This window comes from Phyllobates terribilis, unplaced genomic scaffold, assembly GCF_046119375.1.
Source record: "Phyllobates terribilis strain yellow unplaced genomic scaffold, ASM4611937v1 Scaffold_3__8_contigs__length_932513732, whole genome shotgun sequence".
Taxonomy (NCBI): Eukaryota; Metazoa; Chordata; class Amphibia; order Anura; family Dendrobatidae; genus Phyllobates; species Phyllobates terribilis.
This window is the reverse complement of record NW_027362763.1, coordinates 62,453,229-63,606,661: the sequence shown is the minus strand read 5'-3', so window position 1 is coordinate 63,606,661 and position 1,153,433 is coordinate 62,453,229. Positions and strand designations below refer to the sequence as shown.

Below are 1,153,433 nucleotides of genomic sequence, written 5' to 3'. Positions count from 1 at the left end.
GGAAAGCATTTGCATCGATGCCCAAAATTTTTTTCTGTTGGATTCGGGTTAGGACGAAGTAGGGTCCGAGCAGAATCCTGATCCTCATCACCAGATCTTAACCCCCATTGGGAGAGTTGATCCTGATGAGACTCAGATACCTGAGGCGCACATGGACTGTACTGTGCTGCCAGGGCAGAAAGAGGAGGAGTGTGACTTTCAGGGCGAGGAATGGGAGAACAGAGAGGATGATGATGAGGTTGTAGATTCCACTTGGTGTGAACCCAGAGGCACGCAGCTGAGTAGCTCATCTGAGAATGTAGAGGAGGACGAAGACAAGGAAGTTACATTTTGGCCTACCGCACAGACACGGAGTGATGCAGCCATGCCGAGCACTGCATCCTCACCCACAACTGTGACTGTGGTCAGCAGCGATTGCGGTTCTGCCGCTCACAGGGGCGGTAAGGGTTGCCTAGCTTGGGCCTTTTTTGAGACCTCAAAGGATGAACCAACTGATGTTATCTGCCAACTTTGCAAAAAAAGACAGTACAGGGAAAAATTGCAATAATTTGACGACTACATGCATGATCCGTCACATGCGATATCCACAATGCGTTAGTCTGTCAATCTCACTGCAATAAAATGCGGACCAGCGGGCCTCACCAACCATCGGCCTTCGCATCAACCGCATCTGCTGCTTCTTCCTCCTCCATCACCGTGCCAAGTGTTGTCACACAGGTCCCCATCCACAGAACCTCCACTTTTTTACCCGCTCCAGACAGGATGAGTGAGAGCCCATCAGCTTTAACGGAAGTGGACATGCCTAATGTTTTTGCTTCACCGAGCACACCACATCTTTCTCAATCCACTATTACATCTCTACCTGCACCTCACTCATCGTCCACCAGTTTGTCGTGTTCACCCTATTCCACCCTCTCTCAGTACACCAGCCAGCCCGTGGTCCTGCAGTTGTGGTCACGTAAAAGATTGTTTCATCCTACACATGCCAAAGCTAAGATTGAACTCCACCATCTCCAATCTGTTGGCCACGGAAATGCTGCCTTTCCGCCTGATGGATACAGATGTTTTCTGAGAGCTGATGGCCGTCGCAGTCATCCAGTACAAGTTGCCCAGCCGCTATTACTTCTTTAAGAAAGCTGTGCCCGCACTACACCGCATGTCGCAACATCACCTGTTCCTTGACTAAATCTATGTCTGCCAGGGTGCATTTCACCACAGAAACCTGGACGAGAAAGCATGGCCAGGGGAGTTACATTTTGCTGACTGGGCACTGGGTGACTCTGGTGACTGTGGGGGCAGGCGAGTAAGGGGCAGCTCCATCAGTCTTGGAATCCCCAAACCTCTGTATCTAACACTTACTCCACTGCTTCTGCCTCCTCCACCTCCTTTAGGGCCTCCATCTGCACCCTCAACCTCTGCCTTAATGAGACACATGTTCCAACAGTGCAGAGGGAATCCCCACCACTTCCGTACTGCACAGCCAAGGCTCACCGAAATCAGGCAGTATTAAAATTAATATGCCTTGAAGATCACAGTCACACAGCTCAAGAGTTGTGGACAGCTATCCAGGCTAAGTTTGAGCAATGGCTGTCTGCACTGAACCTGGAGACAGGGAAGGCCGTGTGCAATAACGGTGCAAACCTGGTGGCGGCCCTATGCCGGGGCAACCTTACACGTGCCTTGCATGGCTCATATTCTCACCCTGGTGGTACAGCAATTTCTCTACCACTATCATGGCCTGGATGTGCTGCTGCAAAAAGCACGGTCGCTGTGTGCTCAGTACCGCCGTTCACACCCCAACTGTGGCAGCAGCAAAGAGCCCTGATGTAGCATCTCATGTCATATAGCCTGGGCCAACGCAGTACGAATGTGGTCCAAATCACATTTGCTGAGTTGGTACAGATTAAGGACCTCTGCACCCTTCTGCACAGTTTTGAAATGGCATCACTAGCATCACTATTCCGGTCATCTATATACTGGAGCATACTTTGAATAGTCTGCAGGAAGAGGTGGTGGTCCCAAAGGAAGAGGAGGAAGCAGAGGAGGATGCGGAAGGGATAACAATGTCTCTAGATTCCACACTGTCGTCACACAGGCAGGTGCTGAGGCAGGGTGTAGTACAGCGATTGAGGGGCGCTCGTATTTCCAGACAAGCTTTCTGTGAAGGTGCAGGAGCCAAGGAACAAATGGAGGAGGATGAGGAGGAAGAGGTGATGGGAGAGCAACAGTCAGCAGATGAAAAGGATAGTGATCCCCTCTCTGTTGTCCGAGGTTGGCAGGAGGGGACGGAGGACACAAGTGACGCGCCCCTTGGGGCCGTGGGGTACTCGGTAGCTGGGCCGGTCGGTTCTATTTGGGGATAGTCACGGTGGCAGTGACCCGGTCCGTGGCCCAGGGCGGGCAATAAGGAAAGTCAATTGGGGAGGGGAATAAAGTTTTGGGGATAATGTTTCGTGACGCCACTCGGTGTATGCAGCTACAGGTGGCTGCTGCTGCTGTTCAGATCCACTGAGGCAGTTGGTGACGCAGCAGAGATGGTTCAGCTATCCACGGATAGAGCTAGGCCCCAGGGCATTTAAATAGGAGATTTTTGATGTTGGTGTTGTGCAAGGCAGGTGATTCAGCAATTAAGTCAAGGACACAGTGGGATGCAGTCTTCAAGTGTTTACTCACAGTTCTTGTGATGTTCCACGTTACAACTGCCAGCAGGTTATAACAGCCCACTGAGTCCTGTGTCCTCCGGGGAAGTGATCCAGCCAACTCTCAGATAACTTGGGTGCACTTGAGCGGGACACCCTTCTTGTGTACCTTCCCGGGTCATCTCTCTGCGCTGGCTCTAGCCCTCCTGCCCTGCGCCTCACACACAGTGTCCCGAGCCAGTGGCCGCGGGCCTTGTCTGGCGACGTCCTCTCTGTCCCCTTGGTCCTATATAGCCACCTTTTCAGTGAATATGTGTGTTTTTTGGCTACGGCACTTAGAGATACCGCAACCTCCGGTTTGCTAGCTGAGTCTTGTAGTCCTCCACTAGTCTGGGGCCGGTCCCCTACTGCGACCTGATCTCTTCACGGTCGGCGTGAACTCGGGCGCACGGGTGGACTCCGCACTTCCAGTGCCCCTAAGATCTTTTCTCTTTCTGGAGCCCTTCTCACTGCTCCGGTCCTCTCTCACTGGGTCCTGGACCCAGGACTGGAACTGAACGCTTCTAGATCTTTCTACCCTTCCTTTTATACTCTCTGTCATGTGACCCACGTCACCAACTGTCACTCTATGTGGTCCCCTCTACCTTCTGTCCTTCCTTCAGTGCTCCCCTAAACTACTTCCTCCACCCACCTCCTCTACTTAGTTCCATCCTCAAGACAGGTACCGGGTCTGTGCTCTCCCTCAGGAGCAATCTTGCCCTTCCCTAATGGAGTGGTGTAGTGTTGGATGTGAGTGTGTGGGTCCCGGGTAGTGCTCCCTCCTTACCTGAGAGTGGGGTACTACACCTCTGGCTGAAATGTGTGGCACCCCTGAGGGTTCAGTCGCCACAGAGGTACTGCACCTCACCCAGAGGTGTGGTGTCTCCTTCTCTCAGGTAAGGAGGGTGTGCTGCCCGGAACCCCAACACCCGCATTCAACACTACACTACTCCAGGCCGGCTGGAAGGGCAAGATGCACTGTGTTTCTGCTGAGCCCTGTCCCTGGCTGGAGTGGGGGGAACCAAAGAGAGGGGGAACCAGTAGTGGGTGAGGGTGGAAGATGTAGAGTAGGGGAGCACCATAATAGGAGGTATATAAAAGGAAGCCATCTTAGAGTGGCAGTGCAGTACAGGACAGAGAGTGAGAGTGATTCAGTGAAAGGAGAGGAGGGGAGCAGAGTCTCTTCAGGAGCTCTGGTCCAGAAAGGGGCCTAGTAATAGAGGCCCAGAAGGGGAGCAGAGGAGAAAGGCTCCGTTAACAGAGGGGATCCCAGGGGGTACGGTGAGTGCAGGACGGCACCCGTACGCCCGAGTCTGCCAAGTGTCAGAGGGATCAGGCTGCAAGAAGGGAACCGGTCCCTGGACCAGCCTTGTTACTCCAGGTCTCGGCTGGAAAAACCGGAGGCTTCTGCACTTCCATGGTGCAGTTGCCACAGTCTCACCCTAATCACCGTGAAGGGCATCAAGTAGGTCCGGGAACTCCAGGTTGCCCAGAGAGACTTCAGAGCACCCGATCGGGACTGTGTGTGGGGAAGCGCAGGGCAGGAGGGAGAAGACCCGGCGCGAGAAGTCGGTCTAGTAAGGAACATAAAGAAAGCGGGGTTCCGTCAAGCACTCCTGATATACTTGAGAAAGTGCTGGACCCCTTATCTGGTAGACGCAGTGCGACGCGGGAGGCTGACACCCGTACAGTGTACCTGTAAAACTTGAACAGAACTGTGAGTAAACTCGGATGACTGCACTTCACTGCCTCCGTCAGTTATTTCCGCTGCGCCATCTCTCCTGCACCACAAGCCCCAGCATCACCATCATCTATACTATACTGCCCTGGGGCCCGCTCCACCTGTGGGGAACCGTTCCAACCCAGCTGCCCTATCAACCGCCCCAGAGGTCTGAAGCAGCGCTGGTACCCATTACCAGAATCCACAGGTGGCGTCACGAACACTTCCTAAGAACTAAAAATCCCATATAAATATTTTCCTTCCCCTTTTTGTTGACCGCCCTGGGCCACGGACCGGGCCGCCGCCACTGTGACAGATCCCATCCCCAGCACCTATAGGCCCGGCACTGAGTACCCCACTGCCCTGGGGGCGCGTCAGATGCAGTACCTCTGTGGCAACTGGACCCGCAAGGGTGCCACACAAGCATCAGTGTTACCCTGCCACCAACAAACCATGGGCTTGGACCTCATGGAAGAGCCCATCACATGAGCGCCTTCTTGCTGCACTATCTGCAACATTATCCCTGTATAGTTAGGATTCAAAATAGTGCTGACTACTTGGTTGCCACTCTGTTAGATCCACATTACAAGAGCAAATTTTGCCAGATGCTTCCTGCCATGGAAAGGGACCCGCGCATGCTGGAGTATCAAAACACGCTTTTAGACAACCTTAAGAGAGGTTTTCCCCAAGACAGCAGTGAGGTATATAGTGTGCATCGCAGCTCTAGACTTCCAACCCCAGGAACATCAATTTGTCAATGCAAAAACATTAGCAGCAGCAGTGTAAGTATCAGAAGCAATTTCTGTCAGTCCTTTCACACAATTTTTAGACCAGCTCGTGCACCAGCAAAACAGAGTACAAGTCTGACACATGGTGAACGACTGGAGAGGATGGGGGAGGAGTATCTCGAGCCCAAATGCAATACTGTCTGGGAGGGTTTGGACCTTTTTACATTTTGATCTTCGAAAATGGAAGAGTGGCCTGAGTTCGCCTGTCACGCCTTGGAGGTTTTATCATACCCGGCAGACAGTGCTCTCTCAGAACGTGTCTTCAGCGCTGCTTCTGGTTTCCTGACAGATAATCGCATCCAGCTGTCCCCTGAAAGTGTAGTGTTAATCAAGATATAACAGAGCTCGGTATGCATATTGAAGGGGTGTAATGGTACATTGAACCCTTCTGTCCTACTAAGATGAACCGAAGCCCCCCCATTTGCATACAAAATATGGTTTTCATGCCAACTAAACCACTGAAAGTTATACTACATGTATGAATTATATAGTGGCACAAAACTGCATAAGTTTTTACTTAGCGTTTTAGGGGTGACCTTTAAAGACCAAAGTAAAAAAAAGCCTTATCTTGCCTTCACCAACGGTTTTCTTAGACTGAAAACTAGCCATCGTGGCAACAATTCACTCCATTTATTTTCATTTTTTGGAGTGCCAATCAGCAAAAAATGTGACACATGCCACCAATACCACCGATAACACAGCAAAATTAAAATTCTAAATATTTATCCATTTGTCGCAGCGAACAAAATGTATCACAGTGGAACACATAAAGATGTGTTACATCTTGTTCTCTACAGGGCAGGGAGAATTGGCAGTGCCCTCCTCTGCCTCTGTACTACAGATATGCATGGCTTGTGCTCTGACTAAACAGGAAAGACTGAAGGAAAACTGCACATACAGCTTTTTATTTCTAAGGAAATATTTCCATTATCTTGTGCTCTTGGCCATAATAAGACTAAAAAGCCATCGTCTACAAAATCATTAATTATAGTTTTCAAATTTCTCCTGTTTGATGATTCTCGGTAAGTTAGATTTGATGAATGAGCTTGGCGACCTCAAGTCCAAAACTCCCAAACATCAGTCATCACATCCAAGGCAAACAGAAACTGAGACACCAAATGTAGGAAAAATAAGTCATTCTGGAGAAATTTTTATCTTTAAAGAGCTATTCCACTTAAAATAAAAAAGTGAGAACATCTTAAAGTATCTTCTTAAATTTTCAATGTTTGTAGCTTAAACACTGGATATGCAATAAAAGTATAGAAAATGTGTATCCCACCAATGGGAATGAATAAGTGCTTGCTGTCGTGAAGTAAAGGGGTCACAGCCTTAGCACAAAGCTGACTCCCATGATCATTGCATATCCTTGCAACGGTGGGAATGATACTTTGAAGGGTCTATTATATGGATAATCTCTATCTATATGCCCTGATGTCATGAAGATGGAACAATTTTTATCAGTTAATTACTGAAAGGATTGGGTGCTGAGAAAGTAACATCTAATAATCGGGACCTTGACTGGAGTAAACAGGTCTTCAAGACTTAGAGGAAGAACCATAAAGTTTAGAAAAAGTTTGGTTGTGTACCAATGCAAAGGAATATTGATTCCAAGTCTCAAAATATGTCATGTTTTTCTTCTAGTTGACAGACAGACTTTTCATTATGTTCTAGGAGATGGTAGGTAAAACTTCTTAATCCTACATGGACCATAATGGCAAATATAAGGAGATGGAGCTGAGATCCACAAAGTCACATACCAAGACCTTTTACAGCCCAAACTCAGTGGGTATCAATGTTAGCACATTGAACAATGAGAAACCAAGAATTGGGAAAATTAATGACCAGATATTATGGCTTTCATCTACTGGACTCCTGAAACTGTCTCTCTAAATCAAAAGGCAACAGTTACTAAACTACCAAAACATAGGACAACCAGGACTGTTGCATTGAATCACTTCATACCAGGGATTGGGACACATCTGGGCTCAAGTTTTGAGTTTGGGTTAAAAATCAATGAAAATCTGGAACTGCGGCTTAAAGGGAAGCTATAATCAGAAAATGTCCTATTATTTAAATTACGTTAGATGTTTGTGCTATATACCGTAAATGTTTTTTTTTTCATATCACGATGTCACGGGTGTGTCAGAGGTGACAGACAGTCGCCCTGCAGTGGGTTGCAGGAGATCTCCACGTTTGGCATTGCAGACAGCTGCTTATATAGGAGGCTGTCTTAAGAACCGAGCGACTACCTCTCTCTTGCTAATTTGCTCTCTGGCCTGGGTGTATTTATACCTGGTGTGTCTGAGAGAGTGTTGCCAGTTATATTCATTTCTACTTGTGAAGCTTAGCAGGAGCTGTACCTCGTCCTCTCTGGATCTTGAGGCCGTGTGCATATTTGGAGTTCATCTAAAGCTAATCTATATTCCCGTTTTGTCTACCCTTGTTGTCTTTAGAGTTTTAGTGGAGGTTGACTAGTGCTCATCTCCTTCCATCTCTAGCCGTAGCCTTACCCCAGGGAAAGTAGGGCGAGGCATGCGATCAGCGGTAGCTGAGGAAGTTATATAGGGACATTAGTTGAGACAGGGTGACACTAGACCAGACTAGGAGGTCTTCACTTCCCCCTTTCCCTAGTGTCTGGGCTCCCTCTCCCTTTTCTCTCTGTGTTGCACTTACACCTGGCGTGACACACGATCTTTAATAAAAAAAATATATATATTAATCTTGCAAATTTCACAATAGCTACTGGGGCTTATTTAGACTTCTACTTCCTGTCCTTTCAGAAACAGTTAGCAGCAGTCTCCTTAACATAAGAGACAGGATTACACAGGATTCACTAATCTCAATAGGCGATGTCACAGCTGATCATTGGCGTACTTCAAACGGGCCTGAACATATGCTGGCGTGAGCAGGGAGACCTTGTGTTCCCTGCAGGATTTTAATTCATAACTGTGTAGTGCATTACTGTTGCGTCAACTTACACATCCCCTCCTTCTCCTTCCTCGTCGGCTGCATGCCGGGGTACATGCATGGAGCGCAGATCCCTGAGTACAGTGCTTAAGGCTCGCGTGCTCTCCTTCTTTCTTAAAGGGGCCGCTCGCGCCTCATCCTAAAGAGTCTTCAGCCAATGGATGGAAGACACTGTTACGGATCCGGGTGGTGGAACCTCTGTGCTGCGGTGCAAGGAGGGACCAGAGGGGCGTGACTAGGTATCAACTCGACTGACCAAGGTCGCACGGCGGCTCAATCAACTCCGTGAACCAGGGAAGGACCGAGTAGAGGGACCAGGTGCTACTCTGGGCCTGTCCTTGTATGAGAGTAGGTGACTCCCACAGGTAACTGGCAGGAGCCTCCGGGTAGACACGGCAGGTAACTGACAGGAGCCTCCAGGTAGGCTGGCTGATAGGTACGGCAGGTAACTGGTACATTCTCCGGGTAGGCTGGCGAGCCAGGCCCATAGACAGACTGGCGGGTTTGGATCGTAGGCAGACCGTCGGGCTGGAGAGTACACTTGGCTGGCAGAGACAGGTAGTCAGGCAGGCGGACTGGACTGGTAGTCAGGCTGGCGGACTGGACTGGTAGTCAAGCTGGCGGACTGGACTGGTAGTCAAGCTGGCGGGCTGGACTGGTAGTCAGGCTGGCGGACTGGACTGATAGTCAGGCTGGCGGACTGGACTGGTAGTCAAGCTGGCGGGCAGGACTGGTAGTCAGGCTGGTGGGCTGGACTGGTAGTCAGGCTGGCGGACTGGACTGGTAGTCAGGCTGGCGGACTGGACTGGTAGTCAGACTAGCAGCGGGACCTGAGGGCTGAAGCAGAGTTAAGGATACAAAGCTCAACCTTGCACGGGCACCTCCATTTTGGAGGAGGTGCCTTTTATATGAGATGTCCTCCGGCCATTGGCCGGGGACTCCTTAGGACGGCATGTGCAGCCCCTTTAAGAGGGAGGAAGTGCGTGTGCGCGTGCCCTAAGCACAGTCAGGATGGTTTCCTGTTGAGATCTCTGACGAGAAACCTCCTGGTACAGGTCAGCAAGTGAAGGAGCCTGGGGGCCACCGGGTTCCATGGCCCGTGCAAACTGTTACGGATCCGGGTGGTGGAACCTCTGTGCTGCTGTGAATGGAGGGACCAGAGGGGCGTGACTAGCTATCAATTCGGACTGACCAAGGTCACACAGCTGCTCAATCGACTCCGTGAACCAGGGAAGGACCGAGCAGAGGGACCAGATGCTACTCTGGGCCTGTCCTTGTATGAGAGCTGGTGACTCCCACGGGTAACTCGCAGGAGCCTCCGGGTAGACACAGCAGGTAACTGACAGGAGCCTCCAGGTAGGCTGACAGATAGGCACGGCAGGTAACTGGCAGGAGCCTCCAGGTAGGCTGGCTAATAGGCACGGCAGGTAACTGGTACGTTCTCCGGGTAGGCAGGCAAGCCAGGCCCATAGACAGACTGGCGGGTTTAGATCGTAGGCAGACCGTCGGGCTGGAGAGTACACTTGGCTGGCAGAGACAGGTAGTCAGACAGGCGGACTGGACTGGTAGACAGGCTGGCGGACAGGACCGGTAGTCAGGCTGGCGGACTGGACCAGTAGTCAGGCTGGCGGACTGGACTGGTAGTCAGGCTGGCGGACTGGACTGGTAGTCAGGCTGGCGGACTGGACTGGTAGTCAAGCTGGCAGGCTGGACTGGTAGTCAGGCTGGCGGACTGGACTGGTAGTCAGGCTGGCGGACTGGACTGGTAGTCAAGCTGGCGGGCTGGACTGGTAGTCAAGCTGGCGGGCTGGACTGGTAGTCAGGTTGGCGGACTGGACTGGTAGTCAGGCTGGCGGACTGGACTGGTAGTCAGACTAGCAGCGGGACCTGAGGGCTGAAGCAGAGTTAAGGATACAAAGCTACAACCTTGCACGGGCACCTCCATTTTGGAGGAGGTGCCTTTTATATGAGAGGTCCTCCGGCCATTGGCCGGGGACTCCTTAGGATGGCAGCAGCAGCAGCAGGAGAGCCGGAAGACGCCGGGCCGGGAGCGCGGCGGTAAGAGGGACAGTGTCTCTGCCTGTCAGGGGGCAGAGACGCCGATACTACAGACACTATTTAAGAGACCTTCACCTGCATAGAGGTGCCTGTGCAACGTCGTTAGTCTGTTTCCCAACCACACTAACTAGTTCTCAGGTCCCTGTTCATTTGTTACTGCTACTTTTGCTAAGTTTGTCTGTCCTTAGTCTCTTTGCTAGTATCTGCCTTGTCAAACTGTATTTCAGCCTGAACCAGTCTGCATCTACCGTGCCAGTTAGTACATCTTCTGGACCCGCGCCTGCACCTGCTGTGCCAATGTGCATATCAGCTAGACCTGTCGGTACTTGACGTGCTGTCTGCACAACAGTCGTATCCGCCTGCACCAGCCTTGCCAATCTGTATATCAGCCGGACCCATCTGCACCTGTGGCTCCTGCTGTGCCTGCCTGTATCACCTGTACTCTCTTACCGGGCCGTTCCAGCTACCTGTCCCTTGGGGGTCAGTGGCATTTGAGGTCAGTCCTGGTGTATCACCTAGTCTCGCCTCCTCCGGCTCTCCTCAGACTGCGGCACTGTCAGTCACCATACATCCGGGGTCAGTCTTTCAGTCTTTGTGTCGCGCTTAGTCACGGCCCTCCAGACTCTCCTTGGGTCTTGGCACAGTGGTTCCACCACCCAGTCCGTTAGAGTTGCTAATGATAATGTTGAGACTGTGGTCCCAGCTCTCTTCAGGTCATTGACCAGGTCCTCCCGTGTAGCTCTCTGACCTTTCTGAGAATCATCCTCACCCCACAAGGCCAGATCTTGCATGGAGCCACAGACCGAGGAAGACTGACAGTCACTTTGTGTTTCTTCCATTTTCTAATAATTGTGCCAGCATTGTGTAAGGGTGTGACAGGGGCTATTATATGCCTCTCCCTCTCTAAACAGTGTTTTTACCAAGTGTATTGCTTTTATTGTATTTTTGTGACTGTATTAATATGTGAATCTGCATATAGTTTCATAGACACTGATGTATGTGGATAATGTAATGTATTGTGATTAATGTATAATGTTATTCATGTATAGTGAATACAGAAAGCATATAATATAGTTTAGTGTTTAGTTAGTGATAGATAGGGACATTAGGGCAGCTAGGCAGTGGTGGGCCTATTAGTGTATAAGGCTGTGTGCCCACGATGCGTTTTTTAAGCGTTTCCACAGGGGCAAAAACGCTGCAGAAACACTTAAAAAACGCATGATAGAAGGCCTGCCATGTCCCCCAATGCTGTGCACATGCTGCGGACATTTCCGCTGCGGATTATCATTGCGGAAAAAAACGCAGCACTACCAATTGTTTTGCGGAATGAAGGACCTGCGCTGACGTCAGAGTCATGTGACGGGTCACGCGACGCTGACGTCGGCAGGTCCTTCAGTGTACCGCTGCCGGCAGCCGGGACGGTGAAGCAAGCCAGTGCGGGCCATCGGAGGGTAAGCACACATTTTTATTTTTTTATTTTTTGACATTCTCTCGGTCACACTATATAAATCCATGCTGTTTACAACTGTGTAACTATTAGTAATTCTCAAAAAGATTCAGATTGTAGATTGTGAGCCCCAATGGGGACAGTGCAGATTAATGTCTGTAAATTACCTAAATTGTAAAGTGCTGCGGAGTATGTTGGCGCTATATCAAAAAATAAAAATAAAAAAGAGACAGGACACCGATCCAGTGGGGACAATGGTAGTCCATGGCCATCAGACCAGAGCACTGTGAGCTTCCTCCTATCTGTGGCATCACCGTCTCTTCTTCTAATTTGTAAGGCCAAAATGGCATCGTTGTTATGTTGTGACACACACATTACGTCACACTAATCATATGAATTAGAAGAAGTGTCGGGGATGCCGGTGTGGCACCCTGCTGTTCACAGGTACCACAGGACCCAAAAGGGTGCATGGATGGACTTCTCCACAAGAGGCCCTCGTTACAAACAAACACCTCCACCCTTCCACCTCATACCACCAGAGGGAGCCCTGTTAGGGATATATATATATGGAGGGTGGAGTTAGGCAGTCAGTCTGAGTGAGTTTAGTCAGACAGTGTGCTGGCACTTAGACCAGTGAAGAAGCAGAACGTGAGCTGCTGCAGTATTGAGGGCCCCGAGTGTGGCTGGAGGCAAGGAGGAGAGGAGAGAGGAGTTGAGGAGGCAGAGGAGCATCATAGGCTCACCCCCGAGTATACAAACCGTACACCGGGTCCGCGCCTACAGGGTCCCTTTATACCCAGTAGGGATCACCGGCATACCAGGAGGACTACAAGTCCCTGGCCGACCTGAAGCTAAACCCATTACAGGACCAGGAACCACGAAGGCCCCGGCGCCCAGGGATAGTGGTTGCCAGTGCAAGGTCCTACTACCAAGCGACAGGTGAAGGAACAGCACGACACAGAAGCTAGGCCCAGTTTCAGGCTGGCCAGGAGCTTAGAGAGAGGGAGACACGGACAAGGAGGCCCTATACCCACTCACTGGGAAGAAGTCCTGAAGTGCACCCTTCCTACCGAGTACCCTGGACCGTACCAGACCTTCCCACCAGTAAAGGTATTGAAGCGAATCCCCTGTCTCTGTCAGTTACTCCTGCTGCGCAATCCCGACTGCACTACAAGCCCCAGCATCACCACCCACCGTCGAACTCTACACTGCCCTGAGGCCCGCTCCACCTGTGGGGAGCTGTTCCATCCTAGCTGCCTATCAACTGCCTCAGAGGTCTTCAGCAGTGCAGGTACAAATTACCAGAAACCACAGGTGGCGTCTCGATCAAACTACAAATCCCATATAAACTATCCCCTTTTTGTTGACCGCCCTGGGCCACGGACCGGGTCAGCCACTGTGACATATTCCCCCCCAGCATCCATAGGCCCGGACACCGAGTACCCCACTGCCCTGGGGGCGCATCACCGGCAGGGTTCTGGTCGGGTGGCTATGAACTGCCGATGTGCCTACTGTACCAAGGTCGTGCAAATCTACTTGATCATCTCTAGTGGCTATGTAAAAGCTACTAACTGGAAAGTCCAGTATCAGCACCTGGTAGAACCTTTTATGCAAGCAGATAAAATGTAACAAGGCAAGACACCAAAAGTGATAGGACATCATGGCAACAAACAGGTATATGTCCATTATTATCTTTTTGCACTTTTGCTTGAAGGTAACCTTCTATCTGATTCTTGCCGAAAACCACGGGCAGCATGAATCAGAATCTGACTGTGTTATTGCCGCTGCCACGTTTCAGAAAAAACTTGATCGGAGACAATGCAACTCTGATGACCGGTGTAAGACGCCAATCCCCGTAGACTTCTCCAGACTTCCCTTACCTAGACATTCAGGTCTATCCCTTTACACACACATAGGGAAGGGATTGACCTATCAGTTCAGGGGAGTGGGATCTGGAGAAGATTTTCAAAGTATGTTGTCTCTAAAACCCCACAGAGTTCCAGCAATAATGCAACCAGTCTCTGATTCATGCTGCCTGGGGTTCGGGAAGCTTTTATCTAGTGTCAGTTTCCCTTTAAGGACCCCAATTTCTCACAATACAAGTTCAAAATATTATTCTGACATGCCAGCAAAGCCCTCTAAATGTTGCAATTCACATGATAACCACTTGGTGGACATATACCGTACATAGACCCACATAGCATAAACATTTCCCAACAGAATATCGCAAAATCGTGTTTTGAGGGGTTTTTTTACATCTGCATATCCCAGGATTTTTTGTGCCAATAGGAAAGGTAAGAAATGACACATCTGTGAGAGAAAATTAGATACTGTATGTCAATCAGGAGTCTTTTAGTTTGCACTGACATGGAGCAACAACTTGGAACGTTTACTGTCTACTGGTACAGGGTTGCCACCTTAAAGGAGCAGGAAGCATTGCCCTTTTATCATCATGTTGTTTTTGTTCAGATTTATATCTTACTTACTAACCCCTTGGCGTATATGTATATCACTGTCAGGGTGCACATTAATGGAGCAGGCTCAGGAGCTGTGCCTGGTCCTAACAGGGCAGATGCCTGCGGAAATACATAGCGACATTTAAATAGCACGATAACCAGTGAGTGCACTGACCAGCGCCTACCACCTCCTCGCAACCGATGGGTTATCATGGGAGCTCAGGGCATTTGAAGGCCACAGTCACTGCTATATTGGTGGTTCTCTGAAGCTCAGCATAAGTTGACCTCCATAGGAGACCATGATATGTATTATATTCTGCAATGCTATAGTATTGCAGTTCCCTCCCAAAAAATGCAAATAAAAAGTTATCAATATGTGAAAAATATCAGAATACTATCACTGAAAATAACAGCTCTGTACGAGAAAGAAAAAAACAAAAACAAGCACCTAGAGAGCTCTGTGCACAGAAAATTAAAAAGTTTACGTGACACAAACAAAAATATTTTTTTACAGTATTTTTTTCACTAATAAAATATATTAACAAAATGATACAAGTTTGATATGGCTGTAATCGTGCTGACCTGGATAGTCATGTTATCCGGTCATTGTTACTGTACAATTAACTTAGTAAAAAATAAACCCAAAAAAACAAAGGCAAAATAGCTATTTTTCTTCCATAATCTCACCCCACTTATATTTTTTTCCCCTTTTTCAGTGCATTATACAGTAAAATGAATGGTGTTATTCAAATCTACAAATTACCCCACAAAAAGCAAGCCCTCATATGGATTTATTGATGGAAAAGTAAAAAAAGTTATGGCTTTCAGAAAAAGGAAAAGAAAAAAGGAAAGCATAAAAACAAAAAATCGCATCATCCCAAAGGGATTAAGGCAGTGTTTTTGTATAATACTGTTACGAGAAGCTCACTGAGTGAACTGGACCCTCTAAGCCCAAGGTCCAGGTTGGCACTTGGGCTATGAGCATCGGTGCAGAAAGTTGGTGGGTAGAGGGACTGGAAACCGTAGGTAGACAGGTAGAATGCTGGAAACTGCAGGCAGGACATCTGGAAATCGCAGGCAAGTATGTGGAGTGCAGTAAACCAAAGGCAGACAGATGACATCAGAATACCACAGGCAAGCAGAGGATGTTATGAAACCGCAGGCAAGCAGAGGATGTCAGGAAACCGCAGGCAAGCAGAGGATGTCAGGGAACCACAGGCAAGCAGGTGGTGTGCAGGAAACTGCAGGCAGGTAGTAGTTAACACTCTGCAGTAACAGGAAAGTCAGCAACCAAGGAAGACGCACACAGTCAGGAAGAAAACTGCAGGCGGTCACAGAGAAAAGGTCCAGGCGACCCCGAGGCAGCTAGCCGACAGAACTCTGTAGTTGCTAGAAGCCGCAGACAAGAAGGAAGAAGCACAAGAAGCTGCTGGTCTACGAGAGATGACCTGCAGCACAAAACCAGGTTGCTGTGCACATACAAACTGCAAGTCAGTCACAGATTCAATACCAAGGCCTGGGTGTGTGTTTTGGAAGCCCTTAAATATCCCCAGGCAGTTCATCACATGGATGCCAGCCAAGCCACCTGCAAAGCCTGATGTGAAGCACAGGAAAGTTCAATGGATCGGGGCAGATGGGGCAGAGCCGAGACCAGGGACAGGTGTGTAACAGATAAACAGTAGTGTTGAGCGAACATGCTCGACACTGCTCAGTACTCGCCCGAGCATTTCCGGGTTACTCGGGCGGGAACTCGGGTCTCCGCCCTGCATGTTTGGCGCTCTTTACAGAGCCAATGAACATGCAGGGATTGCCAGCCAGTCACTGTAATGCCGCAGCCACGTTGTTTGTGGGCATTACAGTGATTGGCTGGCCGCACAGCGTCACCTCGAGTATTTAAAACCGGGCGCCGCCATCTTGGACACAGTCGCTCCGGATCAGACAGTGTAGGGACAGCGCTGCTGATTTAGGGAGAGATATATCCTGCAAAATAGTTAGTGTAGGGTCTGTAAAGGCTGCCAGATCAAACAAACAGTCCTTCTCAGGACTAATATCCATCCCAGGTATATCAGGCAGGCAGGCAGGCAGGCAGGCTGTATAGGAGACGCAGTGGTTATACCAGCAAACGCTGCATTACAGTCCTGTGTGCTGCTCCTGTTGCTGAAATTGCTGGACTTAGCTCCAGGTCCCGGGGGCCAGGAAAAATCCTTTTTTTTTATCTAAATCCTCTTTTTTTTTTCCTCCTTCACAATGTACAAATACCCATCTTATTAACCTTTTGGTGCCCCTCCCCCCCCCCCAAAAAAAAGTGTGCCTCTGATTTTTCAGACACAAATATATCTGTTGAAAATAGTCTGGTGTAGGCCAGAGAAATAGAAGTGTGGTTTTGCAGTTCTATGGGCCATTTGTATCTAAAAAAAAACAGTTTGAGTGTGTCGCTCACTGTTCAGCCGCAAATATATATATATTTTAAAAAGCCTGGTATACACCAGTAAATTATTACTGTGGTTTTGATGTTCCACGGTAAAACATCTCTATTATCCTGTTTTTGGCATTTTTTGCAGTAAAAAAAAAAATAAATAGTGTCTCCCTGATTTTTCAGACACAAATATATGTGTTGAAAATAGTCTGGTGTAGGCCAAAGAGACAGAAGTGTGCTTTTGCTGTTCCACGGTAAAAAATCTCTATTATCCTGCTTTTTGCATTTTTTGCTGTAAAAAAAAAAAAAATAGTGTCTCCCTGATTTTTCAGACACAAATATATCTGTTGAAAATAGTCTGGTGTAGGCCCAAGAAATACAAGTGTGGTTTTGCAGTTCCACGGTACAAACCTCTGTAGTATCCACTTTTGGGCCATTTGTATCTAAAAAAAACAGTTTGAGTGTGTCGCTCACTGTTCAGCCGCAAATATATATATATTTTAAAAAGCCTGGTATACACCAGTAAATTATTACTGTGGTTTTGATGTTCCACGGTAAAACATCTCTATTATCCTGTTTTTGGCATTTTTTCCTGTATAAAAATAATAATAGTGTCTCCCTGATTTTTCAGACACAAATATATCTGTTGAAAATAGTCTGGTGTAGGCCAGAGAGACAGAAGTGTGCTTTTGCTGTTCCACGGTAAAAAATCTCTATTATCCTGCTTTTTGCATTTTTTGCTGTAAAAAAAAAAAATAGTGTCTCCCTGATTTTTCAGACACAAATATATCTGTTGAAAATAGTCTGGTGTAGGCCAGAGAAATAGAAGTGTGGTTTTGCAGTTCTATGGGCCATTTGTATCTAAAAAAAACAGTTTGAGTGTGTCGTTCACTGTTCAGCCGTAAATATATATATATTTTCAAAAGCCTGGTATACACCAGTAAATTATTACTGTGGTTTTGATGTTCCACGGTAAAACATCTCTATTATCCTGTTTTTGGCATTTTTTGCTGTATAAAAATAATAATAGTGTCTCCCTGATTTTTCAGACACAAATATATCTGTTGAAAATAGTCTGGTGTAGGCCAGAGAGACAGAAGTGTGCTTTTGCTGTTCCACGGTAAAAAATCTCTATTATCCTGCTTTTTGCATTTTTTGCTGTAAAAAAAAAAAAAAAAAAAATAGTGTCTCCCTGATTTTTCAGACACAAATATATCTGTTGAAAATAGTCTGGTGTAGGCCCGAGAAATACAAGTGTGGTTTTGCAGTTCCACGGTACAAACCTCTGTATTATCCACTTTTGGGCCATTTGTATCTAAAAAAAACAGTTTGAGTGTGTCGCTCACTGTTCAGCCGCAAATATATATATGTAGCACCCTGAGGACTCGGCTGCTACAGGGGTATTACACCTCAAGCCAGAGGTGTGGTATTCCACTTCCGGGTAAGGATGGAGTGTGGAACTGAGCTCAGTAGGCTGCATGCACTACATACATCCCATTTCCGGGGGACAGATCAATGGTACTCCCACTAGGTATATGTGCAGGTACGACAGTGTCTGTCCCTGGCTGGAGTGGGAGGGGGGTGGAACATCCCAGTAGTGTAGGGGCAGATAGGGGGAGCAGTCTGGGTAAGGCTAGGAGCTCATTGGGTGCTGGTCACCTGAGCTCACACATAGAGGGAGTATATAAGGTGGGCACCATCTTAGGACAGGGTCTTTTGTAGAGTGAGTCAGTCTGTCAGAGTTGAGTCAGAGGAGCAGAGCAGAGAAGCTCAGAAGGGCTGACAGGGAGTTGTGGTTCCGGCTGGGCCCAGCTCCAAGGCCAAGAGAGAGAGAGGAGTCAGAAGGACCCAGAGAGAAGGAGAAGGAACCCCAAGACCCCAGAATACAAGCAACAGGGTGAAGGGTTGGCACCTAGGGTACCGGATCCCAAGCTGGCAGAGAGAAAAGCACACCTTAGCCAGAGACCGGAGGTCGTGGGCAGGATCTGCCACGACCCTCACCAAATCCACCAGGAAGGCAGACCAAGTATAGGGTCAGGGAACCCAGAAGAGGTGTACCCACCAAGAGACCCGAGGGAGCCGGACATAGGTGGATCCCTGGTGAGAACGGCCAGAAGAGAGGGAAAGTCAGACAGGAGCTCAGGACCACGCTCCAGAATTACTTGGGGGTTGGCCGAGTCCAGGACCTGGTGGACGCAGCACGGCTCGGGTGGTCGCTTCAGGCCAGAGTGACCATAAGAACACCCGTAAGTAAAAACCCCTGAACTGCACAGCCCGACTCTGAGTCTTCTTGCTGATTCATCCTGCACCTGCACAACCACCATCCTCTACATCTGACCCCCTGAGGCTATACCCCTCCCGTTGGGGGTTATACTACCAGAGCTGCACACACACCACCAGCCTCAGCGGACCCTTCTGCAGCGGCGGCCTTGTGACCGCAAATCAACGGGTGGCGTAGTCGACATTAAGGACCTTTAACAACATCTGTAAAGACTGCCACACACTGAGTTTGACACCCTGGGCACGGACCGGGTCACCACCACTCGGAGACTACAACCCCCATCTGATCCGGCTCCGGGTAATCCCCAAACAGCACTGGCCCAGGGGGTGCGTCAACTTTGGCGTAGTCGGCAGGATAACGTGCCCGCAACAACCGGGTACTGCGTGCCTGAAGAGAAGTTCAAGTTTACCTTAAGAAGAAGTCTCCCGCCGGTTCCAGAGGGTCCCCGCCATGGGACGCCATCACGGATCGTTTCCCGCCGGTTGCCCGCCATCTGCAGCTTTTTCCCGCCATCCACGGAATTTCCCGCCACTGGGAGACGATTCCCGCCATTTCCAGAAGATTTCCCGCCTTGGAAGAGCGGACGCCATTATGGGCGTGCCAGAGGGTGGCAAGAGGTCACCTCCCATCGTGGGCCAGGTCAAGGAATGGCGCCAAAAGTGGATACCGCCCCCACCAGCAGAGACTGTGATGATTGATATGTCCATCAGCGTGAGAGAACTGCCCCTGGAACTGACAATCACAAAGTTGCCCCGGGACCACCTTCAATGTGGGCGGAGACAGAACAAAAGAACGAAGATGGGTGCAGCCTGGAGGAGTCTGGAGAGAGCGCACCCGGGGACAAGAAGTCTGGAGAGGAGTCCAGAGAAAGCGTACCCGGAGATGGAGGGAGAGACAGGCAGCACCGACCCAGTGGTCAGGAGCCTGCTGCAAGCAACAACCCCACTAGGCTTAGTGGAGATCCTAGCACAGCTCCCCCGAGACCGGGAGTGTGCACAGACCGCGCTGGAGGGCCTCGCACGGAGGATGGCCCAGGTGCAGCAAGACACGCTGACGGAGTGGAGCCGTGAGATGGCCCAGCAGACCGGAACCCGTCAGCGGAGCACGCCACCCGAGACGAGGAGACAGACCGCCTCTGAGGATGGTGCAGGAGGAGTGAAGGCCGGAGACGGCGCCGAGAAGGGAGCTGAACGGACGGAGGCAGGTAAAGGGAACGTCACTGCCCCGAGCCGAGAAACCGCGTACCTGCCCCGGCTCCCCGTCGCAGAGCCCGAAATTCCCCCTGCCGTGCCCGTCGCTGCATCGTCACCGCTCCAGACAAGGCCTCAAGCAGAAGCCGCGGCCGCGACCCCTGTGACGTCACACGCCTCGACCCTGAGCGCGACCAAACAGGAAATACCATCGGCCTGGTCGCAAGGTCTAGTACCTCTGGGCGCCGCAATTCCAACAGCGCCCCCTACTTCCGCGGAGCCACCAGCCTGGTCGCAGGGCCGAGTAACCCCGGGCGCCGCCGTCCTTACGGTGCCCTTTACCTTTAGGGTGCCCCAAGCCTGGTCGCAAGGCCTGGTCAACCCGGGCGCCGCTACCATCAACGCGCCCTCAACATCTCGAGTGCCGCACCTGGGCGAAGATCTATTTGCCCAGCACATGTGCCCGGATGGGCAGCCCTTTGTATGGCCCCAGGAGTACTACCAACTGGAACTCCAAAGAGCAAGGCCCCTGTGCGAGCCCCTGATTCCGGCTCCGAAGCCCGTCAGGAGAACCCCGCTCCCGCTAGAAGAAGCACAATTCGAGTGGGACCCCACCGGAGGAGACCTCATGGGGTTCACTCAAGAAACGCGGGCAGCTGCAGCAGAGCGAGTGGAGTGCTGCCGCCAGCAGTTGGCAGCCTTTGAGCAAGAGCGGAAAGAGAGGCGGATCCGTGAGCAGCGGCTGCAGGAACAGAGCGCAGGGCAGAAGAGCCGGACCAGGAGGAACCCCCGTGCAGCTCATGGTCCCCGTACCACCGGGACTGTGATTAAATTCAACCTGCAGCATGGGTGGGGCTTCATAAGAGACCATCATACCCCCGGCGACGTCTTTGTAACCCGCAGAGACGTAGAAAGCCATCTGCCGGAGGGACACAGAGGTCGTGACCTGTACGTAGGGGACGAGGTCACGTTCACCCGGCACAAGTGTGCCAAAGGACCCTACGCCCTCCATGTGCATCGCCTAACGGAGGAGGAGCTGCGGTGTGAGGAGGAGCAAGAGGACCCGGACGGGTCTGAAGACAAAGAAGGAGCAGGAGGACGCCGTCGTTAAAGTACGGTAAAGAGACTGTAAATAGTTACCCGTCGGGGTACAGTGAACTGTTGCTGCTTTAAATATGTCCCCGTTGGGACAAGTGTGAACTGTTAACCCGTGTGTCCCTTAATCCCACTGACCGAGGACTGAGAGCGGCCATATCCCCTTGTATATAGTTGCGCTTTCTAAGGCGCCCCCTACCGGTTTTATAGGAAAGCTGTGTTTTTCTTTCCAGAAGAGACTGTCGCACTTTACCCGGTCACAAGTTGCACCGTGGCCGGAAGAACAAAAATATTTATGTGAAAAGTTTACTGATGATATATATATGATGTTTTATATGTTTATGTTTTATGAAAAAAAAAATTGTATGTTTGTGGATGTTTTTTGTTCTTTTACAGCCCGAGGACGTGCTGTGATTTACCAGGGGGGAATGTAGCACCCTGAGGACTCGGCTGCTACAGGGGTATTACACCTCAAGCCAGAGGTGTGGTATTCCACTTCCGGGTAAGGATGGAGTGTGGAACTGAGCTCAGTAGGCTGCATGCACTACATACATCCCATTTCCGGGGGACAGATCAATGGTACTCCCACTAGGTATATGTGCAGGTACGACAGTGTCTGTCCCTGGCTGGAGTGGGAGGGGGGTGGAACATCCCAGTAGTGTAGGGGCAGATAGGGGGAGCAGTCTGGGTAAGGCTAGGAGCTCATTGGGTGCTGGTCACCTGAGCTCACACATAGAGGGAGTATATAAGGTGGGCACCATCTTAGGACAGGGTCTTTTGTAGAGTGAGTCAGTCTGTCAGAGTTGAGTCAGAGGAGCAGAGCAGAGAAGCTCAGAAGGGCTGACAGGGAGTTGTGGTTCCGGCTGGGCCCAGCTCCAAGGCCAAGAGACAGAGAGGAGTCAGAAGGACCCAGAGAGAAGGAGAAGGAACCCCAAGACCCCAGAATACAAGCAACAGGGTGAAGGGTTGGCACCTAGGGTACCGGATCCCAAGCTGGCAGAGAGAAAAGCACACCTTAGCCAGAGACCGGAGGTCGTGGGCAGGATCTGCCACGACCCTCACCAAATCCACCAGGAAGGCAGACCAAGTATAGGGTCAGGGAACCCAGAAGAGGTGTACCCACCAAGAGACCCGAGGGAGCCGGACATAGGTGGATCCCTGGTGAGAACGGCCAGAAGAGAGGGAAAGTCAGACAGGAGCTCAGGACCACGCTCCAGAATTACTTGGGGGTTGGCCGAGTCCAGGACCTGGTGGACGCAGCACGGCTCGGGTGGTCGCTTCAGGCCAGAGTGACCATAAGAACACCCGTAAGTAAAAACCCCTGAACTGCACAGCCCGACTCTGAGTCTTCTTGCTGATTCATCCTGCACCTGCACAACCACCATCCTCTACATCTGACCCCCTGAGGCTATACCCCTCCCGTTGGGGGTTATACTACCAGAGCTGCACACACACCACCAGCCTCAGCGGACCCTTCTGCAGCGGCGGCCTTGTGACCGCAAATCAACGGGTGGCGTAGTCGACATTAAGGACCTTTAACAACATCTGTAAAGACTGCCACACACTGAGTTTGACACCCTGGGCACGGACCGGGTCACCGCCACTCGGAGACTACAACCCCCATCTGATCCGGCTCCGGGTAATCCCCAAACAGCACTGGCCCAGGGGGTGCGTCATATATATTTTAAAAAGCCTGGTATACACCCGTAAATTATAACTGTGGTTTTGCTGTTCCACGGTAAAAAATCTCTATTATTCAGGTTTTGGTAGTTTTTTCCGTAAAGAAAAACAGTAGTGTCTCCTGACTGTTGTGACACTAAAATATATCTGTTGAAAATAGTCTTGTGTAGGCCCGACATCCCAGTGTGGTTTCGCAGTTCCACGGGTCAAATCGCTGTACTATCCAGTTTTGGGCCTTTGGTATCTAAAAAAAAAGCAGTTTGAGTGTGTCGCTCACTGTTCAGCCGCAAATATCTCTATTTAAAAAAGTGTGGTATACCCCAGTAAACAATAACTGTGGTTTTCCTCTTCCACGGTTCTAATCTACTCTTTATTACCCTTTTGCCATTGATAGTGCAAGTGTAAGCTATTTTACTTCATTTACAATGGGCAAGGCGCGTGGCAAGGGACGTGGAAGTGGACGTTCTGGTGATAGTTCGTGCAGAGGACGGGGCTGTGGCCAAGGTGAAAATGTGCCACAACCAACAGCCACATCTTCTCGCTCCCACTTCTTGACCGAATTACTAGGGAAGCACAGAACAACACCAGTATTGAGAACTGATCAGTGTGAACAGGTTATTAATTGGATAGCAGACAATACTTCCAGTTACCTGGGCACCACCACCTCCGGTCTGTCTTCCACACGGTCAACTCTTAGTAGCCGTGAGTCTCGACCGCATACTCCTCCTCACCCTGATGCTCCTTCCTCCCACTATGCCGAGTGTCGTCAGACAGCAAGTGATCCCACACTTGGACACTCTGAAGAGCTGTTCACTGGTCCATTTCCATATTTGGGCCCCTCGCCTGATACGCTTGAAGTGGTGGAAGAGGAGATCCCATGTTGCGATGCCCAAATATTTGAACAGCCATGGCCACAGGAAGTCGACGTTGGCAATCTGTCACAAGAGGTGGACGATGACGAGACACAATTGCCAGGTTGTGAGGAGGAGGATCGTGGTGCGCAAGTGGGGAGGGAGGCAGAGTACCCCAACAGGCAGGAAGAAGCAGTGTGGTGGCCGCAGACAGAAGGCAGGTAACCGTTCCCCGTAACACCAACACGAGGGACGTTGCCAGTACAAGCGGTAGGTCTTCCAGAGTCTGGAATTTTTTTAAAGACTCTGCTGATAACCCCAAAAAGGCCATATGTTCCACCTGCCATGCCAGCATCAGCAGGGGTGACAAAACTACCAGCCTGACCACCACCAGCATGATCAGGCACATGGCAGCAAAGCACCCGACTTTGTGGGGCGAAACCCAGGGTCCACGACCAGTGTCAGCGGGTGTCACCACTGCTTCTTCCACTGTTGTGCATGCAATAGAACCCCCTGTTGTGTGTGCAAGGCAATCCCCTGTCCATACTGCATGTAAAGATGCCCCCTCCTCTCAGTCTTCACTTGTTATGGCAGTTTCTCAAGAAACAGCATCAACGTCCACGTCCCACCGTTCAATTGTCCATATCCCAGACCTTTGAACGAAAGCGGAAATTCGCAGCTAACGCCCCACAGGCCACAGTCCTAAATTCGCACATTTCACGACTGCTTGCATTGGAAATGCTGCCTTTTAGGCTGGTGGAGACGGAATCCTTCCGCAATCTTATGGCGGTGGCCGTCCCTCGGTACTCGGTCCCCAGCCGACACTATTTTGCCCGGTGTGCCATCCCCGCACTACACAAGCACGTGTCCCAAAGCATCTGCCGTGCCCTCAACAACGCAGTTACTGGGAGAGTCCACCTGACAACGGACACGTGGACAAGTGCTTGTGGCCAGGGACGGTACATCTCTCTGACGGCACACTGGGTAAACATAGTGGAAGCCGGGACCCAGTCGGACCTTGGGACGGAACACATCCTCCCCACACCGAGGATTGCGGGCCCTATGTCAGTCAGAGTTGCCCCCACAGTGTACAACTCCTGCGCATCCTACTCCTCCTCCTCATGTTCAGCCTCCATCTCAGATATCACCACATCAGTTACAAGCTGGAAGCATTGCAGTACTGCCTCCGCCAAGCGGCAACAGGCTGTGCTGAAACTCATAAGCTTAGGTGATAAACCTCACACTGCTTGTGAGTTGTGGACAGCTGTGAAAGAGCAGGCAGATCTGTGGCTGAGACCGCTGAACCTACATCCCGGCATGGTCGTGTGTGACAATGGCCGTAACCTGGTGGCGGCTCTGAGGCGAGGTGAGATCACACACGTACCATGCCTGGCTCATGTGCTTAACCTCGTGGTTCAGCGGTTTCTTAAATCATACCCCGAGTTGCCAGATCTGCTTGTGAAAGTACGCCGCCGGTCAGCTCATTTTCGCAAGTCGACTACAGCTTCCGCCGCCCATGCTGTGTTGCAGCAGCGTTTGCAGCTTCCGGCACACCGACTGGTGTGTGATGTCCCCACACGTTGGAACTCTACCCTCCACATGTTGCAAAGGATTTGTGAGCAGAAGAGAGCAGTTGTGGAGTACCAGCTGCAACAAGGCCGTCGATATTCAGGTCAGACTCCACACATAAGACCTCAGGAGTGGACCTGGATGTCTGACATATGTACCATCCTGACAAACTTTGAGGAGGCCACCAAGATGGTGAGTGGCGATGACGCAATCATTAGTGTCAGCATCCCACTTGTCTGTCTTTTGCAACGCTCTCTGCAGAGAATTAAAGAGGACGCATTGCAGCCAGAGTATGATGAGATGGATCAAGAAGCCGTAGCGGGCGATTACACACAGCCCAGCCTCATCTCATCCCAACATGCATTGGGGGACAATGAGGGAGAGGAGGAGGAGGAGGAGGAGGAAGAACAGGAGCTGCTATCATGCGTTGTAGACGGTAGTACCTGTACAAGTGTCATACCGTCGGTTCAGCGTGGGTGGCCTGAGGACAGGGGGGAGGAGGAGGAGGAGGAGGAGAGAATGGTCAGTCGTCATCTTGGTGAGGACACGGAAATCTTGCCCGTTACCAGTCTGGCACGCATGGCTGACTTTATGTTACGCTGCCTTAACCGTGACCCTCGCGTTGTCAAAATGTTGGGTGACAGTCATTACTGGTTGGTGACACTTGTAGACCCCCGCTACAAGGAGAACTTTCACTCTCTTATTCCTGAGGTGGAGAGGTCTACAAAAATGGGGCAATACCAGAAGGCCCTTGCTGCAGAACTCTTAAAAAAATTCCCATCTGAACACGCTAGCGGCAGAGGTCACTGTTCATTGCCCAACCAAGGTGTACAGGCGAGAGAGATGCAACTCCAATCCAGCAGAGGCAGGGGAACACTGTCAACGTTCTGGGACAGTTTTCTGACACCCGCCCAGCTTACAGGCCCTGAGGCGCGGGGTACTCTCACAAGGAGTGGAAAGTTTCAAAAGATGGTGAGGGAGTACCTTGCCGATCGTACCAGCGTCCTCCGTGATTCCTCTGTGCCTTTTAATTATTGGGTATCCAAGCTGGACACTTGGAATGAACTCGCTCTGTACGCCTTGGAGGTCCTGGCCTGCCCTGCCGCTAGCGTGCTATCGGAGCGTGTTTTTAGTGCCGCTGGGGGAATTATAACTGATAAGCGCACTCGCCTGTCAACTGACAATGCTGACAAGCTGACCCTTATCAAAATGAACAAGGGCTGGATTGGGCCAGACTTCTCATCACCACCAAATGACAGCAGAGTAACATAAAGTCAAATCCACTGTGTTATTTCGGGAGGTGTATTCACATGCACCGCTTCACACCCACACATGGGTATATGTAGCACCCTGAGGATTCGGCTGCTACAGGGGTATTGCACCTCAACCCAGAGGTGTGATATTCCACTCCCGGGTAAGGATGGAGTGTGGAACTGAGCTCAGTTAGCTGCATGCACTACACACATCCCATTTCCGGGGAACAGACCGACGGTACTCCCACCAGAAATGTGCAGGTACGACAGTGTCTGTTCCTGGCTGGAGTGGGAGGGGGGTGGAACATCCCAGTAGTGTAGGGGCAGATAGGGGGAGCAGCCTGGGTAAAGCTAGGAGCTCATTGGGTGCTGGTCACCTGAGCTCACACATAGAGGGAGTATATAAGGTGGGAACCATCTTAGATCAGGGTCAGTCAGCCACAGTCAGTCAGTCTGTGAGACGTCAGTCGGTTGTCAGTCAGCCAGTCAGACAGTCTGTCTGAGAACCTGAGAAGCAGAGCAGAGGAGAAGAGAGAGAGACCCAGAGGCGCAGAGGGGACCCCAAGAGCCCATAAGAGAGCTAATAGGGTGAAGGGTCGGCAACAGGGTACCGGATCCCAAGCTGGCAGAGGCTACAGCACACCTTAGCCAGGAACCGGAGGTCGTGGGCAGGATCTGCCACGATCACCCACTAAATCCACCCGGAAGGCAGACCAAGAATAGGGTCAGGGAGCCCAGAGGAGGCTTGACCAACAAGAGGCCCGAGGGAGCCGGACTTAGGTGGATCCCTGGTGGGAACGGCCAGAAGAAGGGAGAGACAGAAAGGAGCTCAGGACCACACTCCGGAGTTGCCTGGGAGTTGACCGAGTCCAGGACCTGGTGGACGCAGCACGGCTTGGGTGGTCACTGCTGTACACAGTGACCCGAGCAACACCAGTAAGTAAAACCCTGGAACTGCATTTTATGCCTCTGAGTCTCCTTGCTGCACCTTCACAACCACCATCCTCCACGGCTGACCCCCTGAGGCTATACCCCTCCCGTTGGGGGTTATACTACCTAAGCTGCACACACATCACCAGCCTCAGTGGACCCTGCTGCAGCGGCGGCCGTATTGACCGCAATTCAACGGGTGGCGTAGTCGACACAAAGAACTAATAACATCTGTAGGACTGCCACACACTGAGCTTGACACCCTGGGCACGGACCGGGTCACAGCCACTCGGAGACTACAACCCCCATCTGATCCGGCTCCGGGTATCCCCAACAACACTGGCCCAGGGGGCGCGTCAACTTTGGCGTAGTCGGCAGGATAACGTGCCCGCAACAACCGGGTACTGCATGCCTGAAGAAAAGTTCACCGTTACCTCAAAAAGAAGTCTCCCGCCGGTTCCGGAGGGTCCCCGCCAACGGACCCCATCACAGGTCGTTTCCCGCCGGTTGTCCGCCATTTGCAGCTTTTTCCCGCCATCCATGGAGTTTCCCGCCACTGGGAGACGATTCCCGCCATTTCCAAAGATTTTCCGCCTTGGAAGAGCGGACGCCATTATGGGCGTGCCAGAGGGTGGCAAGAGGCCACCTCCCATCGTGGGCCAGGTCGAAGAATGGCGCCAAAAGCGGAAACCGCGCCCACCAACAGAGACTGTGATGCTGGAAGTGTCCATCAGCGTAAGAGAACTGCCCCTGGAACTGACAATCACAAAGTTGCCCCGGGACCACCCTCGATGTGGGCGGAGACAGAACAAGAGAGCAAAGATGGGTGTCGCCTGGAGCAGTCTGGAGAGAGCGCACCCGGAGACAAGACGTCTGGAAGAGAGTCCAGAGAGAGCCTACCCGGAGATGGAGGGAGAGTCAGGCAGCACCGACCCAGTGGTCAGGAGCCTGTTGCAGGTCGCCACTCCAGAAGGCCTGCTGGAGATCCTAGCACAGCTCCCCCGAGACCGGGAGTGTGCAAGGACCGCGTTGGAGGGCCTCGCACGGAGGATGGCCCGGGTGCAGCGAGAGACGTTGGCGGAGTGGAGCCGAGAGATGGCCCAGCAGACCGGCACCCGTCAGCGGAGCACGCCACCCGAGACGAGGAGACAGACCGCCTCTGAGGATGGCGCAGGAGGAATGAAGGCAGGAGACGGCGCCGAGAAGGGAGCTGAACGGACGGAGGCAGGTAAAGGGGACGTCTCTACCCCGAGCCGGGAAACCGCGTGCCTGCCCCAGCTCCCCGTCGCAGAGCCCGAAATTCCCCCTGCCGTGCCCGTCGCTGCATCGTCACCGCCGCCGACTAGGTCTCAACCGGAAACCGCGGCCGCGACCCCTGTGACGTCACACGCCTCGACCTCGAGCGTGGCCAAGCAGGAAATACCACCGGCCTGGTCGCAAGGCCTAGTACCTCCGGGCGCCGCAATACCAACAGCGCCCCCTACCTCCGCGGAGCCACCGGCCTGGCCGCAGGGCCGAGTAACCACGGGCGCCGCCGTTCTTACGGTGCCCTTTGCCTTTAGGGTGCCCCAAGCCTGGTCGCAAGGCCTGGTCGACCCGGGCGCCACTACCATCAATGCGCCCTCAACATCTAGAGTGCCGCACCTGGGTGAAAATCTATTTGCCCAGCATACGTGCCCGGATGGGCAGCCCTTTATATGGCCACCGGAGTTTCACCATCCCCGACTCCGGAAAGAGAGACCCCTAGACGAGCCCCTGATTCCGGCTCCGAAGCCTGTAAAGAGGACCTCGCCCCCGCTGGAGGAGGCACAGTTCGAGTGGGACCCCACCGGAGAAGACCTCATGGGGTTCACTCAGGAGACTCGGGCGGCCGCAGCAGAGCGTGCAGAGTGCTGCCGGCAGCAGCTCGAGGTCTTCGAGAGGGAGCGGAGAGAGAGGCGGGTCCGGGAACAGCAAGCGCAGATAAGGAGCGCGGAGCAGAAGAGCCGGACCAGGAGGAATCCCCGTGCAGCACATGGTCCCCCTTCCACCGGGACTGTGATAAAATTCAACATGCAGCACGGATGGGGCTTTATTAGAGACCATCAGACCCCCGGCGACGTCTTTGTAACCCGCAGAGACGTAGAAAGCCATCTGCCGGAGGGACACAGAGGTCGTGACCTGTATGTAGGGGACGAGGTCACCTTCACCCGGCACGAGTGTGCCAAAGGACCCTACGCCCTCCATGTGCATCGCCTGACGGAGGAGGAGCTGCGGTGTGAGGAGGAGCAAGAGGACCCGGACGGGTCTGAAGAATCTAAAGAAGGAGCAGGAGGACGCCGTCGTTGAAGTACGGTAGAGAGAGACTGTACATAGTTACCCGTCAGGGTATAAGAACTGTTCTAGTTAAAATATAGTCCCCGTTGGGACCAGTAAACTGTTACCCGTATTTCCCTTCCTAATACCTGGCCGAGGACTGAGAGCGGCCATATCCCCTTTGTATATAGTTGCGCTTCCTAAAGCGCCCCCTACTGGTTTTATGGGAAAACCATTTTTCTTCAAGAGACTGTCGCACTTTACCCGGTCACAAGTTGCACCGTGACCGGAGGAACCAGAGACAGGAATGTTTACAAGAATGTTATTTATGAAAGTTTATTGCTGATGATATCTATATGATGTTTTCTATGTTTATGTTTATGAAAAAAAAAAAAATGTATGTTTTGGATGTTTTTATATCTTACAGCCCGAGGACGTGCTGTGATTTACCAGGGGGGAATGTAGCACCCTGAGGATTCGGCTGCTACAGGGGTATTGCACATCAACCCAGAGGTGTGATATTCCACTCCCGGGTAAGGATGGAGTGTGGAACTGAGCTCAGTTAGCTGCATGCACTACACACATCCCATTTCCGGGGAACAGACCGACGGTACTCCCACCAGAAATGTGCAGGTACGACAGTGTCTGTTCCTGGCTGGAGTGGGAGGGGGGTGGAACATCCCAGTAGTGTAGGGGCAGATAGGGGGAGCAGCCTGGGTAAAGCTAGGAGCTCATTGGGTGCTGGTCACCTGAGCTCACACATAGAGGGAGTATATAAGGTGGGAACCATCTTAGATCAGGGTCAGTCAGCCACAGTCAGTCAGTCTGTGAGACGTCAGTCGGTTGTCAGTCAGCCAGTCAGACAGTCTGTCTGAGAACCTGAGAAGCAGAGCAGAGGAGAAGAGAGAGAGACCCAGAGGCGCAGAGGGGACCCCAAGAGCCCATAAGAGAGCTAATAGGGTGAAGGGTCGGCAACAGGGTACCGGATCCCAAGCTGGCAGAGGCTACAGCACACCTTAGCCAGGAACTGGAGGTCGTGGGCAGGATCTGCCACGATCACCCACTAAATCCACCCGGAAGGCAGACCAAGAATAGGGTCAGGGAGCCCAGAGGAGGCTTGACCAACAAGAGGCCCGAGGGAGCCGGACTTAGGTGGATCCCTGGTGGGAACGGCCAGAAGAAGGGAGAGACAGAAAGGAGCTCAGGACCACACTCCGGAGTTGCCTGGGAGTTGACCGAGTCCAGGACCTGGTGGACGCAGCACGGCTTGGGTGGTCACTGCTGTACACAGTGACCCGAGCAACACCAGTAAGTAAAACCCTGGAACTGCATTTTATGCCTCTGAGTCTCCTTGCTGCACCTTCACAACCACCATCCTCCACGGCTGACCCCCTGAGGCTATACCCCTCCCGTTGGGGGTTATACTACCTAAGCTGCACACACATCACCAGCCTCAGTGGACCCTGCTGCAGCGGCGGCCGTATTGACCGCAATTCAACGGGTGGCGTAGTCGACACAAAGAACTAATAACATCTGTAGGACTGCCACACACTGAGCTTGACACCCTGGGCACGGACCGGGTCACAGCCACTCGGAGACTACAACCCCCATCTGATCCGGCTCCGGGTATCCCCAACAACACTGGCCCAGGGGGCGCGTCATATACGCTTCCTCGTTTCGGCTGTTTAATCTTCTTCTCCTTATCCTCAGCCTCCACCACCACTATACAACCAGGGTGCCAGCATTGCAAGTTCCTCCGTCCTAATTTTTGGCAGCTTTTGGTAAGAAAGCATAAGCAAATACCATGGGACACCCACTCCCCAATAATGGGACTTATGTTTGTAACATGCTGTACTGCATGGCTCTTGTAAGGGGCATTGCAAGTTGCTCCGTCCTAATTTTTGGCAGCTTTTGCTGGGAAAGCATAAGCAAATACTATGGGAGACCCACTCCCCAATAATGGGACTTATGTTTGTAATATGCTGTACTGCATGGCTCTTGTAAGGGGCATTGCAAGTTACTCCGTCCTAATTTTTGGCAGCTTTTGCTGGGAAAGCATAAGCAAATACCATGGGACACCCACTCCCCAATAATGGGACTTATGTTTGTAATATGCTGTACTGCATGGCTCTTGTAAGGGGCATTGCAAGTTGCTCTGTCCTAATTTTTGGCAGCTTTTGCTGGGAAAGCATAAGCAAATACTATGGGAGACCCACTCCCCAATAATGGGACTTATGTTTGTAATATGCTGTACTGCATGGCTCTTGTAAGGGGCATAGCAAGTTGCTCCGTCCTAATTTTTGGCAGCTTTTGCTTGCAAGGCATAAGCAAATACTATGGGACACCCACTCCCCAATAATGGGACTTATGTTTGTAATATGCTGTACTGCATGGCTCTTGTAAGGGGCATTGCAAGTTGCTCCGTCCTAATTTTTGGCAGCTTTTGCTTGCAAGGCATAAGCAAATACTATGGGACACCCACTCCCCAATAATGGGACTTATGTTTGTAATATGCTGTACTGCATGGCTCTTGTAAGGGGCATTGCAAGTTGCTCCGTCCTAATTTTTGGCAGCTTTTGCTGGGAAAGCATAAGCAAATACTATGGGAGACCCACTCCCCAATAATGGGACTTATGTTTGTAATATGCTGTACTGCATGGCTCTTGTAAGGGGCATTGCAAGTGGCTCCGTCCTAATTTTTGGCAGCTTTTGCTGGGAAAGCATAAGCAAATACTATGGGAGACCCACTCCCCAATAATGGGACTTATGTTTGTAATATGCTGTACTGCATGGCTCTTGTAAGGGGCATTGCAAGTTGCTCCGTCCTAATTTTTGGCAGCTTTTGCTTGCAAGGCATAAGCAAATACTATGAGACACCCACTCCCCAATTATGGGACTTATGTTTGTAATATGCTGTACTGCATGGCTCTTGTAAGGGGCATTGCAAGTTGCTCCGTCCTAATTTTTGGCAGCTTTTGATGGCAAGGCATAAGCAAATACTATGGGACACCCACTCCCCAATAATGGGACTTATGTTTGTAATATGCTGTACTGCATGGCTCTTGTAAGGGGAATTGCAAGTTGCTCCGTCCTAATTTTTGGCAGCTTTTGCTGGGAAAGCATAAGCAAATACTATGGGAGACTCACTCCCCAATAATGGGACTTATGTTTGTAATATGCTGTACTGCATGGCTCTTGTAAGGGGCATTGCAAGTTGCTCTGTCCTAATTTTTGGCAGCTTTTGCTTGCAAGGCATAAGCAAATACTATGGGACACCCACTCCCCAATAATGGGACTTATGTTTGTAATATGCTGTACTGCATGTGACGCGCCCCCTGGGCCGTGTGTACACGTGTGTGGGATACCCGGTGCCGGGTCTCTGGGGTCTGTAGTCTCCGTGGCGGTGACCCGGTCCCGTGGCTCAGGCTGGTCAAACCAGTGGCAGTCTTTCTTAGGTTTTGAGGTTAATTGTCCGACTGCGCCACCCGTGGATTGCGGTCAGGGAGTACCACCGCTGCGAGGCAGACCGCTGAGGCTGGTGTTGTGTGCGCAGCATAGAATGGGATAACTCCCCTCGGGAGGAGTATAGCCTCAGGGCAGTGAGTGTGGATGATGGGGGTGATGGTGCACGAGCGCAGCAGGAACGACTCAGAGTCTTTGCAGTGCAGTTCAGGGTCTTTACTGATGATTATAAGGTAGACCCTCCCGGGAGTACTGGCTAGCATAAGAGGCCTGGTCAGTCTGTGAGCAAGCAGGAGTTCCCCTGGCCAGGTGGAGTTGTAGGCCTCCCCGTCTGTCTGCACTCTTCCTGGCTACCTTGCTGTAAGCGGGTAGAAGTAGCCCACGTTCCTGAGTGTACCGTGTAGTGCTCACCCGTATGGCTGGTGACTTGGGGCCTTCTGTTAGCCTCCGCTCCATGACGGCGGTGCTGGTCCCTTGCTTGTGACTGAGCCTCCGGGCTTCTATGGCCAGAGGACCTGAAATCCCCTGCCGGCTGGTTTCTGCTGCTGGATATATAAGTCCTCACAGCTTCGGACTCCTGTGTCCGGTTCCTATTGTCTTCTGCCAGGGCGAGCTCTGCTCAGCTTCCAGCCCCTGGTCTTTAGCTCCTAGCTCCTACAGAGCTCCTTGCTGTTACTTTCCCTTGCTCTCACTCTGACTCTGACTGTTCTCTGACTCACTCAACCCCGCCCCAGATCCAGTTTATAAGGACAGAATTCTCCCCTCCCAGGACGGGGGCAGGAGGATGTTGCATGCTTAAGGGATCCTGACCAGGAAACCTCCCACTTGCTCTTCGACGTAATATCTCTATTACTGTGGTGACCAGACCCCTGGGGTGCCACACATGGCTCTTGTAAGGGGCATTGCAGTTCCTCATAATTTTTGGAAAGCCTTCCATTCACTGCTTAGGCCAACAGTGCACGGGAGACCCAGTTGCTATAAATCGAAAAAAAGGTTTAGTTAACGCCCTCTGACCTCCATGTCATTTCCAAGGGGCATTGGAGTGGCTCGAAATTTTTGGTAGGCATTGCACTCACTGTATGCCCTATAACTGTGTAGCCGAACCGCTCCTTTTGTTACAGAAACATATCCTACAAAACATATCTGGTTGACTGGCCTGATATTGATGTGAATGGTCCCTGTTCCTCCTGCTCTTTCTCCTTTGCCACCACCTCATCCATCATTTATCACCTGAAGCTTTGTTTTAACGGGAGTCATAGAACTGGGATAGTAGCAGGAAAACATCCAGCAATCCTCGGAGGAGGTAGGATATGCGCCAAAACGCGGACCACCTCAGGCCTAGCCGCTACTACATACATGCGCTTGCATTCCAAGAAAACAAAGCAGATGCTAACTTCTATCATCATCATCATGCTCCTCACCTAGGCACTCTCAACTCCCCTGATGGAGAAGCCAGGGCCCACCAGAGGAGTCTGGTTCTCTGGTGGGCTCCTCCAATGCTGCCCTAAAGCAGGCCAGGCTAAGAAAAGTGTGGGGGAAGGTGACAGGAGAAATCAGGGTGGCTGGGGACCGTGTATGGACACCTGGCCGCCACCTGGCAGGTGGGGACCGAGCGTGGACACCCGGCCGCCGGGCGGCTGGGGACAGAGTATGGATACCTCGCTGCCGAAGCGGCCATGAGGTAGTGGCCAGCTTCGGCCTCCTCCAAACTAAAAGGCCCCATTTCAAGTGAAAGCTAGCAGTATGGTATTGCAGCCTGCGGGTGGGTGGTTGGCTGCATATTTTCGCTTGCATTGCAAGGAATGGGGGAGGTACAATTGAACACTGCCCTGGGACAAGGACTTGCACGGGGATAGTTGCAAGTCTGCATCTTCTGATGCGGCAAGGATCACTTCTGATGGGCACACTTTTAGACAGTGACCTGGGTGTCAGAGATGCTTCCAGGGGTCTTCCCCATGCTGATCCCTTGTCTTTTCAGCACTGTATGCATGTGTCACACAGCATATGACCAGATAAGGTTGTAAAATGTTAAAATGACATTTCCCGGTGAACGCATTTGTCACGGTTGAAAGCAATACAAAAGTGCAAAAACGCATGAAAAATGCTACTTGTGAACATAGCCCAAGGTGTGGAGGAGTATTTTTGTTTTTGGTTATTTATTTTACCTTATACACAAGTTTTTACCCTGGAAAGGAAATTCCTTAACATATTTCACAGGAAAACCGTTTCAGTTTCGTTTTTGAACGTTTTATTGTGAGCCCGCAAAAGTGGCTTAATACCTCTGACCACGTTGTTGACAGCAGTGACCTAGGGGTCAGAAATGCTTTCAGGGGCGATCCCCATGCTGCCCCCATGTCTTTTGAGCACTGTCACTATCGTTTTGGGCACTTTTTAGGCTTTCTACAGACTGCCGGGGGTGCTGCCGCAAAAATGCTCGGGTCTCTCATAGACTAACATTGGGCTCGTTGCTCGGGTCGAGCACCCGAGTATCACGGTAAGCTCGGCCCGAGCTTCGAGCACCCGAGCATTTTAGTGATCGCTCAACACTATCAGTCGTCATCTTGGTGAGGACACGGAAGTCTTGCCCTTTACCAGTCTGGCACCCATGGCTGACTTTATGTTACGCTGCCTTAACCGTGACCCTCGCATTGTCAAAATGTTGGGTGACAGTCATTACTGGTTGATGACACTTTTAGACCCCCTCTACAAGGAGAACTTTCACTCTCTTATTCCTGAGTTGGAGAGGTCTACAAAAATGGGGCAGTACCAGAAGGCCCTTGCTGCAGAACTATTAAAAAAATTCCCATCTGAACACGGTAGCGGCAGAGGTCACAGTTCGCTGCCCAACTAAGGCATACAGGCGAGAGAGACGCAACTCCAATCCAGCAGAGGCAGGGGAACACTGTCAATGTTCTAGGACAGTTTTCTGAGACCTGCCCAGCTTACAGGCCCTGAGGCGCAGGGTACTCTCACAAGGAGTGGAAAGTTTCAAAAGATGGTGAGGGAGTACCAGCCTCCTCCATGATTCCTCTGTGCCTTTTAATTATTGGGTATCCAAGCTGGACACTTGGAATGAACTCACTCTGTATGCCTTGGAGGTCCTGGCCTGCCCTGCCGCTAGCGTGTTATCGGAGCGTGTTTTTAGTGCCGCTGGGGGAATTATAACTGATAAGCGCACTCGCCTGTCAACTGACAATGCTGACAAGCTGACCCTTATCAAAATGAACAAGGGCTGGATTGGGCCAGACTTCTCATCACCACCAAATGACAGCAGAGTAACATAAAGTCAAATCCACTGTGTTATTTCGGGAGGTGTATTCCCATGCATCGCTTCACACCCACACATGGGTATACGCTTCCTCATTTCGGCTGTTTTTTGCTCTTCTCCTTATCCTCAGCCTCCACGACCACTATACCACCAGGGTGACCATGGTCCATGTTGCCAGCATTGCAAGTTCCTCTGTCCTAATTTTTGGCAGCTTTTGCTTGGAAGGCATAGGCAAAGACTATGGGAGACCCACTCCCCAATAATGGGAATAATGTTTTTAATATGCTGTACTGCATGGCTCTTGTAAGGGACATTGCAAGTTCCCCCTTCCTAATTTTTGGCAGCTTGTGCTTGGAAGGCATAGGCAAAGACTATGGGAGACCCACTCTCCAATAATGGGAATAATGTTTTTAATATGCTGTACTGCATGGCTCTTGTAAGGGGCATTAAAATCGTCTTGTTAAGCTACTGTGACCTCCACGTCTCTTCAAAGGGTCGTTAATATTGTCTTTTTATTCCACTGCGACCTCCACCACTCTTCCAAGGGGCATTAAAAGCGTCTTGTTAAGCTACTGTGACCTCCACGTCTCTTCCACAGGGCGTTGATATTGTCTTTTTATTCCACTGTAACCTCCACCACTCTTCCAAGGGGCATTGATATTGTCTTTTTATTCCACTGCGACCTCCACCATTCTTCCAAGGGGCATTAAAACCATCTTGTTAAGCTACTGTGACCTCCACGTCTCTTCCACGGGGCATTGATATTGTCTTTTTATTCCACTGTAACCTCCACCACTCTTCCAAGGGGCATTAAAACTGTCTTGTTAAACCACTCTGAACTCCAAGTCTCTTCCAAGGGGCATTAAAACCATCTTGTTAAACCACTCTGAACTCCACAGCTCTTCCAAGGGGCATTGACATGTTGTTTTTAATTACCTCTAACCTCCACGACTCTTGCAACGGGCATTGCATTTCCTCCTAATTTTTGTCAGCTTTTGCTTTTCAATGCATAGGCGAACACTAAGGGAGACCCACTCCCCAATAATGGGTAGAAGGTTTTTAATACGCTGTAATCCACGTCTGTTTCAAGGGGCATTGCAGTGCCTAATAATTTTTGGAAAGCCTTCCATTCCCTGCTTAGGCCAACAGTGTACAGGAGACCCAGTTGCTATAAATGGAAAAAACGGTTTAGTTAAGGCCCTCTGACCTCCATGTCACTTCCAAGGGGCATTGGAGTGCCTCGAAATTTTTGGTAGGCATTGCATTTAATGTATGCCTTATAACTGTGTAGCTGAACCGCTCCTTTTGGTACGGAAACATATCCTACAAGACATGTGTGGTTGGCTGGCCTGATATTGATGTGAATGGTCCCTGTTCCTCCTGCTCTTTCTCCTTTGCCACCACCTCATCCATCATTCATCACCTGAAGCTTTGTTTTAACGGGAGTCATAGAACTGGGATAGTAGCAGGAAAACATCCAGCAATCCTCGAAGGAGGTAGAATATGCGCCAAAACGCTGACCACCTCAGGCCTAGCTGCTACTACATACATGCGCTTGCATTCCAAGGAACAGAAAGCTAAGGAGGTGGATGGCCTCATGATCAAGAATAATTTACTCGTTGTGTAGGAGGCCGACCACTGCTGCTGTCTACCTTCTGAACTTTGTGTTGAAGCCTGATTGACCCATGACCCGCAATCCTCTATGTCTGGAGGACGTGTTGCATCCCAGTGTCCAACTGTGTCCCGGCTTCCACAATATTAACCCAGTGTGAAGGCGTCAGTGAGATGGACCATTTCTGGCCACATTCACTTGTCCACGTGTTTGTGGTTAGGCTGTCCTTCCCACTAAATGCACTGGGGAGGGCACAGGTAATGTTTTGGTATGCGCGCTTGTGTATAAGGCGCATCGGGACAAATAGGGGCGGCTGGGTACCGTTTATGGACACCCGGCCACCCCCACGCGGCTGGGGACTGTGTGTGGGCACTCGGCCGCGGGGCGGCTGGGGACTGAGTATGGACACCCGGCCGCCCCCTGGCGGCTGGGGACCAAGCGTGGACACCCGGCCGCCGGGCGGCTGGGGACTGAGTATGAATACCAGGGTACCGACGCAGCCATGACGTGGTGGCCAGATTCCACCTCCACATGCCTAAAAGGCCCAATTTCAAGTGCAAGCAAGCTAGCAGTATGGTATTGCAGCCTGGGGGGTGGGTGGGTGGCAGGCTGCATACATGCGCTTGTATTGCAAGTTATGGGGGAGGTACAATTGAACACTGCCCTGGGACAAGGACTTGCACGGGGATAGTTGCAAGTCTGCATCTTCTGATGCGGCAAGGATCACTTCTGATGGGCACACTTTTAGGCAGTGACCTGGGTGTCAGAGATGCTTCCAGGGGTCTTCCCCATGCTGTTCCCATGTCTTTTTAGCACTGTATGCATGTGTCACACAGCACATGGCCAGATAAGGTTGTAAAATGTTAAAATGACATTTCCCGGTGAATGCATTTGTCACGGTTGAAAGCAATACAAACATGCAAAAACGCATAAAAAATGCTACTTGTGAACATAGCCCAAGGTGTGGAGGAGTATTTTTGTTTTTGGTTATTTATTTTACCTTATACACAAGTCTTTACCCTGGAAAGGATGTTCCTTAACCCCTTTCCGACCTGGTCAGTAATAGTACGCACCAGGTCGGGAAGGCCGGTTCAGCGGGGGCTCCGGCGGTGAGCCCGCACTGAAGCGAGCACATGTCAGCTGATTATTGGAATCGCAATCCACCCGCGGCTGTTAATATGTTAAATCTCTGACAGTGACATTTAACTCGCGCTTCCGGGAGTCCTAAGCCCCGCCCATCAGTGACCCCGTCACGTGATCGCGGGTCACCAATGGGTGGGCATGACAACTCAGGGTCTGCAGCAGACGCCTGTGGTTGTCATGTCTCAATTGCTATGAGCGCCACCTAGTGGTCAGCGCTCATAGCAAGTGAGCATTTCTCCTGCATACAAGCGATCTGCTCATCGCTTGTATGCAGTAGAAGCAATCAGACAACTGCTGCTTCTAGTCTCCTCTGGAGACTATAGAAGCAAGCAGAAAGTGTAAAAAAAAGTTTTTAAAAAAATAAAAAAAATAAAAAATATATAAAAGTTTAAGTCACCCCCCTTTCGCCCCATTCAAAATAAAATATATATATAGAAAAAAAAAACACATACACATATTTGGTATCGCCGCATTCAGAATCGCCCGATCTATCAATATAAAAGAAGAATTAATACAATCAGTAAACGGCGTAACGAGAAAAAAATTTTAAACACCAGAATTAAGTTTTTTTGGTCGCTACAACTTTGCAATAAAATGCAATAACGGGCGATCAAAACATCGGATCTACCCCAAAATGGTATCAATAAAAACGTCAGCCTGGCACGCAAAAAATAAGCCCTCACCTGGCCCCAGATCCCGAAAAATGGAGAAGCTAAGGGTCTCGGAAATGGCGTCATTTTTTTTTGTTTTTTTAGCAAGCTTTGGATTTTTTTTTCACCACTTAAATAAAAAAGAACCTATACATGTTTGGTGTCTATGAACTCGTAACGACCTGGAAAATAATGATGGCAGGTCAGTTTTAGCAATCTGTGAACGTGGTAAAAAAAGGACACAAAAAACAACTGTGGAATTGCATTTTTTTTGCAGTTTCACTGCACTTGGAATTTTTTTCCCATTTTCCAGCACATGATATGGTAAAACCAGTGATGGTGTTTAAAAGTACAACTCGTCCCGCAAAAAATAAGCCCTCACATGGCCATATTGAACGAAAATTAAAAAAGTTCTGGCTCTGGGAAGAAGGGGAGCAAAAAAGGAAAACACAAAAACAGAAAGACCCATGGTCGTTAAGGGGTTAACATATTTCACAGGAAAGCACTTTCACTTTCGTTTTTGAACGTTTTATTGTGAGCCTGTAAAAGTGGCTTAATACCTCTGACCACGTTGTTGACAGCAGTGACCTGGGGGTCAGAAATGCTTCCAGGGGCGATCCCCATGCTGTCCCCATGTCATTTGAGCACTGTCACTATCGTTTTGGGCACTTTTTAGGCTGTCTACAGACTGCCGGGGGAGCCGCCGCAAAAATGTTCGGGTCTCCCATAGACTAACATTGGGCTCGTTGCTCGGGTCGAGCACCCGAGTATCACAGTGAGCTCGGCCCGAGCTTCGAGCACCCGAGCATTTTAGTGCTCGCTCAACACTAATAAACAGCTGTCAATCCTTTGTAAAGTGTTGCTAAATTTTTATCTACCTGCTGCCATCATTAGGGGGAGCTTAGAGGATTGCTGCATACAAAAGGTATAATTGTACGCAGTAAGCTATAAAGCTCCCTCTAGTGGCAGCTGCAGGCAGACATAATTCCAACTAGAGTACATTTATAATTTACCGTTCTCAAAATGACGTGTGCTGGAGTAGAAAGCATCAAATTTATTAAGAGGGTAAAGCCTTTTAATAATTTTTTCATATATTTTGGCCATAAATTAAAAGAAGACAGAGAAAGGATTCAGAAGGATCTAGATAAGTTTGAACAATGGGCAGCGACTAATAGAATGGTATTTAACAGGGAGAAATGCAGGATTCTACATCTGGGCAAGAAAAACAAAATTACTTCTACAGAAAGGGAGGAATAGAACTAAGCAACAGCACATGTGAAAAAGACTTAGGTATACTAATAGATCACAGACTGCAAAGGAGTCAACAGTGTGATGAAGCAGCAAAAAAAGAGAACACAGTTCTGGGATGTATTAAGAGAAGCAAAGAGTCTAGATCACATGAAGTAATTATCCCCCTCTACTCCTCCTTGGTCAGAGCTCATCTGGAATACTGTGTCCAGTTCTCGGCACCACATTTTAAAAAATACATAAAAAAACTGGAGGAAGTTCAGAGAAGAGCTACCAGGATGGTGAGCGGACTGCAAACTATGTCCTACAAGGAACGCTTAAAGGATCTGGGAATGTTTAGCTTGCAAAAAAGAAGGCTAAGAGGAGACTTAATCGCTGTCTACAAATATCTGATGGACTGTCACAGTGTAGAGGTATCATCTTTATTCTCATTTGCACATGGAAATATGAGAAGCAATGGGATGAAACTGAAAGGGAGAAGATTCAGACTAGATATTAGAGAAAACTTTTTGACAGTGAGGGTGATCAATGAGTGGAACAGGCTGCCACAAGAGGTGGTGAGTTCTCCTTCAATGGAAGTCTTCAGAGGCTGGACAGACATCTGTCTGAGGTGATTTATAGAATCTTGCTTTGAGCAGGGGTTGGACACGATGACCCCGGAGGTCCCCTCCAACGATAGCATTCTATGATTCTATGATATGCCTTCTATTAGATGACATTAGATTTCTGCTACAATTTGTGTCAATTCCAAGGCAATTTAAACAATAAATTGGTTTGGTCGTTAAAATCATAAATGGCTTGGTCCTTAAGGGAATGTCCACATCTGGGGACTTTTTTTTACTTAAATGTTTGCATTTGGGTCTAACAATCACTTTTAGAAATTGTGTTTTATTAAAAATATTGCAGCGTTTGGCTTTTACAGGATATTTGATTCGCTGCACATTTAACTTTGATGCGGTCTGATAAGAGCTGAGAAAAAGACAGATAAAAGAGTTATAAACTCTTTCATCAGAATGAGCTCACTGACTGATTCTCAGTTAACCTATTCTGCAGCCAGCAAAAAACAGAGCTACACAGAGGCTATAGAAGGCAAATAGTCCAAAATTTTTAATGAAAACCAATCACAAAAAAATGCCAACAATACACGCATCTAAGTAAGAAATATAATTCTCTCCAAAACTGACAACCCCTTTAATGTGAATTAAGAATTACACAATTACCTAAAGGAAAGGAAAGCCTAGCAATAGATTATTGTTTCACGGTAATTACTGGCTCTACCTGCGGACCCTACTAGAAAGATAAATAGTCTTTCATATTAATCAAATTAGTCAGTCCTCGGGATATGGTACTTTCTTAAACCTTGCAAAACATAGGGAAAAATAGAATTGAACTTTCTGAGACATAACACGGTGGAAATTACATGAGATCATTACGGGGAGCTGGCAGAATAGATTACCATGAGTTATTAGCTTATTCATCTGGGACAATTAAGAAATCCTCAAATGATTGCGGAGAGCTTAAGAAAATGGATGTCTTGTGGAGGCTCATCCGGGATGGGGATACTTTAAGGATAAATTCTGAAGACTTTACCTGAAGCCAAAAATTTTACTCTACCTCGGATTCGCTAAAATCCCCTCTAACGAAAGTGGTATCCACTTTTCTGTGGTGAAATAAAAGAGAACTTCTGTTGAAATAGGTCCTCTGGGGGAACCTGTATTTTTAGCTTTCTCCTGGAGTGAACGGGTTTGATATAATTACTTCTTCCTTTTCTTGCCTATGGATGGTTAGGAGGAAAAAAGAAAAATTCTTTTTGGAATGACAAAATGGCTTTTGTGGTGTTTGGAATGACTGGAGTAGGGTTAGATTATTTTAGGAGCCAAGTATTTACAAAGTGTATTTGGTTTACCCTGGCAATTACCTGGCTACCTTCCTGGCCTTAGATTTCAGTGACCGCACATAATTAAGTTATCAATCAATACAATCACTGGCTCTGTCCAGGTGCTGGAAAACCTCAAAGTAATAAAACGAATGCAGAAAGGAGCACGGAACCATCGGTGGTCTTACTGAGAGAGACATAAAATATAATGTAACACAGAAAATACATACTGCTATTTCCTCCAAAGCCACAATTAAAATATTGCCCGAATGTAAAGCCGCTGAGATTTTACCAACCATGTCGGACAACCATTTTCGTTAGGTCAACCCACACGGAAAGCGGATCATGGGATTTCCTGCTGCTCAGACTTCATGTGATCATGTGCAACACAAAAAGAAAAAACTGGGCCCGCACACCTTAGTATTGAATTATTGTACAGGTGTACAAACATGCGGCCAATACACGGTGTTCCTAAATATGGATGGTCCCTAACACTAATGTCCTACCTCCCCATGTGCCAAAACAGCATCATCTGAATGGTGAAGGACTCAGCACCCTTACCCACCCATCTTTCCTCCACAAGGTTTTACATACGAGCTATGCCCCTGATATTCCGATCACTTCCACAGTTCAGATGAGACCTGGTTTCGCACATGGAAAGGTAGGACATTAGCGATGGGAACCATCCATATTATATTTAGGTACACCGAGACGTGGTTGGATAGCTTTTCCTCTCTTTGATCAAAAAATGAAAGGCTATGTGAACAGAGAGTTGTTTGAGAATTTTGTTTTTCGTTGCAAAAAAATGCCTGAAAAAGTCACTTCCTGTTCATTTCATTGTAAAACCACTTTGCCGGTCATAGGTTCAGTCTTTAAAGCTTATTAAACGTATTTAGGTTTTGAAAAAAAGAAAGGGCATGTCACTTTCTTGAAGGAGCTCCTGATGGAATCAACTATAAACAAACAAACCTGATCACCTTCTACGAGGAGGTGAGCTCACAGCTGGACCGGGGGGAGTCAGTGGATGTTGTATACCTTGACTTCTCCAAAGCGTTTGATACCGTGCCACACAAAAGGTTGGTATATAAAATGAGAATGCGGGGATAATGTGTGCAAGTGGGTAAATAGCTGGCTGAGTGATAGAAAGCAGAGGGTGGTTATCAATGGAGTAAGCTCAGGGGGTGTCAGGGTTACTAGCGGGGTGCCTCAAGTGTCTGTCTTGGGCCCTATATTATTTAATATATTTATTAATGATCTAGTGGAAGGGTTGCATAGTAAAATAGCAATATTTGCAGATGATACTAAACTTTGTAAAGTAGTTAATACAGATGAGGATAGGGCACAGCTACAGGAGGATTTAGATAAATTGGGGAGTTGGGCCAAAAAATGGCAAATGGGGTTCAACGCCGATAAATGTAAGGTCATGCACATGGGAAAGAAAAACAGCAGTCACCCATACATATTAAATCGGAAACCGTTGGGGAAATCTGACATGGAGAAGGACCTGGGCGTCTTGGTTAACAGCAAATTAAATTGGAGTGCCCAGTGTCAGGCAGCAGCTGCGAAGGCAAATAGAGTCATGGCATGCATCAGAAAAGGAATAGGGGCATATGATGAGAACATTGTTCTTCCTCTGTATAAAGCGCTGGTAATGCCGCACTTAGAATATTGTGCACAGTTCTGGGCTCCGGGGCTCAGGAAAGACATATTGGAGCTAGAGAGGGTACAAAGGAGGGCGACTAAGGTAATAAAGGGAATGGAGGGACTAGAATACCCAGAGAGGTTGTCAAAATTAGGCCTATTTACATTGGAAAAGAGAAGGCTTAGGGGAGACCTCATAAACAGGTATAAATACATCAGGGGGCAGTACAGAGATCTCTCCCATGACCAGTTTATACCAAGGATGGTGACAAAGACGAGGGGGCACACTATGCGTCTGGAGGAAAGGAGGTTCCTGCACCAGCATAGAAGGGGATTCTTTACGGTCAGAGCCGTGAGACTCTGGAACTCTCTGGGAGAGGAAGTGGTGATGTCCTACTCACTTAATGAGTTCAAGAGAGGCCTGGACGCCTTTCTTGAGAACAATAAAATTACATCTTATGCTTAGTGATAGTTAATTAATCCAGGGATTTAATCTGACTGCCAGATTGGAGTCGGGAAGTGAATTTTTCCTCAGTGATGTAAATTGGCCTATACCGCATGGTTTTTTTTTGCCTTCCCCTGGATCAACGCTGCGGAATAGCTGCAGTGCACAAGAAATAGGCTGAACTGGATGGACGCTTGTCTTTTTTCGGCCTTATAAACTATGTAACTATGTAACTATGTAATACTGTCCAATAAGAAGACTGGAAAACAATAACAACACTTCTGGGGAAAAAACTCTCCCAAAAAAATTCAACAACACTTTAGGAAATGAAAAACTTCTGTAAAAATTCCTCCTTTCAAACCCCCCCAAAAAAAAAATCGAGGTTTCGCTGAACGGTTTCCACTAGAAAATGTTTTGTCTGTTTTTGTTCTGTTTTTGCTAGATTTCTACTTTAAAACACCTTGAAGTGTCCCAAAATTTTTGCGCCACTCGAACTTAATTAAAAATCTTGAGTGGTGTTGTAGTGGTACAGGGCGTGACCAAGTCTTGATGATTTGGGCCCTATGTGTACATGTGGCACCCCAGGGGTCTGGTTTCCACAGTAACGGCAATGTTATGTCTGAGAGCAGGTGGGAGGTCTCTTGGTCAGGGATCCTGTGCATGCCACACCTCCTGCCCAGTCCTGGGAGGGGAAGAACTTCCCCTATATAAACCTGGGGCTGAGGCAGGGTTAGAGAGTTCAGAGGGAGAGTTCAGCCAGGAGGGCTGACAGGGAGCTGTGGCTCCGGCTGGGCCCAGCTCCTGGGCCATGCCAGAAGTAGAGACAGAGAAGAGAAGCAGCTATGGGAAGAAACAACAGGAGCTCTGTGGGAGCAGTGTTACAAGGAGTCAGGGGCTGGCAGCTGCAGAGCTCGCCCTGACTGAGAAGATTTCTTACCGGACCCGGAGTCCGAGGCTGTGGGGACTAACTCCTACCCAGCAGCAGAATCCGTCAGGCAGGGGATTTCAGGTCCTCTGGCCAAGAAACCCGAAGGCACGGTCACACGCGTGGGACCAGCACCGCCATCGTGGAGCGGAAGCCATTAGAAGGCCCCGAGTCACCGGCCATACGGGTGAGCACCACACGGTACACTCAGGGACGTGGGCTACTTATACCCGCCTCTAGCAAGGTAGCCAGAAGAGTATCGTTAGATTGGGAGGCCTACAACTCCGCCTGGCCAGGGGAGATCCCATCTGCTCAAGGACTGACCAGGCCCCAATCGCTAGCCAGTACTCCGGGAGGGTCTATCGTTGTCACCAGTAAAGACCCTGAACTACACCGTACCGTCTCCGAGTGGTTCCTGCTACCCCCATCATCCACATCTGCTGCCCTGAGGCCATACCCCTCCCGTTGGGGGTTATACCATCTACGCTGCACCATCCATCCACCGGCCTCAGCGGACTGTCCTGCAGCGGCAGCTCCATAGCTGCATTCAACGGGTGGCGTAGTCGTACAACATCTACTATTAAGAACACTGCCATCCAGTTTGACTCCCTGGGCACGGACCGGGTCACCGCCACGAGACTACTACCCCCATCTGATCCGGCTCCGGGTAAGCCCCCGTGCGCGCGATGCCGCACGACACAGCAGGCCCAGGGGCGCGTCAACTTTTGGCGTAGTCGGCAGGATTTCGTGCCCGCAACCACCGGGTACTGCGTGCCTGAAAAAGACTGTTCAAACTTACCAGTGGTGAAGATTCCCGCCATCCGGCGCCATCTTCTGCCTTCTTCCCGCCATCCGTGGAGTTTTCCCGCCATTGGACGCCATCTTGAGGACGCCGCGCGGGAAGAAGAGGGGCGTGGACTCCGAAAGCGCGCGAGAACTGAAGCCCCGCCTCACGTCCGGACGTTGCGTAAGGTCCTGGAAGGAGCCCAGCAGACGCCGACGTCACAGGAGCGCGACGGAAGGTCCTCAACCCTGACGATCCACTGCGGAGCCGCGGCCTACGGAAGAGGATCATCGCAAGGTAGGCCACGGTCCACTAGGGGGGAGAAGGATGTCGGATACGGAGGAGAGCTTCACCGCTTCAACCCCCGCCAGCGCCACCGCCGTTGCGGTCATGCCTTTCACCATGCCCTATATCCCGGGGGCAGCCTGGCTACCCCAGTACTCAGGGGAGTCACATACCCTGCATGACTTTAGAGAAAAGCTGGATAGCCTCTTCCAGGTGTACCCCCTCACAGAGGAGCAAAAAGTGAGCATCCTGGTGGCCCAATTAACCGGGGCAGCCCAAAGGGAGGTAAAGTCCTGGCCACCTGGGAGGAGGACTGTCGCAGAGATACTAACCCAGCTAACCGAGGAGGAGCTGCAGTACTACCAATACGAGGAAAGCCAAGAGGACCCGGACGGGTCTGAGGACTACCCTCAGGAGGGAGCACAAAGAGGACATAGCTACTGAAGGGAAGTAGCGTGAATAAAGAGCTGTAAATAGTTACCCGTAAGGGTACAAGGACTGCTGCTAATTAAAATATGGTCCCCGTTGGGATTAGTGAATTGTTCCCCGTGTGTCCCTATCCCTTACCAGGCTGAGGACTGTGAGCAGCCATCCCCTATCCCTTACCAGGCTGAGGACTGTGAGCAGCCAATCCTTATCCCCACTGGCCGAGGACTGAGAGCGGCCATATCCTGTAAATAATTATGTGTTTCTAGTAATTTATAGGAGTCCTTGGTGGATTTACCGGGAATCCTTGTACAATTGGTTGGAGCGTAACCTAGGAATGGACTAAAGACTGTTAAGGACTCGGGGCAGGACAGACCCCTACCTGGTTACGTCTCCCTGTTTTGGTGAAATGGACACCTTGCTTTTCTTCAAAAACTGCACCCGGTTGCGGACACGCCGTGACCATCTTTATGTGTTTCCTTATTGTATTTTATTGTTGTTGTTATACCCTGTTATGTCTTTCTAAAAAAATATGTTTAGTCCCGGAGTACTAAATTTCACTAGGGGGGAATGTGGCACCCCAGGGGTCTGGTTTCCACAGTAACGGCAATGTTATGTCTGAGAGCAGGTGGGAGGTCTCTTGGTCAGGGATCCTGTGCATGCCACACCTCCTGCCCAGTCCTGGGAGGGGAAGAACTTCCCCTATATAAACCTGGGGCTGAGGCAGGGTTAGAGAGTTCAGAGGGAGAGTTCAGCCAGGAGGGCTGACAGGGAGCTGTGGCTCCGGCTGGGCCCAGCTCCTGGGCCATGCCAGAAGTAGAGACAGAGAAGAGAAGCAGCTATGGGAAGAAACAACAGGAGCTCTGTGGGAGCAGTGTTACAAGGAGTCAGGGGCTGGCAGCTGCAGAGCTCGCCCTGACTGAGAAGATTTCTTACCGGACCCGGAGTCCGAGGCTGTGGGGACTAACTCCTACCCAGCAGCAGAATCCGTCAGGCAGGGGATTTCAGGTCCTCTGGCCAAGAAACCCGAAGGCACGGTCACACGCGTGGGACCAGCACCGCCATCGTGGAGCGGAAGCCATTAGAAGGCCCCGAGTCACCGGCCATACGGGTGAGCACCACACGGTACACTCAGGGACGTGTGCTACTTATACCCGCCTCTAGCAAGGTAGCCAGAAGAGTATCGTTAGTTTGGGAGGCCTACAACTCCGCCTGGCCAGGGGAGATCCCATCTGCTCAAGGACTGACCAGGCCCCAATCGCTAGCCAGTACTCTGGGAGGGTCTATCGTTGTCACCAGTAAAGACCCTGAACTACACCGTACCGTCTCCGAGTGGTTCCTGCTACCCCCATCATCCACATCTGCTGCCCTGAGGCCATACCCCTCCCGTTGGGGGTTATACCATCTACGCTGCACCATCCATCCACCGGCCTCAGCGGACTGTCCTGCAGCGGCAGCTCCATAGCTGCATTCAACGGGTGGCGTAGTCGTACAACATCTACTATTAAGAACACTGCCGTCCAGTTTGACTCCCTGGGCACGGACCGGGTCACCGCCACGAGACTACTACCCCCATCTGATCCGGCTCCGGGTAAGCCCCCGTGCGCGCGATGCCGCACGACACAGCAGGCCCAGGGGCGCGTCATACACATACTCCAAGTTTGCAATTTTCTAGCCGCACTCTCACAGGGTTTTTGCTCACCACACTGCTTTAGGAAAAAGCCAGAATCTTTTTCCTAAAGGAGATCCTCCAACGGTTTAGCCTTCATTTTCGTGGTGGATCTACTACCGGTGTCTTATTAATTATATCTCTATTAAGAGAGTGGGCGGCTTTTTTGCGAAAGCCTCCCGAAGAATGAACATGATACTTCTTTTAACCAATCCAGGATTTTTGTACCCTGAAGTCATTAAAAGAAGTAACAAAAGACTGATCATATGCACAACAATTTCATTTTTTCATAGACATGCATATGTTCATTCTTCTGAGGGTTTTTTTTATGTTTCAGGTGGTTTTCCCAGGAGAAATCGTCTGAAAAAGACACCATATGCACATACCCTTCCTGAGAAGTCTAGGTGATCAGAATTTTTTTTTTTACAAAAACTCAATCTGTCATTGTCCTCCAGATCTTCTCTTCTCCTGAGATACGGGACATTATTGGCATTCTATAAGTGTGTCCATGATACAACTCCTGACGTGATCGTTGGTTTTGTAAAACAGGGGTCTTAGTACAAAGCTTACATATTACAGACACAATACAGCTGAGAACACTTTGACAGAAACCTTTGCACATTGATTTTAGCCTTAAAAGCATTTTAGGCAGAGATCCCAGAAATAATTGGACGTTTCAGTGTGTATTTTTCTTATAATCATTTAGATCAATCTGAATTTTGAAGCATTCAGTTATTTGTGCTTTTGCCGCCTTTGCCATTGAAACACGCTTTGATTCCACAGATCGTACATGTTTCCTCAATTATTAGGATTATAGGTGGTTTTGGAGAATTCTTTATCTCACTGCATTCTTGACATACTGTAAATACTTGATGAAGCTAATTCTGTTTCTGTTTCTAATCAAAAACACAAGAAAATTAAGTTGTTTTTTTTAGAAGGCCATGAAGTCTAAGGATAGCCTGTGTCCTTCAGTGATGTAGAGTGAAGAGCTTCCACCATCTTAACAACAGCTTTGAAGATCGTTGACTGACTTTTACTCCACAAATTATACCCAACAAGCCCATTTGGAGCTGTTAATTATTTCAGAAGCTGACACAATCTCTCGGAAAGCAACGCTTCAGAAAATTTTCTAGTGATGCTGGTACGTTCTATCATTACACAAATCCTCGGCATCTAATCACACATACAAGGAATGGGAAACCAGTGTTGAAGGGGTTTAAAGAGGACATTTGTAGCTCTAGGGGGTGGATGGCTAGTTTATGTCTCACTAATTCTATATTAACACATAGGGTAAGAATATAAGGTATCTAATATGGGCTCACCTAGTGGATTATCTAAGATGTATGTCAGGTTGAACAACACAAACCAAAAGCAATAGAACAGTAAATAGGACTTGGTGGATGGCACGTGCACCTTCAAGGACCAGGACTGTCATGTGTGCAGAAAGCAGAAAAGTGGAGCAGGACTAGAAAACACAGAGCCCGGAGTGTAGACGTATAGTAAATCCAGGACTTGCAGCAAATAAATGGTTAAAGTCAGTGTTATATGCTATTAGCAAAAAGATGGTCTTTGGCAGGAGGATGTAGACAGCAGTGATGAATAGGCAAACTGAATGCTTGCTTGTAGAAAAAATACACACTGTTGCAGTAGCATTGTAGAGTGAACAGCAACAGAAAAGTTTTTCATGCTAACAGCAGACAAAGGGCTAATCAGCAAACAAATAGTTAGCCACAGGCAGATGTGATGAACAGGCAAACTGAACACTTGCTTGTAGAGAAGATACACATTGTTGCAGCAGTGTTGCAGGGTGAACAGCACTAGAGAAGAGTTTTTTATGCTTACAGCAGAGGAAGGGTTAACTGCAAATCTGAGCCAGAAAGTTAACCCCTTAGTGACCACCTGACGTCTTTCTACTGACCTGTGATATAAGAGACTAGCATTCCCCGACAGGTGACAATCCTGTAACTGTCACCTGTACATTATAGCTGACAACTTGCTGCATCAGCCACGATCAGTGTTGGCACCGACCATGGACGTTTAACCCCTTAGATTCTGCTGTCAATAGTAACTACATAATCTAAATAGTTAAAGTGTGGGGGCTCCCTATTTAACCCCACTGGCACCCTGAGATCTTGATCGTGTGGTCCTGATGATTGCCTTGGCAGTTCATGGCCAAATAACGGCCTTAGAGTCTTCCGGCTGTAGCGGCCTGTACAGAAGTTATCAAAATTTAGGAGGTAAAAATAAACTTTTTCATTCTTGTCATGCCACTTTCCATTACTTCCTGAAAAGAACCAGAAGGGTTAATGAACTACCTGATAGCAATTTTAAATACGTTGAGGGGTGCGGTTTTTAAAATGAGGTTTCCAATATATAAGACCCCCAAAGTCACTTCAAAACTGAACAGGTCCCTATAAAAATAAGTTTTGTAAATTTCCTTGCAAAAAATGAAAAATTACTGTTACATTTTTAAACCTTCTAAAATGCTAAGAAAATAAAACAACACTTTACAAATGGTGCTGATGTACAGCAGACATGAGGGAAATGTTATTTAGTAATGTTTTTGCGTAGTATGACTATCTGGATTAAAGGGATAATCATTCAAAGTTTAAAAATTGCAATTTTTAAAGCATTTTTGTCAGATTTCTGATATTTTTATAAATAAACACAAAACATATCAACCTAAATGTGCCATTATTATAAAGCATCATGTGTCACAAAAAAACAATATCAAAATCAATGGGATATGTTGAAGCATTCCAGAGTTATTACTACATAAAATGACACTGGTTAGATTTTTTTAAAAAAAAAAAAAAAGGTCCAGTCACTAAGGGGTTAATGCAGAGAGCTGATTGTGCTGGACTTTGCTAAAGAATTGATTGCCAGCAGAGAGAAATGGATGATGAGGCAAACTCCAGAACACGAAAACTGAATACAAGGCTCATACAATACTCAGACAGCACATAGCTATCTGAGTCAGCCCTAGAAGGCCGTAGGTGATGATTTTACAAGAGTTTGCCAGGCTACGTAAGAAAGCTGGCATGAACCACAGCTAATGGTGGCAGCCATAGGTGAATGTAGGAGGGCCTAGCCCTGAAGCTCAGACAGGTGAGTACTGGACACAGAGATACAAGTGCTTCTCACTAAATTAGAATATCATCAAAAAGTTAATTTATTTCAGTTCTTCAATACAAAAAGTGAAACTCATATATTATATAGAGTCATTACAAACAGAGTGATCTATATCAAGTGTTTATTTCTGTTAATGTTGATGATTATGGCTTGCGGCCAATGAAAACACAAAAGTCATTATCTCAGTAAATTAAAATAATTAACAAAAAACAACTGCAAAGGTTTCCAAAGCATTTAAAAAGGTCTCTTAATCTGTTTCAGTAGGCTCCACAATCATGGGGAAGACTGCTGACTTGACAGATGTCCAGAAGGCAGTCATTGACACACTCTACATGGTCCCAGAGTTCCAATTTTCACTTGGAAATCAAGGTCCCAGAGTCTGGAGGAAGAGTGGAGAGGCCACAATCCAAGCTGCTTGAGGTCTAGTGTGAAGTCTCCACAATCAATGATGGTTTGGGGAGCCATGTCATCTGCTGGTGTAGATCCACTGTGTTTCATCGAGACCAAAGTCAGCGCAGCCGTCTACCAGGACATTTTAGAGCACTTCATGCTTCCCTCTGCCGACAAGCTTTTTGGAGATGGAAATGTCATTCTCCAGCAGGACTTGGCCCCTGTCCACACGGCCAAAAGTACCAATACCTGGTGTACAAACAACAGTACCACTGTGCTTGATTGTCAGCAAACTCGCCTGACCTTAACCCCATAGAGAATCTATTATAGAGAATCTATGGGGTATTGTCAAGAGGAAGATGAGAGACACCAGACCCTACAATGCAGACAAGCTGAAGGCTGCTATCAAAGCAACCTGGGCTTCCATAACCCCTCAGCAGTGCCACAGGCTGATCGCCTCCATGCCACGCCGCATTGATGCAGTAATTGATGCAAAAGGAGCCCCGACCAAGTATTGAGGGCATTTACTGAACATACATTTCAGTAGGCCAACATTTAAGATTTTAAAACCATTTTTCAAGCTGTTGTTATAAAGTATTCTAATTTACTGAGATAATGACTTTTGTGTTTTCATTGGCTGTAAGCCAGAATCATCAACATTAACAGAAATAAACACTTGAAATAGATCACTCTGTTTGTAATGACTCTATATAATATATCAGTTTCACTTTTTATATTGCAGAACTGAAATAAATTAACTTTTTGATGATATTCTAGTTTAGTGAGCTGCACCTGAATATAATGTACACAGTATCACAATGTAGCACACTCAATTTCACCTAAAGGGTGCATAAGTGAATAGGTGGGTCCACCAAATATGGGTTGCCTCTACAGTATATAGTATACTCAATATATTCACAAAGATTTGTTCATATATAACATGTAAAATATCACAAATTCCATTATTTACCCAAGTGGTGTCCAAAAGTGCTGTCACATAATGTTATTAGCCCAAACATAACTTAAATTGTAATACCTGTGCAGAAACCTGATAATATATATATATATACAATATTCAATCTTAAATTCATATTTACCCGAGGTCAAGGCCAAAGATCCAGAGAGTGCCCCTAATGCGCGTTTCGCATTTCTAGCTTCCTCAGAGGGGTGGCACTAAGGTTGCAGCCGTGGTTATTTATACCTCTGGTCTTAAACAGCGTGGAGCGGTGCTCGTGTCACTTCTCCCCGCCTACCAGAAGTCCATGACGTAACTTCCGCCTGCCCACCTCCACGAGATGAATGAAATGAAATAATCAGTTTTGCTCCTTTCCTATAAGATTTTAATGTTGTTTGGGTTTTAGTGTGGTGTTATTCTTTGTTTTTAAACCTCTCTTCTCTTATTCTTGTTATCTAGGCATCGCATGGTTTTGTGTCGCCATGGACAACATGGATGAAAACTTAGGCTATCTTCTATAAAGAAAGGATTTGCAATAATGGGTTATGTTTATCGAAATAGCTCTATGACTAAATAATATATACCATGCATCTAACTATATTATACGTCTTTTGTCTCTGCTATGTATTTGATTAACTTGATTACTTCTATTTTTGCACCTGGCATATTCGTTTATATGGTATATTCATTATTATGGTTATCTATATTAGTATATACACATATTTATTTTTGTACTGGTAAATTAATTATTGTTACATTATATTTTTTATTTTTCCTGCTTGGATTTATATACCCCAATATTTTGTTATTTGGTACACTGTATTTTATTCACTTGTTTCATTATAAGGAGGCATGCATGTGTGCATGTTTGAATGGCAAGAATATTGTATATATTGTAATGCAGCGCCTTGCTGCATTGCTAAAATATCCAGGGGGTGTGTTCTGGCTGACCATGTACCTCCCCTCAGGTGACTGATCACATGACTGTGATATCATCACAGGTCCTGTGTGCACAGAAAGATATATAAATCCGGGTGGTTTGGAAACAGTTAGAGAGAGGCCTAGTGAGGCAAGAGGCCAGATCCCTGTGTTTGGGACGCCAGTAGTCCTGGAAGGCACGTGGCTTGGAGACCACGGTTGGGGAGCCTTAAAGCCACAGCTGTGGCAGAACAGAGCTGAGAGAAGCAGCTAAGACCCGGCAAAGGTAAAAATGGTTCTTTATATGGACATTGGTGCTGTACCTTGCTGAAGTATGTATCTGAAGCCAAGCGGGCATAGCTGCCACTGAAAGGCTCTAGGACATTATGTGTCACCCTGGCCTGGATGCCACAAATATAATAAAGCTTTGTCTGAGAGCAAGGGGGAGGTCCTCTAGTCAAGGACGATTAGCATACAGCACCTCCTGTCCCAGACCAGTAGGGAGAGCAGGCTGCCCCTATAAAAGCTGGAGCTGGGGGCAGGGTTAGGGAGAACTGGACAACCTGTCTCTGGATTGAGAGGTGTCCCAGAGCAGGGACAGACAGTTGTGTTGCAGCCTAAGAGGCCGTGTGGCAGTAGGAGAGCCACGAGCCAGGGGCAAGAGGCGAAGCGAGCTTGTCCTGGCAGATAAAGAAACTAATCTACCAGACTTTGGTGTCTGAGGCTGGGAGGATTCCAGGTCCTACAGCAGATAACCAGTCTGCAGGGGACTGTATGTTCCTTGGCCTAAGAAGCCCGGAGGCTCCGCCACAGCAGAAGGGACCAGCAAAGCCGTACCAGGCCGGGAGTAGAAAGGGACCCAAGTTGCAAGCCATACGGGCGAGAGGACACGGTGAGCTTGGGAACATGGGCTGTTACACTACAAGGAGGGAACTAGCCAGAAGGAGCACAGAGGGCATGGTAGGCCTACACCCTCACCCTGACCAGGGCCAGCTTCCCACTTGTTCTCAGACATCCAGGCCCCCTCCTAGCCGGGCCTGTTTCCGGGTCATATTACCTGTTCTAATAAAGACCCTGAACTGTTTAAGAGGCCTCCGTTTCCTGGCTATCACGGTCGGAATCGTCCCCTCCATCATCCATTATATATACTGCCCTGGGGCCATACTCCTCCCGTGGGGAGTTGAACTATTCAGTGCTGCACATTTATATCAGCCCCAGCGGTCTGCACTGCAGCGGCGGTTAGCCCTGACCACAATCCACGGGTGGCGTAGTCGGACATTACCTACAGCACATAGCAGACTACCACTGGTCTGACCACCCTGAGCCACGGAACCGGGTCACCACTACTACTACCAGCATTGCCCTGAAGCCCGGTTCCGAGTGCCCCACGGCCCAGGGGGCGAGTCAATTACATGTGTAACATTCCTGCGAGCCACTGAGATGGACTATGTTATAAGCAGTTTATGACGTGTAATAAACTGCTGGACTTTAGTTTACTTGAAAACGTGGCTTGTGTGCTTTAATTGACCCGGTGAAGTGAGTGCCCCCAAAACATGATCTATACCGCTACCTTACAATTGGTTAGAGAATGCGGGCAACTGCAGCCTGGTTCCTAGGGGTAACGGAACAGGACGACGAACGTGGATCCAAGCATCTTGCTGTGGCTCGGTGGGGTCACGAAGATTAAAGCATCTGGCTGTAACTCGGCGGGGTTACGAAAATTGTCGTCGCACTCAAACCTGGTTTGCTGTGGCTTGGTGGGGCCATGAAAATTTTTCCGGGGAGAGCGGTGTGAGCAGTATCCCCAGACGGAATGGAGAAGGGGTTAGATGACCGGCTGCAAATGCTCTTCAACAAAATTGAGTATCCTGAAGAAATGCAGGAGATGATAAAGATGGCTGTGAAGGGAGCAGCAAATGAGACTGAAGCTGTTGAGCGATTAAAGTGCCTGCAGCAGGTATTTGAAAAACGACAACAGGACTTGCAGCAGGTATTTGAGAAACAACAGCAGGTATTTGAGAAACGACAACAGGACTTGGTGCAGGAACGGCAGGAGCTGTTGGCACCTTACAGAATGGTGGCAGCGGACCATTCCTTGAGTTCTCCTGTGGCGCCGGTATTATCCCAGAGTGCCCAGGGAGGTAGTAAGAGATGTTGTGAACTGGGTCCTAAGACTATTGCGGGTTTTTATGTTAAAGTACCCCCTACAGGAGTGGTTGTCCAAAAGGGGGTGGAATCTCAAAAGGGGGTGGAGCATAGAATACCAAAGTTGGTTACTGGTCGTGTGTTGGTACCGCCTAAAAATGACAATTCGACCGTTGATAACTGGGTAGCTCCAGTAGAAGGGGTTGACGTCAAAGTGGGAGGTGACTTGTTAGTCCACAACACCAGGGGGAGTGACACAGACCCCACAGCTGACGGTGACACTACGAAAGTAGAAAGAGAGTTCAGTCAGGAGGAGTTAAACGAGGTGAGAAAGTCCCCCTCTTGTCGTCGAAGGCGCAAGGGCCACAAATAAGTTGCTCCTGTAGCCTTTGCTGAAAGGGCAGATAAAGAAAATGCAATGCTGTGTGCCTTTATTCCAAGTGTGGATCCTCCTTTAGAAGCAGAGGAGATCAGGAGGGAAGAGGAGGTGACGTTGCCAGTAGCAACCTCCGGTACAGTATCAGACAACAATGAAGATCAGGTGGAAGAGTTGGATGCAGTTTTGCAGATTCGTTACAAGAAGGATAATCTACTGAGACAAAAGGATCAGGATCCGACAGCCCTGAAAGAGGAAGTGGCCAATCATGACCAAGAACTGGAGGAAAGCAGCGAGGAAATCAACCAATGGAAGGAAATGTTCCAGGAAAATAAGGAGGACCTCCGCAAAACCAAGGAGGAGGTTTTGCAGTTGAAGCTTGAGAAGGAGACGCTGAAGGATGAAGTTTCTGGACGTGATTAAGACCTAGAACAACTGCGGAAAAAATTCAATAGGGAACTGCAACAAAGTAATAGAGACTATGAGGATCTCCTCAAGGTTAAGGAAAAACTAGAGGATGATAAGGCGGATGCAGAGCACAAGCGCCAAGTGATTGAGACTACTCTACAGGACACCCGTGATGAGAATGATGATCTCCGTAGAAAGATCTCGGGACTGGAAGCTCAGGTGAAGATGCTGCAGACGTTCTGTGATGATCTCCAGGGGGCAGAGATGTGCCTTAAGGATAGAATCGTCAGGATGGAAGCTGAGCGGGAAAAGATGGAGGAGTCTATCGAAGAAGGGAGGTATGAAGCAAATGCCTCCTCGAATAATGCGAGCTTGGATGATTCGGTGGATGTAAGAGCCGAGATCAAGGAGCTCAAGGAGGCATTACAAGCCCATTAGAAACAAGAGAAGCTTAAGAGACTGGCTGTCGAGAGCCGAGTGGGCGCATTGGAGACAGAGGGGTCTGAGAGATTTCTGCTGATAAAAGAGCAGTTGAAGCAGGAAGAGCTTCAGAGATGGGTTGCTGAGAGGCAAGTAGCTGAGCTAGAGGAAGAAGTTGTCGAGCTCAAAGGTTTCCTGGCAAAGTACCAATCAGTGAACGAGGCCCCCTTGGAGAAGGAGAAGGGCAAACAAATTACGCTTAATCCTTTAAACCATGAGAAGGTGGACCTGAGAAGGGCTGAGAGAGTGTTAAAAGAAGATAAGTATGGAATGGAAGTTCTCAAGATGAGAATTTTTGAGTTCATAGCTGTGAGGTTGCTCAGGGGAAGCATACAGGGTGAAGAAGATGAAAGTCAGTTGTCCCTGAAACCTGAGCCGGATAATCGTCTGGAAACCACTGGTGAGACAGAAACGTCTCGGTACAAGTGCCTCATAGATGTACCCGAAGATTTGAGAGAAGACTGCACCAGAGAGTCAGTGCATGAAGAGTTTAAGAAGGCCGTGGGAGCCTATAAGTTGTACTCGACCTCAGAAGCTAAACAGCTGGTGGTCCTGTCCACAAACGAAGTCACAGTGAAGAGGGTGGCTATCCTAAGTGACATGCACTGGCGATGTGTTCGCACGAAGCGGTTTGTCCGGTTGAAGACGGAACAAGCCGTTAGACAACTGGAACTCATGAGAAAAGCTCAAGACTGCGGGAAGAAATTATCCGGGTGCCCCCATGCTCTGGTAAGAAAGCTCATTGGGAGAAATGGCCAAACCATGCAAATGATGGTAAAGAAGTCTGGTGTGATGAAAGTAAGCAGTCCACGTGATCGTCAGGACTGGATACCAGATGAAGACGGCAAGGTGTCATTCTCAGCTGTAGGAACGGAAGAAAATCTTGCATATATACGCATGCTGATGGAGTACCGAGAGACCTACCTGTGGGAGTTAGAACAGTTGAATCTCGCCAGACTGCGAGTGGAAAGACAGCATTGCCTGAGCAGCAGAAGATGGCAGCCGTCTAGAAATTGTGAGACCAGACAGAGAAAGGGCCCTTCAAATAATAGAACGGCTACAGTAGAAGTTAGAGACCTTTTAAGATGTCCTTAGGATAGTGGGCGTAGGTTTAGAGATAGTGAGACCCCAGTAACTCAGGTCTGAGAGGCCCATACAGACGACCCAATAGAGTACGGGACAGTACGGAGTCGGACTGGACCTTAGATACAAAGGCATGTGAGTCACACTGCTGTATTGACCGCTGGGAGCGGAGGAGGTCTGACAAGGTTACGACTGACCGCTGGGAGCGGGGGAGGTCTGACAAGGTTACGACTCGGAAATGTGACTTGACGAAGTTGTGACAATGACAGATGGTAGGTCCCTAAGGAATGGGCTAATGTTGATGACTAATGTTCCAGGGGCTGAGCAGCGCAATTGTCAAGTACATGGTCTCTGTGTGAACCGTGGGTTATAATGTGATTGTGTATATTATGTGTTCAACCCCACAAGTTTGAACAGAGGGGGGGATATGTAATGCAGCGCCTTGCTGCATTGCTAAAATGTCCAGGGGGTGTGTTCTGGCTGACCATGTACCTCAGGTGACTGATCACATGACTGTGACATCATCACAGGTCCTGTGTGCACAGAAAGATATATAAATCCGGGTGGTTTGGAAACAGAGAGAGGCCTGGTGAGGCAAGAGGCCTGATCCCTGTGTTTGGGATGCCAGTAGTCCTGGAAGGCACGTGGCTTGGAGACCACGGTTGGGGAGCCTTAAAGCCACAGCTGTGGCAGAACAGAGCTGAGAGAAGCAGCTAAGACCCGGCAAAGGTAAAAATGGTTCTTTATATGGACATTGATGCTGTACCTTGCTGAAGTATGTATCTGAAGCCAAGCGGGCATAGCTGCCAGTGAAAGGCTCTAGGACATTACATGTGTAACATTCCTGCGAGCCACTGATATGGACTATGTTATAAGCAGTTTATGAGGTGTAATAAACTGCTGGACTTTAGTTTACTTGAAAACGTGGCTTGTGTGCTTTAATTGACCAGGTGAAGTGAGTGCCCCCCCAACATGATCAATACCGCTACCTTACAATATATATATATATATTATTATTTATTTTTTTATTTATTTTTTATTGGTTTCCATATTCATGCTTCTATTCACTATGTATTTTTTGTGTGTCTTGTGTTTTTGCTGGGATTTTATTAAATCTCATATTATATATTATATTTATTTTGCACCCTGGAACTTTAGTGTACATTCATCTATGTAAATGCCTTATTATTGCATTTGTGCAAGTTATTTGTGTACCCACCTAGCACTTTTTTGCGTATTTGTACATTTATTTATTCATCTTAATAATAATAATAAAAATGTATTATATACAGTATATTTGCGCTTATATTTCTATTGCACTGTATTCACTTCACACTTTTTTGCACATATTTATTTTGGTCTTATTTATAAAAACTCATTTTGATATATGTTAGTTTTCACTTTTCTTTTCACTGCACTGTATTCACCTTAACACTGTTTATAATAAAAAAAGATAATATAAAAAAGATTTTCACTTCTTCTTCAGCTGATGTGATTGCTCTACACAACAGCCGGCTACACACTGACACAGGCAATGTCTAGCGCTGAGCTGCCGTGAGATAGTTCTCACGCAGCAGTGGTGCCATAAGTGAGTTCACCAGGGTTCATCAGCTGATAAACTCCTATGAACTTTCTCATGGCAGCTCACCGCTACACACTGCCTGTGTCAGTGTGTAGCCAGCTGTCGTGTAGAGCAGTCACATCAGTGATTGCGGATGTAACTGCTCTACAAGTCATCCGGATCGTCGTGGGACAGTATGAATTATCATCAAGGCGGACAGGTGAGTATTATGGTGGTTTATTATATTATTATTATAGACGCGTCTCCATTACTAACCCCTGGGCTTCATGTCAGCTACCAATACAAGGCTAGCATGAACCCCAACCCTATTATCCCACTTGCCACCGCACCAGGGCAAGTGGGAAGAGCCAAGGCTATGCACTAGATTTGGCGCATCTTATAGATGCGCCATTTCTGGGACTACTGAGGGCTGATCTTATTAGCCTCAGAGGGAGCCAATATCCATGGCCCCTTCCTAGGCTATTAATATCATCCCACATCTGTCTGTTTAACCTTAGCTGGTTAGCATTTATAGGGGGACCCTACTTCAATCTTTTTATGGGGTCCCCCTGTAAGCTAGCCGGTAAAAGTTAATCAAACAGCTGTTATTAATAGCCAGGGAACATTTGGGTCTGATGGCCCCTTCCTAGCCTATTAGTATCAGCCCGCAGCTGTCTGTTTAGCCTTTGCTGGTTTATAGGGGGACCCCACGTCAATTTTTTTCTGGTGTCCCCCGGTAAGCTAGTCAGTAGGCGCTAATCAAACAGCTGTGAGCTGTTATTAATAGCCAGGGAACATTTTGAGCTAATAGCCCCTTTCCCTTGCTAGTAATATCAGCCCAAAGCGGGCGGCTTTCCTTCTGTTGATTTTGAAAATTCGGAAGTAGCCCACGCTGTTTTCTTTTAACATGCAGATGACATGTTCGGGACCCCATTCATCTGAATGGGGTCCTGGTTTGGGTACCCGAACCAAACTTTTAATATATGTATGACCAAACCTGCCGGACCCGAACATCCACGGGTCTGCCCATCACTAGCTATGAGGTGCTAAGATGAAACTAAATGTATTTAGTAGAGAATAGGTCTGACAATGGAAACTGAGCTGAATATGCTGTACAACAGGAAGTAATTTAGGAGAGAAGTCAGACAATTAACACAGAAAAAAAGAGCAACAGTATTTACCTGCCCAGTTCTCAGAACTAATGCAGCAAACCGATATATTAAAGATGGCAGTAACACAGGTTTAAAATACTGATGAGACCACTACTAACAACCTAACAAATCATATAGGGACTAGGGAGTGATTGCTTAGTATTAAAATTGCACACAAAAAAGTGCATAGTGTCTGGCTTACAGCTATTAGTGACGCCCATACTGTTAGATTAGGCGTCCTGCCCAGCACTATCTAAGTGCACCCCATGAGGACAGACCGCCATCTTTATTATATGAGTTTGCTGCATCCTGATAGTGCATAAGTTCTGAGACATGGGCAGGGAAATACTGTTGCCCTTTTTTGATGTTTTAATTATTGCATATCTGTAGGAATTTTAATTCCTCTTTTTGTGGCTTTGCTTTTAATTTTAGAGAAGTCAGACAAGCCAAGGATTCTGCAATGGTGGGCTGGGAGAGGTGGTTATGCGATACTGAAGAGAGTTGTTCTAAACAAGCATATTGTCATGGGTTTACTGCAACAGAGAAGAGCCAGAAGACTGCCCTGTCTGATTTCTCCTACTCCTGCACTGATTAGAAGCACTTCACCTTCATGTTAAACAGTGCAGGCTTCTTCTAGGAGTGCAGGGGTTAATCTGTTCATTTGAGAGCTCCTGGAAGCTTTCCTGGCTAATGCTCTCAGTTGTTTAGTGTTGGCCACTCCCCTCTTCTATATAGTCTCTGGCAAGCAGGCATTGCCAGAGTTAGCTTCATGCTGCATGGGTTAAGGAGTTTGTGATGTTTTGTTATTTGAGGAAGCATTTGGTGGATTTATCTAAAGGCTGTTGCTTTGTTTTGTTTGTGTGCAAATCCTTTCCTTCTCCTACTTTGTTTTTTTCCCCTTCCTTCACTCCCTGGTGTTCCCCTCTGTTGTTTGTGAAAGCATATTTATATGATTGGTATTTTCCTTTATCCCTGTATGTATTACCTTGTTAGTCTTGTGGGTGTATTGCCATACACTGCTACCCCCCTCTTCCCTGGGTGGGGGGAGGGAACATACTGAGGGCAGATTCAAATGCTCAGCAAGGTACATGGCCCCGGAGTCTTCTCCATTAGAAGTAATCCAGGGAACAGGGATAGCTAGGGAGCCCATAGCGTTAGGGACAGGAAAGGAGCCCCTGGCCCCGGGATACCCGACAACAGAGTCGTGACACACAAAATATAAAATTAACAAGCTGGTAAGACAAACCCTATAACAGGCATTAAGATTAATGTGTTGCCATTTTGACTATAGTGCTTTGTATGGCTGCCCACCATCCCTGACAGTCCCACCACAAGCACAGGAGCACATAATGGAGAATACATAATAATTGTCATCCGTGAAGATGAACTGCATCTATAACCTCAAAATATTATGTTGTCCTTTGAACATAATATATAAAAAGTATAAAAACAAGAAAAGTATGTGGACACAGGCAAAAAAAAATACAAAAATACCGAGCTGCTTTGGTTGGATTTGAACCCACAGCCCCAGTGCTGCAAGGCAATGGTGCTAATCTCTGAACCAACATCCCTCCCATACTTATTATAGCTCCAGACATTACTTGCCCTTCCTTGGCAAGTCCTTCACCCTACAGCAATTACATACTTGCAAAATTGATCCAATTAGTAAGTAACCACGATGAGGAGGTTAACCACAGGATCCAAGAAGGTGAAAATTCCCCTCATCGCATAGACATGAGACTACAAGGTGGAATCAGGTGAAGAACACGGCTCATGGTGACTAATTCCACATGTCTTATTTAACGTCTACAGAAGCCTTCCAATGATACATTCCTTTTTGCACGGCTCAATACTCCGGCTGTTTCTTTTTATAGCCCTTGTTACTTTACCCTAAAAAACATCCCTTAGAAAAAAATTCCAAAGTTGTCTGTCTAGCACCTCTCATGATCACTAAATTATTTTGTAAAGTTATGGCTTATGTCTGTATCCGATTTCCCACTGATGAGACCACCATCCTTTCCAGCACTGGCCGTGAGAAGCCTCGTTTCATCATCAGGCTTGGTCTTGTCTTCTTTACGAAACTCTTCCTTACTTCAAACATTTTCTTGGCCGGCACGAAGCTCTGAGGTTCGATCTAAGCCATAAGTCTTGACCAGAAACCTTGACTTGAAAACAATTTCATTGTTACATCACCTCGGCTCTTGAAATTACTTCATATTTTTGTGTCGTCTCTTTTTTTAGTTTCAAGCTTTAAGGTTTGGCTCCAAAACTACTTGACTTACTCATTCGCTCCATCCAAAAGCTCCTTGTACCTCACTAACATCCTCAGACTCTGATGTCAGCCAATTCCGATATTATGATTATTGTAAAAAAAAAAAGTCAGACTCCACACCGTGGGCATTAGTACTGCCGGCCGCTCACAGGAAATTACATGATTCTGGCACCTAAATTCTATATTTGCACTTTTAAAAATAGATCTCCCCCCACCTCCAAAGTTCAACAGATGCCATCTGAGTCTACTGCTTCTCTTAATGAAGAGTACAGATGTCCACCGCTGATGTCTCACCCGTGTATCAAGAAAAACATAACTTTTTAGTATGTAATGCAATATGTTTGTTCGCAGGGCCACAAAAGTCATATTTTATATTTGCTTTTATAAAGTCTGTTGTTTTTCCATTACCGAAGCCACAGTGAACTTGAGAACTTTGGATTACACGTACCTTAGCGGAGGAATGAGAGTGTTGAGTTTCTCCGATCTTTTTTTGCTTTAGATAGATATTTTAAACAGTTTAATATTTGGAAAAGGAGAAGATCCGCTCTGGGTGACTGGATCGCACTTCTGCACTTTAGAGGAATTAGTATTTTTGAAGAGTCAACTCAATTTGACGTAAATGGAACACTGACCTAAAATCTAGGGAGTTTCAAGATTAAAACCACATGGGGGCATTCATCTAAAAAAAGCAACGCACCTGGCCACAGGATGGGTGCGGTGTCAAAGCTCAGCCCCATGTACATCAATGGAGCTGGAGACACAACCCATAGACAAGTGTGGTGCAGCCATGTTTTTCTAATGCCTTTAAAGGGAACCTGCCATATTAAAAAATACTATTAACCTGTAGATATGGGGTTAATCTGCTGGTCAATAACGTTCTAAAGCCGTGCGACTGTAGCACTGAAGTCCCGGCTACCGGGAGAAAATGAAATTTATTCCTCCCGGAAGTCTCAACTTTCAATCAAAAAGGCAAGGCAATAATCACTCCCCGGCACTGACTGACTGCCACCTCAGCAGTGCATCAGTACAATGCAATGCATCAGTACAGTGCCGGCACAGTCAGTTCAGGGTGCACATTTGCAGCCTCGCTGCTCACTATGTACTGGTGCGGTGACTGAAACAGTGTCGGCCGCATCTCTTTGACTGAAAGCTGGACACTGACAGGAGGAATAAAGTTCATTTCTTCCCAGCATTCGGACTTTCAGTACAGTGGCCGCATGGCTTTAGAACATTATTGCCTGGAGACTACTAACTCCATATGTGCAGGTTAATAGATTCTACCATTATATGTACTGTAAAATGGAAAAAAAAATCCATGTGCAGTGAAATTGCACAAAAAAAAATAAAATTTGGCAAAATCAAAGCCTCCAATGAACACTAGCCACAGGCTGGTCTTCGTAAAAGTACTGTCATAACAGAAGTGGCGATCTTTAGCAGACTCCCAACTCCCAGACTCTCAACATAGCAACCCATTGGCACCCTGCGATCGTGTCACAGGGGGGTTGATAGGTGAGTGGAACGCCCCCGCATTACATGCCACACAGAGATTGACAGAAATCTGTTGTAAAACACTTTGAAAAAAAGTCAAAACATTTTTAATCAAAGTGAGGTTGCATAAAAATGTTGCAACTTTTGACACTTTCATGCCAATTTCGGGCAGTTGCACCAAAATGGGCAGAGCTGGGTCAGGATGGGGCATGTTATCTAATTCTTTACGAGATGTAGCTTACATTACACCACATATCTTTTGCCAGTCCCTGAGTGTAGCAAGATTTAAGCTTCCTAAGGAATCAGGCGCCTTTGACTCCACATCAAGACCGATGAGAACAACGCCTGACTTGATGAATTGGGACCAAAGTCTAAAACATAGTTCCAATGATATTATAGCATTTTTCCAATAGAATGATAATAAATATCTACCTTCAAAAAATTTAAAAAAAAAGGACCAAGGACAAGTCAGTGACAATTAAACACCAGGGATATGTTTTAATAAACCGCTAGACAGCAGGGATATCCTTCTTTGCTTATGAGAATACAAAGGTGTTAGAAATGCACGAGAGGTCAAAAGTGTCAAAGAAAATTATCAGACACCAAATAAGATATTTCTCAACCTACTGTGACAAGGTCACTGACAAAGTACTGGAGAGAAGATGTGTAACACTAAGATTGTTAGCTCCAGTAATATAGACATAGAAAAAGAGTTCCAGCACATGAAGTATACAAAGGGGTTTATCAGCCATCTTAGTCCTAGGGTGATTAAACACCTGTAGAAAGGGAGGAACTCAGATAATATAAAATCACTGCCTTACTGAGCATTTGGTGTGGGGTGGGCCTGGATGTGAAAACTTTGAGCTGTTTGTTTCACATATGCTGGATGTATGGAGATTGCAGGTCTCCTGGTGTGAATCCCTTTGTTAAAGGACATGGAAGATGGACTCTAAGCCAGGTGGGTTAACAAGCACCTGGTCCAAAGACAGCACCAGCAGCACCTGCAGCAGCATTGGGAGCAGCAGCAGCTCCAACAGCAACAGCTGCAGCGGCACCAGGAGCTGCAGCAGCTGCAGTAGCAACACCTGGCACAACAGGAGACAAGTAAGCTGCCTATGCAACAGCTGCAGCAGCACCAGCTCCAACAGTACCAGCAACAGAGTGCACAACAGCAGCAGCAGATTGATTTACTCACAGAGGCGGTTCGTGGCACGGCAGCGGCTCCAGCTCCAATGCCAGCTGATGATTTCTCTGTCCAGAAGGCGATGAGGAGAGCCTTGCAGAGGATGATGCCTGGTGATGACATAGAGGCCTTTTTAACCATTTTTGAAAGCGTCGCCGATAGAGACAAACTCCCGCCAGAGAAGTGAATGGCAAAGAATATGAAAAACTGAAAACAGAAATTTTGGCGCACTTGGGGGTGACAATGTCTGTCAGGGCACAACGGGTACACCGCTGGGCAGATCACCGTGACAAACCCCCTTGCTCCCAAATGTTTGATCTGCTGCACCTCATCCAAAAATGGTTACAGCTGGAGTCCTCTATCCCAGCGCAGATGGTGGAGCGAGTTGTAATGGACCGGTTTGTGCACTCCCTTACGAGCCTGATGCAGACTTGGGTTACCCAGGGAGATCCCCGGAACGCTGATGACTTGGTCAGATTGGTCGAAAAGGTATCAGGGGGTCGACAGGTCTGTGGGGAGGCAAAGTCCAAGGGGGCGGCAGAGGTCATCCCAAGGCCTTCATAGAGGGATGTAATTTGTTGGAGATGTCACGGTCATATAGCAGCCAATTGTCCCCTGACCACGGAGCAAATGGACTGTAGCATAAGACACCGGTGTTCCTTCTACGCATATCCAGCTTGCTGTGTGGACTGTCCATCTGGCAAGGGGCCCTAAACTTGTCCTGTAACTGTGAATGGCCTGCAAATGACTGGACTACTAGACTCATGGAGTTTGGTGACCCTCATGAGAGCCACACTCCCTCTCCAATTGATCCCTGGGGAGAAGATTGGCGTCCGCTTCATTCACGGGGATGCTAAAGTCTATTTGGTGGCCAGAGTGGTCATTGAAACGGCCGGAGGTACTGAGTCCTATGAGGTCGGCGTGGTCCCGGATTTGTTGCACCCAATCATAAACTGGGACTTTGTGTTGTTTTGGGACTTGTGGGGGAGGGGTGGAGACCTGGATTACTTGGATACGAAACGGGTTGGCCCTAAAAATGTTTCACCAACCCCAGAGTCTGATGGGTTTCCCTTCTGTGTAATGGGAAAAGAGGAGAAAGTAGTATTCCCTGAGGCAGACATTCTTGAGATAGGAATGACCAGAGAAAATATTGCTAAAAGAAGCGTTCAATAAGGTAACCGTCATAAACGGCATAGCACCGGAGTCGGGGGCTGACACCAAGTTTCTCTATTTTATGTTGAGTGGGGACTTATTGTACCGAGTTAATAAAGTGAGGGAGGAGATAGTGGAGCAGTTGTTGGTATCAGCACCCTACATACTTATATACAAAGTGTGTTGGATAGAGCCCATTCACATGTCTTAGGTGACCATCTGGGCGGTGGACAAAACTCAAGAACGAGTCATACAGAGGTTCACGAGTCATTCCAGATGTCACAGAGAAATCCTAAGATATTGCAAGTCCTGTCCGACCTGCCAGTTAACTGCTACCACCTCTCTCTTCCAAAATCCTCTCATGCCAATAACCATCAAGGCAGGGCAACAGAGGGATCCTGTTAAACCTCCATTTGTGCTGGATAAACCAGAAGGGGACACTGAAGATGTCACAGTGGCAGAGACACTGTCACCGGCCCAGAAACAACAGTGTCGAGAACTACTTCAGCGGAACCTGTTCTCGGAGTTGCCAGGATGTACGCAGGTGGTTGAACATGAAATCCTGACGGAAACACATGTGCGGATGCCTGCGAGAGAGTCGCATTTCTACAACAACCACAGGAAACTAAATGTGATGTCGAAATGTGATGCGTATCCAATGCTCTGCATGATCACCCATCTTAGTTATAGGGTGATTGAACACCTGTAGTAAGGGAGGAACTCAGAGGATAAAATCACTGCCTTTCTGAGCATTTGGTGTGGGGTGGGCCTGGAGGTGAAAGCTTTGAGCTGTTTGTTTCACACATACTGGATGTATGGAGATTGCAGGTCTCCTGGTTCGAATCCCTTTGTTAAAGAACATGGAAGCTGGACTCTAAGCCAGGTGGGTTAACTAGCACTATTGTTTGGACTTGTTATTTTATGTTTTACCTTCTGCCGGAAAAAGGCTGCATTTTCTGGCGATGTGGTTTATGAGGATTGCAATAAACCAGCCGCATTTTAAATAGAAACGGTTCCTGTGTCTGCCTCTTTAAGAAGCCGAGTGAGTCGATCTACCACACTACATAATAGTACAGTGCGGGCCATTTATATGGATACACCTAAATTAAATGGGAATGGTTGGTGATATCAACTTCCTGTTTGTGGCACATTAGTATATGGGAGGGGGGAAACTTTTCTAGATGTGTGGTGACCATGGCGGTCATTTTGAAGTCAGCCATTTTGGATCCAACTTTATCTTTTTCAATGGGAAGAGGGTCATGTGACACATCAAACTTATTGAAAATTTCATAAGAAAAACAATGGTGTGCTTGGTTTTAACGTAACTTTATTCTTTCATGAGTTTTTTTACAAGTTTATGACCACTTATAAAATGTGTTCAAAGTGCTGCCCATTGTGTTGGATTTTCAATGCAACCCTCTTCTCCCACTCTTGACACACTGATAGCAACACCACAGAAGAAATGATAGCACAGGCTTCCAGTATCCGTTGTTTCAGATGCTGCACATCTCGTATCTTCACAGCATAGACAATTGCCTTCAGATGACCCCCAAAGATAAAAGTCTAAGAGGGTCAGATCAGGAGACCTTGGTGGCCATTCAACTGGCCCACGACGACCATTCCACTTTCCAGGAAACTGTTCATGTAGGAATGGTCGGACCTGACACCCATAATGTGGTGGTGCACCATCTTGTTGGAAAAACTCAGGGAACATGCCATCTTCAGAGCATAAAGAGGGCAGCACATCAACATGTAGCAATTTCAGATGTCCAATGGCATTGAGGTTTCCATTGATGAAGAATGGCCCCACTATCTCTGTACCCCATATACAACACCATACCATCAAGATACGAGATGGGCGGCATCTGAAACAACCGATGCTGGAAGCCTGTGCTAGCTTCTCTTCTGCGGTGTTGCTATCAGTGTGTCAAGAGTGGGAGAAGAGGGTTGCATTGACAATCCAACACAATGGGCAGCACTTTGAGCACATTTTATAAGTGGTCATAAACTTGTAAATAACTCATGAAAGAATAAAGTTATGTTAAAACCAAGCACACAATTGTTTTTCTTATGAAATTCTCAATAAGTTTGATGTGTCACATGACCCTCTTCCCATTGAAAATAATAAAGTTGGATCCAAAATAGCCAACTTCTAAATGCCCTTGGTCACCACCCATCTGGAAAAGTTTTCCCCCTCCCATATACTAATGTGCCACAAACAGGAAGTTGATATCACCAACCATTCCCATTTAATTTAGGTGTATCTATATAAATGGCCCACCCTGTAGTACTAATATCCGCTATCCCACTGTTCACCAGGTATAATATTAAGACACTCCAGAATAAGGATTTTATCCATCCATAGGGCATCAACAACAGCTAGATCATTATAATGATGATATATGATAGATGTTATTTAGAAATTAAATTCTGGAAACCATTGAGAACCTCACTAAACAGTGCAGTTTATAAATCTGTTATACCTTTTTTCAATAATTTTTGTGACCATGCACAAAAACTAACGCCAGTTTCACACATCCTAACATTCATGGTCCGGGCATGAACCGCAATGTCCAGACTATCCGGGGTCTCCTGGCCTAATCTCAACAGCTTCATAGACAATAGAGACAATAGACAATAGAGATGAGCAAAAACTAAATAACCTCTTATATGTCTATTAGAATTGAGCAAAAAGAATCGCAGGACCCTGATCCAGTGGCCACGTTGGCAGTCCGGTCCTTCTGCATCAATACTGGTTATTGTTGCAATGAGATTTCTAATCAGTATCATAAAGTTACGTGGAACTTCCTGGATGAAATTCGGACATTAACATTTTTCCTGTGACCGCTCTCATTGGTTTCCCATGCTTTTGCTTTTAGTGTCTCGGCCTCTATAGTCACTTAATATCGCATCACTCCACAATCTAATGGCTGCCGCATGACCCTACTTTGCCCGGGATGGACTGCCATAACACTACAACCAACTTACAGTGGGTACAGAAAGTATTCAGACCCCTTTAAATTTTTTACTCTTTGTTTCATTGCAGCCATTTGGTAAATTCTAAAAAGTTATTTTTTTTCCTCATTAAAGTACACTCTGCACTAGTGTTGAGCCACCCCCGTAGTGTTCGGGTTCGGTTCGGTTCGTCGAACACCGGGATGTTCGAGGAACTGTTCGTCGAACTGTTCGTCGAACACCTTAGAACACCGTCGAACACCGTTAAAACCAATGGCAGGTAAACAAAAACACATAGGAACACATAGAAAACACCTTCAAAGGTGTCCAAAAGCTGACAAACTGCTCAGAAGACGCTCTCTTTAAAAAAGCCGGCCGGCAATTCAGCAGCGGCATACACCGGTACCCGACAATTTAGACATGAAGGAATAGAGCATCACACATAGATTAGATAGATAGAAACATGTCAGTCACATATATATGAAGTACAGTGACAGTGTTGCTTACTGTACTTGTCATTTAGTGTAAAGGATTTATTAAAAAATATAATAGTGTTTTCGTGCACCGTCTCTTTAAAAAAGCCGGCCGGCAATTCAGCAGCGGTACCCGACAATTTATAACAGACAGAATAGAGCTTCACACATAGATTAGATAGATAGAAACATGTCAGTCACATATATATGAAGTACTGTGACAGTGTTGCTTACTGTACTTGTTATTTACTGCAAAGAATTTATTTAAAAAAATAATAGTGTTTTCATGCACCGTCTCTTTAAAAAAGCCGGCTGGCAATTCAGCATCTGTACCCGACAATTTAGAATAGAAGGAATAGAGAATCACACATAGATTAGATAGATAGAAACATGTCAGCCACATATATACGAAGTACAGTGACAGTGTTGCTTACTGTACTTGTCATTTAGTGTAAAGGATTTATTAAAAAATATAATAGTGTTTTCGTGCACCGTCTCTTTAAAAAAGCCGGCCGGCAATTCAGCAGCGGTACCCGACAATTTATAACAGACAGAATAGAGCTTCACACATAGATTAGATAGATAGAAATATGTCAGTCACATATATATGAAGTACAGTGACAGTGTTGCTTACTGTACTTGTCATTTACTGCAAAGGATTTATTAAAAAAAATAATAGTGTTTTCATGCACCGTCTCTTTAAAAAAGCCGGCCGGCAATTCAGCATCTGTACCCGACAATTTATAACAGACAGAATAGAGCTTCACACATAGATTAGATAGATAGAAACATGTCAGTCACATATATAATAAGTACAGTGACAGTGTTGGTTACTGTACTTGTCATTTAGTATTAAAATAAAGGATTTATTATTAAAAAAAATTGGCGTGGGGTTCCCCGTAATTTTAGTCTCTAGCGGAGGTTAAGCAGACAGCTGGGGCAGATGTTTGAAGCCTGGGAAGGGGATAATACCCACGGAGCTTCCCAGGCTACTAATATCAGCCCCCAGCTGAATACCTAGCCTTTACTAGCTATTAAAATGGAGGACCCCCCCAAAAAAATGACGTGGGGTCCCCCCTAATTTAATAGCTAGCAAAGGCTAGGCAGACAGCTGGGGGCTGATATTAATAGCCCAGGAAGGGAGCCATGAATATTGGCCCCCTCCCAGGCTAGAAACACCAGCCCTCAGCCGCCCCAGAAATGGCGCATCCATAGGATGCGCCAATTCTGGCACTTAGCCTCGCTCTTCCACGCTGCCCTGGTGCGGTGGCAGGGGGTAATAGGGTTGGGGTTGATGTCAGCTTATAATGCCAGCTGACATCAAGCCCAGGTTAGTAATGGAGAGGCGTCTATAAGACACCCCCATTACTAACCCCATAGTCAAAGTTAAAAAAAAAACACAAACACCCAGAATAAAGTCCTTTAATTGAAATAAAGACACAATTCTTTATTGTTCTAAATTAAACCATACTTACCATCACGCCCATTCCAGCTGAAGCCAACGATCTCCTGCAATAAAAGAAAAATAATAAAGCAACCTCATCCTTACCTTTCCATGGTTCCCAGGACAGCTCCAGCTCTGCTACATCGAGATGACAGGCTGGACCGCAGCAGAACGCTGCCATCCAGCTTGCCATGCCGCACACACTGAGAAGCGCAGGCATGCTTGCGCTCCTCAGTGTCTGACTGTGACGGCATCCAGATGAGCCGACAATGAACTCGGCTCACCTCATGTACGTCACTGACAGCGTGGGAAAATTCTCCTGCACTCAGCGCTTCAGCGTGAGAATTTTCCCACGCTGTCAGTGACGTGCATGAGGTGAGCCGAGTTCATTGGACATGACCTCGGCTCATCTGGATGCCGTCACAGCCAGACACTGAGTAGCGCAAGCATGCCTGCGCTTCTCAGTGTCTGCGGGATGACAGGCTGGATGGCAGCGTTCTGCTGCGGTCCAGCCTGTCATCTCGATGTAGCAGAGCTGAAGCTGTCGTGGGAGCCATGGAAAGGTAAGGATGATGTTGCTTTATTATTTTACTTTTATTGCAGGAGATCATTGGCTTCAGCTGGAATGGGCGTGGCAGTAAGTATGGTTTAATTTAGAACAATAAAGAATTGTGTGTTTATTTCAATTAAAGGACTTTTTTCTGGGTGTTTGTGTTTTTTTTAAATACTTTACTAGAAATTCATGGTGGTCATGTCTAATATTGGCGTGACCCCATGAATTTCGGGCTTAGGGCCAGCTGATAATGCCAAGCTGGCCTTAACCCCTTTATTACCCAGTGAGCCACCGCACCAGGGCCCTGGATGAGTTGGGTACAGCGCCAGAAGATGGCGCTTCTATGAACGCGCCATTTTCCGGGGCGGCTGCGGACTGCAATTTGCAGCGAGTGGGGCCCAGAAAGCTTGGGCCTCCCTGCGCTGCAGATTCCAGCCCCCAGCTGCCTAGTTGTACCTGGCTGGACACAAAAATAGGGCGAAGCTCCACGTATTTTTTTTTTAAATTCATGAAATTCATGGAATAATTAAGAAAAAAAGGGCTTCCCTATATTGTTGTGTCCGGCTAGGTACAAATAGGCAGCTGGTGGTTGGGAGCAGCCCGTTCCTGCCTGCTGTACCTGACTGGACACAAATATAGGGCGAAGCCCCACATCAATTTTTTTCTCATTATTTCATGAATTTCCTGAAATAATTTAAAAAAAATTGACGTGGGGCTTCGCCCTATATTTGTGTCCAGTCAGGTACAGCAGGCAGGAACGGGCTGCCCCCAACCACCAGCTGCCTATTTGTACCTGGCCAGACACAACAATATAGGGAAGCCCTTTTTTAAAAAAATTATTTCATGAAATAATTAAAAAAAAATTGACGTGGGGCTTCGCACTATATTTGTGTCCAGCCAGGTACAGCAGGCAGGGACGGGCTGCCCCCAACCACCAGCTGCCTATTTGTACCTGGTTGGACACAACAATATAGGGAAGCCCTTTTTTTCTTAATTATTCCATGAATTTCATGAAATAATTTTAAAAAAAAATGCGTGGGGCTTCGCCTTATTTTTGTGCCCAGCCAGGTACAACTAGGCAGCTGGGGGCTGGAATCTGCAGCGCAGGGAGGCCCAAGCTTTCTGGACCCCACCCGCTGCATATTGCAGTCTGCAGCCGCCCCGGAAAATGGCGCGTTCATAGAAGCGCCATCTTCTGGCGCTGTACCCAACTCATCCAGGGCCCTGGTGCGGTGGCTCACTGGGTAATAAAGGGGTTAAGGCCAGCTTGGCATTATCAGCTGGCCCTAAGCCCGAAATTCATGGGGTCACGCCAGTATTAGACATGACCACCATGAATTTCTAGTAAAGTATTTAAAAAAACACAACACCCAGAATAAAGTCCTTTAATTGAAATAAACACACAATTCTTTATTGTTCTAAATTAAACCATACTTACCGTCACGCCCATTCCAGCTGAAGCCAATGTCTTCTGCAATAAAAGTAAAATAATAAAGCAACCTCATCCTTACCTTTCCATGGTTCCCACGACAGCTTCAGCTCTGCTACATCGAGATGACAGGCTGGACCGCAGCAGAACGCTGCCATCCAGCCTGTCATCCCACGGACACTCAGAAGCGCAGGCATGCTTGCACTCCTCAGTGTCTCGCTGTGACGGCATAAAGATGAGACAAGCTCATGTCCAATGAACTCGGCGCACCTCATGCACGTCACTGACAGCGTGGGAGAATTCTCCTGCACTCAGCACTTCAGCGTGAAAATTCTCCCACACTGTCAGTGACGTACATGAGGTCAGCTGAGTTCATTGGACATGAATGAGCTCACCTCATGCACGTCACTGACAGCGTGGGAAAATTCTAACGCTGAAGCGCTGAGTGCAGGAGAATTTTCCCACGCTGTCAGTGACGTGCATGAGGTGAGCTCATTCATGTCCAATGATCTCAGCTCACCTCATGCACGTCACTGACAGCGTGGGAAAATTCTCCTGCACTCAGCGCTACAGCGTGAGAATTCTCCCACGCTGTCAGTGACGTGCATGAGGTGAGCTCATTCATGTCCAATGAACTCAGCTGACCTCATGCACGTCACTGACAGCGTGGGAGAATTCTCACGCTGAAGTGCTGAGTGCAGGAGAATTCTCCCACGCTGTCAGTGACGTGCATGAGGTGAGCTGAGTTCATTGGACATGAACTCGTCTCATCTTTATGCCGTCACAGCCAGACACTGCAGAGCGCAAGCATGCCTGCGCTTCTCAGTGTCTGCGGGATGACAGGCTGGATGGCAGCGTTCTGCTGCGGTCCAGCCTGTTATCTCGATGTAGCAGAGCTGAAGCTGTCCTGGGAACCATGGAAAGGTAAGGATGAGGTTGCTTTATTATTTTTCTTTTATTGCAGGAGATCGTTGGCTTCAGCTGGAATGGGCGTGACGGTAAGTATGGTTTAATTTAGAACAATAAAGGAATGTGTCTTTATTTCAATTAAAGGACTTTATTCTGGGTGTTTGTGTTTTCTTTTAACTTTGACTATGGGGTTAGTAATGGGGGTGTCTTATAGACGCCTCTCCATTACTAACCTGGGCTTGATGTCAGCTGGCATTATAAGCTGACATCAACCCCAACCCTATTACCCCCTGCCACCGCACCAGGGCAGCGTGGAAGAGCGAGGCTAAGTGCCAGAATTGGCGCATCCTATGGATGCCCCATTCTGGGGTGGCTGACGGCTGGTGTTTCTAGCCTGGGAGGGGGCCAATATTCATGGTTCCCTTCCTGGGCTATTAATATCAGCCCCCAGCTGTCTGCCTAGCCTTTGCTAGCTATTAAATTAAGGGGGACCCCACGTCATTTTTTGGGGGGGTCCCCCATTTTAATAGCTAGTAAAGGCTAAGTATTCAGCTGGGGGCTGATATTAGTAGTCTGGGAAGCTACGTGGGTATTACCCCCTTCCCAGGCTTCAAACATCTGCCCCAGCTGTCTGCTTAACCTCCGCTAGAGACTAAAATTACGGGGAACCCCACGCCAATTTTTTTTAATAATAAATCCTTTATTTTAATACTAAATGACAAGTACAGTAACCAACACTGTCACTGTACTTATTATATATGTGACTGACATGTTTCTATCTATCTAATCTATGTGTGAAGCTCTATTCTGTCTGTTATAAATTGTCGGGTACAGATGCTGAATTGCCGGCCGGCTTTTTTAAAGAGACAGTGCACGAAAACACTATTATTTTTTTTAATAAATCCTTTGCAGTAAATGACAAGTACAGTAAGCAACACTGTCACAGTACTTCATATATATGTGACTGACATGTTTCTATCTATCTAATCTATGTGTGAAGCTCTATTCTGTCTGTTATAAATTGTCGGGTACAGATGCTGAATTGCCGGCCGGCTTTTTTAAAGAGACGGTGCATGAAAACACTATTATTTTTTTTAATAAATCCTTTGCAGTAAATGACAAGTACAGTAAGCAACACTGTCACAGTACTTCATATATATGTGACTGACATGTTTCTATCTATCTAATCTATGTGTGAAGCTCTATTCTGTCTGTTATAAATTGTCGGGTACCGCTGCTGAATTGCCGGCCGGCTTTTTTAAAGAGACGGTGCACGAAAACACTATTATATTTTTTAATAAATCCTTTACGCTAAATGACAAGTACAGTAAGCAGCACTTTCACTGTGCTTCTTATATGTGTGACTGACATGTTTCTATCTATCTAATCTATGTGTGAAGCTCTATTCTGTCTGTTATAAATTGTCGGGTACAGATGCTGAATTGCCGGCCGGCTTTTTTAAAGAGACGGTGCATGAAAACACTATTATTTTTTTTAATAAATCCTTTGCAGTAAATGACAAGTACAGTAAGCAACACTGTCACAGTACTTCATATATATGTGGCTGACATGTTTCTATCTATCTAATCTATGTGTGATTCTCTATTCCTTCTATTCTAAATTGTCGGGTACAGATACTGAATTGCCGGCCGGCTTTTTTAAAGAGACGGTGCATGAAAACACTATTATTTTTTTTGATAAATCCTTTACACTAAATGACAAGTACAGTAAGCAACACTGTCACTGTGCTTCTTATATGTGTGACTGACATGTTTCTATCTATCTAATCTATGTGTGATTCTCTATTCCTTCTATTCTAAATTGTCGGGTACAGATGCTGAATTGCCGGCCGGCTTTTTTAAAGAGACGGTGCATGAAAACACTATTATATTTTTGGATAAATCCTTTACACTAAATGACAAGTACAGTAAGCAGCACTTTCACTGTACTTCGTATATATGTGGCTGACATGTTTATATCTATCTAATCTATGTGTGAAGCTCTATTCTTTCGGTTCTAAATTGTCGGGTACCGGTGTATGCCGCTGCTGAATTGCCGGCTTTTCATGTTTCACTGTGAGCACTGTTCCCATCGATTTGGGCAATCACTGTAATGCCACAACCACCATGGCTGTGGCATTACAGTGAGTGGCAGACAATCCCTGCATGATTGGTGCTCTAAATAGCACCAGACATGCAGGACACGCTTTTGGTGCACGAACAGTTATCGAACATAACCTCGAACAGCCGAATTTTTTGCAAATCGTTCGGGTTCGTCGAACAACTCGAACACCGCCCAAAACAGCTCGAATTTGAGATTGGCGAACAGTTCTAGTCGAACACCGCTCATCTCTACTCTGCACCCCATCTTGACTGAAAAAAAAAACAGAAATGTAGAAATTTTTGCAAATTTATTAAAAAAGAAAAACTGAAATATCACATGGTCATAAGTATTCAGACCCTTCACTCAGACACTTATATTTAATACACATGCTGTCCATTTCCTTGTGATCCTCCTTGAGATGGTTCTACTCCTTCATTGGAGTCCAGCTGTGTTTAATTAAACTGATAGGACTTGATTTGGAAAGGCACACACCTGTCTATATAAGACCTTACAGCTCACAGTGCATGTCAGACCAAATGAGAATCATGAGCTCAAAGGAACTGCCCAAGGAGCTCAGAGACAGAGTTGTGGCAAGGCACAGATCTGGCCAAGGTTACAAAAGAATGTCTGCATTACTCAAGGTTCCTAAGAGCACAGTGGCCTCCATAATCCTTAAATGGAAGAAGTTTGGCACCACCAGAAGTCTTCATAGACCTGGCCATCCAGCCAAACTGAGCAATCGTGGGAGAAGAGCCTTGGTGAGAGAGGTAAAGAAGAACCCCAAGATCACTGTGGCTGAGCTCCAGAGATGCAGTAGGTTGATGGGAGAAAGTTCCACAAAGTCAACTATCACTGCAGCCCTCCACCAGTCGGGCCTATATGGCAGAGTGGCCTAACGGAAGCCTCTCCTCAGTGCAAGACATATGAAAGCCCACATAGAGTTTGCTCAAAAACACATGAAGGACTACCAGACTATGACAAATAAGATTCTCTGGTCTGATGAGACGAAGATAGAACTTTTTGGTGATAATTCTAAGCGGTATGTGTGGAGAAAACCAGGCACTGCTCATCACCTGCCCAATACAATCCCAACAGTGAAACATGGTGGTGGCAGCATCATGCTATGGGGGTGTTTTCAGCTGCAGGGACAGGACGACTGGTTGCAATTGAAGGAAACATGAATGCGGCCAAGTACAGAGATATCCTGGATGAAAACCTCTTCCAGAGTGCTCTGGACCTCAGACTTGGCCGAAGGTTCACCTTCCAACAAGACAATGACCCTAAGCACACAGCTGAAATAACAAAGGAGTGGCTTCAGAATAACTCTGTGACCATTCTTGACTGGCCCAGCCAGCGCCCTGACCTAAACCCAATTGAGCATCTCTGGAGAGACCTGAAAATGGCTGTCCATCAACGTTCACCATCCAACCTGACGGAACTGGAGAGGATCTGCGAGGAAGAATGGCAGAGGATCCCCAAAATCCAGGTGTGAAAAACTTGTAGCATCATTCCCAAGATGACTCATGGCTGTACTAGATCAAAAGGGTGCATCTACTCAATACCGAGCAAAGGGTCTGAATACTTATGACCATGTGATATTTCACTTTTTCTTTTTTAATAAATTTGCAAAAATTTCTACATTTCTGTTTTTTTTTTCAGTCAAGATGGGGTGCAGAGTGCACTTTAATGAGAAAAAATGAACTTTTTAGAATTTACCAAATGGCTGCAGTGAATCAAAGAGTGAAAATTTAAAGGGGTCTAAAAACTTTCCGTACCCACTGTATATTGAGACAGGGGACAAATGAAGAATTTGAATTGCAGAGAAATAATCAGAGAAGCCCACATATGGCAGGCTACAAACTTCTCTGATACTTTTGTAAATAGGTTAATGGATTTCAATGTATATTTTGAATTTTTTTTTCAACTTTTAGAACAAAAATGCAAAAACATTTTTTTTTGTTTTCGAGTTTCCACTTATACTTAGAATGCTAGAGAACATTTCTATGCTCTGGAATATATTAATAATGGAGGTCTCTAAAAATGCATGAGACCCCATATCATATGTGCAACATGTGCAGCTACACTGGAGCCCACCTGGCAAAAGGGGTCCTGAAAAGAATGATATTACTGTCCAGAAGATAGTATGGGAAGGTCTATAGTAATAATATCTACCCATGGCTCACAAAAAATAGAGTAAGTTTGAAAAAATGGGGCCCATTTGCTGTTGTGTACAGGGGCCCCACTTTATGTCCTGCACTGTGAGACAGATAGGCCCCGAATTCATCATTTAAGGGGTTTATTTAAGATTTATTTTTATGTTTATTTTTGCCCAGGCAGCTTCTACACCAAATTCATCAAAATAGCGTAAAACATCTGACGCATTTGGTGCAAATTCAAAGATGCTTTTTTTTTATTTTATTTTTTTTACATGTGTTGCTCCATTTTAAAATTAAAAGGTGAACGGAATGACCCTTTAAAAAATATGGCAGGAAAAAAATCTAACTAGAAAAAAAAACTTCAGAAGGCAAGTGACATCTATTTATGGCAAAAAAAAAAGTTGCAGCGTTTTAAAAAGTCGCAAATTACATGACAACATCTGGGTTTAAAGGGAATCTGTCAGCAGGGTTTTGCAATGTAATCTGTGACCAGCAAAATGTAGGGGCAGGGATCCTGATTCCAGGGATGTGTCACTTGCTCTGCAGCTTGCTGTAGTTTCAATGCAATCAGTGTTTTATCAGCAGGAGATTATCACTGCGGAACTAGGTGTCACATGCAAGACAGTCCAGCTAATTTGTGTAACCCCGCCCTCACCACTGATTGGCAGCTTGCTGACAATAGACAGTGTATTTGCCAATCAGATGTGTGGGCGGGGTTGTACACAGCTCAGATTTCAGACATCTGCAGCAGAGAAAACAGGGATTTTGTTAAAACTGAACCAGGCAACCCAGTAAGTGACCCATCACTGGAATCAGGCTCTTTGCCCCCTACATAATGCAAAAACCATAGCAAAGACCTGCTGATAGATTCCCTTTAAAAAAGGCACAAACAATGTTCAAAACAGATAATGAATTAGGCGTAAAAAACAGCAAAAAAAGAAGAAAATCACTCCAAAAGAACAGACACAAATTCAATAATGATATGGCTCCATGGAGTTTTGTTAGACGCTGCATGAATCCAAAAGAAAAAAAATGTTGGCATGTTACATTGGATGCTGTATATTAAAGAGAAACTATATGGCAGCTTATGGGACTTTACAACTTCCATGTTTGCTGCTGCGCCGTAAAGATTAATTCTGATGCTTATGTAAGTAGCATAGGTGGAATTAATAATTAAAATGTGTGAAAATATAATGATCCCCGGTTTAATAAAACATTATACAAAGCCATGAGGGTTTATGTATAATTATGTAAAAAAAAAAAAAAAAATTACTCAAAGAAAAAAAAATTGGATTCTAGAAAGCTGAAAAAGAATCTTAGCAGACAGAAAAATAAAATAGTGAAAGATATAAATAGAGGGATTAAAGTTGATTTGTGTAACGATTTCATAAACCTCTCTCAATGAAAACAATGAATCATAACTTAATTTCCTTCCAAAGGATCACAATTAAATCTAGTGAGCCAAGGGGTGGTTTCCAGCATGTAGAAAATGAACGCTTACGTTCCAGCGCATTCACTTCACACTAAATTTGTCTTGTTCCTCGCTCCCTAGTAAACAGTAGTCAGGAAGCAGGATATATAAAAAATAGTTTCACCGGGAGATGTAGGTGTTAGAGTACGGAAGTTACATAATGCAAGCTTGAATATCCCTCGAATAAATCTCTGCTGTGGACTCCATTAAAATATACCAATTAATCCATAATTTTTTTGTAGAGTCGACCTCCGTAAATGTTATTCTTATATTGAATAATGCCATGATTTATGAAAACGGGGCTTCTTAAGACACATTCATCTTGAAGGAACTTACTCTGAGGAGGGTGGGAGAACTTTCATGTAGAATTTAATATGATGTGTAGAAAACACCAAGAAAGTAAGAAAATGTGTTATGTTGAAAATGACCTTGAGTTGATGAGGATTTCTCAATAGAAAGTCTAGCACCATCCTTAAAAGATTTACACTTGGACTCCTTTAGGGCTCTTCTAGTTTAGCGTGAAGAAGTTTGGAAAATCCAGCATTAGGGGAACTGGAAGTGCTAAGACTTGAGATCAAGTGGTAAGAGGTTGTGGCCCAATGAGGTGACACACCCTATTTGTTAAGATTCTCGTGGGTTTTTAACCCATGGTCTGAAGTTCCTAGTTTCTGAGTTTGGTTATGTTGTAGTTGATGGGCAAAGTCAGCATTTGTGATGTTCTTTGATTGGTATGACCCATCCTTTACCCCAGTTGCCTCCATGTCTACGTCCATCTACTTTGTGTACAGGGGTGCAGTCCTACATGATCCTCTCTTGTGCTTCCGTTTGGATTTTTTCCCCTTGATTATAGGTCTCTGATTCCTCCTCTGGATGGCCTCCTTGCTTGTCTGACTACATTTGCACCATCAAACTCATTTTTGACATTGCCTTGTTCAACCACGTCTGCTCTGCTTCTCTGGTTCCAACCCTTAGTCTGTCCTCCTGACTACGCCATGTTGCTTTAGTTAGGTTATATGAAGATGGAGTTTTGTGAGTCATTCAAAAAACTTTACCTTTGCAAGCAGAAACTGATTCAGAAAACTCTTCCTTATTGGGAGTTTTTGTAGAAATGTTTATTTTTTTTTTAAGGGGTTGGCTGAAACCTAACTGAATTTAGTAAGGTTCATAACCTATTTACTGTAAAAAATTAAGCACTCTTTTAGCATACTTCAATTACAAAATCTCTACCCTTCCCACTCTACTCCAAGTTCCTGTGTTTTCTTTTTTAGATCCGATGACATTTCATTTGAAATCCCAGAATGCACTAGGGAATCTCAAATGGGACGTCATCAGGGGGCTGGGGCTGCGGTCACTGCCTCAACTGCTGTCCCCACCCTGAAATGGATCATTCTCAGAGACTACCTTTTCAGAGATTGGGCTATTCTCTGCTATATTGAGCATGCACTGATTGCCAATACTAATGCATGCTCACTGTGCTGTCCCTGCTCACGGCTGTGTTACTCTCATTGTGTATTGACAGTGCGCTCCCTCGCCAGCTGTAAAGGGAAGTGAGGCACTGGCAAGAGAGTGTGCTCATTATTTTTTTGTGCCGTATTCTGAGACGCATAGTTTTTTAATTGTTTGTCAATGGAACTTTGTCAAGGGCTCATTTTTGTTTTTTCCTGGATGAGGTTGTGCTTTCATGGTTACCATTTTAGTGCACTTACCACCTTATGATGACTTTTATTACATTTGTTGGCTGGAGGCGTGAAAAAAAAAATAGAAATGCAAGAAATCACTAAAAATTGTTTGTAAATTTATATTTTTTGAGGTGAAAAGGTTAAATTAAAGAAAAAAAACTTTGGTAATCTTCATACCCTGCTCTGTATCTAGAAACTGTATCGGAATTATTACCTTGTGATGTGTAAGGCTCAAAGTGCCATCAGAGCCACAATTCTATAGCAGCAGACTGTAACAATAGCACAATTCTTCCTAGTAAAAAAAAAATTGATCCCCCAAATAACGCCTGGGTTAGTCAGTGGGATCCCTTTGGTGCCCTGGGTATCCATTGTACAACAATTCCAACATTGCATCACTGCTTTCCTTATGAACAGAGAATGTGATATTATTGTGAACATAGTCTTAAAGAGATCATTCAGGACTTAGATATTGATGGTCATTCCTTAAAACGGGTCATCAATATCAGATCAGTAGAGGACCACTATCCAACAACTAATATTATTACTATTATTTATTATTATAGCGCCATTAATTGCATGGCGCGTTACATGTAAAAGGGGTATATATAGGACAAACAATTACAATAATTTGAGCAATACAAGTCGCTGACTGGTACAAGAGGGGAGAGGACCCTGCCCGCGAGAGCTCACAATCTACAAGGGATGGGTGAGGATACAGTAGGTGAAGGCAGAGCTGGCCATGCAGCGGTATGGTGGAGCGGTGGTTACTGCAGGTTGTAGGCTTGTCGGAAGAGGTGGGTCTTCAGGTTCCTTTTGAAGGTTTCCACGGTAGGCCAGAGTCTGATATGTTGGGGTAGAGAGTTCCAGAGAAGGGGGGATTCACGGGAGAAATCTTGTATACGATTGTGGGAGGAGGAGATAAGAGGGGAGTAGAGAAGGAGATCTTGTGAGGATCGGAGGTTGCGTGCAGGTGAGTACCGGGAGACTAGGTCACAGATGTATGGAGGAGACCGATTGTGGAGGCTTCATATGCCATGGTTAAGGTTTTGAACTGGAGTCTCTGAGTAATGGGGAACCAGTGAAGGGATTGACAGAGAGGAGAGGCCGGAGAATAGTGAAGGGACAGGTGGATTAGTTGGGCAGCAGAGTTTAGGATAGATTGGAGGGGTGCAAGAGTGTTGGAAGGGAGGCCACAGAGCAGGAGGTTGCAGTAGTTGAGGCGGGAGATGATGAGGGCATGCACTAGTGTTTTTATAGATTTGTGGTTGAGGAATGTGCGGATCCGGGAGATATTTTTGAGCTGGAGTCAGCAGGAAATGGAAAGGGCTTGGATATGTGGTTTGAAGGAGAGATCAGAGTCCAGGGTTACCCCGAGCTTGTGGGACTGGGGAGAGTGGGCAGCTATTGACTATGATGGATAGGTCAAGTGCGGGGGTTGAGTGAGATGGGGGAAACATGATGAATTCAGTTTTATCCATGTTAAGTGATGTTGTAGGGTCCTGCAACAGATGGATGTACACAGTGTACAGAACAAAAACATCACAGCTCTGTAGACTTGCTAGTGGCTGTTCTCAAGTACTGCAGCTCAGCTCCCATTCAGTTGACCTGCAGTACCCAGGAATGACCACTACACTGTGTATAGTCCTGTAGCATTTCTGTTCCATACAATGTGAACTTCTTAAGCATGCAGTAAGTCATCAATATCTTAGTCCTGGACAACTGTGAACTTTGGGTGGCAGTGAGACGTGGTAAAAATGAATCCTGAGTGTGCTGGGTGTCGAATACCCATTCCTCTGAGACTGATGACCAATCCTAAGGGAAGAGTCATATGGCTGCATAACTTGGATGGGTATCACAATGCAATGCTTAGACTGGCCTGCAGCTCTCCCGACAGGAGTGTGACAGCATGTATTGCTATGCAGCTGTTACGCTTGGGTCAGGAGAGTCGCCGGCTAATCCAAGCATTACGTTGCGATCCCCATACAAGTTATGCAGCTGTATGACTCTTCCCTTAGGATTGGTCATCAATATCTTTGATCTGGACCACCCCCTTAATAAAATTACCCCTTATAGTAAAAGCCATAGATTTGCCTTGAAAAAGATGAACAAATCCACAAATAATTTTATGATAACATGATGTAAATATGTATCATATGCGAAGTGAAAGCGCTCATGTAATGTCACGCCAGGTGTGAGTGCAACACAGAGAGTCACACCAGGCGTGAGTGCAACACAGAGGGGAAAGGGAGCCCAGACACTAGGGAAAGGGGGAAGAGGTGACCTCCTAATCTTGACTAGCGTCACCCTGTCTCCCCCTAACATCCCTATACAGCCTCCGTAGCTGTCGCCGATCACGTGCCTCGCCCTACTATCACTGGCGTAAGGCTATAGCTGGGGGTGGAAGGAGATGAGCACTAGTCAACCTCCGCTAGCACTTTAAAGACAAAAGGGTAAGACAACACAGGGGAACAACAACTCAGCTTTAGAAGAATTCCAACAGGGCACACGGCCGCAAGACTCCAGAGAGGACGTGATGCTGCTTCAGCCAAGTTCCAAGTAGAAATGAGTATAACCGGCGATGCCCACCTAGACACACCAGGTATATATACACCCAGACTAAAGGGAGGTAGTCACTGGGTCCTAAACACAGCCTCCTATCTAGGCAGCTGTCTGCATTGCCAAACGTGGAGATCTCTTGCAAACCACTACAGGGTGACTGTCTGTCACCTCTGACACACCCGTGCCATGTATGTACTTGGAGTGATGAGTAGGTTGGTAGATGGCCCAAGATAAAATGGGAATTTATGAGACTCAAGGTCAAGAAAAAGTCTCTAAATAAGATAAAATTGCAAACTTCAATATTAAAAAAATAAATAACTGAAATACATTTTTCTGAACATTGGATGAACGCTCGTAAAACCAAGAAGACTTCTGATATTCCACTGTTTGTGATTACAAAACCAACAGTTATCATTTGATTTGACATCTGTCCTCTCTCTAATCTCCGACACGTGATTTATGCCAGAACTGAACTACTTAAGTTTTATATGGAAAACATGATTTATGTCAGAGCGTATAAATCATCACATTCCCGGGTCACTCTAAACCACTTACATCAGCCAATGTTGCAATACAGAGTCTGCACGACTGGCCGGCCAACACAAGAATACTTTGACTCAGCAAGGGGCCTCAAACTGGCTTTAAAATGAAATATCAGTCTGCAGTGTTTATTTGATGAAATGATGATATTTTATTACATTTTTATTAAAAGGGTTGTACATTATTGGAAAAATATGCCTTCTTCCCAAAATAGCGCCACTTCTGTCAACAGGTTGTGTGTGGTACTGCAGCTCAGTTCAGTGTCTATTTTCTCTAGTCTTGCTCGATAAAGGTCAAATAGGTGGAACTTTGCTGCACTGTTTTGCTACTATTTTTGTCTTTTAATCTGATTGAATCAATAAAAGATGAAGTTTTAACCTTTCTCTAGTGTCTTGAATCCTTGAACAGCACTTAGCTACAACCCATGAACAGGTGGCACTATTTGTGGAAAAAAGCACATAAGCTTTCCTAACCCTGGACAATCCATTTAAAAAGGACCTCTCACCGGATATTTTAATTTAAACTGAGTACTTCCTGCATTTTTTGCTGCTGCTCCAATAATTCTTAAACAGTTTTTCTTTTTCTTCTGTGCCCCTTCGTTTCAAAATTATGCTCACTCTTAATAAAGGTGCAAATTTTCTCTTCCACAAACTAGACGTGTACCAAAGAACTTCTCTGTGGGCACAGCTGTATTTTGATTGTTCAGTGTCAGAGGAGAAGAAGCAAACTCCCCAGAGAAGTTTTGTGGTATACAGTCATGGCCGAAAGTGTTGGCGCCCTTGAAATTGTTCCAGAAAATGAAATATTTCTCCCAGAAAATTATTGCAATTACACATGTTTTGTTATACACATGTTTATTTCCTTTGTATTGGAACAACACAAAAAAAACTGAGAAAAAAAGGCAAATTGGACACAATTTCACACAAAACCCTAAGAATGTGCCTGACAAAAATTGTTGTCACCATTCCAAAATTGTGTTTACAACCCATGGCACTGTACCTAATCTCCCTGGACGTGGACAGCAGAGGAAAATTGATGAAAGGTTGCAACGCAGAATAGTCTGGATGGTAGATAAGCAGCCCCAATCAAGTTCCAAAGAAATTCAAACTGTCCTGCAGGCTCAGGGTGCATCCGTGTCAGTATGAACTATCCATCGACATTTCAATGAAATGAAACGCCATGGCAGAAGACCCAGGAGGACCCCACTGCTGACATAGAGACATAAAAAAGCTAGACTGCAGTTTGCCAAAATGTACATGAGTAAGCCAAAATTCTTCTGGGAAAGTGTCTTGTGGATGGAGGAGACCAAGATAGAGCTTTTTGGTAAAGCACATCATTCTACTGTTTACTGGAAACAGAATGAGTCCAACAAAGTGTAAAGCAGGTGCCGGAATGCAACGCACAGAGACACAAGGCGAGAACAGTCAGAAATGTTTGTAAACAGTTTTATACAACAGGTATACTGAAACAAGGGATTAGCAACAAGGGTAATGAACAGTGGTTTGAAATATCAGAAAAATACGAAATTTCTCAAAATAAGGCGCAGTCTCTTAAAATAAGGCGCAGTCTCTTAAAGTAAGGCGCAGTCTCTTAAAATAAGGCGCAGTCTCTTAAAGCATCTTCTCAAGCATGAGAAGCACCACACAAGTTCTTTAACCGTGAATTTGGCCCTAGCGGGGGTCACCGGTTATTCCCGCTAGGCCGTGAGTCTCTTTCCGGATGAATTCAATTAAATCACGTTGTGCTACTTTAGCCCCAACCGTCCCCCTCCCAACCTGAGTACTTAAACCCAATTGTCCCCGGTACCGTGGGTGAGCAGTGGAAGTGACGGCCCTGCTCACGTATGCAGCTCCTCTCTGCTTGGCTGTTGGGGGCAGTCTCTCGAGCCTTGGATAGGGGGGTCCAGGCCTCGTCTGTCGGCGGCCGACGTCGGGTTCCGCGAACTCACTCAGCACAGCGATCAGGTTCCTAGTATCCTCAGCAGGCACAGCACTCGAGTCACAACTGTGAGGGATCCGGAGCTCTTTTACCGGTGCCCGGCTGGAGCACCTCTCAGGCCTCTGGATTTGGCCTGTCACACGGGGTTTCTCAGGACGCAGGGAGCACGTCTGCTCCTCTCTGCTGCTTGGCGCCAAAGACCCCTCAGGTTTGGCACGCTGGCCTCTTATCTCTCTGAACTCCTTCCTGGAAGTCACCTGATCGGGTCCAGCCTCTGAATCTCCCCTGCCTGCAACTTCCTTTGTGTATTTTGGTTCCGCTTGACTGTCTCTGGCCAGTAGATGGCAGTCTCGCTCCATCCTTGAAACGTCATGTTGAAGTTCTGTTACAAGCTTTTTAGCTCGTTCTACATTCCTGCCTCCTTTTTGTTCGCCAGTCCTCGGGCGAGTGGACTCCTCGCAGAATTGATGTCTCCTTCCAGGCAGTGCAAGCTCAGACAGGAGTTGGGCACACTCCTGCGTTTTCTGTTGGATTCGAGACCAGATAAACTCTTCCTGAGCATACCGGTTAGGAGGAATTCCGGCATTAGCCCGCTCAGTTCTGCGGGGCTCTTCTTGCGGAGGAGACTCCGGGAGATCCGAGGAATCAACTACTGGGGATTGCAAATCATTTCCTGACTCATTCTGACTTCCACTCGGGAGTGGCACCAACGGTTCTGACGGGCCCAACTGCATTGTGGCCCACCCTTCTTCATCCCCCAAGGTTCCTGTATGTGGCACTTCAGCCAACACGTCTGAGGGCCCAGCCCTGTTACAGACTTCTGCTTCAGAGGAGCAAGGTCGCAACATATTACGGTGCAACACCCTGGATGTCGCGGTGTCATCCCCTTCGGGCCTAACCTCGTAGACGGGGTTGTCTGGGTGAACCTTCTTCACCACCCGATATGGTATTGCCTCCCAACGATGGTCCAGCTTACTCCCAAATCGTTTAGCCCTCACCAGCACTCGGTCTCCTGGCTGAAGCGATCCACCTGTGGTCGGGGGCCGAACTGCATGCTCTACTTCCTGAAACTTCTGAGCAACCAGTCTTCTCACGGTATGGAGTCGACGCTGGTGTTCTCGAATCCAGGTACTTGGGCTACTGCCCGGACCGGGGTCTTCTGAGTCTAGCTCCAGTTCGGTGATTTCTCGGCCACTTCTTCCAAACAGCAACATGTAGGGGGTGTAGCCGGTGGTTGCATGAACTCGATTATTATACACCCACACCAGCTCGGACACGAATTCGGGCCACTTCATCTTTTTGTCCGCTTCCAGTGTTCGCAACATTTGCAACAGGGTTCGGTTAAAGCGCTCGCAAGCCCCGTTCCCTTGCGGGTGGTAGGGCGTTGTCCGGGAACGGTCGATCCCATAGATGCGGTATAGCTCATCCATCACTCGTCCTTGGAAGCAGGCCCCCTGGTCAGAATGTATTCGCTTCGGGCACCCATAAATCCGGATGAAATCTTGACAGATGGCCTTGGCTGCGGCTTCTGCCGTCTGATCTTTAGTGGGCGTCACTACTGCAAACTTGGTGAAGTGATCAGTCATGACTAAACAGTGTCCATAACCGTTGTATGAAGTTCCTACCATCAAGTAGTCAATCATCAAGACTTCCAAGGGGGCAGAAGTTCGGATGGTCTTAATGGGAGCTCTTTGCTCCGGGGGCTTGTTCAACTCACACTGGCGACATGTTCGGCAGACCCCCTTGACTTCTTGTCGCAGTTGAGGCCAATACACCAGCCGTTGCAACCACCGGAAGGTCTTTTCTACTCCGAAGTGAGCACCTCTTCTATGAGCTTCTTGGGCTAGCTGTGTTACTAGTGCTCCTGGAACTACCACTTGCCAGGTAACATCAAACTCTCGAGGCAGCTGGATTCTTCGGCATAGCAAGCCATCCTTCAGGAGGAGCCTCTCCCACTGGCCTAGGATTTGTAGGGTAGTTGGAAGTGAAGCGGCTCTGGTTTCCTGGTCGGGTCTCTGATTAAGGGCGACCCATTCTCTCAACTTTGCTAGCTCCGGGTCGGATTGCTGCAGATGTATCCATTCGTCTCTTGAACGTCCCAGAATCTGAGTGGGCCTCGGCTCCCCTCTGGTCTCTTGGGCGTCGACCACAGCAGCGGCGAACTGGCTGAAATCCGGGATCTCGTCGCCTTCGAGCTCCTCATCTCTGTCCTTCTTTGGCCCCGCCTGAGTGACCCGGGACAGGGCATCTGCATGTGTGTTCAGGGCCTTGGACCGATAGGTGATTTTATACTGGAATTTGGACATCCTTGCAACCCACCGCTGTTCTAACGCGCCCAGTTTGGCGTTCTCCAAGTGGGCCAAAGGGTTGTTATCTGTCCGCACTTGCACTTCTGACCCTGACAGGTACTCAGCAAACTTCTCGGTCATGGCCCACACCAGTGCTAGTAGCTCCAGCTTAAACGAACTGTAGTTGTCCGGATTCTTCTCCGTATCTCGGAGTGACCTGCTGGCATACGCGATCACTCGCTCTTTCCCTCCTTGTACTTGAGCCAGCACTGCTCCCAGCCCATGCAAGCTTCCATCAGTGTACAACATGAACGGCTGCGAAAAGTCAGCGTAGGCCAGAATCGGGGCATCTGTTAGCGCCATTTTCAATGCTCGGAATGCCTCTTCTTGTCGTGGGCCCCACTGAATGGGCTGCCGCTTGGCTCCCCCGGCTGTTCCTCTCAGCAATTCATTGAGCGGGTTCGCAATCTTAGCGAAGTCTTTAATGAATCTGCGGTAGTATCCAGCGAGCCCCAGGAATGCCCTTAGTTCCCTTAGATTGGCGGGCGTGGGCCACTTCTGCACGGCAGCTACTTTCTCCGCAGTGGGGTGCACCCCTGCACTGGACACAGTGTGCCCCAGATATTCAATTTCTCATTTGAAGAGACGACACTTACGAGGCTTAATTTTCAGGCCGTGCCTTTGTAGCCGTTCTAACACTTGTTCCAATCGGCGGAGATGATCCTCACACGTTGCGGAATAGATAATTATATCGTCCAGATATATTAAAGTGGCTTCAAAGTTGAGGTCCCCCAAGCATCTCTCCATCAGCCGTTGGAAGGTTCCTGGCGCATTTGTTAGTCCGAACGGCATTCGATTGAACTCAAACAGGCCCATAGGGAGAACAAAAGCTGTCTTCGGACGATCCTTCTCAGCTACTGGGACCTACCAATAGCCACTGGCCAGGTCGAGGGAGGAGAAGAATTTGGCGCTCCCTAGTGCAGATAGAGACTAGTGTTGAGCCACCCCCGTAGTGTTCGAGTTCGGTTCGGTTCGTCGAACACCCGTGTGTTCGCCGAACTGTTCGTCGAACTGTTCGTCGAACACCTTCGAACACCGTTAAAACCAATGGCAGGCAAACAAAAACACATAGAAACACATAGAAAACACCTTCAAAGGTGTCCAAAAGCTGACAAACTGCTCAGAAGACACAACTAACACATGGAAAAGTGACAAGTACATATAGTCATGCGAAAAGAAAAGAGGTGGAGGAGTAAAAGGAGGGGGAGACACAGATATAGGCATGTCATGCCCTTCTAAAATCCAAAAAGTGAGAAGCCGAGACGGCCAGTCCGCTCCTGCCCGTGCCACCTCCGTGTCGCCGGGTTTGTGCCAGAGCCGCGGTGAACCCTGACGGCCAGCCCCCCTCTCCCAATACTGGTGCCTGTCCGCTGGTGGGTCGAGAGAGCCCCCCTGTGGTGGAGGCAGCTCTAAGCTTTTTAACTTAAATTGTCCCTCTAATTTGAATGAATAGACTTTAAATCCATTTACAAGGATCTATTGGAGGGCAAGTCTCATGCCAGCAGCCGCGTAATTCCAGCTCCAGTAGCGTCCACTAAAGCTGCTGCAGTTAAAAAGCTTTTATAAGGATCGAGCTCGGCTGTCCACCGCAAGGCATCCTAGTGCCAGTCCCAGCCCCTATGCCTTGGGGTGCCTCCTGATGCTCTTCACTAAGTATCCCGTGGTCCCGAAGCATTTCCTTTGAAAAAATTAAGTGTCCAAACTACAGGTGGTGTAGCTTGCTTAACAGCCGGGATAATCCGCTGACTAGCAGACACTGCTACTAGGCACAAAGTATTTCCTGGGCTAGATGCAGTTAAAAATTTGTAAGTAGATACTCTCGTTGGATGCTGAGAAAGCATTCCATAGAGTCTCCTGGCACGCCATATATGATTCTCTTAAAAAGCTTGGGGTAGGGGTCTAGGGGACCCTTTTATAGCCAAAATCACGGCCCTGTATCACAATACGTCACCTAGGCTGAAGATAAATGGAACTGTAGCACCGAGGGCTCGGTTGCTTCAGACGTATTGCACCTCACCCAGAGGTGTGATATCTCACTCTCAGATAAGGATGGAGTGTGGATCAGGACCCGACACCTGCATGCATTACACCACATTGCCGTGGGGCAGGGCGACCAATATGCCCCTGAGATGGGCACGACAGTCCCTGTCCCTGGCTGGAGTGGGGGGAGGGAACACTGAGGAAGGGGAACCCTGCAGTGCAGGAGCAGGGAGGAAGCAGTTCCTGGGTGCATTGAGAAGGGAGTATAAAAGGTGGGCACCATCTTAGTTCAGTGCAGAGAAGTCTGAGCAGAAGTGGCAGGGAGCAGGGGCTCTGCATGAGCTCTGCTCCGGAGGCGGGCCTAGTAACAGAGGCCCAGGCCTGCAAGAGGGAGAAGGAAGGAAGAGGAGCGGAGAAGGCTCCAGGAACGAGGAATGAAGGGATCCCAGGGGTGCGGACGGGCGAGTCGCCACCGCACGCCCGAATCCACCTGCGTGGAGGGGTCAGGCCAAAGGGGGAGACCGGTCCCCGAACTAGTGGAGGCAGGAAACGACCCTCAGCTAGAAACCGGAGGCTCTGACATTTTATGTGGCGCAGCCCCTTGCTCCACCCGCTAGGAAGGCACCACATAGGGTCAGGGAAACTGGCGCCAAGTTTACCAAGAGGAGGCCCGAGGCAGCCGGACAGAAGTGTTGGTAAGAAAGGCCAGACAAAGGACACACAAAGGGGGTCCTGTGAAGCGCTCCAAAGTTATCTGGGAGTTGTCTGAGCCCCTCACCTGGTGAGCACAGTACGACGTGGGCAGCCGTTACCTGCAGACGTGGTCTGGATAATAAGAACTGTGAGTAAAGGCCCTGAACTGCATCACTGACTCCGTGTCGTTACTGCTGCTGCCCTGCACCATCACCCCCATCCTCCGCATACACTGCCTTGAGGCTATACTCCTCCCGTGGGGAGTTATGCTACGCTCTGCTGCACCCACAACACCAGCCTTAGCGGTCTGCCCTGTAGCGGCGGTTCACTCTGACCGCAATCCACGGGTGGCGTAGTCGGACATTTAAACATCAAAACCACATAAATAGTTCCGCCACTGGTTTGACCGCCCTGAGCCACGGAACCGGATCGCCGCCACGAAGACTACAACCACCAGCATCCACCAAAAAGGGTCCGGCTCCGGGTGTCCCAAGGCCCAGGGGGTGCGTCAGAACATTTTCATCACCTTTCACAATCACCAATGGGACAAGGCAGGGATGTCCTCTGTCCCCTCTCTTATACATCCTAGTGACGGAGCACCTGCTCTCATCAATTCGCCATAACCCCAATATTAGGTGGATTGAGGTGGGAGGCACCGAGTACAAGTGCTCTCTATTTGCTGATGATGTCCTAGTATATATCACTCAATCACATATATCCATCCATGCTGTTATGGCTGAAATAGATCACTTTGTTACATGGTAAAATTTTAAAATCAATGCAGCGAAGTCTGAGGCCCTCGATGTCTCCCTCCCCAAATCCATATAGGATTCCATCCAGTCCAACTTTCCCTTTGCCTGGCCCTCACAGGGTATCAAATACTTAGGAATTCCTATTCATAGAGACCTCTCCCATCTATGTTATCTTAATTTTGGGCCCTTTATTGAACAATTCCATACAGACCACGGTTGGCAAGTTAGAACTGTAAGATTCACTACGTGAACCACTGGTGTTTTGTGGAAAAGCACATGTACACCGCGTTCCAAATTATTATGCAAAAAGTGTTTAGGAGTGATAAGGGAAGAATTTGTTTGTTTGTCAGTTAAACTCATTGATGGTGATGTGTGTCAGGGCTCTTTATATCACTGTAAGCAATTGCAGACACCTGTGCTAATTAGTTTGGCAGGTGTGTCCAATGAAAGGCAAGACTACTTAAGAAGGCTCTCTCACATTATTAAGCAGCCTACATTTTCTGCCAAAATGGGAAAGAAAAAGGATGTGTCGGCTGCTGAGAAGCAACAAATTGTGGAGTGTTTAGGTCAAGGCATGACTACAATCAACATTGTGCGATGATCAGGATGAAGTGTCTTGGCAATCAAGAAGTATGTAGCTGATTCACAGTACACACGTGTGCGTGCTGATAAGGGCAAATTGAGGACTCTTTCCTACAGGCAATTACGTCAGGTTGAAACAGCAGCGGCAAAAAAGCCTTGTCATAGCAGCAGACAAGTTTTTGAAGCTGCTTGTGCCTCCAACGTCCCCCGAACAACAAGATGCAGGGTCCTTCAGAGGTTTGCAGCTGTGCATATGCCATCCTGTCGACCTCCTCTATCCACTTCACACAAGCAGAAACGGCTCCAGTGGGCCAAACATTACATGAAGACTGATTTCAAAACTGTTTTGTTCACGGATGAGTGCCGTGCAGCGCTCGATGGTCCAGATGAATGGAGTGGAGGATGGCTGGTTGATGGACACCCCACGCAAACACGGCTACAGCGCCAACAAGGAGGAGGTGGAGTAATGTTTTGGGCTGGAATCATGGGGAGAGAGATTGTCGGCCCCTTTAGGATCCCTGAAGGCGCTAAAGATGAACTCCATAATGTATGTGGATTTTCTCAAACAGCACTTCCTGCCATGGTTCAAGAAGAAGAACCGTGTATTTCACAGCAAGATCATTTTTCTGCATGATAATGCACCATCTCATGCTGCACATAAAACATCTGCATCTCTGGCTGATATGGGCATAAAAGGGGACAAACTTATGGTGTGACCCCCATGCTCCCCTGACCTCTACCCCATTCAGAACCTTTGGAGCATCATTAAAAGGAGTGTCTATGAGGGCGGGAGGCAGTTCACATCTAAGCAACAGCTCTGGGAGGGTATTCTGTCCTCATGCAAAACAATTGAAGCAGAAACCATCCAAAACCTGACAAATTCAATGGACGAGAGAGTTCAGAAGCTCCTTTCGAACAAGGGGTCCTATGTGAAAATGTAACATCACCTAGAATAAAGTTTTGAGTTGAAAACTGTTTGATTTCAGTTTCTAACAACCTGCTAATGCTTATAATTTCAAAAATGACCATTTTTTTGGTCTTTATTAAAATGAAAAGGTTGATCGAAAAGTTTGGGGGATCTAAGAGTGTGGCAACCCAGTAGTCATGATTACTTCGAATTCTGACAATATGAGGGTCATGCTGCAGGTAGTGCAGCAAGAAGGCACTTATGTGTCTTGCGCATCTCGGAGCCCCAAAATTATTTTCCGGGCTAGATGCAGCTAAAAATTATTTTTAATTTTAAATCTGGTGAAGCTTATTATAGATGGGCTAATAGGATCAGTGCTGCACACTGCTACAAAGCCCAAATTATTTTCCAGTCAAGATACAGATAAACATGATTAGTAATTTGAAAGCTTAAAACGGTTGGTAGGGTGATTTTAACCAATCATCAAGCTTTTACTCTCCCCAGGATGACACAGGGGTAGAAAAGTCGTTTCGGATCCATGATTTGTTCATCTTTATGAACGTGAGTCTGTCTACATTATCAGTGGAGAGCCGCGTGCGCTTATCTGTCAGCACACCACCAGCAGCGCTGAACACACGTTCAGACAGAACGCTGGCTGCGGGGCATGACAAGATCTCCAAGGCGTAAGTGGCTAGCTCCGGCCATTTATCCAGATTGGAAGCCCAAAAAGAGCAAGGGTCCAGTGACACAGTCGTGGCTTCAATGTTTACTTGGAGATACTCCTGTACCATCGTCTCTAGGCGTTGACTATGTGTCAGACTTCTTGTCTCCTGTGGCCTTGCAAAGGATGGGCTAAAAAAGTGGTGAAATGATTCCGCAAAATTGATGTTACCAGCAGATACTGTGGTTCTGTTACGGTTTGAGTGCTGAACACTTGACGGTCCCACGGTTGGCAAGTTGGAACTGTGAGATTCACTACGTGCACCACTGGTATTTTGTGGAAAAGCACATGTAAGATTCTGCAACAGTCTCTGCTGATACTCCTGCATGCGTGCATCCCTTTCTATGGCAGGAATAATTTCTGCAAATTTACTTTTGTACCGGGGATCTAACAGTGTGGCAACCCAGTAGTCAGGATTATTTCTAATTCTCACAATTCGAGGGTCATGTTGCAGGTAGTGCAGCAAGAAGGCACTCATGTGTGTTGCGCATCCAGGAGCACCAAGTCCCTGTTGTGTTGGTGGCGAGGTAGCAATCATGCTTCCTTCCTCTGTCCTCTCCCCCCAACCTCGCACAACAGAAATGTGATCAAGGTCTCCCTCATCTGATGAGTCTTCCATCAGTTCGTCCTCCACTTCTTCCTGGGCTCCTGCACCTTCCTCACTAGTTTGGCTGCTACCATGCGCCCTGGTAAAATCATCTCCCACACCCTCACATGCCTGCCGCCTTGGTGCTGCCGACCGTCTGGACCTTGCAGATGTTAGCCCTTCCGCATACAACTCCTCCTCCTCTACTTCCTCCACCTCCTCTTGTGCCACCACCTGACTCCGAATTCTGTTTAACATGTGCTCCAGCATGTAAATCACCGGAATAGTCATGCTGATAATGGCATCGTCAGCACTAAACATCTTCGTCGCCATTTCAAAACTGTGCAGAAGGGTGCATAGGTCCCTGATCTGAGACCACTCCTCCAGCGTGATTTGCCCCACCTCTGAATCTCGTTGGCCCAGGCTATACGTCAGAACGTATTGCACCAGGGCTTGTCGGTGCTGCCACAGTCGCTGCAACATGTGCAGAGTTGAATTCCACCGGGTAGGCACATCGCATTTTAGCCGGTGAAGTGGCAGGCCCAACGACTTCTGTAGAGATGTAAGTCGCTGAGCTGCGGGATGCGAACGGCGGAAGTGAGCACACAGCGACCGTGCCCTCTGCAGAAGGCCATCTAGTCTGGGATAGTGGGCTAAAAATTGCTGGACAACCAGGTTCAACACGTGAGCCATACAAGGCACGTGTGTGACATTGCCCCGGCGAAGGGCCGCACCCAGGTTTGCAGCATTGTCGCACACGGCCTTCCCTGGTTTCAGGTCCAGTGGAGACAACCATTCATGAAATTGGTTCTCCAGAGCTGACCACAACTCCTCAGCTGTGTGACTCACATTTCCCAGACATTTCAATGTAAAAACCGCCTGATGACGTTGAGCCCTACTGCCAGCATAGTAAGGAGGTGTGCAGGATCCCTTCTGCGCAGTTAGAAAGCTTGTGGCATGACCAGACAGGCTTTGGGTGCAGGTGGAAGACCGAGAGGAGGTTGAGGAGGCAGAAGCAGTGGAGGAAAAATGACATAAAGAGGATTGACGCACAACTCGTGGGGACGGCAAGACTTGGACAGCAGCCCCTTGTCCTGCTGTCACCATAGTTACCCAGTGCCCAGTCAGCGACATGTAACGCCCCTGTCCATGCCTACTCGTCCAAGTGTCTGTGGTGAAATGCACCCTGTCACACACAGAGTTTCTCAAAGAAGCGGTGATGTTGTGTGCGACATGCTGGTGGAGCGCAGGCACACCTTTCTTTGAGAAGTAGTGCCGACTGGGCATCTGGTACTGGGGCACTGCGACGGACATAAGGTCTCGAAAATCCTCTGTGTCCACCAGGCGGAAAGGCAGCATTTCTGTAGCCAAGAGCTTGCAGATGGTGAAATTCAACCTCTTAGCTTTCTCATGGCTAGGAGGAAATGGTCTTTTACTTGTCCACATCTGAGGGACCGAGGGCTGGCTATTGTGCTTAGACGGGGTTGATAAGGGTGTCCCCGGCAAACTGCCGGTCTGTGAGGAAGATGCAGGCGGACATGTTAGGTTGCCTTGATCCAAAGGTGGTGCTATCGATGTCGGACAGCGCTCAAGACCAGCTGGTGTTACCACCTCCAAAGAAAATGATGACCTGCCAATCACGCTGGCTGTTGCGGGTAAAGAGGTGGCAGGTCTGCGCCCCAAAACAGGTGTGACTGCTGTCCCCCCAGTCACAGAGGATGAAGAGGCCGCGGATGCACAAGATATGGCAGACGGTGGTTGGCCCGGCCGGCTAGACCGCATTGTAGCACACTGAGCTTCCCACTGCAACTTATGCTTCATGTCCATGTGCCGGTTCATGCATGAAGTACTCAAACTATGTATTTTTTGGCCTCTACTTAGCTTTTGCTGACAAATGTTACAGATAACACGAGTTGGGTCATCTTTATCGATCTGAAAAAATGCCCAGGCTATGCAAGGCTTAGCACCCATGCGACCTGAAGAGCCACCACGACTTGTGGTGAGAGGCAGAGTTGTGTTTGAGGATGCAGTTGTTGACGTGCTTCCAGTACTACGTCTCTGTCCAGGAAGGCGCAACCTGACCTCGTCGTCACTAGCATCTTCCTCCACCTCCTCTGCTGACCTCATCTCTTGGCTGACTGTGGGTTGACAGTAAGTGGGATCTCCGACCTCATCATCATCACCCTGTGCGTTATCACACCAGTCGTCCTCAGAGCCAACCTGTTCCTGCCCTGACAAAAAACTAAAGTTGTCGCTACAATCAGGTATTTGAGTCTTATCATCGTCTTCCTCATTGTCTCCACCAACAGGAGTTACAGTTTGGGAATGAGGGTCTACATTATGGTCAGAACCTTCTGCGTCTGGTCCTGGATCCGACTCATAAAGATTCTGGGCATCAGTGCAGATCATTTCCTCGTCTGGATTCACAGAAGCGCTGGAGTCGACCTCTGATTCCCAGGCTATAGTATGAGTAAACAGCTCTGCAGACTCAACCATCTGTTCTACCTCATACTCAGACGGGCAGCTGGAGATTTGGGAGCTGTGAGGAAGCAAGTGCGATTTGGGTGACACCTTTGAGGACTGGAGTATTTGTGATGTTGAAGTTGATGTGGAGGAGAGCCCACTTAAAGGAGCACTTGATATCCGTTGAAGCACCTGCTGTTTTTGTGCCTCATCTGGAATTTGTAGCGATTGGCGTGGCCGTAAGAAAGGGATCTTATCACATTGTCCGCTAAAAGAAGTAGACATTTTAGTTTGGCTGGAAGATGGTCTTTCTTCTGCAGATGTTACTGTTGCTTTAACACCTACCCCACGGACACAACCTTTTTTCCCCTTCCCAACACGCCTATTCCCCTTTCCACCAGCAGCAGGCCTTTTTCCACTCATTTTGGTGGTTAACTAATTCACAACTCTGGAGTTGTTTGCACAAAAAAACAATGGATGGTAACCGAGCAGAGCTGAGTGGCCAAACTGTGGTATTAGGCCAAAACTATTGGCTGGGTTAGATGCAGAAAAAAATTATTTTGAATTTGCAACCTGATGGAGGTCAGTATAGATGGACTAATACAAATAGTCCCACACACAGCTAGAAGCCCAAATATTTTTTCAGAGGTACTGTAGATGCAGATAAAAATTAGTTTTAATTTGCAACCTGATGGAGGTCAGTATAGATGGACTAATAGAGAAAGTCCGACACACTACTAGAAGGCCAAATATTTTTTCAGAGGTAGATGCAGAAAAAAATATATTCAGTTTGCAACCTGATGGAGGTCAGTATAGATGGACTAATACAAATAGTCCCACACACAGCTAGAAGCCCAAATATTTTTTCAGAGGTACTGTAGATGCAGATAAAAATTATTTTTAATTTGCAACCTGATGGAGGTCAGTATAGATGGACTAATAGACCAAGTCCCACACACTGCTAGAAGCCCAAATATTTTTTCAGAGCTAGATGCAGAAAAAAATTATTTTTAATTTGCAACCTGATGGAGGTCAGTATAGATGGACTAATAGACCAAGTCCCACACACTGCTAGAAGCCCAAATATTTTTTCAGAGCTAGATGCAGAAAAAAATTATTTTTAATTTGCAACCTGATGGAGGTCAGTATAGATGGACTAATAGACCAAGTCCCACACACTGCTAGAAGCCCAAATATTTTTTCAGAGCTAGATGCAGAAAAAAAATATTTTTAATTTGCAACCTGATGGAGGTCAGTATAGATGGACTAATAGACCAAGTCCCACACACTGCTAGAAGCCCAAATATTTTTTCAGAGCTAGATGCAGAAAAAAAATATTTTTAATTTGCAACCTGATGGAGGTCAGTATAGATGGACTAATAGACCAAGTCCCACACACCGCTAGAAGCCCAAATATTTTTTCAGAGCTAGATGCAGAAAAAAATTATTTTTAATTTGCAACCTGATGGAGGTCAGTATAGATGGACTAATAGACCAAGTCCCACACACTGCTAGAAGCCCAAATATTTTTTCAGAGCTAGATGCAGAAAAAAATTATTTTTAATTTGCAACCTGATGGAGGTCAGTATAGATGGACTAATAGACCAAGTCCCACACACTGCTAGAAGCCCAAATATTTTTTCAGAGCTAGATGCAGAAAAAAATTATTTTTAATTTGCAACCTGATGGAGGTCAGTATAGATGGACTAATAGACCAAGTCCCACACACTGCTAGAAGCCCAAATATTTTTTCAGAGCTAGATGCAGAAAAAAAATATTTTTAATTTGCAACCTGATGGAGGTCAGTATAGATGGACTAATAGACCAAGTCCCACACACTGCTAGAAGCCCAAATATTTTTTCAGAGCTAGATGCAGAAAAAAAATATTTTTAATTTGCAACCTGATGGAGGTCAGTATAGATGGACTAATAGACCAAGTCCCACACACCGCTAGAAGCCCAAATATTTTTTCAGAGCTAGATGCAGAAAAAAATATTTTTAATTTGCAACCTGATGGAGGTCAGTATAGATGGACTAATAGACCAAGTCCCACACACCGCTAGAAGCCCAAATATTTTTTCAGAGCTAGATGCAGAAAAAAATTATTTTTAATTTGCAACCTGATGGAGGTCAGTATAGATGGACTAATAGACCAAGTCCCACACACCGCTAGAAGCCCAACTATTTTTTCAGAGCTAGATGCAGAAAAAAATTATATTCAATTTGCAACCTGCTGGAGGTCAGTATAGAAGGACTAATAGAACAAGTCCCACACACTGCTAGAAGCCCAAATATTTTTTCAGAGCTAAATGAAGAAAAAAATTATTTTTAATTTGCAACCTGATGGAGGTCAGTATAGATGGACTAATAGACCAAGTCCCACACACTGCTAGAAGCCCAAATATTTTTTCAGAGCTAGATGCAGAAAAAAATTATATTCAGTTTGCAACCTGATGGAGGTCAGTATAGATGGACTAATAGAACAAGTCCCACACACTGCTAGAAGCCCAAATATTTTTTCAGATCTAGATGCAGAAAAAAATTATATTCAATTTGCAACCTGATGGAGGTCAGTATAGATCGACTAATAGAATGATGCTATGCCCAAAAGATTTTACTTCCCTAGGTGCAGTAAAAAAATTGGTATTCTATACACAGGTGTTATATCTTGCAACACAGATAGGCTACTCCACTGACTAACACACTCTGCAATAGGCCAAAAAGGATTAGCTTTGCTAGATTCAGCCAAATGCTGTGAAAAAAACTTGCACAGCACTGGCACAGACCTGCCTGGCAAAAACTGATAGGGACTCATGTAACCTAGTCCTGAAAAGGACTCCAATTACAATTAGTCTTTACTCCCACAACCTATCTATTTAAGAGCACAGACCTCCCTGATAAAAGTCGTAGGAAATGCTGTAACCTAGTCCTTAAAAGGACTGCAATCACAACTATTCCCTACTCCCAAGCTATCTGTATATTTGTGCGAAAATTGGCTTGAAATTAACAAGGTATAGCGCACACAGCAACAGCGGTGCCGTCTAACACGCAGCTGCAGCAGTGAGAAAATGGTGGCGACGGGGAAAATGGCTTGGTCTTATAGGGCAAGGACATGTGACATACACTGCCAATGACACATGCCCTTGTTTGTGTGAAAAAAAGCACTTCGCTCCGTGTGTGCGCTGCTGATAGGCTGACAGATTGCACCTCCCCACTGCAAATGCGGGAAAGAGAAAAAAAAATGGAGATCTTCATTGTTCCTGCAGAGATCCATCCCCTGCCCCTCCCCCCACCCCGCTGTACACTCAAACTGCGTATTAACATTAATTTTCATCATTACTGAGAAAAAATCCAGTTATGATTTTGGTGCACGAACAGTTATCGAACATAACCTCGAACAGCCGAATTTTTCTCAAATTGTTCGTGTTCGCCGTCCGGCTCGAACACCGCCCAAAACAGCTCGAATTTGAGATTGGCGAACAGTTCGAGTAGAACAACGCTCATCTCTAATAGAGACTCTTCGATTCGGGGGAGTGGATAGGAGTCCCGTACTGTACAGGCATTCAGCTTCCGATAGTCTACGCAGAATCTCAGGGTACCGTCCTTCTTTCGGACCAGCACGATCGGAGCCGCCCAGGGGCTCTGGCTTTCACGGATCACACCGTTCCGCAACATGTGGGCCAATAGCTCTTTCACCTCCTGGTACATTTGAGGCGGGATCTGCCGATATCTCTCTCGGATGGGAGCAGTATTTCCGGTGGGTATTTCGTGCTGAATGTCCCGAGTGCACCCGAAATCATCTTCATGCTGTGCAAACACTCCCTGATATCGCTGTAGAAGTTGTTCGATCTGCCTCACTTGTCCAGCAGAAAACTCAGTCAGGTTAGCTTCCATTTCTTCCAGGAGGTGGCGTCCAGCCAACGGTTCTCTTCCATGTTCCTGGCTATTGAGGGACACCTCTAGGGTCCATGGTTTTCCTTCCACAGGTGCCAGCCCTATAGCGTCAGCTCTAGTAAGGGCCTCCGGCATTACGCACACTCGCGCCACCTCTTGTCGGGGCAACAACTGTAAACTGGTGCCACTTAAATTGATGCAGCGCACGGGTACTCGACCGTGCCGCACGGTGGCCAGAGTTCGAGCAATCAGGAGTCCAGAGGGCGCTTCTTCTCCCTCCATTGGTTCAACTTGAATGTCCACGCCCTCTAAGGACACATGTGCCAGCACCGGCAAAGTGAGTACAGTCTGTCCCACCGGCAGTGTTATTGTGGCTTCGGGCGGTATCGATACCTTACCAAGGTACTGGGAGGTAGTGGGCAACTTTTGAATCTGACTGACCCGCACGAGGTGCTGGAACACTCTCTTGTTAGCTGGGTCTCGAGTGGCGCGGGTCCAGTTGTTTTTGCTACAGCCCTCAGCCAGGAACTGTCCGACTTCTTTCAGCACATTCATGCCCAGGGTTACAATGGGCCCATCGCCTCCGGGCCTGGTGGTCAGTACAATCCCTTTTCGACCGAGGTCCTTTCCACATGCCCGCACAGACATCCATACTACTCCCGCTACTGGGATAGGTAGTTGATTAGCCGCCACCAGTTTGACAGTGGGTTCCCGGCAGGAACGAGCGACTTCAGGAAAGTGACTTTGGAAGTACGTCTCAGGCATAGTGGTCACTTGAGACCCGGTGTCCATCAAACAACGGATCCGCTGCCCATTGAATTCAGCCCAGATAATGGGCCTCTCGGAGACAATGTCTTCAGAGCTCCCTCTTCTACTCTCTGAAGCTCGAGACCCCACGGTATGCTCCACAACCGTGGGGCATTTTAGTTTAACGGCTGTCCCCTCCTCCTCCTTTCTCGGTTGGGACAGTCTTTGGAGATATGCCCCCTACCTCCGCAGGTCCAGCACTCCGGTCCTCGTTCTGCCGATAGGTCGGGTACATGTCGTGCTGGGGCCGGATAGGAACGTCTTTCTCGTTCTGGTCTCCGTCCGCGTTGAGCAGTACGGTCCGTCGGCAAGGGGGCAGTAGGATTCTTCCTAATAGAATTCAGCTCACCCCGAATGTCTCGAATTTCCTGACGTATTTCCCGTACCCAATCAGGCTCTTGGTTGGTGAATCCAGGAGCAATTGCCTCATGACTTCTAACTGTGGCTTTGAGAACAGGAACTTCTCTCTCCAGGACTCTAGCTTCAGCCCCTACCTCCAGGAAGCCCATATCAGGGCTCAGTCGCAGCCGCTCCTTCAGGATCTGCCTCAGGGAAGGGTCTTTCAAGCCAGCAATCAGTTGGTCACGCAACACCTCATCCAATGGTCCCAGTCCTCGGTTCCCATCTCGAGTTTTCTTAGTGATATGGGCCGTCACTTCCTGTAATGCATTAACATACTGATTTACTGTCTCATTTTCCCCTTGGACCCGCTGAAACAACCGTAAGCGCAAGTGTCCCAAATCTGTAGTGTCACCGTGCATGTCCTCTAGAATTTTTATCACTTTATCCACGGTGTCACGGTCCCCAGGTGGGCGGTACATCACAGTCTGTCGGGCCTCTCCATCAAGGGTTAGGAGGGCCAACTCCGCCTGGGCTAGAGGGTCAAGGGGATACATACGTAGCATACTTCTCAGTCTTTCTGCCCAGTCCCAAAGTGACATGCCATCCCCTGTAAACTTGGGAAGATGGCTGAGCATAGCCCCCAGGGGTATATGGCTCCGGCCGGACCCAGCCATAGACTGATCCGCCATCTCTGCGTCTGAATGTTGCATCCTGCCGACTACGCCAAATGTAATGCAGGTGCCGGAATGCAACGCACAGAGACACAAGGCGAGAACAGTCAGAAATGTTTGTAAACAGTTTTATACAACAGGTATACTGAAACAAGGGATTAGCAACAAGGGTAATGAACAGTGGTTTGAAATATCAGAAAAATACGAAATTTCTCAAAATAAGGCACAGTCTCTTAAAATAAGGCGCAGTCTCTTAAAGTAAGGCGCAGTCTCTTAAAGTAAGGCGCAGTCTCTTAAAATAAGGCGCAGTCTCTTAAAGTAAGGTGATGCCCTCAAGCATGAGAAGCACCACACAAGTTCTTTAACCGTGAATTTGGCCCTAGCGGGGGTCACCGGTTATTCCCGCTAGGCCGTGAGTCTCTTTCCGGATGAATTCAATTAAATCACGTTGTGCTACTTTAGCCCCAACCGTCCCCCTCCCAACCTGAGTACTTAAACCCAATTGTCCCCGGTACCGTGGGTGAGCAGTGGAAGTGACGGCCCTGTTCACGTATGCAGCTCCTCTCTGCTTGGCTGTTGGGGGCAGTCTCTCGAGCCTTGGATAGGGGGGTCCAGGCCTCGTCTGTCGGCGGCCAACGTCGGGTTCCGCGAACTCACTCAGCACAGCGATCAGGTTCCTAGTATCCTCAGCAGGCACAGCACTCGAGTCACAACTGTGAGGGATCCGGAGCTCTTTTACCGGTGCCCGGCTGGAGCACCTCTCAGGCCTCTGGATTTGGCCTGTCACATGGGGTTTCTCAGGACGCAGGGAGCACGTCTGCTCCTCTCTGCTGCTTGGCGCCAAAGACCCCTCAGGTTTGGCGCGCTGGCCTCTTATCTCTCTGAACTCCTTCCTGGAAGTCACCTGATCGGGTCCAGCCTCTGAATCTCCCCTGCCTGCAACTTCCTTTGTGTATTTTGGTTCCGCTTGACTGTCTCTGGCCAGTAGATGGCAGTCTCGCTCCATCCTTGAAACGTCATGTTGAAGTTCTGTTACAAGCTTTTTAGCTCGTTCTACAAAAGCACAGTACCTACAGTCAAATATTGTGGGGGTTCAAAGATGTTTCAGGATCGTTTTGCTGCCTGTGGCACTGTGTGTCTTGACTGTGTACAAGGCATAATGAAATCCGAAGATTACCAACGGATTTTGGGTCGCAATGTAGTGTGCAGTGTCAGAAAGCTGGGTTTGCATCCTTACGTCATAAGTCTTCCAGTAGCATAATGACCCCAAACATACTTCAAGAAGCACTCAGAAAGGGATTGAAACAAAGCACTGGAGAGTTCTGAAGTGGTCAGCAATGAGTCCGGATCTAAATCCCATTGAACACCTGTGGAGAGATCTTAAAATTGCTGTTGGGAGAAGGCGCCCTGAAAAAGAGACCTGGAGCAGTTTGCAGAAGAAGAGTTGTCCAAAATTCCAGTTGAGGGGTGCAAGGATCTTGATGGTTCTAGGAAGCGATTGATTGCAGTTATTAGTTCCAAAGGATGTGCAACCAGATATTGAGTTGAGTGTGGCAACAATTTTGTCTGGCCCATTTTTGGAGTTTATGTGAAATTATGTCCAATTTGCCTTTTTTTCTCTGTTTTTTGTTATTTTCCAATACACACAAAGGAAATAAACATGTGTATAACAGAGCATGTGTAAATGCAACATTTTATGGGAGAAATACATAATTTTCTTGAATAATTTCAAGGGTGCCAACACTTTTAGCCTGACTATGCACCCAGTTGGTTAAAGAGAAAATTTGCACCATTATTAGTTGGTTGCATAACTTTGAAACAAGAAGCAAATAATAAAAAAGAAAACTAGTCCAGAATCAGTGACACAGCAACAATTAAAGGAGGTACTTAGTTTAAATTTAAAAACAATCGGGTGAAAGGTCCTCTTTAATTTGTAGATATTTTTCTACCCAAGATAAAAATGATATAATACAGAGCGATTGGTGTGATATTTGTGTAACTGTGTGCCCCAGCAATGCAATGTAAAGTACTGATATATTATATGTTTATTGTGTTTTATGCTAATCAAGGTGCTATTGTATACATTCATACTGGTAATCATAACTTGCTATTACTGGATGTGATAAATTGTAGTATTCATTGCAGACATGCAACCATAGAGGCAAAGTGTGGTTTAGCCCCATGGCAGGCAGGAGTCTCTTGTACAGTGTCCATTTTAGGACATGATCAGATATCAAAATCAAACATCAGAATGATGTCAGTTTGAGGCTTAATACCCTGTCTGAAAAGTGATTCTGACGAGTGATTCGTTAGAATCACTCGTCAGAATCACTCGTCAAAATCACTCGTCAAAATCACTTGTCAGAATCATTTGTCAAAATCACTTGTCAGAATCACTCATCAAAATCAGTTCTCAGACAGGGTATTTAGCCTCAGACTGACATCATTCTGATGTTTGATTTTGATATCTGATCATGTCCTAAAATGGACACTGTACTCTTGCACACAGTGTGGCTCAGAAGTGGGAAGGTTGCAGCAAGAGCTGCTGGACAAGGGGCATTCTGCTGAGAGTTGGGCAGGGAGAAATCTGCTGAGAGTTGAGCAGAGAGCAATCTGTGAGAGCTGACCAGAGAGCAATCTGCTGAGAGCTGACCAGAGAGAAATCTGCTGAGAGCTGAGCAGGGAGCAATCTGCTGAGAGCTGACCAGAGAGCAATCTGCTGAGAGCTGACCAGAGAGCAATCTGCTGAGAGCTGAGCAGAGAGCAATCTGCTGAGAGCTGACCAGAGAGCAATCTGCTGAGAGCTGACCAGAGAGAAATCTGCTGAGAGCTGAGCAGGGAGCAATCTGCTGAGAGCTGACCAGAGAGCAATCTGCTGAGAGCTGACCAGAGAGCAATCTGCTGAGAGCTGAGCAGAGAGCAATCTGCTGAGAGCTGACCAGAGAGCAATCTGCTGAGAGCTGACCAGAGAGAAATCTGCTGAGAGCTGAGCAGGGAGCAATCTGCTGAGAACTGACCAGAGAGCAATCTGCTGAGAGCTGAGCAGAGAGCAATCTGCTGAGAGCTGAGCAGGGAGCAATCTGCTGAGAGCTGAGCAGGGAGCAATCTGCTGAGAGCTGAGCAGGGAGCAATCTGCTGAGAGCTGAGCAGGGAGCAATCTGCTGAGAGCTGAGCAGGGAGCAATCTGCTGAGAGCTGAGCAGGGAGCAATCTGCTGAGAGATGAGCAGGGAGCAATCCGCTGATAGCTGAGCAGGGAGGAATCTGCTGAGAGCTGAGCAGAGAGCAATCTGCCGAGTCCTGAGCACTGAACAATCCGCTGAGTCCTGAGCAGTGAGCAATCTGTTGAGAGCTGACCTGAGAGCAATCTGCTGAGAGCTGAGCAGGGAGCAATCTGCTGAGAGCTGAGCAGGGAGCAATCTGCTGAGAGCTGAGCAGGGAGCAATCTGCTGAGAGCTGAGCAGGGAGCAATCTGCTGAGAGCTGAGCAGGGAGCAATCCGCTGAGCATTGGGCAGGGAGCAATCAGCTGAGCGTTGGGCAGGGAGCAATCTGCTAAACTGGAAAGGGAGCAATCTGCTAAACTGGAAAGGGAGAAATCTGCTGAGAGCTGGGCAGAAAACAATATGCTGAGAGCGGAGCAGGAAGCAATCTTCTGAGAGTTGAGCAGAGAACAGTTTACCGAGAGCTGGGCAGGGAGCATCTAATGAGAGATGAGCTGAGAGAAATCTGGTGAGAGCAGAGCAGGAAGCAATCTACTGACAGCTGGGCAGGGAGCAATCTGCTGAGAGCTGACCAGAGAGCAATCTACTGACAGCTTGGCAGGGAGCAATCTGCTGAGAGCTGGGCAGGGAGCAATCTGCTGAGAGCTGGGCAGGAAGCAATCTGCTGAGAGCTGGGCAGGAAGCAATCTGCTGAGAGCTGAGCAGGGAGCAATCTGCTGAGAGCTGGGCAGGGAGCAATCTGCTGAGAGCTGGGCAGGAAGCAATCTGCTGAGAGCTGGGCAGGGAGCAATCTGCTGAGAGCTGGGCAGGGAGCAATCTGCTGAGAGCTGACCAGAGAGCAATCTGCTGAGAGCTGACCAGAGAGCAATCTGCTGAGAGCTGAGCAGAGAGAAATCTGCTGAGAGCTGAGCAGGGAGCAATCTGCTGAGAGCAATTGACTCGCCCCCTGGGCCGTGGGGCACCCGGGACCGGGCTTCAATGCAATGTTGGGGTTAGTAGTGGCAACCCGATCCCGTGGCTCAGGGGGGTCAGGCCAAATGCTGTGGCAGTCTATTTGTAGGGTTATGAATGTCCGACTATGCCACTCGTGGATTGCGGTCAGGGATGACCGCCGCTGCAAGGCAGACCGCTGAGGCTGATGTTGGGATGCAGCACAGGGATAGGATAACTCCCCACGGGAAGAGTGTAGCCTCAGGGCAGTGTAATAGGATGCTGGGGGTGATGGTGCAGGCTGCAATAATAAAGGTTCAGGGTCTGCTTCAAACAGTCCAGGGTCTTTATTGTAGTTAGTACTAATGACCCAACAGGAGTACAGGGTAGGAATGGGCCTGGGTGTCTGAGAGCATTCGGGCGAGCCCCACTGGTCAGGGTGAGTGGGTAGGCCTACCGTTCTCTCTCTGCCCTTGCTGACTATCCCCCTTTTCGTGGTGTGATAGCCCATGTCCCTGAGCTGGCCGTGTACTACGCCTGTATGACTTGCGACTCGGGCCTTAGGTACCTGTTGCCTCTCCGTGCTGTACCGGTCCCTCTGTGTGGCGGAGCCTCCAGGCTTTTCAGGCCAAGGGACCTGAAATCCCTTGTGGGTTGGTTATCTGCTGCAGGGATTGTAACCCTGACAGCCTCGGACCCCAGTGTCCAGTTGTGTCGTTCTCTCTCAGCCAGGACCGCCTCTCGTCGCCTCTGTCCCTGGCTTGCTGTTCCTCCTCTGCCTCCCGGACTCCTCAGCTGCTGCTGACCTGTCCCTTTCCTCTGGGAACCCTTCTGGATGCTTCAGAAGTGGGTCCTGGTCTCTCTAACCCTGCTCTCAGTTCCAGCTTTTATAGGGGCAGCCTGCCCCCCCTACTGGCCTGGGACAGGAGGTGCTGCATGCTAATGGTCCCTGACCAGGGAACCTCCCTCCTGCTCTCAGACACAGCCTTTGATATTTGTGGCATCCAGGCCTGGGGTGACACATTCCCCCCTAGTAAATTTTAGTACTCCGGGACTAAACAGGAATCACAAATACAGGGTATAAATGCATGACCAAAACACAACAGGGAAAGAAATAACAAACAACACCTCATATTGAGTTCTTTAGGTCACAGTGTGGTCTGTGAACGGGTGTCCATATCACCAACAAAAGAAGAGGGTCACAGTATGATCCGTGACCGGGTGTCCATTTCACCCAATAAGGCGAAGTTTTTGAGCGATGTGGGGACCTGTCCCTATAAACCCCAAGTTCCTGGCCTTGCGCGTGGCGGCAAGGCTGAGCTACCTACTTTGGACCACAAGGAGGCCACGCCGGACAGGTTTTTCTTTTGTGGCCAACTTCGAAAGAGGGCACCAGGTGCAACTATCTACATGGTAGTTCCGGTTATTCACTGTCCATAACCTGTCAGTCCATTGCATCTAGGAAAACTAGAGAAACATTATTAATAACCAAGGTACAAACATATCACATTAAATATATACATTATACATTTAGATCTTCCAGCGAGCTGGTATTTGACCCCTAGTGCTCTGGGTTGACCTCCATAACCCACTGTCTGGTGGTGGTCTACCCTGGCTTTCCCCACTAGTATTAAGGGTACAGCTACTAGCTGGGTTTACAGGCAGGGCAGGCAGCTGTCTGCGGGTCCTTTGGCTTACCGCAGGCATGGCAGGCTCACTGTCAGCAGAGGGTTGACTCTCCTGGGCTGCTGGCGTGGGTTCGTCTGCCTCTGGGGCTGCTTGTTCTTCTTGTTCTTCCTGCTCTCCTGTAGGCTCTTGCTGGGTAGGCTGAAGGAAGTGTAGGACGGGTACCACTATGGCATCGTTTATTCGAGTCCAGGTGCGGGGGAACTCTCCGAGAACTGTGCTAATCATTTCTTCCTTGTCCTCTGCGGGTTCTAGGTCATCTTGATCTTCATTTGGACTCTGTAGCTGCTCGGGGCACCGTTTTAGGTGGTCTCTGGAGACGGTACTAGTGGTTTCTCCTCCATCCTTGGTAATCACACATACCTTCGGGTTGTTGTGGTCGGACTGCAGTACTGTGTACGGGTCTCTCTCCCACTGGTCGTCCAGCTTGTGAAGCCTTCTCTTCTGCTTCAGGACCTGCTCACCAGGTTCCAGGGGACCAGCAGGGGCGTGTTGGTTGAAGAACCTCTCTTGCTTTTCTCTCGCTTGAGCCAGACTCCTCTCCACAATCTCCTGTACCTTCTTGTACTGTAGCCACCGTTCCGTATCCCAGTCCGCATCTGGGGAAGTGTCCTCGGGTGTCAGGACTCCCATCTCCAGGTCTATCGGCAGCTTACCTGGTCTTGCGCGCATCAGGTAAGCCGGGGTGCAATTTGTAGCATTCACCGGGATATGGTTGTACAAGTCAATCAGGTCTGGCAGCTTCTCTGGCCACAGGCTGCGTTCTTCCAGGAGATCAATGACGATATTGTTCATTTTCTCACACAGCCCGTTGGTTTGTGGGTGGTAAGGCGTTGTCCGAATCTTCCTACAGCCGTAGAGGTTGCAGAACTCCTGGAATACTTCAGCCTCAAACGCTGGACCTTGATCTGTCAAGACCTGTTCCGGATACCCGTGTGGACGGCAGAAGTGTTGCCGGAAGGCTCTGGCCGCTGTTTGGGCTGTCAGGTCTTTAACCGGGACCACCACCAAGAACCGGGAGTAATGGTCCACTATCGTGAAGGCATAGACGTAGCCGGACCAGCTTGGAGACAACTTCACATGGTCCAGAGCTACTAGCTCAAGAGGCTGCCTGGTGACGATGGGCCTCAAGGGTGTCTTCTGGCTGGTACGGTCCTTCTTTCTGAGGTGGCATGGGCCGCAGTCCCTGCTCCACTTCTCTATGGCCCCTCTCATACCAATCCAGTTGAACCGCTCTCTCAGTAGGAACTCCAGTTTCTTCCACCCGAAGTGTCCCACTCTGTCATGGTAGGCCTCCAGGACCATCGCTGCATCTCGCCTTGGGACCACTATCTGCCAGGTCAGCTCGTGCGTCCGGTGGTTGACAAGCCTTCTGCACAGCTTACCCTCGTAGAGGAATAGCCTGCTTTTCTCCTTCCATATCTGCTTGGCTTCCACTGGAGCGTCCGGGCCAGGGCTAGCGTCTGCCTGGGTTAACAGGTCTTTCACCAGGCGTATTGCAGGGTCACTATCTTGCGTTTCAGCCCAGCCGTGGTGGGGTAAGGGGTTGAACATGACGGTGGTTAGGTCTTTGTCTCTTACCCGGTGAGAATACTGAGTGGCCACATACCGGTGGAACGCTGGAAGCTCTACTTCCTCTAGCTCTTCCGAGTCTTCTTCTCCTTCAGGTAGGTGGGGCATTCTTGATAGGGCGTCTGCATTGGCGTTGGTTCTGCCTGCCCGGTATTTGATTGTGAAGTCATAATTGGATAGCTGGGCCATCCACCGCTGTTCTAGGGCACCTAGTCTTGCATTGTCCAGCTGTGTCAGCGGGTTGTTGTCCGTGTACATGTAGCACCCCGAGGGTTCGGTTGCTACAGGGGTATTGCACCTCGGCCAGAGGTGTGATATTCCACTCCCAGGTAAGGATGGAGTATGGACCAGGGCTCAGTTAGCTGCATACACCACACACATCCCATTTCCAGGGGACAGCTCAACGGTGCTCCCATTTATATATATGCAGGCACAACTGACCATGTTCCTGGCTGGAGTGGGGAGGGGGGAGAGAACCCTGTGATGTAGGAGCAGAAGGGGACGGTTTCTGGAGCATAGGAAGGAGCTCATTGGTTGCAGGTCACCTGAGCTCAGACACAGTGAAGCAGATAAAAGGTGGGGGCCATCTTAGGAGAGGAGTGAGTTGAGAGAGAGAAGGAGTTCAGCCAGAGAGGGCTGACAGGGAGCTGTGGCTCAGTCTGAGCTCAGCTCCATGAGGCAGGCCTAGGGTGAAGGCCGGAGCCTGAAGGGAGAAGAGGAGAAGGAGAAGGAAGGAAGAAAGGTGGAGAGAAAGAGGAGTAGAAAGGCTCCAGAAACAAGAAGGCAGAAGGGACCCTAAGAACCCACGAGATATCGGGTGAAGGGTCAGGCTGCAGAAGGGTACCGGATTCCCAAGTTGGTGGCGGTAAATCATCCCTCAGCCAAAGACCGGAGGTCGTGATCATCTATTGGTGCGACCCCCCGCCAAACCTGCTAGGAAGGCACCATATAGGATAGCGGGAAACGGGGCCCACGTTTGCCCGCATAGATCCACGGCAGCTGAACAGAAGTTTGGTCACTGGTGGGGCACGAGAGGCCGAAGAAAGGATAGAAGGGGGTCCTTTGCCATACTCCTGAACTGCCTGGGGGTTGACCGAACCCCTCACCTGGTGGACGCAGCACGGCTTGGGCAGTCATTGCTGACAGAAGTGACTTGGAAACCAACTGTGAGTAAAAGGCCTGAACTGCACCATTGGACTCTGTGTTATTTATGCTGCGCTTGCACCACCACCCCCAGCATCCTCTTACACTGCCCTGAGGCTATACTCTTCCCATGGGGAGTTATCCTATCCCTGTGCTGCACACTAACATCAGCCTCAGCGGTCTGCCTAGCAGCGGTGGTTATCCCTGACCGCAATCCACGGGTGGCGTAGTCGGACATTCATAGCTCTACAAATAGACTGCCTCAGCATTTGGTCTGACCACCCTGAGCCACGGGATCGGGTTGCCACTACTACCCCCAACATCGCACTGAAGCCCGGTTCTGATCCCCACGGTCCAGGGGGTCGAGTCAGCTTTGGCGTAGTCGGCAGGATCGTGACTAACCCGCCACAAACGGGTATTGAGTGCCTGAAAAGAGACTGATTCACTGTATAAAAATGGCGCCGGCCCCAGAAGAACGGACGCCATAATGTGCGCGCCAAAAGACAACAGGAAGCCACCTCCCATCGTGGGCCAGGTCCCAGAATGGCGCCAAAGAAGGAGCCCACCCCCAACAGCCATGAGTGCGGCTGTAGAGATGTCCATCAAGGTGGGGGGCTGCCCCTGAGAGTGATTGTCAGCAGATTGCCCCAGGACCACCCCCAATAGGGGCGGAAAGAGAAGAAAATCGTGGGGCAGGGAGTGGTTTGGATCAGTTTCGCCAGACCACTCCCGGAGATGGAGAGGAGCGTCAACTCCAGCACCCTGGCAAGCGGCCTGCTGCAGGCCGAGGCGGCCCCGTTCAGCCTCACGGAGCTGATGGCTCAGCTCCCCGCAGAAGACCCTGAGTTCCTGCGGTCTGCGCTGGAGGAGCTGGACCGGAGAATGGTCCGAGCACAGAGGGACGTCGTCGCCGGGTGGAAAGAGGAGATGGCCCGGAGGGTCGCGGCCCGGCAGCAAGAGACACTGCCAGCACCCGACAGCGCGCCTGCCCCCGAGGATGGAGAGAGGAGACCGGAGGCCGAGGATGACACTGCAGAAGAGGCAAGTAAGGCGGACGCCCCTGCCCCGGGTCCTGACACCACCGTAGCCTTACCGCTGGATCCCGTCGCGGAGCCAGAAGTCCAGGGAGCCGCTGCAGCTTCCACGCTCCCGCCGCAAACACCTAGGCCGCAAGCCACGAGCACCGTCGCTGAACCACGCCCCCGTTGTGCCCTCTGACCCCGAGCGCAGGAGGAAGCGGCCCGCTCCAGGCTCGGTCGCAAGGCCTGACCACTCCAGGCGCCTCCCGACCGCATGCGACCCCGGTCCCAAAACCACCACCTCTGGGCGCGGACCTGTACGCCCAACATACGGGTCCGGATGGACAACCCTTTACCTGGCCGCCCGGGTGGATTAATCCTCGGCAAAGGGGAGACCCGTCCGCGGAGACCGGAGCTCCTCTGCTTCCACCCCCGCCTGACCCACAGCCTGTTGAAGGCCCCCAGCTCCCGGTCGAGGAGGCCCAGTATGAGTGGGACCCGACAGGAGAAGACCTCATGGGGTTCTCACAGGAGACGCGGGCGGCCGCAGCCCGCAGACGAGAGTTCTGTGACCGACAGGTGGGGCAGTTTGAACGGGAGAGGCGGGCGTGACGACAGAGGCAGGAGCGGCTACACGCCCGGAGCGCGGAGCAGAAGATGCGCGTCCGGCGAGACCCCCAGGCGGCGCGAGGTCCCAGAATCATCGGGACCGTCGTCAAATTCCAACAGGTGCAAGGATGGGGTTTCATCCGGGACCCGACCACGGACACGGATGTGTTCGTTACCCGGAGAGATGTGGAGAGGCACCTGCCAGAAGGCCACCCAGAACAAGATCTGTTCCCGGGAGACTTGGTGTCCTACACCCGACACCGAGGCCTAAAGGGATGGTATGCCCTTCATGTCCAGTGGATAAAAGAGGAGCAGCACCCTGAATCAGAACCCGAGTATCAAGAGGACCCGGACGTGTCTGAAGATCAATATGAGGAGGAAGAAGGAGCGTCAGGAGGATACCGTTACTAATGAGCAAGTGTGTACAAGGAACTGTTTTTGTTGCCCGCGTTGGGACTGTTGCCCGTTCAAAATTAACCCCCAGGTTACCTGGCTGAGGACTGAGAGCAGCCATCCCTCTTCCCTACCTGGCTGAGGACTGAGAGCAGCCATTCCCCCTTTCAAACCGGCCGAGGACTGGGAGCGGCCAATTCCCTGTAAATAGTTGCACTTCCTAAAGCGCCCCCTATTGGTTTTATAAAAGGACTACAACGTTTATCTTAGCTAGACTTTTGCACCTTTAAGAAGAGTGAACACCTGGTCGCAAGTTGCACCGCGGCCAGTGCACAAGAAAATGTTTTACTTGAAAATGTTTATATGAAAAGTTTTATATGCTGCTACATGATAATGAGAATGTTTTATATGACAAAAGAGTTCCGGTAGTATTAACAATGACTTATAAAGAAAAGGGTTTTCCCATAAAGGGAATTGAGTAGTGTCGGTCGTTTTCTAAATGTAAAAAGTTATTGAAAAAGTATTGCATGTTCTTGAATTGTCTTTTGCTTTGTTCCAGCCTGAGGACATGCTGTGGTTTACCGGGGGGGAATGTAGCGCCCCGAGGGTTCGGTTGCTACAGTGGTATTGCACCTCGGCCAGAGGTGTGATATTCCACTCCCAGGTAAGGATGGAGTATGGACCAGGGCTCAGTTAGCTGCATACACCACACACACCCCATTTCCGGGGAACAGCTCGACGGTGCTCCCATTTATATATATGCAGGGACAACTGACCATGTCCCTGGCTGGAGTGGGGAGGGGGGAGAGAACCCTGTGATGTAGGAGCAGAAGGGGAAGGTTTCTGGAGCATAGGAAGGAGCTCATCGGTTGCAGGTCATCTGAGCTCAGACACAGTGACGCAGATAAAAGGTGGGGGCCATCTTAGGAGAGGAGTGAGTTGAGAGAGAGAAGGAGTTCAGCCAGAGAGGGCTGACAGGGAGCTGTGGCTCAGTCTGAGCTCAGCTCCACGAGGCAGGCCTAGGGTGAAAGCCGGAGCCTGAAGGGAGAAGAGGAGAAGGAGAAGGAAGGAAGAAAGGTGGAGAGAAAGAGGAGTAGAAAGGCTCCAGAAACAAGAAGGCAGAAGGGACCCTAAGAACCCACGAGATATCGGGTGAAGGGTCAGGCCGCAGAAGGGTACCGGATTCCCAAGTTGGTGGAGGTAAATCATCCCTCAGCCAAAGACCGGAGGTCGTGATCATGTATTTGTGTGACCCCCCCCCGCCAAACCTGATAGGAAGGCACCATATAGGATAGCGGGAAACGGGGCCCACATTTAGGTACCTGTTGCTTCTCCGTACTGTACCGGTCCCTCTGTGTGGCGGAGCCTCCAGGCTTCTTAGGCCAAGGAACCTGAAATCCCTTGCGGGTTGGTTATCTGCGGCAGGGCTTGCAACCCTGACAGCCTCGGACCCCAGTGTCCGGTTGTGTAGTTCTCTCTCAGCCAGGACCGGCTCTCGTCGCCTCTGTCCCTGGCTTGCTGTTCCTCCTCTGCCTCCCGGACTCCTCAGCTGCTGCTGACCTGTCCCTTTCCTCTGGGAACCCTTCTGGATGCTTCAGAAGTGGATCCTGGTCTCTCTAACCCTGCCCTCAGTTCCAGCTTTTATAGGTGCAGCCTGCTCCCCCTACTGGCCTGGGACAGGAGGTGCTGCATGCTAATGGTCCCTGATGAGCAGGGAGCAATCCACTGATAGCTGAGCAGGGAGGAATCTGCTGAGAGCTGAGCAGAGAGCAATCTGCTGAGTCCTGAGCACTGAACAATCCGCTGAGTCCTGAGCAGTGAGCAATCTGCTGAGAGCTGACCTGAGAGCAATCTGCTGAGAGCTGAGCAGGGAGCAATCTGCTGAGAGCTGAACAGGGAGCAATCTGCTGAGAGCTGGGCAGGGAGCAATGTGCTGACAGCTGGGCAGGGAGCAATCTGCTGAGAGCTGGGCAGGAAGCAATCTGCTGAGAGCTGGGCAGGGAGCAATCTGCTGAGAGCTGGGCAGGAAGCAATCTGCTGAGAGCTGGGCAGGAAGCAATCTGCTGAGAGCTGGGCAGGAAGCAATCTGCTGAGAGCTGAGCAGGGAGCAATCTGCTGAGAGCTGTGCAGGGAGCAATCTGCTGAGAGCTGGGCAGGAAGCAATCTGCTGAGAGCTGAGCAGGGAGCAATCTGCTGAGAGCTGTGCAGGGAGCAATCTGCTGAGAGCTGGGCAGGGAGCAATCTGCTGAGAGCTGAGCAGGGAGCAATCTGCTGAGAGCTGAGCAGAGAGCAATCTGCTGAGAGCTGAGCAGGGAGCCATCTGCTGAGAGCTGAGCAGGGAGCCATCTGCTGAGAGCTGAGCAGAGTGCAATCTGTTGAGAGCTGAGCAGAGTGCAATCTGTTGAGAGCTGAGCAGGGAGCAATCTGCTGAGAGCTGAGCAGAGTGCCATCTGCTGAGAGCTGAGCAGGGAGCCATCTGCTGAGAGCTGAGCAGGGAGCAATCTGCTGAGAGCTGGGCAGGGAGCAATCTGCTGAGAGCTGAGCAGAGTGCAATCTGTTGAGAGCTGAGCAGGAAGCAATCTGCTGAGAGCTGAGCAGAGTGCCATCTGCTGAGAGCTGAGCAGGGAGCCATCTGCTGAGAGCTGAGCAGGGAGCAATCTGCTGAGAGCTGGGCAGGGAGCAATCTGCTGAGAGCTGAGCAGAGGGAGGAGTCCTGAGGAGATAATTTGCATATTCCCACTGCATTTTGGGGTAAGTGAAGAGTCTCCGCGAGCTCAAAGAACACTGGATTTTGGCTGTTGGAGCTGAAAAGAGGACATCGGTAAACCAGGGGAGGAGTCCTGAGGAGATAATTTGCATATTCCCACTGCATTTTGGGGTAAGTGAAGAGTCTCCGCGAGCTCAAAGAACACTGGATTTTGGCTGTTGGAGCTGAAAAGAGGACATCGGTAAACCAGGGGAGGAGTCCTGAGGAGATAATTTGCATATTCCCACTGCATTTTGGGGTAAGTGAAGAGTCTCCGCGAGCTCAAAGAACACTGGATTTTGGCTGTTGGAGCTGAAAAGAGGACATCGGTAAACCAGGGGAGGAGTCCTGAGGAGATAATTTGCATATTCCCACTGCATTTTGGGGTAAGTGAAGAGTCTCCGCGAGCTCAAAGAACACTGGATTTTGGCTGTTGGAGCTGAAAAGAGGACATCGGTAAACCGCGCGCCGGCATTTTGAAGCTTTTTTTTTAAGCTTTTTTCACTGTTTTCAGAACATTAACAGTAAGAACATGGAAGAGTCCAGGAGCCATTTGGTGAGCTGCATATCCTGCTACATGTTCACAGACTTGCCAGTGGAAAAGCCAAACTTCACATGCCAGAAATGCAAGCTTGTGTCCCTGTTGGAGGAAAAGTTGAGAAATCTAGAAGAGAGGTTAACTACCTTGAAAATCATTAAGGAAGGTGAAGAGTTCTTAGACAGAGCAGAATTATCTCTTCATGATTCAGAAAGAGAAGAAATTCGAACTGCACCTGATGAAACAGAGGAATGGAAGCATGTGACCCACAGAAGCAGGAGGATCGAGAGGCAGTCAGCACCCATACTGCTCAGGAACCAGTACCAGGCTCTCACGCAGGAGAACCATGAAGAAATACAGCAAAATAAGACTTTGCCAGCAATGAATAACCTTGTAAGCCCTCAGAATCCTCCTGGATGGAAAAAGAAGAGTGTTGTGAAGAAAAAACGGAGAGTGGTGGTCATGGGGGATTCCCTGTTAAGAGGAACAGAGGCCGCTATCTGCAGACCAGACATAACCTCAAGAGAAATGTGCTGTCTTCCAGGAGCAAAAATTAAAGATGTGTCTGACAGGATATCAAGACTCTTCAGACCTACAGATCACTACCCATTCCTGCTAATACATGTGGGGACAAATGACACCGCAAGAAAAGACCTGGAAACCATCAGCAATGACTTTGAAGACTTAGGCAAGAAAGTGAAAGAATTGGGAGCGCAGGTGGTCTTCTCATCCATCCTCCCAGTGGATGGCCATGGAACAATGAGGTGGAATAAGATTCTACAGGTGAACAACTGGCTACGTCGATGGTGCCGTCAACAAGGATTTGGATTTCTGGATCACGGAATGAATTACCTATACGATGGACTACTTGCTAGAGATGGGGTGCACCTTACGAAGACTGGAAAACATGTATTTGGAAGTCGCCTTGCTACACTCATCAGGAGAGCTTTAAACTAGAACAATGTGGGAAGGGAAGCAAAAGGCCAGAAAAAGCCATACAGCTGACAAATACTATTGAGATCTCTGCTACTGGAAGTGGAAAGGAAGAACAAAGACAAAACAATTTAACTAATAAAAATATGGGAGGAAGAGAAACCAATCACAAACTAAAATGTTTTTATACAAATGCACAAAGCATGGGCAACAAACAAGGAGAATTGGAACTACTAATGCAGGAAAAGGAATATGATGTCATTGGAATCACTGAAACTTGGTGGGACGATACACATGATTGGAATAAAAGGCTAAAAGGATACAACTTATTTGCAAGAAACAGACTTGATAAACGAGGAGGAGGTGTCGCATTGTATGTTAGAAAAGCGTATATCTGCACAGAGATTGAAGCTTCAGAGACTGGAGGTTCTGTGGAAACTCTTTGGGTAAGAATACAAGGAGAGAACAACGGAAAGGACACCATTGTAGGCATTTACTACAGGCCACCTGGGCAAGCTGAAGATATGGATGAACTCTTTATGTATCAAATGACCAAGTTCTCCAAAAAATATGACGTAGTGGTCATGGGAGATTTCAACTATCCAGACATTTGTTGGGAATCTCTCTCAAGTAAAACTAACAGGTCAAGCAAATTCTTATCCTCTCTTGCTGACAACTTTATCTACCAAAAGGTAGGGGAGAAAACAAGGGGATCTGCTACTTTGGATCTAATCCTTATAAACAGGGAGGAAATGGTTGAGGAGGTAAAGGTGGCTGGGACCCTAGGAGGCAGCGATCATGCTATTATAGAATTTTGGATAACTAGAGGAGGAAGACATGTGAAGACTCAAACTTCAAGGTTAGATTTTAGAAAGGCAGATTTTAAGAGACTCAGAAAGAGAATAGGAGGGATCCAATGGCTGGATGTCCTTAAGGACAAAAATGTCCAGGAAGGATGGGAAATTTTTAAAAATGAGATTCTCAAAGCACAATCGTTAACAATCCCGAAAAGTAGGAAGAATGGGAAGCATTTAAGGAAACCAGGATGGATGAACACAGAACTTAAACACATGCTAAAAAGAAAGAAAGAAATGTTTATTAAATGGAAAGAGGGAGGCATATCTAAAGAAGATTATAATGCAGTCTGCAGATCCTGCAGGGCACGTATCAGGTTAGCTAAAGCTGACAATGAATTAAGGCTTGCAAGAGATGTCAAAAGCAATAAAAAAGGATTTTGGGGGTATGTCAAAAGTAAAAGAAAAGTCAAAGATGCTATAGGATTTTTACAGGATGAAAATGGAGAAATGGTAAGAGATGATGTTGAGAAGGCCGAACTTTTTAGCTCCTATTTTGCATCTGTTTTCTCTCAGAAAGAAAATGTAACATCAACTGATCTTCACTGTCCTTTTAAAGGAATAGAGGAATCCAAGTTATCTGTAAACAGAAAGATTGTGAGGGAATATTTAGCTAACATAAATGAGTTCAAGTCTCCAGGTCCAGATGAATTACACCCCAGAGTACTGAAGGAGATCGTAGAAGAAATTTTAGAACCACTCTCCATAATCTTTGAAAATTCTTGGAGAACAGGAGAAGTCCCAGAAGACTGGAGAAGAGCAAATGTTGTTCCTATCTTCAAAAAGGGGAAGAAGGTGGACCCAGGGAACTATAGGCCGGTGAGTCTGACTTCTATACCAGGAAAGATCTTTGAGCAAATTATTAAACAACATGTATGTAAGTACATGGATAAGAATGAAGTGATTAACCAGAGTCAACATGGGTTTGTAACTAACAAGTCATGTCAGACTAACTTAATTTCCTTCTATGACAGAATCACTGACTGGGTGGATCAGGGAAATGCTGTAGATATAGTATATCTTGACTTCAGCAAAGCATTTGACAAAGTATCTCACACCATCCTTATTGAAAAAATGACCAAGTATGCAATGGACCAGGCAACTGTTAGGTGGATTCATAACTGGCTTAGTGATCGGACTCAAAGGGTGTTTGTAAATGGCTTCACATCCAGCTGGATGAATGTCTCAAGTGGGGTACCACAGGGCTCTGTCCTGGGACCTGTATTGTTCAACATCTTTATCAATGATTTAGATGAAGGAATTGAGGGTAAACTGATTAAATTTGCTGATGACACAAAGCTAGGAGGGATAGCTAATACTAGAGAAGAGAGAGAGAGGATTCAAAAAGACCTAAATAAACTGGAGCAGTGGGCAGCAACCAACAGAATGGTTTTTAACAGGGAAAAATGCAAAGTACTACATCTGGGCAATAAAAATGAAAAAAGCATATACAGAATGGGAGGAATAGAGCTAAGCAACAGTACATGTGAAAAAGACTTAGGTATACTAATAGATCATAGACTGAACATGAGTCAACAGTGTGATGCAGCAGCAAAAAAGGCAAATACAATTCTGGGATGTATTAACAGAAGCATACAGTCTAGATCACGTGAAGTAATTATCGGTCTTTACTCCTCTTTGGTCAGACCTCATCTGGAATACTGTGTACAGTTTTGGGCACCACATTTTAAAAAAGACATAGACAAACTGGAGCAAGTTCAGAGAAGAGCGACCAGAATGGTGACTGGTCTGCAAACCATGTCCTATGAGGAACGGTTGCAGGATTTGGGAATGTTTAGCTTGCAAAAAAGAAGACTGAGAGGAGACTTAATAGCTGTCTACAAATATGTCAAGGGCTGTCACATTGTAGAAGGATCATCTTTATTCTCATTTGCACAAGGAAAGACTAGAAGCAATGGGATGAAACTAAATGGGAGGAGACACAGATTAGATATTAGAAAAAACTTTTTGACAGTTAGGGTGATTAATGAGTGGAACAGGCTGCCACGAGAGGTGGTGAGTTCCCCTTCAATGGACGTCTTCAAACAGAGGCTGGACAGACATCTGTCTGAGATGATTTAGTGAATCCTGCTTTGAGCAGGGGGTTGGACCAGATGACCCAGGAGGTCCCTTCCAACTCTACCATTCTATGATTCTATGATTCTATGAGTGCAATCTGCTGAGAGCTGAGCAGGGAGCCATCTGCTGAGAGCTGAGCAGGGAGCAATCTGCTGAGAGCTGAGCAGGGAGCCATCTGCTGAGAGCTGGGCAGGGAGCAATCTGCTGAGAGCTGGGCAGGGAGCAATCTGCTGAGAGCTGAGCAGGGAGCAATCTGCTGAGAGCTGAGCAGGGAGCCATCTGCTGAGAGCTGGGCAGGGAGCAATCTGCTGAGAGCTGGGCAGGGAGCAATCTGCTGAGAGCTGGGCAGGGAGCCATCTGCTGAGAGCTGGGCAGGGAGCAATCTGCTGAGAGCTGGGCAGGGAGCAATCTGCAGCTGCTGATGAGGAACAGTGACCTGAGAAGTGACAGTTATATTCCTGCAGGGGCAATGTAAAATTGTCCATCTAAGTAAATGCTGTTGGGTGTACACCATGGGTAATTTAACAATTGTGGCTGAGTGACAGAGAGGCCTGTGAGGAGACAGGTTAATGGTTGGAGCAGATGCGCTGTCCACACCACACAGTCCAAATAACATTTTGGTAGTAAATGTTAGTAAGCATAGGAAGGTAAATATTCATAGCTAGAAGAAAATGCTTTTTTATCGAGCATGCCCCCATAATACTAGAGGAAGAAATTATATGAATGAAGTATAATATCAGAAGAACTAATTTATTACTAAAGATGAGCAGATTGATCTACGCAGCATCGAGTTCAAGTCGAATTTCCTGAAATCTCGGTTCAACGCAATTTCAAATGTTTTGAAATTCAATTTGCAGTTTGCAAAAAAAAACTTGCCCGGCACCATTTTCCATACTGCTGAAGCATCAGAGAATGGGCTAACACCATTTTACATTGCAGCGTGGGCTTCCTCACAATGCCATGCAGCTATAACATCTAGCGGATTATCAAACCTTGTACAGTGGTGGTCAGTACCTGGGACATCATAGATTAGCGGTTCCCATTGGAACACAGTTTGTACGGCAGAGTCTCTCCTGTAGAATGTAAGCTCTTATGGTCAGTGTTGTCCTATCTTTTTTTCTTATACACTGTAAACTCTTATAGTCAGCGAGATCATCTCTCTCTGTTGTAGCGTGTAAGCTCTTATGGTCAGTGGGGTCCTCTCACTCTCTTATAGAGTGTAAGCTCTTATGGTCAGTGAGGTCCTCTTTCTTCTATAGAATGTAAACTCTTATGGTCAGTGAGGTCATCTCTCTCTGTTGTAGCGTGTAAGCTCTTATGGTCAGTGGGGTCCTCTCACTCTCTTATAGAGTGTAAGCTCTTATGGTCAGTGAGGTCATCTCTCTTCTATAGAATGTAAACTTCTATGGTCAGTGAGGTCCTCTCTCTCTCCTGTAGAGTGTAAGCTGTTATGGTCAGCGAGGTTCTTTCTGTCCTGCAGAGTGTAAGCTCTTATGGTCAGTGGGGTCCTCTCTCTTCTGTAGAGTGTAACCTCTTATGGTCAGCGGAGTCTTCTCTTGCTCTCCTCCCGACATGTCTGTGAATTTTGTGGATATCCCACTGATTTAAAAGGACTTAATGTAATACTTAATTTCACCTGTAATGGGGATGTAGGTAAATTAAACACTTGCAGCTTGATGACCCTACTGTTAATCTCTGATTGTGGCAGCAGACCACCCTGTGATCATTTTATCACTGGAGAACTGTCTGATGTTCACTCCCCTTTAAAGCAAAGGTCCCCAAGGTATCAAATAACTACAGTGCCATGTGGTATATCGCTGTATGTTCTGCGTCTCCAATTTTTTTTGCATTAATTTTTGTAAGTCTCTTTTTTGTATTACTCATTGGATCTTTATAAGAAAACAAATACATGCAAGATAGTGTAAGATGTCTCGACTGGATGTCTTCCAAGATGAGAAAGAACTAAGGACAGAATAGAAACAATCTGAGAAGTTAAGGAGCAAAGAAGGTAGAAGCTTCATCCACAGTATGTACTGGGACATGTCTATGAAGCATTGTATATCTGATAGTTAGCCCCATGACTGCCGTCCATAAAGCTGTCATGTCATCTGTTCCTGGAGTGAGAGCATCGGACATGGTCTATTAAACGTGATCCTGCAGCAGCCGAATGTACAGCCAAATGGAAAATTACATTAAAATAGATGATTAATAGCGGAAATGTGCAGCGTCGAACTAAAAATATTCATCATGTTTCCCCCTATATCCCCTGCTAAAATAATCCTGACATAGAGGCTTACAATGTGATGAGACTATGGCTGACTATAGAGGAACGGTATGAAATGTATGAAAATGATATGGCTGACCATAGATAAAAACCGACAAAGACCAACAAAAGTTGGAAAACCAGGGTACAGAACTTGAACAACACAGACCAAAAAAGACCCTTAAAAAAATACCTTTAATAATTTCTTTTAAAAGAAAGATACTCAATAGTACCTATACTATTGTACTATTGAGTATCTTTCTTATAAAAGAAATTATTAAAGGTATTTTTTTAAGGGTCTTTTTTGGTCTGTGCTGACCATAGATAGTCAGATGATTGGATCATGACATCATCGGATGGACCTCTGCTGATGCACCATTCCAGTCACTTGTCCACTGGAACCAATCATGGGTCTCAGTGGTCAGGAGACCAAAAATAAGATGTCATTGCTTCATGGAGACCACCGGATCAACCTGTGTTTGTTGGAGCTTTAGGAGTTAGAGCAAGTGAGTATCAAGTACTGGTCAAAAGTTTGGACACACCAGTTCAAGCAATCGTTTTCCTTGTTCTCCTTGGAATGTGCACATTGTAGATTCAGACTGAAGGCAACAAAAGCTCAAAGGAACACATATGGAAACAAGAAGTATGGGTGAAGCAAACTAAAATATGTGTTACACCGTGTACTATGATGCCAGCTTTTTCACCCCCTTGACATTATATAAAGCTGCTTTAGCAGGTCATCACCTGGAATGGATTTCCAGCAGCCTTGAAGGAGTTACAATGCTGGGCAACATGGTGGGAAAATCTGTTATACTACTGGCCAATTCTGCCTTGGACCTTGTGACAAACTAAAGTTTGCTAAATTTCTGAGTCAACTTAGGTCTGCTCCACCAGATCATTATCACTGCGTCTCCTCTGCTTCCTTAGGAATTAAAATTATTTTATGGCAATCGCTCTACTTCATCTGATGCTGTGATTCCAGTTTCTTTCTCCTGTTGCTGCTCCGCCACAACAGCTCCTAAGGTTCCACACGGATTTCCCTGCTGCATCAACGTGATGTGTTCATAATAACTACTCGATCAGACCAAATGGCATCAAGAAGTTTCCAGACTGGGTGTGACATACTATTAATCATCCTATAAATGTTCATACCTAATTCTATGTAACAATCAGCGGATCTGTACAAGGTCCTTTGCTTCTAGTATTTTTTTTTTTTAAGTCAAAGAACCCCCTTAATGATTATTTGCCTCCATATGGTTTTCACCGGCCTGCATAAAAGCCCTTTAGAACAGTGTTAAGTGAAATCTGCCCAAATACAGTAGCTTCCAAAAATATTCACACAACCTGGAATTTCACAGATTTTTTTGAGTGTTTGTATCAGTTCATGTAAAGAACATGCCTACAACTGTGAACATTTTGTTTTCTTTTTATTGTTAAGCAAACAAAAAATAGGACAAAATAACTGAAAACTTCAATGTGCATAACTAGTTACCCCTTGTGAAGAATATTCAAGATAATCCCCTGTCAATCATTGTGCACTGTTTGGCGAGTTTTACAGAGCTCTTCTATGCCCAGTGTAATTCGACACTTTTTGCAGCAAGCAGAAGGGAGGGGGCTGAGGGACAGTGAGTGACATCCCTCACAGCAACTGCAAACTGCACAGGAAGGCCCTTCCCCCAGGCCATGTGCTCTTTTGTGTAAGATACTATAATTCACCATGAGTTATGGGAATACGATACATCCCAGTGACAAACCAACTAGATTTTTGGAAACCTAACATAGTTACATAGTTACATAGTTTATAAGGCCGAAAAAAGACAAGCGTCCATCCAGTTCAGCCTATTTCTTGTGCACTGCAGCTATTCCGCAGCGTTGATCCAGGGGAAGGCACAAAAAAACATGCGGTATAGGCCAATTTACATCATTGAGGAAAAATTCACTTCCCGACACCAATCTGGCAGTCAGATTAAATCCCTGGATTAATTAACTAAGCATAAGATGTAATTTTATTGTTCTCAAGAAAGGCGTCCAGGCCTCTCTTGAACTCATTAAGTGAGTTGGACATCACCACTTCCTCTCCCAGAGAGTTCCAGAGTCTCACGGCTCTGACCGTAAAGAATCCCCTTCTATGCTGGTGCAGGAACCTCCTTTCCTCCAGACGCATAGTGTGCCCCTCGTCTTTGTCACCATCCTTGGTATAAACAGGTCATGGGAGAGATCTCTGTACTGCCCCCTGATGTATTTATACATGTTTATGAGGTCTCCCCTAAGCCTTCTCTTTTCCAACGTAAATAGGCCTAATTTTGACAACCTCTCTGGGTATTCTAGTCCCTCCATTCCCTTTATTACCTTAGTCGCCCTCCTTTGTACCATCTCTAGCTCCAATATGTCTTTCCTGAGCACCGGAGGCCAGAACTGTGCACAATATTCTAAGTGCGGCCTTACCAGCGCTTTATACAGAGGAAGAACAATGTTCTCATCATATGCCCCTATTCCTCTTCTGATGCATGCCATGACTCTATTTGCCTTCGCAGCTGCTGCCTGACACTGGGCACTCCAATTTAATTTGCTATTAACCAAGACGCCCAGGTCCTTCTCCATGTCAGATTTCCCCAACGGTTTCCCATTTAATATGTATGGGTGACTGCTGTTTTTCTTTCCCATGTGCATGACCTTACATTTATTGGCATTGAACCCCATTTGCCATTTTTTGGCCCAACTCCCCAATTTATCTAAATCCTCCTGTAGCTGTGCCCTATCCTCATCTGTATTAACTACTTAACAGAATGGGGAATGTCACCCTAGCTTTCTGCACAGTCCAGTGCATACGGAAAGGGAGATACCCGGCACAGCCTTGCGGGGGCCCATAGGAACCCAGTGCTTGGTATCCACACGAAGACACCAGATTCAGTTCCCTAGGACTGTCCAGTAAGGAGGTATAGCCCATTTTAGTTTTTGGGAGTTTTAGCTGAGAGAGACCAGGGGAGGAGATTTGGGCGCAGCCAGGAGGCAGGAGTGGGAGTGATCCTGAGGGGTTAAGAACCACAGCAGCCCTGACTCCATTGTCTTTCTCCCTTGGGAGGTCGTGACGTCACGTCATGGGGGAAAAGTCTGGCAACCACAAAGAGAGGGCCCGCAAGCCTCCCATGTGACAGCCCTTCCCACGAAAGCCAGGTTGTCTATCTGATCGGTAACTAACTCGTAATAACTGCTTTATATCTTTGGTACCCCTACCATTGTGCTTGCAACTCTGACCATTGTGTATGTATAACCCTTATGTATATAGTGTTGGTCTAGTGTGCCCTTACAGCGATTAAATATATAATTTAACCCTGGGCTATTCTTTAATCTCGATCCATGAACTCTCACGTCCGTTGTTCGGTCCAATGAACACACTACCGGGCTGGTTTCTAGCCCGATATAAGTCCGTTATATTTAATAGAAACTGGTGGCAGCTCTCCCAGGCCGACCAGGCTCTGCTTCACTGGAGCTAGTGAAGGAGCCTCTCAGCCTGTCATAGGTGTGAGCAAGTGTGGTGCCAAGTCAGTGATTGAGTGGGCCACCTCCTTTCACTCCCTGGTGCCTTCCTGTACCAGTGTGGACAGGGGGTGTCTGTGCAGAACTGTACCAATCTGACCTTGCACATCCTCGAGGGGGTGCATAACGTCACATTGATGCAAAGGGCAGATCTGTACCACGTGCTTCACCTGATGTAATTGTGACGTCGGGCGGGTGGTGTGTACGGATCCATCACAAGTGGTGGCAACAGTGGGATTCTGCGGAGTCCCTCTGGTGCCATTTCATCACATTGGTGGCAGCGGTGGGATTCTGCGGGGTCCATCTGGTGCCATTTCTTCACATTGGTGGCAGCGGTGGGATCGAGATAATAGTGTGTGTGAATATGCATTCTATACTCACACACTTCCCTTAATTCTGCCCACTCTTCCATAAAGGCCACCTCTATGGATTGTTGTGATTATTGTGGTCATATGGACAGATACTCCAGTTTCTCCTTGGGAACTGTGCAGCTCCTTTAGTGTTACCTTTGGTCTCTGTGCTGCCTCTCTGATTAATGCCCTCCATGCACGGGCTGAGAGTTTTGGTGGGCGGCCCTCTCTTTGCAGGTTTGTTGTGGTACCATGTTCTTTCCATTTGATGATAATGGATTTGATAGTGCTCTGGGGGATCATCAGAGAATGGAATATTTTTTTTATAAACCAACCCTGACTTGTACTGCTCAACAAATTTGTCCCTGACTAGTTTGGAGATCTCCTTGGTCTTCATGGTGTTGGTTGGTTAGTGGTGCATTTTGCTTAATGGTTTTGCAGCCTCTGTGGCCTTTCAGAAAAGGTGTGTATATACCGACAGACCATGTGACACTTAGATTGCACACAGGTGGACTTCCTGTCATTAACATGTGACTTATGAAGGTATTTGCCTGTACCAGAAATTTTTAAGGGCTTCATAGCAGAAGGGGTGAATACATATGCACATGTCATTTTTAGTTATTTGATCCCAAAAATTTAATTTATTCCTTAATTTTTCTCACTTCACTTCAACAACTTAGACTATTTATTGCCGATACATCACACACAATTAGATTACAAAAATATTTAAACACAGGTTGTAATGTAACCAAATAGTTAAAAAGCCAAGGGGGGTGAATACTTTCGCAAGCCACTGTAAAAGGATCTTAATACTTATTATTGACTTGATAAGTTAGTTAAACTCTGTTTACATTAGGATAGATCCATTTATCCAATTCTGTTGGATTAATATTATGTCCAGGGTGGTGTAAAAAGAAAATAAAAAGATACTTACCTACGGCATTGCGGCCCCTGCCCACCACTGGTTTCCTCACTTTTTCTTCCAACGAGGGACATCAATTGAACTCAGCCGCTTGAAGAAGCTTCCAAGTTGGAAGAAACAGTTATCATATATACATATATACAACCCCTGGCAAAATTATGGAATCACCGAGCTCAAAGAATGTTCATTCAGTTGTTTAATGTTGTTGGAAAAAAGCAGATCACAGACATGGCACAAAACTAAAGTCATTTCAAATGGCAACTTTAGGGTTTTGAGAAACACTAAAAGAAATCAAGATGAAAAAAGTGGTACTCAGTAAGGGTAATTTTTTTCAGACCAAGCAGAGGGAAAAAAAAATATGGAATCACTCAATTCTGAGGAAAAAATTATGGAATCATGAAAAACAAACACACAAAAGAACACTCCAATACATCACTAGTATTTTGTTCCACCACCTCTGGCTTTAATAACAGCTTGCAGTCTCTGAGGCATGGACTTAATGAGTGACAAACAGTACTCTTCATCAATCTGGCTCCAACTTTCTCTGATTGCTGTTGCCAGATCAGCTTTGCAGGTTGGAGCCTTGTCATGGACCATTTTCTTCAACTTCAACCAAAGATTTTTAATTGGATTGAGATGCGGACTATTTGCAGGCCATGACATTGACTTTGTGCGTCTTCTTTCAAGGAATGTTTTCACGGTTTTTGCTCTATGGCAGGATGCATTATCATCTTGAAAAATGATGTCATCATCCCCAAACATCCTTTCAATTGATGTCATAAGAAAACTGTCCAAAATATCAATGTAAACTTTGGCATTTATTGAAGATGTAATGACAGCCATCTCCCCAGTGCCTTTACCTGACATGCAGCTCGATATCATCAATGACTATGGAAATTTGCATGTTCTCTTCATGTAGTCATCTTTATAAATCTCATTGGAACGGCACCAAACAAAAGTTCCAGCATCATCACCTTGTCCAATGCAGATTCACGATTCATCACTGTATATGACTTTCATCCAGTCATCCACAGTCCACGATTGCTTTTCCTTAGCCCATTGTAACCTTGTTTTTTTCTGTTTAGGTGTTAATGATGGCTTATGTTTAGCTTTTCTGTATGTAAATCCCATTTCCTTTAGACGGTTTCTTACAGTTTGGTCACAGACATTAACTCCAGTTTCCTCCCATTCGTTCCTCATTTGTTTTGTTGTGCATTTCCTCTTTTGGAAACATATTGCTTTAAGTTTCCGGTCTTGACGCTTTGATGTCTTCCTTGGTCTACCAGTATGTTTGCTTTTAACAACCTTCCCATGTTGTTTGTATTTGGTCCAGATTTTAGATACAGCTGACTGTGAACAACCAACATCTTTTGCAACTTTGCGTGATGATTTACCTTCTTTTAAGAGTTTGATAATCCTCTCCTTTGTTTCAATTGACATCTCTCGTGTTGGAGCCATGATTCATGTCAGTCCACTTGGTGCAACAGCACTCCAAGGTGTGATCACTCCTTTTTAGATGCAGGCTAACGAGCAGATCTAATTTGATGCAGGTGTTAGTTTTGGAAATGAAAATTTACAGGGTGATTCCATAATTTTTTCCCTCTGCTTGGTCTGAAAAAATTACCCTTACTGAGTACCACATTTTTCATCTTGATTTCATTTAGTGTTTCTTAAAGCCCTAAAGTTGCCATTTGAAATGACTTTAGTTTTGTGCCATGTCTGTGATCTGCTTTTTTTCAACAACATTAAACAAGTGAATGAACATCCTCCGAGCCCGGTGATTCCATAATTTTTGCCAGGGGTTGTGTGTGTATATATATATATATATATATATATATATATATATATATATATATATATATATATATATATACATACATATATGTATATATATATATATACTGTGCATATATATACATACACATATATATATACAGTTATATGAAAAAGTTTGGGCACCAATATTAATCTTAAGCTTAATGTTTTATAAAAATTAGTGTTTTTGCAACAGCTATTTCAGTTTGATATATGTAATAACTGTTGGACACAGTAATGTTTCTGCCTTGAAATGAGGTTTATTGTACTAACAGAAAGTGTGCAATCTGCATTCAAACAAAATTTTACAGGTGCATACGTATGGGCACCCTTATCATTTTCTTGTTTTAAATAATCCTACCTACTTTTTACTGACGTACTAAAGCACTTTTTTTGGTTTTGTAACCTCATTAAGCTTTGAACTTCATAGCCAGGTGTATGCAATCATGAGAAAAGCTACTTAAAGTGGCCACTTGCAAGTTGTTCTCCTGTTTGAATCTCCTCTGAAGAGTGGCATCATGGGCTCCTCAAAACAACTGTCAAATGATCTGAAAACAAAGATTATTCAACATAGTTGTTCAGGGGAAGGATACAAAAAGCTGTCTCAGAGATTTAACCTGTCAGGTTCCACTGTGAGGAACATAGTAAGGAAATGGAAGAACACAGGGACAGTTCTTGTTAAGGCCAGAAGTGGCAGGCCAAGAAAAACATCAGAAAGGCAGAGAAGAAGAATGGTGAGATCAGTCAAGGATAATCCTCAGACCACCTCCAGAGAGCTGCAGCATCAACTTGCTGCAGATGGTGTCACTGTGCATCGGTCAACTATACAACGCACTTTGCACAAGGAGAAGCTGTATGGGAGAGTGATGCGAAAGAAGCCGTTTCTGCAAGCACGCCACAAACAGAGTCGGCTGAGGTATGCAAAAGCACATTTGGAGAAGCCAATTTCTTTTTGGAAGAAGGTCCTGTGGACTGATGAAACCAAGATTGAGTTGTTTGGTCATGCAAAAAGGCGTTATGCATGGCGGCAAAAAAACACAGCATTCCAAGAAAAACACTTGCTACCCACAGTAAAATTTGGTGGAGGTTCCATCATGCTTTGGGGCTGTGTGGCCAATGCCGGCACCGGGAATCTTGTTAAAGTTGAGGGACGCATGGATTCCACTCAGTATCAGCAGATTCTTGACAATAATGTTCAAGAATCAGTGATAAAGTTGAAGTTACGCAGGGGATGGATCTTTCAGCAAGACAATGATCCAAAACACTGCTCCAAATCTACTCAGGCATTCATGCAGAGGAACAATTACAATGTTCTGGAATGGCCATCCCAGTCCCCAGACCTGAATATCATTGAACATCTGTGGGATCATTTGAAGAGGGCTGTCCATGCTCGGCGACCATCAAACTTAACTGAACTGGAATTGTTTTGTAAAGAGGAATGGTCAAAAATACCTTCATCCAGGATCCAGGAACTCATTAAAAGCTACAGGAAGCGACTAGAGGCTGTTATTTTTGCAAAAGGAGGATCTACTAAATATTAATGTCATTTTTCTGGTGAGGTGCCCATACTTATGCACCTGTCAAATTTTGTTTGAATGCAGATTGCACATTTTCTGTTAGTACAATAAACCTCATTTCAAGGCAGAAACATTACTGTGTCCAACAGTTATTACATATATCAAACTGAAATAGCTGTCGCAAAAACACCAATTTTTAAAAAACATTAAGCTTAAGATTAATAGGGGTGCCCAAACTTTTTCATATAACTGTATATATATACAGTACAGACCAAAAGTTTGGACACACCTTCTCATTTAAAGATTTTTCTGTATTTTCTTGACTATGGAAATTGTACATTCACACTGAAGGCATCAAAACTATGAATTAACACATGTGGAATTATATACTTAACAAAAAAGTGTGAAACAACTGAAAATATGTCTTATATTCTAGGTTCTTCAAAGTAGCCACCTTTTGCTTTGATGACTGCTTTGCACACTCTTGGCATTCTCTTGATGAGCTTCAAGAGGTAATCACTAGTGTTGAGCCACCCCCGTAGTGTTCGAGTTCGGTTCGGTTCGTCGAACACCCGTGTGTTCGCCGAACTGTTCGTCGAACACCTTCGAACACCGTTAAAACCAATGGCAGGCAAACAAAAACACATAGAAACACATAGAAAACACCTTCAAAGGTGTCCAAAAGCTGACAAACTGCTCAGAAGACACAACTAACACATGGAAAAGTGACAAGTACATATAGTCATGCGAAAAGAAAAGAGGTGGAGGAGTAAAAGGAGGGTGAGACACAGATATAGGCATGTCATGCCCTTCTAAAATCCAAAAAGTGAGAAGCCAAGACGGCCAGTCCGCTCCTGCCCGTGCCACCTCCGTGTCGCCGGGTTTGTGCCAGAGCCGCGGTGAACCCTGACGGCCAGCCCCCCTCTCCCAATACTGGTGCCTGTCCGCTGGTGGGTCCAGAGAGCCCCCCTGTGGTGGAGGCAGCTCTAAGCTTTTTAATTTAAATTGTCCCTCTAATTTGAATGAATACACTTTAAATCCATTTACAAGGATCTATTGGAGGGCAAGTCTCATGCCAGCAGCCGCGTAATTCCAGCTCCAGTAGCGTCCACTAAAGCTGCTGCAGTTAAAAAGCTTTTATAAGGATCGAGCTCGGCTGTCCACCGCAAGGCATCCTAGTGCCAGTCCCAGCCCCTATGCCTTGGGGTGCCTCCTGATGCTCTTCACTGAGTATCCCGTGGTCCCGAAGCATTTCCTTTGAAAAAATTAAGTGTCCAAACTACAGGTGGTGTAGCTTGCTTAACAGCCGGGATAATCCGCTGACTAGCAGACACTGCTACTAGGCACAAAGTATTTCCTGGGCTAGATGCAGTTAAAAATTTGTAAGTAGATACTCTCGTTGGATGCTGAGAAAGCATTCCATAGAGTCTCCTGGCACGCCATATATGATTCTCTTAAAAAGCTTGGGGTAGGGGTCTAGGGGACCCTTTTATAGCCAAAATCACGGCCCTGTATCACAATACGTCACCTAGGCTGAAGATAAATTGCCGTGGGGCAGGGCGACCAATATGCCCCTGAGATGGGCACGACAGTCCCTGTCCCTGGCTGGAGTGGGGGGAGGGAACACTGAGGAAGGGGAACCCTGCAGTGCAGGAGCAGGGAGGAAGCAGTTCCTGGGTGCATTGAGAAGGGAGTATAAAAGGTGGGCACCATCTTAGTTCAGTGCAGAGAAGTCTGAGCAGAAGTGGCAGGGAGCAGGGGCTCTGCATGAGCTCTGCTCCGGAGGCGGGCCTAGTAACAGAGGCCCAGGCCTGCAAGAGGGAGAAGGAAGGAAGAGGAGCGGAGAAGGCTCCAGGAACGAGGAATGAAGGGATCCCAGGGGTGCGGACGGGCGAGTCGCCACCGCACGCCCGAATCCACCTGCGTGGAGGGGTCAGGCCAAAGGGGGAGACCGGTCCCCGAACTAGTGGAGGCAGGAAACGACCCTCAGCTAGAAACCGGAGGCTCTGACATTTTATGTGGCGCAGCCCCTTGCTCCACCCGCTAGGAAGGCACCACATAGGGTCAGGGAAACTGGCGCCAAGTTTACCAAGAGGAGGCCCGAGGCAGCCGGACAGAAGTGTTGGTAAGAAAGGCCAGACAAAGGACACACAAAGGGGGTCCTGTGAAGCGCTCCAAAGTTATCTGGGAGTTGTCTGAGCCCCTCACCTGGTGAGCACAGTACAACGTGGGCAGCCGTTACCTGCAGACATGGTCTGGATAATAAGAACTGTGAGTAAAGGCCCTGAACTGCATCACTGACTCCGTGTCGTTACTGCTGCTGCCCTGCACCATCACCCCCATCCTCCGCATACACTGCCCTGAGGCTATACTCCTCCCGTGGGGAGTTATGCTACGCTCTGCTGCACCCACAACACCAGCCTTAGCGGTCTGCCCTGTAGCGGCGGTTCACTCTGACCGCAATCCACGGGTGGCGTAGTCGGACATTTAAACATCAAAACCACATAAATAGTTCCGCCACTGGTTTGACCGCCCTGAGCCACGGAACCGGATCGCCGCCACGAAGACTACAACCACCAGCATCCACCAAAAAGGGTCCGGCTCCGGGTGTCCCAAGGCCCAGGGGGTGCGTCAGAACATTTTCATCACCTTTCACAATCACCAATGGGACAAGGCAGGGATGTCCTCTGTCCCCTCTCTTATACATCCTAGTGACGGAGCACCTGCTCTCATCAATTCGCCATAACCCCAATATTAGGTGGATTGAGGTGGGAGGCACCGAGTACAAGTGCTCTCTATTTGCTGATGATGTCCTAGTATATATCACTCAATCACATATATCCATCCCTGCTGTTATGGCTGAAATAGATCACTTTGTTACATGGTAAAATTTTAAAATCAATGCAGCGAAGTCTGAGGCCCTCGATGTCTCCCTCCCTAAATCCATATAGGATTTATAGGACCAGATGACCCAGGAGGTCCCTTCCAACTCTACCATTCTATGATTCTATGATTCCATGATTCCATCCAGTCCAACTTTCCCTTTGCCTGGCCCTCACAGGGTATCAAATACTTAGGAATTCCTATTCATAGAGACCTCTCCCATCTATGTTATCTTAATTTTGGGCCCTTTATTGAACAATTCCATACAGACCACGGTTGGCAAGTTAGAACTGTAAGATTCACTACGTGAACCACTGGTGTTTTGTGGAAAAGCACATGTACATGTACAAGCACATGTACACCGCGTTCCAAATTATTATGCAAAAAGTGTTTAGGAGTGATAAGGGAAGAATTTGTTTGTTTGTCAGTTAAACTCATTGATGGTGATGTGTGTCAGGGCTCTTTATATCACTGTAAGCAATTGCAGACACCTGTGCTAATTAGTTTGGCAGGTGTGTCCAATGAAAGGCAAGACTACTTAAGAAGGCTCTCTCACATTATTAAGCAGCCTACATTTTCTGCCAAAATGGGATGTGTCGGCTGCTGAGAAGCAACAAATTGTGGAGTGTTTAGGTCAAGGCATGACTACAATCAACATTGTGCGATGATCAGGATGAAGTGTCTTGGCAATCAAGAAGTATGTAGCTGATTCACAGTACACACGTGTGCGTGCTGATAAGGGCAAATTGAGGACTCTTTCCTACAGGCAATTACGTCAGGTTGAAAGAGCAGCGGCAAAAAAGCCTTGTCATAGCAGCAGACAAGTTTTTGAAGCTGCTTGTGCCTCCAACGTCCCCCGAACAACAAGATGCAGGGTCCTTCAGAGGTTTGCAGCTGTGCATACGCCATCCTGTCGACCTCCTCTATCCACTTCACACAAGCAGAAACGGCTCCAGTGGGCCAAACATTACATGAAGACTGATTTCAAAACTGTTTTGTTCACGGATGAGTGCCGTGCAGCGCTCGATGGTCCAGATGAATGGAGTGGAGGATGGCTGGTTGATGGACACCCCACGCAAACACAGCTACAGCGCCAACAAGGAGGAGGTGGAGTAATGTTTTGGGCTGGAATCATGGGGAGAGAGATTGTCGGCCCCTTTAGGATCCCTGAAGGCGCTAAAGATGAACTCCATAATGTATGTGGATTTTCTCAAACAGCACTTCCTGCCATGGTTCAAGAAGAAGAACCGTGTATTTCACAGCAAGATCATTTTTCTGCATGATAATGCACCATCTCATGCTGCACATAAAACATCTGCATCTCTGGCTGATATGGGCATAAAAGGGGACAAACTTATGGTGTGACCCCCATGCTCCCCTGACCTCTACCCCATTCAGAACCTTTGAAGCATCATTAAAAGGAGTGTCTATGATGGCGGGAGGCAGTTCACATCTAAGCAACAGCTCTGGGAGGGTATTCTGTCCTCATGCAAAACAATTGAAGCAGAAACCATCCAAAACCTGACAAATTCAATGGACGAGAGAGTTCAGAAGCTCCTTTCGAACAAGGGGTCCTATGTGAAAATGTAACATCACCTAGAATAAAGTTTTGAGTTGAAAACTGTTTGATTTCAGTTTCTAACAACCTGCTAATGCTTATAATTTCAAAAATGACCATTTTTTTGGTCTTTATTAAAATGAAAAGGTTGATCGAAAAGTTTGGGGGATCTAAGAGTGTGGCAACCCAGTAGTCATGATTACTTCGAATTCTGACAATATGAGGGTCATGCTGCAGGTAGTGCAGCAAGAAGGCACTTATGTGTCTTGCGCATCTCGGAGCCCCAAAATTATTTTCCGGGCTAGATGCAGCTAAAAATTATTTTTAATTTTAAATCTGGTGAAGCTTATTATAGATGGCCTAATAGGATCAGTGCTGCACACTGCTACAAAGCCCAAATTATTTTCCAGTCAAGATACAGATAAACATGATTAGTAATTTGAAAGCTTAAAACGGTTGGTAGGGTGATTTTAACCAATCATCAAGCTTTTACTCTCCCCAGGATGACACAGGGGTAGAAAAGTCGTTTCGGATCCATGATTTGTTCATCTTTATGAATGTGAGTCTGTCTACATTATCAGTGGAGAGCCGCGTGCGCTTATCTGTCAGCACACCACCAGCAGCGCTGAACACACATTCAGACAGAACGCTGGCTGCGGGGCATGACAAGATCTCCAAGGCGTAAGTGGCTAGCTCCGGCCATTTATCCAGATTGGAAGCCCAAAAAGAGCAAGGGTCCAGTGACACAGTCGTGGCTTCAATGTTTACTTGGAGATACTCCTGTACCATCGTCTCTAGGCGTTGACTATGTGTCAGACTTCTTGTCTCCTGTGGCCTTGCAAAGGATGGGCTAAAAAAGTGGTGAAATGATTCCGCAAAATTGATGTTACCAGCAGATACTGTGGTTCTGTTACGGTTTGAGTGCTGAACACTTGACGGTCCCACGGTTGGCAAGTTGGAACTGTGAGATTCACTACGTGCACCACTGGTATTTTGTGGAAAAGCACATGTAAGATTCTGCAACAGTCTCTGCTGATACTCCTGCATGCGTGCATCCCTTTCTATGGCAGGAATAATTTCTGCAAATTTACTTTTGTACCGGGGATCTAACAGTGTGGCAACCCAGTAGTCAGGATTATTTCTAATTCTCACAATTCGAGGGTCATGTTGCAGGTAGTGCAGCAAGAAGGCACTCATGTGTGTTGCGCGCACCAAGTCCCTGTTGTGTTGGTGGCGAGGTAACAATCATGCTTCCTTCCTCTGTCCTCTCCCCCCAACCTCGCACAACAGAAATGTGATCAAGGTCTCCCTCATCTGATGAGTCTTCCATCAGTTCGTCCTCCACTTCTTCCTGGGCTCCTGCACCTTCCTCACTAGTTTGGCTGCTACCATGCGCCCTGGTAAAACTATCTCCCCCACCCTCACATGCCTGCCGCCTTGGTGCTGCCGACCGTCTGGACCTTGCAGATGTTAGCCCTTCCGCATACAACTCCTCCTCCTCTACTTCCTCCACCTCCTCTTGTGCCACCACCTGACTCCGAATTCTGTTTAACATGTGCTCCAGCATGTAAATCACCGGAATAGTCATGCTGATAATGGCATCGTCAGCACTAAACATCTTCGTCGCCATTTCAAAACTGTGCAGAAGGGTGCATAGGTCCCTGATCTGAGACCACTCCTCCAGCGTGATTTGCCCCACCTCTGAATCTCGTTGGCCCAGGCTATACGTCAGAACGTATTGCACCAGGGCTTGTCGGTGCTGCCACAGTCGCTGCAACATGTGCAGAGTTGAATTCCACCGGGTAGGCACATCGCATTTTAGCCGGTGAAGTGGCAGGCCCAACGACTTCTGTAGAGATGTAAGTCGCTGAGCTGCGGGATGCGAACGGCGGAAGTGAGCACACAGCGACCGTGCCCTCTGCAGAAGGCCATCTAGTCTGGGATAGTGGGCTAAAAATTGCTGGACAACCAGGTTCAACACGTGAGCCATACAAGGCACGTATGTGACATTGCCCCGGCGAAGGGCCGCACCCAGGTTTGCAGCATTGTCGCACTGCCTTCCCTGGTTTCAGGTCCAGTGGAGACAACCATTCATGAAATTGGTTCTCCAGAGCTGACCACAACTCCTCAGCTGTGTGACTCACATTTCCCAGACATTTCAATGTAAAAACCGCCTGATGACGTTGAGCCCTACTGCCAGCATAGTAAGGAGGTGTGCAGGATCCCTTCTGCGCAGTTAGAAAGCTTGTGGCATGACCAGACAGGCTTTGGGTGCAGGTGGAAGACCGAGAGGAGGTTGAGGAGGCAGAAGCAGTGGAGGAACTTTGACATAAAGAGGATTGACGCACAACTCGTGGGGACGGCAAGACTTGGACAGCAGCCCCTTGTCCTGCTGTCACCATAGTTACCCAGTGCCCAGTCAGCGACATGTAACGCCCCTGTCCATGCCTACTCGTCCAAGTGTCTGTGGTGAAATGCACCCTGTCACACACAGAGTTTCTCAAAGAAGAGGTGATGTTGTGTGCGACATGCTGGTGGAGCGCAGGCACACCTTTCTTTGAGAAGTAGTGCCGACTGGGCATCTGGTACTGGGGCACTGCGACGGACATAAGGTCTCGAAAATCCTCTGTGTCCACCAGGCGGAAAGGCAGCATTTCTGTAGCCAAGAGCTTGCAGATGGTGAAATTCAACCTCTTAGCTTTCTCATGGCTAGGAGGAAATGGTCTTTTACTTGTCCACATCTGAGGGACCGAGGGCTGGCTATTGTGCTTAGACGGGGTTGATAAGGGTGTCCCCGGCAAACTGCCGGTCTGTGAGGAAGATGCAGGCGGACATGTTAGGTTGCCTTGATCCAAAGGTGGTGCTATCGATGTCGGACAGCGCTCAAGACCAGCTGGTGTTACCACCTCCAAAGAAAATGATGACCTGCCAATCACGCTGGCTGTTGCGGGTAAAGAGGTGGCAGGTCTGCGCCCCAAAACAGGTGTGACTGCTGTCCCCCCAGTCACAGAGGATGAAGAGGCCGCGGATGCACAAGATATGGCAGACGGTGGTTGGCCCGGCCGGCTAGGCCGCATTGTAGCACACTGAGCTTCCCACTGCAACTTATGCTTCATGTCCATGTGCCGGTTCATGCATGAAGTACTCAAACTATGTATTTTTTGGCCTCTACTTAGCTTTTGCTGACAAATGTTACAGATAACACGAGTTGGGTCATCTTTATCGATCTGAAAAAATGCCCAGGCTATGCAAGGCTTAGCACCCATGCGACCTGAAGAGCCACCACGACTTGTGGTGAGAGGCAGAGTTGTGTTTGAGGATGCAGTTGTTGACGTGCTTCCAGTACTACGTCTCTGTCCAGGAAGGCGCAACCTGACCTCGTCGTCACTAGCATCTTCCTCCACCTCCTCTGCTGACCTCATCTCTTGGCTGACTGTGGGTTGACAGTAAGTGGGATCTCCGACCTCATCATCATCACCCTGTGCGTTATCACACCCGTCGTCCTCAGAGCCAACCTGTTCCTGCCCTGACAAAAAACTAAAGTTGTCGCTCCAATCAGGTATTTGAGTCTTATCATCGTCTTCCTCATTGTCTCCACCAACAGGAGTTACAGTTTGGGAATGAGGGTCTACATTATGGTCAGAACCTTCTGCGTCTGGTCCTGGATCCGACTCATAAAGATTCTGGGCATCAGTGCAGATCATTTCCTCGTCTGGATTCACAGAAGCGCTGGAGTCGACCTCTGATTCCCAGGCTATAGTATGAGTAAACAGCTCTGCAGACTCAACCATCTGTTCTACCTCATACTCAGACGGGCAGCTGGAGATTTGGGAGCTGTGAGGAAGCAAGTGCGATTTGGGTGACACCTTTGAGGACTGGAGTATTTGTGATGTTGAAGTTGATGTGGAGGAGAGCCCACTTAAAGGAGCACTTGATATCCGTTGAAGCACCTGCTGTTTTTGTGCCTCATCTGGAATTTGTAGCGATTGGCGTGGCCGTAAGAAAGGGATCTTATCACATTGTCCGCTAAAAGAAGTAGACATTTTAGTTTGGCTGGAAGATGGTCTTTCTTCTGCACCTACCCCACGGACACAACCTTTTTTCCCCTTCCCAACACGCCTATTCCCCTTTCCACCAGCAGCAGGCCTTTTTCCACTCATTTTGGTGGTTAACTAATTCACAACTCTGGAGTTGTTTGCACAAAAAAACAATGGATGGTAACCGAGCAGAGCTGAGTGGCCAAACTGTGGTATTAGGCCAAAACTATTGGCTGGGTTAGATGCAGAAAAAAATTATTTTTAATTTGCAACCTGATGGAGGTCAGTATAGATGGACTAATAGACCAAGTCCCACACACCGCTAGAAGCCCAAATATTTTTTCAGAGCTAGATGCAGAAAATTTTTTTATTCAATTTGCAACCTGATGGAGGTCAGTATAGATGGACTAATAGACCAAGTCCCACACACTGCTAGAAGCCCAAATATTTTTTCAGAGCTAGATGCAGAAAAAAATTATTTTTAATTTGCAACCTGATGGAGGTCAGTATAGATGGACTAATAGACCAAGTCCCACACACCGCTAGAAGCCCAAATATTTTTTCAGAGCTAGATGCAGAAAAAAATTATATTCAATTTGCAACCTGCTGGAGGTCAGTATAGAAGGACTAATAGAACAAGTCCCACACACTGCTAGAAGCCCAAATATTTTTTCAGAGCTAAATGAAGAAAAAAATTATTTTTAATTTGCAACCTGATGGAGGTCAGTATAGATGGACTAATAGACCAAGTCCCACACACTGCTAGAAGCCCAAATATTTTTTCAGAGCTAGATGCAGAAAAAAATTATTTTTAATTTGCAACCTGATGGAGGTCAGTATAGATGGACTAATAGACCAAGTCCCACACACCGCTAGAAGCCCAAATATTTTTTCAGAGCTAGATGCAGAAAATTTTTTTATTCAATTTGCAACCTGATGGAGGTCAGTATAGATGGACTAATAGACCAAGTCCCACACACTGCTAGAAGCCCAAATATTTTTTCAGAGCTAGATGCAGAAAAAAATTATTTTTAATTTGCAACCTGATGGAGGTCAGTATAGATGGACTAATAGACCAAGTCCCACACACTGCTAGAAGCCCAAATATTTTTTCAGAGCTAGATGCAGAAAAAAATTATTTTTAATTTGCAACCTGATGGAGGTCAGTATAGATGGACTAATAGACCAAGTCCCACACACCGCTAGAAGCCCAAATATTTTTTCAGAGCTAGATGCAGAAAAAAATTATATTCAATTTGCAACCTGCTGGAGGTCAGTATAGAAGGACTAATAGAACAAGTCCCACACACTGCTAGAAGCCCAAATATTTTTTCAGAGCTAAATGAAGAAAAAAATTATTTTTAATTTGCAACCTGATGGAGGTCAGTATAGATGGACTAATAGACCAAGTCCCACACACTGCTAGAAGCCCAAATATTTTTTCAGAGCTAGATGCAGAAAAAAATTATTTTTAATTTGCAACCTGATGGAGGTCAGTATAGATGGACTAATAGACCAAGTCTCACACACCGCTAGAAGCCCAAATATTTTTTCAGAGCTAGATGCAGAAAATTTTTTTATTCAATTTGCAACCTGATGGAGGTCAGTATAGATGGACTAATAGACCAAGTCCCACACACTGCTAGAAGCCCAAATATTTTTTCAGAGCTAGATGCAGAAAAAAATTATTTTTAATTTGCAACCTGATGGAGGTTAGTATAGATGGACTAATAGACCAAGTCCCACACACCGCTAGAAGCCCAAATATTTTTTCAGAGCTAGATGCAGAAAATTTTTTTAGTCAATTTGCAACCTGATGGAGGTCAGTATAGATGGACTAATAGACCAAGTCCCACACACTGCTAGAAGCCCAAATATTTTTTCAGAGCTAGATGCAGAAAAAAAATATTTTTAATTTGCAACCTGATGGAGGTCAGTATAGATGGACTAATAGACCAAGTCCCACACACTGCTAGAAGCCCAAATATTTTTTCAGAGCTAGATGCAGAAAAAAATTATTTTTAATTTGCAACCTGATGGAGGTCAGTATAGATGGACTAATAGAACAAGTCCCACACGCTGCTAGAAGCCCAAATATTTTTTCAGAGATAAATGAAGAAAAAAATTATTTTTAATTTGCAACCTGATGGAGGTCAGTATAGAAGGACTAATAGAACAAGTCCCACACACTGCTAGAAGCCCAAATATTTTTTCAGAGCTAAATGAAGAAAAAAATTATTTTTAATTTGCAACCTGATGGAGGTCAGTATAGATGGACTAATAGACCAAGTCCCACACACTGCTAGAAGCCCAAATATTTTTTCAGAGCTAGATGCAGAAAAAAATTATATTCAGTTTGCAACCTGATGGAGGTCAGTATAGATGGACTAATAGAATGATGCTATGCCCAAAAGATTTTACTTCACTAGGTGCAGTAAAAAAATTGGTATTCTATACACAGGTGGTATATCTTGCAACACAGATAGGCTACTCCACTGACTAACACACTCTGCAATAGGCCAAAAAGGATTAGCTTTGCTAGATTCAGCCAAATGCTGTGAAAAAAACTTGCACAGCACTGGCACAGACCTGCCTGGCAAAAACTGATAGGAACTGATGTAACCTAGTCCTGAAAAGGACTCCAATTACAATTAGTCTTTACTCCCACAATCTATCTATTTAAGAGCACAGACCTGCTTGATAAAAGTCGTAGGAAATGCTGTAACCTAGTCCTTAAAAGGACTGCAATCACAACTATTCCCTACTCCCAAGCTATCTGTATATTTGTGCGAAAATTGGCTTGAAATTAACAAGGTATAGCGCACACAGCAACAGCGGTGCCGTCTAACACGCAGCTGCAGCAGTGAGAAAATGGTGGCGACGGGGAAAATGGCTTGGCCTTATAGGGCAAGGACATGTGACATACACTGCCAATCACACATGCCCTTGCTTGTGTGAAAAAAAGCACTTCGCTCCGTGTGTGCGCTGCTGATAGGCTGACAGATTGCACCTCCCCACTGCAAATGCGGGAAAGAGAAAAAAAAATGGAGATCTTCATTGTTCCTGCAGAGATCCATCCCCTGCCCCTCCCCCCGCCCCGCTGTACACTCAAACTGCGTATTAACATTAATTTTCATCATTACTGAGAAAAAATCCAGTTATGATTTTGGTGCACGAACAGTTATCGAACATAACCTCGAACAGCCGAATTTTTCTCAAATTGTTCGTGTTCGCCGACCGGCTCGAACACCGCCCAAAACAGCTCGAATTTGAGATTGGCGAACAGTTCGAGTGGAACAACGCTCATCTCTAGTAATCACTGGAAATGGTCTTCCAACAATCTTGAAGGAGTTCCCAGAGATGCTTAGCACTTGTTGGCCCTTTTGTCTTCACTCTGCGGTCCAGCTCATCCCAAACCATCTCGATTGGGTTCAGGTCTGGTGACTGGAGGCTAGGTCATCTGGCGTAGCACCCCATCACTCTCCCTCTTGGTCAAATAGCCCTTACACAGCCTGGAGGTATGTTTGGGGTCATTGTCCTGTTGAAATATAAATGATGGTCCAACTAAACGCAAACCGGATGGAATAGCATGCCGCTGCAAGATGCTGTGGTAGCCATGCTGGTTCAGTATGCCTTCAATTTTGAATAAATCCCCAACAGTGTCACCAGCAAAGCACCTCCACACCATCACACCTTCTCCTCCATGCTTCACAGTGGGAACCAGGCATGTAGAGTCCATCCGTTCACCTTTTCTGCGTCGCACAAAGACACGGTGGTTGGAACCAAAGATCTCAAATTTGGACTCATCAGACCAAAGCACAGATTTCCACTGGTCTAATGTCCATTTCTTGTGTTCTTTAGCCCAAACAAGTCTCTTCTGCTTGTTGCCTGTCCTTAGCAGTGGTTTCCTAGCAGCTATTTTACCATGAAGGCCTGCTGCACAAAGTCTCCTCTTAACAGTTGTTGAAGAGATATGTCTGCTGCTAGAACTCTGTGTGGCATTGACCTGGTCTCTAATCTGAGCTGCTGTCTACCTGCGATTTCTGAGGCTGGTGACTCGGATAATCTTATCCTCAGAAGCAAAGGTGACTCTTGGTCTTCCTTTCCTGGGGCGGTCCTCATGTGAGCCAGTTTCTTTGTAGCGCTTGATGGTTTTTGCAACTGCACTTGGGGACACTTTCAAAGTTTGCCCAATTTTTCGGACTGACTGACCTTCATTTCTTAAAGTAATGATGGCCACTCGTTTTTCTTTACTTAGCTGCTTTTTTTTGCCCTAATACAAATTCTAACAGTCTATTCAGTAGCACTATCAGCTGTGTATCCATCCGACTTCTGCACAACACAACTGATGGTCCCAACCCCATTTATAAGGCAAGAAATCCCACTTATTAAACCTGACAGGGCACACCTGTGAAGTGAAAACCATTTCCGGTGACTACCCCTTGAAGCTCATCAAGAGAATGCCAAGAGTGTGCAAAGCAGTCATCAAAGCAAAAGGTGGCTACTTTGAAGATCCTAGAATATAAGACATATTTTCAGTTGTTTCACACTTTTTTGTTAAGTATATAATTCCACATGTGTTAATTCATAGTTTTGATGCCTTCAGTGTGAATGTACAATTTTCATAGTCATGAAAATACAGGAAAATCTTTAAATGAGAAGGTGAGTCCAAACTTTTGGTCCGTACTGTATATAGAACTGGTTTTTTTTCGAGGAGAAGAAGGGGGAGTCTTAACATTTTTGAAAATTAGATGCATTTCACAAACATGTAGAAAAAGTCTTTGAGATGTCTTCTATCATTCTAGGGTTAAATTCTCATCTTTGCATAATTTCACACAACATTTAACTAGTTCCTACTGATGAGCCTGGAGGTTTATAATAAAAGCTAATTAGAGTCAGATAATATGAACGGCCCGATGTGCTCACATACGTAATTAGTCAAAATCCTGAAATCACAATCCACTTATCGTAATTTATGTGGTTGGAAAAATAATTATCTCATTTACAGCATAAAGTAAACATGGCCCGAAAAAAAAAAAAGAGAGAAAAGTGAAAAGTCCCTATTAGTAGCGGCAGAGGAAAGAAGCGGAAAATGTGAGTAAAGCCCTTGTGGGATTTTATTTTTGTCATCAGTTTGGAAGCGGCTAAGGGGAAAGTTCTGACATCCTCTTATATCCGCTACTGATTCCATCCAAGCAAAACACAAAGCAACCAGTGTATGTGACAATGTGAGGACTTACCACCAAAGGAGAATAAGTGAACATTTCCAAAGTCCACCCAGTAGGGTTAAAAGATTTTTCCAACCAAAAATCAAAACTTCACTAAACCCTTAGTCATCATTTTACTGATGTATATTGTAGGAAGTGCCCACTTCTACAAGCCACCCTATTTCAAGAAATGAGTCCCATATTGTACAACCAAGAAAGGAGAGGTGGGTGCGCATGCGCAGTTCCAAAAATGGTCGAGCATCATTGCTTGGCTATTTTAGCAACTCATAAAAGTGAATAGACACAACAGAATACAACCAACTCACCATTCTCTTCGATAAAAGTTCTGAAATTAGCTGAGCAAGATCATTCTCATAGAAGTGTATAGTGAGCCTCACATGCGCAGCCTCATCTACATTCTCAGTGACTGAGTTGGAGTGACAGGAAAAGAATCTATTAAACTATATGGTTGTGTGAAATAAAATATATCATTACCTTTTGGTAAGCTTTTTTTTTTTTTTTTGACAGCCCAATTTTACGACGCTCACCACTTGTTTTTGTTGGGAGCTTCCTGATTTGGTGAACTCCAGACTTCAGCGCTAAACTTCAGTTCCAGAATGCAATTCTTTTGCTGTCCTGTTCATCCCAATATACCCATCTTAACTGTCGCTGTGGACATTATCAGACATAAGCTCTATGTCTCACTGCGCATGCGTAGGACATAGACTGTGCACATGCGCTATAAGAAACAACTCTCCAGACTGCCTACGCATGTGATGTCACTCTTGATGACACATACATTTAGGGAAGAAACCAGCAAGCTAAGATCGTGTGCTGGGTGTACAGCCCAAAATCACACACATCAGCGTCAAAGGGTAGGGAGCGTCACCTGACCACTATTGTGATCAATGGATCCATAAAAAATTGTGAACAAAGTAAAATTGTTAAGATGTTCTAAACTACTGTTTACATTGATTACTTAAAAAAGTAGCTCCAAGGAACCCATCTGTGGTCCATTTTTGCGCTTTTGCTTTTCCTTCTAATCTTCTGACAGCCGTAACTTTTTAGAATTGTCAATGGAATATCTGGTATGGGAGCCTGTTTTTTTTTGAGGAACAAGTTAAAGTTTTGAAGGACACCATTTACTTGACTATATATTACACTAAAAATAGGAAAAAAATTCTAAGTGGGAGGAAATATTGAACCAAAAAAAATCATTGTTCTCTAGTAGTGAAGAGCGAGCATTAAAATGCTCGGGTACTTTTTACCCGGCTCGAGCAAATCTTAACACTCGGGTGCTCGACCCGAGTAACGAGTATAATGGAAGTCAATAGGAAACTCTAGCAATTTTCCGGCGGTCCCCTTCCCTCGGACATCTGGAGGGGTCTAAAAATTGCTAAAATCGATGGAAACATCACAGAAATGGCATGGGAACAGCATGGGGAAGACCCCTGGAAGCATCTCTGAATGCCAGGTCACTGCTATGAACTATTGTCAGACTATTACGCCACTTTTACCGACTGACATTAAAATATACAAAAACAAAGCTAAAAATGAATTTTCCTGGAAAAAAATGTTAAGAAACATTCTTTCCAGAATAATGACTTGTATATAAGGCAAAATAAATAAGAGAAAAAAAATGCTCCTCCACACCTTGGGCTATGTTCACACGTAGTGTTTTTGCTGCGTTTTTGCACGTTAGCATTGCTTTCAACAGTAAAAAAACACTCACCAGTAAATATAATTTTAACATTTTACTATTTTATCTGGCCATGTGGTGTGTGAGGTGAGACATGATCAGACACATCCTGTTTCATTTATGAAGGAAGGACTCTGAAAGTCCCATTTTTTTTTTCAGGGCCAACAGTCGACCCTCACTATTTGTAGAGAGCCATCGGGTGGCCCTTACTATTGTTAGAGGGCCAGCAGGTGGCCCGCACTATTGTCAGAGGGCCATTCGGTGGCCCTCACTCAAATTTCAGAGGGCCAGCTATCATTCAATATTTTTAGAGGGCCAGCATCCAGCCCTCACTAAGCATTTTTAGAGGGCCAGCATCCGGAAATACTTTGCATAGCTGTATGCTGCTACTGCAATATAATGTATCCATCTTAGGTGGTCAGTTTTTCTTTTTTGGATATATTCTGTAAAGTTTGAAACTTGGAGTGCCAGCAGGCGGCCTTCACTATTTTTCGACAGCCAGCAGGCGTATGGTGGACTGATGAGCCCAAGATAGAGATTTTTGTTAAAGCGCATCACTCAACTGTTTACTGTAAATGGAATGAGGCCTACAAATAAAGGCACTGGGTGCCTTGACTGTGTGCAAGGCATAATGAAATGTGAAGCTTCCCAAAGGATTTTGGGTCATAATGTAATGTCTAGTGTTAGAAAGTTGCGTTTGCATCCTAGGTCATGGGTCTTCCAGCAGGACAATGACCCCAAACATACTTCAAGAAGCATACAAAATGGATAGAAACAAAGCACTGCAGAGTTATGAAGTGGTAATTCCAGCTCCAGTAGCTTAAAGTCTCCCACCACTACCTCTTACATATATAAGATACAGAGAAACTGAGAATGACACATTAGATCATTACATTTTGTTAACTTTGAATAGTTTCTGTCAAATTTGAAAAATTTCTGCCAACTTCGATGAATTTCTGTCAACTATGATACATTTCTGTCAAGTTTGATTAATTTCTGAGTACAGATCACCGTAAAAATTATGAATCGGTCAATGAGTGTATGGAAAAAAATCAATCTAGTGGAAAATCAGTGGAAAATCTAGGAAAAAAATCAATCTTTGGAAGAGATACATGTGACCAGAATGAACACTCATTTCCAGCAGATGTTGCCACATAGCACCTGTCGCTATTGTAAATGCAGCTAACAGCGGTATTAACAGGGAATAGAATAGTTTTTTTTGCAGCAGCATGGAGTATAAGGCAATAATCCCTGGCTGGATGCGTGTAATACACTATCCACAGTGCGATAGCTCACCCACAACATGAATTTCAGATAAGAGAGGTAATATTTTAGAATAAGAAATAGATTTTAATTGGCCCCGAAGGGTTCTTTTTGGTACGTGGCAGCACCAAACTGTGAACGAACACAAACAACCCTGCCTGCTTTGATGAATTTCTGAGAGCACATTGTATTAAAAAACATGAATCTGTCAATGATTTTTTGAAAAAAGCAATTCCATCTCTGTGGAAGAGATGTATGTGACCAGAATGAACACTAATTTCCAGCTGGTGATACCTAGCACCTGTCCCTATTGTAAATGCAGCTAACAGATGTATCAATAAGGAATAGAATAGATTGTTTTGCAGCAGCACGGAGTATAAGGCAATAATCCCTGGCTGGATCCATGTAATACGCTATCCATAGTGCGATAGCTCACCCGTACATGAATTGCAGATAAGAGAGGTAATATTGTAGAATATAAAATAGATTTTAAATGGCTCCGAATGGTTTTTTTTTTGGTACGTGGCAGCACCGAACTGTAAACGAATGCAAGCAACTCTTCCTGCTTTGACGAATTTCTAAGTGCCGACTAAATTAAAAAACATGAATCTGTCAATGATTTTTTTGAAAAAAAGCAATGCAGTTATGGATTGTAAAGAGATGTACAGATCACGGTTAAAAATTATGAATTGGTCAATGAGTGGATGGAAAAAATAAATCAAGTTATGCACCGTGGAAGATATGTATGTGTCCAGAATGAACACTCATTTCCAGCTGACGATACCTAGCACATGTCCCTATTGTAAAAGCAGCTAACAGCTGTATCAATAGGGAATATAATAGATTTTTTGCAGCAGCAGCATGCAGTATAAGGCAATAATCCCTGTCTGGATCCGTGTAATACGCTATAGCTGCGATAGCTCACCCGTACATGAATTTCAAATAAGAGAGGTAATATATTGTAGAATGAAAAATTGATTTTAACCTGCCCGAAGGGTTTTTTTGGTATGTGGCAGCACCAAGTGCAGCATGAGTGCAGACTATATTAAAAAATATTATGAATCTGTCAATGATTTTTTTAAAAAAAGCAATCCAGTTATGGACTGTGGAAGAGATGTATGCGACCAGAATGAACACTCATTTCCAGCTAATGATACCTAGCACCTGTCCCTATTCTAAATGCAGCTAACAGCGGTATTAATAGGGAATAGAATAGACTTTTTTCTTGTTTTTTTTTAGGTTGCAGCAGCATGGACTGTAAGGCAATAATCCCTAAGCATAGTGTGATAACTCACCCGTACACGAATTGCAGATAAGAGAGGTAACATTGTAGAATATATAATCGATTTGAATTGGCCTTCCCATTATTAAGGAGTACTGCCAAAAATTATGACACACTCAAATACCACTTTGTAGAGACATAGTGAAGGGCCTCAGAAAAATTCTATTAAAAATTATTAAGGAGTGGGTCTCCTTTGACTGTTATTGTGTATGCAGTAATTGCAAGGGCTGCCAAAAATTTGTATGCACACCCATACCACTTTGAAGAGACGTAGTGGAGGACCTCAGTCAAATTTTTTTCCGATTATTAAGGAGTGAGTTACTAAGTGCATGGGCTGAAAAACATTTACCCATGGGGGGTATACATTAGAGATGAGCGAATATGGTCGGCGAATGATTGCAAGTTTCAAATTCGGCACGAATATGGCACTTTTGGATCCGCGTTTTGTTTAACGAGCTTCTGAGCAAAAATTGGCAAAATTCGGCCCCAAACATGAACATGGCCCCGGAATTTTCCCAAGCAGCACTAATGCCATAAGTGAGATCACTGGAGCTCTCAGCTGATCATCAGTTGTTTGAAATCAAGTGACCTCAACCCCAGCAGCGCAGCAATGTACACTGACAGGAGTGATTACACTCCTGTCAGTGTATACAGTGCTGACTTCTAAAGCAGTGACATCAGTGATTGCTGGTGTGACTGCTGTAGAAGTGACCCGGATAGCCGTGGGATACTCTGATTACGTCATGATGGCGGACAGTTGAGGGATATGGTTGTTTTTTATTTTGTTTTTTTCTTACTGGAGACGAGGGATTCGGGGACTGGGTGAGTAATAAATATATTATTAAAACCGTGTGGAATTTTATTTAAATAAAACACTTTATTCTGGCTGTGTCTTTATTGAAAAAGCGTCGTAGACCTTTACTACGAGGTTATGGGGGCTTCATGTCAGCCGCCAATACAAGGCTGACATGAACCCCAACCGTATTACCCCACTCGCCACTACTACACGGCAGTGGGAAGAGTGAGGCTAAGCACCAGAATTGGCACATCTTAAGGATGTGCCATTTCTGGGGCGGCTGAGGGCTGATATTATTAGCCTCGGAGGGGGCCAGGATCCATGGCCCCTTACCTGGCTATTAATGTCAGCTCACAGCTATCTGTTTAGCCTTTGCTGGTTAGATTTTATAGGAGGATCCTACGTAAAAAAAATTCTGGGGTCCTCCTGCAATGTAGTCAGTAAAGTCTAAGCATACAGCTGTGAGCTGTTATTAATAGCCAGAGAACATTTTTGGCTAATGACCCCGGCTACTAATATCAGCCCCCAGCGGTTGGCTTTCCCTCTGCTGGTTACGAAAATGAAGCGGGAGCCCACGCCATTTTTTTTATTTAATTCTTCATTTTATTTAATTTATAATAAATCCCATGCCCACTGTGCTTGTTTTTAACACTGCGTAAACGTACCCGTAGCATGTCAATTTCTGTAGCGGAGACGCAAGTCTCTGCTGCAGATTTTGACCGATTGAAATGTCATTACATGCAGTGGATCCGCATGTACTGGTAAAACAAATGCGGCATTAGAATGCAGAATTTTGGATGCAGCAAAAAATATTCACCCCTAGTCCAACGGTAATCCAAGGGTTAGGGCATGTGCACACGATCCGGACAAGCAGCGCTTTGGATGCAGTATACTTTATGCTGCATCCAAAGGGCTGCATTCTATTGAACGCAGGTGAATCCACATGTGTTCATTGAACCATTCACCGCATTCAATACATTGTACTGATCAGATTTCTCTTGCGGAAACTGGCGACTCTGAAAGAGAAATTGACATGGTGTGGTCTTGAAAGACGCACCGCATGTCCGTGTTCGCAGGCACAGATGATTTCCACAAATCCCATCCACTATGCTGTAACGTCTGGCGCTGCGGGTTTGACATTGCATAAGCACGCACACAATATCAAACTCGCAGCGGCTTCTCATCGTGTGCACATACCCTTAAAGCGATGTCCCTCGTTTCTTTTTTCAAATATCTTTATTTAGCGCCAAAAAACATTCCTTGACAATTTTTTGACTTGCAGATTTGGTACAGAAAATAATCTTCAGCATTTCAATTCTCTGTGCATTGAATGCACTGAAAAAAAACGCATCAAAAATTAAGACAAAAACGCAGCTAAAACGTACGCAATAAAATGCATCAATATCACGGTAAAATCGCGGCAAAAACGCAATGTGTGAACATAGCCCTATTTTGCAAAAAAGCATGCAAAGTACAAAATCCTGATAAAAAAAAACAAGATGTGTGCTTGAGATTTCTGGAATCTCATAGACTTTGCTGGTACTGTTAAACGCAGCAGAAATTTAGCATAAAAAAATGCTGAAAAAATGCAATGTGGGAACATGTCACTTCTTCCACCGTTTTTCACCCATTGGAAATAATGGGTGGTGAAAAAAGGCTGGAAAAAAGCACCAAAAACGCAGGTGTCAGTTTTTCCAGCGTTTTTTGTGCCAAAACCTGATAAGATCAGTGAAAAAAACGCACTAAAAACGCAGCAAGAAAGCAAGAAAAATCTTGAACAAACCTTCCTGGCAAGACATTAAGATTTGCTTCAGAAAAAAAAGCAGCAAAAATGCATTGCTTTTGTTCTGCGTTTTTTTTTGTGCACATTTGCTGCTGCGTTTAAGGCTATGTTCACACACGTGTTTTTTTCTGCTGCAAATCTGCTGCAAATCTGCTGCTAACTTTTCTCTGGCAGGAAAACAGCTACGTTAAAAATGCAGGTTTTTGTTGCTGCAAAAACGCAGCAAAAAACTCACCAAAACCTGCGTTTTTAACGAAGCTGTTTTAGTACCAGAGAAAGTTAGCAGCAGATTTGCAGCAGAAAAAAACACGTGTGTGAACATAGCCAAAGAAGTGACATGCTCTATTTTCCAAAAACACAACCAAGTCACAAAATATGCAGCAAAAAAAAACCATGATGTGTGAACAGAGAATTCTGGTTTCTCATAAACCTTGCTGGTACTGCAAAACGCAGCTGAAAATTTGTATAAAATATTCTGCAAAACCCAACGTGTGTGAACATAGCCTTAGGGCTCCACTTAACAATTTCCTTCTGACACAAATCAATTACAGGATTGTGAATAAGCAGCCATGGAAGTACCACCCTAGCAGCTAAATTATCCAAAACGGGAGATGGATTCAGAGTGAAGTTCTCCCACTTAGAGAGTGAATTCCACCATTACCCGTTTGACCCAATTCTGAAGTAACGGTGTCTTGCCAATAGCAAAAAATTTAATGGGTCTTTCCAAGCTGTCTCTGAACCTAATAGCTCAAAAACAATAATGTTACCTGCAGACCCTCAATCAATGAAAGCCAATGCTGATAACACCTGATTCTTGAAGGATAGCAACGTATTAGGCACTACTTTATCAAAGGAGAAAAAAAGGTACTTGGAAGTCTGGGTGACCTCCTCAACAATCACCCAGACCTAGGCATTTCCCAAAGAGTTGCTTGCTTGATGATTAGTTTGACAGTTCTTTAGAAAATGTCCAGTGAGACCACAGTACAGACAGAGTCCTAGATGGTTCCGATGTTTCCTTTCCACAGCACGAGAACTGGCAACTCCAACCTCCATCGGCTCCACCTCAGGTAAATGAACATGCTCCGGGGGAGAACAAAAGGCACCCTACTGCTTACCACATCTCTTGTGAATTCTGCAGTCCATCTGTATGGCCTGGGTCATGCTCTCCCCAAAAGAACAATGGGGAGCAGCATCCTTAAGATCTTCGAAACGGCCCCTATAGAATTGGCACCTGAGGACTGCATCGTTCCACTGAAACTCAGTTGACCATTGATGGAATTCGGTACTGTGCTGCTCCCCTGTGTCAAATTCATGATCTTAGCCTCCGTGACCTAGATTCTGTCAGGTTCGTCATAAATTACACCTAAGGTGTCAAAGAAAGTATCGACAGAAACCCATCTGAGAGCCCCCTCCTAAAAGGGACTAAAATTATTCCTACCTGCTGGGACTCAACTGGTTTTTTTCTCTCCTGAAAATTATTCAGGAAGGGCCAATACAGGTTCTGGAGAGACCAACTGTACGTCTGAGGGTACAGACATTGCAGCCATATCCGGCTGCGAAGAGCTATAAGGAGCTTTTATCAAACTAGATACCTGACCCTGTAACTGCAATTGCAGCAATTCAAGATTACAGTATTCTTTAGCTAGATCCTGAATCATTTGTGTCATATTCGCCACCTGATCACAAAACATGTGAACTACTTCCATACTGGAAAAAAGAAAAAATGTAATGGCCACTCATAATGTGAGTCACTTCTCATGGACAAGCCTTAAGGCGGGGAAGTCAAGGAGTCCAAGGTCAAATGCCAGGAAAGTACGTCAAAGACAAAAGGGATAAGACAAAGGAATAGTCAAAGGCAAAGTCCCGGGTCAGGCAATAAAAGTCAGAGTACGTCAAAGGCAAAAAGAATAATACAAGCGAGTACTCAGAAAGGTAAATCTAAGGTCTGACAACAAAGATCATTATATAAGAACACAGAGCAACACACCACCGAATAAGGTCACGACTGGTAATGGTCTGACCATTGCCAACCAGCTAAATAGCCAGGTAATCACCCTGAACGGACACCTGAAGGAAACCCTGCAGGCCCCGCCAGATTGGGCAGCTGAGCTGTCACTCACAATACTGACAGCCCAGCACACCTCTGATCCTATAGGCCAGCTGAGCTGTCACTCACAGCGTCCTTAGGACACCGTAAGTTGTGTAATCGTGACAGGCAGGCAATTTTGGACTCTCGCAAATCAAATTGTAGAATTCAATTTTGCTGGGTCCAGTCAATGTCCTAAAGCTGGACATGAATTCTATTTGCAGAATATCAAGTTGCTCATCTCTAAAACTTGCCTGTTGTGTCATCTGTGGAACAAGAGAAGGGATTTCTACATATTCCCCAGTTATAAATCAAAAACAATCGGCAGAGTGCGCGGCATCTTAGAGGAAATAGGTGGCATGTAGTGCCATCTGCCGGCAACTCCTGACAATGTTAGGACATAACCTCGTCCTTATTAGGCTTCTTGAGTCAAACGAGCACAAATTCTTCTCCATTCATTTATCCATCAGCCGCAGTTACAAATAATCACAACAGGCTCTGGCTGTAGAAAGCGAGCGCTGTCTAACCGGACATGACAGAGCAACAAAGGATAAACAACAAACAGATGGAAAATGCCGGCCTCAGATTACAACAACACGATACGGAAAATGCATTGGATACAGATTCATGTAATTGAATAAACAGATTGTATCAAGGAGAACCCTGGAATGTGCATGTCATGTCCTGGCAGCAGCAAACGTGCGGGAACACAACCTCACCGCCATGTAAGGTTCAGGTAAGCCGAGCCTCCACGACAAGCTTAAAATGGTACATTGTCATGGTATATGATCAATACTCATCGGTGAGACACTGGCCATTCTGATCTTTGCTCAACCTTCACTACAAAGGTTTTCCTTTATTTTAAAAGTTATTGTCAATGGTTCCAGTGTGGGGTAAGAATAAAAATCCTATTCTCACCTTCCGAACCGGCGCCTCACTATTCTGTCCTCTGATTGTCTTGGCTATCAAGTCAGACTTCAGCAACCTATGTCCATTTGGAAGCTGTACAGAACAGTAAGTATAAGTCTTAGTATTAGGGTTAGTGGCCAGTGAGAAATTTGCTATATATATATATATATATATATATATATATATATATATATATATATATGTATTTATAATTATTTTTTTAATTTTTTGAAGATATAGTGATGTTCCACATTGAAAAATGAAAAACAACTTGATTTAAACAATAGGTTATTTTCTAATGACGGATTTCCTTTAAATCAGAATTTCCTAACTGTAAATCATATTTTTCTTCCCAGACAAGCCCCTGGTGGAGTGAGTAAGCACCTGTCTGTCCATTTGTATTCTGGCTGAAATAAATCTTCATTTTATATTAGACGGTTTCCTTTAATATAGTCTCGGACACTGGTGATAGAGAGATGTGTACGCTGCACGACGCCGCTCCGAATGAGTCCAGGAAAAATACTGGCAAGAGACAAAGTAATTAATGGACAATTCATCTTCAGGCCTTGTGTCCTCTCTTACATGGACTCTGGACTCAGATTACTGGAGAATTTAATGAGGATGAAACTCGATCGCTGGATATAGAGAGAACATTCATTCTCATGTTCGAGGATATAGTCAGGAACACTAGAAAGATGGACTTGAAAAAACAAAGCTGTTTTCTTCATAAGAGTTTTCCCCCCGAGACCGGCCTGCCTTGTTTCTATTACAGTATGTAGTTACAAAAGCTATTTTGGCCATTTGCATTTATCCAAAATCAGCTCCACATTTGTCCCAAGATATTATCCCTCAATAGAAGTGATCTACAATAGCAGATGTCAAGAGGTCCATCTGGAGGAAGTGGACCTTTTGGGTTGCAACATTTTGTGATCAGCCCATTGCAAAAAAAAACAACTTTGGTCAATGTAGGGATTGTCCGGGCTCTTTATCCTGAAAGAAGAGAAGCTTTTGTCACAGAAACCTTTTGAGATGAATGATCTACCCTTATCCAATTCCTTATTATCCTACCTAATCCCTTATCCAATCCCTAAATACCACACCTAATACCATATCCAATCTGTTATTATCCCACCTAATCCCATATCCAATTCCTTATTATCCCATCGAATCCCTTATTCAATCCCTAAATACCCCACCTAATCCCATATCCAATTCCTTATTATCCCATCTAATCCCTTATCCAATTCCTAAATACCCCACCTAATCCCTTATCCAATTCCTTATTATCCCATCGAATCCCTTATTCAATCCCTAAATACCCCACCTAATCCCATATCCAATTCCTTATTATCCCATCGAATCCCTTATCCAATCCCCAAATACCCCACCTAATCCCTTATCCAATTCCTTATTATCCCACCTAATCCCTTATCCAATCCCTAAATACCACACCTAATACCATATCCAATCTGTTATTATCCCACCTAATCCCATATCCAATTCCTTATTATCCCATCTAATCCCTTATTCCATCCCTAAATACCCCACCTAATCCCTTATCCAATCCTTATTATCCCATCGAATCCCTTATTCAATCCCTAAATACCCCACCTAATCCCATATCCAATTCCTTATTATCCCATCTAATCCCTTATCCAATTCCTAAATACCCCACCTAATCCCTTATCCAATTCCTTATTATCCCATCGAATCCCTTATTCAATCCCTAAATACCCCACCTAATCCCATATCCAATTCCTTATTATCCCATCGAATCCCTTATCCAATTCCCAAATACCCCACCTAATCCCATATCCAATTCCTTATTATCCCATTGAATCTCTTATTAAATCCCTAAATACCCCACCTAATCCCTTATCCAATTCCTTATTATCCCATCGAATCTCTTATTAAATCCCTAAATACCCCACCTAATCCCTTATCCAATTCCTTATTATCCAATCTAATCCCTTATCCAATCCCTAAATACCCCACCTAATCCCATATCCAATCCCTTATTATCCCATATAATCCGTTATCCAATCCCTAAATAACCCACCTAATCCTTTATCCAATTCCTAATTATTCCATCTAATCCCTTACCCAATCCCTTAATATCCCATCTAATATTCTGAAACTAGCCCTAGATATTAATTTTGGTAAAAGGCGAATCGCCTCTTACCTGATGGCATCTCTGGCTCTTGTTTTGAATAATTGACCTGATGTGACTTCTTGGTTGCGGTGTGATTCACACATGACGTAAAGACAGGCCGGCTAATGAGAAGAAGAGTCATTGATGCCATCAAATAATATGCAGTGTTCAGCACACCCATCTGGCGGCAGCAGATTCCCGACTCTGGACCAGGCCCTACAAATTGATACGCCCACCTGTAGTATTGAGTCTTGTCTCCAGAGACCTCTTTGTGGTATCTTGTTGCTATCCTGTCTTATTTAGGCAACCAGCAGAACAATATAACTGTCTTCTGCCGTTTAAAGATAATAAAATGACTCTGAAGACACTGTCTCACTCTATACAGCAAAGCAGAAAGCATGCAACTACAGGATATTGTACATTCTCCAGTGGAATATTTCTGGATTTTTTTTTAATATGGATAGTCACATAGCATAAAATCTTATACTGACACATTATCTTTAAGACAAAAATTTAAGAGGTTTCCAGGGATCCTATCCTTAGCCAAATCCATGAATACCAGATCAGTGGGGATGAAATGATAAATGCATTGTGTGAAGGTGTACTGACCAAATGAAATAAACAAGTGAAGAGGCCACAATTCAGTTCAGAATTCAAACAGCTGGTACAACATCAAACCCTCACCCATCTGATATCGTAAACCCATATAATCCCATTAGGTTAATCATAATGATTCAATTCTAAACATAATTGAAAACAATTACATTTCTCAACACTGAAATTTAAACACCAGGAAGGAAAAGTTATGGAGTTGATGGAAATCTCAGGATGGATAGAGGTTATTACTGAGGAAGGTTCTGCAGCTGAATTTACTTGGGCAAATCATCAAGATCCGCTGCTGGCAGCTCCTTTTGTAATCACCGACCAATGATGTCCCAGATGTGCTCGATGGGAGACAAGTCAGGAGACAAGTCAGGAGACACTTCAGCAATGGAAGCCCATTTAGACAACACAGGCTGCTCATAGTAGGACAGGCAACATGTGGCCTTGCTTTGTTGTATTGCAAAGTGGTTCCTGGGACGCTTTGGAGAAACAGCTTCACCACTGGTTTGATAATTTGCCCAAGTGCATTCAGCATGGCAGAACCTTCCTCAACTCTTCTTCAGGTGAGAATCTTCGTCCTCGTAGGGCTGGTTTTAGGGGGCCAAACAGATGATAATCCGATGGGGCAAGATCAGGATTATAAGGAGGACGATGTAGCACAATGTTGTCATCAGTCGTAGATGTAGATGGGCGACCAGCTCCTTCTTCATGGCTAACACTTGTGCGACCTTCCTTGAACATCCCCATACATTCATACAAACGTGTTCCCGACAAAACACTTTCCCCATTCTGTGCACAAAGTCCTCATTAAGTATGGGTACCAGACATCCTCAAACCACAAACATGAAATCACTGCACATTGCTCGTCTTTCATGCAAATCATCAGTGGGGTAGCCATTGTTTCTTCCACCGCAATCACAAATAAACTGACGCAACACGTTCCAGCCTGCGCAGCAGTGACCGGAGAGACAGCGACCTCGTACGGTAAGAGCTGATAGCACGGTGCGACCAACAGAACTTTTACTATGACCGAAGTGAGGGAAAAAATTTTGGACACACCTTAGTATAAAATAAACCTATTCTACATAAAAAAAATATATATATAAAAAAAATCACATTATTTTTTTTTTATTTAACAGTATTGGTAGGATGTAAAAGTCAAATCCATTTTCTCACAGAGCCTGAGAATAATGTTGCTGTTTAATGGAATTTTTTTTTATGGTTTCCTTTTAACTATCAGCAAGGAAAAAAAAACAAGAAATGGCGACAGGGGAAATACTGGCTTTATATAGCGCTGTACCTCACCTTTCCCCCAGTTCACATGGTAACTGGTTATAGTCTATTCCCCTGCAGTAACATAAGGGTGACTTTCCCTACAATGCAAAGTTTTTTGCAGTCGCCGTTTTCAGGCGTAGTCCTCGTAGCCACCGTGTCTGACAGGTTGTAAGATTTTAAGAGTTGCTAATGCTACTGTTGTGTAGGCTCCTTGTATTAGCACGCTGCCTCCGAATGTCTGCACATCCTGTGTGACCATGAATGCTCCGGTTGTGCTGAGGAACGAAAGTCTATCCAATTAAATGTAAGGCACTGCCAATTAGGCTCTGGAGCCATCATCCACACCAGATTAATTATGGGTAAAATATTTATCGACTTCAACGACGCGAGACGGCCAGGTTTATCCTGAGCGGAGAAATTGTACTATAAAAAAAAGAAAAAAAGAAAAAATTAATGAGTTGGAACAACTTAAGCCAAAAAACAATTAAAAAGTCACCGAGGAGCAGACTTCAGTGCCGCGATATGACTGCTCCTCCATTTAGTCTTTCTTGTCTCAGGTGATAAACTAAAATATACCGAATGTTTCTCTAGGGGCCATTGGCAGAACTCGATCGTTTAACCACAGAGCAATGAAATCCACAAGTTTGCAGTTTTATTTTCCACTTGCTCATACTGTTGGTGACCCCATGAACCTATGTTTTCTTCTTCCTCCTGGATATGCAGGTTTGGGAACTTGCTTGTCTTAAACTTTTTGCCTTTTCTTGCGTTGAAACTCCAAAGCATGAAGCAATTTCAATCAATCGTTTTGAGTTTGCACCTCCTGTATAGAGAAATGTGTCTCCAAAGTTTCAGAAAACCATCCATATTATTTTGAAAACACAATGCATTGATGGGGTTACCCAGACTTTAATAATCCTTAGGGTATGTACACATGCTGAGTATTTGCAACAGTTTTCTGCTCCAAAAACCACATTGTTGGAAGCAAAAATGCTTTGTAAATACATGCATTTTTCATGCGCTTTTTTCCCATTCATTTGAATGGGTGAAAAATGCTGAAAAAAAAACCTTGAAAAAATTGACATGCTGCAAATATTAATAATAAATGAAGGTCTCACAGTTCACCCTTACATACTATCCTCAAAATACACTGTGTTCCAAATTATTATGCAAATAATATTTTCTCAGATTTTCCCAAATTACCTATATGAATTGCAGTCATTGTAATTTTCCAGTCAAATAACTATTAGAGTACAATTGAAAGGTTTTTGTACAAACCGCCTATGATAACAGTATATTTTTAAAAAAATAAAAAACTCAAACTGCACTCAAAATGCATGTTCCAAATTATTATGCACAGCAGAGTTTTCAACCTTTTCATTTTAATAAAGAACAAAAAAATGGTCATTTTTGAAATTACAAGCATTAGCAGGTTATTACAAACTGAAATCAAACAGTTTTCAACTCAAAACTTTATTCTAGGTGATGTTACATTTGCACATAGGACCCCTTGTTCGAAAGGAGCTTCTGAACTCTCTCGTCCATTGAATTTGTCAGGTTTTGGATGGTTTCTGCTTTAATTGTTTTGCACCAAGACAGAATACCCTCCCAGAGCTGTTGCTTAGATGTGAACTGCCTCCCGCCATCATAGACACTCCTTTTGATGATGCTCCAGAAGTTCTCAATGGGGTTGAGGTCAGGGGAGCATGGGTGCCACACCATAAGTTTGTCCCCTTTTATGCCCATAGCAGCCAGAGATGCAGATGTGTTATGTGCAGCATGAGACGGGGCATTATCATGCATGAAATGATCTTGATGGTCCAGATGGATGGAGTGGAGGATGGCTGATTGATGGACACCCCATGCAAACACGGCTACGGCGCTAACAAGGAGGAGGTGGAGTAATGTTTTGGGCTGGAATCATGGGGAGAGAGATTGTCGGCCCTTTTAGGATCCCTGAAGGGGTAAAGATGAACTCCATAATGTATGTTGAGTTTCTCAAACAGCACTTCCTTCCATGGTTCAAGAAGAAGAACCGTGTATTCCGCAGCAAGATAATTTTCATGCATGATAATGCCCCGTCTCATGCTGCACATAACACATCTGCATCTCTGGCTGTTATGGACATAAAAGGGGACAAACTTATGGTGTGGCACCCATGCTCCCCTGACCTCAACCCCATTGAGAACCTCTGGAGCATCATCAAAAGGAGTGTCTATGATGGCGGGAGGCAGTTCACATCTAAGCAACAGCTCTGGGAGGGTATTCTGTCCTCATGCAAAACAATTGAAGCAGAAACCATCCAAAACCTGACAATTTCAATGGACGAGAGAGTTCAGAAGCTCCTTTCGAACAAGGGGTCCTATGTGCAAATGTAACATCACCTAGAATAAAGTTTTGAGTTGAAAACTGATTGATTTCAGTTTGTAATAACCTGCTAATGCTTAGAATTTCAAAAGTGACAATTTTTTTGTTCTTTATTAAAATGAAAAGGTTGAAAACTCTGCTTTTTTAAAAATATACTGTTATCATAGGCAGTTTGTACAAAAACCTTTCAATTGTACTCTAATAGTTATTTGACTGGAAAATTACAATGACTGCAATTCATATAGGTAATTTGGGAAAATCTGAGAAAATATTATTTGCATAATAATTTGGAACACAGTGTAGGTCTGCCTTTTAATTCTATCGATTACAATTGGTTCAAATCAATTTTCAAGACTGTGTCCATCGACCATGTCAGTAATCTTTGACCACTAGACATGAGCCCTGTGAACCAATTCCTCAGACAGCTGACCTGGTGGTTCGCACCAACTCCACTACTAGTATGAAGAGATGTCCGCCCTCTCCAGAGAATCTAGTGAGATGTGAGTGACGCGCCCCCTGGGCCATATTCTTTAGGGGAATACCCGGAGCCGGATCAGATGGGGGTTGTAGTCTCCGAGTGGCTGTGACCCGGTCCGTGCCCAGGGTGTCAAGCTCAGAGTATGTGGCAGTCCTACAGATGTTACAAAGTTCATTATGTCGACTATGCCACCCGTTGGATTGCGGTCACTACGGCCGCCGCTGCAGCAGGGTCCGCTGAGGCTGATGGTGTTGGTGCAGCTTTAGATAGTATAACCCCCAACGGGAGGGGTATGGCCTCAGGGGGTCAGGTGCAGAGGATGGGGGTTGTGGTGGTGCAGCGTAGATGACAATTAAAGACAGAGTCGGGTTGTGCAGTTCAGGGTGTTTACTTACTGCAGATATTCCGGTCACTCCGGCCTTAAGTGACCACCCGAGCCGTGCTGCGTCCACCAGGTTCTGGATTCAGCCAACCCCCAAGCAAGTCCGGAGCGTGTCCCTGAGCCCTCCTTCTTGTCCTTTCTTCTGGCCGTCCCCACCAGGGATCCACCTAGGTCCAGCTCCCTCGGGCCTTCTGTTGGGAGACCCTTGGCCTTGGGTTCCCTGACCCTACACGTGGTTTGCCTTCAGGGTAGATGTGGTGGGTGGCCGTGGCAGATCCTGCCCACGGCCTCCGGTTCCTGGCTAAGGTGTGCTGTAGCCTCTGCCAGCTTGGGATCCGGTACCCTGTTGCCGACCCTTCACCCTATTAGCTCTCTTATGGGCTCTTGGGGTCCCCTCTGCGCCTCTGGGTCTCTCTCTCTTCTCCTCTCTCACTCTGGCTGACTGGCTGACTCCTCTCTGCAAAAGACTGACAGACTGACCAGCCTTCTACAAAAGACTCCTCTGCAAAGACCCTGTCCTAAGATGGTGCCCACCTTATATACTCCCTCTATGTGTGAGCTCAGGTGACCAGCACCCAATGAGCTCCTAACTTTACCCAGGCTGCTCCCCCTATCTGCCCCTACACTACTGGGATGTACCACCCCCCTCCCACTCCAGCCAGGAACAGACTCGGTCGTACCTGCACATTTCTAAGTGGGAGTACCGTTGGTCTGCTCCTCGGAAATGGGATGTGTGTAGTGCATGCAGCTTTCTGAGCTCAGTTCCACACTCCATCCTTACCCGGGAGTGGAATATCACACCTCTGGGTTGAGGTGCAATACCCCTGTAGCAGCCGAATCCTCAGGGTGCTACATTCCCCCCTGGTAAATCACAGCACGTCCTCGGGCTGTAAGACAAAAACATCCACAAACATACATTTTTTTTTTTTTCATAAAACATAAACATATAAAACATATAAAACATCATCAGCAGCATAATACTCTTCATATAAAACTTTTCATTATAAACATTCTTGTTTCTGGTTCCTCCGGTCACGGTGCAACTTGTGACCGGGTAAAGTGCAACAGTTTCTCTAGAAAAATGGTTTTCCTATAAAACCGGTAGGGGGCGCTTTAGGAAGCGCAACTATTTACAAGGGAATATGGCCGCTCTCAGTCCTCGGCCAGGTAATGGGAATAGGGATGACCGTTCTCAGTCCTCGGTCAGAGGGATTAGGGGAACTACGGGTAACAGTTCAATTCTCTGGTCCCAACGGGGACTATATTAGCAGCAACGGTTCACTGTGCCCCGACGGGCAACTATATACAGCTTCTACTCCGCTGTACTCAACGACGACGTCCTCCTGCTCTTTCTTTGTGATTAACTTTAGCTTCAGACCCGTCCGGGTCCTCTTGCTCCTCCTCACACCGCAGCTCCTCCTCCGTCAGGCGATGCACATGGAGGGCGTAGGGTCCTTTGGCACACTTGTGCCGGGTGAAGGTGACCTCGTCCCCTATATACAGGTCACGACCTCTGTGTCCCTCCGGTAGGTGGGACTCAACGTCTCTCCTGGTCACGAAGACGTCGCCTGGGGTGCGGTGATCTCGGATGAAGCCCCACCCGTGCTGCATATTGAACTTGATCACAGTCCCGGTGGAAGGGGGACCATGAGCTGCACGGGGACTCCTCCTGGCCCGGCTCTTCTGCTCCGCGCTCTTTATTTGGGCTTGTTGTTCCCGGACCCGCCTCTCTCTCCGCTCCCTCTCAAAGACCTCGAGCTGCTGCCGGCAGCACTCTGCACGCTCCGCTGCAGCCGCCCGGGTCTCCTGAGTGAACCCCATGAGGTCTTCTCCGGTGGGGTCCCACTCAAACTGTGCCTCCTCTAGCGGGGGCGAGATCCTCTTTACGGGCTTTGGAACCGGAATCAGGGGCTCGTCTAGGGGTCTCTCTTTCCGGAGTCGGGGATGGTGAAACTCCGGTGGCCATATAAAGGGCTGCCCATCCGGGCACGTATGCTGGGCGAACAGATCTTCTCCCAGATGCGGCACTCTTGGTTTTATGGGCGCGGTGGTGGTGGCGCCCGGGTTACCCAGGCCTTGCGGCCAGGCCTGGGGCACCTGGAAAGTGAAGGGCACCGTAAGGACGGCGGCGCCCTGGGCTACTTGGCCCTGCGACCAGGCCGGTGGCTCCGCGGAGGTAGGGGGCGCTGTTGGTATTGCGGCGCCCGGGGGTACTAGGCCTTGCGACCAGGCCGATGGTACTTCCTGCTTGGTCACGCTCGGGGTCGAGGCGTATGACGTCACAGGGGTCGCGGCCGCGGCTTCCGGTTGAGGCCTAGTCTGTGGCGGTGACGTTGCGGTTACGGGCACGGCAGGGGGTACTTCGGGCTCTGCGACGGGGAGCTGGGGCAGGTACGCGGTTTCCCGGTTTGGGGTAGAAACGTCCCCTTTACCTGCCTCCTTTCGTTCGGCTCCCTTCTCGGCGCCGTCTCCGGCCTTCAGTCCTCCTGCGCCATCCTCAGAGGCGGTCTGTCTCCTCGTCTCGGGTGGCGTGCTCCGCTGACGAGTCTCGGTCCACTGGGCCATCTCTCGGCTCCACTCCGCCAACGTCTCTCGTTGCACCCGGGCCATCCTCCGTGCGAGGCCCTCCAGCGCAGTCTGTGCACACTCCCGATCTCGGGGGAGCTGTGCCAAGACCTCCACTAAGCCTAGTGGGGTCGTTGCTTCTAGCAGGCTCCTGACCAACGGGTCGGTGCTGCTCTGCTCTCCTTCCGTTGTCTCCAGCAGGCTCCTGGCCAGCGGGCCGGTGCTGCTCTGCTCTTCTCCCATCTCCGGGTAAGCTTCTTCTGGACTCTCCTCCAGACGTCTTGTCTCCGGGTGCGCTCTCTCCAGACTGCTCCAGGCGACACCCATCTTTGCTCTCTCCTTCTCAGTCCTCCCACTTCGAGGGCGGTCCCGGGGCCACTTGGTGATTGTCAGCTCCAGGGGCAGTTCTTTCACGCTGACAGACACCTCTAGCATCACAGTCTCTGTTGGTGGGGGCGGTTTCCACTTTTGGCGCCATTTTCGGTCCTGGCCCACGATGGGAGGTGGCCTCTTGCCACCCTCTGGCACGCCCATAATGGCGTCCGCTCTTCCAAGGCGGGAAACCTTTGGAAATGGCGGGAATCGTCTCCCAGTGGCGGGAAACTCTGCAGATGGCGGGAAAAAGCTGTTAATGGCGGACAACCGGCGGGAATCGATCTGTGACGGAGTCCGATGGCGGGGACCCTCCGGAACCGGCAGGAGACTTCTTTTTGAGGTAAACTTGTTCTTTTCTTCAGGCACGCAGTACCCGGGTGTTGCGGGCACGTGATCCTGCCGACTACGCCAAAGTTGACGCGCCCCCTGGGCCATATTCTTTAGGGGAATACCCGGAGCCGGATCAGATGGGGGTTGTAGTCTCCGAGTGGCTGTGACCCGGTCCGTGCCCAGGGTGTCAAGCTCAGAGTATGTGGCAGTCCTACAGATGTTACAAAGTTCGTTATGTCGACTACGCCACCCGTTGGATTGCGGTCACTACGGCCGCCGCTGCAGCAGGGTCCGCTGAGGCTGATGGTGTTGGTGCAGCTTTAGATAGTATAACCCCCAACGGGAGGGGTATGGCCTCAGGGGGTCAGGTGCAGAGGATGGGGGTTGTGGTGGTGCAGCGTAGATGACAATTAAAGACAGAGTCGGGTTGTGCAGTTCAGGGTGTTTACTTACTGCAGATATTCCGGTCACTCCGGCCTTAAGTGACCACCCGAGCCGTGCTGCGTCCACCAGGTTCTGGATTCAGCCAACCCCCAAGCAAGTCCGGAGCGTGTCCCTGAGCCCTCCTTCTTGTCCTTTCTTCTGGCCGTCCCCACCAGGGATCCACCTAGGTCCAGCTCCCTCGGGCCTTCTGTTGGGAGACCCTTGGCCTTGGGTTCCCTGACCCTACACGTGGTTTGCCTTCAGGGTAGATGTGGTGGGTGGCCGTGGCAGATCCTGCCCACGGCCTCCGGTTCCTGGCTAAGGTGTGCTGTAGCCTCTGCCAGCTTGGGATCCGGTACCCTGTTGCCGACCCTTCACCCTATTAGCTCTCTTATGGGCTCTTGGGGTCCCCTCTGCGCCTCTGGGTCTCTCTCTCTTCTCCTCTCTCACTCTGGCTGACTGGCTGACTCCTCTCTGCAAAAGACTGACAGACTGACCAGCCTTCTACAAAAGACTCCTCTGCAAAGACCCTGTCCTAAGATGGTGCCCACCTTATATACTCCCTCTATGTGTGAGCTCAGGTGACCAGCACCCAATGAGCTCCTAACTTTACCCAGGCTGCTCCCCCTATCTGCCCCTACACTACTGGGATGTACCACCCCCCTCCCACTCCAGCCAGGAACAGACTCGGTCGTACCTGCACATTTCTAAGTGGGAGTACCGTTGGTCTGCTCCTCGGAAATGGGATGTGTGTAGTGCATGCAGCTTTCTGAGCTCAGTTCCACACTCCATCCTTACCCGGGAGTGGAATATCACACCTCTGGGTTGAGGTGCAATACCCCTGTAGCAGCCGAATCCTCAGGGTGCTACATGAGCTGTTTGAATGCAGACTATATTCAACAGATTCTACTTGTTGGAACCGATTGGCAGGGTTTCGATGGATAAGAACAACCAAGCATTCCAGATTTTCTTCTAAACATCTCCAGGTCTTCAATCAAGGAGCAACCAAATGTATGACTCCCAATATTCTGGTACTAGAAGTCAGGGTGGGCTGTTTTTTGCTTCTGTAATCATAATGGCATATTTTTGTTCCATTTGCCTCTTTGTAAGTCCACATTCTGAAAAGTAAAGTCCTATTTATTCAGTATTTTTCCCCTGTGCTATCATATTTTTGTGGGTTGACTCAGTCTATAGTCCACCTTTTCAAAGTATACAAAAATCAAGACTTTCTTTGGCACCTAACTCCAGGACTAACCCTCCAACGCACACCCAATATTGTGCCAACACAGTGTGCAAAAGTCTAATTCCACCAAATGTGTTTATTTTCTTTCATTTTAGTATTATCCTTTATTACCGTCGAGAGTCACTTCACTGGAATTAAAGGATGTGTGAGCAATCCACAGGAAAGACAGCAATTCTAATATTTCTTGAGGGTCTGCCTCAGTGATGACATTGGCCAGGATGTAGCCATAGAAATTATATTAATTGGTCTCGTTCTAAAAGTCGGCCAAATGAAACAGACGATGGAGCCGTTAAGTAGAGCCATGGCCATGTATCTTGGTGAGCAGGTACAGAATACTTGCCGTTCCCGACCAGGGGATCTCGATTAAGTTAACATTTCCTGATGAGATCTCAAATTGTTAAAACATATGTTGGCTTAATGCTCCGCAGAATGAATTATTAGCCAGGAAACTGTAAACTGATATCCACTGGCCTATCGGAACAGTGGCATGAAGCATTTTTGAAGAAATTTCCCAGATAAATCTGTTTTAATATTACAACTTGGTGATGTACAACATGCTGGATCAAGTTACACTTAAACATTGTCAAGATCATTCATGTGAAACAGTAAGGATGTAGGTAAATCTATCTTTTTTTTTATATTTGGACATATAAAAACGTGATATTCAAAAAAAAGCAAAGAAAGAGGAGCAAAAATGAGAAGCATGTGAACTTTGCAACCCTTGGGATTGGCCATCAAAGCTTGGCCGATCAGCATAATCATCGAGATCTAGCAAGGGTTGTAATCTCATTGTTGTTGGGTAGTGCAGTTCTGTCCTATAGACCTATGGACAGGCTCAGGCGGCCTTACGGAGAATATGCTGAACAAATATGGATCACAAGATATTCACAATTAATTATAGTAGTTTTTTTAAAGGGGTTTTACAACCAATTGTTTTTATTACTCCCGGGTATCTCAAACATGAAAACAAAGAAGCAACATTTTAAATGGTCTCGATGAAAAATGTTCCTACAATTTTGGGTCTACAAATAGTTTGCACTAGTGTTGAGCCACCCCCGTAGTGTTCGAGTTCGGTTCGGTTCGTCGAACACCCGTGTGTTCGCCGAACTGTTCGTCGAACACCTTCGAACACCGTTAAAACCAATGGCAGGCAAACAAAAACACATAGAAACACATAGAAAACACCTTCAAAGGTGTCCAAAAGCTGACAAACTGCTCAGAAGACACAACTAACACATGGAAAAGTGACAAGTACATATAGTCATGCGAAAAGAAAAGAGGTGGAGGAGTAAAAGGAGGGGGAGACACAGATATAGGCATGTCATGCCCTTCTAAAATCCAAAAAGTGAGAAGCCGAGACGGCCAGTCCGCTCCTGCCCGTGCCACCTCCGTGTCGCCGGGTTTGTGCCAGAGCCGCGGTGAACCCTGACGGCCAGCCCCCCTCTCCCAATACTGGTGCCTGTCCGCTGGTGGGTCGAGAGAGCCCCCCTGTGGTGGAGGCAGCTCTAAGCTTTTTAATTTAAATTGTCCCTCTAATTTGAATGAATACACTTTAAATCCATTTACAAGGATCTATTGGAGGGCAAGTCTCATGCCAGCAGCCGCGTAATTCCAGCTCCAGTAGCGTCCACTAAAGCTGCTGCAGTTAAAAAGCTTTTATAAGGATCGAGCTCGGCTGTCCACCGCAAGGCATCCTAGTGCCAGTCCCAGCCCCTATGCCTTGGGGTGCCTCCTGATGCTCTTCACTAAGTATCCCGTGGTCCCGAAGCATTTCCTTTGAAAAAATTAAGTGTCCAAACTACAGGTGGTGTAGCTTGCTTAACAGCCGGGATAATCCGCTGACTAGCAGACACTGCTACTAGGCACAAAGTATTTCCTGGGCTAGATGCAGTTAAAAATTTGTAAGTAGATACTCTCGTTGGATGCTGAGAAAGCATTCCATAGAGTCTCCTGGCACGCCATATATGATTCTCTTAAAAAGCTTGGGGTAGGGGTCTAGGGGACCCTTTTATAGCCAAAATCACGGCCCTGTATCACAATACGTCACCTAGGCTGAAGATAAATGGAACTGTAGCACCGAGGGCTCGGTTGCTACAGACGTATTGCACCTCACCCAGAGGTGTGATATCTCACTCTCAGATAAGGATGGAGTGTGGATCAGGACCCGACACCTGCATGCATTACACCACATTGCCGTGGGGCAGGGCGACCAATATGCCCCTGAGATGGGCACGACAGTCCCTGTCCCTGGCTGGAGTGGGGGGAGGGAACACTGAGGAAGGGGAACCCTGCAGTGCAGGAGCAGGGAGGAAGCAGTTCCTGGGTGCATTGAGAAGGGAGTATAAAAGGTGGGCACCATCTTAGTTCAGTGCAGAGAAGTCTGAGCAGAAGTGGCAGGGAGCAGGGGCTCTGCATGAGCTCTGCTCCGGAGGCGGGCCTAGTAACAGAGGCCCAGGCCTGCAAGAGGGAGAAGGAAGGAAGAGGAGCGGAGAAGGCTCCAGGAACGAGGAATGAAGGGATCCCAGGGGTGCGGACGGGCGAGTCGCCACCGCACGCCCGAATCCACCTGCGTGGAGGGGTCAGGCCAAAGGGGGAGACCGGTCCCCGAACTAGTGGAGGCAGGAAACGACCCTCAGCTAGAAACCGGAGGCTCTGACATTTTATGTGGCGCAGCCCCTTGCTCCACCCGCTAGGAAGGCACCACATAGGGTCAGGGAAACTGGCGCCAAGTTTACCAAGAGGAGGCCCGAGGCAGCCGGACAGAAGTGTTGGTAAGAAAGGCCAGACAAAGGACACACAAAGGGGGTCCTGTGAAGCGCTCCAAAGTTATCTGGGAGTTGTCTGAGCCCCTCACCTGGTGAGCACAGTACGACGTGGGCAGCCGTTACCTGCAGACGTGGTATGGATAATAAGAACTGTGAGTAAAGGCCCTGAACTGCATCACTGACTCCGTGTCGTTACTGCTGCTGCCCTGCACCATCACCCCCATCCTCCGCATACACTGCCCTGAGGCTATACTCCTCCCGTGGGGAGTTATGCTACGCTCTGCTGCACCCACAACACCAGCCTTAGCGGTCTGCCCTGTAGCGGCGGTTCACTCTGACTGCAATCCACGGGTGGCGTAGTCGGACATTTAAACATCAAAACCACATAAATAGTTCCGCCACTGGTTTGACCGCCCTGAGCCACGGAACCGGATCGCCGCCACGAAGACTACAACCACCAGCATCCACCAAAAAGGGTCCGGCTCCGGGTGTCCCAAGGCCCAGGGGGTGCGTCAGAACATTTTCATCACCTTTCACAATCACCAATGGGACAAGGCAGGGATGTCCTCTGTCCCCTCTCTTATACATCCTAGTGACGGAGCACCTGCTCTCATCAATTCGCCATAACCCCAATATTAGGTGGATTGAGGTGGGAGGCACCGAGTACAAGTGCTCTCTATTTGCTGATGATGTCCTAGTATATATCACTCAATCACATATATCCATCCCTGCTGTTATGGCTGAAATAGATCACTTTGTTACATGGTAAAATTTTAAAATCAATGCAGCGAAGTCTGAGGCCCTCGATGTCTCCCTCCCTAAATCCATATAGGATTCCATCCAGTCCAACTTTCCCTTTGCCTGGCCCTCACAGGGTATCAAATACTTAGGAATTCCTATTCATAGAGACCTCTCCCATCTATGTTATCTTAATTTTGGGCCCTTTATTGAACAATTCCATACAGACCACGGTTGGCAAGTTGGAACTGTGAGATTCACTACGTGCACCACTGGTATTTTGTGGAAAAGCACATGTAAGATTCTGCAACAGTCTCTGCTGATACTCCTGCATGCGTGCATCCCTTTCTATGGCAGGAATAATTTCTGCAAATTTACTTTTGTACCGGGGATCTAACAGTGTGGCAACCCAGTAGTCAGGATTATTTCTAATTCTCACAATTCGAGGGTCATGTTGCAGGTAGTGCAGCAAGAAGGCACTCATGTGTGTTGCGCATCCAGGAGCACCAAGTCACTGTTGTGTTGGTGGCGAGGTAACAATCATGCTTCCTTCCTCTGTCCTCTCCCCCCAACCTCGCACAACAGAAATGTGATCAAGGTCTCCCTCATCTGATGAGTCTTCCATCAGTTCGTCCTCCACTTCTTCCTGGGCTCCTGCACCTTCCTCACTAGTTTGGCTGCTACCATGCGCCCTGGTAAAATCATCTCCCCCACCCTCACATGCCTGCCGCCCTGGTGCTGCCGACCGTCTGGACCTTGCAGATGTTAGCCCTTCCGCATACAACTCCTCCTCCTCTACTTCCTCCACCTCCTCTTGTGCCACCACCTGACTCCGAATTCTGTTTAACATGTGCTCCAGCATGTAAATCACCGGAATAGTCATGCTGATAATGGCATCGTCAGCACTAAACATCTTCGTCGCCATTTCAAAACTGTGCAGAAGGGTGCATAGGTCCCTGATCTGAGACCACTCCTCCAGCGTGATTTGCCCCACCTCTGAATCTCGTTGGCCCAGGCTATACGTCAGAACGTATTGCACCAGGGCTTGTCGGTGCTGCCACAGTCGCTGCAACATGTGCAGAGTTGAATTCCACCGGGTAGGCACATCGCATTTTAGCCGGTGAAGTGGCAGGCCCAACGACTTCTGTAGAGATGTAAGTCGCTGAGCTGCGGGATGCGAACGGCGGAAGTGAGCACACAGCGACCGTGCCCTCTGCAGAAGGCCATCTAGTCTGGGATAGTGGGCTAAAAATTGCTGGACAACCAGGTTCAACACGTGAGCCATACAAGGCACGTGTGTGACATTGCCCCGGCGAAGGGCCGCACCCAGGTTTGCAGCATTGTCGCACACGGCCTTCCCTGGTTTCAGGTCCAGTGGAGACAACCATTCATGAAATTGGTTCTCCAGAGCTGACCACAACTCCTCAGCTGTGTGACTCACATTTCCCAGACATTTCAATGTAAAAACCGCCTGATGACGTTGAGCCCTACTGCCAGCATAGTAAGGAGGTGTGCAGGATCCCTTCTGCGCAGTTAGAAAGCTTGTGGCATGACCAGACAGGCTTTGGGTGCAGGTGGAAGACCGAGAGGAGGTTGAGGAGGCAGAAGCAGTGGAGGAAAAATGACATAAAGAGGATTGACGCACAACTCGTGGGGACGGCAAGACTTGGACAGCAGCCCCTTGTCCTGCTGTCACCATAGTTACCCAGTGCCCAGTCAGCGACATGTAACGCCCCTGTCCATGCCTACTCGTCCAAGTGTCTGTGGTGAAATGCACCCTGTCACACACAGAGTTTCTCAAAGAAGCGGTGATGTTGTGTGCGACATGCTGGTGGAGCGCAGGCACACCTTTCTTTGAGAAGTAGTGCCGACTGGGCATCTGGTACTGGGGCACTGCGACGGACATAAGGTCTCGAAAATCCTCTGTGTCCACCAGGCGGAAAGGCAGCATTTCTGTAGCCAAGAGCTTGCAGATGGTGAAATTCAACCTCTTAGCTTTCTCATGGCTAGGAGGAAATGGTCTTTTACTTGTCCACATCTGAGGGACCGAGGGCTGGCTATTGTGCTTAGACGGGGTTGATAAGGGTGTCCCCGGCAAACTGCCGGTCTGTGAGGAAGATGCAGGCGGACATGTTAGGTTGCCTTGATCCAAAGGTGGTGCTATCGATGTCGGACAGCGCTCAAGACCAGCTGGTGTTACCACCTCCAAAGAAAATGATGACCTGCCAATCACGCTGGCTGTTGCGGGTAAAGAGGTGGCAGGTCTGCGCCCCAAAACAGGTGTGACTGCTGTCCCCCCAGTCACAGAGGATGAAGAGGCCGCGGATGCACAAGATATGGCAGACGGTGGTTGGCCCGGCCGGCTAGACCGCATTGTAGCACACTGAGCTTCCCACTGCAACTTATGCTTCATGTCCATGTGCCGGTTCATGCATGAAGTACTCAAACTATGTATTTTTTGGCCTCTACTTAGCTTTTGCTGACAAATGTTACAGATAACACGAGTTGGGTCATCTTTATCGATCTGAAAAAATGCCCAGGCTAAGCAAGGCTTAGCACCCATGCGACCTGAAGAGCCACCACGACTTGTGGTGAGAGGCAGAGTTGTGTTTGAGGATGCAGTTGTTGACGTGCTTCCAGTACTACGTCTCTGTCCGGGAAGGCGCAACCTGACCTCGTCGTCACTAGCATCTTCCTCCACCTCCTCTGCTGACCTCATCTCTTGGCTGACTGTGGGTTGACAGTAACTGGGATCTCCGACCTCATCATCATCACCCTGTGCGTTATCACACCCGTCGTCCTCAGAGCCAACCTGTTCCTGCCCTGACAAAAAACTAAAGTTGTCGCTCCAATCAGGTATTTGAGTCTTATCATCGTCTTCCTCATTGTCTCCACCAACAGGAGTTACAGTTTGGGAATGAGGGTCTACATTATGGTCAGAACCTTCTGCGTCTGGTCCTGGATCCGACTCATAAAGATTCTGGGCATCAGTGCAGATCATTTCCTCGTCTGGATTCACAGAAGCGCTGGAGTCGACCTCTGATTCCCAGGCTATAGTATGAGTAAACAGCTCTGCAGACTCAACCATCTGTTCTACCTCATACTCAGACGGGCAGCTGGAGATTTGGGAGCTGTGAGGAAGCAAGTGCGATTTGGGTGACACCTTTGAGGACTGGAGTATTTGTGATGTTGAAGTTGATGTGGAGGAGAGCCCACTTAAAGGAGCACTTGATATCCGTTGAAGCACCTGCTGTTTTTGTGCCTCATCTGGAATTTGTAGCGATTGGCGTGGCCGTAAGAAAGGGATCTTATCAGATTGTCCGCTAAAAGAAGTAGACATTTTAGTTTGGCTGGAAGATGGTCTTTCTTCTGCACCTACCCCACGGACACAACCTTTTTTCCCCTTCCCAACACGCCTATTCCCCTTTCCACCAGCAGCAGGCCTTTTTCCACTCATTTTGGTGGTTAACTAATTCACAACTCTGGAGTTGTTTGCACAAAAAAACAATGGATGGTAACCGAGCAGAGCTGAGTGGCCAAACTGTGGTATTAGGCCAAAACTATTGGCTGGGTTAGATGCAGAAAAAAATTATTTTTAATTTGCAACCTGATGGAGGTCAGTATAGATGGACTAATAGACCAAGTCCCACACACCGCTAGAAGCCCAAATATTTTTTCAGAGCTAGATGCAGAAAATTTTTTTATTCAATTTGCAACCTGATGGAGGTCAGTATAGATGGACTAATAGACCAAGTCCCACACACTGCTAGAAGCCCAAATATTTTTTCAGAGCTAGATGCAGAAAAAAATTATTTTTAATTTGCAACCTGATGGAGGTCAGTATAGATGGACTAATAGACCAAGTCCCACACACTGCTAGAAGCCCAAATATTTTTTCAGAGCTAGATGCAGAAAAAAATTATTTTTAATTTGCAACCTGATGGAGGTCAGTATAGATGGACTAATAGAACAAGTCCCACACGCTGCTAGAAGCCCAAATATTTTTTCAGAGATAAATGAAGAAAAAAATTATTTTTAATTTGCAACCTGATGGAGGTCAGTATAGATGGACTAATAGACCAAGTCCCACACACTGCTAGAAGCCCAAATATTTTTTCAGAGCTAGATGCAGAAAAAAATTATTTTTAATTTGCAACCTGATGGAGGTCAGTATAGATGGACTAATAGACCAAGTCCCACACACCGCTAGAAGCCCAAATATTTTTTCAGAGCTAGATGCAGAAAAAAATTATATTCAATTTGCAACCTGCTGGAGGTCAGTATAGAAGGACTAATAGAACAAGTCCCACACACTGCTAGAAGCCCAAATATTTTTTCAGAGCTAAATGAAGAAAAAAATTATTTTTAATTTGCAACCTGATGGAGGTCAGTATAGATGGACTAATAGACCAAGTCCCACACACCGCTAGAAGCCCAAATATTTTTTCAGAGCTAGATGCAGAAAAAAATTATATTCAGTTTGCAACCTGATGGAGGTCAGTATAGATCGACTAATAGAATGATGCTATGCCCAAAAGATTTTACTTCACTAGGTGCAGTAAAAAAATTGGTATTCTATACACAGGTGGTATATCTTGCAACACAGATAGGCTACTCCACTGACTAACACACTCTGCAATAGGCCAAAAAGGATTAGCTTTGCTAGATTCAGCCAAATGCTGTGAAAAAAACTTGCACAGCACTGGCACAGACCTGTCTGGCAAAAACTGATAGGAACTCATGTAACCTAGTCCTGAAAAGGACTCCAATTACAATTAGTCTTTACTCCCACAATCTATCTATTTAAGAGCACAGACCTGCCTGATAAAAGTCATAGGAAATGCTGTAACCTAGTCCTTAAAAGGACTGCAATCACAACTATTCCCTACTCCCAAGCTATCTGTATATTTGTGCGAAAATTGGCTTGAAATTAACAAGGTATAGCGCACACAGCAACAGCGGTGCCGTCTAACACGCAGCTGCAGCAGTGAGAAAATGGTGGCGACGGGGAAAATGGCTTGGTCTTATAGGGCAAGGACATGTGACATACACTGCCAATCACACATGCCCTTTCTTGTGTGAAAAAAAGCACTTTGCTCCGTGTGTGCGCTGCTGATAGGCTGACAGATTGCACCTCCCCACTGTAAATGGGGGAAAGAGAAAAAAAAATGGAGATCTTCATTATTTCTGCAGAGATCCATCCCCTGCCTCTCCCCCCGCCCCGCTGTACACTCAAACTGTGTATTAACATTAATTTTCATCATTACTGAGAAAAAATCCAGTTATGATTTTGGTGCACGAACAGTTATCGAACATAACCTCGAACAGCCGAATTTTTCTCAAATTGTTCGTGTTCGCCGACCGGCTCGAACACCGCCCAAAACAGCTCGAATTTGAGATTGGCGAACAGTTCGAGTAGAACAACGCTCATCTCTAATCTTCAGCACTCCCATTAGAAAGAAGGTGCACATATTCGATCATCACTCCATTCACACAGAGTTCTTCAGATTTGTGGGGGACTGAGCAGTCAGACTCCCAGCATTCAGGAAGTTATCCCTTATTCCATGTATAAAGGATAACTTTCAAACTTGAGAATATTCTAATCTTCTCCACTTGTAGGGGATCTTCTGGACAGTTGAACAATTGAGGTCCAATTCTTAGACCTTTTTTTTCCCAGTCTCATAGGTATCAATAACCTTTTATTTCTGGAGGCTAAATGACATGATACTATGCGTGTGCCGAAGAAATCCATACCTCTAAAAAATAATATACCAAACTAATTTTGGCAGTGGGGTTATTTTTCACTTTACACTAAAACTGTCAAACGAAAGTGAAAAGTTTTGTAACATGCCTCATTTACACAAAATTAACTTTTGGCTATTTTGCGCTTTTGGAAAGTGATGAGAAATTTGGGCAGGCTTTTTGGGAATGAAACGTGCCTTCTGTCATTTGACTGATTTAATTATTTTAGATGTAAATAAGACCATTTCTCCAAGATGACTAATATTGTGCTAATTACCGTATTTGTATCTGATCTAGAAATTTGAAATAGTGAATTACAAATGTGCAAACTTTGTCTCAAATTCGAGCTGTTTTGGGCGGTGTTCGAGCCGGTCGGCGAACACGAACAATTTGAGAAAAATTCGGCTGTTCGAGGTTATGTTCGATAACTGTTCGTGCACCAAAATCATAACTGGATTTTTTCTCAGTAATGATGAAAATTAATGTTAATACGCAGTTTCAGTGTACAGCGGGGCGGGGGGAGGGGCAGGGGATGGATCTCTGCAGGAACAATGAAGATCTCCATTTTTTTTTCTCTTTCCCGCATTTGCAGTGGGGAGGTGCAATCTGTCAGCCTATCAGCAGCGCACACACGGAGCGAAGTGCTTTTTTTCACACAAGCAAGGGCATGTGTGATTGGCAGTGTATGTCACATGTCCTTGCCCTATAAGACCAAGCCATTTTCCCCGTCGCCACCATTTTCTCACTGCTGAAGCTGCGTGTTAGACGGCACCGCTGTTGCTGTGTGCGCTATACCTTGTTAATTTCAAGCCAATTTTCGCACAAATATACAGATAGCTTGGGAGTAGGGAATAGTTGTGATTGCAGTCCTTTTAAGGACTAGGTTACAGCATTTCCTACGACTTTTATCAGGCAGGTCTGTGCTCTTAAATAGGTAGATTGTGGGAGTAAAGACTAATTGTAATTGGAGTCCTTTTCAGGACTAGGTTACATGAGTTCCTATCAGTTTTTGCCAGGCAGGTCTGTGCCAGTGCTGTGCAAGTTTTTTTCACAGCATTTGGCTGAATCTAGCAAAGCTAATCCTTTTTGGCCTATTGCAGAGTGTGTTAGTCAGTGGAGTAGCCTATCTGTGTTGCAAGATATACCACCTGTGTATAGAATACCAATTTTTTTACTGCACCTAGTGAAGTAAAATCTTTTGGGCATAGCATCATTCTATTAGTCCATCTATACTGACCTCCATCAGGTTGCAAACTGAATATAATTTTTTTCTGCATCTAGCTCTGAAAAAATATTTGGGCTTCTAGCAGTGTGTGGGACTTGGTCTATTAGTCCATCTATACTGACCTCCATCAGGTTGCAAATTAAAAATAATTTTTTTCTTCATTTAGCTCTGAAAAAATATTTGGGCTTCTAGCAGTGTGTGGGACTTGTTCTATTAGTCCTTCTATACTGACCTCCAGCAGGTTGCAAATTGAATATAATTTTTTTCTGCATCTAGCTCTGAAAAAATATTTGGGCTTCTAGCGGTGTGTGGGACTTGGTCTATTAGTCCATCTATACTGACCTCCATCAGGTTGCAAATTAAAAATAATTTTTTTCTGCATCTAGCTCTGAAAAAATATTTGGGCTTCTAGCAGTGTGTGGGACTTGGTCTATTAGTCCATCTATACTGACCTCCATCAGGTTGCAAATTAAAAATAATTTTTTTCTTCATTTAGCTCTGAAAAAATATTTGGGCTTCTAGCAGTGTGTGGGACTTGTTCTATTAGTCCTTCTATACTGACCTCCAGCAGGTTGCAAATTGAATATAATTTTTTTCTGCATCTAGCTCTGAAAAAATATTTGGGCTTCTAGCGGTGTGTGGGACTTGGTCTATTAGTCCATCTATACTGACCTCCATCAGGTTGCAAATTAAAAATAATTTTTTTCTGCATCTAGCTCTGAAAAAATATTTGGGCTTCTAGCGGTGTGTGGGACTTGGTCTATTAGTCCATCTATACTGACCTCCATCAGGTTGCAAATTAAAAATAATTTTTTTCTGCATCTAGCTCTGAAAAAATATTTGGGCTTCTAGCAGTGTGTGGGACTTGGTCTATTAGTCCATCTATACTGACCTCCATCAGGTTGCAAATTGAATAAAAAAATTTTCTGCATCTAGCTCTGAAAAAATATTTGGGCTTCTAGCGGTGTGTGGGACTTGGTCTATTAGTCCATCTATACTGACCTCCATCAGGTTGCAAATTAAAAATAATTTTTTTCTGCATCTAACCCAGCCAATAGTTTTGGCCTAATACCACAGTTTGGCCACTCAGCTCTGCTCGGTTACCATCCATTGTTTTTTTGTGCAAACAACTCCAGAGTTGTGAATTAGTTAACCACCAAAATGAGTGGAAAAAGGCCTGCTGCTGGTGGAAAGGGGAATAGGCGTGTTGGGAAGGGGAAAAAAGGTTGTGTCCGTGGGGTAGGTGCAGAAGAAAGACCATCTTCCAGCCAAACTAAAATGTCTACTTCTTTTAGCGGACAATCTGATAAGATCCCTTTCTTACGGCCACGCCAATCGCTACAAATTCCAGATGAGGCACAAAAACAGCAGGTGCTTCAACGGATATCAAGTGCTCCTTTAAGTGGGCTCTCCTCCACATCAACTTCAACATCACAAATACTCCAGTCCTCAAAGGTGTCACCCAAATCGCACTTGCTTCCTCACAGCTCCCAAATCTCCAGCTGCCCGTCTGAGTATGAGGTAGAACAGATGGTTGAGTCTGCAGAGCTGTTTACTCATACTATAGCCTGGGAATCAGAGGTCGACTCCAGCGCTTCTGTGAATCCAGACGAGGAAATGATCTGCACTGATGCCCAGAATCTTTATGAGTCGGATCCAGGACCAGACGCAGAAGGTTCTGACCATAATGTAGACCCTCATTCCCAAACTGTAACTCCTGTTGGTGGAGACAATGAGGAAGACGATGATAAGACTCAAATACCTGATTGGAGCGACAACTTTAGTTTTTTGTCAGGGCAGGAACAGGTTGGCTCTGAGGACGACGGGTGTGATAACGCACAGGGTGATGATGATGAGGTCGGAGATCCCACTTACTGTCAACCCACAGTCAGCCAAGAGATGAGGTCAGCAGAGGAGGTGGAGGAAGATGCTAGTGACGACGAGGTCAGGTTGCGCCTTCCTGGACAGAGACGTAGTACTGGAAGCACGTCAACAACTGCATCCTCAAACACAACTCTGCCTCTCACCACAAGTCGTGGTGGCTCGTCAGGTCGCATGGGTGCTAAGCCTTGCATAGCCTGGGCATTTTTTCAGATCGATAAAGATGACCCAACTCGTGTTATCTGTAACATTTGTCAGCAAAAGCTAAGTAGAGGCCAAAAAATACATAGTTTGAGTACTTCATGCATGAACCGGCACATGGACATGAAGCATAAGTTGCAGTGGGAAGCTCAGTGTGCTACAATGCGGTCTAGCCGGCCGGGCCAACCACCGTCTGCCATATCTTGTGCATCCGCGGCCTCTTCATCCTCTGTGACTGGGGGGACAGCAGTCACACCTGTTTTGGGGCGCAGACCTGCCACCTCTTTACCCGCAACAGCCAGCGTGATTGGCAGGTCATCATTTTCTTTGGAGGTGGTAACACCAGCTGGTCTTGAGCGCTGTCCGACATCGATAGCACCACCTTTGGATCAAGGCAACCTAACATGTCCGCCTGCATCTTCCTCACAGACCGGCAGTTTGCCGGGGACACCCTTATCAACCCCGTCTAAGCACAATAGCCAGCCCTCGGTCCCTCAGATGTGGACAAGTAAAAGACCATTTCCTCCTAGCCATGAGAAAGCTAAGAGGTTGAATTTCACCATCTGCAAGCTCTTGGCTACAGAAATGCTGCCTTTCCGCCTGGTGGACACAGAGGATTTTCGAGACCTTATGTCCGTCGCAGTGCCCCAGTACCAGATGCCCAGTCGGCACTACTTCTCAAAGAAAGGTGTGCCTGCGCTCCACCAGCATGTCGCACACAACATCACCGCTTCTTTGAGAAACTCTGTGTGTGACAGGGTGCATTTCACCACAGACACTTGGACGAGTAGGCATGGACAGGGGCGTTACATGTCGCTGACTGGGCACTGGGTAACTATGGTGACAGCAGGACAAGGGGCTGCTGTCCAAGTCTTGCCGTCCCCACGAGTTGTGCGTCAATCCTCTTTATGTCATTTTTCCTCCACTGCTTCTGCCTCCTCAACCTCCTCTCGGTCTTCCACCTGCACCCAAAGCCTGTCTGGTCATGCCACAAGCTTTCTAACTGTGCAGAAGGGATCCTGCACACCTCCTTACTATGCTGGCAGTAGGGCTCAACGTCATCAGGCGGTTTTTACATTGAAATGTCTGGGAAATGTGAGTCACACAGCTGAGGAGTTGTGGTCAGCTCTGGAGAACCAATTTCATGAATGGTTGTCTCCACTGGACCTGAAACCAGGGAAGGCCGTGTGCGACAATGCTGCAAACCTGGGTGCGGCCCTTCGCCGGGGCAATGTCACACACGTGCCTTGTATGGCTCACGTGTTGAACCTGGTTGTCCAGCAATTTTTAGCCCACTATCCCAGACTAGATGGCCTTCTGCAGAGGGCACGGTCGCTGTGTGCTCACTTCCGCCGTTCGCATCCCGCAGCTCAGCGACTTACATCTCTACAGAAGTCGTTGGGCCTGCCACTTCACCGGCTAAAATGCGATGTGCCTACCCGGTGGAATTCAACTCTGCACATGTTGCAGCGACTGTGGCAGCACCGACAAGCCCTGGTGCAATACGTTCTGACGTATAGCCTGGGCCAACGAGATTCAGAGGTGGGGCAAATCACGCTGGAGGAGTGGTCTCAGATCAGGGACCTATGCACCCTTCTGCACAGTTTTGAAATGGCGACGAAGATGTTTAGTGCTGACGATGCCATTATCAGCATGACTATTCCGGTGATTTACATGCTGGAGCACATGTTAAACAGAATTCGGAGTCAGGTGGTGGCACAAGAGGAGGTGGAGGAAGTAGAGGAGGAGGAGTTGTATGCGGAAGGGCTAACATCTGCAAGGTCCAGACGGTCGGCAGCACCAGGGCGGCAGGCATGTGAGGGTGGGGGAGATGATTTTACCAGGGCGCATGGTAGCAGCCAAACTAGTGAGGAAGGTGCAGGAGCCCAGGAAGAAGTGGAGGACGAACTGATGGAAGACTCATCAGATGAGGGAGACCTTGATCACATTTCTGTTGTGCGAGGTTGGGGGGAGAGGACAGAGGAAGGAAGCATGATTGTTACCTCGCCACCAACACAACAGGGACTTGGTGCTCCTGGATGCGCAACACACATGAGTGCCTTCTTGCTGCACTACCTGCAACATGACCCTCGAATTGTGAGAATTAGAAATAATCCTGACTACTGGGTTGCCACACTGTTAGATCCCCGGTACAAAAGTAAATTTGCAGAAATTATTCCTGCCATAGAAAGGGATGCACGCATGCAGGAGTATCAGCAGAGACTGTTGCAGAATCTTACATGTGCTTTTCCACAAAATACCAGTGGTGCACGTAGTGAATCTCACAGTTCCAACTTGCCAACCGTGGTCTGTATGGAATTGTTCAATAAAGGGCCCAAAATTAAGATAACATAGATGGGAGAGGTCTCTATGAATAGGAATTCCTAACTATTTGATACCCTGTGAGGGCCAGGCAAAGGGAAAGTTGGACTGGATGGAATCCTATATGGATTTAGGGAGGGAGACATCGAGGGCCTCAGACTTCGCTGCATTGATTTTAAAATTTTACCATGTAACAAAGTGATCTATTTCAGCCATAACAGCAGGGATGGATATATGTGATTGAGTGATATATACTAGGACATCATCAGCAAATAGAGAGCACTTGTACTCGGTGCCTCCCACCTCAATCCACCTAATATTGGGGTTATGGCGAATTGATGAGAGCAGGTGCTCCGTCACTAGGATGTATAAGAGAGGGGACAGAGGACATCCCTGCCTTGTCCCATTGGTGATTGTGAAAGGTGATGAAAATGTTCTGACGCACCCCCTGGGCCTTGGGACACCCGGAGCCAGACCCTTTTTGGTGGATGCTGGTGGTTGTAGTCTTCGTGGCGGCGATCCGGTTCCGTGGCTCAGGGCGGTCAAACCAGTGGCGGAACTATTTATGTGGTTTTGATGTTTAAATGTCCGACTACGCCACCCGTGGATTGCGGTCAGAGTGAACCGCCGCTACAGGGCAGACCGCTAAGGCTGGTGTTGTGGGTGCAGCAGAGCGTAGCATAACTCCCCACGGGAGGAGTATAGCCTCAGGGCAGTGTATGCGGAGGATGGGGGTGATGGTGCAGGGCAGCAGCAGTAACGACACGGAGTCAGTGATGCAGTTCAGGGCCTTTACTCACAGTTCTTATTATCCAGACCACGTCTGCAGGTAACGGCTGCCCACGTCGTACTGTGCTCACCAGGTGAGGGGCTCAGACAACTCCCAGATAACTTTGGAGCGCTTCACAGGACCCCCTTTGTGTGTCCTTTGTCTGGCCTTTCTTACCAACACTTCTGTCCGGCTGCCTCGGGCCTCCTCTTGGTAAACTTGGCGCCAGTTTCCCTGACCCTATGTGGTGCCTTCCTAGCGGGTGGAGCAAGGGGCTGCGCCACATAAAATGTCAGAGCCTCCGGTTTCTAGCTGAGGGTCGTTTCCTGCCTCCACTAGTTCGGGGACCGGTCTCCCCCTTTGGCCTGACCCCTCCACGCAGGTGGATTCGGGCGTGCGGTGGCGACTCGCCCGTCCGCACCCCTGGGATCCCTTCATTCCTCGTTCCTGGAGCCTTCTCCGCTCCTCTTCCTTCCTTCTCCCTCTTGCAGGCCTGGGCCTCTGTTACTAGGCCCGCCTCCGGAGCAGAGCTCATGCAGAGCCCCTGCTCCCTGCCACTTCTGCTCAGACTTCTCTGCACTGAACTAAGATGGTGCCCACCTTTTATACTCCCTTCTCAATGCACCCAGGAACTGCTTCCTCCCTGCTCCTGCACTGCAGGGTTCCCCTTCCTCAGTGTTCCCTCCCCCCACTCCAGCCAGGGACAGGGACTGTCGTGCCCATCTCAGGGGCATATTGGTCGCCCTGCCCCACGGCAATGTGGTGTAATGCATGCAGGTCTCGGGTCCTGATCCACACTCCATCCTTATCTGAGAGTGAGATATCACACCTCTGGGTGAGGTGCAATACGTCTGTAGCAACCGAGCCCTCGGTGCTACAGTTCCATTTATCTTCAGCCTAGGTGACGTATTGTGATACAGGGCCGTGATTTTGGCTATAAAAGGGTCCCCTAGACCCCTACCCCAAGCTTTTTAAGAGAATCATATATGGCGTGCCAGGAGACTCTATGGAATGCTTTCTCAGCATCCAACGAGAGTATCTACTTACAAATTTTTAACTGCATCTAGCCCAGGAAATACTTTGTGCCTAGTAGCAGTGTCTGCTAGTCAGCGGATTATCCCGGCTGTTAAGCAAGCTACACCACCTGTAGTTTGGACACTTAATTTTTTCAAAGGAAATGCTTCGGGACCACGGGATACTTAGTGAAGAGCATCAGGAGGCACCCCAAGGCATAGGGGCTGGGACTGGCACTAGGATGCCTTGCGGTGGACAGCCGAGCTCGATCCTTATAAAAGCTTTTTAACTGCAGCAGCTTTAGTGGACGCTACTGGAGCTGGAATTACGCGGCTGCTGGCATGAGACTTGCCCTCCAATAGATCCTTGTAAATGGATTTAAAGTGTATTCATTCAAATTAGAGGGACAATTTAAATTAAAAAGCTTAGAGCTGCCTCCACCACAGGGGGGCTCTCTCGACCCACCAGCGGACAGGCACCAGTATTGGGAGAGGGGGGCTGGCCATCAGGGTTCACCGCGGCTCTGGCACAAACCCGGCGACACGGAGGTGGCACGGGCAGGAGCGGACTGGCCGTCTCGGCTTCTCACTTTTTGGATTTTAGAAGGGCATGACATGCCTATATCTGTGTCTCCCCCTCCTTTTACTCCTCCACCTCTTTTCTTTTCGCATGACTATATGTACTTGTCACTTTTCCATGTGTTAGTTGTGTCTTCTGAGCAGTTTGTCAGCTTTTGGACACCTTTGAAGGTGTTTTCTATGTGTTTCTATGTGTTTTTGTTTGCCTGCCATTGGTTTTAACGGTGTTCGAAGGTGTTCGACGAACAGTTCGACGAACAGTTCGGCGAACACACGGGTGTTCGACGAACCGAACCGAACTCGAACACTACGGGGGTGGCTCAACACTACTGAAGATCAGCCAAGAGCAGCATTCGGCAATCTCTGGTGGTCCCATTAAGAGTGAATGGAGCGGGAGTGAGCATAATTGATCACCGTTCCATTCAGCTAGGAAACTTCAGAGTTATGGTTATCAAGATCAATGGGGGCCCTAGCAGTTGGGCCCCCAGCAATTGAGAAGTTATTCTCTATCCAAAGGATAGGGGATAGCTTTCAAATTTGAGAATACCCTTTTAACCCTCCTATCAACATTTTTAGGCTTGGTCAAGAGAAGAACCTAAAATGGCTCTAGGAACCCTCTGAATTTGATCACAGTACTTATAGTAAGCTCTCACCACTTTTGATGTCAATGAATAGAATGAGACTGTACACGTGATATCTACATCAGTGGTGCCAGGAGGAAGCAATAACTGCTCAGAAAAAATATTGAGCGAGACTAAAGTTACCCATGAACACCTTGGCAATAACCCAGATTTCTTGAACTATGTTCTCTGGGCAGATGAGGCAAAGAATTATTTGACCACAAAATCAGAAGATATATTTCTCAAAAACTAACAATTTTAGCGCTGGAGGTCCAACAGCTGGGACAATCATTGATCTTGAGAACAGGGCCCTGAAATGTTCCAAAGATCCTGTGGATATGTGATTATGTGGCGAGTTAAAATAACTCCTTTTAATATTAAAAATTCAGCCATCAATGGGGAGGGGTGTTAGTGTGAATTGATTTGCAGGATTGGGTCCATCGGTGTCATCAGTAACCTGTGGCTACTGGATGGGTTCCCTGAGAACCACCTCATTCTTCCCGGCATCTGCTGACTTAGCAGGACATCACATGTGCGGTACATCGCAAATATGGCGTTGTGCCAGGCCAGCTAATCAAAAGAGGAGCCAGGGATGCCGTAAGGTAAGAGACGGTTCTCATGGCTACCATCGAGCGGTCCCCAATTACTGATGTGGCCAATGGACCGGCTCCTGTGAAATCAATTCATACCAACTCTACTGGGGAGAACTAAAAAGTAAACCTTGCATTTGCACTGCTAAAAAAAAATATTTATAGTATACTTACCATCCAAAGTGCTTCCAACCTATTCCTCAGTTTCCGAGCTGGTCTTAGAGGCGGCTGGTCTTCAAGTTTCTTATTTGCTGTATTATCCCTCATATTATTCTTGGCCTTTTCATCTGGACTATACAACATAAGAAAAAGTCATATGCTAAATGACGTCAAGGACATAGGAGGCCAGATGAACCTGAAGATAAGTTGGGTTATTTTGGTACCTGCTCATTGGCATCTTTCAGCCTTTAAGAATGACTCAATGGAAGTCATAAGGGAAGATGGAGTGGGTGGTCAAAGAGAGGAGGAAGGAAGTCTGCCGGGTGGAGCTAACACTGACTTCCTATGCACACAGCGATTTGTAGGCAAGGACTGGCAGAGACCACCGTCACGGGATGTGCACCATGTAAACAAACTTTCATGTCGCAGTAGATTTAGGATTTCTTGGAAGAAACTTCAATACCGGAAATGTGAGGGTGATTGTAGAAAAGTTCTACAGAGGACACACCTTTAAAAAAAAAACCTTTCAATAATAAGGTGATGTAAGGAGAAGAATCACTATAAGATATGTACTGTACAATATGTATCAACTGCACAATTCACAAATGCTAAAATAGCAAAGGTAAATGATTATTTCAATGTGAACAGGGCTTTACCTAAAACACAGCATCTACCCAAGTCATTGTAGCCACAAGACCCCTGAATGAAGCCCACGTGTTACAGTATAACACGTAGTTCGGTACGTGCACCAGCATCTTGTTTTTCTGGATTTCACATTACCAGGTATTACATTGCACCATATAATTACCCGAATGTAAAGTCCTGGAAGCATCTGCTGTAAATCAATTTTTTTAATTCATCTTTACTTTTACAAGGCGAGGTTGGATAAGTTCAAGTGACTTGGAACTGTCTAAATAAAATATGTAGGAAAACCCTGTATATAGTTTCTGCTGGCGATGGGGCAGGAAAAAAGTTTTATAAATTATAAGTGTAACAAAACTTTAGCTGGACGTGTTCTATAACAGGTTCACAGCTCCAAAAAGTAGAAAAATGAGAGCAACATGGCAGTTCTAAGGTTTTATCTTCACTAGTGGCCTACTTTACGTCCCAGCACCTAGCATAAGGATATCCATCATAACCAGTGTCCAACAGTGTAATTCTGAGCAATCCATTATCCTTGTCTGTCTAACAGATTATCAGAAAAAAAACTCAAAAATTTGGTTTCGCCCAGCAGTAGTGACAGATTTTTTAAAGCATGGACATACCCCTATTGGCAGCCATTGCTCCTTTTTCACACCCAGTTGTCAAACCTTAGATGTATTTTTTGCAGGATAGGTCCCTTACTATACCTAATACCTACCCCTGAATGTGATTTTTGCAAGTGATGACCCTTTTTAAACCTTGTTCCCGCTCCCCAACCCCCTGAATGTAAGTTGTGATGCCGAGGCTGAGTCTGCTGATGCGGCTTCCTGGTGCCTTGCACGGAAAATATTACATTAGATCTAATTTTCAGGAGCCTTCTGCAATGTCCAAATGATGTGGAAACATTTCCAGGAACCTATATCTTGGAGCCTCCTATATGTTTTAGGAGTTTTGGAAGGTATTCTCCAGGATCATAGCTATTGAGGGTGATAAGGTAAGTGAGAAGTGACATTCAGGCTTGAAGATATGATCTAGATACACACCAGAAGAGAGATATTCATTTTGCTATGGTTCAAGCAAAAGTCAGCTAAGTTATGCCATGAGTAAGAATGGTCCATATATATCGGTTCGAAACACGTAGGGTGGTGCCATATTTTTTTTTCCAGGAGGTCCTGCTTTTAGTTGCATGGAACTATTTTCTTATCATGGTTTAAAAAAGAACTAGTTCAAGGATGGGCGCTGGATTGCCCTTCTTAGCAAGCAAAATAGTCTGGCTGGTTAGCTTCTATTCCAACCAGAGTCCAAACTTAATTTTTAGGTTCATTAATCCAAGCGACGAAACATTTGGTTGGCTGCTTCAGTGTTTGTTTGCAATACTTTTTATACAAAGCAGTGGAAAAGTATTTGCCCTCTGCCATATGGTTATTGCATATTTATGGCACTTGTATCTAATAAAATATGTAATACTGACAGCGATCTTTTATTATTTCTGCATTGACTTACAGGAATTATCTAAAGGATAGATGATAAATACATGATCGCTCGTTGAACGGATTTTTTGAAGAGTTTTTTAACCTGCAGTCTTTTTCAGCCACTTGATTGGACAGAGCCTAGTTTGGAGCAGGTTCCATCAGGATCTGCTTCACTGAAGTGACTTGCTCTTTCTTTTTTCCCACTGGGCATTTTTCAAAGCCTGAAGTGAAAAATAAAACTCTCAAAAACCTCCTCATGTGAACAGCAAAAACCATTAAAGGGGTTGTCCACTACTAGAACAATTCCTTCTTGATATAAATGTTTGGCCCCGATAAAATGAAAAAGCTTATACTCACCTCTGGTGCTGGCGCCATTCCAGCAGTATCGGCACTCGCAGTACCGGGGCTCCCGTGCGGTTGTTGTGACACATAAACCCGGCATCCAATCAACGCTGGCGTCACTTTCTCTACCTTCGGACGAATTGAACATGAAGAGGAAGCCAGGGCTGCAGCTGATCTCTGACTTCCTCTTCATTTTCAATTCGTACAAAGGCGGGGACAGTGACACCAGCAGTGATTGGGTGCAGGACTCGCATGTCGCAACAGTGAGTGCTGACACCACTGGAGCCGCGCCAACACGGGAGGGGAGTATAAGCTTTTTCATTTTATCAGACCAAACATTTAGATCAAGAAGGGGTTGTCCTAGTAGTGGACAACCTTTTTAACATTGAAATGAATAGTGTGATGAAACAGCTTTTCACCTTAATTATGCCAGACAAATTCAGTAAGCCAGGAGCTATATGCTTTTATCTTCATGTTGACTTTTGCATTAGTGTTCTACTTTGGTTGATTAACACAGACTATTGTTTGAATAATCCTGAATGTTGACACTTGAGTTGAGATGTACCATAACATATTGTCTGCAAATCTTGCAAGATGGAGACATGGAGCAATACAGTGATAATATGCTGATTACGTATTATACCAAACCATGCAAGTTGATTAAATGCTCAAACAATGAGTCATGAGCCCCTTTCACCTTGATCCCTGACTCTTGACCTGTGAATGATGGCTGTAAGGACAACTGTGATCTATAAAAAAGGGGTCTCTGCCTCTATTCTGGGTCATTCTACAGCTTGTCAGCTTAGGGGACTTCAGCCCCAGCTGAGGAAGACAGATCGGCACCATTGACCATTGCTGAACCCTCAGAGACGTCTTGAAGAATCCAGATTGGGACAATCAGGTCACCTAGCCCCAGACTTCACTGCTCTTGGCTAGTTTCCTAAGCTTGTTGTTACCTTCTCTCTTTGGGGGCCCGCCAAAAGCAGGTGCCACTGGTGGGGATAGTCGGCCCTGGAAGCCCCCATAATACAAATTCTAACAGTCTATTCACTAGGACTATCAGCTGTGTATTCACCTGACTTCTGTACAACTGATGGTCCCAACCCCATTTATAAGGCAAGAAATCCCACTTATTAAACCTGACACTGCAGAATGCAGGCATGCTTGCGCTCTGCAGTGTCTCTGAAGAATGACAAGCTGGATGGTAGCGCTCTGCTGCGATCCAGCCTGTCATCTCAATGCCATCCTGGCGTGGGAGAATTCTACTGCTCAAGAGGTGAGCTCATGAGAATTCTCCCACGCTGTCAGTGACGTGCATGAGGTGAGCTGAGTTCATTGGACATGAACTCGGCTCATCTGGATGCCATCACAGCCAGACACTGAGGAGCTTCACTGAGGATCTTCTTAGTGTCTGCGGCATGGCAAGCTGGATGGCAGCGTTCTGCTGTGCTCCAGCCTGTCATGTGAATGTAGCAGAGCTGAAGCCGTCCTGGGAACCATGGAAAGGTAAGGATGAGGTTGGTTTATTATTTTATTTTTATTGCAGGAGATCGTTGGCTTCAGTTGGAATGGGCGATACGGTAAGTAGAGTTTAATTTAGAACATTAAAGGAATGTGTGTTTATTTCAATTAAAGGACTTTATTCTGGGTGTTTGTGTTTTTTTTAACTTTGACTATGGGGTTAGTAATGGGGGTGTCTTATAGATGCCTCTCTATTACTAACCTGGGCTTGATGTCAGCTGGCATTATAAGCTGACATCAACCCCAACCCTATAACCCCACTGCCACTGCTACAGGGCAGTGGGAAGAGCGAGGCTAAGTGCCAGAATTGGCACATCCTATGGATGCGCCATTTCTGGGGCGGCTGACGGCTGGTGTTTCTAGCCTGGGAGGGGGCCAATATACATGGCACCCTTCATGGGCTATTAATATCAGCCCCCAGCAGTCTGCCTAGCCTTTGCTAGCTATTAAAATAGGGGGGACCCCACATTATTTTTTTGGCGGGTCCCGCATTTTAATAGCTAGTAAAGGCTAGGTATTCAGCTGGGGGCTGATATTAGCAGCCTGGGAAGCTCTGTGGGTATTACCCCCTTCCAAGGCTTCAAACATCTGCCCCAGCCGTCTGCTTAACCTCCGCTAGAGACTAAAATTACGGGGAACCCCACGCCAATTTTTTTTTAATAAATCCTTTATTTTAACACTAAATGACAAGTACAGTAACCAACACTGTCACTGTACTTCTTATATATGTGACTGACATGTTTTTATCTATCTAATCTATGTGTGATGCTCTATTCTTTCTGTTCTAAATTGTCGGGTACCGGTGTATGCCGCTGCTGAATTGCCGGCCAGCTTTTTTAAAGAGAAGGGTGCATGAAAATCGGAGGGCAGTAGTGTGTTCCAAGTGCCCTGCTATGTTTTTCATGCACCCTCCTATATACCCTGCCTGCCTATCTGCCCATATATTCTGCCTGCCTGACGTTTAATTGAGCACTGTTCCCATCGATTTGGGCAATTTTTGACCTTCTGCAGACCGCCGGGGGGGACTGCCAGAAAAATGCTCGAGTTTCTCATAGACTTACAGTACAGACCAAAAGTTTGGACACACTTCTCATTTAAAGATTTTTCTGTATTTTCATGACTATGAAAATTGTACATTCACACTGAAGGCATCAAAACTATGAATTAACACATGTGGAATTATATACTTAACAAAAAAGTGTGAAACAACTGAAAATATGTGTAGTGCCGGCGTCCCTGCCCTCTGCTAGGCAGGGTCGCTGTTCCCCTCACCGCTCTGCTCCGTGCCCGGCGTCCCTCTCCCACTCTGCTGGCAGCGCGCGCTCCTTCCCGGCCACTGTGCTTAGGGCGCGCGCGCGCGCCCTCCCTCCCTCTTAAAGGGGCCGCGCGCGCCGTCCTAAGGAGTCCCCGGCCAATGGCCGGAGGACTTTACCATATATAAGGCACCTCCTCCAAAATGGAGGTGCCCGAGCAATGTTGTTGCACTGTTCACTACTCTGCTTCAGCCCTCAGGTCCCGTTGCCAGTTACCTGCCAGTTACCTGCCAGATTCCTGCCTGATTATCTGCTACCTGCCTGCTAGTCTGAGGTCCGACGGTCTGCCTTACTACTCCTGTCAGTCTGTCTAAGGACCAGCCTGCCCGCTCACCTGGGAGCGCACATCAGCCACCTGCCTGCTTGCCTGAGGTCCGACGGTCTGCCTTCCAACTTCTGTCAGTCTGTCTATGGACCAGCTTGCCCGCTCACCTGGGAGCACACACCTGCTACCTGCCTGCTAGTCTACCTGGAGGCTCCGCCGTCACGTGCTGTGACCACCTGCCTGTCCAGTGACTCCTGCTCGCTCACCTGGGAGCGCTCATCTGCTGCCTGTCTGCTAGCCTACCTGGAGGCTCTGCCGTCACGTGCTGTGACCACCCGCCTGTCCAGAGACTTCTGCCCGCTCACCTGGGAGCGCTCATCTGCCGCCTGTCTGTTGGTCTTCCTGGAGGCTCCGCCGTCACATGCTGTGACCACCCGTTTATCCAGAGACTCTCGCCCGCTCACCTGGGAGCGCTCATCTGCCGCCTGTCTGTTGGTCTTCTTGAAGGCTCCGCCGTCACATGCTGTGACCACCCGTTTATCCAGAGACTCTCGCCTGCTCACCTGGGAGCTCACGTCTATCATCAGCCGCCACAGGTCGTACCAACCCTTTACCTAGAGACTGCCCCGGTCACTTGCCGTGACCATCTGCCCGTTCATTCAGAGACTGCCCCGGTCACTTGCCGTGACCATCAGCCCGTTCATCTAGAGACTGCCCCGGTCACTTGCCGTGACCTCCAGCCCGTTCACTCAGAGACTGTCCCGGTCACCTGCTGTGACCTCCTGCCCGTCTTCCCTGGTCGCCACCCGCTCCCTTACAAGGACTGCCCCCTTGTATAGTAGCTCAGAGGTTCCGCCTCCCAGACCCGTTACAATATGTTTTATATTCTAGGTTCTTTAAAGTAGCCACCTTTTGCTTTGATGACTGCTTTGCACACTCTAGACATTCTCTTGATGAGCTTCAAGAGGTAGTCACCGGAAATGGTTTTCACTTCACAGGTGTGCCCTGTCAGGTTTAATAAGTGGGATTTCTTGCCTTATAAATAGGGTTGGGACCATCAGTTTTGTTGTGCAGAAGTCAGGTGGATACTGTTAGAACTCTCCTGTTAGGTTTTTTTCTATTTTGCTGGTCACATGACCTTTTTGCCTATTTAATCCTGCTCCGCCCTTCTGGCCATGCTGGACTTCATTGTAATTTCTACTCTTAAGCTAGCCAGGTGCTTTGTTACCTTTCTCAGTCAGTTTAGCTAGGTCTTTTGACCTTTATGTTCTATGTTGTGTGTTTGTCTTTTTACTGCTACAATTTCTGCTAGGAGGTGTCCATCTTTCTCCCAGTCCCTAGTTCTTGTAGGAATCCCTTCCTCGCATCTATAGGTCTTCGTTCAGACTAGCTGAGGACTTTAGCGGGTCTGATCGCAGGATCAGGTTCCCTGTTACATCGTAGGGATCTAGCTTAGTTCTATTGTAGGGACAGATCTCCTGTCTTTCCTTAATGCTTGTAGCCTATCATAACAGATACACAGCCGATAGTCCTACTGAATAGACTTTTAGAATTTGTATTATGGCAAGAAAAAATCAGCTAAGTAAAGAAAAACGAGTGGTCATCATTACTTTAAGAAATGAAGGTCAGTCAGTCCGAAAAATTGGGCAAACTTTGAAAGTGTCCCCAAGTGCAGTTGCAGAAACCATCAAGCTATACAAAGAAACTGTCTCACATGAGGACCGCCCCAGGAAAGACCAAGAGTCACCTCTGCTTCTGAGGATAAGTTTATCTGAGTCACCAGCCTCAGAAATCGCAGGTTAACAGCAGCTCAGATTAGAGACCAGGTCAATGCCACACAGAGTTCTAGCAGCAGACACATCTCTACAACAACTGTTAAGAGGAGACTTTGTGCAGCAGGCGTTCATGGTAAAATAGCTGCTAGGAAACCACTGCTAAGGACAGGCAACAAGCAGAAGAGACTTGTTTGGGCTAAAGAACACAAGGAATGGACATTAGACCAGTGGAAATCTGTGCTTTGGTCTGATGAGTCCAAATTTGAGATCTTTGGTTCCAACCACCATGTCTTTGTGCGACGCAGAAAAGGTGAACGGATGGACTCTACATGCCTGGTTCCCACCGTGAAGCATGGAGGAGGAGGTGTGATGGTGTGGGGGGGCTTTGCTGGTGACACTGTTGGGGATTTATTCAAAATTGAAGGTATACTGAACCAGCATGGCTACCACAGCATCTTGCAGCGGCATGCTATTCCATCCGGTTTGCGTTTAGTTGGACCATCATTTATTTTTCAACAGGACAATGACCCCAAACACACCTCCAGGCTGTGTAAGCGCTACTTGACCAAGAAGGAGAGAGATGGGGTGCTAAGCCAGATGACCTGACCTCCAAAGTCACCAGACCTGAACTCAATCGAGATGGTTTGGGGTGAGCTGGACGGCAGAGTGAAGGCAAAAGGGCCAACAAGTGCTAAGTATCTCTGGGAACTCCTTCAAGATTGTTGGAAGACCATTTCGGGTGACTACCTCTTGAAGCTCATCAAGAGAATGCCAAGAGTGTGCAAAGCAGTCATCAAAGCAAAAGGTGGCTACTTTGAAGAACCTAGAATATAAGACATATTTTCAGTTGTTTCACACATTTTTGTTAAGTATATAATTCCACATGTGTTAATTCATAGTTTTTATGCCTTCAGTGTGAATGTACAGTTTTCATAGTCATGAAAATACAGAAAAATCTTTAAATCAGAAGGTGTGTCCAAACTTTTGGTCTGTACTGTACATTGGGCTCATTGCTCGGGTCGAGCACCCGAGTATTCCAATGTGCTCGACCCGAGCTTCGAGCACCCGAGCATTTTAGTGCTCACTCATCACTAGTATGGATCAATAAAGAATAAAGAAATAAGCATTACTCACTACTCCAGTGGTTGTCCCAATTACTGCACATGGGACAAAACACACACTGAGTATGGCAACAACTGATTGTAAACAGACCCAATAGTCGATAAGAACCCATGGAGTACTATATGTTTGCTATATGGACAAATAAATGGCAGACCATTCGGATGAGAACACAACTGCCAAAGAGAACCACTGAATGATGGGTCTGTGTCACCCTGGCCTGGATGCCACAAATGTTTAATAAAGCTGTGTCTGAGAGCAAGGGGGAGGTTCCCTGGTTAGGGACCATTAGCATGCAGCACCTCCTGTCCCAGGCCAGTAGGGGGAGCACGCTGCCCCTATAAAAGCTGGAACTGGGGGCAGGGTTAGAGAGAACTGGACGACCTGTCTCTGAAGTGAGAGGCGTCTCAGAGAAGGGAGAGTCAGTTCAGCTGCAGCTGAGGAGGTCATGTGGCAGTAGAGGAGCCACGAGCCAGGGACGGAAGGCGAGGTGAGCCTGTCCTGGCTGAGAGAGAAACTGATCTACCGGACTTTGGTGTCCGAGGCTGTTAGGATTCCAAGTCCTACAGCAAATAACCAGCCCGCAGGGGATTGTATATCCCTTGGCCTAAGAAGCCTGGAGGTTCCGCCACAGCAGAAGGGACCAGCAAAGCTGCACCAGGCCAAGAGTAGAAAGGGACCCAAGTTGCAAGCCATAAGGGCGAGAAGACACAGCGAGCTCAGGAACGTGGGCTGTTACACCACGAGGAGGGAAATAGCCAGAAAGAGCGCAGAGAGCAAGGTAGGCCTTCACCCTCACCCTGACCAGGAGGGCTTCCCACTTGTTCTCAGACATCCAGGCCCCCTCCTAGCCGGGACTGTTTTTGGGTCATCTCACCTGTTCCAATAAAGACCCTGAACTGTTCAAGAGGCCCCCACTTCCTGGCTATTACGATCGGAATCATCCCCTCCATCATCCACTTACACTGCCCTGGGGCTACACTCCTCCCGTGGGGAGTTATACTACTCAGTGCTGCACATTTACATCTGCCCCAGTGGTCTGCACTGCAGCGGCGGTTATCCCTGACCGCAATCCACGGGAACTTACCATACATATATCAAAAGACGGTTCCCCTTTCAGCCTGACACCCTGAGCACGGGACTGGGTCGCCACTACTACTCCCCATCCGCATCCAGAGGCCCGGCCCTGAGTACCCCACGGCCCAGGGGGCGAGTCAGGTCCATTTATAAATAAGACAATAAATGGGAAAGATAAAAAAACTTCATTGAAAAAATTGGTTAAAGTGCAACTACATGCACAAGAGTGCCCACACTAAAATATTGTAAACAAATGTACAAAATACACTGTGTGCAGAATTATTAAGCAAATGAGTATTTTGATCACATGATACTTTTTATACATGTTGTCCTACTCCAAGCTGCATAGGCTTGAGTGCCAAATACAAATTAAGTAAATCTGGTGATGTGCATCTCTGTAATGAGGAGGGGTGTTGACTAAGGACATCAACACTAGAGATGAGCGTTGTTCTACTCGAACTGTTCGCCAATCTCAAATTCGAGCTGTTTTGGGCGGTGTTCGAGCCGTTCGGCGAACACGAACAATTTGAGAAAAATTCGGCTGTTCGAGGTTATGTTCGATAACTGTTCGTGCACCAAAATCATAACTGGATTTTTTCTCAGTAATGATGAAAATTAATGTTAATATGCAGTTTGAGTGTACAGCGGGGTGGGGGGAGGGGCAGGGGATGGATCTCTGCAGGAACAATGAAGATCTCCATTTTTTTTTCTCTTTCCCGCATTTACAGTGGGGAGGTGCAATCTGTCAGCCTATCAGCAGCGCACACACGGAGCGAAGTGTTTTTTTTCACACAAGCAAGGGCATGTGTCATTGGCAGTGTATGTCACATGTCCTTGCCCTATAAGACCAAGCCATTTTCCCCGTCGCCACCATTTTCTCACTGCTGCAGCTGCGTGTTAGACGGCACCGCTGTTGCTGTGTGCGCTATACCTTGTTAATTTCAAGCCAATTTTCGCACAAATCTACAGATAGCTTGGGAGTAGGGAATAGTTGTGATTGCAGTCCTTTTAAGGACTAGGTTACAGCATTTCCTACGACTTTTATCAGGCAGGTCTGTGCTCTTAAATAGATAGGTTGTGGGAGTAAAGACTAATTGTAATTGGAGTCCTTTTCAGGACTAGGTTACATCAGTTCCTATCAGTTTTTGCCAGGCAGGTCTGTGCCAGTGCTGTGCAAGTTTTTTTTCACAGCATTTGGCTGAATCTAGCAAAGCTAATCCTTTTTGGCCTATTGCAGAGTGTGTTAGTCAGTGGAGTAGCCTATCTGTGTTGCAAGATATACCACCTGTGTATAGAATACCAATTTTTTTACTGCACCTAGTGAAGTGAAATCTTTTGGGCATAGCATCATTCTATTAGTCCATCTATACTGACCTCCATCAGGTTGCAAACTGAATCTAATTTTTTTCTGCATCTAGCTCTGAAAAAATATTGGGCTTCTAGCTGTGTGTGGGTCTTGTTCTATTAATCCATCTATACTGACCTCCATCAGGTTGCAAACTGAATATAATTTTTTTCTGCATCTAGCTCTGAAAAAATATTGGGCTTCTAGCTGTGTGTGGGTCTTGTTCTATTAATCCATCTATACTGACCTCCATCAGGTTGCAAACTGAATATAATTTTTTTCTGCATCTAGCTCTGAAAAAATATTGGGCTTCTAGCTGTGTGTGGGTCTTGTTCTATTAATCCATCTATACTGACCTCCATCAGGTTGCAAACTGAATATAATTTTTTTCTGCATCTAGCTCTGAAAAAATATTTGGCCTTCTAGCAGTGTGTGGGACTTGTTCTATTAGTCCACCTATACTGACCTCCATCTGGTTGCAAACTGAATATATTTTTTTCTGCATCTACCTCTGAAAAAATATTGGGCTTCTAGCTGTGTGTGGGACTTGTTGTATTAGTCCATCTATACTGACCTCCATCAGGTTGCAAACTGAATATATTTTTTTCTGCATCTAGCTCTGAAAAAATATTGGGCTTCTAGCTGTGTGTGGGACTTGTTCTATTAATCCATCTATACTGACCTCCATCAGGTTGCAAACTGAATATATTTTTTTTCTGCATCTAGCTCTGAAAAAATATTGGGCTTCTAGCTGTGTGTGGGTCTTGTTCTATTAATCCATCTATACTGACCTCCATCAGGTTGCAAACTGAATATAATTTTTTTCTGCATCTAGCTCTGAAAAAATATTGGGCTTCTAGCTGTGTGTGGGTCTTGTTCTATTAATCCATCTATACTGACCTCCATCAGGTTGCAAACTGAATATATTTTTTTTCTGCATCTAGCTCTGAAAAAATATTGGGCTTCTAGCTGTGTGTGGGTCTTGTTCTATTAATCCATCTATACTGACCTCCATCAGGTTGCAAACTGAATATAATTTTTTTCTGCATCTAGCTCTGAAAAAATATTGGGCTTCTAGCTGTGTGTGGGTCTTGTTCTATTAATCCATCTATACTGACCTCCATCAGGTTGCAAACTGAATATAATTTTTTTCTGCATCTAGCTCTGAAAAAATATTGGGCTTCTAGCTGTGTGTGGGTCTTGTTCTATTAATCCATCTATACTGACCTCCATCAGGTTGCAAACTGAATATATTTTTTTTCTGCATCTAGCTCTGAAAAAATATTGGGCTTCTAGCTGTGTGTGGGTCTTGTTCTATTAATCCATCTATACTGACCTCCATCAGGTTGCAAACTGAATATAATTTTTTTCTGCATCTAGCTCTGAAAAAATATTGGGCTTCTAGCTGTGTGTGGGTCTTGTTCTATTAATCCATCTATACTGACCTCCATCAGGTTGCAAACTGAATATAATTTTTTTCTGCATCTAGCTCTGAAAAAATATTTGGCCTTCTAGCAGTGTGTGGGACTTGTTCTATTAGTCCACCTATACTGACCTCCATCAGGTTGCAAACTGAATATAATTTTTTTCTGCATCTAGCTCTGAAAAAATATTGGGCTTCTAGCTGTGTGTGGGTCTTGTTCTATTAATCCATCTATACTGACCTCCATCAGGTTGCAAACTGAATATAATTTTTTCTGCATCTACCTCTGAAAAAATATTGGGCTTCTAGCTGTGTGTGGGACTTGTTGTATTAGTCCATCTATACTGACCTCCATCAGGTTGCAAATTGAATATAATTTTTTTCTGCATCTAACCCAGCCAATAGTTTTGGCCTAATACCACAGTTTGGCCACTCAGCTCTGCTCGGTTACCATCCATTGTTTTTTTGTGCAAACAACTCCAGAGTTGTGAATTAGTTAACCACCAAAATGAGTGGAAAAAGGCCTGCTGCTGGTGGAAAGGGGAATAGGCGTGTTGGGAAGGGGAAAAAAGGTTGTGTCCGTGGGGTAGGTGTTAAAGCAACAGTAACATCTGCAGAAGAAAGACCATCTTCCAGCCAAACTAAAATGTCTACTTCTTTTAGCGGACAATGTGATAAGATCCCTTTCTTACGGCCACGCCAATCGCTACAAATTCCAGATGAGGCACAAAAACAGCAGGTGCTTCAACGGATATCAAGTGCTCCTTTAAGTGGGCTCTCCTCCACATCAACTTCAACATCACAAATACTCCAGTCCTCAAAGGTGTCACCCAAATCGCACTTGCTTCCTCACAGCTCCCAAATCTCCAGCTGCCCGTCTGAGTATGAGGTAGAACAGATGGTTGAGTCTGCAGAGCTGTTTACTCATACTATAGCCTGGGAATCAGAGGTCGACTCCAGCGCTTCTGTGAATCCAGACGAGGAAATGATCTGCACTGATGCCCAGAATCTTTATGAGTCGGATCCAGGACCAGACGCAGAAGGTTCTGACCATAATGTAGACCCTCATTCCCAAACTGTAACTCCTGTTGGTGGAGACAATGAGGAAGACGATGATAAGACTCAAATACCTGATTGGAGCGACAACTTTAGTTTTTTGTCAGGGCAGGAACAGGTTGGCTCTGAGGACGACAGGTGTGATAACACACAGGGTGATGATGATGAGGTTGGAGATCCCACTTACTGTCAACCCACAGTCAGCCAAGAGATGAGGTCAGCAGAGGAGGTGGAGGAAGATGCTAGTGACGACGAGGTCAGGTTGCGCCTTCCTGGACAGAGACGTAGTACTGGAAGCACGTCAACAACTGCATCCTCAAACACAACTCTGCCTCTCACCACAAGTCGTGGTGGCTCTTCAGGTCGCATGGGTGCTAAGCCTTGCATAGCCTGGGCATTTTTTCAGATCGATAAAGATGACCCAACTCGTGTTATCTGTAACATTTGTCAGCAAAAGCTAAGTAGAGGCCAAAAAATACTTAGTTTGAGTACTTCATGCATGAACCGGCTCATGGACATGAAGCATAAGTTGCAGTGGGAAGCTCAGTGTGCTACAATGCGGCCTAGCTGGCCGGGCCAACCACCGTCTGCCATATCTTGTGCATCCGCGGCCTCTTCATCCTCTGTGACTGGGGGGACAGCAGTCACACCTGTTTTGGGGCGCAGACCTGCCACCTCTTTACCCGCAACAGCCAGCGTGATTGGCAGGTCATCATTTTCTTTGGAGGTGGGAACACCAGCTGGTGTTGAGCGCTGTCCGACATCGATAGCACCACCTTTGGATCAAGGCAACCTAACATGTCCGCCTGCATCCTCCTCACAGACCGGCAGTTTGCCGGGGACACCCTTATCAACCCCGTCTAAGCACAATAGCCAGCCCTCGGTCCCTCAGATGTGGACAAGTAAAAGACCATTTCCTCCTAGCCATGAGAAAACTAAGAGGTTGAATTTCACCATCTGCAAGCTCTTGGCTACAGAAATGCTGCCTTTCCGCCTAGTGGACACAGAGGATTTTCGAGACCTTATGTCCGTCGCAGTGCCCCAGTACCAGATGCCCAGTCGGCACTACTTCTCAAAGAAAGGTGTGCCTGCGCTCCACCAGCATGTCGCACACAACATCACCGCTTCTTTGAGAAACTCTGTGTGTGACAGGGTGCATTTCACCACAGACACTTGGACGAGTAGGCATGGACAGGGGCGTTACATGTCGCTGACTGGGCACTGGGTAACTATGGTGACAGCAGGACAAGGGGCTGCTGTCCAAGTCTTGCCGTCCCCATGAGTTGTGCGTCAATCCTCTTTATGTCAAAGTTCCTCCACTGCTTCTGCCTCCTCAACCTCCTCTCGGTCTTCCACCTGCACCCAAAGCCTGTCTGGTCATGCCACAAGCTTTCTAACTGCGCAGAAGGGATCCTGCACACCTCCTTACTATGCTGGCAGTAGGGCTCAACGTCATCAGGCGGTTTTTACATTGAAATGTCTGGGAAATGTGAGTCACACAGCTGAGGAGTTGTGGTCAGCTCTGGAGAACCAATTTCATGAATGGTTGTCTCCACTGGACCTGAAACCAGGGAAGGCCGTGTGCGACAATGCTGCAAACCTGGGTGCGGCCCTTCGCCGGGGCAATGTCACACACGTGCCTTGTATGGCTCACGTGTTGAACCTGGTTGTCCAGCAATTTTTAGCCCACTATCCCAGACTAGATGGCCTTCTGCAGAGGGCACGGTCGCTGTGTGCTCACTTCCGCCGTTCGCATCCCGCAGCTCAGCGACTTACATCTCTACAGAAGTCGTTGGGCCTGCCACTTCACCGGCTAAAATGCGATGTGCCTACCCGGTGGAATTCAACTCTGCACATGTTGCAGCGACTGTGGCAGCACCGACAAGCCCTGGTGCAATACGTTCTGATGTATAGCCTGGGCCAACGAGATTCAGAGGTGGGGCAAATCACGCTGGAGGAGTGGTCTCAGATCAGGGACCTATGCACTCTTCTGCACAGTTTTGAAATGGCGACGAAGATGTTTAGTGCTGACGATGCCATTATCAGCATGACTATTCCGGTGATATACATGCTGGAGCACATGTTAAACAGAATTCGGAGTCAGGTGGTGGCACAAGAGGAGGTGGAGGAAGTAGAGGAGGAGGAGTTGTATGCGGAAGGGCTAACATCTGCAAGGTCCAGACGGTCGGCAGCACCAAGGCGGCAGGCATGTGAGGGTGGGGGAGATGGTTTTACCAGGGCGCATGGTAGCAGCCAAACTAGTGAGGAAGGTGCAGGAGCCCAGGAAGAAGTGGAGGACGAACTGATGGAAGGCTCATCAGATGAGGGAGACCTTGATCACATTTCTGTTGTGCGAGGTTGGGGGGAGAGGACAGAGGAAGGAAGCATGATTGTTACCTCGCCACCAACACAACAGGGACTTGGTGCTCCTGGATGCGCAACACACATGAGTGCCTTCTTGCTGCACTACCTGCAACATGACCCTCGAATTGTGAGAATTAGAAATAATCCTGACTACTGGGTTGCCACACTGTTAGATCCCCGGTACAAAAGTAAATTTGCAGAAATTATTCCTGCCATAGAAAGGGATGCACGCATGCAGGAGTATCAGCAGAGACTGTTGCAGAATCTTACATGTGCTTTTCCACAAAATACCAGTGGTGCACGTAGTGAATCTCACAGTTCCAACTTGCCAACCGTGGGACCGTCAAGTGTTCAGCACTCAAACCGTAACAGAACCACAGTATCTGCTGGTAACATCAATTTTGCGGAATCATTTCACCACTTTTTTAGCCCATCCTTTGCAAGGCCACAGGAGACAAGAAGTCTGACACATAGTCAACGCCTAGAGACGATGGTACAGGAGTATCTCCAAGTAAACATTGAAGCCACGACTGTGTCACTGGACCCTTGCTCTTTTTGGGCTTCCAATCTGGATAAATGGCCGGAGCTAGCCACTTACGCCTTGGAGATCTTGTCATGCCCCGCAGCCAGCGTTCTGTCTGAACGTGTGTTCAGCGCTGCTGGTGGTGTGCTGACAGATAAGCGCACGCGGCTCTCCACTGATAATGTAGACAGACTCACGTTCATAAAGATGAACAAATCATGGATCCGAAACGACTTTTCTACCCCTGTGTCATCCTGGGGAGAGTAAAAGCTTGATGATTGGTTAAAATCACCCTACCAACCGTTTTAAGCTTTCAAATTACTAATCATGTTTATCTGTATCTTGACTGGAAAATAATTTGGGCTTTGTAGCAGTGTGCAGCACTGATCCTATTAGGCCATCTATACTAAAGCTTCACCAGATTTAAAATTAAAAATAATTTTTAGCTGCATCTAGCCCGGAAAATAATTTTGGGGCTCCGAGATGCGCAAGACACATAAGTGCCTTCTTGCTGCACTACCTGCAGCATGACACTCATATTGTCAGAATTCGAAGTAATAATGACTACTGGGTTGCCACACTCTTAGATCCCCCAAACTTTTCGATCAACCTTTTCATTTTAATAAAGACCAAAAAAATGGTCAATTTTGAAATTATAAGCATTAGCAGGTTGTTAGAAACTGAAATCAAACAGTTTTCAACTCAAAACTTTATTCTAGGTGATGTTACATTTTCACATAGGACCCCTTGTTCGAAAGGAGCTTCTGAACTCTCTCGTCCATTGAATTTGTCAGGTTTTGGATGGTTTCTGCTTCAATTGTTTTGCATGAGGACAGAATACCCTCCCAGAGCTGTTGCTTAGATGTGAACTGCCTCCCGCCATCATAGACACTCCTTTTAATGATGCTCCAAAGGTTCTGAATGGGGTACAGGTCAGGGGAGCATGGGGGTCACACCATAAGTTTGTCCCCTTTTATGCCCATATCAGCCAGAGATGCAGATGTTTTATGTGCAGCATGAGATGGTGCATTATCATGCAGAAAAATGATCTTGCTGTGAAATACACGGTTCTTCTTCTTGAACCATGGCAGGAAGTGCTGTTTGAGAAAATCCACATACATTATGGAGTTCATCTTTAGCGCCTTCAGGGATCCTAAAGGGGCCGACAATCTCTCTCCCCATGATTCCAGCCCAAAACATTACTCCACCTCCTCCTTGTTGGCGCTGTAGCCGTGTTTGCGTGGGGTGTCCATCAACCAGCCATCCTCTACTCCATCCATCTGGACCATCGAGCGGTGCACGGCACTCATCCGTGAACAAAACTGTTTTGAAATCAGTCTTCATGTAATGTTTGGCCCACTGGAGCCGTTTCTGCTTGTGTGAAGTGGATAGAGGAGGTCGACAGGATGGCGTATACACAGCTGCAAACCTCTGAAGGACCCTGCATCTTGTTGTTCGGGGGACGTTGGAGGCACAAGCAGCTTCAAAAACTTGTCTGCTGCTATGACAAGGCTTTTTGGCCGCTGCTCTTTCAACCTGACGTAATTGCCTGTAGGAAAGAGTCCTCAATTTGCCCTTATCAGCACGCACACGTGTGTACTGTGAATCAGCTACATACTTCTTGATTGCCAAGACACTTCATCCTGATCATCGCACAATGTTGATTGTAGTCATGCCTTGACCTAAACACTCCACAATTTGTTGCTTCTCAGCAGCCGACACATCCTTTTTCTTTCCCATTTTGGCAGAAAATGTAGGTTGCTTAATAATGTGAGACAGCCTTCTTAAGTAGTCTTGCCTTTCATTGGACACACCTGCCAAACTAATTAGCACAGGTGTCTGCAATTGCTTACAGTGATATAAAGAGCCCTGACACACATCACCATCAATGAGTTTAACTGACAAACAAACAAATTCTTCCCTTATCACTCCTAAACACTTTTTGCATAATAATTTGGAATGCAGTGTACATGTGCTTTTCCACAAAACACCAGCGGTTCACGTAGTGAATCTTACAGTTCTAACTTGCCAACCGTGGTCTGTATGGAGTTGTTCAATAAAGGGCCCAAAATTAAGATAACATAGATGGGAGAGGTCTCTATGAATAGGAATTCCTAAGTATTTGATACCCTGTGAGGGCCAGGCAAAGGGAAAGTTGGACTGGATGGAATCCTATATGGATTTGGGGAGGGAGACATCGAGGGCCTCAGACTTCGCTGCATTGATTTTAAAATTTGACCATGTAACAAAGTGATCTATTTCAGCCATAACAGCAGGGATGGATATATGTGATTGAGTGATATATACTAGGACATCATCAGCAAATAGAGAGCACTTGTACTCGGTGCCTCCCACCTCAATCCACCTAATATTGGGGTTATGGCGAATTGATGAGAGCAGGTGCTCCGTCACTAGGATGTATAAGAGAGGGGACAGAGGACATCCCTGCCTTGTCCCATTGGTGATTGTGAAAGGTGATGAAAATGTTCTGACGCACCCCCTGGGCCTTGGGACACCCGGAGCCGGACCCTTTTTGGTGGATGCTGGTGGTTGTAGTCTTCGTGGCGGCGACCCGGTTCCGTGGCTCAGGGCGGTCAAACCAGTGGCGGAACTATTTATGTGGTTTTGATGTTTAAATGTCCGACTACGCCACCCGTGGATTGCGGTCAGAGTGAACCGCAGCTACAGGGCAGACCGCTGAGGCTGGTGTTGTGGGTGCAGCAGAGCGTAGCATAACTCCCCACGGGAGGAGTATAGCCTCAGGGCAGTGTATGCGGAGGATGGGGGTGATGGTGCAGGGCAGCAGCAGTAACGACACGGAGTCAGTGATGCAGTCCAGGGCCTTTACTCACAGTTCTTATTATCCAGACCACGTCTGCAGGTAACGGCTGCCCACGTCGTACTGTGCTCACCAGGTGAGGGGCTCAGACAACTCCCAGATAACTTTGGAGCACTTCACAGGACCCCCTTTGTGTGTCCTTTGTCTGGCCTTTCTTACCAACACTTCTGTCCGGCTGCCTCGGGCCTCCTCTTGGTAAACTTGGCGCCAGTTTCCCTGACCCTATGTGGTGCCTTCCTAGCGGGTGTAGCGAGGGGCTGCGCCACATAAAATGTCAGAGCCTCCGGTTTCTAGCTGAGGGTCGTTTCCTGCCTCCACTAGTTCGGGGACCGGTCTCCCCCTTTGGCCTGACCCCTCCACGCAGGTGGATTCGGGCGTGCGGTGGCGACTCGCCCGTCCGCACCCCTGGGATCCCTTCATTCCTCGTTCCTGGAGCCTTCTCCGCTCCTCTTCCTTCCTTCTCCCTCTTCCAGGCCTGGGCCTCTGTTACTAGGCCCGCCTCCGGAGCAGAGCTCATGCAGAGCCCCTGCTCCCTGCCACTTCTGCTCAGACTTCTCTGCACTGAACTAAGATGGTGCCCACCTTTTATACTCCCTTCTCAATGCACCCAGGAACTGCTTCCTCCCTGCTCCTGCACTACAGGGTTCCCCTTCCTCAGTGTTCCCTCCCCCCACTCCAGCCAGGGACAGGGACTGTCGTGCCCATCTCAGGGGCATATTGGTCGCCCTGCCCCACGGCAATGTGGTGTAATGCATGCACGTGTCGGGTCCTGATCCACACTCCATCCTTACCTGAGAGTGAGATATCACACCTCTGGGTGAGGTGCAATACGTCTGTAGCAACCGAGCCCTCAGGGTGCTACAGTTCCATTTATCTTCAGCCTAGGTGACGTATTGCGATACAGGGCCGTGATTTTGGCTATAAAAGGGTCCCCTAGACCCCTACCCCAAGCTTTTTAAGAGAATCATATATGGCGTGCCAGGAGACTCTATGGAATGCTTTCTCAGCATCCAACGAGAGTATCTAATTACAAATTTTTAACTGCATCTAGCCCAGGAAATACTTTGTGCCTAGTAGCAGTGTCTGCTAGTCAGCGGATTATCCCGGCTGTTAAGCAAGCTACACCACCTGTAGTTTAGACACTTAATTTTTTCAAAGGAAATGATTCGGGACCATGGGATACTTAGTGAAGAGCATCAGGAGGCACCCCAAGGCATAGGGGCTGGGACTGGCATTAGGATGCCTTGCGGTGGACAGCCGAGCTCGATCCTTATAAAAGCTTTTTAACTGCAGCAGCTTTAGTGGACGCTACTGGAGCTGGAATTACGCGGCTGCTGGCATGAGACTTGCCCTCCAATAGATCCTTGTAAATGGATTTAAAGTGTATTCATTCAAATTAGAGAGACAATTTAAATTAAAAAGCTTAGAGCTGCCTCCACCACAGGGGGGCTCGCTCGACCCACCAGCGGACAGGCACCAGTATTGGGAGAGGGGGGCTGGCCGTCAGGGTTCACCGCGGCTCTGGCACAAACCCGGCGACACGGAGGTGGCACGGGCAGGAGCGGACTGGCCGTGTCGGCTTCTCACTTTTTGGATTTTAGAAGAGCATGACATGCCTATATCTGTGTCTCCCCCTCCTTTTACTCCTCCACCTCTTTTATTTTCGCATGACTATATGTACTTGTCACTTTTCCATGTGTTAGTTATGTCTTCTGAGCAGTTTGTCAGCTTTTGGACACCTTTGAAGGTGTTTTCTATGTGTTTCTATGTGTTTTTGTTTGCCTGCCATTGTTTTTAACGGTGTTCGAAGGTGTTCGACGAACAGTTCGACGAACAGTTCGGCGAACACACGGGTGTTCGACGAACCGAACCGAACTCGTACACTACGGGGGTGGCTCAACACTAATCAACACCCTATATAAGGTGTGCTTAATTATATGGCAACTTCCTTTCCTTTGGCAAAATGGGTCAGAAGAGAGATTTGACAGGCTCTGAAAAGTCCAAAATTGTGAGATGTCTTGCAGAGGGATGCAGCAGTCTTGAAATTTCCAAACTTTTGAAGCATGATCACCGAACAATCAAGCGTTTCATGGCAAATAGCTAACAGGGTCGCAAGAAGCGTGTTGGCCAAAAAAGGCGCAAAATAACCACCCATGAATTGAGGAAAATCAAGCGTGAAGCTGCCAAGATGCCATTCGCCACCAGTTTTGCCATATTTCAGAGCTGCAACGTTACTGGAGTATCAAAAAGCACAAGGTGTGCGATACTCAGGGACATGGCCAAGGTAAGGAAGGCTGAAAAACGACCACCTTTGAACAAGAAACTTAAGATAAAATGTCAAAAATGGGCCAAGAAATATCTTAAGACTGATTTTTCAAAGGTTTTATGGACTGATGAAATGAGAGTGACTCTTGATTGGGCCAGATGGATGGGCCAGAGGCTGGATCAGTAAAGGGCAGAGAGCTCCACTCCGACTCAGAAGCCAGCAAGATGGAGGTGGGGTACTGGTATGGACTGGTATCATCAAAGATGACCTTGTGGGACCATTTTGGGTTGAGGATGGAGTGAAGCTCAACTCCCAGACCTACTTCCAGTTTCTGGAAGACAACTTCTTCAAGCAGTGGTACAGAAAGAAGTCAGTATTGTTCAAGAAAAACATGATTTTCATGCAGGACAATGCTCCATCACATGCATCCAACTACTCCACAGCGTGGCTGGCCAGTAAAGGTCTAAAAGAAGAAAAAATAATGACATGGCCCCCTTGTTCACCTGATCTGAACCCCATAGAGAACCTGTGGTTCATCATAAAATGTGAGATCTACAGGGAGGGAAAACAGTACACCTCTCGGAACAGTGTCTGGGAGGCTGTGGTGGCTGCTGCACGCAATGTTGATCGAAAACAGATCAAGCAACTGACAGAATCTATGGATGGAAGGCTGTTGAGTGTCATCATAAAGAAAGGTGGCTATATTGATCACTAATTTTTTTTGTTTTTGTTTTTGCATGTCAGAAATGTTTATTTCTAAATTTTGGGCACTGACATTGGTTTACCTGGTGAAAATAAACAAGTGAGATGGGATTATATTTGTTTTTTATTAAGTTGCCTAATAATTCTGCACAGTAATAGTTACCTGCACAAACAGATATCCTCCTAAGATAGCCAAATCTAAAAAAAAAAACACTCCAACTTCCAAAAATATTAAGCTTGGATATTTATGAGTGTTTTGGGTTGATTGAGAACATAGTTGTTGATCAATAATAAAAATAATCCTCTAAAATACAACTTGCCTAATAATTCTGCACATGGTGTATTGGAAAAACAATAAAGAGAACCGTAATGATAGAAAAGGATATAAATGGTACTTGGAATACCTCATACTGTGTCAAATGCACATTAGTTAGTGCACCACCACGTACAGACAGTGTATCTCAAGGTAAAAAATACATGTAATAAATATTAATTATAAATCAAAGTCTTTTACTGTACTGTATATACTGTACAGTAAGAGTAGAAGGCCTGGAGTATACTGTTACTAGATAAAGTTCTGAGTGTATTGACACTGGTGATGAGCAAATGACACCCCTTTTGGATAGATGAAAATATGAGATGCCCTCACAGGGAAAATGAAAGGGAGGGAAGGGGGAAAAGGGAAAGAGAGGAAAAGGAAGAATGTGTTGAACCATATTGAGACCAAGTAGTTACATAGTAATGTGAAAGGGGGCAACTAAGCACAGGGAAGGCACAAGATATAGACAAGTTAGCTGGATAGAGCTGTCCTACTAAGCAGATAGTGTGGTGCAGCCCCGACGCACGTTTCAGACAAAAATTCCTTTGTCAGTGGGTAGCGTACAGAGAGAACTAGGGAGTTTAAAAAGAGTGGTGTGGCCAATCCAAAGTGACCTCAGTGGTAGGGTGACTTTTCGATGCATTAACTGGTGGCGTTAGATCAGTGGGGGATTCAAGTTGTTAGTAACACTAAGACTTTATTTTAGAGAAAATCCCTACTATCCGCATTTTTGAAAAGTTACAGAAAAGCTCTTCAAAGAAGGAACCAGAAATTCTGCTCAATAGTAGTACATTCTTCAATAATGAGGTCTTCATTGGATGACAACATATCAATAGATGATCTCCTAACAATAGGAGGATCACCAGATGTCTGACTGCTGTGGACCTCACTGATCAGCTGTAACTTGTAGGGAAATAATTTAGCAATTTTGTTATAGCGCCACCGTAGGAGAAATTGAGCATCACAAGATCCCATTCAATGCCTTTTTCAGAAACTTCTCTTAGCTCTGGCTAATACAGTAGAGGAGGCTTTTTATCTACCGTATATGTGGATTATGATTGTGATTAACTAAAAAAGTCACCTCCCAGTAGGTTGTCTTCTGCTGGACACTTAGGTTCCATGATTGTGTCAAAGTCTGGGCTTGCCTGAGGAACCTGAGGAACTGTGATGTGCCACTACAATCCTGTAGTCGCTCCACATTATAACCGTGCCCCCTGCTAACCAACAAGTTTTACGTTTCCTTGGTTCAATACCTGGTGATATATGTTCCACAATATACAGCTTAGGTAGGTCCATACTTAGAGTTCATGCTCTCCTTGACACTTTTAGGTCTCACGCAGTAGCAGAAGAAGCTAAGCACAGACACTGAACCAGCAGGCGTGTCATCATGCTAGAGTAAAAGAGTTCCTGACCCCGATATTATATATCCGACTAGTGTATAATGCAATCTCTCATCTGTGCCATGGCTATTATCTCCATGTGCTCATCAATGCAAGACTTCTTCCCTTCTACGATGTGCTAAGACCAAGCAACGTTCTTGTAGTCCTGCCACCCACTGCGAGGAGCGGAGAATGAAGTTTGTTAGTCTTGCTTTCCTCTAACAGATCTGTCTGTGCTTTATTTCAGCCACATGAAATGAATAATATCATTGGGAACCCACGAAAAATGCAGCGTGTGTGCACTTCAGCCACATATTGGAAGAGAGAGGGGAAAAAACAAACCACAGGACAACTTCTCGGTAATAAAATTGCCTGCATATAAAATTTATCTCCATTTCAGTGATATAACCCCATTCACAAGTCAAAGGTCTGAAAATCATTAAGGGAGAAGGAGTCATTGAGATTTCCATTTCCGTTAGGAAAGGGCAGCTCCTGGGTCCAGATTGCAGCTCGGTACCGATTGACTACATAACTGTCAGAATCTTGTCTCCTTCCAATTTCCAGATTTTCTCTTTCCTTGTTTGGAAATTTTTTATATTGGAGTCAACTCTGAAAATAAATCCCCTGGATCATAATCAAAAGTGACATTTCACTGGAAACTTCTCCTTTTTTCTCCTTGGAAATATTTTTCAAGGTCAAATGATGGTTACATTATATTACTTTTTGTGCTATTTCTTTTATTTTTATCTTCCTTTTATTCACAGTGATTCAATATCCTTTTATGAGTGATTCAATAAGCCATATACTGTATATACAGTTATATGAAAAAGTTTGGGCACCCCTATTAATCTTAAGTTTAATGTTTTATAAAAATTGGTGTTTTTGCATCAGCTATTTCAGTTTGCTATATGTAATAACTGTTGGACACAGTAATGTTTCTGCCTTGAAATGAGGTTTATTGTACTAACAGAAAATATGCAATCTGCATTCAAACAAAATTTGACAGGTGCATAAGTATGGGCACCCTTATCATTTTCTTGTTTTAAATACTCCTACCTACTTTTTGCTGACTTACTAAAGCACTTTTTTTGGTTTTGTAACCTCATTGAGCTTTGAACTTCATAGCCAGGTGTATGCAATCAGAAGAAAAGCTACTTAAAATGGCCACTTGCAAGTTGTTCTCCTGTTTGAATCTCCACTGAAGAGTGGCATCATGGGCTCCTCAAAACAACTGTCAACTGATCTGAAAACAAAGATTATTCAACATAGTTGTTCAGGGGAAGAATACAAAAAGCTGTCTCAGAGATTTAACCTGTCAGTTTCCACTGTGAGGAACATAGTAAGGAAATGGAAGAACACAGGGACAGTTCTTGTTAAGGCCAGAAGTGGCAGGCCAAGAAAAACATCAGAAAGGCAGAGAAGAAGAATGATGAGATCAGTCAAGGACAATCCTCCGACCACCTCCAGAGAGCTGCAGCATCAACTTGCTGCAGATGGTGTCACTGTGCATTGGTCAACTATACAACGCACTTTGCACAAGGAGAAGCTGTATGGGAGAGTGATGCAAAAGAAGCCGTTTCTGCAAGCACGCCACAAACAGAGTCGGCTGAGGTATGCAAAAGCACATTTGGAGAAGCCAATTTCTTTTTGGAAGAAGGTCCTGTGGACTGATGAAACCAAGATTGAGTTGTTTGGTCATACAAAAAGGCGTTATGCATGGTGGCAAAAAAACACAGCATTCCAAGAAAAACACTTGCTTTCCACAGTAAAATTTGGTGGAGGTTCCATCATGCTTTGGGGCTGTGTGGCCAATGCCGGCACCGGGAATCTTGTTAAAGTTAAGGGACGCATGGATTCTACTCAGTATCAGCAGATTCTTGACAATAATGTTCAAGAATCAGTGACAAAGTTGAAGTTATGCAGGGGATGGATCTGTCAGCAAGACAATGATCCAAAACACCGCTCCAAATCAGGCATTCATGCAGAGGAACAATTACAATGTTCTGGAATGGCCATCCCAGTCCCCAGACCTGAATATCATTGAACATCTGTGGGATCATTTGAAGAGGGCTGCCCATGCTCGGCGACCATCAAGCTTAACTGAACTGGAATTGTTTTGTAAAGAGGAATGGTCAAAAATACCTTCATCCAGGATCCAGGAAATCTTTAAAAGCTACAGGAAGCGACTAGAGGCTGTTATTTTTGCAAAAGGAGGATCTACTAAATATTAATGTCACTTTTCTGGTGAGGTGCCCATACTTATGCACCTGTCAAATTTTGTTTGAATGCAGATTGCACATTTTCTGTTAGTACAATAAACCTCATTTCATGGCAGAAACATTACTGTGTCTAACAGTTATTACATATATCAAACTGAAATAGCTGTTGCAAAAACACCAATTTTTATAAAACATTAAGCTTAAGATTAATAGGGGTGCCCAAACTTTTTCATATAACTGTATTTCTCATTGTGGAGTCCTGCCTGCTGGGACTCGGATCAGTCCTGAAAATGGGGTATCTAACCATATGTTCAAGGTATAGACGTAGCTAGGAGTTCAGCTCAGGAAGGGGTGAAACTTCTGAGTGGGCCCCAAACCAGGTAACCCTGAATTCAACTGCGGTGGTGCACCGTAAATGTGGGTAGACGAGAACCTCAGCAGATGATAATGCTGTTACTAAAAATAAATCACTATACAAAGACCAACACTGATATTACGACCAAATGGTAATCATATAGTGGTAGATATCAGTGCTGTAGAACACATAAGAGATTACAGTACAGTTATAGTTGGTGACTTACAGATGACGTTCTTTCTGATGGAGTCGTTCACTTTTCCCGTCTTTTCCATTTTGATTCTTAGTGATATATATAAGAATCAAACATAAGGATATATGACCCACAGAGAAATGAAATTACAGGAGCAGGGCAGGTACTAAAATTGTACTATAAAAGCATTAGTTAGGTAGAGTTCTAACTAATGAAAGGGTGTGAAATTAGTAGTGGTAAATCTCTTTAATAATGTCCCCTGAGTCCCCCATACACACTATGATGGGTCTACTGCTCCTCTATACACAGTACAATGCCCCACAGCTCCCCTATATATAGTTTGATGAGCCCACAGCTTCCCTATACATAGCATAACGGGCCCACAGTATCTCTATACATATTATGATGTCCTCACTGCTCCCCCAAAACAAAGTATAATGCTCCTCACAGTAGTCCTCACACTGTATGATGGCCCCAAACTGTATAATGACCCCACACTGTAATATGACCCCTGAGTATTCCCTACACTTTATGATGATCCTCATAGTAGTCCCCACACTTTATTACGGACCCCACATTAGTCCCCAATTTAAGGGCCCACACATTAGTTCCCATATTGTATGAGGGCCGCTCACAATAATACCTACGCTATATGATGGCCCCCAAATAAGCCTCCATACTATATGAGAGCCTCCCACATTAGCTCCCACACTGTATAATGGCCTCCATACTTTGAGGGCCGATACTAAGCACCTTGCTTTCCAAGTGTGATACCTAACTACTATGTTAACTAGAAATAAGGTGCTGCAGTCCCGACCACCCATGTCTATGAATGTTCCATAGGCCCATTCCGCATAAGAGAGACCGGCCAGCCGGGACCAGCCAATGGAGGCGCCCATCCTGTTGTACACTTCTGTGTTAAAGGAACAATAAAGCAGGAAGTGGTCCATGCTTTTCAGCATGGTACCACAATGCTCCCTAGGACAGTTCCTGTCCTCAGAGCTCTTACACTTCAGATTGTCCCTCACACAGTTTCTCAAGGAAGTAGCACCAAGCCAAGTCCCAAAACTTTGAGAGGATCCTGATAGAATTCAAAAGATGCAGACCCACCCCAAGAACCCGACTTGGACAATCCCTGAGCACCAGAGACTTCTGAAAATGGGTCAACAGAACCCTTTTGTCAATGAGCTTTTTTAGCGTCCTGATCTCCTAAATTCCCAGACCCCACTGGCAAATTACCTTCAGAACCAGGGTAGCGTAAGCCGGAATATGTTCATGCTGTGTGCGAATGTAGGTGGTCAGACCCTGTCACCCTAACAACTGAATTACATTGTGACTTTAAGAGACAATGCTCCCCTCTGATTTGTGTGCACTTTGACTAGTTCTTTCCCCCCTGCAGCCTGCTGTGTGTTGGCTGGGATGAGGAGCACGAAGTGTCGGTTGTGCAACTGAAGAGGGGGATTCGTGGTTACTGTGAGAGACTTGTGCCTGAGAGAGACTTGTGCTATCCTGAGAGAGACAGGCAAGACAATAAGTCTGTCCTAACAAGAGAGAAGATAGTTTCCATTTACCACAGGATTGATCTCCAGTACCCTGTCAGGAGGAAAGAGCACATCCAGGGTAATCTTCCCCGAGCACCTGTAACCAGAGGAAGGAAAACAACTCTGTGGTACCAGTACCTCAACATTGAAAATGGGAACGAGAAATTCCCAGATCCGGAAGAGGACGGATCCATTAACCTGAAGGAAGGCTCAACACAACATACTCGGCTCTAGTACATCAGGACCAAGCAGTAGCTGCAAGACCTTCTTCTAAGGCTACAAAATTGTGAGTGTGACATCGGTGTCCAACTGTGGAAGAGTTTAAACAGGTTTCTCTAGTTAGGGTGCTGTAGCAGCATGGCCGGAAGCCAGGTAGGAATTTAGCAGAGAGTAGTTGGTAGAAATTGTTTATTCTGTTTGTATTGTACTTTGCATTGCCATAGCTGGAGCACTGCTTGTGTGACACGCTCCAGCTATCTCTTCTTGTATCTAATATTGTTATTATTATTACAATAACTTTTAATATTATCTTCCGGCATATAATGCTCTGTCTCTTATTAAAGATTGTGTTTTGTTTCTGCCTCCTTGTCTACTGTGCAATATTTGAGTCCTGCCCGGCAGTGTCATTCAGGCACTGCTACAAGAAGATCCTTCACTTGCCCTCCTGTCTCCCATTCCTAGAAGAAAGATTGAAACCATCCCCTACAGGAGAATACCCACGGAGGAGCCCTCTCTTCCCAGAGGTTTGCAATATTGATCTTAATGAAGGTATTCAAAAAGAATACCACAGGGTTGACCACACCCAACCCTCCTAGTCTCCTCGTACGGTAAGTAACCTCCCTCTTGACCAGTTTCAGTCTATTCCCCCATAAGTTGGAAGAAGAAACTGTAGACCCGGGTCCAGAGAGGCTCTGTCAAGATGCACATACTGCCCAGATAGATCGGTAAAGGGAGCAGGTAAGTTTTGATCAGGTTTACCCTTTCCCTTAGAGTCATAGACCAACCCTTCCATTGGTTCACCTTCTGAGTGGCGATCTCTAGCCAGCAGTCCCATTTTTGTTTGGGGTAATCCCCATGGCCAAATTTGATGCCGAGGACGTTTGCAGAGACTTTGGGTCCTGGAAGGGTGTCTGAGAGATGAAAACCAGGATCTCCTCCCAGCCAGAGACTCTCACACTTTTCCCAGTTGATGTTCGACCTGGATGCCTATGAGAAGCGATCTACCTCTGACATCAGCTACTTTGCCTCACTATCAGAGGAAACAAAAATAGTGATGTCATCGGCATATGCCACCACCCTCAGAGTGGTTTCCTGTGCTGCCCGGTCCATCCCGACCTCGGACAATGGTCCATACTTCACCCTCCTAAGGAATGGGTCAATCACAAACATATACAGCAGTGGGCCCGAGAGACAAACCTGGAGAACACCAGATCCAACCTCAAAAGAGCTGCCAATCCAACCATTCACAAGTGGAAAACTCTCCATTCCAGCGTACAAGGTTTTAAGCCAATCAACAAACCCCCCCCCCCCCGTTAGACCATACCTCAGAAGGACACGCCAGAGGTACTCATGATTAACCTGATCAAATGGTTTTGCCTGGTCCAATGACAGCATTTACCCCTTCCAGTGGCCAGCTCTACTCTGCTCCACTGACTCAGACACAGAGCATAGCATTAAATGTACTGTGGCCTGGAACAGAGCAATGATGGGCCCCAAAAAGGAGTCGGGGTGCAAATTTGACCAGCCAATTAAACAGCACCTTTGCCAAAACCTTCCTGTCTGCATTGAGAAGCGCTATGGGACGCCAATTCTCAAGGCAAGATGGGTCCTTACCCTTTGACAAGATGATCAGGGCAGACCTCCTCATTGACAGCAGAGTGCCCGAGGAAAGACACTCATTGAATACTTCGGTCAATAGGGGAACCAAAGCGTCCTTAAAGATCTTATACAATTCAGATGTTAAGCCATCTGGACCGGGCAATTTCTTTAGGGAAAGCCCTTCAATTGCCAACTTGGCTTCCTCTTCCCTGATCATCTCTGTCAAAATGTCAAAAGAGGGGTCTGCCCATGGTTCAGGGAAGGCTTCAGCCAGGAAAGCAGACAACTCGTCTCAATCCAGATCTCTCTTCCCCAAGAAGTGCTAGTAGAAGGATGTGATGACCTCCAGGATCCCTCATTTGTATCTTTTCAGAGACTTTGCAGTGTCAACCAGTCCTGTAACAACTTTACTATTCACTCACATCTTGTAGTTTCTGTAAGGGCCGGATGAGCGGTACTTCCAATAATCCTTCTCAAAAACAAAAGATGCATGTCTATCATACTGACACCTCAAAAGCAAAGATTTCACTCTTGAGATCTCCTTGCAGCTACCTCCAGTTGAAACAAGATGCTCGAGTTTCCCCCTCAGGCCCTGATACAGGCGGTACCTGTTCAGAATCCTGAGGCTCGAGAGCTGGCGGAAGAATTTTGCCACCCTTTTTTTGAACATCTCCCACCACTCTGACTTACTACTACAAAGATGCAGTAAGGGTACCTGGCTCTGAAGAGAATCCTTTAAGGACTGTCTTATCTCCGCTTCTTCCAAGGGAGACGAATTGAGCCTCCAAAAGCCTCTTCTCATCCAGAGGGTTCTCTGCAACATTCAGAGAAAAAAAAACAAAATTAAACAGTGGTCAGAGAACTACACCTCGACAACAGACACTGCTGAAGAGACGGCTTCCTCCTTTAAATAAATTCTGTCTATTCTGGACCTACAGTTACCTCTATAATAGGTGAACACCTTGTGGCCTGGGGTGTGCCAGATGTGGACATCCACTAGGCGAGCCTCACTAGCTATACTAATAAGGGAAACGCTATCATAAGTCAGCTTATCTCTGGAACCTCCTCTATCTCGGGGCCTTGTGACAGTGTTGAAGTCCCCTCCAAAAATGTTCTGCTGACTCTTAAAAAGGTAGGGCTCGATACTCATAAAGAGACACTTCTGATCCCACTTAGATTGGGAACTATAGATGTTAATGAGCTGGAGGTCTTGTCTCTTCATGAGGACATCTAAGATCATGCAACCTTCCCATTTCTAACTCTATAATCCATCAGCATTCTACCGGTGCAGCAAAAGGACAGCCAAACCTATATATGGCTCGTCTGCAAGAGACCAATAGGAGGGCCCAAGCCTCCACTTCCTCTTAGCTTTAAGCACGTCTGCCATGTTTGGAAGCCTGGTCTCTTGCAAAAAAAAAAAGTCAGCTTCAACCCAGCTGAAAAAATCAAAGGCGACAAGTCTAGCTATAACTGACTTAATGCTGGCGACATCAATGGACACTAGTGTCAACAGAGTGGGTACTACCATCATTGGTGATTGAGTGAGATGACTTTCTTCTTCCCACTCTCCTTCTTTTCTTCCCCCTCTTTAACGACACAGAGGTGTCCATTCCCACATGTTTTTTTCCTGTTCATCTCTGGCCAGTCCCCCCCCCCCCCCCCCGAGGACCTTGCATTCCCACATGAAGGAAACTCAGCAACCCCTGTAAGCCCTACTGAAGCCAGAACCTCACCCTCGGCTTCCTCCTCAGAGGGTTTGGAACCGGTTAGAAAGACCATCCAGAAGGGAGTCAATTTTATTTTTCTTAAGTACTTTGGTCAAAGTGGAAGAAGATGTTTTATCTCCCTGCTTTCTCTTCTTTTTGATTTTTTGATGCCAAGCTTACACGGTGTCCTCTAGCCACTGCTTACTATCCTCATCCATACTTTCATAATGGGAGGATTCTGAGGAAGTGGCACTTTCCTCCCTGTGGATCCTCCTGGGATCCTCCATGCCTAAGGGCCTCAGCAGCAAGACTGCCATCCAGGACAGGGGCCGCCCCAGTAACCCAGGGCTTGCCCAGCTTCTTCTCCTGTCTGCGCTTGTCTAGATGCCACAGCTGGACAGGCATCTTTTTCTGGCTTTTCCTCCCTGGCCCCTCAGCTCCTTCACCTCTGCTAGTCTCTTCCCCAGCAGAATCGGCCTAATGGCTTTCTCCCACCAGGGTCATGATTGCATTAGCGAAGGAGTGAGGAAAAGGGCTTAATGGGTGACCTAACTCACCACACACGTGACACCTATTCTCCACACAAGATGCTGCAAGAAGGTCGACATCACCACACAATGCATATTTCTGCACAGTGAAGTGTGCACTGAAGTGTATAGAGTCGCTGCACTTGTGATGTAGCTTTGGTTGCCCCGGTCGAAGACCAGGATACGATACCTACCCAGGAAAGCAGATGATGAAATGTGGGCAACAGTACTACCTAAACATACCTTAAGTTTTACCATAAACATTCAGGCCCCTTTGGCATATGTCCAGATTCTTTGGCATATCTACCACTTCTCCATACTGACCAAACCACGTCATGATGTCATAACAAGAAAGTGACTCATTACAAGTCATTATGGTCACTTTCTTGACTTGGTTTTGGCGAGTCACCGATTGAACGGCAAAGTCTCGCCAGCCAGGCTCATTTTTTGCCAACTCATAATTTGACAAGAAGAGCTCAAGCCCCTCTGGCCGAACAAAGCTAACATCAAACTCAGGTGTGAAATAGTGATGTATCAAGGCGTAGATGTCAATCGCCTCAAAGCCTCTCCTCAGCAGGAGTTTCACGACCTTAGACCTTGGAGGACATGTGTGACATGCAGAAGTAGTGCTGTTGCTTCAAAAGCATCCAGCAACTGTTAGAAATAACACAAGCACAGGAGACAGTAAGTGTTGTGCTTCAGAAGCATCCAGCAACTAGAGGGGTTAATACAGTCACAGGAGACATGGAGTGTTTTAGCAGAGCCCCAGGGGGATTATGGGGAACTTGTTATTGTAGTCTGACTGAAGCCGAAGAGAAAAGTGGTGTGTGATCTGTATCTCACAGAAGGCAACTGAACAGGACTCAGATCAGGAGAGAAACTATACACAGGTCAGATAAACTCCCTGAACTAACAGTGCAGAGTATTATCAGGCAGGAAGATAAGGACTAGAATGAATTGTGTCACAGGGATCATCTCCCTCATCAAACCCTCCCCCCTCCATCTCCATGCAGGATAAAGAATTCTGTGTACTATTGTGTCCTTATGAAGGAAAAGCCTGTGGTTGTGCATGCATAGAAGTGTGCTGCTAAGAGATCTAATCTAAACTGTTGAAAAAGACTCTTGTCAGATGTGTCTGGTCAGCAATTGAATCTATCGTGTGCCTGAGAGAAGCTGCAGCCTATGGTCCGTCCCGGCCTCTGCTATCGTGAGAGGGGCAGGGCTTCCGGCCACGACCAGCGAGCACCGCGGGGCCAAGATGGTGGCGCCCAGTCGGGACCGGAAGTCACTGGTAATGGCGCCTATACAACTGACCACCACTACCGCCTGGCCAGGAAGAGAGCAGGGGCCACAGCAAGAGCCATGGGCCAGGTAAGGGGGCTCTTCCCCACCCCCACCGAGCACCGGTTCAGGACCCGGCCTACCCGGGAGAATGAGTCGGGCCCACAGACAACACCCCAGGGGGCGGCTGCCTCTGCCGGGACAGGAGAAGAGGAGTCTCCTTCAGGCTCAGTGCAGCTCCCCACTATTCATGCCACTTGCAGCGCTGTGTCCATCTACTATGGGGTGGCACCAACTCCAGAAAAAAAGGAGACTGTGGGACTTCAACCTGAGACTGTTGAGCCCTTCCTGTAGGTCACCAAGTTGTGGTGGGTGCACACCGTGTTTAGGGGATAGTTCCCCATCCCGGATAGTGACCAGGTCCCAGACTATGTGTGTGATTTTTTTTCAAAGGCTGGAAAGCCGTCAACCACTGTTACAGTAACAGGACTGTGTTGCTGTTCTTTTCCCTGTTAAGGCCGGACAGGCCTCTAGTTGAAAAGTACTATTTAAATAGTTGGACAAGCTACAATTTATTTCTGTTTGCCTTATTTTTTTATTTGCACCTGTTGTGCCCTTTTCTGCTGGATATGCAGGCACCTCAAGCGAGTTGGGGAGCCCTCACCCTCAACTTATGGACTGTGCCGTACCCTGTCCAGGTACTGTTACTTGAATTTGCACTTTATAGACTGTGCCTTAATAGTTTGCAAGAAACGGACATTGTTTCTGCCCCTATTTTAAAGGACTGTCCCCTTTTCCTGTTCCAGGGTCCTTACTCAGAAGGATCGAGGACCCCGTGCCTTAAGAGAAAAAGGACTGTGTTCTTAAATGGCACAAACGTTCTCAGGAACATTGAATGTATTGAATATGTGTTTTAGTGGCTGTCAAGTATTTTACCAAAGACTGTTGTAGTATTTGAATATGTTTGCACTTGAATTTGATAAAATAGTTTAGCGGTAGTTAGGGAAAGCCGGTTGAAGAGGCGTGAAAAGCTCTGGCTGAAGAAGGGACTGTTGGTTTAAAATGTGGTTATAAATGCTTTTTCCTTGCAGGAGGAAGACCAAAAAACGAGTCAGATACGGAAAATGTGTTGTTTATGTAAATTGCTAAAAGGGGTCCACAGTGTCCAACCACCACATCACCTTTAAGTAAAGGGGCAGTATTGGGGGAACACTATCCTCGGAAAGTTAGGGGAGAACTACCACAACTCCAAGGGACTGGTTAAGGTAACCAGCTAGAAGGCAAATGTCGAGGACGACATTCAAAAAAGAGGGAAGAGTGTGACGTGTAGATACCACACATGGTGTTGTTAAGCATCCAGCAACTAGAGGGGTTAACAGGATGCAGCTAGGGGGGAGTGGCCAGGCCTTCCTCAGAAAGACTGATTAGTGTCAGTTCTGAGCTGGAGAGCAAGCTTAAAGGATGCAGACCTCTTCACCAGGCTGATGAGGGTTCTGGGACTCTCTCACTGCAACTGCTTGGTAGCTAGTGGTATCTACAAGAGAAAGTAGTGGAGAAAGGAGTTAACTGTTGTTTAGCAGAAGCAAGGATTGAACACCGTGTCTGAGGACTGGACTCATCTAACCCCCCCTAGTACCTCACTGCACTAGAAGGTAAAGCCTGTGACACTGTGGACTGGGGACTGCTGGTGGGGGCTCTGCTGTTGTGTATGAATAGAAGTGTGCTGCTAAGAGATTTGATCTGTGCAGAATAGTGATGGGCAAGTACTAAAATGCTTGGGTGCTCGATGCTCTGGTCAAGCAAATTGGAATGATCGGGTGCTCAACCCAAGCAACGAGTTCAATGTAAGTCTATGGGTAATTCATGCATTTTTCAGGCGGCTCGCCCCCGGCGGTCTGCAGAGGGCCTAAAAATTGGCCAAATCGATGGGAACAGTGCTCGAATAACATGGGAACAGCATGGGGAAGACCTCTGGAAGCATTTCTGACTCCCAGGTCACTGCTGTCAACAACATTGTCAGAGGTATTACGCCACTTTTACGGACTCACAATAAAACATACAAAAACGAAAACAAAATGGATTTTCCTGGGAAATATGTCAAGAAACATCCTTTCCAGGGTAATGACTTGTATATAAGTCAAAATAAATATACAAAAACAAAAATGCTCCTCCACACCTTGGGCTATGTTCACACGTAGCGTTTTTGATGCGTTTTTGCACTTTTGCATTGCTTTCAACCAAGACAAATGCATTCACTGGGAAATGTCATTTTAACATTTCACAACCTTGTCTGGCTATGTGGTGTGTGACACATCATCAGACACATCCTGTTCCATTTATGATGGAGGGACTCTGAAAGTCACAAAGCCTATTTTTATAGGGCCATCAGGCGGCCCTTACTATTCTTAGAGTGCCAGCAGTCGCCCCTCACTATTGTTAGAGAGCCATCAGCCGGCTATGCTTTGTTGTTCCCATTATTAACGAGTGGGTCTCCTATACTGTTATTGCATATGCAGTGACTGCAAGGGCTGCCAAAAATTTGGAGGCACTCCAATGCCCCTTGCAAGCGACGTAGAGGTCAGAGAGCCTCCTAAAAACAATATTCCCATTTTTAGGAAGTGGGTCTCCCATAGTGTTTGCCTGTGCAGTGAAGAAACGGCTGCCAAAAATTTGGAGGAACTCCAATGCCCCTTGGAAGAGACGTAGAGGGCCTCATGAAAAAATGTTCCCACTATTAGGAAGTGGGTCTCCCATAGTGTTTGCCTATGCAGTGAATGCAAAAGCTGTCAAAAATTTGGAGGAACTCCAATGCCCCTAGCAAGACACGTAGAGGAGGTGATATGGTAGATATGGTGGTGAATGATATGGTGATGGAGGATGAGGAGAAGGAGGAGAACAAGAGCAAATAGACAAAATCAGGAAGCGTATACCCATGTGTAGGTGTGAAGAGGTGCATGGGAATAGACTTCCCAAAAAAAAACACTGGATTTGAGTTTAGGTTACTCTGCTATCATTCGGTGGTGTTGAGAAGTCTGGCCCAATCCAACCCTTGTTCATTTTTATAAGAGTCAGCCTGTCAACCTTTTCAGTTGACAGTCGGATGCGCTTATCAGTTATAATTCCACCAACTGCACTAAAAACCCGCTCTGACAAAACGCTAGCGGCAGGGCAGGCCAGGACCTCCAAGGCGTAGAGAGCCAGTTCATGCCACGTGTCCAGCTTGGATACCCAATAATTATAAAGCACAGAGGAATCACGGAGCACGTTGGTACGGTTGGCAAGGTACTCGCTCAGCATCTTCCCAAACTTTGCACTCTTTGTGAGAGTACCCCGCACCTCTGGGTCTGTAAGATGGGAGGGTCTGAGAAAACTCTCCCAGAACTTTGACAGTGTTCACCTGCCTCTGCTGGATTGGAGTTGTGTCTCTCTCGCCTGTACTCCTTGGTTGTCCAACGAACTGTGACCTCTGCCGCCAGCGTTTTCAGATGGGAATTTTTTTAAATAATTCTGCAACAAGGGCCTTCTGGTACTGCCCCATTTTAGTAGACCTGTCCGCCTTGGGAATAAGAGATAGAAAGTTGTCCTTGTAGCATGGGTCTAGAAGTGTCACCAACCAGTAATGACTGTCACCCAAAATTTGGAGAATGCGAGGGTTATGGGAAAGGCAGCGTAACATAAACTCAGCCATGCATGCCAGACTGCTAACAGGCAAGACTTCCGTGTCCTCACCAAGAGGACAATTGACCATGCTCTCCTCCTCCTCCCTGTCCTCAGGCCATCCACGCTGAACAGACAGTATGACATTTGTGCAGGTAGTACCATCTATAGCGCATGAAACTAGCTCTTCCTCCTCCTCTTCCTCATCGTCACCCAATCCACGTTGGGATGAGATGAGGCTGGGCTGTGTTTAATCACCCTGTATGGTTCCTTGCTCCATCTCATCATGCTCCGCCTGCAATGCATCCTCTTTGATTGTGAGCAGAGAGCGTTTCAGAAGACAGAGAAGTGGGATGGTGACGCTAATTATGGTGTCATCGCCGCTCACCATCTTGGTGGAGTCATCAATGTTTTGGAGGATGGTACATATGTCTGACATGCATGTCCACTCCTGAGGTCTTATGTGTAGAGTTTGAACTGAATACCGACGGCCTTGTTGATGCTGGTAGTCAACAACTGCGCTCTTCTGCTCACAAATCCTTCCCAACATCTGCAGTGTAGAGTTCCAATGTGTGGGGACATCACACACCAGTAGGTGATCCGGAAGCTGCAAACGCTGCTGAAACACGGTAAGGGCGGTGGAAGCTGTAGGTGACTTTTTAAAATGAGCATACAGGCAGCGTACTTTGACAAGCAGATCCGGCAGCTCTGGGTAGGTTTTGAGAAACTGCTGAACCACGAGGTTAAGCACATGGGCCAGGCATGGTACGTGTGTGAGCTCGCCTTGCCTCAGAGTCGCCACCAGGTTCCGGCCATTGTCACACACGACCATGCCTGGCTGTAGGTTTAGCGGTGTCAGACACAGATCTGTCTGCTCTTTCAGAGCTGTCCACAACTCTTCAGTGTTGTGTGGTTTGTCACCTAAGCACATTAGCTTCAGAACAGCCTGTTGCCGCTTGGCCGAGGCAGTGCTCAGTGCTTCCAGCTTGCGACTGATGTGGTCATTTCAGAGATGGATGCTGAAGAGGAGGAGGTGTAGAATGTTGGGGTGTTGCACCCTGCTGTTCACAGGTACCACAGGACCCAAAAGGGTGCATGGACGGACTTCTCCACAAGAGGCCCTCATTACATACAAACACCTCCACCCTTCCACCTCATACCACCAGAGGGAGCCCGTTAGGGATATATATATGGAGGGTGGAGCCAGGCAGTCAGGAGTTTAGAGTGTGCTGCCACTGAGAGCAGTGAAGACGCAGCACGTCTGCTGCTCTATTGAGGGCCCCGAGTGTGGCCAAAGGTAAAAAGGAGAGGAGAGAGGAGTTGAGGGGGCAGAGGAGCATCATAGGCTCACCCCGAGATACACACCGGACACCGGGTCTGCGCCTACAGGGTCCTTTATACCCAGTAGGGATCACCGGCATACCAGGAGGACTACAAGTCCCTGGCAGACCTGAAGCTAAACCCATTACAGGACCAGGAACCACGAAGGCCCCGGCGCCCAGGGATAGTGGTTGCCAGCAGAAGGTCCTACCAAGCGACAGGTGAATGAACAGCACGACACATAAGCTAGGCCCAGTTGCAGGCTGACCAGGAGCTTAGAGAGAGGGAGACACGGACCAGGAGGCCTTATACCAGCTCACTGGGGAGAAGTCCTGAAGCGCACCCTTCCTACCGAGTACCCTGGACCGTACCTGACATCCGCACCAGTAAAGGTATTGAAGCGAATCCCCTGTCTCTGTCAGTTACTCCTGCTGCGCCATCCCGACTGCACTTCAAGTCCCAGCACCAACCACCATCTGCACCTACACTGCCCTGGGGGCCCGCTCTGCCTGTGGGGAGCAGAAACATCCCAGCTGCCATCCCATCACCCCCAGAGGTTTGCAGCAGCGCCGGTAACCATTACCGGAAACCACAGGTGGCGTCACGATCAAACTACAAATCCCATATAAACTTTCCCCTTTTTGTTGACCGCCCTGGGCCACGGACCGGGCCAGCCGTTGTGACATATTCCCCCCCAGCATCCATAGGCTCGGACACCGAGTACCCCATTGCCCTGGGGGCGCGTCAGGGGCAACCCTGATTGACCCGGGGCCCGCAATCCTCGGCGTTGGGAAGATGTGTTCTGTCCCAAAGTCCGACTGAGTCCCAGCTTCCACTATGTTAACCCAGTGTGCCGTCAGCGAGATTAACCGTCCCTGTCTACAAGCACTTGTCCATGTGTCCGTGGTTAGGTGGACTTTCCCAGTAACTGCATTGTTGAGGGCACGGCTAATGTTGTCCGAGACGTGCTCGTGTAATGCGGGGATGACACACCGGGAGACATAGTGGCGGCTGGGGAACGAGAACTGAGGGATAGCCACCGCCATCAGGTTGCGGAAAGCTTCCATCTCCACGAGCCTAAAAGGCAACATTTTGAGCGCAAGCAGTCGCAAACTGTGTGAATTTTTTAGTAGTGTGGCTTTTGGGGCATTGGCTGCGTATTTGCGCTTGCGTTCCAAGGACTGGGGTAGGGACAACTGAATTCTGCGCTGGGACAAGGACGTGGATGTGCTTGCTGATGGTGCTACTTGAGAGTGTGCAACGACAGGTGCAGGGCAGGAGGCATCTTCCCATGCGCCATGGACAGAGGATTGGCTTGCACGCACAACAGCGGAAGAAGCAGTGGTGCCACCCGCAGACACTGTTCCTGGACCCTGGGGTTCGGCCTACTTAGTCGGGTGCTTTGCTGCCATGTGCCTGATCATGCTGGTGGTGGTCAGGCTGGTAGTTTTGCTACCCCTGCTCATGCTGGCCTGGCAGGTGGTGCAAATGGCCTTTTTTGGGGTTATCGGCAGAGTCTTTAAAAAACAACCAGACTCGGGAAGACCTAACAGTTGTACTGGCAACTTCCGTCATGTTGATGTTACGGGGAACGATTGCCCGCTTTCTGTCTGCGGCCACCACACAGCTTCTTCTTGCCTGTTGTGGTGCTACGTCTCCCTCCCCCTGTGTGCTGCTGTCCTCGCTCTGTATGTCCCCCTGCCAGGTTGGGTCAGTTACTATATCATCCACCACCTCGACTTCCACTTCCGCACCCTGGTCCTCTTCCTGACTTTCTGGAAATTGTGTCTCATCATCGTCCATCTCTTGTGACAGTTTCCCACCGTCGCCTTCGTGTGACAGTGGCTGCTCAAATATTTGGGCATCGCTACATGCGATCTCCTCTTGCCCCGCTTCAAGTGGACCAGGCGAGAGGCCCAAATCTATAAATGGAATAGTGAACAGGTTTTTGGAGTGTCCAAGTGTGGGATCAGTTGTCTCTGGGCACTCGGCATGGTGGGAGGAAGGAAGATCAGGGTCAAGAATATGCGTTCTAGACCCACGGCTGCTGAGACTTGACCTTGTGGAAGACAGGGTGGTGGTGGTGGTGGCTAAGTGACTGGAAGCATTATCTGCTATCCAACCAATAACCTTTTCACACTGCTCTGTGTTCAATAGTGGTGTTCTGCGGTCCCCTATTAATTGGGACAGGAAGGTAGAGCGAGAAGATGTGGGTGTTTGTTGTGGCACAATTTCAGCTAGCCCATGGCCGTGGCCTCATCATCTGAATGCACCATTATCACCATCACATCCACTTCCCCGTACCTTGTCACGCGCCTTGTCCATTTTAAAAGAAGGACAATATTTTCCACGTTCACTATAAATGGCTGGATTTGAAACGCAGTGATATGTGATACGTGTGATGGAAAACCACAGTTTTAAATAGCTGGCCTGTAGGTTACTATTTTTAACAGTGACCTTGTGTTAATAACTTCACTAAACCACTGCAACAAAATTTCAATGGAGGCCAGAAATGGCAGAATTTTCAGCGCACTTATATGTGATCCGTGTGACGGACAAACCACAGTTTTAAATAGCTGGCCTGCAGGTAACTATTTTTAAAAGCGAACTTGTGTCAATAACTTTGCTAACACACTGCAACAAAATTTCAATGGAGGCCAGAAATGGCAGAATTTTCAGCGCACTTACAGTACAGACCAAAGGTTTGGACACACCTTCTCAATTAAAGATTTTTCTGTATTTTCATGACTATGAAAATTATACATTCACACTGAAGGCATCAAAACTATGAATTAACACATGTGGAATTATATACTTAACAAAAAACTGTGAAACTGAAACTATGTCTTTTATTCTAGATTCTTAAAAGTAGCCACCTTTTGCTTTGATGACTGCTTTGCACAATCTTGGCATTCTCTTGATGAGCTTCAAGAAATAGTCACCAGAAATGGTTTTCACTACACAGGTGTGCCCTGTCAGGTTTAATAAGTGGGATTTCTTGCCATATAAATGGGGTTGGGACCATCAGTTGTGTTGTGCAGAAGTCTGGTGGATACACAGCTGATAGTCCTACTGAATAGACTGTTAGAATTTGCATTATGGCAAGAAACAAGCAGCTAAGTAAAGAAAAATGAGTGGCCATCATTACTTTAAGAAATAAAGGTTAGTCAGTGCGAAAAATTGGGAAAACTTTGAAAGTGTCCCCAAGTGCAAAAACCATCAAGCGTTACAAAGAAACTGGCTCACATGAGGAAGACCAAGAGTCACCTCTGCTTCTGAGGATAAGTTTATCCGAGTCACCAGCCTCAGAAATCGCAGGTTAACAGCAGCTCAGATTAGAGACCAGGTCAATGCCACACAGAGTTCTAGCAGCAGACACATCTCTTCAACAACTGTTAAGAGGAGACTTTGTGCAGCAGGCGGTCATGGTAAAATAGCTGCTAGGAAACCACTGCTAAGGACAGGCAACAAGCAGAAGAGACTTGTTTGGGCTCAAGAACACAAGGAATCGACATTAGACCAGTGGAAATCTGTGCTTTGGTCTGATGAGACTAAATTTAAGATCTTTGGTTCCAAACACCGTGTCTTTGTGCGACGCAGAAAAGGTGAACGGAAGGACTCTACATGCCTGGTTCCCACCGTGAAGCATGGAGGAGGAGGTGTGATTGTGTGGGGGTGCTTTGCTGGTGACACTGTTAGGGATTTATTCAAAATTGAAGGCATACTGAACCAGCATAGCTACCACAGTATCTTGCAGCGGTATGCTATTCCATCTGGTTTGCGTTTAGTTGGACCATCATTTATTTTTCAACAGGACAAAAATCCCAAACACACCTCCAGGCTGTGTAAGGGCTATTTGACTAAGAAGGAGAGTGATGGGGTGCTACACCAGATGACCTGGCCTCCACAGTCACCAGACCTGAACCTAATCGAGATGGTTTGGGGTGAGCTGGACTGCAGAGTGAAGGCAAAAGGACCAACAAGTGCTAAGCATCTCTGGGAACTCCTTCAAGATTGTTGGAAGACCATTTCCGGTGACTACCTCTTGAAGCTCATCAAGAGAATGCCAAGAGTGTGCAAAGCAGCCATCAAAGCAAAAGGTGGCTACTTTGAAGAAGCTAGAATATAAGACATATTTTCAGTTGTTTCACACTTTTTTGTTAAGTATATAATTCCACATGTGTTAATTCATAGTTTTGATGCCTTCAGAGTGAATGTACAATTTTAATACTCATGAAAATACAGAAAAATCTTTAAATGAGAAGGTGTGTCCAAACTTTTGGTCTGTACTGTATATGTGATCCGTGTGACGGACAAACCACAGTTTTGCATAGATGTATTTTTAGCGCTGTAATATGGGAAGGATCTGGCTGTATTCTGCAGTGCCAACAAGCAAATGGAGCAGAAAAACGGTGTTCTCTGGATTGCTTTTTAAGCAAATAATCAGTGTTAAGATCAAAAAAAAAATATTCCTGGCCCCTGATACCTGGGCTATTTCTAGAAATATCTGTAAAAGCACCAGCAGACAGAACTGGAATGGACCCTCTTGCTATATGCACTGCCGTCTGCCACATACACTGCCTGCCTGCCTAGCACTGATATCTATGCAGCTGGATTAGTCCTCAGAAGGACTGTTAGTTGAGATGGATATGTGAATAATATATGGTCGTATACCTACACTAACTAAGAAACAAGCAAATCTCTCCCTAGCTCAGCAGCAGCTCTCTCTACACTGCCTGATTCCGGAGTAGACAGTGACGAGCATAGCGGCGCCAGGTCTGATATAGACCTGAGGACGCTGTGCGGCCAGCCAATCACTGTGGTGTCACAACCAACATGACTGCGGCATTACAGTGTGTGGCAGACAATCCCTGCATGTTCACTGGTGATCTAAAGAGCACCAAACATGCAGGGAGGGGACCCGAGCTCCCACCGAGCATCCCCGGAAATACTTGGCAAGCGCCGAGTATCTCGAGCAGTGAAATGCTCGGGCGAGCACCAAGCAGTAGCGAGCATGCTCGCTCATCACTAGTGCTGAACTGTGCTACTGAAGAGACTGTCATTACTGTGCCTGCTTTAAGAGACTGTAATGTTGGGAAGACTGTTGCTTCAAAAGAGTTAAATTGTACTGGTCGTGCTAGATTAAACTCTACTGTTCAACTCTTCATGTCAGATGTGTTTGGTCAGCAAGTAAATTCACCTCCATGTTTGTGCCTGAGAGAAGCTGCAGCATATGGTCGGTCGCCCTGAGTAACGGTTCCCCTAGGATTCCAAAGAATTCATGAAACCCGTCTCGCCCTATCTGAACCTAGCGGCATGCGTGTAACACATGCATCACTGCCCCTCCACCAAAGACGGGCCACATTCCTTGCATGGCTGTTGGGAGGGACCACACTGTATCCCCCACTTTTTGCTCCCAGAAGGCCCCAAGACCATGCCTCTATATCCAGAAAGATAGGTCAACCACTCGACTCTCTACCATTAGTAATCCCTCCCCCTTCTTTAGAGCCCCAAGGAGATGCTGCTGCAACATTCTGTCCCTAGGGCCCAGAGACGACTAGGACACCCTATTTCCCCCAGAGGTGACATCGGCATAACTCCTGACAGGCGCTGCTGACGTGCCCCCTCGGCCGTGGGGTACCCGGAGCCGGGCCGGTAGACGCTGGGGGTAGTAGTCACAGTGGCAGTGACCCGGTCCATGACCCAGGCGGTCAATCCAAGGGTAGTATAGGTGTGTAGGTTATATATAATGTCCGACTACGCCACCTTTGGAGTGCGGCTATTGAGGCCGCCGCTGTGCAAAAGTCCTCTGAAGCTGGTGGTTTGGCAGCAAGGGTGGTATAACTCCCCACAGGAAGAGTCTAGCTTCAGGGCAGTGTGTGTGGATGATGGTGGTTGTGCAGGGTGTCGCGGTGCAGAAATAACCACAGAGTCCGTGCAGTGCAGTCCCAGGGTCTTTACTGATGACACTTTAAACAGGCCTGGACTGGAGTACTGGCTAGTGATAAGAGCCCGGTCAGTCTGGGAGCAAGCAAAGAGTCCTCCTGGACAGGTGGAGTTGTAGGCCTGCCGTTCTTACTATACTTTTTGGCTATTCTGCTTGTAGCTGTGTTGTAGCCCACGTCCCTGAGTGTAATGTGCTGTGCTCACCCGTATTGCTGGAAGCTCGGGCCTTGTGGATGCCTCGCTCCTCCTTGGCGGTACTGGTCCCTCGGTGCTGCTGAGCCTACGGGCGTCTGATGGGGGCCAGGAGACCTGCAATCTCCTGCCCTACGGTATCTGCTGCTGGGTCTGGAATCCCCCACAGCCTCGGACTCCGGTGTCTGGTTCTCTGTGTATTCTGGCTAGGACGAGCTATCTCCAGCTCCAGTCCCTAGCTCCTCACTCCTTGATGTCCTCAACTCGACTCCTCACACTAGACTAAGCTAACCCCGCCTCCAGATCCAGTTGTCAAGGGCAGGATGCTCCCCTTGCTGATCTGGAGCCAGGATGTGTTGCATGTGTTATGTTCCAGACCAGGAAACCCCTGCTTGCCTCCAGACATGGCATTACCCCTTTTGAGGGAAGCAATACCACTGTGGCAACCAGACCCTCTGGGGTGCCACATTCCCCCCTAGTTAATTTCAGTACTCCGGGACTGAGAATATTTTGCAAAATAACAGTTAACAAATAACAATAGCAATAACAAGGTACATTAGAATATTTACAAGCATTATAGTCTTTTACAGGTTACAGTCTGATCTGCAACCAGGTGTCCATTCCACTGAAACAAGGTGCAAATTTGAGGGACCCGTCTAAAACCCTCCACGGAGGCCCTGGGGTGGCTGCAGGGCATTGATGATCCGGATGTTGGACCACGTCTTCAGCCACCTCCACGAGTTTTTGTTCAGTGGTCTGTCACAAAGGGGGGCACTTTTACAAGTGCAACTATTTACAAGTGAAAGTTCTTGGTTATTCACTGTCCATAACCTAAAAGTCTTTGGATCCCTTTCGGGTCACTGGAAAAACACACATATATCAAACTTTTCAAATTTTTAAGTCTCTTGTATACCTTTACGAGTAACTATATACAGTATCCATTTAAATACGTTTATACTTTAAATTTCTGCATTTCTAGATCCTCCAATGGGCAGGGGGCTGACCTTTTGTAGCTCTGATAGATCTACGTAATACACTATCTGTCAGTGCTCTACCCTGGTCCCTTGTGTCTACCCCTGGTGTGGTGGGTTCAGTGTGAACTGCATTACTAGTATTTTGAGGTGACACTGGTAGGTTGGGCAACTTCCTACGGATTCTTTGGCTTACCGTGGGTACGACAGGTTCGCTACTAGCAGTGGGTAGATTCTCCTGGTCTGCTGATATGGAAACTTCTGCCTCCGGGGCCAACTGTTCTTCCAACTCTTCTGGGACTTCTGCAGCTTCCTGAGGGGCTGGTTGGAGAAAGGTAAGGACTGGCACAACAATTGCATTGTTCACTTGTGTCCATGACCGGGGAAATTCTCCGAGTACCGTTTTGACCATTTCTTCCACTTCCTCCGTGGGTTGAGGGCTATCTTGGTCTTCCTTAGGGTGTTGCAGTTGCTCGGGACATTTCTTCAAGTGGTCTCTTGAAACTGTTGCTGATGTTTCTCCTCCTTCCTTACTAATGAGGCACACCTTGGTGTTATCATGACTCGAGGGTAGGATGGTGTACGGCTCTACCTCCCACTGGTCATCCAATTTGTGGAGTTGCCTCTTTCTCTTAAGGACTTGCTCTCCAGGTGACAGGGGAACAGCAGGTGCGTGTTGATTGTAAGTCTTCTCTTGTCTTTGTCTTGCTTGGGACAGACTCCTTTCAACACTCTCTTGCACTTTACGGTATTGTAGTTGCCGCTCAGTATCCCAATCTGCATCCGGTGAGGTGGTCTCTGGTGTTAGGACTCCCATGTCCAGGTCGATGGGTAGCTTACCAGGCCTTGCTCTCATCAGGTAAGCAGGTGTGCAGTTGGTGGAATTCACTGGGATATGGTTACAGAGGTCCACCAGATCTGGCAACTTTTCTGGCCACAGACTGCGTTCTTCCAGGGGCAACGTCTTCAACAGGTCTATCACCACCTGGTTCATCTTCTCACTCAACCCGTTGGTCTGGGGGTGATAAGGCGTTGTCCTGATTTTCTTGCAGCCGTACAGGTTGCAGAACTCCTGGAACACCTCTGCCTCAAAGGCTGGACCTTGGTCAGTAAGCACGCGTTCAGGGTAACCGTGCGGGCGGCAGAAGTGCTGCTGGAAGGCTTTGGCTGCTGTCTGAGCCGTTTGGTCCTTTACTGGCACTACTACCAGGAACCGGGAGTAGTGGTGAGAGCGTAGACATAGCCTGACCTGCTTGGGGCTAGCTTCACGTGGTCCAGGGCTACCAGTTCAAGTGGCTGTTTGGTGATGATGGGCTGCAGGGGGGCTCTCTGGCTGTCACGGTCTTTTCGCCTCAGGTTGCATGGTCCGCATTCTCGACACCACCTCTCAATTGTTTTCCTCATGCCAGCCCAGTAGAACCGTTCACGTAGCAGGACTTCCAACTTTTTCCAGCCAAAGTGTCCTGCTCCATCGTGTTACGCTTCCAAGACCATCGACGCATCCCGCCTCAGGACTACCACCTGCCAGACCAGTTCATGTGTCCGGGAGTTGATGGCTCTTCGACACAGCTTCCCTTCATAGATGAATAGTTTGCCCTTCTCCTTCCACAACTGTTTGGTCTCCTCTGGAGCATCTGGATCAGGGTACGAGTCAGCTCGTGTCAGCAACTCCTTGACTAGGCAGACAGCCGAGTCACTATCTTGTGTTTCTACCCATCCATGGTGGGGCAATGGATTGAACGTGGCCTCTCTGTTGGCAGAGCACCTGTTCTTCACACAATGGGAGCACTGAGTTACCCCATGACGGTGGAAAGCGGGGATCTCTATCTCCTCCAGTTTCTCCGGGTCTTCTCCCCCTTCTGGCAAGTTAGGTATCCTGGACAGCGCATCAGCATTTGCATTCTTGCGCCCAGCCCGGTACTTGATGGTGAACTGATAATTAGACAGTCGGGCCATCCATCTTTGTTCCAGGGCACCAAGTTTCGCAGTGTCCAGGTGCGTCAGCGGGTTATTATCCGTGAAGACTGTAAACTTGGAGGAGGTGAGATAGTGCTTGAAACGTTCTGTCACAGCCCAGACTACGGCGAGGAACTCCAACTTGAAAGAACTGTAGTTTTCGGGGTTCCTTTCTGTGGGCCAGAGCTTCCTGCTGGCATAGGCAATCACTCTTTCTCTGCCTTGCTGTATCTGGGACAGCACCGCTCCTAGCCCCACGTTGCTTGCGTCTGTATGGAGTATGAAGGGTTGGCCATAGTCAGGGTAGGCCAGGATCTCGTCTCCTGTGAGAGCCATCTTCAACCTACTGAAGGATTCGTCTTCCGGCTTATCCCATTTGAACGGAGGCTTCGGGTTTTTGGCCTTCCTGGACTGGCCTACTAGGAGGTCCTGCATGGGTGCCGCCATCTTGGTGAAGCCTTGGATAAATCTTCGGTAGTAGCCCACCAACCCGAGGAACTGCCGCACTTCCTTAATAGTGGAGGGTCTTGGCCAGTCCTTGATTACTGTGACCTTGTAAGGGTCCGGTGCTACACCTTCAGCGCTTACCACATGACCTAGGTACTGTACCTTGGGCTTCAACAGGTCGCATTTTGATGGCTTCACCTTCAGGCCAAAACCAGCTAGGGCTTCAAACACCTCCGCCAGGTGCTTTAGGTGATCTTCATAGGACTTGGAGTATACTATGATGTCATCCAGGTACAGCAGGACTGTCTCAAAGTTGAGGTCAGGGGAGCATGGGTGCCACACCATAAGTTTGTCCCCTTTTATGCCCATAGCAGCCAGAGATGCAGATGTGTTATGTGCAGCATGAGATGGGGCATTATCATGCATGAAATGATCTCGATGGTCCAGATGGATGGAGTGGAGGATGGCTGGTTGATGGACACCCCATGCAAACACGGCTACGGCGCTAACAAGGAGGAGGTAGAGTAATGTTTTGGGCTGGAATCATGGGGAGAGAGATTGTCGGCCCTTTTAGGATCCCTGAAGGGGTAAAGATGAACTCCATAATGTATGTTGAGTTTCTCAAACAGCACTTCCTTCCATGGTTCAAGAAGAAGAACCGTGCATTCCGCAGCAAGATAATTTTCATGCATGATAATGCCCCGTCTCATGCTGCACATAACACATCTGCATCTCTGGCTGCTATGGGCATAAAAGGGGACAAACTTATGGTGTGGCACCCATGCTCCCCTGACCTCAACCCCATTGAGAACCTCTGGAGCATCATCAAAAGGAGTGTCTATGATGGCGGGAGGCAGTTCCCATCTAAGCAACAGCTCTGGGAGGGTATTCTGTCCTCATGCAAAACAATTGGAAGCAGAAACCATCCAAAACCTGACAAATTCAATGGACGAGAGAGTTCAGAAGCTCCTTTCGAACAAGGGGTCCTATGTGCAAATGTAACATCACCTAGAATAAAGTTTTGAGTTGAAAACTGTTTGATTTCAGTTTGTAATAACCTGCTAATGCTTATAATTTCAAAAAGACCATTTTTTTTGTTCTTTATTAAAATGAAAAGGTTGAAAACTCTGCTGTGCATAATAATTTGGAACATGCATTTTGAGTGCAGTTTGAGTTTTTTATTTTTTTAAAAATATACTGTTATCATAGGCAGTTTGTACAAAAAACTTTCAATTGTACTCTAATAGTTATTTGACTGGAAAATTACAATGACTGCAATTCATAAAGGTAATTTGGGAAAATCTGAGAAAATATTATTTGCATAATAATTTGGAACACAGTGTATTACCCACCTCTATCACCATCTCACCCTCCACCAAACCAGCAACCTCACCACTAGACAATGAATTTGCCTCATTCACAGCCACCACCACAGTCACACCTGCTGTACCAGAAATGACTGTAGATGACATTTTGACCTCAGCATCATCAGGCACAAGGGGCTTAGCTACTTTCATAGAACTGGAGGCCCTGGTTTGGACCTGGCACCGAGGCTACTGGAGCTGCCGCCGACACTGGGTTGCTCCTACCCCTAACTGAGGAGTGCACACCGGTATCGTGGCCCAATCGAATACCCGCCACCAGGCCACTCTTACTATCCAGCCTGTCAGCTGATACAGCCACTGCTACGTCCCCATTATTACAAGCAGAGATGGAGCTCTGCGCCTTACTACCTTGCTTTGTCATCTTCCTGTGCCTTTCTGCACTGAATCAACAGCAGAACCCAGGCTGGGCTGGGCAACGGCGCTTATACACCGAGCTGACCCTGCGGCCGATTCAGGGGGCACAGTGAGGGGGGCATATACATAGCTTACCACTTCCTGCAGTTTCGGCCTGGTCTTCTTAGCCTGTTTCTTCTTGTCCCCAGTTGCCAGCTCTGGTAGTTCATCAATAAGAGGGAAGTTCTGAAGACACACAGGGGGCTGGGGAGGAACTTTATCAGCGCCATTAGCGCCCCTCCCTGGCCACTGTTGTCACGCTCCTCCCCAGAGCCTGCAGAACTGCGACCGGATGTCACTGTGTACATACATTATATTGCCTATCCTGTACTGAATTACATCCTGTATTATACTCCAGAGCTGCACTCACTATTCTGCTGGTGCAGTCACTGTGTACATACATTACATTACTGATCCTGAGTTACATCCTGTATTATACCCCAGAGCTGCACTCACTATTCTGCTGGTGCAGTCACTGTGTACATACATTACATTACTGATCCTGAGTTACATCCTGTATTATACTCCAGAGCTGCACTCACTATTCTGCTGGTTCAGTCACTGTGTACATACATTACATTACTTATCCTGTACTGATCCTTAGTTACATACTGTACTTTACTCCAGAGCTGCACTCACTATTCTGCTGGTGGAGTCAATGTGTGCATACATTACATTACTGATCCTGAGTTACATCCTGTATTATACTCCAGAGCTGCACTCACTATTCTGCTGGTTCAGTCAATGTGTGCATACATTACATTACTCATCCTGTACTGATCCTGAGTTACATCCTGTATTATACTCCAGAGCTGCACTCACTATTCTGCTAGTGCAGTCACTGTGTACATACATTACATTACTTATCCTGTACTGATCCTGAGCTACATCCTGTATTATACTCCAGAGCTGCACTCACTATTCTGCTGGTGCAATCACTGTGTACATACATTACATTACTGATCCCGAGTTACATCCTGTATTATACTCCAGAGCTGCACTCACTATTCTGCTGGTGCAGTCACTGTGTACATACATTACATTACTTATCCTGTACTGATCCTGAGTTACATCCAGTATTATACTCCAGAGCTGCACTCACTATTCTGCTGGTGGAGTCACTGTGTACATACATTATATTACTCATCCTGTACTGATCCTGAGTTACATCCTGTATTATACTCCAGAGCTGCACTCACTATTCTGCTGGTGCAGTCACTGTGTACATACATACATTACTTATCCTGTACTGATCCTGAGTTACATCCTGTATTATACTCCAGAGCTGCACTCGCTATTCTGCTGGTGCAGTCACTGTGTACATACATTACATTACTGATCCTGCACTGATCCTGAGTTACATCCTGTATTATACTCCAGAGCTGCACTCACTATTCTGCTGGTGCAGTCACTGTGTACATACATTACATTACTGATCCTGTACTGATCCTGAGTTACATCCTGTATTATACTCCAGAGCTGCACTCACTATTCTGCTGGTGCAGTCACTGTGTACATACATTACATTACTGATCCTGAGTTCCGTCCTGTATTATACTCCAGAGCTGCACTCACTATTCGGCTGGTGCAGTCACTGTGTACATACATTACATTACTTATCCTGTACTGATCCTGAGTTACATCCTGTATTATACTCCAGAGCTGCACTCACTATTCTGCTTGTGCAGTCACTGTGTACATACATTACATGACTGATCCTGAGTTACATCCTGTATTATACTCCAGAGCTGCACTCACTATTCTGCTTGTGCAGTCACTGTGTACATACATTACATTACTGATCCTGTACTGATTCTGAGTTACATCCTGTATTATACTCCAGAGCTGCACTCACTATTCTGCTAGTGCAGTCACTGTGTACATACATTACATTACTGATCCTGAGTTACATCCTGTGTTATACTCCAGAGCTGCAGTCACTATTCTGCTGGTGCAGTCACTGTGTACATACATTACATTACTTATCCTGTACTGATATTGAGTTCTGTCCTGTATTATACTCCAGAGCTGCACTCACTATTCTGCTGGTGCAGTCACTGTGTACATACATTACATTACTTATCCTGTACTGATCCTGAGTTACATCCTGTATTATACTCCAGAGCTGCACTCACTATTCTGCTTGTGCAGTCACTGTGTACATACATTACATGACTGATCCTGAGTTACATCCTGTATTATACTCCAGAGCTGCACTCACTATTCTGCTGGTGCAGTCACTGTGTACATACATTACATTACTGATCCTGAGTTCCGTCCTGTATTATACTCCAGAGCTGCACTCACTATTCGGCTGGTGCAGTCACTGTGTACATACATTACATTACTTATCCTGTACTGATCCTGAGTTACATCCTGTATTATACTCCAGAGCTGCACTCACTATTCTGCTTGTGCAGTCACTGTGTACATACATTACATGACTGATCCTGAGTTACATCCTGTATTATACTCCAGAGCTGCACTCACTATTCTGCTAGTGCAGTCACTGTGTACATACATTACATTACTGATCCTGAGTTACATCCTGTATTATACTCCAGAGCTGCACTCACTATTCTGCTGGTGCAGTCACTGTGTACATACATTACATTACTTATCCTGTACTGATCCCGAATTACATCCTGTATTATACTCCAGAGCTGCACTCACTATTCTGCTTGTGCAGTCACTGTGTACATACATTACATGACTGATCCTGAGTTACATCCTGTATTATACTCCAGAGCTGCACTCACTATTCTGCTTGTGCAGTCACTGTGTACATACATTACATTACTGATCCTGTACTGATTCTGAGTTACATCCTGTATTATACTCCAGAGCTGCACTCACTATTCTGCTGGTGCAGTCACTGTGTACATACATTACATTACTGATCCTGCACTGATCCTGAGTTACATCCTGTATTATACTCCAGAGCTGCACTCACTATTCTGCTGGTGCAGTCACTGTGTACATACATTACATTACTGATCCTGTACTGATCCTGAGTTACATCCTGTATTATACTCCAGAGCTGCACTCACTATTCTGCTTGTGCAGTCACTGTGTACATACATTACATGACTGATCCTGAGTTCCGTCCTGTATTATACTCCAGAGCTGCACTCACTATTCTGCTTGTGCAGGCACTGTGTACATACATTACATTACTGATCCTGTACTGATTCTGAGTTACATCCTGTATTATACTCCAGAGCTGCACTCACTATTCTGCTGGTGCAGTCACTGTGTACATACATTACATTACTGATCCTGTACTGATCCTGAGTTACGTCCTGTATTATACTCCAGAGCTGCACTCACTATTCTGCTGGTGCAGTCACTGTGTACATACATTACATTACTGATCCTGTACTGATCCTGAATTGCATCCTGTATTTTACTCCAGAGCTGCACTCACTATTCTGCTGGTGCAGTCACTGTGTACATACATTACTGATCCTGAGTTACATCCTGTATTATACTCCAGAGCTGCACTCACTATTCTGCTTGTGCAGTCACTGTGTACATACATTACATTACTGATCCTGTACTGATCCTGAGTTACATCCTGTATTATACCCCAGAGCTGCACTCACTATTCTGCTGGTGCAGTCACTGTGTACATACATTACATTACTGATCCTGTACTGATCCTGAGTTACATCCTGTATTATACTCCAGAGCTGCACTCACTATTCTGCTGGTGTAGTCACTGTGTACATACATTACATTACTGATCCTGCACTGATCCTGAGTTACATCCTGTATTAAACTAAAAAGAAAAGAGATGCGCTGCAAACCACTCATAAAATACCAAGAGAGTGATTCCTACCTGTCTTAGAGAAAATAGTAGTCCTACTGAAGATATACGCGTGCAGCTTCCAGGGGTCCTTTGAAGAAGTCTCAACTGCAACTAGAGGTGATGGACAAGTGCCGAAGTCTGTAGAACAAGCCGTGAGTGTTGCAGAAAATGGGTTCAGACAGTGTATTAACGCCGGAGATAGAGGGCTGCAGAGACTCTCAGAGACTCGGGCTTTCAGGTACATGCAGCCGTTGCACTAGGTGGATACAGGGATGAAGATCATGGGTGAGAAGAACAGCAGACAGCCTGATAGGTGTGCCGGCCGGTCACACCTGCAGGACAGCTGATAATCAAGGATGTGAGCGCTACTCCTGTATTATACTCCAGAGCTGCACTCACTATTCTGCTTGTGCAGTCACTGTGTACATACATTACATTACTTATCCTGTACTGATCTTGAGTTAAATACTGTAGATCTTATACTATAAAAATGAAAAACATAACAATAACAACAGAAACATAACAAAATATTACTCAGAAAAATAATAATCAATATAATGAAAACTGCATTGGTACAACACAAAAAATAAGAGGAATAAAAGGCAAATTGGACCTAATTTCACACAAAACCCCAAAAATGGGTCAGATAAAACTGTTGCCACCATTCCTAAATTGTGGATAAACAACTTTGTTTCAAGCATGTGATGCTCGTTCACACTCACCTGCGGCAAGTAACAGGTGTGGGCAATATGAAAATCACACCTGACATCAGATAAAAAGGGGAGAAGTAGACTCAGTCTTTGCCATTGTGTCTCTGTGTGTGCTACACTAAGCATGGAGAACAGAAAGGGAAGAGAACTGTCTGAGGACTTGAGAACCAAAATTGTTGAATAATACCAACAATCTCAAGGTTACAAGTCCATCTCCAGAGATCTTTATAATCCTTTGTCCAGGATGTGTAACATAATCAAGAATTTTCCAACCGTGGCACTGTAGCTAATCTCCCTGGCCAGCAGAGAAAAATTGATGAAAGGTTGCAATGCAGGATAGTCCGGATGGTGGATAAGCAGCCCCACTCAAGGTCCATAGAAATTGAAGCTGTCCTGCAGGCTCAAGGTGCATCAGTGTCACCGCAAACTATCCATCAACATTTAAATGAAATGAAACGCTATGGCAGGAGACCCAGGAGGACTTCACTGCTGACACAGAGACATGAAAAAGCTAGATTATACTTTGCCAAAATGTACATGAGTAAGCCAAAATCCTTCTGGGAAAGCATCATATGGACCGATGAGACCAAGATAAAGCTTTTCAGTAAAGCACATCATTCTACTTGATACGGAATGAGGCCTACAAAGAATGGAACACAGTACCTACAGTCAAATATGATGGAGGTTCAAAGATATTTTGCTGCCTCTGGCACTGGGTGTCTTGACTGTGTGCAAGGCATCATGAAATCTGAAGATTACCAAAGGATTTTGGGTCGCAATGTAGTGTCAAGTGTCAGAAAGCTGGATTTGCGTCCTAGGTCATGGGTCTTCCAGCAGCACAATGACCCCATTCTTCTAGAAGCACTCAGAAATGGATGGAAATAAAGCGCTGGAGAGTTCTGAAGTGGCCAGCAATGAGTCCGGATCTAAATCCCATTGAACCCATGTGGAGAGATCTTAAAATTGCTGTTGGGAGAAGACGCTTTCAAGTATGAGAGACCTGGAACAGTTTGCAAAAGAAGAGTGGTCCATAATACCAGTTGAGAGGTATCTGAAGTTTGTTAATGGTTATTGGAAGAGATCGATTGCATTTATTTATTCCAAAGGGTGTACAACCAAATATCAAGTTGAGGGTGCCAACAATTTCGTCCGGCCTATTTTTGAGGTTTTGTGTGAAATGATATCCAATTTGCCTATTTTCTCTGTTATTTTGGTTTGTTCCCATACACACAAAAGAAATAAACGTGTATTTTCTGGAACAATTTCAATGGTGCCAACACTTTTGGTCTTGACTGTATATATATATATATATATACATAAAATAAATACTAACAATATACATATATATAAGACTAAAACAAAACTATAAACTGACCACTATCCACTCCACTGACATCTGAGAGCGGGTCCAGCATTTCTTGTCTCAGTCCATGTCCAATGTCCATAGGCCAGGTCAGGTCAGCGCCAGTTTTTTCACCCAAACACCCCATTGTCCCAAAGTCCCACAAGATGAACAGAATTTCCCCCTTTTCCCTCCACCCAGCCTTACACCTACACCCATATCTATATCCCCATTTACAAGTTATATACAATTTATACTGTAAGGTAACTATAGGACGCATAGTTGATGGGAGGTATGTATCACAGAGATGGAAAATAGAAGGAATGATCCAGCGTATCACGCTATAAACTTGAATAAAACATAGCTTTTATTGAGCCATTAAAAACTGCTGCTACCACAATAATAAGTCTTAGTGCACACAAGGATCACAGCTGTCTCGACCTATGTGTTTCGACGTGCAGTCTTAATCATGAGACCATGATTTTTGAAGAGATTTTGTGTCCACGAATGGTTTCTGGGATATCCAAACCAGGATTCTCCTCAACAGTCAGAGACTCTCACACCTATCTCACATCGGTTGACCTTGTACCTGGATGCCTCAGAGTAGCGATCTTTCTCTAACATCAGCCACTCGGCTTCCCCATCAGAGGGAACAAAAACTGTGATGTCATCAGCATATGTAGCACCCTGAGGATTCGGCTGCTACAGGGGTATTGCACCTCAAGCCAGAGGTGTGATATTCCACTCCCGGGTAAGGATGGAGTGTGGAACTGAGCTCAGTTAGCTGCATACACTACATACATCCCATTTCCGAGGGACAGACCGATGGTACTCCCACTAGGTATATGTGCAGGTACGACAGTATCTGTCCCTGGCTGGAGTGGGAGGGGGGTGGAACATCCCAGTAGTGTAGGGGCAGATAGGGGGAGCAGTCTAGGTAAAGCTAGGAGCTCATTGGGTGCTGGTCACCTGAGCTCACACATAAAGGGAGTATATAAGGTGGGAACCATCTTAGATCAAGGTCAGTCTTCTGTAGAGAGTGAGTTAGTCCTGAGAGAGGTCCAGGAGCGCCTGCAGAGAGAGGAGAAGAGAAGAACCCAGAGGGGGAGAAGAAGGAACCCCAAGAACCCAGAATTAGACCAGAAGGGTGAAGGGTTGGCACGCAAGGGAACCGGATCCCAAATTAGTGGAGGAGAGAAACAACCCTCAGCTAAGAACCGGAGACTGCGACATTGCACGTGGAGCAGCCCCTCACCAAGTCCACTAAGAAGGCACACCAGGTATAGAGTCAGGGAACCCCGAAGAGGTGCACCCACCAAGAGGCCCGAGGGAGCCGGACACAAGTGGACCCCTGGTGAGAAAGGCCAGTAGAGAGGACAGTCAGAAAGGGAGCTCAGGACCACGCTCCAGAATTGCTTGGGGGTTGGCCGAGTCCAGGACCTGGTGGACGCAGCACGGCTCGGGTGGTCACTCAAGGCCAGAGTGACCAACAGAACAGCAGTAAGTAAAAACCCTGAACTGCACAGCCCGACTCTGAGTCTTCTTACCATCCACACTGCACCACCACTACCACCATCCTCTACACCTGACCCCCTGAGGCTATACCCCTCCCGTTGGGGGTTATACTATCACAGAAGCTGCGCACACACCACCAGTCTCAGCGGACCCTGCTGCAGCGGCGGCCATATTGACCGCAAATCAACGGGTGGCGTAGTCGACACTAAGAACACTAACAACATCTGTAAAGACTGCCACACACGGAGTTTGACACCCTGGGCACGGACCGGGTCACCGCCACTCGGAGACTACAACCCCCATCTGATCCGGCTCCGGGTATCCCCCAAACAACACTGGCCCAGGGGGCGCGTCAACTTTGGCGTAGTCGGCAGGATCTCGTGCCCGTAACCACCGAGTACTGCGTGCCTGAAAAAGAGACTTTTTACTTACCTGTGGTGAAGTTTCCCGCCGTCCGGAGCCGATTCCCGCCATCCGACGCCATCTTCTGCCTTCTTCCCGCCATCCGTGGAGTTTTCCCGCCATTGGGCGCCATCTTGAGGACGCCGCGCGGGAAGAAGAGGGGTGTGGACTCCGAAAGCCCGCGAGAACTGAAGCCCCGCCTCACGTCCGGACGTTGCGTAAGGTCCTGGAAGGAGCCCAGTGACGCCGACGTCACAGGGGCGCGACGGAAGGTCCTCAACCCTGACGATCCACTGCGGAGCCGCGGCCTACGAAAGAGGATCATCGCAAGGTAGGCCACGGTCCACTAGGGGGGAGGAGGATGTCGGATACGGAGGAGAGCTTCACCGCCACAGCCGCCATACCAGATTGCAGAGCTGCTAGCGGTGCTCCAGAAGGAAGAACCGGAGTACGCGCAGGCCGCGCTGGAAGAGCTGAACAGGAGGATGATCTGGGCGCAACGAGACGTGCTCGCCGGGTGGAAGGAGGAGTTGACCCGGCGCACGCTGACCTGCCAACCGGAGGTGCAGCCACCATCCAGCACCGCGTCGATCCCGAGAGGCAGCAGAAGCGGACCGGAGGCCAGGGACGACGCCGCGGGGGAAGCCGCAACGACAAGTAAGGGGAACGCCGTTACTCCGGGCCCTGAGGCCGCGGACCTGCCCCTACCTCCCGCCGCGGGACCCGAAGCTCTGGGTGCCGCACCGCCCACCGTACCTCCACCACCAGTAGTCAGCGCTCCAGCAGCAAGCTCTGCAGCGGAGCCTCGCCCTGAACCGTGCTCCCCAACACCGGGCACGATCAGAAAGTCACCGGCCTGGTTAAAAGGCCGAGTGCCCGCGGGCGCTGCACCCCAGCCGGGGCCCCCAGTCGTGCCATCATTGGGGAAAGACATGTATGAGCAGCACACCTGCCCGGATGGGACACCATTCGTCTGGCCGCCTGAGTACACCAACCCCCGCTCCAGGAAGAGTCATCCCGTAGGAGCAAGGGCCCCAGATGAACCGCTAATCCCAGCTCCGGAGCCCGTGGACCTCTCTTCACCCCGCTGGAGGACGCCCAATTCGAGGGGGACCCCACTGGAGAAGACCTGATGGGGTTCACTCAGGAGACCCGGGCGGACGCCGCCCGGCGCTATGAGACCTGCCGCCAACAACTGGCAACATTTGAACGAAAGCGGAGAGAGAGGAAAGTGAAGGAGGAGTGACTCCACATTAAAATCGTGGAGCAGAAGACAAGGACCCGCCAGGACCCCCCCCGTACAGCTCACGGTCCCCGAGTCACCGGGACTATTGTTAAGTTTCACATAGCATGTGGCTGAGGCATCATCCAAGACCCGAAGACCATAAGCCAGGTGTTTGTAAACAGGAGCGACGTAGAGTCCCACCTACCGGAGGGGCACAGTGGACGGGACCTAGTGCCTGGAGATACCGTCACCTATACCAGGCATAAGGGAGTGAAGGGGTGGTACGCCCTTCATGTCCACCGAGTCAAGGAAAAAGAGGAGCAATCGTACCAAGAGAAGGAGGAGCAAAAGAACCCGGACGAGTCTAAAGATGAAGAAAAAGCAAGAGTACGCCGTCATTAAAGTACGGTAAAGAGACTGTACATAATTACCCGTCAGAGTATAAGAACTATTCTAGTTAAAATATAGTCCCCGTTGGGACCAGCAAATTAAACTGAAACCCGTGTATCCCTATTCCCACTGACTGAGGACTGAGAGCGGTCATCCCTTTCCTAATACCTGGCCGAGGACTGAGAGCGGCCATATTCCCCTTGTATATAGTTGCGCTTTTTAAAGCGCCCCCTACCGGTTTTATAAGAAACTGTTGTTTTTCTACCAAAGACTGTGACACTTTACCCAGTCACAAGTCGCACCATAACCAAAAAAACAAGAAAATTTTTATATGAAAAGTTTATTATTGCTGATGATATATATATAATGTTTTATATGTTTATGTTGTTATGAAAATTTGTATGTTTGTGGATGTTTTGTTTTCTTACAGCCCGAGAACGTGCTGTGATTTACCAAGGGGGAATGTAGCACCCTGAGGATTCGGCTGCTACAGGGGTATTGCACCTCAAGCCAGAGGTGTGATATTCCACTCCCGGGTAAGGATGGAGTGTGGAACTGAGCTCAGTTAGCTGCATACACTACATACATCCCATTTCCGAGGGACAGACCGATGGTACTCCCACTAGGTATATGTGCAGGTACGACAGTGTCTGTCCCTGGCTGGAGTGGGAGGGGGGTGGAACATCCCAGTAGTGTAGGGGCAGATAGGGGGAGCAGTCTAGGTAAAGCTAGGAGCTCATTGGGTGCTGGTCACCTGAGCTCACACATAAAGGGAGTATATAAGGTGGGAACCATCTTAGATCAAGGTCAGTCTTCTGTAGAGAGTGAGTTAGTCCTGAGAGAGGTCCAGGAGCGCCTGCAGAGAGAGGAGAAGAGAAGAACGCAGAGGGGGAGAAGAAGGAACCCCAAGAACCCAGAATTAGACCAGAAGGGTGAAGGGTTGGCACGCAAGGGAACCGGATCCCAAATTAGTGGAGGAGAGAAACAACCCTCAGCTAAGAACCGGAGACTGCGACATTGCACGTGGAGCAGCCCCTCACCAAGTCCACTAAGAAGGCACACCAGGTATAGAGTCAGGGAACCCCGAAGAGGTGCACCCACCAAGAGGCCCGAGGGAGCCGGACACAAGTAGACCCCTAGTGAGAAAGGCCAGTAGAGAGGACAGTCAGAAAGGGAGCTCAGGACCACGCTCCAGAATTGCTTGGGGGTTGGCCGAGTCCAGGACCTGGTGGACGCAGCACGGCTCGGGTGGTCACTCAAGGCCAGAGTGACCAACAGAACAGCAGTAAGTAAAAACCCTGAACTGCACAGCCCGACTCTGAGTCTTCTTACCATCCACACTGCACCACCACTACCACCATCCTCTACACCTGACCCCCTGAGGCTATACCCCTCCCGTTGGGGGTTATACTATCACAGAAGCTGCGCACACACCACCAGTCTCAGCGGACCCTGCTGCAGCGGCGGCCGTATTGACCGCAAATCAACGGGTGGCGTAGTCGACACTAAGAACACTAACAACATCTGTAAAGACTGCCACACATGGAGTTTGACACCCTGGGCACGGACCGGGTCACCGCCACTCGGAGACTACAACCCCCATCTGATCCGGCTCCGGGTATCCCCCAAACAACACTGGCCCAGGGGGCGCGTCACATACACCACCACCCTCAGAGTGGTTTTTGGTGTCACCCGATCCATGCCGACCGCAGCCAATGGTCCACGCTCTACTCTCCTAAGAAATAGCTCAATCGCAAACATCTACAGCAGCAAGCTCAAGGGACAACCCTGGTGAACACCAGACCCAACCAAAAAGATCTGTCAATCCAGCTGTTCACTGATCACAAGTGGGGAACTCTTTGCCCCAGCATACAAGGTCTTAAGACAGTCAACAACCCCCGCCCCCCCAAAACGGGCCATAAGGCAGAAGGACAGACCAGATATACTCGTAATTAACCTGTTCAAACGCTTTGGCTTGGTTTAATGATAGTATGTACCCTTCCAGCCCTACCCTGCTCCACTAACTGTCAGGCATAGAGCACAGCACTAAATGTACTGTGGCCTGGAACAGAGCAATGCTGGGCCCCTGAAATGAGCCAGGGTGCAAACTTCACCAGTCAATTAAACAGCACATTTGCCAAAACCTTCCTGTCTGCATTGAGAAGCTCAATTGGATTCCAATTCTCAATGCAAGAATGCATTATAGCTTCTCAACCAAGGAATCAGCGGGATCAGCACTCAGAGGTGCCAAGACTACTGCAGCTGCCCCAGACACAGGATTGTTCCCCCCTGTCACTAAGGAACACACCACAGTATCAAGGCCTGATTACACTATCCTCTGGGCTGCCCTGCGTCCAGCCATTCAGCTGATACATTCACTGCAAAGTCTTTGCTACTACAGCAGATAGGGAGCTCAGCACCTTGCTACCTTGCTTTGTGATCTTCCCGCACCTTTGCACTGAATCTAAAGCTCAACCTGGGCTGACCCTGCGGCTGTCTTGGGGGTTTTAGGGTGGGGGGAACATAGTTTACAGCTTCTTGCAGCTTTGGTTTGGTCATCTTTGCCTTTGTCTTCTTTCCCTCTTATCGTAGATGGTGACTTCAGCACAATCCGCCTTTATTCTCTGATATCAGCCATCTGTTTGAATCTATTTTCATTAAGGAGTTTTTATTTAAAATATCCACTTTTCTCATGGATTTATTAATTCTTGGCCTTCAGTTCTCAAATCTCATTTTTAACCCTATTTACCTTAGTATCAATACGTGAGTCCCTCAGGTTGGGCTTCATCAGCCTTGGAGATTGCACATTGAAGCTCCTCCCAGACTCTCCTGATGGACTTCCTTGCTTCTTCATACTCATGGAGGTGGCTCATTATTGGGGAGCCATAGTTGTAAATAAACTCCCGGGCCTCTGCAGTCTCTAATGTTCCTTGGAGAGGTCAGCCTCATGTCCATGAGCAGTCAGATTTCCTGTGGAAGGATCATTATGATGTGAACTTGCTGAATTCTCCTCCATGTTGGAAGTCTTCTGGCCTCTCTGGGACTTTACAGCCCCCGGGGAAAGTAAAAGACAAATTACTGCGACTCTTGGTGGAATGTCTCACCTCCAAGCTTTTCAATTTACAAGCTGGTTGCTGGTTTTTCCTGACCCCCAATAATTTGGTTCAGGGAGCAGGAGCCTGGGTCTTGGCTCCGTCACTCATGCCAAGAGACCCACTCCCTTCCTGAGCAGACACCCAGATGGGGAAATCTTCCTTCCCTCAGCTTAGGAGCTGTAAGGCAGTGCTAGTCATCATGCTGGGGGACACTCTCTTCACCGGGTCAATTAATGCACACATGCGACGACTTTCCGGTATTTCACAATCCAGCAGTTTATTACACTTCATAACTGCTTATAACCGAGTCCATCTCAGTGGCTCGCCAACATATTACACATATAATGTCCAAGAGCCTTTCCAGTGACAGATATGTCCACTTGGCTCCAGATACAGCCTTCAGCAAGGTAACAATATAAATGTCCACATCAAGCAGTGTTTTTACCTTTGCCGGGTTTTACTGTAGCTGCTTCAGTCAGTTCGGTTCTGCCACTGCTGTGGCTCCACGGCTTCCCAGATGGGGCCTCTGGGCCTCGTACCTTCAAAGGCTACTGGTATGTTTTCACACATAACATTCAGCCTCTGCCTTCAAGGACTCTTGCCTTCCAAGCCTCTTGCCCTCCAAGGCTACTGGCATCTCTTACTTACAAGGATCCAGCCTCTGCCTTTCAGGCTTCACCAGGCCTCTCTAGTTCTCAATAAGCCTCTCCAAGCTAATGGTGTCCCACACAGGGAACAGGCCTCACACCTTTCACACCTGTTTCCAAAGTACCAGGGTTTATATATCTTCCAGTGCACACAGGACCTATGCTGATGTCACAGTCATGTGATCAGACCATCTGTGTGCACAGGACCTTTGCTGATATCACAGTCATGTGATCAGTCACCTGAGGGGGAGGTACATGGTAAGCCAAAACACACCCTGGACCATTAAAGTAATGCTGCAAGCCGCTGCATTACAGAGCACAGAAGAGACCACATTGACAATCACCAACAATGAGTCACAGCTGAACAGAGCTACACTCGCTATATTGTTAGTAGAGCCACTGCATATTAGAAGATGAATGGAAATTACACATCATGGTAAATAACTAAAATACAGAATAATATGTTATTTGTATATTTCCACTCTACAGTCTTCAGGCCTGATCACCATTTATGTCTTATGGGTGGGGGATCATCCATTTAAGATCACATGACAACTGAAGTTCACCTTGAAGATAACATCACTAACACATTGCCTACATTTATACAATGGGCTTACAGAAAGTTCTCTGATTTTAACTTTATGCATCTGCTTTATGTATGTCTATTTAGGTCACTGAGTGTTCTGGTAAGAGAGTCCAACCTTGTGATATATCACGGAAAGCCAATCCATATATAGTCTTACATAATCTCAACTGATTATGATTTCCTCGAAATGAGGAGGGGGAATAGAGTGTTCTACTTATGGCTTCGAAATAGAATCTTGTGGTTTGGCAGAAGGAAATGAAAGTCGTTGTATCTTCAGGTCACCACTAAAACCCTGGTAAGGTTGGTAGTAACTGATATTCATTACTGTACAGCAGCTGTTGGGGTGCTTATGTAGAAATAGTTTGTGGTCTTGTACTCCATGCACATTAGATTATCCATATCAATGGAACCTCTGTCACAAATGGATTCACAGTTCTCGATTCGAAAAACCTGTGTGGTTTACAAGAAGATAACTGTCTTTTAGGGTTATGGAATAAGAAGATTTGGTCTTTGATTAACTTCTGTTTTTTTTTTTTCCTTTTTTAACCACTAGTGTATTTTTGGGATACTTTCATCAATGTATTTTGACTTTACCTGTATTATTTGTCTTACTATGGGGATTATATATTTTAGTAACAAGAGTGATTGAATGTCAGAATTTCAAATTCTTGCCATCCACAAGACCCTTCCAAAGCTCTAACAGTATTACACCAACGTGTTTGACAGAAAATTCCCAACCGAAATCTCATATTGTTCTAAACCACATTGCCCAAGTCCAGTGACATTCTCAGCAAACATATATGACCAGTCCTAGTACCAAAGCTGGTTGTCAATGGAGAAAATGCTCTCATACCTTGCCTTTGTAGAGTTTATGGACGGTAATGCTACTGTTTCTCTAGCTGTTGTGTCATTGAGCCTGTTTATAGACTTTTTCTTCTGGTTCTCACCTTGGTTCTTGAGCCTTTTAACTGTCATGCTTGAGTAGTATTAACTTTGTCTCTGGTTGCTCTCAGTTCTCCTCAGACTACACACTTGAAGCTCATCAAGAGAATGCCAAGAGTGTGCAAAGCAGTCATCAAAGCAAAAGGTGGCTACTTTGAAGAACCTAGAATATAAGACATATTTTCAGTTGTTTCACACTTTTTTGTTAAGTATATAATTCCACATGTGTTAATTCATAGTTTTGATGCCTTCAGTGTGAATGTACAATTTTCATAGACATGAAAATACAGAAAAATCTTTAAATGAGAAGGTGTGTCCAAACTTTTCATCTGTACTGTACATGTTTGGTATCCCAGTTTATACCCCACTTAGGCGCCTGATGAAACTTGGGGCAAAACACACATTGAAGCACAGCGGAATATATAACTCCACACCCCTACCTGGTTTTAGTATTTTACACTATTACAATTGTATGATTTTAGCTTCTTTTTTGATAAGTTCAGACGCCATTCAATACAGTGAACGTGTTCTTTATGAGAATCAGTAAATGGTACAAATATAGGAGTAGAATTAGTTCTTTTCTGCATTTTACCTATAACAAAAGTAATATAACTTATACTTTTAGTTAGGTGTACAGCAATCGGCGCCTAAAAACCAGCAAAGCCTCATATAATGATGTTAACATAAAAATAAAAAGGTTATGGCTGTTACGGCTATGAATATGGAAAGGAAATAACTAAAGAATTCTCCCCAGTTCTTAACAAGTACAGCATTCCAAAAGTTAAATCGCAAATTTGCGGCATACAAAAAGTCTCTTTTTCAAGGTATACACATTTGGTGGGATTCTTTGGTGTCATTATTGGTGTGTAGATGAAAGAAATTGAAGCAGCAGGGGGCGCTATGTTTCTCGTCTAAGGGGTTGTACAATTTTGAAAACCCATTTCGCTATTAGGGAACTGTTGAGGATTCTCATCTCTCAGCCAGAGTGAAGAATTGCCCTTGTTCTTGGGGACTGGCCCAGTCATTTGTTACACAGACAGTCCATTGGTTTGAATGAGTACTGTGTAATGCTTCATTACCCCTCTTGGGGCACTGCGGGAAAACTGAACACTCCCTACCAGATTTCTTAAAAAATGAAAACTAATTGCTCAGCAAGGGTAATCTATATGATCTTCTTATTGCCAAACTAATTGCTGTATTACATAGGCAGAGTGTGTCTCTAACAGCAGTGAACAGAGCTAACTCCAGTGTTGTAGATCTGCTGTTTAATCAGTTAAATGTCACTATCAATGAATGATAGCGGCATTTAAAGGGAATCTGTTAGCAGGTTTTTGCTATATAATCTGAGAGCAGCATAACGTAGGGCAAGTAAACCTGATTACAGGGATGTGTCACTTACTAGGATGCATGGTGTAGTTTTCGTAGGATACCTGTTTTGTCTCATGTAGATGTAGCAGACCTAAGTCTTCTGATCTCTGTATAACCCCGCCCACACCCCTGATTGGCAGCTTCCTGTGTACACTGTGCATTGTACCAACCAGTGGTGGGGGCGGGGTTACACAGATTAGATGGACTAGTCTGCATGTAAAATGTAGTTCGGGCAGTGTTAATCTCCTGCTGATAAAACAGTGCTTGTATTGAAACCACAATACACAACCTAATAAGTGACACGTCGCGGGAATCAGGGTCTTGTGTTCTATATTATGCTACTCTCAGATTAAATAGCAAAAACCTGCTAACAGATTCCCTTTAAATCACTTTCTTTCCAGTTTACACACAGCCCTATAGCCCCCCATCCCAAGGGGCCTGTCCCATAGCTCCCATCGTAACCCTCCTGTGAAGCACTCTAGTAGAAACAATGTTCATAAGAGAACATTATTTTTCAACTACAGTTATATGAAAAAGTTTGGGCACCCCTATTAATCTTAAGCTTAATGTTTTATAAAAATTGGTGTTTTTGCAACAGCTATTTCAGTTTGATCTATGTAATAACTGTTGGACACAGTAATGTTTCTGCCTTGAAATGAGGTTTATTGTACTAACAGAAAATGTGCAATCTGCATTCAAACAAAATTTGACAGGTGCATAAGTATGGGCACCTCACCAGAAAAGTAACATTAATATTTAGTAGATCCTCCTTTTGCAGAAATAACAGCCTCTAGTCGCTTCCTGTAGCTTTTAATGAGTTCCTGGATCCTGGATGAAGGTATTTTTGACCATTCCTCTTTACAAAACAATTCCAGTTCAGTTAAGTTTGATGGTCGCCGAGCATGGACAGCCCTCTTCAAATGATCCCACAGATGTTCAATGATATTCAGGTCTGGGGACTGGGATGGCCATTCCAGAACATTGTAATTGTTCCTCTGCATGAATGCCTGAGTAGATTTGGAGCGGTGTTTTGGATCATTGTCTTGCTGAAAGATCCATCCCCTGCGTAACTTCAACTTTGTCACTGATTCTTGAACATTATTCTCAAGAATCTGCTGATACTGAGTGGAATCCATGCGTCCCTCAACTTTAACAAGATTCCCGGTGCTGGCATTGGCCACACAGCCCCAAAGCAAATTTTATTGTGGGTAGCAAGTGTTTTTCTTGGAATGCTGTGTTTTTTTGCTGCCATGCATAACGCCTTTTTGTATGACCAAACAACTCAATATTGGTTTCATCAGTCCACAGGACCTTCTTCCAAAAAGAAATTGGCTTCTCCAAATGTGCTTTTGCATACCTCAGCCGACTCTGTTTGTGGCGTGTTTGCAGAAACGGCTTCTTTCGCATCACTCTCCCATACAGCTTCTCCTTGTGCAAAGTGCGTTGTATAGTTGACCGATGCACAGTGACACCATCTGCAGCAAGTTGATGCTGCAGCTCTCTGGAGGTGGTCTGAGGATTGTCCTTGACTGATCTCACCATTCTTCTTCTCTGCCTTTCTGATGTTTTTCTTGGCCTGCCACTTCTGGCCTTAACAAGAACTGTCCCTGTGTTCTTACATTTCCTTACTATGTTCCTCACAGTGGAAACTGACAGGTTAAATCTCTGAGACAGCTTTTTGTATCCTTCCCCTGAACAACTATGTTGAATAACCTTTGTTTTCAGATCATTTGACAGTTGTTTTGAGGAGCCCATGATGCCACTCTTCAGAGGAGATTCAAACAGGAGAACAACTTGCAAGTGGCCACTTTAAGTAGCTTTTCTCATGATTTGCATACACCTGGCTATGAAGTTCAAAGCTCAATGAGGTTACAAAACCAAAAAAAGTGCTTTAGTAAGTCAGTAAAAAGTAGGTAGGAGTATTTAAAACAAGAAAATGATAAGGGTGCCCATACTTATGCACCTGTCAAATTTTGTTTGAATGCAGATTGCACATTTTCTGTTAGTACAATAAACCTCATTTCAAGGCAGAAACATTACTGTGTCCAACAGTTATTACATATATCAAACTGAAATAGCTGTTGCAAAAACACCAATTTTTATAAAACATTAAGCTTAAGATTAATAGGGGTGCCCAAACTTTTTCATATAACTGTATGTTAGTATTGCAGTACATATTATGGGACTAAAATTTAATGTAAAAATTAAAAAAATATATTGTAAAAAATATAAAAAAATAAAATAAAAAAAATAAAGTTTTAAATCGCCTTCTCTTCCCCCTTGAAAAATACATCTAAAATAAAAAATACAAAATAATTCAAATTAGAATAAATAAAATTGTTTTAAACTTAAATGGAATAAAGAAAAAAATTGAAATGCGAGAATGGTCGTTTTTCAGTTGCTTTTTCTCAAAAAAAGTAAAAAAAAAAAAAAATGTCTTATGTACCTCAAAATGGTGTTAATAAAAATGTCAACTCAGCATGTAAAAAACAAATGCTCACATCAATGGAAAAATTATAAAGTTATGTGTCAGAAAATGGTAACACAGAATTTTTTTTTTTACAAAGTTAAAATCAAATTTAACCACTAAAAAATAAAAAAAAATTAAAAAGTTTGCTAATCATATTGAGCTGGAGAATCATGTTGCCAGGTATTTTTTTCAGCCCAATGAATGCTCTAAAAACATAACCCAAAAAAATAATAGCGTACGGTCTATGGTAAAATTTCCAAATCTTTAATTTGTCCTGCAAAAATCAAGCTCTTGTACGGCTTTGTCGACAGAAAAAAACAGTGATGGCTCTTAAAGGAACAGGAGTATAAAACGAAAGCGCAAAAATTTTAAATTTAAAAGTGTTAAAAATTACATGAGACCTAGCAGGTTGGTCCACTCAAAAACAGGGCTCTTCTGTTTCCCTCATGCAGCTTTTAGCTTAACTTTTATAAGAAAATAATCCTTATCTGGTATCACATATGAAGCTTTGGTCAGATCTAGTGATGAGCAAGCATGCTGGCTACTGCTGGGTGCTCGCCCGAGCATCTCACTTCTCGAGACGCTCGGCGCTCGCCGAGTATTTCCGGGTTGCTCGGGCAGGAACTCGGGTCCCCTCGTTGCATGTTTGGCGCTCTTTAGAGAGCCAATGAACATGTGACTCGCCAAGGGGGATATGGGGGAAACTCGGTACCCGGGCCTTGACCTTCTGTGGAATGTCACGGCAGTCGGCTCCCGGGCCCGTACTCTGGGGTCACTCTTTAAAAGGGGGTTTGTTAACAGTTTGTCTCGTAACGCCACCTGTGGTTCCCGGTAATGAATATCGGTGCTGCTGCAGACCTTCGGGGGTGATGGGATGGCAGCTGGGATGTTTCTGCTCCCCACAGGCGGAGTGAGCCCCCGGGGCAGGGTTGATCGAAGGGATGCAGGTGAGAGGTGACCCAGCCGGGCCAGGGGAGAGTAACAGACATGCACACAAGGGGTTCGCTTCAGTACCTTTACTGGTGTAGACGGTAGGCACGGTCCAGGGTACTTGATAGATAGGGTGCACTTCTGGACTCTCCCCAGTGAGCGGGTATAAGGCCTCCTGATCCGTTTCTTCCTGTCTCTCTGAAGCTTCTGACCAGCCTGAAACTAGGCCTAGCTTCAGGTTGACCAGGGGTTTAGAATCCTCCTGGTATACCGGTTATTCCTACTGGGCATAGAGGACCCCGTAGGCGCGGACCCAGTGTCCTGCTTGTGTTCTGGGGTGAGCCTAAGATGCTCCTCTGCCCCCATAACTCCTCTCACTCTTCTCCTTGCCTCCGGCCACGCTCTAGGCCCTGAGGCTTCAGCACGTGCTTTAAGCCCTGGCTGGTCCTCAGCACAGCAGCTCACATGCTGCTTCTTCACTGATCTCAGTGCCTGCACACACTGGCTACCTAACTCCGCCCTCCTGTATATATATCCCTAACAGGCTCCCTCTAGTGGTATGAGGTGGAAGTGTGGAGGTGTCTGTTATGTAAAGAGGGCCTCTTGTGGAGAAGTCCATCCATGCACCCTTTTGGGTACTGTGGTACCTGTGGTAGCAGGGTGCCACACATGCAGGGATTGCCTGCCACTCACTGTAATGCCATACCCATGTTGGTTTTCGGCATTACAGTGATTGGTTGGCCGCACAGCGTCATCAGGTCTATATCAGAACTGGCGCCGCTGTGCTCGTCACAGTCACTCCGGATCAGACAGTGTAGGGAGAGCTGCTGCTGCGTCAGAGAGAGATTTGCTTGTGTATTAGGTAGTGTAGGGAGAAAAACCGTACATTACACATATTCATCTTAACAAACAGTCTTTCTGAGGACTAATCCATCTGCAGAGATATCAGGCAGGCAGGGCATATATGCAGGCAGTGTATATAGCAGACTGCAGTGCACATAGGACAAGAGGCTCCATTCCAATTCTGCCTTCTGCTGCTGTTAGATATTTCTATACAAAGGTCCAGGTCTCAGGGGCCAGGAATACTTTTCTTTGGATCTTAATCCTCATTATTTGCTTAAAAAGCAATCCAGAGAACACCGTTTTTTCTGCGCCTTTTTCTTGTTGGCACTGCATAATACAGCCAGGTCCTTTCCATATTAGAGCGCTAGAAATCCAGCTATTTAAAACCTTTTTTCTCCGTCAAACGGATCACATATACGTTGTCAGAAAATACTGCCATTTCTGGCTTCCATTAAAAATTTCCTTTAGTGTGTCATTGAAGCAATTCACCACAGTTTGCTGTTCAAACTACTTACCTACAGGCCAGGTATTTAAAACTCTGTTTTCTCTATCATACGGATCACATATACAGTACAGACCAAAAGTTTGGACACACCTTCTCATTTAAAGATTTTTTTGTATTTTCTTGACTATGAAAATTGTACATTCACACTGAAGGCATCAAAACTATGAATTAACACATGTGGAATTATATACTTAACAAAAAATTGTGAAACAAATGAAAATATGTCTTATATTCTAGGTTCTTCAAAGTAGCCACCTTATGCTTTGATATGTAAAGAGAGGAGAGAACAAGGCGCAATGGGTGACTCAGTATTGCAATTGTTAGAGGAGTGTGGGGATGGCTACTAACCTTATGAAGTTGTGCACCTCTGCACAACCTCAGTGTAAAGCTCCACAAGCTCCGCTCTGTTGGTGGCTGTCATCTATTTCCAGCGGCGTTCACAGATCCTGATCTCTCGGTGGTTGATCACGTGGTCAGGTTAGTAGCATGTAACGCCGAGCTGGACGCCCAGCTTCACCAACACCCCTGGCAGCGTTCCGGAGGGGTTAGGGCAAAGCAGCTTGGAAAACCTAGGTAGTAATTCTAATTAAATTCCTCCTACAGGTGAAAGAACAATAAATTAAAGGCAGCTCTACCGCACCCCAACAGGGGGAAAGGTACAATCAGTGAATATGAATAGCGGTACCAAAGCGCCAATAACAGGGCAAAAATATTAAAAGGACTGATTTATTAATACACACAACGCATTTCGGTGGACACAGCCACCTTCATCAGGTGATTGTACCTTTTGCTTTGATGACTGCTTTGCACACTCTTGGCATTCTCTTGATGAGCATCAAGAGGTAGTCACCAGAAATGGTTTTCACTTCACAGGTTTAATAAGTGGGATTTCTAGCCTTATAAATGGGGTTGGGACCATCAGTTGTGTTGTGCAGAAGTCAGGTGGATACACAGCTGATAGTCCTACTGAATAGACTGTTAGAATTTGTATTATGGCAAGAAAAAAGCAGCTAAGTAAAGAAAAACGAATGGCCATCATTACTTTAAGAAATGAAGGTCAGTCAGTCCGAAAAATTGGGCAAACTTTGAAAGTGTCCCCAAATGCAGTTGCAAAAACCATCAAGCACTACAAAGAAACTGGCTCACATGAGGACCACCCCAGGAAAGGAAGACCAAGAGTCACCTCTGCTTCTGAGGATAAGTTTATCCGAGTCACCAGCCTCAGAAATCGCTGGTTAACAGCAGCTCAGATTAGAGACCAGGTCAATGCCACACAGAGTTCTAGCAGCAGACACATATCTACAACAACTGTTAAGAGGAGACTTTGTGCAGTAGGCCTTCATGGTAAAATAGCTGCTAGGAAACCACTGCTAAGGACAGGCAACAAGCAGAAGAGACTTGTTTGGGCTAAAGAACACAAGGAATGGACATTAGACCAGTGGAAATCTGTACTTTGGTCTGATGAGTCCAAATTTGAGATCTTTGGTTCCAACCACCATGTCTTTGTGTGATGCAGAAAAGGTGAACGGATGGACTCTACATGCCTGTTTCCCACCGTGAAGCATGGAGAAGGAGGTGTGATGGTGTGGGAGTGCTTTGTTGGTGAAACTGTTGGGGATTTATTCAAAATTGAAGGCATACTGAACCAGCATGGCTACCACAGCATCTTGCAGCGGCATGCTATTCCATCCGGTTTGCAATTAGTTGGACCATCATTTATTTTTCAACAGGACAAGGACCCCAAACACACCTCCAGGCTGTGTAAGGGCTATTTGACCAAGAGGGAGAGTGATGGGGTGCTACGCCAGATGACCTGGTCTCCACAGTCACCAGATCTGAACCCAGTCGAGATGGTTTGGGGTGAGCTGGACCGCAGAGAGAAGGCAAAGGGGCCAACAAATGCTAAGCATCACTGGGAACTCCTTCAAGATTGTTGGAAGACCATTTCTGGTGGCTACCTCTTGAAGCTCATCAAGAGAATGCCAAGAGTGTGCAAAGCAGTCATCAAAGCAAAAGGTGGCTACTTTGAAGAACCTAGAATATAAGACATATTTTAAGTTGTTTCACACTTTTTTGTTAAGTATATAATTCCACATGTGTTAATTCATAGTTTTGATGCCTTCAGTGTGAATGTACAATTTTCATAGTCATGAAAATACAGAAAAATCTTTAAATAAGAAGGTGTGTCCAAACTTTTGGTTTGTACTGTAAGTTCGCTTCAAACTCAGTCATTTGTAGTAAGCGTGGAAGATACTGTCCTCCATTTAAAATCGGCAAGGCACGTGGCAAGGGACTGGGAGCTGGACGTGATGGTAATGGTGCATGCAGAGGCCGAGGACAAGGCCGTGGGCAAGCCGAAATTGTGCCACAACAAACACCCACATCTTCTCGTCTGACCTTCCTGTCCCAATTTCTAGGGGACCGCAGCACACCACTATTGAACCCAGAGCAGTGTCAAAAGGTTGTTGGTTGGATAGCGGATAATGCTTCCAGTCACTTAGCCACCACCACCACCCTGTCTTCCACAAGGTCAAGTCTGAGTAGCCGTGACTCTGGACCGCATATTCCTCACCCTGATCCACCTTCCTCCCACCATGCCGAGTACCCAGAGACAACTGATCTCACACCTGGACACTCAGAAGAGCTGTTCACTTTTCCATTTATAGATTCGGGCCTCTAGCCTGGTCCACTTGAAGCGGGGCAAGAGGAGATCGCGTGTAGCGATGCCCAAATATTTGAGCAGCCACGGTCACATGAAGGCGACGGTGGGAAAGTGTCTCAAGAGGTGGACGATGATGAGACACAATTGCCAAAAAGTCAGGAGGAGGACCAGGGTGCGGAAGTGGAAGACGAGGTGGTGGATGATATAGTAACTGACCCAACCTGGCAAGAGGACATGCAGAGCGAGGACAGCAGCACACAGGGGGAGGGAGGCAGAGCACCCCAACAGGCAGGAAGAAGCAGTGTGGTGGCCGCAGACAGAAGACAGGCAACCATTCCCCGTAACACCAACACGAAGGAAGTTGCCAGTACAACTGTTAGGTCTTCCCGAGTCTGGTTGTTTTTTTAAAGACTCTACCGATAACCACAAAAAGGCCATTTGCACCACCTGCCAGGCCAGCATGAGCAGGGGTGGCAAAACGACCAGCCTGACCACCACCAGCATGATCAGGCACATGGCAGCAAAGCACCCGACTTTATGGGCCGAACCCAGTGTCCAGATACAGTGTCTGCGGGTGGCACCATTGCTTCTTCCGCTGTTGTGCATGCAATCCAATCCTGTCCATGGTGCATGCGAAGACGCCTCCTGCCCTGCACCTGTCGTTGCACACTCTCAAGTAGCAGCATCAGGAAGCACGTCCATGTCCTTGTCCCAGCGTAGCGTTCAGTTGTCCATACCCCAGTCCTTGGAACGCAAGAGCAAATATGCAGCCAACGCCCCACAGGCCACACTACTAAATTCTCACATTTCACGACTGCTTGCACTCGAAATGTTGCCTTTTAGGCTCGTGGAGACGGAAGCATTCCACACCCTGATGGCGACGGCCGTCCCTCGGTACTCGGTCCCCAGCCGCCACTATTTCTCCCGGTGTGCCATCCCCGCATCACACAAGCAGGTGTCCCAAAACATTAGCCGTGCTCTCAACAATGCAGTTACCGGTAAAGTCCACCTAACCACGGACACATGGACAAGTGCTTGTGGGCATGGACTGTGCATCTCGCTGATGGCTCACTGGGTTAACATAGTGGAAGCCGGGACCCAGTCGGACCTTGGGACGGAACACGTCCTCCTGACTCCAAGGATTGCGGGCCCTAGGTCAATCAGGGTTGCCCCCATGGTCTACAGCTCCTGCACCTCATCCTCCTCAGCCCCCTCCTCCTCTTCAGCCTCCATCTCCGAAATGACCACATCAGTCACAAGCTGGAAGCACTGCAGCACAGCCTCGGCCAAGCGGCAACAGGCTGTGCTGAAGCTAATATGGTTAGCTGAAAAACCGCACTATGCTGAAGAGTTGTGGACAGCTCTGAAAGAGCAGGCAGATCTGTGGCTCACACCACTGAACTTACAGCCAAACATGGTCGTGTGTGACAATGGCCGGAACCTGGTGGCGGCTCTGAGGCGAGGCGAGCTCACACACGTACCATGCCTGGCCCATGTGCTTACCCTCGTGGTTCAGCGGTTTCTCAAATCCTACCCAGAGTTGCCGGATCTGCTTGTTAAAGTGCGCCGCCTTTGTGCCCATTTTAGAAAGTCAGCTACTGCTTCCGCCGCCCTTGCAGTGTTTCAGCAGCGCTTGCAGCTTCCGGCTCACAGACCGGTGTGTGATTTCCCCACCCATTGGAACTCTACACTGCAGATGTTGGGATGGATTTGTGAGCAGAAGAGGGCAGTTGTTGAGTACCAGCATCAACAAGGCCGTCGGTATTCAGTTCAGACACCACACATAAGACCTCAGGAGTGGACATGGATGTCAGACATATGTACCATCCTCCAAAACTTTGAGGATTCCACCAAGATGGTGAGCGACGATGACGCCATAATTAGCATCACCATCCCGCTTCTCTGTTTTCTGAAACGCTCTCTGCTCACAATCAAAGAGGATGCATTGCAGGCGGAGCACAATGAGATGGAGCAAGCAACCATACAAGGTGATTACACACAGCCCAGCCTCATCTCATCCCAACGTGGATTGGGTGACAATGAGGAAGAGGAGGAGGAAGGACAGGAGCTAGTTTCATGCACTATAGACGGTACTACCTGCACAGCTGTCATACCGTCTGTTCAGCGTGGATGGCCAGAGGACTGAGAGGAGGAGGAGGAGAGCATGGTCAGTCATCCTCTTGGTGAGGACACGGAAGTTTTGCCTGTTAGTAGTCAGGCACGCATGGCTGAGTTTATGTTACGCTGCCTTTCCCATGACCCTCGCGTTCTCAAAATTTTGGGTGACAGTCATTACTGGTCGGTGACACTTCTAGACCCACGCTACAAGAAGAACTTTATATCTCTTATTCCTGAAGCGGACAGGTCTACAAAAATGGGGCAGTACCAGAAGGCCCTTGTTGTGGAACTATTAAATTAATTCCCATCTGAAAACGCTGGCGGCAGAGGGCACACTTCGTTGGTCAACCAAGGAGTACAGGCGAGAGAGACACAACTTCAATCCAGCAGAGGCAGGGGAACACTGTCAAAGTTCTGGGAGAGTTTTCTCAGACCGTCCCATCGCACAGGCCCTGAGGCGCGGGGTACTCTCGCAAGGAGTGGAAAGTTTGGGAAGATGCTGAGGGAGTACCTTGCCGACCGTACCAATGTCCTCCGTGATTCCTATGTGCCTTATAATTATTGGGTATCCAAGCTGGATAAGTGGAATGAACTGGCTCTCTATGCCTTGGAGGTCCAGGCCTTCCCTGCCGCCAGCGTTTTATCAGAGCGGGTTTTTAGTGCAGTTGGTGGAATTATAACTGATAAGCGCATCCGCCTGTCAACTGAAAATCATGACAGGCTGACTCTTATAAAAATGAACAAGGGCTGGATTGGGCCAGACTTAACACCACCGAATGATAGCAACGTAACAAACTCCAATCCAGTGTCTTTTCTTTGGAGGTGTATTCCCATGCACCTTTTCACACCCACATATGGGTATACGCTTCCTGATTTTGTCTATTTGCTCTTTTCCTCCTCCTTCTCCTCATCCTCCACCACAATATCACCAGGGTGACCGTGGTCCGAGATGCAACACCCACATAATTAATTTTAAAGGGTGTTTATGATGCCCGTGAACATTTTTTTTATACAGTATGTTCATGTATATCCCCGAGGGGTAAATGTTTGTCAGCCCATACACTTAGTGCATGGGCATTACAAGTATAGGAGGTCCGCTCCTTTCTAATGGGAACATTTTTTTATGAGGCCCTCCTCCACGTCTCTTCCAAGGGGCATTGAAGTGCCTCCAAAATTTGGCAGCCCTTGCATTCACTGCATAGGCCAACACTATGGGAGACTCTCTCCTTTTTAATGGGAATTTGTCGTTACTGTGGCCCTGCTCTGTGTGTCTTTAAATTCTTAGTGGGTTTTTCCTAAAATTGGTCAGCCGTTGGACTTACTGCATACCCTATAACTGTATAGCAGACCCTCTCCTTTCTAATGGGAATATGTCGTACCTTGTCACTGTGGTCCTGCTCCGTGTGTCTTTAAATTCTTAGTGGGGTTTTTCCTAAAATTGGTCAGCCGTTGGACTCACTGCATACCCTATAACTGTATAGCAGACCCTCTCCTTTCTAATGGGAACATGTCGTACCTTGTTACTGTGGCCCTGCTCTATGTGTCTTTAAATTCTTAGTGGGGTTTTTCCCAAATATTGGCAGCCCTTGCAGTCACAGCATGAGCATTACCACTATAGGAGAACATTTTTTTACTGAGACCCTCCTCTATGTCTCTTCAAAGGGGTATTGGGTTGCGTCCAAATTTTTGGCAGCCCTTGCAGTCACTGGATATGCAATAACAGTATAGGAGACCCACTTGTTAATAATGGGAACAACAAAGCATAGCCGGCTGATGGCTCTCTAACAATAGCGAGGGCTGACTGCTGGCCTTTTAAGAACAGTAAGGGCCGTCTGATATCCCTGTAAAAATAGGCTTTATGACTTTCAGAGTCCCTCCATCATAAATAAAAAAGGATGTGTCTGATTATGTGTCACACACCACATTGACAGATAAGGTTGTAAAATGTTAAAATCACATTTCCCGATGAATGTGATGCGCCCCCTGGGCCGTGGGGTACTCGGTGCCAGGCCGGTCATTGCTAGGGGAGATGTCACAGTGGCGGTGACCCAGTCCGTGACCCAGGGCGGTCAAACAAAGGGGAATATTTAGAGGTGATTTATAGTTATTATATACAGTTCGTGACGCCACCTGTGGTATGCGGCTAAAGGGAGCCGCCGCTGCGGAGCAGGTCCTCTGGAGCTGTTGTTAATGCAGCAGAGTTGGTTTAGCTCTCCACAGGTAGAGCTTAGCTCCAGGGCTGTGCTGATGTATTATAGATGTTGCTGTTACAGTTGTGGTGCAGTGTAGTGCAGGGGCTGATGGCGCAGCAATAATTTCACAGAGACAGTGGGGTGCAGTCCTCAGGGTTTACTCACCCCAGTTTTCCTCAGGTTGCACTTTCTGGATTACGACCTCCCACGTCGCGCTGCGTTCACCAGGCAGGGGTTCAGCAAACTCCCAGGTGTTTCAAGAGTGCCTGACAGGACCCCGTTCTATATGCCCTTCTCAGCCGTCTTCCTGCACAGGCTCTCACCCTTCTTGCCCTGCGCCTCGCCAAACAATGTCCCAAGCCGGTATCCTCGGATCTTTCTGGGCAGCCTGCAGTTCCCTGGATCCTATGTGGTTACCTTTTTGGCGACTTGAGTGCAGATGTGGCAACTACTCCCTGAAAGTACAGAAGCCTCCGGTTTCCAGTTGAACTTTGTAATTCTCACTAGTTAGGTGCCGGTCCCCTCTGCGGCTTGATCCCTCCACCGCCTGGCAGATTCGGGCGTACGGCTGGCCTCCAGCACTGCCCATAACCCTGGGATCCCTTCTTCATTCCTGGAGCCTTTCTCCTGCTCCTCTCTCTCTTCAGTATTGGGCCTCTCTGGCTAGGCCCTCCTCCAGAGCAGAGCTCCTGCAGAGCTCCTGCTCATCTCACTGTCCTCCTCTGACTGACTGATCTCTCCTTTCAAGATGGTTCCCACTTTTTATATCCTCCTTCTCACGTGCTCCCCTGATCTGCTTCCTCCACCCACACCCACTACATGGTTCCCCCTACTTTGGTTCCCCCCACTCCAGCCAGGGACAGGGCTCAGCAGGGAAGCGACGCATCTTGCCCCGCCTGCTGGTCTCGAGTAGTGTAGTGTTGGATGCCGGTGTTAGGGTCCCGGGCAGCACTCTATCCTTACCTGAGGGTGAGATACCACACCTCTGGGTGAGATGCAGTACCTCTGTGGTGACTGAACCCACAGGGGCGCCACAAATGCATTTGTCTTAAAAAATAACGTAAAAAAAGCAAAACAATAGGATCTTTCTTTAGTATAAAAAAACAGCGTCACCAATTTAACCTCAATGTAATCACATTGTTCAGCTCATGCACCTCCTCCTCCATCTCCGAAATGATCACATCAGTCACAAGCTGACAGCACTGCAGCACTGCCTTGGCCAAGCGGCATCAGGCTGTGCTGAAGATAACATGTTTAATGCTTAATTGACATGCCGCCAAGCGCTGCAGAGTTGATGAAAGCTGTAACACAGCAGCCTGATCTGTGTCTCTCACCGCTGAACATACAGCCAGGCATGGTCATGTGTGACAATGGGCGGAACCTGGTGACGGAGAAATGACAGCGGGGGTAGATACGGTTTTCCTCTATGCCAGCCCTTTCACCGAGCTAAAGAATATGGCTGTGGTGAAATACAACTCCCACTGAGAAGCTGTTTCAGATTGAAAAACATTGTGCCCACCAGAGGATTTGATTCTGAGGGCTAACCTTTCTCACCCGCTGAAGAGCCCCATAGCAGCTGCAAAGTTAGTGCTATCATGAACTCTCCTGAGGTAGAAGCCAAGGCACACCAGAGGATTCTCTGGTGGGACCGTCCAACCCTGCCGAGAAGCAGTCCTGGCTAAGAAAACTGTGTGGAAAGGTTCCCGGACGCTCTATGGCTGCTTTTTTACTGAGGAGGAAACACACGCAAACATGGGGAGAACATACAAAGTCCTTGCAGATGTTGTCCTTGCTGGGATTTCAACCCAGGATCCCAGCGCTGCAAGGCTTCAGTGCTAACCACTGATCCAAGGTGCTGCCGTTCACCCTCTAATATCTAACAGGCTGGAGAAACTTGCACCTACTGCTACTCTATCTTCAGCTCCTTTGTGAGAAAATGTATTTGGGCAGCCACTCAGTCTACCAAATAAAATTCCTGAGAAGGAAATTGGGGATGGCTTCGCTACTGGTACTGGGGGCAATGCTAACACCATGGCGTCGTACCATAGTTTGCTCGAAATATTCCAGGCTGGTAGGAGGCAAGTAAATTCCCACAGAAAAGTACCAGCAGTAATGTTCAGGCCACATTTCAAGTACAAGCAGCTTTAGAGGACTTCCTGGGAGAAATGACATGCAGGGTAGATACGGTTTCCCTCTATGCCAGTCCTTTCACCGAGCTAAATACAACTCTCAGCCAAAAAAGTTGTGGACTGGCTCCGTACCGTCCCTGGCCACATTCACCTGTCCACGTGTTTGTGGTTAGGCGGTCCTTCCCAGTAAGTGCACTGGGGAGGGCACGGGTAATGTTGTGGGACCCATGCTTGTGGAAGGCGGAGGCGATACCGGGAAATATAGTGGCGGCTGGGGACCGAGTATGGACACCCGGCCGCCGCCGGCATGAGGTTGTGAAAAGCTTCCGCCTTCACGAGCTTAAAAGGCCATATTTCAAGTGCAAAGAGCTGCCCAGAAATCTGGCAGTTTAGTGTTGCGGCCTGTGGGTGGGTGGGTGGCTGGCAGCATACTTGCACTTGCATTTCAAGTAACAGAAAACTAAGCAGATGTTGGCCTTTATCATCATCATGGCCTCACCTCGGCACTATGAACTCTCCTGAAGGAGAAGCCAGGGCCCGCCGGAGGAGTATCCGGTTCTCTGGTGGGCCCGTCCAACCCTGCCAAAAAGCAGCCCTGGCTAAGAAAAGTGTGGGGGAAGGTTCTCGGACACTCTATGGCTGCTTTTTTAATGTGGATCGGCCATGCTTATGCATGTTATTTCTCAAAATGCATTACAGATCAGGCCATTGTCCAACTCTGTATTCAAGAAATTAAATGCGCAAAGAAAGATGTGTGTGTGTCAAAGCACCACCGACAAAGGCGAGTTGATGTTGGACGGGCTGCCATTGCTTCTGCAACAAGCTCAATTACAGGACTTCCTGGGAGAAATGACACGCAGGGTACATAGTAACATACATAGTTTGTAAAGCCGAATAAAGACTTGCGTCCATCAAGTTCGACCTGTTAGTTTTGTAATTGCTAAAGTTGATTCAGAGGAGGGCAAAAACCCCAAATGATTTAGCCAATCTTCACCTGAGGAAAAATTCCCTCCCGACTCTGAAACCAGCAGTCAGAATAAATCCCTGTATCAACCTACTATTTTATTTTATTTTTAAGTATATGCTGAAATCTGCCTGGTATCTAGAAATGCATCCAGTCCCCGCTTGAACTGGTTTAGTGAATCTGACATTACTGTCTCCTCACTCAGTGAATTCCATATTCTCACTGCTCTTACCGTAAAGAACCCCTTCCTATGCTGGTGCTGAAACCTTTTCTCTTCCAGTCTTAGTGAATGCCCTCTTGTTACCGTAATATCCCTCCTTTTGAACAAATCCCAGGCAAGATCTCTATACTGTCCCCTAACATATTTGTACACATTTATTATGTCCCCCTCAACCTTCTCTTTTCCAGGCTGAATAGTCCTAGTTTTGCCAGCCTCTCTGGGTATTGCAGTCCCTCCATTCCCTTTATTAATTTTGTTGCCCTCCTTTGTACCTTTTCAAGCTCATTTATATCCTTTCTATATATTGGGGCCCATAACTGAGCACAGTATTCCAAGTGTGGTCTGACCAGTGCTTTGTACAGTGGAAGAACAATGTTCTCCTCCTTTGCAGCTATACCTCTTCTGATACATCCCATTACCCTGTTTGCCCTTACAGCAGCCGCCTGACTTTGGGCACTCCAATTTAGTTTGCTATCAATCAAGATGCCCAAGTCCTTCTCCATCTCTGAATTCCCCAATGATTTCCCATTCAGTGAGTACTGGTGACTTCCATTTTTCCTTCCCATATGTATGACCTTACATTTCTCCTCGTTAAACCTCATTTGCCATTTAATGCTCCACCTACCCAGCTTATCCAAATCCCTCTGTAGGTCTGCACTGTCCTCTTTTGTATTAATTGTTTTACATAACTTTGTGTCATCTGCAAATATTGATATTTTACTATTTATCCTGTTGACTATGTCGTTAATAAAGATATTAAATAACATTGGGCCTAGTACAGACCCCTGTGGTACCCCACTAGTGACGCTTACCCAATCTGAGTATATTCCATTTATAACCACCCTCTGCCTTCTATCCTTTAGCCAGTTTGCTACCCACTTGCAAACATTTTCCCCCAGCCCCATCATTCTCATTTTGTATACCAACCTATTATGTGGCACGCTATCGAACGCTTTTGAGAAGTCGAGATACACGACTAGATAGGGTTTCCCTCTATGCCAGTCCTTTCACCAAGCGAAATACAACTCTTAGCAAAAAAAGTTGTGGACTTGCTCCGTACCATCCCTAGCCACATTCCCCTGTCCACGTGTGTGTGGTTAGGCGGTCCTTCCCAGTAAGTGCACTGGGGAGGGCACAGGTAATGTTGTGGGACCTGTGCTTGTGGAAGGCAGAGGCGATACTGGGAAATATAGTGGCGGCTGGGGACCGAGTATGGACACTCGGCCGCCGCTGGCATGATGTTGTGAAAAGCTTCCACCTCCACGAGCCTAAAAGGCCACATTTCAAGTGCAAGCAGCTGTCAACAATTTGGCAGTATAGTATTGCAGCCTGTGGGTGGGTGGCTGCCTGCATACTTGCGCTTGCATTCCAAGGAATGGGGTAGGGACAACTGAACGCTGCAGTGGGACAAGGACGTGGACGGTGATTGTTGCAAGTCTGCAACGACAGATGCATGGCGGGAGGCATTTTCGCATGCGCCAAGGATCACTTATGATGGGCACACTTTTAGGCAGTGACCAGGGAGTCAGAGATGCTTCCAGAGGTCTTCCCCATGCTGTTCCCATGTCTTTTCAGCTCTGTATGCATGTGTCTGATGATGTGTCACACACCACATGGCCAGATAAGATTGTAAAATGTTAAAATTACATTTCCTGGTGAATGCATTTGTCTTGGTTGAAAGCAATGCAAAAGTGCAAAAACGCATCAAAAACGCTACGTGTGAACATAGCCCAAGGTGTGGAGGAGTATTTTTGGTTTTGGTTATTTATTTTGCCTTATATACAAGTCATTACCCTGGAAAGGATGTACCTTAACATATTTTCCAGGAAAATCCATTTTGGTTTCGTTTTTGTATGTTTTATTGTGAGTCCGTAAAAGTGGCGTAATACTCTGACTATGTTGCTGACAGCAGTGATCTGGGAGTCAGAGATGCTTCCAGGGGTCTTCCCCATGCTGTTCCCATGTCATTTGAGCACTGTACCCATCGATTTGGGCAATTTTTAGGCCCTCTGCAGACCACCGGGGGGAGCCGCCTGAAAAATGCTCGAGTTTCCCATAGACTTACATTGGGCTCGTTGCTCAGGTCGAGCACCCGAGTATTCCAATTTGCTCGACCCGAGCAACGAGCACCCGAGCATTTTAGTGCTCGCTCATCACTAGTCAGATCTCATAGATCAGAAGCTCAAGTACTGGAAAAGGCACAAGAAAGGCCGCAGTCTGCACACTGTGCAGCAGCATACATCTCACAGGTGTAGGGATATGGACTGTCTTACTCTGTTCCTGCCCCTGAAGACAACAATCGCGCTTTGTGTATGGTGTAATGTGGTTTTACATGTAATAGTGATGTGTATCTTATGTAATGTACTATGGTAATGTACAGCATATGAGTCATGTAAAGTGTTAATGTATAATGTGAGAAGTGTATAGTGCAGGATAAGCATAGGATTAGCTTAGGAGAGCATAAGTACGGTTTATGAAGTAAGGGGTTTAGCAGCAGTATAGGACATAGGATAAGAACAATAGGTTTAGTCTATAGGATAAGAAATAATTAATGATACTAGCTCACTGTGTGGGAACTAGTGTTGATAAAAAAGTGAGGCACTTCCTGACAGGGTGTGGTTAGAGAAGAGCAGTGCCAAGGCCAAGTTCAGGTGCAGGGGGCTGCTAGGGGCAGCATGGGCCAATCGTTCGAGGCAGTGGGAGTTCCCTGATGGAAATTCCAGTAACGTCCGGAGCCTAGGGCTCTGGCCAGGCATAGAGGAGCGGGCCTGGTCTTCTGACATCTCGAGGTTGGTGGACATGGAATTACATGAGAATCAGGTGGCCAGTTCCGGATGCACTGCTGAAGTGGATAAGAAATCCTTGAGGCTGATGGAGTCAGCAGGCTTGGGGTTAGTCCAGGACAAGCAGGGCTGAAGAGGTACTGTACTGAGGAAGGAAGAAACTTAAAATGCTGTGCCCTATCCACATGTCACCACCTGATGACCTTGAACTGACCAGTAAATGTTTGCTTGCTGCAATGTACTTAGTATCTCCTGTGGCCTACAAGTGAGTGAGATGCACCCCACACCCTACAGCATACTGGGACTGGGACACCGTTTGTCTGTAAAGTGCCAGAGCGAAACCGGACAGCAGCTTGGTCATGACTACCGATTTGCAGCACTTTACACAGGCAGTGTATAAACTACAGCTTACTGCATGGAGAGACATAGAAGATTAGAAACACCCCCAAGATCATTTACAAGAAATATCCTTTCTACAGGAAAAAAATTATGTTTTTATACAGCTGATGGATCAATCTACTATGTATTATCGAGGCAGAAAACTTGAAAAACAAGCACACAAATGTTTGCTGTCCAGTAGAGATGAGTGAATCGATTCAATGCAAATAAAGTTCATGTTGAATTTTAGGATATTCACCAAACCTGGCGAATTACAACAAATTATGATTCGATTTGCATAAATCCCCCAAAAAATGCCCACCGCTATTTTTCACAAAACAAAAAACTATGCACGAGCCAGAGAAGACACTCATAACCTCAGATATGACTGCATGAAATGTTCCATAATGACTCGCAGGTATCACATTACATGGTATAGCACAGCCAATCAGGAGTGACTATTATAGGCTGTATAAAAGCCAAGGCAGGGAATGCAGCAGATATTTTATAGTAAACCTGGATAGTGAGAGGATGTTACAGCTATAGATATAAGGAAAGACATAAAACACTGAATAAACATTGCAGATAAGTAGTGAAGAAAAACTACCAACCGTTTACCCATAGCAATATATAGTGAGGGCACGTGGGCAATACTAAGGCTGTGTTTGCATAAAAGAGCTTGAAAAATATTAAATACAGTTCTAGGAGACCTCCAAGTGCTACATATTTGTTTTCAAGGCCATTGGAGGCTTTTGCTGTACGTGAAATTTACGTCAAATCGATTCACTGCTAATCAAATTTTGAGGAAGAATTGGACGAAGCTGGCAAATTGTAATTTAGAAAGACTCGTCCATCACTAGAGCCTTGAGCAACAGTTCGTCCAGGGTAGCACCATGTCTGTATACTCTCCAACATGTAATTTTTTAGGTTATTAGTAAGGTATTGGCAATCACTGACCATAGAGGATTCTCAGTGGTTTGTGTCCTAGACAAGCGACACTAAAGGTATCTAGTGGTCACGTAACTTGGCTGAAGGTGCATGTCAAATGGAGGAATCAAAGATGATGGCTGACTACTCCCTTATTTTTATGGCCATCGTTACTGTGTATGGCCGTGGTTGGGAAATTAGACTGTGAGCTCTGCGGGTGCAGAGACCATTGTGAATTCATACATCCAACAGTTTATAGAAAAATTATCCTTATCATCTGAACTCTGTATTTAGCACATACGTTACGAGTCCCATCTCCCCACTTCCTGCCTTGTTTCTTCTCGCCCCCCTTTTCTTTGAGCTGGCTTAGAAATTTATTAGCTTTACTAATATTTTCTTTCTTAGTTCTCTAAAGCAAGCTCAAACTTTGCTAGCAGCGGCTATGTGAAGGCCTCAAACCACATGTTTATTTTCCTAAGCTATAAAAAGTTTATGGGAGCTGCTGGGATTCTTATAGGCCACTGAGCAGTCATTTAGCCCGGCATTCCACGTAGATACAGAAGAGCACTGTCCTATACCAGAGGGAAATCCTTGTGACATAGACGATGAGAAGCCAACGAGAACACAAACGCCTCCAAAAATATATCACACGATAAAATATATGACCTAGCCTTCCATCGGAGGAAAAAAAAAAAAAAGTTCCACGTTTTAACCCTTCCAGTTTTTTTCTTATTTTCTGCCACGACTGGGAGCAATGTTCAGATGAGGATAATTTCCGCAGTTGTAGCTTACTGAATAGGGTCCCCAGAGAGACCTGTGGTGTTAACATATAGTAGCCAAAGAAGTTCCTCTTAAATATCGACTTGAAAGCCAAGAAAGCAAGCTCCCTGAGATCTATGTTCTGTATCAACCACATACTTCGCAGAACTTCGGACATTTCCTTATGGCTTCTCTGTGGAAATGTAAAGGTTCTTTGAGATATTTATTTTTGGAAAATAAAGTGGGGTTCAGGCATAACAAGTCTGAAAATGAGGATAAGCAGACACCTGGCAGAGCTATAACTGCTACCCAGTTCTTTACAAGGGCGCCTTCTTGCAACTTTGTCATCAAATGGTAACATTTTTCGAAAAGTGCATACAAATTTAAGTCTGCGGCTAAAAGTCTAACCCAAGAAGAGTCGGAGATACACCACATCTCCTAAAAATAAAAGTTCAAAATGTGCAAAGTTCATGCATGACGCTTAAAGGGGTTTTCCCACAAAGTACATTCTATTTAATAGATCTAGGAATAAAAATAAATTCCACAATTTGATGTATTTTAAAAAAGTGTTCCTGTGCTGAGATAATCTTATAAATGTGCCCCTGCTATGTACTGTGTAATGACTGTGTCTGACCGTGCAGGAACATGGTCTGATCATACCACAGCTCCTGGGCAGGGGAGGAAGCAAGAAGCAAAATAGTATACAGATAGGTCAGCAGGGGATCACAGCTGATTCTTTTTGTGAGGCAAAACATTTCACTGCCTGACTTTAAGCAATGTTTTACCTAACAGAAAGAATCAGCTGTGATCCCCTGCTGTAATGTCTGTATACTCTTTTGCTTCCTCCCGTGCCCAGGAGCTGTGGTATGATCAGACCGTGTTCCTGTATGGTCAGACACAGCCATTACACAGTACACAGCAGGGGCACATTTATAAGATTATCTCAGCACAGGAACATTTTTTTTAAATACATCAAATTGTGGAATTTATTATTATTCAAAGATTTATTGATTAAAATATTGATTAAAATTAACTTTTTTCATGGCAAAACACCTTTAAGCTTATACACAAAAAAAAATCACTAAACCTGAACAGATTAAAATATCAATCATCCTGATGCTAGTAGACATTGTTGTCACAAATGTTCGATATATTTTCAGGGGGTAACTAAATGAATAACTACTAATCCTCTCTCCATTTTTTGCAGCAAAAAAACAAACGCTCAAGTTCATTTCCTTTGTAATTGGTAGTGGGAAAGGAAGGGGAGAGTGATAACATAAGGAAAAGCTCCTGTATCCTCCCCTTGTAAGACAGTCCAGCATACATATTGTAATAATTTCAGCTGAACTCCTGATTTCAGAGGAATTAAGTGAACAGGAGTGTTTTGACTCTTGCACAAAAAAAAGAAATTCATTTATTTTTCTCAGCTCACTAGAGCTCAGCAGCGCTTTTGAAATTCGAATTCGCCAGCTTCACCAAATTTTCCCTAAAAATTCGATTTACGGCGAACATGAACACATATTTAAGATAAAATCACTGCAGCCAGGTTTTGGCACTGTGTGGTTTCATCTACTGAACATTATCATTTTACCCCAGTGAGGTCCATTCAGTGCGGCTCTCATTTAGGTGTCACCTTCCATCGTTCTGAATTTCTGTCCTAGATTTTTTCACCCATCACTATTCAGATGAATCTGGATAGTGAGAGGACGTCACAGCGCACAGTTTAACCATATAGCTAGGGAGAAAGCCATAAAACACTGAATAAACTATACAGATAGTGTTAAAAAAGCACAGCAGTGAAGAAGATTAGTGGTGAGGAAAAGAGAATGGTTTCATACATGTTTTTCAGGATAATTGGAGGCTTTAGATGCTTTCGATTTGCAAGGACTTTCCTGGCAAAATTCAGTGAAGCTGGCAAATTCAAATTTTAAAAGATTTTCTCATCTTCCCAGGTAAGGAGATAAATGTCTGATTGTGAAGTCTTCCATTATCAATAGAAGAGGGGCTACAAGCCCCCCAATTCCGCTCATTGCTTGACATGAATGGAGAGGTGCACATACAGGCACTCTGCTGCTGCATTCATGGTCAATAGGGCCCATGGAAAAAGCTGCGTTTTTGGGGTCCCCAGCAATTATGTATCACCTACCCTATGTATGGATGATAAATGTTCTTTAAAGTCATTATTGGTCATTTCGGGTGATTTAAATATGGGCGCTATAATCCCATATGGGTCCAATACATTTTATTCTTCTGGACTCAACATCCGACAATTCGGAAAAGTCCACGTCTTTTGAGTGATTCATAAAACCGTGCCCTTACTGGGGTAATGGTATATACATCAAGTTTCTTCTGTTATTTCTTATGTCAGTCACAGGAACCTTGCTGACATCTCCAGATTTCACAGCATTGTGTTGTATGGAGCGACAATGGCTTCAGGCTGTACTCACATTAAACCATTGTGACAAGCTGCAAATGTGAAAATCATTAACAGACCCCGGCGAGCAGAGAACAGTCCGACGCTTGTGACCAGTGGAAAGAGGAAAGTTATTGTAAAAAAAAAAATAAAAGTTTAATACGGGAATGATGTCAAGACTGAAGCCTTGGACTGAAAAACCTTCCGACTTCATATTTTTAGTTCACAAGGTGATATATGGTGAATGCATGACAGCTGAACAAACAAGAACATATATCGGGCCAACATCCGGTAAGATTCAACTGATTTCTGTGTGCAAATATTCTCCAATTTTAATTTTTCAAAAAGTAACGATAATTTGGAGATTACAATATGCTGAATGTAGATTTATTTTGTATTATACTTCAGAGCTGTGCTCACTATTCTGCTGGTTGTCTTTGGGTAGAGCCAACAATATTCTTGACAAACACTCCTCTTAAAGGGAACCTGTCATGTAAAATAATGCTATTAACCTGCAGATATGGGATTACTCTGCAGCTTAATAGTGTTCTGACACTGTGCTACGGCACCCACACTGAAAGCCTCGCTGCCGAGAGGAAAAGAGCTTTATTTCCCCCTGCAGTGTTCGGCTTCCAGTCATAGGGGTGGCGTCAGCATGGTTTCAGTCAATGCTCAGTGTATAGACAGCATTGGCTGTAGCCGCGCCCCAAGTGCTGACTGATAGTCGGCCCCAATGCTGAGCTCTAATGTTGAGCTGGCTGTCAGTCAGGCCAGAAGGCTGGAGGGCACAAAAAGTACAGATTGCTCGGGTAGCATGAGGACGTCAGCAACTGCAAAGTTCAGGGCCTATGGTCAGAACTAGACACTGGGAAGTGTGTCTTATTCCCTTTCCACAAGGGGAAGCTGGACAGGGAGATGTGTGAAGGTAACAGGATGGTACTCATGAGAGCTGCAGAGAGAGGTGGAGTATCCCAGGGGCTACGTGAGCCATTAACCGAAGGGATAGCTCAGGCTGAACCTGTGAAGACCATGGAATCGTACTGTGCTGTAACATCAATTGAACATGGACTGCTAAGTAAAGTTGAACTGTTGGTTATGAAGCAAGTTTCCCCTGATTTATGTGCAGCTGTTCCTGGATCTGGGTTCGTGGAGCAAGCGGAGGCCTCTGGCCGAAACGTGAGTGTTATGCACTACACCCATAACATGGAAACTGAGACACAGTTTCCTATGACTACCACCCTGTGCACCTTACACCGGCACCACCCCTATGACTGGAAGGTGAACTCTGCCAGGGGGAATAAAGTTCATTTTCTCCCGGCAGCGGGGCTCTCAGTGCTGGCACCACATGGTGTCAGAACGTTATTAACCTCATATCTGCAGGTTAATAGCATTATTTTACATGAACGGTTCCCTTTAATCTCTCACGTTTGTTTTTTAGATTGCTAGTACATAGACTATCAAGAGTGTAATGCATTTTTATTAGCAAAAATATAGTTTGAGTCAAAAATTGCCCTAAAATTATGGTCTAGGTGTCTCCTGTCTGAGCAATTTCTTTCTCATTGCCTGTTGTCAAGTCTGATCCGTCTAAAGTTACAGACAAACAGGACTGATTACAGGAAGCGAGGATGTGTCTTTACAAGCCTGATGTGGCTCCTGCTACTTACTCAGACACATGCACGGCCAATCTTAGCTTTCTTGCTGCCTGAGGCAAAAGTTTAAGTGGTCCTTTTCCCCCATCCAAAAAAAATTACTATTAAAATATTAACCCAAAAAAGACCAATACAGTCCTCCCATGGGCTGTATGGTCTCATGATGAATGATACTTCAACCAATTATGTAGTAAATCAGTAGTGGATGGGCACCGGAGCTGACAGAATCCAGGAACCCGGCCAGATTCGACACTTGCATGCTCTATTGCAAACAGCCTGTAAGCGCTAGGAACCTGGTCACCTCTGATAGACTGCAGCGGTGTCTGGAAATCTAGGCAAAAAGTAAACTATGAAATTAAAAATACCTCCATTCTTAAGAATAGGGAACATTTTTAATAAGAGATAAATTGCAAAGTTGCTTGTTCTTACCCTTTTAAGAAGATGACAAAGACCCTTTGTACTTTTGTTTTTTCCTTGCCTTTTTTATGAGCCATCATATTATTTATTTTCTCCTCAACATAGCCACACAAGGGCTTGTCTTTTCCAGGAGAAGCTGTATTATTGAATTGCACCCTTCATTTTGTCACGCACGTGGATCGTGGACCCACTGCGCCATGGACCAGGCTTACCCTTGGAGGGGCATGGCTACGCGGCCACCTGGTTTTCGCTAGCACTCCTGAGGCTGGAGTTAGACTTAAGCTGGAGGTGGCCTCCAGGTACCACTCCAAGGGCAGTTCACGGGACAGCAGCAGCTTACCCCAAGGGTCAGGCTCGCAGACATAGATTCAGAGTCCAAGGCTGGACTGGATACTGATGTAAGTTAAGACAGTGCGGATCCTGGAACACTTAATAGGACAGACACTGGTAATGATTCAGGTACCGCCGAAATGGCTGAAGACCCAGGCACCACCGGCTCGATTTAAGGTTCAGGTACCACGGGAGTGGTTCAGACTCAGGTAACACGGATAACAGGAACAGGTTCGGGTCCAGACTAGGCAGGTTCAGCAACATGTTCGTTCAGGTTCTAACAGGATAAGTTCAGGAATAGGTTCGGGTGCTAACAGAATGGGTTCAGGAACAGGTTCAGGAATAAGTTCAGGAATACTGTAGGTTCAGGGACCTGACAACAAACTAGCAGGGACAAACTCAAACTAACACTAAAGAGGGCGTTGTACAGGCACTTCCCTACAGTGGAGCGTGCCTTAAATACTAGATGCCTCCCAGCTATTGGCTGGGGGTAGATTAGGAGTGCGCGCGCTGCACTTTAAGAATCAGGAAGCATGTGTGCGCACTAGGCGCGCCACGGAGGAACCTGCCCCACGTGTGCAGGCCCAGGGGACCAGGAAGCTGTGCAGGCAACAAAGACACTGCTGAATGGCCTGGGCAGTGAGTATGTCAGCATCCCTGCTGGGAGGAGTGATAGGCAACATGCAGGGATGCCGGCAATAGCGTTACACATTTTACTATACAATGTACTGAAAAATTGCATTTATTGCGGGTTTATTCGATGGCATTTATTGTGTGGTATTAATGATCTGGAAACATTATTGTCCAGGTAAGTCCCATTAAAAAAAAATTCAGAATATTGTAAAAAATATTTTTTTGGCTTTTTGCCACAAGTTTCTGAGACCCCCTAACATTTTTATTTGTCTATTGATAGGATTGAGTGAGGGCTATTTTGAGCGTCGAGCTGATGTTTTTATTGATAATAATTTTGAGCACATAAGATAATGCAATTCTGGAGTTCTGTTTTATTTTATCTTCATAGCATTTACCAATCAGGTTAAGAAATTCCTTATTTTAGTAGATCAGACGTTTATGATTGTGATGTTTTAGCGCGGCGCAGTAACCACCGGCGAGGCACTCGTCTCCTTATATGACCCGGCGCACTACATGAAAGCGTGGGACCTGGCTGGGTGTGTGGACTTGTGCTGTGAGGACCTTACACCCGTGCAGGCTGCATGTAGTCGGTGGTGTGGACTGGCCAGGACCATAGGTTCCGCAGTTCATTAAAGGAGACCATCGTTCAAACACAGAGGCTTTACTGAACGATAACTTTGTAAGGGTTATGCAGAAGGTATGGCAGGTACAAAGTCTTATGGTGGTTTCCTCTTCCTCTATAAAGCTTTTTCCCCTCACATCGTATCCTTCCAATCTAGTTCTATTCCAGGGACCTTCAGACTCACTGTTTCGTCCTACGTCGCCACAACTCAGCCTGAATGCCACAGTCTTGTTCAGCAAGTCTCTCTATTTGCTCAGCGGTTCTGCGTCCTATTTCTTCCACTACCGGAGTCCTGGATCTACTGCTCGGAACCCCCAACAGTCCAACGAACTCTTCTCCTCCCAGCATGGGCTAGTTCCAAGCATTAACCCTATCTTACCCTAATGTCATTACCTATGATACAGTCTACTATCTATCCCTATACTTCCTATCTTATACTATAGATTATGCCTTACACTATACACTCTATATCACAATACATTGCAATTCACATGACACATATATATATATATATATATATATATATATATATATATATATATATATATATATATACACAAAGACGCAGGACGTAATACACATCACTCGATTGGTGTCTTCAGGGGTAGGAACGTAACAGCACAGTCCACCACACTAACTGTGTTACCAAATTAGTTTTTTTTCTTCTTTCCTTCCTTTTTACAGGGGAAAGGATTGTGATTTGAACTTTGATATACTTTTAATTTTTTTTTTTCCCTTTATTTTTTACATTATTTTTTTTTAGTCCCCTTGGGGGACTTTAACCTGCGATCATTTGATCACTTTTACTGTAGTGTTGTAGTATGCAGTAAGAATATCGGACTTCTATGAAGCTCAGTCCACAGCGGAGCTTCAATGGAGGATTTCAATGACACCAAGGAGGGGTCTTCAGCAGACTTTCAGCTGCCAGAGTAAGTCATTGGTCCCCTGTGATCGAGACACAAGCAACGGCGCACATTTCATTTAAATGCTGCTGTCAGAGATTAACAGCTACATTTAAATGGTTAAGAGCTGCTGCCAGAACTCAGCGCCGGCCATGGCTGTTAGAGACGGAGGCTGGCTGTATAACATAGCTGGTATCTGCCATTTGTGGAGGGAGCTCAGCTCTTGAGCCCCCTCCACACCTGAGGACTCCTTTCCAGGACGTAACACATCCATTTGCAGGTGGAAGTTAAATATATACCAGTAGTGAGTAAATGATATGTAGTACATAAGTATTTACCAGCACTGCATAAACCATACACATAAATATATACCAAGGTACCATACATAGAAATAAAAAAAAATGCATGTAAGTATAGATCAGCAATAAACCATATATAAACATATATACATTAGTATATACCAGCATTCAGCAATGAATAAACCGTACACATAAATCCAGCAGAATCCTTCACGGCAATCATTGCAGTAATGATGTGGGATGAGAGGGGACCCTAAGTCAGTTATGGATTTATGCTAGGAATTGAAAGATGGCTTTGCTGAATCCTTGCTCTAATAAAGGTTTTAGGAATTTTTTTTTCCTATCAGTCACCCATTAGATGGGTATAGAAATGAGCGAACCTGGACGGTAAAGTTTGAGGTTCGTACCGTACACCTAATGTCTGGTGCTGAACTCTGAACATGGACTTCTCCTGGAAGCCTTTTTTACAGTTCGGAAAGGAAAGAGAGAGAGAAATCAATGGGGACACCAACTCTTTTCTCTCTCTCTCCCGCACATCCTTAGCCGCGTACTTATGAGTGTTTGAAAAATTGTCCAAAAAAAATGGATGAATTTTTCATCCGTATGTCCACTTTTCACGTCAACAATTTAAATCTCACAATAAGACAATGTTTTCTGACCACAGTTATCCATGGAAATAATTGCATTGGATCCCTAAAAACTGGATGACATATGCACGGCATCTCTTTATTTTTCTTTAACAAACCAACTTAGTTTAATGGGCGAATCTGATCAGAAAATGGATCCAACCAGTGCATGCTGAGATTTTTTACAAGCGGACCCTTGGTCCATTTGTAAAAATGCTCCCCCATTAACCTGCATTGGTCCGTATACTGTCTGCGTGCTATTTGTTTTCAATACGTACAGCACATGGCTGTATAATATGCTAGTCTGAATTAGCCCATAAGGCTATAATATTTTATCCGGGTGATATGGGTTGCTGGGGGGTGGGCCATTAAGTACCCCTTAGTGACTGAGATTGGTTTGGGGGTTGCTCATTTAGGGCAATGACAGTGCACAGGGTCAGATATGTGACTTACTTTTGGCCCTGTAAAGCAGCCATCTGCTGCTCCTCACAGTGTGCCCTTCACAGTGCCTGGGAGACGGGGCACTTTAACACCACTCTCACAGGTTGTCCCAACCCAGGAGGAGCATTGAGCATTAGCATAGTAGCCAACCAGAGCTGCAGGTTGCGTTGTGGGAGTAGCAGCATTATTTTGCTGCCCCCTAAGACACATCAGCCCATCTTAAAAAGGATCGGGTTATGTGATCCTTTTTAAGACTCCCTACTCTTACTCTGCAGAATTTTATACTATTGCATAGTAATGTACGTACTCAGTGACACTACCAGAAGATTAGTGATTGTAGCTCTGGAGAAAATATGGGATGTAACTCAGGATCAGTACAGGATCAGTAATGTAAAGTATGTACACAGTGACTGCACCAGCAGAATAGTGAGTGCAGCTCTGGAGTATAATACAGGATGTAACTCAGGATCAGTACAGGATCAGTAATGTAATGTATGTACACAGTGACTGCACCAGCAGAATAGTGAGTGCAGCTCTGGGGTATAATACAGGATGTAACTCAGGATCAGTAATGTAATGTATGTACACAGTGACTGCACCAGCAGATTAGTGATTGCAGCTCTGGAAAAAATATGGGATGTAACTCAGGATCAGTACAGTATCAGTAATGTAAAGTATGTACACAGTGACTGCACCAGCAGAATAGTGAGTGCAGCTCTGGAGTATAATACAAGATGTAACTCAGGATCAGTGCAGGATCAGTACTGTAATGTATGTACACAGTGACTGCTCCAGCAGAATAGTGAGTGCAGCTCTGGAGTATAAGACAGGATGTAACTCAGGATCAGTAATGTAATGTATGTACACAGTGACTGCACAAGCAGAATAGTGAGTACAGCTCTGGAGTATAATAAGGATGTAACTCAGGATCAGTACAGGATCAGTAATGTAATGTATGTACACAGTGACTGCACCAGCAGAATAGTGGGTGCAGCTCTGGAGTATAATACAAGATGTAACTCAGGATCAGTACAGGATCAGTAATGTAATGTATGTACACAGTGACTGCACCAGCAGAATAGTGGGTGCAGCTCTGGAGTATAATACAAGATGTAACTCAGGATCAGTGCAGGATCAGTAATGTAATGTATGTACACAGTGACTGCACCAGCAGAATAGTGAGTGCAGCTCTGGAGTATAATACAGGATGTAACTCAGGATCAGTACAGGATCAGTAATGTAAAGTATGTACACAGTGACTGCACCAGCAGAATAGTGAGTGCAGCTCTAGGGTATAATACTGGATGTAACTCAGGATCAGTGCAGGATCAGTAATGTAATGTATGTACACAGTGACTGCACCAGCAGAATAGTGAGTGCAGCTCTGGGGTATAATACTGGATGTAACTCAGGATCAGTGCAAGATCAGTAATGTAATGTATGTACACAGGGACAGCACCAGCAGAATAATGAGTGCAGCTCTGGAGTATTATACAGGATGTAACTCAGGATCAGTACAGGATCAGTAACGTAATGTATGTACACTGACTGCACCAGCAGAATAGTGAGTGCAGCTCTGGAGTATAATACAGCATGTAACTCAGGATCAGTACAGGATCAGTAACGTAATGTATGTACACAGTGACTGCACCAGCAGAATAGTGAGTGCAGCTCTGGAGTATAATACAGGATATAACTCAGGATCAGTAATGTAATGTATGTACACAGTGACTGCACCAGCAGAATAGTGAGTGCAGCTCTGGAGTATAATACAGGATGTAACTCAGGATCAGTACAGGATCAGTAATGTAATGTATGTACACAGTGACTGCACCAGCAGAATAGTGGGTGCAGCTCTGGAGTATAATACAAGATGTAACTCAGGATCAGTGCAGGATCAGTAATGTAATGTATGTACACAGTGACTGCACCAGCAGAATAGTGAGTGCAGCTCTGGAGTATAATACAGGATGTAACTCAGGATCAGTACAGGATCAGTAATGTAATGTATGTACACAGGGACTGCACCAGCAGAATAATGAGTGCAGCTCTGGAGTATTATACAGGATGTAACTCAGGATCAGTACAGGATCAGTTCTGTAATGTATGTACACAGTGACTGCACCAGCAGAATATTGAGTGCAGTGACAAGCCCAGGGGATGGGGACGACTCGGTACCCGGGCCTTTGCCTGGCCTTCGGGATGTCGCGATGGTCGGCTCCCGGGTCCATACTCTGGGGTCAGCTTTTAAAAGGGGATTGTTTGTTAATTTTATGAAAGTTCGTGATGCCACCTGTGGTGTCTGGTGAAAATCACCAGCGCTGCGGCAGTCCACTGAGGCCGGTAATAAGGCAGCTCGATGGTATAGCTCCCTACAGGTGGAGCTGGGCCTCAGGGCAGCGTATGGAGAGGGGGATGCAAGACAGGCGAGACTCAGCCGGGTCAGAGCAAGAACAGGGATGGACACGGTAGTCACTTCAGTACCTTTTACTGATGGAAATTCAGGCACATCCCGGAGCACTGTAGGGTGAAGGGTGCATATCAGGATCCTCCCCAATGAGAGGGTGTAGGGCCTCCTGTTTCTTGCCTCTGCGTAGTAAGTTTCTGACCTGACTGAAGCTAGGCCTAACTTTATCTCTGTCCTGCACCGGCTGACGTTGTGGTAGGGCCTTCTCTAGGAGTGCACGCTCCCAGTTTACGGGGCCTATGTGTCTCCTGGCTCTGTTACGTATCAGCTTTTGGTGATCCTGGGACATGTAGTTCGCCAGGGGTTCCGGTTGTTTTCTACTGGTCATGAAGATCCACGTAGACTCGCGGACCCAGTGTCCGGTATATATTTCGGGGTGAGCTGGTTAAGCTCCTCTGCCCCCTATGTTACTCTCTTTCCACTCGCCTTCGGCCTCGCTCGGGCCCTCACTAGGTTACACACACTGCAGCCGGGACGCTGCTCTTCTTCGCCACTCTCAGAGTGTCGGCTCCCTCCTAGCTCTCTATCCTGAGCTCTGTGAGTTCTAGTCTGAACTCACTCTACAGACTGTACTGAACTCTTTCTGCAGGAATTGCTAGGCTCTGGCTCGACTGCACTGACTCCTTCGGTGTCTGAGCAGGAACTCCCTAGCTGCTCTGTACTCTAGCAGGCTAGGAACTGAACTGCCTAGCTCCACCTTCCCTATTTATATCCCTATCGGTTCCCTCTGGTGGTCTGAGGTGGAAGGTGGAGGTGTGTGTATGCTGTGGGGGCCTCTTGTGGAGAAATCCGGTAATACACCCCTCTAGGATCTGTGGTACCAAGCGCAGCTGGGCGCCACAGCAGCTCTGGAGTATAATACAGGATGTAACTCAGGACCAGTAATGTAATGTATGTACACAGTGACTGCACCAGCAGAATAGTGTGTGCAGCTCTGGGGTATAATACAGGATGTAACTCAGGATCAGTACAGGATCAGTAATGTAATGTATGTACACAGTGGCTGCACCAGCAGAATAGTGAGTGCAGCTCTGGAGTATAATACAGGATGTAACTCAGGATCACTAATGTAATGTATGTACACAGTGACTGCACCAGCAGAATAGTGAGTGCAGCTCTGGAATATAATACAGGATGTAACTCAGGATCAGTACAGGATAAGTAATGTAATGTATGTACAGAGTGACTGCACCAGCAGAATAGTGAGTGCAGCTCTGGAGTATAATACAGGATGTAATTTTGGATCAGTGCAGGATAAGTAATTTAATGTATGTACACAGTGACTGCACCAGCAGAATAGTGAGTGCAGCTCTGGATCAGTACAGGATCAGTAATGTAATGTATGTACACAGTGACTGCACCAGCAGAATAGTGAGTGCAGCTCTGGAGTATAATACAGGATGTAACTCAGGATCAGTAATGTAATGTATGTACACAGTGACTGCACCACACAGTTTGGACACACCTTCTCATTTAAAGATTTTTCTGTATTTTCATGACTATGAAAATTGTACATTCACACTGAAGGCATCAAAACTATGAATTACCACATGTGGAATTATATACTTAACAAAAAATTGTGAAACAACTGAATATATGTCTTATATTCTAGGTTCTTCAAAGTAGCCACCTTTTGCTTTGATGACTGCTTTGCACACTCTTGGCATTCTCTTGATGAGCTTCAAGAGGTAGTCACCGGAAATGGTTTTCACTTCACAGGTGTGCCCTGTCAGGTTTAATAAATGGGATTTCTTGCCTTATAAATGGGGTTGGGACCATCAGTTGTGTTGTGCAGAAGTCAGGTGGATACACAGCTGATAGTCCTACTGAATAGACTGTTAGAATTTGTATTATGGCAAGAAAAAAGCAGCTAAGTAAAGAAAAACGAGTGGCCATCATTACTTTAAGAAATGAAGGTCAGTCAGTGCGAAAAATTGGGAAAACTTTGAAAGTGTCCCCAAGTGCAGTTGCAAAAACCATCAAGCACTACAAAGAAACTGGCTCACATGAGGACCGCCCCAGGAAAGGAAGACCAAGAGTCACCTCTGCTTCTGAGGATAAGTTTATCCGAGTCACCAGCCTCAGAAATCGCAGGTTAACAGCAGCTCAGATTAGAGACCAGGTCAATGCCACACAGAGTTCTAGCAGCAGACACATCTCTTCAACAACTGTTAAGAGGAGACTTTGTGCAGCAGGCCTTCATGGTAAAATAGCTGCTAGGAAACCACTGCTAAGGACAGGCAACAAGCAGAAGAGACTTGTTTTGGCTAAAGAACACAAGGAATGGACATTAGACCAGTGGAAATCTGTGCTTTGGTCTGATGAGTCCAAATTTGACATCTTTGGTTCCAACCACCGTGTCTTTGTGTGACGCAGAAAAGGTGAACGGATGGACTCTACATGCCTGGTTCCCACCGTGAAGCATGGAGGAGGAGGTGTGATGGTGTGGGGGTGCTTTGCTGGTGACACTGTTGGGGATTTATTCAAAATTGAAGGCATACTGAACCAGCATGGCTACCACAGCATCTTGCAGCGGCATGCTATTCCATCCGGTTTGCGTTTAGTTGGACCATCATTTATTTTTCAACAGGACAATGACCTCAAACACACCGCCAGGCTGTGTAAGGGCTATTTGACCAAGAGGGAGAGTGATGGGGTGCTACGTCAGATGACCTGGCCTCCACAGTCATCAGACCTGAACCCAATCGAGATGGTTTGGGGTGAGCTGGACCGCAGAGTGAAGGCAAAAGGGCCAACAAGTGCTAAGCATCTCTGGGAACTCCTTCAAGATTGTTGGAAGACCATTTCCGGTGACTACCTCTTGAAGCTCATCAAGAGAATGCCAAGAGTGTGCAAAGCAGTCATCAAAGCAAAAGGTGGCTACTTTGAAGAACCTAGAATATAAGACATATTTTCAGTTGTTTCACACTTTTTTGTTAAGTATATAATTCCACATGTGTTAATTCATAGTTTTGATGCCTTCAGTGTGAATGCACAATTTTCATAGTCATGAAAATACAGAAAAATCTTTAAATGAGAAGGTGTGTCCAAACTTTTGGTCTGTACTGTATGTACACAGTGACTGCACCAGCAGAATAGTGAGTGCAGCTCTGGAGTATAATACAGGATGTAACTCAGGATCAGTACAGGATCAATAATGTAATGTACACAGCGACTGCACCAGCAGAATAGTGAGTGCAGCTCTGGAGTATAATACAGGATGTAACTCAGGATCAGTAATGTAATGTATGTACACAGTGACTGCACCAGCAGAATAGTGAGTGCAGCTCTGGAGTATAATACAGGATGTAACTCAGGATCAGTACAGGATCAGTAATGTAATGTATATACACAGTGACTGCACCAGCAGAATAGTGAGTGCAGCTCTGGAGTATAATGCAGGATGTAACTCATGATCAGTCCAGGATCAGTAATGTAATGTATATACACAGTGACTGCACCAGCAGAATAGTGAGTGCAGCTCTGGAGTATAATACAGGATGTAACTCAGGATAAGTAATGTAATGTATGTATACAGTGACTGCACCAGCAGAATATTGAGTGCAGCTCTGGAGTATAATACAGCATGTAACTCAGGATCAGTAATGTAATGTATGTACACATTGACTCAATGTCTTATGTAAAATGGCATGTTATAGTGCACATACTCTGTATACTGCAATGTGTTAATCCTTGGCTTGCATGAATTATATATTTACTGTTAATTCATCATATATAGTAATATAGGTAAAGGGATGTATATAAGTAATGCAGATCCTGGAAGATAAAGTTCCTGGATGAGTTGGTGGCGATAGCCCATGCAGAAGGTCCAGCTATGGATTGAGAACCAGTGACAGGCTGATTTAGTCTTTGCTATGGATTCCTCAATGCCAAATCTGTAGTAGGCGACTGACACCATACTGTACGAGTTACCGGGAACTGTGAGCCTTCTTCAGGCCAGGGTGGTCAGGTGCTATCGTTACTTCTGTGCCCCTGCCCTACATTAAATATTGAGATGAATAGACCTTAGTAAGGCCATGAACCAATTTACATTTTTATCCACCTAATAGTAATATAATTTTTTTTTCCCAGTAGCTATAATTAAATGTTATAACCGCTGCACAATACGACCCCTTTTCCCCAATCGAACCGGTCAAGGTGAACATGAACTGTGTACGAAAGGGCAAACTTAGAAAAAACCTAATCCGGCCATATAAGAAGAATAATCAGGAGATATTTATTGTCTGGTTTTGAAATGTTTCAAATATTCAAAGCTATAAAACGTCAGGGGAAAGTCGACTTCCTGATGTAAAAGACACCATAAATTTCCCTTTCTTTAGACAGAAGATGAAAAAAAAAATGGATCAATGTGATATTTTGTTTGAGAGGGCGAAAAAATGCAGAAAATAACAGAGCCGAGCTTGCCGAAAAACCCCAGAGGGCATCCTCGTCCTGCCTTGGGGAGTCTGAAGGAAATCAACAGCAGCCAAGTGAACAATTCCTGCAGAATAAATTGGAATATATTTCCAGGGCACATTTGCCGAGCAATGAAGCAATAGACGTCTGCTTCCCACTACCCGCTATCACCCCTCGTACACCGGCCTCTAATTCACTCCACATCAAGTTAGTTACTAACAGTCACATGTTAACAGGGGAAAAGAATTGAGGAAGGTTTTTATGGATGCATAGATGAAAAAAAATATTACAAAAACTGAGATTATTCAACTTGGAAAACAGTGATTTTCTCTTGCGCTGCACCCATTCTGCAGAACTCACTGTCCCAGATAATAAGACTTAATCCTAATATTTCATGCCATGAAAATGTATTTTTCAAAGTAGACCTCTGTCACATAAGAGTCATTACAAACAGAGTGATCTATTTCAAGTGTTTATTTCTGTTAATGTTGATGATTATGGCTTACAGCCAATGAAAACACAAAAGTCGTTATCTCAGTAGATTAAAATAATTATCAAAAAACACTTGCAAAGGCTTCCTATTTATTTAAAAAGGTCCCTTAGTCTGTTTCAGTAGGCTCCACAATCAAGGGGAAGACTGCTGACTTGACAGATGTCCAGAAGGCAGTCATTGACACACTCCACAAGGAGGGTAAACCACAAAAGGTCATTGTTAAAGAAGCTGGCTGTTCACAGAGTGCTGTATCCAAGCATATTAATGGAAAGTGAAGTGGAAGGAAAAAGTGTGGTAAAAAAAGGTGCACAAGCAACCGGATAACCACAACCTTGAAAGGATTGTTAAGAAAAAGACATTAAAAAATTTGGGGGAGATTCACATGAAGTGGTCTGCTGCTGGAGTCATTGCTTCAAGAACCACCACACACAGACGTATCCAGGACATGGGCTACAAGTGTCTCATTCCTTGTGTCAAGCCACTCATGACCAATAGACAACGCCAGAAGCATCTTACCTGGGCCAAGGAGAAAAACACCTGGACTGTTGCTCAGTGGTCCAAGGTGTACATTTTGCATTTCATTTGGAAATCAAGGTCCCAGAGTCTGGAGGAAGAGTGGAGAGTCCACAATCCAAGCTGCTTGAGGTCTAGTGTGAAGGCTCCACAATCAGTGATGGTTTGGGGAGCCATGTCATCTGCTGGTGTAGGTCCACTGTGTTTTATCAAGACCAAAGTCAGCGCAGCCGTCTACCAGGACATTTTAGAGCACTTCATGCTTCCCTCTGCCGACAAGCTTTTTGGAGATGGAAATGTCATTCTCCAGCAGGACTTGGCCCCTGTCCACACGGCCAAAAGTACCAATACCTGGCTTAAAAACAACAGTATCACTGTGCTTGATTGATCAGCAAACTCGCCAGACCTTAATAGAGAATCTATGTGGTATTGTCAAGAGGAAGATGAGAGACCCCAGACCCAACAATGCAGATGAGCTGAAGGTTGCTATCAAAGCCACCTGGGCTTCCATAACACCTCAGCAGTGCCACAGGCTGATCGCCTCCATGCCACGCCGCATTGATGCAGTAATTGATGCAAAAGGAGCCCAACCAAGTATTGAGGGCATTTACTGAACATACATTTCAGTAGGACAACATTTTGGATTTTAAAATAAGCTGGTGTTATAAAGTATTCTAATTTACTGAGATAATGACTTTTGTGTTTCCATTGGCTGTAAGCCATAATCATCAACATTAACAGAAATAAACACTTGAAATAGATCACTCTGTGCGTAATGACTCTATATAATCAGGTGCGTACATAGGAATCATGGGGCCCCATAGCAGAAGTTGCAATTGGGCCCCCCCCCCCACCAAAAAAAATGTAAATAATTGTCGGGGTCACAGAAGAGCAGATCTCACAACTTTCCATCCTTTACATAGTAATTTTCCTCCTGCTGTAGTCCTAGATTCCTCTTTCACTGCCCAAAAAGTATGATGCCAACAAAGTGTCCCTCAAACACAGTATGATACCCCTATGGTGAATTCCTTCACATACGTAGTATAATGACCCTACTATACCCCACCTCAACTCCCAGGGCAAAGTATGCTGACTCCAACACAGTTTGATCCCCCAACTGTGAGACCTAGAGCTAGAGAGGATGATAGGTAATAAGCGAGGGTGTTATACATAATAAAAGATAAAACGATATAACTAAGAATGGCGCTATACATAATAAGTGACTACACTATATACTAAGGGACTGTGCTATCCATAATAAGGCTACATTCCTGCATCTGTGTGCAGTGTCGGTGTGCTGCCCTGTTTTACTGACGCATTGAGCATGTCCTATTCTAATGCTCAAAATCAGATCAGAACAGGACATTCTCTGACGCTCACAGATCTCATTCTCAGATCCGTGATTTTCATGGATGTGTGAATGGATCTATAAAACTCTACGAGTCCGTGGACCATACGATAAAAAAAATCTGGCAGCACACGGACATTTCACACAAATTTGAGAATGTGGCCTAAGGGATTTTACAGATAACATCATCACTCCAAGTCACACAATGCAGATATAGAATAATATTTACATCCAGGCACTTACCGCTGACGTCTCATCTGATCAGAGCCGGTTTGTGCTGCTTCTTCTCCATCTGGTCAGACCTTCATGTCGACATCTCCCAGCCACGACTCGTCTTGTCACGATGATCTCCAGCCTAGAAAATAACAAGGTCACATATATGGTATATATACATGTCTCCCCCAAACTGCGGCCCTGAATACAGATACAGTTAGGTCCATATATATTTGGACAGAGACAACATTTTTCTAATTTTGGTTCTAGACATTACCACAATGAATTTTAAACAAAACAATTCAGATGCAGTTGAAGTTCAGACTTTCAGCTTTCATTTGAGGGTATCCACATTAAAATTGGATGAAGGGTTTAGGAGTTTCAGCTCCTTAACATGTGCCACCCTGTTTTTAAAGGGACCAAAATAAATTGGACAGATTAAATAATTGTAAATAAAATGTTCATTTCTAGTAGTTGGTTGAAAACCCTTTGTTGGCAATGACTGCCTGAAGTCTTGAACTCATGGACATCACGAGACGCTGTGTTTCCTCCTTTTTGATGCTCTACCAGGCCTTCACTGCGGTGGTTTTCAGTTGCTGTTTGTTTGTGGGCCTTTCTGTCTGAAGTTTAGTCTTTAACAAGTGAAATGCATGCTCAATTGGGTTGAGATCAGAATATTCCACTTCTTTGCTTTAATAAACTCCTGGGTTGCTTTGGCTTTATGTTTTGGGTCATTGTCCTTCTGTAGTATGACACGACGACCAATCAGTTTGGCTGCATTTGGCTGGATCTGAGCACACAGTATGGCTCTGAATACATCAGAATTCATTCGGCTGCTTCTGTCCTGTGTCACATCATCAATAAACACTAGTGACCCAGTGCCACTGGCAGCCATGCATGCCCAAGCCATCACACTGCCTCCACCGTGTTTTACAGATGATGTGGTATGCTTTGGATCATGAGCTGTACCACGCCTTCGCCATACTTTTCTCTTTCCATCATTCTGGTAGAGGTTGATCTTGGTTTCATCTGTCCAAAGAATGTTCTTCCAGAACTGTGCTGGCTTTTTTAGATGTTTTTTAGCAAAGTCCAGTCTAGCCTTTTTCTTCTTGATGCTTATGAGTGGCTTGCACCGTGCAGTGAACCCTCTGTATTTACTTTCATGCAGTCTTCTCTTTATGGTAGATTTGGATATTGATACGCCTACCTCCTGGAGAGTGTTGTTCACTTGGTTGGCTGTTGTGAAGGGGTTTCTCTTCACCATGGAGATTATTCTGCGATCATCCACCACTGTTGTCTTCCATGGGTGCCCAGGTCTTTTTGCATTGATGAGTTCACCAGTGCTTTCTTTCTCAGGATGTACCAAACTGCAGATTTTGCCACTCCTAATTTTGTAGCAATTTCTCAGATGGGTTTTTTCTGTTTTTGCAGCTTAAGGATGGCTTGTTTCACCCGCATGGAGAGCTCCTTTGACCGCATGTTTACTTCACAGCAAAACCTTCCAAATGCAAGCACCACACCTCAAATCAACCCCAGGCCTTTTATCTGCTTAATTGAGAATGACATAACGAAGGGATTGCCCACACCTGTCCATGAAATAGCCTTGGAGTCAATTGTCCAATTACTTTTGGTCCCTTTAAAAACAGGGTGGCACATGTTAAGGAGCTGAAACTCCTAAACCCTTCATCCAATTTTAATGTGGATACCCTCAAATGAAAGCTGAAAGTCTGAACTTCAACTGCATCTGAATTGTTTTGTTTAAAATTCATTGTGGTAATGTCTAGAACCAAAATTAGAAAAATGTTGTCTCTGTCCAAATATATATGGACCTAACTGTATGTACCCCCCCTTCATTAATATACTATTAGCCACTTAGTAATCAAAATATAAAGTGATAAGCAGCACTGTGCCGCCCATTAACTATAATCTCCACCAGCCAATAATATAAATTATTCAGTCTCTGTGACTCTCCCCAATTAACTGTAAGGCTATGTGCACATGGAAAATATACAAGCACCCCTATCATTGCTCTGTCCCAGCACCCCCATCATTGCTCTGTCCCAGGACCTCCATCATTGCTCTCTCCCTGCACCCCCATCATTGCTCTCTCCCAGCACCCCATCATTGATCTCTCCCACCACCCCCATCATTGATCTCTCCCAGCACCCCCATTCTTGTGCTCTCCCAGCACCTCCATCATTGATCTCTCCCAGTACCCCCATCTTTGCTCTGTCCCAGCACCTCACGTCATTGCTCTCTCCCAGCACCCCCATCATTGCTCTCTCCCAGCACCTCCCATCATTGCTCTCTCCCAGCACCCCCATCATTGCTCTCTCCCAGCACCCCCATCATTGCTCTGTCCCAGCACCCGTCATTGTTCTCTCCCAGCACCCCCATCATTTCTCTCTCCCAGCACCCCTGTCATTACTCTCTCCCAGTATCCCCATCATTTCTCTCTCCCTGCAACCCCGTCATTGCTCTCTCCCTGCACCCCCGTCATTGCTCTCTCCGAGCACCCCCAACATTGCTCTCTCCCATCAACCCCCGTCATTGCTCTCCCAGCACCCCCATCATTTCTCTCTCCTAGCACCTCCATCATTGCTCTCTCCCAGCACCCCCATTCTTGCTCTCTCCCAGCACCCCCATCATTGCTCTCTCCCAGCACCCCCATCATTGCTCTCTCCCAGCTCCCCCATTCTTGTGCTCTCCCAGCACCTCCATCATTGATCTCTCCCAGTACCCCCATCTATGCTCTGTCCCAGCACCTCCCGTCATTGCTCTCTCCCAGCACCCCCATCATTGCTCTCTCCCAGCACCCCCATCATTGCTCTCTCCCAGCACCTCCATCATTGCTCTCTCCCAGCACCCCTGTCATTGCTCTCTCCCAGCACCCCCATCATTGCTCTGTCCCAGCACCCCTGTCATTGCTCTCTCCCAGCACCCCCATGATTGCTCTGTCCCTGAACCCCTGTCATTGCTCTCTCCCAGCACCCCCATCATTGCTCTCTCCCTGCAACCCCGTCATTGCTCTCTCCCTGCAACCCCGTCATTGCTCTCTCCCTGCACCCCCGTCATTGCTCTCTCCGAGCACCCCCAACATTGCTCTCTCCCATCAACCCCCGTCATTGCTCTCCCAGCACCCCCATCATTTCTCTCTCCCAGCACCTCCATCATTGCTCTCTCCCAGCACCCCCATCATTGCTCTCTCCCAGCACCCCCATCATTGCTCTCTCCCAGCACCCCATCATTGATCTCTCCCAGCACTCCCATCATTCATCTCTCCCAGCACCCCCATCATTGCTCTCTCGCAGCTCCCCCATTCTTGTGCTCTCCCAGCACCTCCATCATTGATCTCTCCCAGTACCCCCATCTATGCTCTGTCCCAGCACCTCCCGTCATTGCTCTCTCCCAGCACCCCCATCATTGCTCTCTCCCAGCACCCCCATCATTGCTCTCTCCCAGCACCCCCATCATTGCTCTCTCCCAGCACCTCCATCATTGCTCTGTCCCAGCACCCCTGTCATTGCTCTCTCCCAGCACCCCCTTCATTGCTCTGTCCCAGCACCCCTGTCATTGCTCTCTCCCAGCACCCCCATCATTGCTCTGTCCCTGCACCCCTGTCATTGCTCTCTCCCAGCACCCCCATCATTGCTCTGTCCCAGCACCCCTGTCATTGCTCTCTCCCAGCACCCCCATCATTGTTCTCTCCCTGCAACCCCATCATTGCTCTCTCCCTGCACCATCATCATTGCTCTCTCCGAGCACCCCCAACATTGCTCTCTCCCAGCAACCCCCATCATTGCTTTCCCAGCACCCCCGTCATTGCTCTCCCAGCACCCCCATCATTTCTCTCTCCCAGCACCTCCATCATTGCTCTCTCCCAGCACCCACATTCTTGTGCTCTCCCAGCACCTCCATCATTGATCTCTCCCATTACCCCCATCTTTGCTCTGTCCCAGCACCTCCCATCATTGCTCTCTCCCAGCACCCCCATCATTGCTCTCTCCCAGCACCTCCCGTCATTGCTCTCTCCCAGCACCCCCATCATTGCTCTCTCCCAGCACCTCCATCATTGCTCTGTCCTAGCACCCCTGTCATTGCTCTCTCCCAGCATCCCCATCATTTCTCTCTCCCTGCAACCCCGTCATTGCTCTCTCCCTGCACCCCCGTCATTGCTCTGTCCCAGCACCCGTCGTTGCTCTCTCCCAGCATCCCCATCATTGCTCTCTCCCTGCAATCCCGTCATTGCTCTCTCCCTGCACCCCTGTTATTGCTCTCTCCGAGCATCCCCAACATTGCTCTCTCCCAGCAACCCCCGTCATTGCTCTCCCAGCACCCCCATCATTTCTCTCTCCCAGCAACCCGTCTTTGCTCTCCTCATCCCCACCATCCCTATCATTGTTCTCCCCATCCTCACCATCCCCATCATTGCTTTTCCCAGCCCCATCACTGCTCTCCCCAGCCCCATCATTGCTCTCCCCAGCCCCATCATTGTTCTCCCCAGCCCCATCAGTCCCATTATTGCTTTCCCCAGCCCCATCACTGCTCTCCCCAGCCCTATTATTGCTCTCCCCAGCCCCATCATTGCTCTCTTCAGCCCCATCACTCCCATTATTGCTTTCCCCAGCCCCACCATTGCTCTCCCCAGCCCCAGCATTGCTCTCCCTAGCCCCATTATTGCTCTCATTGCTCTCCCTAGTCCCATTATTGCTCTCTCCAGCCCCATCAGTCCCATTATTGCTCTCCCCAGCCCCATTATTGCTCTCCCCAACCCAAATATTGCTCTCCCCAGCCCCATCAGCCCCTTCATTGCTCTCCCCAGCCCCATTATTGCTTTCCCCAGCCCCATCATTGCTCTCCCCAGCCCCATCATTGCTCTCCCCAGCCCCATCATTGCTCTCCCCAGCCCTATTATTGCTCTCCCCATTCCTATCTGTTACGCTCGCGCCTGGACTGACTGGCGTGAGCGTGATTAGTGATCCCACTGTATCATGAACCAAGGAGTGCCTGGAGTGGCGTAACTAAGTACCAACCCGATCCGACCAAGGTCGCACGGTGGCTTAGTCGACTCCGTGGACCAAGGAGGAACCGAGCAGAGGGACCAGGTGCGACTCCAGGTCAGACCCCGGTCACAGTTGTTGACCCACACCGTGGAATGCAGGAACAGGCAGGTTAGACTGGCATACAGGCAGGTGGGTATTGGCAAGTACGGCTGGTATGTAGACAGGTGGGCACTGGCAAGCACGGCTGGTATGCAGACAGGTGGGCACTGGCAAGCACGGCTGGTATGCAGACAGGGAGGTATTAGCAGGTTGGAGCGCAGGCTGGATAGGGTCCAGTACAGACTGGGAGACAGGTACAAAGCCGCAGATGCGGTAGACAAGCAGAGTAAAGGGAAACCGCTGGAGCGGAGGACAAGGCAGAGCAGAGAGGAACTGCTGCTGCGGTGAGCAAGCAGAGCGGAGCGAAAACCGCCGGAGCGGTGGGCAAGGCAGAGCAGAGAGAAGCCGCCGGAGCGGTGGGCAAGGCAAAGCAGAGAGAAGCCGCCGGAGTGGTGGGCAAGTCAGAGCAGAGGGAAAACGCCGGAGCGGTGGGCAAGTCAGAGCAGAGAGAAAACGCCGGAGCGGTGGGCAAGTCAGAGCAGAGAGAAACCGCCGGAGCGGTGGGCAAGACAGAGAGGAGCGAAACCGCAGGTGCGGTGGACAAGGCAGAGAGGACAGGGCTCTGTTCACATGGAACAGACTGGAAAATACAGGAAGATAAGGAGGAAGGGAAAAGGGACAAGCAGAACCAGATACACACAAGGTACTTCCTATGGAGTAGCGAGTGGACACAAAACTCACAAACAGAAGTACAGAGACAACAGGTTGGAGTTAGGTGCAGGTTCAGATACTGCAGGAAAAGGGAAGGTACGGACATAGAGACAAACAGGTAATAGGCTAGGATACAGTTCAGACAGGAACTGCTACTGCAAGAGATACAAGAACGAGCCTGGGAATACAGCCCCCAGAGTGGCGGAAACAGACTAGAAGTCACAGGTAACAGGCCTGGGAATACAGTCCCCGGAGTAGCGGAAACAGACTAGAAGTCAGAGATAACAGGTCTGGGAATGCAGCCCCCAGAATGGCGGAAACAGACAAGAAGTCACAGATAACAGGACAGGACCTGGCAATACAGTTGCAAAGACAAACTGAGTGAAAGTGTTGCTCAGGCACCTCCTACTGGGTGGAGGGGGTTTAAGTATTCAGTGACTCACAGCAATAGGCTGGAGACTCATTAGGGGTGCGCCCACAGCAGCTATAAGAATCAGGAAGTAACCAGGCCGCCGCCCTAAGCAGTCAGTCAAGGGACATGCACACAGCATGAACTGGAGCAAGGTTTGTAGGCTGGACTGACAGGTAAGATTGCGGTCTTGCATAGTGGGAGGTGGTGCACTATGCAAGCACGCCGCCAGGAATGTTACACCATCATTGCTCTCCCTAACCCCATCAGCCCCATTATTGCTCTCCCCAGCCCCATCATTGCTCTCCCCAGCCCCATTATTGCTCTCCCCAGCCCCACCATCCCCAACATTGCTCTCCCCCACCTCCCCTCCCCAGCATTTCAGTAGAAAAAAAAAAAAACACTTACCTCTCTGCCCAGGCCGCAGCATCCTTGTTGTCAGCAACCTCCTCCCTCACACATCATCAAGCAGCGCGTGCCTGTGTGAGGGAGGAGGCGGCGGGCAGGAAGCAGAGGACGGATCTCTGCAGCTTCACTACCATCCTCTCCTGCCAGCAGCGGAGCTGCAGGGATTGCTCCCTGCCCTCCGCGAGCAGGAAGAAGCTGCACCAGCGGGCCCCCCGGGGCAGCTGCACCAGCGGCGGTATGTCCGCCCCTGGATTGCTATGGGCCCCCCCCCCAACTCACGGGCCCCATAGCAGTCACGTGACCTGCCGCCATTGGCAGTACACCACTGTATATAATATATGAGTTTAACTTTTTGCATTGAAGAACTGAAATAAATTAACTTTTTGATGATATTCTAATTTTGTGAGAAGCACCTGTATGTTATATGTATGGGTATCTCCTCTACACTACTCATCCACCATGCACCACTCTGGACTTTTATTCCTGTTTGATACTGGATTTTGCTCACTTTTTTCAACAATGTCTATAATCCCTTATGCCAACAAAAGGTACTTGACCCCTGGGCAATTAGGATAATTGACCTATCATGGCACTCATTCCATTTCCTCGTAGAGAGTAAGCACTTATGTGCAGGGACCTCTCTCCTGTAGAGTCTCAGCTGTTATTTGTAGGGTCCCCTCTTCTGTAGAGTATTAGCTTTTATGTGCAGGGACCTCTCTTCTGTAGAGTGTCAGCTCTTATGTGCAGGATCCTCTCTTCTGTAGAGTGTCAGTTCTTATATGCAGGGTCCTCGTTCTGTAGACTGTCGGCTCTTATGGTCAGGATCCTCTCTCCTGTAGAGTGTCAGCTCTTTTGGGCAGGGACCTCTTTCCTGTAGAGTGTCAGCTCTTATGAGCAGGTTTCTCATCCTGTAGAGTGTCGGCTCTTATGAGAAGAGTCCTTTCTCCCGTAGAGTGTCAGCTCTTATGAGCAGGGTTCTCGTTCTGTAGGATGTCGGTGTAAGGTGTGCAGGGTAGTAGTCATGGGCGAGAGTCTGCTGTATTCCCACACCCTGACACCCCACAATTAAACAGTGTCCCGATTCACATGTGATGTTCTCATACTGCCGAACAGTCCGTACCTCTCGTGCCCTCCAGCCCTCCGGCCTTGAACTCCTGCTAACACTTTATCTATCTCAGATCTAATCTCCAACTCTGTCTAACCAGGAAGTGCTCCCCTTTTTATGTAACTTTCCCCTCCCAAACATTTTTACTATGTATTAACCTGTAAACCCACTTCCTGTATCAAATGTGCCCACATCTGAACCTTTCCATTTCTACTTTAATCCCTATATCCTATACCTATTTACTTTCCCTATGCATTATCCATTTATTGTATAATAAATTAATCAAGCACCTTAGTGCCCATAGAACTTTATGCAGTTCTACATATTAATACAGTCACAAAATGCAATAAAATCACATATCAGAACACATTTTGCACAAACACTGTTTATAGTAAGAGAGGCATATGACAGCATCTGTCACACCCTTACAGTCCTCCCTCCTAAATATGGTCCTCCCCGACCATAACAATACCTGTATGACACCAAGCATAACACCACATTTTAAACAACAGTTACTTTTATTAAACTAGCCCTTTGGCCCACACAAGTAGTTGCCCAAATGCACATGGGCACAGTCATTATGCTCATCAACCCAGCAAATCAGGTCATCCATTTTTCACACAGGTCCACATAATCCTGGTCCAACCAGACAGGGGACCCAGACACAGCGAGTCCACTTTTTAGTACACAATGGCTTGTTGGCCAACATAACAACAGCTCCAGCAATCCAGGAGCACAGTCCATCCAGCCCTGACTCGGCTGGAATCTTGAGTCATCCGTTCCGTTTTCCTCCTCCCTCCTTTTTGTGAGCCACGACCCCTTTAAGTAGTTTGGTGTGCCACCCATCAGTCCTTGAGGGAAAGTTCATGAAAGATAGGGGCAGAGTCAATGGTGCAATGGTGGCAGTGAGACAGAGTCCATGGGGGCAGTGCATACAGTTCATAGGGCCAGAAGGGTATCAGACCCTTCAAGAGTCGTAGTCCCGCAATCCTGTAGGGGGGTTGTGCAAATGTGAGCAAAATAACTTGGATAAGGGGTAAAACAACGTGGTGCAACGAGCACAAAGGAAAACAGACACCATTTTTTCATCATGTGGCCATATACAAACTCAGGGTTCTTTTGTTTTACTTCGGCCAACGTAACTGGCCGCTCAAGGACCCTGTACATAGATTACTGTAGTACAGGTGGATGACACACTAGACGAGGATTCCCCACTCCCCCTCCGAACTCTCTCCTCCGGGAGTACTGGGCTCTGCTGTTTAAGGATGGTACCTGCTTGGAACCCTGACACTGTTTCTGGATATTCAGGGTTCGGGGTTGCATAGGCCTCCAGTGTAGTGTCCCTTGGCTGGGCTACAGCAGCCACCTGTGGCTGTCTGCTCTCAAAGTGCTCTACCACCACTGGGTCCTCTCCCGGGAGGATCAGGGTAACCGCCACTGCATAGTACCCTCTAGGCACAGCCTCTTTGACAAAGGCCATGTGATCCCACTCCCGTAGTGCCCGCTGGAACCGTACTGACCCGGCATTGACATAAACCCATATCCCCGGGCCAAATTAAAATGGTGGATTAAGCCATGTGTCATCTGGCCAGCCATGACTCCTCCCCCTGGGCGCTGAAATTCCGCCTGAATTTTTATTATCCCGCCGCTTCTTTTCCTCCACTACCCCTGTGATCCACTCAGCTTGATCAGGGGTAAAGAACGAGACCTCCTCCTTGTACATAGCGGCAGGAAGCTGAAAGAGGCTGTACAGGACTCGGGCTTCATCCACTTGGCTTAGGCACCAAGGTCTCGACTGTCCCTCTGCCGCTTCCGTTCCCCACATTCAGCTGTTTCTGAGGAGCTTTTCCCTCTGGTATGGGGAGGTAGTGTTCCGGGAGGTCCTGGTCAGTGGCATCCGCTTCTTGGAGGCCTCCAGTCTGCTCCTGCAGCTCTGCTACACACCGCTTCCATTCTATGCAGCTAATGCCGCTGAGAGGGACATACTGCTTAGCTACATGCTGGCTGCCACTCTGTCTGGTAATGGTGCCGAGCTGCTCAACATGAGGGGTTTTTCTTCTGGACACCGCCCATCCCTGGATGGGGTCACTTCCGGCAGCTTCGTCCTTTCAGTCTGAGTCCCCGGCCATTCTTCAGGGATTTACAGCAACAGGCGGGTTCTTCTTTCTTCGCCGTTCCCAATGCAGGCGGGCAATGCTCTCAAGGGGCTGACTTCTGGGCTCAGATCACCGACGGATTTTAGCGCTGTTTTACTGTCAGGATACCCACAATCGCCGGAGCTTTCGCCAGCCTCCACGCCACCTTGGGACTTCTAATAGCTGCCATCTTGGCTATTTCATGGGATCCTCTGCTTTCTTTACAAGAGGACTCTAAATCCTGACTACTGTGCCAAGTTGTAAGGTGTGCAGGGTGGTATTCATGGGTGAAGTACTGCCATATTCCCACACCCTGACACCCTACAATTAAACAGTGTCCTGATTCCCATGTGCTGTGCTTGTGGTGCAGAACACTCGCGTTTCAGCTGCAGGCCTCTTCTGTATTCATGATTCCAGATCTGTACACAAATCAGGGGATGCTCGATTCTTAACAAACAGTTCAACTTTACTTAGCATTTGAGTTCAATTGATGTTACAGCACAGTACGCTTCCACGTTCTCTGTTTAGCCTGAGCTATATCTCCGCTTAATGGCTTCTGCAGCCCCAAGTGTTAGAACCCTCCTGTTAGTTTTTTCTATCTTGTGTTTTGCGGTCACGTGACCATCTGCCTATATATTCCAGCTCCGCCCTTCTGGCTTTGCTGAACTTCAGTGTTGTTTGACTGTTTAGCTAGCCTGGTGCTTCCGTGCCTTTCTCTGTCAGTTTACTTGGTCCTCTGGACCTCTAGTACTTTTTATCAGTTTGTCTTTTGTGTTCTACAACAATTTCTGTTTAAGAGGTGTCCCATTTTTGTCCTAGTCCTTAGTTCTTTTAGGGATCCCTCCCTTAATTCTTTAGGTCTTCGTTCAGACTAGCCGAGGATGAAGGCGGGTCTGTTCACTAGGAACAGGCAGCCCGCTACATTGTAGGGATTCAGCTTAGTCTTACTGTAGGGACAGCTTTCCCCTATCTTTCCTTAGTTCTTGTTGCAGATCATAACACCAAGGATATTCCGTCCGACTTCACAGTTTCCAAAAGACCCGTCACATCTCCCTCACGCGTTTCCCAGTCCGCTTTCCCTTGTGAAAATAGATTAAGGCACGCTTTTCAGTCTCTAGTACGGCTGTAGGCCCCGGTTGTTATAGGAATGTCCACTGAAGACAGTTGCTGATGTTCTCATGCTGCCAAACAGTCTGTACCCCTTGTGCCCTCCAGCCATCTGGCCTTGAACCCCTGCTAACACTTTATCTATCTCTGATCTAATCTCCACCTCTATCTAACCAGGAAGTGCTCCCCTTTTTATGTGACCTTGCCCCTCCCTTACTGGGACGGTCATGACCATTTTAAATGTGTATTAACCTGTACACCCACTTCCTGTATCTAATGTGCCCTCAACTGAACCTTTCCATTCATACCTTAATCCTTATATCCTATACCTATGTCCTATACTTATCCCTGTACTATCCCTATACACTTTCCCTATACAGTATTCATTTATTGCATTATAAATTAAGTATCTTAGTGCCCATAGAACTTTATGCAGTTCCAAATATTTATACCGTCACAAAAATGCAATAAAATCACATATCAGAACACACTTTGCACAAGGGAGAGACATATGACAGCCCCTGTCAAACCCTTACATCAGCTCTTATGGGCAGGGACCTATCTTCTGTGGAGTTTCAGCTGTTATGGGCAAGGACCTTTCTCCTATAGAGTGTGAGCTCTTTTGAGCAGGGACCTCTCTCCTGTAGAGTGTCAGCTCTTATGTGCAGGATCCTCTCTCCTGTAGAGTGTCTGCTCTTTTGTACAGGGTCCTCTCTCCTGTAGAGTGTCAGCTCTTATGAGCAGGGTCCTCTCTCCTGTAGAGTGTCAGCTCTTATGAGCAGGGTCTTCTCTCCTGTAGAGTGTCAGCTCTTTTGTGCAGGGTCCTCTCTCCTGTAGAGTGTCCGCTCTTATGAGTAGGGTATTCCCTCCTGTAGAGTGTCAGCTCTTATGAGCAGGTTCTAGTCATGTAGAGTGTCAGCTGTTATGGGCAGAGTCCTCTTTCCAGTAGAGCGTCAGCTCTTATGGGCAGGATCCTTTCTCCTGTGTCCCCAGTCACCTCAGCACTTAGTATAATAAATGTTGTATAGGTATTTATCCATATTAGGCCCATGTGTGCCCACCATCCATTAGCATGTACACTAGAGGTCAATAAAGTTGTGCCCTAAGCCTCTCGTAACCTTAGTAAGTTATGAACCAGCGAGACGAGCAGGAAAGACAAGCACCGAGCGCTCCTTACACTCCATCAATCCTCGGTTACGCTAGCTGCATATCCAAAAAGACTCAAAAAGCTATTTTGTAGGGCAGTGCCAAGAGCTGGTAATTAGGGGTTTGTTTCCAGGATCACACTGAGAAGGGCACACTATATAGGGATTCATGGCTCCCTGCGTGCAGTTACCTGGCGCATTGTACGCTCTTCATTACCTGAAGATTTATTGCGCTGTAGTGTTGTGCAAACTTGAATAGACAAGTAAAGACGTTTATACCATGTTGTGGCTTTTCTGGTCAGAAACAGATTTGTAAATAAGCGTCTGTCAGACCGTTCAAGATAGACAAACATAGCGCGGACCAAGGAAAATAAAATCAAGCTTTTTTTTGGAGGAATGCTTGTTAGGTCTTTATATTCTTGGGCTGCGCTTGCCTAAGACATCTGCTCCTCTGGAGTAGATATTTTAGGCGAGGGGCTGAGATAAAGTTGGGGGCAGAAAACAGCCAGTGGCTGTTGCAATATTTTGTGACTAGAGAGGAACAAATTGATTCGTAATGAATGGAATCAGTTACAAATTTCCCCAAAAATTCAGGTTCGTCAATTCTATTTGCACCATTTTTATGAATTCTGACAGTCAGGCTCTTCTTGTCTCGCTCCATACTTCTCCCAACAATGCCAGTCCTCTGATCAGCTTCTCTATCTGGGTCTCTGTAGGCATCAGATTGTCACGTAGAACAAGACGCACATTAATAACCAACATGACACTGCAGTCTGTCGCCATGCACGCCATTAACGTCAATGATTTGATAGCGTGGAGCCTAGTGAAGGACCCCAAAAGGGTAGACGTTAGAAGACAGAAGAGCCACAAATTTATTCTGTGTGAATAAAATTTCTTGGATATATTTGCGTGAACTTGCTGAATTTCAATTTCAGCAGATCCGCTGATTTTTATTATCCTCATTATACTATAAATTATATATATATATATATAGATATATATATATATCTATATATATAATCGTCTTATCCAGTCTGTCTGTCTGTCTGTGTGTCTGTCTGTCAAGGAAATCCCGCGTCGCTCATTGGTCCGCCAGCGGCCAATCAGCGCCGGGGGATTTCTAAAAAAAGATGGCGGCCGTTAGCGGCTCATCTGCGGGACGGAGCTGAGCGGCGATGCAGCCAGGAGATGACCAGCGCGAGGCGCTCATCTCCCGGCCGGCAACAGCAGAAGGAACCCGACCGCCGGACCCATCTGCGGGACGGAGATGCAGCCGGGAGATGAGCGGCGCGAGGGGAGGACCTGGGAGCGGCGCTGCGGGTCGGGATACTTCTGCTGCGAGCGCCCGCTATGTCCCGGGTTCTCGCAGCGGAAGTATCCGCACAGGCAGCGGCGCTCCCCGGTCCTCACCAAGACGATTCGATGATTGGTCGCGGTCTTCGGACCCGACCAATCACCTATTTGGGCACCAAATTTAAATATCGGCTGCGACCAATCAGCACAGCGGTGTTTAAATGTGGAGCCAAGATCGGTGATTGGTCGCGGCCGATATTTAAATTTTGCGCCCAAATCGGTGATTGGTCGCGGGCGGCGTCCGCGACCAATCAGCACAGTAGTGTTTAACTTTGGCCGTAAGATCAGTGATTGGTCGCGGGCCAAGTCCGCGACCAATCAACGATTTGTGCGGCACATTTAAATAGCGGCCGCGACCAATTGGACCCGCAGCGCCACTCCCCGGTCCTCCCTTCACGCCCTAGCCGCATGGATGTCAGCGGCGCTGCCTGTGCGGATACTTCCGCTCTGAGAACCCGGGACATGAGCGGGCGCTCGCAGCAGAAGTATCCCAACCCGCAGTGCCGCTCCCCGGTCCTCCCTTCACACCCTAGCCGCTGATGTCCCCACAGTATCCGCATGGTGTTACAAAGGTCCGGACATTTGTGTTAAGAAACGCTGATTGGTCGCTGGCGCTGCCCGCGACCAATCACCGATTTCGGCGCCAAATTTAAATATCGGCCGCGACCAATCACCGATCTTGGCTCCACATTTAAACACCGCTGTACTGATTGGTCGCGGACGCTATTTAAATGTGCCGCCCAAATCGGTGATTGGTCGCGCACAGCGTCGGCGACCAATCAGCACAGCCGTGTTTAACTTTAGCGCCAAGATCACTGATTGGTCGCGTGCGGAGAGCGCGACCAATCAGCGAATCGTATTGGTGAGCGGGGAGCGGAATCGTATTAGTGAGGACCGGGGAGCGCCGCTGCCTGTGCGGCTACTTCCACTCCGAGAAGCCGGGAGATGAGCGACTGCTCGCAGCAGAAGTATCCGGACTCGCAGCGCCGCTCCCCGGTCCTCCCTTCACACCCTAGCCGCTGATGTCCCCACACTATCCGCATGGTGTTACAAAGGTCCGAACATTTGGTTAAAAATCGCTGATTGGTCGCGGGCGCTGCCCGCGACCAATCACCGATTTGGGCGCCAAATTCAAATATCGGCCGCGACCAATCAGTACAGCGGTGTTTAAATGTGGAGCCAAGATCGGTGATTGGTCGCGGCCGATATTTAAATTTGGTGCCCAAATCGGTGATTGGTCGCGGGCAGCGCCAGCGACCAATCAGCGATTTTTCACACAAATGTTCGGACCTTTGTAACTCTATGCGGATACTGTGGGGACATCAGCGGCTAGGGTGTGAAGGGAGGACCGGGGAGCGGCGCTGCGAGTCCGGATACTTCTGCTGCGAGCAGTCGCTCATCTCCCGGCTTCTCGGAGTGGAAGTATCCGCACAGGCAGCGGCGCTCCCCGTTCCTCACTAATACGATTCAGCTCCCCGCTCCTCACCAATACGATTCGCTGATTGGTCGCGCTCTCCGCACGAGACCAATCAGTGATCTTGGCGCTAAAGTTAAACACCGCTCTGCTGATTGGTCGTGGCCGCTGCCCGCGACCAATCACCGATTTGGGCGCCACATTTAAATAGCGGCTGCGACCAATCACAGATCTTAGCGCCACATTTAAACACTGCTGTGCTGATTGGTCACGGACGCTGACCGTGACTAATCACCGATTTGGGCGCCACATTTAAATAGCGGCCGCGACCAATCACCGATCTTGCAGCGACATTTAAACACTGCTGTGCTAATTGGTCGCGGACGCCAGCCGCGACCAATCAGCGAGCTTGGCGCCAAATTTAAACAACGCTCTGCTCATTGGTCGCGGACGCCAGACGCGTCCAATCAGCGAGATTGGCGCCAAATTTAAACCCCACTCTGCTGATTGGTCGCGGTCGCCGGCCGCGACCAATCAGCAGTATTGGCGCCAAATTTAAACCTCACTCTGCTGATTGGTCGCGGCCGTCAGCCGCGAACAATCAGCGAGATTGGCGCCAAATTTAAACAACGCTCTGCTGATTGGTCGCCGGCCGCGAGTAATCAACGATTTTGGTGCCAAATTTAAACACGCTCTCCATTCCTCACTAACACGGTCCGCTGATTGGCCGCGGCCGCCGCCCGTGACCAATCAGCGATTTTGGCGCCAAATTTAAACACCGCTCTGCTGATTGGTCGGGGCCGCCATCCGCGACCAATCACCCAGATTGGCGCCAAATTTAAACAACGCTTTGCTGATTGGTCAAGGCCGGCGACCGCGATTAATCAGCAGAGCGGGGTTTAAATTTGGACCCAAAGTCGCTGATTAGTCGCGGCTGACGGCCGCGACCAATCAGCAGAGCGTTGTTTAAATTTTGCGCCAAAATCGCTGATTGGTCGCGGCCGGCGGCGTCGACCAATCAGCAGTATTGGCGCCAAATTTAAACACCGCTCTGCTGATTGGTCGTGACTAATCAGCGATTTTGGTGCCAAATTTAAACACGCTCTCCAGTTCTCACTAACACGGTTCGCTGATTGGTCGCGGCCGCCGCCCGCGACTAATCACCAATATTGCCGCCAAATTTAAACACCGCTTTGCTGATTGGTCACGGTTGCCGAACGCGACCAATCAGCGATTTTGGCGCAAAATTTAAACACCGCTCTGCTAATTGCGCCCCGTCGGCGGCATACCTATTCTAGAATACCCGATGCATTAGAATCGGGCCACCATCTAGTATATATATATATATATATATATATATATATATATATATATATATATATATATATATACAGTACAGACCAAAAGTTTGGACACACCTTCTCATTTAAAGATTTTTCTGTATTTTCATGACTATGAAAATTGTACATTCACACTGAAGGCATCAAAACTATGAATTAACACATGTGGAATTATATACTTAACAAAAAAGTGTGAAACAACTGAAAATATGTCTTATATTCTAGGTTCTTCAAAGTAGCCACCTTTTGCTTTGATGACTGCTTTGCACACTCTTGGCATTCTCTTGATGAGCTTCAAGTGGTAGTCACCGGAAATGGTTTTCACTTCACAGATGTGCCCTGTCAGGTTTAATAAGTGGGATTTCTTGCCTTATAAATGGGGTTGGGACCATCAGTTGTGTTGTGAAGAAGTCTGGTGGATACACAGCTGATAGTCCTACTGAATAGACTGTTAGAATTTGTATTATGGCAAGAAAAAAGCAGCTAAATAAAGAAAAACGAGTGGCCATCATTACTTTAAGAAATGAAGGTCAGTCAGTCCGAAAAATTGGGAAAACTTTGAAAGTGTCCCCAAGTGCAGTTGCAAAAACCATCAAGCGCTACAAAGAAACTGGCTCACATGAGGGCCGCCCCAGGAAAGGAAGACCAAGAGTCACCTCTGCTTCTGAGGATAAGTTTATCCGAGCCACCAGCCTCAGAAATTGCAGGTTAACAGCAGCTCAGATTAGAGACCAGGTCAATACCACACAGAGTTCTAGAAGCAAACACATCTCTTCAACAACTGTTAAGAGGAGACTTTGTGCAGCAGGCCTTCATGGTAAAATAGCTGCTAGGAAACCACTGCTAAGGACAGGCAACAAGCAGAAGAGACTTGTTTGGGCTAAAGAACACAAGGAATGGACATTAGACCAGTGGAAATCTGTGCTTTGGTTTGATGAGTCCAAATTTGAGATCTTTGGTTCCAACCACCATGTCTTTGTGCGACGCAGAAAAGGTGAACGGATGGACTCTACATGCCTGGTTCTCACCGTGAAGCATGCAGGAGGAGGTGTGCTGGTGTGGTGGTGCTTTGCTGGTGACACTGTTGGGGATTTATTCAAAATTGAAGGCATACTGAACGAGCATGGCTACCACAGCATCTTGCAGCAGCATGCTATTCCATCCGGTTTGCATTTAGTTGGACAATCATTTATTTTTCAACAGGACAATGACCCCAAACACACCTCCAGGCTGTGTAATGGCTATTTGACTAAGAAAGAGAGTGATGGAGTGCTATGCCAGATGACCTGGCCTCCACAGTCACCAGACCTGAACCCAATCGAGATGGTTTGGGGTGAGCTGGACAGCAGAGTGAAGGCAAAAGGGCCAACAAGTGCTAAGCATCTCTGGGAACTCCTTCAAGATTGTTGGAAGACCATTTCCGGTGACTACCTCTTGAAGCTCATCAAGAGAATGCCAAGAGTGTGCACAGCAGTCATCAAAGCAAAAGGTGGCTACTTTGAAGAACCTAGAATATAAGACATATTTTCAGTTGTTTCACACTTTTTTGCTAAGTATATAATTCCACATGTGTTAATTCATAGTTTTGATGCCTTCAGTGTGAATGTACAATTTTCATAGTCATGAAAATACAGAAAAATCTTTAAATGAGAAGGTGTGTCCAAACTTTTGGTCTGTACCGTATATATATATATTCCCCGCTGTGAAGTGCTTGCGGACACCTAGCTGAGCAGGAAACTGTGGCACAATCTTCATTCACTGTGCAGGAAACTGTGGCACAATCTCCATTCACTGTGCAGGAAACTGTGGCACAATCTCCATTCACTGTGCAGGAAACTGTGACACAATCTCCATTCACTGTGCAGGAAACTGTGGCACAATCTCTATTCACTGTTCAGGCAACTGTGGCACAATCTCCATTCACTGTGCAGGAAACTGTGTCACAATCTCCATTCACTGTGCAGGAAACTGTGTCACAATCTCCATTCACTGTGCAGGAAACTGTGGCACACTCTCCATTCACTGTGCAGGAAACTGAGGCACACTCTCCATCCACTGTGCAAGAAACTGTGGCACTCTCTCCATTCACTGTGCAAGAAACTGTGGCACAATCTCCATTCACTGTGCAAGAAACTGTGGCACAATCTCCTTTCACTGTGCAGGAAACTGTGGCACAATCTCCATTCACTGTGCAGGAAACTGTGGCACAATCTCCTTTCACTTTTCAGGAAACTGTGGCAAAATCTTCATTCACTGTGCAGGAAACTGTGGCACAATCTGTATTCACTGTGCAGGAAACTGTGGCACACTCTCCATTCACTGTGCAGGAAACTGTGGCACAGTCACCATTTCCTGTGCTGAAAACTGTGGCATAATCTCCATTCATTGTGCAGGAAACTGTGGCACAATCTCCATTCACTGTGCAGGAAACTGTGGCACAATCTCCATTCACTGTGCAGGAAACTGTGGCACAATCTCCATTCACTCTGCAGGAAACTGTGGCACAATCTCCACTCACTGTGCAGAAAACTGTGGCACAATCTCCATTCACTGTGCAGGAAACTGTGGCACAATCTCCATTCACTGTGCAGGAAACTCTGGCACAATCTCCATTACTGTGCAAGAAACTGAGGCACAATCTCTGTTCACTTTGCAGGAAACTGAGGCACAATCTCTGTTCACTTTGCAGGAAACTGTGGCACAATCTCTATTCACTGTTCATGCAACTGTGGCACAATCTCCATTCACTGTGCAGGAAACTGTGTCACAATCTCCATTCATTGTGCGGGAAACTGTGGCACACTCTCCATTTACTGTGCAAGAAACTGTGGCACAATCTGTATTCACTGTGCAGGAAACTGTGGAACACTCTCCATTCACTGTGCAGGAAACTGTGGCACAGTCACCATTTCCTGAGCTGGAAACTGTGGCATAATCTCCATTCATTGTGCAGGAAACTGTGGCACAATCTCCATTCACTGTGCAGGAAACGGTGGCACAATCTCCATTCACTGTGCAGGAAACTGGGTCACAATCTCCACTCACTGTGCAGGAAACTGTGGCACAATATCCATTCACTGTGCAGGAAACTGTGGCACAATCTCCATTACTGTGCAGGAAACTGAGGCACAATCTCTGTTCACTTTGCAGGAAACTGTGGCACAATCTCTATTCACTGTTCAGGCAACTGTGGCACAATCTCCATTCACTGTGCAGGAAACTGTGTCACAATCTCCATTCACTGCGCAGGAAACTGTGGCACAATCTCTATTCACTGCGCAGGAAACTGTGGCACAATCTCCATTCACTGCGCAGGAAACTGTGGCACAATCTCCTTTCACTGTACAAGAAACTGTGGCACAATCTCCATTCACTGTGCAGGAAACTGTGGGACAATCTTCATTCACTGTGCATGAAACTGTGGCACAATCTCCATTCACTGTGCAAGAAACTGTGGCACAATCTCCATTCACTGTGCAAGAAACTGTGGCACAATCTCCATTCACTGTGCAAGAAACGGTGGCACAATCTCCTTTCACTGTGCAAGCAACTGTGGCACAATCTCCTTTCACTGTGCAGGAAACTGTGGCACAATCTCCATTCACTGTGCAAGAAACTGTGGCACAATCTCCATTCACTGTGCAAGAAACTCTGGCACAATCTCCTTTTACTGTGCAAGAAACTGTGGCACAATCTTCATTCACTGTGCAGGAAACGGTGGCACAATCTCAATTTACTGTGCAGGAAACTGTGGCACAATCTCCACTCACTGTGCAGGAAACTGAGGCACACTCTCCATCCACTGTGCAAGAAACTGTGGCACTCTCTCCTTTCACTGTGCAAGCAACTGTGGCACAATCTCCTTTCACTGTGCAGGAAACTGTGGCACAATCTCCATTCACTGTGCAAGAAACTGTGGCACAATCTCCATTCACTGTGCAAGAAACTCTGGCACAATCTCCTTTTACTGTGCAAGAAACTGTGGCACAATCTTCATTCACTGTGCAGGAAACGGTGGCACAATCTCAATTTACTGTGCAGGAAACTGTGGCACAATCTCCATTTACTGTGCAGGAAACTGTGGCACAATCTCCATTCACTGTGCAGGAAACTGTGGCACAATCTGTATTCACTGTGCAGGAAACTGGCATAATCTCCATTCATTGTGCAGGAAACTGTGGCACAATCTGTATTCACTGTGCAGTAAACTGTGGCACAATCTCCATTCACTATGCAGGAAACTGTGGCACAATCTCTATTCACTGTGCAGGAAACTGTGGCACAATCTCCATTACTGTGCAGGAAACTGAGGCACAATCTCTGTTCACTTTGCAGGAAACTGTGGCACAATCTCTATTCACTGTTCAGGCAACTGTGGCACAATCTCCATTCACTGTGCAGGAAACTGTGTCACAATCTCCATTCACTGTGCAGGAAACTGTGGCACACTCTCCATTCACTGTGCAAGAAACTGTGGCACACTCTCCATTCACTGTGCAAGAAACTGTGGCAAAATCTCCATTCACTGTGCAAGAAACTGTGGCACAATCTCCTTTCACTTTTCAGGAAACTGTGGCACAATCTACATTCACTGTGCAGGAAACTGTGGCACAATCTGTATTCACTGTGCAGGAAACTGTGGCACACTCTCCATTCACTGTGCAGGAAACTGTGGCACAGTCACCATTTCCTGTGCTGGAAACTGTGGCACAATCTCCATTCACTGTGCAGGAAACTGTGGCACAATCTCCATTCACTGTGCAGGAAACTGTGGCACAATCTCCACTCACTGTGCAGGAAACTGTGGCACAATCTCCATTCACTGTGCAGGAAACTGTGGCACAATCTCCATTCACTGTGCAGGAAACTGTGTCACAATCTCCATTCACTGTGCAGGAAACTGTGGCACACTCTCCATTCACTGTGCAAGAAACTGTGGCACACTCTCCATTCACTGTGCAAGAAACTGTGGCAAAATCTCCATTCACTGTGCAAGAAACTGTGGCACAATCTCCTTTCACTTTTCAGGAAACTGTGGCACAATCTACATTCACTGTGCAGGAAACTGTGGCACAATCTGTATTCACTGTGCAGGAAACTGTGGCACACTCTCCATTCACTGTGCAGGAAACTGTGGCACAGTCACCATTTCCTGTGCTGGAAACTGTGGCACAATCTCCATTCACTGTGCAGGAAACTGTGGCACAATCTCCATTCACTGTGCAGGAAACTGTGGCACAATCTCCACTCACTGTGCAGGAAACTGAGGCACACTCTCCATCCACTGTGCAAGAAACTGTGGCACTCTCTCCTTTCACTGTGCAAGCAACTGTGGCACAATCTCCTTTCACTGTGCAGGAAAGTGTGGCACAATCTCCATTCACTGTGCAAGAAACTGTGGCACAATCTCTATTCACTGTGCAAGAAACTCTGGCACAATCTCCTTTTACTGTGCAAGAAACTGTGGCACAATCTTCATTCACTGTGCAGGAAACGGTGGCACAATCTCAATTTACTGTGCAGGAAACTGTGGCACAATCTCCATTTACTGTGCAGGAAACTGTGGCACAATCTCCATTCACTGTGCAGGAAACTGTGGCACAATCTGTATTCACTGTGCAGGAAACTGGCATAATCTCCATTCATTGTGCAGGAAACTGTGGCACAATCTGTATTCACTGTGCAGGAAACTGTGGCACAATCTCCATTCACTATGCAGGAAACTGTGGCACAATCTCTATTCACTGTGCAGGAAACTGTGGCACAATCTCCATTACTGTGCAGGAAACTGAGGCACAATCTCTGTTCACTTTGCAGGAAACTGTGGCACAATCTCTATTCACTGTTCAGGCAACTGTGGCACAATCTCCATTCACTGTGCAGGAAACTGTGTCACAATCTCCATTCACTGTGCAGGAAACTGTGGCACACTCTCCATTCACTGTGCAAGAAACTGTGGCACACTCTCCATTCACTGTGCAAGAAACTGTGGCAAAATCTCCATTCACTGTGCAAGAAACTGTGGCACAATCTCCTTTCACTTTTCAGGAAACTGTGGCACAATCTACATTCACTGTGCAGGAAACTGTGGCACAATCTGTATTCACTGTGCAGGAAACTGTGGCACACTCTCCATTCACTGTGCAGGAAACTGTGGCACAGTCACCATTTCCTGTGCTGGAAACTGTGGCACAATCTCCATTCACTGTGCAGGAAACTGTGGCACAATCTCCATTCACTGTGCAGGAAACTGTGGCACAATCTCCACTCACTGTGCAGGAAACTGTGGCACAATCTCCATTCACTGTGCAGGAAACTGTGGCACAATCTCCATTCACTGTGCAGGAAACTGTGTCACAATCTCCATTACTGTGCAGGAAACTGAGGCACAATCTCTGTTCACTTTGCAGGAAACTGAGGCACAATCTCTGTTCACTTTGCAGGAAACTGTGGCACAATCTCCATTCACTGTGCAGGAAACTGAGGCACAATCTCTGTTCACTTTGCAGGAAACTGTGGCACAATCTGTATTCACTGTGCAGGAAACTGTGGCATAATCTCCATTCATTGTGCAGGAAACTGTGGCACAATCTCCATTCACTGTGCAGGAAGCTTGGCACAATCTCCATTCACTGTGCAGGAAACTGTGGTACAGCCTCCATTACTGTGCAGGAACCTGCAGTAATGAATCCATTCATTATGTAAGGAACAGCAGCACAGCCTCCATTCGCCATGCAGGGGACTTGCAGCAGTCTCCATTCACTTTGCATAGCCTGCATTCACTGTGTCAATGTTTTTTCATCTGTGTGATGATCTGTTTTTCATCTCTTTGTGGTTCAATTGTACCATCCTTGTGTCATCCTTTATAATGCACGGAGAAAATTCAGTGTATTGATAATATGGAGATATTATACTAGCCGAGGGGCAGAGCTCATTGACATTGTGATATCTGATGTGTTACATCTGTGTGACTAATCATTGACATTTTGCTGAGTACACAGAGAGTCGTTCTCCAGGAATGCAGCTGCAGGTTATAAGGATCATAATGCATAAATTATACCAAGAGCAGCCATATATACAGTACAGACCAAAAGTTTGGACACACCTTCTCATTTAAAGATTTTTCTGTATTTTCATGACTATGAAAATTGTACATTCACACTGAAGGCATCAAAACTATGAATTAACACATGTGGAATTATATACTTAACAAAAAAGTGTGAAACAACTGAAAATATGTCTTATATTCTAGGTTCTTCAAAGTAGCCACCTTTTGCTTTGATGACTGCTGTGCACACTCTTGGCATTCTCTTGATGAGCTTCAAGAGGTAGTCACCGGAAATGGTTTTCACTTCACAGGTGTGCCCTGTCAGGTTTAATAAGTGGGATTTCTTGCCTTATAAATGGGGTTGGGACCATCAGTTGTGTTGTGCAGAAGTTAGGTGGATACACAGCTGATAGTCCTACTGAATAGACTGTTAGAATTTGTATTATGGCAAGAAAAAAGCAGCTAAGTAAAGAAAAACGAGTGGCCATCATTACTTTAAGAAATGAAGGTCAGTCAGTCTGAAAAATTGGGCAAACTTTGAAAGTGTCCCCAAGTGAAGATGCAAAAACCATCAAGCGCTACAAAGAAACTGGCTCACATGAGGACCTCCCCAGGAAAGGAAGACCAAGAGTCACCTCTGCTTCTGAGGATAAGTTTATCCGAGTCACCAGCCTCAGAAATCGCAGGTTAACAGCAGCTCAGATTAGAGACCAGGTCAATGCCACACAGAGTTCTAGAAGCAAACACATCTCTACAACAACTGTTAAGAGGAGACTTTGTGCAGCAGGCCTTTATGGTAAAATAGCTGCTAGGAAACCACTGCTAAGGACAGGCAACAAGCAGAAGAGACTTGTTTGGGCTAAAGAACACAAGGAATGGACATTAGACCAGGGGAAATCTGTGCTTTGGTCTGATGAGTCCAAATTTGAGATCTTTGGTTCCAACCACCGTGTCTTTGTGCGGCGCAGAAAAGGTGAACGGATGGACTCTACATGCCTGGTTCCCACCGTGAAGCATGGAGGAGGAGGTGTGATGGTGTGGGGGTGCTTTGCTGGTGACACTGTTGGGGATTTATTCAAAATTGAAGGCATACTGAACCAGCATGGCTACCACAGCATCTTGCAGCGGCATGCTATTCCATCCGGCTTGCGTTTAGTTGGACCATCATTTATTTTTCAACAGGACAATGACCCCAAACACACCTCCAGGCTGTGTAAGGGCTATTTGACCAAGAAGGAGAGTGATGGGGTGCTACACCAGATGACCTGGCCTCCACAGTTACCGGACCTGAACCCAATCGAGATGGTTTGGAGTGAGTGAAGGCAAAAGGGCCAACAAGTGCTAAGCATCTCTGGGAACTCCTTCAAGATTGTTGGAAGACCATTTCCAGTGACTACCTCTTGAAGCTCATCAAGAGAATGCCAAGAGTGTGCAAAGCAGTCATCAAAGCAAAAGGTGGCTACTTTGAAGAACCTAGAATATAAGACATATTTTCAGTTGTTTCACACTTTTTTGTTAAGTATATAATTCCACATGTGTTAATTCATAGTTTTGATGCCTTCAGTGTGAATGTACAATTTTCATAGTCATGAAATTACAGAAAAATCTTTAAATGAGGTGTGTCCAAACTTTTGGTCTGTACTGTATATATATATATATATATATACACACACAGATATATACACAGTCAGAGCGTGAGAGTACTAAATCACAAGAGCTCCTGGGGAAGCCAGATAATGATCAGTGCCTTCAGGTGATCATTGCCGAGAAATAGAGCCACTTTCTGGCTGCTCCTGCTCTCATTTCCCGAATATTAGATTCAGACGAGGCAGCCTCAGGGCGATAGTAAAAGTCAGCTGTACTTTATGTCAGGAAGGCCACGTCGGGCCCAGCTCAAGGAGTGGTGCGATGTCTACACAAGTCAAAGCCTGGAGGACAGGAGAATGCTTTCCAATTCATGGATCCTATGCTGTTGAAACACCAAGAAGGAAAAGTCATCTAATTATGAAAATCATGTGATTGGTATGCAAATGATGAAAAAATGGAACAAAATTTTCAAAACATCTCGATTTATTCAGTATGAAGTATTCCCGCACTTACAGCCTCGGCTGCTATCAATCAGATTATTAATGGTCGTCTGAGGAATGTTCTGCCGCTGAATGCACTTGGCCAAATCATCAAGAAGTGCTGCTGGCAGCTCCCTGTGTAATCACCGACCAATGTGCTTGATGGGAGACAAGTCCGAAGATGCTGCAGCCATGGTATTTACTCCATGCAGGCTGCTCACAGTAGCACAAGCAAATAGTGGCCAGGCGAAAAATGTCTTGGGAACAATTTGGAGAAATGGCCATACCACTGGTTCAATGATCAAATCAATGTAACACCAAACTTTTAGTGTACCTGGAATGAAGGTTAGAGGGGTCCAGCTACTGTACATTATACCACCCCACACCATAATATAGGGAGTAGGACAGGTGTGACAGTCCCTTGTGAAGGCCTCGTCCACGTGCTCTCCAAACCAATGTTCAACTATCATTTCATCCAAGACAAAACGACACTCATCATTAGAAAGGACAGACCTCCACTTCAGTCTCCACTGCCATCTTGCTCTGCACCATGATAGCCTTTGAGAGCGGTGGCGAGAGACCAATTGAACACCTGTAGCTGGACATCTGGCTCGTAGCAAAATGTTGATCAAACGCCTTCAGATGGTTTGTGTTGTGTAGATGTTGCTTGATGCCTGTTTGGTATGTGACATCCAATTTCACTTGCAGTACAGAACGGATCACTACGCGCCATTTTTTGAATCTGATGATCTGTGTTGAGGTTCACTTTTGTGCTCCTCTTGTTGTCATTCAGGTTCATTGTTCTTCTCCCAAACACTGGGACACGGAACGTTGAACACTGCTGACATCTCAGGCTATGGGCATTGGTGATCTGCCTGAGTGATAATTAAGATATCTCGGTTCAAGGATTCCGTCTGTATCAATTTGTGACAAGTGGTGATAACTGGTACACTAAATAGGATGAGGTCCACAGTAATCCCACAAGACTGGATACCATTTTTGAGGTTTAATTTGGCAAAAAAATTGCCTTCAGTCTGGCTTTTGAGCCCGTCTCACATGACACAGATTGGTGGGAGGTGCTTGAAAATTAGATCATGGGTAGATCTTAGCGACAACTGCCACTTCATCGATTTGCACAACCTCAAGGCTTGTCCTTCTTGCCACTGCAATTTCAATGCTAAGGAGTGTAGCATGCTGGGAGTTGTAGATCTAGAACAGCTGAAGATCCACAGGTTGGAGACATGAATGTACAGTATTGGTATGATACAAGACACACAACTATGGCCAGCTTCACTACTGCCCCCCCCCCTAGTACTCAAATCTTGATCCACTGTGTTTTCTAAGAATTTCATAGGGCAACCAGTCTGAGTACACCATGGCAGGTTGTTCCTGCTCTGTTATTTTCAGAATATACTGCCATAAGATCCTTAGCTCCTTAAAGGGATCTTTCCCATCTTATTCAGGAGCACAGGGTTCCTCTGCCTTGGATAGCTCTGGTCGCTGCATTTAGAGGCAAGTGCTGGCTGTATAACAATAAATGGGGCATGATCTATATCACGCTGGTGGGTGTGGACCCACTGTGCCACAGGCTTACCTTGGAGGGGTGTAACTAAACAGCTACCTGGTCTTCACTAGAGCTTCTGATGGCGAGGTTAGGCTTGAGCTGCAGGTAGCCACCAGGTACCACTACCGGGCAGTCCTCGGTACTGCAGCAGCTGACCCCAAGGGTCAGGAATGCAGGTGTGGAGTTGGAGTGTGTGGCGGGACAGGAACAGGAACACTAACAGAAAGGATATTGGTGCTGGTTCAGACTGGATGGCTGATTTAGACAGGATGGATTCAGGATCACAGGTACAGACAGGACAGATTCAGAAACAGGGACCTAAAAACTGAGTAGCAAGTGCAAGACTAACTAGACACTAAAGTTGCTCAAGTACCTCCCTACAGGGGAGGGTGCCTTAAAAACATGCTGCCTCCCAGCTATAGGCTGGGGACTCTTTAAGGAGTACGCGTGCTGCCCCAAGTGCGTTGTTGGGAGACCTGCATGGCATGCGCCAGATCTGGGAGCTGCGGCAGGAGCCGGGGGAAGAACATAGCAGCCGTGGCGGTGAGCATGTCGGTGTCCCTGCAGGGGGAAGAACCATGCAGGGAAGCGTTTCAATCTTCTTCTGAAACAGTTCCACACACCTACACCGTACCTAGGACATACTATTACATAGTATGGGAAGCAAGGGTTAAAGAGGTTTGTTCAGTTTAGAAAATCCTTTTTCATATGTCCCATTAGTAAATTTGTAGTTTATAGATGGGTGTATTCTGTCCATTATCTTTACCTATCGGCTAAAGAAGAGAGCACATACCGGCAGAGTCTCTCTCTGAGGAGGACCTGCCTAGCCTGTATTATAAACACTGTGCAATGCCTCATTTCTCCTTTGATGGCGCTGTAGAGAAATTAAACACTTACTGTCGGGTCTCCCCACGAATTACAGCCGGTCACTGAGGGTCCCAGTGGTGGGGGACATTATTCCACTTACCATCAAGAGACTTTTCAAAGAAGTATGACTTAACCAAGGTGGAAATGTCTTTAATAGCCTTCAATAAAAAGGATCCAAAAATTGTATGCACCCCAAAGAGGGCCTCTGTGCAAGAACAATATATGGACCCTTTGCAGTCCAATAACTCATCATAATGCACAATAACACCTTCTTTGGAGATGGAAATGGGCCCCCTTACATCTTGGGCCCCAGTGCGACTGCACAGGTTGTTCCAGTGGTATGTCCGCCACTGGGCATACGTCAGAGCTTTTCAACAGGGTGTGATGTGAGCAGAACTTAACCTAACACCTGTCTATAGGATCTGTGTATCATCTGTAACCATGAAGATACATGGGCCTGCATTGGAGCTGTAAACACAAAACAGGAGAATTTTAAATAAGACCATTGTCAAAGTTGCTTTATTTCTCATTGTGGATGCAGTAGAGCGGTAAATACCAGGCTGCATAAGATCACATACGCTTTATATTTAGTTCTTTATGCCCACACAGAAATATTGCTCCCAGCGAAGCCCATGAGTGTTCTCACACATTATGGTAACACTTTCATGGACCCCACAATGCCCACCACATGAAGTATGATGCCTCCAAAATATTGCCCACACACAGTATGATGGTCTAGAGCCACCACTTACACACAGTATGATGCTCCCATAGTATCTATCACACAGTATATTGCTCCTGTTTGTCCACAACACATTATAATACCCCTACTGTTCCCCACACAGTATGATGCCTCCACAGAACCTATCACACAGTATTATGCCCCTATAACCTCCCACACACACTGTTTGATTTCCCCATACAAGCAATCCACTTGCATGTGTGTCCTGCTTCTCTGCTGAGCTGGTCTATGCTGCCAGTCTTATGACCTGAAGGTACTTGTAGATCCTTAACTCTACCTAGACTTATAAGTGGAGTGGGGATCTTATAGTTACCTGCTCCACAATTGTATTCAACTGTATGTGTGATCAGAAGATATACTTCCAACCTCCCAGGATAGTGGGACAGCACCCTAATTCAGGATTGTCCCACACGATTTGGAATGGTTCAGATGTAAACCTTTATTATCCAGGAACCGTCCAGCCACGCAGACCACATGAGGCAGGGCATTATCCTGGGCTGGGATAAACCCAGGGCCCATTACCCCAGCAAATGGTCTGACTGTGGTTCTGAGGATTTCATTCTGGCACCCAACAGCAATTAGGATACAATTCTCTATCAAGTGGAGGTTTGGTTTGTGTGACCGTCCAAGGCTAAGCCTCCCCAGTACATCACTGATAGACCACCAAATCAGTCATTTTAGATGATGTTGCAGGCAATATAGTGCTCATCATAGCACCTCCAGACTCTGTTCCCACTACAAGACGTAATCCCTAATGGCCCTCTGGAGTCTGTTTAGGACAACTTGGCCAGAGGCAGGCACTCTAGAAGTCATTGCAGAACATTCTGTAGGACTCTAGCAGTCCTTATCCTGTCCCTCCTCGAACAAAGGAGCAGATACTGGTCCTGCGTTTATACCCTTCTACGGCCCTGTCCGATTTACCTCCTGTAATAGCTTGTGTCTCGGTATCTGCTCCATGCTCTTGAGACTGTGCTGGGATACACAGAAAGCCTTCTTGTTATGGAACATATGGATGTGCCGTCCTAGAGGATGTGGACCACCTGTGCAACCTGAAGGGGCTGCAGGTATCTTCTCATGCTCAGTAGTGACAAGGCTATGATCAAAATGCAAAACTACAGAAGAATTAATCATAAAGGATCAGGAGAGAGGAATTGTCTGTGGTTACCACCTGCACCATTTCCCTCATTGGGGGGTCTCTTGCTGTTCTTCTCTAGTGTTATCATTCTCTTTGGCGCCAAAGCTGGTGATTGATTCACAATCGCTTCTGCTTCATAAAGGGACACATTGATACCCTTGGATGGATGTGGGAAAGTTGAAGAGAAAGAGCTAGCATCTCCAAGAAGAACTGAAATTCAGTTTTGCGATGGACGTGCAAGTGTTCCCAAAAAAGTTTGAGCAGTGTATATTGACCCACCAGCTGCCTCTATGTATATATATTCTTGATGAGTTACAAGCCATAGAACAGTTCAGTTGTATTATTAAAGGATCCAGGATTCATCTATTTTTTGGTATACAGTATATTTACAATGTCACATTTCCAAAATGTGAAATAAAAGGAAGCTTCTCCCAGAGAGAAAACAGACATTATGGACTATATACAACAGAACGAAAATACATTGGTCTAAAATCTTAAATAAATAATCCCACACAGAAAATTATATACACATTGAGGGAAAATTGTAGGCCGGGTTACACAAACAGTGAACGGGATCATTTTATTCTCCATTCTGTTTGGAAGTGAAGCAGAACGTGTATAATTTTGCCATACACTGGGCTTCTCAGTGCTAAAATGGTATAGAACAACTTATCCATCGTGCAGAGCAAAATGACTATCCATGTGTATGATACACACCCAATAATTAAAGAGCACTATACCCCCAAAAAAGTCACCAGTCCCATATAGTGGTCATCCCAACGGGGACATTAATGGGATATCCAAACAATGTATGATTCTGGTCCCAGTTGTAGGATCTGCATCTTTCTCTAGAACAGTGGTGGGAAACCTCCGGCCCATGGGTTGTTTATGGCCTGTGATGTCCCTCTCTTGCCGGTACTTTAATTCCCCCTTACACTGTGAATGCACACACTACTGAAAGCTGCATCGCATGCAATGTAGGATTAGGTCCTGACGTTGGCCAGAATTCTGGTGTAAATTGATTTGAAGAGTCTCAAATTTTTTTCATAATTGAAATTGATCAATACTGTTGCTACTTTTTGCTTTTTCACTCGAGCTTCGTCAAAATGGGTGTAGCTGGAGTGGAGGTGTGACACTGGGTGGAGCTGGAGTGGAGGTGTGACGCTGGGTGGAGCTGGAGTGGAGGTGTGACACTGGGTGGAGCTGGAGTGGAGGTGTGACACTGGGTGGAGCTGGAGTGGAGGTGTGACACTGGGTGGAGCTGGAGTAGAGGTGTGACACCACAACTCATCTAATTCATGACGAGTTGCAGCGTTCCTTACACTAGAAATCTTAGTTCAGTCCCGGTGGTGAAACATATGGAGGTGCTCACCACTTATCAGACATTACTGATTCATTAAGAGGCATGCCCCACTCAATAAATCAGGAGCGTCTGACTTCAACATTCCTCCTCCTCAAGACTGGTGTGAACATCACCAGTTTTGATGAATCGGGGCCCTAATCTTTTACATGGTGGATTTTCAATTTTGTCAATGACACCTCCCTCCGTTCAGCCCCCTAGTAATCTAACCAACAGCACATCGGGGGCTATGGAAGATTTTTCACAAAAACAACTACTTCCAGACGATTTATTAAAGGAGATGCTCAGGAGCAGGTGATGTCCTGACTGACGTTAGTGTAAGAGGCTTAACAGTACCCGAAAGCTCTGGTGGTGGTGATTCCTATGTACGTGTATCTCCGGTGTGGGAATTATTTTCCACGTTGACAGAGGACTAATCTATTGCAGTGTGCAGGCTGAGGTTTTGGAAAATAAGTTGATGACATCCTGTCACACTCATGGACTAGTAACTACAACTCTCTGTCAGCACATTAAAAGGCATCATCTGCTCTAGAAGGAATAGCAAGAGACCAGCAAGATGACCAAGGCTCAAGCTGTTCTTCTTGTCGTGATCATCTTTCTAGTAGCCAGGCAGCATCCACAAGTACCTGCTCATTGTCATCATCCCCATTTTTATAGTCATCTACTGCTTTCTATAACCTTCCTTTTCGCCTTTTAAATGCCCAAGCAATATGTATAAAAGGGGTTGTCCCTAGTGATGAGTGAGCACTAAAATGCTCGGGTACTCGTTGCTCGGGTCGAGCAAATTGGAATACTTGGGTGCTCGACCCGAGAAACGAGCCCAATGTAAGTCTATGGGAAACACAAGCATTTTTCTGTCCCCCCCCTCCCCACCGGATGTCTGCAGAGGGCCTAAAAATTGCCCAAATCGATGGGAACAGTGTTCAAATGACATGGAGACAGCATGGGGAAGACCCCTGGAAGCATTTCTGACTCCCAGGTCACTGCTGTCAACAATGTTGTCAGAGTATTAAGCCACTTTTACTGACTCGCAATAAAACATACAAAAACAAAACCAAAATGTATTTTCCTGGGGAAAATGTCAAGGAACATCCTTTCCAAGGTAATGACTTGTATATAAGGCAAAATAAATAACCAAAAACAAAATTGCTCCTCCACAGCTTGGGCTATGTTCACACGTAGCGTTTTTGATGCGTTTTTGCACTTTTGCATTGCTTTCAATGATGAAAAATACATTCACCAGTAAATGTAATTTTAACATTTTACAACCTTATCTGGCCATGTTGTGTGTGAGACATGATCAGACACATCCTGTTTCATTTATGATGGAGGGACTCTGAAAGTCAAAAAGCCTATTTTTATAGGGCCATCAGGCGGCTCTTACTATTCTTACTGTTCTTGCGTATGCAGTGACTGCAAAGGCTTCCAAAAATTTGGACGCACTACAATGCTCCTTGGAAGAGAAGTAGAAGAAGGCCTTATGATTTTTTTTTTCTCATTATTAGGAAGTGGGTCTCCCATACTGTTATTGCTTATGTAGTGAATGCAACGGCTGCCAAAAATTTGGAGGCACTTCAATGCCCCTTGCAAGAATTTTAGAGGAGGGCCTAATGAAAAAAATGTTTCCATTATTAGGAAGTGGGTCTCCCATACTGTTATTGCCTATACATTGAATGCAAGGACTGCCAAAAATTTGGAGGCACTCCAATGCCCCTTGCAAGAGAAGTAGATATGGTGATATGGTAGATATGGTGGTGATATGGTGGTGGAGGATGAGGATGCGGAGAAGGAGGAGGACAAGAGCAAATAGACAAAATCAGGAAGCGTATACCCGTGTCTGGGTGTGAAGAGGTGCATGGGAATACACCTCCCAAGAAAAGACACTGTATTTGAGTTGATGATACGCTGCTATCATTCGGTGGTATTGAGAAGTCTGGCTCAATCCAACCCTTGTTCATTTTTATAATAGTCAGCCTGCCAGCACTTTCAGTTGACAGGCGGATGTGCCTATCAGTTATAATTCCCCCAGAGACACTAAAAACCCTCTCTGACAAAACGCTAGCGGCAGGGCAGGCCAGGACCTCCAAGGCGTAGAGAGCCAGTTCATGCCATGTGTCCAGCTTGGATACCCAATAATTATAAGGCAGAGATAAGGCAGAGAGGAATCACAGAGGACGTTGGTACGGTCAGCAAGGTACTCCCTCAGCATCTTCCCAAACTTTTCCCTCCTTGTGCGATTACCCCGCTCATCAGGGCTTGTGCGATGGTAGGGTCTGAGAAAACTGTCCCAGAACTTTGACTGTGTTCCCCTGCCTCTGCTGCATTGGATTTCTGTCTCTCTTGCCTGTACTCCTTGGTTGTCCAACAAACTGTGACCTCTGCCGTCAGCGTTTTCAGATGGGAATTTTTTTAATAATTCCGCAACAAGGCCCTTCTGGTACTGCCACATTTTAGTAGACCTCTCCACTGTGGGAATAAGAGATAGAAAGTTCTCTTTATGGCGTGGGTCTAGAAGTGTCACCAACCAGTAATGACTGTCACCTAAAATTTGGAGAACGCGAGGGTCACGGGAAGGGCAGCATAACAAACACAGCCATGTGTGCCAGACTGCTAACAGGCAAGACTTCCGTGTCCTCACCAAGAGGACGACTGACCATGCTGACCTCCTCATCCCTCTCCTCAGGCCATCCACGCTTAACAGACGGTATGACAGTTGTGCAGGTAGTACCGTCTACAGCGCATGAAACTAGCTCCTGTTCTTCCTCCTCCTCTTCCTCATTGTCACCCAATCCACGTTGGGATGAGAGGAGGCTGGGCTGTATGGAATCATCCTGTATGGTTCCTTGCTCCATCTCATCGTGCTCTGCCTGCAATGCATCCTCTTTAATTGTGAGCAGCAAGCATTTCAGAAGACAGAGAAGCGGGATGGTAACGCTAATTATGGCGTCATCGCCGCTCACAATCTTGGTGGAGTCCTCAAAGTTTTGGAGGATGGCACAGATGTCTGACATCAATGCCCACTCCTGAGGTCTTATGTGGGGAGGCTGACCTGAATACCATTGGCCATGTTGATGCTGGTAGTCAATAACTGCCCTCTGCTGCTCACAAATCCTTCCCAACATCTGCAACGTTGAGTTCCAACGCGTGGGGACATCACACACCAGTCGGTGAGCTAGAAGCTGCAAACGCTGCTGAAGCACAGCAAGGGTGGCGGAAGCTGTAGCTGAATTTCTAAATTGGGCACACACGCGGTGTACTTTGACAAGCAGATCCGGGTAGGTTTTGAGAAACCGCTGAACCACGAGGTTAAACACATGGGCCAGGCATTGTACGCGTGTGAGCTTGCTACAGTGCCGCCACCAGGTTTTGTCCATTATCACACATGACCATGCCTGGCTGTAGGTTCAGCGGTGTCAGCCACAGATCTGCCTGCTCTTTCAGAGCTGTCCACAAGTCTTCAGTGGTGTGCGATTTGTTATCTAAGCATATTAGCTTCAGCACAGCCTGCTGCCGCTTGCTGATGTGGTCATTTCGGAGATGGAGGCTGTAGAGAAGGAGGAGGTGCAGGAGCTGTAGAATGTGGGGGCAACCCTGATTGACCCAGGGCCCGCAATCCCCGGCATCGGGAGGACGTGTTCCATCCCAAGGTCCAACTGGGTTCCAGCTTCCACTATATTAACCCAGTGTGCCGTCAGCGAGATGTACCTTCCCTGCCCACAAGCACTTGTCCACGTGTCTGTGGTTAGGTGGACCTTCCCAGTAACTGCGTTGTTCAGGGCACGGCTAATGTTCCGGGACACGAGCTTGTGTAATACGAAGACGGCAAACGGGGAGAAATAGTGGCGGCTCGGGACAGAGTCCCGAGAGATGGCCGCCACCATTAGGTTGCGGAAAGCTTCTGTCTCCACAAGCCTAAAAGGCAACATTTTGAGCGCAAACATTTGCAGAGAGTTTAGTAGCGTGGCCTGTGGGGCGTTAGCTGCGTATTTGCGCTTGCGTTCCAAGGACCGGGGTAGGGATAACTGAACGCTGGGACAAGGACGTGGTTGCTGATGGTGCTAGTTGAGAGTGTGCAACGAGAGGTGCAAGGCGGGAGACATCTTTGCATGATCCATTGGCGTGCACGCACAACAGCGGAACAAGCAGTGGTGTCACCCGCAGACCATGTTTCTGGACCCTAGTGTTCGGCCCACTAAGTCAGGTGCTATGCTGTCATGTGCCTGATCATGCTGGTGGTGTTCAGGCTGCTAGTTTTGCTACCCCTGCTGATGCTGGCCTGGCAGATGGTTCAAATGGCCTTTTTGGGGTTATCTGCAGTCTTTAAAAAAAAAAACAGACTCGGGAAGACCTTAGTTATACTGGCAACTTTTGTCGTGTTGGTGTTCCGGGGAATGGTTGCCGCCTTGTGTCTGTGGCCACCACACTGTTTGTTCCTGCCTGTTGTGGTGCTACGCCTCCCTCCCCCTGTGTGCTTCCTTCCCTTGCTCTGTATGTCCCCCTGCCGGGTTGGGGCAGTTATTATATCATCCACAACCTCATCTTCCACTTCCGCACCCTGGTCTTCCTCCTGACTTTCTGGCAATTGTGTCTCATCATCATCCACCTCTTGGGACAGTAATTGCACTTTCCCACTGTTGACTTTCCTGTGACCATCGCTGCTCCTCTTGCCCCGCTAGGTCCGAATCTATAAATGGAAAAGAACAGATCTTCGGCGTGTCCAAGCGTGGGATCAGTTGTCTCCAGGCACTCGGCATGGTGGGAGGAAGGAGGATCAGGGTGAGGAATATGCGGTCCAGACTCACGGCTACTGAGACTTGACAGTGTGGAAGACAAGATGGTGGTGGCAAAGTGACTGGAAGAATTATCTGCTATCTAGCCAACAACATTTTGACACTGCTCTGCGTTCAATAGTGGTGTGCTGCTGTCCCCTAGCAATTAGAACAGGAAGGTCAAGCGACAAGATGTTGGTGTTTGTTGTGGCACAATTTCAGCTTCACACGGCCTCGGCATACACCATCACCATCACGTCCACTTACCTGTCCCTTGCCCATTTTAAGTGGAGGATAATATTTTCCACATTCACTACAAATGGCTGGATTTGTACCGCAGGTATATGTGATACGTCTGACGGACACCCACGGTTTTAATAGCGGCCCTATAGTTTACTATTCTTGGAGACCACATGTGAATGGCTTCACTGACACACTGCTACAAACTTTAAATGGAGGATAATATTTTCCGCGTTCACTACAAATGGCTGGATTTGTACCGCAGTTATATGTGATACGTCTGATGGTGGAAAAGATCTGGCTGTATTCTGCAGTGCTAACAAGCAAATGGAACACTAAAATGATGTACTCTGTGTTGCTTTTTAAGCAAATAATCAGGATTAAGATAAAAAAAAAATTAGCCCTGGCCCCTGATATCTGGGGCTAGGTCTACGGATATCAGTAACAGCAGGAGCAGACAGAACGTGCAATGGACCCTCTTGTGCTGTATACACTGCCACAAACTCTGCCTGCCTAACTCCTGCTATCACCTTCACCATTGAATATATGCAGGTGGATTAGTCCTCAGAAGGACTGTTAGATCAGATGGATATATTGATATGTTGTGGAATACCTATACTAACTAATAAACAAGCAAATCTCTCCCTCACTCAGCAGCAGCTCCCCCTACACTGCCTGATTCCGGGATAAACTGTGATGAGCATGGGGTCAACAGGTCTTATATAGACTCCATGACACTATGCGCCAACCAATCACTGTAATGCAACAACCAACACGGCTACGGTATTACAGTGTGTGGCAGACAATCCCTGCATGTTCATTGGCTCTCTAAAGAGCACCAAACATGCAGGGCGGGGACCCGACCATGGTCCTGTACGGTCAGACACGGCCATTACACAGTACACAGCAGGGGCACATATCTAAGATTATTTCAGCACAGGAACATTTTATTTAATCACATCCAATTGTGGAAATTATTATTATTCCAAGATCTATTGATGGAAATCAACTTTGTTCATGGGAAAACCCCTTTAACTAGTCTATATGGAAACTGAACTCCCACATGTCCAAGTTCTCCATAATCGATTCCGATCCACTTGGATTGTACTGCCTCTTGTTAAAGAATAGCGCTCAGCCTCAATGGAAGATACCTAGCTGCCATTATTTTTTTATCCCCAGGCAGGATCTGCTCAGGATTGAGTTTCTAAATGTTTGGATACAAAATGCAAATATTTTCTTAAAAAAAAATTATTTAGTCTTCAGATTTTTAATACGTCTTAGTGTCCTTCCTAACGGTAGTGAAATTAATTTTTTGGATTTTTTGGGGGGCAGCATCTGGGGTAGATTTCCCTGGTAGGACCCTGTGCAGGGTAACACAGAAAAAGAAAAAATGTTGTAACTTATGAAAAAAAATTTTGGTATTCTGTTAACGCAATATTCTTTAACAAAATATAAAATTTTTGGATAAATAATGAATATTCTTTTAAGTTGGATGAAGTTCCCCAGTAGAAACCTGCATAGGATTGGGCCTCTGCCCAGGACTGGGAACACAAAAAGCTCTTTACTTCTACTCTCTGTATTCACGATGAAATGAATATCAGGAAGCTCGGGAGCCATATTAACAAACATATTGTGCTCCCTCCACATTACACCTACAGAAACTTCTCTGACCTCCCGTTCTACATCCACAGATATAACGGCTCCCGTTCTTCTGGGGAGGATTTCTACAATATTTTGGAGGAGTCTGTGGGATTTTTGCCCCTTCATCCAGAAGAGCATTTGTGAGGTCAGACCCTGATGTTGGGGAGAAGCCGGGCTCACAATTTCCGTGGCGTTGGATGGGGCTGAGGTCCAGGCTCTGTGCAGCCGCTCAGGTTCTTCCCCCCTTGTCTGTATGGAGCTTGTGCACTGGGCACAGTCATGGGGAGCAGTAAAGGGTCTTCCCCAAACTGTTCCCACAAAGCTGGAAACTGCAATTATCAACAACATCTTGTGCTAAAGTATTAAGATTTCCCTTCATTGGAACTAAGGGGCCGAGGCCGATAACAAGCCCACAGCATCAGCTTCCTCCACCGTCTGTACAGTGGGCACAATGCAGTCACGGGGTAACGTCCTCCTGGAATCAGCAAACCCAGACTCCTCCATCAGATGTAGATAGAGAAGTGCGATCCGTCACTGCACAGGACACGTCTCCTCCAGAGCCCAGTGGTGGCGGCTTTACACCGCTCCATCCGACGCTCGGCATTGTGCTTGGTGATGTACGGCTGCATGCAGCTGCTCGGCCATGAAGCTCCCTGCGGGGGCGCAGTGTTTGTGTTGATGTTATACCAGAGGATTCTGTAGTTATGGAGTCAGCAGGGCGGTTGTGACTTTTCTGCCCTCTGCTCCTCAGCACTCGGCCCCCCGCTCTGTAACGTTATAGGGTCTCCACTTCATGGCTGAGTTGCTGCGGTTCCTTCCACTTATTAATGATATCACTCACAGGCGATGGGTGAAGATTTAGGAGGAAGAAATGTAATGAATGGACTTGTTACCCCGGTGGCTCCTATTAAAGGACCGTGCTGGTGTCAATGAGCTCTGCACCACCGGCCGGTCTGTCACATGTTACTACAGGCAGAAGGCATGGCGGGGGGCCGGAGGTTATACACCAGGGGGAGGGGCGAAGGTTATACATCCAGGGCAAGGTGCCAGATGTTATGCAAAAAGGGCCGAATCGTATACACCGGAAACAGTGGGGCTGGATGTTATATACTTGGGTGTAAAGAGGCTGGATGTTATATACCGGGGGCAATGTGGCCGGATAATATACACCAGGGGACAGATGTTATACACTTATACACTAGGGGGCGAGGGGCCAGATGTTATACATGTGGGCGAGGGGCTGGATGTTATACACTTATACACCGGGGGGGGGGGGGAAGGAGCCGGATGTTATACACCTGGGGGGTGAAGGGCCGGAAGTTATACACAGGGGCGGGGGGGCTGGATGTTATACACCGGGGGTGAAGGGCCGAATGTTATACACGGGGGGGACGAGGGGCTGGATGTTATAGACAGGGAGTGCGTGGGGCCAGATTTTATACGTGGGGGGGGCAAGAGATCAGATGTTATACACCGGGGGCAGAGGGGCCGGATGTTATACACCGGGGGCAGAGGGGCCGGATGTTATACACCGGGGGCAGAGGGGCCGGATGTTATACACCGGGGGCAGAGGGGCCGGATGTTATACACCGGGGGCAGAGGGGCCGGATGTTATACAAGGGGGTGAGGGGCTGGATGTTATACACTTATACACCGGGGGGGACGAGGGGCCGGATGTTATACACAGGGGGAGGTGAGGTGAGGGGCCGGATGTTATACATGGGGGGGGCGAGGGGCCGGATGCTATACACCTGAGGGGTGAAGGGCTGGATGTTATACACAGGGGTGCTGGATGTTATACACTGGGGGGTGAAGGGCCGAATGTTATACACAGGGGGGACGAACGGCTGGATGTTATACACAGGGAGTGCGAGGGGCCGGATTTTATACATGGGGGGGCGAGAGACCAGATGTTATACACCGGGGGCAGAGGGGCCGGATGTTATACATGGGGCGAGGGGCTGGATGTTATACACTTATACACCGGGGAGGGCGAGGGGCCGGATGTTATACACCAGGGGGTGAAGGGCGAATGTTATACACGGGGGGGACGAGGGGCCGGATCTTATACACAGGGGGGAGCGAGGGGCCGGATGTTATGCACAGTGGGGAGCGAGGGGCCGGATGTTATGCACGGGGGGGGCGAGGGGCCAGATGTTATACACGGGGGGGCGAGGGGCCGGATGCTATACACTGGGTGGTGAGGGGCGCATGGTATACACCGGAGTTTATGGGGCCAGATGTTATGTTAGGTACACTATGCATTTGTATATTTATCGGTAATAAATGGTTACACTCACTGATCTAACACAAATTTAATAAAAAGAACACAGAAAATACACAAAACTTTGTGCGATAACTCAAAGATACAAAAACCAAATCTGACACTTTTACTAGTTTTAAATCTAAAAAAAACAAGAAAACATTTGGTTCCGCAGCTCCACAGAGGGGATCGGTCGTCTTCCGGTATGTTAACACTGGTGGAAGTAAAAGCGTGTAAGCAGAATACAAGCCGTGTGAACTGTGCATTGTGGACATGATATTAATGCATGTAGCTCCCACCTATGTATGTGAACCTAGGGATTGTTCTGGACATCTCATCAGTAACTGCTGACAACAGAGAACAATAGCTGATATTCTACTACACAGCCTGAGGATATAAGAACCGTAAGGGTCCCCTTTAAATGTGCTGGAAAAATAAGAATTAAAAATGAATCTTTTGGTCCAGCAGTTTTTGGCCGCTCTGAAGTGACACATGACACCTGAAAGTACTCAATCTATTTCCTGCACACAATGGAATCCAGAGCGTTCCCTTCTCCGGCCCGACCCGGCAGAAAGGATGACAGCGCGTTTCGCATCCGTGGGCAGATGATGGCAGTGTGCTTGTGATGTGCATTCTCCTCCACCTACACACGAAGCCCCCAAACATCCTGCCGGTAATGAGCTCAATGCTCCGACTAGTAAACAAGCGTGAAGATTGAGGGGGCTGAAAATGAGACATCCAGCCAGTGCACAGTCACAACAAGCGGCCCACTCACTCCGGGGATCAGGCTCTTCCTTCTTCCATGGAGGCATCACCTTAATGTAACCTTCTTGTTTTCCTTTTTCCTTTCCGGATTTATTAACAGGCTAAAAATGGCATCCCAGTCCTGCGGTAGGCGCTCTGCAAAGGGAGGGGGCAAAAAAGAGACAATGTGAAAGAGATGATCACATGGACTGAGTGGGCCCGTCTATTAATAACATGATGTCTGTATTAGGAGGGAGGCCTCCTTATGAGGCCACGTCACTTATTAGCTGATGGTGTAGGTGTCATTGGCACAGAGTGAGCGCCACCGCAGCTACACACATCCGATTAGGAACTTTAGCCCCTAAAAGGGGACCCATCACTGTTCCTAAGACATCTATTTTAGAAAATACTTGTATTCCCCAGGAAATACCAATTCTGGAACATCTTTTATTATATCTCTGTATTGTGCCGTTTCTCTGTTATTCCTCCTGGAAATGTTCAAAAAAATTAGGAACTTTAGCCCCTAAAAGGGGACCCATCACTGTTCCTAAGAAATCTATTTTAGAATATACTTGTATTCCCCAGGAAATACAAATTCTGGAACATCTTTTATTATATCTCTGCATTGTGCCGTTTCTCTGTTATTCCTAATGGAAATGTGCAAATAAATAGACAACTAGGTGTTACTAGCTGGAGGTGGTATCTCCACACAGTATGACACTGTCCAATCAGTGATGACAATGTCACTCTGTAGGGACATGCCCCATTGACAAAGCGGTACATTAATTTATGCAGGCTCAAGAGGAATAACAGAAGAATGGTAAAATACAGTCATAGGAAAAAATGCTCCTGAATCTTTATTTCTTGGAGAATACAATTATTTAATACATTTGACTTGAGAAAGTCAAGAAATAAATTATAGCTCCACTTTAACCCCTTCCTATTAACTCATCTTTTCATGATCCATCCATTTTTTATTTTTCAGTCAACATAAACGTGCTGGTTTTTTTTTTTGCAAGAAGAGTTGTAGTTTTGTCATCAATCATGTTACAGAGGAATGTAATGAAAATGGAAAAAAAATCTTTGTGGAGTGAAACTGAAAACAAAACATGAGAAAAAACACGTGGGCATGCTCTGTGATTTGTACAGGTAAAGGGTGAGGAGGTGAGCTGTGACATCACCTATTATGAATGACGGATCCTGTGTTATCCACTGTATATAGAGGTGTTATCAGTCATTTTACAGGAGGAGGAGGAGGTGAGCTGTGACATCACCTATTATGAATGATGGATCCCGTGTTATCTACTGTATATAGAGGTATTATCAGTCATTGTACAGGAGGAGGTGAGCTGTGACATCACCTATTGTGAATGACGGATCCTGTGTTATCTACTGTATATAGAGGTGTTATCAGTCATTGTACAGGAGGAGGAGGAGGAGAGCTGTGACATCACCTATTATGAATGACGGATCCTGTGTTATCTACTGTATATAGAGGTGTTATCAGTCATTGTACAGGAGGAGGAGGTGAGCTGTGACATCACCTATTATGAATGGTGGATCCTGTATTATCTACTGTATATAGAGGTGTTATCAGTCATTGTACAGGAGGAGGAGGAGAAGAGTTGTGACAGCACCTATTGTGAATGACGGATCCTGTGTTATCTACTGTATATAGAGGTGTTATCAGTCATTGTACAGGAGGAGGAGGAGGTGAGCTGTGACATCATCTATTGTGAATGACGAATCCTGTGTTATCTACTGTATATAGAGGTGTTATCAGTCATTTTACAGGAGGAGGAGGAGGTGAGCTGTGACATCACCTATTATGAATGATGGATCCTGTGTTATCTACTGTATATAGAGGTTTTATCAGTCATTGCACAGGAGGAGGAGGTGAGTTGTGATATCTAATCTGACTGGCGGATCCTGTGTTATCTACTGTATATAGAGGTGTTATCAGTCATTGTACAGGAAGAGGAGGTGAGCTGTGACATCACCTATTGTGAATGGTGGATCCTGTGTTATCTACTGTATATAGAGGTGTTATCAGTCATCGTACAGAAGGAGGAGGTGAGCTGTGACATCACCTATTATGAATGGTGGATCCTGTGTTATCTACTGTATATAGAGGTGTTATCAGTCATTGTACAGGAGGAGGAGGAGGTGAGTTGTGATATCTAATCTGACTGGCGGATCCTGTGTTATCTACTGTATATAGAGGTGTTATCAGTCATTGTACAGGAGGAGGAGGAGGTGAGCTGTGACATCACCTATTGTGAATGGTGGATCCTGTGTTATCTAATGTATATAGAGGTGCTATCAGTCATTGTACAGGAGGAGGAGGTGAGCTGTGACATCAGCTATTGTGAATGGTGGATCCTGTGTTATCTACTGTATATAGAGGTGTTATCAGTCATTGTACAGGAGAAGGAGGTGAGCTGTGACATCACCTATTGTGAATGGTGGATCCTGTGTTATCTACTGTATATAGAGGTGTTATCAGTCATTGTACAGGAGGAGGAGGAGGTGAGCTGTGACATCACCTATTGTAAATGGTGGATCCTGTGTTATCTACTGTATATAGAGGTGTTATTAGTCACTGTACAGGAGGAGGTGAGCTGTGACATCATATATTGTGAATGGTTGATCCTGTGTTATCTAATGTATATAGAGGTGTTATCAGTCATTGTACAGTAGGACGAGGTGAGGGGCACTCTGTCTGCTTGGAGAAAGTCAGGTTCAATCCTCAGAGGAGATCATACTTCTTTACCATGAGAACTATTAATCTGTGAAATAGCCGACCCTCAGGAGCTGGTCACAGCGGAAACATTCGATGGTTTCATAAAATGGCTTAGATGCTTTTTAACAAGAAAATAACATAAATAATGATGAAAATGTGTAAAGTTCTTCACTGAATTTTAGGTCCAGTGGATCGACACATTGGAATAGGAGGGAAAGATTAGCTCTTTTGGGGCGGACTGGATCATGCATTGTGGTTATGCACATCCACATTCCCTTTATCATTTCCCATCACTAAGTTGAACTTGATGGACATGTATGTGTCTTTTTTTCCACCATATTAACTATGTAACGATATAAAAGAAATATGCACTGATGCCTCAGCAAAAGCTAGGAGGAATAGAAGTAGACTTGAAAACAATAAGGTATTTGTATATTTTCATAACTGTGGGACAATATATACAGTATAATCGTCGAGCTCTTTAATTACAAAATATTGAATATTGTCGTAGACCATACTAGGAGTTAAGTATTGGCATTTAAATAACATGGTGCTACATAACCGGCGATGGCTCCTGCTGTTTCGGGTTTATATAAATAATATAACGCAGCATCTCGTGGCTCTTCCTCCAACCACACAATTCCGATTCCATGTCTTCTATTCCAAGGAGGGAAAACAAGATTTCTCTCCAAGACAAAAAGTGATTTCCTCTCTATTTTTTTTTGTTCCTTCCTATGCAAATGAAAACAAATGTCTACAAACTAAGGTTAAATACTTTATGCTTTATTATATTATTTAGATGCTTTGAATTCGTATTTATGGCACTTTACAACTTTATTAGGCAGTGGAAATCCAATACCTGTTTTAGCACATGGACAAACACTGATCATTATCAAACCTCCATTATCATTGGGCGAACCAGGTGATATGAAGCATTACACAATTCCACTGAAGTCAATGAGTGTTGTCACCCAAAAAAGAAGGCTCCAGTGTTTGTTACGTCTCCACATACTTGAGCCAACTAACCATCCCTTCATTGCTAATAAGGCAGTTCCTCTGGGGCGGGCAGTTCTGCTCAGGTTCTCACCCCCCATAAGTAAATGTAGATCCCCAAAATCTGCTTCTCTAGTATGCACACCCTTTCTCTAAGCTGACCCTATTCACAGCAGGGGGTTGTCTACTTTCTGAGAGAAGTCCTAAACTCCTTGTCCAGAGGCCATACTCTCAGTTTCATGAGCTCAATCTCAAAGTCCTACAATTCTAGTGAATGCCTCTTCTTTGGGAATTAAAATATTGCAGAAACAGACTCAAATCCTGGATTGTCATGGGCTTTACTGTTTGAGATCTCAAATGCTGTATAATCCATTGATTCAACCCCAATTCTATCAAATTGTATCTTATATATGTTACCAACTTCATCACTCTCATACACCCCAAGTTTTAGATCTCTGGAGCCCAAGTGTTGTGTCTCACTTGTTGAGGTGGATTCTCTAAGCTATAGGTCTGGACAGCCTAGGACCAGAAGTGTTGGTGCAGGTTGGAAGAGAAGAGCTAGATACGCTGGATGGCAATTGAAGCAACATAGAACGGTAGGGTTGGATATGCTGGATGGCACCTTGAACAGCATGGAATAGCAGAGAAGATCTGCTAGTCAGTACCTGAAGCAGAATGGAACAGCGGAATTGGATGTCCTTGATGGCACCTAGAGCAGTATAAAACAGCAGAGCTGGATATGTCAGAAAACTGACGTGAAGCCTATGAAGCAGAGTGCAGTGGGATGAAAAGAGCTTAGTATATCAGGAGATATGGGGAAGAGTTCAGTGGTACAGCAGAGCTGGATATGTCAGAAAATTGACTTGAAGCTAATGAAGCAGAGGACAGTGGTACAGCAGAGTTTAGTATGTCAAGAGATTTACTCAAAGGTTATGGGGATGAGTTCAGTGGTACAGCAGAGCTGGTTATGTTAGAAAATTGACTTGAAGCTAATGAAGCAGAGCACAGTGGTACAGCAGAGTTTAGTATGTCAAGAGATTTACTCAAAGGTTATGGGGATGAGTTCAGTGGTACAGCCGAGCTGGATATGTCAGAAAATTGACTTGAAGCTAACGAAGCAGAGTACAGTGGCATGGCAGAGCTTGGTATGTCAGGAGCTTTACTCAATGCATACTTCGCACAGTCCAGTGGTACAGCAGAGCTGGAGATGTCGGGAGGCAAACTTGAAAAAAAAAAAAACCCAGCGGTGTTGTAGCAGTGAGGATATCAAAGTAACTGAACAAGTGGTATGCTACCACCTGAGCCAGCTTAAAAACCAAAAGACTGTGATATGAGAGGTGCGCCATGGGTTACACCATTGTAACCTGACATGTACATGAGCAGATAGAGCCCTTTGCCAGAGAAAGAGGATGGAGAACCCGGCGCTGGAGCTGGAACAGGTGAATAACACTAAGAATGAGTGCACTGTTTTTCTGGAAGACCAAAACAAAGGGGAACATGAAGTACTAGATACTAAGAGTCCCAAATATTTTCTAATTGTAAGATTACCGAGGTTTTGTAAAGCATTAATAAAAAAAAGACGTTAGTTTCGGCAGGAATCTGCCCTGGGAAAATTATGATATTGTATTATTTTCATACACATACATCTTGGGCCCATCACAGAAGATGATTCGGAGGACCACCTTCCATCTATAAGCAATCTTAAATCTTTGTTTTAATCACTGTATACATAGGACATATCATCAATAAGTCCTAAAAACTTACTTATGAATCAACGCAAAATAAATTGACCCCTGTGACAAACTATTGGCTCCAAAGAGGAGACACAAATCCATAATAACTGCTGTCCCGTGGAGTCTGCAGACACTACAGAAGACGAGCACTCTAAGAATAATACATGAATATTCAATGTTTACATAAGGATTTTCTATGGTTTCGCCTCAATATTATAAAGGAAAACATATGTCTGTTGGGTTTACGTGAGGTCTCCGCATTGGACACTATTGAGTTACTTGGTATCACCTGCGCTATGGTTTCTGCCAGGCAGCCCACATAGAAGCCCGTCCTGTAGGAACTTATATTATAATACACAAGATTTATGTCTCAATTTATTTTAACACCTTTTCTTAATCTGGAAATCAGTTGCTCCCAATGGCAACATTCGAGCCTGATATTCAGCAGTCTTCTCCAGTTTATACATGGTCGAGTAACCAGAGAAAGTTTGGATTCCGGATGGGTGGTCCTCCTGCCTTTGTTTTGGAAAGTTTTTTTGGCAAACAGATGAAAATAAAATGGCGGAGTGGGCTTGTGGGATATCAAATAAAACAGGCTTCCAACAGGAGCTGTAAATTGTACAATTACCGGGAGGCGGTAGGTGCACATGTGCAAAGCTCTCTGCTTCTAATGTGATTTATACTTTTACTGCTCATGAGATTTGGAACACCTACTTCTGCCAGGAAATTTTCCTCTAAAATTATCACATTAAAAAAAGCTTAAATATCCAAAGCATCTATATACAGTAACACAGGGACTACCTGTTATAAACCTTTAAGACTTGATTCACGGTTGGCAAAAGGATTCAACTATCGGCTGTCCTCCATGACTGAGAGGAACAGTTGCCATGATTTTTAGGATCTACATTCCGATATTCTAGCAATCATGAAACTAGTGTGATACCAGAATTTTGATCATTATTATTTTTTTTTTTTAGGAATTTAGAGATCTGAATTTCCACAGTTCAGTCCAATTAAAGGTGTTGCTCAATGTTTTTCTAGTAACTATGCCATCCTTTTCCATAGGCTATGTAGGGTGTTGCAGCTTACCCCCATTATAACCAAATCACATACAGCCTAAAGACTCCATACTCTTATGCAACCTCTTCAAAAGGGAGTCTGTCGGCACAGAATGACTGTTTAAACCAAGCATTGATTCACACTTGCCATGACCAAACACCTTCCAATCTCCTTGTTTTCCATTTATCTCCATCCTCCTCTTCCTTGATTGACAGCTCTGGCTTTACAGGAGCTACAGAATGGTGAATATTGATGGAAAACAAGTAGATGAGGAGCACTGAGATGCTCAGCATCTCAAGGGTTTACTGGGCACCTGAGACTGGCGTGACCAGCCATTTTGTGTCGACTGTCTTCCTTTAACACCAAAGGCCAAACTAAGGCCCTACCCGAGTCTTGTTTAGAAAGTGACAATTATAAAAGTAAACAAGAATAATAAGTATTTGTGGGGAGAAATTTTGGGGGATGTCATACCATGATGGCTTGTGAGGATTCATACTCTGTGTGGGCAACTATTAGGGCCATCATACTGTGTTGGGGGCTCTTATACTTTGTATTGGAAGCTGTAGGGACATAATACTGGGTGGGGGGGCTTTAGCCATCATCATACTGTGAGCAGGGTGGTGTGGTGTCATCGAAATGTGTGGGATGCTCTATTGGACATCATATTACGTATGAAGAGCTGTTGGGGCATCATACTGTATGAAGACCACCATACTGTGTGGGAGCCGTCACACTGTGCGAGAGGGCTTCGGGGTCCATCATACTGTGTTGGGGGCTGTGAGGACTAAAAAAAACTATGTGTGGGCCACTATTAGGGCCATCATACTGTGTTGGGGGGGCTATTATACTTTGTATTAGGAGCAGTGGGGACATCATAATGTTGCAGGGTGGTGTGGAGCCATCAAAGTGTGTGGGAGTTCTGTGTTTGGGTAGATGTGTGGTCATAATATTGTGTGAGGACCATCATACTGTATGGGGGCCCTTATACTGTTGTGGGGGTCTGAGCGGTCCATAATACTGTGTGTGAAGCTGTGGGGTCAATCATACTGAGTGGGGAGATATGTGGTCCATCATATTGAGCGTGTGTGGAAGGGTTGTGGGGACATCATACTGCTTGAGGAGCACTACAGGCAGTATAATGTGTGGGGTGACTGGTGGTATCATACTGTGAGGGGGGCTGTAGGGGCATCATAATATGCGAGGAGGGTTGTGAAGGCAGCATACTGTGTGGGAGGGTTGTGGGCACATGATACTGTGTACAGCAACTGTGGGGACATCAAACGGTTTAGGGCCGACTAACAGGAGAATCTAATTTTAAACATTATAAAAAGCGGTAAATTATATGGTGTAAGAACATGTAAGAATATAGGTTACAATAAGTCCGACTGACATATTTTAGCAAAAGCAGCGAGTCAAGAGACTTAGTTCTGCTCAATGTTAGGCGATAAAATAATTATATAAAACAATAATATGTTTATATTAATATTGAGTCAAATTAATTTCAGCCCATTGATTCGGCCCTCCACAACAGTCATGATCATGGAAATGAATTGCCCATCACTGCTATAGACAACCCTTTTAAGTAGGAAAAACCATCTAAAGGACGTTTCAAGATGTCTTCTCTTTGTTTTTCCTTGCTCTTACAGTATACTTTTTGTAATTTCCTTTTGCATGAATAGCAATAAAGATTTTTTTTTTCACTCCTTTTCTGAATTTGGGGACCCATTTATTCGTGGATTTAAAATTAGATTTTTTTTTCTTTGTACATCGGCTTTCCAATTTTTACATCTGACTTGTAACAAAAGCCAAAGATATTCTCCCAAAAAAGAGAGCCTTTCTGGGTTTTTGGCTGGTTTCCCACTGCATTCTATCCAAGTTTACTATAATTTACCTTCCATTCATTGTGTTCATTGAAGTTCAAGGTTCGTTCTCATTCTTCTGTTTTTCTTTCCGTTCTTCACCTGACCCATCGTGGCTGACATTTATCACAACGCTATACACGTAATTAATACAATAACGATCTTCATCTTGTGACATCTCAACCATGTGATAATGAGTCACTCTGTCTTATAAAACACATGGTGATAATGCGTCAACTTCAGTAATATCGAAATTCAGAATAAAGACTTGTAGCATGAAAGCTTCTTCTTCCGAAGATGAAAAGGCCGCTTCAATGTGTGTGGGCTACTGATCTAATTAGGGAAAATGAGGACAAATGTCATTCATTGAAATCAAAGAACGATGATGGCTGGTCCTGATTAGCCCACCCCAAGTACAAACGGGTTACTGTGTGTCTGCGACGCACAACACTTCTCTCATCTTCATTCCAGATTCCATTGGATGGAACTTATCTGAGAAGATCGATAAAATCTGCGGCACACACTGGTAAACATTACGGGACGTTATGAGAGGACCAGCTGATCTACAGAACACTAGGTATAACATGCTGGAGGTTAGACAATCCCATAAAATAAACGTCTGGTAGGAAATAAAAATAACTTTTACAACATTATTAACTTCTTCCTCTTTGGGAGCCAAACTCCAGCATTCTTCTCCGTTTTAAACAGAGCCTTTAGAAGTCGTGTGGATTTGTTTGCCTGAATTAACCACAACGGCTTCTATTTCCAAAGTGATTTTTTTTTTTTGTTATAGGGGTTCTATAATTTGGCATATTGGATATAGCTGAACACCAAACATGCAAAAGTGTCTATGAATTTAACCCTGGGTCAACCATCTTCGTTACAGAGACTCAGGATTTTTTTATGATCACGTAATGGTTGTAGAAGCTATGTTTGGTAGTGGTAGAACCAGGACAAAAACACATGTGGTCTTTTTTTTACCTTTCCCTCTTGGCTCAAAAGATCCCAAGATGCTTGGCATGAGATGACCAGCTTTGAAAGACAAGATAATTTTGTGATACTCTGTTGGGAGATGTTTATGGTATAAAAGTTTCTCTATGTGGCCACTCAGTAGTTCTGATGTGTCTGGTAGCTGGTCGATGGTTTTGAATTTATATTGCAAGACATTGGAGTCCTCAAAAAAAAAAACCTGTCTCCATGAAAATGAAGACCAAACTGCAGCCAGAGTGTTATAGAGCCACCAGCATAAGAAATAAAGCATAACAGCTTTTTTTCAGCCCAAAACTTCTAAACATATAATAAACCAAAGAGTCCTTTTTGTCAGAGTAGGCACAGTACATTAACACGGTTGTACTCACATCACAGCACGGGCATTAGTTATCGCACGCACAGTCTGGAAATCAACACTGGCTTCTCTTCAGCTCCACTATCACAGCTAAGTGTTCACCTCACATATACACACATATCACTCTGTCTGTAATGACTCTATATAATAGATCCCTCTGTGTGTAATGACTCTATATAATAGATCCCTCTGTCTGTAATGACTCTATATAATATATGAGTTTCACTTTTTGTATTGAAGAACTGAAATAAATTAACTTTTTGATGATATTCTAATTTAGTGAGATGCACCTGTATATATAAACTTTTATATACACTGTGTTCTGAATTATTAGGCAAATGAGTATTTTGATCACATGATACTTTTTATTCATGTTGTCCTACTCCAAGCTGCATAGGCTTGAGAGCCAACTACCAATTAAGTAAATCTGGTGATTGCATCTCTGTAATGAGGAGGGGTGTTGACTAAGGACATCAACACCCTATATAAGGTGCGCTTAATTATTAGGCAACTTCCTTTCCTCTGGCAAAATGGGTCAGAAGAGAGATTTGACAGGCTCCGAAAAGTCCAAAATTGTGAGATGTCTTGCAGAGGGATGCAACAGTCTTCAAATTTCCAAACTTTTGACGCGTGATCACCGAACAATCAAGTGTTTCATGGCAAATAGCCAACAGGGTCGCAAGAAGCGTGTTGGCCAAAAAAGATGCAAAATAACTGTCCATGAATTGAGGAAAATCAAGCGTGAAGCTGCCAAGATGCCATTCACCACCAGTTTTGCCATATTTCAGAGCTGCAACGTTACTGGAGTATCAAAAAGCACACGGTGTGCGATACTCAGGGACATGGCCAAGGTAAGGAAGGCTGAAAAACGACCACATATGAACAAGAAACATAAGATAAAACTTCAAGAATGGTTCAAGAAATATCTTAAGACAGATTTTTCAAAGGTTTTATGGACTGATGAAATGAGATTGACTCGTGATGGGCCAGATGGATGGGCCAGAGGCTGGATCAGTAAAGGGCAGAGAGCTCCACTCCGACTCAGACGCCAGCAAGGTGGAGGTGGGGTACTGGTATGGGCTGGTATCATCAAAGATGAACTTGTGGGACCTTTTCGGGTTGAGGATGGAGTGAAGCTCAACTCCCAGACCTACTGCCAGTTTCTGGAAGACAACTTCTTCAAGCAGTGGTACAGGAAGAAGTCAGTATCGTTCAAGAAAAACATGATTTTCATGCAGGACAATGCTCCATCACATGCATCCAACTACTCCACAGCGTGGCTGGCCAGTAAAGGTCTAAAAGAAGAAAAAATAATGACATGGGCCCCTTGTTCACCTGATCTGAACCCCATAGAGAACCTATGGTCCATCATAAAATGTGAGATCTACAGGGAGGGAAAACATACACCTCTCGGAGCAGTGTCTGGGAGGCTGTGGTGGCTGCTGCACGCAATGTTGATCGAAAACAGATCAAGCAACTGACAGAATCTATGGATGGAAGGCTGTTGAGTGTCATCATAAAGAAAGGTGGCTATATTGATCACTAATTATTTGGGTTTTTGTTTTTGCATGTCAGAAATGTTTATTTCTAAATTTTGTGCACTGATATTGGTTTAGCTGCTGAAAATAAACAAGTGAGATGGGATTATATTTGTTTTTTATTAAGTTGCCTAATAATTCGGCACAGTAATAGTTACCCGCACAAACAGATATTCTCCTAAGATAGCCAAATCTAAAAAAAAAAACACTCCAACTTCCAAAAATATTAAGCTTGGATATTTATGAGTATTTTGGGTTGATTGAGAACATAGTTGTTGATCAATAATAAAAATAATCCTCTAAAATACAACTTCCTAATAATTCAGCACACAGTGTATATATAACTTTTACAGGCCACTATATACAGTTGTGCTCAAAAGTTTACATACCCTGGCAGAATTTTTGCTTTCTTGGACTTGTTTCAGAGAAGAGAATATGAATGATAACAAAAAAACAGCTTGAAGTCTTTTATGGTAGTTGTGGATGAGGTTCTTTATTTCCTCAGATGGTAAAACTGCCCATTCTTCTTGTCAAAAAGCCTCCAGTTCCTGTAAATTCCTGGGCTGCCTAGCATGAACTGCACTCTTGAGATCTCCCCAGAGTGGCTCAATGATATTGAGGTCAGGAGACTGAGATGGCCATTCCAGAACCTTCACTTTGTTCTGCTGTAGCCAATGTCGGGTCGACTTGGCCATGTGTTTTGGATCGTTGTCATGTTAGAAAGTCCAAGTATGTCCCATACGCAGCTTCTGGGCTGATGAGTGCAAATTTACCTCCAGTATTTGCTGATAACGTGCTGCATTCATCTTTCCTTCAACTTTTACCAAGTTTCCTGTGCCTTTGTAGCTCACACATCCTCAAAACATCAGCGATCCACCTCAGTGCTTTACATTAGGAATGGTGTTGCTTTCATCATAGGCCTGGTTGACCTCTCTCCAAATGTAACGTTTATAGTTGTGGCCAAAAGTTAAATTTTAGTTTCATCACTCCAAATTACCTTGTTCCAAAAGTTTTGAGGCTTGTCTCTGTGCTGTTTGGTGTATTGATACTTTGTGGCATTTGCGCAGTAATGGCTTTCTTCTGGCGACTTGACCATGCAGCCCATTTTTCTTCAAGTGACTCCTTATTGTGCATCTTGAAACAGCCACACAGCTAGTTTTTATAGAGTCCTCAATTTCAGCTGATGTTATTTGTGGGTTTTTCTTTGCATCCCAAACAATTTTCCTGGCAGTTGTGGGCGAAATTTTTGTTGGTCTACCTGACCGTGGTTTGGTTGGGGACGTACTTGGACGTTCCAACGTGACAACGTTCCAAAACATAAGGCCAAGTCGACCTGTCATTGGCTACAGCAGAACAAAGTGAAGGTTCGAGAGTGGCCATCTCAGTCTCCTGACCTCAATATCATTGAGCCACTCTGGGGAGATCTCAAGCGCGCAGTTCATGCTAGACAGCCCAGGAATTTACAGGAACTGGAGGCTTTTTGCCAAGAAGAATGGGCAGCTTTACCATCTGTGGAAATAAAGAACCTCATCCACAACTACCACAAAAGACTTCAAGCTGTCATTGATGTTAGAGGGGGCAATACACAGTATTAAGAACAGGGGTACGTAAATTTTTGATCAGGGTCATATGGATGTTTTTGGTTTTTATTAAGATTTAAAAAGAGAAAACACAGTACTTTGACAATAAATGGCTTCACCCAACCAGTAACCATGAGTGGAGAAAAAGTTTTTTTGTTATCATTCATATTCTCCGAAACAAGGCCAAGAAAGCAAAAATTCTGCCGAGGTATGTAAACTTTTGAGCACAACAGTATATATGTGTGCATATATATATATATATATATATATATATATATATATATATACACAGTACAGACCAAAAGTTTGGACACACCTTCTCATTTAAAGTTTTTTCTGTATTTTCATGACTATGAAAATTGTACATTCACACTGAAGGCATCAAAACTATGAATTAACACATGTGGAATTATATACTTAACAAAAAAGTGTGAAACAACTGAAAATATGTCTTATATTCTAAGTTCTTCAAAGTAGCCACCTTTTGCTTTGATGACTGCTTTGCACACTCTTGGCATTCTCTTGATGAGCTTCAAGAGGTAGTCACCGGAAATGGTTTTCACTTCACAGGTGTGCCCTGTCAGGTTTAATAAGTGGGATTTCTTGCCTTATAAATGGGGTTGGGACCATCAGTTGTGTTGTGCAGAAGTTTGGTGGATACACAGCTGATAGTCCTACTGAATAGACTGTTCGAATTTGTATTATGGCAAGAAAAAAGCAGCTAAGTAAAGAAAAACGAGTGGCCATCATTACTTTAAGAAATAAAGGTCAGTCAGTCTGAAAAATTGGGAAAACTTTGAAAGTGTCCCCAAGTGCAGTTGCAAAAACCATCAAGCGCTACAAAGAAACTGGCTCACATGAGGACCGCCCCAGGAAAGGAAGACCAAGAGTCACCTCTGCTTCTGAGGATAAGTTTATCCGAGTCACCAGCCTCAGAAATCGCAGGTTAACAGCAGCTCAGATTAGAGACCAGGTCAATGCCACACAGAGTTCTAGAAGCAGACACATCTCTTCAACAACTGTTAAGAGGAGATTTTGTGCAGCAGGCCTTCATGGTAAAATAGCTGCTAGGAAACCACTGCTAAGGACAGGCAACAAGCAGAAGAGACTTGTTTGGGCTAAAGAACACAAGAAATGGACATTAGACCAGTGGAAATCTGTGCTTTGGTCTGATGAGTCCAAATTTGAGATCCAACCACCATGTCTTGGTGCGACGCAGAAAAGGTGAACGGATGGACTCTACATGCCTGGTTCCCACCGTGAAGCAAGGAGGAGGAGGTGTGATGGTGTGGGGGTGCTTTGCTGGTGACACTGTTGAGGATTTATTCAAAATTGAAGGCATACTGAACCAGCATGGCTACCACAGCATCTTGCAGCGGCATGCTATTCCAACCGGTTTGCGTTTAGTTGGACCATCATTTATTTTTCAATAGGACAATGACCCCAAACACACCTCCAGGCTGTGTAAGGGCTATTTGACCAAGAAGGAGAGTGATGGGGTGCTACGCCAAATGACCTGGCCTCCACAGTCACCAGATCTGAACCCAATCGAGATGGTTTGGGGTGAGCTGAACCGCAGAGTAAAGGCAAAAGGGCCAACAAGTGCTAAGCATCTCTGGGAACTCCTTCAAGATTGTTGGAAGACCATTTCCGGTGACTACCTCTTGAAGCTCATCAAGAGAATGCCAAGAGTGTGCAGTCATCAAAGCAAAAGGTGGCTACTTTGAAGAACCTAGAATATAAGGCTATGTGCCCACGTTGCGGAAATGAAGCAGAAAATTTCTGCTTCATTTCTGCATGTCCTCTCCCGGAAAAACGCATGCGGAATTCCGCACGCGTTTATCGCGCGTTTTTCACGCGTTTTCGACATGCGGAATTGCCTTGCGTTTTTTCATGCATTGAATAACGCAATTCCGCATGTGGAAACGCAAAATTAATGAACATGCTGCGGATTTTTGAACGCAGCGTAAACGCTGCGGAAAAATCCGCAGCATGGGCATAGAACTTGCGGATTCTCATTGAGGACCATGGGGTGCGGATTAACAAGCGTTTTCGCTGCGGAAAATCCGCATCGAAAACGCTTGTAATCCGCAACGTGGGCATGCAGCCTAAGGTCTAAGGCTACGCCTAAGGCTGCGTGCCCACGTTGCGGATTACAAGCGTTTTTGATGCGGATTTTCCACAGCGTAAACGCTTGTAAAATGCTTGTTAATCCGCACCCCATGGTCCCCAATGAGAATCCGCAAGTTCTATGCCCATGCTGCGGATTTTTCCACAGCGTTTATGCTGCGTTCAAAAATCCGCAGCATGTTCATTAATTTTGCGTTTCCGCATGCGGAATTGCCTTATTCAATGCATGAAAAAACGCATGGCAATTCCGCACGTCGAAAACACGTGAAAAACGCGCGATAAATGCGTGCGGAATTCCGCATGCGTTTTTCCGGGAGAGGACATGCGGAAATGAAGCAGAAATTTTCTGCTTCATTTCCGCAACGTGGGCACATAGCCTAAGACATATTTTCAGTTGTTTCACACTTTTTTGTTAAGTATATAATTCCACATGTGTTAATTCATAGTTGTGATGCCTTCAGTGTGAATGTACAATTTTCATAGTCATGAAAATACAGAAAAACCTTTAAGTGAGAAGGTGTGTCCAAACTTTTGGTCTGTACTGTATATATATATATACATACATATATCTATATCTATCTATATATCTATCTATATATATATATATATAGATAGATAGATAGATAGATAGATAGATAGATAGATAGATAGATAGATAGACACACACTACCGTTCAAAAGTTTGGGGTCACCCAGACACTTTTGTGTTTTCCATGAAAGCTCATACTTTTATTTATCAAATGAGTTTCAAAATGAATAGAAAATATAGTCCAGACATTGACAAGGTTAGAAATAATGATTTTTATTAGAAGGAGTAATTTTCTCCTTCAAACTTTGCTTTCGTCAAAGAATGCTCCGTTTGCAGCAATTTCCAGCATTGCAGACCTTTGGCATTCTAGCTGTTAATTTGCTGAGGTAATCTTGAGAAGTTTCCCCCCATGCTTCCTGAAGCCCCTCCCACAAGTTGAATTGGCTTGATGGGCACTTTTTGCGCACCATACGGTCAAGCTGCTCCCACAACAGCTCCATGGGGTTGAGCTCTGGTGACTGCGCTGGCCACTCCATTACAGATCGAATACCAGCTGCCTGCTTCTTCCCTAAATAGTTCATGCATAATTTGGAGGTGTGCTTTGGGTCATTGTCCTGTTGTAGGATGAAATTGTCTCCAATCAAGCGCTGTCCTCAGGGTATGGCATGGCGTTGCAAAATGGAGTGATAGCCTTCCTTATTCAAAATCCCTTTTACCTTGTAGAAATCTCCCACTTTACCAGCACCAAAGCAACCCCAGACCATCACATTACCTCCACCATGCTTGACAGATGGCGTCAGGAACTCTTCCAGCATCTTTTAAGTTCTGCGTCTCACAAATGTTCTTCTGTTTGATCCAAACACCTCAAACTTTGATTCGTCTGTCCATAAAACTTTTTTCCAATCTTCCTCTGTCCAATGTCTGTGTTCTTTTGCCCATATTAATCTTTTCCTTTTATTAGCCAGTCTCAGATATGGCTTTTTCTTGGCCACTTTGCCCTGAAGGCCAGCATCCCGGAGTCGCCTCTTCACTGTAGACGCTGACACTGGCGTTTTGCGTGTACTATTTAATGAAGCTGCCAGTTGAGGAGCTGTGAGGCGTCGATTTCTCAAACTAGAGACTCTAATGTACTTGTCTTGTTGCTCAGTTGTGCAGCGGGGCTCCCACTTCTCTTTCTACTCTGGTTAGAGCCTGTTTGTGCTCTCCTCTGAAGGGAGTAGTACACACCATTGTAGGAAATCTTCAGTTTCTTGCCAATTTCTCGCATGCATTTCTAAGAACAAGAATAGACTGTCGAGTTTCACATGAAAGTTCTCTTTTTCTGGCCATTTTGAGAGTTTCATAGAACAAACAAATGTAATGCTCCAGACTCTCAACTCGCTCAAAGGAAGGTCAATTTTATAGCTTCTCAAATCAGCCAAACCGTTTTCAGATGGGCTAACATACTTGTGCAAGGGTTTTCTAGGGTTTTCCAAACATCCATTATCCCTCTTACACAGTTAGCAAACACAATGTACCATTAAAACACTGGAGTGGTGGTTGTTGGAAATGGGCCTCTATACACTATAATGAAATTTCTAAATGACCCCAAACCTTTGAATGGTAGTGTATATATATATATATATATATATAGATACATATAGATATATATATATATATATATATATATAGATACATATAGATATATAGATATATATATATATATATATATATATATATATATATATATATACACACTGCTCAAAAAAATAAAGGGAACAAAGTTGAATGTGCTAACAAAATCACACAAAAATCATCAATGGAAATCAAATGTATTAACCAATGGAGGCCTGGATTTGGAGTCACCCCCAAAATTAAAGTGGAAAAACACACTATAGGCTGATCCAACTTTGATGTAATGTCTTTAAAACAAGTCAAAATGAGGCTCAGTATTGTGTGTGGCCTCCACGTGCCTGTATGACCTCCCTACAATGCCTGGGCATGCTCCTGATGAGGGTGCGGATGGTCTCCTGTGGGATCTCCTCCCAGACCTGGACTAAAGCATCCGCCAACTCCTGGACAGTCTGTGGTGCAACGTGACGTTGGTGGATGGAGCGAGAAATGATGTCCCAGATGTGCTCAATCGGATTCATGTCTGGGGAACGGGCGGGCCGTTCCATAGCTTCAATGCCTTCATCTTGCAGGAACTGCTGACACACTCCAGCCACATGAGGTCTGGCATTGTCCTGCATTAGGAGGAACCCAGGGCCAACGGCACCAGCATATGGTCTCACAAGGGGTCTGAGGATCTCATCTCGGTACCTAATTGCAGTCAGGCTACCTCTGGCGAGCACATGGAGGGCTGTGCGGCCCTCCAAAGAAATGCCACCCCACACCATTACTGACCCAATGCCAAACTGGTCATGCTGAAGGATGTTGCAGGCAGCAGGTCGCTCTCCACGGCGTCTCCAGACTCTGTCACGTCTGTCATATGTGCTCAGTGTGAACCTGCTTTCATCTGTGAAGAGCACAGGGCGCCAGTGGCGACTTTGCCAATCCTGGTGTTCTGTGGCAAATGCCAAGAGTCCTGCACAGTGTTGGGTTGTGAACACAACCCTCATCTGTGGACGTCGGGCCCTCATACCACCCTCATGGAGTCAGTTTCTAACCGTTTGTGCAGACACATGCACATTTGTGGCCTGCTGGAGGTCATTTTACAGGGCTCTGGCAGTGCTCCTCCTGTTCCTCCTTGCACAAAGGTGGAGGTAGCGGTCCTGCTGCTGGGTTGTTGCCCTCCTACGGCCTCCTCCACGTCTCCTGGTAGCGCCTCCAGCCTCTGGACACTACGCTGACAGACACAGCAAACCTTCTGTGCCATCCTGGATGAGCTGCACTGCACTACCTGAGCAACTTCTGTGGGTTGTAGAGTCCGTCTCATGCTACCACGAGTGTGAAAGCACAACCAACATTCAAAAGTGACCAAAACATCAGCCAGAAAGCATTGGTACTGAAATGTGGTCTGTGGTCCCCACCGGCAGAACCACTCCTTTATTGAGTGCGTCTTGATAATTGCCAATAATTTCCATCTATTGTCTATTCCATTTGCACAACAGCATGTGAAATTGATTGTCAATCAGTGTTGCTTCCTAAGTGGACAGTTTGATTTCACAGAAGTTTGATTTACTTGGAGTTATATTCTGTTGTTTCAGTGTTCCCTTTATTTTTTTGAGCAGTGTATATATACAGTACAGACCAAAAGTTTGGACACACCTTCTCATTTAAAGATTTTTCTGGATTTTCATGACTATGAAAATTGTACATTCACACTGAAGGCATCAAAACTATGAATTAACACATGTGGAATTATATACTTAACAAAAAAGTGTGAAACAACTGAAAATATGTCTTATATTCTAGGTTCTTCAAAGTAGCCACCTTTTGCTTTGATGACTGCTTTGCACTCTTGGCATTCTCTTGATGAGCTTCAAGAGGTAGTCACCGGAAATGGTTTTCACTTCACAGGTGTGCCCTGTCAGGTTTAATAAGTGGGATTTCTTGCCTTATAAAGGAATGGACATTAGACCAGTAGAAATCTGTGCTTTGGTCTGATGAGTCCAAATTTGAGATCTTTGGTTCCAACCACCGTGTCTTTGTGCGACGCAGAAAAGGTGAACGGATGGACGCTACATGCCTGGTTCCCACCGTGAAGCATGGAGGAGGAGGTGTGATGGTGTGGGGGGGGCTTTGCTGGTGACACTGTTGGGGATTTATTCAAAATTGAAGGCATACTGAACCAGCATGGCTACCACAGCATCTTGCAGCGGGATGCTATTCCATCCGGTTTGCGTTTAGTTGGACCATCATTTATTTTTCAACAGGACAATGACCCCAAACACACCTCCAGGCTGTGTAAGGGCTATTTGATCAAGAAGGAGAGTGATGGGGTGCTACGCCAGATGACCTGGCCTCCACAGTCACCAGACCTGAGCCCAATCGAGATGGTTTGGGGTGAGCTGGACCGCAGAGTGAAGGCAAAAGGGCCAACAAGTGCTAAGCATCTCTGGGAACTCCTTCAAGATTGTTGGAAGACCATTTCCGGTGACTACCTCTTGAAGCTCATCAAGAGAATGGCAAGAGTGTGCAAAACAGTCATCAAAGCAAAAGGTGGCTACTTTGAAGAACCTAGAATATAAGACATATTTTCAGTTGTTTCACACTTTTTTGTTAAGTATATAATTCCACATGTGTTAATTCATAGTTTTGATGCCTTCAGTGTGAATGTACAATTTTCATAGTCATGAAAATACAGAAAAATCTTTAAATGAGGTGTGTCCAAACTTTTGGTCTGTACTGTATATGTATATATATATATATATATATATATATATATATATATATATGCACATATACATACACACACACATACAGTGGGGAAAATAGGTATTTGATACACTGCCAATTTTTACAGTTTTCCCACCTACAAAGAAAGGAGAGGTCTGTAATTTTTATCTTCGGTACACTTCAACTGTGAGATACAGAATCTAAAAATACAAACCAGAAAATCACATTGTATGATTTTTACATAATTAAATTGCATTTTATTGCATGAAATAAGTATTTGATCACCTATTAACCCACAAGAATTCTGGTTCTCACAGACCTGTTAGTTTTTCTTTAAGAAGCCCTCCTACTCTGCACTCATTACCTGTATTAATTGCACCTGTTTGAACTCGTTACCTGTATAAAAGACACCTGTCCACACACTCAAGCACAATCCAACCTCTCCACCATGGCCAAGACCAAAGTCCTGTATAAGGACGTCAGGGACAAAATTGTAGACCTGCACAACGCTGGGATGGGCTACAGGACAAGAGGCAAGCAGTTTGGTGAGAAGGCAACAACTGCTGGCACCATTTTTAGAAAATGGAAGAAACACAAGATGACTCTCAATCTTCCTCGGTCTGGGGCCGCATGCAAGATCTTGCCTCTTGGGGTAAGGATGATTCTGAGAAAGGTCAGGAATCAGCCCAGAACTACACGGGAGGACCTGGTCAATGACCTGAAGAGAGCTGGCACCACAGTCTCAAACATTACCGTTAGTAACACACTACACCATTATGGATTAAAATCCTGCAGGCTCATGCCAGCACATGTCCAGGCCCATTTGAAGTTCGCCAATGACCATCTGGATGATTCAGAGGAAGCATGAGAGAAGGTCATGTGGTCAGATGAGACCAAAATAGAACTGTTTGGTATTGTCAACTCCACTAGCTGTGTTTGGAGGAAGAAGAAGTATGAGTACAACCCCAAGAACACCATCCCAACCGTGAAGAATGGTGAGGGAAACATCATACTTTGCGGGTGCTTTTCTGCAAAGGGGACAGGATGACTGCACCATATTGAAGGGAGGATGGATGGGGTCATGTATCGCGAGATTTTGGCCAACAACCTCCTTCCCTCAGTAAGAGCATTGAAGATGAATCGTGGCTGGGTCTTCCAGAATGACAATGATCCGAAACACACAGCCAGGGCACTAAGGAGTGGCTCCGTAAGAAGCATTTCAAGGTCCTGGAGAGGCTAGCCAGTCTCCAGACCTGAACCCAATAGAAAATCTTTGGAGGGAGCTGAAACTCAATGTTGCCCAGCGACAGCTCCGAAACCTGAAAGATCAGGAGAAGATCTATATCGAGGAGTGGGCCAAAATCCCTGCTGCAAACTTGGTCAAGAACTACAGGAAACGTCTGACCTCTGTAATTGCAAACAAAAGTTTCTGTACGAAAAACTTCAGTTTTTCTATTGTATCAAATACTTATTTCATGCAATAAAATGCAAATTACTTATGTAAAAATCATACAATGTGATTTTCTGTTTTTTTTTTTTTTTAGATTCTGCCTCTCACAGGTGAAGTGTACCTACAATAAAAATTACAGATCTCTTCATTCTTTGTAGGTGGGAAAACTTGCAAAATAGGCAGTGTATGGCAAAAACGCACCAAAAACGCACGGAATTTCCGCAGAGCTTTTGCTGCCAAGAGGTGCAGAAACGCTGCATACATTTCTGCACAAAATATTCATTGTGCGCACATACACTTATTGTGAACAGTTAAGCAAGTTGGAGATGAAATGATCTATAAAAGGCCTAAAGTTAAAGATGACACATTTCCTTTGCATTTTGGACAAAATAGAATATATATATTTTCATCTTTTACATTTTAAAAATTACAAAAAGGAAAATGGGCCAATACTAAAGTTTGGGCCCCCAGCATGGTTGGTACCTATAACACTCTTCCTTGGAAAAATCTTCCAGTTCTGTGAGATTCCTGGGTTGTCTTGCATGCACTGCTATTTCAAGGTCTAGCCACAGATTTTCAATGATGTTCAGATCAGGGGACTGTGAGGGCCATTGTAAATACTTCAGATTTTGCCTTTTGAGGTTATCTATTGTGGATTTTGACGTGTGTTTAGGACCATTATCCATTTGTAGAAGCCATCCACTTTTCAACTTCAGATTTTTTACAAATGCTGTTATATTGGCATCAAGAATTTATAGAAATTTCATTGAATCAATTCTTTCCTCTATCCATGAAATGATCTCCATGCCATTGGCTGCAACACAACCAATGGTTGGCCAGATGTTCTTTTCCTGAAATTCTGTGCCCTTTTTATCTCCACACATACCTTTGATAATTGTGGCAAAATAGTTCTATTTTAACCTCATAGATCCACAAGACTTGTTTCCAAAATGCATCAGGCTTGTTTAGATGTTCTTTTGCATACTTCTGATGCTGATTTTATCGTGAGGATGCAGGAGAGATTTTCATCTGATGACTCTTTCATGAAGGCCATATTTGTGCAGGTGTCTCTGAACAGTAGAACAATGTACTACAACTTCAGAGTCTGCTTAATCTTTCTGAAGGTCTTCTGCAGTCAAGAGGGGATTTCGATTTGCCTTTATAGCAATCCTATGAGCAGCTCTCACTGAAATTTTGCTTGGTCTTGCAGACCTTCTCTTGACCTCCACTGTTCCTGATCACTACCATTTCTTAATTACATGTCGAACTGAGGAAAGGGCAACTTGAAAACGCTTTGCTATCTTCTTATAGCCTTCTCCTGCTTTGTGGGCCTCCACCATTTTCATCTTCAGAGTGCTAGGCAGCTGCTTTGAAGAACCAATGGCTGCTGTTTTTGGCATAAAAGGAGGCGGAGTTTTTATAAAGCGGGGAAATTTGCATCACCTGGCCTTTCCTAACAATGTTCGTGAACAAGCCATAACCCTAATAGGCTAATTAAGGTCTGAAACCTTGGTCAAAGTTATCTGAGCACACAAACCTCCAAGGGTGCCAAAACTTTTGTATAAGCCTTTTTTCATTTTTGTAATTTTTAAAATGTAAAAATGACAATTTTTTTTTTGCCTAAAATACAAAGGAAATGTGTCATCAGTAACTTTAGGCCTTTTAGAGATCATTTCATCTTCAATTTCCTTAATAGGGATGAGCGAACATGGTCAGATAAGGAGTTATCCCAACATGCTCGGGTTAGGATAGAGGAGCCGGCATGCTTGAGTCAAATGCTCGGGTACCCGCAGCCGCATGTATCGTGGCTGATACACTGCCGCTAAACATGCGGAGAAGAAGATATCTAAATAATATTTCAATACAAATATGTAGTGTCATTTTGATAGTTCATACTGTGGTGCCCCTGAGGGTTCAGTCGCCACAGGGGTACTGCACCTCAGACTGAGGAGTGGTGTCTCCTCTCCCAGGTAAGGATGGAGTGCTACACAGAACCCCAACCACACACTCAACACTACACCACTCCAGTTCTGAAGGGGGCCTAAAGCACTATAGTGCTGCCCCGGGCCTGAATGGAGGAGTTGGGGGGAACCAAAGTTAGGGGGAACCATGTAGTGAGTGAGGGTGGAGGAAGCATTTACTTAAGCACTTAATTAGAATTCTATATAACTAGAGGCCATTTTAATAACCGGGTCTTTGGTCGTGGGTCTTTGGGACGGCAAGTCAGCACAAGGCTGCAGCCGGCTGAGGGTCCATGGTTCCCTCGTCTCAGGCCTCGAGACGGGGGATCGGGGCAGAGTTATAACCGACTCTGTCCCCGGTCAGGGTCCAAGCAAGAAGGCCCCGAAGGGGAGCAGAGGAGATAGGCTCCACAGGCGAAAGGATCTCAGGGGGTGCGGACGGAGCGGAGTCACCATATGCATACCTTATTCTGGCCCAGCCAGAGAGACCCTGACGCAAGAGGGGGTACCGGTCCCCCGATTATCTGACTTTGCACTTCACATCTCTGTCGAAAAAGTCCGGAGGCTTATGTGGATCCCAGGGGGATACGGACGGAGCGGAGTCGCCACCTGTATGCCCTAATCTGAGTTTATCCAGAGGGACCTGGCCTTACGCCACGCTCTCACCACAAGTCACCAAAAAGGGCACCCAGTCGGTCCGGGAACTACACGTTACCCACAAGGGACATCGCAGTACCCGTATGGGACTCAGTGGGGGACACAAGGCGGGAGAAGTTGATCAAGAGAGGAACACACGATAGCGGGGGTCTGTCTTGTCCACTGAGTGGTCCTTTTGCTGCATGTAGTGGGTTCACAGCAACAGCTTTTAAATACAAATGCCACACCTGTAATCAGCTCCAGACCTTTTACCGGCTTAATTGATGATGGATTAACAAGGGAAAAGCTCATGCAGCTCATGAAGGAGCTTCAGAGATACCTGTCTAATTACTTTTTGTCCATTTAAAAAGTGGCAACTACATATTAAAGAGCTATAATTCCTAAACCCTTACTTCAATTAGGATGTGAATACCCTCAAATTAAAGCTGAGAATCTTCCTTTTAAGCCCATATTGATTATATAGGTACATCTGTTTAAGTAAACAGCTAAAATTTCAAAACTTGTGTCACTGTTCATATATTTCTGGACCTAACTGTATATAAAGTGACAGCTTTACTTTTAAGTCTTCTCCAAATAAAATTCAGTTCCTCAAATTTTGCTCGAGGAATTCACATTTCAGTTTATTTAGCACCTACCAAGTAATTTTGGACAGTCTTATAGCTTGGAAGACTTTAAAACCACTCTACCCATGCCAGGTTACTAACATTAAAGAGCTAACTTATTACTACACCGTATGAAATATGTTCAGCCGAAGTGAAGACACAAGAAGACACCAGTGCATGGAGATCTTGGGAAGATGTGTGGTTCCAAATTATAATTTGTAATTTTCGTAAAGACAACATTTTCTTTAGCTGACAAATTTTGTTTAAGCTGCAACAGTAATCCTTTTTATCAATGAAAGTTTTTTTTTTTGGCAAATCACAGATGGCCCAGCAGTTGAATTGGGGAGAGGAATCATGGATGTCAGCCCAGTAGTTGATTTGTACTAGGAGATAGATGCCAACAGACAATGGCCAGTATATTCGCTCCCTGGTCTTCTTCCGATCCAGGCACTGTGGCTCTGGGTCTTGTCAGAGCAGTAGTGCCAAGGAGATGAAAAGAACCTGACATGATGAAGCATAAGTATGCAAAGGTGAGCAGTCTTGGGGTCTATATTCTTTTATATTTTGCTCTGGTCTGGATTTATTTAGAGGTCTGGTCTGAGGGCAAAAGTGGCCTAACTAAACGGCTGACAATGTGGTGAGCCAGGTTGATGCTGCTGATTGCCGAGCATTACTGGTGCTGACCATTTGGACAATGGCAAAGTGGACCTTCTATAGGCACAAACGCAAAGCAAATAGGAAAGAGCGCCAAATATACAGTACAGACCAAAAGTTAGACACACCTTCTTATTTAAAGATTTTTCTGTATTTTCAGGACTATGAAAATTGTACATTCACACTGAAGGCATCAAAACTATGAATTAACACATGTGGAATTATATACTTAACAAAAAAGTGTGAAACAACTGAAAATATGTCTTATATTCTAGATTCTTCAAAGTAGCCACCTTTTGCTTTGTCACCGGAAATGGTCTTCCAACAATCTTGAAGGAGTTCCCAGAGATGCTTAGCACTTGTTGGCCCTTTTGCCTTCACTCTGCGGTCCAGCTCACCCCAAACCATCTTGATTGGGTTCAGGTCTGGTGACTGTGGAGGCCAGGTTATCTGGCGTAGCACCCCATCATTCTCCTTCTTTGTCAAATAGCCCTTACATAGCCTGGACGTGTGTTTGGGGTCATTGTCCTGTTGAAAAATAAATGATGGTCCAACTAAACGCAAACCGGATGGAATAGCATGCCGCTGCAAGATGCTGTGGTAGTCATGCTGGTTCAGTATGCCTTCAATTTTGAATAAATCCCCAACAGTTTCACCAGCAAAGCACCCCCACACCATCACACCTCCTCCTCCATGCTTCACGGTGGGAACCAGGCATGTAGAGTCCATCCGTTCACCTTTTCTGCGTCGCACAAAGACACGGTGGTTGGAACCAAAGATCTCAAATTTGGACTCATCAGACCAAAGCACAGATTTCCACTGGTCTAATGTCCATTCCTTGTGTTCTTTAGCCCAAACAAGTCTCTTCTGCTTGTTGCCTGTCCTTAGCAGTGGTTTCCTAGCAGCTATTTTACCATGAAGGCTTGCTGCACAAAGTCTCCTCTTAACAGTTGTTGTAGAGATGTGTCTGCTGCTAGAACTCTGTGTGGCATTGACCTGGTCTCTAATCTGAGCTGCTGTTAACCTGAGATTTCTGAGGCTGGTGACTCGGATAAACTTATCCTCAGAAGCAGAGGTGACTCTTGGTCTTCCTTTCGCGGGGCGGTCCTCATGTGAGCCAGTTTCTTTGTAGCGCTTGATGGTTTTTGCAACTGCACTTGGGGACACATTCAAAGTTTGCCCAATTTTTCGGACTGACTGACCTTCATTTCTTAAATTAATGATGGCCACTCGTATTTCTTTACGTAGCTGCTTTTTTCTTGACATAATACAAATTCTAACAGTCTATTCAGTAGGACTATCAGCTGTGTATCCACCTGACTTCTGCACAACACAACTGATGGTCCCAATCCCATTTATAAGTCAAGAAATCCCACTTGTTAAACCTGACAGGGCACACCTGTGAAGTGAAAACCATTTCCGGTGACTACCTCTTGAAGCTCATCAAAAGAATGCCAAGAGTGTGTAAAGCAGTCATCAAAGCAAAAGGTGGCTACTTTGAAGAACCTAGAATATAAAACATATTTTCAGTTGTTTCACACTTTTTTGTTAAGTATATAATTCCACATGTGTTAATTCATAGTTTTGATGCCTTCAGTGTGAATGTACAATTTTCATAGTCATGAAAATACAGAAAAATCTTTAAATAAGAAGGTGTGTCCAAACTTTTGGTCTGTACTGTACATTTAGTCTAAAAAAGTCAAATGTTTGTTTGGTGCTTGCTACATCTGTACATGGCACAATTTTACATGGGTGTAATCTCATTGTGCAATTTTATAATGGGTACTTGCTATATTTACCATGGGGCACTAACTGGTGCTATTAAAATATAGCACTTTGGCGGCCACTCCCATCTTCGATCACTGTTTCCACCATCAGCTGCAAGAATCATTGACCTTCCACTTCACTCAGTTACACACGTGGTCAAAATTGTTGGCACCCCTTGTTTAATGAAAGAAAAACCCACAAATGTCACAGAAATAACATGAATCTGACAAAAGTAATAATAAATTAAAAATCTATGAAAATGAAAGTCAGACATTGCTTTTCTGCTTCCACAGAATTTAAAAAAAAATTAAACTCATGAAATAGGCCTGGACAGAAATGATGGTACCCCTGAAAATAATGTGACAAAAGGGACATGTTTAATCAAGTTGTGTCCACTAATTAGCATCACAGGTGTCTACAATCTTGTAATCAGTCAGTGGGCCTGTATATAGCGCTACAGATACTCACTGTGCTGTTTGGTGACATGGTGTGTACCACACTCAACATGGCCCAGAGGAAGCAAAAGAAAGAGTTGTCTCAGGAGATTAGAAAGAAAATTATAGACAAGCATGTTAAAGGTAAAGGTTATAAGACCATCTCAAAGCAGCTTGATGTTCCTGTGACTACAGTTGCACATATTATTCAGAAATTTAAGATTCATGGGACTGTAGCCAACCTCCCTGGATGTGGCTGCAGGAGGAAAATTGATGACAAATCAAAGAGATGGATAATACGAATGGCAACAAAAGAGCCCAGCATAACTTCTAAAGAGATTAAAGGTGAACTTAAAGCCCAAGAAACATCAGTGTCAGATCGCACCATCCGTCGTTGTTTGATCCAAAGTGGACTTCATGGGAGATGAACAAGGAGAACACCATTGTTGAAAAAAAATCATAAAAAAGCCAGACTGGAATTTGCCAAACTACATGTTGACAAGCCACAAAGCTTCTGGGAGAATGTTCTATGGACAGATGAGACAAAAATGGAAGTTTTTGGCAAAGCACATCAGCTATATGTTCACAGACGGAAAAATTAAGCATATCAAGAAAAGAACACTGTCCCTACTGTGAAACATGGAGAAGGCTCTGTTATGTTCTGGGGCTGCTTTGCTGCATCTGGCACAGGGTGTCTTGAATCTGTGCAGGGTACAATGAAATCTCAAGACTATCAAGGGATTCTAGAGAGAAATGTGCTGCCCAGTGTCAGAAAGCTTGATCTCAGTCGCAGGTCATGGGTCTTGCAACAGGATAATGACCCAAAACACACAGCTAAAAACACCCAAGAATGGCTAAGAGGAAAACATTAGACTATTCTGAAGTGGCCTTCTATGAGCCCTGACCTAAATCCTATTGCGCATCTTTGGAAAGAGCTGGAACATGCCGTCTGGAAAAGGCAACCTTCAAACACGAGACAACTGGAGCAGTTTGCTCATGACAAGTGGGCCAAAATACCTGTCGAGAGGTGCAGAAGTCTCATTGACATTTACTGGAATCGTTTGATTGCAGTGATCGCCTAAAAAGGTTGTTCAACATAATATTAAGTTAAGAGTATCATAATTTCTGTCCAGGCCTATTTCATGAGTTTCATTTTTTTTTAAATTCTGTGGAAGCAGAAAAGCAATGTCTGACTTTCATTTGTTCATTTTCATAGATTTTTAATTTATTATTACTTTTATCAGATTCAAGTTATTTCTGTGACCATTGTGGGTTTTTCTTTTATTAAACGAGGGGTACCAACAATTTTGACCACGTGTGTATATCTTGAGACTTCTGTCTCCGTTCCAGTTTGCCCTCGTGGATTGTTGCTAGATTGTTCTCCCCTGTCTCAAAGCAACTGTCCAGCCACAATCTCTGTAAGGATTGACATCAACACCGTCCATGAAGATATTCCCTGATCATACTGAGAACACAAACCAGCATAGAGCTGTCCACACATCACTCTTCAAAGAAGATCATGCCCATCACCTCTGATGTACCAATTCCAGCATTGGCCGGAAACAATCAGCACGGTGTGGGAATCGGAACATCAAAGCTAGAGCTTTAGGCCAGGGGTGGACATAACATTGGTGCAATCTGAACAGGGACCCAAGAGGTAAGGGGGCCCATTTCCACTGCAAAGCAGGTGGAATTGTACATTATGATGAGCTATTGGATTGCAATGGCCCATACATTGTTCTTGCAAAGGGGCCTCTTCTATCTGTGTCCACCAGTGCATGAGGCTGTGCTCCTGCAGACACAGAAAGCTGCAGATTGCCTATAGTAAGTACATGTGAAATATGCTGAGAATTTACCATTGGATGGGTTTAAGAAAGGTAATTTAAACTTTTTTTTTTTTTTTGATATTGAAAGAATATTTCTTTTTACCTATTTTTAGTCCCTTTCTGGGACAACAATCTGTGTTTGTTCGATCAATATTCTGCAATATTGCAGAATATAGTGAGAATAATTTCCTACGATGTCCAGCCCAGTCATGTCAATCCTTCGCACCATGTGATCGCAAAGGGAGGACTGGAGTCAATGGGTAACAAAACGCTGCCCTCTCTGAATCACAACGCTTACAATTGCAGAACTGAACAGACCAAAAATATCTGTCTGGATAATGGCAAACATCGGAGTCATAGAGTCAAAAACAATGTTCTGATTAGGTGCTGGGGTGATTACATGTGAATGGCTTTACTGCAATTAAAAAGACCCCTTAAAGGGAATCTGTCAGGAGGTTTTTGCTATTTAATCTGAGAGCAGCATAATATAAGGATAGAGAGAGTGATTCCAGGGATGTGTCACTTATTAGGCTGTGTGTTGTAGTTTCAATACAATCAGTGTTTCATCAGCAGGAGATTATCACTGCAGGACTAGGTGTCATGTGCACAGCAGTCATGCTAATCTGTGTAACCCAGCCCCCACCAGTGATTGGTAGCTTGTTGAAGCTGCCAGTAAGGGGCATGGGCGGAGGTATACACAGCTCATAAGTATCTACTACATCTACAGACAAAACAAGAATTCTATCAACACTGCACCAAGCAGTCCAGTAAGTGACACATCGCCAGAATGAGGCTCTCTGCCTCTACAACATGTCACTATTAGATTTCATAACAAAAACCAGCTTCCAAATTCACTTTAAATGTACATGTGGGCAAGGAGGGTCACTCGAAGGTTGCAAAGAGGAAGAAATCATTGATGAACTCCAATACGCTAGGCTCCTGCGTGAGAAATACATGATCAGGAATGTTTTTTTTCTAGATATCTCCATGAATTGAAAAAAAATACTACATCTATGTGAAGAAATTAAACAAAAACCCCAAATTTTAGAGAGGCTTACTCACCATAGACAGTAATGGCATATCTACAGGATATTGTCACGCTAGGTAAGGGGAGGACCAAGTGTACAACGAAGGAAAAAAGGGGGAAGCCCAACTACTAGTGAACGGGAGAATGAAGACCCCTAGGCAGATCTTACTACACTCAGACTCCCCTACCGTCCCTAAAAGGTTCTGCACCTATCGCTGAGAAGGATACCTAATTCTAACTGACCCTAGAGCTAAGTCCTAGGTAGGGAGGGGAAGGGGTGAGCACTAGTCAGCTCCCACTGAAACTAAAGACAAACAAGGTAAACAGACAAGAGGATACACTTAGCTTTGAGAAGACACTAGAGAGAAGACGAAAACAATACACCAAGAAACTCCAAGAAGAAACTAGCCGACTGCTAGAGCTCCAGTTTTGAGCATAGGAAAATAATTCTATCACCGGAGACTCTCTGGAGAAACTGAGGGTTTTTAAATATCAACCAAGAGTGTGTCAATTAGCAGCAGAAGGTGGAGATCACTGCAGGGTCCGAGCAAGAGAAGGATACCACTACACTACAGCAGTACAGAGATGAAAGGATCAAGAAGGTGTCTGCAAAGTCAAGCGCAGTGATCTTCTACAGCCGGATCCAGAACGACTGTCTGTCAAACCTGATACACCCGTGACAGATATGCACAACACATCAAAGAGGTAAGGATGCTACCTTTAAGGCTCTCATCTAACGGAAGACCATCTAACTTAACAGAAAAGGATCAGGGAAATAAAACGTTAATATATACAGGCATTACTGATCAGATGTGAGCGAATGACCTGGAAGGAAATACAAGCTGGCTGTGTTGCTGTAACCTTGGGGTAAAAAAGCCATCAGCTATCGGACTGTATTCTTCTTCTTGTCAGAAAGCAGGCAGACATTGTGTTAAGTCTTACTCTGCTTAAACTCTTTGCTAAGAAAACAAAAAAAAAAATCACAGTACCCAAAATGTCAAACTCCATTTACAGTTCAAAGACATAACCTCTCGGAGAGCGGCAGGTTCTGCCCGCGACTGTATTGTTTAGGCGAGCTCGCTGCACAGTCTGTGTTTGATCAGTTTAGGAGTATTGGAAAGGCTCGTACATTCTGAAGTGCCTCAATAGTTTCTTCATTCCTCAAACAGGAGTGTTATAGACGCGGTGGAATACGTTTCCCATTAGCCTGACATTTTTCTAACGTCGATGATTACAAACATATGGCTGACTACCTACAGTAGCTTCGTGCGTAAACAGAGGAGATGGACAGTCATAACAGACAAACCGAAAATGTACAACACCAAGTGAGAAGTAACAGTATCTCAACAAATCCCGAGAACCAAGACAAAAAAATATATAGTAAGAATATCTACAAAGACATTTTTGATCCTGAAGATGTTCCAAGAATGGGAGACAATAAGACCAGCAATTCTTCACTATGTTCTGGCTTCTGTTGAGTCTTCAAGCCCAATCTCAATGTCTTATTCATCAATCTTGTTGATGGTCTTTTTCTTTACATTTTTTGTCAACTCTTCCAAGCAAAGTATTTCTTTTTGAAGAGTTGAGAGTTTCATCTTCTCGTGATCTGTTCACGATGAAACTACAGTGGTCATCTCATTTTGTGAAAGATTTGTCTTGACTTGGTCAATGAACCACCTGAAATGGGCTAAGTCTTCTTGTGATATGTACAAATTGATAAAACTTTTGGCTAGTTATTAGTTTTTCAATACTTGGCTTGAATGAACATGTTAAGGGTCTACTCCAGTTTTCATTGCTCTTCTTTATGAAAAGTCTTTGCCTCCAAAAATGTTTTCAGGTCTTGAGTCATCATTGGATGTATCCACTACAGTGGTACAGTTCTGTGTTTGCTGTATAGATATGATAGAAATATGACCTTTACTCCATCTATGGAGCTGCTTCCGACTAGTGGAGCAAGTTGACAGATGGATTGTTGTTTGATGGGTCAAAGCTGAAGGAATAAATCCAGAAAAAAATCTGAAGGCAAGATTATGATTGAGTGAATACCCAAGGTCAATTCAAGAGGTCAGGATCAAAAACATAATCAGCAGGCATTAAAAGAGTTAAACAGCCCAAAACTCAATCCAAGTGTCAGGCAAAAGATTAACAAGCCAGGCTGAAAATAAGAATAAGCAAAAAAAAATAAAAGGCACCAGGAGCCGTAATAAAGTTTATAATGGGATTTAAATAGGGTGTCAAGCACACTCCTTGGAATTTGGCCTGATTGGTTGTAGACTGCCCCTGTTACTGGTTGGTCAATAAAATCTAATTTCCATTTTACAAAATGTTATCTTGACAGCTAGACAGTCACCAGATGGTCCATCAAAAGGAGACACTAAGGCTTGGCTGGGTGGCGAATGCACTGCCTAGCCACATATAGTCTAAGGAGACAACTGACTGAGTGGGTAAAGCGTGCGTCACCCTGCTATTATCTCTTTGTCGCTCGCAGAGCGGTGTTGCCCGACAGTGGAGTCATACAGCGCAGGAATTGGACACGTCAGTATGTAACATATAGTGTAGTGTTCACATTGAAAAGTTGGGTCATGTTTGGTGTTGTAGTAATCCGCCCCTGTGTATAGAGTATAATATACCTTTATTTTGCGCCTTAGCAGCCCTACTAGAGGTTTTTTCTCTTCTATTTGTATACAGCTGCACAATTGCACTATGGTAATGCTTGTACTGTCCTATATAACTGGATCAAGTTCAGAGAAGAGCTACCAGGATGGTGAGCAGACTGCAAACTATGTCCTACGAGAAATGGTTAACGGATCTGGGGATGTTTACCTTGCAAAAAAGAAGGAGACTTAATAGCTGTCTACAAATATCTGAAGGGCTGTCACAGTGTAGAGGGATCATCCTTATTCTCATTTGCACATCGAAACACGAGAAGCAATGGAATGAAACTGAGAGGGAGAAGATGCAGATTAGATATTAGAAGAAACTTTTTGACAGTGAGGGTGATAAATGAGTGGAACAGGCGGCCACGAGAGGTGGTGAGTTCCCCTTCAATGGACGTCTTCAAACAGAGGCTGGACAGACATCTGTCTGAGATGGTTTAGTGAATCCTGAATTGAGCAGGGGTTGGACACGATGACCCTGGAGGTCCCCTCCCACTCTAACATTCTATGATATTAGTATTTATTGTGCTACCTTAAAGACTGATGGTATCTCGTAGGACGTCTGCAGCATTCTCAGTTGGCAGAAAAGAAAATCAAACAGAGGCGGGCCGCTGGCCGGGTTTGGAGCAGGACAGGGAAGTTTGCGGATGCTCTGTGCCACTGCACATGATTAAACACCCTGACAGCTTCCTTGCAAATTAATAAAACGCTCTAACAGTTTCTTTGCAGATTAACAGTCTTTCCTTTCTCGCTGTAAATGAAGGCTCAGTTTTCCTGTAAACTAACAGAACATACTAACAAATCAGCTGGACAGTGAATTAACAGCCTTGCACCTATAAATCAGCAAAACTGTTCCAGAAAACAGTCCTTGCATGCACCTTAAAGGCCGAGAGCGGCTGATTTACTGAAAAAAAGTGACACCAGGAAAAGCAGCTCTGGAGTAGGATACACCAACATCGAGGGTACAAGAAAATAAGCTCTAGATACCGGAGATTCAGAAGGTACCAATTTATTTAGATAGAATATGATTTGTATGCTTTGTAGATTGCAGTGTAGAAAAGTAGTTTTGATTCTGTCTTGGTGAACCATGAGCCAGTAGGAAAAGCTTTCAGCCATGAGGTGACAACCATCAGCAAGTAAATTATTGCTGTCAGCAAAAACTACAGATTTCGTTTTGAAAAAAGTGGTTGGCCAGAACTATATTAGTCCAAAAGCTGTGAACGGGATTGGAGTCACTGTTTCTACAAACTCTTTTCTTCTATTCTTGAAAGAATCCTTTAAAAGACAAAAAATAAATAAAAGTTGTGGAGCATTGTATTTAATGAAAACTCTCTCAACCTTTTAAGTTTGGCTCACAACTTTACATGGGTAAAGTAAAGCATCAATTCCAAAAAGAATACGGGGAGAAAAAAAGCAGGAGAATATGCAGAATCAAGGGATGAAGTTATGAAAAACATGATAGTTAGGTTTGCTGTAAGACTAAGTTTTAAAAGATGAAACCCAGGCAAAAGGGTAAAATGAGACAATGCTCATGTCGGCTGCATCTCAAAAACATCCAGAATCCGACCTTTTGTTGTAGTAGTATTAGCTAAAACTTGTACAGTCACTGATTCATAGTTCTTTTTATTACTGTAACACACTACAAATCAGTCTTAACAAATCAAGTCTGTATTGAATACAGTATCCAGACTCTAATCTCTGCCCAGCTGCTTCACCGATGCCTCCATCCTGTGCCAGTCACTACACTGGTTCTCCAACTGCTATAGAATAAAAAATAAACGTACACTCAAAAAGTTCTCCTCAGTGCTGCATGGCGCTACATCTCCTTCTTCATCTTTCTCTACTACCCTACTTATGCTTACCATTCTGCTAATGCTCTAGGTCTAATATCTTCCATAATCCAAACCTCCCACTCCCATTTCATGCTGTACCAGTTCTCTAGAATGCATTACTCTGGGCAATCAAATTTCCTGCGTCCTAAATTGTTACATAATGAGCAAGCAGTTGTTTTTTCATGTTTTCATCATTATTTTTATTTTTCAGTCACAATCATGGGTGCTCGCTTTTTGAGGGATGAGTTGTATTTTTTTTCTACCTATATAATTTAAGTACAATATTGTTTAACTATTTATTTTTACTATTATTATTTTTGAAGACAAAACCTAAGATAGAAACAAAATGAGCATAGACCCTGCTGTAAGTAAAAAGCAATAGTACATACAAATAAACTACTGTATTTATATTTACTAAGGACCCTATGTTATTTATATGCACTATTGCTTTTTACTTGCTTTCAGTAGGGTATATGTTCATTTTGTTTCTATCTCAGGTTTTGTCTGTTTAATGGCCAGTGTGAACATGCTCCTACACATTGCATGTACACCAACTTATACTCCAGTTCATTTCTTTCGGTTTTATTATTATTTTTGACAGGTTGAAAGTGCAAAGCAAGAGCAATTCTGTCATTGATATTTGAGTGTTACTTTCACGGTGTAAATAACTTGATAGCTGTGGGTTGCTAAGATTTACAGAGAGTTTTTCATGTTTCTACACTATTGCACAATAATAATTATTTTGTTGTTTTTTGTGTTTTTTCTCCATTTTTTGCGGTGATGAAACACCTTAATTCTGCCATTTCTTGATTTGTTTTACTCTTTGGTTAATTGCCATAATCAGTTAATTAATTTTAGAGTTTAATAGATCAAACTTTTACAGACACAATGATGCCAAGTTGTCTCCTGAGTAGCTCATAACTCTGCAGTCTCCTTATAGTCTCCTTACAAACTGGTTTCAAGGGGGTGAGTGCTTCTCCTTGAGTGACAGTTCTGGTGAACAGCATTATTCTACTACTACACATTAATGGTGTGTCACTGTTTGTTCTGAGTGTACATTTTTATCACTATATTTACTTATAGTGCAGTTGAGCAAGTACACGGCTAAGGAAAGTGAGAGCCATGATTAGGAGAACTGCTGTGGAGACTGCGGATGCTGGGAAATTGTGATTTTAAAAGACTGTTAAGAGATTTTCCAGAAGCTGAGAGGGATCAGGAGGGGGTGAGAAGCTAACTGCTGCATATAAAACAATGGGCTGGAGAGAGGTGACTGGAATGTTAGGAGTTAACTTTTCTCCTGGAATGTAGCTACTGAACACACTTCGCCAGGGCCTTGGCAGGCACTAATGGTCAAGCTCCATGTAAATCAGCTGTACACTATGAAAGATAAAAGCTCTCCCTGCAGGAGAATGACAGCTGATACAGAAAGCAAGTTGAATGCAAACTTATTTTCATGCTGCCTAGTGAACTAAAGCAATTTTATAACATGAAAATACCCCTTTAATTGAGAAGAAGGGCGTTCATTTGAACTTTGATATTTTTTTTTATATATATATATATATATATATATATATACACATACATACACACACACACACACACACACACACACAGTACAGACCAAAAGTTTGGACACACCTTCTCATTTAAAGATTTTTCTGTATTTTCATGACTATGAAAATTGTACATTCACACTGAAGACATCAAAACTATGAATTAACACATGTGGAATTATATACTGAACAAAAAAGTGTGAAACAACTGAAAATATGTCTTATATTCTAGGTTCTTCAAAGTAGCCACCTTTTGCTTTGATGACTGCTTTGCACACTCTTGGCATTCTCTTGATGAGCTTCAAGAGGTAGTCACCGGAAATGGTTTTCACTTCACAGGTGTGCCCTGTCAGGTTTAATAAGTGGGATTTCTTGACTTATAAATGGGGTTGGGACCATCAGTTGTGTTGTGCAGAAGTCTGGTGGATACACAGCTGATAGTCCTACTGAATAGACTGTTAGAATTTGTATTATGGCAAGAAAAAAGCAGCTAAGTAAAGAAAAACGAGTGGCTATCATTACTTTAAGAAATGAAGGTCAGTCAGTCCGAAAAATTCTCAGGTTAACAGCAGCTCAGATTAGAGACAAGGTCAATGCCACACAGAGTTCTAGCAGCAGACACATCTCTACAACAACTGTTAAGAGGAGACTTTGTGCAGCAAGCCTTCATGGTAAAATAGCTGCTAGGAAACCACTGCTAAGGACAGGCAACAAGCAGAAGAGACTTGTTTGGGCTAAAGAACACAAGTAATGGACATTAGACCAGTGGAAATCTGTGCTTTGGTCTGATGAGTCCAAATTTGAGATCTTTGGCTCCAACCACCGTGTCTTTGTGCGACGCAGAAAAAGTGAACGGATGGACTCTACATGCCTGGTTCCCACCGTGAAGCATGGAGGAGGAGGTGTGATGGTGTGGGGGTGCTTTGCTGGTGACACTGTTGGGGATTTAGTCAAAATTTAAGGCATACTGAACCAGCATGGCTACCACAGCATCTTGCAGCGGCATGCTATTCCATCCGGTTAGCGTTTAGTTGGACCATCATTTATTTTTCAACAGGACAATGACCCCAAACACACCTCCAGGCTGTGTAAGGGCTATTTGACCAAGAAGGAGAGTGATGGGGTGCTACGCCAGATGACCTGGCCTCCACAGTCACCAGACCTGAACCCAATCGAGATGGTTTGGGGTGAGCTGGACCGCAGAGTGAAGGCAAAAGGGCCAACAAGTGCTGAGCATCTCTGGGAACTCCGTCAAGATTGTTGGAAGACCATTTCCGGTGACTACCTCTTCAAGCTCATCAAGAGAATGCCAAGAGTGTGCAAAGCAGTCATCAAAGCAAAAGGTGGCTACTTTGAAGAACCTAGAATATAAGACATATTTTCAGTTGTTTCACACTTTTTTGTTATGTATATAATTCCACATGTGTTAATTCATAGTTTTGATGTCTTCAGTGTGAATGTACAATTTTCATAGTCATGAAAAACTTTAAATGAGAAGGTGTGTCCAAACTTTTGGTCTGTACTGTATATATTTTTAATATAGAATTTTTATTGATATTTTCGTAAAACATAAAAACCAGATTAAAATGATAATCAGATACCCATACGCAGATAAGGTATATAATGACATTGCTCATAGGATTGACTGTCTATATTTTTTAAAACTTTTTTTTATTCTTTATCTTAGGAGACATCAACTTATGATTGTCTAATTGTTTATACAATGTACTATGGTATTGCATTATATAGTAAAATCACAGTCTCTTATGATTGTGAGGGTGAGATAGGTCAGACCTCCACAATCCCCACGATAATATATTGACATATCCTAGCGATATGCCATTATCTAATGAGCCGTGATCTAGTATTTAAGTTTAGATCATAATTGCAAATTGTCCAGTTTAAAAAAAAAATGATGTCATATCTTGAGATCATTGAACATTTTTGAAATTCAAATTCTAAATTGAATGGGTCAACAAATTCCTCCCCCATAATTTGGTTTGCATCAAATTGATTTGACGCAAACTGCAAAACCTCCAATCACTCTGACAAGATGTGTGCAACAATCTGAGGTCTCCTAGGACTGTATCCAACCCCTTTAAAGCTATTTAACACAAACACAGCACCTTAGTAATGTCAATGTGGCCTCACCACAGAATTAGATAGTAACCTGGTAGTAACTAATAGTCCATTTAATAACACAGAGCACTGACAGACTTTTCATGTTTTAAAATAAAAAAAAAAAAACGGTCCAAAAATTATCCCTCTTAGTCATTTTTGACAAGACCGACTGTTCTGTACAGAACACTGACTCAAACTGACGATGTTGCTGTCAGAAGTAACCTGATCCTGTTGTGACTGAGACAAGTGTGCCATATATTCCATAACTCACTCTGCTTCTTCTCATTAATACACTTACCAGAGGCAAAGGAGGACAATTGTGACCTGAGATTGGTGGTACCAATACTGTACTGCACTGGTAATACCAGCCCAGATGGCTGGTGCCATTCATAGTGGTAGTGCTTTTGCAAACGGCTCTCACATTCTTAGCTGTAGAATATATATTTTTTTCCTTTTACACTACCCTGCCCATTGCCATTGACACTTTTCTTTCACCATACATTTTCTACATCACTACAGATAAGTTTTGGTAATATTTGAAACCCCTATTATTCAATTCATACTAAATAAGGCATAAGAAATTCTAGGTAGGTACACAACACAGAAAAGAAAATGTGACCGCAAACCACAGTGTAGGTGTGGAGTGTATGATTGTCGAATTGGACTAGAAAACAGGTGCAAAACAAATCTGTGCAATTAAATGGCTAAAATTTCAGTTTTCCAAATGTGTTGTGATAAGAAATGTTAGGTAGACACAGGTCCAAAAATCCGGGACCTGATATAGGGCACATTATTGGCACAGCGTGTATTGATGAAAAATCTGATTAAGAAATCATGTGCAAAAAAAAATTGTTTGCAAGATGCATAATTTTTGAGGTAGACAATTGCAGACTACTGCACTCATCATCTTCAGTGTTTCAGTTTATTTATTTTACTCACTTATAAAGTGCCATTAATTCCACAGCGCTTTACAGATATTGTTGTAGAACTCATTACTGTCTGGAGGATTTGTCCAATGTCATAGAGCTTTCTCTTCCTATCTCTATTGCAGAGCTGTGAGATCGGAAATCCTCTCACTAAATCTAAAACGACTGCTGCTTTCCCTTCCTCGGCTTTTATATAGGCTAGGATAGACCCTCCTTATTTTCAGGTGATGTGATAGTTGTTATTATTTATTATTATAGCGCCATTAATTCCATGGCGCTTTACATGTGAAAAAGAGATATACGTAGCAAACCACAAAGTACAATAGTTTGAACAAAAACAAGTCAGCGACTGGTATAGAAGGAGAGAGGACCCTGCCCGGGAGGGCTCACAGTGTAGTTGCAAGGTATTTTAGGGAAACCCAAGTAGTTGTGCCATTCAAGTCAGTCCAATGTCCTGCAATGTGCAAATTGGTGGAGGGCATTTTTTGGGCAATTCGCTCAAATCTAATTGGAAATTTTTCAAGTTTGCTAGCACCTACAGATTTATTAAAATCCAACTAAAATTAGATTTGCATTGAATCAATTCACTAATCTCTAGTAATACCCATACTCCTCTCTAGTCAAGTCATATAATGACATACCAAGTTGACTCAAAACACAAACATCTCATTCGTGGGAGTGAAAAGAAAGACCAGTCTGGACAGAATGACACTAAGTCTAGCATATGGGATTTTCTTCCAGACACACTGCTACCCTTGTATATTCATCTGTCCATACTATAATAAAAAACACAGCCGGGCACTACAGGTTGCTTAGATTTCAATTTGGCTTTCAGTTTAAAGATAAGAAGAAGCCTTGAAAAACAAACACAACGTGATATCCCAGTGCTTGTTGTGGCTCTCAGAGCCTTTGAACTGCTGGGAAAGCAGCACTTCCTCTTCCCAACTTTCGGACCCAAATACAGCTTGTCCTAATCAGATCATTGACGTCCAGCTCCTTTCGCCCCGCATTGTGGACGTTCCTGTAAGAAGAAGTATACACAAGGCCTAATGTTCCAGACAGATGCAGCTTGTGTTCCCACACATTAGACAGGAACACGAAGATCTAGAATATTTTAAGTAGACTTCCAGACCGGAGGTCCAGTATGGATGACCAAGAAAACAAACCCAACAGATTACAACTAGTGTTACGGGCGCGTTGAATGAATACAATCCAACCAGCACTCTGCTACTCATGGTGCTTGCATCTCAGGTGGCAACCTCACCAAACACGCAATACAAAGGACCAACACTCAAGCTGTAAAGTTTCGTCTTCTGTATTTTGTTAACATCTAAAAGATATACAACTCAAATTAATGTGCTTCGACTCCTACAATGTGGATCCATGCCTGATTTATAAGATGGTAGTGTGCCCTGTAACAGAAACAGGGGAACATTTTTGATTGTGAGTTCATGTCCGCTAGGTTCTAGTCTTATATTCTGTATATGAAACAGTTAGCCAGTTTTAAGGCAAGGAACCATGTATTTCCCTTGCTCTATTGAGCCACTCCAGGGATTTGGGATGATTGAGGTTAATCAGCTGCAATAGACAGGTCTGTTATAAAAGAGCTGATGGCTCTCTGTGCTCCCAGGAAACTGCCCTAACTAAGCAATTGTTTGGTTGCGATGCTGACACGCAAGGTGTGGGAAAGACTTGGTGCAACTCAGAGGGAAGAGGGAAAGGGAGCCCAGACACTAGGGAAAGGGGACACCTCCTAGTCTGGTCTAGTGTCACCCTGTCTCAACTACCATCCCAATATTGGCTCTTCACCAATCGCCGCATGCGTGCCTCGCGCAGTCTTTCCCTGGCGTATGGCTAAGACTAGGGAAGGGAGGAGATGAGCACTAGTCCATCTCCACTAAACACTATAGACAACAAGGGTAGACAAACAGGGGGGGGATTGCTTAGCTTTAGACGACTCCAGACAAATGTGAACACAGTCTCAAGCTCCAGAGAGGATGAAGTACTGCTCTTGCTAAAGCCTCACAAGTAGTAATGAATATCGCCGGCACCTCCCTCTCAGATACACCAGGTATTTATACATCCAGGCCAGGGATTTAATTAGCCAGAGGGAGGTAGCCTCTGGGTCCTAGAGACAGCCAGCCTCTAAGATGATGTCTGTAATGCCAAACGTAGAGATCTCCTGCAAACAACTGCAGGGCGACTGTCTGTCACCTCTGATACAGCCGTGACAGATGCTGTGCATTGGGTGCAGCTCTTTGTAAGTCAAGATTTATGTGTACTGTTAGCGGCCAGTCAGACGAGGATTTTATTTTATATCATGTGTTTTTTTTCTTTTGCTGGTGTATATGCAGAGCCAATATAACTGGTTATGGCTAGTTGCTTAAAACTTGCATGGTGTGAACTGTGTCTTGAAGTACCTGAAAGTGCCCATCTGACCCAAGGTCATAGCCCATACAGAGTGATTGGACCAAATAATACTTTTATGACAATGCCTTTATTTTTTGAATATACGTTTACACCCCACATCATTGCCACTAACCCTTAACTTATTCAATCTGAAATATATTCCTATGATCCATAATCCTCCATATTCCAGCATTGGCGAGCCAACTTTCATCTGATTTCTGGTGCCACAAATGAGGCTGAATGTCTGCTGGATTTTGATGGCTCTCCACTTGCTAATTCCTTCTTCATGCCAGATTGCAAGCTGCTTGTTTATTAAGGGCTCATTTTTGGCACTAACCGATGAAAGCAGAGAAATGTGATACGTATGATTAAAATAAAAAAAAAAAAGAAATAAAAAAAAAAAGAAAGTTCAGTAGCTGATCCAATGACTGAGACTCGCTGCAGCAGAATGCCAAATCGAACATTAAGAATGGAGACAGGCTTAACCTTCTAGGCCCCGTGCCAACAGAATCAAGAGTCTGAAATACTGATATACAATCTAGCAGTAATTATATTTGCAAACATAAGATGGTAACAATGTATCCTCTCCGAAGAATGTCAGCGCGACATGCTCTAATCACACGTCCCACACCGGCCAGCGATCGGAGCGTAATCAACGTTGCTAGAAAAGTACATGTTTACCAAACACAAAGCATAGCTTTCTATATGGAAAACCACCGTACTGCTGAAATAAAAAAATGATACGACATCTAAGGAAATGTTTCGCATCCATGAGTGCATGCTGTATGACAAATAAAAAAAAAATACATAAAAGATAAATGTATTCCCAAAATTCACACTGGAGACCTACAGTCCTGCTCATCGTTATAGGCACCCATGAAGTTTAGGTACATAATATGGAATATCTCCTGAAAAAAAATGAATCAAGTGAGTTTTTTTGATTGGTGACTTCAGAGTTTTAAAAAGTCATATGGCAGGCCCTGATCCTTTGTCACAATGGTGAAGACAAAGGAACTGTCTGAGGACATCAGAACTGCTATTATTAGCAAACACAAGACTTACAAAGGGTATCAGGCAATCTCCAAAGACCTTGGTATCCTAGTTTCAACAGTGTGCAATGTTATTAAGAAGTTTGCCAAGCATGGAACTGTCAAGAACCTCCCTGGACGTGGGGGGAAAGAGGAACATTGTCAAGAGATGTTTCCAAATGTTGGTGTGAATGGTGGAAAAAAAACCACGTCAAACATCCAAAGACCTGAAGGCCAACCTGGAACAGTCTGGGGTCATGGTTTCAACAAGTAAAAGGGCAAAGGCCAAAGAAGAAACCATTGCTGAAGAAAAGACATAAAAGGAACAACTGATCTTTGCCAAAGAGTACCTTGACAATCCACAATCCTTCTGGGAAAATGTTCTGTGGGCAGATGAAACAAAAAGAGAGCTTTTTGGCAATGCAAAGCAACAGTTTGTTTTCATATGGCGCAATGAAGCTTATAAGGAAAAGAACACCTTACCAACAGTTAAGCATGTTGGAGGATTCATAATGCTCTGGGGTTGCTTTGCGGCATCTGGCACTGGAGGTCTTGACCATATCACAGGAATCATGAAATCAGAGAATTATCAAGAGATTTTAGAGCGAAATATTCTACCCAGTGTAAAAAAATTTGGTTTGAGTGGAAGATCATGGGTTCTCGAGCAAGATAATGACCCAAAACACACATCCTTAAGTACACAGGAATAGTTGAAAAGGAAAAATGGACTGTTTTAAAATGGCCAGCAAGGAGTCTTGACCTCATTCCCATTGAAAATCTTTGGGGTGAGCTGAAATCTGCCATTGGGAAAAAGAACCCTGCAAACATTCAAGCGCTTCCCAACCGCCCACTGTACATAAACGTCGGCGCTGCCTGGGCTCTGTGCAGCGCCGACGTTTATCAACGGTCGGTGGTCCCGCAGCCCCAAAGGGTTAACATCATTGGGATCAGGTCCCAATGATGTTAGCCCTTTGCTATCTTCTATATGCCGAGATCTATAGTGATCGCGGCATTTAGAAGATAGTGAGAGGAGAGGGGGTCGTCCACTTACCTCTCCGACGGCCCCCTGATGTCTTACAGGACCTGCCATTGTCATGGCAGCCGGAGGTCACATGACCGCTTCCGGATCTGCCATGTATGGTGTCCTGCTAGACTCAGCCTGCAGCTGAAGTCTAGCAGGAGACAAACAGTGTGAAACTGTCATCAAAGCTCTCATGCAATGCAATACATGTCTATTGCATTGCATGAGAACAGTGATTAGAAAAATAAAAATTAATGTCCCATACAGGACTAAGTAAAAATGTAAAAAAAAAGTCAAAAAAATGTTTTCAAACTGTTAAAAAAATCACAAAATAAATAAATAAAATATTAAACCAATAAATCCGTATATATTTATGCAAAACCAAAAAAAGTACACATATTTGGTATCGCCGCGTCCGAAACAACCCGATCTATAAAACTGTCACACTAATTAACTCCTTCTGTGCACATCGTAATAAAAATAAATAAAAAACGGAGCAAAAAACTATGCTTTTGCATCATATCGCCAAACAAAAAGTGGAAAAAAATGCGATCAAAAAGCAAAATGGAAATAAAAATAGTACCGCTGAAAACATCATCTTGTTCCGCAAAAAAAAAGCCGCCATACAGTTCCATCAGCCGAAAAATAAAAAAAAGTTATAGCTCTCAGAATAAAGCGATGCAAAAAACATATTTTTTCTATATTTTATTGTGTAAAAGCGCCAAAACATAAAAAAATATACAGTAAGTGTAGTATCGCTGTAAACGTACTGACCCGAATATTAACTCTGCCTTATCACTTTTACCACACGCAGAACGGCATAAAAAAAAACCTCAAAAAACAATTCCTGAATTGTTGTTTTTGTTAATTTTACCTCCCAAAAAACGGAATAGAAAGCGATCAAATAATGTCACGTACCCAAAAATGGTACCAATAAAAACGTCAACTCGTCCCGCAAAAAACAAGCCGTCACATGACTCTGTCGGCCGAAATATGGAAAAATTATAGTTCTCAAAATATGGCGATGCAAAAACTAGATTTTGCAAAAAAAGCGTCTCTTAGTATGTGACAGCTGTCAGTCATAAAAACCCGATATAAATCTGGTATCTCTGTAATCACACCGACCCGAAGAATAAAGTAATCTAATCAGTTATATCACACTAGGAACGGGGTAAAAAATAAATAAAACCAATTCTTCACCTGCTACTGATTTGTTTATTATGTCTCCCAAAGACCGCAGTAAGGCTCTGCTCACATTTATCCTGCGCTCTGCGCTGAGCACTTACACCAGAGTTTCGGTGTAAATCTCTGAAATACGTGATTCAGACGGAACCCATGACGGAAGATTCCCTGTAATGAGGCAGATATAGACCACTGTGGACGCCGTCTAGCCTGGGATCCCACGGTGTCATTTGTTTTAGGCGTGCATAAAAGTGCGGTTAGCCACAGTTTTGTGCACTTCTGAAAAAAAGGACACCGCTAAACAGAGTCCAGACGGAGTCCAGAGTAACTCTGCTGCCTCATTACAGTGAATGGATCTGACGCGCCCCCTGGGCCAGTGCTGTTAGGGATACCCGGAGCCGGATCAGATGGGGGTTGTAGTCTCCGAGTGGCTGTGACCCGGTCCGTGCCCAGGGTGTCAAACTCAGTGTGTGGCAGTCCTACAGATGTTATTAGAGTTCTTTGTGTCGACTACGCCACCCGTTGATTTGCGGTCAAAAGGCCGCCGCTGCAGCAGGGTCCGCTGAGGCTGTTGGTATGTGTGCAGCTTTGGTAGTATAACCCCCAACGGGAGGGGTATAGCCTCAGGGGGTCAGCCGTGGAGGATGGTGGTTGTGAAGGTGCAGCAAAGAGACTCAGAGGCATAAAATGCAGTTCCAGGGTTTTACTTACTGGTGTTGCTCGGGTCACTGTGTACAGCAGTGACCACCCGAGCCGTGCTGCGTCCACCAGGTCCTGGACTCGGTCAACTCCCAGGCAACTCCGGAGTGTGGTCCTGAGCTCCTTTCTGACTCGTCCTCCTCTCCGGCCTTCCCCACCAGGGATCCACCTAAGTCCGGCTCCCTCGGGCCTCCTGTTGGTAAACCCTTGTCTCTGGGTTCCCTGACCCTATTCTTGGTTTGCCTTCCGGGTGGATTTAGTGGGTGGTCGTGGCAGATCCTGCCCACGACCTCCGGTTCCTGGCTAAGGTGTGCTGTAGCCTCTGCCAGCTTGGGATCCGGTACCCTTTTGCCGACCCTTCACCCTTTTGTCCTTATTTTGGGATCTTGGGGTCCCCTCTGCGCCTCTGGGTCTCTCTTCCTTCTCCTCTGCTCTGCTTCTCAGGCTCTCAGACAGACTGTCTGACTGGCTGACTGACAACCGACTGACGTCTCACAGACTGACGTCTCACAGACTGACCCTGATCTAAGATGGTGCCCACCTTATATACTCCCTCTATGTGTGAGCTCAGGTGACCAGCACCCAATGAGCTCCTAGCTTTACCCAGGCTGCTCCCCCTATCTGCCCCTACACTACTGGGATGTTCCACCCCCCTCCCACTCCAGCCAGGAACAGACACTGTTGTACCTGCACATTTCTCTAGTGGGAGTACCATCGGTCTATTCCCCGGAAATGGGATGTGTGTAGTGCATGCAGCTAACTGAGCTCAGTTCCACACTCCATCCTTACCCGGGAGTGGAATACCACACCTCTGGCTTGAGGCGTAATACCCCTGTAGCAGCCGAGTCCTCAGGGTGCTACAGATCCCTCAGGGGTTTCATCTGAATTACATCACTTGGAAATTTAGATGGAAACCCCGATGTAAGTGCTCAGCCTAGAGCGCCGGATAAATGTTACATTAAATGTTCCCAAAAAAAGCTTCAACTCCGTCCTCAAAAAAAGCTAGTCCCCACTCAGGTCCGTCATCTGTTAAAAATATTCCAAGTTACTGGTAGCAGAAAGGCTCTGGAAAAGCGAAATGGCCCTTGCCCCCCAAAAGAAATTCAGAAAATGTTGTGCTCCCAAATCCAAATGCCTATTCTACAATAATTTGTTCTCCAATTGTCAAATAGCGCTCCGTCCCCCCCAGATCTCGCCGTATGGCTGAGCAGTACGATACAGCCACATATGGGGTATTGCCACTTTTAGAAGAAATTGTGTGACACATTTCGGCACCAATTTTACCCATTGCCCTGTGTGAAAATGTAAAATCTGAGGGTAAAACATTTTTTTGTGGTAAAAATATAATTATATTTTCTTCACTGCCCAATGATATAAATTTAAAAATTAAAAAATACTCACTACTTCCCTAGATGAATTCCTTGAGAGGTGTAGTTTACAAAATGGGGTCACTTGTGGGGGTTTCTGCTGTTTCGGCATGTCAGCGACTCTTCAAATGTGACATGGTGTCTGCCACCTATCCCAGCCAACATAGCGCTCCTTTCTCTTCCGAACCCTGCCGTACACCAAAGCAGTGGTTTTCCCCCACATATGGGGTATCGGTGTACTCAGGAGAAATTGCACAACAAATTTCATGGTGCAATTTATCCTGTTACCCTTATGATAATGCAAAATTAGGGGATGAAAAACATTTTTTGTGGGAAAAATGTGAAAATTTAATTTTTACGGCTCAATATTATAAAATTCTGTGAAGCACCTGGGGGTGCAAGGTGCTCACCACACATCTAGATAAGTTCCCTAAGGGGTCTAGTTTCCAAAATGGTGTCACTTGTGGGGGGTTTCCACTGTTTAGGCACATTAGCGGCTCCCCAAATGCGACATGGCGTCTGCTAATTATTCAAACAAATTTTACATTCAAAAAGTCAAATGGCGCTCCTTCCCTTCCGCACCCTGCAGTGTACCCAAATAGTGGTTTTCCCCCACATATGGGGTATCAGCCTGTTCAGGAGAAATTGCACAACACATTTCATGTGCAATTTCTCCTATTACCCTTATGATAATGCAAAATTAAGGGATGAAAATAAAAAAATTGGGTCTAAAGTAACATTTTTGTGAAAAAAAGTTAAATGTTCATTGTTTTCTTCCACATTCCAAAAATTCCTGTGAAGCACCTGAAGGGTTAATAAACTTCTTGAATGTGGTTTTGAGCACCTTGAGGGGTGCAGTTTTTAGAATGGTGTCACTTTTGGGTATTTTCTGTCTTAAAGGCCCCTCAAAGTCACTTCAAATAAGATGTGGTCCCTAAAAAAATGTTTTTGTAAATTTTGTTGGAAAAATGAGAAATCGCTGGTCAACTTTTAACCCTTATAGCTTCCTAACAAAAAAAATTTTGGTTCCAAAATTGTGCTGATGTAAAGTAGACATGTGGGAAATGTTATTTATTAACTATTTTGTGTGACACATCTCTCTGATTTAAAAGGGCATGAAAATTCAAAGTTTGAAAATTGTGAAATTTTCAACATTTTTGCCAAATTTCCGATTTTTTCACAAATAAAAGCAAGTGATATCGAAGAAATTTTACCACTATCATGAAGTACAATATGTCACGAAAAAACAATCTCAGAATCAGGGGGATCCGTTGAAGCGTTCCAGAGTAATTGCTTCATAAAGTGACAGTGGTCAGAATTGAAAAAATTGGCCCGGTCATGAAGACGAAAACAGGCTCTGGTGCGAAGTGGTTAAACAAACTACAAAGGAAGAGTGGGAGAAAATTCCAGTTGAGAAGTGCAAGAAGCTTATAGATGGCTATAAGAAACGTTTGGACGCTGTCAGCAATGCCAAAGGGTGTGCAACCAAGTATTAATTAGGGGAGCCTTTATTGCTGCACATTCTGTTTATTCTGTTAATTCTTTGAAATTGCAACATGGAAGTTTAAAAACAATGTTTTATTGTTGTATTACTTTGGACCGCTAACTGAAAAAAAATCCTGAGGATATAACTTTGGTACATTTCCATTTATTTATGAAGATATTGTACAGTCTGTGAAAAAAATGAAAGGGTGCCAATAATGGTGACCAGCAGTGTACAAAAATCATAAAATTGATTACAAACTAACTCTTATAGGATCAGCCTATTTATGGCTTATCACATTCCAAGACCCACACCTTCTTTATTCCACGGGTTGTTACATATTAATTAATACACAGTGTCACCAAAAGGAATAGCCTCTATAGCAGTAATCAATCAACAAAATAATAGAGCTCCAAATAGTGTCTCCATTAAAATGAGGCATAAATAAATAGTTAAAAATATGATTTTATTAGGAATAAATAGCAAATTTGTCAAAAGTTAAGCATAATGCCACTTACATATTGTAGTTTAGGAGCCAGGGCGAAACGGCGTCGTCGGGGTGGTGTCCGGATAGCAAGGCTCCTAAACTACAATATGTAAGTGGCATTATGCTTGACTTTTGTATGTCCTGTATGAAAACAACGACAGTGTTCCAGCAGGACAACCACCCGAAGCATATGTCGAGATTGGCGAAGAAATGATTCAACGACAATGAAGTAGAGGTGCTGGATTGGCCCCCACAATCCCCAGACTTCAATCCAATCAAACACTTGTGGGTAGAGTTGAAGAAAAAACTGTATACATACCCAAGTGAGTCGACCAGTATGCACCAACTTTAGGAACATGTAGAAGAGATTTGGGATCAGATTTCAGTCGAGACATGTTTGAGTCTGATTGAGATCGTGCCCAGAAGATTCAGGCAATGTTGAAAGCCAAAGGTGAATTTACAAAAAACTAACAAAATAATAAAAATTTCAATTTAGATTTTTAGGAGCACAACAGTAACAGTGCAGTGACATAACAAGAATCTGCATAACTAATCATATGTAAAATAGTTACAAGTCAAATTTATGTATGAGATAGACAAGAGGATTGTCTACAAAATTATGGTAGCCTCATGTCCGAAGCAGTAGTGGATGGTGAGCTATGGAGTCTGAAAGTCAAACGTTCAAAACATTGTTACCCTTTTCCTCGTCAGTGTATGTATGCATAGAGCACATACTGTTGTGCCGTGGTGTTCACACTGTGCGGTAATGAGGCAGTGACCTAGGAAAATTTAAAATCAAATGTCTTTATTCTCCAGAAACCCACAAAGTAACGGTAATTGGAATCCTACGGATCACAGCCGGGCCATCAAAGTATAGTCTGTTTCCAGACCCGTTGCCGTGGGCGACGGCACCGCCGTAACATTCTGAGGTGTGTCAGAGTTTTGCCTTCTTGGGTTCTGTGTTCCTGTCACACAGGCCAGTATTGCAGAGCCTCCTGCTCTGCTGCTAGCAAACACCAAACTGACACACCCAAACCTTTGCTGCAGGTTTTTAAATGAAAACGGTGGACATGAGCCACTCGTAAGACCTGGCTGGAGGGAGTGGACCACGCCCGCTGCCATCCTGTAGTCCACTCCAAGAATAAAAGCCCATGCCAGGTTTTACTAAATCTGCCTTGGTCAAATAGCTTGAACAAGTCCAAACTTACTTTTATTCTCCACTGCAACCACAGTTATGTCTGTGATTGTAATGCACTCCAGCGGGTTCAATATGCTTCTATGCGCATCCTGGTGGATACATACAGTACAGACCAAAAGTTTGGACACACGTTCTCATTTAAAGTTTTTTCATGACTATGAAAATTGTACATTCACACTGAACGCATCAAAACTATGAATTAACACATGTGGAATTATATACTTAACAAAAAAAGTGTGAAACAACTGAAAATATGTCTTATATTCTAGGTTCTTCAAAGTAGCCACCTTTTGCTTTGATGACTGCTTTGCACACTCTTGGTATTCTCTTGATGAGCTTCAAGAGGTAGTCACCGGAAATGGTTTTCACTTCACAGGTGTGCCCTGTTAGGTTTAATAAGTGGGATTTCTTGCCTTATACATGGAGTTGGGACCATCAGTTGTGTTGTGCAGAAGTCTGGTGGATACACAGCTGACAGTCCTACTGAATAGACTGTTAGAATTTGTATTATGGCAAGAAAAAAGCAGCTAAGTAAAGAAAAACGAGTGGCCATCATTACTTTAAGAAATGAAGGTCAGTCAGTCCGAAAAATTGGGCAAACTTTGAAAGTGTCCCCAAGTTCAGTTGCAAAAACCATCAAGCGCTACAAAGAAACTGGCTCACATGAGGACCGCCCCAGGAAAGGAAGACCAAGAGTCACCTCTGCTTCTGAGGATAAGTTTATCCGAGTCACCAGCCTCAGAAATCGCAGGTTAACAGCAGCTCAGATTAGAGACCAGGTCAATGCCACACAGAGTTCTAGCAGCAGACACATGTCACGGGTGTGTCGCCACGAAGATCGTCACGATTACACAGCCTGACTTCTCGCAGCTGACTTTTTGGTGCTTTGTGTTTTTCGGCAGTGAGGGAGTTAATTCTCTCTCTCTCTGTGCTAGATGAGGTCCAGCCTCGCCCAGCTGCAATCAATGCTGCTGTAGTGAGACTCCTTCAAATGCCTGCTGGTCTGTTAGGGAAGTGTCGGTGAAAGCATTTCATGCAGACTAACAGAGCGGATCGTGGTATTTGGAGTTTCAGAGATAAGTGTATTCGGAGAGTTTTTTCCCTTCCTCGCTTTATCATTTATCTCCTTTCCCGTTGGTGTTCCCTCTGTTGTAGTTGTGTCGTTTTTGTATGCAAGGTGGTTTTGGTTTTTCCCTTGTACTGTCTCATTCGTCTAAGTACTGTGTGTGGGCATATTATTACTTGTCCCCTTTTGTTGTGATCGGGGTCCTTCTCAGGACTAGATTACTTAGGTGCAGGGATCCTCAGGAGGTAGGGGTTACGCTGGCGGCCTGGACCTCTGTACCTTTAACAGTACCTCCAGGTTGAGGGATTAGTCAGGGCCCCAGCTTAGGGTCAGCTTAGGCCCCCTACCTCCAGTATACAGAGACAGCGTGACAACACATCTCTTAAACAACTGTTAAGAAGAGACTTTGTGCAGCAGGTCTTCATGGTAAAATAGCTGCTAGGAAACCACTGCTAAGGACAGGCAACAAGCAGAAGAGACTTGTTTGGGCTACAGAACACAAAGAATGGACATAAGACCAGTGGAAATCTGTGCTTTGGTCTGATGAGTCCACATTTGAGATCTTTGGTTCCAACCACCGTGTCTTTGTGCGACGCAGAAAAGGTGAACGGATGGACTCTACATGCCTGGTTCCCACCGTGTAGCATGGAGGAGGAGGTGTGATGGTGTGGGGGTGCTCTGCAGGTGACACTGTTGGGGATTTATTCAAAATTGAAGGCATACTGAACCAGCATGGCTACCACAGCATCTTGCAGTGGCATGCTATTCCATCCGGTTTGCGTTTAGTTGGACCATCATTTATTTTTCAACAGGACAATGACCCCAAACACACCTCCAGGCTGTGTAAGGGCTATTTGACCAAGAGGGAGAGTGATGGGGTGCTACGCCAGATGACCTGGTCTCCACAGTCATCAGACCTGAACCCAATCGAGATGGTTTGGGGTGAGCTGGACCGCAGCGTGAAGGGAAAAGGGCCAACAAGTGCTAAGCATCTCTGGGAACTCCTTCAAGATAGTTGGAAGACCATTTCCGGTGACTACCTCTTGAAGCTCATCAAGAGAATGCCAAGAGTGTGCAAAGCAGTCATCAAAGCAAAAGGTGGCTACTTTGAAGAACCTAGCATATAAGACTTATTTTCAGTTGTTTCACACTTTTTTGTTAAGTATATAATTCCACATGTGTTAATTCATAGTTTTGATGCCTTCAGTGTGAATGTACAATTTTCATAGTCATGAAAATACAGAAAAATCTTTAAATGAGAAGGTGTGTCCAAACTTTTGGTCTGTACTGTACCTTCCCCCAATACATAAACATGTATACAGAGCACATACATAGACATAGGTATATACAGAGCAATTACATACAGACACGTGCATGCACAGAGCATATACATACAGACACATACTGGATATACCTACCAGGGAGCTCGTACATTCTGATGTCTTCACTAATATATACCACCAGGGGCCCATACATTCTAATGTCTTCACTAATATATACCACCAGGAGCCAATAAATTCTAGACTCAACACAACGCACAAACACACATAGATACAAAGACACGCAGACACAGACAGACATTAGAGGACTTATCACCAGTTCATCTCCTTTTCAGTTCTTCTGACTCCTACAGAGTACAGGACGTGTGGTGACTAGTAATGGGAGAACGTGCTAGCTACTGCTCGGTACTCAACTGAGCATTTCACTGTTCGAGATGCTCGGTGAGATTTTTCGGGATGCTCGGGCGGGAGCTCGAGTCCCCGCCCAGCAGGTTTGGCGCTGTTTAGACAGCGAATTAACATGCGGGGATTGCCTGCCACTCACTGTAATGCCACAGTCATGTTCGCTAATACTCAGTCCCCAGCCGCCACTATTTCTCCCAGTGTGCCATCCTTGCCTTACACAAGCACGTGTCCCAGAACATTACCAGTGCCCACAACAACGCAGTTACTGGAAAGGTCCACTTAACCACGGACACGTGGACAAGTGTTTGTGGCCAGAGACGGCACATCTCACTAACGGCACACTGGGTTAATATAGTGGAAGCCAGGACACAGTTGAACCCTGGGACAGAACATGTCCTCCCGACACTGAGAATTGTGGGACCTGTGTAAATCAGGGTTGCCCCCACATTCTACAGCTCCTGCACCTCCTCCTCCTCTTCAGCCTCCATCTCCAAAATGACCACATCAGTCGGAAGCTGGAAGCACTGTAGCACTGCCTCGGCCAAGTGGCAACAGGCTGTGCTGAGGCTAATATGCTTAGGCACACATGTCTGACTTTATATTCTGCTGCCTTTCCCATGACCCTCGCGTTGTACGCATTTTGGCAACAGTAATTACTGGTTGGTCACACTTCTAGACCTACGCTACAAGGAGAACTTGCTATCTCTCCTTAATGTGGCAGAGAAGTCTAATATAATATTGCAGTACCAGAAGGCCCTTGTTGAAGAATTATTAAAAAAAATTCCCATGTGAAAACGCTGGCAGCAGAGGTCACAGTTCGTTGGAGAACCAAAGAGTACAGGCGAAGGAGACACCAATAAGGTGCAGCAGAGGCAGGGGAACACACTCAAAGGTCTGGGACAGTTTACTCTGACAAGGAGGGAAAAGTTTGGAAGATATTGAAAGAGTACATTGCTGACAGTACCAACGTCCTCCGTGATTCCTATGTGCCTTATAACTATTGGGTATCCAAGCTGGTACGTGGCATGAACTGGCTCTCTACGCCTTGGAGGTCCTGACCTGCCCTACTGCTAGCAGTTTGTGAGAGTGGGTTTTTAGTGCCGCCGGGGGCATTATAACTGATAGCTGCATCTGCCTGTCAACTGAACATGCTGACAGGCTGACTCTTATTAAAATGAACAAGGGTTGGATTGGGCCAGACTTCTCAACACCACCAGATGATAGCAGCGGAACAAAGTCAAATCCAGTGTTTTTTTTGGGGGTTCTATTCTCATGCATCTCTTCACACCCAGACACGGGTATACGAATCTTGATTTTGTCTATTTTCTGTTGTCCTGCTCCTTCTCCTCATCCTCCACCACCATATCACCAGGGTGACTGTGATGCAACACCCACAAAATTTTTTTAAGGGTGTTTATGATGCCCGTAGGAATTTTTTTTTAGAGGCCTACCTCTAACATTCTGTATGTTATACAGTATGTTCATGTATACCCCCCAGGGATAATTGTTTTTCAGCCCATGAATTTAGTGCATGGGAATTACCAGTATAGGAGACCCACTCCTTAACAATGGTAACAATTTTTTTTAATGAGGACCTCCTCTACATCTCTTCAAAGGGGCATTGGAATGCGTCCTAATTTTTGGAAGACCTTGCTGTCACTGCATACGCAATAACAGTATAGGAGACCCGCTCCTTAATAATGGGAACAACAAAGCATAGCCTGCTGATGGCCCTCTAACCATAGTGAGGGACGACTGCTGACCCTCTAACAATAGTAAGGGCCACCTGTTGGCCTTGTAAAAGTAGGCTCTGTGACTTTCAGAGTCCCTCCTTCATAAATGAAACAGGATGTGTCTGATCATGTCTCACACACCACATGGCCAGATAAGGTAGTAAATTCTTAAAATTACATTTACTGGTGAACGTATTTTTCACTGTTGAAAGCAATGCAAAAGTGCAAAACCGCATCAAAAATGCTATGTGTGAACATAGCCCAAGGTGTGAAGGAGCATCTTTGTTTTTGATTATTTATTTTGCCTTATATACAAGTCATTACCCGGGAAAGAATGTTCCTTAACATTTTTTTCCAGGAAATCCATATCATTTGAGCACTGTTCCCATCGATTTGGCCAATTTTTAGGCCACCTCCAGACCTCCGGGGGCGGGTCCGCCAGAAAAATGCTCAAGTTTCTCATAGACCCGAGCATTACGATTAACGTTACCCGAGCATTTTAGTACTCGCTCATCACTAGTGGTGACATAAAAGTCACATGACTGGTCACATGATAGTGATGTCACCAAAGTCCTGACACAGTCTCGATATCGGTAGCTACACTGATAATGCTATTATCAGTGTAGCTACTGCTTTAGGCACTGGTGCAATTGCCAAGTTACCCACTGCCTTTGCCAGGCTGATCTGTGTTTTGGGTAAAAGCATTATAGGAGGACTCAGTAGCTCAGATATGGTAAGTATAAACTTTTTTTTGCAGCGGAATGTCTCAAAGGTGGCATCATTCCTCTTACTAAATGATTAAAGGGGAATTATTACAAGGTTAAGGAGTACAATACTTGCCTTTCCCCAGGCACTGAGAATCCACCCAATGAAATTACTGTGACACTGTGCTGTGAGGGTGAGGAGTGAGAGGTGCTGTCTCCATTACCTATAATCAATGGCAGATCCGACATCATCTACCTCCAGGTATATAACAAAGGTATTACATTTCATTTGAACCTGTCTGTGATGATGAGGAGATGATTGCTTCCCCTGTCCCCATTGTACACAAAGCAGTGGTGTCGAAAATTTTGAAACATTTTTTTGAAAAATTATTTAAAGGAAATCTGACAGCAGCATGATGTGGGGACAGATATCTTTATTCCAGTGATATATCAATGCTGAGCTGTCAATAACCCCCACCCACACCACTGATTGGCAGCTTTGTGTGTACACTGTATATTGACAGAAAGCTGTTAATCAGTGGTGGGGCATGTGTTGGACTAGGAGGCACGAGACACCTAGTCCTGTAGTGATGTCAGGCTCGCGGGTGGCACATGTAGACTGTGGACCCACTGTGCCATGGGGCTGGGCTTATCTAGCTAAGTGGCTACCTGGTGTTCACTGGGGCTCCTGACGGTGGAGTCAGGCTTAAGCTGCAGGTAGCAGTCAGGCATCACAGCTGCCGACCCCAATGATCGGGTTCCCTGACACAGCCTGGACTTGGAGTCACAGACAAGGCTGGATTCGGAACATGTTAATGACGCGCCCCTGGGCCTGTGTCGCGCTGCGTTGCGCACGCGAGAGCTTACCCGGAGCCGGATCTCTTGAGGGTTGTAGTCTCGTGGCGGTGACCCGGTCCGTGCCCAGGGAGTCAAACTGAGCGGCGATGTAACAGCGGTAGATGTAGGACGACTACGCCACCCGTTGAATGCAGCTATGGAGCTGCCGCTGCAGGACAGTCCGCTGAGGCCGGTGGATGGATGGTGCAGCGTAGATGGTATAACCCCCAAGGGGAGGGGTATGGCCTCAGGGCAGCAGATGTGGATGATGGGGGTAGCAGGAACCACTCAGAGACGGTGCGGTGTAATTCAGGGTCTTTACTGGTAACAACGATAGACCCTCCCGGAGTACTTGCTAGTGAACGGGGCCTGGTCAGTCCTTGAGCAGATGGGATCTCCCCTGGCCAGGCGGAGTTGTAGGCCTCCCAAACTGACTGTACTCTTCTGGCTACCTTGCTAGAAGCGGATATAAGTAGCCCACGTCCCTGAGTGTACCGTGTGGTGCTCACCCGTATGGCCGGTGACTCGGGGCCTTCTAATGGCTTCCGCTCCACGATGGCGGTGCTGGTCCCACGCGTGTGACCGTGCCTTCGGGTTTCTGGGCCTGAGGACCTGAAATCCCCTGCCGGTCGGCTTCTGCTGCTGGGTAAGAGTTAGTCCCCACAGCCTCGGACGCCGGGTCCGGTAAGAAAGCTTCTCATTCAGGGCGAGCTCTGCAGCTGCCAGCCCCTGACTCGTAGTAGTATTGCTTCTGCTGTTTCTTGTCTCTACTCTTCTTGACTACTAACCCTGCTTCAGCCCCAGGTTTATATAGGGGAAGTTCTTCCCCTCCCAAGACTGGGCAGGAGGTGTGGCATGCACAGGATCCCTGACCAAAGGACCTCCCACCTGCTCTCAGACATAACATTACATTACTGTGGAAACCAGACCCCTGGGGTGCCACATTCCCCCCTAGTAAATTTTAGTACTCCGGGACTAAACACATTTTAGAAAAACATAACAAGATATAACAATAACAATACAATAAGAAACACATAAAGGTGGTCACGGCATGTCCGTAACCGGGTGCAGTCTTTGAAGAAAGCAAGGTGTCCATTTCACCAAAACAGGGAGACGTAACCAGGTAGGGGTCTGTCCTACCCCGAGTCCTTAACAGTCTCTAGTCCATCCTGGGTTACGCTCCAACTATGTACAAGGATTCCCGGTAAATCCACCAAGGATTCCTAAAAATAACTGGAAACACAAAATTATACACAAGCAACAATACACAGATAAACATAAATAAAACAATTTATACACTTCAAATCCTCCAGCATGCGGGTAACTGGCCTCTAGTGGCCCTAGTGGACCTACGGAGCTGACTGTCTGGCCCTGAACTACAGGGTGTAGGAGCTGTCAAGGGTAAACTGGGCAGCTGTCTACCGGCTCTTTGTCTCACTAGGGGTACGGCAGGCTCACTATAAGCAGAGGGTTGATCCTCCTGTTCTGCTTGTGTGGAGTCTTCTGCCTCCTGGACCGGCTGTTCTTCCAGCTCTACCTGTTGCTCCGTAGGTGCTTGGGATGCTGGTTGGAGGAAGGTGAGTACGGGTACCACAACTGCACCATTGACTTGAGTCCAAGACCGAGGGAAGTCCCCGAGCACAGTACTAACCATATCTTCCCTTTCCTCTACGGGTCGATGGTCTTCTTGTTCCTCTTCAGGGTTCCTCAGTTGTTCGGGACACTTCTTCAGGTGGTCCCGGGATACAATGGCTGTGGTTTCCCCTCCGTCTTTACTGATGGTACAAACCTTCGGGTTCTCGTGGCTTCAGGGCAGTACGGTGTACGGGTCCTTCTCCCACTGGTCGTCCAACTTGTGGAGCCGTCTCTTCCTCTTCAAGACCTGCTCTCCGGGTACCAGGGGAACAGCGGGAGCATACTGGTTGTAAGTTTTCTCTTGTCTTTCCCTAGCCTGACAGAGACTTCGCTCCACGCTCTCCTGTACTCTCCGGTACTGCTGCTGCCTCTCTGTGTCCCAGTCTGTTTCTGGTGAAGTGTCCTCGGGTGTCAGGACTCCCATTTCCAGGTCAACAGGTAACTTACCAGGTCTTGCCTCATTAGGTAAGCCGGGGTACAGTTGGTGGAACCTACCGGGATGTGGTTGTATAGGTCCACCAGATCGGGCAACTTCTCAGGCCACAGACTGCGTTCTTCCAGGGGCAACGTTTTTAGAAGATCCATTACCACCTGGTTCTTTTCTCACAAAGTCCATTAGTTTGCGGATGGTAGGGTGTCGTCCTTATCTTCCGGCAGCCATACAGATTGCAGAATTCCTGGAAGACCTCCGCTTCAAAGGCAGGTCCCTGGTCCGTCAGCACTTGGTCCGGGTACCCGTGTGGACGGCAAAAGTGCTGCTGGAAGGCTCTAGCTGCTGTTTGAGCCGTTAAGTCCTTGACGGGGACGACAACCAGAAACCGGGAGTAATGATCCACGATGGTTAACGCGTAGACGTAGCCACTTCTGCTTGGGGTCAGTTTTACATGATCCAAGGCTACCAGTTCCAACGGTTGCCGGGTGACGATGGACTGCAGGGGAGTCTTCTGGCTGGCACGGTCCTTCCTTCTCAGGTTGCACGGGCCACAGTCTCTGCACCACTTCTCGATGGTTCCCCTCATGCCTACCCAGTGGAACCGCTCGCGCAGCAGGAACTCCAGCTTCTTCCACCCGAAGTGTCCAGCTCCGTCGTGGTATGCCTCCATCACCATGGCTGTGTCTCTTCGTGGCACCACTACTTGCCAGAGTAATTCATGCGTCCGGGAGTTAACCATTCTGCGGCACAACTTCCCTTTGTAAAGGAACAGTCGACTCTTCTCTGCCCATAGTTGTTTGGCTTCCTCCGGAGCGTCTGGTTCAAGGCGAGCCTCCGGCCGAGTCAGCATCTCCTTCACCAGTCGGACGGCAGGGTCGCTGTCTTGCGTTTCCGCCCAGTTGTAGTGGGGTAAGGGGTCAACGTAGCAGCCTGCTTACTCCTTACCCGGTGGGAATACTGGATAGTCCCATGACGGTGGAACGCAGGGAGTTCAACTTCTTCCAGTCCCTCCGGATCTTCTCCTCCGTCCGGCAGGTTGGGCATCCTGGACAGGGCGTCCGCGTTGGTATTGGAGCGTCCTGCCCGGTATTTGATTGTGAACTCGTAGTTGGACAGACAGGCCATCCACCTCTGCTCCAGGGCACCGAGTCTTGCCGTGTCCAGGTGTGTCAACGGGTTGTTATCCGTGTACACGGTGAACCGGGAAGAAGCGAGGTAATGCTTAAAGCGCTCGGTGACTGCCCATACTACGGCCAGGAACTCTAGCTTAAATGAGCTGTAATTCTCGGGGTTCCTTTCGGTGGGTCGCAGTTTTCGGCTGGCGTAGGCGATTACTCGTTCCTTCCCCTGCTGGATCTGGGACAGTACGGCTCCCAGCCCGATGTTACTGGCGTCGGTGTAGAGGATAAAGGGCTGGCTATAATCCGGGTACGCCAGGATTTCGTCCCCCGTGAGGGCCATCTTCAGCTGGCGGAAGGACTCTTCTTCCAGCTCCTCCCATTTGAAGGGCGGCTTCTGGTTCTTGGCCTTCCGGGACTGGCCTATCAGGAGGTCCTGCATAGGTGCTGCCTTTTTGGTGAAACCGGGAATAAACCTTCGGTAGTAGCCTACCAACCCGAGGAACTGCCGCACTTCTTTTACGCTGGAGGGGCTTGGCCATTCCTTAATTGCGGTGATCTTATCAGGGTCGGGAGCCACTCCGTCAGCGCTCACCACGTGTCCCAGGTACTGCACCTTTGGTTTCAGGAGGTGACACTTGGAGGGTTTCACCTATAGGCCGTAACTTGCCAGAGCTTCGAACACTTCCGCCAGGTGTTTCAGGTGGTCCTCATACGTCTTGGAATATACGATGACATCGTCCAGGTACAACAGGACCGTCTCGAAGTTTCTGTGGCCCAGACAACACTCCATTAGTCGTTGGAAGGTTCCCGGTGCATTGCAGAGTCCGAACGGCATGCAGGTGAACTCGCTAAGTCCCATCGGGGTGGTGAATGCGGTCTTCTCCCGGTCCGCCTCTGCTACAGGAACCTGCCAGTACCCGCTAGTGAGATCCAAGGTAGAGAAGAAGTTAGCAGATCTTAAAGCAGCCAATGACTCCTCTATCCTTGGTAAGGGGTACGCATCCTTGTGTGTGATACGATTGATTTTCCGGTAATCTACACACATCCTCATGGTGTTGTCTTTCTTTCGGACTAAGACTAGTGGAGCTACCCAGGGGCTACAGCTATCCCTGATCACCCAAGCCTCCTTCATGTCTCTAAGCATCCCCTTGGCGTGTTGGTAGTGGGCAGGGGGTACGGGTCGATACCTCTCTTTTATAGGAGGATGGTCTCCCGTGGGGATGTGGTGTTCTACCCCCTTGACTCGCCCGAAGTCTAACGGGTGTTTACTGAACACTCTCTCGTACTCCTGAACCACCCGATAGACTCCTTGTTTCTGGTGTGCGGGAGTGGAGTCAGTACCCAGATGTAGTTGCTGACACCAGTCCTCCATGTTTTTCTTAGAGCAGTTACCTTCCTCCGGGTGAGATGGAGGCAAGGGTTCCACAGACTGTATAGAATTTTGGTTAATGGTATATAATTTGGCTAGCGTGGCATACCGGGGCAGGTACACTTCCCTCTCCCCGATATTTATTATGCGAACGGGCACCCTCCCATGGCGTACATCAACCACCCCCCGTGCTGTCAAAATGGTGGGCCTACTGTCCGAGTAAACTGGTTCTACCATTGCCTGGTAATCTCTACCTCTCAGACCAATAGCTGCCCGGCACCAAATCATCATTTCACTTTTTGGGGGCATGGCAATAGGAAAAGGGTCACACATTCTTACGCTACCAATCTCACCGCCGGAGAGTTCCACCTGTTGCCGTCACATCAGTGCCCGGATCTCTTTCTGGAGCACCCGCTGCTCGCCGGAGCTGGCGTTCTTGGCAACCTGCTGTAAAAGGAAAATCACCTCTGCAAGACAATTTTCAATTACATTAGTTCCTAGAGTTATTTTTGGGTGACTCTCATGTTTGTCAATATCTACAATGATCAGTCCCTGTGCTGCCAGTTCGACTCTACCGATTTTGATGGTCACCTCTTTAAATCCGATCTGTGGCACGGGCTGGCCATTGCTGGCGATGATACTCAAGTCGTCGTCAGGGTAGCGGGTAATATCCGAGTCATTCCAGTACTGCTTAAAGAGCACGTACGGGATGGTGGTGACCTGTGACCCGGTGTCCAGTAGGGCACTCATGGGAATGCCATCCAGTACCACAGGCAAGACTGGACGTCCTCCCACATATCTGTCGCGCCAGTTCGATGGGCCTGGTGATCTTTTTCCTGGGGGTTGGCCCTCTACCCCAGGTTGTGCCCGTTTAAAGAACAGTACCTTGCCATATGTCCAGGTTGATTGCAGCGGCGGCAGATGGGTCGTCCGTCCTCGCTGTATCGGTCACTGGGTCTTCCTCTGGCCGGTGGGGTCCTCCTTGGTCGACGCCACGGGATGTCCTCCGGTCCGGATGCCAGCTGGATCTTCCCTGGGGTGGAAGCCTGTAAAGACTGCACAGTTCGGGTTAGCGCAGCAACGCTCTTAGCTAGCTCTTGGACCTGATGGTGTAGGTCTGGAGCCGGGTCATTGTCCAAAGCCTGCGCATCAGCTCCCACAGGCCCTGCCGACAAGGGCGCCGCCTCCTGGTGGTAAGTGATAGCAGGGCGCTTGTGGGTCACCACGCCACCCGGTGCCGGTTCTCGGAGCAGCCGGATGGCTCTGTCCTTGAACTGTGCAAAGCCCAGATGGGGATCCTGTAAGGCCATTGCCCGCAACTGGGTTCGGTGGGTATTACAATACAGTCCCTCTATAAACTGTTCGGTCAACAGCCTGTCCTCGTTTCCCACTCCATCAGGGTCGGTCTGCTTAATGGCCCTCAGGGCCTCTTGTAGGTTTAGTGCATAGTCCCTTATACTCTCATGCGCTCGCTGCTTGCACCCGTAGAATCTAAGCTTAATCTCGGCTGAGGTGCGGGTATCAAAGGTGTCCTACAGCCGGGTTAGTATCCCTGCGACAGTCTTCCTCCCATGTGGCCAGGATTTTACTTCCCTTTTGGCTGCCCCGGTTAGTTGGGCCACCAGGATGCTCACTTTTTGCTCTTCTGTGAGGGGGTACACCTGGAAGAGGCTATCCAGCTTTTTTCTAAAGTCATGCAGGGTATGTGACTCCCCTGAGTACTGGGGTAGCCAAGCTGCTCCCGGGATATAGGGCATGGTGAAGGGCATAACTGCAGCAGCGGTAGCGCTGGCGGGGGTTGAGGCAGTGAAGCTCTCCTCCGTATCCGACATCTTCCTCCCCCCTAGTGGACCGTGGCCTACCTTGCGATGATCTTCTTCCGTAGGCCGCGGCTCCGCAGTGGATCGTCAGGGTTGAGGACCTTCCATCGCGCTCCTGTGACGTCGGCGTCTGCTGGGCTCCTTCCAGGACCTTACGCAACGTCCGGACGTGAGGCGGGGCTTCAGTTCTCGCGCGCTTTCGGAGTCCACGCCCCTCTTCTTCCCGCGCGGCGTCCTCAAGATGGCGTCCAATGGCGGGAAAACTCCACGGATGGCGGGAAGAAGGCACAAGATGGCGCCGGATGGCGGGAAACTTCACCGATGGCGGGAAGAAGGCTGAAGATGGCGGGAATCTTCACCACAGGTAAGTTTGAAAAGTCTCTTTTTCAGGCACGCAGTACCCGGTGGTTGCGGGCACGAAATCCTGCCGACTACGCCAAAGTTGACGCGCCCCTGGGCCTGTGTCGCGCTGCGTTGCGCACGCGGGAGCTTACCCGGAGCCGGATCTCTTGAGGGTTGCAGTCTCGTGGCGGTGACCCGGTCCGTGCCCAGGGAGTCAAACTGAGCGGCGATGTAACAGCGGTAGATGTAGGACGACTAAGCCACCCGTTGAATGCAGCTATGGAGCTGCCGCTGCAGGACAGTCCGCTGAGGCCGGTGGATGGATGGTGCAGCGTAGATGGTATAACCCCCGACGGGAGGGGTATGGCCTCAGGGCAGCAGATGTGGATGATGGGGGTAGCAGGAACCACCCAGAGACGGTGCGGTGTAATTCAGGGTCTTTACTGGTAACAACGATAGACCCTCCCGGAGTACTTGCTAGTGAACGGGGCCTGGTCAGTCCTTGAGCAGATGGGATCTCCCCTGGCCAGGCGGAGTTGTAGGCCTCCCAAACTGACTGTACTCTTCTGGCTACCTTGCTAGAAGCGGATATAAGTAGCCCACGTCCCTGAGTGTACCGTGTGGTGCTCACCCGTATGGCCGGTGACTCGGGGCCTTCTAATGGCTTCCGCTCCATGATGGCGGTGCTGGTCCCACGCGTGTGACCATGCCTTCGGGTTTCTGGGCCTGAGGACCTGAAATCCCCTGCCGGTCGGCTTCTGCTGCTGGGTAAGAGTTAGTCCCCACAGCCTCGGACGCCGGGTCCGGTAAGAAAGCTTCTCAGTCAGGGCGAGCTCTGCAGCTGCCAGCCCCTGACTCGTAGTAGTATTGCTTCTGCTGTTTCTTGTCTCTACTCTTCTTGACTACTAACCCTGCTTCAGCCCCGGGTTTATATAGGGGAAGTTCTTCCCCTCCCAAGACTGGGCAGGAGGTGTGGCATGCACAGGATCCCTGACCAAAGGACCTCCCACCTGCTCTCAGACATAACATTACATTACTGTGGAAACCAGACCCCTGGGGTGCCACATTAAGACATGTGCTAAGTCAGAGTTCAGATACCACCAGAGTGACTGCAGGTTCAGGGACTGCAATGCGGCAATAGAGTTCAGGTACTGCTGGAGCTATTGGATGGAGGCATATTCAAAGTGCACGCGCTGGCGCTTTAAGAACAGAGGAGAGCATGTCCACTAGGCGCACCACTGGAAAACCTGTGTGGCGTACACAGGAAGCAGGAGAAGGAGAGGTCACCTTGTGGTCGAGGCAGTGAGCATGTCGGCGTCCCTGCATGAAGGAAGAAGGGGAACCATGCAAGGGCACCAGCATTGGTGTTACTGATAATCTCCTGCTGATAAATAAACGATTGTATTGAAACAGCAAACACACTCCAGTAAGTGACACATCACTGGAATCATGGTTTTTGCCCCTACATCATTATGCTGCTCTGAGATTACTGAGCAAACACCTGCTGAGAGATCCCTTCATTCGAAAAACTTTATGCAAATAATTTGCTAACAGCCCTTCCTTCGAAAACCAAGTAAACCAGTAGAATTCAAGGAAATTTATTTTTTTTTGATTCCCAACAAATCAGTAATGAAGCTACTGGTGAACTGAGAATCCCAGAAACTTTGTGTGACCTGTTCTTTGCCTCCCGTCTCAGACAAGGCTGCACTGAGTTGTAGTTTTGATTTTTTGACTCAGAGAATATTTGAATTGGGATGGAGAGAGAAATGAGATATTACAGTCCCTGTGTCATGCGTGGACCCAGCACAGATGTGCTGCCAATCTGCCAGGTTAAAGCAACACTGAACGGCAATAATAGGTGCACCGGTCCCAGAGAAACAACAGGGTATGTTCTCTTCAGACAGCAGGAACATTTTCTTCCCCTCCCTGTATGGAAACTCGGAGCTCTCCTGAGCTTTCTCTGCTCTATGTGTACTGTATGCCGAGGACTGAACCTCTTTGTAGATTATTACGCATTCAGAACTGATGCCACCCCGGGCAGTGTTCACGAACGCAATCACTTTACAAGTGAACACTGAAAGGATTTATATACAAATTCATAGACAAACACCCTCCTGCAAACCTTCTAACATGTGTGTAGCATTAGTTTAAAGGCATGGTCCAGGATTAGGAGAAAGGGTATGTTTTTGTTCTGAGAACAGCACCACAGGTATACATAGGTCATGTCTGGTACTGCAGCTGAGCACCTTTCACACCATGAGCAATGTCTGTGAGAACACTTTGCAAGGCTTCTTTCTTTTCTAAGCTGATGTATGGACCCTTGAAAGTCGAGTTGACTTGATGTGACCATAAATCAGCTAAGAAGAGAAATAAAGATTAAAGTCACTACTTATTACTGTTGACTCACTCGAGGCTGTAAAAGCCAAATGGTTCAGATTGTTTCATGAAACCCAACTGCAAAAATTATTTTAACCACACGTCCCGAACGTCTTCAAATTCTATGCAGTGCTGTATGACCATACATCACCTCTATCTTCTCTGGGTCTACAAACCCAACCAGATTCTACAGTCTGTCAATAATCAAAGGCAAACATTCTCCATAATCCAAACCTCTCACTCCTTTCTTGAAAACTTTTCTCATGCTGCACCAGTTCTCTGGAATGCACAACCCCAGACAGTGAGATTTAAGGGGAGTCAGTCAGCACAGAATGACTGGTCTGAGTCAAGGATCACAGGTATCCAACTCAAAAATCAATGTGGCGCTTCCCAAGAAAATCTTTCACATGTTCTCATCATATATATATATATGAAAAGAATTTTTTATTCTAGTCAATCAAAGCACAACACGTTTCGGCTAATTTTTCACAACAGCCTTCTTCAGGTGATAAAAAATAAAATCAAAAGCAAAAAAAACATAGTCAACACACAACAACAGTTCTTCCATTATAAAAAAGGCAACGAAGTTTAGTAGGAGTGGTTGTTCACAGGAAGAGAATTGCTACTGTGAGGCCCTCCCTGAGAAATGGGGTTACTTGGAGCCGGGTCAGTGTAGGTGTTTCGGGGTTGCAGTTGTGGCCCGGACCCGGTCCGTGCCCAGGGCGGTCACATAAAAGATTTAATGGGCTTTCAGGGTTGAGTGGTATTTTCCAACTACGCCACCTACGGTTTCCGGTGATGGGCAACGGCGCTGCTTCAGTCCACTGAGGCCGGTGTTTAAAGGCAGCTTAGATGGGACGGCTCCCCACAGGCGGAGCAGGCCTCAGGGCAGTGTGATGAGGAATGGTGGGTGCAGTGCCACGCAGGAAATAACAGGCTGAAGCGGGGTGTGAAGTCATCCAGGGTTTATACTCACATTCAGGTGAACTTTAGCCGCAAAGCTTCCCTCTGCTCCTCGCGGCGTACTGTGGCCACCGGGAAGGGGGTCCAGCACTTTCCAGGTAGATCAGGAGCACCTGTCGAGACCCCTCTGGTGTGTGTTCCTCTCCTTGGTGAGTTCTCCCACTAAGTCTCCTCCTGACTGTTTGTGTGGTTAGAACTAGGTGTAAGGCCGGGTCCCACTGGATGAACGCAGGTAGAGAGGTACAGGTGGCATACGCCGCTCCGTCCGTATCCCTCCTGGGATCCACTAAGACTCCGGGCTTTTCCGACTGAGACGTGAAGTAACAGAGTCAGATATCAGGGGCCGGTCACCCCTCTTGCAGCAGGAGTCCCTCTGACTTGGCCAGAGTAAGAAATACAGGTGGCGTAGGCCGCTCCGTCCGTATCCCCCTGGGATCCTTTTGCCTGTGGAGCTTGTCTCCTCTGCTCCCCTCCAGGCCTTCTTAGGTCAGGACCTTGACCGGGTAGAGACAGTGGTTAACTCTGACCCGCTCCTCGCCTCAAGGCCAGAGACCGAGGATCGTGTATCTTCAGTCGGATAAGGCCTACTACTGAACTCTGGTGGGTGATCACAATCAGAGACGGAGACCGCAATCACTGATGAAGATCACAATCAAAGACCCTTGTTCCTAAGATGGCCGTAGATTAAATATCAATGAGTAAGTGTACCCTAAAAGTGTGTCCTCCACCCTCATCCACTACATGATTCCCCCTATCTTTGGTTCCCCCCATCTCCTATATCCAGGCCCGGGGCAGCACCCTGGTGCATTTAGGCCCCCTACAGGACAGGAGTGGTGTAGTGTTGAATGGTGAAGTAGGGTCCCGAGAAGTGCTCCATCCTTACCTGGAAGAGGAGATACCACACCTCAAGCTGAGGTGCAGTACCCCTGTGGCGACTGAACCCTCAGGGGAGCCACACTACAACCACACCCATCCAGAAGTTTTTTTTTTTTTACATATATATATATATACAGTACAGACCAAAAGTTTGGACTGCTTTTTTCTTGCCATAATACAAATTCTAACAGTCTATTCAGTAGGACTATCAGCTGTGTTTCCACCAGACTTCTGCACAACACAACTGGTGGTCCCAACCCCATTTATAAGGCAAGCAATCCCACTTATTAAACCTGACAGGGCACACCTGTGAAATCAAAACCATTTCCGGCGACTACCTCTTAAAGCTCATCAAGAGAATGCCAAGAGTGTGCAAAGCAGTCATCTAAGCAAAAGGTGGCTACTTTGAAGAACCTAGAATATAAGACATATTTTCAGTTGTTTTACAATTTTTTTGTTAAGTATATAATTCCACATGTGTTAATTCATAGTTTTGATGCCTTCAGTGTGAATGTACAATTTTCATAGTCATGAAAATACAGAAAAATCTTTAAATGAGAAGGTGTGTCCAAACTTTTGGTCTGTACTGTATATTTTTTAAAAAACTTGCATATAAATAAGATAAACATATCTAAAATGTTCAAAAGGGGGCAAACAAAGAATTTACTAGCACCAAGAATGATTAAAGTGATTAAAAATAAAGAAAAAATCACTACCTTTAAAACAAGAGATGCAGGCGGATATAAATGCAATTAGAAAAAATGTAGCAGTTGCAATATATTTGATCATGGAGCAAAAAGTATCAGATCCAATCTACTGGTGAAACATTCCAAATTAAACAATGAATGTCCAGCAACAGCAATTACATCATATACGTTATCAGCTGTACCTGGGGTCTTCAATATGTGGGCCGCACTGTTCAGACTGTACGGTCCCGCATGAATGGCCACAGGCATAATCCTAAAAATGAGTATGTGAAACAGCCTATCAAGACATCTGATGCTAAAACATAAGAAATGCTTTGATGTGAAAGTGACCCCTATAGAGCAGATTCCCGAAAATGCGAAAAATCGCAATGTACTATTAAACATTAAAGAATCCTATTGGATTTACCGCTTGCAATGCCTTTACCCAGATGGGTTGAATGATGTGGTGGAGAAAATATAGGTTTTTAGTACTCATGATTTTATTTGATATCAATATAGTGAAACAACACAGTGAATTTTAATTATGTTTATCTTCTTTATATGCAAGTTTTTAAAAAAAAAAAAAAAAAAAAGAAAGAACTTTTGGATGGGTGTGGTTGTAGCAATTCTCTTCCTGTGAACAACCACTCCTACTAAACTTGATTGCCTTTATAATGGAAGAACTGTTGTTGCGTGTTGACCATGGTTAATTGTGCTTTTGATTTTATTTTTTCACCTGAAGAAGGCTATTGTGAAAAATTAGCCGAAACGCGTTGTGCTTTATTGACTGCCTAGAATAAAAAATTATTTTCATATATATGATGAGAACATGTGAAAGATTTTCTTGGGAAGCGTCACATTGATTATTGAGTTGGATACCTGTGATCCTTGATGTTGCCTTAGGAGAGCCGTTCAAATCTCTCCTAATTATCCACCGTGTGCGTGCTGCATACCCGTGAAATATAAAAATATATTACTGGATCCCCAAAATTTTCCTATGACATAAGATTTCAATTGAAACCTCAATTATACTGGATACCAGGTGAGCAAAACACTTGGTAAATTGATTCTGTAATCTTTAACAGCTGCTCTTAGATTGGCGCCGCTGGTCTCCTTTTTCTACTTACAGAGAAACCCTTCCTGGTCTAACTAAGTGCATGCGCTCAGAGCACCCTTGGTGTGGCCAAACAATTCAGTGCACCTTTCCACCTACTTGTTTTCTATCTCCACCCTACTCTAGCTCTTTAAAGTCAGAGCTATCAATCAAAATAGAGGTGGGCGGGGTGGATATAAAGGATAAACAAGTAGGTGGGAAGGTGCAATTAAATGTTTGGCCACACCAAGGGTGCACTTAGCGCTTGTACTTGATTTCAACAGTCATTTTGTGTTGTTAGACTCCTTTTAATTCTCCACAGTTTTAAGAGTTAAAAATAATTCTACATAAGCAGGCCTTGCATATATTATAAATTTATTTTTGTCCTTCACCGTTATTTTCTCATAGATTGTAACCTCTTTGTTGAATTAGTTTGTTACTTTTCAAGGGGCTTCTGCCAAGATTGTAATTAATCCTCCATCCATAAGATAGACCACTGGGACCCCCACCTATCCTGAGAATGGAGTGAAGATCGAGTATGCGCATTGTTCATGGAAGTGTGGGGGAGTCCCAGTCCGGAAGTTCCATAAACAATGAATACAATGGAGGTGTCCATGCTTGACCACCACTCTAGTCGACAAGGCTCCGCAGAGCCTCAGGGTCAGTGGGAGTCACAGTGTTCGGATATCAGTTTTTCTACGGAGAGGAGGTAACTTATTCTTTAGAGCTCCCCCTCCGAAATGTAAAGATTTGTGTATTACTTTGGAATTACCGGTATGTAAAAATTATTATTATTAATGGTGGAGTTAATCAAGCAACTGTCCCTTTTATAAAAAATTGAAAAAGTGTAAAATCAGCTCACGACTCCTGTGTTAGAGATAAGTATCCCAGGAAACTTTCAGGGTAGACAGTTTATGGTCTGGTGCATGGAGTATGGGCTGGTCTGGCTTCCAGGTCAAATAGCTCTCAATGGTCCAAAAGATGATGTTCTCCAGCACAAAAGGAGAGTAGTTAAAAACTTAGCCTTTAATGATATAGGATAAAAAAGGGTTTAGGGGTTTTTCTACTAAGTTTTTTTTTTGCTTTGTGCACATTCTGCCAATTTTTTTTACCTTATATTATGAAAGGCAAAGTTGAAAACTACTTTTTTTTGGCGCTGGAGAACATCCCCATTTTGATCATTGAGAATTATCCCTGTTGCCCTTCCTACAGCTCTGACAAGTCCATCTAAGCTTAGTCATTTGGGACTAAATATAAACATATCCAGTACAGACCAAAAGTTTGGACACACCTTCTCATTTAAAGATTTTTCTGTATTTTCATGACTATGAAAATTGTACATTCACACTGAAGGCATCAAAACTATGCATTAACACATGTGGAATTATATACTTAACAAAAAAGTGTGAAACAACTGAAAATATGTCTTATATTCTAGGTTCTTCAAAGTAGCCACCTTTTGCTTTGATGACTGCTTTGCACACTCTTAGCATTCTCTTGATGAGCTTCAAGAGGTAGTCACCGGAAATGGTTTTCACTTCACAGGTGTGCCCTGTCAGGTTTAATAAGTGAGATTTCTTGTCTTATAAATGGGGTTGGGACCATCAGTTGTGTTGTGCAGAAGTCAGGTGGATACACAGCTGATAGTCCTACTGAATAGACTGTTAGAATTTGTATTATGGCAAGAAAAAAGCAGCTAAGTAAAGAAAAACGAGTGGCCATCATTACTTTAAGAAATGAAGGTCAGTCAGTCGGAAAAACTGGCTCACTTGAGGACCGCCCTATGAAAGGAAGACCAAGAGTCACCTCTGCTTCTGAGGATAAGTTTATCCGAGTCACCAGCCTCAGAAATCGCAGGTTAACAGCAGCTCAGATTAGAGACCAGGTCAATGCCACACAGAGTTCTAGCAGCAGACACATCTCTTCAACAACTGTTAAGAGGAGACTTTGTGCAGCAGGCCTTCATGGTAAAATAGCTGCTAGGAAACCACTGCTAAGGACAGGCAACAAGCAGAAGAGACTTGTTTGGGTTAAAGAACACAAGGAATTGACATTAGACCAGTGGAAATCTGTGCTTTGGTCTGATGAGTCTAAATTTGAGATCTTTGGTTCCAACCACCATGTCTTTGTGCAACGCAGAAAAGGTGAACGGATGGACTCTACATGCCTGGTTCCCACCGTGAAGCATGGAGGAGGAGGTGTGATGGTGTGGGGGTGCTTTGCTGGTGACACTGTTGGGGATTTATTCAAAATTGAAGGCATACTGAACCAGCATGGCTACCACAGCATCTTGCAGCGGCATGCTATTCCATCCGGTTTGCGTTTAGTTGGACCATCATTTATTTTTCAACAGGACAATGACCCCAAACACACCTCCAGGCTGTGTAAGGGCTATTTAACCAAGAAGGAGAGTGATGGGGTGCTACGCCAGATGACCTGGCCTCCACAGTCACCAGACCTGAACCCAATCGAGATGGTTTGGGGTGAGCTGGACCGCAGAGTGAAGGCAAAAGGGCCAACAAGTGCTAAGCATCTCTGGGAACTCCTTCAAGATTGTTGAAAGACCATTTCCGGTGACTACCTCTTGAAACTCATCAAAAGAATGCCAAGATTGTGCAAAGCAGTCATCAAAGCAAAAGGTGGCTACTTTGAAGAACCTAGAATATAAGACATATTTTCAGAAAAATCTTTAAATGAGAAGGTGTGTCCAAACTTTTGGTCTGTGCTGTGTATATTTATATATATATATATATATATATATATATATATACATGCTGCAAATATATAGAAGCTATTGACTTGTGCACCACAGTTTACTTTGTCCGCCTTCTAACCTTCGATGTGTTAATGTGTTTTCTCGCCTTCCCGTATGACTAAACGTTTTGTAACCTTTGATCTTCTAAGACGGTCCATGTCCATTTCCCACAAATAAATAATATTCTGGGGATCAGATTTAGGTGTCGGGAACAGAACAATGTTAGCCTGAGCCGAGCGGTATTATTTCTGGCTCTAGCCTTCTCCTGTGACGGTATTCTTCTGATAAAGTAAACACAATGCTGCTCGAAGGCACGAAGCATCCAACACAACCTCTACTTCGCTCGCAAGTCTCGAGACCACAAACTCTTAAACACATAACGCTGTCTGCCGCGGCCACACCATGTGATTGTCTTTTAATAGCTCCAATAAAATTTGTGAAGGGAAATAATATTCTACGTCCTTGGCTTTCCAACTGTGCAATGTGGTCCGTCCCGAAGGAGATCATGTCCGGGGCCATATATGTAGCGTATGTGAGCTTCTTAAGGAGTAAAACAGGAAGTTCTTGTACTCATTTTGTCTTTTTATACACAATGTTCCAAGCTGAAGTCAAAGCAGAAGTTATTGATGTCAACAAGCCAAGTCCTTTCTTCTTGTTTTGCTGAACAAGGGCGGAAGAAAATAGTTTGTTCTCCTCTCTGTCTTCTTAGGTTTCGAAAAGCCAGAGCTGAGCCAATAAGTCAAAAGAGAAGATGATGAAGAAGTGAAAAGAGAAGATGTTTATCTAGGATGAATATCGAAGCCGGGACGTGGATGATAGCAGCCAAGACTTTCTCATGCATCCTTAAGACAGATCGACTCTTCTCCGGGAGACGACAGACTAATTACAGTGCTGCTGCCAGGAGGGACTCACACATGTAAACCATTACGCGCAATATAGATGTTCCCTCTTAGGATACTTAGTCTCATTAGACATGGTTTTTATGAATGTTATAAAATCGGGACCGAATAGAAAAGTAAAAGGTTTTAAATAGACGCAGCGTAATTCCCTTGTGTATTTATGGAACCGGAGAAACTGTGGTTTGACATTTCATTATTCATATTTTCTTTTTCTTTTCCTGCTATTTTTCCATCAGTTCCCATCTCTCCTTTTATCTGATTATATCAGGATATTTGATTTTTGGTATGGGGCACACATCCAGTGAAATAGTTTAGGGGTAGCTGCGGGACAAGAAAGTCTGGTAAATGGCAGTCTGGTAAATGAAGCTTTTAAGACAAATCGGCTACTGTTTTGCGGAAGATCGTTCTGAACGAAGCGGTGTTTATTATAAATGCGCTTTTATATAATCCGATGTAAAGGTTTTGTGTCTGCCGTAAAATAAATTCAGCTGTCCTTAAAGCGCACTTTCTGTTGTCCCATTATTTCTGTTTGCGAAAGATGTGAAACCACACAATGAAAAAGATGACAGCAGCAGGAGAAGAGTGTGCTGACCTTGTTGGGAGGCAGTGACCTGTCCACTCTTATGATTGATGTCATTGAGGATCGGAAAAAAGTCATAATGTATCAATGGTTTAATTCACAGATGAAGGTTTGAAAGGGGCAGGATCCTCAGCAGTAGGAGACAAGTGTGTCAATTTCGTGGGAGGCAGTGACCTGTCAACTTCTGTGGAAGATTGGGGGGCATTTGGCAGGGACAGGGTTATAAAGTGGGTAGGGATAGAACGATTTACTAAAAAGGGCATATGTGACGCTGGTCAGTACTCACGAATAAGCTGTGAGGCTGGGTAGTCAAGAGGTTGGTAGTCAAAAGGCAAGAGAGTACATCATAGACAGAGGGGTGAGGCAAAGGCGCAGTCTGGAAACAGTCCGGGGTTAGAATTGCAGGAAGGTAGGGGATCACGACAAAAGGCCTAGGCAAACGAATGGTCAAGACAAATCCAAGGTCGAGCAGAAAAGATCAAAATACAAGACTAGAAGCATAGAGCAAACGCACACCTCTTGAGCAAAGCTACAATTGACAGCAATCTAAGGCAGAGAGCTGGCTAAATAGCCAGGTAATTACTCTGAACATGAGATACATGGATGAAGCCCCGGCACACCCTGGTCCTCATTGGATGGCTAAACTGTCACTCAAAACACTGACAGCTCAGCACGCTCCAGTATCCAACTGGATGGCTGATGTGTCCATCACCATAATGACAGCTCAGAACGCCCCATTCCTAGATTGGACGGCAGAACTGGCTTGTATAAGGTGCCAGTCACACAGATATACTGTATGTAGTGCACCATACTGCTTACAGCCTACTGCTCAATCCCATACTATTAGATCATCAGGCTGCCAGAATTATTTAAGTGCACCCCACAAAGTGATTCACCTTAAGGATCTAAGTGAAGGAAACACGTTTGGAGGCACGTAAGGAAGAGTATAGGGTCATGTACTTGTAGGGATAGCTGTGGACTGGCTCTTAAGAGGGAAGCTATTGGAAACCTCAGGACCATATTAGTCCTTACGGGTAATTATAGGACACATATCTGGATGCTATATATTAACAGGGAGGACTGGAGTACCACTGGGAACCCGGGACATCCCAGAAGCCAGAGGCATCAGTTGGGTGGCACAGTTCTTTTTTCCCGACATACTGTTGTGGTGTTTCACTGTTATTAATGGATGTGGTCAAGTATGTCATTGAAAATTGTTGAAATCTAACCATTGTTAATATTGAGAGTCGCATTTCTCTTGTTTTCTGCTTGTATACACCCACCCTACAAAGTACCAACATCCTATTTTTCCCCCCACTAATACTACAGGTCATGGCTTCATCCTGCAAAGATGAGAAGTATTTGAGATATTTTGTCCAAAATTTGCACATTTGCAATTCTCGTCAAAGGTCCTCATTGTCTTGTGAGTCTCTACTACATTAAAATTAAAAATACAGTGGGGTAAATAAGTATTTGATCCCTTGCTGATTTTGTAAGTTTACCCACTGACAAAGACATGAATAGTCTATAATTTTAAGAGTAGGTTAATTTTAACATTGAGAGATAGAATATTAAAAAAAAATCAAGAAAATCACATTGTACAAATTAGATACATTTATTAGCATTTTGCAGTGAGAAATAAGTATTTGATTCCTCTGGCAAACAACACTTAATACTTGGTGGCAAAACCTTTGTTGGCAAGCACAGTAGTCAGACATTTTTTGTAGTTGATGATGAGGGTTGTGCACATGTCAGGAGGAATTTTGGTCCACTCCTCTTTGCAGATCATCGCTAAATCATTAAAATTTTGAGGCTGTCATTTGGCAACTCGGAGCTTCAACTCCCTCCATAAGTTTTCTATGGGATTAAGGTCTGGAGACTGGCTAGGCCACTCCATGACCTTACTGTGCTTCTTTTTGAGCCACTCCTTTGTTGCCTTGGCTGTATGTTTTGGGTCATTGTCTCGCTGGAAGACCCAGCCAAGACCCATCGTCCGTGCTCTTACTGAGGGAAGGAGGTTGTTGGCCAAAATCTCGCGATACATGACCCCATCCATCTTCCCTTCAGTAAGGTACAGTCGTCATGTCCCCTTTGCAGAAAAGCACCCCTAAAGTATAATGTTTCCCCCACCATGCTTCACGGTTGGGACGATGTTCTTAGGGTTATACTCATCCTTCTTCTTTCTCCAAATATGGCGAGTTGAGTTAATGCCAAAGAGCTCAATTTTTGTCTCATCTGACCACAGCAACTTCTCCCAATAACTCACAGAATCATCCAGGTGTTCATTGGCAAACTTCAGACGGGCCTGCACATGTGTCTTCTTGAGCAGGGGGACCTTGCGGGCACTGCAGGATTTTAAACCTTTAAGGCGTAATGTGTTACCAATGGTTTTCTCGGTGACTGTGGTCCCAGCTGCCTTGAGATCGTTAACAAGTTCCTCCCGTGGAGTTTTAGGCTGATCTCTCAGCTTCCTCATGATCAAGGATACCACACGAGGTGAGATTTTGCATGGTGCCCCATATCGATGTCAATTGACAGTCATTTTGTATTTCTTCCATTTTTTTACTATTGTACCAACAGTTGGCTCCTTCTCACCCAGCGTCTTACTTATGGCTTTGTAGCCCATTCCAGCTTTGTGCAGGTCTATGATCTTGTTCCTGACATCCTTAGAAAGCTCTTTGGTCTTGCCCATGTTGTAAAGGTTAGAGTCTGACTGATTAATTGAGTCTGCGGACAGGAGTCTTTTATACAGATGACTATGTAAGACAGATGTCTTTAATGCAGGTAACGAGTTGATTAGGAGTGTCTAACTGGTCTGTAGGAGCCAGAACTCCTAATGGTTTGTAGGGGATCAAATACTTATTTCTCACTGCAAAATGCAAATAAATTTATCTAATTTATACAATGTGATTTTCTTGATTTTTTTTTTTGATATTCTATCTCTCAATGTTAAAATTAACCTACCCTTAAAATTATAGACTGTTCATGTCTTTGTCAGTGGGCAAACTTACAAAAACATCAAAGGATCAAATACTTATTTCCCCCACTGTAAATCACTGAAAATCCAAACACTTCTCCGTTCTGAAGTATATTGGTATATTACCCAGGTATTGGTAAGTATGGTATCTTTATTCTGTCTATGGAGAGGACAGCAACTAGTTAATAAATTCATAGAAACTATAACAGCAGCAGAAGTGTGCGCTGATCTTGTGGCAGACAGTGACCTCTGAATATATAGGTTAAGAATGGCCTGCATATGTCAAGGAATGGTGGAGAAAATGTAGAGAATGGAGACAAAATAACCACACAAAATTATTATTTTAGTAGAGAATCTTTCAAGTAATACGTATGCTGATCCTGTGGGTGGCAGTGCCCCTGCCACTCATGAAATTATATTAAACTAAACTGGACTGCATTTGGCACGATAAAATACCCAATAGTGAATCAGATCATGATAGAAGCAGGGAAGAAATGAGCTGATCTTGTTTGAGGCAGTGAAATGCCAGTCTGTTTGTGATTAAATTAATCAGTAATCTGTGTGACAAGGCAGTAAAATGGATCAACAGAAGGATAAGAAGGTGACGCTACCAAGCAATGCAAGCAAAATCAAATTATTGACTTTAAAGGATACTCCACAAAAACTGTTTAATTTTGAAATACAATGTATCAGTCTGTCACCTTTTCTTTTCTCTTTTTTTTGCTGCTTTGATCACTAAACATCATACTAAAGCCTATACAGAGCAATCAGCATAATCAAGTTTCAGAGGTTTTTCTTTATTATTAGCGCAAGCCTAAGAGGATCTAATTATCATTAGAACATCCTCTGTATGATAAAAAAACTGCATGGACCTCTGCACAAATGCTCACTGCAGGGAAACAAACTCCTATCACAGTTACTGATGATGATTAGACAGCTCTAGCTCACACTTGCCACTGTTTATAAATTCCTTTCTGTGAATTTGGAAATGGCAGTATACTTAAAGGAGTTGTCCACTACTTTCACACTGATGCCCTATCTGTAGGATAGGGCATCAATGTATGATTGGCTGGGGTTCCGCACGCGGCACCCGCACCAATCGGCTGTTATCAGTGCCGGCGGTGGGCAGCCGGAAGTGCTTACCTGCGGTGCTTGGCTGTCAAGTTGTAGTGGCCGGCGCTTGTTACCGCACATCCGCCTCCTATTCAATTGAATGGGAGGCGGATGTGCAGTACCCCATACCGGCCTCTACAACTTGACGGCCAAGCATCGCAGGTAAGGACTTCCTGCTGGTGGCCACCGCCGGCACCGATAACAGCTGATCGGCGGGGTGGCGCCTGCAGGACCCCGGCCAATCATACATTGATGCCCTATTCAACGGATAGTTCATCAATGTGAAAGTAGTGGACAACCCCTTTAAATTAGAAATTCAAAAATGCATTAAACACATGCTACACAATAAGTCAGTTTCCAAATATAATACCCCCAAAGCTAGCGAAAGACAGAGAAAGAGTCAAGACGTCTAGTCTTAAATTATGTTGATCAAGTGCTTCACAATTGAAACCTTTTCCAACTGTCCATACTAGTGACCCCTGCCCCAAACTAACCTTACGCTACTCCATCAATGCATTCTGCTCAACGTGGTCTGTCTCTTCCGACTGCCAAGTGACCATTGCTATCAATGTTCCTCAAGACTTCAATCTTGGAGGCCTATTTAAAAGTGACTCATGCTTCACCAAATTGCCTTGATATGAGGTCACATTCTTTCTTTGGCTCTTGCTTCTGAGTGCCTTGGTTTCATTGTAGGATTTGGTTTGTGTCTCAGTTTTTGGATTTTACCAGGCCTTCCCATAATGTTGTGAATCTCTAGAATTCAACTCCTACAAATGACTAAAAGTTACAAATTCTGCAACCGATGAAACAAAGGACTGATCGATTCTGAAATTGTAGAAGTGGAGGAAGTACCTTATGGACAGAATCATTCACGTCTCACCTATGAACTTAAATTCCTAATACACGTGGGCAAGTTGCCCCTAATTACAGTAATTGTTCATTGTATAGGTTTTACTGCAACCATGGAAAGAAAAGTTCTGAATCCATCAGGTAAAAAGAGGTTAAAAAGTCAACTTCGAGACCTTCGCCCAAGTTTTAACTCACACGTGATGACATAAAACCGAGAAAAAAAAATAGTTAGGAGTTGAAAATGATTTAAATTTGCCAGCTCCCAGCTTTTCTGGCCATTGGCCAAGACTAATTTGGATCGGGGCATTTCAAAGCTGTTTGTACAGCCTTACATTTGCCAGAAAAAAAGTAGTCTTACTGGAGAGGTTAGAAAAAGTGCAATACAAGAAGAGGTCTGTTCTCCGGTATGTAGGTTTACCGAGGTGTCCAGAATTGGTACAGAAGAAAGACTATGGAAAAAAGTAGAACATGCTGTGGAGAATATGGCACCACCATTAGTGTACGCATTGAAATGTATGCCACTATATGATATAATACAAAACAGCATGAAGAGGATCTGCAGATTGGCCCCATTTAAGAGGATATTGGTATGAAGATCTGCAGTATTGGGCACGGACGCACGTTCTGGAGCACTAATGCCTCTGGTGTAATGCAACAGACAATCCCAAACTCCAGAGCAAGTTGGAATATACAGTAAGTCAATGATGCAGATAGGGACCATAATCAATATGACAGCATTTGAATCATTTTTTAATTGGCTATCAAGACTCAGCCTTCTCTTTCCTCGCTGGGAAATTCTATATTCTATAAAAAAGAAAAGGAAAAAAAAATCAGTCCCAGATTATTGAAGTCTGAGAACTTTTAAGAAACAGAATAAATAATGTTTACCATTAAAATGGTTTATGAACTTTCATACAACTTGAATTAATTTGATAGATAATGTTATAGACAAATAATCTACAAACCACTTTATTTATAAATTAAAGTCTTACCCCAGAGAAATCACTCCAAAGTGTCAGAGATGATGTTTCCCTTTTATCTAACATCATTGCCACTGCCTGTAATAACGTGCAATTCCACTCTAACAGTAGAGATACCGAGGAGGACTATAGGAAGTGTGTGTAAGGGGGTAAGGTTTTTGATCTTCCACAGTGAGTGTGGGCGTGTCTTTATCCTTCTATGGGAAGTGCGGGCGTGTCTTTGTCCTTCAATGGGAAGTGCGGGCGTGTCTTTTTCCTTTTAGGAGAACTGCAGGTGTGTCTTTATCCTTCTACGGGAAGTTCGTGCATGTCTTTATCCTTATATGGGAAGTTCAGGAGTGTCTTTGTCCTTTTACGGGAAGTGCGGACATGTATTTGTCCTTCTTCGGGAAGTGCGGGCGTGTCATAATCCTTCTATGGGAAGTGTGGGAGTGTCTTTATCCTTCTACGGGAAGTGCCTGCATGTCTATCCTTTTACGGGAAGTTCAGGCGTGTCTTTGTCCTTTTACTGGAAGTGCGGGCATGTCTTTGTCCTTCTACGGGAAGTGCGGGCATGTCTTTGTCCTTCTATGGAAAGTGCGGGCGTGTCTTTGTCCTTCTAGGAGAACTGCAGGTGTGTATTTATCTTTCTACGGGAAGTGTGGGTGTGTCTTTGTCCTTCTATGGGAAATTCAGGCGTGTGTTTATCCTTCTACTGGAAGTGCGCACGTGTCTTTATTCTTCTAGGAAAACTGCAAGTGTGTCTTCATGCTTCTACGGGAAGTGCGGGCGTGCCTTTATCTTTCTAGGAGAACCTCAGGTGTGTCTTTATCCTTCTACGGGAAGTGCAGGCATGCCTTTATCCTTTTAGGAGAACTGCAGGTGTGTCTTTATCCTTCTATGAGAAGTGCGGGCATGTCTTTATACTTCTTAGGGAAGTGCAGGCATGTCTTTACCGTTCTATGTGAAGTGCAGGTGTCTCTTTGTCCTTCTATTGGAAGTGCTTGTCTTTATCCTTCTACGGGAAGTGCAGGCGTGTCTTTGTACTTCTACGGGAAGCGTAGGCGTGTCTTTGTCCTTCTAAGGGAAGTGAGGTTGGGCTTTGTTCGTCTACAGGTAGTGGAGTCAGGTCTTTGTCTCTCTATGGGAAGTGGGTTCAGGTCTTTGTCCCTATGCAGGAAGTGGGGTCAGTTCTTTGTCCTGCTATAGGAAGTGGGGGTCTGGTCTTTGTCTTTTTAAACATATTGGAGTCGGGTCTTTGCCCCTCTATGGAAAGTGGGATCGGGTCTTTGTCCCTCTGTGGTAAATAGATGTGGGTCTTTTTCTCTCTACAGGAAGTAGGGGTAGGTCTTTGCTTCTGCTCTTGCTCTCCTGTCTGTCACATTGTATACAAGCATAACAAATAGGCAGAATGTAAGGGATGACGGCAGCAGGACATGACTTTTCTGTTTTTTTTGTTTGCTTTTTTAAAGTTTTATTCCCATCAAGTAAAGATATGTTCTCATTTTATAACTTTTAGGGGACTTTCTTCCAATGCCCACACCAATCCTGCGAATGAAGGGGTTGCATCACTGGTATAGTGATATAATGTATCTTCTTCACGCTGTGCAGGAAACTGCAGCATGACTCTGTTCAAGTGAATGGGTCCAGCTGCAGTTCCCTGAATATTGAGTGGCTGGGAGCGCCCTTGTGCATGTACAGGGGTGCAGGCACCAAAAATGATGTAGCACCTCTGTTTAGAGTACCAGTAGGTGTCCTAAAAATTAGCAATGGTCTCATAAGAAAACCCAAACAAGTAACTCTCTAAACCCTGACACAGGTTACTGACAAGAGAAAAGAGAATAGTTGTGCTCTGTTTAAAGTACAGCAACTGTAGGCTGAGCTACAAGACAGCAGTCAGTCATTAAAACATCATTTGACGTGGTTTCAATGCGGTTTATTTTGCAGAAGTAATTATCCTGAACGGTCCCATGTGATGCCGTCTATCCTGGACAAAGTTTAATCGCCAAATTTCGATATTTGCTTCCAACTTATGTAGCATTTGGCTTTTTGTTTCGTAGAGTTCATAAACCTGGTATTGCCATAGGAAACATTCATCACTTCTATAACTTTATTATTATTACTAAGTGTGTAGGACGTTACTCCACAGCAAATGTGGAGGTAGTTGGGTGGTAGCTCCTAATCACTGCAGTGAAACAGACATGTCAACTGGTAAAAAGTAATACAAGAAGAACGCATTACTTTATCCAAAAAGGTTCAAATTCTGTTAAGATTAACCCTATATATTTATATATTCAGAACATTCTGTCTACAGTTGCCACTATGGGACATAGAAATCAACAGCACTCAGTTATCTACATCACCGCTGTCTCCGGGAAAAGCTGATAGGCGGGGGTGTCGGACCCCGACCGATCAGACATTGATGACCTATCCTAAGCAGAGGTCATCGATGAAAATGTAGTGGAGAACCCCTTTAAACTTCTTCATAGGTGTTTAAGTGGTGGGATCACCCGCGGTACTGATTGCTTTTGTGAGACTATCTCTTTGACATTATACAAATCAGTCTTCAGAGAGCTCCTGCTAGTGTCAGCTACAGACAGACAAAAATTTGGCATTTAACTCAAGGGGATTTGAAAGTCCATGTCCAGCTATCTAAAATGGTCATAAGATATGCAAAACTATTGTCTGAAAGCTCCTTTGGCCAATAATTACGGTGTCATATTCTATAATTACTTATGTAGCAATATTCTAGGTATGGAAGATTCTAGAATGGCTTTCAACATGAGCCGTTGCTCCCTACTGTCCATCTCTATGGAATTGCATATGATTGCATGCCTATGTGTTGTAGCTCCATGCCTTCCAAATCTATGGACGTTTGTACATGTGCAGAAGTTCCCTACTGTCCACCTCTATGGAAGTAAAAAGGGTGGTTTGCACAATAGCCCCCTATTATCCATCTCTATGGAACTTTATAGGAAGGCGTGTCCATGCACTGTAGCTCCCTAAAGTCCAAATTTATGAAAGTTTATAGGATGGCTATCACAAGTGCAGTGGATAGTAGCAGCTCTCTACCGTTCATGTTATGATCTGCAACAAGTACTAAGGAAAGATAGGGGAAAGCTGTCCCTACAGTAAGACTAAGTTGAATCCCTACGATGTAGCGGGCTGCCTGTTCCTAGCGAACAGACCCGCCTTAGTCCTCGGCTAGTCTGAACGAAGACCTATAGCATAAGGCGAGGGGTCCCTAAAAGAACTAAGGACTGGGACAAAAATTGGACACCTCCTAAACAGAGAAGTTGTTGCAGAACAAAAAAAAACAAACTGACAAAAAGGTACTAGAGGTCCCAGAAGGACCAAGCGAACTGACAGAGAAAGGTACCGAAGCACCTGGCTAGAGAAACAGTCAAACACTGAAGTTCAGCACAGCCAAAAGGGCGAAGCTGGAATATAAAAGCAGATGGTCACGTGACCGCAAAACACAAGATGGAAAAAACAAACAGGAGGGTTCTAACAGTTCACGTCTATGGAAGTTTATAGGATAGCTTTCATATCCACATTAGCTCCCTGTGGTCCACCTTTATAGCAGTTCCTGCTCTTATTCATTCTCATCCAGACTATTGCAACTCTACTAATCGGTCTCCCTCTTACCAAACTCTGTCCTCTCCAATCCATCCTTAATGCAGCAATCAGGATCATATTCCTTTCCAACTGCTACACCGATGCCTCTACCATGTGCCAGTCCAGTCATTGCACTAGCTGCCCATAAGCTACAGAGTCCAATAAAAACGTATCACTCTCACCCACAAAGCTCTCCACGGTTCTGCACCACCCTACATCTCCTCCCTCGTGTCAGTATACCACCCTACCGTTGCCCTCCGTTCTGCTAAGTACTTAAAGCGAACCTGTCAGCAGGATTTTGCTAAGTAAACTACAGGCAGTGTCATGTTGAGGCTGCAGCACTGATTAATATGATACCTGAGGTGAAGAAATCAGTCTTGTGGTAATTAGTGTTTGCAGTTTTGAGTTAATGATATGCCCGTGCTCCGGAGCGGGACTGTAGGCAGGGTCTTATCCGGGTGATCTAGGCCAGATCAGAAAGAACAGACCTGCCCACAAGCCCGCCCTGTCTCTCTGTCTGGCTGTGTCTATGATGAGGAACATACTTGTGCTTTGGGGTGGCCTGTGGGCAGGTCTTATCTTGCTGATCTGGCCTAGGGCACTGAGATAAGACCCTGCCTACAGTCCCGCCCCGGAGCAAGGGCATATCATTAACTCAAAACTGCAAACACTGATTACACAAGAACCACAAGATGGATTTCTTCACCTCAGGTATCATATTAATCAGTGCAGCAGCCTAAACATGACAATGCCTGTAGTTTACTTAGCAAAAACCTACTAACAGGTTTGCTTTAAGACTAACATCCTCAATAATCAAAACATCACACTCCCATCTCCAAGACTTCTAGCGAGCTGCGCCAATTCTCTGGAATGCACTAACCAGGACAATTCTATTAATTCCCAATACCCACAGTTTTAAGAGTGCCCTAAAAAAAGCATTTCTTTAGACTGGCCCATCGCCTCACTTAATTTATGTAACTATGAGCGTTTTGACCTTCCAAAATAGTCTTACAAATCTGGTCCCTCGTAGCCCCTTTTCACACACCCTCCATGCACTTAATAGCACCCTATATCTGTACGGGCAGAAAGATTTATAGAGAGCCTTAAAGGTGATGTTTCATCTGAAACCACCATTGATCAGCCGATATTGCTGGGGTGTGTTACGTTCAGCCATATATTTTTCCTACAATGGTCATTACTGTTACGAAACAGCAACTCCACACTAGGGCAGAAGAGGGAATAGCTGTCCCTGCACTAGGTCTAGACTGAAGCCCTACGGTGGAGTGGGCAACCTATTCCTAGCGAATAGACCCACCGACGTTTCCTAAACTAAACTCAAAAGAAGACCTAAAGGAAGAGGGGAAGGAGATCCTGAAAGAACTAAGGACTGGGAAAAACAAACAGGTGACCTCCTAGCAAGAAACTAGAGGAAGCTGCAGAAATGAAAAAGGGAATAAAGGAATCTCAGCAGGCAGAACTAGAGGATCCAAGAACTGCACAAAACTAAACACAGAAAGGACTACTATCAAACCTCCTAGCCAGAACTCTCGCAGATTAACATTGTTGTCCGGCAAGGACTAGGAGGCAGGTGCTGGGTAATAAAGGGTGATACAATCACCTGACCTTAGTCAAAACCAACACCAGGGGAAAAAGACCAACAGCCAGAAAACCACAAAAAATGGCGGATGGTCCCAAAGAAACAGATTCTAACAATTACTGGGGAAACATAGTATTACATGGATGCCAATACTCTTTCATGCTCATAATACATTGATGGGTGGAGTATTAGTGGGTGGCATGATTTTTCGTGCCTTAGAGACCCCACCTAAATCACAGTTACGTGATAAGTGGTTGTCGCAGTGCGGAAAACCCTTCAAAGTCTTAAAATATGCCCTTCTCTAGTCTCCAAAGTAGACAAGGTCTATAGGGATCAATATAGATGGGCAACGTAAATGAGATGGACAAAGGGTTAACAAGTTAATTATGGTATACCGTTTATGCAAGCCAGATCATTGCTAATCATTGTTGCACATGGTTGATGACTCCCATGAATAGTCATTACACATGAAGACACAGGATACACATATCATATGTAGGTGACAAATTGACAACGGGAACAAAATTGTGCTTTAGATCAGTCGCTCCATTAACAGAAATATGTTTAAAGCGATGGCCAGTTACCATGCATATCATTTCCTGCCTGAAAATTGAGTTTTTGTACCTTCCTGAAATGAATAACCATAAAATGTAAGGCTATTTATCATATAACCTTTTCCCTTGGCTGCTCTCTATTTTCGCAACGCTTAAACTATTGCTGTGTCAACAGAAACTTTCCTCTTCAAGCTCAACCCACTTTTACATACAGCAAAGTCAATGTTTTCTCTCGCAGGGCGAAGGAAATGGGGTCTGATGTCACACTAGGGTTAGAAAACCCCGAATCAGCAAAAATGACAAGTGACCAGAAGTAATGCTAGAGGGTTATTTGTCAAAATCTGCAAAAAAAAACCCTTAATCACTCCAGCATATCCCACCAAATGCAATGAACATCTATTCGACAAACAGAGGGGTCTGCCCTTACTTTTTCTTGAATTTGGCTCGGGGCTTTGATATCTTAAGGAAAAGGTCTCAAACATCACGACATGCTAGCAAAACCCTCAAAAGGCTGCGACTCATATCACAACCACTGAGTGCCCTCATAAAGATATATATATATACCATAAACATCTCCCGACAAAGTATCGCAACATCTTTTGTTTTCAGAAGGTCATCTATAAGTGTTAAATCAACAGCAAAGGTAGGAAAGGACACATCTACATTGATAAACCCAATGGATGTTAGGTCTTCTTTCCCGTAGTAAGAAAGAAAATTCATAAACGGGGTTGTTCCACCTTGTCAATGCAATTCGTAACAGATGATATGCTCATCACTAAGGGTCTTGCAATTGATACACCTTGTGGTTATCTGTTATAACTTGGAGAAGCTGAAGAAATTACTACATTATTACATGATGTCCATTCAAATGAAAGGGCGGCAATGTGAGTTCTCCACAGAGTAGGAGATGCTGTACTCAACAGCTCTCCAATCAAAGAGACAGGGATCTGAAGATCTTAATAGTTCATAAGGACAGGGACCATTATTAATTAAGCATACAAGTGTCCACCCTCAGCTAGTCACAAATTTCTTAATGGACTTCAATTTCTTACATCACAAAGCCAATACATTTTTAAGACGCTCTGCCCTCAGGTCATCTCCCTGATGCTCCTCTCCGCCTTCAGAATGTCTTCTCGGCATACTCCTCTGCTCTTGCACAATCTCCTTGACGCTCCTTTCTGCCTTCAGAAGGAGATGTTATAGAGGGCATGGTGGCATTGAGGGACATTCAGCAGAACACCCAGGACTGCGAAACAGAGACCCATATTTGACTCTATCCCGCTGTATCCGGGACAATGGAGACCCTTTTTATTTTGTTCAAGCATTCAAACTTGTAACAGCCATAACTTTTTCATTTGTAGGTAAGCTTCACTATGTAAGGTCCTTCTTTCTATTTTTGCTATATTAGCTATAGCATTTTTTTTTAAGTGTCATTCTGCCATGTATGTAAGCATGACATTTTTATTAAATTTTTTATAGGCTTAGTGGAGAAAAAAAAAAATCAAGCCATTTTTTTATGCTATTTGCCAATCTTCTTATATAAATTGTTCACTGTATTGTACCGGTTGTTAGAATTACAGGGATGCCAAATTAGTCCATGTTATTTGCTGATTTGTGATGTTTATTTTATTTTATTTTTTTAAAAAGAGTATTAAGAAATTTGATAATTGTGAATAATTTTCTTTACTTATTAGTATGGTTATCAGAAAAAAAAACTATTTTTAACTTTTATACACAGGTGTAAAGAGGTATATAGAGGTGTTTCTCTGTATAACAGTACAATGTACCTGTAAAGAAGAAAAACATTCACATATTCAAGTAGATAAAATTCTCCTATCCTTGGCAGTGCAGCCTAAAGCTGCTGCCTGCCCCACTAGAGGTTGTGAGCTTGAATCCCAGTAAAGACCACTTCAATAAAAGTGAAGACTTCTTTAGCTGAATAAATCTATGTATGTACAGGACAAAGTAAACGTCAAAGGAGGAGGAGGGGATGAGCAAGCACACACATGCAGTGAAGCTTCCACAGCCAGGAGACAGTCTCCACTCAGGCGACTGGCATTCTTGCCCTGACATCCTTGTTTTTTTTCTAGGGCTCGCATGTCAATTCTACTCAGAAATCTTTAATCAAAGCATTTCAGCTTTTTTTTCCTTTCCAAACCAAACATCCCCTTTAATACACTTACATATATGATACATAATGGTGCACAAGCCTAGAACTGAAAACAGACGTCTCCCCAATCTTAATTTCCTGAAAGATCATGATTAATTATTTGCTGATGACGGAATGGTTTTCACCTTTCCTGTTTTTCCATTTTTCACTTCTTCAATTATTATTTCTCCATTAGCCGGCGATTACAAGTATCATCTTTAACCTACAGAGTATGGACTCGCGAGCCAATGTTCATAGGATGCCAAAATGCCTCGTATGACCTTCCGTCTAGAGATAAAAACGTGAACGTAAAGACGGAAGCCTCGCGAAACCTGGAGGAGCCAACGCACTCGTTTGGAATATATAAAATGTACAATTTTTATGATTCTTCTAATATTCATTTCTTCTTGGCTACCGAGTCAGACCTGAGAGTTGATTTCATGTAAATCTGGTTTATAGCAATGTCCTGTCAATCAGGCTACAGGATATAATGTACCCAGAACACCAAATGTTCTCCCTTCCACTGGGGCTGGTGGAACTCCCAAAGCTGGTGAACATATTTCCTGTTACCATAAAATCTGACTGTAGCTGGCCAAGTGTATGTCAGAAGTGACTTCCAATGACCACATGTTCTGTAGTGTTTGCTCAGAGTAATTTTATATGTTTTTCTTCTTGGGTCCTTTTTTTTTTAATATGCTGCTAAGTTTTGCAAAGTGGCAGTCTTCCCTTCCCTTTTCACTCACTATATAAATTGCAGGAGGTGAAGGAAAAGGTTCTCACTAACATTTCGCAAGGCTGATGGTGTAACCTCGGGTTTTGGATGGGTCATTTTATGGAGGCACTGGAGTGTGGTGGACCAACCTGACCACTTCATGGAGATAATTCCATGACATGAAAATGTAATAAAGTGGAAAATTCTTTCAAAACAGGGGAAAACTCCGTAACAAAGGGCCCTTTCACGGGTTAGTTCAGTTGCTTGTCCATAAAGAAGGCAAAAAATAGCATAAAAAACGGCTCTTTGGTATAAAAATATATAATAATATATTAGAGATAGCAGGAGCTGAGATGCCTCCTTCCTGTCTGTTAGACACTGATCTAATGCTTCATATCATCATACCGCCGAACAAAAAGTGCAAAAAGGAAAAAGTAAATAAAAATGGAGTCGCTAAAAACGTCATCTTGTCCCGCAAAAAACAAGCTGCCATACAGCAACATCAGCGGAAAAATAAAAAAGTTATAGCTCTCAGAATAAAGTGATGCAAAAATAATTATTTTTTCTATAAAACAGTTTTTATTGTGTAAAAGCACCAAAACATAAAAAAAAAATAGAAATGTAGTATTGCTGTAAACGTACTGTCCGGAAGAATAAATCTGCCTTATTAATTTTATCACAAGCAGAATGGCATAAAAAAATCCCCAAAAAACAATTCCTGATTTGCTGTTTTTTGTTCATTCGGCCTCCCAAAAATTTAATTCTGCCTGAAAATGTTACAAATACAAACGTCAACTCGTCCCCGCAAAAAAACAAACCGTCACATGACTCTGTGGGCCGAAATATGGAAAAATTATAGCTCTCAAAATATGGTGATGAAAAAACTAGTTTTTACAATAAAAAGCGTCTGTTAGTGTGTGACAGCAGCCAATCATAAAAACCTGATAAAATTCTGGTATCGCTGTAATCTCACCGACCCGAAGAATAAAGTCGTCACATCACCGCACGAGGAAAGGCGTAAAAAATAAATAAGACCAATTCTTCACCTGCTGATGATTTATTCATTCTGCCTCCCAAACATTGCAGTATGGCTCGTCTCACATTTATCCTGCACTCTGCGCTGAGCGCTTACACCGGGATTTCCACGTAAATCTGTGAAATACGTGATTCAGACGGAACCCCCAGCGGAAGATTCCCTAATGGGGAAATGGACTTTTCAAAAGCTTTTGATACGGTTCCACACAAAAGGTTGATACATAAAATGAGAACAATGGGGATAGGGGAAAATATATGTAAGTGGGTTAAGAATTGGCTCAGTGATAGGAAACAAAGGGTGGTTATTAATGGAAAACACTCAGACTGGGTCTCAGTTAACAGTGGGGTACCACAGGGGTCAGTAATGGGCCCCCTTCTTTTTAACATATTTATTAATGACCTTGTAGGGGGCATACAGAGTAATATTTCAATATTTGCAGATGACACTAAGCTCTGCAGGGTAATCAATACAGAGGAGGACAATTTTATATTACAGGAGGATCTATGTAAACTAGAAGCTTGGGCTGATAAATGGCAAATGAGTTTTAATGGGGATAAATGTAAGGTAATGCACTTGGGCAGAGGAAATAAAATGTATAACTATATGCTTAATTGTAAAACACTGGGCAAAACTGTAACTGAAAAAGACCTGGGTGTATTGGTGGACGACAAGCTCACGTTTGGTGGCCAGTGTCAGGCAGCTGCTGCAAAGGCAAATAAAATAATGGGATGCATTAAAAGAGGCATAGATGCTCACGAAGAGAACACAATTTTACCTCTATACAAGTCATTACTGCGACCACACTTAGAATACTGTGTACAGTTCTGGTCTCCGGTGTATAAGAAAGACTTAGCTGAACTAGAGAGGGTGCAGAGAAGAACGACAAAGGTTATTAGAGGACTGGGGGGTCTGCAATACCAAGACAGGTTATTACACTTGGGGTTATTTACTGTGGAAAACAAAGGCTTAGGGGTGATCTTATTACTATGTACAAGTATATGAGGGGACAGTACAAAGACCTTTCTACTGATCTTATTACTCTGAGGCCTGAGATGGGGACAAGGGGGCATCTTCTACGTCTGGAGGAAAGAAAGTTTAATCATAATCACAGACGGGGATTCTTTACTGTAAGAGCAGTGAAACTATGGAACTCTCTGCCGCATGATGTAGTAATGAGTGATTCACTATTAAAATTTAAGAAGGGCCTGGATGTTTTTCTTGAAAAGTATAATATTACAGGTTATATATACTAGATTCCTTGATACGGCGTTGATCCAGGGAACTAGTCTGATTATCGTATAAAGTCGGGAAGGAATTTTTTCCCCAATGTGGAGCTTAGTGTTTGCCACATGGGGTTTTTTGCCTTCCTCTGGATCAACATGTTAGGCTATGGGTTGAACTAGATGGACTTAGTCTTCCTTCAACCTTAAAAACTAAAAACTATGTTACTATAATGAGGCAGATGGAGGCACTGTGGATGCCGTCTGGCTTTTGATCCGGCGGTGTCCGTCTTTTTATTAGTCATGCATAAAAGTGCCGTTGGCCAGAGCTTTGTGCACTTCTGAAAAGAAGGGCAAGGCTGAACAAAGGCCAAACGGAGTCCAGAGTAACTTTGTTGCCTCATTATAGATAATGGATCCCTCAGGGGTTTCATCTGAATCTCGTCACTCGGAGATTTAGATGGAAACCCTGATTTAAGTGCTCAGCATAGAGCACAGGATAAATGTGATCCCAAATGTTATGTAAAATGTTCCCATTAAAAGCTTCAACTCCATTCACAAAAAAAGCAAGTCACCACTCAGGTCCGTCATCTGTTAAAGGAAATATAAGGGGTTTCCATGTTACTGGTAGCACAAAGGCTCTGGAAAAACTAAATGGCTCCTCGTCCTTAATGTGACGATACAGCTTATCTTAATCAGCCAGACAATTAGATTTGTTAAGCCAAGAGAAATACACTATTATCTTTATGTTGACTTGTAAATGTATGTGTTTCTGTAACTGGTCAAGAAGGTCATACTATTTGCATAACCCTGAATGTTGACTTCTCTTTGATTATGAAACAATTATGTTTATTTACAAGAGCCCCCTCCTATACCAACTATGTAAATAGATTAGCTCAAACAATGAGACCTGAGCCATGTGAGTAATGCCCTCTCTAACCCCTTACCTGTGGATATGTACTTAAAAGGACATGTTCTTCTGTAGCAGAGAGACTTGAAACAGAAATTGGAAAGAGACTTTACAAGGAGAAGCAAAAGACACACAGACTCTCTCAGAACACCAGCTTAGAAGCATGGCTTTAACCAAAGAGACACAGATTTGAATTCTACATGATTCCGGTTTAAGGTTATATGGCCCTAACTGGAAAGATACGGATCTGCTCCATTGACCATCAGAGAGCCCATGGATATATTTTGGGGAGACCAGGTTGGGACGATGAAGTCACCTGGCCCCATGGATATGTTGTTTGGGGTTGCCAGGTGGGACCCTCCAGTCGCCTGGAACCCATGGAGACATTCGGAGAAGCCAGATTGGGACCAGCCGGTCATCTGGCCCCATGGAAACTCTCGTTGAGGCCAGGGTGGGACCCTCGGGTGTCCTGGCATTGTACCTCAATGAACTGCTAGCTTTCTAAGCTTGCCGCTACCTTCTCTGTAGGGGCCTGCCAGAAGCGGGAGTGGTTGAGACAGTGGGCCCTGGAAGTCCCAAAGTCACAACAGCTGTTTTATCCCAGGTGGGCCAGCGGAAGGATGAGGACTGTGTAATGTTGTACTATCTTGGGTGCTTGCTGGGACTGTTCTATGTGTTTATTGTCCATTTGGTGGTTCAATAAAGTATTGCCACGCTGTTTTACCCTCATCCTGTGTTAATGGTATAAAATGCTGTGACACACCTGTCAATATGATCCCCTAGAAGTAGCTTTCGACAACATATGAGGTATCTGCGTACTCAGGAGAAATTGGACAAAATATTTGGGGGTCCATTTTCTCCAGTTAACCTTGTGAAAATGCAAAATTTTGGGCTAATAAATATTCTTGTGAGAAAAAGTGATTTTTTTATCTTCATGGCTCAACGTTATAAACTTCTGTGAAGCACCTGGGGTTTCAAGGTGCTCAACACACATCTAGATAAGTTCCCTGAGGGGTCTAGTTTACAAAACGGTGTCACTTGTGGGGGGTTTCCACAGTATAGGCATATCAGGAGCTCTCCAAACGCGACATGGCGTCCGCTAATTATGCCAGCAAATTTTACATTCAAAATGTCAAATGGCGCTCCTTCCCTTCCGAGCCCTGCTGTGCGCCCAAATAGTAGTTTTTCTCCACATATTAGGTATCTGCATACTCAGGAGAAATTGTACAACAAATTCTATGGTGCAAGTTTTCCTATTACCCTAGTAAAAAAAATGCAAAATATGGGGCTAAAAACACATTTTTGTGGAAAATGTGATTTATTTTCAAGGCTGAACGTTATAAACTTCTGTGAAGCACCTTGGGGTTCAAGAAAACCTGTGGGTTCATGGATCACCACACATCTAGATAAGTTCTCTGAAGGGTCTAGTTTCCAGAGTGGTGTCACTTGTGGGGGGTTTCCACTGTTTAGGCACATCAGCGGCTCTCCAAGTGCGACATGGCGTTCTCTAATGGCGCTCGTTCCCTTCCGAGCCCTGCCATGCACCCAAACAGTGGTTTTCCCCCACATATTGGTATCGGTGTGCTCAGGAGAAATTGCACAACAAATTTTGGGTTCCATTTTTTTCCTGTTACTGTTGTGAAAGTAAAAAAAATGGGTCTAAAATAAAATGTTTGTGAAAAAAGTTAAATGTTAATTTTTTCCTTCCACATTCCATTAATTCCTGTGAAGCACCTGAAGGGTTAATAAACTTCTTGAATGTGGTTTTGAGCACTTTGAGGGGTGCAGTTTTTAGAATGGTGTCACTTTTGGGTATTTTATGTCATATAGACCCTTCAAAGTCACTTCAAATGTGATGTGGTCTCTAAAAAAAAATAGTTTTGTAAATTTTGTTGTAAAAATGAGAAATCGCTTGTCAACTTTTAACCTTTATAACTTCCTAACAAAAACAGATTATGTTTCCAAAATTGTGCTGATGTAAAGTAGACATGTGGGAAATGTTATTTATTACTAGAGATGAGCGTTGTTCTACTCGAACTGTTCGCCAATCTCAAATTCGAGCTGTTTTGGGCGGTGTTCGAGCCGTTCGGCGAACACGAACAATTTGATAAAAATTCGGCTGTTCGAGGTTATGTTCGATAACTGTTCGTGCACCAAAATCATAACTGGATTTTTTCTCAGTAATGCTGAAAATTAATGTTAATACGCAGTTTCAGTGTACAGCGGGGTGGGGGGAGGGGCAGGGGATGGATCTCTGCAGGAACAATGAAGATCTCCATTTTTTTTTCTCTTTCCCGCATTTACAGTGGGGAGGTGCAATCTGTCAGCCTATCAGCAGCGCACACACGGAGCGAAGTGCTTTTTTTCACACAAGCAAGGGCATGTGTGATTGGCAGTGTATGTCACATGTCCTTGCCCTATAAGACCAAGCCATTTTCCCCGTCGCCACCATTTTCTCACTGCTGCAGCTGCGTGTTAGACGGCACCGCTGTTGCTGTGTGCGCTATACCTTGTTAATTTCAAGCCAATTTTCGCACAAATCTACAGATAGCTTGGGAGTAGGGAATAGTTGTGATTGCAGTCCTTTTAAGGACTAGGTTACAGCATTTCCTACGACTTTTATCAGGGAGGTCTGTGCTCTTAAATAGATAGGTTGTGGGAGTAAAGACTAATTGTAATTGGAGTCCTTTTCAGGACTAGGTTACATCAGTTCCTATCAGTTTTTGCCAGGCAGGTCTGTGCCAGTGCTGTGCAAGTTTTTTTCACAGCATTTGGCTGAATCTAGCAAAGCTAATCCTTTTTGGCCTATTGCAGAGTGTGTTAGTCAGTGGAGTAGCCTATCTGTGCTGCAAGATATACCACCTGTGTATAGAATACCAATTTTTTTACTGCACCTAGTGAAGTAAAATCTTTTGGGCATAGCATCATTCTATTAGTCGATCTATACTGACCTCCATCAGGTTGCAAATTAAAACTAATTTTTATCTGCATCTACAGTACCTCTGAAAAAATATTTGGGCTTCTAGCTGTGTGTGGGACTTGTTGTATTAGTCCATCTATACTGACCTCCATCAGGTTGCAAACTGAATATATTTTTTTCTGCATCTACCTCTGAAAAAATATTTGGGCTTCTAGCAGTGTGTGGGACTTGTTCTATTAATCCATCTATACTGACCTCCATCAGGTTGCAAACTGAATATAATTTTTTTCTGCATCTAGCTCTGAAAAAATATTTGGCCTTCTAGCGGTGTGTGGGACTTTCTCTATTAGTCCATCTATACTGACCTCCATCAGGTTGCAAATTAAAAATAATTTGTATCTGCATCTACAGTACCTCTGAAAAAATATTTGGGCTTCTAGCTGTGTGTGGGACTTGTTGTATTAGTCCATCTATACTGACCTCCATCAGGTTGCAAACTGAATATATTTTTTTCTGCATCTACCTCTGAAAAAATAATGGGCTTCTAGCTGTGTGTGGGTCTTGTTCTATTAATCCATCTATACTGACCTCCATCAGGTTGCAAACTGAATATAATTTTTTTCTGCATCTAGCTCTGAAAAAATATTTGGCCTTCTAGCTGTGTGTGGGACTTTCTCTATTAGTCCATCTATACTGACCTCCATCAGGTTGCAAATTAAAAATAATTTTTATCTGCATCTACAGTACCTCTGAAAAAATATTTGGGCTTCTAGCTGTGTGTGGGACTTGTTGTATTAGTCCATCTATACTGACCTTCATCAGGTTGCAAATTAAAAATAATTTGTATCTGCATCTATAGTACCTCTGAAAAAATATTTGGGCTTCTAGCTGTGTGTGGGACTTGTTGTATTAGTCCATCTATACTGACCTCCATCAGGTTGCAAATTAAAAATAATTTGTATCTGCATCTACAGTACCTCTGAAAAAATATTTGGGCTTCTAGCTGTGTGTGGCACTTGTTGTATTAGTCCATCTATACTGACCTCCATCAGGTTGCAAATTAAAAATAATTTGTATCTGCATCTACAGTACCTCTGAAAAAATATTTGGGCTTCTAGCTGTGTGTGGGACTTGTTGTATTAGTCCATCTATACTGACCTCCATCAGGTTGCAAATTAAAAATAATTTTTATCTGCATCTACAGTACCTCTGAAAAAATATTTGGGCTTCTAGCTGTGTGTGGGACTTGTTGTATTAGTCCATCTATACTGACCTCCATCAGGTTGCAAATTAAAAATAATTTGTATCTGCATCTACAGTACCTCTGAAAAAATATTTGGGCTTCTAGCTGTGTGTGGGACTTGTTGTATTAGTCCATCTATACTGACCTCCATCAGGTTGCAAACTGAATATAATTTTTTTCTGCATCTACCTCTGAAAAAATATTTGGCCTTGTAGCAGTGTGTCGGACTTTCTCTATTAGTCCATCTATACTGACCTCCATCAGGTTGCAAATTAAAAATAATTTGTATCTGCATCTACAGTACCTCTGAAAAAATATTTGGGCTTCTAGCTGTGTGTGGGACTTGTTGTATTAGTCCATCTATACTGACCTCCATCAGGTTGCAAACTGAATATATTTTTTTCTGCATCTAACCCAGCCAATAGTTTTGGCCTAATACCACAGTTTGGCCACTCAGCTCTGCTCGGTTACCATCCATTGTTTTTTTGTGCAAACAACTCCAGAGTTGTGAATTAGTTAACCACCAAAATGAGTGGAAAAAGGCCTGCTGCTGGTGGAAAGGGGAATAGGCGTGTTGGGAAGGGGAAAAAAGGTTGTGTCCGTGGGGTAGGTGTTAAAGCAACAGTAACATCTGCAGAAGAAAGACCATCTTCCAGCCAAACTAAAATGTCTACTTCTTTTAGCGGACAATGTGATAAGATCCCTTTCTTACGGCCACGCCAATCACTACAAATTCCAGATGAGGCACAAAAACAGCAGGTGCTTCAACGGATATCAAGTGCTCCTTTAAGTGGGCTCTCCTCCACATCAACTTCAACATCACAAATACTCCAGTCCTCAAAGGTGTCACCCAAATCGCACTTGCTTCCTCACAGCTCCCAAATCTCCAGCTGCCCGTCTGAGTATGAGGTAGAACAGATGGTTGAGTCTGCAGAGCTGTTTACTCATACTATAGCCTGGGAATCAGAGGTCGACTCCAGCGCTTCTGTGAATCCAGACGAGGAAATGATCTGCACTGATGCCCAGAATCTTTATGAGTCGGATCCAGGACCAGACGCAGAAGGTTCTGACCATAATGTAGACCCTCATTCCCAAACTGTAACTCCTGTTGGTGGAGACAATGAGGAAGACGATGATAAGACTCAAATACCTGATTGGAGCGACAACTTTAGTTTTTTGTCAGGGCAGGAACAGGTTGGCTCTGAGGACGACGGGTGTGATAACACACAGGGTGATGATGATGAGGTTGGAGATCCCACTTACTGTCAACCCACAGTCAGCCAAGAGATGAGGTCAGCAGAGGAGGTGGAGGAAGATGCTAGTGACGACGAGGTCAGGTTGCGCCTTCCTGGACAGAGACGTAGTACTGGAAGCACGTCAACAACTGCATCCTCAAACACAACTCTGCCTCTCACCACAAGTCGTGGTGGCTCTTCAGGTCGCATGGGTGCTAAGCCTTGCATAGCCTGGGCATTTTTTCAGATCGATAAAGATGACCCAACTCGTGTTATCTGTAACATTTGTCAGCAAAAGCTAAGTAGAGGCCAAAAAATACATAGTTTGAGTACTTCATGCATGAACCGGCACATGGACATGAAGCATAAGTTGCAGTGGGAAGCTCAGTGTGCTACAATGCGGCCTAGCCGGCCGGGCCAACCACCGTCTGCCATATCTTGTGCATCCGCGGCCTCTTCATCCTCTGTGACTGGGGGGACAGCAGTCACACCTGTTTTGGGGCGCAGACCTGCCACCTCTTTACCCGCAACAGCCAGCGTGATTGGCAGGTCATCATTTTCTTTGGAGGTGGTAACACCAGCTGGTGTTGAGCGTTGTCCGACATCGATAGCACCACCTTTGGATCAAGGCAACCTAACATGTCCGCCTGCATCTTCCTCACAGACCGGCAGTTTGCCGGGGACACCCTTATCAACCCCGTCTAAGCACAATAGCCAGCCCTCGGTCCCTCAGATGTGGACAAGTAAAAGACCATTTCCTCCTAGCCATGAGAAAGCTAAGAGGTTGAATTTCACCATCTGCAAGCTCTTGGCTACAGAAATGCTGCCTTTCCGCCTGGTGGACACAGAGGATTTTCGAGACCTTATGTCCGTCGCAGTGCCCCAGTACCAGATGCCCAGTCGGCACTACTTCTCAAAGAAAGGTGTGCCTGCGCTCCACCAGCATGTCGCACATAACATCACCGCTTCTTTGAGAAACTCTGTGTGTGACAGGGTGCATTTCACCACAGACACTTGGACGAGTAGGCATGGACAGGGGCGTTACATGTCGCTGACTGGGCACTGGGTAACTATGGTGACAGCAGGACAAGGGGCTGCTGTCCAAGTCTTGCCGTCCCCACGAGTTGTGCGTCAATCCTCTTTATGTCAAAGTTCCTCCACTGCTTCTGCCTCCTCAACCTCCTCTCGGTCTTCCACCTGCACCCAAAGCCTGTCTGGTCATGCCACAAGCTTTCTAACTGCGCAGAAGGGATCCTGCACACCTCCTTACTATGCTGGCAGTAGGGCTCAACGTCATCAGGCGGTTTTTACATTGAAATGTCTGGGAAATGTGAGTCACACAGCTGAGGAGTTGTGGTCAGCTCTGGAGAACCAATTTCATGAATGGTTGTCTCCACTGGACCTGAAACCAGGGAAGGCCGTGTGCGACAATGCTGCAAACCTGGGTGCGGCCCTTCGCCGGGGCAATGTCACACACGTGCCTTGTATGGCTCACGTGTTGAACCTGGTTGTCCAGCAATTTTTAGCCCACTATCCCAGACTAGATGGCCTTCTGCAGAGGGCACGGTCGCTGTGTGCTCACTTCCGCCGTTCGCATCCCGCAGCTCAGCGACTTACATCTCTACAGAAGTCGTTGGGCCTGCCACTTCACCGGCTAAAATGCGATGTGCCTACCCGGTGGAATTCAACTCTGCACATGTTGCAGCGACTGTGGCAGCACCGACAAGCCCTGGTGCAATACGTTCTGACGTATAGCCTGGGCCAACGAGATTCAGAGGTGGGGCAAATCACGCTGGAGGAGTGGTCTCAGATCAGGGACCTATGCACCCTTCTGCACAGTTTTGAAATGGCGACGAAGATGTTTAGTGCTGACGATGCCATTATCAGCATGACTATTCCGGTGATTTACATGCTGGAGCACATGTTAAACAGAATTCGGAGTCAGGTGGTGGCACAAGAGGAGGTGGAGGAAGTAGAGGAGGAGGAGTTGTATGCGGAAGGGCTAACATCTGCAAGGTCCAGACGGTCGGCAGCACCAAGGCGGCAGGCATGTGAGGGTGGGGGAGATGGTTTTACCAGGGCGCATGGTAGCAGCCAAACTAGTGAGGAAGGTGCAGGAGCCCAGGAAGAAGTGGAGGACGAACTGATGGAAGACTCATCAGATGAGGGAGACCTTGATCACATTTCTGTTGTGCGAGGTTGGGGGGAGAGGACAGAGGAAGGAAGCATGATTGTTACCTCGCCACCAACACAACAGGGACTTGGTGCTCCTGGATGCGCAACACACATGAGTGCCTTCTTGCTGCACTACCTGCAACATGACCCTCGAATTGTGAGAATTAGAAATAATCCTGACTACTGGGTTGCCACACTGTTAGATCCCCGGTACAAAAGTAAATTTGCAGAAATTATTCCTGCCATAGAAAGGGATGCACGCATGCAGGAGTATCAGCAGAGACTGTTGCAGAATCTTACATGTGCTTTTCCACAAAATACCAGTGGTGCACGTAGTGAATCTCACAGTTCCAACTTGCCAACCGTGGGACCGTCAAGTGTTCAGCACTCAAACCGTAACAGAACCACAGTATCTGCTGGTAACATCAATTTTGCGGAATCATTTCACCACTTTTTTAGCCCATCCTTTGCAAGGCCACAGGAGACAAGAAGTCTGACACATAGTCAACGCCTAGAGACGATGGTACAGGAGTATCTCCAAGTAAACATTGAAGCCCTGACTGTGTCACTGGACCCTTGCTCTTTTTGGGCTTCCAATCTGGATAAATGGCCGGAGCTAGCCACTTACGCCTTGGAGATCTTGTCATGCCCCGCAGCCAGCGTTCTGTCTGAACGTGTGTTCAGCGCTGCTGGTGGTGTGCTGACAGATAAGCGCACGCGGCTCTCCACTGATAATGTAGACAGACTCACGTTCATAAAGATGAACAAATCATGGATCCGAAACGACTTTTCTACCCCTGTGTCATCCTGGGGAGAGTAAAAGCTTGATGATTGGTTAAAATCACCCTACCAACCGTTTTAAGCTTTCAAATTACTAATCATGTTTATCTGTATCTTGACTGGAAAATAATTTGGGCTTTGTAGCAGTGTGCAGCACTGATCCTATTAGGCCATCTATAATAAGCTCCACCAGATTTAAAATTAAAAATAATTTTTAGCTGCATCTAGCCCGGAAAATAATTTTGGGGCTCCGAGATGCGCAAGACACATAAGTGCCTTCTTGCTGCACTACCTGTAGCATGACCCTCATATTGTCAGAATTCGAAGTAATCATGACTACTGGGTTGCCACACTCTTAGATCCCCCAAACTTTTCGATCAACCTTTTCATTTTAATAAAGACCAAAAAAATGGTCATTTTTGAAATTATAAGCATTAGCAGGTTATTAGAAACTGAAATCAAACAGTTTTCAACTCAAAACTTTATTGTAGGTGATGTTACATTTTCACATAGGACCCCTTGTTCGAAAGGAGCTTCTGAACTCTCTCGTCCATTGAATTTGTCAGGTTTTGGATGATTTCTGCTTCAATTGTTTTGCATGAGGACAGAATACCCTCCCAGAGCTGTTGCTTAGATGTGAACTGCCTCCCGCCATCATAGACACTCCTTTTAATGATGCTCCAAAGGTTCTGAATGGGGTAGAGGTCAGGGGAGCATGGGGGTCACACCATAAGTTTGTCCCCTTTTATGCCCATATCAGCCAGAGATGCAGATGTTTTATGTGCAGCATGAGATGGTGCATTATCATGCAGAAAAATGATCTTGCTGTGAAATACACGGTTCTTCTTCTTGAACCATGGCAGGAAGTGCTGTTTGAGAAAATCCACATACATTATGGAGTTCATCTTTAGCGCCTTCAGGGATCCTAAAGGGGCCGACAATCTCTCTCCCCATGATTCCAGCCCAAAACATTACTCCACCTCCTCCTTGTTGGCGCTGTAGCCGTGTTTGCGTGGGGTGTCCATCAACCAGCCATCCTCCACTCCATCCATCTGGACCATCGAGCGCTGCACGGCACTCATCCGTGAACAAAACAGTTTTGAAATCAGTCTTCATGTAATGTTTGGCCCACTGGAGCCGTTTCTGCTTGTGTGAAGTGGATAGAGGAGGTCGACAGGATGGCGTATGCACAGCTGCAAACCTCTGAAGGACCCTGCATCTTGTTGTTCGGGGGACGTTGGAGGCACCAGCAGCTTCAAAAACTTGTCTGCTGCTATGACAAGGCTTTCTTGCCGCTGCTCTTTTAACCTGACGTAATTGCCTGTAGGAAAGAGTCCTCAATTTGCCCTTATCAGCACGCACACGTGTGTACTGTGAATCAGCTACATACTTCTTGATTGCCAAGACACTTCATCCTGATCATCGCACAATGTTGATTGTAGTCATGCCTTGACCTAAACACTCCACAATTTGTTGCTTCTCAGCAGCCGACACATCCTTTTTCTTTCCCATTTTGGCAGAAAATGTAGGCTGCTTAATAATGTGAGACAACCTTCTTAAGTAGTCTTGCCTTTCATTGGACACACCTGCCAAACTAATTAGCACAGGTGTCTGCAATTGCTTAGTGATATAAAGAGCCCTGACACACATCACCATCAATGAGTTTAACTGACAAACAAACAAATTCTTCCCTTATCACTCCTAAACACTTTTTGCATAATAATTTGGAACGCAGTGTACATGTGCTTTTCCACAAAACACCAGTGGTTCACGTAGTGAATCTTACAGTTCTAACTTGCCAACCGTGGTCTGTATGGAATTGTTCAATAAAGGGCCCAAAATTAAGATAACATAGATGGGAGAGGTCTCTATGAATAGGAATTCCTAAGTATTTGATACCCTGTGAGGGCCAGGCAAAGGGAAAGTTGGACTGGATGGAATCCTATATGGATTTGGGGAGGGAGACATCGAGGGCCTCAGACTTCGCTGCATTGATTTTAAAATTTTACCATGTAACAAAGTGATCTATTTCAGCCATAACAGCATGGATGGATATATGTGATTGAGTGATATATACTAGGACATCATCAGCAAATAGAGAGCACTTGTACTCGGTGCCTCCCACCTCAATCCACCTAATATTGGGGTTATGGCGAATTGATGAGAGCAGGTGCTCCGTCACTAGGATGTATAAGAGAGGGGACAGAGGACATCCCTGCCTTGTCCCATTGGTGATTGTGAAAGGTGATGAAAATGTTCTGACGCACCCCCTGGGCCTTGGGACACCCGGAGCCGGACCCTTTTTGGTGGATGCTGGTGGTTGTAGTCTTCGTGGCGGCGACCCGGTTCCGTGGCTCAGGGCGGTCAAACCAGTGGCGGAACTATTTATGTGGTTTTGATGTTTAAATGTCCGACTACGCCACCCGTGGATTGCGGTCAGAGTGAACCGCCGCTACAGGGCAGACCGCTGAGGCTGGTGTTGTGGGTGCAGCAGAGCGTAGCATAACTCCCCACGGGAGGAGTATAGCCTCAGGGCAGTGTATGCGGAGGATGGGGGTGATGGTGCAGGGCAGCAGCAGTAACGACACGGAGTCAGTGATGCAGTCCAGGGCCTTTACTCACAGTTCTTATTATCCAGACCACGTCTGCAGGTAACGGCTGCCCACGTCGTACTGTGCTCACCAGGTGAGGGGCTCAGACAACTCCCAGATAACTTTGGAGCACTTCACAGGACCCCCTTTGTGTGTCCTTTGTCTGGCCTTTCTTACCAACACTTCTGTCCGGCTGCCTCGGGCCTCCTCTTGGTAAACTTGGCGCCAGTTTCCCTGACCCTATGTGGCGCCTTCCTAGCGGGTGTAGCGAGGGGCTGTGCCACATAAAATGTCAGAGCCTCCGGTTTCTAGCTGATGGTCGTTTCCTGCCTCCACTAGTTCGGGGACCGGTCTCCCCCTTTGGCCTGACCCCTCCACGCAGGTGGATTTGGGCGTGCGGTGGCGACTCGCCCGTCCGCACCCCTGGGATCCCTTCATTCCTCGTTCCTGGAGCCTTCTCCGCTCCTCTTCCTTCCTTCTCCCTCTTCCAGGCCTGGGCCTCTGTTACTAGGCCCGCCTCCGGAGCAGAGCTCATGCAGAGCCCCTGCTCCCTGCCACTTCTGCTCAGACTTCTCTGCACTGAACTAAGATGGTGCCCACCTTTTATACTCCCTTCTCAATGCACCCAGGAACTGCTTCCTCCCTGCTCCTGCACTACAGGGTTCCCCTTCCTCAGTGTTCCCTCCCCCCACTCCAGCCAGGGACAGGGACTGTCGTGCCCATCTCAGGGGCATATTGGTCTCCCTGCCCCACGGCAATGTGGTGTAATGCATGCAGGTGTCGGGTCCTGATCCACACTCCATCCTTACCTGAGAGTGAGATATCACACCTCTGGGTGAGGTGCAATACGTCTGTAGCAACCGAGCCCTCAGGGTGCTACAGTTCCATTTATCTTCAGCCTAGGTGACGTATTGCGATACAGGGCCGTGATTTTGGCTATAAAAGGGTCCCCTAGACCCCTACCCCAAGCTTTTTAAGAGAATCATATATGGCGTGCCAGGAGACTCTATGGAATGCTTTCTCAGCATCCAACGAGAGTATCTAATTACAAATTTTTAACTGCATCTAGCCCAGGAAATACTTTGTGCCTAGTAGCAGTGTCTGCTAGTCAGCGGATTATCCCGGCTGTTAAGCAAGCTACACCACCTGTAGTTTAGACACTTAATTTTTTCAAAGGAAATGCTTCGGGACCATGGGATACTTAGTGAAGAGCATCAGGAGGCACCCCAAGGCATAGGGGCTGGGACTGGCAGTAGGATGCCTTGCGGTGGACAGCCGAGCTCGATCCTTATAAAAGCTTTTTAACTGCAGCAGCTTTAGTGGACGCTACTGGAGCTGGAATTACCGCGGCTGCTGGCATGAGACTTGCCCTCCAATAGATCCTTGTAAATGGATTTAAAGTGTATTCATTCAAATTAGAGAGACAATTTAAATTAAAAAGCTTAGAGCTGCCTCCACCACAGGGGGGCTCGCTCGACCCACCAGCGGACAGGCACCAGTATTGGGAGAGGGGGGCTGGCCGTCAGGGTTCACCGCGGCTCTGGCACAAACCCGGCGACACGGAGGTGGCACGGGCAGGAGCGGACTGGCCGTGTCGGCTTCTCACTTTTTGGATTTTAGAAGGGCATGACATGCCTATATCTGTGTCTCCCCCTCCTTTTACTCCTCCACCTCTTTTATTTTCGCATGACTATATGTACTTGTCACTTTTCCATGTGTTAGTTATGTCTTCTGAGCAGTTTGTCAGCTTTTGGACACCTTTGAAGGTGTTTTCTATGTGTTTTTGTTTGCCTGCCATTGGTTTTAACGGTGTTCGAAGGTGTTCGACGAACAGTTCGACGAACCGAACCGAACTCGAACACTACGGGGGTGGCTCAACACTATTTATTACCTATTTTGTTTTACGTGATTCTCTGATTTAAGGGCATAAAAATTGAAAGTTTGAAAATTGCAAAATTTTCAAAATTTTTGCCAAATTTCCGATTTTTTCACAAATAAAGGTAAGTGATATCAAACAAATTTTACCACCATCATGAAGTACAATATGTCATGATAAAACAATCTCAGAATCAGGGGGATCCGTTGAAGTGTTCCAGAGTAATTACCCCATAAAGTGACACTGGCCAGAATTAAAAAAAATTGGCCTGGGCAGGAAGGTGAAAACAGGCTTTGGGGGTGAAAGGGTTAAAGCTTTGACCATTTGACTATATAGGGCACACACATTACAAATGTCTGTCTAGGGCACGGCTTTATGAAGCATTTCTCATACATTTGAAGGTTACCTTGTACTTAATAGTAAAAGTAAAATAAAAGACTCCAAAGAATTTTAAACCATAAAGAACAACACTTTTCACACAATCTCCACGTGCTACCGGCTCTATATACACATCTCCCAAAAACAACTGTAATTAGCCGACTCCTATCGGCAACTCGACCTTGAAGATAAAGTTATGTTTATGAGCGTGATCCTTTTGAGTATCATCTTGTAATTTAGAAGTAAACTTCAGACTAAATTAAGAAATAAGTTAAAATAAGTAGAAATGAGATACAGTATCGGAGTGTTCTTTCAACAAAAACATTCTGCTGCTAAAAACAAGATTATTCTGAGAATCTGTTCCAAATAAATAGTCTGTATCTGTCTCTTCACATAAACAGCAGACAAAAAAAAGTCTAACAGCGTGTCTCACTCCCTGCAAAAACAGCAAAAAAAACTGAATTTTGACCATAAAATCAAAAATAAAAAAAAACATTTCCAGTAAGTGAAGACCTGGCCGAGAACTGGTTGTTTTTTGCCAAACATGCGTGTGTTCAGAACGGGAAGGGGGGAATAAGCCTCTTCCAGACATTTCTAGCAGCGGCGTATCTTCGGAGGATTCAAAAGGATTGGGCATTGGAATTTAATATGCCCGATCCTTCTCTCACTTCAACATGATCTGCTGAAGGAGGCCTTCATACACAGTAGATGGTTGGCCGGTTACGTAAAAAAATGGGTTCAGAAAATATTACTATCCAATAAAATTGCCATGCAGACTCTCAAGGAGCCTTAAAAATATATATTTGGCCCCATCTGGAATCCTCAATTTTTGCATATTCGTCCTAATGGGCCATTTCAACATTGTAACTACTACAGTCACATATGTGCAAAAATAACCAAAGTTTACAGTCAGCCCTCCCCAAAATAAAGTTATGTACGCACAGGGTAGATATACTACAGATTTTTCAGATAGAATGACAACAGCAGCAAAGTGGGCAAAATTTTACCAAATTTCATCAACATGTTGCAAATTTTGCCACAGATTTCATTCTTTGCAATACTGTAAAATCCACAGCAAAACGTGTAACATTTCTGCATTGGGAATTTACACCCCTTTCATAGAGGCAGTTTTTTTCAATCAAGCATGGTTATCAGGTGAAAAGAAGTCAGATGTGTCTAAAGATTTCATCTGATAGTAGCTGACTGTATGACACATGGTAGAAATGTGGGACCATGCTGGCCGTAGGGTTGTTTTCCAGTTCAACCACAATCAAAGCTTTTTATCCAATGTTCGAAGACTACTACACTATCTCCATGTGGAAAGATTTGGAATCTTCCCAAGAGCAACTAGTCTTCCATAAATACTCATAAAATGTAGAGAAAGCCAACCACCATTGGCAGCTTATATAATGTGGTCATCAGGTTCAGCTATTGAAATTCAGGCAGGCCTCTCACTCGTTGCTTTAGTGTCAGTGCAAGTACTTCTAGCTCTGTTACATGTTCTTTCTTATTGCCTTATAATGTGTAGCATCTTCAAAACAATTACCAGGACCAGTGTCGAACTGGGGTGCCAAAGGTTTACCAGTAACCAACTCCAGGGCCCCATTTTTTAGCTACATGCAAATATGATATTATCCTCAATCATAAATTTATATAACAATGAATTGGGTAGATTGTTACATGAATAAGATGCTGCCTTTGTCTGTACATAGTGATTCAAGTATATTGTGCCAAGTACTGCTCATATAAGAGGGTGGAGGCCCACCGGAGAATTCTCCTGTTCTCCAGTGGACCTGACCAGGACCTAGTTCCTTTTCCCTGGCTCCAAAGCTTATCTTGTTTTTTTCATTGCTGCTATGCCTGGTAACTATTCTGGGGGCCTTGACCTGGGCATTTTCCTGACTTCCAGTCCAATCGTAGTCATACAAATTCACTATCCAAGTCACAAGTTACGTAATTGAAACAAGCCCTCACGAGTGAATGAATGGACAGCATGTAGTTCCCAATATAGTCCAAGAGCCACTATAAAAAAAAAAATTGCAGCTGACTACCTTAAATCCTCAAAGGGTCTATCGTCCATTGCTGGCAAAGGGTTTCAATCAGCTTTATCATCAACTACTGCAGGGAAAATATAGTTGAAGAGCAGATGTCCCTTGCTCTTCGATGAGGCTTTGAGAAGCAGTTCCTAAGTGGAGGATGCTCTTTTTTATATGTAAAGGGAATGTCTTTTTAGTTCTACCGCTTTAAAATGTAAAAATACTGAGGTATCCATGAGAAGTCAAGCACAGATATACTATTTGGACATATTAGGAACAGTGGACATAGCGTTCTGACTAAGACATTATTCAGATGTCGGTGATTTTTCTCGTTTGCAGAAAACGTACAGATTTTCATCAGTTTTTTGGATCAGATTTTTCATCAGCGTTTTGTCAGGGAGCCAGTTTTTGCAAAAAAAAAATTGCCAAGTTTTACAATATTAAAACAGATGGTATCCGTGCACGGTGTGTGGTTTTCATGCACCAATGGACTTACATTGGCGAGTGTGATCCTTGAATAAGATCAAAAATGGACATCTCAGTTTTTGATTTGAGGACCACGCGGTCCCCCAAAAAACACTAATATGAGAACAGCCACAAAGACAAAAATGGGAACGTGTTCTATCTGTAAAAAACACAGATACAACACCTCCATGAAAAACTGACTTGTCACCCGTTCCTAATGTAACTTAATTATTTCTTCCTTTTATGAACGGTTTAATAAAAACAATTGTAAAACTAATTGAATTTACATTTTGGTTCTAGAAATTTGTTGAATGAAAAACTTTCCGAAAACACTTCTTAAAATTATATGCCACTGCCACCAACATCTTTGTCTTAATTTTTAAACATATCCTATTAATATATTCGCCGAGAAAAACTTTTCAGTAATGTATGCACTTAAACAAGTATCAAAACAAGAAGAAACCATTAATGCTTTTCGTAAAAATAATTCCATGAATGAACTTTCCCTTCAAATCCTATAAATGTTTTATAGAAAAATAGCAGGGTGTAGGAGTTAATGAATGAATACCAATGTGAACATCATCATCATAATTCTTGTTTAAGAAACTTGCAAAAGCAAATAATTGATGTGGTTATAGGTTTCACGATAGGTGGTCTAGTAGGAATAGCTCCAAGTTACAAATATCTTGCATAAAAAGCAGGAAAAAGGGGATTTGATTGCAGGCCCCCGCTCATGCGGAAAAAAAAAAAAAACTCTGCAATTCGGCTGGCATAAATCTGGTTAAGCATGCCTACATAAAAACAGACGCTGAGGAATTACTCCAACATATTTATTGTCAAGGTAGGAACATTAATGAGGTGCTTGTTTTTACACTCTATCGGCCTCGTGAGAGCTGTGACCTACTGTATCCTGTACGGCTATGGAATTAAAAGGTACGATCCCATGAGATTATCAACTCAAAGCTGAAAACCGATCGGATAAGTAGGATTGTGTCAAGCTGGCCAGATCAAACTTCGGCCAACCACCTCAGCCCTAAGTCAACACAATCATTGATAAAAAGACTCAATATCAAGATCACCCCTATCAAACATGACATAAGATGTGAAGGTGGCCACCATCTATTGACCATAATATAACTAAAATTGGCATGTTCATATGTACTCACCCATTTTGCAATGAAGCCACTAAAAATTTCTGGTGCAAGCAATTACCTTCATAAGTCACATGCTTAATGACACATGTAGGGATGAGCAAACCCGAACTGTAAAGTTCGCCAGTAGAAATGTCGGATCACTTGTCCCGCTGCCATTCTGCTCTGCTTCGCGTAGGGACAGGACACAGCTGGAGTGAGGGACTCCTGCTGCAAAAGGAGGTTCCACAAAGTACTGACTTTAGGGGGGGTGAATAGTTACACACACTAACGTTTTCAGTTATTCTGTCCTATGTTTTTTGCTTTACAACAAAAAGAAAACCAAATGTTCATAATTGTGGGCATGTTCTTTACATGAACTGATGGAAACCCTCAAAAAAACACAATGAAATTCCAGGTTGGGAGGTAGCAAAACACGAAAAACGCCAAGGGGGGTGAATACTTTTGCAAGCCACTGTATGAAAGGAAAGTTAAAACCTAACTTGTCCCTAATTTCCCTCCTGATGCATTTCATTCACCAGGACTCATCAGGGGAGCAAAGATATATGAAGGGAACTAAATAAGGGTTAAACTAACTGTTAAAGCCCTAGACTAAATCATGGGGACAAAATGAACGGGTGCCTGAGGTGGCAGGGACCCTATAGGTCGGCAGAGTGCTGCGCGGCTGCAGAGATAAACGATTGGCCCTTCATATATCCTTGCTCCCCTGATGAGTCCTCTGCTATTGGTGGATGAAACGCGTCGGAGGGCAATTAGCAACACTTTAGTGGGACAGCACCACAATTGGGCACTGTCCTTGTCAGGATGGGAGACCTCACACGTGGCACGACAGAAAGATGACTAGTGCCTCATGAGTCACTGTTCTCCCTGGCCTCTGGATTATTATTATTTATTATTATAGCGCCATTTATTCCATGGCGCTTTACATGTGAAAAAGGGGTATACATACATGAACTATTACAAAGTTCTCTTCAACAAAACGTGACGACGACTGGTACAGGAGGAGCGAGGACCCTGCCCGCGAGGGCTCACAACCTACAAGGGATAGGCGTGGATACAGTAGGTGAGGGTAGAGCTGGACGTGCAGCGGTATGGTGGAGCAATGGTTACTGCAGGTTGTAGGCTTGTCGGAAGAGGTGAGTCTTCAGGTTCCTTTTGAAGGTTTCCATGGTAGGCGAGAGTCTGATATGTTGGGATAGAGAATTCCAGAGTAGGGGGGAAGCACGGGAGAAATCTTGTATGCGATTGTGGGAAGAGGAGATAAGAGGGGAGTAGAGAAGGAGATCTTGTGAGGATCGGAGGTTGCGTGCAGGTATGTACCAGGAGACTAGGTCAGAGATATCAGGAGGAGACAGGTTGTGGATGGCTTTGTATGCCAGGGTTAGGGTTTGAACTGGATTCTCTGGGCAATAGGGAGCCAGTGAACGGATTGACAGAGGGGAGAGGCCAGGGAATAGCGTGGGGACAGGTGGATTAGTCGGGCAGCAGAGTTTAGGATAGATTGGGGAGGTGCGAGAGTGGTAGAAGGGAGACCACAGAGCAGGAGGTTGCAATATTCGAGGCGGGAGATGATGAGGGCGTGCACTATTGTTTTTGCAGATTCGTGGTAGAGGAATGTGCGGATCCGGGAGATATTTTTGAATTGGAGTCGGCAGGAAGTAGAAAGGGCTTGGATATGTGGTTTGAAGGAGAGATCAGAGTCCAGGGTTACTCCAAGGCAGCGAGCTTGAGGGACTGGGGAGAGTGGATAGCCATTGACGTTGATAGATAGGTCAGGTGGGGAGAATGAATTAGATGGTGGAAAGACAATGAATTCTATTTTATCCATGTTAAGTTTTAGAAATCTGTCAGAGAAGAAGGATGAGATAGCGGACAGACATTGTGGGATTTTGGTTAGTAGGGAGGAGATATCGGGTCCAGAGAGGTAGATCTGTGTGTCGTCAGCATAGAGGTGGTACTGAAAGCCATGAGACTATGAGTTGTCCCGGGCCAAAGGTGTAGATGGAGAAGAGCAGGGGTCCTAAGACAGAAACTTGGGGGACACCGACAGATAGGGGGTGAGATGAGTAGGTGATGTGTGAGTGGGAGACACTGAATGTCCTGTCTGTTAAGTATGAGGAGATCCAAGATAGGGCCAAGTCTGTGATGCCAAGAGATGAGAGAATCTGTAGTAAGAGGGAATGGTCCACTGTGTCGAAGACAGGTGACAGGTCTAAGAGGAGGAGGACAGAGTAGTGTCGCTTGGATTTGGCGGTTAGTAGGTCGTTGGTGACTTTAGTCAGGGCAGTCTCAGTAGAATGGTGTGGTCGGAAGCCAGATTGGAGGCGGTCAAAGAGAGAGCAGGAGGAGAGGTGGGAAGACAGTTCAGAATGGATGTGTTGTTCCAGTAGTTTTGAGGCGTAAGGGAGAAGTGATATGGGGCGATAACTAGTCAGAGAGGATGGGTCAAGGGAGAGCTTTTTGAGGTTGGGTGTGATCGAGGTATATTTGAAGCATGAGGGGAAGACACCCTTTGGATGACTTACTCTGGTCATCAAAAAGGTGAGGTTGAACAATTTTTTACCTTGCCCTGGTGGTATTGTGCAATTTATTATTGTATTATCTGTGTGTGTGTTTCTTTTGCATTTGTACAATCCCTGCCCCAGGTTTTATTTGTTAACCATGAAAAGTTAGGTTTTAACTCTCTCTATATACATTTATCCTTGCTGACTACATCATTTATTTTTGGATTCCCTTTTGGGAAATTTTTATTTTGGCTGGCAGACCTTAAACATCAATGCATTTTTTCACATCTGCAGCAAATGAATTCTTTCAGTGTTTTTGCAGTGTTTGAAATGAATGGGGAAAAAATGCAGCAAAAACGCATGAAGAAAAAATATCAAAAGCTCTTCAAAAAAGCAGGAGTTGTTTCCTGTGAACACCCTGGATTTTGGTGCAGAAAAATCCACTGCAAATACTCAAATTGTGCACATACCTTGAGAGACGAATGAGAAGTCAAATCTCAAAGTCTAACATAATCGTATAGTTCTGGTGCTTTTTTACACTTTTGTTTTTTACTTTAATTTACTGATTTGCGTGTTCTCACACATATGACGAGATCAGGAAAAAAAACAAAACAAAAACACCTGCCTAGTCTCTGTCTGTTAATGTGAAATGTGTTTTCAGCTTCTGCTTTTAAGTCGCAGTTTACATTGATGTTAGGAGTCTCCTTCACTTTTGACGGTAAGAACAGACCAACAACAGAAATATTGATGTAGGTCAATGAAGTCTATCTGTCACTGCCTGCATGTACTGTATAAAACCTTATAAGTTTTCTCATAAATTAAAGAAGAGTTGGGAGCCTAGAGAAAAAATATAAATATACATTCATTTTGTAAACTTTTGCAGATGAAATCATCAGAGTGTCTATCTGCCATATCTTCCTTCTCCTGTCGCTTACTGAAACTCAATGTGGACAAAACTGAAATAATCATCTTTCCTGCATCTCCCCTACCTGATCTATCACAATAAATTACATCACTCTTTCCCCTGTACCAGAAATCCGCTGCCTCGGAGTAACCCCAGACTCTGCCCTGTCCTTCAAATCGCACATCCAAGCTCTTGCCACCTCCTGCCGCCTCCAATTCAAAAATATTTCCAGAATCCGTCCTCTCCTCAACCCTCAATCTACTAAAATGTTAATCCATGCCCCCATTTCCCGCATCGACTACTGCAATATCCTCCTCTGTGGCCTTCTTGCTAACACTCTCACACCTTTCAAGTCTGTCCTTAACTCCACTACCCAACTAATCCACCTCACTACTCCTCCGCTTCTCCATTTTCTAGATCCCTTCATTGGCTCCTAGTTCCCCAACGTATCCAGTTCAAACTACTAAAATTGACCTAAAAAGCCATCAATAATCTGTCTCCTTCATATATCTCCGAACTTATCTCCCAATATCTTCCAAGACGTAATCTTCGGTCCTCACCAGACCTCCTTCTCTCCTCCACACCTATACATTCCTCACCCAATCGCCTCCAAAACTTCTCCCGAGCATCCTCCATCCTCTTGAATTCTGTGCCCCAACACGTCCGATCCACCACACTCGGAACTTTCAGATGGAACTTGAAAACCCATCTCTTCAGAAAAGCTTAGAGCCTGCAATAACCCACCTCACCACGAACCGAGCTGCCGCAACCCCTCAACTTATAGTCTCCTTCCCCATTACTCTGTAGACTGTAAGCCCACAAGGGCAGAGCTTTCTCCTTTCTGTGCCAGTCTGTCATCATTAGTTTCTTGGCTATAATTAATATTTGTATTTTGTATGAAACCCCTTCTCATGTACAGCACCATGGAATCAATGGTGCTCTAAAAATAAATAAAAATAATCTTTTTTTTTTTCTTCATCCCAGATATTTTGAAACTCAATGTAGCCTCAACTGAATTTTACAGTTTGGTGGGATTTCAAAAACTAACTGAAACTTTTGAGAAATCTCATAAGAAGGGGTTGTAATTGACAATTTGCTTCCTTGATTTAAAGGAATTTCTACACAGAATTTAGATTGTCACAAATTACAATGAAATGTGAGCATTGGGAGAAGTTTTTACGAGCAAATTATTTTAACCAGAACAGTAATTTTAATTAGGTCACATTAACTCTTGAATTCAGTCACTCGGTAACACCAGTTTTAATTACTACACTCCTAGGCTAGCCACATACACGTACATGTGGTCAACCAATTTACATGTTTTTGACCACAGTGGCTGACCAGAAGAACAAATTGTCTCAAACTGGTCGTTAAGGCTTGTCTCAAATCACCGGTCCATTTATGAGCCTACATAACACGAGGGTTTCGTCAAAAGTCAATCTCTGTGATGGTCACATGGTGGAGCCGTTGTGGCTGTTTTTCAGGTCGAGGAGAATTTTTTTTTTCAAAAGCCAAAAACAAATCCAGTGGTAACGAGCATAGGACAACATGGTGGTTTCCGTGTGTTTATAGTGGACTGTTAAACCCGGAGTTCTCACAAGCTGGTAAGTCAGTCTTTTTTTTTTTCTCGAAAAACAAGAATATTTCACCAACTCTTTACTTTTTGCCTAGAATGTGTAAAACGCGAAGACTGTTTATTTTGTATAATAAAGGGTTTTGGCAAGGAAGGAAGCAGTTTGTGTGGTTATTTAGGCGTCTGTCACCAGCTTCAAAAGTCTGGCTATGCGCACGTATTATTTAACAGCTGGGGTCATGTACAGATCACAGCACAGTTTAGCAGGAGCCGGTTAGCACAATTACCGTGCAGCACGGCTGATGAGTCCTGTAACGTGCTGAAATATACAGGAAGTTACATAGTCTCTGCCGATACTTATTAGCCATGATGATTATTCATGAATGACGCCCCCCCACCTCCCACCGCTGGTCACAAATTAGTCTCCATGTCAGATTAAGAACATTTTGAGCAGAATTATATTTGTTGGAGAGCCGGCTACATAGATTGTGAAAAGCAAGATTAATTCCATCTGGCATCAATAGGACCTGGCAAGTGAACGATTATCAGTTTTGGAATATTGTATTGAAGACTTTCATCCCGATAAAATTAAAGGCGTTTTCCGAAAGTAAATTTGGATTTACAAAAATGTTCTTTCTACTAGTAAAAGCCTTCTGAAATGTCTCCAAAATACCTTTTCTTTTACACTTTTGCTCAAGGTGAAAGCCAATTGTCATGGGCACACCTTTCTTCTCCACAATATTCATTATGCCTAGTGCTTGGTTCTCAGTTGGCACGGTCTCTGTATGGCCAAACGATTTTGTTGGCCGCCCACTGATCCTCCCTCTTCTCCTTGGCGCTTACTGCTTTCGACGTTAAGAGCAGTCACTTTTGACTGCACAACTGGAACGGGAAGGCCGAAAAGAGTGTATGGGACGTCACAGAAAGTGGATACCAACGGACTCGCATGACTGATGCAGGTACCTTACACATTTGACTATAAATGGCGAGTATATTACAGGAGTACTTTTTTATCTGCAGGGTAATGCTAAGACTGAAATTTATCAATGTCCTGTAAAACCTCTTTAAGGACAGAATACTATTTCAATAAATTAGTGTGATGGACACTAACCGCATCACAAAGCTGTAGAATTTGCAATAAAACAAGTATGGTTTTACCAAGCAGAAAATAAATGATCACAAACCGGACTGCAACAATTAGAACAGCCAATATCTTACTAAAAGGACCCTCTACTTCCTATACAGGCACAAAGATCCTCCCTTACTTCTGTAGCAAAGCAGACTCTTCCCCACTTCCTGTATAGAAACAAAGACCCTTTTCCACTTCCTGGCAAGAGACAAAGAGCCTCCTTCACTCCATTTAGAAAGAAGAAGACCCTCTTCCATTCTCTGTAGAGAGACAAAGACCCTACTTAACTTTCCCTATAGAGACAAATATCTTTTTCCACTCACTTTAGAGACAAAGACCCCCCCCCCACTTACTGCAAAGCGACAAGGACTCTTTCCTACTACCTGGATACAGACAAAGACCCTCCCAAAATTTCTGCAGAGCAACAAAGACTCTTACCTACTACCTGGACAGAGATAAATACCCTCCCCCACTTCCTGCAGAGAGACAAAGACTCTTACCTACTACCTGGATGGAGACAAAGACCCTCCCCCATTTATTTTACAGAGACAAAGACCCTTCTCCACTCACTTTAGACAAAGACCCTCCCCCACTTCCTGTAAAGAGACAGACTCCTTCGTACTACCTGGACAGAGACCAAGACCCTCCCCAAATTCATGTAGAGAGACAAAGACTCCTTCCTACTACCTGGACAGAGACAAAGACACCCCCCCCCACTTCCTGTAGAGGGACAAAGACTCTTCACTATTCTCCACTCACTTTAGAGAGACAAAGATCCTCCCCCACTTCCTGTAAAGAGACAAAGACTCTTTCCTAAGTCCTGGACAGAGAAAAAGACCCTCCCCAAATTCCTGTAGAGATACAAAGACCCTCCCCAAATTCCTGTAGAGATACAAGGACCCTTACCTACTACCTGGACAGAGACAAAAACCCTTCCACGTTTCCTGTAAAACAAAAAAAGACCTTTCTCCGCTCTTTATAGAGCGAAAATGACCCTCCCCCACTTCCTGTACAGAGACAAAGACCTTCCCACTCTTCCTGGAGAGACAAAGACCCTCCCCAACTTCCTTAAATCCATCTCTGCTGCTAGTGAAAGATTACACTTAAGAGTAGGTAGTGACACTGAAAAGAAGATGCTAGTGATCAGCAAATGGAGGGATTTTTTGGGGGGGATAAATGTGCATGAACCATTTACAGGTCACCACTAGCAACAAAATGATCAGAACTCATGCACATGGATCTGTTTATAGGGAGTCATAACTGGACAGTCATAGGGATCCATGAGTCCTCTACCATTACTCCGCAGGACTCTTATTGAAGGAGTAAAGATTTTTTTTTTTTTGTTTGCAATACCCACAAATCCTTAAAAGGGTATTCCCATGTCCAAGATCCTATCCCAATATGTACTAGGGGTAATAATAATAACATTAGCAAATACCACCAATTACAAATGTAGTATAGTTTTTCTGATTTGCTATATCTCTTTCCTTATTTGAAGATATTGCAGGACCTTAGGTATTCATGGTTATGACCACTGATATAGTGTCAGTTAGTTAGCTAATTGCTAGTGGTTGTAACTATGGACACCTAAGGTCCTGCAATGCCTGCACATGAGGAAAGAGACATAGCAAATGAGAAGAACTATACTACATTTGAAATTGGTGGTATTTGCTAATATTATTATTATTACCCTTACTACATATTGGGAAAGGATCTTGGAGATGGGAGTACCCCTTTAAAGGAAAGCATTGCTTCAAGGGGAGCTCATCACCAATTTCAAGGTATAGTGCTCCAGACTATGGGACCCATACAAGGTAAAAAATATTTAAAAAAAAAATCTACAAAAGCCAAGATTTTTTTTTGTGTGAATATTTAGCCGGCCGTTCTCATTCCACTATATATTTACTATAATGAGAATTAATTAGTCACCTGAGCTCCAAGTCATTCCCATTAGAAACAAACTTTCCATTGTACAGACACCGAACGCCTGTGTTTTACAGCAAAACATTTTACAACTCAAAAGTGGAAAATGAAATTATAAAAATCCGGAGTCATTTTTTTTTTTTATTATTATTATTTCTACTATTGTCAGACTGCAAAATAATATTACTGATTTAACAGTCACTTAAATTGTAGAAAGGGGCCTTGTTGTCCTATTTGCTTCCCATCCCCCTCGCTCCTATATATTTCAGGCCATTTAATAACAAAGTTTTTTGGTTGTTTTTTTTTGCTTTTAGACTCGGGGTGGGATGATATTTTGGCCAATGAAGTCATTAGGGACTAATTGTGAAATGACTTCACTTTATGAGTTTTAAAAAATATGGGTTTATGCCTATTCAGTCATTAAACGATAATTATATATGTCTGGATAGGCTCTAACTGGAAGCACATTGCACAGAAATGTTTCAGATTGCATGTGCAGGCAGCATGTTTGGCGAAATATTCGGAAAATTAAGACATGACAGATTGAAAGGAAACAAAAAAATAAAGAGACATATCAACTTCACAACACCAGGAAGTTCCCTAATTATTTTACAAGTTATTCTCATCATGTAAGAAACGGAAATCCCGCAACTGGAGACGATCAATTATTATACGTATATATTAGACGGTGGCAGCGATACAGCGTATATGGGATGTTAAATTATTTTTTTTATATATATATTTTTTCCCCCTTTAATTTCCATATCACTGTCTATAAAAAAAAAAGAATACCCTGCCCTACACTTGTTATTTTAGAAGAAAAATGAATCGGAAATCTTGCAATTTTCCCCACTCGTTACTGTACAGATGACTTTTCAGCAGTTTCATTATCATCACAGACAGGATTTAATATTTAAATCAAGTTTTTATGTTAAATTTACATTTTTTTAATTTTTTTCCCGCTTAAGTTTCCATATCACTGTCTGTCTATAATAACAAAAAAAAATGTGCTGCCCTACACTTTGTTATTTTACAATAAAAATAAATCTGAAATCTTGCCGTTTTTCCCACTGGCTACTAGGCCTTATATTAGACTAACACTTCCTGTTCTGTACAGATGACTTTTCAGCAGTTTCTTTATCATCACAGACATGGTTTCATCAAGTTTTTATATTACATTTTTTTTTTTATATCCCCCCCCCCTAAGTTTCCATATCACTGTCTATAATGAAAAATAATACGCTGCCCTACACTATGAGGTGGTAAAAAAGGACTGTTTTTTTAAGTGGAAACTGGTTCAGGAAACACTTTTTCGTTTCCCGAATTGTTTTCTAAAGAGTTTTTAAAAAATTTTAGGAGCATTGTTCATGCTGCCTTCTGATTGGACAGTGCTTATTTTGGAGCGGATTTCACCATGAGTCGCTTCAAATAAGTGACATGCACTTACCACCAGTTTTTCAAAACCTGAAGCGGAAAAAAAAAAAAAGCTCAATAAAACTAAAATATATGAGCAGCAAAAAAGTTCTATAATAGAAATAAATAAGAAGAGACTTTTAAGACCCGCTTCAAAAATTTCTGTGTGCACATACACGCTGCAGAACTGGCTGTCAATCAAAGTGCAGGGGCGTGGTTACAGCCTTACAGCTCCCAGGAGGAAAAAAATGTAGTTTTCTTCCAGTAGCCGCACTTTTAGTAAGGCAGCCGGGCAGCATTTTAACCAAATATCCGCAGGTATATAACATTTTCCGAGGTGACAGGTTCCTTTTAAGTCAGTGGATCTTTTATATAACTCAAGTTCTCAAAAAACTTCACTCGCATTTTTGCTGTGACCTGCTGCTCACTGATCACCGTGTGAAGAGCTAGGTTGACATCTTTGCCTCTAAAGCGTTATCAGATTGGCCTCAAACGTCTTTCCACTGTGCTATTCCATGCTTTTTTTCATTATACTGGTACATATCATCCAGATGGAGGCCCGAAAAGGACACTTTTTCAGCCACTGGGCTAATGGAACGCTGTGAGAGCGCTATACTGAGATCACAAATGATATCTACACACTGTCTTAAAGAGTGACCGTCCTTTCAATTTTAATTTCAGAAATCAATAACACATGTGAAAATAAGAACCTTTGTAATTTATCTTATCAGAGAAATCTGCCTCTCTCTCCACCTGAAATGATCTCAATTCTTGGGTAAAATCTGCATTCAATAAAGACAGATTTTCCCATTACTGAGATAGGAGATGACAGTTGGTGCCCATAAAATTCTATGGCAAGGGAAGGGAGGAGGAGCTAGGAGGGGCTTTATAAACACCAATTGTCATCTCCTCTGTCTCAACAATGGGAAAATCTGTATTCACTGAAAACACAATTTCCTTGTGAATTGAGAATTTGGAGAGTCCAGGAGGCACAAGAAGCGGATTTCTCTTGATAACATATTACAAAATTTCTTATTTTAACGGGTACTATTTATGAAAGAAAGTTAATGTTACACTTTAAAAAGGCCTACACATTTTTAAAGGGGCTGTCCAGAACTTTTGTACGGATGACTCATTCAAAGGATAAACCATCAATATTTGATCGGTGACCCGACACCCCCGCTGATCAGTTGTTCCCGGTGCCGGCCGGAAGAGCTCGGTTGCAGAGATGCACAGCTCTGTCAGCTTTATAGTAACCATGGCCGATTACTGCACATCGGCCCTTATCGACTCAAATAGGGGGCGGATGTGCAGTACAGTTGACAGTCTGTGCTGTGCAGCTCTGCAACTGAACACTTCTGGATGCCACCGGCAGTGAGAACAGCTGATTGGCGGGGATGCCGGAAGTTGGACCTCCACCGATTAGATATAAGGATAGGCCATCAATGTAAAAGTCCTGGGCAACCCCTTTAATAGTTGTTGGCTGGTTGCTTGTTCAGGTATTTCTAACCGGACCCCTAGACTTGCATGCACGGATTAACTGAGCGTGAATCTGAATGAGGTAAAGTGTGTAATGCCTTTAAAATTCAACACACCCGATCCGTTTCTACGACACAGACTTAAAGAAATTGGGTCAAGTCTTATAGGTCCTTCCCCACCTCATCTTCTTTTCTACTTTTCTTGGTTGACATAAGTTTTGTTTAACCATCTCGACGAAAGCCCTTTACTCATTATTTCTTACTTCACTACAAAATCTTGGGCTGCCATAATTTCTGTAAGGGCCCAAGAATCAATGTCCTTCAATCTTCGCTCATACTGAACATGCACCAACCTGTTTAACCCGGCAGATGACTTTAATCTGTGGCAGGTGTGTACGTAACGTAATACTGGAATATTCAAGCACCGGGGTAGATATGTTTTTTTTTTTTTCTTTTCCTTGCTTTTAGGAAATGACCCTAACGGTGTTTTTAAGACTCCGCCAAAAGGAACATGGAAGAAACTGTCAGTCAAACCTCAACATCGACAGAACCTACGAAATCTGCTCATTGCTTAAGTGAAATAAAATAAACAAAAAGTCAAGAGTTCTCGAAAGAGAGTCTGGTGCTAAGGAAAAACACGCTTAGACTCGATGTCACGTCAAACAAATAAACACTTCCAGATGGTATGTACTGGGAGAAACTGTATCTTCCATTAATCTAGGGAGGGACTCTGCAGGAAATTAAGTGTATAACCAGAATGAGGAATAGGTACATGGTATGGTCAATTTGTTTGACATAACAATTCGTTCTTCCACCACCGACTTGTCCTCTCATGGTTTCCTCTTGACCAAAAAAAAAAATAGCTGGTTCACAGGAAAATTGTTGATGTGGTTTGACATAGTCACTGCTCAGCAAATTAACATGTAACGCTTATATTTAAGGCGCAACTCCACCCTCCAAATATTTATTCAAGTCTGTATCCATGTGTAAATACAACCTGACCCGGGAGCATGATGCAACCAGAAAAATCAGCTCCGAACAAAAAAATTTTTCCATTACATGGGAGGCTCTTCTATCTAAAGATAGAAAATCTCTCGCGGTTACAAAGGAAAGTCCCGGGGGACACCACAAAGTTGCAGTCAAGAGTACATAATTTGTAATCATATCCAATGATCTAAAAGGGTTGCCTATTTTATAAAAAGTCAATAATGGTTGTCTCAGGACCCTCATTTATAATCCAGATTGAGAAGCCACTGTCAAAGGGTGTTTCTTGCTCTAGAAGACCTGGCAGTGTACATGAACAGTCTACAATTAGAACTCTGGAAAGTAGCTCTCCTCCAGAAGGAAGAAAATGGTCTACGTAGTCCCACCTATAGGTAGCTACCCTGTAAGAGAATGTCCAACCTATTAAAAATCCTTGATGTAAGACTAATGACCCCCATAGACATTAGACTATTGACCAGTTCGGCCAATAGTCTAATGCGTATGTGGGCCTTCTGATAGATGATGTTGGGGGTATAGAAGGATCCAGAGTGTCCAATTTTTTGACACCCGATCCTTTTCTTCTTTACGAAATAAACTGCTGCCAGAGATGTCTGACAGCTGCTCCCTTAAAGAGAACACAGGATCGCTCAACTGAGCAAGTCCTCCTGTGTATGGAGAAGTCGGGAATGATAGCTGACAGCTGAATGATTGGCTTAACGATGGTGGGTGGGGCTATGTAAAGCGTATTGGGGGCTGCCAAAACAGAGATATCCATCTGTAGACCGCTGTTTCAGTTTTCTTTCCCTTTGTCAGCAAAGAGCAAGCTATTGGTTGGCCCTGTGCCAGATGGAGAACCAGTGCCCTCCAATAGCTGCATTGAAAGCATCTCACAAGCTAACCAGTACCATGCTCTGACGAGGAGAAGAAACACCCAGACAACTAGCTACAGATGGATGTCTCTCATTGGACTAAAAGCCCCAGTTATGCATCAAATGCATTAAATGGGTTGGGCATTGACTTACAGAGAAGTGTCACGGGTGTGTCAGGTGTAATAGACAGTCCCTCTGGATCTGGCTGTAGAAGGTCACTGCGCTTGGCATTGCAGACACCTTCTTAATCCTTCTTCCTTTAAGACCCAGTGGCGACCTCTCTCCTGTTGCTGTTTGACACACCCTTGCATGGAAGTTAAAAACTCTCAGTTTGCTCCAGGCAATTGTCGGTGATACTTCTATGTACCGTTGTGCAAGCTTGAAGCACTAGTTGTTGGTTGACTTCTTCTCTGGTGCCCTTGGAGGACATTTTGCATTTCCCCTCTGGGGTCTACTCAAGCTAAGTTTATCCCCTTTGTTTGTCTACCTTGTCGTCTTTAGTTTGTAGTGGGGCCAGACCAGTGCTCCCCCTCCCTATCTAGGGCCAAGCTCTAGGGACATACAGGGTTTAGGGTCCTGCTCAGCGATAGGTGTGGAACCTATATAGGGACGGTAGGGTCGGCAAGATGATATTAGATCTGCCTAGGGGTCTCCACTCCCCCTTTCCCTAGTGTTTAGGCTTCCTCCCCCTCTTCCCTTTGTGTTGCACTTAGTCTTTCCCACACCTTGCTTGACAAGAAGTCAACTATAGGAAGTATAGTGAGAAAGTTTTCTATCTTTTGGAGAAATAGTTTGCTAACTCTTTTTCCTGTAGAGTATTTCCTGTAAGATTCTCTACACCAGCTGGCTTTCCGTAAGCAAAACCAGTACTTTCCAGAATTACACCTTAATTTCTTGGTTCCACTTATTAAGGATCCCCAGCAGTATGAAGTTGGTAATAAAGGGGATTGAAAGTTGTCAGTTAAGTGACAAGGTGTGTACTAGTGTACCAGCCATAGGGGTTCGTCATAACAGTGTGCTTCCTGAAGATATCCCAAGAAGAGCCCAGCAGTTACAGATGTCCGCAAAACAGAGTTTTGTCTGCAAAGAAGTGCGTAAATTGGTCACGACACTTACTGGGTTATGTGGATTCTTTAAGCCACAACTGGTGTAATATTGACTAGATTAGGGTGCAAAGGCCAATGAATTTCCTAGTTCTCTAAATTTAACATCCACAAAGAGGTGACCATTCCCAACTTTCCTAAATGGCTTCCTTGGTACTGGTCTCTAGAATGGACTACATTAATGACAGAAGTACTAAAGAAGCAGTAAAGTAGTCAGGAACAGTGTGCTTGATCAGAGCCAGTAGAAGAACAAAAGGCAAAGCGATATCCAAGAAAAAGGTCAATATCAAGATCAGGGTCAAAACAGAAGTCAAAATCCCAACACACAGGAACAGCACACCACCTACTCATTGAGATTGAACCCATGTCTCTGTCCTATTAATTTTTGTTGTGACTAGAGTTGGTGACAACTGAGTCACGAAACCCAATCCATCAGCCACACCAGCAATCTGTGTCCACTGGAAGGGAGCCTTGAGAACTGCCTTCTATGACCTGGAATCCGCGGTTTCTTTTTTGATTAGTACGCCTGGCGGGACGTCACAGTTGATGGTTCTCAGGTCTTATGTCCAGCGGCCGCAATTTACTGACATGGCAGATGGAGCTTGTCCTACGGATCGATTCCCACTAATTCTAGTTGTGACACATTGTGATTTTGACTTTCAATTCAGAAATCTCCTTTAAAAATAGGACGTCAGGGTCTGGCATCATCTCCAGTGACCAACTAACTTAGCCCAAACAGATTATGCTATGCTCACAAAAGAAAAAAGTTGAGGCTCAATGAAAGCAGGAGCCACAATAGAAGACAAGAACCAACGCTTGATTTGAGGAGGCATGGGAGTACGTCAAGAGCAAGTTCAGAGAAAGTTACCAGGATGGTGCGTGTACTGCAAACTATGTCCTAGGAGGAACAGTTAAAGGAGCTGGGAAAGTTTCGCTTGTAAAAAAGAAGGCTAAGATGTGACTTAATAGCCATCTACAAATATATGAAAGGATAGGTATAGAGGTATAGCGAGATCATCCTTAGTCCCAATGGCACATGGAAACTCGAGAAGCAATGAAATGAAACTGAATGGGTTAAGATACAGATTGGATATTAGAAAAAACTTTTTGACAGTGAGGGTGATCAATGAGTGGAACAGGCGGCCACGAGAAGTGGTGAGTTCTCCTTCAATGGAAGTCTTCACACAGAGGCTGGACAGACATCTGTCTGAGATGGTTTAGTGAATCCTGCATTGAGCAGAGGGTTGGACACTATGATCGCGGAGGTCCCCTCCAACTCTACCATTCTATGATTCTAAGACTGAGTAGAGTGACAGTAACAAAGTTGTAAAAATACAGATCCCACTTTTGGAGGGAAGGAGCAAGTTTTATAAAATATTAGATAGACTAGAGAGTCAATGCAAGATGACAAGAAAACAAAGATACTGCTTTTTAGCAAGCTCTGAGCATTACCCATGGGTTACGGATGGGGATTTTCCTGATGAGGCAGCCCCATTAAGTGCATTGTGATAACACATACGGCAGTGCTGGTGGTACTACTGTATGTATTCTGCATCAGTGACAGGTCCTCATCAATTAGCACGGCTTACATAAAGCATGTTCTGTTACCGAATATCCTGGCTGTAGGGCTTAATGCATGTGTGAAAGGCGTATCCCGCAGATTTTAGTCATTACGCTCCTCGCTAATAGTTCGGGCTCCAGCTATTTATTGAAATGTCCTTGGTTGTCCCAGACATATTTAATTTGGATGCAATAAATGGAGGATTCAGATGTGAAGGTCAGCCCCGCTTCCGCCCCATCATCTGCTACATTGATTGAATAACTACTAGTGGGAGAGAAGACCCTTTCCTAAACACAAAGAAATGAAAAAAACCTGTTCTTAAGATTTTGCAGATGATTTAAGCAAGAAACTCACAAAATCAACGTGAAATATGGAGGGAGAGAGCAGAGATCAGAGCACGTTCTGGCTCAGGGGTGAACACGAAGCCACTTCTGGCGGCGATATATTTAGTTTTGTCACAGGGTCACCCGGACTACGTCTAAATTCACATCCCCTTCTATCTGTTCCCGTCATTGTGACTCCTGCTGCTCTACATGGAAATCAATACCAGTTCTGATTTATGGGAATATCATGTACGGAAGGAAAAATTACACAGTGGAAGTCAATGGGGCCGATTTATGGTTTACGACACATCCGTGGGATTATGCCCTCTGTAACAAGAAGTAGAAAGAAGGGAACGGAGGGGAAAAAAAAGTGCTGGAACCTCCTGCCAGGAGAGGTCAAATATATGACCCAGGAATGGCATGGGGTTCATTTTGAGTTTTGCATTGCCCCTTCCCCACTGCTGATTTACCGCAAAAACGCTAATTCCTAAAATACGCCAACCGGGAAAATGTAAAAAATGTAAGATTTACATTAGAAAAACGTCTTCTTCAACAACATATGCAATGATAAATGTAGATAATGCGCTATGTTTAAGGTATTCCATACCAGTACAATCAAAAAGAATTTAAAATGCCACTTTTAAGCAATAATTGGAATTTTGGATGGCCGTGTCCACCTTAGCGACCAATTTCTATTATTAGAAAAATAAAAAGAAAGCAACTTTGCAAATTTTTCATTGAAGACCGACTACCGTCTTATGTCTACAGCTCCTGTGCAGACATGTGTGTCTCCATGGTAACAGACTACAAATAACCCCCTCGTGTAGTCTGATTCTGTGGTCACACTTCTTACTATTTGGCCCTAATATCTTGCTAACTGACGGAGTGTTACCAAGAAATGGGGGAATATGACTGAATGATCAGACTACACAGAGTTTGCTGGTAGTCTGTAACCATGGAGACACATAGGACTGCACAGGAGCTGTATACACAAAACAATAAAATATTTTTAATTTGGATTAATTACAAAGCTGCTTCATTTTTCATTCTCGATGTATAGGAGCAAGCAGTCGATATTTTGATCCTGAGAGTCTGAAAGTTTTACATGCCGGGAATAGGTGGCACAGCCAATGGTCCTGTACTATTCAGCAACGTATACAAAGGAAAAACCCAGTAGACGACATTTACACATTAACCCCGTAAATGCAATGGTCAATAGGTACCTCTGCATCTAGGTGGTTAGAATGAGGGCTTGGGGCTGTGATGACCTGTGATGTGACAATGGGGCTTCCATAAGTTGCCGTAGCTCCTTACAGCTATATTCCAATGTTTCTGTGCCAAAGATATAGCCTGATATGTTGCCTGCGAGTCTTAAGGCCCCATACACATTAGACTAATGTTGACTGAACCTGCCGATATTGACGGGTTCGACCGACGGTCAAATGTTTATGAGAGCGAGGACAGACTGATGGTCGGGAGAAAGGACAATTGCGTTGTTCTCCCGGAGATAAGCCAAAGACCGATGTGTCAGCCGGCGGCTTTCTCATGAAGAACACAAGAGTGCTCGGCTGAACGAGTGCTCACATATACGGGAGAGTCGGGTGTCGGACAACAACCATCTAATGTGTATTTACGCTGACAGGTAATATTGCTGTACCATACGGAGCATACCAAGGCATTTAATCTGCAGGTTACATTGTGAAGACCCCTATGTGGAACTAACAAAAAATAATTAAACAAAAAAAACAAGTTAATTGAAACAAAAAATTTACGTTAAAAAAAAAATTGATTTATTTTTGCAAAAGTACTAAAAAATCCACATAAACATCCCTACAACAACCACCTGTATAATAAAGTTATTGCATAATAAAAAAAAAAATACAAAAAATGGCTGTATTGTATTGAATTACGATACCCAGGAAGAGCCACTACACAGTCAGGCTGTCGGAAGAGCTAATAACAGCTAATCGAGGGGGTGCCCGGACCCTCACCGTACTGATAATGATGACCTTCCCTAGAAAAAGGACATCAATAGGTCCAGTCCTGGATAATGCCTTTAAAGGTTATGTTCTCCGTATGGAAGATGAGCGGAAGAACCAAAGCAATTAAAATTGTACAGATCTCAGTCTTTAACCAGTTAGCGGTGATGTTTCCTCTATGAGGCCTAATTTGCAACAATTGCACAGGTTAGGTAATTTTAACTAAAAGAAATCTTCAGACGTCCCTTGCGGATCTCATTCCAGTAGCCTGGTTCACCCAATAGTCTCTTTCCTCTGGTCCTCTCTCAACACAACCGGCATCCGTTATAAGAGCAGAGTACAGCTGCACACAAGGTCGGACTTTCCTAGAGGGATATCGGGGAAAAGCCCGGTGGGCCCCGATCAGAGAGAAAATTGGTTGAACGAGCCCTTTAAAAGTACGGACAAAGTATATGCACGGCCAAGCGCACCTACTGTCCATTAGCTGTGCACACATGATCAGGACGGACGTTGACATTCTTTGTGGGCGGTGACACCGCGCTCTGTTCTCCCGCCCTGTAACGCTTGATATAGCAGTGGTGTCAGGTGACACGCCGCGCTCTGCTCTCCCGACTCCCACTGTCCTGTCCTTATAGCGCCGAGCCTGCACATATCTATGGAACCCTCCATTTTCCTTGCCTAATCTAGAACTCATAAATAGATAATTTCATATTTCAGAAATTTAAAGGGTTATTTGTCATCTTCATATATGGGTATCGTTGGATACTGCATAGAAAAACAAGCACTTTTGCAATTTATTGTTTATTAAAATTGTTAGTCATTCTTGAGATATTTATATTGTTCTTTCGGATACATCGTTGCCTAGGTGACCGACCACCACTGCAGCTTACTGCTATACTAAGCTTTTTAATCCCTACTTAAAATCTGGCTGGGAAAGATGAAGGGCACGGTTATCTCCCAATCCCAGCCCACTTCAGCACAGTGCTTACAGGATAGACAGCAGTGGTGGTCGGTCTCCTAAACAATGAGCGGTAAACAAAAGAGAAAAAATAACTCAACCACAGTTGCAAATTTTAACAAACATTAAAATGCAAAAGTGCTTGTTTTTATAAGTATTATCTGACAATATCCATCTACGAAGATGGGAATAACTTTTTAAAGAGCACCTGTCACCAGGTAAGAAGTGGTCCGTTTTTACTCTTATTTAATTCCTTATGATCCGCTGAGTTTCCCATTTTTTGTTTTATTAAAATCAGCCTGAAGCCTCCAGAGATACGTACCTTTTTATATAGCACTAGTTTTTAAGATTTTTATCAGGAGGCGTGGCTCACCGGATCCTCTGGGGAGTGTCTTTAGGCTGGTCTGCATAATTACCCTGTGAGCTATGCCCCCTTGGTAAAGATCCTAAAAATTTTCACCAAATAAAAAGGCCCAAATTTCTGGAACCTTATATCAGAATAAATGTAAAAAAATAAATAAATAATGGGATACTCAGGGAAATAAAATAAGAACAAAAACTGGATACTTTTGACCTGGTGACAAGTCCTCTTTGAGTGTGTTGGGGAAGGTAAAGCTTTGATTTTGAGCAAAAAAATACAAAATTTTCGACTATGCGTGACTAATACATAAGCAAAATAATGATATGGAATAAAAAAAAAAATGCATTTATGATTCCAAAAAGAGACAGAAATTGCAACGTTTTATTTCCCGGGAGAAAATATTTCATTTTTTCTTTTTTATACAGAGAAAATTACAGTGACCACAAATTGCTCTGAACAATTCCAAGGCTTCTTCATAAGACCACTTGAAGATGAAATCTCCTTAAGATTACAAATATAACTTTTTTTTTTTCTAGTCTGTTATTACGTACCGTGAATGGGGAGAGCGGGCCAATCTTGTGGCCGTAGCGTCGTATGGCCTCTCTGATGTGGCTAGGCTGGATGGCATCGCTGTTTGACTCCATCCCACCGGCTGCAGCGCTCTGCAACATAAAAAAAGGACCCGAACTGCTATTAAATGAGAAACATACAAGGAGACCTCGGCACTTAGAGACGTTCAGCTCAGCCTCGCTCATTACAGGAGAACATTTTATTTCCTTTCTGTACTTTTTTCCACATAGTCCTTCATGAAATAATCGTTTTAAGCATCCATGGCGGTATCATGAAAGGTCTATCTAGTCTTCGCAAAAGAAAACCACACGTTCTTGGGTCCTTACCTGTCAAGAGCAAGGGGGGGTCCATGTGATCAACACAGAGCTGAAAAAAAGGGAGGCCACCTATTGATCTGGTGAGGCCACCTCAGAGTTGATCAAGTTTGGTCTGGATCTGGAGAACTCTACCATTTGCTCAAAGGAAGAGGTAGAATTGCTCAGCTTGTACTCAAGTCTCTGTAAGTGGCGTACAGACTCAAAAGAAAATGTATGGGTCTGTACAATGCCCTGCTTCAATTCGAGTTGGGTCCTTCTGCCCCTTCCCTTGAGAGATCGGTGGTGTCTCAGAATAGGAAGCCCTACTGAGTAAAAACTGACCAATTTTGTTGTAAAGGACCCTTTGCGATAAGCAAATAAAAAAGTGTCTCCACCTCCTGGGACCTCTAGTGAGCAGCTGCAATCAGTAGGGAAATCTGGTAAATGCTCAATTTTCCTGCAGCGCCTCCACAGGGCAAATAAAGCAATACGGAGTGTCCATTTCAAGCAATGATTTATTTGTGTAATTCATTATGGGTTGGGTCCACCGATGCAAGAGACAACTTGGCCCAAGGATGAGGATCCGGGACAGTATTTCTATACCCCCCTCTCTTAACAGGGTTGTCTTGTTTACAGATGGGAGATAACTTATCAGTGGATATCCCACTGCTTGGAGCCGCACCAACCGACAGACCGGGGACATTTTATCTTTAGTACAAAAAGGCGTGGCGGTTAGTACACTCGACAGCTGCTCCTATACGGCTGCCGAAAAAAGCCGGGCCCAGCGTTCAGGATCACCATAGGGGATAAATGAAGTGGCGGTGGAGCATGTGCACTGCTGCTCCCTTCTAAAAGGGATAGAAGTGGTCCATCGGCTGATCGGTGCAGGTCATGGCAGTTGAACTCTTACCGATTAACAAGTTATCGCCTATTCTGATGCTTGCTGATAAATTGTTTTCACCAATCTACATTCACATACCTGGCAAAAAAAAGTGTAAAGCGGACCGTGTTTTCTTTCGTGTTTTATCTGTTTATTTTTTTTCCATCCGTTTTTAAGAACTGAAGGCGGTAGACTGAACTTTTTATATCCATTGACTAAGCATTGGATCACTTAATAGGGATGAAACGTGGATGGAAAACTGAAGTAAAAGTATCTTTTGATTTTGACAGATCCTCTTGGACTTTAATGGTTGATTCTGTTCCTCAAAATGGAGAATAGGACATGTTCTGAGTCTCACAGATCAGAAACATGGATCTGATTTAACAAAAACAGATGTGTTTGGATCAGATCAATGATACTATATGGGTCCAAGTGCCGACCAAGAGAAAAAAAATGGATGGCACACGAATGTGTACAACGAAAAGGCAAAGGCAATAGATTTTCCAGTGAAAGGATAGAATGAGTGGCATCTGGTTTACATAGCCAGGACATCCTACAGGTATTTGTGGCATATCCTGCAAATACAATTGTACATTTAGACTGTGCTGCAAAATCTTTCTTAGAGCAGAGGGAAAAATAATAAAAAAAATGCCTTGTATGGTAAAGATTGAGACTTATTACATCACGTGGAGAATCCAGAAAAGGAACCTTCATTTTTTAGCAGAACCTTGGAGCCCTCGTTGAGTGTGCCTCTTCCAACGGGATCACGTTGTCTATCTGTACCAGTGGACTTCCAATGACTGCCGCTAGACCACCATGACCACATGATCGGAGGAAAGTTTCAAATGAAAAAGGCTTGTCCGAGACGGATGATCCCTAAATAAAGTTTAGTAGTGCTCAGGGCAGTTATGACTTCCTTCCCCCCTTCCAAAAGAATTGAGGGGCATTCAGAGCTTTGAACAAAACCCAGCAGGAACAAAAGTCCTGTTCACGTTATGGTATGACCTTCCATTTTATATACACATTAGAAAAAGCACACAATCTTATAGTATTTGTCAGATCTTACTGTATATGCTGTTCATAGAGTCCCAAAGCATTTTTTGGGGTTGTACCAGCCAAATGGAGACCAAAAGGAGACTTACTGGAGACTTTTGGATGCACTTAGTGTAGACCTGTGGATACGCTTACTGTTAGGACATTTTTAGTCTATTTTGGGATATGAGTAGAATGTAGAGCACCCAAAGAAGCCCCAATGCACACATAGATAACAGATGAAAGTGCTGGCCAGATTTCAGCCCATTTATAGTTGGAAGGCCATGTATCGGCGTGAAGGAAGCCCAGAGAAAATGATGACAGATTTAGAAAAAATTGCAGGAAGACGCATAAACTCTTATAAAGATATGAAGTCAATATCAGCCTCAAATTACTCTCCTAAAAAAAATAATTATTCATGGTCATCAATAATTTCAGTAATGGTCCCAAGCAGACCGCTAGCCACCCTGTTCAGAGGTAGACTAGTATACATTAAAGTTTTCCTGTATTTTTTTCTATAAACACCTCTGTAGACAACCAAGTACAAACGCAGTGCAGCCAACAAGCAGCCCAGAAGTATAGACGTGAACAAGCACCTTGTTATATATGGTGGAACATTACAAACCACAATCTTCCAGTCTTGGTTTGATCGGAGCCTCAATTGACTACTTTATTCTACGCCGAGTGTTCCAAGTGAATAAATATCTCTATGTATCCATGTCTTATGGCCACATGTACACAAACACAGCATAAATGCCCTATTAAATGACCAAAAGTCTCCTGTCTGTGCCATGTCTAATGACAGAACCAATGAGTCACCTCAGGTCCATTGGCCATGTTATAAGTGGTCACTGCCCCCTTATTTCGAGAGCAAGGTCAGAATTTTCATAGAAACATAGATATAAAGCCACTTTATAGAGTTTTCCAAAGATAATAAGTTATCCCCTATTCATAGGATAAGGGATAACTTACTGATCAATGGAGGTCTGACCACTGGGAGCACCATAAATCTCGAGAACTTGGCTCTGCATGGAGTAGGAGTCGAGCATGCGTACGTCCACTCCATTGTCTATGGGACTGCTGGATAAAGCCAAGAGCTGTACTTGGCTCTCTCCAGTTTTCAGGAACAATGAGGTCCAAGCAGTTAGACTGGACTCGCAGCGAGCCTGGAACTGGCTAGTTGGGTCAGAGGCCTTTGATTAAGATCTCTCCCGATACCGGTTCTCCTAGCACAGAGATGGGTGAAGTAGGATCAATTAGTACCTTGCCTTGTAACGAGAGGGAAACTCTTAATCAATAATGGGCTAGACATTGACTTACTAGGTAGTTACATATACGGGGCACTATAAAGGCAGTTTTTTTCCATTCTAGGGAACCTTCTGAGTTCTAACATAGAGATACTTTGCATTTTTTTCCCAGGCAGAATGGCCTGTAAAACTCCCTATACCAGCTGGTTCTCCACAAGAAGAACCAATCCCTTTGTCCTACTGGAGCCATTCCTTTTACAGAAGAAAATACCAACCACTAATCCACTGCAGTGTCATCCAATACCATTCATTATAAACTTACCAGGTACATGGTTTTTAAAAAGGATTGTCTGCAGAGACATATGCCTTACAGGGGTTGTCCAGCACTTTTTTTTACATTTTTCAAGGAGGAACGAGTGTGCTCTAAAAAGCATAAAAAAAACACATACTCACCTACCGATCCACCACCGCTCTTCTGTATCACTGCGTTGGTAACCACTGGGTCTCCTCCATTTCCTTTCCAGTGTGGTTAGCGAGTGACTGCTGCAGCCAATCAGTGGCAACTGATTGGTGGCAATCATTAGTCAATAACATTGGAAAAGAAAGAAAAGACCGGCAGGACACTTGGCCAAAGATCTAGAGGGATCGGCAGGCAAGTATGTGCTTTTTATTATTTTAGCGCACACTCGTTCCCTTTCTTAAATAAAAATTAAGGGTTGAACAAACCCCAAAGGTTCATCCAGCACACGATGGTGTACCCAGGTTTATATTAATAAATAAGGGTAATAAAAATAATATATCTGCTGTAAAAATTCAGCCACAGATAGCGGATTGCAACTATCCCACTAGTAATGTAGATATCCCCTCCCTCCCATAGTGAAGGTCATTCTTCTTATATTAAGGAGTCTCTATGGAGTTCTCCAACTATAGAACCAGCCAGGTGATCAATGCGGCATTGAAACCCAAAAATTGCTTATAGGCAATGATATGAAAAATTAAAATTCTGCACTGATATTCTGGTAATTCTCAAACATTGTGCTGAATCTTGCAATATATGATTTCTCTAATCCGTAGTATGTTCTGAGTTTATCCTCTCCAAAATCCCCCTCAAGCACTGCTTTAAAAACTCTTGGAAAACCCTTCCTATTCGTTTCTTTGGGAAATCCACTTTGCTGCTCCTTAGAGGAGTTTCTCAAGCTTTTCTCTCTCCTTAATGGGAATCTGTCAGCTGGATTTCATCCTCTAAACTATTTATGAGCACATGTAGCTCTTTCAAAGACAAGTACCACAATACCTATACATGGTCAGTCCATTCCTCCATTACTGAGAAACCAGCATTTGAATTGATATGCAAATGAGGCTGAAGATCTATTTGTAGATCTGATGCCTCTGTCACTCCAGCTCTATTCCCCGCCCAGCGCTTGATTGACAGCCTCTATGCAATGTGACTGCAGGCAAAAAAATTGTCAGTCAAGCAGGAGGCGGAAACTTTAGGCGGGGAAGAGAGCTAGAGTGACAGAGGCTTCAGATCTACCAAAGTCTTTCAGCCTCATTTACATATAAATTAAAACACTGATTTCTCAGTAATGAAGAAACAGACTGGCCAGGTCTTTGAAAGAGACCTTTGTCTTTGAAAGAGTGACATGCACATATAAACAGGTTTTTTTTTTAGGGGGATGTGGAATCCTGCTGAAAAATCCACTTTAAGAAGCTTTGGAAAATGTACCGTAGTTAAAAAAAGCACATATCACTTCTTTGAAGCAGATCCTGAAGGAAACTTCTCCAAACTAAGTACTGTCCAAAAAAACGAGATTGTACAAAACACTACAGAAAAAATAAAACTTTCAAAATCCTTCAAAAAAATGTTCAAGAAAAGAAAAACTTATGCAAAAACTCCTCTAAAAAAAAGAGCTTTCTGAAGTGGCTTCTGCTTGAAAAATGAACTGCACAGAACCTAATAGTTAGCTCAAATCCACAGGAAAGGTGACAACTTGCTGATCATTGCAGGTCCAACCGATGGGATTTCCAATAATGCCAAGAAGAGGGCTCTGAAACACGCCCTTGGATTTGAGCGGTGGCCACCCATGGACACGACGCATTCTCAATGGGACAGCCAGGAAAGGCCAAGCGCTGAATTACGCTACCTCCAGCAGTCCCATAGGAAATGGTTAGAATGGAGACGCACGTGTGGCCACTGCTCCATTCTGATGGGACAATCAGAGCCCCGTTCTTGGGATTGTGGGAAAGTTCAGAGATTGGACACTTACCGATGCACAACTTTTAATGTCGGGAAAAACCTTTTAATACCTCAAAAACAGTCTAAAGTCATCGCCGCCCAAGTTTTTCCTTTACAAGTCTTGACTGCCACATACCGTCCCTTATAATATAAGGCTACGGACAGAAGGACGCATTTTTTTTAGCTCCTAGGACGAGGTCCCAAGCGAGTTTATTTCCAACAACTGGAATGAATGCAGTAAATCAGTTTAATTTCTTGTCTAGTGAACCTGGAAGAATGAAGTCCCGGTAGAATGGTCGCAAAGGCTCGGCTCTGCCAACAGAAATAATTAGCAAACAGTAACTCTTGCAGAGTAGGACAAATATAGTCACAATTAATCTCCTACAAACTGTATAAACCGAGACTCCAAAGCAAGGTAAAAATAACACGCCATTCATGTTTGCACTGCAATTTGCATAAACCACGTAAAAAAAAAAAAAAAGAGAAAAAAAAACGTTCAGTTTCATATTTTTCTCATACGGCAAAGCTTGGTTAGACCACCAGCACCAGCGCTCCTCCGGCCTTTGATGACTGTTCCACGGGCTCCTGTCGACTAATTTGCTAACATATTTTTCCTCTATTAAAACACCATTTTTCCTTGATTTCCATTTTTTTTTTGTCATGGAATTACCTCGTCTGCTTTTGCATTCATGGCAAAAAAAAATAAAAAAAAAGTGGTCATCGACGTACTCACTTAAAAGAGATTCATTATTGAAAAATGGATGCAGAAATAAAAAAAATAACATAAAATAAAATAAATGACCCAGCGCCAGTCAGCGGCGGGATAATTGATGCAGTTGTTGTATGTATATTCCTGGGCAGGAGCCGCTCGTATATACATATCATTACCTTATTACGTTTCCAGGAAATAGCATTTTATATCTGGCAAAATAAATGGAGTTTTCTCTTTATTATTCATGTCGGACATGGAAAAGAAAATTACATCAAATCTTCTGTAAATTTCACTTTAAAAGTTACATTTAGTAAAGAGCAATGAATTAGGGCTAGGATATTAGCTGCAGTTTTCTGCCATGTTAGGTCCTTACCACCAGCGTAGCTACTGGGAGGGCAAGGGTGGCCACGCGGTGGGGCTCGTCTGGATAGACCCCCACACATAACGCTATCAGGCAATATTACTATATGTGGGGGGAAATCGGGGCATTATTACTATACATTGTGGAATCAGAGGACATTATTTCCTGGTGGGGTGCAGTATTTATATACGTTTGGACACAGGGGACAATATTAGGGAATAAGGGGGCATTATAACTATACGTTGGGAATTCAAGGCCATATTAGTTTTTGAGAGGCACTCAGAGCATTTTTGCAGAGTTAAGGGGCCTTATTACTTTCTGTAGGGCACTAAGGGGGCCTTATTACTTTCTGTCGGGCACTAAGGGGGCCTTATTACTTTCTGTCGGGCACTAAGGGGGCATTATTACTTTATGTGGGGCACTAAGGGGGCCTTATTACTTTCTGTCGGGCACTAAGGGGGCATTATTACTTTATGTGGGGCACTAAGGGGGCATTATTACTTTATGTGGGGCACTAAGGAGGCATTATTACTTTCTGTCGGGCACTAAGAGGGTATTATTTATGTGGGTCACTAAAGGGGCATTATAACTATACGCTGGGGATTCGGTGCCATATTAGTTTTTTGAGAGGCACTCTGTGCATTTTTGTGGTGTTCAGGGAGCATTATTACTATTATTATAATTATTATTGTAAAATGGACACATTGGGCATTAGCACTTTTTAGGGGCACTCACAACAATATTAACTGTTAAGTGGGCACCTAAGGGCACTATTTCTTTCAAGGATGCTCACAAAGGGAGTTAATAATTTTAGCCAGCAATTTTTCCATGTAGAATGCACAATGGGGGATGTAATTGCTATGTAAGGGGCACAGTGGTAGGTGTGACTATATGAGGCAGTAAGAGGAGCACTGTTACCGTGACAAAAAAGTAAGTAATAGGGACAAGTATGACAGCAGCGGCTCAGTATTGGAGTATCAGCAGAATGAGGAGTTTGTGCAGGAAATGTGAAATGTTAAATGCATATTTGTTGTAATCTCTGCAGATGAGTTGTGGCTGGAGAAGTTGTCATGTCGGTCTGGGCCAGATAGAAAAGACGAGAAAAGTGAACAACTCCATCAGAAAGAAAGTCATATCTAAGTCACTATCGGTAACTGTACTGTAATCTCATGTATGTTCTGCAGGACTGGTATCTACCACTATATGGCGGTAATACTGGTCTTGGTATAGTGTAGTAGCATGGGCATCTGCTGAGGTTAGGCTATAGTCATGTCCCCTGGTGTCACAGGTAAAATCTATGGTGTCATAAACTACCTTTTTCTTACTAATGAATGTTAATAAGCAGCTGTCTGCTATATTAAATGTAGAAACATACAGGCAGGAAATAATACCGCCATACGATAATAAATAAAACCTCCATATAGTATCCAAATAATGCTAATAAGTAGTGTTGAGCGAATTTGTTCGGCATTTCGGGTTCATGTTCGGGGTTTCGACTTGTTCGGGGTTCTGACTTGTTCGCGCAAAAAAATCGGCTCTGCCCATCAACATCCCTGATTTGTCACGCAGATAACATGTGGCAAATCAGGGATGCTCGTGGGCAGAGCCAATTATTTGGCGCAAACAAGTCAGAACCCCGAACAAGAACCCGAATTTGAAATGCCGAACAAATTCGCTCAACACTACTAATAAATGCACATATATTTCCCAAATAATACTGCCATTTCGTTTCCAAATATTAATGCTAAAATAGTGCTCATTTAAATTTGAGGATTATACCGCCACTCATCATCATAAGGTCATAATAATGTGTGAAGTTTGTATTGTATCAGGTTAATACTTTTATACAATGCCTACAAAATAAACTGTTGAGTAGCAATCAAATACCTCCATGCCTAGATAATATCGCTATATAGTGTCCAAATAATGCAACCATACAGGACTTACGAGAGATTGTTCTAAACAGTATTAAGGGGGTTAAGGGTAAATTTGATTATTTAGCTTTATTTACTTTTTACCTCCTTTACTTTAATTTAAAAAAACATTGCCAAAAATATCTGCTAGGAAAATATTGCATATAGATGCCCGAAAGTTACAGCCATTATCTTTCCACAAGCGGAAGAGTAGGCAGCAGCAGGAACATTTGGTTTGCCATGATCAGGATTAATCATGGGGTTGTGGTGATGACCCGCGCACATCTGTGCCCCGGTGGCTGCTGTGCCAGGTTCACAATTTTGCTGAGTGACTTGCAGGGTTCTGGTCAGCAGCTGGGACCTTGTGTAATTCACAGCTAGATCATCGTAGACTGGGTGGGTGTTTAGGTCAACATTTCAATTTTCATTTATTTTTTTACATTATTTTCTACATTGTTCTATCTTTCGTAAGAATGCTTCAGTATATATCTGTCTTTAAGCCCCTTGGTGAAGAATTGCCTTGTAGATGGATATTAAAATCAGCCACTCCAGTGGAACATGCAGTATCTTAAAAGTTTAAAGGGGTCATGGCTACTTTTTCTTTTTTTTCTTAAAGGGGTAATCCACTACTTGGACAACCCCATCTGAATCCCTATATGCCCCCTCCCAAAAAAAAAAACACCTATACTCCCCTCCAAAGCTGGGCTTGTTACAGCACTGGCTCTCCCAGGGTTCATGTGACATTGTTACGTCACGCGATCCCTGCAGCCATTCAGCGCTGGCTTCACTCTCCTATCCTACGGACGTAATTGACATCCAGAGGGGATGAAAGAGCAGCCGTTCCTCTCACTTCCTCCGGATGTCTTGATTTGTCCGAAGAAGAGGACAGCGAAGCCAGCTCTGAATGGCTGCAGGGCTTGCATGACATAACAATGTCACGTGATCCTGGAGAGTGCAAGTGCCGACAGCACTTGAAAGGCGCTGGCACCAGAGGCAAGTGTAAGTGTTATTATTTTAACTGGGGGAATCAGGGATTCAGAAGGGGTTGTCTGAGTAGTGGACAACCCATTTAATTTTAAAGCGAGTCTGTCAGCACAAAATGACTGTTCAAACTGAGCACAGGCACTAAAGCACACCTCCCCACCTACCTGTTTTCCAACTATCTCCACCACCCGCTTCTTTGACTGACAGAAGCTACAGAAGGGCAGAGATAAATGAAAAATAAGTTGATTGGAAGGTGCACTGATCTGTTTCGCTATGTGAAGGGTGCACAGAGTGCCTGTAGTTCATTTGAATAGTCATTTTGTGCTGAAAGACTTCCTTTATAAAAGGACCTTTTGCCAAATTTTTCATGCTGAACTGGACTCACAATGTCATAGTGGCTGCATAGTGGAATAAAAGGTTTTGTGTTTTGTTTTTAAACTTTCCTCACTGTTGCAGAGATACTGGCAACATATTTGGCACCTAATGAGTTAACTCCCAACACACCCATGCCATAGCTTAGAGAAGGATTCTCAGTGTGTGAGATGTAAGGATACAGTGCTGATCTCCTGGTCGAACCTCCTGCATGATTAGAAAACACAGATGGCTCACACCATTCAGATAACATCCCAGTGTGTGGGCGGGGGGTGACAGCCCAGCTGAGTTTAGCTGTGTCACATTAGAACCCCTTTGTCAGCTTTCTTCATCTCCTAGCACTGTCACCACTTCAATACTGCCCCTCCGGAAGTGAGTGTGTCTATATCACACTTATGTCTGTTCAGGTCACAGCATCTGCAGTTAGAGCATCATTACATCTTACACAGGAATAGTCCAAAACAGACAGGTTATTCCTGTGTGATATGTAATGACAACCCTGCTCTCATTGCACAACAAGTACAAGTTATTTGAGCACAGAAGACATAAGTGTGATTACATCTCACATGCTGAGAAACCTGCACTGAGCTATGGGGGGGTATGTTCTTTCTCCAGTGTATTGCTTTCTGTTTATGATTGGTCAGCATCATACAGGAAGAAAATGTACACGCCCCCAGTGAAAACTATCTGATAATACCCACTTGGACTTAACTAAAGTTAATTCATTAGGTGCCAATTATGAAAAGGCAAAATTATAAAAAAAAAAAGGTTTTACTCTGCTCTGCAGCCACTATTCCATCCTGTGTCCAGTTCAACATGAAACATTTGGTGAAAGGTGTTTTTTAAGTTTAACTTAAGGAAGACATCAGCTTTATTATGTTGATCCCTTTGGTCTCCTGCGAGAGCTGATCATTATTATCACATTTTTATTATCAATGACAATTACATTTAAAGGGTATTTCTACAGAGAAAAAATATATACATATTTTTGTACCGTGTTAGCCAGTAGATAGAAAAATATTTAGATTTGAGAGTCCTCAGGTGTTGATAGCTTTTAATGGCTAACTGAAAAGATGGTAACAGGTTGCAAGCTTTCGAGCCTACTCAGGCCCCTTCATCAGGCTGATATAACACAAAATCTCAAGAGTCACATATTTATACACATTAGGACACAGAAATAATGCAATAAATGAGACAGGTGACGTTAAGCAGAGCTATTACTGTGGGAGAAAGATAAACAGTTCTGGCTGTAAATATTGGATTGGTTCATAGATAAGGACTGTTATGATGACCCCAAAGATCTGAGGACCACATTCCTTAGTTGATGTAGAATGACATAAATCCATGCGACACATTCATTCCTGCTCTGAAGATGTCAAAAGTCACCATTAGTTTATATTCCGAGACTCTTCTGTCTCTGAGATTTGAAGTTACCTTTTAATACCAATAATTTCATGTCTGTGATGTTGTGATCAGGTAAACAAAAATGCCTGGCCACAGGTAGATCTATTTTTTCTTCTTTTATTGTGTGGTGATGATGATTCATCCTTGTCCTAAGTTTTTGCCCTGTCTCCCCTACATAAAGACCCCCAGCTGGACATTTGGTGCATATAATTAAGTACACCCCATTAGATGTGATACAGCTGAAAGTACCTGGGATCTTGTATTCCTGATGGGAGTTGGGCATCTTTATCTTGTCTGTGATCATTATAAAAGGACAGGTTTTACATTTTTCTGGTTGCAGGGAAAGGTACCTGTAGCTGGAGGAGATGACAGAAAGCTTCTGACAATGATGCTTCTTAGATTTGGGGGCTGCCTGAAACACAGAAGTGGGGGGTCTGGAAATATGGATTGTAATCGGGCATCTTTTTGTAGTAAGGGTTGTAGTTTCCATGCAGCTCTCCTTAGCACCTCCAGATTTGGGTTGTAAATGACTGCTAGAGGCACCCGGTTGCTTTCTTGTTTAGTTTTGTAATGTAGAAGAGGAGTCCTTGATATTCTGGTGGCTCTTGTCATCTGGTTCTCAACTGTTCTTGGATGGTAGCCCTGATTCAAAAAGGTCTTTCTGAGGCCACCAAGGTATTTGTCTCTATCCATAGGGTTGGAACATATCCGATTGTATCTGATGGCTTGGCTGTAGACAATAGAGTTTTTTGTGTGTTTCGGATGGAAACTGTCCCATTTAAGGTATGTTGGATGGTCGATTGGCTTCCGGTACAAGGATGTCTCTATTTCATTGTTCTGTAGCTTGATGATGGTGTCCAAAAAGTTAATTTCAGTACAGGAGTGGTGGGATGAAATCGATTAAAGTGTTCATGGAACGTCTTCAGCTGTTGCTCAGACCCCATCCAGATGATTAAAATGTCGTCAATATCATAGAATATCATTCTACATCAACTAAGGAATGTGGTCCTCAGAGCTTTGGGGTCATCATAACAGTCCTTATGTATGAACCAATCCAATATTTACAGCCAGAACTGTTTATCTTTCTCCAACAGTAATAGCTCTGCTTAACGTTACCTGTCTCATCTATTGCATTATTTCTGTGTCCTAATGTGTATAAATATGTGACTCTTCAGATTTTGAGTTATATTAGCCTGATGAAGAGGCCTGAGTAGCCTTGAAAGCTTGCAACTTGTTACCATCTTTTCAGTTAGCCATTAAAAGGTATCAACACTGAGGACTCTCAAATCTAAATATTTTTCAAGAGCATTTCTACAAATCTTTGATTTTTTTTTCCACTATGATAAGGGGGACAAAAATTAAGAATTTATTTTGAGTTCTACCACTTGCATTTGTCTTTCTTACCTTCTTCCTTTTTCTCTGTTTTGCCTTAGCAGAGTCAGGTGTTTGTGACCCATTACCAAGAGATCCATGCTGGTTCTTGCCCATATGTTGGGCACCGGTTGATGGAGGATTCGGTGTGGCAGGTGGGGTGCTCTCTGGGGTGTCTGGATTACTTTTCAGAGGCTGGTTCAGAAAAAGTGTCTTTCATGGAAGAGATTTTACATTAGAATGGATGGATGATAAAAGGGCAGGCGGCTCGGTAGATACGATTTGTGGCTTACCTCTGAAGGATGATGACTTTGGATGTACGTAGCAGACAAGGCATGTGTGAATGGGTCGCTAGTCTTGGGAGACATGTCTTGCTTCACAAGAAGAGCCAAATCCACTAACTAGAACCCAAGAAGTTAAGGGTTGATTAGATAAGTTATAAAAAAAACTTTAAGCTATTACTTTCCATTAGTTTCCAATCTTCTTGCAAAAACTTTTATCTTCTAACCTCTTCTACATTTTACATGGTCAGGACCCCATGATAATCTACGTCACCAGTCAGGAAAACTTGCTTTTCAAAAAGATTCTTATGTTCAAAATTCAATCAAAGGTCAAGCGGTCAAAGATCCACCATCAAGTCATGACTCTTTGCTATATCAAATCCCTCGATTAGATGTTCCAAATGTTATATTAACCCCTTCCTGACATACAATGTACTATTACATCATATGACTGGTCCCCTTCTTCAAGAACTAAGCATTCAGAAATGCCGGCAGATAATGGCTGTGTTACAAACGTCATCTGCCTCTTAGAGCTCCACATGACTGCTCTAGATGAGCAAACCCCAACTATAAAGTTCGGGGGTTCGTACCAGACAGTTCGTGTCCGATGCTGAACTCCGAACACCGACTTCTCCTGAAAGTCTGTTTTACACTCGGGAAGTTCAGGGAGTGATAAGAGAGATTTTCCAGCTCCAAAGTACGGGTCCCCATTGATTTCTATTGGGTTTGGGTTCAGGTTCAAGTTCCGGTACAGTTCTGATACCCTAATCGAACTTTGGACTAAAGTTTGGTCGAACACGAAGAACTGGAACTTCCACGAGTCCGCTCATTCTTACTCTTAACCACTTAAATACCACTGTCAATCTCTGAGGGCATGCAGCTGCATGTGGCCATGGTCAACCCACCTCACTTCCCTGTCGATGGGTTGCTATAGCAGCACAAGCGATCAGACGATCGCAGGGTTAAGTCTCCTAAGAAAAGTACAAATTAAGGTAAAAAAAAAAAAAATTGTAAATATATATTCAGCTCTGGCAAAAATTAAGAGACCACTGCAAAATTTTCAGTTTCTCAGATTTTTCTCTTTATAGGTATATTTTTGAGTAAAATGTACATTGTTGTTTTAGTCTATAAACTACTGACAACGTCTCCGAAATTCAAAGCTAAAAATTTTGTAATTATTTGCAGCAAATGATAAATTGTCGAAATACTAAAAAAGAAACTCCGTGCTTTCAGACCTCAAATTACTCATGTTTTAACTCAGAACAGTTCAGAAATCAATATTCGATGGACTAACCATGATTCTTAATCACAGCTTTCATGCGTCTTGGCATGCTTTCCACCAGTCTTTCTGTGCTTTCCAATAGAAAACCGTTCAGTGGTCTTTTAATTTTTGCCAGGGTTGTACAGTGCTGGCCAAAAGTATTGGCACCCCTGCAATTCTGTCAGATAATACTCAGTTTCTTCCTGAAAATGATTGCAATCACAAATTCTTTGGTATTATTATCTTCATTTAATTTGTCTTCAATGAAAAAACACAAAAAGAATTGTCCTAAAGCCAAATTGGATATAATTCCACACCAAACCTAAAAAAGGGGTGGACAAAAGTATTGGCACCGTTTGAAAAATCATGTGATGCTTCTCTAATTCGTGTAATTAACAGCACCTGTAACTTACCTGTGGCACCTAACAGGTGTTGGCAATAACTAAATCACACTTGCAGCCAGTTAACATGGATTAAAGTTGACTCAACCTCTGTCCTGTGTCCTTGTGTGTACCACATTGAGCATGGAGAAAAGAAAGAAGACCAAAGAACTGTCTGAGGACTTGAGAAACCAAATTGTGAGGAAGCATGAGCAATCTCAAGGCTGCAAGTCCATCTCCAAAGACCTGAATGTTCCTGTGTCTTCCGTGCGTGGTGTCATCAAGAAGTTTAAAGCCCATGGCACTGTGGCTAACCTCCCTAGATGTGGACGGAAAAGAAAAATTGACGAGAGATTTTAACGCAAGATTGTGCGGATGGTGGATAAAGAACCTCGACTAACATCCAAACAAGTTCAAGCTGCCCTGCAGTCCAAGGGTACAACAGTGTCAACCCATACTATCCGCAGGCGTCTGAATGAAAAGGGACTGTATGGTAGGATACCCAGGAAGACCCCACTTCTTACCCCGAGACATAAAAAAGCCAGGCTGGAGTTTGCCAAAACTTACCTGAGAAAGCCTAAAACGTTTTGGAAGAATGTTCTCTGGTCAGATGAGACAAAAGTAGAACTTTTTGGGAAAAAGCATCAACATAGAGTGTACAGGAAAAAAAAAAAGAGGCATTCAAAGAAAAGAACACGGTCCCTACAGTCAAACATGGTGGAGGTTCCCTGATGTTTTGGGGTTGCTTTGCTGCCTCTGGCACTGGACTGCTTGACCGTGTGCATGGCATTATGAAGTCTGAAGACTACCAACAAATTTTGCAGCATAATGTAGGGCCCAGTGTGAGAAAGCTGGGTCTCCCTAAGAGGTCATGGGTCTTCCAGCAGGACAATGACCCAAAACACACTTCCAAAAGCACTATAAAATGGTTTTAGAGAAAGCACTGGAGACTTCTAAGGTGGCCAGCAATGAGTCCAGACCTGAATCCCATAGAACACCTGTGGAGAGATCTCAAAATGGCAGTTTGGAGAAGGCACCCTTCAAATATCAGGGACCTGGAGCAGTTTGCCAAAGAAGAATGGTCTACAATTCCAGCAGAGCATTGTAAGAAACTCATTGATGGTTACCGGAAGTGGTTGTTCGCAGTTATTTTGGCTAAAGGTTGTGCAACCAAGTATTAGGCTGCGGGTGCCAATACTTTTGTCCGGCCCTTTTTTGGAGTTTTGTGTGAAATGATCAATGATTTGATTTTTGCTTCATTCTCTTTTGTGTTTTTTCCTTGCAAGCAAATTAAATGAAGAGAATAATACCAAAGAATTTGTGATTGCAATCATTTTCAGGAAGAAACCGAGTATTATCTGACAGAATTGCAGGGGTGCCAATACTTTTGGCCAGCACTGTATATATCAACATTTTTTTTTATTCAATTGATCTCCCCCCCCATTACAAATAATAAAAAAAAACATATTTGATATCACTGCGTCCGTAAAAGTCCAATCTATAAAAACGCTAAATTGTTTAACCCAATCGATAAATGACCTCTAAAACACCAGAATTTTAGTTTTTGGTCACCGCAACACCATCAAAATAATGCAATAAAAAGTGATGAAAACATCATATTTATTCTAAAAACTACAGCTCGCCAAACAAACGAGAACTCACACAACTCAAGCGACCAAGAAATGAAAATATATATCCTTCAACTGTTGGAAGCTTGGGCCAATGTGAGCTAATTCAAAAAATGATAGTCGAAGCACAACAAATAATTACAAAACCTACAAGGATAACTGCTATTGTATGAAAAATTATAGCTTTATTGTTTCAAATTTCATAAAAAAAGTAGATAAAAATTAAATAGTGATGGGTGGTAGCATCACGGAAAAATAAGTACAAAAGGCGACATGAAATACAACAACTGGTATGTAGATAAAATACAATAAAGACGTTAGACAACAATCCCAAGCACATCGATGAGCCAGGCAGGTGATGAACATTTTCTATAGATAATAAATATCACAAATTCAATAAGGTGCCCAGAAGTCTAGGGGTTAGAGCAAATGAAACTAAAAGAACTATATCCTATATAAAACACAAAATGAATGTAAAGAGTAAAAAAAAGAGAAAGGAAAAAACGGAAGAGGAAAATCTTCCAGTCTGGAAAGGATTAATCGATTCCACGTATTAGCTAGATCTAATATTGACAAAGTGGCTAGCCGGCCGTCCACATTGGTCTATTTCAGATGTTGCGGCCACCAATCTGATAAGTATGGATTTCTATACGTCTCTGCAGGAGATAAGTGGCTGGGAGACGTGTTAAAATTAACATGCCCACTCAGCACAAGGGAGGTAACGGGCGATATCGGTTGGCCACAAAATGATTTGACAAAAAATTAACCTAATCTAATGTGTGGTTGGTTTTATAGTATTATTTATTTTTTTGATATAAAATGCCCCAAAATATCACATGGTGAACCCAAGTAGGAGGGGAGCATGTCCTGCATCGAAAAATATTTAGCAATTAAAAGGAAACCTAAAAGAAGACTATTGGTGCCCAAATAGATTCTTCTTCACCCCTGATGAAGCTCGATGTGAAACGTGCGTCGGGTGAGCTTTCTTTGATAGGTAAAGTGTACTCCATGCCACTGTGCAATACTACTATTAGGTGAACTTTTATGTGATATCACGTTCTCTCTGTTTATCTGTATGTACCTTAAAGGGCCTTATCTTAGACAGCAAATCATTCAACAAAAGCAAATATTAAAAAAACAAAATACCTGCGCCACAGTTTCATAGGCCAGATAGGTGAGTATCTCCATTGCCACGGCGTTTGGCTTAATCTCCATGCTGCTGCAGTCCAGCCAGTCTCGGAATTTGGAGGCCTTTTTAGCTGTCGGGTTACACAAAAATATTTTTATCATCCACATTACTTTTATATTGTTATCACTAATAATACAATAAGAAAGCACTAATATCCCAAAGAATATCCATGTGTGATATCCTCTATTGTAAATCCTACACATACTATAAGTCATAAAGAAGGAGGCAGCTCATTACGATGGGTGCAACCTACTTTACACCATGTCGAAATTTAACGGAAGTAATGGAGCCTAAATATTTATTTTCGCTTCTATGCGGTAAGATACAGCAGAAAGATCTACAAGAGCGAGGGTGAGATTAAACTTCATTCTTGTCTTAAATGTCCCGATCTAGAATTAAAGTAAAGTGCGGTGTAAATGCACAAAACAGTATAAAGCTGCATTTACTGCCTGGCACAACAGGTGTGAAGTACACCATTCATGTTAATAGGGTGCGAACATCGGTGGTTAGTCTGGGTCACTTAATGTCGGCCCCAATAAACCAGCAGCCATAGTGCGAAAACGTGCAACGCCATAAAGGAACAACGTCTTATCTGCAATAAATGAGGCGGATTCAACAAACAATGTCTACACGGTTACATAGATATTCAAAGAATATACAAAGAAATATATGCGGCTTTATACTGTATATGCAGAAACACATATATATATGTGTGTGTGTGTATTATAACATGTATATACATACACACAAACATATACGGTATATATATGTATATATTGGTATGTAATATATGACGTGGCCTCAAGTCAAATTGACATCAATAATTTAAAAAAAAGAATTAAAAAAAAAAAACACTACAATGTGTACAGGATAATATATTGAAAATTCTATTAAATATACATTATATATATCTATACATACTGTAGATATATATAGATATATCTATAGATATATAAAAATATCTATATAAAATTTAATTATTGCCAACATTTTTATCACTAAATGCATTAATATGAAAAACAAAGCAAAAAAATGAAAATTGACCAGCCCCTCGTAACAGAATAAGACAATGAGTCTTTTGTTAATGCATTATTATAAACCTATTTATGACAATGTTAAATTACAAATTAAAATACAATTAGTAATATGGTATTAACTTTTTAAATAATTACTATTATTATTGTTAAAGAGGGTGTCTACTACTGAACAAACCCATGTTAATAAATCCAGTGTGTTGAAAATTTTTTATTTCTAGAATATTTATATTATAAATATATATATATATATATATATATATATATATATATATATATATATATATATATATACACATACACAAGGTGGTCCAAAAGTAGGTGGCCAGAAAATAATAATATTTATTTTGATTTATATATAAAATTATATTTACTAGCACAAGCATAACATTAGTTTAGTTTAGTTTTTAAGGTTGAAGGAAGACTAAATCCATCTAGTTCAACCCATAGCCTAACATGTTGATCCAAAGGAAGGCAAAAAAAAACCATGTGGCAAACACTAAGCTCCACATTGGGGAAAAAAATTCCTTCCTGACTCCATACGACAATCAGACTAGTTCCCTGGATCAACGCCGTATCAAGGAATCTAGTATATATAACCTGTAATATTATACTTTTCAAGAAAAGCATCCATGACCTTCTTAAATTTTAGTAGTGAATCACTCATTACAACATCATGCGGCAGAGAGTTCCATAGTTTCACTGCTCTTACAGTAAAGAATCCCCGTCTGTGATTATGATTAAACCTTCTTTCCTCCAGACGTACAAGATGCCCCCTTGTCCCCGTCTCAGGCCTCAGAGTAAAAAGATCAGTAGAAAGGTCTTTGTACTGTCCCCTCATATACTTGTACATAGTAATAAGATCACCCCTAAGCCTTCGTTCTTCCAAACTAAATAACCCCAAGTGTAATAACCTGTCTTGGTATTGCAGACCCCCCAGTCCTCTAATAACCTTGGTCGCTCTTCTCTGCACCCTCTCTAGTTCAGCTATGTCTTTCTTATACACCGGAGACCGGAACTGTACACAGTATTCTAAGTGTGGTCGCACTAATGACTTGTATAGAGGTAAAATTATGTTCTCCTCATGAGCATCTATGCCTCTTTTAATGCATCCCATTATTTTATTTGCCTTTGGAGCAGCTGCCTGACACTGGCCACCAAACGTGAGCTTGTCGTCCACCAATACACCCAGCTCTTTTTCAGTGACAGTTTTGTCTAGTGTTTTACAATTAAGCATATAATTATACATTTTATTTCCTCTGCCCAAGTGCATCACCTTACATTTATCCCCATTAAAGCTCATTTGCCATTTATCAGCCCAAGCTTCTAGTTTACATAGATCCTCCTGTAATATAAAATTGTCCTCCTCTGTATTGATTACCCTGCAGAGTTTAGTGTCAACTGCAAATATTGAAATATTACTCTGTATGCCCCCTACAAGGTCATTAAAGAATATGTTAAAAAGAAGGGGGCCCAATACTGACCCCTGTGGTACCCCACTGTTAACTGAGACCCAGTCTGAGTGTTTTCCATTAATAACCACCCTTTGTTTCCTATCACTGAGCCAGTTATTAACCCACATACATATATTTTCCCCTATCCCCATTGTTCTCATTTTATGTATCAACCTTTTGTGTGGAACCGTATCAAAAGCTTTTGAAAAGTCCATATACACAACATCCACTGCATTTCCTTGGTCCAGTCCAGAACTTGCCTCCTCATAAAAACTGATCAGATTAGTTTGACAGGAACGGTCCCTCGTAAACCCATGTTGATATTGGGTCATGAGGTTATTTTTCTTCAGATACTCTATCATAGCATCTCTTAGGAAACCCTCCAGGATTTTACCCACAGTAGAGGTAAAGCTTACTGGCCTATAATTTCCAAGTTCAGTTTTTGTCCCCTTTTTGAATATTGGCACCACATTTGCTATACGCCAGTCGTGTGGTACAGACCCTGTTATTATGGAATCTTTAAAGATTAAAAATAATGGTCTATCTATGACGCTACTTAATTCCTGCAGTACTCGCGGGTGTATCCCATCCGGGCCCGGGGATTTGTCAACTTTAGTGGTTTTTAGACGCCGCCGTACTTCCTGCTGCGTTAAGCAAGTGACATTTAATGGAGAATTTTTGTGATCACTGATCATGTTTTCTGTCATGCCATTTTCTTGTGTAAATACTGTTGAAAAAAATAATTTAGCATATTGGCTTTTTCCTCATCCTCATCCACCATTTCACCCAGACTATTTTTAAGGGGGCCAGCACTATCATTTTTTAGTTTTTTACTATTTATGTAGTTAAAGAATATTTTGGGATTATTTTTACTTTCTCTGGCAATGAGTCTCTCTGTCTCAATCTTTGCTGCCTTGATTTGGTTTTTACAGAATTTATTTAATTTTCTGTATTTATTTAATGCCTCATCACTACCTACTTGCTTTAGTTCTCTTGCTTTCTTTTTGTCACTTATTGCACCCCTTACAGCTCTATTTAGCCATAGTGGTTTCCTCTTATTTCTAGCATGTTTATTCCCATAGGGTATATATTGTGCACAGGTCCTATTCAGGATGCTAATAAATGTCTCCCATTTGCTTTGTGTAGCTTTATGTCTCAGGATATCGTCCCAGTTTATTGCACTAAGATCATCTCTCAACCATTGGAAATTTGCCTTCCTGAAATTTAGTGTCCTTGTAACCCCTCTACTACACATCTTATTAAAGGATAAATGAAAACTTATTATTTTGTGATCACTATTACCCAAGTGACCCCCAACTCGTATATTTGATATGCGGTCTGGCCTGTTGGTTAATATTAGGTCTAGCAGTGCCCCCCTTCTTGTTGGTTCCTGAACCAGTTGTGAAAGGTAATTGTCTCTCAAAGTTGTCAAAAACCTATTACCTTTACTTGAACTACAGGTTTCTGTTCCCCAATGCATTTCAGGGTAGTTGAAGTCCCCCATAATAATTACTTCTCCTTGAGTCGCTGCTTCATCTATTCGCTTGACAATTAAATTTTATTCTGAACAATAATACAAAAGCCCTTAAATTTTATCAACGCAGGTGCTCAAACTGTTTTCCATTACAATTTGCACAGCTTTGAAGTCTGCCTCTTACACTTCGACAAACTTTTTTGCACAAGTCTCTTTGGGTATTAATTTCTTGAAATGCATCTCTTATGTAATTTTTCAAATCACTGACACTTTTTGGTTTTCGACTATAAACTTTGTCCTTGAGTACTCCCCAAAAGAAAAAATCCATTGGGGTCAAGTCTGGTGAACGTGCCGGCCAATCAAGTGGGCCTCTTCGGCCAATCCATTTATTAGGAAATGTTTCATCAAGATACTCGTGGACCACTCTTGAATAATGTGGAGGGGCCCCATCTTGTTGGAAATAAAGGTCATTTGAATTAGGCTGTTGCTGTAACTGGGGAACAACTTGATTCATTAGAATTTAGAGATACTTATCTCCTGTGACTGTTCCATCAAAAAATATTGGTCCTAAAAACACCAAAACTTGAAATACCACCCCAAACATTGACACCAGGCTCATTTAACACTAGAACTACCGCATGTTTCATAATACCTATAACTACCATTAGGGGTCATTTTGACCCCCATTCAAAAGTACTGACTCTGGAGTAAAAATATTTTTTTTTGCCAACAAATTAAAGAACATTTATTTTAACTTAGTAGGAACAGTGTTAAGATCAAGTACAGCAGTTTAAACGCATTTTCCTTTTACATGGTCATAGCATGTGGTGTCCAACAGTTAACACAAACAGTACTTTCTTCCACTTTCCCAGTGCATTTTCCACAAACTGGTTTGTTACAGCTTGCGCAAGTTTTAATTGTTTTGTCTTCGTTGCATCTTCCAACTCCACATTTTCGACGCTTGCGGATTTCTTGTCCTTTGTTTGTGGTTCAGACATTGCGGATGATGGGTCACTTCTTGATTCCAAATAATTCTTGCGAAGGTCTAATGCCAGCTGAAGAATGAACTCCCGTCTGCTAATTTGACTCCCAGTTGCTGTTTTATAGAGTATTGTTGCGTTTATAGCTGCTAAATCAAGTACATTACAAAACACCTGAACAGGCCATCGGCGGCTTCCAGATTTTGTAGTGTACTTTCGAGCCATCTGGTCTACTGTGTCCACTCCAACCTTTGTTTTATTGTAAAATTTTACCGTTTCCGTTTTTTTTTTCTTGTCTTTTCAAACTGCTACATCTGGGTGAAGACTACTGAGCAAAATGACATTCTTACTTGGTTTACCTTGGTAAACTGTAAGAGTGATGTCACCATTCTTCATCAGAGTAGTCTTATATGTATTTGTTCGTAGGTTTTTTGCCAAAGATGGAATCTCTTTTCTTGCACGGTTCATTGTTCCCACAATGCTTGTTCTCTTGGCTTTCAGTGTATTGGCAAGTTTCAATGAAGTGGAAAAATTATCTGTAGTAACATTTCTTCCCTTGTTCAAAAATGGATCCATTAGTTTGAGAACAATGTGTTGTGCAAGAGATCGATCAGCCGGTCGTTGTTCATCTTTTCCCAAATATGGAAACCCGTTGCAGAGGTATTTGGATTCTACGTCAGCTACCAGCCGGAATTTTATTCCAAATTTGTCCGGATTATTGGCTATATATTGGGTGAAAGGACATATTGATTTAGTTGGAAAAAGCTGTTCATCAACTGTCAGGTTTCGTCCAGGTTTGTAACACAGTATACAATTTCCAATGAAGCGATTCCACACTTCAGAAAATAAAGCAAACTTGTCATTCTTCAATGTATCAGATCGGGTGGATTTGATGTCAAATCGTACAAATCGCATCAATTCTTCGAACCTACTTCTCGGCATAGTGTCTTGAAAGAAGCGAGGACCCCAAGTACTTGACCACAAGGTTTTTACAGAAAGACCATTTGCATTATATGCACCCTCGCATATAATATTGCAATAAATGCATCAAGCTCGATTAGAGAAACTGTCCATTTATAATCTTCAAGTTTCTGACGAGCCTCCATTTCTGTACACTTTTTTATGTGGCGAAGCATAGGTTCATCAATTAGCAACCTCCATGCACTTGATACATTCCCATTGATGATCTCCCGTTTGGCATAAGGGGTGGGTCCAGCTGTTTCTCGTAGAATGTTTTGTTGGGACAGTCGGCCAGTAGATGCAGAAGCAATTGGGACAACTTCCCACTCAGTTCCATCACGACAAGTCTCTTTATGACCCACAGCAGGTGGAATGTCCACTGTACCTTTCTTTCTCCCTCCGTATCCAAAATATTGTGGTTGGGTCCCTCTTCCTCTACCTCTCCGCAATTGTGGTGTGGCCGTACATCTTGTTGACGTAGAAGGACGTCCATCATCCTCTCCAGAATCTTCGGTATCGTCAATTATATCACTGTTACTGCTTGAATCTGATTCTTCGGAAATATCATGAGGAAAATATTCTTCATCAGACACTGAGTCTATTTTTTCCTGATTTTCTTTTTCTGACTCATTTTCAGATAAATTCTGAAGACATTTCAAAATTTCATCACTTGTCAGACCCCTCTGCTTACGCATGCTTCAAATATACGTCGCAAAAAGGGACTTGTAAGATTGCAGAAGTAATAAAACGACACTGTACAAACATGCAGAGTTGTAGCTTCAACTGTAATGTTTGCTACAGAAGTGCAGACAGAAATCGCTAGAAGAGACATGGATCAAACATGTTCAGACAAGTTTAGACAAAACAAAATGCTGAATCATCCCTGATATGCAAAGACACAATTACACTCTACAACTAGGGAGAAGCACTGTGATTATCTGTATTCTGTAATATTAGGTGACTTGCCTACTGCTACTTTTATGTATGGGGTCAAATTGACCCCTTCAGTACTTATAGGTATGAATTGTAAAATCCGGGCCCCTGAAAAAATTACAATTCATTTTTGTGTCCTTAAATATACACTACCATGAATAAATAAAAGTCACAAAAACTAAAAACTAATTTGTTAAAATTTTAGAAATTATAGGAAAAATAAATAGCAAAAGGGTCAAAATGACCGCTCCGGTAGTTCTAGTGTTAATTGTTGCTCTAATGTTAAATGCATGTTCTCATTATACCAGTAAATACAATTATGTCTGTTAATATGGCCGGATAATTGGAAAGAAGCTTCATCACTCCACATAATGTTATCTAAAATTACTGGATTTTCTTCAATTTCGTTAAGCATAATCTCACCAAATTGCAGCCGCCTATCTGGATCATCCTCCAATAAACCATGAATTAGACATGGACGATAAGCTTTCAACCCAATAGATTTCAGGATTCGCATGATAGAAGCTCGTGAAATTCCCAATTCCAAAGACGCTCTTCTGTGGACTTTTTTGGACTCTGAACAAATGTTTCAGCAACAAGTTGTTTATTATCTTCTGTACAGACTGTTTTGGGTCGACCAGTTTTTGGAGCATTAAGGATTGAGCCAGTGGCATTGAATTTGTCACGAATGCGGTAAATGGTTTGTCTCTTTGGGGCTTGAGCACCAATTGTTTCAACTCAATTTGCTCTAACGGTTTCAGCATTTTGAGATTTCCAATACTCTGTTAATCTGTTAAAATCCATTTTCTTTGATCTGTATTTAAATTATTTGCCATTATGTGTAATCTGAATTATCTGAAAAGAAAACAGATTTGGGGGAGATCTATCTGTGAAAACTAGATCCCTTAGCAACCAATCAGATTCCACCTTTCATTTTCCAAAGAGTCTGTGAGGAATGAAAAGTGGAATCTGATTGGTTGCTAAGGGCAACTGAGCCAGTTTCACTTTACACCATGTTTGATAAATCTCCCCCTTCATAACCTTATTATACTTTGTCCACCTACTTTTGGACCACCCTGTATATACACTGCTCAAAAAAATAAAGGGAACACTCAAATAACACATCCTAGATCTGAATGGATGAAATATTCTCATTGAATACTTTGTTCTGTACAAAGTTGAATGTGCTGACAACAAAATCACACAAAAGTCATCAATAGAAATCTAATTTATTAACCAATGGAGGCCTGGATTTGGAGTCACCCCCAAAATAAAAGTGGAAAAACACACTACAGGCTGATCCAACTTTGATATAATGTCCTTAAAACAAGTCAAAATGAGGCTCAGTATTGCGTGTGGCCTCCACGTGCCTGTATGACCTCCCTACAACGCCTGGGCATGCTCCTGATGAGGTTGTAGATGGTCTCCTGTGGGATCTTCTCCCAGACCTGGACTAAAGCATCTGCCAACTCCTGGACAGTCTGTGGTGCAACGTGACGTTGGTGGATGGAGCGAGACATGATGTCCCAGATGTGCTCAATCGGATTCAGGCCTGGGGAACGGGCGGGCCAGACCATAGCTTCAATGCCTTCATCTTGCAGGAACTGCTGACACACTCCAGCCACATGAGGTCTGGCATTGTCCTGCATTAGGAGGAACCCAGAGCCAACTGCATCAGCATATGATCTCACAAGGGGTCTGAGGATCTCATCTCGGTACCTAATGGAAGTCAGGCTACCTCTGGCGAGCACATGGAGGACTGTGCGGCCCTCCAAAGAAATGCCACCCCATCCCATTACTGACCCACTGCCAAACCGGTCATGCTGAAGGATGTTGCAGGCAGCAGATCGCTCTCCACGCCGTCTCCAGACTCTGTCACGTCTGTCACATGTGCTCAGTGTGAACCTGCTTTCATCTGTGAAGAGCACAGGGCGCCAGTGGCGACTTTGCCAATCCTGGTGTTCTGTGGCAAATGCCAAACGTCCTGCATGGTGTTGGGTTGTGAGCACAACCCCCATCTGTGGACGTCGGACCCTCAAGCCACCCTCATGGAGTCGGTTTCTAACCGTTTGTGCAGACACATGCACATTTGTGGCCTGCTGGAGGTCATTTTTCAGGGCTCTGGCAGTGCTCCTCCTGTTCCTCCTTGCACAAAGGCGGAGGTAGCGGTCCTGCTGCTGGGTTGTTGCCCTCCTACGGCCCCCTCCACGTCTCCTGGTGTACTGGCCTGTCTCCTGGTAGCGCCTACAGCCTCTGGACACTACGCTGACAGACACAGCAAATCTTCTTGCCACAGCTCGCATTGATGTGCCATCCTGGATGAGCAGCACTACCTGAGCAACTTCTGTGGGTTGTAGAGTCCGACTCATGCTACCATTAGTGTGAAAGCACAACCAACATTCAAAAGTGACCAAAACATCAGCCAGAAAGCATTGGTACTGAGATGTGGTCTGTGGTCCCCACTTGCAGAACTACTCCTTTATTGAGGGTGTCTTGATAATTGCCAATAATTTCCATCTATTGTCTATTCCATTTGCACAACAGCATGTGAAATTGATTGTCAATCAGTGTTGCTTCCTAAGTGGACAGTTTGATTTCACTGAAGTTTGATTCACTTGGAGTTATATTCTGTTGTTTAAGTGTTCCCTTTATTTTTTTGAGCAGTGTATATATATACAGTGTATATATTTCAATTCTTCAATACAAAAAGTGAAACTGATATATTATATAGAGTCATTACAAACAGAATGATCTATTTCAAGTGTTTATTTCTGTTAATGGTGATGATTACGGCTTACAGCCAATGAAAACACAAAAGTCGTTATCTCAGTAAATTAGAATACCTTATAACAACAGCTTGAAAAGAGTTTTTAAAATCAGAAATGTTGTCCTACTGAAATGTATGTTCAGTAAATGCCCTCAATACTTGGTCGGGGCTCCTTTTGCATCAATTACTGCATCAATGCGGCGTGGCATGGAGGCGATCAGCCTGTGGCACGGCTGAGGTGTTATGTAAGCCCAGGTTGCTTTGATAGCAGCCTTCAGCTTGTCTGCATTGTAGGGTCTGGTGTCTCTCATCTTCCTCTTGACAATACCCCATAGATTCTCTATAATAGATTCTCTATGGGGTTAAGGTCAGGCGAGTTTGCTGCCAATCAAGCACAGTGATACTGTTGTTTGTAAACCAGGTATTGGTACTTTTGGCAGTGTGGACAGGTGTCAAGTCCTGCTGGAGAATGACATTTCCATCTCCAAAAAGCTTGTCGGCAGAGGGAAGCATGAAGTGCTCTAAAATGTCCTGGTAGACGGCTGCGCTGACTTTGGTCTTGATAAAACACAGTGGACCTACACCAGCAGAAGACATAGCCCCCCAAACCATCACAGATTGTGGAAACTTCACACTAGACCTCAAGCAGCTTGGATTGTGGCCTCTCCACTCTTCCTCCAGACTCTGGGACCTTGATTTCCAAGTGAAAATTGGAACTCTGGGACCATGTAGAGTGTGTCAATGACTGCCTTCTGGACATCTGTCAAGTCAGCAGTCTTCCCCATGATTGTGGAGCCTACTGAAACAGATTAAGAGACCTTTTTAAACGCTTTGGAAACCTTTGCAGTTGTTTTTTGTTAATTATTTTAATTTACTGAGATAATGACTTTTGTGTTTTCATTGGCCGCAAGCCATAATCATCAACATTAACAGAAATAAACCCTTGATATAGATCACTCTGTTTGTAATGACTCTATATAATATATGAGTTTCACTTTTTGCATTGAAGAACTGGAATAAATTAACTTTTTGATGATATTCTAATTTAGTGACATGCACCTGTAACTATCTATCTATCTACAGTTATATGAAAAAGTTTGGGCACCCCTATTAATCTTAAGCTTAATGTTTTATAAAAATTGGTGTTTTTGCAACAGCTATTTCAGTTTGATATATGTAATAACTGTTGGACACAGTAATGTTTCTGCGTTGAAATGAGGTTTATTGTACTAACAGAAAATGTGCAATCTGCATTCAAACAAAATTTGACAGGTGCATAAGTATGGGCACCCTTATCATTTTCTTGTTTTAAATACTCCTACCTACTTTTTACTGACTTACTAAAGCACTTTTTTTGGTTTTGTAACCTCATTGAGCTTTGAACTTCATAGCCAGGTGTATGCAATCATGAGAAAAGCTACTTAAAGTGGCCACTTGCAAGTTGTTCTCCTGTTTGAATCTCCTCTGAAGAGTGGCATCATGGGCTCCTCAAAACAACTGTCAAATGATCTGAAAACAAAGATTATTCAACATAGTTGTTTAGGGGAATGATACAAAAAGCTGTCTCAGCGATTTAACCTGTCAGTTTCCACTGTGAGGAACATAGTAAGGAAATGGAAGAACACAGGGACAGTTCTTGTTAAGGCCAGAAGTGGCAGGCCAAGAAAAACATCAGAAAGGCAGAGAAGAAAAATGGTGAGATCAGTCAAGGACAATCCTCAGACCACCTCCAGAGAGCTGCAGCATCAACTTGCTGCAGATGGTGTCACTGTGCATCGGTCAACTATACAACGCACTTTGCACAAGGAGAAGCTGTATGGGAGAGTGATGCGAAAGAAGCCGTTTCTGCAAGCACGCCACAAACAGAGTCAGCTGAGGTATGCAAAAGCACATTTGGAGAAGCCAATTTCTTTTTGGAAGATGGTCCTGTGGACTGATGAAACCAAGATTGAGTTGTTTGGTCATACAAAAAGGCGTTATGCATGGCGGCAAAAAAACACAGCATTCCAAGAAAAACACTTGCTACCCACAGTAAAATTTGGTGGAGGTTCCATCATGCTTTGGGGCTGTGTGGCCAATGCCAGCATCGGGAATCTTGTTAAAGTTGAGGGACGCATGGATTCCACTCAGTATCAGCAGATTCTTGACAATAATGTTCAAGAATCAGTGACAAAGTTGAAGTTACGCAGGGGATGGATCTTTCAGCAAGACAATGATCCAAAACACCGCTCCAAATCTACTCAGGCATTCATGCAGAGGAACAATTACAATGTTCTGGAATGGCCATCACAGTCCCCAGACCTGAATATCATTGAACATCTGTGGGATCATTTGAAGAGGGCTGTCCATGCTCGGCGACCATCAAACTTAACTGAACTGGAATTGTTTTGTAAAGAGGAATGGTCAAAAATACCTTCATCCAGGATCCAGGAAATCATTAAAAGCTACAGGAAGTGACTAGAGGCTGTTATTTTTGCAAAAGGAGGATCTACTAAATATTAATGTCACTTTTCTGGTGAGGTGCCCATACTTATGCACCTGTCAAATTTTGTTTGAATGCAGATTGCACATTTTCTGTTAGTACAATAAACCTCATTTCAAGGCAGAAACATTACTGTGTCCAACAGTTATTACATAGATCAAACTGAAATAGCTGCTGCAAAAACACCAATTTTTAAAAAACATTAAACTTAAGATTAATAGGGGTGCCCAAACTTTTTCATATAACTGTATCTATCTATCATATCTATCTATCTGTCTATCTATTTATCTTATATACATCCATCCATCTATCTATATATGCAGTCAGCCAACGGCTGTTGATTGGCTGTAGTGTTCACATTTTATCAGAGCAGAGCAATATTTGTAATGCTTCTATTACATGACATACTGCTATGCTGCATCTCGCTGCTGCTCACATGTTTCCATATGTCTCTATACAGTTTCCTTCCGGTGACTTTCAGTCCGTTACGCTCCTCTTCTCAGCTTTGGATTGGGATAACTTGTTCTCGTTTTGACTGCAAGAATACTGCTAGTATTTCTAGTATCCCCAAAAGTACTCTTTTATATATATATATATATATATATATATATATATATATATATATATATATATATATATATATATATATATACACATACAGTATATATATTTGTATTTTTTCTATCACAGAATTAAAATGTTTTTTAATACTATTGTGTTAATGATAAATATTTTTCATAGTTTTTTTTTATAAGATATGACCCTGATCTCCAATCATGAACCTGGACTAAAAATCTATTTTCCATGAATACACCATAGTGATCTCCTCTTTCGGACAGCGGTGATGAGCGCGGCTTCTTTGTCTTCGTGCACTACAATTACACGTGTTTGGCATGGGATAGTGGCCAGCGTGTGGTGAAGTGGACATGTAAGGCAGACCACAGCTGTCTTCGGTCTCTTGGCGCCCACTCAAAATCCTATTGTGACTTCGATGGGTACAATGGGTGACTTCTCAATATACTACACAGCGGCCGAACATCCGGATGTAGAATAAGCTAAATTCACACCGTACTATATACAAACGTCCATCTTGTCTGGCGAGGACCAGACGCGGCTCTTATTTCTGTGCCCTCTCTGTCTTTCCTCAGCTCAGCAGTTTTTGTTCTTTTTTTATATATATATTTTTCTTCTTCTTTTTTTTTTTATGTACATTTATACGGAGCCTTGATTATAATTTTTAGGTCTAAAAATGGCTTTATCGCAAACCTCTCATTTACTGGAATCGCTGTGATCTCAACTACCAGTCACTTAATGTTTTGCAGATGGAACCGGCAAAGATGCAGCCGAGCTCCAGGGGCGGAATTAAATTTAGATCGGACTGGGGCTTTGCTTTTTATTTATCCAATTTTTTTTCTCAATTTTCAAAAAGAAATAACAATAATAATAATAAAAAGAAGAAAAAAAAAACAACAACAACGACCGTCTATTATGATCCCCCGTATCTAAAGTTGTTCTAAAGACGGAATTGTCCTGGTCATGTGACCGCGTTCCGAGGGTTCTGTTCTTTACTACTGTTACTACTGTGACCTTTCCGTGCTCTTAGTCACTTCTTCACCACGGTTTGGTCAGTCCTTACTCATTACAATCCTGCCCACAATGTATTTCTAGGAACCGAGCAGTAAGTGTGTGGGAAGCAGCTCGTGCCGTCATCGTGTTATTAGACGGAGCAGTAAATTGGGGCTCTATTCAGGGCCGAATACTTGTGACAATGTGCAATTCACTCTATTCTATGATTACGGTTATTTATAGCTTTGAGTCCGGAGAAATCTCGCTGCAAACATCTTGTTTTCCACTGAGATGCTGAGTAATAAGCAGAGACGGCTCCTGCGATCTACGAAAAGGTCATCAAGAATATACAAAATAAAAAATAAAAAGCAAAAAATCCCAAAGAGTAAAAGACAGACAGTAAAAATGTGCACAAATGTCAGGGGGTGAGATACTGTAGATGTGAGATAGATAAAGACAGTAGCTATTATACAAAGAGGATAGATGATAAATCGATCGATACACTGTGTGCGGAATTATTGTATTTTTGACAATTCATTTTATTATTGGACAACTCCAGTTCGGTCGGTCAATCCGAAACGTTAATAAACCTGATACCTGAATGTTCAAGAAAGTCAAACGGTGGAGAAACAGCTCAAAATGTACAAAAATACATTTGTGACATTTCCAAAAAATATCACTGACCACTATAGTAATATAGTAATATGGCTGCCCTCATCAATAACAGCCATAAACTCCATCCATGGAGTCTTGACAATTTCTTAATCTGTTAATCTGTTGACGATCAACTTTTTTGGGCAGCAGAGTTGAAAAAAGTATTTCAATACATGACATAACTTCTGATCCAGAGACTGTTTTGTTTTATCTTTTGGTATAACTATGGTGGAAGTATCAGCTCTGGTCCCTAGATAACTCCTTTAATCATTTTAGTTACGTTTCAATAGCTTTTATTTTTTTTGAGTATATAAGGACCAGAGTTCTCTCTATACTACCAGTTGTGCTGTACTCGAGACTTATATTTGCCTCTAGTATTGACATTTGGGACTTCTCATGTTGGTTCCATATCTTGTCATTGGGGTATCACAAATATATTTTTTTCTGCTTTGTTTAAGAATGAAATATAGTAAGTTAACTTTTTAATGTATTTTAATTTTAGGTCTGTATAGAGTTGTAAGTAGAGTGAGATGATGCGGAAGTTGGGCGCCAATTGTGTGGTCGGACATAGTAACATAGTAACATAACATAGTTTGTAAAGCCGAATAAAGACTTGCGTCCATCAAGTTCGACCTGTTAGTTCTGTAATTGCTAAAGTTGATCCAGAGGAGGGCAAAAACCCCAAATGATTTAGCCAATCTTCACCTGAGGAAAAATTCACTCCCGACTCTGAAACCAGCAGTCAGAATAAATCCCTGTATCAACCTACTATTTTATTTTATTTTTAAGTATATGCTGAAATCTGCCTGTTATCTAGAAATGCATCCAGTCCCCGCTTGAACTGGTGTAGTGAATCCGACATTACCGTCTCCTCACTCAGTGAATTCCATATTCTCACTGCTCTTACCGTAAAGAACCCCTTCCTATGCTGGTGCTGAAACCTTTTCTCTTCCAGTCTTAGTGAATGCCCTCTTGTTACCGTAATATCCCTCCTTTTGAACAAATCCCGGGCAAGATCTCTATACTGTCCCCTAACATATTTGTACACATTTATTATGTCCCCCCTCAACTTTCTCTTTTCCAGGCTGAATAGTCCTAGTTTTGCCAACCTCTCTGGGTATTGCAGTCCCTCCATTCCCTTTATTAATTTTGTTGCTCTCCTTTGTACCTTTTCAAGCTCATTTATATCCTTTCTATATATTGGGGCCCATAACGGAGCACAGTATTCCAAGTGTGGTCTGACCAGTGCTTTGTACAGTGGAAGAACAATGTTCTCATCCTTTGCAGCTATACCTCTTCTGATACATCCCATTACCCTGTTTGCCCTTACAGCAGCGGCCTGACTTTGGGCACTCCAATTTAGTTTGGTATCAATCAAGATGCCCAAGTCCTTCTCCATCTCTGAATTCCCCAATGATTTCCCATTCAGTGAGTACTGGTGACTTCCATTTTTCCTTCCCATATGTATGACCTTACATTTCTCCTCGTTAAACCTCATTTGCCATTTAATGCTCCACCTACCCAGCTTATCCAAATCCCTCTGTAGGTCTGCACTGTCCTCTTTTGTATTAATTGTTTTACATAACTTTGTGTCATCTGCAAATATTGATATTTTACTATTTATCCCGTTGACTATGTCGTTAATAAAGATATTAAATAACATTGGACCTAGTACAGACCCCTGTGGTACCCCACTAGTGACGCTTACCCAATCTGAGTATATTCCATTTATAACCACCCTCTGCCTTCTATCCTTTAGCCAGTTTGCTACCCACTTGCAGACATTTTCCCCCAGCCCCATCATTCTCATTTTGTATACCAACCTATTATGTGGCACGCTATCGAACGCTTTTGAGAAGTCGAGATACACGACATCCACTGGTTCCCCCTGATCTACTCGAGAGCTAACCTCCTCGTAGAAGTCAATCAGGTTTGTTTGGCAGGAGCGATTCCTCATGAATCCATGTTGGTTCGGGATTAAAAGATTATTAGCATCAAGATACTCCGTAATTGCCTCTTTAATGAAGCTTTCAAAAATTTTGCCCACAAAGGACGTCAGACTCACCGGCCGATAGTTTCCGGCGTCACTTTTCGCTCCCTTTTTGAATATTGGCACTACATTCGCCTGTCGCCAATCAAGTGGTACAGACCCAGTCTCAACAGAGTCCTTAAATATAAGATATAACGGTCTGTCTATCACATTACTTAGTTCCCTTAGTACCCGTGGGTGTATGCCATCAGGTCCTGGTGATTTGTTTATTTTAATGTTACTGAGGCGTTTCTGTACCCCAGCTTGGGTTAGATTTGTCATACTTAGTGGAGGATTAAGCTTGTCACTTCTCATTTCTACTGTTAGTTCTATTTCCTTTGTGAAAGTTGTCGAAAAAAAATTATTTAATAGATTAGCTTTATCCTCATCTTTCTCTATGATTTTGCCTTCCTCAATTTTTATCGGTCCAATATTATTCGATTTAATCCTTTTACTATTTATATACGTAAAGAACAGTTTGAGATTTGATCTACTTTCCCTAGCAATACGTCTCTCTGTTTCCTCCTTCGCTATTTTTATTTGTTTTTTGCAGGTTCTCGTTTTTTCCTTGTAACACATTAGTGCCTCCTTACTGTTTTCCTGTTTTAATCTCTTGAATGCCTCTTTTTTGCTATTTAACGCCCCTTTTACGTTCTTGTTCAACCATATTGGTTTCCTCTTATTTCTGGCCCTTTTATTCCCATACGGTATATATCTCTCGCACTGAGTATTCAGAATTCTTTTGAAGGTTTCCCATTTACTATTCGTATTTCCTTTGATTAAGAACTTTGTCCCAGTCTATAAGTTGAAGGTTTTCTTTCAGCTGATCAAACTTCGCCCTCCTAAAGTTTAATGTTTTTGTTGTTCCCTTATTGATAACCCTACTGAAGGGCATTTTGAAGTCGATAATATTATGATCGCTATTACCTAGGTGCCCCCCTATCTGTACCTCAGTTATTCTATCAGGCCTATTAGTCAATATTAAGTCCAACACGGCCGTCCCTCTCGTTGGTTCCTGCACTAGTTGGGAGAGATAATTATCCTTAATATTTGTCAAGAACCTTTTTCCTTTCTGAGATCTACAGGTTTCTGTTTCCCAGTCAATATCCGGGTAGTTGAAATCCCCCATTACAATCACTTCATTATGTTTTGCTACTTTGTCTATTTGTCCTAATAGCAGATTCTCAATCTCCTCCAACGATCAACAAGTTGTCAATTATCCGACGGACAGGTGGTAACTTGTTTCCTTTGAATGTACACTGGTGTAGCCCAATTTAAATTCTTTAATGTCAAGGGCAACTTTGTTTCTCTAGGAGCTTTCTAATTTTTTCTAATTTTTAATCAGTATCTTATGTCAGATTTTAAGGGAGATTCTTATTGATTTTGGAGTCTATTGCTCTATTAACTTTAGTCTGCCATGGTTTTCTTACGACTTCTCTTGCACTCTCTATTTTTGTGCAAATTCTTAGCCACATATTTCACATACAGAATTTCACATTTACGATACAAAATGTAAAAAAAAAAATGGAAAAAGGACACAAACTTACAAAAACTGAGCTGCCGACTTTCACAGAATTCAGCATACTGCGCAGAGTCCATATTCCGCGTTTGTTTGTCAGCTCTCTGTAAGGGTAAAAAAAAAAAAATTTCATCGTATTTAAGATACAAATTGTGTCAATTTTTACCGTTCTGCAAATCCAATGGGAATGGTTTAGAGGGTATCTACGCTTAATTTTTTTTTTTAAATACGTCTTAGGCACTGAAACACCCTGCAGATCAGAGGGCGTCCCAGTCCTGAGACCTTTACTGATCGCTCAACAGACTTGTCAGAAACTCCTGAGGCAGGAGCACAAATCGTGTGGATTTTTGTGCCTATTCTAAAACAGGCACAAGTAGATACACTTCTTCTTCAGGATATAACCACATATTCTAAAACAGTAGTATCTGTGCCTTGATCCCCCGGCCGGTCTTGGTTCTTCTAGCTCCCGTGATAACGTGACAACACGTGACTGCTGCAGTCATCATGCACTGACACAACACATCATTGCTGGCGCCAGCAGAGACCGGCAAAAGACTAAGGAAAGGGAACACCAGAGGATTGAATCAGCTACTATAGAATCTGATTGCAGATTTTTTTCCTTCACCCATCAAAAAAGAAAATCTGCAATAAATTCTAGTGCTTTATGCAATGGTAAATCCCAAATTCACACCGCAGGTCACTTTCCCGGTAAAGGTGTGCAGTATTCGCATGAGATTTGTTGATATCTCATCGACTATCCTAATACTGTATTCCCGACTCTTCTACAACTGTATCCCTTATGGATTTTGAGTGCGCACATCCACAGAGACAGTCCAGTGTAGGAAATCAAATTTTCCAGAGCTGCTCTTCTTAATGCAGTCAATAGCTTACAGGGACTGTTTTGATTGTGTCAGCAAAGACAGGGAATGGGGAGAAGAGAGAAAAGAAGGGAGAGGAAATAAAAGAGTAAAAAAGAAGACAAGAGAGAAGTGGAGGAGGGAGTAAGAGAAGAGGGAGGGGAAAATAAAACAGGGAAGGGGAGGGGATTGGAGATGAATACAGAGCAGAGGAGAAGAGAGGGGGAAGACAGAACTGAGCAGAGGAGAAATATAAAAAAAGAGGAAATGAGAAGAAAGGAGAAAAGAAGAAATGAGAAGTGAAGCAAAGAGAAGAGAGAAGAAGGGAAGAGAACAAAATGAAAAAAAAAGAAGTGAAGATAGGAGAGAAGAGAAATGAGAATAAGAGAAGAAAAGAGGAGAGAAGTGGAGGAGGGAAGGGAGAGTAGAAAAGTGAAGGGGAGGGGATGAATACAGAGCAGAGGAAAAGAGAGGGGGAAGACAGGACTGAGCAGAGGAGTAATATAAAGAAAAAGAGCAAATGAGAAGAAGAAGAGAAAGGAGAAGTGAAGCAAAGAGAAGAGAGAAGAAGGGAAGAGAACAAATGAAAAAAAAAGAAGTGAAGTTAGGAGAGAAGAAGAGAAATGAGAATAAGAGAAGAAAAGAGGAGAGAAGTGGAGGAGGCAGAAGAGGGAAGGGAGAGTAGAGCAGAGAAGGGGAGGGGATTGGAGAGATGAATACAGATCAGAGGAGAAGAGAGGGGGAAGACAGGACTGAGCAGAGGAGAAATATAAAGAAAAAGAGCAAATGAAAAGAAAGGAGAAAAGAAGAGAGGAAGTGAAACAAAGATAAGAAGAGAGAAGGGAAGAGAACAAATGAAAAAAAGGAGAACTGAAGATAGGAAAAGAGAAATGAGAAAAGAAGAAAAGAAGAGAGCGGAGGAGATAAGTGATGTATAGAAAGAGGAGAAGAGAGAAAAAAAAGAGGCAAGGAGAAAAGAGTAGAGGAGAAGACAAGAGAAAAGGAGAGTAAATAGAGGAGAGAAGAAGGGAATATAGGTAGAAAAGAAGAGGATAATAGAGAAGAGGAAAAGAGAAGAGAGGGGTTGTTTCAATGACTATCACAAATTTACAAAAGAAATACAACATTTCTGCATAGAAAATTAAACATCGTATTTTGGTTGCTAGGAAGATCAGATTTGCAGTGGGCTGACTTATATGTATCAATAATGGTCATTAATATTTTAGGGGAATGCAGAATGTTAAATAAAGTATATTTCTGGCAGCTGGAGGTCATCCCGGAGATCATGACATTCATAATATTACTATCCTGCCTTATCCAGGCCTCCAGCAGCACAACTGACCAACCACTTCTTAGAAAATCATGATCTCTAATGGTGGTGAAATTCCTCTGCTGACTTCTCCCAGTCTACACAGAAAAGCTGGCAAGGGAATTGCAGACAACATTAAGCATATGGTGCGTGCTCCAGTAACGAGGGCAAAAACTAGAATATTTCAGGATTTTCTTCAAACATATAGTGAAAAATGAGAATAATAACAAAAATAAAACATGGTATAAATACTGTAAAATAAGCTATTCTCCAATAATACATTCCCTTTAACTTTATAACAGTATAAAATATATCTGGAGGAAACATGGAAGAAAGAAAATTGTGGAACTGAACCATCCGTAAGAAAAAGAAAAAACGTCTTGAAGATGATTTATTTTGCATCTCCTCGGCTGGCCCAGATATTTTAATTCAGGATATAGTTCTGTTTTTTTATGTGGGTTTGATTTGGACGGAGATCAGATGCCACATTATTCTGAAATAAACTGTAACATCTTCTGACAAATATTCATATCCAAATGTCCCATGATATTACATGCTTTTCCTCAAGGAGAGGCAGCAATATTTTATCTCGATCCAACTGGAATTTGGTCGCAGATCAAACTTTTGAAATGTGTTAAAAGTCTCGTTTATTCAATAGAAATGGTAACAGATAATTGGGTTGTGCTAGTAGCTAAGATGGAAATTCATTACAAGGATATCAGATCACCAAGAAACTTCCATCTGCGAACAGGCTGGGAGTTCGGTACTTGAAACGCGGCTGAAAATGCATCCAAAGTCCATTCCATCACGTCAAGAAGTTTCTGTGTCAAATCAGTACTTAATTAGATGTGTCACCAGCCAGAAAGCCTTGATCGGAGGAGGCCTCAGCAAACTCATCTGATGATCTGGATTATTTTTCTATTTTGCTGAATTCTAGATGAAATCTTACATTTTTCTGGCACCCCTGGGTCCAAATATTGAGAGTCCTTTCCTGCACAATCATAGCTTACAAAAAGAGCCCCATAATTTTCCATCGAAAAACCCGGTTGACATTCATTTTTGACACTATTTCGAAAACCACTCCCGTAAGTGACATGTACTTTATTGTAATGATTTCCAAGCAAATTCTACTCAAAAACCTCTTTAGCAGACTTGGTGCGAATTTATTCGCACATCCCATTCCACCGGCCATGACAGTGGGCCACGGCTGCACAGGAGCGAGAGAACCGTCACTTACCTGCTGACATAGCCGGCTCTTCTTTGGATTAATCGGCCTGTCGCGATGTCATCTTTTTTGTGTGACGTTCATGTGAGGTCGTGCCAAGTCAGCTGTTTAAAAGAAGAGCCAGGGATGATGGCAGGGAAGAGGCGGTTCTCCCATCTCTGTCGCTGATGGAATAGGATGTGAACCGATTCACGCCAACTCTACTTATTAGCCAGCCTGACACGATGTTATTATTTATTTATATAGCGCCATTGATTCCATGGTGCTGTACATAAGAAGGGGTTACATACCAAATACAGATATCACTTACAGTAAATGAATTAACAATGATAGACTGATACAGAGGGAAGAGGCCCTGCCCTTGTGGGCTTACATTCTGCAGGAACGGGGAAGGAGACAGTAGGTTGGGGGGTTGCAGTAGCTCCGGTGGTGGGGATGCGGCAGCGAGGTCATGGCAGGCTGTAAGCTTGTTTGAAGAGATGGGTTTTCAGGTTCCGTCTGAAGGATCCGAATGTGGCGGATAATCAGACGTGTTGGGGCACAGAATTCAGGAGGATGGGGGATATTCAGGAGAAGTCTTGGAGGTGACTGGATGAGGAACGAATAAGTGTGGAGGAGAGAAGGAGGTCTTGGGAGGACCGGAGATTACGCAAGGGAGTATACCGGCCGATTAGTTCAGAGATGTATGGAGGAGAAAGGTTATGGACGGCTTTGTACATCAGTGTTAGTAGTTTGAACTGGATACGCTGGGCAATTGGAAGCCATTGAAGGGATTTGCAAAGCGGGATAGCAAAGGAGTAATATGTTGCTTGTGTGTTGCACCAGGTCGGCTAATCAAAAGAAGAGCCGAGGAGCAAAGCATTAAAGGGGTTGTCTACTACTAGGACAACCCCTTCTTGAACTAAACGTTTGGCCCTGATAAAATAAAAAAACCTATACTCCCTTCCCGTGCTGGCGCCGTTCCAGCAGTGTCAACACTCCCTGTCCCGGGTCTGTGATGTGGTGGAATGACACGTGGTGCCCGGCACCCAATTAAAGCTGGTATCACTGTCCACGCCTTCGGACAAATCGAACATGAAGAGGAAGTCCTGGGCTGCAGCTGCTCTCTGATTTCCTCTTCATGTTCAATTCGAAAGGAGGTGGAGACAGCGACGCAAACGCTGATTAGGTGCTGGGTATCACGTGTCATTCCACCGCAACACAGCCTCAGGACAGCAAGTGCCAACGCCGCTGGAATGGCGCCAGCATGGGAGGGGAGTATAGGTTTTGCTTATTTTATCGGGGCCAAACATTTAGTTCAAGAAGGGGTTGACCTAGTAGTGGACAACCCCTTTTAGAGGAGGTTCTCCTGCTCCCACGCTAAGACCACAGAACACTGTCATGACCAATGGATAGGGATGTGCAAAAAAAATTTCGCCAACAGGAATTAAAGTTTCTGCCACAAATTTCTGCTGTGAACTCCAGAGCAAGTATACGTTGGATTTTTCCAACTTGCATTTACTTTGTGTGAACATACCCGTAAGTTAAGCTTCCCGTCATCTTCACAGTTTTCTTTAAAAGGAATTTAATTAATCTATGAAATATAGACTATACAATGCAGCTCAGTATTTTTAACTGCAGAGTTTTGCAAACTTTAGAGTTTTCCATTAAGCAGAGCACCAACATTGCCCCTTCACTAGAGAGCAGTCTTGGTAACAGAAAAGTCGTCTTAAGTAAAAAGAAAAAAATCCAATCTGCTCCTTAATTATGAAACCGTCGTTAGAGGTGTAATTAGCTGGACTAGCTGCTCCTGAGCCATTTCCCTACATGCAGTAACATAAACATGGAAGCCGGAATACTCTTGAAGTGCTCCAGAACATCAGCGAGGCTCATGTTGGCTCGCCTCATCGCAGGCCAGAAATCAGATCTAAGCGATCTCAATCTATTTATTTTTGTTCTACTCCGATGGGCACTTAGCTACCCAGGAACTGAAACCTACTGAAAGAAAAACAACGTTAAGGTAAAAAATGTATCCTAAGAAAGTAATTCAAACCTCAATTAAAATTAAAACAAACTGGAAATAGTAAAACATTCAATGCCAAAAGCGAATGGTTGTAATCGCTGAAGAAATGGGGGGGGGGAGCTAAAATTTTCTCCACAATAACTGTACCTTATGTGGCAGTGGAGGCACGGGAGGATAGGAATGGGTGGACATTCAGCACACGACAAATGGGGGCAGTCATCTTCATTAGCAGTGGTCTTCAACTGTTGGTTTTCTAGCTGTTGTGAAACAACCAATCTCAAAAGGCTCTTGTCCCAAAACCAAAACTTATCGCTTATCTACAGGATAGGTAACAAGTTTCTGATCACAGATTGTCCTACTGCTGGGACCACCAGCATTTTATATTGCACTGACAGACAGGCAATTGCTTAATTTGCCTATCAATGCAAGTGGACTTGCGCTCCATGTACACAGGGTCCAAAAGATCTCCACACCCTCACACAATCATAAATTTATCCCCCATTTTGACATGATACAAACAAATTTGTCCTCCCTCTGCTGCTGACGGCTCTACATGGTCCTGTGCATGTTGGCTTTCTATAACTCGGCACAAACGTATGTGGGCACACTCTGAGGCCTTATCGGCCGCATGAGTATTCAGGTAGATTGTGCTCAAGCCACTACTGTCATATCTTACTACTTTGCTGGGCTCTGTTGCATCTTCGTCTCTGAGTCTGCTGACATACAGAAGAATACAGTGGAATAGCAGAGCTGGGTATGTCAGCAGACTCACAGACGAAGAAACAGCAGAATCCAGAGGAATAGCAGAGCTGGGTATCTTCATGTGTGAGACTGCCGACATACCCAGCTCTGCTATTCTGCTGTATCTTCATCTGTGAGTTGGCTGACATATTGAGCTGTGCTGTTCTGCTGCGTTTTCATCAATGAGTCTGCATATATTCTCAGCACTGTTTCACTGCTGAGCTCTGCTGCATCTTCATCTCTGAATCTGCCGAATATCCATCTCTGCTATTCCGCTGGACTCTGCAGCATCCTAATCTAGCACTGCTTCACTGCGGAATCTTCATCTGTGAGTCTCCTGACATACTCAGCTTTGTTACTCCGCTGGGCTATGATACATCACACAATCTTGCTCCTTCACTGGATCTCAGGCTTCCCTATGGTCCACTACAGGATCCATTCCTCCAGCTGCCATCCAGAATCTACAGCCTGCGCTTTTTACACTGATTTATTCCATAGGCTGACCTCCTATTTCTAGCTATTGCCATATGAAACTCTTGGTATACTAACATTCCATAACTATATAATCTGTCTTTAAAACTTTATCAGCATAGTTAATCATAATGAAGATTTTGCCCAAACACTGGCATCCTCAGCCTCTAGTCAGGCAGCTATGGCAATATGTCGCACCACCGGTGGCTACCTTCCAGTCTTTAGGTTTATATTTGCCACCATCATCTCACTTAAACACTCCGGATGACTGAACATTCTCAAATCAATATGTAACACAATTATAGTGGACACCCAATAGTACAGTTATATGAAAAAGTTTGGGCACCCCTATTAATCGTAATGTTTTATAAAAATTGGTGTTTTTGCAACAGCTATTTCAGTTTGATATATGTAATAACTGTTGGACACAGTAATGTTTCTGCCTTGAAATGAGGTTTATTGTACTAACAGAAAATGTGCAATCTGCATTCAAACAAAATTTTACAGGTGCATAAGTATGGGCACCCTTATCATTTTCTTGTTTTAAATACTCCTACCTACTTTTTACTGACTTACTAAAGCACTTTTTTTGGTTTTGTAACCTCATTGAGCTTTGAACTTCATAGCCAGGTGTATGGAATCATGAGAAAAGCTACTTAAAGTGGCCACTTGCAAGTTGTTCTCCTGTTTGAATCTCCTCTGAAGAGTGGCATCATGGGCTCCTCAAAACAACTGTCAAATGATCTGAAAACAAAGATTATTCAACATAGTTGTTCAGGGGAATGATACAAAAAGCGGTCTCAGCGATTTAACCTGTCAGTTTCCACTGTGAGGAACATAGTAAGGAAATGGAAGAACACAGGGACAGTTCTTGTTAAGGCCAGAAGTGGCAGGCCAAGAAAAACATCAGAAAGGCAGAGAAGAAGAATGGTGAGATCAGTCAAGGACAATCCTCAGACCACCTCCAGAGAGCTGCAGCATCAACTTGCTGCAGATGGTGTCACTGTGCATCGGTCAACTATACAACGCACTTTGCACAAGGAGAAGCTGTATGGGAGAGTGATGCGAAAGAAGCCGTTTCTGCAAGCACGCCACAAACAGAGTCGGCTGAGGTATGCAAAAGCACATTTGGAGAAGCCAATTTCTTTTTGGAAGATGGTCCTGTGGACTGATGAAACCAAGATTGAGTTGTTTGGTCATACAAAAAGGCGTTATGCATGGCGGCAAAAAAACACAGCATTCCAAGAAAAACACTTGCTACCCACAGTAAAATTTGGTGGAGGTTCCATCATGCTTTGGGGCTGTGTGGCCAATGCCAGCATCGGGAATCTTGTTAAAGTTGAGGGACGCATGGATTCCACTCAGTATCAGCAGATTCTTGACAATAATGTTCAAGAATCAGTGACAAAGTTGAAGTTACGCAGGGGATGGATCTTTCAGCAAGACAATGATCCAAAACACCGCTCCAAATCTACTCAGGTATTCATGCAGAGGAACAATTACAATGTTCTGGAATGGCCATCCCAGTCCCCAGACCTGAATATCATTGAACATCTGTGGGATCATTTGAAGAGGGCTGTCCATGCTCGGCGACCATCAAACTTAACTGAACTGGAATTGTTTTGTAAAGAGGAATGGTCAAAAATACCTTCATCCAGGATCCAGGAAATCATTAAAAGCTACAGGAAGTGACTAGAGGCTGTTATTATTGCAAAAGGAGGATCCACTAAATATTAATGTCACTTTTCTGGTGAGGTGCCCATACTTATGCACCTGTCAAATTTAGTTTGAATGCAGATTGCACATTTTCTGTTAGTACAATAAACCTCATTTCAAGGCAGAAACATTACTGTGTCCAAAGTTATTACATATATCAAACTGAAATAGCTGCTGCAAAAACACCAATTTTTATAAAACATTAAGCTTAAGATTAATAGGGGTGCCCAAACTTTTTCATATAACTGTATGTTTCCAGACAAAAGCTAGTCATACACACGTAATAAAATCTAATGATCCTTCCAGATCAGTAGGAGGATCAGTGACAACCCATAAGCCAATGAATGGCCCATTAGAAATCCTTGAAACATAATTAAGGGATATTAGTTGAACCAGCGATACCCATCTGTAAAAAGCAATTTTGGGCTTCGAGCCTCAAAAGGGACTTAGCTGGGCTAAGAGGCCATTGATGCAACTCTCTCATTAAAAAAATTCCATTTGTAAATCTCTAATACAACAAAAAGAGTTACAGCATTTGAAAATAGGGAAGGAAAAAAGTGGGGAGAGGGACTGTAGAATTGTCTGACGGTCCCCCCCCACCCATTTCCGTCAACTGTTTCTTGCAATTTCCTACATGTTGGCAGACAGGCTGATCGCCTCCATACCACGCCGCATTGATGCAGTAATTGATGCAAAAGGAGCCCCGACCAAGTATTGAGGGCATTTACTGAACATACATTTCAGCAGGACAACATTTCGGATTTTAAAATAATTTTTCAAGCTGTTCTTATAAAGTATTCTAATTTACTTTCCGTACCCACTGTATAATATGTATATACATACAGTCAATCAGCAGCTGTTGATCGGCTGCAGCGTTCACATTTTATCAGGTCAGAACAATATCTGTAGTACTCTTATTTATACGTACAGGTGCTTCTCACAAAATTAGAATATCATCAAAAAGTTCAATTTATTTCAGTTCTTCATACAAAAAGTGAAACTCATATATTATATAGAGTCATTACACACAGAGTGATCTATATCAAGTGTTTATTTCTGTTAATGTTGATGATTCTGGCTTACAGCCAATGAAAACACAAAAGTCATTATCTCAGTAAATTAGAATACTTTATAACAACAGCTTGAAAAATGTTTAAAATCAGAAATGTTGTCCTACTGAAATGTCTGTTCAGTAAATGCACTCAATACTTGGTCGGGCTCCTTTTGCACCAAATACTGCATCAATGCGGCAATGTGGCATGGAGGCGATCAGCCTGTGGCCCTGCTAAGGGGTTATGGAAGCCCAGGTTGCTTTGATAGCAGCCTTCAGCTCGTCTGCATTGTTGGGTCTGGTGTCTCATCTTCCTCTTGACAATACCCCATAGATTCTCTATAATAGATTCTCTATGGGGTTAAGGTCAGGCGAGTTTGCTGCCAATCAAGCACAGTGATACTGTTGTGTGTAAACCAGGTATTGGTACTTTTGGCCGTGTGGACAGGCGCCAAGTCCTGCTGGAGAATGACATTTCCATCTCCAAAAAGCTTGTCGGCAGAGGGAAGCATGAAGTGCTCTAAAATGTCCTGGTAGACGGCTGCACTGACTTTGGTCTTGATAAAACACAGTGGACCTACACCAGCAGATGACATGGCTCCCCAAACCATCACTGATTGGGGACACTTCACACTAGACCTCAAGCAGATAGGATTGTGGCCTCTCCATTCTTCCTCCAGACTCTGGGACCTTGATTTCCAAATGAAAATTGGAACTCTGGGACCTTGTGGAGTGTGTCAATGACTGCCTTCTGGACATCTGTCAAGTCAGCAGTCTTCCCCATGATTGTGGAGCCTACTGAAACAGACTAAGAGATTCTTTTAAACACTTAGGAAGCGTTTGAAGGTGTTTTTTGTTAATTATTTTAATTTACTGAGATAATGGCTTTTGTGTTTTCATTGGCTGTAAGCCATAATCATCAACATTAACAGAAATAAACACTTGAAATAGATCACTCTGTTTGTAATGACTCTATATAATATATGAGTTTCACTTTTTGTATCGAAGAACTGAAATAAATTAACTTTTTGATGCTATTCTAATTTTGTGAGAAGCACTTGTATATACGTCTTCTCTCTCTCACTATTTTAACTAGGGAGCGCCTCCCTACCTCTCCTCCTTTTTCAGATATAGTATTATTTCAGAATAGACTTTCTTAATCCAATGAGAAGTAACAAAATCATTCAAAAAGGAGTCGATGCACAATTAAAACGCTTTGCTTTCTCAAGGTCTCGTAATCCAGAGACGTTTGTTTCTTACATTGTTATGAAAGTCCAAACTATGTATCTTTAATCTGTCCAACCAAAATTGCATTTCTTTCAGTTTCTACGTATGAAGTTCTACGATGTGAAGAAGCTAAGAACTGCTATCTTCAGTCGTTACCTCTACAGTCTACCTCACCGCAAAGGAAATCTTGGCATGGAGAAGGCCCATGTGATTGCCGGGCATGCTTACAAAAACAAACCAAAAGAAAAAAAAGGACCAGCGACCTTGCTGATTTACTCACAACTAAAAGGACAATCAAAATACTCCCGAGAAAAAAAAAATGAAGCAATAAACGAATAAAAAAAAAACACAAAAACATGAGGGAGGTTTCAGCCAATATTAAACCCACAGACTAAACAGCACTAATTATAATCACAGTTCGGGACACTATCGTGTGACTGACGGTAAAAACGTCTGAAAGTGTGCCCAGATATATTGCTGGTTTCTCAGAATCTATAGTAAATGAGTAAAAAAGAATACAATTTGTATGAGAACCACACGTGAACTTATAGCGCTTCTCGGTTGTGGACAATCCGCACTTTCGAGAAAGCCCTTAGAGAGGACCTTTCATCAAAGTTTTCATGTTGATCTGGACACACCATATAATAGTGGCTGTACAGCAGAATAAAAAGTTGTTTTTTGTTTAGTTTAGCCTCTCCATAGAGGAGATATCAGAGTATTTGGCACTTATAAGGTTAATTTATAAGTCCAAGTGAGTGTCACCAGAGAGATTTCACTGGGGGGGGGGGGTGGACTTTTTCCTGTTTTTGATGCTGTCCAATCATAAACAGGCTGAAGCACACTGGGGAAAGAAGAACAAGCCCCCACAATAGCTTAGAACAGGCTCACTTTGAAAGAAGTATTGTCAAACAGTCTGCTTTCCCCGCTGCAGAGTGATGATATGTGCTGGAGAACAGCAGACCCGAGTGTGATTAACAGCTTTCAGCTCTCATATCCAGCAGTCAGTGTGGGGGGAGGTGGGGCAGTGCTGCAGAGTTGAGTCTCATTACAAATACTTCTAGTAACTCTGAGAGCACATATAAGCTATTGTCAGGGCGTGTTCTTCTGTCCCCAGTGTGTTGCTGCCTGCTTACGATTGGTTACAATCAGAAACAGGAAGAAGTACACGCCCCCAGTGAAATCTCTCTGGTAATGCCCACTTATACTTTAAGAAATAAACTATTTAGGTGCCAAATACTTTGATCTCTAATATCTCCAAAAGTAAGGGACAAAATTAAAAAAAAAAAAAAAAAAGGTATATTCTTTTCTGTAGCACCGATTAAATTGTGTGTCTAGTTCAACATGAAAAATTTGGTGAAAGGTCCTCTTTAATAATCAGCCTATGCTGTTCTTTGGGGAAAGTTGGAGGAAATTTTTAAAGTCCCTGCAGCGCCACCACAGGGGGAATGAAGTATTGCACAGTATCCATTCAAATCAATGTGTTGTATATGTTATGCAGGACGGGGAAGGTCCTCCTCGTTTCAGTTCTCCATTCTGGCCAAATGATGAGAATCTTGAACGGATGACCTCACCCTCTATTAGCTCAAAATTCACTGACAAGGTATAAAAATATGTTTTTGCACTCTTGGCATACTGGAGGTGTCCACCCTTTAGTTCCCATGAATATCATGATCCATTTTAGGACAAAGGAATTATTCATTTTTGTGCTTTTCTTTTTTTCTCACCTTCTTCCAAGAGCTATAACTTTTTTATTCTTCCATTAAGATAGACATACGAAGGCTTGTTTTTTTGCGGGTTTATAGTGTTGATTGACACCATTCACGTTACCATATAATGTACTAAAAATCATGAATAAAATTCCAAGTGGGATGAAGTGGTGGGAAAAAAAATGCAGTTCCACCATAGTTTTTTGGGTTTTGTTTCTACTGCATTCGTTGTGTGGTGAATATGGCCTGGAAACATGATTGTCCATGTCAGTTCAATTATGGTGATACCAAATGTGAATTTTTTCCATTTAAGTGATGAAAAAAGAAATCAGAAAATTGTAAAAAAAAAAAGTTTTGCTTTGTTTCGCCATTTTTCAAGACCCATGACATTTTTATTATTCTGTTGAGGGAGATGTGGGGGTTTATTATTTGCGAGGCGAGCAGACATATTTATTGATACCAATTCCTTGTACAAACAACATTTTGATAATTTTTAATTACATTTTTTCAGGAAGGTGAGGTGACCAAAAACAACACAATTCTGATGTTTTGATTTTTTTTTTCTTTACAGTATTTACCATAGGGGTTAATTAATTTCATATTCTGCTAGAAAGGACTTTATGGAACGCAGAGATACTTAATATATTTAATTTTTTTTAAATATATTTTAAAAAACTTTTTTTTTAACATTATTTTTGTAATTACTTTAGAGGACTTGAATCTGCAATTGTTTTATCACTTGTACTATATACTGCAATACCACTGTCAAGATTCTGTTGTCCAATAACCCGGGACCAGGGGCTCCAACCCTGTCCCTAATGCTAGGGGTACCCTAGCTACCCCTGCTCCCTAGGTTACTTCTGATGATGAAGATGTTGGGGCCACGTACCTTGCTGCTCTCCTGAATCAGCCCTTATCTGTTCCCTCCCCATCCCAGAGAAGTGGGTAGGAATACTGTATTTCAATACATAAACCAGACAAACAGGGAAAGGGCATACAGGAATAAAAGAAAACATCAAACACACAAAATATGCACCCACAGACAACAGAGGGAAAACACCGAAGGAATTAGGAAGGTAAACAAAGTTAGAAGAGGATGGGACTATGCACATAACCAAATCACCAAGCAGCAGTCACAGAACAACTCTCCTTAAATGCCTCTACCGAACACCGAACCCTCCGCTCTTCACCAGGCAGCGCAAGACTTAACACTGGCAATCCAGATTGCCAGAGCAAAGACTATATAGGTCTATATATATATATAGAGGTGAGTGGCTAATACTGCACAGCTGAGAATCTCCAAGAAGGAAGCTACAGAGACTCAAAGCTGAGCAGTTTAACTCCTGCCCTGCTGAAAGAAATAAGCACCATTTAATAGGTGCACTCAGACACTGCTGTCTTCTGGTTTCTCTCTGTCGCGGTAAACCCGTGATAACCACAGTATGTAGTGAACATGCCGGTCTCCTTTGAAGCTCAACATACAGTTGAGTTTCAGAGGAGGACAAAGATGGCAGTGATGGGGAATATAAACATCTCTGAACAGAGTATCACAAAATTATGTTTTGCTTTTTTAAAGTTGGTCTTCTCACGCCACAAATCACAGGACATGTCGCTCCCAGAGGAAAAGCAAAGTAAGGACACCTCTGTGCACTTCTAAATGGTAGTGCTCCCTTTACAGGTGGAAGCAAGGAATCGATCGCTTAGTTTCATAGAGAGGATACAGTTTTCTTCGGTTATTATTTATTTTTAGAGCACCATCGATTCCATTGTGCTGTACATGTGAGGAGGTTACATACAAAATACAAGTATAAAATACAGTTGAGAAACAAACAATGGCAGACTTGTACAGAAAGGAGAGAGCCCCTTCTGGGCTTATATTTACCGGTCCATATCTTTTGCCTCCTTTGGGATTTAAAGGAGGCAAGAAGAGAGATGAAGGTATTCCCTAGTGTAAAAAAAAAACTATCCCCAGTAGTTTATTTTAAAAAAAGCTGTGTTTTTCTCACCCTTCCCCGGTCCTGCGCTGAGTTTATGAAGTCGCTGCTTCAGGTGTCTGATTGTCTGCAGTATTGCCATCACGTAGACAGCACTGCAGTTAATCAATGAGTTTATTGGATCGGGTAGAGGCCCAAAGCTCACTGATTGACTGCAGCGCTGTTGACGTGATTTCCGGAGCAGTACACCAGGAGCAGTAGCAAAGACTTAGCACTGGACCTGAAGAGAGTGAGAAAAGCCCTGTATTTTTTTAAAAAAAATCAACTGCACCCGGGGCATAAGGGTTTTCCAAAATCCCCTAAATATTAAAGTCATAATAAAATTCTGCCACAGTGAAAAAATAAAAAAGAAATTTTTTTTTCCTGTTTTTAGTGATACTTTTGTATTTTACAGTTAACATTGTATTTCGTGACAAAACAACAGATTCTTATTCCTTCTACAGGAAGCAAAGCGTTATCCCCTGAGCAGAGTCAAATGAAGGGTCATTAAGACGAGACCTTAAGGGATTGTCCAAGGTTAGAAAAAAGCAATGCACCTTCAAGGGAAGTGCTTTCTTATTCATTTGAATGGAGATTATCTGCAATACTATACTCAATGGGTGGGCGTGGGTGGTCGAAGACTTCTCTCTCACATACATATCTTCCATCATGTGCATCCCAATTCGCTAGACAATTTTAAGTCCTGCCCATAATCTACAAAGGCACACCCACAAACAATTACGGGAACAAAGACTTTACAGGCACATTTACATAGGACTGACCAATTTGCGACCAATTTTTTTTTTTTTTTTTACAAAAAATGGGTGATTGGCGCTAAGCTACTTTCACAGCTAACATGGACTACCATAATATTACCCTATTGGTCTAGATGGTAAAAAGCCTTTCTCTGTAACGATACTCCAGTACATATAAGCTTGCATATAAGATTTGCAGTTTATGGTTGAAAATGTCATAGCCATTTCCCACATTTATAGAAAAATGTCCATACTAGAGATGGGATGTATGCTGCCGAAGGACTTCCCGACTGATGCAGTATATATACGTCAGGGGGCTGTGCACAGCCGATTCTGACACCCGGGACAGTTTATAAGGCATAGGAATGCTCCTGCATCCCTATGATTTATAAGCGATCAGACTGTAGAAAATGAAAATCCCATAGTGGGACAAAGTTAAAAAGTGGAAAAAGTGAAAAAAAAATTGAAAAAAACTAAAAAATTACAAAATAATAATAAAAAAATAAGTGGAAATTTTATGGAAAAAAAAAGTACATATATTCGGAATCGTCACCAAACGACCAGGCCGGAATGACCTGACCTATAAAACTGTCCCACTAGTTAAACCCTTTAGTGAACACCGTAAGAAAATGAATAAAAAACTAGGCAAAAAACGATCCTTGATCATCATGCCGCCGAACAAAAAGTAGAATAAAACGCGATCAAAATGACGAATGTAAATAAAAATGGTATCACTGAAAACGTCATCTTGTGCCTCAAAAAACAAGCCGCCACACAGCTCCATCAGCCGAAAAATAAAAAAGTTATAGCTCTCAGAATAAAGTAATGCAAAAATAATTATTTTTTCTATAAAATCGTTTTTATTGTGTAAAAAGGCCAAAACATAAAAAAAAACAATATAAATGTAGTACTGCTATAATCGTACTGATCCGAAGAATAAAGCGGCCTTATCAATTTTACCACACGCGGAACGACATGAAAAAAAACAATTGCTGGTTTTTGTTCATTCTGCCTCCCAAAAATCAGAACAGAAAGCGATTAAAATATGGTACCAATAAAAAGTCAACTGGTCCCGAAAAAACAAACCCTTACATGACTCTTCTGGCTGAAATAAAGGAAAATTATAGCTCTCAAAATATGGCGACGCAAAAACTCGTTTTTGCAACAAAAAGCGTCTTTTAGTGTGTGACAGCTGCCAAACATAAAAACCCGCTGTAAATCTGGTATTGCTGTAATCGCACCGACCCGAAGAATAAAATCGTCTAATCACTTATACCGCACGAGGAACGGCGTAAAAAAAAATAAAACAATGCTTCACCTGCTGTTGATTTGTTCATTCTGCCTCCCAAAGATCGCAATAAGGCTCGGTTCACATTTATCTTGCGCTCTGTGCTGAGCACTTAGATCGGAGTTTCCGTGTAAATCTCTGAAATAAGTGATTCAGATGGAACCCCGGCGGAAGATTCCCTGTAATGAGGCAGATGGAGGCACTGTATATGCCGTCTGGCCTGTGATCCGGCGGTGTCCATCTTTTTAGGCATGCATAAAAGTTCTGTCGGCCACAGATTTGAGCACATCTGAAAAGGACATCGCTGAACAGAGGCCAGATGGTGTCCAGAGTAACTCTGCTGCCTCATTATAGTGAATGGATCCCTCGGGGGTTTCATCTGAATCACATCATTCGGAGATTTAGATGGAAACCCCAATATAAGTGCTCAGCGTAGAGTGACGGATAAATGTGATCCAAAATGTTATGTAAAATGTTCCCAACAAAAGCTTCAACTCAATCCACAAAAAAGCAAGTCCCCACTCAGGTCCATTATCTGTCAGTGGAAATATAGAGGACTTCCATGTTACTGGTAGCACAAAGCCAGGCACAAAGGCTATGTTCCTCACCCCCAAAAGAAATTCCGCAAATTCTGCGCTCCAAAATCCAAATGCCCCCCTCCCTTCTGAGCTCCAGTGTGGGATTAAACCGCAGTTAGCGTCCACATTTTTGGCATTTCTGTAGCGATGAGAGCCTGCTTAATTTACAGGTGTGTGTCTCCAGAAGCATGAGCTGGGCACAACATACTGGTCACTACAATGGCTGTCTGCAATTTTCATTCAACAACATACACTGCTGCTTATTTCTGGAAAATACCCATGGAGTCATAATCATCACGACACCTGTAGATACATTTCTAAAGGGGTATCATTCCCAAAATGGGGTCACTTGAGGAGGAATTCTCCTATTCTAGGGGCTCTGTGTATGGAGTCTGCATACTATTCTAGAAAAATCTGAGCTCCAGGAGGCAAATAGTGCTTCGTCCCTTCCGAGCCTCGCCGAGTGGCTAAGCAATACTGCCCAGACACATATGGGGTATTTCTACATTCAGCAGAAATTGGGGGACACATTTTGGTGGCAGTTTTACCCATTTCCCAGTGTAAAAATGTAAATCTGGGGCTAAAACAAAATTTTGGTAGCAAAAATGTAATTATTTTTTCCTTCACTGCCTAATGGTATCAAATTCGATGACCCACCTGAGGTGTCAATATGCTCACTGCACCCCTAGATGAACTCATTGAAAGGTGTAGTTTGTAAAATGTGGTCTCTTATGGGGGGATCTACTGTTCTGGCACCTCAGGGGCTCTGCCAATGTGACATGGCACCCTCAAACCAGTTCAGCAAAATCTGAACTCCAATATGGTGCCTCTTCCCTTCCGAGCTTTGTACGGTGCATCAAAAGTAGTTTTGACCACATATGGTGTATCGGCGTACACAAGAAAAATTGCACAACAAATTTTGGGGTCCATTTTATCCTTCTATCCTTGCGAAAATGAAAAAAATTGTGGCTAAAACAACATTTTGTGGGAAAAATGTATTTTTTTCATTTTTCCAGATGCACATTGTAAAATTCTGTGAAGCACCTGTGGGTTGAAGGTGATCACTACACATCTAAATTAATTCCTTGAGGGGTCTAGCTTCCAAAATGGGGCCATTTGAGGGAGTTTTCCACTGTTTAGGCACATCAGAGGCTCTTCAAACGCGATATGACACCCACAGATTATTCCATCAAAGTCTGCATTCCAAAATGTCACTCCTTCCTTTCTGAGCCCTGCCGTGTGCCCAAATAATAGCGTTCCCCCTCATATGGATTATCTACGTACTCAGGAGAAATTGCACAACAAATTTTGGGGTCCATTTTCTCCTGTTACCCCTTTGAAAATAAAGAAATTGGGGCTAAAAAACATTTTTGTGGGAAAAATGGATTTTTTTTTTTCACGGTTCTACGTTATAAACTTCTGTGAAGCTCCTGGGGGATCAAGGTGCTCACCACACATCTACATAAGTTCTCTGAGGGGTCAAGTTTCCAAAATGTTGTCACTTGTGGGGGGTTTCCACTGTTTAGGCACATCAGGGGCTCTCCAAACACGACATGGCGTCCGCTAATTAGTCCAGCAAATTTTACATTCAAAAAGTCAAATGGCGCTCCTTCCCTTCCGAGCCCTGCCGTGCGCCTAAACAGTTGTTTTCCCCCACATATGGGGTATCGGCGTGCTCAGGGAAAACTGCACAACAAATTTTGGGGTCATTTTTTCCTGTTACCCATGCAAAAATAAAAAAAATTGGGTCTAAAGTAAAATTTTTGTGGAAAAAAAGTTAAACGTTCATTGTTCTCTTCAACATTCCAAAAATTTCCTGTGAAGCACCTAAAGGGTTAGTAAACTTCTTGAATGTGGTTTTGAGCACCTTGAGGGCTGCAGTTTTTAGCATAGTGTCACTTTTGGGTATTTTCTGTCATAATGGCACCTCAAAAACACTTCAAATGTGATGTGGTCCCTAAAAAAAATGGTTTTGTAAATTTTGTTGGAAAAATGAGAAATCATTGGTCAACTTTTAACCCTTATAACTTCCTAACAAAAAAAAAATTCCGCTGATGTAAAGTAGACATGTGAGAAATGTTATTTATTAACTATTTTGTGTGACATATCTCTTTAATTTAAGGTCATGAAAATTCAAAGTTTAAATATTGTAACATTTTCAACATTTTTCGCCAAATTTCCAATTTTTTCACAAATAAACGCAAGTGATATCGAAGAAATTTTACCACTATCATGAAGTACAATATGTCACGAAAAAATATATCTCAGAATCAGTTGGATCCGTTGAAGAGTTCCAGAGTTATTACCTCATAAAAGTTAGCTATGTCGCTAACCCCCATGTGCAGGGCATTGCAGCAGCTTAGGTATCCATGGTTATGACCACTAACAACTAACTGTCACTATATGAGTGGTCATAACCATGGATACCTAAGCTACTGCAATGCCCTGCACATGGGGTAAGTGACATAGCTAATCAGAAGAACTGTGAACATTTCTAATTGGAGGTATTTGCTAATACTATTATTATTACACCTACTACATATTGGGATAGGATCTTGGAGACGGGACTACCTCTTTAACTACAGTTCAGTTTTTAGCTAAATAATTCCTTAAGTTTGGTTGCCATGTATTTTGCATGTTTTCTAAAAATATACTGTATATATTATAGAAATGACAGAAAAGTCTAAAGATCTGAGTTGCGAGGATAAAAAAAAATTATACAGTCTTTGTTCAAAAAAAAAAAAAAAAGGGGGAAAATGAATGGCGGCTCGTTCTGCCAGACGTGCTCATTAAATTCCATGCATCTGTTTTACAGCTTCTCTGACCACCAACACAGGCAGACGGTTTCACCAATTGCTTGGAATAACGTCCATGGCAAATTCTGGGGAAAATCCCTGCTTAGTCACACTACGAGGTTAGTCATGGAAAATTAACTATCCTAATAACAGGCATGTTGTGCCGCGTGGAGACCCAAATGGCAATTATTTTACACATGCTGAACGAAAGAGGAAAAAAAAAGTTGCAGTAAACTCTGAAGAGTGTATCCATGTAGATTGTTCTCCTTCTCTATCTTCTCTATAATGGAAGCACCTTTAATGGTACTAACACTTTAATGGCCGAAGTATGTTTCCACTTAAGTAATCACTGTCATTTCAACAAACATATCATACCTGAATAGAAGAAGCAATAATAAGAACCTTGTAATAATCTTTTCAGAGAAATTAGCTTCTTTCTCCACATACGAGCCACTTATCCTCCTCATGCACTCATCATTTAGTCTGAATAGTAAGTAAAATGTGTCAGATTACCGCTGCCTATTTGGAGAGAGGAGGCAGAGAAGAAATGAGCGAGAGTGAGAGGCGACTTCTAGAAAGCATTCTCACTCAACTCAGAGCTGGATTCACCTCTACACTGCTCAGTACTGCTGGATAAGGGCTTCCATACAGACAGGAGAGCAGGAATCCCTCATGTGTGTTTGTGTGCTGTGTAATGGAGACATCATAGCAGACCGTTTTCACCCACTAGCTCAGGGACAACTGAAAATTAGAGATCGAGGCTGCAGAGGGGAACACTGGTAAAAATTGGAAGATACAAGTGATATTATGACCAGAAATAGTGTTATTCGTCATATAAGTGAAAACACCTAAAACTACATACAGTACATTCAAGAAGTTGTCCACTACTTGGACAACGCCTTCTCATACCTCACGCTTGGCCCCGATAAAATAAAAAATCTTATACTCCCATCCCGTGCGGGCACCGTTCCAGTAGTGTCGGAAATCGAACATCAAGAAGAATTGAGAGATCAGCTGCAGCTGTGACTTACTGGCGGGGCCAGTGACGCCAGCGCTGATTGGGCGCCAGGGTCACGTGTCACAACAACCGCACGAGAGCCCCGGGAACACGAGTGCCGACACTACTGGAACGGCGCCGGCACGGGAGGTGGGTATAAGATTTTTTATTTTATCTGCGCCAAACATTTAGATCAAGAAGGGGTTGTCCTAGAAGTGGACAACCCTTTTAAGGTCTGGACTACTGAAAGCGTGTAGACTGTTGAAATATAGTACTCCTCTCGGTCTATAAAACCTTGACGTTATACTTTGTTTTGTTTTGTTTTTTTTAACAAACTTTCAAAATGATTTTGGTTATTTTTCATTTTATGTTTTTGTAAGGTTTATATTATGAAATCATATTTTAAAAGATCCAAATTAGAGAGATCTGGGATACAAGAAAAAAAATGCACACGGGTCAAATTTTTCTTTTTTTTTTTTGCAGAAAATTTCCCCAGTCTTGGTGACACTTTGTTACCTTGCCAAAATCATTTCAAAAAGGCATCTACATTCCGAGAACTCGCGCCGAACAATATATTACAAAGTTCTAAGAGTACAAATATCTTTTTGTTTCTATATAGCAATCTTTCACAGTTTATAAATCTCCGAATGAAACACAAGCCCTGAAATAATGAGACGTTTTCCCCTCCCGAGATCCTCGGCAGTCCGCTTAGATTTTAGATGTCGCACGAGTTAGATTTAAGAGCATTTCGGCAAATCCAAGACGTTTTTTTGTTTGATTTATATTGTTAATGACACATTATGGATTATTTCTCTAATAGCATAAAACCTAAATGTATGGAATTACTAAACTTCGAGGAGGAGGAAGAAAAGAAAAAAAAAAATAGTGCAGCCCCCCCGGGGGTACAGACTATTTACTATTATATGTCTGATATACAATGTGTTGCCACACTGATTACTATGTAGTGTTGGATCTCAACCCAACTATGCTCAATCAGCCATGTTTAGCAGTTGGCACGCCGCGCCGAAAAGGATGTTATAAGCTACCAGGCTTCATGCTGAACATCCATTCATCAACGAAGTGGTTTAACAAGAAAAGCATCAAAGCGCTACAACCCTCCTCATCAGTGCCGCACATGAATAAAGACCCTATAAAAATCAGATGTGGAGACCAAACCCCTGTAATAAGCGTAGGCTAGAAGATTTACGTACAAGATTCCAGACCCTACTTAGTATAAGTTACTCTCGTATCGTATGTCTGAAGCAGAAAAAGATGAATATGGATATGTTTTATACTGAAAATAAAATTTTAACATTCCGTATAAATTCTGGGGAGTTTTCGACAAGCTTCCATTTATAGTTCTATTCCTTAGGATAGGAAATCAGTGATTGATTGAGGTGATCCAACTTCTTGACAGCAGAATGAAGTGGCAGCAACTTGAGGAAGGTGGCGCTTCAAGAAGTACGTGAGATGGCACCATCCATACTTATGTGGCTGAAGGTCAGACCACCCAAGAGAACCGGCGAAGATGGGCCCAGACACAGCCACATCTCTGAATCAAGGTCTGCAGATAGATGGGGTTCAATAATTGGAGCCAAATCTATTAAACATTGATGTCTTGATAATTACCGGCGGTGGAAAACAGAATGTTAAGTAGTATGACGAATAAGAATATTTCTGACATTTTTATTTTAGGCATTATTAAAGGGAATCGGTCAGCAGTTTTTTGCTATTTAATCTTCTGACAGCTGCATGATGTAGGGACAGAGAGCCTGCTTCCAAGGATATGTTACTTATTAGGCTGTGTGTTGTAGTTTCAATACAATCAGTGCAGGAGATTATCAATGCAGGACTAGGTGACATGTGCACAGCAGTCAGGCTAATCTGAGTAACCCCGCCCCACACCACTGATTGGCAGCTTACTGACAGTGTACACAGGAAGCTGCCAATCAGGGGTGTGGGCGGGGTTGTATACCGCTAAGCATTCTGACCATTGCGAAATCTACAACAGTTAAAACAGGGATTCTATCAAAACTGTACCAAGCAGCCCAGTAAGTGACACATCCCTGGAATCAGGCTCTCTTGCTCTATAGTATGCTGCTCTCAGATTAAAGCGCAAAATCCTGTTGACAGATTCCCTTTAATAAATTTGAAATGTTAAACAGCTTATAAGTTTGTTTTTTTTGTATCAAAGGCATTTTTCTAATGCCATAAAGTGATGTCACATTGCTAGGATATGGCAGTAGTTTATGATTGGTGAAGGTCTGACCTAAGGGACCCCCACCAATCCTGAGAATGAAGGGGAAAATTCCTGGCATAGCGCTGTAATCCCTTTTGCGGTTTTTAATTTGAACCCCGGCCCCAGGCCACCAAGCTATATAGGAATCTGCAGAGTGGTTGGAAAGAGGCTGGTAACCGCTCTTTGCACAGATGGGTGGCTCGGAGTGGCACTGTGCAGGGAAAAATTGGAAAGGGAAGCGATGCTCCACTGGCTCCACAGCCACTATATTCTCAGGATCAGTGCGAGTCCCAGAGGTCAGACCCAGCAAGTACCGGGGCCTAGTGCTCCTGGTTATTAGTATACTGCACACATGGAGCGGGCTCAGGTTAAGTGTGTCTGATGTGATTGGAGCTAGTGATGATTGAAGCAGTTAAATCCCTTAAATGCCGCTGTCAACTAACACAGTGGCTTTTAAGATGTTAGAAATGGGAGGGACCCTTCTGACGCCCATTGCGTCCCCTCCCCCAACAACACGATTGCAGGGTTCTGAGGTCACTGGCATCAGCCATGTATGAAGCCAATATCTGATATTGTGCAACTGTCTGAAGTAATAAAATATTACAATAGTTATGCCAAAAAGTGAACGCTGAATAAAAGGAGGATCGAAATTCGCCTTCCAAAAAAAAAATGAAGCCAGAAGATCAAAAAGTATTGTGAAACCCAAAACTGCAATTATAAAATCAACAGCTCCCACCACAAAAAAAAGAATCTCATACAACTCTATCAACCCAAAAATAATGAAGAAAAAAAATCCCTCCCTGATCATAAAGTGGTTGGAGATGGGAAAGGAAATCCCCTTTACCGTGTGTTCCAATCCCACAGTCAGATAGTCACAAAAATTATCCTTAAACACCAAAGGGCGTGCAGATGAATTTCTACCACCTTTTCCCGGGAATTACGAAAAAAATCTTCTCAATTCTTTTTCCCCATTGTATATTACTGATCAATTTTCAAAAAGTTTGCCGTGGAGTTTTCAAAAATTATTATATAACCATGTACTAATGTGCTTGCCATCTGTGTGTGTGCGCCTCTTTTTGAAGTTCAGGGGGGAGTTTTGTTCCTATTATACGAATAGTGGAATTTCTTGAGACATACAGTCCTCAAAAATGAAATTGCAACACCAGGAAGAAAAAGTGGTGTAATTATGGAAATCAGAGGATGGAGACATGTTACTGATATGCAAATGATGAAGAAAATGGAAGCAGCATTTTTAAAAGCTCTCTACTTATTCAAGTCTGGAGTATGAGTGACACACACAGTCTCGGCCGCTATCAGTGACATAATCAATGGTTGTCTGAGGAATGTTCTGAATTTATTTGGGAAAATCATCAAGATCTGATGCTGGCATCTCCCTCTGCATTTGCCAACCAATGACGTCCTAGATGTGCTTGATGATAGACAAGTCCAGAAACACGGAAGGCCATGGTAGCATGTTGAGGCTACACGAGCGTTATGTTGAAAAATGACTCACTTTGGAGAAGTGACCATACTACTGGTTCCACAATTGATCCATTTTGTACTGCAAGTGAAATTAGACATCACATTCCAAGGCTAACAACCATCAAACAGTGTCTACACAGACCATCAGAAGGCGATTGCACAACATTGGTCTACCAACAGACGTCCCACTACAGGTGCTCCATTGACCTCACACCATAGCTCTCAAAGGCCATCAAAGTGCAGAGCAAGGCTGGAATGGAGGTCTATATTCTTCATCAATGACTCCCGCTTTTGGAGATTAGTTTGGAGACCATATGGTAAACGCCATGAAGAGGCCTTCGTGAGAGAATATCACGCCGCTCCTACTTCCGGATTATGGTGTGGGGTGGCATAATGTATGGTAACTGGACCCCTTTAGACTTTATTCTAGATACACTAACAGCTCCACAATTCATTGATTTGGTGGTGGAACCAGTGGTAACACCATTTCTTTAAAGTGTCCCAGGAGACATTTTTTAAAACAGCAATGCCAGAATGCATGTTGCTCGTGCTACTGTGAAGAGCCTGTGTGCTCTAAATGTCCATCCCATTGGATTGCTACTTCCAATAGGTGGCACTAGAGTTTTAGCTCTCTTCCAGTCTGAAGAGACAATTTGCATATTTCCCAGAGGAGCATTGCGGCTTAAAAAGTCTCCTCACGTTGATGTGCATAACATGTCGCTCTCCAAAAGGAGAAATGTTACTTCTAAGATACCGGTCAGATGCCTCTCACCCAGCCAAACCAGATCTCACACTTTGCACTGACGAGGAGCAATACCCCGAAACACAGTGTCTGGAAATTAAGTTTCTGGTCTTGGCTTTTATGGTAAGTCATGTGACAAGGCTGGTTAAGGGTCAATATTGACTTTTAGGATTGCTACTTTCAATAGGTGGCACTAGAGTTCTAGTTCTCTTCCTCTCTGAAGAGACAATTTGCATCCATCCCATCGAGCACATCTGGGACGGCAGTGGTCTGCAATTGAACAAGGAGCTGCCAGATGCGGATCTTGATGATTTGCTCAAGAATATTCCTCAGAAAACCATTAATAACCTCACTGATAGCAGCCGAGGGGGTAAGTGTGGGTATTTCTGCACGTAGCGCTCATACTCCATACTGAATAAATCGAGATGTTTTGAAAATTTTGCTTCCATTTCTTCATCATTTACAGATCAGTAGCATGTCTATCCATCTTGTGACTCCCATTATTCCACTTTTCCTTCATGGTGTTACAATTTCAATATTGAGGCGTCTATTTAATGTAAACTGAAGAGCGAGTCTTAAGAAATTGGTGGCACTATGCGGGTTTTTACGACTTAAGTGTCACCACAATTTTTTTTTGTTCTTGGAAACTTCCATTAGCGATGGCTGTACCAGCGGAAGGAGGTATAAAAAGATGCCACAACCGGTCCAGAACAACTTGTGATTTCATATTCTTTTCGGACATTGCTGAGCTTTCGGAAACATTCTTTACATTGACTTCTGTACAATCGTCTCAAAAATAGCCAAGAAAGTAGCAAAGAATTTTTAACTGAATGACGATTGGCACCAAAAATACACAAAGTATATCCTGCTTTAATTAAAGAGTCTGCATTTTGCTGGCTCCTAAATGAGCCATTGTACGAAGCATTAAGGCACTAAAACCTACATTTACTAGATTTATACTAATGCAACATCCAAGTGTTGGAAGTACAGTGGAAATCACTTAAAGGATTAGCTGCTAAGGTAATAAAATATATAAAAATGCATGCAAATTGCGAGAGCCAAGGCTGACGATAAAATACGGGCTGCAAAATACTGCTAACCCAAAATAGAAAATAATCACATATACACATATCGTTTTCATACATCGTTAAAGTCCAATACTTAGAGATCTGAAGTTCCAGAGTAGTTTAATAGCGGTACATGATGAGGGTTGTTGTGGCCAACGTAACGTACAACCCAGCAAAATATTGAGAGCACGAAAAAAAAGTGTCCAAAAATGTTGCACTGGATTCACCCTCTTGTTAAATATATTCTTGTTTTGTCAACAGAATTCACACTACAAAAATTAAAAGAGATCTCTTTGACCAGATGAGGCTGGAGTAATTACTTTGAAAATCTTGGTCAGAGCAGCAGGAAAAAATTTTTTTTCTTAATGTTTTCATGTTAAAATGCTCATCTGAATTACAAGAGGGGAAATATTTCAAAGGAGATCTATAAAATTAAAAAAATGTAAATACCCCAGAATTTTGGAGCATTCTACTTATGGAAACTGCTCCAGGTCTCTCATACGCGAAGGCGCCTTCTCCCAACAGCAATTTTAAGATCTCTCCACAGGTGTTCAAGGGGATTTAGATCCAGACTCATGGCTGCCTCTTCAGAACTCTCCGGCACTTTGCTTCCATCCATTTCTGGGGGATTCTTGAAGAATGTTTGGGGTCATTGTCCTGCTAGAAGACCAATGACCTAGGACAAAAACCCAGCTTTCTGACACTGGCCACTGCATTGCCACCCAAAATCCTTAGGTAATTTTCAGATTTCATGATGGCTTGCACACAATCAAAACACCCAGTGCCAAATGCAGCTAAACAACCCAAAACATTTTTGAACCTCCACCATATTTGACTGCAGGTATTTTGTTCTTTTCTTTGTAGGCCTCATTCAGTTTTCGTTAAACAGTAGAATGATGTGCTTTACCAAAAAACTCTATCTTGATCTCATCTGTCCACAAGACTCTTTCCCAGAAGGATTTTGGCTTACTCATGTACATTTTGGCAAACTGCAGTCTAGCTTTTTTATATCTGTGTCAGCAGTGGCGTCTTCCTGCGTCTCCTGCCATAGCGTTTCATTTCATTCAAATGTCGACGGATAGTTCATACTGACACTGATGCACCCTGAGCCTGCAGGACAGCTTGAATTTCTTTGGAACTTGATTGGAGCTGCTTATCCACCATCCAGACTATCTTGCGTTGCACCCTTTCATCAATTTTTCTCTGTCGTCCACGTCCAGGGATTTTAGCTACAGTGTCATGGGTTGTAAATTTCTTGATTATGTTGCGCACCGTGGACAAAGGAACATCAAGATCTATGAAGATGGAGTTGTAACCTCGAGATTGTTGATATTTTTCAACACTTTTGGTTCTCTTCTCTTTCTGTCCTCCATGCTTACTGTGGCACACAGACACACAATGCAAAGATTGTGTCAATTTCTCCCCATTTTATCTGGTGTCAGGTGTGATTTTCATATTGCCCACACCTGTTACTTGCCGCAGGAGAGTTTGGACAAGCATCACATGCTTAAAACAAAGTTGTTTACACACAATTTTGGAAAGGTGCCAACAATTTTGTCTGGCCCATTTTTGGGATTGTGTGTGAAATTATGTCCAATTTGCCTTTTTTTCTTCAGTTTTTTTGAGTTACTCCAATGCACACAAAGGAAATAAACATTTGTATAACAAAATTTGTATAATTACAATAATTTTCTGGTATTTCTTTACTTACGTATACCTATCTATATACATGCATATATGCCCTATGTATGTATACAGTGGAAAAAATAAGTATTTGTACACGGCCGATTTTGCAAGTTTTCCCACCTACAAAGAATGGAGAGGTCTGTAATTCTTATCATAGGTACACTTCAACTGTGAGAGACAGAATCTAAAAATACAAACCAAAAATCACATTGTATAAGTTTTAAATAATTGGTTTGCATTTTATTGCATGAAATAAGTGTTTGATCATCAGCCAACCAGCAAGAATTCTGGTTCTCACAGACCTGTTAGTTTTTCTTTAAGAAGCCCTCCTACTCTGCACTCATTACCTATATTAACTGCACCTGTTTGAACTCGTTACCTGTATAAAAGACACCTGTCCACACACTCAATCACACTCTAACCTCTCCACCATGGCCAATACCAAAGAGCTCTCTAAGGACACCAGGGACAAAATTGTAGACCTGCACAAGGCTGGGACAATAGGCAAGCAGCTTGTTGAGAAGGCAAATATATAATATATATACATACACACACATCCATATATAATATATATTGTAGTTGTCTTTTTTTAAAGCAGTAAGATATATAAGTGCTATGTCGATTTTCATTTGTCCCAATTCTTCAGACCGCAAAGTAAGAGCACCATGCAAATTTTACCGCACAGTGAAAAACCAAAATCCATTAAAGGCACAAAAAAAAAACCAACCATATTTTTTAGTCTACTGGTTAAGTAAATTAAATGATGCCATTCAAAACTACAACTCAACCTGCAAAAACGAGACCCCCGTATGGAAATTTCAAAGAAAAAATAAAAAGTCAAGGGGCTTTGCGAAGAAGAGAAGGAAAAAGCGAAAGTGGAAAAAAAAAATTAAAATTAGTTGCTCCAAAAATGTGCCATTTATGGGTTATATGAATTAATAGATAATAATGAAGGTTCGAGGAAAGACAATTTTATGTTTCTTTTTTATAGGATTATTGTATGAAAAGAAATGGGATTAGAGAAGAAGTTAGAAACAGTTGCCCATTTTTTAGGTCCCGATGTGAGATGGCTCTTAGGATTTCTGCTCATTTAGGCTCACGATATCGTCCTTATTTTATACTGTTGAACATTTTATAAAACGAGGAGGAAGCATGGACACAGCGTAGCGGTATTATATCATGGCGAGCACTCCTCGTACACATGGCTGCTGTACAATGCTTTGTAAGTGAATCCACACCACAACAAAAACACATCCCGTCCGAGTCGCGCTGACGTCAGAACTGTGAGTTTATCATCTGTTCTGAACGTCCCGTTACGGTTTTTGGCCCCGGGGCGAAGTGGAACGCGAAGTATCTGCAATCGTCCAAAACCAAGATTACCACACTCCTTCAAGGTAATTGATATGTAAAAGAAAAGTAATGATTTAAACATATTCCTGGGTTGTAAAACACTTTAGCGTGTTGTTTTTTTTTAAATTCTGAAAATAGATCGGAGACCAGACGGAATCTACAGGAACATCGAGCAGTTTAACTCCTCATATGATGCTGTTAAAAGTGACAGTGTAACATGAAGAATTTGACAGAGGGAGAACGCTCCATCTGTCAGCCCATTGGCAACCCTGCAGGGGTGCATATAGGTTGTTGTTGCAACCAGGGCTGGAGAATGAACTCCTAGACAGCCCAATCAGATCCTGCCAGAGGCCACCTGTCAATCAAACACTGACAGGCTAGTTAACCCTCTGCACTACACCAGTAGTGTAGTGCGTTAACAATACGATCATAAGATCATTTGTTACTCCTTGGGAGAATATTAAAATATATATATTTTTTAAGGGTTTAAAAAATATAAATTAAAAGACGCCCTCCCCAAAATTTTCCAAAATTAAAAAAAAAAGTGTTCAATCTAGAAAAATAAAAATCCCTTAAAACAACGCACATATATAAAACAATACAATTATTAATCCTGCATGATGACGGACGCAAAAGAACAACCGAAAAACAATGTCTTCTTTCATTCCCTCATGCAAAATAATAAAAAAAAAGAAAATGATCAAAAAATAGTACATATCCAAAAATGGTATTAATAAACACGACAGATTATTACGTGCAAAAAAAAAAAAAAAATTCAATAAAAAATTGTAAGTATCGAAAAATAGCACCAGTGAAAAATACAGCTTGTCCCAGAAAAAATAAGCCCTCTTACAAGTCTGTCTACGAAAAAAGAAGGTATAGGTGTCGTAATAGGAGGACCCCTCACACCCAAAAAAATGTTTTTTGTGTAAAAATATTGAAACACAAAAATCTGCATAAGATGTGTATTGCCATTATTATTATTATTATTATTATTATTATTATTTAATTTGAAACCAACATTGATTCCTTGGTGCTGTACATGTGACGAGGGTTTACATATAACAGTCTGGTGCAGAGGGGAGTTGACCCGACTGTCACAGGCTTACAGTCTACATCTGAAGCATTTTCACTTTGGAAAACCTGGGGGCTCCATTGATGTCTTAAAGGGAATCTGTCAGCAGGTTTTTGCTATTTAATCTGAGAGCAGCATGAGGTAGGGGCAGATACTCCAATTCCAGAGATGTGTCACTTACTGAGCTGCTTGCTGTGGTTTCAATACAATCAGTGTTTTATCAGCAGGAGATCATTAGAGGACTAAGTGTCACGTGCCAGGCAGTCAGGCTGATGTGTGTAACCCCGCCCCTAACACTGATGGGCTCCTTGCTAACAGTGGAGCTGCCAATCGGTGTTGTGGGCGGGGTTACACACAGCTCAGCATTCAGCAGAGAAAACAGGGATTCTATCAATACTGTACCAAGCAGCCCAGTTAGTGACACATTGCTGGAATCAGGGTGTCTGCCCCTACATCATGGCGCTCTCAGATTACATAGCAAAAATGTGCTGACAGATTCCCTTTAAAGAAACCGTGTGCACATGCCTAAATACTTCATGACATAACTAATGACTTTAAGGTTTTCATATTACAGTCTGCGATATATTCCACAGCAGCATTCACAATTCTGCCGGCTGCAAAGTTTGTCAACACACTTTTCCTTGGAGTTCCTATGCCACAATCCCTTCTTCTCCATTGCCTTCGGGGATAGCTGTGATAGATAGATAGATAGATAGATAATAGATAATAGATAGATAGATAATAGATAGATGATAGATAGATAGATGATAGATAGATGATAGATAGATGATAGATAGATAGATGATAGATGAATAGACAGACAGATAGATAGATGATAGATAATAGATAGATGATAGATAATAGATGATAGATAGATAATAGTTGATAGATGGATAGATAGATGGATAATAGATAGATAGATGATAGATAGATAGATAGATAGATGATAGATAGATAGATGATAGATAGATAGATGATAGATAGATGATAGATAGATAATAGATAGATAATAGATAATAGATAGATGATAGATAGATAATAGATAGATAATAGATAGATAGATGATAGATAGATAATAGATAGATAGATACATAGATATATAAATAGATAGATGATAGATAATAGATAGATAATAGATAGATGATAGATAGATGATAGATAGATGATAGATAGATGATAGATAATAGATAGATAATAGATAGTCTATGCTAAATTTATTGCCTATGGGACTGCATAGCACAGTGCTTGGCTATTACCATCAGTCCCATAGACAGTGAATGGTGCGGAGGCCGAGCATACTCCATTCAAGAAGGATTGAACCGTTATACAACCTGGTTCTTGGGATCTCTGGGGGTCCTGGCAGTTGGACTCCCAGCGGCAGCATATTATTGTGAATAACACGTTAATACTCATCTTAACAGTCAACTGGAAATATTTTTTTCCTCTAGAATAGGGCAACTAAATAATCCTTTACGAAAGCTGAACGCATCAGTACATTCCCAACAGAATGAAAATCAAGGACCAGAAGATGCAATAGGATGAGCTAAGCATTCTGTACAAGAATCCATGAACTACAACGTCCTCTGTTACATAATGAGTCTGACCAGCAGAGGGCAGAGCTGTCAGTCCAGTGGAGAACTATTGCTCCGGTGGGGGAGTAATGAAGAAGGTTAATGCACCCGCCATAATGCAATTCCAACCTCACTTTTATTGTTGTCCTCTAACATTAAGATGCTATTCTGGGTTCCTTACAGTTGAGAAATTCCCTTTACGATCTATTTGTCAGATTCATGTATACCAGACATAATACTTAAAGAATAACTTTCCTTTCCACAAATCCTCAATAAATGTGTGGTCTTGCAGTTTTTTACCCCAACAACAAGGAGAAACTAGTTTTGGTTTTGTAACTGACCATTCATTCTCATTCAGTGAACAATTCTTCTTAATCAGTATTCTGTCAGCACTATAAGTGCAGGAACTTCCTTTCTCTCACTTCCCATTATGCACTGCTTGCTTCTGCCATTGTGCAATGGTTGGCCTCCTCTGCACTGAAAAGCATGCCTTTCCGTTATGCTGCTATACAGTTTGACAGACAGGTGTCACACCAGGTGTTAGTGCAACACAGAGGGAAAAGGGAAAGGGAGCCCAGACACTATGGAAAGAGGGAAGTGGAGACCTCCTAGTCTGGTCTAGCGTCACCCTGTCTCAACTACCATCCCTATATTGCCTCTTCAGCAATCAACGTACGCGTGCCTCGCCCTACACTCCCTGGCGTATGGCTACAGCTAGAGATGGAAGGAGATGAGCCCCTGTCAACCTCCACTAAACACTATAGACAACAACGGAAGACAAAACAGGGGGAAATTGCTTAGCTATAGACGACTCCAAATATGCACACGGCCCCAAGCTCCAGAAAGGACGAAGTACTGCTCCTGCTAAGCATCACAAGTAGAAATGAATATAGCTGGCAACTCCCTCTCAGACACACCAGGTATATATACACCCAGGCCAGAGAGCTAATTAGCAAGAGGGAGGAGCTGCTCGGTTCTAAAGATAGCCTCTTACCTAAGGAGCTGTCTGCAATGCCAAACGTAGAAATATCCTGTAACCCACTGCAGGGCGACTGTCTGTCACATCTGACACACCCGTGACAACAGGAGAGCAGGAGCAAAGAGACAAAACCCATCCCCTCACTTCCTGCAGAGAGACAAAGACAAGCCCCCACTTCCTGTAGAGATATAGAAAGACACGCCCCCATTTCCTGTAGAGACAAAGACACGCCCCCACTTCCTGTAGAAAGACAGACATGCCACCATTTCCTGTAGAGACAAAGACACGCCCCCGTTACCTGTAGAGACAAAGACACGCCCCTTTACCAGTAGAGACAAAGACACGCCCCCATTACCTGTAGAGACAAAGACACGCCCCCATTACCTGTAATCCATCTCATAGTCCATCCTGCTAGAGGCAGGTTTACACTTAACAGGAAATGGGATGGGTGAGTATTTCTCACCTAGGCTGGAGGGCACACACTTTTTCAGGGGGAGAGTGTAGAATATTTTGTGTATTTTTACCTTCAGGGGGCAAAGCGTGTGGGACTATTGAATGAGGCAAAATGAGTTGCACTGGTTTTTTGAGAAGGTACATTGTGCAGAACAATTAGCATAGAAATTAAATTGGAGGAAAATTATAATGAGGTGACACAGTGAGGAGCAGCTTTTGTTTCAAGGGGGCACAGTGTATGGCAGTTTTCTTTTCAGGGGCACAGTGTATTGCAGTTTTCTTCTCAGGGGGCACAGTGTATGGCAGTTTTCTTTTTAGGGGCACAGTGCATGGCAGTTTTCTTTTCAGGGGCACAGTGTATGGCAGTTTTCTTTTCAGGGAGCACAGTGTATGGCAGTTTTCTTTTCAGGGAGCACAGTGTATGGCAGTTTTCTTTTCAGGGGCACAGTGTATGGCAGTTTTCTTTTCAGGGGGCACAGTGTATGGCAGTTTTCTTTTCAGGGGCACAGTGTATGGCAGTTTTGTTTTCAGGGGGCACAGTGTATGGGAGTTTTTTTTTCAGGGGCACAGTGTATTGCAGTTTTCTTTTCAGGGGCACAGTGTATTGCAGTTTTCTTCTCAGGGGGCACAGTGTATGGCAGTTTTCTTCTCAGGTGGCACAGTGTATTGCAGTTTTCTTTTCAGGGGGCACAGTGTATGGCAGTTTTCTTCTCAGGGTGCACAGTGTATGGCAGTTTTGTTTTCAGGGGGCACAGTGTATGGGAGTTTTGTTTTCAGGGGGCACAGTGTATGGGAGTTTTGCTTTCAGGGGGCACAGTGTATGGGAGTTTTCTTTTCAGGGGCACAGTGTATGGCAGTTCTCTTTTCAGGGGCACAGTGTATTGCAGTTTTCTTCTCAGGGGGCACAGTGTATGACAGTTTTCTTCTCAGGGGGCACAGTGTATTGCAGTTTTCTTCTCAGGGTGCACAGTGTATTGCAGTTTTCTTCTCAGGGTGCACAGTGTATGGCAGTTTTGTTTTCAGGGTGCACAGTGTATGGCAGTTTTGTTTTCAGGGTGCACAGTGTATGGCAGTTTTGTTTTCAGGGTGCACAGTGTATGGGAGTTTTGTTTTCAGGGGGCACAGTGTATGGGAGTTTTGTTTTCAGGGGTCACAGTGTATGGGAGTTTTCTTTTCAGGGGCACAGTGTATGGCATTTCTCTTTTCAGGGGCACAGTGTATTGCAGTTTTCTTCTCAGGGGGCACAGTGTATGACAGTTTTGTTTTCAGGGTGCACAGTGTATGGCAGTTTTGTTTTCAGGGTGCACAGTGTATGGCAGTTTTGTTTTCAGGGTGCACAGTGTATGGGAGTTTTGTTTTCAGGGTGCACAGTGTATGGCAGTTTTCTTCTCAGGGGCACAGTGTATGGCAGTTTTCTTCTCAGGGGGCACAGTGTATTGCAGTTTTCTTTTCAGAGGCACAGTGTATGGCAGTTTTCTTCTCAGGGTGCACAGTGTATGGCAGTTTTGTTTTCGGGGGGCACAGTGTATGGCAGTTTTCTTCTCAGGGGGCACAGTGTATGGCAGTTTTCTTTTCAGGGGGCACAGTGTATGGCCGTTTTCTTCTCAGGGGGCACAGTGTATGGCAGTTTTCTTCTCAGGGGGCACAGTGTATTGCAGTTTTCTTTTCAGGGGGCACAGTGTATGGCCGTTTTCTTCTCAGGGGGCACAGTGTATTGCAGTTTTCTTTTCAGGGGCACAGTGTATTGCAGTTTTCTTCTCAGGGGGCACAGTGTATGGCAGTTTTATTTTGCATAGTGTGCTTCCCTGCACTCTCAATAGGAAAAATTAGGTAAAAAAAATTTGAATCCCACTTTTGATTACAGTGTGAGAGTTTATAAAAGGAACTTTACCTCCATTCTTTCTTGCTTAACTTCATCAATCTCGTCGTCTTCCATCAGGGCTAGCAGCTCTCCCGTCTGGTCAATGGAGTTCAGGAAGTCCTGGGCTAGCTTCTGCCGCTTGTTGGCATTATTGTTAGCGGCCAGCTTCTCTGCACAACACAGAGGGAAAGACACAGGTTATTCTTCAAGTGATACTAGAACGGCTGTAAAAATATGCCATGAAAGTCTAACTAATCCACGCTGCAGTCCTAGTCTACCTATCATAGCAAAAGGTGTATGCTAAACCACCGATCCTGTATCGAGGGTCCTAATGGTTGAACCCCTTCGATTTAGAATTTATCACTCATCCAGTGCCTGTACCAACTCTTACCGAGCCATGAACTTAGTTGAGGACCCCAATTTCTCTCAAACCATATTTAATATATTATCAAGACCCTCAACAGGCTGTAATTCACATCACAACCACTGGATGGCCACATCTAGATATATATCAGAGACATCTCCTGACAGAGTATCACAAAATCATGTCTTTTTAAAGCTGGTCGTCTCAAGTCAAAATTAAAAGGTAAGGAAGGACACATCTGTAGGTGACAAATGCTTCCGGCTACCTTTTTAATGAGTAGCCGCCATTTTTATTTTTATTCAATAAATCAACAGCACATGTAAAAAAAAAAAAAGATAACACTGAATACAGTAAGCTCTTAAAGAGTACCAGTCACCAGGTCAGAAGTGGACATTTTTTTTACTCATTTTTATTCCTGCTACGCCCTTAATTATTACCTTTTTGTTTGCTTTTTAAATATGCCATACGTTTCCAAAAATTTACTTTTTAGTGTTCATTTTTATGGTCTTTACTAAAGGAGTGAAGCTTACAAGACTCCTCGGGGGCGTGTCTTTAGGCTGCTCTGCATACGTACACTGTAAGCCACACCCCCTAGGTACAGATAAATAATAGCGCTAAATAAAACGCCCCATCACTCTAGAACTTTACGACGGATTTAAAAAAAGAAACGGAATACTCAGGCGAGCAGCGGGAATACGATTCACACAAGAACTAACTGGTGATAGGTCATCGTATAGCTCCCCCTAGAGGCAGCTGCAGGCGGGGAAAATGACATTGTGTAGGGGGGTTTGGAGCTTTAGATTGTAAAAAAAAAGAAAAACATAAAAAGTATAAAAAGTGATGCTGCAAGTTTCAATTAAGGAGATTTACAAACATAAAAATCATAATTGACCAGAGGGGCAGAGATTTGTTACATCCTGAAACTATTGAAATCACAAAGGAAATTTAAATGGGATGAAGGGTCCCAACTTCAGGGAATGTTAGGACTTCCATCCATATTATAATGTAATATTAAATCACATGAAATCGGAGGCAGACGGTCAGTTCAGGCAATTAGATTTGGATGATTAAAAATACAGCGCTCTCCTGGGGCAATTTGTCATCGTAGGTGGCAGCGTCCTGTGAAGCACACAGAAGTTTTTTGTTTGCCGAATTCACAGAAAAGTTCTTCCACTCAAAATAACTTCTGTCAATCAACATCCAAAATCAATGTGGGCGCAAAAACAGCAAACATCCCACCCAGCCCACACATCACACTACCCCGCATCCTGAACCCACACACCACCTACTCTACCACACCGCGGAAAAAAGAAAAAAAAAGAAACAATATAAAAATGTAATTTCACATAGACACCTAAATATTAATAAAAAAAAACAATGGCACATATGTCTGTACACATCCATTCTTAAAGGGAATCTGTCCTGCACAAAAAACTGTTCAAACCAAGCAGAGCCGCTTGGTGCACCCTTGGAGTGGCCAAACAGTTCAGTGCACCGTCCCACCTTCTTGTTTTCAATTTATCTCTGCCCCTTTCTTCCTTGATTGACAAATTTGTCTTTAGAGGAACGAAAAGAAGCCGGAAAGTGAACTGAACTATTTGGCCACACCAAGGGTGCACAGAGCGCCTGTAGTTTTGATACAATCTTTGTTTTCTGATCTAGCAGAGCTTGGAATGCGGAGCTGTAGATAACCCTGCCCACATCATTGACAGCTTCCTGTGTACACCCGCAAGCTGCCAATTAGTGGTGAGGGCCAGATTAGCTGGACTGTTTGGCACAAGTCATCTAGTCCCGCGGTGATAATCTCCTGCTGATAAAACACTGATTGTACTGAAACTAGAGCAAGCTGGTGTGCAAGTGACACATCGCTGGAATCGGGGTCTCTGCCTCTACATTATGCTGTTCACAGATTTAAAAACAAAAACCTGATGACAAATTCCCTTTAAGTTGGTAGGGAAATCTTCAAAAGTGCATAACATGAGGGGTACATTTAGGAGGACATAAGGTAGTGGTCACCCTCAGACCACACCCAAATGTCGCTCTGCATCGATGGATGACAGCAGCATTCTAAAAAGCACATTGGAAATAGGGGGTTGTTATGGATTTTGTACAAAGGCCAAAAAAGATAAAAATATAATAATACCATTGAAAAATAAATATCCAAAGGATCGGTGATAGATGACTGATCGCCAATCATTGAACAGGGACCTTAGGGACCGAGAAGAGGAGGAGATTAAATTGAGCAATGACTTTAAAAAAAAAGCAGCAGTACACGTGTGTGAACAAAATAAATGAATTGAACACCACCCCTCCCCCGGTCCAAATAAAAAGAATTCTAAACATATCTGAAGAAAACAAAATAAAGAATGATGGCCACCAATATGCAAAGGACTTGACTGTAGGAGTTGGGTCTGAACTTTTGGCTTGTGTGATACTGGCATAAATGAATTCAGAACAAAACTGAGGTTAGTAATTAAATATTGCATTTGCGCCTTTTTTTTTTGTCTAGTTTTTGGTGCTTTTCATTTACGCCTTATTTTTCTAATAATTTGGGCTTTTCTTAAAGTCTATTTTATATGTATTTGCCTTTTTTTTTTGCCATTGTAGATGATGTTTGAGATTCATAAATTCCGACTTTTTAAAAAGTCACAATATTTCGGTTCAGGTGTACTCCAGTCCCCACAGCAGTGACTTTATGTACACGTAAAAAATTTTGAGCAAATTTTGCAACATTTTAATGAATCCGACAACTTTTTCCCCTAAAAAGTCGCAAAAAAAAAAATCTTAATTTAAAATTCAGGAGCTTTATGTGCCATTTTAAAGAATTTGACGCAAAAAAAACCAAACATCAGCAAATAGAACAGGACAAAAAAATAAAGAAAATGCCTTAAAAATGCAAATGGTAAACCGGACCCGGAAAGTTGACTAAACAAGTGCAGTCTGCAGCATTATTGCTAAAAAAAAAACAACTATTTTTTATAAAAAGTTTTATAAACAGTTTAAAGTTTTACTATAAAAAAAACACTAATATTTCACTATGATTTTGTTCTATATTTTACATATATAATTTTTTAAATTCGCAGTGTGAACTATGGCAAGGAGCAAATCGTATCAGGGGGAACGGTTAGGGGGTACAGTAACATTTTAAGCAAAATTATAAAAAAAAAAATAATAAAATAATAAAATAAAAATGAGAACATTCCTTTCAGGATAGTCAAAACTGTACGAATAATATATATTTTAAACCCTCCTAAGTTATGTTAATTGCTGGATAATGTCTTCCAAAAATACGATTTTCTTTCCTGATCCTTATTATTTCAGGTGTTTTAAATCTCCGCGCAGAGGAGAGGATGGAAAAGGGAAAATGGCGAGCCCCGAAAAGCTGCTGATGTTTCCCATCACAACTGCCGTATAACCGTAGGTCTAGCAAAGGTGAATATGTTTTTACAACGCACTTCTCCTGCGTGCGACATTCCACGTGGAAATCACATGCGACGAGACCAAAAAATGGCAAGAAAATTCCAAATTATAAAAATGAATTTATTATAAACTTTTACATAAAAAAATATCATTAAATATTACAGTCCTCACACATATTTTCAGCAGGTCAGCTTTACTGTGTAGGCTGGGACAGAGCCCACAGAGTCATTTCAACGTTTCTTTTTGGTTTTTTTTTTTGCGTTAATGACAGATAATTTCCCTACTGGAATAAAATGTAGATGGGATAAGACAGAAACACAATATGGCTCTGTAGGCAGCCCTTATGATATTTCTTCCTCCAAGGAATTGCGAGGTTCGACTATGGCTTACACAGCGAAAACAGAGACCAGAAAGTCTTTAAAAGGTGCCAAATTTATCCGTGGCTCATAATGGATACATTTTACACATCTTTTACACTTTTTATTTCCACCAATTCTTTGTTGGATTTATTTTAGACCAAGTTTTTGCTCTTGTTGTCTCACCTTAAGTCACATGTCTCTACATTAAGGAACGCCCATGGGGAATATTGACTTTTTTTTTTTTTGCTTAAATTTATATATTTGGGGCTAAGAATAATTTTTCCAATTGGGTTCAGATAAAAATTTCAATTGCTTCCCAGAAGGAGTTAACTGAGAATCTGTCAGTGAGCTCATTCTGAAATTCTGATGGGAAGTTTGCAACTCTTTTCTCTGTCTTTCCTAAGCTCTTTTCATCCGATTTATGACCGCAGACCACATCAAAGTTGAGTGTGCAGGGAAACAAACAGTGTTTAAAAACAAAACTGTGCGCAATTTTTCATGAAACCCAAATTCACAAATGATTTTTCTTTTTAGCCCAAAATACATGCATGTAAGTATATATATATATAAAAAAAAATGTCCACAAAGATGGACAACCCCTTTAAGGAAAAATGCAAAAACTTTTTCAAACTCGTAATATCCGGCTCACCAGAGCTAGCAAAGTTGCTATATCATGCACAGTGCATGATCTAGCAACTTTGTGTGTCAGTGCAGCACTGAGTTTATAAGGCATAGGAAAGCTCCGGCATCCCTGTGCTTTATAAGCGCTCAGGCTGAAAAAAGTGACAGTTCCATAGTCAAAGTGAAAAGTAGAAAAAAAATGTAAAAATCTTTAAAAAAATAAATATATATATATATATATATATATATATTGTACCCATAAATATTTTTTTATGAAAAAATAAACAAACAAAAAAAATACATGACTGGTACCTGACCTATAGAACTGTGCCACTAGTTAACCCCTTCAGTGACCACCGTAAAAAAAAAAAGAGGTAAAAAACGATGCTTTATCATGATACCGCCAAACAAAAAGTGGACTAAAACAAGATCAAAAAGACAAATGTAAATAAAAATGGTATCTCTGAAAACGTCATCTTGTTCCACAAAAATCAAGTCGCCATACAGCTCCATCAGCCGAAAAATTAAAAAAGTTATAGCTCTCAGAATAAAGCGATGCAAAAACAATTATTTTTTTCTAGAAAATAGCTTTTATTTTGTAAAAGCGCCAAAACATAAAAAAACAACATAAATGTGGTATAAACGTACTGACCCAAAGGAAAAAGCTACCTTATCAATTTTACCACATGCAAAACGACATAAAAAAAAAAAACAAAAAACAAGTCCTGATTTGCTGGTTTTTGTTCATACTGCCTCCCTGCCTCCCAAAAATCTGAATAGAAAGCGATCAAAAAATGCCATGTGCCGAAAATGATACCAATAAAAACGTTAACTCGTCCCGCAAAAAACAAGCACTTACATGACTCTGTCGGCCCTCAAAATATGGCTTTTAGTGTGTGACAGCTGCCAAACATAAAAACCTGATATAAATCTGGTATTGCTGTAATTGCACCCACCCGAAGAATAAAGTAATCTCATCACTTATACCGCACAAGAAACGGCGTAAAAAATAAATAAAACCAAGTCTTCACCTGCTGCTAATTTGTTCATTCTGCCTCCCAAAGACCGCAGTAAGGCTCGGCTCACATTTATCCTGCACTCTGCGCTTACACTGGGGTTTCCGTGTAAATCTCTGAATACGTAATTCAGACGGAACCCCCAGTGGAAGATTTCCTGTAACGAGGTAGGTGCAGGCACTGTGGATGCTGTCTGACCTGTGACCCCACGGTGTCCAACTTTTTATGCATGCATATGTGGCACCCCAGGGGTCTGGTTTCCACAGTAATGTAGTGTTATGTCTGAGAGCAGGTGGGAGGTCCTTTGGTCAGGGATCCTGTGCATGCCACACCTCCTGCCCAGTCTTGGGAGGGGAAGAACTTCCCCTATAAAAACCTAGGGCTGAGGCAGGGTTGGTGAGTAGAGAAGAAGTAGAGACGAGAAACAGTCATAGGAAGAAACAGCAGAAGCTCAGTGGGAGCAATACTACTACGAGTCAGGGGCTGGCAGCTGCAGAGCTCGCCCTGACTGAGAAGCTTTCTTACCGGACCCGGCGTCCGAGGCTGTGGGGACTAACTCTTACCCAGCAGCAGAAGCCGACCGGCAGGGGATTTCAGGTCCTCAGGCCCAGAAACCCGAAGGCACGGTCACACGCGTGGGACCAGCACCGCCATCGTGGAGCGGAAGCCATTAGAAGGCCCCGAGTCACCGGCTATACGGGTGAGCACCACACGGTACACTCAGGGACGTGGGCTACTTATATCCGCTTCTAGCAAGGTAGCCAGAAGAGTACAGTCAGTTTGGGAGGCCTACAACTCCGCCTGGCCAGGGGAGATCCCATCTGCTCAAGGACTGACCAGGCCCCGTTCGCTAGCAAGTACTCCGGGAGGGTCTATCGTTGTTACCAGTAAAGACCCTGAATTACACCGCACCGTCTCTGAGTGGTTCCTGCTACCCCCATCTTCCACGTCGGCTGCCCTGAGGCCATACCCCTCCCGTTGGGGGTTATACTATCACGCTGCACAATTCTACACCGGCCTCAGCGGTCTGCCCTGCACCGGCAGCTCCATAGCTGCAAATCAACGGGTGGCGTAGTCGACACTCAAATAACATCTATCAAGACTGCCACACACTGAGTTTGACTCCCTGGGCACGGACCGGGTCCCCGCCACTCGGAGACTACAACCCTCATCTGATCCGGTTCCGGGTAAGCCCCCGTGCGCGAGACGCTGCGCGACACAGCAGGCCCAGGGGCGCGTCACATAAAAATGCCGTTGGCCACAGTTTTGTGCACCTCTGAAAAAGACACCGCTGAACAGAGGCTAGATGGAGTCCAGAGTAAATCTGCTGCCTCATTATAGTGCATGGATCTCTTGGGGGTTTCGTCTGAATCATGTCATTCAGAGATGTAGATGGAAACCCTGATGTAAGTGCTCAGCGTAGAGCGCAGGATAAATGTGATCCAAAATGTTATGCAAAATGTTCCCAATAAAAGCTTCAACTCAATCCACAAAAAAAAGCAAGTCACCACTCAGGTCCATCATCTGTTAACGGAAATACAGGGGCTTCCACATTACAGGTAGTACAAAGGCTCTTGAAAAGCGCCATGGCTCATCGCCCTCCAAAAGAAATTCAGCAAATTCTGCGCTCCCAAATCCAAATGCCCCCTTCCCTTCTGAGCCCCACAGTGTATGCCTAAACCGCAGTTAGAGTCCACATGTTTTGCATTTCTGTAGCGATGAGAGTCCGCCTAATTTACATGTGCGTGTCTCCAGAAACAGGAGCTGGACATAACATACTGGTTGCTACAAAGTACTGGTCACTGCAACGTACTGGTCACTACAAGGTATTGGTCACTACAACATACTGGTCACTACAATGGCAGTTTGCAATTTTCACTCAGCAATATCCACTGCTGCTTGTTTCTGGAAAACACCCTTGGAGTCAAAATTGTCACTACACCTGTAGTTAAATTCCCAAAGGGGTATAATTTTAAAAATGGGGTCACTTCAGGGGGAATTCTGCTCTTCTAGCACTTAGGGGCTGTGTATATGGAGTCCGCATACAATTCTAGAAAAATATGCGCTCCAGGAGGCGCTCCGTCCTTCCCAAGTCTCGCCGTGTGGCAAAGCAGTACTGTGCAGCCACATATGGGGTATCGTCACATTCAGAAGAAATTCTGGGACAAATTTTGGTACTATTTTAACCATTTCCCAGAGTGAAAATGTAAAATCTGGGGCTAAAACATCATTTTGGTGGTAGAAATGTAATTATTTTTTTCTTCACTGCCCAATGGCATAAAATTCTGTGACCCACCTGTGGTGTCAATATGATTACTGCACCCCTAGATGGATTCGTTGAGAGGTGTAGTTTGTAAAATAGGGTCTCTTATTTGGGATTCTGCTGTTTTGGCACCTCAGGGGCTCTGCCAATGTGACATGGCACCCTTAAACCAGTCCAGCAAAATCTGAACTCCAATATGGTGCTTCTTCCCCTCTAAGCTTTGCACTGTGTATCAAAAATAGTTTTCGACCACATATGGGTTATCGATGTACCCAGGAAAAATTACGCAACAAATTTTGAGGTCCATTTTCTCCTGCTATCCTTGTGAAAATGAAAATATTTGGGACTAAAACAACATTTTTTGTGGGAAAAATATATTTTTCCATTTTTACAGATACACATTGTAAAATTCTGTGACGCATCTATGGATTCGAGGTACTCACCAAACATTTAAATAAATTCCTTGAGGGGTCTAGTTTGCAAAATGGGGTCAATTGTTGGGGTTTTCCACTGTTTAGACACATCAGGGGCTCTCCAAATAAAATGACACCCGTAGACCATTCCATCAAAGTTTGCATTCAAAAACATCACTCCTTCCTTTCTGAGCCCTGCTGTGCGCCCAAACAATAGTTTTTCCCCACATAAGGGGTATCTGAATGCTCAATAAAAATTGCACAACAATTGTTACCCCTTTGAAAATAAAAAATTTGGGGCTAAAAGAACTTCTTTGTGTGAAAAATGGGATTTTTTTATTTTCACGGCTCTATGTTAAAAATTTCTGTGAAGCACTTGGGGGTGCAAGGTGCTCACCACGCATCTACATAAGTTCCCTGAGGGGTCAAATTTCCAAAATGGTGTCACTTGTGGGCGGTTTCCACTGCTTAGGCACATCAGGGGCTCTCCAAAAGCAACATGGCGTCCGCTATTTATACCAGCAAATTTTGCATTCAAATGGTGCAACTTCCCTTCCATGCCCTGCTGTGCGCCCAAACAGTAGTTTTCCTTCACATATTGGGTATTGGCGTACTCAGGAGAAATTGCACAACAAATTTTGGGGTCCATTTTTTCCTGTTATCCTTGAGAAAATAAAAAAAAATTGGGTCCAAATTAAAATTTTTGTGAAAAAAAAAAAGTTCAGTTTATTTTCTCCTTCCACATTCCAAATATTCCTGTGAAGCACCTGAAGGGTTAATAAACTTCTTGAATGTGGTTTTGAGCACCTTGAGCGGTGCAATTTTTAGGATGGTGTCACTTTTAGGTATTTTCTGTCATATAGACCCCTGAAAGTGACTTCAAATGTGATGTGGTCCCTAAAAAAATGGTTTTGTAAATTTTGTGAGAAAAATGAGAAATTGCTGGTCAACTTTTAACTTTTATAACTTCTTACAAAAAAAAAAATGTATGTTTCCAAAATTGTGCTGATGTAAAGTAGACATGTGGGAAATGTTATTTATTAACTATTTTGTGTAACATGACTCTCTGATATGAGGGCATAAAAATTGAAAGTTTGAAAGTTGCAAAATTTTCCAAATTTTTGCCAAATTTCTGGGGTTTTTTTTTAGAAATAAACGCAAGTCATATTGAAGAAATTTTATCACCGTCATGAAGTACAATATGCCATGATAAAAGAGTCTCAGCATCAGTTGGATCCGTTTAAGCATTCCAGAGTTATTAACGTATAAAGTGACAGTGGTCAGAATTGTAAAATTTGGCGGGGTCATGAAGGTGAAAACAGGCTAGGGGGGGAGGGGTAAATATCTACGAAGTTTTGTCAAAGTTTGGTGCAATTTTTGCCCTTTATACAGAGACATTCAATAAAAAACGTAATCCTAGAGAATGCTTCCCATCATGTGCACGTAACACTTCCAATGGGTTATGTGGCTCTTTTTATTTCAACGGCAGCTACTGAAAATTGCCTAATCCCGGGATCATAAAATAAATTATTCCAATGCATGAATCGTCCTGTTGGCACCGGACCCCGCGCACGAGCACACATGGAAAAAGGCATTCGGCATGTGTCAACGTTGTCTCTGCTCGGTCGGGATTTTCCTGAATAATGCATTAGCAGCTGTCCCGTGCAATAACGATCAGAGCGACCGCCTCTGCCCATTGTCACCGCACTGAAATTACCGACGCTGAAATCAATTACTCTCTTCATCAGTCCCACTTTTTCAAAACATCTATGGAAGGAAAAAGCGCTCTCATAACAAGGACGCTGTGCACGACCGGAGTACAAAGAGCAGAGCAAATTAGAATCCTTCACGAATCTTGGGAATCGCCAAAATGAGGCTCCGCGCCTAGTAAGAGGCTTCATCTGTGTGGCACGAAAAGTCTACCTACCCTCAAGATCATCCTCATCAATGCCCTTCAGGACCTTGGACTTGTAGTCACGGAACACCATGTATTTCAGTAATCGCTTCAGTTTTTTCTGCAAAGCCAAAATAAAAGTCAGATGATGTACAGCCTATAAAATCAAAGCTTAAAAATACACCTATAAGGGCCAGTAGTATAGTAGTTATCTACTATATAATCGGCTTATCCCATCTATCTGTCCATCCAGGAAATCCCGCGTCGCTGATTGGTCCGGCCGCAGCCAATCAGCGACGCAGGATTTCAGAACAAGATGGCGGCCGTTAGCAGCTCATCTGCCGCACGGAGGTCAGCGGCGATGCAGCCGGGAGATGACCGGCGCTAGCAGCAGAAGTACTCCGACCGGCGGCCTAGGCGGCGCCGCTCCCCGGTCCTCCCTTCACACTTGCCGTTGGGAGATCAGCGGCCCTAGCCGCTGATCTCCCGATGGTAGCCGCATGGAGGTCAGCGCCGATGCAGCCGGGAGATGAACGGCGCTAGCCGGTCATCTCCCGGCTGCTCACAGCGGAAGTACCCATACAGGCAGCGCCGCTCCCCGGTCCTCACTAACACGGTTCGATATTGGCGCCAAATTTAAACACCAATCAGCGATATTGGCGCCAAATTTAAAACACCGCTTCTCTGATTGGTCGCAGCCAGCCGGCCGCGACCAATCAGCGACCGGCGCAGCTTGGCCGAGAATTGGAGGCGGATTTGAGACACGCAGGCCACCGTCGGCAGATCAGCGGCGACGCAGCCAGGAGATGACCGGTGCTAGCTCGCTCCCTGGTCCTCCCTTTACACTTGCCGTTGAGAGATCAGCGGCCCTAGCCGCTGATCTCCCGATGGTAGCCGCATGGAGGTCAGCGGCGATGCAGCCGGGAGATGACCGGTCATCCCTCGGCTGCTCGCAGCAGAAGTACCCGCACAGGCAGTGGCACTCCCCGGTCCTCACTAACACGGTTCGATATTGGCGCCAAATTTAAACACCAATCAGCGATATTGGCGCCAAATTTAAAACACCGCTTCTCTGATTGGTCGCGGCCGGCTGGCTGTGACCAATCAGCGACCGGCGAGCTCGGCCGAGAATTGGCGGCGGATTTGAGACACGCAGGCCACCGCCGGCCGCGACCAATCAGCGATATTGGTGCCAAATTTAAACAAATTAGTGCACAACCCATTTAAACACTGCTTCGCTGATTATTCGCGCCCGGTCGGCCGCATAATACTCTAGAATACCTGATGCGTTAGAATCGGGCCACCATCTAGTATTCTTATACATAGGAGCAGTATTATAGTAGTTATATTCTTGTAAATAGGGGCAGTATTATAGTAGTTATATTCTTGTACATAGGAGCAGTATTATAGTAGTTATATTCTTGTAAATAGGGGCAGTATTATAGTAGTTATATTCTTGTACATAGGGGGCAGTATTATAGTAGTTATATTCTTGTACATAGGAGCAGTATTATAGTAGCTATATTCTTGTACATAGGGGCAGTATTATAGTAGTTATATTCTTGTATATAGGGGGCAGTATTATAGTAGTTATATTCTTGTACATAGGAGCAGTATTATAGTAGTTATATTCTTGTACTTAGGAGCAGTATTATAGTAGTTATATTCTTGTACATAGGAGCAGTATTATAGCAGTTATATTCTTGTAAATAGGGGCAGTATTATAGTAGTTATATTCTTATACATAGGGAGCAGTATTATAGTAGTTATATTCTTGTACATAGGGGCAGTATTATAGTAGTTATATTCTTGCACATAGGGGGCAGCATTATAGTAGTTATATTCTTGTACATATGGGGCAGTATTATAGTAGTTATATTCTTGTACAAAGGGGGGGCAGTATTCTAGTAGTTATATTCTTGTACATAGGAGCAGTATTATAGTAGTTATATTCTTGCACATAGGGGGCAGCATTATAGTAGTTATATTCTTGTACATATGGGGCAGTATTATAGTAGTTATATTCTTGTACATAGGGACAGTATTATATTAGTTATATTCTTGTACATAAGAGCAGTATTATAGTAGATATATTCTTGTACATAGGGGACAGTATTATAGTAGTTATATTCTTGTACATAGGGGGCAGTATTATAGTAGTTATATTCTTGTACATCGGGGCAGTATTATAGTAGTTATACTCTTGTACATAGGAGCAGTATTATAGTAGTTATATTCTTGTACATAGGAGCAGTATTATAATAGTTATATACTTGTACATAGGAGCAGTATTATAGTAGTTATATTCTTGTAAATAGGGGCAGTATTATAGTAGTTATATTCTTGTACATAGGGAGCAGTATTATAGTACTTATATTCTTGTACATAGGGACAGTATTATAGTAGTTATATTCTTGTATATAGGGGCAGTATTATTGTACTTATATTCTTGTACATAGGAGCAGTATTATAGTAGTTATATTCTTGTACATAGGGGGCAGTATTATAGTAGTTATATTCTTGTACATATGAGCAGTATTATAGTAGTTATATTCTTGTACATAGGGAGCAGTATTATAGTACTTATATTCTTGTACATAGGGACAGTATTATAGTAGTTATATTCTTGTATATAGGAGCAGTATTATAGTAGTTATATTCTTGTACATAGGAGCAGTATTATAGTAGTTATATTCTTGTACATAGGGGCAGTATTATAGTAGTTATATTCTTGTACATATGAGCAGTATTATAGTAGTTATATTCTTGTACATAGGAGCAGTATTATAGTAGTTATATTCTTGTACATAGGAGCAGTATTATAGTAGTTATATTCTTGTACATAGGAGCAGTATTATAGTAGTTATATTCTTGTACATAGGGGCAGTATTATAGTAGTTATATTCTTGTACATAAGGACAGTATTATAGTAGTTATATTCTTGTACATAGGGGCAGTATTATAGTAGTTATATTCTTGTACATAGGAGCAGTATTATAGTAGTTATATTCTTGTACATAGGGAGCAGTATTATAGTAGTTATATTCTTGTACATAGGGGCAGTATTATAGTAGTTATATTCTTGTACATATGAGCAGTATTATAGTAGTTATATTACTGTACATAGGGGGCAGTATTATAGTAGTTATATTCTTGTACATAGGGGCAGTATTATAGCAGTTATATTCTTGTACATAGGGAGCAGTATTATAGTAGTTATATTCTTGTACATAGGAGCAGTATTATAGTAGTTATATTCCTGTAAATAGGGGGCAGTAATATAGTAGTTATATTCTTGTACATAGGGGCAGTATTATAGTAGTTATATTCTTGTACATAGGGGGCAGTATTATAGTAGTTATATTCTTGTACATAGGGGCAGTATTATAGTAGTTATATTCTTGTACATAGGGAGCAGTATTATAGTAGTTATATTCTTGTACATAGGGGCAGTATTATAGTAGTTATACTCTTGTACATATGAGCAGTATTATAGTAGTTATATTACTGTACATAGGGGGCAGTATTATAGTAGTTATATTCTTGTACATATGAGCAGTATTATAGTAGTTATATTCTTGTACATAGGAGCAGTATTATAGTAGTTATATTCTTATACATAGGAGCAGTATTATAGTAGTTATATTCTTGTACATATGAGCAGTATTATAGTAGTTATATTCTTGTACATAGGGGCAGTATTATAGTAGTTATATTCTTGTACATAAGGACAGTATTATAGTAGTTATATTCTTGTACATAGGGGCAGTATTATAGTAGTTATATTCTTGTACATAGGAGCAGTATTATAGTAGTTATATTCTTGTACATAGGGAGCAGTATTATAGTAGTTATATTCTTGTACATAGGGGCAGTATTATAGTAGTTATATTCTTGTACATATGAGCAGTATTATAGTAGTTATATTACTGTACATAGGGGGCAGTATTATAGCAGTTATATTCTTGTACATAGGGGCAGTATTATAGCAGTTATATTCTTGTACATAGGGAGCAGTATTATAGTAGTTATATTCTTGTACATAGGAGCAGTATTATAGTAGTTATATTCCTGTAAATAGGGGGCAGTAATATAGTAGTTATATTCTTGTACATAGGGGCAGTATTATAGTAGTTATATTCTTGTACATAGGGGGCAGTATTATAGTAGTTATATTCTTGTACATAGGGGCAGTATTATAGTAGTTATATTCTTGTACATAGGAGCAGTATTATAGTAGTTATATTCTTGTACATAGGGAGCAGTATTATAGTAGTTATATTCTTGTACATAGGAGCAGTATTATAGTAGTTATATTCCTGTAAATAGGGGGCAGTAATATAGTAGTTATATTCTTGTACATAGGGGCAGTATTATAGTAGTTATATTCTTGTACATAGGGGGCAGTATTATAGTAGTTATATTCTTGTACATAGGGGCAGTATTATAGTAGTTATATTCTTGCACATAGGGGGCAGTATTATAGCAGTTATATTCTTGTACATAGGGGGCAGTATTATAGTAGTTATATTCTTGTACATAGGGGGCAGTATTATAGTAGTTATATTCTTGTACATAGGGGGCAGTATTATAGCAGTTATATTCTTGTACATAGGAGCTGTATTATAGTAGTTATATTCTTGTATATAGGGGCAGTATTATAGTAGTTATATTCTTGTACATAGGAGCAGTATTATAGTAGTTATATTCTTGTACATAGGGAGCAGTATTATAGTAGTTATATACTTGTACATAGGGGCAGTATTATAGTAGTTATATTCTTGTACATAGGGGGCAGTATAATGGAATTTAGAAGTTATTTTCTTGTCCACAAAGGACAGCAATAACTCACCAATACTTAATCTTCAATGGGGCAACTAATAAGACTACAGAATACCAAACACACTAGTTGTTTGTTTTTTTTTACTTTGAACGAATAGTTAAAGGGGTTTTTAATCAATAGATCTTTGAATAATAATAAGTTCCACAATTGGATGTGTTTAAATGTGTTCCTCTGCTGTAATGTCTGTATACTCTTTTGCGTCCTCCCCTGCCCAGGAGATGTGGTATGATCAGACCGTGTTCCTGTACGATCAGACACAGTCATTACACAGTACACAGCAGGGGCACATTTATAAGATTATCTCAGCACAGGAACATTTTATCTAAACACATCCAATTGTGGAAATTATTATTATTCCAAGATCTATTGATTAAAACGTACTTTTGTTCATAGGAAAACCCATTTAATGATCAGAATAGATCAGTATCTAATTTTTCTGTGATACTTTGGCATCAGATGCGTTGTATCAAGAAAAAGGGCTGGGATGTACTTACTGCAGATGTAGATGTCTACTGCTATCATTTATGCTTACATTGCAGAAAATCTGAATTTCCCCAATATTCACATCTGATACCCTGACATCGACGGACAAACCCCGACACCCTAGCGCTTATATTCTGACATAACTATCTCTAATTCATAAATCAGCAGATATTTTTCTTACCTTATCTCTGCGCATGAGAAAAAGTATATCTTCCGCAGAAATAACCCTGGCCCCTCTCATCTGAGACACATCAGCCGCTTGCTGCAACTGAAAAAAGAAAGAATAAATCATTTTTTTTATGTATGATTGGGGGGGGGCCTTGACAGTTTTGCATAAACAGTTCCCACTAGTAACCTACGTTAAGTATTGTTCAAGAATATTATTATTTTATTTTTGGTAAAGTGGGCAAATTTTTATACTTTTATTTGTTTACAGCTACCATGATAACATACAGACATTAAAATAGGGGGCAGATAAAGGAAGTAAGACAAATTCCTCAAGATCAGACACACGGTTTCCTTACAACGTTGCTTACCTTATTTTTAAAAAAATAAAATTCATTAAGATTCACCCATTATTCTTCTTCCGTAGTCTACTCCAGGGCCAGTAAGGCACACTGTTTTACACTACTTCGTCACAACCCAGCTTTAATGCTGCAGTCCTGATCAGCAAGTCTCTCTATTTGCTCAGGGGTTTCGCGTCCTATTTCTTCCACTACTGGTGCCCGGGATCTACACTAGTACCACGAACTCAGTCCTGTTAGGTTCGTTACCTTCGGCATTTGCAAGCTTGGGGGTTCATGACTCGGCGTCCTATCCAAGGGCCCTTTTTCCCGGAAGACCACTCTGTCTCATCAGTTACTTTAGGATCTTACTATTCTGCTGACCTTGTCTCCTCTCACTCCGGATCACCCCTAAGGCAGCTCTCCTAATTTAGCACTTCTCACTGGAACTTGAACTCCAACTAACTACAGGAAGCAGTCGCTTGCCCTAAAACTAAGCACCCCCCCCCATTATGGGCTAGTCCCAAACATAAACACTATCCTATCTCACCCTAACGTCACTACCTCAACTATCTATCCCTATTCTACCCATCTTATACTTTATGTCTTACACTATAATTCCTTACATTATCACATCCTATACATTACTAACATTACTTATAACACAATATATATAACAAAGATGCACAACACTATTCACATTACAATACATATAACGTGCTTGGTGTCTTCAGGAGTCTCCCGAGGGCAGAGAGAGGAGCACATAAGAGACGACCTGAGAGCAGAGAGGAGCGCCAAGGAGACGGTCAGGAGGGCAGAGAGGAGAACCAAGGAGACGGTCAGGAGGGCAGAGAGGAGCGCCGAGAAGACGGCACGAGGGCAGAGAGGAGTGCCGAGGAGAAGGCACGAGGGCAGAGAGGAGCGCCGAGGAGACGGCACGAGGGCAGAGAGGAGCGCCGAGGAGACAGCATGAGGGCAGAGAGGAGCGCCTAGGAGACGGCCCGATAGCAGAGAGGAGTGCCGAGGAGACGGCCCGAGGGCAGAGAGGAGCGCCGAGGAGACGGCCCGAGGGCAGAGAGGAGCGCCGAGGAGATGGCCTGAGGGCAAAGTGGAGGGCTGAACAGACGGCCTTAGATTAGAGAGGAGCCCTAAGGAGATGGCCTGAGGGCAAAGAGGAGTGCTGAGAAGACCTGAGGGCAAAGAAGAATGGTGAGAAGAAAGTATATACGAAAAGTTCTTTTAAGACCAAGCAACCCTCCTACCAATAAAATTGCAATTCTTTTTGCCTTAACTAAATTTTCAAAACAATTACAGTACAGACCAAAAGTTTGGACACACCTTCTCATTTAAAGATTTTTCTGTATTTTCCTGACTTTGAAAATTGTACATTCACACTGAAGGCATCAAAACTATGATATATACTTAACAAATACGTGTGAAACAACTGAAAATATGTCTTATATTCTAGGTTCTTCAATGTAGCCACCTTTTGCTTTGATGACTGCTTTGCACACTCTTGGCATTCTCTTGATGAGCTTCAAGAGGTAGTCACCGGAAATGGTCTTCCAACAATCTTGAAGGAGTTCCCAGAGATGCTTAGCACTTGTTGGCCCTTTTGCCTTCACTCTGCGGTCCAGCTCACCCCAAACCATCTCGATTGGGTTCAGGTCTGGTGATTGTGGAGGCCAGGTCATCTGGCGTAGCACCCCATCACTCTCCTTCTTGGTCAAATAGCCTTTACACAGCCTGGACTTGTGTTTGGGGTCATTGTCCTGTTGAAAAATAAATGATGGTCCAACTAAACGCAAAACGGATGGAATAGCATGCCGCTGCAAGATGCTGTGGTAGCCATGCTGGTTCAGTATGCCTTTAATTTTGAATAAATCCCCTACAGTGTCACCAGCAAAGCACCCCCACACCATCACACCTCCTCCTCCATGCTTCACGGTGGGAACCAGGCATATAGAGTCCATCCGTTCACCTTTTCTGCGTCGCACAAACACACGGTGGTTGGAACCAAAGATCTCAAATTTGGACTCATCAGACGAAAGCACAGATTTCCACTGGTCTAATGTCCATTCCTTGTGTTCTTTAGCCCAAACAAGTCTCTTCTGCTTGTTGCCTGTCATTAGCACTGGTTTCCTAGCAGCTATTTTACCATGAAGGCCTGCTGCACAAAGTCTCCTCTTAACAGTTGTTGTAGAGATGTGTCTGGTTCTAGAATTCTGTGCGGCATTGACCTGGTCTCTAATCTGAGCTGCTGTTAACCTGTGATTTCTGAGGCTGGTGACTCGGATAAACTTATCCTCAGAAGCAGAGGTGACTCTTGGTCTTCCTTTCCTGGGGTGGTCCTCATGTGAGCCAGTTTCTTTATAGAGCTTGATGGTTTTTGCAACTGCAGTTGGGGACACTTTCAAAGTTTGCCCAATTTTTCGGACTGACTGCCCTTCATTTCTTAAGGTAATGATGGCCACTCGTTTTTCTTTACTCAGGTGCTTTTTTCTTGCCATAATACAAATTCTAACAGTCTATTCAGTAGGACTATCAGCTGTGTATCCACCTACCTTCTGCACAACACAACTGATGGTCCCAACCCCGTTTATAAGGCAAGAAATCCCACTTATTAAACCTGACCGGGCACACTGTGAAGTGAAAACCATTTCCGGTGACTACCTCTTGAAGCTCATCAAGAGAATGCCAAGAGTGTGCAAAGCAGTCATCAAAGCAAAAGGTGGCTACTTTGAAGAACCTAGAATATAAGACATATTTTCAGTTGTTTCACACTTTTTTGTTAAGTATATAATTCCACATGTGTTAATTCATAGTTTTGATGCCTTCAGTGTGAATGTACAATTTTCAAAGTCATGAAAATACAGAAAAATCTTTAAATGAGAAGGTGTGTCTAAACTTTTGGTCTGTACTGTACTTGTTTCTGAAATTACAAATTGTCATATACAAGCATGCAAGATACAAAGAATACAATAAGTGCAGATGACTTTGTTAGATAAATTTGGAATTCACTAAATCCACTACAAAATCGCATCACACGAGCTGACGGGAGAAAGAAAAATGCACCTGAAAACGATTTAATGAAATTCTACCGCTCTCCATCTCGCACACTTGGCCGATGTCTCACTCAATATCACTGTCTGAATTGGAGCATTAATAATTCTCAGATCCCATGCTGCTAAGATCTGAATTAGGCCCATTCACAAGTTGAAAAGATCAACAAAAACAGTAGCCGGTTCTAATATCCAAATCGAGAAAAAAAAAATTTTTGAAAAATAAAAAAAGGAAAAATTACTTCAGAGCTGGCAAAATGACACCGGGCACAGACTTCAGTCCATAAATCATAATACAGAACTGCATTAATTTTTTTTTTCCACACTAATCAGACGCACACAAAACATTAACTGTATCTACGGCAGACAACAGAAAACATACGGCGTGAAATGTTAGCAATATTTCCCCTGTAAAATTCACTTGGGCCCTTACTACTACAACCAGGGCAGGGGCTCGGGGAGTTTGCAGGAACTCATAAGCAACAGTAACATAATCTAACTTGAAACTACCCTGGAAAATGTAAGAATGTGAAAAATGATCGTCCTATTTGCTTGGCAGGAGTAAAATCAACTTTTCTTCTGATTAGATTCAGGGCATGTGAGGTACTTCTCTCTTTTTTCTTTTTTGCAAAGATGGAAAAAAAAAAATAAGGATTTTAGGAAAAAGTTGAAATAAATAATTAGACCGTGTATATCCACATCAAGAGCATTGATCAGACATCGATGAGGCATAATCATAGGCTTACATTATGTATTAAGCAGCTACACCGCCATCTACAATGCTCTGTGTGTTCCGACACCTTTCCATCATAGGCAGAAGCTCTTCTGTGAGATCGGATCAAAAGGACTTCCCCAAGTGCATTAAAGAAGTTGTCGCAGCTTCTTGAATTAAAAATCCACTTATTTTTCAACAATGGTGGGATTTTTAATTTTATACTTTACCAGCCACCTCTGCAGTCAGCAGCAACTGGTCTCCTAGGCAAGGAGCAGCACTTGCAAGCCCTTTTCCATAGAGCTTGAAGGTGCTGCTTTAAAGTTGGTCGTATGCTAGTCACTACTCGCAGTCAAGCTGTGAAGCTGGGTAGTCTAGGAGTCCGGGGTCAAATACAAAGAGGTATGGCAAAGGCATAGTCAGGTCACAGTCCGAGGTCAGAATTCTGGGAAGGTAACGGATCAAGACAAAAGGGAAAGGCAAATGGATTGTTAAAGGCAAGGTCCGAAGTTGGGCAACCAAGATCAAATACAGGAAAACAGAGAAAACCATTTGAGCAAAGCTACAACTGGCACTAATTGGAGGTTGTGCACGTCCCCTCTGTGCCTACTTGCCCAGGGTCATCTGAATTTTTCGATCCGGTTTTCAGTTTCTCAGTTTGGAAGGAAGTTTTTAAGTGTTTTTTTTATCACATTTTGACTTATGTCAATCTGCATCAAAGAAAAGACACGTCACTTCTTTTTTTCCCACAATGTGGGTGTTAAAACTTTGTCGGAAAAAAACTGGTCATATTGCAGCGTGGCGCGAGGTGGTAGCTGCGAGTGAGGCACTTGTCTCCTTCTTTTACGCCCTAATGCACAACATGAAAGTGTGGGTCCTGGCTGGATGTTGGTGTTAATGCTGTGAGGGACTTAAGCTCATGCAGACCGCCTGTAGCCGGCGGTGCTGGCTGGCCAGGGCCATAGGTTCCTCAGTTCAATAGAGGCGACTCCCATTCTAAAACACAGTCTTTACTCAATGGTAACTTGGTAAGGGTTATGTACAATAGGTGCAAAGTCTTATGCACGTTTCCTTCACAGTGTAAAGCATTTTCACACACATGGTTTCCTTCATTGTAGTCTACTCCAGGGTCGGTGAAGCACACAGTTTCACCCTACTTCCTCACAGCCTAGCTTGTCGCCACAGATCTGATCAGCAAGTCTCTCTACCTTCTCAGAGGCTCCGCATCCTATTTCAACTACTGGCGCCCTGGATCTACTGCTCGGGAACACCACTAGTCCAACAAACTCAGTCCTGTTTAGGTATGTTACCTTCGGTGTTTTGCAAGACCAGGGTTTCTCATGACACGTTGTCCTATCCAAGGACCCCTTTTCTGTGGAAGGCTACTGTCTCTTCTTTGGTCAATAGGTCGCACTATTCCCTTGTCCCTTAGTCTCCTTTCCTTGGTAGTTCACCCAATTCGGCAGCACTGCTCACAGTCACCTCCTACTCGAACTTGTCCCTATCTAACTATCTACAGAAAGCAGTCACTTTCCCTAACACTAAAACTCACACGCAATATGGGCTATTCCCAAACATTAGCTCTTACCTTACTCTAATGTTGCTACCTAACTACAGTCAACTATCCTATCTTACCTATCTTATGTGCTAAGTATATAAGATATATATAAAATACAAAACACACTTAAAGAAAAGCTGATTTTTTTGCATGCTTTTTAATGTTTTTTTTTTTTCAGTTGGAATTTATTTTTTTTTGCTTCATTTGATTGAGTTGTCAAAATTGGAGCAGAAACGTCTCAAGAACTTATCCGCACTACAGTCAGGTTTCACATTGAAATAAATAATTTTATTCGAAAAGTAGTTGAAACAATGTCAATCCGCTCCAAATCCATATGAAAAAAAAAAACCTTGGTGTGAACATATCTTAGAAATACTTCTAAAACCAGATTATATTGCAACCGCCACCAATTATTGTGAATTGCCTACGTTTCAGGAGAATATACACCCTTCTTCAGATACTCTACATTTGATTTATAGAGTGGAAATATGGAGCACAAAAGTGAACTTGGCCTTAGAGGACAGAACAGATTTCATGGCTGGTACGCGCGTTCCAATGGATCCATGTTAACGGAGGAGAGAACAAGTCCCCAGCGCCATTATCTTCTGGCTGCACATCTTTCCATTGTGTAATGTGCGTTGTTAAACCGCCGTCTGGGAAGGAGCTCTAGTTAATCGCCGACACATGTGAACGTTCCTCGTCAGATGGGGTCACGGACAGTTTTATTTCTTCTAATTGTACCTATAATAGAGCCCTGACATTTAATGAGCGACCAGAGCAGAGGAATAAATGAAGCTAATCAGTGCACCAGAAAACTATAAAAAAGGAGCGGAGCTGGCAATGACAAGACCAATATAACTTGGATGCAGGTAGAGCAGTAGAAAGTCTACGTCATACACCCACTGCCCGAGTGACAGATATATCAAGACCGAGATCTAAAATAGATGGGTGACAACTCCTATAAGAGCATATTGGTTGTCACCCAACTGATGTTCTTAGAGTAGCACTTCAGGCTTTTTTCCCTAGTTACCCTGTCACTACTCCTCCACTATATATGATTCAGCTAGTATTATCTAATTTAGTTGCCCCTATCTGGAAATTATAGGTATACTTCTCTTCAGTTGGGTAATGTGATCATATGCTGACCCCCGAGAAGTTACATGGCTTTAAGTTCCGTGTAGAGGTCACCATCTCCTTCTCCAGAACTTCCTGTATGATGCAACTGCATGGACTGTACCACTGAAGTTCACCATGGAAGTGAAAAGTGTGATAGACAATCAGATTGACCTATAGTCATGGTGGCTTACTCGTTAGCACTGTTTGTTTGCAGGGCTGGGGTTTAAATCCTACAAAAGGACATCAGCAAGGAGTTTGTATGTTCTCCTCGTGTTTTCGTGGGTTCTCCAGTTTCCTCCAACATTCCAAAGACATAACGATAGGGAATTTAGATTGTGAGCCCCAATGGGGATAGTGATGAAAACGTCTGTAGCGGTGGAATATGTTGGTGCTATATAATCAGACATAGTTAATAAAATAAATAAGAAATATAATACTGGGATGGCTTATTTAATAGAAGAGGACAACAAGGCTAACATGACAAATCTGATATTCATAGTCTGAATACAGACCGCAATGTCTGGACCGCCTTAGGGTTTCCTGACCCAGACTCAGTAGCCTGATATATACCTATAAAGGTTGCTGAATTCAGGAGATCCACAGCCGTTACACACATCGCTGTCCAAACTTGGACCATGACTGTCGGAAGCGCGACGCTGGCCTTATGATGACTTTATATGTTGAGATGACAGACATAATCAAAGAAAGCCGTCAGGGGTGGCAAACTAGGTTAATTGACCAAAGGCATCATTTACTAGGAGGCTGCGCCCTTGATCATGGGAACCTGAGAAGCAAAATACATTTTTTTCACTAGCTCGGCAACCAGCCAAAAGAACCTTAATGTGCAACGCATGTCTTTTATACTGAAAAACCACTCTGAAGTGACACTACTAGGTGTTTTTTGGTGTCTTACTTTCTGTCCACTGCCAGTTGTGAAGTGTAGTCATTCTCTAGCAGCGGAGGCAAAGTGACACTACAGGAAGTTGGGAAGGGTCTTTTTCTCTCTACAGGAAGTGGTAGCAAGGCATTGTCTCTCTACAGGAAGTGCTGGCGAGTTATTGTCTCTATACAGGAATTGGCGGCAGGTCATTGTCTCTCTACAGGAAGTAATTGTGGGTCATGGTCTCTGCAGAAAATGGTGGCGGATCATAATCTCTCTACATGACATGGTGGCAGGTCATTATCTCTCTACAGGAAGGGATTGTGGGTCATTGTCTCTCTACAGGAAGCAGTGGCAGGTCATTGTCTCTCTACAGGAAGTGGTTGTGGGTCATTGTCTCTCTACAGGAAGCAGTGGCGGGTCATTGTCTCTCTAGAGGAAGTGATGGAGGGTCATTGTCGTTCTACAAGAAGTGGTAACTAGTCATGGTCTGTCTAAAACAAATAGTCGTGGGTCATGGACTCTCTACAGGAGGTGGTAACAGGTCATTGTCTCTCAACAGCAAGTGGTTGTGGGTCATTGTCTCTCTACAGGAAGCAGTGGCGGGTCATTGTCTCTCTAGAGGAAGTGATGGAGGGTCATTGTTGTTCTACAAGAAGTGGTAACTAGTCATGGTCTGTCTAAAACAAATAGCCGTGGGTCATGGACTCTCTACAGGAGGTGGTAACAGGTCATTGTCTCTCAACAGCAAGTGGTTGTGGGTCAAGTTATCTCTACAGGAAGTGATGGTGGGTAATTGTCCCTCTACAGGAAGTGGTGGAAGAAAATGCCTTTTTCTCTGCTTCTCTCTTTCCTGTCTGTCAAACTGCATGCAGCCCAAACATATATTATACAATGGCATGGGCAGTACATGCTTGGAAGTGCACAAAAGGAAGTTACAGCTCTTATAATACTGGTAAAATGCTTATGAATGGGAAAACCCAACTAAAAAAAAAAGTGGGTGCCAAGTTACTGAGTATGAGAAATGGGGTAGTCCTTGCACATCTTAATCCTGGTATCTGCATCAGAGCTATTTTCACCTGGTGGGCGACGAGGGCAGCAAGATTATGTTTTTCTACATGTTATAAAGGACAGACACGCTTTAAGGACCGAAAGATGCGCGGTATTAAGAGATTAATTTGGGAATCAAGACAGAACACTTTTGGGGATTCACGTGATGAGTGAGCGCAGCCTGTCTGATAAACTTTTGGCTGCTGTCAGATAAAATTTCCATATATAAAGAGGATTAGACCCAGTCAGCCACTATCTGAGTGACTCATTGCATCTTGCTGCAGCAAGCCAGTGCTACACTTACAAGCACATATATAAAGTGCCGTCTCTACTAAATCCCATCATTCAACCCACGTATCATCATCACGATCGCAGGAGGAGCACTTATAATGACGACTGATACTTTAGTCTCATAATAACAATAAGTGGTATGTAACCGGGTGCCAAGTGGAAGAGACGACTTTCCAGGATTAGAAAGATTAGATCCGCATAACAGCCGTCTATACGAGGAGGGACGGGATTGAGCCACGTAAACTCCCTTAATCCTGTGCTGCTGTCCTGTCCTAGGGCTGCTCATATATCTACAGCTTCTTACAATGTATTGGGATAGGCAGGAGCCATCAGTATTCAGGAGTGAATTATCCTACACAAAATTACCCAAACCGGTGCTTTAAAAATTTTTTTTAAAAATTAAGCAAGATACCTTTACTTGAAAAGTTCCTTTTATTTCAGGTAACTTCAGAATAAACTGTCCTGTGTATGCACAAGAGGAATAATACTGTTTCTATGACTTATAGCCTGTATTTTTCACAAGTTTTCCCTTATCCAGACTCTATGATCTTCAGTTGTCTCTGAGCTGCAGGGCGGAAACTACCATTGTGCTTTCTTGGCCTTGTTTCAGAGAATATGAATGATAACAAAAAACCTTTTTCTCCACTCATGGCTATTGGTTGGGTGAAGCCATTTATTGCCAAACTACTGTGTTTTCTCTTTTTAAATCTTAATGACAACCAAAAATATCCAAATGACCCTGATCAAAAGTTCACATACCCTGGTGATTTTGGCCTGATAACATGCACAGAATTTGACATAAATGGGTTTCAATGGCTACTAAAGGTAACATCCTCACCTGTGACCTGTTTACTTGTAATCAGTGTGTGTGTGCATAAAAGCTGAGTGAGTTTCTGGGATCCAGAAAGACTCTTGCATCTTTCATCCAGCCACTGACGTTTCTGGATTGTGAGTCATGGGGAAAGCAAAATAATTGTCAACGGATATACGGGAAAAGGTAGTTGAACTGTATAACACAGGAAAGGGATACAAAAAGATATCCAAGGAATTGATAATGCCAGACAGCAGCGTTCAAACTGTAATTAACAAATGGAAAATCAGGGGCTCTATAAAAATCAAACCACGGTCAGGTAGACCAACAAAAATTTCGGCCACAACTGCCAGGAAAATTGTTCGGGATGCAAAGAAAAACCCACAAATTTCATCAGCTGAAATTCAGGACTCTCTGAAAACAGCGGTGTGGCTGTTTCAAGATGCACAATAAGGAGGCACTTGAAAAAAAACGGGCTGCATGGTTGAATCATCAGAAGAAAGCCATTGCTGTGCAAATGCCAAAATTTAACTTTTTGGCCACAACCATAAAAGTTACATTTGGAGACAGGTTAACAAGGCCTATGATGAAAGGAACACCATTCCTACAGTAAAGCACGGAGGTGGATCGCTAATGTTTTGGGGATGTGTGAGCTACAAAGGCACAGGAAACTTGGTAAAAGTTGTAGGAAAGATGAATGCTGCACGTTATCAGCAAATACTGGCGGCAAATTGGCACTCATCAGCCCGAAAGCTGCGCATGGGATGTACTTGGACGTTCCAACATGATAGCGATCCAAAACAAAAGGCCAAGTCGACCTGTCATTGGCTACAGCAGAACAAAGTGAAGGTTCTGGAGTGGCCATCTCAATCTCCTGACCTCAATATCATTGAGCCACTCTGGGGAGATCTCAAGCGCGCAGTTCATGCTAGACAGCCCAGGAACTTAGAGGAACTGGAGCCTTTCTGCCAAGAAGAATGGGCAGCTTTAGCATCTAAGAAAATAAAGAACCTCATCAACAACTACCACAAAAGACTTCAAGCGGTCATTGATGTTAGAGGGGGCAATACACGGTATTAAGAACTGGGCGGGGTATGTGAACTTTTGATCAGGGTCATTTGGATGTTTTTGGTTGTCATTAAGATTTAAAAAGAGAAAACACAGTAGTTTTACAATAAATGGCTTCACCCAACCAATAACCATGAGTGGAGAACAAGTTTTTTTTGTTATCATTCATATTCTCTGAAACAAGGCCAAGAAAGGAAAAATTCTGCCGGGGTATGTAAACTTTGGAGCACAACTGTAGTTGCAATGTCTCCTATATAAATAGACATGAGAGATCCCAGCTCTCCTGTCTATATGTAACACATGTTCACAAGCAGCAGCATGGAGGAAATTCTAGAACATTACTGAGCAGTGTAGATGTGAATCCAGGTATGTGGTGAGAAAAAAAACGCTACTAGAAAGCATCGGGATATGTGCATCCATCTCTATCTTTGTTACGCTCGCGCCCGGACTGACTGGTGTGAGCGTGATTAGTGATCCCACTGTACCATGAACCGAGGAGTGCATGGAGGGGCGTAACTAAGTATCAACCCGATCCAACCAAGGTCGCACGGCGGCTTAGTCGACTCCGTGGACCAAGGAGGAACCGAGCAGAGGGATCAGGTGCGACTCCAGGTCAGACCCCGGTCACAGTTGTTGACCCACACCAGGGAATGCAGGAACAGGCAGGTTAGACTGGTATACAGGCAGGCGGGTATTGGCAAGTACGGCTGGTATGCAGACAGGTGGGCACTGGCAAGCATGGCTGGTATGCAGACAGGTGGGCACTGGCAAGCACGGCTGGTATGCAGACAGGTGGGCACTGGCAAGCACAGCAGGAGTGCAGACAGGGAGGTACTAGCAGGTTGGAGCGCAGGCTGGATAGGGTCCAGTACAGACTGGGAGACAGGTACAGAGCCGCAGATGCGGTAGACAAGCAGAGTAAAGCGAAACCACCGGAGCGGAGGACAAGGCAGAGCAGAGAGGAACTGCTGGTGCGGTGAGCAAGCACAGCGGAGCGAAAACCGCAGGTGCGGTGGACAAGGCAGAGCAGAGCGGAACCGCCGGAGCAGTGGGCAAGGCAGAGCAGAGAGAAGCCGCCGGGCAAGGCAGAGCAGAGAGAAGCCGCCGGAGCGGTGGGCAAGTCAGAGCAGAGAGAAAATGCCAGAGCGGTGGGTAAGGCAGAGCAGAGGGAAGCCGCAGGAGCGGTGGGCAGGTCTGAGCAGAGAGAAACCGCCAGAGCGGTGGGCAAGACAGCGGAGCAAAACCGCAGGTGCGGTGGACAAGGCAGAGAGGACAGGGCTCTGTTCACATGGAACAGACTGGAAAATACAGGAAGATGGCTAGAACACAGGAGGAAGATATGGAGGAAGGGAAAAAGGACAAGCAGAACCAGATACACACAAGGTACTTCCTATGAAGTAGCGAGTGGACACAAAACCCACAAGCAGAAGTACAGAGGCAACGAGTTGGAGTTAGGCGCAGGTTCAGATACTGCAGGAAAAGGGAAGGTACGGACATAGAGACAAACAGGTAACAGGCTAGGATACAGTTCAGACAGGAACTGCTACTGCAATGAGATACAAGAACGAGCCTGGGTATACAGCCCCCAGAGTGGCGGAAACAGACTACAAATCACAGGTAACAGGCCTGGGTATACAGCCCCCAGAGTGGCAGAAACAGACTAGAAGTCAGAGATAACAGGTCTGGGTATGCAGCCCCCAGAGTAGCGGAAACAGACTAGAGACAAGACCTGGCAATTCAGTAGCAAAGACTAACTGAGTGAAGGTGTTGCTCAGGCCTCTCCTTCTGGGTGGAGGGGGTTTAAATATCCAGTGACTCACAGCAATAGGCTGGAGACGCATTAGGGGTGCGCCCACAGCAGCTATAAGAATCAGGAAGTAACCTGGCCGCCGCCCTAAGCAGTCAGTCAAGAGACATGCACACAGCATGAACTGGAGCAGGGATTGCAGACTGGACTGACAGGTAATATTGCGGTCTTGCATAGTGGGAGGTGGTGCACTATGCAAGCACGGCGCCAGGGATGTTACAATCTTCATGTGCTCCTCCATTCTCTTTGCCCCTTATTTTATAATATACAATGACAAGAATGCTTTATGAACTCCGATTACTGAAGATTTCAATACAGAATCACGGCAATTAAGGGGGCATTTATTAACAATTCAATATTCACATTTATTTTACAGACAATAATTGAGACCAGATAAATTTTAAAATCAAAGTAACAAAGTAAACTTAGCGACCTAAAGAATAATAATAAAAAAAATTTAAATAAAAAAAAAAAACAGAAAAAAGACCAATAAACCTATATATTACCTTGTAGCCTGTTGACTGATGTTTTGGAATTTGACCTTAATTTCTGTATATTTCACTATTTATGGTTTATTTTTACTATTTTTTTAATTATTATTCTGCACTTTGCTTAGTTTTCCTTATGTTACTATGATTTTATAGCGCATCTGAAGAAGGTCTGAGTTATTGACCGAAACGTTGTCTGTACAATATACATGCACATTGGATGGCTCCTAAATATCACCTCAATTTAACTACGGAGTGCCCAGTTCTTCAGATCTATTCCAAGGGATAGGACCCTACTAGTGCACCATCTACTTGGATTGCCATGATCTACACACAACTTACTGATTTAGAAACCTCTTCTTTAAAAAAATATGCAAATGGTCTCTTCAGAGAGGAAGAGGACTTGAACTCTATAGCACCACCTATTGGAAACAGCAATCCTACAAGTCAATATCGACCCTTTAACGAGTCTTGAAATATGACTTAGGATAAAAATCAAATCAGAATCTCAATTTGCAGATAAGGTGTTTTGGGGTATTGCTCCTCGTCAGTACAAAGTATGAGATCTGATTTGGCTGGGTGAGAGACTAAGACTGGGATCTAAGAGATATGGTTTCTCCTTGTGGAGAGTGACATGCCATGTCTAGCATGCCAGTATGAGGAGACTTAAATACCTTGCATGCTCCTCTGAGAATTTAGCCTCTCAACCAGTCAAATCAGATCTCATACTTTGTACTGACGAGGGGTAATACCCCGAAACACTGTGTCTATGAATTCTGAGTTGGCTTTTATCTTAAGTCATATTTCAAGGCTCGTTAAAGGGTTGATAATGACTTGTAGGATTGCTGATTCCAATAGGTGGAGTTCAAGTCCTCTTCCTCTCTTAAGAGACAATTTGCATATTTAATTTCCCAGAAGAGCAAGCAAGGCGTTTAAGTCTCCTCATACTGGCATGCTAGACCTGGCATGTCACTCTCCACAAGAAAACTTACTCCCTTAGATCTCCTTCTTAAAAAAATTAATTCACTATACACAGTAGCGATACCTGTCGGCACCCAACATAACGATGCACATCCAGCTTACTTCTCCGCTATAGCAAATTTTGATGCCTAAATGTCTATATATTTGTTTCTTGCGATTGGTCCTAATAAATGTGCACGAGTGCAATGGGGCTAGGGAGACGATATGATAGGGGTGAATGGACACGGCCTGTGCAAAAAAAAAAAAAAAAGGCATAAAAGCCAAACCCAATGTTAAGTCGTTCTTTACTCATTTGGAACTCCGACAGAACATTCCTGGCCCCATCACACCTCCGGATTCAGACGTTGGCGCCTCTCTGCTGCCAATAATATGCAGTGTAATAATTACGTGTGGATGACGAATCGATAAGCTGCGAGTACGAACAATACGGAGGGGCTAACAATGCACTTTTGACCTTCAGCGTTGAGGAGAAAATAAACAGGGAGCGCTGCTGCCAGCACATTCATTAGCTCTGCGCGGCGATCACCCCTAATGCTCTCTAATCCCGTTAAGCTCCGCGGCTACTGCTGGGATACAGTGTTACTGTAAATAGGCAATTACGGCTTTGTACAAACAATGAGCGCATTATAAAAATCAGGAATATTTCCTCGTAAAACGCTTTTCTGATTTCATCTTGACGGCTCGGGACTTGGGAATTTTTTTCTTTTTTTTTTTTACAAATATCTTTTCACCTTCTGAAGGAGTTTAACGCGTTCTGGGCTTTGAAGCAAAAGTCACTAGAAAACCCTTTAAAGGGTTCGTCAAAAAGTGTAGAAAGAGAGACTGTAAAAATAAATATCGAAGTGAACATGAAACGTATATTTTGCATTCCCTATGACGTATCATATCCATCTTTTCCTCTAAGTCTACATGGTGCTGTTGCTCTGTTATTCCTCCAGGAAATCTGGGAATAAACTGATACATGGGTGTTATCACTTTGGGTAACTATAGTCTCGGACTATGTTCATACGCGCACCTTTTTGACAAGGGAATAGTAACATCCAGTTGTAAATCACATCCTGGTTCTTTAAAGGGAATCAGTCAGCAGGTTTTAGCAATGTAATCTGAGAGCAGCATCATAGAGGGACTGAGAGCCTGATTCCAGCGATGTGTCACTTACTGGGCTCCTTGCTGTCATGTTGACATAATCCCGGTTTTGTCTGCTGCAGATCTAGCAGTGCTCAAAATGCTGAGCTCTGTATAATCCTGCCCACACCACCGATTGGCTGCTTCCTGTGTACACTGTCAGCAAGAAGCCAATCAGTGGTGGGGGCGGAGTTACACAGAGTAGGTGGACTGCTTGGCACGTGACACCTAGTCCTGTAGTAATAATCTACTGCTGAGAAAACTATGATTTCATACAAACCAAAACACGCAGCCTAGTAAGTGATACATCGCTGTAATAATCAGGCTCTCTGCACCTCCATCACGCAGCTCTCAGATTACATAGTAAAAACCTGCTGACAGATTCCTTTTAAGGGATTCTCTGCTTTGAACAATCCCAGAAAGAGGACCTGTCACCAAGGCAAAAGGGGTAAAGTTCTGCTCTTATTTCACGCTACTTTCAAGAAATCTTTTTTTTTTATTTGACCATACTCTTTCAGACAGAAAGATGAACCTTCATATTTTATGCCCCCAAAATGCAAATTTTTATGGTCTCTGGGGGGGGAGGGGGGAAGTCAAGTCTGGAGGTCGAGACAGGTATTCGGATCCAAGCACAAATAGTTTTACACATATGGGAAACCAGCCTAATCTGTTTGGAAACTTGGTAGTAAGTGTTCAATCTTCCCTGCAGCTCCCCCGCAGGAGGGATGAAGTATTACACACAGTCCATTCATATCAGGACCTCCAAAGAGGGAGGAAACTTCTTTGTAACTGCTCGCAATGGTGGCCAAGGCAAGCAGGTTGGAAACTGCGAACCCTCCCCTATAAACTCAGAAGTTGGTGGTGAAGGAGGCGATTACAGGTGCGGATTGTAGGACATTGATAGAATTCTAAAAAGCCATCACACATTTCTGCTCTATGTTGCGCTAAAATAATTTTCCAGCAACTTTCCACAGTAACATATTATCTTGCTGTCAGTGAATGGAAACATTCATTAGATCTATATCACTGATTACAGTCTCTGGGAGCGAACTCCCCTATACTTTCCCTGCACTGTTACATTGTAGCAAACTAGCAGGACTGGGAAGTGATTTGTGTTAATGATGTGTTTAGCTCAGAAAATTATCTAGACTGGATGTAATCCGGCATCTCACAGAATCCGAAACCAAAGAGAACTCTAGGAGTAAATGTCTTAGAATAAACATTAACAGACGATTTTGGATTAAACGGGTTGTCCAAGACCAAGTCCAACACTGATCTGATCTTACACCCCCAACAATCAGATGTCTGTATCACGATATTCATTAAAATATAAAATATCTTCCTGAACAATGACTGATAACACCTGTATATACAGTATATAACACAGGATCCACCATTCACAATAGGTGATATCACAGCTCACCTCCTCCTCCTGTACAATGACTGATAACACCTCTATATACAGTATATAACACAGGATCCACCATTCACAATAGGTGATATCACAGCTCACCTCCTCCTCCTGTACAATGACTGATAACACCTCTATACACAGTATATAACACAGGATCCACCATTCACAATAGGCGATGTCACAGCTCACCTCCTCCTCCTGTACAATGACTGATAACACCTCTATATACAGTATATAACACAGGATCCACCATTCACAATAGGCGATGTCACAGCTCACCTCCTCCTCCTGTACAATGACTGATAACACCTCTATATACAGTAGATAACACAGGATCCACCATTCACAATAGGTGATGTCACAGCTCACCTCCTCCTCCTGTACAATGACTGATAACACCTCTATATACAGTAGATAACACAGGATCCACCATTCACAATAGGCGATGACACAGCTCACCTCCTCCCTTCACAATGACGTTTGCGCTTATTAAAAGCTTCCATACAAAAAAAATAGGGTCTAAGTCTGTTTATTGCTGCTAATATACAGTACAGACCAAAAGTTTGGACACACCTTCTCATTTAAAGATTTTTTTGTGTATTTTCATGACTTTGAAAATTGTACATTCACACTGAAGGCATCAAAACTATGAATTAACACATGTGGAATTATATACTTTACAAAAAAGTGTGAAACAGCTGAAAATATGTCTTATATTCTAGGTTCTTCAAAGTAGCCACCTTTTGCTTTGATGACTGCTTTGCACACTCTTGGCATTCTCTTGATGAGCTTCAAGAGGTAGTCACCGGAAATGGTCTTCACTTCACAGGTGTGCCCTGTCAGGTTTAATAAGTGGGATTTCTTGCCTTATAAATGGGGTTGGGACCATCAGTTGTGTTGTGCAGAAGTCTGGTGGAAACACAGCTGATAGTCCTACTGAATAGACTGTTAGAATTTGTATTATGGCAAGAAAAAAAGCAGCTAAGTAAAGAAAAACGAGTGGCCATCATTACTTTAAGAAATGAAGGCCAGTCAGTCCGAAAAATTGGGAAAACTTTGAAAGTGTCCTCAAGTGCAGTTGCAAAAACCATCAAGCGCTACAAAGAAACTGGCTCACATGAGGACCGCCCCAGGAAAGGAAGACCAAGAGTCACCTCTGCTTCTGAGGATAAGTTTATCCGAGTCACCAGCCTCAGAAATCGCAGGTTAACAGCAGCTCAGATTAGAGACCAGGTCAATGCCACACAGAGTTCTAGCAGCAGACACATCTCTTCAACAACTGTTAAGAGGAGACTTTGTGCAGCAGGCCTTCATGGTAAAATAGCTGCTAGGAAACCACTGCTAAGGACAGGCAACAAGCAGAAGAGACTTGTTTGGGCTAAAGAACACAAGGAATGGACATTAGACCAGTGGAAATCTGTGCTTTGGTCTGATGAGTCCAAATTTGAGATCTTTGGTTCCAACCACCGTGTTTTTGTGCGACGCATAAAAGGTGAACGGATGGACTCTACATGCCTGGTTCCCACCGTGAAGCATGGAGGAGGAGGTGTGATGGTGTGGGGGGGCTTTGCTGGTGACACTGTTGGGGATTTTTTTAAAATTGAAGGCATACTGAACCAGCATGGCTACCACAGCATCTTGCAGCAGCATGCTATTCCATCCGGTTTGCGTTTAGTTGGACCATCATTTATTTTTCAACAGGGCAATGACCCCAAACACAAGTCCAGGCTGTGTAAGGGCTATTTGACCAAGGTGGAGAGTGATGGGGTGCTGCGCCAGATGACCTGGCCTCCACAGTCACCAGACCTGAACCCAATCGAGATGGTTTGGGGTGAGCTGGACGCAGAGTGAAGGCAAAAGGGCCAACAAGTGCTAAGCATCTCTGGGAACTCCTTCAAGATTGTTGGAAGACCATTTCCGGTGACTACCTCTTGAAGCTCATCAAGAGAATGCCAAGAGTGTGCAAAGCAGTCATCAAAGCAAAAGGTGGCTACTTTGAAGAACCTAGAATATACGACATATTTTCAGTTGTTTCACACTTTTTTGTTAAGTATATAATTCCACATGTGTTAATTCATAGTTTTGATGCCTTCAGTGTGAATGCACAATTTTCATAGTCAAGAAAATACAGAAAAACCTTTAAATGAGAAGGTGTGTCCAAACTTTTGGTCTGTACTGTACATGTGGATTCCCTGAAACAACAGGAAGAAGGCGGCTGAAGAAAACCCTATTGGCCAGTGTGAGAATTGCAAGATGTATAATTATTATTTTTAATAAAGAATGTGATATTGTAAAAAAAATATATATATATACATATACACAAAAATATTTAATATATTTAACACAAGAAAACCCAGATTTAAACAATAGTTCATTTTCTGAGGACACATTCCCCTTAAGGTGTATAGATGTGTGCAACTTTTTTTGCCACGATTAACCTTTGGCATGGATTGCAAGAAAAACTCGTCCCAGAAAAAAAAAAAAAAAAAAAGTCCCATTTTTGTATCCATCATCTGTATAGGAGGAAAGTTTTATCTCCTTGTCAATCCTAAGTAACAAAGAATGAGTGGGGTTTGTTTCGCGCCCCGGAGGTGTCAGGTCTGGCAGATCGTCCTCCGACAGTCCACACGACCTACGTGTAAAGCAGGCGGTAATCTCCGGCAGTAATGTATGTGAGCAGCAGTCGTCCCCTCCGTGTAGGAGCCGGCCCGTTACACATGGGTTTCATTTCGGAGCTTCTGGTATACACACAGCACATCACTTAGACCAAATGAACTTTTAAATCAATAACATGTTCGCCGAGGTTCAGTAGACTCGAGGAAATTCTTCAAAAATAAACATTTGTGTCAAAGATGAAAAATACAACCCCGGCCCGTATATTTTTTACATTATCCAAAAAGCTTTCATGTGCACAAAACACTAAGGCCATTACTTTAAGACGCCAGTCAAAACGCGCTGGGCACACTTTCAAAAGTTCACATATTAAAAAAAAAAGAGAAAAGAAACGAAAAAAAAAAAAGTTTCTAAACTCAGATTGCTCGAGACGTTTTTCGTCTAGTCGACAAAACAGTGCGAGTCCCCTTCCCTCCCCCATCAATGAAAGAATTAATTCTTACGAGGGAGACCTGGAAGGTTTATAAGGTACCTGTTGTTGTAAATGTGTCTTAAGAAATGCGCACGTCAATAAATTGCTGCACGTCATAAAAATGACTAAAGTCTTCAGTGCTTCGGGGGGCTTCGTGTATAAGAGTAGTGTGTTAGGAAAGGTCTTCAGGGGCAGTCTGGGGAGACAATGTCCTGAACCCGCTGGCTATTAAAAAAAAGCTTATTATATTGTTGGTTTGCTTGTTTTGCTTTATGGATATATCACAACCTTTGATCTCAAATACCATGTTTTAACCATCACATAGTCATTTAGAATTACAGGAGAACGCCACTGAGTTTTGGGTTGCCCAATAAGCCACTTTTTATCTCTAGGAACCTAATTGCTTGTAGTTCATAATTATTCTATCCTTGATGTAAACCAGCTCCTAATGCCTCAAATTCTTGGTGGGCTTCTGCGTATACAGAGCAGCCAATCTGAGATTACAGAGCTTCAGTAAAAAGTATGAGAGCCTTGATGACACTACCTTCAAAACTTGGATTACCAATAGGATTCCCGATATAGTACTGCCCTTCAAACGAGGTGTGGATTTCACCTATGTGACTACTCATTATTATTCCATAAGGTCATGTATTGTCAGGGTTCAGAACCACAAGTGTCAATGTTCCAATGCTCTTTGTCCCCAAATATTCCAGGCACATTGTTCTAGAACCCAAAATACCTCTGTAATCCCAAACATTCCAGTAGAATTGTTCTAAGTCCTTAAATATCCTAGGATCAAGGAGATCCCAAAATCCCAGTGATATTGCTCTAGGACCTCAAAATCACAATGTTATTTTTCTAGGACCCCAAATTCTCAGTGTCAATGTCCTCAAAAATTCAAACCTCAAAATTCCAATGTGAATGTCCTAGGACCTCAAAATTCTATGACCTCGAAATCCCAGTGTCATTATTGTGGGACCCCGAATACCAATGTGATATTGTTTTAGGACCTTAAAATGACTGTCATTATTCTATGACCCCAAACATCCATGTTACAGTGTTCTAAGCCTATAAAATCTCGTTGTGATCGTTCTGGGATCCCAAATAACCAGTCTCATTTTTCTAGCACCTCCAATTTCCCAGTATTGTTATACAGAAAACCATAATAACCTAATGTCATTGTTAGGAACCCCCCCAAATCCCCAAATTATAGTGTCATTGGTTTACTACCCCAAAATCAACATCATTTTTCTAGGATCCCAATATGTTAATGAAGTTATACCCCAAAATTCCAAAAATCAAATAAGAGTCAATGGTGTAGAACCCCAAAATCAGTGTCATTGATCTACCCCTGTACCCCAAAAACCCTAAGACATTTTTCTACGAGGACAAAATGAGTTATTCTGGAGCACCCAAAATCCCGGTGTCATTGTTCTGAAATCCAAAATATCTCCAGGTCATTGATTTCGGAACCCAAATATCTTAATGTTATTGTTACGGGAGCTCCAAAATCCCCAGATCATATTGTCATGGGTTTATTATGCCAAAATCAATGTAATTTTTCTAGAGCCCCAATATACTAATACTATTGTTTTAGGACCCCAAAATCCAGGTGTCACTGTAATGGGAGCTCCAAAAATTTCCAAAATTCATACAATTATTCTTCTAGGACTCCAAAATACCAGTGTCATTGTTGTGGGATCCCAAATAGCTCTAGGTCAATTATTTAGGCCCCCAAATATCTTAATGCCATTGTTCTGGAACCCTAATTATTCTATAGTCAGCGCTTTAGGAACCAAATATCTGTCGTAATGTACATAGCCTTCAAAATTGTTCTAGTAGTTATAGACAGGAAGAAAATGTAGGAAATTAGTCTACAAGTTGATTCTAGTCTATACTCCATCAGGTACTCTTACTTTTCCATGAGAGTTTTATTATTTTGCGGAATTAGGCTAAGACCCCAATTATTCCACTAGTAGCGCTTTAGACCCTAAATATCCCTGTTACTCCAATACTTCTATGGTCAGTGCTCGGACTGTTCAGAAAAGTAGATGGTGCTTCACCCATCATATTGAGATGGACAGGAACTTAAGACGCCCTCAAGAAGAAGCTTTCCACATCGTATGTAAGAAATACTTTTCATAGCTTTGTGGAGATCTGGTATCGAAAGTTCCTAAACTACGATTTACAAAAAGTCTGATAACGCAATGCACCGGTGATAAGAGCTGGATATATCACATTGTACAGGAGGGCAGAGAGCTACAAAAAGTTACACAATTACTTTTTAGGGAAGTTTTTTCGTTTGTTTCCTGGAGTGGTTTTCAAGAGTTTTGGAATAGCTTTTTCTAGCAACCTTTTGATTGTATTTGGGGTATTTTCCATCAGGAGCCATTTCAAAGACATAAGTGACCTTCACCCCAATTTTTCCAAACCATGCGTTTTTCAAAACCGGAAGCGAAACAATCACTAAACGGCTTTGTGCACATGCAGTTGTTTAAGGAGGTATTGAAGCAGAAAATGAGTGGAAACTCCAAGTTTTTGAGGCATTTAAGATTTGGTAGAGGATTTGGAGAGTTTCCGCTAAGTGGTTAATGGCACAGGGAGCATTTTTGCTGAGATTTCAGAACAGAAAAGAAGCGCAACCTACAAGTTTTTGAGGCATTTGAGATTTGGTGGAGGATTTGGAGAGTTTCTGCTCAGTGGTTGTCTGCACAGGGAGCATTTTTGCTGAGTTTTCAGAACAGAAGCGAAGCAAAACCTACAAGTTTTTGAGGAGTTTTGAGATTTGGTGGAGGATTTAGAGTTTCTGCTCAGTGGCTATGTGCACAGGATATCATTTTTATGAGTTTTCACAACAGAAACCTCCAAATTTTTGAGGAGTTTTGCGTTTGAGAAGGATTTGGAGAGATTCCGCTCAGTGGTTTTACAAAAACAAACCTGAATAGGAAGAATCTTTTAAGCATTTTTTAAAGAAGTTTTTCAGGCATTGTTTGGAGTGGTCTTGCTCGAAACAACTCAATAAAGAACTCAGTTGGCCAAAAGCCTAAAAGTTCAGTGGTCACTTGACCAAAACTGAGTGGGGCAACTGGTCAATTTAGGGGTAAAAAGTACATTGATACTTGGTTTAGATTTTCAAATGGGCCTGAAACCAAAGCAGAGGAAGCTGCGGTCCAGGGTAAACATCACCCGCCAATCTGCATGCCATGGTAAACTTTGTGGTGAGGAATCGAAGGGATTTATTAACACAGAGAAAACATCATTCAGCCGCTACCTGGGTCACAGAAAGTCAGATTATATCAATTCTGTTATGTTCACTGAAGGGGGAAACGATGACGTTTATTAAGCTCCAGGGTCTCGGGTTACTATGAAGAATGGCCTCGTTATATCATGACTAATAACCCGATAGACTAATTTGAGTAAAACAGTAGCACTATGGACTGACGCTGGCAGAGCTCCAAACCAATGGATGGATTTAATGTGGAGACTTAGGTGCAACTTCAGGATACATCGCATTAACTTGCTGTGTGCAAAACCCAAAAAGAAAAGAGAGGCTTTTACTCCGACCCTTCCCAGGACAATTACACAAACTTTAAGCTCATTATTTGATGAGGGGGGATAGAGTCTATGGCTTATGTGCCTCCTCCACTAGTAGAAATCCAGCTCAGCGACATAAAGCAGCAGGAGGCCATGCAGAAGGCTGAGAAGTCTAGAGGGGGCACATCATTTTATATCTGCAGCTTTGATTTTCATCGTATGACCAACAAGTGGATGCAGTGTTATATCAGTATATGCCGGTAATTCATACTGTAATATGTAGCAGCAGTTTATAGTCTGATTGCTGCACCGGAGGCACCATGACCCGAGCCCACCAATGCCCCTTACTTTATTTTAGGATCATGGATGGTGGAGAGGGAGGTGAATGGAAATAGATGTAAACAGTACTACTAGATCCAGAAATAACCATATTCTTACAAGCAAATAACATTTATTTTCCATGCAACTTTCTATTTCAATTTGCTGCAACATTATGTTACTTATCCTGTACTGATCCTGAGTTACATCCTGTATTATACTCCAGAGCTGCACCCACTATTCTGTTGGTGCAGTCACTGTGTACATACATTACATTACTGATCCTGAGTTACATCCTGTATTATACTCCAGAGCTGAACTCACTATTCTGCTGGTGCAGTCACTGTGTACATACATTACATTACTGATCCTGTACTGATCCTTAGTTACATCCTGTATTGTACCCCAGAGCTGCACTCACTATTCTGCTGGTGCACTCACTGTATACATACATTACATTACTGATCCTGAGTTACATCCTGTATTATACTCCAGAGCTGCACTCACTATTCTGCTGGTGCAGTCACTGTGTACATACATTACATTACTGATCCTGAGTTACATTCTGTATTATACTCCAGAGCTGCACTCACTATTCTGCTGGTGCAGTCACTGTGTACATACATTACATTACTGATCCTGAGTTACATCATGTATTATACTCCAGAGCTGAACTCACTATTCTGCTGGTGCAGTCACTGTGTACATACATTACATTACTGATCCTGAGTTACATCCTGTATTATACTCCAGAGCTGCACTCACTATTCTGCTGGTGCAGTCACTGTGTACATACATTACATTACTGATCCTGTACTGATCCTGAGTTACCTCCTGCATTATACTCCAGAGCTGCACTCACTATTCTGCTGGTGCCGTCACTGTGTACATACATTACATTACTGATCCAGTACTGATCCTGAGTTACATCCTGTATTATACTCCAGAGCTGCACTCACTATTCTGCTGGTGCCGTCACTGTGTACATACATTACTGATCCTGTACTGATCCTGAGTTACATCCTGTATTATATTCCAGAGCTGCACTCACTATTCTGCTGGTGCATTCACTGTGTACATACATTACATTACTGATCCTGAGTTACATCCTGTATTATACTCCAGAGCTGCACTCACTATTCTGTTGGTGCAGTCACTGTGTACATACATTACATTACTGATCCTGTACTGATCCTGAGTTACATCCTGTATTATACTCCAGAGCTGCACTCACTATTCTGCTGGTGCAGTCACTGTGTACATACATTACATTACTGATCCTGTACTGATCCTAAATTACATCCTGTATTATACTCCAGAGCTGCACTCACTATTCTGCTGGTGCATTCACTGTGTACATACATTACATTACTGAACCGGAGTTACATCCTGTATTATACTCCAGAGCTGCACTCACTATTCTGCTGGTGCAGTCACTGTGTACATACATTACATTACTGATCCTGTACTGATCCTGAGTTACATCCTGTATTATACTCCAGAGCTGCACTCACTATGTACATACATTACATTACTGAACCTGAGTTACATCCTGTATTATACTCCAGAGCTGCACTCACTATTCTGCTGGTGCAGTCACTGTGTACATACATTACATTACTGATCCTGTACTGATCCTGAGTTACATCCTGTATTATACCCCAGAGCTGCACTCACTATTCTGCTGGTGCAGTCACTGTGTACATACATTACATTACTGATCCTGTACTGATCCTAAATTACATCCTGTATTATACTCCAGAGCTGCACTCACTATTCTGCTGGTGCATTCACTGTGTACATACATTACATTACTGAACCTGAGTTACATCCTGTATTATACTCCAGAGCTGCACTCACTATTCTGCTGGTGCAGTCACTGTGTACATACATTACATTACTGATCCTGTACTGATCCTGAGTAGAGATGAGCGGTGTTCGACTAGAACTGTTCGCCAATCTCAAATTCGAGCTGTTTTGGGCGGTGTTCGAGTTGTTCGACGAACCCGAACGATTTGCAAAAAATTCGGCTGTTCGAGGTTATGTTCGATAACTGTTCGTGCACCAAAAGCGTGTCCTGCATGTCTGGCGCTATTTAGAGCACCAATCATGCAGGGATTGTCTGCCACTCACTGTAATGCCACAGCCATGGTGGTTGTGGCATTACAGTGATTGCCCAAATCGATGGGAACAGTGCCAACAGTGAAACATGAAAAGCCGGCAATTCAGCAGCGGCATACACCTGTACCCGACAATTTAGAACCGAAAGAATAGAGCATCGCACATAGATTAGATAGATATAAACATGTCAGCCACATATATACGAAGTACAGTGAAAGTGCTGCTTACTGTACTTGTCATTTAGCGTAAAGGATTTATCAAAAAAAATAATAGTGTTTTCATGCACCGTCTCTTTAAAAAAGCCGGCCGGCAATTCAGCATCTGTACCCGACAATTTATAACAGACAGAATAGAGCTTCACACATAGATTAGATAGATAGAAACATGTCAGTCACATATATATGAAGTACAGTGATAGTGTTGGTTACTGTACTTGTCATTTAGTATTAAAATAAAGGATTTATTATTAAAAAAAATGGCGTGGGGTTCCCCTTAATTTTAGGCTCTAGCGGAGGTTAAGCAGACGGCTGGGGCAGATGTTTGAAGCCTGGGAAGGGGGTAATACCCACGGAGCTTTCCAGGCTACTAATATCAGCCCCCAGCTGAATACATAGCCTTTACTAGCTATTAAAATGGGGGACCCCCCAAAAAAAATGACGTGGGGTCCCCCCTAATTTAATAGCTAGCAAAGGCTAGGCAGACAGCTGGGGGCTGATATTAATAGCCCAGGAAGGGAGCCATGAATATTGGCCCCCTCCCAGGCTAGAAACACCAGCCGTCAGCCGCCCCAGAAATGGCGCATTCATAGGATGCGCCAATTCTGGCACTTAGCCTCGCTCTTCCACGCTGCCCTGGTGCGGTGGCAGGGGGTAATAGGGTTGGGGTTGATGTCAGCTTATAATGCCAGCTGACATCAAGCCCAGGTTAGTAATGGAGAGGCGTCTATAAGACACCCCCATTACTAACCCCATAGTCAAAGTTAAAAAAAACACAAACACCCAGAATAAAGTCCTTTAATTGAAATAAAGACACAATCCTTTATTGTTCTAAATTAAACCATACTTACCGTCACGCCCATTCCAGCTGAAGCCAACGATCTCCTGCAATAAAAGAAAAATAATAAAGCAACCTCATCCTTACCTTTCCATGGTTCCCACGACAGCTTCAGCTCTGCTACATCGAGATGACAGGCTGGACCGCAGCAGAACGCTGCCATCCAGCCTCTCATCCCGCAGACACTGAGAAGCGCAGGCTTACTTGCGCTGCTCAGCGTCTCTCTGTGACGACATCCAGATGAGCCGAGTTCATGTCCAATGAACTCAGCTCACCTCCTGCACGTCACTGACAGCGTGGGAGAATTCTCCTGCACTCAGTGCTTCAGCGTGAGAATTCTCCCGCTGAAGCGCTGAGTGCAGGAGAATTTTCCCACGCTGTCAGTGACGTGCATAAGGTGAGCTCATGTCCAATGAACTCAGCTCACCTCCTGCACGTCACTGACAGCGTGGGAGAATTCTCCTGCACTCAGCGCTTCAGTGTGAGAATTCTCCCACGCTGAAGCGGTGAGTGCAGGAGAATTTTCCCACGCTGTCAGTGACGTGCATGAGGTGAGCCGAGTTCATTGGACATTAACTCGGCTCATCTGGATGCCCTCACAGAGAGACACTGTGGAGCGCAAGCAAGCCTGCGCTTCTCAGTGTCTGCGGGATGACAGGCAGGATGGCGGCGTTCTGCTGCGGTCCAGCCTGTCATCTCGATGTAGCAGAGCTGAAGCTGTCATGGGAACCATGGAAAGGTAAGGATGATGTTGCTTTATTATTTTTCTTTTATTTCAGGAGATCGTTGGCTTCAGCTGGAATGGGCGTGATGGTAAGTATGGTTTAATTTAGAACAATAAAGAATTGTGTGTTTATTTCAATTAAAGGACTTTTTTCTGGGTGTTGTGTTTTTTTTAAATACTTTACTAGAAATTCATGGTGGTCATGTCTAATATTGGCGTGACCCCATGAATTTCGGGCTTAGGGCCAGCTGATAATGCCAAGCTGGCCCTAACCCCTTTATTACCCAGTGAGCCACCGCATCAGGGCCCTGGATGAGTTGGGTACAGCGCCAGAAGATGGCGCTTCTATGAACGCGCCATTTTCCGGGGTGGCTGTGGACTGCAATTTGCAGCGGGGGTGGCCCAGAAAGCTTGGGCCTCCCTGCGCTGCGGATTCCAGCCCCCAGCTGCCTAGTTGTACCTGGCTGGACACAAAAACAGGGCGAAGCCCCACGTCAATTTTCTTTAAATTATTTCATGAAATAATTAAGAAAAAAGGGCTTCCCTATATTGTTGTGTCCGGCCAGGTACAAATAGGCAGCTGGTGGATGGGGGCAGCCCGTTCCTGCCTGCTGTACCTGGCTGGACACAAATATAGTGCGAAGCCCCACGTCAATTTTTTTTAAATTATTTCATGAATTTCCTGAAATAATTTAAAAAAATTGAAGTGGGGCTTCGCACTATATTTGTGTCCAGCCAGGTACAGCAGGCAGGAACGGGCTGCCCCCAACCACCAGCTGCCTATTTGTACCTGGCCGGACACAACAATATAGGGAAGGCCTTTTTTTCTTAATTATTTCATGAATTTCATGAAATAATTAAAAAAAAAGTACGTGGGGCTTCGCCCTATTTTTGTGTCCAGCCAGGTACAACTAGGCAGCTGGGGGCTGGAATCTGCAGCGCAGGGAGGCCCAAGCTTTCTGGGCCCCCCCCCGCTACAAATTGCAGTCCGCAGCCACCCCGGAAAATGGCGCGTTCATAGAAGCGCCATCTTCTGGCGCTGTACCCAACTCATCCAGGGCCCTGGTGCGGTGGCTCACTGGGTAATAAAGGGGTTAGGGCCAGCTTGGTATTATCAGCTGGCCCCAAGCCCAAAATTCATGGGGTCACGCCAGTATTAGACATGACCGCCATGAATTTCTAGTAAAGTATTTAAAAAAAACACAACACCCAGAATAAAGTCCTTTAATTGAAATAAAGACACAATTCTTTATTGTTCTAAATTAAACCATACTTACCATCACACCCATTCCAGCTGAAGCCAACGATCTCCTGCAATAAAAGAAAAATAATAAACCAACCTCATCCTTACCTTTCCATGGTTCCCACGACAGCTTCAGCTCTGCTACATCGAGATGACTGGCTGGACCGCAGCAGAACGCTGCCATCCAGTCTGTCATCCCGCAGACACTGAGAAGCGCAGGCATGCTTGCGCTCCTCACTGTCTCGCTGTGACGGCATCCAGATGAGCCGAGGTCATGTCCAATGAACTCGGCTCACCTCATGCACGTCACTGACAGCGTGGGAAAATTCTCACGCTGAAGTGCTGAGTGCAGGAGAATACTCCCACGCTGTCAGTGATGTGCATGAGGTGAGCTCATGTCCAATGAACTCAGCTCACCTCCTGCACGTCACTGACAGCGTGGGAAAATTCTCCTGCAATCAGCGCTTCAGCGTGAGAATTTTCCCACGCTGTCAGTGACGTGCATGAGGTGAGCCGAGTTCATTGGACATGAACTCGGCTCATCTGGATGTCGTCACAGAGAGACGCTGAGCAGCGCAAGCAAGCCTGCGCTTCTCAGTGTCTGCGGGATGACAGGCTGGATGGCAGCGTTCTGCTGCGGTCCAGCCTGTCATCTCGATGTAGCAGAGCTGAAGCTGTCGTGGGAACCATGGAAAGGTAAGGATGAGGTTGCTTTATTATTTTTCTTTTATTGCAGGAGATCGTTGGCTTCAGCTGGAATGGGCGTGATGGTAAGTATGGTTTAATTTAGAACAATAAAGGATTGTGTCTTTATTTCAATTAAAGGACTTTATTCTGGGTGTTTGTGTTTTTTTTAACTTTGACTATAGGGTTAGTAATGGGGGTGTCTTATAGACGCCTCTCCATTACTAACCTGGGCTTGATGTCAGCTGGCATTATAAGCTGACATCAACCCCAACCCTATTACCCCCTGCCACCGCACCAGGGCAGCGTGGAAGAGCGAGGCTAAGTGCCAGAATTGGCGCATCCTATGAATGCGCCATTTCTGGGGCGGCTGACGGCTGGTGTTTCTAGCCTGGGAGGGGGCCAATATTCATGGCTCCCTTCCTGGGCTATTAATATCAGCCCCCAGCTGTCTGCCTAGCCTTTGCTAGCTATTAAATTAGGGGGGACCCTACGTCATTTTTTTTGGGGGGTCCCCCATTTTAATAGCTAGTAAAGGCTATGTATTCAGCTGGAGGCTGATATTAGTAGCCTGGGAAGCTCCGTGGGTATTACCCCCTTCCCAGGCTTCAAACATCTGCCCCAGCCGTCTGCTTAACCTCCGCTAGAGCCTAAAATTAAGGGGAACCCCACGCCAATTTTTTTAATAATAAATCCTTTATTTTAATACTAAATGACAAGTACAGTAACCAACACTATCACTGTACTTCATATATATGTGACTGACATGTTTCTATCTATCTAATCTATGTGTGATGCTCTATCTTTCTGTTCTAAATTGTCGGGTACCGCTGCTGAATTGCCGGCCGGCTTTTTTAAAGAGACAGTGCATGAAAACACTATTATTTTTTTAAATAAATCCTTTACACTAAATGACAAGTACAGTAAGCAACATTATCACTGTACTTATTATATATGTGACTGACATGTTTCTATCTATCTAATCTATGTGTGAAGCTCTATTCTTTCTGTTCTAAATTGTCGGGTACAGATGCTGAATTGCCGGCCGGCTTTTTTAAAGAGACGGTGCATGAAAACACTAATATTTTTTTTAATAAATCCTTTACACTAAATGACAAGTGCAGTAACCAACACTGTCACTGTGCTTCTTATATGTGTGACTGACATGTTTCTATCTATCTAATCTATGTGTGATGCTCTATTCCTTCTTGTCTAAATTGTCGGGTACCGGTGTATGCCGCTGCTGAATTTGCCGGCCGGCTTTTTTAAAGAGAGTGTCTTCTGAGCAGTTTGTCAGCTTTTGGACACCTTTGCAGGTGTTTTCTATGTGTTTCTATGTGTTTTTGTTTGCCTGCCATTGGTTTTAACGGTGTTCGACGGTGTTCTAAGGTGTTCGACGAACAGTTCGACGAACAGTTCCTCGAACATCCCGGTGTTCGACGAACCGAACCGAACCCGAACACTACGGGGGTGGCTCAACACTAATCCTGAGTTACATCATGTATTATACTCCAGAGCTGCACTCACTATTCTGCTGGTGCAGTCACTGTGTACATACATTACATTACTGATCCTGTACTGATCCTGAGTTACATCCTGTATTATACTCCAGAGCTGCACTCACTATTCTGCTGGTGCAGTCACTGTGTACATACATTACATTACTGATCCTGTACTGATCCTAAATTACATCCTGCATTATACTCCAGAGCTGCACTCACTATTCTGCTGGTGCAGTCACTGTGTACATACATCACATTACTGATCCTGTACTGATCCTAAATTACATCCTGTATTATACTCCAGAGCTGCACTCACTATTCTGCTGGTGCACTCACTGTGTACATACATTACATTACTTATCCTGTACTGATTCTGAGTTACATCCTGTATTATACTCCGGAGCTGCACTCACTATTCTGCTGTTCGAGTCACTGTGTACATACATTATATTACTGATCCTGTACTGATCCTAAGTTACCTCCTGTATTATACTCCAGAGCTGCACTCACTATTCTGCTGGTGGAGTCACTGTGTACATACATTACATTACTTATCCTGTACTTATCCTGAGTTACATCCTGTATTATACCCAGAGCTGCACTCACTATTCTGCTGGTGGAGACACTGTGTACATACATTACATTACTGATCCTGAGTTACATCCTGTATTATACTCCAGAGCTGCACTCACTATTCTGCTGATGCAGTCACTGTGTACATACATTACTGATCCTGCACTGATCCTGAGTTACAGTGCCTACAAGTAGTATTCAACCCCCTGCAGATTTAGCTGGTTTGATAAGATGCAAATAAATTAGAGCCTTCAAACTGCAAACGAGAGTAGGTTTTATGAACAGAAGCATAAATCTTACAAACCAAAAAGTTATGTTGCTCAGTTGAATTTTATTAAATTTTAAACATAAAAGTGTGGGTCAATTATTATACAACCCCTATGTTTAATATTTTGTGGAATAACCCTTGTATACAATTACAGCTAATAATCGTCTTTTCTAAGACCTGATCAGGCCGGCACAGGTCTGTGGAGTTATCTTGGCCCACTCCTCCATGCAGATCTTCTCCAAGTTATCTAGGTTCTTTGGGTGTCTCATGTGGACTTTATTCTTGAGCTCCTTCCACAAGTTTTCAATTGGGTTAAGGTCAGGAGACTGACTAGGCCACTCCAACACCTTGACTTTTTCCCTCTTGAACCAGGCCTTGGTTTTCTTGGCTGTGTGCTTTGGGTTGTTGTCTTGTTGGAAGATGAAATTACGACTCATCTTAAGATCCTTGATGGAGGAGCGGAGGTTCTTGGCCAAAATCTCCAGGTAGGCCGTGCTATCCATCTTCCCATGGATGCGGACCAGATGGCCAGGCCCCTTGGCTGAGAAACAGCCCCACAGCATGATGCTGCCACCACCATGCTTGACTGTAGGGATGGTATTCTTGGGGTCGTATGCAGTGCCATCCAGTCTCCAAACGTCACGTGTGTGGTTGGCACCAAAGATCTTTATCTTGGTCTCATCAGACCATAGAACCTTGAACCAGTCTGTCTCAGAGTCCTCCAAGTGATCATGAGCAAACTGTAGATGAGCCTTGACATGACGCTTTGAAAGTAAAGGTACCATACAGGCTCGTCTGGAACGGAGACCATTGCGGTGGAGTACGTTACTTATGGTATTGACTGAAACCAATGTCCCCACTGCCATGAGATCTTCCCGGAGCTCCTTCTTTGTTGTCCTTGGGTTAGCCTTGACTCTTCGGACAAGCCTGGCCTCGGCACGGGAGGACACTTTCAAAGGCTGTCCAGGCCGTGGAAGGCTAACAGTAGTTCCATAAGCCTTCCACTTACGGATGATGCTCCCAACAGTGGAGACAGGTAGGCCCAACTCCTTGGAAAGGGTTTTGTACCCCTTGCCAGCCTTGTGACCCTCCACGATCTTGTCTCTGATGGCCTTGGAATGCTCCTTTGTCTTTCCCATGTTGACCATGTCTGAGTGCTGTTCACAAGTTTGGGGAGGGTCTTAAATAGTCAGAAAAGGCTGGCAAAAGAGATCTTTAATCCACACATGTGAAGCTCATTATTCTTGGTGCCTGAACTACTTCTTAATACTTTAGGGGGACCAAACAGAAATCTTGTGGTTTGAGGGGTTGAATAATAAATGACACTCTGAATTAACTTTTAACGTTTTTTAAAAAAAAAAAATTTGCTGCAGTGCATTTCCCACTTCCAGGCTGATCTACAGTACAAATGTCACAATGCCAAGTTAATTCCGCATGTGTCAACCAGCTAAATCTGCAGGGGGTTGAATACTACTTGTAGGCACTGTACATCCTGTATTATACTCAAGAGCTGCACTCACTATTCTGCTGGTGCAGTCAATCTGTACATACATTACATTACTGATCCTGAGTTACATCATGTATTATACTCCAGAGCTGCACTCGATATTCTGCTGGTGCATTCACTGTGTACATATATTACATTACTGATCCTGAGTTACATCCTGTATTATACTCCAGAGCTGCACTCACTATTCTGCTGGTGCAGTCACTGTGTACATACATTACATTACTGATCATGTACTGATCCTGAGTTACCTCCAGTATTACACTCCAGAGCTGCACTCACTATTCTGCTGGTGCAGTCACTCTGTACATACATTACATTACTGATCCTGAGTTAAATCCTGCATTATACTCCAGAGCTGCACTCGATATTCTGCTGGTGCATTCATTGTGTACATATATTACATTACTGATCCTGAGTTACATCCTGTATTATACTCCAGAGCTGCACTCACTATTCTGCTGGTGCAGTCACTGTGTACATATATTACATTACTGATCCTGTACTGATCCTGAGTTACCTCCTGTATTATACTCCAGAGCTGCACTCACTATTCTGCTGGTGCAGTCACTGTGTACATACATTACATTACTGATCATTTACTGATCCTGAGTTACCTCCAGTATTACACTCCAGAGCTGCTCTCACTATTCTGCTGGTGCAGTCACTGTGTACATACATTACATTACTGATCCTGAGTTAAATCCTGTATTATACTCCAGAGCTGCACTCACTATTCTGCTGGTGCATTCATTGTGTACATATATTACATTACTGATCCTGAGTTACATCCTGTATTATACTTCAGAGCTGCACTCACTATTCTGCTGGTGCAGTCACTGTGTACATACATTACATTACTGATCCTGTACTGATCCCGAGTTACATCCTGTATTATACTCCAGAGCTGCACTCACTATTCTGCTGGTGCAGTCACTGTGTACATACATTACATTACTGATCCTGTACTGATTCTGAGTTACATCCTGTATTATACTCCAGAGCTGCACTCACTATTCTGCTGGTGCAGTCACTGTGTACATACATTACATTACTGATCCTGTACTGATCCCGAGTTACATCCTGTATTATACTCCAGAGCTGCACTCACTATTCTGCTGGTGCAGTCACTGTGTACATATATTACATTACTGATCCTGAGTTACATCCTGTATTATACTCCAGAGCTGCACTCACTATTCTGCTGGAGGAGTCAGTGTTGGGGGCGTGGCTGAGCCAGGAGGTATGTGATACCTTGTCCTGCAGTGATATAATCTTTAGCTGATAAAACACTGATAGTATTGAAGCTACAGCAAGCTGCTGAGCAAGTGATACATCTCCAGAATCAGGGTCTCTGTCCCTATTATACTGGTCTCAGATTACATAGCAAAAACCTGCTGACAGATTTCCTTTTATATTAAGTAAATAAAAATTTAAATAAACTACAACATATTACAAATTACACCATTATTAATTCATCAGGTGCAAAAGCAGTGTGTAGAAAATTAAGCACCACCTTACTGTTTCCATAGGAATTAAGAGGGTAGGCTGCCAATGAAATGCCCGTGATACTTTATCAGCAAACGTGACCACTGCTATAACAGAACTTTGCTGGTCCGGATCAGTCAGGCGTGTGTTAACACAATACCCAAAAAGGAAAGACCTCAGCAAGGATCTTAGAGGAGCAATTGGTGCAGATCATCAGTCTGAGAAGGGTTAGGGTATGTGCAACCGGAGTTATTTAAAGTGGCAGCACTCCAAAAAATGCCACAAAATTTGCTCAAAATCCATTTGAAAGACTCTTCCTATTAATTTTTATTGTAAAACCACTTTGCTCCTCATGTTTTTAGTCTTTCAGGTGTTTTTTTCTTTTGGTTTTGAAAAACATCTGGTGGGAAATAAGAAAGCGCATGTCAAGCCTTTAAAGCAGCTTCTGATTATTTGTTCGAAACTAGGCACTGTCCAGTCATAAGGCTGCAAAAAACACTTCAAGGAGTGAAACATTTCTCCAAAAAAATCCTCAAAGGAGGAATATTTCCTGAAGCCGTTAACGCTACAAAACTAGTAGATAACATTAAAACATTCATTACAGTTAACAATCTTCCCAGGAGTGGACATCCCCAGCAAAATCATGCCCAGAATAAGACCGTGCAATGCTCAGAGAAATTGCAGAAATCATATGAAAAATTGCAAAAATCTCAAGAGCTACAGCTCAGACTCTAAAGGCCTCAATTAGCATTTTACCTATATATGACAGTACAATTACAAGTACTGAACAACTATGGCTTGTTTGGAAGAGCTGCCAGCTGAAAGCCTTTTCTTTCTAAAAAGAACATGGCAGCACAGCTAAAGTTTGTAAAGTTGCATCTGAACAAACCACAAGACTTCTGGAACAATATTTTTTGGGACGGAATAGACCAAAGTGGAGATGGCAAAAACCAAAGAGAATTTCAGCACAAACACTTCATAGCAACGGTCCGGCACGGAGGTGGAGGGGTGACGATTTGGGCTTGGTCTTCACCCACAGGACCTGGGTACAGGACCTTGCAATTATTGAGTCGACCATGAACCCCTCTGTATACCAGAGACTCAAATATGAGGCCACCTACAGGTATCTAAAAGCTATAGCATTGTCCTGTTGACCAAAACTGGGTCAACAGGACAATGATCCCAAACACACGATACATAAAACCTCAGAATTTAGGGTGTACTAAGCACTAACCAGCAAGGTGGCTCAGGGGTTGACCAGCAGGGGCAGCATGGTGGCTCAGGGGTTGACCAGCAGGGGCAGCATGGTGGCTCAGGGGTTGACCAGCAGGGGCAGCATGGTGGCTCAGGGGTTGACCAGCAGGGGCAGCATGGTGGCTCAGGGGTTGACCAGCAGGGGCAGCATGGTGGCTCAGGGGTTGACCAGCAGGGACAGTATGGTGGCTCAGGGGTTGACCAGCAGGGACAGCATGGTGGCTCGGGAGTTGACCAGCAGGGGCAGCATGGTGGCTCAGGGGTTGGCCAGTAGGGACAGTATGGTGGCTCAGGAGTTGACCAGCAGGGGCAGCATGGTGGCTCAGGGGTTGACCAGCAGGGGCAGTATGGTGGCTCAGGGGTTGACCAGCAGGGGCAGTATGGTGGCTCAGGGGTTGACCAGCAGGGGCAGTATGGTGGCTCAGGGGTTGACCAGCAGGGGCAGTATGGTGGCTCAGGGGTTGACCAGCAGGGGCAGCATGGTGTCTCAGGGGTTGACCAGCAGGGGCAGCATGGTGGCTCAGGGGTTGACCAGCAGGGGCAGCATGGTGGCTCAGGGGTTGACCAGCAGGGGCAGTATGGTGGCTCAGGAGTTGACCAGCAGGGGCAGCATGGTGGCTCAGGGGTTGACCAGCAGGGGCAATATGGTGGCTCAGGGGTTGACCAGCAGGGGCAGCATGGTGGCCCAGGGGTTGACCAGCAGAGGCAGCATGGTGGCTCAGGGGTTGACAAGCAGGGGCAGCATGGTGGCTCAGGGGTTGACCAGCAGGGACAGTATGGTGGCTCAGGAGTTGACCAGCAGGGGCAGCATGGTGGCTCAGGGGTTGACCAGCAGGGACAGTATGGTGGCTCAGGGGTTGACCAGCAGGGGCAGTATGGTGGCTCAGGGGTTGACCAGCAGGGGAAGTATGGTGGCTCAGGGGTTGACCAGAAGGGGCAGTATGGTGGCTCAGGAGTTGACCAGCAGGGGCAGTATGGTGGCTCAGGGGTTGACCAGCAGGGACAGTATGGTGGCTCAGGGGTTGACCAGCAGGGACAGTATGGTGGCTCAGGGGTTGACCAGCAGGGACAGTATGGTGGCTCAGGAGTTGACCAGCAGGGGCAGCATGGTGGCTCAGGGGTTGGCCAGCAGGGACAGTATGGTGGCTCAGGAGTTGACCAGCAGGGGCAGCATGGTGGCTCAGGGGTTGACCAGCAGGGGCAGTATGGTGGCTCAGGGGTTGACCAGCAGGGGCAGTATGGTGGCTCAGGGGTTGACCAGCAGGGGCAGTATGGTGGCTCAGTGGTTGACCAGCAGGGGCAGTATGGTGGCTCAGGGGTTGACCAGCAGGTGCAGCATGGTGTCTCAGGGGTTGAACAGCAGGGGCAGCATGGTGGCTCAGGGGTTGACCAGCAGGGGCAGCATGGTGGCTCAGGGGTTGACCAGCAGGGGCAGTATGGTGGCTCAGGAGTTGACCAGCAGGGGCAGCATGGTGGCTCAGGGGTTGACCAGCAGGGGCAATATGGTGGCTCAGGGGTTGACCAGCAGGGGCAGCATGGTGGCTCAGGGGTTGACCAGCAGAGGCAGCATGGTGGCTCAGGGGTTGACCAGCAGGGGCAGCATGGTGGCTCAGGGGTTGACCAGCAGGGACAGTATGGTGGCTCAGGAGTTGACCAGCAGGGGCAGCATGGTGGCTCAGGGGTTGACCAGCAGGGACAGTATGGTGGCTCAGGGGTTGACCAGCAGGGGCAGTATGGTGGCTCAGGGGTTGACCAGCAGGGGAAGTATGGTGGCTCAGGGGTTGACCAGAAGGGGCAGCATGGTGGCTCAGGGGTTGACCAGCAGGGGCAGTATGGTGGCTCAGGAGTTGACCAGCAGGGGCAGTATGGTGGCTCAGGGGTTGACCAGCAGGGACAGTATGGTGGCTCAGGGGTTGACCAGCAGGGACAGTATGGTGGCTCAGGAGTTGACCAGCAGGGGCAGCATGGTGGCTCAGGGGTTGACCAGCAGGGGCAGTATGGTGGCTCAGGAGTTGACCAGCAGGGGCAGTATGGTGGCTCAGGGGTTGACCAGCAGGGGCAGTATGGTGGCTCAGGGGTTGACCAGCAGGGGCAGTATGGTGGCTCAGGGGTTGACCAGCAGGGGCAGTATGGTGGCTCAGGGTTTGACCAGCAGGGGCAGTATGGTGGCTCAGGGGTTGACCAGCAGGGGCAGTATGGTGGCTCAGGGGTTGACCAGCAGGGGCAGTATGGTGGCTCAGGGGTTGACCAGCAGGGGCAGTATGGTGGCTTTGCAGAACTGGGATCCTGGATTCAAATGCCACCAAGGACAACATCTGCAAGGAGTTTGTATGTTCTCCCTGTGTTTGCGTGGGTTTCCTCTGGGTTCTCCGGTTTCCTCCCACATTCAAAAGACATACTGATAGGGAATCCAGATTGTGAGCTCCAATGGGGACAGCCATAATAATAGTTGTACTGCGCTGTGGAATATGATGGCGCTATATAAGCAATGCATAACCATACATGCAGGCAGCGCTGCCCGGGCACGTACGTTAATTGTTGCCACCAGAGAATATTGGATTATATTTGATTTTCCTCAAGGAAGGACGATGAGGGATAGGCGATGGCTTCTGATCCCGCTCTGCTTAGTAGAGCCGGCTCCATTACTCCGGGCACTTACATAGCTAAATGCACTTAAGTCTCAAGTATGTAGTAATGTTTCTAATTAAATCACTTTGTGGTTATTTGCTGCCATCCACCTCGCAGCCTCCTGACATGATTCAGTGTTATGTGACATTGTTGGCAGGCCTCGCCAGTATGGCATGGTGCAACCCTAATTATCTCAGATCCAGCGAGGGGCTGAGGTCACCGGCTGGGATGCCGAGGATATTACACGTACACGTGCTGCTACATCCTAATATTTCATCTCCTCCTGCGCTCCCCAGGAGCCGAGCTTCCAGGGAATCCGCTGCTTCTCCAAGAAAGAAAAAAAAAAGAATAGGAACAAAAAATGGAGCGCAACCGAAAGTCCGAAAACGATGAATGCAGTTTTATATAAATTACCCTGAATCACAGTATAAATGTCATGATGTGGAACTTTCTAAAATGCAGGTCCACATTTATTAAGACTGGCATCTTTAGGAAAGAAAAGAAAGTTGGAGTTGGTGGCGAAAATTTCTTATAGGGGGAGAGGGGGTAGCACCATTTTTTATTATAATTTGCTGATAAATTTATAGAGCGATGAGAGATAGATGATAGATATGAGATAGATAGATAGATAGATACAGTGGTGGCCAAAAGTATTGGCACCCCTGCAATTCTGTCAGATAATACTCAGTTTCTTCCTGAAAATGATTGCAATCACAAATTCTTTGGTCTTATTATCTTCATTTAATTTGTCTTCAATGAAAAAACACAAAAAGAATTGTCCTAAAGCTAAATTGGATATAATTCCACACCAAACCTAAAAAAGGGGGTGAACAAAAGTATTGGCACCGTTTGAAAAATCATGTGATGCTTCTCTAATTCGTGTAATTAACAGCACCTGTAACTTACCTGTGGCACCTAACAGGTGTTGGCAATAACTAAATCACACTTGCAGCCAGTTAACATGGATTAAAGTTGACTCAACCTCTGTCCTGTGTCCTTGTGTATACCACATTGAGCATGGAGAAAAGAAAGAAGACCAAAGAACTGTCTGAGGACTTGAGAAACCAAATAGTGAGGAAGCATGAGCAATCTCAAGGCTACAAGTCCATCTCCAAAGACCTGAATGTTCCTGTGTCTTCCGTGCGCAGTGTCATCAAGAAGTGTAAAGCCCATGGCACTGTGGCTAACCTCCCTAGATGTGGACGGAAAAGAAAAATTGACGAGAGATTTCAACGCAAGATTGTGCGGATGGTGTATAAAGAACCTCGACTAACATCCAAACAAGTTCAAGCTGCCCTGCAGTCCGAGGGTACAACAGTGTCAACCCGTACTATCCGTCGGCGTCTGAATGAAAAGGGACTGTATGGTAGGATACCCAGGAAGACCCCACTTCTTACCCCGAGACATAAAAAAGCCAGGCTGGAGTTTGCCAAAACTTACCTGAGAAAGCCTAAAACGTTTTGGAAGAATGTTCTCTGGTCAGATGAGACAAAAGTAGAGAAGTAGAGTTTTTGGCAAAAAACATCAACATAGAGTGTACAGGAAAAAAAAAGAGGCATTCAAAGAAAAGAACACGGTCCCTACAGTCAAACATGGCGGAGGTTCCCTGATGTTTTGGGGTTGCTTTGCTGCCTCTGGCACTGGACTGTTTGACTGTGTGCATGGCATTATGAAGTCTGAAGACTACCAACAAATTTTGCAGTATAATGTAGGGCCCAGTGTGAGAAAGTCGGGTCTCCCTCAGAGGTCATGGGTCTTCCAGCAGGACAATGACCCAAAACACACTTCCAAAAGCACTATAAAATGGTTTGAGAGAAAGCACTGGAGACTTCTAAGGTGGCCAGCAATGAGTCCAGACCTGAATCCCATAGAACACCTGTGGAGAGATCTCAAAATGGCAGTTTTGAGAAGGCACCCTTCAAATATCAGGGACCTGGAGCAGTTTGCCAAAGAAGAATGGTCCACAATTCCAGCAGAGCATTGTAAGAAACTCATTGATGGTTACCGGAAGCGGTTGTTCGCAGTTATTTTGGCTAAAGGTTGTGCAACCAAGTATTAGGCTGAGGGTGCCAATACTTTTGTCTGTCCCATTTTTGGAGTTTTGTGTGAAATGATCAATGATTTGATTTTTGCTTCATTCTCTTTTGTGTTTTTTCCTTGCAAGCAAATTAAATGAAGATAATAATACCAAAGAATTTGTGATTGCAATCATTTTCAGGAAGAAACTGAGTATTATCTGACAGAATTGCAGGGGTGCCAATACTTTTCGCCACCACTGTAGATAATAGATTATAGATATGAGATAGATAGATAATAGATAGATAGATTATAGATATGAGATAGATGGATGTAAGAAGACGACGGTAGAATTGCAGAGCATTGCGCTCTACCCTATCAGCACCTCTGGAATGCTGTCTTTTCTGGTAGGTTCTCTTAGCTCCGCCCTCTGGTTCTTTTCGGAACGTTCCATACTACAATGTAGTTCTGCAGCCTGGTCCTTACACAGGAGGTTGCTCAGGTTCTCGGTGATCTTCTTAAGTGCCTCAGAGCATTGGGGCGACACAAAAAGAATTTCTATATGTATTCTGGCCTGGGGCTGCTCTGTCAGTCACTCTCCGCCATCGTCAGCACACCGGCTATAATCCTGTGATTTGGCTTTCACAACTTCCCAACAAACTTCCCCCAAGGAGGCTATAACTTGCTTACCAAAATGCTTGCTGCACTCACTTTAATGACTCCAGTTATCTCTGCTCTCACGATGGTCCGGATTATACAGGACACTCTGACCCTTGATTTCTCTACTTTTCATGCATTTGCCCCGCTTGTAAATTACCTTTGCTTCTCTGCTGCTGAGGGAACACAGAGACGTCCACCTTTACTTTTTCTTGAACTTGTTTAATGGACTCCAATATCTTCTAAAAAAAATTCAACACAATCTTGTGACGAGCTAGCAAAATCTTCATAAGGCCACATGCAATACACCTCACAACCACCGGGTGGCCACGTATAGACACACAAGGAGTAAACATCTCCCGACAGAATATCACATATACATTTTTTTTGTGGTAAATGCTGGTCATTTCTCTACATATCACCAGGATATGTTGATATAAAAAGTTGATATTGCCTCCATTTCCATAGAAGAATTTAGTAATTTGTCTCTACTTTTCTCCTCTACTATTTGCAAATGGTTACTGAATTGTGTCAAAATGAAACTTCTGGTCTTACGCCATGTCCTCCATTCCTAGAGATGAGAGGTATATGGAGCCAACATGGACACATCTTTGCATACTATAAATTAAGTGGTGTAGCCGATGTTGTAGGACCCAGGGCGAGGCAAGAAATTTGTGCCCACTAACCCCCATGGAGAAAACACTGCCTGAGTCCCTTCCTCCAATCCACTAATGATCCCTCACCTTCCAAGCACATAAATTATACTAAATACTGATATAGTTTCTGCTGTTGTTTTTTTCTACTTTTTCCTGAAATCAGAAAATACATTTTAAAAATTTTAATGTAACTATTTTATCATCATAGCCCTAAACCTAACCCTAGCCTCAGCCCTAGCCCTAAATTTTGAGTTCCCACATAATTTGGCACCTGAGGCCACCTTTTGCCTTCTTAACCCACATTATGCCTCTAACGGGGCATTCAAATGCATTTTCTATGACTCATGGGAATGCAGAGTACAGATCTTTGAAGGTGGAGGACTGCTTTAAAGTGGTTGTCCAAGAATTTTGATACTGATCACCTATCAGAAGGATCTGTGGGAGTCAGAGATGCGGGGCCACTACGATGAACTGTTTTCAGTTGTAACCCTGGCTGGAATGAACACTATATGGTCGCTGGGAGACCACAGCTCCATACACTATATTCTTGGGGACTGCAGCTAAGGTCCTATTAAAGTGATTGGAAGCTGAGCTGCAGTACCCTAGAACGGCCACTACATAGTGTAACGTGCATTCTCCACACGGTGCTTACATCTGGCCGCCATGGGACCTGCAAACAGCTGATGTCCGGTGTATAGGGCATAGGACCTCACTGATTGGATATATTATTATTATTATTATTATTATTTATTATTATAGCGCCATTTATTCCATGGCGCTTTACATGTGATAGGGATATACATAACAAAAGCATTTACATAATCTTAACAAAACGAGTCAGCGACTGGTACAGGAGGAGCGAGGACCCTGCCCGCGAGGGCTCACAGTCTACGAGGGATGGGTGAGGATACAGTAGGTAGATATATAATTACCTGTCCTAAGGATGAGTCCACCAACCTTTTAAGTACTGAAGAGCCCATTTAACGTTGGGTTACACAGAGGTAGGGGTGCAATGACCCCAGTCGCAGCGGGTCAGGGGCACAGACGTAACAGGTACATTTGCGACGATACAAGCTGCTGGCCAATCAGAGACCAGCAGCTGACGTCGGCGTGCACGTGACGGGGCACACGGCAGGGACGTCATACACTCCTGTTCCATGCCAAAGTAAGCTGCCAGCTTCACAAGAGGACGCGTGTGGTGGGAGAGAGAAGGGCAGGTAAGTATTTAAAAACTCACTGGCCATACTAGAACATGGATGACTATGGGGTGCATTATATTATATAAAGGACATGGTCTGTGCATTATATTATATAAAGGATATGGTCTGTGCATTATATTATATAAAGGATATGGGCTGTGCATTATATTGTTAGAACCTTGCTGTTAGGTTTTTTTTCCTTTGCTGGTCACATGACCTTGTTGGCCTATTTAATCCTGCTCCGCCCTTCTGGCTTTGCTGGACTTCATTGTATATCTACTTTCTAGCTAGCCTGTGCTCTGTATCTAACTCTGTTAGTTTGCTTGGTCTACGGACCTCTATGTTCTATCTATTTTGTTTGTTCGTTTTTCTGCTACTATTTCTGTTAGGAGGTGTCCCATATTCCTCCCAGTCCTTAGTACTTGTAGGGATTCCCTCCCCAAATCTATAGGTCTCCGTACAGACTAGATTAGGACTTTAGCAGGTCTGATCGCAGGATCAGGTTCCCTGTTACATCGTAGGGATTCAGCTGAGTCTTATAGTAGGGACAGATCTCCTCTCTTTCCTTAGCTTTGGTAGCAGAACATAACAGTAAGTCCAGCCAGTAAATTCTCTAAGGAAAGATTTTTTTTGTTCCATCATGGTGTCGGTTCAGGATTTGGCTAAACACCTGCAGGGACTCTCTCTGGAAGTGGCCGAGCTCCGTCAGCACGTGAGTAACTGTCCTGGAGCATATTTCTTGGAGCCTAAGGTATGTTTGCCGGATTTATTTTTTGGTGAACATCGAGAATTTTTTTCATTTAAAAAATGCTTGCTTATTGTATTTTCGTTTGAGACCCAAGTCCTCTGGGGATGAATCCCAGCGCGTAGGGTTCATAATGTCACTTTTGCGCAAAGAGCCTCAGGAGTGGGCCTTTTCTTTGCAACCTAGTGATGCATGCTTCAGATCAGTGGATAGTTTTTTTTCTGCTTTAGGACTATTATATGATGATCCTGACCGTGTGGCATCAGCTGAGACTGAGTTGAGACGTTTAAAACAAGGATCAGGTAATATGGAAAAATATTGTACACATTTTCGTCGTTGGTCCACTCAAACAGGGTGGAACGATTCTGCTCTGAAAAGTCTATTTCTTGCTGGGCTCAGTGAAAAGGTTAAAGACCTGCTAATTGCTTATCCTACACCTGAGGATTTGCAACAGGCTATGCAATTAGCTATACGGGTGGATAGAAGACTGCGTGCTAGGGTTAATGAGAGCAAATCCTCTGCTATGTCAGTTTCTGGTTATGATAATGTGTGTACTAACAGTGGTGAACCGATGGAGATTGGATCGGTGGCACCTCGCTCTCAAGAAAAACACCGTCGTTTTTCAGAAGGCTTGTGTTTCTATTGCGGGAAATCTGGTCATTTGATTAAAGGCTGTGAGCTTCGTATGAAGAAAGAAAAAAAAATGGTCAGTCACGCCCGTATTGCCTGTTTAAATTCCAAGGGTATATTTTTAGCTGCTTCCACGATTGCTCAGGAAAAATTAATGGAATTTCGGGTGTTTGTTGATTGCGGGTCTACACTGAATGTTATTGATGGGGGATTCGTGGAAAAACTCAATTTAAAACCTGAACCTTTATCATCCCCCATTGCTGTGGTTTCTGTGGATGGCTCCCCTTTGAAGAATATTACTCTCAAGGTCAGTGAATTTCCTCTCACTATTAATGGTGTTCACCATGAGAAATTGGATTTGGTAGTGTTGAATAACTTGCCTTCTCCAGTAATATTGGGTTTGCCCTGGTTAAAATTTCACAATCCTGTACTGGATTGGTCTACCAGTGAAATTAAATCCTGGAGCCATAAATGTTATGACAAGTGTTGTAACGGGCGTATTGCAGCTTTGGATAGGGGAGAATTGCCTGTTCCTATTCAGGATTTTTGGAGAGTTTTTTCTGAGAAAGAATCGCAGGTTTTGCCTCCCCATAGAGACTATGATTGTTCTATTGAATTTGTCCCTGGAGCGACTCTTCCTAAAAGTCGTTTATTTAACCTTACTATTCCTGAGAGGAAGGCTTTGGAGGAATACATACAGACAAGTTTGGCCGCCGGTCACATTAGGCCCTCTAAGTCTCCTGTGGCGGTTGGATTTTTTTTTGTAAAAAAAAAGGACGGCGGTTTACGTCCTTGTCTAGATTTTCGTGAGATTAACAAAATTACGGTACGCAATCCTTACCCACTGCCATTGATTCCTGATCTGTTTAACCAGTTATTGGGGGCCAAGTGGTTCTCTAAAATCGACCTTAAGGGGGCATACAATCTGTTGCGCATGAAGGAGGGTGATGAATGGAAGACTGCTTTTAACACTCCTGTGGGTCATTTTGAGAATCTGGTTATGCCTTTTGGTCTTACTAATGCTCCTGCATTTTTTCAGAATCTGATTAATGACATCCTTAGACCTTTGATCGGTAAAAATGTGGTTGTGTATTTGGATGACATTTTGATTTATTCGCCAGATCTGGAGTCTCATTGGCGGAGCGTGCGTGAGGTATTACAGTTATTAATGGACAATTCGCTTTTTGCTAAGCTGGAGAAATGTGAGTTCGCTGTACAGAGAATTAGTTTTTTGGGCTACATTATCTCCAGCAAAGGTTTTGAGATGGATCCGGTTAAGGTTCAGGCTGTGCAGGAATGGCCTAGGCCTATTGGTTTGAAATCGATACAGAGGTTTTTGGGTTTCGCCAATTACTATAGAAAATTCATAAAAAATTTTTCTAGTATTGTCAAACCTCTGACTGATCTCACCAGGAAAGGTGCTGATGCGGTTCAGTGGTCTTCTGAGGCCATTGAAGCTTTTGTGTATCTCAAGGAGAGGTTCACCTCTGCTCCCATCCTTATGCAGCCTGATGTTACTAGGCCGTTTTTGGTTGAGGTTGATGCTTCCTCTGTGGGGGTTGGCGCAGTATTGTCTCAGGATAACGGGGATGGATTACATCCCTGTGCATTTTTTTCAAAAAAATTTTCGGAGACTGAATTGAATTACGATATTGGTAATCGGGAATTATTGGCTATTAAACTCGCATTTGAACACTGGCGCCACTTCTTGGAAGGTGCGGAATTTCCCGTTCAGGTTCTTACGGATCATAAAAATCTGATATATCTTGACGCTGCCAAGCGCCTGAATGCCCGTCAGGCTAGGTGGGCACTGTTTTTCTCGCGGTTTAATTTCTCCGTTACTTACATCCCTGGTACTAAGAATGTTAAGGCGGATGCCTTGTCTCGCAGTTTTTCTCCCATAGTCGGTGCTGAGAAAGAGGAAAACATTTTACAAGAAGGTGTTGTGATAGCTGCTTTAGACTCCGTTTTGGAAGATGAGATTCTTAAAGCTCAGGAGAATGCCCCATCTAACACTCCTCATGGGAGGTTGTTTGTGCCTGGGACCTTTAGGAGAGATTTGTTTGTTGAGTGTCACGAATCTCGGTTGGCAGGTCATCCCGGAATCTCTGAGACCAAGAGACTGGTGGGTCGCAGTTTTTGGTGGCCTGGATGGCAGAAGGAAGTCATTAAGTGGGTGCGCCAATGTACTATATGTGCTAGATCTAAGTCCTCACATACTCCTGCTGCGGGGTTGCTTTGTCCTTTGGAGGTCCCCAGTGCTCCTTGGACACATTTGGCTATGGACTTTATAACTGACCTTCCCCCCTCTGAGGGTTTTACTGTCATCTGGGTGGTCGTGGACCGTTTTAGCAAGATGTGTCACTTGGTTCCCTTCGTCAAACTGCCCTGCGCTAAAACTCTCGCTAAGGCCTTTGTCAAGGAAATTGTCAGACTTCATGGCGTTCCTACTGACATTGTTTCTGATAGGGGTCCTCAGTTCGTGGCTCGTTTTTGGCGTGCCTTTTGTGACAGGTTGGGAATTCATTTGTCGTTTTCGTCCGGATATCATCCTGAATCTAATGGCCAGACAGAAAGGAAAAACCAGGATGTTGAGCAGTTCTTGCGTTGTTTTGTGGCAGACAATCAAGAGGGGTGGTCTGAGTTTCTGCCACTTGCCGAATTTGCTCTGAACAATCATACATCTTCTTCTGCTGGTTGTTCGCCTTTTTTTTGTTGTTCTGGGAGACATCCGTCGTTTGGGTCGTTCTCCAAGTTGGGATCTGCCGTGCCTGAGGAGGAGAATTTTTCCGGTGATTTGGAAAGAGTTTGGACGGATGTGCGTGGTAATCTTCAGGAGGCCAACAGAAAATCTAAAGACTACTTTGATAGGAAACGACAGGAGGTTTTGTTCGCTGTTGGTGACATGGTTTGGTTGTCCTCTAGGAATCTGCGGTTGAGGATTCCTTCTAAGAAATTGGGTCCCAAGTTTGTAGGGCCCTTTAAGGTGCTTCAGGTTGTCAACCAATCTGCTGTTAGGTTGGAGGTTCCTACCTCCTGGAGAATTAATCCGGTCTTTCATGTCTCCCTGTTAAAAAAAGCTGTTGTGTCGGATGGTGACGCCTCTGCCTCTGTTCCTCCGGTGGTGGAGGACGGGGAATATGAAATTTCTCGCATCCTTGACTCTAGACGGTATAGAGGTAGTTTGCAGCATCTTGTGGCCTGGAAAGGTTTCGGACCCGAGGATAACTCTTGGGTGAGGTCAGATGATGTTTCCGCGTCCAGACTTATCAGAGCGTTTCACAGGAGATTTCCTGATAAGCCTGGTCCTAGGGGATCCGGAGGATCCTCTTAGAAGGGGGGGTACTGTTAGAACCTTGCTGTTAGGTTTTTTTTCCTTTGCTGGTCACATGACCTTGTTGGCCTATTTAATCCTGCTCCGCCCTTCTGGCTTTGCTGGACTTCATTGTATATCTACTTTCTAGCTAGCCTGTGCTCTGTATCTAACTCTGTTAGTTTGCTTGGTCTACGGACCTCTATGTTCTATCTATTTTGTTTGTTCGTTTTTCTGCTACTATTTCTGTTAGGAGGTGTCCCATATTCCTCCCAGTCCTTAGTACTTGTAGGGATTCCCTCCCCAAATCTATAGGTCTCCGTACAGACTAGATTAGGACTTTAGCAGGTCTGATCGCAGGATCAGGTTCCCTGTTACATCGTAGGGATTCAGCTGAGTCTTATAGTAGGGACAGATCTCCTCTCTTTCCTTAGCTTTGGTAGCAGAACATAACATATATTATATAAAGGATATGGGCTGTGCATTATACTACATGGATGACTATGGGATGCATTATATTATATAAAGAATATGGGCTGTGCATTATACTATACTACATGGATGACTATGGGGTGCATTATATTACATAAAGGATATGGGCTGTGCATTATACTACATGGATGACTATGGGGTGCATTATATTATATAAAGAATATGGGCTGTGCATTATATTATATAAAGGATATGGGCTGTGCATTATACTACATGGATGACTATGGGATGCATTATATTATATAAAGAATATGGGCTGTGCATTATACTATACTACATGGATGACTATGGGGTGCATTATATTATATAAAGGATATGGGCTGTGCATTATACTACATGGATGACTATGGGGTGCATTATATTATATAAAGAATATGGGCTGTGCATTATACTATACTACATGGATGACTATGGGGTGCATTATATTATATAAAGGATATGGGCTGTGCATTATACTACATGGATGACTATGGGGTGCATTATATTACATAAAGGATATGGGCTGTGCATTATACTATACTACATGGATGACTATGGGCTGTGCATTATATTATATAGAGGATATGGGCTGTGCATTATACTACATGGATGACTATGGGGTGCATTATATTATATAAAGAATATGGGCTGTGCATTATACTATACTACATGGATGACTATGGGGTGCATTATATTACATAAAGGATATGGGCTGTGCATTATACTACATGGATGACTATGGGATGCATTATATTATATAAAGAATATGGGCTGTGCATTATACTATACTACATGGATGACTATGGGGTGCATTATATTACATAAAGGATATGGGCTGTGCATTATACTACATGGATGACTATGGGATGCATTATATTATATAAAGAATATGGGCTGTGCATTATACTATACTACATGGATGACTATGGGGTGCATTATATTACATAAAGGATATGGGCTGTCCATTATACTATACTACATGGATGACTATGGGCTGTGCATTATATTATATAAAGGATACGGGTTGTGCATTATATTATATAAAGGATACGGGTTGTGCATTATACTACATGAATGACTATGGGCTGTCCATTATATTAAGAATATGGGCTGAGTATTATATTAATATGGAGGACTATGGGGTGCATTATACTATATGAAGGACTATGGGGGTGCATTATACTTCTTCTATGGAGCCCCATGACTACTACGTACGCCCCTGGTGAGTATAATGGTTTATTTTCGTCTATACATTAAAGAACAGCGGCAAAACGGGGGACATAAACCAAGATGGGGGATATATATATACAAGGATGGGGCCCAGGTTAAGGGACATACTGTATAGCAGAATGGGTGATAGATATACCAGAATGGGGCCAGGATGAGGGACATATACAGTATACCAGGATGAGGGTGATATATACCAGGATAGAGGGTGCATCTATATATATATATATATCTATATATATATATATATATATATATATATATATATATATATATATATATATTCAGGAAGGGGGGGGGGTACAAATCTTGCACCGGGGCCCATCAGTCTATAGTTATGTCACTGCTTAGAGGACTCCACAGCTACTAACAAAATCCTAATCCTATTATGTGCCAATTCATTTTGAAACATTCTGATGATTCATATCCAATTCATAGCAGAACAAGAGACGGAAACTTTCTGGTGGTGGGGAAGCGTCTCCATGAACACGGCACACGTGCTCTCAAGATGTCCCGATCACCCTTCAAAAAAATCTAGCTAGTCAGAATGGGCGGCAAAGAAATAATTTTCCATCTTCAGATCAACCTTCCTCCTCTAGACTCAGAACTACAATGTAAGCTTTTTTTTCGAGCTAGTGACAGCGAAAAAGAAAAATGTAATTTCCGGCCCTCCATTGGCAAAATTAGGTCTTCCTAAGGTTTATAGTGTAATATAGTGAAAGCAGCAACAAGGCGTCCAAGTTAAATCATACACAAATGTTACACACCCAAAGGGTAGTGAATATTACTATTGCAGCTTTTTTTTACTCTTTATTCCCGCTGCTGCCCTGAGAAATATGGATCCAGAGATACGCACCTTTATATATAGTGCTAATTTTTATAGCTTTTAGGAAGGGGGCAGTGCTCTAAGGGTAATAATGCAGAGGAGCCTAAAGACACCCCCCGAGGAACCTGTCAGCAATGGCATCATGATAAAGAGCATAAACATAAGCATGATTGATGGGACAGATCAGCAGGATTGTCATGCTGCTGGTCTGAACTGTGCTCTCCAGATGTTCCTATAAGAGGTTTTGCATCTTCATCATTGGAACCATATTGGGACTGAAGCTGGCCGGACCGAAAGCTACCAGTGCGCTCCAGCAATCCTAGCTAACCTCAACACAGTGCTTACAGGCTCAAAAGAGCTTGTAAGTACTGCACAAAAATCTGCAGCATCTGGAAAATATTTGTAAAATTTTTGTCAGATGTTATAATCTGCAGTAATTCTGTCCCATGTGTTACGGGTCCGGGTAGTGTAACCTCTGTACTGTGATACAATGAGGGACCAGAGGGGTGTACCTAAGTGCCTACCCAGACCGATCCTGGCTACATGGCGGCTTAATCGACTCCGTGAACAAAGGAGAGACCACGAAGGTGGACCAGGTGCCACTCTGGGACCGACCTCATGTGAGAGCAGGCGACTCCCACGGGACTGATGGCTAAAGTCGACAGGCACAGCAGATGAGCATGGCTGGTAGACAGGCAGGTGATGCAGGTAGGCAGGCAGGTTAGGTTGGCAGACTACAAGTGGGCACGGCTGAAAGACAGGCTGGCGGGCACGGCTGAAAGACAGGCTGGCGGGCACGGCTGAAAGACAGGCTGGCGGGCACGGCTGGTAGTCAGGCAGGCGGACACGACTGGTAGACAGGCTGGCGGGCACGGCTGAAAGACAGGCTGGCGGGCACGGCTGCAAGACAGGCTGGCGGGCACGGCTGAAAGACAGGCTGGTGGACAGCACTAGGACCTGAGGGCTGGAGAAGTGTTTAGTACACAAAACAACAACTTTGCACAGGCACCTCCATTTTGGAGGCGGTGCCTTAAATAGGGGCAGTCCTCTGGCCATTGGCCGGGGACTTTTTAGGACAACGCGTGAGGCCCCTTTAAGAGGGAGGGAACGCACATGCGCCTTAAGTACAGTGCCCGGGGATCTGCGCGCGGTGCGCGCTCTCTGGGCGGATGCAGCGGGAGAGCCGGAGGACACCGGACCGGGGCTGCGGCGGTGAGGGGATCGGCGTCTCTGCCGGGCAGGAGGCAGACACGCCACCCCTACACCATGTATATATGGACAGGTTCGCACTGGCCCACAGGAGAACAGGTTATTCCTCCGGTAGGCCCCTGTGCATTAGTGGGCCCCCCAGCCTTCTGTATGAGCAGTTGTTGGCACAATAAACTTGATTTTCTATGTACAGATAAATGGCAGCATCTTATCAATCATTTAATAAGCTATCTAGCTTAATGTATAAAAGGTTTGTGATAAAAAGTAGTGCAATAATTGCATGCAGCTGAAAAGGGGGCCCTCACAGTCAATGTTACTGGTGGGCCCTTGACATCTCAGTCCGACACTGTATATGACCATTTATATGACTGCAGTGGCTGATGCAGCAAACATCTACGGCAAAAGTAGATGGCTCCAGAAGTCAGAGCACAATATAGTTTTTGGACATCTCTAAGGCACCTAATTTCTATGGGAAAAACACAAGTCATGGCTTGAAAAAAAATCTGATTTTCATAAACAACTCCAAGTCGTTTAATGGAACATTCTGAAAAAATAAAGTGTTTTGTGTATTTTCAAAGTCAAAACTTGACCTGAAATTATGATATCAACTGTGCTTAATCATCTACTAAAATACAGGACATCCAGTATTAGGTAAAGAATATTCTGAAATACCACGATGGTCACGGACACGATGTGGTCATATGGAAACGCGGAGGAAATGTGCGCGTGACGAGACAATGACGAGGCTTCGCTGTAAGGTTTTGGGTCTATACGTCCGTCTCCGATGATAAGGAGCCTCCCAGCCTTGTCAACACGAACACAGATATCTTGTATCTCTCGCTGCTCGATGCTCGGCACTAATTGCCTCGTTGAAAACTCCCCCTGTCCGAAATGTTTTGAAAATATTTTCTTTCCTGTTTCTCATCATCGCAGATGTGAGCGCGGACACAGAGCTGCCTGTTTGGATCAGTTGCACTTGCTGAATTAGAACAACTTCTGAGCAATAACACGCCATAAAAAAAAAAGAGAATCTGGTGGACTTTAGGTCCAATGCCATCACTGGGTATTATTTTTGCATAAACCAAAAGAGCAGATTACGATTGAAACGTCATAATATCTTCCAAAACAAAGTGCAAAGTCTTACAATGAGCAAATTTGGCTGCATTTTACTAATTTCTGTAACAATATGGCCGGTTTCACAAGAACAGAAAACCGGCACATTTTTGTGCTGTAGGAGGTTGGCCACAATTTTGATATTCAAGTGGATGAGATCTCAGCAGCAATCACAAAGTATTGTGCTTTTCCACTCCGCACATCATGCACATCCAGGCGCTACCGGAGCTGATAACAGCTGATCACGGGGGGATAGCGGGTCTTGGAGTTCTACCGATTTGTCATTGATATTCTTTAGATAAGTCATCAATATCAAAGTAGAGGACAATCCTTTTAAAGCTAAGTTCAGATGACCATATTAAAAAAAACTCTTATTTTCATCCAGAAAAGGACGATTTTTCAGCTCTAATGTCATCTGTCTGGCTTTTGTTTTTATACATCAGCAGTTAGGAAAATTTTACAAAACCAAATACAGTTTGCCACACGAAGAATGGCAATGCATCGGTAAAATTTGGACGCTATATGGTTGATCCAATTTACTTTGCGCACCATAGTTGTATAGGCGAGTCTCATCTGAGATACGGCAGAAACTAGTGCAGGCCACGATTTATTTCAAGCGGACAGAACAGCCTAGTGGAATAACACATTTGTCCGAGTCCTGTCCGTGAGAAGTCAGTTTTTTCCCACGAGCAGCACTTGGGCTGAAAATACGGTCGTCTACACGAATAGGCGGATTATAATGTTAGCGTAGGTGTTTATCTGTGAACTGGTTAATCGGCTTTTTTTGTTGTTGCAACTTCCGTAAGATACAGTAAAAAAAAAAAAAAAAAAAAGAGACATAAAATTGATGCATGTAAATATAAATACATCCTGGTGGGAAAGATCAATGAAAAAACTATTGCAAAATTTAAAAGAAAAAAAACTTATAAAATATCCACAGAAGCAGTGGTCATCTCATCAGCCGCTGCTACATCATGTCTGTCAATGATTGCAGCCCGGGAAGGTCACTCAGAACCACCTGCTGTGATCTTTGTGTCAAACAGCTCTCTGCTGCCCCCTATCTTCCAGCCAATTACACGATTGGCCGACGATTAACGGAGGAGGCCGCAGGCTGTCACCACTACTAGGCCGGTTATCAGGAAACTAACAGTGAGCGTATGGTGTATACACCTCTGATTCCAAGGCATAGAATATATGTATATACCTCTGATACGGTCACTGTGAATTTCACGATAAACCAAGAAAGATTATTAGCAGCCACCACCAGTCGCTTTTTATATTCAGGCTGACTGGATGCCTGGTAGGTAGCATATGCCTTTGAGGCGCAGTTTACAGAACAAAAGGAACAGAACTATTCAATTTTATATTTAATCCAAAATGAGGCAGTGTTTATAAAAAAATATACAAAAGATATTACAAAGGGGACAAAAAAGTACAGAACATACAATTACAGAAAATAAAAGGGATTAACAAAAGAACTTACTACGTTGCTCACAGAAATGAGTCAACTTAGCCGAAGGAGAGAACTTTGCTTGGGAATGTTCAGTGAATGAGATTCATGCATACACGACGTGTATCTCTCTACAGGAACGCAGATCATAATTCAGCTTGAACTTTTATCAGCCCCTGAGTTACACCCATACACCCCCACCCCCCACGTGATGACCTCACTTGGGCCGGGTTGTGCGCGGTCCTTAACCATTCAGAATTTTATGAAATTCCCAACTTATGCGATAACTCCTCTCTGGATAATTGCAGAAGTTTGAGATTGCCACCATATTTTTTACTGGGATTCTACCATTACCTAGAGACCAAACATGGCTTAGCTGTTGTCAGCAGTCTGCCCACTATTGATTTCTGGCTAATAGGCAGGGGTTACAGTTATGAGAAAATATGCAACTTCTTCCCTGATAAGCCCTGATGCTGAAAATGTATGTCTCATCAATATCGGATCCATACACATCCTGATATTCCTCGACTGGCCATAAAAGCAATATTTCCCTTAAAGGGACAATGTATTTCCTGGGGACAAAAGGCTTCTTCCACTTCTGTGTCTTCGTGTAAACACATGTCTCTATTGTTACCCAATCCTCTCTGAAAAAAACTTTTCCTGTCTATTCTAAATCTCTTTGTCTATGCACAATAGACATTCTCCTTAGTACTGCCAGGTTCTTTTGTCCTAAAGGAGCTCTTGCATGTTTATTAAGTTGGTTCACTATCCAGCTACATCTAATTTCCTACTGGTCAACTGGGCATTCTAAATATAGCCCGCTTTGATTTGACAAATTCACACAGGATGAAAGGGCTGCAGATTTTTTTCTTTCTTGTGGAGATAATCTAAAGAAAATACAAGACGTAGACATTCAGTGGGAGTAATCTGCATGATTATGACGTGTATTTAGACTTTCTGTAGAAATAACCTACAGAAATGCAATGAAAGTGTGACCTTTCCATCTAAATAATCAGCAGAAATGCAACATGCATGGATTTACGCTCACCAGTAATACACCACCTATCAAACCTTATAAACGGCAAATGAAATAAACGATAATCCACATGATCTATAACCAGGAATCACGCGATTCTGTGCTCTCTCCAGGACTCTCAGCCATGTTTTCCCCTGACTGGCTCGCTGACACAGCTGTTTTGTAAGTAACCGTCTTAAGGCCGTACATAAAATGCATGCTGATAACATTAATAAGAAAAGGAGCCAAAATGAGAAACAATTTCAGGGCATGATGACTCAATAAATGATACTTAGTCCGTCTGTGGGGGCGAAACGCGTTTTTTTTTTTTTTCCTGTCCTGTAGCATTTTCTCTGCAGACATGCAGTCATCAGTAGAATGGTAATATAATATGCAGTGTATATAACGCGGCCAGTAACACGGGCTCCCAGCTGCTTTTGATCAGCTCCTTCTGTATAACAATGCCTGTTAACCTCCGCAAGACACGTATAGAGCGAACATCTTACAGGTAATGGTAACCACATGGCGCAGCGCCTCTGAACTTTACGCTTAAATTATGGTGTGAAAAAAAAAAAATCCTGGCCGAGCGCATTCTGTAAAATCTTCACAGCTTCTGTGGCACCATAACGCGTAATATATTTTCCAAAGGGAAAATCATTTATCTGGACATGTGGATTGGAAGGTTTTTTTTTTTTTCTTTTTGCAAGGTAGGAGAAGAGGGGGACGACTTCTGCACCTCCAGGAATTATTAGGCGCTTGGTTGAGTGCGCCTCACGAGGGATATAACAGGGCGAGCCACACACCACACAGGGGATCACTGAAGTCTATGGAGTTAAAGGGAAGATTGTGGAGTTATTCAAAAGAAGGGCAATTAAATAAAAAAAAAGAATAAGTAAAAGGTAAGTATATATATATATATATATATATATATATATATACAGTACAGACCAAAAGTTTGGACACAACTTCTCATTTAAAGATTTTTCTGTATTTTCATGACTATGAAAATTGTACATTCACACTGAAGGCATCAAAACTATGAATTAACACATGTGGAATTAAATACTTAACAAAAAAGTGTGAAACAACTGAAAATATGTCTTATATTCTAGGTTCTTCAAAGTAGCCACCTTTTGCTTTGATGACTGCTTTGCACACTCTTGGCATTCTCTTGATGAGCTTCAAGAGGTAGTCACCGGAAATGATCTTCCAACAATCTTGAAGGAGTTCCCAGAGATGCTTAGCACTTGTTGGCCCTTTTGCCTTCACTCTGCGTTCCAGCTCACCCCAAACCATCTCGATTGGGTTCAGGTCTGGTGACTGTAGAGGCCAGGTCAGTTGGTTTAGCACCCCATCACTCTCCTTCTTGGTCAAATAGCCCTTACACAGCCTGGAGGTGTGTTTGGGGTCATTGTCCTGTTGAAAAATAAATGATGGTCCAACTAAACGCAAACCGGATGGAATAGCATGCCGCTGCAAGATGCTGTGGTAGCCATGCTGGTTCAATATGCCTTCAATTTTGAATAAATCCCCAACAGTGTCACCAGCAAAGCACCCCCACACCATCACACCTCCTCCTCCATGCTTCATGGTGGGAACCAGGCATGTAGAGTCCATCCATTCACCTTTTCTGCGTCGCACAAAGACACGGTGGTTGGAACCAAAGATCTCAAATTTGGACTCATGAGACCAAAGCACAGATTTCCACTGGTCTAATGTCCATTCCTTGTGTTCTTTAGCCCAAACAAGTTTCTTCTGCTTGTTGCCTGTCCTTAGCAATGGTTTCCTAGCAGCTATTTTACCATGAAGGCCTGCTGCACAAAGTCTCCTCTTAACAGTTGTTGAAGAGATGTGTCTGCTGCTAGAACTCTGTGTGGCATTGACCTGGTCTCTAATCTGAGCTGATGTTAACCTGCGATTTCTGAGGCTGATGACTCGGATAAAATTATCCTCAGAAGCAGAGGTGACTCTTGGTCTTCCTTTCCTGGGGAGGTCCTCATCTGAGCCAGTTTCTTTGTAGTGCTTGATGGTTTTTGCAACTGCACTTGGGGACACTTTCAAAGTTTGCCCAATTTTTCGCACTGACTGACCTTCATTTCTTAAAGTAATGATGGCCACTCGTTTTTCTTTACTTAGCTGCTTTTTTCTTGCCATAATACAAATTCTAACAGTCTATTCAGTAGGACTATCAGCTGTGTATCCACAAGACTTCTGCACAACACAACTGATGGTCCCAACCCCATTTATAAGGCAAGAAATCCCACTTATTAAACCTGACAGGGCACACCTGTGAAGTGAAAACCATTTCCGGTGACTACCTCTTGACGCTCATCAAGAGAATGCCAAGAGTGTGCAAAGCAGTCATCAAAGCAAAAGGTGGCTACTTTGAAGAGCCTAGAATATAAGACATATTTTCAGTTGTTTCACACTTTTTGTTAAGTATATAATTCCACATGTGTTAATTCATAGTTTTGATGCCTTCTGTGTGAATGTACAATTTTCATAGTTATGAAAATACAGAAAAATCTTTAGATGAGAAGGTGTGTCCAAACTTTTGGTCTGTACTGTATATATATATATATATATATATATATATATATATATATATAAAAAAAAATCAGAAAGTCAGTCTCCACATATTTTATAACTCATAGGGTCCCAACCGATCTCTGCCTATCAGGTCCTGTTTGATCACTCGCAGGCCCTCGCCGGTCGCTAATGATTATCTCCCATTCCATCACTCTTTAGGTCTCTCCAGCGTCTACCACTCAGCTCCCGTTCCTTTACTCTCAGGGTCCCATGCCGAGCTTACTGCATACGGTTTATCCATTTAGGTTTATAAAATAAGCAGTCATCTCCTCCTAGCGCAGAAATCTCATGTTGTCTGTGATGTCATCTCCTTCTAGTGTTGGTTGCAGAAATCTCACATTGTCTTTGCAGTCATCTGCTTCTAGTGTCAGCTGCAGAAATCTCATATTGTCTGTGCCATCATTTCTCCTGCTAGTGTCGGTTGCAAAAAATTCATATTGCCAATGCCGTCATCTCCTTCTAGTGTCGGTTGTAGAAATCTCATTGTTTATGCCGTCACCTCCTAGTGTCGGTTGCAGAAATGTCAAGTTGTCTGTGTAGTCATCTCCTTCTGGTGTCAGTTGCAGAAATAGCATATGGTTTATGCAGTCCTCTCCTAGTGTCGGTTGCAGAAATTTCATTTTGTTTATGCCGTCATCTCTTCTAGTTTTGGCTGTTTAAATATCTTGTCGTCTGTGCCGTCATCTCCTTCTAGTATCAGTTGCAGAAAATTCATTTTTCCAATGTCATCATCTCCTTCTAGACTTAGTTGTGGAAATCTCATCGTATATGCCGTCATCTCGTTCTTCGTTAGTTACAGAAATCGCATATGGTCTTTTCAGTCATCTCCTTCTAGAGTCGGTTGCAGAAATCACATATTGTCTGTGCAGTCATCTCCTTCTAGTGTCGGTTGCAGAAATCTCATATTGTCTGTGCAGTCATCTCCTTCTAGTGTCGGTTGCAGAAATCTCATATTGTCTGTGCAGTCATCTCCTTCTAGTGTCGATTGCAGAAATCTCATATTGTCTGTGCAGTCATCTCCTTCTAGTGTTAGTTGCAGAAATCTCATATTGTCTGTGCAGTCATCTCCTTCTAGTGTCAGTTGCAGAAATCTCATATGGTCTGTGCAGTCATCTCCTTCTAGTGTCAGTTGCAGAAATCTCATATTGTCTGTGCAGTCATCTCCTTGTAGTGTTAGTTGCAGAAATCTCATTGTCTGTGCAGTCATCTCCTTCTAGTGTTAGTTACAGAGATATATTGTCTGTGCAGTCATCTCCTTCTAGTGTCAGTTGCAGAAATCTCATATTGTCTGTGCAGTCATCTCCTTCTAGTGTCAGTTGCAGAAATCTCATATTGTCTGTGCAGTCATCTCCTTGTAGTGTTAGTTGCAGAAATCTCATATTGTCTGTGCAGTCATCTCCTTCTAGTGTCAGTTGCAGAAATCTCATATTGTCTGTGCAGTCATCTCCTTCTAGTATCAGTTGCATAAATCTCATATTGTCTGTGCAGTCATCTCCTTCTAGTGTCAGTTGCAGAAATCTCATATGGTCTGTGCAGTCATCTCCTTCTAGTGTCAGTTGCAGAAATCTCATATTGTCTGTGCAGTCATCTCCTTGTAGTGTTAGTTGCAGAAATCTCATTGTCTGTGCAGTCATCTCCTTCTAGTGTCAGTTACAGAGATATATTGTCTGTGCAGTCATCTCCTTCTAGTGTCAGTTGCAGAAATCACATATTGTCTGTGCAGTCATCTCCATGTAGTGTTAGTTGCAGAAATCTCATTGTCTGTGCAGTCATCTCCTTCTAGTGTCAGTTACAGAGATAACATATTGTCTGTGCAGTCATCTCCTTCTAGTGTCAGTTGCAGAAATCTCATATTGTCTGTGCAGTCATCTCCATGTAGTGTTAGTTGCAGAAATCTCATTGTCTGTGCAGTCATTTCCTTCTAGTGTCAGTTACAGAGATATATTGTCTGTGCAGTCATCTCCTTCTAGTGTCAGTTACAGAGATAACATATTGTCTGTGCAGTCACACTGTTATAGTGTTCGTTGCAGAAATCTGCACAAAATTTGGAGCTCTCTTTCAGAAAACTGTTTCATTAGGAGGAAGAGTAAGCATGGGGTCATACTGGAGTGTAAGGAGGAAACAACGATTTTTCCTTCACTTCTCATTTATTATTACAGTATATAAAGCAGCTTCCTCCAACCTGTGGCAACTCCTAGCATGCCCTGATCGCCTAAAGCTGGGAGTTGTAGTATTGCAGCGGGTGGAATGAGTAAAGAATCCTGTATTTCAGTATAGGAACAATAGCTCGCAGAGGATTGTTTGTAAAGGAAAGTGCTCTGGCGTATCACATTTTTTTTCTTTTTATTAAACAAAAAAAGTAACAAATAGTTTATAATATTAAAAAAAAAATTCTGTTAAACAAAACAAATATAAATTACAAAAAAAAAAAAAAAAAAATCTGCCAATAAAACTAAATAAAAAAAAAAAATTATTAGATTTCTGCAGACACTGGGATGCATTACAAGAAATAGGAATTTTTGAGTGTGAAGCGCTGGATATTAATTTTCCCCCAGTGCTGCCAAACAGAAACAATACTTGGCAATCTGACACTGGTGCTCTTAGGCGTTAAACGTGTCAAGTCAGCGGCACAGGCTCTCCCCATGTAAGACGCTGCCACCCAGAAGCTCGAGTCAGCAAGGACGCACCTTAAAGCATGTAAATCCCCCCGCCTAATAATGTACGGAGACCCTCGCAGAAGTGAGGAATGCTTCCCAATAAATACATGGCAGTTGTGGCCATCCAGAAAGCTCCTGGTGTATTTATACACTGGCAAAATCTGTTCTGAGCTTTACAGAGAAAACACAGAAGATTGTATCAGGACAAGAGAACAGAAAACACATGCACTCGATATCTGGAAATCAAAGTCCTTCTCCGCCGGATTAATCCATAAGAAAAGCCAGTTTAATGTGTAACTCCGCTCGTGGAGGTCCCGGCTGTGGAAATAAATAGAACCCTGTAAGGAGATTTACTGGCCGGTGTTTGAGCTTTGCCGGAGCTCCGAATGGCTTCCTGTAATGAATGGTAATTAATATTATGTATTAACTCGGTGGCCGCACGACGTAACATAAGACAAGAAAACAGCCATTACAATAGCAGACACGTGCCATCATGGATTCCCGAGAGTTTTTTAGACTCTTATGGCTGCCATAGATAATAATTAAGCGAGCCGCGCATACGCAGTCACTTCTTTTGTCACGGTTTACCGCGACAGAGAGGGGCTTAAAAGACCGCGGTGTCTGGTTTCTCCTACTCCTGCACTGGTTAGAAGCACTTCACCATCATATTAAACAGTGCAGGTTTCTTCTAGCAGTGCAGGGTTTAATCTGTTCAGTTGAGCGCTTATGATATTTCTTGCTTTGATGACCTCAGCTGTTCAGTGTTGACCACTCTCCTCTGCTATATATACTCGCCTCTGGCAATCAGGGATCGTCAGTGTTAGTTCATACTGCCTGGTTCTGGAGTTGGAGGTGGCATTTGGAGAGTTGTTCAGAAGACTATTGCTTGGTGTTTGTCTGTGTGCACATCCTCATTCTCTCCTATTTGGTTTCTCCTTCCTTAACTCTCGGTGTTCCACTCTGTTGTCTGTGAGTGCATTTTTATATGATTGGCATTTTTATTTATCCCTGTATGTCTTCTCTTGTTTGTCTGGCTTATTGTATTCTTATACACTTCTACTCCCCACTTCCCTGGGTGGAGAAGTGGACAGATAAGGGTTGCTATAGGAGCACAGCAAGGTACATGGCCCCGGCATCTTCACAAACATTAGTAATCCAGGGAGCAGGGATAGACTAGGGCGCCCTCTAGCTTCAGTTATAGGTGAGGAGCCCCTAGCCCCGGGATATCCTGCAACAGTGCCATGACATCTTTGTTCCCGAGAGCATGCCTCAGGGCTCCACTCTTGAGATAGATGTGAGTCCTAAGGTCTTTCCAAAGATCATAAAAAAAGATTGGGCATGCTAGAATTCAATATACCCATCTCAAAATATGATAAAATCTGCAGGGAGGCTTGTCATGCGTGCTAGATGGTCAGACAATTCCATTAAAATCACCTGGTTTGGCTACATCTGCAGAATATGACCACCCTTAGGCTATGTGCCCACGATGCAGAATTGAAGCAGAAAATTTCCGCAGCATTTCGGCATGTTCTTGGCAGTAAAAAACGTTTGCGGATTTTACACGCGTTTTTGCTGCGTTTTTACATGCGGATTTGACTTGCGTTTTTCAAATGCATTGTGACCTTAAATCCGCATGCGGAAACGCACAAACAATGGACATGCTGCGGATTTTTCCACAAGGAAAATCCGCTGCGGAAAATTCCGCAGCATGTGCACAGAACATGCGGATTTTCATTGGGGATCATGGGGCACGGATTACCAAGCGTTTTCCAAGCGTTCACGCTGCAGAAATTGCGCATCAAAAACGCTTGAAAAGCGCATAGTGGGCACGCAGCCTTAGGGTGCAGTCAGACTGCCATATAACATGGACGATGACCACATCACAGTGCTCGGACTGGCCAGCGGCTCTCCTGACCCGAGCATGTATTTCTATGCAGCTGTCAAGCTCGGGTCAGGAGGGCCGCCGGCCAGTCTGTGCACTGCGTTGCGATCGTCATCTGTGTTATACGGCCATCTAACTGCACCCTTAGAGGAATTATTCAGCCACAAAAGTTATATTGAAAGCCTCTATACCAGGGGTCCTCAAACTACGACCCGTGGGCCACATGCGGCCCGCGGAGGACTTTCATCCGGCCCGCCGGGCTATGGGCGGAGGAGAGGAGAGCGGTGCCATTGCCCGCCCCTCCCCCCGCTTGCTCAGCGCCCCGGCAGGCGGATACTCACCCCGTGCCTCCGCAGATCCGCTCTCCTCCATGCTCTGCGCTTCCTGTGACGTCTCAGGTCAGAGGGCGCGGTGACGTCTTTACACCGCGCCCTCCCGAGTGCGGTCACCGGCAGCGCAGAGCGGGACAACGCCGCCGCGACGCTGGAGTCCAGACCAGAGCAGCGGCAGCAGGTGAGGAGAAGTGAGGTGAGTATTGGATTTTTTAAAAAAAATTTTTAATGTATGGAGGGTGACATCCTGCAAGGGGTATAATATGGGGGGGTGACATCCTGCATGGGGTATAATATGGGGGGGTGACATCCTGCATGGGGTATAATATGGGGGGGGTGACATCCTGCATGGGGTATAATATGGGGGGGTGACATCCTGCATGGGGCATTATATGGGGGGAAAGGGACATCCTGCATGGGGCATAATATGGGGGGGGGGACATGCTGCATGGGGCATAATATGGGGGGGTGACATGCTGCATGGGGCATAATATGGGGGGGTGAAATCCTGCATGTGGCATTATATGGGGGGGTGACATCCTGCAAGGGGTATAATATGGGGGGGTGACATCCTGCATGGGGCATGATATGGGGGGAAAGGGACATCCTGCATGGGGCATAATATGGGGGGGGTGACATGCTGCATGGGGCATAATATGGGGGGGGGTGACATGCTGCATGGGGCATTATATGGGGGGTAACATGCTGCATGGGGCATTATATGGGGGGGTGACATGCTGCATGGGGCATTATATGGGGGGGTGACATGCGGCATGGGGAATATAAAGACAGGGGAGTGATATCTTGCATGGGGCATTATATGGGGGGTGACATCCTGCATGTGGCATTATATGGGGGGTGACATCCTGCATGTGGCATTATATGGGGGGGTGACATGCTGCATGGGGCATTATATGGGGGGGTTACATGCTGCATTATATGGGGGGGTGACATGCTGCATGGGGCATTATAAAGACAGGGGAGTGATATCCTGCATGGGGCATTATATGGGGGGGGGAGGGACATCCTGCATGGGGCATTATAAAGACAGGGGAGTGATATCTTGCATGGGGCATTATATGGTGTGAGAAAGGGACATCCTGCATGGGGCATTATATGGGGGGTGGCATCCAGCATGGGGCATTATAAGGGGGGGAACAGCCTGCATGGGGCATTATAAGGGGGGGGACAGCCTGCAAATGGCATTATAAGGGGGAAACAGCCTGCCTATTGGGAACATTTACTTGCCCATTGAGGACCTATGCTGTCTATTGGCGACCTATGCTGCCTATTGGGGACCTTTGCTGCCTATTGGGGACATTTACCTGCCTATTGGGGACCTATGCTGCCTATTGGGTACAGTTACCTACCTATTGAAATACCGGTTGATTTAACTTTACTTGTTCTTCATTTTAAATATTGTATTTGTTCCTGTATTGTTTTTTTACTTCAAAATAAGATATGTGCAGTGTGCATAGGAATTTGTTCATAGTTTTTTTTAAAAACTATATTCCGGCCCTCCAATGGTCTGAGGGACCGTAAACTGGCCCCCTGTTTAAAAAGTTAGAGGACCCCTGCTCTAGACTGACTGATTGACCACAGTGGTTACATGTCCGTAATGGGACATTACTGCTAAAGTAAGAAGCCAGGAATTAGGGAAGAGTCAGAGGATTGGTAAGAAGAGTATGACCTTCTTGGAGTTACCCCCAATATTAAAGTGGAAAAACACCCTACAGGCTGATCCAACTTTGATGTAATGTCCTTAAAACAAGTGAAAATGAGGCTCAGTATTGTGTGTGGCCTCCACGTGCCTGTATGACCTCCCTACAATGCCTGGGCATGCTCCTGATGAGGTTGAGTATTGTGTGTGGCCTCCACGTGCCTGTATGACCTCCCTACAACGCCTGGGCATGCTCCTGATGAGGTTGCGGATGGTCTCCTGTGGAATCTGCTCCCAGACCTGGACTAAAGCATCCGCAAACTCCTGGACAGTCTGTGGTGCAATGTGACGTTGGTGGATGGAGCGAGACAGGATGTCCCAGATGTGCTCAATCGGATTCAGGTCTGGGGAACGGGCGGGCCAGTCCATAGCTTCAATGCCTTCATCTTGCAGGAACTGCTGACACACTCCAGCCACATGAGGTCTGGCATTGTCCTGCATTAGGAGGAACCCAGGGCCAACCGCACCAGCATATGGTCTCACAAGGGGTCTGAGGATCTCATCTCGGTACCTAATGACAGTGAGGCTACCTCTGGCGAGCACATGGAGGGCTGTGCGGCCCTCCAAAGAAAGGCAACCCCACACCATTACTGACCCACTGCCAAACCGGTCATGCTGAAGGATGTTGCAGGCAGATCGCTCTCCACGGTGTCTCCAGACTCTGTCACGTCTGTCACATGTGCTCAGTGTGTACCTGCTTTCATCTGTGAAGAGCACAGGGCGCCAGTGGCGACTTTGCCAATCCTGGTGTTCTGTAGCAAATGCCAAGCGTCCTGCACGGTGTTGGGCTGTGAGCACAACCCCCATCTGTGAACGTTGGGCCCTCATACCACCCTCATGGAGTCAGTTTCTAACCGTTTGTGCAGACACATGAACATTTGTGGCCTGCTGGAGGTCATTTTGCAAGGCTCTGGCAGTGCTCCTCCTGTTCCTCCTTGCACAAAGGTGGAGGTAGCGGTCCTGTTGTTGCCCTCCTACGGCCCCCTCCACGTCTCCTGGTGTACTGGCCTGTCTCCTGGTAGCGCCTCCAGCCTCTGGACACTACGCTGACAGAGACAGCAAACCTTCTTGCCACAGCTCGCATTGATGTGCCATCCTGGATGAGCTGCGCTACCTGAGCAACTTCTGTGGGTTGTAGAGTCCGTCTCATGCTACAACGAGTGTGAAAGCACAACCAACATTCAAAAGTGACCAAAACATCACCCAGAAAGCATTGGTACTGAGATGTGGTCTGTGGTCCCCACCTGCAGAACCACTCCTTTATTGATGGTGTCTTGATAATTGCCAATAATTTCCATCTATTGTCTATTCCATTTGCACAACAGCATGTGAAATTGATTGTCAATCAGTGTTGCTTCCTAAGTGGACAGTTTGATTTCACTGAAGTTTGATTTACTTGGAGTTATATTCTGTTGTTTAAGTGTTCCCTTTATTTTTTTGAGCAGTGAATATATATACACATATACACATACACACACATTTAAGGTGGTTTTCTAAGGCTTTGATAATTCTGGACAATTTTTAGGCTAGGGTTGCACAAGGAATTTTTTTCTTATCAGAGAAAATTGGTTTGATTATGCTAATCAGACTCTGATCAGAGCTTGATCAGAGGGTGATCTGATTTTTTTCGGAGGTGGAGAAAAAAAAAGTTTCTTCTCCTTCTCCATTCAGTCTGTCTGTGAAATTGAACTGCACTCGGATGCCATCCTAATGGGGCCCGATGTTTTCCATGGACTCGCAGACTTGACTGAATGGTCGAGTGTGATCTGATTATCAGATGAAAACCGTGCATGCTGTGATTTTTTTCGTCAGACCACTCGGTTCCAGAAAAAAATCGGACATGTGCTTCATTGAATAACATGGGGCCGAGGGCTAGCCATCAAAAAGATGGATAGCACTTGTCCGAGTTATACAGCTGTTTGCAAGAGCCCTTAGGGTGTGTTTAAATATCAGGTTGGTTGGGGTTTGACACCTGCCACCTTCACTAATCAACTGTTTGGAGGTCCAGTATTGGCTGGATGTACACAGTGCTCAGAGTCACAACAGCACAGCTTCCTGCACTGTTTAATGGCCGTTCTCCGGTCCTATTGAAGCAGAGCGGCAGTACTGCACAGTATACAGAGATGTACTGTTTTGGCTCTGTACATTGTGTACATCCAGCCACTGTGGTAATTGCAAAAATGGGCAGCACAGTGGCTCAGTGGTTAGCACTGTTGCTTTGCAGCGCTGGGGTCCTGGGTTTAAATCCCACCAAGATCAGCATCTGCAAGGAGTTTGTATGTTCTTGCCTGGGTTTCCTCAGGGTTTTCTGGTTTCCTCTCACACTCCAAAGACGGATAGGGAATGTAGATTGTGAGCCCCAATGGGGATAGTGATGAGAATGTATGTAAAGCGTTACGGAATATGACGGCGCTATACAAGTAATGCATAATAAATTAAATAAATAATTGCAAACAGCTGTATATAGCGCCACCATATTCCACAACACTTTACAGACATTATCGGCACTGTCCTCATTGGGGCTCACAATCTAAATTCCCCTATCAGTAAGTCATTGGAGCGTGGGAGAAAATTGGTGAACCCAGAAGAAAGTCACGCAAACAAGGGGAGAACATACAAACTTCTTGCAGATGTCGGATTTGAACCCAGAATCCCAGCGCTGCAAAGCAACATGTGCTAACCACTGAGCCACAAAAATAGAGCAATTTAAAAAAAAAAAAGACATTATTAATTTCCTTGTATGTGTAAAAGCCACAGATTAGCTCTATTATCATTAAATTGAGCTAATCAACATGGGGATCTGCAGGCACATCGGTGGTAAAAATTAGAGTTTTGGCCAATCGTGGTCCTCATTGCACCACTCTTGAACGTTTGACTTTTAAAGGTTATAACAAGGTATCTCTAATCCAAAAGAAGAGAGGTGATACTACTAAATTGGTGGAGGAACCCCCAATAGATTATTAGAAAATAGTCAAGTACAGCACACGGCTATCACCGGGAATCACTCTCAGACAACTAGTGTGGATCTCAGTGGTCGAATCTCCACCACTCTAGTGGTTATCGCCGATCTTGTAACTTGTCATAACTGAATACCCCTTTAAGTTTGAGAACCTTTAGCGTTTATTACAGCACCAGGAAGAGGAGTATTTAGAAGGTCTTGAAAAATCTATATAAAGGTGCCCTACTATTAAGCCATTGGCACGGACGTCATGGAAGGAGTTGGGTTTCAAATCTGGTCCTATAGGTTTCATTGTGGTAAACCATTGAAAAAGTTTGGAGATCCTGACGTAAAAACTAGAGAAACATGGTCAATGGAAGGTTCATTGTTGCAATCCTGAGGGTCGCTGCCAAGATCGAAGAGAGCAGCAGCTGACTTGTTTAATTAGAGCGATGGCTTCTGTGTATCTTACTCGGCTGGAAAACTACAGCAACGTTCAACAGCTTGATTCATAGGACTCCACATGTTTAGTGAACAGCAGCATTGACAAAAATAGATGTCGATTGCAAGTATACACTGGCTCAATGACCCGTGCAGATCGCTACTACATTTCAAGGCAGAATTTATATACAAAACTTTTGTTTATGAAGTCGGAACAGGGTTCTACCTTAGAAGCTGCTCTGAAAAAAAATGCAGCGGTGGCAAAATGCTAAAATTTACTCCTGGGTTTGATTATATAGCAAAAATGCAAACGTGTTGTTTTAAAAAAAAAATAAAAAAATAGCTGCCAAGACAATCCAGGCCAATTTTTACACCTGGTGTAAGGGAAAGAAATGGAGAGGAAAGCCAAGTGAACTTTCCCTCACTCGGGACCTGTCAAATGAAACGTGACGTCTTTCTCCTGTTGCCGCTTCTCCAGTGGGGAGAAACATCGTGGCGCAAAACCAACAATCATCTAATAATTTTTACTCTCTTTGGCAGCATGTACACAGAATCCTACTGGTAAAGGAGGACACAGAACCTAATGGAGCCATACTCTACTCCTGTGTGCTGTCGACATGGAAGTCAGACAGAACCTAATGGAGCCATACTCTACTCCTGTGTGCTGTCGACACGGAAGTCAGACAGAACCTAATGGAGCCATACTCTACTCCTGTGTGCTGTCTACATGGAAGTCAGACAGAACCTAATGTAGCCATACTCTACTCCTGTGTGCTGTCTACATGGAAAGTGGAGAGAACCTAATGGAGCCATACTCTACTCCAGTGGGCTGTCTACATGGAAGGTGGAGAGAACCTAATGGAGCCACACTCTACTCCAGTGTGCTGTCTACATGGAAGGCGGAGAGAACCTAATGGAGCCATACTCTACTCCAGTGTGCTGTCTACATAGAAGGTGGAAAGAACCTAATGGAGCCATACTCTACTCCAGTGTGCTGTCTACATGGAAAGCGGAGAGAACCTAATGGAGCCATACTCTACTCCAGTGGGCTGTCTACATGGAAGGTGGAAAGAACCTAATGGAGCCATACTCTACTCCAGTGTGCTGTCTATATAGAAGGTGGAAAGAACCTAATGGAGCCATACTCTACTCCAGTGTGCTGTTTACATGGAAGGCGGAGAGAACCTAATGGAGCCATACTCTACTCCAGTGTGCTGTCTACATAGAAGGTGGAAAGAACCTAATGGAGCCATACTCCAGTGTGCTGTTTACATGGAAGGCGGAGAGAACCTAATGGAGCCATACTCTACTCCAGTGTGCTGTCTACATGGAAGGCGGAGAGAACTTAATGGAGCCATACTTTACTCCAGTGTGCTGTTTACATGGAAGGCGGAGAGAACCTAATGGAGCCATACTCTACTCCAGTGTGCTGTCTACATGGAAAGCGGAGAGAACCTAATGGAGCCATACTCTACTCCAGTGTGCTGTCTACATGGAAGGCGGAGAGAACCTAATGGAGCCATACTCTATTCCAGTGTGCTGTCTACATAGAAGGTGGAAAGAACCTAATGGAGCCATACTCTACTCCAGTGTGCTGTCTACATGGAAGGCGGAGAGAACCTAATGGAGCCATACTCTACTCCAGTGTGCTGTCTACATAGAAGGTGGAAAGAACCTAATGGAGCCATACTCCAGTGTGCTGTTTACATTCAAGGCGGAGAGAACCTAATGGAGCCATACTCTACTCCAGTGTGCTGTCTACATAGAAGGTGGAAAGAACCTAATGGAGCCATACTCTACTCCACTGTGCTGTCTATATAGAAGGTGGAAAGAACCTAATGGAGCCATACTCTACTCCAGTGTGCTGTCTACATAGAAGGTGGAAAGAACCTAATGGAGCCATACTCCAGTGTGCTGTTTACATGGAAGGCGGAGAGAACCTAATGGAGCCATACTCTACTCCAGTGTGCTGTCTACATAGAAGGTGGAAAGAACCTAATGGAGCCATACTCTACTCCACTGTGCTGTCTATATAGAAGGTGGAAAGAACCTAATGGAGCCATACTCTACTCCAGTGTGCTGTTTACATGGAAGGCGGAGAGAACCTAATGGAGCCATACTCTACTCCAGTGTGCTGTCTACATAGAAGGTGGAAAGAACCTAATGGAGCCATACTCCAGTGCGCTGTTTACATGGAAGGCGGAGAGAACCTAATGGAGCCATACTCTACTCCAGTGTGCTGTCTACATGGAAGGTGGAGAGAACCTAATGGAGCCATACTCTACTCCAATGTGCTGTCTACATGGAAGGCGGAGAGAACCTAATGGAGCCATACTCTACTCCAGTGTGCTGTCTACATGGAAGGCGGAGAGAACCTAATGGAGCCATACTCTACTCCAGTGTGCTGTCTACATGGAAGGAGGAGAGAACCTAATGGAGCCATACTCTACTCCAGTGTGCTGTCTACATGGAAGGCGGAGAGAACCTAATGGAGCCATGTTCTACTTCTGTCTTCTGTCTACATACAAGGCTGAGAGAACCTAATGGAGCCATATTCTACTTCTGTGTTCTGTCTACATTTAAGGCGGACAGAACCTAATAAAGCCATACTCTACCTCTGTGTGCTGTCGACATGGAAGTCAGAAAGCTACTACATGGCAGCAGACACACATGGTACCGACCGGTAAATATTAAAGAGTATTAACTGGGACTACTATAGGTTTATAACCTTAGGATTAATATTCTAGGATCAATATCCTGAGTCGAACTCCTTGCACTGCCGCCAACTAGTAGACTGAAGGGACTACATCGTTCCATTGAGTGCCAAGCCCTCTTTTTTTACCGGCCCAGTTCTACATATTTCTTAGCGGCTGTACCTGGTATTAATGCACACTGCCTCAAGTGACCAGGACTAAGCTGTAATACCAAGCACAGACACTTTCTAAAGTAGGGCGCTGTGCCAGAAAAACATGCAGCAGATTTAAGCAAAAAAGATTTGCCAAGTCGTTAGTCTGTGGACCCCAGACCAGACCCCTGCAAACCTCCTACTATGTGCAAAAAAAACCTGGGATTTTTCTTTATTATCTTTTATTATTTTTATTATTTCGATTTTTTTTGCAACTGGCTTGTGAAATTAATCAAATTTGGAGTATACTATTTTTTAAATTCAGTCTTGCCCACCACCTTCATGTCTTAGCTCTCTTTTGACAATAATCTGAGGTTTCTCCAACATGGACAACTGACTCTTTGACCACACAGACCATTCAATTAAGATAATTAAGTCTCATATGTGTATATTGGGTGTGGCTTTCATCTGGGGGGGTGGATTTGGCTAATAGAGAGTATATAATTTTCATCCACATAGCCAGACTGCATTTCATCATGATTGAGAACACACATAGAGTTTGAAACGCGTTGCTAATCAGTATCCATTCACTGCTCTTCTATGGAGTTTAAAATGTTAAAATGCTCATTTTAACCCATTTGGATCAAGCTGGGCAACCCCACCTCTTTTTTAAGACCTCCTCGACCTTTCTTCCAATTAGTAGGCCATACGAGGAATCATCATTTCAATGTAACACAAGCGCGTTTCGCATGAAGCTTGTTCAGAGTTGATGAAGCTTGACGTGAAACGCCCATCAGGTGCATTCTCTTTGATAGGTAAAGTGTACTCCATGCCACTGTGCATTACTATCATTATGGGTATATCACTCTCTCTCGGTTTATCTGTATGTATCTTGAAAAGGCCTTAACTTATACAGCACTGGCTATTTTGCCTAGTGCCTTTTGAGTATCTGTCCTCAATAATGATTGCACACAATCTAATTCTGTAATGATTTGTAGAATTCACACAAGGGAGTTTTGTTATTATTACTTACCTACCTTTAATATCTTATATGTCTGACTTTTGTATATCTATTTTTATGCTTTTAATTATTTGGTTATCCAATAAAGAATGTATATATTTTTTTTTTATTGATTTTGAGCCTTGCACATTTCTATATAGGTAATCTCCTTTTTTATCAACATAAGTAGTCCTAAAAACTAACCTTTAAAGAGGACCTGTCACCAGGTAAAAAAATCACCACTTTTTGCTCTTCTTTTATTCCCGCTGATCCTCTATTTAATGTTTATTTATTTTTTAAATCCACCATACAGTTTCAGAAAGTAATCTAAAGACACGCCCCAGAGGATCCTGAGAGCAACACCCTCTTGGTGAAAACCATAAACTTTGCACTAAATAAAAAGGCCCCTATCTCTAGAACTTTATCATGGATTTATTAACAATAAAAAACAGAATACTCAGGAGAGCTGAGGAAGTAAAATAAGAACAAAACCTGGCCACTTTTTTACCTGGTACGAAGTCCTCTTTAAGCTAAAGGTCAGAAGAGACTCAACGTTACTCATGAATTGCTATAAAATTGTGTATCTATCAATACTCAAAGGTGACTTCAATGCTTCATAGTGTGAAACAAAGTAAAAAAAGTCCTTATAAAAATCATAAAAGATATCCAGCATGGCCTTAAAGTGCACCTCTAGTGAAAAACTAAAGTTTTAATAATTGGTCATAACTCTTCACGTACATTACCTATGGGAAACCATTTTTCTTCATAGCTCAAGTATTGTACTGCAGACATACAGTCTCTACTAGGAAGTTGTTACCATGGTCTGTATTGTCTTCCAGATGTGGCAGAGCTGCTGTCCAGTCACTGGCCACTGTTTCTATATACTGGCTGGTTATCTGCAGTCTTCCAGGAACAGACCTAAGCAAAAGCAGGGTGTTGTGCCAGGAAACCAAGGAAAGGTATGCCATGTTTGCCAAGCACCAGATTCAGCTCCACGAGAGGTTCGCGAGTCACATGTAGCTCTGAGACAAGGTCGCGATCCACATTCAGCTCTGAGAGAAGGTCGCGAGCCACATTCAGCTCTGAGAGAGGGTCGCAAGCCACATTCAGCTCCACGAGAGGTTCGCGAGCCACATTCAGCTCTGAGAGAAGGTCGTGAGCCACATTCAGCTCTGAGAGAAGGTCGCAAGCCACATTCAGCTCTGAGAGAAGGTCGCGAGCCACATTCAGCTCTGAGAGAAGGTCGCGAGCCACATTCAGCTCCACGAGAGGTTCGCGAGCCACATTCAGCTCTGAGAGAAGGTCATGAGCCACATTCAGCTCTGAGAGAAGGTCGCGAGCCACATTCAGCTCTGAGAGAAGGTCGCGAGCCACATTCAGCTCTGAGAGAGGGTCGCAAGCCACATTCAGCTCCACGAGAGGTTCGCGAGCCACATTCAGCTCTGAGAGAAGGTCGTGAGCCACATTCAGCTCTGAGAGAAGGTCGCGAGCCACATTCAGCTCTGAGAGAAGGTCAAGAGCCACATTCAGCTTTGAGAGAAGGTCGCGAGCCACATTCAGCTCTGAGAGAAGGTCGCGAGCCACATTCAGCTCTGAGAGAAGGTCGCGATCCACATTCAGCTCTGAGAGAAGGTCGCGAGCCACATTCAGCTCTGAGAGAGGGTCGCAAGCCACATTCAGCTCCACGAGAGGTTCGCGAGCCACATTCAGCTCTGAGAGAAGGTCGTGAGCCACATTCAGCTCTGAGAGAAGGTCGCAAGCCACATTCAGCTCTGAGAGAAGGTCGCGAGCCACATTCAGCTCTGAGAGAAGGTCGCGAGCCACATTCAGCTCCACGAGAGGTTCGCGAGCCACATTCAGCTCTGAGAGAAGGTCATGAGCCACATTCAGCTCTGAGAGAAGGTCGCGAGCCACATTCAGCTCTGAGAGAAGGTCGCGAGCCACATTCAGCTCTGAGAGAGGGTCGCAAGCCACATTCAGCTCCACGAGAGGTTCGCGAGCCACATTCAGCTCTGAGAGAAGGTCGTGAGCCACATTCAGCTCTGAGAGAAGGTCGCGAGCCACATTCAGCTCTGAGAGAAGGTCAAGAGCCACATTCAGCTTTGAGAGAAGGTCGCGAGCCACATTCAGCTCTGAGAGAAGGTCGTGAGCCACATTCAGCTCTGAGAGAAGGTCGGGAGCCACGTTCAGCTCTGAGAGAGGGTCGCAAGCCACATTCAGCGCCACGAGAGGTTCGCGCGCCACGAGAGGTTCGCGAGCCACATTCAGCTCTGAGAGAAGGTCGCGAGCCACATTCAGCTCTGAGAGAAGGTCGCGAGCCACATTCAGCTCTGAGAGAAGGTCGCGAGCAACACTACTGTGTTGCCCTCACAGTAGTGGCAATAAAAGCCCCCATTACGGGTATAATGATGACCAAAGCTCTGACAGGTAGTATCATCCTGTCTCCAACGTACCATATTTACATTATCTCTAAACCCCTAGGACCAGTATATGTGCATCCAGATCTGCTCTTCTGTGCAGCCTACTCACAAAATTTACTATTTTATGATGTGCTCTTCCTACCTGGTTGCTAGACCTGGAGCTAATGCACCATGCTGGCAGACAGCCATGAGCCACAATTCATGGGGTTACGAGCCACATGTGGATACAGAGCTACAGGTTGGGGAACCCTGCTCTACGCGTTGGTTACAAAAGTAATCCAGGGCACACCTTTGAGGTCATGCTTCACATTCTTATAAGCCATTTAATTGTTCAGGTAAGCCACCACTTTCTATCATTACACTATTGTCCCACTCCGCTTATCTTCCATGCTGTGACCTACTAAATGTGGTGACATTGAGTGGCAACATCACTGGACTCTAACACATCGCCACAGTGAGTATCCTGACCTAATCAACTCTGTTACATCGCTAAAGTGAATCTAATGACCAAATCAACTCTGCTTTATTGCTACAGTTACTCTCCTGATCTTCTCATCTCTGTTACATCTGCAGATCTTCTTTGCCGTGCCATTTACTCAACTATACTTTATTAAATGTCTGACTTCCTTCCTATAAGGCTAAGTGCCCACGATGCAGAAGTGCTCCGGATTTTTCCTGAGCATTTCTGCATCTCCCTGGCAGAAAAGACGCATGCAGATTTTACATGCGTTTTTCCTGCCAGGGAACAGAGTAATTGAAGGGTTTTGATCGAGCGATTTCGCATGCGGGTTATCAATTGCTTTCCAAGCGATTTTAGCAGCACTTGGAAAGTGCTTGACAACTTGGTCACACTATATAAATCCATGCAACCGGCATGGATTTTATATAGTGTGACCAAGTTAGTTAAAAAAAAGAATAAAAATGGTAAAAAATAAAAAAAAAAACATATACTCACCTTCCGATGGCCCCGCGTCTCCTTAACCGATGAATCCGGTCTTCCCGGTGTCTCGCGGTTGTGTAAAAGGACCTTCTATGACGTCATTTAGTCATGTGACAGGTCAAGCGACTGCCGACATCAGCGGTCGCGTGACCTGTTGTTACGCACACGCCCGGACTGACTGGCGTGAGCATGATTAGTGATCCCACTGGACCATGAACCGAGGAGTGCCTGGAGGGGCGTGACTAAGTATCAACCTGGTCCGACCAAGGGAGGAACCAGGGAGGAACCGAGCAGCTGGACCAGGTGCTACTCCAGGTCAGACCCCGGTCACAGCTGTTGACCCACACCGGGGAATACAGGAACAGGCAGGTTAGACTGGCATATAGGCAGGTGGGTACTGGCAGGCACGGCTGGTATGCAGACAGGTGGGTATTGGCAGGCACGGCTGGTATGCAGACAGATGGGCACTGGCAGGCACGGCTGGCATGCAGACAGGTGGGCACTGGCAGGCACGGCTGGCATGCAGACAGGCGGGTACTGGCAGGTAGGAACACAGGCAGGATAGGGACCAGTACAGACTAGGATACAAGAACGGAGCCGCAGGTGCGGTAGACAAGCAGAGCAGAGCAAAACCCACAGGTGCGGTAGACAAGCGGAGCAGAGCAAAACCCGCAGGTGCGGTAGACAAGCAGAGCAAAACCAGCAGGTGAGGTAGACAAGCAGAGCAGAGCAAAACCCGCAGATGCGGTAGAAGAGCAGAGCAGAGCAAAACCCGCAGATGCGGTAGACAAGCAGAGGAGAGCAAAACCCGCATATGCAGTAAACAAGCAGAGCAGAGCAAAACCCGCAGGTGCGGTGAACAAGCTGAGCAGAGCGAAACCGCAGGTGCGGTGAACAAGCAGAGCAGAGCGAAACCGCAGGAGCGGTGAACAAGCAGAGCAGAGCAAAACCGCCGGTGCGGTTAAACAGCAGAGCGAAACCGCAGGTTCGGTGAACAAGCAGAGCAGAGCGAAACCGCCGGTGCGGTGAACAAGCAGAGCAGAGCGAAACTGCAGGTGCGGTGAACAAGCAGAGCAGAGTAAAACCACCGATGCGGTGAACAAGCAGAGCAGAGCGAAAGTACAGTGCGGTGAACAAGCAGAACTAGATACACACAAGGTACTTAAAATGAAGTGGCGAGTGTACAAAAAACTCACAAACAGAAGTTCAGAGACAACGAGTTGGAGTTAGGTTCAGGTTCAGACACTGCAGGAAAAGGGAAGGTTTGGACATAGAGAGAAACAGGTAATGGGCTAGGACACAGTTCAGACAGGAACTGAACAAGGAACAAGATACAAGAACGAGCCTGGGAACTCAGCCCCGAGGGTGGCGGAGACAGACTAGAAGTCACAGATACAGGTAACAGGCCTGGGTATACAGCCCCCAGGGGCGGAAACAGACAAGATACAGGATAGGACCTGGCAACTCAGTTGCACAGAACACACTGAATGAAAGTGATGCTCAGGCACCCCCTACTGGGTGGAGGGGGATTAAGTATCCAGTGACTCACAGCAATAGGCTGGGGAGGCATTAGGAGTGCGCACACAGAAACTATAACAATCAGGCAGTAGCCGCGCCGCCGCCCTAAGCAATCAGACAAGAGACACAGCAGGTACTGGAGCAAAGTGTGCAGCCTGGATTGATAGGTAAAATGGTGGTCTAGCATGGTGGGTGGTGGTAAGCCATGCCAGCACGCCGTCAGGGATGTTACACCCGTCACAGGACTAAATGACGTCATGGCAGGTCCTTTTAGACCATTGCGCGCTGCCGGGGAGCCAGGACGCATCGCTATGGAGACCGGAGGCCATCAGAAGGTGAGTATAATTTAAATTTTTTATTTAAATTTTTTTTTTTTTACAGGTACTATGGTACCCGGGCCTGGAGGAGAGTCTCCTCTTCTCCAGACCCGGGTACCATCCGCACATTGAATCGCTTAATATCCGCATGTGCACATGTAGTCATGCGGATATTAAGCGATTCAATGCAAGTCAATGGAATCGAAAATGCCGCGGTTACGCAAAATAATTGGTAGTGCTGCAGATTTTTCCGCAATGATAATCCGCAGCAGAAATTTCCACAGCATGTGCATAGCACATGTGGATTATCATTGGGGAACATGGCAAGCCTTCTACCAAGCGTTTTTTAAGCGTTTCTAAAGCAGAAATGCCGCTGCGGAAACGCTTAAAAAACGCATCGTGGGCACACAGCCTAAGAAGAAGTCAAGGTACTCACTGTTTGCATTGCTCCATATTGCTCTATGCCGTCCTTTTCATAGGGCCAGAAGTGGGAAGCATTGATGCACCTACAGAAAACTCCTGCAATGTACACTGGTTGTCAGGGGGCGCCCCGATATTACAACTACGTAATGGATTTTCAGTTGCGGATTTGATTGTAGAAAATCAGCTGCATATTACGGAAGTCGTATCGTTGCCAATTTCAACCCAATGCAAAACGGCAAATGTCGGTAAATCAACATCATTTCCACTATGAATTATCTACTTCCAAAAGTGCACAGCTTAGGGCTCATTCAGATGTCAATTTTTCTCGTACAAGCGCTATTCACATTTTTCACAGGTAGCAATTGTACCTAGTAGAGTCTACAAGGCCGTTCAAGTGTCCAATTTTTTCCTCGGATCAAGTGGCCCTCAAACTTGTCCGATATTGATCCAAATGTCGGATCAAATTCGCCAAAGCAAGTATATGGATTTGTGAAAATTCGGACAGCACTCGGATGCCATCAATGTTCTGTCCATTTTTCACGCACTGTTTGATAGGAGAAACTTGAGAAACCTCTTCAGTTTTTCTTTTCATCCACGAAGAGGTTAGATGGAAAGAAAAACTGATGAAACTTTGACGGTAAAAACAGACACTGACCAGACTGATGAAAATCATCGATGATTTTTTTTTTTGTATGAATCGGGGACCTGCCAAACTCAGACAAAGTTTTCTAAATTTTAATGTATAGTTTCATTCACTCTTGAGCAATGTACAAGTTTCCACTGTTGCTGTCGTTTTCGAAAAGCTATTAAAATTTGCTCCATGAAAATTAATGGAAAAAAAAATGACTAACAAATACAATGTTTCCATGACTTGTGATAAAACCCTAGGCAGTGAACACTAGAGGTCGCTGTACAAAGCTCAGACATTGCTAAAACCTGTTGCTTCCAATCAGGTGGATTAAACACAAAACCAAAGTCAGCTGTGGCCACTTTGACTGCATAATTCTTCTAACAAGACGATCTTCCGAAACACTCTAAAACCATCCAGTTTGTTTGAAATCAGATAAGGTGATGTTCTGCGGTATTCTGCGAGAGGCTGCAGGGAACGTGCACAGTGAGCTCACAGCCCGGCTGCTGCCTCTCCGATGTCGGCTGATCTCTGAGGTTTCACCTGGCCGTTCAGGCTGAGGGACTCTCTGAAAATAAACCAAGAGAGCAGCTGGAAAATGGATCCTATAGAATCCAGGATTCCAGAGCAGGAACGTCTAAATGCACAAGAGTGTCTCCAAAGTTATTTTAATTTCCAAAATTTGAAAAATAATTGTGTAACTTTTTTTTTTTTCCTTGATTGCAAAAAAATAATCCTTACATGAGTTTGCACTGAGGATTCAGGAGGACATGAAGGTCCATCTGACATTGGGAGGGTTGGAGGCATCCCGAATTTTAATGCATTTGAAAAAGAGCGCATGGGAAATTGACAGTATCAAAAGGGGAGTTTGACTAGGGCAGTACACCTGTCAAACCGTAACCCAGGTGTCCTAAAGCGAGCTCATAGAGGCCAGAAATCCCCCGTGGAGCAGCACTGGTGGTTTCTGGTCTCCTTGAGCTCAACTTAGGACACTCGAGTTATGGTTTGGGCATCCGGAAGTCCATAAGGGCCAAGGAAGAGAGTTTTTTTTTGTATAAAACAAGCAACTGGGGGTGTTGAGTTTGGGCAAGGAAACCAGCGGCCGGTTCAGGAGTCAATGTACATACTCAGGATGTGAGATGTAGAAGACTGAATTTGGCCTAAAATTGATACAATACAAGTGTGATGGAACAAACGCATTCCATACAAACGACAAAATGAATGTTCCTTCCAGAATGGAAATTGGAAAAATTTTTGGCTAAATAAGCCCTTAGCTTCTCTTCACATCGGCATAATGGCTTCAGTTCGTCCAGATAGCAGATCTTTAGGCATCATTCACACATTCATTTCCCTTTTTATATAAAAAATGAACCATTTTTTCTCATGTGTCATCCGTTTTTCATCCCCTTTTTACCTGGGGGAATCATATTGAACATGGGGCATCATACTGTGTGTGGGAGGCCATCATACTGTGTGGGGAGATGTAGGGGCATTTAACTGTGTGACAATGAATTGGGGAACCATATTGTGTGTAGGAGTCTCATACTGTGTGGGGAAAGCTGTTGATCCAGGAACATCTATACTTATCATATATTTAAAGGGGTTGTTCACTAATTTAGATTACCCCCCAATGTATCCCCGCGGGGCCCCTAAGACTTTTTTTAAAATACCTTCCGTTGCAGTGACTGCCTGTGAGCGGCGCTATCACTGGCCGCTCACAGGCATCACGTGACCCGCGGCTGCAGCCGGCTCTGACGTCCGCTGATGTCACAAGTGCTGGCAGCAGCCGGGGGTCTTTTTCTTCCTGGTTCCAGGTGGATGCCATGCTGTGGGCTGGGTTACCCCCCTCACACCCGGTATCCATCGCGCGCTCTGCCTCTCCCCATTCATTGGGACAGCGCCCGGTGGATGCTGGGTGTAACGTTGGGTGTAACGTGGGGGGTAACCCCACCCACAACCCAGCAGCCACCGCGGGGACCCCAGCGCTGAGTCACTCCTCACTTGTCGTGACGTCAGCGCGGGGTCACGTGATGCCTGTGAGCGGCCACCGATAGTGCCGCTCACAGGCAGTATCTGCAAGGGAAGGTATTTACAAAAAGGTTTAGAGGCGCCGAGGGGATACATTCGGGGGGTAGTCTAAAGTAATGCACAACTTCTTTAAGGAAGAATATCAGAAACAGTATGATTTATAAAGTTTATAAAAACAGTAACTTTGAAAGTCACTATAACTTTGGGTTTCTGCTGCCATGTGAATGAGCCATAGATGGGCAGATTTCAACATTATTCAAGTTGATCATCTCCCATTTAAAGACCTGTTTACAAGGGTCAATACAAACTATACGAGGGCAAGACTTTTATTAATGCAATTGTTCTGTTCTCATACAACAAGCATGTGGTCATCAGCATATCTCCAGTCACATGAGGCAAACTTCTGCCAACAATGATGATTATTATGCCGGCATTAACAATCCAACCAACAGAAGCACAAGCGTTTCCTTCCATTGTCGGCCGATCGGTGGCATGTTTGTACAGGCCAATTATCAAGACGAGTGTGTAAATGGATCTGTGGACAAGTCCATGTAATATGCAGGGTAAATGCTACGGGTTGCTACCGATGGCGCACAGTCCTCACATGACCTGGAGAACGTTTCTACATCGGAGACAGCTCACGTCGCAGAACATTAAGCATCAAATAGGAAACAGGAACATTCTGTCAAAATGACATTCTACCTTTTTGATCCTTCCACCCCCATGGAGACAACATCAATTTTTAAGCTGGTGTGTTGACATCTACTGCCAAATATAAGGCCCCGTATGCCTGCAGCCAATTATAGAGCGCTCAGACGGAGAGGGAACCAGCGCGGAGGATCTGCAAGCACTTCTCCACGCTCTTCACACATCCTCCAGACTACCAGGCTTGGATGGAGAAAACGAGTATTTATCCAATTATAGCAGCCTTGTCTATGGCGCTTATGTGTAATCAGACAATGTAGATAATGGATAGGATCAGAGTGGATATATTAGATTTCAGCAATACAGATACTTTGAGTCAAGGCAGCGTTCGGAAATACCATAAATTCGAAATGCAGTCACATAAACTAGAGAGGAAGAGAAAGAAGCCTACAAGGTTACATGCAGGAAAACTAACCTCAAGTTCTGGGGCAACGTCTATGGAAATTATTTCATTGTTATTTTTTTGGCTGCCTAGCACCACCATTAGGAGGAGCCCAGGTTTATTATGTATTATTGCATACAGGTTTATTATTGAGGACAATGTGCAAATAGTATGCAGTAAGCTCCTGAGCTCCACCTGGTGGTGTATGTAGCCTAACAGAATTCGATCTTACATCTACGCAGAATATTTGTAGCTTTCTATTAGAAATGAAAAGCTTTAACTGCAATTAAAGCTCTTCATATCTACATCAGAAGGTTCTTTACCAGATTCTGTCATATTTGAAGGTCAAAATATCACCCCTGATCGCCCTGGTTCCAGGTCTTTGTTGTATGCTCAGCAAACAGCCAATTTCACCTGGAGGAGGCCATGGCCAGTCGAGTATTTGTAGTATTACCAGAGAACAATTGATATGAATGATGGTCCTTGTAAGACAGGGACAACTTAAGACCACCAGAAAGGTGGTTGCCCCTAAAGAGTGGCTCTTCCTTCTGGCTCTTAGAGAGGGATCTTGAGAAGAGGATCAGTCTCTGTGATGTCTATATGCTCTAAAGGGCATATGAACTGGGGAACTCTTCTTAAGAAAACCCCTTTAAGGAATAGGGGATGAGAACAACTTACAGCGTTGGCCAGTAAAAATAAGTTACCATCTTGTGGAAAGTTGATAACTTTTTTTTACCGATTGATGCAGGTCCAGTCAGCAGAATGGGGCACTTTTATCCGCATTAAAATGGAGCTGCAGTGTGCATGATCTACCACTAGTGATGAGCGAGCATGCTCGTTACTCAAGATTTACGAGCATGCTCGGGTGGTTTGGGTGGTTTCTGAGTATCTTCGGAGTGCACGAATGTTATGTTAGAGTCACTCTGTGTGCATGATTTGCGACTGTTTGACACCTGTAATACATGTGAGAAATGCCTGTTTGTTAGGCATTCGTCACATTTATTAAAGCTGTCAAAAAGTCGCAAATCATGCACACACAGTGATTCTAACATAACATTTGACCAGGGCAAAGATACTCGGCGAGCACCCGAGCATGCTCGTAATTATCGAGTAACGAGCATGCTCGCTCATCACTAGTGGTAGATCATGCACACTGCCGCTCCATTTTAATGCGGATAAAAGTGCCCCATTCTGCTGATTGAACCTGCATCAATCGGTAAAAACAAGTTATCACCTTTCCACAAGATAGATGGCAACTTGTTTTTACTGGCCAACCCTGTAAGTTGTTCTCATCCCCTATTCCTTAAAGGGGTTTTCTCAAGAAGAGTTCCCCGAAAGGGTTAACAGAATACGCTCGCTCATCGCTATCTACCACCACTACATTCATTCTTTATGGGGCTACCAAAAAAAGCAGATATACCAACGGTGCGGCTCTGAGCAGTTGGACCACAACAATCAACAAGTTATCACCTATCCTAAGCTTAGGCTCTCTAGGGCATCAGCTCCTAGTCAACTGAATAGGAGCTGATCTAGAGCAAGTGGTCACTACCTGCTCACTAATGTGTCGAAGAGGCGGTTACCCACTCCGTACATTGTTCACATCTGCCCATTTTTGGACCTAGTAACAGCTGATCGGTGGAAGTCCTGGGTTTCGGATCAAAGAACAGGTCATCAGTAGCATTGTGGTGGACAACCGTTTCAACAATACATGGATATGATCAACAATATTAAGTATTGGTGTTCGTAAAAAGATACGTTACTTCCACCAATTCGAATATGAATGTCAATGTTCCTAAGCCGGTATAACGTGTGTAGCTCGTAACTGCACACATTAAAACAGCACTGATGACCTCTAATGGACCATCATAGTGATCAATAAATCAGTCATTTATTAGAACCTAAATAAAAAAAAATAAGATTTGTATTACATGACCTCAAAAGTATATCAAGTCCTTGTAAGAGCGATGCTCTCTGTAACCGATCCTTAGTAGATGAGAGTGCCATGTTTCCTTAACGATTTGACAATTAGTTTGTTGGGCCATCAATCTGGAATAAAACTTGGAAGCTTCAAGCAAGTTAATCATCTAAATCTAGCTAATAAAAAGCATCCCTATGAAGCAACTGAGGACCAACTTAAGGCTTTTTAGATCTACAGCAATTCTTTACTCAAGACTAGTGTTGAGCGATACCTTCCGATATCAGGAAATATCGTATCGGATTGGATCGGGCCGATACCCAAAAAGTATCGGATATCGCCGATTCCGATACCGGAAACCAATGCAAGTCAATGGGACACAAATATCGGAATGAAAATAAACCCTTTCTTTCCTTGTAGGTTAATTCTACATGAAGTAAAACAACTAAGAATAATGTAGAATGACATGAAAAGCCGGCAATTCATCAGCGGCATACACCGGTACCCGACAATTTACAACAGAAAGAATAGAGCATCACACATAGATTAGATAGATAGAAACATGTCAGTCACATATATATGAAGTACAGTGACAGTGTTGCTTACTGTACTTGTCATTTAGTGTAAAGGATTTATTAAAAAAAATATTAGTGTTTTCGTGCACCGTCTCTTTAAAAAAGCCGGCCGGCAATTCAGCAGCGGTACCCGACAATTTATAACAGACAGAATAGAGCTTCACACATAGATTAGATAGATAGAAACATGTCAGTCACATATATATGAAGTACAGTGACAGTGTTGCTTACTGTACTTGTCATTTAGTGTAAAGGATTTATTTAAAAAAATAATAGTGTTTTCATGCACCGTCTCTTTAAGAAAGCCGGCCGGCAATTCAGCATCTGTACCCGACAATTTAGAACAGAAAGAATAGAGAATCACACATAGATTAGATAGATAGAAACATGTCAGTCACATATATATGAAGTACAGTGACAGTGTTGGTTACTGTACTTGTCATTTAGTGTTAAAATAAAGGATTTATTTAAAAAAAAATTGGCGTGGGGTTCCCCTTAATTTTAGGCTCTAGCGGAGGTTAAGCAGACGGCTGGGGCAAATGTTTGAAGCCTGGGAAGGGGGTAATACCCACGGAGCTTCCCAGGCTACTAATATCAGCCCCCAGCTGAATACCTAGCCTTTACTAGCTATTAAAATGGGGGAACCCCCCCAAAAAAATAACGTGGGGTCCCCCCTAATTTAATAGCTAGCACAGGCTAGGCAGACAGCTGGGGGCTGATATTAATAGCCCAGGAAGGGTGCCATGAATATTGGCCCCCTCCCAGGCTAGAAACACCAGCCGTCAGCCGCCCCAGAAATGGCGCATCCATAGGATGCGCCAATTCTGGCACTTAGCCTCGCTCTTCCACGCTGCCCTGGTGCGGTGGCAGGGGGTAATAGGGTTGGGGTTGATGTCAGCTTATAATGCCAGCTGACATCAAGCCCAGGTTAGTAATGGAGAGGCGTCTATAAGACACCCCCATTACTAACCCCATAGTCAAAGTTAAAAGAAAACACAAACACCCAGAGTAAAGTCCTTTAATTGAAATAAAGACACAATTCTTTATTGTTCTAAATTAAACCATACTTACCATCACGCCCATTCCAGCTGAAGCCAACGATCTCCTGCAATAAAAGAAAAATAATAAAGCAACCTCATCCTTACCTTTCGATGGTTCCCAGGACAGCTCCAGCTCTGCTACATCGAGATGACAGGATGGACCGCAGCAGAAAGCTGCCATCCAGCCTGTCATCCCGCGGACACTGAGAAGCGCAGGCATGCTTGCGCTCCTCAGTGTCTCTCTGTGACGTCATCCAGATGAGCCGAGTTCATGTCCAATGAACTCAGCTCACCTCATGCACGTCACTGACAGCGTGGGAAAGTTCTCCTGCACTCAGCGCTTCAGCGTGAGAATTCTCCCACGCTGTCAGTGACATACATGAGGTGAGGTCATGTCCAATGAACTCAGCTCACCTCATGCACGTCACTGACAGTGTGGGAAAATTCTCACGCTGAAGTGCTGAGTGCAGGAGAATTTTCCCACGCTGTCAGTGACGTACATGAGGTGAGCTGAGTTCATTGGACATGACCTCGGCTCATCTTTATGCCGTCACAGCCAGACATTGAGGAGCACAAGCATGCCTGTGCTTCTCAGTGTCTGCGGGATGACAGGCTGGATGGCAGCGTTCTGCTGCGGTCCAGCCTGTCATCTCGATGTAGCAGAGCTGAAGCTGTCGTGGGAGCCATGGAAAGGTAAGGATGAGGTTGCTTTATTATTTTACTTTTATTGCAGGAGATCGTTGGCTTCAGCTGGAATGGGCGTGATGGTAAGTATGGTTTAATTTAGAACAATAAAGAATTGTGTGTTTATTTCAATTAAAGGACTTTTTTCTGGGTGTTTGTGTTTTTTTAAATACTTTACTAGAAATTCATGGTGGTCATGTCTAATATTGGCGTGACCCCATGAATTTTGGGCTTAGGGCCAGCTGATAATACCAAGCTGGCCTTAACCCCTTTATTACCCAGTGAGCCACCGCACCAGGGCCCTGGATGAGTTGGGTACAGCGCCAGAAGATGGCGCTTCAATGAACGCGCCATTTTCTGGGGCGGCTGCGGACTGCAATTTGCAGCGGGGGTGGCCCAGAAAGCTTGGGTCTCCCTGCGCTGCGGATTCCAGCCCCCAGCTGCATAGTTGTATCTGGCTGGACACAAAAATAGGGCGAAGCCCCAAGCATTTTTTTTTTTAATTATTTCATGAAATTCATGGAATAATTAAGAAAAAAAGGGCTTCCCTATATTGTTGTGTCCAACCAGGTACAAATAGGCAGCTGGTGGTTGGGGACAGCCCATTCCTGCCTGCTGTACCTGGCTGGACACAAATATAGGGCGAAGCCCCACGTCAATTTTTTTTAAAATAAATCCTTTATTTTAACACTAAATGACATTTGAGGAGTTAATAAAGATGCAGTCCCTAAATTATTATTTATTTTTTAATTAATTTTTCCCAAAACTTTTGACGTGGGCTTCGCCATATTTTTGTATGCCAGCCAGGTACAGCATCCAGCTTCTATGAACGCGCCATTTTCCGGGGCGGCCACGGACTGCAATTTTCAGCGGAGGGGGGGGCAGAAAGCTTGGGCCTCCCTGCGCTGCAGATTCCATCCCCCAGCTGCCTAGTTGTACCTGGCTGGACACAAAAATAGGGAGAAGCTTCACGTATTTTTTTTTTTTAATTATTTCATGAAATTCATGAAATAATTAAGAAAAAAAGGGCTTCCCTATATTGTTGTGTCCAACCAGGTACAAATAGGCAGCTGGTGGTTGGGGGCAGCCCGTTCCTGCCTGCTGTACCTGGCTGGACACAAATATAGTGCGAAGCCCCACGTCAATTTTTTTTAAATTATTTCATGAATTTCCTGAAATAATTAAAAAAAAATTGACGTGGGGCTTCACACTATATTTGTGTCCAGCCAGGTACAGCAGGCAGGAACGGGCTGCCCCCAACCACCAGCTGCCTATTTGTACCTGGCCAGACACAACAATATAGGGAAGCCCTTTTTTTCTTAATTATTCCATGAATTTCATGAAATAATTAAAAAAAAAAAAACGTGGGGCTTCTCCCTATTTTTGTGTCCAGCCAGGTACAACTAGGCAGCTGGGGGATGGAATCTGCAGCGCAGGGAGGCCCAAGCTTTCTGCCCCCCGCTGAAAATTGCAGTCCGCGGCCGCCCCGGAAAATGGCGCGTTCATAGAAGCTGGATGCTGTACCTGGCTGGCATACAAAAATATGGCGAAGCCCACGTCAAAAGTTTTGGGAAAAATTTATTAAAAAATAAATAATAATTTAGGGACTGCATCTTTATTAAGTCCTCAAATGTCATTTAGTGTTAAAATAAAGGATTTATTTTAAAAAAAAATGGCGTGGGATCCCCCATAATTTTAGTCTCTAGCGGAGGTTAAGCAGACGGCTGGGGCAGATGTTTGAAGCCTGGGAAGGGGGTAAAACCCACGGAGCTTCCCAGGCTACTAATATCAGCCCCCAGCTGAATACCTAGCCTTTACTAGCTATTAAAATGGGGGACCCCCCCAAAAAAAATGACGTGGGGTCCCCCCTATTTTAATAGCTAGCAAAGGCTAGGCAGACAGCTGGGGGCTGATATTAATAGCTCAGGAAGGGTGCCATGAATATTGGCCCCCTCCCAGGCTAGAAACACCAGCCGTCAGCCGCCCCAGAAATGGCGCATCCATAGGATGCGCCAATTCTGGCACTTAGCCTCGCTCTTCCACGCTGCCCTGGTGCGGTGGCAGGGGGTAATAGTGGTGGGGTTCATGTCAGCGCCAGCTGCCATGAAGCCCAGGTTAGTAATGATGGGTGTCTATAAGACACCCCCATTACTAACCTACAAAGTGTTAAAAAGAAAAAACACACTACACCCAGAAAAAAATAATTTATTTGAAATAAAACACCATTTTATTTAATTCTTAGTTTACTAAAAAAAAATAGTTACCTGTCCACGTTCCTGCGCTGATCTCCCATGCACAGCTGTCACATCTGGAGATGGTGACAGCTGTGCATGGCTGCTGTAAGCTCACGCTGCCGGGAACACGTCCGCTCCCGGCAGCGGGAGCCACTGACTGAGGTTACCGGAGTGCATTCAGGCAGCGCAGCTCCGGAGACCTCCTTTACGGCAGTGCTGTACCGTGGGAATTTCTCACGATACAGCAGTGCCGTAAAGCAGCTAACCGGAGCAGCGCTGCCTTAACTCTGGTGAACCCTTACGGCCCCGTCATTCTAGCGGCGGCAGCGGTTCAGAGCGGTCACATTCTATGTGGCTGCTCTGAACTGGAGATCTTCGTGGGACACTCGTGGACTGCTACGGAGGGGTAAGGATAAGGTTGTGGTTTATTATTTTATATTTTATTACAGGAGATCGATGGCTTCGGGGAATTAGGTGTCTAGGTGAGTATAGGTGTAGTTTTTTATTTTTTACTTTATTTTAGGTGACGATCGGCGGGGACAGGTAATGTATAAACTAATTTCTTTTAGGTAACCACTGGCCACCAATGACATGTATCTAACATTTATTGGGGACACAGTAGGGCAATTTATATAGCAGGATCAGGCTGATGGGAACTACTGCTCCCATCGAGCTGATCCTGCTGGCACGAGTGGACGGGGGACAGACATAGGCCGATGGGAGTAGTAGTGTCACATCGGCCTATGTCTGCCTGCACGCACACACACCCGCACACATCGCACAGACACCCGCACACACACCCCGCACACACACCCCGCACACACTAATCATGACGGGTCTGGGAGGTGAGGCTGACCTGTGCGGCCGTGGGAAAGTTCATGTGAGTTCATGCAGTCAAGCATGAACTCACATGAACCCTCTGAGGGCACCGCGGCTACTTCAAATGAACAGCTGATCAGCATCACCTGATACCTCAGCTGTTCATTTGAAATAACCGGCGGGAAAGCGCAGCACAGAACGGGAAAGCCGGCGGTGAAGTCTTTTCACTGCCGGCTTCCCCGCCCGGGTCCTTCGCTCCTTGGTGCTGCGCTCCCCGCCCGGTCCTAATTTACGATTGGGATTGGAGGTGGCGAGGGGAGCGGAGGATCGGGGTGGGAGGCTGCGGGGAAGCAGTATGGGGCTGTGTGATTGTTTAAAAGCCGGCGGCTTTTTACCGCCCGCCGGCTTTTAAACAATCAGGAGAATTCTCCCACGCTGGGATGGCATTCTGATGACAGGCTGGATCGCAGCTGAGCGCTGCCTTCCAGCTTGTCATCCTTCACAGACACTGCAGAGCGCAGGCATTATGGGAACTTCCGATTCCGGTATTCGATATTATAAAAGTATCGGAATTAAGTATCGGAATTCCGATACAGTGAATATCGGCCGATACCCGATATTTCAGTATCGGAATGCTCAACACTACTCAAGACAGGATTACCACCACAGGAAAAATTAAGAATTACTTAGTGACCAATGAAACCAGCAGAGAGTCCTTCCAATGCTCTCTAGCCCGAACAAATTATAGCTCTTCAGTTCCCTAATAATGTACTTGAAATTGGGTTTTCTAAACCAAACAATCTTTCAAACTTTTGGTTATCTATTGGTTTTTGGGTCGTTGGACTGGAATGAAAGTTGGAAGAATCTAGCAAGGAAAAAAAATCCAGATCTAGCTGAATATGGTATACAAGTCAACAAAGTACAAAATGTAGTACATGTTCCCTGCTATAAAACCTCTACGTGCCCCAAGTAAACAAACTAAGAGATCAAACACTCAACCTTTCTATAGATGTTCCAAATCTATGAACTTTCTCAATGCAGGACCTTTAACAGGAGCAACACCACAGGAGAAATGAAGCAATGTATTGTTACTATTTACACTAATCGGCTGTATTTGTAATTCAATCTGGGCCATCTCTAGCCTAAATAAATGAGAGCCCTCAGGTTCCCTAATAAGGTATTCAAAATTGGGCTTTCTAAACCAATCAACGCTTTAATCTTTTGACCATCATTGGTTTTTGGGTTATTGGACTGGAATGAACATTGGAAGAATCGGTCAAGGAAATAAAAAAATCCAGATTTGGCCAAATATGGCACCCAAGTCAACAAACTATGTGCCCAAAGACTTATTCCTTCTATAGATTTTCTCAGTCTACAGAAATTCTTAACATAGGACTCTCTAGTCAACAGAATGATCTCGACACGCTAGAATGACCACTGGTGGTTTTATATCCACAAATATGTACAGTACAGACCAAAAGTTTGGACACACCTTCTCATTTAAAGATTTTTCTGTATTTTCATGACTTTGAAAATTGTACATTCACACTGAAGGCATCAAAACTATGAATTACCACATGTGGAATTATATACTTAACAAAAAAGTGTGAAACAACTGAAAATATGTCTTATATTCTAGGCTCTTCAAAGTAGCCACCTTTTGCTTTAATGACTGCTTTGCACACTCTTGACATTCTCTTGATGAGCTTCAAGAGGTAGTCACCGGAAATGGTTTTCACTTCACAGGTGTGCCCTGTCAGGTTTAATAAGTGGGATTTCTTGCCTTATAAATGGGGTTGGGACCATCAGTTGTGTTGTGCAGAACTCTGGTGGATACACAGCTGATATTCCTACTGAATAGACTGCTAGAAATTGTATTATGGCAAGAAAAAAAGCAGCTAAGTAAAGAAAAACGAGTGCCCATCATTACTTTATGAAATGAAGGTCAGTCAGTGCGAAAAATTGGGAAGACTTTGAAAGTGTCCCCAAGTGCAGTTCCAAAAACCATCAAGCGCTACAAAGAAACTGGCTCAAATGAGGACCGCCCCAGGAAAGGAAGACCAAGAGTCACCTCTGCTTCTGAGGATAAGTTTATCCGAGTCACCAGCCTCAGAAATCGCAGGTTAACAGCAGCTCAGATTAGAGACCAGGTCAATGCCACACAGAGTTCTAGCAGCAGACACATCTCTACAACAACTGTTAAGAGGAGACTTTGTGCAGCAGGCCTTCATGGTAAAATAGATGATAGGAAACCAGTGCTAAGGACAGGCAACAAGCAGAAGAGACTTGTTTGGGCTAAAGAACACAAGGAATGGACATTAGACCAGTGGAAATCTGTGATTTGGTCTGATGAGTCCAAATTTGAGATCTTTGGTTCCAACCACCAAGTCTTTGTGCGACGCAGAAAAGGTGAATGGATGGACTCTACATGCCTGGTTCCCACCGTGAAGCATGGAGGAGGAGGTGTGATGGTGTGGGGGGGCTTTTCTGGTGACACTGTTGGGGATTTATTCAAGATTGAAGGCATACTGAACCAGCATGGCTACCACAGCATCTTGCAGCGGCATGCTATTCCATCCGGTTTGCGTTTAGTTGGACCATCATTTATTTTTCAACAGAAGAATGACACCCAAACACACCTCCAGGCTGTGTAAGGGCTATTTGACCAAGAAGGAGAGTGATGGGGTGCTACGCCAGATGACCTGGCCTCCACAGTAACCAGACCTGAACCCAATCGAGATGGTGACTACCTCTTGAAGCTCATCAAGAGAATGCCAAGAGTGTGCAAAGCAGTCATCAAAGCAAAAGGTGGCTACTTTGAAGAACCTAGAATATAAGACATATTTTCAGTTGTTTCACACTTTTTTGTTAAGTATATAATTCCACATGTGTTAATTCATAGTTTTGATGCCTTCAGTGTGAATGTACAATTTTCGTAGTCATGAAAATACAAAAAAATCTTTAAATGAGAAGGTGTGGCCAAACTTTTGGTCTTTACTGTATGACAGGTGTGCCACAACCTCATCATACATGTCTATAGGGTGTTTCATTTAGTTATAGGAGGAGTTAATGGGATATTGCAGGGATTTGTCTCAGATGGTTTCTATGAGCTTCTTTATCCCATTCATGTAAACACTGGGCAGGTTCCGGTTTGCCGAGTTGTGTATACACCAAGTGACTTAGTACAAAGTCTTAATGTTTAGTTAGCCAGCAGATTGCTTCCATCCTGTGACTCATTAGCTCCCAGTGGTACCTCCACTTCCTTTATTTTATACAATCACAAATTATATTAGTTTGTCTTATTTTGATAACCTCGCTAATTAATGTCCTGCACAGGGAAACTTTATGAGTCTTTTAAAGCAAACCCCATAAAACAGGGACTTATTTCAGTCACTCGGGTGGCAAGCGGGGTCTGTTTGCAAATACCAGACGGAGGAGCGAGCGGTGCCTGCTATTTTACCATTGTTTATCCCTCTGGATTATTTAAGTTAATGCAAGCAGTGTTTTCATTTTTAAAATCGCCTCTTCTGGGGAATTTCAGAAATGTGGAAATTGAGTGTCTAGTGTTACCGTCTGAGGTGGAGGTGGGGGGGGACAAGCTGGAATTAGAGCAGGGGGCTCGCGGATCATATTTATAGTTCTGGTAGCAGGGACGGGATAATAAAAAGGATTAGGGGAAGAAATGAACTTTAGATTGTGCACAAGGAGCTGGATGAACACCACAATATGTCACGGCTCCGCTGCAAGGGGGTGAAATTGGTCTTGTGGTTATGGGTGCTGATATGTGATGTGAGACCAGAAATGGATGAGATCTCCAATTTTTGCTATAAAATGCTTTTGCTCTACTGAACTGAACCAGCTGTAATCCGTCGCTCCTCCGCGCCAATGTTTTCTGCTGGAGTAAGAAGGAGAATTGGTGTAAATCGGTTTGCTGGTTTGTGGCCGCTCGATGGGAGCCCTGAGAATAGCTTCTTGCCTGATGGCATCTACAGCTCTTTTTGTGACTAGCTGGTCCGGCACGACGTCAATGGCTGTGGCGTGAGGCACATGTGACGCAGCACCAGGCCGGATCATCAAAAGAAGAGCCCCGGATGCCATCAGGCAAGTGGCGGTTCTGAGGGCTCCTGTCGATTGGCCAGAGATCACAGACATGGCAAATGTCAATTTGCACCAACTCTACCAACAAGTGATGCGTCAAGTTCTTTAATAACCTGGCTGCTGAGGCCAGTGATTGGCTGAAGTGGTCAGATGACTGGAAGTAGGTGTCACTGAATCTGCACCTGCATCCAATCACAGGCCTCATGTGACCGAAGAACAGACATTTTTACTCAACTTCAACCACCCAAGCAACCTGCGCAGGGTCATCAGGGGTTAAAGTTTACCTCCCCTTTCAGCTTTTATAAACCTTCCTTTTTAAAAATATATATATATATATATATATATATATATATATTCTTTCAAGTCGGACATGTTATGATCTGCAACATGTACTAAGGAAAGATAGGGGAAAGCTGTCCCTACAGTAAGACTAAGCTGAATCCCTACGATGTAGCGGGCTGCCTGTTCCTAGTGAACAGACCCACCTTAGTCCTTGGCTAGTCTGAACGAAGACCTATAGCATAAGGGGAGGGGTCCCTAAAAGAACTAAGGACTGGGACAAAAATGGGACAGCTCCTAAACAGATAAGTTGTTGCAGAACACAAAAAGACAAACTGACAAAATGTACTAGAGGTCCCAGAGGACCAAGCGAACTGACAGAGAAAGGCACCGAAGCACCTGGCTAGAGAAACAGTCAAACACTGAAGTCCAGCACAGCCAAAAGGGCGGAGCTGGAATATAAAGGCAGATGGTCACGTGACCGCAAAACACAAGATGGAAAAAACAAACAGGAGGGTTCTAACAGGACAACTCCTTCCATTACATAAAATAGATGACATGGACAAAATTTAAGACATTTTTCTTGAATACACTATAGCATACAGAAATTGGCACCTAATGTACATCACATGCACAAGAAGTAGATTTTTCCTTTTATTTTAGTATTTATTTTTTTACAATCTGCGATCTCTGCAGTAGACGAGTCTGCAGTTCTGTGTCCAGACGGTGAATAAGGCAGCGCACTCTCTCCTCCCCTAGCAGGAAATCCCAGCACAATCCTAAAGGGTTTTGCCAAATTTGGAAGCTGTCTCCTATCCAATCCTAGCTGTGGTTTCTCACCACTGGGACCTCTCCCAATCCTGAGAACAGCCCGTCTGAATGGAGCGGTGGTTGGATATGTGTATCTGCACCTCCGCACGGTCATTAACTAGTGGCAGTGAGTGCCAAGAGCCACAATTACAGATTTTGTAACCATTTTCTTCCACTTGATATGTAAAATGCAGAAACAAAAGTGCTCTTAAGGGTATTGTTCAACTAGTTAAAATTTAAAAAAATAAAAGGTTAAAATGGTGTAATATTATTGAATATTAGTTTGTAATATGGGGAATATTAGCTAATAGAAGTAATTGGTAACATCTACCTTAATGATACCAAGCCATCCCAACGCTTCTTGGGTCCAATGCCGCTCTCTGTATTTTCTGTTCTCTCTGGACGGACATGTAACAATTGTAGCCAATCAGTGGCTGCAGCAGTAATCACTATAGCCAAGTGATTGGCTGCAAAGGTCACATGGCCATAAAGCCAGAGTAGGAAGTACAGAGACCAGCATGGGATCTGAGCACCGTTGGAATGGGAACACCAAAGATTAGTAAAATGAGTATTAGTTATTCTATTATTTTGCACAATGTCGAGCATCTTTTTTTGTTCATTATTTTTAAGTGGATGGATAACCTCTTTATGCCAGAATACAACAGAAATTATGATAAACTTACATCACAGCCTGTACATTAAACAGCCGCCCGTATGCATGCATATATGTGTGTATATATACAGTGCCTACAAGTAGTATTCAACCCCCTGCAGATTTAGCTGGTTGACACATGCGGAATTAACTTGGCATTGTGACATTTGTACTGTAGATCAGCCTGGAAGTGGGAAATGCACTGCAGCAAATTTTGTTTGTTTTTTTTTTTTTTTTTTTTTAAAAACATTAAAAGTTATTTCAGAGTGTCATTTATTATTCAACCCCTCAAACCACAAGAATTCTGTTTGGTCCCCCTAAAGTATTAAGAAGTAGTTCAGGCACCAAGAATAATGAGCTTCACATGTGTGGATTAAAGATCTCTTTTGCCAGCCTTTTCTGACTATTTAAGACCCTCCCCAAACTTGTGAACAGCACTCAGACATGGTCAACATGGGAAAGACAAAGGAGCATTCCAAGGCCATCAGAGACAAGATCGTGGAGGGTCACAAGGCTGGCAAGGGGTACAAAACCCTTTCCAAGGAGTTGGGCCTACCTGTCTCCACTGTTGGGAGCATCATCCGTAAGTGGAAGGCTTATGGAACTACTGTTAGCCTTCCACGGCCAGGACAGCCTTTGAAAGTGTCCTCCCGTGCCGAGGCCAGGCTTGTCCGAAGAGTCAAGGCTAACCCAAGGACAACAAGGAAGGAGCTCCGGGAAGATCTCATGGCAGTGGGGACATTGGTTTCAGTCAATACCATAAGTAACGTACTCCACCGCAATGGTCTCCGTTCCAGACGAGCCTGTATGGTACCTTTACTTTCAAAGCGTCATGTCAAGGCTCGTCTACAGTTTGCTCATGATCACTTGGAGGACTCTGAGACAGACTGGTTCAAGGTTCTATGGTCTGATGAGACCAAGATCGAGATCTTTGGTGCCAACCACACACGTGACGTTTGGAGACTGGATGGCACTGCATACGACCCCAAGAATACCATCCCTACAGTCAAGCATGGTGGTGGCAGCATCATGCTGTGGGGCTGTTTCTCAGCCAAGGGGCCTGGCCATCTGGTCCGCATCCATGGGAAGATGAATAGCACGGCCTACCTGGAGATTTTGGCCAAGAACCTCCGCTCCTCCATCAAGGATCTTAAGATGGGTCGTAATTTCATCTTCCAACAAGACAACGACCCAAAGCACACAGCCAAGAAAACCAAGGCCTGGTTCAAGAGAGAAAAAGTCAAGGTGTTGGAGTGGCCTAGTCAGTCTCCTGACCTTAACCCAATTGAAAACTTGTGGAAGGAGCTCAAGAATAAAGTCCACATGAGACACCCAAAGAACCTAGATAACTTGGAGAAGATTTGCATGGAGGAGTGGGCCAAGATAACTCCACAGACCTGTGCCGGCCTGATCAGGTCTTATAAAAGACGATTATTAGCTGTAATTGCAAACAAGGGTTATTCCACAAAATATTAAACATAGGGGTTGTATAATAATTGACCCACACTTTTATGTTTAAAATTTAATAAAATTCAACTGAGCAACATAACTTTTTGGTTTGTAAGATTTATGCTTCTGTTCATAAAACCTACTCTCGTTTGCAGTTTGAAGGCTCTAACTTATTTGCATCTTATCAAACCAGCTAAATCTGCAGGGGGTTGAATACTACTTGTAGGCACTGTATATACTGCTCAAAAAAATAAAGGGAACACTCAAATAACACATCCTAGATCTGAATGAATGAAATAATCTCATTGAATACTTTGTTCTGTACAAAGTTGAATGTGCTGACAACAAAATCACACAAAAACCATCAATGGAAATCAAATGTATTAACCAATGGAGGCCTGGATTTGGAGTCACCCCCAAAATGAAAGTGGAAAAACCCACTACAGGCTGATCCAACTTTGATGTAATGTTCTTAAAACAAGTCAAAATGAGGCTGAGTATTGTGTGTGGCCTCCACGTGCCTGTATGACCTCCATACAACGCCTGGGCATGCTCCTGATGAGGCTGAGTATTGTGTGTGGCCTCCACGTGCCTGTATGACCTCCCTACAATGCCTGGGCATGCTCCTGATGAGGCTCAGTATTGTGTGTGGCCTCCACGTGCCTGTATGACCTCCCTACAACGCCTGGGCATGCTCCTGATGAGGCTGAGTATTGTGTGTGGCCTCCACGTGCCTGTATGACCTCCCTACAACGCCTGGGCATGCTCCTGATGAGGCTCAGTATTGTGTGTGGCCTCCACGTGCCTGTATGACCTGCCTACAACGCCTGGGCATGCTCCTGATGAGTCTCAGTATTGTGTGTGGCGTCCACGTGCCTGTATGACCTCCCTACAACGCCTGGGCATGCTCCTGATGAGGCTGAGTATTGTGTGTGGCCTCCACGTGCCTGTATGACCTCCCTACAACGCCTGGGCATGCTCCTGATGAGGCTGAGTATTGTGTGTGGCCTCCACGTGCCTGTATGACCTCCCTACAACGCCTGGGCATGTTCCTGATGAGTCTCAGTATTGTGTGTGGCCTCCACATGCCTGTATGACCTCCCTACAACGCCTGGGCATGCTCCTGATGAGTCTCAGTATTGTGTGTGGCGTCCACGTGCCTGTATGACCTCCCTACAACGCCTGGGCATGCTCCTGATGAGGCTGAGTATTGTGTGTGGCCTCCACGTGCCTGTATGACCTCCCTACAACGCCTGGGCATGCTCCTGATGAGGTTGCGGATGGTCTCCTGTGGGATCTCCTCCCAGACCTGGACTAAAGCATCCGCCAACTCCTGGACAGTCTGTGGTGCAACGTGACGTTGGTGGATGGAGCGAGACATGATGTCCCAGATGTGCTCAATCGGATTCAGGTCTGGGGAACAGGTGGGCCAGTCCATAGCTTCAATGCCTTCATCTTGCAGGAACTGCTGACACACTCCAGCTACATGAGGTCTGGCATTGTCCTGCATTAGGAGGAACCCAGGGCCAACCGCACCAGCATATGGTCTCACAAGGGGGCTGAGGATCTCATCTCGGTACCTAATGGCAGTCAGGCTACCTCTGGCGAGCACATGGAGGGCTGTGCGGCCCTCCAAAGAAATGCCACCCCGACACCATTACTGACCCACTGCCAAACCGGTCATGCTGAAGGATGTTGCAGGCAGCAGATCGCTCTCCACAGTATCTCCAGACTCTGTCACATCAGTCACATGTGCTCAGTGTGAACCTGCTTTCATCTGTGAAGAGCACAGGGCGCCAGTGGCGACTTTGCCAATCCTGGTGTTCTGTGGCAAATGCCAAGCGTCCTGCCCGGTGTTGGGCTGGGAGCACAACCTCCATCTGTGGACGTTGGGCCCTCATACCACCTTCATGGAGTAGGTTTCTAACCGTTTGTGCAGACACATGCAGATTTGTGGGCTGCTGGAGGTCATTTTGCAGGGCTCTGGCAGTGCTCTTCCTGTTCCTCCTTGCACAAAGGAGGAGGTAACGGTCCTGCTGCTGTGTTTTTGCCCTCCTATGGCTCCCTCCACATCTCCTGGTATCTGCTCCATGATCTGGACACTGTGCTGACAGACACAGCTACCCTTCTTGCCACAGCTCTCATTGATGTGCCATCCTGGATGAGCTGCACTACCTGAGCAACTTCTGTGGGTTGTACTGTAGACACCGCCTCATGCTACTGTACCTCTAGGGGTGAGAGCAATGGCAAAATGAAAAAGTTACCAAAACAACAGCCAAAAAGGATGAGAACAGAGAAATGGTCTGTGGTCACCACCTGCAGAACCGCTCCTTTATAGGGGGTATCTTGCTAATTTCCTATCATTTCTACCAGTTGTCTGTTCCATTTGCACAACAGCAGGAGAAATTGATTCACAATCAGTGTCGCTTCATAACTGGACAGGTAGATTTCACAGAAGTGTTATTGACTTGGAGTTACATTGTGTTGTTTAAGTGTTCCCTTTATTTTTTTGAGCAGTGTATATATATGTATATATATATATATATATATATATATATATATTTATTAATAATTAAAAAAGAAATATAGCACAGTAGAAAAAAAATAAAAAAGTATATAACTCATCAACACTGTACTTTGTTTCTGACATTTGAAATAGATAGAAATGAAAGTCGCCCTGGAAGTCTGAGCTCCATGGGAAGAAACCAGAAACAACAGAAATATTATTATTTGTTATCTGTCTAATAAAATCTCGAAATAGATTTGCTTCCTTTCCTGCTTAAGAAATTCCTTCACTCACTGCCCCATAATCTTTAATAAGAATGTCCGGCATGGGGCACGTAGAGGTCTCTCTCGTAGAGTGGAACATGTACTAAACTAGATCGCCACTTTCCAATTCTAGACCATTTTCGTAGAGTGTGTCAACTTCTTCTTCCTTTTTTTGGAGTAAAAGTGTGAATATATTTATATTTCTGCTTCTCTTTTGATTAATTCATGTTTTTATGAAGCCGGTAAAGTCATCTGGTCTTTCACAATAAGTTATAACATTCTATATAACAGGAAGCTCTTATTCACTTCAACAGGAGCTGAGCTGCAGTACCTGTGAACAGCCACTACACAGTAAAAGGCACTGTGCTATTCTAGCTCTGTACCCTACTACATCCAATGCTGGAGCTACAAACAGCTGATCGGTGATGGTGCCAGGAGTATGATATTAATGACAGGCTATCAATAACTAAGTCCTAAAAAACCCCTTTAAGTATACATTACTACTGGACTTTATTATTTTGCTATACCTAGCACCTTTTTTTAATCAACCTGTGTAATAAAAAAGTCTAAAGAAGTAATAATTGACATCAATGGAGGAAGTTGGTATATGCACAGATAATTCTTTCTTAGAAACAAGATTCCTGGCACCTTGGATCGGTAATAGGACGTATAAGTCTTTTATGGAAAACATACTTTTAAGCAAATAGAAATGATTACATGTTAATAATTTGAGTCATTTAATACAGCTATATCAGACCATGCAAAACCAGCATTAAGGGGTATGCTCACGGAAGTCAGTTATGGCGAATTCCGGTAGTGCCATAAACATATTATCGATGTTGGTTCCATGGTATCTCATGGCCTTCATCAGTAGCGAGGAGGCCACATATGCATGACAATTAGCCAGCTGGAAGACCCAAATTTTAGGATTTTTTTTTCTGCTGGTAATGTAGGACTTCTAATAGTATTGCAAGTCTGTTTTAATAGTCGAGGTCGACCAACAAATGCCCCAATTACACTGGTGAGTGGTGGAACATCTGCTCATCTCCGGATCCTTTAACCAGTGAGTACCACGTCTAGGTGATCTTTTTTTATCTTCGCAAAGAGATGTTTGACAATCCTCATTCTTTACTGATCAGAATTAGACCAAGTCCTCAGTTTTCTCATCGTTTGGACATGTAGGACAAGTATAGTTAAAGAACATGGGGGGAAAAAATGTACATATTTTCATAGACTGGGAAAGAAATTAAAATAAAACGAAAACCCAATTAAATCAGCTCCTGATGGAACCCGCTCCAAAACTAGGCACTCTCTAATCAACAAGCTGTAAATAATGCTTGAAGGACAAAAAACTCTTCCAAAACCACTTCAGGAAAGATTTCATAAGGTGCACATGACGTTCTCATTCTGGCGTTGAGTTTTTCTGGCCGTAACCGCTTTAGGACATCGCCGGCAGCCTTTATTATGAAACAGCTTCGTTGGTGGCTCAGCAGCTCTGCAGAGTCTATTCTCTATACCTCCCATTATAGTGGAGAGTAGAAGCTGCCAGAACAAAGGACATGCCACTTCCTTTGACCGCTTGAAGGTTACCGAACCCTGAAAAGGTTAAAAGTAGAAAAATACTGCGCAAGAATGTGGTGTTTACAGTGCACTATGTTAATTTTTTGCTGCATTTTCTTTTTAGGCGGATTCCAGGCGGAATTCGCATGAAAATGAAATCATGTGAACATACCCCAAGAAAGTAAAAACTCCTCCAAAGACACCCCCCCAGAAAGAGGCTTTCTTGAAGTGGTTTCCACTAGAAACTCTGCATCTAAAAAAAATAACTGTGTTTAATTCGGATCGGTTTTATGTAATGCTTAATTTTACCCTTGGTGTCGCTGCAGTAAAACCCGCCGAGTTTTTTAAGAGGAAGAAGATGCTTTAGGAAATTAGTTTTTTACTGAACAGTATTTTTTTAGAAATTTTTTGGTCGTTTCCTAAGTGATTTTTCAATGTTTTTGACTGCAGCTCAAAAAGATGTCCGGGCATCTACTGAGCCTTCCTACTGACTTCTGTTATAAGGTATATCTTCAGAGCAGAAATCGCCTGAACAATGGTTAGATCACTTCTTTTAACCACTTGGGGAACCTTTAGTGGTTAAAAGAAGCTCAAAAGCCTGAACATATGAGCAGTACGTCGACCTTCCATAGAAATGTATGAGTTTATTCTTTCGAATGTTTAGGTAGCGCTTTTTCAGGCGGTTTCAGAGCGGAAATCCACCTGAAAAAGCCTTTGACTATTAACTATAGGTTTGCTTTCAGATTATGCCGGATCACTGGAAGTTTTAGAAAGGACATTTTTATTGTCAAAGGAACTTTTTTAAAAAAGTAGGGATTGTCCAAATAAGAGAATCCCTTTAAATACTTCTCCTAGAAAAAAAATAATCGGCCCATTATTTTAAGCTCTTAACTGTTTAAAAATGCCTGGAAACTCATGAGTGGTTTTCGCTTTTACCCACCCTTGTGGTTTTTCAGACAAAGAGAAAGCGAAAAAAAAAAACCCATGTAGAACAATAATGGCATCAGAGCAATAATGAGAGTGACCGCAATGTTGTCAAATTAGAGAACAGTGGTCTTTATGACTGGTGGGAAGCGAGCCTATGAGGAGTGGATTGTTTTTGGCTGGGCTTGTGGCTAGACACCTGTTGAAACATTGCAACGGGGGTCAGCTCCTGTCAAGTCTCGTTATCAATCCCTCCGTGTTTCCTAGGGCTCTCCAGAAGACCACTGAGCAAGAAGTCATTACTCTCTCTGCCCTGAGGGACAGTCATGTTACACGGATATGATTTGTGTTACGACCCCACAGGAGAAGTGGCCTCATGATGTGCTCGCTCGAAGACTGGGAAAAGAATAGCTGGCGGTAATAAATCTTACCTCCGAAAGAACTAAGAAGTAAAGAAGCAAAAGGAAGGAGAACATTAAAGGGAAGTTTAAAACACACAGAGCAAACGTCAAACACAATGAGGTAATCAAAGGGAAACCTAAGGGGTCTGGAAATAGTCAAGAGTGCAAGGATTGTGTCTGCAATCACCGAAATAACCAGGAGTACCTACACCTCTCCAAATACTCCTGGAAATCAAAGCGTTATTATAGGACTGATCAGCAATCAGATGATGGAACGTCTGTACAAAGGCCCGAAGCGATGGATAACGGTCAGAAAAAAAAAGAAAAACCTAATTTCATTAAAACAGGCATTTCCCTACATTATGTGGTAATGAAATAATACATAATGGTAATATTTAATTAAAAATCAGACCCAAACTAATCAACAATTCAAAGGATGAGCAAAAGGGGTGACCCAAAAGGTAAAAATCGGTACTGCGGTCAAGATCCTGGTCCAGTGGCACCTTTGGTAGCCAATAGCCACTAGACCAAAGCCCTACAGACCTCATAAATCCAGCACCACACCATTGTTTCGGCAAGACGTTAAGCGTTGAGCCTACCAAGATGGAGCATCTCTATTGGAACGGCAGAGGATTGAGGAGAGGATTAGAGTGTTTGGTTTTTTAACAGGGTGCAAAACCTGAAGAACCTCCATTACTTACCCTTAAAGATTCCTCAATCCTCTGCCGATCCAGCACAGGTGGTCCAGCTTTGCCCCCACCGGTCTTTGTTTACAAAAGGTGAGAAAAGGTGTACTCACTGCAGTCAAGGGCGCTACTATCAGCAACAGTGTACTGGTTTCCATGGAAGCCCAAAAAGGAGAAAGTGCTAGCAGGGGTCAGGACAGAGGTGAAGCTAGAAACAACTATACGGGAAACCTGAAAGTATATCTTGTTCTTTGCACTTTGATGAATGATAGAAAATGGTGGCATTAGAAAATAAGGAACAGTTGTGAAAAAGTCCGTTGACATCGATGGGGCCGACCCCAGTAAATAAGAAAGAACCAAAAATTACCACTTGTGTTTAGGAGGAAATAATTAAACTGTGATCGTTCTACTTGAGGTACTTAAGGTCTCTCTTCACGGGCAATAATGAGCGTTTGAAATAAAGATCATTCCCGATTATTGGACACTGCAAACACGGCTTCAATTAGCCAACAAAAAACTTAAAGAGGTCGTCGGGACCATTATTTATTTATTTTTTTTACTATATGCCTAAAACCTAACAGGTAGGTAGTTGCTAACTGAGGCAGATACTTACCTGTTTTATCGGGAGCCGTATCCGAGCAGTCACCAACCGCTCCTGCCGGTGATTCAGCTGCTCCACGACAGAGCAGCTCTTCTTGTTCCAGGCTGCTCTGTTGACAGCGCTTGCAGTTATGCAGCGGCGAGCCGGATGTCAATCGGAATGACATCAGTAGTCACACCACATCAACAGAGCAGAGCAGATGAAAAGTCGCAGCTCTGTTGACATTGCGTCAGCTGAAGCCACTCAATCGCCGGCAGGAGCAGCCTGTGAACAGTCTGTGCCAGCAGAGATCGGTGCAAGGCACATCAGGCAGGTAGTTACAGCTACCTGCCTGTTCGTTCTTTTTCCCATAGTGGAAAATGTAATAGACCTGGATAAACCCTTTATACACTTGTTTGCCACCCTACCAGACCATTTTTTATCTGGGCCTAAAAATCATCGTTGTTGTAAATTTTGTAAAAATAGTGCTCATCCCTATATAGTCTGCATTGGCCATGGAAATCAAGCCTTTGGCTATGTGCACAAAGTTTTTTTTTTTTTTAAGGAGGATTAAGAGACTTTCCGCTCAGTTTCCACTCCAAAAACTCCTAAAAAAACTCAGTGTGCACAAAGTTTTAAATGGGTTTTCCAGTTTTGGAAGACCTTGTTCCTGAATCCAGAGTTGAGTATCCACCACTGCTCCCGGTGTCTGTTATTGTCTGCAGCGCTGATGTTATATCGACAGCGCTGCAGCCACTCTGTGAGCTTAGTGGCTCTGAGCAGCTCGTCTACTAGGGTACTAGAATCCGCACTAGACCCCGGTAGGGGGAGTAAAGCGGAGCTTGCTTTCTTAAACCAAACTGCAGCCAATGGACAAGAGTTTTCCAGAAAACCCTTCCAAGGAGCATTGACAGAGTTGTTATATTGTCGATTAGCATTTGTTCAGGGCAGAAATCGGCCAATGTAAACCCTCAACCTGCTAAGAGGCCACCAAGCATGGAGGTTCCTGTTCCCATTTTCTGCCTGTTTTATCTCTCTTTACAATAAGCCTCTACTGGATCCCGAGCACATGACACTGGTTTGAAAGCACATGCAGATCTAATTTAAGAGCTTCCTCCAGTCCCAATCAGAGGTCAAAACAATGAGTTACTAAAACTACTTTCACTTCCTCTACACCAAAGGCCTGTCTACAGCCTGGAGGCAGTAGGTTAAAAAAGCAATTTGTCTGCCTGCTGTCCTGTCTCTTCTCCCTCCGATCCCCCTCATCCACTTGCCTACTTCTTGTTTGGGGTTAGGAGATGTCACGGCAAAAGAGAACCCTGCATGAGAAATGTCTGCTACTTCCCTGCACAGGCTTAGCGGGTGATAGGTTAAGAAAACGTCTGCTATTTTATTTATCTACTCGGGATAGTATATAAACACTTAGCTACAGGAAGCTCCGCGAGTCTTCCTAGGAAAATAGTCAGGTCCGGTCACAGCCAACATCGGTAAAGTTTCATTCATGTTCAGCAGCCACCTGCTTCATGGGAGGACGTGAAATAGGATCCGCTATCAGACATTAGTCTTAGTTCACACTTCTATCATCCAATGGCTCACAAAGTACAGGATCTACTGCAAGCCCACTCCAAAAAGCTTCTGAGTCGCTTTCTTCTAATTATTTGATCCAGAAGGTCCTACAAAAGGTCAAGGCCTGGGTAGGCTCTCATCAGCAAAGCTAAGGGAGAACAAATGTGTGCTCCAGTATTTTCATGAAGTGCCACCCCCCAAGTCTGCTAAATCTCAATATCTATATTTCGCTCATTTAGAACGAAGAACGGCCAGGTTGCAGGAGGCCTAGGAACCCATTGGTCACATGCACAACCCTTAAACCTTCGTGAGAGCCACAAATAAATACACTACCCTGAAGACTTTTTGATGAATCCAGATTTTGTTCCTTTAAAATAGTTTTTTTTTTTGACACTTCACCCTCTTGGCCCCCAACACATCATGTTTTCAGGATTACCTTATTATTGCACATATGAGAGAATCTGTGGCAGTTTCTGATGCCTTAATAATAATTCCATTACCTCTGCAAAACTAAGAAAATCCTAAAAACATGGCGTGTTAAGGGCCGTGAAAACTGGAGTGTGATGATCTGAGGTTGCGGGTTGTAACAATCACCTAGGCAGGTTAACAATGCAACTATTTTTTATTCCTTACGTCCATGATCTTACAGCAACTTCAGGTAGATTGAAAAAATACAATGCCCTCAGTCCACAAGATCTCATCCCGGTGCCAGTAGCTCCACTGCCCCAGTACCAAGCGATATCCACTGTCTCACAACTTTTGGATGGCCCACAGCTTTTGTATCTCCCACTGGTATAGTCTGCAGTCACAGTCTATGGACCTCGAGACGACAGATACCACGACCGTAGTAGGTGTATCCAGCTCCAGCTGGCAACAACAGTCCTTAGGAAAGTTCCTCAGAATCCAGACAACAGATACCACGACTGTAGCAGGAGTATCCAGCTCCAGTCGGCAACTGACCTCTATTCCCATAGTCCATCCATACACGGGCACCAGGACTCCTCAACCCTCGATGTCACAGCACCAACTCACTAAACATGTGGCTTATTTTCTACCTCTCCTGGGATCAGCCCTCTGGTTTGACTGAGATAATAACATCCCACCCCTTTAAACATTTGATGCAGGTATCTAAAAGGATGAAGAATGTTCCAGAAGCCCAGTCTACAGTCTGTCTGTAGGGTTGTGTACTAGGAATGACCCCTACAGAGAGGAACAAAGACACACATGCCTTCACCAAATGCAGGACAGAAATGCTAATGAAGGCTTTATGTATAGGAGATCCAGCACACACATCTTCCTCTGCTTACTATCATTGAATGAAAACAATGATTCCTGAGGCTGAACACTTTCCAGGAGAGATTTGTGCACCTTAAACTGATGAGCAAGAAAATCATTAATAAAACACAACAATAAGATCGAATTAACCGGTGGTCCGTGCTGGAAAAAGTCAGCATCCCATAGAGCTGTGGACCCCGCTCTACGTCCATTGGTCCAAGAGTCTTTAGTCCGTGGCCAGCTCCTCACATGGAGTTTGGGAAACTCTGCTTTAGAAGGAAGAACTGGATAGAAAAAGGTAGAGGAACCAAATGGTCACATGCTAAACCTCTAGACCCTCAGGCGGGACATCAATAATGGCACGACAGGATGAAAAGTCCTCATTTAATCTAGATTTGGCTCCTCTAGAAAAAAAAAGCCAGGTGGCAAGGTAAATCGGAAATCAATGGTCACACACCCCCTAGACAATCATCAGGGCTACTCATAATGGCACTCCACCCTGAGAGCTCCTTGTTTAGTCCAGATTTGGCTTCTCTAGAAGAAAGAGCCTGCTTGTAGGGGACCAAGGAAGCCAATGGCCACATGTATAATCACGAGACCCACAGGAAAAACACAAATAATGGCATTGCACCATGAAGAGTCCTCATTTCATATGCTTTTAACCCCAGGACTAGACTATGGTCACTTGGACAGGAAGCGATGTGATTTATTTCAAAGATGCAGAAAGGATGACATAATTTGGAGACAACCAAGGCCATGATTCAGGGAATAATCATATTACACAGTGGTGTTACACATACAGTAAATTTCTATAAATTTTAGAAGTTTAGCATTTCTCAGAAGTATCTTGGTACTTTTCCTAATAAAGTATATTAAGGGTCACATGAGCAACTTTTTGAAGACAAGTGACTTCATGTCGCACATTAATGAACCTATGATGTATCTCACCTCCTGGACTGATGCCGTTCATCTCCACTCTGTACAGTGTCCCCCCACTGGTCTCCTGACATTAAAATCTGGTGGTGGGCATCGTGTGACCTCTGCAGCCTTCACCATGCTTCCAAACAGGAAGAGATGTTTCATGCTATTTGGATAAAATATGAAGACTACGGTGATATGACACACGCCCGACAGAAGTTGATGTTAGGAGACCAGAGGGGAACAAAGTACCAAGCGCGAAGAAGTGGCGCAGGTTTGGGATATGAACATTTTTTGTTTGTTTCTTACGCGCTTTAAGGTGCACGTTTAATTGATAGTCATGAGGATCATACTTCTCTTTTTAAAGATGTTCTGCAGCAGTTGGGAAAATACACTGTATACCAAAGAATCCATCTGGTGGAAAAGCTTCTTGATAAGAGAGGCCCTTCATTTAAAAAAGTTTAACCGGAAAGAGAATTGTGGACCATCTTATGTATAGTCCAAGTTTTAATTATGTACCGGACCTGTTTTTTTTAAAAAAACAAAAGGGGAAAAAAAAGGACACAAAAAACACCTCCTCATTCACTGGTGACTGTACTTAATTTGCTTCTTAAGAAACCAAAGAATTGTGTTCCCGACCCCATAAAGGCACATAAATAAATCCCATGAATGAATGTAACAGCCCAATCATTCGTCCATCAAGTTTCTGATCTCTTTTTATAGAATATCTAAAATATTTGACATCAAAATCATAAAACATGATAAACCTAAAAGAGAAAAAAAATATATATTTACCAGATTTATGAGCTGAGTGTGAACAATGTCTTCCACCAGCACAGCAGTCTCCTGAAGGGGGCGACGCGCGTCACCAAGGGAGAACCTAAAATGCAAAGCAGATAAAAGGAAATTAACGAAAAATAGATATAAAAACAGATCAAAAAGCCTAGAGAGTCATAATGTCACAGATGATAAGAGGCATGCTCACCAAGCTCCGTCTCACTGGACAACACCGTATTAATGGCCTATTGGATGCCAGTAGTGGACAACCCCTTTGTGTTATACCCTTTGTAACCAATTTTTCTCAAAAATATAAATATTTACTGATACTAAAAGCATGTTTGCTAATATCAGTAACAAAAAAGAACTTCTGTGCCCCTGAAAAGTTCATAAAAGATCTGAGTCCCTACAGAAGCCTCCCAGAAACCTCCTGAAACATGGCACTAAAAGGAGCGCGGCAAACAAAGCTGGTTTTCATACAAAAAAAACACTATATCCAAAAACTATTTTTTTTATGTACTATTTAAACTACGATCAATTGCTCAAATGAGGATTAGAGATGGGCGAATACGAACAGAAATGTTTGGCGTTCATACTGGACAGTCACTGATAGTCTGATCGCTGAACACAGACTTTCTTCTGAATTTCGGTACTGTATTCTGGGAAAGTCCGTGGAGAGAGAGAAAGAGAGGGAGGAGAAAGAGGAAGAGAATGAGAGGGAGAGAAAGAGAGGGAGGAGAAAGAGGAAGAGAATGAGAGGGAGAGAAAGAGAGGGAGGAGAAAGAGGAAGAGAATGAGAGGGAGAGAAAGAGAGGGTGGAGAAAGAGGGAGGAGAAAGAGGGAGGAGAAAGAGGGAGGAGAAAGAGGGAGGAGAAAGAGGGAGAGAATGAGAGGGAGAGAAAGAGGGAGGAGAAAGAGGGAGGAGAAAGAGGGAGAAAGAGGAAGAGAATGAGAGGGAGAGAAAGAGAGGGAGGAGAAAGAGGGAGGAGAAAGAGGGAGGAGAAAGAGGAAGAGAATGAGAGGGAGAGAAAGAGAGGGAGGAGAAAGAGGGAGGAGAAAGAGGGAGGAGAAAGAGGGAGGAGAAAGAGGGAGGAGAAAGAGGAAGAGAATGAGAGGGGGAAAAAGAGAGGGAGGAGAAAGAGGGAGGAGAAAGAGAGGGAGGAGAAAGAGGAAGAGAATGAGAGGGGGAGAAAGAAAGGGGGGAAAAAGAGAGGGAGAGAAAGAGAGGGAGGAGAAAGAGGGAGGAGAAAGAGAGGGAGGAGAAAGAGAGGGAGGAGAAAGAGGAAGAGAATGAGAGGGGGAGAAAGAAAGGGGGGAAAAAGGGAGGGGGAAAAAGAGAGGGAGAGAAAGAGAGGGAGGAGAAAGATGGAGGAGAAAGAGAGGGAGGAGAAAGGGAGGAGAAAGAGAGGGAGGAGAAAGAGAGGGAGGAGAAAGAGGAAGAGAATGAGAGGGGGAGAAAGAAAGGGGGGAAAAAGAGAGGGAGAGACAGAGAGGGAGGAGAAAGAGGGAGGAGAAAGAGAGGGAGGAGAAAGAGAGGGAGGAGAAAGAGAGGGAGGAGAAAGAGAGGGAGGAGAAAGAGGGAGGAGAAAGAGGGAGGAGAAAGAGGGGGAGAAATAGAGGGGGAAAAAGAGAGGGGGAGAAAGAGAGGGGGAGAAAGAGAGGGCGGAGAAAGAGAGGGAGGAGAAAGAGAGGGAGGAAAAAGAGAGGGAGGAAAAAGAGAGGGAGGAGAAAGAGAGGGAGAGAATGAGGAAGAGAATGAGGAAGAGAATGAGAGGGGGAGAAAGAAAGAGGGGGAAAAAGAGAGGGAGAGAGAGGAAGAGAATGAGAGGAAGAGAATGAGAGGGAGAGAAAGAGTGAGAGAAAGAGAGGGGGAGAAAGAGAGGGGGAGAAAGAGAGGGGGAGAAAGAGAGGGGGAGAAAGAGAGGGGGAGAAAGAAAGAGGGGGAAAAAGAGAGGGGGAGAAAGAGAGGGGGAGAAAGAAAGAGAGGGAGAGAAAAAGGGGGAGAAAGAGGGGGAGAAAGAGGGGGAGAAGGTGAGAGGGAGAAAGAGGGGGAAAAAGAGAGGAGGAGAAGGAAAGAGAGGGGGACAAAAAGAGGGGGAGAAAGAGAGGGGAAGAAAGAGAGGGAGAGAGAGAGAGAAAGAGAGGGAAGAAAGAGGGAGTGAAAGAGAGGGAGAAAAGAAGAGAGAAAGAGAGGGAGAGAAAAGAAGAGAGAAAAAGAGACAAAGAAAGATTTTTTTTTCTTTTCTTACAAGTTCGGGTCTCCATTATTTTCAATGGGGTTCGGGTACTGTTCTGGTAACCAAACTTTCTTAAAAGTTTGCGTCAGGTATCAGAACCCGAACTTCCAGAGATCTGCCCATCTATAACGAGGATGTATTTTATTAGACTTCATGGCATGGCCCCACTACCACGGCCGTGCACTGACCCAACCCCATTACATTGAAACGGCCCCCCAGTGAAGTGACACGACCCCAATGCATTGACATGCCCCCACTCATCTGAACTGCCCTATTTACTATTAAGCACCATTGGTCCATGTACAGTTCGGGTGCATCCCAATGTAAACACAGACAGCACATATGTAAAAAATGGTCGTCTGAACCCGGCCTTAAGAATATATTAACATAAATCCTTAATACGGCCAATTTTCATTTTTCTGCTTTTGTTGTTTTCTTGCCTTCTTCCAAGAGTGAGAACCTTGTTAACTATCAGCCGATGCAGTGGTAAGAGGTGAGGGCTTACGTTCTGTGGGACAAGTATTTATTTTGAATGACATCATTCATTTTACCATGTCATGAAGTGAAAATCAGGAAAAAAAATTCCAGGTGCGGTAAAAAAAAAACAAAAAAAACCAGCAATTCTGCCACAGTTTTTAGGATTTTGATTTGATGTCATTCATGGTGCGGTAAAAATTACTTGGAAACATGATCCCCCTGGTCAATAGGATTATGCCAATACCAGTACCAGTACCAATGTATAACTTGTACAGTTTTATTTTTTTTTAAGTGGCGAAAATTTTCAAAATTTGTAAGAAACAATTAATAAAAAACGTCCTCATTCTCGGAGACCCATAACTTTTTCTTTTATTTTTCGGCCAATGGACCTGTATGAGGACTGCTTTTCTGCATTGTGATATTTTTATTGATTCCATTTTGGGGCACATATGACGTTTTTATTACATTCCTTTGGTGAGAGGTACAGTCAAAAAACAGCAATTCTGGTGTTTGGATTTGTTTGTTGCTTTATGAAACTTACTTTACGGGTTGAATAATTTTGCATTTGTCCTGTAAATTGATGAAGCTCGCTTACATACTACGGTGCCCAAAAAGCCACAATTCTTCAAAAAACTTGCCTACTTGGTGGACCTCTTATCTAAAACGACAGTCGAGGCATTTCATGTCAACGACATCTCACACTTATCTTTCCCACACTCCGGCTGCCAGTTCCTTCTCACGCTTTGAACACTTGTCGACATCCGTGCATTGGTTTTTAGAAGAAATAATGAAAAAACCCACATAGACCAGCCGCGAGCGCTTCCTCTCGATTCTCACAGGGCAAGGTCTGACTCATATATGTTGACACTGCCCCTGTAAAGCGTTTGCCTCGGAATACCTCAATCACACCCAAAATTTGTCATTTTGTTCTACTGTTTTCTTTGTGGTTATGGCACAAAATAAAATAACATAAGGTAACTTTCTCAGAAATGTGTTAGTTTCGCATGAAGAGCATAAGTACGCTAAGGACGGTTTACGATGAAAATATCTGGGGGAGTTGCCCACCTCTGAAATTTCTTGTTATAAATCAGTGATTGGCTGCAGCAGTCATATGCCCGTCCAGGTGAAAAAGGAAGAATGGAGACGAAAACATCCAGCAAGTGGTAAAATAATGAAGTGTCAGGAGGGGAGAAAATGATACGAGAAATATGTTCAAATTCATATTAGTGTAGGCACAGTATTAAAGTAGAAGTATATTAGATATATCCCTGTACATAGGGGCAGTATTATAGTAGTTATATTCTTGTACATAGGGTGCAGTATTATAGTAGTTATATTCTTGTACATAGGAGCAGTATTATAGTAGTTATATTCTTGAACATAGGGGCAGTATTATAGTAGTTATATTCTTGTACATAGGAGCAGTATTATAGTAGTTATATTCTTGTACATAGGGGCAGTATTATAGTAGTTATATTCTTGTACATAGGGGGCAGTATTATAGTAGTTATATTCTTGAACATAGGGGCAGTATTATAGTAGTTATATTCTTGTACATAGGAGCAGTATTATAGTAGTTATATTCTTGTACATAGGGGCAGTATTATAGTAGTTATATTCTTGTACATAGGGGCAGTATTATAGTAGTTATATTCTTGTACATAGGGGCAGAATTATAGTAGTTATATTCTTGTACATAGAGGCAGTATTATAGTAGTTATATTCTTGTACATAGGGGGCAGTATTATAGTAGTTATATTCTTGTACATAGGAGCAGTATTATAGTAGTTATATTCTTGTACATAGGGGCAGTATTATAGTAGTTATATTCTTGTACATAGGGGCAGTATTATAGTAGTTATATTCTTGTACATAGGAGCAGTATTATAGTAGTTATATTCTTGTACATAGGGGCAGTATTATAGTAGTTATATTCTTGTACATAGGAGCAGTATTATAGTAGTTACATTCTTGTACATAGGGGCAGTATTATAGTAGTTATATTCTTGTACATAGGTGGCAGTATTATAGTAGTTATATTCTTGTACATAGGAGCAGTATTATAGTAGTTATATTCTTGTACATAGGGGCAGTATTATAGTAGTTATATTCTTGTACATAGGAGCAGTATTATAGTAGTTATATTCTTGTACATAGGGGCAGTATTATAGTAGTTATATTCTTGTACATAGGAGCAGTATTATAGTAGTTACATTCTTGTACATAGGGGCAGTATTATAGTAGTTATATTCTTGTACATAGGTGGCAGTATTATAGTAGTTATATTCTTGTACATAGGAGCAGTATTATAGTAGTTATATTCTTGTACATAGGGGCAGAATTATAGTAGTTATATTCTTGTACATAGAGGCAGTATTATAGTAGTTATATTCTTGTACATAGGGGGCAGTATTATAGTAGTTATATTCTTGTACATAGGAGCAGTATTATAGTAGTTATATTCTTGTACATAGGGGGCAGTATTATAGTAGTTATATTCTTGTATATAGGGGCAATATTATAGTAGTTATATTCTTGTACATAGGGTGCAGTATTATAGTAGCTATATTCTTGTACATAGGAGCAGTATTATAGTAGTTATATTCTTGTACATAGGAGTAGTATTATAGTAGTTATTTCTTGTACATAGCAGCAGTATTATAGTAGTTATATTCTTGTACATAGGAGCAGTATTATAGTAGTTATATTCCTGTACATAGGTGGCAGTATTATAGTAGTTATATTCTTGTACATAGGGGCAGTATTATAGTAGTTATATTCTTGTACATAGGAGCAGTATTATAGTAGTTATATTCTTGTACATAGGAGCAGTATTATAGTAGTTATATTCTTGTACATAGGGGCAGTATTATAGTAGTTATATTCTTGTACATAGGAGCAGTATTATAGTAGTTATATTCTTGTATATAGGAGCAGTATTATAGTAGTTATATTCTTGTACATAGGGTGCAGTATTATAGTAGTTATATTCTTGTACATAGGGTGCAGTATTATAGTAGTTATATTCTTGTACATAGGGGCAGTATTATAGTAGTTATATTCTTGTATATAGGGGCAGTATTATAGTAGTTATATTCTTGTACATAAGGGGCAGTATTATAGTAGTTATATTCTTGTACATAGGAGCAGTATTATAGTAGTTATATTCTTGTACATAGGAGTAGTATTATAGTAGTTATATTCTTGTACATAGGAGTAGTATTATAGTAGTTATATTCTTGTACATAGCAGCAGTATTATAGTAGTTATATTCTTGTACATAGGAGCAGTATTATAGTAGTTATATTCTTGTACATAGGAGCAGTATTATAGTAGTTATATTTTTTTACATAGGAGCAGTATTATAGTAGTTATATTCTTGTAGATAGGAGCAGTATTATAGTAGTTATATTCTTGTACATAGGGGGCAGTATTATAGTAGTTATATTCTTGTACATAGGAGCAGTATTATAGTAGTTATATTCTTGTACATAGGAGTAGTATTATAGTAGTTATATTCTTGTACATAGGAGTAGTATTATAGTAGTTATATTCTTGTACATAGCAGCAGTATTATAGTAGTTATATTCTTGTACATAGGAGCAGTATTATAGTAGTTATATTCCTGTACATAGGTGGCAGTATTATAGTAGTTATATTCTTGTACATAGGGGCAGTATTATAGTAGTTATATTCTTGTACATAGGAGCAGTATTATATCAGTTATATTCTTGTACATAGGGGGCAGTATTATAGTAGTTATATTCTTGTACATAGGGGCAGTATTATAGTAGTTATATTCTTGTACATAGGGTGCAGTATTATAGTAGTTATATTCTTGTACATAGGGGCAGTATTATAGTAGTTATATTCTTGCATATAGGGGCAGTATTATAGTAGTTATATTCTTGTATATAGGGGCAGTATTATAGTAGTTATATTCTTGTATATAGGGGCAGTATTATAGTAGTTATATTCTTGTATATAGGAGCAGTATTATAGTAGTTATATTCTTGTACATAGCAGTATTATAGTAGTTATATTCTTGTACATAGGGTGCAGTATTATAGTAGTTATATTCTTGTACATAGGGGCAGTATTATAGTAGTTATATTCTTGTATATAGGGGCAGTATTATAGTAGTTATATTCTTGTATATAGGGGCAGTATTATAGTAGTTATATTCTTGTACATAGGGGGCAGTATTATAGTAGTTATATTCTTGTACATAGGGGCAGTATTATAGTAGTTATATTCTTGTATATAGGGGCAGTATTATAGTAGTTATATTCTTGTACATAGGGGGCAGTATTATAGTAGTTATATTCTTGTACATAGGGGCAGTATTAAAGTAGCTATATTCTTGTACATAGGAGCAGTATTATAGTAGTTATATTCTTGTATATAGGGGCAGTATTATAGTAGTTATATTCTTGTACATAGGAGCAGTATTATAGTAGTTATATTCTTGTACATAGGAGTAGTATTATAGTAGTTATATTCTTGTACATAGGAGTAGTATTATAGTAGTTATATTCTTGTACATAGCAGCAGTATTATAGTAGTTATATTCTTGTACATAGGAGCAGTATTATAGTAGTTATATTCCTGTACATAGGTGGCAGTATTATAGTAGTTATATTCTTGTACATAGGGGCAGTATTATAGTAGTTATATTCTTGTACATAGGAGCAGTATTATATCAGTTATATTCTTGTACATAGGGGGCAGTATTATAGTAGTTATATTCTTGTACATAGGGGCAGTATTATAGTAGTTATATTCTTGTACATAGGGTGCAGTATTATAGTAGTTATATTCTTGTACATAGGGGCAGTATTATAGTAGTTATATTCTTGCATATAGGGGCAGTATTATAGTAGTTATATTCTTGTATATAGGGGCAGTATTATAGTAGTTATATTCTTGTATATAGGGGCAGTATTATAGTAGTTATATTCTTGTATATAGGAGCAGTATTATAGTAGTTATATTCTTGTACATAGCAGTATTATAGTAGTTATATTCTTGTACATAGGGTGCAGTATTATAGTAGTTATATTCTTGTACATAGGGGCAGTATTATAGTAGTTATATTCTTGTATATAGGGGCAGTATTATAGTAGTTATATTCTTGTATATAGGGGCAGTATTATAGTAGTTATATTCTTGTACATAGGGGGCAGTATTATAGTAGTTATATTCTTGTACATAGGGGCAGTATTATAGTAGTTATATTCTTGTATATAGGGGCAGTATTATAGTAGTTATATTCTTGTACATAGGGGCAGTATTAAAGTAGCTATATTCTTGTACATAGGAGCAGTATTATAGTAGTTATATTCTTGTATATAGGGGCAGTATTATAGTAGTTATATTCTTGTACATAGGAGCAGTATTATAGTAGTTATATTCTTGTACATAGGGGCAGTATTATAGTCGTTATATTCTTGTACATAGGGGCAGTATTATAGTAGCTATATTCTTGTACATAGGAGCAGTATTATAGTAGCTATATTCTTGTACATAGGAGCAGTATTATAGTAGTTATATTCTTGTACATAGGGGCAGTATTAAAGTAGTTATATTCTTGTACATAGGAGCAGTATTATAGTAGTTATATTCTTGTACATAGGGGGCAGTATTATAGTAGTTATATTCTTGTACATAGGGGGCAGTATTATAGTAGTTATATTCTTGTACATAGGGGGCAGTATTATAGTAGTTACATTCTTGTACATAGGAGCAGTATTATAGTAGTTATATTCTTGCACATAGGAGCAGTATTATAGAAGTTATATTCTTGTACATAGGGGTAGTATTATAGTAGTTATATTCTTGTACATAGGGGAAGTATTACAGTCGTTATATTCTTGTACATAGGGGAAGTATTACAGTCGTTATATTCTTGTACATAGGAGCAGTATTATAGTAGCTATATTCTTGTACATAGGAGCAGTATTATAGTAGCTATATTCTTGTACATAGGGGCAGTATTATAGTAGTTATATTCTTGTACATAGGGGGCAGTATTATAGTAGTTATATTCTTGTACAAAGGGGGCAGTATTATAGTAGTTATATTCTTGTATATAGGAGCAGTATTATAGTAGTTATATTCTTGTACATAGGGGAAGTATTATAGTCGTTATATTCTTGTACATAGGGGGCAGTATTATAGTAGTTATATTCTTGTGCATAGGGGAAGTATTATAGTCGTTATATTCTTGTACATAGGGGGCAGTATTATAGTAGTTATATTCTTGTACATAGGAGTAGTATTATAGTAGTTATATTCTTGTATATAGGGGCAGTATTATAGTAGTTATATTCTTGTACATAGGGGAAGTATTATAGTCGTTATATTCTTGTACATAGGGGGCAGTATTATAGTAGTTATATTCTTGTACATAGGAGTAGTATTATAGTAGTTATATTCTTGTACATAGGAGCAGTATTATAGTAGTTATATTCTTGTATATAGGAGTAGTATTATAGTAGTTATATTCTTGTACATAGGAGTAGTATTATAGTAGTTATATTCTTGCATATAGGAACAGTATTATAGTAGTTATATTCTTGTACATGGGGGCAGTATTATAGTAGTTATATTCTTGTATATAGGGGCAGTATTATAGTAGTTATATTCTTGTACATAGGGGCAGTATTATAGTAGTTATATTCTTGTACATAGGGGGCAGTATTATAGTAGTTATATTCCTGTACATAGGAGCAGTATTATAGTAGTTATATTCCTGTACATAGGAGCAGTATTATAGTAGTTATATTCTTGTACATAGGGGCAGTATTATAGTAGTTATATTCTTGTACATAGGGGTCAGTATTATAGTAGTTATATTCTTGTACATAGGGGGCAGTATTATAGTAGTTATATTCTTGCACATAGGAGCAGTATTATAGTAGTTATATTCCTGTACATAGGAGCAGTATTATAGTAGTTATATTCCTGTACATAGGAGCAGTATTATAGTAGTTATATTCTTGTACATAGGGGCAGTATTATAGTAGTTATATTCTTGTACATAGGGGTCAGTATTATAGTAGTTATATTCTTGTACATAGGGGGCAGTATTATAGTAGTTATATTCTTGCACATAGGAGCAGTATTATAGTAGTTATATTCCTGTACATAGGAGCAGTATTATAGTAGTAATATTCTTGTACATAGGAGTAGTATTATAGTAGTTATATTTTTGTACATCGGGGGCAGTATACATATTGAATTTTTATCTGTTAGTTTGCTGAAAAAGATAACACTATTACTGTAGTTCTATTACATTATAAGAATTACATGACAAACTCTTTCTGCGCCAGGTAAGTTCTTCTATGTGGTTACACTTTACTAGTGTTTGGTTATTCTGCATCATTTGGTTTATGTTTTACACTTCACTTTTTTGATGTTTTTTTTCTGCATGAAAAACACAGACTGTGACTAGAAATCTTCAGTGGAAATTCCATGTACTTTTTAAGCATTTTTGATCTGAATGGGAGAAAACTGCAGTAAAAACACAAGGAATTAACACGCGGTATTTTTTATTTTTTTAAAGGAGCCCCACAAGTCAAAAAAAAAAATGCACAGTTGAATAAGATTTTTGAAACTTTTGCTGTTCCTGTAAAATGCTGCGTATTTTTCGGCACGTAACAAAGTGCTGTAGAAAAAAAATGCTTCCGAGTGAAAAAGCCCTTACTCTTGTGATGGAGTCCGTAGCTTTTTAGGCGTAGAAGTGGCAGAGTCTGAAATTATACGACCATAAGAAATCATTCTACATAGTAGGAGCTGAGGTCGAGCTCGTGTCCCGCAGTCACGTCAGTCAGTATTCATGAAATCCTCAGTGTGGCGTTCATGCGGCAGCAGCTGCTGAATGCCGTTTGTCACTTCTTGTCGGCTGTGTTGCTTTATACAGAGGAGTGAGAAGGCCATTAAAACCTTTTGTAAATGTGGTTTTGCGGTATGAAGACATGCAGGGGCGGAAAGCAATAAACAGAGCCAAAATAGTGCATTAATAACGTGATCGTCAGAGGCAGAAAACTTGACATTTATTTAGTAAACTTGCATATTATATTCTGCAGACATCACTGTACCCATTGGGGCTCACAATCTACATTCTCTATCAGTAAGTCTTTGGAGTGTGGGAGGAAACCGGAGAACCCGGAGAAAACCCAAGCAAACACGGGGAAAACATACAAACTCCTTGCAGATGTTGTCCTTGGTGGGATTTGAACCCAGATCCCCAGCGTTGCAAGGCTGCAGAACTAACCACTGAGCCACCGTGCTGCCTACTGTACAGTGCTGACCACTGAGCCACCCATATTGCAGGGAATGTTGTATAATTGCTCTTTTGTAACTTATAATGTGGACGCACTAGACCAGAATAATAGACTTCTCCCATCTAAAGCATATATCTGCACCTATTTGGCAGCTTTTTCAGACTACATTACAAAGGAATAGAGAAAAGCACGCAAGTGTAACCACCAAGTGAGACAAGGCACGTCCTCCTTCACATAGGTGAGACCAGCATCTACCAGACATCTATGAGACATCTGTGGATGTGTATGGGAATAACCAGGTCTAAAAGGACCTTCATGATTTTCTTTTTTGACTCCGCATTTATGTGGTTTTATATTTTTTTTTTTTTTTGAGAACTTATTTTTACTTAGGAGAAATTGTATTATTTTTCCTTACTGTTTGAGGGAGCAAAAGGTATTCTTAAATTAATATAACGTAAAAAGAAAGAAAAACTAGAAAGTAAAAAAAAACGCATTTCTTCATTCCTCCAGGTCAGAGTGGAGCAGATGGTCATGACTGGTGAGGGACGTCGCTGGCTCCATCCCCACCACCTTTATTTACTTAAAGAGGTAGTCCCATCTCCAAGATCCGATCCCAATATGTAGTAGGTGTACTAATAATATTAGCAAATATCTCCAATTAGAAATGTAGTATATTTTTTCCGATTCGCTATCTCTCTTTCCTCATGTGCAGGCATGGCAGGACCTTAGGTATCCATGGTTATGACCACTAGCTAGTTGCTAGTGGTCATAACCATGGATACCTAAGGTCCTGCCATGCCTGCACATGAGGTAAGAGATGAAGAATCAAAAATACTATACTAGATTTCTAATTGGAGATATTTGCTATTATTATTATTATTACACCTACTACATATTGGGATAGGATCTTGGAGATGGGATATCTCTTTAAGCCTCATTCAGGAGTCCATGTACGGGCCATGATGTGCTGACTGTAGACTGACCACAGGTCTCTCGTCCTAAATTCTAAAGCCTCATACATATCTCGGACTGTGTTCCACCGACATGACATATGGTATCATTGAACATATCATCGAATTTGCGATTAGACTCAACCTTGACTTTTATTACAGGTTTCAGTATCTGAAGCAAAAGGATCAGGTGATGGAACTCAACATGTTCAAACCTTTTCTTCTCCGAGATGGTCTGCTCGTAGGTCCCCATACTAAAGAAGAGCGAATCGATTCATAGGACTCTAAATCAGCGGCCACAGCAGTATTCTTTGGCCGCTGGTCAGAAGCCCTCTGAACAATTTTCTCCCTTATGGCATACGCAATGCCTCGTGTGACCTGACGCAACCCGAAGATGACATTGCGCTACTCATGAGAAAAGGCTCTGGGGAGGCAGTTAGCAGGATTGCCCGTAAATACTTTTGTGGTCTATTCATTTGTCTCTGACTCCATGACGTTGGGCAAAGCCACTGATTTCAGAAGAACCGGCAAACCATCTGATATGGGGCTTCCGGACTCTTCCCGTGAAGATGATGTCAGGAGAGAGCAGAATTAGGCATGATGAATTACAACGGCCAAACATTTTCTTTACACCAGGCATATGATGCTGCTTAAAGTCACTTACCCCACAGTTTCATTGAAAACGCATGTATACCCTGCAAGGCTGAGCATGCATATGTATGAGGGAGTCAAAAATGATGGCAGACCTTCATCTATGGGCACCTTTACACTATCACTTCTCACACTGGAGGGCATCATTAGTTTGAAAGTCGTGCCACCATCCGACCGTCACTATTACAATTGGTGGGATCTTAGTGAAAAAGGATCATTGGGCTAATGACAACTATCCAGTCCATCCCTTTGTAAGAGTTTTTTGATTTTTAGATACCAACAAACAGCTCTCATACATCAGCATCCTAGTATAGATGAGCAAACCCGAACTGCAAAGTATAGGGTCCGTACTGGACACCTAGTTTGGGGAGGAGCGAGAGAGAAAGTTCAGGTCCCCATTAATTTTTTTGGGTTTCAGGTTCAAGTTCGTGTACAGTTCTCGTACCAGAACCGAACTTTGGAGGAAAGTTCGGTCGAACCTGAAGAACCCAATCATCCACGGGTCCGCTCATCCCTACTTCCTAGGCCTCTGTGAGTGTGACATGAAGGAGGGGAGATGACCGCAATCAGACGTGAACTATTTAGGTTTTGTAATGCATCAATGAAAAAGCTAAAAGGAAATCTATCATAAATCCTGTAAATAAAAAAGGCACAAAAAAGCACAAACAGTCATAAACTATACAATAGAAAAAAGCACAGTACAACTTTTTGCCTTATTTTTGCACATTCACATCAGTGACACAGTGGATTTTATCAACATGGGAAGAGCCATAAACATGAATGATTTGTTCGCAGCTGCCGATGAGCGGGTGAATAATCTGCTCCAGTTGTGTAATAAGTTCCATTTGCTCACTCACAATGGGGGCCGCAGCTTTGATCAGGAAGCACACGAGACAATTATCCTCCGAGAGAATCTGAACTGGACACTGATCACTCATTTTCTTTTCTGATGAGGAGACACACAAGACTCATCACCCACCCAACAAAGTGCCTCATTGAGAGCTGCAACCCCAGGCAGAAGAGCGGCGGAGGGGAGGGGGGGATAAAATTCATCTGAGGCCAACATGAAAAGGCACGAGGCTTACTGGTGTATACACATTGAGGGTGTTGCTAACGATACACTTGAATTCCTGGGATGGCGGTCGGTGCGGGGGGTCTGTCACATAAACATTTTTTGATGATTACCAATACAGTATGCGCTTTTTAATATCACTCAAAAGTCATTTTCTAATTTAACTAATTAAACACAGGCCATCTATTTGGTGCAATCTTTCTGTGCACAGCAGCCGCCTTTTATGAGAAATGTTCCGAGTTAACCTCTATGGCACCAGAGAGAATAAAAACCCTCAAGACCCTCCATCATGTGTGGTGTAAGAGATCCTCATAGGTAGACCAAACAACGGACGAGAGCTGAATTACATCCAATATCTATTTGTTTTTTTAACCTCCCAAAACCAGAATGATTAGTTTTCTTATAGATTTCTTTTCTGCTCGGCTCACGTGATATGCTAAATGCCAAACACCCACATCTTTATGGTTTTTGCATCTTAAGATGACTTGTCACCATAAACATGTAATTTTTTTCTTATTTTTCCCGGTTTAAATGCCGTTGTTCTCCTCAATCTGGCACGGTTTTTCTTTTATTCCTGTGGCTCTTCGTTCCTGATATGGCGTACTCTTCACTATATGCAAATATAAAGTTTTATTTTTGTCAATTGGGCGTGGATCTCAAGAAGACGTCCCTAGAGAACTCGAGTCGTGTGTGTATATATATATATATATATATATATATCCAGTACAGACCAAAAGTTTGGACACACCTTCTCATTTAAAGATTTTTCTATAAATAAATGGAGAAACTGCAAACCAAAACGCTTCAGAAATGAGAACGTCCGAGCCGATTACTGTAGACTATTTTGGCGCAGTCGTCTGCAGAAAAAAAATCAGCAGAAAATAAATAGTTCTCATGTGCAAATAAACAGTGTTTGCACATGAGAACATGGCCTATAAGGCTACGTGGCCATGATGAATTTTTGGTGAGTTTTTTACACTGCATATTTTTGAAAAAATACAAGTAAGCCATTCTATTTAATGGGTGCAGAAAATCTGCAACGTCAAAAACTCATTGTGGGAATGTAGCCTAAGTATCTTGGACTGAGCACCAATATTATATCGTTGATCACCGCTCATTATGGAATATTCCTTAGCAAGGTATTTAAAAAAAAGGTTGTTTTTTTTTAAAGTAGAGAAAAGTAGTATCTATGGGAGAATAAAAAAACATGGCTCCTCCTTGTGCAAGAAACCCGCCCCTGAGCTCCTTCACAACTTTTCACATGTAAAAGTAATGGCTGCAATCCCAAGTTATTCCAAAATGAGCTCATTTCTTGACCCCATAGCATTTAGGGTATTGCTCATCGCAGTCTCTGCAGGGGCAGCAATTGAAAAGCCTGCCCCCAGCAATGCATAAACAATATTTGTAATAAATTACAATTTGCCATATCTAACAGAGGGTGACCTCCACCTCCACCTCCACCTAAGGGGCCGAATTACTTGTGTGGCTCCTTTTTGTCTTCTCTTTCTCTGCGTCCACTAGTTTAATAAGGAAGTTGTTGACCCATTGTCAGCAGGCACTTGTTTAAGGCATTTTTGATGGTGAAATTGTGACACACTGGACTTTTTTTTTCTACTGGTTTTTAATCTTTTTTTTTTTTTTAAAGAGTAAAAAAAAAAAGATATTTTTTTTTCACTCTTTGAAAAAAATCATTTAAAACCAAAAACTCTCTCCGTCTGAAGTTTATTGTTTTCTGCCTACGCTTACTGGTAACAAATGTTGAAATTCTGGAAACTATCCCATATGTCCACTCAGGTTTGTGGTTAAATAGTCATATGGTTACTTGTCCCATTTCACAGCTTTTTTTTCTGCCTGGAAAGTAGCTTTAGGCTATGTGCAGATGTAGAGGGGATTTTTGAGCTCTGAAACATGCCTAAAAAAATCCTGAACGTACCACCTCCACTTTCATGAATGGTATGTTGTCATGTCACAGGGCCGATTAAGGTGAATATTCACTTTTAGATATTATAGTACAGAGAATAGATTCAAACTAAGTCCGGCCGCTTGGTGCTTCATGGCAGAGCTAATCATTTAAATACACCTTCCCATCTATATTTTTCCTCTATCTCCACCACCTCCTTATTTGATTGACAGCTCCGGCTTCATACAACCAGAGAACGGAGGAGATAGATGGAAACCAAGAAGGTGGGAAGGTGTATTGAAATAATTGGCCATCCTCTGCTTGCGGCAAAGTCAGGTTGCAAAATCAACAGGCTCATTAATGCATTATTCCAATCTTTACAGATCAGAGCTGAGCAAACTGCAGCCCGCAGCCACTTCCGGCCCTCTGGCTGTTTCAGTCTGGCCCACGGACAGAGACAGTCGAAGAGTTGAAACAGTGGCCCACAAGCCGCACCATGCTCTCCCCCGCCTGCCGTCCATCCACCACCACCCACTGTCACAGCTATCTGCATCCTCAGGTTGCAGACAGAAGTGAATACATTGATGGAGGACATCTTCCACCAATCAGCGTGTGAGACAGCAGACGCGATGTCGTCATTTCATCGCGCTGCTGCTGAGACTCAGTGCACAGGAAACAGGTACAGAGTGCCGGGGAATGGGAGCAACGTGAGTAGGTGGTGGTGTTTTGTTTTTTTTGTCATGTGTATGTGGCACCCCAGGGGTCTGGTTTCCACAGTAACGGCAATGTTATGTCTGAGAGCAGGTGGGAGGTCTCTTGGTCAGGGATCCTATGCATGCCACACCTCCTGCCCAGTCCTGGGAGGGGAAGAACTTCCCCTATATAAACCTAGGGCTGAGGCAGGGTTAGTGTGTACAGAAGAAGTAGAGACAGAGAAGAGAAGCAGATATAGGAAAAGAACATCAGGAGCTCTGTGGGAGCAGTGCTATAAGGAGTCAGGGGCTGGCAGCTGCAGAGCTCGCCCTGACTGAGAAGCTATCACCGGACCCGGAGTCCGAGGCTGTGGGGACTAATCTTTACCCAGCAGCAGAAACCGCCCGGCAGGGGATTTCAGGTCCTCTGGCCAAGAAACCCGAAGGCACGGTCACACGCGTGGGACCAGCACCGCCGTTGTGGAGCGGACGCCACTAGAAGGCCCCGAGTCACCGGCCATACGGGTGAGCACCACACGGTACACTCAGGGACGTGGGCTACTTATACCCGCCTCTAGCAAGGTAGCCAGAAGAGTACAGTCAGTTTGGGAGGCCTACAACTCCGCCTGGCCAGGGGAGATCCCATCTGCTCAAGGACTGACCAGGCCCCGATCGCTAGCCAGTACTCCGGGAGGGTCTATCTTTATCACCAGTAAAGACCCTGAACTACACCGCATCGTCTCTGAGTGATTCCTGCTACCCCCATCATCCACGTCGGCTGCCCTGAGGCCATACCCCTCCCGTTGGGGGTGATACTATTGACGCGCCCCCTGGGCCATATTCTTTAAGGGAATACCCGGAGCCGGATCAGATGGGGGTTGTAGTCTCCGAGTGGCTGTGACCCGGTCCGTGCCCAGGGTGTCAAACTCAGTGTGTGGCAGTCCTTACTGATGTTACTAAAGTTCTTTATGTCGACTACGCCACCCGTTGAATTGCGGTCACTACGGCCGCCGCTGCAGCAGGGTCCGCTGAGGCTGATGGTGTTTGCGCAGCTTAGGTAGTATAACCCCCAACGGGAGGGGTATAGCCTCAGGGGGGTCAGGTGCAGAGGATGGTGGTTGTGGAAGTGCAGGGATGATGGTAATGAGAGTCAGAGTCGGGTTGTGCAGTTCAGGGTTCTTTACTTACTGCAGATGTTCCGGTCACTCCGGCCTTGAGTGACCACCCGAGCCGTGCTGCGTCCACCAGGTCCTGGACTCGGCCAACCCCCAAGTAGTTCTGGAGCGTGGTTCTGAGCTCCCGTTCTGTCCTGTCCTCGTCTCTGGCCTTCCCCACCAGGGATCCACCTATGTCCGGCTCCCTCGGGCCTCTTGTTGGCGAACCCTTTTGCCTCTGGGTTCCCTGACCCTATTCGTGGTCTGCCTTCCGGGTGGATATGGTGGGTGGCCGTGGCAGATGCTGCCCACGGCCTCCGGTCTCTGGCTGAGGTATGCTGTAGCCCCCACCAGTTTGGGATCCGGTACCCTGTTGCCAACTCTTCACCCTGTGGTTGTATTTGGGGTCTCAGAGTTCCTTCTTTCTCCCCCTCTGGGTCTTTCTTGCTCTCCTCTCTCACTCTTGGGCTGGGGCTGCTCTGCTCTTCTGCTCTCTTCAGGTTACACTCTGACAGACTGACCCTGATCTTAGATGGTTCCCACCTTATATACTCCCTCTATGTGTGAGCTCAGGTGACCAGCACCCAATGAGCTCCTAACTTTACCCAGGCTGCTCCCCCTATCTGCCCCTACACTACTGGGATGTACCACCCCCCTCCCACTCCAGCCAAGGACAGACTCGGTCGTACCTGCACATTTCTAAGTGGGAGTACCGTTGGTCTGCCCTCCGGAAATGGGATGTGTGTAGTGCATGCAGCTGACTGAGCTCAGTTCCACACTCCATCCTTACCCGGGAGTGGAATATCACACCTCTGGGTTGAGGTGCAATACCCCTGTAGCAGCCGAATCCTCAGGGTGCTACACTATCACGCTGCACAATCCTACCACCGGCCTCAGCGGTCTGCCCTGCAGCGGCAGCTCCTTCGCTGCATTCAACGGGTGGCGTAGTCGTCCAACATCTACCGCAATACAACGCCACTTAGTCTGACTCCCTGGGCACGGACCGGGTCACCGCCACGAGACTACAACCCTCAACAGATCCGGCTCCGGGTAAGCTCCTGCATGCGCAACGCTGTGCGACACAGGTCCAGGGGTGCGTCATGTATGGGATATTTTTATGTATGTATGGAGGCTATGTGGGGCTCAGATTGTATATATGGAGGCTATATGGGGCTCAGACTGTATATATGGAGGCTATGTGGGGCTCAGACTGTATATATGGAGGCTATGTGGGGCTCAGACTGTATATAGTAGGGCTCTGTGGAGCTCAGACTGTATATAGTAGGGCTCTGTGGGGCTAACACTGTATACATGGAGGCTATATGGGGCTCAGACTGTATATATGGAGGCTATATGGGGCTCAGACTGTATATATGGAGGCTATGTGGGGCTCAGACTGTATATATGGAGGCTATGTGGGGCTCAGACTGTATATAGTAAGGCTCTGTGGGGCTCACACTGTATATATGGAGGCTATGTGGGGCTCACATATATATGGAGGCTATGTGGGACATACAGTATGCTGTGTATACTGAGTCTATGTGGGGGTTCATTCTGTATATATGGAAGCTATGTGGGGGCTCATTCTGTATATATGGAGGCTATGTGGGACCTCATACCGTATATTGGGGGCTATGTGGGATTCATGCTGTAAACGCAGTCATGGCCAAAAGTGATGGTACCCTTGAAATTGTTGTAGAAAATGAAGTATTTCGCACAGAAAATTATTGCAATTGCACATGTTTTGTTATACACATGTGTATTTTCTTTTTGTGTATTGGAACAACAGAAAAAAAAACTGAAAAAAGGGAAATTGGACATCAATTCACACAAAACCCAAGCATGGGCCTGGCAAATTTGTTGGCACATTTTCCAAAATTGTGGGTAAACAACTTGTGTTTCAAGCATGTGATGCTCATTCAAACTCACCTGTGGCAAGTAACAATTGTGGGAATTATGAAAATCACACCTGAAACCAGATGAAAATGGGAGAAGTTGGCTTAAACTTTGCATTGTGTGTCTGTGTGTGTCACACTAAGCATGGAGAACAGAAAGAAGAATAGAACTGTCTGAGGGCTTGAGAACCAAAATTTTTGAACAACATCAACAATCTCAAGGTTACAAGTCCATCTCCAGAGATCTGGTGTTTGCTTGTCCACGGTGCGCAACATATTCAAGAAGTTTACAACCCATGGCACTGTAGCTAATCTCTCTGGTCATGGACGGCAGAGAAAAATTAATGAAAAGTTGCAACACAGGATAGTCCGGATAGAGGATAAACAGACCCAATCAAGTTCCAAAGAAATTCAAGCTGTTCTGCAGGCTCAAGGCTCATCAGTGTCAGTGTGAACTATCTGTCAACATTTTGAATGAAATGAAACGCTATGGCAGGAGACCCAAGAGGACCTCACTGCTGACACAGAGCCATAAAAAGCTAGGATGCAATCTGACAAAAAGTACATGAGCAAGCCAAAATCCTTCTAGGAAAGCGTCTCGTGGACAGATGAGACCAAGAGAGAGCTTTTTGGTAAAGCACATCATTCTACTGTTTAACGAAAACTGAAAGAGGCTTATAAAGAAAAGAACACAGTACCTATAGTCAAATATGGTGGAAGTTCAAAGATGTTTTGGGGTTGTTTTGCTGCCTCTGGCACTAGTTGTCTTGACTGTGTGCAAAGCATCATGAAATCTGAAGATGACCAAATGATTTGGGGTCACAATGTAGTGCCCAGTGTCAGAAAGCTGGATTTGCATCCTAGGTCATGGGTCTTCCAGCAGGACAATGGCCCCAACCGTACTTCAAGAAGCTCCCAAAACTGGATGGAAACAAAGCGCCAAACAGTGTCCAATAATGGGTCCGGATCTAAATCCCATTTAACACCTGTGGAGAGATCTTAAAGGGGTATTCCCATCTCCAAGATCCTATCCCAATATGTAGTAAGTGTAATAATAATAATATTAGCAAATACCTCCAAATAGAAATGTAGTATGGTATTTTTGATTCGCCATGTCTCTTTCCTCATGTGCAGGTATTGCAGGACCTTAGGTATTCCTTGGTTATGTCCACTGATGAAGTGACAGTTAGCTAGCTAGCTGCTAGTGGTCATAACCATGGATACCTAAGGTCCTGTAATGCCTGAACATGAGGTAAGTGGCATAGTGAATCAAAAATACTATACAACATTTCTAATTGGAGGTATTTGCTAATATTATTATTATTACACCTACTACATAGGGATAGGATCTTGGAGATCGGAATACCCCTTTAACAATGCCATTGGGAGAAGGTATCCGAGAGACATTGAGCAGTTTGCAAAAGAAGAGTGGTCCAAAATTCCAGCTGAGAGGTGTAAGAAGCTTGTTGATGGTTATAGGAAGCGACTGATTGCAGTTATTTATTCCAAAGAGTGTGCAACCAAATATTAAATTGAGGGTGTGAATAATTTTGTCCGGCCCATTTTTGGGGGTTTTGTGTGAAATTATGTCCAATTTGCCTTTTTTTCAGTTTTTTTGCGTTGTTCCAAAACACACAAAGGAAATAAAAGTGTATAACAAAACATGTGTAATTGCAATCATTTTCTGGGAGAAATACTTAATTTTCTGGAACAATTTCAAGGGCTATGAAGGGCTCATACTGCATATAAGAGGCTATGTTGAGGCTCACACTGTATATAGGGGGACTATGTGGGGCTCATGCACATATAGGAGGCTATGTGGGGGCTCATACTGTATATAGCAGAGGTCTCAAACACGCGGCCCCTGAGGCTACTTTATGTGCCCCGCAGGCACAGACCCCTTGACGATCCCGACCTGGTCCAGGAGGAGCCGCTGACAGCAGGGCTGCATTGCCGCGCAGAGACAGTCTCCCAGCATAGCATTTCCAATGCCAGCCGACGGCCAATCAGAGGCCAGGAGCTGACATCTGCGCATGGCAGTGATGTCATAGGCAGCTGTGCTGGGACGCAGATGTCAGCTGCTGGCATTGGTAATGCTATGCTGGGAGACGGTCACTGCGCAGTGCGTGGCAATGCACCGCTGCTGTCGGCGGCTCCTCCTGGACCAGGTCGGGATCATCAAGGGGTCTGTGGTGCCTGCGGGCCACATGTGCACAAAGGACGCCGCGGGAACGGAGGACAGGTGAGTGGAATTTTTTTTTCTTTTTTATGTGTGTGAAGAACAGCACAGGGGACAGTTCTACCAAATGGGGACCTGCATGGGGGACATTACTGCAAGATGGGGACCACCAGGATGGGGCATATTACTACAAGGTGGGGACCACCAGGATGGGGCATATTACTACAAGATAGGGACCACCAGGATGGGGCACATTACTACAAGATGGGGACCACCAGGATGAGGCACATTACTGCAAGATGGGGACCACCAGGATGGGACACATTACTGCAAGATGGGGACCACCAGGATGGGGCACATTACTGCAACATAGGGACCACCAGGATGGGGCATATTAGTACAAGATAAGGACCACCAGGATGGGGCACATTACTGCAAGACGAGGTCCAGGATGGGGCACATTACTGCAAGATGGGGACCACCAGGATGGGACACATTACTGCAACATAGGTACCACCAGGATGGGGCATATTACTACAAGATAAGGACCACCAGGATGGGGCACATTACTGCAAGATGGGGACCACCAGGATGGGGCACATTACTGCAAGACGAGGTCCAGGATGGGGCACATTACTGCAAGATGGGGACCACCAGGATGGGACACATTACTGCAACATAGGGACCACCAGGATGGGGCACATTACTGCAAGATGGGGACCACCAGGATGGAGCACATTACTGCAAGACGAGGTCCAGGATGGGGCACATTACTGCAAGATGGGGACCACCAGGATGGGGCATATTACTACAAGGTTGGGATCAGGATGGGGCAAATTACTGCAAGATGGGGGCCACCAGGATGGGGCACATTACTGCAAGACGAGGTCCAGGACGGGGCACATTACTGCAAGACGAGGTCCAGGACGGGGCACATTACTGCAAGATGGGGACCACCAGGATGGGGCATATTACTACAAGGTGGGGATCAGGATGGGGCACATTACTGCAAGATGGGGACTACCAGGATGGAGCACATTACTGCAAGATGGGGACCACCAGTATGGGGCATTTTACTACAAGGTGCGGATCAGGATGGGGCACATTACTGAAAGATGGGGACCACCAGGATGGGGCACATTACTACAAGATGGGGACCACCAGGATGAGGCACATTACTGCAAGATGGGGACCACCAGGATGGGGCACATTACTGCAAGACGAGGTCCAGGATGGGGCACATTACTGCAAGATGGGGACCACCAGGATGGGGCATATTACTACAAGGTTGGGATCAGGATGGGGCACATTACTGCAAGATGGGGGCCACCAGGATGGGGCACATTACTGCAAGACGAGGTCCAGGATGGGGCACATTACTGCAAGATGGGGACTACCAGGATGGGGCACATTACTGCAAGATGGGGACCACCAGGATGGGGCATTTTACTACAAGGTGCGGATCAGGATGGGGCACATTACTGCAAGATGGGGACCACCAGGATGGCGCACATTACTACAAGATGGGGACCACCAGGATGAGGCACATTACTGCAAGATGGGGACTACCAGGATGGGGCACATTACTGCAAGACGAGGTCCAGGAAGGGGCACATTACTGCAAGATGGGGACCACCAGGATGGGACACATTACTGCAAGATAGGGACCACCAGGATGGGGCATATTACTGCAAGATGGGGACCACTAGGATGGGGCACATTACTGCAAGATGAGGACCACCAGGATGGGGCACATTACTACAAGATGGGGACCACCAGGATGAGGCACATTACTGCAAGAAGGGGACCACCAGGATGGGGCACATTACTGCAAGATGAGGTCCAGGTTGGGGCACATTACTGCAAGATGGGGTCCACCAGGATGGGGCATATTACTACAAGGTGGGGATCAGGATGGGGCACATTACTGCAAGATGGGGACCACCAGGATGGGGCACATTACTGCAAGATGGGGACCACCAGGATGGGGCACATTACTACAAGATTGGGACCACCAGGATGGGACATATTACTGCAAGATGGGGACCACCAGGATGGGGCACATTACTGCAAGATGGGGACGACCAGGATGGGGCACATAACTGCAAGATGGGGACCACCAGGATGGGGCACATTACTGCAAGATGGGGACCACCAGGAAGGGGCACATTACTGCAAGATGGGGACCACCAGGAAGGGGCACATTACTACAAGATGGGGACCACCAGGATGGGGCACATTACTACAAGATGGGGACCACCAGGATGGGGCACATTACTAGATGTTTGCAAGAATTACTATATGTTGCTAATTGTAAAACAATATTACTGTATGTGGCCAATTGGAGGAAACAAAATTGTAAAAATAAAAAAAAAAAACCATGAAAAAATATTTTGCCACTAAAAATGCTGTTTTATATATAAACTAAACACAAAAAGTGCACGTTTATAACCGCCACATCCGTAATGACCCCAGCTACAAATAAAATGAACACAGCAAAAATGTTCCAACTGTGTATACAAAAAAAATGGTATCACTAAAATTGTCACATTGACCTGCAAATAATGTGGCCCCCCAATTTCAAATTTTTTCCATGTGCAGCCCATATACGCAGCAGAGTTTGAGACCCCTGGTATATAGAGAGGCTATGTGTGTGCTCTTACATTATATAGGGGGCTGTGTGTGGGCTCATACAGTACATGGGGGGATGTCAGCATACTTTATTCTGCTGAATTTTAAGTGATACAGTTAATATTAATATAAATAATTATAATAATATTAATATTGAGCAGAATTAACTTCAGCCTATTGGTTTGGCCCTCCACAACAGACACCGTCTCTCACGTAGCCCCTTGGGGAAAATTAACTGCCCACCCCTGTCATAGATAGACATTATCGGAGAGTACTTGTAAAATCAATAATTTTTGCACTTTACTGATTATTAACATTTTTAGCCATTTATAGCTCGCTGACTAGCTGGCCGACCACCACTGCAGTCTAGCTTGTAAGCACTGCGCTGAAGATGGTCAGAATTCAGAAATAATGCGCGTCAGCAATCATGGCCAGCTTAAAAACAGTGCTTACAAGCTCAATAGAAAAAAGTTTATAAGCACAGTAAATATACTACTGTCTAGCAGCGGTGGTCTGTCTCCAAGGCAACTAGCTGTAAACTAAAGAAAAAGTGTTATTATCACAAAAATGGCTGAAAAATGTAATGAGGTAAATTTCAAAATTGCTTGTGGTTACAATCACTATCTGACAATATCCATTAATGAAGAAGGGAATAACCCCTTAAAATTGAATTGGGTCCTGGGGACCTTAGCCGTATGTTCATGCTTCTCGGACTATGGATATTAAGTTTATGTGTACACAGTGTGTCTTTTAGCCGGATTCTGCCTGTAAAAAAGCTTAAAAAAATGCTAAAAAACCCGACTTCATATGTTCAGTCTTATTGTGATTCTTTTAACCAATTCAGGCTTCGAAAACAATTAACCTTCTTCAGGTGGCAGCAGCTTGGAAGCCACTCACTGGTTTAAATATACTTTTAAAATAAAAGAAAGATGCTAAAAAAAATGTTGTAGAGGATGCCAAACAAGACACTTCCGGAAAAGAATCGCCTGCGTTTTCCTGAATCATCTTCTGCTCGAAAAACTCACCAGGTATGCAGTCGATGAAGAGACGCCATGTGAACATACCCTAAGCGTTAGTCTTCTGCCCTTGATCCTAGCCAAGGCCTGGTCCTTTTCTTGTCTGATTATCAGTTTATTTTACGCTTCATCTGAACTCCTGGCTATCCCCCGATTATGTTCCAGACCTGTCTTCTCGCTGGTCGCATTCTGAGTGATCTCTTGGTGATGACCCTCAGCTTGACTCTACTCAACAGCACAGCCCCAACTGCACTCATCACCACCAAGCTAGGTCTATTCTGAGAACCATGACCTAAAAATCCTCCTAGGAATAAAGTTCACGGGGGTTAAGAGTGAGCATCAGGGGAGTCCTTAGACTCTGCACCCAAGTCTACCCACCGTCAAATGGATTGTGGCTTACAGATTCCACATGTGATCGTAACATTACTCCTTGAAAGCTCTACCGTTTATCCCTTATGGTTAACCACCACCTTACTCAAAAATATGTAATCTGTAGCTATGAAAAGGTCTCAACAACCAGACAGTCTCCAGAGAGAGTTGAAAACTTTTTTTGTACATGGATGTTAAGTTTAGAAGTAGGTGGCAGAGCTGTTTTGTAGTAATACTACTACAGGGTCAGGCTGTTCTGGAAACAATTTCATGAGAACATTGCGAAACCTAGAAGATAGGAAGTCACCTCAGGTAACGTCGTCAGGAAGGTCTTGCTTTTTAGCTAACCACTCCGCAATCATGACCTGTGTAAATAAACTTCCACAAACTGTTCTCCTTTAATCTCTCCCCCCCGCTTAACAAATAAAATAAAGACGCACTAGTGCAATTTAGGGTAGAATAAAAGAATAAGAAAAATAAGGACGAACCGTTTAGGGTTTCAAAGCCCTCTGCACTTAGAACGAGCAACTAGAAAAAACAAAGGCAAAGACTTCTACACCGCATCCGTTTCCAATCATTATATTTTGGTTACTGACTTTGTACCGAGATGTGCTCCCCAGCTGCTGAGTTTAGAATCAACACTACATCAAGAAAGGGTAATTAAGTCATTAGAGGCGAGTGGGAATTCAAGGTAGAAAAAAAAGAAGGAAAAGGAACAAAAAGTTGGGGTTTTTAAGAGCCTGTTCACAAGTTGTGCACTTGCTGGGCAACAAAGTCCGCACTAATACGGGAAGAAATCTGCATGGGCAAAACCACAGCAAAATGTTTGGTTTTGGTGCTGATCTGGTGTTGGTCATATCCATGGAATAAACAAAAGAGCATGTAAAAAAGAAAGAAAAAAAACACAAATCGCTCCTTTTTTGGATGAACAAGGCTCCCTCGCCTTACAAAGCCTCTGCACAATTCACCGCTCGATGCGATAATGACTGAAGCAGCCACATGGAACAAGAGGACAACACAGATGTCCGATTGTGCAAAGGCCAAATGGCGGCCACCAGAGTAAGAGTATAGGTTTTTACTCTATAGGTAGTTCAAACTTTGAGGAAAGCATTTGTTTTTCTTGACTTGTCGATTTTGCGGCATATTTTTGTGTAAAACCGGCCAGTTAAGAATAAACCTTGAAGCATTATGGCTTCCATTATTAATGGAAGAAATAATGCGCTGAAGAATCCATTGTAAAAGAGGCAGTACGGGTTTCAGACAGACCCCACGTTGACTTATCATGAGGTCTGTCAGGTCCTGGTTTAGTGCTCTTTGTATCAAAGAAAAAAACCCACATGATAGATAAAAACAGAATTCCCTAGTAGTGGGCTTGTGGTGTCCAACAGATATGGAGAGGTACTGGACATCCACCAGAGGGAATATAGCAGTAAAAATATTTATCAACACCTCCATCAATCTTAGACAGTATGTCCACCTTGTGACAAATTACTATTCTTAATGACACCGCAACGGGGCAGATTTATAAAGATTGCTTATCATACCCCAGTTATAAAGCGAAGCTCGTCGGAGTAAACCGCTCCAACTTTAAGAGGTGTGCACCTTTTAAGAATTTTGGTACATGATGGGCTGTCGAAAACATGAAAAATTAAATCCATCTCTGCTGTGAGATAGATATTCACACAAATTAAGGCAAAATTTGGGCTAAAAATTTTCAGCCTTCAGTAATGATTCATCTGTCAAAAAATTACTGGCAATTAATTACCCCTCCTGGCTAATCTCACCAACGCTCCTTCTGCACAAGTGCGCCAAAATAGGAACATTTTACAATACAAAACTTAATAAACTCACCACAATGTGCTATATAATTTCTACATATATTCATGTATAGGGGGTAAGACTTCAAGTTTTTACTGCTTGTAGTACGTCTTTCCAATTGTAAGGGCTCATGCACATGTCAGTGATTTTCTCGTACAAGAGTTTCAACAGAACTTGTCGTCAGAGTTCCGTCAGAGTGTCGTCAGAGTGTCGTCAGAGTGTCGTCAGAGTGTCGTCAGAGTGTCGTCAGAGTGTCGTCAGAGTGTCGTCAGAGTGTCGTCAGAGTGTCGTCAGAGTTCCGTCAGAGTTCCGTCAGAGTGTCGTCAGTGTTCCGTCAGAGTGTCGTCAGAGTTCCGTCAGAGTGTCGTCAGAGTTCCGTCAGAGTGTCGTCAGAGTTCCGTCAGAGTGTCGTCAGAGTGCCGTCAGAGTGTCGTCAGAGTTCCGTCAGAGTGTCGTCAGAGTGCCGTCAGAGTGCCGTCAGAGTGCCGTCAGAGTGCCGTCACTTTTTCTCTGATGAAAAAGGAGAAGTTGTAGAAACTTTTTTTTCTATCTATTAGTCCATGGAAAATGGACAGCACTCGGATGGCATCCAACTGCTGTCTGATTCTTTCATGGACTTATAGATTTTCATTGCCAAGTTTGATGTGACATTCGCATCAATGTCGAACATGTCTGCCTAATTTTTCCATGGACCACTCGGTCCACAAAATATCACGACATGTGGACAGTCCCATAGACTATCATAGGAACAAATGCTATCTGTGAAAAACATGGCTAACACTCATATGCACAAAACTGAAATGTGCATGATCCCCAAGTGGTAGCTGTAGTCTAAGAAAAGATTGTTGTGGATTGCACCAGTTCAAACTGTAACGTCATTCTACAAAATATAATTAGGGGACTAGTAGAAGGGTCTCCTAATGATGAGCTGATCACAGTTGAGGCGGATCCCAAAAACAAGAGATTAATTTCCATTGCTGTGCCACCAGGGGGGACTAGAAGTATTACGCTGTGTTGTAAAATGGATAAAGATGCCAAGGCCTTCAAGTGCAAGAGAAGCTTTTCGAAAAACTGTTCAAAATGCCGGCTCAGAAACAGATGTTCATCCAATTTCCACTTGGATATTTATTAACATTGCCTAAATGAGCCGTTAAAGGTCAGTGGTCCAATTATTTATTAAAAGGCAGAGATTCTATTTTATTTTTCTACATAGTTATGTAATTAAACCAATACAAACAGGAAGATACCTCAGAAAGACCTTCATTCACTATTATGTGTCAGAACGTAGAGCCACCACTAATGAAGAGATTGTGCCAAATAAAAGAGAAAATATGAAGCTTCCATGTCAAATTCTGCTCTGTGGATTTAAACACCAAAATGTTACATCTTATTTGTTTTTACAGGAAATAAATTCATTTCTTTTTCACTATTCAGCAGTTTACACTGTCCTGATACCATGGACATGGATTAAACATCCTCAGTTTTAAAAAAAATAAAGTGTAAACTGAATATTTTAATATCTCATGCAGTATTATAGTAGTTATATTCTTGTACATAGGGGGCAGTATTATAGTAGTTATATTCTTGTACATAGGGAGCAGTATTATAGTAGTTATATTCTTGTACATAGGAGCAGTATTATAGTAGTTATATTCTTGTACATAGGGGGCAGTATTATAGTAGTTATATTTTTGTACATAGGAGCAGTATTATAGTAGTTATATTCTTGTACATAGCAGTATTATAGTAGTTATATTCTTGTACATAGGAGCAGTATTATAGTAGTTATATTCTTGTACATAGGAGCAGTATTATAGTAGTTATATTCTTGTATATAGGGGCAGTATTATAGTAGTTATATTCTTGTACATAGCAGTATTATAGTAGTTATATTCTTGTACATAGGGGCAGTATTATAGTAGTTATATTTTTGTACATAGGAGCAGTATTATAGTAGTTATATTCTTGTACATAGGGGCAGTATTATAGTAGTTATATTTTTGTACATAAGAGGAGTATTATAGTAGTTATATTCTTGTACATAGGGTCAGTATTATAGTAGTTATATTCTTGCACATAGGGGCAGTATTATAGTAGTTATATTCTTGTACATAGCAGTATTATAGTAGTTATATTCTTGTACATAGGAGCAGTATTATAGTAGTTATATTCTTGTACATAGGGGCAGTATTATAGTAGTTATATTCTTGCACATAGGGGCAGTATTATAGTAGTTATATTCTTGTACATAGGGGCAGTATTATAGTAGTTATATTCTTGTAAATAGGGAGCAGTATTATAGTAGTTATATTCTTGTACATAGGAGCAGTATTATAGTAGTTATATTCTTGTACATAGGGGGCAGTATTATAGTAGTTATATTCTTGTACATAGGGGGCAGTATTATAGTAGTTATATTCTTGTAAATAGGGAGCAGTATTATAGTAGTTATATTCTTGTACATAGGAGCAGTATTATAGTAGTTATATTCTTGTACATAGGGGGCAGTATTATAGTAGTTATATTCTTGTACATAGGGGGCAGTATTATAGTAGTTATATTCTTGTAAATAGGAGCAGTATTATAGTAGTTATATTCTTGTACATAGGGAGCAGTATTATAGTAGTTATATTCTTGTACATAGGAGCAGTATTATAGTAGTTATATTCTTGTACATAGGAGCAGTATTATAGTAGTTATATTCTTGTACATAGGAGTAGTATTCTAGTAGTTATATTCTTGTACATAGGGGGCAGTATTATAGTAGTTATATTCTTGAACATAGGAGCAGTATTATAGTAGTTATATTCTTGTAAATAGGAGCAGTATTATAGTAGTTATATTCTTGTACAAAGGAGCAGTATTATAGTAGTTATATTCTTGTACATAGGAGTAGTATTCTAGTAGTTATATTCTTGTACATAGGGGGCAGTATTACAGTAGTTATATTCTTGTACATAGGGGGCAGTATTACAGTAGTTATATTCTTGAACATAGGAGCAGTATTATAGTAGTTATATTCTTGTAAATAGGAGCAGTATTATAGTAGTTATATTCTTGTACATAGGGAGCAGTATTATAGTAGTTATATTCTTGTACATAGGAGCAGTATTATAGTAGTTATATTCTTGTACATAGGAGCAGTATTATAGTAGTTATATTCTTGTACATAGGAGCAGTATTATAGTAGTTATATTCTTGTACATAGGAGTAGTATTCTAGTAGTTATATTCTTGTACATAGGGGGCAGTATTATAGTAGTTATATTCTTGAACATAGGAGCAGTATTATAGTAGTTATATTCTTGTAAATAGGAGCAGTATTATAGTAGTTATATTCTTGTACATAGGGAGCAGTATTATAGTAGTTATATTCTTGTACATAGGGGCAGTATTATAGTAGTTATATTCTTGTACATAGGGGCAGTATTATAGTAGTTATATTCTTGTACATAGTGGGCAGTATTATAGTAGTTATATTCTTGTACATATGAGCAGTATTATAGTAGTTATATTCTTGTACATAGGGGGCAGTATTATAGTAGTTATATTCTTGTACATAGTGGCAGTATTATAGTAGTTATATTTTTGTACATAAGAGCAGTATTATAGCAGTTATATTCTTATACATAGTAGCAGTATTATAGTAGTTATATTTTTGTACATAAGAGCAGTATTATAGTAGTTATATTCTTGTACATAGTAGCAGTATTATAGAAGTCATATTCTTGTACATAGGGGGCAGTATTATAGTAGTTATATTCTTGTACATAGGAGTAGTATTCTAGTAGTTATATTCTTGTACATAGGGGGCAGTATTATAGTAGTTATATTCTTGAACATAGGAGCAGTATTATAGTAGTTATATTCTTGTACATAGGGAGCAGTATTATAGTAGTTATATTCTTGTACATAGGGAGCAGTATTATAGTAGTTATATTCTTGTACATAGGAGCAGTATTATAGTAGTTATATTCTTGTAAATAGGAACAGTATTATAGTAGTAATATTCTTGTACATAGGAGCAGTATTATAGTAGTTATATTCTTGTACATAGGAGCAGTATTATAGTAGTTATTTTCTTGTACATAGGAGTAGTATTCTAGTAGTTATATTCTTGTACATAGGGGGCAGTATTATAGTAGTTATATTCTTGAACATAGGAGCAGTATTATAGTAGTTATATTCTTGTAAATAGGAGCAGTATTATAGTAGTTATATTCTTGTACATAGGAGCAGTATTATAGTAGTTATATTCTTGTACATAGGAGTAGTATTCTAGTAGTTATATTCTTGTACATAGGGGGCAGTATTATAGTAGTTATATTCTTGAACATAGGAGCAGTATTATAGTAGTTATATTCTTGTAAATAGGAGCAGTATTATAGTAGTTATATTCTTGTACATAGGGAGCAGTATTATAGTAGTTATATTCTTGTACATAGGGGCAGTATTATAGTAGTTATATTCTTGTACATAGGGGCAGTATTATAGTAGTTATATTCTTGTACATAGTGGGCAGTATTATAGTAGTTATATTCTTGTACATATGAGCAGTATTATAGTAGTTATATTATTGTACATAGGGGCAGTATTATAGTAGTTATATTCTTGTACATAGTGGCAGCATTATAGTAGTTATATTTTTGTACATAAGAGCAGTATTATAGTAGTTATATTCTTGTACATAGGAGCAGTATTATAGTAGTTATATTCTTGTACATAGGAGCAGTATTATAGTAGTTATATTCTTGTACATAGGAGTAGTATTCTAGTAGTTATATTCTTGTACACAGGGGGCAGTATTATAGTAGTTATATTCTTGAACATAGGAGCAGTATTATAGTAGTTATATTCTTGTAAATAGGAGCAGTATTATAGTAGTTATATTCTTGTACATAGGGAGCAGTATTATAGTAGTTATATTCTTGTACATAGGAGCAGTATTATAGTAGTTATATTCTTGTACATAGGAGCAGTATTATAGTAGTTATATTCTTGTACATAGGAGCAGTATTATAGTAGTTATATTCTTGTAAATAGGAGCAGTATTATAGTAGTTATATTCTTGTACATAGGGAGAAGTAATATAGTAGTTATATTCTTGTACATAGGAGCAGTATTATAGTAGTTATATTCTTGTACATAGGAGCAGTATTATAGTAGTTATATTCTTGTACATAGGAGCAGTATTATAGTAGTTATATTCTTGTACATAGGAGTAGTATTCTAGTAGTTATATTCTTGTACATAGGGGGCAGTATTATAGTAGTTATATTCTTGAACATAGGAGCAGTATTATAGTAGTTATATTCTTGTAAATAGGAGCAGTATTATAGTAGTTATATTCTTGTACATAGGGAGCAGTATTATAGTAGTTATATTCTTGTACATAGGGACAGCATTATAGTAGTTATATTCTTGTACATAGGGGCGGTATTATAGCAGTTATATTCTTGTACACAGGGGCAGTATTATAGTAGTTATATTCTTGTACATAGGGGACAGTATTATAGTAGTTATATTCTTGTACATAGGAGCAGTAATATAGTAGTTATATTCTTGTACATAGGAGCAGTATTATAGTAGTTATATTCTTGTACATAGGGGCAGTATTATAGTAGTTATATTCTTGTACATAGGGGGCAGTATTATAGTAGTTATATTCCTGTACATAGGGGCGGTATTATAGCAGTTATATTCTTGTACACAGGGGCAGTATTATAGTAGTTATATTCCTGTACATAGGGGCGGTATTATAGCAGTTATATTCTTGTACATAGGGGCAGTATTATAGTAGTTATAGTCTTGCATATAGGGGGCAGTATTATAGTAGTTATATTCTTGTACATAGGGGCAGTATTATAGTAGTTATATTCTTGTATATAGGAGCAGTATTATAGTAGTTATATTCTTGTACATAGGAGCAGTATTATAGTTATATTCTTGTACATAGGAGCAGTATTATAGTAGTTATATTCTTGTACATAGGGGTAGTATTATAGTAGTTATATTCTTGTACATAGGAGCAGTATTATAGTAGTTATATTCTTGTATATAGGGGCAGTATTATAGTAGTTATATTCTTGTACATAGGAGCAGTATTATAGTAGTTATATTCTTGTACATAGGGGCAGTATTATAGTAGTTATATTCTTGCACATAGGAGCAGTATTATAGTAGTTATATTCTTGTACATAGAGGCAGTATTATAGTAGTTATATTCTTGTACATAGGGGCAGTATTATAGTAGTTATATTCTTGTACATAGGAGCAGTATTATAGTAGTTATATTCTTGTACATAGGAGCAGTATTATAGTAGTTATATTCTTGTACATAGGGGCAGTATTATAGTAGTTATATTCTTGTACATAGGAGCAATATTATAGTATTTATATTCTTGTACATAGGGGGCAGTATTATAGTAGTTATATTCTTGTACATAGGAGCAGTATTATACTAGTTATATTCTTGTACATAGGGGCAGTATTATAGTAGTTATATTCTTGTACATAGGGGGCAGTATTATAGTAGTTATATTCTTGTACATAGGAGCAGTATCATATTAGTTATATTCTTGTACATAGGAGCAGTATTATAGTAGTTATATTCTTGTACATAGGGGGCAGTATTATAGTAGTTATATTCTTGTACATAGGGGTAGTATTATAGTAGTTATATTCTTGTACATAGGGGTAGTATTATAGTAGTTATATTCTTGTACATAGGGGGCAGTATTATAGTAGTTATATTCATGTACATAGGAGCAGTATTATAGTAGTTATATTCCTGTACATAGGGGGCAGTATTATAGTAGTTATATTCTTGCACATAGGAGCAGTATTATAGTAGTTATATTCCTGTACATAGGGGCAGTAATATAGTAGCTATATTCTTGTACATAGGGGGCAGTATTATGTAGTTATATTCTTGTACATAGGAGCAGTATTATAGTAGTTATATTCTTGTACATAGGAAGTAGTATTATGGTAGTTATAGGCTAGTATTAGTATATAGAAGGCTGTATTACAGTAGATATATTATTGTACATACAGTGAATATGGAAAGTATTCAGACCACTTTAAATTTTTCACTCTGTTTCATTGCAGCCATTTGGTAAATTCTAAAAAGTTCATTTTTTTCTCATTAAAGTACACTCTGCGCCCCATCTTGACTGAAAAAAACAGAAATGTAGAATTTTTTGCAAATTTATTAAAAAAGAAAAACTGAAATATCACATGGTCATAAGTATTCAGACCCTTTGCTCAGACACTCATATTTAAGTCACATGCTGTCCATTTCCTTGTGATCCTCCTTGAGATGGTTCTACTCCTTCATTGGAGTCCAGCTGTGTTTAATTAAACTGATAGGACTTGATTTGGAAAGGCATACACCTGTCTATATAAGACCTCACAGCTCACAGTGCATGTCAGACTAAATGAGAATCATGAGCTCAAAGGAACTGCCCAAGGAGCTCAGAGACAGAATTGTGGCAAGGCACAGATCTGGCCAAGGTTACAAAAGAATTTCTGCATTACTCACGGTTCCTAAGAGCACAGTTGCCTCCATAATCCTTAAATGGAAGAAGTTTGGGACCACCAGAAGTCTTCTTAGACCTGGTCGTCCAGCCAAAGAGAGCAATCGTGGGAGAAGAGCCTTTGTGAGAGAGGTAAAGAAGAACCCCAAGATCACTGTGGCTGAGGTCCAGAGATGCAGTAGGGAGATAGGAGAAAGTTCCACAAAGTCAACTATCACTGCAGCCCTCCACCAGTCGGGCCTTTATGGCAGAGTGGCCCGACGGAAGCCTCTCCTCAGTGCAAGACATATGAAAGCCTGCATAGAGTTTGCTCAAAAACACAAGAAGGACTTCCAGACTATGAGAAATAAGATTCTCTGGTCTGATGAGGCAAAGATAGAACTTTTTGGTGATAATTCTAAGCGGTATGTGTGGAGAAAACCAGGCACTGCTCACCACCTGCCCAATACAATCCCAACAGTGAAACATGGTGGTGGCAGCATCATGCTATGGGGATGTTTTTCAGCTGCAGGGGCAGGAAGACTGGTTGCAATTGAAGGGAACATGAATGCGGCCAAGTACAGAGATATCCTGGATGAAAACCTCTTCCAGAGAGCTCTGGACCTCAGACTTGGCCGAAGGTGGTTTACCTTCCAACAAGACAATGACCCTAAGTACACCGCTAAAATAACAAAGGTTGTGACCATTTTTGACTGGCCCAGCCAGAGCTCTGACCTAAACCCAATTGAGCATCTCTGGAGAGACCGGAAAATGGCTGTCCACCAACGTTCACCATCCAACCTGACAGAACTGGAGAGGATCTGCGAGGAAGAATGGCAGAGGATCCCCAAATCCAGGTATGAAAAACTTGTTGCATCATTACCCAAGACGACTCATGGCTGTACTAGCTCAAAAGGGGGCTTCTACTCAATACTGAGAAAATGGTCTGAATACTTATGACCATGTGATATTTCAGTTTTTCTTTTTCAATAAATTTGCAAAAAATTCTACATTTCTGCTTTTTTCCGTCAAGATGGGGTGCAGAGTGTACATTAATGAGAAAAAAAATGAACTTTTTAGAATTTACCAAATGGCTGCAATGAAACAAAGAGTGAAAAATTTAAAGGGGTCTGAACACTTTCCATTCCCACTGTAGGAGCAACATTATACTGCATAGCAAGCAATGTTATAGCAGTTATATTTTCATCCATGGTGCAGTATTAAAGTACTGTATTTATGCACACTTGCTATAGTATACATTTTGCATACTTAAGTATGCAAGTAAAAAAAAATCACTCGTAGGCTTTATTCACACATCAGTATTTTTGATCAGTATTTCTATGCCAAAAACATAACAGGTGGCAATCTTTCAATTATAGTTTTTCTCTGTAAATTCCACTCCTGGCTTTGGCATACAAACATTGCTGCAAAAATATTGACATGTGAACGAGGCCTTAAGAGTAAGTAATCGGGTCAGAGTCGTTAATTCTGAGTATACTATGCTATATACTATATTGTGACTATTACTATGGATACACTATGCACATTTTGTTTGAAAAATCATTGACATTTTAGAAACGATTGTTTGTGCAGCTTGCAGCAAAGGAGAAAGAGGATAGTGAAGTGAAACGTGTCCGTCAGACAGTCAGCCGCTCATTAGAATTAATACGTCTTCCTCTATTCCTCTTTCCCACGACGCGCTCCGCAGAAGTCACATCATGACAATTGTTGTGTCTAGATCTCAGACTGGGAAAACACCAAGTAACTTGGGGTCACAAGCAGAGAAGTTTTCTCCTGAGAGGCGTTTGCTGTCCTCGATACAGATGCAAGGCACGGACTGTGCCGACTGTTCCCCGATGGACATTATCACACACTAGCAGCACGCACGGCTTCTACTGACCTCGCACACAGCATTGCGGTACTCTACATAGAGTCCATAGCCCCGAATCATCACTGTCGTCAATTGTTTTTTATTCTCTTAAGTTTTGTGTCATTTCGTACATTTTTTTCCTCGACAGCTTTGCCTATTAAGATGTTTTAGCCTGATTGATAAAAAAGTGACTTTTAATAAATTTAGCATTTTTAAAAAAAAAATTTGGGTGGAGAAGCTCATCCCACTTTAGTCCCGACTTGGACTAAGGTTTCTTAAAGATTTTTTTTTATTTTGGAGCATTTTAAAGGATTTTCTGTTAAAAAAAAAAAAAAAAAATTGCAAAAAACCGGTTAAAGAGAAAAATAAAGAGCATTTTTTTTTAATTTTTCACCAAGTTCATGAACCAAATGCGCCATTTTGAAGAATTTTGGTGCAAAAAAAAACATCAGAGAAACACATAAGACAAAACAAAAAAGGAAAAAAAAAAAGTGGCTTCAAATGATGACTAGGGCCCTATATGTGTGAGATAAACTGCTCTGGCCGCTCCCTACCCTCATTAAGGCTCATTTTCAGGGCTCATAGTCATGAAAAACGGACTAATGTTATTCTATGATTCCCTGCAGGGCTGTAATTTTTTTCTCAACTCAGATCGGACTGAGAAAAAAATCACGGCATGCTGCATTTTGCAACGTATATCGGAAGAGACTCGCCAATGCAAGTCAATGGGTGTGAGAAAATAATTGCATGGCACACGGACCATGCGTGTGCCTGTCACGCCGACCATGCGTGTGCCTGTCACGCCAGGTGTGAGTGCAACACAGAGAATCACTCCAGGTGTTAGTGCAACATAGGGGGGAAAGGTAAAGGCAGCCCAGACACTAGGGAAAGGGGAAGTGGTGACCTCCTAAACTGGATTAGCGTCACCCTGTTTTCCCCTACAGTCCCTATACAGCTTCTGCCGCCGATCATGTGCCTTGCCCTACTATCCCTGGCGTAAGGCTACAACTGGGGGTGGAAGGAGATGAGCACTAGTCAACCTCCGCTAGCACTCTAAAGACAAAAGGGGAAGACAACACAGGGGAATTACAACTTAGCTTTAGAAGAAACTCCAACAGGGCACACAGCCTCAAGACTCCAGAGAGGACGTGATGCTGCTTCAGCCAAGTTCCAAGTAGAAATGAGTATAGCCGGCGACGCCCACCTAGACACACCAGGTATATATACACCCAGACAAAAGGGAGGTAGTCACTGGGTCCTAAACACAGCCTCCTATATAGGCAGCTGTCTGCATTGCCATACGTGGACATCTCCTGCAAACCACTGCAGGGCGACTGTCTGTCACCTCTGACACACCTGTGACCGTGCCGTACTATTTTTACGCACCCATTTTCTAGAAAACCCAACAATTCATCAGCAGAGTAAAGTAAAAATTCACAGTGTGACCCGTCAGAATAGAATAGAAAGAATAGATATATACAAAGAATAGATAGAAAGAGGTCAGTGACATATATAATTAGTGGCGTGCGTGTGTAGTTTAATGTCCATGTATTTATCTAATAATTCAGTAAATAAAAAAAAAATGGCATGGGGTCCATTGAATTTTTAATAACCAGCTGAGGGAAAGCAGACAGCTGTGGGCTGATATTTAAGGGAGTAATACCCATGTCGCTTTCTAGGCTATTAATATCAGCTCACTGCTGTATACTCAGCCTTTACTAGTTATTACAATAGGGGAACCCCCCCAAAAAACAGACGTGGAGTCCCACCCTAAAATTAATAACAAGAAAAGGCAAGGCTGACATTAATAGCCTAGGAAGGTGCCATTGCCCCCCCCCCAGAAATGGCGCATCCATAAGATGCGCCAATTATGGCGCTTAGCCTCCGCTCCTCCCACTTACCCTGTGACGGTGGCAAGTGGGGTAATAGGGTTGGGGTTGATGTCAGCTTTGTATTGGTAGCGGACATCAAATAATGGAGAGGCGTCTATAACAATGGTGAAATGCATTTTTCAACATTTTACCACACTTAGAATTTTTTTCCACCATTACATTATATCTGAAATTAAATTATCACATTCAAAATTACAGCCAGTCCCGCAAACAATAAGCCCTCATTACTTCTGCATCGATGAAAAAAATGAAAACAAGAAAAAAATAACGAGCAAAATATGAAAATTGTGAGAATTGATTTTGGTGATAAGGGGTTTAAATCCCCGGGTTCTGTAGGACTCGGAGCTGACATGAGTAGGAAAACTAAAAAAGGTGCCTCATACACATGAAAATAGCTAATGGCCGAGTGTTCGTCTGTCTCCTGACTCCCACAAAAGAGCGTTCGTGTTTTTACTCAAGAAAGTGGAGGAGGCAGCTGCCAGGTGAACAAGATGTTAGAAACTGCTGTATGGTCCTTATCAAGTCTGAAGATATCACTCCATCCCTCTCTTCTGTTTTCCTCTGCAGCTCGGCCTGTATAGATTGACTGTTGTAGATTAGCACAAGCTCACCGGGAAGCTCATGGTAAGCTACGCACAAACACACTATAGCAGCGCTCTGCAATTAACCCCTTACCGACATTTGCCATACACATAAGTGTGTTCCCACAATCCCCCGTATATTTATGGAGTTGTAAAAGTTGGTCACTGCGCTGAATCGCGAGGTGACAGAGTACAAATGGCTGTTGTCTCTTACACGTCATGCCGAGGGGCTGTGTCACCCCCCAGCATCAGCGATGAATTCTAACCAGCCAATCACAGAATATTATCAATAAAGTTTAAAAAAAAATAAAATAAAATCAGAGGTGGTCGTAGCGGACGTTGCAGTGTTAGCGACGTCCAATTTTTTTGTAGGAAAAAAATAAATAATACCTAGTAGCTTTAGAGGTAGGGCATTAGTGGAGTGAACCTATTTTTTTATACAAAGTTTTTCTTAGTTCTACTGATTTTTCTCAATTTTTTTTACCTGTCAGGTCCCCTCATGCCCTCCAACCCAGCAGCATTCACATACATATGACTAAATTCCCTGTCTAACCAGCCCTGTACAATGTTATTCAGTTTAACAAAAGCATTTATTAGGTTCGCTTTTCCTACGCTAATTAGAGCTTTGACTAGTCGATGGGGCGTTGGGTTCCCCAGACTAGTCGGCCCTCTTTCCATGTTATCACGCCCCTCTGGGCATGATGACATAATTTGCACGAGTCTGTGTCATCGCCAGCTCATGCAAATCTTGCGCATGTGCGCCATTAATTTCACCTCTGTAGCCGGGTGTACTCTTCCTAGCTTCAGAGGTGTACTGTGCATGACCGGAAGTTCAGAAGAGGGCTCTTCTGAGCTTCCGGTCATGCACAGTGCGCCTCTGAAATTCATGGGGGGTGGAGATCACTCAGATTAGGTCTTCAAATCATACAGTGCCATGCATAAAACAAAATTATGGTAAAAAAAAAAGGTTGGCCATGCACATTGTACAGATGGCACTGCACAATGATTTTGTGCTGTTTCGATGTGCAGGTAATAGGGGGACCTTCCTTCAGTTTCAGGAGATAGTTATCAAGGCCCTAAGGTTTGGCAGCCAGGAAGGTGAGGGTCCCAGTACTTCTGAAGGTGCTCGTTTTGTAAAAGGGCAACATTTTACCGATGCACTCAGGAGAAACGGCACAACAAATTGTACAGTACATTTTCTCCTCTTAACTTAGTGAATATGAAAAATTTGGGGGCTAAAGTAATATGTGTGCATACGGCAGCACGGTGGCTTAGTGGTTTGCACTGCAGCATTGCTGTGCCGGGGTCCTGGGTTCAAAAGGACAACATCTCCAAGAAGTTGGTATGTTCTCCCCGTGTTTGCGTGGGTTTCCTCCAGGTTCTCCGGTTTCCTCCCACACTCCTAAGACATACTGATAGGAAATATAGATTGTGAACCCCAATGGGGACAGCCATGATAATGTATGTAAAGCGCTGCGGAATATGTTGGCGCTATATAAAACTAAAGATTATTATTATTTTTCCAGGAAATACAGTGGGGAAAATAAGAATTTGAACCACTTTCGATTTTGTAAGTTTTCCCACCTGCAAAGAATGGAAAGGTCTGTGATTTTTATCGTAGGTACACTTCACTTGTGAGAGACAGAATGTAAAAAGAAAAAACAGGAATATAAGATTGAAAGTTCCTTCTTAGAAGCTGGGACCTAGGTTTATTGGTCCCTATAAAATAACCGCTGTCATTAACCCAGCAACGTTTCATCTTGAACTTCCTCAGGCCCTTAAGGACCAGAATGTGTTCCACAGGTCCTTACTCAAAAAGTATGTGGAACCTCGTGAGTCCTCACCTTTACCACCGCCCCCAGTAATAGTTGATGGTAATCTGGAGTTCCAGATTTTGAGGATTGTAGATTCTCATCTTTAACTTCGTTCTCTACAATACTTGGTGCACTGGAAAGGCTTTGGTCCAGAGGAGATGATGTGGGTTTCAGCGTCAGAGGTGAACGCTCCCAGATTGGTTCGCTCATTCCATACCTCTTTTCCAGAGAAACCCAGTCCTGAGTGTACGGAGGCCACTCTTAAAGGGGGGAACAGTCGCCCTGGGGTTGGTTGCAGGAGATCTCTACGTTTGGCATTACAGACATCTTCTTAGATGAGAGGCTGTCTCTTGGACCTTGCGGCTACCTCCCTCTGGTAATTAGCTCCCTGGCCTGGGTGTATATATACCTGGTGTGTCTGAGAGGGAGGTGCCTGCTATATTCATTTCTACTAGTGAAGGCTTAGCAAGAGCAGTACTTCATCCTCTCTGGAGCTTGAGGCTGAGTTTGCATTTGTCTGGAGTCGTCTAAAGCTAAGCATTCTCCCCCTGTTTGTCTACCCTTTTTGTCAATAGAGTTTAGTGGAGATCGACTAGTGCTCATCTCCTCCCACACCTAGCCTTAGCCACACGCCAGGTAAAGACAGGGCGAGGCACGCGTGCGGCGATTGCTGGAGAGGCAATATAGGGCCGGTAGTTGAGACAGGGTGACAAGACCAGACTAGGAGGTCTCCACTTCCCCCTTTCCCTCTGTGTTGCACTCTTTCCCACACCTGGCATGACACATGGTGGAGGAAACATTATACTTTGGGGGTGCTTTTCTGCAAAGGGGACAGGATGACTGCACCATATTGAAGGGATGGATGGGGTCATATATCGCTAAATTTTGGCCAACAACCTATTTTCAACAGTAACAGCATTGGAGATGGGTTGTGGCTGGGTCTTCCAGCATGACAATGACCTGAAACACACAGCCAGAGTAATTAAGAAGTGGTTCCGTAAAAAGCATTTTAAAGGTCCTGAAGTGGCCTAGCCAGTCTCCAGACCTGAACCCAATAGAAAATCTTTGGAGGGAGCTGAAACTCAATGTTGCCCAGTGATAGCCCTGAAAAACCTGAAAGATCTGGAGAAGATCTGTATGGAGGAGTGGAACAAAATCCCTGCTGCAGTGTATGCAAACCTGGTCAAGGACTACAGGAAACGTCTGACCTCTGTAATTGCAAACAAAGGTTTCTGGACCAAATATTAAGTTCTGTTCTCTATCGTATCAAATATTTTATGCAATAAAATGCTAATTAATTATGTAAAAATCATACAATGTGATTTTCTGGGGTTTTTTTTAGATTCTCTCACAGTTGAAGTGTACCTACGATAAAAATTACAATGTATCAAATACTTATGTTCCCCACTGTATGTAATGTTTCATTTTCACGGGACAACGTTATAAAATTCTGTGAAGCACCTGTGGGTTCAAGGTGCTCCCCACAGCGCTAAATTCCTTGAGGGGTGTAGCTTTCACAATTGGTCACTTGTGGGGGATTTCCACTGTTTAGGCACATCAGAGGCTCTGCAAAAGCGACATGGTGTCCGTTATCTATTGCAGCGAATTTTGCGGTCCAAAAGCCAAATGGCGCTTCTTCCCTTCCGAGCCCGGCCATGCAACCAAACAGTATTATTGCACCACATACGGGGTATCGGCGTACTCGGAATAAATTGCACAACAAATTTTGGTGTCAATTTTCCTTTTTTACCCTTGTGAAAATGAAAACATTTGGGGCCAAAGCAACATTTTTGTATGAAAAATTGTAAATTTTCACACTGCTTTAATTCCTGTGAAGCACCTAAAGGGTTCATAAACTTCTTGAAAGTGGTTTTAAGCACTTTGATGGGTGCAAGTTTAAAACGGTGTCACTTTTGGGTATTTTCTGTCATATAAGCCCCATCAAAATCACTTCAAATGTGATCCCTAAAAAAAAAAAAAAAATTGGTTTTGTAAATTTTGTTACAAAAATTGCTGATAAACTTTTAACCCTTCTATCTTCCTAACAAACAAAAATATGATTCAAAAATGATTCTGATGTAAAGTAAACATGTGGGAAATGTTATTAACTATTTTGTGTGACATAACTCTCTGGTTTAAGGGCATAAAAATTCAAAGTTTGAAAATTGTGAAATTTTCTAATTTTTTTGTGTGAAATTTTTGATATTTTCATATATAAACGCAAATCATACTGTCCTATATTTACCACTAACATGAAGTACAATACGTCACGATTAACATTCTCAGAATCACAGGTATATAGTAAAGCATTACCACAAGGTGACGCTGCTCAGAAATGAAAAATTTTACCTGGTCAGGAAGGTAAAAACAGGCTTGGGGGATAAAGAGGTTAATGAATACATGAATTCCTCTAATGCTACATATGTAAAAATATGTGAGATATTTAACTAACACTTTTGGTCAAAAGTGTATGAGCCCATTCACCAACAACAAAATGACCTCCCTGGATGGAGCCTAACTCCATTAACTGTTAACAACATTTTGCCTAATCGGCAACTAGAACCCCAAACTAAAGCCCTAAAACTTAACTTTTATTAAAGTATATTAAAGTTTATAACTCTTCGAAGGATAGTGAAATTAAAATGTTAGCATAGGTACAGGCAGCAGAGAAAGGTCGGATATTATAATCTGCAATATTGCTTTTCCACTATGTGATTATCCGACCAACTCTCATTATCATACATTCGTGGCCGCGGACCACTTATCTCATGTTCACACTGCCTATCCTGATCATAAAATATAAGGTTAAAGCCTCCCCGACATGTTTCGCCTAACTGGCGTCATCAGGGGACAGAGGCTTAATGGCACCCAAAAACGCCATTCAGAGGCTTTTATCAACTTTGTTGAGGCTTAAGGATAGGCAGTGTGAACATGAGATAAGTGGTCCGCGGCCACTAATGTATGATAATGAGAGTTGGTCGGATAATCACATAGTGGAAAAGCAATATTGCAGATTATATTATCCGACCTTTCTCTGCTGCCTGTACCTATGCTAACATTTTAATTTCACTATCCTTGAAAGAGTTATAAACTTTAATATACTTTAATAAAAGTTAAGTTTTAGGGCTTTAGTTTGGGGTTCTAGTTGCCGATTAGGCAAAATGTTGTTAATCGTATTACCCCTACGCTGTCTTTAGTCTGAACAGTGTTGGTTAACTCCATTAACTCATCTCAGTATGTAACCAGGTCTCTGGGGAAGAGATAGCTTATATTCACACAAAATTTTTGGAGGATTTTTTTTTTGAATGGCCCCACTTCAAAATCTTCCTAAAAACTACTTCAAAAACTCTTTGAAAAACCTTTGGTGCCTGATTAATAATTATTGCCTTGTGATATTTGTTGACTGCTTTTCTACCAAATTCTTAAGAATTGTGCATGAGGTTCATGAATTTTGTGCAAAAGCAAAACTGCTTTTTATTCTGTTTTTTTAAAGGCGACGGCTGATACATGCTGCCCGATCCACAGACAGCATATATCATACACTGGCTGTAGGTCTATGAAACACTGCGCCATTGACTAAGTCTACATCAAAAAATATATGCATTTAAAAAAGAAAAAAAGTTATGGCTCCTGGAACACGAGAATGAAAATACAAAAAAAAATCAAATAAAAAAATGTGTGGACATTAAGGTCAAATGAGGCTATGTTCCCGCAATGAGCTTTAATCGCGTTTTTGAAACTGAGTGTTTTCCCTGAGTCAAAAATGCAGCGTCTTTAAGTTCCAGCAAAGTGGCCGGGATTTCTAGAACTCTCCTGCTCACTGAGCTTCTTTTTAACGCTGCGTAAACTCACCCCCGGTGAGTTTTTCAAATTCGCAGCAAGTCATTGTACAGGAGGAGAGGAGGTGAGCTGTGACATCACCTATTGTGAATAATGGGTTCTGTCTTATCTGCTGTATATAGAGGTGTTATCAGTCATTGTACAGGAGGAGGGGGAGGTGAGCTGTGACATCACCTATTGTGAATGGTGGATCCTGTGTTATCTAATGTTTATAGAGGTGTTATCAGTCATTTTACAGGAGGAGGAGGTGAGCTGTGACATCACCTATTGTGAATGGTGGATCCTGTGTTATCTAATGTTTATAGAGGTGTCATCAGTCATTGTACAGGAGGAGGAGGTGAGTTGTGACATCACCTATTGTGAATGGTGGATCCTGTGTTATCTACTGTATATAGAGGTGTCATCAGTCATTGTACAGGAGGAGGAGGTGAGTTGTGACATCACCTATTGTGAATGGTGGATCCTGTGTTATCTACTGTATATAGAGGTGTTATCAGTCATTGTACAGGAGGAGGAGGTGAGGAGGAGGAGGTGAGCTGTGACATCGCCTATTGTGAATGGTGGATCCTGTGTTACCTACTGTATATAGAGGTGTTATCAGTCATTGTACAGGAGGAGGAGGAGGAGGTGAGCTGTGACATCACCTATTGTGAATAATGGGTTCTGTCTTATCTGCTGTATATAGAGGTGTTATCAGTCATTGTACAGGAGAAGGAGGTGAGCTGTGACATCAGCTATTATGAATGGTGGATTGTGTATTATCTACTGTATGTAGAGATGTCATCAGTCATTGTACAGGAGGAGGAGGAGGTGAGCTGTGACATCTATTGTGAATGGTGGATCCTGTGTTATCTACTGTATATAGAGTTGTCATCAGTCATTGTACAGAAGGAGGTGAGCTGTGACATTGGCTATTGTGAATGGTGGATCCTGTCTTATCTGCTGTATATAGAGGTGTTATCAGTCATTGTACAGGAGGAGGAGGAGGTGAGCTGTGACATCACCTATTGTGAATAATGGGTTCTGTCTTATCTACTGTATATAGAGGAGGTGTTACCTGTTAGTGACGATAATGAGACTAGAGAAAAGACTAGCAAAAGCAGGATGCGTGAGTCTAGTATTAGATGCAGTGGCCGGTGTGAATTCTTACTTTAATATAAATAGTGATATGGAAAATAAAAAAATAATTCCCTTTATAATGCCCTTTCCTAGCCATAACACAATTCCTCACTTTCCATCACGGTCTTGTAGACGTATTACATGCCTTGTAGGTGCATTACCTTCTGCATGTGCAGGTGACATGAGCGAGCGCAACAGTTTCTATAAAAGACAAATATTTCACCAGTTCCAAAAAGATCAGACGACAGACAGGATAAAACACGAGCCCAATGGAGAAAGCACGGGGCAGATTTTGCATAATTCAGACAGCTGCCGTCTGCTTTAACTGACAGGTCTAATGAAAGCCACATCCTCCGCCGCAGCCGGCCGGCACCTGGGCTCACCCTCCACAGAGGATGACAAAAAGCTGGGAATTTGTTAGTCTCGCTCCTTTCCAATTTGTTTATCTCCTCTTCGTCCTTCCTGTGTTGTGCTTGGTAGAGACACAGAATGCAAAATCCTTAATGTCATTTTCAATGACAAGCAAAAAGGTTTAAAGAAGACGTAATGGCGAAATCCCTCATTTTATAGGTTTTGCCTCAAAGAATATAAAATATCAAGAAATGGTTTCTCCAACAAATAGATGATCATGCGCTTCGTAGACATGGTGGGTTCACGAGCCCAGAGGCCGAGTCAGGGGCAATGCTTTGCACCATTATGGCCATTTACCTGTGGCGTTTTGGATCTATACACTGCAGATACAGACTACAGCTGGTATATTATATTTATATACAAACAGCATCCAGAGAATGATCCCAAGGGACGACGTACGGTAACATCATCATAACTGACCGAGCAAAAACAGAAATGCATGCCAAAAAAAAACATTTTTATGCGCGTGGTGGTAGAACCATTGTGCCATGGTCCGGGAGAAGATGAAGGGGCGCAACTAAGACCGGATCTTCACTAGAGCCCCTGATAGTAGGGTTAGATTTGAGCCCAGGTGGACCTCAGGTGCTACCCAAAGGAGGACCCCAGAGCCGCAACAGCTGAACCCCAAAAAGGCAGGAGAAGCCGGGAACTGGTTAGCAGGAGGGATACAGCTGGTAGACAGATGAGGAATCAGGCACAAGAAAACAGGACAGCCACAGGTAACAGGATCACAGGTGCTGGTTCAGACAGATCAGGAACAGGACTAGACACAAGCAGATCGGACTGGAACGGGTGGAGACGGGGCGGCAGGATCAAGTAAACGGGATGGACAGGATCAGATTCAGAGCACACAGGCAACAAGGTAGCAGGATATATACTGATAACTGAAGTTACTAAGGCACCTCCCATTTGGGGAATGTGCCTTAAATACCTAACGTCTCCCAGCCATTGGCTGGGGACATTTTTAGAAGCGCGCACGCAGCCACCCTGAGAAGCAGGGAGTGTGCACACGCCATTAGCATTCTCCCAGCAGACATAAGTGGCATGCGCAGGCCCTAGCCAGGAGAGAAACGCCAGGGGAGCACAGACGGGTAAGTGAACACGCCGGCGTCCCTGCAGGGGGGAGGAAGGGGATATGTGCAGGGGCGCCGGCGTAGTTCTGACAGCAATGAAGAAAAAAAAAGAAATGAAGGAAGGAAAGAAAAACAGAAAAAGAAAGAAGGAAGGAGGGAAGAAACTAAAAAAAAAAAGGAAGAAAGGGAACAAAGAGGAAAAGGAAAGAAACAAACAAAAAAAAAAAGATATACAGACAGGATAGCACAATTGTACAATTTCAAAATGTCCAATACTTTGTTATAAAGCGAGGCAAGCCGCTGCCAGGCCTTCTCAATGGCAGATTATCTCTCTTTCCTCAATTTAATGGAGCACTAATTACACTGCACAATTATTGGCAAGTCTGAACAGGCCTCCAATGATTCAACGATCGAGCAAAACTCTCATTTGTTTGGGTGAAATGATCTTTTGGCTTGCACAAAAAGATCATACGTTTCGGCAGCTCATTGTTTAAAGTAAACAAACCTTGTGCTGCCGAGGACAATGGCAGTCTCTGTGTACTGAATGATCTATTCCAGATCATTCAGAGCACGTCTGAAGCCAGGTCAGACTCTGTAAGCAGGCTATTAAACACCTGCTGTTGTTGGTCGACGGTAGTGTAACGCTGCACTTGGCGCAGTTCACCACGAATTACTCAAATGGTCAATGGAAAAGATCAAACTGGCTCCTATTTTGTATCTGGTTCTTTTACGCCTCTGAAATCGTATTCATTATCAACATTTTATTTTTTCAGACTTTAGGTAGATATTCTAATTAAAAAACTTATAAAAAGATCTGATTTTTTTTTTTTTTGCACTGCAATTCAAATGAATTCGACTAAGGTGCAATACCGGGCTTAGCCTCTGGACTTGAGTGGTGCTGTTTCTGGGGAAGGAACAGCAGCAGCTCATTGTTTCTGATCCGGGACCATCCCTAAAATATCTCACTATACAGTAAATTATATTTCTATATCTCTTCTCTTACTTGTTGCTTCTACAAAAATTTCAAGATTTGAAGAGATCGTCCACATCATTCCATCATAAATCACATAAATTGTGACATTTATTGCAGCATATTACATTACGCTACTCTACAAGTACACGCGAAAGCCGTAAATTGACACTGCCAAACCTAAATCTTCGTGAACACAACGTTCCGGCACGTTCTATACAAAGTGCCATCCTAGGACGCCGGGCAGCTGTTTGGAGTAAACAGGTTGCATAAAGTCCTAAAAATAAAGAACATTTCCTTCTAAAACGATAGGTGTCCGTCCGGTCTAATAAACTGGATTTTTACCACCTCCATATTTTGTATCCTGTTTTTCTTTCCTCATCTGACTATAAAATACTCAAAACATCTAAAAAAAAAAAGGAGGCAAAATATCACGAGTACAATAACCAAATAAACAATACGAGTAGAAATCACCTAAAAATCTCATCCTCTTCTGACCAAGTCTGCAGTATAAAAAGAGGATGAAAAACACAAGAATCCTTTAGGTTTTTGCGATCCTTGCAAAAATTAGGCCCCAAAAAAAAGCAAAATTCAAAATATTATTTTAGCTGTGGAGAACGTCGTTTTGCATGTGTAAGTATATTATCAGGGTTTTTTTCCCGCTGCTTGTAATTTAGGATGTGGAAGGGAACGGGCTCGGAAAGCAATCTGTCTACTTCTTTTAAGCCCGGAGTAAAGAAAAATGAAAGAGACAAAATGAGGTGAGAAAAAAAGCAAGAAAAACAAAGAAAGGAGAAAAAAGCAAATAGATGGCAAAGGCAGGTAAGGTTCTAGAGCGGAGTAGACGGTCTGAGCATGAATGGAGAGATTCTCAAGTCTCCGCAGAGAATAAATTAAAATTAAATTAAACCCTGGAGAAGGTGACGAGGACAAGTGTTTGACACCTCAGCTGGAGCATTAGCCAAGAGCTCCCGGCATCGCCTCCTGCTGCTCCTCTGCTCCATATGGATTCAGATCATCGAGGGTTAGATGTGATCAACCACAAATACCCAATGCTCTAGAACCCATGATTCAGCACACCCCAACAGTCTCTGTTTACTTGCCCCTCGCATCCACAGGACCACTGCAGCCAGTCGCTGGCATTTCATCCTGTTTTTAAGCTTTTTTTTTTTTGTTCCCAGACAATCCCATTAACGGGAATGTTCATCAAAACATGGCGTAGTGTTTAAATAATGTTTTTATTTTATATATACAGTACTTTAAATTTTTAACATTGGCCACTAGGCCAAATATTAGACTTCTACTTCCAGGTCGTCACGTGGACATAAGTAGTAATATAATAAGTCAGATCCTATTGTTATGTATAGAAGAAATATCTGAACATGCTAAAATCTGGGAAAATTTTATTGTGAAGGGAGGGGGAGGAGGTGAGCTGTGACATCATCTATTGTGAATGGTGGATCCTGTGTTATCTACTGTATATAGAGGTGTTATCAGTCATTGTACAGGAGGAGGAGGTGAGCTGTGACATCACCTATTGTGAATGGTGGATCCTGTGCTATCTATTGTATATAGAGGTGTAATCAGTCATTGTACAGGAGGAGGAGGTGAGCTGTGACATCCCGTATTGTGAATTGTGGATCCTGTGTTATCTACTGTATATAGATATGTTATCAGTCATTGTACAGGAGGAGGAGGTGAGCTGTGATATAATCTATTGTGAATGGTGGATCCTGTGTTATCTACTGTATATAGAGGAGTTATCAGTCATTGTACAGGAGGAAGAGGAGGTGAGCTGTGACATCACCTATTGTGAATGGTGGATCCTGTGTTATCTACTGTGTATAGAGGTGTTATCAGTCATTGTACAGGAGGAGGTGAGCTGTGACATCACCAATTGTGAATGGTGGATCCTCTGTTATCTACTGTATATAGAGGTGTTATCAGTCATTGTACAGGAGGAAGAGGAGGTGAGCTGTGACATCACCTATTGTGAATGGTGGATCCTGTGTTACCTATTGTATATAGAGGTGTAATCAGCCATTGTACAGGAGGAGGAGGTGAGCTGTGACATCCCGTATTGTGAATTGTGGATCCTGTGTTATCTACTGTATATAGATATGTTATCAGTCATTGTACAAGAGGAGGAGGAGGTGAGCTGTGACATCTCCCATTGTGAATGGTGGATCCTGTGTTACCTGTCACTATAATCCTATATGTAATGAGACTGCATCCATTTTAGGTCCATTTGTAATGGATCCGTTTTTACTAGAAGTGTCTCTGAAAACCTCTAGGGTTCTTGGCATGTGCAGTGGTAAAAAAAAAACAGATCCGTTAATGAATGACATAACAGGTAACCATCCATTATGACCATTTCCCATAAACTTCAATATATATAAAATAAATACAATAAAAACACAAATCTGTTTGCCATCTACGTTTTTTGCTGGACATAAAAGATGTGCAGACTACTGGGCGAATTCATCACCGCTTTTATGGCAGAAAAGTGACATAAAATGACACGGAGTTGTGCAAAATATTTAGGCGTATATTTATTATATTTGGCGTTTTCACGTGAATTCATGAAGTGATGCGCGCCTCCTAACGAGTCTGGCGCATCGTACGCCAGCGGGCACTTCATTACGACTGGTTGCCCACACTCTTGCGCACAATGCCAATCTTAAGGAATCGACCCCTGTGTGTTTCATTCTGGCTAAAAAATGGATAGCAGCTATAATGGTGGCAAATAGAAGATGTTTTATGACATTTCAAAATGAATGGGTCCCGTACGAGAACACTTTATTTACATTTTTACCATCATAAAACGGATCCATAAATAGAAATAAATACTGGACATGTGAGAATACCGAAAAGTCCCGTGTATCAGTATAAAGATCACTATTTTATTTAAAATTGCTTTAGAATTCCTTTATTCTCAATGTTCACATCACAATTGTTTTCATCATGACATACCGTCCCGTCATCCCTTGTGAGAAGGGGCAGCCACTCAGGACATCCTCTATAAAACCCATATGGACATTATCAAGGGGGCTGCTTCTACCGCACACAGGTTCACTATCTCTATAAACAGAAAAAAATCTAATGAATCAGAAAATGATTCCGGAATTGCTCCTTTTGTTAACAGAACTCTTCGTTTTTCCTATCATTTTTGGGGTTAAGACTGGCCTTCAAAAAATAATCTACTTACTGGTAATCCAGCTGCTGCGAACCCTAGCAATACACTATCAACTCTGGGAGGACCTAGCAGTGACTGCTCAATTTCCCTGCAGTGCCTCCACAGGAAAAATGTTAGAATTACACCTTTTTTTTTTTTTTTTAAATCAATGAACAGTAGATGCAATGTACAGCCTGTCACGGTTCCACCCCTCACTGTGTCAGGGATGCAGTTACTGACACCTCAGCCGTCCAATCTTGTACAGGGTCGTGCTGGAGCTGTCAGTGCGGTGATTGACAGCTCGACCATCCAATCTGGTACAGGGGCATGCAATAGCTGTCAGTTTGGTGATTGATAGTTCGGCTGTCCAATCTGAGACTGAGAGGTACTGGCTATCTTCAGGTGTTCATTATTCCAGTTGAATGCCAGGCTACTTAACTGAGCTGTTTCCCCCAGATCTCTGCCAGATGTACATTCAGCTAGTGTATGGTTTGTTCTCTGTGCCTTGAGTTCTGTTTATTGATCTTCTGTTGCCTGACCTTGGACCTCTTTCTCACCATCCGTCTGTTTAACCCCTTCTGCTCTGATCCGCTTTCCTCCTTGTATTCTGATCTATGGTACGTTACCCGACTACGCCTTTGCCTCTTCCCTCTGTTTATGACGTACCCTCCTGACTTTGACTTCGGACTCCTTGACTATCCCGTCTCAAGGCCTAGCCGTGAAAAGTGACTCAGCGTCACACAGCCCTGTTGGGTCTTGTACACCTATGATGCACTTAAGTTGGTCACCTCTATTAACACCGACCTTCCTAAACGGATGACTTTTTTTTTTTTTTTCTAAACTAGACAATCCCTTTAAGTAATTTCATCTAGTCCTATTAACACAACTAAAACAACATTTCTCCTGTGACATTCAGTTTGGCCAAGAATGTAACCTTCTCCTCTGCCTCAACGAGGTGTTAGAAAAATAGGGAACTACCAGTAAGCGTCCAATCCACCAACCACGGCCAACTCCAGGTTGTTTTGACAAACATTTAATGGTTTCATAAAGTCACCCAGCTTTGTCAGTCACTAATTTTTCCTCTCCCGAGTCATATATCCTAAATGTTATTAGTGTAATGTAAACCCCCTAATACTTCAAATCCCACCCTCTGCTTTCGTCTGAACACCAGGTCTTTGGAAAAAAAAAAAAAATCCCTTTATTAATGCCTAAACGGCCAGCAATGTCACTACCAATTTAGCTGCACAATATCCACGTTCAGCAAATGAAATATTTTTAGTAGTCTTTCTTGGCTCTCGTATAAAGCCAAAACACTGGGAGGGATGGATCAGGAATAAACTAACACAGCGCGCACTTGTTTTGGACACCAGCATTAGCCCAATATTAATGTTTTCCTTGCTTTTTTTTAGGCTGTAGCTCGTTACACCTTCTGTCACCGGGCGATGACAAATTTATACAACTCGTCCATGTCGGTCTCAGAACATTGCAAGTCGACCACATCAGTCGCTAGGAACCGACTCTGTTCTGCACAGCTTCTAATTAATTTGCCCATGTTATATTGGTTGAGGTTTTTCATGTTTCCTCGGGTACACACACATCACGTATGTTCTGGCGACTAATGAGAATTGTGCTGTTTTTCAAAATCTTTTTGGATTTTCTCCATCGTCGGAATCTAAGACTTAACAGTTCTGTTTTCCTGGTAAACTACAGGTCTGTTCCCAATGTCAGCAGGTCTTGGTAATGTTTTGAAGCTATAATTTATTGATGGGTGAGGAGTTAAGGTTGATGCCAAGTCAATGGTACGCAGGTCAACCATTTACTTAACGCAAACCACATACAGTATGCCATTATATTTGGATACAAGATAACCCTACCTCACACCTAGCTTTTAGTTTAGGCAATAAATCTTTGAAGACTATTTAAAATGAGGCAAAAAAAAAAGGCAAATCGTTTCTAATATACCAGCCTCAGATCTATCAAATTATTTTCCAAAATTTGATTTCTCCAATTTTGTCCATTACTAGAAAAGATGGCCTTTTAAGCATGAGTAATACACGAGAATACTGGTGATCATTTTTTAGACCAAGACATCAATATTGGAAAAATGGGGTCTCGCTGCCACAACTCAGTTGATGGAAGGTGTCATGGCGCTCCGAGGGTAGACATTTGAAGATGAGAGGTTCCACACTCCAGGTGAGTTTCTGCCACGAAACAAACCCTTATTCAGTAGGATTTGTAAAAGGGCTCGGTTCAAGTCAGAAACGATTAAAAAAAACTATTTGAATCTAACTGGAGTGTGGAACCTCTCATCCTTTACAGTAGGATGGTCATTTTCAAATGCCTATCCCCTAAACCATATCCACCAGTGTGGAGAAGAAGGGATCCTTCTACCTGCTGGAGGACTGTAGCGGCTGATTTTACCACAGGCGTTGATTGGTGTTGTGACATTCACCAGGGGAGGAGTCCTGAGGAGATAATTTGCATATTCCCACTGCATTTTGGGGTAAGTGAAGAGTCTCCGCAAGCTCAAAGAACACTGGATTTTGGCTGTTGGAGCTGAAAAGAGGACATCGGTAAACCAGGGGAGGAGTCCTGAGGAGATAATTTGCATATTCCCACTGCATTTTGGGGTAAGTGAAGAGTCTCCGCAAGCTCAAAGAACACTGGATTTTGGCTGTTGGAGCTGAAAAGAGGACATCGGTAAACCAGGGGAGGAGTCCTGAGGAGATAATTTGCATATTCCCACTGCATTTTGGGGTAAGTGAAGAGTCTCCGCAAGCTCAAAGAACACTGGATTTTGGCTGTTGGAGCTGAAAAGAGGACATCGGTAAACCAGGGGAGGAGTCCTGAGGAGATAATTTGCATATTCCCACTGCATTTTGGGGTAAGTGAAGAGTCTCCGCAAGCTCAAAGAACACTGGATTTTGGCTGTTGGAGCTGAAAAGAGGACATCGGTAAACCAGGGGAGGAGTCCTGAGGAGATAATTTGCATATTCCCACTGCATTTTGGGGTAAGTGAAGAGTCTCCGCAAGCTCAAAGAACACTGGATTTTGGCTGTTGGAGCTGAAAAGAGGACATCGGTAAACCGCGCGCCTGTAGGCGCGCGCCTTTTGAAGCTTTTTTTTTTAAGCTTTTTTCACTGTTTTCAGAACATTAACAATAAGAACATGGAAGAGTCCAGGAGCCATTTGGTGAGCTGCATATCCTGCTACATGTTCACAGACTTGCCAGTGGAAAAGCCAAACTTCACATGCCAGAAATGCAAGCTTGTGTCCCTATTGGAGGAAAAGTTGCGAAATCTAGAAGAGAGGTTAACTACCTTGAAAATCATTAAGGAAGGTGAAGAGTTCTTAGACAGAGCAGAATTATCTCTTCATGATTCAGAAAGAGAAGAAATTCGAACTGCACCTGACGAAACAGAGGAATGGAAGCATGTGACCCACAGAAGCAGGAGGATCGAGAGGCAGTCAGCACCCATACTGCTCAGGAACCAGTACCAGGCTCTCACGCAGGAGAACCATGAAGAAATACAGCAAAATAAGACTTTGCCAGCAATGAATAACCTTGTAAGCCCTCAGAATCCTCCTGGATGGAAAAAGAAGAGTGTTGTGAAGAAAAAACGGAGAGTGGTGGTCATGGGGGATTCCCTGTTAAGAGGAACAGAGGTCGCTATCTGCAGACCAGACATAACCTCAAGAGAAATGTGCTGTCTTCCAGGAGCAAAAATTAAAGATGTGTCTGACAGGATATCAAGACTCTTCAGACCTACAGATCACTACCCATTCCTGCTAATACATGTGGGGACAAATGACACCGCAAGAAAGGACCTGGAAACCATCTGCAGTGACTTTGAAGACTTAGGCAAGAAAGTGAAAGAATTGGGAGCACAGGTGGTCTTCTCATCCATCCTCCCAGTGGATGGCCATGGAACAATGAGGTGGAATAAGATTCTACAGGTGAACAACTGGCTACGTCGATGGTGCCGTCAACAAGGATTTGGATTTCTGGATCATGGAATGAATTACCTATACGATGGACTACTTGCTAGAGATGGGGTGCACCTTACGAAGACTGGAAAACATGTATTTGGAAGTCGCCTTGCTACACTCATCAGAAGAGCTTTAAACTAGAACAATGTGGGAAGGGAAGCAAAAGGCCAGAAAAAGCCATACAGCTGACAAATACTATTGAGATCTCTGCTACTGGAAGTGGAAAGGAAGAACAAAGACAAAACAATTTAAATAATAAAAATATGGGAGGAAGAGAAACCAATCACAAACTAAAATGTTTTTATACAAATGCACAAAGCATGGGCAACAAACAAGGAGAATTGGAACTACTAATGCAGGAAAAGGAATATGATGTCATTGGAATCACTGAAACTTGGTGGGACGATACACATGATTGGAATAAAAGGCTAAAAGGATACAACTTATTTGCAAGTAACAGACTTGATAAACGAGGAGGAGGTGTCGCATTGTATGTTAGAAAAGCGTATATCTGCACAGAGATTGAAGCTTCAGAGACTGGGAGTTCTGTGGAAACTGTTTGGGTAAGAATACAAGGAGAGAACAACGGAAAGGACACCATTGTAGGCATTTACTACAGGCCACCTGGGCAAGCTGAAGATATGGATGAACTCTTTATGTATCAAATGACCAAGTTCTCCAAAAAATATGACGTAGTGGTCATGGGAGATTTCAACTATCCAGACATTTGTTGGGAATCTCTCTCAAGTAAAACTAACAGGTCAAGCAAATTCTTATCCTCTCTTGCTGACAACTTTATCTTCCAAAAGGTAGGGGAGAAAACAAGGGGATCTGCTACTTTGGATCTAATCCTTATAAACAGGGAGGAAATGGTTGAGGAGGTAAAGGTGGCTGGGACCCTAGGAGGCAGTGATCATGCTATTATAGAATTTTGGATAACTAGAGGAGGAAGACATGTGAAGACTCAAACTTCAAGGTTAGATTTTAGAAAGGCAGATTTTAAGAGACTCAGAAAGAGAATAGGAGGGATCCAATGGCTGGATGTCCTTAAGGACAAAAATGTCCACGAAGGATGGGAAATTTTTAAAAATGAGATTCTCAAAGCACAATCGTTAACAATCCCGAAAAGTAGGAAGAATGGGAAGCATTTAAGGAAACCAGGATGGATGAACACAGAACTTAAACACATGCTAAAAAGAAAGAAAGAAATGTTTATTAAATGGAAAGAGGGAGGCATATCTAAAGAAGATTATAATGCAGTCTGCAGATCCTGCAGGGCACGTATCAGGTTAGCTAAAGCTGACAATGAATTAAGGCTTGCAAGAGATGTCAAAAGCAATAAAAAAGGATTTTGGGGGTAAGTCAAAAGTAAAAGAAAAGTCAAAGATGCTATAGGATTTTTACAGGATGAAAATGGAGAAATGGTAAGAGAGGATGTTGAGAAGGCCGAACTTTTTAATTCCTATTTTGCATCTGTTTTCTCTCAGAAAGAAAATGTAACATCAACTGATCTTCACTGTCCTTTTAAAGGAAGAGAGGAATCAAAGTTATCTGTAAACCGAAAGATTGTGAGGGAATATTTAGCTAACATAAATGAGTTCAAGTCTCCAGGTCCAGATGAATTACACCCCAGAGTACTGAAGGAGATTGTAGAAGAAATTTTAGAACCACTCTCCATAATCTTTGAAAATTCTTGGAGAACAGGAGAAGTCCCAGAAGACTGGAGAAGAGCAAATGTTGTTCCTATCTTCAAAAAGGGGAAGAAGGTGGACCCAGGGAACTATAGGCCGGTGAGTCTGACTTCTATACCAGGAAAGATCTTTGAACAAATTATTAAACAACATGTATGTAAGTACATGGATAAGAATGAAGTGATTAACCAGAGTCAGCATGGGTTTGTAACTAACAAGTCATGTCAGACTAACTTAATTTCCTTCTATGACAGAATCACTGACTGGGTGGATCAGGGAAATGCTGTAGATATAGTATATCTTGACTTCAGCAAAGCATTTGACAAAGTATCTCACACCATCCTTATTGAAAAAATGACCAAGTATGCAATGGACCAGGCAACTGTTAGGTGGATTCATAACTGGCTTAGTGATCGGACTCAAAGGGTGGTTGTAAATGGCTTCACATCCAGCTGGATGAATGTCTCAAGTGGGGTACCACAGGGCTCCGTCCTGGGACCTGTATTGTTCAACATCTTTATCAATGATTTAGATGAAGGAATTGAGGGTAAACTGATTAAATTTGCTGATGACACAAAGCTAGGAGGGATAGCTAATACTAGAGAAGAGAGAGAGAGGATTCAAAAAGACCTAAATAAACTGGAGCAGTGGGCAGCAACCAACAGAATGGTTTTTAACAGGGAAAAATGCAAAGTACTACATCTGGGCAATAAAAATGAAAAAAGCATATACAGAATGGGAGGAATAGAGCTAAGCAACAGTACATGTGAAAAAGACTTAGGTATACTAATAGATCATAGACTAAACATGAGTCAACAGTGTGATGCAGCAGCAAAAAAGGCAAATACAATTCTGGGATGTATTAACAGAAGCATACAGTCTAGATCACGTGAAGTCATTATCGGTCTTTACTCCTCTTTGGTCAGACCTCATCTGGAATACTGTGTACAGTTTTGGGCACCACATTTTAAAAAAGACATAGACAAACTGGAGCAAGTTCAGAGAAGAGCGACCAGAATGGTGACTGGTCTGCAAACCATGTCCTATGAGGAACGGTTGCAGGATTTGGGAATGTTTAGCTTGCAAAAAAGAAGACTGAGAGGAGACTTAATAGCGGTCTACAAATATGTCAAGGGCTGTCACATTGTAGAAGGATCATCTTTATTCTCATTTGCAGAAGGAAAGACTAGAAGCAATGGGATGAAACTAAATGGGAGGAGACACAGATTAGATATTAGAAAAAACTTTTTGACAGTTAGGGTGATTAATGAGTGGAACAGGCTGCCACGAGAGGTGGTGAGTTCCCCTTCAATGGACGTCTTCAAACAGAGGCTGGACAGACATCTGTCTGAGATGATCTAGTGAATCCTGCTTTGAGCAGGGGGTTGGACCAGATGACCCAGGAGGTCCCTTCCAACTCAACCATTCTATGATTCTAACTCCATCAGGTGAGCAACATCTCCCCTCCTATCCACATTATACCACACAGTGTCATCTATGGCGCTTGTCACTTTTTTTCATTTTTATTACGCTTTGAGGAGCACTGTGGTCTCTTGTTTACCGGTTACATCACTAGCGGCGGTTTTGCCTAGCATTGCAGCTCTCTCATGGGCCACAGTACAATCACAATATAACATGTGTAACAACCATACCTGAACTCGCTCCCACTAATCTCTGCATCTGTAGCTAGACTGTGACGCAGTTTCATTGTGGATGACACGGGGCAACAAATGAGTAATTCTGTTAGGTGATTTCTGGGGCTTGTGGTGGCATTACAGCAAGGAGCTAGTAGGTTAATACCTTAACATTCCCCATCTAATTAGCTCTTTGCAATGACTTGGGTGGGCCACACTCTATTTAATTCTCCTGCAGCCTGCCAGTGTTGCCAGTTATAAATGTTACTTAACCTGGCCTACTGCTTAATTTTGCTCATGCCTCTTTGTACTTAATGTTTGTTTTTCCTAACCTCAGTTTGCATTTTGACTACCTTACCGATTTTCGATTTAGACCCTGACTTTGACTTCCTGGATTTGAACAATCTGCCAAATTACTCCACCGGTGAGAAGCTACTCCCCTGGATGTAACCCAGATGACTATGCATAAGTCTAAGTCACTATATAAGGATTAAAGGGTGAAAGCCAGGTTTTCCCCGAGAACTAAAAAGTGGAATGCTTGACTAAAGCCGATCCGTGGAAGCCCTTTTAAAAGCTACTAGCCTTTCCCAGACAGTGCACTATAACAACATGAAGTCTATATCAAGAGAAAGATAAAGTGGTTCCTCTGCGCTGCTGGTGAAAATCCACAGGACTGATCCAGGATACTCAATAAATATGTTTTCTTTTATATCTACAAGTTTCAAAGTCCACTGACTTCTTCATCAGTGGACAGTCTCCTGGATCATTTCTGTGGATTTCCACCAGAAGCGCAGAGGAACCACTTTATCTTTCCCTTGGCATTTTACGTTTTACCGGTGGATCTACAGCAGCTGATTACTTCTAAGCTTTAATATTGTTGTGTAATACACAACTTTACCAAGTGAGCAAGTTTTTTGTCGCATTTACCATTGCTCACCACCACATAAAGACCCTATTGCGGTTTCTTTGCTTTCCAGCTTTCTCTCTACAAACATGAAGTCTTTAATAGTGTAGGGATTTCATGTTTGAAAGTCCACTGACTTCTTCATCAGTGGACAGTCTCCACTGATGAAGTTGTTGCGGCAAGGTTTGAAATGTGAACACCAGTATCAGAGAAAAGTTTGTAATGCTTACAGCAGACGAAGGTCTAATCAGCTCTTCTTAGCCAGGAACTAATTGCAGATAGTGGAGAACAAACAGAAGTTTTCTGAAGAGACGACTGCCAGCTGACAGAACTGAATGGAGATTGAAAACTCCAAAGCACATGGTAACTTGAACACAAAAATTACTGAATATTCAGACACACATGGGTATCAGAGTTAGCTTTAATTACCTTGGGTGATGATGTCACGAGTTCACCGTGCAACTTGTGAAACTTGACCACAGCAAAGAGTGGCAGCCAGAGATGAAGTAAACAGGGCTTGGCCGTGATGTCAAGTCAGGCGAGTAACAGAAACTAGAAGCCATACATGGCTGGAAAAACTAGGTCAAATCTGACTAAGATAGAAAAGTATTTTAATGGATTCGCCCATGACACCAAGAAGAGCTTGCCTACTTTTAGTGCTGTAATCATAGGGCAGTGGTCTGTACCCCATGACTTTCTAGCTGAAAAATTACAACTCCCAGCACCATATATTGATAAAGTTTGGTCATACTGCCATATGTGCATAAATGCTCTAAAGTCTGCTAAACTCACATAAAAAGTTAAAGACCTCCCAGATACGACCCTAAACAAAGATCGCAAAAATTCTCTATACCAGCCTCAAGACATGTAAGGTTCAAGACAAGATGAACTAGATTTTAACTAGAGCTTTTATTTTAGCAGTAACCGAGTCTCTGTTTAGAAGAAATGTCAGATTTCATTGCAAAAACTTGAACCAAAGACATCGGAAATGCCTGGGTTTTCTGTAACTCTCCAAAAATAATCTAGTTGTAAAAGTTATTTCCCAACAAACTAGAATCTGCTCCATCAGCTTCCGGGTATAAACTTAATGCCACCACAGCCCTCTGGATATCCTTTTCCTCATGGGCCACAGTGCAATGAAAATAGAACATGAAGTCTATGTGAAGAAATAGAAGCTGTCTATGGCAGGAAAAATTAGTTAAAATCTGCTAAAAACAGACAAGTATTCATTATTCTAATAGCCTACAACCACCAAGTAGCGCTTGTCTACTTTTAGTACTGTAAACATCGGGCAGCGGTCTACAACGCATGGCCTTCCAACTACAAAACTATAACTTCCAACACTTGTGGGAACAGATGGCGAAATCCATGTTACAGACCAGTGATATAGGGGCAGCAGTCAAATTGGTAGACCATAGACTAACTCCAAAAAAATAACATATGTAGGTAGGACACCGTGTAATTTGCACAATGACGTAAATCAAAGTCAATAGAACGACTTCATATAAACGTATGAGATATCTGATGTCAAAGCCAGCTAAAAAATCCTTGTATAATTTTAGCATTGGGGCCCTCGGGCTTCAAGCTAGACAAGTTTCCAAGTTTTACACCATTGACATAAAATGGACCAGTCTCCATTTTTTTCTTTCGAAAATATATGTTGCAGAATGTTTGTCCCGTTCTTAGAATATAGACCACTGAAAATGTCAGTCTGGTATGAGCAGAGGTCCTGGAAGCAACTTACATAGTTAAGACAGAAACTATCAAGAAGGGAATTTTTGAGGTTACTTATATTTGAACAAGAGTTATAGAATAGAAGTGTTACACGAGGTTTGCCAATTTTGGTGCATCTGGCACATTAACTCTACTAGAGTGAAAATTGAAGGTTTTGGGCTGCGCTAAGTGAGAAATTATGATCCTTGATATATAGAAACGCGTTTCCACACCGGACTGGAGTCTTTCTCAAGTGCACAAACCAAATTGGCTCCGCCCGCGAACATCCCTGATTTGCCACGCAGATGTTATCTGCGTGACAGTGTGGCAAATCAGGGATGTTCGTGGGCGGAGCCAATTTTTTGGGGCGAACATGCCGGAACCCCGAACACGAATTTGAAATGCGGAACAAATTCGCTCAACACTAATCTCTACAACACAACTCCGTACCTGCATTGATTGTTACAGAGCTGAAATTTAGCAGGTGGGATGTAAAGCTGCCAGCTGTCCAACTACAAGTGGGTATCACGCATGGGCTTTGTTCTATTTAATTGTACCCAATACTGGCTGGGCATCAAATGGTTGATTCAGCAACTAAACATCCCAACAAGCACTGGAGTCATAGAATCATAGAATGGTAGAGTTGGAGGAACCTCCAGGGTCATCTGGTCCAACCCCCTGCTCAATGCAGGATTCACTAAATCACCTCAGACAGATGTCTGTCCAGCCTCTGAAGACTTCCATTGAAGGGGAACTCACCACCTCTCATGGCAGTCTGTTCCACTCATTGATCTCCTCACTGTCAAAAAGTTTTTTCTAATATCTAATCTGTGTCTCCTCCCATTTAGTTTCATCCCATTGCTTCTCGTGTTTCCATGTGCAAATGAGAATAAGGATGATCCCTCTACACTGTGACAGCCCTTCAGATATTTGTAGACAGCTATTAAGTCTCCTCTAAGCCTTCTTTTCTGCAAGCTAAACATTCCCATTCTTCGTAGGACATAGTTTGCAGTCTGCTCAGTCTTTCAAATCTGAGATCTAGCTGTAGGATATCCCTGGATAATCTCAATATAAGAAGTTGAACAGAATTCGGAAACAGCATTAATGAAAAGTAGTCAATGGGACCAAGCAGTAATACCAGTTACAGCCCATTGACAAGGGTGGCGATGTTTCCGAGAGAAGGGCATCCTTGCAGACCTTTACAAATATGCATTAAAATGAATGATCTAAAAAAAACAGCGCGCTGTACTGATCTGACCTACAAATGTCAGCTACTCTCCCGAAACTTTCTCCGCTTAATCATTTTTCTGACTAAGCACTTAAGGCTCCTTCACAATCACCTAGTGTATTTCTAGAGTTTATTTATATAATGTACGCCTGATACATTCCTACTGCACATTTGCAAAAGATGAATGTTTTTCTGACCGTGTCTGTGATTTGCTGTGACATGAACCAGCACACGGGCAAGTTCTACAAAGAGAAAGGTGGGGAGGGGAATCCCTCAGATTCCTGGATTGAGTTGCGGCACAAAGCTGTCCTGAGCTCCACTTTCAATCACCGCCGAAGGAACTGCATGTTACGTGTGGTTATAGAAATCCACACATCAATCCTTTTAGACCTGAGCCACCAGATGGTTTTCACTTTGACCCTGGCAAGCTGCATGGTTCAGCCACAACTAAAGAGGTTAGTATAAAATTACATAACAAGCTCAAGGTACTTGGCAATGGAGATGACCTATCTGGGCTTTAACATATCTAAAGAGCTTCTTAAAATATATATTATGCAAATGTAAAATGGAGTGAATCACGACTACGCGGTACCCAAGGACCATCCACCGTCAGGTGCCCATGTGACAGTCGGAGATACGTTCAATGGACCTTGAAATGAAAAACTGGTCCACATAGGAGGCCAAGGATTGTCACTTTATAAAAGCTGGTGGAGACAAGAAAGTAATGCCATGTAGGGTGCAGAAACTTTTCCCATCAAGGGAGACCCCACTTCCGTTCTGTAAATTTCAACCGTGAGTGGCAAGCTGACTGTTACCGATACCCAACAAAGGTTGAGTTTCACATTAAGCTTTTTCTTCGCGTTTGGCATATGCCCCAAAAAAAGCTTCCACCACACACGCCAAATGTTTCAATAGGCCTCATGGTACCAGAGAATGCCAAGAGAGTGTTTTTTTTGGCATGTTCGAGAATAGTAATCATTAGAATATAGATGTGTCCACCCTTACCTTCGCTGAAATTTGTTTAAAGGGATTGTCACTGTTCTATGACTTCCAGAGAAGAACTACTTCCAGAGCCAACGCAGACCTCTGGAGAGGGCTGTGCTGTCTATGCGGGGATCATGGAAGGAGAGTATGACTCCATTGGTTATTTTCAAACAATTCATGCCTAAAAACCCTTTTATGGACTCCAATTTCTCATTAAAAAAGGAAATATGAATACTCTGTTAGGAGATGTTTATGCTCTAAGTTTAGCCACCCAGTGGAGGCTTGCAGTCTGTGAAGGGTTTTGCAAGAATGTTGTGAGGATATATTGATTTTGTATTTTACAAAATTGGAGTGCTTAGCAAAATCTGAAGGAGGATCAGCATGAACACATCGGATTCCAAACAGTAAGGCTAAGTGCCCACGATGCAGAAATGCTCCAGATTTATCCTGAGCGTTTCTGCATCTCCCTGGCAGAAAAAACGCATGCGGATTGTACATGCGGATTGTGCATGCGGATTGTGCATGAGGATTGTGCATGAGGATTGTGCATGAGGATTGTGCATGCGGATTGTGCATGCGGATTGTGCATGAGGATTGTGCATGAGGATTGTACATGCGAATTGTACATGCGAATTGTACATGCGGATTGTACATGCGTTTTTCCTGCCAGGGACAAGCGGAAGTGAAGCGTTCTTCACATGCATTTCCGCAGGTTGACAAGTGCTTTCCAAGCGATTTTAGCAGCACTTGGAAAGTGCTTGACAACTTGGTCACACTATATAAATCCATGCAACCGGCATGGATTTTATATAGTGTTACCAAGTTAGTTAAAAAAAAGAATAAAAATGGTAAAAAATAATAAAAAAAAAACATTACATTCACCTTCCGATGGCCTCCGGTTTCCTTATCCGATGTCTCCGGTCTCCTCGGTGTCTCGCAGTGGTGTAAAAGGATCTTCCATGACGTAATTTAGTCATGTGACAGGTCACGCGACTGCCGTCAGTGGTCGCGTGACCCGTCACATGACTAAATGAAGTCATGGCAGGTCCTTTTAGACCATCGCGAGCTGCCGGGGAGCCAGGACGCATCGCTGAGGAGACCAGGGGCCATCAGAAGGTAAGTATAATGTATTTTTTTATTTTCTTTTTTTTTTTTTTACAGGTACCATGGTACCCGGATCTGGATGAGAGTCTCCTCTTCTCCAGACCCGGGTACCATCCGCACATTGAGTCGCTTAATATCCTCATGTGCACATGTAGTCATTCGGATATTAAGTGATTCAATGTAAGTCAATGGTGGCAAAATCGCCGCGATTCTGCAAAATAATTGGTAGTGCTGCGGATTTTTCTGCAATGATAATCAGCAGCGGAAATTTCGGCAGCATGTGCACAGCAAATGCAGATTACCATTGGGGAACATTGCAGGCCTTCTACCAAGCATTTTTTAAGCGTTTCTGTGGCGGAATTGCCGCTGCGGAAACGCTTAAACGCATAGTGGGCACACTGCCTAAGACGCAATCAAAAAAAATAAAATGGCATAAAACAGGAAACAGGGCAATAAGTAAAATAGGTAAGTACTTTGGAGTTTGATAGACAGATTGTTTCATCATTAAGACTTATGCTTCCTCTAGAAACTGCCTTACAGGAAATCTGTCCCTAGCTTTTTGTTACATAATCTGAGAGCAGCATGATGTAGAGACAGAGACCCCAATTCAAGCAATGTATCACTTACTGGGCTGCTTGTTGTAATTTTAATTAAATCACAGTTTTATTATCAGGAGATTATCACTAGAGGACTAGTAAACGTGCAGCTAAATAGTTCTCTATAATCATGAGCCCCACAAGCCCACCCCCCCTCCACACTGATTGGCAGTAATAGGTTATACAGAGCACAGCATTCAGAGTACTAGTAGATCTGCAACAGATAAAACTGTGATCTTATCAAAACTGCAGCAAGCAGCACAGTAAGTGACACATCAATGGAATCAGGGACTCTGCCCCTACATCATGCTGCTGTCTCATGGGGTAGCAAAAACCTGGTCACATACAGTACAGACCAAAAGTTTGGACACACCTTCTCATTTAAAGATTTTTATGTATTTTCCTGACTATGAAAATTGTACATTCACACTGAAGGCATCAAAACTATGAATTACCACATGTGGAATTATATACTTAACAAAAAAGTGTGAAACAACTGAAAATATGTCTTATATTCTAGGTTCTTCACAGTAGCCACCTTTTGCTTTGATGACTGCTTTGCACACTCTTGGCATTCTCTTGATGAGCTTCAAGTGGTAGTCACCGGAAATGGTCTTCCAACAATCTTGAAGGAGTTCCCAGAGATGCTCAGCACTTGTTGGCCCTTTTGCCTTCACTCTGCGGTCCAGCTCACCCCAAACCATCTAGATTGGGTTCAGGTCTGGTGACTGTGGAGGTCAGGTCATCTGGCGTAGCACCCCATCGCTCTCCTTCTTGGTCAAATAGCCTTTATGCAGCCTGGAGGTGTGTTTGGGGTCATTGTCCTGTTGAAAAATAAATGATGGTCCAACTAAACGCAAACCGGATGGAATAGCATGACGCTGCAAGATGCTGTGGTAGCCATGCTGGTTCAGTATGCCTTCAATTTTGAATAAATCCCCAACAGTGTCACCAGCAAAGCCCCCCCACACCATCACACCTCCTCCTCCATGCTTCACGGTGGGAACCAGGCATGTAGAGTCCATCCGTTCACCTTTTCTGCGTCGCACAAAGACACAGGGGTTGGAACCAAAGATCTCAAATTTGGACTCATCAGACCAAAGCACAGATTTCCACTGGTCTAATGTCTATTCCTTGTGTTCTTTAGCCCAAACAAGTCTCTTCTGTTTGTGGCCTGTCCTTAGCAGTGGTTTCCTAGCAGCTATTTTACCATGAAGGCCTGCTGCACAAAGTCTCCTCTTAACAGTTGTTGAAGAGATGTGTCTGCTGCTAGAACTCTGTGTGGCATTGACCTGGTCTCTAATCTGAGCTGCTGTTAACCTGCGATTTCTGAGGCTGGTGACTCGGATAAACTTATCCTCAGAAGCAGAGGTGACTCTTGGTCTTCCTTTCCTGGGGCGGTCCTCATGTGAGCCAGTTTCTTTGTAGCGCTTGATGGTTTTTGCAACTGCATTTGGGGACACTTTCAAAGTTTGCCCAATTTTTCGCACTGACTGAACTTCATTTCTTAAAGTAATGATGGCCACTCGTTTTTCTTTACTTAGATGCTTTTTTCTTGCCATAATACAAATTATAACAGTCTATTCAGTAGGACTATCAGCTGTGTATCCACCAGACTTCTGCACAACACAACTGATGGTCCCAACCCATTTATAAGGCAAGAAATCCCACTTATTAAACCTGACAGGGCACACCTGTGAAGTGAAGACCATTTCCGGTGACTACCTCTTGAAGGTCATCAAGAGAATGCCAAGAGTGTGCAAAGCAGTCATCAAAGCAAAAGGTGGCTACTTTGAAGAACCTAGAATATAAGACATATTTTCAGTTGTTTCACACTTTTTTGTTAAGTATATAATTCCACATGTGGTAATTCATAGTTTTGATGCCTTCAGTGTGAATGTGCAATTTTCAAAGTCATGAAAATACAGAAAAATCTTTAAATGAGAAGGTGTGTCCAAACTTTTGGTCTGTACTGTATTCCATTTTAAAGTCAAGTGTGGCTCTTTAAAGGGTTACAAAATGAAAATTTGTGCAAGTCATAGAAATAATTGAAATTATATAAGTCATCTCATAGTTATCATAGTGAATACTATAATAAGGCTAGCAGTCTATTAACTTTTATATAACCCTTAACTGCGGCTGAGACCCCTCTACTTCCTCCTCCTGCAAACAGGTAATTAAAGTTGGTCATGTGATAGATTACAAACACAAATTCCACCCCCTAAGCTTGCCTAAGAATACGGGTGGTGACAAATTTAGGGCTCTTGCCTCCCTAACTGCAAACAACTCATTTGTTCCATTAAAGTTGTGAATATTGGAGCTTTTTAATGGACATCCAGGGTCCTACAGTAATGAAAGTCATGTTTTCGGAGTCGTGACAAAGTGGAAAACATAACACATTGTCTTGCGTCACTGGGTGGTTATGGTAACACTTCCAAATTAATATCGGGCAGAGGGATGACGATATGTATGCCATGTTTCCTCTGTATGGATAGATAAAATCGTAATAGGAAATATGACAGTATTATCTCCCACCTGGGACCTCCAGGGGCGAAGACATCATAGAAGTTGCCTGATCCACCGGAGGGGAGGTATGTGGGCGTAACTTGTGTTAATAAAAGCAAATGCCAAACTATAACCTTTGTCAGTCCTGGGATATACAGTTCACTATAGTTCTGTCCGTTTCTAAAAACAGAGAGAGCTTCCCTTCATAAAAGTCAGACCAACCCTGCAATATCAGGATTAGTACATTTCTTCTATTTATCCATTTTATTTTATGTAATTGTATATACTGTATTGTTTTTTCCATGTTGTACCATCTTTGTATATTTTTATAAACACTGTCTACTTTTCGGATTAAATATATAAAATTTAACAGCTCCGTTCCTCGCGCCCCAGAAGCAATACCAGAATGCCAAGAGTGTGCAAAGCAGTCATCAAAGCAAAAGGTGGCTACTTTGAAGAAGCTAGAATATAAGACATATTTTCAGTTGTTTCACACTTTTTTGTTAAGTATATAATTCCACATGTGTTAATTCATAGTTTTGATGCCTTCAGTGTGAATGTACAATTTTCAAAGTCAGGAAAATACAGAAAAATCTTTAAATGAGAAGGTGTGTCCAAACTTTTGGTCTTTACTGTATATTTATTCTATGTGTTGGAATCGGATGTATATATATACACTATACGCTCACTGTGAGTCCCCCAATAACTAGCCTAGAAGTGAAAACCGCAGCGGCTTCATCTATCACTCGTCAGCCAATTGTGTAATGGTCCTAAATGATTGGAGGCAGTGAAGTGTTCCCTAACCTTGGTGTTCTCCTTGGCAAATTGGTACCAGCTAGAACATCTATATGATCTCTCCCTGCTGTGTTTAACTGACAGTGGATAGGTGATCATTTTATGACTTGAGACCCCATCCGATCCCAAGAATGTGTCACTGAAATATCCCGTTGGAATGGAGAGGTTTCTGTACTTATGCGTTACTGCTCCTCTCACCTTTAATGGGACTGCCAGAGAAAGGTGACCTCTGAAATGGTTTGTTGCAATAGAGCCAAGTATAAAGCCCTGTCTCGGGTAACAATGGGGGACCACTACTAGAATTTTACCTTGAAAACCTTTTATGGAGCCACACTTGACTGGGAAGCGCTTAGTTGCCCATTGATTAGAAAGTTATCACCTATCCATGGTGTCATTTTTCAATGTCAGAAATGACCCTTTAGCTAGGTTTACCGATAGACAAGGGTCTTCTAGAAAGCAGGAAAAAAATCCCAGTAACCAATCAAAATATTGTATTGTAAATGCTGAACACTATCGGGTCTTTGGGAGTTTATTTTACCTGAGATGACAGTCTCTAATAAACTGTCAGAATAGATCTTTAGATCTTGATTGGTTTACATTTAGTCCAAAATTCTTCTTTAAAGATATACCTTGTTGTCTGTGCAAACTGCCCTCGCTAAAGTAAACGGACTGTGGAGAAGAGCTGTCTGTACTCCGGAAGGCACAGTGGTTGTCTAAAAATGTATCTATGTTATTCCACATCGAGGTGACAGCTGCAGAAATTCAAGCGTTTACAGAAGGCTAACTTTATCAGGACCATCAAATATTAAAATATTGGAGTCGGAAACTCTTGGAGTGTATAGAAAGATTGCAGTATACAAGGATTCGCTGTAAGCCAATGTCTTGGTCAAGGGTCGTAACCAGAAGATTGACAGCTGATGAAGCCAGTAAGTGTTCTACTGATCGTGGGTTATATTTATGATATTTTTTTTCTTTTCAGCGGGCAAAGCAAGGAGAGAATTAAATGTTTTATTCACTGAAGAAATTGTATCCAAAAATATCTTTCCCTCTTTCTTTAAAATTTGGAACAAAATCAGAGGGGGGGGATGTGTTAGAAAAGAAGGGAAAAAAAGAGAAGCCTGAAGAAGAGCTATGGATGGCAGACGACATATAGGAAGAAATCAGATGTAAAGACGAAAGCAGTAGGTAGAACTAGAAAATGTAACAAAAAGAAAGAGGAGAAGAGGTCATTTCCGAGATATAAATAAATTGTTGAACCATGACCAGTCTTAACGTTCTGTAAAAGAAAAAAAAATGCTTAAAAGGGGTATTTTTCAGGTTATTGCTTTAGCTTTAAGATGAAAATATCTAGATTTGCAATTGACTTGCTTTTCTATGAGCTCTGGTTCTTTTGTTGTGAGAGCTTTTATACTACACAGCATACAGCTTGTTTCAAAGGAGCCAAGGTCCCAAAGCATGGCTGAGTGTGAGCTATAACTAAATTTCAGGAGAAGAGTTAACTCCTAAGATCCTAGCCACTTCTGTCCAGCCCATTGATTCCTATACAGCAGTTATCAGATCACTTCCATCTCCCTCCCCTCAGCTCAGCTGCTGACAAGCTGTTAGAAATCTTGCAAAATCACCAGCACCACAGCATTCATAGCAGTTCTTTTAATTAAGATACTCACTTTCCTAAGCCATGGGCATGTTCAAATGCACTGTTTTTATATGCAAATATAGTGATAGCACTGTACACTTCAGTACAAACCCCTGATAGATTTATAGTTCTACTGTAACATTCAGCTAACACAAGTTTTGCTGCTACAATTCTGCTATTACCCAGAACCGTCACTCAAGGAGGAGTACCTGCGCCCCACAGGCCAAAGAATAAGGAGATTCAGGGCTGTGAGGTGCTCAATTCAGTAGTTATGAATACCCCTTTAATATGGCATTATTTCAAATGTGGTAGGATTGATGGAAGAAAATAGAAAACATTGATTAGTAGGTAGATTTAGGTATAAATAGTTTGCTGATAATTGAGGCTACAGCAGAACATAAACATAAATGTTACTTGATAAATAATGGACCTTATTTTACAATTGGGGGGGGGGGCAAAAATATCAAACCTAATCTACATAAGGTCAGAAAAGATGTCCCGCATCAAAGTGAAATATGCTCACATGCAAACTGCAACGTGAACATATCAAGAAAGCAGTAATTAAGTTATGTACATCATGTTCCTTTGGAGATAAAGGGCATGTCGCCTTTTCCAAAAATAAAAATTCTTTATTTCTGATCCATTAAAGCATGTTCTGCTAGTTCATGAGACCTTCTCTGATGCATAGCTGGAGCTAACTGCGCCCTTAGTCTCTCCAAAGGAACATAAATTATACCGCCAGTCAGCAGATGAAACGGATGCCACACACAGCGCGAAATCTTCAATATATAAAGGTGGCGAGTTAAAATAATGTACATCATCAATCATGTTCGGAAGATATTTGGTGGTTTCTCTAACTGAAAAATAGTGATCGTTCTAAAAAGGTCACTAGTTTGATTCAATGGTTTCCTCCAACAACAACAAACTGGAAACTATTTAAAACGGATAGACTTTTTTTAAAGTGTAACATTTGCTGTAGAAGATTAAATGAGGCTTTATTCTAATTCTGCCATTATTTATTTAGGACATATGAATATCATAACTTGGTTCTCCCCCTGTTAAGAAGAGCTTAGGGTATCTACAGATGTGGTCTTCCTTAGCTTTATTCTTGACTAAAGATGAGAGGATTGCTTCACGCAACGATGGTCCACTGTCCAGGTCAGTGCTCTCTGATTGTGGACAGGACCCACACAAATTTCTTGAGATTTTGGGTTCCTTGGAGCGGCATTTGATTCGCCGGCATGACAATGTTTTATTTGTCCCGTCTTGCCAGCCGGGCTAATCTAAGCTGAGACTGGGATCCTGGAGGATAAGAACATTTGCAGAGTTTCTGTCCTGCCCTGGACAGTAAACCGAGGTTGAACGAAGAGATCCACTTATCTCTACTCTAGACTCAACAAACTACATCCCAAAATTCATGGTCCAAGGTGAACAACTTTGAAAAAAAACTTGTGATACTCTGTCAAAAGAGGTCTATGTAATAACTATCCATATGTAGCCACTAGTGATGATCGAAAGTTCTCGAATAACGTGTAATCCGAGCATGTTCACCACCCACTGTAAGCCACCCAATGGTTACGATGCAAGTTACAGCTTATCAAGGGTATTGCTAGTATACCGCAATGTTGTTTGGTGAGAAATGGGAGTATTTTACCAAACTTGAGCAAAAATAAAAGTAAACAGGAGCACCTCCTAACATTGAGGACCCAGGGTGGCCGTGTATTAAATGTCTCCAATTTACTTGAGTATGAGACATTTAATACTACATTTGCTGTATTGAGGAAGCTATTAATAAAATATATTACTACCTAGCAATATTCTTTTAACAAAAAAAAAAGAGCATTATTTTTTTGCAGGACCTTTCTGCTTGGCCTACATAATCATCGGTCCTAAAAACTATTAACTTTCAATGTCACAGAACACAAGACAGAAATAGAATACCAATCCATGATGTTTTGTTCCATCGGTTACAAAGCCACACGGACTTCATTTAAAAACAGTTTCCAAAATAAAGCTTCAGGACTAAATTCATCAGTCAAAAAATAAATTCATCAAATGACCACCCATCTCTAATCCCAGAATTTGTGGGATTGTCTGTTTGTTTTATTTAAAAAAAAAAAGTTAAACTTTTCTCTCTCTACAGCTTCACTGTTTTTCCCTCCAATTGCTGAGAAGTCGCCTGAATTTTAATGGTACCGATTTACTTAAGAAAAACCTCAGGCAGCCTTTTAAGTCTTTGCTTTGCCACAAGGATTTTTTTTTTGGCTTGTTTGTATTTATTTTTCTACAAAATTACCCCATTTTTCTCTCCTCGGACTTGAACGAAGTTTTCATCCCAAGAAATACAAAGATTGTTAATTTTTTCACATGGTTAATGATTATTGTCTTTGGCTCAAGTGTACATTATTTACTGTAAAATGGTTATTGGAAATATCAACAGTATTTTCTTGTTGGGTCCAAGATTTTGTGCGGATTTTTTATATATATATATGCTATATAAATGCTAAAATATATATATATATATTTTAGCATTTTTCTGGATCTCTTCGCTCAGTAATGGGAAAGGCTAACTTCACGGAATACAGATTTTACCTGTGAATTCAGCATTTTGAGAATAAATAAATAAACCAGTCCAGAGAAAAGGAAGAAGCAGATTTCTCGAAGATAAGATATAAAGTTGCTTATTTCACGTGTACTTTTAATTTAGGTAATTAACAACCACATACTTAAAAACTTTAGCTCAGTGGAATAGCTTTTTAATCCATCTCCAAGATAAGTGTCAACTACTAGATCAATAACTATCCGACTGCTGAATGGAGCCGTGGCTCAAGCAGGTCACTCACTCATTCTTCACGGGACTTCTGGAGATGCTCGCCTTTCTCCGGCAGTGTCTATCAATAAATAAGGGTCCTAGAAGTCAGACACCCATTAATCTAGTAGTTGACGCCTATTCTGTGGATATATTATAAGTATATACACATTCACATAAGCTATGCATCAGCACTAGTGAGTATGTTCGGTTAACCCTTTCGGAGAGTATGCTCGGGCGAGTACAGAGTATCTTCAGCTTACTGGGTGTGTACATGATATGTGACTGTTTCTAAATCATTCCTAACATGTATTAAAGCTGTCAAACAGTCGCAAATCATGCACACGGGAGTGATTCCAACATATCACCGAGTACGCTGAAGATACTCGGTACTCGCCCGAGCATACTCGCCGAAAGGGTTAACCGAACATACTCATCACTAATCAGCACTCATTCCAATATTGCCACACACGTAGAAAAACAAATTTGATGAACGCAGATAACATTTTCTAATCAAAGTGTGGTCTAAGGGGTAACATTTCTCCTTGTGGAAAGTGACGTGTCAAGCCCGGCATGCGAGAGTGAGGAGACTTAAAAGTAATGCATCAGATCTCATACTTTGCATTGACGAGAGGTAACACCCCGAAACATCGTGTCTGCAAATTGAGTTTGGCATTTATGACGCGCCCCCAGGGCCGTGGGGTACTTGGCAGCCGGGCCTCCGGTTGCCGGGGGATATCACGGTGGCTGGCCCGGTCCGTGGCCCAGGGCGGTCACTCAAAAAGGGAGATATTATATATATGGGGTTTTAGGGATTTTTCGTGACGCCACCTGTGGTGTCTGGTAAGGATCACCAGCGCTGCAACAGTCCTCTGAGGCAGATGATAGGGCAGCTTGAGATGGAACGGCTCGCCACAGGTGGAGCGGGCCTCAGGGCAGTGTAGATAAATGGAGGAGGTGCGCTGGGCGATGTAGTGCAGGGAGGGAAATGGCACCGGCGAAATGAAGGAGCGGAGGCAGCTCAGTGCAGTCATCCAATATTTACTCACAGTTCTTAGACAGTCCACAGGTGCAATGTACTGATGCAAGCCTCCCGGGTCGCACTGCGTTCACCAGGCAGGGGTTCAGTCCTTCCTCAGGCAGCTCGGGTGTACCTGGCAGAACCCCACTTACTTATGTACCACTCTAGACCGACTTCACGCTGGGTCTTACTCCCTGCTGCCCTGCGCTTCCCACTGTGAATCCTGTTCGGGTGCTGCGAGGTCCCCCCTGTCCATCGGAGTTGCACAGACCTGCTTGACATTACTTGGATTGGAGTGAGGTTTTGGCTTCTGGCTATAGAAGTCAGAAGCCTCCGGTTTTTCCAGCCGAGGCCTGAAGCTGCACGACTTGGCCAGGGGCCGGTCCCCTTCTTGCGGCCTAGATCCTCCTGACACTTGGCAGGTTCGGGGTCTACGGGTGCCGCCTGCACTCACCGTACTCCCCTAGGATCCTTTTTACAGAACAGAGCCTACTCCCTGCTCCCCTCCTGGACCTCAGTCCTGGACCCTTGTAGTGGAGCAGAGCTCCTACAGAGACTCTGCTCCCAGACTGTTCCTCTGAACTGTCCCTGCTCCAACTCCTCGACTGTTAAGATGTCTACCTTTTTATACATCTACTGTATGAGTGCTCCCATGAACTACTTCCTCCACCCACACCCACTACTGGTTCCCCCCACCCCAGCCAGGGTCAGGGCTCAGCAGAAAACTACATTGCGTCTTGCCCCTCCTGCTGGCCTGGGGTAGGGTAGTGTTGGATGCAGGTGTTGGGGTTCCGTGCAGCACTCCTTCCTTACCTGAGAGAAAGGGAGACACCACACCTCTGGGTGAGGTGCAGTACCTCTGTGGCGACCGAACCCTCAGGGGCGCCACATTTATCCTAAGTCATATTGTAAGGCACGTTGAGAAGTCGATATTGACTTTTAGGATCGCTGCTTCCAATAGGTGGCTCTAGAGTTCAAGTCCTCTCCCTCACTGAAGAGACAATTTGCATATTTAATTTCCCACAGGAGCATTGCATGGCCTATAAGTCTCCTCAATCTGACATGCCAGGCTGGACATGTCACTCTTCACAAGGAGAAACGTTAGCCCTTAGACCCTAGTCCAGAGCCTTTAACCTATTGCTATTTAATTCGAGATCAACATAATACTGGGGGCAGAGAGCCCAATTTCAGTGATGTGTTAGTTATTAAGCTGTGCGTTTTAGCTTCAATACAATCAGTGTTTTATCAGCAGGAGATAATCACTTCCTGATTAGGTCTAACATGCATAGCAGTCCAGCTAATCTGTGTATCCCCACCCCCCACCACTGACTGGCAGCTTGCTGACAATTTAAAACAGGAAGCTGCCAATCAGAGATGAGGGCGGGGTTAACAAATCTCAGCATTCCGACCACTGCTACATCTACAGCAGATAAAACAGGGATTCTATCAAAGCTGTACCAAACAGTCCAGTAAGTGATATATTGCTGGAATCAGGGAATTGTGACCTATATTATGCGGTTATCAGAGTATATAGCAAAAACCTGCTGACATATCCTTTGAATTTCTATCGACTTAAGTAAACATGTAGTACCACCCCCTATGGGTGACAGCTGTTAGCCATATATCAATTTGAAGCTTCAATTTGGCAAAATGAAAGTCCAAAAATCTTTTAAAATGACACATCAGTATACAGTTATATGAAAAAGTTTGGGCACCCCTATTAATCTTAAGCTTAATGTGTAACGGGTCTGGGAGGCGGAACCTCTGGGCTACTATACAAGGGAGCGGTCCTTGTAAGGGAGCGGGTGGCGACCAGGCAGGCAGTCACAGCAGGTGACCGGGACAGTCTCTGGGTGTACGGGCAGGAGGTCACGGCAAGTGATCAGGGCAGTCTCTGGAAGAACGGCCTGGAGGTCACGGCAAGTGACCGGGGCAGTCTCTGGAAGAACGGGCTGGAGGTCACGGCAAGTGACCGGGGCAGTCTCTAGGTAAAGGGTAGGTACGACCTGTGATGGCTGAACCTCCAGGTAGGCTAGCAAGGCAGATGGAGGATGTGTGCTCCCAGGTGAGCAAGCGAGAGTCTCTGGAATAGCAGGTGGTCACAGCACGTGACGGCGGAGCCTCCAGGTAGGCAAGCAGGCAGGTAGCGGAGAAGCGCTCCCAGGTGAGCGGGCAAGAGTCTCTGGAATAGCTGGTGGTCCCAGCACGTGACAGCGGAACCCCCGGGCAGGCAAGTAGGCAGGTAGTGGAGAAGCGCTCCCAGGTGAGCGGGCAAGAGTCTGGAATAGCTGGTGGTCACAGCACGTGACAGCGGAGCCTCCGGGCAGGCAAGCAGGCAGGTAGCGGAGAAGCGCTCCCAGGTGAGCGGGCAAGCTGGTCCATAGACAGACTGACCGGAGTTGTAAGGCAGACCGTCGGACCTCAGGCAAGCAGGCAGGTAGCTGATGTGCGCTCCCAGGTGAGCGGGCAAGTTGGTCCTTAGACAGACTGACCGGAGTTGTAAGGCAGACCGTCGGACCTCAGGCAGGCAGGCAGGTAACAGGAAATCAGGCAGGATTAGGACAGCAAGCTGGCAGGAATCTGGCAGGTAACTGGCAACGGGACCTGAGGGCTGAAGCAGAGTAGAACGGTGCAACAACATTGCTCGGGCACCTCCATTTTGGAGGAGGTGCCTTATATATGGTAAAGTCCTCTGGCCATTGGCCGGGGACTCCTTAGGACGGCGCGCGCGGCCCCTTTAAGAGGGAGGGAGGGCGCGCGCGCGCGCCCTAAGCACAGTGGCCGTGAAGGAGCGCGCGCTGCCAGCAGAGCGGGAGAGGGACGCCGGGCACGGAGCAGAGCGGTGAGGGGAACAGCGTCCCTGCCTAGCAGAGGGCAGGGACGCCGGCACTACAGTACCCCCCCCTTTAGGCCCCCTCTTTTTTAGGCCAGATAGAAATTTAGCTAGGATGAGAGGGGCATGGATGTTCTCCCGGGGCTCCCACGTTCTCTCCTCAGGACCAAACCCCTTCCAATCTACCAGAAAAAAGGTCTTTCCTCTTACCCTTTTGGTGACAAGAATGTTCTCTACCTCAAACTCGTCCTCAGCAGAAACCGGAGCAGGAGGCGTACCTGTAGACTTGGAAAAAGAGTTAAGCACCACGGGTTTGAGGAGAGATACATGGAAGGAGTTAGGGATCCGTAAGTTGGCCGGGAGTTTCAATTTATAGGCCACCGGGTTGATCTGACTGATGACCTCCAGAGGACCGATGAACCGAGGCCCTAACTTGTAAGAAGGTATCTTGAGTCGAACATATTTAGATGAGAGCCAGACTATCTCCTGGACGAAATTGTGGAGGATCCAGGCGTTTTTTGTCAGCGTGTCTTTTCATACGCTCGGATGACAGAAGGAGTGCGGACCGGGTACTCTCCCATATGGAGGAAAATTTGCTAACGAGAGATTCCGCAGCTGGGTTGTCCACAGAGGTGGAGACAGGAAAAGGAATCCGAGGATGCTGACCAAAGACTACAAAAAACGGGGATTTGGAGGAGGATTCGCTCTCGTGATTATTATAAGAGAACTCGGCCCATGGTAGGAGATCCACCCAGTCAGAATGGTGGGCATTAACGAAGTGCCGGAGGTAACTGGTCAGGTTCTGATTGATCCGCTCCACTTGACCATTGGACTGTGGGTGGTAAGCGGAAGAGAAGTCCAGGGTGACGTCTAGTAGTTTACAAGTGGCTCTCCAGAAACGTGAGGTGAACTGTACCCCACGATCCGACACGATGTGGAGGGGCAGGCCATGAAGACGGAAGATGTGGCGGATAAAGTCTTTAGCCAGCTCGGGTGCAGACAGAAGGCCTGGCAGGGGAATAAAGTGAGCCATCTTGGAAAAGCGGTCAGCGACCACCCAAATGACTGTACAACCGGCAGAGACGGGGAGATCAGTTATAAAGTCCATTGCTATATGCTGCCAGGGGGCAGCAGGTACAGGAAGCGGAAGGAGGCGTCCGGCTGGCAGATGTCTCGGGACTTTGTTGCGGGCGCAGGACACACAGGCAGAAACAAAGTCTATTATGTCCTTGTGCAGGGTAGGCCACCAATAGTGCCGGGCAATAAGCTGGAGGGTCTTTTTCTGACCGGCGTGGCCAGCTAGTTTAGACGAATGGCCCCAGTGTAGGATCTTCTCCCGATCAGGTACTGAAACAAACGTCTTACCGGGAGGGAGACGATTTAGACTCACGGGAGCCACCTGCATTACTCTGGCGGGATCGATGATATGTTTAGGTTCTTCCTCGAGATCGGACACCAGAAAGGATCGGGACAAGGCGTCTGCTTTGACGTTTTTGTCAGCCGGGCGAAAATGAATAACAAAATCAAAGCGAGCAAAAAACAAGGACCACCGGGCTTGGCGTGGGTTAAGTCTCTGGGCATGCTGGAGGTAAGCCAAGTTCTTGTGGTCAGTGTAAATTATTACTGGATGAAGAGCCCCCTCGAGTAGGTAACGCCACTCCTCCAACGCCAGCTTGATGGCCAATAACTCTCGGTCTCCTATGGAATAGTTGCGCTCAGAAGAGGAGAAGAGTTTGGAGAAGAAGCCACAAGTTACCATTCTCCCGGAAGATGATTTTTGAGTAAGTACCGCTCCGGCTCCAGAGGAGGAGGCGTCAACTTCCAGGAAGAACTGCTTGTTGCCGTCCGGGCGATGCAGCACCGGGGCGGAAGAGAAGGCCTGTTTTAGGGAAAGAAAGGCCTCCTCTGCTTCGAGCGGCCACTCTTTGGGATTAGTACCCTTACGGGTGAGCGCGGAAATTGGGGCAGTCCGGGAAGAGAAGTGCGGGATGAAGAGGCGGTAATAGTTGGCGAAGCCCAGGAACCGTTGAATAGCCTTCAACCCCTCTGGTCGGGGCCATTTATCGATGGCAGACAGTTTCTCAGGATCCATTTGTAGGCCGGTCTGAGAGATAATGTAGCCCAGAAACGGAAGCGAGGTCTGCTCAAAGAGGCACTTCTCATATTTAGCGTAGAGATGGTTCTGCCTGAGCCTGAGCAGGACCTGACGAACATCCCTCCGGTGAGTCTGGAGATCCGGAGAGAAGACCAAGATGTCGTCCAGGTACACCACTACGCAGGAGTAGAGAAGGTCCCGGAAGATGTCATTGACCAACTCTTGAAAGACGGCAGGAGCGTTACAGAAGCCAAAGGGCATTACCAGATATTCATAGTGGCCGTCCCGGGTGTTGAATGCCGTCTTCCATTCATCCCCCTGACGGATACGAACCAGGTTGTACGCCCCACGGAGGTCCAGTTTGGTGAAGATTCTAGCCCCCCTCAGACGATCAAATAACTCCGGAATGAGCGGAAGGGGGTACTTATTCTTCACCGTGATCTGGTTAAGGCCTCTATAGTCTATACAGGGACGGAGAGAGCCGTCCTTCTTTTTGACGAAAAAGAAGCCTGCTCCCGCCGGGGAGGTAGATTTCCGGATGAATCCCCTGGCCAGATTCTCCTCAATATATTCGGACATCGACCGGGTCTCAGCAGCGGATAATGGATAAATACGCCCGCGGGGAGGAGAAGTACCAGGTAACAGGTCGATAGGGCAGTCGTATGGTCTATGAGGTGGTAGTGTCTCTGCCTCCTTTTTATTAAAGACATCAGCATAAGACCAATAAGGAATCGGAAGTCCAGGTAGATTAGCTGGGGTAGGAGAAGGACGGACGGGATGAACGGGAACCAGACAGGTCTTATGGCAGCCCTGTCCCCAGCGAAGGACTTCTCCGGTCTGCCAGTCAAGAACGGGTGCATGTTTCTGGAGCCAAGGTAGGCCTAGCAAGAGGGCGTGAGAGAGTCCAGGCAGAACATGGAAGGAGATACTTTCAGAATGCAGCATTCCCACCTGCAGAGTAATGGATTCGGTGATGAGTTGGATGGGGCGTGGTAAGAGCCCCCCATCCACGGCAGCAACAGACAAGGGTACAGCCAGAGGTTTGGTGGGGATGCGGTATTTCTCTACCAGGGACTGTGAAATAAGATTCCCGGCTGCTCCAGAGTCCAGTTGGGCTAGTTCGAAATAACGGTTCTCCCCGTAGACGATTGAAACTGACAACAGCAGGGATGGAGAGGATTTATTCTTGTCTAGGTGGACCTCTCTGAGCGAACCTAGACACAGGCGTTTCCCGACCTCTCCGGGCAGGCACGGATCCGGTGCTCCTTACTGCCACAGTAGAAGCAGGTCCCCTCGGCACGGCGTAAGTCCTGACGGGTCTTGACCATCTTGGTCTGGTCGACCTGCATAGGCTCAGGAGGGTGTACCTGGTTAGAGACAGAAGGAGTGACGGGTTTCTGAAAAGTAGGAGCTAGACGTGGTAACCTCCTCTCACGGGTGACCTCTCTGGCACGCTCCTGGAACCGTAGGTCAATCCGGGTGGCAAGAGTTATTAAGTCATCGAGAGTGGTAGGAATGTCCCGACCGGCAAGTTCATCTTTAATACGGCCGGACAGACCCTCCCAGAAGACGGAAACCAGAGCGTCGTTATCCCAGGCCAGCTCCGAGGCAAGGGTACGGAACCGTATGGCATATTGGCCCACGGTGAGACTTTCCTGACGGAGGCGTAGCAACGATGATGCGGATGAGGTCTTCCGTCCGGGTTCGTCGAAGACTTTCCGGAAGGCCGTGAGAAAAGCAGGCAAGTTGGACACCAGGGGGTCTCCTCTCTCCCATAGAGGATTTAGCCAGGCCAGGGCCTCCCCGGTGAGATGGGACATGATGAATGCAATTTTGGCTCGGTCGGAGTTAAACTGGTGGGACAATAGTTCAAAGTGCAGGGTGCACTGATTTATGAAGCCCCGAGCCTGGGCTGAGTCGCCTCCGAAGAGAGGAGGTGCATAAAGACGAGGTCCGGGGTAGGATATCATGGTGTTAGTGGACAGCGGAGCTGCCGGATTGCGAGACATGGCACTGGCGGAGGTTGCTGGTGGAGCAGTCAGAGTGTCCAGGCGAGTATTGACATTTCGCAGGTGACCCAGGATGGACTCCTGTTGGGACCTTTGACGGGACAGTTCATGACACAGGTCCGAGAGCGAGGGAGCTTGGGTGCCACCGGGTTCCATGGCCCGAGCAAACTGTAACGGGTCTGGGAGGCGGAACCTCTGGGCTACTATACAAGGGAGCGGTCCTTGTAAGGGAGCGGGTGGCGACCAGGCAGGCAGTCACAGCAGGTGACCGGGACAGTCTCTGGGTGTACGGGCAGGAGGTCACGGCAAGTGATCAGGGCAGTCTCTGGAAGAACGGCCTGGAGGTCACGGCAAGTGACCGGGGCAGTCTCTGGAAGAACGGGCTGGAGGTCACGGCAAGTGACCGGGGCAGTCTCTAGGTAAAGGGTAGGTACGACCTGTGATGGCTGAACCTCCAGGTAGGCTAGCAAGGCAGATGGAGGATGTGTGCTCCCAGGTGAGCAAGCGAGAGTCTCTGGAATAGCAGGTGGTCACAGCACGTGACGGCGGAGCCTCCAGGTAGGCAAGCAGGCAGGTAGCGGAGAAGCGCTCCCAGGTGAGCGGGCAAGAGTCTCTGGAATAGCTGGTGGTCCCAGCACGTGACAGCGGAACCCCCGGGCAGGCAAGTAGGCAGGTAGTGGAGAAGCGCTCCCAGGTGAGCGGGCAAGAGTCTGGAATAGCTGGTGGTCACAGCACGTGACAGCGGAGCCTCCGGGCAGGCAAGCAGGCAGGTAGCGGAGAAGCGCTCCCAGGTGAGCGGGCAAGCTGGTCCATAGACAGACTGACCGGAGTTGTAAGGCAGACCGTCGGACCTCAGGCAAGCAGGCAGGTAGCTGATGTGCGCTCCCAGGTGAGCGGGCAAGTTGGTCCTTAGACTGACCGGAGTTGTAAGGCAGACCGTCGGACCTCAGGCAGGCAGGCAGGTAACAGGAAATCAGGCAGGATTAGGACAGCAAGCTGGCAGGAATCTGGCAGGTAACTGGCAACGGGACCTGAGGGCTGAAGCAGAGTAGAACGGTGCAACAACATTGCTCGGGCACCTCCATTTTGGAGAAGGTGCCTTATATATGGTAAAGTCCTCCGGCCATTGGCCGGGGACTCCTTAGGACGGCGCGCGCGGCCCCTTTAAGAGGGAGGGAGGGCGCGCGCGCGCGCCCTAAGCACAGTGGCCGGGAAGGAGCGCGCGCTGCCAGCAGAGCGGGAGAGGGACGCCGGGCACGGAGCAGAGCGGTGAGGGGAACAGCGTCCCTGCCTAGCAGAGGGCAGGGACGCCGGCACTACATAATGTTTTATAAAAATTGGTGTTTTTGCAACAGCTATTTCAGTTTGATCTATGTAATAACTGTTGGACACAGTAATGTTTCTGCCTTGAAATGAGGTTTATTGTACTAACAGAAAATGTGCAATCTGCATTCAAACAAAATTTGACAGGTGCATAAGTATGGGCACCTCACCAGAAAAGTGACATTAATATTTAGTAGATCCTCCTTTTGCAAAAATAACAGCCTCTAGTCACTTCCTGTAGCTTTTAATGAGTTCCTGGATCCTGGATGAAGGTATTTTTGACCATTCCTCTTTACAAAACAATTCCAGTTCAGTTAAGTTTGATGGTCGCCGAGCATAGACAGCCCTCTTCAAATGATCCCACAGATGTTCAATGATATTCAGGTCTGGGGACTGGGGTGGCCATTCCAGAACATTGTTATTGTTCCTCTGCATGAATGCCTGAGTAGATTTGGAGCGGTGTTTTGGATCATTGTCTTGCTGAAAGATCCATCCCCTGCGTAACTTCAACTTTATCACTGATTCTTGAACATTATTGTTAAGAATCTGCTGATACTGAGTGGAATACATGCGTCCCTCAACTTTAACGAGATTCCCGATGCCGGCATTGACCACACAGCCCCAAAGCATGATGGAACTTCCACCAAATTTTGTGTTTTTTTGCCGCCATGCATAACGCCTTTTTGTATGACCAAACAACTCAATATTGGTTTCATCAGTCCACAGGACCTTCTTCCAAAAAGAAATTGGCTTCTCCAAATGTGCTTTTGCATACCTCAGCCGACTCTGTTTGTGGCATGCTTGCAGAAACGGCTTCTTTCGCATCACTCTCCCATACAGCTTCTCCTTGTGCAAAGTGCGTTGTATAGTTGCACAGTGACACCATCTGCAGCAAGTTGATGCTGCAGCTCTCTGGAGGTGGTCTGAGGATTGTCCTTGACTGATCTCACCATTCTTCTTCTCTGCCTTTCTGATGTTTTTCTTGGCCTGCCACTTCTGGCCTTAACAAGAACTGTCCCTGTGTTCTTCCATTTCCTTATTATGTTCCTCACAGTGGAAACTGACAGGTTAAATCTCTGAGACAGCTTTTTGTATCCTTCCCCTGAACAACTATGTTGAATAATCTTTGTTTTCAGATCATTTGACAGTTGTTTTGAGGAGCCCATGATGCCACTCTTCAGAGGAGATTCAAACAGGAGAACAACTTGCAAGTGGCCACTTTAAGTAGCTTTTCTCATGATTGCATACACCTGGCTATGAAGTTCAAAGCTCAATGAGGTTACAAAGCCAAAAAAAGTGCTTTAGTAAGTCAGTAAAAAGTAGGTAGGAGTATTTAAAACAAGAAAATGATAAGGGTGCCCATACTTATGCACCTGTCAAATTTTGTTTGAATGCAGATTGCACATTTTCTGTTAGTACAATAAACCTCATTTCAAGGCAGAAACATTACTGTGTCCAACAGTTATTACATATATCAAACTGAAATAGCTGTTGCAAAAACACCAATTTTTATAAAGCATTAAGCTTAAGATTAATAGGGGTGCCCAAACTTTTTCATATAACTGTATATGTTGGACTCATTCATATAAAGACCATAAACCTTTATCTCCAGCTGTGTGGTAGGAACAGGAAAAATAATATTCTCCAAACATAGACACAGTACCGATAAGTGACCGCGGTAATTGACCGCCTGCCTGATGCAATGCAACCTCCTAGGGAAGTAACTGTCAGTGGGAGACAATAGGCCTCACATGAATGAACGCAGCTTCTGGTCGCTGCCTTCCGAAAAAACTGCAACCAATCTAAAAATACTGTCCCACAGCTGTTTAGAATTTATATATATATATTTATATATTTTTTTTTTTTTTTTTTTTTTTTTTTTTTTTTTTTTTAGACCATAGCAACACTGTTTGGTTGTTTCCAATTTTTTCAAACCACAACATAGTAAAAGTGTACTCCGTCTACTGCAAACATAAATAGCAAATGCACGCTTCAGCACTTTTAAAAGGATATGGAAATTGGCAACAAAAATGCAGCTCATGTCGAAAAATTTACGAGGGCTCTGCCATATTTCGAGAGAAATACAATCAGGTAAAAATTAGGAAGATCTCTACCAGCTGGGTGGGTGGCATTTTTTATTTATTTTTTTTATGTTTTCAGTCTCTTAATGAAAGACTCTTATTATACACTCTTCTGGCTCTTGATAAAATAGAGCCAAAGGTAACGTTCGCTTATTTTTCTTTTTACTGCAATATTGCCGCTTATGTTTAACTTCTGCAAACATCTTTCACCTTAGATATCCTCTGGAATCGAAACGTTAAGACGCTCGATTCTCGGGGACGTGTTACAGGAGCTCCGGCTAAATTAATCTCTTTTAAAGCTTTAAGGTTTTGTTCCACAAATTAGTTTTAGTATCATGTTTCGTCCCACACTCCCCGAGCAGCGTCTGTGCCGTTTACGGAGTAGTCGGAGCTTTGGCCATATGTGCACTGACGAGGCTTAGATCTCATGTCTTGGGCTGGATGTTTACATGGCTCGATCGCCCCCCTCCTTACAACTCGGAGGAACACTTTTGGTTCTGTATCTCCATAGATTTAGCACGCGCACACAAACTATCCCAGGTTCTGTGGTTACGACATCTTACCTATGTCCAGCCCTTCATCAAGGTTCTGATGTGAAGCCAATGGGAAAAGGCTTTGACTCACTTCTACTTGCCTCTCCATTCACCATCTGCCAATTTTTTTTTGCTGGGTCCTATTCAAAAATTTTATAGACTTCTAATGCTACTTCGACGCCAAGGCTCATCCTGGACCATCCTTATGCCGCGCTATGAAACCAGTTGCCAAAAAAACGTATTCCAAGAATGGCTAACAGCTCGACTTCCGAACCGGATAAATCATGACTGATGAGTTTCTTTGACATGTGAAAAAGAAAACCTGAACATCTTAACTAGAGATTATACCTCAGTTTAAAGAACACAATAACGGTGTTAAAAAAATACTAATATGTTAATGCTTTAAAATTTAAATTTATATAGAAAGAGAAACACGCTGATAGAAGAAAGATGACAGAAGAAAATTGGCACAATCCGGCCTCATCGCCAGCTCATGCAAATCTGCCCACGTGCGCAGCTCATTACAGCAGTGTCACTGTGTCTCTGAAGCCGGGTGTACGCTTCTCAGCCCCAAAGACACACTGCACCTAACCGGAAGCCATCTTCTAAACTTCCGGTTATGCGCAGTGAGGACCTCTGAAGCCATGAAGTGTACACCCGGCTTCAGAGACGCAATGACGCTGCCGGAATGAGCGGGGCGCAGATTTCCATGAATTGGCAATGAGGCCCAATTGTGCAAATTATGTTATCACCCCCACAGCTGCACTCACTATTCTGCTGGTGCAGTCACTGTGTACATACATTACATTACTGATCCTGAGTTACATCCAGTATTATACTCCAGAGCTGCACTCACTATTCTGCTGGTGCAGTCACTGTGTACATATATTACATTACTGATCCGGTACTGATCCTGAGTTACATCCTGTATTATACTCCAGAGCTGCACTCACTATTCTGCTGGTGCAGTCACTGTGTACATACATTGCATTACTGATCCTGTACTGATGCTGAGTTACATTCTGTATTATACCCCAGAGCTGCACTCACTATTCTGCTGGTGCAGTCACTGTGTACATACATTACATTACTGAACCTGAGTTACCTCCTGTATTATACCCCAGAGCTGCACTCACTATTCTGCTGGTGCGGTCACTGTGTACATACATTGCATTACTGATCCTGTACTGATCCTGAGTTACATCCAGTATTATACTCCAGAGCTGCACTCAGTATTCTGCTGGTGCAGTCACTGTGTACATACATTACATTACTGATCCTGTACTGATCCTGAGTTACATCCTGTATTATACCCCAGAGCTGCACTCACTATTCTGCTGGTGCAGTCACTGTGTACATACATTACTGGTCCTGAGTTACATCCTGTATTATACTCCAGAGCTGCACTCACTATTCTGCAGGTGCAGTCACTGTGTACATACATTACATTACTGATGCTGTACTGATCCTGAGTTACATCCTGTATTATACTCCAGAGCTGCACTCCCTATTCTGCTGGAGCAGTCACTGTGTACATACATTACATTACTGATCCTGTACTGATCCTGAGTTACATCCTGTATTATACTCCAGAGCTGCACTCACTATTCTGCTGGTGCAGTCACTGTGTACATATGTGGCACCCCAGGGGTCTGGTTACCACAGTAATAGAAATATTATGTCTGAGAGCAAGTGGGAGGTTTCTCTGGTCAGGAGCCCTAAGCATGCAACACTGCCCGCCCAGACCTGGGAGGGGAGGAATCTGCCCTTATAAACTGGGTCTGGGGCGGGATTAGGTGAGTCAGAGCCGGGAGACAGTTCCAGACACAGGGAAAGTGTCAGCAAGGAGCTCTGTAGGAGCAGGAGCGAGTGCCAGGGGCTGGAAGCTAGATAGCTCGCCCTGACTGAAAACATTAAGACCGGACACGGAGTCCGAGGCTGTGGGGACATCCAGGTCCAGCAGCAGAATAAAACCGGCAGGGGATTCCATGTCCTCTGGCCAGAGAAGCCCGGAGGCACGGTAACAAGCAAGGGACCAGCACCGCCATCGTGAAGCGGAGGCTAACAGAAGGCCCCAAGTCACCGGCCGTACGGGTGAGCACCACACGGTATACTCAGGGACGTGGGCTACTTCTACCCGCATAGAGCAAGGTAGCCAGGAAAGAGTACAGATAGACGGGGAGGCCTACAACTCCACCTGGCCAGGGGAGATCCTGCTAGCTCTCAGACTGACCAGGCCTCTACTGCTAGCCAGTACTCCCGGGAGGGTCTGCTTTATAACATCAGTAAAGACCCTGAACTGCACTGCACGGACTCTGAGTTATTCCTGCTGCGCTCGTGCACCTTCACTCCCATCATCCACACTAACTGCCCTGAGGCTATACTCCTCCCGTGGGGAGTCATCCCGTTCTTAGCTGCACACACAACACCGGCCTCAGCGGTCTGCCTTGCAGCGGCGGTCCCCACTGACCGCAATCCACGGGTGGCGTAGTCGGACTGTCATCTCACTAATAAGACTGCCACTGAATTGACCACCCTGGGCACGGACCGGGTCAGCGCCACGGAGACTACAACCCCCAGCGATCCGGGTATTCCCTGCACAACACAGGCCCAGGGGGCGCGTCACATACATTACATTACTGATCCTGAGTTACATCCTGTATTATACTCCAGAGCTGCACTCACTATTCTGCTGGTGCAGTCACTGTGTACATACATTACATCACTCAACCTGTACTGATCCTGAGTTACATCCTGTATTATACTCCAGAGCTGCACTCACTATTCTGCTGGTGCAGTCACTGTGTACATACATTACATTACTGATCCTGAGTTACATCCTGTATTATACTCCAGAGCTGCACTCACTATTCTGCTGGTGCAGTCACTGTGTACATACATTACATTACTGATCCTGTACTGATCCTGAGTTACATCCTGTATTATACTCCAGAGCTGCACTCACTATTCTGCTGGTGCAGTCACTGTGTACATACATTATTAGCCATTCTTCTAGGATACAGGACAGTTGTTTTTTTCATGCCTCGGATTTCAGTACAGACCTTTTAGTGCTGAAACTTAAGAGCAAAATAATCATGCTGAGCTAATCAGGCAAGCAAAGAATGCTGAGTGATTTTAGCTCTGAAGGCTGCAGAATTGCAAAACACAGTTTCATCTTAACAAGTCCTTTAATATTTTTTAGTGGTCTCCAACACCCATAATGTGCTACAACAAAATACTGGGATCTTCTGGAATCTTCTTCCTTAGATCCCGTTGACCGGCCTTCAAGGGAGAGGTCCATTCAGCTCAAAGGCTTTTTTGTGTTATACATGTGACAAGGAAGAGGAAAATCCATGTATGCTAAAAAATCTCTCTGTAATGAAGATACCAATAGCGTCATGAACAGGCCAATAAACACAAGATGAATAGGCACTGTATGCACAACACCCCTTTACACCCCATTAATTGGCCAACACACACATACATTTATATCCTCCCTACAGACCACGCCAGGGAATACGGCTCCCGACTCCCCACCTCTCGTCAAAATAGAAATATTTGTACAAAGTTCATAAAACAACTTTTATACCCTATAATATAAAATGCCGCGTACTATGCAATTTTGTTTTACATTCTTGGCTTATGATTTTCTCAGTCAAGGATCATAATCTGCTAGGTATGCAAATTTTATTTTTAGCTGGGTAGAGAGGAGACGATGAAACAACATGGCCGTAAAGTTCAGTGCCGGCTCTAGTTTTATTCATAAATACAGTTAACCGCAATTTTAATGATGGATATCTTATGGTTGTATATTTAACAGTGATCAATAAAGGGTCTAGTGAAGTATAAGGTGATAAACCTCATGTAAGACATGATGAAAAGACCTACAGCGGAGATTTCATCAAGTCCCAAACCAGGGACAATTAGATCTTCATTATATTTATTTAGAAGACCATCAACTCAACTTTCCCACCAGTGGTTACCACTAGGAAATACAATCAGTTACTGATCAGTAGGCGGCCAACTACTGGGAACCCCCGGACACTTCTGGCCACCCAAAATGCAAGGTACGGCAACACTAGGTTAAAGCTCCCGGCACAGTGGACATACAGGACAGCCAATGTCCAAAGAAACAAGGCTAAATGGATCTCACAGGCTCACAGGATCGATGGAGGTATCAGAAATCGGACGTCCACCAATGGAGATACTATGCCAAAACAGAAAACACAACTTGAGAAGATGGAAAGTTCCCCTGTAAATATAATTATGAGGCTGTATATTGTACATTGGTGACCACTGAGAAATTGCAGGCAGGTTAGAAAGTAGAGTTGCCGATGCAACCGTACGATGTCCGGCGAGTGTTATACATGTGACCTATTAGTTAAAAAAAGGGCCATTGCCCAATACTTGATGGGAATCATACAACTGCCTTAGCCACTCCACTTCCCAGTACAGGTGTAGATAGATCTCTATAGTCAATGTCAGATCAGGAAGGAAAGTATCACTGAGGAGTCAGATTACAGCACCATAATAAAATGTATGGGGACGAGAGGAGCAGAGTGAGAAGCAAAGTAAAATAAAGAGGCCGAGAGATAGACAGATCTGTGCTGCTGCTTTATACTAATTAGTTATTTCAAGCCCACAGCTGGATTCACAGCTACATTGTTCTGTAATGCCGTATGATGTTGTCCATGTTGTGGTTGTTACATATACAGGAGAGCAGGAATCCCTCATTTCTGTGTGTGGGGAGTCATCAGAGCTACTAGCCTCATCCTACTAGCTCAAGGACAACTGAATATTAGAGATAGTCTGGAGAGGGGAAAACTTGAAGAAATGCAAGATATAAGTCATATAATGACCATAAAAAGTATGACAACTTATTCTAAAAAGTCACCTGAAAATGAAGTTACACTTTATACACCATTAAGTCAATGCATTACAATTGCGTACCTAATATCGTGTAGGTGCCGCTTGTTTGGCCCAAAAAAAGTCTGATCTATCAAGTCAACGATTCCACAGGACCTCTGAAGGTGCCCACCATTAACTTACTTTGTAATTTGTGATACTGTAGCTATTTTGTGGGAACAAATGAGACGAGCCAGCCGTTGACCGCCACATGGGCAGCTCATGATTGTCACCAGTTCACTGGTTTTCCTTCCTTTGACCACTTTCGTTGGAACCAGGCCTGTGGAGTCGGTAAGCCAATTCTCCGACTCCGACTTCACAGCCCGGCCTCACTACTCAGCGTGTACATAAAGTGCAGCGCAGATTCATCTCAACTAAAAGCCGAGATCCTTAGATCAGGAACAGAACAGACATTTATAGGACATTCAACAATCCCAAATTCTTATGAAAAAATTAACAGCACATCCTGCATTGCACTACTGTACCCAATTTATTATATAATTTTAGGAGTCGGAGTCTGTTCATTTTATACCGACTCCAACTCCGACTCCACGACTCAGACTCCACAGCCCTGCTTGCGACTAACACCTGTATACTAGGAACATGCTGGAACTGCGCTGAAACACTTGTAATTGAAATAATGGCCTCCTGTGCCCTCTTGGCATGAGTTATTTTAAACATTTTGCTATGGTTAGATGTACAACACCAAAGCATCAAGCAAAAATTAACTACACGGCCAAAGTTAAAAATTGCGAAACTTTATTGAAATAAATATGAAAAAACAATATAAACATGATAAAAACCACCACAGATGTGAAAAATCAGTGGGTAAACCTGGACATACAAAAATATAAGCGATAATCACAGAATTAATGCAAAAAAAGGTAAGTATAAGAAGTTAAAGTGTATTCACATATAATGGTCCGTCATGTGTTTTACTTTCACTACAGATACATGTATCACATCCAGCTTGTTACCATGTACCGGGGAGGTCGTATACACTTATAATTACACATCAGTGTATATGTAGTATATACTAAAATAAAACCAACTGAAAATTATTAACCCCATAATAGGAATATATTTAGTTATTACACCCTGTATCCCCATGATAACAGCACATATATCAGTAGATGGTTAATACAACATATTAATGACAGTCCAACACTACCTAAAGTGAATATATCATATTTACCAAGGGACGTATATGTCTGAGGTCCAGGCACCCACCACACCCGACGCGCGTTTCACTAATTTTTCATGTCTGTGGTGGTTTCTATGTTTTTCTCATGTCTATATTGATATTTTATATACAGTATATTTCAATAAAGTTTCACAAGTTTTAACTTTGGCCGTGTAGTTAATTTTTGCTTGATGCTTTGGTGTTGCTGGTCTTTGGACCTATGGGATTCATTTCAATTTGTGTTTAATGTTTAGACGTAGCCAAACCTCCCAAATATTGAGACTATAGATTTAGAAGAATGCGTCTATTCGAAACATTATAGGCATATCCATGGGAAAACAAAATCAAATCCTGGCTAGTGATGAGCAAATAAATTTGCAGGACCCTTGTCCAGTGGTCTGGTCAGTATTCCATAGTTGCCGGATGGGAGCCCACCAAGCCACCTCCAACATCTGCGAATCCTCTTTTGATTAGCCAGATTGATACAAGGTCGTGTGTGTGTCCCACCACAACAATGACGTCGTACCAGGCCAGCTAATCAAAAGAGGATCTGGGGATGCCGGCAGGTAGAAGGTGGTTCGCAGGGCTCCCGTCCCATCAAGCAACCATGGAATACTAACGTGCCGCTGAGTCGCAGTCCTGGATCGATTTGCTTATCTCTAATGCTGGCCTTAGACAAGTGGTGGTCTTAAAAAAAACACAACATTTTAAAGACATCTTTACTTTATTTTTAGTTTGTCTATGTGACTTGAATCTACTTGTTCTATGTTCACAGAAGAAATGATGATCTCTGATGAAGCCAAGCCTGTGGCATCATATACTGAGCTGGAAGAAGAATTTCATGAGCCATTTTTAGTGAAGAACACAATGAATAATCATCAGTTCTGTGTCCACTGGTCCAAGCATAATAACCCAATCAATACCAGCTATTAGTAAAAATGAGGAGAATGATTATAAAACAACCTAATTGCACAATTCAGTAATGGAGCCCTGGGGTTTTCCAATCTTCTGATGCAGACTGAGCAATCTGAACATCTCCACTTTTTGTAATTGCTGACATTATATTACTCAGTGCACACTCATTACTTCTAGAAGATCGGTCCATGTCCTGGACGGTTGGATAGGATGACGGCATTTCCAATGAGTATCCCAATTTTTTATATTTAAGCAAAATGAGAATAATGGAAAAAAAACTGGTTAGTTTTATGTAAAATAATATTATATTGTCTGGGGCAAAAAGCTGCATGTGCCAAATAGTGTCCAGACGTTTGTATGTGGAGGACTCCAGTACGTTCATTTTTGCAATGTTTTCTTGGCCATTCAAACATCCATCTTTTTCACCATTTGAGCTTACGAGAATAAAATCAACCACTTTCCATTAATGCACTGCATCCGATTCTCTGCTGTTTATGGTCCGTGTGTCCATTTTTCTAATATGCAAAGAAAGAAAAAATGTTTTTCAAACTTTTTTTGCCCATTACATAGTTGAAAAAAAAACGGACAATAGATTGTACATATATATGGCATCTGAGTGTGAGCTCCTCTAGCTCCTCCGCTCCATAGAATGTCTGTGTTCCTCTAGCTCCTCCGCTCCATAGAATGTCTGTGTTCCTCTAGCTCCTCCGCTCCATAGAATGTCTGTGTTCCTCTAGCTCCTCCCCTCTATAGAAATAGAATGTCTGTGTTCCTCTAGCTCCTCCGCTCCATAGAATGTCTGTGTTCCTCTAGCTCCTCCGCTCCATAGAATGTCTGTGTTCCTCTAGCTCCTCCCCTCCATAGAATGTCTGTGTTCCTCTAGCTCCTCCGCTCCATAGAATGTCTGTGTTCCTCTAGCTCCTCCGCTCCATAGAATGTCTGTGTTCCTCTAGCTCCTCCGCTCCATAGAATGTCTGTGTTCCTCTAGCTCCTCCCCTCCATAGAATGTCTGTGTTCCTCTAGCTCCTCCGCTCCATAGAATGTCTGTGTTCCTCTAGCTCTTCCCCTCCATAGAATGTCTGTGTTCCCCTGGCTCCTCCCCTCCATAGAATGTCTGTGCTCCTGTAGCTCCTCCCCTCCATAGAATGTATGTGTTCCTCTAGCTCCTCCCCTCTATAAAATGTCTGTGTTCCTCTGGCTCCTCCCCTCCATAGAATGTCTGTGTTCCTTTAGCTCCTCCTCTCCATAGAATGTCTGTGTTCCTTTAGCTCCTCCCCTCCATAGAATGTCAGTGTTCCTGTAGCGCCTCCCCTCTATAGAATGTCCGTGTTCCTCTAGCTCCTCCCCTCCATAGAATGTTCGTGTTCCTCTAGCTCCTCCCCTCCATAGAATGTTCGTGTTCCTCTAGCTCCTCCCCTCCATAGAATGTTCGTGTTCCTCTAGCTCCTCCCCTCCATAGAATGTCTGTGTTCCTCTAGCTCCTCCCCTCCATAGAATGTCTGTGCTCCTCTAGCTCCTCCCCTCCATAGAATGTCCGTGTTCCTGTAGCTCCTCCCCTCCATAGAATGTGTCTGTCTGTCTCTAGCTCCTCCCCTCCATAGAGTGTCTGTTCCTCTAGCTCCTCCCCTCCATAGAATGTCTGTGTTCACTTAGCTCCTCCCCTCAACAGAATGTCTGTGTTCTTCTAGCTCCTGAATGAGTTGGATAATTTTGGCAAGTTTGAGCTGTAAAAAATTTGATGTCTTTGTTTTTTTAGGGATTTTGTTTGTAATCGGTCAAAGAAAAAAACAGACATTATGGGTACATAATCTTTCCTTGAAAAACATGAATAGATCACGTGTGTGAAAAACAAACTTGTGAAACTTAGACGTCAGTTTTTGTCATATGTGATCTATTCATGTTTTTATGGATAGATCAAGTATCCATTACAGGTTATCTGTATGGTTTTTTGTAGACCATCGATCCACAGAGAAAAACAGACAAATGTCTGATTTAGATCAAATTTGCAGATCAAGATTGCCCATGCAAGTCAATGGATCCATGAATAATAGTGTACAGCGCTCCAATGTTACCCGTGCTGAATCCTAGTACTGGCCATTTTTTCACAGCCTACTAAGAGAGGAGTGACTCGATTTGCAGGACACATGTCCAGTAGACATGCTAGCATCATGTGAGACCATTGAACCGCCGGCTACCTGCCATCATAGGTGGATCCTATTTTGATTAGCCGGCTGGGCCTAAAATCATTGTTGTGACGTAAAGCACAAGCGAAGTTACGCCAGATCGGCTAATCAAAATTGATGACGTCATGTAGGTGGTAGATCACAGAACTCCTATCCAGGGGCCATGGAAAACTGACCTGTTTGCTGGACCAAATCTCATCTCTACTGTCTAATGCTATGAGAAGCTTGGAAACCTTCTTTATTCTTTCGCATACTAGAAAATGGATAGAGAACTGAAAAATTTATGAAAATTAGATCCAACACCCTAATGAAAAATGGTCTTTATTTTAATTTTATACCCCAAAAAATAGCTATCTGGCTGAGGCCTAAAATCATTAGATGGGTTGTTCCCTTTCAGTAAGTGAACCTCCCCATCTACGAGCCATTATAAACAAATTGCGCTGTACTCACCTTCCCTGGGTCCACCGGTGAGTCTTCGTAGCTACTGCTTGTGGCTGGCATTGGTTATGGTAAGGACATCACATCAACAGTTCGACAGCCAATAAGTGCACTCAGCAGCTCTGAAGGAGGCGCTCTGTTTACACTGGTGGAGCCACCGAGATCACTGATTGGCTCCAGCAGTGCTACAGTGACCTCAGGACAACTAGCAGCAGAATGTCAGACACCGTAAGTATCGGCAGAGTCTTGCCAGTGGGTCCGAGAAAGGCGAGTACAGCATGGTTTGCGTCATAAAAACCTGAAGCCAGGGATCAACATTTACTTTTAAAAAAAAAGACTATTTCTATTACAAGGCAATTCTATAATATTGGTACAATGTACTTTTGTTAAGGGGACTGCAATCTGTGCATCAAAATTAACTTCATCCGGTAAAATAAAAATGCAATTTTTTTTTCACTTATATAAAAGGCCAAGAGTTTTACAAAGTTGTCCAACAGCAAAATAAGTATAATGTAAAGAATTTTATAAAGAATTATAAAATTATAATGCTTCACTGCTTGGACCTCCATTTATGATGTGTAATCTGAGGGGGAACCCTGACAGCAATTTTACTGCAGTGCCTCCACAGGAGTCATGAGGAATTACACAGTTCTCGTTGAAATTAATTGATCTTTCAATGTAAATTGTAGAAGCGCTTAGTTCTTCAAAAAGTGACTTTTTGTAGTCGCTCTTTGCACAACTCTAGTGCCCTGTTCAAGACCCTCATCTCTCAGCAAGAGCAAAACGATTTGGAGGACATCACTGGAGTAGCGGCAGAGAGCTTGTGATGGAGCAGCGGTGGTAACCGCTCAAGCCTGTTCTCTTTTACCATTTCTAGCCTGTGAAACAAAAATTTTAAACCAGAAAACTATTTTAAAAAGCTGCCAAAAAGGACATAAAATAGTGAGGAAAACTAAATTTGACTCATGAAGTGCTCTAGTTATTTTATTGTAGTTTATACATCAATAGTACACAAGAAGATACCGTATTTTTTGGATTATAACACGCACTTTTTTTCCCCCAAATTTGGGGGGAAAATGGGAATGCGTCTTACAATTTGAAGTGTAGCGGAGCGGGGTCCCAAGGTCGCTGCTGCAGGAAGCTTCTGCCTTCCGGCAGAGGCAGGAGTCGCTAGATGGCTGCAGGCCCCTTGCTTGTAGTAGGAGGTGTTCGGTGGCGCAGGGGCTCAGTCGACATTTTGTAAAAGCCGGAACCCCGCACCTTTCATATTCTTCTATGTGGTAGACTCAGGGAAAATAGCCCCCGCAGGCAGCACATGCTCAGATTGAGATCTTGGCTCCCAAGATCTCAATTGCGCATGCATCGCCTCCGGCAGCCATTTTCCTGGAGCCCACCGCATTAGAAAGTATGGAAGGTGCGGGGCTCCAGCTTTCACAAAATGTCAACGGAGCCCCAGCGCCACCGAACACCTCCTACTACAAGCAAGGGGCCTGCAGCCATTTCCTGACTCCTGCCTCTGCCGGAAGGCAGAAGCTTCCTGCAGCAGCAATCTCCCGACTCCTGCCTCCAAACACCCCGTCCTGCCTCGACCCTGTCACCTAGGACCCCGCTCCACCAACGCCTCGGCCCCCCAGGTAAGCTGATTATAACACGCACCGGTTTATAAAAAAACATTTTTTTTCTATTCTCCTCCCCAAAATTTGGGGCGCGTCTTATAAACAAGTGTGTCTTATAATCCGCAAAATACGGTAAGTAGAGTAAACAGCTTCTTTCTTCTCCTGGATTCACCTTTAACTCTCAATTTGGGGGTAAAATCTGCATTCAGTGAAGACAGACTTTCACCATTACGGAGATAGCAGATGGTGCTTTTAACATTTTATTAGGAGTGGAAAGTGAGAAGCTAGAGGAACACAGACATTCTATGGAGGGGAGGAGCTAGAGGAACACTGACATTCAATGGAGGGGAGGAGCTAGAGGAACACTGACATTCAATGGAGGGGAGGAGCTAGAGGAACACTGACATTCAATGGAGGGGAGGAGCGAGAAACAGAGATATTCTATGGAGGGGAGGAGCTAGAGGAACACAAACATTCTATGGAGGGGAGGAGCTAGAGGAACACAAACATTCTATGGAGGGGAGGAGCTAGAGGAACACAAACATTCTATGGAGTGAAGGAGCCAGAGGAACACAGACATTCTATGGAGGGGAGGAGCTAGAGGAACACAGACATTCTATGGAGAGGAGCTAGAGGAACACAAACATTCTATGGAGGGGAGGAGCTAGAGGAACACAGACATTCTATGGAGGGGAGGAGCTAGAGGAACACAGACATTCTATGGAGGGGAGGAGCTAGAGGAACACAGACATTCTATGGAGGGGAGGAGCTAGAGGAACACAGACATTCTGCTGCACGATCTCCTCTGAAATGATAGTTCCAGTTCTCCATAGAACTTTTATGAGCACCAAGTGTCATCTCATATCGCGGTAGTAGGAAAATTTGTATTCACCAAAGACAGCTTTTACCTGGGAAATGAAAATTTTGAAAATCAAAGATCAATCCAGGAGGAGAAATAAAATAAAATGATTGTTCCTCTTTAAATACCTAATTAAAAAAAATATATATATATATTTTTTTAAAGCAGTCAAACAGGAATTACCTCGACTGGCATTTCAACATATATGTAGAGTTTTGTTTCATCGCACATGTGGATTAGACACAAGCTTGTGGGTTCGCTGTACTGAAAAGCTTTACAGAAAGTGTTCACCATTAATTCTTCCCTCAAACCCTGCACCACAGAAGCGCTCAGTCATTCAAGGTTACAACTTTGCCAAGAATCTTAAAATTAGGTGATAATAGGAGCAGTTTTGGGGATTTAAAAAAAAAAAACTTGTTATAATTACGAGATATTCCATTTTTTTTTTGCCGGTATGATTAAATGAATCATGAAGAAATATGAGAAATATGTACAGCAAAACCCTAATGATGGGCACATCAAAGAGCCACGATTTACTGCCCAAGATGGCATAGGATAAAAAAAAATATTTAATGTGCCTCCAGATGCCTACCACAGTGTAACTGCATTGCCGCGGTACGCTCATCCAGCACCAGATATTACTAAACGATTTACAACATGTACAGAGAAGCCGGGGCTTTCTGCAATTAAACAGAAGCTGCCATGTGGAGAATATTAAGAGTCCTTTTCACTCGGTAGCATCTCATGTAAAAGACTAAAAGAGTCTATTCCTCCATAGAACACAGGCTCCTTTCATGTAACATTCATTTATCTGAGGGGTGAAGAAAGATGTGTGGTCTCCACAAAGATCTTCAAAGCCGGTGTGAAAACTCAATCACCTTTAAAAGGGGTCTAGCTCACCCATGTAACACATTGCCTGGTTTTACCCCCAAAAAAACGGATGATTAGAAGAGAAAAAAAAAACTATAGCAAAGCAAAACGTATGCAGATTAAACGAAACAAGCTTAGCCGAAACTTAGCATACGTGAAACTCTAAAAAATTCTATTCTAAAAAAAAAATAAAAAAAATAAAAAAATTCTCTTCCGTTTTAGAAAATGAATTTAACCTGTGCGAAATTAATTAAATTACATCAAAACCAACTTAAAAATTGTGTTTTCGGACTTTTACCTAAATATTAAAATACAAAAGAAATTAAAAAATATATATATTGTAACTTATTTTACTTAAAGAAATTTTAAAGCAGGTCTCTTTGCAAAAAAAAAACATGAAAAAAAAATGTATATAAGGTTAAAATTGAGAAATATATACCATTACTAAGTTGGTTAATATCAGTTAAGCACAAGGGCAAATTAGGCAAATTTGTGGAGAAATTGGCCAAAATTAGTATGTCTAATTTAACGGATTTTCATCGATCAAAATGAAATGCTTGTTTTTTTTATTTGTTAAATCAGATGTAAGGTTCCTCCTACAAACCTTTTTTTTTTTTAAATGGAGAGAAATTAAATAAAGAAAATTACATTAAAAGAAAAAACTAAAATTTTCGTAGCAGTTAATGTCTCAAATTAATCTAAACTGTTCAAGGGTGGTTTGGTAAATGTGCAACTAACAAACAGTATTTAATAAAATTCCATTTGAAACATTTACTTTCATAATATATATATAAAAATTCTATATATATTTTTATATATATATTTATTTATGTATTCTTAACCTTTTCATATTTTACTAGTTTTCTTGTAGGATTACCACAATCTAAGAAATATCTTATAAAAAAAGTTAAAAAAAAATTTTTTTAAAAAAAGGTATGATGAAAAACAGACTAATACAGTATCCTGGATTGTATCGTTACAGAGCACTTTCAAGCTAATTACTATAGCATGCTTATCGAGAGTAACCTGAGGGTTTAGCCTTTGAAAGACAGACAAATTACATGCAGCCCTTCCTTGTCAGTGACTGCTTGGGAGAGCCCTGCAGCTCGGAAGAAAATCATGTAACAAGAGCAAATAATTAAGTACGTCTTGTACGGTCTACTGTACAAATGACAGAACACATGTTCATCAGTAAGAATCCGGTGGCTGGACGGATTACCATTCAGGAGAATCCATCACTTTGCCATGTTTATCTGGGGATGAACACACACTCACTCCCCGATGTTACATGATCTTCTTGAGTAGACATTGTTTAAGTGTCTAGTTCCCGGTAGACATTGGCTTGATTGAATAATGCAGCGTTTTATCCCCTTGAGTTTTCTAATATTCCCATTAGTCCTCTTAAATCCAAGCTAAATATACTCAACGTAACCAATCTTTCCATGTCGCTCGCACCTGAAAAACCACTAATTATTTTTCTTACTCCGAGCTGTTCTTTGGTAAGACTTGTAGGCCTCTCAAGGGCCGGAGGAGTTAGCTATGAATCAGTAAGACTAACAATCCTGGATCTTCCATGGCAGGAGGACTTAATTATGGGTTTGAAAAGGATGAGTTATGGGAAATGCAAAAAATAATAAAAAAAAACTCAAAAGCAATGTCATTGTAGTGAAAAAATATATATATATATATATGAATAAAAAAATAGATGTATAAATACTCTTGATTATATTCTTGAAAAAAAAAAGGACTTCTCGTAAGCTACATGGGACTTTTCAAATGTGTAAGTATTTCATTTGGGTGGACTAACAACTCAATGGAATTAAGACTTACATTGTAATTCCTCCCACTTTTTTGTGGTTCAACAATTAGGGTTATGTTCAAACTATGTCTATTTTTGGCGGTCAAAAACGTCAAGTTTTTCAAGAGGAAACCACTTCAGTTAATCTCAGATTTTTTTTTATTCTGAAGTCCTTTGTTAACATTTCTTGAAGTGTTCAGATAATGTTTTTCCTTGGTGTTTTCTGGAAACTTTATTTTTTTTTTAAAAAAAATTGTGGGTAATTTTCTAACGTTTTTTGGACTTTTGAAGCAAAATCACAAAACGCTCAAAAAGACGTCCAGTCATTTTCTGTTTTTCTTTAACCTTCCAATTGACATATTATAATGTAAAGCGTGCCATCCTAGTGAAATTATTATTTATTATGCTTACTTATATAGTGCCATCATATTCCACAGCGCTGTCCAGACACCATCACTCTCCTCATTGGGGCTCACAATCTACGATCCCTATCAGTTTTTGGAGTGTGAGAGGAAACCAGAGTATCCAGAGAAGACCCACACAAACATGGGGAGAACATACAAACTCAGACATGTCGCTTGTTTTATAAGCTTAGCGTTTTTGAAAGACTGAAGTGTATAAAAGATGCTCAAAAGCCTGAAAATATTAACAGCAAGTGTTTTTTCCATATAAATAAGAACATTTTTAAGTGTTTTGTGAGCACTTTTCTGACATTTTTAGGAGCAGAACCGCTCAAAAAAACACCCAAAAAAAATGTAGCGTGAACACACTCTTACTCCTACATCTTCTCCCTTACACATCTATAATTGATAAGAAACTTGACTTTGGTAAAGGTCTCAATTTTCTCGAGAAATATTCACAAATATCAGAACGTGCAAACAAAGATCTACACAGGATGGATTTCAAAAGACACATATTTTAGACCTCGCAAATTATGCTTTTGAGAGATTTTGGCGACATCTTGGGATATGTTGAGCCAAGAACAAAGGTAAGGAATGACATCTGTATAAAAGTTGAGCGCTCAAAAACTTACAGCTGCATGAATGATTTTATGTTCCCATTAGCAAAGGGTCTGTCGAAAAAAAAGGAACCTGTTCAACTTGAATGTATGTTTAGGGTTGAACTATCCTACCAGAAGATCCACTAGTGGATTCAATCTCTCGCGCAACAATCCATGTACAACAACTGCAACTACATAAAGTTTGTAAACCGAGTAATACCGGCAGGTGTGGTAATTCTTTTCTCCAATTGGCTTCCTGTAACATTGAACCACGGATGTCTTCCAGACAATGAAAATTAAAATTCCGATCTCCACTAAGGTCAGGTAGAAATGGAAATTATTAATGTGCATCCAGATTGCTGGAAAGAGAACCCTTGACTGGCACAGTTCTTCTCCTTAAGCACAAAAAAACATTTTATTTTCTGAAAGCCTATGCAAGCCTCAAGCAATACTTCTAAACTCCACCTCCGAGTGTCATACGATAATGATACTTTAAAGTCAAAAAATCTTTTGCACCTTGAAACTCAGAAGAAATGGAAAAATGGACATTTAGGACGATGAGGGAGATCCACATAGGATAATGACTTTTCGCAATAGTAGCTTCAAAAAAAGACTCAATCTGAACGAACCATTTTAAAACTTCCAATAATATGCGGATTTCAAAATGCATGGTTTGTCCTGTCAAAAAACTGCACTTTTTTTTTTTATCAATGATTATGGGCTCCAAGCTGCATATTTCTACATGGGCTTCGGATTCACTACATGACAGGCTATCCTGCTCCAGGCAGAGTCAAATTCTACAAAAATTCCGCAAAGTTGAGCAGGTCTTTTTTTCCTTTTTCATAAGTGTCTTTTTATTTTTTTCTCGGATTATCTAAAGTTATTTCTTTCACATAAACATATTCTCAAAAAAAAAAGCAAACACTAAGCAAAGCACATCACTACTAAGAGTAAAAAAAAAGCAAACACTAAGCAAAGCACATCACTACTAAGAGTAAAAAAAAAAAGCAAACACTAAGCAAAGCACATCACTACTAAGAGTAAAAAAAAAGCAAACACTAAGCAAAGCACATCACTACTAAGAGTAAAAAAAAAGCAAACACTAAGCAAAGCACATCACTACTAAGAGTAAAAAAAAAAGCAAACACTAAGCAAAGCACATCACTACTAAGAGTAAAAAAAAAGCAAACACTAAGCAAAGCACATCACTACTAAGAGTAAAAAAAAAGCAAACACTAAGCAAAGCACATCACTACTAAGAGTAAAAAAAAAGCAAACACTAAGCAAAGCACATCACTACTAAGAGTAAAAAAAAAGCAAACACTAAGCAAAGCACATCACTACTAAGAGTAAAAAAAAGCAAACACTAAGCAAAGCACATCACTACTAAGAGTAAAAAAAAAGCAAACACTAAGCAAAGCACATCACTACTAAGAGTAAAAAAAAGCAAACACTAAGCAAAGCACATCACTACTAAGAGTAAAAAAAAGCAAACACTAAGCAAAGCACATCACTACTAAGAGTAAAAAAAAGCAAACACTTAGCAAAGCACATCACTACTAAGAGTAAAAAAAAAAGCAAACACTAAGCAAAGCACAACACTACTAGAGAGATACAAAAAAAGCACCTAACACTAAGCAAAGCACAACACTACTACGAGTAAAAAAAAAGCAAACACTAACACTAAGCAAAGCACATCACTACTAAGAGTAAAAAAAAAAAGCAAACACTAAGCAAAGCACATCACTACTAAGAGTAAAAAAAAAAGCAAACACTAAGCAAAGCACTCACTACTAAGAGTAAAAAAAAGCAAACACTAAGCAAAGCACATCACTACTAAGAGTAAAAAAAAAAGCAAACCACTAAGCAAAGCACATCACTACTAAGAGTAAAAAAAAAGCAAACACTAAGCAACAAAGCACATCCACTACTAAGAGTAAAAAAAAAAGCAAACACTAAGCAAAGCACATCACTACTAAGAGTAAAAAAAAAGCAAACACTAAGCAAAGCACATCACTACTAAGAGTAAAAAAAGCAAACACTAATCAAAGCACATCACTACTAAGAGTAAAAAAAAAAGCAAACACTAAGCAAAGCACATCACTACTAAGAGTAAAAAAAAAAGCAAACACTAAGCAAAGCACATCAACTACTAAGAGTAAAAAAAAGCAAACACTAAGCAAAGCACATCACTACTAAGAGTAAAAAAAAAGCAAACACTAAGCAAAGCACATCACTACTAAGAGTAAAAAAAAAGCAACACTAAGCAAAGCACATCACTACTAAGAGTAAAAAAAAAGCAAACACTAAGCAAAGCACATCACTACTAAGAGTAAAAAAAAAAGCAAACACTAAGCAAAGCACATCAACTACTAAGAGTAAAAAAAAAGCAAACACTAAGCAAAGCACATCACTACTAAGAGTAAAAAAAAAGCAAACACTAAGCAAAGCACATCACTACTAAGAGTAAAAAAAAGTAAACACTAAGCAAAGCACATCACTACTAAGAGTAAAAAAAAAAGCAAACACTAAGCAAAGCACATCACTACTAAGAGTAAAAAAAAAGCAAACACTAAGCAAAGCACATCACTACTAAGAGTAAAAAAAAGCAAACACTAAAGCAAAGCACATCACACTAGAGTAAAAAAAAAAGCAAACACTAAGCAAAGCACATCACTACTAAGAGTAAAAAAAAAGCAAACACTAAGCAAAGCACATCACTACTAAGAGTAAAAAAAAAGCAAACACTAAGCAAAGCACATCACTACTAAGAGTAAAAAAAGTAAACACTAATCAAAGCACATCACTACTAAGAGTAAAAAAAAGCAAACACTAAGCAAAGCACATCACTACTAAGAGTAAAAAAAAAAGCAAACACTAAGCAAAAGCACATCACTACTAAGAGTAAAAAAAAGCAAACACTAAGCAAAGCACATCACTACTAAGAGTAAAAAAAAAGCAAACACTAAGCAAAGCACATCACTACTAAGAGTAAAAAAAAGCAAACACTAAGCAAAGCACATCACTACTAAGAGTAAAAAAAAAAGCAAACACTAAGCAAAGCACATCACTACTAAGAGTAAAAAAAAAAGCAAACACTAAGCAAAGCACATCACTACTAAGAGTAAAAAAAAAGCAAACACTAAGCAAAGCACATCACTACTAAGAGTAAAAAAAAACAAACACTAAGCAAAGCACATCACTACTAAGAGTAAAAAAAAAGCAAACACTAAGCAAAGCACATCACTACTAAGAGTAAAAAAAGTAAACACTAATCAAAGCACATCACTACTAAGAGTAAAAAAAAAAGCAAACACTAAGCAAAGCACATCACTACTAAGAGTAAAAAAAAAAGCAAACACTAAGCAAAGCACATCACTACTAAGAGTAAAAAAAAGCAAACACTAAGCAAAGCACATCACTACTAAGAGTAAAAAAAAAAGCAAACACTAAGCAAAGCACATCACTACTAAGAGTAAAAAAAAGCAAACACTAAGCAAAGCACATCACTACTAAGTAAAAAAAAAGCAAACACTAAGCAAAGCACATCACTACTAAGAGTAAAAAAAAAGCAAACACTAAGCAAAGCACATCACTACTAAGAGTAAAAAAAAAGCAAACACTAAGCAAAGCACATCACTACTAAGAGTAAAAAAAAAAGCAAACACTAAGCAAAGCACATCACTACTAAGAGTAAAAAAAAAGCAAACACTAAGCAAAGCACATCACTACTAAGAGTAAAAAAAAAGCAAACACTAAGCAAAGCACATCACTACTAAGAGTAAAAAAAAAGAAAACACTAAGCAAAGCACATCACTACTAAGAGTAAAAAAAAAAAGCAAACACTAAGCAAAGCACATCACTACTAAGAGTAAAAAAAAAGCAACACTAAGCAAAGCACATCACTACTAAGAGTAAAAAAAAAAAGCAAACACTAAGCAAAGCACATCACTACTAAGAGTAAAAAAAAAGCAAACACTAAGCAAAGCACATCACTACTAAGAGTAAAAAAAAGAAACACTAAGCAAAGCACATCACTACTAAGAGTAAAAAAAAAAAGCAAACACTAAGCAAAGCACATCACTACTAAGAGTAAAAAAAAAAGCAAACACTAAGCAAAGCACATCACTACTAAGAGTAAAAAAAAAAGCAAACACTAAGCAAAGCACATCACTACTAAGAGTAAAAAAAAAGCAAACACTAAGCAAAGCACATCACTACTAAGAGTAAAAAAAAAAAGCAAACACTAAGCAAAGCACATCACTACTAAGAGTAAAAAAAAAGCAAACACTAAGCAAAGCACATCACTACTAAGAGTAAAAAAAAAGCAAACACTAAGCAAAGCACATCACTACTAAAATAATCAACTTATTTCCATCTGTTGGAGACAGACTACAGAACAGAAAATTGTAGGTTTTACCAACAAAAAAATAAACTATTTGAATGTAGTACAGATTACAGAAAGGCCTCATATAATATTTGTGTGCCAGAGTTATAAGATATCATTTAGGACATAATATTATAAAAAAGGACAGTATAAAAGATCTCATTTACACCCAGGAATACCATTGAAAAATTATATCAGAAATTAATCATGTCATTTTCTAAAATAAGTATCGTTCCAAGTAAAAGTCAACTCAAAAGACAATTTTTTTTGGGATACTATTGATATTATGTCATAAGGGCAGTCTTGTTTTCATCAGACTACCAGTTTTAGGTATACTAAGCATATGAACATTATTGCTCGGGACTCTTCTCCAGTAACCCCAACAGAGAGGTACTAGCAACTCTTGTTCTGATGGACTCAAACATGACCATTTGCTGGGGGTGCTGGAACATGACCCAGTGTGATCAGCGGATAGCTCAGGCAACATTCTGAAAGAAGTCTATAAAGAGACACTTTGGACAATCCTTTTTATATCTAAATGGTCATTGGTTTCTCATAAGACGTCCCTTCTTGCATTTTCTGTCATGGAACCTGGTAGAAAATAGAATCTCCTGCAGCTCCACCACAAGAAAAACTAAACGAGTACTTCTATCTCAGAAAAAAATGGTAGATCACTTGGACATACCAACACTTCATGATTGGTGGAGATCTACACTTTGGGCTTTCACCAATCCTGAAAATGAAGGTAGCAGGGCCCATCCATCGTTGAGGCACCTTCATAGTGGCAGCCCAGGGACATGCTGTAAAGTGGAGCTGGAAAGCTTTGTGGCTGGAGGAGCCACTGCAAAGGAAAAGACAGGGACCACCATGCTGAATCAGCGATTCTTCAACCTAAAAAAAGGTCACAGTGGTCGGACCTTCACTGAACGTAGAGTGATATCCAAGCAATGAGATGGAAAACACCCTTGAAACAATAAGTGATAAGCACTTAAATGAAAGTTACGTCCACGAAATGAAAAAAAAATAATCGAATGAGTCCTCCGGAGAGGGGGACAGTCTTAGTTAGATGTATATGTTTTCTACTTTAGACACACATCTAAGACCCAAGTGAAATCCGTAGAGGACATACATTTTGTCACATTGCATGTCCTCCACAGCTAATATATCCAGGAGCCTATGTTCATGGAGAATCCTTGTCTGCAGCAATAAGAGTCTATTACCATGGGCAAATCTTTCAGAAGCTTCAATGTGTCCTCAAGTGCACTGTGATTCTTTATAAAGAGTCCGGAGGGAACTGAAGACTGAACATTTATGATCTACGGATTCCGGTGGCTATCACCACAGAACATCGCAATAAATTAACTAACAAGTATGCCAACTTTCGGAGTTTGAAATCTGGGAACCGGTATATTATTTTGTGTATACATTTTAAAATAGTGAACAATATATAGGGTTTTTTATATTATTATGTTCTCACTTTGACATAATTCAAAAGACACTGTATATCCTCCTGGAGTAAGCCTTGAAACTCCTCTGGTATCCAATTTTAGAGATAAAGAGGTTGTACATCTCATACATACATGTGGATATGCCATAAAATGGAATAGATTTGGGTCAATCAGCTACACGTGACCATACTCAGCAATTTTCAAAACTCCTGGAAACAGCAGAGCATCCATAGCCACCGCATAATTGACGGTGTGCAACAGGACTTTGTTCTTGTGATAGATGCAGGTCCCAGTAATGAGACCTTCATTTATCAAACATTAGTCAATACTGAGATATGATATAAATGTATGAGTTGGGAAAACTCATTTAAACTGTCACTTGTCTTTTCAGAATAAGTCTTGTGGAGGAATAACACTTTCCAGCCATTATATGTATTGCATTTTGCATTTTTCGAAAGTTTTCCCCTTTGCAAATTCTCCCTAATTTTCTGAGCTAGTGGGTAGAGACTACCTGATGATGTCTCTCATACACAGAGAAATGAGTGATTACGGCTACCTTGTCTCTATGCAGAAAATATTCAGAAACAGCATCATGGAGGACATTATACAGCAATACTGAGCAGTTGCGAATTGAACTCTGAGTTAAAAACACTTAATAGATATGGATAGCACAATCTGTCTCTGTGCCTCTTTCATTCTGCTCCTCCCCTCCCCATAGACTTCAATAGGCAGTTGTAATCTGATCCCTCAGTGAGCTGGCAATCTCATCTTTATTTTTTTTATCAAGTCGGATTTTAGCTGTATTTTAGAGTGGATAATGAGTTCAGAAGAAGGGGGGGGTGGCTTATAAGTGGAGAAAGTAGCATATTTCTGTGAAAAGATATAGTACAAAGTTTCTTCTATTCGCTTGTACTCTTGATGTATACAAAGTTTTTTTAAAATGAGAACCTTTAATAAATTTTAATAAGAAGAATTTTTATTTTTATAGCGCCAACATATTCCGCAGCACTTTACAATTTATTTTTTATGAACAATACAATATAAAAGTTTGACCTCAATGTTATAGGGTTTAGAAATAAAAACAACAACTCAGTAACCTCTCGTTCAAGGGGCCATGCCGGTAGTCCATTCCCACAGGAAATAATTCCTGCGAACCACCTCTTACCTACCGGCATCCCGCTCGCCTCTTCTGATTAGTAATCCCGATAAGACTTCATAATACTAAACACAAGAGGAGCTGAAGATGTCGTTTGGTCAAAAGAAGTTCACGGAGCTCTGGTCCGGCAGCCAAGGACTACAAGCGTGGCCACTGAGCTGGGGTCTTGCAAATCTTTTTGATCAAGGCTACCCATTGAGGTCACATTGTCTACCCTCTTCTTGGCCAACGTGGTGCGGGAGGTCTCTTAGCCGAATGTGAACAAATAAGATAAAAGAAAGAAAACAAGTTGCATGCAGCCGGGTATAATTTTATACCATGTTTAATCATTTCTTGCTGCCTTTTATGAATCTATATGGACTGTATTATGGGAAATATAATTCACACATGCTGTTTTTCATTCAAAAGGAAAAATACAGATGCGGCTACAGCGAGCAGCGAGCCAAATCTTCATTCAGATCCAGGATCCATGGACGCCACTGTAATTGAGAGACATTCCCTACCAGATAACTATAGACTTTCATTTTCCTTTCAAATAATAGCTCTTCCGAAAGGGTTCCAAGGAAAACATTCGATGTTCTTTGACTTACAAGCTTATTGCCTTGAGCTGAATTTCCTACAGATTACAGCTCCTTGCTTTCATTTGCCAGAGTACGGTTTATAGACACACATTGCTTAAAGCTTTTAAACATGTAAGCTTGTTTCACAATATTTCCGTTCAAATGGTTTCTGTCTAATGAAACTCAATGTAAAGCAATAAAAAAAATAAAAAAAAAGCACTTTATTTTTAAATTTTTTTTTATGCCGGCTACACTTGGAAGCACCTCTCTGTCGGGTCATAATGGGGAATTGCTTTCATCTTGCACAAGAGGAATTAAGAAATATTAACGTTTCCTAAGGAGATTGGCATAGTCTCATTGAGGCGAGATGTAAAATCTATTAACCTCTCATTATCATGATGATGATGAAGTCATCGGAATCCCGGTCTGTAATTGTGATTTCATGTTCCAGCTGAAAAACATGTGAACGAGGCTTAGTAGCCACAGATTTGTGCTGCTTTATGAGAGTAAAACACATGGTAATGGGTTTGAGCCTTCATACAAGTTTTCTGCTACATTAACAAGTTGATGGGTTACACACACAAAGGGCTATTCCTATCAACTGAGCTTTCATGTACATATTCTATTTAGCTGCTTCCAATAGGTGGCTATAGAGTTCTAGTCTTCTTTCTCTCTGAAGAGACAATTTGCATATATAATTTCCCAGAGGAGCATGCATAACTGAGATGGTGTTTCGGGGTGTTGCCACTCATCAGTGCAAAGTATGAGATCAGGTTTGGCTAGGTTAATGGCACTGGACTAGAGTCTAAGGGCTAACGTTTCTCCTTGTGAAGAGTGACATGTCGAGCCTGGCATGTCGAAGTGAGGAGACTTATAGGCCATGGAATGCTCCACTGGGAAATTAAATATGCAAATTGTCTCTTTAGCGAGGGAGAAGACTTGAACTCTAGCGCCAGCTATTGGAAGCAGCGATCCTAAAAGTCAATATCGACTCCTCAACAAACCTTACAGTCTGACTTAGGATAAATGCCAAACCATAATCTCAATTTGCAGACACGATGTTTCGGGGCGTTGCCTCTAGTCAGTGCAAAGTATGAGATCTGATGCATTGCTTTTAAGTCTCCTCGCTCTGACATGCCAGGCTTGGCTTGTCACTCTCCACAAAGAGAAATGTTACCCCCTTAGACCTCATAGTAACTATCATACATCACAACACTGATAGGGTCACTCCCAATTATATATGGCAACACACATACCTCCTTATAGGCAACATTAAGGAGTATACTGGAGTATGGACACAAATGAAAGTTTAAAATTCTCATATATTTTATTAAATCATAATTAAAACCATCATCACAACAATTAAAAATTAAGCAGGAAACCAATCTCTATCAGCACACAGGATTGTACATGTGGGTCTCAAGTCAAGGCTGCATTTACAGATTTAAAGTAGTCAAAGATAATTAAATTAATAAAGATAAAGTTCATCAATAAATGTATAGTCTCCAAGCAGATCTAAAGTGTCCATTGCCATAAAGTGACAGTGCCAGCAGCCAAGGCAAAGGGCCCAGATTATATACTTTAAGGTAACAGTGCTAGCAGCGATAATGTTTCGTTAAACTGATGCCTAAAAAGTTCCCAACAATGAACTATTGCATATCGCCCGGTCAGTCCGAATGTCCTGGCAAAATCATAGGTAATGAATGGACATAGGCTCACATCAATATCAGACAAAAGCGGACATCAAATTTCACAAAGACAGTGGAGTTAACTACTTACAGCCAAACAACATGAGAAAAGGTAACCCACGATTCCTGGTGCTGCACCCCGACGACGCCGTTTCGCCACGCTTCTTCCAGGGGGCGTATGTCCATTCATTACCTATGATTTTGCCAGGACATTCGGACTGACCGGGCGATATGCAATAGTTCATTGTTTAGAACTTTTTAGGCATCAGTTTAACGAAACATTATCGCTGCTAGCACTGTTACCTTAAAGTATATAATCTGGGCCCTTTGCCTTGGCTGCTGGCACTGTCACTTTATGGCAATGGACACTTTAGATCTGCTTGGAGACTATACATTTATTGATGAACTTTATCTTTATTAATTTAATTATCTTTGACTACTTTAAATCTGTAAATGCAGCCTTGACTTGAGACCCACATGTACAATCCTGTGTGCTGATAGAGATTGGTTTCCTGCTTAATTTTTAATTGTTGTGATGATGGTTTTAATTATGATTTAATAAAATATATGAGAATTTTAAACTTTCATTTGTGTCCATACTCCAGTATACTCCTTAATGTTGCCTATAAGGAGGTATGCGTGTTGCCCCTTAGACCTCAGCCCATTTTCTTGATAACATTTCCTGCTGACCTTAGATGTCTACAGCTCGATGTTAAAGGGTAAAGTATTCGATTTCTACTGAGGATAGTTGGGATTGCACCCTCTGGAGCATACGCGTTAGTCCCTTGTCTGTCCACCCCTCTCCAGCACTACTGAATTCTGCACTAGCCAAGAAGCTGTTCTACAGCACTGCTGCCTTCATCTACTGGATCCGAGCATGGCGCAGATGCCCTTTAATGTCAATTTGGGACAGACAGGAAGTAGCCATCAATAAAACCAGAAGTATGGTGAACCAGCGAGGTGGGACAAGGTCTTTTTTTTTTTTGTAATTTAATTTTTCTTTTCTCTACTTATACAGAAATGATCAGATTCTCTCGTAAATATAGACAGAAGAGCTCCGAAGTGTCCAGGTGAAAAGATGTGGAGTTGGTAATACAATCCTCTAAGTCCATAATAATGTATAATAATTCTTTTTTTCAACATATTCCGCAGCACTTTACATTTTTCCAATTTTTTTTGTTTTACAAATAGGGACATTCGATTATTACGATATATTTTATGATCCAACACCTCTAAACTTGTCTAAATTCATTAAACATTTTTAATAAGGGATCATTTCTACGGATATTTGGTACATCTCTACTGACTCCGACTCTAACTCCACCCAAGAACTAGCTCAGACTCTGATTCCAAAATCCTGATTAGTACTACTACATAACAGGATATCATTGTCACCGTTGGGAATAATTTGGATACACAAGGGACAACAATTTAAACAAGTATTGGAGATGACTAATCGAAGATCTACCGGGAATGACCATGAAGTCAGGAAGCCTCAGGTGCCTCAGCTTGGCTTGCCATTCTTGCATTTATATTTATACAATGCCAACATATTCTCCAGGGTTTAGATCAGTGTTTCCCAAACCCCATCCTTACGGCCCCCCACAGGTCATGTTCTCCTTAGTATTACACAGGTGATTGAAGTATCATCGAGGCATCAGGAATTCTCTCACCTGTGCAATATTAAGGAGATCCTGAAAACATGACCTGTGGGGGGCCAGGAGGATGGGGTTTGGGAAACACTGGTTTAGATGGTCATCACTCACAACAGTCCGTATCCCCACTGGTGCTCAATGTCTGGATTGTGGCTGTCTATGGGAATGCCATATATAGCCAATTGTACACTTTCCTTGGCTTTTCAAAGGCAATGATTGTAGCAGGGGAGCATTTCAGTGCTTTGTTCTTGGGATTGTTGGAAATTCAAATTGGGCAGACCCCACAGATCAGCACATAAAATTATGGGTATAACTCTTTTATCAAAAAAGGATGGAGAATACAAACTTCATGCAGAATTTGCTTTTGATCGCATTTGATCCAAAGACACCAGAACTTCAGGGTAACGGTATACCCACCAAGACATTATGCAGCTATTGATGTCTGTAGAAATTTTAAATGTTGGGCTAAAGAAATAAATCAAATTGGTCTTCTAAAGTCCACAGTAATTTTTCAGTCCCTGCTATAGGGAATGTAATGAATATCTGACAAATCTATATGAAAAGGTTCAACAACACAGTGCGAATCCAAACTAGGTTACTACTACGCAGACTAGACAGAGAAAATGCAAAAGAAGTAGCTGCCCCTTACTTCTCATCATTTTTAGTGGCCCTGGAGGTCAGATTTCTTGTTGATCAGACAGTGCTGCCGTACTTTTGTGATACTTGAATAAAGGGTTGTTCCTGTCAAAAGTCCACAAGTGCAGATCTTCACTTCACGGGTGTGTCAGAGGTGACAGACAGTCGCCCTACAGATGGTAGCCGGAGATCTCTACGTTTGGCATTACAGACATCTTAGAGGCCGTATCTAGGACCCAGCGGCTACCTCCATCTGGCTAATTAACTCCCTGGCCTGGGTATATAAATATCTGGTGTGTTCTAGAGGGAGGTGCAGGCGATATTCATTATCCCTTGTGAAGGCTTAGCAAGAGCAGAACCTTTTCCTCTTTGGAGCTTGAGGACGTGTTTGTGCATTTGTCTGAAGTTATTTAAAGCTAAGGACTTTTCCCCTGTTTGTCCTCCCTTGTTGTCTATAGTGTTTAGTGGAGATCAACTAGTGTTCATCTCCTCCCTTCCCTAGCTTGAGCCAAACGCCAGGGAAAGACAGGTCGAAGTACGCGCGCGGCGATTGGTTAAGAGCCAATACAGAGACGTTAGGGGAGACGGGGTGACGCTAGATCAACCTAGGAGGTCTCCACTTTCCCCCCTTTCCCTAGAGTCTGGGCTTCCTTTCCCTCTTTCCTTTGTGGTGCACTAAGTCTTTCCCACACCTTGCGTGACACTGGAAGGCAGTAAGAGATGGTATTGGTTCTTCCTGCTCTATCAGCATACTCCAGGTCCCTCCCCATACACAGCACAAGGAAGGGCAACTTTTCAAGTGTCACTCCGAATTCCAAGATTCAGGCAAGATGCAAGCCCTGTACGATGGCTGATCCTTCACATCTTGTAATTCCCTTCCGATTTACCTTTCATCATGTGAACATATATTTGCGGAGTTAGCAAAAAAAAGAAGGAAGATCTGAACATTTGCTCAAGGTGGTTCTCCTGCCTATATGATAACCATTTCCGAATTTGACTTTTGCATATTGTTGGAACCTCATCTATTGTTCAGGACTGAACAATGTTTTGCAAGGCGTTTAAGAAATAAAAAAATATAGTTTTGTAGGAAAAAAAAAGTTAATTACAGAGTTTTACAGAACTAGAAACTCAGCAAAACAGCCATCTACATACATATACCAGTAACGTGGCAGGGGCAGGTTATTCACTCTCATAACACAGCTGTGTCACCTCACTTCAACTTCTCAACAGCAGTAAATCGTGGATTAGCGCCGCTTAACTACTAATTGAATGGATGCGGCAGTCATGGTTGGTGGGTCTCAGAATATATAGTAGAGAAGAAGGGAACATTACTTTAAAGACCAGAAGAGAAGTGTCCAATATTGTGAGCTGCAATCAACCTATAAAACTATGACTTGTCCGCTGTCTTAATTTCCAGGGAGAATAACCGATATAGGAATTTGAATTCAAAACAAAAAACAATCAAAGAGAGCAGTTTTGTACTGGTCCATGGGGGAAGGGTGGGTGGAAGAGTCCCAAGAGTGAGATTCCCCTTCTTTTATGTCCACATGCATTTAAAGAGTATTTGGACAAAGGTGATCTTCAAGACAACCCCTTCTTGGTTAACTTATTTCCCATTACTAAAAAAAGTTCTTCATTGTAGATAACTCCTTTTCAAGAAGTAAGTAGATGTGGACTCTCTCAAACTCTAGCCATCAGTTGGTTTGGTGGAGGGGTGGGGGTTCACAAATGAATGGTAGTCCAATGGAGGAATATGCCAATCTCCCCAGATCGGCTCTGTAACTTTGCTGTAGCTGCCTCCATTTTCTTTGCCATGGATTGATCCAGTGTTGAACCCTCAGGAATAAGCAAGGTAAGACGTGTTTCAGACTTTGTTCAATGCTCACAATGCCACCCCTATCAGACATTTTGGAAAAATCAATAGGGGGATTACCAAGCAGGGAAACGGGCATCAGCAAAAACAAGGGTAATAGGTATGAAGACTGTACATCAGAACATTTTTAATTGCATGGGGTGGAGGGTCGCCTTCAGTAATCAGATGGCCTCAAAGTCCAATTCCCAGATATGAAGTTTCAGATTAACACTTTTGCTAATCTTTACAGCCATCAGCCCCAATTTATCATTTGCATTTTTAAAAGTGACTTTTTTCTTATCTTGTTGCATTCATTGCTGTGTTTTTCCTACAAATTCTTTAAAAATGCCGCATCTGGGTTGATGAACTTTGGGCAAAATTAAAGGTGCTCCCCCCCCCCCCCCCCTTTACTTATTTGTGCATTTTTATAGCAATTAGTCGCTTGATCTTTTCAATGTCAAAAGTTAGAAAGAAAATAAAAATTAGACATATCTTGTACTCTTGTAGTGTATTAAAGTAAAATGTTACAAATATTTTTCAGACGTTGTGAAAAATCGCAAATGATGAACCAGGCTAAAAAAAAAATAAAAAATCAGAATAATGAAAATTACAGCCACATTGACAAAACCAAGTAAAAGTTAACAAAAATAAAAAGGTGTAAACTAAATAATGAATGAAGCACAAAAATAAGAGTCTCTATTGTAACCATTTTTACTCCAGAAAAAAGGTGCAGAGGCAATGATGAATTAGGGCCATCATCTTTAGCCTGGTTAAACAAAAGCATCATGATGCTCCATATGGAAGGTATTGTTCTTGGCCTCCCCAAAATATATAAAAATACTGCTAGACCCAATGAATGTTGAATAGCGCTATCATGAGAGACAGTAATTAATACTCCAATCACACTGGAAACAAAAAAAGCTTCTCAGAGTGTCTCACGGGTCTAGAGACATCAAAGTTCAGAAAGCCCCGACTTACGTACAATTCGTTAGAAATATAAGATACCTAAAAAAATACCCCACTGCCTGCCATCTCGTCCTCGAGACGTGCCGCATCTCCGGCCTCTTTGCTATAGGCCAGGACTTGCAGCCACTTCAAGGTCTCGGAGGTCACAATGTGAAGATGTTCACCACAACCTTATGATGCGCAGTGACCTCCAATGCCTGGAGGCTGCCCGATGTCCTGGCTTATAGCGAAGAAGTCAGAGATGCGGCACATTATGGTGGAAAGAACAGGACTGGGTCGCGGGCAGTAAGGTGGACGAAAAGGTGAGCATTGGCTTTAAAAAAAAAAAAAAAAAAAGAAATGAAAGAAATACTTAACTCTCTGGCCACCCCTCTGATAGTCCTATGGTCCTCTTCCTTCTGCCATCTCAAGTCTCTTCCCTATAGGCGATGACTTTCAGCCATGCCCAGGCCTTGGAGGCCATTGAGTATTATAAGGTCACCGTGACTATCTTGATCTTACATCATGCAGGGACTTCCGAGGCTTGTAAGTGGCCAGAAGTCTTGGCTTATAGTGATGCAGCATGCAACGGCAGAAAGAAGAGGACTGGAGGGGAAACCAAAGAGGTTAGTGATGAGTAAGGATCAGCTTTATGTTTGGCAGCTCTGTTCCATACAAACTCAGATGACGAACATCTACAGAACCCATCCAGTTCGTGAGACCCTTGGAGTTCCTGTACTTTTGCTCTACTTAAAAAGAATTGTAAAATGTGACTGCTCTCTTCAAAAAAAAAAGCACCACCACTGTCTAAAGATTATGAGAGTGCAAACTTGGAGATAAAGTGGATGTAAACCCGCAATGCCGAAGATCCAATATACGATGGGAGACCGGATACAGTATAGATGCGGTTTTGTCAGCGCGTTTCCAGGTTAACATACCTCTTCATGAGCACAAACTGTCCTGAAGAGGTATGATTACCTCGAAACGCATTAACAAATGAAACTGCATCCATACTGTATCTGGTCTCCCATCGTATATTGCATCTTTGGCAGCGCAGGTTTACATCCATGTCTGCACCCTTTCATTTGGTGGATCTGCCGCAGCCGTATTCAAACAAGTAAACTAAGCGGTTGTTCCGGGACGGCGCCGGAACGTGAAGCGAGTATAAGCTTTTTTATTTTATCAGGGCCAAGCATGAGATATGAGACGGGGTTGTCCTAGTAGTGGACAAACCCTTTAAGCATTTCCTAGGAAAAGCAGGATACAGGACCAGCAGAACCTGTACTCTACTTGGGCTTTATTTCTGCTAATGCAACGTCAGTAATAATGGAAAAGAAGGAAAAAGACCAGAAAAAAATAAATCAGAGGGTGATCAGGCATTTAAATGAGGTTTAAAACAAATCATGAAGATCACACAGCAATATTTTCAGAAGAAGTGCTCTCCGTGAAAAAGCGGACATCACACAGACCAATGTTATTCAAGATTGCAGAACTGAGGAGTGATTTTTCTCATGGACTGAATCTGCCCATCCAAATAAAGTTGCAGTTTGCACTAGTTTCTTCCATATTTCGGATGGGACTTGGCCATTCAAGTCTATGGGTGCACAAAAAAAAATAAATAAAGTTTCATACGGAGCCACAGTATAGCATCCGATTTTTATGGATACATTGCAATTCTTCAACATAGGAAATTGTATTTGGTCTTGTATATTTTTAATAATTGCTGCTGAAAAAAACAAAAACCACATTGCATATGGATGACAAATGAGAAAAAAATAATATCCCGAGTTTTCTGGATGAAACTTTTATAGGCTGGTGTGAACTGAACTGTACAATGACATAAGCTTCTCCTAAATTAACACATCTTGCCATACCTATTAAGATATATTACTTTTTTTTTTTTTTTTTTACTTGGTCCTCAGTCTACAGTTTTATCTGGCAAATAACTTGTTAAATCCCAAATATTTTCTGCAGCCAATGAGTCTGACAGTAAATTAAGGCGAAGGCCAAAACAGTGAGCAATGCTCATAAACCATAATTGCTGTGGAATAAAACATGAGAACTTTGACAAGAATTAAAAAAAAATAAAATCTTCCAGATCCTGGAGTTCTAATAATAAAGGGGCTGCGATGCTTTACAACGCTGATAAACACATTTTCTAGAAATTAAAAAAAAAAAATCTACAGTTTAAAGTTTGGATAACAACCAACTTTAGGACTGGATAATTCTATATAGAACTTAAAACTAACTGTATGATACGTCCCAATTTCAGTTTCTTTTTCGTTATCCGTCCAAAATGCGATTCAAAAATTAAAAAAATATATAAAATAAATTTTTTTTACAATACAGATGTGATAAGAATTTCTATTATAGGATAGGTTACGCTACAGGAATATTTTCAGATGATACTTATTTACGCACAGATGTATTTTCCCGGCCTCTAAGAATCAGAGATGAGCAAATCAACTTGTATGACCCTGGTTCAGTGGCCACGTCAGTAGTCTATGGCTTACGGACAGTAGCCCTGTGAATTGCCTCCTAAATACTGGAGAAATGGAGCCTCTTTTGATTTTTAATCTTCATTAAAAAAAATAAAATTGTACTGTTTTGCTGCTGCAGAGTGAAAAATGTTACAAATGCATCAGAGCTTCTGGTTCTGAGGGCATTCTGCTTTTCACTTCCTTCCCTAGAGATCACAGATTTATGGGAAGGAGGTTAAACAAGTATACCCACAGTGTGGAGAGGGGAGAAAACAAGTACAGTCTCTGGGAGAGCAGAGAAAACAGGTTGTTAATAAGGAGAAAAGAACACAACGTGGAAATAAAGTTGCGGATAGAAGCACCATGTAAACAAATAGACTTTATATCCAGCCTGTATTGCTGGGAGAGACACTCACAAGATAAAAATTTGAAACTTGCGTGTCAGTGGGTCTGAAAATGAAGGAAAGAATGACTATTGCAACTTTGATACCTGATATTGCATGAGGATCACACATGCTAACAATTCTGGATCATTTTTTTTGCTTTCTTAATGACATTATTGTTGTTGTTGATTCTCCTCCAAAAGATTTATGAACAATAAATTGAAAATTTACTCACAAAAAGTTGAGGAGGAACAACAGAAGATTGGTACAAAGCAGAGTCCTGAGAAAATGTACTCTAGAATTGTTATCTCATGGGAAAAGCAACTGTTTACTATAACATACAAGACAGGTTATGTTTAACTCCTTTACAATCAATGACGTACATTGTCGTCAGAGGTCGCTAAGCAATCAAACGATTTCAGGTTCAAGTACCTCAGAAGAACCAAACGAAAATAAACTAAAGTAGTAAAGTAATTTAAAAAATGTTTTAAAATGCCGTGAAACAGCTAAAAAAGAAGAAACTGGTCCATTCTTCAGCTAAAAAAGAAGAAACTGGTCCATTCTTCAGCTAAAAAAGAAGAAACTGGTCCATTCTTCTATCGGCTACTACTTGGAAGCCGCAACTACACTGCTCAAAAAAATAAAGTGAACACTCAAATAACACATCCTAGATCTGAATGAATGAAATCTTCTCATTGAATACTTTGTTCTGTACAAAGTTGAATGTGCTGACAACAAAATCACACAAAAATCATCAATGGAAATCAAATTTATTAACCAATGGAGGCCTGGATTTGGAGTCACCCCCAAAATTAAAGTGGAAAAACACATTACAGGCTGATCCAACTTTGATGTAATGTCCTTAAAACAAGTCATAATGAGGCTTAGTATTGTGTGTGGCCTCCACGTGCCTGTATGACCTCCCTACAACGCCTGGGCATGCTCCTGATGAGGCTGAGTATTGTGTGTGGCCTCCACGTGCCTGTATGACCTCCCTACAACGCCTGGGCATGCTCCTGATGAGGCGGAGTATTGTGTGTGGCCTCCACGTGCCTGTATGACCTCCCTACAACGCCTGGGCATGCTCCTGATGAGGTTGCGGATGGTCTCCTGTGGGATCTCCTCCCAGATCTGGACTAAAGCATCCGCCAACTCCTGGACAGTCTGTGGTGCAACGTGACTTTGGTGGATGGAGCGAGACATGATGTCCCAGATGTGCTCAATCGGATTCAGGTTTGGGGAACGGGCGGGCCAGTCCATAGCTTCAATGCCTTCATCTTGCAGGAACTGCTGACACACTCCAGCCACATGAGGTCTGGCATTGTCCTGCATTAGGAGTGACCCAGGGCCAACCGCACCAGCATATGGTCTCACAAGGGGTCTGAGGATCTCATCTCGGTACCTAATGGCAGTCAGGCTACCTCTGGCGAGCACATGGAGGGCTGTGCGGCCCTCCAAAGAAATGCCACAGAACACCAGGCGCCTTGTGTTCTTCACAGATGAAAGCAGGTTCACACTAAGCACATGTGACAGACGTGACAGAGTCAGGTAGCCAGTTAGTTTCCGGCGCTAAATGCCAAACACAGACTTCTCCCAGAAGTCCACTACAAAGTTTGAAGTTCCGGGATAAGAGAGAGAGAGAATTTTTCTTCAAAAGTTCGGGTCTTCATTGGTTTCAACGGGGTTTGGGTTCTGGTTCCCGAACCAAACTTTGGACTACAGTTCGAGTCTGGTACTAGAACCCAAACTTCCACAGGTCCGCTCATCCCTACTTATAATGCAAAGTGAATGAAACAATCGTATTAGAGATATGGATCTGTCCAAGAGTAAAACTGAGCTCTTAGGTTCCAGGCCACAGCAGTGAAGTCTCCTAGTGGGCAATGTTCGGATTTCTTTGTTCCGCAACCGTCATAAAGATCTTGTTGAATACTTCTTCATGGAGGGCGATCTTGAGGCATGCAACAGCATCAACAGTTTCCATGGGGCCAGATGACCGGGTGGTCCCAATCCGGTATCCCCAAATGTATCCCTGCGTTCTCTGATGGTCAATGGAGCAGATCTGTATCCTTCCAGTCAGGGACATGTACCATTAGGCTGGAATCCTGTAGAAGTCAAATCTGTGTCTCCCTGGATGGAGCCATGCTACCAAGCTACTGTTCTGAAGAGTGTCTCTAATTCTTTTATTCCCTTTGCAGCACGATAGAAATGCCTTTTTATATTTTTCTGTGGCTCAGGTCATCATTAACAGGTCAGTGGGAAAGGTGCAGGGCTCAGGTCTCATTGTTTGCACATTTAATCAATTTTGTATAGTTGTTATCCCCTTGCTCTTGTAAAGCAATAATTAAGCTGGCTTAGCACAATACGCAATTAGCATAATAACAAACATAATGATTCCCCAACACTGAGTTGTTACCCTTCTTGACCAGCCAAAGAAACACATGCATTCAAACGTCAACACAAACAATAGTGTATTTCTCTTGGCCTAACAATTCTGGCTAACTAAGATTAGAAGCTGAGTCATCACACAGCATAAAAGCCGTCTTGCTGCATAATGGCAACGCTCTATCTTCAAATCTAGTTGGTTATGCAGTCCACATGAAAGAAACCCATGACAACATGAAACAGCTGTTGAGGTGCTAGAACTATGACCAACATTTGTGACCCCTCTGGGGTGACTTAAACCTTTCACAACCAATAATGTATACATACGTCAACGGTCGTGTCCCCACCTTTGATGCGGGCTTCGGCACTGAGCCAGCATCTTTGCCTGCACATGAAATCTGGTGTGCATCTAACAGCCGCGAGTGGAATTGCGATCCACACGCGGCTGTTAAACATGTTGAATGCCGCTGTCAATCTGTGACAGCGGCATTTAACTCGCGCTAACAGGAAATGAGTCACAAGACAAGCCTATCGGCGCTCCTGTCACATGATCACGGGGCACCGATGGATTGTCATTACAGTTGAGGTTGCACAGAAGACTCACGAGCCAGTCATTGTGAACCTCTTATGAACGCCAGCTCGTGGCCGGCGTTCACAGGAGATCAGGATTTATGCTACATATAGCAGGACAGGAGGCAGGAGACGGGGAGCACACCGCACAGCCAGGGTGGGGGCTGCGTCCCTATATGGAGGGGGAAGAGGGATCATGCAGAGGCTCCGGCATTAGTGTATCACCATCAATGCTTGCAGATTACTGTTGGACAATTATTACGGATGATCCGATGCAGAAATACAAGAGACAAGCATAAAAGAGTTTTCGCTGAATGAGGACCAAATTTTGTTGAGCAACTTGTGTAGCGGATTATAATTCGCAACAGTGCTTAGAGGGGTTTTAGTTATTTGAACTGTTGCTAAGTTTCCTCCAAATAAATAGCATAAAATTGGCATAACAAAATATTCTGCATCTTTATATTTGCAAAAATAATAATGTTTCAAAGTACTGAAACTTTTATGCATTACTGTATTTTTCGGACGAAAAGACGCACCGTGGAAAATATGAAAAAAATTATTTTTTATAAGATGGGGGTCCGTCTTATAGTCTGAATAGGTATCTTACCTGGGGGGGTGGTGGAGCTGGGGTCACAGGAGGCAGGGTCCTTCAGGAAGCCAGTGTAAGTGGAGGCATGCTGGTACCTGGGGGGCCTGGTACATGGGATGCTGGGGGCCTGGTGCCCTGGTGCTGGTGGCCTGGTACCTGGGATGCTGGGGGCCTGGTCCCCTTCGTGCCTGGTGTGCTGGGGGCCTGGGTGCTGGGGGCCTGGTACCTGGGGGCCTGGGTGCTGGTGGCCTGGTACCCGGGGGCCTGGTGCTGGTGTCTTGCTGTGAGCAGAGCAGAGTAAGCGGCTTTCCGGTGGCCGCGGCCATTTTTCTGTGATCTACAGGAAAATGGACGCCGGCGCGGCCACCGGAAAGCCGCTCACTCTGCTCTGCTCACAGCAAGACACCGGCCCCAGTACAAGGGCAGGCCTAGCCCCCAGCCAGACACCGGTCTGCCTCACCTCTTTTTCCGCCACCGTTCTGCGATCCCGCTCCACCACCACCGGTAAGTTGCGTTCGGACCATAAGACGCATCCCACAGTTTCCTCCCAAATTTGGGGGGAAAAAAGTGCGTCTTATGGTCCGAAAAATGCGGTAATTATATGTAGCAGTAAAAGGAAAACTAATATAGAAATGTGCCAACTAAAAATTTTCATTGTCAGATTTGAATTCAGGAGGTCAAAATCATTAACCCTAGAACGCATACCTGGGGCCTCGCAGGCCCGCCCTGTTAATTGTTTTCTATTTTCCGCAAGATTACTTTAGTTAGAATTTTGAAACTCTAGGTATTCCTCAGGTATATAGTTGTTTTGTCATTTTTGTTTGAGTTATTCCATGTTATTTGCACAAGGGCCTAAAAGGCCCCAGGTATGTGAAATTGTAGATTTTTATGGTCATGCGTTCTAGGGTTAAGAAATAGCTCATTTCATAACTGAACCTGACAACTTTTGAAAATATATAGAGTAATAATCAAAAGTATTTTTTTCATTCTTTTTTAAAAAACAGATTGACTGACTATCACTTAAAAATTAATCTAAGGATTGTTAATGCTTCACCCCATTCATTTTCTAGAATTCTTTCACATTTGGAACATAAATTATCTAAAAAGTTTTTACGGTCTTCTTCTGGAAGGTGAAAACTGGAATATTGTGATTTTTACCTTCCTACTGCACGAGAGGTGTGCAAAATACTTGAGGTAAGACTGTTAATCTAGGACTAGCCTATAAAGCAGCTCAAGTAACGGGACTTAGATCTGTTTGAAGTGAGCAGTGTTAGAGAGGGCAGCAAGTGGCCATGGAGGCAGTCGCCGCACATTCTTCCCCCTCCAAAGTCAATAGAACGGAGAGAAGTGTAGAGCTTCAATGCTCACATTCAGCCTTGTGTATGTTAATTCAACAAATTGCTGATCTTCCAATGTATTCTCGCCTGAAACAATTTAGTCAAGTGGGCAAAAAAAGACCTTCTGACCCCTAAGAGGCATCCTCTAATGGACTACATTGCATTGGGACTTACAGACGAACTCGTGAAACACAGTAACCTTAAAAAGATTCATCGTTAGAAGAGTTGGTTTGGATCCGCGACATCGGGCACATCAGTAATCTATTGGCATTGGATGGGAGCCTTGAGAACCGCCTCTTATCTGACGGCATCTCTGACTCTTCTATTGATTAGCCGGAATGGCACATAATCACTGCGGCGTGACGGACGTGTGGTGTCATGCCTGGTCCGCTAACGGTTTCTTCATTTACTCGTCAGAAGCTTTCCCAATGCCAGGTACAAAATAGAAGGAAAATGGGTTAACTGCGCTGCTTATGATAACCAATTAAAGTTTCCGAAAAGTTGACCGAAAAGTTTTCTGTGCCATTTATTATCAATGCGTTTCAAAGTCATTCGACTTCATCGGGACAAACCGCAAGTAACCCTAACAGGTGAGCACCTTCTCACACCTATTATTCACTGGATAAGACATTATTGTGCTTTTATGGTTTTATTCCACAATCCTATTTTTGGAGGACACTAGTCATAATTCCCCACTTGATTTCCTTAAGATTCTTTAGTGTCTGTTACAGACCCTGCAGTTCCTGTATCCTGCTTCCTTGAGATGGAATTAAAGAGTTATTCCCCTCTTCATAGATGGGTAAAAACAAGCCTGAATTCGTGAAATATTAACACTTTTTTTTTTTTGTTTATAGCTCATTGCCTAGGAGGCCGACCACGGCTAGCTTGTAAGTTCTGCACATGTTCTGTTGTCCAGCAGCGGTGGTCGGTCTCCAAGGCAATGAGTTGTAAAGTGTTAATATCTCATGAACGGCTGAAAAATTTAATAAGCAAAAAAGGCAAAATTGCTTGTATTTACAAGTTCTCATCTTCCAAGTGATAAGATCCTGCTCCTATTACATTACTTTCATTGGTGAAACTGCTTAGAAAATAAAGTTCACATGTTTCTTGTTCTTTCATGTCCTCCAGTATTTCATGACAATACATTTTATTACATCTCAAAGGGTCAAGTCTGTTCAATTATTTTTGCCAATAAAACATCCTCAAGAGAAAATAGACTGTTTTTTTTATGTATATGAGACAGAGGCCACAATGAGATGAGAAATAAATGTTGCCAGTAAAACAACGTCACGGTAACCACTGTAATACTGTCCTTTTGAAAGGACTCGTGGTCAAGACTTATTAAGGTTGGAACGTCAGCACCACAAAAGAAAATGAAATGAGACCGTAGGTAATGCTGCAGTGTAAATTCACTTGATCTGGCAAGGAGTCTAAAACAGATCTTGTCCAACGACAAAGACATCTGTTGCGGGTGCATATAGGCAGAAATCTAGTAGAGCAATAATGTAAAACTTAAAAGGAACCTGTCAGCAGGAATTTGAAAAGTAAACTACAGGTATTGTCATGTTGGCGCCGTTACACGGATTAAAATGATACCTGAGGTGAAGAAATCCGTCTTGTAGAGCTTGTGTAATCAGTAGTTTTGAGTTAATGAGATTCTCGTGCTTAGGGGCAGGACTGTAGGAAGGGTCAAATCCTGGTGGGCTAGGCTAGAACAGCAAGAAAAGACCTGCCCACAGGGCCACCCCCAAAGTACAAGTATATTCCTCATCATCGAGACAGACAGACAGAAAGACAGAGCGAGAGAGACAGCCAGACAGAGATACAGCCAGAGACAGAGAGACAGGCTTAGAGACAGAGACTCTGGCTGGCTGTGTCTCTCTCTGGCTGTCTATGAGTGTCTCTCTGTCTGTCTGTCTCTATGATGAGGAACATCCTTGTGCTTCGGGGCAGGCGAGTGGGTAGGTCTCTCCTTGCTGATCTGGCCTAGAGCACCAGGATAAGACCCTTCCTACAGTCCCGCCCCGGAGCACGGGCATATCCTTAACTCAAAACTGCAAACACTGATTACACAACAACCCCAAGACGACTTTCTTCACATCAGGTATCATTTTAATCAGTGCAATAGCCCCAACATGACATACTTAGCAAAAACCTGCTGACAGGTTCCCTTTAAGATCTTTTTTTATGTAAAGGAGAACCTGTGTGGAGCAGGAGCTGAGCTTCAGGAAATGCAGTGTGTAAGCCAGCATTTTCTTTTGTGGAGCGGAGGTTCCAACCGCTAGAGAGTTATAGTCCTCTTCCTCTCTGAAGGGGCAATTTGCAGATTTAATTTCCCAGAGGAGTATTGCATGGTGAATAAGCCTCCTTACATAGGCATGCCAGGGCCGGTATGTCACTCTCCACAAGGAGAAACGTTACCCCTTAGACCATAGTATAAGGAGAACTTTCAAAAATCAGGATTCAGCAGCCAATGAAGATGCTGGAGACATTTCTGACATCAAGTAGTATAACAGTAACCTAGTAAAAATCCATTTTTAGAATGATGTTGATCTGGTGATCATCTGATCTCCACGAGTCTGTATTCTGTAACCTCCAGCACTTTTTACTTTATTAATGTTTTTTACTGAACAGCACACATTTTATTTATTTAACCATTTATTTCACTGATATCTTTCTGACCGGAGTCTCCACCCTGAAAGTGTTAAAGGGAAGGGGATGTCCAGTGAAAACAAGTTATCACCTATCCGCAAGATAGGTGATAACGTACCGATTCTGGGGGTTGCACCAGTTGTCAAAACAAGGAATTTTTATCCCGGATGGGAAAATGTTATTCTAGTTACAAACTAAGCAGCTGGACCGCTGCTCTATTCATCCTCTTTGGGGCTGCCGGAAAAAGCTGAGCGCAGTGCTTGGCAGCCCCATAGAAAATGAATGGAGCAGTTGATAAGCATACACAATGCCGCTCCTAATGAAGATACAAGTTGTGCATGCTGCCGATTGGTGCAGGTCCCAGTGGTCGGACAAGTTGTTTTGTCCCGGCAACCTCTTTAAAGGAATTGTCCAGGCTTGGGACGAAGGGGACTTGTGAATCCTCAAAGCGTGTACAGCGCGCGTTGGCAGGATTCTCACGTTTCTGTGCCGGAAGCGGGCGGTAAGTATGCAATTTGACTAGACTAGACTAGACATGTCTGGCCTCACTCATTTCACTTGCATTGAGCTGTGCACGTCTAGTTGGCACGTGAACGCATATTTGCAAATCACATAAATGTGGTCACATCCCTGACTGCTCCCAGCATCAGAAAAAGCTAACCTCACGGTGTGAGGATTCACAAGTCTGCAGTCACAGAAAGTAACTGTAGACTTGAACCCCCAACCTGGACAACCCCTTTAAAAATTATATTGAAAAAAAAATGTAAAACTTCAGGATTTTTAATATTCTGTGCTTGTATATTACACAGTATAAAAATATGCTTTATTCGAGTATAGGGCAGTATATCTTTATATCCAGCTATCTGGCTTCTCCCCCCCCCTCTACCAATTGTGGGATCAGAGCCTTCAAGGATCCGGATCAGAAAACACTACATGTTGCATCGTTAGATCCGACTCGCCAATTTTGCAGTAGAAGCTGGAGGGGAAAAAAAAACAACTGATACCATTTTGACATCTATTGAGGTACAAGAAAGCTGATCTGGATGGCATCGAAAGATAAAAACTCGGCCTCAGAAAAAAGCTATATTACTGGGGGTTTCACTGTCGGCAGAGTACAGATATGAGGCTGTCACAAGATGTAAAGGGTGGTCCCAAAACTTTCCTGATAACTTTTTCCCTTTGTTTGGGGGTATAATAAGTGTTAAATAGTAAGGAAAAACTTAACACATAAAGGATTCTCACGGTAATGTTATGATTTTGGCAATAAATCGATTAATTACACTATTAAAACATAAATATTGAATATTTACAAGTACGCTGATGAACTGATAATAGTCAATTGGATCCCCCCCCCCACACGAAAAGCGACAAAACCAGAACATAATAGCAACTAACCACAAACGATGGAGAAGAAAGGAATAAAGAGCGTCGCGTTTCGGCAGAACACTGTTTTCCATTGGAAACACATCCAGTTTACATTACTTTCCATATGTATAATAAAATGGAAGTTGGATACCTAATTGTGTGTGATTAAAGGTCTTCTGACTCTTTACATTTAATTGACATCATTAAACTTTTTTTTTTTTTTTTATAAATATTTTTTTTTTCTTTTTTAACAAGAAAGTCTGAACAATAAAGCTATATATATATATATATATATATATATATATATATATATATATATATATATATATATACAGTACAGACCAAAAGTTTGGACACACCTTCTCATTTAAAGATTTTTCTGTATTTTCATGACTATGAAAATTGTACATTCACACTGAAGGCATCAAAACTATGAATTAACACATGTGGAATTATATACTTAACAAAAAAGTGTGAAACAACTGAAAATATGTCTTATATTCTAGGTTCTTCAAAGTAACCACCTTTTGCTTTGATGACTGCTTTGCACACTCTTGGCATTCTCTTGATGAGCTTCAAGAGGTAGTCACCGGAAATGGTCTTCCAACAATCTTGAAGGAGTTCCCAGAGATGCTTAGCACTTGTTGGCCCTTTTGCCTTCACTCTGCGGTCCAGCTCACCCCAAACCATCTCGATTGGGTTCAGGTCTGGTGACTGTGGAGGCCAGGTCATCTGGCGTAGCACCCCATCACTCTCCCTCTTGGTCAAATAGCCCTTACACAGCCTGGAGGTGTGTTTGGGGTCATTCTCCTGTTGAAAAATAAATGATGGTCCAACTAAAAGAAACCGGATGGAATAGCATGCCGCTGCAAGATGCTGTGGTAGCCATGCTGGTTCAAAATGCCTTCAATTTTGAATAAATCCCCAACAGTTTGACCAGCAAAGCACCCCCACACCATCACACCTCCTCCTCCATGCTTCACGGTGGGAACCAGGCATGTAGAGTCCATCCGTTCACCTTTTCTGCGTCGCACAAAGACACGGTGGTTGGAACCAAAGATCTCAAATTTGAACTCATCCGACCAAAGCACAGATTTCCACTGGTCTAATGTCCATTCCTTGTGTTCTTTAGCCCAAACTTGTCTCTTCTGCTTGTTGCCTGTCCTTAGCAGTGGTTTCCTAGCAGCTATTTTACCATGAAGGCCTGCTGCACAAAGTCTCCTCTTAACAGTTGTTGAAGAGATGTGTCTGCTGCTAGAACTCTGTGTGGCATTGACCTGGTCTCTAATCTGAGCTGCTGTTAACCTGAGATTTCTGAGGCTGGTGACTCGGATAAACTTATGCTCAGAAGCAGAGGTGACTCTTGGTCTTCCTTTCCTGGGGCGGTCCTCATGTGAGCTAGTTTCTTTGTAGCGCTTGATGGTTTTTGCAACTGCACTTGGGGACACTTTCAAAGTTTGCCCAATTTTTCGGACTGACTGACCTTCATTTCTTAAAGCAATGATGGCCACTCGTTTTTCTTTACTTAGCTGCTTTTTTCTTGCCATAATACAAATTCTAACACTCTATTCAGTAAGACTATCAGCTGTGTATCCACCAGACTTCTGCACAACACAACTGATGGTCCCAACCTCATTTATAAGGCAAGAAATCCCACTTATTAAACCTGACAGGGCACACCTGTGAAGTGAAAACCATTTCCGGTGACTACCTCTTGAAGCTCATCAAGAGAATGCCAAGAGTGTGCAAAGCAGTCATCAAAGCAAAAGGTGGCTACTTTGAAGAACCTAGAATATAAGACATATTTTCAGTTGTTTCACACTTTTTTGTTAAGTATATAATTCCACATGTGTTAATTCATAGTTTTGATGCCTTCAGTGTGAATGTACAATTTTCATAGTCATGAAAATACAGAAAAATCTTTAAATGAGAAGGTGTGTCCAAACTTTTGGTCTGTACTGTATATATATATATATATATATATATATATATATATATATATATATATATACACACACACATCTAAAAACATAGCTTAAAGCTACAGTATCAAAATCATCCATGACCACCCAAGTACAGTAAAGACGTAAAAATAAAAAAAATAAAAAGTTGTGCTTCTTCTAACAATTTAATGTAGCCTGACCACACACAGATTGTGGCAATGTATTTATGCATATTAAGGGAAATCGTACAACAATGTAAGGGAACATAAATGTTGAATGTGTGCCATTTCCTGACTGATAGCTTTCAGGAAGGTTCAAAACTATAAAATTACGGTAGAGGGGAAAAAAGAAAAAAAAAAGTAAATCCAGCAGCTGAAAAGTGACAGACGTACAAATAAACAAAAATTATTATGGAATTTTTTATTTTCTGGAAAGCTTTTTTATTAAGAACAAAAAAAATATATATAGTTTATTATTGCCAAGGAGTTAATAAATTATATAAACGTAATCATTTTAAGTAACTACAGTAATGTGAAAGTCTCTGGAAATAACATAAGGACTTGAAAACGAATTAAAATAATATGTAAAAAAAAAAAAAAGTTACGGACAAAATAAAATTGCGCTAAATATTAGATTTAACCGAAACGAGATCCTAGACTACTTCTTATTTATTATATTATTCTGTACGGAAAAAATAAAAATAAAACAGGGAAGTTTATGGGGAGAAGGAAAAGTTTGTGGAGTCACAATATTAATTACCTACCGGATGCGAGTTTTCACAAAGTCCACAAATTAAAGGTGATATAGGAAGCTCGGTGTTTGTGGTTTGTTCGGTGCGGAGCCTACAAATAGTCGCTTCTGTGTAATGGGACAATGTTTTATGGTAAAAGGATTTTCATGTGTTGGCTTATTACACTGACCATTTATTTATTTCTTACTCCCTTTAATTTTTTTCTTCTCTTTTTTTTCTTTTCATGCCACTGAACAAACGGTGGTCCGCTAAAACAGATATACACAGAGGGGCTATTTAAAAGGAGAAATGGCACCTTCAGGAAAAAAAAGCTAATGCAGAATAGTATAAAAAAAAATACAATTATAAAACACAGTTTTTAAAAATATGATTGGAAGAATTTCCAGAGAAGAAGAGACAAAACTGGTCTTAAATACAAGACTTATTTCTACATTATATGCACTACTAGGTGGTACCATTAGTTTAATAATCAGAGTATCTGCAGCAGCTTGGATCGCACAAAGTCCGCCCAGGGGATCATTTCTGATACTTCTGGCACGAGGAAAGTGAAAATCTTCCTCATGTCTCATGTGATTTTCATTAAGGGAATCTGCATAGAACGTCAGAAGCATTAATATGTAAGTAATTAGATGAAGTAGGGAAAAAATAATAATTTCTACATAAGAAAAAAAAATGGGATAAGAACGAAAGAAAGGATCAAAAGGAAAAAAAGAGAAAGAAAAAAGAAGAAAAAGAAAGAAGAAAAGAGAAAAGATGGAAGCAAAGAAAGAAGAACAAAAGGAAGGAGAGAAGGAAAGAAAGAAAGGACAGAAGGGAGGAAAGAAGAAAGATAGAAAGAAAAGGGATAGAAAGAAAAAGATAAAAAGAAAGTAAAGAAAGAATAAAAGGAAAAAGAAAAAGAGGAGAGAAGGAAAGAATAAAGGAAAGAAAGAATAAAGGAAAGAAAGGAGAGAATGAAAAAAAGAAGGAAAGAAAGGAGAGAATGAAAGAAAGAAAGAAAGAAGGAAAGAAAGGAGAGAATGAAAGAAAGAAAGGACAGAAGGGAAGAAAGACGGAAAGAAGAAAGATAGAAAGAAAAGAAAGGGATAGAAGGAAAAAGATAAAAAGAAAGTAAAGAAAGAATAAAAGGAAAAAGAAAAAGAGGAGAGAAGGAAAGATGAGAAAGAAAGAATAAAGGAAAGAAAGAAAGACAGAAGGAAATAAAGAGAATAAAAGAAAGAAGAGAAGGAAAGAAAGAAAAAGTAAGACAGAAAGATAGAAAGAAAGAAAAGAAGAAGAAAAAAGAGGAGAGAAGAAAAAAAAAGAAGAGAAGAAAAGAAAGAATAAAAGGAAAGAAAGGAGAGAAACAAAGAACAAAAGAAAGAAGGAAAGTGAGAAATAGAATAACGAAAGAAGAAAAAAAATGAAGGAGAGAAAGAGATGGAAAGCAAGAAAGAAATAATGAAAAGAAGGATGTCAAGAACGATGGAATGAAAGAAAGAAATAAAAATACAAGAAAGAGAATGAGAGCAATAAAATGGGAGAATGTATGGAGAAACATATAATGAGGTAGATGGGAGACAACATATATTGCCATCGGTCTCTCTTATCGGGGACCAGGTAGTAGATACAATGCTGAGCAACCTCAGAATACAAGAAAGGATGTGTGGAGTTGTCCTGTAAGCAGCAGACCACGTCATGACCTGAAAAGCTCTAAATCATTGGACTAAGACGTGAAAAGGAGACTAGAAATCAGAAAAGAACCATAGATACAGAAAAACTGCAGTAAGGATTATTTGCGTTAACAAAAGAAATCTACCACATTGCACCGAAGAGATTCTTCCCACTGCGTCCGAGCCGTCCGTCACAGGTAGATGTTTGGGGGGGCTCCTGGCACGCACCCCTGACGTTTGCCTCTGTATAAGCCCGCTATGGTGCACGTCAGACAACCTGCACTATGGGGGACACCTTCGAGGGTAATATTCGTTTCACTTAATTTTATTTTTCCACTACAATATAATTTTGCAATAGGAATAAAATGAAACATTTTGAAGCATTTCGTTTCTACAGCCTCTACGTATCACAGTACACAAACTATATCATGAGATATCAATGAATCCATCAGTGAGCTCCTTATGTCAGGACCTTGTTCTCCTGACAGGTGAATTATGGCCACATCATAGATCAGCTCTTAAGGGTTACTCACCCTGCCGCCAAATGAGCTCACTGACAGATACACTGGTAACTCATTCTACAATCTGCTATGTACTGATATTGAGGCTGTGAAAAGCCAAACAGTCCAACAATTGAAATGATTTTTAATTAAAAATGCTGGTGTTAATATATACGGGAATCTTTTTAGGGCATTTTTTGTATATTTAAGCAATGTTTAATGAATTAATGCATTGGATTTCAAGCGCAGCTGTCCGGTCAGGCGGCATTAATAGTTCTGCAACAGCTGGAGAGCCCCCGGCTGTCATCACGGAGTCCTAGTCTTGTTTCTCCGCAGTGTCCATTATCTTGTGCAGGAGAGATGCCTCGTTGGATACAAACTTCCTTAAAGGGACAGTTGTGACAATATTATTATTATCTAAGTGAATTCCCCATGAAATAATGATAAAGCATCCTTTCTCAAAATTCAGTACTGTGCCAGTCATCCTGCTGAATATTTATTCCCTTAAAGAGGCGTGTCCGAATCCGTCCAATAGAATTAGAGTGTAAGGACACACCCCCGACTAGTAACTGTCAATTTATTCATCGATTTCAAAAAGGAATAACCGGAAATGGAGAATTCAAAATTTAAAAGGAAGATTTTCCAGAATCATTATATAATGAAAACTGCAAATATTTATGGCAATAATACAGACAAGACAGTCTTAAAGGGATTGCCTGGTAAAAAGAAGTTATAACTTGGTGATCGGTGGGGATCTGACAGCTGGAACCTGCACTGATTGGCAAAATGGGGCACTTTTATCCCTGTTATAGAATGGGGCGGCAATGTACATGCTCTACATCAAAAGTATTAAAGGGAATCTGTCAGGTGATTTCTGTGTACCCCAGTAATAGTATTCTGAAATAGGGCATAGGCAGCCCTTTCATGATATGTAACTTTTATTTTTCTACGCTGCCCCATTGTGTTCCTGTAAGCCCCGGACAAATTTATTGTCGCAAGCCGGCAAGTAAAGCATATGTAAATTGTAAATGAATATTCATCCCTTCACCCGCCCATAATTCCAACCCCACCCTCTTCACGGTGGTCTCTTATTCTGTCAGACTGCTGAGTTACTCCCCGGAGGATCACATCAGGAGAGCAGACAGCCAATCCGAGGATTGCTATGCGATCCTCCGGCAAGTTACTCAGAAGTCTGACTAAATCAGTGACACTGGCCGGGATGGGATTATGGGCGGAGGAATAAGTGAATATTCATTTCACATTTACATCCGTGCCTTCAAGCCAAGCATATGTAAATGCAAAATGAATATTCACCCCTTCCGGCTGGCGTCACTGATTGAATGCAGCCAGACTGCTGTTACTTGCCGGAGGATCACATGACAGCTGCATAGAAATACATGCTGTCACGCTCATGTGCAAACAGCCAGTGTGAGGATTGAAATGCGCTAGGAGGGGGGTGGGATTATGGGCGGGGGAAGGGGTGAATATTCATTTGCAATTTACATATGCTTGACTTGCCGAACCACGACAATAAATGTGTCCGGGGCTTACAGAAACACAATGGGGCCATGTTGAGAAATAAAAGTGACATATCCTGAAAGGGCTGCCCTACCCCAATTTCAGGATACTATTAGTAGGGTATACAGAAATCACGTGACAGATTCCCTTTAATCCCTTATAGGGCTGCTGTCTGCTGGACTCAGCTTTTTCCAGTAGCTCCATGGAGAATGAATGGAGCGGCGGTGGGTCAACCAACCCATTCCTCTATTTCAGGGGTGGGGAATCTTTTTTTCTGCCAAGGGCCATTTGAATATTTATACCATCCTTCGGAGGCCGTACAAATTGCGTGCTAACTGCGCCCACAAGGTACATCCTGACACTGGCACTGGTGTCAGGATGTAATCCTTCGTTGCACGCACTTCAGCGTTCAAGAGCAAGAAGAAATTAATGGGTGGCCGTCAAAATACCTACACCAGTCCAAGCACTGCGATCCATGGGAATCTGCCCGGGTGCCGGATAAAAGGTCATCGAGGGCCATAAATGGCCCACGGGACTGAGGTTCATCGCCCCTGCTCTATTCTATAACAGAGAAGAGTGCCTCATCGAAGATGAAAATTTCCCATTCTTCTGATCGGTGCAGATCCCGAGTCCCAATGGTTAGACCTCTAATGATTAGTGTTGAGCGAGTATGTTCTGTTCAGAGTATGCTCGGGCCGAGCTCCGAGTATTTATAGCTGCTCGGTGATATGGTTGAATCGCTCCCGTGTGCATGATTTGTGACTGTTTGACAGCTTTATTACATGTGAGGAATGTGTAAGAAATAGACATTCCTTCCATGTAATAAAGCTGTCAAACAGTAGCAAATCGTGCACACGGGAGCGATTCAACCTTATCACCGAGCAGCTGTAAATACTCGGGAGCTCGGCCCGAGCATACTCAGCGAAAGGGTTAATAGAACAGACTCGCTCAACACTACTAATGATCAATAAGTTATCACGTAGGTGACAGCTTAAAGGGGTTGTCCGGTGAAAACAAACTATCACATATACTATGGCTATATACATATATATATATTATATACATACACACATATACACATCTGTAATACCTCACCTGAAGTACATCTCTAGAATCCGCCGCTTTCTCACCTTGGAAACAACAAAAACGCTCACTGTTGCCCTGATCCACTCCCGCTTTGACTACTGTAACTCTCTATTAATTGGCCTCCCCCTCACTCGACTTTCCCCTCCCTCTCCAGTCCATCCTTAATGCTGCAGGCAGGGTCATCTATTTGGCAAATCGTTACTCAGACTCCTCCGCTCTGTGCCAGTCATTGCACTTGCTGCCCATGAATTATAGGATCCAATTTAAATAGCTTGTTTTCACCCACAAAGCTCTTCACAGTGTGGCACCCCCCTACATCTCTTCCCTTATTTCTGTTTATCAGCCTACCCGTTCTCTACGCTCCGCACGCGACTTTGGACTAACATCCGCACTAATCCATACCTCCCACTCCTGGCTTCAAGACTTCTCCCGAGCTGCACCTATTCTTTGGAATGCTCTACCCCAAGAAATTAGAACGAACCACAACTTACACAGTTTTAGGTGCTCCCTAAAAACACACCTGTTTAGGACGGCCTATCACGTTCCCTAATTGAAGTCCTTTTATATTCTTATACCCCACCCCTTATTTCTCCAAACATAAGTCTCCACCAAACTCCACCGCACCCAAAGCCACTACAGACACTGGCTGGTGACGAGCTCATGCAGCCTTTATCCATCCCTCATCCCCTTAAGATGGCTGAACCTTCATTGTAAATAAGCCCCTGTACTTTGTGTCACCCCCACCTCATTGTAGATTGTAAGCTCTTCCGAGCAGGGTCGTCATTATTTTTGCTTTAATTATTGTATTATCTTTAGCTATGTTACTTATGACTGTTGTAATATGAACCTCTGAATTGTAAAGCGCCGTGGAATAGGTTGGCGCTATATAAATAAAGATTATTATTATACCTTTGAAGAGTTTGACTGTCAGCAATTAACCTGTCAAGCTCTGTTAACCTCAAATGGTGAATCTTTCACAGAGCTAGGGAAGATTATCAAGCCTCCGAAAACCAAACCGTGATAAGGCAGAGTCTGGGGTTTGGAGGGTGAAAGCTTTTCAGCCCTTTGGGCAGGAGTTTCAAGTGTGGTTACAGATGAAGAATTCTCCTACATTCATTGTGGTGAAGAAAGAAACCAAAAGTAGGATTACCTCGTCTAACAGGACGAGGCTGCAGCATTACAAGGTCTTCAGAAACAAGACGCGAGATGACTATCAACTATCTGTCCATTCAAATCTGGATTACAGGATTGGCCAGCCATGTATTACATGGCTAGGTTGAGTCTGCCATAGCAGGAGTTGCTTTTTTTTTTTTGCACGGGATCTCAGAAGCCTCTTTCAAATATATTTGGAAATTAAAATTGTGACAATCAGAATAATGATCCCTCTAACTGTGTAAAGGTGTCTAAAAGAGGGGGAAAAGCAATATTCACCCTACATATAACTTTGCACAGATTTTCTTTATCAGTTGCTTCCTAAATACCAAGGTAATCAACTTTCTAAATAGTTAAAAATGTTAAAAGTCCGTCTCATCTCATGCTCAATTCTGACAGCTCTCTCTGCCCCCCCTCGCCCTTATCTCTGTTTTAGAGATAGTATCAGGGAATGGGTTATATCCTGTGTGGAGAGGGGAGAAAGCATGTGCAGTCTGAGGTAGGGCAAAGAAAACCAGCTACAAATAAGGAGGATAGCATGCAGAGGAACTAAATGCAGGAGAAACATTGTACGGATATATGAGCAGAGAAGACAGCAGCACACTTGATACATAAAGAGTTCACATCCAGTCTATATTACTAGGGAGGAAACTCTTACAAAGGAACAATCTCAAACTTTGATCAGGCCTGCAAACTGCTTATTAGGGGGTTGGAAAATGAATTAAAGGGAACCTGACAACCTGTAAATGTATTGCTGGACTTGTGTTTGAAAGAACTACATGCACATATAAATAGTTTAAAGGGGTGAAAACCTGGTGACACATTGCCTTTTTACTTTTGGCCATATTTGTCTACAGAACTACTAAGAAATCCTAAAGTGCTTCAACCTGTCCAAAAGTAAATTATACTGAAAATATTAAGCGGTGCCACACCAAAAAACAAATTTCAGGGTGCTCTGTGAATGAATGTTAGCCTGGCAGGTCTTAATAGGGCTTGCACAGATAAATTTGCGCTAGTCAGTCACTCTGTCTAGCACAGGGGTCCTCAAACTACGGCCCGCGGGCCACATGCGGCCCGCGGAGGACTTTTATCCGGCCCGCCGGGCTATGAGCGGAGGAGAGGAGAGCGGTGCCATTGCCCACCCTTCCCCCCGCTTGCTCAGGGCCCCAGCAGGCGGATACTTACCTCTCCTCCTGCTTCCGCAGATCCGCTGTCTTCCTGCTCTGCGCTTCCTGTGACGTCTCAGGTCAGAGGGCGCGGTGACGTCTTTACACCGCGCCCTCCCGAGTGCTGTCACAGGCAGCGCAGAGCGGGAAGACGCCGGCGACGCTGGAGTACGGACCTGAGCAGCGGCAGCAGGTAAGGAGGAGTGAGGTGAGTATTGGATTTTTTTTTTTTTTTTTTAATGTATGGAGGCATAGGTCATTATATGGGGGGGGGGGTGACATCCTGCAAGGGGTATAATATGGGGGGTGACATCCTGCATGGGGCATGATATGGGGGGTGACATCCTGCATGGGGCATTATATGGGGGGGGGGTGACATGCTGCATGGGGCATTATATGGGGGGGTGACATGCTGCATGGGGCATTATATGGGGGGGTGACATGCTGCATGGGGCATTATATGGGGGGGTGACATGCTGCATGGGGCATTATATGGGGGGTGACATGCTGCATGGGGCATTATATGGGGGGTGACATGCTGCATGGGGCATTATATGGGGGGTGACAAGCTGCATGGGGCATTATATGGGGATTATATGGGGGGGTGACATGCAACATGGGGCATTATATGGGGCATTATATGGGGGGGTGACATGCAACATGGGGCATTATATGGGGGGGTGACATGCTGCATGGGGCATTATATGGGGGGTGACATGCTGCATGGGGCATTATATGGGGGGGTGACATGCTGCATGGGGCATTATATGGGGATTATATGGGGGGTGACATGCTGCATGGGGCATTATATGGGGATTATATGGGGGTGACATGCTGCATGGGGCATTATATGGAGGGAGGTGACATGCTGCATGGGGCATTATATGGGGGGTGACATGCTGCATGGGGCATTATATGGGGGGGGTGACATGCTGCATGGGGCATTATAAAGACAGGGGAGTGATATCCTGCATGGGGCACTATATGGGGGGGGTGACATGCTGCATGGGGCACTATATGGTGGGGTGACATGCTGCATGGGGCACTATATGGTGGGGTGACATGCTGCATGGGGCACTATATGGGGGGGTGACATGCTGCATGGGGCCTTATATGGGGGGGTGACATGCTGCATGGGGCATTATAAAGACAGGGGAGTGATATCCTGCATGGGGCATTATATGGGGGGTGACATCCTGCATGGGGCATTATATGGGGGGTGACATCCTGCATGGGGCATTATATGGGGGGTGACATCCTGCATGGGGCATAATATGGGGGGTGACATCCTGCATGGGGCATTATATGGGGGGAAAGGGACATCCTGCATGGGGCATTATATGGGGGGAAAGGGACATCCTGCATGGGGCATAATATGGGGGGGTGACATGCTGCATGGGGCATAATATGGAGGGGTGACATGCTGCATGGGGCATAATATGGGGGGGTGACATGCTGCATGGGGCATTATATGGGGAGGTGACATGCTGCATGGGGCATTATATGGGGGTGGCATCCAGCATGGGGCATTATAAGGGGGGGGGACAGCCTGCATGGGGCATTATAAGGGGTGGAACAGCCTGCATATGGCATTATAAGGGGGAAACAGCCTGCCTATCGGGAACATTTACCTGCCCATTGAGGACCTATGCTGCCTATTGGGGATATTTACCTGCCTATTGGGGACCTATCCTGCCTATTGGGTACATTTACCTGCCTATTGGGGACCTATGCTGCCTATTGGGGACATTTACCTGCCTACTGGGAACATTTACCTGCCTATTGGGGACATTTACCTGCCTATTGGGGACCTATGCTGCCTATTGGGTACATTTACCTGCCTATTGGGGACCTATGCTGCCTATTAGGGACATTTACCTGTCTATTGGGGACATTTACCTGCCTATTGAGGACCTATGCTGCCTATTGGGGATATTTACCTTCCTATTGAGGACCTATGCTGCCTATTGAGGACCTATGCTGCCTATTGGGTACAGTTACCTACCTATTAAAATACCGGTTGATTTAACTTTACTTGTTCTTCATTTTAAATATTGTATTTGTTCCTGTATTGTTTTTTTTTACTACAAAATAAGATATGTGCAGTGTGCATAGGAATTTGTTCATAGTTTTTTTTAAAAACTATATTCCGGCCCTCCAATGGTCTGAGGGACCGTGAACTGGCCCCCTGCTTAAAAAGTTTGAGGACCCCTGGTCTAGCATATCCCAGGGATTGCCTTGCCATCACCCTTTAGCCCCTAAATAGCAACCTGGATTTACACAGGGGCCCTTGGGTTGGGTTGATGGAGTGGCAGCTGGCCGGTGAAGCGGGCTGGCAGGGCATGGACAGAAGGCCGATTAAATACCAGTAGGTAAGGATCAGTAACAGAATAGACTCATCAAAACATGGGCTGAGGTCAGAAAGAGGAGTCAAATTAGTGCTACTCAATGGCAGAAAAACAGAAGTTAAGATAATTTAGGAGTTAAGATAACTTATAGCTGACAAATGGAGGCAGAGAGCCAGGGTTTGATCTAGCATGCAGCCCAACGCGAGGCTCACGGAAGGGAGTTAATTAGATGATCAAAGTTCATGAGTTACCCCTCAAAGATCCATGCATGGACGGCACCACTAGCCCTAAAATGTCAAGTCAAACTGCTGAACTGTCACCCAGTGTCGTTCGGAGCGATGGCGCAGCACCGACCAGTGACAAAAGCAGATGGAGTGAGAACAGACAAGGAGGTAACACAAAGGATCTGATCCTTCTAGTAGGCACATTAATTATAATTACGGTGAAAAGTTTTGTCTTCTCAATGTAAAAAAAATAACTAATTTTGCAGTCAGGATTTCCGAATAAGCAGTAGAAAAATACCCAATTTAACACAATTGCCAACAAAACTTACTTTTAAGCGCTTGTAGCAAAATAGGAAAGGATATGACTTTCTGATAAAGATCCACTTGCTGGATTTTCTCGAGAATTGGACGCTGAAGAGACCAGTCGGAATTGAGCAGATGTCATGCATGTACCCCTGTGCTTCATTCATTCTCAAACAAACTGCTAGACATAGAGTACAGAAAACGGCTATCTCCACAAGTCCCATAAAGAATGAATGGAGCGAATGCGAAAATGACCTTTGGTCAATAGCTCTGGTTCTCAGGATTCATAGGTTCCCGGGAGTTGGCCCCCAGTGATCAGGAAGTTATCCCTATCCAATGGATAAGATTTAACTTCCAAAATTGAGACAAGCTGTTAAACGAAGCGCAAAGTTTTAGCATCCACCTTATACCTCCAGCTAAAAAAGGACCTGCCTAATGTTCCCAAACTCCATCCAAGTTACTTTTTTGTGCCCTTTCACCTATCTCCCTTGTTAGTTAGGATTCTATTGGAAAATTCTGATTGAGAAATTATGATACATTTTATAAAAATGTATAGTTTATAAAAGAAAGATACAGAATCTATAAGTTCTTCTTCCATATGGACATAGTCAGACATGTGTGACAGGTGGCTGCCGGCCAAGCCAGATATAAAAATGTGAAAATGAGGATTGGCAAGAGGATGGCTCTTTAGATTTCTCTTCCACACATTGTTGTGATATTGAAAACGACGGCTTATAGGGACTTTCCTCCAAATACCAATAAACACATCCATCACTTGTGTAATTCAGTCTTTTGAAATTCTAGAGTCCTGTTGATTTTACTGGGAAAGTTGTCACAAATTAAACCCAGTAACACGAGTAGCTGGCACCGGTAACTTTTTGTAACCGAACCCTAGAAGACCGACGTGATCAGCGGCAAAGAAAGTAAACAAACTTCAGAAGAACGAGTCGCCCGCAATAATCACATGATTGTATTTCTCCAAGGAGAAGACACTCAAATTGTAGCGTTTCTGTTTCGTCAGCTCACATCCCAGACAGTTTGCCCCTCAACTCCACATTCACCGGCCCCTTAAAATATCAAATCTGAATATACAGGAGTTGTAAGAATGTGGAGCTCGACAGTAACTGCGAATAGAGAGCCCTAAAATCTCATGTGAACACAACGCAGCACTGTTTGCAAATAGTTTGGGGACAAAAAAAGCCTATACTACAAGGGTTCATTACCCATCAGGTGAGTTCAAGGTTGATTTCAAATTGCCAAATTAAAAGTAGAACTCCACCTACATGGCATTTTAATTTGATTCCAATTTTAGATCAAAATCTAAAATTTTGCACAAACTTTTTAAAGTTTTTAATAAAAGATCTATAGTTTTTCAATTATGTATTTTTTTTTTTTTTTGGGGGGGGGGGGGGGGGGCGGTTAAGGGATATTTCTACATTTAGACTTCTCCTGGTTTCCTGTTCCCAGTGCAATTTTTCGGACTGACTGACCTTCATTTCTTAAAGTAATGATGGCCACTCGTTTTTCTTTACTTAGCTGCTTTTTTCTTGCATAATACAAATTCTAACAGTCTATTCAGTAGGACTATCAGCTGTGTATCCACCTGACTTCGCACAACACAACTGATGGTCCCAACCCCATTTATAAGGCAAGAAATCCCACTTATTAAACCTGACAGGGCACACCTGTGAAGTGAAAACCATTTCCGGTGACTACCTCTTGAAGGTCATCAAGAGAATGCCAAGAGTGTGCAAAGCAGTCATCAAAGCAAAAGGTGGCTACTTTGAAGAACGTAAAATATAAGACATATTTTCAGTTGTTTCACACTTTTTTGTTAAGTATATAATTCCATATGTGTTAATTCATAGTTTTGATGCCTTCAGTGTGAATGTACAATTTTCATAGTCATGAAAATACAGAAAAATCTTAAAATGAGAAGGTGTGTCCAAACTTTTGGTCTGTACTATATATATAAATATATATATATATATATACACACATACATATACACATTATAATTATAATTATATATATATATATATATATATATACACACACACACAGTAAAGTTTAAAAGTATAATTCCAATTACAATAGTTTTTCTTAATCAAATTGACAATTTAATAAAGTTACAAAAAAGTTGCAGCTAAATATACACACACACACACACACATACATACTCACATGCATATATACATACACACACTATATACCATATATATACATACACCTACATACACACTAATATATATATATATTATATACACATATATATGCATACATATTTTTTTCAATTTTTGTTAAATTAATTTGACTTACACAAAATTAAATAGGAATTATGCTCTTAAATTTATAAGATGTATACGATGCATGCGCTTCTACCAGAAATCATCATTATTATCGTCTTACTGCTAACGTATGCAAAACTAGTTCTGGATAATTGGCATGTCAAATTTGACTTTTTATCTGTAATATACCCATGTTTTATTTTTGTGGTAAAACATTTTAAAACTTTTGAATTTTCCCAACTTTAGGTTTTAATTACAAAAGGGATACAAACTTACAGCATTTTTATTTTTATGGGTTTTCTTGCTTAATCTCTAATATAATACAATACTATACGTGTAAATATCTAAACAGATATAGAAAGTTAGATAATTCGGTTTCGACCTAATACACAAATTCATGTATTCGCGTTTCCGTACCGATGTACAAATCATTGTCTCCATAGTTCATACTGTCACATTGTCTCACAAAGTAACTCTTGTAAATTGAATGAATTGAATGAATTGAATAAATTGAATTTGCTGCCTCCTCAACCCCTTTTGTGGTTTTTGATGTGTTTTACTTGCTCGAAGAGTCAAGTTTCAGCGTTCCCTCGGTTCAGAGGCTGCGTGCAGCGAGACTTTAAGAGGCATACCATTTCCTCAATATAAAAAGTCCATATGAAATTATAACTGTGAAACACTACATTCAATAAATCAGAGACCTGCCAGTGCAGTCGACAATTAGGAGGAGCTCCCCGACACGGCTTACATGGGAACTACTGCTTAACGAGACCATCCCCACTCCCGTTTCCCCCTCCTGACTTCTCCTGTGAAGGCTGGGTGGTCTTCGCCGGCTTGCAGCCCTCACTGAGCTTGTAAATATCTTTTGCTAAGAGGTGGAACTTTTTGGTTTCCCCCTTCCTTGGACAAAGGATCCAAATTCTGGTCTTCTTGTTGCATAACCGCTTCTTGCATCCAAGCAGTTCATATTTCCTGGCCTTTAAACAAACAGGATCATTATAGTACTTCCCAACTCTTTCCCTGGCAGCGGAGGCTGACTACTCATCTGCCTAATCAATTCATGTGCTGTTGGGCTTCTCTGAAAGGGTGCCATAGGCCCGGCTACATGCTCATCCAATTCAAACAAGATGTATTTATTAAAGTGGTTGCTACAAATGCCTCAAGAACCAAGGCAGTCCTGTGCAGAGCCCTAAACAGAACGGCTTAAAAGACTCCGGTACTGTCAGCAAAACATGAAATTGGCGTTGGTCGTCTTCGTTAAGCCTTATTATGCAGCGAACTAAAGACATTACAGATATTCCCTCACAGCTGTGTAGATGGGCGAGCACAATGTTTTATATTTCGATAAAGAAAAATAAAGGGAAAATTTATTCAAAATGTTAGTACATGGTTTTAAAAAAAAATGTATATTAACATTACTGTTTCGGAGGGTCGTCCAAAGGTGAACACAATGGGGACTCACACTTTGCCTAATTTCCACAAAGACATTACTGGGTTTGTAAGATTACGACTAGAGATGAATGGATCTTTTGAAAATCAAGTTCTCCGTGATCATCACATTTTTATTTATTTTTTTTTAAAAAAAACTTAGATTTGCAGCAAATAAATTTGCCACAAATCACAATGAGAGAAGAAAAGAGCAAGAGAGAGAAATAGAGGACTAAGCAATAATTTTTTTTTAGAGTAAAAAAGATTTAGGCTGCAGGGGCCAAAAGGTAGTGGCCAACATATAGATGCTCCTACCAATAGCCTAAAATCAAAAATAAAATGATTACTGGATTTTTTTTTTGCCAAATAATCCCCGATTGGCTGCGGTATAACAACTTCGAATCTACCGAAATGTTATTGTGTACCCTCGTCATCTCCCGCCTTGACTACTACAATATCCTCCTCTATGGCCTTTCGACTAACACTCTCACACCTCTCCAGTTCATCCTTAAAGGGGTTGTCCACTACTTATTATCCCCTCCTCAATGTATTCCCACAGGGCCCATAAGTGTTTTTGTAATTACCTTCTGTTGCAGTTACTGCCTGTGAGCGGCGCTATCGGTGGCCGCTCACAGGCATCACGTGACCCCCGGCTGCAACCGGCGCAGACTTCCACTGACGTCACGACAAGTCCAGGCTGCAGCCGAGGGTTCCTCTTCTGCGTTCCACCGGTGGATGTTGGGTTGTGGGTGGAGTTACCCCGCACGTCACACCCAGCATCCACCGCGCACTCTCCCTGTCCCCATTCATCGGGAAAGCGCGCTGTAGATGATGGGTGTGACGCGCGGGGAAACCCCACCAACAACCTGGCAGCCATCGCGGGAACCCCAGCGGTGAGTCACGCCTCACTTGTCGTGACGTCAGCGCGAGGTCACATGATGCCTGTGAGCGGCCAGCGATAGCGCCGCTCACAGGTAGAACCTGCAACAGAAGGTAATTACAAAGACACTTATGGGCCCCGGGGGGGATATGTTGGGGGCATAATAAAAAGTTGTGGCCAAGTTCTTTAACTCTGGTGCCCGGTTAATCCACCTCTCCCCATGCTACTCCTCCACTTATCCTCTCAGCCAAACTTTTAACTGGTGTCCTATTCCCTAGTTAATCTAGTTGATAATACCAACACTGACCTACAAAGCGGTCCATAATCTGTCTCATCCATATATCCCCAAACCAATCTCCCGATATCTTCCCATGTGTTATCTCCAGTCCTCACAAGACCTCCTCCTTTTTTCTGCTCTTGTACGTTCTTCACTCAATCCCCTCCAAGAATTTCCAGAGCGTCCTCCATCCTCTGGGACTGAAAACTTTAGCAAGTCCGATTGTCTCTCACAATTGACGAAACCTGAAAACTCATCTCTTCAGGAAGGTCTACAGCCTGCAAGGACCCCACTGCCACTTCACCACCACTCGAGCTGATCCAAACCCCTGACCTATCTCCTCTCCATTACTTTGTAGATTGTAAGACCGCAATGGCAAGGTCTTCTCCCCTCTGTACCAGTCTGTCACTTTTAGTTTATTTTATGTATGTAATATGTACTATATCCTGGAATACATGCTTTAAAAAATAAATATAATAATGTGATAGCTGCCAAGAATTAAAAGAAAGCGCAAAAAAAAATTATTAGCTGGCTCGCTGATGCTTTAGCAGTGTGTGAAATGGCACAGGACTTTTTTTTTGCCGATCCTCGCTAATCAAATCACAAATGTTCAAATTTCAAGAAATTAAATTCAAAGTCGATCCTACACAGATGTTTTTTGGAGATGCATTATTATTATTATTGCCATTTTTATACCAAAAAAAGGCTACGAAAATCACATTGCTACGTCAATACATTTTACATGGGGATAAAAAACATACTATCAGGTGAGGATACAACTGCTGGGGCTCCATTGATGCACAGCAGAAGCATCTTCATCCACTTGTTAACAATTCTATATTACATTACAAATTTCAACAAAATGCCACGTCTGGAGTGGCGCTGGTAAGTCTAGACCGCACCTTCCCTCATGATCGGTCAGGCTTTAAAAGGATTTGACCACTAGGATAGTATAGGATCTTTTTCTGTTTGTTCAGACATATGACCGACGCAGCCAATCACTGGTCACAGACTGCCCTTCGCCAAAAAAGGAATCAAGATCGGTGGGTGACATTGGCAGTAATAAAAGAGGAGTGGCGGGGAATTGATAGTATAGTATGTATTTGTTAATTTTACACAATGCTGGGATATTTTTTAACTAGAAAAAAGTAATGAATGGTTAAATATTGATAGCATATAATTTTGCTCAAAATAAAGATGTTTCACCACTGACAACTCACTTCATCAGGAGTTCAGGTGAATAGCCCCACTCTATACATTTTACTATTCTATTGGACTCAGCTGGATTTAACTTTTTTTTGTGGGAGGTGTTTTAGTTTTTTGGGTGTACATTAGCATTTAAATGAACATTTTTTTATATTTATTTATATATACATATATATATTTTATTTATATATATATATATATATATTTATTTTATTTTTTTTCAAAACTGCATAAAAAAACAATTCAGTTTTTTTTAAATAGCATACGCTCAACATCATAAAGGATGCTAGAAATCTATGATACAGGTTCATACCAAATATATATATATATTACTTTATGTTTTAGCACTTATAATTAACGCCTTAATGCCAGTGCGATTTTTTCTCTTTTGCATTTTAGTGCACACTAGCGTATAAATTGGACAAATGTTATCCGATTTTTTTTTATTGGAGAGCGCACACTGACCCATGTTATTCAATGAGGCAGTGCAGATGACCGTTTTTTGTTTTTTTCACTGACAGAATATGTCTGTCAACAAAATGGGGGGTGGGAGGGGACGTGGAATAGTTTTGGATTAAATCATTCATTTTTACAATACAATGTACTGAGTTTTTGAGTTTTATTTTTACAGTTTTCATTACGCAATAAAAATTACCTGGACACATTAGTCTCCAGATCTGTATAACTATTTGCATTTTTTTTTTTTAAGAAGTAAAAAAATATATATATATTCAGAAGTTTATAAAAAATAAATTAAATAAATATATAAATAAATATATATTTATATAATATAAATAATAATAATACATTAAAAATAATTTGTTTCTGTCGTCATTTCCTGAGACCCATTAACTTTTTTATTTTTCCTTTGGTGGAGCTGTGAGAAGACTTATTTATTGCACGGTAAGCAGCTGCTTTATTGATATTATTTTCAGGTATCTACGATGTTTTGACCACTATTATTTTAGGGAAGTATGGCACCCCCCCCCCCTAAAAAAAAAGCATTTACTGTAGAGGTTAATTAAGTTTATATTTCAACAGAACAGACTTTTATGGACGCAGCGATACCAGATACTTTCTTGTTTTTTCAATTTCTTTATTTTTAATGAAGAAAAAAGGGGTGAAATTTTTTTTTAAAGATTGTATTCATTTTTTACTTTTATTTTTTCACTAGTGAGAACAAATTTATTATAGTAAATGTAATAGTTATTCCTTTTTTTTATTTTTTAATACGTAGGATTTAGATTGAATATAAGATATATTTAGATTATTAGAAGTTTTAAACTTTTTCCAAATTCCTTTGAAAATTCTAACATTAATTCGACACTATTAATAACAGACTCGAACTCCACCTGATCGCATAGAAAAATCATAGTATTTTTAATAAGATGATAGTCGCCTTATTTGCATTTAATAATTAAAAAACAAAATCTAAGAAAAAGAAAAGAAAAAGAAAAAAAAAAAGAAAAGGACAGCAGAATCAAATACAAGCAGAAGAAAGTCAGATCAGAAAACTTATCGAGAATGGAAGATCTTTATCAAGCTAAATAGTGGAACATAATGGGGAAGTTGTGCAATAATCCATTATTGTCCATAAATATAAACGGACACGCTGTAGCAAAAAAAAAAAAAAAAACAACACACACTGTAGATCAATTTCTTCATGGACAATATCTGCAGCATTGTGATTTTTTTTTTCATACGCAGGACAATAGATCTTTTCGGCAATGAATTAGATCTGATTTTTATCCATTTTAGGTCTGTGCGTCGGTTTTTACTATCGGTTTAGTATCAGTTGCTCTCACATGCAGGAAAAATATTGTTTTCAAGTATCTCTTACTCGTTAAGCAATAAAAAAAAAACAAAAAAAAAACAGATAGTACTCGGATAACACACGTCTGGTATCCAAAGAAAAAAAAGTGAAAAACCCCATAAACTATAATGGGTATATGTTCTGTGTGTGAAAACAAATATGGAGGTCTGAAAAATGTTTTATGTTCTCTTTTCAGGACCTCCCCTCTAAGGCACAGATTACAGGCCTGCAGCAAAGAGCATACACTTAAAGGGGCTGTCTACTACTTTCACATTGATGCCCTATCCAAAGGATAGGGTATCAATGTATGATCAGCCGGGGTCCCGCACCCGGCACCCCTGCCGATCAGCTGTTATCGGTGCTGGCTTACCTGCGGTGCTTGGCCATCAAGTTGCAGTAGTCGGCGCTTGTTACTGCACATCCGCCTCCTATTCAATTCAATATGTGCAGTACCCGCGGCGGCCACTACAGATGGATGGCCAAGAACGACAGGTAAGCACTTCCTGCCGACGGCTGCCGGTGGGGGTGCCGGGTGCAGGACCCCGACCGATCATACACTGATGCCCTATCCTACGGGCAGGGCATCAATGTGAAAGTAGTGGAAACTTCTTTAGAGATACTGTCTGGCCTTGGACTAAAAGACTGCAGACTTGTGAACCTTCACATTGGGAGCAGCGCGCGCTATGGGGATTCTCTTCTGCCAGCAGCGGGCAGTCATGTGACAGGAAGTATGTGATTTGCATACTTCCAGCCACATTCCGACTAGACGTGTCCGGCTTTTTTTAATACGCTTGCATTGAGAGGGGCTGCGCATATCTAGGCAGCACGTGACTGTATGCAAATCGCATTTTTGCAGTCACGCATCCGCTGCCACCACTGGAGAATCCAGACAGTGTGCGCAATGTGAGGATTCACAATTCTGCAGTCACACAGTCACTGCAGACTTGTAGACTGAGGCCGGACAACCGCTTTCCTTATTTGAGAGGGTGCCATGTAATGCTTCATTTCCCTTGACACAAGTGGCTGTCCCAACAATATGGGTTTAGAACTGTGGTTTATAGAAGGCAAACCAGAAATGATCAGGTGATCTTTGGGGAGGCTTTATTATAAGGAGGATTCTCCATGTGTTTTTTGAAGAGCAAATAATACAGTTTAGCCATAACCAGGGCTGTGGAGTCGGTATGCTAAACCACCAACTCCGACTCCTCAATTTCCCTGACTTCCGACCCTGACTCCACAGCACTGGTAGGAGCAGCTTCACTACTCAGCGTGTACATAAAGCGCAGCCCAGATTCATCTCAACTAAAAGCCGACATCCTTAGATGAGGAATAGGACAGACATTTATAGGACATTTCATAACTTTCCCAAATTCTTATGGAAACATTTACAGCACATCCTGCATTGAACTACTGTACCCAATTTATTATATATTTTAGGATTTGGTCCATTTTATAACGACTCCAACTCCACCAAAATGTACATCGACTCCGACTCCACAGCCCTGGCCATAACACTAATGACTCATAAAGGAACACTAAAGATAGACAATGCTAAAAAAAACATGTAATTCTTCCATTTTTTTCTTTCATTATATTATATTTTTGCCTCAAATTATAATTAAAACTAAAACTATAGAAGTCTTCAATGTCTCGGGAGCTCCACCATGGCATCAATCATCCTATCCTATGATTGGCTGCAGCAGGAGCTTTTCCCTTCTGCCTTGTCTGCAGAAGGCCAACCCTTCATCAGGGGGCAGCGCTTCACCCACTTATTTTTCAATGTAAAAATTCATCTCTAGGTCTTGTGTCTCTTTAACCCTTTAACACAATAACATATTGTGGGGCTTCCCATGTGGGTGGTGGGGGCTCAGAAGCTGAACTCCCTCTAAACGCAGCAGATACTGGCTATATCCGTCTCTAACCGCTGCTGAAAATCAATTAAACACTGCGGTCAATCACTGACAGAGTCATTTAAATGGAAAGTGCGCTAATGCTTGCATGTAATGTCTCCCATCGGTGTCCCATGACACAATCACAGGGAGTCAATGGGCTACCATGACATCTGGGGTCAGGCTTAAAGTCATGTTGCTGCAATCTTCTATAAGGCTCAGGTATGGGCTGAGCTGCAAAGGAGACCACAATTTTCACTATATAACGCAATATCATGATATTAAGTGATAAATGATCAGAAAACAGCAGGTTCAACTCTCTAAAAAAATAAAGTAAATAAACTTTTTAAAAGTTTCTAAAAAAAAATTAAATGAAACAATTGAATCACTGTCTTTTGCCCTATTAAAAATTAAGCATTTAATAAAAGTTAGTAAATAAACATCTGTAGTTTCCGATTTCATAAAAGTCCAATCTATTAAAGTATAAAGCTAACTAAACACCATCAATAAATACCGTAATGACAAACAAGAATCAAAACACGAGAATAATGGTTTTTTTGGTCAGGAATCCTCCCTAAGAAAATGCAATTTAAACAGATTAAAACACTGTATCTACAACAAATTGGTAGTAATAAAACAGTCAGCTCGCCTTGCCCTCACACAGCTCAAATCGACTGAAAAATAAAAATTATGGATTACGGAAAATGGTGACATAAACCAAAAAAATGTTTCAGAATTAATTTTTCCTCCATGTAAAAAAATATATACAATTTGTTATCTCCATAATCATACTGACATGAAGAATCATGATTCATTCATTTTTACAGAAAAAAAAACAACGTAAAAACAAAACTTAATAAAAAAAATGGCAAAATTGCATTTTTTTTCCCACAATTTTACCAAGCTCGGAATTTTTGTCCTATATTTCAGTACATTATATGGTAAAATGAATGATGCTATTCAAAACTACAACTAGTCCTGCAAAAAACATGGCTATGTCGATGGAAAAATAAAAGTTAGGGCTCTTAGGAGAAGAGGAGAAAAAGAAAAATCGAAAGGCAAGCAAACATTGGATGCGGCAGCAAAGGGTGTAACAGGTGTCTCCATGATTGCTTGTGATAGTGTATGGTCAGGATTTGCAATTACTGAATGAACAATAAGAATCCAACTGTTGGAATCCACAAGGTTCTTGAGAATGGAAGGACCACAGGGCTTTTAGACACCCTCTGCGCAGGGAACTACAATGTCACACTGGGTTGGGGAAGGAACAAGTGTACAACGATGGGAAGATGGGGAAGGGAGCCCAAGAACTAGGGAATTGGACAGAGGAAAATAGAGATATCACTGGTGACTCTCCGGAGACATTGCGCAAGCAAGGGTGTGTCAATCAGCAGCAGAAGGTGGAGGTAACTGCTCGGTCCTAGAGGGAGGAGGATATCACCACACTACATAAATAAAAGGATCAAGAAGGCGTCTGCAAAGCCAAGTGCAGTGACCTTCTACAGCTGGATCCAGAACGACTGTCACACTTGATACACCCGTGAAATACAACACAGCCCCAGTGAATTCAATTATGCAGCACTTTAGGCTGCTGGGAGCACCAACAAGCTGAGAAAGATCGGCGCCAATCCCAGTGGTCACAACCCCGCCAATCCTTATTCTATGGCATATCCTAACTAAACGATTACTTGTAATCTACTAGATCATCCAGTACATCAGACTAAATCCTAATTTTAATGAGGACACTGCCTTCTGCTCCAACATTGGACGCAGAGTCGTTTCCTAAGACCGACATGTTTTTTTTGTTTGTTTATATTCTTAAGAAAGAACATTCTGTGTAAAGAAAAAAAAAGAAGAAGCCAACCACATTTTCACAGTAGACTGAGCTACAAACCTGTAATTGACATTTTTCTGGATTCGTTTATGTTACCTATTTTCACCCAACCAGAAAAACAGCAACAATGTGGTTGAAAAAAACAAAATGCATGGCTTATTGCCTGCTAATATGAGGGCATCATGTTGTTCCTGGCACTCGCACCTTCTTTGTAGGTGGGAATTAAAATAAAAGGTCCTTTTTGCTTTGCCCCACACCACACAGAAGCTGCTCTCCGTTAGGGACGGGTCTTCTTTCCTGTCCTTGAGGTTGATGTGACTTGTACCTACTGTGTCTGTCTGTCAAACCAGCGGGCAATAAGGATAATTCAAGATGGAAAATATCAGCATTTCTAATTAAAGGGGTACATCCATCTTATTCTGCATGGGGTTATTAAGACATTATATGACTATGTTAGGAGGAGGTCTTACATTGTCAATCACAACAACAAAACAACTTTGGCATTTGTTGGTAACTGCCTGCTCTAAAGAACTCTTGGCTGTGTAAATTGGTTGTCCGGGTAAAACAGTACCCACTGGATATACAGTACAGACCAAAAGTTTGGACACACCTTCTCAATTAAAGATTTTTCTGTATTTTCATGACTATGAAAATTGTACATTCACACTGAAGGCATCAAAACTAAGAATTACCACATGTGGAATTATATACTTAACAATAAAGTGTGAAACAACTGAAAATATGTCTTATATTCTAGGTTCTTCAAAGTAGCCACCTTTTGCTTTGATGACTGCTTTGCACACTCTTGGCATTCTCTTGATGAGCTTCAAGACGTAGTCACCGGAAATGGTCTTCCAACAATCTTGAAGGAGTTCCCAGAGATGCTTAGCACTTGTTGGCCCTTTTGCCTTCACTCTGCGGTCCAGCTCACCCCAAACCATCTCGATTGGGTTCAGGTCTGGTGACTGTGGAGGTCAGGTCATCTGGCGTAGCACCCCATCACTCTCTCTCTTGGTCAAATAGCCCTTACACAGCCTGGAGGTGTGTTTGGGGTCATTGTCCTGTTGAAAAATAAATGATGGTCCAACTAAACGCAAACCGGATGGAATAGCATGCCGCTGCAAGATGCTGTGGTAGCCATGCTGGATCAGTATGCCTTCAATTTTGAATAAATCCCCAACAGTGTCACCAGCAAAGCCCCCCCACACCATCACACCTCCTCCTCCATGCTTCACGGTGGGAACCAGGCATGTAGAGTCCATCCGTTCACCTTTTCTGCGTCGCACAAAGCCACGGTGGTTGGAACCAAAGATCTCACATTTGGACTCATCAGACTAAATCACAGATTTCCACTGGTCTAATGTCCATTCCTTGTGTTCTTTAGCCCAAACAAGTCTCTTCTGCTTGTTGCCTGTCCTTAGCAGTGGTTTCCTTAGCAGCTATTTTACTATGAAGGCCTGCTGCACAAAGTCTCCTCTTAACAGTTGTTGAAGAGATGTGTCTGCTGCTAGAACTCTGTGTGGCATTGACCTGGTCTCTAATCTGAGCTGCTGTTAACCTGCGATTTCAGGCTGGTGACTAGGATAAACTTATCCTCAGAAGCAGAGGTCACTCTTGGTCTTCCTTTCCTGGGGCGGTCCTAATGTGAGACAGTTTCTTTGTAGTTAGTGCTTGATGGTTTTTGCAACTGCACTTGGGGACACTTTCAAAGTTTTCCCAATTTTTTGCACTGACTGACCTTCATTTCTTAAAGTAATGATGGCCACTCGTTTTTCTTTACTTAGCTGCTTTTTTCTTGCCATAATACAAATTCTAACAGTCTATTCAGTAGGACTATCAGCTGTGTATCCACCAGACTTCTGCACAACACAACTGATGGTCCCAACCCCATTTATAAGGCAAGAAATCCCACTTATTAAACCTGACAGGGCACACCTGTGAAGTGAAAACCATTTCTGGTGACTACCTCTTGAAGCTCATCAAGAGAATGCAAAGAGTGTGCAAAGCAGTCATCAAAGCAAAAGGTGGCTACTTTGAAGAACCTAGAATATAAGACATATTTTCAGTTGTTTCACACTTTTTTGTTAAGTATATAATTCCACATGTGTTAATTCATAGTTTTGATGCCTTCAGTGTGAATGTACAATTTTCATAGTCATGAAAATACAGAAAAATCTTTAAATGAGAAGGTGTGTCCAAACTTTTGGTCTGTACTGTATACAACACAAACTCAATTACAGTGGGTACGGAAAGTATTCAGAGCCCTTTAAATTTTTCACTCTTTGTTTCATTGCAGCCATTTGGTAAATTCTAAATTCTCATTTGGTCTGACATGCACTGTGAGCTGTGAGGTCTTATATAGACAGGTGTGCGCCTTTCCAAATCAAGTCCTATCAGTTTAATTAAACACAGCTGGACTCCAATGAAAGAGTAGAACCATCTCAAGGAGGATCACAAGGAAATGAACAGCATGTGACTTAAATATGAGTCTCTGAGCAAAGGGTCTGAATACTTATGACCATGTTATATTTCAGTTTTTCGTTTTCAATAAATTTGCAAAAATTTCTACATTTCTGTTTTTTTTCAGTCAAGATGGGATGCAGAGTGTACTTTAATGAGAAGAAAAAGAACCTTTTAGAATGGCTCCAATGAAACAAAGAGTGAAAAATTTAAAGGGGTCTGAATACTTTCCGTATTCACTGTATGTCAGCTTATTGTGATTAGAATAAAAAAGTATAAGTAATGGCCTAGACTTTTCTTCTAGCCCATGAATGGCATAAGATACAAATATAGTTTAGCAGAAAAGCAAAACTTTGGGGAAATTAGGTGACAAACGTCTGAGCAAAAGCTGCATTTCCAGTTTTTTTTTCAGAAGTTACACTGAACTGCCTACTCAGTGATGGGTTCAAAAAAGACCCAATTTAGAATTTGGGCCTCATTTTCTGCAGAGTGTGCTTTAATGAGAAAAAAAATGAACTTTTTAGAATTTACCAAATGGCTGCAATGAAACAAAGAGTGAAAAATTTAAAGGGGTCTGAATACTTTCCGCACCCACTTTATACTCACCTACCAGCACCCACGTGGGTGCAGTGCAGAAAGAGCATAGACAGTGGTGATGTCACAATTCCACCAGTCACCAGAAAGCTGCGGCCTGTGACTGACTGCTTAAGCGCTGTAGCCAGTTAGCGCTGCAGCCAATCACAGGCCACAGGTGGAATGGTGACATCACTGCTAGGGATGGGTGGACGATTAGAAGTTCGGATTCTGGTACTCTCTCTCTCGACTTATACACTGCACCGGACTTCAGGAGAAAGTCCGTGTTTTGCGTTCTGGCTCGAACACTCAACTGTCATGTATGAACGCCGAACATTTCTGCTTGGGTTCGTCCATCTCTAATCACCGTTTTCTGTCTCTACAAACTCCTTGCAGATGTTGTCCTTGGTAGGATGTGGGCCTAGGACCTCAGCGCTGCAAGGCTGCAGTGCTAACCACTGAGCCATGCTGCCCTTTTTAGATGTTTTTTTTTTTCCCCTGCATGAAATACACTACTCAAAAAAATTAAGGGAACACTAAAATACCACATCCTAGATATCACTGAATGAAATATTGCAGTTGCAAATCTCTATTCATTACATAGTGGAATGAGTTGAGAGCAATAAAACATAAAAATTATCAATGTAAATCAAAATGATTATCCCATGGAGGTCTGGATTTGGAATGTTACTCAAAATCAACGTGGAAAATCAAATTACAGGCTGATCCAACTTCAGTGGAAATGTCTCAAGACAAAGAAATGATGCTCAGTAGGGTGTGTGGCCTCCACATGCCTGTATGACCTCCCTACAACGCCTGGGCATGCTCCTGATGAGGTTGCGGATGGTCTCCTGTGGGATCTCCTCCCAGACCTGGACAAAAGCATCCGCCAACTCCTTGATTGTCTGTGGTGCAACATGGCATTGGTGGATGTAAGGAGACATGATGTCCTAGATTTTCTTGATTGGATTTAGGTCTGGGGAATTGGCAGGCCAGCCCAAAGCATCAATGCCTTCATCATGCAGGCACTGCTGACACACTTCAGCCACATGAGGCCCAACATTGTCATGCATCAGAAGGAACTCAGGGCCCATTGCATCTGCATATCGTCTCACAATGGGTCTGAAGTTCTCATCCTGGTAACTAATGGCAGTCAGTGTACAAGGGTACCTCCGGCTAGCACATGGAGGGCTGTATGGTCATCCAAAGAAACGACTACCCACACCATTACTGACTCACTGCCAAAATGGTCATGCTAGAGGATGTTGCAGGCAGCAGATCGCTCTCCACGGCATCTCCAGACTCTGTCACGTCGGTCACATGTGCTCAGTGTGAACCTGCTCTCATCTGGGAAGAACACAGGGCGCCAATGTCGAATCTGACAATCTTGGTGTTCTCTGGCAAATGCCAATCACCCTACATGGTGTTGGGCTGTAAGCGCAACAATCGCTCGTGGACGTCGGGCCCTCATACCACCCTCATGGAGTTTGTTTCTGACAGTTTGAGCAGACACATGCACATTTGTGGCCTGCTGGAGGTCATTTTGAAGAGCTCTGGCGCTGCTTCTCCAGTTCTTCCTTGCACAAAGGAGGATGTAGCGATTCTGATGCTGAGTTGTTGCCCTCCTACGGCCCCCTCCACATCTCTTGGTGTACTAGCCTGTCTCCTGGTATCTGCTCCATGCTCTGGACACTGCTGACAGACACAGCTACCTTTCTTACCACAGCTCGCATTGATGTGCCATCCTGGATGAGCTGCACCACCTGAACAACTTCTGTGGGTTGTACTGTAGACACCGCCTCATGCTACTGTACCTCTAGGGGTGAGACCAATGACAAAATGCAAAAGTTACCAAAACAGCCAAAAAGGATGAGAACAGAGAAATGGTCTGTGGTCACCACATGCAGAACCACATTTATAGGGGGTGTCTTGTTAATTTCCTATCATTTCTACCAGTTGTCTGTTCCATTTGCACAACAGCAGGACAAATTAATTCACAATCAATCAGTATTACTTCATAACTGGACAGGTTGATTTCACAGAAGTGTGATTGACTTGGAGTTATATTCTGTTGTTTAAGTGTTCTCTTTATTTTTTTGAGCAGTATACAAAAGGATAGGGCCAGAAAACTTCAGCAGAAGTTGTGTTGTTTTTTTTGGGTATTTCTTTATGCTTAGCCATTTTGATCTCAAAGGGGCTCAAGACACTAAAAAAAAAAAATCACATGCTGCATTTTCTAAAAACAGACAAATCAAAAACGCACTGTGCGGAGGAGATTTTACAAATCATATTAGTTTGGCTGTTACTGTAAAACAGCAAAACTCTACATTTTCTTCCCGCTTTAGCAAAATTGCTAAGCGCGAACAAGCCCTAACGTAGTGGGAATTTTTTGCAGTTCTACGTGATGCTGCATATACAAAGCACGTAATGTAGGGAGATGTAGAAGTATTAAATTATCACAACACAATGACCAGATCCTGTTTCCGAAACAGTTTTCCATATGGCTACAGGTGATTTATCACAACAAAGCAGCCCCAGAATTACAGGTCATGTGTAGAGTTGAGAAAGTATGTTCTGTTCGAGTATGCTCGGGCCGAGCTCCGAGTATTTACAGCTGCTCGGTGATATGGTTGAGTCGCTCCCGTGTGCATGATTTGTGACTGTTTGACAGTTTTAATACATGTGAGGAATGTGTAAGAAATAGACATTCCTCCCATGTAATAAAGCTGTCAAACAGTAGCAAATCATGCACACAGGAGCGATTCAACCATATCACCGAGCAGCTATAAATACTCGGAGCTCGGCCCGAGCATACTCGGCGAAAGGGTTAATAGAACATACTCGCTCAACACTAGTCATGAGAACTCTGCTACGTCTGTACAAAAACAATAAGATATCTATGACCTGACCCTGCTGTGCTCCTAAGGCTCCCCCATAAAACTCGCCCTAACATGCGGACTTTGTTGGGATCGGCCTACCAACTAATGTGTTTGGGAGTCTCCGGATTATTCAGACTCTCCTCCTGACATCAGGGTCTGGACTGTTCAGTTTCAATAGACAATCCTTTAGTTCTCCAGGAGATAAGCTGCCATCAGACAAGTCCAGCAGTGTCTCTGTCATAGGGGTCACAGCCGAGTTTTCCTATGTATGCGGGAGTCGGGAGAAATAGCTGTCACTCAACAGCTACCTAATGTGTATGGCAAACTTTCAGTTATCGAAGAAAAAGTCTTAAAGGAACAGTATAGGCTGAAGTGCAGGAAACTGTATACTGAGCATCAGAATGGCCCATGCAGAACGTATGAAGCCAAACCCACAAACCACCCCTAAATACTCTTCCCTGGTTAAACAATATCCTGCTGAAAAATATATAGTGCTACCTCTGTCTGTAATGGTTACTTACAGTCTATATAAATGGGGTTAGTAAAAAAAAAGCCATGCACATTCTTTAAAAACAACCCCATTCAGATACAGTTGAAACCAGAAGTTTACATACACTATATAAAAAGACACATCTGCATGTTTTATCAATATCCGACATGAACTCAGAATAAACCTTTCCTGTTTTAGGTCAATTAGGATTACCATCATTTTTAATATTTGCCAAATACCGGAATAATGAGAGAGAGAGAATGTTTTAAGGCATTTTTATTACTTACTGCAAAGTCAAAAGTTTACATACACTAAGATTACTATGCCTTTAAACAATTCTAGACTGCCCATATGATAATGTCATGTGTTTGGAAGCTTTTGATAGTTTTTTTTGGCAACATTTGAGCTAATTAGAGATACACCTGTGGATGTATTTTAATGCACACCTGAAACACTGCTTCTTTGTGTAGCAACATGGGAAAGTCTAAAGAAACCAGCCAAGATATCAGGAAGAGAATTGTGGACTTGCAAAAGTCTGGCTCACCCTTGGGTACAATTTCAAGATACCTGAAGGTACCTCGTTCATCTGTACAATTATACGCAAGTAGAAACAAGATGGGAATGTCCAACCATCATACTGCTGAGGAAGGAGACGGGTTCTGTGTCCTAGAGATGAATATGCTTTGGTCCAATATGTGCATATGAACCCATGGACAAAAGCAAAAGACCTTGTGAAGATGCTGGTAAGATTGTGTCAATATCCACAGTGAAACGAGTACTGTATCAACATGGGCTGAAAGGCCCCTCTGTCAGGAAGAAGCCATTACTCCAAAAGAAACATAAAAGAAATCCAGATTAATGTTTGCAAATGCACACAGGAACAAAGACCTTAATTTTTGGAGACATGTCTTGTGGTCTGATAAAACCAAAATTGAACTTTTTGGGCATAATGACCATTGTTACATTTGGAAGAAAAAGGGAGAAGCTTGGAAGCCTAGGAACACCATCCCAACTGTGAAACACGGGGGTGGCAGCATCATGTTGTGGGGTTGTTTTGCTGCAGGAGGGACTGGTGCACTTCACAAAATAGATGGCATCATGAGAAAAGATGATTATGTGGCAATACTGAAGCAACATCTCAAGACATCAGCCAGAAAGTTAAAGCATGGGCGGAAATGGGTCTTCCAAATGGACAATGACCCGAAGCATACTGCGAGCAAGACGACCTTCAAATCTGGATCAGTTGCACCAGTTTTATCAGGAGGAATGGGCCTAAATTCCAACCAACTATTGTGAGAAGCTTGTGGAAGGAGATCCCAAATGTTTCACCCAAGTCATTCAGTTTAAGAACAATGGTACCAAATACTAATGAAATCTATGTAAACTTTTGACTTTGCAGTAATAAAAATGCCTTAAAACATTCTCTCTCTCTCTCCCTCTCATTATTCTGGCATTTGGCAAATATTAAAAATGATGGTAATCCTAATTGACCTAAAACGGGAAAGGGGTTTATTCTGATTTCATGTCAGATATTGAAGAAAACATGCATATGTGTCTTTTTAAATAGTGTATGGAAACTTATGGTTTCAACAGTATATAGAATAAACCAACTTTTAAATTTTTGTTATTAATTGGCTGAATTCAGCCACCAAATTGAATGTTGGAATTGGTGTTCACTCAGCCCAAAAAAATAATAATTTGTGAGGTCAACCGTTGAAGGTCTGGTTCACAGTCTTTGATCCAATTCATCCCATAGTTGTTGGATGGGGATGAGGTCCAGGACTTTTCACCATACTCATGAAGAAGTATAAATGGTTGTTTTTTGGAACTCCCATAGACGTCAATCAAGTGCGATGCGCCACTACTTCACTACTTTAACCCCTGACAAAGCCTGTAGAACCAGGCAGGATGGAAGTTCTGGTAGACCTCCACTCTCAATATTGGTGTGTGTCCCAAGACTTGCAACCATCCATAGGAGGTGCTACCAATATTAAAAAAGAGGGTTAGGCTCAATACCCTTCCATATTTGATGTCTTCTCAATCTGGTGGACATTTGATCATCTGGCTAAGGTGCAGCTAAAGCTTGAATAGTAGTATCCTCTATATAGTTTCTTTGCATTCCTCAATGATTCTTATCTGCCGTCAATTTCAGTATTTCCATATGTTTATTTTTACTAACTCCCATTTTACTTTCTGTAGGGTATGGAAAGGTTGCTGATTTTTTAATAGACTTGGAGAAAAAGCCCTCTTTTCATCGTCTGTGCCGATGAATTATTACCAGTTGGACTCGTGTACAGAAGCTCTCTGACACAGTTTACCCAACAGTATTACAGTAGGAATAATATTGTTTCTCTCTCCTCTGCTCCCACATCAGAAGCTGACCTGCTGTGCACCGGCCGTGAAAAAAAAAGTGTCCTACCCCTCCTCTCCCAGGGTGACTTCATGTGAGCGTTTTACCCAACTGTGTCTGCAAATTGCACTTGGATCGGGGTAGGAAAAAAAAAAAAAGGAGGAACAGAATAAAGAATCACATTTTTAATACAACATCACAGGATATGAATTATAAATGGCACGCTTTTCATATGATTAGAGCAAGGCTTGTACATGCCGGGGTCCGCACGCTGTGAACGCAAACAGAGAGCTCGTAACGCGCACATTTAATGCTGTATTGTGGTTTCCAGCTGGATGTGAGTTTTTGCTCATTAAACATTTTCCATGTTTTTAATAAGAAACAATTTATCTCTATCCAATAGTTTGTATGCTCTACAATTTCTCAAAGCTATAGATGTGTCCTTCCTTACCTTTCCCCTTGATTCGACATGATGAGCAGCTTTAAAGGGGTTGTCCGGTCCAAACCGATAAGTCTGCAGTCAATCTGTGTGACTGCAGACTTATGAATCCCCCCAAGCGCAAGCACTGTGCGCTGCGAGGATGCGCCGGTTTCTGAGACGGGACCAGAGGGTATATATGAATTATACATACCCCCGGCCAGTGGGCGCGGCTTCGCTCCATACACTTGTATTGATCCGAGGCCACGCCCCATCTAGAGACGCGGCCATTCTGGTGGGCATGGCCTCGCTCCATACAAGTGTATGGAGAGAGAAGCCGCGCCCACTGGCCTGGAGTATATATATAACTCATACATACCTTCCGGTCCCGGGTATGAAACCGGAGAATCCCCACAGCGCACAGTGCATGCACTGGGGGGGATTCATAAGTCTGCAGTCATGGGACAACCCCTTTAAACAAAAAAAAATTTCTGTGATACTCTGTCGGGAGATATTTTTTTTATGGGTGCCTGGCCAGACAGTAGTTATGTGAATTGCATCCTGCTGAGGGTTTTGCTAAATTGTTGTTACTGTATAAAGAATTTGTATTAGATGCACTTTTTTTTAGCAAGGAGAAATCTTAAGGCTACAGCCCCACCCTATCAGTATTTTTTCTCAGGAGTAGGAGCCAAAACCAGGAGTGGGTTCAAAAATGCAGAAGTGGTGCACTTAGTTTCTATTATACCTTTTCTGATTGTTCCTTACCTGCTACTGACCGAATACTGACCAAATACTGATAGTGGGGCCTTAGCCTAATAAGTGCTGTACATCTTATAGCCCAGAGGAAGGTTTCCCTGTGATTGGGATGTGGGCTCATGCAGCGTCCTTTACTGAGAGAACTGTGCACCAACACAGTTCTCTCTCTTCCTGATCTATACGATCCGTGCAGGAGAGGAAGCTGAACCTGCACATCACTTAAGACATAGAACCAACGCTATGGGTGTATACACTTTTCATAATACCAAAAATGGAGTGAGGTGTACTGTATCACATATCATTAGAAACCTATATTGCAAAACAGTCAACCCCAAAACAATGCCAATCAATAAAGGTAAAATTATACTTTATTAAATTACAAAAAGGATTAAAACAATAATTATAGTAAATGGGTATAAGGCGAATAGTCAGTGAAACTCACAGGAGAGGAAAATACATCAACTTTGCCAACACAATAACGTAAATGGGTAAATAGTTAAATGCATCTCAGCAGTTAAGTAATTCAAATGTGTGAAAGTATCATGTAAGTATTGAGAGACCATACATCCCATAGGGCAAGTGCATATAAAGGGAATATATGGTACACACCAAGTACCCAATCCTATGGCTCTCAAACTATGAATGGGACTTACCCATGGCGTGGATGTATAGTCAGCTGTGATCAACGCCCCGACGCGCGTTTTGCGTGGTGGGCTTCCATCACTAAAGTTGAGCGAGACCTGCATAGTCCTCACCAGGCTACAGGTCCTAAAACACTGGAGCAGTCGTGTGATCAGTCACATACAGTGGTGCCCTGCAATTCTGTCAGATAATACTCAGTTTCTTCCTGAAAATGATTGCAATCACAAATTCTTTGGTCTTATTATCTTCATTTAATTTGCTTGCAAGGAAAAAACACAAAAGAGAATGAAGCAAAAATCAAATCATTGATCATTTCACAAAAAACTCCAAAAATGGGCCAGACAAAAGTATTGGCACCCTCAGTCTAATACTTCGTTGCACAACCTTTAGCCAAAATATCTGCGAACAACCGCTTCCGGTAACCATCAATGAGTTTCTTACAATGCTCTGCTGGAATTGTAGACCACTCTTCTTTGGCAAACTGCTCCAGGTCCCTGATATTTGAAGGGCGCCTTCTCCAAACTGCCATTTTGAGATCTCTCCACATGTGTTCTATGGGATTTAGGTCTGGACTCATTGCTGGCCACCTTAGAAGTCTCCAGTGCTTTCTCTCAAACCATTTTATAGTGCTTTTGGAAGTGTGTTTTGGGTCATTGTCCTGCTGTTCTTTGGTCTTCTTTCTTTTCTCCATGCTCAATGTGGTACACACAAGGACACAGGACAGAGGTTGAGTCAACTTTAATCCATGTTAACTGGCTGCAAGTGTGATTTAGTTATTGCCAACACCTGTTAGGTGCCACAGGTAAGTTACAGGTGCTGTTAATTACACGAATTAGAGAAGCATCACATGATTTTTCAAACAGTGCCAATACTTTTGTCCTCCCCCTTTTTTAGGTTTGGTGTGGAATTATATCCAATTTGGCTTTAGGACAATTCTTTTTGTGTTTTTTCATTAAAGACAAATTAAATGAAGATAATAAGACCAAAGAATTTGTGATTGCAATAATTTTCAGGAAGAAACCGAGTATTATCTGACAGAATTGCAGGGGTGCCAATACTTTTGGCCACCACTGTATCTTGAGGAAATAGGAAAGTATGTGGCACAAGAAAACTTCATACCTGGTAATAAACTACTTATGATTAAAATCAGTGTATGATGCCTGCAGCAGAGGTATTTGTTTGTTCTTTATGCAGCAGAACTTCATGTATATATAAGTATGCAGCAGAAGTGTATGTGTGAATACAGCAGAGCAGTGTGTGTATGCAAAAGAGCTAGATGTATAAATGCTGATATGCCTCCGAATTGTGTATCTTTATACAGTCATGGCCAAAAGTGTTGGCACCCTTGAAATTATTCCAGAAAATGAAGTATTTCTCCCAGAAATGTATTGCAATTACACGTGTTTGTTATACACAGGTTTATTTCCTTTGTTTATATTGGAACAACACAACAAAATAGAAAAAAGTCAAAATTGGAGATCATTTGACACAAAACCCCAAAATTGGGCCGTACAAAATTGTTGACACCTTTCCAAAATTGTGGGTAAACAACTTTGTTTCAGGCATATGATGCTCGTTCAAACTCACATATGGCAAGTAACAGGTGTGGGCAATATGAAAATCACACCCGAAACTAGATAAAAAGGAGAGAAGTTGACTCCGTCTTTGCGTTGTGTGTCTGTGTGTGTCACACTAAGCATTGAGAACACAAAGAGGAAAAGAGAACTGTCTGACGACTTGAGAACTAAAATTGTTGAAAAATATCAACCATCTCAAGGTTACAAATCCATCTCCAGAGATATTGATGTTCCTTTGTCCACAGTGAGCAACATAATCAAGAAGTTTACCACACATGGCACTGTAGCTAATACCCCTGGACGTGGACAGCAGAGAAAAATGATGAAAGATTGCAATGCAGGATAGTCCGGGTGGTGGATATGCAGCCCCACTCAAGTTCCAAAGAAATTCAAGCTGTCCTGCAGGCTCAGGGTGCATCAGTGTAAGCGCAAACTATCCGTCGACATTTGAATGAATGAATGAATGAATGAATGAAATGCTGTGGCAGGAGACCCAGATACCCACTACTGACACATAAAAAATCTAGACTGCAGTTTCCCAAAATGTACATGAGTAAGCCAAAATCCTTCTGGGGGAAAGTGTCTTGTGGACAGATGAGGCCAAGATAAATCTTTTTGGTAAAGCACATCATTCTACTGTTTACCGAAAACTGAATGAGGCCTACAAAGAAAAGAACACAGTACCTATAGTCAAATATGTTGGAGATTCAAAGATGTTTTGGGGTTGTTTTGCTGCCTCTGGCACTGGGTACCTTGACTGAGTACAAGACATCATGAAATCTGAAAATTACCAAAGGATTTTGGGTCGCAATGTAGTGTGCAGTGTCAGAAAGTTGGGTTTGCATCCTAGGTCAGCAATGAGTCCGGATCTAAATCCCATTGAACGCCTGTGGAGAGATCTCACAATTTCTGTTGGGAGAAGACGCCTTCAAGTATGAGAGACCTGGAGCAGTTTGCAAAAGAAGAGTCCAAAATTCCAGTTGAGAGGTGTAAGAAGCTGATGGTTATTGGAAGCGATTGACTGCAGTTATTTATTCCAAAAAAGGGTGCAACCAAATATTAAGTTGAGGGTGTCAACAATTTTGTCTGGCCCATTTTTGGGGTTTTGCATTGAATTATGTCCAATTTGCCTTTATTTTTCTGTTTTTTTGTGTAGTTCCAATACACACAAAAAAAATAAATGTGTGTACAACAAAACATGTGTAATTGCAATAATTTTTGAGGAGAAATACTTAATTTTCTGAAATAATTTCACGGGTGCCAACACTTTTCCCCATGACTGTATGTGTGCAAAAGATTAAATGCAGCAGAGCTGTGTATATATGCAGCAGTGCTGTGTATGCTGCAGAGTTGTGTGTATATATGCAGCAGTGCTGTGTATGCTGCAGAGTTGTGTGTATATGCAGCAGTGCTGTGTATGCTGCAGAGTTGTGTGTATATGCAGCAGTGCTGTGTATGCTGCAGAGTTGTGTGTATATGCAGCAGTGCTGTGTATGCTGCAGAGTTGTGTGTATATGCAGCAGTGCTGTGTATGCTGCAGAGTTGTGTGTATATGCAGCAGTGCTGTGTATGCTGCAGAGTTGTGTGTACAGTGGTGGCCAAAAGTACTGGCACCCCTGCAATTCTGTCAGATAATACTCAGTTTCTTCCTGAAAATGATTGCAATCACAAATTCTTTGGTATTATTATCTTCATTTAATTTGTCTTCAATGAAAAAACACAAAAAGAATTGTCCTAAAGCCAAATTGGATACAATTTCACACCAAACCTAAAAAAGGGGGTGGACAAAAGTATTGGCAATGTTTGAAAAATCATGTGATGCTTCTCTAATTCGTGTAATTAACAGCACCTGTAACTTACCTGTGGCACCTAACAGGTGTTGGCAATAACTAAATCACACTTGCAGCCAGTTAACATGGATTAAAGTTGACTCAACCTCTGTCCTGTGTCCTTGTGTGTACCACATTGAGCATGGAGAAAAGAAAGAAGACCAAAGAACTGTCTGAGGACTTGAGAAACCAAATTGTGAGGAAGCATGAGCAATCTCAAGGCTACAAGTCCATCTCCAAAGACCTGAATGTTCCTGTGTCTTCCGTGCGCAGTGTCATCAAGAAGTGTAAAGCCCATGGCACTGTGGCTAACCTCCCTAGATGTGGACGGAAAAGAAAAATTGACGAGAGATTTCAACGCAAGATTGTGCGGATGGTGGATAAAGAACCTCGACTAACATCCAAACAAGTTCAAGCTGCCCTGCAGTCCGAGGGTACAACAGTGTCAACTCGTACTATCCGTCGGCGTCTGAATGAAAAGGGACTTTATGGTAAGATACCCAGGAAGACCCCACTTCTTACCCCGAGACATAAAAAAGCCAGGCTGGAGTTTGCCAAAACTTACCTGAGGAAGCCTAAAACGTTTTGGAAGAATGTTCTCTGGTCAGATGAGACAAAAGTAGAGTTTTTTGGGAAAAAGCATCAACATAGAGTGTACAGGAAAAAAAAAAGAGGCATTCAAAGAAAAGAACACGGTCCCTACAGTCAAACATGGCGGAGGTTCCCTGATGTTTTGGGGTTGCTTTGCTGCCTCTGGCACTGGACTGCTTGACCGTGTGCATGGCATTATGAAGTCTGAAGACTACCAACAAATTTTGCAGCATAATGTAGGGCCCAGTGTGAGAAAGCTGGGTCTCCCTCAGAGGTCATGGGTCTTCCAGCAGGACAATGACCCAAAACACACTTCCAAAAGCACTATAAAATGGTTTAAGAGAAAGCACTGGAGACTTCTAAGGTGACCAGCAATGAGTCCAGACCTGAATCCCATAGAACACCTGTGGAGAGATCTCAAAATGGCAGTTTGGAGAAGGCACCCTTCAAATATCAGGGACATGGAGCAGTTTGCCAAAGAAGAGTGGTCTACAATTCCAGCAGAGCATTGTAAGAAACTCATTGATGGTTACCGGAAGAGGTTGTTTGCAGTTATTTTGGCTAAAGGTTGTGCAACCAAGTACTAGGCTGAGGGTGCCAATACTTTTGTCCAGCCCTTTTTTGGAGTTTTGTGTGAAATGATCAATGATTTGATTTTTGCTTCATTCTCTTTTGTGTTTTTTCCTTGCAAGCAAATTAAATGAAGATAATAATACCAAAGAATTTGTGATTGCAATCATTTTCAGGAAGAAACGGAGTATTATCTGACAGAATTGCAGGGGTGCCAATACTTTTGGCCACCACTGTATATGCAGCAGTGCTGTGTATGCTGCAGAGTTGTGTGTATATGCAGCAGTGCTGTGTATGCTGCAGAGTTGTGTGTATATGCAGCAGTGCTGTGTATGCTGCAGCGTTGTGTGTATATGCAGCAGTGCTGTGTATGCTTCAGAGTTGTGTGTATATGCAGCAGTGCTGTGTATGACGCAGAGTTGTGTGTATATGCAGCAGTGCTGTGTATGACGCAGAGTTGTGTGTATATGCAGCAGTGCTGTGTATGACGCAGAGTTGTGTGTATATGCAGCAGTGCTGTGTATGCTGCAGAGTTGTGTGTATATGCAGCAGTGCTGTGTATGCTGCAGAGTTGTGTGTATATGCAGCAGTGCTGTGTATGCTGCAGAGTTGTGTGTATATGCAGCAGTGCTGTGTATGCTGCAGAGTTGTGTGTATATGCAGCAGTGCTGTGTATGCTGCAGAGTTGTGTGTATATGCAGCAGTGCTGTGTATGCTGCAGAGTTGTGTGTATATGCAGCAGTGCTGTGTATGCTGCAGAGTTGTGTATATATGCAGCAGTGCTGTGTATGCTGCAGAGATGTTTATATATGCAGCAGTGCTGTGTATGCTGCAGAGTTGTGTGTACCAGAAACCAGGGATTGAGGCTTGAAGAGGACAATTTGCATATTCCAGGTGCCTTCTGGGAAAAGCGAAGAGTCTCCTTCAGCTAGAAGATCGTTGGGTACAGCCGGGACCAGCTGCTTGGAAAGCATCGCCAAACCAGGGATTGAGGCTTGAAGAGGACAATTTGCATATTCCAGGTGCCTTCTGGGAAAAGCGAAGAGTCTCCTTCAGCTAGAAGATCGTTGGGTACAGCCGGGACCAGCTGCTTGGAAAGCATCGCCAAACCAGGGATTGAGGCTTGAAGAGGACAATTTGCATATTCCAGGTGCCTTCTGGGAAAAGCGAAGAGTCTCCTTCAGCTAGAAGATCGTTGGGTACAGCCGGGACCAGCTGCTTGGAAAGCATCGCCAAACCAGGGATTGAGGCTTGAAGAGGACAATTTGCATATTCCAGGTGCCTTCTGGGAAAAGCGAAGAGTCTCCTTCAGCTAGAAGATCGTTGGGTACAGCCGGGACCAGCTGCTTGGAAAGCATCGCCAAACCAGGGATTGAGGCTTGAAGAGGACAATTTGCATATTCCAGGTGCCTTCTGGGAAAAGCGAAGAGTCTCCTTCAGCTAGAAGATCGTTGGGTACAGCCGGGACCAGCTGCTTGGAAAGCATCGCCAAACCAGGGATTGAGGCTTGAAGAGGACAATTTGCATATTCCAGGTGCCTTCTGGGAAAAGCGAAGAGTCTCCTTCAGCTAGAAGATCGTTGGGTACAGCCGGGACCAGCTGCTTGGAAAGCATCGCCAAACCAGGGATTGAGGCTTGAAGAGGACAATTTGCATATTCCAGGTGCCTTCTGGGAAAAGCGAAGAGTCTCCTTCAGCTAGAAGATCGTTGGGTACAGCCGGGACCAGCTGCTTGGAAAGCATCGCCAAACCAGGGATTGAGGCTTGAAGAGGACAATTTGCATATTCCAGGTGCCTTCTGGGAAAAGCGAAGAGTCTCCTTCAGCTAGAAGATCGTTGGGTACAGCCGGGACCAGCTGCTTGGAAAGCATCGCCAAACCGCGCGCCGTTAGATTTTGTTTAATTCGTTTATCCTAGGGTATCACGAGAAAGAAGACAGACATCAAGTCAGCAGGGACAAGGAGCAGCATGGCAGATGTGACAACCTACATGGTGAGCTGCAACATGTGCTACATGTTCACAGATCGACCAGAAGCTGAAACCAACTTCACCTGCCAGAAGTGTAGACTACTGGCTCTTTTAGAAGAAAAGGTGCGGGGACTGGAAGAAAGAATTGCGACATTAAAACTAATCAAGGAAAATGAAGACTTCCTGGACAGAACAGAAGCGTCACTACTGGTCACGGAAAGTGAAGGAAGCGTCAGAGAACCTCCAGAGGCAGACAAGTTGAGGCAAGTGACCAAAAGAAGCAAGAAGACCATGGAGACACCACCAACCACACAACTGAGAAACAGATTCCAAGGACTTGTGGAGGACGAAGATGGCACACCTAAGGATGAGGAACTACCAGCAAGCAAAAAAGAAAAGAGTACCCAGAAACACCCAGAAGCGACAAGGAAAAGGACAGCCAAGAAGGGAAGAAGAGTGGTGGTGGTTGGAGACTCACTACTGAGAGGAACAGAAGCAGCTATCTGCAGACCGGACATAACCGCAAGAGAAGTATGCTGCCTCCCAGGGGCGAAGATCAAGGATGTTACCGATAGGATACCGAAGCTCATCAGTTCCAAGGATGTCCACCCATTTCTTTTGATACATGTTGGCACCAATGACATGGCAAAGAAGGACCTACCGACAATCTGCAAGGACTTTGAAGCATTGGGGAAGAAAGTAAAAGAACTGGATGCGCAGGTAGTTTTTTCTTCTATCCTTCCAGTAGACGGGCATGGCGTCAGGAGATGGAACAGGATCCTTGATGTGAACAACTGGCTGAGACGATGGTGCAGACAACAAGGATTTGGATTCCTGGACCACGGTGTGAATTACCTCTATGACGGACTCCTTGCCAGAGACGGACTACACCTCAACAAACCCGGGAAACACACATTCGCCAGGAGACTCGCAACACTCATCAGGAGGGCGTTAAACTAGAAGAAGAAGGGATGGGAAGAAAAACGCAGAACACGAACATGCAACCAGAGAACATACTAATGAAAGATATGAAGTGCGACAAAGAAGGTCCAAGACAAGATACTTGGAAGGGAGGTAAGAAAATTTCTAATACAATCCACAGGGAGAAGATTGGAACAAAACAAAATCGTGTAAACTGCGTGCTAGCAAATGCCAGGAGCCTGACAAACAAGATGGATGAACTGGAAGCAGAAATATCTACAGGTAACTATGACATAGTGGGAATAACGGAGACATGGTTAGATGAAAGCTATGACTGGGCAGTTAACTTACAGGGTTACAGTCTGTTTAGAAGGGATCGAAGAAGTCGGAAAGGGGGTGGAGTCTGTCTATATGTAAAGACGTGTCTAAAGCCTACAATACGGGAGGATGTATGGGAGGGAAATGAGGAGGTCGAGTCCTTATGGGTGGAGATACATGGGGCAAAAAACAAAAATAAAATTATCATAGGAGTCTGTTATAAACCACCAAATATAGCAGAAGCCACGGAAAGTCTATTAATGAGACAAATAGACGAAGTAGCAAAAAATAACGAGGTGATTATTAAGGGGGACTTCAACTACCCCGATATAGACTGGGAAACCGAAAGCTGTAGATCTCAGAAAGGAAACAGGTTTCTGTCAATTATCAAAGACAATTATTTGTCACAACTTGAGCAGGAACCAACTAGAGGGACGGCCCTTTTAGACTTAATATTAACTAACAGGCCAGACAGAATAACTGAGGTGCAGGTCGGGGGGCACCTGGGAAATAGTGACCACAACATTATACAATTCCACATGTGCTTCAGTAGGGAGCCCAGCAAGGGAGTCACAAAAACACTGAACTTTAGGAGGGCAAAGTTTGATCAGCTAAGAGATGCCCTTCATCTTATAGACTGGGATAGTATCTTCAGTAATAGGAGCACGGATAGAAAATGGGAAATTTTCAAAACAGTCCTACATAGTCACTGTAGAAGGTACATACCTTATGGGAATAAAAGGGCTAGGAATAGGAGGAAGCCAATGTGGCTAAATAAGGAAGTCAAGAGGGCAATGGAAAACAAAAAAAGGGCTTTCGGTAAACTTAAACAAGAAGGCAGCGAGGAAGCGCTAATATCTTATAGGGAAAAAAACAAAATCTGTAAGAAACAAATAAGAATAGCAAAAGAGGAAACAGAGAGACTAATTGCCAAAGAAAGTAAAACGAATCCCAAACTGTTCTTTAACTATATAAACAGTAAAAGGATTAAAACTGATGGAGTTGGCCCATTGAAAAATAACCTGGGTAAAATCATAGAGGGCGATGAGGGTAAAGCAAACCTACTCAATAGCTTCTTCTCCACTGTTTTCACAAAAGAAAACAATTTATCGGAGGAAATGCAGAGTGATAAAGTAAACCCTCCGCTAAATATCACCCACCTAACCCAGGAGGAAGTTCAGAAACGCCTAAATAATATCAAAATAGACAAGTCACCAGGCCCAGATGGCATACACCCCCGGGTACTAAAAGAATTAAGTAATGTGATAGACAGGCCGCTGTATCTTATATTCAAGCACTCTTTATGGACAGGGTCTGTCCCACTAGACTGGCGCCAAGCAAATGTGGTACCAATATTCAAAAAGGGGTCTAAAAGTGACCCTGGGAACTATAGACCAGTCAGCTTAACGTCTGTTGTGGGTAAATTGTTTGAAGGATTTCTTAGAGATGCTATTGTAGAATATCTTAATGATAATAGCTGTCTAACTCCATATCAACATGGATTCATGAGGGATCGCTCCTGATGGCCTTCTACGAGGAGGTGAGCTCACAGCTGGACCGGGGAGAGTCAGTGGATGTTGTATACCTCGACTTCTCCAAAGCGTTTGATACCGTGCCACACAAAAGGTTGGTATATAAAATGAGAATGCTTGGTCTGGGGGATAATGTGTGCAAGTGGGTAAATAGCTGGCTGAGTGATAGAAAGCAGAGGGTGGTTATCAATGGAGTAAGCTCAGGGTGTGTCAGGGTTACTAGCGGGGTGCCTCAAGGGTCTGTCTTGGGCCCTATATTATTTAATATATTTATTAATGATCTAGTGGAAGGGTTGCATAGTAAAATAGCAATATTTGCAGATGATACTAAACTTTGTAAAGTAGTTAATACAGATGAGGATAGGGCACAGCTACAGGAGGATTTAGATAAATTGGGGAGTTGGGCCAAAAAATGGCAAATGGGGTTCAATGCCGATAAATGTAAGGTCATGCACATGGGAAAGAAAAACAGCAGTCACCCATACATATTAAATGGGAAACAGTTGGGGAAATCTGACATGGAGAAGGACCTGGGCGTCTTGGTTAATAGCAAATTAAATTGGAGTGCCCAGTGTCAGGCAGCAGCTGCGAAGGCAAATAGAGTCATGGCATGCATCAGAAGAGGAATAGGAGCATATGATGAGAACATTGTTCTTCCTCTGTATAAAGCGCTGGTAAGGCCGCACTTAGAATATTGTGCACAGTTCTGGGCTCCGGTGCTCAGGAACGACATATTGGAGCTAGAGAGGGTACAAAGGAGGGCGACTAAGGTAATAAAGGGAATGGAGGGACTAGAATACCCAGAGAGGTTGTCAAAATTAGGCCTATTTACGTTGGAAAAGAGAAGGCTTAGGGGAGACCTCATAAACATGTATAAATACATCAGGGGGCAGTACAGAGATCTCTCCCATGACCTGTTTATACCAAGGATGGTGACAAAGACGAGAGGGCACACTATGCGTCTGGAGGAAAGGAGGTTCCTGCACCAGCATAGAAGGGGATTCTTTACGGTCAGAGCCGTGAGACTCTGGAACTCTCTGGGAGAGGAAGTGGTGATGTCCAACTCACTTAACGAGTTCAAGAGAGGCCTGGACGCCTTTCTTGAGAACAATAAAATTACATCTTATGCTTAGTTAATTAATCCAGGGATTTAATCTTACTGCCAGATTGGTGTCGGGAAGTGAATTTTTCCTCAATGATGTAAATTGGCCTATACCGCATGTTTTTTTGTTGCCTTCCCCTGGATCAACGCTGCGGAATAGCTGCAGTGCACAAGAAATAGGCTGAACAACTAAATAGACCCTATAGGGGTAAAGTTGGCATATCCGGGGAAAGGTATATCCCAGATTTGCCAATCTAAGCCAACTCATGAAATACATGAATATATAGGAGAACAACGAGTTAATTGGCATAAAAAATATATAAATCTTTATTCCATCAAATTTAAAAGCGTACATAGTAGAGAGAAAAATGACATAATGCGGATAGTGTAGAGACACTCATTAGATTATCAGTGTGGCAAGATATGTTACAGAGTATACATATATAATCACGCATGTAGTTATAGTGGGACATGAGCAACATTGGTCATATGGCAAAAAACTGACATATCAAAATAATCAAACAAGTATAATAGTATAACCAGTAATGGTCCATAGGTATTCCATATTTATCAGATTTATCCTTGCCATATATATATCGGGTCTCCACCTAAATGACGCTCCCGCCCATAAGTTACCAGATACGTGCTACATGGAAATATAAAAATATAGTCTCTTACCACAGAGAGTGTAAACAAGGGGAAGGTAAAGTGTGTGGAGAACGCACAACACCAACCCCTAGTAAGACACTACTTAAATTACCAGTGTGGCAAGATATATTGCAAAATATAGATAATAAACACATACATGGTCACGAAGGGACGAGGGCAACATATACAAATAGAGTAAAGTTAATATGTCAAGATAGTCTGATGAGTATAATGATATGTCAGAAAACAATCCATGAATATTACCATAATCAGTAAATTTGCATTTGCCACATGCATCAAGCGTCCAACTCAGTAATATTCCCGCCCACAAATAGTCACATGCATGTCACATAGAGCAATAAAAAGTAGTCTCTTACCGCAAAAATTGTCACAGAGAAAGTAAGGTGCATAAGGGAACGCACAGTGGTAACCCCGACGCGCGTTTCGCGGTCCGCAACGACCGCTTCCTCAAGGGGAAGTGATGTGTACAGGAAGAACAGACCGGTAAATACCCCAAGATGTCGGTCACGTGTGGCCCCACGTGACCGATCATCTGATAATGGGCGGGTGCCTATTGACGGCGCGCGCGCTGTCGTAATCCACCCACAGAGGCACGACCAAGCCGTCAGGAACAGGTGCGCAAAGCGCGGGCGCGCGGCACAGAGTATGTGCACGGGCGCCCGCGCGCGCACCCGCACCGCAAAGACAGCTGATCGCAAGTCCATGGGCAGAGAGGACAGCAAGCGCGCACAGCACCACTAGGTAGTAAGTCCAGATGGAGAGTCAAAATACATAGATCACATAACATAAGGTAAATATCGGTAACATCAGTATATATCTTCATATGATTCAAAATAAATGATGAATCAAAGTTATGTTGCCACGGGCCCATCCAAGATTTGAGGTGCAGATTAATCCAAATACGATGACGTCACATAAATAGTAAAAAATAGACAGTTCAATCCTTGGGTCCACCTTATATTATTTGTTATCTTCTAGCCCAAGTAATGTATCTCTCCTGGGGGATATCCGGATCAAGGTGAGAGAATTAGAAAAACTGAAACAAGCAAGTAAACGAATACTAAAATTAGAACAACCAGTATTAAAAACTATACCAAGGCGTTCATATCCATGAAATAGAGGGAGGACAATAATACAATTGCAAAAAATGCTGTAAATAATAAAATATGACTTCAAATTTATAAAAAGGATGAAAAGGAGAGGGACTCATTAAGGCCATGGGGAGATAAAGTATTCAATATAGTGATCCATCGTGCTTCAGCCTGGGCTAGCAACTTTTTCACATTGCCGAACTGGATGGACGATTGTCTTTTTTCGGCCTTATAAACTATGAAACTATATGCAGCAGTGCTGTGTATGCTGCAGAGTTGTGTATATATGCAGCAGTGCTGAGTATGCTGCAGAGTTGTGGGTATATGCAGCAGTGCTGTGTATGCTACAGAGTTGTGTGTATATATGCAGCAGTGCTGTATATGCTGCAGAGTTGTGGGTATATGCAGCAGTGCTGTATATGCTGCAGAGTTGTGTGTATATGCAGCAGTGCTGTGTATGCTGCAGAGTTGTGTGTATATATGCAGCAGTGCTGTATATGCTGCAGAGTTGTGTATATATGCAGCAGTGCTGTGTATGCTGCAGAGTTGTGTGAATATACAGCAGTGCTGTATATGCTGCAGAGTTGTGTGTATATGTAAAGCTCGTGCACTACAGCCATGTGTGTCTACAGTTATAGAAGGGAGCGACAGCTCAGATGCCCGACCGATGCTCCATTATTTCTCTGGTGGATAAAGTCGAGCACAGTGCGCAGTCCCATAGGGAATGAATAGAGCGGCGGTTGAACATGTGTACTGTCCCTCCATTTTAATGGGGATAAAAGTGCCCTATTCTGCTGGGCCCCCTCTTCACACTACCCTATCACACTGGGTCCGCCCTATAGGCCCAGTCTCTGTACTGTTCCCCCTCATCACACCCCACCTCCTTAGCATAATGTCCCCTCCTGGCTCTAACCTTACACTGCCCCCCCCCATGTTACCCCCCACTACTGTCTCTATTCTGTGCCCACTCACACTTTTCTTACCCCATACTGTCTCCTCACACTATTCCTCTCAATAGTCTCCTTACACGTTTCCCCTACCTGTTCATATTTTCTCCTCACACATCCTTCCCAACTCCCCATACTGTGTCCGCACACATCCCATCACCCTCACTTCCCATACTGTGTCCGCACACATCCCATCACCCCCGCTCCCCATACTGTGTCTGCACACATCCCATCACCCCCGCTCCCCACACTGTGTCCGCACACATCCCATCACCTTCGTTTCCCATAGTGTGTCCGCACACATCCCATCACCCTCAATTGCACACTGTGTCCGCGTACATTTTCCCCCTCGCTACCAATGTGTCTGCACCCACCCCTCACTCGCTCCCCACAGATGAAATCTCCCCCTGCACACAGAATACATATCCCCCTGTACAACGAATAAATATGCTCCCTGCACATTGAATAAATAGCCCCCTGCACAATGAATAAATAGCCCCCTGCACAATAAATAGCCCCCTGCACAATGAATAAATATGTAATTCCCCCCCACCCTCCCCCCGGGCTGAATCTTCGGTGTCTTCAGCTCCACAGCATCAGGAGCACTTACCACCGAGGCTCTGCTCTCCTGTGGGCGCCGGCGAGTGACGTCAGCAGCGCGATCATATGACCTGATCACTCTGCTGGCCTCGCTCTAAGCCGACGGTCAGAGCTTCAATTGTGCTCGCGTCTGAAAGAAGCAAGCACAATTGAACGCTGGGAGCCGGAGCGCTGCAGCTTCTCTGAGCGGGAGCGGTTAGCCCTGGCTGCCCCCCCCCCCTACGTACGCCCCTGTTATCGCCTATCGTGTGGATAGGCGATAACTTCATCTCTCACTGGACAACCCCTTCAAGTGGCATCACTATGCCTTCATAGCCTTACAAAAGTACTATGTCTCCAGACAAATCATACATATATTCTAAAGGAAATGGAGGCACTACTAAAAAAAAAATAGCACCCAGATCTTTGTTCTTTTGTTCTTGAGATATACAGTATATCAATAACGTATTAGGGAAAGTACATATGTTTGGAATTTTGCTTGGCAAAACGTAGGGATTTTTCTCTGGCACAAATCTATCAGGCTAAAGGAATAAAATTAAGACCCATGTTCACACGTTGCATTTTTGCTGCTTTTGTATGCAAATTTTAAGCTGCGTTTTACAAAACCAGCAAAGTCTATGAGATTTCAGAAATCTCATGCGCACACATTGGGGTGTTTTTTTTACCTGACTTGATTTGGCAAACTGCTGCCTTTTTGCAAAATGCAGCGTGTCACTTCTTTCAGCGTTTTTTTCACATATAGAAAGCAATGAGTACGTTAAAAAATGCAGCAAAAAACGCAGGTATCAAGTTCTGCTGCATTTTTGGTGCAAAAACCTGAGGAAGTTGAATCATGTTTTATCTATGCACTAAACTTTATCAGCATGCACAAGAGACAAATATACCTGATAAAAACGCAGCAAAAAAAAAATGCAGCAAAATCGGCTTTTTTTAAGCAGCTTCTTTACTTCTAAGCCTGCGGGAAAAAACGCAGCAAAAACGCAACGTGTCAACATAGCCTAAAGGGGTTGTCTGGCCGTCACCAATATCAGATCCCCTCTATACTGATATTAATGACCTAAGCTAAGAATTGGTCATCAATACCATAAGGCTGGACAACCCCTTAAAAAAAATATATAAAATCTACGGTACTTTTTGATTCCTAATTTCACCCAAAAAAATCATAGAAAACTAAAATATTCTGTTTCGGCATCAGTGACTGATTTGCCTTAAAGCTTTTATTTCAGAAGTTAATTCCCTCCCCTATTGGTTGACTATTAAGAGTTTTTTGTGGGGTTTTTTTTTGCTAATGACCAGTTGAAAGCTTTTACATTATTCTCGGCAGCACATCCTTCCCGGTTTACATGATGGGATGTGCTGCTAATAAATGATAGTTTTATATCTGCATAAACATGTAATCAACGACCACGAGCATTTCCTCATTTGTCGCTTGATCATGGGGCCTGATTTATAAGGAAAAATGGTAAGGAGTAGTGTTGAGCGAGTATGTTCTGTCCGAGTATGCTCGGGCCGAGCTCCGAGTATTTATAGCTGCTCGGTGATATGGTTGAATCGCTCCCGTGTGCATGATTTGCAACTGTTTGACAGTTTTATTACATGTGAGGAATGTGTAAGAAATAGACATTCCTCACATGTAATAAAGCTGTCAAACAGTCACAAATCATGCACACAGGAGCGATTCAACCTTATCACCGAGCAGCTATAAATACTCGGCGCTCGGCCCGAGCATACTCGGCGAAAGGGTTAATAGAACATACTCGCTCAACACTAAAGATTAGGACACACACTGCGTCCCCACCGGGAGCTTCATGGTCAAGCAGCTGCATGCAGCCATAGATTAACAAGCACAATGCCGAACGTCAGATGGAGTGGTGTAAAGCCGCCACCACTGGACTCTGGAACAGTGGAAACGTGTTCTGTGCAGTGCTGGATCACACTTCTCTGTCTGGATTCTGATAGAGGAGTTTGGGTTTGGTGAATGCCAGGAGAACGTCACCCGCCTGACTGCATTGTGCCCCCTGTACAGTTTGGTGGAGGATAATGCTATGGGCTGTTATTAGGGGTCAGCATTGGGCCCTTAGTTCCAGTGCTGGGAAATCTTAACGCTTTAGCACAAGACATTGTACAAAATTGTAGCTTCCAGCTTTGTGGGAAGCTTGGGGAAGGCCCTTTTCTGTTACTCGTGACTTATGTCCAGCGCACAAGACCCATAAAGACATGAGTGGGGGAGTCTGATGGAAGAAAATGATCGGCCACACATAGTCTGGACATCAACGTCATCCGACACTTATAACAAAGATTGTGAGCCCGGCCTCTCCCCAACATCACGGTCTGACCTCGCAAATGCTCTTCTGGATGAGGGGGCAAAAGTTTTGTAAAAATCCTTCCCAGAAAAGAGGAAGACATTGTACCTGCATAGGGGTCGACTGCATATTAATGTCTTATGTATGTGGGATAGTAGGACAGAATAGCTCCTGAAGGTGTAATGCGGAGGGTCATATACTTTTGTCTATATTGTGTATACATTTACACATTATACATGTAAAAGCATTACACAGCAATATAAAATAGAAAAATAATAATCACTGAACAAAAGGTTGAAATTATAAAAATTTTGCACGGTTCCCATTGAGGTTGAGATGCTAAAGATTCCTCATGGTCCAAATATAAATGATGCTCAAAGTTCATTGCAATATAAAACTGAACGGTCTTAATCTGGAGACACTTTCTCAGAAACCCTTATTTCCATTCATACAGAGGCCATGAATATCACTGAGTAATACAGGCATCAGGTGGTAAGTAACGTCACTGTGACCAATTTTCCTTAAAAAGAAAAGAACAATTGTGCTTCTGGCCGTAACGATATTGTCCCATCATTTAGAATGTCGTGTGAAGGAAAGCATCACACATTTCTCAGATTTATTAGCATTTACATGTGGAATGAATATGTCCATTATTAAGTCTGATAGCTGATCATCTTCTACTCAGACCCCAGAACAAAGAGATTGGTTACTCCATGACCTTCACAACATGATAACTATTGACCAAGGACGATAAGTGACTCAAAAGACGGAGTGTTGTGTCACAAACTATCAGTGAACGCAACAAAGAAACTTGTTGATCAAGACAAAATTTGACTTCAAAATATTCTAAAATTGACTAGAACCAGAAAATAAGAGACTTTTGTTAACTAAAATAAATACAAACAAGTCTATTAAATGATGAGCTCACGATTACAGCACAGAAGACTCTTTGGACAACGAAGCTCCGTAAGACTCCATATAGTTATTCTCCACAAAGTTTTACATCTGGTACTGTAATATGGTTCCCATAAATTAGTCCTACAATTTAAATATAAGAGAATATGGGGGAAAAATGTTAATGTTCATGGAGGGTTCTGCCTCCGTTTCCCAATGGATTTCACGACATGATGAAAATACGATCATGATACAATAATTAAGCCATGGTCACTTCAAAAAAGTTCTACATATTATAATGGTCTTTAAAGAAGAAAAAAATATATCTAAAAAAAATAATTGTAGTGAGGATAATAGACTAATAGATTAAAAAATTATTATTATTTTTTATTTTTTTTTTAAAAAGATAAAAATGTACTTAATCTCTTTGTTTCTTAAATTCCCTGCACATTGGTGGAGTATAGATACCGAAAGCCCCACTGATCCCTCAAAAGAACACGCAGAACCAAACGCAGTTAAGAAAGTTGATTCAAAAGAGAGTCTATGGGTCCATACTCCACTAGGCGGCTCCCCCCTATTGAGTGGTCTTTTGAACTATTCTGGGTGGTGGAAGGGGGTCTGCAACAGATCTGCATGGACTTTAAGGGCCCAAAAATACATTAAGAAAAAAAGTTAACAAAATGAAATTACATTTTAATAAAAACCGTTAAGACCACTCTCTGCACAGTTATCACTTATTCACAGGATAAGTGACGAATGCTACGTAGGCGAGGTCCGGCAGATGAAACACTCCAGTCAGATGATTTGGTACATCACATGGTTGCACTCATTACGGACCACCATTCCATACAACTCAACCCCAGTGTGGCAGTTGTGGTGAGGAGGGAAGATGGTTAACCATTCGAAAAATTATCCGCGGTCTCACATAAAATGTTAGAGTTAGAATAGCCTTTTCAATCAAAACTTAAAAGTAGTCAACATCGAATAGTTAAAAATCAAGTGCTTGAACAGATTACCGATGAACAGGTATAGCGCAATGAATCAATGGACCCAGTTGAATAAAACACGATAAGGAACACTATGTCGTTCTAAGAGGCAATACAAGGGGGGTTTTCTTACTTAGTCCGTCACTTTCATCTGCACTATTAGATGGAGATGAGCACATTGATTCTCACAACCCTGGTGTGACGTCATTGCTACGAAGTGATGCACAAATGATGTCATGCCAGTCCAGGCTAATCAAAAGTGGAGCTGGAGAAGCTGGCAGGTGGAAGAAAGGTCACAGGGCTCCCGTCCAGCGGCCACGGTATACTGACCTGGCCAGTGGACAAGGGTCTTGCAAAAGTATTGCATATATGGACTTCATAAAAGGAGGGGGGTCACCATTTGAGTCTTTTCTCTTTAAACTAGATTGGAGACTCATTAAGTATCAGCTTCTGAAGCAGTGGTGGAGCCAAACTGCCCATGTATTGCATGGTCATTTCTTCTTTTGAATGGCCACAAATTTGACAACAACTCAATATCAATCTTACCCTCTCAACACTCTCCCCTCTCCAATCTATCCTAAATGCGTCAAACAGATTCAGCTTTATGTCCAACCACTTCATCGATGCCTCCATACTTTGCCAGCTCTTGCACTCGTTGCTTATCCATCGCAGAACACAACACAAACTTATCACACTCACTGACAAAGCTTGTCACAGTGCTACAACTCCTCCCTCATCTGTTTATCACACTACCTGTTCTCTCCACAGAGCCGAAACACCCGACATTTTTTCCTCATCTGTCTACCACCCTAGTTGTCCTCTCCACAGCACTGCACCTTAATACATCTCCCTCATCTGTCTACCACCCTAGTTGTCCTCTCCACAGCACTGCACCATAATACATCTCCCTCAACTGTCTACCACCCTAGTTGTCCTCTCCACAGAACTGCACCTTAATACATCTCCCTCATCTGTCTACCACCCTAGTTGTCCTCTCCACAGCACTGCACCTTAATACATCTCCCTCATCTTTGTCTACCACCCTAGTTGTCCTCTCCACAGCACTGCACCTTAATACATCTCCCTCATCTGTCTACCACCCTAGTTGTCCTCTCCACAGCACTGCACCTTAATACATCTCCCTCATCTTTGTCTACCACCCTAGTTGTCCTCTCCACAGCACTGCACCTTAATACATCTCCCTCATCTGTCTACCACCCTAGTTGTCCTCTCCACAGCACTGCACCTTAATACATCTCCCTTATCTCTGTCTACCACCCTACCCATCCTTCTCCAGTGTTGCACCACCCTACATCCCCTCCCTCATCTGTCTAGCATCCTATCCATCCTCTCCACAGTGCTGCATCGCCATACATCCACTCCCTCATCTACCACCCTACTCGTCCTCTCCAGTGTTGCATCTCCTCCTTCATCGCTGTCTACTACTCTTTTATCTCCACAATGTTGCATACCCATACATCTTATAAGTGTCTACCACCCCACCCATCCTCTCCAGTGCTGTGCCACCCTATCTCTCCTCCACGAGCTCTGTCTAAAAATCTACCTGTCCTCACCACAATGTATCCCGCTTTACATATCCACCCTCATCTCTGTCTACCATCCTATCAGTCCTCTCCAAGGTGTGGTACCGTCTTACCTATCCACCCTCATCTGTGTCTCCACAATGCGGCACCGCCCTACATTTTGACCACCTCTCCAATGACAGCGATGTGCGTCAGGGCTCTGTACACAATATGGATTCAGGTACCAGTGGTGGAATCTGCATCTTATATACATGTATGGCATATGATGCAGATAAACCAGAAATGAATAAGATGAAAGAACCCCTTTAACTGCCAGTCTGACTTCTATGTAAATGAGAAGGATCTGTAGAAATCTTCCCCGAGATAAAGATGTAAGCTACTAGTTCAATATACTTATATTTGACTTCTTTCGTGAAAAGGTAAAGAAGAGATATTTCTATTTTTGCATATTGTCCGCAGCACCGGTTCACTGGCCAGCTGACATTGGCTCGATCATGAAAAGCATGGTTATGTCCGATTGAGAGTTAGTCCCATGCTAAGATGCCATTTCTGTGGTAATACTGCCTTCTTATTAAATAAATACTTCTGTACATGCCACCCAACTTGTCGACATGTTTCGACTGCCGCAGACAGATTCCTGCCTTTGGTGTTTTTTTTCCAGTTGCCTTTAATGCTAATGAATATGGATAAGTGTAAGAAAATAGAATCGTTTCCTCTTATCTACACTGTCTCCAGAAAATAACCTTCCTCTTCCCCTACCTCGCAGCATGTTGGTCAAACACTTGTAACCAGCAAAAGGAACATTAAAATGCTTCAAAATACGAGGAGGAATACGAGGAATAAGAGGGTCAGTGTTCAAAGGCTAAGAATGGGCTAAAGTGTAAACTAAGAAAGAAATGTCCTAAAAACAGAAACCAAACAGTCAGTATTACAAGGTATTTATATCTTCCAAAGTTGTCATTTTTTAACACTTTTATTTTAGGGGCTGCATGAAGCAACTGTTGTACCCAAAGAAGCCTGTATACTAACCTATATAATAGTTTTGTACAAACTCACTGGGACGTCAACTATTCACCTCTAATATATCCTATTAAGGCACACAGGGTGAGGTGGAATCTCTAAACTGTAGGTCTGGACGTACAGAAAGGACCAGAGGTGTCGGTGCAGCGAAGTACGTGCTGGACGGCACTTGGAGCAATGTGGAATGCTGGATGGCACTTTGGGCATCGAATAGCAGAGCTGAGAATGCAAGACAGTTTAACTTTAGACGTGGAAAGGCAGAGCTGGGTATGCAGGACAGCACCTCAGATGTGGAACATCAGAGCTGGGTATGCAGGACAGCACCTCAGATGTGGAACATCAGAGCTGGGTATGCAGGACAGCACCTCAGATGTGGAACATCAGAGCGGAGAATGCAGGACAACCAGGGCTGTGGAGTCGGTAAGCCAAACCTCCGACTCCTCAATTTCCATGACACCAACTCCAACTCCGACTCCAAGACGCCCTCATACATGGCTCATGTTTAAGTGATACATTTACTGTAGCACAGATTCATCTCAGCTACAAGTCTAGACCCTTAGATCAGGAATAGGACAGACATTTATAGGACATTTCATAACTTTACCAAATTCTTAGGAAAAAATATTCCCCACAAACTGCACTGAACTACTGTACCCAATTTATTATATGTTTTAGGAGTCGGAGTCGGTCCATTTTATACCGACTCCACCAAAATGCACACCGACCCCGACTCCACAGCCCTGAAGCCAACACCTTAGATGTGGAAAGGCAGAGCTGAGACTGTAGGGCAGCACCTTGATTGTGGAACATCAGAGCTGAGAATGCAAGACAACATCTTGGATGTGGAACAGCAGAGCTGAGAATGCAGAACAACCACCTCGATGTGAAAATGCTGAGCTGAGAATACAGGACAACCACCTAGATGTGCAAATGCTGAGCTGAGAACGCAGGGCAGCACCTTTGACGTGGAACAGCAGAGCTGAGAATACAAGACAGAACTTTAGTCATAGAACATCAGAGCTGAGAATGCAGGACAACCACCTAGACGTGAAAATGCTGAGCTGAGAATGCAGGGCAGCACCTTTGATGTGGAACAGCAGAGCTGAGAATGCAGGATAGGTTTTTGGACGTGGAGCAGGAGAGCTGAGAATGCAGGGAGGCACCGTGGAACAGAGCTGAGCATGCAAACAGACAACAAAACAGCATAGCCGAATGATTGTATCAGAGATGTCTGAAGAGACTCTGGAGATCGGATATAAAAGAGTTCAGTGGTATAGCTAGGGTTGTCATAAGACACACTGAGGTTAGATATAGCTGCGCCCAGACATGAGACAGAGCTCGGTTGATGAAGTAAAAAATACCCGTGTATCCAGGTGGTATACACCACTGCCTTATTAAGCCTCAAAAGGCATAGGGATGTGACATTCGTGGTGCTCTCCCATGTTACAATGCACAAAAACAGAGGGACCGAGAGCTGGATCCAGACAGGGGAGTAACAACAATGTGACATTTTTATTGTTTATCTATTATTTAACTGGAGGGCCTAAGTACATGACAGTAATGGTCCCATGTGCTGTCTTATGGTCTCACTAATGTGCAGTGCCAACAGTAAGATCCTCCCCTAAGTATACGGAATTCAGTGAAACAAACCAAGATTTTTCCAGTTTTCTTACAGATTCACACCAAATCCTAGAGAAAAAGAAAACCCCCCTACGTCTCTATAATAAAAATTGCAAAATAGTTAAAGTATGGCAGAGGCTATGCATGCTAGATCACAATTCCCTGCAACTTTAACATAGTATGGAGGCATAATACAGCCATATGCATGAGCACCAGATTTTACAAATCGCATACATTATTAAATAGATTGTAGACCTGATCACGCTGTTGTACTTACATTGAAAATCCATATAAGAATTTTCGTATAATACTTTTGGAATGTTTAAACCCATCCTGCTGCAGCTAAAATCTTCATGTGCTCAGTACAAACGGTGGCTGTCAATCAGGCTGAGTGGGCAGAAACTAAATACACTTGAGCCCATACGTTCACCCTCCATAGCTGGACTCAGTAATAATACAGTTATTCTGATGTGGATTTTCATAGTAAGTACACCAGCCTCATCAAGCCAAAGAAATCTATTTAATAATGTATGCAGTTAGAATTGTAAAACCCGTTGAAAGATCCAAATGAATAAGACAAGAATGCATTGGTCACCAGTACAGCTGTTACATAAAAAATAGTAAAACATGGCCAATAATGCAAACACGCTGATAAAAAGATGACGCATTAGTAGTCAATGGACATTATGGTTCTGCTTTCAGTGATGAGATGGGCAGAAGACTCAAGAACATTCTAACTGCTCAAAACATTTAAAAAGCCAATGAAAAAAAATGATATCAAGACTTATCAAAGCCAATTAACTTTTTTTTCAAATGATGTATAAAAGCAAAATTTTCATTTTACACACAAAGTGGTCAGCATAAATGAGTACACCCCCCTGAAAAGAAAGATTTTAATCAATATCTCAATGAACACAATAACAAATTGCAAAATTTTGCCAAGACTGCATATCATCGCATTTTTTTTTTACTTGCAACATGAAAAGTTAATAATATAACTTTTTTTTATTACAAAACCCTGTTATACTCAAATTTGTTGATGCAAAAATGAGTACACCCCACATCATAAACTACTACATCCATTATTTTGTATGACCTCCATGATTTTTATGGACAGAACCAAGTCTTCTAGGCACGGAATGAACAAGTTAGCGACATATTACAACATCCATCTTTTTCTATTCCTTAACACCACTCGTACAGCCGCACAGAAGGAGACTGCCACCACCATTTATTAATATATGAAAGGAGACACCGGAGTTACAATGGCTAAAACGTACATATTTTATTTATGAATACAAAAATTTCATATAAACAACAAACACTAGCAGCTGACGGCAACAAATGTGCAGCCAATTAGTCCACAACCCAAAAACAGGACCCTAATGAAAAATGTCGTAATAGGCGGAAAAATAGGACTATAAAGTACAGCACAGGTAGGGCATATAAACAATCACCAGCGTTTAACAAATGCCAATGTAAATGTATCTGCAATGTCCATAAGCAATTTTCATATAACTAGGCTAGTTAATCCTGTGATTGTCTTACTGGTAGTGAAAGGCTGTGGGCCGTGGGCTAAAAAGGCAGCACAAGGGGAAAGGTGGTAGACCCCGACGCGCGTTTCACGGCGTACACAGCGGCTTTCTCAAGGGGCAGTAGTTAGTAACAAGAGGACCTTATTTAAGCCCCCCAGCGCCGGTCATGTGAGGCCTCACGTGACCGATCACATGATCAAAAGAAAGGGGCGTGTATATCTCCCTCTCCCGCATGCTCAAAGTCGGCACATGCGCAGCCGACCCAGGCGCCGAGCACCCACCCAGGCCGTCAAGACGCACCGCGCATGCGCGGGCGCCCAGCACAAAACGTGCCCAAGCGCCCGAGCACCCGCAGGCATAATGGAGACGACCGGGTGAGCGCCCGGACACAAGAGGAGGCGGCGCATGCGCACCGCACCGGAGGAAGTTAAGGAATTAGTGCAATGGAAACAACCAACAACTGGTCAGTACACATAATACTGGATACAAATAATAAAAACACAAAACACACAGTGAGTGCATACACTTAATTAAACGGATAATGACAGTATAGTAATTCAGCGAAATACATAAAGCATAATTCAATATTTAAATAATGTTCATCTTCAGGTGTCCAGGCAAATTTGCCCGCAGATGACTCAATCCATGATGCACCCACAGTGTAGGGTAGGGGAGACAAGTGGAAAAGAGAAAACCTCTCAGTCCAGACGAAACTAAGGAAAATTATTAAAAAAAAACAAGAATAAATAAAAATATAAAACATAAAGAAATAATGAATGACCACCGCACAAAAGGAGGCGGGGAGGTGAGAGTGACATGCATGAATAGTTAATGAGAGTGACATGCATGAATAGTCAATGAGAGTGACATGCATGAATAGTCAATGGTCAGCATTAAAGGAACGGAGAAAATGAGAGAGACTCATTAAGGCCACCTGGTGCCAAAGTACCCAGCATCACAATCCATTTGGCCTCAACTTGAGGCAGAACCTTTCTAACGTTGCCACCTCGTGCACCCATATGGATCACATCGATCCCACGAACCTTAAAGCAGCTGGGGTCACAGTTGTGAGAAACCCTAAAATGTTTAGGGATCGTCTTAAGCTCAGTAATGTCGGCCACTGTCTTGACAGCGTCAATGTCCCGCACATGCTCACGCACACGTACCCTCAATTTCCGTAATGTAAGACCAATATAAACCAATGGGCAATCACAAGTAGCATAGTAAATCACATTGTTCGTGCTACAAGAAATGTGATATCTGATGTCAAATTGTTTGGTACCATCAGAGGACGTGAACGTGTTGCAGCGCAGGTCATTGGCGCAGGCAAGACATCGGCCGCACGGAAACTATCCCAGAACTGGTCCGTGGGATCCAAAGGGGTTTGATCGAACTGGGGCATAATGGCTAGAAACCAACATGTCATTTAGGTTTCTGGCTCACCTCGAAGTCATAAGGGGGTGATCCCAAAGGGCTGGTCCCAGGGAGGCATCGGTTGTCAGAATGTCCCAGGATTTAGTCATGATCTTCCTCATGTTCTCCCATTCATGATTAAAGGTTGAAATAAATCAAATTTTTCCCTGCCCTACCTCAGTTGGTTTCTTCTTGAAACAATATAACAAGCTATTCCGTGGGGTCCGCCTCGCTCTATCATAGCCACGTTTGACACACCTTTTGCTATATCCACGTTGTTGGAATCTACTTTTTAAATCAATGGCCTGACGCTGGAATTTCATATCGGAGGAACAGATCCGCCTCGCCCTCAAGAATTGCCCGACCGGGACTACTATAAAGTAGTCAGTGTACAACTTGTAAAACAGTGTCAATTTGGTGTGCCCAGTAAATAACTCCATTAATGTCAGAACAGCTGGCAAAAAAATTTGAGTACACCCCTATATGAAAATGGCAAATCGTGCCCAATTAGCCATTTTCTCGCCCAGGTGTCATGTGACTCACTAGTGTTACAAGGTCTCAGGTGTGAATGGAGAACTGGTGTGTTAAGTTTGGTGTTATCGCTCTCACATCTCTCATACTGGTCATTAAAAGTTCAACATGGCACCTCATGGCAAAGAATTCTCTGAGAATCTGAAAAAAAGAATTGTTGTTCTTACATAAAGATGGGCGAGGCGATCAGAAGATTGATAACACCCTGAAACTGAGCTGCAACACGGTGGCCAAAACCATGCAGCGGTTTAACAAGACAGGTTCCACTGAGAACGGCCCTCACCATGGTCGAGCAAAGATGTTGAGTGTACGTGCTCAGCGTCATATTGCAGAGGTTGTTTTTGTCAAAGACAAGTGTGTTTTTTGCCTACTGTCAAGCATGGTGGTGGGATTGTCATGGTTTGGGGCTGAATGAATCCTGCCGGGAGCTACAGTTCATTGAGGGAACCCAACCTGTACCATGATATACTGAAGCAGAACATGATCCCCTCCCTTCAGAAACTGGGCTGCAGGGTAGTATTCCAACCTGATAATGACCACAAACACACCTCCAAGACGACCACTGCTAAAGAAACTGAGGGTAAAGGTGTTGGACTGGCCAAGCATGTCTCCAGACCTAAAATCTTGAGCATCTGTGGGGCATCCTCAAATGGAAAGTGAAGGAGCACAAGGTCTCTAACATCCACCAGCTCAGTGATGTCGTCATGAACGGGTGGAAGAGGATTCTAGTGGCAACTTTTGAAGCTCTAGTGAACTCCATGCCCAAAAGGGCTAAGGCAGTGATTGAACATAATGGTGGCCACAAAAAGTATTTACAAATTGGGCACAATTTGGCCATTTTTCACTTCAGGGTGTACTCCCTTTTGTTGCCAGCGGTTTATACAGTAATGGCTGTGTATTTAATTATTTAGAGGGCACATCAAATTAACACTGTGTGAGGCAGTGATGAGAGTCATATACAAGGGTCGTTATGTGTCCCCCAGGAAGTGCATAGAAATATAATGAATCTACTGGAGAGTGTTGTAAATACAGCCACAGCTGTGGTTACAACACAAAATAAATGTAAGTGTGGACTAGATCAAGCTATTTGACAAAGTCTTATTTAGGAAAACCAGACATAGGCTTTTATTTTTGGAGAGATCTGTAGGAAGCTAGTGGGACAGATCTCTCTCTCCAGCATGGGTCTTGCAAGTGGTCCATGGTCACGAATCACATTTAATCCTGCACGTAAGGGTGGGGCATGTCAGTTGTTCAAGTGCGGCAGAGCTGGAGGTTGTTTGGATGCCTGGCTATGTGAGGTTGAACATAGAGCAGAGCCAGACACTTGGGTAGAGAAGTTACCGCACCCAGGATTCCTAAGGTGGTGCAGGCGCCCAAAGCAACAGACTAGATAGTAAAGTTCCTGGCTGCGACCCGGTTGATTAAGGTTTGGAACTTCAAAATAGATGTAAGAGTGCTGCCAGCATTGTGGCAGAGGTTAGAAGGGTGGTGAATCAACCTGTCTGTGCTCAGACCATATGCCGCACACTGCATCAAATTGGTCTTAATGGCTGTCATACCAGAAGGAAGCCATTTCTAAAGATGATGCATAAGAAAGCCCGCAAACAGTTTGCTGAAGACAAGCAGGCTAAGGATATAGATAACCCTATAGAGCATCTGTGGGGTATCCTCAAATGAAAGGTGGAAGAGCACAAGTTTTCTAACAACCACCAGCTCAGTGATGTTGACATGGAGGAATGAAAGAGGATTCCAGTGGCAACCTGTGAAGCTCTAGCAAATTTCATGCTCAAGAGAGTTAAGGCACTACTTGAAAATAATGGTGGCTACACAAAACATTGAGTACAATTTGGCCATTTTCACTTAGGGGAGTACTCACTTTTATTGCCAGCGGTTTAGACATTAATAGCCGTGTGTTGAGTTATTTAGAGGGCACACCAAATTTACACTGTTATACAAGCTGTACACTGACTACTTTACATTAATGCAAAGTGTCAAATCTGCAATGTCGTCCCATGAAAATATATAATACCGTGTTTCCCCGAAAGTAAGACACCCCCGATTGTAAGACGTATCGGGGGTTTCAGGGGGGCTCGGCTAATATAAGCCGTACCCCGAAAGTAAGACATATGTCTTACTTTCGGGGAAACACGGCCGTCTCCCTCTCATCTAGCTGCGCACCGCCTCCTGCCCACTTCCACGCCGCCCCCCCCTTCATACGTCACCGCGTCTGCCGCCTCCGTCTGACCCACGCCTGCGCCGTCCCCGTCTCCATACGTCACCGCGCCGTCCCCTGCACTTGTCACTGCCGCCTCCTGCTTAAAATACGGTAATGCACACAGTATTACATCAGTAAAACATACACACTGGCATACTGGGGTATCATCTGCTGTATGTAACCCAGTGGGTATCAGCAGGTGTCACACTGGATTAAATACAGCAGGTGGTACTGTATCACACTGGGTTAGATACAGGTATAGGTACAGGTTTGCACTTTGCTGTGCCCACATGAGCTGTTTGACGGCTTAGGACGCGCCTATGCAAATTTACTCGGGCACGTCCCTACTCCAAAGAAACCTCCCCCCCGCCCGTCACAGAAGGTAAAATGCATATACACTAAAAAAACACATTTTACACAGTTTTTTTAGCTGTCAGTGCCCCTTTATCTGTGGGATGCGGACGGTTAGAGCGGGATGAGCGGAGGGATGTGGAGGCCGCGGGAGCAGCAGTAATGTTTTCCGTGGTCCATCAGGACAACATACAAAAACACTCTGTGTGGGATACTGTATGGAGCTGTAACCCTATGGAAGGCTGTGTGGGATACTGTATGGGGCTGTAACCCTATGGAAGGCGGTGTGGGATACTGTATGGGGCTGTAACCCTATGGAAGGCGGTGTGGGATACTGTATGGGGCTGTAACCCTATGGGAGACTGTGATACAAGCAGTGCTTATACCGTATGCTATATTTTAGGTCCTAGACATGAGAGCTTCCGGTTCCAGTGGTAAAAGGAAGAGTTACACCGTGGAGTATAAAAAAGCGATTGTCGAAGAATCTTGGGGCAAAAATGTAGTGCAGTTCTGCAAGGAGAAAATGCTGGATCACCGACTGGTCCAAAAATGGCGTGCAGAATACACTAACCTGAGTGAAAAAGTGGAGAGCGGAATGGCTAAAAAGCACAAGATTGGATGTGGTCGGCAACCAATGTATACAGAGCTGGAAAGCCTAGTCTCTGAGTGGGTTGCAGACAGGAGAGCAAAGACATTGGTGGTGACCAGGGCTCAGATTCAGGAATATGCCCTTGCAGTGTCGCCACAGTTTGACATTTCCCCTGAACAATTCAAGGCATCACAGCACTGGGTGGATAACTTTCTTGAACGCAATGACCTGTCTTTGAGAAGATCCACAACCCTCTTTAGGTTGGAAGATGCTGAGATGGTTAAACGTGCATTAGCCTACAAGAAGTTTGTGGATGACATTGACTTCTCTAAATACAGTCTTTGCAACATGATCGCCATGGACGAAACTGCAGTGTTCATGGGCCAAGCAGCTCAAACCACCATTGATCAACGAGGTGCCTCCTCAGTGTACGTTCCCTCCACCGCTTATGAAAGTGCACGTGTCACCTGCATTTTAACGATTCGTCTGGATGGCACTAAAGCAACACCGCTACTCATTGCAAAGGGCAAAAAGGAGAAGATTGAGCGGGTTTCTGGCATTTATGTGCTGGAAACTGAAAAAGCCTGGGCCACACAAGATGTTATAAGAAAGTGGCTTGATTTAATGCTGCCGCTTGTAATGCGCGGGAACAAAAGAGGGATGCTGATCTGGGATGCAGCCAGCACACACCGCGCCAAAACCATGAAAAACTTCCTTCATGAGCGGAGAATCGACCAAATCATGATTCCTGCAGGGATGACGGCTTATCTTCAGACTCTCGATATCGCCATTAACAAGCCGTTCAAGGACTATCTGCGTGTGGAAATCAATGACTACATTGAAAACCGAATGGAGAGAAATGTACGTGGGAACTTTGTGAAGCCCAGACTGTCAGAGATTGTTAACTGGGTGAAGAATTCTTGGAATAAGATCACTAACACCTGCGTTGCAAATGCACTGCGAGCTGGCTACCTGGACAAAGCCTGCTCATTTCAGGACAGTGCCGTTGCTACCCATGAGAAATATGGGCCAATGATTCGGCAAGAAATGTCGTCCCGAGAGTCCCAAGAAAATCCACAGGAACCTAAGAGTGTGGATGTTTATGATGATATTCCTGAGGATGATGACATGGTTGTCATGGAATAAATCTGTTTTATCTTCCAGTATTCCACTGTTCGTTCTTACCATTTTTCATTGTTTTACATGTTATGCAATGTTGTAACAAGACAATCTTGGCACTTCCTTTTATAAAACTGTTTTGTGGTGAATACAATACTGTTCAGGTTGTTAATAAATGTTAATTTTATGGTTAAAACAAAAAATTCGACAATTTTTTTCCAATATAAGACATACCCCGAAAGTAAGACATAGTGGGGCTTTTGGGGATAAAAAGAAAGTAAGACACTGTCTTACTTTCGGGGAAACACGGTAAAATAATTACTTTTGTGAGACACACATATATAAATATACAGTGCCTACAAGTAGTATTCAACCCCCTGCAGATTTAGCTGGTTTGATAAGATGCAAATAAGTTAGAGCCTTCAAACTGCAAACGAGAGTAGGTTTTATGAACAGAAGCATAAATCTTACAAACCAAAAAGTTATGTTGCTCAGTTGAATTTTATTAAATTTTAAACATAAAAGTGTGGGTCAATTATTATACAACCCCTATGTTTAATATTTTGTGGAATAACCCTTGTTTGCAATTACAGCTAATAATCGTCTTTTATAAGACCTGATCAGGACGGCACAGGTCTGTGGAGTTATCTTGGCCCACTCCTCCATGCAGATCTTCTCCAAGTTATCTAGGTTCTTTGGGTGTCTCATGTGGACTTTATTCTTGAGCTCCTTCCACAAGTTTTCAATTGGGTTAAGGTCAGGAGACTGACTAGGCCACTCCAACACCTTGACTTTTTCCCTCTTGAACCAGGCCTTGGTTTTCTTGGCTGTGTGCTTTGGGTCGTTGTCTTGTTGGAAGATGAAATTACGACCCATCTTAAGATCGTTGATGGAGGAGCGGAGGTTCTTGGCCAAAATCTCCAGGTAGGCCGTGCTATCCATCTTCCCATGGATGCGGACCAGATGGCCAGGCCCCTTGGCTGAGAAACAGCCCCACAGCATGATGCTGCCACCACCATGCTTGACTGTAGGGATGGTATTCTTGGGGTCGTATGCAGTGTCATCCAGTCTCCAAACGTCACGTGTGTGGTTGGCACCAAAGATCTCGATCTTGGTCTCATCAGACCATAGAACCTTGAACCAGTCTGTCTCAGAGTCCTCCAAGTGATCATGAGCAAACTGTAGACGAGCCTTGACATGACGCTTTGAAAGTAAAGGTACCTTACGGGCTCGTCTGGAACGGAGACCATTGCGGTGGAGTACGTTACTTATGGTATTGACTGAAACCAATGTCCCCACTGCCATGAGATCTTCCCGGAGCTCCTTCCTTGTTGTCCTTGGGTTAGCCTTGACTCTTCGGACAAGCCTGGCCTCGGCACGGCAGGACACTTTCAAAGGCTGTCCTGGCCGTGGAAGGCTAACAGTAGTTCCATAAGCCTTCCAGTTATGGATGATGCTCCCAACAGTGGAGACAGGTAGGCCCAACTCCTTGGAAAGGGTTTTGTACCCCTTGCCAGCCTTGTGACCCTCCACGATCTTGTCTCTGATGGCCTTGGAATGCTCCTTTGTCTTTCCCATGTTGACCATGTCTGAGTGCTGTTCACAAGTTTGGGGAGAGTCGTAAATAGTCAGAAAAGGCTGGCAAAAGAGATCTTTAATCCACACATGTGAAGCTTATTATTCTTGGTGCCTGAACTACTTCTTAATACTTTTGGGGGACCAAACAGAATTCTTGTGGTTTGAGAGGTTAAATAATAAATGACACTCTGAATTAACTTTTTTTTTTTTAAAAACGTTAAATTTGCTGCAGTGCATTTCCCACTTCCAGGCTGATCTACAGTACAAATGTCACAATGCCAAGTTAATTCCGCATGTGTCAACCAGCTAAATCTGCAGGGGGTTGAATACTACTTGTAGGCACTGTATATTATATATATATATATATATATATATATATATATATATATATATATATATATATACACACACATACATACATACATACATACACACACAGTACAGACCAAAAGTTTGGACACACCTTCTCATTTAAACATTTTTCTGTATTTTCATGACTATGAAAATTGTACATTCACACTGAAAGCATCAAAACTATGAACTAACACATGTGGAATTATATACTTAACAAAAAAAGTGTGAAACAACTGAAAATATGTCTTATATTCTAGGTTCTTCAAAGTAGCCACCTTTCGCTTTGATGACTGCTTTGCACACTCTTGGCATTCTCTTGATGAGCTTCAAGAGGTAGTCACCGGAAATGGTCCTCCAACAATCTTGAAGGAGTTCCTGGAGATGCTTAGCATTTGTTGGCCCTTTTGCCTTCACTCTGCGGTCCAGCTCACCCCAAACCATCTCGATTGGGTTCAGGTCTGGTGACTGTGGAGGCCAGGTCATCTGGCGTAGCACCCCATCACTCTCCTTCTTGGTCAAATAGCCCTTACACAGCCTGGAGGTGTGTTTGGGGTCATTCTCCTGTTGAAAAATAAATGATGGTCCAACTAAACGCAAACCGGATGGAATAGCATGCCGCTGCAAGATGCTGTGGTAGCCATGTTGGTTCAGTATGCCTTCAATTTTTAATAAATCCCCAACAGTGTCGCCAGAAAAGCACCCCCACACCATTACGCCTCCTCCTCCATGCTTCACGGTGGGAACCAGGCATGTACAGTCCATCCGTTCACCTTTTCTGCGTCGCACAAAGACACGGTGGTTGGAACCAAAGATCTCAAATTTGGACTAATCAGACCAAAGCACAGATTTCCACTGGTCTAATGTCCATTCCTTGTGTTCTTTAGCCCAAACAAGTCTCTTCTGCTTGTCGCCTGTCCTTAGCAGTGGTTTCCTAGCAGCTATTTTACCATGAAGGCCTGCTGCACAAAGTCTCCTCTTAACAGTTGTTGAAGAGATGTGTCTGCTGCTAGAACTCTGTGTGGCATTGACCTGGTCTCTAATCTGAGCTGCTGTTAACCTGCGATTTCTGAGGCTGGTGACTCGGATAAACTTATCCTCAGAAGCAAAGGTGACTCTTGGTCTTCCTTTCCTGGGGCGGTCCTCATGTGAGCCAGTTTCTTTGTAGCGCTTGATGGTTTTTCCAACTGCACTTGGGGACACTTTCAAAATTAGCCCAATTTTTCAGACTGACTGAGCTTCATTTCTTAAAATAATGATGGCCACTCGTTTTTCCTTACTTTGAATTTGTATTATGGCAAGAAAAAAGCAGCTAACAGTCTATTCAGTAGGACTATCAGCTGTATATCCACCTGACTTCTGCGCAACACAACTGATGGTCCCAACCCCATTTATAAGGCAAGAAATCTCACTTATTAAACCTGACAGGGCACATCTGTGAAGTTTAAACCATTTCCAGTGACTACCTCTTGAGGCTCATCAAGAGAATGGCAAGAGTGTGCAAAGCAGTCATCAAAGCAAAAGGTGGCTACTTTGAAGAACCTAGAATATAAGACATATTTTCAGTGGTTTCACACTTTTTTGTTAAGTATATAATTCCACATGTGTTAATTCATAGTTTTGATGACTTCAGTGTGAATGTACAATTTTCAAAGTCATGAAAATACAGAAAAATCTTTAAATGAGAAGGTGTGTCCAAACTTTTGGTCTGTACTGTATACATACATACACACATAAATATACACATACATACATATATATACACACATTAATGCAAAGTGTCAAATCCGCAATGTCGTCCCATGAAAATATATAATAAAATAATTACTTTTGTGAGACACACATACATATATAGACACACATATATATAGACACACACATATATAGACACACATATATAAATATAAATATATATATATATATATATATATATATATATATATATACATACATACAGTACATACAGTACAGACCAAAAGTTTAGACACACCTTCTCATTTAAAGATTTTTCTGTATTTTCATGACTATGAAAATTGTACATTCACACTGAAGGCATCAAAACTATGAATTAACACATGTGGAATTATATACTTAACAAAAAAGTGTGAAACAACTGAAAATGTGTCTTATATTCTAGGTTCTTCAAAGTAGCCACCTTTTGCTTTGATGACTGCTTTGCACACTCTTGGGATTCTCTTGATAAGCTTCAAGAGGTAGTCACCGGAAATGGTCTTCCAACAATCTTGAAGGAGTTCCTAGAGATGCTTAGCACTTGTTGCCCCTTTTGCCTTCACTCTGCGGTCCAGCTCACCCCAAACCATCTCGATTGGGTTCAGGTCTGGTGACTGTGGAGGCCAGGTCATCTGGCGTAGCACCGCATCACTCTCTCTCTTGGTCAAATAGCCCTTACACAGCCTGGAGGTGTGTTTGGGGCCACTGTCCTGTTGAAAAATAAATGATGGTCCAACTAAACGCAAACCGGATGGAATAGCATGCCGCTGCAAGATGCTGTGGTAGCCATGCTGGTTCAGTATGCCTTCAATTTTGAATAAATCCCCAACAGTGTCACCAGAAAAGCACCCCCACACCATCACACCTCCTCCTCCATGCTTCATGGTGGGAACCAGGCATGTACAGTCCATCCGTTCACCTTTTCTGCGTCGCACAAAGACACGGTGGTTGGAACCAAAGATCTCAAATTTGGACTAATCAGACCAAAGCACAGATTTCCACTGGTCTAATGTCCATTCCTTGTGTTCTTTAGCCCAAACAAGTCTCTTCTGCTTGTTGTCTGTCTTTAGCAGTGGTTTCCTAGCAGCTATTTTACCATGAAGGCCTGCTGCTTAACAGTTGTTGAAGAGATGTGTCTGCTGCTAGAACTCTGTGTGGCATTGACCTGGTCTCTAATCTGAGCTGCTGTTAACCTGCGATTTCTGAGGCTGGTGACTCAGATAAACTTATCCTCAGAAGCAGAGGTGACTCTTGGTCTTCCTTTCCTGGGGCGGTCCTCATGTGAGCCAGTTTCTTTGCAGCGCTTGATGGTTTTTGCAACTGCACTTGGGGACACTTTCAAAGTTTTCCCAATTTTTCGGACTGACAGACCTTCATTTCTTAAAGTAATGATGGCCATTCATTTTTCTTTACTTAGAATTTGTATTATGTCAAGAAAAAAGCAGCTAACCGTCTATTCAGTAGGACTATCAGCTGTGTATCCACCAGACTTCTGCACAAAACAACTGATGCTCCCAACCCCATTTATAAGGCAAGAAATCCCACTTATTCAACCTGCCAGAGCACACCTGTGAAGTGAAAACCATTTCCGGTGACTACATCTTGAAGCTCATCAAGAGAATGCCAAGAGTGTGCAAAGCAGTCATCAAAGCAAAAGGTGGCTACTTTGAAGAACCTAGAATATAAGACATATTTTCAGTTGTTTCACACTTTTTTGTTAAGTATATAATTCCACATGTGTTAATTCATTGTTTTGATGCCTTCAGTGTGAATGTACAATTTTCATAGTCCTGATAATACAGAGAAATATTTAAATGAGGTGTGTCCAAACTTTTGGTCATTACTGTATATGTATATATATATATATATATATATATATATATATATATATATATATATATATATATATACACATACATATATATACACACACACACACACACACACACAGCTCAAAAGAATAAAGGGAACACAAAAATACCACATCCTAGATATCACTGAATGAAATATTCCAGTTGCAAATCTTTATTCATTACATTGTGGAATGCGCTGAGAAAAATAAAACATGTAAATGATCAATGAAAATCAAAATGAATATCCCATGGAGGTCTGGATTTGGAATGAAACTCAACATCAAAGTGGAAAATCAAATTACAGGCTGATCCAACTTCAGTGGAAATGAGGCTCAGTATTGTGTGTGGCCTCCTCGTGCCTGTATGATATCCCTATAACGCCTGGGCATGCTCCTGATGAGGTTGCGGATGGTCTCCTGTGGGATCTCCTCCCAGACCTGGACTAAAGCATCAGTCAACTCCTTGATTGTCTGTGGTGCAACATGGCATTGGTGGATGGAATAAGAAATGATGTCCCAGATGTGCTCGATTGGATTCAGGTCTGAGGAACGGGCGGGCCAGTCAAAAGCATCAATGCCTTCATCATGCAGACACTGCTAACACACTCCAGCCACATGAGGCCTAGCATTGTCATGAATCAGAAGGAACTCAGGGCCCACTGCACCTGCATATGGTCTCACAATGGGTCGGAAGATCTCATTCCGATACCTAATGGCAGTCAAAGTACCTCTGGCGAGCACATCAAGGGCTGTACGGCCCTCCAAAGCAATGCCTCCTCGCACCATTACTGACCACTACCGGTCATGCTGGAGGATGTTGCAGGTAGCAGAATGTTCTCCACGGCATCTCCAGACTCTGTCACATCTGTCACGTGCTCAGTGTGAACCTGATCTCATCCGTGAAGAGCATAAGGCGCCAATGTTGAATCTGCCAGTCTTGGTGTTCTCTGGTAAATGCCAATCGCCCTGCACGGCGCTGGGCTGTAAACACAACACCCACTTGTGGACGTCAGGTCTTCATACCACCCTCATGGAGTCTGTTTGTGACAGTTTGAGCAGACACATGGATGTTAGAGGCCTGCTGGAGGTCATTTTGCAGGGCTCTGGCAGTGCTCCTCCTGTTCCTCCTTGCACAAAGGTGGATATAGCAGGCCTGATGCTGGGTTGTTGCCCTCCTACAGCCCCCTTCAGTTCTCCTGGTGTACTGGCCTGTCTCCTGATATCTGCTCCATGCTCTGGACACTGTGCTGACAGACACAGCTACCCTTCTCGCAACAGCTCTCATTGATGTGCCATCCTGAATGAGCTGCACTACCTGAGCAACTTCTGTGGGTTGTAGACACCGCCTCATGCTACTGTACCTCTAGGGGTGAGACCAGTGACAAAATGAAAAAGTTACCAAAACAGCCAAAAAGGATGAGAACAGAGAAATGGTCTGTGGTCACCACCTGCAGAACCACCTTTATAGAGGGAGGTCTTGCTAATTTCCTATAATTTCTACCAGTTGTCTGTTCCATTTGCACAACAGCAGGAGACATTGATTCACATTCACTGATGCTCCATAACTGGACAGATTGATTTCACAGAAGTGTTATTGACTTGGAATTATATTGTATTGTTTAAGTGTTCCCTTTATTTTTTTTGAGCAGTGTATATTATATACACACACAGTTCTCATTGAAAAGCACATGTGCCAGGTCATCAGGTGAGCCATACAGAGTTTGTAGCCACTCAGTGTGGCTTATAGTCTTGACCAGGGCCTCCTATTAAGGCTATCTGCGTACCATGTCTATGCACTTAGCCCACAATGTTCATCAGGAGCTTTCCCCATGTAATCTAACATTCCCATATGACACCATTCACTAGACAAGAGGCCAAAAGTGTGTTCTTTCGACCTCCATCTGGCAGATTGGATCCTCTGCAAAAAAAATAAAACCTATACCCTGCGGTATAATTCTTTTTTCCTTCTAAAAAGTACAATAGCAGCCATGAGTTTGGACACAACAGCTTATGCAACGGTTTTCCTTGTGCTTATCAGAATGTGCACATTGTAGATTTTGACTGAAGGCAGCAAAACCATTGTAGAATCCTACAACTTACTTTTCTGAATCTCACAAAAGGATGGTGGGTAGTAACAAAAGACCAAACTTTGACTCATCAGCCCACAGTAGATTTCTACTTATCTAATGTCCAATCTTATGGTAAGATGTCTTGTTTGTGGTCCTCAATAGTGGCATCATTTCAGCAATATGATCAAAAGGTTTTTACTTTAAAGGGGAGGTGCACATGAAAGCCAGTTATTTCATAGTGATAGTTTTCATGACTGCATTTGAGGAAACCTTTAAGATTCTAGCAAATTTTCAGATTGACTGACCTTCATGTGTTAAAGTGATTATGGATGGTCTTTACTCTCTTTACTTCGTTGAGTGGTTCTTGCCATATTCTGGCTTAGAACTGTTGTGGAATAGGGCTCAGCACTGTATGGAGCATACGATACCAACACTGCCTGTGAAAAACACATCTGATGGTCACATATACTTTCTGAAGCCCGATGTTTCCACAAACTAGTGCCGAGACAACCTAGTCATTGGAAGCCATCACAGGAGATGGCCTGATGAAGCTGCTGGAGAGAATGCCAAGGGCGTGTAAAGCTGTCAGAGTAAAAGTGGGGTACTTTTAGTTATCTTATTTTTAACACATATTCTAGCTTGTTTCATCTGTTTTTCTTGAAGTTTTTTTTTTTTTACGTGTTCCTTCCTTCCTGGTTTTGCGGTCTTCAGTCTGAAACTTCAATGTGCACAAACCAATAAGAAGAAGGAAAATAACTGTAAATAGTGGTTATAGTGGTTAGCACTGCAGTCTTGCAGGGCTGGGGTCCTGGGTTCAAATCCCAACAAGGACAACATCTGCAAGTTGTATGTTCTCCCAGTGTTTGCGTGGGTTTCCTCCGGGTACTCCGGTTTCCTTCCAAACTCCAAAAGACATACCGATAGGAAATTTAGATTGTGAGCCCCAATGGTGACAGTGCCGATATTGTCTGTGATGCGCTGTGGAATTAATAGCACTATATAAGTGAGTTAAATAAATAAATAAATAAAAAAATAAATAAGCTCATTCTACCCTCCCTCAGACCGTTTGTTAGGACACCGCCAGTGCCCCTGCACGTGTCCTCTCCCTCTCCCCTGCAGGGACGCCGGCGTGTGTACTTTCCCATCCGCGCTCCCTCAGGGTCTGTCTGCTCCCAAGACTTGCGTGCAGATCTCCCGGGAGTGTGCTTAGGGCGCGAACTCCCTGACTCTTAAAGTACCAGAGCACACACTGATAAAAAGGACACCAGCCAAGTGCTGGGAGACGTCTTGTATATAAAGCATCCTCCAATATTTGGAGGTGCCTTAGCAACTTTAGCTAATCAGAGTGTTTCCTGTTAGCTAGTCCTCGTAAGGTCCTCGTACTCCAAATCCTGTCCGCTCTGTATGTACCTGTTCCAGTTCACCCTGCTGAACCCATATCCATCCTGCCCATGTCCAGTCCTGCTCCTGGTCCATGTACCTTCACCTGTGATCCCGTATCTGTGGCCGTCCTGTGTTCCTGCACCTGTTCTGTCTATTCCGGATTCCACATCTGCCTACCAACCGTACCTCTCCTGCTGGCCGGTCCTACTCCCCTGCCCCTTTGGGGGTCAGTTGCGCATCCATTGCCTCGGCTACAATCTCCATACTCAGCCAATCTCCGCCCTTCACTTGGTGATTGACATGCTGCTGCAGTGGAGGGCAAGTAGTTAGTGAGTACGTGCCAAGTCCCACCCAGAGCACTTTCAGCATCATTTGCATATTACTTCTAAAGTGGATTTCTCTGCAGCACAGCAGCTCCAATATTTAATAAGGTATGGATTTACAGTACATGTGTCCTTATAACAGGTTTTGCTGCGGTTTATTTTATTTTTTTTGGGGTGGGATGGGGGGCAGTAGGAGACAAAAACTGTTATATAAAACCACTCATTGATGAATGTATGAACAAATACTGCTGCCCAAAAATCTAGCCATGACATTTACTTCTGACTTTTTATCGGAATATTTAGATTGAAAAGATGCCACTAGTTATTGAAAAATCCTCACAAAGATGAGTATCACTTTTCACCAAAAAACTGAAATCTAAGCAGAAAGGCGGCTCACAAATCCCACACACGAAACTGTAAAAAAGAAAATAATTCGCTTGTTATTAATAACAAAGTAAATCACCCAAAAGTATGAATCATCAAGAGCAATAGAGGGGCAAGCCCTCAGTCACGAAAAATACATACGGCGATACATAAAAGTGAACAATTCCAAACGGAGGCAAGCAATGAGAATGTGCAAGCAATGAGAATGTGCAAGCAATGAGAATGTGCAAGCAATGAGAATGTGCAAGCAATGAGAATGTGCTCAGAAAGCATTAGGATCAGCAGCTATTAAAGCGCTATGGAAGGGGCTAGGATGCACGTTGAAAGGGTATGAATTAGGCTGCATTCATACTATCATGAGAAATGTCTATGAGATGCCCAATTTATTTTCTCGCACAGCACAGAAACCCATTGAGCATGTCCTTTTGTGATCTTCAAAATCAGGTCCATGAGATTCTATGGATCCATGATGTGGATCTATAGCAACACTATGGCATATACCAGTGAATTTTATTGCAATAACAACCGCTGTTAAAAAAAAAAAATAAAAAAAGAAAATGAAAAAAAATTCTAAAAATTTTGAAAAATTTTTGATACCTTTTAATAGCTAACTGAAAAGATGGGAACAAGTTGCAAGCTTTCGAGACTACGCAAGTCTCTTCATCTGTGCCTGAGAAATCAATTTCCCCAAGAATGGATATGAAACTCCCCTGTAATGAATAAAATCAATTTAAAAAATCACTTAAAGGGATCATCTACTACTTTGATACAGGTGACCTATCCCAAGGATAGACTGGTGAGGGTCCAACACCGGACACCAGCAGCCGTTAGCAGCTTTAATACTGGGTGTAAACAGCATGCAGAGTAGGTCATCTGTACACTAAACAACGTAAGGATGATCTATGCCAGGGGTCTCGAACCCACGGGCCGAGGGCCGCATGCAGCCCCTGAGCCGGCTTAATGCGGCCCGCAGGCACCGAAGCTCCCGTAATGATTGCGGCCTGGTCCTGAGGGCCGCAGAAGTCAGTGATTCTTTTCAGTTGAATGTTCTACAAGATGGGGACCAGGATGGGCACATTACTACAAGATGGGGACCGGGATGGGCACATTACTACAAGATAGGGACCAGAATGAGCACGTTACTACAAGATGGGGACTGGGATAGGCACTTTACTACAAGATAGGGACCAGAATGAGCACGTTACTACAAGATGGGGACCAGGATGGGCTCATTACTACAAGATAGGGACCAGGATGGGGCACATTACTACAAGATTAGGAGCAGGATGGGGCACATTACTACAAGATGGGGAGCAGGATGGGGCACATTACTACAAGATGGGGACCGGGATGGGCACATTACTACAAGATGGGGACCGGGATGGGCACATTACTACAAGATGGGGACCGGGATGGGCACATTACTACAAGATGGGGACCGGGATGGGCACATTACTACAAGATGGGGACCGGGATGGGCACGTTACTACAAGATGGGGACCGGGATGGGCACGTTACTACAAGATGGGGAACGGGATGGGCACATTACTACAAGATGGGGAACGGGATGGGCACATTACTACAAGATAGGGACCAGAATGAGCACGTTACTACAAGATGGGGACCGGGATGGGAACGTTACTGCAAGATAGGGACCAGGATGGGGCACATTACTACAAGATTAGGAGCAGGATGGGGCACATTACTACAAGATGGGGAGCAGGATGGGGCACATTACTACAAGATGGGGACCGGGATGGGCACATTACTACAAGATGGGGACCGGGATGGGCACATTACTACAAGATGGGGACCGGGATGGGCACGTTACTACAAGATGAGGACCGGGATGGGCACGTTACTACAAGATGGGGAACGGGATGGGCACATTACTACAAGATGGGGAACGGGATGGGCACATTACTACAAGATAGGGACCAGAATGAGCACGTTACTACAAGATGGGGACTGGGATAGGCACTTTACTACAAGATAGGGACCAGAATGAGCATGTTACTACAAGATGGGGACCGGGATGGGAACGTTACTGCAAGATAGGGACCAGGATGGGGCACATTACTACAAGATTAGGAGCAGGATGGGGCACATTACTACAAGATGGGGAGCAGGATGGGGCACATTACTACAAGATTAGGAGCAGGATGGGGCACATTACTACAAGATGGGGAGCAGGATGGGGCACATTACTACAAGATGGGGACCGGGATGGGCACATTACTACAAGATGGGGACCGGGATGGGCACATTACTACAAGATGGGGACCGGGATGGGCACATTACTACAAGATGGGGACCGGGATGGGCACGTTACTACAAGATGGGGACCGGGATGGGCACGTTACTACAAGATGGGGAACGGGATGGGCACATTACTACAAGATGGGGACCGGGATGGGCACTTTACTACAAGATGGGGACCGGGATGGGCACATTACTACAAGATGGGGACCAGAATGAGCACGTTACTACAAGATGGGGACTGGGATGGGAACGTTACTACAAGATGGGGACCAGGATGGGTACATTACTACAAGATGGGGACCGGGATGGGCACATTACTACAAGATGGGGACCAGAATGAGCACGTTACTACAAGATGGGGACTGGGATGGGAACGTTACTACAAGATGGGGACCAGGATGGGTACATTACTACAAGATGGGGATTGGGATGGGCACATTACTACAAGGTGGGGATTGGGATGGGCACTTTACTACAAGATAGGGACCGGGATGGGCACTTTACTACAAGATAGGGACCGGGATGGGCACTTTACTACAAGATAGGGACTGGGATGGGCACTTTACTACAAGATAGGGACCGGGATGGGCACTTTACTACAAGATAGGGACCGGGATGAGCACTTTACTACAAGATGGGGACCAGGATGGGGGACATTACTACAAGATGGGGACCAGGATGGGGGACATTACTGCAAGATGAGGTCCAAGATGGGGGACATTACTATAAGATGTGGACAAGGATGGGGACATTACTACAAGATGGGTACATTAGTAAAAGAAGTTAGTCAAAATTACTATATGGTGCAAATTTTAGAAAAAAAAAATCACTGTATGTGGCCAATTAGGGGACACAAAAAGGAAATAAAAATTGTAACACTGTAAAACTGTACCATAGCCCATAAAATGAATGCCATGTAAAATTATAAAATAAAAAGTCAAAATGTTCAAAAAATTATCCAAAAGGTATATAGAAAAAACAATATGGCATCATTAAAAATTTCATACCATCCTGCAAAAAATGCGGCCCTTCAAATTCACATTTTTTCTATGTGTGGCCCATATACTTAGCAGAGTTTGAGACCCCTGATCTATGCCAAGGATAAGTCATCAGTGTCAAAGTAGCCTCCAACGACATATGCTCATTTCATCAGCCCTTGTTGCAATTGTCACAAAAAAAAAATATTAATAAAGACATGTCATAAATGACATAGCTATGGATCCGAGTTGTGGAACCTATTGTGAAAATGGTAGTCCCTTTATTTAGGTTTCACCGGATGAAATGCCAGGCAGATTTGGCCACCTACATAGCTAGAACGTGGGATTGGTAATATGTGAATATGGGGTTCATGTACAGTGTGAACCCAACAACTCATTTTAAAGGGGTTGTCCACTACTTGGACAACCCCTTCTTGAACTAAATGTTTGGTCCTAATAAAATAAAAAAGCCTATATTCACATCCCGTGCTGGCGCCGTTCCAGCGGTGTCGGCACTCGCTGTCCCCGAGGCTCCAGTCCGGTTGTTGTGACACGTGCCGCCGGCGCCCTATCAGCGCTGGTATCACTGTCCACGCCTTAGGACAAATCGAACATGAAGAGGATGTTCGGACAGCAGCTGCTCTCTGACTTCCTCTTCATGTTCAATTTGACAGGCGGCGGGGACAGTGACGTCAGCGCTGATTGGGAGCCGATGTCACAACAACAGCACGAGAACCCCGGGAAAGAGAGCGAGTGCCGACAGCACGGGAACCCTGGGAAAGAGAGAGAATGCCGACAGCACGGGAACCCCGGAAAAGAGAGCGAATGCCAACTGCACGGGAACCCTGGGAAAGAGAGCGAGTGTCGACAGCATGGGAACCCCGGGAAAGAGAGCGAGTGCAGACAGCTCGGGAACCCCGGGAAAGAGAGAGTGAGTGCCGACAGCACGGGAACCCTCGGAAAGAGAGCGAGTGCAGACAGCACGGGAACCCCGGCAAAAAGAGCGAGCGCCGACAGCACGGGAACCCCGGGAAAAAGAGCGAGTGCCGACAGCACGGGAACCCCGGGAAAAAGAGCGAGTGCCGACAGCACGGGAACCCCGGGAAAAAGAGCGAGTGCCGACAGCACGGGAACCCCGGGAAAGAGAGCGAGTGCCGACAGCACGGCAACCTCGGGAAAAGGAGCGAGTGCCGACAGCACGGGAACCCCGGGAAAAAGAGCAAGTGCCGACACCATGGGAACCCCGGGAAAAAGAGCAAGTGCCGACACCATGGGAACCCTGGAAAAGAGAGCGAGTGCCGACACCACGGGAACGGCGCCGGCACAGGAGGTGAGTATAAGCTTTTCAACTGGGCCAAGCGTAGGGTATGACAAGGAGTTGTCCTAGTAGTGGACAACTTCTTTAATTTATCTAGGATTCTGAATATGCAAGTAGTGATAAGCGAGAGTGCTCGTTACTCAAGTTTGCTAAGGGTGCTCAGGTATACACAGAGTATCGCAGGTGCTCGAGTGACCTGTTCGAGTCCCCACACCCGCATGTTTCGTGGCTATTAGGCCACCATAAAACATGAAGGGATTGCCTGACATACACAGCAATCCCCGCATGTTTTTTGGCTGTCTAACAGCCGCAAAACAGGCGGGTGTGGGGACTCGACCACCTGCGATACTCTGTGCACCTCCCATGCTGGCGCCGTTCCAGCGGTGTCGAAACTCGCTGTCCCCGACGCTCCCGTCCAGTTGTGACACGTGCCGCCGGCGCCCTATCAGCGCTGGTATCACTGTCCCCGCCTTAGGACAAATCCAACATGAAGAGGATGTTCGGACTGCAGCTGCCCTCTGACTTCCTCTTCATGTTCAATTCGACAGGCGGCGGGGACAGTGACGTCAGCGCTGATTGGGAGCCGATGTCACAATAACAGCACGGGAACCCCGGGAAAGAGAGCGAGCGCCGGCAGCACGGGAACCCTGGGAAAGAGAGCGAGTGTCGACAGCACGGGAACCCCGGGGAACAGTGAGTGCCGACAGCATGGGAACCCCGGAAAAGAGAGATAGTGCCGACACCACGGGAACGGCGTTCCAGCAGTGTCAGCACTCGCTGTCCCCAAGGCTCCCGTCCGGTTGTTGTGACACGTGCCGCCGGCACCCTATCAGCGCTGGTATCACTGTCCCCGCCTTAGGACAAATCGAACATGAAGAGGAAGTTCGGACTGCAACTGCTCTCTGACTTCCTCTTCATGTTCAATTCGACAGGCGGCGGGGACAGTGACGTCAGCTCTGATTGGGCGCCGATGTCACAACAACAGCACGGGAACCCCGGGAAAGAGAGCGAGTGCTGACAGCACGGGAACCCTGGGAAAGAGAGAGAATGCCAACTGCACGGGAACCCCGGGAAAGAGAGCGAGTGCCGACAGCACGGGAACCCCGGGAAAGAGAGCGAGTGCAAAGAGCACGGGAACTCCGGGAAAGAGAGTGAGTGCCGACAGCACGGGAACCCCGGGAAAGAGAGCGAGTGCCGACAGCACGGGAACCCCCGGGAAAAAGAGCGAGTGCCAACAGCACGGGAACCCTGGGAAAAAGAGCGAGTGCCGACAGCACGGGAACCCCGGGAAAAAGAGCGAGTGCCGACAGCACGGGAACCCCGGGAAAAAGAGCGAGTGCAGACACCATGGGAACCCCGGAAAAGGGAGCGAGTGCCGACACCACGGGAACGGCGCCGGCACAGGAGGTGAGCATAAGCTTTTTAACTGGGCCAAGCGTGGGGTATGACTAGGAGTTGTCCTAGTAGTGGACAACTTCTTTAATTTATCTAGGATTCTGAATATGCAAGAAGTGATAAGCGAGAGTGCTCGTTACTCAAGTTTGCTAAGGGTGCTCAGGTATACACAGAGTATCGCAGGTGCTCGAGTGACCTGTTCGAGTCCCCACACCCTCATGTTTCGTGGCTATTAGGCCACCATAAAACATGAAGGGATTGCCTGACATACACAGCAATCCCGCATGTTTTTTGGCTGTCTAACAGCCGCAAAACATGCGGGTGTGGGGACTCGACCACCTGCGATACTCGGTGCATACCCGAGCACTTGCGCTCATCACATCATATGTAAGCAATGATATAGAGTGGTGACTGGGTGGCTCCGATATGCAGGAAAAAAAAGCAGAGTGTGCAGCGCTGATGTTTTGTTGCTTCCGTACAATGCAAATATCTATCTCTCGGCACCACTCTCTTGTCAGCTCTACATTTTTAATTTTTTTATACCCATCAAAGATATTTATTTATCAGATGATGATAGTTTTTGAACTCCAAATGTGGATTTTTATTTTTTTTAGATTTATGTTTTTGGCTCTTGTGCATGGGCACTGAGCAAAAGATCTTGTACCTAATATTAAAAGAGGAAAAAATAAAAAATAAAAAAAGGAGCCGACTGACAGACGGTGGCCATTCTACTTTACGGCATCTAAATAAAATGCATATTATATTCAGCTCTAATATACAAAAAAAAATTTTCTAATCACAGAAACTTGTCTCTCCAGACTAAAAGATATTTAGAACTCCACTTATACAATCAAAGGACCTTCCTAGGTAAGAAAGCCTTTATTCACATCAGCTCACCGCAGACATTCTCCAAGCAGTAGAATTTTTTTTTTTTTTACAACAGACGTCCATTTAAAAAGAGCCGTAGTTAATTGGTATCTAGCAAACATAACGAACATGATTCACTGAGGTTACGCTGATTGCATCAAGTTGGGAGATGCAATTTCATTGTGAACACCGAATAATAAAAACAGAAACAAAACTTTTTATTTAATATGTTAAAAAGGAAAAAAAAAATTTAAATCAATCAGATTTACTGCAAAAGAGGAAAAAAAAAACACCGCAGAGGTCAACAGATCAGCCGGGTATGGCTCAACGGTTCATTTGGCCACCCGTTTCGCCTGCATCGTTTGTAGAATGAGCAACCATTTAATACATGGTGGAGGGGTGGTCCGTAGAGTATCTGCTCTTATAGGTGTACCAAAAAAAAAAGCAGTCACAGACAGTGTCTTCCTTTATGAAGTTTAAATGGAAAAAAAGCAAAATTTATAGAGGTCGTCATCTGCTGATATAAATGGCATAAGCATTGAGCTCAGTGATTAGCTGCAGCGCTGTTGATGTGATTTCAGCACTGAAGGCAAAAAACTGAGTTCAGGGAAGCGCAGGAGACTCAGCGCTGCACCCTGGAGGGTGAGTAAAGCACAATTTATTTTATACAACAATTGGCACCAGAGGACAAATGTTTTCTGACGCCAGAAAACCCTTGAGGAAGTTCATGAAAATCAGGCTTCTCGCAAAGGCTATTTGCAATGCTGGAGCAAGGTGTGATGTGCAGTTCTGCCATTAAATAGGTCCTTTCACTGGATTTTTAATCTAAACAAGTGTACCTCTTCCAATTGCCGCTGCTCCACTAATTCTAGAACAGTTTTTCTTTTCTTTCTGTGCCATTCCACTGCAATGTTATGCCCACTTGTAATAGAGAGGATCCAATGTGCAAATTGTCCCCGTCTAACAACTGGGCGTATATACAAAATTTTTCTGTGGGCGTTTTCTTTTTCTCTTCTCTGGCACTAGCCAATCAAAATACGGCCGGTGCATAGAGAGGAAAAAAGGCAAACACCAACAGAGAAGGCTACAGCTTCAGCCTTGTCTAACGTGACCACCTGAGAACTCCACGGACACATCATTCCTTTCCGCTATTGTAGCTCCAGACCAAATTGGGTTACACTGTTTTTCTCCTGTGCTCTGATGCTTTCCTATGTGCCAAAAAAAGGAGAGGATGCAGCGATCGCGGAGTTCTCAGTCTGTGCATGCGAAGCAAATCTCGTCTCAGGAGAACACACTGAGCCAGGCTGCAGCAGTGATCTTCTCTGTGGGTGTTAGCTTTTTCCCCCTCTATGATACAGCTGTGTTTTCATTGGCCAGTGTCATAGAGGAGACAAAGCAAACGCCCCTGTGGTATACGCCCAGTTGCTGAAGGAGGAAAATTTGCATACTGGGCGCTGTTTATTATCATGGGCCATAACTTTGGAATAGAGGGGCACAGAAGTAAAAGAAAAACGGTTCTATAATCAGTGGAGGCACTCAGTTTATGTTAAAAATCCAGTGAAAAGTGATAAGAGAAATCCAGAGATTCTCTTTGTACTTGTTGGAAGCCAAATAAATGATCATCAAAATTTGCTACAGAATAACTTTAGGCAACTACACTGTTGGCCGCTCAGCCACGTCAAAAGTAACCATGCTAAATCTCCATAGGTTTGCAAAGCCAAGAATATGTATATTAAGGGGATTGTCTGGGCTGAAATGAAAAGTGTGCAGTCACATGTCGACAAGACTTACCGGCCTTCTTTCAATAGAAAGGAATTGAGAGAAAAGCAGGAGTCTAGTCGATACGTGACTGCTAGTATGCAAATCGCATGTATACATTCACAGGACCACCCGCCCACCCACACGGGGACTACAGGATAATTGTGACAGTATTCGTTTTGCATAATGTCACGATGACAGTAAAATTATTCCTTGATATCTGCGATCTGATATTTTATTTCAGAGTAATACACATTTATTTAATATGTAAATGAGATGTTAAGATCTATGGGCCGGACATAGATCTCCCTGAGAATCTGCCTCAAGAGCTTATTTTAAATGAAAGGAGGCCTTACCAGTGTGAGACATGTAGGTCAGGAGAGCAGACTGTCAGTTATTACATGTCTCACACTGTTAATGCGTTAAAATAAGTTCTGAAAGCAGATTCTTAGGGAGATCTATGTCCGGTCCATAGATCTTAACAGCTCATTTGCATATTAAGAAAAATATGGATTTTCAGGAATAAGACATCAGATCGCAGATATCAAGTTCTCATTTTATTCAACTTTCTATGACCTGCATGGCCATGTAGACGGCTTAGGAGGGTTGATCCTACTGACAGATTCCCTTTAACATTGAGGACTCCACAGCATCAAATAGGGGTTTAATCAGGGTCTCTGCCACTCCTTTATCTTGTCCTCAGATAGAAGTACAGCTTTAATGGGAATCTGACCTATAGGGTTTCAAAATCTAACCATGCGTCTGTATTTCTGGTGGGTACGCCGGTAAACATACCTAGTACTAACCAACTGTGTTTTTCGTGATGCGTGAATAATAATTTGTATTTCTATAGCGCCAACATATTCAGCAGCACTTGTCAGAAGGATTCAGAAGGAACATGTAGAAAGATGATAAGACATCACAGAGTAACACCTACCAAAAGGACTGAGGGCCCTGCTCGCAAGCTTACAATCTATGAGGAACTAGGGAGACACAAAAAGGTAAAAATAAAAAGTGCTTGTGCCATGAAAGGTCCAGCCATCAATAGAATAAATAGGGTATTCCAATAATACTGCATGAACCAGTACAAGTACAAAGTGGTTCTGAGTACATGGAAGGGAGAATGGAATAGTTAAGACTAGTGACGTGAGGTGACAGGCCAGTGTAAAGGAATGTGTTTTTAGGGCAAGTTTTAAACTGTGGATGCTGGAAATTAAACGGATTGTCTGAGGTAGCGCATTCCAGAAACCTGGCACAGCACAAGAGAAGTCCTTAAGACAGGAATGGGAGATTCGGATAATAGAGTATGTTAATCTTAGGTCATTGGTGGAATGGAAAGGATAGATGCTTCTTTTTCTTGGCTTCGAAGAATGAACCATCAAGAGTAATCGCTATAACACACGAGTTTAATCAAAAATGTCCCGATAACAAGATTTAACTCTTTTGGTTTGTTCGCTTTTCATATTGTGAAAAAGTAAATCATCCTCATCCTAAATATTCTAATGAAAGAACCTGGAAGAGGTTAACTTACAAAGAGAAAAAAAGTTCACCTAAGGTACTAGAAAGAAAAAAAAAAAGAAAAAAAAACACCTTTCAAATCTAAAAATACATGCAAGATGTGTAAGTTGGCTATGAAAGTGCCAAAAAAAGAAAGGGAGGGGAAAAAAAATACCTGTCAGGGCAGTTATCACACCGGGTGTAATTGATTACAAATGTTTGAAGGTCTGTGCTATAAATCAGCACTTTAATTCCACATTAACCTCTCACCATCGTCCCTGTTTCCTAGCCCCTTCTACTGAACAGGGGCTGGTGTCTCCATAAAAAGAACAGATTCCACCAGCGCGTCTCCGTGACTTTCTACACCGATTCACAGCAAAGCCATTAAATATAACACTTCCTCTCTGATTAGTCGCCTAATAATTTTCTCTGACCCTTGACATAACTCCCTTGTTGTATCAGGAACCATAAAAAATTAAGACGCACACCAACTAAAAATAAGCCTACAATGACTATTTTAAAGACTGTGTGTGGCCTTACCCATATATTTTTGGCAAGTTGCTTATTCTCCAACCACAGCTATATTCATCCAAGAGCAGTGGCACTGGAGAGTCTCTGTCTCACCTGTCAAAGCTGAGGAACGTTCCTCTGAAGACCACCAAGAGTCCGTGGACCGGGTCCATAGTTCTACCACAGTAAGCTCCGATAAGCCCCTACTAACAAGGGAATAAACTGCTTAGTCCAGGACATCGAGATCTCATAAAACAATCGGCTTAATGAGTATGTGCGCATCAGATAGAAAGAACATCTTTAGTAAAAAATAAAGTTCAAACTGAAATAAATTTTTTTTTTTTTTTTTTTTATAGAAATGTAGAATATTTTAGGGTAAACTTTACTGGCATAAAGCAATATTGAAATTTATACAAATTTAAAAAAAAAAAAAAAAAAAAGGATGTTCTGGCCCCGAACTGATAATAAAATAAAAGAGCAAAGAGGAGAGAGGAAACCGAATAAAAAAAAAAACATTTTTGTATGTATTTAAGGAAACACGAAAGATAAATTGGAATCAAGCTGCCAACTCTACCACTGACTGTACAATAAAAATATATTTAATTATACAATAGAAATAATATAGAATAGTTATTACATGTATAGGGTGCTGTGGTTTTACGTTCAGAGAGATTTGAAAAAGTTTAGAAATTTTAATCATATAAATATGTTTTACCAATCGAAGGCCAATATATTATATATATATATATATATACATATACATATACATACACACACATATATATATTATATTATATATAAAACACACACATATATGTGTTACATACATATCATAGCCACTATATATTTTAATATATATTTTATATTAAGAAATAGATAAATGCATTACATATATATATATATATATATATATATATATATATATATATATATACACACACACATATATATACATACATATACATTATGTATATATAGATTTTTTTTTATTTTTTTTTTTATTTTACACACACACACACATATATATATATATATATATATACACATACATACATACATACAAATATTAGGTATTACTGATTATTTTACTACTCCTATAGCGCCATTAATTCCACAGCGCTTTATATATATATATATATATATATATATATATATATATATATACTATTTTTATAGTAATAGAGAGATAGATTTTTTTTAAATATATTATAATATACTTTGACAGAATTTACCAAGCAATAATAATAAAAAAAAAAAAATTCTCAACAATGCAGCCAGACATAAAAATGTAACCTTACTCATCATGATTAAGGCGCTCTAGAATTTAGACTACCTTTATTACTACAATTTACACTGATTGTACCCACAGGGAAATTACAGAAAATACTCTTCTCAGTCGATGTAACACAGTCGAATAATCACAGCTTGTTACAATAAAATAAATAAAATGCTTAGACAATATTTGATTATTATTTTTTTTAATTTCCATTTTTTCCCCCTGCAAATTATACTTAATTACAAGATATGTTTTCACTCTGTCGATTTCGCATTTACTTAAGGTGAGCGCTGGCATTCTTCTTCTAGGCACTGTGTATATATTATATATATATATATATATATATATATATTATATATATATTACTAAGACTTTTTATTTTCTATTTGTTGGTCGCCTTTGCTTAAAAAGCCGTATAACATTTCTAAATACCCCCCATACTAAGGGGAAAAAAAAAGAAAAATCAGTAGTTCAGAAATTACCAATTTCCCTGCTAAAGTCACTTGGGGCCAATATAAATCATATCAGTAGCAGAGAAATAAAGGTCTCCATTATGCACGTTTTCACACGTATACTGTACTCTGTGTGATATATTCTTACACCGGAGGAAAATGTATGGCTAGGTAGAGACAGGGTCAGTTAAAGTTTTATAAAGTAGAGAACTGCACGCGGTAGCAAAGTATCCGTGACGAAAAAGAACAGTTATAACAATGCAAAAATATAACCTGAAAAGGAAAAAAGAACACATTTTTTTTATATATATATATTTTACGAGCTCTGAAACTTTGATATAAAGGAGTTAAGAACGCACAACAGACAAGCATGTGTTTCCATTTATCCAAAGAGCCAGAAATCATTTCATAGGCCTTGAAAAGTATCACAATCGCATTTAAAATAGCTATTATCTTAATATCCAGACAGCTAAAAAAAAAAAAAAAAGGTGAGAAAATGTCAGAGCGCATACAAAAAAAAACAAACAACAACCAGACTTATAGTGCCCCCTTCACCACCACCTTCAAGAAAAAAAAAGAATCTCATTACAAGATCAACTTTTCTAGATCACCGTGATATATAGAAATAATTTTGGAATTTGTTGAATTTTTTTTCTCTCAATTTTTGGAAAAATATCTGAAAATTTATTTCCGATCAGCAACATCACATAGAGATAAACCTAATCAAATATTGTACAGCCTAATACAGGAGAAGTTTTATATATGTATTGAGTTGGAATATAGCTAAGTGGCGTAATTTTTTTTTTTTCGAGCCAACGCAGCCATGTAAGCCGAATGTCTCCGATGACGGAGCTCGATGGCGCAGATCCCAGCGGAAGATTAGAAGGTTCCTATTATCATAAGCCAAGTCTGTTGCATAATGTTTTTTGTTTTACAAAAAAAAAATTATAGCTATTTTATTAACCCCTTCTACGAACAACAGCATCAAAGCACTTTTCCCCCAAAAAAAAAACTAAAAGAAAAAGTTTTACAAAAGGGTAAATAGTCAACGCGATGTCCTAAAATATCGACAGCAGATAACATAATAGCTGAGTTATTCATACACTGAGCAGAAGCCTCCATTAAAAGTATTATCTGGCTCCGAACTCTATAGTTTTGGACTGCTGAGCCTTAGTTTTTGGATTTATCTTTTTTTCAAATAAGCTATAGAAAATTATAAAATGAAAAGGGCAAAAAAAAAAAAAAAAAATTAATAAAAGAAATGACCAAGAACGTATCGGAAAAACATACCTTCAAAGAAATAATTGATAATGTTGATAGAGGTAGTTTCTGAATGTCAGATTCTCCAGTATTTACAGCCTGGCAGCTCATTTTGATGAACTTCTTGAAGAAATGAACTTGAATGAAAATAGATTTCGATGATTTATTTAAGAATTTCTACTTTTTTTTTTTTCCTTTTTTGCATAGGACTACTACAAAGCTCAGTCTGAAAGACTTCTAGGCTATAAAACATGCAATTTAAGGACATAGAGAAACCATGCAATTAACGAAAAGTGCTATTTTGGACGGCTTGGGACTTGATGGCATGCATTTGCTTCACGAGTAAAAGAAAAATTAAAAAAATAAATCACATTTTGAGGACGACAAATACAAATAATGCCGATAGCACTCTCACTACAGAAAATACATATCAACCAATACTTTATGTTCCAGTTGTTATACAGCATTAAAAGGGGTTGTTCGATATAGAATTAAAAGTCTGCAGTCCGTCTGTGTGACTGCAGACTTGTGAATCCTCCCAGCGTGCGCACTGTAGGCTGTGAGGATTCGCCAGTTTCTGTACCGGGAACGGTCAAGTAAGACGACATGCATACTCCCGAGCAGAACCAGTCTAGTGTATTGAGCGAGACTGGGCCCGGACTAGTGCGTACGCTGGGAGGATCCACAAGTCTGCAATCACACAGAATGACTGCGGACTTTTCATTCTAGACCGGACAACCCCTTAGGCATAGTGAATGGAATGGCAGGGTATTTTAAATTTAGGATTTTCAGCATTTAAAATATTGGATCTGGTTAAACATCTCTCCTTCGGGAGATCAGTTAGGAGGTTCATTTTGCCATAATCACAAGACAAGCTTCCTCAGACCAAAAAGTACAAAGGATTTATAATTGGTCATTGTTTAAAAACAAACCACGAATGGTAAGAGGAGACCACTTCATATGATTGTTACTCAAGCAAATGAGTAAGAGACCGGTCAATCAATACAAGGCGGGAAGGTGGAGGAGCCAATTCCATGACTCTTCTCACTCTTCTTGGCTAATGAAGGAGCCTTCTCCATGATGCCTGTAGTTTGGGCAGCATGAATCTCCTGTCCATCAATCTAAACTATGGAGTAGAAAAAGCTTGCGAGATAAGTTGGCACAAAAAAAAGCTGGTGGTGAGCTTACTCCAATAACTCTTCCTTCTATCTCCCGTTAATTTCTAAGTCAATCTCTGCCTGTTTTGTGCTAACCGTGGTTCAGGCAGCATTAATTTCCTGAAATGTTCCCTTTAACGCTGTAGATAACATTTTTTAACAGGGATCATGTCACAACTAAATTTCATTTTTAAAAAAACCAACAGTCGTTTATAAGGTTCTTACACAGCATTCCTAGAACGTCTTAATCAAAGGGGTATTCCAGTTAAACCAAGTTATTACCCATCCATGGGTTAAGTGATAACTTTTAGATCATTGGGATCCCCATGACTCCTAAAGCGGGGCATTTTTATCCTCGCAATGCCACTCCATTCAGGCTCTATGGGACTGCTATTCAGCTTTCTTTGGTAGTCCCATGCAGAATGAATGGAGCGGCGGTCAAGCATATGCACTGACGCTCCATTCTAAAATGGGAAAAAAATGTGCCCCCGTTCGTTTAATGTATCTGGATCCCAGCATGAACGACCTAAAAGCTATCACCAAACACATCGATAGGTGATCACATGTTCCAACTGGAATACCACTTTTAAACCTAATTTGGTGGAAAAAAGGTTTACTCTTCATGAGGTATATGTTAATCACATTTCCTAGTCATCTGGGTGGTGCCTCACTCCAGAATAGTCAAGCCAACAAGGCTGTGATCATGCTCAAAGCGGCACGACTGATCTGCAGAAAAAGGTCCGACATCATTCCCATGCTAGCTGACACTTTCGACACATCAATCACATCACTTTGTGGCATATTTACAGCTTGATTGGTCCTTCTGTTCTAGGCGGTGCCCAGATGACTGGTGAAGATAACAATTATTCTACTGGATGCCACAGATTAGTTTATTTAGCTACAAAGTGACATTGTCATTCACGCAGTCACCAAAACTTGCTCCTGGTGGCAGAAGATAGAGCGAAAGAAGAGGCAGCCTGGTTGACGACTTTGCCAAAACTGGATTTTACAGAGCTCAAATATTATAGGAATCAGGAGTTATATAAACACAACATTCAAATGGGTATTGTCCGCAAGTCACAACTAGACCATGAACTATTCCCAATTATTCTCATTTCATAGCTGGTCTTATGAAGGCCCTAATCTTTGAGTCCATCAAACGTCAGGAAAAAGAAGATTCTGAAGGACCAGGAACCCTAACAAATGAAGTGCAAAATTAGTTTTTCTTTTTCCTTTAGATGAACTTTCCTATTGGATCTCACCTTTCAGTCTTCTGCTTTTGACCCTGTGCAAAGGGTGACGTTAATAAAATTGTCCCAATGGAACCAGTGAACGAATAGGAAATATTAGGTAGAACGTGAACAGTCAGTTGTTGAAGTCAAATCTGATGGCTAAATAGATTGGTCACATCATCTTAAACCGGTCTTATAAGGTGTACCCAGAATACGACAGGATTTGAGGTCTATTCTCGCTAAAAGACAAGTGTATCCTGTATATTGGCAGATCTTGTAGGGGCTACAAAGTATACAGCAGGTTTTAAGGGGTCTTCCTGCTAAAATGCAGGTATTGTGTGGTCTAAACAGTATACGGGCAGGTCTTGTAGGGTGTAACCAGTATATGGTTTGTCTTGGGTGTAGACAGTATATGACAGGTCTTGTGGGGTGTACCCAGTATACGGAAGGTCTTGTGGGGAGTAGCTGGTAAATGGCAGGTTTTGTGTGGTATAACCAGTATATGGGCAGGTCTTGTAGGGTGTAACCAGTATATGGTTTGTCTTGGGTGTAGACAGTATATGACAGGTCTTGTGGGGTGTACCCAGTATACGGAAGGTCTTGTGGGGAGTAGCTGGTAAATGGCAGGTCTTGTGTGGTATAACCAGTATATGGGCAGGTCTAGTAGGGTGTAGCCAGTATATGGTTTATCTTGGGTTTACCCGGTATATGGCAGGTCTTGTGGGGTGTACCCGGTATACGGCAGGTCTCATGGGATGTACCCGGTATACGGCAGGCCTCATGGGATGTATCCGGTATGCGGCAGGTCTCATGGGATGTACCCAGTATACGGCAGGTCTCATGGGATGTACCCAGTATATGGCAGGTCTCATGAGATGTACCCAGTATATGGCAGGTCTCATGGGATGTACCCAGTATATGGCAGGTCTCATGGGATGTACCCAATATACGGCAGGTCTTGTGGGGTGTAACTGGTAAATGGCAGGTCTTGTGGGGTGTAACTAGTATATGGGCAGGTCTAGTAGGGTGTAGTCAATAGGGTGTTTCCAGTATGTAGTAGTTATGGCCTGCGACAAGTGATTCTAAGAAGGATAACTAGTGGACGAATGAGAGGCTCATTGGCGCCAAAGGCTCACTGACATGCATGGGGGCCAAGGCTGGTTCTTCTGGTATGATTCCACAGAAGAGCTACTGTTGCACAAATAGGTTAAACAGGTCATGCTGGCCATTACAGATAAGAACCCCGCCACACTGCACAAACTGTCCCGAAATAGTTTGATGAACATGACGAGGTGATGACTTATCTCCAAATTGTCCAGATCTAAGCCCATGGGGTATGCTGGACAACTTACAAGGTGTATTAAAGTAAGGTCAAGTAATCACCTATTCACAGCATAAGTCATAACTAGTAGGTAGGCGGGGGTTATGACCAAGAGACTTCCCTTGACCGCCAGAATGGAGGAACTTCTGTTCCCTGTGTGAATGGAGCAGCAGTCAAGCACACCCTGGATAGGTGATAATCGGATTGTAATGGAATATCCCTCCATAGGACCTGCAGCTACTGTTTTGGTGCCAGGTATTACAGAACACCTTCAGAGGTCTTGTGGAGTCCATACCTTAATGAATCACCACAGCTTTTGTGGCTGATGGACAACATTAGTCAGGTGGTTTAAATTTTAAGGTCGATTAGTACACAGTATACATAGATAAAAAGTTCAGATTCCTTATTTATTAAGAACATAAAAGTTCTAATTTACACATCAACAATACATTAGATTTTCTATGTAACTTTGGGGTTACTATCCCTTTAAGGCACACATTTGATTTATAGTAGACTGAATACATTTTGGTTTACCCTTCCTTTGGAAAGTTAAAACAAAAAAAAAAAAAGGGATATAATTTATACACTGCCGGTTGCCAGGGAGAAAATATTATTTTTCTAGAAGATAATCATAGACTTGGTTTTGCAGCAGAACATGAAAGAAAGCTACATTATATGTGTGAAATAAAATTTGCTAAACTATGGTATGTAGAAGACCGCCATCTGATTTTTTTTTTTATTTTTATGATGTTACCATACATCCTGATGAGAGTATTATATACCTGACACATTTTACAGTAGAAAAAAAAGAAAAATTATAAGTAAATTGTTGCCTTTCTATTATATTTGGACGGGTGCAAGAGCTGCCTGCTATTTACATGCACTAGTATGGTCCGTAAATCCAGACTAGGGCATGCTGCAATTTTTGTCACTTGGACCTCAGAGGTCCAAGTGAAAAGTAGCCCATGTGCATTATCACAAATACGAACACTGGTCCAAATTCTGTGCTGCATTTTTGAAGGGGATTTTTTTTTTCCCGCACAAAAATTGCATTTTACAGTTCCAGCAAAATTAATGAGATTTTTCAGAAATTTTGTATTCAAATGAATGGGAAAAGACGCACGAAAAAACGCATCAAAAATGCATAAAATGTCTTTTTTTTTTTTTTCAGCAGCATTCTTTCTGCCAACGCTCTGGTTTTAGGGTATGTGCACACTGTTAGTATTTGCGGCCAATTTTTCTACTGCAAAATGCTACATAAATTAAGTTCGTTCTTGCATGTATTTTTGATGCGTTTTTTTTCCCCATTTGAGTAGGGAGAAAAAATGCTGAAATAATTGATACTTCAGATTTAAAAAATATGCTTTGCAGGTTGAAATCCGCAAGGGAAAATAATCAGAATGTGCATGAAAGATCAGCAATCTCATTCACTTTGCTGGTACTGCGTTTTATTTTGCGGCAAAAGGAGGAAAAAATTTGCAAAATTGCAAGGTGTGAGCAAGCCCATTCTCAAGAGAACACTAAAACACAGATCTGATGAGGGATGTGACGAAGCTGGGTGGACACAGGGAATGTCTTTTACTTATTGTACAGCTATGAATTCTGCTATCATGTATGAAATGCCTATAATCATAAAGCCTATAAATAAACGAACACTCCAGAAGCCTCTGGATGTGCCATTTCTTCTATCCTAACCAGCAGTAAACGAAATCTAAGAAACTTGTAAGTTGGAGTGCTTTCTACTCTAACAAAGGTTTCCAAGAAAATAAGCTTATCACGGTATATTCCATGGCTAAAAGACCCAGTATTCAGCTTTACAAGAGTCAAGGCTCCATTTTACAGAGCTCAAAATCCTAGCAAATCTATAGCGTTAAAGGGGTTGTCTCATGACAGATATTTATGGCATGTAAAATTACTAAATACTGGTCATAACTTTGGGACCCTGATATCCCTATCCGACAGTGACAGCAGAGACAGAGTAAGGATAGGTACATAATAAGTTTTTTTGATGAGTTTTTGGAAAAGAATTTGAGCAGAAGTTCTCTAAATCCTCCTCAAAAACTTGGGAGTTTCCGCTAAGTTTCTTCTCCAAAAACTCTTTTTGACCTAATGGTATATGCACACAGTTTTTTTTGGAGGTGGTCGAAAAAGATGAGTTTTCTGGCGGAAACCGCTTAAGGAAACGCTCCTACTTTAGGGAAATATTAGAGGCGTTTTTCATTTCTTGAAGTGATTTTGAAGGGTTTTAGAAGAGTTTTTTTTCCTGAAGCTTTGTTTTTCCCCACCCTTTTGATTAGACAGTGCCTGGTTTGGAGTAGATTCCATCAGGGGCCGCCACACATAATTGACATGCACTTTCTTTATTCCAGACCAAGAATTTTTCAGGACTTGAAGGCGACAAACAATGCCAAAAACACCAACCATATGAAGAGCAAAGTTTTACAATACAAATGAATAGGAAAAGTATTATTTCGAGAATTTTTTGACCGAACCCACACAAAAAAAACAACTCAAAAATTGTGTGTATGTATTCTAAGTGTATTTGGAAGTATTCGGAATACCTAAAGCAATGAATGGAGGGAGCAGAGCCATCGACGCAGAGAACAGCTGATCGGCGGGGGTACCGGGTGTCCGACACCGACCAATCAGATCATCAATGATAAAGTACTGGACAACCTCTTTAAGGACTGAATGAAATGGAAAGTGATCTAGCTGATCCATTGTTGGATTCGCATGCAGCATTCATGTAATCAGCGCCCACAAGACTTCAAAGACATGAAAGAGTTATCGTATGAAGTTAAGAAAGGGGAAAAATAAAGACTCCGAATTCTACACTTTTAATTAACAGGTTGCGTGCCAATGAGTATCAGGAAGTTGGCAGGACGGGCAGAACATGCAGGATCGGGGGGGACGACTATACAGCATCACCAACGATAGAGATCAGTTAGTTTAACCCTTTAAATTCTACAATCACAGCACAATGATCACATCATTTAAAAGAGGAAGAGCATAAAATAAGGGGGATCCATTTATTTGTGTCACAGGGAATCCTGGTGACATTTTTGAGGCCCATACCTTGAATGGGCGGACAACTTAGCTTTCACTTCAAAAATAATATACTTCCAATATACATACCTTAACAACAGCATATATACACTATTAGAAAACTAAATAATGTACCAGCATATAGTTATCTGCAAGTACGCTTTAGTTAAAAAATAAAAATCAAAAAAAAAAATAATAATTCAGTAAGAAATAAAAAACACAAAAGGCACTTTTTTTTTTGCAAGTAGTAATTAATAAACAATTCACCCATTTGATATAGTAATGATCGTAACAACTAATACATTTAGAGCATTATTCATGATGACCAATGTCATCACAGCGACAAAATAGAAATGAATGAAAAAAAAAATATATATATATATATATATATATATATATATATATATATATATATATATATATATATATATATATATATATATATATATATATATATATATATATATATATATATATATATATATATATATATTGCTCTTAAAAAAAAAAAGTTTCAATTTTGGGGAGGGCCCCTGCTCAGTACCCTCTCTTTCATTATCCAGAGGGAGTAGAAATAGCAGCATGTTCTCCGGTGGACTTGTAGTATTTGGTCACCAATATATTGTGAAAGGCATCATAAAACACTACAGTTTGCCTGGAGTGGCTGCCCGCAATTTCCACCAACTGTGATTGCTAATGACGGAGGGTTGGAGAAGCTGAGCCAGCAACATCTAGCTTATTAGTTGTGACTTTATTCTAGAGGTCCCCCGATACATAATAGACTAAACTTAGCTGAACCTGCTGATATCGGCCGACAGTCCAGTGTATATAAGGGCCTCGTGAGGTACCCGACGATGATATAAGGGGAGAAAAGGATGAGTACACTGGAATTTCTTTGGCTGGCAGCTATCTAATGTGTATGGGGACCGTATAGCTAAGGCTGGCAGCTATCTAATGTGTATGGGGACCTTATGGCTAAGGCTGGCAGCTATCTAATGTGTATGGGGACCTTATGGCTAAGGCTGGCAGCTATCTAATATAGGGACCTTATGGCTAAGGCTGGCAGCTATCTAATGTGTATGGGGACCTTATGACTAAGGCTAGCAGCTATCTAATATGTATGGGGACCTTATGGCTAAGGCTGGCAGCTATCTAATGTGTATGGGGACCTTATGGCTAAGGCTGGCAGCTATCTAATATAGGGACCATATGGCTAAGGCTGGCAGCTATCTAATGTGTATGGGGACCTTATGACTAAGGCTAGCAGCTATCTAATATGTATGGGGACCTTATGGCTAAGGCTGGCAGCTATCTAATGTGTATGGGGACCTTATGGCTAAGGCTGGCAGCTATCTAATATAGGGACCTTATGGCTAAGGCTGGCAGCTATCTAATGTGTATGGGGACCTTATGACTAAGGCTAGCAGCTATCTAATATGTATGGGGACCTTATGGCTAAGGCTGGCAGCTATCTAATGTGTATGGGGACCTTATGGCTAAGGCTGGCAGCTATCTAATATAGGGACCTTATGGCTAAGGCTGGCAGCTATCTAATATAGGGACCTTATGGCTAAGGCTGGCAGCTATCTAATGTGTATGGGGACCTTATGACTAAGGCTAGCAGCTATCTAATGTGTATGGGGACCTTATGACTAAGGCTAGCAGCTATCTAATATGTATGGGGACCTTATGGCTAAGGCTGGCAGCTATCTAATAAGTATGGGAACCTTATGGCTAAGGCTGGCAGCTATCTAATGGGTATGGAGACCTTATGGCTAAGGCTGGCAGCTATATAATGTGTATGGGGACCTTATGGCTAAGGCAGTTTTTGCTTAGTACTTGTTAGATGTATACAACCTGAGTATTTCCTAACATAAATCTCTGATGTACCCAGTGGAATGCAAAGTAGTGTCGTTTTAGTGGTCAATATGAATCAACACTACTTTTTTCACGGTATAGGAAAGTAAAATCTACTATGCTTTTTCTACCCAGTAAAAACAAACATTTTATCCCAGATTAATCATTGCTTTGGCGCCTTTTTGTTGTTGTAAAAATGTTTTTCACCTTATTCATTACTTAATTTGCATTTTTTATGAGGTTTATCATTTGTGACTTTTCGAAATGTTGCTAAAAAAAAAAATTTATTTGTAACTTTTGAATAATTGTACTACAGTACTACTGATGAACAAAATCTCTTTTTTTTATGCACACTTGATGACTAAACGTGATATTTTAAAGGATCTTTCAACTATATACTGTAAAAGTAAAAAAAAAAACTTTTTTTTTTTTTTTTTTTTTAAAGAATTTGGTGCAGAAAATAAAACATACCATAAGACAAAAAAAAAAGATTTCTTTTTTTTTTTGTTATTGCAATTCAAGACTACATGACACAGCCATAGTATTTGTTGGGAGTTCCTTCTGATGTTTACCTTCAACATAGGCACAAAAGGAGATGTGAACAGAGCCGTGGTGGTGGTGGGCCACTTGGGTCCACGTTTCATGTCAACTCTTGAATTTCCTCCGACAGCATTAAAAAGGGGTTTTCTGCCTCTAAGGGCAGAGACACACTTCTGTATTTCTCGTGCGAGGATCACATCGCACTGAACGGACCGGCCGGCACCTCTCCTGACCGGACCTTGACAACTACATAGAAATCCATCATGCTCAGGTCAGGAGAGGTGCTGGCCGGTCCGTTCAGTGCGATGCGATCCTCGCACGAGTTATACGGCAGTCTGTCTCTGCCCTAACATTATATGTCACCAGTACATAAAATTTTTTTTGCAAATACTCACCTTCCGGTAACGTGCCAGTCTTCCATTTCAAGTGGCCATATCCCCTGCTAGTCTTCTCTTTTGGCAAACTTGGCATGTGGCGACAGTGACTACCTGCAACTGTCCAAGCAGGATTGACTGGTTGGAATGGAGGACACGGCCAGCATGGGTGGGAAATTTCTGGCCGGTATGGGAGGTACATGGTCAGTTTGAGTTGGGCACGGCCAGCATGGGGGGTACACGGTCAGTATGGGGAGGAGGGGCAAGGACAGCATGGGGGGAGTTCCCAGCCAGTATGGGGGGGGGGGTCACTGTCAATATGGGGAGGGGGGACACAACACGGCCAGCATGGGGGGGTACACAGCCAGCATGGGGGTGACACCTGACCAGTATGGGGGGGTGCACAGTCAGTATGGAGAGGATTTGACACGGCAAGCATGGGGGGGTTCATGGCCAGTATTGGAAGGTGGGACACGGCCAGCATGGGGGTGACACCTGACCAGTTTGTGGGGGTGCACAGTCATTATGGGGAGAATTTGACATGGCCAGCATGGTGGGGTACATGGCCAGTGACCCAAAGGATCCGCAGGGGAGTTGATGCTATTTTTTTTTTTTCATATTGGGGCCATACGTAAATCTAAAGAAAGGAGCAAAAAACCCTATAAAAGACCACAATGAGGCAAAAAAAACAACCTTTTGATGTAGACAACGGCATAAACCAAACCAATATGTGCGCTAAATATAGCTTAATAGAGCTAAAAGTACGATCGCTTCCTCTCGGTAACCACTCCAAAGTCAGATTAACGGGTGACTGCAAATCCTGGCCAACATCACCAGAACACAGTGCAGCAAAAACACCCAGAGCTGCTGATTCGGAGCAACGAGACCAGATGCATCTCTCATAGACAGACATGATTTAACCTCTGCAGAGGAACATCGCTGCTAGCTCTTCTGTGACAGTCAATTAAGCAGTTAGCAACCAGACGTAGATGAAAGGGTTTTCTTTCTATTAAAAAAATATATATACAATCAATCAATTACAGATTCCGATCTTCACAAAGACAAGAAGCAAAAAAAAAAAAATCACCCAAAATCAAATTTTGCAAATCCAAAGCAGAACTTGGTGCCCCCCCACAAAAAGAAGTTTATGTATTGTTCTACTAGTCCAGGACAATTACATGATTCGATTTCCTAGAGACAATAAAATAAGGGGGTGGAGGGGTGGGAGGACAAAAAAAAAAAAATGGCAGCGATGGAAGGGGGTGGTGGGGGGCAAAGAATATTGTAGAACATCCCTGCTTTGCTCCATATGCTTTTTCTTGCTGTATGAGGCTTTGAGCTGATGCTGAATTTGTACTCTCTCCAATTCTTCATGAGTCAGAAAAATTAAAAAGCTATATCCCTTCTGGATGCCAGGAAAGGCCTTACCACGATCCTTTTGTCAAAATAAAAAAAAAAAAAGGGGGAGAGAGAGAGAGAAAGCCACAGACGAAGGCTGTCCCACTTGGAGTAGCCTGTCGTCATCAACCACATGATTTTGCCTCTCCAGTAACGTTGCTTGCAGAAAAAAGGAGTTTTAAAAGCTTTTTGCTTTTTTGGATTGTGTGAATGCTTCATTCGCCTCACAAACAACCACAGAACCACAAGTGCGGTGCAAAACTTTCTCCAGGAGGGACAGCACGGAGCCTCTGGTTTTTAAATGGTTAATCTCCGCAGGTCACTACCAGTTGTCAAGACCACCATTGTCAGTAAGTGCTCTTTAACCGCATTCTATGTAGTAATAGTAGTCTGGCGTTTCTTCTTCTTTTTTTTTTTTTTGGTGGGGAAGGGGGTCAAGCATGGCATTTTCGGGCTAAGTCGTGTCCTCGCCCCGGTCTGAGACTCGTCATTAAAGGTTCCGCCATTTGTATTTGCAGTTTGAAGCCTCGAAAAGGGATTTTACAAATCGGGAAGTACAAAAATACGCAAGGCACCTGTCGGGCGAGCGGCACGGGGCGGCCATGGCGTCGAACAGTCTGTTCAGTTCTGTGACTCCGTGTCAGCAAAACTTCTTTTGGGGTAAGTACCTGATCTAATCTTTCATCGGGAGGGGGTGGGGAATACAGATTTGGGGAAATTCTGCAGGCCGCAGGTAGCGCAGCACCCATGGGACAGATGCAAATGTACTCCCTGAAATCCTTCACTCGGGTTCAGTATAAATATTCCCGTACCTGTAGCACCCAAAAAAAATACTGCACTGGAAGCGTCCTGCCAGGTGAAGCACCTGGAGAGCTCCTCGTATGCAGCGCGGGCAGAGTCCTGCACAGAGCAGTCTATTAAGTCACCTAATCATTTCAACCAGCAGCTCACTTTAATTCCCGTCCCATTTCCAGGCACCCCACTGTTTAAAGGAAATTAGTAAAAATAGGACCTAACCGCAGAGGCCCTAAAACACATCAGTAGATTTGATGCACTGTGAGCTGAGCTGCTACTTGGCAGGACCACTTCTGAGCTCGCAGGCTGCATGTACAGCCCTGCTCCTCCGTGCAGCCATAGACCCACAGCACAGGGCACAGGAGCAATCCTCTACCGGCAGCTGCAAAGACTCGCTGACAACTGACCGTCCCATCCATAACGGACACACGAGAGTCTGCACTAAGCGCAGGACAGAGAAGCCGGGACATAGTCACAAAGCGTGTGACCCAGGGGCACGGGGAGAGGAAGCACGTGGGGAGCAACACATTCCCAAAATGCTCACATCTGCAAATCCCACATCTGACGTCTCATACATCTGTGGAACTATCCACTGTATTCTCCATCTATCCACTGTAATCTCCATCTATCCACTGTAATCTCCATCTATCCACTGTAATCTCCATCTACCCACTGTAATCTCCATCTATCCATCTTATCTTTGTATCTATCCTATTATCTACACATCTTATTATCTATGTAACTATGTATACATCCATCTATGTAACTATGTATCTATCCATGTATCTGTGTGTGTACATGTATCCATCTTATCATTTGTCTTACTATCCATCTTACACTGTATGCGTACATCTATCTTTCCATCTATTAACCAATGTATATTATTTATCCATCAATTCATTTATCTATTCAATCATCCCTTCCTTTATCCATTTATCCTTTACTTTTTCTCACTATATTCATCTTTTACTTTATCAACTTCTCCATCTCATGTATATCTCTCACTACATTATCTATATATCACTTGTATCTACCTATATTAATCAATTCAGATCATCTTATCCATCATTATTTACATATCTGAATTATCCATGTACATTTTCTATTTATTAATAGATATGTATTAGATTACCCACATTATCTATCCCCCTACCTATATTAACTATCCACCTTATACATGTATGCACCTACCTATCTATATTATCTATTAGTTTACCCCCATTATCTATCCACCTTATACATCTATGCACCTACGTAACTTTATTATCTATGTATCTATTTTTATAGATCCAGAATCCCAAATGCACATGGCTCATTAATAATCCCACTAACATCCATTATGTCTCTACACTTTATCTCTACGTATTATACATCTATGCAAATCGCTATTTTTGTAATTCTACAGATTTGCAATTTTTACTGCACAAGGAGCAAAACACTAAATACAATTTTCCTGTCCAAATATATTATGTAGAACTTATTATGATCATAGATTGGATAGATATTATATAGATAATAAATATGATATATAGATAGATACAATAGATAGATATTTCCCTCCCTCCTTCCTTCCATATACGGATCCCCCGAGTGTTCGCAGAGGCCCTGACGCCGCGTTCCTCTCCATTCCTGAATATCACAGCTCGGACACATCTATATACATCTCATGTCAATCACCCGGACAGTGACACTTACAGAATCTTCTGCATCCCCTCCATCTTCAGAAGCTTGGATTTTGCCAAACAAAAATTTTTTAATTTTTTTTAAAATGTAGATAAAAGTAACAAACCTGCGATGTCGCTATCACCTTGTGAGATAAAATGCCTTGTGGTCCGGATATTTCTCAGCCCTCCCACCACACCGCCCCCTTCCATTGGTCACACATGAATGTACGGCGTATGCATCAGCCACAATACACTACAGAGGGTCGATGCCCCCTGTGGTCGCTCCCCCCCCTCAGCATCATTTTTATTTTTTTTTTTAGACTTTTCAAAAAAATAAATAAATAAAAAATAAAAGAATGACAGCATTTAGAGAAATAACCATAATAAAAATAAAAAAAAAGTCCTAAGGATAAAATAATTAAAATTTTCAATAAAAATAATATAATTATATTATTATTCACTTTGGATATTTTGTTTAGTATTCCATTTAGGGGGTAAAACTGAAAAAAAGGAAGAAAAGTAAAAAAAAAAAAAAAAAAAAAAAAAAAAAAAGTAAAATGAATGAATCAGTGCATAGAGGAGCCAGACCACATGATCCTACTGTTTAGAGGAGGAAGCAGAGTTTACATGGACGGGATCGCTGCCGCTTAGATTGCTTCAACTTCCACAAGAGATTAACTCAAATTCAGCTGCATGAACATGACGGGATAATGCACTGAGCAGACCGGGAATGGCCTAGAAAATAGATAATAGATATATGGGTAGAAAGAGATAGATAGATAGATATGAGATAGATAGATAGATAAAAAAATAAGCAGCACTTTTTATGCAAAGATGGGTGCAAAGCCTCCAAGATCATCACCAAAATCTTATTAGATATAAAGTAAAAAAAAAAAATGGGGGTAACACTCCTAAGTCAGATGTTAAAAAAATAGATTTTTCCTATCTATTTATTTCATTATGTTTTGGAGTTCTGTAATTAAATAGACCAATATATATGAATTACAAATGAGGATAGAAAAATCTAATTATATATATATATATATATATATATATATATATATATATATATATATATATATATATATATATATATATATATATATATATATATATATATATAATGACCAATAAAGAGAGCGCAATGGGCAGATAAATTGACAGATGATTGATAGATAAATGATATCTCTCTCTATAATATGTGTGTATATATATACACACACATACACATACACACACACACACACACACACACACACATATAATAGAGAGATATCATTTATCTATCAATCATTTGACAATTTATCTGCCCATTTTATATATATATATACACACACATTTTATATACACACACAGAGAAATGTAAAAATCTGCATTAAAAATCAGCAGCATGAATTCTCACAGTTTGAACAGCGGGTTGTTACTGTGCTACTTTTTTATTTTATTTTTCAGATGAAATGTGATAAAACCTCATTAGCTTTGCAGTATCTACCTTTATTACATGACCCTCAAAAATACATACATTATATATATATATATATATATATATATTACACACACATTATAAAATATCAAATACTGTACATATACATCTATATGTGCACACGTATATATCCACCTCCCCCCTACAAGTCCGTGCCCCTTACAAATTGTTCCATCTTGCAGGGGCTCAGAGATTAGTGGCTTCAAACGCGGCCACTTGTAAGATGAAAGTGGGGCTTCCCGGGCTGGCCGCTGTATATTTTTCCTGCCTGTCAGGCCTTTTAAATCCTAGACTTGAGTTTATTTTCCTTCTAGCAATTGGACTAATTGTTGGGCCTACTTCTGAAAAGGAGATTGTATCTGATGGATCGGCCATGTTTGTCTACAGCCACAATTTACAAGGAAGCTGCTCACGTTGGCTGGGCCGGGGCAGACCATATCAAACCTGTGCGCCCACTTTCCATGTGTTACATACGTCGGTGCAGGGGTACAGTGAAATGGGCATCTCGTACAATACATATCTGCAGGAACAGGGATACGGCTAATCACCGGACAACAAACATGGAAAAACTAAAAATAGCATGTTTTTTCTTAGATGAGTTATCATGGGGCAAGAAGATTGTTCTACAGGAAAGAAGGGTAGGAACCTAAAACCAGCGGCGTATAATAAAATAATGGAGAGGTCGGTTGCCACAATGTGGCCTGCAACACAACTGCTTAGGATAGACTACGTATCGAAGATAGATAGATATGAGATAGATAGATAAGATAGATAGATAGATGATAGATAGATAGTATGCAAAAAAGAGCTTGAGAAAGTCCCTCACTTCGCCATTTTTTGACATGAGTCAATAAAAGCACCTTATATTTGACCCCTTGGAGTGCTGTCTCTATCTTTTTTTGTGTAGATAGATAGGATACAGACAGAAAGAATTCTTCAATTATGTCTGTGTCATGTATGTCTCTCATATATATCCATCCATCTACAATATCTATTTGCCCTTCATTCATCAGTTTTGTACTATCTTTATCTTAAATCTATGTATAAATCTATTGTATTTTAAATATCCTTCCTAAATTTCCATCTGTTCTATTAATTCATCCCATGCATCTATGTGATATCCATCTAAGAACTATCAGTTCATCTATTCCTCCATCCCAGATCTCTACCCATCTATCCATCTCAGATCTGCCCATCTATCCTTCTATGTATCCATCTGAGATCTGTCCATCTATCCTTCTCTTTATCCATCTCAGATCTGTCCATCTATCCTTCTCTTTATCCATCTCAGATCTGTCCATCTATCAAGCTCTTTATCCATCTCAGATCTGTCCATCTATCCTTCTATTTATCCATCTCAGATCTGTCCATCTATCCTTCTATTTATCCATCTCAGATCTGTCCATCTATCCTTCTATTTATCCATCTCAGATCTGTCCATCTATCCTTCTATTTATCCATCTCAGATCTGTCCATCTATCCTTCTATTTATCCATCTCAGATCTGTCCATCTATCCTTCTATTTATCCATCTCAGATCTGTCCATCTATCCTTCTATTTATCCATCTCAGATCTGTCCATCTATCCTTCTCTTTATCCATCTCAGATCTGTCCATCTATCCTTCTATTTATCCATCTCAGATCTGTCCATCTATCCTTCTATTTATCCATCTCAGATCTGTCCATCTATCCTTCTTTTTATCCATCTCAGATCTGCCCATCTATCCTTCTATTTATCCATCTCAGATCTGTCCATCTATCCTTCTCAGATCTGTCCATCTATCCTTCTCTTTATCCATCTCAGATCTGTCCATCTATCCTTCTCTTTATGCATCTCAGATCTGTCCATCTATCCTTCTTTATCCATCTCAGATCTGTCCATCAATCAAGCTCTTTATCCATCTCAGATCGGTCCATCTATCAAGCTCTTTATCCATCTCAGATCTGTCCATCTATCCTTCTCAGATCTGTCCATCTATCCTTCTCAGATCTGTCCATCTATCCTTCTATTTATCCATCTCAGATCTGTCCATCTATCCTTCTCTTTATCCATCTGAGATCTATCCATCTATTCTTCTCTTTATCCGAGATCTATCCATCTATCCTTCTCTTTATCCGAGATCTATCCATCTATCCTTCTCTTTATCCATCTCAGATCTGTCCATCTATCCTTCTCAGATCTGTCCATCTGTCCTTCTCTTTATCCATCTGAGATCTATCCATCTATCCTTCTCTTTATCTGAGATCTATCCATCTGTCCTTCTCTTTATCTGAGATCTATCCATCTGTCCTTCTCTTTATCCATCTCAGATCTGTCCATCTATCCTTCTATTTATCCATCTCAGATCTGTCCATCTATCCTTCTATTTATCCATCTCAGATCTGTCCATCTATCCTTCTATTTATCCATCTCAGATCTGCCCATCTATCCTTCTATTTATCCATCTCAGATCTGTCCATCTATCCTTCTCAGATCTGTCCATCTATCCTTCTCTTTATCCATCTCAGATCTGTCCATCTATCCTTCTCTTTATGCATCTCAGATCTGTCCATCTATCCTTCTTTATCCATCTCAGATCTGTCCATCAATCAAGCTCTTTATCCATCTCAGATCGGTCCATCTATCAAGCTCTTTATCCATCTCAGATCTGTCCATCTATCCTTCTCAGATCTGTCCATCTATCCTTCTCAGATCTGTCCATCTATCCTTCTATTTATCCATCTCAGATCTGTCCATCTATCCTTCTCTTTATCCATCTGAGATCTATCCATCTATTCTTCTCTTTATCCGAGATCTATCCATCTATCCTTCTCTTTATCCGAGATCTATCCATCTATCCTTCTCTTTATCCATCTCAGATCTGTCCATCTATCCTTCTCTTTATCCTTCTCAGATCTGTCCATCTGTCTTTCTCTTTATCCATCTGAGATCTATCCATCTATCCTTCTCTTTATCTGAGATCTATCCATCTGTCCTTCTCTTTATCTGAGATCTATCCATCTGTCCTTCTCTTTATCTATCTCAGATCTATCCATCTCTTTATCCATCTCAGATCTGTCCATCTATCCTTCTCTTTATCCATCTCAGATCTGTCCATCTATCCTTCTCTTTATCCATCTGAGATCTATCCATCTATCCTTCTTTTTATCCATCTATGTATCCATCAATCTATACCGCATATGAGATAGCTGGATGGATAGAGAGGATAGATAGATATTGATAGATAAATAGAGGATAGATAGATGGACAGATCTGAGGTAAATAGATAGATTGATACATGGAAGAGATAGATAGAGAGATAGATAGATAGATAATAAATGATAGATAGATAATAGATAGATTAGATAGATGATAGATATATGGCTAGATGATTGATAGATAGATAATAGATAGATAGATAATAGATAGATAGATAATAGATAGATGATAGATATATGGAGATAGATAATAGATATATGGCTAGATGATTGATAGATAGATAATAGATAGATAGATCTGAGAAATAAGGATACATCAGAGATGAATAGATCTATCCATCAATCTCTCAAATCTCTCTCAGACCGATCTGATTTGTCTGTCATTATATTTTATTATTCTTGTTCTAGCCATTCCCATACACAATTATACAGTGTGTGTGTATAATATATACACAGACACATACATACATATATATATATATATATATATATATATATATACACACACACACACACGTATTATGTGTACACATGCGCAGAAGGTCAGTTACTATAAGTCTACCTACATCCCCCCGGCAGCCCCCGGTGTACTGATTGATAGGGCACCGCATGGATTGTGGGACATTCAGGAAGAATAATAAAATTGGTTGACAAATAAGTTGAGAGCCGCACTTCACAGGTTGCGTATAAGATAACATTCAGGGCAGAAAAGCCGCGGCGGGAATGGTCAGATTTCTGTGGAATTTAACTACATTTAAACAGGAAATCAAAATATTAAATCACGAGCTTTCACATTTTTTAACTGCCAGAGTAACCCAAACAAGATCTATATCCTCACAGTGTGGGTCCCTGCAGAAGGAACTATTATGAGCCTCGGTGTAGTGTTGCATGTTCTGTTAAATCTGTATAATCCAAAAAAATTACTAATAAATAGTGACAGAAAACGGAGTAATTTATGAAGAATGTATAAATCAGAGATTCACAATTTATATGGGAAATAACATCTGTTCTGTTGAACCCGATCTGTAAACTTCACCACTACATAGAAATGACCGACCGTAATTTATTTCTAATAAAAATAAAAAAAAAAAATAGGTAATTTTGAAATAAAACAAAAAAAATAATAAAAAATTCTAGAAAGCAAATTAAGATAATTCTCAAAGCTTAAAGACGCTTTTACCGTGCAAAGTGGTAGAATTTCTGCACCACGCACAATTTCACATTGACAGAGACCAGTGAATATATCACTGTGAAAGCAGATTTAAAAAAAAAAACCTATTGGGAAATAGAAAGGTTAGGATGTAATAACGTGACATCTATGTTATTAAGCCAAATAAATCTCGCTGAACAGATCATTCACAAATCAGCCTCGCAGAACCTCAGACCCCTCGCAGCCGCACTCAACAATTAGGAGTATTTTCTGCGGCCTCGGAGGACATGTGCTTTTAATTTTTAGAACATCGGTGGTCTCCAAATAATGTATTGAAGCCGGGCTGGGGTAAAGAAAAAAAAAAAGGGCAAAAAAAAAAGCACACACAGCTTGTAAGTGTAATTAGTATTCCTCTATAATACTGTAAGTCGTGTAAACAGCAACAAAAAGGATTCTTAATACTGTGCAAACACATTGCGTCATCCAAACACCGCTACCATATAAATCAGAGGAGGACAACCCTCTGCCGCCAACACAAGCACAAAGCTCGTCTACCGGAAAAGATAAGCAAAGATCGAAATGGCTAATAATATGGGAGCTCACTGAACATGCTCTCTGGAATCACCGCTATTGGGCTTTTTTGTTGTTTTTACTATTCGGTTTATTGCATTATTCAAAGCAATTTTTGAGCAAAAACAAAAAAAAAAAAACGTTGGCCTCGGATCATCGTCTTTGTGGCTTTTTTTCTAGAGTAAAAATACTTTTAATGGTGACTTTAAGATTTTTATGTAATTTGCACCGTTCAATTTTTTTTAAACGAACCGTATTTGTTCACACGTCGCAGAAAAAAAAAGCAGCGTTTTACAGTACCAGCAAAATGACTGCGATTTCTGAAATCTCGCGCACACGCAGCTCATTTTTTCCTTGCCGATTTGAAGCAGTTTCCAATCTGTAGCATGTCAATTCTTTCAGTGCTTTTTGCTATGTTTTTCACCCATTCTAATGAATGGAGGGGCAGCACATTTTATGCAGCGTTTTTCCTACCAACAGGACAAAAAAATTTTGCAGCAATTTTTTTCTACCCTTAGGGTATGTTCACAGTCCGGTTTTAGTTTTTAGAGCAGAAATGCTTCAAAAACCACAAGGAGTTAAAAAACAACAAAGTGTTGATTGGAGAGTTTCTGCCTGGAAAACTCAGCAAAAAAAAAAATGAAACAAGTATAAAGGTTTTGTGCACACGATGAGAGTGTTGGCACGAAAAATGCTGTTTAAAATATACGTTGGTATGCGTTTTTGATAAGTTTTTAAGTGCATTTTCTCTCAATTATTTGGGTGGGTGAAAAACGCTGAAAGAATTGACAAGTTGCAGAATGGAATAAAAAAAACCTGCGATGGTTCAAATCCGCAAAGAAAAAATGATGCTAAATATTTGCAGAATTCTACTCCGGTTCTCAGTGGAGTACAAAATATATATTTTTTAATGTGACACTTTAAAAGGATCATGAAACGTTTTGCTCTAAAAAAAAGTCACAAAAAAAAGGCTTTTTGTACAAAATTCATCAACTAGTGTGCGGAATTTTGAAGAATTTGGTGCAAAAAAGGTCAACAAATACCAAAAGAGAAAAGTCAAATAATGAATCGGAGTCATACCCTAGAATCATAAACTTGTATCGTATGGAATGATTACACTGATTGTACACATACAGTACAGACCAAAAGTTTGGACACACCTTCTCATTTAAAGATTTTTCTGTATTTTCATGACTATGAAAACTGTACATTCACACTGAAGGCATCAAAACTATGAATTAACACATGTGGAATTATATACTTAACAAAAAAGTATGGTTTTGAGCACCTTGAGGGGTGCAGTTCTTAGAACGGTGTCACTTTTGGGTATTTTCTGTTATAAAGACCTCTCAAAGTGACTTCAAATAAGATGTGGTCCCTAAAAAAATGTTTTTTGTAAATTTTGTTGGAAAAATGAGAAATCGCTGGTCAACTTTTAACCCTTATAGCTCCCTAACGAAAAAAAATTTTGGTTCCAAAATTGTGCTGATGTAAAGTAGACATGTGGGAAATGTTATTTATTAACTCTTTTGTGTGACATCTCTCTGATTTAAGGGCATGAAAATTCAAAGTTTGAAAATTGCACAATTTTCAAAATTTTCGCCAAATTTCCGATTTTTTCACAAATAAACGCATGTGATATCAAAGAAATTTTACCACTATCATGAAGTACAATATGTCACGAAAAAACAATCTCAGAATCAGGGGATCCGTTGAAGCGTTCCAGAGTAATTACCTCATAAAGTGACAGTGGTCAGAATTGAAAAAATTGGCCTGGTCACGAAGGCAAAAACAGGCTCTGGCGCGAAGTGGTTAAACATATACAGTACAGACCAAAAGTTTGGACACACCTTCTCATTTAAAGATTTTTCTGTATTTTCATGACTTTGAAAATTGTACATTCACACTGAAGGCATCAAAACTATGAATTAACACATGTGGAATTATATACTTGACAAAAAAGTGTGAAACAACTGAAAATATGTCTTATATTCTAGGTTCTTCAAAGTAGCCACCTTTTGCTTTGATGACTGCTTTGCACACTCTTGGCATTCTCTTGATGAGCTTCAAGTGGTAGTCACCGGAAATGGTTTTCACTTCACAGGTGTGCCCTGTCAGGTTTAATAAGTGGGATTTCTTGCCTTATAAATGGGGTTGGGACCATCAGTTGTGTTGTGCAGAAGTCAGGTGGATACACAGCTGATAGTCCTACTGAATAGACTGTTAGAATTTGTATTATGGCAAGAAAAAAGCAGCTAAGTAAAGGAAAACGAGTGGCCATCATTACTTTAAGAAATGAAGGTCAGTCATTGCGAAAAATTGGGAAAACTTTGAAAGTGTCCCGAAGTGCAGTTGCAAAAACCATCAAGCGCTACAAAGAAACTGGCTCACATGAGGACCGCCCCAGGAAAGGAAGACCAAGAGTCACCTCTGCTTCTGAGGGTAAGTTTTTCCGAGTCACCAGCCTCAGAAATCGCAGGTTAACAGCAGCTCAGATTAGAGACCAGGTCAATGCCACACAGAGTTCTAGCAGCAGACACATCTCTACAACAACTGTTAAGAGGAGACTTTGTGCAGCAGGCCTTCATGGTAAAATAGCTGCTAGGAAACCACTGCTAAGGAAGGCAACAAGCAGAAGAAACTTGTTTGGGCTAAACAACACAAGGAATGGACATTAGACCAGTGGAAATCTGTGCTTTGGTCTGATGAGTCCAAATTTGAGATCTTTGGTTCCAACCACCGTGTCTTGGTGCGGCGCAGAAAAGGTGAACGGATGGACTCTACATGCCTGGTTCCCACCGTGAAGCATGGAGGAGGAGGTGTGATGGTGTGGGGGTGCTTTGCTGGTGACACTGTTGGGGATTTATTCAAAATTGAAGGCATACTGAACCAGCATGGCTACCACAGCATCTTGCAGCGGCATGCTATTCCATCCGGTTTGCGTTTAGTTGGACCATCATTTATTTTTCAACAGGACAATGACCCCAAACACACCTCCAGGCTGTGTAAGGGCTATTTGACCAAGAAGGAGAGTGATGGGGTGCTGCACCAGATGACCTGGCCTCCACAGTCACCAGACCTGAACCCAATCGAGATGGTTTGGGGTGAGCTGGACCGCAGAATGAAGGCAAAAGGGCCAACAAGTGCTAAGCATCTCTGGGAACTCCTTCAAGATTGTTGGAAGACCATTTCCGGTGACTACCTCTTGAAGCTCATCAAGAGAATGCCAAGAGTGTGCAATGCAGTCATCAAAGCAAAAGGTGGCTACTTTGAAGAACCTAGAATATAAGACATATTTTCAGTTGTTTCACACTTTTTTGTTAAGTATATAATTCCACATGTGTTAGTTCATAGTTTTGATGCCTTCAGTGTGAATGTACAATTTTCATAGTCATGAAAAACTTTAAATGAGAAGGTGTGTCCAAACTTTTGGTCTGTACTGTACATCTCTCAAGGGGTAGATGAAATAAAGAAGTTGATGTTAAAAAAAGAGAAATTCTTCCAACAGGTCACACTCAAAAAATATTTCAATTTTGTTTCATTTCATCTCGAATGGAAATATTCCCAATTTAGGGATTCCATTTTTTTTAAGTAATGACAAATAAATGTATAAACTGGTATTTTTTTTACATTTATTTCATATAGACACTACAGGGTATTCGATCTCAGATCACTATGATACTCACTCGAGATTACTATGGAACAATATTTTTTTGCAGAAGGTTTACAGAAAATTTAGCATTTGCTCCATAGACTAGAACACCATGATCGGTCAATATGTTCTTCAAAATGTTGGTAATAGGAGAACGTATTTTTGAAAAAGACTTCTTATTTATCTTTCTCTTTATGATTTTCTAGAAATCAGGACTATTTAAAACAGTTTGGATAACTTTTATTACTTACCATACAGTATATTAGTCTGTACTATATATGTAGAGATCTCACAGCTGTGACTACGTGCTGCGTTAATATTCCTAATTTGTGTCGGTGAAGGGTGTCCAAAGGATTGTTGGTATCCATGGCACCACGGTATCGTTGGTATCCAGGGCACCACGGTATCGTTGGTATCCAGGGCACCACGGTATCGTTGGTATCCAAGGCACCACGGTATCGTTGGTATCCAAGGCACCACGGTATCATTGGTATCCAGGGCACCACGGTATCATTGGTATCCAGGGCACCACAGTATCGTTGGTATCCAGGGCACCACAGTATCGTTGGTATCCAGGGCACCACAGTATCGTTGGTATCCAGGGCACCACAGTATCGTTGGTATCCAGGGCACCACGGTATCGTTGGTATCCAGGGCACCACGGTATCATTGGTATCCATGGAACCACGGTATCGTTGATATCCATGGCATTCCCTATGGGGCTACTGAGTCCTGCGCTTAGCTTTTCCAGCAGCCCCCTAGAGAATGCATGGAGTGGCAGATTGGACATCCATTTTGTAATGGAGATAAAAAATTTCCCTGATCTGCCTATGGATTTGGTTCCCGGATGTGGAACATTCACCAATCAGCAAGTCAGTACCAATCCTGCTGATGGGTGAGGACTTGTTTTTGTTCGATAACCCTGTTAAAGAGGTTGTCCACTACTTTTACATTGATGCCCTATCCGTAGGATAAGGCATCAATGTCTGATCGGCTGGGGTCCGACACTCAGCTGTTATCGGTGGCCACCGGCTAGAAGTACTTACTTGCGGAGCTTGGCTGTCTACTTGTAGTGGTCGGGACTTTTTACTGCACGTCCGCCTCACATTCAATTCAATAGGAGGCAGATGTGAGATGTGCAGCTGATCGGTGGGAGTGCCGGGTGTTGTACCCCAGCCAATCAGACATCGATGGCCTATCCTACGGATAGTGCATCAACGTAAAAGTAGTGGACAACCTCTTTAACGGGGTTGTCCAACAAAAACAAGTTATCACCCATCAGCGGGATTGGTGCTGACTTGCTGATTGGTGAATGTCCCACATCCGGGACCCAAATCCATAGGCAGATCATGGAAATTTTATCCCAGTTACAAAATGGATGTCCAATTTGCCACTCAATTCATTCTCTAGGGGGGCTGCAGGAAAAAGCTAAGTGAAGGACTCATAGGGAATGAGTGGAGCTGCGGTCAAGCATCTGCCCTGCCACTCCATGAGTGCGGGTCCCATTGAAGGATGCCCACCCGTCATCAAATTATCACCTATAAGATGGATAGGTGATAAACTGTTTTCATCGGACAAACACTTGAAGCTGGACATACACATATGATATGTGACAGTCGAGCGTTCATCCACCATCTTTTCACAACTCCCAGATTAGTGCGCTCTGTTGAGTGTTCCAGAAAGAGCGGAGAAAGCGGCTGTCGAACGGCTCTTGCATGCGCTTGTCTCTTGAAGACAAAGAGGGTAAGGGGTTAAAATTAAAACTTACAGTCCCTTATCTCCCCCATTAACCTTGGTTGGCAGAGTCGGAAGACCTCTCACACATTGCAACATCGGCTGATCTCGACTTTAATTTATTATGTATGGGCGATCTTTAGTTCTAAGTAGGACCCTGCTCCCCACCAATCTACTAAAACCTTGCAGACAATATCCACGTTCAGGGCTTATAGAGTGTATTGGGTGATAGCATTTTGTAAGTGTTTAACACAAAAAAAACCCAGAAAAACCAAAAAGTTTAAATATAAAGATTTATACAATACTGTAATAAGAATGTCAAGACATGAAAGTGAAGGATGGTGGAACAAAGAGCACCAGGTCCATGGAGTCTTTAGTGTCTTAAGGCAGACATAATTTAAGGGCTCGCTCACACAAGAGAGGAGTCTCTCTTCCGAGAGAATCAGATCAATTATGGTAATGACTCTCGGATTAAACTCTGATCAGAGTTTGAGCCGAGTATCATCTTACTGTGATCCGATTGTCTCGCGTGAGACAATTGTATCACAGGTGCGAAGAGGATGGAGAAATTAATTTCTCCATCTTCTCCATGGTCTCTGGCCGCACAAACCTGATTGCACTCGGATGTCATCCGAGTGCAGTCAGATGTTTTACACACACACCCAAAAACTTGAATGTGTGTGCGTGATCCAATTTATGGAGCTACCCGGTTCGCTCTGTAGAAAAAAAAAAAATCGCAGATCGGCACTACCCCATAGTATAACATCGGTCAGAGTGCTATCTGATAAAACATTGGAGAGCACTTGGCTGAGTGTATACCCTTGTGTGAGTGAGCCCTAAAAAAAAAAAAGACTCTCTAATAAGTCAGAAATTCTGAACAGATTACGTTAACCAGTGTACATTTTGTCAGCCTTAAAAAGTTATTGCAATTTTACCGATTTATGATGAGAAAAGTACTCGTAAAAACAGGCAACTCAAAATCAAGAACTGAGGGATTTATAATTCTATTGTTTACTTCTCATTGCCAAGGTTACCGGCCACCTCAGGAGTCTATCAGCGGTGGCCAGTCTCTTAGGCAAGGAGCGCAGCGCTTACAATCTCTTTTGCAAGTAGCTTGTAAGTGCCGCTTTGAATCCAGTCAACTTCAGTGATAGAGGGAAGGCAGCCTCTGCTTGTAGAACTGGAGAGCGCACAGTTTGGGCCAAAGGAGCAACCATGCCGCAGGTCCGAACTGTCAATCAGGAGTTCATCGTCCCCTGGGAAGCAGAAAAGAGGAGGGTCCCTCAAATGCATAATAAAAAAAATAAACTTTAATTAGTACATAGTATGTTATTCTTAAAGGGAGTTTATAGATCTTACAGTATATACAAAAAATATGTGTTAAATAGAAGTATCTTCCAGTCTAGGAGTTATCAGACCGGCACAAAATCTCTCACTATTATCTTTAACTCTGTATTTGTAGCCTAGAAATATAATTTGAAGGGAAGATCGTAAATTCGAGCAGCTTCATTTATTTAAACACTGCGATGGGAAGAATATTTATTTTTACAACTTGCTACAATCATCTAAAAACATAATCAGGTTATCAATCAGATAATACAATTTCTAGGATCTCCGTTACTTAGTGAGAATATGATGACTACACAAAGCATTAGGGATAAGCCTCAATACTCCCCCTTTGGGTCTTGGAAGGTCATCAGGCTGCCACAGATAGCACCGCAGATCCTTCAAGTAGACCAGACATCCTTCCTACAAACCACAGAGACCCTGCACGCGACACCTTCATAGCCACTAAAAGTTCACTCAACCAGATATTGTATCCACACACGGCTTCTGTAAGGTCTTGGGAAACCTGCAGAGCTGCTAAATGGATTTCTGGCCTGGACGTTGCCAACCGTCAGAAGAACAAGCTGCTTGATTTTATTACATTTCTTAATAAATTAAATCAGTTTCCTGAAACGTGAACTGAGAAGACAGACACCACAAGACACGGGACATTCTCGACTAATAAAGTGTCAAGAGCAACCCAACAGTAGTGTTGAGCGAATTTGTTCCGCATCTCAAATTCGGGTTCGCGGTTCCGGTTTGTTCGCGCCAAAAAAATTGGCTCCGCCCAAGAACATCCCTGATGTTATCCGCATGACGTGTGGCAAATCAGAGATGTTCATGGGTGGAGATAATTTTTTTGGCACGAACAAGCCGGAACCCTGAACACGAACCCAAATTTGAAATGCCGATCAAATTCGCTCAACACTACCCAACAGCACAATATTAAAGATGTCAGGTGTCATCCTAGCTGCTTCAGTTTTTTTTCTCAGTGAAGCAGATAGGATGTATGAACTTTTTAGTTATCCATTTAACACATAAAGGGGTTGTCTGGGCAAAAGTGATAAGTCTGCAGTCACTCTGTGTGACTGCAGACTTATGAATCCCTCCCAGCGCATGCATTGTGCTCTGTGGGGGTTTGCCGGTTTCAGACCTGGTAACGGAGGGTATGTATGAGTTATATATACCCCCGACCAATGGGCGCGGCCTCGCTCTCAGTACACCTGTGTTGATCGAGGCCACGCCTTCTACTTGGACACGCCCTCTTGTCATCTGCATCACTAGATGGGGAGTGGCCTTGTGCCATACAAGTGTATGGAGCGAGGCTGCGCCGACTGGCCGAGGGTATGTATAATACCCACCGTTACCGGGTCTGAAACCGGCAAATCCCCGCAGAGCACAGTGGGTGCGCTGGGGGGATTCATAAGTCTCCAGTCACACAAAGTGACTGCACACAGGACAACCCCTTTAAGAATGGATCAGTTATAAACAGATCAAACTCGAATAGAACTCTGGAGCACAAAGTTTGTCTTCTGCGTTCCATCCATGTATAATGGCAGAGTCTGATCAGCAAAGCAGACGGGGGACATGGACCAGTTTTTAAAACTTTTTGACATGTAGTTTTTGAAACTACACGTCAGTGTGCTGTCCGATAAAAAAAAAAGGACTGCACACTGATCTATAAGGCTGTGTGCTAATGGAATTTTTTTTTTTGGGGGGGGGGGAGGGGACCTTCAAAAACAAAGTTTTTCATGTGGAACACACTTAAAAAAAAAAAATCTGTAGCGGTTTTTAAGAGTTTTTGAAATGTTTTGAGGGAGATTTTTTTTTAAAAAAAAAATTTTTTGAAACTTTTTAATTTGACAACACCTGGATTGGTGTGGATGCCATCAACAGTTGCCTCAAAACAGTGACATCCACTTTTTTTTTTCCCCATGCGGTATTTGTCAGAGTATGTAGAAAAAAAACAAAAAAACTATGTATGAACCACAAAGAAGATTAACATTTAATTGAATAGAAGGAAACTTTCAAAGGGGTTTAGGCAATTTTTGTGGCTTTTTTTTTTTCTATTAGCGGATAAGCTCAGAAACTCCTCAAACTGTTCCATCCAGACACAGCCCTAGGACTCATTCAGACATAAGGTTTTTATTCCCCATGTATGAGAAAACCAGTCCTAGTGTCAGAAGTGATTTTGTCCAGTTTCATCAGGGTTTAATCTGAGTTTTATCAGTTTTTCTCAGATGAGGAAAAAAAAAAGAAGTTTCTCTACTTTCTTGCATCAGTCCATGAAAAACAGACAGCGCACGGATGGCAGCAGAGTGCTGTCCGATTTTTTTTCACGGACCCACAGACGTGAATTGTCGATTTTGATTCAATACATCTGCGCAATTTTGCTCAGACCACAAAAAAAAAAAAAAAAAGTATATTTACAACGCTCTCCCTCCTACATACACAAACTTTCTGCAGATAATTCCCAAAATTGCTGTCGTTACGTTCTTCACTTTTCAGCAAGTGTAGTGTTAATACGGAGAGCAGGCTTCCTTCAGAAAACATGGTTTCTTCTACAAATAAATACAAGTCTTGCTACTCGAGGAATAAAATGGTTCACCCCAGGAGAATGTAAACCACGAGAGGAGGGGAAAAAAAAAAAAAGATAGAGGCAAGACAGCGCTGCGAGGGGACGGAGGGCGAGAATGTATAAACCATGAATACATTACAGGAGCTGAAAGATATTCACCCGAAAATGTAGATCATCCATGGACTCTTACCCCGAACAATGGAGAAAAGGGAGAACAGCAAAAAAAACAACTTGCAGTCTGTACTACTTTATACCCTTGTGTGCCGTGGTACATTAGGAGTAGTGTTGAGCGAGTATGTTCTGTCCGAGTATGCTCGGCCGAGCTCCGAGTATTTACAGCTGCTCGGTGATATGGTTGAATCGCTCCCGTGTGCATGATTTGTGACTGTTTGACAGCTTTATTACATGTGAGGAATGTGTAAGAAATAGACATTCCTCCCATGTAATAAAGCTGCCAAACAGTCACAAATCATGCACACGGGAGCGATTCAACCATATCACCGAGCAGCTGTAAATACGGAGCTCGGCCGAGCATACTCAGCGAAAGGGTTAATAGAACAGACTCGCTCAACACTAATTAGGATACATTAAGTACTCAATACTATGGATATATTCTCCCTGTAAATTATTCAACATCTGTAGGAGCTTGGCACATTTTTGTTGAGAATTTGACAGAAAAATTCAAAAACGTTGTACGCCATGTCCTGCCATACAAAAGGTGGTGCTTCAGAAAGCTCTGTAATATGGCAGCGTAGGGAACCTCCAAATCATGGAGGCATATAGAGTGCTATGGATGCCATCACATACCTGTGCAATTTAGACATTTTATGTCTTTTTTTTTGCTTGTATGTTATAATGTCAACATATTGTGCAACCATTATCACCTCTGTCCCCATTGGGGCTCACAATCTACATTCCCTATCAGTATGTCTTTGGAGTGTGGGAGGAAACCGGAGAACCCAGAGGAAAACCACGAGAACACGGGGAGAACATATAAACTCCTTGCAGATGTTGCCCTTGGTGGGATTTGAACCCAGGACCCCAGCGCCGCAAGTGATAACTATCGAGTCACCGTGCTGTCCATATACATGGAAAGACACTTTTTTGTCAAAATTGTAATTAAAAAAAAAAAATCTAAAAACCATACTTTGTTCACGCACAATTAAGCTTTTATTTTTCTCAAAAATTGTAAACTGAGCCCAAAAAAAAGGAGGTGATCCACAAGTGTACTTAATACTTTTCTTCCCCTTTGAATCCTTCCTTATCCGGTTAAAAAACGGATTTGTGTATCTGACCATGAAGCAATTCTTACATTTTTTTGGGAATTCGTAAAACACGATACAAAACAATTGTACAATATTATGACCTAAAAAAATTAAATGGTTTTCTGAAAAATTAATCTATAAAACTAACTAAACGGACTAGAAATTCTAATTATTTCAGAGGAAACAACCCTAGAGAATCGAGTGAACCGTACGGTGTGGACATGTACTGCGGCAATACCCCTCGCTCTAATACAACGGACGGCAGCAATCCTCGTAAACACAGATGTAGATGTGGAAGAATTCACACTCGCAGAATTTCAATGGCTGAGCTTGTGGCCTTAACCCCCGTCCTTCTGTCAGCGTCTGATTTATCTTGAGAGACCCCAAAAAGGTCTTTTACGGAAATTCAAACACAGGAGCCAATATTCCCTTCATAGATAGACTGGGGATTGTGAACAATGCTCATTTTTCTCTAGGTCTACTGGATTAAATTAATATGCATACGCTTCGGCAAGACGGCAGCTTGTATATGTAAGAAATGTTCTCATTATGCAAATCGTGATTCATCCTGTGGGTTGGGGTGTGGGGTAATTAATGCCTCATGTGATGTAGTTAACAGCTTTTTTTGACAGTTATGTAATGTTTCCAAAGTTTTACTCTTAAGGGACCAGTTTCACCGAGGCTACTCCTTTAACAAAAAGTGGGTCAGTAGATCAACTGATCTCCATAGGTCCACCTTCTAGAGCGGCTGGCCATACATTACCCCTGGAGAAACATTGGGAATATTTTCATAAAATGATCATTGTATTGTTCATAGACCTTGCTTCCCGAATCCTCCTAAACATAAAACACTCACAAGTATGTGTAGCGGACACATCAATATTGGGAGACTGCCGGATGAAAGCCATGCAAACCGCCTCCTCTCAACCGGCATCTCCAAGTCAACTCCTCATTTGATTATCCAGCCTGTGTGCGTCCCACCACAATGACGACGTCACATCAGGCCGGTTCATCAAAAAAGAGGAGGCAGGGAGGAGACGGTTCACTGGTGTCATGTCCAGTGGCCACGGAATATCGACCTGGCTACTGGTCCAGGGTCCTGTGACTTTATTTGCTCATCATGTCTACATATTTTCATAAGGAGCAAAGGATAAGTAGATGCCAGACACGTCTGGGGATACTTATCTCTCGCGAGAGCTAAGGATCTGGCATGTTATATTCCCTAGACAGAAGTCAGAATATTAATTGTCTGTAGTGTGAACAACCAGCTTGGTGCATATAAACAATAGCTGACCCATCCAACCTCGGCCAGTAGAGAATCGGCCATGTTGACCATTTTTAAGTTATCCTGTATTGTTCAAGGTCTTCCATCTCACCCAACCAGATAAAATTCAAAGTGTCGTGTGGATCGCATACATTTCTTATGAATGTAATTTGGGTAAATTCAGCCACTCTTTCGTGTGGTTGAAATGGATTCCCCTAGCACATTTCTGCACAGAATACATCTACCTGGAGAATAAATTGAAATCCAGGGACCCAACAGTGAGGATCCAGATAGGGCCCCCCAGCGTCTATGAAAACCTGATAGGCTCCCATCGAGGGCCCAATGGGAGGTGACAAAGGTATTACACCCTCTGTCTAACCACTTAAGATACCTTCGACACTGTTCGCCGCAGCTTCTAAGGGGTTAAACTGCTGCGATCAGCACTAGCTCCAATCACAACAGTTACCGATGCTGGACAAAACAGCAGGCACCTGCCAACTATGGAGATGTCTCCATAGTTTTGATGAATTGTGATGCGAGAGAGGCCTTAAAGGAGGACGTACACATTAGATATTGAACCGACAGTAAATCATATCCCAGTACCCCTCATACACATGGATGCTCCTCTTGGCCGGGTGCGTACGAGTTCTCAATAGGGAAAGGGGAATACGACGCTGCCAGATACCTCTAGTGAAGAGTCACGAGCATGTTAAAATCCAATATGCCCGGTTCTTTCTCCCAAGTGTTATAAAAAGTTGGGAAACCTCTTTAAGTAAAAAATGGTCGGCAAAAACATTGGGTTCGGATGACACTTGGGCCGCTTAAATATAAAAAGTTCTGGTTAATGACAGTCACAAAAGATTAAAGACTTTGGTGGGTCAAACTCTACTTTGGGCATTTCTGTAGCCATAAATTCTTGACTTACTTTTGACCTTCCGTAGATGGAGGGGCTTCATGTTGTGCCGTGTCATTCACTACACCCGTACTTTACCATAGGTCCATTCACTAAAAGTTTAATAAATTAATTTCCAACCCAACACAGGCAGGATTACACGTGGGCTCAGCAGTTATTAACTACCACACACACAAAATTAGAACTGTGACAACAAATCGGGACCAATTACGACCTCCAGAAACGAGACGAAGAAAAACACACATTTTTCATAAATCCTAATAAATGATCAGTTTTCTAAAACAACCCGTCTTTTCCAAAAATAGCAAGTGTGTCTGAAAGTCTCAGCAAATTGCATTCATTAATATCCACAGATTTTAGACACCCATACAGTTCTTTTTTTATTTTTTTTTCTTTGCCTAACGGTATTTTTATAGCCGGGGGATAAGATTTCAGTCTCTCGTACGAATGCCGTCCCCTCACAACTTTGTAGGACTAGCTGTTACACATTTAATACCCAGTAAAACCTCACAAATCCATAAGAAACAAGTATGAAAGGGCGTTCCACGAGGCAAAACATTCGGGGACACCGAAAAAAAAAAGCAGCTGGTCATTAGCACGTCTTCCTGATAATGGCCGACATTACTCATATGTGGAGGGTGATTTAAAAGCCATTAGTACAAGGGGATGGACGCCGGATTTATACTAAATGCCAGGTTTGCAATCGGCTCCATGTGCCACGAGTGAAGAATGTTCTGTGTTCCTATAAAGCAGGGGAGGTTTTTTCCTAATTGCCACCTACCTGAGTTTAACCAATATTATGACCTTCCATTAAACCGTGAAGTCTTTACTATACTCCACCCAATATATGTTACATCAACATCCTCCAAGCCAAGTATTTCGACTGTTATAAAGAGGTGTTAAAACGAGGGGAACTGTAATAGGATTTAATGGGGTAAGGTGGCAAAACAAAGGAAGCCATATAGCTGAGAGTAGTAGCACAAAAAGTGCGGGGAGGTGAAAAGAAGGGAAAACGCTCAGACTCATGGAAGAGAAGGGGGGTGAGCTGCAGGACCGCGAACGGTCCCAACTACTGAGATGCAAAACTCCTATCCCATGGATACAAAAGTCCTACTCTATGATAGACTGATCTATATATTCCACATCCACCCTGTGCATCCGATTATCCACTGGACCTCCACTCCATATCTATCGCATCAATCCATCTAACGTCTACCTCATATCAAACCCTTCAATATCTATGTATCTACCCGTCTTATATCTATCCACGAGATCATTGCATCCAATATCCATCACTGATCCATGTATCTAATATCTATGTCACTATAATGCATGTCTCACATCTATAGATCCATCCAATGTCCATGTATCTATATCCATCTAATATATATATATATATCTCTAATGTCTATGCATATATCTATCCATCTAATATCTGAGGATCTATCAATCTAATATATTTAATTGTAAAGTGCTACGGAATATGTTGGCACTATATACAGTACAGACGAAACGTTTGGACACACCTTCTCATTTATTTAAATATTTTTCTGTATTTTCATGACTATGAAAATTGTACATTCACACTGAAGGCATCAAAACTATGAATTAACACATGTGGAATTATATACTTAACAAAAAAGTGTGAAACAACTGAAAATATGTCTTATATTCTAGGTTCTTCAAAGTAGCCACCTTTTGCTTTGATGACTGCTTTGCACACTCTTGGCATTCTCTTGATGAGCTTCAAGAGGTAATCACCGGAAATGGTCTTCCAACAATCTTGAAGGAGTTCCCAGAGATGCTTAGCACTTGTTGGCCCTTTTGCCTTCACTCTGCGGTCCAGCTCACCCCAAACCATCTCGATTGGGTTCAGGTCTGGTGACTGTGGAGGCCAGGTCATCTGGCGTAGCACCCCATCACTCTCCTTCTTGGTCAAATAGCCCTTACACAGCCTGGAGGTGTGTTTGGGGTCATTGCCCTGTTGAAAAATAAATGATGGTCCAACTAAACGCAAACCGGATGGAATAGCATGCCGCTGCAAGACGCTGTGGTAGCCATGCTGGTTCAGTATGCCTTCAATTTTGAATAAATCCCCAACAGTGTCACCAGCAAAGCCCCCCCACACCATTACACCTCCTCCTCCAAGCTTCACGGTGGGAACCAGGCATGTAGAGTCCATCCGTTCACCTTTTCTGCGTCGCACAAAGACACGGTGGTTTGAACCAAAGAGCTCAAATTTGGACTCATCAGACCAAAGCACAGATTTCCACTGGTCTAATGTCCATTCCTTGTGTTCTTTAGCCCAAACAAGTCTCTTCTGCTTGTTGCCTGTCCTTAGCAGTGGTTTCCTAGCAGCTATTTTACCATGAAGGCCTGCTGCACAAAGTCTCCTCTTAACAGTTGTTGAAGAGATGTGTCTGCTGCTAGAACTCTGTGTGGCATTGACCTGGTCTCTAATCTAAGCTGCTGTTAACCTGCAATTTCTGAAGCTGGTGACTCGGATAAACTTATCCTCAGAAGCAGAGGTGACTCTTGGTCTTCCTTTCCTGGGGCGGTCCTCATGTGAGCCAGTTTCTTGTAGCACTTGATGGTTTTTGCAACTGCACTTGGGGACACTTTCAAAGTTTTCCCAATTTTTCGCACTGACTGACCTTCATTTCTTAAAGTAATGATGGCCACTCGTTTTTCATAGAATCATAGAATGGTAGAGTTGGAAGGGACCTCCTGGGTCATCTGGTCCAACCCCCTGCTCAAAGCAGGATTCACTAGATCATCTCAGACAGATGTCTGTCCAGCCTCTGTTTGAAGACGTCCATTGAAGGGGAACTCACCACCTCTCGTGGCAGCCTGTTCCACTCATTAATCACCCTAACTGTCAAAAAGTTTTTTCTAATATCTAATCTGTGTCTCCTCCCATTTAGTTTCATCCCATTGCTTCTAGTCTTTCCTTGTGCAAATGAGAATAAAGATGATCCTTCTACAATGTGACAGCCCTTGACATATTTGTAGACAGCTATTAAGTCTCCTCTCAGTCTTCTTTTTTGCAAGCTAAACATTCCCAAATCCTGCAACCGTTCCTCATAGGACATGGTTTGCAGACCAGTCACCATTCTGGTCGCTCTTCTCTGAACTTGCTCCAGTTTGTCTATGTCTTTTTTAAAATGTGGTGCCCAAAACTGTACACAGTATTCCAGATGAGGTCTGACCAAAGAGGAGTAAAGACCGATAATGACTTTACGTGATCTAGACTGTATGCTTCTGTTAATAAATCCCAGAATTGTATTTGCCTTTTTTGCTGCTGCATCACACTGTTGACTCATGTTCAGTCTAGAATTTGTATTATGGCAAGAAAAAAGCAGCTAACAGTCTATTCAGTAGGACTATCAGCGGTGTATCCACCAGACTTCTGCACAACACAACTGATGGTCCCAACCCCATTTATAAGGCAAGAAATCCCACTTATTAAACCTGACAGGGCACACCTGTGAAGTGAAAACCATTTCCGGTGACTACCTCTTGAAGCTCATCAAGAGAATGCCAAGAGTGTGCAAAGCAGCCATCAAAGCAAAAGGTGGCTACTTTGAAGAACCTAGAATATAAGACATATTTTCAGTAGTTTCACACTTTTTTGTTAAGTATATAATTCCACATGTGTTAATTCATAGTTTTGATGCCTTCAGTGTGAATGTACAATTTTCATAGTCATGAAAATACAGAAAAATCTTTAAATGAGAAGGTGTGTCCAAACTTTTGGTCTGTACTGTAAATAAAAATTATTATCTATAGATCCATCTATCCATCTAACATCTATGGATCCATCTAACATCTATGGATCCATCTAACATCTATGGATGCATCTAACATCTATGTATACATCTATTAATCTAATATCTATGGATCCATCTAATATCTATGGATCCATCTAACATCTATGGATTCATCTAACATCTATGTATACATCTATTAATCTAATATCTATGGATCCATCTAATATCTATGGATCCATCTAATATCTATGGATCCATCTATTATCTATGTATATATCTATCTAATCTCTATAGATCCACAGAAAGCTTACAATCAGTATTGTGTGTGGGGTTATACATGGCTCAATATTCAGAGACCTGCTAGATCTGCAGCAGATAAAACAGGGATTTTATATAAACTGCACCAAGCAGCTCAGTAAGTGCCACCTCTACATTATGCCGCTCTCTTCTGACAGATTCCCTTTCTAACGAGGGGAACTAACAGTATTTTATGTAAGGTGCCAAAACAAAAGAAGCCATATAACTGCGTATATGTATGTATATCTACACATGTATCCACCTATACATCCATTACCCATCTATGTATGTATGCATCCATCTACATCTATGGATTTATTCATGAATCTCAGATGAAACAGCTCAGTGCTACTCAATATGGGGGGCTATAAATCTTCATTAACGCCTGCAAGGATCAAATCAGAGACGTTAAGGCATGCCACGTGAAACCTGCCATGGTTTTAACGCTTTGCCATGTCAGCCCTTAGCCTATCCATCTGTGATGTATTAACAAAGCTGCGTTTCACTATCAAAATGGCAATCCATTTCGCTTTGTTAAAAAACGGGGGGAAAAAAAATACAGCACAAAGATGCTACAGGTCTGTCTGTACTCTGCAAATGGAAAAGTTATACTGATAGAAGAAAAAGAAAAACAGAAGTTATATGGAAGAATTTCTCCCAAAACTTATTTTCCCACAGGGAGCGGAGTTTTATAGTGGGGTAATCTACTTAAAAATGGATAATAATAATAATAAAAAAAAAAACCTCCGGAAGCGTGAAGGTACAGAGCTTCGCCAAATACTGTGTCCCTCTACATGGGCTCCGTATTGTGCGGTTCTATGGACGTACAGTATTCTTACTTTTTTGTATTAAGGAAACCATCCCGATAATGCAACTATTTTGTTGCCCGGATTTGTCTGTTTAGAATTGGAAAAACTTTTTCCCCCCTATTTTTTATTTTTTTTTAACTGGGCGATTAAAGTGTTTTTTTTTGTGTTATACACAAGGCTGTGGAGTCAGTCAGAGCCGGTCAGAGTTCTGACCCTTATTTTTCCAGGCATTGAATTTTTCATAAATGGGAAAAAAAAATAGTAATAAATGAATTCTACAATTTGAATGTTTTTGATATATATATATATATATATATATATATATATATATTTATTATATATAATAATAAAATAAAATTATATATTTACATATATATATATATATATATATATATATATATATATATATATATATATATATATATATATTTATTTATTATTTATTTTTTTTTTATTATTATTTTTTAAAAGCTGGAATCTGAGTCGGATTCATTTCTATCGACTCCGATTATAACCAAAACCAGCTCTGACTCCAAAACAGACTCCAAGATTTCAACTCCATATCCCTTGGTCCACTGCTGCCATTATTTTACACCTCATTATTTAGCATTCTAAGGGGATTCACAAACGCCACCAGCTCTCCTGCTCTACAAGGGGCTTTGGGAAGATTCAGCCGAGTCGCTCGTTGACTATACGACCTGGTGATGATTATCGTTTTAAAAAAAAAATGCAGCATGTCAATTCTTCCAACGGTTTTACTGCAGTTTATATCCATCACGATCAAAATGGCTTAATAAAAAAAAAAAAAAGCGTAGAAAAATGTACAAAAAACCAAGTCATTTCTCGTGCTTTTTTCATGCAGAAAATCACACTACGTGTGAATATATTTTAAAATAACGGTTGCAAATGAAAACTTAGATCTTTTTTATTCTTTACAAAAAGCTACAATTTCTTTCAGTTTAACAATTTAATAAAACTTGTTTCAGAACTTTCTAAATAGCTCAAAACTGAAAACCAAAATGGTATTTAATGTAAAAAATTGTTAAAAGGGGGTTAAATCCCAAAAAAACCACAGTCAATTTGTAGCCTCCGAGATTGCGATCAGCCTCCCACACATTAAGAATAATAGTCTATTCCTTTTAAAGAAAAGCTGGGAGGTAAAAAGTCCCTGTATGTGTTACCTCCTAGCCGTTCCCCACTTGTGTTTACACACTCGGCCAAAAAAGCGCAGCCCCCGTGTGCTAATTTGCTGTCCGCATCATTATTTTCCTTCTATTCAAGTGGCGTGAGGCTGCAAATATTTTCAGAAAGCGTGCCCCGGCTTTATAGGGCCCTGGTTATAGGTACTTCAACGTGGGTGGCAAGTGGAGGAGGTCTGCCCCGTGGAACCACAATGCAACTATATGCTTTATTGCACAAAGATTCCTTTTTATAGATATGCAGACTGTATTACTTTCTTCCTCAAACTTTCACCGCCGGGTTAACCCCCTCTGCTCCCTCGGGTGGGGGGGGGCTGCGTCTTTTCCATCGATTCTGCATTCACAAATGTTCTTTTTAGAAATTCCGTAACTGTTAATATTAAGGCGAGTGAACGTACTTCGAAAGTAGAAGAGAAGGAGCATTCAAGAAAAAAAAAGAGGCAGAGAGCTTGTCTTACTTGAGGAGGGTGGGGGTCAGAAAATTAGGGTGTTGACAGCATTACATGATCGATAGGAAGGATAGGAAGCTGCGTGAATATCGCGTAACGCGAATACATCGAGCGCAAGTCAAAACCATTACTTCTCCGGAACAAGAGCTTCAAGATTTGACACAATCTTGCCAAATCAAACTCATTCAGTAAAAGGGTTAGAGTTGCATGCTCCTCCAACCAAGAAGAGGTTTTTGCATTAAATAAATTAAAGTTTTGGGACTTTTATTTACCTAAATAGATTATGTCATACGCAACGGTTAAATCGAAACAAGTCATAACCGGAGTTACGGGTATGTGTGAAACAATTATTATTTCTTTAGTCCTAACCGGTGAGACTTGTTCCGGTAACATGACTCTTGTTATTGTATATTTTGTAATTTTTTTTTATTCTCTTTGTCACTTTTTATATTAAAAACCATTTTGGTTTCCACAAATCGACACTGGTGTTATTCTGAAACTTTCCGCTCGCGTACACTAGGGCAGGGTCATCTCATCTGCACAAAAGAGCAAGGTTAAAATAAAAGCCAAAAACACCTACTATAAAGCTTACAGAGGACCTTTCTTCAAATTTTTTGATGTTGAGCTGGACGCATGATGTAATAGTGGCTGCAGAGAGGAATACATTTATTTTTTAATTTTTTTTTATTAATTCCACCTCTCTTGCAGAGATATTAGCAAATCAAAGTATTTGGCACCTAATGAGTCAACTTTTGTCATGTCCAAATGGGTGTTATCAGATACTTTTCACTGGGGGGGAATGTACAACTCCTTGTAAGAGTTTGTTAACGGATAACACCCACTTTGACTTAATAAAAGTTAACTCATTAGGTGCCAATTATTTGACTGCTAATATTTCCGCAACAGTGTTTCCAGTTCAACAAATAAATTTGGTGAACGATCCTCTTTAAATTAGATTGGATTAGATGTCGTACCTCGCTTCACAACTTTTTTATGCCTTTCCTTCTTTACAGAATATAATATTTTGCAGGGGGGAGGGAAGTAAGAGCAAGTTTAAAGGATATGGATCACATTTGGGTACATGGTTTATATGTAAATACATATATTTGGGGCTAAAAAAATCATTTTTGCACCCAATGGGCCCGCAATTTTCTTCTTGGTCTTGATGAGGGGTGAAATAGGCGAGGTGCGTAGTGGTGTGCGCCTTGCCACAAATATTGCTCCGGTCCCTGCTGGAGACTTGTGGCATAGCAATCACTGCCTCTCATCAATAATCAGATGATAGGGGGTCGACCTTCCTCATTACTCCCCCAGTCCGTCCACTTTTTCGGAGTGAAAAGCCCTAAAAGTCGCAATTACTTTGCACTCCCTTGCGTTGGGAAATTCGGACTTATCAAAACTTTTTTTTTTTTTTGGACAGAAATCTGATTTGACGAATCGCCCCCTTTTGGCTTTTACACGCTCTTGTTTCTCTGCACAGAATAAGTTACCTGAGAATCCATCAGTGAGTTTGTTCTGACATGGAAGTAACTCTTACCTGTCTTTTTCGCAGCTACTTTCTGCTAATTTATGACCACAAAGTTAAGCTCAACTTTTGATTTGGTCTGTGGTTATCAATCGGCAAAAAGGAGCTCACATAAAAAACAATAAAAAGGAGTTCACAACCTGTCAATCAGAACGAGCTCACTGACGGATCCTCAGATATCCAAGTCTCCAGGCTGCTGTGTAACACGGAGGCTATAGAAGGCAAAATTTTAAAATTAAGCCCAAATGCAAAAAATAGTTTTAGGCCAAAATATAGCCATGTAATTAAAAATATATAAATATATATTTATATATCATATAATATAAAGAATATGGACACCTTTGGGTGACTATATTCTTTAAAAAGAATTTCCAGGGAAAAATGAATGCAAAAAGTGAAGAAATTAAAAATATGAACATTTTAGGGTCTTCGATGAACAAACGTAATGCCAAGGCTAGGAGAAATCCATTTATCCACAACCACGTGAGGACAGAAAAGTAGTGACAGTGTTACTCGCTAAGACCCCAACTGTTAAGTCCTTAGAATAGTTAAAAAATAAAAAATTTCTTTGCAATTTCTTTTCCCATCTATGGGGTCGGTCAGGAATCTTGAGACAACGCCGGATCTCAATAGGTCTGTGTCCAGCGTGGCCACCCGGTAGTGCGCAGAAGAGTTGTTGGACTGAAATACTATGATGACCTTGGTCCCAGCTGGACCTTCTCAACACACAAGAAATGACTGCTCCGCCAATTACTGGATGCAATGGTGACCCACCAGAGATTGGCTGCAATCTTGGTGTTGGGACTTCATTGTTTTTGAAGGAAGTAAAAAGATGGCAAGGGACCAAAGCAGCGACGGAAAGGGAGTGCCAGGGAATTGCTTTTTTTTTTTTAACCCATTTTGTTGTTTGAGTGGACAACCCTTTCAAGCATGCTACACCAAATTTTCATAGTTCCTCAAAAACAAAAAAGTTTAAGAAAAGTCATACTCCGAGCTTCTGCATATTCCCATCCTTTTCTATTCCTTCGATATCACTAACTAGATATGTAACAGAATTCCTAAAATATTTGTTCTCACACTGGCCCTCGAAGTTAGTTAAATGTTCCCCTCACTTTTCAGAGCGTCCTGTTTACACTGAGGGCAAGGTCAGCAGTTATACCGCCATCATCACAGGTCAGGATTACAATGGAAGGTAATAAAATCTACTGTAAAGATCAAATAACCAACAGCTCCTGACTCCGCAGCGCGATCCAGTGTTCTCCATGAATGAGCATATGTCAGACTCCTCTGGCTGCGATTCATCTTGTGGAGAACAAAAGGATCGTCAGGTTGCAACTCAGAAGGCCAGATCCTTCTCTTCTCTCCTCTACCATCTTACCACCTATCCCGTTATCATCCATTGGGGCAGAGGCAGGAATGCCCCACACATATTAGACTTTGACTCAGTCTTTATGTATTTGGCCAACTTTAGTCTAAAATGTAAAAAGGCCTCCAGATATAGATAACAATGGATCATACACTGAAGAGTGTGTAGAAGAATCGGCCAAAATTCACACCTGAGCAATGCCTGCGACTAGTTTCTCCATACAGGAAGCTGTCATCATCAGCAAAGCCTTTTGTACAAAGTATTAAACAAATTTCAGTAAGCGTGTTCAACTTTTTCCCTGTGTCATTTCTCATTATTACACATAATAGAATTTATGGACATCTACGGTTTGATTTCTTTGCCTGTGTGGATTGGATGGGTTGTCACAGACATCTGCTGAGAATTTCATGCCAATAGCCCCTTTAGAAATTACTTCCTTTGAAAACTTGTGACTTGTTCAATACATATACCTTTGATAGTAGATACTGAGGACTGCTCCTTCTCCCTCTCACATACTATAGAAGCATTCACATTAGGTACTGAAATCATTTTTTTTTTCTGCACCTATTATAAAGCAAGTCTCTGACACAAGATGACCGTCTTAAATCGCTTAAAGACAATATACAAGGAAATAAGAAAAAAAAAAAAAACATAAGAAAAGAAGAAAAGTGCTAAAGAAGTAATAAAATAGTATAGTAAAATTAATTATTTCGTTCCAGCTCTATATAGGGTGACCGACCAAGGCGCCTTTATGCTCTTTTGGAGATTTTTTTATGACGAAAAGTAAAGTTGGGGACATCATAATCTACTCAAAAAGGGAGGACAATGTTACATGGTGGTAACTCGCTCCTACTAACCCCGCCGATGAACCTTGCCCGAATGACAGAAGGTGAAGTGAATGTGAACCGGCCGTAATAATATTGCTTTTTATAGTCTGCGCCGTATTTTAGCCAAGCACAAAGCACAGCAGTCGGCTCTGTGGTCTCTATTACTGCAAACGTGTTTGATCAAACTGTTTCTTTCAGTCAATGCTCATTAGTTCATTGAGGTTTTTGTACAGCTAATGCTACCAAATTAAACAGAGTGCTCTTTTTTTTCCATTTTGTGGTGGTTTTTTTTTTTTTTTTTTTTCTTCACTTTTTAGCCTATTCAGAAATAATAAAAAAAAATTGCACTGGAAAAAAAAAATCTCACATTAGAAGAATAATCAGTTACTAATGACTGGGGCTGCTTGTGTGCAGCAATAAAGCAAAGTGATGACTGTGCGCCGTGAAAACAGGCAGCTTCATCAATTATAAGAAAGGAGGGCGCAGCAGATAAAGGGGGCGATCATTACCGGCACTTATGGTTCCGAAAAAATCTTTATGTTGTTGGAAGGAAAAAAAAAAAAAAAAAAACCTGGAGCGCTGAAGCATACATGCTGTTCAGCACATTACAAGAGTGGGTACTATACAGATGGACGACAAAATGTGCTTTAACTAGCAAAAATACGAATTATTCTATGAAAATATTTCGTAAAATTGTAATATATATATATATATATATATATATATATATATATATATATATATATATATATATATATATATATATATATATATAATGTGTGCATATATGTAATATATATATATGTGTGTGTATATATGTAATATATTTATATTTATTTTCTTAAGGTATGTTAGTAAAATTTAAATTTTATATATATATATATATATATATATATATATATATATATATATATATATATATATATATATATATATAGATATATAGATAGATAGATATACAGATAGATATATATATATATATATATATATATATATATATATATATAGCCCTCTCTCTATCCATATCTATCTATTTATATAAATATATATCTCTATCTATCTCTATCTATCTCTATCTATCTATCTACATAGATAGAGATATGTATATATCTAGCCCTCTCTATCTATCTATATATATATGTAGTGTGTGTGTGTATATGTCTGTATATATAAAAGAGACGATGAAGTGCACCAACACCAGCTTTATTTTATAATTTCTCTCTTAAGGTACGTTTGAAATTACAAAAAAAAATGCACTTTAAAAAAAAAATAATCAAATTAAATTAAATGTTCAAATTAAGAATGCTGGCGACCATATCAAATATTAAAATAAAATCACATTAAATTAAATCCCCCAAATAATGAGGTAATAATAACAGAGGTTGTACTGAGTTATTAAAACTGAAAATACATTGCAAATAAAAAAGCTTAAAAATAAAAAAATTGTTAAAGAAAACAAATCTAATTGATAAAAGTGTAAAAAAAAAAATGTAATAATAAATTTTTACGACCGTTAACTTTTCGATTTACACAATGCTAAAACGAAAGGGCCAACGACAGCTAATAAGTTCACAACACCAGAAAGAAAGAAGGAAAAAAAAATGAACAGGACTACATGGGAATATTTGTGGCACAAAAAAAAAAAAAAAAAAAGAATTTGATATTTGATCTTCAAATGAAGCAGAAATGAATTTGGAATTTTGGGAAGCGTAATGTGATAACGCAGCTTTCACTTTATATGGGATTGCCGGAATATTTTTTAAAAGACGATGTGACTCCACAAATGACAACAAAAAGTTCTGCTCAACTCTTTGGATAAAGAGAGGAAAAAAATAAAAAGAAGAATCTATCTAAATATTCCACAAGCTATGTAAAATAGAGGATCTCTGAATAAGAAAAAAATAAAGAATTTATTTTTTAAAATATTCCATTTTTATAAAACAGAGGTTAAGACTGAAAAAGACAGGCACCTTCCTAATTCTTCAAATAAAAAAAAAAATAAAAGTTTACTTTAGGTTACACTGAAAAAAAGTTTTTTTTTTAAAAAAAAAAAAAAGTGCATCAAGCAGTTTCTGTAAGTGCCAGAAACAACACTCAGGGCAGTAATTCAGTCAGCCGAAACAGAAATGCAAGATATTGAAAATATTAAATCAACATGCTCGATGTGAGGTGTCACTTGGAAATAATTTAATTTTTTTTTTCCTCTTCGACTATATGCCTCCACTGTGAAACTTATTAAAAAAAAAAAAAAAAAGCCATAAATACACTTAAGAGAAAAAAAAAAAATAGGGGTGTAAATCTTGTCCTGCAAGGTGTAACAGAGCTCTGAAATCTTACCTTTAATGGATTAATGCACGTGAAAAAAAAAATAGCGAGGTCGGCTTTGTGCATTTTTTTTCAGTGCTGTCGCTAGATGGAAATCAGAAGAGCCGCTTCGGTAACGTCTGGATTTAGAACTTTTACAGAAAATGAATTTTTTTTTTTTTGTAATCATTTCCTGATTTACATACCTGAGGACGTGGTCTTGTCATAGATTCCAAAAAAAAAAAAAATTGAAAAAAAAATTAAAATAATAAAAAAATAAATAAAAAAAAGAGTGCCATTATGAAGCGTTGTGATGCCAGACCCGTAAGCTCGGCTCATAGGTTTTGTAAAGCAGCTTTATTTTTGCTGCAGTGGTGAAGGATGTATCAATGGCAGTCCTCCACCCCCCTCCTGCAGAACTGATAGCATCTTGGAAAATAAATAGATATGTGTAGGCTTCTTGCATTCACTGAGGAAACTCTCACAAATTCTTTTCACTGCTCTGCAATGATCGGATGGAGCGAGCCACGCGCAAATCAAACAAGGGCCTACCTGTTCTCGCTGCGCTTAGGACGGAGGCCAAGGCATTTTTTTTTCTGTATTGATTTAACCTTTCCAGGAATGTCACACATCCTCAATGTAAAGCTCGTCGACGTATTTAAAAAGAAAAAAAGTGATCCACCTTGGCCCGAGAGCGGCACTAATTATTTACACAGAGAATATCCTCCGCGCACTGTCATCGGGATACAGTACAAGTATACCACCAGGTGTGCAGACTCCGAGGATGGAGCAAAACAACTGCACCAATATAGAAGAATAGCAAAAAATATATGGAAAGTGCAGGAGTTTGATTATCTGAAGATATCTGCAACATATACACTAGGGGATCTAAGCTGCACTACTCTGCTGGTGCAGTCACTGTGTACATACATTACTGATCCTGTATTATACTCCAGAGCTGCACTCACTATTCTGCTGGTGCAGTCACTGTGTACATACATTACTGATCCTGTATTATACTCCAGAGCTGCACTCACTATTCTGCTGGTGCAGTCACTGTGTACATACATTACTGATCCTGTATTATACTCCAGAGCTGCACTCACTATTCTGCTGCAACAGTCACTGTGTACATATATTACATTACTGATCCTGAGTTACATCCTGTATTATACTCAAGAGCTGCACTCACTATTCTGCTGGTGCAGTCACTGTGTACATACATTACATTACTGATCCTGAGTTACATCCTGTATTATACCCCAGAGCTGCACTCACTATTCTGCTGGTGCAGTCACTGTGTACATACATTACATTACTGATCCTGAGTTACATCCTGTATTATACTCCAGAGCTGCACGCACTATTCTGCTGGTGCAGTCACTGTGTACATACATTACATTACTGATCATGAGTTACATCCTGTATTATACCCCAGAGCTGCACTCACTATTCTGCTGGTGTAGTCACTCTGTACATACATTACATTACTGATCCTGTACTGATCCTGAGTTACATCCTGTATTATACCCCAGAGCTGCACTCACTATTCTGCTGGTGCAGTCACTGTGTACATACATTACATAACTGATCCTGTACTGATCCTGAGTTACATCCAGTATTATACTCCAGAGCTGCACTCACTATTCTGCTGGTGCAGTCACTGTGTACATACATTACATTACTGATCCTGAGTTACATCCTGTATTATACTCCAGAGCTGCACTCACTATTCTAAAATGGTCTCACTGAAAAGCCCTTTGGAGTGTAGACCCATAAAAATGTGTGAATAATACACTATAAGGTCAAGTGACTGATACATAAGGGCATAAGGACTAATTACAAGGCAAAGCCAAAAGACAAACAGCACATCAGATCAAAAAAAGAAAAAGCAATTTGCCCACAAATATATAGAATTTAACAAAATCCTTATTGGCTGAAAAAAAAAAGGGGGGGTCAAGGTCCAAGTGATGACCACAACAGTAAAAAGGCGTCATCCACAGCAGCAGAGGACATCAAAGTAAAATGCATATATTCTTATAGAACCCTGTGAGGGCACTGCATAAAGTTCACATACAACAGTAACAACAATAGTATTAGGGAGTGAAAATATGCACCTACCCATAAATGTCCTCTCCTACTGGAATGGTGCCAGCCCTGACGCGCGTCTCTATGCAATGCCTCCATCCAATGTAGCTGTGAATCCAGCACTGGAGTGAGCTAAAACACTCACTAAACTGCAGAAGAATGGAGGACTTTATACTGCATTAATGAGCAATGTAGCTGTGCCTCCAGCTCTCTGGTGACATAAAACACTCCTTTCACCTCCCTCTCCATAGACTTTAATAAGAAGTTGTAATTTGATCCCTGAACAGTTATTCTTGCCTTGAGTAAGATGGACTTTTTAAAGTTTTTCAGAATAAATGAAGAGTTCAGGACACAAGTGGCGAAAATGTAACTTTTCTCTGAGAAGATATATTAATAACTATACTTCAGTAAGAAACCTCAACTGTAATTAAAGGGGGTGTCTGTTGTCTAACAATCAGTGGGGCTCCCAGAGGTCGTATGCCCACCAATCTATAATTTATCACCTATCCCGGGAAGAGGCGATAGCTTCTTTTCATCGGACAACCCTTTTAAATGCCCATTATCAAGGTAGTGATAAAGTTCCAAACAAGCAGCTAAAACGACAAGTGAAAAAAGAACACTAAAAATAACCAAAAACAAGTCTCCGCGGCTCTCCTCTTTACTATATGTGAGCTACATTTCGACATGCAATCTGATCTCAAATGTGTCTGCAAGCTGCCGTGACCTGAAAACATGTGAATGACGCCTACGCTTGATAATATTACAAATGCAAAACCTCACCATGGAAGAGTTAATCCAGGAATGTGATTCAGGTCTCAGGACACAGAGTATTTCCAATAGGAAGCAGCAGGGCTCCGAGGGGCAGTAAATGTATCCCGCACTTTACAATGTCACATAATCAATCCTTTTATCCGTACAACACCCCAGCAGTAGCACCGGAGTGTCACATTTGCATTGCACAATCCCTCCATTTGTTGCAAGACCAAAAAGGAAAAAAAAGTCTCAGCAGGCCAGAAAAGACGTAAAAGATAAGGGGCAATGGCAAGCGCTTATTGGTGGGATCTTGGGGAAGACGTTGGCTTTTCTCCGGACGTGTGACTCCCCATCAGTGATTGTTAAACACGTTTAAAAAAAAAAAGACTATTAAAATGCAGTTCTTTTCGGTCAAGATCTGTTTGATTGATGGCAGCCTATATCTGCAGTCATGGGTGCAAATAAACTAAAAAGGTGGTAAATTTAAAAAGATTTTTGGCGCCTTAAAATAAAAGTCCAGGGAATGCACTCGTGTTTGGTCTCCACTGGGCCAGAAGTGGTGACCTCATGATTGGCTACAAGGTCAAAAGACTGGAGGACTTCTTTTGGAGGTTCCCCTCCGAATCCCCCCCCAAGGACGGTACACCCCTTTATTTTTCAAATTTTGGAAAATATAAAATATTTTTGTTGGATTTTTTTGCCGTACAGGCTTTGTAACTATGTTCCTCTAGGTGGGATTACAAGCCCTGGAGATCCCACGTAGTGGCACACTAATGGCCTTGGAATTTTAGTGCGCAGCCATAGGGCCTCCACTTTTTGCTGTACAGGATTTTATGGAGCCTCGAGGGCACAAAACACAGGTTTCGTAGCAATCCACTTCTTCTAGGTGAGAACATGGCGCTGCCAGGAGACACCACACACACCACACGAATGGCCTTGGAATCTTAGTGCATAGCCATAGGACCTCCACTTTGTGCCATACATGCTTCGTAGCTATCGACTTCTTCTAGGCGAGAACATGGCGCCACCAAGAGACACCACCCAGCCACATGAGTCACCTTGGACTATAGTTTGTAGCCATAAGGGCTACACTTTTTGCCATTTAGGCTTCCTAGCTACGCACATCTTCTAGGTGAGATTACGGAGCCTTGAGGAGACAAAACACTGTAGCACTCGAATGGTGTAAGGGGCTCCACTTACCGCTGCCATGCACATCCAAATTGATATTTTCTAGGTGGGAATACGAGACACTCTTCAATAAGACACCATGGCCATCAGCTTCCATGTGCCACCAGTTGGATCCAAACCTGTGCACATAGAAATGTCCCCTCTTTTTCACACAAAACCTAGTTATTTCACAGCGTGTTCTGGGAATAACGGGGACGGCTGAGCCAGCCTTGCTCTCTAACTTGTTAACAAATGTTTGATGAAAGATTACCAGATTTTTTTCACATAATCCTTGTACGCTTGGGCCAGCCAAAGTTTTTGCACGTCCAAGCTTCCTTTGAGAAATACATACCGAGCTAATTCAAGGTTGTGTTATAGGACCATATGTTTGCATTCCTTGAAAAACTGAACAAGCCGCACAATTTATCCATATATTAACTGTAATCACTTACCTAATGTGTTTTCGCATGCTCTTAATTTTTGGAAATTGCTAACATGCAGAGTTTTGGGGTAAGCCGGCCGGCCTCTTATGGATCATGGCCGACAACAAATGTGAAGGATTAAAAGTTCAACTCACAATTTACAGCTAAAGAAACACAATAATGTTTAACCCTCAATGTCCTGCAAAGACCAAAAGGGCTTTTCGCTCGAAATAGTTTCTGGGTGAACTAAAGTTTTAAAGTCTCAGCCATTGTTAGAAAGTCACCTCAAGTCATCAGTGGCCCTTTAGGAACCCTTATTTAAAAGGGGTTGTCAAGGCTTGGGGCTCAAGTCTGCGGTCACTCTATGTAAGTGTGTGCGCGGAGAGGATTCTCTGGTATCGGCGGCGAACGTATGACCGAGAGTTTGAGATTTGCATACATGCGATCACATGCCCACTAGACTTGTGAAGCCTCGCTCAACCCAATTGAATTGAGTGAGGTCAGATAGGTCTAGTCGGAATGTGGCCAGAAGTATGCAAATCACCTACTTAGTGGTGTCTCTGAACACTTCTACTATTATGGGCATGTGCAGTGCTTAAAAAAAAAGATGATTTGTTAAAAAATGAAATAACAGATGATCGTCAGTTACGATCAGTTTCCCATTGACTTCAATATTAAAAAAAAATTAAAAAAATAAAACTATTTCAGTTGCCGTCCACTTTTCTGGTTGGACCAAAAAGTTTGGCAGACAACATTTTTGATTCAGGTTAAAAAAACAGATTGAAGCTGGATCGCAACAGTTTTTTTTCCCAAATATTAAATTCATTACAATGGATGAAAACTGGACATGTGAACAGAGTCTTAGGATATTTTCATCCCAATTTAAATGAAAGGGTCCCACACTGGATCATTTTATTTCCGCTTTTGTAATCCAAAAATGGATCAAAAAACACAAAAAAAACGATTGGATATCTGAATATAGAGTTAGAGAAAAAGTATGAAATCAGTTCTCTTAATGAATCAGGAGCGTATGACGAGTTCGCTTTGCTGAAGTAAGATTTGTGCAGTAAGAAACGTCACCGCTCATCATGGATTTAACGAACGGTGGTTGTCCTGCTCCCATCTGACCCCAGCTATACCTATTTTGTTGCAGCTGGGCAAAAATTGTGCGAGAACACCATAAAATGCAAAAAATTAGCGCAGCCTCAAGCTGCGCCAACATTTTCCGACATGAAGCTTTACATGCCAGAATCCTGGCGTAAAAGCTTTGATGAATCTGGTCCATAATGCTAGCTAATAAACATCTTTTTATCCAAAATATCATGGAAATTAGCTCTCTCCTAGAAAGAGAAAGGGATTGCACTCAAACCAATGTTATTCAATGAGGCAGACAGATCTGCGGGGCTTTTTCTCAGCAGGAATTCGAAGTGAGAAAAAAAATGGCAATATTTGACTCCGAAATTGGTTCAGTGTGAAAAAAAAAGTCAAATGCCATATGGACCATTAGTATGGCATCCGATTCTTATGGATACATTGTAATTCTATAAGATGGGACACGGTAAAATGTCCTGGAAAAGATTAATAGCTGCTGAGTAGAAAAACGGATTGTACACGGACAGCACATATAGAAGACTATGAACAAGTAGCAACGCATCACACCGGTTGTTTAAACAGTAAAACTCTGATGATAGCTTTCCTTTAAAAGTGAATAAGTCATTATAAAATTTGCAATTAATTAAAAATCAGGCTTCTTTGTAAAATGTACACTGCTCAAAAAAATAAAGGGAACACTGAAATAACACATCCTAGATCTGAATGAATGAAATCTCATTGAATACTTTGTTCTGTACAAAGTTGAATGAGCTGACAACAAAATCACACAAAAATCATCAATGGAAATCAAATTTATGAACCAATGGAGGCCTGGATTTGGAGTCACCCCCGAAATTAAAGTGGAAAAACACACTACAGGCTGATCCAACTTTGATGTAATGTCCGTAAAACAAGTCAAAATGAGACTCAGTATTGTGTGGCCTCCACGTGCCTGTATGACCTCCGTACAACGCCTGGGCATGCTCCTGATGAGGCTCAGTATTGTGTGTGGCCTCCACGTGCCTGTATGACCTCCCTACAACGCCTGGGCATGCTCCTGATGAGGCTGAGTATTGTGTGTGGCCTCCACGTGCCTGTATGACCTCCCTACAACGCCTGGGCATGCTCCTGATGAGGCTCAGTATTGTGTGTGGCCTCCACGTGCCTGTATGACCTCCGTACAACGCCTGGGCATGCTCCTGATGAGGCTGAGTATTGTGTGTGGCCTCCACGTGCCTGTATGACCTCCCTACAACGCCTGGGCATGCTCCTGATGAGGCTGAGTATTGTGTGTGGCCTCCACGTGCCTGTATGACCTCCATACAACGCCTGGGCATGCTCCTGATGAGGCTGAGTATTGTGTGTGGCCTCCACGTGCCTGTATCACCTCCCTACAACGCCTGGGCATGCTCCTGATGAGGTTGCGGATGGTCTCCTGTGGGATCTCCTCCCAGACCTGGACTAAAGCATCCGCCAACTCCTGGACAGTCTGTGGTGCAACGTGACGTTGGTGGATGGAGTGAGACATGATGTCCCAGATGTGCTCAATCGGATTCAGGTCTGGGGAACGGGCGGGCCAGTCCATAGCTTCAATGCCTTCATCTTGCAGGAACTGCTGACACACTCCAGCCACATGAGGTCAGGCATTGTCCTGCATTAGGAGGAACCCAGGCCCAACCGCACCAGCATATGGTCTCACAAGGGGTCTGAGGATCTCATCTCGGTACCTATTGGCAGTCAGGCTACCTCTGGCGAGCACATGGAGGGCTGTGCAGCCCTCCAAAGAAATGCCACCCCACACCATTACTGACCCACTGCAAAACCGGTCATGCTGAAGGATGTTGCAGGCAGCAGATCGCTCTCCACGGCGTCTCCAGACTCTTGTCAGGTCTGTCACATGTGCTCAGTGTGAACCTGCTTTCATCTGTGAAGAGCACAGGGCGCCAGTGGCGACTTTGCCAATCCTGGTGTTCTGTGGCAAATGCAAAGCGTCCTGCACGCTGTTGGGCTGTGAGCACAACCCCCATCTGTGGACGTCGGGCCCTCATACCACCCTCATGGAGTCTGTTTCTAACCGTTTGTGCAGACACATGCACATTTGTGGCCTGCTCGAGGTCATTTTGCAGGGCTCTGGCAGTGCTCCTCCTGTTCCTCCTTGCACAAAGGCGGAGGTAGCAGTCCTACTGCTGGGTTGTTGCCCTCCTACAGCCCCCTCCACGTCTCCTGGTGTACTGGCCTATCTCCTGGTAGCGCCTCCAGCCTCTGGACACTACGCTGACAGACACAGCAAACCTTCTTGCCGCAGCTCGCATTGATGTGCCATCCTGGATGAGCTGCACTACCTGAGCAACTTCTGTGGGTTGTAGAGTCTGTCTCATGCTACCACGAGTGTGAAAGCACAACCAACATTCAAAAGTGACCAAAACATCAGCCAGAAAGCATTGGTACTGAGATGTGGTCTGTGGTCCCCACCTGCAGAACCCCTCCTTTATTGAGTGTGTCTTGATAATTGGCAATAATTTCCATCTATTGTCAGCATGTGAAATTGATTGTCAATCAGTGTTGCTTCCTAAGTGGACAGTTTGATTTCATAGAAGTTTGATTTACTTGGAGTTATATTCTGTTAAGTGTTCCCTTTATTTTTTTGAGCAGTGTATATACTGGTATACACATATAGATCTATCTATAATTGTATATATATACATATACACACACACACACACACACACACACACATAGCTGGCCACTTCAGAACTCTCCATCGTTTGTTTCCATCCATATCTGGGAGCACACAAACCAAGCTTTCTGATAGTGGGCACTATATTGCAACCCAAAATCGCTTGATAATCTTCAGATTTCATGATGCCTTGCACACATTCAAGGTACCCAGTGCCAAAGGCAGCAAAACAAGCCTAAAACATCTTTGAGCCTCCACCATATTTGACTGTAGGTACTGTGTTATTTTCTTTGTAGGCCTCATTCCATTTTCGGTAAATGATAGAATGATGGACTTGTAACCTTGAGATTTTTGATATTTTTAAACAATTTTGATTGTCCAGTCCTCAGACAGTTCTCTTCTCTTTCAGTTCCCCATGCTTAGTGTAGCACACACAGAAACACAATGCAAAGATTGAGTCAACTTATCCCCTTTGTATCTGGTTTCAGGTGATTTTCATATTGCCCACACCTGTTACTTGTCACAGGTGAGTTTTGAACATGCTTGAGACAAAGTTTACTCACAATTTTGGAAAGGTGCCAACAATTTTGTCCGGCCCATTCTTGGGGTTTTATGTGAAATTATGTAAAATTTGCATTTTTTTCTATTTTTTTGTGCTGTTCCAATACACACAAAGGAAATAAAACATGTGTATAACAAAACATGTGTAACTGCAATTTTCTGGGAGAAATACTTCACTTTCTGGAACAATTTCAAGGGTGCCAACACTTTCGGCCATGCATGTATAGCAGTATACTTTTGTATAGATGCCTTCTTAGCTTCAAGCCAAAATGTGCGCTGTGACATCACCTATTGTAAATGGTGGATCCTGTGTTATCTACTGTATATAGAGGTGTTTTCAGTCATTGTACCTAAGGAGGAGAAGGAGGAGGAGGTGGCTAAGCTGTGCCACCACCTATTGTGAATGGTGGATCCTGTGTTATCTACTGTACATAGAGGTGTCATCAGTCATTGTACAGAAGGAGGAGGTGAGCTGTGACATCACCTATTGTAAATGGTGGATCCTGTGTCATCAGTCATTGTACAGGAGGAGGAGGTGAACTGTGACATCACCTATTGTAAATGGTGGATCCTGTGCTATCTACTGTATATAGAGGTCTTATCAGTCATTGTACAGGAGGAGGAGGTGGTGAGCTGTGACATCACCTATTGTAAATGGTGGATCCTGTGTTATCTACTGTATATAGAGGTGTTATTAGTCACTGTACAGGAGGAGGAGAAGGTGAGCTGTGACATCACCTATTTTGAATGGTGGATCCGGTGTCATCTACTGTATATAGAGGTGTTATCAGTCATTGTACAGGAGGAGGAGGTGTGACAATGAACTTACAGCTCCTCAAGCCATCCCTCCCCTGGCAGATTGACAGGTCAGTGGCCATGTACCGGAAAAACAAACCAGCCAATAAGCACCCTCCCCCGGCTGCTAGCTAGGAAATAAAGTGAAGACGAGAGAAGTGCATCAGGACGGCCCAATGCACTTCAAAATGTGATTTCTCATTGCTGGAGCATTGTTGGAAGATAAATCTCCGTCCCAGTCTCAGGTCTTTTGCAGACACCAACAGGTTTTCTTCCAGAATGGTCCTGTATTTGGCTCCATCCATCTTCCCATTAATTTTAACCATCTTCCCTGTCCCTGCTGAAGAAAAGCAGGCCCAAACCATGATGCTTCCACCACCATGTTTGACAGTGGGGATGGTGTTTTGAGGGTGATGAGCTGTGTTGCTTTTACGCCAAACATATTGTTTTGCATTGTGGCCAAAAAGTTTGATTTTGGTTTCATCTGACCAGAGCACCTCATTCCACATGTTTGGTGTGTCTCCCAGATGGCTTGTGGCAAACTTCAAACGGGACTTTTTATGGATATCTTTGAGAAATGGCTTTCTTCTTGCCACTCTCCCATAAAGGCCAGATTTGTGCAGTGTACGACTGATTGTTGTCCTATGGACAGACTCTCCCACCTCAGCTGTAGATCTCTGCAGTACGTCCAGAGTGATCATGGGCCTTTTGGCTGCATCTCTGATCAGTCTTCTCCTTGTTCGAGATGAAAGTTTAGAGGGACGGCCGGGTCTTGGTAGATTTGCAGTGGTCTGATACTCCTTCCATTTCCATATGATCGCTTGCACAGTGCTCCTTGAGATGTTTAAAACTTGGGAAATCTTTTTGTATCCAAATCCAGCTTTAAACTTTGCCACAACAGTATTTCGGACCTGCCTGGTGTGTTCCTTCGTCTTCATGATGCTCTCTGCACTTGAAACAGAACCCTGAGACTATCACAGAGCAGAGACCCCTGAGACGATCACAGAGCAGGTGCATTTATACGGAGACTTGATTACACACAGGGGGATTCTATTTATCATTACCAGTCATTTAGGACAACATTGGATCATTCAGAGATCCTCACTGAACTTCTGCACTGAAAGTAAAGGGGCCGAATAATATTGTACGCCCCACTTTTCAGTTTTTAATTTGTTAAAAAAGTTTAAAACATCCAATAAATTTCGTTCCACTTCACGATTGTGTCCCACTTGTTGATTCTTCCCAAACAAATTAGACTTTTATATCTTTATGTTTGAAGCCAGAAATGTGGCAAAAGGTAGAAAAGTTCAAGGGGGGCAAATACTTTCACAATGCACTGTATTTTAAAGGGCTATACAATCACAACAATGGGTTGGGGCGGGGAGGGTAAATGTTTCTGACAAGTTCTCTTTCACATAAAAAAAACAGGATTTAAACAATTTTTCATTGTTTGATGACACGTTTCCTTTAAAAGTAAAAACCTTACACTTCCAAGAATGGTAATCAGTCAGTAGCATAGCGGTTCAGAATTAGACAGCACTATCAGAATGCAGCTCTGGGGGTAACTGGAGTACAGAACTTAAAAAAAACCCAGTGGAACAAATTAGTGTTTGATCTGATATTGGAACCGTGAAATGATGTTCAAAGGATCAGATTCGCAAACTAAAAAAAAAACGGACACCCACCAGATTCCATTTTGGTCGGCTCAGTGAGGAAGAGGAAATGTACCCTTGTCTCTGTGGCGAGCAGGTGCCTGTATTTTAGGATTTTACCCTTATTTCTAGGTTTAGTATCTCTATGCCCCCTATAAGAGATGACAAAGTAAATCCATCAGGTTTTTGGTACCTAAAAGTGATAGCAGCATGATATTTGGGCAGAGACCCGGATTCCGGCGATGTGCCACTTACTGAGCAGCTTGCGGTAGTTTTGATACAATCACTGTTTTATCAGCAGGAGATTTTCATTAGAGGACTAGTAAGTCTGCAGCCACGTCCTCCATATTCACAAGCTCTGAATAACCCCGACCCCAACATGGATTGGCAGCTTTTTGCCTATGCACAGTGCACACAGAAACAGTGGTGTGGATTGGGTTAAACAGAGATCAGCATTTAGAGAACTGGTAGATCTGCAGTAGAGAAAACTGTGATTTTATCAAAACTGCAGCAACCAGTAAATGAAAACATCACTGGAATCAGGGTCTCTTCCCGTAGATCATCCTGCTTTAAGATGGAGGAGTGAAAACCTGGTGACAGATTCCCTTTAACCCCTTCACCACCTTGCGGTTTCCAATTTTTGCGCTTTCATTTTTTTGCTCCCCTTCTTCCCAGAGCCATAGCTTTTTTATTTTTCCATCCACATAGCGGTATGAGGGCTTGTTTTTTGCAGGACGAGTTGTACTTTTGAAAGACACCATTGATTTTATCATACCATGTACTGGAAAACTGTAAAAAAAATTCCAAGTACGGTGAAATTGAAAAAAAATGAAATTCCACAGTTGTTTGTTTTTTTTACAATGTTCACTGAATGCTAAAACGAACCTGCCATTATGACTCTCCAGGTCATTACGAGTTTGTAGATACCAAACATGTCTAGGTGCTTTTGTATTTACAGTTATATGAAAAAGTTTGGGCACCCCTATTAATCTTAAGCTTAATGTTTTATAAAAATTGGTGTTTTTGCAACAGCTATTTCAGTTTGATATATGTAATAATGGTTGGACACAGTAATGTTTCTGCCTTGAAATGAGGTTTATTGTACTAACAGAAAATGTGCAATCTGCATTCAAACAAAATTTGACAGGTGCATAAGTATGGGCACCCTTATCATTTTCTTGTTTTAAATACTCCTACCTACTTTTTGCTGACTTACTAAAGCACTTTTTTTGGCTTTGTAACCTCATTGAGCTTTGAACTTCATAGCCAGGTGTATGCAATCATGAGAAAAGCTACTTAAAGTGGCCATTTGCAAGTTGTTCTCCTGTTTGAATCTCCTCTGAAGAGTGGCATCATGGGCTCCTCAAAACAACTGTCAAATGATCTGAAAACAAAGATTATTCAACATAGTTGTTCAGGGGAAGGATACAAAAAGCTGTCTCAGAGATTTAACCTGTCAGTTTCCACTGTGAGGAACATAGTAGGGAAATGGAAGAACACAGGGACAGTTCTTGTTAAGGCCAGAAGTGGCAGGCCAAGAAAAACATCAGAAAGGCAGAGAAGAAGAATGGTGAGATCAGTCAAGGACAATTCTCAGACCACCTCCAGAGAGCTGCAGCATCAACTTGCTGCAGATGGTGTCACTGTGCATCGGTCAACTATACAACGCACTTTGCACAAGGAGAAGCTGTATGGGAGAGTGATGCGAAAGAAGCCGTTTCTGCAAGCACGCGACAAACAGAGTCGGCTGAGGTATGCAAAAGCACATTTGGAGAAGCCAATTTCTTTTTGGAAGAAGGTCCTGTGGACTGATGAAACCAAGATTGAGTTGTTTGGTCATACAAAAAGGCATTATGCATGGCGGCAAAAAAACACAGCATTCCAAGAAAAAGACTTGCTACCCACAGTAAAATTTGGTGGAGGTTCCATCATGCTTTGGGGCTGTGTGGCCAATGCCAGCATCGGGAATCTTGTTAAAGTTGAGGGACGCATGGATTCCACTCAGTATCAGCAGATTCTTGACAATAATGTTCAAGAATCAGTGATAAAGTTGAAGTTACGCAGGGGATGGATCTTTCAGCAAGACAATGATCCAAAACACCGCTCCAAATCTACTCAGGCATTCATGCAGAGGAACAATTACAATGTTCTGGAATGGCCATCCCAGTCCCCAGACCTGAATATCATTGAACATCTGTGGGATCATTTGAAGAGGGCTGTCAATGCTCGGCGACCATCAAACTTAACTGAACTGGAATTGTTTTGTAAAGAGGAATGGTCAAAAATACCTTCATCCAGGATCCAGGAAATCATTAAAAGCTACAGGAAGCGACTAGAGGCTGTTATTTTTGCAAAAGGAGGATCTACTAAATATTAATGTCACTTTTCTGGTGAGGTGCCCATACTTATGCACCTGTCAAATTTTGTTTGAATGCAGATTGCACATTTTCTGTTAGTACAATAAACCTCATTTCAAGGCAGAAACATTACTGTGTCCAACAGTTATTACTAGTGTTGAGCATTCAGATACTGAAATATCGGGTATCGGCCGATATTCGCGGTATCGGAGTTCCGATACTTAATTCCGATACTTTTACAATATCGAATACCGGAATCGGAAGTTCCCATAATGCCTGCGCTCTGCAGTGTCTCTGAAGGATGACAAGCTGGATGGCAGCGCTCAGCTGCGATCCAGCCTGTCATCAGAATGCCATCCCAGCGTGAGAGAATTCTCCTGATTGTTTAAAAGCCGACGGGCGGAAAAAAGCCGCCGGCTTTTAAACAATCACACAGCCCCATACTGCTTCCCCGCAGCCTCCCACCCCGATCCTCCGCTCCTCTCGCCACCTCCCATCCCGATCGTAAGTTAGGACCGGGCGGGGAGCACAGCACCAAGGAGCGGGGAGCGAAGGACCCGGGCGGGGAAGCCGGCAGTGAAAAGACTTCACCGCCGGCTTTCCCGTTCTGTGCTGCGCTTTCCCGCCGGTTATTTCAAATAAACAGCTGAGGTATCAGGTGATGCTGATCAGCTGTTCATTTGAAGTCGCCGCGGTGCTCTCAGAGGGTTCATGTGAGTTCATGCTTGACTGCATTGCATGAACTCACATGAACTTTCCCACAGCCACACAGGTCAGCCACACCTTCCAGACCCGTCATGATTAGTGTGTGCGGGTGTACGCGGTGTCTGTGCGGGTGTGCGCGGTGTCTGTGCGATGTCTGCGAGTGTGTGCGCGGTGTCTGTGCGATGTCTGCGGGTGTCTGCGCGGTGTCTGTGCGAGTGTGTGCGGTGTCTGTGCGATGTCTGCGAGTGTGTGCGCGGTGTCTGTGCGATGTCTGCGGGTGTCTGCGCGGTGTCTGTGCGAGTGTGTGCGGTGTCTGTGCGATGTCTGCGAGTGTGTGCGCGGTGTCTGTGCGATGTCTGCGTGCAGGCAGACATAGGCCGATATGACACTACTACTCCCATCGGCCTATGTCTGTCCCCCGTCCACTTGTGCCAGCAGGATCAGCTCGATGGGAACAGTAGTTCCCATCAGCCTGATCCTGCTATTTAAATTGCCCCATGGTCCCCAATAAATGTTAAATAGATTTCATTGGTGGCCAGTGGTTACCTACAATAAATTAGTTCATACATTACCTGTCCCCGCCGATCGGCACCTAAAATAAAGTAAAAAATAAAAAAAACTACACCTATACTCACCTAGACACCTAATTCCCCGAAGCCATCGATCTCCTGTAACAAAATCTAAAATAATAAACCACAACCTTATCCTTACCCCTCCGTAGTAGTCCACGAGTGTCCCACGATGATCTCCAGTTTAGAGCAGCCACATAGAATGTGACCGCTCTGAACCGCTGCCGCCGCTAGAATGATGGGGCCGTAAAGCGTCCCCGTCACTGCAAAAGCGGGTTCGCCGGAGTTCAGGCAGCGCTGCTCCGGTTAGCTGCTTTACGGCCCCGCTGTACCGTGAGAAATTCCCACGATACAGCAGTGCCGTAAAGGAGGTCTTCGGAGATGCGCTGCCTGAATGCACTCCGGTGACCTCAGTCAGTGGCTCCCGCTGCCGGGAGCGGACGTGTTCCCGGCAGTGTGAGCTTACAGCAGCCATGCACAGCTGTCACCATCTCCAGATGTGACAGCTGTGCATGGGAGATCAGCGCAGGAACGTGGACAGGTAACTATTATTTTTTTTTGTAAACTAAGAATTAAATAAAATGGTGTGTTTTATTTCAAATAAATTATTTTTTTCTGCGTGTAGTGTGTGTTTTTTCTTTTTAACACTTTGTAGGTTAGTAATGGGGGTGTCTTATAGACGCCCATCATTATTAACCTGGGCTTCATGGCAGCTGGCGCTGACATCAACCCCACCACTATTACCCCACTGCCACCGCACCAGGGCAGCGTGGAAGAGCGAGGCTAAGTGCCAGAGTTGGCGCATCCTATGGATGCGCCATTTCTGGGGCGGCTGACGGCTGGTGTTTCTAGCCTGGGAGGGGGTCAATATTCATGGCTCCCTTCCTGGGCTATTAATATCAGCCCCCAGCTGTCTGCCTAGCCTTTGCTAGCTATTAAATTAGGGGGGACCCCACGTCATTTTTTGGGCCGGGTCCCCCATTTTAATAGCTAGTAAAGGCTAGGTATTCCGCTAGGGGCTGATATTAGTAGCCTGGGAAGCTCCGTGGGTATTACCCCCTTCCCAGGCTTCAAACATCTGCCCCAGCTGTCTGTTTAACCTCCGCTAGAGCCTAAAATTACGGGGAACCCTACGCCAATTTTATTTTTAATAAATCCTTTATTTTAACACTAAATGGCACTTGAGGGGTTAATAAAGATGCAGTCCCTAAATTATTTATTTTTTAATTAATTTTTCCCAAAAATTTTGATGTGGGCTTTGCCATATTTTTGTATGCCAGCCAGGTACAGCAGGCAGGAACGGGCTGCGCCCAACCACCAGCTGCCTATTTGTACCTGGCCGGACACAACAATATAGGAAAGCCCTTTTTTTTTATTTCATGAAATAATTAAAAAAAATTGACGTGGGGCTTCGCCTTGTTTTTGTGTCCAGCCAGGTACAACTAGGCAGCTGGGGGCTGGAATCCACAGCGCAGGGAGGCCCAAGCTTTCTGGGCCCCACCCGCTGCAAAATGCAGTCCACAGCCACCCCGGAAAATGGCGCGTTCATAGAAGCACCATCTTCTGGCGCTGTACCCAACTCATCCAGGTCCCTGGTGCGGGGGCTCACTGGGTAATAAAGGGGTTAGGGCCAGCTTGGTATTATCAGCTGTCCCTAAGCTCGAAATTCATGGGGTCACGCCAGTATTAGACATGACCACCATGAATTTCTAGTAAAGTATTTAAAAAAAACACAACACCCAGAATAAAGTCCTTTAATTGAAATAAAGACACAATTCTTTATTGTTCTAAATTAAACCATACTTACCATCACGCCCATTCCAGCTGAAGCCAACGATCTCTTGCAATAAAAGAAAAATAATAAACCAACATCATCCTTACCTTTCCATGGTTCCCAGGACAGCTCCAGCTCTGCTACATCGAGATGACAGGCTGGACCGCAGCAGAACGCTGTCATCCAGCCTGTCATCCCGCCGACACTGAGAAGCGCTGGCATGCTTGCGCTCCTCAGTGTCTCTCTGTGACGGCATAAAGATGAGCCAAGGTCATGTCCAATGAACTTGGCTCACCTCATGCACGTCACTGACAGCGTGGGAAAATTCTCACGCTGAAGCGCTGAGTGCAGGAGAATTTTCCCACGCTGTCAGTGACGTGCATGAGGTGCGCCGAGTTCATTGGACATGACCGTGGCTCATCTTTATGCCATCACAGAGAGACACTGAGGAGCGCAAGCATGCCAGCGCTTCTCAGTGTCGGCGGGATGACAGGCTGGATGGCAGCGTTCTGCTGCGGTCCAGCCTGTCATCTCGATGTAGCAGAGCTGAAGCTGTCGTGGGAACCATGGAAAGGTAAGGATGAGGTTGCTTTATTATTTTTCTTTTATTGCAGGAGATCGTTGGCTTCAGCTGGAATGGGCGTGATGGTAAGTATGGTTTAATTTAGAACAATAAAGAATTGTGTGTTTATTTCAATTAAAGGACTTTATTCTGGGTGTTTGTGTTTTTTTTTTTACTTTGACTATGGGATTAGTAATGGGGGTGTCTTATAGACGCCTCTCCATTACTAACCTGGGCTTGATGTCAGCTGGCATTATAAGCTGACATCAACCCCAGCCCTATTACCCCACTGCCACCGCTACAGGGCAGTGGGAAGAGCGAGGCTAAGTGCCAGAATTGGCGCATCCTATGGATGCGCCATTTCTGGGGCGGCTGACGGCTGGTGTTTCTAGCCTGGGAGGGGGTCAATATTCATGGCTCCCTTCCTGGGCTATTAATATCAGCCCCCAGCTGTCTGCCTAGCCTTTGCTAGCTATTAAAATAGGGGGGATCCCACGTCATTTTTTTTGGGGGTCCCCCATTTTAATAGCTAGTAAAGGCTAGGTATTCAGCTGGGGGCTGATATTAGTAGCCTGGGAAGCTCCGTGGGTATTACCCCCTTCCCAGGCTTCAAACATCTGCCCCAGCCGTCTGCTTAACCTCCGCTAGAGACTAAAATTAAGGGGAACCCTACGCCAATTTTTTTTTAAATAAATCCTTTATTTTAACACTAAATGACAAGTACAGTAATCAACACTATCACTGTACTTCTTATATATGTGACTGACATGTTTCTATCTATCTAATCTATGTGTGAAGCTCTATTCTGTCTGTTATAAATTGTCGGGTACCGCTGCTGAATTGCCGGCCGGCTTTTTTAAAGAGACAGTGCATGAAAACACTATTATTTTTTTAAATAAATCCTTTACACTAAATGACAAGTACAGTAATCAACACTGTCACTGTACTTCATACATATGTGACTAACATGTTTCTATCTATCTAATCTATGTGTGAAGCTCTATTCTTTCTGTTGTAAATTGTCGGGTACCGGTGTATGCGCTGATGAATTACCGGCTTTTCATGTAATACATTCTACATTATTCTTAGTTGTTTTACTTCATGTAGAATTAACCTACAAGGAAAGAAAGGGTTAATTTTCATTCCGATATTTGTGTCCCATTGACTTGCATTGGTTTCCGGTATCGGAATTGGCGATATCCGATACTTTTTGGGTATCGGTCCGATCCAATCCGATACGATATTTCCTGATATCGGAAGGTATCGCTCAACACTAGTTATTACATATATCAAACTGAAATAGCTGTTGCAAAAACACCAATTTTTATAAATCATTAAGCTTAAGATTAATAGGGGTGCCCAAACTTTTTCATATTACTGTAAGTGGTGGAAAAAAAAAATTCAAAGTTTGTAAAAAAAAAAAAAAAAAAATGGGGCCATTTTCCGAGACACGTAGCGTCTCCATTTTTCGGGATCTGGGGCCGGGTGAGGGCTTATTTTGTGCCCCAAGCTGATGTTTTTATTGATACCATTGTTGATGTTTCGATCGCCTCTTATTTCAATGTTGCGGCGACCAAAACTCCAGAGCTAATATCCTGTACTCTGTTAGAGCTCTCCACATTGGCTGTGACCTATACACAAAGGCTATGTATAGGCGGCAGCCATTTATGCCAGTGTCCCATCCCCTGAAGAAGCCGCATATGCGGTGAAACATGTTGGGGTACTTGTGCTTTAAATACAAATTGTCCTACTCTGCTCAAAAAATGATGGCACCCCGGGGTGCTATGAAGTGAATCCATACAAGTGGTTATCGCTGAATAATAAAAGAGGCAGATTAGGGACAAGGTTTTATACCCTCATGCATTTTAATATATAGAAATAATAAAAGCTATGATTTAGGGCTTGTTAGAGAGGGATTTCTATGGGGTTCTCCCCACTTTGTAAATAATACATATGATTTAATCCTCCCAGGCCGCATTGATTTGATATATTATTTTGATAGATCGGACGCAGTGATACCAAATATGTATATATTTATTTATATCATTGTTTTATTCTGAATGGGGCAAAAAAGGGGGGTGGTTTGAACTTTTAGATTTTTTTTATATATATATATATTTTTAAAAAACTTTTTTTTTTTTTCTACTTTTTACTTGCTTCTAATAGTCTCCTTATCCCCTTAGGAGACCTGAAGCTGTGATCGTTCGATTGCTTGTGCTATACATAGCAGGGCTTCAGTCCTGCTACGTGTAGCAAAACAATCATCATCTTCCGTGAACGCCGGCCACGTCTTCTGCAGACTCCCGGATGTCATGCCAACCAATCGGCATCCCACGATCATGTGACTGGGGCGCGCTTCCCTGTTAAATGACGCTGTCGGTGTCACATGTTAACAGGTGGATCGTGATTTCACCCGCGGTTGTTAGGGGCACGTAACAGCTGATCAGATCTGTGACGGAGCCCGCATCAAACACAGGGACACGACCTGTGACGTACCTATACGTCATAGATCGTGAAGGAGTTAAGAGAACCAGCTTTCTTTGGAGTCGGTTCTGGGCCGATTCATCAAACAATTATTGCCAGAATTCCATTGTAAAACCGTATGAAATCTTGAAAAATGTTCGTGCATCTATTTACGCAAAAAAAAAAAAAAAAGTGTATGACTTTCGGTGTTTACATGCTAGTCCTGGTCACCTCCAGCAACTTTTTAAAAAGTAGGCAGAACTTCACCAAAAGGAGGGGACGCATGGCCAAAAATCATCATAATTACTGGCACAAATAAGTGGAGTAAATTCCGACAAATGCTCTCCAATGTCTCACCGGGGTTCATTTCTTGCACTGATACACAGCAGCTAAAAAATGCACCACATTCAGTAAGAGGCTCAGGTGTTTAAATTAGTTTTGCGCCTCCTACACCACCACATTCTACATAAAAGTCTGGTGTACAAAACGCCAACCTCGATGAATGGGGGGCCTATATAGCAGGTCAGTTTTTTTAAACATGCTTAGGGCTCGATTCATCATCATTTGTGAGGCTATGTGCCCACGATGCAGAAATGCTGCAGATTTTTTCCGCTTCTCCCTGGCAGGAAAAACGCATGCGAATTTTACATGCGGTTTTTACATGCATTTTTCCTGCCAGGTAGAAGCGTTTGTCAAGCGTTCTTCACATGCATTTCTGCATGCGGGTTATCAAGTGCTTTCCAAGCGATTTTAGCATCACTTGGAAAAGTGCTTGACAACTATATAAATCCATGCAACCGGCATATATAGTGTGACCAAGTTAGTTAAAAAAAAATAATAAAAATGGTAAAAAAATATAAAAAATAAAAATTATACTTACCTTCCGATGTCCCCCGGTCTCCTCAGCGATGCGTCCTGGCTCCCCGGCGGCTCGCGATGGTGTAAAAGGACCTGCCATGACGTCATTTAGTCATGTGACAGGTCAAGCAACCGCTGATGTCGGCGGTCGCGTGACCTGTCACATGACTAAATGACGTCATGGAAGGTCCTTTTACACCATGGCGAACCGCCAGGGAGCCAGGACGCATTGCTGAGGAGACTGGGGGCCATCGGAAGGTAAGTATAATGTGTTGTTTTTTTTGTTTTTTTTTATAAAATAATAAAAAAAAAAAAGTCCCCTCTTCTCCAGACCCGGGTACCATCCGCGCATTGAGTCGCTTAATATCCTCATGTGCACGTGTAGTCATGCGGATATTAAGCGATTCAATGCAAGTCAATGGCAGCGATTACGGTGCGTGTCCGCAAAATTAATGGACATGCTGCATATTTTTCCGCAATGATAATCCGCAGCGGAAATTTCCGCAACATGCGCACAGTACATGCGAACTATCATTGGCGACCATGGGGCACATATTACCAAGTGTTTTTTAAGCGTTTTCGCTGCGGAGATTCTGCAGCAAAAATGCTTGAAAAACGCATAGTGGGCACACAGCCTGAGCATTTTAAGTCACTTTTCCTTTTCTGTTATGTAATATTCATTGCTTATTTAACCAAATTCTTCAAAACTGTGCACGCAGTTTCATGAATTTGGGGAAAAATCAAAAACGCTCTGAAGGCTATGGTCACACGTTGCATTTTCTCTGGGTTTCTGCAAGCAAAACCTGCTCTCTTGATTGTAAAGAAGCAGCTTACAAAAAGGTTTTTCTGCGTTTTTTTGCTGCGTTTTTATTGTCTTTTGTGCATGCTGATGAAGTTTAGTGCCCCCCCCCCACAAAAAAAATACATGATGCAATTTCCTTAGATATTTGCACCAAAAATTCTGCAAAACCTGATAGAGAGCAATGGGTTTCACAGGTAAGGGTGAAAAAAAAAGCTGAAAGAAGTAGTGACATGTTGCAGGTTGCAAAAAGTTTTCCAATTCAGTCATGAAAAAAAAAAAAAAAACACAATGCAGCTTAAAATTTGCATTAAAAAATGCAGAAAAAAAATGCTGTAAAATGCAACGTGTGAACATAGCCTTATATTGTCTTTTAGTTTTTGTCTTAAATTGTATAAAAATTAAGCACAAATGCAATAATGAATGAGGCCCTAAGTGTTCGTGCAATAAACGCAGTCCCAGGCATTAAGATAGAATACATCAACCTCACGTCGAAGCCAAATCCAGAGCTACCGGCAAATACCAAGAGCTTTACTAACTCCGCAAAAGGTAAAGTCTCAGTCGTAGGGTTTGACGATGTGTTAAGAGTGAATTATGACCCATCTTCAATCCAAAAACCATATCCCTGTGGCCTGGCCATAAACATCTTGAAAAGAAAACCACCTGTGAGCGCTCGACTCAGCTCCGCTGGAAACAGGTGGAACAGATTGTAAATGATTTCACCCCAGCGGGCCTATCGGTGTTTGCATGAATCATGCCTTAATAGTTTTCTGTATTATAGAATTTCCTCTTTGCATTAACAAGAGGAGATCAGAGTGCGTTATCCCTTAAGCGCTCGATAGCAGTTACACAACATTTATTTGCCGGGACTGAGGAAGAGCTCACTTTTTACAGCTTAACTACTTCACAGCTGGACAGTAACATTATAAAGTAGGCTATGATTTTGCTTACAATGTTTAGTTTTCTTATAAATTAATGAAAAAATCAACATAAAATGTGACAAAAAACACTAGAGTATTTTCAAAATTGCTAAAAGAGTTAACTGATAATCTGTCAGTGAGTTTATAACTCTTATCTTAATTCTTCTGACCTCCTCTCAGATGAAAGCGGAAATTAACTATGTGGCCATAAATCAGCTCTCCGGTCAGAATGAGTTCATCGTTGCGGATTCTCAGTTAATTCATTCTGCAGCCAGCCATACACAGAGTATGAAAGGCAAAAGGTGCAATATTTTTTTTAATAAAACCCAATTGCAAAATTACCTTTTTTTTTTTTTTTTTTTTTTTTTTTTTTTTTTAAGAGAAAAATGCAAAAGTTTAAGAAAAACAAACAAACTGCCCCCATCTTTCACTTCATCTTCTTTATCCTTTAAATAGCAAATCACAATTGTTTTGTCTAGGGAGGCACCGTTGTAGTACATCAAAATGGTCGCTGTTTATTAAACTAACAGAAACCTGTCCTAGTATGTTAATAGGACATGTGCCTGTGAGTAGGTGCAGTAAGAAGCTCTGCTGTTCTGATCTTGAGAAAACCTATTACACGTACTGTCAAGCTACAGTTAGGTCCATATATATTTGGACAGAGACAACATTTTTCTAGTTTTGGTTCTAGACATTACCACAATGAATTTTAAACAAAACAATTCAGATGCAGTTGAAGTTCAGACTTTCAGCTTTCATTTGAGGGTATCCACATTAAAATTGGATGAAGGGTTTAGGAGTTTCAGCTCCTTAACATGTGCCACCCTGTTTTTAAAGGGACCAAAAGTAATTGGACAATTGACTCCAAGGCTATTTCATGGACAAAAAGAATAAAAAGGCTACACTGGACTTTGCTAAAAAACATCTAAAAAAGCCAGCACAGTTCTGGAAGAACATTCTTTGGACAGATGAAACCAAGATCAACCTCTACCAGAATGATGGAAAGAGAAAAGTATGGCGAAGGCGTGGTACAGCTCATGATCCAAAGCATACCACATCATCTGTAAAACACGGCGGAGGTAGTGTGATGGCTTGCGCATGCATGGCTGCCAGTGGCACTGGGTCACTAGTGTTTATTGATGATGTGACACAGGACAGAAGCAGCCGAATGAATTCTGATGTATTCAGAGCCATACTGTGTGCTCAGATCCAGCCAAATGCAGCCAAACTGATTGGTCGTCGTTTCATACTACAGATGGACAATGACCCAAAACATAAAGCCAAAGCAACCCAGGAGTTTATTAAAGCAAAGAAGTGGAATATTCTTGAATGGCCAAGTCAGTCACCTGATCTCAACCCAATTGAGCATGAATTTCACTTGTTAAAGACTAAACTTCAGACAGAAAGGCCCACAAACAAACAGCAACTGAAAACCACCGCAGTGAAGGCCTGGCAGAGCATCAAAAAGGAGGAAACACAGCGTCTGGTGATGTCCATGAGTTCAAGACTTCAGGCAGTCATTGCCAACAAAGGGTTTTCAACCAAGTACTAGAAATGAACATTTTATTTACAATTATTTAATCTGTCCAATTTATTTTGGTCCCTTTAAAAACAGGGTGGCACATGTTAAGGAGCTGAAACTCCTAAACCCTTCATCCAATTTTAAAGTGGATACCCTCAAATGAAAGCTGAAAGTCTGAACTTCAACTGCATCTGAATAGTTTTGTTTAAAATTCATTGTGGTAATGTCTAAAACCAAAATTAGAAAAATGTTGTCCCTGTCCAAATATATATGCACCTAACTGTATATCCAGATTAAGGTAAGCATTCAGAATGTCACGGTGGACAGCAGTGTGAGCAGCCTCTTCTTCCCTCAGTACCCATCCCCATCCACAGTATCTCCAGCATTGAATCAGGTAGACAGGGTAGACAGCAATGTGAGGTGTCTCTTCTTACCTCAGCACCCTTGGTATCTCCAGCATCAGATCAGATAAACAGGGCATGCAGCAGTATGAGCAGCCTCTTCTTACCTCAGTACTCCTGGTATCTCCAGTATTAGATCACATAGACAGGGTGTACAGCAGAGTGAGCAGCCTCTTCTTACCTCAGCACTCCTGGTATCTTCAATATTAGATCAGATAGACAGGGTGGACAGCAGTGTGAGCAGCCTCTTCTTTCCTTAGCATTCCTGGTATCTTCAGTATTAAATAATATTTTCAGGGATCACAAATTTCCACACATGAAAGTAGGGGGCGGAGTTCCTACTGCACATGCTCACAGGCACTTATCCCATTAACATTTAAGGACAGGTTTTGGTCAGTGTAACAAGATGGTGGAAGTTTTGATGTACAACAGTGATTACCTCTTTAGACAAAACTTATCTGATAGGCTAACTGTAGGTATTTAGAAATATATATAGGATGATATCTCTTTATTTATATATTTTTTCTATTCCCGAAGAACCTCTTTAAAAAAAAGTTTGCTTCACCTCTGTGTCTAATGGTAATCTGAGAGAATTACCCTGCTGTGCCCCCACAGGCGAAATAAAGTATTACATGACAAGTTAAATCAATAGTCTGTCTGTATAATGTACAAACAGAAGAGAACACCTTTTGTATTTGCTCTTCACCCTGAATAGTTGGTGGAGGTCTGGAAGGGGGAAACCTATTATTTTAACTCAAAATGCCCCACTAGAGTATCTAAAAAAAAAGAAAAAAAAAAGTACAATTAAAGGGGTATTCCCATCTCCAAGATCCTATCCCAATATGTAGTAGGGGTAATAATAATAATAATAGTATTAGCATTTACCTCCAATTAGAAATGTAGTATAGCTTTTCTGATTCTCTGCGTCTCTTTCCTAATGTGGAGGTATTGCAGGACCTTAGGTATCCATGGTTACGACCACTAATACAGTGAAAGTTAGTTAGCTACAGTAGCTGCTTGTGGTCGTAACCATGGATACCTAAGGTCCTGCAATGCCTGCACATGAGGAAAGAGACATAGCGAATCAGAAAAACTATACTACATTTCTAATTGGAGGTAAATGCTAATACTATTATTATTATTACCCCTACTACATATTGGGATAGGATCTTGGAGATGGGAATACCCCTTTAAGCCTAATCCTCTGAAAATGTAATTTAGGTAGACTGACCAATATATTGAGAAAATATACAAAACATTTTAAAGTGGGTTATTCAAGAATTTATGATAGGTCTTCAATATCAGATTATAGAGGGTCCATCTACATGAACTGATTGTAGGGTCGCAGCTCCCATTGAGGCACCTGAGCCCCTTCAACCAGTTGATCGATGATTGTGCCAAGAAGTCAGACCTCCTCTGACATTCGTCAAAGTGCCGTGAAAGGTTCAGTAGCCGAAAGGTTCATTCGATAGATTACCCTACGGATAGGCCATTGATTTTCTAGTCCTAGATTACCTCATAAGCCACCTAAATGTCTAGTTTGCCTTCATCATACAGTAGGTTGTTTTTGATCGACTCTTATTTTGTATTCTAATGTTAGGTATTACATTTGTGGTAGTCGACAAATAGATGTTAAATGCAGTATAACTGTGTAGCCAGACGCTGACATGACTAGTAGATGCTGATTCACGGATACTGCTGCCCGGACTCGGAGTAAAGAAACAAGCTTTTGTCTAAATGGTCCAAATAAATAGAAAAATAAAAAAAATTCCATGTAACCAAATGGCTGAGTCATGAAGGGTTTTACAGAGCTCTGTGTGTTCCAAGCCTACAAAAACTCAATAAAGGAATATAATAACGTACACATTGTCCTGTCTACAGACGCTATATACCAAGGAAAAGCTATTAAGAAAAAGTCTTTCTTCTGAGGTTATGGCTCATTTTAATATCACACTATAGAAAAACTTACTGGAAAATTAAAGACATGACATCACTCACGAAGACTGGACCATGAAAGAAAAACACAAACTAAACGAAATGTAATAGCGACTACAAAACCTCGCCTGGCAAATCATTGCACACAGAAACTCGCCTAGTCAAAAACTCTCATAAAACAAAAGTCCTAGAGGTCAAGGTAAAGTTAAAAAAAGAAGTCTAAATACTTCCATCTCAAAAAGACAATCAAATGCACTTTTCCTCAGTTTGCCCCAGGAAGAAGCCGACTGGCGAAACCATTTGTATTCAGTCTCCTGTAGTCTGATACTTTGTAGGACCACCTTTCACTGTAATCACTGCTGCAGTCTTTTGGGGTCTGTCTCGACCAGCTTTGCACATCTAGAGGTGACATTTTTGCCCCTTCTTTTTTGCACACTTGCTTTCGCTTAGGGAGATTGGATGGAGGCGTCTATTAACAGCAATTTTCAAGTCTTGTCATAGATTCTCAGTGGGATTTAGGTCTGGACTTTGCCATGTAGGGGATACAGTTCACATGTGGAAGAAGCTCTGGTAAATGAGACCAAATTAGAACTTTTGGGGATAAATGCAAAACGCTATGTATTGCAGAAAACTAACACTGCACATCACCCTAAAAACGCCATCCTCACTGTCAAGCATAGTGGTGACAGCATCATGCTGTGGGGAGGCTTTTCTTCAGCAGGGACAGGGAAGCTGGTAGAGTTGATAGGAAGATGGATGGAGGTAAATACAGGGCAACCCTATAGGAAAACCTGTAAGAGACTGGAAAAGACTTGAGAAGGACAATGACCCTAAACATCCTGTCACAGCTACAATGGAGGGTTTAGATCAGAGCATAATCATGTGTGTGAATGGCCCAGTCACAGTCCAGACCAAAATCCCATGACGAATCTGTAACAAGACGTGAAAACTGCTGTTCACAGACGTCTCCATCCAATCTCACTGAGCGAGAGCGAGTGTGCAAAGAAGGGGCAAAAATGGCACCTCTAGGTGTGCAAAGCTGGTAGAGACGGACTCCAAAAGATTGCAGCAGGAATTACAGCGAAAGGTCGTCCAACAAAGTACTGAATCAGAGGGGCTGAAAAAAAAATACACGTCATAATTTACAGATTCATATTATTAAAATATTTAGAAAACCCTGAATCATTTCCTTTACACTTCACAAGTACTCGCTACTGTGTGTTGGTATCACACAAAATTCCAACAAAATACTTTTACAGTAAATCTGTGGGTATGACGTGAAAAAACTGTATATAAAAGGTGAAGACACCACTGGAATATATTCACACTGGACAAAAAATTGCAGGATGGGGGAGGGGGGGGAACAAAAAAAAAAATCCATTGCAAAACCTGCAAGTTTTATAAGGTTTTTGCAGCACTTTTTAGTTTTGAGGCAATGCAAGTACCTGACCTCAGAGAATATAGTGCATAAAACCAAAAGAGCTACAAATCTCATTTGTACATTCAACACCGGCATGAGAAATTCCTAATATTTAGCACGTTCACTACAATATTCTGTTGTCTACAAAAACAAAAAAATCATCTGGGAACAAAAACACAAGATGACGAGTCAACAGGAACTTACAGGACGATCACGTACAAGACCCTAGAGAGAGTGTGTGACAGGACGGTCTATTCCTCCCAGACGTGAGTAATGAGGAGCGCTATCCTCAGATAACTCGTGTGATGTGCACACATTCTCCGCGTTATTCTGAGCCGTCAGGGCCACGGTGATAATTACGCAGGATTCTGCCTGTCCGAACACATGCATTGCAACACAGTGGTGTCTCCTGGACTGACGTGTGCAATTACTAAAGTATGTGAGGCCGCGCGCACTCACACTGGGGAGACGCCGTACCCTCACATCTCAAGTGTGCAATATTACCGTCCTGTAACGAGTGCACCGTGCTGTTGTGCTTCCAATAAAATACACTTTCTTACGGGGTTTTTTGTGCACTTATTTCATAACCAGTTTGCTGGGTCTACATTATTTTTTTGCTACCCCCCTCTCCACCCTTTATTCTTTTTTCTCCATCTCCCGTATGCATTAAAAAAATAGTTGTCACATTTAGATTTTTTCATGATTGTTCCAAAATCAGCACCATAATATAATTTGGCTTACTTTAAAAAGGCGTAAATAAGGGGTTAGAAAAATAAAAAAAACATTTTCAAAACGCAGTGAAAATCTCAAGTAAATAAAGGGGAGTCCCATGTGCCAACATCTATTGTGGTTGCGGCAAACATCCTATAAAAATATCATGTATTTTGGTTTTATAGTAATTGGACTAAGTTCCCTAAGAGCACAAGGGTATATGAGTATATTTTGCTATAGTAAACCCCAGATATCCAAGCACTTAAATGGAGCAGCCCAATGAATTCGATAGGAATTGTAAAGTTTTCATTAGGTTCAACTTGTAAAAAAGAGGGATCAGAATTGCACAAAAAATTCAAAGTAAAGTTGTAATACTTTTTTTTTTTTTTCATGTGGTCAGTTTCATTACATTGAGGCCTCAATCAGTCGTCAGTAATTATTTGAGTGCAAAAAAAGGACTGGATAAGATTTCAATCAGCATTTGATCCGTTTTTACCTTCAGAGTTTCATCAGATTTTCTTGTATGCATCATAAAAAAAAGAAAAAAGAATAGAGGTTTCTTAAACTTCTATCAAGTAGTCAGTGAAAACGCTTTTCACAGACTTGAATTTTATCAGTGACTAGGATGAAAGACAGACATGGCTGTGCCCATGAAAAGCAAGGACATGTGAAAAGTCCCGTATACTATAATGGATAAGCGTTCTATCCATGAAAAAAACGGATATAACACGTACATAAAAAAAATGGCATCTGAATCTTATTTAAATATCACTTATTTTGGTTTTATAGTAACTGGACTAAGTTCCCTGAGAGCACAAGGGTAAAATCTATCAATCACATTCAGCTTTACAAAATTCTTTTGTATCGAAGCTAATAGAACATGTAAATGAAACAACCAGTAGATGAAGGAGGCCTTAGTTCTATTTAAATATCATACATATTAGTTTTCTGCTAATTGGACTAAGTTCTTTGAGAACACAAGGGTGTAATCTATCAAAACACATTTATTTTTTTGCAATTCTTTTGCATTGACATTGTTTGTTTGCTTTTCAATTTCTAACTGCTAGGAAGAGTCTTTGGGAACTTTTTAAATAAAGGGTTTTGTTTCAAAAGCCAACTTAAATTTTTAGAATGTTAAATAAACCAAAAACAAAATTAAAACGTTTTTGCAGAGCTATATTTACAGCGATATTTCTAAATTATTTTAGAATCTAAAATCTATCTATTGATATACAGTTTGGTCCAGAAATATTTGGACAGCGATGCAAGTTTTGTCATTTTAGCTGCCAAAACATATTCAAGATACAATTATATAATCAATAAGGGCTTAAAGGGCAGACTCTCAGCTGTAATTAGAGAATATTCACTTCCTAACTGGAGTAAAGGTTTAGAAATTACAACTCTAACATGTAGCTGTCTCTTTAAAGCAGTGTTTCTCAACTCCTATCCTCAAGACCCACCAACAGATTATGTTTTCAGGATTTCCAAAAACCAACCAAAAGTAACTGGACAATTATCTCAAAAGTTCTTTAATGGGCTGCATGGACTATTTCCTCATTAATTCATTATCAATTAAGCAGGTAAAAGGTCTGGCTCCGATTCCAGGTCTGGCATTTGCATTTGGTAGCCGTTGCTGTGGACCCACAACATGTGGTTAAAGGAGCTCTTAATGGAAAGTAAACAGACCATTGTTAGGCTGAAAAAAAAAATCAATCAGAGAGATAGCAGAAATGTTAGGAGTGGCCAAATCAACAGTTGGGGACATTCTGCAAAAAAAAAAAAAAAAGCACTAGCGAGCTTGGGAACTCAAAAAGGCCTGAACGTCCACAGAAGGCTACAGTGGTGGATGATCAGAGAATCCTTTTCCTAGTGAAGAAAAACCCTTTCACAACATCCACCGAAGTGAAGAACACTCCAGGAAGTAGGTGTTTCAGTATCTAAGTCTGTCATATAGAGAAGGCTTCATAAGAGCAAATACAGAGGGTTCACCACAAGTGGAAACCATTAATCAGCCTTAAAAATAGAAAGGCCAGATTAGACTTTGCCAAAAAACATCTAAAGAAGAAGCTCAGTTCAGGAAATGCAAAACTAAGATCAACCTGTACCAGAATGATGGGAGAAAGAAAGTCAGGAGACGTCTTGGAACAGCTCATAATCCAAAGCACACCATACCCTCTGTAAATCATGGTGGAGGCAGTGTGATGGCGCGGGCATGCATGGCTTCCAGTGGCACTGGGTCACTAGTGTTTACGGATGACGTGATCGAAGATAGAAGCAGCCGGATAATAGTGTACAGGGCAATACTTTCTGCTTAGACTCTCCCAAATGCAGCAAGGATGATTTGATGGCGCTTCACAGGACAGATGGACAATGACCCAAAACCCTGCGAAAGCAAAGAAGAGGAATATTCTGCAATGGCCGAGTCATCACCAGATCTCGGCCACATCGACCTGCATTTCAGTGGCTGAAGACAAAGCTTAAGGCAGAAACACACACAAACAAACAACAACTAAAGTCAACTGCAGTAAAGGCAGCAAAGCCTCACAAAGGAGGAAACCCAGCATCTGGTGACATCCATGGCTTCCAGACTTCAGGCCGTCATTGCTGCAAAGGATTCTCTACTATTAAAAATGAACATTTTATTTATGGGAAAGTTAATTTGTCCAATTATTTTTAAGCCCCAGAAATGAAGAGGATTTGTAGAAAAATAGTTGAAATTCCTAAATGTTTCACAGGAAATTTTTTTGTTCAACTCCTTTAATTAAAGCTGAAAGTCTCCACTCCAACTGCATCTCTGCTTCATTTTAAATAAAAAAAAATAGTGGCCTGCAGAGCTGAAATCGCCAAGCTTCGGTCACTGTCCAAATATTTCTGGACCTAACTGTATATCATCCTATAACTATCATTCCACAAAGCGTGTCCTTTGCTATGGAGGGATGAGACATCTAACCTTCTACATGTACAACTCGTCTTAGACACGTTACAAAACATCGATAAGTGTCTCCAACTAACCCCATTCTTAATCTCAGCGCTAATCTGCCGCTGACAAGAACATAAGTGTGGATCATCGAATCGGAGTCATTTATCATGTGATAAATGTGGGGCACTCTCCGGTCTACTATGTAAAATTAAAGGTTTATTCTCCAAAACTCTCCTACCAAAACTTAAAATGGGAACATAGGATAACCCTGTAATTACACAGAATGCCACATTCTAATTAATAGTCCTAAATGTTACATAATGAAGCAGAAAATTAACATTTACATCAGCAAGTTTTAGGGATGAAAATAGAAAATCCACAAAAAAAACCCTATTTGGCTCCTACAGGTAGTACCATAAGGTCGCTCATGTAGTGCCTACGGGTCAGCGCTGTCACATAGTTTTGTTTTGTTTTTTATAAGGGTATCACATTAGCTGAAGTGGATTATTGCAGTAGGTGGTAAAGGGGTCATTACTAAAGAGGAGCGAATCAATTCGCAAAACACTGGTACAGTGGCCATGTTAGTAGTCAGTGGCCGCCAGATGGAAGCCCTGCGTATCTCCTCCTACCTGATGTCATCCCTCTTCCTATTAGTAGGGCCGATGCAACGCCATATACACATCATGTCTCAAAGATGACATTGTGCCGGCCTACAAACCAAAAGAGGTGCCGGGGATGCCGGCAAGTAGGAGACAGTTCGCAGATCTCCTGTCTGGCAAGCACAGACGACTGACTTGGCCGTTGGACTAGGGTGATGTTGCCCTCACGTTAGCCAATCATCACCACAATCACATACATCACAGAGACACAACATTAGGCAGAGTTTGTAAAAAGATATCGCAGAACAGGGCAAAAGTTACTGGACAGTTGAAATTGTTTTAGATTTTTGACACTTTCTCAAATTTTAGTAGTCATGGTTTTACATTAACTGGTCTAAGTAATCTGAAAACACAAGGGTGTAAGTTCTCAACTGGACTACGTTCCCCAAGTACACATGGCTGTAAGTTATCAAGTATGCATTAATTTTTTTCTAATTTCTCTTGAACAGGGGACATTGGACTCCTGTTCTGATGAGAGGTGGGAGTAGCAGAAATTGGTCGCCCACTGATGGTATATTAAAGGGAACCTGTCAGTTGATTCACGCTGTAAACCTATTTTGATTAGCCAGCTGGATACTATAGGTAGAGATGAGACTAGTCCAGTGCCTTGCCCGGTCGGCTTCTGCCCGCACAGCTGCGGTTCACTGACAGGTCTCCTCATGGGTTTACAATGGTGCAGTCAGAGTGATTCATGCTGTCCATAGTTTGGGCAACATGACTTGACTGACAGGTTCCCTTTAACTCTTATCCACAATTAAGAGTATAAAAGTTTTTTTGTGGCATAACAATTTAAGGAAACACTACAAAATACAGAATTGGCAGTAGAGATCCCCTTTAACTATACTCAATCTATTACAGCCACATCCCAATTTTGCCTCTGAGGACGGATAATGTCTACCGGGTGTCACTTTCTCTCCCACCCCCCACAATATATTGATGACCTTTTTTAATAAGAAAAAAATGCCATCAGTATTAAAGTCATGGAATGTGTCATCAGAAAATAACCTGCTTAAATCCTGATTTTATGTACAGTACAGACCAAAAGTTTGGACACACCTTCTCATTTAAAGATTTTTCAGTATTTTCATGACTATGAAAATTGTACATTCACACTGAAGGCATCAAAACTATGAATTAACACATGTGGAATTATATACTGAACAAAAAAGTGTGAAACAACTGAAAATATGTCTTATATTCTAGGTTCTTCAAAGTAGCCACCTTTTGCTTTGATGACTGCTTTGCACACTCTTGGCATTCTCTTGATGAGCTTCAAGAGGTAGTCACCGGAAATGGTTTTCACTTCACAGGTGTGCCCTGTCAGGTTTAATAAGTGGGATTTCTTGCCTTATAAATGGGGTTGGGACCATCAGTTGTGTTGTGCAGAAGTCTGGTGGATACACAGCTGATAGTCCTATTGAATAGACTGTTAGAATTTGTATTATGGCAAGAAAAAAGCAGCTAAGTAAAGAAAAACGAGTGGCCATCATTACTTTAAGAAATGAAGGTCAGTCAGTCCGAAAAATTGGGAAAACTTTGAAAGTGTCCCCAAGTGCAGTTGCAAAAACCATCAAGCGCTACAAAGAAACTGGCTCACATGAGGAGCGCTCCAGGAAAGGAAGACCAAGAGTCACCTCTGCTTCTGAGGATAAGTTTATCCGAATCACCAGCCTCAGAAATCGCAGGTTAACAGCAGCTCAGATTAGAGACCAGGTCAATGCCACACAGTTCTAGCAGCAGACACATCTCTTCAACAACTGTTAAGAGGAGACTTTGTGCAGCAGGCCTTCATGGTAAAATAGCTGCTAGGAAACCACTGCTAAGGACCGGCAACAAGCAGAAGAGACTTGTTTGGGCTAAAGAACACAAGGAATGGACATTAGACCAGTGGAAATCTGTGCTTTGGTCTGATGAGTCCACATTTGAGATCTTTGGTTCCAACCACCGTGTCTTTGTGCGACGCAGAAAAGGTGAACGGATGGACTCTACATGCCTGGTTCCCACCGTGAAGCATGGAGGAGGAGGTGTGATGGTGTGGGGGTGCTTTGCTGGTGACACTGTTGGGGATTTATTCAAAATTGAAGGCATACTGAACCAGCATGGCTACCACACCATCTTGCAGCGGCATGCTATTCCATCCGGTTTACGTTTAGTTGGACCATCATTTATTTTTCAACAGGACAATGACCCCAAACACACCTCCAGGCTGCGTAAGGGCTATTTGACCAAGAAGGAGAGTGATGGGGTGCTACGCCAGATGACCTGGCCTCCACAGTCACCAGACCCGAACCCAATCGAGATGGTTTGGGGTGAGCTGGACCGCAGAGTGAAGGCAAAAGGGCCAACAAGTGCTAAGCATCTCTGGGAACTCCTTCAAGATTGTTGGAAGACCATTTCCGGTGACTACCTCTTAAAGCTCAAGAGAATGCCAAGAGTGTGCAAAGCAGTCATCAAAGCAAAAGGCGGCTACTTTGAAGAACCTAGAATATAAGACATATTTTCAGTTGTTTCACACTTTTTTGTTAAGTATATAATTCCACATGTGTTAATTCATAGTTTTGATGCCTTCAGTGTGAATGTACAATTTTCATAGTCATGAAAATACAGAAAAATCTTTAAATGAGAAGGTGTGTCCAAACTTTTGGTCTGTACTGTGTATTTTCAGGTTTAAATGCATCTGTAAATAAGGTTTGAAAAGGTTTTACTATTTATATAACAAAAAAATAATCTTGAAATTTTCACACTGTCCTCTAGGCCTAATGTGGGCCGGATACTGCCTGTTCTTCACATCAACATGAGCAGCAAGAGACTGACTCAGACCCTATTCGTCTGTATAGAAACAATATGAGGGTATCCTCTAATCTGGACAAAGGTTATTGTGAAGGAAGGAGGTGGTGGTGAGCTGTGACATCAGCTATTGTGAATGGTGGATCCTGTGTTATCTACTGTATATAGAGGTGTTATCAGTCATTGTACAGGAGGAGGAGGTGAGCTGTGACATCACCTATTGTGAATGGTGGAACCTGTGTCATCTACTGTATATAGAGGTATTATCAGTCATTGTACAGGAGGAGGAGGAGGTGAGCTGTGATATCACCTATTGTGAATGGTGGATCCTGTGTTATCTACTGTGTATAGAGGTGTTATCAGTCATTGTACAGGAGGAGGAGGTGAGCTGTGACAACACAGGATCCACTATTCACAATAGATGATATCTACTGTATATGGATGTATTATCAGTCATTGTACAGGAGGAGGAGGTGAGCTGTGACATCACCTATTGTCAATGGTGGATCCTATGTTATCTACTGTATATAGAGGTGTTACATATAATTGTAATTCTATCATTGAAGATAAGGAAACTGCAGAAAATTCTTCTGTACAGAACATGAAGTAGGAGCCCAGCATGAGGCCTAGTTGCCAGTGTGAAAATTGCAATTTTTTTTTAAATAAATAGCTATATGGAAAGCTAAAATAAAAAACTTTTTTACGACAATGGGTCATTTTCAGACATGTCCCCTTTATCTAACAATACAGACATCACCAGAACTTCAAAGTAAATCTAAATTAGATAAAATAAGAGCGCGCTCAATATTACTATCGATTTCCCGAGGTCTTTCCTTTTTTAATTCTTTTGAAGTTTTTATTATAAAGAATAGAATTTTTTCTCTTGACTTGTCCCGATCATGGCAGTATCGGCCCCGGCTTGGGAGTTCACCATCTCCTACTTCCTAAAATTAAAGGGCGATGTGGTCTGAGAAGTTCCTGATAATCGAGCCGATCTCTAGACGAGGGATGTGACCCTTCTGAAGACGCATCTAGCAGCCAATCCATCCGTCTTCCCCGACTCTAGGTAGAGTATGAAGACCCTCCGGTCATGTTCTAGGAGTCGGCTAATACAGTACAAGAACTCCTAAGGGACACGGTCCACTATGGAGGATCTGGGATATTTATCCCGTCTGGAAAACTGTTAGGAAATTCCAAAGAATAAACCACTTTTTATATTTTTGAGTGATATAAATATAGACTCCGGGACAGAATGGTTTTCTAATACCCCCAAAAAATATTGATCTCAGCATTACCAAGGGGGCAACGTCCAGATCCATTTTGAAGGTGTTTTAGGAGTATTTTTTTTACCTTTGGAGAATCCACGTTTCTTTCCTAATCCAGCAGTTACAATATTTATTCAAGGAACCACATGCACCTCTGTCTAGGTGACTGCTATGAAAGGATTTGTCCCCAAATGTTAACTTATCCCCTATCTATAGGATAAAGGATAACTTTTTGATAGCTGGGGTCTGACCGATCCGGGCAGTCCCCATCATTCCCATTGAGAATGAATGCAGCGGAGGTGTGCACGCTCGTCCTCCGCTCCATTCAGACGAAGGTCTTCAGAGCCCAGTTCTCAAAAATCGGTTGGGCCCCCAGCGAATAAGAAGTTGCCCTTTATCTAGTGGATAGGGGATAATTTACAGCAGGAGAAAAACAATCCTGCTGTAGAAAATTCCATCATGTCACTGCTCTTACAGTAAAGAATCCACATTTATGATGAAGTAGAAAGCTACTTCATTCAAGACAGGACATCCACATCCCTTTAATTATGAATCAACCATTCCTAAAGACTGTGGTAGAAAATGTTATTTTGTCACTGCTCTTACAGTAAAGAATCCACATCTATGATGAAGTAGAAACATACTTGTAATGTTACTTCAGAATCCCGTACTCGAAGATTAGCGGGGTCTCAGAGATCGGGCCCCCAACGATCAGAAAGTTGTCCTTTATCTAGTGGATAATTTCCAATGATTAGGAGCTAATATCATAGTTTAGGACAAATCTTCTAAGGGGAAAAACAATCCTGCTGTAGAAAATTCCATCATGTCACTGCTCTTACAGTAAAGAATCCACGTCCATGATGAAGCATGAAGCACCTGTGCCCAATATGCCGTGTGTTCTAATAAGTGATTTGTAATGTGGTAGAACCATGTTCTAATCCTGAGTATCAATGCCCTTTTTATGCATCCTATAATATTATTTGCCTTGGCAGCAGCTGTCTGGTACTAGTTGCTACAGTTCAAGTCTATGGGCAGCTTTGACATGGAAAAATTGATTTTTACATGTTAGTAAAAATTAGTTTTGATTTTTGTAGGTTAGTGATTACCTTTAGTTACAATTACGCTAGTCTGCTTGCAATCTGCTTTCATTCATTTTCATATCCCCCGACATGTAGTTTGCAGCACGATTCAAGGGATTTTCTCTCCCAGGAATACAGGCTGGATCTGATGTCAGTCCACCCAGAGACTGTAAATTCTTTCTCCTCTCTCCGCACTGTACTCTTTGTACTGTCCTCCCGCCAATAATCCCACAATTGCTAGCTGTATGAACCTGTGTAGTGCAATCATCCGCAGGGATTATACATCCTAGTCTGCATTCCGCTACTGATTTTCACAATATATTAGAACCATATACGAGGGGTGTTCAATAATTTAATCTACCTGAATATGAAAACAACATTTTCTGAGATAACTGAACTTACTACTTTCAATGTAATCCCCCTTGACTTCAACGCAATTATGCCACTTCTCCTCCAGTGATCGGATGCCCTCAGAGTAGAAGACTTCAAGCTGCAGCAAGAACCGTTACTGCCTCATTGTCTGCATTATCATCAGGAAATGGCTGCCCACGCATCTTTATGGTCTTGTGTGGTGTGAATTCTAGTAATAAAATGCCTTCTGTATCCCCAAAAAACTGTTGCCATGATCTTTCAAGCTGACTGCTGAACACAACATTTTTTGGGAGTTGGTGACCCCTTGTGCTTCCTTTGCATGGACTCTTGTTTGGTCTCAGGACTAGAGATGAGCAAACCCAACCTGTTCGGGGTTCATACCGGACATCCAGTGTCTAACGGGGAGAGAAAGATTTTCCAGCTACAAAGTTCGGGTCGCCATTGATTTCTATGGGGGTCAGGTGCAGGTCCCTGAGCGAAACTTTGGAGTAAAGTTTGGTCGTACACGACCATCCACGGGTCCGCTCATCCTTATTCAGTACCCATGTTTCATCACTCAATTGAGAATAGAAGTCTCCTGGATTTTCTCTACGTATGTCTAAACTCTCTTGGCTCAATTGCCGGCGACATGTTTTTTGCTCAGATGTCAACATTTGCGGCACCTACCGGGAATAACCATTGACATCATCAAAACATCATGAAACTGAGACAACTGAAATGCCTAACTCATGAGCCATTACTGACTGGGACCTGCTGATTTTCTAAAATCATGGCCTCTACTTTAAGACACATTTCCTCTTAAGAAGCCCTGAAAAAGGGTCATCTTCAATTGACTTTCTACTCCATTAAAACAGCTTAGCCCAAAACTTTACTTGGTAATAGGAAGGTGCATCATCACCATACATCACCACACACAGCAAGCATCCTTACATGGATTTCTTTAGGCTTCTTTTCTTCCTTTGTAAGGAATTTAACCAAGGAATGAAGCTCCAAATCCCTCAATTTCTTTGTGGAGCTGCCCCCGGACGACACTCGCAGAGCCGCCCCCGGACGACACTCGCAGAGCCGCACTGTACTGCACTTGCCATCCTGTCACTTCCAGTGCTTTCATCACACTGAGCTTCTACTGTGTCTGTCACCTGTCCAGAGATTTCTCACCAGACACATTAAAGCTTCGCTCTCTAACACGGACAGGAATATATGTATAAAACAAGTCACTCACATCATGCTCTGGAGTTCAGGGACGAAACTGGTCAGCTTTCCTGCTCCCTTCCCAGACGATGCGGTGGCTGATGACGACATGGTGTTAGCCGATGGAGTGCTGAGGCTCATCTAGGAAAAATAAATAGATTATCAAGTAGCCTGCCACCTCCCTGATGTGTCAGACAAAGGGGCAGATGCCCATACTTGCCAATCAGGCATCAGCTTTCCTTCTCCACTGCCCATCTTGATAAATCCTCTATTATTTAATGTCATTTAAGTAACTTTTAAAAGCATGGTCGGAGATATTGGGGGCCGTAGAAGAGACAACCCCTGTTGGAGATCAGGAAAGTTCTTAGAGTGATTGTCAGCAGTATAAGTTAGGTCTAAGGCAGCATTCACACATCAGTGTGTTACCATCTGACAGTGATGGACTGATTTTTTTCTCGGGTGTCGTCCTGGTTGCTTCCCTTTTTTCTCACTGAAGCAGGTACTGTCTGAACTTTTTTTTATCCACTGACTCTTAAAGGGAATCTGTCAGCAGGTTTTTGTTTCCTCATCTGAGAGCAGCCTAATGTAGGGGCAGAGACCCTGATTCCAGCGATGTATCACTTCGTTTACTGGGTGCAGTAGTTATAACATAGTCAGAGTTCTTAGATGTAGCAGAGCTGAGAAAGCTAACCCCGCCCCCACCAGGCTCTCAGTGTACACAGTCTATAGACAGTGAGCTGCTTATCAGGAGGGGGTGTGGTCAGACAACTTGGCATGAGGCAGCTAGTCCCAGCAATGATAATCTCCTGGTTATAAAACCTTCATTGTAAGTAAACAACAGCACACAGTCCAATAAGTGATACATCGCTGAATTCAGTGTTTCAGCCTCTATCTCCTGCTGTCCTCAGATTACATAACAAAGACCTGACAGGCCGGGGTCACACTCGCGTATAGCATCGGATGCAATATGCTAATGACCCTGGGCTCCCACCCTGCTGCGAGAGAGGGCCACTGAGCACACATCATAGGATTAAACTAGTACGAATGCAATCCGATTTTTTATCGGATTGCATTCGTCCGATTTAATTGCAAGTGAAAGCGAACCCCAACAATGTAACCGCTAAAAACAGATGAAACTTGGAAGGAAAGCGGAAGTACAAAGTCTGCCTTCCACTATAATGGCAGAGTCTGATCAGCAAAACTAGAGAGAACAGCACCTGATCAGAGTCTCCCCAATCTCGCTCTTGGGTCAGTGATTTTAACAGATGTCAGAATACATCCATTCTACGCTGTGGGTCCGAGTGCTGCCCGATATAAAAACCACAGACAGCACTAGGACGCGCCACGCGGATGTGCGAATGTCGCCTGATTCACGTGTCCGGGTTAGTAATGGACAGCACATGGAAGGCAGCCACGTCCTGGCTGTTCACAGAAAGGTCCGAGCTTGGCTCCGCAAATCATCCCGCAAGGACGTCTCTGCTTTTTCTGATGTGTAAAAGACAGTCACCAGCCATGATGTACGCGAAGGAAAGGAAGGGATAGATGAGAAACGGGATGTGTGAATGGTGCTAACCAGCAGCAGCGCTCCTGGCTCTAGATTACACTCGCAGAGCCGCGCTCCAGAATATAACACTGCAGCAGCGCTCCTGGCTCTAGATTACACTCGCAGAGCCGCGCTCCAGAATATAACACTGCAGCAGCGCTCCTGGCTCTAGATTACACTCGCAGAGCCGCGCTCCAGAATATAACACTGCAGCAGCGCTCCTGGCTCTAGATTACACTCGCAGAGCCGCGCTCCAGAATATAGCACTGCAGCAGCGCTCCTGGCTCTAGATTACACTCGCAGAGCCGCGCTCCAGAATATAACACTGCAGCAGCGCTCCTAGCTCTAGATTACACTCGCAGAGCCGCGCTCCAGAATAACACTGCAGCAGCGCTCCTGGCTCTAGATTACACTCGCAGAGCCGCGCTCCAGAATATAACACTGCAGCAGCGCTCCTGGCTCTAGATTACACTCGCAGAGCCGCGCTCCAGAATATAACACTGCAGCAGCGCTCCTGGCTCTAGATTACACTCGCAGAGCCGTGCTCCAGAATAACACTGCAGCAGCGCTCCTGGCTCTAGATTACACTCGCAGAGCCGCGCTCCAGAATATAACACTGCAGCAGGGCTCCTAGCTCTAGATTACACTCGCAGAGCCGTGCTCCAGAATAACACTGCAGCAGCGCTCCTGGCTCTAGATTACACTCGCAGAGCCGCGCTCCAGAATATAACACTGCAGCAGCGCTCCTGGCTCTAGATTACACTCGCAGAGCCGCGCTCCAGAATATAACACTGCAGCAGGGCTCCTGGCTCTAGATTACACTCGCAGAGCCGCGCTCCAGAATATAACACTGCAGCAGCGCTCCTGGCTCTAGATTACACTCGCAGAGCCGCGCTCCAGAATATAACACTGCAGCAGCGCTCCTGGCTCTAGATTACACTCGCAGAGCCGCGCTCCAGAATATAACACTGCAGCAGCGCTCCTGGCTCTAGATTACACTCGCAGAGCCGCGCTCCAGAATATAACACTGCAGCAGGGCTCCTGGCTCTAGATTACACTCGCAGAGCCGCGCTCCAGAATATAACACTGCAGCAGCGCTCCTGGCTCTAGATTACACTCGCAGAGCCGCGCTCCAGAATATAACACTGCAGCAGGGCTCCTAGCTCTAGATTACACTCGCAGAGCCGCGCTCCAGAATATAACACTGCAGCAGGGCTCCTGGCTCTAGATTACACTCGCAGAGCCGCGCTCCAGAATATAACACTGCAGCAGCGCTCCTGGCTCTAGATTACACTCGCAGAGCCGCGCTCCAGAATATAACACTGCAGCAGGGCTCCTAGCTCTAGATTACACTCGCAGAGCCGTGCTCCAGAATAACACTGCAGCAGCGCTCCTGGCTCTAGATTACACTCGCAGAGCCGCGCTCCAGAATATAACACTGCAGCAGGGCTCCTAGCTCTAGATTACACTCGCAGAGCCGTGCTCCAGAATAACACTGCAGCAGCGCTCCTGGCTCTAGATTACACTCGCAGAGCCGCGCTCCAGAATATAACACTGCAGCAGCGCTCCTGGCTCTAGATTACACTCGCAGAGCCGCGCTCCAGAATATAACACTGCAGCAGGGCTCCTGGCTCTAGATTACACTCGCAGAGCCGCGCTCCAGAATATAACACTGCAGCAGGGCTCCTGGCTCTAGATTACACTCGCAGAGCCGCGCTCCAGAATATAACACTGCAGCAGCGCTCCTGGCTCTAGGTTACACTCGCAGAGCCGCGCTCCAGAATATAACACTGCAGCAGCGCTCCTGGCTCTAGATTACACTCGCAGAGCCGCGCTCCAGAATATAACACTGCAGCAGCGCTCCTGGCTCTAGATTACACTCGCAGAGCCGCGCTCCAGAATATAACACTGCAGCAGCGCTCCTGGCTCTAGATTACACTCGCAGAGCCGCGCTCCAGAATATAACACTGCAGCAGGGCTCCTGGCTCTAGATTACACTCGCAGAGCCGCGCTCCAGAATATAACACTGCAGCAGCGCTCCTGGCTCTAGATTACACTCGCAGAGCCGCGCTCCAGAATATAACACTGCAGCAGCGCTCCTGGCTCTAGATTACACTCGCAGAGCCGCGCTCCAGAATATAACACTGCAGCAGCGCTCCTGGCTCTAGATTACACTCGCAGAGCCGCGCTCCAGAATATAACACTGCAGCAGGGCTCCTGGCTCTAGATTACACTCGCAGAGCCGCGCTCCAGAATATAACACTGCAGCAGCGCTCCTGGCTCTAGATTACACTCGCAGAGCCGCGCTCCAGAATATAACACTGCAGCAGGGCTCCTGGCTCTAGATTACACTCGCAGAGCCGCGCTCCAGAATATAACACTGCAGCAGCGCTCCTAGCTCTAGATTACACTGCAGAGCCGCGCTCCAGAATATAACACTGCAGCAGCGCTCCTGGCTCTAGATTACACTCGCAGAGCCGCGCTCCAGAATATAACACTGCAGCAGCGCTCCTGGCTCTAGATTACACTCGCAGAGCCGCGCTCCAGAATATAACACTGCAGCAGCGCTCCTAGCTCTAGATTACACTCGCAGAGCCGCACTCCAGAATAGAACACTGCAGCAGCGCTCCTAGCTCTAGATTACACTCGCAGAGCCGCGCTCCAGAATATAACACTGCAGCAGCGCTCCTAGCTCTAGATTACACTCGCAGAGGCGCACTCCAGAATATAACACTGCAGCAGCGCTCCTGGCTCTAGATTACACTCGCAGAGGCGCGCTCCAGAATATAACACTGCAGCAGCGCTCCTGGCTCTAGATTACACTCGCAGAGCCGCGCTCCAGAATATAACACTGCAGCAGCGCTCCTGGCTCTAGATTACACTCGCAGAGCCGCGCTCCAGAATATAACACTGCAGCAGCGCTCCTGGCTCTAGATTACACTCGCAGAGCCGCGCTCCAGAATATAACACTGCAGCAGCGCTCCTGGCTCTAGATTACACTCGCAGAGCCGCGCTCCAGAATATAACACTGCAGCAGCGCTCCTGGCTCTAGATTACACTCGCAGAGCCGCGCTCCAGAATATAACACTGCAGCAGCGCTCCTGGCTCTAGATTACACTCGCAGAGCCGCGCTCCAGAATATAACACTGCAGCAGGGCTCCTGGCTCTAGATTACACTCGCAGAGCCGCGCTCCAGAATATAACACTGCAGCAGGGCTCCTGGCTCTAGATTACACTCGCAGAGCCGCGCTCCATAATATAACACTGCAGCAGCGCTCCTAGCTCTAGATTACACTCGCAGAGCCGCGCTCCAGAATATAACACTGCAGCAGCGCTCCTGGCTCTAGATTACACTCGCAGAGCCGCGCTCCAGAATATAACACTGCAGCAGCGCTCCTGGCTCTAGATTACACTCGCAGAGCCGCGCTCCAGAATAGAACACTGCAGCAGCGCTCCTGGCTCTAGATTACACTCGCAGAGCCGCGCTCCAGAATATAACACTGCAGCAGCGCTCCTGGCTCTAGATTACACTCGCAGAGCCGCGCTCCAGAATATAACACTGCAGCAGTGCTCCTAGCTCTAGATTACACTCGCAGAGCCGCGCTCCAGAATATAACACTGCAGCAGCGCTCCTGGCTCTAGATCACACTTGCAGAGCCGTGCTCCAGAATATAACACCGCGGCAGCGCTCCTGGCTCTAGATTACACTCGCAGAGCCGTGCTCCAGAATATAACACTGCAGCAGCGCTCCTGGCTCTAGATTACACACGTGTAGCAGGGCTTCTGGCTCAAGAATACACACGCGTAGTAATGCCCTCTGGCTCCAGAATATAACACCGTAGCAGCGCCCCCTAGCTCTATAATACACATGCGTAGCAGGGCTTCTGGCTCTAGAATTCACACGTGTAGCAGCACCCCCCTGGCTCTAGAATACACATGTGTAGCAGGGCTTCTGGCTCTAGAATACACACGTGTAGCAGCACCCCCCTGGCTCTAGAATACAGACGTGTAGCAGCACCCCCCTGGCTCTAGAATACACACGCGTAGCAGGGCTTCTGGCTCTAGAATACACACGCGTAGCAGGGCTTCTGGCTCAAGAATACACACGCGTAGTAATGCCCTCTGGCTCCAGAATATAACACCGTAGCAGCGCCCCCTGGCTCTATAATACACATGCGTAGCAGGGCTTCTGGCTCTAGAATACACACGTGTAGCAGCACCCCCCTGGCTCTAGAATACACACGTGTAGCAGCACCCCCCTGGCTCTAGAATACACACGTGCGGCAGCGCTTCTGGCTCTAGAATACACACGTGCGGCAGCGCTTCTGGCTCTAGAATACACACGCGCGGCAGGGCTTCTGGCTCTAGAATACACACGCGCGCGGCAGGGCTTCTGGCTCTAGAATACACACGCGCGCGGCAGGGCTTCTGGCTCTAGAATACACACGCGCGCGGCAGGGCTTCTGGCTCTAGAATACACACGCGCGCGGCAGGGCTTCTGGCTCTAGAATACACACGCGCGCGGCAGGGCTTCTGGCTCTAGAATACACACGCGCGCGGCAGGGCTTCTGGCTCTAGAATACACACGCGCGCGGCAGGGCTTCTGGCTCTAGAATACACACGCGCGCGGCAGGGCTTCTGGCTCTAGAATACACACGCGCGCGGCAGGGCTTCTGGCTCTAGAATACACACGCGCGCGGCAGGGCTTCTGGCTCTAGAATACACACGCGCGCGGCAGGGCTTCTGGCTCTAGAATACACACGCGCGCGGCAGGGCTTCTGGCTCTAGAATACACACGCGCGCGGCAGGGCTTCTGGCTCTAGAATACACACGCGCGCGGCAGGGCTTCTGGCTCTAGAATACACACGCGCGCGGCAGGGCTTCTGGCTCTAGAATACACACGCGCGCGGCAGGGCTTCTGGCTCTAGAATACACACGCGCGCGGCAGGGCTTCTGGCTCTAGAATACACACGCGCGCGGCAGGGCTTCTGGCTCTAGAATACACACGCGCGCGGCAGGGCTTCTGGCTCTAGAATACACACGCGCGGCAGGGCTTCTGGCTCTAGAATACACACGCGCGGCAGGGCTTCTGGCTCTAGAATACACACGCGCGGCAGGGCTTCTGGCTCTAGAATACACACGCGCAGCAGGGCTTCTGGCTCTAGAATACACACGCGTAGCAGGGCTTCTGGCTCTAGAATACACACGCGTAGCAGGGCTTCTGGCTCTAGAATACACACGCGTAGCAGGGCTTCTGGCTCTAGAATACACACGTGCAGCAGGGCTTCTGGCTCTAGAATACACACGTGCAGCAGGGCTTCTGGCTCTAGAATACACACGTGCAGCAGGGCTTCTGGCTCTAGAATAACCACGTGCAGCAGGGCTTCTGGCTCTAGAATACACACGTGCAGCAGGGCTTCTGGCTCTAGAATACACACGTGTAGCAGGGCTTCTGGCTCTAGAATACACACGTGTAGCAGGGCTTCTGGCTCTAGAATACACACGTGTAGCAGGGCTTCTGGCTCTAGAATACACACCCACAGCAGCTCCACTGGCTGTCTCTCACCCATCTTTAGAACTTATCATCTATGCATAGGTTTGGTAACAGCTTGGCGATTGGCGGGGTCCGACCGCCGGGACCTTCATTGTTTCAGAGGAATTCTGAAGTGCTCTATCAGAATGGAGCAGAGGCCCAGCATGTGCACCACCACCACCCCACTCACTATGGAAATGCTGGCGATAGTAAAGTACAGCACTCATCTTTTTCCGGCAGTCCCTAAGAGAATGACTGAGATAGTAGTGCACATGTCTGGTTATGGCTCCATTCAGACAGAGCTTCACAGAACTCAGTCCTGGGAATCAGTGCGGCTCCCGATGGTCAGAACCTGAAGACCAACAAGTTATCACCAATCTTATGGACAGGTGTTAACTTCTAATGATGCAGTAGCATCCCGGCTGTAGAGGATCCTGGGAGCCGCCAGCTTTCAGTCTTAGAGGCCGGCGCAGCTTCAGTCACTGCTCATACACTACATAGTGAGCAGCGGCTATAATCACACCCCGGCACTTTGATTGACAGGTCACTCTGCATAGATGAGCTGCACCGCAAGCTGCCAAAGTGTTAGCGCATGCTTACAACCGCCGCTCACTATGTACTGCATGAGCAGTGACTGAAGCCACACCTCTATGACTGAAAGCCGGCGGCTCCGGTTAATTTTATCACAGTAATTGGGATTTTAATAAGGTGGCGGGGCACCTTCAAAACGTAAATTTACTTAATATATGCAGGTTAATAGCGCTTGGAGACATGACACCTTACAACGTATCATCATGGAACCCTCGACACAGGAGAGTTGTCGGCTGCGTTATACAGACAGCTCCGGCTTCCATCAGCAGCAAAAGGAGATAACTCAGATTGCTGATGTTTAACCACCTGGAGATGCTGTTCAGGGAAAACAAGTTATCTCCTGTTCACAGGATGGGTAACAATTTATTGATCGATGGGGGTCCAACTGCTGGGACTTTCACTAATGGGCAGAAAGTAGCAATTACAACCCCAGTCGTACATACGTACCGCTGCTCCCTCCTTTCCCTATGGGGATGCTGAGTGCTGTGCTCGGCTTTTCCCGGCAGCCTCCTAAAGAATCAATGAAAAGGGGTTCAGCATCCGATCTGCCCCTCTATTCTGCAACAGGGATAAAAGTGCCCCGAAGGGGGAAACCAATTCCCCATTCTGCCAATTAGTCGAATGGTTTGACTCCACCGATCAGCAAATTATACCTTGCTTTCACTGGACAGCTGCCTTAGATGCCGCGGTCAATCTGTGCCCGGGCTTCATAGGTCATGATTATTACTATCCTGCAATATTGAATCATTTCAGTAAATGGTGTCAAAACGATCATTCAGGTGCCCTAGGTGCATTATAAAAAGAGAAGAGTAAGAAAAAGTTTATCAAATATTAAAAGTTTGAATCAACCCCCCCTCCCCAACGCCATTCTCCATCCGATAATAAAAAAGAAAAAGAAAAGCCTTTTCAGTGTCGCCGCATCCCTCAAAGTCCCATCTATCAAAATATACAACTATGTAACCTGAAATGTAAACGACGTACTGAAAAAAAACAAACAGAAAGACAGAATTGCCATCTTTCTACAGCCGAATTTTATCTCCACCTGCAAAAAGTATTATAATATTTTTTGCAGGTGGAGATAAGGTTCAGCTGTAGAAAAAAAGATAGAGATCGAGAATATAATATAATATAATATATATATATACACATACATACTGCTCAAAAAAATAAAGGGAACACTCAAATAACACATCCTAGATCTGAATGAGTGAAATCTTCTCATTGAATACTTTGTTCTGTACAAGGTTGAATGAGCTGACAACAAAATCACACAAAAATCATCAATGGAAATCAAATGTATTAACCAATGGAGGCCTGGATTTGGAGTCACCCCCAAAATTAAAGTGGAAAAACACACTACAGGCTGATCCAACTTTGATGTAATGTCCTTAAAACAAGTCAAAATGAGGCTGAGTATTGTGTGTGGCCTCCACGTGCCTGTATGACCTCCGTACAACGCCTGGGCATGCTCCTGATGAGGCTCAGTATTGTGTGTGGCCTCCACGTGCCTGTATGACCTCCCTACAACGCCTGGGCATGCTCCTGATGAGGCTGAGTATTGTGTGTGGCCTCCACGTGCCTGTATGACCTCCGTACAACGCCTCGGCATGCTCCTGATGAGGCTCAGTATTGTGTGTGGCCTCCACGTGCCTGTATGACCTCCCTACAACGCCTGGGCATGCTCCTGATGAGGCTCAGTATTGTGTGTGGCCTCCACGTGCCTGTATGACCTCCCTACAACGCCTGGGCATGCTCCTGATGAGGCTCAGTATTGTGTGTGGCCTCCACGTGCCTGTATGACCTCCGTACAACGCCTGGGCATGCTCCTGATGAGGCTGAGTATTGTGTGTGACCTCCACGTGCCTGTATGACCTCCCTACAATGCCTGGGAATGCTCCTGATGAGGCTGAGTATTGTGTGTGGCCTCCACGTGCCTGTATGACCTCCCTACAACGCCTGGGCATGCTCCTGATGAGGCTGAGTATTGTGTGTGGCCTCCACGTGCCTGTATGACCTCCCTACAATGCCTGGGAATGCTCCTGATGAGGCTGAGTATTGTGTGTGGCCTCCACGTGCCTGTACGACCTCCCTACAACGCCTGGGCATGCTCCTGATGAGGCTCAGTATTGTGTGTGGCCTCCACGTGCCTGTATGACCTCCGTACAACGCCTGGGCATGCTCCTGATGAGGCTGAGTATTGTGTGTGGCCTCCACGTGCCTGTATGACCTCCCTACAACGCCTGGGCATGCTCCTGATGAGGCTGAGTATTGTGTGTGGCCTCCACGTGCCTGTATGACCTCCCTACAACGCCTGGGCATGCTCCTGATGAGGCTCAGTATTGTGTGTGGCCTCCACGTGCCTGTATGACCTCCGTACAACGCCTGGGCATGCTCCTGATGAGGCTGAGTATTGTGTGTGGCCTCCACGTGCCTGTATGACCTCCCTACAATGCCTGGGAATGCTCCTGATGAGGCTGAGTATTGTGTGTGGCCTCCACGTGCCTGTATGACCTCCCTACAACGCCTGGGCATGCTCTGATGAGGCTGAGTATTGTGTGTGGCCTCCACGTGCCTGTATGACCTGCCTACAACGCCTGGGCATGCTCCTGATGAGGCTGAGTATTGTGTGTGGCCTCCACGTGCCTGTATGACCTCCCTACAATGCCTGGGAATGCTCCTGATGAGGCTGAGTATTGTGTGTGGCCTCCACGTGCCTGTATGACCTCCCTACAACGCCTGGGCATGCTCCTGATGAGGCTGAGTATTGTGTGTGGCCTCCACATGCCTGTATGACCTCCCTACAATGCCTGGGAATGCTCCTGATGAGGCTGAGTATTGTGTGTGGCCTCCACGTGCCTGTATGACCTGCCTACAACGCCTGGGCATGCTCCTGATGAGGCTGAGTATTGTGTGTGGCCTCCACGTGCCTGTATGACCTCCCTACAATGCCTGGGAATGCTCCTGATGAGGCTGAGTATTGTGTGTGGCCTCCACGTGCCTGTATGACCTCCCTACAACGCCTGGGCATGCTCCTGATGAGGCTGAGTATTGTGTGTGGCCTCCACGTGCCTGTATGACCTCCCTACAACGCCTGGGCATGCTCCTGATGAGGTTGCGGATGGTCTCCTGTTGGATCTCCTCCCAGACCTGGACTAAAGCATCCGCCAACTCCTGGACAGTCTGTGGTGCAACGTGAGGTTGGTGGATGGAGCGAGACATGATGTCCCAGATGTGCTCAATCGGATTCAGGTCTGGGGAACGGGCGGCCAGTCCATAGCTTCAATGCCTTCATCTTGCAGAAACTGCTGACACACTCCAGCCACATGAGGTCTGGCATTGTCCTGCATTAGGAGGAACCCAGGGCCAACCGCACCAGCATATGGTCTCACAAGGGGTCTGAGAATCTCATCTCGGTACCTAATGGCAGTCAGGCTACCTCTGGCGATCACATGGAGGGCTGTGCGGCCCTCCAAAGAAATGCCACCCCACAACATTACTGACCCACTGCCAAACCAGTCATGCTGAAGGATGTTGCAGGCAGCAGATCGCTCTCCACGGTGTCTCCAGACTCTGTCACGTCTGTCACATGTGCTCAGTGTGAACCTGCTTTCATCTGTGAAGAGCACAGGGCGCCAGTGGCGACTTTGCCAATCCTGGTGTTCTGTGGCAAATGCCAAGGAGTCGGTTTCTAACCGTTTGTGCAGACACATGCACATTTGTGGCCTGCTCGAGGTCATTTTGCAGGGCTCTGGCAGTGCGCCTCCTGTTCCTCCTTGCACCAAGGTGGAGGTAGCAGTCCTACTGCTGGGTTGTTGCCCTCCTACGGCCTCCTCCACATCTCCTGGTGTACTGGCCTGTCTCCTGGTAGCGCCTCCAGCCTCTGGACACTACGCTGACAGACACAGCAAACCTTCTTGCCACAGCTCGCATTGATGTGCCATCCTGGATGAGCTGCACTACCTGAGCAACTTCTGTGGGTTGTAGAGTCCGTCTCATGCTACCACGAGTGTGAAAGCACAACCAACATTCAAAAGTGACCAAAACATCAGCCAGAAAGCATTGGTACTGAGATGTGGTCTGTGGTCCCCACCTGCAGAACCACTCCTTTATTGAGGGTGTCTTGATAATTGCCAATAATTTCCATCTATTGTCTATTCCATTTGCACAACAGCATGTGAAATTGATTGTCAATCAGTGTTGCTTCCTAAGTGGACAGTTTGATTTCACAGAAGTTTGATTTACTTGGAGTTATACTCTGTTGTTTAAGTGTTCCCTTTATTTTTTTGAGCAGTATAATATATATATATATATATATATATATATATATATATATATATATATATATATATATATATATATATATATATATATATATATATATATAGTACAGACCAAAAGTTTGGACACACCTCATTTAAAGATTTTACTGTATTTTCATGACTATGACAATTGTACATTCACACTGAAGGCATCAAAACTATGAATTAACACATGTGGAATTATATACTTAACAAAAAAGTATGAAACAACTGAAAATATGTCTTATATTCTAGGTTCTTCAAAGTAGCCACTTTTTGTCCAAACTTTTGGTCTGTACTGTACATATATAACATTTATATCAGCATTTACCCCAAAACGGTATCAATACATTTGTCAGCTCACCACGTCAAAGACATTGAAAGCAAGCCCCCACTTGGCTCCGGCAACGGGAAAATTAAAAAAAAAAGTGGGTCTTGGAAAGTGTTGCACAAATACAAAATAATAATATAAATTAAAAGAAAAGTAAAAAAATTATATATTTTTATATTATTACTATTTATGATACATCATTATTTTCTGTATATTATATATTTTATGAATTTATAATTGCTATTTATATTAGACATTATATTTTCTCTGTGTGTATATATATATATATATATATATATATATATATATATATATATATATATATATATATATATACACACACACACATACACACACATATATACACACACACTGAAAATAATGTATAATATAAATAACAATATATTCTGTGCATATATTTATATCATACATTACTTTTTTCTTTGCATATATCATTTTTTATTTTACATTTTTTCTGTGCGTACATATAAATTATATATATTATATATATATATATATATATATATATATATATACACACACACACAAAATATAATGTATAATTATAATATATAAAAAATATAGAATATACAGAAAAAAATGTATACTGTAAATATAAAAAATATATAAGATAATGTAAATGTATAATCTAAATATTTATATTCTGTGCATATATTTATTTTATACATTACTTTTTTCTGTGTATATATTATATATATATATATATATGCGCACAGAAGAAAATATATATAATTTTTTTTTATTTCTAGGACACATTTTATATTTTGTTATTTTTTAAACAAAGTTCTGTATTTTTTGAAGCCGCTGATATATAATAACTAAACGCTTGGTATCTCCATAATCGCACTGGAGGATCGTCGTGTTACCAGATCATTTTTTACTGCACAAAAAAAAAAAAGTTATGAATCATGTTAAAAAAAAAGGGGATGAAAGAAAAACTACAGTTGTTAAATCCGCCATAGGATCAGAGCTGTCCCCTGCAGGGCTCCCTGGCTCCTCAGCTGGTAAGGGAATAGCAGTGGAGCAGAGCTGAGTGTGTCATCTTGCACGAGCAGTGTGTTTTCCAATGGGACTACAGCTACACTACACTGCAGACAGAGTGAGCACTGCAGCTCTGCTACATCAGCAGGCAGTGCCACAACTCCGATTAATACCTACTTTCCTATCATTTGGCGGTTTATTGCACAGGATACACTGTGGTGAGGAGCAGCCGCTCTGCAGTCACTTACCGCCTTTATTAGACTTCTGCAGCAGATCTATAAGCACACTGCCCATATGGACAGCAAGCTGCCCTCAACAAACATGGCCGGGCATGTCTTACTCCCTGACTAAACATGGCCGCCAAAAACCAATCAGCAGCGCGATAAGTGTTCAACTTCCTCCTTTTGAGTACGGTGGGCGTAGAGGGTCATACGTCTTAATGTCAAATCAATTAGCAACCCCATAAAATGCCAATTGAGGGGCGCTTTGTTAAGTGTAGCGCTGGTTTATCTATAGCGCGGTGACTTGTTACTGAATGTAATGAAAATAGTGTAAAAGAAAGAATGACTGTGTCGCCCATGGCAACCAATGACAGGGCAGCTTTCATTTTTCAACAGAGGTGCAAAATGACAGCTGCACTGTGATTAGTTGCTATGGGCAACAGAGTTTTTCTTTAGAAGTTTCCTAAATCTTTGTTCTTTAACCCCTTCACCCCCTGGCGTTCTTTTCCTTTTTGGTTTTTCTTCCCAGAGCCATAACTTATTTATTTTTCAGTCAATATGGCCGTATGAGGGCTTGTTTTTTTGCAGGACGAGTTGTACTTTTGAACGACACCATTGGTTTTTCCATATTATGTACTGGAAAATGTAAAAAAAAATCCAAGTGCAGTGAAAATTTTAAAAAAAAAAAGTGCAGTTACACAATTTTTTATTTTTTTTTACCACGTTCACTGAATGCTAAAACTGACCTGCCATTATTATTCTCCAGGTCATTACGAGTTCGTAGACACCAAACATGTATAGGTTCTTTTTTATTCAACTGGTGAAAAAAATTCAGAAATTTGTATGAAAAAAGGTTTTGCTTTTGTCATGATTTTCGGAGACCTGTAGCGTCTCCATTTTTCGGAATCTGTGGCCGGGTGAAGGCTTATGTTTTGCACCCCGAGCTGACGTTTCTATGGATACCATTTTGGGGTAGATAAGATCTTTTGATCTTCCGTTATTGCATTTTATTGCAATGTTATGGTGACAAAAAAATCTAAATTAGTGGCGTATTGATTTTTTTCTCGTTACGCCGTCTACCGATCGGATTCATTTATTTTATATTTTGATAGATCGGGCGATTCTGAACACGGCGATACCAAAAAAATTTTTTTATTATTATTACTGTTTTATTTTGAATAGGGCAAAATGGGGACAATTTGGAATTTTGTGTTTTTTTATTTTTTTTATATTTTTTAAAACATTTTTTTTACTGGCTTTACTAGTCCCCTTAGGAGACAAAGCTGCGATCGTCCGATCGCTTGTGCTATACATAGCAGGGCTTCAGTACTGCTATGTGTACCAAAAATTCACAATGACAGGCACAAGGGTCTTCTGCAGACACCCGGCTGTCATGACAACCCGTCAGCGCCCCACGATCACGTGACAGGGTGGATCTGCTGTTAGAGGCACATGATGGCTCATTAAATCAGCTATAAAGTGCAGGGAAAGAGGTGGGCTCAGCACCGGAGCCTGCATCAAAGGTAGGGACACGGCCAATGACGTAAATATACGTCATCGGTCATGAAGGGGTTGACCCTTTATTATATTATCACATTATACATTTTTGACTTTTACCTTTTGCAAATATTCTTCTGACATATGGTGACGTGAATGTAAAACCCAGGCCAATGTCCCATTTTTTTATGGATTCTCCGGTCTCAATAGTGATTGGTCTGGGGCGGCTGCAGGTTTATGCAGGTCCCCATTGGCTCTTCTTCGCTTTTGACTGTTTCGATTCATTATTGCCTTTGCGCCTTTCCTGTCTAGTTTTGGTGTTTTTCGACTGTTTTTCGCTTCCACCTTTTTTTCTCTCTTTTAATTTGCGCTTTTTTTTTTAATACTTTCTACATGTTCACCAGTTTGTTTTTTATCGTTAGCCGAGGTTTTGTATTTTTCCAAATGTTTTTGTCTGATTCATGATTTTTCATTTTTCCAAAAAGTCGTAAATATAACCCCAGTTGCCCTTGGAGTGATTTAATATTTGTCAGAATTTTATTTTTTTTTTTTACAATTTTGGAGACTTTTTGCACTAAAAAGCCAAAAAATAAAGACGGGGCAAGAATTTGCTGCAAAAAAAACAGGAGTTGGTGATAAATACAGAAGTGGTGACGTGTTTCTATTATAATTTTCCTCTGATTGTTCCTCTCCTGGTTTTGGCTTACAAAATGTGACCATAGAGGATTTTTTCAGGCACTTGTTTGGTGGCCCCATCCAGGCTTACATCTGAAGCCCCCAAAGGGGCCACCAAAAGCAATGTGAAGGCACCCTAATAGAAATTAATAGGAAAAGTCTTTTAAGTGATTTTTTAGAGCATTTTTTTTATTTACAGGCATCTCTTGGAGCATTGGAAGTAATGGCTGAATGATTTTTTTTTTTCACTGAACTTTATGTAAATGTGACGCGCCCCTGGGCCTGTGTCGCGCTGCGTTGCGCACGCGGGAGCTTACCCGGAGCCGGATCTCTTGAGGGTTGTAGTCTCGTGGCGGTGATCCGGTCCGTGCCCAGGGAGTCAGACTAAGTGGCGCTGTATTAGCGGTAGATGTTGGACGACTACGCCACCCGTTGAGTACAGCTAAGGAGCTGCTGCTGCAGGGCAGACCGCTGAGGCCGGTGGTAGGATTGTGCAGCGTGATAGTATAACCCCCAACGGGAGGGGTATGGCCTCAGGGCAGCCGACGTGGATGATGGGGGTAGCAGGAACCACTCGGAGACGGTACGGTGTAGTTCAGGGTCTTTACTGGTGACAAAGATAGACCCTCCCAGAGTACTGGCTAGCGATTGGGGCCTGGTCAGTCCTTGAGCAGATGGGATCTCCCCTGGCCAGGCGGAGTTGTAGGCCTCCCAAACTAACGATACTCTTCTGGCTACCTTGCTAGAGGCGGATATAAGTAGCCCACGTCCCTGAGTGTACCGTGTGGTGCTCACCCGTATGGCCGGTGACTCGGGGCCTTCTAGTAGCTTCCGCTCCACGACGGCGGTGCTGGTCCCACGCGTGTGACCGTGCCTTCGGATTTCTGGGACAGAGGACCTGCAATCCCCTGCCGGTCGGTTTCTGCTGTTGGATAGGAGTTAGTCCCCACAGCCTCGGACTCCGGGTCCGGTGATAACTTCTCAGTCAGGGCGAGCTCTGCAGCTGCCAGCCCCTGACTCCTTGTAGCACTGCTCCCACAGAGCTCCTAATGTTCTTTTCCTATATCTGCTTCTCTGTCTCTACTTCTTCTCTACTCACTAACCCTGCCTCAGCCCTAGGTTTATATAGGGGAAGTCCTTCCCCTCCCAGGACTGGGCAGGAGGTGTGGCATGCATAGGATCCCTGACCAAGAGACCTCCCACCTGCTCTCAGACATAACATTGCTGTTACTGTGGAAACCAGACCCCTGGGGTGCCACATTCCCCCCTAGTGAAATTTAGTACTCCGGGACTAAACATATTTTTAGAAAAACATAACAAGGTATAAACAATAATAATACAATAAGAAAAACACATAAAGATGGTTACGGCGTGTCCGCAACCGGGTGCAGTTTTGAAGAAAAGCAAGGTGTCCATTTCACCAAAACAGGGAGACGTAACCAGGTAGGGGCCTGTCCTGCCCCGAGTCCTTAACAGTCTTTAGTCCATTCCTAGGTTACGCTCCAACCAATTGTACAAGGATTCCCGGTAAATCCACCAAGGACTCCTATAAATAACTAGAAACACATAATTATACACAAGCAACAAGAAAAACAGGTAACCACAAATAAAACAATTTATACACTTCAAATCCTCCAACGTGCGGGTAACTGGCCTCTAGTGGCCCTAGTGGACCTACAGAGCTGACTGTCTAGCCCTGAACTACAGGGTGTAGGAGCTGTCAAGGGTAAACTGGGCAGCTGTCTACCGGCTCTTTGGCTCACTAGGGGTACGGCAGGCTCACTATAAGCAGAGGGTTGATCCTCCTGTTCTGCTTGTGTGGAGTCTTCTGCCTCGTGGACCGGCTGCTCTTCCAGCTCTACCTGTTGCTCCTTAGGCACTTGGGATGCTGGTTGGAGGAACGTGAGGACGGGTACCACAACTGCACCATTGACTTGAGTCCAGGACCGAGGGAAGTCTCCGAGCACAGTACTAACCATATCTTCCCTTTCCTCTACGGGTCGATGGTCTTCTTGTTCCTCTTCAGGGTTCCGTAGCTGTTCAGGACACTTCTTCAGGTGATCCCGGGATACAATGGCTATGGTCTCCCCTCCGTCTTTACTGATGGTACAGACTTTCGGGTTCTCGTGGCTTGAGGGCAGTACGGTGTACGGGTCCTTCTCCCACTGGTCGTCCAACTTGTGGAGCCGTCGTTTCCTCTTCAAGACCTGCTCTCCGGGTACCAGGGGAACAGCGGGAGCATACTGGTTGTAAGTTTTCTCTTGTCTTTCCCTAGCCTGACAGAGACTTCGCTCCACGCTCTCCTGTACTCTCCGGTACTGCTGCTGCCTCTCTGTGTCCCAGTCTGTTTCTGGTGAAGTGTCCTCGGGTGTCAGGACTCCCATTTCCAGGTCAACAGGTAACTTACCAGGTCTCGCCCTCATTAGGTAAGCCGGGGTACAGTTGGTGGAACCTACCGGGATGTGGTTGTATAGGTCCACCAGATCGGGCAGCTTCTCAGGCCACAGACTGCGTTCTTCCAGGGGCAACGTTTTCAGGAGATCCATTACCACCTGGTTCATTTTCTCACAAAGTCCATTAGTTTGCGGATGATAGGGTGTCGTCCTTATCTTCCGGCAGCCATACAGATTGCAGAATTCCTGGAAGACCTCCGCTTCAAAGGCAGGTCCCTGGTCCGTCAGCACTTGGTCCGGGTACCCGTGTGGACGGCAGAAGTGCTGCTGGAAGGCTCTAGCTGCAGTTTGAGCCGTTAAGTCCTTAACAGGGACGACAACTAAGAACCGGGAGTAATGATCCACAATGGTTAACGCGTAGACGTAGCCACTTCTGCTTGGGGTCAGTTTTACATGATCCAAGGCTACCAGTTCCAACGGCTGCCGGGTGACGATGGACTGCAGGGGAGTCTTCTGGCTGGCACGGTCCTTTCTTCTTAGGTTGCACGGGCCACAGTCTCTGCACCACCTCTCGATGGTTCCCCTCATGCCTACCCAGTGGAACCGCCCACGCAGCAGGAACTCCAGCTTCTTCCATCCGAAGTGTCCAGCCCCGTCGTGGTATGCTTCCATCACCATGGCTGCGTCTCTCCGTGGCACCACTACTTGCCAGATTAGTTCATGCGTCCGGGAGTTAACCACTCTGCGGCACAACTTCCCCTTGTAAAGGAACAGTCGACTCTTCTCAGCCCACAGTTGCTTGGCTTCCTCCGGAGCGTCTGGGTCAAGGCGAGCCTCTGGCCGAGTCAGCATCTCCTTCACCAGCCGGACGGCAGAGTCACTGTCTTGCGTTTCCTCCCAGTTGTAGTGAGGCAAGGGGTTAAACGTAGCGGCTTGCTTACTCCTTACCCGATGGGAATACTGGATAGTCCCATGACGGTGGAACGCGGGGAGTTCGACTTCTTCCAGTCCCTCTGGATCTTCTCCTACGTCCGGTAGGTTTGGCATCCTGGACAGGGCGTCCGCGTTGGTATTGGAGCGTCCTGCCCGGTATTTGATTGTGAACTCGTAGTTGGACAGACGAGCCATCCATCTCTGCTCTAGGGCACCGAGTCTTGCCGTGTCCAGGTGTGTCAACGGGTTGTTATCCATGTACACGGTGAACCGGGAAGAAGCGAGGTAGTGCTTAAAGCGTTCGGTGACTGCCCACACCACTGCCAGGAACTCTAGCTTAAATGAGCTGTAATTCTCAGGGTTTCTTTCGGTGGGTCGCAGTTTTCGGCTGGCGTAAGCGATTACTCGTTCTTTCCCCTGCTGGATCTGGGACAGCACGGCTCCTAGCCCGATGTTACTTGCGTCGGTGTAGAGGATAAAGGGCTGGCTGTAATCAGGGTACACCAGGATTTCATCCCCCGTGAGGGCCATCTTCAGCTGGCGGAAGGACTCTTCTTCTAACTTCTCCCATCTGAAGGGTGGCTTCTGGTTCTTGGCCTTCCGGGACTGGCCTATCAGGAGGTCCTGCATAGGAGCTGCCTTTTTGGTGAAACCGGGGATGAATCTGCGGTAATAGCCTACCAACCCGAGGAACTGCCGCACTTCCTTTACACTGGAGGGACTTGGCCATTCCTTAATTGCGGTGATCTTATCAGGGTCGGGAGCCACTCCATCAGCGCTCACCACGTGTCCCAGGTACTGCACCTTTGGTTTCAGGAGGTGACACTTGGAGGGTTTCACCTTTAGGCCGTAGCTTGCCAGAGCTTCGAACACTTCCGCCAGGTGTTTCAGGTGGTCCTCATACGTCTTGGAATATACGATGACATCGTCCAGGTACAACAGGACCGTCTCGAAGTTTCTGTGGCCCAGACAGCACTCCATTAATCGTTGGAAGGTTCCTGGTGCATTGCAGAGTCCGAACGGCATGCAGGTAAACTCGCTAAGTCCCATCGGGGTGGTGAATGCAGTCTTCTCCCGGTCCGCCTCTGCTACAGGAACCTGCCAGTACCCACTAGTGAGATCCAAGGTAGAGAAGAAGTTAGCAGATCTTAAAGCAGCCAAAGACTCCTCTATCCTTGGTAAGGGGTACGCATCCTTGTGTGTGATACGGTTGATTTTCCGGTAATCTACACACATCCTCATGGTGTTGTCTTTCTTTTTGACTAAGACTAGTGGAGCTGCCCAGGGGCTACAGCTATCCCTGATCACCCCAGCCTCCTTCATGTCTCTAAGCATCCCCTTGGCGTGTTGGTAGTGTGCAGGGGGTACGGGTCGATACCTCTCTTTTATGGGAGGATGGTCTCCCGTGGGGATGTGGTGTTCTACCCCCTTGACTCGCCCGAAGTCTAACGGGTGTTTACTAAACACTCTCTCGTACTCTTGAACCACCCGATAGACTCCCTGTTTCTGGTGTGAGGGAGTGGAGTCAGTACCCAAATGTAGTTGCTGACACCAGTCCTCCATTGTTTTCTGAGAGCCGTTACCTTCCTCCGGGGAAGATGGAGGCAAGGGTTCTACGGACTGTATGGAATCTTGATTGATGGTATACAATTTGGCTAGCGTGGCATACCGGGGCAGGTACACTTCCCTCTTCCCGATATTGATTATGCGAACGGGCACCCTCCCATGGCGTACATTGACCACCCCCCGTGCTGTCAAAATGGTGGGCCTACTGTCTGAGTAAACTGGTTCTACCATTGCCTGGTAATCTCTACCTCTCAGACCAATAGCTGCCCGGCACCAAATCATCATTTCACTTTTCGGGGGCATGGCAATAGGGAAAGGGTCACACATTCGCACGCTACCAATCTCACCACCGGAGAGTTCTAGCTGTTGCCGTCGCATCAGTGCCCGGATCTCTTTCTGGAGCACTCGCTGCTGGCCGGAGCTGGCGTTCTTGGCAACCTGCTGTAAAAGGAAAATCACCTCTGCAAGACAATTTTCAATTACATTAGTTCCTAGAGTTATCTTTGGGTGACTCTCGTGTTTGTCAATGTCTACAATGATCAGTCCCTGTGCTGCCAGTTCGACTCTACCGATTTTAATGGTCACCTCTTTAAATCCAATCTGTGGCACGGGCTGACCATTGCTGGCGATGATACTCAAGTCGTCGTCAGGGTAGCGGGTGATATCCGAGTCATTCCAGTACTGCTTGAAGAGCACGTACGGGATGGTGGTGACCTGTGACCCGGTGTCCAGTAGGGCACTCATAGGAATGCCATCCAGTACCACGGGTAAGACTGGACGTCCTCCCACATATTTGTCGCGCCAGTTCGATGGGCCTGGTGATCTTTTTCCTGGGGGTTGGCCCTCTACCCCAGGTTGTGCCAGTTTAAAGGACAGTACCTTGCCATATGTCCGGGTTGATTGCAGCGGCGGCAGATGGGTCGTCCGTCCTCGTTGTATCGGTCGCTGGGTCTTCCTCTGGCCGGTGGGGTCCTCCTTGGTCGACGCCACGGGATGTCCTCCGGTCCGGATGCCAGCTGGATCTTCCCTGGAGTGGAAACCTGTAAAGACTGCACAGTTCGGGTTAGCGCAGCAACGCTTTTAGCTAGCTCTTGGACCTGATGGTGCAGGTCTGGAGCCGGGTCATTGTTCAAAGCCTGCGCATCAGCTCCCACAGGCCCTGCCGACAAGGGCGCCGCCTCCTGGTGGTAAGTGGTAGTGGGGCGTCTGGGGGTCACAACGCCACCTGGTGCCGGTTCTCGAAGCACCCGGATGGCTCTGTCCTTGAACTGTGCAAATCCCAGATGAGGGTCCTGTAAGGCCATTGCCCGCAACTGGGTTCGGTGGGCATTGCAATATAAACCCTCTATAAATTGTTCAGTCAACAGCCTATCCTCGTCTCCCACGCCGTCAGGGTCGGTCTGCTTAATGGCTCTCAGGGCCTCTTGTAGGTTCAGGGCATAGTCCCTTATACTCTCATGTGCCCGCTGTTTGCACCCGTAGAATCTAAGCTTGATCTCGGCTGAGATGCGGGTATCAAAGGTGTCCCTCAGCCGGGTTAGTATCCCTGCGACAGTCCTCCCCCCAGGTGGCCAGGACTTTACCTCCCTTCGGGCTGCCCCAGTTAATTGGGCCACCAGGATGCTCACTTTTTGCTCTTCTGTGAGGGGGTACACCTGGAAGAGGCTATCCAGCTTTTCTCTAAAGTCATGCAGGGTATGTGACTCCCCTGAGTACTGGGGTAGCCAGGCCGCTCCCGGGATATAGGGCATGGTGAAAGGCATGACTGCAGCAGCGGTGGCGCTGGCGGGGGTTGAGGCAGTGAAGCTCTCCTCCGTATCCGACATCCTCCTCCCCCCTAGTGGACCGTGGCCTACCTTGCGATGATCCTCTTCCGTAGGCCGCGGCTCCGCAGTAGATCGTCAGGGTTGAGGACCTTCCGTCGCGCTCCTGTGACGTCGGCGTCTGCTGGCCTCCTTCCAGGACCTTACGCGACGTCCGGACGTGAGGCGGGGCTTCAGTTCTCGCGCGCTTTCGGAGTCCACGCCCCTCTTCTTCCCGCGCGACGTCTTCAAGATGGCGTCCAACGGCGGGAATCTTCACCGATGGCGGGAAGAAGGCTGAAGATGGCGCCGGATGGCGGGAATCTTCACCACAGGTAAGTTTGAACAGTCTTTTTCAGGCACGCAGTACCCGGTGGTTGCGGGCACGAAATCCTGCCGACTACGCCAAAAGTTGACGCGCCCCTGGGCCTGTGTCGCGCTGCGTTGCGCACGCGGGAGCTTACCCGGAGCCGGATCTCTTGAGGGTTGTAGTCTCGTGGCGGTGATCCGGTCCGTGCCCAGGGAGTCAGACTAAGTGGCGCTGTATTAGCGGTAGATGTTGGACGACTACGCCACCCGTTGAGTACAGCTAAGGAGCTGCTGCTGCAGGGCAGACCGCTGAGGCCGGTGGTAGGATTGTGCAGCGTGATAGTATAACCCCCAACGGGAGGGGTATGGCCTCAGGGCAGCCGACGTGGATGATGGGGGTAGCAGGAACCACTCGGAGACGGTACGGTGTAGTTCAGGGTCTTTACTGGTGACAAAGATAGACCCTCCCGGAGTACTGGCTAGCGATTGGGGCCTGGTCAGTCCTTGAGCAGATGGGATCTCCCCTGGCCAGGCGGAGTTGTAGGCCTCCCAAACTAACGATACTCTTCTGGCTACCTTGCTAGAGGCGGATATAAGTAGCCCACGTCCCTGAGTGTACCGTGTGGTGCTCACCCGTATGGCCGGTGACTCGGGGCCTTCTAGTAGCTTCCGCTCCACAACGGTGGTGCTGGTCCCACGCGTGTGACCGTGCCTTCGGATTTCTGGGACAGAGGACCTGCAATCCCCTGCCGGTCGGTTTCTGCTGTTTGATAGGAGTTAGTCCCCACAGCCTCGGACTCCGGGTCCGGTGATAACTTCTCAGTCAGGGCGAGCTCTGCAGCTGCCAGCCCCTGACTCCTTGTAGCACTGCTCCCACAGAGCTCCTGATGTTCTTTTCCTATATCTGCTTCTCTGTCTCTACTTCTTCTCTACTCACTAACCCTGCCTCAGCCCTAGGTTTATATAGGGGAAGTCCTTCCCCTCCCAGGACTGGGCAGGAGGTGTGGCATGCATAGGATCCCTGACCAAGAGACCTCCCACCTGCTCTCAGACATAACATTGCTGTTACTGTGGAAACCAGACCCCTGGGGTGCCACAAATGCATATAAGAGACGAAAGGACAGTGAAAAAATGCACCAAAAACGCACCAAAAAATAAGCAAAAAAGCAAGAAAAGTCCTGAACAAGCTCCTGGCAAGAGATCAGGTTTTGCTGCAGAAATAAAACACAGAAAATACCAAGATGTGTGAACATAGCCTTAGGCTATGCTCACACATTACGTTTTTTCAGCAATTTTTTTTTTTTATACAAATTTTCTGCTGCGTTTTCCAGTACCAGCAAAGTCTATGAGATTCCAGAAATCTGATGCACACAACTTGGTTTTTGTTTCATCAGTATTTTCTGCTTTGCGTGTTTTTTTGCAGAATAGAGCATGTCACTTCTTTCTGCGTTTTTTCAGCGTTTTTCACCCATTGAAAGTAATGGGTGGTGAAAAAAACGCTGAAAAAATGCACGAAAAATGCAGGTGTCCGTTTTTTCAGCATTTTTTTTTTTGCCTAAACCTGATGAAATAGAATGAGGTTTTTTTTTCACTGAACTTTATTTATATGCATAAAGAGACAAAAGGACAGTGAAAAAAAACGCTGCAAAAACAAGCAAAAAAAACCCACGGAAATCCTGAACCAAGCTTCCTGGCAAGAGATCAGGTTTTGCTGCAGAAAAAAAAAAAAACGCTGAAAAAACGCTATGTGTGATGTGAACATAGCCTTGAAGTTGCTTCTTTAGTGCCGAGAGAGCAGGTTTTGCCTGCAAAAATGCAACATGTGAACATAGCCTTAGTCTTCATGTAACCTCCTCGCTGTACATTTGCATGACTCTGCCTGAATGAATGTTCTCGAATATGAAAAACAAGCTTATAAAAGTACAGAGAATTTACAATTCATTACTATAGATGAAAAAATAAAGAAAAAAAATCACTGATTTATAAAGCAAAAAAAACCAATGACTCTTCCTATATAAAAGTCCAGGAATGTAAACGTTATTTCCATTTAATTTGCCTTCCCGGCAATGAATGTGGATAGAGCGCGTGTAACCGGGTGGCCTCTTAATGACCAAGAACTGATTCAGCCCATTTTAGATCGACATCCCGCAGCCCAACAAAAATGTTCCAGTAAAAGGATTGTGCTCTACAGCGACGGGCGGGGAGTCAATTCAGTGAAAGAATTTTTCGTTTTCTTCGTACAGCCACAAGGGAAACCTCTAAACTATGTAATTAAAGTCTTAAGCCTGGCAGCACCAAACATATTTGTAGTGTAAATGGGGCAGTCTAGGTGGGCCAGATGGCCCCTATCTAATGTCTGCCTCTGTGTCTCCGGTCGTGTACATAGAAAAAGGCCTCTATTCCCTGCAAGATACATGATCCATTCATCAAACATCAGAACAATTTGCCGAGAGTCTATCTTCATATTATATTAAAAGAAGAAAGGGGGGGGGGGGGGAATCACAATTCCTACCATTGTCTGTTGACATTAAGCTTGAATGCCCAAAATGGGCCAGGAATAAAGATTTGTAGGTTTTGCACGGGTATCCTGGAGCTCATTATACAGGTCATAATATACTTGCTGGGATAAATTTATCGTCAGTGTTTTTCATCCATATACTCTTTTCGCAGTTTCCACTAGTTTTCGGTGTTTTTTTTTACGATGCGAATTTTCGAAAAAATGCAAGTAACCTATTTTACTTAATGGGTTCAGAAATGGTGCCGAAAATCAGCAACATCAAAAACTCACCAAAAGCTCATCGTGGGACCGAAGCCTTAAAGTCTGAGGGCCTTACTCCCATGTCCAATTTTTCACGTAAAGTGGTGGTCACCTTAATATAAAGTTGGAGTCATGTCTACTCTGGTTTGATTTGCTGGACAAACAAACCCATTTAAGTAAAAACTATGGACCATACCGACCTACATTTGTGTAGGTACCATAGGAACATTTTAGTCCCACCAGGAACGCCCTCCTATATACCTACCAACTGTCCTAAAATTGCCAGGACAGTCTAGAATTTTTAGTCACAAACCTAGCAAATTTGGGGCATCCTGGACCAAAAGAGGACAAGGATGCCCCAACCCATCCTTGTAAGCCTAACCCAAAACTGGACAGTCCGGATAGTCCTAAGGTGTTACTGGGAGGGTCATCATTCCTGGACAGAGTTGGTGAGGGGGACTTATTGTCCCTATTCCCCCACGAAAGTTAAAATGCCCCTTCCTATATGGGAATTCCCCCAACTTGAGCGGACTACCCACTTTATTGTTGGGGCTTATGGAAATGCCACCCCTTTTAGCCCGGACTGACTCCAAATTTCGTTGATAACTTGGGAGAGTCCTGTCAACTTTTGCATGGCTGGCAGCTAGGAGAAACTAAGGAGACCTCATATTGGGTTCCTTCAACTTTTTTAGCCTATATGAATACAGATGGCCATATAGCAATAAAAAGGGAAGATCTGTTGATGTTGTATCAATGTTTTACTTGACTCATGCCATTCACAGTTAGGTTGCGTTCACACTTTGACAAAAAAAAATGCACCATTTTGTCTTGATTTTAAAACATAACGTCAAAAACATTCCAGTTTTACGTAGTATTTATTTTGCTTGCACACTAGAATGCTGCATGTGTATGTTTGCTCTTTTCCAGGATTTTTTCTGCATGTTCACTCCGGCATAGTCCACCACATGTAGGGCATGTTAGGTCCATGTATTTGTTAGAGGTGGTGAAAAACAACTGCAAAAAAGGTTTGTTGCAATGTGTCAGTGTGAACTATGAGCTTGGCGTCATGGACTAGTAAGAGACTTGTCCCGATGTTAGAGGAATGCAACTGTAACATACTGTCAGCTGTTTGGACAGCTACAAGGCTTTGTTCACATTTATTTTGGACCCTCCATCACAGATTTTGTCAGAAACCTTAATGGACCCAGTTGGCCACCACGAGTGTCTAAAGTGCAACAGATCCAACAATTGTAGCTTACATTATGAAAAGAAGCCATAATGCAAATGTGCACACAGCCTACAATGTGCAATGTGCACACAGCCTACAATGTGCACACAGCCTACAATGTACACACAGCCTACAATGTGCACACAGCCTACAATGTGCACACAGCCTACAATGTGAACACAGACTACAATGTGCACACAGCCTACAATGTGCACACAGCCTACAATGTGCACACAGCCTACAATGTGAACACAGCCTACAATGTGAACACAGCCTACAATGTGAACACAGGCCTACAATGTGAACACAGCCTACAACGTGAACACAGCCTACAATGTGAACACAGCCTACAATGTGAACACAGCCAACAATATAAACACAGCCTACAATGTGAGCACAGCGTACAAGGTGAATACAGCCTACAGGGTGAACACAGCCTACATGGTGAACACAGTCTACAATGTGAGAAGACAACCTACAAGGTGAACATAGCCTACAATGTGAACACGGCCTAAAAGGTGAACACAGTCTACAATGTGAACACAGCCTACAATGTGAGCACAGCTTACAAGGTGAACACAACCTACAATGTGAACACAGCCTGCAAGGTGAACACAGCCTACAAGGTGAACACAGCCTGCAAGGTGAACACAGTCTACAATGTGAATGAAGCCTACAAGGTGAATTCAGCCTACAATGTGCACACAGCCTACAATGTGAATGAAGCCTACAACGTGAACACAGCCTACAATGTGAACACAGCCTACAATATAAACACAGCCTACAAGGTGAACACAGCCTACAAGGTGAACACAGCCTACAATGTGAGAACACAACCTACAAGGTGAACATAGCCTACAATGTGAACACGGCCTAAAAGGTGAACACAGTCTACAATGTGAACACAGTCTACAATGTGAACACAACCTACAATGTGAACACAACCTACAATGTGAACACAGCCTACAATGTGAACACAGCTTACAATGTGAACACAGCCTGCAAGGTGAACACAGCCTACAAGGTGAATACAGCCTACAAGGTGAACACAGCCTACAAGGTGAACACAGCCTACAAGGTGAACACAGCCTGCAAAGTGAACACAGTCTACAATGTGAGAAGACAACCTACAAGGTGAACATAGCCTACAATGTGAACACGACCTAAAAGGTGAACACAGTCTACAATGTGAACACAGCCTACAATGTGAGCACAGCTTACAAGGTGAACACAACCTACAATGTGAACACAGCCTGCAAGGTGAACACAGCCTGCAAGGTGAACACAGCCTACAATGTGAACACAGCCTGCAAGGTGAACACAGCCTGCAAGGTGAACACAGCCTGCAAGGTGAATACAGCCTACAAGGTGAACACAACCTAAAATGTGAACACAGCCTACAGGGTGAACACAGCCTACATGGTGAACACAGTCTACAATGTGAGAAGACAACCTACAAGGTGAACATAGCCTACAATGTGAACACGGCCTAAAAGGTGAACACAGTCTACAATGTGAACACAGCCTACAATGTGAGCACAGCTTACAAGGTGAACACAACCTACAATGTGAACACAGCCTGCAAGGTGAACACAGCCTGCAAGGTGAACACAGCCTACAATGTGAGCACAGCTTACAAGGTGAACACAACCTACAATGTGAACACAGCCTGCAAGGTGAACACAGCCTGCAAGGTGAACACAGCCTGCAAGGTGAACACAGCCTACAATGTGAACACAGCCTGCAAGGTGAACACAGCCTGCAAGGTGAACACAGCCTGCAAGGTGAATACAGCCTACAAGGTGAACACAACCTAAAATGTGAACACAGCCTACAGGGTGAACACAGCCTACATGGTGAACACAGTCTACAATGTGAGAAGACAACCTACAAGGTGAACATAGCCTACAATGTGAACACGGCCTAAAAGGTGAACACAGTCTACAATGTGAACACAGCCTACAATGTGAGCACAGCTTACAAGGTGAACACAACCTACAATGTGAACACAGCCTGCAAGGTGAACACAGCCTACAATGTGAACACAGCCTGCAAGGTGAACACAGTCTAAAATGTGAATGAAGCCTACAAGGTGAATTCAGCCTACAATGTGCACACAGCCTACAATGTGAATGAAGCCTACAACGTGAACACAGCCTACAATGTGAACACAGCCTACAAGGTGAACACAGCCTACAAGGTGAACACAGCCTACAATGTGAGAACACAACCTACAAGGTGAACATAGCCTACAATGTGAACACGGCCTAAAAGGTGAACACAGTCTACAATGTGAACACCGTCTACAATGTGAACACCGTCTACAATGTGAACACAGCCTACAATGTGAACACAGCCTACAATGTGAACACAGCTTACAATGTGAACACAGCCTGAAAGGTGAACACAGCCTGCAAGGTGAACACAGTCTACAATGTGAATGAAGCCTACAAGGTGAACACAGCCTACAATGTGAGCACAGCCTACAAGGTGAACACAGCCTACAATGTGAACCTTGCCTACAAGAAGAACATAGCCTACAAAGATAACATAGCCTACAATGTGAACACAGCTTTCAAAGTTAATACAGCCTACAGGGTGGACACAACCTACATGGTGAACACAGCCTACAAGGTGAACACAGCCTACAAGGTGAACACAGCTTACAAAGTGAATACAGCCTACAATGTGGACACAACCTACAATGTGAACACAGCCTACAAGGTGAACATAGCCTACAAGGAGAACACAACCTACAATGTGAACACAGCTTACAAAGTGAATACAGCCTACAAGGTGAACACAACCTACAATATGAACACAGCCTGCAAGGTGAACACAGCCTAAAATTACTTTCACACTTGTGTAAGCATAAATTAGAAGGGGATGCAAAAACAAAGGCCCCGATTCCCCCAGACTGGCGTTTACATCCAGTGAACTGGACTGACAGGAGTGCATCATGGTCCATTATAAGAAATGTACTCCAGTCAGAGACTGGAGTACATTTTTGTTGCAATTTACACCACTTTTGTGTTGTAAATTATGATAAATTTGGTGGCTGGGGTCAGCCATGCCTCCCTACAAAGCTCCAACAAGTTTTCAAGAAGTTGGCAGAGCTGGCCGTAACTGACATAAAAGTGCCAAAAGTAGCAACATTTTCGTGCAAGTATGAGTTTTTGTGCAACTCAGAATTCTAGCGCATATGTTTGATGAATCGGGTCCAAAAAATTTGAATGAAAAGATTTGCTCCACTTTCACACTTTGGAGGTGCTCTTGGCTTTGTCCTGAACTCTGCTCATATGGCATTTATATTTATATTTTACCTTAGGCTCATGCATCGGAAAACCTTCCTGCTCTCGTCAAATTGTCCATAGGTCCCCATGCACCCAGTTTATGTCAGAAGGGTGCATTTTTGACATTTGCTGGACTGGTATGCACCACCTTTTTTTTTTCACTCTACAGTAAAGTGTAGTTTGCTGTAAAAAAACAAAAAAAAAAGTACACCACACGATAGACTTTTTTTTACTATAGGAGATAGTTGAACAAAAATGGTAAGCCATTGTTGCAGGCTTTTGTCGGAGGTGTATTGGGGGGTATTCTCCCGACAACTGAAATATGAACAGACTCTTGCAAAGACCTTATTTATTATTGGGTGATTTATTTGTGTCTGCCATAGTGGATCTGCTTCCCATCCATTTGATGGTACGCTATGGGCGCTTAGGTGCTGTCAGGGTGGCTGACACTACAGGGGGGTCTGGCAGTGATGAGCGGATGTCAGGAGTGGGCAGCATTTTAGAGGAACCTAGCTTGGGTCAATGGCCCATTCAAAAGTTTGCTATGGGGTCCTCACTCATCTAGTTATGCCCCTATAAGGAGGCTCAAGGGGGGTTTTTCGATCATCATGTAGCAACCGTTCCATGAGAAAAACAGTCAGCATAGAGATACCATCACATGATGTTTTCGCAGTCCGTTTCCCTTGGATGGGTGAGGCCTCATTCAGACGTCCATTTTTCACGTACATACTTACTACAAGCTCTGGTGCCGCTCACACGTCGAGCATCTTCAAAAATCATGGATCCGAGTCGAGGATCTAAATGGCCATGAAAAATCATGAACAGCGCCCACGTGGCATCAGTCTACAGGCCGTGTGCTTATGGTTTTTAACCTTGTAATGGATTACAGAAGCTTTGCAATTTTTCATTTTTTGGGGTATAAATAATTGAGGTTAAAATGGTACACACTAACTAAGCCAAAGTGAAAATCTGACCCAGCACATGCACGAGAAAAATGCGCACATCTGAATAAGACTTCAGGCCCCCTTCACACGTCCTTTTTTCTGGTACGTGTGGCGTCCGTTTTTACAGGTACTGGAGACACTTACACACGCACAACATGTCCGTGTTTTTACAGTCGCACAAGGGCAATCGAGAAGAGCCGAGGGCCCCATAACCATGGACCTTCTTTGCTGGTTCCAAAAAATAGGGGGGACCCCACATGAACGGCAAACACTAAGTGCTCATTCAGACGTCCGTGGATCTCGGTCCGAGCACGGACCGCAATGCATGGACTGACTGTGGGTCTACCAGATGGAGAATGATAGCCTCATATATTTCTGTGAGGCTGGCATGCTCTGGTTAGGAGACCCACAGCCATGACAGAGATCCATGGATGTTTGATTGAGCCCTAACATTGGAATAAGGCAAAACACTGATATAAAATACTCCCACGTGAACGAGGTGTGAATCGAGGCCAATTTTTAGTATCGGAATAAAAAGAGGAATGTTTCTATTTTATCTTGGAAACTGTGAGAATCGAATACAAAGTACGTTAGAAAGTTGCATAACATTTCATTGTGCAATCTTGGAACTTTCCAATTTCTTCAGTCTCCTGAACATTTAAGGTGCAGTTGGACCATCTGAACCTTCTCACGTTTCCATCAGATAGACCTGGCTTTATTCCTCGCAGGAATCGCAGCGCATGATCATTTGGACTTTGAATGTTTTCCAGCAGGTTGAATCGCAAACATGATTTTTTTTTTTTCTTTAAGTTTGCGAACGTCATTTTCAGAGTCGCATATTTCTAGAAATTCCACCCTACTTGTTCTAAACACACCTGGCAAAACTCAAAAGGCTCCGAACCCGAAATGCAGGACAGCAGCACCCGTCACTATAGAAGACTTTAATTAACCAATATATATGTTCTCTCTAATCAAGGCCAAGTCAAAACATCTTTAAGTTATTTCATCCCAGACAAATTAAAGTCGCTGGGAGCAGACCGGCCGTCTGGGGGGAAAAAGAACGAGGCGAAATATCAAATCGTATAACAGAGAGCTTTCTGAAAACTGGAAGCAAACTGCAGAACTATCTCATAAAGGAGATCTTTCAGCGGCATTTTCTACAGAATTAGGAACATGAAAATAAAGAAGGCAGAACTGTACTCGCATCGCTTTGATCAACATTCGCTGCCAATCACATAATGGCTCCTGAGGAGGCTAAACAGGCAATTTAGAGGGATGGTGAGGATCTCGAAAGGGTTTACACCGTGTCTTTTATAACACTAAATTAAGAAGACCTCACACATATTCTGGGACCACAGAGACAGTGCCGAGTAATACAGGGTCCGGCTGTCGACTGGAGGAAATTAATAAACAGGATGTTATTATGATGATACCTCGAACTGCTGGAGAAAGGCATAGGCAATGTATAGACCGTCATGTGTCTGATGAGCCAAAGCAGATTTCGAGATGGTCAGATACAATTGTGGGTGGTCAAATGGCTAGTCATCCCAAGCTCCCAACCAGTGTCAGACTGGGGTTAATTGTTCCCACAAAGATTAAAGTCTATGTACACCTTAGCACATAATTTTTTATTTTATTTTTTTATTATTATTGTTCAATGCGCTTCCTAAATGCAGAGTTAAAGGGGTTGTCCACTACTAGGACAACCCCTTCTCGATGTGAAAAAAAAAGCTGCCGGGCTGGCGCAGTGTCGGCACTTGTGTTTCCGGGACCCTTTGGCGGTTAATATGACATGTGAGCCCCGATCCCAATCACCGCCGGCGTCCTTGTCACCACATTTGGATAAATCGAACATCAAGAAGAAGTGAGAGAGCAGCCGCAGCCCGGACTTCCTCTTGATGTTCGATTTGTCCGAAGGTGGGGACAGTGACGGCGACGGTGATTGGGTGCCGGGCTCAAGTGTCATAAACCACCAAAGAGCCCCGGGAACACAAGTGTCGACACCGTTGTAACTATGGCGGCACAGATGGTGAGTATAAGTTTTTTTATTTTACCGGGACCAAACATGGGTTATGAGAAGGGGTTGTCCTAGTAGTGGACAATTTCTTTAAGAAAATCTGTAAATAGTCTTCATTAAAATGTTTCTACCATTTTGCTCTTACAGAGTGTATATAAGAGCTTGTTCACACATTGGGAAAAAATACAGTAGCAGCAAAGTGAATGAGATTTCTGATATCTCATTCACAAGCTGCTTATTATTTTCTTGCGGATTTGAATCATTAAAGCATTTTGGTTTTTTTTTTGCAAATCTGCAGCACGTCAATTCCTTCATAAAAACGAATCAAATATGTGGTAAAAATGAGTATATTTTGCACAGCATTTTTCCACATAGCCTAAGTCTCTAAAAAAATATAGCAAAGCCATCAGAGTTCCTGCTTCTGATGGCACTCTCTGCTTTTTTCTCAGTTTTAGTGATAGAGGGAGTTGTACACAGATCTCCATAGAATAAGAGAGGAAAGAAACTTTCTAGCATCTCAGGGAGGGCAGAGAAATCAGGTTATAGATATGGAAGAAAGTACATGAAGAGGAAAAAAAGTGTAGGATAGAAGCTGTACTGAAATATGAGCTAATGAAGACAACAGCACCCAGGATACAAACAGACTTCACATCCAGCCTATAGGGAGAAACACACAGATCTTACATCCAGCTTATATTACAGATAGAGAACACATCCAGACCTTACATCCAGCCTATACTACAGGTAGAAAAACATCGAGCCTACACTATAGGGAGAAGCACACAGACCTTACATCCAGCCTATCCTACAGGGAGAAAAACATCCAGCCTACACTACAGGGAGAAACACACAGACTTTACATCCAGCCTATACTACAGGGAGAAGCACACAGACCTTACATCCAGCCTATACTACAGGTAGAAGCACACAGACCTTACATCCAGCCTATACTACAGGTAGAAAAACATCCAGCCTACACTACAGGGAGAAACACACAGATCTTACATCCAGCCTATACTACAGGTAGAAAAACATTCAGCCTACCCTACAGGGAGAAACACACAGACCTTACATCCAGCCTATACTACAGGGAGAAACACACAGACTTTACATCCAGCCTATACTACAGGTAGAAAAACATCCAGCCTACCATACAGGGAGAAACACACAGACTTTACATCCAGCCTATACTACAGGTAGAAAAACATCCAGCCTACCATACAGGGAGAAACACACAGACTTTACATCAAGCCTATACTACAGGTAGAAAAACATCCAGCCTACCATACAGGGAGAAACACACAGATTTTACATCAAGCCTATACTACAGGGAGAAACACACAGACTTTACATCCAGCCTATACTACAGGTAGAAAAACATCCAGCCTACCATACAGGGAGAAACACACAGACTTTACATCCAGCCTATACTACAGGTAGAAAAACATCCAGCCTACACTACAGGGAGAAACACACAGATCTTACATCCAGCCTATACTACAGGTAGAAAAACATCCAGCCTACACTACCGGGAGAAGCACACAGACTTTACATCCAGCCTATACTACAGGTAGAAAAACATTCAGCCTACCCTACAGGGAGAAACACACAGACCTTACATCCAGCCTATACTACAGGGAGAAACACACAGACTTTACATCCAGCCTATACTACAGGTAGAAAAACATCCAGCCTACCATACAGGGAGAAACACACAGACTTTACATCCAGCCTATACTACAGGTAGAAAAACATCCAGCCTACCATACAGGGAGAAACACACAGATTTTACATCAAGCCTATACTACAGGTAGAAAAACACAGACCTTACATCCAGCCTATACTACAAGGAGAAGCACACAGACCTTACATCCAGCCTATAATTCAGGGAGAAACACACAAACCTTTTATCCAACCCATGCTAGAGGAAAAACATATCCAGCCTATTCTTCAGAGACAAACACACAAACCTTACATCCAGCCTATACCACAGGGAGAAACACACAGACCTTACATCCAGCCTATACCACAGGGAGAAACACTTGCATCGAGCCTCTACTACAGGTAAAGACACATCCAGCCTATACTTTAGAGAGAAGTACACAAATCTTACATCTATTGTATACTACAGTGAGAAACACACAGACCTTACATCCAGCCTATACCACAGGGAGAAACACACAGCCTATACCATAGGGAGAAACACTTGCATCCAGCCTATACTACAGGTAGAGACAAATCCAGCCTATACTTTATGAATAAATACACAAACGTTACCTCCAGCCTATACTACAGGGAGAACACATCCAGCCCATACTTCAGGGAGAAACACAGAGATCTAACATCCATCTATATTACTGGGAGAGATACACACAGACCTCAAATCCAGCCTATATTATTGCAAAATAAAAATATCAATGATAGTGTTTGACTGACCCTTCTCCCCTAGACATACTTTATGACTCACATTATATATTATGCAACAGAAATATCTATATACAAAAAATAAAAAATAAAATATATTAAAAGAAAAATAAATATAAAATAAATAAATGCAAATAAAGACAAAAAAACACCGCCCATGTCAACCCAGTCATCCTGTTCTCTCAAGACTATTGTACCTTTATATATTAAAAGTAACTAATGTAAAATTGGGAGTCCATACTGGGATTATATTTTAGTGTTGATTAGTAAATTTAAGGAAAAAGCAAGTACAAAAATGTTTTTACCATATACAGTGTACACTTTACATTTAATATATATATATAATTGTATATAATGTAGTATATGCTGTAAATTCCTATGTATACATGAATATAAGCGTTACTATAAACATGGAGTTAATGTATTTATTTGCTGTCGGCTGCTCCCGCGGTGCGGTGCATTTGGGGATACATATATATACAGGACTCGCTTCCTAGCATTTAGCTTTTTATAAACTCAGCTCTGAAATAGGTTTCTATGAAAAGGTTATATGAAAAAAAAAAGACGGTACAAATATATAAAAGATGCATTGCCACCCAAAATGTATCAATATTTAAATACTCATTACAAATTTGGAAGTGGTTTGGAGAGGTATGTTTTCCTCCTCTAGAATAAACTCCTTACACTGTCTACTATATTCTCGCTATGCTATATTTATGTTTTTGCCAGATGAAAATATCAAGTCCCAATATTTATTTAAATAGCTCCTTTTCCCCTGTGGGTCTATAGTATATGCCTTAAAGAGGCATATACTCTCACTCTCACTTTAGATACATCTTTTGATTTCCCGCTGTCTGTATGGGACCTGTCCCCCAGATAGTTGCATTGTATTTTAAGAGTATATTTAGCTCTATGTAAATAGGTAACAAAAAAAAAATCAAACTTGTCTTATGACCTAAAATAAGGTTTAATTCATACATAAGTTTACTAATCTATGTAACTTTCTGGTTCCACTTCAGTTCCCGTCTGCCCCTCGCTGCCGCGTCCTATCACTTCTTATTATGAATGACATGAAATTATGTGACTGCAACAACCAAGTGACATCACTATAGATAATGCCGTCTGTTTATTACTGGAAAACCGCTTTAAGATGTTTATCATTGATTGTTTCCTTTCACACTGGCATCATGGCTTTTATTATTAATCTATTCTACAGTGATGTGAAAAAGTGTTTGCCCCCTCCCTGACTTCTTATTCTTTTGCATGTTTGTCGCACTTAAATGTTTCAGATCACAAAACAAATGTTAATATTAGACTCAGATAACACAAGTAAACACAAAATGCAGTTTTTAAATGAAGGTCTTTATTATTAAGGGAAAAAGAAATCCAAACCTACAGGGCCCTGTGTGAAAAAGTGATGCCCCCTAAACCTAATAACGGCCCTTAGCAGTAACAACTGCATTCAAGTATTTTCGATAACTGGTAATGAGTCTTTTACAACGCTCTGGAGGAATTTTGTCCACTCATCTTTGCAGAATTTTTGTAAGTCAGCCACATTGGAGGGTTTCTGAGCATGAACTGCCTTTTTAAGGTCATGCCACAGCATCTCAATTAGATTAAGGTCAGGACTTTGACTAGGCCACTCCAAAGTCTTCATTTTATTTTTCTTAAGCCATTCAGAGGTGGACTTGCTGGTGTGTTTTGGATCATTGACCTTCTGGATAACCGAAGTGCGCTTCAGCTTGAGGTCACGAACAGAAGGCCGGACATTCTCCTTCATGGTACACAGCAGAATTCATGGTTCCATTTACCACAGCAAATCTTCCCGGTCTGAAGCAGCAAAACAGACCCAGACTATCACACTACCACCACCATATTTTACTGTTGGTATGATGTTCCTTTTCTGAAATTCCTTGTTAGTACTTTTACACCAGATGTAATGGGACATACATCGTCCAAAAAGTTCAAATTTTGTCTCATCAGTCCACAGAATATTCTGCCAAAAGTCTTGGAGATCATCAAGATGTTTTCTGTCAAAAATGTGAAGAACCTTTATGTTCTTTTTGCTCAGCAGTGGTTTTTGTCTTGGAACTCTGCCATGAATGCCATTTTTGCCCTTTCTCTTTCTTATGGTGGAGTCATGAACACTGACATTAACTGAGGCAAGTGAGGGCTGCAGTTGTTTGGATGTTGTTGTGGGTCTTTTCTGACCTCTTGGATGAGTCGTCGCTGCGTTCTTGGGATAATTTTGGTCGGCCAGCCACTCCTGGGAAGGTTCACCACTGTTCCATGCTTTCATCATTTGTGAATAATGGCTCTCACTGTGGTTCGCTGGAGTCCCAAAGCTTTAGAAATGGCTTTATAATCTTTTCCAGACTGATAGATCTCAATTACTTTGTTTCTCATTTGTTCCTGAATTTCTTTGGGTCGCAGAATTATGTCTAACTTTTGAGGATCTTTTGGTCTACTTCACTTTGTCAGGCAAGTCCTATTTAAGTGATTTCTTTATTGAGAACAGGTGTGGCAGTAATCAGGCCTGTGTATGGCTAGGGAAATTTAACTCAGCTTCCCAAAGTTGTGATAAACCACAGTTAATTTATGTTTTAAAGGGGGGGGCAATCACTTTTTCACACAGGGCCCTGTAGGTTTGGATTTCTTTTTCCCTTAATAATAAAGACCTTTATTTAAAAACTGCATTTTGTGGTTACTTGTGTTATCCGAGTCTAATATTTACATTTGTTTTGTGATCTGAAACATTTAAGTGTGACAAACATGGAAAAGAATATGAAATCAGGAAGGGGGCAAACACTTTTTCACACCACTGTATATAAAACACATACTCATTATTGTCTATGGTGATGTTCACATGTCTTTCTTTTTTTTCTGGACCAAGTATCCACCAAAAATTACAGAGACATGTCAGTTTTTGACCTGAGTCAGAGATAAAGCTTCCCAATATAAGTTGATGAGTCTGTAGAAAAACTCGGACAGCGCACTGATGACTTCCTAGTTACATCCTAGTGATGTACGTTTTTCACTAACTGTTGGGCTATGTTCACACGCTGAGTTTTTGCTGTGTTTTTTTGCTGCGTTTTTTCTGCAAATTAAAAGCTGATTTTTACAGTACCAGCAAAGGCTATGAGATTTTAGAAATCTCATGCACATGCTTATTTTCTTTTCCTGCATTTCAGCATGTTTGCTGTATTTTTCTCTGCGTAATTAAACATGTAGGCTATGTTCACACATTGCGTTTTTTCAGCGTTTTTTTTTTTTGCATTTTTTTATGCAAATTTTTTGCTGTGTTTTACAGTACCAGCACAGTCTATGAGATTCCAGAAATCTGATGCACACACCTTGGTTTTGGTTTGATCAGTATTTTGTGCTTTGCATGTTTTTTTGCAGAATAGAGCATGTCACTTCTTTCAGCATTTTTTCAGCATTTTTTTTTCAGCGTTTTTCATCCATTGGAAGTAATGGGTGGTGAAAAAAATGCTGAAAAAAGCGCACCAAAAATTTTTGGTGTCAGTTTATTCAGCATTTTTTGTACCAAAACCTGATTTAATAGAAAGCATACAAATGCTTCGTGTGAACATAGCCTTTGATAGGAAAAGTTTGCGAAGCCTTCAAGAGTTTTTTTTTATATATATGAGAAAATCTAGTGAAACACTGATAGTAAAACTGACCGAATACAGATAAAATGTATTTTTTATTTTTTTATTTATGTACAAGTAAAATGCAGACGTCTTAATGAAGCCTTGATGGGTTCATCTATATTGTCATCTGTATGGATTTCCGTTTTTATACAACAACATTTTAGAAATTACACAAGGACAAATACGTTTTCCTACGTTAATAATTGCAATGCATCCTTTAAAAATGGCTGCTGTATGGATGGTGTCCATATACCATACATATTGGGTTTTTTGGGCACCATTGAGACCAATGGCAGAGTCTCATCGAAAACACGACTAAGACTATCAACTGCGGCTGTTGGTCCATGGATAAAGACCTTGATTAAAATTGATCCATATGGGGTCTATTTTTCACATGGCCCAAAAAAATATTCATATGAATGTCCCCTAAGAAAAAATTCACACAGGTTGGAACACCTAAAATCAGCAAAAACAGATAAAATAACATTTTACCACGTTAACGATCTTTAGAGCAGAATACACAGAAGGCCATGTTCACACGTTCAGTATTTTCGTCAGTATTTTACATCTGAAACAGAAGTAGAAACACGTCACCACTTCTGCATTTTTCACCCACTCTTGGTTTGGGTTAAAAAAAATAATGAAGTAAAATACTGACCAAATACTGAACTTGTGAATGAGGCCTAATCCTGCGTCCTCTCTCTTTGTCACACTTCCAGTGTTGGTATATTTCATCCAATGATGTTGCTATCAGTCTTGTCAAGACCAGCAGTTCTGCTAGCAATCAACATCAATATTGCAGACAAGTTTCCCTTAGCTGCCCAATTAGCCTTCAATTATTTATTTTTTTCTTTTCCCATGAAGAAGCCGACAAGCGAAACCCAGTATCAGGTAGAAGCTGATGTGCCGTGTGTTTGACATACTTTCATTATTGTGAGTGTAGTAAAAAAAAAATCCCAAAACACACAGCGGCACGCCAGCGTCTACCCAATCCAGGGGTTTCGCCTGTTGGCTTCATCCTGGGGCAAACATAATAATTGTGGCTCTTTAAGGGAAACTCCTGGCGCTAAAGCTGTATTTTATCTGTGTTTATATCTATTGTATTGAACCTCTTTATTGAATTTTACCTTGCTCCGATGTCACTGGTGTCCTTGCGATGGAATTAGTGCCCTGTTCTATAATTGTGGAGGTAAAATCAGCAGTAGATTACCAGTGTCAGACTGGGTAGGCAAAGGCCCTCCAGTAACATTCTTGGAGCCCACTGTTCAGTTACATGCAAAAATAACCCGACCTTACTACAGAAATGTACTTTTGTTTCTATGTAAGATTAATTTGGCTATCTTGTTTAATGAATGATTACATTATACCTCTAGAAGTGCAATAGCACTACTCATTAGCACTCCTTCACAGGAGTCTACCGGAGGATTCTCCTGTCCTCCTGTGGGCCAGTCTGAGCCTGATTACAGCATCAGGCATCTGGATTAGGAAAGATAAATCTCATCCACATGCTTCAAATGTTTTCCACATGGAAAATGGATTCCCACATCTGTAGCACCTTCAGTCAGTCTTGGATTTGCTGCACATTCACCATGGATTTGCTGTATTCACCATGGGTTTGCTGCACATTCACCATGGGTTTGCTGCACATTCACCATGGGTTTGCTGCACATTCACCATGGGTTTGCTGCACATTCACCATGGATTTGCTGCACATTCACCATGGGTTTGCTGCACATTCACCATGGATTTGCTGCACATTCACCATGGATTTGCTGAGCATTCACCATGGATTTGCTGCACATTCACCATGGATTTGCTGCACATTCACCATGGGTTTGCTGCACATTCACCATGGGTTTGCTGCACATTCACCATGGGTTTGCTGCACATTCACCATGGATTTGCTGCACATTCACCATGGGTTTGCTGCACATTCACCATGGATTTGCTGCACATTCACCATGGATTTGCTGAGCATTCACCATGGATTTGCTGCACATTCACCATGGATTTGCTGCACATTCACCATGAATTTGTTGCACATTCACCATGGATTTGAGGCACATTCACCATGGGTTTGCTGCACATTCACCATGGGTTTGCTGCACATTCACCATGGATTTGAGGCACATTCACCATGGGTTTGCTGCACATTCACCATGGATTTGCTGCATATTCACCATGGATTTGCTGCACATTCACCATGGATTTGCTGCACATTCACCATGGATTTGCTGCACATTCACCATGAATTTGCTGCACATTCACCATGGATTTGCTGCACATTCACCATAGGTTTGCTGCCCATTCACCATGGGTTTGCTGCACATTCACCATGGGTTTGCTGCCCATTCACCATGGATTTGCTGCCCATTCACCATGGATTTGCTGCGCATTCACCATGTATTTGCTGCACATTCACCATGGATTTGCTGCACATTCACCATGGATTTGCTGAGCATTCACCATGGATTTGCTGCACATTCACCATGGATTTGAGGCACATTCACCATGGATTTGCTGCACATTCACCATGGATTTGAGGCACATTCACCATGGGTTTGCTGCACATTCACCATGGGTTTGCTGCACATTCACCATGGATTTGCTGCATATTCACCATGGATTTGCTGCACATTCACCATGGATTTGCTGCACATTCACCATGGATTTGCTGCACATTCACCATGAATTTGCTGCACATTCACCATGGGTTTGCTGCCCATTCACCATGGGTTTGCTGCACATTCACCATGGGTTTGCTGCCCATTCACCATGGATTTGCTGCCCATTCACCATGAATTTGCTGCGCATTCACCATGTATTTGCTGCACATTCACCATGGATTTGCTGCACATTCACCATGGATTTGCTGAGCATTCACCATGGATTTGCTGCACATTCACCATGGATTTGAGGCACATTCACCATGGATTTGCTGCACATTCACCATGGATTTGAGGCACATTCACCATGGATTTGCTGCACATTCACCATGGATTTGAGGCACATTCACCATGGATTTGCTGCACATTCACCATGGATTTGCTGCGCATTCACCATGTATTTGCTGCGCATTCACCATGGATTTGCTGCGCATTCACCATGGATTTGCTGCGCATTCACCATGTATTTGCTGCGCATTCACCATGGATTTGCTGCGCATTCACCATGTATTTGCTGCGCATTCACCATGGATTTGCTGCACATTCACCATGGATTTGCTGAGCATTCACCATGGATTTGCTGCACATTCACCATGGATTTGAGGCACATTCACCATGGATTTGCTGCACATTCACCATGGATTTGAGGCACATTCACCATGGATTTGCTGCACATTCACCATGGATTTGAGGCACATTCACCATGGATTTGCTGCACATTCACCATGGATTTGAGGCACATTCACCATGGATTTGCTGCACATTCACCATGGATTTGCTGCGCATTCACCATGTATTTGCTGCGCATTCACCATGGATTTGCTGCGCATTCACCATGGATTTGCTGCGCATTCACCATGTATTTGCTGCGCATTCACCATGGATTTGCTGCGCATTCACCATGTATTTGCTGCGCATTCACCATGGATTTGCTGCACATTCACCATGGATTTGCTGAGCATTCACCATGGATTTGCTGCACATTCACCATGGATTTGAGGCACATTCACCATGGATTTGCTGCACATTCACCATGGATTTGCTGCACATTCACCATGGGTTTGCTGCACATTCACCATGGGTTTGCTGCACATTCACCATGGATTTGCTGAGCATTCACCATGGATTTGCTGCGCATTCACCATGGATTTGCTGCACATTCACCATGGATTTGCTGAGCATTCACCATGGATTTGCTGAGCATTCACCATGGATTTGCTGCGCATTCACCATGGATTTGCTGAGCATTCACCATGGATTTGCTGAGCATTCACCATTGATTTGAGGCACATTCACCATGGATTTGCTGCACATTCACCATGGATTTGCTGAGCATTCACCATGGATTTGCTGCGCATTCACCATGGATTTGCTGCGCATTCACCATGGATTTGAGGCACATTCACCATGGATTTGCTGCGCATTCACCATGGATTTGCTGAGCATTCACCATGGATTTGCTGCGCATTCACCATGGATTTGCTGCGCATTCACCATGGATTTGAGGCACATTCACCATGGATTTGCTGCGCATTCACTATGGATTTGCTGCACATTCACCATGGATTTGAGGCACATTCACCATGGATTTGCTGCACATTCACCATGGATTTGAGGCACATTCACCATGGATTTGCTGCACATTCACCATGGATTTGCTGCACATTCACCATGGATTTGCTGCACATTCACCATGGATTTGCTGAGCATTCACCATGGATTTGCTGCGCATTCACCATGGATTTGCTGCACATTCACCATGGATTTGCTGAGCATTCACCATGGATTTGCTGAGCATTCACCATGGATTTGCTGCGCATTCACCATGGATTTGCTGAGCATTCACCATGGATTTGCTGAGCATTCACCATTGATTTGAGGCACATTCACCATGGATTTGCTGCACATTCACCATGGATTTGCTGAGCATTCACCATGGATTTGCTGCGCATTCACCATGGATTTGCTGCGCATTCACCATGGATTTGCTGAGCATTCACCATTGATTTGAGGCACATTCACCATGGATTTGCTGCACATTCACCATGGATTTGCAGTGAAATCTGCAGAGGATTTATGCTGGAAAACTCCAATATTTGGACCCACCCTAAACAATAGTGCCGTCAATAAGGAAAAGAAAGCAGACAGAACATGACTGCATCTTATATGTAGTCGTTTCGCGCTGTAGCCGTAGATACTCTTGTGTAAACTTTGTAACATTCTTTCCGTGTTGTTACTATGGGACAGTTTTCTATAAATTCCAGCGCTTTCCATAAATTGTACGTTTAGTTGCAGATTCTATGTTCCCTGTCGTGTGAGCGCTCGGCCGCAGTCCTGAATGAAATGCTTCAGTCCCCACTGGCAGCTCAGGGGTTACACAATCAGCCCTTTCATTTCATTTGTCCTTGTGCGTCCTTCCAATTCCTGAACATTTTCAGGAGTGAAGTTTGCAAGAGAAAGTTTTAAAATAGAAGCTCATTTGTGGGTTTTCTCCTCACACTGAGTAAGCTGTGTGTGGCCGAGCGGTCATGTTGTGTTACAATCACTGCTTGCTTTATACTGTCCTCTATTTAACCCTTATCATCTGACTGGCAGGAATCAAACTTATTGTGCTTTCGACACTTTGTACACCTACATTGAGTATGGTAGTTCATGCCAGTAACCACAGCATTATAGAATTTCTCTTTTCTCCTGGTTTTGGCTTATATAGATGTGTATTTTTTTAGACTTGTTCTTGGCTCAACTGATGACCATTTTTTTTTTATTAATATTCATGATACTCTGTCTGGAGATGTTTATGCTGTACGTGTCCGTATGTGGCCACCCAGTGGTCATGATGCAAATTGCACCCCTTTAAGAGTTTTGATAACATCAGAAAATGCACAAAATATGTATTGTGAGAAGTTGCAGTAAAAAAAGTTCATATGCGGGAAAGATATGAAATTTTGTAATATATTACATTAAAGTGAACCTGCCACTAGATTCATGCTGCCTGAATAATGGGCGGTATAAATCAGAGTTTGGTTGTGCGATTGCAGCCAGGTATGATTAAACATAGTTGAAGGAGAGACTTGACTAGTCCAATGACATCCCTGATCATCTTCCCTCTGCCCTGCTCCAGTTGATGGACAGGTCTCTCCTATTCGTGTACATAGGGAAAGACCTGTCAATCAAATGGAGCAGCGCAGAGAGAAGCTGGCCAGAGATCACACCGGACAAGTCAGGTCTATAGCTATGGTCCCGACCGGCTTTTCAACTATGTTTTCTCTGCAGCATTTCAGAGAACATACCTGACTGCAATTGTGCAGCAAAGCTCTGATTCATTTACTTATTATTTAACGGCCTTCGGCTCAATCTCCATTTATGGCGACTTGATGGATGAACAAACTGTAGGAAGATCGATCTTGTGGAAGCCTAGATAGGTCCACCAGGATCTTCTTCGCCGTTATCTTCATAGTATCAATCCATCAGGTTGTTGGTCTTCCTCTTCGCCTTGTTCCTTCTATTCTTCTGACCTTGAGGTCATTCTCCAGTGATTTCTCTCTTCGTATGATGTGTCCAAATTAGGCAAGTCGTAGCTTGGTGATCCTTGCTGCGAGTGACATGTCTGGCTTGATTTGTTCCAAAATTGTTCTTCTTGCCATCCATGGTGTTGATAACATCTTTCTCCAGCACAATATTTCGAAGGCGTCAATTCTTCTTCTGTCTTATTTTTTTATGGTCCAGGTTTCACATCCATATGTTACTACAGAAAAGATCAGACTATGCACGAGCCGTGTCTTTGTCCCAGTGAAATGTTCCTCGATTTGAAGACCTTGTCCAGTGACTTCATTGTGGATTTGCCCACAGCTATTCTCCTATTGACTCCCGGTGTTGTCGCTGCATCTTGAGTGATAATTGATCCGAGTAGATCGAAGTCATTTACAACTTCCAGTTCTTCACCGTCTATCTCAAATATGTCCCGGTCATACCTGCCAGTAGTCAATATCTTTGTCTTCTTTGTGTTGAGTAGCAGTCCGATGTTTGAACTTTCCATCTTCACACTCCGTAATAAGTCCTTCATTAAATCTACACTTTGTGTTATCAATGTTGTTATCGTCTGCGTTTTTAAGACTGTTGATGACTCTTCCAGCAATTTTGATTCCTTCTTCTTTTTCCGGAAGTCCAGCCTTCCCGAAAATAGCTTCTGCATATAAATTGAAGAGAAATGGTGACAGGATGCAGCCTTGTCTGACGCCTCGCTCTACTTTGAATCGTGCCGTGTTCCATTCAGACTGTTTCTTCTTGGTCGATGTAAAGATGCCCATTATTTGGACAGCATGACTCTAATAAAATGTATCAGTATTTTATTCAATGGTTCTGTTGATTTTTGCAAAGTTTGTTAAAATGACAGTGAATAGGGATGAGTGGACCTGTGGAACTAGTTCCTCTGGGAACTGTTCCTGAACTTGAACCTGAACTCGAACCGCATAGAAATCAATGGTGACCCGAACTTTGGTGCTGGAAAATCTCCCTCTCTTTCTCTCTCTATATACTGGTATCTCTCTTTCTCTCTTTATATCTCTCTCTTTCTCTCTCTCTATATATATATCTCTCTCTTTCTCTCTCTCTCTATATATATCTTTCTCTATCTTTCGCTCTCTTTATCTCTCTCTGTCTATATATATAATTCTCTCTATATATATATACCTCTCTCTTTCTCTCTCTCTCTCTATATATATATCTTTCTCTATCTTTCGCTCTCTTTATCTCTCTCTGTCTATATATATCATTCTCTCTCTATATATATATATATATACCTCTCTCTTTATCTCTCTCTCTCTATATATATCTTTCTCTCTCTATATATATATACAGTATATAGAAAATGAATTTGTGTGATCACAGTACCATGCAATTAAAGGGAACCTGTCAGGTCCCCCATGCCCTCCAATCCAGCAGTATTCACCTATGTATGAGTAAACTCCCTTCCTAACCAGCCACGTAAAATGTTATTCAGTTAAATAAATGTTTTTCAGTCATGAAAATACAGAAAAATCTTTAAATGAGAAGGTGTGTCCAAACTTTTGGTCTGTACTGTATATATATCTCTTTCTCTCTCTCTCTCTCTCTCTCTATATATATATCTCTCTCTTTCTCTCTCTATATATATATATCTTTCTCTATATATCTCTCTTTCTCTCTCTATCCCTTTATCTCTATATATACGTTTCTCAATCTCTCTCTCTTTCTCTCTCTATATACCTCTCTCTTTCTCTCTCTCTCTATATATATATCTCTTTCTCTCTCTCTCTATATATATCTCTTTCTCTCTCTCTATATATATATATATCTCTTTCTCTCTCTATATATATATATATATCTTTCTCTCTCTCTCTATATATATATATATCTTTCTCTCTCTCTATATATATCTCTCTTTCTCTCTCTCTTTCTCTATATATATATCTCTTTCTCTCTCTCTATATATATATATATCTTTCTCTCTCTATATATATATATATCTCTCTTTCTCTCTCTCTCTATATATATATCTCTTTCTCTCTCTCTATATATATATATATATCTTTCTCTCTCTCTATATATATATATCTCTTTCTCTCTCTCTCTCTATATATATATATATATCTTTCTCTCTCTATATATATACAGTGCCTACAAGTAGTATTCAACCCCCTGCAGATTTAGCTGGTTTGATAAGATGCAAATAAGTTAGAGCCTTCAAACTGCAAACGAGAGTAGGATTTATGAACAGAAGCATAAATCTTACAAACCAAAAAGTTATGTTGCTCAGTTGAATTTTATTAAATTTTAAACATAAAAGTGTGGGTCAATTATTATTCAACCCCTATGTTTAATATTTTGTGGAATAACCCTTGTTTGCAATTACAGCTAATAATCGTCTTTTATAAGACCTGATCAGGCCGGCACAGGTCTGTGGAGTTATCTTGGCCCACTCCTCCATGCAGATCTTCTCCAAGTTATCTAGGTTCTTTGGGTGTCTCATGTGGACTTTATTCTTGAGCTCCTTCCACAAGTTTTCAATTGGGTTAAGGTCAGGAGACTGACTAGGCCACTCCAACATCTTGACTTTTTCCCTCTTGAACCAGGCCTTGGTTTTCTTGGCTGTGTGCTTTGGGTCGTTGTCTTGTTGGAAGATTAAATTACGACCCATCTTAAGATCCTTGATGGAGGAGCGGAGGTTCTTGGCCAAAATCTCCAGGTAGGCCGTGCTATCCATCTTCCCATGGATGCGGAGCAGATGGCCAGGCCCCTTGGCAGAGAAACAGCCCCACAGCATGATGCTGCCACCACCATGCTTGACTGTAGGGATGGTATTCTTGGGGTCGTATGCAGTGCCATCCAGTCTCCAAACGTCATGTGTGTGGTTGGCACCAAAGATCTCGATCTTGGTCTCATCAGACCATAGAACCTTGAACCAGTCTGTCTCAGAGTCCTCCAAGTGATCATGAGCAAACTGTAGACGAGCCTTGACATGACGCTTTGAAAGTAAAGGTACCTTACGGGCTCGTCTGGAACGGAGACCATTGCGGTGTAGTACGTTACTTATGGTATTGACTGAAACCAATGTCCCCACTGCCATGAGATCTTCCCGGAGCTCCTTCCTTGTTGTCCTTGGGTTAGCCTTGACTCTTCGGACAAGCCTGGCCTCGGCACGGGAGGACACTTTCAAAGGCTGTCCAGGCCGTGGAAGGCTAACAGTAGTTCCATAAGCCTTCCACTTACGGATGATGCTCCCAACAGTGGAGACAGGTAGGCCCAACTCCTTGGAAAGGGTTTTGTACCCCTTGCCAGCCTTGTGACCCTCCACGATCTTGTCTCTGATGGCCTTGGAATGCTCCTTTGTCTTTCCCATGTTGACCATGTCTGAGTGCTGTTCACAAGTTTGGGGAGGGTCTTAAATAGTCAGAAAAGGCTGGCAAAAGAGATCTTTAATCCACACATGTGAAGCTCATTATTCTTGGTGCCTGAACTACTTCTTAATACTTTAGGGGGACCAAACAGAATTCTTGTGGTTTGAGGGGTTGAATAATAAATGACACTCTGAATTAACTTTTAACGTTTTAAAAAAAAAAAAAAAAAAAAAAAAAAATTTGCTGCAGTGCATTTCCCGGCTTCCAGGCTGATCTACAGTACAAATGTCACAATGCCAAGTTAATTCCGCATGTGTCAACCAGCTAAATCTGCAGGGGGTTGAATACTACTTGTAGGCACTGTATATCTTTCTCTCTCTCTATATATATATCTCTCTTTCTCTCTCTCTCTATATATATATATATCTTTCTCTCTCTATATATATATCTCTCTTTCTCTCTCTCTCTATATATATATATATCTTTCTCTCTCTATATATATATATATATCTTTCTCTCTCTCTATATATATCTCTCTTTCTCTCTCTCTCTCTATATATATATCTTTCTCTATATATCTCTCTTTCTCTCTCTATCCCTTTATCTCTATATATACGTTTCTCAATCTCTCTCTCTTTCTCTCTCTATATACCTCTCTCTTTCTCTCTATATATCTCTCTCGTTCTCTCTCTCTATATTTATATATATATATTTTTCTCTCTCTATCTATCTCTCTTTCTCTCTCTGTATATATATATCTCTTTTTCTCTCTCTCTTTCTCTGTCTATATATACCTCTCTCTTTATCTCTCTCCTTCTCTCTATATATACCTTTCTCTTTCTCTCTATATGTCTCTCTCTATATCTCTCTCTCGTTCTCTCTCTCTCTCTATATATATATATATATATATATATATATCTTTCTCTATATCTCTTTCTCTCTCTATTTATATATCTCTTTTTCTCTCTCTCTTTCTCTGTCTATATATACCTCTCTCTTTATCTCTCTCTCTCTCTATATATATATATATATATATCTTTCTCTGTCTTTCTCTCTCTCTATATCTCTCTCTCTCTCTATATATATATATCTTTCTCTCTGTCTTTCTCTCTCTATATATCTCTCCTTCTCTCTCTCTATATATATATATAAATATATCTTTCTCTCGCTTTATCTCTCTCTCTCCTTCTCTCTCTATATATATCTCTACTTCTCTCTCTCTATATATCTTTCTCTCGCTTTTTCTCTCTCTCTCTTTCTCTCTCTCTATATATCTTTCTCTCTCTATCTCTCTCTTTCTCTCTCTTCCCCGAACTGTAAGACGGACCTCCAGGAGAAGTCTGTGTTCGAAGTTCAGCACCGGACACCAGGTGCCAGGTACGAACCCCGAACTTTAGAGTTTGGATTCGCTCATCTCTAACAATAAACCATTTACATGAATTGTTTCGCATGCATAGTTCAAGCAGCTCATAAACCACGTGTCGGCCATCATTACTTTGACGTTATTGGGTACTGCTTTGGTACTTAGATCTAAATACTACTACTTTTGGTGTGATGGGAAGCAGTGATATCCCATTGAGATGTTCTGCAATGACAATCTCAACCTCACATGATCCTTAGTAATCACCAAACTCCATAAATGATAAAGCAAACTACAAAAAGTAAAAAGAGGGAAGATTGCGTGAGTTGGGCATGACTGCATATCACAAGGCCAGACCTGGCATTTTGCCTTCTGTGGGGTGCAGCTTGGGTTACTAGGGGTAAAATAATTCCAAATATTGCATGTAATGAACTTGATACATAGAAAAGTTGCAGGAATATAAAGGCAAAATATTTTATGCAGGAGCTTTAAAAAAAAAAGTTGAGTACATGTCTGAGTAAGGTCTGATTTCTTGGCTTCATATTAAACACTTCTATACGGGGGATTATCATCCCCTTATTTGCAGATGAGTCATCTGAGACTCAGACAGTGATGTGAAAGGTAGCGTCTCGTCTGACAAAGAGACTTGGGACAAATTTTCTTTATCAACCAAGACGCAAAGAAAGAGGAAGTCGTGTATTGCAAATGGCCCAGAGTATTTTACACCATGGGAATAGGGGAAGAGGAAGCCGCAGCGCGTCCCACTTCTTCATCATCACACGGCTAAGGGATGCCAAACAAAGCAACCCAGTCCAGGCTGCAGTAAGATGCGATCCCCCCACCTCCTCCGTGCTGCCGCTTATCTCCTGTCGACACTCTGTTCAGTAGCGCGACTAGAATACTAGAGCAAACTCTGCACCAGGCACCTCTCCCTCAGGCACAATATACCCAAGAATACTTTATTACAGTAACCCCCTCTGGCTAAGGTCCGCATATGTTACAGGGACCCACATTTTTACTTAGCCTTTTCTCTTCCAACAATGATACCATTTTTCACAAGATCCGATGTGCCAGTCATGAGAAATCTATCATAGAAGCCATATGCAAATCAGAGTAGGGGGCGTGTCTGTTTTCCAGTGCATTGACACGCCCCCAGTGCACTTCCACCATGATTGGCGTTTGGCTTCTACACTATGACTGACACATTGGATTTCTACAAAAAAAAAGGGATCATTTTTATTGGAGAAATAAACAATTATATGGCTATACCACTACTTCCATATGTAAAAAGGTGCTGATAGTGTCGCCTGTCGTCAAGAATGCAGTGCTGTGCGTGCAAGTAAGCCAAGAGATGACAGCAGATTCACTGCCACTGATGAGGTGGAAGCCACCCTGACAGGCCTCACCCATGAGTGACCAGCCGCTTAGCTCGTATGTACGGCACTGCTGTGTATGCATGTAAGCAAGCCGAAAGTAAAAATGCTGCTGCGCCATTGCAGGCCACACTGCCACTCCGAGCCCGAGCAGGAGGTATGACTGTGTTTGTTACAATCAGTGATGTAACTAGAGTCCAATGGGCCCTGGTGCCAAATTTAGACTAAGGCCTCCGCCTACATGTTGGTCAGATGGATGGACCCTTGTAGCATGTTAGATCCTATAAAGACATATGTGTTGCCCCCCATGAAGTAATGTCCCCTGTCCCGGCTGTTTCCCCTGTAATCATTTCCCCTATCCTGGGCCCCCTCCAGTAATAATGGCCCCCATTCTGGCCCCTTCCAGTAATAATGGCCCCCATCCTGGCCCCTTCCAGTAATAATGCCTCCCATCCTGGCCCCTTCCAGCAACAATGTCGACCGTCCTGGCCCGTTCGAGTAACAATGTCCCTCGTCCTGACCCCTTCCAGTAATAATGTCCCCTATCCTGGGCCCCTTCCAGGAATAATGTCCTTCATCCTGGCCCCTTCCATTAATAATAGCCCCCCGTCCTGCCCGTTCCAACAATAATGTCTCCCGTCCTGGCCCATTCCTGTAATAATGGCCCCCGTCCTGGCCCCTTCCAACAATAATGGCCCCCATCCTGGCCCCTTCCATTAATAATGTCCCCCGTCCTAGCCCCTTCCAGTAATAATGTCCCCATCCTGGCCCCTTTCAATAATAATGTCTCCCGTCCTGGCCTCTTCCTGTAATAATGGGCCCCGTCCTGGCCCATTCCTGTAATAATGGCCCCCGTCCTGGCCCCTTCCAACAATAATGGCCCCCGTCCTGGCCCCTTCCATTAATAATGTCCCCCGTCCTAGCCCCTTCCAGTAATAATGTCCCCATCCTGGCCCCTTTCAGTAATAATGTCTCCCGTCCTGACCCCTTTCAGTAATAATGCCACCATCTCGGGCACCTCTGGAATCACTAGTCATGAGAATGAAGGGGCCACAGCCTTGATTCAGTGCTATGTCTCTGCATACTAGTGAATGTGGCCACTCGAATGTGCAGGGAACTGCCCCTGGCACTATTCCCATGAATGGAGTCACGTTGAAGCAGTGGGCCGGAAACACCCCTGTACTGAATCAGCGCAGTGTCCTCATCATTCGCAGGATCTGTGGAGGTACCAGAGGGCAAACCATCAGCAATATTCTAGTGATATTCCATCACTTAGTGAGATGGGAACAACTCTAGATGTGGAAAAGCCACAAGGCACCCAGCAATTATTCCAGGGACGAAATCCTACATAATTCAGCAGGTGATTGAGCATGGCATAATGATTGTATGGATTCATACATAATACAAGTATCAAGTATAGGGCCTATATAATTCTATAGGCAACATGAACATACATGGATAAAAGTATGTGCTCCCTCCGCATTACAACTCCAGCAACTTTTCTGACCTCTCATTCTACATCCATAGACATTAATATGGAGTCGGCCCCTCTGGGGATAGGACAGCTCTCACTCTTATGAGAAGACGTTCTACAAGATTTTGAGGTGTTTGTGGCAATTCTTGTCCCTTCACCCAAAAGAGCATTTGTGAGGTCAGACCCTGATGTTTGGAGAGGCCGGGCTCACAATCTCCGTTCTAGTTCTTCCCAGAGGTGTTGGATGGGGCTGAGGTCCGGGCTTTGTGCGTCCGGCCATGTTCTTCCACACCGAACTCCTTCAAACCGCATCTGTATGGACCTTGTACACTGAAGACAGTCACTAGGGACAAAAAAAGGGCCTTCCCCAAACTGTTCCCATAAAGCTGGAAGCTACTATTGTCCAAAATGTCTTGTGCTGAAGCATTAAAATTTCCCTTCAATGGAACTAAGGGGCCTAGACCAACCCCTGATAACAGCCCACAGCATCATCCTCCTCCACCATCTATACAGTAGGCACGAACCCAGACTTGTCCATCATACGCCAAATAGAGAAGTGTGATCTGTCACTGCACAGAACACATTATATTAGTAAGGAGGAGAACATGTAATACTTACATATTAGTAAGGAGGAGAGCCTGCAATACTTATATATTAATATATTAGTAAGGAGGAGAACCTGTAATACTTATATATTAGTAAGGAGGAGAACATGTAATACTTATATATTAGTAAGGAGGAGAACCTGCAATACTTATATATTAATATATTAGTAAGGAGGAGAAACTGTAATAATTATATATTAATATATTAGTAAGGAGGAGAACCTGTAATACTTATATATTAGTAAGGAACAGAACCTGTAATACTTAAATATTAGTAAGGAGGAGAACCTGTAATACTTATATATTAGTAAGGAGGAGAACCTGTAATACTTATATATTAGTAAGGAAGAGAACCTGTAATACTTATATATTAGTAAGGAGGAGAACCTGTAATACTTATATATTAGTAAGGAGGAGAACCTGTAATACTTATATATTAGTAAGGAGGAGAACCTGTAATACTTATCTATTAGTAAGGAGGAGAACCTGTAATACTTATCTATTAGTAAGGAGGAGAACCTGTAATACTTATATATTAGTAAGGAGGAGAACCTGTAATACTTATATATTAGTAAGGAGGAGAACCTGTAATACTTATATATTAGTAAGGAGGAGAACCTGTAATACTTAAATATTAGTAAGGAGGAGAACCTGTAATACTTATATATTAGTAAGGAGGAGAACCTGTAATACTTATATATTAGTAAGGAGGAGAACCTGCAATACTTATATATTAGTAAGGAGGAGAATCTGTAATACTTATATATTAGTAAGGAGGAGAACCTGTAATACTTATATATTAGTAAGGAGGAGAACCTGTAATACTTATATATTAGTAAGGAGGAGAACCTGTAATATTTATATATTAGTAAGGAGGAGAACCTGTAATACTTATATATTAGTAAGGAGGAGAATATGTAATACTTATATATTAGTAAGAAGGAGGAGAACCTGTAACACTTACAGTATATATTAGAAAGGAGGAGAACCTGTAATACTTATCTATTAGTAAGGAGGAGAATCTGTAATACTTATATATTAGTAAGGAGTAGAATATGTAATACTTATTTATTAGTAAGGAGGAGAACCTGTAATACTTATATATTAGTAAGGAAGAGAACCTGTAATACTTATTTATTAGTAAGGAGGAAAACCTGTAATACTTATATATTAGTAAGGAAGAGAACCTGAAAGATTTATATATTAGTAAGGAGGAGAACCTGAAAGATTTATATATTAGTAAGGAGGAGAACCTGCAATACTTATATATTAGTAAGGAGGAGAACCTGTACTACTTATATATTAGTAAGGAGGAGAACCTGTACTACTTATATATTAGTAAGGAGGAGAATCTGTAATACTTATATATTAGTAAGGAGGAGAATATGTAATACTTATATATTAGTAAGAAGGAGGAGAACCTGTAACACTTACAGTATATATTAGAAAGGAGGAGAACCAGTAATACTTATCTATTAGTAAGGAGGAGAATCTGTAATACTTATATATTAGTAAGGAGTAGAATATGTAATACTTATTTATTAGTAAGGAGGAGAACCTGTAATACTTATATATTAGTAAGGAAGAGAACCTGTAATACTTATTTATTAGTAAGGAGGAAAACCTGTAATACTTATATATTAGTAAGGAGGAGAATCTGTAATACTTATATATTAGTAAGGAGTAGAATATGTAATACTTATTTATTAGTAAGGAGGAGAACCTGTAATACTTATATATTAGTAAGAAGGGGAAGAACCTGTAATACTTATATATTAATAAGAAGAAGGAGCTGTAATACTTATATATTAGTAAGGAAGAGAACCTGTAATACTTATATATTATTAAGGAGGAGGACCTGTAATACTTATTTATTAGTAAGGAGGAGAACCTGTACTACTTATATATTAGTAAGGAGGAGAACCTGTAATACTTATATATTAGTAAGGAGGAGAACATGTAATATATATTAGTAAGGAAGAGAACCTGTAATACTTAAATATTAGTAAGGAGGAGAACCTGTAATACTTATATATTAGTAAGGAGGAGAACCTGAAATATTTATATATTAGTAAGGAGGAGTATCTGCAATACTTATATATTAGTAAGGATGAGAACCTGTAATACTTATATATTAGTAAGAAGGAGGAGAACCTGTAACACTTATATATTAGAAAGGAGGAGAACCTGTAATACTTATATATTAGTAAGGAGGAGAACCTGTAATACTTATATATTAGTAAGGAGGAGAACCTGTAATACTTATATATTAGTGAGACGGAGAACATGTAATACTTATATATTAGTGAGAAGGAGAACCTGTAATACTTATAAATTAGTAAGGAGGAGAACCTGAAATATTTATATATTAGTAAGGATGAGAACCTGTAATACTTATATATTAGTAAGAAGGAGGAGAACCTGTAATACTTATATATTAGAAAGGAGGAGAACCTGTAATACTTATATATTAGTAAGGAGGAGAACCTGTAATACTTATATATTAGTAAGGAGGAGAACCTGTAATACTTATATATTAGTGAGAAGGAGAACATGTAATACTTATATATTAGTGAGAAGGAGAACCTGTAATACTTATAAATTAGTAAGGAGGAGAACCTGAAATATTTATATATTAGTAAGGAGGAGAATCTGCAATACTTATATATTAGTAAGGAGGAGAACCTGTAATACTTATATATTAGTAAGGAGGAGAACCTGCAATACATATATATTAGTAAGGAGGAGAACCTGTACTACTTATATATTAGTAAGGTAGAGAACCTGTAATACTTATATATTAGTAAGGAAGAGAACCTGTAATACTTATATATTATTAAGGAGGAGGACCTGTAATACTTATTTATTAGTAAGGAGGAGAACCTGTACTACTTATATATTAGTAAGGAGGAGAACCTGTAATACTTATATATTAGTAAGGAGGAGAACATGTAATATATATTAGTAAGGAAGAGAACCTGTAATACTTAAATATTAGTAAGGAGGAGAACCTGTAATACTTATATATTAGTAAGGAGGAGAACCTGAAATATTTATATATTAGTAAGGAGGAGTATCTGCAATACTTATATATTAGTAAGGAGGAGAATCTGCAATACTTATATATTAGTAAGGAGGAGAACCTGTAATACTTATATATTAGTAAGGAGGAGAACCTGCAATACATATATATTAGTAAGGAGGAGAACCTGTACTACTTATATATTAGTAAGGTAGAGAACCTGTAATACTTATATATTAGTAAGGAAGAGAACCTGTAATACTTATATATTAGTAAGGAGGAGAACCTGTAATACTTATCTATTAGTAAGGAGGAGAACCTGTAATACTTATATATTAGTAAGGAGGAGAACCTGTAATACTTATCTATTAGTAAGGAGGAGAACCTGTAATACTTATCTATTAGTAAGGAGGAGAACCTGTAATACTTATATATTAGTGAGGAGAACCTGTAATACTTATATATTAGTGAGAAGGAGAACCTGTAATACTTATATATTAGTGAGAAGGAGAACCTGTAATACTTATATATTAGTGAGAAGGAGAACCTGTAATACTTATATATTAGTGAGGAGAACCTGTAATACTTATATATTAGTGAGAAGGAGAACCTGTAATACTTATATATTAGTGAGAAGGAGAACCTGTAATACATGTAATATATTACAAAGTGCCACAAAATCAGGTTCCCAATTCATAAAGTGTTAAAGTACTGATACATTGGCAAAGTCTTTAAGTAAATGTGTGCAATATTCAGCTGTAATTCTCCTTTCCTATAGGGTGAAGCACTAGACCTGTGTCTGTCTGAGCTCATATTATGGACATCTCCTCACAGAATTTCCCTATTTTCTTGTTTACTCTTCCTTTTCAGTGTTTAATTTGAGCATTTCATCGATATAATCTAGTGTAAGCTTTTGTTTTTGCGCGACTTCCTGACCATAGTTTATAAACTCCGAGCGATTCCAGAACTTAATATACAACTCCCCAATTAGACTGTTAATCTGGAACATGAAAACAAGCATTAATTGTAATGAATGAGCCTCCAGCGTGTCCTCTGTACAAGTTCTGCTTCGTAGGTTTCCATCGCAATATGTTGGATGGTTAATGGGGTTCAGCAGATCTTAAAGGGGTTGTCTGGGATTTTCCAAAAGCTGGAATAACTATGGTCAGAAGTAAATAGTGTATGGAGGCAGGACTGCATAGCTCTGTACACTGTGTAATGGCCGTTCTTGGGTACTGCAGCTCATTCACTTCAATGGGCATTGATCTTCAGTACCTGAGGACAGTTGACGCGCCCCCGGGGCAATGGGGTACTCGGCAGCCGGGCCTATGGATGCTGGGGGGGATATGTCACAGTGGCTGGCCCGGTCCGTGGCCCAGGGTGGTCAACCAAAAAGGGGATTGTAACTTGGATAGAGATAAAAATAAAGTAAATAGTTTGTGACGCCACTTGTGGTACCTGATAAGGTTTACCAGCGCTGCTGCAGACCTCGGGGGGGTGATGAGATGGCAGCTGAGGTGTTTCTGCTCCCCACAGGTGGAGCGGGCCCCCGGGGCAGTGTGGAGTTTGGTGGTGGGTGGTGATGCTGGGGCTTGTAGTGCAGGCGGGATGGCACAGCAGGAGTAACTGACAGAGACAGGGGATTCGCTTCAATACTTTTACTGGTGCTGATGTCAGGTACGGTCCAGGGTACTCGGTAGGAAGGGTGCACTTCAGGACTTCTCCCCAGTGAGCGGGTATAAGGCCTCCTGGTCCGCGTCTGCCTCTCTGTATGCTCCTGGCCAGCCTGCAACTGGCCCTAGCTTATGTGTCGTGCTGTTCCTTCACCTGTCGCTTGGTAGTGGGACCTTCTGCTGGCAACCACTATCCCTGGTCGCCGGGGCCTTCGTGGTTCCTGGTACTGTAATGGGTCTAGCTTCAGGTCTGCCAGGGACTTGTAGTCCTCCTGGTATGCCGGTGATCCCTGCTGGGCATAAAGGACCCTGTAGGCGTGGACCCGGTGTCCGGTTTGTATATTCGGGGGTGAGCCTATGATGCTCCTCTGCCCCCTCAACTCCTCTCTCCTCTCCTCCTTGCCGTCGGCCACACTCGGGGCCCTCAGAACTCAACAGCAGACGTGCTGCGTCTTCGCTACTCTCAGCGTCAGCACGCTCTCAGACTCTCTGACTCTGTCTGACTGACTAACTGAACTGCCTGGCTCCACCCTCCATATATATATCCCTAACAGGGCTCCCTCTGGTGGTATTAGGTGGAAGGGTGGAGGTGTTTGTATGTAATGAGGGCCTCTTGTGGAGAAGTCCATCCATGCACCCTGGGTCCTGTGGTACCTGTGAACAGCAGGGTGCCACATTCCCCCCTAGTACAATTCAGTAGTCCCGGACTGAAGCATTTTGTAAAAAGTTATAAATTGGGATAAAACTAGACTTGACATTCGCCAATTGTTTAGGCTGCCCTGGTGAGGTGGATCCTCTAAGCCTAATGTCCGGGTGAGCACACAGACCTGGGACGTTGGTCCGGCAAACAAGGAGACACTAGGAAAGGGAGGAGTTGGCACATTCAGTGAACAGAACGACGAAGTTTACTCCAATAGGTATTGAAGCAAGTTAAACACTGTGTGCGTAGAAGGAGGAATACACCAAACGAAAGTCTTGAGTCTCAATCCTAAGACACACATTTGTGTCCTAATGAACCTCAAGTATGATTAAGGAGATGACGTCACTGAGCCACGCCGGGCAACCTGTAAAGATCAACGTGGAGCAGAACAGAGGGCAGTGGATTGGGGTGAAGGAAGCAGAGGCCGGGCTTTTGGTTACCCGGCCTGATGAGATGTCACATATGCAACACAAGGCAACGATGACATCATGCCAGGCCAAACAAAAAAGGAGCAGAGGATACTGTCAGATAAGAGGTCATTCAAAGGGCTACCATCCAGCTGCCACAGATTACTGACCAGGGTGATGGACTGGGTCATTTGATTTGAGTCCCACCAACTCTTCTATATCCATTTCTAGTACTCAAGTACTTAGATGCGTGGCTGTAGACTTGCCAACAATCTAATATGGATTGGGGGTGTCTTGACTTTCCCAAATGCAGAAGTCTAAAAAACAAATACATGGATTGGTCATGTTGAATTTCAATATGCCTGGTCCATTTTTCATGCTTTTTCAATAAAAATGCATGCACCCAATGAAGTATTTATATAGAAGTCAGAAAGAATAATAGCTGACAGCTATGTAGTAGGTATGGGCAGCTTCAGTTTAGCTGGTGGTCTAATAATATATCGGGGGTCTAAAGCAAGTGGCTTCCAGCAGTACATACATGTATCTGATCTTGAATGACTCCAATCCTCAGCAGATTATATAGATAATGATATATATCAGTTCATAGAGCCACGGCCCCCCACACTCATAATCTGCCTATTGTAAATCTGCTTACTGTATGTCTGCAGCCAGGCGGTCGCTTTGCTCTGTCTGACCGAGTCCTGTCAAAGCAAGACGTATAGTTTTTGAAGATCACACGTACCGCAAATGTATGTGTCACCATGACGTACTGTACGGGGTAAGCACACAAAAGATTCCTGCAAACTCAAGTAAATGCGGAATTAATTACAATGTTCTGGACGACTGCAGACGTTACTTCTTCTAAACCAATTATGGTTTGGTTAGAAACCTATAAAGTAATTCAGTCTTGAGTGCATGGCTCTAAGAATGCGCCCCCGCTGTTGGGTAAGGGAATGTATGAGGCTTTGGGTTCCCATGTTGGTAGCCCTTGTTCTACCATGACAGTAGGCATGGATTACTGTACCTGACACTTGGCACCAGGTAGACCCACCCAAGTTACCTACGGTAAGCAATGAGCATGCTTAAAGGGGTGTTCAAGTGCTACGACACAAGTAGTATATCCATAAATGTCTGCTAGTGGTAGGTCCCACCTCTGTGATCTGTTCGTATCTCATACCACCGTGAATGAAGAGGTGACTGCACACAAATTTGCAAATAGTTTAAATCAGGTTTTTATTATCATTTTTTTTTATTTTATTTGTGGTAGGGTTTTTTAATTTAAGCTATTAAAAATAATAAATACTAAGTTTTTTTCATAGCCATACACAAGATACCCTTACATTTCCGGTTTACTGCAGCTCACTTGTTAGCTTTGCTGTGTAGACTTCGCCAGATGTACACAAGATCCCCTGAAATGTACTGTTTTCTGCAGTTTACTTGTTAGCTTCGCAGTGTAGACTTGACCAGAGGTAAACGAGATACCCTGACATTTCCTGTTTCCTGCAGCTCAATTGTTAGCTTTGCTTTGTAGCCTAGGCTGAAGGTGCACAACATACCCAGACGTTTCATTTTTTGTGCAAATCACTTGTTAGCTTTGCAGTGTAGACTTGGCCAGATGTACACAACATACATTGACATTTACTGTTTTCTACAGTTTACTTGTTAGATTTGCAGTGTAGACTTGGCCAGAGATACATAAGACACCCTGACATTTCCTGCTTTCTGCAGCTCCCTTGCTAGCTTTGCTTGGTAGGCTGGGCCAGAGGTGCACAAGATACCCAGACATTTAATTTTTTTGTGCAAATCACTTGTTTGCTTTGCTGTGTAGACTTAGCCAGAGATACATAAGATACCCTGTTTTCTGCAGCTCGCTTGTTAGCTTTGCTTTGTCAAATGAGCCCGAGGTAAACAAAATCCCTTGACATTTCCCGTTTACTGCTGCTTACTTGTTAGCTTTGCCGTGTAGACTTTAGCAGTGATACATACAATACCCTGATATTGCCTGTTTTCTACAGTTCACTTGTTAGCTTTGCTTTGTAGACTGGGCCAGAGGTGCACAATATACCCTGATATTTCCTTTTTTTATTGCAAATCACTTGTTTGCTTTCTGTGTAGACTTGACCAGAGATACATAAGATACCCAGACATGTCCAGTTTTCAGTAGTACACTTGTTAGCTTTGCTTTGTCAACTGAGCCCCAAGTAAACAAGATACCCTGACATTTCCGGTTTACTGCTTCTTTCTTGTTAGCTTTGCTTTGTAGACTGAGCCAGAGGTGCACTACATACCTTGACATTTCGGGTTTACTGCTCCTTTCTTGTTAGCTTTGCTTTGTAGACTGAGCCAGAGGTGCACTACATACCTTGACATTTCGGGTTTACTGCTCCTTTCTTGTTAGCTTTGCTTTGTAGACTGAGCCAGAGGTGCACTACATACCTTGACATTTCGGGTTTACTGCTTCTTTCTTGTTAGCTTTGCTTTGTAGACTGAGCCAGAGGTGCACTACATACCCTGGCATTTCATTTTTAGTGCAGATCATTTGTTTGCTTTGCTGTGTAGACTGAGTCAGAGGTGCACTACATACCCTGACATTTCCGGTTTACTGCTTCTTCCTTGTTAGCTTTGCTTTGTAGACTGAGCCAGAGGTGCACTACATACCCTGACATTTCCGGTTTACTGCTTCTTCCTTGCTAGCTTTGCTTTGTAGACTGAGCCAGAGGTGCACTACATACCCTGACATTTCATTTTTAGTGCAGATCATTTGTTTGCTTTGCTGTGTAGACTGGGGCAGGATCAGCAGAGTTGGGAATTTAATAAAAAATGACTCATTGAACGCTATCGTTCTGCTAGATGCGTTGGTATAAAATGTTATGAATGAATCTTGGCACCAGAGGTAGGTCAATCACAATTTTTCTAGTCTGTATGATGACTGTATAATCCTCAATCCGTCTCAGCCCACCTGACCTGATTGAAAGCCAATGTTTCTCCTCCCTGCTTTTGCAAACATCACACACTGCTCAGTACAAGCGTCAACTGGCAGCCAGGCGGGGTGAGAGATGACACTTGGAATAATGCCTGTATTATGCATTTTGATACAGATTTTCAAAGTAAGTACACCAGTCTCATCAGGTCTGGGAGATCTATTCACTAATGTATACTATATTTGTAGGACAAAATCTGATGACCGATCGGATTTGACCCCTGCCCAATATAGGAGATACTAATACGTCCTACGTCGGGTGTGGGTTTGTGGAGCAGGATTCAGAGCTGTGCTATATAGCCACCATCTGCCTCTAACAGCTAATGGGGTTAGTTTCGATCATTGCTATTTAACCATATAAATGCTGCTGTCAATCTCTGACAGGAAGTAGCCTCAACCAGGTGGGGTCTCCGTTCAGATATTCATGAGCCCCCCACCTTGTCATCATTGGCCCCGATCGCCATCTTTATGATCCTATGAAGCCCAACCACAGACTTGGCTTCGTAGAAGACTGTGATTTTTTTTTTAAGTATTACAGCATATACTTGTAATACAAGTGAATGCAGCAAAAAAGTATAAAAAAAAAAGTTTTAAAAAATGTGAAAAAAGACAAGAAGTTTGGATTACTCTTCTTTTCCCAATTAAAAAATAAAGAAACAAAAAATAAATAAATAAACATATTTGATGTTGCCATGTCTCCAAGAGGATGATCTATCAAAATCTAAAAAATATTTAACCCGTAAATAAAAAAAAATTATATTGACAAAATTGCTGTTTTTTACTAATCACACCTCCCATCAAAAATGCAAATAAAAACAATCAGAATATTTTATATGTACCCTAAAATGGTATTGCTGGAAACTACAGCTCACAAGACAAAAAAATTAGCCCTCATACAGAATTATGGGACAAAAAAAAAAAGTTACAGATCTCAGAAACCAAATTTTTTTTTACGTTTTTTTTTTTTATATTACTTGAAAACAATTTATACAAGTTTGGTCTCGCCGTAAGCGTGCTGACCTGGAGGATCATATTGCCATGTCAATTTTACCATACAATGAGCGCCATAAAAAAAACAAAAAAAAAAAACAATGGGGAAATTAATTTTTTTATTCACCATTTCACCGGCAAAATTAATGGTATCAATAGGAACTACAACTCATCCTGCCAAAAAAACAAGCCCTCATAAGGCTACGTTGATTGAAAAAAAAAAAAAAAAAAAAAAAAGATTATAACTTTTGGAAAAAAAGGACGAAAACAAAACAAAAATCCTCCACCGAAAGGGATTAAAGGAGTTTATTTTTACTATTTTTGGACAATTCCTATTTGGTAGAAGAATCCATTGCCAATAGACAGATTAGAAAGTGTCCTTTTGCAGGGACCTCCAGCGATCAGCTGGAATCTGGAAGGAAACCAAGTGTTTCATTTCCCTGCAGCGCCACCACAGGGTAAATGAGGTACTACACTGTGTTAATTCACATCAATATAATGAAGGACAGGAAAGGTCCTCCAGAGTGAGAAACAATTTTTCCATTCTGGTTAAGAGATGAGGATGAGTTTTATAGACTCATAATTAACTTTTTAGGTATTTAATTGATGATGATGATGATCATGGAGTGGGGGCCTCAATTCATGTTTTTCTATAGGGCGTTAATCCATAGACATAGACTTTAGATTCTGTGGTCGTAGAAAACCACAATGTCGAAGCCTTCACAATACATTTAGGAACGGAAATTGCGCAAGTGGTGAACCTGACGAGATGTCTCATCTGACACGCGACATTCCTCAGGATGGACGACTGTGAGGTCTCCTTATGGGGGTGCAGTCTCCTTATGGGGGTGCAGTCTCCTTATGGGGGTGCAGTCTCCTTATGGGGGTGCAGTCTCGCTTTGTTTACCTGTTTAGAAGATCTCTTTATCTACGGAAATAATGAAAGGAGGAATGTGCAGATAATGGGTCTTTTCTGCCTTCAATTTGTTTCATTTGTTGGCAGGGAGATCAGACATGATAAAGGAATGAGGGATTTGTAGTCACAGCAATGCGCTTCCCGTTTTATCATTTGGAGGTGACTTGTTATTTTTTTTTCATAGAGAACACATCCAAGAGGGGATTAAGATCTAATGCAAAGTATAATAGCAGACATTTAGGAATATGCAGCATGGAGAACATGTGGCGTAGCTCCGGGCTATTTCTGTATACTCTCCAGGCTTATAGGAAAAGCATTTAAAGAGCAGCTCCGGGACTGCATGAAAATCCCCCAACCGGCTCAGGTCCATATAATTGTCCTCACGGTATTATAATAGTGTTGTTGTACTAATATTCCACTTAAAGGAATTTTCCATGCCTAAAATATTAATGAGCCATCCTAAGTATAGGTCTTCAATATCAGTCCAGCACGGCTCCGACATCCCGACAGCCCCTCTGATCAGCTGAGACATTGAGCACGGCCATTGGGAGTACACATTACACAAAGCCAAGACAGCGGAGCTTCATACTCTTAGTAATTGCCATTGTCAGCCGTTCAGCTCAGCTCCCATTCACTTAAATTATAATCAGAGATGCAGTACCCAAGGATGACCACTACACCGTGTACGGAGCTGTGGTTTTCCATCCCTGTACACCGATAAATTTTAGCAGCTGTAGGACTTGGTAATGGTTGTTGAGTGAGGTGTTGGACTCCCCCCGATTTGACATTAATGATCTACACATGCCAATGTTATATGTCCAGGAACTATCCTAAACAACTAAAAAAATTGAATGGCAAGTTACAGTGTCCTGCCAGAACAATAGGTGCTGGATCTTTCATGCATTGCTAATGCTACAATCCCATGGTTTGCCCTCAAGGAACTAAAAGCCTACCTGCTCTCTAATATGTTTTTATGGAGTTTGTGTTTCTGTTCTTGCTCTTATCCTCAGTTCCTGTGAGGAGACAAATATATGCCTCTGTAGCACCCTGAGGATTCGGCTGCTACAGGGGTATTGCACCTCAACCCAGAGGTGTGATATTCCACTCCCGGGCAAGGATGGAGAGTGGAACTGAGCTCGGTAGGCTGCATGCACTACACACATCCCATTTCCGGGGAACAGGCCGACGGTACTCCCACTTAGAAATGTGCAGGTACGACCGAGTCTGTTCCTGGCTGGAGTGGGAGGGGGGTGGTACATCCCATGTAGTGTAGGGGCAGATAGGGGGAGCAGCCTGGGTAAAGATAGGAGCTCATTGGGTGCTGGTCACCTGAGCTCACACATAGAGGGTGTATATAAGGTGGGCACCAACTAAGATCAGGGTCAGATGCAGAGAACAAGACAGCTGCAGAGGAGCAGACAGCAAGACAGCTGCAGAGGAGCAGACAGCAAGCAGAGAGGAAGTCAGCCTGCAGCAAGAGAGAGACCCTGAGTGAGAGAGGAGCAGAGAAGGAGTACCCAGAGGGGAAAACAGAGAGGACCCAAGAACCCAAATTAAAGCACTGGGTGAGGAGTCGGCACAGGGTACCGGATCCCAAGCTGGTGGGGGCAGAAAACACACCCTAGCCAGAGACCGGAGACCGTGGGCAGCGTCTGCCACGGTCACCCATCACATCCACCCCGAAGGCACACCACATGAAGGGTCAGGGAACCCAGGGCCAAGGGTGTCCCAACAGAAGGCCCGAGGGAGCTGGACCTAGGTGGATTACTGGTGGGGACGGCCAGAGAACGGGACAGAAAGAGAGCTCAGGGCCACGCTCCGGACTTGTTTGGGGGTTGGCTGGATCCAGGACCTGGTGGACGCAGCACGGCTCGGGTGGTCACTAGCAGCTGGAGTGACCAGTACAACATCTGCAGTAAGTAAACACCCTTAACTGCACAACCCGACTCTGTCTTCACTGCCGTCTGCACTACACCACCACAACCCCCATCCTCTGCACCTGTCCCCCCTGAGGCTATACCCCTCCCGTTGGGGGTTATCCCACCAAGCTGCGCACCCACCATCAGCCTCAGCGGACCCTGCTGCAGCGGCGGCCACAGTGACCGCATCACAACGGGTGGCGTAGTCGACACAAAAGAACTCTTAATAACATCTGTAGGACTGCCACATAACACTGAGCTTGACGCCCTGGGCACGGGCCGGGTCACAGCCGCTCGGAGACTACAACCCCCCATCTGATCCGGTGCCGGATATTCCCCCTAAAAGAATATGGCCCAGGGGGCGCGTCAACTTTGGCGTAGTCGGCAGGATTACGTGCCCGCAACACCCGGGTACTGCGTGCCTGAAGAAAAGTGCAAGTTTACCTCAGAAAGAAGTCTCCCGCCGGTTCCGGAGGGTCCACGCCATCGGACTCCATCACCAGTCGTTTCCCGCCGATTGTCCGCCATTTCCAACTTGTTCCCGCCATCTGCAGAGTTTCCCGCCACTGGGCGACGCTTCCCGCCAAAACCGCAGATTTCCCGCCTTGGAAGAGCAGCGGACGCCATTATGGGCGTGCCAAAGGAGGGCAAGAGGCCACCTCCCATCGTGGGCCAGGACAGAAAATGGCGCCAAAAGTGGAAACCGCCCCCACCAACAGAGACTGTGATGCTGGAGGTGTCTGTCAGCGTGAAAGAACTACCCCTGGAGCTGACAGTCACCAAGTGGCCCCGGGACCGCCCTCGAAGTGGGAGGAGACGAAAGGAGAGAACAAAGATGGGTGCCGCCTGGAGCAGTCTGGAGCGAGCGCACCCGGAGACAAGAGGTCTGGAGAGGGGTAGCAAAGAAGCTCACCCGGAGATGTCCAGAGAGCAGAGCAGCACCGGCCCGCTGGCCAGGAGCCTGCTGGAAGAAGAGCAGAGCAGCACCGACCCGTTGGTCAGGAGCCTGCTGGACACCACGACCCCACTAGGCCTAGTGGAGGTCCTAGCACAGCTCCCCCGAGACCGGGAGTGTGCGCAGACCGCTCTGGAGGGCCTCGCACGGAGGATGGCCCGGGTGCAGCGAGAGACGTTGGCGCAGTGGAGCCGAGAGATGGCCCAGCAGACCGAGACCCGTCAGCAGAGCACGCCACCCGAGAAGAGGAGACAGACCGCCTCTGAGGATGGCGCAGGAGGACTGAAGGCCGGAGACGGCGCCGAGAAGGGAGCCGAACGAGTGGAGGCAGGTAAAGGGGACGTCTATACCCCAAACCGGGAAACCGCGTACCTGCCCCAGCTCCCCGTCGCAGAGCCCGAAGTCTATCCTGCCGTGCCCGTCGCTGCAACGTCACCGCCGCAGACTAGGCCTCAAACGGGAGCCGCGACCCCTGTGACGTCACACGCCTCGACCCCGAGCGTGACCAAGCAGGAAGTACCACCAGCCTGGTCGCAAGGCCTAGTACCCCCGGGCGCCGCAATACCAACAGCGCCCCCTACCTCCGCGGAGCCCCCGGCCTGGTCGCAGGGCCAAGTAGCCCAGGGCGCCGCCGTCCTTACGGTGCCCTTCACCTTCCAGATACCCCAGGCCTGGCCGCAAGGCCCGGGCAACCCGGGCGCTAACACCACCGCGCCCATAAAACCAAGAGTGCCGCATCTGGGAGAAGATCTGTTTGCCCAACATACGTGCCCGGATGGGCAGCCCTTTATTTGGCCACCGGAGTTTCACCATCCCCGACTCCGGAAAGAGAGACCCCTAGATGCACCCCTGATCCCGGCTCCAAAGCCCGTAAAGAGGATCTCGCCCCCGCTAGAAGAGACCCAGTTTGAGTGGGACCCCACCGGAGAAGACCTCATGGGGTTCACTCAGGAAACTAGGGCAGCTGCAGCAGAGCGTGCGGAGTGCTGCCGCCAACAGCTCGAGGAGTTTGCGAGGGAGCGGAGAGAGAGGCGGGTCCGGGAACAACAGGCCCAAATAAGGAGCGCCGAGCAAAAGAGCCGGACCAGGAGGGACCCCCGTGCAGCGCACAGTCCCCGTACCACCGGGACTGTAATCAAGTTTAACCAGCAGCACGGGTGGGGCTTCATCAGAGACAACAACACCCCCGGCGACGTCTTTGTCACGCGCAGAGACGTGGAGTCCCATCTGCCGGAGGGGCACAGAGGTCGTGACCTCTACATCGGAGATGAGGTCACCTTTACCCGGCACAAGTGTGCCAAGGGACCTTATGCCCTCCACGTACACCGCCTGACGGAGGAGGAGTTGCGGTGCGAGGAGGAGGAGCAAGAGGACCCGGACGGGTCTGAAGTAACAACCAGCTATAAGCAAAGAGCAGGAGGAAGACGCCGTTGAGTGCGGCAGAGCAAGTGATGTAAATAGTTACCCGACCGGGTACCAAAGAAACTGTTGATACATATATATATAGTCCCCGTTGGGACCAGTGAGTGTGAACTGTTTACCCGTATTTCCCTTAAATCCCACTGACCGAGGACTGAGAGCGGTCATTCCTCCCTAATACCTGGCCGAGGACTGAGAGCGGCCATACCCCTTGTAAATAGTTGCGCGTCCTAAAGCGCCCCCTACCGGTTTTATAGGAAAACCAGTTTTTCTAAGAGACTGTCGTACTTTTCCCGGACACACGTTGCACAGTGTCCGGAGGAGGAACCTGAAACAAGAGACGACGAGAATGTTTATATGAAAAGTTTTATATATATAATGTTTTATATGTTTTATTATGTTTATATGAAAAAAAAAAAAATTTTGTATGTTTTGGTGTTTTTGTCTTTACAGCCCGAGGACGTGCTGTGGTTTACCAGGGGGGAATGTAGCACCCTGAGGATTCGGCTGCTACAGGGGTATTGCACCTCAACCCAGAGGTGTGATATTCCACTCCCGGGCAAGGATGGAGAGTGGAACTGAGCTCGGTAGGCTGCATGCACTACACACATCCCATTTCCGGGGAACAGGCCGACGGTACTCCCACTTAGAAATGTGCAGGTACGACCGAGTCTGTTCCTGGCTGGAGTGGGAGGGGGGTGGTACATCCCATGCAGTGTAGGGGCAGATAGGGGGAGCAGCCTGGGTAAAGATAGGAGCTCATTGGGTGCTGGTCACCTGAGCTCACACATAGAGGGTGTATATAAGGTGGGCACCAACTAAGATCAGGGTCAGATGCAGAGAACAAGACAGCTGCAGAGGAGCAGACAGCAAGACAGCTGCAGAGGAGCAGACAGCAAGCAGAGAGGAAGTCAGCCTGCAGCAAGAGAGAGACCCTGAGTGAGAGAGGAGCAGAGAAGGAGTACCCAGAGGGGAAAACAGAGAGGACCCAAGAACCCAAATTAAAGCACTGGGTGAGGAGTCGGCACAGGGTACCGGATCCCAAGCTGGTGGGGGCAGAAAACACACCCTAGCCAGAGACCGGAGACCGTGGGCAGCGTCTGCCACGGTCACCCATCACATCCACCCCGAAGGCACACCACATGAAGGGTCAGGGAACCCAGGGCCAAGGGTGTCCCAACAGAAGGCCCGAGGGAGCTGGACCTAGGTGGATTACTGGTGGAGACGGCCAGAGAACGGGACAGAAAGAGAGCTCAGGGCCACGCTCCGGACTTGTTTGGGGGTTGGCTGGATCCAGGACCTGGTGGACGCAGCACGGCTCGGGTGGTCACTAGCAGCTGGAGTGACCAGTACAACATCTGCAGTAAGTAAACACCCTTAACTGCAGTACCCGACTCTGTCTTCACTGCCGTCTGCACTACACCACCACAACCCCCATCCTCTGCACCTGTCCCCCCTGAGGCTATACCCCTCCCGTTGGGGGTTATCCCACCAAGCTGCGCACCCACCATCAGCCTCAGCGGACCCTGCTGCAGCGGCGGCCACAGTGACCGCATCACAACGGGTGGCGTAGTCGACACAAAAGAACTCTTAATAACATCTGTAGGACTGCCACATAACACTGAGCTTGACGCCCTGGGCACGGGCCGGGTCACAGCCGCTCGGAGACTACAACCCCCCATCTGATCCGGTGCCGGATATTCCCCCTAAAAGAATATGGCCCAGGGGGCGCGTCACCTCTACTTCTTATAGAGAGACAAAGACCCGCTCACAGTTCCTGTAGAGAGACAAAGAACCTCCCCCACTTTCTGTAGACGGACAAAGACCAGACCACATTTCCTGTAAATATAGACAGAGACTCGCCCCTATGTTCTGCAGAGAGACAAAGCCCTGCCCCCACTTCATGTAGGACAAAAAAACACCTACATTTTCTTTAGAGAGACTAAGATCTTCCCTCAATTCCCATAAAGAGAGACAAAGACCCATCCCCACTTCCTGTAGAGAAACACAAAGACCTGCCCCCACTTCCTGTAGTCAAAGACCTTCCCCCACTTCCTGTAGAAGGACAATGACATGCCCACGCTTCCTGTAGAGAAAGACAGATACCTGCCCCCACTTCCTGTAGCGAAAGACAAAGACCCAGCCCCATTTCCTGTAGAAGGACAATGACATGCCCACACTTCCTGTATAGACAGATACCTGCCCCCACTTCCTGTAGCGAAAGACAAAGACCCACCCCACTTCCTGTATAGAGAGACAAAGACCTATCCCACTTAATGTAGAGAGAGACAAATACCCACCCCCATTAACTGTATAGAGAGACAAATACCCGCCCCACTTTCTGTAGAGAGAGACAAAGACTCACCCCCACTTCCTGTAGAAAGACAAAGACCCGCCCCAACTTCCTGTAAAGAGAGACAAAGATCCGCCCCCACTTCCTGTAGAGAGAAACAAAGACTCGCCCACACTTCATGCAGATACAAATACCTGCCCCTACTTTTTGTAGAAGGACAAAGACCTGCCCAAACTTCCTGTTGAGAGGGACAAAGACCCATCCCCACTTCCTGTTGAAGGACAAAGACCCATCCCCACTTCCTGTTGAAGGACAAAGACCCGCCCCCACTTCCTGTAGAGAGATGCAAAGACCCGCCCCCACTTCCTGTATAGAGATACAAAGACCCGCCCCCACTTCCTGTAGAGAGAGACAAAGACCTGCCCCCACCTCCTGTAGAGAGACAAATATCCGCCCCCAGTTCCTGTAGAAGGACAAAGACCCGCCCATACTTCCTGTAGAGAGAGCCCAAGACCCACCTCCACTTGCTTTAGAGGAAGACAAAAGACCCCACTTCCTGTAGAAAGAGACACAGATCCGCCCCCACTTTCCATAGTCCTTTTCTACACTGTTAGAGATGCATGGAGATGGATTGCATTCATTTGGCAGTGGGCAGCCAGTTAGAAGGGAGAGACCTAACGGCCGGGCACTTTGGAGTAATTTTTTTATTGTGAAAATACATAGGGTCCAATATATCATTTGTGTTTTTTTTCTTAAAGGGAATCTGTCAGCAGGCTTTTGCTATTTAGTCTGAGAGCAAAATAATGCGGGGACAGAGAGCCTGATTCCAAGGATGTGTCACTTGCTGTAGTTTCAATACAATGAGCGTTTTATCAGCAGGAGATTATTGCTACAGGACTAGGTGTCTCCTGTCATGTAGTCCTCCTGCTCTGTGTAACCCCGCCCCCACCATTGATTGGCAGTTTGCTGACAGTGTACACAGGAATCTTCCAATCAGTGATGTGGGCAGGCTTATACACAGCTCAGCATTTTCTACATCTACAGTAGAGAAAACAGGAATTTTATCAAAACTGTAGCAAGCAGCCCAGTAAGTGATACATCACTGGAATCAGGGTCTCTATTCCTACATCAGACTCCATAGAAAAAAATTGATGATTGTTACTTTTCTTTTTTAACTTGTGGATTCAAGAATTTTGCACAAAGCCCTATTTTTTTTCCCCTGACTTTAATTAGTTTCACAAAGTGTCGCAGAATGCGGCAAAATAAAGTAACCTTTAAAAAAGTCGCAAATAAAACAGTCACTATACAGCTCCTGTGCATATCTATGTGTCTCCATAATTAGAAGCCAACCCTGCGTAATCATGAGTTATTGCTCCCCCTTTACTTGCTTAATTTTAGGTAAAAAAAAAACAACATGAGTGACAACAGACTACAGACAGAAATTGTTTGTAGTCTGTAACTATAGCAACACATATGTTTGCATGGGAGCTGTAGGCACCAAACGGTAGGATGTTTAAATAGGAAAATTTGCAAAGTTACTTTTATTTGTTTCGCTTTGATGAATTAGAATAATACGTAAAGTAGATTGCAAAAGTATACAAACCCTTTAAATATTGGCATACGGAGATAGACAATTGCACTTTTCAGGTTGGAGAAGCTGTTTTTTTGGGGGGAGGGGTGAAAGGGTTAAATGCCTTTCTTTAATAATCATCCTCTTTAGTTTTGCAAATAGACTTATATTTTTCAAGCAAATACTCCAGAGAGGAGCAACGTTCAACCAAAAGAGAGAAATATGCCCCCCCATCCCCCACCGGTGTCCCGAGCCTGTAGGAAGTGGCGATTTGTATATCTCCACGCTCTGCGCACAGCGAAGGAGAACAACTTTGCTTATATGTCACTTTTTTCCTTGCAAAGCGAGCGAGAATTAATGAACGGAACTGTATCCGTAATATGTGTCGAAGGCAAATGTAACACTCAGCGTCACGTGGAGATGATGCAAATGCTAAAAACAACAGAGATGGCCCGTTCCCGGTGCACTAAGGCGACCGCGGGATGTTTTACCCCCCGTCTACACCTGACAATTAGACTTAATGTAATATCAACAAGAAGCGCAATAACAATAATTAGACAAACAGATTTAATTACCCTCATTAAGCAACGGGGAAAATATTTCTTCTGTAGCTCAGCAATGGGTTAATAAAGTTCGGAATGTTTTTGTATTATCCTAACAAAACAAAAAACAGGGATTGTCCTGTACAAAGAAGTATGTGAACCCACGGGAGCAGCCTGGGGGCGTAAAGAGGTGATAAGACACGGTACTAAGATTGAAATAGGGCTGATTTTCCCAAGAGGCAGGAGGAAATTCTGTACCATTGATTGCCGGATTAGAGGATTTGTTCTTTATGTGGATACATTTGGACACATAATCATTATATGGACAAAAATATTATTACACCTCCATGAGCTTCCCTGACCTCCCATTCTACATTCATAGATATTAATATGGAGTCGGCTCCTCTGCAGATATAACAGCTCCTGCTCTTCCGGGAAGGATTTCTATAAGATTTTGGAGGCTTCTGTGGGATTTTTGTCCCTTCATCCAGAAGAGCATTTGTGAGGTCAGACCCTGATGTTGGGGGACGGGGACGGGCTCACAATCTCCATTATAGGTGTTGGATGGGGCCGAGGTCCGGGCTCTGTGCGGGCGCTCAGGTTCTTCCACCAAACTTTTCCAACCATGTCTGTATGGACCTTGTGCACTGGGCACAGTCAATGTCTCTTTTGGATGAAGAGATCAGGTCAGACCCTGATGTTGGGGAGAAGCCGGGCCCACAATCTCTGGCATATGTGCAGGATGTGGCTGAGGCCTGCGCAGTCGGTCATGTCCCCTTCCTCCATGTCTGTATGGACCTTGTGCACTGGGCACAGTCAATGTCTCTTTTGGATGAAGAGATCAGGTCAGACCCTGATGTTGGGGAGAAGCCGGGCCCACAATCTCTGGTATATGTGCAGGATGTGGTTGAGGCCTGCGCAGTCGGTCATGTCCCCTTCCTCCATGTCTGTATGGACCTTGTGCACTGGACACAGTTATGGGGAACAGAAAAGGGTCTTCCTTTTCCCACTGTTCCCACAAAGCTGAAGGCTACAATTGTCCTTAATATCTTGTGCTGAGGCATTAAGATTTCCCTTAACTGAAGTGAAGGGCCCAAGGCCGACCCCTGAAAACAAGCACTTAGCATTATCCTCCTCCACCAGCTGTACAGTGGGCACAATGCAGTCAGGGGGTAACGTTCTCCTGCAATCACCAAACTAAGACTCATCCATCAGACGCCACATACAAAAGTGTGATCCGTCACTGCACAGAACACGTCTCCTCCAGAGCCCAGTGGTGGCCGCTTTACACCACTCCATCCAATGCTCGGCATTGTGCTTGGAGATGTACGGCTGCATGCAGCTGCTCGGCCATGAAGCTCCTGGCGGGGGCGCAGTGTTTGTGCTGATGTTATATCAGAGGAGGTCTGGACTCTGCAGTTATGGGATCAGCAGAGCAGTGGTGACTTTTCTGCCCTCTGTCCGTCAGCACTCGGCCCCCCGCTCTGTAACGCTACAGGGTCTTCCCTTCGTGGCTGAGTTGCTGCGGTTTCTTCCACTTCTCAATAATATCACTCACAGGTGATGGGAGAAGATTCAGGAGGAAGAAATGTTATGAACGGACTTATTACCCCGGTGGCTCCTATTAGAGGACCACGCAGGTGTCAATGAGCTCTGCAGCATCGGCCGTTCTGTCACATGTCAGTAAAGGCAACTACCTGCCTGTAAGGTCTGATTCCCATAGGGAAAAATAAGCAAAGTCCCGAATAACCCCTTAAATTGTGCTCCAAATCATCATAGAAAGTACCACTGTTGCCATAACAAAGAAACAATCCTCTTACCCTGTACACCTGCTTCAATGCAAAAATTACCAGGATGAAAGGACGCTGAGAACTAAACATCTCTTTCAGTCCTGTAGTCCAGGGAGTTGTCTTTAAGGGATTAATATAATATAATGTATAAAACTGTGCACAGAACCCTCTATGTATATACTGTACACTCCTGTGGAAACGCTGTCTCATGCCTCATGGTGGTCTCCGGAGAAAGTTTTGCTTTTTTCCCTTATTTTCTGTATGACCATGTTGGCGTATTGTGAATCCCCCGTGGTGGTCCGCTTCCTGTCTTTCCATTATTCACACTCTCCGCTATGATATAAGCAGTGGGGTAGATAATAGAAGCGAGAGACACATGACATTGCTGTTAATAAGATCCCCACCAGCACAATGGGGTAATTTGGAGACAGACAAAGAGATAGTCTACATTTAGGAGCCCCTTCTTTTCCCTAGTTTGGACGTTCGATGGCCCCATGGCGTAGCGCTAAAGAATCTTATAGATCCACCCCACAATTTATGGCTCATCATTTAAAAAAACTAAAAAAATCCTTGCAAACCCTACAGAAGCGATTCCCTTCACATGTATTTAATGGGATCTTCACTTTAAAAAAATCTGCCACTTACGAACTTATCCTAACGTTGGTCTAGGGCTAAATCCCCTATAGTTTTTTAAAGTGGACCCGAAGTGACAATTCTGGATTCTTGCCCCTTTTATATACACATTATGTTCTACTTGAATGTGCGCCATGTGATACTAGATTTTCCTTGTACAGTGGAGAACATAGAAGACGAGGGTCTCTAAACAAAAGTCACTATTTGGGGTCCCATTTTGGTAGGATAAGAAAGCACTGGAGCTTGAATAGAGCTAAGGCTGCACATGTTATTCCAGCGTTTGGACCCCCAGAGATCGTCAAGTTAGCCCCTAATCTGTGAATAGGAGAAAACTTGATTTTTTGGGGAATGACAAACATTTATTGTCCATCCATAGGATAAGTGTCTGATTGCTGGATGTCCTACCACTGGGACCTCTACTAATCCATCCCAAGATCAAGGGTCCGTGTTCTCCAGCTGAATAGATCACCACAACATTTATTGTCCATCCATAGGATAACTGTCTGATTGCTGGATGTTCTACCCCTGGGACCCCTACTGATCCATCCCAAGATCAAGGGTCCGCATTCTCCAGCTAAATAGATCACTGCACTGATCGCCACAACATTTATTGTCCATCCATAGGATAAGGGTTTGATTGCTGGAAGTCCTACCACTGGGACCTCTACTGATCCATCCCAAGATCAAGGGTCTGTGTTCTCCATCTGAATAGATCACTGATCACACATGTGCACTACCACTCCGTTCATTGTCTAGGGGACAATGTGGATGGCTGATCAATGTTGATTATTCCACAAGTGATAGGGACTAACTTGATGATCTCAGGGATCCCGAATGCATGCTTGGCCTCTGGTCCATTCATTGTCTATGGGACCTACTGGAAATAGGCAAGCGCTATATGCGGCAGTCTAATAGACAATGAATGGAGCGGAGCCCGCACATACATACCTTTGTTCAATTCAGGACTGTTTTGGGGATTCTTAGGTGTTTTAGACCTTCAGCAATCAAGTTCCCTATTCACGGCACTTTTTTTTGGGAGTAACCCATTAAGGCTCGGTTTACACTTGTAGTTATGACCCAGTTCCGTATCTGTCATGGTCACAAGTAGCATCTTTTAAAATGTGACTTAGGCTCCAAGGATCTTCAGAAGCCATATTTAGCAGAACCTAACAGCTTCTCCGAGAGGGCGTCCAAGGGCAAGTTCTCAAACTGATTGGCAGCCACTATGGGATGTATAATCCTTGCCCCTGTAGGAACTATAAATGAAACTTAAGTCTCCTTAAAAGAGTATTCCAGGACTGATTATTTTAGACTATGTAATGAAATGACTGTGCAAAGGTGATGAGATGACTAATAATTTATATTAATATTTTATTATTTATCATCCCATCAATAGACGGGTTCCTTCTCTTCTGCTCACAGTTGAAGTCATCTTGATTGACAGCTGGATAGGAGGAGAGATTTGAGTTCTAGTGCAGGTGCGACGCTATCAAGGGGTGCCAATGAGTCATCATGGCAGCAGGGGGCCTTCTGAAGACCCTCATCTTTGCCATCTTGGTACACCCATGGAGCCCCACCATAAGCTGGGACATCTATGAAGCCCAGGACTATTTAGTTTTTTACTACCCGCCTGTTGTGCCCAGTGCCAATCTCTGCTGGCACAGAGCAGTCACAGACCGCTCCTGCCGGCGCTTTAGTGGCTTATGCTGATGTCACGTCGACAGAGCAGTGGCTTCTCTTCCACTCTGTTGAAGGGGCGTGACTGCTGACGTCATGTTGATTGACAGCTGACACCCTGCTGCCTAACTGCTGGGAACCAGCTGTCATGGGTGTGTCAGGTGTGACAGACAGTTGCTCAGGAACCAGATGTAGAAGGTCACTGCGCTTGGCATTGCAAACGCCTTCTTGATTCCCTCATCTTTGTAGTATAGTTATATCCTTCTTCCTTTAGGACCCAGCAGCAACCTCCAACTTCTGCTGCTGATTGACAAACCCTTTCTGGGTAGTTAAATAATCTCAGTTTCTCCAGAGAGTTGCTGGTGATAGTTCTATGTACCTGTGTGCAGACTTGGAGCACTAACAGTCAGATAAATTTCTTCTCTGGTGCCCTTTGAGGACAGTTGCCGTTTTCTCTCTGGTGTCTGCTCAAGCTAAGTGTATCACCTTTGTTTGTCTACCTTGTTGTCTTTAGTTTGTAGTGGGGCCTGACTAGTGCTCACCCCGTCCCCTCAATATCTAGGGCCAAGCTCTAGGGACATTCAGGGCTTAGGTTCCTGCTCGGCAATATGTGTGGAACCTATATAGGGTAGGCAGTGTTATGATCTGCAACATGTACTAAGGAAAGATAGAGGAAAGCTATCCCTACAGTAAGACTAAGCTGAATCCCTACGATGGAGCGGGCAGCCTGTTCCTAGTGAACAGACCCGCCTTAGTCTTTGGCTAGTCTGAGCGAAGACCTATAGCATTAAGGGAGGGGTCCCTAAAAGAACTAAGGACTGGGACAAAAAATGGGACACCTCCTAAACAGAGAAGTTGTTGCAGAACACAAAAGACAAACTGACAAAAAGGTACTAGAGGTTCCAGAAGGACCAAGTGAACTGACAGAGAAAGGCACAGAAGCACCTGGCTAGAGAAACAGTCAAACACTGAAGTCCAGCACAGCCAAAAGGGCGGAGCTGGAATATAAAGGCAGATGGTTACGTGACCACAAAACACAAGATGGAAAAAAACAAACAGGAGGGTTCTAACAGGCAGGGTGATATTAAATCTGCCTAGGGGTCTCCTTTCCCTAGTATTTTGGCTTCCTCCCCCTCTTCCCTTCGTGTTGCACTTAGTCTTTCTCTCACCTTGCGTGACATCGGCTGTCAATCCGCACGACGTCGGTACTCACAGAGCACCCCAGAAGAAGAGCTGCTCTGATGACTTGGGACAGCAGAATCACCAGCAGGAGCGGGTACAACAGGCAGCTAGTTGATTCTGTTAGCATTTACCTGCCTGTTAATTTTTAGGACCATAGTAATCATATGATTGCAGGTTCAAGTTTCTTAAGGGCAGTAAAAAAAAGTCACATGTGCATAAAAAAAAGTTCAAACTATTAAAAAAAAAAATTCTAATCACCCAACTTTTCCGCATGTGATAATAAATAAAAAATAATAATTTGGTATCGCCACATCTGTAAGAGTCCGATCTGTGAAAGTGTAAGATTAATCCATAATGTAAATGGAGTTAAAACAACAACAAATAATCATACCACTAGAATTGCCATTTCCCAATCCCTGCACCCCCCCAAAGAGATCAAGATGTCCTAAGCATTCCCAAATGGCGTCAATAAAAACAATAGCTCGCCACACAAAAAAACTCAAGTGCTTAGTCATTCTCACCGAAGGAAAAATAAAAAAGTTACGGGTCTCAAAAAATGCCGACACAAACCAATTTTTTTTTATTTTACAAAGTTCTGAATGTTTTAAACACTAAAATATTAAAAAAGCCATACAAATCTGGTATCGCCGCAATCATACTCACCTGGAGATTGTTGAGGGAAATTGCTTTTTTTCACTATTTCACTGCAGTTGAAATCTTTTTCCCAATATTCAGGTTTTTTTATGGTGAAGTGAATGGTGTAATTCAAAACTACAACTCACCAGACAAAAGCCTTCATATGGACAGTGGCGTAACTAGACTCCGATGGTCCCTGGTGCAAAATTTGGTACTGGGTCCCCAACTGCATGTTGGTCAGATGTATGGGCCCTTGTAGCATTCTAGATCCTATAAAGACATACGTGTTTATCCCCCCATGTAATGATGTCCCCATCCTGTAATAATCCCCATCATGGCCGTTTCCTAGTATAATGTCCCCCATCCTGGGCCGCTTCCAGTAATAATGCCCTTCCATCCTGAGCCCATTCCTGTAATAATGTCCCCCATCCTGAGCCCCTTCCAATGTTAATGTCCTCCGTCCTGAACCCTTTCCTTGTATGTACCCATCCCGGTATAATATCGCCCTTCCTGCTGTAATGTCTTCCATCCTAGGCTCTTCTTGGTATAATGTCCCTCACCCTGGGCCCCTTCCAATAATAATGCCCCCCATCCTGAGCCTATCCCTGTAATAATGTCCCATATCCTGGGCCTCTTCCTAGTATAATGTCCCCCATCCAGTAATAATGCCCTTCCATCCTGAGCCCATTCCTGTAATAATGTCCCCCATCCTGAGCCCCTTCCAATATTAATGTCCTCCATCCTGAACCCTTTCCTTGTATGTTCCTCATGCAGCGCCCCTTCCTGGTATAATGTCCCCCATCCTGGGTCCCTTCCTGGTATAATGTCCCCAATCCTGACCCCATTCCAGTAATAATGTTCCCCATCCTTGGCCCTGTTTTGTTATAATGTCCCCCATCCTGAGAACCTTTCAGTAATAATGCCCCCCATCCTGGTATAATATCGCCCTTCCTGCTGTAATGTCTCCATCCTAGGCTCTACTTGGTATAATGTCCCTCACCCTGGGCCCCTTCCAATAATAATGCCCTTCCATCCTGAGTCCATTCCTGTAATAATGTCCCCCATCCTGAGCCCCTTCCAATGTTAATGTCCTCCGTCCTGAACCCTTTCCTTGTATGTACCCATCCCGGTATAATATCGCCCTTCCTGCTGTAATGTCTTCCATCCTAGGCTCTTCTTGGTATAATGTCCCTCACCCTGGGCCCCTTCCAATAATAATGCCCCCCATCCTGAGCCTATTCCTGTAATAATGTCCCATATCCTGGGCCTCTTCCTAGTATAATGTCCCCCATCCAGTAATAATGCCCTTCCATCCTGAGCCCATTCCTGTAATAATGTCCCCCATCCTGAGCCCCTTCCAATATTATTGTCCTCCATCCTGAACCCTTTCCTTGCATGTGCCTCATGCAGCGCCCCTTCCTGGTATAATGTCCCCATCCTGGGTCCCTTCCTGGTATAATGTCCCCAATCCTGACCCCATTCCAGTAATTATGTTCCCCATCCTTGGCCCTGTTTTGTTATAATGTCCCAAATCCTGAGAACCTTTCAGTAATAATGCCCCCCATCCTGGTATAATATCGCCCTTCCTGCTGTAATGTCTCCATCCTAGGCTCTTCTTGGTATAATGTCCCTCACCCTGGGCCCCTTCCAATAATAATGTCCCCCATCCTAAGCCTATTCCTGTAATAATGTCCCCTATCCTGGACCTCTTCCTAGTATAATGTCCCCCATCCTGGGCCACTTCCTGGTATAATGTCCCCTATCCTGTGCCCCTTCCAGTAATAATGCCCTTCCATCCTGAGCCCATTCCTGTAATTATGTCCCCCATCCTGGGCCTCTTCCTAGTATAATGTCCCCCATCCTGAGCCCCTTCCAATATTAATGTTCTCCATACTGAACCCTTTCCTTGTATGTTCTCCATGCAGGGTTCCTTCCAGGTATAATGTCCCCCATCCTGAGTCGCTTCCTGGTAAAATGTCCGCCATCCTGTGCCCCTTCCAGTAATAATATCCTCCCATCTTGGGTCCCTTCCTGGTATAATGTCCACCATCCTGAGCCCATTCCAGTAATAATCCTCATCCTTGGCCCCGTTTTGGTATAATGTCCCCCATCCTGAGAACCTTTCAGTAATAATGCCCCCCATCCTGGTACAATATCGCCCTTCCTGCTGTAATGTCCTTCATCTTAGGTTCTTCTTGGTATAATGTCCCTCACCCTGGGCCCCTTCCAGTAATAATGACCCCCATCCTGAGCTTATTCCTGTAATAATGTCCCCTATTCTGGGACTGTACCACTTCCTGGGCCCCATCCTGGTATAATGTTCCTCATCATGGGCCTCTTCCTGGTATAATGTCTTCCATGCCACTAAAATACAATACGTTGCAGCTGAATGTGCGTCCAGCTGAAATGGACCCCGTTGCGGCTGGACCCTCTGAGACTTCGATCGTTACACCCCTGCTTATGACTAAGTCGGTGGGAAAATGTTTAAAACTTATGGCTCTTGGAAGATGAAGAGAAAAAGAACAAAAATAAAAAATGTCCGGATCTTTATGGGGTTAATTAAAAATGTTATTATTAATAATATAAAGTAAAAATTTTTTTTTATTAATAATAGTACAAAAAGAAAATCCTCCTGTGCGACATAGAATGAACCCTGAAATGTAATTAGCCTTCTTCTTGGCACAGCAGGCCCCTTATTAGCTCACAGTCTTAATATTAGCAACATGTTTTCTTACAAAAGATACATTGCAATAAATAAACAGGGGCAATAGCTGTACAAGGATAGAGAATGGCGGCGTCACACAGGAGGTGGGGACGCTGATTAATAAGGGATCCCGCCACATTGTGCAACACTTCCCTCTTCACATTCCGGCTCGGGAACACTGTGTAGCGCTGGCTCTGTGCAGGCACGGGAACCCAACACGTCTCAGTTCTCCATTCATTCACTCCAGTTGCCTGAGTTGGGCGAGAGCTCTCCCCTGTGACGGAAAAGTTAATTTTTTAAAGACTTTATTCTAATGGTGGATGGAGATCAGGAAATGTAGATCGGATTTAACCCCATATGAACACGAGACGAACACATACAGAAGATACCCAGGTTATACCAGCTGTACATATATGATTAGATACAGAAGATGCCCAGATTATATCAGCTGTACATATATAATTATATACAGAACAGGCCCAGGTTATACCAGGTGTACATACAGTATATTATTAGATACAGAAGATACCCAGGTTATACCAGCTGTACATATATAATTATATATAGAACATACCCAGGTTATACCAGCTGTACATATATAATTAGATACCAAAGATACCGAGGTTATATCAGCAATACATATATAGTTATAAACAGAAGATGCCCAGGTTATACCAGCTATATATATATATATATATATATATATATATATATATATATATATACACACACATATGTGTGTGTAATTATATAATTGTACATATATAGTTATATACAGAAGATTATATCAGCTGTACATATGTAATTGTACAAGTATCATTATATACAGGAGATACCCAGGTTATACCAGCTGTAATATATAATAATATACAGAAGATACCCAGGTTATACCAGCTGTACATATGATTACATACAGAAGATACCCAGGTTATACCAGCTGTATATATAAAATTATATACAGAAAGTGTGTGTGTGTGTGTGTGTGTGTATATATATATATATATATATATATATATATATATATATGATTATATATGATTATATACAGAAGATACCCAAGTTATACCAGCTGTACATATGATTACATACAGAAGATACCCAGGTTATACCAGCTGTATATATAAAATTATATACAGAAGATGTGTGTGTGTGCGTGTGTGTGTTTGTGTGTGTGTGTGTATATATATATATATATATATATATATGATTATATACAGAAGATACCCAAGTTATACCAACTGTACATATATAATTATACACAGGAGATATCCAGGTTATAGCAGCTGTACATATATGATTGTATACAGAAGATACCCAGGTTACACCAGCTGTATATATATATATATATATATATATATATATATATATATATACATAAAGTATATATCGCTATTTAAAGTATAGAGAAGATGCCTAAGTTATACCAGCACGTTCCATATCACTATATACAGTATAATGTATAACTTATGATGCCCAGGATATAAGTCATACATCCTCCTAGATAGTCCAGGAGCAACAATAAGTGGCTATTTTTTTTTCATAAACAGTGCCACACCTCTCCACAGGTTGTGTCTGGTACTGCAGCTTAAAGGGGTTGCCAGGTGAAAACAAGTAGTCACCTATCTGAAGGATAACTTGCTAATCGGTGGGGTCCAACTGCTGGGACCCACACAAATTGGCAGAACAGGGAGTTTTTACCACTGTTACAAGACGGAGCATTAGATCGGATTCCCAACTACTGCTCCATTCATTCTTTAGGGGGCTGCCAGAAAAAGCAGAGCGTAGCGCTTGTCAGCCCCTTAGGGAGTGAATGAAGCGCACCGTCTCTCCATTATAACTGGGATAAAAGTTCCCTGTTCTGCCAATCGGTGCTGGTCTCCAAGCAATCAACAAGCTATAGGTGATATGTAACGTATCATCACCAGACAACCCCTTTAAATCAGTTTAAATGAATTGGGCTAAGTTGTAATACCACACACAACCTGATGACAGGTGTGGCGCTCTTTTAAAAAATAAAGCAGTTTTTGATTTTCTAATCACAATCAATCCTCTTAAGAGCAGAACTAGAGTTTATTATGTTCTTCAAACTGTCAACACCCCTGAAATAACGGGATCTTACTGCTGCTGCGAAACATGTTGGCGCTGTATGAATAAAGATGATTACTATTATTACATTTATTTTCAGAAAAATAAAGAACACCGCAGCCTAGTATTGGGAACGGAGCGCCATGACTTATGCCAGGATGCTTTAACCTTTCTCTGCTCTGAGCAGAACATCAAGGGTTACAGAATTAGATACTTTGTAGCAAGAAGAAAGGAATTTGTAAATAAACGGTTCTTTAAATTTAAAGTGACGGTTCCGTATAACACAGCGTAACACATTGTCTCTGTGTAATAACTGCAGATCTCTACTATATACTGCTGCAGGATATCGGTATTTTAGCAGACTGCCACCTCAGCCTCTCCAGCTGTTGTGGAACTACAACCCCCAGCATGCCAAGGAAACTCCATGCAGTCAGCTCATACCGGGTCTTGCAGTGTCCCAACATTCTCATTTTTTTCTCTTTAAACCTACTGACGTCATAGTAAAGTATAAACTCCTGTAATGACATCATCAAGCGTAATTAACCCCCACTGTACTAGCCAGACATTTCCAATTTGCCTTTAGCTATATAATAAAATAGTGCGCCCCCCATGCACACGGACAAAAGATGCTGGGGGTTGTAGTTTCAACGGCCATCATGGCACCTCATCCTATTAACCCTTGTAGTGTCAGATACTTAATAAAAAAAAAAAATGCAGTGATGCAGAAGGACCAATACAGGAGATGCTGGGAGTAGTAATTTTAGCTACAGTGCAACAGCTTGGAGATTTCTGTGCAACCACCTCAGTTGCCAATATGGCAGCGCACTATATTAACCCTTGCAATGGAAGGAGCTGATACTGCAGAAAATACTGGGAGTTGTAGTTTTCGCTAGAAGGCAGCAAGGCTAGCAATCCCTGTACAATGACCTCATCAGCCATCATGGTATCCCATCCTATTAACCCCTGCAGATACCTAGAGAGAAAAAAAAACATCCTATGAGGTGGCCCAGGGACTAGGATGGAAGATGCTGGGAGTTGTACTTTTAGTTAGAGTGACAGGTTGGGTCGTGGGCCCCAATGCAAAATATCCCAACAGGACCCCTAACTATGGACCGAAGGGACCTTTTGCCCCCCCCCCCCCCCCCTTCCTAAGCTCTGGGGCCCAGATAAGATTACAAACCCTGCTCCTATTATAGTTACGCCTTTGATCCCATCTTATTAACTCCTGCAGGTACCTAGTCAAAAAAAACAATCCTATGAGATGCCATAGGGACCAGGATGGAAGATGCTGGGAGTTGTACTTTTAGTTAGAGAGTGACTTATTGGGTCATTTAGATGAATGCCATCCCATACTATTAAACCTTGCAGTGGAAGATACTTAATCGAAAAAGGCCATGTGATGCTATAGAGAGAAGGATGGGAAATGTTGAGAGTTGTACTTTTAGAGACTAACAGATTGGGTCATTTACAGGAATGGTATCCCATGCTATTAACCCTTGCAGTAGGAGGGATGGAAAAAGCTGATTCCAGATTCCCCCTGTACAATAACTTCGCCTGCCATAATGGCATCCCATGTGATTAACCCTTGCAGTGGAAGGTACTTAGCAAAAAAAATTCTTGTGATGCTATAAAGGATGGGAAATGTTGAGAGTTATACTTTTAGGTAGAGAGTGACAGGTTGGGTTATTCACATGCATTGGCATCCCATGCTATTAACCCTTGCAGCGGAGGGAATGGAACCTGCTGGGAGTAAGAGTCTGTCAACAGGTTGCAGATTCCTATACAATATAAAAAAAAAAAAAAAAAAGGATCCTATTAACCTCTTCAGTGCTGGCCAGTTTGTCAAAGCAATGCAATCTGACCACACAGTTATCTAAGGATGGAAGATAATATTATTTGTCATGCTTTTAGAAATGTAAGGTATCACCCCCCCCCCTCCCACGTAAGAACTAGCTAGAGCCCCCCCTGCCTTGCTGGAATAGCACAGGGCACAGTAGATTTTTCCCCAAATCTCCCTGCAGCTTTTCATAGGCCCTTTATCTGCAGTGGGAGGGTAGCACCACTACTATTGGGTACAGAAAATGCTTCTTTTTATAAGATCTGCCCTTTTTTTTTTGGTAACATAGACACAAACAAGCACAAGCCTCCTCTGAGCCCGGGCAGCTGCTGCTTGTTCTTCATTGGCTTTCCTGCAGGAGCTGCACTCCTTGTTTCCTTGTAGCTGGTGATGAGCTCAGGGCATGGGGGGCAGCAGGCTGGGCACCACTCCTGCTAATCAGCCTGCTCCTGTGTCAGGACACCACGTGTTTGCTGTGTGGCTCACAGACTGCAGAGGACTCACTATATAAACCACAAAAACCCCTAATCATTTACAAAGCCAGCCTCCTGCAGAAAAAAGAGCCAGTGCTCCTCCACCACCAACACCACCACCACCACCACCACTGGGGCTGAGGAGCTTTTTTTTTTCTTTTCTTTTTTTTTTCTTTACTTTTCCTCCTGCTGCCTTCATGGAGAAATCCTGACAGATCAGAAGAAGAAGAAGAAGTTCTTACAATTATTATAAAGGAGATCACAGAAGACTTGGAGGAGGCTGCGCTGATCCCTGGATACAGCAGATAAGATTGTGGGGTGCAGAGGGTGGGTGGGGGACAAGCTACTGACAGACAGCAGTTTCCTGCTGGGGGGCTCATTCATATTAATTAGGGACTTTCTGAAGTTCCCAGACATAACCCATGTGCACAGAGTTAGAGGATTGCATATAGTATAGAAGGACTGTACAGAGGGGCTGCTGCCATTGGACACATAGTATAGAGGGGCTGCTGCCATAAGACACATAGTATAGAGGGGCTGCTGCCATAAGACACATAGTATAGAGGGGCTGCTGCCATAAGACACATAGTATAGAGGGGCTGCTGCCATAAGACACATAGTATAGAGGGGCTGCTGCCATAAGACACATAGAATAGAGGGGCTGCTGCCTTAAGACACATAGTATAGAGGGGCTGCTGCCATAAGACACATAGTATAGAAGGACTGTGCAGAGGGGCTGCTGCCTAAGGACACATAGTATAGAGGGGCTGCTGCCTAAGGACACATAGTATAGAGGGGCTGCTGCCATATGACACATAGTATAGAGGGGCTGCTGCCATAAGACACATAGTATAGAGGGGCTGCTGCTATAGGACACATAGTATAGAGGGGCTGCTGCCTAAGGACACATAGTATAGAGGGGCTGCTGCCTAAGGACACATAGTATAGAGGGGCTGCTGCCATATGACACATAGTATAGAGGGGCTGCTGCCATAAGACACATGGTATAGAGGGGCTGCTGCCATAGGACACATAGTATAGAGGGGCTGCTGCCTAAGGACACATAGTATAGAGGGGCTGCTGCCATATGACACATAGTATAGAGGGGCTGCTGCCATATGACACATAGTATAGAGGGGCTGCTGCCATAAGACACATAGTATAGAGGGGCTGCTGCCATAAGACACATAGTATAGAGGGGCTGCTGCCATAGGACACATAGTATAGAGGGGCTGCTGCCATAAGACACATATTATAGGACTGTCCCATGTAGACTGCAGCTGAGAGTAGACACCTACCGAACCTGCTACCAGATCTCCAGCAGACAGGGATCTAGAGATACAAGGACTGATCTCCAGCAATAAAAAAAAATCCAGAAATATAAGACTTGATCATCTCCAGCACACAGGGATCCAGAAATATAAGGACTGATCTCCACTAAAAAAGGGATCCGCTAAAACAAGAACTGATCTCTAGCAGACAGGGATTCAGAAATACAGGGACTGATCATCTCCAGCAGACAGGGATCTAGAGATATAAGGACTGATCATCTCCATCAAAAAAGGATCCAGAAACACAAAGACTGATCTCCAGTAGATAGGGATCCGCTAATACAAGAACTGATCATCTCCAGCAGGCAGGGATCCAGAAATAGAAGGACTGATCATCTCCGGCAAAAAAGGATCCAGAAATACAAGGACCGATGTCTACTAAAAAAAAGGGACCCGCTAATACAAGAATTGTTCTCCAGTAGACAGTGATCCAGAAATACAACTGATCTCCAGTAAGCAGAGTGATCATCTCCAGCCATCTTCCTTTCCACGAACACAAGGATCGATCTCCAGTAGACAGGGATCCCACTAATACAAGAACTGTTCCCCTGCAAAAAAAAGGCCGGATCCACAAGACATGATCTGCAGCAGAGGGATCCGCTAAACACATGAACTGATCAGGATAAGGATTCTCCCCGCATCCATCACTGCTTCTCCGACTTCATCCATCACCTGAACACCAGATCCAGACATTGCTCCCGACACAAGGAGTAGAAGGATCCCTGAAGAGCAGAACTGATCTCCAGCAGGGGATCTCTCCATCCATCCACCTCTGCGCACAGGGATCCAGTGCCCCAGCCGAAGATCCCTCGTTCCCTGAGCTCACCACCAGCTGCCATGTACTAGTAGTGCAGTGAGCGATCTGTTAACCCCTCCGCTGCCCTGACACCTCGGGGTGCCCCCCGCTTCTCCTCTTTCCTCCCCCTCATCGCCCTGACAATAACCCCCGGCTGTTGTGATGCGTATTCCCGTAGATCCCAGCACCAGCCGGAGGTTCAGCCCGCCCTCCAGCAGCCTGCAGCCCGGCAAGATGAGCGACGTCAGCCCGGTGCCCGGCGGCCCGCAGCAGCCCCAGAGCCAACAGCAGCAGCAGCAGCAGCAGCAGCAGGAGGCGGCGCTCCCGGTGCCCAGGCTGCGGGCACACGACAACCGCACCATGGTGGAGATCATCGCCGACCACCCGGCCGAGCTGGTCCGGACTGACAGCCCCAACTTCCTGTGCTCAGTGCTGCCCTCTCACTGGCGCTGCAACAAGACGCTGCCCGTCGCCTTCAAGGTGGGTGCTGCATGTGTGTGCACGGGGCTGACGGATAGATGTGTGTGTATACGTGTGTCTGCGGAGAGCAGTGTGCCGGGGAGCTGACACTCTACAGGGAGACTGCACCACCTAGAGCAACTACCAGCACTAATGTGCTGCTGCCGATCACAGCCGGCTGCGCTGCCACTGCTCCTGCCCCTCCTGACTCCGGTCAGCGCTCACTGCAGCACCATGGAAGAAAGCAGCGCAGCCTAAGATATATACATATATCTATATATCCCACCATATGTGTCACACTGCTGATATATAGTCCTTACAGTGTGATATGGAGATTTATAGTGATACATATATAGATATATAGATATATATGCATAGCGCAATATATATATGTATGTGTATATATATCTCACCATATGTATCACCATATAGCTCTATATCACAGTTTATATATATTCCTAGCAGTGTAAAATGGAGATTTATGGTGATATATATAATATATATGTACGTGTATACATATATTACCATATCTATCACTATATATCTCTATATTAAACTGTTTGTGTATATATATATATATATATATATATATACACACACATATATGTTATATATATCTAACAGTGTAATATAGTGATATATATAGTAATATGTATATCTCACTATATACTGTATATGTATCACCATATATGTCTATATCACACTGATATATATATGTGTGTATATATATATATATATATATATATATACACACATATATATGTTATACATACATAACTGCGTGATATAGAGATATATGGTGATACATATAGTGATATATATTTATATATACACATCTCACTATATGTATATATATTTATATATCTAACTATATAACTCTATATCACACTGTTAAAATATACAGCTTAACACATTATACTACATAGTAAATAATACACCAAATGATCCATAATACAGTCTGAATTGTATATATGGATATATCTATAATAGCACACATATAAAATGTACAGTATTTAATACACAGCCGGCACATAGTAACACCCCTGACAGCCTGATGTGCATATGTATGGTGATGCACACTGCCAGCTTGATACATAATTATACACATTAACAGCCAAATGATATACAATATATTACAATGTAATGATAGAACTTTGCACTTGATTGTACATGTATTTAGCAGGCTCAGTCCTAGAACAGCTACCCCAGAGGGGGTCCATTTGTTTATGTAGTGTCAGTCTGCATCTCTATTATCTATCTATCTATCTATCTATCTATCTATCTATCTATCTATCTATCTATTATCTATCTATCTATCTATCTATCTATCTATTATCTATCTATCTATCTATCTATCTATCTATCTATTATCTATCTATCTATCTATTATCTATCTATCTATCTATCTATTATCTATCTATCTATCTATCTATCTATCTATCTATCTATCTATCTATCTATCTATCTATCTATCTATCTATCCTTCTCCCTTGGCAGTGTACTAGTTAATTCTTTCTTGTTGTCTGTGTTTTCCTGCTTTATGATTGGAGCCAAGTATGTTAATTTACAGTAAATATCCCCAGAGGGGTTTCTGCATTAACTCAAGGATGCAACAGAATGTTTCTCCAGGGGGCACATGTATAACACTAAATTTACTTCTGCAGCACACTAACAGGATGGGACATTTCTGTGGGGAATAGATGGGGAGTTTCTGTCCAGTGCTGTACTCTCTGCACTATGTGGCATTACACAGACACAGTCCAGGAGCTGCAGAATCAGCGATTGTTGTTTATATACAGGGCGAGTTGCTTTAAATTATCAGTACTAGGGTTTGGTGAAATGAGCTAGAAAGCTGCAAATGTATCTTGCGATTTTAGCTAAAAAATGTTTTCTTACTGGATAACCATCAGTTCTTTTTCAAATTAAAAAATATCTTTAATTTTCAGTTCTAATCTTTAATGAATAAATAAATAAACCATATATATATATATATTTATATATGTGTATATACATATACAAACATATATATAAATATGTATATGGTTTATTTATATATATGTATATATATACATATATATGGTTTATTTATATATATATATATATATATATATATATATATATATATATATATATATATATATATATATGTACAATATTGGCAGGCTTAAAATGTAATTATTGATTATTGTAGTGTAGTTTTACTTGGGACATTAACAAAAATCTACTTTAAAATTGGAGTTTATGTGTTTCAGGAAAAATATAGAAGACCTCTAGAATGCGTGCTTAAAATTATAACACTGGCTCTATATAATATATGTATATATATATATTATATTTATGCTTTTACACATGCATATATATTTATATAGAGATTATATATTCCTGTGTCATATATATATATATATATATATATATATATATATATATATAAGATTATATATATGCATGTGTCATATACATATATGTATGCATATATATTTAGTTATATATGTATATTTTAATTAAATGTATTGTGAAAAAAAATGTTAATAAAGTGATTTTGTGAATGATCAATTTACATTTAATTAAATTCTTATTATAGGACATAGTTGCATTTTGATGGTGCTCTCTAGAACATATAGCCAATAATTATTATTATTGTTATTATTATTATTATTAATAATAATAATAAATACAATAATGTGACTATATGTTATTCTTGGAAATATTATTGAACAGAGATTAACATAGGCATCATGTGTGCGTTTGTTAAAACCAATAAATCTATACAGCCACATTCATATTTTACGTCAATATGTAAAAATAAAGAATAAAAAATAAAATAAAATTAGAAAAAAAATTGCACTGTCAATTTTTTTTTAATGTTAACTGCTTCAGCTGAGCGGGTGTTTGTGGGCAGTGGTTACAGGAGAATTATTTGCTAAAGCCCGGCTACTGTGTCAGTGGCAAACTGCTGGTCGGTAAAACAACGACTCCCTTCTACGCAACCTCAGGAAGAATTTCTATGAGTCACATGTGAAAATTTACAGAACAGAAAAAGGTTGCAAACTTTATTTTTTAACATATTTGTCCTTAAACTACTGTGGCTTTTTTTTTTCTTTTTAATTTCCTTTTTGACATTTTAGTTACATTAAAATCCATAGTATTATTATGATTATTATTATTATTTTCTTTATTACTTATTTTACAATGTCTTCTAATACAGCACATTCTTAAAAAATGGTCATTGAACATGATCAATGTGTTAAAAAAAAATTAATGACGTCTGCGTTATTTTTGTCTGACGTTTTTGTGCTTTTAAACCAATATATTGTAACTATAGAATTTTTATTCTTTAAAACAGCTCAAATTTTATTTTTTCCCCTATTTTAACTCATAATATTTTTAGAGTTTTACAGTCAAACAAAAAAATACTGTCAAAAATGTCCTTTGAAAAAAAAAATTGGAATTTATATTTATTCAACTACTTATTATTTTATTATAATTTTTTTACATATTTATATATTTTAACCTGTTTTTAACATGTATTTTATGTGATCATGCAGGTGCAATATTTTATTGCTTCTTTTTTAGTTTATTTAGTCTAAGCTTATAAATGGCCTATGAAGCTTACTCTATATAGCTGACCTAATACAGACACACATCAAGTTTTTGATGTGTTTATTTTGCCTAAGCCAAAGAAGGATGATAAAGGAAAATCTCCTCCTGGCTTAGGCTAAAAAGCAAGCAAGCAAAAAAAAAAAAAAAAGCTACTACACATCCAAATTAATAGTGGTCAGTATAATGGACAGTTTACTCAATTCCTGTGTATGTCTTTCTTATTTGACATGTTGCTGTGTATGTCTTTCTTATTTGACATGTTCCTGTGTACGTCTTTCTTATTTGACATGTTACTGTGTATGTCTTTCTTATTTGACATGTTCCTGTGTATGTCTCTTATTTGACATGTTCCTGTGTATGTCTTTCTTATTTGACATATTCCTGTGTATGTCTTTCTTATTTGACATGTTCCTGTGTATGTCTCTTATTTGACATGTTCCTGTGTATGTCTTTCTTATTTGACATGTTCCTGTGTATGTCTTTCTTATTTGACATGTTCCTGTGTATGTCTTTCTTATTTGACATGTTCCTGTGTATGTCTTTCTTATTTGACATGTTCCTGTGTATGTCTTTCTTATTTGACATGTTCCTGTGTATTTCTTGCTTATTTGACATGTTCCTGTGTATGTCTTGCTTATTTGACACATATTTTTTATTATCATTATTAGACACATACTTGTTTGTTTTTTTGTTGTCGTTTTTTTGCTATTTTATACAATTACATATCAAAAATGGTTTGTAGGAACCGGAATTAGATTGATCATCTCTCCATTTATGTCTTCCTGACAAAGCCATTATGAGAAACTGATGACTATAATAAAGCAAACGATTTAAGTACTTAGAGAATTTTTACACAATTTTTTTTTGTAATCCTTTTATGTTTCTCTTATCAACCAGATGCTCAAAGAAGTAGTTTTTTACGCGACAGTGATATGAACTTCTCACGTCTGCTTCATTGATTACAGTATCATATTCATTTAAAAATAGAAGATATTATATTATTACATTTATTATTATTATTTCAGCATTTTTAATTATCCTACTATTACTATTGTATTTTATATTATTTTATACAATTTTATATTAAATGTCTCAATTTTTACGTAGACAGGTTATTAAACAATATAGATCATGTCCTTAAAAAAAAAATATCCATCACCTTTTCTGTAGTAAGATGTACTATAATTAAAGGGATTCTCCAGAATTCTCCAAAAGTTTAGACCTTGTAGGGACATCGACTTGAAAATCATAGTCGCCAGCCTTCTTAAATTGAAGCCAATCCGCAAAAAGTTTAGAACTATTGTCCAGTGTCAATAATAATAATAATAATAATAAAAAGATGCAGCTGTGAATATTTTTGAAACTGGAGGTTACTGTGATCGTAATTATCTTTTCAGTGGCAATATTTATACTCTAAGATCTAAGAGCATTTGGGAGTTTCAATGCTCTCTATTACAGTAAACATATAAAATATTTGCTCCTAAAATATCTTACTTTTTATATTGTCAGTGATCCAGGGCTTTACGAATGAAATGTAAGAAAATAGTGTACAATTTGAGGTGTCTTGGTAGACCTCTCCAGGAGCTACCGACAGACCTCTTCAGGGGCTACTGAAAGGCCTCTCCAGGAGCTACCGGTAGGCCTCTCCAGGAGCTACTGGTAGACCTCTCCAGGAGCTAGCGGTAAACTTCTCCAGGAGCTACCGGTAAACCTCTCCAGGAGCTATTGGTAGACCTCTCCAGGAGCTACCGGTAAACCTCTCCAGGAGCTACTGGTAGACCTCTCCAGGAGCTACCGGTAAAACCTCTCCAGGAGCTACCAATAGACTTCTACAGAAGGTAAGGGTAGACCTCTCTAGGAGCTGCTGGTAGACCTCTCCAGGAGCTGCAGGTAGACCTCTCCAGGAGCTACCTTTAATTCCTAAGGTCCCTGCCATAGACTTCAGTACAAAAAAAAATCCCCAAAAGTTATGGGCCAGCTACAAATGTAGCCCCCCTCCTGGCCTCTGGGATTTGTCCCAGCCTATTGTGAATAAGGAGAACTCATGACCTTACTTGACTTTTTAAGTTCCAGACCAGAGTAGATGGTAGAGATTTGCTCAAAAGACTCAAGTTATCAATTTTCTTTTTCCATGGTAAATCCCGGTTTGTGTTGTGGGCAAGAAGAATAGGTGGATGAGTAGATGGGAGAAGCAGGGTTAATTTGCAGATATTCTTTGTGTGAAATGTAATGTATTGAGTCTTTTGTTGATTGTGATTGTGGTCAGTTGTCAGGTCTCTTACAATGAGCAGCGATGTGGATGTTATGAAAAAAAAAACATTGACACTTACACCTTCACTAGAGAAGAGCGAATATGTGAAAATTTGGTTCACTGTTGAGCGGGTTTCCAATTATGGAACCATATTTCCAGGATAGAAGACAAAGGAGGCTGAAATAATTTATTTTAGGTACCTATTTAACATTCTTGATGGAAATATGGCTCCTTGGTTGGAAACATGGCGGCTGGGAAATCAACAGTAAATCCAATTTTTTTTACATATTTGCTCATCTCTAGTCTCGGCTTTTAGAACATTGTTGTTAACTTTATCTAAGTAGGAGATACTGATTCATTAAAGATGTTGTCCACTATTTTAACATTGATGACCTAACCTTAGGACAGGTCCTAAATGTCTGATTGGTGGGGGTGCGTCACAGGGCACCCACGCATATCAGCTGTTCTTGGTGCTGGCTGCTGCCGGAAGTGCTCAGTTACGGAGCTGCTCCGTGTACTGATAGCTGCCTCGGCCAGGTACTGAACATCTGCCCACTATTGAAATCTATAGGGGGGCCGGATGTGCAGTAAACGAAGCAGCTCTATAATTGAGTGCTTCCGGCAGCCGCCCTCACCGAGAGCAGCTGATCGGCGGGAGTGCGTGGTGTCGCACCTCCACCGATCAGACATTGATGACCTATCCTAAGGTTAGGTTATCAATGTTAAAGTAGTGGACAACCTCTGTATGTAAGTGACTCTCTTAGGCTTTGTTCACACTGTTTTCTATGTTTAGTTTTTGAAGTTTATAGTATTTTGTAAAAAAAATTAAAAAATCTAATTTGGCCCCATTGTATCAGGATCTAATTTTTACAAAATTGACCGATAATCAAAATGTTTGTACAAGGAATTAGAAAAGTTTGATAGGAAACACCGATCAGCAAAAAAATCTTATATAGACGACCACCCAAAAATCTTCTAGAGGGATGGACTCCAATATACGGAGGATATAAGGAATTTTAAAACCCACTGAAGATCGGGTTGATCTTACTCCTAAAGAGTTGGATATCAAAAGTGATACATATTTTGGACTTTTTATGCCTTATTTGCTTCCTATGGTGGAACAGCAGGCACGAATGTTATAACTTCCCAAATTATATCTTTTGTATTCCCGTTTCAGAAATTTGTGGCATATCTATAGGATGTGCAATTAATGCCTGTTGTGTAGACATTAGGGGTCTAATAACTCCAACTCTTCAAAGCAAGGTGTCCTACTTGTATCGGAAACCTGTGTTGGATAGACCAAACCCTCAAGTTAGTGGCAATACCCCTTTTACATGCAATTTTTTAAAACTTTAGTTTTGTATTTATTTCCAATTTTCTTCTTATTTAACTTTCTTAGCTTTAACTTCAAGGAACTACATAGAAAAATAGTCATGTCTGTACATTTTTTTGGTTGTTTAAGTAGAGCTGGATAGAAGGTGGCAGATCTATGGGCAGCATGGTGGCTCAGTTGTTAGCACTGTTGCTTTGGGTCCTGGGTTAGGATCCCACCCAGGACAACATCTTCAAGGAGTTCTTGCGTGGGTTTCCTCCAGGTCCTCTGCTTTCCTCCCACACTATAAAGACATACTGATAGGGAATCTAGATTGTGAGCCCCAATGGGGATGGTGATGATGTTGTTAGTAATATAATGGCGCTATATAAGTGAGTAAAATAACACAGCCAAAAAAAATGTGTCAGGAGGCTGCTGGTAAAGCCAACAATAATTTATGGATGTCAGGTGTGTGTTAGATCAGGTGCTAGAGAAGTTTGTAATGCAATGCTATGAAAAATTTAAAAAATGATCCTCGTATTATTATAAGAATCATGGATTATGCTTCTTGTAGAAAGATACTTTGGACATGTATAATATACACGTTTGGCATCTTTGTGGCACGGATCATGTTTAATTCCTGTGTAGGTTCCTTCCCTCATTATAACTCGGATCTGCTGAGTCCTCCTCTATAAAGACCCTACATGAGCTGCTATAGTCTGCGCTGCTTTTGGGTTTATAACTTCTATAAGGAAACTAAACTTTTTTTTTCCTTTTTCTATATTTGCTCTTAAATCTGATCTGTGAGTGTTCGAGCCTTCCTGGAAAATTACATGTACGTTGTTATCATGATTCTCGGAACTAACGATTTTCGTTGCTCCCCGTAAGATAATTACACCGGACTTGCTTTAGCCATTGTAGATTTATGGATATAAATCTTTATATAGTGTTCATCACAGGTTTATCTGATGACAGGCGCGGTTGACATATTACAAAAGTTTGTGTATAAAATCTACGTAAAATCTCTGGACCCGATTCATCATTGCATGTTTTTTATTTTTTGTGCGAATACCTCTCAATTAGTAATTTCTTGATTTGCGCCAAATTCGTCAAGCGATTTGCGCCTTTTTTCAACTTGTCTTTTGTGGTTTAGTTACTTTTCTAAATTTTACATCAATGGGGCTTTTTCAGATGTTTCAGACAGATTCATGAAATGTGACTTTTCTTTAAAAAAAAAAAAGTCACAAAATTTTTAGGCAATTCTACTTCAGTCCTTCCTGGGTTGATTCTATGTATGCCAGTTACTTTGGCACATATTTTGCGAAACATGTGACTTTTCCTGCTAAGTAGTGGCAAAACCAGTTAAAAACAGAAAAAAAAAACAATTTCGGGCTTTGCACAAAATTAATGAATTGCACACGCCTTTTTGATGAATTTGGCGTAAAAACGACAGTGAAAATCACAAGTCAAAAAAGAAAAGTCACTTAAAAAACTGCAAATTATGAATCAGGCCCTTTGTGTTAAAATCTATGTAAATCTAACAAATTTTGAGCATACATTACTGGTCCTGTACTGAACCTGAGTTACATCCTGTATTATACTCCAGAGCTGCACTCACTATTCTGCTGGTGCAGTCACTGTGTACATACATTACATTACATTACTGATCCTGTACTGATCCTGCGTTACATCCTGTATTATACTCCAGAGCTGCACTCACTATTCTGCTGGTGCAGTCACTGTGTACATACATTATATTACTGATCCTGTACTGATCCTGAGTTACATCCTGTATTATACTCCAGAGCTGCACTCACTATTCTGCTGGTGCAGTCACTGTGTACATACATTACATTACTTATCCTGTACTGATCCTGCGTTACATCCTGCATTATACTCCAGAGCTGCACTCACTATTCTGCTGGTGCAGTCACTGTGTACATACATTACATTACTTATCCTGTACTGATCCTGCGTTACATCCTGTATTATACTCCAGAGCTGCACTCACTATTCTGCTGGTGCAGTCACTGTATACATACATTATATTACTGATCCTGTACTGATCCTGAGTTACATCCTGTATTATACTCCAGAGCTGCACTCACTATTCTGCTGGTGCAGTCACTGTGTACATACATTAATTACTTATCCTGTACTGATCCTGAGTTACATCCTGTATTATACTCCAGAGCTGCACTCACTATTCTGCTGGTGCAGTCACTGTATACATACATTACATTACTGATCCTGAGTTACATCCTGTATTATACCCCAGAGCTGCACTCACTATTCTGCTGGTGCAGTCACTGTGTACATACATTACATTACTGATCCTGTACTGATCCTGAGTTACATCCTGTATTATACTCCAGAGCTGCACTCACTATTCTGCTGGTGCAGTCACTGTGTACATACATTACATTACTTATCCTGTACTGATCCTGAGTTACATCCTGTATTATACTCCAGAGCTGCACTCACTATTCTCCTGGTGGAGTCACTGTGTACATATATTACATTACTGTTCCTGAGTTACATCCTGTATTATACTCCAGAGCTGCACTCACTATTCTGCTGGTGCAGTCACTGTGTACATACATTACATTACTGATCCTGTACTGATCCTGCGTTACATCCTGTATTATACTCCAGAGCTGCACTCACTATTCTGCTGGTGCAGTCACTGTATACATACATTATATTACTGATCCTGTACTGATCCTGAGTTACATCCTGTATTATACTCCAGAGCTGCACTCACTATTCTGCTGGTGCAGTCACTGTGTACATACATTAATTACTTATCCTGTACTGATCCTGAGTTACATCCTGTATTATACTCCAGAGCTGCACTCACTATTCTGCTGGTGCAGTCACTGTATACATACATTACATTACTGATCCTGAGTTACATCCTGTATTATACCCCAGAGCTGCACTCACTATTCTGCTGGTGCAGTCACTGTGTACATACATTACATTACTGATCCTGTACTGATCCTGAGTTACATCCTGTATTATACTCCAGAGCTGCACTCACTATTCTGCTGGTGCAGTCACTGTGTACATACATTACATTACTTATCCTGTACTGATCCTGAGTTACATCCTGTATTATACTCCAGAGCTGCACTCACTATTCTCCTGGTGGAGTCACTGTGTACATATATTACATTACTGTTCCTGAGTTACATCCTGTATTATACTCCAGAGCTGCACTCACTATTCTGCTGGTGCAGTCACTGTGTACATACATTACATTACTGATCCTGTACTGATCCTGAGTTACATCCTGTATTATACTCCAGAGCTGCACTCACTATTCTGCTGGTGCAGTCACTGTGTACATACATTACATTACTGATCCTGTACTGATCCTGAGTTGCATCCTGTATTATACTCCAGAGCTGCACTCACTATTCTGCTGGTGCAGTCACTGTGTACATACATTACATTACTGATCCTGTACTGATCCTGAGTTACATCCTGTATTATACTCCAGAGCTGCGCTCACTATTCTGCTGGCGGAGTCACTGTGTACATACATTACATTACTGATCCTGTACCGATCCTGAGTTACATCCTGTATTATACTCCAGAGCTGCACTCACTATTCTGCTGGTGCACTCACTGTGTACATACATTACATTACTGATCCTGAGTTACATCCTGTATTATACTCCAGAGCCGCACTCACTATTCTGCTGGTGCAGTCACTGTGCACATACATTACATTACTTATCCTGTACTGATCCTGAGTTACATCCTGTATTATACTCCAGAGCTGCACTCACTATTCTGCTGGTGCAGTCACTGTGTACATACATTACATTACTGATCCTGTACCGATCCTGAGTTACATCCTGTATTATACTCCAGAGCTGCACTCACTATTCTGCTGGTGCAGTCACTGTGTACATACATTACATTACTGATCCTGTACTGATCCTGAGTTACATCCTGTATTATACTCCAGAGCTGCACTCACTATTCTGCTGGTGCAGTCACTGTGTACATACATTACATTACTGATCCTGTACCGATCCTGAGTTACATCCTGTATTATACTCCAGAGCTGCACTCACTATTCTGCTGGTGCAGTCACTGTGTACATACATTACATTACTGATCCTGAGTTACATCCTGTATTATACTCCAGAGCTGCACTCACTATTCTGCTGGTGCAGTCACTGTGTACATACATTACATTACTGATCCTGAGTTACATCCTATATTATACTCCAGAGCTGCACTCACTATTCTGCTGGTGCAGTCACTGTGTACATACATTACATTACTGATCCTGAGTTACATCCTGTATTATACTCCAGAGCTGCACTCACTATTCTGCTGGTGCAGTCACTGTGTACATACATTACATTACTGATCCTGAGTTACATCCTGTATTATACTCCAGAGCTGCACTCACTATTCTGCTGGTGCAGTCACTGTGTACATACATTACATTACTGATCCTGTACCGATCCTGAGTTACATCCTGTATTATACTCCAGAGCTGCACTCACTATTCTGCTGGTGCAGTCACTGTGTACATACATTACATTACTGATCCTGTACTGATCCTGAGTTACATCCTGTATTATACTCCAGAGCTGCACTCACTATTCTGCTGGTGCAGTCACTGTGTACATACATTACATTACTGATCCTGTACCGATCCTGAGTTACATCCTGTATTATACTCCAGAGCTGCACTCACTATTCTGCTGGTGCAGTCACTGTGTACATACATTACATTACTGATCCTGAGTTACATCCTGTATTATACTCCAGAGCTGCACTCACTATTCTGCTGGTGCAGTCACTGTGTACATACATTACATTACTGATCCTGAGTTACATCCTATATTATACTCCAGAGCTGCACTCACTATTCTGCTGGTGCAGTCACTGTGTACATACATTACATTACTGATCCTGAGTTACATCCTGTATTATACTCCAGAGCTGCACTCACTATTCTGCTGGTGCAGTCACTGTGTACATACATTACATTACTGATCCTGAGTTACATCCTGTATTATACTCCAGAGCTGCACTCACTATTCTGCTGGTGGAGTCACTGTGTACATACTTTACATTACTGATCCTGTTCTGATCCTGAGTTATATCCTGTATTATACTCCAGAGCTGCACTCACTATTCTGCTGGTGCAGTCACTGTGTACATACATTACATTACTGATCCTGAGTTACATCCTGTATTATACTCCACAGCTGCACTCACTATTCTGCTGGCACAGTCACTGTGTACATACATTACATTACTGATCCTGTACTGATCCTGAGTTACATCCTGTATTATACTCCAGAGCTGCACTCACTATTCTGCTGGTGCAGTCACTGTGTACATACATTACATTACTGATCCTGAGTTACATCCTGTATTATACTCCAGAGCTGCACTCACTATTCTGCTGGTGCAGTCACTGTGTACATACATTATATTACTGATCCTGAGTTACATCCTGTATTATACTCCAGAGCTGCACTCACTATTCTGCTGGAGCAGTCACTGTGTACATACATTACATTACTGATCCTGAGTTACATCCTGTACTATACTCCAGAGCTGTACTCACTATTCTGCTGGTGCAGTCACTGTGTACATACATTATATTACTGATCCTGAGTTACATCCTGTATTATACTCCAGAGCTGCACTCACTATTCTGCTGGTGCAGTCACTGTGTACATACATTACATTACTGATCCTGAGTTACATCCTGTATTATACTCCAGAGCTGCACTCACTATTCTGCTGGTGGAGTCACTGTGTACATACTTTACATTACTGATCCTGTTCTGATCCTGAGTTATATCCTGTATTATACTCCAGAGCTGCACTCACTGTTCTACGGGCCTCAGAGTTCAAATCTCCCAGTATTCTATTTGGAGAGAAACTCATTTTTTCTATTGCACTGTAGTAACTGACAACAAACTTGATGAGTGTTTTTTACTGACAATTAGTAGAATTGTGAATGCAGCTCCGGTGTATATTACAGACTGTGCATATGTATTTTAAAATAGTGTTAGCAAGTGGGCATACCATTTAAGTGTTATTCCCATCTTGAACGTTTTTGGCATGTCCTGTGAATGGATCTATACACACTGTAATAATATAATGTATATATATATAGAATATATTTGCATGCATTAGAACGTTATGGTTTTGCTATAGGCTTATTCTCTTACCTGATTTTTATAGCTTTATAGGCTACATTCACACATCAGTTTTTGTTACTGTTTTTCTCCCACGTGTCACCCGCTTTACATATTTTGCATCCAATTTTTAGTATTTTTTTAAAATCTGAAGGAGATGAACTGTCTGAACGTCTCTTTCCATTGACACTTAGCAACGCATCTATTAAAACGAGATGAAAAAACGGATGTGTGAATGTAGCATCTTCCAGGTTGTACAGATTTGTCATTGTATTTAAGGGGTTGTCCGTCCTCAGGCTACAAGTCTGCAGTCACTTTATGTGGGAATCCTCACATCGCACGCATTGCACCCTGTGAGGATTCTCAGGAGTGGGCAGTCATGTGATCACAAGTATACATTTTGCATTCTCCCGGCCACATTCCGACTAGACTGTGTATGATCTCACTCAATATACTTGCATTGAGCGAGGTCGCACACGTCTAGTCAGCATGTGACCGCATTTATGAAAATCATATATTTTGCGGAACTATAACGCTCATCATTTATTTTCTACTTCCACCATTACTGCATCTGATTAATTCTCTAAAATGGTATCTTCACAGGTGGTTGCACTTGGAGAGGTGGCGGATGGCTCTGTGGTCACTGTCATGGCGGGGAACGATGAAAACTATTCTGCTGAACTCAGGAATGCTTCTGCTGTCATGAAAAATCAAGTGGCGAGGTTCAACGACCTGAGATTTGTGGGCAGGAGCGGAAGAGGTAGGTTCTCTGCTTCTGTCATTGATAATCTTGTGGCTAAACCCTTTTTCCGTCTTACGAGGCTCTCCTACTTCACTGCTGTCCGTCTCTACAGATACACAATATTCTGCCATTTCCTTATTGATGGAAGAACTTATATTTGGTCTTATTTGTAGCCATAAATTGTCAGATTCATTTTCATCCCTGTTTTCTCTTTAAGATTTAGTCCTGGAACTTCAATTGATTATATATCAATATGGAAGTCAGATTTAAAAAAGTGATTTTGCACTTTCATGCTTTTATGTTCTGGGCTCCTTTAAGTAGATAGTTTCGTCGTTATATAGCTACTATTCTGCAGTGTTACTAATTTAGCGGTGATTCACTGATACTTGGGGACCTAAGATAAAGGCAAATTGAGACATCTCGATTTCACAGTTTCATGGCATGTGTATGAACCACAATTGCATCTCAAGTCTTCTAGGCATATATAAGATTATTACTTTTGGCCAGAAGACCAGCGGTAGGTTCAGGAATTGAGGATCATTCATGAACCGTGAAACTCAGATCTGTGAATCCGAGGATTCATAGTAAGGACACCAAAGAATCAAATGCAATGACAATGACATGCTGAGACATAAGGAGTAAATGCAAAAACACACTGACCCAAGGAGCAGGAGCGATGACACACCGACCCAAGGAGCAGGATCAATGACACACTGACCCAAGGAGCAGGAGCAATGACACACCGACCCAAGGAGCAGGAGCAATGACACACCGACCCAAGGAGCAGGAGCAATGACACACTGACCCATGGAGCAGGAGCAATGACACACTGACACAAGGAGCAGGAGCAATGACACACCGACCCAAGGAGCAGGAGCAATGACACACCGACCCAAGGAGCAGGAGCAATGACACACCGACCCAAGGAGCAGGAGCGATGACACACCGACCCAAGGAGCAGGAGCAATGACACACCGACCCAAGGAGCAGGATCAATGACACACCGACCCAAGGAGCAGGATCAATGACACACTGACCCAAGGAGCAGGATCAATGACACACCGACCCAAGGAGCAGGAGCAATGACACACCGACCCAAGGAGCAGGAGCAATGACACACCGACCCAAGGAGCAGGAGCAATGACACACCGACCCAAGGAGCAGGAGCAATGACACACCGACCCAAGGAGCAGGAGCAATGACACACCGACCCATGGAGCAGGAGCGATGACACACCGACCCAAGGAGCAGGAGCGATGACACACCGACCCAAGGAGCAGGATCAATGACACACCGACCCAAGGAGCAGGATCAATGACACACCGACCCAAGGAGCAGGATCAATGACACACTGACCCAAGGAGCAGGATCAATGACACACTGACCCAAGGAGCAGGATCAATGACACACTGACCCAAGGAGCAGGATCAATGACACACCGACCCAAGGAGCAGGATCAATGACACCGACCCAAGGAGCAGGAGCAATGACACACCGACCCAAGGAGCAGGAGCAATGACACACTGACCCATGGAGCAGGAGCAATGACACACTGACACAAGGAGCAGGAGCAATGACACACCGACCCAAGGAGCAGGAGCAATGACACACCGACCCAAGGAGCAGGAGCAATGACACACCGACCCAAGGAGCAGGAGCAATGACACACCGACCCAAGGAGCAGGAGCAATGACACACCGACCCAAGGAGCAGGAGCAATGACACACTGACCCATGGAGCAGGAGCAATGACACACTGACACAAGGAGCAGGAGCAATGACACACCGACCCAAGGAGCAGGAGCAATGACACACCGACCCAAGGAGCAGGAGCAATGACACACCGACCCAAGGAGCAGGAGCAATGACACACACTGACCCATGGAGCAGGAGCAATGACACACTGACACAAGGAGCAGGAGCAATGACACACCGACCCAAGGAGCAGGAGCAATGACACACCGACCCAAGGAGCAGGAGCAATGACACACCGACCCAAGGAGCAGGAGCAATGACACACTGACCCAAGGAGCAGGAGCAATGACACACTGACCCATGGAGCAGGAGCAATGACACACTGACCCATGGAGCAGGAGCAATGACACACCGACCCAAGGAGCAGGAGCAATGACACACTGACCCATGGAGCAGGAGCAATGACACACTGACCCATGGAGCAGGAGCAATGACACACCGACACAAGGAGCAGGAGCAATGACACACTGACCCAAGGAGCAGGATCAATGACACACCGACCCAAGGAGCAGGAGCAATGGCACACTGACATATAAGGAGCAAGAGCAATGACACACTAACATATAAGGAGCAAGGACAATGACACATTGACCCAAGGAGCAGGAGCAATGACACACCGACCCAAGGAGCAGGAGCAATGACACACTGACCCAAGGAGCAGGAGCAATGACACACTGACCCATGGAGCAGGAGCAATGACACACCGACCCAAGGAGCAGGAGCAATGACACACCGACCCATGGAGCAGGAGCAATGACACACCGACACAAGGAGCAGGAGCAATGACACACTGACCCAACGAGCAGGAGCAATGACACACTGACCCATGGAGCAGGAGCAATGACACACCGACACAAGGAGCAGGAGCAATGACACACTGACCCAAGGAGCAGGATCAATGACACACCGACCCAAGGAGCAGGAGCAATGACACACCGACCCAAGGAGCAGGAGCAATGGCACACTGACATATAAGGAGCAAGAGCAATGACACACCGACACAAGGAGCAGGAGCAATGACACACTGACCCAAGGAGCAGGATCAATGACACACCGACCCAAGGAGCAGGAGCAATGACACACCGACCCAAGGAGCAGGAGCAATGGCACACTGACATATAAGGAGCAAGAGCAATGACACACTAACATATAAGGAGCAAGGACAATGACACATTAACCCAAGGAGCAGGAGCAATGACACACCGACCCAAGGAGCAGGATCAATGACACACTGACATATAAGGCGCATGTCACGGGTGTGTCAGAGGTGACAGACAGTCGCCCTGCAGTTGGTTGCAGGAGATCTCTACGTTTGGCATTACAGACATCTTCTTAGATGAGAGGTTGTCTCTAGGACCTAGTGGCTACCCCCCTCTGGTATTTAGCTCCCTGGCCTGGTTGTATATATACCTGGTGTGTCTGAGAGGGAGGTGCCGGCGATATTCATTACTACTTGTGAAGGCTTTAGCAAGAGCAGTACTTTGTCCTCTCTGGAGCTTGAGGCCGAGTTCGCATTTGTCTGGAGTTGTCTAAAGCTAAGCAATCCCCCCCTGTTTGTATACCCTTGTTGTCTATAAAATTTAGTGGAGAAAGACTAGTGCTCATCTCCTCCCATCCCTAGCCTTAGCCATACGCCAGGGAAAGACAGGGAAGGCATGCATGCGGCGATTACTGAAGAGGGACAGTATTTGAGACAGGGTGACAGTAGACCAGACTAGGAAGTCTCCACTTCCCCCTTTCCCTAGAGTCTGGGCTCCCTTTCCCTCTTCCCTCTGTGTTGCACTTAGTCTTTCCCACACCTGGCGTGACAGATCAAGAGCAATGACACACTGACCCAAGGAGCAGGAGCAATGACACACTGACATATAAGGAGCCAGGACAATGACACATAAGGATTAATCAAAAAGACACCCTGACACATAATGAGCAAGAGCAATGGCCCGCTGACATATAAGGAGCAAGAGCAGTGGCCCGCTGACATATAAGGAGCAAGAGCAATGACCCGCTGACATATAAGGAGCAAGAGCAATGGCCCGCTGACATATAAGGAGCAAGAGCAATGGCCCGCTGACATATAAGGAGCAAGAGCAATGGTCCGCTGACATATAAGGAGCAAGAGCAATGACCCGCTGACATATAAGGAGCAAGAGCAATGACCCGCTGACATATAAGGAGCAAGAGCAATGACCCGCTGACATATAAGGAGCAAGAGCAATGACCCGCTGACATATAAGGAGCAAGAGTAATGACCCGCTGACATATAAGGAGCAAGAGCAATGGCCCGCTGACATATAAGGAGCAAGAGCAATGACCCACTGACATATAAGGAGCAAGAGCAATGGCCCGCTGACATATAAGGAGCAAGAGCAATGACCCACTGACATATAAGGAGCAAGAGCAATGGCCCGCTGACATATAAGGAGCAAGAGCAATGACCCGCTGACATATAAGGAGCAAGAGTAATGACCCGCTGACATATAAGGAGCAAGAGCAATGACCCGCTGACATATAAGGAGCAAGAGCAATGGCCCGCTGACATATAAGGAGCAAGAGCAATGACCCACTGACATATAAGGAGCAAGAGCAATGGCCCGCTGACATATAAGGAGCAAGAGCAATGGCCCGCTGACATATAAGGAGCAAGAGCAATGGCCCGCTGACATATAAGGAGCAAGAGCAATGGCCCGCTGACATATAAGGAGCAAGAGCAATGGCCCGCTGACATATAAGGAGCAAGAGCAATGGCCCGCTGACATATAAGGAGCAAGAACAATGGTCCGCTGACATATAAGGAGCAAGAGCAATGACCCGCTGACATATAAGGAGCAAGAGCAATGGCCCGCTGACATATAAGGAGCAAGAGCAATGACCCGCTGACATATAAGGAGCAAGAGCAATGACCCGCTGACATATAAGGAGCAAGAGTAATGACCCGCTGACATATAAGGAGCAAGAGCAATGGCCCGCTGACATATAAGGAGCAAGAGCAATGGCCCGCTGACATATAAGGAGCAAGAGCAATGGTCCGCTGACATATAAGGAGCAAGAGCAATGGCCCGCTGACATATAAGGAGCAAGAGCAATGGTCCGCTGACATATAAGGAGCAAGAGCAATGACCCGCTGACATATAAGGAGCAAGAGTAATGACCCGCTGACATAAATTGAGCAAGTGCAAAGACCTGCAGGCACATAAGAAGCAAGAGTAATGTCATGCTGATGCTAAAACTCGGTTCACATAAGCTATGAGTGTGCCAAGTGGCCAAATATCCTGGGGCAAAACCCATGCATTTTACCACAAATTCTATGGTTCTGCAGCACAGAGGAACACTGATAATGTAACTGATCCACCATCAGCACCATCAGAGACATGATGTAGTCGGCTGGTGGAAGTTGGCAGTTTTAGATGACTTTCTCCGATGTGCACGGACACCGTTAGGGACACAGAGTAATCACACAATGACATTCGGGGTCCGAGGACAATGATAAAAGGAAATCAGTGGACTCTTGTAATGACATACAAACACCTGGAATTCCAGATTTCTATTTTTCCTTAGTGCTGCAGCATCTGTAGCACCCAGAGGCCAGTCACCCAAACACCCACAAAACATACTTCTCTGGGATGGTATCACATAGTCTGGGCTTAGATACACCAGCTGGAATGCTTTCAGATAACATATACCAATATAACATACCTGTAGGCTTAGGTACGGCATCTCAGCAGACAGTATCACAAATAGGAGGTTTAGATAATGTGGCTCAGCTGCAGTATCACAAAAGGTACACTTAGATGCATCAATGCAGCGGACAGTATCACACATGGTAGGCTTAGGTACGCATGCTGAACAGACAGTATCACACATGGTAGGCTTAGGTACACATGCTGAACAGACAGTATCACACATGGTAGGCTTAGGTACACATGCTGAACAGACAGTATCACTCATGGTAGGCTTAGGTACACATGCTGAACAGACAGTATCACACATGGTAGGCTTAGTTACGCATGCTGAACAGACAGTATCACACATGGTAGGCTTAGGTACGCATGCTGAACAGACAGTATCACTCATGGTAGGCTTAGGTACACATGCTGAACAGACAGTATCACACATGGTAGGCTTAGGTACACATGCTGAACAGACAGTATCACTCATGGTAGGCTTAGGTACGCATGCTGAACAGACAGTATCACACATGGTAGGCTTAGGTACGCATGCTGAACAGACAGTATCACACATGGTAGGCTTAGGTACACATGCTGAACAGACAGTATCACTCATGGTAGGCTTAGGTACACATGCTGAACAGACAGCATCACACATGGTAGGCTTAGGTACACATGCTGAACAGACAGCATCACACATGGTAGGCTTAGGTACGCATGCTGAACAGACAGCATCACACATGGTAGGCTTAGGTACACATGCTGAACAGACAGTATCACACATGGTAGGTTTAGGTACACATGCTGAACAGACAGTATCACACATGGTAGGCTTAGGTACACATGCTGAACAGACAGTATCACACATGGTAGGCTTAGGTACACATGCTGAACAGACAGTATCACACATGGTAGGCTTAGGTACACATGCTGAACAGACAGTATCACACATGGTAGGTTTAGGTACACATGCTGAACAGACAGTATCACACATGGTAGGCGTAGGTACACATGCTGAACAGACAGTATCACACATGGTAGGCTTAGGTACACATGCTGAACAGACAGTATCACACATGGTAGGCTTAGGTACGCATGCTGAACAGACAGTATCACACATGGTAGGCTTAGGTACACATGCTGAACAGACAGTATCACACATGGTAGGCTTAGGTACACATGCTGAACAGACAGTATCACACATGGTAGGCTTAGGTACACATGCTGAACAGACAGTATCACACATGGTAGGTTTAGGTACACATGCTGAACAGACAGTATCACACATGGTAGGCTTAGGTACACATGCTGAACAGACCGTATCACATGTGATACTCAGCAGACAGTACAAGCATTAGCTACCTAAGCAAACAATAGGATACATGATAGGCTTAGATACACTACTTCAGTGGACAACAGTAGGCTTGGATACAACAGGTAAGCAGACACTATAACACAGGATGGGCTTAGATACACAGATAAGTTTATCACATATGATTTATTGGCTTTTTAAACAATATAAAAAAATTACAGGTTTAGATACAGCAACTCAACTGACAGTATCACATAACATCGGTTTAGATATTCCAGCTCAGCAGATAGTGTCACACATGATAGAAGGGTTTAGGTACACCAGATTTTCACGTGTTTTCTCCTATAAGGATAGTATTACACATTATTGACTTTGATCACTATCTCCACAGACAGTATCACACATGATAGACTTAGATACATGGCTCAGCAGACAGTATCACATGATTGGCTTAGATATTCCAGCTCAGCAGATACCGACAGTATAATTCCTGAAAGGATTAGATAGATAGCTCAGCAGACAGTATCACACTTGATAGCAATGCAATGTGACACGTAATAGGCTGAGATACTTGGGCTCAGCGGACTGTATCATAAATGATAGGTTTAGATACACCGCCTCAACTGACAGTATCCCACATCATATTCTTGGATACGCCACCAATAATATTACATAGAAAAAACCTGAAGGTGTGAACTGGAACATAAATTGATGTGCATGCAAAATGTAAATGCATGTTCACACAAGGCCATTAGACAAAGAGAAACCAAAGACAAGAAAAATACCCAAAAAATTAAAAGTAAATGTATAAATCGCACAGTGCAAAAATAATAATAAATAATAAAGGGTATTTAGTTAACATAATTTTGATCAAAATAATGTAAAAGCTGTCCCGCCACGTCACGGTAACCCTTATGGGACAGTCCTAACTCTAATATTAAAAACCTTACATGATAGGGTGTGTGGCTCTCTGAGGGTGTATCACACGTGTTAAGCTTAGATACTTGGGCTCAGCGGACTGTATCATACATGATAGATTTAGATACACCGCCTCAGCAGACCGTATCCCACATCATATTCATGGATACACCACCAATAATATTACATGATAGGGTGTGTGGTTCTCTGAGGGTGTATCACACGTGATAAGCTTAGATACTTGGGCTCAGCGGACTGTATCATAAATGATAGGTTTAGATACACCTCCTCAGCAGACAGTATCCCACATCATATTCATGGATACACCACCAATAATATTACATGACAAGGTGTGTGGCTCTCTGAGGGTATATCCCACGTGATAAGCTTAGATACTTGGGCTCAGCGGACTGTATCATACATGATAGATTTAGATACACCGCCTCAGCAGACCGTATCCCACATCATATTCATGGATACACCACCAATAATATTACATGATAGGGTGTGTGGTCCTCTGAGGGTGTATCACACGTGATAAGCTTAAAACTTGGGCTCAGTGGACTGTATCATAAATGATAGGTTTAGATACTCCACCTCAGCAGACCGTATCCCACATCATATTCATGGATACACCACCAATAATATTACATGACAAGGATGGTGGCTCTCGGAGGGTGTATCACACGTGATAAGCTTAGATACTTGGGCTCAGCGGACTGTATCATACATGATAGGTTTAGATACACCTCCTCAGCAGACAGTATCCCACATCACGTTCTTGGATACACCACCAATAATATTACATGATAGGGTGTGTGGTTCTCTGAGGGTGTATCCCACGTGATAAGCTTAGATACTTGGGCTCAGCGGACTGTATCATACATGATAGGTTTAGATACACCTCCTCAGCAGACAGTATCCCACATCACGTTCTTGGATACACCACCAATAATATTACATGATAGGGTGTGTGGTTCTCTGAGGGTGTATCCCACGTGATAAGCTTAGATACTTGGGCTCAGCGGACTGTATCATAAATGATAGGTTTAGATTCTCCACCTCAGCAGACCGTATCCCACATCATATTCATGGATACACCACCAATAATATTACATGACAAGGATGGTGGCTCTCGGAGGGTGTATCACACGTGATAAGCTTAGATACCTGGGCTCAGTGGACTGTATCATACATGATAGATTTAGATACACCACCTCAGCAGACCGTATCCCACATCATATTCATGGATACACCACCAATAATATTACATGATAGGGTGTGTGGTCCTCTGAGGGTGTATCACACGTGATAAGCTTAGATACTTGGGCTCAGCGGACTGTATCATAAATGATAGGTTTAGATACTCCACCTCAGCAGACCGTATCCCACATCATATTCATGGATACACCACCAATAATATTACATGACAAGGTGTGTGGCTCTCTGAGGGTGTATCACACGTGATATGCTTAGATACTTGGGCTCAGCGGACTGTATCATACATGATAGGTTTAGATACACCTCCTCAGCAGACAGTATCCCACATCACATTCTTGGACACACCACCAATAATATTACATAATAGGGTGTGTGGTTCCCTAAGTGGGTATCACACATAAGTTTAGATACACTTTCCCCCACCGTTATAAGAAGTATCTCCGCCGCTGTGACCCGCAGTGTTTATAACGCCGCTGTGACCCGCGACCTAAGGAAGTTATAACGCACAAGGAAAGCGCGCTCCTCGCCAGAACGTATTTATCCTACAGACTTAAAAGAAAAACAAAGGATGTTCTCCTCGTTACCATATGGACCCGGGGCTTTGGCCGCGTCCCAAGTAGTCATTTTAATATTTCGGAAGGAGGGGAAAAGGGGCAGACGTAGCTGCTAGCAGGGTTTTCACGCATGGGAGATGAAGAAAGGCTCTTTTGATGGGGAGTAATTATGTCCAAACAGAAGTGACCCCCTCCCCTCCTCCATTCTTATGATCTTAATGGAGAGAAAACAGGGCTTTTTTAGCTTCGCCTTTGAAGCGGGCAGGAGTTTGCGGGAGATGGGAGATTCCTCTAGTGTCTGATGATGGAGATACGGGCCCGTACATGTCCTCCTATACTTCACTGCACTTCTTACACTACAAGGGGCCCCCCGGGATCTCCTCCCCAGAACCTCTTGTCTTATGTCATTCATCTGGCTTTGTATGGGATTTACAAAATATACATGAAATTTTATGATTCTTCATTTTTTTTGGATTATTCTGGATTATTGGACTGCTATAGAAAAGTATGCAAAAATCACCAATAAGGATAGAGGCCATAACAAAACACCAAGATATATTCATTATAGGTATATGAATGCCGGATTATCAGATTTTCTGGATCACGAGTTGCTGGATTAAAGGAATTTTAATCTACATCATACTTTGCCAGGAAAGTCAACAAATCCCCCAGGCCTCATAAAAATTTGCCCCAAATCACCCTAAAACCAACTATTTGGGGTTTTCAGGAAGGTTAAAGTGTGTATCTAGGCTTGTACAATACTGACGTAGCAGAGCTGAAAGTGTCATTGAAGGTAATGCAGAATTCTTAGCTGCAGGCCTTATTTATCAGTGCTGCCAAGCAGAAAAAGTTAACCTTGTTGCCCATAGCAACCAATCAGAGCACAGCTTTCATTTTCTCAGAGCTCTTTACAAAATGAAAGCTGAGCTCTGATTGGTTGCTTGTTTTGTCATAGTCACTTTTGAAAACATGAGGCCTACTAGGATTGAAAGTAAAACTGTTACTCATAGCAACCAATCAGAGCCCAGCTTTTATTTTTTTAAACAGCTCTGGTAAAAATAAAGCTGTGTCCTGTTTGGTTGCTATGAGCAATATCACTTTTGATATGAGGCCTACTGGGACTCATTTATCAAAACTGACTGAAAGTAAAACTGTTGCTCATAGCAACCAATCACAGCTCAGCATTCATTTTTTAAACAGCTCTGTTAGAATGAAAGCTGTGCCCTGATTGGTTGTTATGGGCAACAAGGCTAGTTTTTTCTTGTTATGCAACTTTTGTCTTATTCATCCGCATTTTTTGCAGTAAGTTTTTCGAAATGGCGCAGGCGGTTCCTGAATTTTGAGCATAGTATAAAAAAATAAATGCTCTTTATTTTAATCTCTAACCTTTTTTTGAGACTTTCAGTGCAAAAAAAAAAGTCACATGTTCCGCTAAAATGTTGCAAAATGTGCATAATATCACTCCAGGAAGGGGAGGACTGGAGTACATTTGCGCAAAAATGTTGTGATTACAACTGATGAATCAGCCAAAATCATCTGGAAACCCCAAACGCCTGCCTACGGCGATGAACATAACCCCCCCCCCATATAAAATGGACTTTAAAAAGGAGCAAATTAATACAGTAGGGCTCAAATGAAAACCAGGCAAAAAACACACCAAAAAGTTGAGGAAAAAAAATACAAAAATGTAATAATGAATCAGGTCCTTTGTGTTGTTTGCAGGGATTTCATTGAAAAGAGTTAAAAGGGGACCAAACGGGGACAGTGGGCCATTTTGGGCACTAAGAGGGGCTGTAACCACCCATTTCTGACATGGGAGAGGAAGGATGATATCTTTGCTGATCTGGGGGGACACAGTCTATCAGATATCTGAATTTGGCTCTGAATAAAGGTGGGCTTTAATCGTCCAACATGCGCCCCCATATTTGCTGACTATCCCAATTTTGCTGGGACAGTCCAATAATTTGGAACAAATTTTGGGTCAGTTATTGAGCATTTTAGGGACACTCTGGAAGCTCCTGGGGTGGGGGCTTAACTATCTTGAATTTTAAGGAGGGCACGTATGGACCATATCTGGTTTTTGCCCATGCTATCAGTCACCCATACATTGAATTTTAAAGGGGGCAGGTATGGACCCTATTTGGCTTTTTGCCCATGCCATGGGTCACCCATACCTTGAATTTTAAGGGGGTAGGTATGGGCCCTATCTGCTTTTTGCCACTGCCGTGGGTCACCCATACCTTGAATTTTTAAGGGGGGTAGGTATGGACCCTATCTGGTTTTTGCCTATACCATATGTCACCCATATTTTGAATTGTAAGGGAGGGAGGTATGGACCCTAGCTCGTTTTGCCAATGCCATGTTTCACCCATACCTTGAATTTTAAGGGGGGTAGGTATAGGCCCTTTCTGTTTTTTGCCCATGCCATGGGTCACCCACACCTATCAGCACTCTATTCATCATAGATAGCAGTCTTGTATCAACGGTAGTCCTATAGTCAATGAATGGAGTCATGGCACGCATGAGCATGCACTGTTTTTTTACGACTGGGCACTTTAGCCCCCTGTTTTCAGAATCGATGGGGGTCTCAGTGATGGGAACCTTCAGCGATTACCAAATCATCACTTATTGGAGATCCAAAATACATTTTTTTTAACATCTGCCAGGCAAATAGAAGCCTATGGGAGTTTAAAGGGGACCTATCATAAAGTCAAAAGTGAGCAGTCTTTGCTCTTATTTCATTCCCCCTGCTCCTCTGAGTAATTAATCTTTAGTTTTATTTAAAACGGCCATTTGGTTACAGAGATATGGGCCTTTTTATTTGTTGCTAATTTGTATGGTCTTTCCAAAGGGGCGTGGCTCACATGGTAATTATGGAGAACAGTCTAAAGACACGCCCCATGATCCTATGAGCCACGCCCTCTTGCAAAGGCCGTAAAAATGAGAACTAAATGAAAAGACAAATATCTCTGGAACCCTATGGCGGATTTAAAAAAAAAAAAAAAGACCTGAATACTCAGATGAGTAGCAGGAATAAAATAAGGGCACAAACTGGACACTTTTGACCTGGTGATCAGTCCTCCTTCAAGTTGCAAAGTTTCATATTTTAAGCCTGAATTGATAGCTTGAGGCAGTGCGGACTATCAAAGTATGAAACACGAGGATTTCATATCTCAAGTACTCCTAGGAGTGCTGACAACGTGCTGGACGCTGACACTAGACGCAGCGGGAGCAGAAGCATCCTCATAGATGTGTTAGGATGACGGTTTGTTGAGTCACTGTTTCCCGCCCACATCTTCCTCTCCTAAAACAGTTTGCAGAAGTTTCTCTCAAAGGAAAAAAAAAAACGCCATACATTTAACAGATTACAACCGTAAGGCCTCCTGGCATGCAGATTCCTTACTGACCAGTTGCTAAGAAGCGGAGGGATTCCAGATTATTACACACAGAGGGCAAAAAGGAAAAACTTGGACAAAGTCACAGGCCAATCAGTATACAGTATAATGTGCCCCACATAGTCCTCCATACAGTATAATGGCCCCACATAGTCCTCCAAACAGTATAATGGCCCCACATAGTCCTCCATACAGTATCATGGCCCCACATAGTCCTCCAAACAGTATAATGGCCCCACATAGTCCTCCATACAGTATAATGGACCCCACATAGTCCTCCATACAGTATAATGGCCCCACATAGTCCTCCAAACAGTATAATGGCCCCACATAGTCCTCCATACAGTATCATGGCCCCACATAGTCCTCCAAACAGTATAATGGCCCCACATAGTCCTCCATACAGTATAATGGACCCCACATAGTCCTCCATACAGTATAATGGCCCCACATAGTCCTCCATATTGTATAATGGACCCCACATAGTCCTCCATACAGTATAATGGACCCCACATAGTTCTCCATACAGTATAATGTGCCCCACATAGTCCTCCAAACAGGATAATGTGCCCCACATAGTCCTCCATACAGTATAATGTGCCCCACATAGTCCTCCATACAGTATAATGTGCCCCACATAGTCCTCCATACACTATAATGGACCCCACATAGTCCTCCATACAGTATATTGGCCTCACATAGTCCTCCATACAGGATAATGTGTATTCGGTCAGTATTTTGCATCAGTTTGTATGCCAAAACCAGGGGCTGAACTTACAGAGAAAAGCTATAATTGAAAAATTGACACCTATTCTGTATTTTAGAGACACTCCTGGTGTTGGCATAAAAATACTAATGAAATACTGATCAAAAATACTGATGTGTGAATAAAGCTTAATGCTGGCTGAAAAATGAGTTAACTGAGAATCTGTCAGTGAGCCCGCTACGACTATCTGAAGAGGAATCTTTTGAGCTCCTCTCAGCTTATGACCACAGACCACATCAACGTTTAATGTGGAGAGAAACAAACAAGAAAAGAAACGAGTAAGAAAAAACTAAACAAGCAGTGCAACATTTTTTAATGAAACCCAATGGCAAAAATGTATTTATTTATTTAGTTAATTAATTTTTGGGCCTTTAATACATGCATTTAACTAGAAATATATAAATAATTTACTCCACAACCCCACATAATTGCAATAACAGATCTGTGAACAGCAGTTTGTTGACAGTTTGCAGGAAGAAAAATAATTTTTGGAGAAAAGCCAAACTGAATAATAAGTGAAAAAAAATAAAAATCTACAAATATATTAAAGGGTTATTCCGACTACAAACATACACATGTGTAATATACTGCATGCTGCAATATTGGAATATGGCACAATCAGCGGTCAGTTAATACTATAACTCCTATTCTCCATTGCAGGAAAGAGCTTTACATTGACCATTACTGTCTTTACCAACCCACCTCAAGTCGCCACCTACCACAGAGCCATAAAAGTGACGGTGGACGGGCCAAGGGAACCAAGACGTAAGTCCCATATCACTATGCTCAATGTAAACGTAACCTATTTAATAAGATTCTGATTCGCTTTTTGTGTTTCCGGTATAATTTTTAAGATCTCTGCTTGCTGTCAGTGAATGGAATTATTCTTGTTTACTCTTCCTGATATATCCAGTGATTCCAATCCTTTGCGTATGAGTCTCTGTCTATGTATCCAAGGATATTCCCATACGCTGACAGCAAGCAGAGATCTTGGAAATAGAAAGGAATTGAAACACCAAATATATTCGAAAGTTTGCAGGACTCTTTATCACACCATGATTATTTATGTGCCCACGATGTAGAAATGAAGCGGAAAATTTCCGCTTCATTTCTGCATGTCCTTGCCAGTAAAAACGCGTGCGGAATTTACCACGCGTTTTTGAAGCGTTTTGTACATACGGATTTGCCATGCGTTTTTCTAATGCATTGAGTAGGCAATTCCGCATGCGTAAACGCACAAATAATGGACATGCTGCGGATTTTTCCGCACATAAAATCCGCTGCGGAAAATTCCGCAGCATGGGCACAGAACATGCGGATTGTCATTGGGGACCATGGGGCACAGATTACCAAGCGTTTTTCAAGTGTTTCCGCAGCAGAAATTCCGCGGCAAAAACGCTTGAAAAACGCATCGTGGGCACACAGCTACAAGATTGGAAATAATATTGTTCTTTCCAAAAACAGCACCACTTTTGTATTTAGGCTGTGCCTGGTATTGCAACTCACTAGCTTGGGCTGCTCCTGATTTGACTATTTTACATACCACTAGGAGTATTCCCTAATAATATGGGTGTCTCAATTCTGGCGATCAACTGTTATCTGTCAAAACCTGTAAGTGTTCAGTTATTCTGCACTGCCCCCACATGCTAAATGAGGAATTACAGTCTTGATTATCTAATTTGGAAAGTGATAAATTGGTAATAATCCGCAGTTCTGTGCAGATCTGTAGACATTACCCAGGAGCTTAACTTGTACCCAGACATGTTAAAAACGCCCGCTGATGATCAGCTGTAATCTCTGCGAAACCTGTAAGTCTTCAGTTATTCTGCACTGCCCCCACAGGCTAAATGAGGCATTACAGTCTTGATTATCTAATTTGGAAAGTGATAAATTGGTAATACTTCTCAGTTCTGTGCAGATCTGTAGACATTACTCAGGAGCTTAACTTGAACCCAGACATGTTAAAACCGCCCGCTGATGATCAGCTGTAATCTCTGCGAAACCTGTAAGTCTTCAGTTATTCTGCACTGCCCCCACAGGTTAAATGAGGCGTTACAGTCTCTTGTTTTTCTAATCTGCAAAATGATAAATTGGTAATACTCAACAATTCTGTGCAGATCTGTAGACATTACCCAGGAGATTAAATTGTACCCAGACATGTTAGAAACGCCAGCTGGCAATTAGTTGTAATCTCTGTGAAACCTGTAAATGTTCAGTTACTCTGTACTGCCCCCACAGGCTATATGAGGCATTACAGTCTTGTTTTTCTAATCTGGAAAGTGATAAATTGTAACACTCCGCAGTCCTGTTCACATCGGTAGATATTACCCAGGAGATTAAACTGTACCCAGACTTGTTAAAAAAAGCCAGCTGGTGATCAGCTGTAATTTCTGCGAAACCTGTAAGTGTTCAGTTATTCTGCACTGCCCCCACAGGCTAAATAAGGCATTACAGTCTTGTTTTTCTAATGTGGAAAGTGATAAATTGGTAATATTCAACAGTTCTGTGCATATCTGTAGACATTACCCAGGAGATTAAATTGTACCCAGACTTGTTAAAAACGCCACATTTATAGCAATCGGCTGATAGCGGAAATAATTGTTTCATATGCAGAATTAGGAGCAATTACCGCGGTTGGATGCAGCTAAATGAAGCGGGTTTCCTTACATTCGTCTAGTGATGTCAAATATTTCACTGAAATCTCCCCGGACTAACACAGTGCAGCCCCCGTGTGTACAGCAGATAGCAGATTACTGAGTGTCAGAGTGACTCTTTAAGGTCGAATGCCCAGATTCTGCGAGAAATATTTATATTCTGCTGATAAGACAGGAAAATGTTATGAAAGAGAATGATTTATGCAAGAGAGATAATCGGAAGGAGAAGGGATAGTTCTCAGTGCCTGCCAATAGCGAGTGGTGGAGTAGTGAGGATGCAGATGTGAGAAGTTCAGGTCAATTTGGGAAACCTTAAGCCCGATTCATTATTTGAATTTTTTATTTATTTATTTTAAGTCACTTTTCTATTTTTGCTTTGTGGCATTTGATGACATTTTTTTGGTCCTAATAATTCTTTAACCTGTTTTGCGACTTTGTAGCTCAAAAAAGTTGCACATTCTGCGGAGATGTTGCAAAATATCTGCCCAAAAAAAACTTCAAACGCACATAAAACCACTCCAGAGTACAAAAGTTTTGAGACATTTTCAAAAGTTTTCACTGATGAATTGGTCACAAACGTCTGGAAACTCCAAGACCACAATGACGAACATAAAAAAAAACAACAACAGATGATCACATACTGACTAGCCTTTAAAGAAGGTGTTAAAAGAATAAGAGGGCGCAAATAAAAAACTGTTGAAAAACGCAAAAAAAACAAGACAAAACATCTAGATGAATGCAATAAGAAATTCATCCCCTTGTGTCCGGGAAAACAGGGGTCCCAAAGTCCCCTGTGTGAATGAAATGTTACTGAGCATGTGTGACCACCACTAATTGATCAGTGGTCACACATGCTCACTAAAGCATTACTCATACAGAGGACTTTGGGCCGCACGTTCTTGGAAGCAGCCGGACCCCAAGATTAAACACATGCAGGAGAGGTGTTATATGTTGTTTATGGGACAAACGCTTTAAGCGATTAAGTGCTTTCTATATTGGTGCTGTCCTTTAGGGTTTCGGAAATGTTGGAAGTACCATAAGGCACACTTGAACACTGTTTAGAAGAGTTTTTCTGGAGATTCCAGAATGCAACATTTCTTTTTTGCATAACTACGTCCCCCATTTGCTGTTCCCTGAATATGCTTCAGGATGCCAAGGGTCAATCTGACGATGGGGCTTCATAGGAAACATTCAGGGAGAGCAGCTTACAAACTCTTTCTGGAGTCCATGAGATCCCCTTTTTATGTTAAGCCCTCTGAATTCTCCAGTAGAGTTGCCAAGTATGCTACTGTGGCTGTTGTGGACCGCATAATGGCAAGGGGCTAGCTCAGGCCGGCCACATCCTTTAGATGCTGAGCAATGCCCTTTATTAGTAGAAGGTAAGCAAACCAGAAAAGGGGCAGCACACCTGAGGGACTTGTGACCAATCTCTCATATAAAGTATTGTTAGTTCCTCCTGATGTGCACCTACAGGGGGGATTCTATGTTAATATTGCAGTGGCTCCAACATTTTTTGGAGGTTGTGTTAGCCATGGTAATTACAGAATTGTAAACGAGTTTGCAGCAGAAAGGGTATGTATAAAAGCAAGGGTAGCAAGAAATAATTCATAGATGGAGCATGACGATACAATGTTTGTTTGTAGTCTGTCACCAAGGAGACACATAGGTCTGTTAGGAGCTGTGTACAGAAAACGGCAGGATGTTTTTAATCAAAGCTGCTTGCAAAGTTGTTTTGTTTCTTATCTCAGATGCATCAGAACAATAGAAAATAATGTAGAAAAGGGAAAAGCCTTCAAAAGGATAAATGTGTCAATAAAGCTTAAAGCTGCCCTGATCCTCCAGTTGCTGCTCTATGCTTGAACCCCGTGGGTCCTCTTCCAGTTTGTGCTGGCAGGAGATTGGTGCTGTCTTTGTAGGGGACTGGCTGACTGCTTATTTTGATAGTTAAAGGGAACCTATCATGTACCCAAATGCTATTAACCTGCAGATATGGGGAAAATAGTGGTTATAGCAATAGTGGTACAAAGCTGCCTTACTGAAAGCCTGGCTACAGGGAGAAAATTAACTTTATTCCTCCTGGGAGCCGCTGGCTCTCAGTCATAGAGGCGCAACCGATGTGGCTACAGTCACAGGTCAGTACTCAGTGAGCAGCAGCTGGAAACAGGCCCTGGAACTTTGATTGACAGCTTGCATCAGTGCTGAGCCGGCTGATAGTCAGTGCCGGGGACTGCTCACAGCTGCCGATCACTGTGTACTGTGTGACCGTAGCTGTGTCAGCCGCGCCTCAATGACTGAAAGCCGGTGGGTGTCGGCCACACCTCTATAACTGAAAGCCGGCGGGTGTCAGCCACACCTCTATAACTGAAAGCTGGCAGGTGTCGGCCACACCTCTATAACTGAAAGCCGGCGGGTGTCAGCCACACCTCTATAACTGAAAGCTGGCAGGTGTCGGCCACACCTCTATAACTGAAAGCCGGCGGCTCCTGGGAGAAGTAAATTTCATTTCCTCCCGGTAGCCACTCTTTCAGTAAGGTGGATAGACAACATTGGAATGCTGTTAACCTTCAGATGACCCATATATCTGCAGATTAATGGCATTTGGGGACATGACAGGTTGGCTTTTACTATTGAAATAAGCAGTCAGCCAGCCCTCTTCAGAAACAGAACCAATCAAATAATCAAATAATGGCACAGGTAATTGTGTAAAGCACAAACTGGAGGAGGACCGATGAGGTCCAGAATAGAGCGATGATTCAAGGTCAGTTTCCCTTTAAGCTACCCTCCTTCTCTGTGACAGAGGAGGGGGCTGGCTTAGCTATTCAATTAAGCAGGTACCTTTCACACACAGCTCTAGTGAAATTCTGATACAGGACATGTTATTGTGCGTCGTATATAGGAGTGTAAAGTGGAATGGAGGTGCTGTTTATCGGAGGATCGGGCACCCGGGCTAATGCAAGTTTATTAATCAGTTACATTACCTACTTGTTATTGCTCATTTATAAATACTTTTGCTTTCCCAGGAAAACTCATTTCATTTCTACATTTCTTATATTTTCTTCAGTTTTGCTCAGGGTCAGCAAATGGAAACCTTTATATTTAATTTCTTTCAGAGGCTTAAACTCCATGTTTACAAATCTGTATTAATGTACACAGTTGTCTCTGAGCTAGTGCTGCTCATGCCCCTCAGTCCAGACTAATGCCTATACTGATACCAGTAGTGTAACTTGAAGCTCATGGGCCCCAATGCAAGATCTCCAACAGGGCCCCAAAGTATCTCAGGTCTTTAAAAGTATTCATTTTTTCTTATGGGCCAATTAGACCTTTTGAGCCCCCTAAGCTCGATGGCCCGAGTGCGATTGCAACTTCCATCATAGTTATGGCACTGACTGATGCATTGTAACAAATTGAAACAAAAAGTATTTGACAAAGTTTTATAACTTTTTTCTTATATAGTCGTTAAAGGGGTTGTCCCACTTTCAATCTTCATGAGTGCACCACCACCACTTTTAATCTTCATGAGTGCACCGCCACGACATTCAATCTTCATGAGTGCACCGCCACCACTTTCAATCTTCATGAATACACTGCCACCACTTTCAATCTTCATGAGCGCACCGCCACCACTTTTAATCTTCATGAGTGCACCGCCACCACTTTCAATCTTCATGAATACACTGCCACCACTTTCAATCTTCATGAATGCACTGCCACCACTTTCAATCTTCATTAGCGCACCGCCACCACTTTCAATCTTCATGAGTGCACCGCCACCACTTTCAATCTTCATGAATACACTGCCACCACTTTCAGTCTTCATGAGTGCACCGCAACCACTTTTAATCTTCATGAGCGCACTGCTCCTCAGCCTCAGGGCATTCTGCTTATCTGGGGGAGAGAGGGGGCTATGCACTTCTAATGATTGACAGCTCAGGCCAGCAGCATGGCGAGCTGCTGGACCAAACTGTACGATAATGCTCCTCTACTATGCATTGCTTATATAGCACCATCATATTCGGCAGCACTTTACAGACACTATCGGCACTGTCCCCATTGGGGCTCACTATCTAAATTCCCTATCAGTATGTCTTTGAAATGTGGTAGGAAACCAGAGAAAACTCAGACAAACAAGGGGAGAACATATAAACACTTTGCAGATGTTGTCCTTGGTGGGACTGTAACCTAGGACCCCAGCGCTGTAAAGCAACAGTGCTAACCACTGAGCCACCGTGCTGCCCCATCTTCCATGCAAACATCTTGCAAACCTTCTCATTGCCTAGGAAACCGGCCACCTCTGAGGTGGTCAGTAATCTTGACAACGAGGCATAAACTAATAAGAGGAACATTGCAAAGTTTCTTTTTTTTTTTTTTACACGCATTTTGCCATTTCAGCCATTTATCACTTTAAGCCGACTTGCAAAAGGATGCAAAACTTTTCAGACTATAAATCCAGACATCCACCTTCAGAGGAGAAGACGTAGATCGGTTCACTGCGGGATATACAGAGAAACTGAAAACATCTCCGAACTCCCTGGACATCTACATCCCAGATGGGAAAGAGGAGAGACCGGATTTCAGATTGCTTCCCTACGACATAAAAACAAGGGGAGGGCGACCGTGGGATGATTCACACACTCAGGGACCAGAAGTCCCAAATACAGGTCAGAGAAAATCACTTCCTGTGTAATGCGGTCACTCGAGCCCCATAGATCGGGGGTAAAAAAATGATGCATTGATCCGCAGCTCCACAAACAAATTTGCAAATAGCTTTGATTGAAAAATCTGCTACCGTTTTGCGTATGCAGCTACAATGGAAATCAAAGTGTCTCCTGACTACCAACAAACTTTGTACTATAACTGGCTTTAATGGGAGGCCCCTTTAAATATTGAATGACATATTGCAGATTCTGCCCCATTCAGTTCATTGGAACTCAATTGCAGTACCAGACACAACATGAAGACAGGAGGTGGCGCTGTTTTGTAAAAAAGTTTTGTAAAAAAAAAAATTTGAATTTTTTTAAGTTTGACATTTTACCAAGACTGATATTGCAGATGTGTTTAGTTTTCCTGCAGCGCCTCTGCAGGGTAAATAAAGCATTACACATCTTCTATTTACTTCCCAAAACTAAGAGACCCCCTAAATCTTGCGTTAGAAGTGAAAGTGGAAATTGCAATATATAGTTTCCCTGAGAGCCACAAGGCAATGGCCGGTGCGGATGCCACTTTGTAGCCAATGGGCATTACCAGGAGCATCCATGCCGCACAGTGTCGCCCCCTAGCCTTGCTCAGGACGCGCTCCCAGGCCTCTCCTCATTCAGGCTGCTGTTTTCTCGGTTTGACTGTCAGGGGCTCGGCTGTCATCCAGGCAGGAAATGACACATCAAGAGGCATTTTTATTGAGCAACCTTCTGAGAAAACTGATGCAAGGATACACAGACTGCGGACACATTCCAGGGCTGCAGGCGACATGGCGGAGCAAGACAAGTGCACCCCCCAGTCCTGTCCATTGTCCCCCGACCACAGAGAAGACGCATCAATTACCCCATTACTACATAATGCAAAATATGCACAATATAAATGATATATGTAATATACAATGTACAATACATATAATATACCTAACACAAAAGATACATAATGGAGGTAATTCAGTGACGCCCATGGAGGAAAGATATAGAAAATTAATCATAAGTCATCTTATCCTGTACCCTGAGTGTCAGTGTCATTATCCTGTACCCCGAGTGTCAGTATCATTATTCTGCACCCCGAGTGTCAGTGTCATCATCCTGTACCCCGAGTGTCAGTGTCATTATCCTCTACCCCGAGTGTCAGTGTCATCATCCTGTACCCTGAGTGTCAGCGTCATTATCCTGTACCCCGAGTGTCAGTATCATTATTCTGCACCCCGAGTGTCAGTGTCATCATCCTGTACCCCGAGTGTCAGTGTCATTATCCTCTACCCCGAGTGTCAGTGTCATCATCCTGTACCCCGAGTGTCAGTGTCATTATCCTCTACCCCGAGTGTCAGTGTCATTATCCTGTACCCCGAGTGTCAGTATCATTATTCTGCACCCCGAGTGTCAGTGTCATCATCCTGTACCCCGAGTGTCAGTGTCATTATCCTCTACCCCGAGTGTCAGTGTCATCATCCTGTACCCCGAGTGTCAGCGTCATTATCCTGTACCCCGAGTATCAGTATCATTATCCTGTACCTCGAGTGTCAGCGTCATTATCCTGTACCCCGAGTGTCAGTATCATTATCCTGTACCCCGAGTGTCAGTATCATTATCCTGTACCCCGAGTGTCAGCGTCATTATCCTGTACCCCGAGTGTCAGTATCATTATCCTGTACCCCGAGTGTCAGTATCATTATCCTGTACCCCGAGTGTCAGCGTCATTATCCTGTACCCCGAGTGTCAGTGTCATTATCCTGTACCCCAGGAGGATGGCCTCCATATACAGACTGAGGGTGGCCTCCATATACAGACTGAGGGTGGCCTCCATATACAGACTGAGGGCAGCCTCCATATACAAACTGAGGGCGGCCTCCATATACAGACTGAGTGCGGCCTCCATATACAGACTGAGGGCGGCCTCCATATACAGACTGAGTGCGGCCTCCATATACAGACTGAGGGCGGCCTCCATATACAGACTGAGTGCGGCCTCCATATACAGACTGAGGGCGGCCTCCATATACAGACTGAGTGCGGCCTCCATATACAGACTGAGGGCGGCCTCCATATACAGACTGAGGGCGGCCTCCATATACAGACTGAGTGCGGCCTCCATATACAGACTGAGGGCGGCCTCCATATACAGACTGAGTGCGGCCTCCATATACAAACTGAGGGCGGCCTCCATATACAGACTGAGGGCGGCCTCCATATACAGACTGAGTGCGGCCTCCATATACAGACTGAGGGCGGCCTCCATATACAGACTGAGGGCGGCCTCCATATAGAGACTGAGGGCGGCCTCCATATACAGACTGAGGGCGGCCTCCATATACAGACTGAGTGCGGCCTCCATATACAGACTGAGGGCGGCCTCCATATACAGACTGAGGGCGGCCTCCATATACAGACTGAGTGCGGCCTCCATATACAGACTGAGGGCGGCCTCCATATACAGACTGAGTGCGGCCTCCATATACAGACTGAGGGCTTCCTCCATATACAGACTGAGGGCGGCCTCCATATACAGACTGAGGGCGGCCTCCATATACAGACTGAGTGCGGCCTCCATATACAGACTGAGTGCGGCCTCCATATACAGACTGAGGGCGGCCTCCATATACAGACTGAGTGCGGCCTCCATATACAGACTGAGGGCGGCCTCCATATACAGACTGAGGGCGGCCTCCATATACAGACTGAGGGCGGCCTCCATATACAGACTGAGTGCGGCCTCCATATACAGACTGAGGGCGGCCTCCATATACAGACTGAGGGCGGCCTCCATATACAGACTGAGTGCGACCTCCATATACAGACTGAGGGCGGCCTCCATATACAGACTGAGTGCGGCCTCCATATACAGACTGAGGGTGGCCTCCATATACAGACTGAGGGCGGCCTCCATATACAGACTGAGGACGGCCTCCATATACAGACTGAGTGCGGCCTCCATATACAGACTGAGGGCGGCCTCCATATACAGACTGAGGGCGGCCTCCATATAGAGACTGAGGGCGGCCTCCATATACAGACTGAGGGCGGCCTCCATATACAGACTGAGTGCGGCCTCCATATACAGACTGAGGGCTTCCTCCATATACATACTGAGGGCGGCCTCCATATACAGACTGAGGGCGGCCTCCATATACAGACTGAGGGCGGCCTCCATATACAGACTGAGGGCGGCCTCCATATACAGACTGAGTGCGGCCTCCATATACAGACTGAGTGCGGCCTCCATATACAGACTGAGGGCGGCCTCCATATACAGACTGAGGGCGGCCTCCATATACAGACTGAGGGCGGCCTCCATATAGAGACTGAGGGCGGCCTCCATATACAGACTGAGGGCGGCCTCCATATACAGACTGAGTGCGGCCTCCATATACTGACTGAGGGCGGCCTCCATATACAGACTGAGGGTGGCCTCCATATACAGACTGAGGGCGGCCTCCATATACAGACTGAGGGCGGCCTCCATATACAGACTGAGGGCGGCCTCCATATACAGACTGAGTGCGGCCTCCATATACAGACTGAGGGCGGCCTCCATATACAGACTGAGGGCGGCCTCCATATACAGACTGAGGGCGGCCTCCATATACAGACTGAGTGCGGCCTCCCTATACAGACTGAGGGCGGCCTCCATATACAGACTGAGGGCGGCCTCCATATACAGACTGAGGGCGGCCTCCATATACAGACTGAGGGCGGCCTCCATATACAGACTGAGGGCTTCCTCCATATACAGACTGAGGGCGGCCTCCATATACAGACTGAGGGCGGCCTCCATATACAGACTGAGGGCGGCCTCCATATACAGACTGAGTGCGGCCTCCATATACAGACTGAGGGCGGCCTCCATATACAGACTGAGTGCGGCCTCCATATACAGACTGAGGGCGGCCTCCATATACAGACTGAGGGCGGCCTCCATATACAGACTGAGTGCGGCCTCCATATACAGACTGAGGGCGGCCTCCATATACAGACTGAGGGCGGCCTCCATATACAGACTGAGTGCGGCCTCCATATACAGACTGAATGCGGCCTCCATATACAGACTGAGGGTGGCCTCCATATACAGACTGAGGGCGGCCTCCATATACAGACTGAGGGCGGCCTCCATATACAGACTGAGGGCGGCCTCCATATACAGACTGAGGGCGGCCTCCATATACAGACTGAGTGCGGCCTCCATATACAGACTGAGTGCGGCCTCCATATAAAGACTGAGTGTGGCCTCCATATACAGACTGAGGGCGGCCTCCATATACAGACTGAGGGTGGCCTCCATATACAGACTGAGGGCTTCCTCCATATACAGACTGAGGGCGGCCTCCATATACAGACTGAGGGCGGCCTCCATATACAGACTGAGGGCGGCCTCCATATACAGACTGAGGGCGGCCTCCATATACAGACTGAGTGCGGCCTCCATATACAGACTGAGGGCGGCCTCCATATACAGACTGAGTGCGGCCTCCATATACAGACTCATGGCTTCCTCTATATACAGACTGAGGGCGGCCTCCATATACAGACTGAGGGCGGCCTCCATATACAGACTGAGTGCGGCCTCCATATACAGACTGAGTGCGGCCTCCATATACAGACTGAGGGCGGCCTCCATATACAGACTGAGTGCGGCCTCCATATACAGACTGAGGGCGGCCTCCATATACAGACTGAGGGCGGCCTCCATATACAGACTGAGGGCGGCCTCCATATACAGACTGAGTGCGGCCTCCATATACAGACTGAGGGCGGCCTCCATATACAGACTGAGGGCGGCCTCCATATACAGACTGAGTGCGACCTCCATATACAGACTGAGGGCGGCCTCCATATACAGACTGAGTGCGGCCTCCATATACAGACTGAGGGTGGCCTCCATATACAGACTGAGGGCGGCCTCCATATACAGACTGAGGGCGGCCTCCATATACAGACTGAGGACGGCCTCCATATACAGACTGAGTGCGGCCTCCATATACAGACTGAGGGCGGCCTCCATATACAGACTGAGGGCGGCCTCCATATACAGACTGAGGGCGGCCTCCATATAGAGACTGAGGGCGGCCTCCATATACAGACTGAGGGCGGCCTCCATATACAGACTGAGTGCGGCCTCCATATACAGACTGAGGGCTTCCTCCATATACATACTGAGGGCGGCCTCCATATACAGACTGAGGGCGGCCTCCATATACAGACTGAGGGCGGCCTCCATATACAGACTGAGTGCGGCCTCCATATACAGACTGAGTGCGGCCTCCATATACAGACTGAGGGCGGCCTCCATATACAGACTGAGGGCGGCCTCCATATACAGACTGAGGGCGGCCTCCATATAGAGACTGAGGGCGGCCTCCATATACAGACTGAGGGCGGCCTCCATATACAGACTGAGTGCGGCCTCCATATACTGACTGAGGGCGGCCTCCATATACAGACTGAGGGCGGCCTCCCTATACAGACTGAGGGCGGCCTCCATATACAGACTGAGGGCGGCCTCCATATACAGACTGAGGGCGGCCTCCATATACAGACTGAGGGCAGCCTCCATATACAGACTGAGGGCGGCCTCCATATACAGACTGAGGGCGGCCTCCCTATACAGACTGAGGGCGGCCTCCATATACAGACTGAGGGCGGCCTCCATATACAGACTGAGTGCGGCCTCCATATACAGACTGAGGGTGGCCTCCATATACAGACTGAGGGCGGCCTCCATATACAGACTGAGTGCGGCCTCCATATACAGACTGAGGGCGGCCTCCATATACAGACTGAGTGCGGCCTCCATATACAGACTGAGGGCTTCCTCCATATACAGACTGAGGGCGGCCTCCATATACAGACTGAGGGCGGCCTCCATATACAGACTGAGGGCGGCCTCCATATACAGACTGAGGGCGGCCTCCATATACAGACTGAGGGCGGCCTCCATATACAGACTGAGGGCTTCCTCCATATACAGACTGAGGGCGGCCTCCATATACAGACTGAGGGCGGCCTCCATATACAGACTGAGGGCTTCCTCCATATACAGACTGAGGGCGGCCTCCATATACAGACTGAGTGCGGCCTCCATATACAGACTGAGGGCTTCCTCTATATACAGACTGAGGGCGGCCTCCATATACATTCTGAGGGCGGCCTCCATATACAGACTGAGGGCGGCCTCCATATACAGACTGAGGGCGGCCTCCATATACAGACTGAGGGCGGCCTCCATATACAGACTGAGGGCGGCCTCCATATACAGACTGAGTGCGACCTCCATATACAGACTGAGGGCGGCCTCCATATACAGACTGAGGGCGGCCTCCATATACAGACTGAGGGCGGCCTCCATATACAGACTGAGTGCGGCCTCCATATACAGACTGAGGGCGGCCTCCATATACAGACTGAGGGCGGCCTCCATATACAGACTGAGGACGGCCTCCATATACAGACTGAGGGCGGCCTCCATATACAGACTGAGGGCGGCCTCCATATACAGACTGAGTGCGGCCTCCATATACAGACTGAGGGCGGCCTCCATATACAGACTGAGGGCGGCCTCCATATACAGACTGAGTGCGGCCTCCATATACAGACTGAGGGCGGCCTCCATATACAGACTGAGTGCGGCCTCCATATACAGACTGAGTGCGGCCTCCATATACAGACTGAGGGCGGCCTCCATATACAGACTGAGTGCGGCCTCCATATACAGACTGAGTGCGGCCTCCATATACAGACTGAGTGCGGCCTCCATATACAGACTGAGTGCGGCCTCCATATACAGACTGAGGGCGGCCTCCATATACAGACTGAGTGCGGCCTCCATATACAGACTGAGGGCGGCCTCCATATACAGACTGAGTGCGGCCTCCATATACAGACTGAGGGCGGCCTCCATATACAGACTGAGTGCGGCCTCCATATACAGACTGAGGGCAGCCTCCGGGCTGTCAGTGTCCAGCACAGAATACACTGATGTCATGGCTGCTCTGGGGCAGGTGGGTAAGGCCGGTCTGCTGCAGCCGGGGCGGCCGATAGATTCTCTCTTCAATTCCTACATTTTATTCTTTTTTTGTTGTCCTCATATTTAAATATCTAACTCCTGAGCATCTTCATAGAGAGGACAAGAGGGGGACGGGAAGCGATGAGGACAGGAAACAGCTGCCCGGGAGGAATGACTCCAGGCATTGAGTAATACCAGAACGAAGACACAATGCTGGGGGTAGTTGTTCTATACGGCAGTTACTACAGCTATCTATCTATCTATCTATCTATCTATCAATTATATATCTATCTATCTATTATATATCTATCTATCTATCATCTATCTATTATCTATCTATCTATTATCTATCATCTATTATCTATCATCTATCTATTATATATCTATTATCTATCTATCTATTATCTATCTACTATCTATCACCTATTATCTATCTATTATATATCTATTATCTATCTATCTATTATCTATCTATTATCTATCTATCATCTATCTATCTATTATCTATCTATCTATCATCTATTATCTATCTATCTATCATCTATCTTTTATCTATCTACTATCTATCATCTATCTATATATTATCTATCTATTATCTATCTACTATCTATCTATTATCTATCTATATATTATCTATCTATTATCTATTATCTATCTATTATCTATCTATTATCTATCTATTATCTATCTATCATCTATCTATCATCTATCTATTATCTATCTATTATCTATTATCTATCTATTATCTATCTATCTATCTATTATCTATCTATCTAATCTATCTATTATATATCTATCTATCTATTATCTATCTATCTATCTATCTATCTATTATCTATCTATTATCTATCTATCTATCTATTATCTATCTATGTATTATCTATCTAATCTATCTATTATCTATCTATCTATTATCTATCTATCTCTCTATTATCTATGTATCTATCTATCTATTATCTATTATCTATCATCTATCTATCATCTATCTATTATATATCTCTATTATCTATCTCTCTATCTATTATCTATCTAATCTATCTATTATATATCTATCTATCTATCTATCTATTATCTATCTATCTATCTATTATCTATCTATCTATTATCTATCTATTATCTATCTATCTATCTATTATCTATCTATCTATTATCTATCTATTATCTATCTATTATCTATCTATTATCTATCTATCTATTATCTATCTATCTATTATCTATCTATCTATCTATTATCTATGTATCTATCTATCTATCTATTATCTATCTATTATCTATCTATCTATTATCTATCATCTATCATCTATCTATTATATATCTCTATTATCTATCTATCTCATATCTATCTATCTATCTATCTATCTCATATCTATCTATCTATCTATCTCATATCTATCTATCTAATCTATCTATCCATTCAAGTAGAGATCTTGAGTCCTTCGGTCCCAATTCATTACTTGCCTTTTTGTTTTGTTTTTATTTTGTGTTTTTCATTGACTTTTTTTTGCTCCAAATCCTTCAGAATGGCTGAAGTGCAACATTTAGTGCAAAATCCCAAACGCTCCTTCTTTTTCTCATTATCTTTTCACGCTTCTTTTTTAGTCTAAAAAGTTGCATGTTCATCTACAATACCGCAACATTTGTACAAAATTTTTAGGTATACCTAAACTCACTCCAGGAGCGTTAGGAAGGGGGGGACTGTAATAAATTTTGCGCAAAAATGTTGCATCTTTTTATAAATTGATGAATCGGTCGAAAATATCTGGAAACTCCAAATATGGCTGCCTGAGACATCCAGTAGAGAGGATCGACCAGAGTGAAGCTCCTGATCAAGCGATGCCATTTTTAGGGCATGTGGCTAGAGGACGTCCGTTAATCACTTGAGATCGTTCTACAGGTGTTTTCCTGCGAAACCCAACATTGATATGTGATCACAATCAACTCTTCTCTAATCGACTTTATAGTATTTTTTTTTCGGGTAACACAGTAATGACCCCGTCATTCTCTTCAGAGGGCCTGTATCTGAGCCCCATCTTTGTGCATACTTCAACTTTTAGATGCCGGCGTTCCCGCATCGTTTTTGGAGCAGAAGACACTTTAGGGAAAACACGTTTTCAGACATTGCTTTGCCAATCTCGTTTTTATTTTTTAAGTTCCATATATAACATAACGGCGGCTCCCAAACAGAAGCCTCCAAAAAATGGTCAGGTCACTTTTAGCCACTTTATGGCTTTCTAAGCTTGAAGCACCTAAAGGGAAGAACAAAAGATGGTACATATGCACATCAAAACGTTTTGACATTGCAGTGCACTATGTTCATTCTTTTTGGTCTTTTTGTTTCGCGCTTTTTCAGGTGGAATCCGCCTGAAAAAGACTTTGTGTGCACGCACGCTAAGAAGTCCAAAAAAAAGGCAGTGTGAGCACTGTGCCAGCTCTACTCTACCCTGACATTTCCCCTTTAATGACAGGGTATAAATATAACTTCTTGGAAAAAAAAGCAAGCTGCCAGCACAACTGTTCCAAAGCGCGTCCATTGCAAATCATCCAGATCGTGACACTTTGTATCGGCTCCGTGGCAGGAAATTATCCACCGGGACGTCCTGCGTTCTGGACCTCGACAACGTGCACTGTCTGCACTGGAAATGATTTTGTAAATGATTTTTGGCAGATAAGTCGTGTTGAGTTTGGCACACGCCGACTCCGGGGACGAAGCAAAATGAATAACTGGAGAAGATGTGTGAGCCCAAAGGTGGGCTGGTAATTCCTCACGTCACCAAGTAGCAATTTAATGTGGATATCTCGTTGCAAAGAAAATTACTATTTTGATAATATGGTTTAAAGAAAATGTCGAAAATCATAATTGTTTTGAAGGAAAAGCAGAGAGGAAATCAGTACCACACATAAATCTCCGGATTGTGCAAGACGCGGTCCTGATTGTAATTTATTGTGGTCTTGGCTTTCAGCGCTGCGCTCTAGATATGGAAGCGAGTCAGTGGTTGGATCGTGAACGGTGCTTGACCATTAACACCACTGGATACTGGGAAGCTGCAACCAGTTAGCTCCTGCCTATATATCTGCAAAGTCAGACTCACAGTTACGTAAAAAAATTAATGGTGCACATTTATCGGCCTAAATGCACCAGAGTTCTGGGATAATTTCTGCAAAAAAACCTGTCTTTCATGACTGGCACCATATGTATTATGTACACTTTTGACGACTTGCCATACAGAGGGGCATGGCCTTTCTGAAACGCTCGTGGATTAATGTGCGCCACAATATGTGCCATAATTTTGACAAAAATTTCTAGCACAGAGTAAGACAACTAATAGGTAGTGGGAACTTAGACAAGACAATCTTAACCCCCTTCCCGACATGGTGATTTTCCATTTTTGCATTTCCATATTTTTCCCTCCTACTCTTCCGATAGTCATCACTTTTTTTTTTTATTTGTCTGTCCTTATAGCAGTATGATGGGTTGTAGTTTTGAATGACACCATTCATTTTACCATTCAACATACTGGAAAAAAGGGGGAAAAAATCCCAAGTGCAGTGAAATAGGAAAAAAAAATGGAATTCTTCAATAATTTTTGGGTTTTGTTTTGACGGTGGTAGAAATTACCTGGCAATATGATTCTCCGTGTCTGTACGATTACAGTTATTATTATTATTATTATTAACGGCCTTCAACTTGATCTCGAGCCATGGCTACTTGATGGATGAACGTTTTGTAGGAAGATCGATCTTGTGCAAGCCAGGATAGGTCCATCAGGGTCTTCTCCTCCATTACCTTGATAGTATCAAGCCAACGGCTTTCTGGTCTTCCTCTTCACCTTGTTTCTTCTATTCTTCCGACCATGATGTCCTTCTCCAGTGATTGCGATATGTCCAAAGTAGGCAAGTTGTAGCTTGGTGATCCTTGCTTCAAGTGACATGTCTGGATTGATTTGTTCCAAAATTGATTTGGTTGTTCTTCTTACCATCCATGGTATTGATAACATCCTTCTCAAGCACCACATTTTGAAGGTATTGATTCTTCAAATTTATATATATATTTTTTTTTTAAGTGGTGAAAACATTTTTTTAAAAATGAATTCTTGTTTGTGTCGCCGTTTTCCCGACACCTGTAACGTTTTCATTTTTCGGTCGATGGAGCTGAGTGAAGGTTTATTTTATTAAATGTGCTTGGAGGATAGGAGTGGTGATCTGCGCTACCGATGAGATATTCCCAATAAAAATCCAAAGGACGTGGTATAAGAAGAACAATGCTGTTTTGGGCTAACTTATTGTGGTTCTCCTGATGGAGTAAGTGATACTTCGAAACGCGTTGAGAATAAACCGCATTGTCCTTCTTATACCACGTCCTTTGGATTTTGATTGGGAATATCTCATCGGCACCGTAGATCACCTCTCTTAGCACATGCTATACATGACAGGTTTTCTTATCCTGAGAGTGCTACAACAGCTGATCTTGTCTTAATTCCTTAGTTGTGGGAAGCAGTTATATGTTCATTCACCTTTTACTTTTATACTGAATAAGACCCTCTTGCCCTGTTTATCTAGGGTTTATTTTTTGCTGCAGCTCCACCCACCTCTTCCTCATTATTTTTTACTACATTATTGCAGATAGACTTTGAGGGGAATGGGACTTAGGACTTTTTGAAAATTGCACAAAGATCCTATAGACATGGAAAGGTTTGTTCTAGGTGTTAACTGTTGTCGTGCACCATAGGAGCTCTCAGGCAATAGTATAGGAAGCGTGACCAGGAGAATTTATGGTAGCACTCAGTTTTGTATCATGGCTTTGTATGTGGTCTCATGACACTGTACATACGGCCATTGGGTTGTAAGCTTGTATGATCCATATTGAGGACTTCTGTATTATGTGGGTGCTCATTGTGCATTGGTTATCGATCCCTACTGGGACTTTTTGAAGTTGGCCATTCATCAGTTTGTAAACCCTCGTATTTACCCATAAATAGTCATTTTTGAACGAATTTTTACTATAAGAACCTGTAAACATTTTGTGACCATACACATTAATTTGCAGTAGTATAAGGTATAGGGTATAATATATAGGGTATATTTTTCACCACAACTTTTTGCTTCTTTTGACCATCAGAAGAGAAATAGTTAAGCTGAATCTCTGTAGACATGGGAAATCAGACGTGTTCTGGAGCACAGTTTGTCAATTACACCACGTCGCGTAGTTTCTTAGTACTCGAAACCTCAAAACCACCATGAAGAATTCGCCCAGTATCCATCACTGACATTTGTGTCACATCGGGCCAAAAAGTAAAACGAGGCGGCAGGAGAGGGCAAATAATGAAGGAAGTGGATCAGAAGGTTAGTGGAACCAGAGACGTTTGATAGGAGGACATGTCGCCCTCGGTGGGCAGACCATTGTGAAATCTAGTTTTGGCCGGGACATATATGATTGATAAAACCGAGTATCTGGAGAGTAATATTATTATTTATTTTTAAAAGTAAAAACTCATTTAAAACAACTGCACCATACATTTTTTTTCCTTAAGAAATATAAAATTGAGAAAACCCTAATTATTGACCCCTAAAGTAAGGAGCAGATATTGTGGTTGAACTGAGACTGATTAAACCTTTAGCATATAAATATGTAGATAAAGACAGATAAATAGATAGATAGATTAGATATTGTAGGGATTCACGCTCTCAGGTAGGCATTAGGTAGCATTCACACAGGCAATGCAGTTTGGTTCAAACGTGCAGTTTTATTGCTTTTATAAAACTCCAATGGATTAGAAACCAAACACAACCTCTTTTGGGTTCAAAGGTATATCAGCAAATAAACAGTTCAAGCAGGCATACAGTATATATGTCAGTGCGGGCTCACCCGAACAGATTTCAGTCCTTTCTTCTGGTGCAAACTTTACACTCAGAAGAGGTACGGTCCTACCAGTCTTAGTATCATCTTCATCCTGAGCTCCAGCAGCTCCCTCCACCAAACAAAAGTGTTCAACTCCATGCACAGTTCACACTGAACAGGCTGCAGTCATGCACTCATTACTCTGCAGCTCCAACACACTGACTGCTCAGATTTCCTAGCTGACCCGTGCAGTCTTCATTCAGAGAAAGACTCTAGCTTGTCTGTCTTCCAGCTTCAGCTCACATTTTGGCTGGTCAGTCGCCAGCTTAAAACAATGAACTCTGCTCAACATTCCTAGCGGACTGAGAGGTCCCAAGTCAGCACATGCCCTGGATCTCAGTCAAAGCTAGTCAGGTGCATCTAATCAAGATATGTAATGTTAGGATTTAACCCCAGCCTACCTGGGGTGACCTTGAGGAAGGTTCTTACCGAAACGTGCGTCGGGGTGACGCTAACAGCAGTTCTTTTGGTGGCCAAGTGACTATCCAGGTACATATATTTTTGAGCAGTGCCATTTACAGCAATATGGTGTATGTTCTCTAATGGCTATTATTTGTTAGTACTCTGGATGTCATAGTTAGATTCAAATTTATTGAGAGGATAAAATATTCTATATTCTACTGACAAACTTACATACAACAGGATATATATATTGGTGATAGAATTAATTGTCTCCTTTCATTCATCTACTATATACAGGCTCACCAATTGTGGCCTCTGTGTCACATGGTTTTTATGGTGCCAATTTTTAATTCAATATTTTTGCTCTCCAGCATCATGTTCCCATGATGTGATCCGTTTGTGTATAGATATGAATTGTTGTGATGTGGTATTTATATTTCAATAAAGATATATTTTATGTATTTGCATGAACTTGAGTGGCCATTTTCTTCTCTGCATTCATGACGATAACCCTAGAAAATTGAAGTACAGATTGTGGGTTGCAGAGGTAACAATCCTTACAAGTCTCCAACACCTTGGAGAACAAAAGGACCTCTGGTAAACCGTATAGATCATTTATGAACCACAATTGCTGCCAAGCTTGTAAGACACAGTCTTCCTCAATGGTTGTCTAAACACTTGGGACTTCATGAAATTGGTGCATTCATGATGGTAACCTTAGAAAAATGAAGTACTGATTTGCAAATATAACATCCCCTACAAGGCTCTAACACCTTGGAGGAAAATAGGACTCATCTCGTAAACCGTGTAGATCATTTATGGACCACAAGTGGTGCCGAGCTTGTAAGACTCAGGTTTCCTATTGAAACATTTGTATGTTCTTCTGGTGGGAGGTCGAGGTCCTTCTTGCCTTGAGCTTCTAGGAGGGGGTCTTGGCTATAACATTTTATTATCCCTTAGAAACTCCTTGTCTTCCAGCAGTCTCGGGAGCTGCCTGTAAAAGCTGCTGAGACATCGCCCCAGCCTAACCTAAAGCTCGCTCCATGTGTGATTATGTGAGTCTTCCAGGCGATGGCATATTTAATGTGACAGGTGCTAATCTCGCAGAGCATTCATCTTCATCCCGACCCGCACATTAATTACACACGTACATGAATATTATTTTGTGTTTCCCTGAGGTGCAGGAGAAATACATATGGACCACACAGGTTAAGCTCTGTTGAAAGCAATCAGGTCACATTGTCTGCACAATTATTTTAGTTGGACCGAAATTCTGCAGTTGAATTACTTTTGTAAAATCTCATTTTGTGCGGTAAGACGGTGGAAGTGGGCCTTCGCTGGGTTTTAAAAACAATTGCTTGCATTAGGAAGACGGCCAGTTTACACATGTTACTCGGGCAGCTGTTAGCAAATCTGTAGGTGACCATTCATCGTTCTGGTGGACTGCTGACATTAGCATGTGTTTTAGCTGGATCAGACTTAGCTTTTTGGTTGGTACAATTGTTTCTATAAGGTACGTTAATGGAGTGAGTCTGGCCTTTTTTGGCTACTGTGGAATTATGTGCTACAGCTTTGAGGTTGCCAATGCATACTAAGATTTGTAGGTTTATGATAAATGTTTATTCATGGGTATATCCCAGCATGATCCTTGAAGAGCAACCAGATCCAAAGTTACCACCAAGGTTGACTTTAATTGAGTCTGTCAACTGATTCATGCTACCCGTAACACAGAGAGCATGAATCAGAGCCTGACTCCATTATTTCAACCGTATATGTTTTACTTTCAAATGTGGCAGCTTTTCAGAGAAAACATAGTTTAAGAAGTCAGTCGGGGACTTTCCGTATGGAATGATTAGTCTGAGGCCGACCCAAGTGATTTTTTCCTGCCCAGCTCCCCTAGATTGAAAGGTTTCTCCCTACATACGTATATAGGAAGAGACCTGTGAGTCAAAGTGATTAGGGTGAAGGGAAGACGCCAAGGATCTGCCTCGAGCTTTTCATCTGAGACTCATAGTCTCCAACTGGCTTCCCAATGTATGTTGTCCCTGAAACACCACAGTGTAACACATAAATGACCGCAATAAGGCAGCCAAAGTCTGATTCCTGCTGTCTTTGATTCAGGTACATGAAATCAGCTCTACAGGTTCCTGATAAGGACATATAGAGATGAATTTTACGGCAATGCTGAAAGCACTTTTCAGCATTGCCGTAAAATTTATCTCTGTATGTCCTTATTGGGAACCTGTAGAGCTGTAGAATACATAATTACTGTAGAGTAGAGAATTGTAGAGTACATAATTAATAAGCTAACAATCAGAAGTTGTAAATGGCCGCCACAACACCAGGCGGCACTGCCTATGCACTATAGGCAGTGCCGCCTGGTATTGTGGCGGCCATTCACAACTTCTGCTTGTTAGTTTATTAATTTCCATATGTACTCCGTGTGACCTGAGTGGATTCAATGATGGAGTAAAGGCCCTAATGAATGTACAGAGAAATGCCAAAGTCTGCAATATGTTGGCGCTATATAATTATTATTAAAATATGTTTAAATTCAGATTTTGAGGAAAACATCAGTTTTTCTTGCGACATAATCCAGAATCTGCTTGTGTTTGGCTTACAGCTCTCATGCACATTAAAGAAAATTTGGCCGAGCCAAAACATTTGATAGGCGGCAGCTGAACACTCGTTTGACCAACAGCCGTCTTTCCAACCCTCCTTAGACTGCTAAGCCAAGCAGGGATGCTTTTTGAATAAGGAGAAGGGACCACTCCTCTGCCAGACACAATTGATGGCAGTTCATCTCCCATGAGTACAAGACTTTGTCGAGTTGAAGTGCACCATGCCCAGTCCTCCTTCCCCCAGCATCATTCGTCTGTATGGGAGAAACCCATCCATATTAGATGGTTGTCTGGTTCTACCAAAATTGAAGAGTTCGGCTGAGATTAGTTTGTATGGGCAACTTTAAAGTTTACTGCCAAGAACTGTAGGAAGTATTTATCTTATCACGCTCTGGTTTCCTCTAGTGCTTACTGATTTTTGGTAAAAAAAAACCATAGACATCTCACTATATAAAAATCATAGGCGTCTCACCATAGAAGACCCATAGACTTCTCGTAATAGAATACTCAAGAACATCTCACTATAGAACACCCATCTTGTAATAGAAGACCCAAGGACATCTCGAAGAAGACCCATTGAAGGCCATAGGTTTCTCCACCTCGCAAATTGCCCAGAATATGGCAACACTTGACCAAATATGCATACGTTTCTGGGAGTCCTATGAGTAAAGGACATAATTTTTTGGTTTAAACGATTGCATTTACCATATAAGATCTTCCTACACATTGTGCTGGTGTAGAGAGTCTTACAGCCTAGGCTACCAGCGAAAAAATATATATCTTCCCCATTACATAGTCTTGAACCATTCTGGTTTGGGTGATAACCCTTGTTTGAAGAGAAATAACTTTTTCTGAAATGTTTCCATAAAATCAGGTTGTTTGTAACTTGGCATCCAGGCTTACAGCATCAAAAACTGAACCTAACTCATTTTTTATCTAGTTTAGGTTTCTTCTACATTGTTTCTTCTGATGTGTGGAGACATATCTGGCATGTAGGGCAATAGACCAGCTGCTTTTATGGTTCTCCGTGAAGTTGGACACTCAAACTAAAGTCGTCATGTACAGTGTGTATATAGTTAAAAGTAATACATGGTTTTCAGGTGATATTTTTTCCCTGTGAACAATATATTTCAGAAGAAGTCCCAGTGGACAAAAGGATCTGGTGTTGACGAAGCACATTTTTGTATTTGATATGGTATTTTTGAGTAATGGGTCCTACTACCTCCTACTAATTAAAGAACTATCTGAGAGCTTGCCCACATCTTCTGTTCAATGTTTCCCAGTCATCTCCTTGGATAATTTGCACATGGGGAAACATATGTTTTTGGTTTGAGGTCCACTTAGAGTATGTTGCTTGATTAAACCTACAAGGGTTGAATGACCAAGTCAACCTCTATACAATAGATATATTTCTTAGCTTTTGATCTGAACAGATGAATGGATGCAAGTTCACTGACTTTTTAAAAAAATAAAACAAAACATGATTTTGTGATACTCTATAAGGAGATGTCTATGTTATATGTGGTTGTGATATGGGTTGAAGCTTATCGAGGGTTTTGTTAGCATGTCGTCATAACATATTGAATTTGGTTGAATTGTATTTCCGCTCTTGTTAAAGCCTTTACAGTGGGAAACCATGCTATAAAAGACAAGAAAGAGCCCCCCATAATTCACCCTTTAGTCTTACGATCTCCTGCACAACTAGAAGAGATGACCATGAGACACCTGATCACTATGGCCATCGATTGGCGCCAGGGTCAGGAGACTAATGGTCTGGACGTCATCTCTTCTGGTCAAATGGAGACCATCGGAGCGGAGGGTGGATTTTGGGAGCCTTTTTTTAAAAGGATTCCCACTGGGAAGCTTAGGCATGGGTTCCTTCTCCATAGACGTGAGGTTACTGCCCAGATTTCTGGAAAAAAGTACCGTTGAGCAGATTATTATTTTTTTTACGATTGCGAGTATATTGAGAATATTTGTGTTTCCTGACATTCTGTATAGCAAAGGAGTATTCAAATTTGCACCCCAACTCTCGTGAATGTCTGATAATAGTTGAAATGTTCTGTTTTGGGTGACTTTTATCACATTTCTACGGTCACTGTGAATGAGTATTTATGTGGAACAGTACACTTCTAGCAAAAGGAGATAAAACGAAATTTATGGGCCTGTCCATCATTGTCTCCTGCAGTATATAACTGGTGGGAGAATAAGCCGCTCTCCGGGGTGGGTGATATTTGTTTGGCCTGTGAGTCTTTAGTGTTTTTATTGCTTGTGCCAGGACCTTGCTTGATCTTTGTTTTGCACATTTCCTGTTTCTAAACCGCAGGAGACCCTGCTGTCTTTTTATGACATTTTGGGGCCGCTCCTCACTGTACTGCTTGCACCAGTGTGTGAGAAGGACCTATCACTCACACACAGATGTTTATTGCAGAACGGCTTTATCTGACTTCCTCCTCAAATATTGTGAGACGCACAGATGTAGTCGTCCCATGCCGCTCGCAACGCCGGGAGCAACCGCAGCATCTTATCTGTTATTGCAAGCAGCATTGGTAATAAATATGGCTGATGTCTGAGTGACATCCTCCATGGGTATTTTATTATTTTTGTTTTTGAAATAGTTGCCTGATACGTTAATGGCAAAAAAAAAGAAAACATGGGATGTGGACCTCATGTGTGGCAAGTACGGTGCATAAGTCTGGCTTCTCATTAATGATCTGGAATTTAATTTAATTAATTATTATTATTTTTTTAAACTACAACAAGTTTTATACAATCCGCACTTTTCCATTTGATCTGAAGAAAACAAAGTATGTTTATAAGTTTGATCAGGCGTAGATCACATACACATTAAATGAAGGTAAACCAAACCCGACAATTTCGGTGGGTTCGGCAAATCATCTGATGTGTATGGGGGCCTCCTGACTATCCTCCCTCTCTCCTGTTGAACTGCAATGGCTGATTCTTTGGTTTGACTTTACTTTTAGAAGACTTTGATATTGGCTATCTCATGGTGAACATAGGAATGCCAAGCTTTCCTGTGTATGGGTGAGTCGGAGCGGCTGAACAAATCTTCGGCCAACAGCTGTCTACTATGTATGGTGGCCTTTGTCACTGTGGAAGTAACCTAAAATTTTTCTAAAAGTGATAGCATTTTCTTATGGAATTGTCTGGTAGCATGCCCAAAGCCAACTAATCTGTCTGGATTTCTTTTTTTCTAAAAACATACATTGATAGCCTCTCTAGGATCGTTCAATCATCAAAATTCAGCAACTACAGCACTGCAATGTTCATTCAGGTCTCCTTGAGGATAGTGCCATCTTGATGTTTGAAGACTTATAGGCTTAAGTAGGTGCTTCTTACCTTTTTCCCAGGCCGGTTATTGCCTAGCCTATAAGTCTCGCTCTTCCAGCTTGGCGCTCTCCTCAAGGAGAAACTATACCACGTAGACCTCCGTCAAACACCGCGTAACGCCAACCTGTCTCCTATTGTGCACTGACTAGAGGCAAGAGTCTTAACAAAGCTGGATGTTTATTTTCCTCTTGGAGAATATTCTGGCTCTTTAAAAGGGATGACCACTACTTGGACAGTCATTTCTTAAATACTATATTTTGCAGTATAACATAAAAATAACAGATACCCACCTCCCATTATGGCACCACCATACCAGCGATGTTGTTCCCAGGGCTCGCGTAACATTCTTATGCCAAGTGAGCCCTGCGGCCAATCAACGGTCGCTAATTGGCTGCAGTTCTCACACTTCCTTGGAATGTCCAAGGTTCGTCCAATGGAAGTGTGAGCAAAGCAGCCTACCAGTGAGCCCCTAATTGGCTGCAATGCTCATGTAGCATAAGAATGTTATGTGAGCCCCGGTGATGGTATCACTGGAATGGCATCGGTGACGAGGTGAATATCTGTTATTTTTATTTTACACTGGGTAATATAATATTTTAAAAGGGGTTCTCCGAGTAGTGGACAACCCCTTTAAATGAGCAGTATTGACTTCTAAGATTTCTACATCCAATAGGTGTCGGTAGAGCCCTTTTTCTTCATTTTTCACCCAGGCACCGTGGTTCATCTGCTCATATGGCTGTGTCTGGTACAACATTCTGCAGATCATGAAAGTCCCAGAATTTGGATCCCAGTCTATCACACATTGTTGGGCATTTCTGAGGATTTGTGCATTGAGGGAAACCTCCTTTAATTTAAAAGTAGAAGAAAAAGTAAGCGGATGCCGGTGAAGGGTCAAACTGATTTTTGTCTTACTCCATCTCAGGTCGCCCATTGGTAAATTACTAAGGCTCTGTTCTCACTTTTTGTGTGTTCTGTTTATCCAGAACTTGAATCTGTAGGGCCAAGGCCATAACTAAGCATTGCTAGGACCGATAGCCACTAGCCATAGCTGTACACATAAATTTGGCTGAGCAGCAGTATGGAGAATCTGTATCTAACTTTATAAAAAATAAAGAAAGTGAACCAGTTCACCAGGGGGGTGGCTTGACTGACCATGCCAGTGGCAGATCAAAGATAAAGGGCTGTTTTTCAAGAACAGTATGAGAGAAGCTACTTGCAGCTTTGAAGGTAGAAGTCTCTCCCCTGTGTGGTTTCACAGGTTGGACCCACGATATGTTCACCCCTGGACCATGCCAATATTGAAGGTCCATGCCAACAGTGGCCCAGCCATAAATGAAGATAAAACCAAGCTTCTTTATTTCACACAGCCTAAAATCCACATGGGGGATAGATTTTTTTTCACGGACATAGAGACCAACGCGTTTCAATTTAAGCATATCATTCTTAATCTATACGTTTCTGATGTCCACACAGGGCAGTCCATTGAGATTGTGAGGTCCATGAAGATCTACGTAAACATGTTCTCTATTTGTCAAGCCATAGATTGATTCTCTTGCCCACTAGTTTACAAACCCTTGCACCCATGTCTCATTTTAACGACACTTTTTTTAGCCTGTTAAAATACGATCTTTTGCTGGACCACTGTAATTAGAAATAAAATAAAAAACAGTCTTGGATCGAGCTTACATGTCCCACCAGTATATCCAGTTACATGGTGCTCCGTATGGTTAAAAATAGAATAACAGAACAAAATGTAACCTCGATATTTATTTTGGAAAGCTGAATGGAAGACTTGAGGATGCCATTGTCCTGTCTCCTTCCTCGAGGATTCTGAGATGGTAGAGTGGGTTGGGAACATGGCGTGACATTCTTGACTTGGCCGTGCCGTCTTTGAAATCTTTTAACAACAATAATACCATCGTGCATGTTTGGTTTTCTCCCTGGCACACAAACACTCCAACTTTTATATTCTCTTATTAGTTTCGTAGAGGAGTTTAGCAAGTTCTTGTAGCCCGAGGGCGATAGTGTGAAGATTTTCTGTATTCTTTGGCCCAGTCGCCATCAGCCTTTTATGTAATATGTTATGATAAACTGCAGGTCACAAGAGTTATTGCTCGTATTCCCACCCATGGCAAAGCTATTCTTTTCAAAATGAACTAATTTCCTGTATATAGAAAAAAGTTTCAAATTTTTTTCAACACAAATGTTTTAAAGTTTAAAACAATCCTCTTGTTAGAAGGGTCCCTCAATGAGTAGATGATTACAGCTGCAGGCAACCACAATGATCAGCTTTAACTGTGAAGGAAACTAGGAGTTTTAGCTGCAGTGCCCCCACAGGTGAAATGAGGCATTACACAGTGTCCAATAAAAACACTAAACTTTATGCGTAATGCATGGTTGTGCTGGATCCTCCAGAGACGAAGATGCTTTTTGTAGTCACTCTGGCTAATAGATTGGGATCCTCAGTAGAGTTGAGCACCTGGATTTGCATGAGCTTGGTCCACCATCGGTAGTCAGAGCCCAAGGAATCTCCTCCTATCTGCTAGCATCTTCTGATTACTAGGCCTATTAATTAGAAGAAGTGCTGGAAAGACCTGTAGGTAGGAGGAGGTTCGCTAGGCTCTGGTCATGGACTACCGATGTAGCCGCTGCACTAGGGTCCTGGAAAGATGGGTTTTTGAAACCAGACAAACCCTCCAAATACAAAATGGATAAATGTCCAGTATATTAAAGGTTCTTGAAGATTTTGTTTTTTTCCCCCCTATTTTAAGATGTGCTAACAAAATGAAAAAATATAACAATTTAAAAAAATTATTATACTTACCTGTTAAGTTTCCCTGCAGTGGTCCCAACCTATCATGTGTCCACTGCAGCCAATCACTGACCTCAGTTGGGATGACTACATGGCACAAGATCGTTGAGGTCAGTGATTGGCTATATCAAAATCCAACAGGGGCCATTAGTAGCTTTGGAGGATTTAGCAGGTGTATTGCTTGTGTATTTGTTTTTTTTTTTTATTTTATAGTATAGACATGTTTTTTATTCATGTATTTTTTTTTTTTTAAATCCTAGACAATCCCTTTAAATCCTCCTAATGCCTATTACTAATCACAATTTATAGGTTCAGCTTATTCATAGGCAGGAACACTTACACCCACATTAAAATCCTTCAATTGAAATATATTAACATATATTTTTTTTATTTGACATTTCTAAATTGTTTTTTTTTCTATTGATGTCCAAATTAAAGGGCAAGATGTTTTTAATGCCTCGAGCCTCTTTTTTTTTTTTTTACATATTAAATGTTGATACCGATTTAGATGTTGGAGACCTTTTTTTCTTAGATTTTTATTTAACCCAATATTTTTTATAAAATATGTATAATTATTTATATATACAGTATATGATCAAACTAAATATAGGATATTCTTTTTTTTTTATAAAATCTATTTTATTTTTCATTATTTTGATATGTTTCTTATTTTTTGTTTATTTAATTTATTACATTTTTTAATGACACGTCTTATACAGCATACTAACCCTGTTCTTGAAGAACGCAGAACAGTTTTTTTTTTCTACTGACCTAGCGCTTTCCCTGATAAATTATTATTATAAGAACAATCTATGATGTAATAAACTTTTTGGATTTTTTTAAATTAAATAATTTGCAATATTGAGTCAATTTATGGTATTCATTTATTAAAGCTGAATGCTAGGGTCATTTTTTTTTAAAGATCCCCGGCCGATTGTACCTTAATTTTTTTTTTTTTTTTTTTACCAGACAGGTGTTTTATACAGTGTTTTGTGTGGTAGGTTTGTTGCGGGCAACAGTAATAATAATTCTAATTCTATGATTTGCTGTTTCTAGGGCACAGACAGAAGCTTGATGACTCTAAGCCTAGTTTGTTCTCTGAACGCCTCAGTGATTTAGGGCGCATTCCTCATCCCAGTATGAGAGTGGGTGTCCCAACTCAGAGTCCACGGCCCTCCCTGACCTCTGCATCAAGTCCTTTTAATCCACAAGGACAGAGTCAGATTGCAGGTAAGGGGCAGGTATACTTTTTTGGTCATTTTTTATAGACATTATCGTTGAGATTATAGAGAGGTTTACATGTCCTGTTCATTGGTCTTCTAACCGTTGATCGAAGATAGGCTTTCATTTCTATGTTAGTAGTGTTAGAGTTATAGATAGTCCTCAGGGGTTCCTGGAGGTCCAATACCTACCATTGATCTCATTCCCTTATATTTCTAGATAATTGACTAATAAATAAAAATCAAATAACTTTTATAGAGTAGAAGTGTTGACGGGATGGGGAATTTACATTTTAACACTATTTTGCCGGTAGTGACTATGAAAAATGACTTGCTCGTCATGTTAGTTGGTCCTTGTTGTGTGAAAGGTATTATAGATAGAACCACATACACATGGAACCCGGTAATTGTATCATCTTGTATCTCTTCAAGAAGATAGCCCTAGAAAATAATCTTCTAACGTTGTGCTGACCATGGAAAATTGGTGTCCTACATGGGTTCGTGGCCATGGAGGAGAAGGGTGAGGTAAAACTAAATTGAGGGATCACTCTGTACTTGGACTCAAGAACAGCGACATAGGTTGACTCAATTCCAGATGGCCTTAGTGACTCCTAACTAATGTTTTTGTTTAGTGGACTTCAACATGGTTTCTTTCATCTTGTATCTCTTGAAGGAGATAGTCATAGAAAATAATCTTCTAACATTGTGTAAACCATGGAAAGTTGTTGTTCTACATCAGTTCATGCCCATGGAGAAGTAGGGTGAGGAAAAAAAGGGCTCACTCTGTACATGGGATCAATAGCTGCCATGTGGGTTGACTCGACCCCACATGGTAGTGACTATGGCTTTAGTGATTCTTAAGGCCCTGTCACACATAACGAGATCGCTAGCGAGATCGTTATTGCGTCACGGTTTTGGGATCGCTGGGGAGATGTCAAACATGCAGAACTTTCCAACGATCTCGGCCGCCCCAGCGATCTAACCAACGATCTCGGTGGTCGTTGGGACGCTTTCACACAGCAGCTATTTCAACGATCCACACCTTGATAGGGACTGTACAGTGTCAGAAAGGCGTGCATAAAATTGCTTTTCCACGCCCCCCTCATCTCCAGTTGGTGGACGCTACTGCATTCAGATTGGGTGGCCTTGGTTTAACACTGCGTCTCCGGTCAGATGGGATCTCTACTGCGTCTCCATTAAAAATGAAAACTCATTTGAGACCCCAAACAATACCTACCTCGCTAAAGATGCCTGATTTCTTCAAAGTGGAGTCACAGCCGGAGAACGCTGGTGGGATCTGAAAAAACAAGGACGCAGTAGTGACCACCAATCGGGGACGAGGAGCGCAGAAAAGTCCAATTTATGCACGCCTACATGTCTCAGTTCTGAATCGCTAACAAGGTCGTTGATAAGGTGTCAAATACAGCGATGCACACTGCCCAGCGGGAGCACAACGACCCAGGAATGGTCCAGGAAGCTTTGTAACGATCAGCGATCTCACAGCAGTCGCCTGATCGTTGCTACCTGTCAGACTCATTAGCGATCTCGCTAGCGATCTCGTTATGTGTGACGGGGCCTTTAGTCTCTTGGCTAATCATTTTGGATAGTAGACTTCAATAGGGTGTCTATCATCTTGTATCACTTGAAGGAGATAATCTTAGAAGGTAATCTTCTAATCTTGTGTTGACTGTTGAAATTTGGTGTCCTACATGAATTCATATCCATGGAGAAATAGGATAAGGCAAACCTAAGTTTGGCTCTCCCTCTGTACTAGGGCTCAATAACAGTAATTTAGGTTGATTCAAATTCCCTGTGGTCTTGGTGACTCTTAGTCACTTAGCTAATGTTTTTTGTATAGTGGACTTTAGCAGAGTTTGAAAACATATTGTGGGCCAACCTAAAGAAAGAGGGTGTTGGTGAAGAGGAAGACACCTTAAGACCAGTTCACCTTCTACTCCACCATAAAAATCTTAACGTTTGGGAAAGGAATTGTGAAATGACAGGTTTATGTCAAACTGGACAACCCCTTCAGCCACTTGTCATCTGTTTCCATCCATTGGTGTCTACTAAAATCACAGATTTCCATTTTTAAAATGCTTTACCTTTGTATGGCAGTGTCAAGAACTGGTTGTTCATCTTAGCAGGTCCTTGTTGTGTAGAAGGTGTTGGTAGCAACACATAAATATAGTGGTTATGACCTGCTACTCATACTGGGACTTGGTGATTGTATCATCTTATATCTTTTCAAGGAGATCATCTAAGAAGAAAATCTCCTAATGTTATGTTGGCCATGGAGAGTTGGTGTGCTACGTAAGGTCGTACTACGATGTCCAAAGGAAAATAGAATGAAGTTAACCTTTGTTGGGGTCTCACTCTGTTCACGGGTTCAAGTACAGCCATGTTAGTCACTTAGTTAATGTTTTTGTATAGTGGGCTTTAACAGGGTTTCATTCTCATATTGCGCAAAGGAAGGGGTCCTAAGACCAATTCATCACCTGCTTCATGACAGTATAGGTGATAACTTGGTGGGACCCACACCGATTGGCAGAATCCCTTTTATCCCTGTCGTGGAACTTCTATCCCTATTACAAAATGGATCGGCAGGTCGGACACCTGTTCGTTGCTCTCTTCATTCTCTCTGGGGCTGCCGGAAAGACCACAGCACTCGGCAGCCCCATAGTTAATGAATGGAGCAGTGGTTGAACATGTGAAATGCCACTCAATTTTTACTGGGATAAAAGTACCTTGTTCTCAGTGGGCGGACCACCACCGATCAATATCCTGTGGATAGGTGATGACTTGTTTTTTTTACCTGACAACCCCTTTACCATTTAGGAAAGGAATTGTAAGAGGATTGACTAACATCAAACAGGTCAACTCCTTCAAACATTTGCAGTCTGATTACATCCATTGAGGTTCTCTATCATTATGAAGGCCAACTTTTACCTTCCAAGGTCAAGAGCTGGGCTCCCACCTTTAGCTAACGGAGGGCATTGTCAAGCTTTTGGCCGCCTTTTAGAATGAATCTTGTCCTTCAAAGAGGTCACTAAAAATTACGAAACTCCTTTCTTGTGTGCTAGTTTAAAGTTTTAATACTTATTGACCGGATCTTGAGGACATAAAGATCCTACTAGAACGAATATGTATAGATGTGTCTCGGCGTAGGTTTATATTTTTTTTCGTTGTGTGTTTTGTCAATGAAGATGGACACGTCACATTAACTTTTTGTAACGTCCTAATTTTTTATGGTGCAGTATATGCACCGTAATCTACGACTGTGTTTTGTTTTGCTTTTACTGCAATGTTTGTGGGTTTTTGTTTTTTTCATTTTTATATTTATGTCAAATTTAAAATTTACCTACGATTGGGAGATATGTAAGAACGTGTATTAATACATAAAGGTAATGGAAAATACGTAAACCAGTGCTTTAGTTGCTTAGGACCATTCACAGGTTGAGGATTTGACACAGGTTTCATCTCAGATTCAGCACCAGTCACCTTCCTGGTTTTCCCAGCTCAGGTCCGTACACTTTGTTGTGGCTGTTCCCAGGTAATACAGTTCATCTCCCATTGAAGTGAATGGAATCTGAGCTGCAGTACTTGAGAACAACCACTACATGGCGTAGCGAGCTGTGTGCACTTTCTGATGCTGTGCAGCAAAAGTGGGTACCGGGTGTCTGCCCCCACTAATCTGATATTGATGACCCCGTCCTGGCCAATCCCTTTAATTGTCCAGGCCTGGGTCGTATTTTAGAAAATCCATATATACAGTGTACGTGGTACCTGTAAATGCAACGTTAGATGTAATTAGGTGAGTTCACAAGCAGTTTTAGGATAAAACCGCTGCACGGTTTACTATTGGATTACCTAGTGTGACCCTTTTTTTTGTGGCATGTCCTAGGACTCAACTCCCTACCACCAGAACAGATGGGCATCGCTGGCAGCTGATGAGTTAATTTTATTTTTTTTATTTTGTTACTCGATCAAATTGTCGGCAGCCAAGATAAAAAGAACCTCAGATCGTTAGCATATGCAGCACACAAGCACGGGGGACTGATCTTCAAAGTCACAAGTCAACTTATTTGGAACGAGATAACTTGCAGAGTTGACGTTTGAAGCCCCGTGAAACGCGCTCTCGCTGCACACACAGGAAGGAGATGTTTGCAGGCTCGCTCAGTCCTCACTTGTGCAAGCGTGCCCTGCATGGCATGTACCGGAAACGGAGAAATACACGCGTCGTCTCTCTGCTGTGTAGGGCGATACGGTCACACGGTGCACCTGCAAAACGGCCGTCTGTGCAACGATAATATTAGCAGGGATGTGCGCCTCCTCACTGACATTGTGCTCTCATTGTGATAAAGAAGTATGGACGATTCACACTATATCTACATAATAACTATACGTCCAAAGGCACACAAAAAATACATTATTATCTGGTGTTAGGTTTACAAATCCTGGACTATTATAGAAAAGTAAAGAAAAGCAAAATAGAGAATAAATGCAAAGTCTGGAGCTATCACTTTATGGTCCAATATCTGCTTAATCTCGGGTGTTATCAGAATATGGATTATAAGAAAAGGTATCTGTCATCTATCTATCTATCATCTATAATCTGTCTATTATCTATTATCTATCTATTATCTATCTATCTATTATCTATCTATCTATCATCTATAATCTGTCTATTATCTATCTATTATCTATATATCATCTATCTACAGTATTATCTATCTATTATCTATCATCTATATATTATCTATCTATTATCTATTTATCTATTATCTATCTATTATATATCTATATATTTATCTATTATCTATCTATCTATCTATCTATTATCTATCTATCATCTATTTATCTATTATCTATCTCTTATCTATCATCTATCTATCATCTATCTATTATCTATCATATATCTATTATCTATCTATCTCTTATCTATCTATCTATTAAGTATCTCATATCTGTCTGTATCTATTATCTATCTATCTATTATCTATGTATCTATCTATCTATCTATCATCTATCTATTATCTATCTATCTATCTATCTCTCTATTATCTATATATCTATTATCTATCTATAATCTAAAGGCAAGATAAAGAGCAGCACCAGCCACATAAATGGTGCAAAGCCTTCCAGGTACATACCAGTCCTTTCAATATCAAAAAATCATGGAGACAGCACTCTTGTCAGGTGAAAAAATGGTAATTTTTAATGGCCCATGAGGCGACGTTTCAGTCCAACAATGGGGACCTTCCTCAAGCCCCCATTGTTGGACTGAAACGTTGCCTCATGGGCCATTAAAAATTACCATTTTTTCACCTGACAAGAGTGCTGTCTCCATGATTTTTTGATATCTATAATCTATCTATCTATCTATCTATCTATCTATCTATCTATCTATCTATCTATCTATCTATTATCTATCTATTATCTATTATCTATCTATCATCTATCTATTATCTATATATCTATTATATATCTATTATCTATCTATTATCGATCTATTATCTATTATCTATTTATTATCTATCTATATATCTATTATCTATCTATTATCTATATATCATATATCTATTATCTATCTATTATCTATATATCATATATCTATTATCTATCTATTATCTATATATCATATATCTATTATCTATCTATTATCGATCTATTATATATCTATTATTGATCTATTATATATCTATTATCTATCTATCTATTATTTATTATCTATCTATTATCTATCTATCTATTATCTATATTATCTATCTATCTATCTATCTATCATCGATCTATTATATATCTATTATTGATCTATTATATATCTATTATCTATCTATCTATTATTTATTATCTATCTATTATCTATCTATTATCTATCTATCATCTATCTATCTATTTATCTCTTTACTTCTATCTGACATTTGATCATTTAGAATAATAGTCATCATGGTAGATTTTATGTTGGCATTTTTGTGCTTTCTTCTTAAAGGTTCTTTATCTTTATCAGAAAGTTTAGTATATTTTTTAGATACTTCCAATAATACAGAATATTCATAATCTACAATATCTCAGGTCAAATTATGGTTAAATTATAGATTGCTGATAGATAGATAAATAGATAATAGATAGATAGATGATAGATAAATAGATAATAGATAGATGATAGATAATAGATAGATAGATAGATAAATAGATAATATATATATATGGATAGATGATAGATAGATGATAGATAGATAGATAATAGATAGATGATAGATAGATGATAGATAGATAAATAGATAATATATATATATACATGTATGATAGATAATAGATAGATGATAGATAGATGATAGATAATAGATAGATAATAGCTAGATAGATAATAGACAGATATATACAGTACAGACCAAAAGTTTGGACACACTTTCTCATTTAAAGATTTTTCTGTATTTTCTTGACTATGAAAATTGTACATTCACACTGAAGGCATCAAAACTATGAATTAACACATGTGGAATTATATACTTAACAAAAAAGTGTGAAACAACTGAAAATATGTCTTATATTCTAGGTTCTTCAAAGTAGCCACCTTTTGCTTTGATGACTGCTTTGCACACTCTTGGCATTCTCTTGATGAGCTTCAAGAGGTAGTCACTGGAAATGGTCTTCCAACAATCTTGAAGGAGTTCCCAGAGATGCTTAGCACTTGTTGGCCCTTTTGCCGTCACTCTGCGGTCCAGCTCACCCCAAACCATCTCGATTGGGTTCAGGTCTGGTGACTGTGGAGGCCAGGTCATCTGGCGTAGCACCCCATCACTAACCCTCTTGGTCAAATAGCCCTTACACAGCCTGGAGGTGTGTTTGGGGTCATTGTCCTTGTGAAAAATAAATGATGGTCCAACTAAACGCAAACCGGATGGAATAGCATGTCGCTGCAAGATGCTGTGGTAGCCATGCTGGTTCAGTATGCCTTCAATTTTGAATAAATCCCCAACAGTGTCACCAGCAAAGCACCCCCACACCATCACACCTCCTCCTCCATGCTTCACGGTGGGAACCAGGCATGTAGAGTCCATCCGTTCACCTTTTCTGCGTCGCACAAAGACACAGTGGTTGGCACCAAAGATCTCAAATTTGGACTCATCAGACCAAAGCACAGATTTCCACTGGTCTAATGTCCATTCCTTGTGTTCTTTAGCCCAAACAAGTCTCTTCTGCTTGTTGCCTGTCCTTAGCAGTGGTTTCCTAGCAGCTATTTTGCCATGAAGGCCTGCTGCACAAAGTCTCCTCAACAGTTGTTGAAGAGATGTGTCTGCTGCTAGAACTCTGTGTGGCATTGGCCTGGTCTCTAATCTGAGCTGCTGTTAACCTGCGATTTCTGAGGCTGGTGACTCGGATAAACTTATCCTCAGAAGAAGAGGTGACTCTTGGTCTTCCTTTCCTGGGGCGGTCCTCATGTGAGCCAATTTCTTTGTAGCGCTTGATGGTTTTTGCAACTGCACTTGGGGACACTTTCAAAGTTTTCCCAATTTTTCGGACTGACTGACCTTCATTTCTTAAAGCAATGATGGCCACTCGTTTTTCTTTACTTAGCTGCTTTTTTCTGGCCATAATACAAATTCTAACAGTCTATTCAGTAGGACTATCAGCTGTGTATCCACCAGACTTCAGCACAACACAACTGATGGTCCCAACCCCATTTATAAGGCAAGAAATCCCACTTGTTAAACCTGACAGAATCATCTGTGAAGTGAAAACCATTTCCTGTGACTACCTCTTGAAGCTCATCAAGAGAATGCCAAGAGTGTGCAAGGCAGTCATCAAAGCAAAAGGTGGCTACTTTGAAGAACCTAGAATATAAGACATATTTTCAGTTGTTTCACACTTTTTTGTTAAGTATATAATTCCACATGTGTTAATTCATAGTTTTGATGCCTTCAGTGTGAATGTACAATAGTCATGAAAATAGAGAAAAATCTTTAAATGAGAAGGTGTGTCCAAACTTTTGGTCTGTACTGTAGATCATGGATAGATCATAGATAGATAAAATATAGATATGGGATAGATAGATAATAGATAGATATGATAAAACTGTATAATAAAGCAATTTTTTTCCACATGGAAGAAGACGTTAGGAATAAATATGAAGGTGATCTTTGCGGTGGATCCTGGGACTTACCACAGGGACAGGGATTTTATCTAAGTGATGATACGAGGAGCTGATCTCTGATTACTGGGTGGTGTATGTGCAGAGAATCATCTCTATCAGTTACTGGATAATATATTAGATTAGCTGCATTTTCTTGGTCACAATTTCACGACTCTTGGCCACATAAACCGATGTAGACAACGCCAATATTTCCCTACGACCTGTAAGAGGACATCCATCCACTGTACCATACCTCGTCCATAGGGCCACAGTTGTGTTTTTTATCCTTGCGGTGGCCCTCTGTATATGAAAGCGTAGTCTGAATTAGAGTTTTTTTTCGCTGGTTGCTTTTCTTGTCTTATACGCAGAACGTCAGGGTACGAATGTAACATCGGCTGCAAACATCTGGGGCAAGAGGAGTATTTTACATTTTATTGCCTTAGCCTGAATCCATGTCCTCACTCTAATGCTAGCCTTAAAGTTCCAAAAAGTATGTGAAATCATAAAAGTGTTTATAATGTTAGTATTTTTTAACTGTTTTCTACAGGTAACACTTTTTAAAAAAAAAAATAAAAATGGAGACAACTTTCCCTATAGATCTCTGTCTATCCTCTCACAAAATTAAAAGTGAGATGAGAGGGAGACAGTAAGGAGATCACAGTTCAGGTCTTGTGCACTGCACATCATTCAATTCTCTTGCTGTATATGCAGAGCGAAATATGCAAGATGAGTTTGTCTCAGGCTGCACACTGCATAGGCAGCAACCGAAATGACAAAGCTCACTTCATTATTCTGAGAGCTTTGTAAGCCCACCAGCCGTCCCCCAATCGCTCGTTGCACAAGGGTGCTGCTCCAGAAAGAAGCGGATCAGAACAGTAGATCACTTCTGGATCATTTGACGGTAGGGCAGGGCAAGAACTGCCTCTGTGGCGCCATGCTACGCCACTCTATACTGATCGCCCCAATTGGTGATTGAGATATAGATTTTAGAATGTTGAAAATGATTAATGCGAATGATGACATTCTATACAGCACTAGGAATATGGTGACATCATAATAGGGTCAGGACGGTTCTCATCCCTTACATATGAGTTTTATATAGATTTCTATGAACCAATAATCTAGAATATTTGATAATTTTGCTCTTCTCTGATCCTAGATTAAAAACAAAATACTGTAAAATGTATTTTTTTTTTAGACCACCGAAAAGGGAGCCTATCAGCATATAACGTTGTGGGTCCATCGTTACCCGATTCCAAAATCTTAAGTCCAATGTTTCACTCAGGATTATTAGCATTATGTACCGTAACTTGCATCATTGTTGATACTGGTCCATCCTGGTTTTGCTGAACACAAATTTCCTACGGTCCTGCTATTTCAGGGCGAGGAGGGCGAGGCCCGGCTGTACACTTGGCAATGTAGACGTCTACGAAGTTTCCATAAGTCACATTGTTTGTTTTATTTTATTTTTATTTCTTCCACTTTTTTAACCAGAGGAAATCCAAGCGACACGCTCGACTGCTCGGCCAACTTATGTAAGAGCCGAGCAAACTCATCCAGCTCTTTATAGGACAGACTAATGAGGTCTGGTTTAGTAATTGGTCTAATAGCAGTTCCCCATCCGGCTACTGGACATACATAAAATCCAGGGAGGTCGGAGGATGGAGCGGGATGGCATCCAACCTGTTTCCTACATATTTTTTGGACACTTGTTAATAGGATTAAGGGTAGTCCTCCTCTTGGAACAACTTCTCTGAGTACTTCTGGTTAATATTGAAATTGGATAATAGTTTTTTGGCAGACCCTACAAGGCAGGCGCACCGATATGAGCTCCTTGTTCTATTAGCTTTTTCATGTGGTGTAGCTGAAAACCAGACGATGTCAAGTCAATTGCCAAATCCCTTCCGAGAGTCAAATATTAAACAATGCAAACTGCTCCACCATTAAATGAACGATTAGTGTTTGTGAAGAGAAAACTAAACCATTTCACCTGTGGTGTGTCTAGCAAGTCACATATCTGACCTGATGCACTTGAGGTAAAATCTTAGGTTAACGTGTCCACCTTATAGGAATTCTTCCAAATGTCACACAAGTTCTTCTCTCTACAGTGACATTGACATCTCATGAGTTACTTGAATATAAACTAATTGAATGGCCCCTATATGATCTCTGGGATAAGCACCCCACTTGACCCACCAATTACAGCCAGTTGTAGAAGAGGTTGAGGTCCATGTGTGTAACCCTCTCAATTGAAGTCAGTATAGATTGTGGAGACAGCCACGTCAATGCCAATCTTGGTGGGACTAGCCAACCATCTTTAGTATATGGAGACCTCCCCACTCACTCCCGATAGATGATATTGTGGTGACCTACTCATTGCAGCCTCATATAGAAGAGATGGACATCCATGTGTGTCGCCTTCTCAAATGAAGTCAGTAGAGATCATAGAGACAGCAAAGCCAATACCTATTTCGGTGGTACTAGCTAACCAACTTATGTGAATGGAGACCTCCCCGCTCACTCCCTACAGATGATATTGAGGAGACCCACCCATTGCAGCCACAGTCAGTAGATATTATGGAGACAGTTTAGCCAATACCTATTTCGGTGGGACTAGGCAGCCATCTTACGTATATGGAGACCTCCCCACTCTCCCCCGATAGATGATTTGGGGGGGACCCACTCATTGCATCCACGTTTAGAAGAGGTAGACATCCATATGTGTGCCTCTCTCAGTTGAAGACGGTAAAGGTTATTGGAGACCGCTAAGAAATTGACTCCCACAGACAAAAGATTTTAGTAGAAAGGTGGCCAAATGTGTCAATTTCAGCAGGACCATCTTATGTTTGGAGACATCGCCACTCTCCCCCGACAAATGATATCGGGGGAGAAAAGGATCAAACAGTTGGAATTTCAATGCCCGATTCTTTTGTTTTCAGGTGTTTGACAGTGGACTTCACTTCTCTCCCCACTGAGAACACAGCCGAGCGCTCACTCATGTGCATGGGGATTCGGGAGAGATCGCTATCTGTCAAACATTCGGCTGTTGGCCATTTTATGTATATGTCCAGCTTTAACTTCTCTCTCTGGAGGACCAGGTTTATGGTTAACTCAGGCAGCCTATGAAAATGGTGTAATACTTTAGTTTTCCTGCATCTTCCCTCCATAGGAGAAATAAACACTTCCAGATTCCCAATAAAGATTACATTGAATAATTGGATTCACTAATGGATTTGATTTTTTCTGTTTATTGTCTTTAGGACATTGATGTCTTCTTGTTCTTTTGGACTTTCCTAGACTTTGTATGTCTTATATGCACAAACAAATGAACACAAGCAAGAGTACAATCTAGAGATTCCCCTTGTGTGTTGTATGTGTATATTTTTATTACTTTTTATGGAATGATTTCAGATGTAATAGAAAAATCGTTTTTTTCTTTTTTTTAGACCCTAGACAGACGCAGTCATCACCTCCATGGTCGTATGACCAGTCGTATCCATCGTATCTGAGCCAGATGACCTCTCCATCCATTCATTCCACAACCCCCTTGTCCTCCAGCCGAGGGACAGGGCTTCCAGCTATCACCGATGTGCCTCGTCGCCTCTCAGGTACCGGTCACTATGTGAATACTTGGATATTTATTTGTGCCATCTGTATGTCCTCATATATGAAACATGGTTGTCTACAAGACGATACCTTTAGGAAATATCGTTGGCGAGAAAACATAAGATAATTGTCATTCCGTTGGAGAGATGTGGGTTTAAGCTCACGCTATAAAAATATTATTGCACATTGAAGAGGCGGATTGTATATTTATTGTTTTACAGCGCTAATGACATTATTACATCGTTGTGTGGGTGTACTAAAATACCATCGAGCCCGTCACACCCAAAATCTGCCCACGTCTGACAACAGGTGCAATATCCCCTCCGAGGTCTAATAATTTTCATTGAGATGACCTGGAATTTTGGGATCAGTGATGTCAAAAAGGGACGCTGGTGGTAAATGATTGCCACCACGGACTTCACATACTGTACTTGCAGCTTTTTGACCCATTTTAGACGGCATTTTAAAAACAAATATTCCAATGGTTTTAGCCACAATGCTAAAAGACAGCAGGAAAACTGACACCAGGGAAAGAATCCTAAGTCCAGTACAGTCATTACACAGAGTTTTCAACTGAGCTGCCTTTGAAAAATACCAGAACCATAAGGGAATATTCACACATGTTGGATTTTAGTACCGATTCCGTTCCTAGACTTGCATGAATTCCGCATTAAATGCCTCTCAATGGACTCTTCTCGCGAGGACTTCCAGTTGCTTATTTCAGTTGGAAACGCATAAGAATAGTCTTATTGGATGACAATACACCAGGTAAACCTGATCAAATGCTGGGTCCAACAGGGCCCCGGGGGGGCAAACTCTCCCTAGGTTTCAATTTGAGACATCTATCATACATGTACAGTAGATGTGCATGCTGTACCTATGGAGAGGGGTCAGAAGCTGATCCTGCTGACTGTGATACGCAGCTGGCACCCAAGTCTAACTGCTAGGATCAGAACTAGCTCCGATCACAGCAGCTTAATCTCGTAGATGGAACTGTCAATCATGACTGTGGCATTTATGGGGTTGGAAATGGGGAATATTGTGCCTTCCAAGCCTCACCAGTAGCCCCGTAACATGATTGCAAGGTGCTGATGGCATTGTCATTGCGACCGGAGGGCTTACTGAACCATCTTGCATGTTTTTACACCTATGAAGCCTAGCCTGTGCCTTGGCTTCATAGGAGATACTTAATTCTCCAATACACTGCAATATTACTGTATTTCAGTGTATTATACAAACAATTAAGTAATACTAGGTTCAAGTCCCCTGGGGGGGACCAATAAAAATATGTGTGTGTATATATATATATATATATATATATATATATATATATATATATATATATATATATATATATATATATATATATTAAAAAAAAGAAACACATGTTTTTTTAAATATAAAAGTTCACATCACCCTGCTTTCCCCAGAACGTAAAATCTAGAAAATAAAGAAATAATTTGGTATTGCCGCTTGTGTAACTGTCCGAACTAATAAAAAAAAATCACACTATCAATGCAGAAATAAAAAATGGCAAATAAAAAACTATAATCAAAAAGAGATTAGAAAGTCCTATAGACCCCAAAATGGTAAAGATAATAATAAAATCTGGTCCTGCAAAAAAACAACAACAAGCTCTATCGACCGAAAAATAAATCTAAGTTATAGCTCTTAGGATAAAAGGAGGAGAAATCAAACACGAAGAGGAGCCCATTCTTTCCTGTGCTGCATCCAACCCAAAAGTGGTGGCTCCTTGACCCACGTCTGGTTCAGATATCTTTCGATCACAGAACCTTTCTTAATTTAAAGAGAACCTGACAGCTGATACATGTTGCCCGTTATACGGGCAAGTACAGGAAGAGACCTATCACTCCAGGGCAGAGGGTGGGGACATGCCGGCAGGGACCCGCCTGTCCGACTAGTCTCCGGCGTCTATCAAACTATGTTTTTCTCTGAATTCTTTTCTTTTCGACCTCCATTAAAACTCTTTCCCTGTTCGCCTTTGGCTGCCAGTCATCCAAAATTACAATAAAGGCGATCATCAATCATTTCCCGGCTCGAAACGTCAGATTGTCGTGTGGTCTCTGGTGAACCCAAAGCCCTTCACGTTCTGCTCCACGCCGATGATACAGATTAACTACACACGTTGCGTTGTCTGCTAGAGGAGTCTGCACCGTGACAGCCCTAATTCCCTCCCTTGATCCACGGTAACAAATGTTGCCTCTCAGCGCCCCCCGCAGACGATAAATCACATGGATCTGACACTATAGCATTTTAAATTCGTCTTATCAAAAAAAAGCAGATTAAACACGCAGCTCTTCCCCCACCACCAACGCTTATTTTCCTGGAGATTAACTTTTCAGTATTCGATCAGAGTTATAAATGACGCTCACGAAGGCTGATCCAGCGCACATGTTGTACGAGCCGCCGCCTTTGTAGTCTCGTCCTGTGCAGAATTCCTATACGTTATCCGATCGGCCCGTGACTGACAAGTGTTCGCTGATTACCCACTTGACCATCAGTTGCTTTTTCCTTTCTTTTTTTGTTACCTTCCCCGTAAGCTGAATTTTTTTGCTTTTTAAAGGCATAGACAGCGAGGGGAGTCTTGTCGTCTGTCCTTGTTTTAAAGGTCTTATCTCAGGCTCCTAACCACATCTGAAGCTTCTTGCTCATTATGAATTTCATGGCAGCGGATTTACTAAAAGTGTTTCCATATGTTGCTTCCTAATATATCTCGTCTTTTTTTTTTTTTCTCCTCTCTTTCTCCGAGCGGAATAAGAACGCACGCACGCTGGCTGGAAATGACTGCAGGATGTGACAGAGCAGTCACATGGCTACATTGGCACTGTGTGTGGGCTCTCCGCGCAGCCAGCTGCCCGAGGACTAGCTTTTGTAGTGTCGTGGATCTAGTTTCAAAGTCAAAAATACTCCACCCTCCCCTACTTCACTTTTTCTTTTTTTTTTTTGCTTTGCCCAAGTTTTCCTACTTCGTAATCAATCTGTCAGGGAGCCCTGCTGATTTCCGCTTAATGAGAATTGTCCTATGCGGAGGAGACTTTGTCGTGAAGCAAAAATGTAAAAAAAAATGTTCAATTTAAGTGTTGAATTTATGTAGAATTGAAATGAACATTCTTGTTCTGATGAGCACATGGTTCATCTTTTGTCACTTATAAAGGCTTCGAAAGTGGCTTAACGAAGTGACTGGTCCATTCTATTGGCGGCTTCTGCTTGGAACCCACTACTATGTTATATATGGGATAAAAAAGAAAAAAAAGAGATTTTGAGGAGGATTTTGAGAGTTTCCGCTTTCTGCTTCAAAACTTCCTCGAAAAACTGTGAGTGCACATCGCCAATGAGCGGAAACTGAGCTAAAACTCCCCAAACCCTCCTCAAAAACATAGTTTACTGGGCATAACACCACACCCCCATACACCATGTAGTGGCTGTTCTGGCCTACTACACTCCTATTATACATGTGATCTGAGCTGAAGTACCCAAGAACTCATGTACATCTTCCATCCGAGGAAGCTTCAAGCAGTTGTGCCATTTGACAGACCCCCACATATCTGATATTGATGACCTATCCTTTGGATCCGTATATCTGAAGGGTAGGTCATCAATATATCAGAAGAATAGGTCATCAATATCTCCTAAGGAGTAGTCATCAGTTTATTTGAAAGATGGGTCGTCAGTATATCCGAACTATAAGTCATCAGTATATCCGAAGGATAGGTCATCAATATTTCGAAGGGCAGGTCATCAATATATCCGAGGGATAGGTCATCAATATATCCGAGGGATAAGTCATCAATATGTCCGAAGGATAGGTCATCAATATATCCAAAGGATAGGTCAGCATTATATACTATAAATCCTGAAAAATCTCCTTGTGTAAGGTCTGTTAGGTTTCTGTAAGGGTTTCAGGTGTTTTGAAGCCTATATCAGCTACACTTCTCCTATTGAAAGCCCAACGTGATATCTGTTTTCTACCCATATATTTCCTATGTTTGCCAAGAGTGACAACAAACAGTGTAAAAAATGACAGCTCCTCCTTGGGTTGTCACCATGCTCTTCAAGCTTCTGAATAGCAGATGTGGCTTTTCATCTAGTGTGGATTATTGCAACTTACTGTAGCTTTTTGAGTGTTTCTGAGAAGACACCAAATGGTCTTCTCAGCTCTACATTTTTGGAATGGTTAGGAAACCCATACAAACGTACAAAAGAGAACATACAAACCTCTTGAATTTAGGACCTCACGTGGTCCTGGCACCTTTGGAGGCCTAAAGGATCACATAACAGCACAGCAAGGCTATAAATTGCACATGAATATTGGTAGTCCCCATGTATGTTGGACATGGAGACTCCTGAGTCCACCACGTTCAGTCTACAGGTCGACTTCTCTTCAGAAGCTCAGCTCCTTTGTGAGAACCTCGTCTTGTGACTCTTGTGCAGTTAAAGACATTATATTAAGTAAATATTTGAATGTCTGCATCTCTTTCCTCTCCACATTCTGGGGCTTCGATGTCACCGTGGGCAGCATTTATCAACGCACTGTAAGCAAATATCACTTTATTAACCCCAGGCAAAACCGTAAATATTATTCTGCGGCTGGATAGTGCAAATAGCTTGGAGAGCGTTCGTTTGCCTTTGCACGGACCAGTCTGACCTTTTGTTTATGACGAGGAGGAGGAAATGTTCTCTACCTCTGCTCATGTGATGGAGCTTTCAATGAAATGGCCTCCTTACTCCAGGACACAGTTTGTTTATGGTGTTTACTCGGAGTTTGTAAATAACCATCATCTCTGATTTCCTGTTCTGTGCCTGTAATCGTTCCCGTCTGATATCTTTCTGCAGGGGGAGGCCCACTTGCTTGGTTTATTAACAGCAGTATTTTCACAGAAGGCCAAAATTTGTACAACTCATAGTGGTCAGATGTCTTACCCAAATTACTCAAAACAAAGTTGGCCAGACATAAGTGTCTACCTATTCTATGTTGATGGCGCATATTAGTCCTGAACAGTGATGTAACGACAGTGGGTGTAGAAGGTTGCTGTCCCACCTGGGCCCCCAGAGCCTAGTGGTGCCCAAAGACCCTTTCGGCCCATATGAGAAGTCCAACACTATAAAATACCCTCAATAGTCGAGGGTCCTGTTGTAGAATATTCATTGGGATCCACAAGATTCGAGTTGACAAACTGGGTCTGATCAGGTGAACGTTGGAGATGTCAGCCTGAATCACTATATGTAACCAGGCTCTTACACTTTGGAATACTTTTTAAACATCCAATTCCCCTGATGAATCCTGGTGGAGGAAACGCGTTGGAAAAGCATATAGGGTGTTTATAGGGACATCTGTGGACTGCCCTTGTAAGGATGGGAGTTTATGGGACCACAGGGAGAGGCATTACCTGTTTTGGGGGACTCTTAGGGCTTATTTATGCCTTTGGATGCCTCTTATGTGAGTACTGGTACTCATGTATCCCCACCAGCAGGATCAACTAAACGGGTGAGATTCTATTCTCTTCTGCTCACACATGGTCTTTTTTCCATCGATGGGATCTTCTCTTTGTGTATTTTTATGCAGCAGATATATGGGATAAATTGGTATTGGAGTAGGAACATTTTAGTGTGGCTAATTTTTAATTGATATTTGTTAAAAGTTACGTTTTAATACCTCTCACTTTGGAATCACAGCCTCCACTAGTAATAAGATTTTTGGCAAAATAAGAAGCTTATTACCAAGTTTACTTGCCCTATCTTGTAACCTGTCTGCTTCAGCTGCCATTCAAGTCAAAAACATATGGCCTTGTGCTGTCTTTTGATATCTACTCCACAATTTAAAGTCGGATTACTATGGCAGCAGTAGAGAGAATACTAAAGTTATAATAGTTTTTCCCCTTCTTACTTGCTCCTTTTGCAACCAAACTGTTCCCCTTGTCATTCAGGCCAAAACTAGATGGTGTTGCGCTGTCATAGTCACACCTTGCTCTCTGGAATCCCCGGGTTCCCCTATTAATCTTAATTTTTGTAAATTTACATTGAGATGGAGAACCTTATTGTCATGTCTACTTGTCCATTCTCATGCAATTAATCTGTTACAGCTAACTGAGATACTCAGGACTGGATGGTCTTGTGCTTTCAAGATGGCATAAGTCTCAAGTTGGCCTTTGCAATCTCAGGCTGCGCTAGTACTCAGATTTTTGTAAAATTACGTTTAGATAGAGAACCTTGTTGTCATATCTACTTGCCTCTTCTCAGGCCATGTTTTCCATGCAATTAATCTGTTTCATCTGCCACTGAGATCATGACTGGATGGTCTTGTGCTTTCAAAATGGCATAAGTCTCCAGTTGGCCTTTGCCATCACAAGCTCCACTAGTACTCAGATTTTTGTAAACTTACATTTACATGGAGAACCTTATTGTCATGTCTACTTGTCCGTTCTCAGGCCATGTACTGTATTCCTTGCAATTAATCTGTTTCAGCTGCCACTGAGGTCAGGACTGGATGATCTTGTGCTTTCAAAATGGCATAAGTCTCAAGTTGTCCTTTACCATCTCAAGCTCCGCTAGTATTCTGATTTTTGTAAAATTGCAGTTAGATGGAGAACCTTATTGTCACGTTTACTTGCCTGTTCTCAGGCCATGTATTCCAGGTCAGGACTGGATGGTCTTGTGCTTTCAAAATGGCATAAGTCTCCAGTTGGCCTTTGCCATCTCAAGCTCCACTAGTATTCAGATTTTTGTAAAATTACATTTAGATGGAGAACCTTATTGTCATATGTACCTGCCTCTTCTCATCTGCCACTGAGGTCATGACTGGATGGTATTGGCTGTCAGGATGGCATTAGTCGCACCTTGCCCTTTGCCATCTCAGGCTGCCTTAGTAATCAGATTTTTCAAAAAATAAATGTAGATGGAAAAACCTTCAGTCTTGTTTTGCTCCAATAGTCGACTTTCATGGTTGTGTTAGCCTAATCGAATGCAAGAGTACACGAGAATGACTTCGTAATAAGCCGGCGAATTAATATAAGGATCATTATATAATTACGTTGACAGGCTGACGTAGCGCTCGCTTTACGTCCGCTACCATAATTGAGAATGAAAGACCAAAGCTTGGCGAACCAGGGACACATTTGTTCTCCATCACTTCCCGTAAACCACATGATTTGGCCAGTAATTGTTACATGAATGGCAAGTGACATTACCTGGCATAAGTGAGTGTGTGTGGAGAACGGTCATGACACGGTTGTTAGGCCTCCGAATTCTGCAGACGACAACAGGTAAAAGGGTAAACGAGAAGAATTAGCCATTGAGAAGCAGACAGACCGAGCTGGAGCCGAGCCAACCCTGAGACTTTAATGAGACTCCTGCAACAAACTAACTGGAAACACATGCCGTTTAATTGTTCCTCGTTTCTGACCGGCGCAATATATTTCGTAGTAAAGGGAAGGTGTTGTAGCTACAGTTTGAATACTTCAGCGTTTAATTTACTTATTTATTGCCCTTTCAATTGACTTTTTGGGTTACAAGTGAGCGTGGATAACACAAATATGTGCCATTTACATTTACTGGCTGCAGAGTTGTTCCGCGACTCCCTTATTATACGGTGCTGCGGTCTCCATGGCTTTAACACATTAATCCTAACCTGACCCACCTGAACCGTTCTGAAGGCTAGCCCCTATGCAGTCACCTCTTTAGAAAGCAATTACCGGCTGTGTCAACCCTTGAAAATATTTTTATAGACAATTTTATGAAAAAAAAAAAAGAAAAAGACTGACCACTGGCACTTTAACTGACACGTTATTGACCTATTATACTTTTATAGCGCAGCTTCATCACCACCACTGTTATCGATGTAGAAGGGAAATGTTACCTCTTACGGAACGGGAATGCAAAAATTAGCAAAATTTAAAAAAAATAAAAAAAATATACAGTATATAAAAAAATACTCTGGACAAATGAGGATAAAAGATTGCAATTGGTATTTGTATCCAAATATGGAAGATATGGAAATGTAATGGGTTGTTATTACATAAATTCTAAGGGTTCTGCCTTCTCAGTGTGTCAGTTATACCTGGAAAGTTTCTTTCAATGTTTACTATAACTTTTTTGCTTTTTTTTTTCATAAATTGATTAATACCCTCTAACATTAAAGGATTTGTCCAGTGAAAACAAGGACAAATACTTTGTTGATCGGTGCGGGGTCCTTCCACTGGGACCTACACCGATCGGCAGAATGGGGCACTTTTATCCCTGTTAGACTGGAATGACAGTGCGTATGTGCAATCGCCACTGCATTCATTCCTTAAGGGGTTGCTGGGCACTACTCTTGGCTTTTTCCAGCAGACCAATAGGAAATGAATGGAGTAGCGGTCGGGCAAGTGACCTATCGCTTCACTTTGTAACGAGGAAAAAAATTCCCCCGTTCTGCCGATCAGTGCAGGTCCCAGCGCTCAGACTCCTACTGTTCAGTAAGTTATTACCTATCCTGTATAACTTGCTTTCTCTGGACAAACCCTTTAAAATACATTATTTCAGTGATGTTCATTTGTAACTTAAAGAGATTCTATCGTCAAACATTTGTTTTTTTAAAAAATGAATCACAGACAGAATTACAATGTCAGCGAACACCTCTAATATAAATTTGGAGGGGGAAAGAAACAGGATCCACCACTGACAGTGGGTAATGAGTCAGTGCCTTCCCTCTCCCTGCACGATGACCTCCGCTCAGATCACAGAGCATGCCCACAACACTCTGGGATAGAAGTCAAGGATCTTCAGGTTCCTATGGTCCTTGTGACTTCCATAAAAAAAAAATCTCTGAACTTTTTTGTAACAACGACTCAGGCAAAATGGTCACCCTCATATGGAACAGAAAAAAGAGTAATCAAAAAATAAAAGCAGATTGCACAAAATGTGCCAATATCTGGTTTTAATTAGAAAAAAATATACGGTGATGCATTTCTATCAAATTCATGTCTATACCATACAAACTTGCCAGGACTGTCTGAAAGTTTGACACACAATCCCAGTAATTGCGGGGTGTCCTGGACCAAAAAAAAGGGTTTGGTTTATGTAAACCCTACCCCAAGTTGGGTGTTGTGGAAGAGCTAGGGCATTAGGAGGAGGGCATTCTCAGGTAGACTTGGGGTGGGACTTAAATCGTTCTATTCCGCCAAAAGAAATGTTGGTAAGTTGGCAGTAAAATATTCAGTGTCCTTCCCTGGTGGTCAGTGGTCCTCATCTATTCATTACTGAACTTTTGGCCCTTAACTGGTTCTCTAAGTCACTTTTTATTTTTAAATAAATCTGATTAATAACAGTGGAACAAAAAGTTGAGCTGAATCGGCTTCTCGTAACTCCGTATTCCAAGAAATTTTTTCTTCCAGGTTGAATTTATATTACTTTGTGTAAAAGTTTAGCCTGATTGATGTTGACCACGTCCTAATAACGCATATATCTTTCCTTTTTTTTTTTTAGGTGCCTCAGAGTTGGGTCCGTTCTCTGATCACAGGCAGTTTACAAGTATTTCCTCACTAACGGAAAGTCGATTCTCAAACCCACGAATGCACTATTCTGCCACATTTACATACACGCCTCCGGTCACCTCAGGGATGTCGCTGGGTATGTCACCAACCACTCACTATCATACGTATCTACCGCCTCCGTATCCAGGCTCCTCCCAGAACCAAAGTGGACCCTTCCAAACCAGCAGCACTCCTTATCTTTACTATGGTACGTCGCCCGGATCCTACCAGTTTCCCATGGTTCCAGGGGGTGATCGTTCTCCTTCTAGAATGCTTCCTCCTTGTACAACAGCCAACGGCAACACGTTGCTTAACCCAAACTTGGGCAACCAAAATGATGGCGTGGATGCGGATGGCAGTCATAGCAGTTCCCCCACTGTTTTAAATTCTAGCGGTCGAATGGATGAGTCAGTATGGAGGCCATATTGATTCCACCTCCACTCCGGGAGCTATATCATTTCTAAGACTAATGGAAAACAAATGGAAGTGTCTTAAATATTCAAGAAAATGCCTTTTTTTTAATGTGGTGTCATATTCTATATGTGACTCCAAGACTTTGTTGCAATAGAACTTTCTGATAATTACCGCAATCATTTTTATATATAAAAAAACAAAACATGGCTAGAAGCACACTTTGCCTTAAACTATTTTTCTTTATTTCTTTTATATTTATATTGAACAAAAAGACATTCCAAAGAAAATAGTTAAAAAAGAAACTCAGTTATTATCTCAAGCGGGAAGAAAAAAAAAATTTAGGAATCTAAGAAGACTTGTTCATTCCAGTACCAAAAATACAAAAAAAAAATTTTGCTTTAAAAAACTGTGCCTTATTTACAGGAAAAAAGGGAAAACCTCACATGCATCAAAAAGCTGCACAAAACAATGATCAAAAAATGTTTTCACAATCGAATTTTGTGTGACGGTACAGACTCGGAACAATGCAAAATGCACTTCTCTCGAAATTTTCATTTCGCCGTTTCACAACTGTAACAAAAAAAAAATCATGCGAGCAAAAATATTTTTCCTATGCAATACCAAATATAACAATATCTGCTCCAATGGTATGAATTTTATTGTTCTTTAATTTTTAATTTATCGGTATGTGTAATCTTTTTTGTTTTCTGGTAAGTTTGATTCATCTTAATGTTCTTTTTTTTTAATTTATAATTATTTAATAATATTTGGACCCTCAAGTGTTTCTTAATATAAAATTGTGTAGACAGGTCCCTAAACGTATATATATATATTTTTTATTATTTTTACAAATCACATAGATATAAATTCTTCCAAAAATATCAATTTTACGTCCAGATGAAAATGAAAAAGAAATTATAAATGTACCCAGGATACGCTGTGGAAGCTGACGTTAGATGGGGCCAGCTGAGATGGGTGAAAAAAAGTTGGAAACATTATGGAGACCCAAAATTGATTAACTATTTCCCTATATGTAATTCCCTATATGTAATCCATGACACTGTAATGGATACATCTTTGATGGCCGTTGGACGAACTCTAAGATGGTAAAGGACAAGGTGGGCCGCCACTGTGCCAACATTGTTTCCTGCAACTAAACGGGAGCTTGAACCTTATGGTTTTGCCACAGGCCACCATTTTTCTGAACATCAAAAGCCATCAAAAGGTTAAAAAAAATGTAAAAAAATCCTTATACTCACCTCGCCATTCTGGCCCCTCTGCCACTCACCGCCACCCAACCGGTCCAAAACGTATCTTCTTATCTCTCACCACTAGAGTTGGAATCTTCAAGCCTCTCACACAGTGCCGGACTTCCGGCTGTCATGGCACACGTGACCTTTCTGCACTTGGGTACATCGTGACGTTATGACCTCCCATGCTAGAGCAGATCTCTCCTTTGTTCCATGACAGCCTGGAGCCCAGCACATTGTGAGAGGTCTGAAGATGTCAACGTGAATGGTGAGGGATCAGAAGATGCGGTGAGGAGCGGGTGGGTAGCGGTTTGTAATAGAGGGGTCGGAGGGGTGAATGGAGGGTTAGTATAAGTATTTATTTTTTACATATTGCATTTATTATGACCTGGAGGGACCTCAAAACATGATGAGGGACATTAAATTTGCGGAGAATAACTTCTCCGCGAATCGAATTTCCCAAGAAAACCTGCAAATTTTGCCAGATCCGCTCATCTCTATAGTTCTGCTCATTGAATGCCCGCTTCCACAGCATATAGGCATCAGGTATTTATGTATGAAATTTATATGCCAAGGAATCTGGTATTATTTTGTGCCTTTTTTATCTTTTGTGCCTTTTTGTTGAACCTATGGAGTTCTGTTCCGAAATATACCAGGGATATCCGTACAATGTGCTGGAATTGGTCATAAAATGACAAAGTACATTAAAAAAATGGTTTTTGATACAGGTGTATAGCAAAATGATGATGTAGCGATGAGCAAATGAGCTAAAGAGCTTTAAAGCAACTTTGAAGCCAAGGGCACTATATTTTATATCTAAATTATATCATGTTCTTGTAAAAAAAATGCACTGCGACCTTTGCTATGATTTCTATCTTGCACTTCTCAGTTCCGAAATTTTTGTTCTATTTGTCTTAAAAGTTAAAGATGATCGGCCCGGTCTGTGTGAAAGGTGCATGCACTTAATGTTTTTCTTTAACATATTAGCACTGATGCCTCAATATCCGTTCTCCGAGGTTTACGTCAATGACAATAATGGAAAGGAAAAATGGAGATGACCATTACCCATGGTGAATGCCCAATATGGGCACCATTGATTCGTTCACACTTGATTTTATCACCTTTCCCCAATGTATTCTAAAAGATGGTGCCATAGCATAATTGATATTGTCTACAAGTAGGCATCTGCCAAGGACACCCACCTCCTCGACAGGGATCTCTAGTCCGAACCAAGACTTGAAAATGTTGTAATTGTCAACACGAGACAACTACCTATTGATAATATACCATAGTGTTTGGCTTAAGGCCTCCATACACATTAGACAACAATCGTTCAAACCCGCCGATATGAAGGCTTCCTGACTCTCCCCCAACAGGTGATGTCGGAGAGATAATCAAGTTATGATCAAGGGTGCTGTGCTCCTCGGTACTCCAGAGAGAACTTTCATGGTGATGGCCAATCTCCCAATGCCATTTTTTGGAGGATTGTTTTAGTATTTTTAGAAATCTGTTGAGTAATAATGTCGGACGGGCTCATCAGCTGGCCTCAATGTCACCCAATTGTCAAACTGCACAGAAAAGTTGAGCTCTGTCTAGGCAGCTTTAGAGTCCAAAATTTAATGAAACCCTAAACTCGTCAAGTTTAAGTATTTTACGATGAGATTTAGATATGGTATAAAATGCAGATTGTACAACCATCCTGTCCTTTCTGAAAGAAAAAAAAATGAATGCTAAGATTTTAGTTAGTCGTAATCTTTAAGGTTTTTCTTTATCCCATCTTGCCAGTCAGATTATGAGCTGCCAGCAGTTTGATGTCTAAGACCTCATTCAGATGTCAGCGATTTTACTCGTACGCAGAAAAAAAACGGTCCGAGTTTCATCAGTTTGTTTGACTAAATTCTTAAGAAAATCTGACCGTTGTGTTAGTTTTTACCATTAGAGTTTCTGCAGTTTTTTTTCATATGCAAAAACAAAAGAAAAACTGATGGAGGTTTCTCATGCTTCTTCTAGCAGTCAGTTTTTCATGGACTGATAGACTTACATTGGTGAGATTGATCCTTGACTCAGATGAAAATCGGACATGTCTCCGTGATTTAGTGCAGAACACTTGTTCTGCAAAAATACAAGGACCTTTACATATCCTGCTTGAAAAACAATAAAATCTATCATATCTCTATTTATAGTCATAATCTCCATTCATTTTATCTGCATTTGGTTCAATTCAATATTCAGTAGCACTTATTAAAGCACAATTGCATCCTTTCAAGATATAATATCAGAACTAACCTACATTGCACCTGAGTCTACCCAAAAAAAAACCCCCATAGCTGATGATGACAATCTAGAGGTGAACAAAAACGTTTGCAGAACCCTGGTCCAGTGGCCCGGTTGTCCATATCATGGGAAACCTCCTATTATCTGTGGCACAACTTCTGATTAGTAGGTTCCACAGCCACATTATGTTGCAGCGCAACGCACTCATGATTTGGGCATACTAATCACAAGTGGCACCTGGGTAGGTAGAAGGTTCTTAGGCTTCTGGTCCAATGCTGACAGACTACCAATATTGGCTGCTGGACCAAGGTCCTACAAATCTTTTTGCTCAACTCTATGACAACTCCAAATTTCTAGTGGAACACAACAATTTTTAAGCCCTGTTGAATTTTGTGATTTTAGGCTACAGAAGCCACAGTAAATCCAAATATTGGTTTCCCCTTTTGAGCTTCATAAAATTAAATCTATTAAAAGGGATTTAGGGCATAGAGAATAAAGCCCCCCCATACACATTAGATTAATGTCGGCCAAACTAATCAATATCGACGGGTTCAGCCAACAGCCTAATGTGTATGGGGGGACTCTTGACTGTCCCCAATGTATGATGTCAGAGAACAGAAGGATCTGGCATGTCCGAATTTGGAGTTCTGATATGTTTGTTCTCTGAGAGTTAAGCCAATGCCAAAGATGTCTGTCATTGGCTCTCTCATAACACAGGAGGGCCCGACCAGCTGAGTTATCCTGTGTATGGGAGAGTCGGGGAAAATAGCTGTTGGCCGAACGATCAACCAAACCATTTTTCGGCCTACAGTTATCTAAAGTGCATAGGAGGCTTTAGAAAGGGACATTAGTTTAGTATGACAACCAGTCTCTCTTAGGTTGGCCACGCATATTAGATGGCTGTCGGCCAAATGATTCTTCAACCGATCGTTCGGCCAACAGTCATCTCAGCTGACTCTCCCATATACAGGAACGGTCGCAAAGCTGAGTGCTCCTGTGTTTTTTTATGACAAAGCCGCCAATTGACACGTGAAATTGGACATGCTTGATCGACATCTCTCCCGACTACCAGTCGGCCGGGGCACTAATATATGTTGTACCGTAGGACGAACCCATCGATATAGGCGGGTTTAGCTGACATTAGTCTAATGTGTATTGGGGCCTTTATACAATCCCATGACCACCTGTTTAGATGTTTAGATCTCACCTCCATCCAATTCAAAGCCTTAGTTTGAATTTTTTTGTACAATTTTTTATTCTTTAGAACTGGATTTCTTTTTAATAAAACGATATACAGTAACACATACAACTAAACCATAATTTTAACTTTTCACGTTTGGTCATTTTTTTAAAAAAAAATATTATTTTTTATGATCTATTATTTCACTGTAATTTGATCCTAATATTTAGGCGTTGAGGTCAATAAGGAGCAGGAAAGCCGATCATAGACGTCAACTTACTTCCCAAACGAACAGATTTTTCCTATTAACAAAGATATCCCACTGAATTGATTGTGGATATAAAAAATATATACTGTACGTACAGAGGTGAGGAAGGCTTGACTATAACCAAAGTAATCTAAAATATTACTCTTACAGCTATGCAATGAATATTTACTGGGAAAAATCCAGTTATTGTGCCTTCTCCTACCATGGACTTGAAGGTTTTTTGACAGCCTCCATAGTCATTCACTTTTTGAATGTTTTTGCCTACTTGTGAGCCAAAGATGATTCTAGTTTGTATGCGTTAAAGTCTTAGTGCCTTCACCTTAAAGAGATTGTCCAATTTAGATATCCAATTTTTGTGTATCCTTTCGGGGAATTTTGGGTTATTAGAGGAGACCCTCTGATCAGGTTCCTCATCTCTTGGCCAGGGTGGAGAGATTGGTTATAAATGATGGCTCTCAATCATTTTCACTTGAGAGTGCTTTTAAGATTTTTTTTTATTATTATCTTTTTTTATGACTTTTTATTTTATCATTCTTGAAAACTGAAACGCCATATCTATTTGTAGTGATTACTTTACTGTGTCAGTTCTCAGGAAGCCGATGATACTCAGATATTTATAGCAGTGTCAACTTTACATTCCAAAAAGTTTGGTCAACCCAGGAAACTCCTGCACCGAGCAGCCACCCGATGCCTTTGTCTGATGTTGTGTTTTTTATCTAGTGCACGGTACATTTGGTACAAATTTTATCTATGCTGAAGTTCGAAATATATGGATATTTCATGTTTACAAAGGTCTGTGTTTTTTCTATTTTTTTTTGTACTTAACTTTATAAGATAGCACATATCGGCCAAAAATACGATTTTTTTAAAGTAATTTTTTTAATGGAAATTTAGTTCACTACTACGGTGACATTCAATCGTATTTCCCAATTTTTCCTGAAAGCAGAATACTTGCGTCGTCTTGTACATAGAAGCTTCTGGTCCATTTGGCGAGTTATATTTGCTTTATCTGCACATGTTTTATGTTGTATTTTTCACGTCTCAGCTTTGCGTCTGTGGAAACGTTTACTATCATATGAAAAAGGGACTTTTGTTTTTCTTTAACTTTTTTTTTTTTGGCCGTCTGTAAATGATATTTTGTTGCTCTGCACCTGATTATAATTATTATTGTTATTATTGTAAGTGGATGTTTGAATTTTATTTCCAATAAATTTCTTTTTGATAAAATTTGTTGTGTGAATTTTGAATACAGCGGAAACTTTAACATTTCTTTGTTGTCTGAAATATAGTTTTAGGCTATGTCCACACGATATCTTTTTTTAGGCAGATTCCACCTTGTACCCTTCTGAAAATGTGCCATAAAAACACCTAAACAAGTGAACATTGTGCACAGCAATGTAAAGACAAAATTGCTGTGCACATGTTCAGTCTTTCTTTACTTTTTGTTAACCTCTTCAAAGTTCGGAAACAGCAAGGCAAATTAAAAAAGGTTCGGAAACGGTTAAAAGAAGTAATGTGTTCATTCTTCAGTTGGCTTCCAAAGAGGGAAAGACACATCGTAATGAGTAATGACAACGACGGAACCTCCAGTGGTGCTGCTTCAAGAAAAAAAATTAATTTATGTGTGCCCACCAGCCACGACAAGGTGTACCTTTCTTGAACAGGAGTCTGCGGCCGCTGGACAGGAGCTCTGAGAACCACCTCCTACCTCCCGACATCCACACTTCTTTTGATTAGTCGGTCTGGGGCAATGTCACACCAGGCTGATTAATCAAAAGAAGAGCCGCAGATTGCAATAGGTAGGAGACAGCTCCCAGAGCTCCCGTCCAGCAGATATTAGTGATATGGCCACCAGGTCTGGTCCTGCGAACCCATTCACACCAACTCGGATAGATAGGGGTAGATATGGAATAGAAGAATACTGATAAATAGATGTAGATAATAGATAGATATGGATAGATAGATAGTAGATAGATAATAAATAGATATGAGATAGATAGTAGATAAATATGAGAGTAGTATTGGCACCCCTGCAATTCTGTCAGATAATACTCAGTTTCTTCCTGAAAATGATTGCAATCACAAATTCTTTGGTCTTATTCTCTTCATTTAATTTGCTTGCAAGGAAAAAACACAAAAGAGAATGAAGCAAAAATCAAATCATTGATCATTTCACACAAAACTCCAAAAATGGGGCAGACAAAAGTATTGGCACCCTCAGCCTAATACTTGGTTGCACAACCTTTAGCCAAAATAACTGTGAACAACCGCTTCCGGTAACCATCAATGAGTTTCTTACAATGCTCTGCTGGAATTGTAGACCATTCTTCTTTGGCAAACTGCTCCAGGTCCCTGATATTTGAAGGGTGCCTTCTCCAAACTGCCATTTTGAGATCTCTCCACAGGTGATCTATGGGATTCAGGTCTGGACTCATTGCTGGCCACCTTAGAAATCTCCAGTGCTTTCTCTCAAACCATTTTATAGTGCTTTTGGAAGTGTGTTTTGGGTCATTGTCCTGCTGGAAGACCCATGACCTCTGAGGGAGACCCAGCTTTCTCACACTGGGCCCTACATTATGCTGCAAAATTTGTTGGTAGTCTTCAGACTTCATAATACCATGCACACGGTCAAGCAGTCCAGTGCCAGAGGCAGCAAAGCAACCCCAAAACATCAGGGAACCTCCACCATGTTTGACTGTAGGGACCGTGTTCTTTTCTTTGCCTCTTTTTTTTTCCTGTACACTCTATGTTGATGCTTTTTCCCAAAAAGCTCTACTTTTGTCTCATCTGACCAGAGAACATTCTTCCAAAACGTTTTAGGCTTTCTCAGGTAAGTTTTGGCAAACTCCAGCCTGGCTTTTTTATGTCTCGGGGTAAGAAGTGGGGTCTTCCTGGGTATCCTACCATACAGTCCCTTTTCATTCAGACGCCGACGGATAGTACGGGTTGACACTGTTGTACCCTGGGACTGCAGGGCAGCTTGAACTTGTTTGGATGTTAGTCGAGGTTCTTTATGCACCATCCGCACAATCTTGCGTTGAAATCTCTCGTCAATTTTTCTTTTCCGTCCACATCTAGGGAGGTTAGCCACAGTGCCATGGGCTTTACACTTCTTGATGACACTGCGCACGGAAGACACAGGAACATTCAGGTCTTTGGAGATGGACTTGTAGCCTTGAGATTGCTCATGCTTCCTCACAATTTGGTTTCTCAAGTCCTCAGACAGTTCTTTGGTCTTCTTTCTTTTCTCCATGCTCAATGTGGTACACACAAGGACACAGGACAGAGGTTGAGTCAACTTTAATCCATGTTAACTGGCTGCAAGTGTGATTTAGTTATTGCCAACACCTGTTAGGTGCCACAGGTAAGTTACAGGTGCTGTTAATTACACGAATTAGAGAAGTATCACATGATTTTTCAAAGGGTGCCAATACTTTTGTCCACCCCCTTTTTTTAGGTTTGGTGTGGAATTGTATCTAATTTGGCTTTAGGACAATTCTTTTTGTGTTTTTTCATTGAAGACAAATTAAATGAAGATAATAATACCAAAGAATTTGTGATTGCAATCATTTTCAGGAAGAAACTGAGTATTATCTGGCAGAATTGCAGGGGTGCCAATACTTTTGGCCACCACTGTATGGAATAGACAGATAATACACTGCTCAAAAAAATAAAGGGAACACTGAAATAACACATCCTAGATCTGAATGAATGAAATATTCTCATTGAATACTTTGTTCTGTACAAAGTTGAATGTGCTGACAACAAAATCACACAAAAACCATCAATGGAAATCAAATTCATTAACCAATGGAGGCCTGGATTTGGAGTCACCCCCAAAATTAAAGTGGAAAAACACACTACAGGCTGATCCAACTTTGATGTAATGTCCTGTATGACCTCCCTACAACGCCTGGGCATGCTCCTGATGAGGTTGCGGATGGTCTCCTGTGGGATCTCCTTCCAGAACTGGACTAAAGCATCCGCCAACTCCTGGACAGTCTGTGGTGCAACGTGACGGTGGATGGAGCGAGACATGATGTCCCAGATGTGCTCAATCGGATTCAGGTCTGGGGAACGGGCCGACTAGTCCATAGCTTCAATGCCTTCATCTTGCAGGAACTGCTGACACACTCCAGCCACATGAGGTCTGGCATTGTCCTGCATTAGGAGGAACCCAGGCCCAACCGCACCAGCATATGGTCTCACAAGGGGTCTGAGGATCTCATCTCGGTACCTAATGGCAGTCAGGCTACCTCTGGCGAGCACATGGAGGGCTGTGCGGCCCTCCAAAGAAATGTCACCCCACACCATTACTGACCCACTGCCAAACCGGTCATGCAGAAGGATGTTGCAGGCAGCAGATCACTCACCACGGCGTCTCCAGACTCTGTCACGTCTGTCACATGTGCTCAGTGTGAACCTGCTTTCATCTGTGAAGAGCACAGGGCGCCAGTGACGACTTTGCCAATCCTGGTGTTATGTGGCAAATGCCAAGCGTCCTGCAAGGTGTTGGGCTGTGAGCACAACCCCCATCTGTGGACGTCGGGCCCTCATATCACCCTCATGGAGTCGGTTTCTAACGTTTGTGCAGATACATGCACATTTGTGTCCTGCTGGAGGTCATTTTGCAGGGCTCTGGCAGTGCTCCTCCTGTTCTTCCTTGCACAAAGGCAGAGGTAGCAGTCCTGCTGCTGGGTTGTTGCCCTGCTTCGGCCCCCTCCACGTCTCCTGGTGTACTGGCCTGTCTCCTGGTAGCGCCTCCAGCCTCTGGACACTACGCTGACAGACACAGCAAACCTTCTTGCCACAGCTCGCATTGATGTGCCATCCTGGATGAGCTGCACTACCTGAGCAACTTCTGTGGGTTGTAGAGTCCGTCTCATGCTACCACGAGTGTGAAAGCACAACCAACATTCAAAAGTGACCAAAACATCAGCCAGAAAGCATTGGTACTGAGATGTGGTCTGTGGTCCCCACCTGCAGAACCCCTCCTTTATTGAGGGTGTCTTGATAATTGCCAATAATTTCCATCTATTGTCTATTCCATTTGCACAACAGCATGTGAAATTGATTGTCAATCAGTGTTGCTTCCTAAGTGGACAGTTTGATTCCACAGAAGTTTGATTTACTTGGAGTTATATTCTGTTGTTTCAGTGTTCCCTGTATTTTTTTTGAGCAGTGTAGATAGGTGTAAGATAAAAGAGAGATCAATAGAAATTTCATTAATCAATAACTAAAAATAACACACAAAAACCTCGAAATTCTAATAATCTGGCATGATTCTATTACAAGACAGAATACATGATACTGGTCAGCACATCAACACATAAAAACGAGTGTGTGCCACCGCAGAAAACACATTCCAGAAAACATGGAGAGACGAGAGAAGAAAAGGAGTTTAAGGTTCGAGAGTAAAAAAAATCTATCTTTATTAAATACATAGAGTATAATTAATTCATACAACAACAAGCGTGTGCAATGGAATGAGAGTGCAGAAACAGATGGGGCGCCGGGGAACCAAACAAGCCCTATAGAAAATGTAAAGGCTAGTATTAAAACAGCAAATGCAGTGAAAGAAAAGCCAAGCACAGGAAATGCTGGTGGGCAAGTAGCCGTATAGACCCAGTGGTTCACCAGATTCGGTATATAGTAAACCGGAAGAATAAATGGACAGAAAAGGACCTGGGAGGCTTAATCTTGTAAGAACCATGAGGATTAAATACGAACTGCAAAAAACAGGCGCCACAGAGGTGACAGCACAATGTACCTCGCTTCCCAGCGCACATATCGCGTGGAACGTATCAGGCTTTCTCAAGGGAAAATGAACGGATCGGTTAGTGATCTATCTGCCGGCATCGGGTACAACAGGCAGGTAGTTTCCTTTGTTACCAACTACCTGCATGTTAGTCCCATAATAAAAAATAAAAAAATTCCATTAATCCAGCATACCACTATCCATAAATTCTCATGAACCAGCATTTTTTACAATACTGATACTCTGGAATTTTACCTTAGCCTCCTCACCCTTAGGGCTCATTCAGACGTCCGTTTTTTGCGTATCAGTGTTTTTCATGGATAGCACTCGTATCTATAACAGTGAATGTCATTCACATATTCGCAATTTTTCACGGTCCGTGAGGTCCACGCAAAATTGCAATGACATTTCCGTGTTTGACCCGAGTGTTGGATTAAAATCAGCAAAGCAAGTGTATAGGTCCGTGAAAATATCGGACTGCACTCGGTTGACATCTGAGTGCGGTCTGATTTTTATGGACTGTTAAAAGATATGTACGAAAAAAACTGATAAAACTCGAACCAAACGCTGATAAAACTCAGATGAAACTGACCAAAATCACTGATGAAACCCAGTCAGTTTTTCTTGTACGTGAAAAAAAAACTGACGTGTGAATGATGCCTTAGGAGTATATTTAATTCCACCTGTCTTTTCAGTCTACCTATCTATCTAGCCATACATATTCATATATAAAATATTAAAATAACCCTGTTTGGGGGCCATGCTGTCACTTGTAGTCCGTCAGCAGCTGCAGAGGTTGCTGACTCCTTCCGTAGAAAGTGTAATACATGCCGTGCTCAGAATGACTTTTGCCCTTTAATGAAGGCTGATTGTATTCTAGGTTGAATATTTTCTAAACATTGATCCATCGGAGACTTCTTTCCAGACAGAACACGTCTCCATTTCCTATGTTACCCGCTACAGAGGGATTTAACACATTACCCCATGAATAGTGAATGGGTTTTGTAGAACAACACAGCTGCCCATAGACGTCTCCTATTTATTATGATTATCCTCCCTAATTTCATATTTTTCCATAATTATTCTCACCCTCACCCTGAAGCAGTGACCCCTAAGTACAAGTATTTACTATAGAAGAGTATTAGAAAGGGGATGTTCCAGACGTCCGTCAGATGGAAGATTTCTGCCCTTTCCCAATGGTAAATGTCTATCAGGTCTGTATGATCATTATTACGTAGGTAATGGATGATGGGCATGTCTTCACTGGTTGTGAAACGCGTTGGTTTGTTCTGTGAAAACAAGTCACCAAACCACAGGATAGATGATAACAATGCTATTAACATTGCTATGTGGGGGTCCGACCGTTCAGTCCCAAACTGATCGACAGAACATGGAACTTTTATCTCCGACGGGGGACTTTTATCCCAGTTAGAACAGAGTCACAGGTTGAATACTCGACCGCCACTCTTCTCTAAGGAGCAGCCGGAAAAAGCTGAATGCAGGTGCGGGGAGTGAATGGACAAAGCTATCCCTGCCCACACCAGGCTCTGTATGTACACAGTCTATAGACAGTGAGCTGCTTATCACAGAAGGTGGCGGAATTGGACTACCAGGCACAACTGCTCTAGTCCAGCAATGATAAGTTCATGGTGGGAAAACAATCATTGCAAATAAACAACAGCTTGATAAGAGAGGCATGGCTGAAATCTGTGTTTTAACCCCTAGAGCATGATGTCTTCAGCTTACATAGCAAAAACCTGCTGACAGATTCCCTTTAAGTTTGGCAGATTAGACTATGAGTCACGGTACTGTTGCAGGATTTCCCAGGGAAAGGGGCTCCTTCTCTATCCCTCACACTAGGGGGAGCCCTAGTCTATCCCTGTTCCCCGGATTACCCCAGAAGGTGAAGGCGTCGGGGTCACATGCCTGGTTATGCTCCTGTCTTACCCTTATCTGTTCCCTCCTCCACCCAGGAAGGTGTGAGGCCAAAGTGTATAGGCTAACACTATCCAAACAGACAGTGAAAGACAGACAGGGATAAATGGAAACTACAATCATACAGAATACACTCACCAAACAACAGAATGGAACACAGGGGAGGGTAAGGTAGGTGAAAACAAATAATAGAGGATGAGGATGAACACACAAACAAACTCAACTCAGAAATCTCCAGAACAACTCTACAACCACCAATTCCAAACACTGAACAACTCCAACTCCAAAGCACCATGGTACCCGGGTCTGAAGGAGAGTCTCCTCTTCTCCAAACCCAGGTACCATCCGCACATTGAACTGCATGATATCCGCATGTGCACATGTAGTGATGCGGATATTAAGCGATTCAATGCAAGTCAATGGCGGCGAAAACGCCGCTATTCCGCTAAATAATTGGTAGTGATTTTTCCGCAATGATCATCCGCAGTGGAAATTTCCGCAGCATGTGCAGAGCACATGTGGATTATCATTGGGGAACATGGCAGACCTTCTACCAAGCGTTTTTTAAGCGTTTCTGCAGCGGAATTGCCGCTGCGGAAACGCTTAAAAAATGCATAGTGAGCACACAGCCTTAAAAAAAAATAGCTCTGAATAAAAAGGCCCATATCTCAAGAACCGTATAGCGGACTTAAAAAGCAAGCAAACAAAAAAACTGCAGAATACTCAGGGGAATAGTGGAAATAAAGTAAGTAACCAGCAGGAATAAAATTGGCCACTTTTGACCTGGTGATAGGTCTTCGTTAATTGATAAAAACTTGGTTATATATAGTATAGGGTAGAATACTAGACTAGTCATCTAATCAGAAGACTGGAACTTACTATGGAGGACGTCTAGACTCATTACTGCCTCTCACGTAATGAAACTCCATTGTAAAAAAAAGAAGCAAGACATCTTGCACGTCACCGTCATTCTCTGCTTTATCCACAACGCAAATATTCTTTGATTTTTCAGGCCCAATAGAAGCAATGCCCCACCGCCTCTCTCTTCCTCACTCTTCCAGCCTTTTGATGTGTTCAACTTTCTTAGAATACAAAAGTTGAGTGTGGTAAAGTGTCCGTCATCATCCTGCGGAGACAGCACAGCCTGGCATGTAGAGCACAGGGCGTCGGTGGATTCTTACATGTCCTTGTTCATGTGTAGAAGCTTAATGTAAACCTTTCGTTATGCACCATCTTTTTTTTCTCAGTCCCCTAAATTGTAAATGACAGACCAGACACCGAGGATGGAAAACTCAATGTTAATAAATATATTCTTTTAGATGCGGGTGTTGTAAAAAGTGATGTCATTGTACATATTTCTGTATCACCCTTAGCGCCAACATATTCCGAAGCGCAGCATACATAATATATTCCCTCCTTACGGACTTACAATTAAAGGGCTTTTCCCACAAACAAAGACCATTTGAATTAATAGATCTTGGAATAATAATAAGTTTCCCATTTGAATGTGCTAAAAAAAATCTTCCTGTGCTGTGATAATCTTATAAATGTGCCCCTGCTATTTATGGTCTTATTTGCTGTGTCCGACTATGCAGAGCATTCCAGTTCATAGTCAGCCCATACAACAGCTCCTTTCCAGGGGAGGAAGGATAAGCCACTTATGATTATTTAGTTTAAAGACATGAAACAGCATCGGCTCACAATTGCTGCTTTCTAAGGTAAAACATTTCCCTGCCTGTTATATCACAGGAGCGAGTGTTTCTGCCTTGTCTCCAGCCTTTTCAGCTCATCATAAATCAAGTCAATGATGTAGGAGCTCTGGACGGACGTTGAGCTCGTTTGTTACTGATATGATTTATGTAAAAATCACAGGACTGGTGGCGTACATGACTGGTGAAGAGTTTTTGTTTTTCTGAAGTGTTCTTTGCAGCCTTTTCATTGGACAGTGCTAAAGAATATTGTTTTTTTTTTATTTTTATTAGTACACCTGAAAATAGTAAATTTTGTAATACATCATATCAGAGAAACCTGCTTCTCTCTCCTCCTGGTCTGATCTTTCATTCTCAAAATCCTCAATTCACAGGCTGGTGGCTTTTCCTGAAGCTGATCCAACTGCGCTTTTCTCCTATACTGTATGTTCCCGTGTGGAAGCTGCCCAAAAAATGAACGTTACCTCTTTTTTAAACGCGCCAGGGTTTCAGAACCCGGAAGCGATTAAAAGAAGTAACAAAAGAACAATGTTGTTTTTCCATAGACATGTTCATTCTTTTGAACATTTTACGATAGGTTGGTTCCGTGGCGGAAACCGCCAGAAAAAGACACTGTGTGCACAGCCAATGTCCACTCGAAAAAATCCTCAAAAAATTCCATGCGCACACAATCACTGGATAAGTGCACACAATGACTTTTTCAGGTGGATTCAGCCATAGAAAGCACCTGAAAAACCTATCAAAAAATGTTCAAAAGAATGAACTTAACGTAAGCATTCTATCTATAAATAATTTGGTGTGCAGATGTTCAGACTTTTTGAGAGTCTTTTAACCACTTTTTAACTTCAGAGCTTGGAAGACGCTCAGTACTTTACAATACATGTTAATGGGAAAGCTGAAAAGAAGACCGGAAAATGCTCAGAAAGTGACTAAAAAAACTATACAAAAGATGCTCCCGGAAAAAAAAACACTCCGGAGTTTTCTAAAGAGTCTTCTGCTTGAAAAACTGAGTTTGCCTGAGTTTAAAGGATGTCGTGCACACGTGGCCAAATAGTCCCCAAGGTTTGTTCAGGAGATGACAACCACAGGAGAAGACAATCACTTCTTAGTAAGGTCTAGTAATCTTATGTCCTGGAGAGTGGGACCTCAGAAGAATTTCTCCTAGTGGGTCCAGGGAACCTTTGCCTGACTCTGGGTAGGTTTCCCTACTGAAGCCAGCAAAGGAACGTCTCTGTGCAGTCCATGGGCTAGCCTATCAATACACTTGTGATTGTTTTATCGTCGGTCATGAGTTGTTTTTGGCTTTGTGTACAATTATTCCTTCTTTTGCTTACATTGTTCCATTTCCCACAGTTATTAATCTATTGCGACACTTTATGGGCACTTAATGTCTCCGTGTCTCATGGCAGAGTTTTTGTATCTTCGAGGAGCGGCGCAGACAGAAGTCTAATAAATAAATAAAGGGACATAATAATAAACACGAGATTATTACATCACAATTCAAGGACACTTTTTATCTTCATTCTTTATAATCAGCTTGGAGCAAAAACACTGAAAGCAAAATCATTGATATCATAGGAATACAGTAAATACGTGGTTTTTTTTTATGTTTTTTTTTAACCACGATGAGCCATTAAAACATATTGTAACTTATGTTCCTCTTTCTACAACAATTAGTCTTTTGTATCGGGCACTTTTTTTTTTCTACTGCTGTGGGGCTAGTAACAGCAATTTCATACTTGCAGACGCTTATTTTTTTCTACTACTTTATTTATTTATTTCACACATTCTTCCCTCAATAAGGTCACAAAAGACCTTTGGAGGGAATTTAAACATTCCAATACTTTTATTTTCCATGCGATTTTCCCTGTAACTGGGACTAGTATATTATCCAGAGTTACAGGGCAACTTTAGCCTCCTGGGTGCATAGCAAAGTTGATCTGAGTGTGTTAGGAAAAAGCACTGTTAACGCTTCCTATACTGTATACATGGCATTTTATTAGTTCTGTGTGCAGAGATCAGGGAGGCAGTGATGGCAATAATGTTTTCTCACTTCTTCAAAGGCAAAGAAGTGTTTTAGCTTCCTGCCTTTGAAGCCGAAACGTGTCCACCCGTGACAAAGGCAGGAAGCTGAAACGTGCGTCGGGGTGGGCGCCATTCAGGAGCGGGACCCACACTTGCCATATTATAAGTACACAATATTCCTTTATTCAAATCTCTTTAGCTGATAGTTACAGTTACTCAAAATCAGCACATGGGCACAGTCTAGGGAACATCCCTGCACATTATTTTTTATGCCACTGTATTTATTCGGTAGTAATTGATATATGATATGTACAATTTATTTGTACTCTGCAGGCACTTGCACTTTATTTAATTAAATGTATGGATACAATTAGTCAATCATGGGTACAACGGATGTAATTTTGTCCGATTCTGTACATCAATTTGTACTGATACAATCATGATTAATTTTTTCTGTTTTTTGAACTCCTGTGTTGCTGCCCCCTTCTCGCATTGTTTTTAAACATCCCCTTGTCCTTGCATTTTCCTGTTCACACCTGAATATTAATAAATAATTATTTTCACCTATCTATCTGGACTCCTTCTCAAAGTTTTTTCTCTTCTTCCCCTTTGCCATTTATGTCTTCGATTGTCCGTACATCCATCATTGGTCCTCATTTGGGTTATCTACACTTTATAAACTATATAGTGTATATACACCTACGGAAATTCTTCTTATATCTACCAATACCCATACGTATACTCATATCACAAATCCCTTCTCCTTCAGAAGTCCAGCTGTGTCCAACAGTCCAGTCCCCACTCCTACAGCTGCTCGATCTCTTGTGTCTGCTTACTCGGCAGTGATGTTTTAGAATGTCACAGTAGATCAGAATCGGACCACCTGGACGCTTTAAGTGTATGGGGAGTCCGGAAGTAATTAAAGGGTTATCTGCTTCAGAAAGCACATTTTACTCCAACAGATAAATTTGAGTTAAAGGGATTCTTAACTTCTAAACAAGTTAATTTTAATGGTCCCAGGTTTGTGTAATAAACAAAATAGTATATACTCACCTACCGGTATGCCATCACTAGGTAGAGTTCCTTTCTTATGTCCCCCATGAGTCTCCTGGCATCAACTGACTGCTACAGTCAATCAATGGCTGCCAATCATCTACAATCTTCACATTTCTTCCAAGCAGAATGTGAAGACTGCAGCCAATCCGACAATCTTGATTCTTGGAGATTGGCGGGGGACACGGTTTGGAGTGTGGAGAAGCGCTAGGAGTTGAGTATAGTTTTTTATTTGTTACATCTTCCTGGTCCCATCAATATTAATATGTTTCATAATGGAGAACCCCTTTAAGAGAGGAGGTCCACCATCCATGACCTTCATCAATTAGTAAATCAGGGAGAGTGACTAGAAAGTGTGTCCTTAATTCTGGATAACTCATCCTCTCCTTGCGCTGTAAAGGAGATTTATAGATTTTAATACAAAACTGTGTGATGCTTCATTTTTCCTCTGGTGGCACTACAGGGAAAGGAAACATTTGCTCCTTGGTTTATCCACAGTCCTGGGAGTCCTATCAGACGTACACTTTTTGATCGTCTTATCCTCACTGAATACTTCTAATAAAAGTTTATTTTCTGTGGAAGTTTATGGACTTGAATAAATCTTCCTGTTTACCCAAGAAACTGCGTACCTATGTGAACGTTGCCAATCTGCCAAAAAACTAAATCCCCACAAAGGGTTGAATAAAGTGATGCATTCAATGACCACCAAGGTCCAGAACATTTACAATCTCTGACAACCAGGTATTGACATGCTATATAACACTATCCACGAGGGAGCAACAATTATTGTGCTTACTAATCAACATAGTTGAGAATTGCTGGATCTGTCATACAACCGATCTAATGACGCCCGATGTACACTATTTACTTTGGATTTCCCCTCGGATTTTTCTGATGGTTTGACATGAAATTCACGCAGTGCTGACTTTTACACCGAAAGTGATGAAATCTGGACGGAGGCTTCAACATAGCATAAATGTCCATTTGTAGGCTGATCGGGTGGTGGTCTATGCCGGCACAGAATGAATTATTGTCAGCACCAAGTTACTTGTATCGAGTCAATCAGCGCTCACTAACGGGACAACCCCGGCCATGTAAAAGGGGCTTTAGATGCCAATGGCCAGTGAGAAGACACCATGCTAACCTATTTTATATAGGTAAAATTCTATTATTGATTGATTATTAAAAGAAGTTTCAAAATATTATGGGATCTAGAACTTGTCATCTTCAAGAACGCCCCTACACAACGGGGGCCAGCAATAAGTTCTAGACAATGTAAGTCTAAGGGTAAAAAGATTGGGAAAGCTTTGGCCCCCGATGAGCCCTGATTGGAGTGAAGTGTAAAATATTTGAAATAACTTTATCATTTCACTTAGGAACGTTTTGTGAAGCACTGATGTTGGTATTAGTAGTGACTGGAGAGGCTCTTTAATGTGTCCGATACTTTATACACAGTAGTTCTATCACACAGCAGTGCCCTTGGTATTTCATTGTAGAGTGCTTTGCGTAGAGCCGTCATCTGCGGTGGCCCCAGTCAAGGGTTACATGTCAGTTCTCTTTCAACGGTGGCATTGATCAAACTCCACATACGTTCCAGATCTAACACACTTGCTCTTTCCACAAGACATTTCGTCTAATATCCATTTAATACACAAGAAGTCTGGATCCCAACAGAAGATTTCTCCTTCAATAGTCATAAGAGGGTTTAATGTTTCACTAAATCAACAATTGTTAGTGCAGCTGAGTCGGTGGCTTGTTTTATGAGGAACATCAGACGGATGTGTGCCCTATCATTGGGCATCTGCAATGCAAACTCCAAACATACGGCTCAGCATATGGTAACCTTAGAGAATGAAAACAGCATGATCGGGTTACCACAAAGTATGGAAAACGTTGCCCATACACGCTCTGTTTCCATCCTCGTCCGTGGAGCCCATTAAGCTAATGATAGCAATGGATTCCATATCCTTGGGTTTTCGAGAGAGAGAGATGCCGATGTAGAGTCAAAATAAAGACTGTGGTGAGCTTGACAAAGACGTTGGCTTCATCCAGCAACGCCCGCATTAGTGAATAATAAGTCTCGATGATGAATGTTGGCAGATCATGAAATAAAACGACCAAATCCTAAGAGAGAATTCCTAATGAAATCAGACCTTACTGATCAATGGTGGAAAGTTGTATGGAGAGTAGAAGAGGGTTTAGCACCATCTATAGATGGAATTAATGGCCGCAGACATGAACCCCAAAATGATCCAGATGTATATCAGAAGGTTAGACTGACTATCATGAAACAAAACCCTAACTAAAGGGATATTATGTGTCCGGACTTATAATTAAGTGTCTCCTAAAAATGTACGTTTTTGTCTACAGATTATGTGTTTTTGGAAGGTTTTGTATTTTAGACTTGTAAGTAAGGAAACTTTTTTTAATGGCGGAGGGATTCTTCGGATCACTTCCATAAACCATGAATTTTATGGATAAGTTAGAAAATTTTAACTATAAAGCCCTGCATACACAATATATAGTTATTAGCTGAGCAATCGTCTAGCCAATCCTTCGGCTGACAGCTATCTCTCCCGAGTCTCGCATACACAGGAACAATCAGTTTGGCCGAGTACTCCTGTAACTCTATGAAAGAGAAGCTGCCAGACTCTTCTGGTGGTGGTTCATCTCCCAATGAACAAAAGGATCAATAATTGGAAATCCATCAAATGTTCCAAATCCTTTTCTCCTCCATCATCTGTTGGGGGGAGAGTTGAAAGGCCCCATTACAAATTATATTGTCAGCTAATATCAGCGAGTTCAACAGACAGCAGTCGAAAATGTTTGGAGGGCCTTTTGTAGATAATCTTTAGGTTCACGAACATTTAACAATTCAACAACTACATCAATGTTTGGACCTTGGCACCAGTTATGTTCTTAGTGTTGGTCCATCTTCTTAGTAAAAATAACAAAACAGCCCAAAGAACTCTGTGAAAGAGTGATGAGGATCTCACATGGTAAGAATAGAGAACATCAAGCTCTAGAGGAGACTCCACCAGTAGAAGAGGTCCTTGTATCCATCTTTTTTTGTGTCCTACAAAACAGTAAAGATGTTCTCCCAGTAGAATAAGTTTAGGGGAGGAGGCTGGTCTGATGTGGGCATCAGTAGAAAGTACAAAACAGGCAACTTGGTAAATAGTAGGCCATTAATGTATAGCGTAACAAAGGAAATATTGTCTGCATTGTAGGGACATTCTCAAAATGGATGTCTTATATGGTGATGTCTTCTTTAACACTGCCTGAAAAATTAATTTGAAAGTCATCTGGATTTAAACAACTAAAGTGGCAATGAACTTTTATTTCTCCAAAGTCCAGACCATTGTCAAATGGCCTCCTACCAGGATATGCCTCAGCTTTGGCTTATCTAATTGCAGTGGGAGCTGAGAATAATGCAAAAAAAGGGCTTCTAGTATACAGTGCCCTCACGTTTGTGCCAGACTCCACCATAAGGGCTCATTCAGACGTCGGTGATTTTTCTTATATGCATGAAACAGTCCAGAGTTTGGTGAGTGTCAGTTTTTACAATCAGAGTTTGATCAGTTTTCATTGGATAAAACAAAAAAAACAAATGATGGAGGTTTCTCAAGCTTCTCGTATCAAACAGTCTGAACAACAGACAGCACACAGATGGCATCTGAGTGCTGTCCAATTGTTTTTATTGACCCATTGAATTGAATTGACAGATCAAAATCAGACATACCTGTATCTCCGTAATTTTGTGCGGACCACTCAGGCCACAAAAATACAAGGACATGTCAACAGCTCGATAAATTATAATAGGTGCTATCCATGAAAAACATGGCAGAACTCGTAAAAAATGATCCCTAAACAGAAAATGAGGGACTCCGTTTTTTATTTTTTTATTTTATCTTTGCAGTTTTTAATCACTATGCCATATTTTACACTGACCATAATACCAGATCCAGGCGGCACAATCTCAAGTTTAGACTTAGGGAAGTCTACCCAATATTTGACCTAACACTTCTTACTAATTAAACAAGGAGCAACCTGTGAAATATCAGTGGGGGTTGAGTTACCAATAGACTTATATTGAATTTTATAGAGCCCCCAGAAACACATGAATAGCACCCCAGAGACTTGCAAGTTTGCCGACTCCTGAGCTATAGACGTTTCCTCACCTCATAAACTTTATTGTAGTGTCGCTGTTTGATTTGATTTTTTTTATTTTAGCGTTTTTTTGTGAGTGAACATAGAATAAACTATATGAATAAAGGAAACACAAGCAAATGTTTTATTTTTCAAAAACTATAACCCTGCAAATTTTTATCTTGTCGTAATAGTTAAAAAAAAAAAGATTCATATATCTTCATGCCTAGGCTTCCAGGGAATATTTCACCTGGATTTTATTTTAATTATTTAAAACCAAATATTAGCACACTCTCATCTTTTCTAATCTGTTTTTATTTTCTAATGAAAAAAAAAAAGAAGAATTTATTTTATTCGATTTTGATTATTGAATCATTGATTATGGGGGCAACGTTACCAGCATTTAGAGATATGCTTTACTGCAGACTGCAGCCATGTGAATAGGGAATCTGTAATCTGGAGAAGACCGGTTGACTTCTATAGGAGATTCTTCTGTTCGTGATCTGGTTGTACACTTTGAGAGGGAGGAGAGAGGAGTAGCTCTCACCCATCACTTCTTCTCAATAATGATACCAGACTTATCTCTTAGTTACCTGTTATTGTACTTCTTTCTGTGATAATAATGAGACTGCTGAAAAGTGATCTCTACAGAACAAGAAGTGTCAGCTTAACATGAGGCTCATTGGCCAGAGCAAGAATTATAAAAGTTCAGGGAGAAACTCAGCTGTGATAGAGGAGGAGGGAGATGCAGCTGCAGAGAGAAAAGAAGCTGTGATAGAGGTGGAGTTGGATGCAGCTGCAGAGGGAAACTAAGCTTAATAAGGGAGTAACGGGATGGAGTTGTGGAGAGAAACTAAACTGTGATAAAGAAGGAGGGAGGTAGAGGGGGGTGAAACTCCAGAGATAAACTAAGCTTTCATAGAGGAGGAGGGGATGCAGCTTTAGAAAGAATCAAAGCTGTGATATAGGAAGAGAGGGATGCAGCTACAAAAAAAGAAACTCAGCTGTGATAGAGGAGGAGAGGGATGCAGCTGCAGAGAGAAAAGCGGTGATAGAGGTTGAGTGGGATGCAGCTGCAGAGGGAAACTGAGGTTAATAAGGGAGGAAGGGAACGAAGGTGCAGAGAGACTAAACTGTGATAGAGAAGGAGGGAGGTAGAGGGGTATGAAACTCCAGAGATAAACTAAGCTGTGATAGAGGTGGAGGGGGGTGCAGCTGCAAAAAAGAAACTAAGCTGCAATAGAGGTGGTGTTGGATGCAGCTACAGAGGGAAACTAAAGGTAGAGGGGGGTGAAACTCCAGAGAGAACCTAAGTTGTGATAGAGGAGGGGATGCAGCTATAGAAATAAATGAAGCTGTGATATAGGAAGAAGGGGATTAAGCTGAAAAAAAATCTAAGTTTTGATAGAGGTAGAGTGGGATGCAGCTGTAGAAAGAAACTAAGCTGCAATAGAGGTGAAGTGGAAGGAAACTAAGCTTAATCAGGGAGAAAGGGAATGCAGCTGCAGAGAGAAACTAAACTGTGATAGAGAAGTAGGGGGTAGAGAGGGGTGAAACTCCAAAGAGAAACTCAGCTGTGATAGAGGAGGAATGGGTGCAGCTGCAGAGAGAAAAGAAGCTGTGATAGAGGTGGAGGAAATGTAGCTGCAGAGAGAAAAGAAGCTGTCATAGAGGTGGATGGGATGTAGCTGCAGAGGGAAACTGAGCTTAAAAAGTGAGGAAGGCAATACAGGTGCAGAGAGACTAAACTGTGATAGAGAAGGAAGGGGGTAGAGGGGGATGAAATTCCAGAGAAAAACTAAGCAGTGATAGAGGAAGAGGGGATGCAGCTGCAGAAAGAAACTAAGCTGTAATAGAGGTGGAGTGGGATGCAGCTGCAGAAAGAAACTAAGCTTAATAAGGGAGGATGGGAATACATGTGCAGACAGAAATTAATCTGTGATAGAGATGGAGTGGGGTAGAGAGGGGTGAAGCTCCAAAGAAAAACTAAGCAGTGATAGAGGTGGAGGGGGATGCAGCTGAAAAAAGAAACTAAGCTGTGATAGAGGAGGAAGGATTCAGCTACAGAAAGAAATGAAGCTGTGATATAGGTGAAGGGGGATGCAGCTGCAAAGAGAAACTAAGCTGTGATTAAGAAGGGGATGTAGCTACAGAGAAAAACTAAGACTAAAAAGGAAGGAATGGGATGGAGCTACAGAGAGAAAATAAGCTGTGATAAGGAAAGAAGGGTAGGCATCTACAGAGAGAACCTAAGTTATGGTAAAGTAGGAGGGGATGCAGCAGCAGAGAGAAACTAAGCTGTGATAGGAAGGTGGAGGATGCAGCTGCTGAGAGAAATTAAGTTGTGAAAGAAGAGCAGAGAAGAGGGGGATGTAGCTGTGGCAAGAAACTAAGCTGTGATACAGGAAGATGGAGGAATGGTATAGAGCTTCAGAGAGAAACAGCTGTGATAGGAGAGGAGGGGATGGACCTGCAGAGAGAAACTAAGCTGTGAGAGAGAATGAGTGGAATGAAGCTGCAGAGAGAAACAAGGCTATGATAGAGGAGGAGGGGAATTTAATGTAAGAGAAAGTAAGCTGTGATATAGGAGAGGATGCAGTTGCAGAGAAAAACAAAGCTGTGATAGAGGAGGAAGAGCTGCAACTGGAAAGAAAAACCAAGCTGTGAAAGAGGAGAAAGGGGATGCAGGTCCTCAGAGAAACTAAGCTGAAGAGGGTACATTAGCGATGATATGAGAGGAGGTGAAGCAGCTGTAGAGAGAAACTAAGATGTTGAGGGGGAAAAAGGGGATGCAGCTCCAGGGAGAAACTAAACTGTGCTGTAGGAGGAGCAATGAGTGGGTGCAGCTGGAGAGATAGAAAAGGAAGGATGGAAGGGATACAGCTGCACAGAGAAACTGAGATGTGATAAGGGAGGAGTGGGATGCAACTGCAGAGAAAAACTAAGCTTAATAAGGGAGGAATGGGATGCAGCTTCAGAGAGAAACTAAGCTGTTATAGGGGAGAAGGGGCATGCCACTACAGTGATACCAAATCAGGAAAACACGTCCCCTCTCTGCAAGCATGGAGAGACAATTTACATCCATAGAAACAGAGGGAAGGTAAAAGGCCCTAATCTGCATGTGAACCCAGTCTCATCAGCACATGATGTACATTTTGTGTATATGCAGGGAAAGCTCCTCATGCATGTGCTAAATATGTTCATTACTTAAGCCAGATGGTTGGGCAACAGTGTTATTTTTCTCCTCCATCCGGTGCTTATATGTTGTTAAAAATGTACAGTACATGTTAAATGTATCCTGTTTTTCTGCCTCTGAATGTAAACCATGAGTATTTTTACTCTCTGACAGCAAACAGAGGTCTTGAAAATGTTGTGGTTTGTTATGGCAATGTATATCACTAATTCTTAAAACTTGGTAAAAGCCATACATTTAATGTAAATGTATATTGGCATCCTTCTTGTGTCAAGGGGGTCGCTTTACGAGATGATTGATAACTTGGCTTTCCATCTAATACACCCACACACCTCCAAGGATGAGCAAGACCATCAATGGACAAGTGGTCACATATCTTTGACTGTGTGCCAGAGGAGCACCCTGCCCTCCGCCAGAGAGTGGAGATACAGGGCTAGGGCAACAAAATTTGTTAAAATTACTATAAACCTAGAAGAACAAGGCTCCAAGCTGCATAGCTGTACAAGCAGGGATTAGTGATAGTGCCAGGAGCAGACACTGAGCAGCGACCAGAAGAGTGCACATAGAGGGAGCGCAGCAGAGGGCAGTGCTTCACCACACTGCGCTGCACATACAGGACAGAGGCTGCGGCTGAGAACTCTCCATAGGTTACAGGCAGGGCCGGCCTTAGGGTATATGGCGCCCTGTGCGAAATCCCTCTTGGCGCCCCCCCCCAAAGAAAAAAAATTAAACTCATGTAGGTGAAAACAACAAGTGCATTTTTTATTAATCAAATGATCAAGTAATAACAAGCAACAAAAGTTGAAAAGTTTTAAAGCCGCCACCACGATAAGGTAGACTCTTCTGGCAGGGCCCTACTCTAACCTATTAAAATTTTCTTAAAATATCCAATACTCTTTTTAGATATATTTTTATTTAGTTTTCTTTAAGGGAATGTGTCATATACATTTTTTTTTAAAAATGACCAATAATACCACATACAGGGAATACTGCCACACCATGACCAGACCACATATTACCACAACATAGTGACCGAATAATACCACACAGAAGGGGGAAAAACTGCCACACCATGACCAGACCACATATTACCACCACATTACTAATATTACCACCACATTACTAATATTACCATAAGTGTCATTATGCACGGGAGCTCTATACATGGTATGTATAATGTAAGTGTCCAGGTAATCTAGTGATCACCAGTGACATTATACACAGGAGCTCTGTATATAGTGTCAGTGTACAGGTAATACAGTGATCATCAGTGACATTATACACAGGAGCTCTGTATATAGTGTCAGTGTACAGGTAATACAGTGATCACCAGTGACATTATACACAGGAGCCCGGTACATAGTATATAGTGTAAGTGTACATGTAATACACTGACTCACTGGTGACGTCTCTAGGTGAAGTCCTTCAGCTACGCTTTTCTCCTTCATCCAGCACAGACCGCCATTACGTCTTCCAGCCAGGACTCGTCTCTGCATAAAATAACACAGTTATCTAGAGCACATTCCCCAACTTCTACATTACGCAGCTGAATACAGACGTGTATCCACCATCAATATATGGTTAGTTATTATACAACCTACCATTCCAAATATAAATTGTAATCCACCACGGTGCCCCCATTAACTGTAAATAGGCACTTAATATATAATTTAATTAGAACCTCTACTCTTTCCGCCAATTTGTTACCAGTTACACTCCTGCATCCGCAACGCCCCCTACTCTATACTTCCTGCTCCCCGCATTCATTATTTACATGCACCCCCTGCCCCAATTCATTATATCATGTCCTGCTCTCCCCACCCCATCATCATTTACTGTCCCCCACCCCACATTCATTATGTGCAGCTCATTATCCCCCTACTCCCAATTCCCCCATGTGCAGCTCATTTTCTCCCAATTCCCCCATGTGCAGCTCTCACCCCCCCATGTGCACATCTCTCATCCCCCTCCCCCACATGTGCCCCTCTCTCATCCCCCTCCCCCACATGTGCACCTCTCTCATCCCACTCCCCCACATGTGCACCTCTCTCATCCCCCTCCCCCACATGTGCACCTCTCTCATCCCCCTCCCCCACATGTGCACCTCTCTCATCCCCCCCATGTGCACATCTCTCATCCCCCTCCCCCACATGTGCACCTCTCTCATCCCCCTCCCCCACATGTGCACCTCTCTCATCCCACTCCCCCACATGTGCACCTCTCTCATCCCCCTCCCCCACATGTGCACCTCTCTCATCCCCCTCCCCCACATGTGCACCTCTCTCATTCCCCTCCCCCACATGTGCACCTCCCATTCCCCCCACTCCTAGTAAATTGTATTTAAAAAAAAAAAAAAACTTGTTATACTTACCCCCATGCGATCCCTGCAGAATCCTCGTCCAAATCGATGACACCAGGTTCTCCTGACTTCCGGTCATGTGACGGTGCCGTCACATGACCGGAAGTCAGAGAAATCATGACAGAGATGTTCCGGCCCCGGCGCTTAGCATGGGGCCGGGGGCCCCATGAGGAGAGAGACACACAAGAGGGGGGCCCCCAAGGGGGCCCCTACCGGCCGGGCCCCATACTGGAGTCAGGGCAGTCATGCCCTGATGGCGGCCCTGCTGGAGGCTGAAGGGGCCCCCTCTCCCTCGGGGCCCCCGTTCAATGAACCGGCTGCACGGGCGGTAGTTCCGCCCCTGTGTGTGAGGAGGAGAGAGTGCAGCGCGCCCGGGTCCCGGCCGGACATTTCAGAGCAGAGAGGGGGCGCCGGCGCCTGAGCACAGAAGAAACGCTGGGCGCTCCCTCTCTGCTCTTCCATAAGAAAAATACCGACGGGGAGGGAGCCAGCGCAGCGCCCCCCTTCACTCTCAAGTTTGAGGCGCCCTGTGCAGTTGCACAGCTGGCACGCCCCAAAGGCCGGCCCTGGTTACAGGCTACGAGCTGAGCACTGGCGACTGCACACAGAAGACTATGAGTGAGCAAGAAAATAAGCTGCAAAGTTGACACGTGCAGAAGCACAGGGAAAATATATACTGTATATACATGAAATGTGTGGCTATATGCATATCTATCTATCTATCTATCTATCTATCTCATATCTATCTATCTATTAGTACCAAAAACACATTAATATTGCCCAAACATGTGTAAAGTAGGGGATAGGGACTGTTGGGATGAGGGGTAGGCAGGCTACTATAACTAGAGTCAGATGTGCCCCGGTGCAAAATTTGGACTTGTGCCCCCACCTGCATGTCGGTCAGATGTATGGGTCCTTGTAGTGCTCTAAATCCTATAAAGACATATGTGTTTGCCCCCCATGTAATAATGTGCACCATCCTGGTGCCTTCCTGCAATAATGTCCCCCATCCTGACACCTTCCTGCAATAGTGTCCCCCATCCCAGTCTTCTTCCTTGTATAATGCACTTCATTTTGGGCCTCTTTCTTGTATAATATCCCCCATCCCGAGCCACTTCCTAGTATAATGTCCCCCATTCTGGGCCCCTTCCTGGTATAATGTCCCCCATACTGGCCCCTTCCTATAATAATGTCCAGCATTCTGGGCCCTTTTTATAATAATGTATCCCATCTTGGCCCCTTCCTGTAATAATGTTTCCCATCCTGAGCCTCTTCCTGGTATTATGCCCCCATCTTGGACCCCTTCCTTCTATAATGTCCTGCATCCTAAGCACTTTCCAGTAATAATGTTGCCTGTTTCATTCCAACACATTTAAAAAATAATCAATTCTTCTAACCTTTCCATGCTCCCACAATGCACGGCGTTCTCTTTAATAGACGGCGCAGGAGTCAGCAACTTACTTTGGCTTGCTGGCACGGTGCATGACGTCATTGCTATGCGCCGCCTGTGATGGACATGCCGACATCAGCTACCAACCTCTGATTGGCCGGTGGCATGTGTTGCCGTGTATGGAGTTGACGCGCCCCCTGGGCCATGTTTGGGGAATACCCGGAGCCGGATCCGTTGGGGGTGGTAGTCCTCGTGGCGGTGACCCGGTCCGTGCCCAGGGTGTCAAACTAAGTGGCGATGTTTTTAGTGGCAGATGTGATATTGTTCGACTACGCCACCCGTGGATTGCGGTGAGTGGGGACCGCCGCTGCACTGCAGACCGCTGAGGCTGATGTTGTTTGTGCAGCTTAGTATGAGATGACTCCCCACGGGAGGAGTATTGCCTCAGGGCAGCTAGTGTGGATAATGATGGGAGTGATGGTGCGAGTGTCCCAGTACTGATGGTGCTGGTGCGGCAAGGAACCACAGAGACGGGTGTCGCAGTTTCCAAAGCTTTACTCACAGTTGTTGCTCCGGTCACTTCGGCCAGCAGTGACCACCCGGGCCGTGCTGCGTCCACCAGGTGCGGGACTCGGCCAACTCCCAGGCAATTCCAGAGCGTGGTTCAGAGCTCCCTTCTCTTCCTCTCTACTGGCCGTCCCCACCAGGGACCCACCTTTGTCCGGCTTCCTCGGGCCTTTTGTTGGTCAAACCTCTCTCCGGTTTCCCTGACCCTATATGGCGTGCCTTCCTGGTGGATATGGTGAGGGGTCGCGCCAAGACTTGACCACGACCTCCGGTTCCTGGCTGAGGATAATTGGCCTCCACCAGTTTGGGATCCGGTACCCTGCTCTGCCAACCCTTCACCCGGTATCTTGTGGGATCTCAGGGTTCCCTCTGTGCTTGCGTCTCTGGGCCTTTCCTTGTGTTTCTGTTCCTTCCCTCTCTCTGTCTGCTGTCTCAGGTCTCCACTCCAGGCTTGCCTCTGGAGCTGGGCCCAGACTGAGCCACAGCTCCCTGTCAGCCCTCTCTGGCTGAGCTCCACTCTACTTCTCCTCCAGACTGAACTGAACTCTGATCTAAAATGGTTCCCACCTTATATGCTCCCTTCTGACACCCGAGCCCAGGTGACCAGCACCCAATGGGCTCCTACCTATACCCAGAGTCCCTCCCCTCTCTGCTCCTACACCACTGGGATATTCCTCCCCCCTCCCCACTCCAGCCAGGGACAGTCGCTGTCGTACCTGCACATCTATCTGGTGGGAGTACCGTTGATCTGTCCCCCGGAAATGGGGTGTGTGTGGTGTATGCAGCTAACTGAGCCCTGTTCCACACTCCATCCTTACCCGGGAGTGAAATACCACACCTCTGGTTCGAGGTGCAATACCCCTGTAGCAGCCGAGTCCTCGGGGTGCTACAGAGTCACAATACTTTTCAGCTGGATGTGCATCCTGCATGGGCCCGGTCGCGGTTGCACCCTCTCTAATAACTGCAGTGTATTTGGTGCAGTTTAGCTGGAAGTGGGTCTCATCATCCAGGGCCTCAAGGGCACAGTCTGTCCTCCTAGGGCCTTTTGTTCTGTCTATGCTGGCCAAATTAACTGGCCAGACTGTGGAAACTGGGGTGTGGATATTGCTGGTGTAGCACCCCGAGGGCTCGGCTGCTACAGGGGTATTGCACCTCAAACCAGAGGTGTGATATTCCACTCCCGGGTAAGGATGGAGTGTGGACCAGGACTCAGTAGCTGCATGCACCACACACACCCCATTTCCGAGGGACAGCTCAACAGTGCTCCCACGAGACAGGAGTGCAGGCACGACAGCATCTGTCCCTGTCTGGAGTGGGGAGGGGAAAGTACACCCAGTGGTGTAGGAGCAGATAGGGGTGGGTCTCTGGGCATAGGTAGGAGCCCATTGGTTGCTAGTCACCTGGGTTCACACATAGAGGGAGGTATTTAAGGTGGGCACCATCTTAGGACAGTGTTCAGTTCAGTTCAGTTCAGTCAGGAGTTCAGCCAGAGAGGGCTGACAGGGAGCTGTGGCTCAGTCTGGGCCCAGCTCCAGAGGCAGGCCTGGAGTAGAGGCCAGAAACAGTAGAAAGAGAGAGGAGAAGGAACGGAAAGGAAAGTAAGAAAGGAACTGGAACAGAGGAGAAAGGAAGCAAGGAACACAGAGAAAGGCCCAGAGACACGAAGACAGAAGGAACCCCATATGCCCAGGAGATACAGGGTGAAGGGTTGGCAGAACAGGGTACCGGAACCCAAATTGGTGGAGGCAACAGATTCCTCAGCCAAAGACCGGAGGTTGTTACCACATCTTGGTGCGACCCCTCACTACATCCACCAGGAAGGCATACCATATAGGGTCAGGGACGCAGAGATCAGCGTGCCCAGAGAAGGCCCGAGGGAGCTGGACAAAGGTGGGTCACTGGTGGGGACGGCCAGAGAAAGGAAAGGAAGGGAGCCCTGTGCCACGCTCTGGAATTGCCCGGGAGTTGGTCGAGTCCCTTGCCTGGTGAACGCAGCACGGCTCAGGCGGTCCCTCATGTGCACAAGTGACCAGAATAACAACCGTGAGTAAAGCCTTGGAAACTGCAATTACAAGTCTCTGTGTTTCATCGCCGCACCAGCACCATCAGTACTGGGACACTCACACCATCACTCCCACCATCCACATTAGCTGCCCTGAGGCAATACTTCTCCCGTGGGGAGTTATCCCATACTCGGCTGCGCAAACAACATTTGCCTCAGCGGTCGGCAGTGCAGCGGTGGTCCCCACTGACCGCAATCCACGGGTGGCGTAGTCGGACAATTACAATACCAATAGATTGCCACTGGTTTGACCACCCTGGGCACGGACCGGGTCAACGCCACGGAGACTACAACCCCCAGCGATCCGGCTCCGGGTATTCCCCTACACAACACAGGCCCAGGGGGCGAGTCACTGGGTTTCGTAAGTTTCTCCAGACATGGGACCAATCTGTAGTCTCTCTGTAGACTCCGGTACATGATCAGCTACTGTGAGGTGATGATATGTTTCCTCCAGTCAATGACATACCTCTCTTGGCCCTCGTCTACCAACTTCCTGATTTCGGCTTTTATCAGGCTTGTGTGGTTGGTGTTTAATCAGGTTGGGTTTAGGTGAGGTGTTACAGAGGACTTGGTTCACCTGTACCACTTACATGTAGCAGCACTTTTTGGTGATAGGAGTGTGACTGCTACTCTAGCTCGGAGAGTCTAGAATGACAGCTCCTTCTTCAGGAATGTTAGGAGTAGAGGGAATCTGCCCACCTCATTCTGACAGACACTATAGGAGGTGCTCTAATGGACCTGGAGAAGGTGCTTACAGAATCCAAGGTGGAATATTTCTGTTGGGTTGGAATCTTAGCTTGATCAGTCTGTATGTCTGTATGTGTGAAGGCCCCAAACTGCACTGCCATGCAGGAGGTTTGGGGCGATGGTAGAATCAAAGATATTTAGCCAGACCATCATTGGCGGCTTCAGATAGTAAAGTTTCCCTCTTCTGAGGGGCTTCCACTTGGAAGCTGCTCAATACAATTGAAATAAAAAGTGAACGACAAATAAATGTTGCAAAAACAACCAAAAAGGTGATTCAGGACAAAATACATCCTGAAGTGTCTTCCAAATGAAAAATTTGCCAGGTTTGTAGACGACATGTGCAGATACCCTAAAAGTGCCCACAATATTGATGGGTTCTGCTGTCAGTTTTATGTGTATGTTTTACTTGTGCTTCTGAATGATAATTATCAGGGCAGATAAGGATTCAGCATATCCGATTTCAGACTGCAGATTCTTTTTTTTCTTTAAGATATAAGCCACTTGTATCAATGTCAAGCAGTGGCTCTCTCATAGAAAACACAGGATCACTTGGAAAAGCGAGATATCCTGTGTGTGGCAGAGTTGGGTGAGATAGTTGTCAGTCAAATGGTTTTACAGCTGTCTAAAGTGTATGGAGGCTCTTGTCAAACATTTGTTCAGCTGACATATATGGCCTCATTCTGACAGCTGCTTTTTCAGTCTTTGTGTTGTCAATGTGTACAACGAACAGAACACTTCTCCTGTTATGATCTAATATCAAGTCTAATAAATTAAAGATTACTAAATCTTCATTAATATAGGATTAGAGCCACAATCACTACATAAATACATCACCAGAACCATCATCAGTACATGACTACATGATCAAAATCACCATCGGTGCATGAATACATTAACAGGACCACCATCAGTACATGTAAACATCACAAGAACCATAATAAACACAAGTACCGCATCAGAACCACCAGCAGTACATTAATATACAGTGGAGAAAATAAGTATTTGATACACTGATGATTTTGCAAGTTTTCCCACCTACAAAGAATGGAGAGGTCTTTAATTTTTATCTTAGGTACACTTCAACTGTGAGAGACAGGATCTAAAAAGAAAAAACAGAAAATCACATTATTTATTTATTTTACTCACTTATATAGCACCATTAATTCCACAGCGCTATACAGACATTATGGCCACTGTCCCCATTGGGGCTCACAATCTACATTCCCTATCAGTATGTCTTTGGAGTGTGGGAGGAAACCGGAGAACCGGAGGAAACCCACACAAACACGGGGAGAACATGCAAACTCCTTGCAGATGTTGTCCTTGGTGGGATTTGAACCCTGGACCCCAGCCCTGCAAGGCTGCAGTGCTGACCACTGAGCCACATTATATGATTTTTAAATAATTAAATTGCATTTTTTGCATGAAATAAATATTTGATCAGCTACCAACCAGCAAGAATTCTGGCTCATAGACCTGTTAGTTTTTCTTTAAGAAACCCTCCTACTTTGCATTTATTACCTGTATTAATTGCACCTATTTGAACTCGCTACCTGTATAAAAGACACCTGTCCACACACTCAATCAATCACACTCCAACCTCTCCACCATGGCTAAGAAAAAATAGCTGTTTAAGGACACCAGGGACAAAATTGTAGACATGCACAAGGCTGGGATGGGCTACAGGAAACTAGACAAGCAGCTTGGTGAGAATTAACAATTGTTGGCACAATTATTAGAAAATTCAAGAAACACAAGATGACTGTTAATCTTCCTCAGTCTGGGGCTCCATACAGGTGTTAGGATGCCGGGTGGTGGAACCAATGTGCCATGGTACAAGGACGGACCAGAGGGGCATAACTAGGGACCTTATTCAGACCGACCTTGGCTATACGGCGGCTTAGTTGACTCCGTGGACCAGATGCTATTCTGAGACCGACCTCATGTGAGAGTAGCCGACTCCCACGGGACTGACAGCTGACGCTGACTGGCATGGCTGATACACAGGCTGGCGGGCACGGCTGATAGACAGACTGCTGGGCAGCACTGGGACCTGAGAACAGACAGGAAGGTTAGGAACTAAACGGACAACGTTGCACAGGCACCTCCACATTGGGGGAGGTGCCTTAAATAATACCTGTCCTCCGGCCATTGACTGGGGACATCTTAGGACGGTGCGTGCGCCCTAAGCACAGTGTCCGGAGATCTGCGCGCTGTGCATGCACCCCAGGCACAGCCAGCGTAGGAGACAGCCGGCGGCGCTGGAGACACCGTCCGGGGACCGTGGTGGTAAGGGGGTCTGTGTCTCTGTCAGGCTGGAGGCACAGATGCCGGCGCTACAACATGATCTCGTGGAGTAAGGATGATTCTGAGAAAGGTCAGGAATCAGCCCAGAAATACACGGAAGGACCTAGTCAATTATCTGAAGAGAGCTAGGACCGCAGTCTCAAACATTACCATTAGTAACACACTAAGCCGTCATGTATTATAATCCTGCAGGGCACGCAAGGTCGCCCTGCTCACGTCAGCACATGTCCAGGCCCATTTGAAGTTCGCCAGTGACCATTTGGGTGATTCAGAGGAGGCATGGGAGAAGGTAATTTGGTCAAATGAGACCAAAATAGGACTTTTTGGTGTCAACTCCATTCGCCGTGTTTGGAGGAAGAATGATGAGTACAACCCCAAGAACACCATCCCAACCATGAAGCATAGTGGGGGAAACATCATACTTTGGTGGTGCTTTTCTGCAAATGGGACAGGATAACTCCACCGCATTGAGTGGAGGATGAATGGGGTCATGTATCGTGAGATTTTGGCATCATGGATTCCAGCATGACAATGACCTGAAACAAAAT

At 43.6% G+C, this 1,153,433-nt stretch overlaps 2 protein-coding genes and 1 long non-coding RNA gene across 6 annotated transcripts; 1 reads left to right on the top strand and 2 right to left on the bottom strand.

Annotated features, from left to right (window-relative positions):
* Nucleotides 1–330,486: 330,486 nt before the first annotated feature.
* On the bottom strand, nt 330,487–963,968 carry SUPT3H (SPT3 homolog, SAGA and STAGA complex component). 3 transcript variants are annotated; one of them, XM_073673939.1, is made up of 12 exons: nt 963,847–963,968; nt 950,332–950,441; nt 651,952–652,036; nt 544,964–545,050; nt 539,490–539,577; nt 529,137–529,276; nt 493,939–494,014; nt 476,016–476,128; nt 471,613–471,720; nt 471,353–471,532; nt 458,493–458,603; nt 330,487–331,349 (listed from the first exon to the last, which is right to left on the bottom strand). In XM_073673939.1, the coding sequence occupies exons 2-12, from the start codon at nt 950,439–950,441 to the stop codon at nt 331,308–331,310; spliced, it is 1,140 nt and encodes a 379-aa protein (XP_073530040.1). In that variant the 5' UTR covers nt 963,847–963,968; the 3' UTR covers nt 330,487–331,307. The 3 variants fall into 3 exon arrangements, with proteins under 3 accessions (XP_073530040.1, XP_073530041.1, XP_073530042.1); XM_073673940.1 differs by lacking the exon at nt 458,493–458,603; XM_073673941.1 differs by lacking the exons at nt 950,332–950,441; nt 963,847–963,968 and adding an exon at nt 880,271–880,289.
* On the bottom strand, nt 742,781–866,833 carry LOC141258803 (uncharacterized). Its single transcript, XR_012318337.1, has 3 exons — nt 866,793–866,833; nt 863,889–863,980; nt 742,781–744,525 (listed from the first exon to the last, which is right to left on the bottom strand). It is a non-coding gene; the product is annotated as an uncharacterized lncRNA (long non-coding RNA).
* Nucleotides 877,872–1,124,858, top strand: RUNX2 (RUNX family transcription factor 2). 2 transcript variants are annotated; one of them, XM_073673938.1, is made up of 8 exons: nt 877,890–878,036; nt 878,205–878,346; nt 1,038,373–1,038,674; nt 1,052,605–1,052,761; nt 1,066,989–1,067,093; nt 1,096,815–1,096,988; nt 1,108,559–1,108,720; nt 1,118,199–1,124,858. In XM_073673938.1, exons 2-8 carry the CDS (start codon nt 878,289–878,291, stop codon nt 1,118,672–1,118,674), a joined length of 1,434 nt encoding a protein of 477 aa, XP_073530039.1. In that variant the 5' UTR covers nt 877,890–878,036; nt 878,205–878,288; the 3' UTR covers nt 1,118,675–1,124,858. The 2 variants fall into 2 exon arrangements, with proteins under 2 accessions (XP_073530038.1, XP_073530039.1); XM_073673937.1 differs by lacking the exon at nt 1,096,815–1,096,988 and having other exon boundaries at nt 877,872–878,036.
* The last annotated feature ends 28,575 nt before the right edge of the window (nt 1,124,859–1,153,433 follow it).

Coding starts and splice junctions, on each gene's coding strand:
- RUNX2 (XM_073673938.1), top strand. CDS start 878,289: ATGGCGTCGAACAGTCTGTTCAGTTCTGTGACTCCGTGTCAGCAAAAC. Junction 878,347..1,038,372: donor TCAGCAAAACTTCTTTTGGG/GTAAGTACCTGA, acceptor GTATTCCCGTAG/ATCCCAGCACCAGCCGGAGG. Junction 1,052,762..1,066,988: donor TGTGGGCAGGAGCGGAAGAG/GTAGGTTCTCTG, acceptor TCTCCATTGCAG/GAAAGAGCTTTACATTGACC.
- SUPT3H (XM_073673939.1), bottom strand. CDS start 950,441: ATGAGCCTCAGCACTCCATCGGCTAACACCATGTCGTCATCAGCCACC. Junction 652,037..950,331: donor CCTGAACTCCAGAGCATGAT/GTGAGTGACTTG, acceptor TTTGCATTTTAG/GTTCTCCCTTGGTGACGCGC. Junction 529,277..539,489: donor TGATGAGGATGATCTTGAGG/GTAGGTAGACTT, acceptor TGTGTTGTGCAG/AGAAGCTGGCCGCTAACAAT.